We start from the raw sequence: 1,153,433 nt of genomic DNA, 5'->3' as shown, positions 1-1,153,433 counted from the left end.
AGTATTTCAGGAACTCACAGATTTTGTCCAATCCCTATAATACCCGAGACTATGCTAGCATTACTTGACTCTTCCCATGCTGTCAAAAATGTCAACAAAAATGTGCAGTATGTTGTGTTTATCTGCATTGCAGTGACACACAGTTTAATATTACAAAAATGGAGAATGAGAGAAATTACATCGCTAGACCACTGGCAGGTCAAAATGCTGTGGGCGAAAGCTTTCGAAGAAGCGTTTGCTAGATGGGTGGGATGTCTTACGAGGTTCTCAGCAGTTAGGCAAAAAATGAAGTACATTACCACAACTGGAACTAGATCTTGGATATTGGTGCGAAGTGGGGTAAATCTTGGCAGTCTATCTAGATACTAGAAGATGCCTTGAGTTGTTATGCCACATTGTGTGCCAGATCTCTTCTCCAATTCACCTAGCAATGCGTGGATTAGGTATATACTATCTGGTTGTCCCATTGAACAATCTATACTTGTGTTGTATTTAGGAAATGTGTTATCTGATTTCATGAGATCTAACAATATTTCTCTTGCACTAGGCAACTTTACTGTCCACATGATATATTGATCAAAATAATTTATCTGCTACATGTCATGCTTGTGGAAAATGGGAAATATGGTATTTTATTCTATGGGATTTTTTGAACGATTCACTTTCCTCGATCAAATGTTATATTGATCAAATTAATTTAGCTGCTACATGTCATGATTGTGGAAATTGCGAAACACAATACTTGACGTTATGTAATTTGATAATGTCTTTTTTCGTATCAGGCCCTTTCCTTGCGTGCATATCTATGTGTATATTTGATAATGTCCCATCTGATTTTATGTTAGTTGATAATACCTCATGCATTTGGCACTTTCCTCATTTGCACATGGGATTGCTCTAATGAATTTAGCTGATATAGGTCATGTCTGCGTACATTTGGAACTATTTTGTTGATCCTATGTGATTTGATAGCATATTTTTCACTGAGCACTTTTCGTGCTCGCACTTTATATTGATATAATGAATCAAGCTGCTATGCTATGTGTCTGTAAATCTGATGTGTATTGACTGTATCTTATGAGTTTGTTCTGGTTATTTTCTGCTCAGTAAAAAATATTTACCAGGTTGTTGTGCATGATAGCTGTACCGTCATACCTGGCCTAATGAAGCCCTGGTTGTGGTGGATAAGGAGATTTGGGTTGTAGTCCAGAATTCATCACATTACTGCACTGTTTGATCCCTGACGACTCACCTTATTTCTCTGGGCCTCGACTGCCTTGATCATATTGTTCTTTTCATATTCTTACAAACTGACATAAATGAACTTTGCGAACAACTCACAATAAGTGTTCATAGTCGAAAATGTGTTTTTCACACATAACTAATACCAGGGGGGAAAAATACTGTAAGTAAAATAAAACATTCTCCACGGGACTTTTCTAACACTTTTGAACATTCTGTACAGTACAGTGTGGAATGTGCTTGCCTTAAAGTAGAAGATGCAATCTCTTCCCTTGAGGCCTTCCTTGTACCCCCGCCCAGGCACACCTTGGTGATTATGGATAACATGTGCTGGAACTGGCAGTCCGAATTGTCAAATATCCAATTTTCCAGCAGACCAAGGTATGGAACAGGAATGTATGCTAATTAATATAATTTACAAAAGTCATGCTGCATTACTCCTCACCATTTTCATCCTCTTCTTTTGTAAGATTGAGACGTTTGTGATAGTTCCTATTTAAAATTAGATTGGTCTTTGAGGAATATTGTTTGCGATTGTATTCTTTTGAAGGGAGATTTATGTTTGAATTCCAATCAGAGACGTTTTTCACCTATCAAGGAGTTCAAGTTCTCACTCTACTAAATGAACGAGATGCAAAAACTGTCAAAACTGTAGATTATTTTCAGGGCTGATGGATTTATGCAGCAGGGCATGACCAGATTATGTGGCATCTTTGAATAAACTATGGAGCAAGAAAAGAGAAAGTGTGCCGCATAATGCAGCACATTTTGTTATAGTATTACTTACTTACTTTGTCATTTTTGCACAGGCTAACACTGGGCAAAGGTTTCACTTCCTTAGTACCAGTTTAACCGCCAAATACACAATAAGAAACAGAAAGGGGACCAGTCCACTTCATCAAAGGGCCTTCCACTGAGTAACAACACGAGTTGCTGTGTTTTTACCAACTTGTGATCTATTTGAGCCAGAAACAATTTTGGGATCAAAATCTGCAGATTATGCAGCAGAGAAGGGGTTATGAGGAAAATCCATATTTATGCAGAAAACGCCACAGCCGCAAAATCGCTGAATTCCAGTGGCCCTGTTTATGGTCAAATAATATACCAGGTGATCGTAACAGTCTCTTTCCTATAGCATCCTGTACTTGCAGGGCCGTTTCTAGGTGTTTTGCCGCCCTAGGCGAGAATTGAAAAATGCCGCCCCCTCCCTTTTACTACCATCACTCCGCATCTCTCTCTTCTTAAGTTCATGGACATCTCTCTCATGTGTCGAGCCCTCCCTTTAGAGCTCCCTACTCTGCACCTCTCACCCCTCCACTGGTTCATTAACTCGCCCGGAGTCTATCACCTATTGTTCCAGTGTTCCTTGTTCCCTTGCGTTCCTGCTCTGCCTCTCCCCCCTACTCTCTCTGCATTTCTCAATTGTCCCTTTATTTATTTATTTATTTATTTATAAAGTTTTATATAGCGCGGACTAGATCCCGAAGGATATCAGAGCGCTTTACAGTTGTAGGGAAGGTAACAATCAGAACTGAGTCAAACATGGGTAGTAAAATAAACATAAGATCAATAGTTCACGCATAACAAATCAAATATAGTCCTGTGAGGACAAAGGGGCTATATGAAGTAGCGTGGTGATATAAGGGTATTAAGTGAATAATCAAACATGAATAGTAGTCAACAATATAGTAAAATCTAAACATGAGTAATATGGGGCTTATACTAAGCATTGAATCAAGTGGTAAGCAGCCGATAAACATTTACAATCAGGGGTACACGCGCGCTGGGGAAGAAAAATCATATACAAGGGTGAATAATACTATACAATGAACGACACCTTTTGGGCGGAAAATAAAGTACAAGAAAGGGTAAACATCACTTACAACGAAACTTTTACAACGCACTACCATTACAACGCAACCATTACAACGCAAACTATTACAACGCATTGCTCTGGGGGGCGCTATAGGATAGGGAATAGGTTAATTTACTATCCAATAACCTTCCCTAGTGTCCACGGGGACTGGAGTTGGAATAGTAAATTAAACTATTCACTATCCAGCACCTAAAAGCACTATGCGTTGTAATGGTATGCGATGTAAAAACCGCGTTGTAAAGGCAGGCGTTGTAATAGCCTGCGTTGTAACGTCATACATCCGAAGGCGTATTAAGTGAATAATCAAACATGAATAATAGTCAACAATATAGTAAAATCTAAACATGAGTTATATGGGGATTATAAGCATTGAATCAAGTGGTAAGCCGCTAATAAGCATTTACAATCCTGGGTGCACTCTCTCTGGGGAAGAAAAATCATATACAAGGGTGAATCATAGAATACAATAAACAACATCTTTCGGGCGGAAAATAATGTACAAGAAAGGTGTATATAATATCCCTCCTATTAAGGTAAGAACTTCTTCATGAGGAATTTCTTTGCTTCCAATTTGAAGGCGGTCTTGGAAGAGATCATCCGAATTTCGGGTGGAAGAGAGTTCAAAATTTTTGGAGCAACTCCAGAGAAAGCCCGGTGGCAAGTTCTTTTTTTGCGGAAGGTCCGTGGTTCCAGGAGGAGGGAATTAGCACTCCTTGTCGATCTACCTCCTCCAGATAGTTTTAGTTTTTGTGCGAGGTAGGTAGGGGTTTTGAAGTGGAGGGCTTTGTGTGAAAGGCAGTCAATCTTCAGTTGAATTCTAGCTTCATATGGTAGCCAATTTAGAGATTTTAGAACCGAAGAGATGTGTGTGTTACACTTGGTGCCCATGATCAATCTGGCCGCTGCGTTCAGAGAGGCCTTTAGAGGGGCCAAAGTGTATTTGGGGAGTCCACATAGCGTGGCACTGCCGTAGTCAAGTCTCGGTAGGACAAGCGCTTGCACCACTTGCTTGAAATCTGTTTGCGGTAGAAAAGGTTTCAGATTCCTGAGTGTTCTTAGAAGGTGGTTGTTTCCTTTGCACAAGTTGCTGATGTGAGGCTTCATATTCAGATGCTTGTCCAAAGTAATTCCTAGGGATTTAGCTGAATCGATGATGCGGGGGGAGCAGTTGAAGGCGGTTAGTCGGTTCATCCATAGGTCGATATTAGGAGTATATTTTGGAGGAGATATGAGGAGGAATTCAGTTTTAGACGTGTTTAGCAGGAGGTGGGTAGTCAGGAGGGTAGAATTGAGTGAGGTGATGTCTTCCGGAGAGGAGATTTTTAAATGGAGTTGGGTGTCGTCTGCATACATGAGGAACCTAGTGTCCAATGAATTTAGAACGTTAGCTAAAGGTTCCAGGAACAGATTGAAGAGAATGGGAGATAAGGAGGATCCTTGGGGAACGCCCATGATGACAGGGGATGGCTGGGAGAATGAGTGCTTCGCTTTAACTCTTTGGGTTCTGTGTCCCAAACCAATGCAGCACCTGACCTGAGAGGCCCATCCTATGTTACAGAATGAATAGGAGGTTGTCATGATTAACAGTGTCAAATGCAGAGGAGAGGTCAAGTAGGATAAGGAGGCAGGATTTGTTTCGATCAAGCATTGTTAATATATAATCAATCACGTGAGTGAGGGCCGATTCGGTGCTATGATCACTACGAAAGCCAGATTGATATTGGTCCAGGAGGTGGTAATTTTCAATGTGTGCACATAGTTGTGATTGGACGCATTTCTCCAGGAGTTTGGCAAGGGTAGGAATACTAGAGATAGGTCGGAAGTTGTCAAGATCTGTAATATCAGCTGTGGGTTTTTTCAATATAGGCGTTACCTGTGCCTCTTTGAGGCAATCTGGGATCATACCTTGTGACAAGGAAGCATTGACTATCTTTGTCCAGAAGGGGGTGATTTTGTCCTTAACTACTTTGAAAATATTAGGTGGTAGCGGGTCATTGAAGTGATTGGATGGGTTGATAATCCGCAATACCTTTTTGATATCATTTTCGTTAAGGGGGATAAAGGTGTCCCAAGAAGCGTTATTCTTGATACCCCATCTAGTTGGTGTTGTCTTGTCAGGAGCAGCCCGTAGGAATGCTGGTTCGTTGGGTGGTAATAGTGTCTTCCTGGTTTCCAGATCAGTGATGATAAGCCTGTTTTTTTCTGTAAAAAAGGCAGCCAAATCAACACAAGAGGGAGGTATGCGGTCTGAAGCTGAGTGGTTAGTGGCTGCTATCTATTGTTGTTTAACCAATTTGAATAGTTTTTTGGATCGATTCGCCGCTTGGTTAAGTTGGGTTCTAAAATAGTCTGCCTTGGCTGTCTTGATTTGTTTGTTATAAACACTTCTTGCTGCTCTAAGGTTTTTTAGATTGTCAGCTGAAGGGGTGGTTCTCCAGGACCGTTCAAAGGCCCTTAGGTTACGCTGTTCAGAATTTAGGTTGCCATTGAACCAAGGTTTGGAAATTTATGCGGCACACTTTTTTGTTGGAGTGGGGCCATCAGATCCATGATATTGGAAATGGAAGAGTTGTAGAATTCAGTGAGAGCGTGAACTTCAAATAAATCTGAATGTGGAGAGAGGGCTTGATTGCAGCGGGTAGCTAGTTCAGCTGTATTGAAATCTCCGAGATCTCTTTTCCAGATCTTCAGTTTCGTTTTTTGTGTCTTTCTCCGGTGAACTTCCGAGTTGATATGGAAGGAAATGATGTGATGATCTGACCAATCACAAGGCATAATGGAATCCAAAGAGATGGATTGACCTTTGGAGATGATGAGATCTAAGGTTTCCCCTTTAGTGTGAGTAGGCTGGTCACAATGTTGAATCAGGTTGTGGTCGAGTAAAAATGATTTTAGGCATGAGACTGCACGATCATTAGTGTTAGACCAGTGAAGGTTAAAATCTCCCAAGTGGATGTGAGACTGGGTTGAGTCTACATTGCCCGCGATGATTTCCAACGGTTGTTCAATGAAGGGGAGATTATTGCCTAGGGGATGGTAGAAAGAGTGTAGTTTGCAGACCAGACTATTGTGAGAGGAGATACTAAGACAAAGGTATTCACATGTTACCTGCGAGGATGACTCTGAAAGGGAGACCGCAAGCGTACTCCGGTGTATACAGGCTAGGCCGCCACCCATCTTCTTGTCTCTGTCAAGACGAATTATGTCATTGGTGGGGCGTACCAAGAGGTCAAGAATTGGAGTAGACGAAGATTTGAGCCAAGTTTCTGTGAGGATAATGATGTCTATCTCATTCTGTTGAATGAGGTCGAAGATCTCGGAGGCGTGCTTGCTAGCAGACCTACAACTAAGTAGTATACATTTGAGTGGAGCCTAACTAAGGGGGGGAGGGGTCTGTGAGATATTGATTTGCTTGAGGTTATCCTTATTTATGGATCTGCAGTTAAGGTAGGATTCTCTGTTAGGGTTAGAGTGGATGGTATGGATTAAACCATTAGGGTTAGTGTTCGGGACCACATTGGACGAGTAAGATTTGACCAAATTGTCGATCTCGTTGGGTGAGAGATCGGATGAGCTTCTGGGACGATAGGTTGTGTTAGGTAAAGGAACAGATTTGTAGGTGGTGGGTGATAGGGGAAGATCGCTGGGAGGTGTGTTTGTGGCCTTGGAGGGTGCTTTGGGCCTGGGACTGGCAAGGAGGGGTCTTAACAAGGGGAGATATTCAAGTGAAAGAATTTTCAACCCGTGGAGTTCAAGGGAGAGATGGTGTAGCTGTAGGGAGATATCGTTCAAGCGTGCCAACAGGTCTGGGTGTTGGGAGAGGGGAGGAAGGGGAGTATGGAGACCTGAAGAGGAGGATGGGTGACCAAAAGTGTTAGATGGGTCCGAATCGATACCGGGGGAAGCACTGGGGGAGGGTGTGTCCCTGAATATAGGCGGTGTTCCTGGGAGCATGGACCAGGAAATTGATTGGGTGAGTAGAGCAGCGGAGGGTGAAGGGAGCTGATGAGTATTACCGGTGCTAGTGACAATAATGGGAGAGTCAAGATGGGGGGGTTGGTCACTAAATGTTAGAGGTGTGTCAGGCTGTATAGATAAGGAGGGAGGAAGTGTAGATAGGATTAGTGGTCGCGAATCAGGATTCAACAATGATTCGACCCTTTCAGCAGCCTGCAAGGGCATGGGAAGGATGATGGGTGAGGGAGGGTGTGAATCTGAGGGGGGAGTGGGAGACCAGGAAATTGATTGGGTGAGTAGAGCAGCGGAGGGTCAAGGGAGCTGATGAGTGTTACCAGTGCTAAGTGAAAATAATGGGAGAGTCAAGATGGGGGGGTTGGTCACTAAATGTTTCCCTCCAGCACTCCGTGTTGCTCTAACCCCCCCATCCCACCCCGCCCTGGCCCTATTCAAAAGGTCCTGTCCTTCCTGTTTCACCAGCTCGCATCTGTTCACAGGCCCTGCACTCCTGATACTTCCTATCATACCACCTTCTCCCTCAATGATTCCCGCATCGCCTCTTTCATCTCTGCACTTGGTGTCTTTCATCCCCACTGACCTTATACTATTAACCCATGCCCCCCCGCCACCTTTCATCACTTCCTGATATCAGAAGTCCTCACCTTTTGCCTTAATTTAACACTTGCCCCTCCCCCGCTTCTCTAATATACTCCTTTCTCCTGAGCTCACTGCTTCTCTCAGCTGTACCCCCTGTGGCGTGGGGAACCCCCAACTCCAGTAGCATAAGCAGAGGCAGCACTGACCCCATGGACTGGCGAACTGGTCCCCACTTAAAAGTGAATATGTTGTTTGTGGGCCTCTTGTGCCTGCAAGTCAAAATACCAGCGTTAGGGAATATCAAGAAAGAGGGCGGATGTGTGATAGGACGGATGCACACATGCAATGACAGATGGATGGATGGAAACAGTATGGCTAAATGGGGCAAGAGGTTAGTGTATGGGAAGGGGATGGATGGAGGAGTAGAAGGGAGGGGGAATGGATTGACCCTCCGAAGGAAGATGAAAAGCTGAAAGGAACGCTTTTAAGCAGGGTTGGATTTGCACGCTTTGCGAGCTCGGTGTCGTGATTAGAGGTAAGTTACAAGTGAGGGGTCTTTTCATTTTCTGGCTACTCACTTGTGTCCCTTCCTTCAGCACCCATGCCCTCCATTCACCAGGTCCTGCTCACCCTTTCTTTCTTGCCTGCCATCCTCCACTAGCTTCTCTTCTCCCTGCTTCTGTGTGTGCCTTCCCTCCCTTCAGTGGTTCCTGCCCACACCCTGCTTCTTTCGTGTTGCATTGCCCTTCCTTGCTTCCCTAATACACCAGATGTGTCCCTGGTTCTTGCGTGGTCTGCTCTCTTCCACTCACAGGGCTCGACAAATCCACTCACCCGCTCGCATTTGCGAGGGAGAATGGATGAGGACGAGCTATTTTTAGGTCCTACTCGCCCTTTCTGGCGAGTAGGAAATCAAACTAACTTTTGTCCTCTGTCTTTAAAAACAGAGCAAAAGTGACAAGATAACACGATTTAAAGGCATTTTTATTGCTCACAAAGGAAATGAGCAATAAACATGCCTTTAAATCTTGTTATCTTGTCACTTTTGCTCCGTTTTCAGAGACGGAGGTCAAGTGGGTTGGAGTCAGGTCGAGGGGATTTTCCATGGTACTAGACCTGCAGGACTAGTACCATTTTTCAGATTTGTCGAGCCCTGACTCACCCCTCTTTATCAGTTCCTGATCTCTCGTCTTTCTCCTCAGCTCTCACCCCCTTTCTCGTCTGCCACCGCCTCGAGCCCCGTTGCCTCTCCCACATGCACCTGCAAACCATTCTCCACTTGCTTGCTGCCGCCCTAGTCCGCTCATTTAAACCCTCAAACCCCCCTCCTGCCTACTAATGCCTTAGCAAGGGTGTCAAGGGCCCTACTGTGAGCAAGGAAAACAGCCCCAGTGTAGTTAAAAAGGAGCTATATTCGGACCCTTCTGTGTCTCGGTGCCACTGCGCCCACTGCACAATTAACAGCGAGGCCTCTGCTGCCCATTACAACAGCGAGGCCTCTGCTGCCCATTACAACAGCGAGGCCTCTGCTGCCAGTGTAAGAAGTGGGCGGGAACTGAAGGGCACGGCGTGCCCCTACTTCTAAAAAATATGTTAGTCCGTTCCCCTACTTCTTAGTTTTGAAAGAGCGTACTGGACTGTAGGAATATCCATACTTTAAAAGAAGACCTTTTTTTTCCCCATGAGTGGTGCAACGTGAATATTGAGGAAGGCCTCTGCAGTGTGCCCGACCTCCTCCCCTTCCCCGCTGTGTCTAATGGGCCTGCAAAGTGAGACTGAAAGGGCCATCAGTGTAGCATAGTGCAACAAGCATTTGCAATGCAATAGGTCTCACATTAGGAAAGTTTGAGCCATTGGTATTGCGAATTACATTTTTTTTATTTATGTGTTGGTTGTGAAAATAGCTATAGTAATAGCTAAAGTAATAGCTTTGTCATTTACAATGCCAATAGTTTTAACTTTCACAAATGTGACACCTATAGCATTTGCAATGCAATATGTGTTGTGAACCTGGCTGCCTTCCTGTTAGAGACACTAGGATTGTGTAGCTCTGCCCCTGAAGGTGCTAATCACATCGAGTCAACAATCCTGGTTTCTGGAATCTGGTGTGTTTTTGGAGTGGCTCCAGCTCAAACAACATTTTGTAATACTGACCAAGCTAGACCTAGAGTTCACATAGTGGGACTAGTTCTCGGACTTCATGGGATCTAGGTAAGTGGTGGAGGTGGTGGCTGTTTGATATTTGCACAGGAACGCAGGGTCATGCAGTCTTTTAAAGATGGCTCGAAGGGTGCATTTTCAGGACCAAGGCTGGTAGCGATCTTTGCTTGCGCTTGACGGAGGCTAGTGAATCATGGGGTTGATGAAGAAAGAGGGTACCCTACTTAAACAAAAGATCTCTACGAAGCTGGATTTTGAGCGCGCCTACAGAGACTCCCATTCTATGTGCAAGCTCACCTGGATTTTATTATTTTTACTGTTCTTGAGCGTCTCTGGAAGCCTTCCAGCTCTCTCTGTGGCTCATGTTGCCTTTGTTTGTTTAGTTGGCTTGCAGGGCAGTTTGCGGGGGGGGGGTTCTCCTCTCAGGCAGTACTTCCAGCAGTCATCAGCAGGGTCACATGAGGAGCTTAAGGTTGAGACAAAGTCTGGGTAAACATGCAGAATACACCTGCAGTCCAGAAAGCACCAAAAGTCTGTTTTGGTCCAGTTCAGTGTAGTTCTTCAAATTACTGAATTGGAGCTTGAATTTCAGTTTGGGCATCATTCGACTACCTGTCAGGGTGTTTGTAATGCTCAATGATATTCAGTGTGTATTCCAAACCAAAGCCATTTAGTAAAACATGGCCTATCTGAGTTGGCCCCCAATTGTGTTGCTTAGGTAGGGCGGGGACTCTGTGTGCCCTCAACCCCTAGAGAGGAGCACCGGAATAACGAATGAGAGTTAGCATAAGGCGAGGGTACCTGAGCCAAAGGAATAGGAACTATGTATATGTGCACTATCTTCTCTGTGACATGCTTGAAGCGACACTCGCTATCTCCCACATATCGGGTGAATGGAGATGGCTCATTGCAGGAGTTTGAGAACTTTTGCTGTGGGAGCAAGGGTAAAGCCATGTTGTGTGTTCCTGTTGTGAAGCCTCCGACGCCTTCGGGTAAAGTCCGCGCTATATAAAAATGCATAAATACATACATAAATAAATACCGCCTTCGGGTAAAGTCTGCGCTATATAAAAATGCAAAATTAAATAAATAAATAAATACCGCAAAACATCCTCGTTACAGGCAGGCCGGGGGCGGTACTGCGGGACACCTCTGTGACGTCTTTCCCGGGCCGCGCTCTGATTGGCTGCTGGCCCGGGACCTGACGTGCAACCAGGAAGAGGAGCCGGCAGCAGGAAGTGGCGTGAGCATTGCGGCCCCGGGGCACCCGTGACCAGGAAGGAGCCCTGGATACTGTTTCCCTTAAAGTCCCGGTCCCGAGATGGGGGACCGGGTGAAGACCCGCGGGGCGAAGCGGGCGCACTGAGGAGGCGGGGCTCCCATGTGGAGAGAGAGTCCCGCGTGATGTGGGGAGAGCCTGCAGCTGCGGAGGAAGGGAAGGAGCCTGGAGACCCGGGGAGCGCCTGCCAGACACCGGTGAGTGGAGCCGGGAGGAGAGGGGCTGGTGTGTGTGGAGGGGTCTCTGTGTATGCGTGTAGGTGCGGCGGCGACGGGGGTGTGTGTGCCTGTGTATGGATGTGTATGTGCGCATGCGTGAGTGGCGGTGTGGCTGTGTATGTGCGCATGCGTGAGTGGCGGTGCGCGTGCAGGCAGTGAAATGCAAGCAAAGCTCGTACACCTTCTCGTCCTTCCTTCCCTCGAGACAGCTAACTATACGTCTCCGACCCTGGACGCATCCTTTGGATGCTCATTCCAGGGCGAGACCTAAAAATGCATACTCTGATGGCCCTGCGGCTACTGTGAGCCCGTGATTCACACCTCACAACGCTGCCAGCCCCCACTGTGACCTGTGACAATGATTCTTTGGTGTCAAGCAGACTGACGGACGCCACCTGGGGGACTTCGTGACTTTCTATAAATCTGCTCGCCAGCCAGCCACTGAAAAGCTGACCCAGCCCCACCAGCCTCTCCTGTAAATTACTCTCCGTGCCAGCTCAGAGAAACCCGACCCCTCCTTTACAGCTCCGCCCTTTCGCTGAAACGGGCCTGCTTGAGGAGCCTGGACTGCCTCTGAAGCCGAACTCCACAAACATCAAGTAAGTGGGGGGGAATAAAATACCTGGTGCATTTTCTTTAACAAACGGAAAATGTCTAATTTCATATCTGCTGCCTTTTTAATGTTCTTTTTTTTCAATGTGTAGTGCCCTGCTCAGAAGCCAGGGCAGTTGGCGGCACCACCCATGCCAGGCTCACTGCGGGCACTTAAAATTCATACATGTTTCACAGGGCCAGTGCTATACATTTCTTTCACACAGCAGGGGTGGTAAACATAACTTTTTAAAAATACATGCATGTGGCTTGGCTGTACTTTTCCTACGTCATCTATGCTGCTCTCACTCTCATCCATTCGTGAATCATGTACCCTACCTAAGCCTCTCATTGGATGACGTCAGAGTACCTAGTTTTTAATTGCAAAAATATGCCTCAACCTTCGACCTCTTGCTGTTGCTGCCTCTATCCATTGTGTGCATTCCATCACCATGGACAGCATTTGGCCCTCTGTTGCTGAGTGCTGCTGCTGGACGTGATTGTTGGGACAGACTTCAGAGTGGACTTGTCACTGACTGCCTCTCTTTCTGCCTCCCCCAGTACAGGGCTTCATTCAAAATGCTCAGGTAGGCAGAGAGGGAGAAGCCCTGGCAGGTGGGCATGGCCCAGGGCAGCATGTTCCCCACTCAGCCCATGCTCGCCAGACCCCTTTCATCGCAGTGCGATCAAAACAATGTCAATAAAGTAGAAATGACAGGCAGAGAGGCTAAACACGTAGGAACGCACCCTCCTCTTTAGTATACTCAACAAGTATGACATCATTGGTGTGATTATAGATGCTCAATCAGAAACGTATGCATTGAGGTTGTTAATCTGAGCTCTGCAGGGCTGAGGCCTACAACATAGCTCAGCAGTGCGTATAAGCACCAGAAAAGCAGCTTTGTCGTACAAGTTCTGTACCCTAATTCACTGTCTCCAAATTCCTGCAGCACATACTCTGTTCCTAACCCGGCAGGCTCCCTATCTCCAGACTTAGCAACAGGACTTAAAGTTCCTAAAGGCTCGTGCAGCTATATAAACTTCTAATAGATACAGGTTTAGCTCCTCAGTCTCTCTAGGACCCTGTTTAAGATGATCAGATTCCATGTTACCGAGACACCTCTTTTCCATTCATACATTTAGCTTTTTACATGTCATTTGTTATCAGGTGTGTTTGTCCAATTGGCTCAATTGATATCAACAATGACTACAACCCCAGAATGCACTGATATGTCAAAGCAAAGCCCATGAGCTGAAAAGTAGTGTGCCGGTGACAAGAAGCAATCACATCACTCTAACTCTGTTATTATGCCTATCTACAGGCTCCTGTAGCACTATACGTTCTTTTATTTAGTAACATCACTTCCATCCCTTATGAGACCTAGAGAACTCACTCCAACTCTCCTAATGCATGCACATTCATATTTCTCATTCTTATTTTACTTCAATACAGGGATCTTGACCAATGTCTCGCTCTTCGAATTCCTGCACCACTCTTTTAGGCGCTTGCAACCCTCTCTCCTTTCAGTTTCCTGCGTGATCCCTCCCCCTGGGCACCTGCAGCAGCATTAACTTCTACCATGATCCTCCTGTTATCTCTCCACTATTTCAGTCTCTTGTATCACTTTCTCCCTTCTTTTAGGTTCTTGAAATGCTTTACCCATTTCCTTGGAATCCTGTAGCTCTCCCCCTTACAGGCTTTTGTAGTTCTCCACAACATCCATGATGCTGTTGTTCCTGCAAAATACACTCCCTTCTGACTGCTGAAGCATTCCTTATCTCAGTTCTGTGTAAGAGTTGCCTTACTAGCACAGTGTGATGAGGGTGACTTTCAACCAGTAACAATTTATCACTAATCTCTAATCTTACTGTTTTGTGTAGGCCCATAAGTAAAATGGCAAAAGCGACACTACAATTCCCAGGATGATTTGTGCTTTGTCCTGTCTCAATCCAGACGTGCAGCTTAACCTGCAATTACATTACAGAGGCTCTGCTGATGCCCCTCAAGCCTTGTTTATGCCCGCTCGCCCTATGTGCCCCCTGGGCAGTTTGCAGTCTGCTCTGCCTGCGTGATCTGCGGCAAGTCTACAGAAGTGTAGAGATGGCTGGGCCGGGTATATCAGAAGAAGCAGGGTGGGCGAGGGGAGGGCTGGATGCAGGAGTAATGCTTGATAGGAGTAAGTAAAGGTGGCGAGGGAGGGATGGGTCCGTGTATACTAGAAGCAGGGTAATGTAATGTGATGTAATGTATGTGTCTTGTAAAGCGCACTGCTGCCCTGAGGCGTCCTGGCGCTGTAGACCGCTGGGGAACCCTTCCTGGCTATCCCTGTGAGATGGTCCCTACTGGGTATCTCCAAGGTGAAACCAGGCATCCCCGGCGAATGTGGGGAGCCATTGTAGAGATGAGGCAAGCTAATGCCCAGAGTTGCCGAGTGTGATCCCTGGTTAGAGTAGGCACCGAGGCGAGAATTATCGAGTCCGCTGACCCTGGTCCACGACCCTGCCGTGTCGGAATTGAACCCTGGTCCCGGGCCGTTCTCTGCTTCCGGGTCTGCTGCCTCTGACCAGTGAGCCACACCACTCAGGGTAATGAATGATATGCCAGGAAGGGAGGGTGGTGAGGGAGGGCTCGATCTGGGTATACTAGGAGCAGGGTAATTAGAAATACCAAGAAGTGAGGGGGAGCGAGGGGAGACCAGGATGTGGGTATGCTAGAAGCAGGGTAATGAGTGATGCCAGGAAGTGAGGGGGAGCGAGGGGAGGCCAGGATGTGGGTATGCAAGAATCAGGGTAATGAGTGATGCCAGGAAGTGAGGGGGAGCGAGGGGAGGCCAGGAGGTGGGTATGCTAGAAGCAGGGTAATGAGTGATGCCAGGAATTGAGGGGGAGCGAGGGGAGGCCAGGATGTGGGTATGCTAGAAATAGGGTAATGAGCGTTTCCAGGAAGTGAGGTTGGCGAGGGTGGGCTGGGTCCGGGTATGCTAGAAGCAGGGTAATGATATGCTAGGAATTGAGGGGGAGCGAGGGGAGTGCTGGGTGTAGGTATACTAGCAATCAATCGTCTGTCTTCTATAATGTTCATAAAAATTGTGGGGCCTCCTGTCATAGAATTTAAACCTGAATTTTATGTTCAGAAATGGTTAGAAAAAGGGAGGAGAAGTGCCAATGAAAAAAACTGCATGGCTCGGAGACAAATGGCTTATGATTCCACTTATAAGCGTATTTGGAATATTCTGTGATTGGAAACATGTCCCACATTGTAAATTAATTAAATATAAACACTGTATATATTAAACCTCAAATAAACATGTGTATCGATTGTTTGAATTAAATAACGTTATAAGCTGTAACTGGTCAGTGAAATGTCTAATGCACTAAAAATTGGTATGTTTTGCTATTTTTAGCCACACCTCCGACTCCGCCCACTAATCCAATCCTCTGCTTATTCCCGCCCCCTGAGTCTCCGCCCACAGTTCCCCTACTTTTTTGTCCCCACTTCGACCACTGTCTGCTGCCCATTACAACAGCGAGGCCTCTGCTGTCCATTATAACAGCAAGGCCTCTGCTGTCCCTTATAACAGTGAGGCCTCTGCTGTCCATTATAACAGCGAGGCCTCTGCTGCCCATTGTAACAGCGAGGCCTCTGCTGTCCATTATAACAGCGAGGCCGCTGCTGCCCATCATAACAGCGAGGCCTCTGCTGCCCATTTCAGCACCCCTTCCCTCTATCACTGCGATGCTGTGCTTTCTCTGCCTTCTGGGCCTCAGAGGGTAAAGGAGCTCCGTGGCTGGAAGGGCTGGAGCGGTAGGCCTGTCGCCTCGTGGACTGCCGGGGCAGAGAAAGGCTGGGCGGGTCCGGCAGGTCACAGGAACGGCAGGCCATGGCTGAGCTGTGTTCCATGGGGGCGCAGCGGAATAGCGGATGCAGGCGCTTGTGGTGACGGTGGACGGGGGGCGAGGGCTGCGAGTGTGTGAAAGTTGGTAGCAGTGAGAGAAGATTGAGCAGCAGATTCTGCGTGAACATTGGAAGGAAGTTACGACTAGTAGAGAGCGAGTGAGAAGGTGTGTATACACTGGTACCGACGGCCGCTCCACACACCACTATGCTAGGGTGCACTGCGCAGCATGTACATGCAGGTGCGCTTGCACTCACGTACAGGTGCTACTGCCTTCAAATAAAAAAAAAATTCTCCCATTTGCCCCCCTAGCCCTTTTGCCGCCCTAGGCGGCCGCCTAGTCTTGCCTAATGGTAGAAACGTACGATCTGGGATGGATGGCCGCACTTTTCAGGCTGCATTGAAAGTATAGTATAAACACGGCATACACCTGATCCCATTTCCCCTTTTCAAGGATCGTATGCCTCTCCTTCCCTACTTCCTTCCTCTCTCTCTTCTATATCATGACCCCTAGGATGGATAGTAGTCGATTGCTTTGCAGCTAGGTTTATAAATTCAGTACTTACATCCATGTATAGAATGGTCCAATGTCCCGGACAGTTTAAAGAGCTCGATTGGAGACTGTACTAGGGTTTCATACCTTACTTTTCACATTCCTTCCATACTTGTTATTGTAATTCAACACATGCGTGAGATGCATGTTGCCTGTGATTAACCAGACAAGAAGATAGATTGGGTTTCTTTGGGCAACTCTCTCTCTCTCTTTCTCTCTCTCTCTCTCTCTCTCTCCCTCTCTCTCATGCACACAGATAGCACGCCCTAAAATCCCTGTTTCCAGCTGCTACCACGGGATACTGTCGCAGCCATGAATCATTCTGACGGAGGGGTGTAGCCACTGTTCAAGCAGCAGGTGCAGTGGCCTACTGAACCCTGATAATTGCTGTATTTTACCTCTCCAAAGTTGACGTTCTCCCTACTTACACAAGGCCAAGTCAAGTCATAAAGTCAAGTCATAAAATTTGTATAGCGCACTACATACCCAGAGGGTTTCAAGGCGCTTAGGAAGGGGAGGAGGATTATTTGTCAAATATCCACGTTTTAAGCTGCTTTCTGAACGCTAGGTGGTTCTGGGTGAGGCGAAGGTAAGCGGGGAGTGAGTTCCATGTTTTAGCAGCCAGGTATGAAAAGGATCTGCCTCCCATGGTGGTCTTGTTGATGCGAGGTACAGTGGCGAAGGCTTGGCTGGAAGAGCGTAGTTGTCGGGAGGGGGTGTAGAAGGACAGTCGAGAGTTGAGGCAATCTGGTCCGATGTCGTAGAGTGATTTGTGTGCGTGGGTAAGCAGTCGGAAAGTGATCCTCTTATTGACGGGTAGCCAGTGGAGGTCTTTAAGGTGACCGGAGATGTGTTCGTTGCGTGGGATGTCTAATATGAGCCTGGCTGAGGCGTTTTGGATTCGTTGGAGTTTCTTCTGGAGTTTAGCGGTGGTACCTGCGTAGAGGGTGTTTCCGTAGTCCAATCGGCTCGTGACCAGAGCGTGGGTGACTGTTTTCCTTGTTTCGGAGGGGATCCAGCGAAATGTTTTTCTGAGCATGCGAAGAATGTTGAAGCAGGAAGAGGATACGGCGTTGACTTGTCTGTTCATTGAGAGTGAAGAGTCCAGGATGACGCCAAGGTTCCGTGCGTGGTCTGTCGGAATGGGTGCTTTTCCGAGGGCTTCCGGCCACCAGGAGTCGTCCCAAGCAGAGGGGGATGTGCCTAAGATGAGGACTTCTGTTTTATCTGAGTTCAGTTTCAGACGGCTTTGTTTCATCCATTCAGCGACTTCTTTCATTCCTTCGTGTAGGTTAGTTTTGGCGGTGCTAGGGTCCTTGGTGAGAGAAAGGATCAGTTGAGTGTCGTCCGCGTAAGAGATGATGTTGAGGTTGTGTTGGCGGGCGATGGCCGCGAGGGGGCTCATGTATACGTTGAAGAGGGTGGGGCTGAGTGATGATCCTTGAGGCACGCCGCAGATGACTTCAGAGGCCTCGGACTTGAATGGAGGAAGGCGGACTCTCTGGGTTCTTCCGGTGAGGAGTGAGGTGATCCATTCAAGTGCTTTTCCTTGGATTCCGATGTTATTGAGGCGTTGTAGAAGGGTGCTGTGGCAGACTGTGTCGAATGCTGCAGAGAGGTCGAGGAGGATGAGGGCGACTGTGTCTCCATTGTCCAGTAGAGTTCGAATGTCGTCTGTTGCTGCGATGAGGGCGGTTTCAGTGCTGTGTTTAGCTCGGAAGCCAGATTGTGAGGGGTCGAGTGATTTGTTGGCTTCGAGGAAGGCGGCGAGCTGGTTGTTGACGGCTTTCTCGATGACTTTGGCCGGGAATGGGAGAAGCGAGATGGGGCGGTAATTTTTGAGTTCGGTGGGGTCCGCTGTGGGTTTTTTCAGAAGGGCGGTGAGTTCAGCGTGTTTCCAGTCTTCTGGGAAGGTCGGGGATATCAAGGAGCAGTTGATGACGTCTCGGAGGTGCGGTGCTATGACGGAGTCTGCTTTGTTGAAGATGTGGTGAGGGCATGGGTCTGTGGGGGATCCAGAGTGAATGGAATTCATCAGGCGGATGGTTTCCTCGGTGGAGATTGGGTTCCAGGCGTTAAGGGTGTTTACGGGGGGAAGATGGTCAACAGATGGTGGGGTGGGTTGGTTTCCGGGTTGGTTGTCAAAGCTGTTGTGGATGTCTGCGATCTTGTTGTGGAAGAAGGAGGCTAGGGAGTCGCAGAGGGTTTGAGAGGGGGTGATGTCGTTGGAGTTGGCCGATGGGTTGGAAAATTCCTTGACGATGTTGAAAAGTTCCTTGCTGTTGTGGGCGTTGTTGTCAAGTCGATCCTTGAATGCTGTTTTCTTGGCTTTTCGGATCAGTTGGTGGTGAGTGCGGGTGGCGCTTTTGAAGGCGTCCTTGGTGCTGGTGGATGGGTCTTTTTTCCAGGCTTTTTCAAGGGAGCGGCAGAGTTTCTTGGATTTCTTAAGATCATCGTTGAACCATGAGGCCTTCTTGCTGCCAGGTTTGCTTTGACGTTTTTTCAGTGGTGCTAAGGTGTCAGCGGTGTTGGATAGCCATAGGGTGAGGTTGGCTGCGGCTTCGTTGGCGTTAGAAGAGAGGGTTGGGGAGTTTCGAAGGAGCGATGCGGAGATTTGGTCCGTGGTGATTTTCTTCCAGTTTCTTTGCAGGGTAGGTTGGGGGTGGTTGATGGGTTTCGGCTTGTTGTAGGTGAAGTGAACGCAGCTGTGGTCGGTCCATAGGAGGTCCGTAGTGTGGCTGAAGGAGACATGATTGCTGGAAGTGAAGATGGGGTCGAGTGTGTGACCTGCGATGTGGGTTGGGGAAGTGACTAGTTGTTTAAGTCCAAGGTTGGCGAGGTTGTCCACGAGGGTGGCGGTGTTGTGGTCGTTTATCTTTTCAAGATGAAAGTTGAAGTCTCCTAGAAGAATATAGTCTTTGGAGGGGAGCGCGTGTGGAGAGATGAAGTCCGTGATGTCTTCACTGAATTTTGCGCGGGGTCCTGGTGGTCTGTAGAGGAGAGTGCCTCTGAGAGTGGTTTTGGGGTCGATGTGGATCTGGAAGTGAAGGTGTTCGGAGTTGGCGAGGTTGGTGTCAGAGCTGGTTGAGATGCGGATAGATTTCTTATGGACGATAGCGATTCCTCCTCCTGTGTGGCTGGTACGGTCTTTGTGAGTGATCTTATAGTCTTCAGGGATGGCAATGGTGATGTCTGGTGCGGAGGAAGCGTTCATCCATGTTTCCGTTAGGAAGGCGACGTCTGGAGAGAAGGTGTCTAGAAGGTTCCATAGGTCAATGGCGTGTCTGTGGACCGAGCGGGTGTTGAGAAGGATGCATTGTAGGTGGTTGGGGTTGGGAATCTGTGGTGTAGTCGTATCGGAGATGTTGTCGGTGCCGCTGAATTTGCAGGAGTAGCAGGAGAAAGGTCCATGGGTGTGTCCAGGAGCGGCTTGGACGCAGTTGGGGGCGCGACCGGGGTTAAGGGCTAGGAGGGAGGCGGCATCATAGGTAACGCGGGGGGGCTGGGCTGCGCGAGGGGCAGGGGGTCTGGCGCTGGGCGCGGTCCAGGCGCGGACGGGCGTAGACGGGCTTACCTTTGGCGCGCGTGGGGGCATTGGCCATAAATGGATGGTGGAGGGGGCGGAGCGTGGGAGGGGCAGCAGCTGGGAGGCGGTAGCAGGGAGGAGGGGCGGGCCAGGGGACACACAACAAGATGGAGGGTCACAGGGCACCGGGGGCTAAAGGCTAAATTTATTAAACCAACACAGCGCGAGGCTGAAATAAATAAATGAACACACCGCAAGGCGGAATTAATTAAATAAATGCAGCGCGAGGCGGAATGAAAATAAATAAACACATATACTTACACAAGGCCAAGGGCATCCAATCTACGCTACTGTTCTAGAGGGCATTTTAAGATTTGTCTTGAAAGAGCAGCTGTCCCCTTACCTCATGTGGGGCACAGAACAAAAGACTTTTCAGAAGCACTAGCGAGAGAGGGGGTTTATTTCAACCCACACGTTGATTTCCTTCAGAAAAGCATTTGATTGGGTAAAAAGTGTGCCCTTCCGTCAACAGAGTGCATGCATTGTCTTCCTTATATCTTCTGGAGGGTTTACTTTCTCTACATTTGGCTTCCGTGGTGAGCAAGGGGAACAGTGTCCTATTGGTTTAGAGGTTGCTTGAATGCAGTGGTGCAGTGGCACCCATAATCCATACCAGTGACGTGCCACTGCTGGAGTGAGAGGAAGTGCTGATGGACTCCACTTTCACTCAGCATTGAGAATTCGGGGTGATTCTACTTGATGCTCCAGTTTTTGAGACTAGCGCCGGGACACTCCTTGTGAGTATCCGTGCGCTTTATAAATATCTAATTTCATTTCATTTCATTTCCTATACCTACACCCTCCACCTCATTCCCCTCTGTCTTCCTTAGCTTTCCTGTTCTTGCAACACTTGGAAGCAGCTTAAGGTCTAGAGAGATGCTATACAAGCACCAACGTGGCCTTAACCCAATATTCTATGGAAACCTCTCTCATCCCTTTCCCCTTGGCTGTTCTGCTTCCCTTTCTTATGACCACTCCTCGACTCCTCATGCATCAGGATGCCCGAAGGACTCGGCACAGACTACAAACACCTGAGGGGGCAGCTTCCAAGAGCACATCGTGGAAAAGTGTCTGGTTCTCAGACAAGTACAGACAAAGGAAGGAGAAACATGATACTTCCCTAGACGCAGTACCAGGGACTGAAATTCAATCAGTGTCTCACTTATTTAGAAACCAAACCCTTCATTGCCAAATATAATCACATTTTGACAGAGCTAAAAATCCCTTGGAGTCGAACCCATGTCAATATGACGCTTAAATGCACACGGACTGGACGCAGATGGAAACCCCATGCTTTCGACTTTGGCTGGTTGCACTTTCTTAGATAAGCATGCTTTCCGCATTACCCCAGCTTGCTCAGGACTCGCCCCTCGGTCTGTCTCCCGCCCCTTTGAATCAGCCTACTTGTTCTGAATCTGTTGCACTAATACCTCAGGCTGCTCCATAAAATATGATCCCATGTTACACTCCCATAAGGAGCAGTACACATTACATATGTGATACTGCACATTCTACCGCCATGTTGTTTATTCAAGGTTGTCCAAAAGTGAATGTGGACCGTGCTTACACTGCAGCACTTTGGCTAAGTGTGTGTGTGTGAGAGACAGAGAGCAAGAGTGCGACTGTGTGAGTGTGGATATACTTGTGTATGCTTCCTCACCTCTGCTAGTGTGAGGATGAGCGGGTACATACCTGAGCTCCAAAGTCCTTGAGTAAGTGAACTATGTCCAAGGGGAATTGACTGCTACCTAAGGTCATTTGATCACGGATCACCATTAATGATCTGCAGGCTAACAGGCTTGCTAAGGTCAGTGGAGGTACTTACAAAGTGCCCAATAATTTAGCTAGGGCAATGCTTCCAACCCTGCCTCTTCAGCAACAAGAACAGCTCAAGGAATGTCATATGTAGCCTCAGTCCTTCCCTCTTGAATGTGCCTGCTCTTGACAAGAGCTGGAGGCAGGCAGAGAACAGACCTCTGAAAGGCTGGTGATGATATGTGGGAGAGGCTGGAGGCAATGATCACTGTATTGTTAAACCCACTGCAAACACAACTGAATAGGATTGAGTAGCGAATGTTGCATATGGAGGGTTTGGTCACATCATTTTGTCAACCCCCCCCCCCACTTAGCCTTCTCACCAACATATTGGGCCTCTGTTGCTTTTAAGTAATGGTACTAAACAGGGGAACCAACCTACCCAGAGGGGAGAGGGAGGGTCCGAGCTTCTCAACACAAAGGAGGGGGAAATAAATAGACACCCCATTCCGAGTTGTTTGCCACCCACTGCCCAAACTGAGTTGCAAGCACAAATGGTACACCCTATACAGCAATATCAATCTCACCAGAGAGATGAGACCCCCCAACTGCAACCTGCCACTACTATAAATGACACAGGCAATAATATATACGACCAGGTTCACAGGGACAGGTGGGGAGGGTATCTCATTACAACAAACATAGCCCCTGTAGGGGGGCCTATACTAAAACAGTCTTTGGATCTTCCACTGGCCTCAGAGCCTTTTGTCATGATATTGCAGGGAAAGATCAACCGGAAAGCACTGTTCAATTACTAAATAAATCTCTTCACTGGCTCTCCCGTCAGGTCCCTAGAGGGGTATCTGGGGTTGTCCCACTCGCAAAACAGATCATTATGGTGAGAAGGGTGGAGTGGTTGGGCTCGACAACAAAATCAATGGATGGAGATTGTGTTATCCTAAACCTTAGCAATCATTACAGCCCTAGAATCCTCACAGAATACCTGCGGGGGGACCTACGAAGGGATACCCAGATAAAAGTTTTATCTTATGAGTTTTTCTTTTCTAGGTACCCTGAAATACCGATAAACGAATGCAGACCATCTGGGGGGGGACAAATGAGAACTGTTGCTCCAATGGAGGGTGGAATTAGAGAGTTAGTCCTCTATAATAGACTCTCCCCCTCAGTGACCTGGAACAGTAGGATTGACTAAAAGCATCGCTACTCAGAGAGCATCAAGGGCCGCCCGCTCAACCCCTCATTGATAGTCAATCAAGTAAACTAGGCCCTTGCACGATTGAGTTGTATGTCATGGAACATAAGGGGTCTTAACAATGCTAAAAAGTGTTGAAATGTGATTGCATACCTAGACCGCCATCAAGTTCAGGTTGCCATGTTGCAGGAAACACATATATCACCGCAGGCACGCACTACCTTTGCAAGCAAATGGACAAACGCCCGTGTTTTCTCGTCTTATTCTACTTATGCGAGAGGGGTTGCTATCCTGATTAGGCGTACTGTGCCATTTCAAGTGTGTGGTGAATTGACGGATGCAGAGGGACGTTTTGCCCTGATGTGGGGACGCCTAGGTCGAGACACCATCACTTTAGTAAACTGTTATGCACCTAATGTGGATATGCCATTATTTTTTACCACAATTTGGGGCAAAATTCTGGATGTGGGGTCCCGACACGTTATTTGGGGAGGCGACTTTAACTTAGCACTGGTGCCTCATCTGGATAGGGCAGACGGAGTGACGCATTATAAACCTAGGTCCAGGGAGGCTCTCGAGGGCTTGATCTCAGAGGGCCATCTGGTGGATAGCTGGCGCTACTTACACCCTTCCCGGAAGGAGGGCACACATTTCACATCACTGACGGGCACGTGGGCACGACTGGACTACATTTTTATGTCTAGAGAGATTTGTGCAGGGGTGACCGGGGTGGCGCATCTCCCGCGGACATACTCTGACCATAGCCCGGTCCTGATGCACCTACAGGTGCCTGGATGGGACAACCCTAGACCACACTGGAGGCTGCAGCCAGCGGCCCTGTTGGACACCGTGTTCCGCACTAAACTTGGTGAGGAAATTGCTGCTTTCTTTCCTAGAAACAAGGGATCTGTAGACTCGGTCGAACACATTTGGGAAGCTTTCAAGGTTACGATCAGGGGATATTGCATATCGAAAAGCTTCCGGGGTTTTGCGCGACATTCAACGCACAATTCGCACACTCGATAGAGACCTGAAGGACTTGGAAGCTCGGATGGTAGAGGGGGATAGTACTGAAACCCATGCAGAGTTTAGAGAGAAACTGACACGATACGAGGATGAAGCAAACAGGGAAGCCAAGTTTAAAGGGAAACACTGGCAGGTGAGAAAATACTGTGAGGGAGACAGACCAGGCAAGGCCCTGGCAGATTTGAAAGGGCACCCCGCACAATCATAACACAATTCTGGAGGTTATAGGCGAACAGGGACAAACAGTCAGATACTCGGATGACCTAGTAACCGCTTTCATGTCTCACTATCATGCGCTGTACACCACGGCCACGACCGCTGACGTGTCATATAATGACTACCTTGGTGATGTGGCTCTCTGTTGGCTCAGTGATGGCGACAGGGCCTTTCTGGCCACCCCTTTCGAATTGGATGAAATCAGGGATGCTATTATGTCACTCAAAAATGGAAAAGCACCCGGCCTCGACGGGATCCCTGCCGAGTTTTATAAAGCATACATCGACATTATGGCCCCTGTCCTCCGCGAGGTCTTTGAGGAATCACTAGTCGACGGAATTCTCGCCTGCTCAATGTGCGAGGTCGTCATTACTTCACTACTGAAACCTGGCAAGTGCCCCAGTGCCTGTGACTCCTATCACCCGCTTTCGCTCTTGAATTGTGATGTTAAAATACTGGCGAAGGTGCTGGCTACCAGCCTGTCTCTTCTGATGACCCGGATTGTATTACCTGACCAGTCTGGGTTTGTCCCGGGTCGATCCACCTCCCATAACCTACGCACACTGTTTTCCCTGCTCCGCACAGTGCACCCTGATCTTCCAGTTGCAGTGGTGTTTCTGGACGTCACTAAAGCCTTCGATTCGGTCGAATGGCCATACTTGTTCATCGTCCTGGCGCATATGGGGTTCCCCAAATTATTTATCTCCTGGGTCCAATTGCTGTATAAACAACCAACAGCGAAAGTCCTGATTAATGGCCGCCTTTCACCCTCCATTACAATTACAAGGGGTACCCGACAGGGATGCCCTTTATCCCCTCTTCTGTTCGCGATAGCCGTCGAGCCACTGGCCTGCAGGCTTTGCCAGTTGCACCGTGAGGGCGCGGTTCGCTGCTTCCAGCGCCAGATCGATGTGTCGTTATATGCCGACGACATGACGCTATTTGTCAAAGATCCGGCACGTAACTTGAATCCCTTACTTAGGGAATTTGTTGTCTTTGGTAGATTGTCTGGTGTACACATAAACTGGGCCAAGTCACAATTTTACCCACTCACGGATGCGGTTGCTGATTTCCCCCGTGACTTTCCTTTAGAGTGGTGCCGTTCGGACTTACGTTACCTGGGTATCCAAATCTCATGTGATAAAGACGAAACATTGCGATGAAACTACGGTGTGGCAGTCACGAAACTTACCGCATCGGTAAATCGTTGGATCTCCCTTCCCCTCTCCATGGCGGGGAGGGCATCGCTTATCAAAATGGTGGTGGTACCCCGATTTCTGTACCTTTTCCTTAATATCCCTTACTAACCGGGTGCGTTTTTCTTTAAAACATTGAAGTCGCAGCTATGTCGCTTATTCTGGGGGGGTAAGCACCCACGGCTGAGATGGTCAATGCTGATTCAACCATACGAAAAGGGGGTTTCGATATACCTGACTTCGAGGCTTATTACTTATGTGCTCAAGCGCATTATGCCTATCATTGGATGATTCCCACTCCTTTCATGTCTCAATTGGCGGTTGAAGACTGGATTGCGAACCCCCTTCCCCTCAATGGGCTCCTATACTGCCCAGCGACGTCCATAGAAACACCGCATACTTCAGTCACATGCACTATAGATGCCTGGTGCCGCATGGCTAAGAGGCTGGACTGCGGCTTGCTGTATTCTCCCCGGTTACCACTGACATACCACCCTAAGCTTGAACTCCTACAGGAACATGGCTTCCGGATGCTCTGTAGGTGCCTGCAAATCACCTGTTGGGGTGACCTCTTCTCCACTGGCCAGTTCAAAACTGTGGATTTGTTCTTCACTTCTCACAACCATACTCCACTTGATACGTTCTACTATCTAAGACTGCGCCAGGGGATGAAGGAAATCCTGCCTGACTTTCCCAGTGAACCTGAGGTCCTAGCTCCACTTCACTTCATGTTGTGCTCGCAGGACGGCTCACACTTGGTGTCGGGCATGTATCGCCATATCAGGGCGTGCAGTCCAGGGCCGGAGAACTCGGCCCGATTGCATTGGGCTGCTGACCTGGCAACTGAGATCACTGATGAACAGTGGCTATACTGCTGTAACCTCACGGCTCGAATATCGGCCAGTAGTAGGCTCAAGATGCTCCACTACAAGTTCTTACAGCTACTGTACTACACTCCGGTAAAAAAAATACAGGTTCCGCCTGTCCAATGACGATAAATGTGAGCGCTGCCGCACGGAACATGCAGGTTTCCTGAATCTTGCCTGGGAGTGTCCTCTTGTTCATAACTACTGGCAGCAGGTGCATGGGGCCCCCGAGCCAATGGTTGGAGAATCCATGAATCCTGATCCATTACTAATGCTCCTGGGACACACACCACACATCCCTAAGTCCTGCAGGAAATTCTTAGATATTGCTTTGCTTCTTGCAAAACGGCACGTTGCATGTAGATGGGGTCGTGGCAGGGCCCCAAAGTTTAAGGACTGGCTCACAGATATGACTTATTGTCAGGAACAATACGCAATTTTTATTGAATTACTCCCAATTTCCAGCAGGCCTAATGACATTTGGGGTCCTCTAATCGGATACCTACTGGTCCAGGTAGATGGGGGTGAGGGTCCGGATGGAGATGGGATCCGGAGTGGCGATGATAGCCAGGTGAGATGTGTCTAACCATACAGGTGGAGCCATCACTAGGTGGCTTAAGATTATGACCATCTGCTACATATGTGATTATATGTCCTATCGACTAGCCTGACTTACCACTATTCACTGTTGATATGCATGACACACTGATGCTACTCTTTACATTCCCTTGCAATGAGCTGAAGCATGGCACTCTCTTAATGTACAGTGGCACTGTGAAACTATCCCTGATTGACATATAATGTATTCACTCTGATGACCATCTACCGCTGTATTATGCTGTTGAATTGCCATGAACTGTCTATGATGAATGATCCAGGTGTTACTATGCTGAACCGTAGAACCATCCCTTGTATTGTTCTGTGCTGAAAAATCAATAAACAGAGTTAAAAAAAAAAAAAAGTAAACTAGGCCCTGGGAATGCATACATATAACTAAGATCCCTTACACGGAAGAGCAGGCTGAAATTATGGAGCCCGATGTAGGGGAGGCATTTGAGGGACAAGAAAAGACCAACCTAGAACTCGAGCGTTATGCCCTGGTCTATCAGGTCAACACCGTGAGGAAGGGTTTGTTCTCTCAACCTGGAATGTGAATGGGCTGACAAACAAGGTTGAGAACATCGATTGGATTAATTTTATTTCCTGTTATGATATAATATGTTTTCAGGAAACCTGGTGCGGAAACCCTGTACATATTGACAGTCTTTCTTCACATTTTCTTCAAGGCAATTGGCTCGCAATTAGGTCCAGTAAAGGGGGGCCTACAGAAACTCATCTCTAACAAAACTCCTATAAGGGGTAAAAAAGCTGTATCAGTGGAACCTCATGCCCAGATCCTATGGCTAAGTAAGAAGGGAGGGAAAGACCTAATTTAAGTAAATGTTTACAACAATATTTTTTATTCCAATCCTATTAATGTAGTAACTACTCTTGATAGGCAACTAGAAACTTTTCTAGCTTTAATTAGTACAGACTATGTTTTATTGTGGGTAGGAGATTTCAATATACAGGCATGCAATATCTCCAACCTTCAGGCTTGCTGCCCCACTCGCGGGGACGGGGACGAAATTGACCACTTCTGCCATAATGAGTATGTGGAAGCCTTAAACCAGATGATATCCAAATATACTTAGGGGAGGCCATGGCCAAAACTGGGACGTGTTTCCAACCTTCACAGGGAGAAATATGTACTCAGTTATTGACTACATACTAGCGTCTACTCCGTATATATTAAGGTGTGGCAACCCCACAGTTGTTCCCTCCATTTTGAGTGACCATAATTTATTGGCCCTACCTATGTTTTTTTGGGGCTCTAAGAGTGAAGTTTTTACCCTAGCTGACAATATTACACCAATTAGGAAAAAAACGGAACTAGAATAAAGTGGACGGGTGTTGATCCAAGTAGGACACTAAAGCAAATAATAACACACAATCAGGGCGAAATAGCCTACAGCCTACTAGATGAGATCTCCCCGTGCATACTAATTAGAAATTTTAACTGTATTACCATGTATATTAACACACTTTTAACTGGGCAGACCAGTAAAATATCCCCCCCAAAAAAGGGTTTGTTCGACAATACCTGCGCTAAGGCACTTCAGGTGCTTAAATATGCACTGTCCAAAACACCACGAGATGCACTGGTGATTAAATCTCTAAGGCAAGACTATAAAATAGCTCTAGCAGCCCGAAAAAGGGTACTACAAAAAGAAGCATGGAAAAACTTTATTACCTCCCCAGAAACAAGGAACAATAAACTCTTCTGGGGCACAGTAAATACCCCTTTTCTAAAAATTGAAAATATACCAGAGTTTGGTTCATTTATACCGACAGAAAATTGGGTGGCACATTTCTCTGGAACTTTTAACAGCAATGAGGAGACAGTAGGGGGACTAGATCAAGAACCCCATGTAGAGGGGTTGTGCATCCTAGACATCACATGTGCAGAGGTTCAACAGGCAATTCAGGAGAGTGCTGAGGGGCGGGCACCAGGTCCTGATGGAGTCCCAGTTGATGTCTATACATCTGAACCAGATCTATGGGGACCTATTTTAACTACAGTGTTCAATTCAGCAGCAATAGAAGAACTACCACAAACATGGGGCGTGTCTATTATTGTCCTGATATACAAAAAAGGGGACAAAACCAACCCCAAAAAATATTGCCCGATTTCCCTCCTGGATACTTCTTTAAAAGTCATGAGAGGGTCCTACTTAAAAGGCTGGAGGAATGGGCTGAGGAGTATCATATTTTAACGCCTGTGCAGTATGGGTTAAGGAAATGTTTGGGGAATATTGAACAATGTCTTAACTTGGAGCAACTTATCGGCAAATACACTAAGGCAAAGAAGGGCTCCCTTTATTTATGCTTTGCTGATTTGAGTAGTGCTTTTGATTTAGTTGCCACAACTTACTATGGCAGACCTTAACCGACCTGAGTGCCCCCGGGCAATTATCAGTTTTCTTTCCCGTCTATTTGAAAAATTAACTAGTATGGTCCGCTTTGGCCCTCGGGCCGAATGTACATCTAAATTCAAAGTGGGACGGAGTATACAACAAGGATACATGTTAGCTCCAATTTTATTCTTCCTTTCTATTAATGAGGTTGATATCTATTTACAAGAAATACAAACTGATGCACCCGGGGTGGCTGGTCGCCCAATACCTGTATTATTATATGCGGACGACACAGTACTATTGGCACGAAACCTAGTAGGCCTCTAAAGACTGATGGATGGTTTCTCAGGTTTTATGAAACAACGGAGGATGGTAATTAATAAATCGAAAACTTTTACCATGATATGTGGGCCCTAAAATGAAACCCCATAAAACCTTTTATAATGGTACATGATCCCAACATATTGTAAATACAAGAGCTAAAATGAGTAGGGTCAACCAAGGGATCTTTAAATTTGCGGCCAAATTGGGCAACCGACTGATCAAGGAGATGGTAACCATTTACAAAGCTAAAGGAGTAAGTACTGCTATATAGAGGGCTCGTTTTTGAGGCTACACAAACAGTGATACACTGCAAACTGAAGAAAACTGTTTTTTTTTAAGCGCTTGCTGTTTGTACCATCTTCTGTTTCGAATACCATCGCACATCACAAGGTGGGTTTGCAATTTTTGGAGGACATCCTGATGGTAGGGCCTTTACTATTATGGGCACACATTTGGAGACAAGAAGAAAGTGCTTTTACCAGGTCTATTATATTAGATTGTTTAAATCTGGGATGATGCTCCGAAAATCTCCTGGTTGTACTACATTAACACCACAATGGGGAACCTGTTTAATATATCTGTATAGTCGGACCATGAAGAAATACTAAGTATAACAAAGCCAGAGATCAATGCCCCTTTTCTGTCATTTAGGCAGAATCTTAGAGTAAAATCGAAACTGAGTAAACAGACTGTGGCCTTATACAAATCATACATGTTAGAAGAGGGAGTTACTGGGTATCTGTTGCATGTGACTCATGCACTGCATTGATTTGTCTTACTGAGGCTGAGATGTGGTATTGTACAGTAGCGTGTCGCTTTTCCAAAAAGAAGACATGTCCTCCAGATAGGGTACCCTGCCGGTACGACAATAAAAGTAAACAAAGCACGCTGCACTTTTTTATTATTTTGTAAATGTTATTGTAATTTTAGATACTTTTATTTGAAGCCCTTGTTTGTTAACCATGGAATCAGGTCCGATAAAACTGCAATGAAATTCCTTGTAAGCTTAGAGGATCCTTTGACATGTTATAACACTGCCCTGTTCATTTTAAAATCGGTTGCCGTAAGGGAAAGTATTGTGTTATAAACTAGTAATGAATTACATCAATGTCTGTACCTTTTAATATGCAATTTTTTCTTATTGTATTATATTGTGTGTGCTTTTATGGCTGTGTTTTTTAATAGTTTAATAAAGAATTTGATGATGATGAACTCATCCAGAGTAAAAGATATATTTTTATCATGCATTAGTAATTATTAAAAATTATGCACATAATCAATTTAAAATCAATTCAAAGTAATTTAGTTTTTTAAACAAATGAACGCTCCATTTATTTTTAAATTAAAAAATGTATTACATATTTTATCATAAAATAATATGTGTTTTTTAATTATATATTTTTTATTACTATATCGTTTTATAAATGTGTTTAAAAAGTTGAAATAATCTCGCTGAGATCTCGAGGAGATGGGCAGACTATAGAGGGATCTTCATAGGCCCCAGGGTTTTTCTGACCACTACCATAGAATGAGAACTGGAAACATTATGGGGCTGATATATGCTATCTCAAGATGGAGAGCGTGCTGTGGGGGCTCAGGAGGGAGGGATCCCTTGAGAGGGAGTGAAGGAGTGGGGTTGGGTTGGGTGAAATTAATGTGCCATGGTTTTGTTATTTTTGTGGCTCTATTTTACTGTAGCGATGCTTATTTTCTTCAAATTAATAAAATGTGTTCTAAAAAAAATATTTAAAGGTAATATTACTTTTTATGGGGTTTTATTTTAAGTCCCTGCCTCACTTATTTCCTATGGGAGGGTGTTGCATTATGAGTGGTTGCTTATGTGTGGTGCTGGGCTTACTACAGCTCCTTTTTGGCAGTAGTAACTTTACACTGGCGAGTTTTACTGTACCCCGTTTCAGGGGTAGAGACATGTAAGTCAGCACTTTTTAATAACTTTACACTTGGACTTTGTTTCTATCCCAAAGTAGTAAAGTTACTCAAAAGTCTAAGAGTCCATTTACTAGCAATAAATCTACATGTGTAAATGTAGCTTTGTGAATAGGACCAATATGTTTCAATTTTAGCTCCTCTCTAGTGCCCGTTTACCCCCAAACCCCAAATTCCGTGCCAGCTGCCTCTGTACAAGCAGGCAGACATTTTTGAGTGATTCCTAAACAATTTCAAGATGCCCAGTCATGCATGCAGACCTGTGCACATATTCGAATGCATGTTTACAACTTGGAATGTTTTTTTAAACCAAAAGAAAGAGCATTCCAGGATTGCGCCAATGTGTGTACACTCACAACAGACATCTGTGAATTTAAAAGCAGCATTTGCACAGCCGATATGTGATCTACACCCAATATCACAAGAAAGACTAATCGTATTTGCCAAGGCTTGTTCATACTAACAGAGTAGGCCCTCGTTATCTGCTTTTCTTCACAGAAGCGCTACACGCGAAACTCGATTTTGTGGTATCCCAATTTGGTGCTACATCAACATTTTTGGTTTTTATTTACTTTCCTCAAAAAGACCTGGCGTTCTTCAACCTTTAGAAGTATGATGTGTGGTCCCTCTCCGGTGATCATTGCGACTTTCAGAAGAGGTTAAAAACAATGGTAAATTTTGGATGCCTTAACATTAATTTAGTTTGGTAACTTTTGATCTTTCTCCGCATGCTCATGAGCTTAGCCTGGGGCAGAACCAATGTATCTTTACACCAACCAGCAGAGAGACGCTGATAGGCAAACACAGTTAATCAACTAAGTTTTTGCTCTATTTACATTGCATCTCACCTATGGATCTTCATACTCTAAATGCAGAAAAGGTGTCCTTCCAACCTGGAATGTTTGCATTTGCAGAGCATAACTATATTTTATGACACCGCTAATGTAAAAACAATGTTTTCTTTTTTTTTAGGGAAACGAAGCAACTATGCTTTCTAACAATAGACACAAAAAGAAGTTAGATTCAATGACATATGACATAAGATGAAATATTGAGCAAATGCTGGGAACATCGTATCTCGATTAAGCATAAAGACTCCTGAAAAGAAAACAAAGTGAGAAGAAAGGGTATAGATTAAAAATAATCAATCGTATGGGTGAATCAGTAGATAAATGAATGACTAAAACAGGATGAAAAAGGCGGACCAAAGATACAAAAGGAGACAGCGTATAAAAAACTAACTAGGCCGGTACCTCAAAAAATACATCACCCATCTTGAGGCACCTACTGTTTTCTTTGAAATATTCTGTTCCAGATCACGACAATCCAAAATCTCAGACCATCTTTAAAAAAGAAAAGTGCTTCACAAATAGGCCATTTATGGGCAGTTGTCAGTTTTGCAGACTAAATGCCTAAAGCGATCGTTTGCCATTACATTGCATTGTTGTTCAGAATATAATCCTAATTAAATTTAGAGTTAGTGTGTGACCTAGCATTTGGGCTAGGCAAGCTGTAATCATCTCTCAATAATGCTGAAGTGAAGAACATAAGATGAATCTATGAATCCTATTTTCTTCTGCCATGGCGCAACTGAGACTTTCCCCATTTCCACAGCACATTTATGATTTTTTTCATAAGTATGATAGAAATAAAAAATGTACTCATACTGCTGAAGACTGTATGTGGTGGCGACTGGACCATTTTGTAGATTGAATAGTTATCAGGTAATGGCTGCCGGTACAATCCAGGTTTGGGACCATCATGGCCACTTTTTATCCAATTTGTTAGGTCATCCTCTGCAGCTTCAAAAATAAAAAATAGACACTGGACATTTTAGACAGACAGTGATAGAAGTGTAAAACAACTGTGCGATTTTCCAGTGTAATGGAGCAATGGGTAAAATAATCCTCGATTCTTTAGCCGCTTGCCGTGAGGTGACAAACATAAGTTTGGATCATCAAAACTTTGGTGAATGTAAAATAATGACATGTAAAATAATGACAATGGGTTGCTAAATGTAAGCTAGTCATCTGCTATAACTTGGAAGAATGAAAGCCTACTGCATACTGCTTTCAAGTCCTCGAAATTTTGAGAAAATATCCTGTCAATCTGGAAAGAAAATATCAAAGCATGTGCTTCCAGAAGGGTGAACCCATTTCAAGTACATCAATTAAGATGATATGCCAGTAAGACCCTCGAAGAAGGAAAGCACTTCAAAGATGCCCTCAACTGATACCACTACCTCTTGAAGAACACCAAGTTGACCGTCCTAACCACCCACATCAAGGACAGCTCCAACAACAGCATGGAACTCTTCAACATAGTCAAGGAGTTAACCAATCCCTCAGTAACTGAAAACAACATCACACCCTACCAAGAAGTGTGGCTCACTGCTTAGAGCGGCAGTCCCTGGTGTAGAGACCTGGCCCGGGACCAGGGTTCAAATCCCGCCTCGGCTGATCTCGGCTGACCTCGGCGGTTCTTGGGCTCATAATTCCTCGGACCTGATTTCTCGCCTCGGTGCCTACTCTGAGCACGAGTCCCACGCTGCAACTCTGGGCAATAGCTTGCTTAGTCTCCACAACGGCCCCCTACAGCGCTGGGGATGCCTGGTTGCACCCCGGGGATGCCCAGGAGTGGACATTTCACGGGGAAAAGCCAGGACGGGTTCCCTAGCGGTATGAGTACAGCGCCAGGACACTCTGGAATCCGGAGTATTAGTGCGCTCTATAAATACGCCTACATTTACATTTACATTTACATTTACATTCTCTGTGACACCTTCTTGGACTCTTTTCACAACAAAATCAACACCATCTATCAAAACTTTGCCAACCCCCACTGTGGACAGCTTCGACCACTTCATGCCAACCAACGCACACTACACCAGCTCACCTCATGGAACACACTCACCAAGAAGGAAACAGCACCCATCATGAAATTCATCCGCTCCAGAGCCCCAGCAGACCCATGCCCGCACCACACATTCAACCTCAGCAATCAACCCATCAGCAAAAAAACTCACCAAGGTCCTCAACTCCTCAATCACCATGGCACACTTCACCCAGAAATGTCTAAAATCCCATCGTAAAGCCACTATTGAAGAAGCCATCTGCAGACCCAGGAGAACCCAAGAACTACCAATCCATCTCTTTGCTCCCTTTCCCAACCAAGTTCATTGAGAAAGCCATCAACATCTAACCCACCAGACAACTGGACAACTACAACCTCCTGGGCCCCTCCAAATCCATCTTCAGAACAAACCACAGCACTGAGACAGCCCTAGCCTCAATCACAGATGACATCGGAATGCTGCTAGACCATGGAAAAACAGCAGCCTTCATCCTCCTTGACCTCTCCACACACTGATCAACAGGCTCCACTAGATTGGGAATCCAAGGAATAAACCTCAAGTGGATCACACCCTACCTCACAGGAGGAACAGAGAATGTCATCCTCCCTCCCCACTCCTCGCTACCTAAGAACATCAGCTGTGCTGTACCGCAAGGCTCATCATCACTCAGCCCCACCCTCTTCAATGTATGCATAACAACCCTGGCCAACATCGTCAAAAGCCACTGACTCTAAATCATCTCTCATGCCAACAACACCCAACTCATCCTCTTCCTGACCATGGACCAGTTCCAAAGACGTGGCCACCTGAAGACATGGCAGCCAGACCGATGTGGTAGCCTGGATGAAAAACAACTGTCTCAAACTCAACATCGACAAGACAGAAGTACTCATCTTCAGAAAAGACAAGGATACACCCTGGAACAATGAATGGTGGCCACCTGAGATGGGCCAAACCTCCAAATCCACTGAGCACACCCGCAACCTCAGCATCATCCTCAACATCAGCAGCAGACTAGACTATGGCAACTCCCTCTATGTAGGAATCACTGCTCAACTTAGGACTGAACCCCATACAATTCAGAACACAGCAGCCAAACTCATCCTCGAACTTCCCAGAAAGATACACATCATCCCTCATTTCAGGAAACTCCACTGGTTACCAGCTGCAGAGAGGAGCCAGTTTGAGCTGCTTACACATGCTTACAAGGCACTACACAATGAAGGACCAGTGCACCTCAACAATTGATTGAATTTCCACCAACCTATAAGGAAACTCCCCTCAAAATCCCTCTCCCTAGCAGCCACCCAGCGCATCTGCGGGCCGAACAGTGGAGGCCGCTCTTTTTTTCCACCTGGCAGCCAAGGCCTGGAACAACCTCCCTCTGTACCTCAGATCCTCACTATTGCTCCAGCAGTTCCATAAGAACCTCAACCAACAGAAGAACAGGCAGCATGCTAACCCAGCACCTCGAGACCCTCACAGCTGAATCAGCCTTGCTGTACAAATCCTGATTGATTGAATCCCTTCCCCATAGAGATCAAATAGTAAAGCTTGAAATTCGGAAGTAATTTGACCCCACACACAAAAGGGCAACTGAAGGGACTAAAGTGTGCCTATGTGTAAAAACGTGATCCTTGTTGTATGGCCACCCCTTACCTTTTGCTTCAAATGCTGACGGTTAAGACTCTGATAGTGCACTGAAGTCTGCTCTCCAGACCCCAGTGCCTGTGCTCTCTCCTAAAAACTGTTATGTTCGGTTTGGTAATCCCGTGCTCTCCATCCCACTGGAGTCAAGCTATCCTGGATGATGAGGGCTGAAAGCCCCAAACCGGTCCTAGGATGCTTGTTTCCAGTCCAGGAAGGACCTGGCATGCCAGTTCGGACTGGACTGTTCCCATTGGGCGCAGGGTCAAGACTGGTTTGCATATGGGTGGGTCCAAACTGAAATGGCATGGGAGCAAAAACATTTTGGATTTATGCCCAGATCTCTGTACTGGGGATAAATGTATGACATTGTTTTGCATTCTGTCCATCAACTATTCTTTTTGCATTTAATGTATGTAAGACACCCCGAAGGTAGGCCTCCTCTGCCCAGAAGGCAGGGTGCATTATATTAAAGGTGGGGGACATATAAGTGCAAGCCTATATGTCCCTGTAGTTGTGTTCCCCATTGGAAACTGCTAAATATTTTAGCGGTGCATAAGATAACATGGGCTGCCAATTGGACACCCTCAAGATTGGCAGCTGTATTATGGTACCACTAACATAAGTGATGTTTGGTATCAAGCAATATGCCTTCTCAGCCCTGACATGATTCTCATGCCCTGGGTGACGTGGATTACTGCATTTCTGTTTTGCTGCTGGACAATTTTTGCTATAAGCATGATGATCTACACTATCACACATGTAACACATTGTTTGTTCTCTGGATCTGGCTCTTCCGCAACCCATTTCAGGTGGACCTTGTCTATCAAACCTTGGTGAACAAAATGTGTCAAACCTTTCACCACTATAGTTAATTGTACTTCCTATGGTTTCTTGTACATCATCTTTTAAAACAGTACACCTACTAGACATCTCTGACTTGCGAACCAAGGCTAAGATTTCTTCTAGTGGTGCTTCTCCATTAATCCAAATTTTTTCTTGGATAGCTGTATTGCATGCATGCATAACCACTTGCTCTCTTGTAAAGTCATCATGTAGCATACCAAATGTGCAATCTAAGGCTAACTTTTTAAGTTCCCAGACATAGTTATCCACCGTCTCTGATTTACCCTGTTTCCTTTGGAAGAATTTACATCTAGTAATGCCTATACAGACCTTTGGTTCAAAATAATTATCAAGATGTAACAAAGCCAGATCAAAAACATTGGCATCGCCCGAAACAGTGTGTTTAGTCCTATTGTCTTACACCTTCAATCCTTCAATCCTGCTGGACCTAAGGAATGCAAAAGTAACCTTTTTTTGAGCTGCAGCCATCTTCACGGCTTCATCCACAGCATCAATGTAGTTCTTGAAGTATGCTCTCCATTCTAACCATTCCATGCGTAGTTCAGGTCCACATGGCCAAAAAGGTTGGGGAGCACTGATGTTATAATTCTGCTTGGCCATAAAATATGGACCAGTTCAGTGTCTTATTCACTGTCCTTACCACACACAATACATTTAAAAAAAAACTTCCCAAACTTATATTCAATAAAGAAGCAAAAACGAAGATCCAGCAAGGATAAAGGAAATACAATCATAAATAATCATTCCATCAATTCTGTGTGAAAGATATTTAAGCAATCCGGCATCTAGTTCATAAGGAAAAACACTCTGCAGACAGCAGGAATTGATGAGGAGATTTGACGATTTTGCTGGTCATTTTTGCAGGACCGGCAGTGAAATTCAAAATGACCACCTGTGGGGCCACACTGCGTGACCCTACGTTGTGACGTCACTTTCCGTGGCGTCCTTAAGAAGAATAGCAGATCGGAACTGATGGAGCCAGTCAATGCGCATGACGAATGCCACAAAGGTTCCCTGGAAATAAGAAGGCGTGCACTCACTTGGCAACAGGGCAGCTTGTTGATGCGGACATGGAACGGTGCTGAAGATAGAAAGACGCCCACTTAGCAACCAGGTACGTTCGATGTCTGCTGCAATCCTGGATAAGCTGGCGTTCGTGTAAGCGGATGTATTGACGTCTTGCTTTGTCATCACGCAACGTGCTACGTTCTACTTCGTCATCACGCGACGTGGGCGCCATTTTTCTTTGATTTCTTTAGTTCCCTAGCAACACTTCTCGCATAGCTTTATTTCGAGGACGTTCCTTCACATTACATTTTCAATACAACGAGGAAATTTTATTTTTGATATATACATCGGTGACACGCACACTGCATATCTCACACTATGGATTTTGGGGTAATTATTGCTTCGGTGACACGCACACCGCGTGCCTCATAGTTCATTGCATTATAATTATAAAACCTGAATATTGTTTTTTTTATTTTCTTTCTTTCCTCCGCCATCCTTTCTGTCATCTCCAGGAGAACCTCCCATGGCTTGGGAAATATGGGAGCCTGTTTTTCTGGCTCATGTAGAGGTGTTGGAGGGGCGGGAATGTGAGCCTGACAGGAAATTGTCGTTATTGAAACACTGTTTAGGTGGAATTGCCTTGAAAGAATTTAAGACTTTACCAGCCCTTGTTAATCCAGGAAATCTTGATGTGTATGAGTATGCTTCTTCGCAACTGAGTTTGCGATATGGTAAGAAGAAGAATATTGTTATGGAAAGGTTTATTTTTTATTCGCTGAAACAACGAGCAGATGAACCTGTTGAAGATTTTGTTTCAGCTTTAAGATCATTAGCTGTTACGTACGATTTTGAGCACATTTCTTATGAACAGGTTCTAAGGGACCAAATCTTGATGAGAACAAATAACAAAAAGGTGCAAGAACGACTTTGGACTACGTCTGATATGTCTTTGAACAATGCTATAGATATTGCCAAATCTATAGAACGTTCCGAGAAATTTGTGAAGGAAATCAGAGGGAATGATAAAAGCGATGTCTTTAATGTGACTAAAGATTCTGATAGGTCAAAGAAATATTATTCACAAAGGAGTGAATATTCATCTAAAGTGGACAATAAGTTAGCAATCAGAAGTATGAAAAGAAACATTCGAAATTACTCTGTTTTAGATGTGGAAGCGATGGACATTTAGCGAATTGTAAAAATTGTCCGGCCTTAGGGAAAACTTGTTCGAAATGCAACAAGAAAGAGCATTTTACGAGATTTTGTAGTTCAATACCTAGGAAGGTGAATTGTATAAATGATTGTTGTGATAGTGACACTCTAGATGATGAGAACGAGTTTCAAGTCAATACTGTTATTAATGTATGTGAGGACGGAGAATGTGCAAAGTTTCCTTCCTGTGTGGTAACTGTTGACAACATTGATTTGGAATTTCTTGTAGATTGATGTGCATGGTATTCCATCATTTTGTTGGATGTTTTTCATGAGAAGTGGCCGAACAAGACTCTGGGGCCGATTAGGATGGCGGACGGACTTGCGTCCGTCCGCCACCCTTGAGGAGGAGGGAACGTCCGCAGGGGCTGCGGCGTTCCCTCCGTGCTGATTAGGATGTGACCACCAGGGTGGCGGTCACATCCTCTATATTTAACATTGCGGCGGGTGCAGCTTCAAGCTGCACCCGCCGCAATGTTAAAAAAGCATGTTTTACATTTACATGCACAAAGCGGCCGGCACCGCACGGTGCCTGCTGCTTTGTGCACGCAAATGCAGGGGGGTACCATAGGTACCCCCCATGTGCACCCCCCACCCCCCATTCACCCAGGGGGCCCGCAACGGGCCCCCAAAGTGAATGTCCGTATGCTTTTCCATGGCGGAAAAGCCGCCGTGGAAAAGCATGTCTTCACGAACATCCTAATATGGCGGACGGTGTCTCATAGACACCGCCTGCCATGTTATAGCTTTTCCGCCACGGTCGGAAGCCGACCGCGGCGGAAAAGCGGCGGACGGAATTCCAGACCCACCAGCCATCCTAATTTGGCGGTGGGTCTTTGGAGGCTCCGCAGCGGTTTTTCCGCATCCTCCAGGCCGGCGGACACTTCCGCCGGCCCGGAGGATGCGGAAAAATCGCCATCCTAATCGGCCCCTCTGTCTTTACCCTGGTGGTTATACGGGCCACAAAATTGATTTAGTTGGGTTTTTTAATGCTAACTTACAATTTTCTGGCTGTCATACCTTTGAGAAGATTTATGTAGCAAGATCTGGGCTATCACTTCTAGGGTGGCCGCACCAACATCAATTGGAAATTAAAATTGATTCCAGAGCTAGTCTCCTGTTTATGCAGTGGAGCCACATAGTATTGCCGGTGTTCCCAGGAATGATTCCCAGTTAGTAGATAATTTGAGGAAGTTATTTCCAAGTGTTTTTAGTGGCACTCTTGGACGTTATCAATGTTTTGAATATGTCATTAGGTTACATGATAATGTTGTTCCTGTTCGACATAGAGTAAGGAATATTCCCCTAACTTACAGGAGCAAATTGAAGGATATGCTTAAGGATTTATGTCAGAAAAATATTATAGAACCGATTGAATCGTCTCCTTGGGTTTCTCCCATTGTGATTTCCATTAAATCCTCTGGCGAGCTTAGGTTGTGTGTGGACCTTCGCAGTGTTAATATTGCCATTTGGGTTACCTATTCTTCACGAAATGGTCTCCACTTTAGCGGGTGCACACGTTTCTTCCTGTGTCGATTTGGCCAGTGCTTATCTTCAGGTGGTTATTTCTGTGGAATCTAAAAACATTACCGCTTTCATTACACCTAAGGGTCTTTACAGATTTTGTCGTATGCCATTCGGCCTGGCGAGCGCTGCTTCAGTCTTTCAGAGGCTTATGAGAGATACTTTGGATGGATTGAGTGGTGCTGTGGCATTTGAGGATGACATACTTGTGTACGGCAAAAATGATGAGGAGCATGATAATAATCTGGAATGTGTGATTGCTGCTTTGTCAAGGAAGGGGCTTACTATTCGTCTTGACAAGTGCAAGTTTAGGCAAAAGGAGGTTGATTATCAAAGGGCATACCATTAGTGGAATGGGGATCAAACCGAAACGAAGTCATGTTGAAAGTATTACAAATGCTCCTCTACCATCTTCCAAAGAACATCTTGTAGCATTTTTGGGTCTCAATGATTTTTATGCGAAGTTCATCCCTAATTTTTCTTCGAAGGTTGATCCTTTTAGATGTTTGTTAAAAAGAAATGCTAAATTTGTTTGGACTGATGATATGACTCAGGCTTTTAAGAAATTGAAAGAGTTTATTGTGAATGCGCCGTGTCTTAAACCTTTTGTGTGCGGTGTAAAATGCATTATCATGGTAGATGCTGGTAGTTCTGGAGTGGGTGGCGTTCTTTTGCAGATAGATAATGAGAAAGAATGGGTGGTTGCACATGCCTCAAGGGCTTTGAGGGATGCAGAAAAAATTATTCCATCATAGAAAGGTAATTGTTGCCTTGTGTTTTGGGAGCTGAACACTTTAGACCTTTTTGGTGGGGTACGAGATTTATCATAAAAACTGATCATAAGCCTCTGGTTTTTCTCATGGCTCCCGGTGGTGGCAGGACCATGTCAGCACGCCTTGCAAGATTGGCTTCCAGATTACAATCTTTTCAGTGTCAAATTGAGTATGTTCAGGGTAAGGCAAATGTACATGCGGATTGCATGTCCAGACTAGTTCTCCCGTTAAAGCTCCTGATAGGGCTCTAGAGGAGGATTGTGAAGTAGCTTTCACCATGCGTGATGTTGATTTTGTGTATGGTGAACGGTCATGTTTGCAAGAAGATGTTTGGTTAGTGGAGATGGGTAAGGACTTAGAATTGTGCAATGTCAAGAAGTATCTAGTACAAGGTTGGCCCGAGCAGAGGAAGTTATCTGGAGATATGATGGCTTTCTATAAGGTACAGGAAGAACTTGCTGTGGAGAATGATTTGGTTTTAAGAGGGGACAAAATTATTCCACCTTTTTCTCTCAGGAATGTCATTCTTGGGATTGCTCATGAGGGGCATTTAGGGATATCTTTCACCAGAAGACGTGTGAAGAAGTCTTTTTGGTGGCCAGGCATCGATTCTTGTGTGGACCATTTTGTGCGTTCATGTGTTCATTGTTCGAATAGTGACAAAACGGCTGCGGCCTTGCGTCCTGCACCCCATCCTGTTGATTTACCTCTTGGTCCTTGGCGTAAACTTGGTTTAGACATCATTGGTCCATTTAGTTGTTTGCGTAAGCAGGAAGCTTTTGGCATTGTTCTTATTGACTACTACTCTAAATGGCCTGAGGTCAGGATGGTTAAGGATGTCACTTCCCACAAGGTGGTAGAGTTCTTAGATGAGATTTTTTGCAGGGAGGGGATTCCCCAAGAGGTTGTATCGGATAATGGCCCACAGTTTATTAGCAAGAAAATGGAAGACTTTATGGTTAAATGTGGAATTGTTCATAGGAGAATTGCTGTTTTCCATCCTGAGGCCAATGGCCAGGTTGAACGGTTCAACCGTGTGATCAAAGAGGCTATTCAACTTTCCATTAAGGGTGGTCTAAATTGGCAAAATGCGTTACAATCTATGCTTTTGACGTACAGGACTTCCCCTAATTCTGTAACTTTGATCAGTCCTTTTGAACTTTTAAGAGGGCGTAAACCTAGTACCAGATTGGCACCTTGGTGGTTAAAGAAAAATATAAGTGGATCTGATAATTTTTTGAAAGTGGATTTAGAGGCAGTTCAGCGCAGAGTTGAACTATATAAAAATAGAATGAAACATTCTATGGAAAAAAAATTGGTTCTACATCTAGTCACTTGTAAAGGTGGTTGATTTAGTCCGTATCAAGAAGAAGGAAGGTGTAAGTAAAGGGTTTCCTGTGTGGTCAAGTCCTAAAAAAGTAATTGAAGTTTTTAAGAATGCGGTTAGGGTTGATGGTGGGTAAGTTTGGAACTTGAACAGAATTTCTGTGTTTACTGGGATGAGCCCGGTCCAAAATGACTATGATAGTAATGTGTTTTGGGATTTTGGGCAACAAAGTGTACAGGGGAACTGTACTTATGCTGAATGCAATCCTGGTAACACTAGGATTGCGCGTTCTCACCGTCTTCCTGCTAAGTATAAGGACTTTGTAATGAATTCATTTTGTGATGTTGTTAGTCATTGCTTTTCTGTTTTTTTTTGTTTTGCTTTTTGTTTTCTATTTTTCGTTTCAAGGGGGGAAGGTGTGTTGGGAACTGCTTATGCGATGCGAGCTGTCACGAGCGTGGTGGTTTTGTTACAGCTCGTGACTGGCTTGTGTCGAGTGGGAATGTTGGGGAATGTGTTGTGTTTCGAATATGGTGGAACGTTGCTGTTGTGCTGTTGTGAGGGAGGTTGGCATTAACAGTCTGGACTTCACTGAGAGCAGACGCATAAATAAACCACGTCGTTCATTACTTCATTTGTACTTTCTTTGCCTTATTGGATCTTCCTACACGTTGTTCGTACAACTCTGGCCCACAGCCAACGCCAAATTGCCCAAAGCTCAAATACATTGCAGAACTCCTCACAGGATGTGCAACACAACACGTAGTCCCCGGTAGATGCACAAACAAAGTGGTCCAAAGTTGGCTCCATTCAATGTGAAACGCTCAATTGCAAGGGAAAAAACCCAGCAGCAGTTCTCTCGTAAAACGTGCACACGTAAGCTCTAACGCTCCTCAGCGCTTGTCGTCAGTGTTAAATCAGACACTGGATGCAGGTAAAGGCAAATTGCTTTATTGCTGAGGAGCACAGGAAAACACCGCCAGCTTCATCGGTGTCCTTCCAACAGCTGACACCAACCTTCCTACAAATTCAATACAAACATTCCAGGAATCCTTGCTAACCAAGCATTCCTGGTAACTAAGCAACCACAACAGATAGTCATTGAATGAAATCAACTCATCAGGAAGGGGCGAATGCAAATCCCTCTGTAAGTCAATATGGGATACAATATGTCTATTGCCTACTGTCTGTAGGTTCACCTAAAATAGGCATGGCAACAGATACTTTTCATCCGGTGATGCAGAGTAACCTACAGATAATTAAAAAGGGCATATCGCTTAACTGGGCGGAAAACTCAACAATAATATTAAGCGGACAAAATAGCTTTGAACTTTATTCTTTAAATACTTTTTTTCTAGTGGCACAAATTGATAAGTGTTAATGACAACTATTGCATATAGAGTAAGTAACCTTAGAGGTGGAAATTGTATGTTGTATCTAATTATCAAGTCTAGTTTGCCCAAAGTGTGAGTATTTTTAAAATCCCTAAGGAGAATAATGAAGGATACATTCAGCAAATGAAACCTCTCTTTGAATTTCTCATTCTCAGTTCATTCTAATGGGACCCATGCAGACCTTACAACCAGAGCAAATGATCATAACATGGATGAGTACAGAATGACGTTTAGTAATCCACACATGCACTTAACAATGCACCTAACACCAAAGTGTATCAACTAATTTAATATGTCATTAAGAAGCCCACTGTAAGCACTGTTCGCCATAACAAATAAGACAAAAAGGTTATCAAGAGTGCACTGTAGAAAGGCCATATCTTTTGAGAACTTTTAGGCATTACAGTGGGTTTGGGTACTAAGGTGCTGATTATTATGGTGGTCGGTCATTCTGGGAATAGGTCCGGCCGACACGCAGTCTGCGGTCCTGCCTGCCAGATATCGATGGAACCGCCATGTTGGCGGTCAGAAACATGCCTTTTGCCAGTAAGGCATTTGTTGCAGCCCAGAAAAGTCCCACAGCTCAAGAACCAATGACAAATGGCATGTTTACAAACATCCCTGCACCGTGAGCCAGGCACGACACTGTGCCTAGCACAGAGGGCATGGATTTTGGGGGGTACCACAAGTGCCCCCCGGGCCTCACAGTGGAGGCCGGGGGGGGGAAGCAGGGGCCCTGCTAGGGGCCTTCAAAGTCCCTCTTCGACAGCCTTTTTATGGCGGTATGATCACCATGGAAAGGCTGTTAGAAAGGCACATCTTAATCACTAAGACGGTGCATCAGCAGGACCTGTCCCTATTGTAGTGACTACGATCTGACCGAAGGTCCGACAGGCTCCTTGAGCCCGTCAGAAGCGTCGGTCGGTGCCTCCGACCGATGCAGTCCGACCGACCGCATCATAATGCGCTCAGCTGGATGTCAGTGGGACCGCCACCGAAGGCCTGTTGGTGGCAGTCCCACTGACATCCTAATCAGACCCAAAGCTTTTCATGTCTGACCCTCCAACATTTGTTTTATGCTCTGATCCCAAACTCAGAGACTTCTCTGGGAATATTTCACAGATGTAGTGGACTAGACATTACATATTAACCAACAGCAATCACATGAGCACATTATTCTGAAAAGGTATTTGGCATACTTGTACAGGTGAAGCATCCCAGCCCAAACATCCCATGTACACGTGAACAGAGATTTCTTGGCGCCCAGTGTCAGGCATGAGTCGTGCATCTGGTTCTGTTCATTTTGTTCTGTCTATAGTTTATTTTCCAAATAATTCTACAATTCCAAGTGCCAAAATACACAGGGAAAACCAGGGTAGGGGGGGGGGTTGCTATGTTGCTATTAATGCCTATGTTCTATATCAATGCAACTTTCGAAATTATGTATATGCTCAATATATGCAGTATGTATAGCTTCCTACACCCAAAGAAATTCTGAGTTTGCGCCCGGCCCCTCTCCACCTCGAAGCAACTTCATGCGTACCTTACCTGAAATTACTTTTGTAAAAGCATTTCAGGTCAACAGTCAGTCAAGGAAATATCAAGTGCAGCGTGATTAGCAGGAGTGGAATTCAAACGAATTTGGACTTGAAGTAAAAACACATTTTTGATGAAAATACATTCTGTTCGGCAAGGAAATTAAGAAACAAGACAGGACAGGCCTTACATGCTATTCCCTGCCAGAAGTCAATTGAAAACAGAGGAGGGAAGGGGCGAGGGAGAGGGATCCGGGGCAAGCAGCTTCAGCAGTGCTGTGACCCTTGAGTGGATACAAGCATTTCCTGATTGAATTGCTAGTTTCATAAGGGTATACCCACAGAACATCTATGTTATGTTATGTGTTGGTTCTTGTTAAGCGCATATATCACCGTAAGGTCTCATAGCGTTACTAAAATGTACAAACGTGTGTTGGGCCAGCAAAGCTGATCCATTAACCAACTGTGACCTAATTATATAAAGGTAGAGCAGGAATTGCTAATTTAAGTCATTGTTTTAGCCAAAGATTTGGAAAGACTGCTGTTTTACATAGTTGAAGAGGAGGAGCAGCGCTATGTTACCACCTTAGAAAGTGGTAAATGGTTCTTCGTTACTGAAAGTTGAATACACTACTATTGGCTGGAAATGTTGCCGTGTTTGTTGACATCTCATAAGTAGCTACACAGCACAACACCATGTAAAACAATAACCTAACACAGAACACACTAGCAATACAACAAAAACATAACAGGGCAGAAAACAGCACTTCAAAACACCACAAATACAGTACATCACAACAGCAACACAATACTATAATTCACTACAAAACAAAACAGCATAAAAAATAACACCTCACCACCACAACAAAGTGCAATACAGTAATAAAACAAAACAAGAAAACACTAAGACATAGCAACACAAACAAACAATACAAAACAAAACAAAAATTCACTATAATGTAGTTCAGAAACAACAAAGAGATACAAAATAAAATAACAGAATAAGACACAGACACACAGAGCAAAACACAAATAACAGAGTGTGGCACAACAAATACACCAATACATTTCACCACAATATTACAGTTATACACTTTTACATTAGGACAACAATGTGCCATAACAAAACAGACCAAGGCAGAACAAGATCACAACACAAGAGCACCCCATGACAACACAACAACAACAAAACACAAAACAAGCTTACACAACACAGTTGCAAATTTGTTTTGTTGTATTGCATGTGTTGTGTGTTATTGTGTTGCTTGGTTGAGTTAATATGTTGTGTTAGTATGCTTTGATGTATTGGTGTATAATTGTATGGTTTTTATGCTGGCATTTTGTTTCTTTTTCTTAGTGGGTTGTATTGTGTTGTAATGTTACATATTGTTTTGGTTTTGTTGCATTGGGTTGATTGTGTTATATTTCTGTTATTGTAGTGTGACATTTAAATATAGGTTTGTGGTGTTGTGGTGTTGCTGTACATCAAATCTTGCCTTTGCCTCAACATATACCATCAATATTGTCACAAATTATCACCATCACAAATCATCTTTCACGAGTGGTGTTTGCACTGAGCACTGCCTTACTCACTACCAAGGAAATGGGGTGTCCTCAAATCAAAAATGTGTTGTGCTTCTTTTTGTACTTGTTAGGCCTGACATAAGACAAAACTTTTTTTTTTAGGAAAATATATATTATAGTCTTTTAGTGGCGTATGGTCGGCCTTGTTCCTCTTCTTCAAACATTGGTTTGCGTAACTCAAGACCCATAAGTCACTCGCTTGAGACATTGTTGATCACCTTTTGAATGAGCCTAAAGTAATATTTTTGTTTCATCATTCTGTTGGTTGTTTCCCTGCTTTCATTGGGATACACGAGGGAGGTGCTTACATCGGAATGCATGAGAGATGCTTTTAAAAAAGAAAAGTACATTCACCCTTCACACTTTTTGCCTCATTGAATTCATGATCCCATAGCTGCATTATATATAAAAGGACAAGTTGAAGTACCCTTTGGAATTGTTAGTTGTAAGTCGAGGTCTGGACTTGTGTGCATGTGTAACCCTACAATGGATGGGACTTTGTGCTCGCTAAACCCAAGATGGGTGCCCCAAAGTTCAGTGGCGACTCCTCCGCTAAGGTGGAGGCGCGTCACCCCACTGGTCAAAAGGAAAACTAAAATGATAATAACGTAACATTATTATCATTTTAGTTTTCCAATTGCAGTCAGTGGCAATGCATGTTGGCCAGAGCAGGGGGAGGAGTGGTTTGCACTCCCTAAGTGCTCTTGACTGTTTTGCCAGCCCTCTTAGGTAGGCCAAACAGTCATGCTCACTTTGCATGCTGCCCACCAGGCTGCTTTACACAGCCTGGTGAGGAACATGCACAGGCTCCCTGTCCCCAACTGAAAGGTGAACTGTGGTGCTACGACCAATCATAATGCTGCATTGCCAGGGTACTTCCTGCTGCCGTCTGGGACTGGAGCCAGGAAGAAGGAAGCTGAAGAGGACAGATAAGAGGTGGGGGCCGGCCATTCAAGATAAGACCTTTTCTTTTTCTTTCATTCCCTCCTGTCTTTCCCCCTTGCCACCCCACCACCCCCGTCCGGTAGCAGCCACTGCTGCCAAAGTCCATTGCGATTTTGGACATTTTTATTATATCTAATACAATGTAGCTCCCACTGCCACCAGGACCACCTTTTAAGCTCCTAGTGGCTTCATCTCTTTGCCGATATAGCCAAGTATTTTTTCTTTTTTTAATGTAAGCTTCTGGCAGTTTCTCATCACTGTTGCCAGGCCTGGGTATTTTCCACCTAGATATCAAAGAAACTGTCGTGTATTTCTATAGGTTCTGATTCGATCCCCCTATTCCTGACCCTATTCTGGTTAAACTTACTAGCTAGTTAACTAACAGTCAGCCCATGAGGCAAGAAAACCCCCATGATGCAGATACCGTTATCTGACGCAGTCACACTACGGCACAGGAACGTGTTATCTGATTAGGTCATAACGCTTGAGATCTAATTAGACAAGCGACATTCCTCCAGCCCCTGATAAGGCATACGACGTTCTCATAACAAATCAAACCTATGACAACCTGGATAATCCGTGCGGCCATTGTTTTGATTTCACAGAGAACTTTAGTAAAGAATGTGCTAACGAGCAAGTCGTATGACATCTTTATTGACGTACCTATGTCCATCCTTACGTCAATCTCGGCACCTTTAAGGTATAAATATTGCCGACCTTGCCCTATGCAAACACACGCGTGGTGACAAGACGGAGCAGCCATACTTGCCGAAGCCGAGTGCAGAAGCAGACCCCGCAGGCAGCAGCCCCGCCTTCCTGACGCGCTGAGAGACGCTCTGCTATCTCAAGCCGAGAGACCCAGCACCGGCGCTTCTGGGCAGCCCTCGCAGGCAGCCTGGAATATCGAGAGCAGAGAAAGAGATACCATTCCTCATTCATCCTAAATTCCAGGTACAGAACTGAATAACCCCTCCTAGAGAATTCTTTAGTTATTCACTTGGCAAAAACAAACTTAACTTAAACTGTAACTTTCTATTCCCGCCCACGCATTAGACTTAGGTCAGGTACACGGGGTAGGCGTATTTAGAAACACCAGTTGAGTACGTTTAGTCAAAATGTATATGTGTATGTAAATATATTTTAATCATTTTAAACATCATATGGCTCAGAAACCATATCAATGTTTTTACAGTATTATTTTATACTATTGCTTCTAATGTATGCACTTTACTTAACTATAAGTATTGCAATAATATCGATCCATTTCTCTTGTACGAGAAAAGAGACTGATCAATAAATAACATCTTTTATTGAACACGCCTGTCTCTTCCTTTTCTCTACATTCTGATGAGACTAAGAATGCACGTACTGACTGAGTAAAATAATTGCCTTGTGCTCACACGACTCTCGAGATTGACTCTTGATTAGGGGAGAGCAAAGTTGTCATGTTCTATGGTTGTCAGAAACTAAATCCCTTCTTGTCTAATCAGGGGAGTTAATCCTTCCTTGAACATTCGAGAAAGTTTCTAGCGAACTCTGAGCTTAGCTGGCAAACCCAAAAATTAAGTCTAGTATCGACAGTAGTAGACCTAGTTAACGTCTGGCCTAGGCCTTTACTGCTGTAGGTACTATTCCAATGCGCAGAGCCTATTGGGAAAATAGGAGCTACACTACATGGCGCCCAACGCGTTTGGAAAGGGCGATAAAACTAACGTAAGACATTTAGAGTAACTCAGTCGTGCTTTCTCACTCAGACCCCTTTTCCCAAATACTCCAAAGACGTCTGGAGTGGGTGAAAGGTTATAATATCCTCCAAAACCTCGCAGGAGGGAACTCCTATGTATGGTTCTTGGTCTAGTCAACGTTGAAGGATAAAACAGTTCCAGAATATTGTGCACCTAATCTCTGTTTCCATAAAGAAACCTGATCTGCAAACAAAAATAATACCATCCTGTCAGTAAAATGGGAGACAGCGATGGAGAAAGAGAGGCAATTAGATTAGCTACTGAAATAGCAGATGCTGATGCTACCATGCAAGCAGCAGACGCGGATATAATACTCCGGTCATTAAAAGGAGATCTATAACCTTAAAACTTATAGAAAATGGACTGACACCTAGAGGTGGCACAGTCATATTCGTAATTGAGGCACACGAATATCGGCAGACAGAGGTATACTATACATGGATACATTTTCCAGCAGCAAATGCTGTAACAAAGTACTTCCACTATTACAAAGTAGAGGAACCTCCTGAAACGTACACTCCTTTCGAGGAGGTGGAAGTACCACTCAAATTCCAAGAGCATTTGCTCTTATTTGATGGCGCCCTAATACATAACAATCACATTACAAGGCTCGGTCCTTTAGGAAGACCAGGAGCAACGTGGCCGGTCCTAGCCGGATACACACCACATCCAGACATCGAAAGAATGCCTGCAGCAGAGCTGTTAATACAGCTAAAACAACTACTAAAAATTCACAGACAATTAGTTCAGTATGTAATGCGGACTTCAACAATTCAGCCAGCGATTAAACTTCCACAGCTGACCCCTCACCAGGGGAACACAAATAAAATTACACCACAGAACATCCAATCCTGCCTAGGTAAAGTTCCAGCTAAACGGGAACAAATACCATTCTGGTTGGCACAGAAAATTACCCAAATAGAGGCGGTGTTTCCTGACACCACCCCGCTGGAAAAACACAGGATTCTGACTATATGTCTCCCAATGGGAATCGCACCACACATTGAGGACTGTGACACTTGGGGTACAGTCTTTGCTTCCATCTATACAAAAACGCACGGTGTTCCATCCATTTCGGTAATACCAGATGTGCTAAAACAAATTCAAGTTGAATACGGTCCAGAACCTGCTTTAACTCTTGGTATGAAATTACTGAAAGACTTCAAGCAAGTCTCGGCTATATTACTAGCCAACATAAAAGGTGAAGCAGCAAACGTGGCGATCCGCCAGAGGTTAAAAGAGACAGATATAGCAGACCAACCAGCTGAAATTGCCAGAATCATAGAAAAATCCTATGAAGAACTAGGCAGAGATAGTCTAGGTGGAATACCAGTAAAACCGCAACTGACTACAAGTCCAGAAAAAATATTTTTTAATAATAATTCACCAAAAAAGAACTGGGATGGAAATAAACAATCCAATCCTAAAGAAAAGAAATTGCAGTCCAGAGGAAGGTCTCCTAGGCGAAGAGAGAAATCTCCAAACCCGAGACAAAGGTCACCTCAGAGTGAACCCTCTGGGAATAGATATAACCTTAGAAATAGGGATAATATTAAAAAACCTGATAGATATCAAGACATTGATACACGTCCCTCTCAATCTTTTCAGAATTCCTCGCAGAAATCGGAAAGAAGAGGACGATCAGAAGAGCACGCCAAGTCCAAAGACAAGGAACCTGCTCAACTGAAAAAGAAATCACAATTTCCAAAAAAGAAGGTAGCCAGTATCAAGGTAGTTAACAATGCCGAGAATACTGAGGACACAACTGAAAAACGGAGAATGGGCTCAGACAATGCTAGACAGCGCAGCAGAGGTGAGCATAGCTCGCAAAGTCCTTATGAATCATCTGGAGACAGTGGACACGAATGAATACCTTCAAGTGGAAACTGCAGATACCAGAGTTAGCAAGCCCCACAAAATATACGAGATAACATTACGTATAGAGGGAGATAAGACTAGGAAAATAAGGGGACTATTTTGGGATAACCTATCCAAGGGCTATGACATCCTTCTAGCTGAAAAAGACTGGCCACCAGAGTTTGTCAGGGAGTGCCCTCATGGCGAAGAAGTAATTATGCCTGCCTTCTCGAATCAAATACCGATTCATAAAAAATATACACTTGCTAGAAAGTGGGCAGTGGCCTTAGCACCTGCTTTATATAAAAATCATGTAGGATGGGATGAGGATTCTCCTCCTCACAAAGTCCAGTTAAAATCACAACCTACTGCACAAAGGCAGTACCCAATTAAGCAAGAAGCTAAAAAACAAGTAAATGAAATACTAGATCAGCTAGAATACCAAGGGGTGATTGAAACTTGCACCTCACAAATGAACAATCCTTTGTTTCCGGTCTCCAAACCAGACAATTCATATCGTCTAGTTTTGGATTACCGACACCTTAACACATGTTGCAAAACTTTTGCAGTGCAAAATTCACACAGTGCTGCACTAATGAATAACATAGTGCGCAAAAAATACAAAACTACCTTGGACATCTCCAACGGATTCTTTTGTCAAAACATAGCACCAGAGAGCAGATATTTAACAGCTTTCTCAGTAAATGGCACTCAAAAACAATTCTGTCGGTTAGCCCAGGGGTACAAGAATAGCCCGGGGGTATTCTCAGCGAGAGTAACAGAATTACTACAACAATATGATGATGAAGCATTATCTTATGTCGATGACATTTACTTAACAGATGATGACTTGGAGACTCACTTGAAAAGAGTGAACACCATAATACTTGGTTTCGCTGCAGAGGGTTACAAATTCAACTTCAAAAAGTCCAGAATTGCCCATCTGACGGTCCTATTCTTAGGATATGAGTTATCAAGTGAAGGCAAAAGCCTGGCAGACAATTTCCTAGAGAAATGTGCCGTAATCCAAGCTCCTAAAACACTAAAAAACCTACAGTCAATTCTAGGCTTCCTAAATTTCGGAAGAACATATATTGCAAATTACGCAGAAAGGGTCAAACCCCTTTACGATCTAATTAAACCAGACTTTAAAAGATCCAGTTGGACTCAAGCACACACAGAAATTTTGAGATCCTTACAAACAGACATGCTAATTAAAACAAAATTAGAAACCCGTGATAATACACGCAACCTTGTGATCCGAGTCATCCCAGGGAGATACGGATTCACATACCTAACCTCTAATGAGGGAGATAAGGTACCAATTGCATTCAAATCACATTTGTACACAAAAGCTGAACAGAGATTCAACAACAAAGGAAAAATTGTTCAAGCAGTTCAAACCGCAATAGCTAGAGAAAAAGACATAGCTGACGGTAGACATATCACAGTCAGAACAGCAGAATCAGCCTTTGAGGCATTAACAACACCGTGTAATTTACCAACAACAACATTGGATCCAGAATGGTTACAATGGGTAAATTCAATCACAACGGACAAAGTATATTACTTCTTTGATCCAGAACTAGAAGAATTAAAAAATCTAAAATATGAAAAAACGTATCCTCTGCCAATCGACATTCTGCCTCTACGACATTACGCCTGTGTAATCTATACAGACGGACATGCTCAACCCTCCGTTTGGGGAGAACATGCATACAATCCCACATGTGAGATTACAAAAGAAGTGTGGCACGGAGGTAAACTAAGACCTCTATTAACAAAATCACACTCAGTAGAAACTAATTCAGAACTACAAACTGAAATAATAGCTTTGAAAATGGCGCTAGATAATGCGGATCGCGAATTCCCGACACTTATAGTGTCAGATTCATATTTCTGCGTCAAAGCATATAACAAGGATTTGCAGACATGGATTCAGAACGGTTACAAAGATGACACAGATGCACCAATAAAGCAGAGATTGCTCTGGGAACAGGTAGCTCTTTTGAAAAAAGAACTACCAAAGACTCACGTGACACACTCACTGAGTCATCAGCGTGATGGCGTTCACGTTGTAGGGAATTCATTGGCTGAAACAGCCGCAGCGGCAGCCAGTAAACCGGCTCCCGTAGATCGAAAAAAGCGTACATTAAAATACATTGACGGCGAAACATTGCTGGCAGTAAAAACGTCATCAAAAGGCGACTGCTCGGCGTTACCGATCAACTATCCACTCAATTACACATACATCATAGATGCAAACTCCATTCCTTTTGCTCGAATCCCTGGAGTGGGGGATAGAGTGATTCCAAACATGGACAGGAGAAACTTGTTAATCGCAGACGCACACATGGGCGAGGGTCTCAGACACCTTAAATTAAAAGATTCTCTGGAAGAATTACAATCACGGTACTGGTGGCCAGGCATGAGCCTGCACTACACCATGTTTGTAAAAAACTGCCCAAACTGCAACAGAGATCGCAGTGGGGAGAGAAGCAGTTTAATACCTCGTCGTATCAAGGCAGATAACATCACCACTAAAAAGAATGGCTTGCGATTAACATATACAGGCTAGTTCCCACTTATAATGTAGATCCACAGCACTCGGCTGACGTCCGGACTGTTATACAAGATTTGCGAGTCTAATTGGCATATACGCTAAGAGCATGCTACGTTCGACCATTTTTTTTTTTCCTTTTCTCAGGCAATCCAGCCTGGGGGGGGAAAGAATGGCCAAATGAGCACAGCCCAGCGGGAATCTTCTCACTTCCTTCCTGAGGGTATGGGATGGTGTAAAGAAAAAACCAAGACAGAAAGCAATCTATAATAGAAAGGATATTAGGTTCGGGAGCTGGGTGGGTCAAACATCTAATAAGTGTCCAACGTAGTCTAAATAACTTGCCAAGAAATTCTCTGAAGGGATTCAGTCCGTACGAATTATTATTCGGAACTAGGATGTTGATCTCTGACCTTGATAGTCAGACTTCAGTGGTAACAGAAAAAAGCTTTGATGTCAAAGACCGTTTGGCTATTTTGCAGGACTTAAACAAAACAAGAAAAGACCTGAGCAACATACAGTTGAAAGAACAGCCAACGACCACTGAAGAATCACCACCTGTCCCAGCAAGACCTGTCTGGATTCCAAAAGTCGGGGATCTAGTCAGGGAGAAGATCGCGGTAAAGAAGGAATTTGGGCCTTCTTACAGAAAAGCAGTTCCTGTATTGTCTGTCAACGGGACAAGATCAGTTGTACTACCGCCACTTGCTGGAAAAAAGGAGAACCGAGTTGTATCCATCGACCTGGTAAAACCACAACATGTGGCCGATAACCAACAGTAGGCCAAGTGGACTCCCAATAAGTAGCAGAACACCAAGGTTTGCTACCAGTACAGAGGTCCTATCAAAGAGGCTCATCACATTCGAAACGCCTACAGAAGAACAACAAGGACTATGCAACAATGCAATAGAACTTAGACCTCTGAAAACCCAAATAAAGACATTTAGCAGAGACACACCAATCTATACAGAAGTACCAAGTGAAAATGCGAGAAACAAAAATCCTGAACCAATTGGAACAATTGACAGAACTGCATCCGGTTACTTCATCAACTTCGATGATTCCTCTGAAGGCTTCAGCGAACAAAAGACACAGCCATCATCAAAATCCTTTAAAGACAAAGCTAAGGAACTTTTGAAACAACTGAAAGAAACATATCTAGTTTCTCCATGGATTGAATTTTGGGTGGGTTTTGGTGCATTTATCCTCATACTTTGGCTCATCATGGTTTTTTTCTTACACTGAGGGCAGTCGGTAATATGTACCGGGCCCACTGTTTTTTGATACGCTTGTCATTTCAGTATATGCTGAGCAATTGGGGCTAATACACCGTGCCCAGGCATGATCAAACTACAATGACTAGACACGTGACGTCATTTTGTAGTTTAGAAGTGGGAGTCTCGCGAGAGCACGCGCGAGGGTTCCCAAACATCGAAGATGTGTCTAAACACCGAGGGCAGTCGGCAACATGGACCTGGCCCCCCGGTTTTCAACCTATTTGCAATCTCAGCGGACGCTGAGTAATTAGGGTTGACACACTGTGCCCCTCCTATACTTGCACCGATAGGCTTTTCAGTTGGACAAGAGGAGATAAGTTGGGAGAAGAATGGATGTGCAGTGCCTCCCCCTGACTCAGTCTCAGAGCCAGAGACAACGACGGACAGGTAGGACACACATCTCCATTTCCCCTACTAATTGTGCAACATGTGTGCTTTGACTTGAGTGTGCACATTAATGAATATGACACCCATGGCTATTGGGCCAGTGGTTAGTGGTGGGTGTGGACAGCAGTTTGTATTGATAGTATTTAGACAGTTGTTGTAGTACTCTATGTACAGGAGACCTTGCGTCTTCGTCAAATTCACAGTGTTAGATTAGAGTAATATCTGCTTCCCCTACACTGTGGAGTGACGGAGTGGGTTTCTGTTTTTAGAGCGGGGTCTCATGTATCCTGAGCCAGGTCCAGGAAGAGGTGAGGTCCACTCCCCGGACACCCTGGGTGAGTAATGAATTTGAGAATAATTGAGGCACATTGTAATCTCCCTCAGCGGACCATATTTACTGATAGTGATGTACCGGTATGTTTGTTCCCAACATACAGTACTAAATCGACCAGGTGCCGAAGAGAGGAGTTGATACAGTTGAAGGAGAATCATATCCTTTTCTGGTTTCCACTTGTGTGTTTTTTGTTTAGTTTTTCACACGTTCATCACTCATAATGCAGTAGCATATATTTAGAACAGAGACCCTGACGAAAGCCTGGGCAATTTTCCCACTAGGGCTGAAACATGTTGGTCTCCTCGCAGCTATTTGTGTGGACTGCGTTGATGCTATTATACTGTTCTTGTTTTTAAAGGGGAAGGGGCTAACGTTTATTAAAACTGGTTTGTGTTAGGTTCCCTATCCTGTTTTAAATCACCACGTTTTTTGCTTTTGCACTGCACTTCCCATTGTATCAACATCATGTGGTAGTACCGAGTGATTGTGGGTCGCTACCCCTAACTGGTTGTCGGGGTATGCCAGTCTCAATGATCAAGAGACACGATACCCGATAAGGACTACCAAATGAGAATATTGATCTATACAAGACTTTTGATGGGAATCCTTTACCAAGGGGGACTCACGTTACCTGGTGCTTCACTTTTTGGTGGTATGGTTTGTTGGATCTGCTGTGTTTGTTTCTCATGTACTACTGACATGATTACAAAAGCATAGAATTACTTTTGGAGTTCTAAATAGACCCCTAAGTTTGTTGTTTAGTAGTCATCATGGTATTTACCTTGGGACGCTTCATTGAGGGAAAATATGCTAAAATGGACACAGCAAGTCAGAACATCAACTTGGTCCTCAAACCACACACATCTTCACACGTCGAGAAAAGAGAACTTTCTTCAGAACTTTCTTCAGCCAACTTCACAGCAATTCCAATATCTGGTGGGGTAGCCTGGGACAACACTGACTATGAAATTTATGGTCCGGTCGAGATCCTGAAATATCCACACCAAATCAAGATCTCCTTGAGTGACTTTGCAAAACCAAACTCATTTGCTGATGATTGGGACTTTGAAAGTATAAACAATATGATGTCTGACTTAGTAATGTCTGCTAAATTTACAAAACATGATTATTTGCAGGGTTCTACAAATTATGACAGCATGTACTGCTATAACCATTATGGTAACCATTTCTTGCATAAATCTGCACAACCTAGAAATGTTTTAAATTTTAATCAATGGGAACATTGTGCTACACCTCCAAAAGGGAGCTCTAGAACCGTGTATGGCAAATATTCATATTTTTCAGGTTTTAACATAACTAATGCTGAAACATTTTATTACAAATTGTCAAACAAGACAGGGATGAAAACCATGATAACCAACACAAAATTGATATATTCAGATTCTTTCTTTGAAAAAATGAATACTTTTGGATTTGATTATTGGGACAAACATGTTGATTTGAAAAGTGTTTGGGGTACAAAAGAATGGCAAGTACAGGGTATAGAAGCTTTGTTTAGAGCCTGCATGATCCCAGAACAAATGATATTTTTAAATGACACCGTTCAACAAACCACCTGTCTTGGCTTAGCCAAAATCAAAGATTTAAATAACCTGTCTATTCCAAAGCCAATAATGTTTAGCAATAACTCTGAAACAGATGAAGAAATAGACATAAACCATATACTTAACCAAAACAGAACACATCCTGATTGGAAACAATGGTTGATCTGGCCCACAGATACAAATAACTGTCAAGATAGATTCCTGAATAAAACACAGGGTTTCAAAATGACCAGGCCAGACCCTAGATATCCTCAAAGACATCACCCAGGGATAATAACAACCTACAGTGTGGGCAAATTATGCCTTCAATGGCTACAAACTTCCACACTGCCTGAAATTAAGCAACACCTAACTTTACTTACTGATGGTGCTGACTTGCGTGATTTCATAATGGGACCACGCAAACAGCGTCAAAAGCGTTTCATAGCAGCCTCTGTATATGCAGCATACAATGAGGCCTGGAAGGTTACTCAAATTGAGACAGCAGAGAGAATACGGGAAATTGACCGTATTAATTTGGAAAAATCACTTTCTGTAGTGGACAATGGGTTAATGACTCTGTCCTCCAGAATTTTTTCATTGGACAGCATTGTGTCTTCAGCAATCGATATATTATCGCAAGACTTACTGTTATTACAACATGGTCAGTCACAATTGCGTTCTATTGTACAGCTTGGCTGGACGTTACAAAATCTACGTTCAGGCTATGTGCCTTGGCGTTTAATCAACACAACGTCACTATTCCAAATCTTTAACCTTACTGATAGACAAATCGGTATGGCGCAGAAGGGTGCTGATTATACAATCTTGAGCATTGAAAAACTAGAAAGATTACCGTTGACAATGTCAGAACGACCTGTCAGTGAATGGATAATCCACGGAATCATAAATATTCCAATCTCAACCTTCAGGTTTCAATACTGCCAAAAATATATACAGGCTGGCATGTACGAGAAATTGGGAAAGGGGTACCTTAAAACAACATGGAACCTGCCCTATTCACATGCATGTGTCAGTAACAAAGGACAGAAAGTGTTTCTTAGTGGCAACAATTGTGCTATGTCACTAAGCGGCACGCTTCTGTGTAACGGTATTAGTTTGCACGGAGCCTGTGAAGGGAATTCATACAACCTTTCATGTCACCAGCAAGGCGCACCTGCAACTGAAATAGAACCATTCTTTCAAAGACTCTATAATGGGAGTTACATTCTTATTGTAGACCGCAGATGCTGTAGTCTTATGCCCGGGACTCCTTATCTCGTCACTACGACGGCGAAGGTCAAGTGCTGTGGACGTTCTTTGTTTCCCAGCTCCTTTCCAGACAGGGAGGCAAGGGCATGGCCCGGTTTGAAAATTACTTCTATTCGAATAGACACTTTAAGCAGAATGAAAACAGTGCTTCTTCAGACGCCTACAAGGCTCACGTCATCTAAAGAAACGTATGATCTACAAGTCGCAAGGACGACTGCAGAGATACATACATTATTATCAACTAATTCCCCCGTACATTTCGCGGAAATCCTGAGCGAAATCTTAAATATTTCTGATACCACTGGGGTCTCAAAGGTATTTAAGACAGTATTTTCGATGGCATTAACACCATTCAAAGCCATACTGGGTATTTTTCCAGATTTCGTCCATTCGATTTTTGGCGGACTTCCCTTGATCCTGGGACTAATTGCAGGAATCCTATTCCTAGTCCTTATTTTTCGTTATGGCAACCCATGTCACAGATCAAACTCTCGCGACAATGGAAGATACGATCCTAGCCATTGGATACCGGGACCGGATATCAAAAATCCTGGGACTATCCCGGCTTAGAGACCTAAACATGACTTGGTTTCTATCATTTCGACCAATGTGGCAAAGGTGTGTTTTACCTGTACTAAGGTGTCTGCTATGCGGAGAAGAATGCGTGTTAGACACCTGTCTGACGCTACAATCGGATGCGCCGGTGGATGCAGATACACTGTTGGTTCCTACCAAGGTTCACGCACTGTGCTGCCCTCAAAGGCTGCCAATTCTGATGACGGCATTCCTGGAATCTTCACCACTGCGATTGAAGAGTAGTGAAGTTCAAGATGAAAGCAGCATCGAACAGGTACGACCTTCTGTCAGCAATGCAAATCAGAATGTCAATGGAGACAATCATGCGCATGAATGCATGGTTACCCCTATTTCCGACTTAGAGGAACTTTCCCATGAAGCTGTTGACAGTTTTTTCGAAAGCCTGAATGATATGATGTTCTCTCCGGAACAGAAATAGAGACTTTTGAGTAAACTCGCACACGGCGTTCCCTGAATTCGGCCTTCAACTTTAAAAATAAAGTCACATGAACAATTACAATCCAGTTCACGGACAGCAACTTTTTTCAGCAAGCCCCTAAAATATTTTTCTATATATTTTTCCCGGGACACTGATTTTCTGCTTAAAGTAAGAGACTATTCCTAGAGAACTAAGATTTCTATTTTAGATACTTTATAGACTTTATAGACTTTAGCTGCCCGCTGGTATGTTCGCAATAGATTTTATGTGATGAAATGGTTTCGACTTTTTTTCTGTATAGCCATATTAAGAGCCATTTCATGTGTATTTCTCATATACCAACAAGCAATAATGCATAACAATGCGTGTTTACTTTTGCATTTAATTCATAGCTTAAGTGCATACAATATATATGACTGCAATTTTTCAGTATATTTGAAAATTTCGAAATGCATTTATGTATTTTGGGGTGGTAAGGTATACACTATACTCTATAGTATGTTGTACTATGTTATACTATGCATAGATTAGTAGATATGACCATAGTTAGCGTGGAGTGGGTGTCGTGTATTTCTATAGATTCTGATTCGATCCCCCTATTCCTGACCCTATTCTGGTTAAACTTACTAGCTAGTTAACTAACAGTCAGCCCATGAGGCAAGAAAACCCCCATGATGCAGATACCGTTATCTGACGCAGTCACACTACGGCACAGGAACGTGTTATCTGATTAGGTCATAACGCTTGAGATCTAATTAGACAAGCGACATTCCTCCAGCCCCTGATAAGGCATACGACGTTCTCATAACAAATCAAACCTATGACAACCTGGATAATCCGTGCGGCCATTGTTTTGATTTCACAGAGAACTTTAGTAAAGAATGTGCTAACGAGCAAGTCGTATGACATCTTTATTGACGTACCTATGTCCATCCTTACGTCAATCTCGGCACCTTTAAGGTATAAATATTGCCGACCTTGCCCTATGCAAACACACGCGTGGTGACAAGACGGAGCAGCCATACTTGCCGAAGCCGAGAGCAGAAGGAGACCCCGCAGGCAGCAGCCCCGCCTTCCTGACGCGCTGAGAGACGCGCTGCTATCTCAAGCCGAGAGACCCAGCACCGGCGCTTCTGGGCAGCCCTCGCAGGCAGCCTGGAATATCGAGAGCAGAGAAAGAGATACCATTCCTCATTCATCCTAAATTCCAGGTACAGAACTGAATAACCCCTCCTAGAGAATTCTTTAGTTATTCACTTGGCAAAAACAAACTTAACTTAAACTGTAACTTTCTATTCCCGCCCACGCATTAGACTTAGGTCAGGTACACGGGGTAGGCGTATTTAGAAACACCAGTTGAGTACGTTTAGTCAAAATGTTTATGTGTATGTAAATATATTTTAATCATTTTAAACATCATATGGCTCAGAAACCATATCAATGTTTTTACAGTATTATTTTATACTATTGCTTCTAATGTATGCACTTTACTTAACTATAAGTATTGCAATAATATCGATCCATTTCTCTTGTACGAGAAAAGAGACTGATCAATAAATAACATCTTTTATTGAACACGCCCGTCTCTTCCTTTTCTCTACATTCTGATGAGACTAAGAATGCACGTACTGACTGAGTAAAATAATTGCCTTGTGCTCACACGACTCTCGAGATTGACTCTTGATTAGGGGAGAGCAAAGTTGTCATGTTCTATGGTTGTCAGAAACTAAATCCCTTCTTGTCTAATCAGGGGAGTTAATCCTTCCTTGAACATTCGAGAAAGTTTCTAGCGAACTCTGAGCTTAGCTGGCAAACCCAAAAATTAAGTCTAGTATCGACAGTAGTAGACCTAGTTAACGTCTGGCCTAGGCCTTTACTGCTGTAGGTACTATTCCAATGCGCAGAGCCTATTGGGAAAATAGGAGCTACACTACAAAACATCATTATATTTCTGAATTTTTAAACACATGAAGATATTTGATTTAGGCTCCCATCTGACCTTTGTTTCATGTAAAAACGAGTACAGGCTTTTAACAGTCCTGCTTTTGTTTCTTTGCGAAATGAAGATCAGATTGCAAGGCGACCCTCATTATAATCTTGTATTTGTTTGTGTATCACAGAAACAAATTAAAAACTATAATAAAAGCTTCAATAAATCCAGCAATTTGTTCATATATTATAGAACACAGGACTATAAGGAAGGTGCTATTGACACCCCATTGAGGTGAGTTCAAATAAAACCCCAGTAGCACTCGACTGATGGCTGTGTGCCCCAAGTCCCAAACTGCTGACAGCCACACAAACAAGGTTGATCCAGATATGTGTGTGTATATACATTTTTTTAAGGAAAAAAACAAAGGTTAATTGGACATTATAATTAGGTGAAAACTTCACTCAAAACATACCAGTTTAAATTAACAAAACCATTGAAATTAGACGTTTATAGTTATCTTAAGTAGCTGTAACTTGTGTCCTAAAGTAACTATAACTCGTGCTCCTGCCATGCACAGTCTTTGCATCAATGATGTAATTTTAGATGTTGCAGTGATTTTATCAAAGATGTCATAGAGCATGTCACGTGTGATGTAATATGTAGTGTGGGGTTGGCTGCATGGGTCTGACCTGCAGTGAGGATCCACATCCAACCCCTCACATGCATCCAATCCCACACCACGCACAACCTTTAGCTGTGCACAGCATGGGATTGGCTGTTAGGCCCTGCACCCAGCACCCTACAAGCACCCTACATCCTGAACCACAAGCCTTCTTGCATGCGCAGCATGCAGTTGATCTTGCAGATCATGGCTGCACTCAGGCAGTCTTACTGACTTTGATAAAGAGTCACAAGACCAAAACATAAAAAGTGGGTCTATTTGCTTTATTAAGGGGTGAGTATATCAACATATATAAAACAGATCTATCATGTTTGTCCAAAAATCACTAATATTTTTTGTCAAATGTGTATTTCAGTTATTACCACAATACAATATTGAAACAAAGTGATTATTGTAAATATAAATATGTCTGTGAGTCTTACTTTTAAAATGTTTCTTATTATTAATTTTTGAGGCAGAAAAATATTAAAACAAAAAATCAAAAGACATGTGGTTGTTTTTTCAGGCACACAAGAGAGCTTTGTTCTCCAGCTGAAAGCATAGAGCTCCAGCTAGGAGTGTCCTTGAAAAATATGGTAAATTCTCCTGGGGTCATAGACTTAATTACCCTGGGGGTTTACATCTTTTGTAAGGCCGCTGGGGGGCTGCTGCACTTCCTGCAGCCCCAACATTAGAAAAATGCTTGGTGATGCCCCTGCCCCTTTCTAGGGACAACACCAAGTTGAGATAAGTGTAAACAGCCCTCACAGAGCATTATGAGGCTCTCCTCAAAGGAGTAGTGAATAATAAATGAGCTGCTCCTGCCTCTCTTTTATTATTTACTGGTTTAATTTACCTTTTATTTTGTGTGTCCCTGTGACTACCCGAGACACCATTTGGGGTGGTGTAGCACCCAACCCAAACCTTTATAGGCCCCATGGACCTCCTCTCCCAGGACTGTGTTCATTTACTATGGGGAAGGGGGTGCACAGCCACCCTCCCCAAGTTTTTACTAGCCCTTGAGACCCCATCCCATGTGAACATATTATTTTACAAGGGGAGCCAGCATGTGTCTCCCCTCCCTGAGCAATTAATATCCTGGGGGCCTGTCTCCCATTTTCCAGGGCCCTTTTTATTTTTAACGAGGAGAAGGGTATGTTGCCCCTCTACCCAAGCCTTTACAGGCCCCAGGATCCCATTCCCACGGGGCTGTATTATTTTTTAAAGGGAGGGGGATGTGTGGCCTCCCTTCACTACCCCTTACAGGCCCGAGGATCCCATCCCATAGGGCCTAATGTGGTTATCTAGGTGCATGCCTCCATCCCATTTAAACATATATAATGCCCTAGGGTATAGGGTCCCCAGGGCTTGCCTCCCCTTTCCAAAATTTCACATGCCCAAGGGATGGGGTCCCTGGGGCCAGAATCAGTTCAGGGAGGGGGGGGCATGCATGCCTCCTCTCCAAATAATTATTAACATTGACCCCTTAGACCTGGCTCACCCTGGGGGTTATTTAAGGAAATCAATATGGTGTCTGCCTTTTCATTTAGTCCCCTGAGTCCTGTAATGGCCGCCACAACATTCTCTTTCATTTTGTACCAGCTAATCAGCCAATCAGAATGCTCTATTTTTAAGTTGTGCACCCTGGACTCTCCTGATAGTCCTTCAAACTGAACTGTGGAAAATATACAAATATTTTGCTCCTTAATTTCTCATAAACTACAGAAAGGATTCCCACCAAATCGCAAAAGCATGCTTTCTGGACCAAGATCTAACTTCCTGTCAAATGTGGTATAAATCCATTCATCTGTTTTTTATAGTATTGCTTTCCAAAAAAGTCTATTGAAAATGCATGGGGAAATTAGTTTTTGGGACCACCCTATTTTTCTACCCCACTTCATGGATCACACCGAAACGTTCAGAAAGCGGCTGAGGTGGATGAGCCTTTTTTGGAAAGTTTCATGAAGATTCATCAAACCGCGCCAAAGTCAATAGCAAGCCAAAAAATGCTCTTCCTTTGGAAATGCAGGTCTAACTATAACTATCCATAGGTGACTGCCAGTGGCTAATTTTAAAATTAATTAATTGGTAAGTGACTGAAATGGTGGGTTGGCAAAGTAAACAGATGTGGAAAAGGGATGCTGTACTTATCCAGATGTCTCGTTAACTATTTTTAGCCCATTTAAAAATACACTATGCCTCAATTAACTAAAAACCAACACCCTCAGCACAGTTTTAACATTCTGGTTTCATGCCTCCATTAACATCCCAATGCTCATTTGATTCACCCTGCTGTTCAGGAAAGACTTGGGGGCATATTCTCAATGACCTATTGCAGATTTATCAGCACTTTAGAGCCGCAAAAGTGGCGATAGATTTATCGCCCAATTCTCAAACTGGTGCAAACTGCCGACCACCAGTTTTCCAGCTATAGCTGCCGCAAAAAACATTACCACGGATGAGAGCGACAACTAACGCTAATGATGTGCAGAACAGGCGTTCCCATGTAAAAACAGACAAAAACACCACTTCGCGACATTCTCAACAACCAGCCAGATCTGTGATGCGATCCAAAAACAGGCGATAAGGTGCGTTAGCAGCAGGGATTTAACAACCTGTCTTTTACTGGTGTTAAGCAGGACAAAAACCTGCAGCTACTGATCATGCAGCTCGGAGACCCAAGAGGGCCACAACACCCACTGCTACCACCCCCAGGACCCCCCCCCAGCACCTCCGGTCTACCAACCTTGTCGATAGTCACACTGTTGCTGTTAGCTCAGGTCATGTTGTGCAGTGTCCGGTCCCCCAACTTCTGCCACCGTCTCCCCAGTGATGGTCCCAGGATGGTCCTCCGTGAGGCTTGTGGGGTTCTGGTTGTCCTCTGTACTTGCTCCGGCTACCTCCATGGTGTTCGCAGTTGTTTGTGTTTTGTTTGTGTTTTTTGTTGCGGCTTTTATAGTGATTTTTCCTGCCTGACTTGTTGGACTTGCAGGCGTGGCGCTGCTTATCGCTGAATTTTTTATCGCAGTTGGGCCCATCGCAACTTTTTTCACTTTTGGGTTTAGATTTTTATCGCCGTTCTGGTGATTTTATCTCTGACATTTGACGCGTTATCAGGAAACTATTGCATGTTACCACTGTGTTGTGTATGCCACGTTAACATGGAGTTATTTTCCTGCGATAGACGGCGATATGAAAATTTGTGTTAACCCATTTTGACGATGATTATCGCACGTTCTTGAGAATCTCCCCCTTCAATTTCAAAAATGCCTATCTCAACAAAATGGTGTTCAGGAGTGCCTCACTTTTAGTAAAGCTGCAGTGGATAACTAGGGAGTTAAATGTCAGGCTGCTTATGGTGTTGAAAGTACATGTCTCATCCGCTTGCTAAAATGGATGAGCAAAATATATGAGAACTCATAGAATATGTGTCCTCATTTTAACTTTCTATAGCACTAACTATATTTTCTATGACAAAAAGACCCCCTCAATTTGTTCATTTTGTAAAGGAAATGTTTAGGTTGTACAGCTTTGTTTCCATCAATATGTCTTTAAGTGTGCCCCACTTTTATCATAAATACAGAATGTTAGTGCGCTTGTTTTTCATTATACCTCTATGGGTAAATACAGGTGATTACTAGGGAGTTTACTGCCTGCTGCTTCTGGTTTTGGATGTACATGTTTCACTCTGCATGTTGGAATGTTTTACTGAAATACATAAGGAAGATATTTGAGAACTCACAGAATATGTGTCCTCATTTTAGCTTTCTTGCAAACTAACCATAATTTCTTTGTCAAAAGAAACCTCTCATTTTGTTAATTTACTGCAGTATCCTCTGTTGGAAATTCCTTTTAGTTTTACATCTTGGATTTCATCAAGATGGCATTCAGGTGTGTCATACTTTTGTCATAAATATAGTGTGTTAGCTCTCCAGTTGTTCATTTGCACTCTGTGGTGAAACGTGAGCTAATCAATAGGGAGTTAACTGGTAGACTACTGGTGACATTGGAAGTAAATGTTTCCGTATACATTTCAGAATGTTTCACTGACATAGATAAGAAGAATATTTCAGAACTCATAGAAACTTTGTCCTCATTTTAACTTTCTCGAGTTCTAACCAAACTTTCTTTGACAATAGCACCTTCTTGTTTTGTTTCTTTATTGAAGCATCCTCTGTAGGAAATGCATTCAGTTTTATAATTCTGATTCCATCTAAGTGTTGTGCATGTGTGCCACACTTTTTTTTATATATACAGAATGTTAGTGCTCTACTTGCTCATTGTAAGTCTGTGGTGAAGCTGCAGTAGAACACTGGAGAATCAACTGACAGGCTGCTGCTAATGTTTTAATTGTCTGCTGCTAATGTTTTAGTTGCACTTTTCACTGTGCATACCGGACGTTTTTCTGGTGTTGATGAGGAAGATATTATGAGAATGTATTGAAAATGTGTCCTCATTTTAGCTTTCTAAAGCACAAACCATAATTACTATAACAAAATCAACCAGCTCATTTTGTTAATTTCAAATGGAAATGCTTTCGGTTTTACACCTTTTATTCCGTCAACGTAGCATTCAGGCATGCCACACTTCTGTCATAAATATAGAGGGCCCAATTCAAAAAGAGAAAGTTAGAACAAAAGTCTAACTTTACGAATTTTGGGGAATCACAAAGGGACATAAGGGTAGTATCTTTATGACAGCTGAGTTTTCGCACATGGGCAGAGTTTCCACACTCGGGTGGATTGTCTGCACTTGGGGTGGAATCTCTGCACTCAGGGTGGAATCTCTGCACTTGGGTAGAAACTCTGCATTCACGCAAAGTAAGTTTAATTTAATTCTGACACACCTGTGTCAGTGCATACCATCCCCCACCCAGCTCCAGCTTAAAGTCGTTAGCCCAGTAGCCAATCCCAGCCTGGCTGCATACATAAGCTCAGAGCTGCCACAGACAAACCGTTTCAGACCTTTTAACATGTCTCTGAATGTGTTTTTTGGTTTTCCCCTTGTCATGCGACAGAACAATTTGGGGGGAAAGAAGAGGAGAGCAGAGAGGATCTTTAGACAGAGTCTCCTCTCTAAGGGTGTAAACTCCACTCCCAGGGCAGAGACTCCGTGTTTGGGCTAGAACCCAAAGATTTCTTACAGGAATTGACAAACAGGAAATAAAAAGCAGGAACTTACATACAGGGAGTTGCCAGCAGCCCTTTATGCTCATTCTGAGCTATCCTCACTTCCAAGCAAGATTGTCTGCTATCCTGCTGCTCTGTTTAACTACCCTGCCCCCAACATGGTTGAGGGACTTGTGGACAAGGCGCCCACTTTCAGTGAAACTGAATTGAACATACTAACTGAGGGGGTAAGTAAGTAAGTAAATTTATTGTGTATGGTTAATCAAAACCTTTACAATTTTGATATAGTTAAAAATGAATTCGAACTGACTCTTTGAAAGAAGAAAAGAAATAAAAGGCAATATTGCTTAGTCTGTGTTCTTAGCCATTAATTGCACTTCATGCCTTCTGTTTTGTGCCGTTGGTCACCATTTTTTCAGTTTTCAGTATTAGGAGGCTCACCTTCTGTAAGAATCTGGTGGCCCTACAAGCTGTCTGCAGCTGATGACTGTTCAATACTAACATGACCGCAGGCCGACATGATCTGATTTGGAATAAACGAAATATGTACAATAAATAATAACGTCTCAAATTGGTCAAATGCACAATATGTGAGTCAATGTTTCATCTGATTGGCCACAGAGTCTGCAGAGGGGTGTCGGCCATGTTTGCTTCCATGCAGGGATTTGATCTTTTGTAATGTAGGTTCCCAGCCGAACTCTTAGAAGCATTTGTTGGACAGATGCAGTTATATGGGTGACTAAGTATGGTTGCGGGGCACATCTCTCATACGAGCCGAGCACCGTCCAGCCGTGTTTTTCTTTACTAGGGCGGCTTTGTCTATCGTCCAGGATTTTTGTTTTGCTGCACTGTTGGCTACTTTTTTAAATGCCGCAAAGGTGTAGTTGGTGTTCCATACCTCTTGCATGTTGAGGTTTGTCAGTGCTTCTTGAAATGCTGAGTTCCATGCTTTTGTTGCATTTGTTTGGTAGTTTATTTCGGTCCAGCGAAAACCCATCAACGTGTCCTCTTGTGCTGCTCTTAGTTTCCAGCACATTTTCAGTATGGCAGCTTGTCTGACTGGTTGCTGATTGAGTAACCCAAATTCAAGTCTTACTTGCGCTTGAGATGCAAACCTCGGGATCTGAAAGATGTATTTGAACAGCTCTGACTGTTGTAGATTCAGAAAGTTTGCATCTTTGCCTCTATATAGATCAGAACCATACGTAAGGGATGGTAAGAACTTTGCCGCGATCACCTTCAGTAGGTATAGGTTGGATGGACATTTCAGTTTTGTTTTTAATAAGTTTAGAGCGAACCGTAGTTTGTTAGACTTGGCTTTTCTATGCTGTTGGTGCTCTTTTAGTGTCCACCTTGAATCGACGACTACTCCCAGGTACTTGTAAGAGAGGCTTTGCTCTAAGATGTTACCTGCAGTGTGCCATTTATATGATTGCCGCCCTGGCTGAGGTCCAAAACAGACGATCTTCGTTTTATTATAGTTGAATAGCAACCCGTGCGCACTGATGTATTCGTGCAGCCTTGTGATGGAACGTTGTAGGCCCACAGGGGTCTGGCTGCAAAGTACGATATCATCTGCGTACTGTATACTCCTTATTTTGTAATGCGCTAGCTTTGGAGGGTCGGTTTGTATCTCCGAGATACACTTATCAAGATCCGCGGTGAAGATGTTGAAAAGGTTAGGGGCCAATAGGCATCCCTGCTTGAGGCCGAGGTAAGTGGGGATTTTTGCTGTTGTTCTGTCGCCATTGCCTATTTTTATTTTGACCCAGGTTGATGTATATATAGGCTTTCCTGTTTTCAGTTTCTATTTTTGGTAAATTCTGGTGGTGTTTTTTCAGTGTTTTCCAGTGATTTCAATGCCTCAAAAAAACAGTGCTTTTCAGTGGTTACTCATTTTTGCGCCATACAAAACAACTGAAACGGTGTTTTGCCGGTGTTTATGGAATGCTTTGCTTTTATTATTGCTTGCTTTCTTCATTGATGCATGGAATGTAGACAGTGTATGTACAGTGTATATGAGGTCTAAATACATTTCTACAAGTCGAGTTTATTGTAGTACACCATACAATATTTCTTCAATTATTCTTTGGTCATTCGCCCTCTCTCTTTCCTTCCCAATTACACTTTTATTTGTGAAAAGACCCTCTCAACATTGGCACTTGAGTCTGGCATCGCCAAAACAGCCAGTACACAATTTGCCAACTCTGGCCACTGACATAGCTTTCCATACCAACACCGGTGCACTTCAAGGTTGACATTCTCTGGGCCAGGTTCTGCAACATATGCGTTGAACTGGGTGCATATGCCCTCAGAGGTATTAAAGCAGTCAAAAATTAAGCTGTACTTTTCAAAGTCAGGAGTAAATTCCCCTTTATGGAAGGGATCTAACACTTGTGCAGAGTACCAAAGTGAGGCTTCATTGACTTCAAATGCCATGGTTTCCCTTCCAGTCCCTCCAGCGTGGCACCAGACCCTGTGGTGACCGGCTGCCTATCACGCTGCAGATACTGCAGTGAGTGCGGTTTCTCTGTCCTGTGTGTGACACTACTTCCTGCGCTGGGCAGTCTGTACAGGGCTCAGTTTTACCTGTCCGATTTGAAGCGCCTCCTATTTCCCCTATCCATCCGCCCTCTAGTCCAAGGTGTAAAGAAGTGATTCCTCCCAAGTGCCTGCTAGGAGAAGATTCCCGATATTCAAGCTGTGTGAAACATGTTCCTGCTGTCTTGTCGCTGTAGTCAGTGGCCATATTTGGCATGATATAGTGAAGGTATAGTGCAACGACATCCACCCCGGTTTTCACAAGTGTGACAGCTTTTCAAGCTGCACAGCAGGCGACAATAACTAGCAGCATTATAAAATAAGCAATTATAATGCCCAAACAACATAAACATGTTATCCAAAACAGTAAAACACACACAAGACTTGTGTGGATGATTGAGGAGGGAAACATGAGAGGGGGAATAAGACAGACAAAATAGACTCGAAGACAAGAGAGAATGGTGGAGATGGAAGAGAGGCCCAGAGCAGGAAGAGGAGGCAAAAGAAGGTGAAGCAATTTTTTGAAACTTGGGTGTAGAAACAAACATTAAATTCCAGAGACATAATTTCCAAACATACAAAAAAAATCTGAAACGTCAACTGTACTCCCTTGGTTACAATATCGCTTACATGCAGCTGAATATTTAAATATTTAGCATCAACATATCCGCTTTATGGGTGCCATGTCTTCAAGCATACAAAAGAATAAGCTTCAACTGCAGCCACTTGTATACTAAAGCTCAAAACAGAATACATACACTGTTATCTGCAATTACCGAAAACGTTCCAGTAAATCTGTAGGGACCCGAATACACACGAGATTATTTCAACAACGTGTTACAGTGACAGCAATTTTAGCCTGGTAAAAAGTGCAAAGCTTTACGTCATCTAATCAAAACCTTAACATCCACAATATTAATTTCAATAAAGATGATAAACATCCATTTTACGTTACAAAAACAATGGTTTGACAAGCAACACACCTATTTAAGCGTTCCCTATATTAAGAGTGTGAAGTTTCGACTTGTGTACAATTAGCAGGAGTTTAAATGTAGAATCCCACACTCAAAGCAGACCAATCAATAAATTACATACATTTTCTGCTGTTGTACATTAACCACCATGAGATTTATTACTGTGATTTTAGTATGTGACCTAAAGGGATACAGCCTAATCTCTGCAGTTTCATATACCCACAGTTTTCTAAGTGGGACTAGAGTCTTGGACCAGCAGGCTAAGTGTGCGCTTTTGTACAGCACATTAAAAAAAAAAAAAAAAAAAAAGAAACTTGAGCGTGCCTCCTCTTTCCTGGTGCCCACCCCTGTCGCCCCTGAGGTGCAAGTAGAGTCAAAATCGGCAGAGTGTAGCTGCAGGGGCTCTAAGAAGGGGTCAAAGAATAACAAAGGCCTCGTTAAGTAAATGGTCTTTTTAAAGACCTTTGAAGTACTCGGGTGCGGCCGGCCGCAAACAGAGCACAACAACTCCTCTCCCCCCACCGGAGCCTGGCAGGGGGCCTGGTGTTGCTCTCACACCTTGGCTCCCCAGTGGCATTGGAAGGGGGGTGCGGGCCGCCCCGAGTGTCATCACTGAGGGGTTTGAAGGACAGGGGCCAAACCGCTAGAGAGACAGAGAAGACCAGGCCGGAGTCAGCCCACCTGCCAAGTTTAGATTTCTCTTCTGAGGAATTTTCACAGTAAGTGCTTCCCCCCAACGGAGCATAAACTCAGGAAAAAATATAAATGCAAGATGGGCTGCAATGTCATGAAGGTCGGGCCTGTGTATTTTGTTTTCGGAAACAAAACTTAAAACAATAGCATCAGCTGGGCCTGCCTGAAGGCCTCAATGCTCCCTCCCTGGCTCCGTTTCGTCCATCAAGCGCTTGGAAGCAGACATACAACGTGCTTTAAAAAGTGTCACAACCACTGTCAGCAAATGCTTAGTTTTTACTCTGCCCACTGTTCGGGGGTGGGGGGGAGGGGTGCAACAAGATATTATTTTCCCCACAGGGTCCCACCTGACCTTGCTACGCCACTGCAGCTCCCCATGTGCCGGACCATCCTTTAATTTCCTACCCTTGCACCTTCTGTCGTATTTTTGTAGTTACTGTTCATACTTTGGCTTTTTATTTACACTTGTGCTTCTTTATTTTGCCTAAACGGAAGTATCGCAGAAGTGAAACATCTACCACACGCACATCAAAGGCCTAATTGTCTTTGCTGGTGTTACTTGAGGGAACGAGCATAATCTCTACGATCTATTGACATGGCTACTGTTAAATAAAAATGGTAATTCCGTGTGGTCCCAGAGAAAGAGGCTATGACAGAATCGGAGAGTTTGTCTATAAACAGAAAAGAGTGGATGTCTGCAAACAGTTAAAACTAAAGGAGGGAGATGCGAGTGCCTTAAAGTGGACAGGATCCCACTGCATATTTAAAACGAGGGATGCCGGTCCTTCATTCCACAAAACACAGTTGATGGACAGAATGTAGAACAATGTCATACATTCACCCCAGTACAAGGATCCGGGCCTAAATCCATCGTTTTTTTTGCACTCCACACCACCCTGGGTTAGACACTGGCTATATGCAAATCAGCTCTGACCCTGTGCCTCATGGGAACAGTCCAGTCCGAACTACCAAGCCATGTCTTTCCCAGACTGGAATCAAGCATCCAAGGACCGGTTTCTGGCTATCAGCCTTCATCAGCCTGGATAGCTTGACTCCAGTGGTGTGGAGAGCCTGGGACTCACGTCTGAGCATCCCCAGCACACTCAGGGTGAAATTGCAAAAAACACAGTTGATGGACAGAATGTAGAACAATGTCATACATTCACCCCAGTACAAGGATCTGGGCCTAAATCGATCTTTTTTTGCACTCCACACCACCCTGGGTTAGACACTGGCTATATGCAAATCAGCTCTGACCCTGTGCCTCATGGGAACAGTCCAGTCCGAACTACCAAGCCATGTCTTTCCCAGACCGGAATCAAGCATCCAAGGACCGGTTTCTGGCCTTCATTCCACATCATACCTATTCCAACACCCTGGTTTGGGATGGTCCTGTTGAACGTGGAGGGGAGCTTTGCAGTTTGGTCTGGTCTGCAATGCTTTGGCTCCATCCAGTGGCCAAAGGGTGCAACAACTATGAAAATCAGTGACACTCGGTTTAAACGGTGTCAGCTGATTTTCATCCGGTAGGGTACTATCGTTCAGAGTCGGTTTTACCCGAATTCCGGACAGCCTATGTATATAGGTTTATGATGGCCCGTAGCAGCTTCGATGGTATCCTCCAATTGGCCATCTTTTGCCATAAGATCTCGCTTAGTACTGTGTCGAACGCCGCTTTTAAATCGACAAAGCAGGTATACAGTTTTGTTGACTTTACCTTTTCTCTGTCGACAAGAAGGTTTAATGCGGGCAGATTGCATGACGTGTTGGTTCCAGGTCTGAACCCCGTCTGGGTGATTGGAAGAATCTTGTTCGAGATGACCCAGTCTTCCAGTGCTCTCAGGAGATTCGATGCATATATTTTAGCTTCCACATCAATGAGAGCAATCATCCTGTAGTTGGATGGGTCGATTCTTACACCAGCTTTGAAGATTGGATGCAAAATTCTCCCTCTCAATGATGGAGGTATGCTTCCTGTTTGAAAGGCGTTGTTGAATACTGGGGTAAAATATTCTGCCCAGAAGAGTTGGTCATGTTTAAACAGCCCGTTTGGCAAACCATTTGGGCCTGGCACCCCTTTTGACCTCAATTTTTTTAGGACCATTTGTACTTGGGATAACGCGATCCAGTTTTCATCAAAGTATTGATACTCTTCTTGCTTTTCATTTTGTTGGTTAGACGGATGGTCAGAATTCCATACTTGGGATTTGTTCTTTTGGGTTTGCTCTAAATGCAGGATCCAGTCTTCTTGTAATATGTTTGCATTGAAGACCTGGGCCGCTCCGTTTGCCTCTTTGTTAATTTCTGTCCAAAATTTCCTAGTATTATTAGAATTGCTAGATTCTAATAATTTTTGCTAGATTTGTGTGAGGTGTTTTGACTTTTCTAACCAAACTTCTTTTTTGTATTTTTGCCTTAAGTTATGGATTTGTTGCTTAGTGTCATCGCACTTTGTCGTGTCTTCTCCCAATAACTTTCTGATTTCTCGGTTTAAAATCCTTTTTTTACACACTATTAAACCTAGGGGCGCCTGGAGAGCTTTGCTTACATTCCTTTTGTTGCTATGAGTTTGATAGCCGAAACTGTCAGATAGGCTTAAGATCATCTTTTCCCAATTGCCCTGATATTCTGAGGGGCTTATCCCAATGATTTCTTCATGCACTTTTTTCACGTGTATCATGATTTCATCGACATTCTTTCCATTCCATACCAATCGTTTGAGATTATGAAGACTCGGAGATTCGATCAGGTCTTTGCATATTGGTGCCCTTGTGTGTCGATAGCTGAGCTCAATTGATTGCAGACTATGGTCGCTCTCCAGTTTGTGGATTATTTTGAAGGTAGCGATTGATTGTAGTACCTCTAGGTCCACTATGGTATAGTCTAGAACCGCTTGAGCCTGTTTGGAAATTCTGGTCGAGGATGCTGGCTGGTCTTGCAGAAAACGGACATTCAAAGGGATCATTCCAATGTCGGCGAACATTAGGGCACACTGCAGGCCGTGCATATCCTTTTTCCGGTGGTTTGTTTATTATTGGAGGAATGAATTTACCCATCTGTTTATTTTGTGTGATGTTTTGTGCGTGGTCCTTTTGAAGTAAAAACATGTTCAGGTCACCTGACACGACCAGCCCTGCCTGTGGATAAATGGATTGTATGGATTTGACAAGTGCTTTCAGGGTCAGGATTTTCTCTGATTTATTCTTGGGTTCCGGATGTATATAGATGTTACAGATGATCAGTGACCGAGCCTCTTGTGCACCTTGCGGTCCTGGACTTGTGTCTGGCGGTAGCTTGATTTTGATGCACTGAATCCATGTTTGTCCCGTGTCAATGATGACATAGGACCAAGGAATGCTAGTGTTCAAGTAGATCGATAGGCCTCCAGCAGCCCTACCTGAAAGGCCTTTTTTGGTGGCGTGTTGTTGGATTTCTTTGAAGTCGTCTATAGGATCAGGTGTAGTTGACCAGGTCTCTTGGAGTAGAATGATGTCAATTTTTTTTTAAATTCTAGTAAATCTGCGTCGTTTGTTTTGCCCCCAGTCCGTTTATATTCCATGAGCATACTTTCAAGTTCGGTGTTCATGCTTCCTCCGTCATATAAACCTGGGGGCTTGGCGTTGGTGATAGGATTTTCCGGCGCTCGCAGGATCCACCTGACGAGCCTTGATGGATGATACGTAAGTTGGACCATCTCCCTTTAATGCTGTCCGAGCAGCCAACTGCTCCCCGAAGAATTCCACAATCTGGTTGAGGTCTTTCCCCTGCGAGCCGGGATAGCGGGGCAGGATATCTTTCTAATGCTACTGGTCTGATTTCAATTCCCCATTTTGCGAATTCTTCTCTGTGTTGCCAAAATTCTTTGGCTATCATGGGATCCTTCCATGTTGCCACTGTCATTTCTCTCCCGTTTGCATTTGATATTGGCATGAATTCGATGCTTTCTATGTGATTTGAGTTCACATGTTTCAACGTTTCAATCAAATTAGTTAGTTTTAAGATAGCGCTCTGATTGAGAATATCGTGCTTCCCCCTGGAGCTATAGAGCGGGATAATTTCATGTTGCAATGAGCCTACAGGGTAGGTTGGGTCTGTCTCTTCTATTGGATCCCTGTGCCTGATTTGGGTGTTTTTTTTGGATATCTTGTCTAACCCTGGGCGAAGAACTACGCTCCGTTCGCGGAGCTTGCGGAGTTTTGGCAACTCCGCGTTCTACGGAGAATGCGAAGCTGTCGATTACTCCGCGATCCGGTGCGTAGCGTAGTTCTCGCGCGCTGAATAACATTATCGCGTGCGCCGGGGGTAAGTTCGCGCGATATTTGACGCGATCACGCAGTTTGGAAATAAGGGAACGCAAGCGGGCGGGACAAACCTCTTGAGTAACTTAGCGCGCTAGCTATCTCGAGCATGCAGGCAGCGCCCCGAACACGCGCACCGCGCTCCCGAAGACGAAAAACGGCGCGCGAACGGGTCTAGCAAGCTACTACGCATGTCCGCGGAGCTACGCGAAGGTCGCGGAGTGCAACTGCGTCTTCGCGTAGCTCCGCGGAGTGCGGCTCCGCGAACTACGCCCAGGGTTAATCTTGTCTAAATGACCCTGATTTGAGAAAATGGACTGGGTTGCGGGCTCGGAGTTGGTTGCTGGCTGGTGGGGTCTTGAACACTCTGGGCCTTTTTTGCTTTTTTGTTCTGCTTGTGGCTTCTGCACCGGTTAGCAAACCACCGGTTGCTTATTTGTGTAATCTTGTATTAAGTTGTTGTCTCTTTGGCTGCTGAAATGTTCCGTTGCTGTAACTGTCTGGGGCAGGGATGGTGGTGGGGGATCCTGCAGAAAATCCTCTTGCTCTTCGTGATCCTTTATGCTTGACTCTTTGCCCTTCGGTCCTGGCGATGTTGTTACTAAGGTCAAGTTTGTCTTTGGGTTACTAACTGTTGAGGGGTCTTGGTCCAGGTGCCTAATGGGCAGCGCTGTTGTTTTTTTTCCTTGATGCTTTTTTTGTCTGGCTTTCCTCAATCTCTTACGTTCTCGTTTTGTTAAAAGATTAGTTTGTTTTTGTTGCCCGTTGATTAGTGGGCCGGGATCTTCTCTCCATGGATTGGCTGGATCATCAGTGCCTTTGTGTTGGGATGTGGTGTTTTTGGAAATTACTATCTGAACAGTTGGTGTTTGATTTGTTAGGCTGCCTTCCATTTGGTCCACTCTTGTGTCCTCACTGGTTGATGTATCACTGCTAACTATACTTATCGAAAGTTCTGGAAGATTTTCCATACCTGGAGTTTCAATGATTTTATGGCGCTCCTTAGTGTTGGTTTGTACTTCCTCCAAAATATCGGTTAGAATAGTCGGTAGCCCTTTAAGTTGGTTCATTGTTTCGAAGCACTGGCATTCGTAATACATTGTGTGCGGGTCTTTCTGTACCCGTTCTATCAGGGAATTTAGCTCTAATATCTTTCTATCTATACCCACCTCGTGGGATGCCAGAATTTGCAGAAGATCTATCTGTGATTCCAATTTTTCAGAATGTTGAAGTAGGGCTGAAGAAATTGTTTCCATGATGCTTATGAATGGCGGCCACAATGGAGCCTGTGCTGGAAGAAAATCGGCGGTTGGATGGCGGCTGGTTTGGGGACTTGTCCCGGCCTTATCCCCTAGTTTGATCCGAACTGAGGCTCGTGGGTCTCCTCCCTGGCGTGTTTGATTATCCCTTTTTTTCCTGGGGTCAGTTCCTATTGGGGAGGTTGTTTTAATTGGTAAAGAAATGGTGTAATGAAGGGGAAATAGCCCCGACGGGCCATTCGAAAGTTGATTGTTTGCCACGTGGTGAATTGATGGGCTGCTTTCACTTGAGCGGTCGAGTGTTTCCTGTGTTTCTGTACCAGGAGGGCAGTTTGGTGTTTTTTTGTCCTTTAATATGGCCTCTTCGCTTGAGGATCCTTTCGGATATATGTGAGCGTTGGCTTTCATATTGTTCCCCTTGTTGCCATTTTGCAATTTCTTTGTCTGTGGAGTCCTTGTCCAGTTTGTGCATGGTGTCCGTACTTAGGGCTGGAGAATTGTCAGCCGCATGGTCCTTGTCCAATTTGTCCTTGGTGTCCGTTCTTAGGGATGGTAAATTGTCAGCCACGTTGTCAGCCACATAGTCGAGTGCCACGGAGCCGAAATATGAGCCCAGGCTTAATGAGCGACGCATCTCTGGCGTGTTTGGAGTTTTTGCGCCCGGGACCTCCGAGCGTTCAGCGCAGGACTCTTTCTCGGCATTACTGTTGTTTACTACTTCCCTTGTATTTATTTGTGCATGCACTGTTAATTTCTTGAACATTTTGATTGGAGTTTTCCCTGGACTTTGACTAGTCTCACGTGAGGTGTTGGTCTGAGGCAGCAAAGCTTTTGATAACGAGCCCACTGACTGGTACAGTCTTTTGGTGCTGAGGAGAGTCTGTAAATTATGTGCTGAGAGCGCCGGTGATGGGGGTAAAATAAGAAAGTCTGTGATCTTGGAGTTTTTAAGGCCTAAGGTTGGCTGTGACATCTTAACGGTGGGGGCCCTGACAATATTGTCTTGCACATCTGCTGTGTCTTCGTCAGAGGTGTCGTTTATTCCTTCGCTAGTGTTTCTGCAATGCTGTTGGTCTCTTTTTTTCCGGTTGTTTGTGGGATCTGTTCTGACTCTCCCTGATCTCATACTGAGGCAGATATTTGATGAGCCTGCACCCTTCCCTTTTCTCCCCTCATCCTCGCGGCAGCCTCGTTGCCCCCCTGCAGAACACGTTGCGTTGGCTGTGGCTTGTTGATCTCAATTAGAGATGGTAGATTTTATTAAAGTTTATTAAAAGTTTGTTGGAGGCCCATGGGCTGAAGGGTTACAGGGTGTGTGAGATGTGTGCGCTCTTTGTGAATGAATGAATGAATGGGTGTCTTATAATGCGCATAACTTAACCCCCAGGGGCATCAAGACACAGATAACAGACAAATAGACACAACAGAGCAGAAAGGAGATATAATAATAGTTAAGAAGCCAGGGAAAAGAGCCATGTCTTCAAAGGTTTGCGAAAAATCACCAATGAGGGTTGGCTGGACAGTTCAGGCGGGAGCGCGTTCCACAGTTTGGGAGCCGAGAAGGAAAACGCTCTTCCTCCCCATCTCACCTTATTGAATCTAGGGACGGTGAGCAGGTTTTTGGTGGACGAGCGAAGGGATCTGCTGGGGATATAGGGGCTAACTAGAGATGTAATCCCTTCGGAACCTGATCCAAATACCGCCCTGTGGGCCAGACAGAGGAGTTTAAAAGAAATCCTGGCCTGGATTGGCAGCCAGTGGAGATCTTTTCTCGCCCTGGTAGCCGATGAGCGCCTAGGCAGGTTGAGAACCAGCCTAGCGGCGGCGGCATTCTGAACCACCTGGAGGCGCTGAATCAATTTCTTGTTAATACCACCATAAAGCGCATTACAGTAGTCGAGCCTGGAAGATACCAGGGCGACCGTTGACTGTTTGCGTGCCTCAGGGGACAGATAAGGGGCGATCTTTTTTAGTGTCCGAATGATAGTACAACAAGTGGCCACTGTTTTGTTGACCTGAAGGTCAAATGAGAGGGCCGGATCAATTATTACGCCCAGATTCCTGGCTGCTTGTGCTGGTTGGGGACAATCCCCTAGTGAGACAGGCCACCAATCTTCATTCCACTATTCATGACTCCCTCCAAAGACCAAGACTTCAGTCTTCTCTCCGTTAAGCTTAAGATGGTTACGTATCATCCATAATGATACCGCTTCCATGCACGCTCTAAATTTAGGGGCAGAGTCTTGTGTCGGTCGGGAGGTGGAGACGATGATCTGAGTATCATCGGCATAAGAGAGTACCTGATACCCAAAGGATCTTACAATTTTAGCGAGAGGGGTCACATAGATGTTGAATAGTACAGGGCTCAGAGCCGAGCCCTGTGGGACCCCACATTGCACCGCCTGGGAGGGGGACAAAAATTTGCTCAATTTTACTCTCTGCTGTCTCTGATGCAGAAAAGAGGAAAGGAGATTCAAAGCGCTGCCCTCAACCCCTATCACCCTCAACCTGTCAACCAGGATTGAAGGGGACAGGGTGTCGAAAGCTGCTGTTAGATCCAACAACACCAACAGCGCGGTTTGACCTCTGCCAACCTCTGATCTGATGTTGTTAACAACAACCGTGAGGGCAGTCTCTGTACTATGGGCCGCACGGAACCCATGTTGGGAGACATCCAACAGATTCTCACTCTCCAGATATGAGGTCAGGTGACGATTGAGGTGGGCTTCAAGTATTTTGGCCGGGGCAGGAAGTAAAGAAATAGGCCGAAAATTTTTCAGGACTTCGGGATTCAAGGAGGCCTTTTTTAGCAGAGGTTTAACCACTGCGGTTTTCCAGCTACGGGAAAAATCCCTTCGGTAATGGCCATATTCATGATCTCCAGTAAGGAAGGAAGGACAGCCTCTCTGCATGCGTTAAGAGTTTTTAAAGGGCAAGGGCCTAAGGGGGAACAGGACTTAGTAGCGTCAAGGAGACGGTTAAGCTCTACCAGTGACATCCTAGGAAAGTATGTCAAACGGGAGCAAGGGCTTGCTTCCGAGACCGCAGGCATGACCGGGGAATGAGGCAAAGGTGAGGTGGATGCTGGCCAGGTGTTAAGCTCCAAATTTAGAGTTCTAGGGCAGTGTGTATGTCAGCTATTTTTGTGTGAAAGAAGTTCGCAATGTTATCACATAGCGCCTGTGTCTCAACAACTGAATTAGCGGTTTTGGGTGAGGATAAGGAGTTAATGATTTTGAAGAGCTCTCTTGAAGATTTAAGCGCTGCAGTGGTGTTATTGAAGTAGCTCTTTTTTTCCTCTATTATCGCCCTTTTGTAATCTTTTAAGGCCTGTTTATGCTGGCTCTTCTCGGGAGCGTTGGGTTGGGCGAGCCAGGCTCTTTCTTTTTGTCTGCATTTCTGCCGAAGCAATCTCAATCGTTCAGAGTACCAGAGGGAAGAGGGGCTCTTCCTAGCAGAATAATGTTTTTTAGGAGGTGCTAGAGTGTCCATAGCTATACCTAATGCAATGGACAGACTTCGAGCAGCGGCATTGGAGTCTGGCAAGAGGGAGAAATTGACTTCTGCCAGAAAAGGGGCTATGGAACTATTGTTGACCTCTCTATAATTTCTTCTGGTTTCCCATGAATTGCTATTTTTTGGAGTCGGGGCAGAGGAACGTATGATTAGACGGAAAGGAACTGCCCAATGATCTGACCAAGAGGTCGTGTTACTCCCGTAACGCCTGTTGCTCTCTCGGTGTGGGATCGCTGACACAGTCACCGTCACTTTGAAACACTTTTGAAGGTCTTATGGGGGGTCTTGAGGGGAGGGGGTTCCTCGGGGTCCCTCTTGGCCCCTGTGGCCCCTTGCTCCTCTGGAGTTAGCCCCCCCTGAGTCTCTGTGCGATGGTGCTCTGCTTTCCCAGTTACTCAGCGGCCCTTTACCCTTCTGCCCGAGAGCCCTGCGGGGCTGGCGGCTCCTGGACACTCCCTGCCGCCTATTGTTGCAACTACTGATACGCCAAGACTCACTCGGTTCTCCGCCGTGCCGTGTCGTGCCGGTTCTACTCCGTCGGCTTGCACGCTTGTTTGCTCGCCCCTGCTGTTTGACCTCCCCGCCTCCCCACGCCGCGCTGCCTTTTTATGATGCGCCTGGAGGAACGGAGCGGCAAAGGTGGAGGCGGAAGTGAAGGTGGGCTTGCGGGTTTTCAGGCTGCGGACTGCGGATACTAGCAGCGGTTTACTTTGGGGGAGCGGGGAAGCAGGGGGGACAGGGGAGCCACACCAACCTGCTCAACCCTGTCCTGGGCGCCACCGCCTCTGCCTCAGCTCGACCCCGAAACTTCCCGCGCCAACTCTCGCTTTCTCGCTTTTTTCGCAGCAGCTTCGCTTCAGCGATGGCAGCTCCGCTCCGCTCAACTCCTGTTCCGGATCACCTGACTGCTAACGTTGCTCCACCTCTTCCTCTGGTCACCACAGAGAATGCTGATCAGCAACTGAGGGGTGTTTGATAAGTACCCTCAGCATTATGGGGGACCTGAGGAACAGCTCAGTATTGCAGCTTGCACCAGATTCTGGCAAGATATTGCAGCACGCTATAGTGCTGTGGATGTGTACCATCGGTGGGCCAAGATGTGTCATAAGCGCTGGGAAGACCAGCGACACTGGGCCCGAATTAAGGCCCAGGACATGTTGGAATCATCCTCCCAGCCCCACTCACAAAGGCCCCACCTTGGCCCACTGTACAGGAGAGTCCTGAAGACAGCCTGGCGGACCCTCCATGCTCACCTGGAAGAGTTTGAGCAGCAGAGACCTGGTAAGCGCATTAACTGCATTATGTGTCTGGTAATATGATGTGAGAGTTGAAAATCTCTTTCACCACTCACATCATACATACCATCTTGTTTCTTTTGTCACCTTTCACCTTATCTGAGTAATGGCTGCAGCACTTATAAAGTGCACATATCATTGGAGGAATTAGAATGCTGTTTTCTGAGGGCATTCTGGGACTTGTAGTTTTCTAAACACAACTTGTTAAATTACACTTACAGTAGCATTTTAATGAATGCATGCACTTACATTAGCCTGGCTAGTGAACTAAGAGCCTTATAACTGTTTTATGCTATGATGCATAAATGGCTTGGATTATGTCTAATGTTGGTATGAGACGAGTTTGGGTATTGGATGCTGTATCATGCATGCTGTGTTTTTGTTTCCAGGCACTAAATGTTTGTATTTATGCACCATGAAGGAAAGGCTGACTTTGTGATACTTGTCTCACTCAAAAAGACATAAACATTTCCAAGGGGGATGAAATACACACATCTTCTCAACGGTGGCACGTACCTAATTACTAATATCTTGGTACCTGTACTAATTGTTATTAGAAATTGGGTCTTAGTTGGCAGACGTATGCACCCTGTCCAAGAAGAGACTACAGTCCTAGTCAGGGGAAGTCAGTCACACACCATAAATTATCCTGTGCTCACTCTCAGGTAATTTGGCACTGAGCATGCAGGCTTAACTTAGAAGGCAATGTTTAAAGTTTTTTTGCACCACAATGCACAGTAACACAATGAAAACCCCACAAAAAGATTTCACACCAGGTTAGAAAAATAGATATGGTTTTTATAAATAAAACAAAACCAAACAACAAAGTTCCAATGAGCAGAAGCCAAGATATGAATTTTATAAGAATGAAAATGTCTGAAGCATTTAGTAGCAATGAGAGCCAATGGAGTTTTCTGGTTGTGCAAGACTGGGGCAAAGCCATGATTTCAAGCTGCCTTTGATGGAGTGCAAGCTGGCTACAGGAGTCACGCTAGCCCGCTGAACACAGTACCTTTATTCTGATCGCAAAAGCAAGATGCAGGGTGCAGCCAAGCGATGCGTTGGTGTCGATCACATAGTCAAGGTGATGCGTTGATTTTCTTCATGCAGTGGCAATGATGCAGCGGTTCCGAAGATGATGCTCTGAGCCGAGAGGCGTTGGTTCCATAGATGATGTGCCGGGTTTCTCAAAGCAGTCAAGGGGGTGCTTCAATTTTCCCACACTGCAGCGGCGGCGATGAGTTGGTTCCGATGTGCCGGTTCTTTAAGGTAATGCTCTGGTTCTGATGGCGTTGCACCAATTCTGCACCTGAGATCAAGGCACCCCCTAGTGTCGTGTAGTTTCCTCTAATCGGTATGACCTGCGCGTTTCTTGTGCAACATAAACTTTGGTTGAAGTGCCTACACTGACCTAGAGACCAGCTAGCTCACAGTGACACCATAAGCCCCCTAAACTTAACAGGGAGCGAATGATTTCTGGCAACCACTGAACATGACAACCATGACCCCTCAGGGATCGTGGAAATGGATCAGAACCTTTTACTTAGTCATTCATGCTGACTTGTGCTCAGAGAAATATACAGAAAACACACTGGGATGTTTTCAATTTATTTATTCAACCAACGTTATTCTTGTATAGAATACATGTGCTGCCATAATCAGTAGACAGAAGTAGATTAATACGATTAAAAGCACCAAAAGCGTAAATCATAGATACAGTTCTACCATGGTGCTAAAACAGTGTATGTATGTAGGCATATAAACAAGGCAGTAATCAGGCGCACTCCTACTATGCAAACCCTACTCTGAGTGTACCTAGAGTGTGTGTGGGTGTGAAGCCAAGAATCCTCCCATGGGATTATCCAACCCCATTATCTGTTGGGAGGACCCCATCTTGGTCACGAACTGGACACCCCTCACAAGATGACAGACTGCTGCGTGGTGAAGTCTCAGCATGCAGGGACCTTTGGTGTCAGCTGAAGAGCCTCATCCTGCTAATCTTTTGGGATTCTTATTATTTATAAAAGAAAGCAGCCTTGCAATGTGTGTATAGATTAACAATATTATGGATATAGATAGCCCAGTCGCCCCACGAATGAAGATAGAACGACATTTACACAAAGTGCTTAGAAGGGCGTTTTGTTCATGATGTTTGAGGCATCGTGATAATGTGCGAAGCTAGCTGTTTAAACAAAGTCGTTTCAGAGAAACGAATCCAATATTGTCGTGCACGTGAATATGTGCACAAGGAAATAGCAAAAATATTATTGTGAAAAATTGGACAATGTAAGAAATGAGCCGCTTCACTACATGGGCCTAACCCGAACACATAACACTACTGTTTAAGTTTAGGTCTGGCGTCAGGGGGAAATCAAAACCTATACACTGAACATAGTATCCCATGTGACCTGTATTTCTTCTACTGTGACTCAAAGTACCTAGTGATTTGACCTAAAAAAAAATTATTTGCTATTTTTCTTTTCCATTAACAAATAAATACTTCAATATTTTTTGATCACATATCCACGATATTGTTTTCACAAATCAATTCACATATTCATTAAATCCTTACTTTTTATATTTATTTATCAGAAAGACATAACTACAAAACCTTCATACATTCTCCCAAATAACCATTTATAAAGCACATGATTGCAAAAATTATTTTTTCACATATAAGATTCTTTTCTCCCCATCCTACAAACCACTCACTCATACATATGCAGAAATATCATCCTCTCTTACATACCACTCAAACCAATCCCAGCCACACCTCACATACACCAAAATTTCCCAATTGTTGTGTTACGGGCTAGGATCTCTCCTAAAGTAGTCAAAGCACATTTCACGGATTTCAGTGGATGAAGCAAATATTTTCCAGACCATCTTTTTTAGGACCACACAAATTTGGACTAATGCTAGGGGTGGCTATTGGGAGAATGTGCCACACTCCGGGAACAAGTAATATATGCTGTATAATAATGTGTAGTAGTTAGTTGTCCCTGTTCCTAATGGACTTCTCTGGGCATAAGAACTCTATATTTAAGGTCCCTCTTTTTTACTCATTGTGCCAAATACATTGTTAGTGCATCTCTGGGACCCCTTAGTAAAATCTATGTGTGTAAATGTAACATCCTGTAAGCTATCAAGGATCGATCCTCCTGGAAATGCTGCAAACGGTCTTTGGCTCCCAACATGCCCGAAGGAGCAACTACTCCCGTAACAGGCTTGATACACCTGTTCTGTTACACGAAGACTGGAGATGTGTATGTTTCACTGGAGCAAGCACCTGGTTCCACTTCCAATGGACAGTGTGCTGTACAGGGGATGAGGGTGCCTTCACAGCTGGTGGGTGTGCCTGTACAGGGGGTGAGGGTGCCTGTACAGCTGGTGGATGTGCCTCTACACGGGCTGAGGGTGCCTGTGCAGCTGGTGTGTGTGCCTGTACTGAGGGTGAGGGTGCCTGAACAGATTGTGGAGGTGCCTATACAGGGGGTTGGCGTGCCTGTACAGGTGGGGAGGTGCCTGTACAAAGTGTGAGGGCCCTGTACAGGTGGTGGTTGTGAATGGGCAGGTGTAGAACATGACTGTACGGGGGTAATGTGTATGGGGTAGTGCTTGTGTACATGGGGGGTAACTTTGCAGTTTGTGGCACAGGTGGCTGGGTGGAATGTCGATTGCTATGATGTTATTTTGATTCGTTGCCATGTCTTGGCAAGATTTCTCATTCCTGTCCAAGACACAGGTCTGTCTGCCAATCATCTGAGGGATTTCCTGTATTCCCTGTAGTGAGTCTGAAATGTTAAACGGAGTAGCTGCTATGGCACAAATGTCCTGCCTCACATCAGCCTGTTGTTGGAAAAATTCACCTTGCACCAGCCACCATGACAATCTGCCAGCCCTCTGTGCTAGATATAGAATCTGACATTAGACACGGGAAGACAGCCCTTTTACTGGTGCTTCCTTCATATCAGATAATTCTTTTCAGAGTTGGACCCAATTAAATCACAGCCCATTTAGAATCATTGGAAGAACTGATGAATTCCAAAAACTGTAGGCCCGTCAGACATTGGATGGCTATATTTTGGGATTACCAACAGGGTGATCTGTTTAATAAAGCCAAACAAAAATGGTTACTTTGGGGGGGGGAAGGGAGGAGTATCAATCTTAGCCAAAGTTTGGAACAATGATAAACAGATTTAAATTCTTGGTGATAAAAGGAGCAAACCTCTGCCTGATGCAATACTACACAAATTGGCCCCTATACAGAATGCCTGAATTTGTACACAGCATTAAACCACAGATACCTGTCAAGTGTTTTAGTTGTCTTAAGGAGGGTGAAGGTAGTTTGCAGCACATTATTTGTGACTGCCCCAATATAGCTGGGTACTGGACCTCCATTAACGAGTATTGAATCCGCATGCTAAACATTGATTTTGCAAAGGACACTCAAGCGATCACACTGGGGGCTTCCGCAAATCCCAGGCAGCGAATTGAAGATAAAAAGAACTTTTTGTTGGTCACACTGATAGCCTGGTCCTTAAATCATCAAAATTAGAAGTCTGAGGTTTGCTGAACCTTACCACACTGGCGGTCCAAAATGGAGAAGATTAAGGGTTTAAAATGTATCGTTATGCTTTGAGATCAGGATAGTATAAGAAATTCAGGCAGCTACAGGCAGGGCTGTGATATAAGACAGAGTATTTCTGCGATTAGGGATTTTTTACCAGTGGCAGGGTGTGAGCAAGTGGCTCAATTGTTGTTTCTACTTTTTAAACCAATGCACTTTTTTATATCCTCTATTGCTATGTGATATATTCATGTGAACTCTTTTGAATAAAAAAAAGGATTTATATTGAGACTAAAATCTGTTATCAATCAATCAATCAATCAATCAATCAATCAGGGTTGGTAAAGCGCAGCTGCTCACCCGCAAGTGTCTCAAGGCGCTAGGGGGGGAAGACATCCAAAGAGCCAGGTCTTGAGGTCCTTCCTGAACTGGTGCAATGTGGGGACTTGCCGAAACTGGAGGGGGAGGTCGTTCCAGGCCTTGGCTGCAAAGTAGGAGAAGGGATTTAATCCCGCTCTGGTCTTGTAGTTGCGTGGGATGGAGGCTAGGGAGAGGGCAATTGATCGGAGGTGTCTCTTGGATTTGTGGAAGGGGAGGCGGTTGTTTAGGTTCACTGGTCTGATGTTGTACAGGGCCTTGCATGCGTGAGTGAGGAGCTTGAAAGTTATTCTTTGTTCAATGGGGAGCCAGTGGAGATCGCAGAGGTATTGGGGGATGTGGTTGTGACGGGGATGTCTAGGGTCAGTCTGGCTGTGGCGTTCTGGCCTGTCTGGAGATTGCTGAGTAGTTTCTTGTTGATTCCGGCATAGAGCGTTGCCGTAGTCCAGTCTGCTACTGATGAGGGCGTGCTTGAACATTTTTCTGGAATCAGATGGGATCCATCTCAACGTTTTTCGGAGTGTGCAGAGGGTGTTAAAGCAGGCCGAGGATACAGGGTTGATCTGGTGGTTCATCATGAGCGATGAGTGAAGTATGATGCTGAGGTTTTGTGCGTGGTCCATTGGGGTGTGGGGGGTTTCTGAGGGCCACCAGGTGTCCTCCCATGCGGAGGGGGTGGAGCCAAGGATGAGGACTTCTGTTTTCTCTGATTTGAGTTTCAGTCAGCTCTTTTTCATCCAGGTGGCAATGGCTTTCATCCCTTCTTGGAAGTTGTGTTGGGTGATGTTGGGTTCTTTCGTGAAGGAGAGGAGAGGATGAGCTGGTTGTCATAGGTGTAAGAGACTCTGTTAAGCCTGTGGTTTCAGACGATGGTTGTGAGGGGGGCCATGTATATGTTGAAGAGGGTGAGGCTGAGGGAGGATCCCTGGGGCACTCCACATCTGGTCTCTGTAGGTTCCAAGAGGTAGGGCGGGAGTCTGACTTGCTGAGTTCTGCCTGTGAGAAATGAGCATATCCAGTCAAGGGCCTTTCTGCGGATGCCGGCGTCATGAAGTCTGGTGGCTAGTGTGAGGTGGGAGAAGGTGTCGAAGGCTACTGAGAGGTCCAGGAGGATGAGGGCTGCCATTTGGCCCTGATTTAGGAGGAGGCAGAAATCATCTGTGGTGGTGAGTCGGGCGGCCTTGTGCTGTGGTTGCTGTGCAATCCAGATTGGGAAATGTCCAGGACGTTGGCTTCAGTGAAGTTTGCTAGCTGGGTTTTGACAGCCTTTTCGATGACAATGGAAGCAGGGAGATGGGCCTGAAGTTCTTGAAGTCTGTCGGGTCTGCAGAGGGTTTCTTCAGGAGAGGATTGACTTCAGTATGTTTCCAGTCGTCAGGAATGTGGTGGTTTCAAGGGAGCAGTTAATTGTCCGGCGTAGTTTGGGTGCGGTGGCCATGGCGACTCTGTAGAAGATGTGGAGTGGGCAGGGGTCTGAGTGTGCTCTGGAGTGGATGCTCTTCAGGGTGTCTCCTGTCATGAGCGGGGTCCCAGTGAGCAGGGTCTGTTGAGTGGCATCGCTGAGGTTTAGAACTGGAGCGATGCAGTGGTCTTGGTTGTCGAAGTTGTCGTAGATCATCTTAATCTTGAAGTGTAAAAAGATGCTGAGGCTGTTGCAGAGGTCTTGGGAGGGTGGGACGCCTGTTGTTTGGCTGTTGAGTTTTGCAAATTCCTTGATGATGGAGAAGAGTTTTTTGGTGTTATGGGCATTGGTGAGTATTTTGTCATGGAGGAATTTATTCGTTGTGGATTTGATGAGTTGGTGGTGTGCTTTAGTGACTGCTCTGTAGGCGGTGCATTTTTCTGGGTTTCTGTTATTCCTCCATGTCTTTTCAAGTCATCGGCAGGAGTACAGGGGTGAACCAGCTTGCTTTCTTGATGTGTCGTCCTGTGGTTTTCTTGAGGGGGGCAAGGGTGTTGGTGCAGTTTGTGATCCAGCAGTAGAGGTTGGGTGCTGAGGTGTTGGCATCTGGTGTCAGTGGTGGTGGGGTGCTGATGAGGGCAGAGGTGAGCTGGTCTTCAGTGACTTTGTTTCAGCTTCTACGGGAGAGGCGGTAGGCGTGCTTGTGAATGGTGTGTTTTTTGAAGGAGAAATGGATGCAGTGGTGGTCTGTCCGGAGGAGTTCCATGGTGTGGATGTAGGAGACGCTGTTTTCTTCTGCGAATATTGGATTGAGTGTGTATACTGCTGTGTGCATGGGGGGTGACCAGTTGCTTCAGTCCTATGTTGGTGAGGTTCTATAGGAGAGTGGTGGTGTTGGGGTCATCGTGGTTGTCTCCAGTAGAATGTAGTCATTGGAGGCAAGGGCGTGGGGTGGTGATGAGTTCAGCGTAGGTGTCGGTGAAAGGAGCGCAGGCCGGGCCGCCTGTAGATGAGGGTTCTGCAGAGTCATTTTAGGGTTGGTCTGGATCTGGAAGTGGAGATGTTCCATGAAGGTCGTACTGTCGTCCGGGCTGGTACTTGTCAAGCGGAGGATGCTTTTGTGGACAATAGCGATGCCTCCTCCTGGGCGGGTGGGGTGGTCTTTCATCAGGATTTTGTATCCATCGGGAATGGCATTGACGATGTCTGGTGTGGAGGTGGCATTGGTCCAGGTTTCTGTGAAAAAGGCGACGTCAGGCGTGTGGGTGTTGAGGAGGTCCCAGATTTCTTTGGCATGGTTGTGTAGGGAGCACACATTGATGAAATGAAGTTGAGTGGTTCGTGAGCAGTGGTGTCTGGTAGGCTGGGGACTGCTGTTGGGGTCTGGAGGTGGGTGAAGGTGGGTGATGGTGCAGCGGCAGTGTCGATAGGAGATCGGGCCTTGGGTGTTGCTCAGCGTTGAAAGCTGGCAGTTGTTGCTGTGTCCATGGTTGAGAGTGCTGAGGGTGCTGGAGTTATAGTGGAGGCGAGTTGTAGGACCATGGTCCCTGTCACTGGTCGTGGTCGGGTCGCAGACGGGCGCGGATGGGCTTGCCTTTGGCGGGCTATTAAGTAGGGGTTGGGAGAGGACAGTCAGCTGGGAGAGGGGAGTGGGAAGGACACGCTGGAGGGGCCACGGGGCAGCAGCGGCAGGGAGCGCGAAAGAGTAAAGATAGAGAAGAGAGCAAAAAGGAAAGACGGAAAAGAGAGAAAAGAGAGCAGATAGAGCAAAGAGAGAAAGAGGGCACAGAAATAAGCCAAGAGAGGTGTAACAGCAGAAGAGCAGAGGTCACTTCCACTGGACCACCAGGGATGAGGCACAGGCAGGAGCCTGTGGGTGGAGGAGTATCTCGAACAATCAGCAAAACGGAGAGCTCACAGGCTTAGAGGGCAGCAGTTACTGGTGGAGCTGCGCAGGAGTAGAGCAGTCACACTGACCAGGTCACCCTTCATATATGCTCCTTTTTATGACTCTCAAAACCTGGTAGTTACTACAATGCATTTTATTGAGAACCATGCACCTGAGTCCTGTAATCCCTGCCTCAAAATGGTGTTCATGTTGTGGAAGGCAAAACAAGGGGGGACCAACCAATTTGTGCTCAACCTGACCTCATATATTTTTTTTAAGGACAGGGACCATGTCCCTAAGCCTAAGTACTGTATTGGCTGCCACAACTTGAGCCCCCATCAAGCATTGCTTATGCCCTCACATAGAACATCTCACATGACATGTTAAATGATATCAGTCAGATCTAAAGAACAACATTTTTCAAATTACTAATAAGTAGTGTAGCCCACTCCCAAAAAGAATTTCAAGAAAACGAAGGCAATGGGGGAGGGGGGGGGAAGAATGAGTGCACATATAGAGTCGGGTGCGTATGTCATGAGTGATGTGATATGTGAGGTCATATGCAGTGCATGATGCAACAGCAAGTTATAGTTAGTTCATTAACCTCCTGGCTGCGGCCGGAACTCTGCGCCTGTGCGGCACATTCCGATCGCGGGCGTGGTAATGACGGCTCTCGGCCGTCATCAGCACACGCCCACCGTAACTGATGACGACCGGGGGCCGTCATCAGCACCGAAGGGGTTAAACTGTAACTAGCATATTTCAGTGGGTTGTTTTTTTTATTGTTAGTTCTTCTCATTTCAACACCTAACTATAACGTCACTATAACCTTTTGTTTTTTAAGTGAAAATATTTGTGTGTGAGTGAGTATGTATAACCCATGCTGTGAGCGCCTGAATCAGTCCTCATAGCGTGGGTAAACCCTCAATGAACCAGACAAACATTAGCTGTTTGAGGGCAGGTGCGTTATGAGGACCTGTCCCCGTGGTGTGTTTAAGTAGTTTCCAGCGAGTTTATCAAAAAACTGAAAGTGAAGTTATATTTGCCTTAGTCCGCTTTATACCCTGCCCCAGTATCATAGAGTTAGAATAGTAGTGTGTGTGGAGAAAAAGAAAGAGATGCTCATATATAATCGTAATTCAAATGCGTACTTACCATCTATATAGATATTGTAGTGCCTTACGTATATATTTATATTCTTCAAATGTTTACTAATACATTATCTGATTATCTCAACATTTTTTACTATTAACCTCTTCGCGTTTGAAATATACTACAACAGGTTTAGAAATGTTAGGAATAATACTTGACCGCCAGAGGGAGCGCTTGTGTTAAGAATGTCGCTTTAATTGTTTGTTAGCAGTTTTCACCAGATATATACAAAATCCATGCAGAGGTGCTTGTGGGCAGTGAATTCCCGGTCTACTGACAATGTGGCCATTTTTAACATGAAGAGATGTGGAAAGATCTTTTTCCCTGTCATCTTTAATCAGCCAGGCGGCTAGGGGCTCCTGCAAAGTCGCTGGTTTTACAGTGTGGAAGAGGGACTTGCAGGTCAGGTCATCAGACCTCTGTTCACACAAGATGCGCTTGCGTCAAGATCGCGTGGCTCCTGGGCAGTCCCTTCCTTGCCATGACCAGATACAGGCTTCAGTCAGCTAGATCTAGCTGTTTGCCCCTCATGATAATTCAATGACTCAGCACATACGCTGCTAACAGGAGGACGACAGCCGACTTTGAAGCTGTGAATCCAAGGTTTGAGCCTCGGGGTCGACTCCTCATCCTGTGATTCTGGGCAAATCACTTAATCTCCCCGTGCCTACCAAATGAATGAACGTGTCCTTGTGTAACGTAACTGGTGCTCATGTAAAGCGTTCCAATACCTTTGGTTCGAAAACTGCAAACAAAAAACCATAAACATGGAGCAGTGATGTTGGTGTATCTATTCTGAGCTGTGATGTTTGGAACGCAGCAGTAACCTTCAGAATTCAAGAATGTATCCAGTAGTTGTGCGATTTCTTAAAAATGGACGCATAGCTCTCTTCTGTGCCTCTGCATAGGTGCAGAACGGGATTTTAATGTGGTCCAAAACAGACCCGGAATGTGGATTGCAACCAGAAGTTCTTGGCGTGGTCTTCCGGTTGCCAAAAGATTTCCAACACTGGTCAGATGGGAAGGGATGTTCAGATATTGTTACGGGGCCGGATGTAGATACACATAGTGCCAGCTCATCCTAAGGGCTCTCTGTGACTGTGACTGATTCCTAATGACCGTCACATGCAGGTTGTCATGCCCATGAGGTAGAACAAAGCCAGCCTAAAGGGGAAAAACAATTGTGTGCAGGCGATGTCAGTTTCCTCCACTGGACACCATGCACAATGCACATAAGCTCCCGTGCACACATTTGTACTGGATGCCACGCGCAGCACACACACACAATCGAGTGAGAACTCCAGTTGGGGGGTGAAAGGAGTTGGGGGATAAAAGGATTTTATAGGGTAAATACCCCCTCCACAGCTGCAAAAAACTAAAAGTTTGAACGTGAATCAGCTGTCATCTTCGCTCCAGTATAACTATCCCTGGCATAAAGGGGTAGTAGTCACCCTCGACTACAAGTGGGAGTATGCTTTGAATCGCCCCCATGCTAAGAGACACCTTGCTCTGCTGATGCATGCCCTAAAAGACGGGTGCACCACAGATGGAGTCATTGTCCAATGAGCAAAAACATAGGGCAGGGTATTAAAAGCCAAACAGGAGCACAGTGGCAGTGTTACCAGCCACGAGAAGAGAGTAAATCTGCCTCCTAGCGGCCGCAGGACTTTGAGCCATTAATATCACCCAGGAAATTGCTGGTAACAAAGGGTTAGGCATTCCTCCTGGCGACATTACCACTACATTTAAAGTTTTACACCTCGGAATGGGGAATAATATTCTGATGTATGTAATGCTTCAGAGGCCGCATGTTCCCGTCAACCTCACTCATGTGAGTCAAAATCTGGTGATTGTTTCCCCGCATAAATTTCACCACATTATGTGGCAAGAACTGTCATCTTGTAAACTCGATTCAGATGCAAACTTGTGTTTGCGTCGAAGTGAGATTTCCGCACTGCTCACAACGAAGGCCTCAAGGTCCTAGTACCTTTGTGTCTCTGCTTCTGTTTGCACCGATCTTTCATTCAATCACTCACTCCTCATACATTCACTTTAAATCAACATAACCATTTATTTTGATGAAAATAGGAAACAAGAAAGAAAGAAAGAAAGAAAGAAAGAAAGAAAGAAAGAAAGAAAGAAGAAAGGACACACTTAAAAAATAAACTTCACGAGCTCCAAATAATGTATGCGTCCCCACAGCAGTCTCTGCACTGTCTGTAATTCACATCGTAGCAGCTGAGAACATGGCACAAGCTATTTGTAAACAACACCCTTTCAGAGCTGAATCCTTTTCATGAAGAGATTTGTAAGAGTGAAGAGACCCTTGAAAAAGTTTACTGAGCAATCCATTGCGCGATTACTTTATAACCTCTCCCTGAATAGTGACCCGAAGAGGCTGCCCTTTTAAAGGGACACTGCTTAGACACTCTGAAAAAGAAAGACAAACAAAAGAAATCACCATATCAGAGAAACGGTTCTGAAGGGCCTTTGAAGGCAGAAGTGTTCCTCAGGAAGGGGGAGCTGAGGCCCGCAGTGGTAAAAGCCGCCACTTCTATACAGGCTGACCAGTGCCTTTATGTGTGTAGCCAGAATAGATGTTCCCTGCGTCAAAAGTCTGAGAGGGACAGAAAAGTGAAGGAACAGACCTACATAATTCATCGCGTCTGCTGCAGACCCCTTTGTCTGTCTGCGTTTGTTCCTTTTTGTGTGGTTTCAATTAACAAACTGCAGTCCACTCACATATTTGAGTTTCGAAGCATTTTTCATCTCTTTTGTCTTTCATCCTTGCAACTCCATCCCGCCCCTCTCGGCTCACTTGGAGAAGTTCTTGGTAATACTTGTCCCAAAAAGGCAAACAAGAGCCCTAAACAAATAATCGGTTACTTTCAACAAACAAACTTTAGTTAAAAAAAAGTTTTGATTCCATAGAAGGTGTAATCATGATCGACTATTTTTAAGTTATTGTCCCACCAGTTTTTCATTTTTTTAAAGATGATAATGAATCCATCAGCTCCTCTGGTGTAGTGCAAAAACAAATGCATTTAATTATCGATCTAGGGCTGCAATTTTGCATGTGTGTCGCTGGAGACGTAATCGGAGACCAGTCCGTGGTAAGCCAGGGCCCTCTTTGTTGATGTAATAGTGTCATTGAGATGCTGACAGTCTCTCTCCCTCTTTACTGTTTGTGAAGTAAAGGGGGAGCTAGTGACATTAACTTAAACATTGTCCACTACCTTCCCTTGCTCTTAACGTAGTGATTTGTAAGCAAGACCAGCGGCCATTGTATACACTATTATTGAATTAATGTGATTCTTGCATTTATTAAACTAATGAACAAGTAGGTAAAGAAATAATTGAACATAACACATTGTCCTTCGGTGGTAAAAGTGTGAGAGAGAAGGAGATATTCATCCAGTGGCTGAATTGCAGAATGTTAAAAAAAGAAACCTTGGTTCAAATCCTGGACTTCCCTCTAGACCAATTTAAATCACTTTACTTCCCTGTATCTGATTTTGACTGAATGCCAAGTCTGAGAGCACCCTGGAGGAACCTTGGGCCATATTATCAAGAAAGGGCGATACATTATCGCCGCTTTTATCAGCAGGAAACTGCCGCTAAAGTGGCGATAATGGTTTTGATAATATGCCCTTGTGAATTCCCATAGAAGCCCAGGTTCTGTTGTTAACCTGGGATTCTATGGGAATTCACAAGGGCATATTATCAAGCCCATTATCGCCGCTTTAGTGGCAGTTTCCTGCCGATAAAAGCGGCGCTAATGTATCGCCCTTTCTTGATAATATGGCACTTAGTTCCAGCAATGTGCTTTATAGCAACCTCCCTCATGCATGACTTAAAAGGCAACAATGTTGCTTCACGTACAACCAGGGGTGTAAGTGGGGTGAAAAAACTGGGGGGTCTCTCAAAGGGGTGTGGCTGATTTAATTAGGGGCGTGGCTTAAAACACCTAAGCTAAAAAACTGTGCCTAGCATAGTGTGCCGCCCAGGGCACAAGTCCTAAAAAAAGAAGTGGGGGGACGCTGTCACCGGAAGTGACGTCATGACAGGAAGTGACGTCACGAAAAGTGCAAGGGGTGGGAACCAGGGGCGATTGGCACATGTGTCCTGTCCTGGGATACAAAGAGTGGGCTTGTAGAAGCGAGCGAAGGGGTGAGGGGGGTCTGTGCAGGAGGCAACAAGGAGCTCCAACGAGGAGAGGGTGCTGTTCTGGGATACAGTGAGGGAGGCTTGTACAAGCGAGTGATGGAATGGGGTGACGGGCACAGAGGAGGAGCAGGCGGGGCGGGGGGGTCGCGGGTTCCTTGCAGGGAGGCATCTACCGAAGACACAGTGCAGCGTCTGACTGAGCTGCCCCTGTCTGACACCTCCTCCCCGCTCAAAAGCGGAGATGAGCAGCGTGCTGTGAGCTCCGTTCTCGCCCAAGAGAGGCCAAAGAGTGAAGTCCAGCTGTTTAGCAGGGGGGACCGCGTCCACCCGGTAAAATAAGTGGAGGCACGCCATCCACCCGTGTGGTACCCCGACTCGAGCCCTGGTGCCGCCCGACTGATATTTCGCTGTTTTTATCTTTGCATCTCGATAAATAATACAACAAGTAACATTTTCACATATAACAAGCCAGGTCTATTGGCTTTGTCAATGGTTCTTAGTTGCATAAAAGAAATTAGCAACAACTATGGCTTCATTGTATATAGTATTGAAAATGCTTCTATTCTGAAATGATGAGACTGTGAACGAACTATAGCCAGTCACTTTGCTGTTACATCAGAGGCACTGAAGGGTAGTAATACTGCAAAGCTAATATAATTTTTTTCACCCCAAGACTGAGGCCAAAAATGGAGAGCCCGATAGGGACCCGTCTCAGCACCTGCTTTTTAGGATTGCCGGTGCTGAGCACGGGAATTTTGCCGCGATGCGGGGATTGAACTAGGGGGTGTAACCCGTTGCGTGCTCAAGATGGCCCTCGGCTGTCCTACGTCATGCTGGGTGTGTGCGCAGGACAGCCGGGGGCCGTCCGAACTCCATCCACTAATTAATTCCCCAGCGCAGGCACGGAATCCGCACTGCGCTGGGGAATCGGCGGTGTTCGCTCAGCCCGCGGCTGTCCTGATCACACGCCCAGGGTTAAAGCCCTGCGTACAACTATGATACAGCCTATATACATGACATGGTCCATCTCTTGGTTCACTTGCCTTTTTGGATTATTGACTGGATCTTACTGGTGGGGAAATAGTCACATTTAAAAACAGTCATGGACAGCAAGACCACTGACCTGGTCAGTGTTACTACTCCCCCCCGCACAGCTCCATCGTGGAAGTATTGCCCACTGAGCCCGGAGCCTCCGTGCCAGGTAGGTGTTTGAGGCCCTCCAATCCTTTCTGGTGGTCCAGTGGGAGAGCTTTTTACTCTCCTGCTGTTCCACCTCTCTTGGCTTTTTCTGTGACCTGTTTATCTCTCTGCTTTTTGTGTGCCCTATTTTATCTCTGCTCTCTTTTCCCTTTTTTGCAAGTTTGCATGTTTTTCTGTATTCCTTCTCTCCCCCCTTGCACTCCCCAGACACTGCTGCCCTCGCGGCCTCATCCCCCTCCAGCGTTGGTCTCCCTGCTCCCACCTCCCAGCTCCTCCCCTTCCCCAAACTCCTACTTAACGGCAGCCATTGTGTGGCAAAAAGACCAAGACCACTGCCCTGGTCAGTGTGACTGCTCTTCCCCTGCACAGCTGCACTATTGAAGCACTGCCCTCTGAGCCTGGAGCCTCAATGCCAGGTAGGTGTTTGTGGCCCTCCTCCACCCGCAGGCTCCTGCCTGCACCTCATTCCTGGGGGTCTAGTAGGAGAGTACTCTGCTCTTCTGCTGTTCGGCCTCTCTTGGCTTTTTCTGTGCCCTGTTTATATCTCTGCTTTTTGTGTGCCCTGTTTTCTCTCTGCTTTCTTTTCCCTCTTTTTCCTTTTTTGCCTGTTTTTTGTATTCTTTCTCTCACCCATCGCACTTTCCCGCCGCTGCTTCACCTGCGGCCCTTCCAGCATTGTCCTTCCCGCTCTGCCCCCCCCAGTAGACCGCCCTCCCCTCCCCCTACTTAATGGCAGCCATGCTGCTGGTGCACGCCAAAGGCAAGCCCGTCTGGGCCCATCCATGACCTGACTGCAGCCAGCACCAGGGACCCTGATCCTCTTGCCCGCCTCTACTACGACTCCAGCACCCTCCACCCGCTCAATCCGACCCGGATGCAGCAACAACTTCTATCTTCCAACATCGAGCAACAACCAAGGCCCTATCTCCTTTCGACACTACTGCTGCACCTTCACCCACCTCTGGACCCCAGCAGTAGCCCCCAGCCTACCAAACACCACTGCCCACAAACCACTCAACTGCTTCCTGTGTGCTCCCTACACAAGCACACCATAGAAATCTGAGACCTCCTCAACACCCACGCACCAGATGTCGCCTTCCTCACAGAAACCTGGACCAACGCCAACTCTGTGCCGGTCTTCGTCACCGATATTCCTGACAGATTAAAGATCTGGCAGACCGCCCCACCCGCCCAGGAGGAGGCATTGCCATCGTACACAAAAGCACCCTCCTCATGACAACCACCGGCCCGGATGACAGACCCTCATGGAGCATCTCCACTTCCAGATCCAGACCAACCCTAAAACGTCTCTCTGCGGCACCCTCATCTACAGGCCCCCCAGCCCCCACGTTCCCTTTACTGACACCTTTGCCAACCTCATTGCACCACACGCCCTCGCAGACTACATTCTTCTCGGAGACCTAAATTTCCACCTGGAGACCCATGACGACCCCAACACCTCCACTTTCCTAGAGAAACTCGCCAAAATAGGACTGAAGCAACTCATCACTGCCCCCATGCACACAGTGGGATATACGCTCGACCCCGCATTCACAGAAGGCAACAGCGTCTCCTTCAGCCACACCACGGAACTCCTCTGAACAGACCACCACTGCGTCCATTTATCTTTTAGAAAACCCACCGTACACAAGCACACCCACCTCCTCCCCTGTAGAAGCAGGAGCAAAGCCAATGAAGACCAGCTCACCACCACCCTCAACAGTACTCCACCACCGTCGACGCCAGACGCTAACACTACAGCACGCAACCTCCATTGGTGGACATGAACTACACCAACACACTCGCCCCCTTACAAAAAAACACAGGATGACACATCAAGAAAGTCAGTTGGTTCACCCCTGCACTCCAAAAATCCAAACACTCCTGTTGCAACTCGAAAAGACATGTAGGAACAACAAACCCCCAGAAACACACACCGCCTAAAAATCAGCCACCAGAACACACCACCAACTCATCAAAACCACAAAGAAGAATTTTCTCTAATAAAGGATCTCCACCAACGCCCACAATCGCAAAGAACTATTCTCCATCATCAAGGAATTTACTAAACCCTGCGGTGAAACAACAGATGTACCACCCTCCCAAGACCTCTGCAACAGACTCAGCACCTTCTTCCACCTCAAGATTAAGAGGAGCTACGAAAACTTTGACAACCAAGACCTCTGCAGAGCCCCAGCTCTCACCTCCAGTGGCGCCACCCAACGGACCCTGCTCACCTGGATCCCGCTCATGATAAAAGACACCATAAAGGCCATGAATAGCATCCACTCTGGAGCACCCTCAGATGCCTGCTCACCCCACCCTCATCTTCCATAGAGCTGCCAGGGCCATCGCATCTGAACTATGCTTGACAATCAACTGCTCCCATGAAGCCACCACATTCCCTGACAACTGGAAACATGTCAAAGTCAACACCCTCCTGAAGTAACCCTCCGCAGACCCGACGGACCTCAAAAACTTCAGGCCCATCTCCCTGTTTCCATTCACAGCCAATGTCATCAAAAAGGCCATCATCACCCAGCTAGCATACTCAATCGAAGCCAACAATGTCCTGGACATCTCACAATCTGGATTCCGCAGCAACCACAGTACTGAGACCGCCCTACTCAACGCCACCGTGGACATCCACTCCCTCCTCAACTAGGGCCAAATGGCAGCCTTCATGGTAGCTTTCGACAAGGTCTCCCACTGCACACTAGCCACCAGAATCCACAACGGCAAGGACCTAGACTGGATATGCTCATTTATCCCAGGCAGAACCCAGCAAGTCAGACTCCCGTCCTTCCTCTGGCAACCAATGTAGACCAGATGTGGAGTGCCCCAGGGATCCTCCCTTAGCCCTACCCTTTTCAACATCTACATGGCCCCCCTCGCAACCATCATCAGAAACCACAGGCGCAACATTGTCTCCTAGGCTGACGACACCCAGCTCATCCTCTTCCTCACCAAAGAACATGACATCACCAGGCACAACCTCCATGATGGGATGAAAGCCATTGCACGCTAGATGAAGAAGAGCTGTCTGAAACTTGACTCAGAGAAAACAGAAGTCCTCATCCTTGGCTCCATCCCTCCACATGGGACGATACCTGGTGGGCCCCCGCCCTCAGAAACCACCCCACCCCAATCGACCACACATGAAACCTTGGCATAATGTTCGACTGAACGCTCACGATGAACCGCTAGATCAACACCGTATTTTCAGCCTGCTTCAACACCCTCTGCATACTCTGGAAAACATTCAGATGTATCCCAGCCAAAATCCAGTTAAACTGTCATGCATGCCCTCATCAGCAGCACACTGGACATTGGAATCAACAAGAAACGACTTTGCAAACTCCAGACCGTCCATAACGCCGCTGCCCGACTGATCCTAGACATCCCCTGCCACAACCATATCACCCAACACCTACGATGTCTCCACTAGCTCCCCATCGAAAGAAGAATAACCTTCAAGCTCACTCACACATACAAGGCCGCCCACAACATCGGAACATCATACCTAAACAGCTGACTCTCCTTCCATGCACCCAAGAGACACCTCCGATCAGCTGACCTCTCTCTCTGGCTACCATCCCAAGCATCCAGAAGACCAGAACAGGAGGAAAGTCTTTCTCCTACCTCGCAGCCAAGGCCTGGAACAACCTTCTCCTCCACCTCCAATGAAAATGTACTCTGCTCCAGTTCAGGAAGGACCTCAAGACCTGGCTCTTCCGATGATTATAGCACTGAATGGAGCAGCTCCCAACCCCCAGTCCCTTGATGTCCTTGTGGGTGAGTAGCTGCGCTTCACCATCCGTTGATTGATTGATTGATAATAGATGTCAATGCAGTGATATAATCTAATGAACAAAAATGAAACACAAGCTCTCAAGAAATAACTTCTTTTTAATTCAAAAGACTCTTCTGCATATTTATGCGTGCTGTTTGCTGTATCATTTTCATGCTGAATCTTTTGATAGCTTGACTAGTGCTTTGCCTTTCAGACCCAAGTCAGATTCCTAGTTCTGCTCTGGCTCAGCCTTCCCAAACAATCATTAACAACCACAGGGGCTGTCCAAAGAACCCCGAACCCGAGACAGTCAATTATTACATCTAACAATTGGTTCAGGGAAAAGGTTAAACAAGACTAAATATGATTCAATATACTCGAAATTAGAAATAAGAAAAGAAACAGCGAAAAATAATTAAAGAAGATAAAGAAGCCCTTTAGACAGTAATTCTGATATAAAAAGAACAAAATTTATTACAAAATACAAATAGTAGTTCTAAAAACGTTTATGCTCAAGACAAAAAAGTGCGGGTGTACATAAAGAAGAAACATATAACACAAACCAAACATGTGGCAAACAAAACCATTACATATTGGGAAAAAGGAACAGCATAAACATGAATATTGTGTACTTAATTCAATTTGTCTTGAGCGTAAACGTTTTTAGAACTACTATTTGTATTATGTAATAAATTTTGTTCTTTTTATATCAGAATTACTGTCTAAAGGGCTTCTTTATCTTCTATAATTATTTTTCGCTGTTTCTTTTCTTATTTCTAATTTTGAGTATATTGAATCATATTTAGTCTTGTTTAACCTTTTCCCTGAACCAATTGTTAGATGTAATAATTCCCTATCAATCAATCAGCATTTGCAGAGTGCTGCACTGTCACCCCTGGGGGTATCTGGGCGCTGAGGTACGAGGTCTCATGTTTGGAGTAAACTGTCGGAAGAAACAAGTAGAAAAAGGAAAAATAGAGGGCAGAAAAACGAGCGAGCGCTAAAGGCAAAACAAAGGGCACAAAAACGAGCGAGCAGAAAAGGCAAAACAGAGGGCACAAAAATGAGCAGAAAGGCAAAACAGAGCAGAAGAGGGCAAAACAGAGGGCAGTAAAATTAGCAGGAAAGCCCAAACAGAGGTCAGAGAAATTAGCAGAAAAGGCAAAACAGAGAAAGAAATGAGTAGAGGAGGCACAAACAGAGGGCTGGTGATAGACAGGCAGCAGAGGGTAGCAGGCTGCATGCAAACTGGACAGGAGAACTGTTTCAGGGGGAGCTGGCACGGCGACCTGTTCAATAGGGTCATGCTAAAGCCTCCATTAAGTAGGTCCTTGGGGGAAAGTGGGGCACTGGGTGATGGGAGGAGGGAAACAACAGGAAGAGGGAAATAACAAGCAGAAAATGGCAAAATAGAGGTGTTAGACCTGGCACTTCTTGGCGTGATTACCCCTGACCTTTTACCTCTACCTCCACTATTTTCAACTGGCTTAGATGCTTTGGAACCTTTGCCACTGCTAAATAGTGTAAAAGTGTAAATGTTTCCTGTATCAAGTAGAATGTTAATTGGCTGTCCATGATTGCTATGTTTGCCTTACTAGTAAAGTCCCTAGAAAAGGGCACTATGTGTGCCAGGACTGGTAATACAAATGCTACTAGTGGACCTGCGGCACTATTTGTGCCACTCACACAAGTAGCCTTAAAAAGGGAACTCAGGCCTGCCATTGCAGGTCCTGTGCGCCGTTTCTTAAAGTGCCATGTTGTTCTGTCAAGTGCATTCACTTGCCAGACCTTACCCTTCCCTTTCTATGCACATCAGACACCCCTGTACTAAGGTGTGTGTCATGTTCTGACAGTGAAATAATCTCCTTTTCGTGTTTCACTGTTGAAAGGCCATCTTGCCTCTGGGATAGAATGGGAAGGCTATGTAATATGTTTTCCAGCCTATCTTCCCAAAAGCTTAAGATGGAAAGGTGAAGTTTAGTATGCCTGAACTCACCATGTAATAACACATCTGTTTATGTAGGTGGTTTTTGCACTGTGTATTTAGAAGCCACTCTTTTAGAAGTGGCTGAGTTTTTGTGCTCTAACATTTCTGTGTGTCTCTGCCTGGCTGTGGATTGACTGTCTGGATTTGAAAGCGATAGGATCTGGGGAATGTCTTGACCCAGGGGAGGAGGTGAGACAACAACAGGCTGACCTGCATCTGGAGTGTAGGTAGGGGAGAAGCCCATAGAGGTGAAGAGGCCTGGGTTGCTGCTATAAAACAATTGTCCCATCTCCTGATGAGTGATTGAGAATCCAGACCCCCACTAATCATAGGAAGAAAGGTGTCACTGGCAGGGAGGCACCCAGAACTGGTTTGAGCAGGGGTCAGTGCCCCTTGAAATACAAAAATGTCAACGCCATCGAGGGGTTTAACTATGAGAGCTGAAGCCCTGAACTTTGGAGAATGGCTTGATAAAGTGTGAACAAGACTGGAGCTACTTTGTGGTCAAGAGGACCTTTCCCAAGGAAGAAGCAACTGAATAGACTGAAGGATAGGACTGACCCTTGCTGTGTGATCTGGGGCTGACCTGCCGTTTGCTGTTTCAACCAAGGAAAGGCTAAAGAGCCTTTGCTGTGTGCTGTGTCCTGAAGTAACTTATCCCCAAGGACCTGAGGTGAGCTGGCACCCTGTCTGGAAACACGGGAATACAAAAGTTTCCAGGAGAGTCTCAGCGGCACAGTGTGTGCGTCCTTGTTGCAGCCTAAGATCCTCGTAAGAACTGCCCTGTGATTGTAGGCGCCTGAAGTTCAAGTGAGTCTCAGTGACACTGAGTGTGTGTGCTTTGTGCAGCCTGACACCTTCAGGAGGATCGGCCTGTGATCGAGGGCGCCTGGACCCAAGCAAGGATCAGCAACGCGGTGTGCTTTATGCAGCCTGAACCTCTTTTTGAGGATTGTCCAGTGATCGTGTGTACCGTAATCCAAGTGAGTGTCATCACCACTGTGTGCAGGTGCGAGTGCACCGTGAGACCTTTGTGAGGATTCACCTTGTTATTGTGTGCACCGGAATCCAAGTGAGTCTCATCACCGATGTGTGCAGCTGCATTGTGCACCGGGAGACCTTTGTGACGATTTGCCTTGTTGTCGTGTGCACCGGAATCCAAGTGAGTCTCACCACCGCTGTGTGCCAGTGCGTTGTGCACCGGGGGACCTTCATGAGGATTTGCCTTGTTATCGTGTGCACCAGAGTAATGTGAGTCTCAGCGACGCTGGGCACGTGATCTTCGTGCAGCCTGAGACCTGTGTGTGGAGTGCCCAGTGACTGTGCACCCAGAGTGAAGGAAGACTCAGCGACGCTGTGTGCGTGTGCTTTGTGGCAGCCTGAGATCTTTAGAACAGAAGTGGCCCGGACCGGCAGTCCCGGAAGAGCTGACTTGCCAGCCTGAGCCGCCGTTGCCATTTCACAAAGCTGCATTGGAGGCCAAGTCGCTGGACGAAGAGAGGAGAGTGAGTTCATGCCCCCCAGGTAACGTGTGTTGACTCCTGGGGTGGGGCGCAGGCTCAGAGGGAGACGCTCTCGGCCTCTCTCTCATGCTGGCAGCGCAGGCCTCTTCTTCGGCTTGTTTCGTGGCCCGTATTGCCAAGGGAGTGATAGTACAGGGGCCGGAGTGCAAAGCTGCACTTTGGGATAACATGGTACTGTTTTATGGGCAACTGTGAGAGGCTGACTGCAAGTAAGACGGAGAGGCAAAGAGACCGCCTAAGGCCCGGTGATCGGGCCTGAGTGTACTACGTAGTATTCCATTTCTGCAGAACAGGGTACCTGATTGTCGTATTACACATTGCATCATTTCTGCATAACGGAGTACTTGATTAGTGTATTGCACATTGCCTTATTCCTGCATAGCGAATTACCTGATTGGTGTATACACATTGCGTTATTTTTGCAGAACGACATATCTGGTGGTTGTATTACACATTGCATTATTTTATCTTGCAAAGTGCCTGATTGTTGCGTTACGCATTGCATTCTTTTCATTGCACAGTGTCTGATTGCTACATTATGCATTACAGTATTTTTACATTGCAGAGGTGCGTGATTCTAGCATTACGAACTGTATGACATGATATTAGGAGTACAGGAGAAGGTTTAGAAGTGCTCATTGGCATCGCCAGAATTAAAAGGGCTGGCTGGCCTAACAACCGGGCAGGAGAAATATTACACAACCTCATATGTTGGTTTTATATTGTGTGGTCTTATCGTATATCTTTTTACATAACGTTTATACTTGTTTTATAAAACTCATGTGAGTCTATTTGCTGTGTCATCATTGGATTATTGTGAGCGTGGTTGCGAATACTTTACACATTTACCTTGAAGATAAGCCTGGTTGCGTGTGCCAAGCTACTGAGTGGGTGAGCGGGCTATCTAAGAAGGTGACCTTCCTTTCCCTGACGTTGGAATGCGGGTCCCTACTTGGCCTAAGGTACCTACCTCAGCCAACCAGGGATCCCAGGTCCAACAAGAGGGCAGAAAAATTAGCAAAAAAGGCAAAATGGAGCAGAAGAGTGCTAAAAAGAGGGCAGAAAAATTAGCAGAAAAGGTAAAACAGAGGGCAGAAAAACGTGCATGAAAGTCAAAACAGAGGGCAGAAAAACAAGCAGAAAAGGCAAAACAGAGCAGAAAACTGCAAAACAGAGGGCAAAAAGAAATCAAAACTGAGGGTAGACAGACAAGCAGAAAAAGGGAAAACAGAGCAAGAAACGAGCGGAGGAGGCTCAAACAGAGGGCAGCAGGTAGACCAGGCAGCAGACGGTAGCAGTCTGCGGGCAAGCTGGACAAGAGAACTGTCACAGGATCAGGTGGCCCTAAGAAATTAACTTTCTTGCCCACATCTGTACCTTCATCACACATTTTCTGCTTGAAGAATGAGGCCAAGGACGAATGGGCACACAGTCTTGACTACCTTCGCAGCCACCTGAGACTTTTGAGAGTGGTGTAGCTGACAAGCACAATATTCCAAACTACCGGCAATGTAATTTGCAGTGTGCATCAGTGCTCTAAATGGAAATACAAAGGTGCTGCTACTCTCAGTTCAGAGTACCTACTTGATCCTGAGAAATGCAGGTACTCTCCAGTTAAATGTATTGCAGCAGAACTCAAAAGTACCATTACTCTTGCTTTCAAGTGAAAGAAGTCCAGGTACTCAGTACCGGGCAGTACCTGCCCATTTAAAAACTGGTGTGCATCACATAAAAATCTCACAGAGGCTCGGAAACACATTTACTCGCATTCTGTTCTTGAGCATAAGATCTGACTTGTATTTAATTGAATTTCAATGTTTCTGTTTCAGTGTTTCAACATTACAATCCCTAGAAAACGCACTGTTTTTTATTGGTGGTCCAATGTGTAGCGGAAACAGTTGTAAGCAATTAATCTATTTCGGTGGAAGAAATATGTGCCGTGCCATTTAGACAGAGGGTCCCAGTTTCCAAAGTGTTTTGAGGACCTGAAACACGTTTAACACTTGGCTCGTTTAGTGCAGGCAGGGCAAGCTTTAAAAAAACACAAAGAAAGGACAGGTCCTGAAGCGCGCAGACCCATCTATGGCATGTGTGAAGCGTGCAAAATCCCCGGCCCTCCTTCCTTGCTCCGCTTCCCTGAGAGATTCGACACACTTGCATTCAACGCAGCTGACTCTCCCTGGGAACCAGCCCGGTGCCTTAAATCACACGCACGGCTGGTGGCAGCGCTGGGCAAGAATAATGAGTATGATGAATCGGCCGTTGCCGTTAAAATAAATGAGATTTAGCTCTCTGCCCCTATTTTGGAAGAGTGTCTGGTAGCTTCAGTACAATCTCTTTACAGAATTATGTATCAGATTTTTACTAAATTTATTCCTCCTTAAGAGTGGGTTCAGTAAATCAAGGCCCAGGTTTATGACAATCAAAAGGGCAAATAGTGATGGCTATCAACTTTCACGACAAAAGGCAAGAGCAGTGCTAAATGACATTTAGTGCAAAATGTTTTTAAATTCATATAAAGGGGGCATACCTGGGTAAAACAGCACATACATACCTAGGATTCCATGCAAAGTCACATCAACTAAAGTCGTGCAAAGGGGTGCCACCTGCCTTTTCATGGAAACCCAGCACCAGGTCAACACAGGTGAAAATAACTGGCAAGAGGAAATTGCATGATATTTCCAAATGCAATATATGGCAATTTCTGCGAAAGTGACATATTACGCTATTGCGATTACGTGGTAGTGTATGCAAGAAGATTTGCACACAAGGTCCTGCCTTGAGTACAAAACTGACAAAAGACATCCCTCCCTCAATGTAGCCGCATGACCCAACACTCTTCATTTTTAGTGTCAAGCAAACATAGCATATATAGTGCTTGCTTTGTGATGACATAATCAGCACGTGCCATATTTTATATATGGTGCCCATCCAACCTGCTCAGCACGGTATACTTCTCTGTTCCTTTCCTCAAACACATGTACTGGAAAACTGCTCTTCACTATCCTTAATGCATTATTTATCAATTTTCCTTTGAGTATCTTCCACACAGTCGCATATCATGCTATATCTATTTCTGGCGGCCTTCTTCCAACAGAAAACATAAATAGCTTTTTTTGTTTTCCCTGTCACCATTTTCAATATTTTATCATTTATTCAACGCAATTCTGCTACTGATTATGTCAAACACCAACAAAATAAATGGTGTTTGGAACTGAACTTAAAATAAGGAAAACACTGATAACGTTAATTAAAAAGTTGTGCCCCGGTCAATGCTCTGAGCACATTGTTGTAAATGTAAAGTCTTCCTGTCGACTTTGCTGCGAACAATTGAACGAGGAAAGGCTGTCAGCTAGTTCTATTTACTGATCTTGTTGGTTTATTCTTGAATTTATGACAAACGTTGTAGCCAGCGTAACATAGAGACACCAGTCCTTTACGTATGAATGTTCACGTGCAAAGAAATACGTGGACATTGGCAACCTGCTACTTCTGAATAAAAGTGTGACGACCGCCCTAGTCAACAACCAGACGTGCTCTAATTGTGTGGCATGTTAGAGAAGAAGCAGGCCGTAGGACACGAAGAGGGAGGTTGAGGAAATTAGGAGCATAAAATTGTGATTTTGTTGGGCGTGGAAGGCCACTCCGAGGTAGGGCCTGTGTGGGTGGAGAGAAGATGGCGCCCTGCATGGAGGCAGTGAATGGAAGCTGATGGCTGCCTGCTGGCTGCCCTCTCACAGCCCACCCAGACCATGACAATCCTATTCTGCCAGCAATTTTCCGGTAAATTTTACCCTCTTTCCTGCTCCAGCCCCCCACATGCACATTCAGGGAAGCCATGCCTTTGCTTCTGTGAAGACAGCCCAACATCGAGAGCTACGCAGTTGAATTAGTGATATGGCCAATAGAAAGAAGACAATTCGGTTTAGTGCATTTGTGTCCACCGCTGCTTCTTGCAGTTATCTTTATCTAGACTCTTCGGTTCTGATACATTCCATGTTGTGCAAGCAATGCTGAGTGTATGAATTTCTCTCTATGGATTTGGGCGCTATACATGCGAATTCTGATCGTGATCTGCTCCAACTGCAGTTAAGATTAGGCACAATTGCATTGCTGTACACGTAAGTTTGACGACGGACTGGAACGTTATGGTTGGGTCAGCTGTACTTTTAGAAACAAGTATAATTTCATCGTGTGTCACAAATAATGCAGTTGTACTCTAATATAGGAACTTAATGTACACAAATATCTGACTTTGCATTAAATGACTTGCCCCATTTCTTGCTGTGACATGCATTATGAAAAAAATCCGGATTGTTTCTGGTCTATCTCTGTTGTACAAAGGTGTGGATTATTTTAATACACTTCACTCTGTAAATAAAGGTCAAATGAGAGGGGCAGATGCTGGCTTGAGTGGTAAGAGAGACAGACTGTGAGACAGCAAAGGAGACAGAAAAAGTGCATCAGAAGGGCTGCAGAGCATCAGAGAGATAGAAAACAGAATTGCGAGATACGGAAGAGAGTCAGAACGAGAGATGAAAGGTGACAGAGGGACAACACAGGGAAAGACAGATAGGAGGAGAGACAGGGAGGAAGGTATGTGAGAAAATATAGCTAGAAAAACAGACCACACATAGCTTAGAGGAGAAATGAGGACATGGGGATATCCATAGCAGACCAGGTGACTGAAAAGATAGAAAGGCAAACAAGTAGGAAGAACAGTGTGTGGAATAAAAAAGAGTGTGAGAGAGCGTGACAGGAGATAGGTGAGTTGGATAAAAAGAGGAAGGCAGATCAGAAAATAGACATGAGTGGAGAACGAATGAATGGAGTGTGAAGGGAAGAAAACAAGAAAATGGTAGATAAGAAAGAGCAAGAGACAGACAGCTGAGGCAGTGAATAAAATAATTCAAGCATACGGGAAGAAAGGATAAGTGAAAGATATACCATAAACGAGGAAACGAGGGAGAACTACAGGAAAGAAGATTAAGAGCAGAATACAGGGGTACAGCAAAGCAATGCCATCCATTCAAATGCAAACGACGCCCACAATAAAAACAGAGCAGACTTACCCATCTGCATAATTCTCTGGACACTTTAGTTGTGGAAGAGCTGAAGACAATAAGGGGATGTCCCCACCCACAAGCTCCGCTCCGCCAGCCTCGCCCTCTCCACAGTCCCCTGCATCCGAAGAACGACCGCCGGCGGTAGATCCTCCTCCCACTTCGCCGCCAAGACCTGGAACACCCTCCCCACCAACCTACGGCAGACCCAAGATCTACTGGCCTTCAGAAGACTTCTCAAGACCTGGCTCTTCAATCAGTAGCACCTCTCCCCACTCCCCCCCCCCCCCAGCGCCTTGAGACCCTCACGGGTATGTAGTGCGCTTAACAAATGTCCTGCTTGATTGTCCTGATTGATTATATAGGCCATTCAGAGTCTGCTTTAAAATCAACTATAAAACGCCCTGATGCTAAATTACATCTGCAACAGTTTCCCTGTCGAGTCTTTGTGTGCCAATTACACCTTTGCATTGATAATGGTAATTCTGCATTTTCATGAGCTTTGCACCATCTCAAATGTAACTTTTTAGTAGTGCACTGTTTGAAAGTTCCTAGTAGTGATAAGATCTCTAAACAAGGCAGCTGGGCATTTTGTAGGTTTTAATAGTATCTGTTCTGTTTTTTACCTCAGCAAAGAAATGACCGTGTCACCAGAACATTTATGGACAATGGTTATGTTCTACAATATGAAAATGAACTTTTTTTCATTCACATAATGTTGCACTATGAAAAACGTGACAAAATCAATGATGTTTGGAAAATGGAAAGTCTTCCTGTTAATACAACTATAAGGTAGTAAGTATAGTTTTTGCCATTAGTTGCTGGCCCTTGACAAAACAATGCAATTGAACAACATATGAGAACTATAGCCTTTCCTAAAATATAAACCTCTCTTACTCTATGCAGTCTGTTCCTCTTTTTCAAAGATGCTCAGTGGACCATGATGGCAACACATATGCTATGCTGGCCTCTTATAAACCCTACCGTCTCTTAAATCTTAAATGTCATTACTTATGCAGTTTAATGATCCTTTCACTGTTTTCACTGTGCAAGGAACCTCAATCTTTCAACATAACAAAGTAATTATTTTGCCCAAGTCATATTCAGACCAATCCCTATTTACTCTACTTATAGCTATGCTTGACAAACCTCTCTAAGTGCACCGGTCATGATGTAAGAATAATAGGGCTGCTGAAATGCTCAGAGGGACCAGCGGGGGATCTCTTTGTTGAAGACCTGGTGCTCAAACATCTGCAACTCGAAACCTTTCTAAATATTTTTCGGTGGAGCGGGTGCACAGACTACCGGGTACCCCCCAAGCCAGGAGTTCCCCCTTGTCCCATTCTCGCTCGCATTTTCAGCTATCATGACCGAGACGTCATCCTTCAGGCTGCCCGAGCTGCACCCCTTGTCAAAGTGTGACAATGCCACACTCTCCCTCTACCCAGACTTTGCACTACGAGTGCAATGGCTGCGCTGGTCCTTTCTGGAAGTTAAAAAAAGAACTGAGACAGCGTGACATTAAGTATTCCATGATCTTCCCGGCAAAACTAAGGGTGGTGGTTGATGGTAAGACCTGTAATTTCACCAACCCGGAGGAGGTCTGGGAGTGGCTGGAGGGTTGGAGAACATTGGGATGAGATCTTCAATCACAGCAGGAATATGGAGATGCCATGCAGGGGCCAAGAGCTGAAGCCAACTAGCAACACCTCTCTGATCGATGGGGGCATTGTCCCTTCATGGGGGTCTCACCCATCAAAACTCTGATTATAGACGGTGCGGACAAGGGGTCTGGTGCCTCTCTGCCAGTGGCAACAAGCAACATTGAACTGCCATTGAGCATCAGGTATTGGCTGCTGAGTATTATTGCTTACAGATTCCTGTGGTGAGAGTAAATAGGCTCCTTCCATGTCCATGATAACTGTGGTAACATAACAATTTCTCTTTTCTAGGGGTGGGTGGAGTGGTCCTGCGGTGGTACCCGCAGCATTCTATGGTTTTTATTATGCTTTGGGGTGACAGGCACTCTGCACAGTTGGGGAGGTGGGCAGTCTTAGGTCCATCATGCAGGGAGGCAGGGTGGGAGGATGGTCTTGGGGGTTGTGTTAACAGTTCACTATGTTTTTTTGTTGTATGTGCTTTCAGTTTAATGGTGACAGCTTTTCATCGTGACTCTTCATAGTCACGATGACAGACCAAAATACTGGGCCTTTTTCCTTTCTCTTTCTGCTCCACCCACGTTGGGAGTCCCAGTGTAGATTCCACCTTACAATTCCTGATGTCTCGAGGACAATTGTCATGGTCCCCACTGCACTGTATCTGCCCTTTCGGCATCTTGCAGGGGTCCCCACTTCTGGTGCTCCTATTCTTCTCCTCTAATAGCCCCCCATGGCAGCTGACATAGATGTTTCCAGTTTCAGGGTGCTATCCTGGAACGTCAATGGCCTACAAAATTAAATGAGGAATGTTTTTCCAATATCTACATTGCTATTCGCCAGAAGTGGTTTTGTTGCAAGAAACACACCTTCAGGTCAACATCTGTCGAGCCCTAGACATAATGGGATACAACATGGTTGCTCATGTGGAATTTACAAGGGGGCCCGGGGTTTTGGAATTCGCCTTCATAACTCGATCCCTCTTATTGTGCAACAAACCTTCCCGATCCACAAGGGAGAAACATTGTGTAGCCAGGACAATGGGAAGTAAGGACCCTCAATATCATTTCCCTTTCTGTCCCTCCTAAGCTCCCCTATGTAGCTTTTGTGTACTTAGACACGCTTCTCTTCCAGCTCCCTGATAGTAGCCTAATAATAGGGAGATACTTTAATGACACCATTTGTAAGTCTACAGATCGCTGGCACCCTTGACACCAGAGGGTGACTTGCTGCCCACTGGCTGACTTTATGTCAGCGTTTGGACTAGCGGACACGTGGTGCACTTTTAATCCCACGCAACAGTATACACATCTCTTGGTAGCGCATGGGAGGTTATCACGAATTGACTACATACTTACCCTGACTAAGCCTTCCTTATATTTGCGCAACCCAGCACCTCGCCTGGGGTATTTCAGACCACTCCCCGGTATGGCCAACTTACGGCTCTCCAGCCCGTGGTGGTGGACGGAAGGTAACACTCAGCCGCTGATACCTGAAAGTACCCTGTATCTATGAGGGTATCCGAGAAGCCACAGAACACTACTTTCAGGGAAATGAGGGCTCTGTAGAATCCGCTTGGATGTTGTGGGACGCCTACAAAACCATAGGTCATGGCATAAAGCTGATAGCGGGTCATATAAAAGAAAAACGAGCCCAGTTGGTACTACTGGAGAAAGATATCTGCCAGTTGGAATCTCAGCAGGTGTTTGATGATCAAGTCAGTCGCACCATGCACTGTCTCTCGCACAGAAAGAATACAGGGATGCTGTGGCGGATGCTACCAAAAACCATTATAGAGTCTCCCTACCTTGCCTATATGAGGTCGAAGATTAGGCAGGAAATTGCTAGCCTGGCTAGACAGGAGAGAAGCAGGGTTTCGATGGGTCCTGGAGATCCATGATGATTGTGACGAGTGGATTATGGATAGATAGGGCATAGCAAAAGTATTTGTACATTAATACACTCGACCCAACTCCCCAGCACAAACGACCACAATCAATAAGTCCTGTGAACTACTCACATCTATTAAAATGCCAGAACCTCCCAAGATGACAGACAGGCCCCAGAAGAGGTTCTGATGAAAGTGGAGGGTGCGCAAGGAGCGGTGCGGAGGGAGAACAACCCCCAAGGGGTTGGGCTCTAATGGTCTTCCAATAGAACTTTACAAGTTGACAGCTGAAAGTGTTGTCCTACCTCTCCTGTGCATGTTTCTGGAAAGCAGTGAGGTCAGCCAACTTGCTCAGGACCAAAGTCTAGTGAGCACAGTGCTTATTCTCAAGGAAAGCAAACCACCCAATGACTGTAACTCCCATAGGCCTATATCACAGCTGAAAGTGGAGAGTAGAATTCTTGCAAAGATTTTGGCCATGCAATTGGCTAGGGTCATCATATTATTGATTCATCCCGATCAGTTCGGATTTATACCAGGTAGAAACATGGCGCTAAACGCGCAGCGATTGCACTGAGTATTCGTACGAGCGTCCGAAATACAAGATGACACACTTGTGCAGTCCTTGGATGCACGGACGGCATTACCCCCTCATGGGTCCTCCCCGTCCCAGTCCTTACTATGTGAGGCAGTCCTGCCTCCACCCAGCTAATCACAACGCCAGTATGTTTAAGCTACATAAGCTCCGCCCACCTACCACCATGCCTGTTTTTGTTCTGCTCCGACGGCGGTCGGAACGTTGGTGCTCCCGGTTCCTGTTTCCTGATCTGGATTTTCTTCAGGGCGGTGCCGTGAGTGTTTAGAATTGCAGTTTATGTTTCTGCATTGTTTTCCTTGTTGTTTTCTCGGCGTGCCGCTTCGGTATACCGGTCAACCGCACTCCTGTTCTGGGGTCAGGGACGCTCCCCGTTCATGTGCTGAGCTGGGGCGTGTAGTTTTTTGTTTTCCTGGCCCCGGGTCGTTCCGGTGCTAGGGCTCTCGTGCAGCGTCTGGCCTTTGCGGCCATTATCTTTTGATCTATGGCTGTCGGTGGAGACTACAGGGCTGTTCTTTTTTTATTTCCTTCGCCTGTCTCACCATTGCGTGATTTGGTGATTGGAGGCAGTACTTAATGGAGGTAGCTGGGCACTTCCTTTGATTGTGTGGTGAGTTCCTGTTAGTTTGTCACTGGATTTCTCGCCATGAGTGAAGGGGCTTCTTCACCTGTGCCTGCTAAGGTGATTGCAAAGCAGCATAATGTGCAGGATCTGCAGGAGGATGATGTTGTGCAGATTTCTAGGGCGGATTTACAGGACTTGATTAATTCTGCGGTCAAGTCTGCGCTGCTGGAGCCTGCAGCTAAGCGGGCTAAGGATGATGAGGAAGACATGGACAATTCCTCTAAGGGAAAGTACGTCCAGGGCAAGGTTTTTTCTGACATGCTGGTCCATATTCGAGAGGTGCTTGGGTTTGAACCTAAATCCCTGGCTGAGGAGGGATTTTACGTTAAGTATAGTTCCTCTGTGGTGGATGACCTCCCCTTCCATGATGTCCTGAAGGATATCCTCACAAAGAAGTGGCTTGAGGTGGATAAGCAGGATATTCCGCGATTCCTGGGGAAGCGGTATCGCCTGGCGGACTTTGATTCCCAGTTTCCTGAGATTCTAAAGGTTAAACGACTCCTTTGGCTCGATCATTGACCTATTAGTCCCTCCTAGTCACAACATTATTTGACTTGACCGAGCTAAAAAATTGTGAGGTAGCATTGCCTGCGACTTCTGCAACTCTCTCTCAGCCAAACAATCACCTGCCAATCTCTCCTCCTGCAAATACCTCTGCATAGATATCTCCAGCTCCCTCAAACCTTTATGCAGCCTCCACATCTTCTACCACCCCCTGGTGATAACCTCCTTCTAATCGAACAGGTTATGGAAACCATCTCCTCCAACCTTGCCAGACACTCCCCCCAGATCTTCCTTGGTGACTTCAACCTCCATTGGAATGACCCACACGATCAAGCGGTCACAACACTCCAAAATTTCCTAATTGACATGTCTCTTACCCAATTCTGCGACTCCCCTACCCACAAATTAAGCTCAACACTTGATCTCATCATCTCCAACCACAATTCCATTCATCTCGAATCCATTCTCCCCTGTGACTTGTCTGACCATCATTTTATCAACTTCCTGATAATTGAAAGCTGGAACCACAAACTGGGCCAACCACTCAAACTTAAACAATGGAAAAGACCACTCCACACCACTAGCGTTAATGAGCTCATAGAACGATACAATCTCTCCCTTCCCCCGCCCTCCAACATGATTGACATGCATGGCCTTACCGACCATTATAACAACACCATGCTTTCTGCCTTGAATGATACGGCTCCCCTTCAACTAAAAAAAATTCCCATTAAAGACTCCAAACCATGGTTCAATGGCAGACTTAATGCTGACAGACGCAGTCTTAGACTAGCTGAACGCAAGTGGAGATCCTCTCCCTCCACAGATCTACTAAATTCTCTTAGATCACAAAGAAGTAGATACAATAAACTCATAAGATCTATGAAATCCAACTTCTTTAAACATCAACCAGACAATGCCAAAAACCGGCTGAAAAAACTTTTTGAGCTCATCAAATCTCAATCCAATAACACTGCTACCCAATCTCAGCTCACAGCTCGCACACAACCAAACTGTGATGTGATGGCTGAATTCTTCCTGGAAAAGACCAACAAAATCGAATCAGACCTAAGGTCTGCAGTGCTCACTCTCGCGTCCCCTCCTGACGATCCTGTCTCCACTCTCCTGCCCCCGCATCAGGTCCTCTCACTCAAGAACAATGCCTCATGGAGTCATTTCACTCCCCTCAATGACATTTCCATCCTCAACATTCTCTCTACCCTTAAACCTTCACACCACTTCAATGACCCCCCCCCCAACTTCTTTAACGAAATGATAGGTTCACTTGCGCCACTCTGGTCCAAAATAATCAATGGCTCAGACTGCTTAAAGGTGGGTCTGGTGCTCCCTATTCTTAAAAAACCCTCAGCTGACCCGGATGACCTGAACAACTACCGTTCAATCACAAACATTCCGACCCTGGCGAAACTTCTGGAGAAATGTGTTCATGAACAACTCCACAAACACATTGATCAATTCCAGCTTCTTGACCTATTCCAATCGGGTTTCCGCAGTGGCCACAGTACCGAAACTGCCATCACTCACATCGTAGATGACGCCCTCACATTACTCGACCAAAATGAAACCTGCCTTTTAATTCTGCTCGATCTCTCATCTGCTTTTGACACTGTCAAACACAACAATCTTCCTTACCTACTTGAACGCAGAATGGGACTCTCTGGCAGGGTCCTTAAATGGTTTGTATCTTTCCTCGACAACAGAACCCAGAGAGTCAAATCCAACCAATCTCTCTCCAACCCGAGTCCCTGCACACCTGGTGTCCCCCAAGGATCCTCACTCTCCCCCACCCTCTTCAACCTCTTCCTGGAACCTCTGACTGTAATTCTTAAAACCTCCAACATACAATATCACAAGTATGCTGCTGACACCCATTTTTACATGAAAATCTCTTCCCCCGTGGACATCATTTCGCTCAATGGAACTCTTCTCAATGCCCTCAACTGGCTTACTTCCAACCACCTCAAATTAAATGCCCTCAAGACAGAATTTCTCCTCATTGCACCCACTAAACAATCCCCTACTGTGCTGCAATCTCTTTGTAACCTCACCGCCCTCAACTGCACTCCTCACATTGTTGACTCCACTAAATCTCTGGGAGTTGTGCTAGACAAAAACCTAAACATGCAAGGCCACATCAGATCTTCGACCAAAGGAGCGAACTTTCAAATCTGCATCCTAAGAAAACTCAAACCATTCCTTCCACATGATGACTTTAAAGCGGCTGTACAAGCATTAGTTATCTCCAGGCTAGAATACGGCAGTGCGACTCTGCAGTTTGCCAAAACTCAGTCTAGCTCACATCAGAGCCTCTCTTAATGCTGCTACCAGACTCATCACGGGCTCTAAAAAGTCCAATCACATTTCACCGGACCTGAAATCGCTCAACTGGCTTCCCTTTGAAGCTAGGATACAATTAAAGATTGCATGTATGACCCATAGAGCATTACACTTCAACACCCCACTCTACCTGACTAACAAGCTTGAGCTATCTCGTGGCTCCAGGTCCACAAGGAGCTCAGGCACTCTGCTGCTCAAGCCCAAGAAATGTAATAAGCATAAAACCTACAATCGCTCATTCTCTGGCAAAGCATCGAGAATCTGGAACTCCCTTCCAGTGGAAACAAGACTGATTCCTTCTACCCTTACCTTAAAAAAAGAAGTCAAATCTTTACTACTGAACAAACTCCTCTAATGAACAATGCGCTGATCTTGATGCTATGCTCCGACTGCCTACAAATGACTGTTTTTTATATATTTTTATATTTATTTTCATTTTATTTTATTTTATCTGATTTGTTCTTGACGTATATTGCCCCACTTGTCTCGCTTGCTACCTAATCCTATGTGAAGCGCTCTAATACCCACCTGGGTCATGTTCGCACTATACAAAACTTTAAATAAATTAATAAAATAAATAGTTCTCTTTTGTCCTCAGTGGCTTCCGCCTCTTCTTCCTCTTTGTCCTCGGAGGAGGCTTCCCTGTCTGATGTGGTGGAGCGTACGGTGGAGTTTGCTCTCAAGCATTCTTACACCGCTTCTCACTTTGGGGTGCGTGCTAGCACTTATGCTGCCTATGCTTCGCAGGTCCTGCTTAAGGATTTCGAGAAACTGTTTGACTGTCTTCAGGATCAGGGGGACCCTACTCCTGTGTTGGCGCAATTGGAGGTCTTGGCACAATTCCTCTCGGATGTCACTTTTGATTCCTTGTGGGCTTTTTCCTCGGCTGCTGGGGCGACGGTGGCTGGGAGGAGGTCTCTGTGGAAAAAACCTTGGAGTCTTGAGGCTGCACAGAAGGCCTTGGTCCATAAACTGCTTTTTGACGGTCCCCGTCTTTTTGGGGATGCTTTGAATACAATGGTGCATCGCTCTGCGGAAGAATTTCTAGGCAAAAAATGATTTAGGTATGTAGCATTATATTATTTTGGTTTGACCTAGGAGATTGTTGTACTGTTAATGTGTAAAACATCATGAGATCCTGAATGTCTTTGGTTTTGTAAAATATAATTATAATGAAATTGATGTACTTTTGTTAAATCTCTTAGGTTTAAACAAAATATGTATAAAATAACTAACAATGTACAACTTAGCTATGTAAAAAAGAGAAATGCAACACTGGGGTTGAAAAATAACAAAATATTTTTGTTATCTAGAAAACTGTCCTGAAGAAGGTGATACATTTACGACTCACCGAAACGCAGCGCCGACTTTTCTTGTTTTCTAATGATATTGTGACTATGTAATTTTACTTATGAAATGTTCTTTTAATTCTGATTTGTGTATGGTGATTATATGAAATGTTCTTTTTTAACTGGATTTTATAATTGTATAAATTGTATACATATTTTCTTATAATATTGTTAGTTCTTTATTCATTCTGAGTGTTGCATTGATCTGTTGCTGTTTAGCATACTATACAACTGGAAGGCTTGTTGATCTCTTTTTATCATTAATTTTGGGTACAACATTACAACTGAAGTATCTTAGATACTGTTTAGGGACTTTCTTGTTTCTTCGTAAATGGCGGTGACATTCTCAGTGTCCAGGGCTATTATGGGACCTGTGTCCCTAGTCACCAGTTTCGCTGACCCCACGTTTCTATCTCTATGCCGACCTTGATCTGGCTTTACAGGGGATCTTTGCCTTACATCCCAGTTTTTCGTCAGGGGCTTGCTGAAGCAGGGGACACCTCACTGCTAGATGTAGGCAGGATAACTGATAGGGGCACTTCACTGGCTGAGGAGCCCTCTCCCTGCGTGTGATGCAAACTATTTGTGATTATTGCAGGGGGAATTGGGCCTTTATTAACGATGATTACCTCTGGTTCCAGGGAGGGATGTTCGGCCTGCTCTCTTGAGCAATCAGCAGGCCAGGAAATGAAGTCCCACCTCGATCCACGAACTACAGGCAACTTGGCTAACAGGTTGTGCATGTTTACAATGTGGTCCAAAAAGGCAGGGGCTTAGAGGGGTGGCACATCCCAGCCCTGGACAGACGCAGATGGGGGAAGACGGGCCCGCCCTTGGCTGAGGCTAAGTCGTAGGACTGCAGCAAGCCATAAGTAGCACAGAGTCAGTGGATAGATTGATCGTGGGTGCTGCTCCCAGCTGGGATTCTGGGACTGGTATTCCTCAGTGGCTGCCGACTGCAGTGGCTCTTTTGATGGTGCTTCCCTGGTTGAAAGCGGTGGGAGGGAGGATGCTGCCGCCTCATAGAAATCTTGCAGAATGGCTGGTCCAGTGTGCCCCTGTAGCACAATCAAAAGCAGCCCCTTCTTCCCAAGGCCAATAAATATCTGTGAGATGTGGGAGACTTGATGGTCACTCTTCACGTTTTCCAGATGGCCCCATCATTTTGCATTACGCCACTGCTGCATGCCCCGGTATATTCTTGGTAAGTCCACAGTATGTCTTTCACAACCAAACAGCTAGCGCTATCTGGTAGGCTCGACCTAATGAAACTTTGCATTCTCTGATTGGGTTTTAGATGAGCATGTTTGTGACTACTATCTATCTGCTCCTCGCAATCCAAGCAGCTGCCATCCACTTTGCTTCCACTTTGCAAGTGCCTTGTCATCCCACTTTTGGAGTTGGCAACAGATAGGAGACTGCAATTGCAGTTGCACATCATTGAGACAGTCCAAATCAAATCGCAAAAGAGGGGGCGAACGTCCATCATCTGCCCCTTATACTTTTTAATTGATCATGGATTACAAGGTGCACTTTGGGAGTAAGAAAAGAAACTCGCAATGCGCCTTTTGCATATTGCAACCTGTCTTTTGCAGTTGCAAAATATGTGATTTTGCAAATCACAAGCTTTGCAAATACAAAAATGCTTTGCAGATTGGGACAAAAACATTGTAAAGAATACGCTTTTGATTATGTATTTTCCTGATTTGTGCTTTCATTGATCCTTTATTTTAGTGATCAACTCATAAAGATGTTCAATGTAACATTTTCTTTTCTAATTAGCTCTTACTAACATATTGTTGCAGTAGATGAGAGGTACTGCTCTAAACAAATACTGTAGACAAAATTAAATGATTCTAATGGAGGTTACTAAAACCATGCATTAAGTTTAAAAATCTCTTACCCAGCTATGTTGCAAACATATTTTCTGAGTCGTGTTCACCATCAAGATAATGGAAACAAATGTTGACTACACTGCTGTGAGGAAGAGACATTTTTAAGTGTTTTTTATAATTGAATTGTGTGTCCTTTGAAACCAACACAGGGCAAATTTCAATTTAGAATTTGCATCCTAAAATCATACGGTTTTGTACAGCAGAGTACTAATTAAGACCTGCTGCGGGGGGTTTGTTAAGGTTGTGTTATGCTATTTTTTGCCATATTGTATTGAACTGTATTGTATTGAAAATGCCATTAAAATGCCAAGCAAGAACCACCTATTTGATCATACCACGTTCAGTTTGGACACCTTAAAATTGCAAATCAGTTGAAAGCAGTGCTAAAATGTCAATATTTTTCTAGGTTGGTTATCTCAAATCCACAATGAGGGTGCACAGTGCATGCACATATGAGTATCTTGTACCCGAAACTGTCAAACAGGCATGGGAATCTTTAGGTTTATTTTTGTCCTACAAACATGTACGACAACGTTGGCAGAACATTGCTTTTTAGTTGATGCATAAGGACCATTACCACGGTTCTGCCTCAGGAATGAAGCGTGAAAATGAGGAAAATTAGATCTGAATAGGCCTTCGGGGCTTGATGCTGAAATGACGCTTCGCGCGCCCACACTCAGAGCAGAACATTTTCAATTAGCTGGATTTTTCGGTTAATGTTCCACTTGTTCATAATCCCCATCACAGAAGAAGCTAAAATAGCGCACAGGCAAGACAGTTGACTGTTAGAGCATCAAACTTCATATCTTAATGAGCAGACGCAAAATATTTGTAAGAAATTGACTGTGAATGAAGCCCTTTTACTTAAAATAGAGTTAGTTATTGATATCCTAAAAACCCAAAGTCAGGGAAATGAACAAACCTCATACATTTGAAAATTCTGCATCACTGCATAAAAGGTTAATTCGTTCAATGGTAAATTGATTAGTTTGGCATTAAAGATTTTGACATTTGACTTACTTTATCAGAGTTAGGTATGGGACTCTGAAAACTTGCAAGTCTGAATTATGTTAACAATTTGATATGAACTTACAATGCATGTTTAATTGTACATGGTACTAAAGCATCTTTCTATAAAACTGTGCATATCAAGATATCGATCTTGTGCAAATATTTCTTAAACTAAAAGAATTATTGGTTTTTGAAAGCGAGTTTGCAATACACAATCACAGTGCTCTATAAGAGTGAAATGCTTTGTTTAGATAACTAACGTGTTTCAAGTCGGATCGTTGCAATTTGCTCATCCAATAAGGTCTGTATTCCAAATATGATCATCTCATCAATATATTAGATCTCCTTGTTCCATTTCATGTATCTGATCCGCAGCGTTAGATCTTAAAACAGTAAAAGTGATGTATAAAGTGAACTAATCTTCAGGTGGATAAAGACATTTAACAATAAGAAGGAGGTGGGCAGAAGAAATAATTGTCAATGTTGACTGGGAAATTTCCTGATATAAAATTTGGATTAATAGCAGTATTGGCTGCCAGGTGTAGGACAACTTCCGATAGAAAGACATTGATTTTATTTGATAGGTCTTTTGCACTGCACCTAAATTGAGGGCTGAGACTGAGGACCGATGACCCTAGGTTGCAGATTGGGTCACGGCAACAGGAGGCGGTTCAAGTTGTTGAAGCATTCTCAACACTGTGACTAAGCACTGATTTGTGGTTGGAGTGCCCGTTTCATTGGAATAGTCTTGTCTTCAAGGATGGTGCGTGAAATGGTGGGAAAATTGAGCTGAATGGGAATCCAGGGCAGGACACCAGGACGTTGCTGCTCACCCACCGACCGGCGTGCCAGGAGCAGAACGGTTCCAATTAGATGGATCATTCAGTTAAAGTTCCGCTTATTAATAAAATACACCACACAAGTTGCAAGTGACGGACGCCAGAGGATTAATCTACACTTAATTCAGCCCTTTCTGTGAAATATGTTTGAATCAACCAGTCCGTCATTGTTGGTTCAATATTTCTGGCCGACCTTGAAATATCAGAAAACTATGTTAAAGGAGGTTCTAATTCTTTTATTTAAAAAAAAAAATGAGGAATAATCAAATCTCAGGACATGAAGTGAATTGGTAAGGATGAAGAAGATCCTAACCCACAAAGACTATGCAACACAGACGCATCCATGAACAGAAAAATCAAATCAGAAATTACTGGATAATAATTCACAAATATTTAAATCGTATCTAAAATTTACAATCTACTTAGAAAAAAAAGCCTTAAATTCAGGTGGTCCTGTATTGAAAAGCACACATTTTAATTCAGCCTTCAGTAAATGTATTTATCCATTCGTCCATGTGTCTGTCCATCATCCTTTGTGGTCACTTGCACTTACCTAAAACGTCGAGTTCAGCCCTCAAACTCTCTAGTTCTAGCACCTGTCTCTTGCATCGACCCATGCACCTAACACTGAGATTTACATTGACAAAGAAAAAGCTTGTTATAAATCCAACCCAGACATCGAATGACTTTAATTTATACTTCAATTGGTTAAAGACATGAAGACTTTTGCAGCCACTTCTAGGTTTAGGTCCCAAACGTTTTGTGATTTGCGCAGCTTGCTTAGTTAAAGATGTAGGCACTGTCATTATGTTGTCATGGATTAGTAGTAGTGACATTTGTCAATCCAGCGCCTTGACAAATTGCCATATCTCAAGTGCTGCGGTAGCTGCCTAGTTGTTGTCCAGCACCCAGTGGGCGTGGTGAGAGATGTGTCGTCTATGCAGAACAACTAACAGGCAGCTTGAGTTGGTGAAGCATGTTTCACATCATTGGCTGGCTCCTCATTTTAGCAGGGGCAGAGGGGGCGCCAGAAGGGCCCCGTTTCCAAAGCTGGAGCGTGAAACTGTGGAAAATTAAACTGAATGGGATCCGCGGAGCCTGACAATGAGATGGGACTACTCAGCCCACACTAAGAGCAGAAAATTTCAAATTAGCTGGACTTATTGGTCGACGTTCCACTTGTTATTAATGCCCACTGCACACGAATTTAACAAAAAAAAACTCGCCGTGACCAGATGGTGCTTTTTCTTTGGTTCTTTTCATCCAGCATACTGACACACAATATACAATCTCACCAGGACCATGCAGCTGTAGCTGCGTATATATAGGATGTGGAATGCAAACAAACGGGGCTTAGACTGTTAACTTTCAGTGGGTCAGGCAGGTGCCTCGTGGAACCTTGTGTGCCTCAGTCCTTTGCACTGAAGTGCTGGTTCCTAACTTGCCCACACCTCTTTGCTGTATCGGCCTTGCACTCTCCCACAGGTCGCTTTCGCACGTTCCCAACCACAATTTAGACCAACACATTAGCAACACCTACCAGACCACCTCCACATTTATGCCAGTATTACGTTCAATTGCCTAATTGGGGTTTAATACAAAACTGGAGCATTGAGTAGATGTTTATGATATATAATTGTGACGTGATATTTTTTATCGACTCCAAAAATAAAGAATTAATAAATTGATACCCATAAGCTAGAAATGGGCTAAACTTTTTTCGTTTAAACAACAAACACATCCGAAAAATTTGGTATGTGCTCACATGAGTTGCTACCATATCTTTATGTCAAACAGATGCCAATAGCTACATATAAGTGCATTAGATTTAAGTGACCTAAGTAATATGCCACCAAGGAGCTTTAAAGCATAATTACTTCTGTAACAAGGAGGATAGATGCAACTTTGTAACATTAGTCATGTGACTACAATGAAAAGATCCAAGGAGTGTGAATATATAGCGAATATATAGTTTCCATGTTGTTTTCTTAATAACTTTGGCAACATTCAACAAACATGCACAAAACTTACTGACTAAATGTACATCCACGTTGGGTTCTTCATGACAAACTCCGTGCAAATCCTTCAAGCTGGCTCAAGAAAAAGAGGTGGCTCCAAAACTGTTGATTTCCATATGATTCTTTGCCCTTCAACAGTGACAAAAGGCCTAAATGTAATTATGTCAAATTTGGTACAAAGGTAGAACTTGATGCAAAGGTTGTGCTTTTGTGTTTTGGTGTAAATCCATGGAGTAGTTTTTGAGAATGAAGTGTTTGAAAAAGTGCTCTGATTGAGTAGAGGTTACTTTTTAGAGATATCTGGGCTGTTCATTTGCGGATCTTCTGCAGATTCAAGACTCTATCCCCCAGATTCATCATGCTCCTCTTTTGCGAGTCCTTAATAGCGATTATTAAGGAATCGCTATTAAAGACTCGCAAAACGGGATGCATGTAGTAATCGCAAAATTCATAGCGATTTCTACATCTTCCTTATTTGCGATTCGCTAATTGCTAATCGCAAATAAGGAATGACTCCCCATTCATTCCTATGGGCCAAAGGCCCATAGGAATGAATGGGGAGTCAATCCTTATTTGTGATTAGCAATTAGCGAATCGCAAATAAGGATGCGATTTCAAGGGTGCCAGGGTGTCCAAAGGACACCCTGTAGCACCCCTGAAAAGGTGATTTACACTGGTGTTGCACACACACTTGTCCAAAGGACATGTGTGTGTTTAACATCCAACTTAAAAAAATGCACTAAAGTGAATTTTTCTAAGTTTTCGCTATTTACCACAAAGTTACATTTCGCGGTAAATAGCAGCGCAATATTGCGATTTCGCAATTTTTTAAAGGTTCATGAATAGCATTTAAGGAAGCTCTAATTGAGATTCCTTAAATGAGATCCCAATTTGAGAAATCGCAATTATTTGCGATTTTTAAAATTGCGATTTCATGAACCATTGATGAATCTCAAATGCCATTTTTGCGAGCGCAAACGGCCGAATTTTGCGATTCGCACCGTTTGCGCTCGCAAAAATGCTTGATGAATCTACCTGTATGTGACAATAGTGCATCCAATAAAAAAATAAAGGCACTCTTTTGGACGAGGGAGCTTTTTCTAGTATCATCCATTCTGGATACACAAATCTTGCTGCAGATTCATGAATCCATGTGTTCTGGTTGGCTGGCCGTCATGGAAAAAGTTTGTTTTAGCCCTAATTACCCATCAAACTCCGTTTGGGAGAAATGAAAAATAGGTCATTAGTGGTCAGGGTGAGCCCACCATGACCCATGCACGCATATGTAGGGCCCTAAAGGAACTTCCCTGGTAAAAAAATACAAATGTTAGAAAATATTTTTATTGCAGGATTTGTGAATTCTATGTTGGATCCACAGGCTCTGGGCTTCAAGATTCCTAAATGTAGCATAGGATTTCTGAATCCTCGGACAAATAGAAGGGAAATACAAAATGATGGCATTACTGCTGTGCCTGCCCAACAGTCCCATGAAGGCTGCACACTTCAGGGTGAGAGCAGGGTCTGGGCGCAGGGCCTGGCTGAAAGATAGACCCTGTTGCCAGCCCCCTGCTCCACAACGCTGAATGAGATGCACACCATGCCATTCACAGCAGGAATGTGGCACTCATGGAGTGCTGAGCACAGGGCCTGACAACAGGCCCTGCAGTTAACCATCACTGCGCCTTTGCCAGAGGCCATGCACTGTGAGCTCGCCCACTCATGATGAGCACGGTGCATGCACTGACACCATGCCCTGCAGTAACTCATGTTACACAATACCAACGGCCATGAGCAGCGGTGATTGGCTGCCTGTGGGCGGTGTGGCGCAGTACCTTTAGGCTTGGCCATATTGTCAACCCCAGTGCACACAGCCTTCAGCCATGCAAAGCAAGGGTTGGCTGCCCATTGATTGTTGGCCACCGATGCAGTGGCAGGCACAGGGAACTCTAGGATACGGTATATGATAACAAAACACCCAACACTCACTCACAAAAAAAGGTTAAAGTAAAGCTATGGTTATCATGTCTGTGGGCAGGGAAAGAGATAAAAGGTCTGCTTCCAGCTGAAACTGTAGTGCTTGCTTTTGCTTGGCGGGAGCTGTCAACTTCCACAAAGAAAAAGGAAACAGCTATGTCCAGGGGATGGGCACCCCGGGACAAAGCAGGAGCCATCCCTGAGGGGTGGTGGTCCCCAGCACCATGTATCACCCCAGGAGGGGGGCTTGTCGGCCCTCCTCCTTTGTTGTTCACAGGCTGGTCCCTGGGAGGTAGTGGTTCTCCTGGCCGTATTTAGCCCAGGAGGGGAGCCGTGCAGCCCCCTCCCACTTCAAAATCTATTTTTGGCACTGGGGAAGTGGGGATCCCTGAGGTGTGAGGGGGCCCATGCGGGCTCCTCATTATAGCCAAATAAACCCCGGGGAGGTGAAGGTCTCCGGGGCATGGCGGTTTGAGTGAACTCCCCTATATTATTTAATGTTTTTTGCCCCTGGGGAGGTGATGGTCCCTGGGGCGTGGAGTATCTGCACGGCTCCTGCACTATCATTCTATTAGCTTCCGGGAGGTGGTGGTCCTCGGGGCTTGCAACAGTCTAGGGAGAGGTACATGTGGCACCCCTCCTTTAATTAAATAAAGCACGTGGGAGGTGGTGGTCCATGTGGCTCATTTGAGCACTTGGAAGTGGGTCCGCAGTGCCCCCTCCTATATTAATAATAAGCCCCAGAGAGGTGGTGGTCCACATGGCTCAAGAGCCTCAAGAGGTGGGCCCTGCATGCCCTCTTACTTTTATTAGAAAATGCCAGTGGGACCTGGCCCACCCGGGGGCCCTTTTAAAAAAAAACACAGGAGGCTGCCCTTGTTTTAAAAAAAAATGTTGCCACAAATTTGCTGCAAAAAGTAAACAAACAAAAAAAGCTTTTTTTGCGCTGCTGGTGGTCCGGGTATTCCTACCCTGGCCACTTTTCTTTTTTTAATGTGTTTTTTGTGGGAGTCCCAAGATGGCTGCCAACACTTCCTGGTTGAAGTGTTGGCAGCCAATCAGAGCTTTGCAGATCTCTGCATGAGCTCATCATTATTTGTAAACTCATAGCGATCATAGATATACACATTTGAATTTCTTTTAATATCTAGAACACTACTGAATGGATTCATACCTACTAACAAAAAGCACAATCTGTGTACCGAAAGCTAGCTTTCTGCCAAATTTGGTGTGATTCCGTTCAGCAATTTTGGCTGCAGGGGAGTCTAAAACGTCTATGGGAATTAACATGGGAAATGCACTTTTTTGAGCCCCCCCATTTCTCATCCCCCGCATGACAGATCACCCCAAAACTTTCCATGCGCAACAGGAATCACCAGCACACTTTCTTAGGAAAATTTCATGAACATTCATCAAAGGGCACCAAAGATATAGGCAAGTCAAAAAACGCTTTTCATAAGGAAACATGGTTCTAACTATAATTACCTTCTGGCAACCGCTGGTAGGTAATGTATAAATATTCAATAAAACCAAACGTGAAGGAACATTATTTCCAGTAATACTCCATATAAATAATGTAGAGGATGGAGTTATTGTTTGAAAGCCGAATAGTGCTGATTAGGTCTGTGCAGCATTATAACCTCTACATTTAGGAAACATTTTAGACACCTTTGGTCTTCAGTTAAAGCACAGGGTCATTCATTGCCACGGTTCTGCCTCCCTAGATGTAGCGTGAAACTGGTGAAAATCAATCTGAATGGTACCCAGTCAGTTTGACACAAGAAAACTCCTTCTCGGGCCCACACAGGAGCAGAACATTCCCAATTATCCGGATTTTGCGGTCAATGTTACACTTGTTAATATTTCCCACCGCACAAGAAGCTGAACGACCTCCCTAGTAAGAGATCCTAATCCACGGACGGCTGTTTAGGAAGAATTCTCATATTGAATTGGGATTTCTGTACCTTTCCACTGTTTGATTCTGAGTCAGATTTCATGCTTAATCAGTAAACATTTGGCAGCCATATAGATTTTTACCGCTCGCCTGCAGGGATGATTCCACCCTTTGGAAAAGTGGAAGTGTGGTGCCTTCCCTCCCTGAAACTGAGGGAGCAGCCTACATGAGTGTTAGATGGTTCTCTTTTTTAATTATTTTTATGTTTTTTAAGTTCAAAAGTGTTTTATTTATTTTGTGCAATAACATTAATATTTCTGGACGCACCAGTGGTTCTAAGTGAGATATATCCTGGCCTCCCACACACATTGCAGAGTTCGAGCAGCACAAGCATTGGCAAAGTAAATAGGCCTGACATTTCTTTAATAGAGCACTCCCAGTTTTTCACACATGTCCACATTACTCTTTGTCATACAAACATTCGCAAAGCTGTTAACCACACAATGCTCATGTATACAAACATACATGCTAATTTTTGGGTGGTCAAGGTAGGGCTGGGAGTAGCAGAAATGGCATTATTTGTAGCAGTGATGTAATACTGATAGGTAATGGTGGTGATAATGTTAGTAGTGGTGGTAGTCAGGATTGTAGTGGTAGCTGTAGTAGTGATGGTAGTAGCTATGGTAGTGTTGGTGGAACTGATGGTGAAAGTAGCCATGATGGTGGTAATAGTGACAATACTACTAGTGGTGGTGATAGCGATGGTGGTGATAGTGGTTTTGATAGTGGCGATAGTGATGGTAGTATTTGTAGTTGTAGTAGAAGTGGGACTAGTAGGCGGATTGGTAGTGTCACACTGTTGATGATAATGTTGGTGAGAGTTGTGCTACGATAATAGTGATGTTGGTGGTCGACGTGGTAGTAGTGGTGTATTTGTTTTGTGATAGTAGTGGTGGTGATGCTAGTGGTTGGTATAGCAATGGGAGTGATAGTGGTGATGACAGTGATAGTAACAATAGTCTGGGTAATAATTGTAGTTGTAATTGTGCTGGTGATAGTGGTAATAGTTGTAGTAGTGGTGGTTGCTGTGGTGTTTTAATGGTGGATTCCATCATAATGGCGATTTTGGTGGTAAACGTGGTTGTGGTGTTGATGTTGGTGGTGCTGACTGTAATGTTATGGTGGATTATGGGGTAGTAATCAGCAGTGCTCCTCCGTTATGGCGGAGGAGCATCGCCCCATTGCTGGGGCCAGCAGATGAAAATATGAAAAATAAAATGAAAATAAAACTATTTTATATCATTTTATTTTTCATCACGGAGCCTGAAACGAGTCTTGGGGGCATGCCCATCCTGATGACAGCTTCAAGCATGGAGGAGGAATGGTGAGCACTGCAATTGCACATGCTGGTTTAGTTGCACTCAGATTTCTACAGACTCAAACATGAGCTGTGTTGCCCTACTGGATGGAGAACAGCAGACACAGGCTCCCAGTTTCTGTGGGAGCGTAAAACCAGCCCACTCAGACCAATCCCAGCACTTCTCTCTTGCTGGGTAATAGTATTACCAGCATGAGAGCAGCATCTGGATTGGTGCAATCTAGGAGCCTGTGAACCAGCAGAAGAGCACCGAGGTGGCAAGGAAGTAAGTAAGTTATATATATATTTTTTGTTATTGTCCCCCACGATCCCCACCGCTTTTCACTAACAGCAGCCACCACTGCTAGTAATTGTAGTGCTGGTGGTGGTAGTGGTGGTGATGCTGGTGGCAGAATGTATGCTCTTAATAGTACAGAATGTAATAGCGGTGATGGTGATAGTTATGATTGTGTCCATGGTTAGTGGTGAGGGTAGTGCCTGGAATATGTAACAATGGATGATTGGCAGTGAAAAACATATTGGTGCATCTACCAGCAGCATTAGAAGCTCCTCTCAAAACTAATGCTGGCTGCCAATGCACCACCAAGCTATGAAATCAACAACATGATAGGGAAGAGCAAGAGTTGGTACTGCTGAAGGAATGGCTATATGGACAGTGGATTGGAGTGTGGACCAGAGCGAGAGTTGGAAATGCATCCTTATTTAAGGATGTGAGGTAGAAGAAAGAAATCTATGGTTGTAAATTGACATGTTAGGCTGATCCTGTGCACAACGCTAATTTTGGCTGTTGATGACAGTATATAGGAAAATAAGGCTGCATGTTGCAGACGTTCCCTGATGTATACTGATTTCCCCTTGCAGGGAGGGGGGAAAACATTAATTAAACCTATCCTGTAGGAGCTGTGCTCCCCGTGGGCTACACATAAGGAGTACACTACCCTATCTGCACAAATGATGAACCTTAGACCATCGAATGATAGATTCAAGTTTGTGTGGGTTTGGTTCCTTAGCATTTCATAACTTAATATGCATTTTTGTGTATGGGATTTGCATGATTTTATGGTGTTCTAACTTTATATTGTATCACGAATATTGTCAGTCTTTAATATCGTTGCTGCAGTATTGTGATGTCATTTATATTGTGGAATATTTTATTGCAGGTAAGAAAATAATTTTTTTGCATTAATTTTTAGTATCATTGTACTTATATTGAGTTTTTAAACATTGTTATATATTATGTTGTTCATATGTTTTTATCTATTATTTAAGTAACTTTTAGTATAACTGTTTTATTTATATTATTATTATGTATGCTGTTTTAATTTTACATATGTTAGAAGAAAGTCAGTAAGGGAATAAGGTGGAAGTTTGTAAAATATTTTTTGTTAATTTTTTTATGTTATTTTGTAATTTCTTTTTATAAATTGTACATATTTAATTACATTTTTTAGTTTGAATTCTTTAAAGATGTTCTATAACGTTTTGCTTTTATTTAACTGTTTGAATTCATTTAATTTGTAATTTTCCTCTTCAGCTTTTAGTTTAGTTATTATGATTACATTTTTATTGTGTTTTACATTTGTAATTCTTCTTTTAAGAGCAGTGTAATTGTTTTTCATGTGAGTTTTTGGAGTTATATTTATTTTAAATGTTTTAAAATTTCAGTTTTATATATTTCTTAATTTGTATTGTGCTTTTGCTTTAGACTTGTTTTAGAAAATGTGTTTTATATTTCATTGGTAATTATTTTAATGTGACATTTTAGTTTTTTATGTCATATGTTTTGTACATATGCATCTATAAGGTGTACAAATTGGCTTAGTTTTAACATCTAGGTCCTAATTACGATGCGGTTATCAAGGCCTCCTAACAGCATTGGCGCCATCTGAATCGGATCGGGAACGTGCCTTTCCGACCGACTCGGAAAGGTTTCCTACCAACCAAGTATGATGCGAGTTAGGCGTTAGGAATATCCCAATCCAAACCCGACGGCATTCGGAATGACCGAGCCGTACGGAGCAGAATTGTACGTCTCTACGGGCCACATTTCCTAATGACAGAGTACAATGCTGGATTCGGACAGCCTTTCCGAATCATGCGTCCGACTCGAATCAGCAGTCAGAATCAGCCTTTGGGGGCCCATAGCAGGCCCCCCTGCACCCGGAGCCTTCCCAATTGGGCCCGTGGTGGTACCCATGGGTCTCCCCTTACCAGCCATGCACAGTGTGGCAGGCACCAGGGAGTGCCCGCCACAGGGTGCCCGATTTTCCGCAGCCACCCTTTTCTTCAATGGGAGCCTATGCATTCGGTTGGAACATAGGCTCCTATTGAAGTCAATGGGAGTCCCACCGAATCACTTCTCAAAGCATTCAGATGCATCGTACTTGGTTGGTTGGACTCTCCAGTTCCGAGTCGGTCAGAAACCATTCCCAAACCCATTCGTTTGGGAAGATTTCCAAACCGCATCGTAATCGGGCCCTTAATAGTAAATTTGCCTTTTGTATAAAATCCAACACTTTACCCAATGTGGTTACATTTGGAGTGAGAACACAAAATGCAACCCCCCCAACCCTAAAAATCTAACAGTTTTCCAAGTGAGTTTACATTTGAAGTGAAAATAGTAAATGGAAGGCCTCAAAATCTAACAGTTTCATCATTGTGGTTACATTAGTTGTGGAAATAGTAAATCTATTCAACACTTTTACCAAAGTGGTAATGTTTAGAGTGGAAATATAAATCTAACCCATCCTCCCAAATACAACTTCATCTCCAAAATGGTTAAGCTTCGATGTTTGGAGTAGTAATAGTAAATGTAGCCTCCCTAAAGTCAAACACTTTCCAAAATGTGGTTACGCTTGGAGTTGGAATTGCAAATGTAGAACACCCCTCAAAATTGAACACTTTCGCTCATGTGGTTAGGTTTTGAATGGGAGTAGTAAATCTACCCCGCCAAAGTCCATCACTTTCCTCAATGTGGTTACATTTGGAGAGGGGATTTATTTGTTTATTTATTTATTTATTTATTTATAAAGTGTTTCATAGCGCGAGCAAGATCCTGAGGGATAACGGAGCGCTTTACAATATGAAGGGAGGAAGACAACAAATATCAGAGGCAATATCCAGAAGAGTACGGGAGAGAAAGAGAATACATTATGGAATACAAATAGGAGGGTAATACAATAAAACAAATGTAGGGGGTAAACAAGGGATCAGGGGGAGCTGTAACAAAATAGGAACAAAGTCAGCAGGAGAAATGTCAACGGGCCTGTGCGACTAACCCTATTAGGGTATGAATTTGTTCATTAGGAACCTTTTGGCTTCCACTTTGAACGCTGTCAATGAGGGGATTCTGCGAATTTCTGGTGGGAGAGAGTTCCAAATTTTAGGGGCGGCTCCAGAGAAAGCTCGGTGGCAACTTCTCTTTTTCTTAAGGATACGAGGTTTCAGGAGGAGGGAGGAGGCACTTCTTGAGGCTCTTACTCGACAGGATAAAGTAAGTTTTTCTGCAAGGTATGTAGGAGTAATTAGGTGAAGGGCTTTGTGAGTGGGAACAGCAAACTTCAATTGAATTTGTGCTTCGAAGGGAAGCCAATTTAGGGATTTAAGGACTGGTGATATATGATCTTTTTGCTTAGAATCCGTAACCAGTCTAGCAGCTGAGTTGAGTGCAGCACTTAGTGGAGCCAGGAAGTATTTGGTAAGGCCACAGAGGGTAGCACTGCCGTAGTCTAGCCTTGGCAAGACAAGCGCTTGAACCACTTGCTTGAAATCATTTGGGGGAAGGAAAGGTTTGATATTTCTTAGAGTTCTCATCAAGTGGTTGGCTCCTTTGCATACTTTGCTGATGTGACCTTTCATGTTCAGGTGCTTGTCCATAGTGATACCGAGAGACTTGACTGCGTCTACGATAAGAGGCGTACAGTTGAAAGCAGTGAGGTGGCTTAGCCAGAGGTCTAACTTGGGGATGCGATTCGGGGGGGAGATGAGCAGGAATTCCGTTTTTGAGGTGTTGAGCAGTAGATGATTCTCCGTTAACCAGTTTTGAGTAAACAATAAGATAATGTTAAGTGAGATGATGTTTTCCGAGGATGAGATTTTCAAACATAAGTGCGTGTCATACGCATACATGTGGAAGCGAATGTTCATGGAATTTAGGGAGTGAGCAAGAGGTTCCAAGAAAAGATTGAAGAGGATAGGAGATAGAGCGGATCCTTGGGGGACTCCCATGAATACGGGAAAGGCCTGGAGAGAGAGTGGTTTGCCTAGACTCTTTGAGTTCTGTGCTGAAGGAAGGATGCGAACCATAGTAACACCTGATCAGAAAAACCCATTCTATTTTGCAGGATATATTGCAAGTTGTCATGATTCATCGTGTTAAATGCGAAGGAAAGGTCGAGGAGAATCAGGAGGCAGGATTCATTTTAAGTCGAGCATAATTAACATGTCATCAAAGACATGAGTGTGAGCCGATTCGGGGCTGTGCCACTTCCTAAAGCCTGATTGGTGCTGGCCTAGGAGTTGGTAGTTCTCAATCTGGGCACAGAGTTGAGATTGTACACATTTTTCTAGTAGTTTCGCTAAGGTGGGGATGCTGGAAATGGGGCAGAAGTTATTGAGATCAGATTTGTCAGCGTTCATTTTTTTTATTATGGGTGTTACCTGAGCTGCTTTGAGGCATTCAGGAATCATGCCTTGTGCTAGGGAAGCATTAACAATCCTAGTCCATGTGGGGATCAGAGCATTCTTGATTTCTTTGAAAATAGAAAGGGGCAATGGGTCGCTGAAGTGGTTGGAAGGGTTGATATTCTGAAGAATTTTGAAGATATCATATTCGCTAAAGGTGGTAGAGGTGCACCATGATGCATTGTTCTTGGGATTTGTGGAGGTCGGTTTAAACCTCACAGAGGAGTCAATGGTGAGGCAGTAATAGGAAATGAAAGTAAAGCCATCTTAGCGGCTGGGTCAATGGAGATGGTTCGAGATTTCTCAGTGAAGAAAGGGGCAAGATCATTGCAGGAAGGTGGGTTGCCACCAGGATCAGATTGGTTAGACCCAATGATAGATTGTTGTTTGACTAGTTCGAAGAGTTTCTTGGGATGGTTTGCAGCTTGATCCAATTGGTGCCTGAAGTAGGTCGCCTTAGCACTCTTGATTTGCTTGTTGTATCGGCTCCTGGCATCTCTAAGGAGTTTTAGTTGGTCCGAAGAGGGATTGACTCGCCATGACCGTTCAAATACCCTAAGGTTGCGGCGTTCTGAGTTTAGGTTTTCATTATACCAAGGTTTGGATATTTTAGTGAGGCATGTTTTAGTTGGAGTGGAGCAATATTCTCCATGATGTTGGAGATGGTTGAGTTGTAGGCGTCGGAGAGTGATTGTACATCAAATATATCCGCTTGAGAAGAGAGGGCAAATTTACAGTTGGCAGATAGATCGTCAGAGTTTATAGCTCTTAAGTCCCTTTTCCAGATCTTAGATTTTAGAGGTTGAACCTTTCTCATCAATACTTCCCTGTTGATATAGAAGAGGATGTAGTGGTGGTCGGACCAGTCACAGGGGGAGATGGACTCAATGGAGATAGACTGCTCTTTAGATATAATGAGGTCTAACGTTTCTCCTTTGTTTTGAGTAGGTTGGATGCAGTGCTGAGTAAGATCTTGATCAGTTAAGAAAGATTTATTGCAGGATTCAGCGGGTCGTTGGTGTTAGACCAATGAAGGTTGAAATCACCAAAGAAGATTTGTGATACAGCTGAGTCAACATTACTAGAGATGATTTCCATTAGTTGCTCAGTGAAAGGGAGATTGTCGCCCGGGGGGTGATAAAAGGTGTGAAGTTTGCAGACAGGTAGGTTCATATTTGAGATATTGTGAGACAGAAGTATTCACAGGAGGTAGGCTTCAGGGAGTCTGATTGAGAAACCGAAAGTGTGTTTCTGTGAATACATGCTAGTCCCCATCCAGTTTCAGATCTCTGTCAAGCCTATTTATATCATGAGTGGGGGGTACTAGGAGGTCTAAGATGGGAGTGGAAGCTGAATTTAACCAAGTTTCAGTAAGGATGAGAATGTCTAAATCGTTGTGTTGGATGAGGTCGAAAATATCGGTGGCATGTTTACTGGCAGACCTGCAGTCAAGTAGTACACATTTAAGACGGGGTGGATTTGGGGAGGGAGACGACTGGGAGATCTTTACAGTAGTGAGGTTTTTAGTGTTACTGCAACTAAGATTGCGACGGGGTTCTCTGCACGGGTTAGATGGAATGGAAAGAATTTGTCTTGGAGGGTCAAGGTTAGATTCTGACAAGGTCCTGCTGGTGTTGTGAGAGACAACTGGACCAACGGTCGAAAAGTGGGACTCAAATTCACTGTTACAGGCGTTAGGTCGTTGGTTAAGTTTGGAAAAGGACGCGTTAGTGTTGAGCGAGTCACGTGGATCAGTGGTCGAAGGTTGGACCTCAAATCCTGTGTAACAGGCATTGGTGTTGACTAGGGGGATCGATTCGGATGTGTAGGGACCTAAAGGCTGGACCATGTGATCCGTATCCGAGAAGCCTCTCTAGGCCTGCTCGTAGAAGAGAGAAGAGAAATAATCCTGGGGACGAGATCTGTTGATAGGGCTTTCAGCTCGTGTAGTTCAGAGGAGAGAAGGTGTAGCTGTAGAGATATATCGTCAAGATGTGAAGTCAAGTCAGAGTGTTGGGCGAAGGGAGGCGACAGTGGGGGAAGAGCGATCGGCGATGGGGGACCTTGAGGAAGGCCAGAAAGGGATAGTGGTGGTGATCGAAACCCGGGCTCACTACTAGTGTGCGGCAGTGTTATAGGAAAGGGGAGGGGGCATCATCTGCGGTAAGAGAGGGCTGTACTAATCGAGAGAGCAACTCCACTCTAGCGTTTTCCTGTGTCAAGTTGGCAGTAAGAGAAGAGATTGAAGCCATTGGGACCCAAGCGAGCAACTCCGTTCTAAAGTCAACAGATGATAAGCTAACCAAAGGTGAGGAAGAAGAGGCCATTGGGGCATGTAAGGGGGATTGAAGTCCCGACTCAAGACTAGTATAGGGCAGAGTTATAGGGTTGGTGAAAGGAGCAATGTCAGTTAAATAGGAGGACTGAGTGACTTGGTGAGGTATCTCCACTCTGAAGTCCTCATGTGTTGAGGTGACAGTCAGTGAAGAAATAGAGGCCATGGGTATGTCCTCCAGTTGGGGAGGTAAAATAATGAGATGATGGGATTCAACTGGGGACACTGTAGCTAAGTGAGTGGGATATAGGGAGAGTGGAGTGGTCGTGACCGTTATAGACGGTGTTCTAGTGAGTTGAGGTAATCCTACTGGTGATGTGTAGGCTGTGGAATCAGTAGAAGGAGGTGAGGGGTTAATGGAGACTGGGGTGTTTAATGATGTTGAAGGAATAGTAATATTCAGGCTGAGTATGGACGTGGTGGTTGACATAGGGTCAGGGGAGTCACTATAGACCGCTTTCCTGAGAGTTGGGTAAATATTCGCTATCTTTGCTAGGCTGATGTTAGAGCCTTGGATTAGGATGATACCATTATTGTAGAGGGTGATAGTAGTGGTGGCTTTGAGAAAGGAGGAGGGAGACGTTGTTAATTTGAGGCCGTGTGCAGTTTTCTTGGATCCAGTTATTCGAAGCTTGGCGTAGAGCACAGACCGCCAGCAGGCCCGCTTTCTAGTATAAAAAATGAGGTCGTTAACCACAGAACCTATGTTGTTGCAGAAATAGTGATTAGAGATTAAGGTTTCCGGCCTAGCTTTGAGTAGGCGATGTTTGTATTTCTTTGCCTCGTTCTTGGAGAGGCCAGTTGGGTAATTAATGATGAAGGCTTAGAGACCATTAGTGTTGGGACTTATCTCCATTCTGGACAGTGGAGAAAACCACAGGCAAGGATCTCCTAGGGACTCGCAGTGGGTCATGCTGAAGTCGTGGTGGCGAGACCAGAGGGTAAACCAGCTATGGAGTGAGAACCTTAGCAAGGGGGAGTGCTCCTCATGTTGTGCACGCCTTGCATCAGCCCATAGAATGAACGATGATCATATGCTACTAGCAGGTATTGAGTGCAGGTATGGAGATCACAGATGAAAGATCCGATGCCAAATCAGGTGTGAGATTTTCCCCTTCTGCTGAAACAACATCCAGGAGAGCTCTAACATTAAGAGACCAAGTAAAAGGCTTTTCTTTTTCCTTTCTCTTTCCCTTCGGTTTCTCCCCTTTTTTCCCTTCTTTTTTCTCTTTCCTCTTTCCTTCCCTTTTTTCCTTTCTTTTTCCTTCTTTCTTCTTAAAAAAAAAAAAAAAAAACCTCTCCCACAAAGTCCAACATTTTCCCCAGTGTTGTTGAGTTTGGAGTGGGCACAGTACATTTTGGCCCACACTCCTCCAAAGTCCAACACTGTCCCGAATGTGTTTATCTTTGGAGTAGGATTAGTAGATTTAAGCCCTATTCCCAAAGTGCAACACTTTCCTCAATGTGCTAGACACCCTTCTCGAGATTTGGAGTACTCTCCTCATCTTATCTCGTTTCTTTGTGCAGCTGGATCATTTTACACTCTACAGGAAAACAATATTTATAGAAATAATTTGGTGCCGTTTGGCTGTACGACCTGCAAACCAGTTGGGTAATCTCTGGTTTTGAAGACAACTTTATAGTTATTGAACAACAGACATCACAAGTTTGATCCTTTTATAAGTATTTTGTGTGTGCCCTGAGGAAGTCTTGGTTGACTGCCCGCATAAGATGAAACACGTGTTGGCTCGGTGGCTGTTGTGTGTTGGAGAAGAAAAGGAAAGCATTTACTTGAAAAGATTTGACACAATTAAACAACGGGAAAAACACTAGAGAAGAACACTGAGTGGACTTAATTTTTTGCGTTACTATATGAGTTTTGCTCAGGACATTGAGTTTGTTTTTTGTATGTCATATGGGTGCGGATCTGTCTACATACTTTTAGCAATACTGGGTGGTCATTGCTCTATGCCCTAGTGAGCAATCTCATTAATAAATATAGTGAATCACTAAGCTACTCAAGTGCGTCCAATTGCACAATTTGTGCCCCACTGCCTGTTTATCTATTAGCTTCACAGTACATTTTGGCCCACACCCCTCCACAGTCCAACACTGTCCCAAAAGTGTTTATGTTTGGAGTGGGAATAGTAGATTTAAGCCCCATCCCCAATGCGCAACACTTTCCTCAATGTGCTTACATTAAGAGTGAGAATAGTAAACGTAGCCTTTGCAAAGTACAACACTTTCCCCCATGAGGTAATGTTTGGAGTGGAAATTATAAATGTAATCCCCTGTCCCCTCATAGTCTAATGCTTTACCCAGTGTGGTTACGTTTGGAGTGGGAATGGTAAATTTAACACCCAAAAGCCCAACACTTTCCACAATATGTTTAAGTTTGGAATGTATATTTTAAATGTAACACCTCCAAAGTCCACTGCGTTCCCCAATGTGGTTCGGTTTGAAGAAGGCATAGCAAATTTAACTTCCAAAGTAAAACATTTTACACAATGTTTGTTTGTTTGGAGCTGAAATAGTAAATCTAGCCGCCCCCCCAAATCCAACACTGTGATCAATATTGTTATGTTGGAAGTGGCAACATTAAATATAACCCTCAAAGATCTACAGTTACAAGTTAATTTGGCTGCGTTCATTACTTTGGAGTGAAACTATTTATATTTATATTTTGTTTAGTAAAAAGGCAAACTTAATTTACATCTTTAAAATTTATCACTTTTTAAACTTGTTTTAAAAAAGAAATAAATAACACAGTTTATCTTAACAATGGTTATTGAACTTAAAACATGTCATATTTTTCAACAAACATTTAAACATTTTGTATTCATAAAAAATATACATTTTTTGCATTTACATTTTTGTTCACTTTTTCATATACATTTACAGTCATATTGTTGTTTACAAAAAAAATCTTAATTTTAATTTTATATATTAAAAGTTCTGTTAATAAACTATTTTTCATTTATTTCACAGAATTCCTATATATATTTATATTTTTTAGAAGACATTATTGTTACATATATTTACAAATGTTAAACATTTTGTACATCTTTTGCAATCTGTTATCGTTATTGACATTTATTTATTGCATTGGTTAGCATAGTAAGAAATCTTATTTATTTCCATTATTCCACCATTTTTATTTACAACATGCTTTATTTTGTGGTCTTTGTTCATCACTTTTGGATGCCGGCAACTCTGCAGTTTAGTGGTTCATAATTGCAATTCTCTGGTAAATTTAAGCTTAATTGTATTCCTTTTACCATAGTGAATATGTCTTAGGGAGGTGGTAGATTGCTGGTAAGGCTGTTATTTGTATGGTAATGTGTTTCTTGGTTATATAATTAGTGTTTAATGTTGTCGTATTTGTTTTAGGTGCATGTAGTAAGCCTAATTCTGTTTTATTGGTTATGTATTTTTATTGTACGAAACTATGTTGAATCTATTTTTAGGTAATTTGTCATGTGTGTTGTTTTTGTGGGATGTGTTTGTTTTGAGGGTGGGTTTTTCTTTGTTTTCTTTGACAGGTGATTTTATTGAAATTGAACTTACATTTTTAAGTGGTGGATGTGTTTAACCCTTTGATACAGAAACATCTTTTGTATTTTTGCTGTTTTCCTGGAGTAGTTTTTGCTTTTTAATATTTTTCAGAATTAAAATGGCCTCCCTGAATTTGTTTGTTGGGTGGAAACATTTAATTGCATTTTTTGTGTATTGTGTTTGTGCATATTTTTCAATGTTGAAATTATGTGTAATATTGTGTTACATTATGTACTGTGTTTGATCTATATGTGCTTTATAGTAATGTATGTTACTTTTGTAATTTTGGAGAAAACCTTTTCTTAAATACCAGCTTATATTTTTCTTATCATGTTCAAATAATGTTTAGTTTTATTTTATCATTTTATTTGAAATTTTAACAGTTATTTAACAATTTATTTTTATAAAATTGTGTAGGTTATAGTTGTTTTATTTTTTTAAGTCAGGTTTTATTTCGATATAATTTCTGGTGGTTGGTTTACAAAAGTGTTCTGTCTATTGTTTCGAGGTAAGGTAAGTCTTCATGTTAATAAATAGTTATACTTTACTTGCTAGCATTTCAAGAATTTGTTTAGTTTGTTTGGATATTTTGGGTTTCAGTTGTGTTAAGCATTGTTCTAGTTGCTGTTGAAAGCTTTGTTCTTTTTTAAATATTTCTAGATATTGATAGAGTGCTGGTTAGCGTATTCCAAGTGTTCCTAGGAGGGAATTGTTTTACCCTTCCACTGCATTGTCAGGGTTTGCTTCATCAGAGATGGTGCTGCCATAGACTTGAGTTGATGTTTGCTTCCTAATCCTGAATCCTTGACTGCCATCAGTTGAGCTCTTCCTGTGAAGAAAGGTGAAATCTCGAAGTTTTGGGCTCTTCATGACCACGTTCATTTGCGCCTCTGCCGCCTGTGACGATCGACAACATGACTCTCCAGTGAACCAGACTCTTTGCTCTATAGTGACCTCCAGCAATGACTGGCACTGCAAAATCTGCCCTTTGTGCGACAGCAACGATGACCCGTGACGACTACTATTTGAAGCACCAGCAATGACCATCCAGGATGCCTGATCAGATCTATGTGCTGTAGCAATGCCAGGCCTGCTCTTTGTGCTATACGACCATTTGCAATGCTCTCCGCACTCCTTGCGGAATTAATTCCCCTTGAATACTGAGGGTCCCTGAGGGCGAACTAGCCCACCAGGTACCTCCAGTATGCACCAGGGAGCTGTGTTGCAGAGAGGTGTTCAGAGGCCACACCCCTTTTTACACCTCTCTGCAACGCAGCTCTGTGGCGCTTACTGGAGGTACCTCGTGGGCTAGTTGGACCCCAGGAACCCTGAGGATTCAAGGGGACTCCCTACTAAAAATGTGCCAAGGGGCGCGTTTGCACAGCGGTGAAGGGAGGGGGCGGGGCCTGAGGTAACATGTGTGCAAACACGCCCTGTTGCAGTTTTAAGTTGGGGAATTAATTCCCTTTCAATCCTGAGGGCCCCTGGGGGCCAACTAGCCCACAAGGTGTTTCCAGTAAGTGCCACTGCGCTGCGTTGCAGAAAGGTGGTCCAGGCCACGCCACTTTCTACACCTCTCTGCAATGTAGCTCTGTGGTGCTTAATGGAGGTACCTGGTAGGCTAGTTGGCCCCCAGGGACCCTCAGGATTAAAGGGGACTTTATCCCTCAACTTATTATGTGCCATGGGGCGCGTTTGCACAGTGGTGAAGGGAGGGGGCGGGGCCTTAGGTGGCATGTGTGCAAACAAGCCCTGTGGCGCTTTTAAAGTTGGGGAATTAATTCCTTTTCAATTCTGAGGGCCCCTGGGGCCAATTAGCCCATCAGGTGCTTCGAGTAAGTGCCACTGTGCTGTGTTGCAGAGAGGTGGTATAGGCCATTCCCCTTTTTTACACTTCTCTGCAACGCAGCTCTGTAGCGCTTACTGGAGGTACCTGCGGGGCTAGTTGGACCCCAGGGACCCTCAGGATTCAAGGGAACTTTATCCCCCAACTTAAAATGTGCCACGGGTCGCGGTTGCACACTGATGAAGGGAGGGGGCGGGTCCTGATATGACATGTGTGCAAACACGCCATGTGGTGCGTTTTAAGTTGGGGAATTAATTCCTCTTCAATTCTGAGGGTCCCTGGGGGGCAACAACCCCACCAGGTACCTCCAGGAAGCGTCGTTGCAGAGAGGTTGGCCAGGCCATGCCCCTTTTTACACCTCTCTGCTAAGCAGCACTGTGGCGCTTATGGGAGGTACCTGGTTGGCTAGTTGGACCCCAGGGACCATCAGGATTCAAGGGGACTCCCAACTTAAAATGGCCACGGGCGTGCTTGCACTAAGCCTGGGCGGAGTTCGCGAAGTAGCGATACGCTGAGCTACACGAAGTGCACTTCGCACTACGCGAGCTACGCGTAGCACTACGCAAACTGCGTAGTGTGCGTTTCGCGATGATTGCACAGTGCCGGTTGCTTGTCCGCACTGTGCAATTATTGCATTGAAAATGGCATCTTGCACAGTGCGAGCTGTCTTTTACTGCCGCTTGAGTAGATTTTTACTCAAGCGGCAGTTTTCTCAACGCGGACTGGTAGTTTCTTATCGCGAGCGGTCGCGAGCATACGCGACCACTCACAATGAGAAACCTGACCTCCCAGCATTGAGAATCTTGCAGGGAGACTGTATTCTAAGTTTCTTTTAGCATAGCACTGGCTCTAGGCCTCATTAGTCAGAGTCAGTTACTACCAGTACCCATCTGAAAAAGTTGTGGGCACAGGATGATTTTGGAACAAGGCCTCTTTCTACTCCTCTGTTGGTTCTTTCCGCATATGCCTTGCTTCTTCCTGCACTTTTCTTCATCTTTGAGGACTTTTGTTGCTTCTTTCTGCATTTCTTTTGCTTCTTTTTGTGCGTTATTTCGTCTTTCTTCACATGTCCTGCCTCTGTAGGCATAGTTAGAAACTAGCATTTAAACAAACCTTTGAAATTCACTGGAAAAACCATAGGCTTCAGCCACGTTATAGTTAGAAATTAGCATTTAAAAGACATTTGAAATTCATTGAAAAAGCCATAGGTTACCGCCACGTTATAGTTAGAAATTAGCATTTAAAAAACCTTGGAAATTCACGGAAAAAAAACATAGGTTTTAGGGAAAGTTATAGTTAGTTGGACATTTCACTCGTACTAAACCAGAGACATTCCCTGGTTATAGTTAGTTCAGCTAACTATAACTCGCACCCCCGCAATGCACTGCTGATGACGTCACATATTGCATCACTCATGACATGGTCAGTGACATCACTCATGACATCTCAAATGAACAAGATGGTTTCCGCCGAAACGCGTTGGGTTGTTGTTGGCTTGATGCGTGAATAAACTTTTTTGTTTAGAAATGTTAAGATAGTTTGCATTTCCGTGTTCCATGTAAAAAATGTTGGCAAAAAATATCTTTGAAAAAAGACACAAAACAAGATTGATTTGTAGAATGTCATGCTTATCAACCCCCATCTTTATAATGATCAAATAGAATGGGGTATAAACTAATAGTTAGCATGATATGGATCACAGTATAATTACCACACCATGCTAACTATTGAGATCAGTGTACTGACCTGCAATCCATCGCTCACAGTATGCTATATGGGCACTATACCACTATCAAAGTATGAACAGTGCTGTTTAATCATGTATTGAAACTTAGGGTACTATACTTTAAACTACTGTCTACTAACAAATTGACTGTGGTTTTAGATACATTATACAATGCATGACTGTTTGCTTTCCATTATGTTCATGAAAGATGCAAACCGGAACATGGATTTAAGTAATTCACACATGCCCATTACCACACTAATGCCATAGAAAAAGAACATTTCTTGTGAGCAACCCGATTTTCTCTGTATAAGACATCATAATATACAAACAACCAGACTTTGTATGATTTAATCTTATGAATTTAGAATTTGTGTTTCACAATCTACAATTGATCTGTATTCGAAATACTGATTTGATTATGGAACATGCAAGTCTGTTTACCACTGCTGTTGTAGATGTGTCCTGTGTGACTTGATATTTATTCCAGTCGCTGGGAAACTGAGGTCATGTGACCAAGACCGTAACAGGTCAAAATGCGTTATCTTCGTTTGCTGTCAATGAATTAAACAGGGAAAAAAGCTCTGTTGGTGTGGCTGTATTTCTTCGAACTGGGAAGAGAGTCCACTAAATATATATATAGTGCATGGTGAAGGTGTTTAAAAGCAATAAGGGACTAAGGTCTCGTCATGTGATGAAGCCCACATCTTTATTAGCTGGATGGGCCAGCTAATAAAGAAGAACAATTTGCACTTACCTGGTGTCCGTGTCCCGCTTTTCGACTTGCAGCAGTCGTGGAAATTTTGGTGAAACACACACACACACACACACACACACACATATATATATATATATCTAAACTCCAAGGTTCCCACCTCTTGGAGACGCACTCGGACCTCCACTGCAGCAACCTTCATGAGGTAAAAGCCGGATCGGCAGGTGGATCCAGTTTACAGCATGCCTGTTGATTCACGCCGAGCGCGTTTCGTGCTCATTGCACTCTTCATCGGCGCAACAGTCATTTTGGCATAGAGGCCACACCTCCCACTTAAAAATATGAGCCCACCAATGGGCAACTCGAATGAGTCCGCGTTGGTTTGTGGGTCCTGTAGTGTGTGCCTCAGTAATGTGCCGCTGTCTGAAAGACTTCAAGCCCACCATTGGGCCTCCACTCGCACATCCGGTTTGTCAATCCTCGATGGATGCCTCTACATTGAGACTCCGAGATTTAGAGTGCCGTGGCCCCAAATTTCCGGGTGGTACATCTCCCGCGACTGGGCGGCCGAGTATAAATCAAATCTCCAAGGTTCCCACCTGTTGGAGACGCACTCTGACATCCACTACAGCAACCTTCATGAGGTAAAAGCCAGATCGGGCGGGCGGATCCAGTTTACAGCATGCCTGTCGATTGACGTAGGACGCCTTTCGTGCTCATTGCACTCTTCAGCGGCGTGACAGTCATTTTGGCATATAGGCCACACCTCCCACTTAAAAATATTAGCCCTCCAATGAGCGACTTGAATGAGTCTGCGTTGGTTTGTGGTTCCTGTAGTGTGTGCCTCAGTTATGTGCCTCTGTCTGAAATATTTCAAGCCCACCAATGGGCCTCCACTCGCACATCCGCCTTGTCAATCCTCCATGGATGCCTCCACATTGAGACTTCAAGATTTGGAGCTCCGTGGCCTCAAAGTTCCGGGTGAGGCATCTCCCATGGCTGGGCAGCCGCGTATAAACCAAAGCTCCAATGTTCCCACCTGTTGGAGACGCACTCTGACATCCAATGCAGCAACCTTCATGAGGTAAAAGCCGGATCGGCAGACGGATCCAGTTTACAGCATGCCTGTCGATTCACGCCGGACGCCTTTCATGCTTATTGCACTCTTCAGCGGCGCAGCAGTCATTTTGGCATAGAGGCCACACCTCCCACTTAAAAATATGAGACCTCCTATGGGCGACTCGAATGAGTCCGGGTTGGTTTGTGTGTACTGCAGTGTGTGCCTCAGTTATGTGCAGCTGTCTGAAATATTTCAAGCCCACTAATGGGCCTCCACTTGCACATCCGGCTTGTCGATCCTCCATGGATGCCTCCACATTGAGACTCCGTGATTCAGAGCTCCCTGCCCCAAATTTCTGGGTGGAGCATCTCCCGCAGCTGGGCGGCCGCGTATAAATCAAAGCTCCAAGGCTCCCACCTGTTGGAGACGCACTCTGACATCCACTGCAGCAACCTTCATGAGGTAAAAGCCGGATCGGCGGACGGATCCAGTTTACAGCATGCCTGTCGATTCACGCCGGACGCGTTTCGTGCTTGTAGCACTCTCAGCGGCGCAACAGTCATTTTGGCATAGAGGCCACACCTCCCACTTAAAAATATGAGCCCTCCAATGGGCGACTCTAATGAATCTGCATTGGTTTGTTGGTCCTGTAGTGTGTGCCTCAGTTATGTGCTGCTGTCTGAAATATTTCAAGCCCACCAATGGGCCTCCACTCACACATCCAGGTTGTCAATCCTCCAGGGATACCTCCACATTGAGACTCCGTGATTCGGAGTTCCATGGCCCCAAATCTCCGGGTGGTGCATCTCCCGCGGCTGGGCGGCTACGTATAAATCAAGGCTCTAAGGTTCCCACCTGTTGGAGATGCACTCTGACATCCACTGCAGCAACCTTCATGAGGTAAAAGCCGGATCGGTGAGCGGATCCAGTTTACAGCATGCCTGTCGATTGACGCCAGACGCGTTTCGTGCTCATTGCACTCTTCAGCAGCGCAACAGTCATTTTGGCATAGAGCCCACACCTCCCACTTAAAAATATGAGCCCTCCAATGGGCGACTCGAATGGGTCTGCGTTGGTGTGTGGGTCCTGTAGTGGGTGCCTCAGTTATGTGCCACTGTCTGAAATATTTGAAACCCACCAATGGGCCTCCACTCCCACATCGGGCTTGTCAATCCTCCATGGATGCGTCCACATTGAGACTCCGTGATTCGGAGTTCCGTGGCCCCAAATTTCCGGGTGGTGCATGTCCCGCGGCTGGGCGGCCGCGTATAAATCAAAGCTCCAAGGTTCCCACCTGTTGGAGACGCACTCTGACATCCACTGCAGCAACCTTCATGAGGTAAAAGCCGGATCGGCTGGCGGATCCAGTTTACAGCATGCCTGTTGATTCACGCCAGATGCATTTTGTGTTCATTGCACTCTTCAGCGGCGCGACAGTCATTTTGGCATAGAGGCCACACCTCCCACTTAAAAATATGAGCCCTCCAATGGGCGACTCAAATGAGTCTGCGTTAGTTTGTGGGTCCTGTAGTGTGTGCCTCAGTTATGTGCCGCTGTCTGAAATATTACAAGCCCGCCAATTGGTCTCCACTCACATTGAGACTCCCTGATTCGGAGCTCCATGGCCCCAAATTTCCGGGTGGTGCATCTCCTGTGGGTGGGCGGCCATGTATAAATCAATGCTCCAAGGTTCCCATCTTTTGGAGACGCACTCGGACATCCACTGCAGCAACCTTCATGAGGTAAAAGCAGGATCGGCGGGCGGATCCAGTTTACAGCATGCATGTTAATTCACGCCGGACGCGTTTCATGCTCATTGCACTCTTCAGTGGCGCGACAGTCATTTTGGCATAGAGGCCACACCTCCCACTTAAAAATATCAGTACTCCAATGGGCAACTCGAATGAGTCCGCGTTGGTTTGCGCTGTAGTGTGTGCCTCAGTTATGTGCCGCTGTCTGAAATATTCCAAGCCCACCAATGGGCCTCCACTTGCACATCTGGCTTTGGATTGCTGGATGTCCAATTCCTTTTTAGCCTGTTTGCAGCCATGAATAAATCCTGGAAAAATACGTACCTGTGATGGCTCTCATTTTAGGGTAACCTTGCATTTGGATGTATAGCGGCGATGCCCAGCCCCGGAGGTGCCCCACCGCATAACAGCGGACCCGCGGTGGCTGAAAGCAACAAGCCGCCGACATCAGGAGGTATTCTACATTCATTGGTCAAAGGATGCAAGCGGTTGAATAGGGAGAGAACACCAACCAACTGTGGTTTTACTTTAAACAAGTCGTTTTCTAGAGACACACTCATGCAAGCAGACAAGCTACGAGGACCAATAGGCCATTGTGGCCCCGCCCACTGAGGCTAACGATTGATCGTGTTTAAAAAGCAGTAAGACAGACTGTCTCTTTTGTAATGAATACGCCATTGAGGAAGGGAAATCTTATCCCGAAACGCGTCTGCCGTTGGATTGCTGGATGTCCAATTCCTTTTTAGCCTGTTTGCAGCAATGAATAAATGCTGGGAAAATACGTACCTGTGATTGCTCTACTTTCAGGGTAACCTTGCATTTGGATGTATAGCGGCGATGCCCAGCCGCGGAGGTGCTCCACCGCATAACAGCGGACCCACGGTGGCTGAGAGAAACAAGCTGCCGACATCGGGAGGTATTCTATATTCATTTGCCAAAGGATGCCAGCGGTTGAATAGGGAGAGAACACCAACCAACTGTGGTTTTACTTGAAACAAGTCGTTTTCTAGAGACACACTAATGCAAGCAGACAAACTACGAGGACCAAGAGGCCATTGTGGCTCCGCCCACTGAGGCTATCAAATGATCGTGTTTAAAAAGCAGGAAGAGAGACTGTCTCATTTGTAATGAATACGCCATTGAGGAATGGAAATCTTATCCCGAAACGCGTCTGCCGTTGGATTGCTGGATGTCCAATTCCTTTTTAGCCTGTTTGCAGCAATGAATAAATGCTGGAAAAATACGTACCCGTGATGGCTCTACTTTCAGGGTAACCTTGCATTTGGATGTATAGCGGCGACGCCCAGCCGCAGAGGTGCTCCACCGCATAACAGGGGACCCGCGGTGGCTGAGAGAAACAAGCCGCCGACATCGGGAGGTATTCTATATTCATTGGCCAAAGGATGCAAGCGGTTGAATAGGGAGAGAACACCAACCAACTGTGGTTTTACTTGAAACAAGTCGTTTTCTAGAGACACACTCATGCAAGCAGACAAACTACGAGGACCAAGAGGCCATTGTAGCTCCGCCTACTGAGGCTATCAAATGATCATGTTTAAAAATCAGGAAGAGAGACTGTCTCATTTGTAATGAATACGCCATTGAGGAAGGGAAATCTTATCCTGAAACGCGTCTGGCGTTGGATTGCTGGATGTCCAATTCCTTTTTAGCCTGTTTGCAGCCATGAATAAATGCTGTAAAAATATGTACCTGTGATGGCTCTCCTTTCAGGGTAACCTTGCATTTGGATATATATATATATATATATATATATATATATATATATATATATATATATATATATATATATATATATATATATATATATATATATATATATATATATATATATATATATATATATATATATATATATATATATATATATATATATATTGCAGTACTCCATCCACCGATAATCCAATGCCACACAACAGATCAGGATAGACACGCGGACCCAAATTTTCCTTTTGTGCTTATTTATTTAAAGTTTCTGCCCTGCATCCCATGCCGCCATGACGCGTTTCGGTCCGACCTGGACCTTGATCACATGACGCGTTACTCACGGATAGGCGCCAAATTTAAAGTGCACAATACCAAATTCACAACAGCTGTGTATTGACAGTGATAAAGCTGGAAAACAGACTGTGGAGTACAATTACTGCATAAATGCTACTTGTTGACGAGATTGTGGCAACCCAAATTTTTATACATGTAAAATCCTAATGTTGATGATCCATTATTATATTAGAACCAAATGCAAAATAATTTACATACGCTTTGAAAATTTCTTTAAATAAATCATTGTTTATCTGAAAGGTTCTGGCTATACAATACAAAATTCATATTGGCCACACAAACCACGTACTCCATATATGGTCCGTGCATTGTTGGTAAAAAATCAAGCCCAAGTGGGCAAGCACTTTAAATAGGCAGCCTACACCCGAAGATTTAGTGGTCGATTGCATCAACTACATAAGTGCCGATGGCACAAATAGCACGATGCAAAAATATCAAGATAAAAATGTAATCTAAACAGTGAACCCCATTTTGAATCTAAAAAGATCCAAAACCAAACAATACCGGTGTATTAAAGAATAAGTTCTATGATATGTGAAATGTGATGTTAAAAACAAATACATTTTTTCATTATAAAAAGGCGCTTCTTCTCAGTTCGTTTCATGATATGACATGTGAATAGGAATTAACTGATGGGTCAAGTAAGTTGGTGAGTGCTGCAGATATATATAAACACATACACAAATAACTAGATGTCATAGGTTACTTCAGGATCTCAATCAAAACACAAAATATACAAAATATTGATTCATATGCAGGTGTATAAATCCTCCGTGGTGTTTAAACCCATTGGGGACTTGGTATTGAGTTCCAGGATGTATTTGGTCTCTAATAAACGTAAAGCACTTTCTCTGTCCCCACCCTTGCGTGTCGGCAGTATACAATCAATGGCATAATAACAAAGAAGGGTGTTGTCACTGCCATGTTTGGTTTCGAAGTGCCGGGCAACTGGATACGATTGGTCTTTGTTTGTAATTGCCCTGAGGTGTTGTAGAATCCTCATAAGCACGGGTAATTTGGTACTGCCGATATATCGGAGTGCACAAGGGCACTCTAAAACATAAACAACGTATTCTGTTTTGCACGTTATACGCCGTTTGATTTTGACTGGCTGAGGCAAAAACGGGGTGGTATAGTCCTTGACGTTTTTTGCATGTTTACATGCTTTACAAGTAAATATATATATATTTCTTCCACAAATCAAATAGAGCGATCACTTGAGAGATTATTCCACCATCACTTGATTTATTTTCAGTTACGCGTTTCGACTGACACAGCAGGCTTGCTCACACACTGAATTGTGGGACAATCTGACATACATAGTGCAAAATAAGGAAAGTGAAGACAGACTTCCTGCATGTTGTCATAAAAGAAGGTAACAATGGCATCCATTTTGGAGTGGTGCAAGTCGCATAGAAAATAATGACTTGACTTGACTTGAAAATAATACATTTAAAGTAAATATTTCTCATAATTTGCAGTTAAATTTACTGGTTAAGGATCAAGATTCTGTCCCATGTCAGATATGTGTCACTAATCACCTCTCTTATTTAAGAGTGTCAGCCACATCAGTCCTGGTGTAAAATTTCAGAATTGGCATCCATCTTGGAGTGAGGAAAAAATGACATGACCTCTAAGTATAGGACCTGTTCGAAACTGGAAATTCAAACGCCCCGGTGGAGTGGCAGATATAGCCCCTTGGCTTTAATTATTGATATTCGACCTAGTACCGTTGATCTGCTAAATACTGCATCCACTAAATGGGAATGGGAATACATCAAATAGCATATAGTAATTGTGCTTAGTGCTTGATTCAAGAAACCCAAACACTCTGCAATCGACTTAGTGTCGTGAGTTCAACAACGTGATCTACATTTCAGTTATCGTGTGTAGCCTGATGCTGAACAAAGTCCGTTCATATTACATAAAGAAGCTGTGGTATGTCAATGTCCCAATAACAGCCAAACTCCCAATAAGAAGATATAAAATAGAAAACAATAGAACAAAATATGGTATTTTTACCCACCACCAAATGCACATCTACAGAATTTCAAATACAGAAAAGAACTCTGATTGTAATATTAGGTACATAGGGTTCGCTAATCTGTCTGTTGTTACGTGCTAACCCTGCTTCAGTCTGTCTCGTGATGTTAAAGAAAAGGGTAGGGGGTTCCAAGAGTCCACCAATGGATTTGGCCCCTTCCTTTCCTCCTGTGATTTAAAAAAGAAGAAAAAAACATACATTACTAATGTGGTCAAGGTTAAAATCAGGGCTTATTAGGCAAACAGAAAAACAGACTACATATTCTGTTCTAGTAATGTACTCCTATGCAACTAGACTGTACTTCTACCTTCTAGACTAGTATTCATTTAATGTTTATGAGGTGTATACGTAAATCTTCATCCTGGTTATGGCCCCCGGGTGTTTGGTTTGTAAGTTGATGATGTGCCAGGACTCCCGGTGCCTGAGTTGGAGTTCCCTGTTTCCGCCCCTGCTGTTCTGTTCAATCTGCTCGATTGCAAAGTATGTCAGTAGTGAGCTATTAGATAGGTGGCATTCTGTGAATGTCTCGTAACCAGGGAATGAGGTTCTTTGTTGTTGATTGCCCTCATATGTTCCAGAAGTCTCTTCTTTGCTGCCAAGGTAGTACTCTCTAGGTAACGTAGCTTGCATGGGCATTCAAGAATGTAGATGACAAAATTCGACCCACATGTGAGAAATTGGTTTAGCGTTTTTTCTGATGTTGGGGTTTGGTATTGTTTCGCATGTGACTATTGTGGCATGCTTTGCAATGTCCACAGGGAAAAATTCCTTTAGATTTAATGGTGTGTTTAGGTGTCTGTTAGTTATGTCCCCTTTCATCAGTATGTCTTTGACATGTTTTCCCTTTCTGTAGGTTATTTGTGGGCCTCTGGGTAGTTTATTAGCTAGAGTAGGTTCACATGTTAGAGTGTTCCAATTTTGATTTCGGATTTTGGAAATGTTCTTAGACTCTGGGTTATATGCTAAAATAACTCTTAGGTGTTTTTCTTCCCCCGTGTTAGGTTTTTCTTGTAGAGTAAGGTCTCATGGGATCTTGCTGCCCTTATCTTTTGCTCTTTCCAAAATCCACCTAGGGTAACCCCTCTCCTTGAATCTAGTGATCATGATATCTTGCTCTACTAGGAAATCTTCCTGACTACTACAGTTTCTCCTGGCCTTCAGCAGTTCTCCGAAGGGAATACTCCACTTTAAGGTCTCCGGGTGACTGCTGAGGGCATGGAGGAGGCTATTGCCAGCCCTTTCCTTTCTGTGTAGTTTGGTGCACCTTTGGTTGTTTTTCACCTCCACCACCACATCCAGGAATTTGATTGACACTCTACTGATTGTGTATGTTAGTTTCAGATTGAAGTTATTCACAATTAGTGCGTTAATGAAACTTTTGGCATTCTCGTTGCTTCCTTTCCATATGATGAATAAGACATCTTTATATCTCAACCATTTGTTGACTCTCCCTCCTGGGTTCTAGTTCTTGTTGTACTTCTTCCTCCCACACCCCAAGAAAGAGGTTGGCAAAGCTCGGGGCAACTCATGTCCCCATCGCTGTGCCTAAGTTGGCAGGATATGCCCAGACGTGGGTCCCTTGCTCACTTTGCCACCGGATTCAAGCTAGCCTGGCTGATGATGGGTGTTACCCGGAAACCGGTCCCAGGATGCTTGTTTCTGGTTCAGTGAACACTTGACTTGGCAATTCAGGCTGGACTGTTCCCAGGAGGCACAGGGTCAAGATTGATTTGCATATGGCTGGGTCTGAACCGAAGTGGCAAAGTGAGCTAAAGAATAATGATGGATTCAACCCAGATCTGTGACTGGGGGTGAGTGTCTGAAAAGTTTCAGCACTCCCTCCTTCATCTCCTTGTGTTTGCTTTGTTCGCCCTAAGTTGGCAGGGGATGCCCAGATATTCGTCCCTTGCTCACTTTACCACTGGATTCAAGATAGCCTGGCTGATGAAGGGTGTTACCTAGAAACTGGTGCCAGGATGCTTGTTTCCGGTTCTGTGAAGACTTGGCTTGGCAGTTCCAGCTGGACTGTTCCCATGAGGCACAGGGTCAAGACTGATTTGCATATGGCTGGGTCTGAACTATGGTAGCAAAAAGAGCTAAAGAATAATGATGGATTCAACCCACATCTGTGACTGGGGGTGTGTGTCTGAAAAGTATCAGCACTTTGTCCATCATCTCCTTGTGTTTGCTTTGTTCATCTGCTTATAGCTCAACTCTAACTCTGCCCCCTTCATGTGGATGTTTCAGACCATCATCTAGTGTCTCTAATTCCCTCTCAGCCATGGGCATATCTAGCACACTTTTGAGAAATCTGTGGCGACAAAAGAGTTTAAGTAGTAGAGACTATTGCAGTTGTACTTTTCTAGGAAGGAGTTTGTGCAGTGGTCACACTTCCTGAGGCAGGTTGGCTATGGTGTCATTGGACCTACCTGTGAACGTAGTTATTTTGTTCTTGAGAGAGAACTCTTGGGCATAAAACATGCCTGTCAGAACTGGAGACCTTTTCACACTCTGGGTGAAATAATGCAAGTCGTAATCTGGGTATTTGGCTCAACATATTCTATTTCTTTAGTAATTACATATTTTTAAACATTATTTGAAAAGCATGAGAACATCGATTTTTACTTTTCAAAGTGCCACATAGGCCTACCTGTTGTTGTATTGCATATACCTTTATGGTAATATGTTGTCTAGCAATCACCTGATTCCTCTACACCACAAGCGTCTGCTTTTTCTATAATTCCCTTAATACTCGTTTCATTTTTATACTCAGGACATCTTCCTACCTTCTTCTTAAATGAACTTAGAAAGGTTGAATAATTATCAAGGCATTGATTTGGCTCTGAATTATGGAGTGACCCTAGACATGGGTGTGATAGAGGATAGAACGACTCCAATAAGGTGTCCTTCTTTGGAGCAGTCAGAAAATAATTGAGCCAGGTGATAGGCACAGTGGACCAAAAGAGAATCCAGAACGTCCTTTAGTTTAGTTGGCTCTACATAGAGTACTTAGTCTAACTACAGGAAGATCTTGAACAGCAGGAGTCTATCTTGGTACTTCATATTAGCTTCTCAATTGTTGCAGTACTGAAGCTTGCTGTATGACTGTTGCAAAGTTCTACACAGGATCCATGTCTGTATTGACATCTGGATGTCATTAGCATTTCAATCTGTCAATAGATGAGCGCAACGGCCGCATCAACGAAGAAGTAGGAAAGACTCCTTCCATGCTTAAAACTTAGGGTTGTCACAGTGAAGCAAACTTTGTATGCTTGAAGGGTCACTAATTGAAGGCAAAAGCCACGCAGCATAAAACAGATCCAATCAGAAATCAGAGGGAGAGAGTTGTAGAGGAATCCGGCATTCACAAAACCTAAATTGAAAGCTGGATCCAATTGGAACAGAGCACCAGGAGCAGATAAAGAGATCCAGATTCTACGAAGAGGTCTCTGGAGAAAAAACGCAGATAACAAAATCAGTGACATGGGGAAAAGAACATGCTTCAAACACTGGGGCGTATTGACGCCCCAATCCGGACGCACAGCATTGATTTGCGCATTACAATAATGCCACAGTAAATCCATTTCATCAGTTTTTATTCCAAATGAATCCATTTTTTGTACAATTTCATTCTCGTTGGTCTGTCACATGTAAGACACTTGTAGATGCATTTTTTTCCTTTAAACGCTGTAGGAATGCACGTGGCCTTATCCTAAAGCACGGAATGCAGCATAAGTATTTCTCCTTAAATAATCTCTTTCACCCAATGCATTTCGAGCCCATCACGGCTCTTCGTCAGGGGTTTATCTACAAATGTTTAAAACATATCTGTTAGACTATATATTCACGATTAGTTATCAATTTGAGTATTATCCAGAAATTAAACAATAAAGATGAATGCATACAATTCATTTACGTTCTTCCCGCCAATAACGTTTTTTGCCCACTGAAATCAATTGTGCCTGAATAAATGCTGGTTACAACTTCTTCACTCGTTTGCATTTAATTATACTTTCTCAACTTAAACGCCCTCTATTCTGTTCCTCTGAACGTGAATAAACCACCTCTTCCAACCCCAAACATAGTCCCATAGCTTAAATAAAACCTTCTGGTTCCTGTTCTCCATCCGGTCGAAAACCATAATCTGTGCATTACTGCCTCACTCCATTTTAAACGGCTGAGTGGTAATCCCACCCCTTTCTCGTCATTTGAACTTCCGATTCCTCCCCTTCAATGCAGCATACTACCGATCCCAAAATGCCTTACACAAGCCTTTCAACTGATCTCATACTTGTAAAGAACATGCTGACAAATAGTTAATGAAGCTTTTGCAATGTATGTACTTAAATTTTCCAGCATCTTGTATAAGGAGAAACACGAAGTAAGTGTGAAGAAGAAGCAGAAAGCGGCCTATAAGAAATTGGCCTGCCATGAAGGACTGAAAAACGAATATCCAGTGACCTTACTAAGGAATTAATTTTGGGTTGGGGATAACATACTATATCACTTATTTCTTTATGAAGAGTGCACACTGCAGAAGGAGACATCTTGGACCTTGAAGTAAAGCCAGAAATGGTGACCGAATGTTCTTTCCAGGTAGGAGGGTTTCAGAAAGAAAGCGAGTGCACAGGTTTACCCTTAGGCAGTCCCCAGATAGAACACGAAGGAGGCATATATCTGAATTAATTTACTGTGCTGAGCCTCCAATGTTCTGCCCCATAGAGACATGCCTAGGAACAGGCACTTCTGGAGAGGGAACGAAATGAACACATGATCTGTGGAACTGGGAGATCTTACCCATGAACTTCTATGGAAGGCTCGAATAACCAGCAGTGTGTTCCTCAAAGAACATGTGTGGGCAATCACAACCTGACCCCAGACCACTACCTGTGTAACTTAACAAAAAATTATAGGTTTGACCGGACATGAAGTATATTATGTGTTTTTTCTGTCTCAGATCTCAGTTGTACCACCTGATGGAGTAAACCTTGACTGTTCTATGTAGCTACCCATAGAATTTCAAGTGTACAAAGAAAATGAATTGGGCACCCAATTAAAACAAGCAATTGTACCTGATGCGGCGGTTCTCCAGAAATAATTTCTAAAACCATGTCAATTCAATTCAATTCAAAGATAGCTTTATTCGGTATTTTGACAAAAAACCATAAAAGCAGACATAAATGCAAAATACAAACATGAACACACTGAATAGCTTTCTCCTTAAAAACTTATTACAAAAGTACAGATATCATATAGACAAAGCATATAAAAAATTCTTAAAATTCATAGAAAAGTTGTAAAATTCATTAAAAAGATCATAAAATTCATACGGTGTCCTGGGATACATGTTTCGTTTAGATTATTATGTATTATTTGATGTGATTATGCACAAGATAATACTCTTTTATCCTCGAAATCCTAGTCATTACACATGGTCCCTCTACATTTTACGGCGAAAGTTAAAAAATTTTATCGCCGTCACAATAGTGAGTTCATCTTGCAACAAATACAGTCTGAACAGTGCAGCTTTGCAATTTCTCAAACCCCATGTCTTTAACAGTGGTAACAAGTATCTTTTTCTCCCCCACTGATAATACTTGCAAAAAAGAATGCAATGTATGGTTGACTGGGTGGATGAGTCATCGCACGGGCATTTTATCAAATTAACAGACCAATCATTCGGAACAGGGAACATTGTTAACCTATAAACAGACTCAGTCCTCATTCGTGTCAAGAGCATTCTATGATAGCACGAATAGATTGGCGCCAGATAAGGATGAAGGCCCAAGCCGTGGAGGATACGTCGGTGGGCTACAATAGTAGACTTATTCCCATCTAAATACCATCTCCTCTCCTCCAGTAAGTCAAGGCATGCCACTTTTAAAGCTTTTTTAGTTATTTGTGAGCATGATGTGGGATTTAAATAGAGATCTGGTTGACCAATAGAGTTCAGGAATTTTTTAACATAGGCTAACCATGGCTGCTTGCTAGAAGCGGATTGGTTTAGGCAGTCTTGAATTACTTCCCTGTTGAAAGTTGTGTCCTCACATGTCCAGATCTTAAACCACAGCATAACTGGAGCTATCTTTATCAAATCAATGATATGAGCTCTGTCAAGTTTGTTATGGCATATGGTAGTAGATGTGGAACGAGGGACTTATAAAAGGTACCTCAAGAAAGCGTTTTCCACTGTTTGTATTTGGGTGCAATCTGCCAATCCCCAGATGCCAGCCCCGTATACAGCAGTGGACACACATTTAGCTGCATAGATCTTGAGTAATATATCTACAGGTTTCCCGCCCAGTCTTTTGGCAAATTGTTTAACAGCACCTATCGCACGAGAAAAGGCCAGGTTCCGGGAGGTAATTGCTGATGTCCATGTACCCCTGTTGTTAAAAATAATACCTAAGTAAGAAAAAGTTTTGGTCATGGCTATCTTTGTGTTATTAACAAAGGTTTTACAGTCTGGTATGTTTTTTCTAGTAGTGCATGACATTGTGAAAGTTTTTCCCACATTTATTTTTAGACCTCTGGTGCTCATAAAGGTTGAAAATCCCGTTAAGGCCCTCTGAAGACCCAGCTGTGTGCGAGCCATGATCACCGCATCATCAGCATATAATAATAATGGGACTGAGAGGCCATTTATTTTAGGGTAATCCACTTCCAGATCATTTAAGAAGACTGCTACCTCATTAATATATAAATTAAAAAGGAATGGCGCAAGGATGCAGCCCTGTCGAACACCCTTTTCTATTGGGAATTTTCTAGTTCGCTCTCCGTTTTTGCCATATCTAACCGTGGCGCCAGCATCTCTGTACAATTCCTGTATAAAATATAAAATGTTTTTGTCTATCCCCATTTTGACCAAGGTTTTCCATAACACTCTATGATCTAAACAATCAAAGGCCGAGGTTAGATCGACGAATGTTAGGAACAGGTTCCCTTTTTTTACTCCAATATATTTGTTCGTTATTAGGGCCAGGTTTAAACCCTGCTCTACAGTACCTAGGCCGGTCTTAAAGCCGTATTGGAATTTCGAAAGAATCCCATTGCTCTTGGTCCAGGTTTGTAATTTAGTTAGCAACACTCTGCCTGCGACTTTCATCAGAGTGTCTAGCAGGGAAATGGGACGGTAGCATTTTGGGTCCTGCCTGTCCCCTTTTTTAAATATTGGAATAACTATTGCTTCGTGCCATGTGTCGGGAAAACCTATTTTGCTGTAAGCATTTATTACATTTGCTAGTAGGGGAGCCCAAAGATCTACATTCTCTTTAAACAGATCAATGGGAACTCCATCTGGACCAGGGGCCTTTAAATTAGCACTCTGGCCGATTGCTTGCTCAACCTCTAAAGGGGTAATAACTACATTTAATGGGAAACTACCATGAATCAGTGCCTGATCCACCTGCCCAGTATTCAGATCATCTTGTGGGGTCGTTGTTAGTGAGTCTTTCTTATATAGGGAGGTAAATTAATTAACCCAAACATCTTCCGTTATGGCTATCTCCATGGAGTCAGCCTTACTATCCGAGAAGAAGGGGGCATTAATTTCTTTCCAGAAAGAGATATTGTCCCGTAAGGCACTTGCCTTAATCAGAGCTTCCCATGCTAGGTTTTTCAGTTCATCCTGTCTACTTGGAAGGGTCTGCTTGTAGGCTCGCCTGGCGTCCTTAACTAAACCGCTGTCTTTTGGGACAGTCTTTAATGCCTGTAGAAGGACTTTATGAGCTTTAGTGCAGGCAGAATTAAACCAGCCGAATAATCTTCTTTCTTCCCCTGTCTTTTGTTTTTTAGTTAACTTGTCATTTATTGTGGCAGTTATCCTATCATAGGCCACTATAATTAGCTGGGGATTAGTACTAAGTTCTAAGCAGGTAGAAAAATGTTTCAATTCTTTCTGGACTAAGTCCTTCAAGAAATTTGTGGAGTCAATTTTCGCCCATTTTATGGCATATCCATTTTTCCTAGCCAACGAAACCGAGTGACAATGAAGTATACTGGATGTGCTTGTTGTAAGACTCCCGGGCTTTCCTACAGAGATACTGGCGCTAATAGGAAAATGGTCACTTAATGCCAGATCTTCCGTAACAAACCCCCCCAGACAGCCCTGATTCCTATTAGACACTAAGATGTAATCAATTACAGTGCCTGCCCCTCGACCAAAGAAGGTTGTCTGGAATGCTACAGGTGGCTCGCAAAGTTCGTTGGCAAAACCCAAATCCCAAATCCCAATCATGCATGAGTTGATTTAGCATGTTGCCCAAATTTGAGTGTTCAAAATGTGTGGTGGGGTCCCCTCTTAAATTATAAATGCCACAATTTTTTGTGTCACTATAAGGACATAGATGACAATTAAATTCTCCTACTATGAGGATACAATCTGCGTCCTGCCCACCTCTCTTGAGCATTGCAACAAGCTCAGCTATTAAGGCTTTGAGATAAACTTTTGGCACATTATTATAAATGTTAATCATGAAAAGGGACCGCCCACTTGCTTTAATCGCATGTCCTTGTAGTGAACTGCCTACACCTACTTTAGATCCGCTCGGCTCATATGTGGTCTTTTTTATATTACACAAATTAGAGGCAAAAATACACAGACCCCCAGAGCCTCTGCCTCGATTTCCCTGTATAGAAGGAATATAGAAGGTGCTAAAGCCCTCAATGTGGGTCTCCTCCTGATCCCAACACTCCTGTAAGCAAATTATGTCCTGCTTTTCCATAAAGGTTAGAAATAGCTGGTCCCTTGATTTTTTGCCCAGCCCTGCAATATTCCAAGATGTTCTTTTTAAACTGGATTTACCCTCGTTTTGTGAACGGGCTTCTTCCTGAGTAGTTGACGACTTAGTGCCCTCTACCCTATATTCTGTCTCATTTTGGGTTTGTATGGTATCCGGCAAGCTTGGGTATATACTCAAGCAGTTCAATTTTTCTTGGGCTAAGGATCCTTCCCCTGTTAAACCCATAATAAATTGTTCTGGTAATTGCTGGACTGGGAACAGTAATTCTCCGACTGGGGCGTCAGGTATATTCTCTGTTGGCAAAATATTATTGCTATGAATCTGGGGATCATCGTTGTGGGTCTCAACTGAGAGGACTAAATTTACTTCTACCCCTTTTGTAATCGTTATTGGTCAATCGACCATGTCTAAGCAGTCATATCTGTTCCTTGTGGGGGCCCCCCTCCAGTAGTCACGGTTTGGGTTTTCTCTTCTAGGAAACCAGGGACGAGCATCCCATCCTCTGGTCCAGTAATTATTACTGTTCCTATTTCTATTTCTATTGAAGTGCCCCACCTGTGTCCAAGGCCAGTCCTGGACTTCCTCCCAGCTGGTAGAATCGCCATAGTTGAAAGTATTTGAAGGCGGATAAAAGAAGGAGAGACGCTGTACGTCAATCCCCCCCCCCCCCTTTTTTCTAGAGCTGGCCAAGAGGAAATATAGTCAACTGTAGAGGGGTCATCACAGTTGACTATGACACAGTCGCCCTGTAAACTTTTTTTGGTATCACCAATCCAAAACACTCTTCTCACTGAGTTAATTCTACTGTGATTTGATGATTGTAGGGGTCTATTTTGGCTCAACCACTGCAATACCTTGTTACGCAGTGACCATGGGGGTTCGTCCGAACTATCTGTCAACTCGGGGACCCCTGTAAGGATGACAGTATATGGGGTCGCCTCAGGAGGCAGATGTATCGGACGCCTATACCTAATGCCTTTCCTCTCGTTGGCCTGAGGTTGAGAAGGCTGGGCTTTGTGTGTTATATGTGGAGTCTCCTTCGGCTTGACTGGCTGAGTGTTTGATTCCAAAGGAGCCGGTGTAATTTGGGAGTTATCAATAATGCCATTTGATTTTCCATTCCCCTCTGTTAAGGTGGATTTTGGGGTATTTTGTATGTTTGGTATGGCACTCTTGCTAATTTGAGAGTTTACAGCTCTTTCGAGCGAAGGAGGCTTTGGTCGAGTGACTGGTAAAGAAGAAGGTTGGGCCGGTTTACTTGGCTCTTTAGGTTTCCCCTCCCTTATGGCTAGTGTGCCTAATGATTTCTGTATAAATGCTGGAGTGTTTAGTTTCGCTAGTTGTTTTTCAATAATCATAAGGCTCTTTTCCATGGGTTGCAGATGACGTTTTAACAGCTCCCCCATGCTATTTATGAGGAAATCGTGTAGTGTCACGCATGCAGTGCATGGTTTCTGTATGCCACCCATGGCTCCCCTAGCCTCTGGGATCTCTCGTAAATCAGTATTTTGGGAAGTCAAGATATGATCAGCATTTTTGGTGATAGGAGTCGGTTGGTCTAACACGATTGTATCACTGTTTGGGTTGAGAGAGATCTTGGTGTTGTGCGGATCAGATGTGGTCTCGTGTAAGATCGTCTCTATGTTTTGCCTCTTAGCTATAGCACCCTCCCGTTTACCCGTAGAATTAGGGTCTGATGTATCTACGTGATTGTGGGAAAGTTGTAAATATGGTGTTTTTTCCAAATCCTCGCTGTAATTAGACCCTAGTGACAATTGGGTCGCAGATAGATCCACAGTATTTGGGACCGTATGTATTAGTACATTAATATTTTCTGCTTGATTGAACAGCAGGATGATCGGTCCCTGGTGGATAGGAGTTTGGGCTGAAGCTAGGGGCCCCATGGATGATCTTCTTGCAACCTCCAATTCGTGTGATACCCTGCGTTCTAACATATGTATGCTTTTCTCGATCACTTCGTTGGTCTTAATGATAAATAAGTCTATAGGGCCAGTTATCTCGGTGACTTTGGGGGTCTTTTTCCTTCTAGTACCTCTATTCATTATTACACAATAAAGGGCAAATCAATAGTGAATGAATAATCTGAGTTGGCCGCAATATGCAACAGGCGTGTGGGTCCACACGGTGTCTAACAGGGAATAGCGAGTAAGAGATAAGAAAATTGAAATACCGTGGCCCAGTCCAGTCTCTCACAGTCTTGAACGGGCTTAAACGGGCCCGCCCTTGGCCCGGGCTTCGCCCGGCGTCCCGCGAGACGGGGGTGACGCTGTTTTTAAGCGCCTCCTGGCGCGCAAATGTCTCGGAAAGTGCCGCTATGGATGCTGGATAGTGTAGTTGTTTGGGCACCACACCGCGCTCCACTCGGCGGCCAGACCCCAGAAGGTGACAGGAGTCGGCGGCGGGAGGCGGGCGGTCGCAGGCACAGGTCCCAACAGACCCAGATGGGCTCAGGTCTACACAGGTCCGTGAATACAGCAAGTGAAGTAAGGTTGGCAGAAAAAGTTCCCCCTCTCGACCGGGGTGACGCTGTTTTTAAGCGCCTCCTGGCGCGCAAATGTCTCGGAAAGTGCCGCTATGGATGCTGGGTAGTGTAGTTGTTTGGGCACCACACCGCGCTCCACTCGGCGGCCAGACCCCAGAAGGTGACAGGAGTCGGCGGCGGAAGGCGGGCGGTCGCATGCACAGGTCCCAACAGACCCAGATGGGCTCAGGTCTACACAGGTCCGTGAATACAGCAAGTGAAGTAAGGTTGGCAGAAAAAGTTCCCCCTCTCGACCGGGGTGACGCTGTTTTTAAGCGCCTCCTGGCGCGCAAATGTCTCGGAAAGTGCCGCTATGGATGCTGGGTAGTGTAGTTGTTTGGGCACCACACCGCGCTCCACTCGGCGGCCAGACCCCAGAAGGTGACAGGAGTCGGCGGCGGGAGGCGGGCGGTCGCAGGCACAGGTCCCAACAGACCCAGATGGGCTCAGGTCTACACAGGTCCGTGAATACAGCAAGTGAAGTAAGGTTGGCAGAAAAAGTTCCCCCTCTCGACCGGGGTGACGCTGTTTTTAAGCGCCTCCTGGCGCGCAAATGTCTCGGAAAGTGCCGCTATGGATGCTGGGTAGTGTAGTTGTTTGGGCACCACACCGCGCTCCACTCGGCGGCCAGACCCCAGAAGGTGACAGGAGTCGGCGGCGGGAGGTGGGCGGTCGCAGGCACAGGTCCCAACAGACCCAGATGGGCTCAGGTCTACACAGGTCCGTGAATACAGCAAGTGAAGTAAGGTTGGCAGAAAAAGTTCCCCCTCTCGACCGGGGTGACGCTGTTTTTAAGCGCCTCCTGGCGCGCAAATGTCTCGGAAAGTGCCGCTATGGATGCTGGGTAGTGTAGTTGTTTGGGCACCACACCGCGCTCCACTCGGCAGCCAGACCCCAGAAGGTGACAGGAGTCGGCGGCGGGAGGCGGGCGGTCGCAGGCACAGGTCCCAACAGACCCAGATGGGCTCAGGTCTACACAGGTCCGTGAATACAGCAAGTGAAGTAAGGTTGGCAGAAAAAGTTCCCCCTCTCGACTGGGGTGATGCTGTTTTTAAGCGCCTCCTGGCGCGCAAATGTCTCGGAAAGTGCCGCTATGGATGCTGGGTAGTGTAGTTGTTTGGGCACCACACCGCGCTCCACTCGGCGGCCAGACCCCAGAAGGTGACAGGAGTCGGCGGCGGGAGGCGGGCGGTCGCAGGCACAGGTCCCAACAGACCCAGATGGGCTCAGGTCTACACAGGTCCGTGAATACAGCAAGTGAAGTAAGGTTGGCAGAAAAAGTTCCCTGAAGTACAAATTCATACATATACTCGACAGTGGGGCCCATAACACCGCGAGTTACTCACAAAACACTTACACCCTACTCCATGGATCGGTGAAATTTAAAGGAGAGCCGCTGTATCATAGTGGAGTGTCTAAATCTAAACCAGATATTTATACTATTTACACCTGCAGTTCAAACGGGTTTACCATGGTTTTCATTTAGCAAAACATTTATTTAGACAATCCACCTTTGAGGTTGACGGATCTGCTAGTAAAAAATTAGGCACAGGAAAACTCAAGACCAGCTTAATTCTCCATTTATCTAATTTAAAAAAAAGCAAATTTAGCATGTCTAAAATGTATTCACTTTATTATTTTCTTTATTCAAAAACGATATTTTAAAAAGGAAAAGAAATATTTTATTTCAAACAGTTAATTCCATGTATTTAGGAAAATTCAGAAATAGACATTGTCATTTAGGTTCAGAATGCAAGTATTAGCAAAATACAGATAGTTCCCAAAATTCATTCTCCTAACTCCCTAACTCAAAACCCTCACCTAAAGTACATTTCCTGTTAAAAGAGAAAATAATAAATCAGTCAGAATCTTACATCCCAGGAAAATCAGCATTCCAGCAGCATCTCTGGTAGAAATCGAGAAGTGTTTTTGTTACATTCTGATAGCTTTTATTAATTATATTAATCTTGTAAGACTGTTCCTTTAACTGCATGCGACATGTTATGTTTCTGCCTGCATTCTATGTTCTGAACAGAGTTTTCCTGATGTAGCATTCTGCACTTTCTGTCAGTTTAACCTGAATGCAGCTGTACAAGGAACCTATGCTGTGCTGTTAAATAAACCTTTAAAATACAAGCTGTTTCCTGGATTACTACAAAATTTGGCGACGAGGACAACCTTACTCCAGCCATTTACAGCACAGGAGCGGAGTTTTGGACCCAATTTGTAATTTTTTATGCTATTATGGATTGCTTCCCAAGTATGTTCTGGTTTCTCTTCAAGCTGCGGTAGGAAGAAGCTTTCTACACCATCTCTACTTGAAGAATATCTATTTTGGATGTCTTTCTGCGTGAATTGAGACATTTTACTTCAATTTCAACTTAATTTAAGACAAGCGTCTTTCTGGTTGCTGTTGCATCGCTTGGGAATTGGTTTTGGACTTTATAACCCTGTGCCTATGGTTGACGCTGCCACACCCTCTACTGTCCTAATTGTGGACTGCTATTTCGTCAAACTTCGCTAAAAGGTAACTATGTTACCCCATTCACCTGTTGGCTGTTGCGATATAAAAATTGTTTATCCTTAATCTCCGTGTGTGCAGCAGGTGACATCGCGTGTGCCTGCGCGCTCACCTTCCATTCACAGTCGGAACCATCGGAGCCAGCGTTCGAGTCAACTTCATCTTGAAGATTCTCTGGCAACCTGATCTGACGCACCATTCCACCCTGACCCTAACGTTTGACGTCTCACGTACTACGTCATCACGCAGCGGCCATTTTGGATTTCCCTTCGTGACTTTTCACGCCGATGCGCACGGCAGCGCATTTTGGTAACCTTGACAACTTTATACAACCACGCCGATGCGCACGGCAACGAGATATACACATCTGTGTTTGGTAAACTTTGTTTCATTTTCTACATCGTCGATGTGCACGACTGCACATTGATTTGTTTATAGTCTGCTGTGTTAAGTTTCATTAGTAATTAGGCCATCACCTGAAAATTTAAAAAAAAAAAAGAAATGAAAATAGACGTGATAATAGTTTAAACCCTCATTCATTTCGAGTTATTTATCACTAGTACTGTTTTTTTACAGTTACACTTTGTACTACACGGTTGTTATTATCGTGTTATTTAGTATTTTCGTCTATATTTTACTGATTATACCATATATTCATTTCACTGTTCGCTTTGCATATATTAGTACAATGCAGTTTGACCCTCCTGCTAAATTTTTACAGATCAAGGGAGATCCTCCAATGCCTTGGTCTAGATGGAAGGAGGAATTTTTCAATTATATGAGGGCCATTGATGGGGAGCGAATGGGTGCGGAAAGAAAAAGAAGTATTCTTTTGCACTGTTTAGGTTCTGAAGGACAAGAAGTTTTCAGAACTTTACCACAGTTGTCAGTTCCTACTGGTAGTGGGGATACCATGAATGTTTATACTGAAGCACTCAATAGATTGGAAAAAAGATTCAAACCCACTGCAAACATCGCCTTAAATCGTTTCAAATTCTACACTAGGGCACAAAAGCAGGAGGAATCTTTTGATGATTTTCTCACCTCTTTAAGGGCTCTAACATTGCATTGTAATTTCGGATCTATGTCTGATGAAATGATTCGTGACCAAATTATTGTTCATGTTAGGAACAAAAAGATTCAGGATAAATTATGGTGCATAGGTGATCCAAACTTGGAGGTAACAATTGCCATCGCTAAATCCACTGAGTTGTCGGAAAAATGGATGGACGTTGTTGTCAAGCAAAATTCTAATCCTGGTAAAACTGCTTCTGAAGAAGAAGTTTGTGTTGTTAAGCCCAAATCTGACAACAAAAGTTTTATTCCTGCACAAGTGAGATCCAAAAATCAGTATGGTATCAATAATAGGAGGACAGATTTTAGTAATAATTTTGTTTCTTGTTATAGGTGTGGTAGTAAATCACATATTGCATCTTTTCAAGGTTGCCCCGCTATTGATAAAACATGTAACGTTTGTGGTAGAGTAGGACACTTTGGTAATGTCTGTAGAGAGAGGCGTTTTAACAGTCAATTACGAACAGGACAAACACGTCCATCCTCTCACAATATTACTCCCGCAAAAGTTTTGTCCATTAACAGCAGTAGCGAGTGTGTTGAACAAAATCTTGATAGAGGTTATGTTGTCTCTATAGTTGAAAATGGTTGTGTTATGCTAACCAGTAAGAAATCACCAAAATGTATCTTTCATGTTTTTACTATTGCCATTGAACTTATGGTGGATTCTGGGTCTCCTTGGACCATAATTACTAGGGAGTATTTTAATGAAACATTACAAGAAGTATGTGACATTGCTAGCTTTCAACAATCTGATATATTAGCAGAGGATTTCAATGGGAACAAAATTGATGTTGAAGGATTTTTCAAAGTTCCGTTAAGCTTTAGAGGAAGATTAGCTCATATCAAACTGTATATTGCGGTTAAAGGTATTAATGTTCTGGGTTGGCATGACCAATGGGAACTGGGTATCATGTTAAATCCGCGTGCTAAGGATCCCATTTCACTGTGTAGTGAGCAAGATATGTTAAATTCTATTTGTCCCAGTGATGTAGGAAAAAACGATATTTCCTTTTGGAGCAAAAAATTTGATAAAGTTTTCTCTGATCAGTTAGGGAAATTAAAAAATTTTGCACATAAAATAGTGCTGAAGGAAGGAGCACTTCCTGTTAAACAAAGATTAAGAGGTGTTCCTCTCAATATTAGGGATGAGTTGAAGGAAATGTTGATTGATTTACTTAAAGATGACATTATAGAACCCATTGAGTCATCAGAATGGGTTTCGCCCATAGTTTTAGTACGGAAGCCTGATCAAAAATTAAGAGTCTGCATTGATTTGAGGGCACTAAATTCCAATATAATTATAGATTGTCATCCCCTTCCGAATATAAACGAGCTTGTTTCTCTATTTGATGGTGCGCAGATTTTCTCCACATTAGATCTCAGATCTGCGTACCATCAAATTGAGCTTACTGAGGAATCTATAAAAATACACAGCTTTCATCACTCCCATGGGTCTTTTTCAGTATAAAAGAATGCCATTTGGGTTAGCATCCGCTGCCTCTGTTTTTCAACGAGTTATGTTCCAAATTTTTAGAGATCTTGATTCCTTTGTTAAATGTTTTCAAGACGACATCTTGATATTTTCCAAGGATGAGCTTGAGCATGCCTCACACTTAAGCGAAGTGTGTAATAGACTGGAAAAATATGGTCTTACCCTCAAAGCACACAAATGCAAATTGTTTAGTAAATCTGTGGAGTATTTGGGCCATACATTGTCAGGGGAAGGTTTGATTTCTAAAACATCTAATGTGGAGGCTATTCTTGAAGCTCCTTCTCCAAGCAACAAAGAACAGCTGCTGTCTTTCTCGGGCATGTGCGAGTATTACAGTAAATTTGTTGCAAATTTCGCTACTAAAATGGAACCACTAAGGAGGTTATTAAGACAAAATAATGAGTTTGTTTGGAAAGCTGAACAGGAAAAAGCATTCACTGACATTAAGAATGACATTGTAAATTCGCCAACTTTAAAACCTTTTAGAATGGGAAAAAAAATGTATTATTACCACTGATGCAAGCCTGTATGGTCTTGGGTGTGTGTTGTCTCAGACAGATGGTGCCATAGAATGGAATGTGGCTTTTTCTTCTAGGACATTGAGTGAGACGGAGCGCAGGTATGCTGTCATTGAACGAGAGTTGCTCTCTTGTGTCTGGGATATTGAGCATTATAGAATTTACATATGGGGCAGTAAGTTCATCTTAAGAACGGATCATAAGCCGCTTGTACATATTTTATCGGTCGGTGGAGGTTGGAACTCCATGGCAAGAATTGCACGCCTGGCATCAAAATTACAGGAATACAACTTCACGGTGGAATATATTCCTGGGACAAAAAATGTTACTGCTGACTGTTTGTCACGCTTGCCTTGTGGAAGTACAGTCGATCAAGTTGATTGTCTCAGGGAGGTTGATTTTGTGTTGAGTTTGTCAGATTTTGTTTCTCCTCAGTATCGGGACATCACTGAACAATGTTGGTTGAAATGTCAAGATGATGATGAAAAATTTGTTTGGTTAAAAAAATATCTCCTTGAGGGTTGGCCCAACAAATCTAATATCAGAGATGATTTACTTCCATTTTACAACGTGGCAGATGAGTTATGGTGCGAAGGAGATCTGATTTTCAAATCTGGTAAATGTATTCCACCAGTTGGTATACAAGAAATGATACTTCAATTAGCTCATAAAACCCATCCTGGGATTTCGGCCATGAAGCGCTTAATAAGATTAGACTTTTGGTGGCCAGGGATGGACAGGTTTGTGGACCGCACAGTGAGGGAGTGTAGTGAGTGTTGTGTCAATGACAAAATGCTGAAATTGCATGTTCCACCTCTCAAAGCCGTACAATGGCCGGAATTTCCCTGGTATAAAATAGCGTTTGATATTTCAGGCCCTTTCCATATTTTGCCAGAGTCTTCACGATTCGCACTAGTCATGATAGATTATCATTCTAAGTGGCCAGAAGTGAAATTTGTGGCTAAAGTTACCTCTGAGGTGGTTATTTCTTTTTTTAAAGAAGTCTTTGCGAGAGAAGGTTCTCCTTCTGTTTTAGTGTCCGACAATGGGGTACAGTTTTTTTTTTTTTTTTTTTAAAACCTTTATTCGCAACAAGTAGTGAAAGACAAGCATGAGATCATCAATGACGGATATACAAAGCATACAAAGGATTCAGGTGTAGTGCAGTGCAGCGGCATACATATAACGTCCGGGCGCCATATCCAGATGGGGAAGCACAGTGGGTAAAAATGAAGGTATGGCAGCAGCAGAGGCCAGGAACGAAACACATCATCACAGAGCATATAAACACAACGACAATACAAATAACAAATATATAGCTGTCCAAAGAGGAGAACAGCTACTGGGCTGCTGGTACCAAGTCACAGTGCAGTAGTTCCTGAGGCAAAGCATCGTAAGTAGCACCACAGGGGAGAGGGCCGGAAATCCTCACTCCCTCGCAGGTGAACATAGCGTACTCCCCGTATTGAAAGGAGCAGAAGTGCAAATAGAGGGGCACTCAGATCGTGTAGACTGTACCAGTGGTAGAGAAGCGTGTGATTCCAGCAACAGTTGCCCCATTAACCCACCCCAACCCGGTCGGCACTGTCAGAGTCAGAATCCTGCACAGCTCTGGTAAGGAGGTACACCTGCAGCGGGCTCCAAAAGTCTCTGGGCCTACAGCGCATAGGCATCATCTCTGCGTAAACATTGTATTGGTCCTGACAATAAATGACATCTTTCAACCAGTCCTCGAACTGCGGTATCCTGCCCCTCCCCCAGCAACAGGCCACGCGCCTTTTAGCCAGCAGCAGGGTGACATCCACAAACCTACGATACATCGCCGGCACCGCCTTGGTATAGCCCAACAACAGGACCATAGGGTCAAGTGACACTCCATTTTCGGTCATAACCTGGAGAGCATCATGGACTCGCACCCAGTACTCCGAAACTACCCCACACTCCCACGCCAAATGAAGAAAATCGGCACCTGGCATATGACAACGAGCACACCTATCATCCTCCGCTAGCCGGAACCTGAGCTTCCTAGCCGGGGTGTAGTAAAAACGCTGTAGGAACTTGTAGTGTATGATCTTTAGGCGGCAGCTAGAGGAGATGTTGGCGGTCATACCACAACAATATTTCCATTGGTCATCAGAAATGGAAATGCCAAGCTCAGTATCCCATTGGGCACGCGCCCGTCCGGGCGGGACAGCACGTTGTTTCCTGATGGCACCATACAATCTGGACACCAAGTGACGTCCATCAGAAAGCAACAACACATGAAGCGGTAGGGTCACACCCGGCTCCTCAGGGAACTCAGGCAACAGCGATCTCAGGCCTTGTCGCAGCCGGACATAGTAAAACATTTCCAGCGGGGAGTACGCACCATCCCCGAAGAACCGCTCCGGGGTACGGAAGGTGCCCTCACGAAACAGGTCCCCCCAGGTACGTATCCCTAGGCGACTGCACAGGCGTTGGAACCCAGTTTCCTGCAGAAGAGACAGAGCAGGGTGATATATCAGAGGCAATGCAGGCGAGTAGAGAAAAACAACATCCAGCGCCTTTGCGATACGTCTCCATGCATCAACAGTGCAGGTGACCGTCGTTTGGTGTGTGTCAATGTCCCCAGCATTACCCAGGACCATGCCCTCCAATGGGAGAGGATGAGCAACCCACCGTTCAGCGGCCACCTGAGGCATAAACGGCGTAGGGCGCATCCAGTGGTATGCGTAGTGCGCTTGAGCGCTGAGATAATACAGTTCAAACTCTGGGACATCAAAGCCCCCGTCAACATAAGGTAGCGTCAGTGTGGTCCACGCTACTCGTGGCTGTTTGCCCCCCCAGAACAGCCGAAGCAACTCTGAGCGGAGACGTGTGAAAAAATAAGCCCCAGGATAATACGGAATGTTTTGAAACAAATATAAGAAGCGGGGTAATATCACCATTTTAATAAGAGATGCTCTACCCGCCATAGACAATGGTAAAGACATCCACCTCGTGATGCTGTCTGCCACCTTAGTTATAGCTACACCGTAATTAAGCCGTAGCGTCTCCTCCTTGAGCAAGGACACCACAATACCCAGATACCGCAGTTCCGAGTCACACCACTCAAGGGGATAGTCTAGTGGGAAACGATGAACTGCTGCAGTGAGTGGAAAGAGTTGGGACTTTAGCCAATTGATATGAACACCAGATATACCGCCAAAGACTACAAACTCACGCAGCAACGCATTAAGATTCGACTGTGGGTCCTTCACATAAAGGGTAACATCATCAGCATACAGGGATATGCCAATCTGTCGCTGAAGACAATTGAATGCGCTCTGTTGATGCAACTGTCGAATTCTACATGCAAGAGGCTCTATAGCAATGGCGAACAAGAGGGGAGAGAGTGGACACCCCTGCCTGGTTCCTCTCGTGATCGGGAAAGGGGAAGACAACACACCATTCACAACCACTCGGGCCATAGGGTCCGTGTAGAGTAATTTAACCCAGGAGACAAATATTCTGGGAAAGCCCATTCTGCACAAAACGTCAATTAAGTAACCCCATTCCACCGAGTCAAACGCTTTGGTCGCGTCTAGAAAAACAGCAGCCACTGGGAGCTCCGGGGATATGGTTGGAATCAAGGAGAATAAAGTGCGAAGATTATGGGACGTCGCCCGTCCAGGCACAAAACCGGACTGGTCAGGCAGCACTATGACGGGCATAAGTTCAGAGAGACGCATTGCCAACACCTTGGCCAGAATTTTAACATCACAGTTAAGTAACGAAAGAGGCCTATAGGAACCCACGTCCAGGGGGTCCTTTCCGGGTTTGAGCAACGAGGTGATAGCAACTTCCCTCATAGACCCTGGCAGGCGCCCCACCTCAAGGGATTCCTCGAATACCTCCCGCAGCACCGGGGCCATAATATCTACGTAACATTTATAAAATTCGGCAGGGAGACCATCAAGGCCTGTAGCCTTGCCATTATTAAGCGACATGATGGCGCTCCTGATCTCATCGACCTCCAGGGGCCTACCCAGAAAAGCCCTATGATCGTCAGAGAGCCAGCAAAGCGACAACTCATCCAAAAATCCCCCATATCTCACATCTCCCGAGTGCTGGGAAGTATACAAGTGTATGTAGTGTTGCTGAAACGTGTCCCTAATAGTCGTCGTGTCCGTACAGCGGGTACCATCCGCCAAGACCAGTTCCAAGACATCCGAGCTGTGCCTCTGGTGCCTCGTAAGCGCAGCCAGTACCTTCCCCGGTCTCTCGCCCTCACAATACCGTCTAGCCACCCAGTATTTCCCTCTATGCTTCGCTTCCCTGGCCGCTTCCTCCTCGTATTCCGAAAGTTTACCTCTAAACTGGTGCATGAGATCAGGGTCAGGGCCAGAAAGTAGTCCACACTCTAGGCGTCGTAGGTCGGCTTCTAGTTCAGTAAGTGTGCGAACAATAGTCCTGAGTACCCCACAACTTTTGGAAATCGTGACCCCCCGGATCGTAACTTTGAAAGCCTCCCATATCACCTTTACACTGTCCACGGACCCCCTATTCCTCGGAAAGAAAGCCTCTATTTCCTCGCCCAGCTCCGCCTTAAAGACGGGGTCCAGGAGGGCCGATGGGAAGAGCCTCCAGGGTGGGCGCGGTCGGTGCAATCCAGGCACCGATACCACAACCTGCACCGGACAGTGGTCAGAGTATGTCCTGGGGAGGTGTGTCACCCCATGCAATCCAGCCACTAGACCTCTGGAAAGGAAGACATAATCCAGCCTCGCCCAGGTACGGGCCTGCGTCGTGAAATGAGTGCCCTCCCGAGCAGTGGGGTGCACATATCGCCAGCTGTCTATCAACCCTGCCTCCTCCACAATGCCCTGCATGACATCCCTGGCCTGCATGTTGTACTGATGGCTCCCCTCCGATCTGTCCTCAAGAGCCCCCATTGCCAGGTTAAAATCCCCTCCCCACACAATATGGGACGCATCCACAGCAATAACATGACCCCACAGTGCAAGAAAAAAAGCAGGAGTATCAACATTCGGCGCATAACAGTTCACAAAGAGCACAGTGATCTGCCCAATCCTCCCCCACAACAGTACATATCTCCCATCAGAGTCTAAGTGTGATCCCAGTTCCTGGAAGGCAAGTGATTTTTTAATCAATATTGCAACCCCCCTTGCATAAGAGGAGTACGATGAGAATTTCCTCACAGCGGCCCACCTCCCTCCGAACGCAGGTGCTGGCGACCGGCGCAGATGCGTTTCCTGTAGAAGCGCCACCTGTATGGCATGTCTGTCCAGATACTGCAACACATTACGACATTTCCTGGCATCATTGAGCCCACGCACATTCCAAGATAGAATCGATATCTTATCCAATACTTCGACCGACATTATTCATAAGGAATAAGTGCCAAGGAACCCTGAAACCCCGTAACAGGCACACCACTCGAGCCAAAACAGTAGGCCGTAGCCGCCACACAGTCACTCCACCTAGTAACTCGAAAAGTATATCCATCCATGCCGTCTTCCAAACCCAGAAACAACCCCCCTCTCCCAGAACCAAACAAAGCACAACCGTGCAACAGGCATGCAGCGCCACTCGAGAGCATGCCGACCGCAGCACAACCAGCAAGAGAAAGGAAAAAGACCAAAAAGTCCCCACCCCCCACCACCCACCTGACCAACCCCAACCAGTCAGGACCCTCTACCACCCCCCCTCCCCATACCCCAGGCATCCATCCATTCGTCCAGAAAGTCAATCTCACAACAAAGTAAAGTGTAAACATAGAAGGGGAATTCCCGATGGGGGTGCCCACCAGAGGTGCACTTCACCACCCACTCACACTCTGCCGCCCCTCCAGCCGAGTAGGCAAAGACACGAGGCAGGCACAGTGCTGGGGTGGGTGCCCGGAGCAAAGAATAGAAAAAAATAAAAACAACCATCGCCATCCCAAGAGACACACCATACAGCCTCTCGGAGAGGTCCGGAGGATCGTACATCCGCCCACAATAGCACATGTCTATGGAAAGATAGCCGTCAGCGGCAGGTACAGCAATACCAACATGAAGTGTTCACCATCGTCATCATCACATCAAAAACCTGATCAGGAGTCCTCCTCCTCCCCCTCCGATTGGCGATCATTCTGTCCCAGTCCATCCTGGCGGCCAGCAGCAGCTCGTTCCCTCTTCAGCCGCTTCACAAAGTCTTCCACCTGCTGCGGATTCGTGAAAAAAGTCTGCTTCGCCTGATGAGTGATCCTTAGTTTCGCAGGGTAGAGCAAGGCGTAGTCCACCTGGAGGTCCCTAAGCTTCTTCTTAACTGCCAAAAACTTGCGTCGCTGTTCCTGCACCATCGGCGTGAAGTCTGGGTATACGGTAAAGTCCACCCCCTCGAAGGAGAGTGAGCGGGAAGTGCGAGCCGCACGCAGAGCAGCATCACGATCCCGATAGTTCAGGAGACGAGCAATGATAGGGCGTGGGGGCGCACCGGGGGCCGGTCGCGGCCCAAGCGATCGGTGTGCCCGCTCCACAATGAACTGGGTAGAAAAGGCCTCCGCTCCAACTGCCCCAACCAACAGCCTCTCCACATACGTTTCCATCTTTCCAACATTCGTCGACTCCGGTACGCCTACTACGCGAATGTTGTTGCGCCGACTTCTCGCCTCCAACTCCTCATTCTTGGCGGCTATCACCCGCAGGATATTGTCCATTCTCGCCAATTGAGTGGTATGAGTGGCCGCAGTATCATCATGATCCGAAATGCGCTGTTCCGCCGTGGTCAGGCGTTCCTCATGGGCATCAAGTTTTTGCACCACTGCGTCCATGCGCGAGGATAGTTTGTCCACTTTGTCCACAATGGTAGCGAACCCTTGCCGCATCTCTAGCATCAACTGTTGAAAATCCGGGGCAGTGGGCTGCGTATTGGCATCAGCAGTGGGTGGGGGGGGGGAGCGGGAGCTCCCCGCCTCCTGCGCCGAGCGAGCGCCTCTCCTAGAGGCCGCAGAGTCAAATGAGAGCTTAGGCTGCTTATTGTCCGGCTTGCCCATGGTCAACCAAACACAGACAGTCGTGGACACCTCAATAAGAACAGGCGAGGGGATCCCAGGGTACAAGTCCCCGCATACAAATCAGTGGGGCAGGTGGAAGCGTAAAAAAAAAGACCCCAGGAACGGAGCGCAGTAGTGGTGCGGGCATGCAGATTCACCAGTAGATCCCAATGGTCACCCCACGCAGCTGCATCCAGGGAGGCAGGGGGCGAATACCGTAATATCAAGCAAGGGGGGGTTGAGAGGAGATGGTCGTGGTCTGTCCCAGCACAGCAGAGACAGGTGAGGGCAGCGCTGCTTACCGGGTGCAACAGGAGCGATGCGCAGGCCACAGCTGCTATGCCGGTCAACAAGGATCAGTGCTGTTCAATCCGAGACTGGCCGGTCCAGCTAAATCACCCCAGGGGGTACTAGTGCGCAGAGCAGGTAGACGGGACCGGCCCCACAATAGCCAGTACAGCGTTCCGTCGCAGGCACTCGCACAGCAGGCTCTGCCACACAGCAGCCCCCGTGTCAGTTATGGCGCCAAATGAGGGAACAAAAGAGGGCTCTCCAGTAATGCGACCTCCCCCGGACCGTACCTTCAGCCACTGTCCGCATCCGGTCGCAGCACGCAGTGTACAAGTGTTCAGGGAAGTACCAACGACGGGGGCACGAGCAGGCAGATATGCCCCGCCACTCCCTTTCGTGCAGCAGCAATGTCCCGGCCCCGGGGGTGAGATCGGCGCCCCCGCAGCAGCTCCGCCACCGCTGCTCAGGGTGGTCACAATAGCGACGCTGCGCCCACTCCGTCAGCGAGCACGGGTCTCCGGCACAGCAGCCGAACAGGTCCGCAAAGTCCCAGAGGGGGGAGGGGAACAGGCCTCCACCCACGTGCAAAGCAGCGGCCCACAGTGCTCAGAGTCGCCGGGTCGCGGAGCGTCTGTCCCCCAGCGCGCCTGCCGGTGAACACTCCGGACCTCCTATCTCCGGCCAGGAACCATCAATCGGGCCAGGAGTTGGACCGAGTGTTGCACGTAGCCCTCCAGGGAAGATTCCGGTGTCAAATTAGGGATCGGCGACGGCCAAACAGGATAAATTACCGGATGAAGGCTCCGGGCAGCAGGAGCCTCACGGCAGTGCGGCCATGCTGCAGTGCGCCCTCTAGCGCCCCCCGACAATGGGGTACAGTTAGTTTCAGCTGAGATGCAATCATTTTTAAAGGGTTGCAATATCAAGCACATTCGGACATCTCTTTATGAACCACATGAGAACGGACAGGTAGAACGATTTAACCGAGTTTTGAAGGGTTTTGTTGCTGATGCCGTCAAGGAGAAAGGTAATTGGTTGAATGTGCTTAGAGAGAAGCTTTGGACTTATCGCATAACTCCTCATACTACCACGGAAGTTAGTCCTTTCAAACTTCTTAAAGGAAGAGATCCTGCTTCAGATATTTGTCCCTGGTGGTTTAAGGAGAAATGCAAAAATTTGACAAAAGATGTAGTTGGCATTGAAAGAATTGCCAACAGGGTTAGTTGCAAGCAAGGCAAGTCGGCCTTGTGGTACAATAAAAGGTGGAAAACCAAAGAGCATATTCTAGAGGTTGGCGATTGGGTCAGGATCTTGAAACCTTTCATGGTCAGTAAAGGCATGAGTAAGTATGGCAGGCCCATGAAAGTTAAAAAGGTTTTCAGTAATTCTGTCATTACTCAAGATGGCAAAGTTTGGAACGTGAGTAAAGTTGCCAAATGTCCCATGCAGAATGATGCTCAGTTGCAGTCTTATGGTGATTTAGACAGTGTTGAAACAAACAATAATTCTTGTTCTGACTCAGAGGATTCAAGAGTCAAAGATGATACACGTGTCAGAAGAAGACCTACTTCCTTACAAGATTTTGTATAATATATATTTTTGTTGTCTTCCTAATGAGGGGGATGTGTTACATTCTGATAGCTTTTATTTCTTATATTAATCTTGTAAGACTGTTCCTTTAGGGGGAGGAGCCAAGCTCGCGTCCGAGATGGCCGCGTTTTAGCTCGGCTCCGCTCGCTCTCCTGTCTGAAACATCTATCCTGTCTTTTATCCTGCCCCGGGAAGTATTCTTAGATGAGCAGTGGAACGACGACATTTCACAGGCACTCACCGTTTGCTCCGTTTCTTCTTGGGTGCCGCGGATCCAGAGCTGCACCCCTGTCTGCTTCGGGGCCTCCGGAGCGAACGGGCCTGACGCTCCTTGGCGGCGCCCGGGCCGGGCGGGGCGCTGTGGCCGGCCCTTGGTGGCGGTGTGGATTCGGTTGGAGAGGCCGATGTGCAATTAGACCGGTTACGGCTTTCCGGGCCGGGTCCGGCGGTCCTGCTGCCTGGTGTTGGGGCGCTGCCTTCCATGGACGGGGTTGACCGTGTATGTGGCTCGTCTCCCCTTTGTTCTCCGGTCCGGCCATTTTGAGTTCCTCCGCCCGGACTCGGAGAACGGTGCCGGCGGCGTCTGGGGAGCCGGCGAATCGCCTTCTTCTGGTGGTCCCCCTTCCTGCTCGGGTGGTGCCTCTGCTGGTGGTTGGCTGTATCCTGTTTAGCCCCGCTGGTGTCCGGACGGGGGTCGGTGTTTGCCGCGGCCCCGCCGGGCTTCTAAGATGGCGGCCGGCCCCATGTCTCTCGGCCTGGCCGAGACTGGCGACGCTGACCCGCCGCATGGCACGTTTGCTGAATGCCGTAAAGGTGAGCCTACGCTTGGCGACATCCTCGCCGCCTTGCGCTCCTGGGGGGCTCCCATGACCGCACCTAGCATTATCCTGGATGGAGTTCCTCTTGCTGGGCCGGCCGGGCCCCCCCCCGGTATGTGCGGCTTCATCTCTGTTGTGTGCTGCTGGAACTTTCCTGGAGGTCGTGGGCCCGGCGGCTGCTGTCGGTGTGGGTGTGCGGAAGTCCGCTGCCCTCCCTCATCCTGTGCTCCCTCCTGTTCGAGGGGTCCGCCAGCCGGGTCCCGTCCGGACCGGCCTCGATGGATCTCCCTTTTCCTTTTTGCCTCGAATGGCCGAACGAAGATCCTGTGATTGCTCCGTTGGATCGGCTTTCCTCATATTGTCATCGGAACTGTGCTTGCTTTGCCTGAGGTGGTTGCTGTCCTTTCCGGTTCATCCGGGTCGCGATCGCTATGACTTGTGTGTTTTGCTGATCGAACTCCCTGTTATTCATCTACTGTTTCGCATGATCTGGTTCCTTGGCCGTTGGACGACTACGGCTTGTGAGAAACAAGGACAGGGTTGAGATGAACTTGCCTCGGTGGACTATTATTTTGTGGTATGGTCAGATGATTCGATTGTAACTGTATGACTATGTTTGATACTTCTTCATGCTCCTTGAGCTTATCTGTGTGTTTACTATCTTCCCGTGGGCTCTGAGTATTTTCGGACGGGGGGGGTGGGAGCTGATGGGGTTTTGATTATATGGCTCCTCTCCCGCTGTTACTTCCCTGTTTTCCCTTCCCCTTTTTATCTATGTGGTTCTTCTTACTTATATTTCTTCTATATTTCGGGTTCTGATTAGGGCGACAGGCACGCTGCTGGGGGCTAGGCCATAGCCTTCTGCAGGGGTGCAGGGTGGGCTGTGCGGGGTGGGGGGGGGTCTGTCTTCTTGTGTTTTCCCTCATTCCTCTTTTTTGTTCTATGGCTCTTATGTATTCCCTTTTTTCGTGGCGCGGTGTCGGCATGTGCCCCCCTGGGGTGTTTTTGCTGGCATGGCCCGTCTGGTATAACTTCCGTTACGGTTTACTATGCATTCATTCCTCCTGTTACCACTAATTCCATGTGCCGAACTAGTCCTGAGTGCTTTGTTAGCCGTGGGGAGCGTGCAGTGGTGCTGCGCCCTCACTTTCCCCCCCTTCTTTTTTCCTAAGTCTTTCATCCCCCCTATTTCCCCTTTCCCCCCCTCTTTCTTTTCCTCCCCTGGGTTGTTGTAGCAGAGGGCTTTTTGTTTTGTAAGCTTAATTTTAGCTATTGTATTATTGTGTGTTCTAGTAGTGGTGGGAGGGCGCTGAGCAGCGGTTGCGATTGTTCTTAATGTGGGACTCACGTTCTGCCTTTGCCAAAATGTGACTGTTCTTTTTGAATTTTCCTGTGCTCGACACATCTGCTTGCTCGCGGCCCACCGCGACCCTCTGGACTTTACGGTTTGCCAATATTCTGCTACACCCTTTTTTCTATTATAAAATTAACCTTCTCTTATCCTGTCCGTGGCAGTTACTCGGAGGCTTTTTGCCTTTGCCTTTCATATGGGCTGTTTCGATATCCTGTTATAACTCCTGTATTGCCTGGTATGCTTCTTTTATTGTGGTGGCCGGCCCGGTGGGTTGTAGGCCTGTATCTGTGAGCGCTTTCTGTACAATAAAGGTTTTAAAAAAAAAAAAGACTGTTCCTTTAACTGCATGCGACATGTTATGTTTCTGCCTGCATTCTATGTTCTGAACAGAGTTTTCCTGATTTAGCATTCTGCACTTTCTGTCAGTTTAACCTGAATGCAGCTGTACAAGGAACCTATGCTGTGCTGTTAAATAAACCTTTAAAATACAAGCTGTTTCCTGGATTACTACAGTTTTCCTCTCTAAAATCAGCACTTTCTATACCTTTTCACTAGCTCTATCTATCTAAAAGTGTAACTTTCAACATAAATTCGAGTTCTGATTGGATAATTTTGGGATGGATGAGCATCACCTCATCATTTCAATATTAATTTCGCTTCTGTCAGCTAAATTTCAAATGGGTCATTGTTTTGGGCCTCTTCCAGCCTAGTCCTGTTCTCATTTTGCAACCTTGCTGGACTTTCTCACGTTCAGAACCATGGTGCTCATCTTTTGGCAGCCATCTATACTTCCAGGCCATGCCGACCTTGAACTTCATTCAGTCCAAGCATAAGCAGCTCGCATTCGAACTCGGAGTCAGGCTAGTGCATGCTCATTTCATTTTCTATTCGCAGTTCAGCAAGTCAGACATTTTCTACTAGGCCTCACCGGCCAGAATGGGAACTATCATAGAAACAAACACAAACGAACGTTAATTAAAGAAATTTAGCCATTCTGTTTACCTCCCCCCTTACTAAGGTTTTCCCTTTTAGTAGTTACCTAGCGAATAAGCAACATTTAAGCGTAATATATTCACCTGTTCCCACGTTTTGCCACAAAATACATAAAAGCACATTTATGTCGCATTCCATTATTTCAAAAGCTGCTTATTATTTACAACATGACAGAATCACACGATTAGCTAATTATGATTGCAACACATAAGCAAAATTAATTCCCACGTGTATCTGTGTGTGTGCAACTTTTATTCTAAATTGATGAGTTATTCACACCATTCCATTAGTTCATATTATGGTTATGGAAGTGTGACTTCACAAGGGGTACAAAAAATTTTGTTTCTCCACCTTGCTCCATCAACTCCCCCCTTTGGTGTTTTATCACCAAAAACTTTCCAAAATTTAGCACATTTATATCAGAACATGTTTCAGGTTCTTTAGGTTAGTATGGATTTATACTCTAGTATCCATCTATACTTCCAGGCCATGCCGACCTTGAACTTCATTCAGTCCAAGCATAAGCAGCTCGCATTCGAACTCGGAGTCAGGCTAGTGCATGCTCATTTCATTTTCTATTCGCAGTTCAGCAAGTCAGACATTTTCTACTAGGCCTCACCGGCCAGAATGGGAACTATCATAGAAACAAACACAAACGAACGTTAATTAAAGAAATTTAGCCATTCTGTTTACCTCCCCCCTTACTAAGGTTTTCCCTTTTAGTAGTTACCTAGCGAATAAGCAACATTTAAGCGTAATATATTCACCTGTTCCCACGTTTTGCCACAAAATACATAAAAGCACATTTATGTCGCATTCCATTATTTCAAAAGCTGCTTATTATTTACAACATGACAGAATCACACGATTAGCTAATTATGATTGCAACACATAAGCAAAATTAATTCCCACGTGTATCTGTGTGTGTGCAACTTTTATTCTAAATTGATGAGTTATTCACACCATTCCATTAGTTCATATTATGGTTATGGAAGTGTGACTTCACAAGGGGTACAAAAAATTTTGTTTCTCCACCTTGCTCCATCAACTCCCCCCTTTGGTGTTTTATCACCAAAAACTTTCCAAAATTTAGCACATTTATATCAGAACATGTTTCAGGTTCTTTAGGTTAGTATGGATTTATACTCTAGTATCTTTTTCTCTAGTCTCTTTAAAAATCTTTTCTCGGAATTCCTCCATTTCTATATCACCTTTTTCTCTCTCTCTTTCTCGTTTTTCTTGAATTATCTTCTTTAATGACTTTCTAACATTTCTTTTTTTATGTATATGCAACATAATCTTATCATTAGAATCACTAACACTATTACAGTTATTGGAATTAGTATTTTACCTATAATTGAACTACCTATTCCTTGAAACCAATGTTTAACTGTTGTAAAACTTTTACCAAGTCGTTCAAGGATACCATCAACCTCAAGTGGTTCAATTTCTCTATGCAACTCTGTAATATTTGTGATGTACTTTTCAATGTTTTGACTTTTATCTGGAATGTAGGTGCAGCAATGCTGTACCTTTAAGATTCCACAAACTCCTCCTTCTTTTGTTAAAATTATGTCAAGAGCAAGACGATTTTGCATTACCATCGTTCTCATAGCAATTATTTCGGTGTTTACTATTAGGAATCCACCTGCTGTGTCTGTTGACAAACGATCTACTATCGTTGACAATCTTTGAATTCGATTTACATTGAAAGATATTCCCACTGCTGGTATCAGTGCTCCAAAAACATCACCTATTATTTCTATAACACTCTCTCTTTTTCCACGACTTAAAGGTTTGCCTATCTCATGAATGTCATTAGTACCTCTATCTACATGAAAGATTTTAGGAAAGACCAAGCCCACATAACAGGTCCCATACCAGTGGTCAGGTAATCTATAATAAGCCTTGCTCCCACAGATAAAATAAACACCAGGAAAAAACTGATATTTTCCCCTTTTAAATCCCCAACCCCCTAGTATTCTATAGGTGTCTTTACATTGACTTGCTCTCACAAAGTAATTGTCATACACAGTGTTGTCTCTCCTAATACAACATTTTACTAACAATGGAGTGTCTATGTTTATAGCTACATTCACATTTCTTTCATCAATATTTTCATCATTGAATGTCCAATATTTGGATTTCTCATGCTTCACTTTTTCTTTTTGCTTATAAGCAATTCGCCTCTCCTCAACCATATCTAAAAATACCTTTTCTTCTAATCTCATTTTACATGTCAAGTTATTTTTAAACGCATCGTCATGACTTAATTCGTCTATTTCTATAAAGTATTCTCCCATAACTGTAGCAGGTTTTTTCTTATTCAATGCCTTATCAATTTTTAGCTTTGCAAAGACTTCATCCGAATTAGAATAATGGTATTCCAGTTTACCTGTTTCATAAAACAGGCTTGTAATGACACTACACGTAACTCCATATGTAAGTGGAAAATGGTGATATGTCACCCCCTCGGAAACAGATGCAGGTAACTTTACACACACATAACAGTCACTAGCATCCATTGTCTTGACATACTCAGACAATAATCTTGAAAATATGTTCTTGGTGAAGTCACTAATAGAACTATCCTGATGTATTTCTGGCCTATATACATGCTGCTTGTTAGACTTTGATTCCACATTCTGTTCACCTGAACTTACATTATGTTTTAACTTTACTAAATTATCCAGAAAAGGAATGACAATAGCTAAAATTATCCATATCAATATTAATAATCCAGTGCATATTAGACACAATCTACACCACTTTCTAAAAATAGAACATTTTGTTTTATGCTCTTTAGTAACCATTTATTTTTATTTTTTTACTTTAAACAAGTTTTGCTAACAAGTTTTCTTCGATTATATGTCACCTACAAGCTTTTATTTTTCTAACAAATTTTTCTTCGACCTTGTGTCACAAACAAACTTTTGATTTTCTAACAGAATTTTCTTCGACCTTGTGTCACCTATTTTTACTTTTCAGCTACAATGCCTTCTCTTCTAACAGGATTTCAGGTTTTACCTTTACCTTTCCTTTCTAATCAATTGCAACTTTTCAATGTGCTTAATTCTTCACTCACTTTTCCCATTTGTCTTTGGGCAGCTCAAGTTTTCTTGACTACTGTTTACCTCTTCAATCGGAGGCAAAATGATATAACTCCATTCAGATGATTTGTACTTCTGGTCTTCTCACTCTTTTTGGCCTTTGGACAACTTCTATCCTCTTTCCCAATGTCCCTCTTTGACTGGTTATTTAATTGACCTGTTCCTCTGGCTTTCTTTCTTTATTAACCAGTTTTAATCTCAATCCATCATTTCCTTTAGGCCAATTATCTCCTTTACAAAGTCTTTTCGTCTTAGGCTCCGTGGTGGTATGTTCCACTCTCCAAGCCCTTTTCCTTGGACTCTTTCTCAATGAAGTTTCGTCTTCACTGTCGTTCACTGTCCTCAACAGTTTCATTTATAACAAACTTCACAATGTCTTTCTCCTTTTCAGAGTCAGTTTTCTCCTTTGACAGTTCTTTCACTCTGTTAGGAACATCTCCATAGCTGGTACTTGGAACCTTATCGTGAGTTTCTTCCTCTTTTCCAGTGTCTGGATTTTCGTTCCTGCTTTCAGAGCTTTCAGACCGTTTTTCAGTATATTCTTGATCACCAGTGTTATCTTTCCTTTGTTCAGCGTCCTTACTGGTGTTTTCCTCTACCAATTCTCGATCTTCAGACTGATCTTCAGAATTCGGTACTTCAACAATTTCTCCTTCTCCTTCAGACGCAGAGTTAGCATCTGATACTTCCAGATATCGACGTTCCTGTCGATCTTCAGTATCTGGACCGTTCTCTGGTTCACCTTCAGAGTCAGAATCTGTTGTGCTTCCTCGTTTGTGTTTTCAGGTTCAGGCACACGGATAGTATGGCTTGCGTGTACCCATCTCTTCACGCCGGCACACTTAACTGCAGTGGTGCTAACTAATATGACCTGTCTTGGTCTCTGCCAATGAGGCACCAAACAGTTTCTTCTGTGGTGTACCTTTATTCTCACCCAGTCTCCAGGAACTAGGTCATGAGCTGGACTTTTCTCTTTCGTGTTTGATTCAGTTCCCACCTAATGGAACACAGAAGTCACCAAGTCAGATAGGTTTTTGCAATAATCCAGTATGATGTCATCATTTATTGTCAACAACTTATTAGCTGGTACAAATGCCTGTATCATCACCCTGCCCATCAGGATTTCATGTGGGCTTAATCCAGTTTTTCTGTCAGGTATGCTTCTTAGGGTCATCAAAACGAGTGGCAGAGCATCTGGCCACTTCCGTCCTGTTGCCAAGCACATTTTAGCAATCCTGTTCTTAATAGTTCCATTTACCTGCTCAACTACTCCTGAAGCCTCAGGCCTGTAAGCACAATGCAGTTTCTGACGAATGTCCAGTGTTTCACATACCATTTGCATGAGTTCATTCTGAAAATGGGGGCCACGATCAGTCTCGATCGTCACCGGGAAGCCGAACCTAGGGATGATTTCTCGTAGGAGTAACTTTGCAACAATTATCCCATCATTCCTCCTCATAGGGAAGGCCTCTACCCATCGTGAGAACAAACAGATGACCACCAAAACATATTTGAGTCTGTTACATGGCAGAAGCGCAATGAAATCCAATTGCATTCGTGTAAATGGGCCTCCCTCCTGTTCTATGGTTCCCAAACTTACAATTGTTCTCCTGTTTGGAATAAACTGTTGGCACACAAGGCATCTCTGGCATAAGCTTTCAGCAATGATCCTGTACTTAGGATTATACCACGTCTGTCTAAATAGGCAAAGCATGGCATCTCTCCCAATATGAGCTTGACCATGGTACATTCGGGCCATATTTGAGATCATGCTATTGGTCATTACTGGTCTTTCATCTTTGTAAACCCACATTTCATCCTCCTCTCTTTTTCTACATCCTGCTTTTAACCAGATATTTTTCTCTTCCTCATCAGCTTCTTCCTGCATTTGCCTCACTTCCTGCCAAGTCTCAACTACAGTTGTTAGCATCAAAGGACTTGAAACATGCTCCTTTTCTCTGTCCCTGTTAATTGAGGGCGAATTTTTGGCACAGTATTTTGCAATTGAGTCTACGTACCTGTTACCTTGGGTGATGTAGTCATCCCCCTTTTTGTGTGCTGCACACTTCACAACAGCTATTTTGTCAGGTAGCTGTATTGCGTCTATCAACATTCTCACAAACTCTGCATTATGTATGGGGAATCCTGCAGAAGTCAAATAACCTCTTTGGGACCACAATTGTCCGTAATCATGGACAACCCCAAAACCATACTGACTATCGGTCACTAAGGTTACCTTGATTTATTTTCCCAACTCACATGCTTGAATCAAGGCAATCAATTCCGCTATTTGAGCAGAACAAATTCCTTACAGACAAGAAGCTTCCAATACATCTGCCACTGTACAAATGGCATATGCTGCACTCAAAGCACCCTCATCTGTTCTCAGACACGAACCATCCACGAACATCACATAATCAGGTTCAGGCAATGGCTCATCTCTGATGTCTGGTCTTGTTTTGTACAGTATTCAAGAACATTCAGGCATTTGTGATCTACCTCATTTCTCACTTCTGTTTCCATAGTATCAGGCAACAATGTGGAAGGGTTTACATTTACGCATCTAGAGATTGTCACATTTTCTGCTCCCAAAATTGTTTTTTTACACTTGGTCATCCTATTGTTAGTCAAATACTGTGTTTTCGTTCTAGTGAGGAGAATCTCCACAGAGTGAGGTACATACACTCTCACAGGAAATCCCATCACTATTTCTTTACTTTGCTCTAAACTGACACTTGTAGCTGCTACTGCTTTTAGACATCCTGGCAACGCTTTTGCAACAGGGTCCAAAACAGTTGAGAAATACGCAATTGGCTTTCTCAGTTTTCCATGTCTTTGAATCAGCACTGACAATGCACATCCTTCTCGTTCACTGCAGTACAGTTTTAACTCTTTCTCATAATCAGGCATCCCTAAAGCTGGCGCTTCACATAAACTCGTTTTTAACTGTTCAAATGCTTCCATCTCTGTTTTGGTCAGTACTATAGGATCTCTGATATCTGCTCTGGTAAATTTCTGCAATGGTATTGCAATCAGTGAGAATCCACTAATCCACTGTCTACAGTAACCTACCATTCCCAGAAACATTCTCACTTGTCTTTGAGTTTTTGGTGGCTGCATTCCTTGTATCATTTTAATTCTTTCTGCAGTGACTTGTCTGATTCCTTTGGCAATCTTATGAACTAAGTATTGCACATCTTTCTGACAAAATTGTAATTTAGATGGAGACACTTTATGTCCCTCTTCAGCCAAATGATACAGTAATGCAATGGTATCAGTTATGTATGCATCTTTTGTCTTCGATGCCACTAGAAGATCATCAATATATTGAACCAATACAGACTCTGCAGGCATGCTTAAACTTTCTAATGATTTCTTTAGCAACTGATTAAAGATCGATGGACTTTCAGTATGCACTTGAGGAATTCGGCACCATGCCAAAATAGGATCTCCGAATCTGAACGCAAAAATTGGCTGGCTTGCTGGGTGCAATGGAACGGTAAAGAACCCATTACATAAATCAATCACAGTGTACCATTCTGCATCATGGGGAATTTGATATAAAATCACTGCTGGATTTGGTACAATCGGACAACATGGGACAACTATTTTATTAACCTTTCTCAAATCCTGTACAATTCTAAAGGTTCCATTTGGCTTTTTCAATCCCATTATCGATGAATTACAAAGACTACTCTCTATTTCTCTCAATATGCCTGGTTCAATCATTTTGTTTATCACTGGGGTTATTCCTTCAATTATTTCTGCAGTCATTTTGTACTGGGGAATGTTCGGGTAATTTGCACCTTCTTTTACAGAGATTTTTACAGGATCTACATCTCTCATCAATCCAACATCTTCTCCAGTGAAATCCCACACTTTCTCTTTCACTACCCTTTTCAATTTGTCAGGAATCTTTTCTCGACCAAACACAGGAAACAATTTGTTTTGCTCTGCTTCAATCATAAGCATTGTCATTTTATACAGGCTATCTTCATCTGGGGTTTGCCGTTCTATGCCATCTGGTGAACAGTATATGGCACAGTTCATCTTGCACAAAATATCTCGTCCTAACAGATTTACGGGGCTACTATCACACACCACAAATCGGTGCATATCTTTGAAATTTCCAATTTCTACTTCAACTGATTTTGTCAAAGAGGTTTTAATTTGTCTATTAGCTACGCCTACAACCTGGATTTGTTCTCCAGAAAGAGGAAGGTTTTGAACTTCCACTGATCTAACAGTAGAACGGGTAGCACCAGTGTCCACTAGGAAAGTTATTTCTACATCATTCACTTTTCCGTTTACAAATGGACCAGACTGATCTACCTCAAGAAAGGCTCCAAGCACACCCTCTGCTTCCTCTCTCAGGCACCGTCAGAAACTTACATCCGACTCACTCCCACCTTCCTCTTGTAACCAATACTGGGGACTAACATTCACTCTGGGCGTTCTATTTACCTGCTCGCCTCCGCTGAATCCTGTCTCTGCACTGTATCTCTGATGGTTTACAATGTGTGGAAGTGGCGGTTGCGGCACCTGACTTTGCTGAGTAACTATCTGCTGCTGTTGCGGTTGCTGTTGAATTACCTCATTCTGCACCTGTGGATTCAATGATGTATTTTCTGGATTAACTGTTGGTGGATACTTACACTCTTTTCACCAATGCCCTATCCTGCCGCAATTATGACAGAGATATTTTTTCTTCAGCTCTTCTATATTCCCTACTATTTTTGTTTTACCGGAACCTCCTTTCAATTTTCCCTGATTTAGGTCATTATTTTTACTGTCCATTTTTGCTACTTGCTCTGCTACCTTCACTTGTGCCCACATAGCTTTCTCCTTTAATTTCTTTTATTGTGCATCAATTTCTTCACTGCAATATTTAGTTTTTCTCAAAATCTTATCTACAGTGCTCGACTGCCATCCTATCAAGGTGTGTTGTATCATGTCTCCAATTTCTGGTCTTAATCCATACACTAACCGATATACAAAATGACTCATGTCTTTTTCACTCAGTTCTTCGTATGCACTGTACTGTTTAAATACCAACAATAATCTTTCATAGAATGCATGTACAGATTCTTTTGGTTCCTGTGTAGTTCTGTCTATTTTAACCCAATCTGTCTCTTTTGGTGGAATTTTATTTTTCAAGAATACAATTACTTGTTCATATTTGCGCATTACATCCGGTGATAGGGCACCTGTCACTTTGTCTCAAGGCTATTCCTCCCTTGGCCAATCTACTGATATTTTGCATTCAGTCCATAAGTCTGCTGGCACAACTATGTCAAATAATCCATCCAGATCAACCCATAACACTTTTGAAACTTTCACAAATCGATCTACCTGTCGATACCACTCAACTTGTCTTCTCTCTCAATCTGGGGAAATCATTTGTAAATGATAATATATCCTGTCTACTCCAAGGAACATGTGCATATCCTCCTCCAGGTATTTCTCTCATAGGGAACTCATTTACGACTGCCTCTTTTTCTCTGACTGGAAACGCTAATGTGGATTTATCACTAGTCTCCTCTTTCTTCTTTGACCATTTTACTCTCCATTTATTCTCATCTCCCCCATCTCCATAACAGCACAATTAATTCTTTTATTTGGGTTAACCTTCCATCAGTATTCATGTTTTCAATGTCTTTTTCTGAAAAATCCACTCTATAGGATTTCTGTAATGTTTTATTCTTTGCAAATTCTACTTCTAATTCATTTGCCAAGCCTACTAATTGATCATGTACAGACTTCGCTTTCCATGTTATGCTTTTACACATGAACATAAGTTCATCATCTTGGTACGTTTTTAATCTGTCTGTTCCAATTGTTCCGATAATTAATTCTTCCATATCGACTTTTAATCTCGCTACATCCAATACTTTGGGTTCATGCTCTTTTAATTTCAGAGTTTTAATCCAATCACTTAATTTTTGCGCTGATGGTCCTTCAGGAGTTTGCGTTAAATCTATTTTCTCTATGCTCTTTTCAGGTGTAACAGAATCAGATTCTGCTCCAGTTGCATACTTATAGGGTAAACTCTGATTAAAACTTAAGTCAGGCGGATTTACATTGTTTACTCGTTTAACTGCTGACAAATCTGGATAAATGTTTCTGTTCAGCTTTTGCAAACCCTGTTGTAATGGGATTGTTAAACTTGGTTCTTTTACTCTCTGGTTTTCAAACACTGGAATTACAGGTACTATCGTTACATGGGACTGTTACTGCTTCTATGCTTTTCGTTAATTCTTGTATTTTCTCTGTCAACGCATTTGTAGTCCGTATATATTCATCAGTTCTTGTTTGTTCTTCAGCTCGTTTTTCTACGCTACTTACGCTCTCTCGCTCACTATTTTGCTTAGGAATACCAGTAAGTCTTGGTTCTTTCATTGAGGTACTCGGATTATATCTCACTTCTACTCTTTCTGGTACGTCTTTAAAATTTGAAAATTGCTTTGGGGTTTCATGAATTCTTTCATCTACGGGTGGAGCATTGGGTGTAGTCCATAAAGAACCTGGTTGATATGGTGGCGGTCTCCTATTTAAAATTTCTTCTAGTACAGCATCCTCTGATTCACTGTCACCCTAACCTTCTCTCCCTGTTTCTACATTTTTTCTCTTTTCTGTGAATTTCCCCCCTTCATAATCATCCACTAGTCTGACTGGATACATGCCATTGCACATGTCAGCATTTCTCCATCTACGCATTCTACTCTCATGTGTCTCTCCCCATAGATTACGATATCTACCTCTTGGCCTGATATGTCCTTTCAACCTCTCGCTTTCCAATTCATGCATCTCATCTTCCCATTCAACTAAAGCTTCAAACTGAGTCGGTCTAGGTCTTGGGTCAAGTTTCATCATCTTTTCTCTCAAATTTCTCAAAACTGCCACATCAAAAGATCCTCCTTCCGGAAAAGCTAACACACCATCATTTCTGGTATATCTCACCCAATTCTCTAACCAAACACACGTATGGTATCCATATTTTGACAACATATAGGAAGCAGGCGATTTTGGCGGAGAAAGTAATTTTCCCTCTCTGGTGACTATCGCCTTGTCCTTTACAAACACATTTTTCAATTTCTTAAACCATGAAGGTTTCTTCTTTTCTTCTTCGTAATAATAATCAATTTTTCTGTAAATTCCCTGTCTTTCAAAAGATCGCGCACTTCCCTGTTGCTGATCCGTAATACCAACCTATCACAGCGCGGTTCACACTAGCGTACCAATTAGAACAAGATACGTCTCTTTAGTGCTTAACCAATGGTTTCGCTGCTTTTCGTGATGCACCAATCAGCTCTTTGCCCTGTCTTGGTCACGAGGACCAATCCCAGCGCAACACTTTTGACGCCACCAGCGCTCCGGCTTCTGCAGTGCCGACTGACCCCTCCTTTACAAGGTTTATTGAGACGCCGTATTTACAAGATATACAACTGAATCTGTTAGTAACTTACACAAAACAACTCCATTTGTCTGCTTCGCTAAACAAAGTGATAGAATTTCTCAATTGCACAAGTATTCTGTATTTCCAGTAGACAGCGCTTACCTCTTCTCTACCACAGAATTTTACACTCGCCAATAAAGTAGCACCACTTCCTCTACTTCATCCTTCTCTCAAGCTCGGGTTAAGCTCTATTACTATCCCAGCAGTAAGTTTTAAATCAGGATACACAATGATCCCTGTGCTTAAAACCAAGATTTTATAGACTGCCCTCTCTATGCATTTATCCTTTCACACAGAAAGTCCCTAAACCAGTGATGTGCGACAACACCACTTGTGATATACGATGATACCACCGCAGTATACGACAATACTACTTTTTGAAACAGACTATGCGATGTGCGACTTCATTGCCACACTTCCTCTACCTGCAGACAGAGTGACCAGCTTCACGCAATCCTCGGAAGCCTTTTCAGGACTACATATAACGTAATACGAACTCAACAGATGTTAGTCATAATTCTGTACATCAAAACCCTTATATGACGCTTTATACATAATCCTAGCTAATTCTATAGCAACCAATGCTCTGCTACCAAGCTAATTACTGATGCAGCGGTTCTCCAGAAATAATTTCTAAAACCATGTCACCTTTCCCTGAAGTACAAATTCATACATATACTCGACAGTGGGGCCCATAACACCGCAAGTTACTCACAAAACACTTACACCCTACTCCATGGATAGGTGAAATTCAAAGGAGAGCTGCTGTATCATAGTGGAGTGTCTAAAACTAAACCAGATATTTATACTATTTACACCTGCAGTTCAAACAGGTTTACCATGGTTTTCATTTAGCAAAACATTTATTTAGACACACCACCTTTGAGGATGACGGATCTGCTAGTAAAAAATTAGGCGTAGGAAAACTCAAGACCAGCTTAATTCTCCATTTATCTCATTTTTATTAAAAGCAAATTTAGCATGTCTAAAATGTATTCACTTTATTATTTTCTTTATTCAAAAACGATATGTTAAAAAGGAAAATAAAGATTTTATTTCAAACAGTTAATTCCATTTATTTAGGAAAATTCAGAAATAGACATTATCATTTAAGTTCAGAATGCAAGTATTAGCAAAAGACAGATAGTTCCCAAAATTCATTCTCCTAACTCCTTAACTCAAAAACCTCACCTAAAGTACATTTCCTGTTAAAAGAGAAAATTATAAATCAGTCAACATCTTACATCCCAGGAAAATCAGCATTCCAGCAGCATCTCTGGTAGAAATCGAGAAGAAGTTTTTTCCTCACTAAAATCAGCACTTTTTATACCTTTTCACTAGCTCTATCTATCTAAAAGTGTAACTTTCAACATAAATATGAGTTCTGATTGAATAATTTTGGGGTGGATGAGAATCACCTCATCATTTCAATATTCATTTCGCTTCCGTCAGCTAAATTTCAAATGGGTCATTGTTTTGGGCCTCTTCCGGCCTAGTCCTGTTCTCATTTTGCAACCTTGCTGGACTTTCTCACGTTCAGAACCATTGTGCTCATCTTTTGGCAGTCATCTATACTTCCAGGCCATGCCGACCTTGAAATTCATTCAATCCAAGCATAAGCAGCTCGCATTCGAACTCGGAGTCAGGCTAGCGCATGCTCAGTTCATTTTCTATTCGCAGTTCAGCAAGTCAGCCATTTTCTAGTAGGCCTCACAGGCCAGAATGGAAACTATCATAGAAACAAACACAAACGAACGTTAATTAAAGAAATTTAGCCTTTCGGTTTACCTCCCTCTTAATAAGGTTTTCCCTTTTAGTAGTTACCTAGCGAATAAGCAAAATTTAAGCGTAATAATCTCACCTATCCCCACGTTTTGCCACAAAATACATAAACAAAAGCACATTTATGTCGCATTCCATTATTTCAAAAGCTGCTTATTATTTACAACATGACAGAATCACACGATTAGTTAATTATGATTGCAACACATAAGCAAAATTAATTGCCACGTGTATCTGTGTGTGTGCAACTTTTATTCTAAATTGATTAGTTATTCACACCATTCCATTAGTTCATATTATGGTTATGGAAGTGTGACTTCACAAGGAGTACACAAAATTTTGTTTCTCCACTTTGCTCCATCATACCCACTAACAATGCTATTCAATGACCGTATACTGACCCAGGATATAGACAGAAGCCCTGACAGATGTCTATTTGAACAAGAGATAATTTTTTATTTCCATGAGGTGTGTCATGGCCTGTGTGTTTTTGTGAATGCCAGTACATTCTTAGAGTGCATGGTTATTAGAGAATATGGTGTAAGCATGTAAAGTATTAAAAAGATGACTTATTTTTATTACCCACACTTAGGGCCTTATTATGACTTTGGCGGTCTTGGAGCAGTGCCTCCTCACTGCCGTCCTGCTTCGAGGCTGCCAAAGCCATTAAAGACCGCCCACTAGAGTACAACTTATTTTTACTCAGGCGGGTGGTTCTTCCCACTGTACTGCCTTTAAAAAAGGCACCGCAATGAGACCGTCAGAAGCAGTTTCTGCAGGGCATGGAATGTCATGCCTATGCCCTACAGGAACTGGGGGTCCCTGCACATAGGGGGCATAACATGTGACGCCCTGCATGCACCCCATTGTGCAGAGGCAACAGGGAGTCCAGTAGGGCACCCTTTGTTTCTTCACTGCCACACTTTTCATAGCAGTCGCACTGCCATGAAAAGTATGGTGGTAAGCAAATTCTCAATATGCTTGGTGGTGCCACAGTAGTACAACTAGCATATTAGAGGCCTCAGCCCACTGCACCACTGCCAAGGTCAATCAATTTGTTTGTAAAGCACTGGCTACTCACCCGGAACGGGTCTCAAGGCGCTGAGGGAGAGGGGATTTGGGGGGTGGTTCCGCCGGTCTGGCATGTTCACTGCGTACCATCGAAGAGTCAGGTCTTGAGGTCCTTTAGGTACTTGGGGAGCAAAGTAGTCTGTTGGAGGTGGAGAGGGAGGGAGGTCCATGCCTTGGCCGCGAGGAGGGAGAAGGAGCGCCCCTCTTTTCTGCTTTTCTTGAACTGCGGTACAGTTGCGAGGGAAAGTTGGGCCTAGCGGAGCGGAGGGAGCACTGGGGTGCATGGAACCCACGGCGGTAGTTCAGGTTGGCTGGTCGGTGTTTTGTAGGGCCTTATGTTCATGGGTACGGTTCTTGAAGGTGATTCTCTTCTCTACTGGGAGCCAATGTAGGGTCGGCAGGTGTTGACTGATGTGGCAATAACGTGGTCAGTTGAGGACTAGTCTGGCGGCGGCGTTCTGGACATTATGGAGTTTACGGGTGAGGTTCTTGTTCATCCTGGCATAGAGGGCGTTGCTGTAGTCCAGTCTGCTGCTGATGAGGGTGTGGTGACCCTTTACCTGTGTTGAGGGGGGATCCACTTGAAGGTCTTGTGGAGTAGGCGGAGGGTGTGGTAGCAGGAGCAGGTGATGGCGTTGACCTGGTGGTCCATTTTGAATTTGGAGTACTGGGACAGCAGCGGTCCAGTGGAGGCTTAACGCGTTAGACCTAATGTGAATCTGTGTGTTTGGATAACTTAAACTGTCGCATTGGTGGCAGACTGGTTCCGTGCACCCCCACCGGATATGTTAGCCTGTCTGTATCAGCTACCTCACAGTGCCACTAGAATCTCTGCTTATCGGGGAGAGTATAGTTTTTGGCAACCTCAGAACATGACAACCCTGATCCCTCAGAATCGTGGACTCAATATACTACCGTTCGCTCAATCACTCGTGCTCACTTAGCTAGCCTCAGAGATACGCAGAATAAACATACTGAGCGTGTGTCAATAAGAATTTATTGAACAGTTGTTATTCTAGTGTAAATAGATGAGCTGTAACAACCATTAGACAGTAACAGAGATATATGATTAGCAGTACTACGAAAGTAAAGGGATGGTACAGTTCTACCATTTTGCAGTAGTCATGAATATATACAGGTACATAAAAGACAGGATAAAAGGTGCGTACTACTATGATGCCTCCCTAACTAAATGTACCTACCATCCGTGTAGGTGTTATGCCAAGAATGCCCTTAGGATTTAGTCAACCCCATTACCTGCGAATGAGAGAATATGGGACCCCGTCCTGGTCTCGAGTTGGACACCCCGCAAGGGATGTTAGACCACTGCGTGCTGGAGTATCTGCATGCAGAAACCTCAGCGTCTCTGGTCAGTGTGTCATCCGCGAAAAGAGGGTCTCCACTGTCTTTGTAAAGCAAGGCATGAAGTATATATACCTATAGGTCTCCCCAGGGGTCCTATCTTGCTGTGTTACTGTGTCGGCCTAAAGGATGACTTTGGGCCTGAAATTTATACAGAGATATTAAACAGAGTTGGTAGTCCTGCTGTGCTTCCAAGAAACCTCATGCATAACGTATGAGATTCGAACTAGGGAAAAACCTGCATTCTGAATGCAGTGTTGTATCTAGGTAAAAGGTCAGTCCCTAAGAACCGTTATGTATGTAATGTAGGAAAGAATATAGGTGAAAGGTTGCAATTTTACTTGTGCCTATATAGGGTACCTATATGGAATATAACAGTGGCAGGCGGGTGGACAACCAGTCTGGCGGTCCACAGACTGACACCATGGGTTCGGCGGTCCATTGGACTGCCAGACTCATAATAAGTGCCCTAGTTTCCTTTTTTGGGAGATTTTGCCTGGTTCAACATTGTTTACCTGACAATACGATACAGGTCTTTTGGGAATCCTTCATGTGTCTGATGGCTATGAAAATCATGCCTCATCAACTCCGTATTTTGATAGCCGAATATTTTAGGTGTTAGCCATTTGAGAGGTGGCGGTCACGCGATGCTCTTTGAATGGCGTTGCTGCTGAAACAAAAAGGCTGAAGTACCTCTTCCCTTGGGCTTTTCTACTCCCAATGGTGAAGCATGAACACCATTCCCATAATTCCTACAACCATTGTCGTGACTTCAGGCAGAAATGTACAGCCCACTATTGCTGGCGACGCTCGCTGCCCCTCACTCTTCAGATATGCTTGGTTCCCAATAATTGGTCCAGCATCCTACTGCAGTCCTGCCCGCAAGTCCTAATTGTGCTTATCTCCATAGAATGAGTGCACTATTCAGTGGGAGTTTAAGATTAGCAAAATGGGCACCAATACTGAAAAGGCAGACTCTGTAGTTGCCAGTTCAAGTAATTGTGAAACGCTTGAAATCAACAACTTTATGTCAAAAAGGAGGCCATAACCATTTATCTGTAGCACCAGGCCACAATGTGATGCCTGGCGTGGACAGAGTCTTTGTTCTTACTGGTTAGCCACTACACCACTTCTGGGTAACGTCTGAGCCATAGTGAAGCAAATCTGTCTCATTTGCAGCTTTTGTCTCTCCATATCTGTGGTATTGGTTCTTTGGTTTTTCATCCCACTCCTTTAGGGTAGGGACTGTGATGGGGGTGGGTTATTGCTTAGACAGACTGTGAACCACTGAAATCAATTTAAAGTTCCTGATATTGTTCATTTAAAGCAACTATAACTTGCATCCTCACCATGTAAAGTGTTGTTATGAATTATATCATTTTGATGTCATGTGGGATGTTATCAATGTAGTCATTGAACATGTCATGAGTGGCCCTGCAGTACTGCTAAGAGGAATAGTGATACAGTGGTGCAGTGCTTTCACTGACATACTGATGTCTGCCACCAACTGCTATTCTTCTGCCATGCCTGTGCCCAACTGTAATTGAGGGACTACACTGCTTATGGCCATGGTATAGGCCTGAGGAGGCAGTTGTGGGTATTAAACTTGGTTGGCGGCTGTGCCTTTCTCCAGAGTTACAAAGATTCCTATTGTGACTAAGGGGCTCATTATGATGGCGTGCGGACATCTGTCTGCCCACCATCATAACGGGGATGGGACTAACCGCAAGACGTGCAGCGGTCCCACCGGCCCAATTAGGATGCCCCCACCATAGTGGCGGGCGCATCATGCCCTTTTACCATTCCTGACGGTGCTGCTGGCTGCAGTGCCGTCTGCAATAGTAAAAGGACATGCACAGTAATTTCCTGCACCACATGGAGGCACCATGGGGGGGTACCATGGTACCATGGGTAACCCCGCAACAGGCTCCCAATCCCCGCCAGCCTTTCCATGGCGGCAGCGCATGATTGGAAGTAGTTGGAAGTTTTTAAAATATATGTTTATTCATTTTAAATTCTACCTCTTACTTATTAATTGGCAAAACTGTCTAATAACTATGCATAGTAAGTGTTTATATTCTTTAAATTTGCTTTATACTTTTTTATATTTTCAATTGGTCATTTTTACATATATATAAATAAGTTGTTTTTTCTTTTTCTATTAATTAATATATTTTTGATTGACTTCTTTATTATTGATTTGTAATATGATTTTGAATGTAAAATGATATATAATATATATACATATATAAGTATATATTACCTACTGGCGGTCGCCAGTAGGTAGTTATAGTTAGGACCTAGTTACCATAGGAAATCCGCAACATTCTATTGGGAATAACTTTGGCGCCGGTTGAGGAATTTGCGTGTAATTTCCCAAAATTTAGGCCAGCTCAGTTCTGCTCCTTTCCTGGAAGTTTCAGGGGGATTCGTTATGCGGGGGCCGAGAAAAAAGGGGGGTCCAAAACGTGTTTTCCCCATGTTAATTTCCATAGGACTTTCAGACACGGCTACAGCCCGAACCGCTGAATGGAATTACAGTAAACTTTGCAAAATTGTAGGGACTGGTAAGCAGAAGTGCCTTTTCTATATTTGGAGAAAATTGCTCCAGTGGTTTTTACGAAAATTAACTTTAAAAAAATGATATATCTATAGGCGCGCTTCGAGTGCTTACCGGTACACGTACGGGGGAGCGCACCCGGCGCGCCGTGGAAGTGCGCGAGCGGAAAGCTGATTGGCTCTCGGGTGTCTGTCAACATTCTAAACAGTCCGGAGAGTCCGCCATCTTGTGTCTTGGTAGAATCGAGACACAAGAGGTCAAAATAAAAAGGGGGAAATGATGAAAAGGGGGTACGGTAGAGACCCCCTGACCCCCTAGGTTCAGGGGGTCAGGGGGGGGGGGCAAAAAAACTAATTATTTTTTTGTAATTTTCGCAGGGTAAGCGCTGGGTGCGTTCCCATGTACGCTTACAGGTACGCGCACCCTGAGCGCACCACGGGGAAAAAGTAAAAAATTAGAGTAAAAAAATTATTTAGAGAGCTTAGAGGTAGGGTAGCTCTGAAAAGAGCTGTTGTGTTATGTGGGTGTTTTTTGTACCTACAAGTAGGTACCGATGCAGAGTCTAGAATTCAAGAGGAAGACTCTATTCCCCTCATCTGTAAAATGTACACCATCTCTCCTATAGATGCCTTGCATGTTGTAACACAAGTTGTTGTGGTATATGGAACCCATACCATAGTCTCTGAGGAAAGCAGAAACAGATTTATTCACATGTTTCCTTGCTTTCTCAATCTGTGGACAAAATTGGTTGGACCGGTTCCATTTTTGCCTTTGGCATATATTAGAATATACCAAGGCAGTTTTTGGAAAAAGTGACATCAATTGCCCAAAGATGTCCTTTAAAAGCATTTCCAGACCTACCCCAGTCAAAGTGCCCAGGTCATTTCCACCACACTCTCCGTGGGAGTCACACTATGGGACTCTGTCTCTTTAAGGATCTATCATCCTGCGCCGAGCCTCGTACTCCGCCACGCCCCCACACGCACGGGCACGTTAGTCACGGGGCCGGAACAGTCCTGTTGATTAAAAGAGCTCGCCGGTTGTTTTCTTTTACCTACGGGCGGACGGCTGTCCTGAAGTGTAGGTCCTGGGCAGGGAGCCGCGAGTGTGAAAGTAAGTTCCCGTACCGCTTTGCTATCATGCTGTTTTCTTGTACTTTAAATACTGATTACGGAGGATTTGGTAACTCCTTGTTTTTCCTCCTTGCATACTAGAATTGGACACCGCGTGAACAATGCCCGCGCCGTCCTGTCCCAGGAAGTGAATCTCCTTCCTTCTATTTGTAAGTGCGACAAACCCCTTGTTGACACGCTAACCTTTCCGAAAGCATGTTGTCACCTAGAGATCCACCCAGTGAGGTCTTTTTTATCATTCTTAAGTCCATGCACAAAACAATGTTTTTAAATACCCAGCTTTAGTACGAATTGTGGTGGGGTAAGGAATTCTCAGCCTCTCCCCATTGATAATCCTGGGATACGTAGATTTAAAATAAATCTACTGGGTTTATGGAACCCTGTCTCTTTGGTTCCACGATTTTCAAACCTACAGTCTTGTTTTGAATTCTGAAATGGGACATCCCTTGATATCTAATTACTAACTATTAAGGGACTATATCCGGCCACTTCATTAGGGTGTGAAGGATACAAAGGCTATGTGATATAGCTCACACAGCCTCGCCACATGTTGCATAAATGGTTCACATGTTGGTCTGTTTGTTTTTGTGTCCCTTTTTTCCTTCCTCTACGGGTATCTTTGGCTGCTGTGACCCACAGCGAGCCGGCACAGGCAATATCCGTGAGTAATTGCACTAAATGTATTTTTTCATTTTTTCACACTAAGTGCCTCACGGGAGGGTGTGCCTTAGCGCGTACATACCACCGGAGAGCGATTTTGTCTGTGGTCCTGACGAATGCTGTGCGATCCTGCATTTTTACAGCAGAAACATGTTGACCTTATACATTAAGGACACAGGTCTCTTAATCTAGAATCCAGTTGTGTCCGCCTTTTCACGTTTTTAACCTCAATACAGGTTGGCCCACATTAAATATTTTGTTTGGGTTTCAACCGTGTATTTTTTAATTTTGCACTCACTTATTCTGCACTCCTTTGAGTTATACCACTGATACACTCAACACCAACCCGCTCTGCTGTAAATCAGGCGTTGTAGCACGCTGGGGGGGCATTCGGCCACCCCAGCGGGGACCCAATGATGAAGCATGTCACCAACTAGTGGTGAGTGAGGGTCCTTTTAACACAGAGGTTTACTTACCCTTCCCATTTAGGTGTAAATACCCTACTTTTACTGGGTTGCAACCTCCTGGTTATTGAGATTACTATTTCCTTAATCTTGTAGTTACCTGAACCGGGTGGGGGCCTTTGAAATACCTGACACTCTCATATTTCTTTTCTGTTTCACGGATTGTTTACGTTTCACTGAGTCACTCCTTAGTTGTTTATGATATATTAGAATATACCAAGGCAGTTTTTGGAAAAAGTGACATCAATTGCCCAAAGATGTCCTTTAAAAGCATTTCCAGACCTACCCCAGTCAAAGTGCCGAGGTCATTTCCACCACAGTGCACAATTATGAGGTCAGGGTGTGGTAGATGCATAAAGGATTTTACCAATGGTATCAATTGGTGACATCTTAATCCTCTCTGGCCGATCCACATAATATCCACATTTGGTAAATCAAGGTTGTAAATATCTCTGTTTGCTGCATACTTTTCACTCCAGTGAACAAAGCTATGACCCACAATCCAGACTTTTAGCATCTTCAAGGTAGACGTGGCTGTATTCAGAGGAGTTGTGGAAATGAAATGGCAGTTTGAAAGTAGGAGTTATGGAAAAAAAGTGGTTGAGATTCAGTGCACTTGAAAAACAAGAAATGATTGGTGGTTTCTTAAAATTCTCCACTGAAAATTAGGGTGCATGCTTGTGTTTTTTGAAAGAAGTAATTCTAATGGTTGAGAAAAAGTCATTGAAAGAAACATTGCATATGATTAGCTAGTATATTGAGAGCTCAAAAACCCTTGCTGAGTTCATTTGAAACATAGTATGATGAACTTTTCACCTGTGTGCTGAGTTAGGTGGGAGTTACCATGGTAACAGGCTGAATGAGCACTGGGGGGATGGGTGAATATTATGTGAGTTTGAAAGTGTTGAAATGTAGAACCAATTAAAATGTCAGTTTGGTTTAGAAATAGTGTGGGAAGAATTTTGATTGGTTAAGTCCAGGGATATGTGTCATCCCCCACTCACCTTCTCTCAGTACCTATGCTTCAGTCCTCTTCCCCTCTATTTCCTTCCTTCGCTTACTCACTCATTCCCCTTCCCTCACTCATCTTACTCCACTTCACTCACTCCTTCTCTCACTCCCTCTGTCCTGCCACATCCTCATTCTCCTTCCCTTACTTCCTCTCTTTTAGCTTCACTACCTCTGTCCCCTCACTCTCTCAGTCCCCTTCCCTCATGCTCACTCCCTTTAACTCACCCACACTCATTCACTTACCTTTCTATGCACCCTCACTCAGTCCTCTTCTCTCACTCTTTCCTTCACTACCTTTATCTCCTCACTTCCTCACTCCCCTTGTCTCACGCTCACTTGCCTTTATCCACCCTCTATCACCACTCTTTCCTCAACCTCGCTGCTCTTCTCTTACCCTTCCTCACCCCCGTTCCCTTACTCCCCTTTCCTCACTTATCCTCATTCCCCATGTTCACTTCCCTTCCCCTCACTCACCTCCCACACTCACCATCTTTCAGTCCCCCTACTTCACTTCCCTTCCCCTCTCGTCCCTTCCTTTGCTCCCTCACTCAATTTCCTTTCCTCTCTCACTGTACTCCACTTCACTCACTCCTTTAGAATATGTAAGGAATACAGCTATTTTTGGAGGATTGGAGGTAGTTCTAAAAAGAACTGGTTTTTTTCTTCTTTTTTAGTTTACATTTTTTTTTTTACTTTTTCCGAACGTTTTTAATTTTTTGGGGTATTTTTTTCAGAACAAAAACAAAACTAGGGAATGCCAAACTGCTCGACAGGAGCAAAAAAAGGGGGAAAATTAGGGCTGAGGGGCGCAGCGGTGTTCTTCCCTTTTTCTAACAATTAGTTGAATGCTCTGCTCCCCATAACAAAGCAGTTCGTCACACTGCTTACAACGAATTGTAATGTCAGAAAAAACAGGCTGAATATTTGGTATCATGTCTACTGGTCTTCCTCTCACCGATGATGTTGATGCTCCGGTGGAAGTGGAGGGGCCATCTCTTGGGGGATTGCGTGCCAGGTCCCTGGTGCTCTCCCTTGCGAAATTATTTGGGTGCCTCCTCTGTACATGCCGGATCAAGTTGGCATTCCCAAAACTATATTTGTGGGTGGGATTCCACGTGACAAAGTTGTGTCACGTATCTTGCAGGTCACTTTTGCTGCATTCATTTTTTTTTGCCCCTCTGGGACACTAAAGTACTTCCAAATGAAGTGCTCTTTCACTTTTCTCTGGGGGGTGTCCTCAGGTAGGAATTCTAGATCAGAGTCTGAAGAGGGCTCCCTGGAACCAGACATCTTTCCAAAAAAAGAAGTATTTTCAAGAAGAATGGAGAAGAGGTGTTCTCTCAGAAATTGCAAAGAGGTAGTGAGGGAAATGGTTGGAGACTTTCCATAGTTGTGTAAAAAACTGTTATTGACCAATCAAAAGTGTTGTTTTAAGGTCACATGGCTTGACACGCGCTTACGCTACGCGCTCCGGAGCGCTTAGGGGGCGCTTACGTGGCACGTAGGTAGGCGCTTACGGAGGCGCTTCCGGGGGCGCTTACGCGGCGTGAATGAATAACATGTTGCTCGATTTTCGGAAATGTGTTTAAAAGTCAAAATACGGTGATTAAAAATCAAAAATACTACTTTTGTAAGTATGCCACTGAATGTCTTGCATTATTATTTACTTTAAATACATACATTTATTTTTTTCGATCGCGGGAATAGCGCTCACGCTACGTGTACGGCTGCGCTTACCGGTACGCGCTCCGTGAGCGCTCCAGGGTTTAAATATAAAAAAAACCTGGAAAAATACATTCCAAAAATGATATTATAAAAAGATAGAATATTGGAATAATTAGAAAAAAATATAATAATTAATAGCTATACAAATTAGCTATTAAAAAAACGTAATAATTTACTTAGAAAACCATAGGTTTGACACTCGTTATACTTAGAAATTAGCATTTAAAAAACCTTTGAAATTCACTGAAAAAAACCATAGGTTTGACACTCGTTATAGTTAGGAATTAGCATTTAAAAAACCTTTGAAATTGACTGAAAAAAACATAGGTTTAACACTCGTTATAGTTAGGAATTAGCATTTAAAAAACCTTTGAAATTCACTGAAAAAAACATAGGTTTCACACCAGTTATAGTTAGCTGAACATTTTACTCATACAAAACCATTGAAATTCCCATGTTATAGTTAGTTGTACTCACTATAACTCGCGCGCCCGCAATCCACTGCTGATGATGTCACATATTACATCATTCATGACATGGTCAGTGACGTCACTGATGACATCACTGATGACATCTCAAATAACATCACTGATGACATCTCAAATGACATCACTGATGACATCACTGATGACATCATTCATGAGATAATACAATGCACCTCCTCACACTCTAATCTTACCTTTGATACAACCTGTATTAAATACAGACTACCATTCTTGAAACCATTGACACACCAATACCAGTTACTACATACGCAGTCACTGATTCCTAAGTCTACACACACATCCACTCATTCATCCATACAATCACTCATACATACAGTCACTCATCAATACAACACTATGATATGCACTCATACACCTATACAGACACTCACACACTGTCACTCATCCATGGAGTTACTCACACACCTAGTCAAACATGCAAAGAATCAATCACACTCCCATTTCTTCATCTATACAGTTATGCACACAAAACCCTACTTATTCAAACATATACTAACACATACTTACTCTCTTTTACAATCACTGATACAAGTACACATTGATCCACACAGCCACTCGCACAATCACTGGCTCTCATGTATAGTCATTTATATATGCCAACTCTCACATGCACTGTGTTTTACATATGTACCTACTTGGACATGTAGCACTGAGATATCCATTCACACACCAACACACCCATGCACACAGTCAACCGCCCATACAGTTGTTTCCTTATGCACTCTTGAACACATACACAAAGTGAATCAACTGCTCACACATCTATGCACAGAGTCACACAACTCCCAGCCACCAACACACACACTCAGCCTCACATACAAATACTTGGGCAACCAATCAATAACCCATATAGCCACTCATATAGCTACTGATCAACACATGCAGCAGCTTACACAACAACAGACATACTGATGCACACATTCACACAGTTTGGTCACTAACCCATGCATTCAGTAAAACCCATTTAATCACTCACTCATACAGTCAGTTACGCACCAACTAAATCCTTCATCCAGACACTTATACACCCACTCATTCTTGAATATGTAAAACATATTTAAACTTTACAGAAACACACAGTCACTGGATGATGTCATCAGTGATGTCATCAGTGATATCATTTGAGATGTCATCAGTGATGTCATCAGTGATGTCATTTGAGATGTCATCAGTGATGTCATCAGTGATGTCACTGACCATGTCATGAATGATGTAATATGTGACATCATCAGCAGTGGATTGCGGGCGCGCGAGTTATAGTGAGTACAACTAACTATAACGTGGGAATTTCAATGGTTTTGTATGACTAAAATGTTCAGCTAACTATAACTGGTGTGAAACCTATGGTTTTTTCAGTGAATATATATATATATTACCTACTGGCGGTCGCCAGTAGGTATATATAGTTAGGATTTTTTCTCTATGGGATTTTTGAAAATTTTATGTCTAATAACTTTGGCGTTTGTGGACGGAATTGGCTGAAATTTTCAGGAAAATGGCACATTGTGTTTCTGAGCAGCCCTTGAAAATTTGGGGGGGGGTTCGTCAAGGGGGGGCCGAGAAAAAAGGGGGGTCCCAAAACGTGTTTTTAACATTGAGTTTTCCATAGGGCGGTTGGCCTCACTTTTAGCCCGAACGGCTGAATGGATTTGCACGAAACTTGGCAAAATTGTAGGGACTGGTAGCCCGATGTGCCTTTGCTAGGTCTCAATATATGTGCTCCAGTGGATTTTGAGAAATTAACGTTCAAAAAAAGATATATATCTGTAACAGCGGACCGGGCAGCGCTCCGGTTCGCGGACTTTTCGCGGTACGGAGCTTTGTGAAGCGAAGCTGATTGGTTCTCCGGCGTCTGTGAACATTCCAAACAGTCCGTAGCGGCCGCCATCTTGTCTCTCGGTAGGATCGAGAGACAAGAGGAGGCCAAAGCGAAGGGGCAAATGACCATAAGGGGGCATAGTAGATCCTCGCTGACCCCCTAGGTTTGATGTGGAGGTTTTAAAAGGGCCCCGCGGGGCAAAAAAAAATAATAATAATAATAATCGAACGGCTGAATGGATTTGCACGAAACTTGGCAAAATTGTAGGGACTGGTAGCTCGATGTGCCTTTGCTAGGTCTCAATATATGTGCTTCAGTGGATTTTGAGAAATTAACGTTCAAAAACAAGATATATATCTGTAACAGCGCTCCGCTTCGCGGAGATAAAATTATATCTGTATTACCTAGCTGTTGCTAACACCAGTTAGCGACGGCTAGTAGGAGATAGCGACCATCTTGGGCCCCACTTTGCATGTGAGTGATATTTATCACTAATGACATGCAAAGTGGGCATGCCAAGATGTTAGCGACTGGAAACAGTCGCTAACATCGCTATCTCCTATTATCAACTTTTGGAAATATTCGCGATAAGCGCAAATATCTCCAAAAGCTAGCACCTGCCCTGAGCATTTCTTAGCCATTTTATCCAATGGGAGGTGGATAACATGGCTAAGAGCATTAGCTCGGTAATGCATGAATATCGCTGAGTTTTCAGCGATATTAATGCATTGCGGTCGTTTTTTATCGTATTTGCGATAAACCTTGATAATAGCAAGGTTTATCTGCGATAATTTCTGACGATGCTTAGCGGTAAAAAAATCGTTGCTAAGCATCGTTAGGGATAAATATTGCTTAACTTTGGTAATATGCCCCAACGTCTGTTAACGTTCGATTCGAAGGAAATCAGGAAGTGTTGAAAAACATTGTCTGCGCCATCTTGTCTTTTTTCAAATGCCACACTTTTGTCGTGCACGGCAGTCATTTTAGATGCCTTGACCAGACCCACTCTGTGCACGCTGTCGATCCTTAGCATGGCTCCCCACCCTCGCAAGCATCTCCCCCAGGCAGTGGTCACCCCCGCTCTCTGTCTTATGCATGGGTAATAAATCTCCCCCCATCTGCGCTGCTCTTCCCTGAGAATCACACCCTGTGCCCGCCCGACACCTCCCTTTCGCCCTATTCACTACCGCACCCTCTGACACTCCTTTTCCTCTGTGTCCGATTGTCCAGGCCGGTCCTAGGGTATCAGCTAGCCCTGCAGATGTAGTTTATGGCCCCAGCTGTAAAGAATCACCCCTCTTCAAAGGAGTTATAGTAGATCAAGGCCCACACTCGATGAGATCCGTCACAGCAGACGCGTTCCTATTATCTGAAAACCATCCTGTATTGTGATTGGGGAGGGGACCGAGCCTGAAGCGGAAGATTCCAGGGATGACTCTTTGTACATCAAAGTTTTTACAATTATGTGTCACATTAAAAATATATAGCACTCCGACAAAGTAGTAAGATTATAAAACTTTAATAACTTATAAATATATACAAGAAAACAAAAACAGTAATAACATATAAACATTTTTAGGGAAAAACAACGAAGTAGCGGTCGGCTGTGCGAATAGTCCCAACGCAGCACAACGTCCAGATTTCTGGCTTGGGGCGTCGCGGGGGGTGGGTCATCAGTAGCAAACTGTTGTGCGAATAGTTCCAAGGCAGCAGAACGATGGCACCAAGGTGATGTCCAGTAAGTTGCCGCACTGGTTTTGGTATCCTACAATGCTGCTCCGAATAACGGCGTGGGGCGCCCCGGGGGAGGCGGCGTGAACGGGCCTCTCCAGGTGGAGTCTCATCTGTTGTAGTGGGGCGCCCCTTTACCGTTTCAGTTGCCATTCCGTCCGTTTTTGGTCCACTGAGTCAAAAGCCGCAATTCAGCTGAGTTGCGCCCACTCTTGCGGTGCAGCGATAGGCGGCTGTCACAGGACTCTCAAAATGGCGGCAGGCTGTTTCCTTTTTGGGCCTGGTCCACTGAAATGGCCCTGGGACACCTTGGAAATCGGACGCTTGTCTGCTAGGTCTTGGACCCCATTCTCGAAAGCGTCCCCTCCGCCTTGAGGATTCATCAAAAGTTTTGGGGGCCCCCGACTCCTGTAGGCTTCTGGTGGGGAGCGGCTGCCATGATTGCTCGCGGAATGACCACGACGGAGCTACGAGATGGTGGTGCTCTCATGCTGACGCCAGCTTCAGTCTGAAACATCCAGAAACAAGGTGGGGCTTTCATCGTTTGGAAAAAAAAAAAGTTTTCATCCAATGAAAAGTGTTGTTTTTAGGTCATATGATCAAGCCTTCCATCATTAGGAAACCAAAAGTAAAATGAACCAATGAAAAGTTTTATAAACAAGTCACATGACCTGTTATGCGGCATAGGGTATAAAATGCGGAGAAAATACGTTGGCACGTGAGGCGGCGTCAGTAGCGGACCGATGTGCGAATAGGCCGAAGGCAACACAACGCGCCAAGATCCGGATGGCACCGAGGTGGTGTCCAGCAAGTTGCAGCACTGGTGTGGCCATCCTACAATGCTGAAAGTCGGCGTGGGGCGCCCCGTTGGCCTGTGAGTTTGCGTCAGTAGCGGACCGATGTGCGAATAGGCCGAAGGCAGCACAACGCGCCAAGATCCGGATGGCACCGAGGTGGTGTCTAGTAAGTTGCCGCACTGGTGTGGCCATCCTACAATGTTGAAAGTCGGCGTGGGGCGCCCCGTTGGCCTGTGAGATGGCGTCAGTAGCGGACCGATGTGCGAATGGGGCCAAAGGCAGCGCAACAATATTTTCGGAATAGAAGACACCACAAGGCGCTGAGATGCCAAGATCCGGATGGCACCGAGGTGGTGTCTAGCAAGTTGTGGCACTGGTGTGGCCATCCTACAATGGTAAAAGTCGGCGTGGGGCGCCCTGTTGGCCTGTGAGATGGTGTCAGTAGCGGACTGATGTGCGAATGGGGCCAAAGGCAGCGCAACAATATTTTCTGACTGACACCACAAGGCGCTGAGATGCCAAGATCCGGATGGCACCGAGGTGATGTCTAGCAAGTTGCTGTACTGGTGTGGCCATCCTACAATGGTAAAAGTCGGCGTGGGGCGCCCTGTTGGCCTGTGAGATGGTGTCAGTTGCGGACCGATGTGCGAATGGGGCCAAAGGCAGCGCAACAATATTTTCTGTATGGAAGATACCACTAGGTGTTGAGATGCCAAGATCCGGATGGCACCGAGGTGATGTCTAGCAAGTTGCTGTACTGGTGTGGTCATCCTACAATGCTGAAACTCGGCGTGGGGTGCCCCATTAGCCTGTGAGATGGCGTCAGTAGCGGACCGATGTGTGAATAGGCCGGAACCAGCACAAGGCGCCAAGATCCGGATGTCACCGTGGTGGTTTCATAGTTGAGAGGCACTTCATCTGCAGTGGGGCGCCGAGATCCGGATGGCACCGAGGTGATGTCTAGCAAGTTGCTGTACTGGTGTGGTCATCCTACAATGCTGAAACATGGCGTGGGGCGCCCCATTAGCCTGTGAGATGGCGTCAGTAGCGGACCGATGTGCGAATAGGCCGAAGGCAGCACAACGCGCCAAGATACGGATGTCACCGTGGTGGTTTCATAGTTGAGAGGCACTTCATCTGCAGTGGGGCGCCGAGATCCGGATGGCACCGAGGTGATGTCTAGCAAGTTGCTGTACTGGTGTGGTCATCCTACAATGCTGAAACTCGGCGTGGGGCGCCCCATTAGCCTGTGAGATGGCGTCAGTAGCGGACCGATGTGCGAATAGGCCGAAGGCAGCACAACGCGCCAAGATCCGGATGGCACCGAGGTGGTGTCTAGTAAGGTGCACTGGTGTGGCAATCCTACAATGTTGAAAGTCGGCGTGGGGCGCCCCGTTGGCCTGTGAGATGGCGTCAGTAGCGGACCGATGTGCGAATGGGGCCAAAGGCAGCGCAACAATGTTTTCTGAATAAAAGACACCACAAGGCGCTGAGATGCCAAGATCCGGATGGCACCGAGGTGGTGTCTAGCAAGTTGTGGCACTGGTGTGGCCATCCTACAATGGTAAAAGTCGGCGTGGGGCGCCCTGTTGGCCTGTGAGATGGTGTCAGTAGCGGACCGATGTGCGAATGGGGCCAAAGGCAGCGCAACAATATTTTCCGAATAGAAGACACCACTAGGCGTTGAGATGCCAAAATCCGGATGGCACCGAGGTGGTGTCTAGCAAGTTGCTGTACTGGTGTGGTCATCCTACAATGCTGAAACTCGGCGTGGGGCGCCCCATTAGCCTGTGAGATGGCGTCAGTAGCGGACCGATGTGCGAATGGGGCCAAAGGCAGCGCAACAATATTTTCTGAAGAGAAGACACCAAAAGGCGCTGAGATTCCAAGATCCGGATGGCACCGAGGTGGTGTCTAGCAAGCTATGCAGTTGAGTTGTGTGCGCACTTGCGGCGAATAGGTCGAAGGCAGCATAACAATGTTTTCTGAATAGAAGACACCAAAAGGCGCTGAGATTCGGTTACCACCGAGGTGATGTCTAGCAAGTTGCCGCACTGGTGTGGCCATCCTACAATACTGCTCCGAATAACGGCGTGGGGTGCCCGAAGGGGGGGGGCGGCGTGAACGGGCCTTCCTAGGTGGAGGCTCGTCTGCTGTAGTGGGGCGCCCCTTTACCGTTTCAGTTGCCATTCAGCTGAGTTTCGGCTGCTCTTGATGCTACAGCGACAGGCGGCTGCAACAGGACTCTCAAAATGGCGGCCTGTTCTTTGGATTTGGGCCTGGTCCACTAAAATGGCCCTGGGACACCTTAGAACTCGGACGCTCATTTTTTTTTTCCTTTCCTGTACATGCAAAAAAAGGTAAATGCCCGGTACGTTACACGCTTCATCTGCCACGATGAACTCTCCAGAGGAACCGAAAAAAAATATAGTTATGGTAACTATACCATGCATCGTCATATGGAGAGGTGGCACCAATTAATTATAGTGCTGCATAAAAGAGAGATTTGGAGGAGAACCCCTGACCTGCTAGTACATTCATCAAAGAAGTGGCACTGACAGCATCAGAGGCAAGGGAAACGGTCCCAAATATTTAGAAGAACTTTGGAAAGATTAAAATGACATGTTTAGATTGTGGCAAATTAATTTCATGTGGACAGATGAGTGTTACTCTAATAAATACAGCATATGAACATCATCATAGTCGATGGTTGGTAGAGACATTTTGACTATATCCTGGACCTGCCCGTCCTCGCCCAAAATGGCGCCGGAATAAATGGGACTCGTAACTCCTTGTTGTGTACTGGTTGCAGAACCTTGAAATCACGAGATACGTATGCAGTTTTGAAGCACATGGCGGGCGGGGACGAGAATTGATTGAATATTTCGACATCCCTATTGATATTAAGTTCTGATGTGTTATTGATTACTGTACTATTGAAAGTTCGAATTAACGTCACCCATGGTACTTGCCCGCAAATGTATATCTAGATAATTTTATTGTAACTGGCCCTGTCGTATTTTAATTATAAAATGTACGTCCACCGATTCCGTAACTGTTAGACACCTTAGTTCTTGCAACCTAATGGCCCGCCCGTTACGTTCCTCTACAGTGTAAATGTCTACTCATCATATACGATTACAGTTTGCTCCGTGGCCGGCCCACGTGGTTATAGGCTCGTATTTGTATAATGAAATTTTCACAATAAAGGTTTTTAAAAGAAAACATGGTAGTAGTATATACATTGGTAAAGTTTTTAATAATAGTCACTGTTTTAGAATCATTAAAAGGCAAGTGAAATAAAGCAGACCAATTACATGAAGGGTAAAAGGTATAATACGAAGGAACGCAGTAAAGATAAATGGTCAAGGGCTGTTGTGTTTTCTATTCCTGCAACATAAAGTGATCGATAAGAATCTCATATTCAGGCGTATCGGCGACTAAGACAGCAGGTCGACCCTCTTTTGCTCAACGGCTCCGTCATGGGACGAAGAAACGCTCTTTTTCTCGAAAAAAGAATATATTTTACTTGCAGGACAGTTGTAAATTTTCCGGGAAAGTACATTAGCCTGGAACATTATAACATATATTTAAGAAAAAATAATGTTCGGAAGTAATAAAAAGCGTAATTTTTAGGTCATATGACCAAGCCTTTCATCATTAGAATAAGAAAAGTAAAATGAACCAATGAAAAGTTTTATTAACAAGTCACATGACTTGTTATGCTTACGTTACGCGCTGCGCGCCCCGGATGACTTCCGGATGCGCTAACGCGGCGCGTCATATGACGCATTACGCGACAACGCAGGTCCAGAATATAGTCAAAATGTCTCCACCAACCAGCGGTCGGAACACAACCCCTTTCAGCAGGCTAAATAGTTCTGTTAAATGACAACAGAAGGGACAGGCAACAAGAACCATTAGTCAAAGAGGGGAGGGCTAGTTCTTCTCTACCGGGTTACATTGGGGCGCTACCGGAACTGATCGAATTGGTAGTCTACAGTGTTTCTGGATGTTTCAGACTGAAGCTGGGGTTAGCATGAGAGCAGCACCATGTCGTAGCTCCGTCGTGGCCATTCCGCAACCAATCATGGCAGCCGCTCTTTATCGTTATTTTGGGCGGGGTGGGTGGCGGAGCCGAGCTGTTTTGCAGCCATCATTGTGTGGAGTTCAGTTCATTTCACTAGTTTTGTATTTGTCATGAGGGGTTGTTCCTAATGTTTCTATTTTAGCGAGGTCAAAAAGAGATCCCATTAGTGGCCTACTGATTTTGCTCGATTCCTTTTCTATTTTTTTTACACGATTTTTCGTTATCTGCAAAGACTAAACAGAGTATTGCGACTCTGTGTTTGTTTGTAAATAGAGAATGAACCAAAGAGAACCAATTCTAAAACAGTAAATACTTGGATAACAATCAATCAAATGGAGAGAGAAGCAGGCACGACGTATTACAACGGGGGCAAAGGCCTGCGTTAACTACCCTTCACTATGTGCAAAGAGAGAGTACTCCTAATAGAAATGAGGGGGGGGGGCACCATTCAAAGCAGATCAGTGTGCATAAACACGAAAATGTTTTCACTTACCACGTACTTGACATTCGACAGCTTATGATATTTGCTATTAAAAAACCATTGAAATTCACTGAAAAAACCATAGGTTATAGACCATATATAGTAAGGAATTAGCATTTACAAAACCTTGAAAATTCACTGAAAAAACCATAGGTTATAGACCATATATAGTTAGGAATTAGCATTTAAAAAACCTTATTTTACTCACACAAAACCATTGAAATTCCATATATAGTTAGTTGCACTAACTATATATCGCGCACCCGCAATCCACTGCTGATGATGTCACATATTACATCATTCATGACATGGTCAGTGACATCACTGATGACATCACTGATGACATCTCAAATGACATCACTGATGACATCACTGATGACATCATCCAGTGACTGTGTGTTTCTGTAAAGTTTAAATATGTTTTACATATTGAAGAATGAGTAGATGTATAACTGTCTGGACGAAGGATTTAGTAGGTGCATGACTGAATGTATGAGTGAGTGAGTGAGTGCTCTTTCATTGTCAGGTATGTACATGTAAAATAACACACATCTTAAAAGTAAATTAGATGCAAGTTAAGTTAATCAGTGGGAAATGCACTATCATCCTTTATGAAGCCTCTATTAGTTAATGAACTGCAGTGGTCTGTGCCTGTAACTAGAGAACCACGTTGGAGCAGTGGAAAAATAGTTAGGAGTGTAACATAGGCCCGTGCTGCCCCTTTGGTGCGGTCCTGTGTTATGCCCCTGTAAAAAGTACACACTTCACAGCTCCTCTGGTAACCCACACAAGCACTCATGTACCCACTCACAGACCCACTCAGAGACTCACACACCCACTCACAAATCCACTCAGACACTCATGCACCCACTCACAGACCCACTTAGAGACTTATGCACCCATTCACACCCTCACTCAGACACTCATGCACAGTCACAGACCCTCTCAGAATCTGAAGCACCCAATCACAGATCCACTCTGGGAATTATGCACCCATTCACTGACTAACTCAGAGACTCAAGCATCCACTCACATATCCACTGAGAGAGTCACACACCCACTCACAGAGTCAATCAGACACTCACACACTCACTCACTCACAGACCCACTCAGAGATTAATGTACTCAGTCAAAGACCCACTCAGAGACTCATGGACTCACTCACGGAGCCACTCAGAAACTCATGTACTCACTCACACACCCACTCACTGACTCACTCAGAGACTCATGTACCCACTTACAAACCCACTCAGACACTCATGCACTCACTCACAAACTGACTCACACTCACGCACCCACTCACATACCCAATCAGACTCTCATACCCGCTCACAGACCCACTGAAAGACTCATGCACCCTCTCACACAACCAATGAGACACTTATGCAGCCACTACTAGACCCACTCAGACCTTCACACACCCACTCAGACACTCTCACAGCCACTCACAGACCTACTGAGACACTCATGCACTCACTCACACACTTACTGTCAAACATTACTGGTTACAGTTAGGAAATAAAATTTTAAAAGCCTTAGAAATTCACTGAAAAACCCAAAAGTTACAGCGATGTCATTGTTAGGCTCAGATTTCACTCATACAAAACCAGTGAAATTCAACAGTTATAGTTAGCTGAGCTAACTACAAGTAATGCCTCCGCAATGCCCTGCTTATGACCTCACATATGACATCACTGATGACATCTGAAATGACATAACTGATGACATCACTGTAGGCATTTGAAATGACATCACTGATGATATCACTGCTGACATCATCTAGGAAGAAGAATGTACCACTACTGAACTGCTACATGGATGTGCAGAAAATAAAGTACTGTTAACATGACAAATCAGAAACTAGAAGATAATTATTTTGAACATATACTTAAAATAATGGACCGTCTGTGTGTTTTTCAGTTTTTCTATTGAAGATATACTAAGTGGTTGTGAGAGTGCCTGTTTGGGTGAGCGAGTACGTGTGTCAGTGGTATATAAAAAAGTGAGTGGGTATGTGAGAGACTGTACACATGAGTGAGTGGGTGTGTGAGTGTGTGCATGGGTGAGCGAGTGGGTGTCAGTTGGTATATGAGTAAGTGAGTGGCTGTGAGTATCTGTATGGTTAAGTCAGGGTGTGTGTAGGTGGCTGCAATGGAGAATGATAGAGTGACTGAGTGGCTGTAAACGGTGAATGAGAGGCTGCATGAGTGGCTGAATGGGTAACTCAGTAGGTACATCAGTATGGGTGAGTTACAGGGTACATGAGTGGCTGTATGGGTGCATGAATGGGTGTGTAAGTGGATGTATGGGTGAAAAAGTGGATGTGTGGTGGCTGTATGGGTGAGTAAATAGGTGTGTGAGTGTCTGTATCAGTGAATAAGTGAGTGTGAGAGAGGTTGCATGAGAGAGCATGTGCTTGTCTCAGTGACTGCATAGGTGAGTGAGGACATGTGTTAGTATATATGAGTAAGTGAGATGGTGGGTGAGTGAGTGGCTGTGTGAAGGACTATATGGGAGTGTAAGTAGGTATTTGAGTAGCTGTATGGGTGACTGGTTCAGTGTGTGAGTGGCTGTATGGGTGTGTGAGTGGATGTGTAAGTGTCTGTATGTCTGTATGACAGTATATGTGAGCGGCTGTATTGGTCAATGACTAAGTGCATGAGTGGCTGTATATGTGAGTTAGTGGTTGTGTTAGTGGCTGTATGGATGAGTTGATGTGTGAGTGGCTCTCTGGATCAGTGAGTATGTCTTTTTTATAACTCAATGCATTGTGTTTGTTAAGTATTAGTGATAATATTTTCTCTTTTGATATATATATTTACTTTAATGCTAATATTTTATTAAATAGGTTTGTGAAAAGCAAATGTGATTTTCTAAGAGGTCTAACCCATTTGTACTGCATACTGCTGGTCAGATTGTATTTGAAATATTGTGCTCTCTTCAATTCTACCAATTTCTCTACTATTTTTGGGTTGGAGTGGGAATAGTAAATCTAACCTCTCCCAAGCCCAACTCTTACACCAATGTTGCTCAGTCTGGATTGGAAATCCTGGCCCCTCCAAAGTCCAACACTTCCCTTACTGTTGCACAGTCTAAGAGGATATAGGACTGTAATGACTTTATTGCATGATTAATTAAAACCTTCGCAAACAAGTAAAACATTAATTCACAAAATGCAGCTTCTACTTTAAAAGATTCTAAAAGATTACAAATATGTTATAGATCAATAAAATTACAAAGGAATAAAAACGTATAGGTATGATAGTTCTTCATGGTTAAAAAGATAGATCAGCATAAGGCTTGTTCTCGTGCATGAATGCACCCCAAGAAATGATGTTTGTGGAGAATACAAAGTCAATGAGCTCAAAGCCAGGCCATGCTGACTGCTGGCAGCTTGGCAACCAAGGAGGTATTCATAGGTCTTAATCAAAGCACTAGTAGAGACGGTTGTTGTCCTTGACTCAAAAGCACGCTGGCATAGGATAAAGACATATTACTTGAGGGTCTTCCCGACTTAACTTTGCGTTTGCTTCCCTCATAAACCGAACAAGGCTGCAAGACAGGCGGATGTTACTGCCCTCAAAACAGGCCTTTACCGCCTCCCTACAAGATCAAACCTGACTTGCAATCAGGAGCTGTTTTAGAAACTGTCTCCTTTCCGCTCTCAAGCCATTGCAGATGCATAGTAGATGTGTTATGTCTTCATTTAGATTTCCACATAGTCGGCAGCAATTTGAGGAGGTTGTACGTTTCCATGGAGGAAGGTGGGGCTTTGCTGGTAAGATTCCCAGCCTCAGATGAAGGAACCGTTCTTTTGTTGTTCTTGCAAAACCTGTTCCTAGGTATGGTTGGGGCTTTGTAGACACATAGATCTGAATTACGAACCAGCCGTGGGCCCTCCTACTAAGGGCAGCTTTGTCTTCTGCGAGAGATACAATCTTTACTGTTCATAGCGCCGGGATGCCTCAGGGTAGCTGTGCGCTATATAAGTTTTAATAATAATAATAATAATAATAATTTACTGATTTATTTACCAAGACCTTGAAGCTTTTCTGGGATAAGCAAGAGTCCCATAGGTCCTGTAAAGCTAGCAGCTTGATTGCTGATTGAAGGTAGCTCATCGCTGGACTATCATTTCTCTTTGAGATTTCCAACCACAGATATGAGTTCAATGTGCCCGGCACGGCCCCCTTTATTTTGAACCAGCATTTGGCGTAGGCCCCTTTCCGTGAGATTTCCTGTTTTAGCAGTGAAAATTCTAGTCTTATTTGCGCTGGTGAGGTAAATTGCGGAAGATTGAATATTATTCTTAGGGCCTTAGCAACCACTAAGTCCAGGATGACTTCATCTCTACCTCTCATTTCTTCACTTCTGTAAGTGATGGAGGGAAGGAGCCGCGCTCGAAGCACTTCTAGCAAAGGGAGAAGGATAGGGCCAGTTATTTTTTGCTCAATGTTTTTTTTAAAGCAACTGCTAATACAGTGCCTCTGCCTTTGATGGAGGCTTTCTGTGTAGAAAATGAGCAGTTTCTCTCAAATATGATTCCCAAATACTTGTACTCCTCTGCAGGGACCAGCAGCTGATTGTTCATTGACCATCGTGGATAGGGTTTGTTGGGACCCTGGTTTAGTACCATTACTTTAGATTTTTCCAGATTTATGGTCAGCCCATTTTTTCCAGCGAAGGTACTTGTGATGTTTATCAGATGCTGGAGGCCGATTGGAGTACGGCTGATTAGTAGGAGGTCATCTGCGTACAAGAGGTTCGATAGAGTTAAGCCCCCCAGGTTCGGGGCATGATGGTTGCAGTTGTCCAGGTTGGTGGAGAGATCAGAGACAAAGAGGTTGAATAAGGTTGGGGCCAAGACACAACCCTGCTTCAGCCCTTTGGTAGTAGGATTTTTTCTAGACAGGTTATCTCACCCTCCAATTTTAATCTGGACCCAAGTTTCAGAATAAAGCAGGATTAGCTGGTTTAGAAGATTTGTAGGGATTCCCCACCTTGCTAGTTTGGCCCAAAGTAACCCCCTGTCAATGCTATCGAAAGCTGCCTTATAATCGATAAAGCAGGCGAATAGCGGTTTATTGATTTTTTTGGAGGCGTCAGACAGAAGAGAAAAGGCGAGAATATTTGTTGTAATCCCCAGACCTTCCTGAAAACCAGTTTGATTGATGGGAATTAGGTTTTTTTTCTGAGCCCAAATTGTAAGTTCATTTAATAAGAGCCCTGCATAGAATTTGGCTTCAATGTCGATTAAAGCGATGAGCCTATAATTTTTGGGGTCTGACATGGCACCCTTTGTGTGGATAGGAGAAATGATTGATCCTTTCCAGGAGTCAGGAATTCTCTCACTTTCTAGGATGTTGTTATAAATGGGGAGGAGTGCTTTAACCCAGTAGATCGAATCCTGTTTGAATATGATTAGCGGAAGACCGTTAGGGCCTGGAGCTCCGTCTTTGCGTCCTTTCTGGATTCTGCCCCGAGCTGCTTAGTTGTGAGGACGATAGGAAGGACCAGTCCTTCAGAGCTTGATTGTTGTTGGTCACTTTTGAGCTCCGGTAAGGCTACCGGGGATTTGTCAGCTTCTGAGTTGAAGTGATTCGGTAGGAACTTTGTCCAGATGTCCTCTGTTATATATGAGCTAATTCCTAGAGCGGATGGATTCTCTAGGATTCGGATGGTCTGCCAAAACCTGGCCATGTTGTTATTTTTTGCATCATATGTCAGTTTAGCCCATGATGATTCGTCCCTTTCTTTTTTGGCGAGCCAAATTATTTTCTTCTTGCAAGCTATAAGGCTCCTTAATTCGGACTGGATGTTCTCATCTGGGCCGTGTATACGAAGACTACGCATTGCCCTGTTGATGTTGGTTTTTAACTCCCTTAATTCGGCATCCTGATGTCGTGAGAGGTGGAGTAATTCGCTTTGTTCCTGGTTGCGTGAGGCGACCCCGGGATTTTTTGGTCTTACCAGTCCTTCTCTTGACTTTGTCGTGTGTTTATCTAGGTACCTGTATCGATACTCCTATTTCTGACCCTTGTCTGGTTATAATTCACTAATATCCATACAACGGCACAGAAACCCGTTTCATAAATTAGTCATAGCGCATGCTGTCACATTAAGCAAGCACTATTCCTCCAGCCCCCTAGAAAGCACACCGAGTTCTTAAACAAATCCAAGCCTCGAGAAAACCTGGGAAATCCCGCCTGCTATGTTTTGATTTAGTCCAAGAACTCCTGTAAAGCACTGCAAGAACGCTCAGTTCTTAGTGACATCTTATTGACATCTTATGTCCATCCTTACGTCAAACCCAGCACCTCTCAGGTATAAATATACCAACGCTGCCCTAAGCAGAGACACGGTGGTGATGAACCTGGAGCAGTGACTACTTGCTGGAGAGCCCAGCTGATGCGAAAGCCCACGGACGCTGCCCCTCCCCTTTTGACGCGCTGAGGAAGACGCTGTCTTTTCTCTTGCCGAGAAATCCAGACTCCAGCGTTTCCAGCCCACCTTCGCAGGTGACTGGGATACCGAGTCCTGAGAAAGAGATACCAGACCTCCAGCCTTCTAAATCCCAGGTACTGAACTGACTAAACCCTTATAGAGAATTCTTGAGTCAGATTCTTGGCAAAACAAACTTAACTTAAACTGCTACTTACTTACTCCCTCCCATGTGTTAGGCTTAGGTCAGGTACACCGGGGTAGGCGTAATTAGAAGCACCAGTTGAGTACGATTAGTCAATGTATATATGTATGTATATCTTTTATCCATTTTAAAGTAGCATATGGCTAAGAAACCATATCAATGCTTTTACAGTATTATTTTATAATCCTGCTTTTACTGTATGCACTTTACTTAACTATAAGTATTGCAATCGTAGCGATTCATTTCTCTTGTATGAGAAAAGAGACTGATCAATAAATAACACCTTTATTGAAAACGCCCGTCTCTTCCTTTCTCTACAATCTGGTGAAACTAAGTATGCACGTATTGACTGAGTAAAATAGCTGTCTTTTGTTTTCACACGACTCTAGAGATATACTCTTGATCAGGGAGAGCAAAGTTGTCATGTTCTATGGTTGTCAGAAACTAAATGCCTTCTTGTCTATCCAGGGAGGTTAAACTCCTCCTCGCTTATTCGAGAAAGTTTCTAGTGAACTCTGAGCTAGCTGGCACACAAAACTTAAGTCTAATATCGTCAGTAGAAGACCTAGTTAACCTCTGTCCTACGTCTATACTATTGAAGATATTATTCCAATGCGCAGAGCCTATTGGGAATATAGGAACTACACTACATGGCGCCCAACGGTTTGGTAAGGCGATAAATCTAACGCAAGACATTAGAGTAACTCAGTCGTGCTTTTTCACACAGACCCTTTCTCCCAAAAATACTCCAAAGACGTCTGGAGTGGGTCAAAGGTTAAAATCCGCCAAACTTAGTAGGAGGAGACTCCTATGTATGGTTTTTGGTTTATTCAACGTTGAAGGATACAGTGTTCCAAAATATTGTGCACCTAATCTTTGTTTCATTGGAAACCTGATCTGCAACAAAAAACCTTCCTGTCAGTAAAATGTCAGACAGCGAAGGAGAAAGGCATGCAGCTAGAATAGCAGCTCAACTCCTAGCAGACGACACAAGTCTCCTGCAAACTGACCCGGGTGCAATACTCATCCCGGTCAGCATAAGAAAAACTATAACTCCTAAGCTAATAGAAAATGGACTGACATCGAGAGGTGGTACAGTCATATTCATAATTGAGGCGCATGAATATCGGCAGACAGAGGTATTCTATTCATAGATAAACTTTCCAGCAGCAAACGCTGTGACACATGAGTTCCACTATTACAAAATAGAGGAACCACCGGATGAGTACACTCCTTTCGAGGAGGTGGAAATACCATTAAAATACCAAGAGCACCTGCTCTGGTTTAAAGGCGCCCTAAAACATAATAATCACATCACCAGGCTCGGTCCACTAGGTAGACCAGGAGCAACGTGGCCGGTTCTAGCCAGCTACACACCACATCCAGACATTGGAAAAATGTCTATACCAGAACTTTTAACACAGCTTAAAATACTGATTAAAATACATGGACAATTAGTCCAATATGTAATGCGGACTTCAACAGTCCAACCAACTATTAACATTCCACAGCTGACCCCTCATCAGGGGAACACAAATAAAATCACACCACAGAACATACAATCATGTCTGGGTAAAGTACCCATAAAACGGGAACAAATTCCATTCTGGTTAGCACAAAAAATCACTCAAATAGAGGCGGTATTTCCAGATACTACCCCTGTTGAGAAACACAGAATTTTGACTATCTGTCTTCCAATGGGGATCGCACCACATGTGGAGGACTGTGACACTTGGGGTACAGTCTTTGCTTCCATTTACACAAAAACACATGGTGTTCCGTCCATGGCGGTAATACCTGATGTACTAAGACAGATTCAAAATTAATACGGTCCAGAACCTGCTTTAACTCTGGGTATGAAATTACTGAAAGACTTCAAGCAGGTCTCGGCTATATTACTAGCCAACATAAAAGGGGAAGCAGCATCTGTAGCGATCCGCCAGAAGTTGAAAGAAACAGATATAGCAGAACAACCATTTGAACTTGCCAGAATCATAGAAAAATCCTATGAAGAACTAGGAAGAGATAGTTTGGGTGGGAAACCAGTGAAACCCTAACTAACTGAAAATCCTGAAAAGGTATTTATTAAAAATAATCTAAACACTCCAAAAAAGAGCTGGGATGGAAATAAACAATCCACTCCCAAAGAAAAAAGATTCCAGTCCAGAGGAAGGTCTCCTCGGCGGAGAGAAAGATCTCCGGACCAAGGACACAAGTCTCCCCAGAGGGAGCCCTCTGAGAAAAGATACAACCTTAGAAATAGGGATAATTTGAAGAAACCTGATAGATATCAAGATATTGATACACGTCCATCTCGATCTTTTCAGACTTCCTCACAGAAATCGGAAAGAAGAGGACGGTCAGAACACAGGGAAGAGCACGTCAAGTCCAAAGACAAGAAACCTGCTCATCAAAGTAAAAAGTTACAATTTCCAAAGAAGAAGGTAGCCAGTATTAAAGTAATCAAACATGCCGAGGATACTGAGGACACAGCTGAAAAATGGAGAGTGGGCTCAGACAATGCTAGACAGCGCAGCAGAAGTGAGCATAGCTCGCAAGATCCTGATGAATCATCTGGAGACAGTGGACACGAATGAATACATTCAAGTGGAAACTGCAGACACCAGAGTTAGCAAACCTCATAAAATATACAAAATAACGTTACGTATAAAGGGAGATAAAACTAGGAAAATAAGGGGTCTATTTTGGGATAACCTCTCCAAAGGCTATGACATCCTTTTAGCTGAAAAAGACTGGCCACCGGCGTTTGTCAGGGAGTGCCCTCATGGCGAAGAAATGATTATGCCTGCCTTCTCAAATCACATTCCAATACATAAAAAATATACACTAGCAAGAAAGTGGGCAGTAGCCCAAGCTCCTGCATTATATAAAAACCATGTAGGATGGGATGAGGACTCACCTCCTCACAAAATCCAGTTAAAATTTCAACCAACTGCACAGAGGAAGTACCCAATTAAGCAAGAAGCTAAAAAACAGGTCAGGGAGATCTTAGATCAACTTGAATACCAAGGGGTGATTGAAACTTGCACCTCACAAATGAACAATCCTTTGTTTCCTGTCTCCAAGCCAGATGATTCATATCGTCTAGTTTTGGACTACAGACACCTTAACTTGTGTTGCAAAACTTTTGCAGTACAAAACTCACACAGTGCAGCACTAATGAATAGCATAGTGCGCAAAAAATACAAAACAACATTAGACATCTCTAATGGATTCTTTTGTCAAAATATAGCACCTGAAAGCAGATATTTGACCGCTTTCTCAATAAATGGCTCGCAGTAAATTTCTGTCGTTTTCCACAGGGGTTCAAGAACAGCCCAGGATTATTCTCAGCGAGAGTAACAGAGTTACTACAAATATATGATGATGAGGCATTATCTTATGTCGATGACATCTGTCTAACAGATGATGACTTGGATACTCACTTGAAAAGAGTGAACACCATAATACTTGGGTTCGCAGCAGAGGGTTACAAATTCAACTTCAAAAAGTCAAGAATTGCCCATCTAACTGTCCTGTTTTTAGAATATGAATTATCAAGTGAAGGCAAAAGCCTGGCAGACAATTTCCTAGAGAAATGTGCTGTAATCCAAGCACCATGATCGCTGAAAAACTTACAATCAATTCTAGGTTTCGTGAATTTCGGAAGAACTTACATTCTAAATTATGCAGAGAGGGTTAAACCTCTCTTTGACTTAATAAGACCAGATTTTAAAACAATCTATTGGACTCAAAAACACACAGACATTTTGAGATAATTGCAAACAGACATGTTAGCTAAAACAAAACTGCAAACACGCGATAACACACGCAACCTTGTAATCCGAGTCATCCCAGGAAGATGTGGATTCACATACCTAACCTCTAATGAGGGAGAAACGGTACCAATAGCGTACAAATCTCATTTGTACACAGAAGCTGAAAAAACATTCAGCATTAAGAAAAACATTGTTCATGCGGTTCAAACAGCTGTAGCAAGAGAAAGAGACCAAGCTGACGGCAGACGGATTACAGTCAGAACAGCAGAATCAGCTTTTGAGGCATTAACAAGCCCATGTAATTTACCTACTCTGGCATTAAATCCAAAATGGATACAATGGGAAAATTCTCTTGCTACAGACAAAGTGAAATACTATTTTGACCCGGAAATGAAAAAATTAAAAAATCTAGAATATGAAAGACCCTCTGCCAGTCGACATTCTGCCCATACGACAATACGCCTGTGTAATATATGCAGACGGACATGCTCAACCATCAGTTTGGGGAAAGCAAGCCTATAACGCCACATGCGAGATTGTAAAAGACGTGTGGCGCGGAGGTAAATTGAGAACTCTGTTAACGAAAACATACTCAGTGGAAAATAATTCAGAACAACAAACTGAAATAATAGCGTTAAAAATGGCGCTAGATAATGCTGATCACGAATTCCCGACACTAATAGTGTGCGATTCGTATTACTGCGTAAAATCATACAATAACGATTTGCAAAAATGGATTCAAAATGGTTACAAAGATGACACAGGTGCCACAATCAAGCAAAAATCGCTTTGGGAACAAGTAGTTCTTTTACAGAAAGAACTACCAAAGACTCACGTGATACATTCACTGAGTCATCAGCGTGATGGCGTTCACGTTGCAGGGAATTCATTGGCTGAGACAGCCACAGCGGAAGCAACTAAATCGGCTTCCGTAGCTAAAAAAAAGCGTTCGGAAAAATACATTGACGGGGAAACAATGCTGGGGGTGAAAACGTCATCAAAAGGAGACTGCTCAGCGCTACCCATCAACTATCCACTCAATTATACATACATAATCGATGCAAATTCCGTTCCTTTTGCTGAAATCCCTGGAGTGGGGGATAGAGTAATTCCAAACACGAACAGGAGAGTCATTTTAATAGCAGACGCACATATGGGTGAGGGTCTTAGACACCTTAAGCTTAAGGATTCTCTGGAAGAATTACAATCAATATACTGGTGGCCAGGAATGAGCCTGCAACATCACATATTTGCAAAGAATTGTCCAAACTGCAATAGAGATTGCAGTGGCGACCAAGACTGTGTATTGCCATGGCGTTTCGCTCAAGATGGGATTAAGCAATAAATATAAAAAAAACAGTATGAATAATGCGTCATATTAACATGTAGAGACTATTTTCACTTATAATGTAGACCCCAGCTCTCGGCTGACGTCTGAACTGTTATGAAAAGATTTGCGAGTCTAAAATGGCATATACGCTAGGAGCATGCTACATTCTGACCAATGTCCTGCCTTTAGCTCTCGAGCTGGAGGGGGGGCATGGCCAGCATGGGCATTGCATTGCGGGACTCTTATCACTTCCTTCCTGAGGGAAACGGGATGGTGTAAAGAAAAAACCAAGGCATAAAGCAATCTATAATGGTAAAGGTATTAGGTTCGGGAGCCGGATGGGTCAAACATTTAATAAGTGTCCAACGTAGTCTTAATAATCTGCTAAGAAATTCTCTGAGAGGTCTCAGTCCGTACAATCTATTGTTTGGGACTAGAATGTTAATCCAGGACCTCGATAGTCAAACTTCAGTGGTTAAAGAAAAATGCTTTGATATCAAAGATCGTTTGGCTATTTTACAGGACTTAAACGAAAAAAGAAAAGACCTGAGCAACATAAAATTGAAACAACAGCCAACAACCACTGAAGAAAAACCACCTGTCCCAGCAAGGCCTGTCTGGATTCCAAAAATCGGGGATCTGGTCATAGAGAAGATCGCGGTAAAGAAGGAATTTGGGCCTTCTTACAGAAAAGCAGTACCTGTCTTGGCTATCAACGGGACAAGATCAGTTATATTACCGCCCCTTGCTGGTAAAAAGAAGAACCGAGTTGTATCAATCGACCTGGTTAAACCACAATCATGTGGCCGATAATAAGTAGTAGGCCAAGTGGACTCCCAAGAAATAGCAGAACACCAAAGTTTGCTACAAACACAGAGGTTCAAACTGAGAGACTAATCACATTTGATAAACCTACAGTGAATCAACAAGGACTATGCAACAAAGCCATGGAACTTAAACCTCTTGAAACCCAAATCCAAATCTTACATCAAGAAACACCAGTCTACAATGATGTAACCACAGACTATGCTAATGAAACAAAGAAAATTCCAAAAGCAAAAAGGAATCCAGAAGCAATTGAAACAATTGACAGAACAGCATCAGGCTACTTCATCAACTTCGATGCTTTTTCTGAGGATCCGAGCGAACCTGAGGAACAGCCAACATCAACAACAACTTTTAAAGACAAGGCAAAAAAACTCTTTCATCAACTACAAGAAACCTATCTGATTTCTCCATGGATTGAATTTTGGGTGGCACAAGGTGTATTTGTCCTCATACTTTGGCTCATCATGGTACTATACATGGAACATTTCATTGAGGGAAAATATGTTACAATGGACACAGCAAGTCAGAATATCAACTTGGTCCTGACACCACACAAGTCTTCACACATCGAGAAAAGAGAACTTTCTTAAGTAAACTTCACAGCCAATCCTATACCCGGTGGGGTAGCATGGGACAAAACTGATTACGAACTCTATGTCCCGGTCGAGCTCTTGACGTATCCTCATCAATTCAAGGTTTCATTAAGTGACTTTGTAAAATCGAGCACGTTTGCTGATGATTGGGACTTTGAAAGTATTAATGATATGATGTCTGATCTAGTAATGTCAGCTAAATTTACAGAACATGATTATTTACAGGGTTCATCTAATTATGACCAGATGTACTGTTACAACCACTATGGTAACCATTATCTGCATAAATCTGCTCAACCTAGAAATGTTTTTAATTATAACCAATGGGATCATTGTGCAACTCCACCAAAAGGCAGTTCGAAAACATTCTATGAGAATTTTCCATACTTCTCAGGGTTTAACACAAGTGATGCAGAAACGTTTTATTTCAAATTGTTAAATAAGACAGGAATGAAAACCATGCTAACAAACACAAAATTAATCTATTCAGAATAATTTTTTGACAAAATGAATACATTCGGTTTTGATTTCTGGAACAATAATATTGAAACGAAAAGCATCTGGGGTACTAAAGATTGGCAGGTCCAAGGTATAGAATCATTATTTAGAGCCTGCATGATCCCAGAACAAATTATATTCTTGAATGACACAATTCAACAGACTACCTGTCTTGGCCTAGCCAAAATTAAAGACTTGAACAAACCGTCTATTCCAAAACCAACACCTGACAGTAATAGCACTACAGATGTTGAGATAGACGTATCCCATATTTTTAACCAAAACAGAACACATCCTGATTGGAAGAAATGGTTGATCTGGCCCACAGACACAAATAACTGTCAAGATAGATTCCTGAACAAAATACAGGGGTTCAAATTGACCAGGCCAGACCCTAGATACTCCCAGAGACAACATCCAGGGATTGTAACTACATACAGTGTGGGGAAACTCTGCCTCGAATGGCTACATACATCCACACTGGCAGAAATAATAATAATAATAATAATAATAATAATAATAATACTAATAATAATAATAATAATAATAATTAAGCAACACTTGACTTTACTTAAAGAAGGTGCTGACTTGCGTGATTTCATTATGGGACCGCGCAAACAGCGTCAAAAACGTTTCATAGCGGCCTCTATATATGCAGCTTACAACGAAGCTTGGAAAGTAACTCAAATTGAGACAGCAGAGAAAATACGGGAAATTGACCGTGTTAATTTGGAAAAATCACTTTCTGTTGTGGACAATGGGTTAATGACTCTTTCTTCCACAATATATTCACTGGACAGTCTTGTATCATCTGCAATCGATATAATAGAGCAAGACTTACTGATGTTGCAACACGGTCAGTCCCAATTACGTTCTATTGTACAGCTTGGCTGGACATTACAAAATCTGCGTTCAGGCTACGTGCCTTGGCGTTTAATCAACACAACGTCATTATTCGCTATCTATAACCTTACTGATACACAAATCAGCTTGGCACAAAAGGGTGCAGAATATACAATTCTGAGCATTGAAAAACTTGAGAGATTACCATTGACAATGTCAGAACGACCTGTCATTGAATGGATAATACATGGGATAATAACTATTCCGATAACGACTTTCCAATTTCGATACTGCCAAAAATATATACAGGCAGGCCAGTATGAAAGGTTGGGTAAAGGATACATTAAGTCAACATGGAACCTACCTTATACACACACATGTTATAGTGAAAAAGGACAGAGTGTATTTCTTAGTGGTAACAATTGTGAAAAATCACTAAGTGGTATACTTCTGTGTCAGGGCATAACTTTGCATGGGGCCTGTGAGGGGACTTCAAATAACCTTTCATGTCACCAGCTCGGCACACCTGCAAAGCAAATAGAACCATTCTTTAGGCGGCTTTCTAACGGGAGCTACATTCTAATTGTGGATCACAGATGTTGTGGCTTGCTGCCAGGAAAACCTTATCTAGTAAGCGTGAGCTCCATGGTCACTTGCTGTGAGCGAGTATTGTATCCAAACGACACTCCAGACAGGGAGGGAAAAATTTGGCCCAGTTGGAAAATCTCTTCTATTCGAATTGATACTTTAAGCAGAATGAAGACTGTGCTCCTACAGACGCCAGTTCATTTGACGTCATCAAAAGAAACGTATGATCTCCAAGTTGCAAGGACAACGGGAGAGATACATGCATTGTTATCGACAAATTGCCCCCTACACTTCGCAGAAATGCTAAACGAAATCTTAAATATTTCTGATACAAATGGTATCGCGAGTGTATTTAAGACCGTTTTTTCGGGACTGTTAACTCCATTCAAAGCAGTCCTGGGAATATTTCCCAATTTTGTCCATTCTGTCTTTGGCGGACTTCCACTCCTGTTGGGACTAGTAGCAGGCATCCTATTTTTGCTACTCTTGCTTCGCTATGGCAAGCCATGTCACAGACAAGACTCCAGCAACAATGGAAGAAACAATCCTAGCTATACGCTATCGGGACCGCATAACTAAAGTCCTTGGATTAGCCCGGCTAAGAGATCTGAATATGACCTGGTTTCTTTCGTTCAGACCCTTATGGCAGAATTGTGTCTTACCTGTATTGAGGTGCTTGCTATGCGGCGAAGAATGCGTGTTGGACACCTGTCTTACACTACAATCAGAAGTACCATTGGATGCAGATACTTTGTTGGGTCCAGTAAAGGCTCATGCATTGTGCTGTCTCCAGCGGCTACCTATCCTGATCACGGCATTCGTGGAGACTTCACCACTACGATTGAAGGGTAGTGAAGTACATGATGAGAGCAGCATCAACCAGGTACGACCTTCTGTAAGCAATGCTGATCGAAACCTCACTGAAAGCGAACATGCGCACGACTGCATGGTAGCGTCATTTTCCAACTTGGTCGAACTTTCACCTGAGGCGGTAGACTGTTTTTTTGAGAGTCTGTCTGACATGATGTTTTCACCCGAACAGAAAGAATAACTTTAAGCAAACGAACACACAGCGTTCCCTGAACTCAGAATTTTGCCTTCAGCTTTAGAAAACAAAGCTACTGAGAACTATTTTTTTCTTCCCCTGAAAAAGAAAACATTTTTCCAAAATCCAAAATGTTTACCCTTTTTGGCACTTATCTTCTGCTTAAAGTAAAACTATTCTTAGAGAACAGAGCTTCTATTTTTAGGAACTCTAGAGACAATACATTACCTCAACCTCTAGCATATTTACAAGTAACTGTATTTATATGTGATGAAGTGGTCTCGCACTTTTTTTCTGTATTAAGAGCCATTTCATGTGTTATTTTCGCAAATCATTCATGCTGATATAAAATGTGCATCCTTTTTGAATGATTACACTGCTTGAATGCATACAGTACCTATACTAATTTTCGTGTATTTCGAATACGCCATTTTTCAAATGCAAAAAAATTATTTTGGGGTGGTTCGGTATACACATGCACTATTAGTTATGTTTACTATTACTTAGGTTAGTAAATATGGACATGAATTCGTGGAGTGGGTGTCGTGTGTTTATCTAGGTACCTGTATCGATACTCCTATTTCTGACCCTTGTCTGGTTATAATTCACTAATATCCATACAACGGCACAGAAACCCGTTTCATAAATTAGTCATAGCGCATGCTGTCACATTAAGCAAGCACTATTCCTCCAGCCCCCTAGAAAGCACACCGAGTTCTTAAATAAATCCAAGCCTCGAGCAAACCTGGGAAATCCCCGCCTGCTATGTTTTGATTTAGTCCAAGAACTCCTGTAAAGCACTGCAAGAACGCTCAGTTCTTAGTGACATCTTATTGACGTCTTATGTCCATCCTTACGTCAAACCCAGCACCTCTCAGGTATAAATATACCAACGCTGCCCTAAGCAGAGACACGCTGGTGATGAACCTGGAGCAGTGACTACTTGCCGGAAAGCCCAGCTGATGCGAAAGTCCACAGACGCTGCCCCTCCCCTTTTGACGCGCTGAGGAAGACGCTGTCTTTTCTCTTGCCGAGAAATCCAGCCTCCAGCGTTTCCAGCCCACCTTCGCGGGTGACTGGGATACCGAGTCCTGAGAAAGAGATACCAGACCTCCAGCCTTCTAAATCCCAGGTACTGAACTGACTAAACCCTTATAGAGAATTCTTGAGTCAGATTCTTGGCAAAACAAACTTAACTTAAACTGCTACTTACTTACTCCCTCCCATGTGTTAGGCTTAGGTCAGGTACACCGGGGTAGGCGTAGTTAGAAGCACCAGTTGAGTACGATTAGTCAATGTATATATGTATGTATATCTTTTATCCATTTTAAAGTATCATATGGCTAAGAAACCATATCAATGCTTTTACAGTATTATTTTATAATCCTGCTTTTACTGTATGCACTGTACTTAACTATAAGTGTTGCAATCGTAGCGATTCATTTCTCTTGTATGAGAAAAGAGACTGATCAATAAATAACACCTTTATTGAAAACGCCCGTCTCTTCCTTTCTCTACAATCTGGTGAAACTAAGTATGCACGTATTGACTGAGTAAAATAGCTGTCTTTTGTTTTCACACAACTCTAGAGATATACTCTTGATCAGGGAGAGCAAAGTTGTCATGTGCTATGGTTGTCAGAAACTAAATCCCTTCTTGTCTATCCAGGGAGGTTAAACTCCTCCTCGATTATTCGAGAAAGTTTCTAGTGAACTCTGAGCTAGCTGGCACACAAAACTTAAGTCTAATATCGTCAGTAGAAGACCTAGTTAACCTCTGTCCTACGTCTATACTATTGAAGATATTATTCCAATGCGCAGAGCCTATTGGGAATATAGGAACTACACTACAACTTGTTTTTTGACTTGGTTGGATTGAAGCTGTCCATGAAGTTCTCCCATGCTTCTAGGTGGCTGGTACTTAACTGCATACTCTCCTCCCATCTTCTTTTCGCGAGGGCCTGGAGTTGTTCTGGATCGCGGGTGTTACATTTGATTCTCCGTTGATTTGCTGTTATCATTAAGTTTGTGACCTCCATCGGGTAAGTGGTAGCTGTTCCATAAGCATCAAGGGTAAACTCTTGGGGCTGGTGGTCGCTGTGGTCCTGATTATCGATCGTAAACCCCTTTATTAGGCCGAAAGTTGATAAAGACGTGAAAGTGTAGTCGATTTCGGTATTACATTGGGCAGTGTGGAAGGTAGCAGCCAGTGGGCAGTCTCCCACAAAACGCCCATTTAATACAACCAAAGACAAATTTGTCAGCTCGGTTAAAAGGCCCCTTGAGATTTTGGATGACTTGCCCCATCTGCAGGCGTCCTGGGTTGGGATGCCCCATGCTGCTTGGCGTTCTGCTGCAGGACTGTCCGGGTCAATCCCTCCTGAAAGGAACATGTTAAAGTCACCCGAGACGATAACATTTGAAGAAGGTTCCGCAGTGATGAGATTTGTCAGTTCAGTTACTAAGGTGTTTACAACGGTTCTTTTATTATGAGGATGAATATAGGAATTAACAATTGTTAAGACTTCTTTATTTCTGAGGCTTAAAATTTGAAACTGTATTGTTTTTATTCCATTTGTTACGGTATTTATGCTTGGTAGCTCCTTCACTGAGTTTATCGATTTAATTGAAGCGTAGGTTGTGAGCCCGCCTTTCAAGTGGCCAAATTTTGAGTTTATAGTCCCTGGGAGATGGTATGATTTGAAGCCTTGTAAGTGAAAAGGCTCTTCCATGTTTCCTGTAGTAGGATTATATTGAATTGCTGAAGATACAATAATAATCCATTATCGGAGGTTTTTGCACCTAAACCGTTTATGTTCCAGGAGCAAACTTTTTTAACATCGAGGAGTTTATTATGTTTTTTTCCATCTGTCAGTGAGCCTCAGGTCTGCTATTTATTGTTCTCGAGATCCAGGACCAGTCGCTTAAAAGTTCCGTTCCTCTTTCGACCCAACCCATTGGAGCGGTTGCTCTGCTGTTTTGTGTAACCTCAACTGAGGAACTTCGTGCTCCTTTGAGCACGGAATTACAAGGACCAGGATCGACTTTGTTTTTTGTGTTGTTGACTTTAGGTTCATAAACTTGTCCAAGAAGGGGTTCTGGATATCCCACTTCGTGATGAGGGTGTAATCGAATTCCCCAAGCTTGCAGTTGGGGCTTCTCCTTAAGAATTTTCACTGTTATTTCCTGGTTGGTCTAGATAGTTTTGGTTACTTCCTGATCCGAGAGGTTTTTGAAGGTTTCAAATTGGACGGATACTAAGTCTTGTGATCGAATCCGTGTCAGATTACTAATGGCGGTTAATATTCAAAGAATGTTCCCTCTGTTGAGGATATCGCCCCGACCTTTAGATTTGTACTCAGGGATGAAGAGTATTGATTGGGTAGGGGCCCGACAGGCTATCTGTGGAGGTGACGAGTTGCGAGAGTGCTTTTGTCTCCTCTGGGGAGCAGAATGACTGTATTACAGGGCCGTCTCTGTTTCCTGCATCGACACTTGGACCTTTGTTCCACCGTGCTGTAATGTTCGTGGTTGGGCCAACTGAGGCTCCCCTTGTTGCTATTTCCATTATTAATTTAGGCTTTACCAGACCTCCTAATTTGTTGGCAGACATTGAGGCTGCGTCTGAGGCAGTGGGAAATTCACCTTTACTTGGTAGAGACAGGTCTTTTGCTGCCAGATCTGCAATGTTGGAGATCGCGGATTGTTTCAGTTCTATTAAATGTATAGCTCCTGCCTTATCTTGAACTGTTGAAACCGATGATGAGATGGTAGTAGCCTTAGGCTGAGGAGTTGGAGGGTCGCTCCGTGCTCTTTGATCTAGTTTCGGTTCACTCTGAACTTCATTAACAGCTTGGAAGAAAGCGTTGATTGGAGGAGTGTTATTCCTCCCTTTCCTCCTCTGTTTTCGCCGTTGTTTAGAGTTTTGGGGTTTGATTGGCGAGAAGTCTCCTTCATTTGGTCAGCTTGACAGTTTTTTATAGATATTGCATCCCTGTACCACTCGAGGTAGTTCTGGAAAGTTTGTTTTACTGATGCAGATGGGACTTGATTGGATGCTCGTTCTACCCCTGCAATGGCTTCCCAAGTCGTCTTGAATAGCCTGGTTGGTTGTAACTGCCTCTCTCGCATGAGGGTCGGTTCTGGCCACAGCTGAAAAAGAAGCCTGGAATGATCTATTCATATCTGATGGAGGTAGCTTATCATTTCCCTCGGAGATTAGGACCCTAGTACCTTTAGGAGATCCTGTTTGTTTAAGAATTGGTTTACCTGGAACAGTTGGTTCTGTTGTATTGATGTTTTTTTAAAAATCCATTAAAAGGTCGCCCATCACCGTGGGTAGTGATGCAAGTTTATCAATGATTAGGTAACACGGACAGCTTGGTGGAATTATCGATGTTTCGGCTTGAGCTTTTGAGATGAAATTGTTCAAGTCAGATAACTTCCTGTCAATGCTTGTAACATGAAGGGCTAGGCAATTGAGTAGAGTTAGCTGAATATCCATCTTGTCGGAGTGGTACTCCATAGCTTTTGTTGCGAGTTGCATTGTATTGAGCAAGGGGGCCTAAAGTGCATTCTCGGCTGTAGGAGGTTCCTCTTTCTAAGAGGATATAGTAAATCTAACCCCTTCAAAGTACATCACTTTTTCTACTGCTGCTTCAGTTGGAGAAGCCAAATACAGAATTTGTCTAACTTTTTTAGAATGGCTGATGGCAACATATGATGACAACATATTTACTGACCTTTTCAGCAACCGTACGTCTGCCCCGGCACAGGCTTGGATGGTTAACTGTCCACCTATTTGCAGGGCCCCTGTAAATATGCAACTGTGCAGCCGTGGAGTTTTTCGCATCATTATAGATTTGACACATAATCCATCGTTCTACTGCATAATCAGCAGATTTTAACAAAAAAAATTTCTAGCTCAAACGGTTCAAAAGTTACCAAAAACACAGTGACACTTGTTGCTGCTCAGTGGAAGGCTCACTGCAAAGGTTGGTCACTTTTCTGTTGCTTATTGCTATATCTGGGTATTAAACTGTTGCTAATGATGTGCAATCAATGACCAGACAGTGTTAACAAGTTTACAAATGTCAAAATAATGAATTAATACTATTACAAAATGTGCCACATAATGCTGCATAAATTGTGTTCTTCCCCAATGATTTACTCAAACCCTGCAGCATAATTTGGCCCTCCCATTCTGCATAATTCCACTGACCCTGCCTATTTATGATGAAAAGTACAGGTCAGAAGTGATCTGGGAAATATGGTGGTAAAGAAGTCATGATGGGGCTACAAGAGAACAAACCTCCATGACAGTAGTTGGCTGGTCACACCGGTCATGGTGGCAAAAATGATCAGATTAATTGTAGTAGTGGGGTTTCCCCAAACGAATTCTCTTCTCCTTGTTTCAGTAATAAAAAATGTCTTTTTTAATGGCATGTCAATCTAACTTGCTTCAGTGTATAGCTGTCCAATGTGCAAAAAAATAATGTAATTAGTGTGTATTCAACAAAACTCAGCACAGTGCAAAATACTCCTACGCTGAATGCATATTTATACTATCAGGTGCAGGGTTGTCCATTTCAGCAAAGCAAATATTCTCTCCTGGTTTTGGGACCCAGAAGCTCTTAAGCCTAAGATTCAGATGTTACCAGTTTAGTTCCTTATAGGGTCGCAGAGAACATTGAGTGTGGTTGCCGAAAATGTTTTGAGAATGTACTGACAAATATTCAGTATGCTTACCAAAATGATCTACCATTTGTTACCCATTATAAGCTATATGCACATAACTTTAATAAAATATTCATTGAGGTATCTATTCTGTCATGATTTCCATTGGGGGGAGACATTTCTTCACATTATGAGGAATGGTTATTCGTGGTTTTAATTGCACTGGGGCCTCCAGTGTTTAAATAAACCACTGTGTGACTGTGACTCTATAGTTCTGCTGAACCTCTGAGAGGTGCGGCAGACCTATGGGAGTTAAAGCTCTGCAGGTTTTGCAATATTTCAGGGCCCCTCTTCTATTGAAATTCACAGAACCAATGGGTCTCTACGGTACTAAAAACAATTGTCTATTTCCCATCTGTATCTTATTACTGGATACAGTAGAAGCCTGGCCTGTTTACTGCCAACAGCATCTTCCGCCTTGCTTTAGCATTAGCAGTGCTTAATGTGAGCCTGTGGTTGCAGGTGGGACCAATTGACACTCTTTTTTTGGGACCAGCGCTTACTTTACCTCTACAGACTTTGACCAAGAGCGAGAGAGATACAAAAAAAGGAGGAAAAGAAAGAAGGAACAACAGTGACAAAGGAAGAAAGCAAGGACGAAAAAAAACCTTAAAGAGTGAATTAAAGGGGCAGGGGGTGTCTGGGGGTGGAAGAAGGAGGCATGAGCTGTAATCAAGACTAAGCAGCCTTTGTATTCAGCAACAATGGAATTCGGGAGCGCGGGGTGGATGCTTCTGAGAGAAAAATTGAGAACCAGCACTTTATTTTTACAAATTAAGTACTGCAGCGTTAGAACCATCATCCAGTTCACTTCGATCCTCTGTATCCGATATAATTATGCTTCTGAAAACTGGTTCTTGGCCAAGATGAGAGTATTCTTAACACATTATGATTACTGTGTGCTAAAGAGGCGAGGGAAAGCCACTGGAAGAAAATGAAAAGAAAGCACCTAGGAAATTAGAAAAGTAGTAACAAGTAATGCAAATTCGTGATAATCGTGACTTGCAAAATATATGCTAAGTATATGTATTCGCATTCAGAAATGGATGAGGGTCCTGCAAGGAAAAAGTATATTTAACAATTTGTTTAGTTGGTCGCTGGCCCAGAGAGACTGGCACCCACTCAGTACATTCATGACCTTTCTGTCTCCCCTCGCGTGCAGGGCAATGGATGTGTTAGTTCACCTCTGACTACTGTCAAATAAAGCCCGGCAGGGGCCCTGAACTGGCAACCCCCCTACAGCCTGGTCTGCAATCCCCTCTGGGGAGCTCCGAGTGGCCTCACTCCCTTTCTTCAGCTCCCATCAGCATAAGAAGGCGCCATTTGCTTGCAAATGGCTCCCCTCTTAAAAGAATTACAGGAGCAATACATGGGGATTTATGACAAGGAAGACGATCATTAGGTGACAAATTACCCCAAACAAGGCCGTCTAATTAGACTAACAATTCATCAATCTAGTCCTTGTTATCACACTCACTTTTCGAAACTTGAAAGCAGTGAAGCACGTGGGGTTATGGCCAGGACAAAAAGTCCTTTTGGAGAAGTGATTTCAAAGAAAATTAGGTTGGATAATGTTGATGAAAAGATAAAGTACCTCAGATATACATGCTGTGCTCTGTGGAGATATAGATGATGTAATCCAATGTATCATGTTCTGATTTAAGCAGCAAAGGTTGTACACAGTTCCCCTAGGTGTAGGACTGTAATAGAGTCTCTCTCCCAAATTACTAAGTGAAGGCAGGGGGGGTTTTGCTAGGAAGTCAGCAAGTTCCTTATCGGAACTAAGAAGCCTCACACAACTAGTGGGCTGGATGACATGTCTCATTCAGCCTTCTTGTGATGTTGTTTCAATCATCGGCTTCCTGCTCCTACGTCAAGCCGGCGCTGCAATGCCTGACGGGTAACAACACGTGTTACTCTTTTACGGAGATCTTTTGTTCCTTGCCGTGATTTGCTGATATGTGAGGGGCTTGAAAAAGTGAGGTAGTGAGCGAAAAGTGAGTTTTTAAAAAAAGTGTTTAAAAAAAGTTGGGTAGTCCACAAAGTGACCTTTATTCGTGTGGCTAACCACTTTATTAAAAAGTGCAAAGAGGGGTATTGAGGACCAAGGTAACCATTAGTATGGCCTCATTTCAACCCTCAGACATGGTCAACATGTTTCATGCCCTAAGGGGCAATTCTTCAGGACCAGGTAGTGCTCATAAACTCGTTAAGTGCCCAGAGGTGAGCTACAGGGTATGGATTATACAACCTGGTGGGTCTATGACTGTAGCAGGCTAGAAGTACTGCATCACCGTCAGACCATTGCAAACCCGATGTCAGTCTGCGCGGCTAGTTCCTGTGGGGACTACGCTAGTGACCAAAGCCTTAGCGAAGAGGGGACAGCGCCAGTCAAACCTACCCCCACACACATTCGGGCGTGTAAGTACACGCGGAACAGCCGGTGATTTATCATACAGTACAAAGAACATAATCACAATAGTATAAAAGAAATGGAACAACAGGAGTGTGGAAAGCTGCTACTATAGTTGCAAAGATTCTCCTTAAACCACTGGTGTGGTTCTCTGAGTGTTCCTGTATAGCTTATCCTTTCAGTATGTTGTGCATGTGTTCCTCTGTTCATCTAAATGTACTTTAAGCAAGCAACAATACATGTATGCATGCCAAAAACATGCTACGTTAATGAGCATAGGTCAATATCTTCCCCTTAAGCGACCATTGCAAGTCAGGCATGGGGTAATTGCTTCATGGAGTTCTACTCTACCTGATTCCTATCCGTTGGGTATTTCCAACCATGTTTTCCCCCAGTTTTTGAGAACTGCGCCTGATTTAACACTGTGGTAAAATAAAATCAAACGACGGTTTGACTTCAGCAGTAACGTCATCTTTTCCATTTATTATTGAAATTGCATACTTCCCTTGCCAGAAAACACCTTCCCCTTCCCTCCCAAACTCCCCCAACCCTTCTCCCCCCACCCCACACATAGGCCCTCCAAATACATTCAGGGCCCTGCTTAGAGCAGGTGGTAAGCATATGAAATAAACCCCATTAGATGTTGTGGTTTTGACAATGGAATAAATCAGTCCTACCTGATCACCCCCTAATGCCAGGGACTTGACTTGTAATTACACAGTACTGGGGAGGATTTACTGCATGGTAACGACAAAATCAAATACAATATCCGTGTGCTACCTTTACAGTTCAATTTGGAATGATGGCCTAAGACAACAGTGTTGTAAAAGTCCAAATTCCTCACAACCTTACAAAAGATTGTGGTTTTCCTTACTGTTCTTATGGTGGGTTGTGGGCTGAGCTGGAGTGCATGGGGGTCGATGTGGTCCTGGTCACTTTATGAGTGATCTTCATATGGGCCTGAGGGGAATGGTAAGATACGGCACGGAAAGTGAATGCACCCAGTCTTTTAACATAAAAAGAGGTGTTCGACAGGGTTGCATCTGTTCCACTTTTTTATTTATAATATATATTAGTCGCCTGGAAGAGTTGCTGTCCAACAGTGGCTTAGACATCCCAAAGGTAAAGGGTAGACACATACCTGTGCTTTTATATGTGAATGATGCAGTTTTAATTACATGTACCCCTAGGAGACTACAGCAGCTTTTAGATTTATTTTTTATTTTATGAATAGTATGGATCTATCCATCAATCACAAAAAAAAATCACATTTTATGGTGGTTGGTCCTAAGAATAGAAAAATAGCCAAACGTTTAACTCAACGTTATACTATAAGTAGGGTGGACATTTTTTCCTATTTGTTTTTTTTTTAACTCCAATCTCAGTTGGCAACTCTTGATTAAAAAAAAACATACGGAATCTAAAAAAGGATATATCAGGCCTGAATATTTTTGCCAAACTGGTTGGGGAGCAGACCAATAAGCCTAATGTTAAAAGTCTATACGGCAAAATGCATTCCTATGACTACATTTTCAGTGAGATTTTGGATTTTTCGTCTCTCCACAGTATCTAGGTAACTGAAAATAAGTTTCTGAGGGGTTTGTTGTCAATGGGGCAAAGTACTCCGGCTGAAATTATACATGAAGAAGTGGGCATGAATTTTATCTCAGATTTTATCTGACTGCGCCATCTTTAATTCTGGTGCTCAATTTGGTATAGGGAGGAGCTAGATATAAATCCATGAATTCTTCAAGAGCGTCTGTACCTAGACAATGCACTTCACATACCCTGGCTTTATTATATAAAATCTTCCTTTGAGCAACTGGGGAGGCCTAGTTTATTTTTTGACCCAGAGTCTATTGTAAAATGGGATGTTGCTTGGATAAGGCAGACATTCTCCTGTCGGGTGGCAACCGAACGAGAGTCCACTGCCCTAGTCAAGCAGTCTATGCGTACATACATCATGATTAAATCAGTGTGAGGAATTGAACTGGCCCTCCTCCTGGAATTGTCTAAACACCTTTGGCAACTCTTATCCTATTTCCGACTGAGTATTTTTCTTCAGCTTCTGTTCCAAAAAGGGCAACGGTATAAGCCAACTAGCCTGCCCCATGTACCAGTGATAATGTCTCTGTGTGTGATACTATGCACTTGCTGCTTATCTGTCCCAGGTTCTCTTCCCTACACTCTAAGTACACGAGGCCACTTTTGTTGCCATTGAATTCTAGACAGATCAGACCTGCCTTTTTATATTCACAATTATTATCCACGCCCAAACTGTGCTTTTTTATATCTTGGTTTTTGGCCGGTGTCTTTAGCGTTAACTTTTATTTGCGTGGGAATGTTTTATTACTGTTGTGACAGCATTGTTCTCCGATTACTCGCATGTATTGTTTTTATCATGTATGGATTCTAAGATTAATTTAAGATTTATTTTTGTGTTTCTATGTATACTTATATGATTTTCATGCAAAATCGAATCAAGTTACTTACTCAATGTTCCTATGCATGACCACAGACATCAGTGATGGATTACAATATAATTATGAGGCATTGTAAAGGGTACATTTGCCACATAATAATAATATTATTATTTATAACTTTTATTATAGATTGCTGGCATCGACGTGTAAGTTACTACATGGAGTTACGCCAATTACTCAACTAAATCACACTCATTTTAAAGGCCAAGTAGAATGAAAAAATCAAGCTGTTCTCTTCCAGTGTTCTAAAACACAAGTTTTGTCTTGTGTGCAAAATATTGCAGTGGGTGCATTATTTAACATTACTGTTGTGTGCATGTTTGTTGGTAGCCGCTTACCTATATACTTTTGCCTAATATGGATAAAGGTTTGTTTTCGCACTCTACAACGGAACACTGCCTGGTGAAGACCCCAAACCTGCCCCTACTAAACTGACAAAAGGGGGAGGGGTAGTAAGCTTTATATAAATGCAATTCAAAGCGTAAAGCACTTTGACTACAATAGACAATACTAGAATGGTGGAGTGCGACAGTGATACTAGCTCCCTCAGCCCAGGCCGTGTCTCCCTCCCCCAAACCCACCCTTACCCGCACCCCACCGCGCATGTGTTTATCTCGCTCCACGGGGCCCAAACTCGCGTTGTCTTTCAACCGCTTGCGTTGGCGGTGCGGGGGCAGATGTTTAGCCATTCACAGTAAGCCTGTGTCAAGCGTCACATGTCTGGGCACAAAGGCATCGTGCCATCCATGGAACGCGAGCTCTTTGTGCGCAGGAGACACAGTGAGGGACTTCGCACAATAATCCCATAAACACTCCGCGCCCCTTTGCTCTGCTTCTTTCCAAGGCGCCATCGAGCGCCGGGTTTTGTTAATATGCATTAGCCTTTCTCGGCTGATTGATCCAGTACAGTTTTCCCGGGAAATCCTTTGTCTTTGGCCAAATCCCCGAGCTTTAACCGACTTTCCGAGCAGTCCATCGACCTTCCCTGATCCCTCCCATTTCGTTTCAAGGCATCAAAGGCCGGGCGCGTGTGCTGAACCCGGGAACACCGTGTGAAGTTTACTGTAATATTCGGATATTTTCTCACAGAGAAAGTTCACCTCACATTCGGGTGTGGTAATTTATCTTTGTCCCTAAACTCTGCCGCCAAACCTTGTGGTTGAATTGAAATAGCGGGGGGCGTTGCTGTGATTTTCCACGCTGCGAGGGGCCATCCTGTCATAGGAATATTGTCAGTCAGGAGTGCGCGAGAGGGAGGAAAAGGGAGGGCGACCGGGACCATCTTTTTAAGAAAACTGAAAAGAACACAGCCAAGCTTTCAGTTGCCAAAAAAAGAAAGTGCTATTAAAAAGTTCGGTACAGGATGCCCCACGCGTGTTTATGGCCAAAGGATGTCTGCTTGAAAGAAAGAGACTCGCTAGAGAGAGACCTCAATGTGGGGAGGCCTGTGTTTGCCAAATCATCAAGTGAATTATGGCGGAAAACGATATGTGGGAAATGTCATATAAGCATTGTCTTATCTGTTTATTTAATTTTGTATGTATGTAATTTATTTTGTAATTTGGAGGTGTCGGGAATTCACTTCACTGTGCAGTAAATACAGGGCCATTAGAATTATTTGGCAGGGGAGCACCGAATTATGCGGCAGTGTTGACAAAATGATGTGCCTGTAAGTGTTGTGCCCTGCGTTATGGTGACCACCAGAGGCCGGGGTGATTGGTGGCCTTTACGCAGGGGCTGGCAGCGCGGCTGCAGTAACACACACCGACACCGTTACACTATCGGAAGTGACGTGCTCGAGCGCGCGCACCCCTTTTATTGTACGCCGCAGGCCACGCCTGGCCTGCGGATGCATGGGTGCGTGTGCGTGATAAGAACTAGACCGCTGACGGCCACTACATCCCTCCCCAACTTGCAAATGTTTTTTTTTTTTTTTTTTTTTAAACAGATAACGAGAAAACATTTTTCAGTCCTGCAACATATTACATGAAAATGCCTGGGTACTTGCGTGTCCATTGACGTTGGGCTCAGGGCACCAGCCGGCAGGCATAGTCTTTCAGCATCTGGCTCGGTGGGGGGTTAGGCCTCAGATTGTGTCTTCGGGCGTTGCCCCTACCACCTTCATTATTCTGATAAGTGTCTCTGGCTTCAGCCACCGGTGTTTGGGGCGTTGTCACGGATCCACTTTCTTCCGCTTGAATTTCCGGAACACTGACGTTGTCTTCTCTGGTTGTCGCTGTTCCGTTGGGTCGGGTCTCCTCTCCTGCCGCTTCCGGTCGCTGACTGCCCCCTTGTGGGAGTGCCTTGAACCACGAAGTGTTCCGTGCTACTTCTTCCTCTCCTCTTTTGGCCGTGACCATGGTGCCTTTGGTAGATGTGACGGTCCACGGGCCTGGTTCATATCGGGTTTGGAACTTCCCACCGGGACCTCTGTTGCGAATGATCACCCGGGTCCCCGGGCTGAGGCTCCTCGGCTGGGCCCTCCTGTATGTGCTGGCACGTTGGTTTACTTGTCGCCTCCGTGATTGGGCCTCTTCCGTGTCAGCTGGGGGTGGCGCCCATCCTGGGGCGGTTGGGAGGAGATCTCTCCGTGGTCCTTGGAACATCAGGGCCCATGGGCTCCTTTGGGTGGCGCAGTGAGGTGTGCCCCGGTACTCTCTTAGGAATTCGTGTAGCCTTTGCTCGGGATCAGCTTGCTCCACCATGGCGATTCGGAACACTTTATTGAGGGTCCGCATAAACCTCTCCACGTCTCCGTTTGCTTGTGGCCACTGAGGTGTAATGCGGCGGTGTCGAATTCCCCTGGTCGTAAGGAACGTGGCGAATTCTGCCCCTTGGAACGGCGGCCCGTTGTCGCTTCGGACCTCCGAAGGGTAGCCAAACATGGAGAAGATCTTTTCTAGCGCCGGTCCCACATGAGTAAATGCCGTGGAGATAACTCTCTCCACTACGGGGTACTTGGAATAGGAGTCAATGGCTACCAGTGTATGTCCTTCGCCTGGAAAACTTCCAAAGTCTATACTGATTTTGGTCCATGGGGAGGTGCAGGCCTCTTCTGTGATTATTGGCACGGGTCTCTCCAGATCGCTTGTCAGCTGGCAGGCCATGCATCCTCGTACATATTCTTCCACCATGGTCTCCAAATCTGGAAACCATACCTTTTCCCTCATGCGTGCCTTCATTTTCGTCGAGCCTTGGTGTCCTCCATGGGCTAGTTGTATCGCCCTGTGTCTCAGGCTGTGGGGTATGACCAGTCGTGAGCCCCTCAGTAGTACTCCGTCATCCGTGGCACTCAGCTCGTGCCGGATCCGCCAGAATCTTGTGAGTGATTCCTTGTCCCCCGCCACCCAGGACGTGGGCGGGCGCAGGTATTCTGTCCACGATCCATCTTGCACTGCCTGAATCGTTCTCCGGTACACATAGTCGTCTGCTGCGGCTTCTTTTATTTCATCTATGGTCATGCTGTTTGGGCATGACGCGAGGGCTACCCACTGGGCATACTCCTCACGATCGTCCTCCCCTGATTCATGTTCTTGCGGAGAAGGGTGGCGTGACAGATAGTCCGCGGGATTCTTGGCTCCTGGGCGATAGGTGACCTCCATCTCGTAGGATTGTAGTTGCACCACCCATCGTTCAATGCGAGACGGGGGTGTGGAGCCGTTCCTTTGAAGAGGGACACTAGTGGTTGGTGGTCCGTGACCATCACGAACGGGTGGCCCTGTAAGTAGAGGTGGAAATGGCCGCAGGCCCACTTGATAGCGAGCGCCTCCCTCTCGATTTGGGCATATCTAGTCTCCGTCGGGGTTAGAGCTTTGCTGGCAAATGCTAACGCCGTCCACTGGCCGGGCTCATGCTCTTGGGTTAGGACAGCGCCGAGCCCCACCGGGCTAGCGTCCACAATCACCTCTGTGCGCTTCTTGGGGTCGAAGTAGGACAGCGTGGCTTTCTCCAAAAGCACGTCTTTGATCCCCCAGAAGGCCTCTTCTTCCTTTGGGCCCCACTGCCACGGGACATCCGTCTTCGTTAGCGCTCGTAGCGGTTCACTCCTAGTGGCCAAACCCGGTATGAACCGGCCACAGTATGTAGCCATACCGAGGAAACTTCTCACCTCCGTCGGGGATTTTGGCGCGAGGGCGTCTTTGATGGCTTTGGATTTCTTCGGATCAATCTGAATGCCCTCCTGATTGAACACGTAGCCAAAGAATTCTATCGAGGGCTGAAAGAATTGGCATTTCTCTTTGTGGAGTGTTGCTCCATGGGCGCTGAGTCTTTTCAGGACGTCTCTCAGGTGCTTGTGGTGTTCTGAGGCTGTGGCAGAGTGTATTAGGATGTCATCGCTGACGTTGATGACCCCCGGTAATCCTGAGAGGAGTTCACGGATGGTGTTTTGAAACACCTCTGCCGCTGACGAAATGCCGAAGTTTAGTCGTTTGTAACGCCGGAGTCCCAGGTGAGTGCTAAAGGTGGTGATGAAACGTCTCTCCTCCGCTAGGGGCAGTTGATGGTATCCGGCGTTTAAATCTATCTTCGAAAACCACTTCGACCCATTTACGTCAGCGACGATGTCATCCATGGTCGGAGTCAGATGTCTCTCTCTCCGGATGGCGGCGTTTGGTAGTCGCATGTCGATGCACAGGCGGATGGCGCCTGGTTGCTTGGGCTTTTCTACAATCACCATGGGGGATACCCATGGGGTGGGTCCCGTGACTTTCTCGATGACCCCAAGAGCTTCTAGTTTCTCCAGTTCCTTTTCCACCAGTGGGCGTAGATGGAAGGGTACTCGGCGGTGTCACAAGGCGGTGGGAGTGACTGATTTGTCTATGTGCAATGCGATAGGCTCGCATTTGATGCAGCCTAGGCCCTGGAACAGTTCGGGAAACCGCGCCAAGAGTTCATCCACCTGGTGTGATCTTATCCGGTTAGCAAAAGCGATGAGCTTCAGGTCCTCTGCTGTGTGACTGCTGATCAAGGTATCGGCTTCACGGTTGATGATATGGATTGTCGCCATTACCTGTGCCTCATCGTCCTGGATTGGTATTGTTATTTTTCCTTTTAAGGGCAGGGGAGTGTCCGCTCCATAAGCAAAAATCCTGGTCTTGGACGGTAATATTTCGGGCCGTGGGCGTAGTCTATTGAATTGTTGCAAACCCATTACGTTCACAGTAGCGCCAGTGTCAATTATGGCCTTCACTTCGTTTCCCGCCATTTGCACAATGCACGTGGGCTGTGGCCGCCGTCGCTGTTTTAACTCTCGTGCGAACGACACAATGTACGCCTCCTCATCCTCCGACTCTGAGTCATCGTACACCGTGGGAAGGTGTTTCTCTGCCCTGGCTGGTGTTGCTTCTTCCAACGATAATTGACGGACGGCTTTTGTGGGCGCCCGTGGCCTCCGAAATGGTTTTGAGGTGTTTCTTTTGTGGCACACCGAGGCGAAATGATTTGGTATCCCGCAATTCGCACAGGTTTTACCTTGAGCCGGGCAGTCTTTTGCCCCATGAGGTTCATGTCCACAATACCCACACCGCGCCCGCGGTGGGTCTCTCCGATATTGCCTTTGCGGAGGTCCCTGTGGTTTGGGTCGTACAGCATCTGCCCGCTCCACCTTGATGGCTTCTGCCTTGACTTGTGGTTGGTCAGGCGCCTGTTCCATGGCGGAAGCCCTGACACTCGAGAGCTCATGAGATCTGGCAAGGATCAAGATGTCTTCTAGCGTCATGCCTTGCTTGCGGAGGATTGCCCCTCTCAGCGTTTTATCCCGGCATCCCTGGATGATCTGTCGCCTTATGGCCTTAGGTTGGTCTTCGTCGGTGGAGCTGGCCAGCTCTCTGACACGGGCATGGAATTGGTCCATCGTCTCGCCTTCCCTTTGACGCGCTTGGCCCAGTTTGAAGACCTCGAAGTCTACGTTCAGTTGGGGGTCAAAATGGCTGTTCAGAGCGGCGACCGCTGCGTCGTAGTCATCTCCTGTATTGGGCAGGTGTTTGAACAGTCTGAAGATTTCATCGCCCGCGTAGTGGAGGAGAAGCGACCGCTTCACCGCTTTGTCTTTTTCCCTCGTGACGATAAAGTAGTTTTCCAACCTTTCTCGCCATATTTTCCATCTGGGGGAGGCCGTAGACGGGTCCGCCGCCTCACTGAATGGTGGCAGCACCCCAGTCGCGGCATGCTGGAATGGAATATTGATAACCGGCACCGGTGCGTCTTCCTCCGTCATGACGGTGGTACCACAGTGTGCCAACGACGAGTCCCTTTCCCTTTCCTGCGCAGGCTCTGCGGCGTCGCGTGTCTCACCTCAGCGTCGTCGCGGTGATAGTAGGCCTCCTGGCGTAGTGGTCCCAACGCTGCACAGCTGCCAGTTACAGTGGGGTACCCAGGGGGCGACAGGCACGTCCTCCGCTGTGGTCTTCTGCTCCGAGGCGCTGGGGAAAGTCTCCCCCTGGCAGGATAAAGCCTCTCACTCGTAATGCGTGAGGAAAAGCAGGGTGCCGGGCCGATCCGCGGCTCACGCGTAATGCGTGGGATTTGGCAGGCAGTTGCGGAAGGCGGGCTGGCTCCGTATACGGCAGTGCCGCTTGAGGCAGGGGGGGTCCTCCGACCCAGGCGACCTGCCCCTACTGCTCCAGAGGGGTGGAGAGGCCCAGATCCACAACCCAGACAGGGCAGCAGGCCCCAGCGCGGCCAGGTGCAGAGGGCCGTAGAGGCGCGGCAGGTACCGCGGGACAGAGCGGACCTGCTCCGAGGTGGCACGGGTGTGCGGGCGAGGGTCGGGCCCCCTCCGCTCGTCGCCAGTGTTGTGCCCTGCGTTATGGTGACCACCAGAGGCCGGGGTGATTGGTGGCCTTTACGCAGGGGCTGGCAGCGCGGCTGCAGTAACACACACCGACACCGTTACACTATCGGAAGTGACGTGCTCGAGCGCGCGCACCCCTTTTATTGTACGCCGCAGGCCACGCCTGGCCTGCGGATGCATGGGTGCGTGTGCGTGATAAGAACTAGACCGCTGACGGCCACGTGCCCAGAAATGGTAAAATAGGTGGCATAATGCAGCATATTAAAAAAAAGTATTACTTCATTATTTTGAATTTTTTTACAAGTGGTAATACTGCCTGGGCACAGATTTCACCTCATTAGTACGAGTTTAACAACCAAATACAGAGATAAGCAACTGAAAGGTGACCAGTTAATTTTTGCGCAGGGCATTTCACTGCAATCGAACACATCACCATGTTTGTAGTAACTTTTGATCAGTTTAAGCTAGAAACACTTTTTGTGGGTAAAATCTGCAGATTATGCAGTAGATGATGGTTTAAGTGGTAGGGAGGTGCTTTTAGGGGTAGATGGACTGAAGTACACTGAATATCAAGTACTTCAACACTTTTTATCGGAGGGAGTAAACACTATATAAATCTTATTACAATGTAATACAATATCTAACCTGGCAAAGAGGTCTCTTGGAATGCACACAATATTCTTGTGTGATATGGAACGGTATTGGTGTTGATATGGCGCTTACTATCCCTGCTGAGGCACCCTACTCCGTGCAAGCCTTATGTTATTGATTTAGTCAAGTATACGTGTTGTTGCTAGTCACCCTGTTTCCTTTCATTGCCATGAAAAGTGGAATGGTTTTCTCTTTCACATTGTTGTAGGATTGGGTGCAATCCACTTATCATGTGTATGTGATGCTAAATTCATATACCTGAGCATGGAAGTGGGCAAGCCAACAAAGTAACGGGGAGCCAAGCCGGTGCTGAGCCGATGATCTGACTGAGCTCTAAGAACCACTGCAGAGCCCTGAAACAGTTTGACACATAAACTGTGCAATAAACACCATATAAAAATATGATAGACTCTTAAAACATTTTTCAAGTGTATTTCTTTTACATGTACAAAAATGTCAACTTCATGAATCAGATTATACCACTGCATTGAGATGTTTATTTAAAGTCACAATGTTTAAACATGAACATAAAACATGTTGATGCCCCCCCCCATGACTACAATGCCATTAGTTAATTTAAAGTAAGCCTGGGAAGAGTTTGCGGACTTCTGCTACGTGGAACTCCGCGAAGTGCAAAAAAAACCTCAGCCGGGCTACTCGGACCTCCGCAAGTGGCGGAGTGTGTTAAAATAAATGCTGTTCGCGGTGACTTTCAGTGCCAGGTTTTTGTCTGCACTGTGTAATCATTGTGAACGGGCACAATGCACAATGCAAGCGGGCGCAGCTTAATTTCTGCCGCTCAAGTAGATTTTTACTCGAATGGCAGCTTTCTCAACACAAAAGGACGGTTTCTCAAAGCGAGCGATTGCAAGCATACATGACCACTCGCGATGAGAAATCTAACCGCCCACGTTGAGAAATCTCGCCGGGAGGTTGATTTTCCATGCTCCCGCTCGCCAACTTGATGTAGATGATCACGAACGAGGAAAAATCTCGCCGTGAGGTGGATTTTCCTCGCTGGCCAACTTGATGTTGATGAACACAAGCATGGTAAAAAACTCTGCTCTGCAATGCAGAGCGGAGTTTTTCGCAACTCCGTGAGCTCCGCGTAACATGGAATGCGGAAAGCTCTGCAAACTCTGCGAGTGGAGTTCACCGCCCAGACTTAATTAAAGGGTGAGTCTGGCGTCATGTGCACCCTAAAAGTGGCCTAGATTTTTACATGAAGCAACATTGTAGTCTATTTAAATTAGACATAAAAAGGTGCTTGTATATCCCACACCCTGAATTCACATATTTCAAAGTGCTCTCAGTTGGAAAAAGAAAACAGAGAGAACTAAAATAGCTGCCTAGAATTACATAGTTTGTTCAAGCAGTAAAGCTGCTTGGAAAAATCCAGGGTTTTCAGATTTCATGTTGTGCCATTCAGACACTACATGGAGACCTTTTCCCCTCTCCTCTTTTATGTTATAGGTTAATGTTTTCTCTTTAATTCTTGGCACATTAGGTTAGAGCGTGGGTTGCATGCACATGAAAGCTCAGCTTGTTTTGGGCTTGAGGGTCCAAGAGGCTCTTGACGTGAGCTAGAGCCAGAGCCAGCCACCTGGCTCGAGGTTTTAGTGGCTCGCTCACCTCTTCTTGAGCAAAATAGTAGCATTTTAATGCTTATACATAGTGGAGTATCATGCTGTTTGTAATCTAGTTGTCATTATATCCATGCAGGTATTTATGCCATTAAGTGTGGAAATTAATTTTGTTGAATAGAGCAACATAAAGTACCATAACTGGCTACAGCTGTAGTATAATTTTTGTTTGATAGGTCAGGAAATTGAGAGTTAGGGAGAAACGTTTGCGCTTGTATTTATAATTCATTTATGTTCTGGAAGGACCTCATTTACTAATGACGTACAATGTTCATGCATGTAACATGCGCAATAATTATTTCATAATCTCCCAGATAGCGTTCAGACTTTTTATTGCATTGAAACTGCAGTTCAAATTGTGAAGAGATGCACTTTTTAGTTTGAGCTTCCCAGTCAACACAGCTGTCTGAACGCAGTCATATATGGAGGGGACATGTCAAGTGCCTTGGAGGTTGGTGTACCCCCAGCCCCCCCAAAGACACTGAGTTACAGCACAAGACCCAACATGTTCTATGGCCCGGATCCCCCAGCATGCTCTCCGCCCGCCATTACTGCTGGTCCAAATACCCACAATCACATCATTCACAGAGATAGAGTGGGTGTAAAACGGCCATGTTTAATATCAACATTCATAAACATGACTAAACAATACATATTCAATTTTTAATAAAACAATAACACAATTGTATTATTGAAAGTAATAATTCTTTGTTATCATAGTTCCTCTTTCCCCCAGCACTAAGGGGCCCTCTGGCTCGTATATCCAAGGCTGAGCTCTCTACGCAAGGCGCAACCCACCTGCGTCCTTGAGTGATGGGCCCCTGCCCTCTGGTCCTTGTCCGCCATCTCCGGAGCCCACCCCTCGACTACCAGGCTGCCCAGGATCCCAGGAGGCTCATAACCTGGTGCCCTAGCCTCCCTAGCCGGTGGCCCCATTCTCCCTGCGGAGAGCTTACCGTCTCTCCCCTCAGTGCTGGCCTATGGAGTACGCAAGGCGGACTCCCGTCCATTCTGTCAGTCCATGTCAATGTTCTAATGTCTCTTTACTGCAACACACCCCCTCAAAACTATGAGCTAAGGGACGGGTGGGTGGGAGTTTAAAATTAAAAAGGGAGGGGGCAGTCCAGGTGAGAGCAGGTCCGGTACAGGCGAGGAAAGAGACCGGGACCACCGCTCCCTTGACCTAAATAGGTCCCAGTCTCCACCTCCGCCAGCACCGGAAGTGCATCATCGCGTGCCCCGGAAGTTATTCCCCGGTGAGCCGGCCGCCTACTCTTGCCTATAGCGTGGTGTGGGGCCGGGGGGTTGGGCCCTAGAGGCGTGCTCCTCTAGCCCCGCGCTTGGCATAGGGCCCGGATCCCCCAGCATGTTCACCGCCCGCAATTACCGCTGGTCCAAATACCCACAATCACATCATTCACAGAGAGAGAGTTTGTGTAAAACGGCCATGTTTAATATCAACATTCAAAAACATGACTAAACAATACATATTCAATTTTTAATAAAACAATAACACAATTTTATTATTGACATTATTAATTCTTTGTTATCATAGTTCCTCTTTCCCCAAGCACTAAGGGGCCCTCTGGCTCGCATCTCCAAGGCTGAGCTCCCCACGCAAGTCGCAACCCACCTGCGTCCTTGAGTGATGGGCCCCTGCCCTCGGGTCCTTGTCCGCCATCTCCGGGGCCCACCCCTCGATCACCAGGCTGCCCAGGATCCCAGGAGGCCGTAACCTGGCGCCCTAGCCTCCCCAGCCGATGGCCCCATTCTCCCTGCGGAGAGCTTACCGTCTCTCCCCTCAGTGCTGGCCTGGGGAGTACGCAAGGCGGACTCCCCTCATTCTGTAAGTCCATGTCAATGTTCTAATGTCTCTTTACCGCCACAAAGGTGACCCGGGCCCACAGGTCCGTCACCCTCCCCACTGCCCAAAGAGTTCTGTACGAAGGACCATATTCCTCTGATCCATGTATCTGTGCCAATGTCTGATAAATGAACTCCATCGTGATGAAACATTGCCTCTCCAGAAATCATCCAGTGTGGGATGTGACACAAGCGGCCCTTCATTGAGCACAACTTGGCCTATTCCCCGTTGAGTCGCCTGACTGAAACATTTAATGCCCTCGACTGAACTCCGGTGCCCCATGCCTGGCGTGGGATCATGCAGGACCAAGCTATCCTGGCCCTGGGAAAGGCCCGCCCCAGCCACACAAACTCCGTCAGCAGGACCTCTTTGACTGCAAGGTGTCCCCGGTCCACCATGTCGTTGCCGCCCAAGTGGATGATGATCAACTCCGGAGACTTCTGTCCCTCATGTTCTCTAATCTCCTCCACGAGCCGCCGCAGGTGCCGAATTCGCATGCCCCCAACGCCCCGCCATAGGAACTCCGTCCCGTCCAAGCCCAGTGGTTTCTTCACTCGCCGCTGCTGCAACCGCACCGTGGCTCGCCACACGAACGAGTGCCCCAGTACCCATACCACCTTTGTCAGCATACTAATGAACAGGAGAGAAATGAAAAAGTCAGGCATAGTCAAGACCAGAGTATTGGCATAGTTTCATAGCAACTCCGGCCGTATATACCGCCTAAAACAATCCGACGACCAGCGCCTTACCTTCCTCACGGTGTTGGCCGGTAATCCTGCCCCTGCTCCTAATGTAGCCGCCCCGATTCTAAAGGAGTGTGATGAATAACCCGAAGCCCCTAATCCTAATCCGGCTAGTGCCATCTGAAAAACTGCCTTGAATTGGTACTGCGACACGCAGTCCCCCTGTTCATGTATGAACAGGGCCGGCCCCATCCCAGCAGGGCGAATGGCTAAGTATGACTGCATCAGAGTCACCGGGCAAAGAGCTATACCGGGTGCAGGGCTAAAATGGATTATCGCTCCCTTCCCCATCTGGTCAGTTTTAGATTTCCTCAAGGTCACTACCAGGCCCCCGGTGTTATCTTGGTGTCGCCAAATCGGAGGCCCCCGCCTGGTTTGATCTAGAAGTCCCTACAATTTCCCCCAGATGGAATGCCCCATAGAATGCTAAGGAGAAAACGGGCCCGAATAATGTGCTCTCAAATGATGAGCTGCAGATCCTAGGGAGGGACTCTAGGATGTTGCCCAGTGTCCTGACATCTAAAGGCCGCCTGCTATCCCTCTTGGGGCTGTCCAGCCTGGCCCAACCTGACAAAGCTTTCCTGGCTACAAAGGATGCACCCGGCAGCCTTTTGCGATGCAGTGCGCGCTACGAAATTCGTTTTATTATTTAAATTGTTTACTTACCTGTAATTATCCAGTTGCCAGTTTTTAGCCCTCTCCACCCTGCCCCTCCCCCTCCCCGCCTCCCTGCCCCACTGTAACTCCCTCCACGGCCCGCGGGCGGCACCCGGGTCACGCTCGCCTGCGAGTTTAGCGAAAAACCCCACTGCTGTGGAGACTGACCTGCCCTGATCCCTCAGTTTTTGTAGAAAACAGTATATTGCCTGATCAGAAAACAAACTTGTATACCAGCGGCCCGCACAAACATCCTGTAACGCAAAAACTGCTGTCGGTATGATCTCCTAGTGCGGTCACACAATGAGGCACCTACCAGCCCCGCTAGCGTGGGGCTCCAATCTTCCACAGTGATGGTGGGAACCCTGTCATCTGCTCCTCCGCCTGCGGGTGGTATCTCTGGAAGTCCTGTAACTTGGAACGAGACAAAGCATCAGCAGCGTGATTGTCTACCCCTGGTATGTGTGCCGCTTTGAACATCAAGTTCAGCCTCAAACAAACTAACACCAGGTGCTTCAATAACCTCAGAACATGCTTACACGTAGCCCCCTGTCTGTTTATGGTTTCCACCACTGCCATGTTGTCTGACCAGAACACCACTGACTTATTCCTGAAGTGGTCCGCCCATACCGTCACTGCCACTATAATTGGGAATAATACTAAGAAGGCTATGTTTCTGGTCAAACCACTCTCGTGCCACTCGACCGGCCACTTTGCTCTGTACCAATGCAGCCCCAGAATTGAGCCAAAGCAGAAGATGCCCGCCGAATCAGTGAGCAAGCCCAGCTCCGTGCATGGGTGGCACGGGCCACACGACCTTCCCATTGAAGTTGGTCAAGAAGTCGCGCCACACTCCCAAATCCTCTTTCACCTCTGCCGGAGGCGCACACGATGGTGGTTCTGGGTTAACCCCACCATGGCCCTAGCTATTGACCTCGAGAAGGGGCGCCCCATTGGGATGATATGAAGGGCGAAATTGAGCTGGCCCACCAACACCTGTAATTGGTTCAGGGTAACCGTGGGCCCTGCCAATGCACAATCAATCGCTTGGGAAATGGCCTGTACTTCGTGAATGTCTGACAAAATATCGATAACACAAATATCGATATACAAAAATATCGGAACAAAAATATCGAAGTCAAAAATATAGGAATCCTATCCCTAACAAGGTAAGTACAAATATATCGAAAAAAAAATATAGAATGACAAAAATATCGTTTTTTGTAAAATATCGTTTTTTTTAAATTAAATAAAAATCTAATATTAACAAAATAATACTTATAAATGTAATAAACATATTGAAAAATGTACTATAATATTTAAAATTAATACATAATGTAATACAAATTAATATTAATAAATATATAATACATAATATATTTTTCATTAATATTAACTCTAAATTAATTATTTTCATAACTTATAACAAAATAAAAATATAATAAATTACTAATACATTTATATACATAAAATAATCACATAAATAACAATTAATAACAACATAATACTAATAAAAAAGCTAAATACATTTTAGATAGTGTATGAGTAAAAATTACTATTCCCACTCCAGAGAGTGCAACAGTAGGGAAAGTGTTGGATAGCGTAGGGGTAACAATTACTATTCCAACTCCAGAGAGTGCAACAGTAGGGAAAGTGTTGGATAGCGTAGGGGTAACAATTACTATTCCCACTCCAGAGAGTGCAACAGTAGGGAAAGTGTTGGATAGCGTAGGGGTAACAATTACTATTCCCACTCCAGAGAGTGCAACAGTAGGGAAAGTGTTGGATAGCGTAGGGGTAATAATTACTATTCCCACTCCAGAGAGTGCAACAGTAGGGAAAGTGTTGGATAGCGTAGGGGTAACAATTACTATTCCAACTCCAGAGAGTGCAACAGTAGGGAAAGTGTTGGATAGCGTAGGGGTAACAATTACTATTCCAACTCCAGAGAGTGCAACAGTAGGGAAAGTGTTGGATAGCGTAGGAGTAAAAATTACTATTCCAACTCCAGAGAGTGCAACAGTAGGGAAAGTGTTGGATAGCGTAGGGGTAACAATTACTATTCCAACTCCAGAGAGTGCAACAGTAGGGAAAGTGTTGGATAGCGTAGGGGTAACAAATACTATTCCAACTCCAGAGAGTGCAACAGTAGGGAAAGTGTTGGATAGCGTAGGGGTAACAATTACTATTCCAACTCCAGAGAGTGCAACAGTAGGGAAAGTGTTGGATAGCGTAGGGGTAACAATTACTATTCCAACTCCAGAGAGTGCAACAGTAGGGAAAGTGTTGGATAGCGTAGGATTAAAAATTTCAATCCCAACTCCAGAGAGTGCTACAGTAGGGAAAGTGCTGGATAGCGTAGGGGTAACAATTACTATTCCAACTCCAGAGAGTGCAACAGTAGGGAAAGTGTTGGATAGCGTAGGGGTAAAAATTACTATTCCAACTCCAGAGAGTGCAACAGTAGGGAAAGTGTTGGATAGCGTAGGGGTTGAAATAACATACTTATAAAAAATAATTCATTATTACTTAATTACATTAAAATTAGTTCCCACCATATTCCCCTATAAACACACAACCCACAACTGAACACATTTATCAATTAATGAATTATTTAAAATTAATTACCAATTAATTTTAATTATTTACCAATTAATAACAATTAATGTATGCTTCCTACTAATTAATAATTAATTCTACATAATTAAATTACTTCCCACCCTATTCCCCTATAAACCCATAACCCGCCACAGAACATATTTATCAATTAATCAATTAATTAAAATGAATTAAAAAGAATTCTCAATTAATTAATTAATAATTCCTACTAATTAATAATTAATTTAACATAATTAAATTACTTCCCACCCTATTCCCATATAAACCCATAACCCGCTACAGAACATATTTATCAATTAATCAATTAATTAAAATTAATTAAAAAGAATTCTCAATTAATTAATTAATAATTCCTACTAATTAATAATTAATTTAACATAATTAAATTACTTCCCACCCTATTCCCCTATAAACCCATAACCCGCTACAGAACATATTTATCAATTATTCAATTAATTATAATTATTTAAAAATTATTCTCAATTAATTCATTTATAATTCCTACTAATTAATAATTAATTTAACATAATTAAATTACTTCCCACCCTATTCCCCTATAAATCCACAACCCGCTACAGTACTAAAAGACAACATTTAATTAAATTACATTAAAAATAAATTATTAAACATAATAAATACAATATAATATACACAAAATGTATTTAAAAATCGATATTAGTAACATCGAAATTATTTACTTCGATATTACTGACATCGATATTTAAAACTTCGATATTACTAATATCGATATTAAGAGTGTCGATATTACTTACCTTCTATATTATGTCCCTTCGATATTTAAACTTCGATATAATTGTATATCGAAATTTAAAACTCGATATTTTGTCTGTGTACTGTACTTCGTCAAGCGGCAACCTGCACTCCCCTGCCACTGTGTCAATCTCAATTTCCAGAAAGGACATGCATGTATCGGGGCCTACTGTTTTTCCTAGAGTCAAATAAATTCTTGAAGCATAGCCACTAATTGCTCCAGTGCCCGTGCGCACGTGACTGATGTCGCCGGACCCATGACCATAAAGTCGTCTAAATAATGCACCACTTCTTGCGTGTGAACAACCATTGCAGTGTAGTGTGCTTATCTAGGTACCTGAATCAATATTCCTATTCTTTGCCTTTGTCTGGTTATAAATCAATAATATCCCTACAACAGCATAGAAACCCTTTTCATAATTCGGTCATAGCGCATGCTGTCACATTAAGCAAGCCTACTCCTCCAGCCCCCTAGAAAGCACACCGAGTTCTTAAACAAATCCAAGCCTCCAGCAACCTGGGAAATCCCTGCTGCTTTGTTTTGATTTCGTCCAAGAACTCCTGTAAAGCACTGTAAGAACGACCAGTTCTTAGTGACATCTTTATTGACGTCTTATGTCCATCCTTACGTCAAACCCGGCACCTTTCAGGTATAAATATACCAACGCTGCCTTAAGCAAACACACAGTGGTAATCCTGGAGCAGAGCAGCTACTACTTCCGAAGAGCCCAGCTGATGCGAGAGCCCACGGACGCTGCCTCTCCCTTTTGACGCGCTGAGAAAGATGATGTCTTTTCTCTTGCCGAGAAATCCAGCCTCCGGCGTTTCCAGCTTACCCTTGCGGGTGACTGGGATATCAAGTCCTGAGAGAGGGATACCAGCCCTCCTGCCTTCTAATACCCAGGTACTGAACTGACTAAACCCTTACAGAGAATTCTTGAGTCAGATTCTTGGCAAAACAAACTTAACTTAACTGCTACTTACTTACTCCTTCCCACGTATTAGGCTTAGGTCAGGTACACCGGGGTAGGCGTAGTTAGAAGCACCAGTTGAGTACAATTAGTCAATGTATATATGTATGTATCTATTTTATCCATTTTAAAGTATCATATGGCTAAGAAACCATATCCATGCTTTTACAGTATTATTTCATAATCCTGCTTTTACTGTATGCACTTTACTTTACTATGAGTATTGCAATTGTAGCAATTCATTTCTCTTGTATGAGGAAAGAGACTGCTCAATAAATAACATTTTTTATTGAAAACGCCCGTCTCTCTTTTTCTCTGCAATCTGGTGAAACTAAGTACGCACCTTTGACTGAGTGAAATAGCTGTCTTTTGTTTTCCCCCGACTCTAGAGATACACTCTTATTCAGGGAGAGCAAAGTTGTCATGTTTTATGGTTGTCAGAAACTAAATCCCTTCTTGTCTATCCAGGGAGGTTAAACTCCTCCTCGCTTATTCGAGAAAGTTTCTAGTGAACTCTGAGCTAGCTGGCAAACACTTAAGTCTAATATAGTCAGTAGAGACCTAGTTAACCTCAGTCCTACGTCTACACTACTGAAGATATTATTCCAATGCGCAGAGCCTATTGGGACTATAGGAACTACACTACAGCAGCATGGAGCTAAATGCTTCAAAATACTTGCAAGAAACCGCACACCCCATTGGCATACACATGTCATAATAGAACCAGTGATCCAGTTGAAAACCCAACAAATGATAATCCTCAGGGTGCACAGGCAGGAGGCGGAATGCTGATTCAATATCTGTCTTAGCCATAATAGCATTGGGCCCAAGCTCCCTCAACTTCTGCAATGCAGCATCAAAGGAGGAGTAAGTCAAAGATCACAAAGCTGGATCTATGGCATCATTTACCGATGCCTCCCTTGGCGCCGACAGTGAGTTGTGGATCATCCTGAACTGACCCGGCTCTTTCTTATGAACTACCCCCAGCGGAGAACACACATAACCTGGCAGAGGGGGAGCTGGGAAAGGGCCGGCAACCCGGCCGAGTGCTCGCTCCTTCTCCACCTTTAGTGCAACTACCGTGGGCTGCATGCTTGCTGACAGCAAATTATTACAGCAATCCACAGGGGGGACTCCCTGTGCTGGGATGCGAAACCCCCTAGTTTAAAATGAATTTCGTTGCATGCACTGCATCACTACATGCGATGCAATGCACGCAACGAAATTCGTTTTATTTATTTATATGTTGACTTACCTGTTAAGGTCCGTAATCCATACATTACTACCCCCCACCCTGCCACTCCCCCTCCCCACGTCACTGCCCAGCAGGTACTCCCACTACCGGCCGCGGCTGGCTTTATCACTTTATTATGGGCAAGTGGAAAATCGTGGGTAGTTCGGCTGCTGATAACACGATTGCTACTATTGACTCCTTTTTGGTGCATGCAGCATGGGTGCTTTCCAAAGAAATTGAACTGACTGAAAGGTGACTTTCCCTGGGAGGGGGTTTTGCCTGTATGTGTTCAACATGATAAAATGCTGGGGACCCTTGTCCCTGCTGCCTATGGTTCTGTTTTTCTAGTCTGAACACCCGGAGATTATGGACAGTAAAAATTGCATTGACACTTCTTTACTAACGAACCCCTTGTTAAAAAGAAGAAAGGTGGGACTGTGTGAAGGAAGATACTAACTGGTCCAAAGACAGGCAATGCCATACCTGTTACAGGAGCTGCTCATCCCGCACAGAACAATTCTGATTAAATATGTGTCAGGTTTTAAACTATACTAAAAATGCATTTAAAACATCTGCAAGATTGCCTTCATGGTATAGAAGCACGTTTGGTCAAATTGTCTCAGTTTAAAGGTATCAGCCCCTCTGTCATTGTATCTTCCGCTACATTCCTAGTTTAAAATAACTTTCAAGTTGCTAGTAACACGTGCTGCTAACACGGCACTTTCTAATGCATTTTGTGATCCACAAGTCATGGTTAACAATACTTTTTCTTTTATGGCCTCAACTAGTCAGACATTGTTTGCTCCTGTAATCACCCCTATTTTACCCCCCCCCCCCTATTTTTTCCTTCACCCTCACAGGCAGCTATGATTAACTATCCAGGGTGTATTACACTTGAGGGGTGTATTCTTCCTATCCAACCTTGACAACCGGACATTCAATACTTGCTTCCTAATGGAAAGGATGTCGCACTGAATTTGCCTCCCTCGGTTTGTGCTTTTGTTTTAATACTGGCTAACATTCCCGGAACCAAATTGGTTCAGACCGAGTCTACTGACCAGCTGAATATTAAGGTCCTCTATTGGCTAACTAAGAATATGGATTTGATCCCTCGTTCTTAACTCATATTGTAATGGCTATAAAGGTTGGCTGGATGAGTCTTACTCCAAAAACATTACCCCGCGATTGTATAGTTGTACATTTTAGAAATCCAAATGTTGTCTGCAGTCTTTTTACCCAACTACATTTCCTATCATGGGTTTTCTCAGATACATGTCCTTCCATTTGGCTATTTCTATAAACTCCATAACCTTAGGATACCTTTTGCCTGTGGCTCAGTCCCTGCTTCTGGCTTGAGACCCAATTTTGCGCATTGCAATTTCAGTATTCCTGGGATTGATCATAGTAATAATTTTGCACCCCTGGAAGGGCTGGAGGGATGTGACTGACTTACAGCTGCACCTGATGTTGAGTCTGTGCACTGCAGGGGTGGTCAGCATTTGAAGGAGTCAAAAGTTGCTAGTAATTAGACTGCTTATTCCATGTCCAGGGGAGACATTACACAAAATTGTGCTTCCGATACTTTATTGCCCACTAGAACTGAGGTGGCCTCACCTGAACAGAGTTTTGTACTAAGTGCTAAGTCCAGGAGATGTTTGACTAAGTTTACCTTTATGCCCTGGAATATTGCAGGGATTAATAGTAAACTGGTCATTAAAGATTGGCTCACCCTGGTTGAACGGTTTGATTTTATCATCTTGCAAGAAACCCGGGCTGTTATTCCTGTGGTTTTCAATGGATATTCTTTTTTTCTGTCCTTGTGATCATCTCTGCATCAGGGCATCCAAAGGGAGGATTGTCAATTTGCATAAGGCTGGGAGTAAGGTCAAAATAGTTCCTATGAATCTTAGCTGTTCTGAGGTCCAAGTTTTAGAACCGACTGTCACTCATCGTTTTATATTTTATATTACTAATTTTTGCATCAATTATTTTTCTAGATCTGTCAATAGGAAATCCCAGATTTTATTTGATATTGTTAGCAAACTTATGTCTAATTCTAACTCTGCTCAGTTGGAATGTCACATTAGGAGTGGTGGTGATTTTAATGCAAAACTCAGCTATATAAATTCTGATATTAGTTATGAGTTAGGCCACCAGTTTATGGCTTGTGGCCTTGCAAACATACATGAATCAGTATTAGAAAGATTACCCAGGGCACCTATTTTACATGGAAGAGGTTGCAGGTCAAATGTAACTGCAACAAATGATGGACAGAATGCTGAATTATTCAAACATGCTCCCCTAGTCAAGAGATCTGGGTTAAATCCATTGTTCTTTTGCCCACTACGCCACTTCAATTTGGACCCAGCCATATGCAAATAAGTCTTGACTCTGTGCCTCATGGGAACAGTCCAGACCGAACCGCCAAGCCAGGTCCTCCCGGTACCGAAATAAGCATCCTGGGATTAGTTTTGGGGTATGTCACCCCTTCATCATCCAGGCTAGCTTGAATCCAGTGGCACAGTCAGCAAGGGACCTATAGCACAAGAGGGGTACAAAGTTCCCCGACAAGAGTGTGTGAGACAAGAGTGCATGCAGCATAGAGGAAAAAAAGGAAGGGAAGGGCATTTCCCTTTTTGGAACTAAAACCCTCACACACCTAGCAAGCTAGATGTCATGCTTCATCATATGGGTTCTGCTCCTCGTCAGACTGGCGCTGCAATGTCTGACGGGCACCCGTAAAGGGGCTCTTTATCGGAGATCTTTTGTTCCGGCCATATGGTGCGTGTGGGTGAGAGGGCAAGTGATGGTGTAGTCGTGAAGGAGTGGCGAAGCTAAAAAAGGTTGGTCAGTCCACAAGGATTTTCCTTAACGTGGCTGACACCCTTGGTTAAAAAGGTGGGAGGGGAGATATATGCCGAAAAGTGTGTTCAACAAAATACCTGCGACCCTCAGATCAGGTCAACATGTTTCTTGCTCAGGTGGCAATTCTTCAGGACCTACAGTGCTCAGTACTACACAGTGATTATAAAATTAAAAAAAACTCAATGTACAACCTTATTCCAAGAGGTCAAAAGGAAGGCAGGCCGGCAGGTCCTGCTATTGAGTGGCAACCTATGGAAGATACAAAATGCGGCGGGAAATTCAATGCATCTTTCTATTCAAGGTCACAACCATATAATGCTGGGAAAGCACTCTTATGCGAACACACTCATTGGTTAAAACATTTAAAATCAGAGAAGCATACTGAAAGATGGGCGAGAAAGCAAGAAAGGGGCTTACCCTAAGTAACTCCCTAAGGCGCCTCGCAGTCTGCTCTCGTGGGACCTGCGCCAATGGTCAGGTACCTGTGGATATGGAGAAATAAGCAGCGAAGCCGCAGGCTTAGGGACGACTCACAAGGGGATTGCTGTGTAGTCGTTCGTTGACAGTGAAAGGTGCTCAGGGGTGGTGGTGACCGTTTTATAAATAGCAGTATGACACACCAAGAGTAGCGCGAATTATCGCCTAGTTGCGAGAAAGTGGGTAATAGGGGCTGCACTTACAAACACCGATCCCCGCACACACCAAGCACCACAGCCAAGCCCTTGTCCACCCCAACCGGGAATCCGGCGGGGTAGAATAATCAGGCTCAACCGGCGCCCCGTGTACGCAAAGGGGCCGGCATCCGGCAGTTACCGAGACCCAACAATCTGCTCCGCAGATAAGGTAGCACCAACACTCGGCGCGCAAGAGCCAATACGCCCGGGACAGCCAGCGTCCCCAGCCCGGTGCATTGTCAGGCTGAGCAAGGGCTCGATTGCACACTGTAAAAACTGCCTCTCTGGGGTTATTTAAGGCCCGTTTGCATGAGTTGTAAACAAGCCTAGAAGGATACCCTCTATCTTGTAGCTTATGTTGTAGGAGACTCGCCTCTTGCTTGAAATCAGCTTTTTCGGTGCAGTTTCTGCGAAACCTGAGGAACTGGCCAAAGGGAAGGTTGTCCCTCAGGGCTCTAGGATGATAGCTCTCATAGAGCAAGAGGCTGTTCCTATCTGTGTTCTTGCGGTAGAGTGTTGTGATAAGCCCAGTAGGCTTGTTTACAACTCATGCAAACGGGCCTTAAATAACCCCAGAGAGGCACTACTGGAAACACGCCCCAAAGAACAATCAGAAATGATAACCTGTGTCACAAGTTTCACAAAAAACTCAGCATACATCAAGGGGTGTATAAACAAACACTGGAGCATCATCAATACAGGAGATCTGAACATTCCCCACCCTCGTTTTGCTTTTAAACGAACATCGAATCTGAAGGATGCTCTAATTCATACACGGCCCAAGAAACAATACTCTAGTGGCCAGAATACATTATGGGACCTCCCCCCTGTTAAAGGGCATTTCCCCTGTGGTGGTTGCGCCGTTTGCCCTCAAACTCACCCATGCAAAGAGATTAGTCTCACTGAGACATTCAAATGGCGTCTCCAGACACATACTAATTGCAACAGCACAAAATGCATATACATCCTGATTTGCCCCTGCAATAAGTACTATGTCGGTATGACTATGAGACAAGTGAAACTCAGAATAATGGACTATAAAAGCAATATAAGATGCTCCAAGACACACACCAGACTCTATGAACACTACACACAACAAAGCCACCATGCAGACAGCATACGGTGGATTGTGTTGGAATCCCACCCTGCCATTTCACAACAGGCTTTATTCAGAATCGAACAAAGATGGGTTCACCTTCTTAAACTCGACACCCTGGGTCTCAATGATTCAGTGCCATGGGTATTGCTCGCACGCTATCTATGATTCTGATACTTCACTTACCTTACCTGTCCTCATAGGACACCCTGTTGTGCATAATAGGCTGCGGATGTTAATCAACTTGAGTAACTTGGCAATTGTCTACACCCACAGCAGTAGACTGGATTAATTTCCCTTGGCCTTATGATCCTATTTTAATACCACATTCCGTACTAACTGGGGAACTTGTTAATCGGTACTCTATACACCTCCGTGTATACAGACCTAACACAATTCAATATGGATGTGCTGATGATCGAGCTGTATCTCAACTCGATAAATTCTGTCCGTCATTGATTGCCTACCTGCTAAACTTCACCGTAACTTTGGTCAAATCAGATTTCTCCCACCGGCCCGCTACTACTAAAGAGCCTTTGGGTGACCCTCGTTTCTATATATTTACATATATTTCTTTTGACCAGACCGGCCTGGGCACCACCACCAACATGGCCCCCACCGTTCACCGCGGATCATTGTAAGCAGGCCGGGCTAGTTCGGTACTCTTTGTGAGCGCCTCACACATGCGCGGTTGCGCATGCCGATGGCCCCGCCCACCGCGAGCTTGAGGAGGCGCAAACATGACGAGTACATATACGACGTGCTTGAGCAATGGAGGCTACCAGTTGCTCTGATGCCCTGACCAGGCTCGTGGGGGTAGGTGTTGACGGCTGTGACCGCGCATCTTTACGGTAAGTGTTTTTACAGTGTGCAATCGAGCCCTTGCTCAGCCTCACAATGCACCGGGCTGGTGACGCTGGCTGTCCCGGGCGTATTGGCTCTTGCGCGCCGAGTGTTGGTGCTACCTTATCTGCAGAGCAGATTGTTGGGTCTCGGTAACTGCCGGATGCCGACCCCTTTGCGTACACGGGGCGCCCGTTGAGCCTGATTCTTCTACCCCCGCCGGATTCCCGGTTGGGGTGGACAAGGGCTTGGCTGTGGTGCTTGGTGTGTGTGGGGATCGGTGTTTATAAGTGCAGCCCCTATTACCCACTTTCTCGCAACTCAGCGATAATTCGCGCTACTCTTGGCGTGTCATACTGCTATTTATAAAACGGTCACCACCACCCCTGAGCACCCTTCACTGTCAACTAACGACTACACAGCAATCCCCTTGTGAGTCGTCCCTATGCCTGCGGCTTCGCTGCTTATTTCTGCATACCCACAGGTACCTGACCATTGGCGCAGGTCCCACGAGAGCAGACTGCGAGGCGCCTTAGGGAGTTACTTAGGGTAAGCCCCTTTCTTGCTTTCTCGCCCATCTTCCTGTATGCTTCTCTGATTTTAAATGTTTTAACCAATGAGTGTGTTTGCATAAGAGTGCTTTCCCAGCATTATATGGTTGTGACCTTGAATAGAAAGATGCATTGAATTTCCTGCCGCATTTTGTATCTTCCATAGGTCGCCACTCAATAGCAGGACCTGCCGGCCTGCCTTCCTTTTGACCTCTTGGAATAAGGTTGTACATTGAGTTTTTTTTTATTTTATAATCACTGTGTAGTACTGAGCACTGTAGGTCCTGAAGAATTGCCACCTGAGCAAGAAACATGTTGACCTGATCTGAGGGTCGCAGGTATTTTGTTGAACACACTTTACGGCATATATCTCCCCTCCCACCTTTTTAACCAAGGGTGTCAGCCACGTTAATAAAAATCCTTGTGGACTGACCCACCTTTTTTAGCTCCACCACTCCTTCATGACTACACCATCACTTGCCCTCTCACCCACACGCACCATATGGCCGGAACAATAGATCTCCGATAAAGAGCCCTTTACGGGTGCCCGTCAGACATTGCAGCGCCCGTCTGACGAGGAGCAGAACCCATATGAGGAAGCATGACATCTAGCTTGCTAGGTGTGTGAGGGTTTTAGTTCCAAAAAGGGAAATACCCTTCCCTTCCTTTTTTTCCTCTATGCTGCACGCACTCTTGTCTCACACACTCTTGTCGGGGAACTTTGTACCCCTCTTGTGCTACTAGTCGTTCGGACATGTACACTGGACCCCGCTAAATATTGTCCGCATAAGGTTCCCCTTGTTGTTGTTGTAGCAAGGGACCTATGTCTGGTTGAAATTCAGTAATTGATTACTTGTGTATTACTCGTAGCTTAGTTCAATATATGTATGAATGTGAGATACTGTGCTCAGCCTTCAGTGATCACAATCCATTGATTGCTACACTTTTTTACTATTACCATTAGATATCAGTAAATGTTATGAGGAAGCAGTCTTGCGGCCAACACAACAACATAACAGTCTTAGGCTTGGATGACTTTTGCCAAAGCCAACTACATTTTTGGATGAGTTAGTCAAGCCGAATTTGAATATTTTCCTTGTTTGTTTGGATGAGGTTCCCTTCGAGGATAATCTGGGCATGCATTTTAGAGCACTATGCAATGTAATAAACGACCAGTGACTTAAACCATTTGCCAGCCCAGTTCGTACACCCATTTGATGGTTTGTCAGACCCTGCTCCCTCGCAAACAATGATCTGAGACTTGTTCTGTCAGCCAAACACAGAAATCATAGCGCAATTGCTTTGGCTCAGGCACACCATAAAGGGCCCTGGCGACCAGGAAGCTTGAAATTCAAAGGAATAACTCAGATCAAATGACTAACTCAGCCTCCTTAAGCACAAAAGTCTACTCTCACGTTATTGAGCAGTCATATTATGGGGGATCAGTGGGTAGGTCATTTTGAAAACATTTATTGTAATGCTTCTAATGACAGTGATTATGTAGAGCCATCTTTCCCAATTGATAAAGCTGGTAGGCCTCAATTTCTGTAGTGTAGGTGATTACTGCCCTCCATAGTAATTGCCCCTCTGAAGCCCCCGGGCTGAATGGAGTACCCATTGATATTTTTTAAGGTGGAACTGACCTCTAGGCACTGCTGTTGACTGATGTTTTTATCAATTTAGATCTGAATGCTCTCCCACTTTCGTGGTCTAGCTCCATTATAATTGCAGGTTTTTAAAAAAGGTAGTCACACTAATCCTAAGTGCTACATATCCATATCTTTAATTGATTCAACTGTCAAAGTTATGGGTAGAGTGATTATTAACAGGTTAAGAGATTAGCGTGATGACAACAGTGTTATATCTCCTTATCAAAATAGGTTCAGGCAAATTATAGAACACTGGAACAATGTCTAAATGTTAATTTGCTGCTAGGGAAATACACCATATGGAAAGAATTACCTTTATACCTTGCCTTCATGGATCGATCTTCTGCCTTTGATAAAGTCATTCATAACAAATTGTGAGCTGTTATGTTGGAGACGGGGGATCGATACCACAATTGTGCACTCTTTGGCCCACCTTCATTGACCTGTGACTAGAGTGAGTTTTGGTCCTAATGGAGAATTATCTGTCTCTAATAAATTGCAGTGTGGAGTTAGATGAGGATGTGTTTTAGCATCTCTTTTATTTATTTTATGCTCTTTTAAGTTCTATTAGTTTAGATGTCCCCATGTTAATTATGTTCCCATACCCGTACTGTTGTATGCTTATAACACAGACCCCCAAATGCTCTGAGGTGCCTGGAACAAGCTTTTTCTGAGTTTAGGCTTAACCTAGATTTGTCTACTAACTATACTAAATCGCAAACCATGGCATATGGTTCCACGGGGTTATCTATTGCGCACTCAACAGATTGATGAGAATAATTTAGAGAGTGTATTTATATTTCTATACCTTGGCATTATATTTGGTGCTGTTTTTTCTTGGGCACAGAATACGAGTTGTAGAAACACTAAATTCAAGCACACGATTTGCTCACTTTTTAACATTTGTAAATCTGTTGGGGGTAAGCCTAAAGCCTCCCTCATAAATATATTTTCTAAGCAATGTGTGCCTGTTGCATGCTATGGGTGGGTAATCTGGGGTTACAGTGATTGATGTGCAATACAGGTCAAAGAGGACAGCTTTTGTAGGTGTCTTCTCTCTCTTTCTCTTTAAACTCCCCATTATGTGTGTCATGGAGTGATGGGCTTACCATCTCTTGAGAATTCCACCAAGCTAGGCCCCCTTTTGTTATATCTATCAATTTGGAATAACCAGAGGGCTTCTTTTACTCATAACATCATAAATGGTGTGTGCGCAGTACTTGGGCCTGGATATCCCTTGGCTTTATTATGTTAAACAAAACATTACTATTTTAGATAAACCTATTTTATTTGATAATCCCTCATCCAAATGCAAGGCTGATAAGAATATTGTGAAATTATTGTTCATGGATAAACACTGTGCTGAAATGAATTATTTAGAATTAGGCAAATCACTTGTTTGAAATTATTCCATTTTGAAAAGTAGTCCCTATTTAATGTACGTGACTAATAACTGGGAAATAATCTTAATATTAAAATTCAGGCAAACTACCATCAACTAATAATGCAATCCATTGGAAAAATCCCATTTACTCAGAAAAGGAAGAATCAACATAGAACATACCACGGCTCCAGAAGCCCCCCATTAACTAACTGCAACCAAGGGACTGGTGGGTGCGGTAAGAAAAAATTCCCTTAAACAGGCTGGGTCATACCCAGGTCGACTTTTGCTGTTTTTACACCATTGTTGTCACTGTTTTCTAGTTAGGCAGGTGCCATATACCCTGCTACGCACTTTCCACTGTTTCTTGTTGGGCCATTGCCATGTATTCTACTATGAATTTTGAACTGTTTTCTAGCTGTGCAGGCTGCCTTGCACTTTACACTGTTTTCTAGTTGGACAGGTACCATGTACTCTCCTGTGCACTTTATATAGGCATGCTATGTCCTTTAGGTTGAGTGCAACATTTAAAGGTCTGTTTACCTATGTGCTAATACAAACAGGTGGTTTTGATTAGATAAAAGCCTCTTTTTCTTGCTGTCTTCAATGCCTTCTAGTATGCTTGCATGTTGTTTATTTGCTCAGCTGCCCTGCCATCAAATTAAAGGCATCCACTGCCTGCCACAGCTTCTTGTCACAGTCTCCAACTAGAGACAGGGTTCTAATTGACAGGCAACTCTCAATAATATTTAGGAAGGCTCCAGTGTTACTGTGCTTTTTCACGCGACCTTCAATTTCCTGCATTGGTCTCCCAATGCAGACAACTTTTTAATAGACAGGAAACACTCAGTAATCTTCTAGAAGGCTCCAAACAAACACTTGTAAAATAGGCTATAAATAAAGCTTTCAAGATACATCCCTCTGCTTGGCACCATTGATCTGTCTTGAAAGAGACCTGTGTCTCTCATCAGCACCGTCCTTGGGCTCTGAGCCCTGCCACCTGCAACAAGAATAACCTGAACATTTTCACCCGGAAGCTGGGGACAAGCAACCACTCTTGGAACACTGTCCATTTGAAAAAGCTTCCAACAATGTTGAACTCTGGAACCTTGTCGATCACCCGGAGCCGCCATGCCCCCATCGCGTTGACTATGACCATTTTTTGGTTATTTAATGCTCTAGCTATTATGGCCCATTACACAGACATAGGGTTAGTGCACTAACTGGGTGCTGCTAGTTTTGTTAATCACTTTTCCTTCAAGGACGAACTGTCAATTTGAGTTTGATTAAGAAAGCCATGGCTAAAGGAAAATGACTAGTTGGGGTAAGTAACACAATGTTTAGGGCAAAAAAAGATTTTGGAATCATTTGAACAGTGGCTAAAGGATACGTGCTCATTATTCCCTGCAAGGGTCAGTGCTCAAGGGCCCTTTACATGGATTTGAATTTCTTATAGTAATTCTTCTTTAGTGTATTTCATTAGTGACTCAAATCTCAGGCTGACTGTGAAGTATTCATGTATGGTTGTCTGGTGTGATTGTGTTCTTATTTCAGAGTACTTTTCCTGATTAAAGGAGTGCACCTATCAACTAAAACTTAAGGGGTTCAGCTCAGAAGAATAAACATACCTACTTGCCATCCTTTACACAGCAGCTCCAGGTACACCAGAATCCTCACTTTCTTGCTCTTTCTCCCTAAGCCCCCGCATTTACCTAGTGTTAGTCACTGGCATCAGTCATCTTTTCTGATGTTGAGGATTAATCTCAAGTGTAAGTGGTGGAAGATCTTCAATTCCACGCTACCTCTGGGAATTCAGGTGAATGGCCCTTGGTGTGACACTTCGAAGGGGCTGACAATCGTAGGGCTAGAGATAGAGGTGCAGCTAAGTAATAGACAGGCAAGGTGACCATGCCCTGCCTCACTCCCCCTTTTGTGGGGTGACTCATGCCTCTCCCACCATGCCCAGCCCTTGTGAGTCCACACCTAGCTAAGTGACCATATGTAAGGTGGCTGACCAGATCAAAGAGTCTGCAACACACCGACTCACCATCTTCTGTGCCACAGTCCGCCGCTCCCTCTATATCATCAGCTCTACCCATTCTGGAGGTGTTGCAGAACCATACAGGGGCTTCAAGCACACTTGTTGATCTACGTTGGTTGGCATTCCTGTCACTCTCATTTGGCTGCTAATTATTTGATGGCTGTCAGTCTTCTGATAGACCCACCCATGGAGCATAGTCTATTTACTAATCTATTTGTTTGGCGTGATTCTATGCTTCCGCTGCTCGCTTATGTTTTCTGGCTGTCTACTCTGTGTGCTTTTTTACTCGCCCAACATGTTGCTCTCTCTCGTCCATGTGCTTATCTCCCCAAGTGCACTCTGGCTGTGATCCTTCACCTCTGTGTGCTTCTCTCCCCCCTCACGGATCATGTTGCTCTCCTTTACTGATGTTGATTCTCCCTCGACCCACTGTGTTGTTTCTTCCCATCCCGCTCCTGCAACTTGATCATCCTTTAAACAAAAAATTGAGTGCTTTTATGCTGCTTTTGTAAATAATGCTTTTGCTCTACTTTTCTCATCACATTTTCTTTGTACATTTATTTTTTACTCATAAGAGAAGACAGATGACAGAAGGAATAGAGAAGCTTTCATGTGCACATTTAGGATATCATGCAAGTCTTTGCAAAAATAGGTTACAGTGTGGATCATTCCACATCAGGTGAGGACAGTATAGTGTACTTAGCAGAGGTCCTTATTCAACTAATGAAAAATATGTTCTCTCTCCTGTCTCCATTGTAGTGTCAATCAATAATCCAACCAAATTTACTGCTACACCTCACCTCATTAAGCTGCTTAATCGTTATGCTATCCTGACTCTTCTCTGCCTAAATGGTACAGCTTCGAAAGGTTGAAAGAAAAATTGTGCAGATATTATCAAACAACACTTTCTGAAAAGTGGTGCTGATTAACACAATCACAGTCTATGTACCATCCAGTCTATGGACTTTCCTTGGGATGAAAGTACACTGTATAGTATATAAATACTGTGCCACCCTTCCCTCTTTGTTTGTTTAGTTTATCCTTTTACCTGCTGTGAATAAGAAATAATGTTATTTGAGACACTCTGTGTGTAGGTCGGGGGGAAGAGGTTGAGGTCTCCAGCAACCTATCTTTTGCCCACTGTGACATGCCATCCTTCATGTCTCTGAGCTTGGGATCCCTTTCCTGAATGTAGAAATTCCTTCCTTTTGGCTGATAAGTTTCCCATTCCTTTTCTTTATTGAGCTTAGGTACTTAGGGAACTCCCCAAGTGTGAAACCTGCCCCCTTTCCTGTGTGGCAGACTGCTGACTAGTAACATTATTCTTTTTTAAGGGTTTTGTATAACTTGGGTCAACTAAACACTCTGGTCAGTTCAATGTGGCCTGAACCTGGACCCCTTGTTCAAGAACTAGCCAAAAACAGGCCACAAAGCAAAACATGGACTTGTTTCTGATTGGGATGAGTTCTTGAATGTTTAACAAAGCAGAGCTTTGATTAGCTTAGGCTTTCCACTCCTACCACTAAACGAGTAAAAGTACTGGCCTCTCAAGCCAGTATCTCGTGCATCATTTTGACGTTAAGCTGAGTGTGCATCAGCCTATTGAACTTTAATCATTTGAAAAAGGGCAACTCAGGTTTATGTTACTTGAAAATATTACATATAAGAATAACCTGTTACTGAAATTAAATGTAATACCTATTGAATATATAAAAAAACCTTTCCATATTAAGGGACACTGAAGGAATTCATGCAGCAAACAATGTAATGTAATGTAATGTAATGTATGTATACTTGTAAAGCGCACTGTTACCTCGTTACGTGGTGTCCTGGTGCTGTATACCGCTGGGGAAATAGGGATGTGAACAATTTGCAGATGTTTTTCTACGCTCCAATCCCGGGTGACAGCGTACTTTCTGTTCTTGTACGAAGAACTCAATTACCAGCTATGTGGGAGCATCCAAACTATACCTGAGTATCCGATCATTAGTGTCAATGAAGTGGTCTAGGCCATTAGGAAGGCTGTCCGGCACAAAGCCCCCAGCCTAGACAAAATTCTAGGTGACCTGTTTTTAGATGAGTCAGATGTATGGGGTCCCTACCTTTTGGTAGACTTTAATGCCATCATGATTGGGCTAACCATTCCCCCATTCTTAGGCGGGGCAGAAATAATCCCTGTGTACAAAAAGGATTCCCCCGGTATGAGTTTTACTAGGCCAATCAGCCTAACTGACAACAAACAGAAACTCTTTAGTAGAATTATCTAACTAAGACTACATGAGTGGCTAGAGGCGAATGACATCCTAACACACATGCAAGCTGGATTCCGCAATCACACATCAACAATCGACCAAGTGTTTAGGCTGCAGTCGATATACTGGAACACTATTGTCCTTGAGAAGGTCAGACTTGGGGGGGCGTGGCCGAGAGCTGTCTATGGCGGACGTGTAGCTGAGGAGCTCCGTCCTGAGCCCTGAATACACGCGGATTATCCTGTCATCCTGCACCTTTACCTCCCCCATCTTCACACCCGAAGTTCAGGGAGTGAGCGGCGTACCTTTGAAGCATTCCACCCCTCTTGGGCGCCGCTGAGGCACTGCGGACCTGCGGCGATCTCGGAGGCCTGACCCCTCGTGGCAAGCCGCGGACTCGATTGGCCTGGGAGCCGGGCTGCTGTACTGCATTGGCTGACTGCTGGCGTACCCCGGAGGGGAGCGAGACTGCGGAGCCCGGAAGCGCTGCCCGGATCGGCGGCGGATGCGGTCCCCTCTGCCACCGCACTATCTCCTTTCAACCTCCGAGCCTGGGGGCCCGTTTCCGACCGATCTGCCCGGATCGCGGCTCACCGTCACCGCAGCCGCCCCGGCACCTGCCCAGACAGCGAGGAGACCACCGCGCCTGCTTGTCACCGGTGAGGAGTTGGGGCCTGGGTTTGACGCGCAAAAGACACTGCTGCCTAATTCACTGTTACTGTGGTGAACACGGGGATCACCCGCACCGGCCTCCCGCCGCCGCAGGGTCCGGTCGCCATCTTGCTTCCACTCAGCACCCCAGGCCCTTCCAACGCCCAGCGCGGAACACTGGGTTGCACCGGGCGCATTGCGGCTGTGCGACTGTCACAGCCCTGACACATTAGCACGGCCCCCCCCCCCCTGCACAGTGAAGAGGGGGGTGCCTGAACGTTACTGCGGGGCCCGACTACCTGAGACGCCCGTGGAGGTTCCCGGGCTGCATAGCTCCTCCGGCTCGACTGTGGTGCCGCGACCTCCTTCCTGCTGTCTTCCACCAGATCCCCCGTTGGTAGCCCATTACCCCTACACACCACCCTGGGGTGGCCGGAACCGCGACTGGGAGGAGGACCACCCACTGAGCGCCACTACACTGTCGAGGATCCTGTGCTGTGGGCCTGGCACAGCTCGAGGGTGGGGCCCTTTATTCTTCCCTCCGGGGTATCACTGGTGACTGCACGGACACCTCTATACACTGCCCTGAGTGACATTGCCCTGAGTGCTATCAGGCAGCGCAAGCCGTGAGCGGGGAGTTCGTCTACTGCTCCGCCACCCTGCATACCAGGTCAATGGGGAAGCATCGAGGCAGGACCCAGGAACTTAACGCACCGGCGGACATGCAGTCCACCGGCTCGGAGGACCCCCTAACCTCATCCACTGCGGACATTATCCCCCCGACTGGGAAAGGCTCGCAGGATGCCAAGCTGGATCTCATACTGAATGAAATACGGGCCACACGGGAAGCACTAGAGTCACGCATTGACAACATGGCGACGGGCCTCTCCCTACTCCGAGCCGACCATAACAAACTTGCAGAAAGGGTGTCGGAGCAGAAACTTGCGCTGAATGACCTCATTCCCCAGCAGACGGAGCACTCGGCGAAGCTGGAAGGCATGGAGAAACAACTCAGGCAACTGTGGGACAAGGTGGATGATGCGGAAGGGAGGGCCCGCCGCAACAACGTCCGCATCCTAGGTATTCCGGAGCGCAGCGAGGGGAGGAATCCCACCCAATTCGTGGAGGACTGGATCAGGAAGATGGCGGGCCCGGAAGATCTCACGGCGCTATACAGCGTAGAGTGGGCGCATAGAATGCCGTCAAGACCTCCGCGACCAGGGGCACCCCCACGCCCCTTGATAGCCCGACTCCTTCACTACAAGGACCGCGACACTGTGCTGAGAATGGCCCGGGAGAAGGCGCCAATTCGCTACGAAGACAAGAACATCTCCATATATCCTGACTTCACGCCTACGGTACAGAGAGCTAGGTCCACCTTCTTGGGGGTGAAGCGCAGACTGCGGGAAAGAGACTTGAAATATGCCCTCCTGTTCCCCGCTCGCCTCAAGATTCTTTATGAGAACAAATCCCACTTCTTTGACTCACCTGAGGAGGCGGAGGAGTGGATGGAGGTTACGCTGACGCCGCCGACCTCACAAGACCCTCTTCCGGCATCTGGGAGTGCGAAACACAGGAGTCCATCGGACCGGAGTCACCAGGCTTCTAATACAGGGCGAGCCCCTTCACAAAAATCTTCCTCACGGGGACGGCCCGCTGGGGACCGCTTGACCGGCGGATCATCGGTGGTACACCTCACTGAGGAAGCCCTCGCAGCTCACGATGCGGTCACTAACGGAGATCTGACCGGCGTCTCCGGCACACACACTGAGGTGTCGGGGTCGGCGGACAGCCTACAATTGTTCCCCAAGATCACGGCGCAGACGGCGGAGGACTACTAACACTGGCAGCTTGCACCCTGAACGAAGTCCGGGTGGTAATGTATGAACTGCGCATTTCCTCACATGATGGGGGGTAACTAGCAGGTTTGGTTTCAGGGAGGGCTGCCGCACCACCGCAGGCCAGTACAAGTTGGACGCGAGAGGCCCACTCTCCCCCACCGTATGCACTTGGAACTGTTTACTTTCTGCCCATGTTGGGCACCCTGGTTTGGATCACGGGCCCGTTGGCCCGAGGACCTTAATGTTGAGGGGTTAGCTGTTTACACGACACTCTTATCATATGGCATGATGCGCTTGGCATGGTCGCCCACGGTCCCACCATGGTTGCATTACAGGTTTAGTCATGGGACCGCTTAATGTTTATGACATGTGCACCTGGAATGTGCGGGGCATGGGCTCGATCCACAAGAGACACAGGATACTGGCCCAACTAAATCGCAGAGGCGTCATGATAGCCTGCCTGCAAGAGACACACTTGAACTGCGCTGAAGGCTTGAAACTCAGAAAGAAGTGGAGGGGTCAACTTTTTGCCACATCCTACTCGGCGTTCTCTAGGGGGGCTGCAATTTGGTTCCGCAATTCTGTTCCTTTTAAGCCGATTGAACAGCGAATTGATAATGAGGGCAGATATGTGTTTGTGAAGGGCCTGTTAGATGGGGACACGATTGTGATGGGCTGTGTGTACTCACCAAATTCTGGCCAATCAGATTTTCTGGTGCATGTCAATAGGGTCCTTGCGGACTGGGCGGATCACCAGTGGGTGATTGGTGGAGATTTTAATGCTGTCTTGGATGTTACTCTAGATAGGTCTCACCCCCCCCTACATGCCACAGAAAGCAGGAGACAGGCGGATGCACTGGCGCAGTGGGCGGAGGGATGGGACTTGGCAGATGTATGGCGCAGCACTCACCCACTGGAAAAGGAATACACCTTTTTCTCCCCCCCGCACCAGCTACATACTAGGATAGACCACATATTCTGTTCCCGCTCCCTACTGGGATCGGTCGTCCAAGCCCAACACATGGGGAAGACCCTCTCGGATCATAGCTCAGTGGAGCTCTCCTGGCAATGGGGCCGGATGCAGGCCCCTGTCCCGACCTGGAGGTTACCCACAGAACTGCTTGAAGACTCTGTCTTCCAGTCATCCATGGCGGACGCTATTGAGACCTACTTTGCTTCCAACGCAAACACTGCCAGCTCCAGACAGATAGAGTGGGACGCTTTCAAGGTCTACATTAGGGGGGAGGCGATGGCCTCCCGGGTGGGCAGGAGGAGGGTGGTAATAGGTGACCTAAAAGAGGTGGAAGGTACACTGGCAATGCTGGAATGCGAAGCTGCAGGCACAGGCACACACTTCACTCCATTACAAGAGGCGCATATTAAACACGCAGAATTGCTGGAAGACTTAAGGCTCCTAGATTACAGAGCATACACGGTCAGACAACACACACAGGCGGATAGATCGGGCCCACTGCTGGCCCGCATTATAAGAGACTCCCCGGTGAACCATCCGATCTTGGAAATATCGGACCAGGACGGATTGCTTGTCTCGTCCCAAGTGGGCATCAATGCCGCATTCCGGGACTATTATGCCACACTTTATGGTCCGCACCAGTGCCTCTCCGAGACCGCGCTGGAGGACTTTGTAAGGGACCTCGAATTACCCCAACTCACAGACAGGCAAGCCACAGACCTGAAGCGTGACGTTACTATTGCGGAAATTAGGCAGGCAATACATGCTCTCCCGAAGAGCAAAACCCCCGGAATGGATGGACTACCGGCTGAGTTCTACGCTGCGTACGTGAACCTGCTGGCTCCGCGCCTCCACACTGTTTACCTAGAAGCGTTACGCACTACCTCGCTACCCCAGTCCTCCCTCCAAGCCTTAATAACCTCCCTTTTAAAGCCAGGTAAAGATGGCATGCACATGGCTAATTACAGGCCATTATCTCTCCTCAACACCGACTGCAAGATTTTGAGCAAGATATTAGCGATGCGTTTGGCGCAATACATCCCGCACCTGATACACCCCGACCAATGCGGGTTTGTGCCGGGGAGGAGCACGGCCATGAACCTTAGACGGCTTGCTCAGCTGATGCTCCGGGACCCGGCGGTACTGGGTTCGGAGGGTTGCATCTCGTTGGACCTGAAACAGGCCTTCGATTCCCTCAGATGGGATTTCATGTTCATTGCGCTCGCAAAGTTTGGGATCCCGTCCGAGTATATTGCATGGGTCAAACTGCTCTATACCCGTCCTACGGCCCGAGTGCGCACATCCAGATACATCTCTGGTCCAGTGGATATAGCAAGGGGCACCAGACAGGGCTGCCCGCTTTCCCCACTCCTGTTTATCCTGGCCCTTGAACCACTGCTCTGTAAGCTCAGAGCGGTAGCTCCCCATTACGGGATTCGGAGGGGCACGACCACCCATGTGGTCTCCGCATACGCGGATGACATTATCCTGTACTTTCGTGATTTGAGGGGAGACCTTGCTTCTGTGTCTAAAATATTCGAGGACTTCAGGCTTTTATCTGGCCTCACCATCAGCGAGTCCAAGTCCTACGGGTTCATGTTTGCAGCACCTGGCCAACCCACACCATTACCCTTCGCACCACACACGTTTCAAATGGCGGACTCCACCTTCCGCTATCTCGGGATACAAATCTACAGAGATGCAGATCTGATGATCGATGGCAACCTCGGCCGGGCTATGAGAGCGCTCAAATCCCAAATACAATTTTGGTTGTCCTTGCCCTTGTCGGTGGCCGGAAGGGTTGCCATCTCTAAGATGGTGATGCTTCCCCGCCTCCTTTACTATTTTACCAACTTGCCTTTTCTGATTCCCGCCTCGACGTTTAAGTCACTGGATACTCTCCTCACGGAACTCATATGGGGCCCAGGGCGGAGACGCATAGGCCTTGCCAAACTACAGCTCCCCGCCGGTGCAGGGGGCATGGGAGTACCAGACTTCCGGGCCTACAACTTTGCATGCCAGCTGCAATGGCTAGCCTACTGGTTAGCGGGTCGGAACCTGCACGAGGTTGACATAACAGAGGAGGACCACTCTAAAGGGAAGTTACATGCCCTGCTGTTACCCCGCTCAGCCTTACCAGGCAATACCCCGCCGCTGCTCCGGCTTGCCATCCAATACTGGCGGAAGGCCCTGAGATATACCACCCCGACGACGTCCTATGCCCCCACGATCCCACTTCTGGGTGTCCCACTAGAGGCGGGCCCACTTACTACTCACATACTCACGCCTTGGCATGACACTGGAGTGACAACCGTAGGGGACCTTTTTGCCGAGGGGCGGATACTGTCCTTCGAAGACTTTAGGACTGCACATGGTGTCCCCGGGGGTTCGTTCCTCATGCATGCCGGCCTTCGCCATTACGTGGCTACTAGGTGGGCACCTGGAGGAATGGAACCTCCCACTAACCCCTTACCAACGATGCTTTATCTTATGGGGGCGGGGAGCCATCTAACTAAATGGTTAGCTGCTAGTATTAAGTCAGGGAGGGCAATCCCACTATCGCTTCTCAGGGCAAAATGGGAGGGTGATATGGGAAGACCTCTAAGGGACAAGGAATGGGAGCGCATCCTCCAGTTCCCCAAAAAAGTGGCCAGGAACCCCAAATTCAAGTTCATTCAGCTCATGCTTCTCCATAGGGCTTACTTGACACCTCGCCGCATACACGCCATGTTCCCTACTGCTGTAGACACATGCCCCCGATGCTCTGCGGATGACGCATCATTGATGCACATGCTGTGGGACTGCCCCAAGCTGGGCTACTACTGGTCCACGGTCGCCGGATCACTCGCCAGTGCAGGCGCCTTGACACGCACTCCCACACTGGAATACGCACTACTGGGGTTGGGTCCCGCGGCGCGCGCTAGAAGTGTAGCAACACGCTTTGCTGACCTGGCCATACTCCTGGCGAAGCGGGCAATAACGATGAGGTGGAAGTCACCTAAACCACCTGACCCCGAGCTATGGAGGGCGGAAGTGACAAGGTGGAGCAAAGCGGAAGGTGAAGCGCTGCAACGCGAAGAACGCAGGGGCCTTAGGAAAACGCCGATCTCCTTGGATTGGTTTGCCATATTGGGGATGTTCGAAGCAGAGGGGGATGGGGACTCTGTTGATTCGATGCCTTAGCACTGCACTGTGTCCTACGAACTCTGAATTTCATGTGCCGCATCTACCTATGGTGCACTAGCTAATGGCGCGGGATATCCCGTGCTGCTCATGATGCTGCTCATGACTATCTGTATCTGTATTAATCAGTACTACTGGGTGAAATAGACTCACGGGTGCCACCAAGCACGACCTGGCTTACACATACATGTATTACGAGTGTCGAAGGGGGGGAGGTTCCTGAGGGTGGAGGGTGGGTTTTTGTTCCGGTTGGTTCGAGGGAATGTTACATTATTAAGTATACCACAAAATACAAAATGTACGATGTACTTGCTGATATTATGTTTGCGAGAGCATGCCACCTTCTCATGCTGATCCTAAATGTTGACTCTGTATTGCTGCTCGAATTACTATGCTAATAAACAGATTTTCAAAAAAAAAAAAAAAAAAAAGAGAAGGTCAGACTTTACATGATATTTGTTGATATTCAATCTGCATTCGATTTGGTTCTCAGAAATGTGCAATGGTAAACGCTGGCAGAGATGGGTGTCCCCAGCTACTTATGTCAAATCATCAAAAGGCTGCATGAACAGAACTTTGCCCAGGTTCGGTCTGGTCCACTGGGAGAAGTAATAGAACCATTCCAGGTCAATATGGGCATTAGGCAAGGCTGTGTTCTTGCTCCCAAGCTTTTTTACACTGCTTGTCAATGACCTGGTTGCCCACCTCTATTCCTGTGATAATGATGCTCTTGGATTAGTTAACATGATGGTCCCAGTGCTAATGTGTATGGACAACACATTACTCCTATCCAAATCACCCATAGACATACAGATATTTCTGGATGAATTTAATAACTTTTGTCAAAGACGGGATTGGAAATAAACGTTAGCAAAACTAAGTACATGGTGTTTAATCCGTGTTGTACACAGAACATTGGTCCCTATTTGTGGACAGAATAATGTACAAGAACAATAATCATACACTTGGTAAGTGATATGTCTTTTGTCTAGCCGGACAACAAATTTATTTTTAGCGTTCAGATAGATTTCACAAGATGTGAGAACCAAATAATGACAAGCGGGCACAGCCGTGACCCGTAACATTCAAGACAAAACAACGGAAAAATTGGCCAAAAGGGCAAAGCAAGAATCTGTCTGTATACTTGTAGTCAGTGTTACAGACTCAAAATATTCTCAACACACCATTGCATTTTACAATATTTGCATTATCATATTGCATATGGGCTTTTGTGGTCGACGACGTTTCGATGCCGCCTTTAGATATAGGGCATCATCATCAGGACAAGAAATTTCATCATTGTTGTCTTACACTTGAATTATTTACACTATGCCTTTTGTCGCATTAGTGCGGGGTTTTCTCGTGCACAAAAGATGGGCCATGGTGTGGGGTATTTGACGCATCTAGGAGATGCGTCACGTTGTAAAGCCCTTCGCCAGAAGGAGGCGTTCCTGCGCTGGGGGAGGGGGGGTGTCCCGGCACAGGGACGCCTCCTAAAAGTGGCTGCGTGAAATCTACAAGATTTCACTCAGTCACTTTTGTGCCCATGCTGCGCCAAAACCCTGCACCTGCTTGAAGCTGGCGTAAGGATTGATGTAGCATTGGACAGATAGGGCCCACCAGAGCATTGCTGGAGCTGCGTCACGCTTGCGATGCAACTCCAGCAATGCGCCGCCTTTACTGCACAGTTGCTTGACGCATCTGTGCCGTTTTTGCCCCATGGTGCGCTGCATTGTAAATGCGGCGCACCAATGATGGCGGAGCTGCGGCGCACAGTAACTGGCGCATCCCTGCTGATATGCAGGGATGCGTCACTTATTGTTAATCTGCCCCCAAGTGTGGCAAGAAGCCCAACCCACTTTAGGGTTCAGAAGCCATAGATCTTATCACCAAAGAAGTTTTGTCATACAGCCCCAATCTCTACATGAACTCCTGTATGAGGACACTCCCAATGAGGGCATCCATATAACCGATGCAGGAGATCCAGCCATGCCCCTGTCCAGTCCCTCCATCTTGAGGCCAACCACTTTATTCCTGCCTAAGAGCCTGATTACGAGTTTAGTGGTCTTGGAGTGGGCTGCTACGCCAGCACCCTGTTCCAAGACCAGCAAACACGTAGTCTTGCCACCCACCATATTTGATTGGAATATAGGCCGGGTAGTCCTGCGGCGGCCGGACCACTGTGATGCCTCTCAAAGGCTTGTATCTGAGCCTTAGAAAGGCACCACAATGGGAGCACCACAGCATGTTCCTGTACGGCTTGGACTATTAAGTCCATGCCGTGCAGGAACTGGGGGTGCATTCACACAGGGGGGCACAACATGTGCCCCCCTGCCTGCATACCCTGACCCTGAGGCAACAGGGAACCCTGTAGGACTCCCTTAGTTTCCTCACCGCCACACTTTTCATGGCAGGCTCTATGCACTGCAGTGAGCAAACCACCTAATGTTGCAGTCATAGAAATCTACAGTTCAGTTTCACTTCTGGTGGCTCATATCTAATGGGAACTCATAGAGTTCACACAGAGCAAGTAGGAGTGATTACATTCCACTCAGTTACTGCTGAGTTGCAACTGAGGGAGAGGCCACAGCTAGGAGCACTATTTTATAACATTCTACAACATCAGCTTGTATGCAACTGCTATAAACTGCAGCTACCCAACATCCAGTTCTTCTGAGTTTACACTCGGTGACACTGCTTCCAAATTCCACCAACAGGCAGAAAATTGGGTGCCTCCAGGAGAGAGGACCAAAAGAAATGGTAGAATCCTCATGATTGGTTGTTATTATCGATACCAAAGAGAGCCTGTGTAAACAGTGATCATCAATAGCATGTCTAAAGAATGGAGTTAGATTTATTGAGAATGTAGTGGTGATGGATAAAACTAAATTCGTGAATGTGGAGTGCTGTGACAGCCATTATTTGGCCAAAGTCCTATATGGGACAACTGACAGGTCAAAATAGGTAAGCAAGGAAGACACCACATGAAGATGTATGTATTCTCTCTATGCTTTTTGTGGATTCCATGGAGGCAGGCAGACCAATGACACTGGTGGGAGGGATGTGAAGGCCTCTAGGTCATCCATGACTAGAGTCAGGCACACTAAGAACAGACTGTGGGCAGGAAGATGCTTAAGTTCCAGCCACAGTAACCAAGATAAGAACTAGAAACTTGCCTGTTAAGTAGTTGCACTCAAAGAAATAGTGTTTACTTTAGTGGTATATGAATCAAGAGATGAGTTCAGGAAACGTATTAAGCACATGCAGGTTTTCAAAAGTTACAACCTGAAACAAGGTCGCTTTCAACTGGATAAATCACAAAATTATTTTGCAATTACATAAAAGAAGACAGAGTCAGTGGTGAATTCCAAACAAAAGCCATAAACGTCAGCGGTATTCCATGAATAACACAAAGTCCTTAGCTGAAATTAAACTTCCTATGCTTTCCAAATTGAAAACTGGTTAGAATGAAAGGAACAGTCATTTTTAAAACAGGTTACATAACCTAGGGATGGACAAAATATGTATTTATTATTATTATTATGCGTTCTTATATAGCACTCGATTGCCCGTAGGCATCTCGGCGCTTGCCTTGGGATCCTGTCCTGGCTTTTTTCCCTGTGAGATACCCGTACTGGGCATCCCCAAGGTGAAAGCCAGGCATCCCACCGCAGGGGGGCCGTAGTGGAGATTAAGCAGCTAATGCCCAGAGCTGCAGAGTGTGAACCCGTGATTTGAGTAGGCACCGAAACGAGAATTATCGAGTCCGTGGATATTTGGGCTCAAGACCCTGCCGCGTCGGGAATTGAACCCTGGTCCCGGGTCTGACCTCTGCTTCAGGGTCTGCCTCCTCTAACCAGTGAGCCACACTTCTCCACGAGGTGCAGTCACGACGCTTTGGCCTACACGTAGTCAAATGAAGTTCGCAAAGATACTCTGTGAGGCAAAGAGAACAAAAACAAAAATTGCCTAGCCTTAGTCTACCACTGATGACTTCAAGCACCCAAGAATTCCCATGAGCAGGGTAGCAACTGTTCAGGGTACTTTGCATTTCGTCCTTCTCAAGGTTGAGTTTAGCACTGATTACACCACATTTCCCATACAAACTGTGAGAACTGTTGATGGTGGAACCATATTACATCAAGAAAAGTGTGGAGAAGATAACTAGGGGAAAATTAATTGGTTAGGAGAGGGGAACTACAGGAAAGGATGAGAGAGAGACATGGGTGTCTGTCACCCATATCCACATCCGTTCAACACATCTCTCATGGCACAAAGATAGATAACTAAAAGAATTGAAACAATTAATAATCTTTAGCGAACCATACATTCCCAAGAAAAAGTGTCACTCAGTGGTGGCTGCTACAAACAGAGGGTGGTGGGGCAGGTGGAGTTAACACAGGAGGGGGGTGTGAGAGAGGCAGCAGGAGGGTCATGCAAGGGAGTTAGTAATAATTCAACAACAAAAAAATAACATACCTGAAGCCGCAAGCCACCTTCCACATCGCGCCTCCTGTCCTTTCCTGGTCCCAGCCACCCCATGGACAGGTTCCCATCCAATCCCAGTGCTGCAGCGCGGGGATTGGTCTGAGCGTGCTGGAAATATGCTCTGCTCAGACCAGGTCGTCTCTGGGGTTTCTCCAGCCCGGCTGTTCAACGCAGCTGGGCTGGAGAACCCTAAGTGTGCATGTGTATTTGGCCGGCCTAAGACAGCCGGTCAAACACATATGCGCACTTAGGAAGTGCACATAGCACGCCTCCTCCCCCTCTCATGCCTCAGGCCCGCCCCTCCCTACAGCACTGAAAATTGAAAATAAAACTATGCTAGAACATTGTTTTATTTTATATTTGCTAACTCTGAGCCAGGCAGTGGGGCGCGCTTGTCTGCCGTTGCGAGGAGCCGCCGCTGGTGTCACTTAAGCACATATGGATAATATAGACGACACACAAAGCTCAAAATTACTAAAAAAGAAACATTTTACAAAAGGGTGCATTCTCGCATTTGCCGTCTGGAGCGGAGCAGGGATAAACAGGAGGACAGGAGCAATATAGAGATAATTTATTTTTGAAAAAACCTGCTTAAGGAGGAGAACACGATTTGAGAAGTAGGGCAAGTTAAAAATCACAGAGAACTAAAGAGATGATATGTTAAGCATGTACAATTAAGCACTAACTGGAAGGTGTTTAATTTCAGGATTTTAAAGTACTATTTCCAGACCAGCTGCAGCATATGCCCTAAAACAATAAATGAAAAGGTTTGAAAAGCACCTCATATCATTTTAATCACTTTTCATTGCCATTTATGCTACCAGTTATTAATTGTTCCAAATCAACTGTTTCCGTGCGAGTCTCTCTTTTTCCATTGTAACCAGCGAAGGGCAAAAGATGGGTCTTTCCAATTGAGGTGGACTGGTTAATGTGTATATTTTTCTCTTAAAATATCTGTTGAATGACAAGAAACTGATTTGAGAGGCAAGGTAAATGGGAAAGTGCCTTTAGGATCATAGAAATAACAGATTGAGCATGTAAAATGGAACATTCACTGACCAGTCAAGTATCACTCCCAGACATGTAGCAGCATGTGCCCTGGGGTTCGAAGTCAGCTTGGGTGGTTAACTCAGCTCCATTCGCGGAGCTGGTGGAGTTTTCACCAGAGTATGTGGAGTTCTGAAAAATTCCGCTCCAGTTTTTCCATGCTTGCTCTTGTCAATGTCAAGTTGGCAAGCGCAAGCACGGAAAATCCACCTCCTAGTGAGATTTCTCAATGCGGGCGGTCAGATTTCTCAACGTGGGCGGTGGCAGAGGGTCGTAACCACTCGTGTTAAGAAACCTTCCGTTCGCGATGAGAAAGCTGGCGCTCGGGTAACAATTCTACACGAGTGGCAAAAAAAGAACCAGTGCCCTCTTGCTCTGCACATGCTGCAGTTCATGCTGATTTTACAGCGCAGGACAAACACCCAGCTCTAAAAATCAACGTGAACGAAATGACCAAAAACACTCCGCTGCTTGCCGAACTCCGCATAGTGTGATGGAGTTTTTTGGTCTCCGCGAACTCTGCCCAGGCCTAGTTTGACATTTAGCTAGGCCTCTCATGTCTCATTTATCATTTTGCTTTGATGTATAATCCACAAATTGTTTGTTATTTCATATCACCCCTTTCTGGTTCAGAGTGGTGTTTCTCACTTTTCCCATAGCAGTTTCACATGAGAGCAGAATTCTCTATCTTTGATGATGACACCTGAACGTGGGGGTGCAAGCTTAGAGACAGGTCCCACGTTCGGTTTCTGTCTTTCAAAAATTGCAGCAATCATTGTATCGGCTGTTCTTCATGGTAAAGTCTGGGCTTCACCTGAAGGTTGAATTAATTGTCTTTGATTGTCCCATGTCAAAATGAATGTATCCATAATCTTCTGTCTGTGCATTGCACACTGAGCACACCATTCCATTCCATATTACGTGGAAAAACATGAATGCACAGTATATTAGGAGTTCAGATCAGTTAAAGTTTTACAGGTTTGATCTGCATCAGCCCACGTTTGTGAGATAACATAAGCATCTTGGCCGATGTTGTAGATGCTTGATTGGTTTTTGTGACATGTTCTAAATACTCCTCATGTTGTAATTTATTAATTAAGCAAGTTATTAAAAAAGGAGTGTTTTTGGTGTTTAAGTCATTAAACATAAAAACACTCTAATTAAAATTACACTGTAAAATTATAAAAACACTCTAATTAAAATGACAAATTGCGACCTAATTAATTTAAATCTTAATTAATTAATTAATTAATTAATTAATTAATTAATTGTGTAATTAATTTTTAATTATATTAAATTACTTAAATCTATTCCCAATTTGGAATTCTAATTTTACGCCTTTGGAGGTGTATTATGTAAGTGCATTCAGTACATAAGGGTAGCGTGTTGCCACTCTAGTGTTTCCATACTCCGTTGCCTTACGACCACACTTGATGACACATGACACAGATCGAGTGTCTAAGCATGTTGTTATTAAACAATTTAATGTTGTGCCTATTACATAGGTTACTGACACATCGAACACTCGTTTGGCATGAGTTGGATTGTGGTCAAGTGTGAGGCGCACATGAATATGCAGTTGTTTGTCTGCCAGTATTAGATGTGGTGATGATCTGTATGTTACAAATCTGACCTTGGAACTTTCTTTACTTTTGAGGCAGTAATTATCAGAAGGTAACTATTGACCTAAGGTGTGTCTATGTATTCCCACGAAGATTATGGCATTATCGGTCGCAAACGGGCCAATTTGCAGAATCGGCCCCTTAATGACTGGTAATTACCCTTTTGGGATGTATCAAGCCCAAAGCCATTTGCAAAATAGGTAATCACAAAATTTGCGATTACCTATTTTGCGAATGCAGTTAGGGAATCACAATTTGCAATTCCCTAAATGCAATGCAAGAAGCATTCTCAGAATGCGACTTTGCAATGAGGAATCCCAAATTACCATCAACTTCAAGTTGATGGTAATTTGCAATTCCTCAGAAAAATGCACACATTTGCATTTATCTAAGTGTCATGTGGTGTACACACATGCCCTTAGGGCATATGTGTGTGCCTCATGTGTACACATGCCAATTTTGGGGGTGCATCAGGGTGGCCCTTTGGCCCCCTAGCACCTCTGAAATTGCATTCACATTTTGCGATTACCTATTTGGTAATTGTAAATTGCGAATGGTTTCCCATTAATTTCTATGGGCCTCTAGGCCAATAGGCATGAATGTGAAGGCATTCCCTATTAGGGAATCACCATTTGTGCTTCGCTAATAGGGAATGTGTAGGAATCACAATATATTTAGCAATTCCTACATGCTTAAGGAATTCCGTTTCCTAAATAGCAATTCCTTATGTTGATGCATGTGCCCCTATACTTCTTACTACATTTATCTGGGTGTCTGACTCCAAATGCGTTGCCTCCCAATTATACCTGTAACTTGTGATATGGAATGTTTAATCTAATGGTGTTTGAGTTATTATATTACTTGAACCCCTAGCACTCAAATGGAGCATAAGTACGAAATTCCTTTGAAATAGTACTTTTGATGTTGGCAATATGACTCTCTTTACTTTTGCGCACTGATATTCATATTTTAAATCTTGCACTTGTTACCATTAGACTTGGGTGAAGGATTATTGTTTATTGTTACTTGCGAGATCAAGAGTTATTATTTTGTGTTTAAATTCTAGCCCTGAGAACTTCAAAAGCGATGAGGTCATATGAAATATGTGATGGCTAGAAACTCTTTGATGAAGAACTTGGGTTAAAGTCAATTTGGTGGAAATATATATATTTTTTAAATATTTTTATTGGTTTTTAACCCAAACAACAACCCCCTCCCCTACGAGACCTTCATCAGTAAGGGCAACACATAGAACACAATTCGTATAGCCACTGTCCACAGATAGGTTTGTACACACATCGATATCAACTTCAGAATAATCGTTCCTGCCTCATCTCCACTCAACTTACACGTATACAACCCAGTAATGCAATGGAGTTCCAACACGGTACTCCCACTGGTTCAAGTCTCGCTCGACACCCACCCGCCTTACCCTTTACACCGGTGTGCTCTATGTACTCTAGGCCAGGAAATCTAATCATCTTCAACACGTTAGGGTGCGTTCACGGCCTATTACATTCAGGCTGTCCTCCAATCCCCATCATGCCCAAGCTCGCTTCCATACTCTCAATGACCACCCATATCCCGGCTATATGCAGTGTATCTCAGCAGGCCCCTGTGGCGTCCCCAAGGAATCAGAGTCCGAATCTGGCTCTGGTCGTGCCAGCAGTGCCACTGATGCTTCCCATGCTTGTGCAATTTCCATCTCCTTTTCAATATTCGCTCTCCTGGCTTGTTGGAGCCTAACCATGCCCTTACTAGCCCCCATGCTCCAGAATTCCATTTTCCATCTCTCTACACTAGGGGCCTGCATAGATTTCCACTTTCTTGTTAATTCCCGTTTAGCCAACAACAACTCCGAATCAATGAAGTTACACGTTAGTTTGGTGCGAGCTGTATTAGGATACCAATGTAGTATGCATGCTCCCACGGTGGGCTCTATCTGCCTATCTGTTACTCCACATAAGACATCAACCACCTCTTCCCAGTAGTTACCGAGCTGCGGGCAATTTCACATCATGTGCATTAAATCTACAGCATTCAGACTGCATCTAGGGCAACAGGCGGACTCCACACCAAAATATTTATTTATCTGTTCTGGGGTTAGGTACGCTCTATGTATGACATAGAAATGTATACATTGGAATCTAGCATTCCGTGTACCCTTCCACGCCCTCTCCACTAGTTTAGACCAAGTAGATTCAGGTATATCCGTGCCCATATCCACCTCCCATTTCTCTCGCAGTCGAGTCAGTGGCTGAAACCCCTCTCCCAGCAGTCGCCGATACAGGCAGGTCACAGCCTTCACCGTCCCTGCCGCCATTACTACATATTGGCACGTTGGAGATGTCTGCAGTTCCAACATCCCTTCCCCCCAGTATTCCTGAATTGCTGCCACCAAGCCAGCATGCATCAATAAATCACCCCTTGGCAATTCGTATTTATCCTGCAGTGATTGGTAGGGCAGAAGAGCACCATCCTCGTACAAGTCCCCAACCATCTGCAATCCCAGTTCTTCCCACTCAGCCAATGTCGATCTGTCCCCTCCGTGCCGAAGGGCCGTACATATTCCAAGAGGGATCTCCGGTGCATACGGTCAAGTCACTCCTATTCTACGCCTTCTTCTATTCCAGCATGCCCTTAGCTCTTTCTCTTCAGAAGTCAACAATGCAACCCGTAGTCGCTGGCCCAGCACCACAAAGGCTAATACATGTTGTGGAACCCAACGGTCCTCAGGTCCATCTGGTCCCCTATATTCTCGAGCAACTGTCTGCGTGAGCCACTGCAGTTGGGTTGCTAGATAATATAATTCGAAGTCCGAGACTGCCCATCCCCCCTCCGCTCTAGGTCGCATCATTGTTGTCAAAGCCACCCGCCTTCTGCCGCTCTCCCATAAAAAGCCCCCTATCATAGATCTAAGCGTCCTAAACACCTGTCCCGGAATCCAGATCGGCAGCGTCCTAAAATAATATAGCAGCCTAGGGAGTGCCACCATTTTCAAGAGTGCCACTCTTCCCGCCACTGAGAGCGGCAGAGTACACCAGAAGGACATATTGCCCTGACACCCCTCACTGCTCTATTCACATTCCCCTCCAGAAGATCCGCCTGCTCATGGTAAATGTTAGTTCCCTGATACGGTAGGCAGCAAGGCTCCCATCGTATTCCAAGAAATCTGTCGGGGATTTCCATTGTCCAACGCACCGGGAACAGACTAGTCTTCTCCCAGTTCACACACAGTCCTGACGCCGCACCAAACGCCCGCAGCAGCTCCGCCGCTCCCCCTAAATCCCTGCCAGGACCCACCAGGAACATCAACAGGTCATCCGCGTAAAGTGATATATAATGTACGTCTCCACGCATCTCCAATCCAGTATAGTGTTTCCCTGACCAAGCTTGCACCGCCAGGGGCTCAATTGCGAGCGTAAATAACAGTGGAGAAAGTGGGCAACCCTGTCGCGTGCCTCGTCCCACTATGCAGGAAGCTGATACCGTTCCCCCCGTCCGCCCCAGAGCCGTCGCCGATGTATATAGTATTTATGTCCACCGCACGAAATTCTCCCTCAACCCCATCTTACGCAAGCTATCAAATGCCTTTTCTATGGCTATCGATAAGATCAGAGCACATGGTATCTGATCTTGACAGTTCTCCAGGATGCGCAACAACCGTCGCACATTGAAAGCCGTATTACTCTAAGGGATTAAACCGGATTGATCTCGGTGTATTAGCTGTGACATATAAGGGAGGAGGCGCGATGCCAGTATTTGGCTCAAGATTTTATAGTCAGTCGTCAACATTGACAGCGGGCGGTATGCCTTCATATCCGAGGCTTCAGAAGAGGGATAACCTCCCTGCCTCAAATGCCTCCCGATAGAGCAATTGCAACCGCGGAGCCAAGCAATCTGCATATTTAGAGTAAAACTCTATGGGGAGGCCATCCACTCCAGGAGTTTTGTTACGAGCCATATGCTTAATCGCACTCCGTATCTCTCCTATCACGATCTCTCTGCCCAGCAAATCCCCCTCCTCCTTGGCCAACTCGGTAGAGCCACCTCTTCCAAATATTCCCGTATAGCGTCTGGGCCCGGAGCCAACTGACTACTGTATAAACCAGCATAATACTCCAAGAACAGGCCATTTATCCCCGACTGCGTGTATACCACCTTCGCTGATGGGGCTAGCAGGCCCACAATCGGCATTCCCCGGGAAGTCGTATTTGTTAACCACACCAGCAGCGCACTCGATTTATCTCCCTCAGAATGCATCCTTGCCCTATAACTCTTACAGTCAAAGGAGCGCAGTCTCTCAACCTGCTCCGCCACTGCCTCTCTAGCTTCCGAGATCTCAGCCTGCCCCCTGGGTTGCCAGGGTGGACCTTCTCCGCGTCTCGGAACCGGCCTTCTGCCCCATTTAAGTCCGTCAAAATCGACTTCCGTACTCCCACCACCTTACTAATACAAATCCCCCTAGTCACAACCTTAAACGCATCCCACTCAATCGCCAGGGACATAGCGGTCCCTGCATTCTCCTTGAAGTATCTCTCAATACCTGTCCTCAGTTCCTCCCCAAAGACCGGATCTTCCAATGCTTCCAGTCTGAGCTGCCAGGTCGGTATGACTGCCCTCTCCTGACTCCATCGTAAGCGCACTAGCAACGGGTTATGGTCGGACAGCGTTCTTGCCAGGTACTCACTACCTATCAGCTTAGAATGAACCGCAGGGGTGCATAATTTACATCCAACTACACATGCAGGTCATGGAGGCCAGAATAATATGAGTAATCTCTCTCTTCTAAATGCTGGGTGCGCCATGCGTCTATAAGACCCGAATTTGCCTGCGAGGTGCCCCTTACCATGGAGATCTTATGTACAGAGGTCCCGAGTAGCGCGGAGACGAGATCTATCACATTCCACATCGGTTATTGAATTAAAGTCTCCCCCCACTATTGCCGCAGTAGTTAGATATGACGCTAGGCACCCAGATAATTTCTCAAAAAAGGAGGGTTGGTCAACGTTAGGGGCATAGACACTACATAGTGCAATATCCATTCCATCCATTACTGCCACAAACTGCTCTTCCGGATCAACCAAGTGATGCAAAGGCTGAAAAGGACCCCGCCCTAACCCACACCAATGTACCCCTTGCAAACGCAGAATAAGTTGTGTAAAATAACTGCCCCCTCCATCTCTTTTTTAGCGCTGCCCCCTCAATTAGGTTAAGATGCGTTTCCTGAAGGAAAGCTATATGTACCCCCCGCCGTACTAAGTAGGCATGGACCTTGTGCCGCCTCTGCATCATGTGAAGCCCCCGCACATTCCAAGTAATACATTTCAAATCATGTAATGTACCCATTAATCATACCATTCTTGCTACGCACCCCCTCACATCTAAGAGCACACCGGTGTCATCAATATCCCAAACCCCCTCCCCATCCCTCTCCCATGCCCACCCCCCAGAATAGGTACTACAACAGTAGAACCCATACAAACTATTCCTCAAGCACACAACTAAGCTCCTAAGGAGTCAACCCACACAAACTTATGGGAGGTAAGCCCCAGGCTTCAGAGGACCAGACACCTAAACGTCCATCGTCCTGCATTCAACCCCCGTATCACTGAGCCCGCCTCTTCCGGGGTCAAGCATATACGAGGTGTCCTCTACTTCCATCCCACAGACCCCCTCATTCCCCCAATCTCTAAACAATCAGTTACCCTCCAATCAAAGCTGCAGCAAGCCCCAACCCCCGGCCCCCCCACCCCAACACCCCCTTCAGGATCAGCCAATGTCTACATCACCCATCAACGATCTCGTCCGCAGTCCCAGCTGTTACACGTGGAAGTCTCTGGCTCCCACTCTCCGATTGTTCCTCATCCTCTTCCAGGGACCCTCCATCTGAGTTCGATCCCTTGGGGTGCAGCCCCACCCCCTCATTTGAGATAGCCATGACAGCCTGCAAAGCGGCCATGCGCTCCATCCCAGTTTGTGTCGTTGTCGGTTTCTGGGCCGCTGGTTAGTGCCGGCGGTTGCGCCTCATCCTTCAGATTTGCGGCCTTGTCCCATCTTTCTGCTCACCACCTCCCGCCTCTCCGAGTCCTGCTTTATACATCTCCAACCAGTCCCACCTCTCCTCTGGGCGCTCATGGAATGTCGACCTGTCATCCATCGTGATTTTCAGTTGCGAGGGGAACATCAGCGAGTACTGAATGCCCTAGTCTCTCAGAGCCCTCTTAACTGCCACAAACGATACTCTGTGGCGCTGGACCTCAAATGTATAATCCAGAAACAATGTGACCTTGCTGTTGTCCACCGTATAGGGGCCCGCTCTCCTGGCCTGGTTAAACAAAAGATCCCTGTCCTTGTAGTGAAGGCGCCTGGCCACCACCGGCCTCGGCGGTTTCCCGGGAGTCAACGGCCTGGCAGGCACTCTATGGGCTCTTTACAGGGTGAAAAAGGACGTCAGTCCTGCCGGCGCGACGGTGACCTTCAACCAGTTTTCCAAGTAGACCACCATGTCCGGCCCTTCCACTCCCTCCGGCAGCCCCACCACTCAGATGTTGTTTCTTCGATTTCTCCCTTCTGCATCTTCCGCGCACTTTTCAAGGGTCCAAAGCCTATGTTGAAAGTCGGCCATCTGCACTGTCATTAGTTTCTGAGCCGGTTCCAGGACCTCTATGGATGCTTTTGTTTGTTTCACCCTATCGGCCAGTTTGGCATGGTCCGCACGAAGCAATCCCAGCCCTTGCGCCATATGTCCAATGTCCTTTTGCAAGGCTTCCCTAGTGTCCGCAATAGCTTGTAGTATTTGATCAACTTGTTGCTGAGGCAGCCCCTCCTGACGTTGTTGTGGTCCCTCACATGCCTCCGTGATCGTCGTATCTTCTCCCTGTGCCGGCGGTGCTCCCACCTGCTTTCCTCTTGGCTTCCCCATGCCCCCACTGGTTTGCGGGATCGCTAGGTCGCCGGACTGCCACCATGGTGCAACACTCCACCTCTGTTGCTCTCTCTGCATATGTGGTCAGGCAATGCGACAATTTCTATAGTTACGATTGCCACACTCTTGTAGGTTCTCCAGCCCAGTCAGGATAAACCACCAAGCTCATCCAGACTGCTCCACTCTGCACTCCCTGTTCCCCAGCAGGACCACTCTTGTGCAGTGATTGTCTGTGACCTGCAGTGTGGGGCAAGAACACTGTGTGGTTCCCATTCTTCCTATTGTGGTGGCCCTGCGCATGCGGGAGCTCTCCCTCGGAGTCCTGTGTCCGGTGGTTGCTTTGGTTCCATATGTGTGGCGCAGGCAAGTGGCCACTGGATGGTTCTGTGTCGTGGTCTGTTCTCTCTCTGGGCCACTGCAGCTCAGCCGTAAAGAGGGGCAACCCTTGCTGGTGCATTATGTACCCTGAAGGACAGGCAACTTTGCTGGTGCACTGTGTGCCTTGAAGAAGGGACTACCTTTGCAGGTGCACTGTGTTCCTTCCAGCGCAGGCACAATGCTGTTCCTGGCGCTGAGGAGGCGAATCCGGGGAGCTCTTGCCGAGGCCCGTGGTGCGCCTATGCAGGAGTTTATGGCATCTGGGTGTAGAGGGACCAGCGGGTACTGGGGGCGCTGTTGGCGCCTGTGGCGTGCAATAGCTTTATTTCCAATCGCAAGCCGCGCAAAACCAACAGTGCGGGCATCAGTTCAGTATGTAAAGATGGGCGAGGGCCCACGTGGGGAATCGGTGGCCGCCAGCAGCGCCCGCGAGGAAGAGCCCAAACACCGCCCGGTAGAGTCACAGTTAGTTGTAAAATGCATGTTGGCAGTGGGCGGTGAGGCTTGCCGCTGAGTTGAGGGTCTCAGGGCAGATCACTTGCGGGGCGGCCGCGAGATGGCACCACCCGCAGGCTCCATTTCCTTGTTAACTCTAGGAGCCTTTCCAAGCTCACAAGCATTGAGAACGTGCCACAGGGAACTGGCGCATGACCTTTCAAAGCATCAACATCACCCTCCGTGGCACTTCTTTAGCATTCGCCACAGTGCAAGTCCTATCGTGGTGCTCAGGGCAACGCGACGAGAGGGAGCGGGTGGGGCCCCGAGTGTCGGCCTGTCGCAGTCTTCCTGGGGTCTCTGGACCGTGTAGGTCAAGGAGGCGGCTGCCTCTGCGCGGGTGCAGGCGCCCGCCAGCACGGTGGGATTCAGCGTTCTCCCAGGGTGCTGGCGACCGCTGAGAGCAGTCTCCTCCTTCGTCTCTCCCAGTGCAGGTTCAGCGAGCGGGGCAGCCCGCGGGCGCTTCAAGGCGAAGAAAGTGTGACTGAGCTCAGTTATGTTGCAGCACCGGAGGTGCAGCGTCAGCAGTGTGTGAGCGTCGACGGGCGCCTGCCTGGACTTTCCGCCGCGATGCCAGTCCAGGGAGGTGCTGTCCATTAGGTATTGCGTATCTCAGTGGACCCGCCTGCCTCGAGCTCCAAGACTGGGCTCAGCAGGTTCCGCAATCCAGGTCCGCAGCTCCCCCGGGCCGACACTGTTCCTTCAGTTGGACCGCTCCACGATGGCCACACTCGTCCTGCCAACCCAACGCCAGAGGGTGTCACCACCCGCACCACTTTAGGTCCGGTAGGCCGCCGACATCGCCTCTCAGCAAACAAAGGGGAGGGGGGGTCGCTCACCACAGTCCCCGGCCCGAGTAATGTGCGCATCAATTCACCAGAGGTCTCCGCCAACTTCGCCAAGGACCTTAGCCTCCCAGCGGCAACGTCGTGCCCCTCGCATTGAGTCTCCGCCACTACTGCTCCACACCAGGCGGAGCCAGCGTCATCTTGTGCCTCCATAGCCAGCAGACCGTCCCTTAGGTGTCTGTAGACCAGGTGGGCTCGTAAATTTGATCATGGAGTGATCCGACCACGTAAGGGGCCATGTACCAAGCGTGTTTGCGTACAACAGTATTGCCACTAGAAATCAGTGAGCATGTGCCCCTGGTCCCTCTCCCATGCGGTTCGGGTTCCTGTATCCCTAGAAGGGAGTAATGCCAGGACTGCCTTGTACATCTTAGAAATTAATTATTCATATTGTGATTGTTAACAATAATGGTGGAACGTCCTCTGGTTCAAGGGGAAAGCTGAGAATCTGACCCTTTGAGCCCCCTGTATCCGTCTCAAAACAAAGTGATCCATCATGTATGTGTCCTTAAAACGGGTATCCTCTGTCCATGAGAAACCGAGCCCGTCAGGGAACAAGTCTCCAATGGTATTCAGAGAGTGTTTAGTTAGAGTACGTTTTACCAGGTCTTCCTGCGTGATGGGCAGCCATGTATTCCACGCTATGGGAAGAGCAGATTAATATAAGTGCCCCCGCTCCCCCCCAGTCACCTGAATCAGCCTCTTTCATGCCCAGCTAGTTGTGGACATTGTCTGGATGTCGTCTGGATCAGGTGGTATTCACACCGCCCGTACCGCAGCCAGCGGGAGGGGTTCTTCCAGATCCGCCTCAGGCTTGGTGTAGGGTATCCTAGCGTCCGTGTGGTACCAATGCCTGGCATAACTGCACTGAGCCACCAGGTAGTAGATGTAGAAGTTTGGAACCCCAAAACCCCTTTGTTCATATGGAAAGGTCAAAGTGTCCCAGCTAACCATTGGTTGCCCCCCCCAAAACCAGACAGATTAATGATGTACGGAGTGTGGCGCAGTATGGCTTAGTTAGTGGGATCGGAATGTTGTTGAATAGATACACGAACTGGGGCAATATTACCAATTTGATAATGGCTATGCGGCCCACCATGCCCAGCGGCAACTTTAACCATCACTCTATCCGGGTCAACAGTTTTTCTAATGCTGGCCCATAATTGCGCCGTAGTATTTGATGCGATTCTTTATGAATGTGTATTTCCAAATATTGGGCTGAATCGTCACATCTCACCAGTGGGAATTCAGTATCTATGCTTTAGGGGGCAGATGCTAGGGGAAATATCACTGACTTACCCTAATCTATATGTAGCCCAAACAAGGCACCATTGTGCATGATCTCTCTCAGCACTGGTCCCAGATTATCGTCTGGGTGCCGTACGTATAGAATTATGCCATCAGCATAGACTGTGATTAGTAGTGGACCCATTTTGAACTCAAGGTCCCTATGAAAGTGCCATTCCTGAAAGTGGTGTACCAATGGGTCCAGCGTAATCACAAACAGTAGGGGGGATTGCATACACCCTAGCTGTGTCCCTCGATTAGGAAATATAGGTGGTGTCACAGTTCCATTTAAGCGTATGTGGGCTGAGGGCTCTATGTATAATAGCTTAATAAGTGTAGTGAATCCGAGTGGGAGCCTAATTCTGACCAGCGTCGCCTGCCGTAATGGCCATTCCAGCGAGTCAAACACTTTTTCAGCATCCAACATCACTGCAACTGCCGGCACAGAAGGCGAAATTATAAGGAATACCGCAAAATGTTTGTGAAGATTCATGGCCATGGATTTACGAGAGACAAATCCAGACTGGGTTGGCAATATCACTTGGTCTAACAGTAGAGAAATTCTGGTGGCCAACATTTTGGCCAGAATTTTATTGTAGAAGTTTAACAATAGTGGGTGGTATGAACTGAATTGCAACAGGTCTTTACCCGGCTTGGGGAGGAGAATTATGACTGCTACGCAGAGTGTAGGTGGCAGGACCCATTTCTCAACCGCTTCCTGATAAGTCTCTAAAAGGTACAGTGCCAACAGGTGTTTATATGCCTTATCGAAACAACCTGAGAAGCCGTCCAGGCCAGGCACTTTAGTTCTGTCCATGGCATCCATGGCCTGGACTATCTCTTCCTCTGTAAAGGGTTCAGCTAGGAATTGTTGATATGCTGTATCAAGCCACACCAAGGTCTCCTTGTCTGAATAACTGTTACTGGGCGATGGGTCTGTTGTCTCCCGCATCGATTACAGATCTGTGTAGTATGTTAGTATTTCGTTCTGAATACCTATGGTGTCGGTAATATAGGTGCCGCCTGGGATCTTGAGAGCGGAAATGTAAGACTGACCCCTAGGGGGCTTCAGCAATCTTGTGAGTGTGCGGCTTTGTCTCTTTTCTTCCACGTGCCTTCCCAGGTAGTGTGCTTTGTGTTTTGCTGCCTCATGAAACTTTGCCAGAAATGCAGCACGGTTTTGTAGCCGGCTTGCTAGGTTCTGAGCTACTGGGGCCTGATCTGCCTCCGTGGGTCACTTTTCTAATTGGAATAATGTACGCCACAGGTCAAGGATTTCCACATGTTTGGCTTTACAGACCCCTCATATATATGCTTAAAAGGCCTCCCACAAAGAGTCCCAGGAGTTTGCCACACCTCTATTAATGTCAAAATACTTCAGTATCGCCGTACGTAGTTTCGATCGGAATACATCATGCCAGATAGCTGTCTCAGTAAATCTCCAATACTGCTCCACCCAACCCGCCCTGGGAATACGAAGTCGCAGGAGGACCGGTGAGTGTTCAGACAGCGTATGTTGTAAATCTTGTACATCATCAATACATTGTGTCAGATTAAGTGTTAGGAGCCAGTAGTCCAGTCGAGTCCATGTGTCATCTTGTGCAGAGTAGTGTGTGTGTATACTGTCCGCGTGGGGTGCTGATGACGCCATGCGTCAATTAACATATAAATATCCCTCAGTTCTGCCAGTGTGCACCTAGAATTTGGTTTAGCATTAGAGGAGTTCGCTGTGCTATCCTGCTGTAGATTCAGCAGCAGGTTGAGATCTTCCCCCAAGCACACCTAGTCTGCCTTCACAAGCCAATTTGGGCCGTCAGGTTATTGTAAAATTCCAGGCTGTCAGTATTAGGGGCATAGACATTCACTAGATGCACTGTAGGTCCTAAAAGACAGCCTTTAACCAACAGGTATTGTCCCTCCACGTTTGCCTGCATTTCTGTCATGTGGAAGGGAACGCGTTTGTGAACCAATATGGATACCCCTCACATAAGAACTGTAGCCCGCAAAATATCTATGTGGACCTCATGTCTCCGCAAATGTGGTGAGGGCAGTTGGGGATAGGTGTGTTTCTTGTAAATAGGCTATGTCTACCTTGTGTCTCTGTGGAAAATGCAGCACTTGTTTGCCCTTACGTGTGTTGTTGAGCCCTCGTATGTTCCATGTTGATAGCGTATGATTGGAATAGGGTTGTAGCTTGCCATCGGCCTTCAGTGTTGTGCAAAGTGATATGGAATTGATGGTGACAATAACAATTATGTGGTACCAACAACATTCTGATCAAAAAGTGAGTAAAAGTCATAGTGAAACAACATGCCCCTCACTTCTCATCCCCCACCCTCCCAGAGCCTAACACTACGGGGAAGTCCCATTCCCAACACATTGCGCTGCTTGTAGCGATTATAAAACCAAAAGCTAACATTTAAACTAGTGGGTGCGTACCCACTTGGGAGGTGGCATCACAAGGCCATTTCCCCGCTTCCTGTATAAGAAAAAGAAAACATTAGTAATGCAAAGTTTCTTGCGCCATGCATTAGGTCCTTTATCTTCAGCTTGCATTTGGAGTGTCCTGTCGCTATGTGGTCTGGTGCAACACTTATCCATATCGTGGCCCCTGTGCTCGGAACCATGGAAGGACTAACTTGCAGAGAAAAGAACCAAGCTGGCACATGAGTTGGAGTCAGGAGGCAACCGCCCCGGGGAGCCGGGCTGGTACGGTCCCTGCACTGTAGAGAATGTTTGACAAAACTCATGAACTGCCGTCTGTGTATCAAAAAAAGTGGCCTGCAGTGGGTTTCCACTGTCAGGCGCCATGCTGGATACAGCATCCCGTACTTAACTCCCAATATGTATGTTATTACATTTACTTCTAGCTTCCAAATCTTCGTTTTTTATTGCAACTGATTTTAAGTGTTTTTCATATGCTTTAGTCGTTTGGTCATCTGAGCTGATCCATCCTCCAGATCCAAAATCCTGCCCTCCGCTGTGTCCAGCCATCCCTTGTGCTGGTCCAGGCGTGGCCCCATTGAATCCAGGCATTTATCAAGCATATCAAATCGAGTGTCCAATGCTCTGAAGCCTGTTCACAATTCTTCCGTAAGGGCCTTGGGCTCAACCTGTGCTGCAGCATGGGCGTCCGTCTTGGTTCCTCCTTCAGCCATCCCTATCAAGGATCAGAGTGCAGTCATCTACTTTCACAGAGTGGGATCTGGGATTCAGCTAGCTCCTGTATTCCACGTTGACACCTTCATGTTTGGGGAGGCCCATAGGTAATGGGTTTATGCCAGGTTTATTAACACCGGTCGTGGCATATTTAACTGAACACAGTCAATAGCTTTGTTCACAGATTGACCCCTAGGTGCAGATTGGTTGTGGATCAAATGGCATTCACTTGGGTTCTTCGGGACCACCCCCAACAGGGAACAGGCAAAATTCTCAAGCGTGACTGACTCAAAAGGACAAGCCACCCTCCCCAGGTTCCTCTTCTTCAGTATTTTAGCCCTGGCAACACAATGGTCAGCCTTACGGGACTGTTGGTTTTTGCAATATGGAACCCCGTGTACATCCCGTTGCCGGGAACCTGAACCCATCTCTAAAACCCTCATAAAAGGACTGTGCAACTTCTGAGTTGCTATAGACATTGAGCCATGACACCATTGCCTGAAATGTAACTGGGAAAGGGGCCTTCACCAGGAAGTGAGTGATCATTCTTGTTTTTTTGGGCCTTTATCTCATGACTTTTTAAAACACTTGGACTCTGGGTGGGAAGACAGGCTGCAGTGGGAACAACAATGCATGAACTTGCATGTTCCCAGGGGTCTGGATAGAACAAGATCTTTTATTGAAATCCTGAAAGGACCCTTTCTTTGCCCTCCTCCTGGACTGCTACTAGACCCTGTCCCCGTCCGAAAGGGGCAGCATTCAGCCTGTGTGGCTAAATACCTCTCTTGAGGTTACTTTCTGCAATTTCTGATTTTGTACCTCTTTATTGTACCTAGCTTTTTCATTTTTTTTCTTACGTTATATACTTTGTACCACCTGTTAAATGCTCTGATGCCCACTTGGGTCATGTTCGCTTTATATAACATTTTATAAATAAATAAAATAAAGCGCAGCCATGTGTTAACATCAATCTGATCCCATGCCAGTGTGGGGCAACTGGCCTTATTCCTCCTAAACTCCTTTTCATAACCTCTCTCCAGACCGTGACCCCAAGCTCATCATATGCACATTCTATTCTGGTAGCATGCCAATTGTGCCCCCAAGGTCGGGAAACCTTCTGCCATTATTGCTTGGAAAATCGTGAAGCCTTTGATCCAATTCAACAATGTCTCTCCTTAACCCTCTTTTTGTATGGCCAATGGCCCCAACCCATAGAATTGGAGCATTCCTTTCACCATTTGTCCTTTTCCCAGTTGGGTCTATACCCAATCAGCTCACATATATCAATACCCTACCCAATCAACTACCCTTCCAAATCTTTTCTTTCACCTCCATGGGCACATGCCTGCCCAACTGATCATGCTTGGAATGCACATCCCCCAACCCAATGGTCAGCAATGGCACCACCGTACCTGTTGGTGATAACTCCCGGAACTGCTGGGTGCACACTGCTTCCATGCAGGAAACTACCTACTGCTGACCCTTGCGTCCCTTGCCCAGCCAGTACCGTCCCACTGGCCATCCCTACAGGTGCACCTGCAGTCTGTGCTTGACTACTCTGCCCTCCTACACCTTCGACTGGACCTCCAGCCTCCTGACCCTCTCAACATTGTTGCTTTCAGCTACCCCAGAAAAAGGGATCCTGATTAGAGGTGCAGACAACATCCCTACCTGGGAAAGCCAAGGCAAATCGCAGGCTAAATTTGTGACCAAATCGTGTGCTCAGTGCCTCCCACAGGCGTGACCAAAATCTCCAGACAACTGTTGCAGTTCGGTCCATGCTATTACTTGCCATCGGTACCCCACAGCAGAAACGCTAACCTGCGCCACCCTTTCACCTATGCTGCTCACAGGTGAGGCCTTTGAAGCTACCTCTGCTCTTGGCCTTCCTTCCTTACTGGATCCCTACCCCTGAGCATGCTTTCTCACCGGAGGAAATAATGCCCGGGGTGCCACCCCTGGTCTCCTCTGCCGTTTAGCGGCACCACCAGCTTCACAGGCTCACACTCTTGAGGGGCCTGCAGGCACAGCAAAGCCAAGATCTGGAGAACCGGGCCTTATGGGCCCAGCGGCGCAGGGCACGCCTAAAACTCCGGGTTCACCTGCCTTGTCGAGCAGAGACACGTGACACTCTGTTAGGCGTAGAAAATCAGGTTTATTAGCTGCAGCTAAGCACAGTTGTCCAAGAAGTACACCAGTGGTAGGTTCTCAGGAGACTGCCACCTAATTCCGTGGCGCACAATCTTATATAGGATACATATTTACAATGTCTACTCTCAAAACATTCAAAACTAACAAATAGGAAAGGTTTGAAAACAAGCTAACGAGTATCTTGAATACGCCCTTCTTTCAGACCCTGTGTTCTCCCCTCCCCTCAAGTTAATCAATGCTAGTGCATGTAATCCAATTTGTAGGTGATAGGACGTATTTGTATGCCTCAAAGGATAGTTGTGTAATAGGAGAATACAAGGAGAGAATAGCGAAGGCCAGTCAAATAAGATAAAGTGAAGGAAGAATGGTGGGACCCAAACAGTCAACTAAGACAAGGATCAATCAGTCTAGACATGGATTAACAAACTTGGCCAGACCCAGACATCGGTTTCATAAACAAGGATGGAGGGTTACTTTTTAACAAGCGAGACGCAAAGCAGCTGGAAAGGCAGAAATACTCCGTGCGCCGTGCTGTCCGAGTAAAGGCAACACAAAATGGCGCCGGACACAAAATGGCGGCTAGATACGAAGCGAAGTCGAAAATCACAGAACCTCAGACCCTCCTTTTGCCATTACTCAGGCAAAGCACAAAGGACTCAAGTTAATCTGAGTCAATGACATTGGTCATGAGGTCATTGAGCTGTTGCTGTAACATCATTTTGATGTTCTCTGTTTTCTGTGACACATGTTTTGGGACACATAAGGTGGCACAAAGACCACAGATTGCGGGGCCACACTGCAAACAAAGACAGCAAGAGAAAATGATGGCCAAAATCATTCCAAGGAAAGTTAACACTTTCCATCCCCAGATGGACAGTAGTCCCTAACACTATCCCATCACAGACCAATCTCCTGTGTCCTGATGAATAGACTCGGAAATCACGTGTAACTTAGAAATGGCTTGGTATACTGTAGGGGCATTATCAGGAATGTACATGCAGCAACTAGACCCAATCAATTTATAGACTCCTCCTTTATCTGCAAGGACAATGTCTAAAACCATTCGGTTTTGCAAAGTCATAAGGTGATCCGCCTGAAGTTCGGCTGTCAGATCAAGGGTCCGGGAGTCACATTTATCGTAGCCTCGACAACACGAACTAGCTGTCTGATGTTTCTGCTATTGACCATTGGGCCCCAAAAAGGAAGAAACCCTTTGATAAAGTCTCCTCCCTCTTGTCCAGCTGTGTCTCCAGAATCAATAACCCCTCTGCCATATCTTTTTCAGTGATAACCTGAAGGAGCAGTATATGTCGGGGGAAGGAGGAAAGCCACATAACATGTTCCTGAAAAATAGGTGGGAAGCCATGTATAGGCTCTATCATGACAAACAAAATATGTACCTTGAGATGGTACTAACGGTGAAGAAATCAAGGGTGAATAGATGTATGTATGGGAACAAACACTCTTTTCCTGTTTGCTCTTATTATTCTGGCCATTTATCTGCAGACATAAATTACCTTTATAGGGTACGGTCCAAATTGGCAAAGATCTTCTTTCTCTAGCCTTATCAGTGAGGTTAGTAACGTAACGAGTCACGTTCCAACCATCATGTGCTCGTTTCTCATCAACGGGAATCTTACCAATGTCGGCAATTTTAGCCATAGTCACTATTCCCTTTATCAAAGGACTATGACTAAAATCTGCTCCACCATTATATGGACCATCAGGAGGGTATCGAAGTTGGTTCTGGTATTCGTTAGAGAACATAGCCAAATAGGCCCAAGCGGAACATTCATAGGAAAATGGAAGGACTAAATATGGCATACCTTTCTCAGTATTATGGGGCATGAGCCCACAAACCCAACAGTCAGTAGTGTTGACTACCACTTGATGTTGATGTAACAACTGAATGAATGAATTGTTGAAGTATTCCTTTCTCCTGATTTCCTCATGATCTGGGAGTGTATAGAACTTATGCGGGGAGGTAGTAGTAGGAGAAGGCAAGGAAACAGAAGTTGGAGCAGGTGCTTGCTGCATAGTGTGGGCAACCCAACCCACACAAGCTAATAAAATACATAAACATACTAAAATATACAATGCTAAGCCACATCGACTGAACAACAATTTCTTGTATTTGTTTTTCATTTGAACCTTTCTATCATTCCCTTCCACTTTATTATCCATTCTCTAAGGCGTTGCTCACGGTAATCTTCCTGGATCACTTAGTTTTGATTATTAGCTGTCCTATGACACTGCAAGTCCTGCTGACCTAGGTCACTACTCAGGTCACAGCCTAAGACTCATACCGTGACCCTGCAGCTTGATGGATAGTAAAAAGGAAATGTCTTTCACTAAGAGTAACCAAAAGAAAAAGGAAAAACACAAAAAGTTCAATTGTCTTTAGTCAACCTATGTCTTAGGTTGTACCGTGTCTTGCCAGGTATCGTTTGGTCTTGAAACAGAGTCTCTGGGTCCGTTGTATTCAATCGCTTATGTGATGGTACAGCTTCTTGCAACACGTCGTCATCTTCTTTCTCAGAACTTGTCCAGTCCAGGTGTGCACTACTGAAAGGTACAAATCGGGGTACTTTCTCACTCTCACTGCCGCCTACGCCTTCTCGGACCCACTGGTCATAAGGTAAAGGCAAGGGTACCCTCTTACAATGCACACCATGGACCCAGTTTTTCTTCCCGACGACCTTCACTGCTGTACGCGTCACCAGAAGTACTTGTTGCGGCGGCCCCTAACGAGGTTCCAGGTTCTTTTTCCTCTGAAAGTTTTTCAAACACACAAAGTCGCCAGGTTGGATGGAATGACCTGGATCTGAGGAAGCCTCCGGCAAAGCGTTTTGGACCTGTTGATGAATAACACGTAATTTAGTGGTGAGGTCATGCAAGTAATCAACCAACAATGGGTATGGAATATCAGAATACTTTTTAGGTCGAGGGACTCCCCAGACATTAGCTGGACGCCCAAAAACGATCTCATAAGGGCTAAGTCCTAAACGAGAATGTACAGTTGTTCTCGTAGAGAGAAGTGCCAAAGGTAAGGCATCGGCCCGTGCTGGCCTGAATCTTTGCTAATTTGAGCTTAAGAGTGCCATTATAGCACTCTACCAAACCCGCTTACTGAGGGTGGTTTGCCGAATGGAATTTCTGCCTAATACCAAGACCCGCACACACTTTGTGCATAATTTGACCTACAAATTCACTTCCATTGTCACTCCAGACAATGCGCGGCAAACCAAACCTCGGGAAGAATTCCTTCAAGAGGACTTTGGCAGTAGACAAAGCAATATTATCCTTTAGGGGGTAGGTCTCTAACCATCTGGAAAAGGCACACACCACCACCAGGACATACTTGAGATTATTGGAACGTTCCATATGAATGTAATCAATCTGTAATACCTCAAAAGGGTACGTAGGGGGAGCAAAATGACCTGCCGGAGTTGGGGTTCCCTTTCCTGGATTATGCATCAAACAAACAATAAAATGCTTTACCACATTTTCTGCACATTTAGGGATACATTCATTCTGCCATACTGGAGCCAGAAGCTTGCATATTCCTTTTGCACTGATGTGAGCTGGACCATGCGCCATAGTAACTACAGGCAGTACATAGGCATCTGGTAACAACCAACGTTGGTGTTCTGATAACTCCGTCCAACATCCTGTCGCGTCCAACATTCCTGTACTCTCTCTCCACTTACTCAATTCCTTCTCTGTTGCTTCTTCTTGGATCATTTTCACACTTTTAACTGTGTCCTCGCACATACCTACTTCTCTGACCCATCTTGCAGGACCTGCAACATACATACGACTCTTGACATCTTTAGCTGTTTCTTTCACTACCTCGTCTGCAAAAGCATTTCCACGACCCACATCATCAGTGATCCTTTTATGTGCACTGCACTTCACAATCGCTATCTGAATAGGCAAGGCAAGTGATTCGAGAAGTTCAGTCACCAACTGACCATGCTGTATTTTAGTCCCATGGGAAGTAAAGAATCCTCTTTCCTTCCACAAACGACCAAAACTATGAGCCACGCCAAAGGCGTATTGGCTATCGGTGTAAACAGTCACTCTCTTTCCCTTAGCCAACACACACGCTCTCGTCAGTGCAATCAACTCTGCTGCCTGTGCTGAATTCTGTGTAATGCGCACAGTTTCTACTACTGTATACAAAGTAGTAACAGCATAATCTGCAGTTGTTTCGACATTAGGAAGCTTGAAACAAGACCCATCCACCCATAGGATCCCATCCGAGACCACGAGTGGTGTATCTTTTAAATCTATTCTGCCTTTAGTTTCCTCCTCTGTACGAAGAAAACAATCATGTTGTTCTTGTGTATCTTTCTCTTCTGGAATAGGTAACAATGTTGCTGGATTTAAAACATTACATCGCTTGATATGTATGTGATTAGCCAAAAGCGTCAACTCATACCCAGACAAGCGAGAACTTGTGAGATGTTGCGTTTTCGTTCTGTTCAGGAGAGTATCCACTGCAGGTGGTACCATAACAACAAGAGTATGATCCAACACCAATCCAGCAGATTGACGAATGGAGATCGCTGCTGCTGCTGTTGCTCTGAGACAACTAGGCAATGCCTTGGCTACTGGATCCAATGTAGCCGAAAAATAGGCACATGGCCTTTGTTTGCCTCCAAATTGTTGTGTCAAAACTGACAACGCGCAACCTTCTCTTTCATGTACATAGAGTGTGAAAGACTTACTATAATCTGGAGTACCCAACACAGGAGCAGAACTGTAAGTGCCAACAAAGGTTTAGCCAACAAAGAAAAATTCTGAATCCACTGTCTACAATAAGAGGTAATGCCCAAAAAGGCACGCACCTCCCTTTGTGTGGATAGTACAGACATTCGTGCAATTGCATGAATACGTTCTGGGGTTAATCGCCTTCCCTCCTTCGACAAGAGATGACCTAAATAGGTAACCTCTTGGCGGCAATATTGTAATTTAGAAGGTGACACCTTATGATGTAAATCAGACAAATGATGCAAAAGTAAAACAGTCGCATTTTTACAAACGTCCTGTGAATCGGCAGCCACTAACAGATCATCCACATACTGAATAAGAGTAGCACCAGGAGGCAAAGAAAAAGCATCAAGCTGAGATTTCAAAGCCTGACTATAAATGGAGGGGCTCTCACAATAGCCTTGAGGTGCACGCTTAAATCGAAAACTTCGGCCTCCAAGAGAGAAACCAAAGAGATCCCTACTCTCCTCAGCAATAGGAATGCTAAAGAAAGCATTTTTGAGATCGATAACTGAGAACCAAACAGCTGAAGCAGGGATCATTGTGAGCAAGGCAGTAATATCCAGGACAACAGGAAACTGAGGGACAACAATTTTGTTTACCTCTCGAAGATCAATCACAAAACGGTATACAGGAGGCTTAGAAGGATCAGTACGTTTAAGAACAGGCAAAACAGGACTATTGCAAACATTTCCTCTCGTTTCTTCAACCACACCCTTCTGAACTAAATCATGAACACTAGCCAACAAAGCTCTTTCGCCATCGTTAGAAATCTTATACTGAGGAATGCGAGGCAACTTAACATCAGGCTTGACAGTGATCACGTAAGGTGGAATTTGGAGCAAACCAACATCATTCGGACCCGCGGCCCAAAGCGTAGCAGGAAGTGAACGTAATTCAAGTGGCAGCTGATCTTTAGACAAATACATAAGAGAAACCAATTTGTCACCCAAAGTGAGATGTACACCAGAGGGGGAACAATACAATGTTGCATGTAGACGTTTCAATAAATCCAAACCCAACAAATTCTCACCGCAACCAGTCGTTAAAATGAGCGGGGCCTTCAAGTCATAAGGACCAATGGAAATAGGCAAAGGACAAGAAACCGGGTTGCGAACTGGGGCGCCAGAGAATCCTGCAGAAACATTCGTTAAGCCAGACAAAGGCGCCCCAGGGAGTTTGGAGAGGATGATAGAACTTCTCATTGCACCAGTATCCAAAAGAAATGGTTCTGAGACACCCAAAGCAACAACGTTAACATAAGGCCCATTCGGATCAACTGGAACTGATACCACTCCCTTGCTTTGTCCATGGCTGTCCTAGCTAGTATAGAAATCAACATTCTCATTTTCAGTCCAATAATCGTCATTGTAATATTGTGCGGACTGGGAATTCTGCTGATCAAAAGAATTTATGTTATTCCGAGGGGGAAAAGAACGCTGTTCCTGAGACAACGCACCTCGCCCTCTACCCCTAGGTGCTGACTGAAAACCACCATGGCCTCATGGCCCTGGCAGTCCACCATTACGCTGTAATAAAACCGGACAATTACTTTTAAAATGACCTTCCTCTTTACAGTAGGCACATTGATTAGGACCCAACAAAGGTCGCGGAACAAAAGGTATAGGTTTCTGTAACAATATTTGGAATTGCGGAGGCTGTTGCAATTGACGCTGAGCAGAACGAGGGGGATAAGCTTGTTGCAAAAGATCCTTCGTTTTCAGCTCTTTAGTCTTTTTCTCCACTCTATCCTTTTCTTCCTTATCCCTATTCTCGTAGTACTGAGCAGTGGCTAATATCTGGCCGGACGAAGAAACGGCCCACGCACTCTCAGAATCTTTCAATTTATGCGATAATTCTGGAAGTAAATTAAATACAAATGTATCCACAAATAATCGCTGACCACCTTCAGTACTCATATCTTGACCACTATGGTCGATGAACGTCTCCTCGAAACGGGTAAAGAAATCGGAGACACTCTCATCTTTCTTCTGTTTACACGCAGCTAACTTATCCCAATTAACACGCAAGGCAGGCCTCAACGTTTTCATTAAAGTGATGATTCTACTGGGCAATTCTGTAATCAAAGCATCAGGTTTAGCACCACCTACTTGTGCTGCATCCGCGGAAACAATAGCAGCCCAATTACCACCTAAAGCTTGATCGTGGTCTTCCCTACGAATCTGAGCCCACAATGCTTGAGGGACTACATTTCCCATCAGCAAATCAATATCTGCCAAATTGATAATGCACGCATCAACAGTCTGGGACAGCTCTTTATAATACCCAGCAGGATTCTTACGAGGGTCCGGTAAAGACTGTTTAAGTGCCAAAACTTCCGATCTTTTCCAAGGGACATGTACCCATATACGCTGAAAATGAGCTTGGATAGCTTGAACAGCACCTGCTTGTGGAACCTCATCTCTCCATATCGGAGGGACTTCTCGCATAGGATAGTGTTTTATTTTACGCCGAACCGCAGGATCAGGTTCAAGAGAAGCTTGAGAGAAAAAGGAAGACCTAAAAGTGACAAGTGTCTGGACAGCATCCTCAACGTCGGAACCCACAACAAGTCCTTTATCAGATTTATCCTGTATGTCAAACAAACCCTGAGGAGGTAAATCCAAATCCATATCTCCCCATCCTTTAACAAGAGTATTGCACATAGCATTAAAAACATATCTTTGCGTGGGCGCATTCCACTGAAGAAAAGTATCCAGAATGTCACGCACACTATACTGTGGACCATTCATTATCCAATTGTGAGAAAGAGAGTCTAACCTAACTTGCTTGTCAGAGTCTGGAATTTGACTATGGGATTGCCTTCGGGACGAAACAGAGGTCAAGTTAAGAGACCCAAAGAAAGGTGAGAGAAGACCAGAAACAGTATCGACTAATCATTGACGAGCCGTAGGAGAATCTGACAGTAAAACAGGAGACAACATATTAAGCACAGCAGGAGAAGAGCTAGTAGTTAGAAGAGGAACTGATGGTAAGGGAGACTGAGGTACAGAAGTCGGTGGCAAAAGAGGCGGAGGTGGAAATACTGGAAGAGGCAATTGTGGAAGATTCGGAACAACTGGTTGAGCCACTGGTGGCTGAACAATAGGTAGTAATGGGGGTGTGAGATACTGGGTTTTTCAGAACCGGTACTTAACCGGTAACCCAGTGGTGTCAGGGAATACACACCCAAAGACCTCGAGTCCTTTTCCTGATTCAGACCACAGAAACTCAGAGTCTTCTAGGTGAAGTCAAAGATTAGTTTATTGGCTGCAACCAAGGTAACAAGTGTCCTAGAAGTACAACACGGGGAAGTATATTCTCAGGAGACTGCTCAAATTTACAAAGTCAGGCTTCTCTTCTTATACACAATTTTAGGCTTTAGGCAAAACATTCTTGGTTGTAAAGTAAATCGTTAACATATTTCCAATACAAAGAAAAAGCAGAGTCATGATGACATGTCCATATTTCACTTCGTGCTGCCTACAACAAATCATCCGGCAAGGGCCAACATTTAATCAGATATCGCTGGACCCCCAATAAAAACGGGCACCTCCCCATCATAAAGTAAGTGAAGCAAAAGTGTAAAGACAGATGTGAGCAAGATACGGCAGGTGTGTGCGCAATGAGGAGGTTTATGGCCGGCTGAACCCTGATGCTATCTTGCTTGGCCACAGGAGGGGAACTGACCTAACGAGTTCGGCCTGGGGCAATGGTTCCAACTTGCACAGCTCATGGAAAAGTCGATTAAGGAGTATGTGTCCTTGTGGAATTGAATTCAGCTGGATTAAGGCCTATGTACAGGGCAACTCACAAAATGGCTGCCTTACACAAAATGGAAGCCGAGGGTTCTGAACGAGAGTGACGATTAAAAGGTGAAATCGTCACTCGAATATGTTGAAAATATATGTACATGATGTACTCGTCATTCTCGGTCTTTTGATACCAAATTCGTCAATTTACGATGAAGTTTTATTCTCGAGTGCAGACACATTACACGAGTCCAGAATTTTCAGTACTACAATCCCTCCTTTTGCCCTTACATAGGCAATTAATCTATCCTCATGTTAGTCTGAGTCCAGATCTATATCACTAAAGTCATTAAGATGTTGCTGTAACATCATTCTAGTACTTAGTTCATCTCTTGACACAGGTTTCCTTACGCATGATGTAACACAGAGGCCACATATTGCAGGAGCACACTGTATACATAGACAGAACAGGAAAAGAATGGCTAAGACCATCCCAATGACTATTCGAATTTTCCATCCCCAGGTGGATATCAGTTCCCAGAACCATCCCATTAGCAACCAATCTCCTTTATCCACATGAATAGATTCGGAAATCTTATGTAGTTTGGAGATGGCCTGGTACACTGTTGGAGCATTATCTGGGATAAAAATGCAGCAACTAGATTGGATCTATCTGCACACTCCACCTCGGTCTGCAAAGATGACATCTAAGGCGACCCTGTTCTGAAGGGTCATAAGACGATCCGACTGGAGCTCAGCAGTCAAGTTACTAAGGGCACCAGCAGTTTCAGTCACGGTGGACTCAACTACCCTTGTCAATTGTCTTATGTTTCTGCTGTTAGCCATGGATCCCCAGAACGGCAGAAAACCCTTTGCAAAGTCTCCAAATTCTTGACCTGCAGTGTCCTCTTCACTCAAGACACCTCTAACTATCCTTGTCCTGTGGTAGTCCGCCGCTGCTGTGTAGGTGGGAGGTAACAGGAAGGAAACAAAACATGAGCCCGAAAAGTCAGGGGGCAACCATGTGTAGGCTCTATCATGACAGATAAAATAAGTACCCTTAGCTGCTAAAAACGCTGGGGAAGTCTGAGATCCAAAGACATATGTTTCTGTACAGACACTCTTCCCTAACTGAGCTCTGGGATTCCTGCCAATACCTTGCAGACACAGGTGACCCTGATGGGGTACGATCCATATTGGGGATGATCCTTTCGCTTGCTGTTTCTCACTTAAAGTAGCCCCATATCTGGTCACGTTCCAATTTACATATGCAAGTATCTCATCATCAGGAGTATCTTCATAAGAAATTACTTCCTTAATCATGTCAACTATGCCTTTTACTAGGGCGCTAGTCTTGAGGTTGTCTTTTACAGAACGTAGAGGTTGGATTTCACGTGCATATATGAACATCGTTCTGTACGCCCATACAGAGCCATTACGACTGAAAGGCAAAACTAGATAAGGGATACCTTTATCCGTAGTGTGAGGCATTAGGCCACAAACCCAACAGTCAGTTGTGTTCATCACTAGCTGGTGCTGGTGCAATAGCTGAATGAAGGAGTTATTAATGAACTCTAACCTTCTATTGTATTCATGGCCAGGAAGGGGGTGGAAAGAATGAGAGGAAACAGTAGTAGGAGGTATGGGTGATGCAGTGGGTGCAAATGTTACACGAAAGGAGAATAAAACATGACTTATCAAGAAGATCATTACGCTGAATAGCATAAAAATACACAATATTATAAAACTTTTCTTTGTCATCGTGTTACACAGTCTCTGCTTAAAGTTCATTTGTTTGGCAGGTCTCTCCACATTGGGAAACTTCATCCTCTCTAAAGTGCTGCCCGCGGTGGGAGGTTGCCTCTGCTAAGGGATGCTTCCGTCAGTCTAGGGCAACTCCCTTGGACCAACCAGAACTACCGACCTAACGTCGTCAGCTGCCCCCCAAAGACTTTAATCAACTGCGGCCCTAGCAGCGGAACCCGGATGGCGTTTCGAAAAACAAAAATGAGAAAGTTTCCTTCTGGTGGGAGAGCCGCACCTTAAAAATAGTACTTGGAGGGGAAAAGATAGATTTATTTGTCCATAGGTTTTTGGTCTCAAATCATAAAAAGGATCACTTTTATTAGTTTGTTTTTCTCGGTCTCAAATTGTAGCGCCTCTTTTCTGGTACTCTGTGGTCCTGAAACAGGAGTTCAGGCTCCAAAGTGTTCAATAGCTTGGATGGTGGCACAGCCTTGTGCGAAATGTTCTCACTTTCTCGTTCAGAGTCAGTTCTTTTTACGTGCAAGTCATGAAAAGGGACGGCATTTGGCACGGCATCAAGTTCTGTGTCGGCGACACCCTTCTGGACCCATTGATCATAAGGTAGAGGGAAAGGAATCCTTTTGCAATGGGTCCCGTGGACCCAGTTGGCCTTCCCCTCCACCCGAACGGCGGATCTTGTAGAAAGAAGGACGAGGTGAGGCCCTGTCCACCTGGGCTGGTCGTTTTTAGTCCTCTGGAAGTTCCGCACCAGCACCCAGGTTCCAGGGTCAATGCTGTGTCCCGGAGTCTCAGAGACCGGAGGCAGGGTGTCGTTGACCTGTTGATGCAAAACACGCAATTTAGCCGTCAATTCATACAGATAGTTAAGCAAAACAGGGTGCTCAAGCTCGCTAAACTTTGTGGGCCTAGGCACTCCCCATATGTTGGTTGGCCGGCCAAAGACAATCTCATAAGGGCTGAGTTTCACTCGTGAATGCACAGTCATTCTGGTGGATAGGAGTGCTAAGGGTAGAGCGTCAGGCCATTTAAGACCTGTGCTCGCTTGGATTTTGGCCAATTTAAGTTTTAAAGTGCCATTGTAACATTCTACTAATCCAGCTGATTGGGGGTGATTTGCAGCGTGGAACTTCTGCCTAATACCTAGCCCTTCACACACTCTCTTCGTCACACGACCCACAAATTCACTCCCGTTATCAGACCAGACCATTCTAGGCATTCCAAACCTGGGGAAGTACTCTTTCACAAGGGCTTTTGCTGTGGACAAGGCAGTATTGTCTTTTAGGGGATAGGCTTCTACCCATCTTGAGAAAGCACAAACAACAACTAGTACGTATTTTAAGTTGTTGCACCTCTCCATGTGGATGAAATCTAGCTGCAAAACCTCGAACGGATACGTAGGAGGTGCAAAATGACCAGCTGGAGTTGGGGTTCCCCTACCAGGATTGTGCTTTAGACATACCATGCAATTCTTGACAACATTCTCTGCACACTTGGGAATCCCTGAATTCTTCCACACTGGGGCCAACAACTCGCAAATCCCTTTCACGCTGATATGAGCCATTCCATAAGCCATTGTAACCACTGCAAGCACATATGCATCGGGTAACAACCATCTCTGATGTTCTGTCGATTCAATCCAACAACCATTTGCATCCATTCTACCTGTACTCTCTCTCCACGTGCTCAACTCTTTCTCTGTTGCAAAAAACACAGTTGATGGACAGAATGTAGAACAATGTCATACAATTACCCCAGTACAAGGATCTGGGCCTAAATCCATCGTTTTTTTGCACTCCACACCACCCTGGGTTAGACACTGGCTATATGCAAATCAGCTCTGACCCTGTGCCTCATGGGAACAGTCCAGTCCGAACTACCAAGCCATGTCTTTCCCAGACCGGAATCAAGCATCCAAGGACCGGTTTCTGGCTATCAGCCTTCATCAGCCTGGATAGCTTGACTCCAGTGGTGTGGAGAGCCTGGGACTCACGTCTGAGCATACCCAGCCCACTTGGGGTGAAAATTGCAAAAAACACAGTTGATGGACAGAATGTAGAACAATGTCATACATTCACCCCAGTACAAGGATCTGGGCCTAAATCCTTCGTTTTTTTGCACTCCACACCACCCTGGGTTAGACACTGGCTATATGCAAATCAGCTCTGACCCTGTGCCTCATGGGAACAGTCCAGTCCGAACTACCAACCCATGTCTTTCCCAGACCGGAATCAAGCATCCAAGGACCGGTTTCTGGCTATCAGCCTTCATCAGCCTGGATAGCTTGACTCCAGTGGTGTGGAGAGCCTGGGACTCACGTCTGAGCATACCCAGCCCACTTGGGGTGAAAATTGCAAAAAACACAGTTGATGGACAGAATGTAGAACAATGTCATACATTCACCCCAGTACAAGGATCTGGGCCTAAATCCATCGTTTTTTTGCACTCCACACCACCCTGGGTTAGACACTGGCTATATGCAAATCAGCTCTGACCCTGTGCCTCATGGGAACAGTCCAGTCCGAACTACCAAGCCATGTCTTTCCCAGACCGGAATCAAGCATCCAAGGACCGGTTTCTGGCTATCAGCCTTCATCAGCCTGGATAGCTTGACTCCAGTGGTGTGGAGAGCCTGGGACTCACGTCTGAGCATACCCAGCCCACTTGGGGTGAAAATTGCAAAAAACACAGTTGATGGACAGAATGTAGAACAATGTCATACATTCACCCCAGTACAAGGATCTGGGCCTAAATCCATCGTTTTTTTGCACTCCACACCACCCTGGGTTAGACACTGGCTATATGCAAATCAGCTCTGACCCTGTGCCTCATGGGAACAGTCCAGTCCGAACTACCAAGCCATGTCTTTCCCAGACCGGAATCAAGCATCCAAGGACCGGTTTCTGGCTATCAGCCTTCATCAGCCTGGATAGCTTGACTCCAGTGGTGTTGAGAGCCTGGGACTCACGTCTGAGCATACCCAGCCCACTTGGGGTGAAAATTGCAAAAAACACAGTTGATGGACAGAATGTAGAACAATGTCATACATTCACCCCAGTACAAGGATCTGGGCCTAAATCCATCGTTTTTTTGCACTCCACACCACCCTGGGTTAGACACTGGCTATATGCAAATCAGCTCTGATCCTGTGCCTCATGGGAACAGTCCAGTCCGAACTACCAAGCCATGTCTTTCCCAGACCGGAATCAAGCATCCAAGGACCGGTTTCTGGCTATCAGCCTTCATCAGCCTGGATAGCTTGACTCCAGTGGTGTGGAGAGCCTGGGGCTCACGTCTGAGCATACCCAGCCCACTTGGGGTGAAAATTGCAAAAAACACAGTTGATGGACAGAATGTAGAACAATGTCATACATTCACCCCAGTACAAGGATCTGGGCCTAAATCCATCGTCCTAGGATGCTTGATTCCGGTCCAGGGAAGACATGGCTTGGCAGTTCGGGATGGACTGTTCCCATGAGGCACAGGGTCAGACTGATTTGCATATGGCCATGTCTGAACTGGGGTGGCGGAGTGAGCTAAAGAACGGTGATGGATTAAACCCAGATCAGTTGACTGGGGTGAGTGTTTGTATTGTCAACGCTCCATCCATCACCACCCTTGGTTTTTCTTTGTTCGCCCTAGGTTGGCAGGGTATGCTCAGACGTGAGTCCCTTGCTCACTTTGCCACTGGAGTCAAGCAAGCCCGGCTGAAGATGGCTGTAATGCCAGAAACCGGTCCTGGGAAGCTTGATTCCGGTCCAGGGAAGACATGGCTTGGCAGTTCGGGATGGACTGTTCCCATGAGGCACAGGGTCAGACTGATTTGCATATGGCCATATCTGAACTGGGGTGGCGGAGTGAGCTAAAGAACGGTGATGGATTAAACCCAGATCAGTTGACTGGGGTGAGTGTTTGTATTGTCAACGCTCCATCCATCACCACCTTTGGTTTTTCTTTGTTCGCCCTAAGTTGGCAGGGTATGCTCAGACGTGAGTCCCTTGCTCACTTTGCCACTGGAGTCAAGCAAGCCCGGCTGAAGATGGCTGTAATGCCAGAAACCGGTCCTGGGAAGCTTGATTCCGGTCCAGGGAAGACATGGCTTGGCAGTTCGGGATGGACTGTTCCCATAAGGCACAGGGTCAGACTGATTTGCATATGGCCATGTCTGAACTGGGGTGGCGGAGTGAGCTAAAGAACGGTGATGAATTAAACCCAGATCAGTTGACTGGGGTGAGTGTTTGTATTGTCAACGCTCCATCCATCACCACCTTTGGTTTTTCTTTGTTCGCCCGAAGTTGGCAGGGTATGCTCAGATGTGAGTCCCTTGCTCACTTTGCCACTGGAGTCAAGCAAGCCCGGCTGAAGATGGCTGTAATGCCAGAAACCAGTCCTGGGAAGATTGATTCCGGTCCAGGGAAGACATGGCTTGGCAGTTCGGGATGGACTCTTCCCATGAGGCACAGGGTCAGACTGATTTGCATATGGCCATGTCTGAACTGGGGTGGCGGAGTGAGCTAAAGAACGGTGATGGATTAAACCCAGATCAGTTGACTGGGGTGAGTGTTTGTATTGTCAACGCTCCATCCATCACCACCTTTGGTTTTTCTTTGTTCGCCCTAAGTTGGCAGGGTATGCTCAGACGTGAGTCCCTTGCTCACTTTGCCACTGGAGTCAAGCAAGCCCGGCTGAAGATGGCTGTAATGCCAGAAACCGGTCCTGGGAAGCTTGATTCCGGTCCAGGGAAGACATGGCTTGGCAGTTCGGGATGGACTGTTCCCATGAGGCACAGGGTCAGACTGATTTGCATATGGCCATGTCTGAACTGGGGTGGCGGAGTGAGCTAAAGAACGGTGATGGATTAAACCCAGATCAGTTGACTGGGGTGAGTGTTTGTATTGTCAACGCTCCATCCATCACCACCTTTGGTTTTTCTTTGTTCGCCCTAAGCTGGCAGGGTATGCTCAGACGTGAGTCCCTTGCTCACTTTGCCACTGGAGTCAAGCAAGCCCGGCTGAAGATGGCTGTAATGCCAGAAACCGGTCCTGGGAAGCTTGATTCCGGTCCAGGGAAGACATGGCTTGGCAGTTCGTTCGGGATGGACTGTTCCCATGAGGCACAGGGTCAGACTGATTTGCATATGGCCATGTCTGAACTGGGGTGGCGGAGTGAGCTAAAGAACGGTGATGGATTAAACCCAGATCAGTTGACTGGGGTGAGTGTTTGTATTGTCAACGCTCCATCCATCACCACCTTTGGTTTTTCTTTGTTCGCCCGAAGTTGGCAGGGTATGCTCAGATGTGAGTCCCTTGCTGGTTTTTCTCAACTCTTTCTCTGTGGCCTCAGCTTGTATAGACTTCACACTTTCTATCGTGTCCTCACATATTCCAACATCACCAGTCCATCTTTCAGGGCCTGCAACATACATTCGGCTCATTACATTCTTTGCCGTCTCTTTCGCGATCTCATCAGCAAATGCGTTTCCACGACCAATATCGTCAGTCACCTTCTTGTGAGCACTGCATTTCACAATCGCCATTTGCAGGGGCAAGGTCAGTGATTCAAGAAGCTCATTCACCAACTGACCATGCTGAATCTTAGCTCCATGCGAAGTCAGGAACCCACGTTCTCTCCACAATCATCCAAAACTGTGAGCCACTCCAAACGCGTACTGGCTGTCGGTGTAGACAGTCACTTTCATTCCTTTAGACAACACACATGCTCTAGTGAGTGCAACTAGTTCTGCTGCTTGGGCTGAACCATGTGGTACTCGTGCAGTTTCAACAACTGTGTGCAAAGTCGTGACAGCATATGCTGCAGTCGTATCGCCATTCGGAAGCTTGAAACATGAACCATCCACCCATAATGTACCATCACATTCAGCAAGAGGAGTGTTGAAGAGGTCTACTCTTCCTTTCGTCTCTTCTTCTGTCCTATAAAGACAATCATGCTGTTCTGAAGCATCTGATTCTTCTATGAATGGTAACAACGTGGCTGGGTTAAGGGTGTTTCACTTTTTAATGTGCACATGACTTGCTAGCAAAGTCAGTTCGTACCCTGACAATCGAGCACTGGTTAAGTGCTGTGTCTTGGTTCTATTTAACAATATGTCTACTGCATGTTGGACCATCACGACTAGTGTATTATTCATGACCAGGCCAGCAGACTGTCGAATAGAAACAGCTGCTGCCGCTCTGGCTCTTAAACAACTTGGCAATGCTTTAGCTACCAGATCCAAAGTGGACGAAAAATAGGCGCATGGGCGCTGTCTACCTCCAAATAACTGAGTCAACACAGACAATGCACAGCCCTCCTTCTCGTGGACATACAATGTGAAAGGCTTACTGTAGTTGGGGGTACCTAACACAGGAGCCGAACATAATGCTGTGCGTAATTCAGAAAAACTGTTCTGACACTCTTCCGACCAAGGAATAGGGTTAGGTGTACCTTTACACGTTAATGCCACCAAAGGTTTGGCTAATAACGAAAAATTAGGGATCCATTGTCTACAATATGATGTAATGCCCAAGAAAGCACGCACTTCTCTCTGTGTTCTTGGCACACTTAATTTCGCTATTGCCTGAATTCTCTCTGGGGTCAGTTTCCTTCCCTCCTTCGATAAGAGATGACCTAAGTAGGTCACTTCTTGTCGGCAATATTGAAGCTTGGAAAGTGACACCTTGTGATGGAAATCGCACAGATGGCGTAACAATGACATTGTTGCTTTCTTGCAAATTTCCTCAGTATCCGCAGCTATAAGCAAATCGTCAACATACTGTACAAGAGTAGCACCTTTTGGCAAAACAATCGTATCAAGCTGTGTTTTTAGAGCTTGACTGTATATTGACGGACTTTCACAGTAGCCCTGAGGAGCGCGTTTAAAGCGGAAGCTGCGACCTCCTAAACTGAAGGAAAAAATATCCCTGCTTTCCTCAGCAATCGGGATACTGAAGAAAGCATTCTTCAGGTCAATCACCGAAAACCAAGTGGCAGAAGCTGGAATCATAGTCAATAATGTAGTAATGTCCGGGACAACTGGAAATTGTGGCACCACGATCTTATTCACCTCTCTGAGATCGATCACACATCTGTACACCGGTGGCTGAGATGCGTCAGTTCGTTTTAAAACAGGTAGAACAGGATTATTGCAAACATTTCCTTGTGTTTCTTCGATCACATCTTTTTTAATCAATTCGTAAACGATAGCTAGAAAGCTTTTCACCTTCACTCGAGATTTTGTATTGGAGAATTCGTGGCATTTTAACGTTGGCTTTCAATGTTACAACATATGGTGGTATTTCTAAAAGGCCCACATCATTGGGACCAGTAGCCCAAAGAATAGCTGGGAGAAACGACAATTCTGCTGGAAGTGCATCTCTCGACAAATACATGGGAGAAACTACTTTCTTACCTAAAGTAAGTTGTACTCCCGAGGGAGAACAGTACAAAGTCGCATACAATCTTTTTAACAGATCCAATCCTAGCAAGTTTTTACCACAATCTGTTGTCAGAATAAGGGGTGCTTCTAATTCACAAGGACCAACAGAAAGAGTCAAAGGGTCAGAAATTGGATTTCTAACCAGGGCGCCAGAAAAACCTACTGATACATTCGTTTCGCCGGACAAAGGTGCGCCAGGGAGTTTTGAGTGCATAATAGAACTCTTCGTAGCACCAGTATCCAACAGAAAAGGTTCTGACACACCTGATGTAATCACCTCAACGTAAGGTCCACTCTGATCTACTGGAACTGAAACAACTCCCTCTCTTTGTCTATGGCTGTCCTAGCAGTCATTACTCTCCCAATTCTCACTTTCTGTATAGTAATCATTCGTATAGTACTGAGCTGTCCTACCAGGTGTGTTATTCTGCTGATCAAACTTATTCATGGAATTTTGTGGTGGAAGGGGACGTTCGTTCTGAGGGGCGTTTCCACGTCCTCTACCTCTAGGCGCTTGCTGAACACCACGACCTCTTACACCAAAAGCGCCATTTGCACGCTGTAATAAAATAGGACAACTATACTTGAAATGACCCTCTTCTTTGCAATATGAACACTGGTTGGGGCCTACAGGGACACGTGGCTGAGTGTACTCGACTCTTTGCGAGTTCCTCTGATACTGTTGAGGCTGCTGGAAATTATTCTGGTAGTGATTCTGGCTACCATTGTTCTGATTACCGCTACCACGTGGCGGATAGGCTTGCTGTAGCAAAACCTTTGTTTTCAGTTCCTTAGTTTTCTTCTCTACTCTATCTTTCTCGTCTTTGTCTCTATTTTCGTAATATTGTGCAGTAGCCAATATCTGGGCTGAAGATGAGACTGCCCAAGAACTTTCGGAATCCTTTAACTTTTTACACAATTCTGGGAGCAGATTGTGCACGAATTTATCGACAAACAATCTCTGACCACCTTCTGTGCTCATATCTTGACCACTGTGGTCGACAAAAGTTTCTTCAAATCTGGTGAAGAAATCAGACACCGTTTCATCTTTCTTCTGTTTACATGCAGACAGTTTATTTCACGCATTATCTTTTTCATATAATCAATTATTTTACCAGGCAGTTCTGCTATCAAAGGTTCAGGCTTAGCACCACCTACTTGTAGGGCATCTGTCGCAGTAATGTTAGCCCATGAGTCACCTAATTCCTGATCATGATCCGTGTGACGAATCTTTCCCCATAAAGACTGTGGAACAACGTTCCCAAATAACATATCGATATCGGCTAAATTCATTACACATGACCCAGCAGTCTGCGACAACTCTTTGTAATATCCTGCAGGGTTTTTACGCGGATCAGGTAATGTCTGTTTAAGTGCTAAAACTTCCGCTCGCTTCCATGGGACATGTACCCACACACGCTGAAAGTGTGGCAGAATAGGTGGATTAGCCGTTGCGTTACCCTCTCTCCATTTAGGGGGAACTTCTCTCATGGGATACCGTCTTTTTCCTAGGTGTATCGCGCTCAGATTGTGAACCAGAAGTGTTCCCTTTACTCCGATAAGACAACAACATCTCAACCGCTTTTTGGACATCGGGACCTACGATCATTCCTTCCCTAAACTTGAACCGTACACGACACAACTCCTGCGGGTTGCGTTCTAAATCATTGTCTTCCAAATCCTCACAGAGGAAAACACACATTTGTTCAAAAACGTATCTCTGTGTCGGTGCTTCCCACTGAAGGAAAACTTTCATGACAGATTCAACGTCATATTTTACAGTATCCGTAATCCATGTATGAGCTAAACGATTCAATACATCTCTCTCTTGGAAGTCAGGCAGTTGACTTCGCAACTGTCTTCGTTCCGTGTTAGGGGTCGTAGTAGGCGACCCGAAAAGAGGTGAGAAAATATTAGTTACAGTGCTGGCCATTCTCTGTCGAACGGAAGGAGAAACTGAAGGGAGAACGGGTGGAAAAACAGGGTGAGATAAGGCTGAAGTAGAGGCAATAGCAGAGGGAGCATTATGAGAAATCGAAGGTGCACTAGGCAAAGTTGTAGAAGGCATAAGCGAAGTAGATGTAGTCGGTGTGCCTTGAGGAGGCTGCACCGGAGGAGCGGAAGCCAGCTGAAGAGCAGCTGGTGGGTGCTGTAGAGGAGCAGGCATAACAACCATGGGTGGCGCAACTAAGGGTTGCGGAGGCGCCGTGGCTGTTTGTGCATAGGGGGGTGGTGAACTTAACAATTGCGACATTAATGGGTCTTTTTCACGCTCTTTTGCTGCCTCTTGCTGAAGAGACGGCAAAACTGGATAGCATTTATCTGTTGCCATTTTACGTTGCCTGTGCAACTGCTCACTCATCTGTTCTTATTCATTGTCTTTAAACTGTATAGCAGCTTTCAATACTGAAATATTCCCTTCTCTCTTATTTTTCTTCTCTAATTTAATTTCTTTTTGTCTGGCCTCCTTACGCCATAGGCGAAAAGAGTCAAACATCGCCGGCCGGGCTTTCTTTTTGAAAAGTTTAACTTCGAGGTTGTCTAGGATTTCCGTGTCGGAGCTACCATGTTGGAGCCATTTTAAAACACCATCTTTCCTGGTGTATTTAATCCACACTTCGTTGTATGTGATGGGGCCTACCCCATGTTTCACATATAGCTCGTAGGTTGGAGTTCCAACCGGAGGAACCGGACATGAGTCCTCCAATCGGGAGTCCCTATTATTATACCCAAGGCAAAACAAATTTCTAAGTCTAAGACTAGGCATCTTTGCTCTCTAGTCTAGTTCCAAACTTCAAAGGATTATCGATTACGATATGTCTCGTGAATACACGAGTCCTTCGGTTTTGGTGCTTGCAAGTACCAACACAAAACTTTTTATCCCAAGGATACCAAAACTAAGATCAACTAAGGACTGGGAGACGCTCCACTTATACTTAACTGAGATGTCGATGACGTCACCAGAAGACTCGTCTCAGTGTTTCGCTCTACCAAACTTCAAGGGTCCAAATCAGGGCGATAGCCAGGGCAGCAGACCTTCGTAGCCGTCGGGAAGCGGGGAACCTCGCAGCAAAGACCTTCGGACCACGTCGACATGCAGGGGTCGATGAAGTGGCAGCCTTCCTCCGGAATTTTCACACGAAGCTCCTCACGATCCTCTGGCTGGACCGGTACCACTGGAATCGCCCCAAATGTTGGGCGCCAACTGAGGTACTGGGTTTTTCAGAACCGGTACTTAACCGGTAACCCAGCGGTGTCAGGGAATACACACCCAAAGACCTCGAGTCCTTTTCCTGATTCAGACCACAGAAACTCAGAGTCTTCTAGGTGAAGTCAAAGATTAGTTTATTGGCTGCAACCAAGGTACCAAGTGTCCTAGAAGTACAACACGGGGAAGTATATTCTCAGGAGACTGCTCAAATTTACAAAGTCAGGCTTCTCTTCTTATACACAATTTTAGGCTTTAGGCAAAACATTCTTGGTTGTAAAGTAAATAGTTAACATATTTCCAATACAAAGAAAAAGCAGAGTCATGATGACATGTCCATATTTCACTTCGTGCTGCCTACAACAAATCCTCCGGCAAGGGCCAACATTTCATCAGATATCGCTGGACCCCCAATAAAAACGGCACCTCCCCATCATAAAGTAAGTGAAGCAAAAGAGTAAAGACAGATGTGAGCAAGATACGGCAGGTGTGTGCGCAATGAAGAGGTTTATGGCCGGCTGAACCCTGATGCTATCTTGCTTGGCCACTGGAGGGGAACTGACCTAACGAGTTCGGCCTGGGGCAATGGTTCCAACTTGCACAGGTCATGGAAAAGTCGATTAAGGAGTATGTGTCCTTGTGGAATTGAATTCAGCTGGATTAAGGCCTATGTAAAGGGAAACTCACAAAATGGCTGCCTTACACAAAATGGAAGCCGAGGGTTCTGAACGAGAGTGACGATTAAAAGGTGAAATCGTCACTCGAATATGCTGAAAATATATGTACATGATGTACTCGTCATTCTTGGTCTTTTGATACCAAATTCGTCAATTTACGTTGAAGTTTTATTCTCGAGTGCAGACACATTACACGAGTCCAGAATTTTCAGTACTACAGGTGCATTAGCACCCAATACATAAGGTGGAGGTAATCTCAACAAATGAGACATTAAGGGATCTTCGTCAAGATCTTTAGCATGTGGGGAAGTAGGCAACACAGGATAACATCTATCTATTGCCATAAGATGCTGTCTTTCTGAAACTTCAATCATCTGATCTGTCTCATTATTCTTAAACTGTTGAGCAGTAGAGTCGTCATATCTTGCGTTTTCCTATCTCTTTTAGCCTGTTTAATTTCTTTCTGTTTGGCTTCCTTACGCCATAGGCGGAAAGAGTCAAACATTGCCGGCCGGGCTTTTCTCTTAAACAAAATTGTTTCTAAGTTATCTAATATATCAGGCTCAAAGCTACCATTTTGTGGCCACTGCAGAACACCATCTTTCTTCGTATATCGGATCCATGTTTCATTAAAAATAATGGGGCCAAGACCATGTTTCTAATAGAGCTCATAAGTGGGAGTTCCAACCGGAAGAATTGGACAAGAATCCTCTAGCCAGGAATCCCTATTACAGTCAAAACAGCAGAACTTCCTAAACTTACTAAGCCCAGGCATTTCGCAACGAACTGGACTATTCACAAACTTCAAGGGGGTTAAAGCAATGATCACAGCACAAACGTACTTACCCCTTGGCTTCGACTAATGCATTTGTCGAATAACAAAAAACAAGACAAAAAGAGTGGGCGCTACCCACAAATACTTAACTAAATGTTTTCGTACGCCAACAGGTGTCCGTCTCACGTCTCGCGATACCAATCATCACCAGAGGGCCAAGGCAGGGTGGCAGTCAGGGCAGCAGTCATCTGCAGCCGTCGGAAAGGAGTAGCCACGCTTCAAAAGACTTTCGGCCCACTTCGACATACAGGGGTCGCTTGACATGGTTCGCGATTCCTCCAGAATTTTCTTGCGAAGCTCCTCACGATCCTCAGGCTGAACCGCTACCACTGAAGCCGCCCACACGTTGGGACGCCAATTGGAGAACCGGGCCTTATGGGCCCAGCGGCGCAGGGCACGCCTAAAATCTCCGGGTTCACCTGCCTTGTCGAGCAGAGACACGAGACACTCTGTTAGGCGTAGAAAATCAGGTTTATTAGCTGCAGCTAAGCACAGTTGTCCAAGAAGTACACCAGTGGTAGGTTCTCAGGAGACTGCCACTTAATTCCGTGGCGCACAATCTTATATAGGATACATATTTACAATGTCTACTCCCAAACATACAAAACTGACAAATAGGAAAAGTTTGAAAACAAGCTATCGAGTATCTCGAATACGCCCTTCTTTCAGACCCCGTGTTCTCCCCTCCCCTCAAGTTAATCAATGCTAGTGCATGTAATCCAATTTGAAGGTGACAGGACGTATTTGTATGCCTCAAAGGATAGTTGTGTAATAGGAGAATACAAGGAGAGAATAGCGAAGGCCAGTCAAATAAGATAAAGTAAAGGAAGAATGCTGGGACCCAAACAGTCAACTAAGACAAGGATCAATCAGTCTAGACATGGATTAACAAACTAGGCCAGACTCTGACATCGGTTTCATAAACAAGGACGGAGGGTTACTTTTTAACAAGCGAGACGCAAAGCAGCTGGAAAGGCATAAATACTCCGTGCGCCGTGCTGTCTGAGTAAAGGCAACACAAAATGCCGCCGGACACAAAATGGCCGCTAGATACGAAGCGAAGTCGAAAATCACTGAACCTCAGATCTTGTCCATCACTTTCATCCTACGCATCAATGCCTCCATATCTACCCCAGTGGCTGTACGCTTGAAGCCCCTCTATGCACCTCCTGGCATCCTGACTATGGATGTGAGAGTGGCACCAAATCAAAGTCTGAACGTACCCTGCCTTGTGGCACGGCTAAACAGCAAATAGCAAGTAACTCACTTAACTCCTTGGACCAGGTAGCAAGCAGAGATGACCAACCAAAAAAACCCTCAGAAAAATGAATGCCAGTGGCCGGTCCCCTGCTAACCATCAACCTTAGGAAGCCGCAGGATTCTACCCTGTAGCTCAATCAACAGCCTAAGCAAGTAAAGCTTGGCCGGGTAATATCTTGGCGGGCCACAACACACAAAGGTCCCACTAAGGCAACATAGGAAAACACAAAAAGGAACCCAACTCAGCCCCCTAGCATCGCTCTGCTATTGATGCTGATCGTGCTCAGAACCAACAGGCTGCCTATGGATCGCCTAAAACTCCTTAAAATGGAGTGCCTGGCCAAAATATGCTACTATCCAGACTTTCTGCCTTGGTGGGTCTGTATTTTGCCAGTTTTCCTCGGGCAGGTCTTTGTGGCTGGGTCCTTGGGTTGCCCTGAGGGAGCTATCTGCTCCAATGTTTTGAATTCCACCCCGGACAAGCGTACCAACCATGCTGCTCACCCCCCTCACTACAGCTCCCTCAGGGGCCTGGGTTCCCGCCCGCATGGAGGGGGTTCGAAAGATGCACCTGGGACTGCTGGCTGATGGGGCATTGCAGTGACATTGGCCGTTTGTATATAGCCCAACATTGAAAGTGCAAGGACCTATAAGGCACTGACCCACCAATCATTGATTACCAGAGCTTTGGGAAAAAACGGACATGTTTATTTCAAACAATTCACACATAAACATGACAAATTAAATTTTACTTATTTACGTTCTTTAAAATGCAGACCTAAGAAATTGATCATCCATCAATATTTACACTTTTAATTCAACATCCTAATCAATCAGCATGAATGACAGACTTACTAATACACAAAAAATTCTCTCTTCCTCCAGCACCAAGGGGCCCTCTGGCTTGCGTCCCCCAACTGAGAAACACGCAAGGCTCCCACCTGCATCCTTGAGAGGTGAGCCCCTGCCATCTGGTGCTTGTCCGCAACCGTTGGGCCCACCCCTGTACCACCAGACTGACCAAGGGGGCTGGTAGGGTATAACCAGGGGCTGCTGCCCCATGCCCTAGCTTGTAACCTGGTGCCCTTGCCCTCTGCCAGTGTCCACATTCTCTCTGCGGTGAGCTTACCGTGTCTCCCCTTCAATGCTGGCCTAGGGAGTCTGCAGGAGAACTCACGTTAACTATGTAAGTCAATCTTCTGTGGCCCCTTACCACCTCTCACCGATCGCCTTCCAACACCTTCCCAAAACTCTAAATCTAAGGGACGGGTGTGTGGGAGAATCTCGTGATGTTTACTGTGACTGGGGCCACCGCTGGAAAAAGGAGAGGATGAGAGCCGGGGCACCATGCCCTAAATAGGCACCCCTAGCTCCTCCCCCCCAATGCGGATCCCAGCCAGAAGTGCGTCAAGCCGTGCCACGGAAGCGATTCCTGCGTGCGGTCGCCAATCGGGCTAACCCGGCATCAGGATGGGCGTGGCCAGCACCCCAGGGTGCCGGGCCCTAATGGCGCGCTGTTTCAAAGTTTGTGCTTTCAATTTTCTCCCACATGACTGCAGTGAAATGAACCACCCTTGGCAAGGCAGCTCAACAAGTGCTTCAGTGTTGAGTCATCGGTCCACGAGGTGTGTCAAAAGCAGTCCTAGCAGAGCACCACAATAGAATAACGCATTACCATATTTGATGGCTGCACAGCGTCTCGCTCCTCTGCATCCTCCTTTTGCACCCACAACCCCAGCAAGGGCACAGGGATAACCGAAGCTGCTCTACAAGGTTTATGCCTGCCTATTATTAAGGGACCTAGAGGCTTGGGTGGACAAGAACGGTATCCTCCCACCTTTTCAGACTGGCTTCAGGGCAAATAGTTCCACCACGGACAACATCTTAGTGCTATCTTACCTCTCAATGCAAGCTGTATTGAGTAATAAGCCGCCCGTGTTTTGCTGCTTCAGAGACTACTCCACGGCCTTCGACAGAGTTAATCAAAGACGGTTATGGGTAAAACTTGAATCTTGGGGGATCCCGGTAACCCTGCTAAAAGCAATAAAAGCCCTCTACGAGGGGACATGGGTCCGGGTTAAACATAGTCCAACAATCGTAACCCCAAGAATCTAAACTAATACCGGGCTAAAGCAGGGATGTGTTTTGGCCCCCCTACTGTTTACCTTGTACACGGCAGACTTGGGGCCAGCCTTGAAAGACGCCAGCCTAGTACCACAGAGATTGGGGAAGTTGGCCCTGGGAACCCTTCAGTATGCGGACGATACAGTGGTCATGGACCACACTAGGGAGGGGCTCAAAAGAACATTAAATAGTCTTGCAGTGTACAACAAGGAAAATAGCCTACAGTGAGAGCAAGACCAAGATAGTAATCTTTGGTAAATACCCCCAACAAAAAACAAGCAACTTGGTCTTTGGGTGAGCACCGAATCAGGACAGCTACATCCTACAATTACTTGGGGGTATGGGTGACGAAGAGCGCCACAGCAGCCAAACACATGAAGGAGTTACCACCGAGAATTAACAAAATAATTCTGTCACTCAGACGTCTAAGCCATCGCCTATTAAGTCCATCTATAGAACCCATGCTGACTGTACTTAGAGCAAAACTAATTCCAGCAATCACTTACAGTCACTTAGCCTTTTCAGGAGCACTTGAGAATGTTGTCAATGCGGCCAGGATAAAAGCATACAAGACCGTGCTACAAGCTTCCAGACAAGCAAGGAACACCAGGCTAAGGCTAGAAATAGGACTGAACAGACCGAACCTGGCACTACAGGGGGACCTAATAAAATATTACATCAGAATACTGAAAGCCCCTGAAAACAATCTTATATATTTTCTAAAACTAAGTTTCAGGGCAGAGGGTTCCCCATGGCACTCCAAGTTGGATCAAGCAATAGACCAACTGAAAATCGAGGCAAAGAGCATTCCCCTTCAAGAAATTCCTAACTCTGCCTGGGCCAAAGCTGTGAAGCACCAAGTGAAGACCATCTTGGTTGAAGTGGATCGATCCTCACTTCGGGACAGCTCTCTCACACTGGCCCTGGAAAAGTCATATTCCTGGGAAAGTTCAACCATATTTGCGAGACTCATTCTCAGCCCAAGCAAGAAAAAAAATGTTGTACTTGTGCCTCACGGCCCTCAAGATTTCAGATTTCAACCCAAAATGGGCACTTACAGACAACATCATCTCCTGCCGGTTACGCAATTACAACAGAGAATCCTGGCTACATCTCTTATGCTGCTACCCAAAGCTGGCCAGCGAACGTCATAGTTTGCTGCGCCCGGCCCTAAGGAACATGGGCCTCAGAACTTGCAGTGAGGCCTCGAAATGGTGCTTTTCAGAAATCACAACTTGCTTACTTGCCTGAGATGGCAAGTTTACCCATCAAATTAGAATTGCACTTGATTCCCATCAAAAGGCCGCAGATTTCAGGGTCCCAGTCATTCTGTAATGAAAATCATCTGGTGCCCTAACCCTGTCAGCCGTCACCTAACCCAGGAGTTTTTCGCACGGACACTGAAATCATAAAGTGAACATGGGGCCCACTAGGAGGCACACTAAGAACTTTTATTAATGACAATTGACATCTTGGAGGGAATTACCCTGTTGGATTTTCATATAACCATTGATCCCTACAGGAGTAAAAGTATGAAAGGGTGGTGACCCAATATTTTAACTCATTTTTAAATTGAAGTTTTAAATGGACATAAAGCGGTATATAGAGCCCATGTAGCCATGGTGCTATTTTAAGCTGAATGCCGGGTTGCTCCTCGGGGAAGGGTGGTTGGGAGGGGGGCGTTGTTCATGTGTTTTATACTGTAAAGATTTTAAGTAATCGCACAGATAATAAAAAGAACGAAGCTGCTCTACATAACAGAGCTAGGTAGCCGACGGAAGTAATGGACAAGCTCCACGGACTGGCCTGTAAGTTGTGTCAAAGGTTTGATATTACACCTATTGACTCCACCTTTAGAGATTCTCGCTCGCTTACCACCAGTGGGTGGTGCGGGAGGAATAGGAAGGTGTCCCACCTTAGCTGGGTGTTGCTTGCATTTCTATGTGTAGCACGGACTGTGAGCAACACCTGGCATGACTGGGCAAGCTTTTTTTCTCCCCTGAGGGGCAATGCTAGGACTTGCATTGATGACGAATAGTTCTGACAGCCGATAGTACTATACCCTAGGTGAAGCGGTCACTGCAGGTGGCTAAGGCCTCCGGTCTAACAAGGAACCAGGTTCCTGTTCTTTGACCATGACGTCCGGGTGGAAGAATATCTCAGTAAGCACTTGAATACCGAATGATGTTTCCTCATCCTGCTGGGCCTAACTAGCTGCCCATCCTTCAGAGGAGGATGCGTCCACTTTGTTTCAACCGCAGTAGGAGTTGTGTCTTGATGCTGGTTTCCAGATGAGAAGGGAACAAATATGTAGCACAGCTCCTAAGAGGGGCAGGGGTGCAAACTAATGCAGCGCTTGGGTGATAATAGTGCAAAAAGCGATTAATGCCCCATCAGGTGAAAATGGCCGCTAAATATGAGAACCTCAGGCCATAGGAGGCCATGACAAGAACACGACGCCACCCACTCATCCCATAAGGGACAGTTGGTATCCTGACAGCTGGGCGTTGGCCTTACCTCGCTCCATGGTGGCACTGGTGCATCAAACATTAAAAAATTATTGGGCTGCAGCCCCAATTTGAATTATACATCACCAGATGGATAATACGAGGGCAATGTGATCCCCTGTAGCTGGTGTTTGTTTCAGGATGGGTGTCAGCAGTTAGTCCTAAATGGTACTGCATGCATTTATGTGGAGAAGTGTGGCTCAATGGTTAGAGCGGCAGACCCTGATGCAGAGGTTTGGCCCGGGACCAGGGGTCTTGGGCTCAATTTCCTCGGACCTGATAATTCTCGCCTCGGTGCCTATTCTAATCATGGGTCCCACTCTGCAACTCTGGGCAATAGCTTGCTTAATCTCCACAACGGCCCCAACAGCGCTGGGATGCCTGGATTCACCTTGGTGGTGCCCAGGAGTGGACATTTCACAGGGAAAAGCCAGGAAGGGTTCCACAGCGGTATGCGTTACAGCGCCAGGACACCCCAGTTGGGGTACAAGTGCGCTTTACAAGTATAAATTTCATTTCTTTTCATTTCATATAATTATCCGTAAATTAATCTTACATGTGTATTGCATAACAGAATATGACTAAACTTGCCACAGTTTTTCCCACAGAGTGTTATCTGTTTTTTGTTGGTGATTTTTTCACAAAAGTATGTGTGTAAATATGTCAGATGACAGAAGGGCTAGGGCTGGAAACGCTAAGGGATTTGTGCCCAAAAGAGGAATTGCGATTGTTCGTTATGGTTAGGGGGTTGTGGGCATCAAGTAATGTATTCAATGGGCTGGAAAAAAATCAAATAATTGCCCTCATCAATCAATTAAGGCTATACCGAGATATCCTTTGGGATATTAGTGCCCTGTAAGTGTTGTGGCTCCTTAGGACACTACTAAAAAGATACTACAGCAGAACAAGTTTGTAACCCCAGATCTGAGCGGTTGAGGCCAAAGAGAAGCTGGACTGCTTTGCAGACAGGACAGCTCAGGTCCTTTCAGATGCACGTGGGACAGGTTGGACCCCTGGTGACGTTTCCTTCACGTTCTCCCCGCGCGCTGCCCCGTGATTGATCTCTTGTGCTCTCCGTAGTGGCCGCTGCCCGGCCTAATCCCAGAAGAAAGCCCCCATTTGTCTCCCGAGGGGAATCATTAACAGCACACTGTATGCACGCTCCGGTCAGGATTAAATAACAAATTACTGCGGCAGCACCCCTAATTTGCTAATCTGCTGTCATTGTGCCTGACTCCCTGCTGCGTTCAACACTTGAAAGTTAATATTCCTCGCGCCGAACGTTAAAGCAGATGGGGTCAGTGTATCTGAGAGACATCAAGGGATCCTGGTACCAGAAAGAACACAGGAAGTGGACAGTTTTTGAAAAATAAATAACACATATTAAACTATTTTTTTTAATTTTCTCTCAGTAATTAATACAAAAAGTGCCATTAAACTTGTTTAAGTTGTTTTTAAAATTCTCAACCAGGAAACGTGTGCAGGAAAGACGGTTTAATATTTTTTTTCTTTACTCAAAAAATGTTTTATATCTCCGTATGTTTAAGAACAAATATGAATTTACTTTGGAAGCATGACAGTCCATAATGTTAATCGCGCAAGAGCAGCCGATAGCCTGTTCCTCGCGCCCCCGAAAAAATGAAGATTTTTTTTTTTACACTTGATAGATGTCGGCAGGACACAAAGACTGTCTCTCCCTTTTGTTTTGAAGGCATTCTGCCCTCATTCGAGGCGACGGGTCCTCGCTCTTTTCTTAAAAATCCTTAAATGGCTGGGTTTTAGGAATTTTGACTCTGGAAATAGATTTTGAAGCGAGGAGAATTTGTGGCACGCCTTCGGTCTTCTTTCCACTTTAAATTGATTTTCCACACTCTGCGAGTGAAAGGGCCTTCGCTGGGAAACGCTTGCTGTTCGTTGGCAGCCGCGTTTCTCATCGAGCTGAGCGGCTTTTGTAAGCAAAATTGCAATTTTTCACGACATTTCCCATTTAAAAACAGCCAAGCAAAATCCAGAAGTCCTTTCTAAAAAAGTAACGCCTTTTTGGTGGTGATATTAACATATATCCGTCTGCTGTCTCCCCCCTCAAAAAAACAAAACCATTGTCACTTCAGTTGTTAATGTTGACGTACAGCACATAATGCATTCATTTGTTTGTGGTATATTGTCTCTTGACTAAAACCACTCATCAAATAAACTGGGTGTAAAATAAATGTGTACTTTGGATTAAGCTTCCCTCCCAGGGGATTGAGGGAAGTCACAAAAAAGTGAATAAAGTGAGTGAAATGTAATACAAATTAAATAAGTCTGTCAATCATTCAGCTGGTAAAAATAAAAATAAAAAGAAGTAAATACATATAGTTTTAATTTTCAGAGCACATTGATTTCCGCTTAGGAAACTGCCCTGTGGAGGAAGTAGTGTATTGTGCAGCGCTGGCTGATAACATATGCTATATTTGGTCTCGGTCAAAAAAGCGAGAAATTGGGCCTGTTGAGGCTTTGAGCTGCTACAGGCATAAAATTGCTTTTTTGTTAGTACATGAAGTATAGTGGCCTGGGGCTGCCTTGGGCCTGGACCGTGAAACTTGAGATGAAAGGGGAGAATTAGCTGACTTTCTCAGCGTTGTATCTTCATCGCTGCCTGGAAGGAGGTTTGTGTGGCATGTGGAGCACCCATGCTTCACTCACATCTTCTAGGCGAACGAACTAGTGGCCAATTTGATCCCTGATGTCATCTCACAGTCTCCCTGGCACCTGAAACCACTGTTAGAGCACACGTTCCTATGTAGGTTCACTATTCAGTCCATGATTGACTCGTTGGCCTACATTCAGTGGCTGGTGGTGTCGTCAATCAGTCTATTATGGGGCAAAATGTGAATTACAACCTGTGCGGTAATACCACATTCCCAGTGTGAAAATCCTTAGCATTTACAATTTTTGGGTGGGAAACCCATGAACAGGGTACCTACTGGAAAAAAGGTTTAGTAACTTTATTTACCATCGTAATTCTCCTTTTTAGGGCAGACTCAGGGGTAGTCTCAGAATACAATGGTATTACTGCACTCTGGAATTATTGATACTGTGATATTGACAATTGCAGACGTGGGAATCACACATCTTTATTCTCACTCGTATTCGAATGTGGACATGTTGTTCCTGATAAGGACATCTGAGATTTGAAGTGATGCAAATTCCCCTTTTAAGGTCCATGTGAAATTGGCATTTTATGTGCCTTATTGCTTGTCAGATACCAAGGTGACAGAAGTGTCCCCACCATCCATGAATTCACTGCCCAAATATGTCAAAAGGCAAAGAACACAAGATAGAACCGATTACCTGCAAAAAACACAATAAAACATAAAACCAACAACAAAACACCCTAAAAAACTGTGAAACAAGGGATGGGTGGGTGGGGAACAACAGCGGACCCCCATCTGTGCAGCACGCTTTTGAAGTCGGGGGGCTGTTTGAATCGAATGGTTTGTATGTTTGACGGGTCTCCTATTCTGTCACCTGTAACTGTACTTAAGTATGCAGTGGCGCAAAACGGGGTGGGTGATTGAACTCTAAGATTAATATTATTGTGGTGTTTGGAGAGGTGTTGGTTATGAGTGTGGCATACATGGAAAGTGGTTTGCATGGGGAATCAATCCGAACTGAAGAGGACATACGAATATTTGCAACATCCTCACCAGAGTGCAACAATCACCAATGAGTGTAATACGACAATGAACTGCCCTTTAGCATGCATTCTTAACTGGTGATTTCTGAATCTAGGCGTAGAGCTCTTACATTGCATTGTTGAAAGGGCAAGATTGATTTCTCGTACTCCTTAGGGAAAAATTCCAATTAGACAATGGTTAATTTTGTTAGATGTTTATTACTAGTGTTGTCACCCTATCCATGAGAGTGAGTGAAAGAACTGCCAACACGTGTTTCACCCCTTGACACGGCCATCCGGCCAGGGGCTTCCCCAGGGCTGTATATACATTCATGAAGAAAAGGGGGGGGTGTATCCCACTGACAGAAAGGAAGGAGGGTAGTAGGATCGGTGAGAAGGAAAGAAAGGGAAAGAAAGAGAAGATATTAGTGGAAGGTAAAGTGGGGGATGAATTTGTTAGTTTTTAAGCGATAAGAAGGGCAAGGGGAAAAAAAGGGGGGAATGGAAAGAAGTGAACACAACGAACAGCGTACGGTATTTTATACACTAAAGATGGGTAATTGATCACAATAATTGGGAGAGAAACCAGCACAAGAGACAGAAAAAAGAAAGAAAGAAAGGAAAAACCCAGAAGAAGAAAGACATGGAAAACCAAGGGGGAATAGAAAAACAGAGAAAGAGGCAGGAAGCATGTTGGGCAAGTGGCATGCCTATCAAGTTATTAAATACCCGGGCAAATCAAATGAGAGCCAATCATTAGAGGACATATGTCAGGATACAGGTACTTGTACAATGAATGATAATTGACAAAAGTAAGGCACAGTATGCAGTGGCAAAAATCGTAGGTGTGTGAGAAACAAGCAATCGTAACGGTAATTAGGTTAAGAATACAAAGGTGTGACATTCATCAATGAAAAAGAAATTTAGATTGCATAAAAAGAGGTCCTCGCGTGCGGCTAGCAAGTAATTTAAATGTTATATTGGAAATATACAGTAGTGTGACATTCATCAATTTTTAGTGTTTTGCATGTTAGTATATGTGTTAAAAGTGTATATTATTTTTGTAATGTATCTATTTTTTTTAAAGGAATTCATTTTATGTTTTTTAATTTTTGCATAATTTAATTCTGTAGCGAGTTGTGGGTTTATAGGGGAATAGGGTGGGTAGTAATTTAATTATAGTAAATTAAATATGAAGTTTTAGGAATTATTAATTATTTTTAATGTAATTTTGCATTTTAGTACTGTAGCCGATTGTGGGTTTATAGGGGAATAGGGTGGGAAGTAATTTAATTGTAATTAAATAAAATGTATTTTTATTTATTGGCATTGAAAATTAATTTATTGTTAATTAATTATTAATTGGTAATTCATTTTTATTAATTGATTAATTGATAATTATGTTAATTGTATTCATTTATTATTTGGAGCGGGTTCTGAGTTTATAGGGGAATATGGTGGGAAGTAATTTCATTGTAATTAAGTAATTATTGAAATTATTTTTGTGTATTGATAATGAATGTATTGTTAATTATTAAGTGGGAATTTTTTCATTACTTATTACATGTTTGGTATTTAAATATAATTGGTTGTTAATTAATTATTAATAGATAATTAAATTTAATACATATTATTGGTTGGTGTTTATAATTAATTGATTATTACATATTTTGTAATTGATAATTAATTTTAATACTTTTTTTATTGGTATTGATAATTATATATATTCTTTTAATTAAATCATTACTTTCCCTACTGTTGCACTCACTGGAGAGGGAATAGTAATTTTTACCTCTACGCTATCCAACGCTTTCCCTTCTGTTGCACTCACTGGAGTGGGAATAGTAATTTTTACCCTCCCGCTATCCAACGCTTTCCCTACTGTTACACTCACTGGAGTGGGAATAGTAATTTTCACCCCTACGCTATCCAACACTTTCCCTACTGTTGCACTCACTAGAGTGGGAATAGTAATGTTTACCCTTACGCTATCCAACGCTTTCCCTACTGTTGCACTCTTTGGAGTGGGAATAGTAATTTTTACCCACCCGCTATCCATCGCTTTCCCTACTGTTGCTCTCTCTGGAGTGGGACTAGTATTTTTTACCCCTACGCTACCCAACGCTTTCCTTACTGTTGCACTCCCTGGAGTGGGAATAGTCATTTTTACCCCTACGCTATCCAATGCTTTCCCTACTGTTGCACTCACTGGTGTGGAAATAGTAATTTTTACTAAGCCTGGGTGTAGTTCGCATAGTAGCGCTACGAGTAGCTACGCAAACTGCGTAGTGCACTGTGCAAAATGCTGTTTGCACTGATTGCACAGTGCCGGATGCTTGTCCGTACTGTGCAATCAGTGCAAACCGCATCTCGCACAGTGCAAGCAGTAGTTTTCTGCCGCTCAAGTAGATTTCTACTCGAGCTGCAGCTTTCTCAACCGGACTGGTAGTTTCTCATGTTATGTTATGTTATAATTGTTTATATAGCGCATGGCTACCCCAGCAACAGGGCGTCCCAGCGCTTGCGGACATGCCTAATTATAGTACGGCCAGAATGGAGGCGACAAAGTACCAAATCACAAGGGCATCCTAAGCAGAAGAGAACAACCAGGTTTTAATGTGTTTTCGAAAGAGTAGATGGTTAGAAGTAGTGCGCATACTTAAGGGGATAGAATTCCAGAGTTTTGGGGCTAGATACCTGAATGACCGGCCCCCGGCTCTGCACCTCCGGATCTTGATGGTACAGGCAAGAGAGAGGTCCGCAGAGCGGAGAGCACGCGACGGGACATAGAAGGAGCAGAGTCCCTGCAAGATTTGGGGGCCAAGGCAATAAAGCATTTTATGAATGAGACAAAGGGTTTTGAATTGTATGCGTTGTTTGACAGGCAGCCAGTGCAACCTACGCGGAACCTGGGAGGTATGGCAACATTTTGGCAGTCCGAACGGAATGCGGGCAGCAGCATTCTGAGCCCTTTGCAGTCTGTTAGTGACTGTCAAGTTGGAACCAAGCATAAGGGCATTGCAATAGTCTAGATGGGATAAGACCATAGCTTGGACGATTGTCTGACGAATGGGGGGTTCAAAGAAGCCAAGAATGGGTTTAAGAGAACGTAGGCGGCCATAACAAGTGCCAGCCACTCTTTTGGCATGGGATTCAAGGGTAAGTGAGTTATCTATACCCACACCCAAATTTTTAATTTCTTTCTTAGGAGTAGGAGGCGGGCCCAATGTAGGGGGCCACCACTGCTCATCCCACTTCTGAGTGTCACTGCCAATAAGGAGAACCTCTGTTTTAGACAAATTCAACTGGAGGCAGTTCTCTGTTAGCCAGCTGGAAATGGCCAAGATGTCTTCTTGAAATTTGGCTCGGTCCCCCACGGTGTCATTAGAGAAGGTAAAGATCAGTTGCGTATCGTCCGCATAGGAAATTAATTTGATGTTACGTTCCCTGGCCAGCATGGCCAAGGGGCGGACGTACACGTTAAACAACGTGGGGCTGAGAGCAGAACCCTGTGGGACACCGCAGCCTAAGGGGAAACTGCTGGATGAGTACGGCGGAGCATGAAGCTGGAAGGAACGGTCAGATAGAAATGACACAAACCAATCCAGAGCTCTGTCTCCGACACCTATCTCCCACAGTTTCCTAAAAAGGATCCCGTGGGAGACCGTGTGGAACGCCGCACTCAAATCCAGCAGGACCACAGCTGAGGTGTTGCCCATATCCTGTGTCGCCCTTAGCTGTTCCGTAACGGCCAATAGGGCAGATTCTGTGCTATGTTTAGCGCGGAATCCATTCTGAGGTTCTTCCAAAATCCCATTAGTCTCCAAAAAACCTGTCAAGATGGAATTCACATGTGCTTCCGCCACTTTAGCCAATTACGGAAGCAGGGAAATAGGTCGGAAACTTTCTGGCTTGGAAGGGTCCAGGGTGGGTTTCTTTAGCAAGGGGGCAACCTTGGTATGTTTCCACGATTTGGGAATAGTAGCTGACTGAAGAGATCTATTGATCAACTCCCGTCCTTCAGTCATGATGGAGTCCTGGAAAAGTCTAAATGTCTCTGGTTTAACAAGATCTTCCGGGGACCCAGACTTGATTTTTAAAGCCAGGAGTTCCATGTCTGTCTGTGAGAAGAGTGGAAGGGTTAGGAGTGAATAGGGGAGGTCCGGTGGGTCTATGATAGATCTAGAAATCATAGAGGAACCACCAGAGTTGAATGAGTTGTAGATCCCTTGAACTTTATTAACAAAGAAGCAGGCGAGCTCTTCGCACTGCAAGTCAGACACTATTATGTTATTATTCCCCTCAGGTGACTTTTATCATCTCCTTCACTAGCGCGAAGATAGTTTTAGCGCGATTAGTGCTGGAGTTGATCAACTCAGTGTAGTAGCTGGCTTTGGTCTTTTTTATAAGCCTATGGTAGGCTTTAGTGGCGGTTCTAAAGTTGGTTTTAGCCAAAGGGTCGTAAGATCGCCTCCAGATACGCTCAAGTACCGTACATTGCTTTTTTTTGATTGTGAGTGCCTCGCAGTACTATGGGTGGGACTGTTCGCGTTTGGGCCTCGACATTTTCTTAGGGATGAAGTGATCCAGGGACTTGTTGATCCACTCTCTATAGGCTAAGTCGGCCTCCTCCAAGTTGCCAGACCAATCTGGACGGGAATTTATTAGCCTGGCCTCAAACAGGGCACCATCAAGTTTATGCCATGAGCGCCTCCAGAGAGGGGGAGGAAGCTTTTCCCTAGAGCTGGCTGGGGTCTTAATGTAGATCTGCACCAGGAAATGATCCGTCCAGCTGAGGGGGCTGGGGGTAGAAGCTATAGTTCCCTGGATGTTCGAGAACACCGGGTCTAGCAGGTGGCCTGCCAGATGCGAAGGCCCTTCAACCAGCTGACATAGCTGGCAGGCTTCTAGGTCGCCCAGGAACTTCAGTATGGCCGGGGACTCACAGGACTCAAGATGGAGGTTGAGGTCCCCCAGTATGCTGAAGTTAGCTGACTGCAAGGTAAGTGCTGAAACAGTTGAGACTAATGACTCCTGGAAAGTGCTCGCTGGCCCGGGAGGGCGATATATCAAGAGCCCGGTGAGGGTGAAGATGTCTGAGACTCTTAACTTAAATAGAGTGCTTTCACAGTTGGCTATGTTTGAGGGGGAAAGAGTACAGGAATAGATGGTTTTAAAAATCACCGCCAGTCCCCCACCCCTCCCTTTGGGTCTGTTCTGAGTTTGAATAGAATAGCCAGAGGGGAGGGCCAAAGTCGAGATAGCCAGTGAGTCATTAGTTAACCACGTTTCCGTTAGAACTAACAGATCAGGAGAGCAGTCTGTAAGGAGCTCATAAACATCCTCATGGTGTTTAACTAGTTGAGGCTCAATATCCGTAGGTTCGCAGTCATTTTTTCCACTGAGGCTGTAGCCGGTGGGGTGGAGACGGCCTCCGTGGCCTCAAAGCCACAGTGGTCACATCGCAAATATTGTGAGCCTGGGTGCCAGAGATGAGCCGCACAGGCCGATTGACATTGAAGAGCGAGCAGCTCCTCACGGGCAAACGGGGCCATTCAGGACGACTATCAGACCAGGGATTCTGGCCAATGGCCACGGACCAGCGCGGACGGGTGCAGACGGGCTCGCCTTCGGTTGCGCGTGGGGAGATGGTGTTGCCTAAGAAGGCACCGGTCCCGCCTCTGAAGAAAATGCTACGCCCACAGGGGTCGGGCAAAAGGTCGAAAACGCCCTCCACACAACCGGCACCAGCCGTGATGGAACGAGGCGATGACCGAATTAAAGGTACAAAAAGTGCTCCTTTAAAAGTACACAGTTAAAAATACATGTAACTTTATCAGGCAAGAATCAAAGTTTTAAAAATAGCAGTTTATGAGGCACACACTCGCCGTTACATCGCCTATTAACGTCCCAAGCATCGCGAGCATACGCGGCCACTCGCAATGAGAAACCTGACCTCCCCGCGTTGAGAATCTCGCCGGGATGTTTATTTTCCACGTTTGCGAACAGCAACTTGATGTTGCTGATCGCGAACGAGGAACAAGTCTTGCCGGGATGTCATTTTGCTTGCTCGCGGTCGCCAACATGACGTTGAGGACCGCGAGCAAGCAAAAAATTACCGCTGCACTACGCTACGCGTGTTGGCACTGTGCTACGTGCAATTCGCGTAGTGCGAAGTAGCGTAAACTAGGCGAGCGTAGCGTAGTTCTTCGGCCAGGGTTAATCTTTACCCTCCCGCTATCCAACGCTTTCCCTACTATTGCACTCACTGGAGTGGGAATAGTAATTTTTACCCTCCCACTATCCAACGCTGATGTAAATTTATTTTTAGACATTACATATATTATTTATTAATTTTAATATTTCTTTATTAATTTTAAGTATGTTTTATTTAATTATCTTGATTATTTAATTAAGTTGTCTTATTTGATAAGCGCTGTGAAATAAAGGTGAAAGATAGCATTTTATAACACTTCCAAACAATTATATAAATAACACTATGTGCTTTATGTACATTGTTTAAATAGTGCTTGCACCACTTATATAGTACTGGACCTCTTTTTTAACCAACATTCCTCACCTTCTATACATGTTTGGAGTATTAGAAATGCCATGTACTGACAATATATTAATTTTTTCTGACAGTCCATATACTGTGCATATATTGATTCCTTTACTGATGCCATTTCTAGATATTAACTTTAAATGGCATGATATGCATAGATAAATGCTCCCTTACTGAGACATTATACCGTGGAGACATAACGATTCTCTCTCTCTCTCTCTCTCTCTCTCTCTCTCTCTCTATATATATATATATATATATATATATATATATATATATATATATATATATATATATCCAAGACGATGTTCCATTCATCAGAATAAACGTCACCAACACTCTGGAAGTTGCTGTGCACAAGAGATTTAATTGGCAGGAAAACAACGCGTTTCGCTTTGCAGCTTGATCACGTTTACAATGTGAACACCAAACACTTGTCCTTTTACTTATTCCAATGACATAAAAAACGGACAAAACACCCCAAGTGTATAATAATAAGCACCAATGTGGCGGACATATTTGAGGTATCTCACACAAAGAAGGGGTGAGGGCTCCTCACTCGACCACCCCGGGCCCCCACAGGAATTCACGTGAACACACAAGGGGGGTGGTAGAGTACACATAAAACGAACAACCACAATGAAACGTAGACATAGGGGAATCCAATTATTGGAAAAAGTTGCCCTCACTCACATACCGAAGTATGTGACATTCTACCATCATTGGGCCTGCTTGCAATACGCCCTGGTGTAACCACATCCAGGGCGGAGCATTAGGGGAGGGGGAAACAAAACAATGAATGTCACTCAACAAACAAACCATAAATATCAGACAACATGTAACATAAAGTGTGATGTGATGTGTACCAATCACCAAGTGTCAGAAATAATAGTGCGACTAAAGTGCAGCTAATAGGAAATGTTAAAACTGATTAAGGGTGCCAACTGAAATAAGTATTTTATTGGACATTACCTGGTACCCCTATCAGGATTAAAACTCAAATAAGGATGGGAACTGTCTTGTTCGAGGCTCAAAGATCTCTCAAGACCTCCCTCCTGGTACTGCTTATGTCGACATGTTTCAACCGTACAAAATGTGCCAAAGCTGGTCACCACGGTATTCTTCAGGACAGTCGCCTTTTATTTCTGTCCAAAGCCCCACCGCAATTCGGTCTACTGGGCCCTTTGAAACTGAGTCGGTCTTTGCAAATCCGAACCCTCTCCTGTTACATGTAGAGGCTTCTCCCGAATGCGGGAAAACAAAAACACATTTACTGTGGAAAAAAGAGAGAAAAGAGAGAAAATAACAATAATAACGTACTGTCATGCGCTCTCTTTTACCATCTTCCGGTTTGTCATTTCTTTTGTGCAAACCATTTGTGTCTCTTTTATATCCCCGGAAGCTTGTCTCCTTTCTGGTGAAGAATTGGCTTGGTAGTTTGGTCTGCCCTGTTCCCATGATGCACTGGGCCAGGGACAGACTAATTTGCATATAGCCAGGTTCTGAGCTGGGATGGGGCAGTGAGCTAAATAACGGTGATGGATCAAGCCCTGATCTTTGGACTGGGTAAGAGTGGTCTGCTTAATTCAGACACTCTGTTCATCACCACCCCCTTTTCTGAATCGTTTTTGGCCACTATAGGTGTGGCAGGGTATACTCAGACATGAGTCCCTTGCTCACTGCTCCATCAGGATTCAAGCAAGCCGGGCCGACGACGGCTGTAATGCCAGAAACCGGTCCCCGGAAGCTTGTCTCCTTTCTGGAGAAGAATTGGCTTGGTAGTTTGGTCTGCCCTGTTCCCATGATGCACTGGGCCAGGGACAATGTAGAATGTCACATACTTCGGTATGTGAGTGAGGGCAACTTTTTCCAATAATTGGATTCCCCTATGTCTACATTTCATTGTGGTTGTTCGTTTTATGTGTACTCTACCACCCCCCTTGTGTGTTCACGGACATATTTGAGGAGCACAACCAAGTACAATTTTCACAACACATGCCTGTATCCTTCATCATTTCCTGTTAACATTCATATGAATCTGGCATTGTCAGTCTAATTGTTACCATTCAAAGTCAATTCATCCCATTTCAGATTTACATATTATATAGCGGTGACAACTTGTTTTATACTCAATAGTTGTAATGAGTCCTAGCCACTACATGCATACCTATTTTGCTAACAATTTACCATGATATCTACCTTCATATCAATGTTCGTCATTTATCTGTGCAATAAAGTTTTTCAGTTCAAATGGACGAAAAAGCATAGTTACACGCTGTATTCTTTTAGACTAGTATGATGGAGGAAATCGAGCCCCAGTGGGCAGAATTTCGAACATTTACGTAATTTCTCCCTGTTCTTTACCTCGAAACACTGATGATGGTAAAAAAACACACACACACAGTTCCCGCCCCAGTGGGCATAAGTGGTTTCTTGTGTAATGCACTTGGCAACATTGTTATTCCAAAAAAATAATCATCTATAACATTCGACAGTACAATGCCTTTCAAGTAATAAACTCTTCAATAGAATATGCTCCTTGTTTTCAGTCCCACCATTTCATCAGGTACCTATATAAAGATTAAAAACATATTTTAAAATAAGACCTATAAAGATCCTACTGCAGACAACACATTCAAAATGCATTTATATTTCATTATTATTCAGCCAGGTGTACAGCCAATCAGCTGAATTCAACACCAAGGTTGTCCTGTGGCTTAGGTACATCGATGACATTTTTATGATTTGGAATGGGAGTGTTGAGTCAGCCAGAGAATTTGTAAAAGTATTGAACAAGAATACACTCAATCTTGCCGATAAAGTTTAGGGAAAACATGGCGGCCGGCTAGGTAGCAGGTCGCGGATGCTAGCGGCGGTGGCGGTGTCAGGCGGGGATGTTTGGCGGCAACTAGGCTAGTGCTTGCTATCGGGAGGCGCTTTTCACTTACTGGACGTTGCAAGCTGTTTTTTGGCGTCTATCATCGAGCGGAGCTTTGAAATTCTAGTTTTGAAAATCTATCTCCCCTCGTCTCTACGGAGCGGATGGCGGAGATCTCTGTGCAGCCTACGGTAGAGAGTGAGGAGGCGGAGTCACGTCCTTCAGTGGAGCTGTGCTGCGGGAGCTGGGGAAGGGCAGCTCAGGAGATCGGCAGAGGACGCCGAATGATTGCTAGAGTCGGTATCCAACCCAGCAGAGGTCGGGGGAGAGGAGAAGAGTCTCTGGTGAAGGTGAAGGCTGCCCCTGGGATTCTGGAGGTAAAAGGTGCAGGGAGTGGGCTGGATTTACAGACAGCGTCTCTAGCGGATATTGACCTGGTGAAGGTGAGAGGAGGCTTAGAAGTGGCAGCCGGGCGTCCCAGATACTTACTAAGAAGCTTGCAGCCAGAAGATAACAAACTGGTTTTGGCTAATTCTAAACCCTTGCAAAGAAGTATTAAAAGGGGCTCAACTAAAGTAAATAAAACCAGTAAGCTAGGAGACTGTCTTCAGAAGAAGACCACGAGAAAAGAGAAACAAAAGGGGGCTGAACATAAGTTAGTCACAACCCCCTCGTTAAATTCTTACTTCAAGCCAGTTCCTAAAGTATTACTTCTGAAACCCGTATTAATAGCTCATAGCTCGCCAACAGCTCAAAACCCCACTTTAATAGCAATTGAGGGTGGAAAGGTGGTGGGGCCCACAGACGGGGGGACTGAGGATTTAGACTGGACTACGCATTTGTCTCCAAACCCTTTTCAGGCTCTGGCAGACGAGATGGAGTCCGAGAAAGAAGAAGCGCTCTCTCCTACTATAGAGATATTAGACACCGAGAACCCCCCACAGTCTCAACAGCTAAATATGATATCAGAAGTGGAGGGTAAAATTTTAATAGGAGCAGTAGGAGGAATAACTAAAGATGCGATAGAAGGCGAGTCGGAGGTGGGGGGAATGGACGGACTTCTAACCTCTCAGGGTGTGCTGGACATCTGTCAGGCTAATTCTCTCCAGGAAGGCTTAGATATACCAGATAAATCGGTACTGACATTACTAAAAAAGCTGGATAGAGATATTCATATGGGTTTTGAAGCCTCAAAGAAAAATCAGGAGCGCATAAGTGCTTCATGCAGCCTCTTAGAAGATAAGTTGGATAAATTAAGCACTCGCACAGAAGTGATTGAATCAGAGATAAAGCTGATGCAGGGTAGAATTGTGGACAATCGTAAGGAAATTGAGGCTTTGAAATTTAAAGAACGAGAGACGGACGAGAGAATCGAAAGATTGGAGAATATGCAAAGGCGCAACAACCTGAAGATTCTAAAATTACCGGAAGGAAAGGAGGGGTCAGATTTAAAAAACTTTGTAGTACAATTGCTAAAGGTTGAATTAGAGTTAGAGGAATCGGAAGAAATGCTGTCACGAGATATTCAGAGAGTCCACCGGGACCCCTTCCGGTTGAATCCAAACCGTTCCAAACCAAGGAAAATATTAATTAATTTCCTTACATATAATCTAAAAGAGAAGATTTTAACGGCAGCCCTCAAGAAAAAGAATATAATTGTTGATGGAACTTTAGTAGACATCAGGTCAGATTTATCGCCAACCACAGCAAGCAGGCAATGGGAATTAGGGAAACGTATGGCGCCCTTGAGAGAAATGGGGGCGACTGTCCAACTAAAATTCCCTGCTTTCTTAAAAGTAATGTGGCGTAACAAAATGCATATGTTCCGTGCAGTTGAAGAGGTGGACGCCTTCCTGGACCAGTGTCGAGAAGTATAATAGTTAGATAGCATAGATTGCCGCTAAAACACTCACAAAAATAAGTCACAAGTTTTTCTCTTTCTTATGCACCGTCACTGTAGCATCCACTGGCCTTGGGTTAGGCCTTGGGAATTTTGGTCTGGTTTTCCAGGGGGAAAGGAGAGGGAGGAGATGAGGTAGGGGTAGGGTTGTTAGGGGGTAGGGGTAGCGGGGTGGTAAGGGGGGGATGGGAGGGGGGGGGGAGTAGGAAAAGACGAAAAAACCCTCAGAAGCATTTTCGCCACCAAAAAGTAAAAGTAAGAGAACTATGGGATAGCTCATATGATTGGGGCTAAAATAAAGGAACTAAAGTTCCTCACATGGAATGTTAATGGTCTACGAGGAAAAACTAGAAGGCAGTTGATACTGAAATATTTGGAGGATTCCCATGCCCAGGTGATTATTTTGCAGGAAACCCATCTGACTGAAAAAGAAAGCAATGAGATTTTCTCTGCACAGAAATGGATTGCTAATGCTGTTTTTACTCCTCAAGACTTAGTAACTAAAGGAGTGGCAATTTTGTTTAGGAAAGGGGTTGATATTGTTCTGGAAGAGAAGCTAGCAGATAAAAGAGGAAGATGGGTGATTGTTAAGATAAGAGTGGCTGGGGAAGCTCTGGTAGTAGCGGGGTACTATGGACCTAATGTTGATGATCCTTCGATCTTAAATAACTTGACAACAGAATTGTTGGATTTCTCAGGAAAATTAATTCTGGCCGGGGATTTCAACACAGTGTTAGATGCCAAGTTAGATAGGACAGGTAATAGTCGGGCTGTGGTGAATGGTAAAATGTCAGATATGCTAAGGCAAACTATGGCACAGCAAGGTTTATGCGATATTTGGAGATTGAAATTAGGACAGCAGCTAGGGTTTACTTTTCACAATAAAAAATACAACCACAGCTCAAGAATAGATTTTTTTCTATTAGATACTAGGTTGAAGGATAGGGTCACGAAAGTGATACATCTGGGAGTACACATCTCAGACCACTCAGCGGTCAGTTTAGACTTAGAGTTAGGAATGGAAGGGTTGAGCTCCATTTGGAGATTGGACCGCACTATTTTATTGCATGAGGATTATTTACAAACCCTAAGAATAGAACTACAAGAGTTCCTAGATGTAAATGAAGGATCAGCTAAAGGAGACATAGTCTGGGATACATGTAAGGCGTTTCTGAGAGGAAGATTGGGAACTCAGGGTGCTAATAAGAGAAGGTCATACTATAGCAAAATCTCAGACTTGGAAAAAGAAATACGAGTTTGGGAGGGTAGAGGAAGTTGCTTAGGGAGTAAGTGTACTGAGGAGGAAGTTGAAAATAAGCTCCAGAATCTAAAAATAGAGCTCACATCAATACTTTCACAAAGAGTCAAAGAGCGCTTGGAAGCTAGTCAGCTGGCTCACTTTTCATATGGTGAGGGTTGTGGTAAACTGCTAGCGTGGAAAGTTAAGAAAGATCTAATGCGCAATCACATAAAAGAAATTAAGGCTGACGCAGGAGAAAGTATAACAGACAGTAAAGGAATAGCTGATGCTTTTCATAGCTATTTTGTAAATGTTTACGCAGAAGACCTCCATCCAAGAAAGTCTGAAATAGAAGAGTGGTTAAAACTTTTGAAGCCTCTTTCCGATGACTTAAAGGGAATATTAAATAAAGAAATTACCCTAGAGGAAGTGGCTAAAGTCATTAAGGAGAGTAAAAGGGGGAAAGCACCTGGCCCAGACGGTCTTCCGGCGGAAGTATACAGAACCCTAGTTGACGTAATTTCTCCTACACTTTGTCAATTATTCAACCAAGTGTTTAAAGGAGAGCTATCTATACCTAGCTCATGGAATGAGGCAACTATCTCTTTGATTCTTAAACCAGGGAAATCTCCCAGCAATTTAGATTCCTATAGACCAATATCGCTCTTGAACTGCGACTATAAGTTCTTCGCAAAAATTTTAGCTGATAGGCTAGCTAAGGTCATTCAGAAACTGATTCACGAAGATCAAAAAGGTTTTATCAAGGGGAGATACTTGAAAGAACTCACTTTTACCTTGGTTGGAATAATTGATATGGCTTCTAGTCAAAAGTCCCCCTTAGCAGTGTTTGCATTAGACGCTGCTAAGGCATTCGACCGAGTAAATTTTGCATATCTGAAAGATCTTCTACAATATCTTAATCTAGGGAAGAATTTTACTCAATCTCTTTTTTCTCTATATTGTTCCCCGTTATCACGTGTTTTAGTTAATGGAATACTCACTCTCCCCATAAAAGTAATGCGAGGTACCAGACAAGGATGCCCTCTGTCGCCTTTACTCTTTAACTTATATATAGAGCCATTGGCTTGTAAGATAAGGGCTTCAGAAGAGATACCCCCCTTTGTAGCTGGAGATTGGTCAAAAAAATTGGGCCTTTACGCGGATGATATTATTATTTATTCTTCTAATTTACATCACTCGTTTGATAACTTGCTGAGAATAACGAAAGAGTTCGGAAAAGTTTCAGGCTACCAAATAAATCAGGATAAGACTGAGATAATGGCCTGGAATTTAAGCACAGAAGGGGTAACTAGTAAAGCTGAAATGAGATATTTGGGGATCAGGATAACTCATAAGATTGAAGATCTTGCTAAAGTAAATTTCTTTAAGATTAAGAAAGAAATTTGCAGACCCTAAATTTTTTAAAAAGGTGAGACTAAAGGTTTTGCGAGACCTGGCTGAAGTATGGTAAAAAATAAGGAGAACATTGAAACTACCTTATTTCAGTTTTATGGCCCCAATATGGGATTCTCCTGGAGCCCCACTATGGACAAAGGATGTTTTGGCCTCTCAGTTAAAGAAAGAGGTTGGGCTACAAAGATGGAAAGATTTGTTTCAGGAAGATAAATTAATTTCTTGGAGTCTCTGCCAACAACAATGGGGTCAAGTTTTTTCCAGGTATAAATATATACAGATACAGAGTTGGGCAACGGATCTAGAAACTGTGATTGGGACTCAGAACGATTTCGAGACCAGGGTGTAGGGGCTTTTAAGAAGGAAGTGGCTACATGGTACTGGACGATACTAGAAATGGAAGATGGACCATTTGTGCTTCCGGAGGCCCTGTGGCGGGAAAGCTTGCCGAAGATCGCGACGGAGAGTCAATGGCAAGTAACTATGTCTATGCTCTATAGTATTGTTAAACCTGCAAATTTAAGGAGGAACCTTCTTTTCACTATCCATAGGGCATATTGGTCCCCTCGAAGACTATCCAAATTTAAAACAGGCGGAGCAGTGGGATGTCCGAAATGTAACACTTTAAATGCCGACGATCTACACATGTTTGTTTATTGCCCAAATATAAGACAATTCTGGCTGGACGTAAGTAATTGTCTATCTAGAATCTTGAACCTGCGAATGGAGGTAAGCCCTGAATTTATTATAACAGGGAGATATAATTTAGAAAACAAATGTTTGGATGACAATGTAAGACTTATTTTTTATGCTGTATTGCTAGCTCGCAGAGAGATTTGTAAGTTGTGGGTCTCTTCATCCTCCCCTAAATTAATGGATTGGATTTTAGCCATGAGGGTTGTGGCTAAGCTTGATACTTTAGATCACTCTAAGAGAAATCGTGGGTTTTGGGTACCTTTTCTTGAAACTTTTGGTTGATCCCTTACTATTGGTTATGATTTTCCGATGATTAAGCCCGCGCCTATCTCGCTGGTACAATAAATCATGGTGCTCCAGGTCGATGACAGAGTGGAAGGTTGCTATGCCTGGTGTGTCAATTGGTCAAGAAAGGTAGTTCGATGCATGACCAGACTCAAAATAGGTGCAGCCTCCCCTCAACACTTTAACCAGCATAAGAGATGAATGCCCAGTGGTGAACCCAGATAGAAGAAATGGGTGGCGAGAAGGCAAATGAGGGAACAAAAAAAAAAAAAAAAAAAAAAAAGAATACACTCAATCTTACATTTACAGAAAACATCGATAAAAAAAACACTTAATACAGTTAATTTGAAAAGGAACAAAATGAGGGGTTTCATTTTGCCATAGAATTTATATATATATATATTCACTGAAAAAACCATAGGTTTCACACCAGTTATAGTTAGGAATTAGCATTTAAAAAACCTATTAAATTCACTGAAAAAACCATAGGTTTCACACCAGTTATAGTTAGGTGGAAATTGTACTCGCATAAAACCATTGAAAATTCCCACGTTAAAGTTATTTGGACTCACTATAACTTGCGCGTGCAATGCACTGCTGATGACGTCACATATTACATCACTCATGACATGGTCGGTGACATCACTCATGACATCACTGATGACATCTCAAATAACATCACTGATGACATCATCCAGTAAATATGTATCTTTCTGAAAAATACATATTTTTATATATGTATATCTAAAGGTTGATGAAAGAATAAATGGGTAAATAAATGTCTAAATGGATGTTTTTTTTGTGTAAAATTGATTGGTTAACTGACTTATTAAATGTATCTTAGTGAATACATATATTAGCGAGTAATGTTTAAATATTTAAATATCTGTATCTGTGTCTCACTTTGTGTATAAGTGGCTGCATGGGTTGGTGAGTAGCTACATGAGTGTGTATATGGGTTATTAGTTGTTTTTTTGAGTATCAGTATCAGTGTCTGTATGGTTCGGTGGGGAATATTACTTAGAGCACAGATGCATGAATGAGTGACTCACTATTTGTATGTATTTTGAAGACAGCATGTGTGCAAGACTGTATGGGTGGATGATTGTGTGTATGGGTGGGTTAGTGAGTATGTGTTTTTATAATTGATTGTTTAAGAGAGTAAATATGTTTCCGTTTCTGTAGAAGTATGTGTAGTGGTGTGTATATAGCAGTATAATCAAGTAAATGTTTTTTTGATAGTTTATTTGCATGTGTGAATTTGTGTGTGAGTAACTATATGGATGAGTATTAGTGTGTAACAGGATGTATAGATGTATGAGTACATATGATGAGTAAGTACATGCATGAGTGACTATATAGAACTGTTGGTGAATGAGTGGATGTGTATGTAGATGTTGGAATTACCTAATAAGTTGTTGTAATTGGTATTGGTTTCTCCTTTTTTAAGAAAATGTTAGTTTCTATTTTTGAATGTGTGTGTCAAAGGTTATTTTATGCTGATAGGAGGACTGCCACTTTGTCACAAGGATGTTGTCATCAGTGATGTCATTTGAGATGTCATCAGTGATGTCATGAGTGATGTCACTGACCATGTCATGAGTGATGTAATATGTGACGTCATCAGCAGTGCATTGCACGCGCAAGTTATAGTGAGTCCAACTAACTATAACGTGGGAATTTCAATGGTGTTATGCGAGTACAATTTCCACCTAACTATAACTGGTGTGAAACCTATGGTTTTTTCAGTGAATATATATATGTATATATCAAAACAAAATCCTTTCAGGCATAAAGTGATGCATAAATTATGCAAAAAAGAAGGAGAGAATTCTGGGTAGTTCTCAAGTTTAGGTGGAAAGCAGCTCCTGTTAGAGCGCTCTCAACACCAGCGACACTCTAGATCTGCTCACCTCAAATGACCTGAATGAGGAAGGCTCAACAGCCAGCCAAGAAGAACACAATAACTTTGAACTTCCTCGCAGTGTCACCCAGAAACGACAACCCAGTCCATTTAAAGCAGTCTCGAAATTTGTTCCGCAGACCACCATGGACATGATCGATCTGTTTCATGACAGGGTCATGCTTGACCTAAGGAAACTGAGGGAGAACCCAATGGAGAACACTACACCACAATGGAACTTGACATCTTCCCAAAGAAGTGCATTAAAGAACTTGGAAGCTGATAAGAATATAATAATCAAACCCTCTGACAAGGGTGGGAACGTGGTGTTGCAAACCCGGAAAAACTATTGTAATGAGGCTCTTTTACAACTTAGCAACCGTGACAACTATGTGCCCATCACCATGAAAGACTACTTGGAGAGTATAACACAATACGAAGCACTGACACACAAATGGCATCGGAGAGGTATGTTATCAGTGGAGGAATTTAAATTTTTACAAGTTCCTGAACCAAGGATACCCACCTTTTACCACCTGCCCAAGGTGCACAAAGACCAGACCAAATCCCCAGGGCGTTCAATAATCTCGTCAATTGGGGGGTTGTTGGAGAATATGTCCAAGTTCATAGACGTTTATCTGTTCCCATTTTTGGAGGAACTCACAAGCTACACAAGAGATACCAAAGACTTCCTACGATACATTGAGGGGAGTCCGTGGGAGCCCGATTTCCTAATGGTGACTTTAGACATAGCCAGTCTCTATACGAGTATTTCCCATGAACAAGGCCTAGACGCCATTACTCAGATTTTGCAACAAAGACCATTTGAATTCAGAGAACACAGTGAGATGCTTATTGACTTTCTTCGCTTCTGCCTGTTTAATAACATTTTTATTTTTCAGGAACAAATCTATCGCCAAAAGCGGGGGACAGCCATGGGAGCCTGCTTCGCCCCCAGCTACGCGAATCTTTTCGTTGGCTGGTGGGAGAAGCAGGCGGCATGGTCTGACTCTTGTGACCATTGGGTCGATAAGACCATAATTTGGAGGCGTTACATTGATGACCTCTTTTTGGTCTGGAAGGGCAATAGAGAGTCAGTTGAGGAATACATCAGGCATCTCAACAGTAATGATCTAAACCTGAGGTTCTCTGGGGAAATTAGCAACACTGAAGTGACCTATCTTGATGTAAGAATTTTTGTCACTGAGAACAAACTACAAACAGCACTCTTTAGAAAGCCCACAGCGGGAAACTCAGTGCTTCATGCACGTAGTAGTCATCCCACGAGTCTCAAAAACAGCATCCCCTATGGGGAACTTTTGCGTATTAAACGCAATAGCTCTAGACCAAGAGACATCAATCTAGCAGGTGCAGCGAGCCTTAACAGATTTAGGCAGCGTGGCTACAAAGAGAGAGTTTTAAGTGAAGCATGGAAGAAAACGCAGGGGAGAGATAGAACAGATCTAATCAAATATACATCGAAGAATAGAACTGTTTCTAAAACCCATCTCAGGCTCATCACAAATTTTTCAAATGCTGCAAAGAGCTTGAAGAAAATAATGTTTTCCAACTGGAATATATTAAAATCTGACCCTATCATTGGGCGTGATATACCTGCGCAACCATCTATTACCTTCCGTAAGACCAGGTCACTGAAAGACTTACTGGTACAAAGTCACTTAGCACCAGTCAGTAGAGGCATTCAGGGTTTAGGAGGATTCTATCCCTGCAACAAATGGAAGGCATGTGCAGATAGCAGAAAAATTACCAGTTATCATGTGCCCGGTAGGAGTGATCCAGTGACGATTAAAAAATTCATGAATTGTTTGACACCCTTTGTAGTATATTGCCTGAGTTGCCCATGTGGGATCAAATACATAGGGAGTACCAAACACCCAGCCAAGATTCGTATCTTGGAACATCAAAGAGCAATACAGAATAACGATAGTAGTTACCCAGTAGCGGGTCATTTCCACACATATCACAACAGCAACCGCAAACTTCTCAGTTTTTTCTGTCTAGACCATGTAGCTGTAGACTCAAGAGGAGGCGATCGACAAAAACGCCTCAGGAGATTGGAGTCTCGCTACATTATTGATTTGGCAACTAAAACTCCTTTGGGTCTGAATATGGGAGAGGAATTGAAGGTACACCTGTAAATACTGCATGAACTGTATATATCAATGTATATTCCCCTTATTTTTGTTTTTCTCACATTGGGAATGTATGGCTCTAGAGATGAATTGAAAAAAGTATTCTCTTTGATTGACATTGCATTTTGTGAACAACAGCTAGATGTATATTTGTATATATCATTAATTTGGCCGGGGTAGGGTAGCATTAATTTGAAAACCTTAAATTGAATTGTGTATATTAGCTTCTGCATTGGATAAATTGTTTGATTTGCCCATTTGAGGGCTTCATTAGCGTTTTTTATTTCAATAGGAAATATTGTGACCATAAGCATTTGATTTCTGCATCTTTTGCATTTTATTTTTAATGCCTTATGTGGCTTCCTAGAATATAAATTACATTTATCCATGCTATGCAGACATTACTTTAAGATTTCGATCATGTTTGTACATTGTGTCCATCTAACCCCGATAATGTTAACATGGCTGTTTCCTCTTTATTTTTATTTTTTTTAATGTCACCGATAGTGCCTGATGTCAAAATGGCGTCTCATAGAGACATTCCCGTGAGTTTTGGTGAGGCGATATTGGGGTATATTATCAAGGGGTTTTATCTCCGCTTTTTTGGCTTTAAAAGCCAAGAAAGCGGAGATAAAATTATCTCCCTATTACCAAGCTGTCGCTAACACCAGTTAGCGACAGCTAATAGGAGATAGCGACCATCATGGGCCCCACTTTGCATGTCAGTGATATTTATCACTAATGATATGCAAATTGGGCGTGCCAAGATGTTAGCGACTGGAAACAGTCGCTAACATCGCTATCTCCTATTACCAACTTTTGGAGATATTTGCGCTAAGGGCGAATATCTCCAAAAGCTAACACCTGCCCTGAGCAGTTCTTAGCCATGTTATCCAATGGGAGGTGGATAACATGGCTAAGAGCATTTGCTCGATAATGCATGAATATCGCTGACTTTTCAGCGATATTCACGCATTGCGGGCGTTTTTTATCGCATTTGCGATAAACCTTGCTAATAGCAAGGTTTATCTGCGATAAAAATCGCCGATGTGCGGCGATAATTTTTGTCTCTAAACAAGTTAGAGACAAAAATTATCGCTAGTTGTTGATAATATACCCCCCTGTGTATAATTTGCAGCGTTATGGCGGCCGCCTGTAACTGACGAAGGCGTACCGCCGAAACGCGTCTTAACTTTCTCATTTGTGTGCAATAAATCCGTCTTGGATTTGACCCCCCGTGAGTGCAGTCTCCTTTTTCGTTTCAATTATATATATATATATATATATATATATATATATATATATATATATATATATATTCACTGAAAAAACCATAGGTTATAGACCATATATAGTTAGGAATTAGCATTTAATCACTCACTCATACATTCAGTCATGCACCTACTAAATCCTTCGTCCAGACACTTATACATCCACTCATTCTTCAATATGTAAGACATATTTTAACTTTACAGAAACATAGTCACTGGATGTTGTCATCAGTGATGTCATCAGTGATGTCATTTGAGATGTCATCAGTGATGTCATCAGTGATGTCACTGACCATGTCATGAATGATGTAATATGTGACATCATCAGCAGTGGATTGCGGGTGCGCAATATATAGTTAGTGCAACTAACTATATATGGAATTTCAATGGTTTTGTGTGAGTAAAATAAGGTTTTTTAAATGCTAATTCCTAACTATATATGGTCTATAACCTATGGTTTTTTCAGTGAATTTTCAAGGTTTTGTAAATGCTAATTCCTAACTATATATGGTCTATAACCTATGGTTTTTTCAGTGAATTTCAATGGTTTTTTAATAGCAAATATCATAAGCTGTCGAATGTCAAGTACGTGGTAAGAATTTTTTTTTCGTGTTTATGCACACTGATCTGCTTTGATTGCTGCCCCCCACCCCTCATTTCTATTAGGAGTACTCTCTCTTTGCAGATAGTGAAGGGTAGTTAACGCAGCCCTTTCCCCCTTTGTAATCCGTCGTGCCTGCTTCTCTCTCCATTTGATTGATTGTTCTCTTTGGTTCATTCTCTATTTACAAACAAGCACAGAGTCGCAATACTCTGTTTAGTCTTTGCAGTTAGCGAAAAATCGTGTAAAAAAACAAAAGGAATCGAGCAAAATCAGTAGGCCACTAATGGGATCTCTTTTGACCTCGCTAAAATAGAAACATTAGGAACAACCTGTTGAAAATAGCAATGCGTATGTATATAAGCGGCGTTCATTTGTGTTCACAGTACCCCTTGTTGATTGTTTCAATCGAGCATTGAATTGTTCGAAGTTAATTCTCTTAACGATCTTCTCTACCTGCAAACGAGGAAGAATAGGAATATTCTATCTCCCTTTGCAGATAGTGAAGGGTAGGTAACGCAAGCCTTTAACACGTCGTACCTATTTCATTCCTCATTGATTGATTGATTGTCCGAACATTGACTGTTTGGGAATTAGTTCTTTTTGGAGGTATTCCCTGTTTGCAAATAAACGTAGGAAAATCTTTGCAAGTAGTGAAAGGGTACGTAATGCGGACCGTTCTCCCCCGTTGTAATCTGTCATGCCTATCTACTCCCCACTGATTGATGCACCTTTTTCACCCGGACCATTTACTAGAGATACGTCATCTGGCCCGACCAGAGAGCACCCCTAGTGAAAAGGACATATGCAATAATAACGAAGTGATCACTGTATCCTGTTAACAGAAACTTTACCATGAAACAACCTGGAAAGAAAAGAATAGGAAAACGAAAATCAGTAGGCCACTGATGAACATGAACTTTTATTAAACAACGAACAAAGAAACGATAACATAACGTAATGATAAAACCTATTAATGTCCTAGAAACAAGAAAACGTTAAAATATGCCAGTGGTGAGAGACCAGAAAAACAGTAAGAGAAACCAAATCACCCCTCGCTGTCCCACCGCCTGCCACGCCAAAAAAATCGATAGACTAGGGAAAATGCAAGTCAGTAGAACATCCACCCCCACTCTGGAAACTTCCAAGGTGGGGCAGGGTTCCGGCTACGCCCAGCCGGGAGCAGCCCATATAAGGCAGGTCCTGCTGCCACGCCTCGGCCAGGAGATCCTAACGTAGGGTGTAGCCGGAGGAGAGGCCGAGACCAGCGGGACCCGGCCAGGGGATTGCCTTTACAACGCTGAACAGTTGCAGGGGGGGGGAATGTCTCCTCGACCCTCCCCTCTCTCTCCCAGTCCGGCCGCGGTGGCCCTTGAGAGTTGCAGGTAGTCCCGCCACATGCTCTTCCGGTCCGACCACCAACGGTCGGGGGGCCGAGGCCGACGGGATCCGGCTGCAGCCGATAAACCAAGAAACCCGTTCATGGGGCCAGAGCCAGGGGCGTCCGGCCGACATCCACCGAATGTAAACTGCACGCCGGTTTACATTGGGGAACTTGCTTCTGTTTGATCTCTGCACTCGGAGGTAATTACTTTATCGTGGAAATATTGAGCGACTTAGTCCCTGGATATTTGGGACAAGAACTGCTTTTTCTTTGCTTGGAAGGACAGGACACCCTTGGAACTGACTAATACGTCATATGTTGCATGTCTAATTTTGTTGCAGATTGTGAATTTGGAGTTATTATCTCCGGACTTCTACATAACAGTTTCATGAAATCTCCAGGCCCTGACGAAGTCGTTTGGTTTTGATGACCTTGACGAAACACGTGTTGGCAGCGGTTGTTTTTGTACGTGTGAAGATTGGATTAACTCTACTAAAAGACCAAAGAAGAATAAAACGGAAAAACTTACAAAAATTGGGACTTGATATCTTGATTGAACTAGTTTTCTCTAGCTCAGGATCTAATGTTCATGGTTTAAACTGACATCCACCGGAAGCCCGGCCCGAAGACGGACCGGACACTTCTTTCTTTTATAATGGCTGCGACAAAACTGGAGGGGGATGTCTTGCACATGCCTCCGACCCCCCCCTCGTCCTCATCGCCTGGTCCGGCCATAACAAATCTCAAGCGAGACGCCGTGGGGTGCACTGGGAGGGAGAGACGGTGCGAACAGGCCTCTCCCGCCTCCCCAGGTGGAGGCTTCCCAGCTGCACCCTCAGCGCTCCAGGCGGTGGCATCCTAACAACTACAGTGCTGCACAGTTTCGGAACGACCTAGATAACGGTTCTTCCACTGTGGCCATGCTGCAACGTCTCGCCCGGCAGGGTGGAGCCCGTCCGCTCATGTGACCCCGCGATCGCCGGTAGCTGCCGAACTCTCAAAATGGCGGTCGACCTGGCAAGAGCGGGCCCAACATAAAGAAATGGCCCGGTCACTGGTTGACTCCACCACCGTAGTCCTCCACGACCTTGAAGATTCTAGAGGAGCCGCGGGAGTCTCCGACCCCCGATGGGGAATGACTGCCATGATCGCCCGTGGAGTGACGAAACTGTATCCGCGGGACGTCGGCGCTCCCATGCTGGCGCCAGCCTCACTTTGAATTACTACAATCCTGCAGACCTCACTTCCGGTGAAAGCAAAGTGTGACCCGGTAGGAAAAATTATTGCACCCCCTCCCCTTTTTGACTGATAGTTCAAACCACCGATCCTTTCCTTTGCCCTTTTAACGGAACTTTGGACTGCCTCCCCCTCTTTTACATTTTCTAGAGAAAACAAAACATTAACCACTACATTAGCATAGCAGTTGACACCAGAACTGTTTTCAAATTGAAAACCAACAACATCTTCAACAGAATCCTTTTTGTTTCTGCTGTGACCCTGCTACAGCACAGGCATTGTCCCCAGCAGTAATTCTGCAATGCCGGTAAGAATAGCTGTGGTGCCTACTGGACTCACTCACCCCCGCGGCGCCCCACGCCGTTTTTTGCTGGGCGGCAACTTACTAGACATCACTTTCGTGCCATCTAGATTTCAGCGCGTTCTGCTGCCTTGGAACTATTCGCACAACAGACCGCTACTGACAAGAATATTTCATTATTGGTGCTGTCAATTTCAATAAATCTATTGGATAATTAAAAAGAAATTGCCACGGTCTCTTCGTTGTTTAAATGTTTTTACTGTTTTTGTTTTGTTGTATATATTTATATGTTATTAAAGTTTTATATTCCTACTACTTTGTTGGAGTGCTATATATTTTTAATGTGACACATAATTGTAAAAACTTTGATGTACAAAGAGTCATTCCTGGAATCTTCCGCTTCAGGCTCGGTCCCCTCCCCAATCACAATACAGGATGGTTTTCAGATAGTAGGAACGCGTGTGCTGTGACGGATCACATCGGGTGTGGGCCTTGATCTACTATAACTCCTTTGAAGAGGGGTGATTCTTTACAGCTGGGGCCATAAACTACATCTGCAGGGCTAGCTGATAGCCTAGGACCGGCCTGGACATTCGGACACAGAGGAAGAGGAGTGTCAGAGGGTGCGGTAGTGAATAGGGCGAAAGGGAGGTGTCGGGCGGGCACAGAGTGTGATTCTCAGGGAAGAGCAGCGCAGATGGGGGAAGGTTTATTGCCCATGCATAAGACAGAGAGCGGTGGTGACCAGTGCCTGGGGGAGATGCTTACGAGGGTGAGGAGCCATGCTACGAATCGACAGCGTGCAGAGAGTGGGTCTGGTCAAGACATCTAAAATGGCTGCCGTGCACGACAAAAGTGTGGCATTTCAAAAAAGGCAAGATGGCGCAGACAATGTTTTTCAACACTTCCTCATTTCCTTCGAATCGAACGTTAACAGACGTTGGGGCATATTACCAAAGTTAAGCGATATTTATCGCTAACGATGCTTACCAACCAATTTTTTACCACTAAGCATCGTCAGAAATTATCGAAGATAAACCTTACTATTATCAAGGTTTATCGCAAATGCGATAATAAACGGCCGCAATGCATGAATATCGCTAAAAACTCAGCGATATTCATGCATTACCGAGCTAATACTCTTAGCCATGTTATCCACCTCCCATTGGATAACATGGCTAAGAACTGCTCAGGGCAGGTGTTACTTTTTGGAGATATTCGCGCTTAGCGCGAATATCTCCAAAAGTTGGTAATAGGAGATAGATATCTTGCATGTTGTAATGCAAGTTATTGTGGTATATGGAACTCATACCATAATCTCTCAGGAAAGCAGAAACTGATCCTTTTGGGACCGCCTAAAAAGGCCTAGGGGGTGAGGAGTACTCTACTTTGCCCCCTTTTCACGTTCCGAACTATTTTATTTTACTCTCTTCTGTAATTACACAAAATACCAGCGATAAGATGCATCGGAGACACACAGTGAGAGAAAGGAGGCCGGAGATGAAGAAGACATGTCAAATACACATTGGAGATAATATAGTGGCAGAAGGGAAGTAAATATGAGTAAACTTACCATGTAACATAAAAATGTTGCACTCTATACTATAAGTCTCATTTTATACTACAATCACTTCGCTACAACCTCATAAATTAAAAATAAAAATGAATAATGTCTCAAACAATTTTTGATTTCTAAATATAAATGTATTCTTCAGAATTTTCTAAATTTGAAAGAACTAGTAACATGTCCTCATCAGTAATTTCCTCTTCAATCATCTCATCTGGAATCTCCTCATTAAAAGTCTGCAATGATGATTCTTGTAACTCTATGGTCTCCAAACACTCGATAAATTCGCCATCAAGAGATTGATCAAAAAAATCATTCAAGTCATCTCCTCCTTCTGACAATATTTCATTATTGGTGCTGTCAATTTCAATCAATGTAGTGGAATCATTCAAGTCATCTCCTCGTGACAATATTTCATTATTGGTGCTCTCAATTTCAATCAATGTAGTGGAATCATTCAAGTCATCTCCTCCTTGTGACAATATTTCATTATTGGTGCTGTCCATTTCAATCAATCTAATGGAATCATACAAGCCATCTCCTCCTTGTGACAATATTTCATTATTGGTGCTCTCAATTTCAATCAATGTAGTGGAATCATTCAAGTCATCTCCTTGTGACAATATTTCATTCTTGGTGCTGTCCATTTCAATCAATCTAATGGAATCATACAAGTCATGTCCTCCTTGTGACAATATTTCATTATTGGTGCTCTCAATTTCAATCAATGTGTTGGACAATTCAAAAGAAATTGCCACGGTCTCTTCATTGTGAGCCATTTTATTTTGAAATTGCTTGCTGTAAATTGCAGAAAAAAATAATCACTTTCATTTATCGTCTTTAGTAATACATAATATAAAACTAACTTTATCAAGTATTTAGTATAACAGAAGGACTGCAAATAAATAACAGAAAACATTTTTCAAATTATCTTCAAGTGTACAACATAGTTCCCCATACAAATTAACAACTCACCTTTTTAAAAGTAGCAGAAGTGTTAGTACTGTGTAAATCAAACACCAGAAATTCACCACCAAAAATTCCTCACAAATGTACCTCAGACAGTAGTATCACAAAATGGCTGTGGTTTCCTCTCATTTGACATATATACATAACCAATTAACTTTCATCACACACAAATACAAAACCAAAGTAACATTTTAATTGGTTCTAAATTTCAACACTTTCAAATGTGTTTTCCCCATGCAATTTTCCATAGGACATTTACATACGTCTACAGCCTGAATGGCTGAACGGAATTACACCAAACTTGGCAAAATGGTACATCAAACCTAAGAGGTCAGGAAGGATCTACTATGCCCCCTTATGGTCATTTCCCCCTTCGCTTTGGCCTCCTCTTGTCTCTCAATCCTACCGAGGGACAAGATGGCGGCCGCTACGGACTGTTTGGAATGTTGACAGACGCCGGAGAACCAATCAGCTTCGCAAAGCTCCGTAACGCGAAAAGTACGCGAAGCGGAGCGCTGTTACAGATATATATCTTTTTTTCAACGTTAATTTCTCAAAATCCACTGGAGCACATATATTGAGACCTAGCAAAGGCACATCGGGCTACCAGTCCCTAATATTTTGCCAAGTTTCGTGCAAATCCATTCAGCCGTTCGATTATTATTATTTTTATTTTTTTTTGCCCCGCGGGGCCCTTTTAAAACCTCCACATCAAACCTAGGGGGTCAGCGAGGATCTACTATGCCCCCTTATAGTTATTTCCCCCTTTGTTTTGACCTCCTCTTGTCTCTCGATCCTACCGAGAGACAAGATGGCGGCCGCTACGGACTGTTTGGAATGTTGACAGACGCCGGAGAACCAATCAGCTTCGCTTCACAAAGCTCCGTTGCGCGAAAAGTCCGCGAACCAGAGCGCTAACCGGTCCGCTGTTACAGATATATATCTTTTTTTAAACGTTAATTTCTCAAAATCCACTGGAGCACATATATTGAGACCTACAAAAGGCACATCGGGCTACCAGTCCCTACAATTTTGCCAAGTTTCGTGCAAATCCATTCAGCCGTTCGGGCTAAAAGTGAGGCCAACCGCCCTATGGAAAACTCAATGTTAAAAACACGTTTTGGGACCCCCCTTTTTTCTCGGCCCCCACTGGACGAACCCCCCCCAAATTTTCAAGGGCTGCTCAGAAACAAAATGTGCCATTTTCCTGAAAATTTCAGCCGATTCCGTCCACAAACGCCAAAGTTATTAGACATAGAATTTTCAAAAAACCCATAGAGAAAAAATCCTAACTATATATACCTACTGGCGACCGCCAGTAGGTAATATATATATATATATATATATATATATATATATATATATATATATATATATATAAAAAAAATATATATATATATTACCTACTGGCGGTCGCCAGTAGGTATATATAGTTAGGATTTTTTCTCTATGGGATTTTTGAAAATTCTATGTCTAATAACTTTGGCGTTTGTGGACGGAATTGGCAGAAATTTTCAGGAAAATTGAACATTTCGTTTCTGAGCAGCCCCTGAATTTGGGGGGGGGGTTCGTCAAGGGGGGGCCGAGAAAAAAGGGGGGTCCCAAAACGCGTTTTTCCCATGTTAATTTCCATAGGGCGGATGGACTCACTTTTAGCTCGAACGGCTGAATGGATTTGCACGAAACTTGGCAAAATTGTAGGGACTGGTAGCCTGATGTGCCTTTGCTAGGTCTCAATATATGTGCTCCAGTGGATTTTGAGAAATTAACGTTCAAAAAAAGATATATATCTGTGACAGCGCTCCGGGCAGCGCTCCGCTTCGCGTACTTTTCGCGTTACGGAGCTTTGCGAAGCGAAGCTGATTGGTTCTCCGGCGTCTGTAAACATTCCAAACAGTCCGTAGCGGCCGCCATCTTGTCTCTCGGTAGGATCGAGAGACAAGAGGAGGCCAAAGCGAAGGGGCAAATGACCATAAGGGGGCATAGTAGATCCTCCCTGACCCCCTAGGTTTGATGTGGAGGTTTTAAAAGGGCCCCGCGGGGCAAAAAAAAATAAAAAATAAAAATCGAATGGGTGAATGGATTTGCATGAAACTTGGCAAAATTGTAGGGACCGGTAGCCCGATGTGCCTTTGCTGGGTCTCAATATATGTGCTGCAGTGGATTTTGAGAAATTAACGTTCAAAAAAAGATATATATCTGTGACAGCGTCCCGGGTAGCGCTCCGTTTCGCGTACTTTTCGCGTTACGGAGCTTTGCGAAGCGAAGCTGATTGGCTCTCCGGTGTCTGTAAACATTCCAAACAGTACGGAGCGGCCGCCATCTTGTCTCTCGGTAGGATCGAGAGACAAGAGGAGGCCAAAGCGAAGGGGCAAATGACCATAAGGGGGCATAGTAGATCCTCCCTGACCCCATAGGTTTGATGTGGAGGCTTTAAAAGGGCTCCGCGGGGCAAAAAAACCCCACAAAAAAACGTTTTTTTTGGTGGGGTGCGCCCGGTTAGCGTAACGGGAAGCGGACTGGGGAGCGTACTACAAGGAAACAAGAATGATTGACTTTTAACTTATTGTATGTTTATAGACTTTTTTTAAACTTTTTTTTCTGCTGAGTGACGTCTCGGCCTATCTCCACGGGATGCAGTCCCTACCATCTCGGCGTTTAAGCCCAGGGGGACCGGTAGTGTGGGAGAGATAACGTCTGTTAACGTTCGATTCGAAGGAAATCAGGAAGTGTTGAAAAACATTGTCTGCGCCATCTTGCCTTTTTTCAAATGCCACACTTTTGTCGTGCACGGCAGCCATTTTAGATGCCTTGACCAGACCCACTCTCTGCACGCTGTCGATCCTTAGCATGGCTCCCCACCCTCGCAAGCATCTCCCCCAGGCACTGGTCACCCCCGCTCTCTGTCTTATGCATGGGCAATAAACCTCCCCCCATCTGCGCTGCTCTTCCCTGAGAATCACACTCTGTGCCCGCCCGACACCTCCCTTTCGCCCTATTCACTACCGCACCCTCTGACACTCCTCTTCCTCTGTGTCCGATTGTCCAGGCCGGTCCCAGGCTATCAGGTAGCCCTGCAGATGTACTTTATGGCCCCAGCTGTAAAGAATCACCCCTCTTCAAAGGAGTTACAGTAGATCAAGGCCCCCACCCGATGAGATCCGTCACACCACACGCGTTCCTACTATCTGAAAACTATCCTGTATTGTGATTGGGGAGGGGACCGAGCCTGAAGCGGAAGATTCCAGGGATGCCTCTTTGTACATCAAAGTTTTTACAATTATGTGTCACATTAAAAATATATAGCACTCCAACAAAGTAGTAGGATTATAAAACTTTAATAACTTATAAATATATACAACGCAACAAAAACAGTAAAAACATTTAAACATTTTTAGGAAAATAGAAGGAACAATGGTCAGTAGCGGTCGGTTGTGCGAATAGTCCCAAGGCAGCACAACGTCCTGAGTTCTGGACGGCACCCAGGTGATGTTGCCTGGGTGCCGCACTGGTTTTGGGTATCCTACAATGCTGCTCCGAATAACGGCGTGGGGTGTCCCGGGGGGTGGCTCGTCAGTAGCGGTCTGTTGTGCGAATAGTCCCAAGGCAGCAGAACGCGCTGAGATGTGGATGGCACCCAGGTGTTGTCAAGTAAGTTGCAGCACTGGTTTTGGTATCCCACAATGCTGCTCCGAATAACGGCGTGGGGCGCCCCGGGGGCGGGGGGTGAGGCAGCGTGAACGGGCCTCCCCAGGTGGAGGCTCGTCTGCTGTAGTGGGGCGCCCCTTTACCGTTTCAGTTGCCATTCCGCCCGCTTTTGGTACACTGTGTCAAAATCTGCCATTCAGCTGAGTTGCGCCCACTCTTGCGGTGCAGCGATAGGCGGCTGCCACAGGACTCTCAAAATGGCGGCAGGCTCTTTCCTTTTTGGGCCTGGTCCACTGAAATGGCCCTGGGACACCTTGGAAATCGGACGCTTGTCTGCTAGGTCTTGGACCCCATTCTCGAAAGCGTCCCCTCAGCCTTGAGGATTCTACAAAAGTCTTGGGGGCCCCCGACTCCTGCAGACTTCCGGTGGGGAGCGGCTGCCATGATTGCTTGCGGAATGACCATGACGGAGCCACGAGATGGTGGTGCTCTCATACTGACGCCAGCTTCAGTCTGAAACATCCAGAAACAAGGTGGGGCTTTCATCGTTTGGGAAAAAAAAAAGTTTTCATCCAATGAAAAGTGTTATTTTTAGGTCATATGATCAAGCCTTCCATCATTAGGAAACCAAAAGTAAAATGAACCAATGAAAAGTTTTATAAACAAGTCACATGTCCTGTTATGCGGCATAGGGTATAAAAAGCGTAGAAAATCCGTTGGCACGTGAGGCGGCGTCAGTAGCGGATCGATGTGCGAATAGGCCGAAGGCAGCACAACGCGCCAAGATCCGGATGGCACCGAGGTGGTGTCTAGCAAGTTGCCGCACTGGTGTGGCCATCCTACAATGCTGAAAGTCGGCGTGGGGCGCCCCGTTGGCCTGTGAGTTCGCGTCAGTAGCGGACCGATGTGCGAATAGGCCGAAGGCAGCACAACGCGCCAAGATCCGGATGGCACCGAGGTGGTGTCTAGCAAGTTGCCGCACTGGTTTGGCCATCCTACAATGCTGAAAGTCGGCGTGGGGCGCCCCGTTGGCCTGTGAGTTCGCGTCAGTAGCGGACTGATGTGCGAATAGGCCGAAGGCAGCACAACGCGCCAAGATCCGGATGGCACCGAGGTGGTGTCTAGCAAGTTGCCGCACTGGTGTGGCCATCCTACAATGCTGAAAGTCGGCGTGGGGCGCCCCGTTGGCCTGTGAGATGGCGTCAGTAGCGGACCGATGTGCGAATAGGGCCAAAGGCAGCGCAACGCGCCAAGATCCGGGTGGCAACGAGGTGGTGTCTAGCAAGTTGCCGCACTGGTGTGGCCATCCTACAATGCTGCGCCGAAAGTCGGCGTGGGGCGCTCCGTTGGCCTGTGAGTTCGCGTCAGTCAGTGGGGGTTGTTTGAGGATCTGACTGCATTGGAAAGCAATGTGATGCTGTGCGTCGCCCCCAAGATGAAGGTTCCTCGGCTGCAGTGGGGCGCCCCTTGGTGTTTCACTCGCTATGCAGCTGAGTTGCGTGCGCACTTGCGGCGAATAGGCCGAAGGCAGCACAACAATATTTTCTGAATAGAAGACACCACAAGGCGCTGAGATTCGGTTGGCACCAAGGTGGTGTCTAGCAAGTTGCCGCACTGGTGTGGCCATCCTACAATCCTGCTCCGAATAACGGCGTGGGGTGCCCGAAGGGGGGGGGGGGGAGGCGGCGTGAACGGGCCTTCCCAGGTGGAGGCTCGTCTGCTGTAGTGGGGCGCCCCTTTACCGTTTCAGTTGCCATTCAGCTGAGTTTCGGCCGCTCTTGATGCTACAGCGACAGGCGGCTGCAACAGGACTCTCAAAATGGCGGCCTGTTCTTTGGATTTGGGCCTGGTCCACTAAAATGGCCCTGGGACACCTTAGAACTCGGACGCTCAAATTTTTTTTCCTTTCCTCTACATGCAAAAAAGGTAAATGCCCGGTACGTTACCTGCCTCATCTGCCACGATGTACTCTCCAGAGGAACCGAAAAAAAATATAGTTATGGTAACTATACCATGCATCGTCATATGGAGAGGTGGCACCGATTAATTATAGTGCTGCACAAAAGAGAGATTTGGAGGAGAACCCCCGACCTGCCAGTACATTCACCAAAGAAGTGGCACTGACAGCATCAGAGGCAAGGGAAACGGTCCCAAATATTTAGAAGAACTTTGGAAAGATTAAAATGACATGTTTAGATTGTGGCAAATTAATTTCATGTGGACAGATGAGTGTTACTCTAATAAATACAGCATATGAACATCATCATAGTCGATGGTTGGTAGAGACATTTTGACTATATCCTGGACCTGCCCGTCCTCGCCCAAAATGGCGCCGGAATAAATGGGACTCGTAACTCCTTGTTGTGTACTGGTTGCAGAACCTTGAAATCACGAGATACGTATGCAGTTTTGAAGCACATGGCGGGCGGGGACGAGAATTGATTGAATATTTCGACATCCCTATTGATATTAAGTTCTGATGTGTTATTGATTACTGTACTATTGAAAGTTCGAATTAACGTCACCCATGGTACTTGCCCGCAAATGTATATCTAGATAATTTTATTGTAACTGTCTCTGTCGTATTTTAATTATAAAATGTACGTCCACCGATTCCGCAACTGTTAGACACCTTAGTTCTTGCAACCTAATGGCCCGCCCGTTACGTTCCTCTACAGTGTAAATGTCTACTCATCATATACGATTACAGTTTGCTCCGTGGCCGGCCCACGTGGTTATAGGCCCGTATTTGTATACTGACATTTTCACAATAAAGGTTTTTAAAAGAAAACATGGTAGTAGTATTTACATTGGTAAAGTTTTTAATAATAGTCACTGTTTTAGAATCAGTAAAAGGCAAGTGAAATAAAGCAGTCCAATTACATGAAGGGTAAAAGGTATAATACGCAGGAACGCAGTAAAGATAAATGGTCAAGGGCTGTTGTGTTTCTACTTCTGCAACATAAAGTGATCGATAAGAATCTGATATTCAGGCGTATCGGCGACTAAGACAGCAGGCCGAGCCTCTTTTGCTCAATGGCTCCGTCATGGGACGAAGAAACGCCCTTTTTCTCGAAAAAGGAATATATTTTACTTGCAGGACAGTTGTAAATTTTCCGGGAAAGTACATTAGCCTGGAACATTATAACATATGTTGAAGAAAAAATAATGTTCGAAAGTAATGAAAAGCGTAATTTTTAGGTCATATGACCAAGCCTTTCATCATTAGAATAAGAAAAGTAAAATGAACCAATGAAAAGTTTTATTAACAAGTCACATGACCTGTTATGCTTACGTTACGCGCTGCGCGCCGCGCCCCGGATCGCTTCTGGGAAGCTGCGCTTCGCGCACCGGAGCACTTCCGGATGCGCTAACGCGGCGCGTCATATGACGCATTACGCGACAACGCAGGTCCAGAATATAGTCAAAATGTCTCCACCAACCAGCGGTCGGAACACAACCCCTTTCAGCAGGCTAAATAGTTCTGTTAAATGACAACAGAAGGGACAGGCAACAAGAACCATCAGTCAAAGAGGGGAGGGCAAGTTCTTCTCTACCTGGTCACGTTGGGGCGCTACCGGAACTGATCGAATTGGTAGTCTACAGTGTTTCTGGATGTTTCAGACTGAAGCTGGCGTTAGCATGAGAGCACCACCATTTCGTAGCTCCGTCGTGGCCATTCCACGAGCAATCATGCTAGCCGCTCCCCACCAGAAGCCTGCGGGAGTCGGGGGCCCCCAAGACTTTTGTAGAATCTTCAAGGCTGAGGGGACGCTTTCGAGAATGGAGCCCAAGCTCTAGCAGACAAGCGTCCGAGTTCCAAGGTGTCGCAGGCCCATTTTAGTGGACCACGCCCAAATCTGAAGAGCCGGCCGCCATTTTGAGAGTCCTGTGGCAGCCGCCTATCGCTGCACCGCAAGAGCGGGAGCAACTCAAGTACATGGTGAGCGAGACGCTGTAGTCGAAAGAGCGGGCGGTAAACAGCTGAATAGCGGAAGAGGCACAGTGTAGCAAAAGCGGGCGAAATGGCAACTGAAACGGTAAAGGGGCGCCCCACTACAGCGTGTCTTTAGGTGAAACGGATTGTGGGACAAGGTCAAGAATGGAAGAGTCACCAAAAGGCAAAAAGTTCCGCTTGACCCCGGGAGCCGGCCACCTATGTCGGGGGCGATCTCAGGCCACACCAGGGCAACACGACTTGCGGAGGGGGCCGGAGCCAAGCGCCCCCTCCGAGTCCGCGTCATGACACCGTCCCTCGGGGGCCTCCGTCAAGCGGTTCAGGGTGGCACCGCATCACATTGTTTTCAAATGCAGTCACGTCCTCAAACAGCCCCCACTTACATTGAGAATAGTGAAGCTGTAGCAAGTGCAAATAGGCTTCAGACAGTGTTACAAGCACTCCTCAAAACTTTGAACTATCAGAGTGCATGAGTTTCATGCTCGATCGATTGAGCTAGCCGGATCGGGCAACAAAAAGTATAAAATAGTTATGTAAATAGTTATTTAATAAAATGTTTTACCCTGTTACTTTGCTGGTGTGTTGTATATATTTGTAATATTTGCATAGAGTTTATCGTTATTTTGGGCGGGGTGGGTGCCGGAGCCGAGCTGTCTTGCAGCCATCATGGTGTGGAGTTCAGTTCATCTCACTAGTTTCGTATTTCTCATGAGGGGTTGTTCCTAATGTTTCTATTTTAGCGAGGTCAAAAAGAGATTCCATTAGTGGCCTACTGATTTTGCTCGATTCCTTTTGTTTTTTTACACGATTTTTCGCTATCTGCAAAGACTAAACAGAGTATTGCGACTCTGTGCTTGTTTGTAAATAGAGAATGAACCAAAGAGAACCAATTCTAAAACAGTAAATGCTTGGATAACAATCAATCAAATGGAGAGAGAAGCAGGCACGACGGATTACAACGGGGGCAAAGGCCTGCGTTAACTACCCTTCACTATCTGCAAAGAGAGAGTACTCCTAATAGAAATGAGGGGGGGGCAGCATTCAAAGCAGATCAGTGTGCATAAACACGAAAATGTTTTTTCTTACCACGTACTTGACATTCGACAGCTTATGATATTTGCTATTAAAAAACCATTGAAATTCACTGAAAAAACCATAGGTTATACACCATATATAGTTAGGAATTAGCATTTACAAAACCTTGAAAATTCACTGAAAAAACCATAGGTTATAGACCATATATAGTTAGGAATTAGCATTTAAAAAACCTTATTTTACTCACACAAAACCATTGAAATTCCATATATAGTTAGTAGTACTAACTATATATCGCGCACCCGCAATCCACTGCTGATCATGTCACATATTACATCATTCATGACATGGTCAGTGACATCACTGATGACATCACTGATGACATCTCAAATGACATCACTGATGACATCACTGATGACATCTCATTTGACATCAATGATCACATCACTGATGATATCATTCATGTGACAATACAATGCATCTCCTCACACTTTAATATAACCTCTGTTACACCCAGTGTTAAATACAGAGTATAATTTTTGAAACCTTTGACACACCAATACTAGTTACTACATACGCACTCACTAATTCCTACGTCTACACACACATTCACTCATTCACCCATACAATCATTCATACATACAATCACTCATCTTTACAACACTATCATATGCACTCATACACCTATACAGACACTCACACTCTGCCACTCATCCATGGAGTTACTCACACACCTAGTCAGTCCTGTAAAGAATCAATCACACTTCCATTTTCTCATCTTTACAGTTAAACATAGAACACCTTACATTTTCAAACATATACTACACACATACTTACTCTCTTATACAATCACTGATACAAGTACACATTGATCTGCACAGAGTCACACACCTCCCAGCCAGCCACACACACACTCAGTCTCCCATACAAATACTTGGGCAATCAATCAATAACCCATATAGTTACTCATATAGCTACTGATCAACACATGCAGCAGTTTACAGAACAACAGACATAATGATGCACAAATTAAGACAGTTTAGTCAGTAACCCATGCACTCAGTGAGACATATTTAATCACTCACTCATACAGTCAGTCATGCACCTACTAAATCCTTCATCCAGACACTTATACATCCACTCATTCTTCAATATGTAAGACATATTTAAACTTTACAGAAACATAAAATTACTGGATGTTTTTTTTCAGTGATGTCATCAGTGATGTCATTTGAGATGTCATCAGTGATGTCATCAGTGATGTCACTGACCATGTCATGAATGATGTAATATGTGACATGATCAGCAGTGGATTGCGGGTGCGCGATATATAGTTAGTACTACTAACTATATATGGAATTTCAATGGTTTTGTGTGAGTAAAAAAAGGTTTTTTAAATGCTAATTCCTAACTATATATGGTCTATAACCTATGGTTTTTTCAGTGAATATATATATATATCAAAACAAAATCCTTTCAGGCATAGAGTGACGCATAAATTATGCAAAAAAGAAGGAGAGAACTCTGGGTAGTTCTCAAGTTTAGGTGGAAAGCAGCTCCTGTTACAGCACTCTCAACACCAGCGACACTCTAGATCTGCTCACCTCAAATGTCTGTTTTTCTATCAAAGTCTTTAAGCATAGGATTAGCACAGTGCTATCCACACAGAGCTGTAAAATGACAAAAGTAATGTATCACTCCAGGCAAAATATTACTGCTTTGAATTGGTAAAATACCAACTCAAGCCAGCCTGAAATGAATAAAAGCAACCCCTGACACAGAGTTTCGCTCTATTTAGAGCTCTTCAGAGAGGTATAGCTTTGTCCAGACATATATATTTTGCTCCGTTGTCTGCCACCGGTTCCGCACTCACAAACGGGTGCCTGGTCGCACGGGGGCAGACTCGCATATAGATTCAGGCTCACACAATTAGACCAGCATCCTTGGGAGAGGTTAAATCCTCTGTTTAGGATTCATTAGTACAATGCGTTTTCGCAGTGCGCCTTTCTCGATGTCGATGGCCGCAGCATTTTTACTTCTTTTATGTCAATTATTCTTGCATTAACATCAAAAACAAACTTTTCAACAGCAGTAATATGGCGCCATCTTAAAATATAGATCTCTACCATGTTTATCATTATTCATGATTTTTGAGTTAAATGTTTTCCTACCCATTCTTGCATAGATTATAATCACAATGATCAAATAGAATTTCATAATGTAAGGTAACTCATTCTCACAAAATTAAGGGTCAATGCGCTAGGAATGAATGGGAAGACATTCTCAATTTGCGAATCTCAATTAGAGAATCGCAAATTGAGAATGCAATTTCAAGGGTGCCAGGGTGTCAAAAGGACACCCTGTTGCACCCCTGAAACTGATTTGTGCACATATGTTGTGCATACACATGGCCTTTGTGTGCGCGCAATATGAAACTTTGAGAAATGCACAAAAGTGCATTTTTCAAAGTTTTTGTAAATTACCATGAAGTTCAACTTCATGGTAATTTGCTCCCCCAAATAGCGAAATCGCTGATTTTTTTACTTTCATGCATTGCATTTAAGGAATCGCAAAAGGCGATTCCTTAAGTGCAATCGCAATTTGAGAATTCGCAATTAATTGCGAGGGCTTTGACCTTTGATGCATCGCAAAACCTAATTTTGCGATCGCAAACGGCCGATTTTTGCTAATCGCACCGTTTGCGATTGCAAAAGGCTTTGATGCATGTGCCTGCTAGTCCCTAAATTTCTCTATCAGATCTTCCAGTTTATTCCAATACCAATTCTTGAAGTATCCTATCTGCAAATGTACCCCTAACTCTTCCTCAGCGTTAAGCCCTAACTGTATATGCCTTGATTCTAATCTCTGTACTTTTTGCTCCCCATCACCACCCCATATTTTTCATGGTATATGATCCACACAAAGGAACTTTAGTAGGTTCCTATTACTCTGGTGGTGAATTTCACAGTGCAGTGCGACTGGGTAATTGGAGTCTTTATTGCTAATTGCCCTCTGGTGTTATAGAATACACATGTTTGTGGGATGAATCATACTCCCACATATCTTAGTCCACAGGAGCATATTAAGCAATACACTGTATATGGTGTATTACAGTTCTTATATTTAGTTATTAATTATGGGGGGGGGGGGCTGCCACCTCCCCAGGGCTTATTCAGTGAAAGGCAGCAGGGTCACCCTGGGCTGCGCTGGCCCCCCCTCCCCATTTAAGATAAAAGAATTGTTGAAGAGATGGGGTCCCCTGGGCCGAAATAGGCCAGGGGAGGGTAGCCACGTGGCCTCCCTCCCATGTAAAAATAAATCAAGGCCAGGTCCAGGGGGATGGGGTCCCCGGGGCCAACATTGACCTCGGGAGGGGTAACACGCGGCCCCCTCTTATTTATTTAAAAAATAAATGATGGGCAAGCCCCAGAGGCTGGGGTCCCTGGGGCCAAAAATGGCCCGTTAGGGGGAACCCTCGCTCCCCTCCCTTTGTAATTTGAAAAAAATTTAAATAAAGGCCAAGCCCTGGGAGATCTGGTCCCCGGGGCAAAATCAGCTGGGGGGCGCACAACTCACCTCCCATTTTTTAAATGCAAGATTTTAACAAGCACGAGGGCCCGGGGATGGGGTCGCCAGGGCCCAAAAGAGTCCATGGAAGGGAGGCCACGCGGCCCCTCCTTCCTAAAAGATATATTTTAAGAAAGCTGCAACTCACTGGAGGTCTGTTCCCCTGTCTCCACTACTCTGCAAACAAGCCTCCTGGTGCACTCCTGGTTGGGAGATGGCATACCCTTTGCTGTTGAGAGTCCTTAGGGGCAAAGAAGACCTCCTGTTACCTCCAGTAAGCCCTACACAGCAGAATTGCTGAGAGGTGGTCGGAGGCCACGGCACTTTCTCCACCACTCTGCAAATGCACCTCTCAGCTCACTGCTGGTTGGGGCATGACATTCCTTTGCCTCCTGAGGGCTTCAGGACTATAGTGGACTTCTTCCCCCAAGCAGCAGTGTGACCAGAGGTGTGTTTGGAGTGTGGTGCTGAAAGGAGGCATGGCCTCTGGTAATCTCTCAGCAATCCAGCTGTGTGGGCCTTACCGGAGGTAACAGGAGGGCGAGTTGGCCCATAATGACCCTCAAGAGCCAAGGGGATTTCATCATCCAAATAGTAGCGCACCAGGATGCACGTTTGCAGAGTAGTGGTGAAAGGGGTCGTGGCCTACTATCAGATCTCAGCAATCCTGCTGCATGGGACTTACTGGAGGTAAAGGAGGGGTAGGTGGCCCCCAAGGACCCTCAATAGCCAAGGGGACTTCATACTTCTACTAGTAGTATGCCAGGAGGTGCATTTGCCGAGTGGTGGAGAAAGGGGGCATGGCCTATTATTTGATCGCAGCTATCCTGTTCTATGGGGCTAACTGGAGGTAATAGGAGGAGTAGTTGGCCCTCTGAGGTGACCTACACTAAGTTCCAGACCGCATGATTGCTGAGAAGTTCTCTCCACCACTCTGCAAATGTGCCTCTTGGCCAGTTTTCCCTGGAACCTGCGCGGCTGGGCGCCCGCGCACATCAATGCCCCTGATCGCGCACTGCTATGTGTGTGGCGCGCACACACATCTCCGAGAGCATTTGCTCCACCGAAGCAGCGCGAAAAACCGGCAAATTCCTTTTGTTTTCTAGAGTGTGGCTGTGGGCTTCATTGTGTGCTTTTGTTTAAAGCATACGTGTTAATTGCAGAGCCCATCAGGGGCTGCAATTAATATAAATGCTTTAAACAAAAGCACACAATATGCCCTTCAGCCACACTCTGGAGAACAAAAAAAATGCAGCACCAAACACAGCGAGTGCTTTTAGAATCACCTAAAAGCAAACGCTGTGTTTGTAGTCTTGCTACATTTCTTTTCTTAATAGAGCTGGGCTGTGGGGTGTGATTCTGTGCCTTTCTTTTTTTTAAGTTTTCATGGTAATTGCAGCTCATGGACGTTACCATTAACATGAAAACGTTAAGAAAGGCTCACAATCACCCCACAGCTGCGCTCTATTAAGATAAGACATGCAGGAAGCCTACAAATGGGGCATCTAACTGGCACAGTACAATGCAATCTGTAGCAGCCTCTTGACGGATTGGACAACCGTTCTGACATTTTATTCTTTAGGTTAGAGCTCATGTGATGTACCGGAATCTGGGCTCTAGTGAACTGTTCCTTGAAGATGATAGACGACAATCTACCTTACTGAGGTATTTGCTCAGCAGGTTCATGCTAATGACGGTGGTCAGGCTCTTACTATGAAGAATGTTATATTTGAGCAAGTTTTAGATTATATTTTCACCGTGTTTTACGCCCTAGGTTTGAGCCTTTGTGATTTATTGGGCTCTGGGACCTTTTTCCTGTTCCTTGTGATGCTATACTGAGGTATTATTTACATTCTGAGTTACCTTCCTATTATTTCTTACAGTGCGGGCCATCGTGCCATGGATTAGCGGGGTGTTCCTCTTTTAACCTTTTCACTTGTTCAATTTTTGGTTACCAGAGTCTTGCGTATATGGCTTTTGTACTCATGTGCTCTTATCTGTTATACGCATATGCATATTTTAGGAATATTGATTCAGGATATGTAAACATGTTGGCCCGTTTATATTAATATTGAACAGCTAGTCGTACTTGTCTGCCTTAATTAATTTTGCAGCTCCGTCTTGATACATTTGATTATTATTTTGTGCAATGTGTCTTGTGTCACACTTATTTGTATGATTGCATTAACTTCAATATACCCTTCCTGCTCGTTTCGAGGGTAATGGCTTGTTTTTTTTTACTTGCTGTGTAGTTTCTTCTGCCTCTTCAGACGTTTAACTTGGTCCTAATGTTGGTAGAACATTATCCATTAACGCAATACATACTCTGTTGCCCTATTTGAGAGCCTTTTTTATGGCGATTTTGAATGGTGATTAATACTCCGTGAACTACTCCTTTCTAGGATTTTGATACAATTAGGTTGTTTGGCCTTTGGATCATTTCATTTTTTTGTGTCACCATTACTTTACTTACACATAATTTATTGGTAAGTTGATTTGGTCCTTTTTATGGATAGTGTAAGTGTGCATTGTCTTGTAGTTCACTAGGGGTATATTTTCTTTTTCTTTTTCATCTTCACTTACTTATATGTTTGGTGTGTTATTGCACATCTTTGCACTTCTTGGCACTAGAGGTGTTGCCTTTTCTCTCATTTTTCTTACTCTGTTCATTCTGGTATGTTACTGCCTGCATTTCCTCATTTGGAAAGTGATCTTCATTCAGCACTTTTCTGTAAGTTCTTTCTACTTACTTTTTAAATAACTAGTAAAGTGATCCTTTATGCTCAATGTAGGGTTGTTCCAAATATTATCTAAGACTATTTAATGTTTGTTTTCACCCCTGACAAAGTCGTTGGCTTAATGTGCCAGACGAAACACGTGCTGGCAAGATCTGTTGGCCTTTCCATTTGCTGAAGAACTCTTTATGATTTGGTTACCCTGTGTGTGGCCTGAACTGTGAAAGGATTTATAATGAAGAAAGCATGAATTTTGAAAAATAAAGAAGAAAACGAAAACCTTGCATATTGGAGAAGAGTGTTATTGATATGGACATGTATTTATGCTAGCGCTGCCCAGGTTGGAAATTGTGTGAGACGGATTGGACAAGGTTTATCAGTCACATAACAGGACTATGGTAGAGCAATGTATTTTGGGCCCTTCCTCAGGACGAGTTATTTAGTTTGTAGTTTTATAAAGCGTTACAGGTTGCTTTTTGGATGCTTCCTAGCATTGGAGGTCGATGTGATAGAACAGTGTGCTCTAGCAGGAATTTAGAAGGTTAGATTCTGATCTGGTAGGGTAAGAATTTATCCTGCTATTCTTGATTTGATCTCCATATTCCGCCATGACTTAGTGAATTTGAGAAGTTTGCTTTTCAAGTTTTTTTCTGAAACGTACGTTGTTTTGACTAGGTTCCCATGTTTAGATACAGGAAGAGAATGTCCTCCTTCATCATGACAAATACATGGTTAGACATGAAGTAACGTTTTCCTGATTCTCAGTTGTGTTTTTCAGCCTGAAGTAAATTTGAATGTTGTAGTACATTTTGAAGTTCATTTAATGTTGCTCTAAAAGCTGAGCCAGAAGGCGCATGTAGTTGTTGAACAATAGGCACGTTTCCAGTATGCCACAGTAAATCATGAGGATAACTTTGATCTAGACAGATCCATATGTTTTGGTTGTGGTTCAAGAAAAACGTTTGTGTTCATGCTAGTCCAGTCACGGTCATGCATCGTTTTAGCCTTTCTGCTAGGCAGCTGATGGGTCAAAGATTAACTGACAAATTTCTTGTCTTTGTTCTTGCAAAGTGGGAGATTGTCTTTGGTGTAGAGCAAGTTAGAGTCCGTGTCCCTTAAAGATGTCAATCCTTGCTGGTGAATATAGAGCATATATATTCGTATTCACGTTTTTCAAGTTGTCTTGTAAAATTTCCGGGCTTTCCGCACCAGTCTTGTACGGAGCTAAAGGTCGGATGGGGCTGGCAGGAGAGTCTCGCACTGTAGAAGAGTAAGAACATTTATATTTTGAAAAAGAGCATATAGAATTGATCCAGTGTTTGTCCACTTGCTCCATGAAATCACCCACCATGCAGATGATGGAAGACTCCCTTAAGGTTGTGCAGGAGCAAAATATGCACTGGCACCATTCAACTATTGGCAAAGCCAAGATTTTTAGCTTGCATAATTATTCATGACACACGGGATGGTGTCTTTGGTCCATGCAGCGGAAAACGACTGTAGGCCATTTAACCTACAACATAATGTTCTCTTTGGCAGTGTTTCTATTTGCCACATTCCGTTGCCCTGTACAGAAGTTATTAGTGCTGGTGCATGCATCTGTAGCTGTGTGTAGCCGGACACTGCAACCAGCAGAAAGCATGGTGTCTAGGGGCCAGGATGTAATTGAATGGGAATTTAACTTCCCAGTTTGTTTATAATCTGCAAACCCAGTTTATACTTTTGCAGGGGTGTACCACTTCACAGATGACAGGAGCCATGGTAGAAATGAGAAGTTTAATCTTGTAACCACCTTGATGATTTGCTTTCCCACAGAGTTCTGGTACAAACCTGATTACCTCTGGTTTGTTTCTCTCCTACCATTACATCATGCAAAATGTGTGTGCACTCTAGATCCCTTTTTACCGCTAATTTCTCCTTGTTCTACCACTTACCATCCTCTGACTTAAACACACTCTCCTTCACACACACTACTTTCTTGGGGTCAGAAAATTTCGAATTTCCCTTGGTAATTATACTAGGCAACCTAACTCTAACCCAATCCCCCTCTTTCACCTTCACTTCCCGCACACTTTCCTTGGACACATACTTACTTTTGGCATCTTCGTCGCCACTGCAGGAATGTACCACTTCACAGATGACAGGAGCCAAGGTAGAATTAAGGGGTTTAATCCAAGTAAGTCTTTTACAACAAGCAGAGCAGCCAGCAACCGACTAACTGCCCACTATTGAAAACATACACTCCAATCCAGCTACATTCCAGTAAGTCCCCACCAAAGTTAGGCCCGCAGAATTATCCCCGCGAGCCCAGACTGTCCCAACAGCTTTCCAGTAACAAAATTCCCACAGTCCCACTTAGCAATCAGAAACTCTAGGGCACGGGGTGCAGAGTGGATCAGCACATGCCTGAGGGGCAATGTGTGGTGGCGGGGTGGTGCAGTGCAGTGTCCTGGTTAGTGATTGTCGGGTGGGAGGTGGTGTCACTGGGGAGTGGGTTAAGTATTCGGATTCTTGTGATTTTTTTTATATTGTTCCTTTGTATGGTGCTTTTTCATTGGACTTCGTTCGTTGGAGGGCACAGTATGGGGTTCGTGGCCGGCGCAGCGCGTTTAGTTAGTGAGTGAGTGTTAGCCTTCAGGTGAGCTCCAAGCCTGCCTGCGCCCACCACAGTAGGCGCGCTGCGAGCTGCCACACTTTTAGGCAGCCTTCAGTACAGTGACAGATGCTGACACTCTGACTATGCATATGCCTGACAATTGATTTCAGTGCGGTAATGCGGAGCACCACACTGAAATGCGTTAGTCTAACGCCTGATGTGTGGTACTTGGCAGGACTAAAACCAATTGTCTCCAAGCCATGCAGCTTCTGTCATCAGCACTTCTCCATTTTTCCACAAGAGCAGTTAAGCATGACTGGCAAAATATCCTAGTTTGCAAATGTTTTCTATATAACTCTGGTTCTAAGAGGTGGGCCGTCTGGAGGCGGAAATAATCGCACTGGAGAGTGACTTGGAGCACGGAGTGTCCAGTGCCAAACTTCATTCCCTCAGCCTCAAACAATTAGATTACAAGGCCCTGGTTACTGATGCTGCGAGGTCATGAGCAGGGAACAGCAGGGCAGACTGTATGATGTTGGGGATAAGGCGGGTAAGCTGATTGCGTGGCTTGACCAGAAAGAACGGGCGAGTCGTGTAGTTCCTTTGATTGAGAACCTTGATGGAGTGTGCGTGACTGACCCGGCTGCGATTGTTGAATGCTTTGCGGACCACTTCCGAACTGTGTATGCTCCGGTCTCTGACAGACCGGAGGCTGACTCCCATTTGTTGCTTCGCGATATTACTTTGCCCTGCCTGTCTGCGGCCAACAGAGACCTGATGGACGCGGTGCTGTCGGCGGATGAGGTGGCTACCGCCATTCGTTCACTCCGCTCTGGCAAGGCCATGGGCCCTAATGGTCTGCCCATTGAACTGTATAAATTGTGCCCGGACAAACTGGCTCCATATCTTCGTGATATGTTTCTAGAGTCCCGCGACTCTGGCTCCCTCACACATGACCAGCGTCTTGCTACTATTGTAGTGATTCACAAGGAAGGGAAGCCACGGGATCGCTGTTCATCTTATAGACCGATCTCGCTCTTAAACGCTGAACCGAAAATACTGACTAAGGTATTAGCTACCCGCCTGACGAACGTTATCAGTGACCTGGTCCATCCGGATCAATCCGGTTTTATTCCGCATCGTAACACGGCGCTCAACCTGCGGCGCTTGCACGGTGTTCTCGCGAGGGTGGCGTCACTTCCTGAACCGGCCATCTTGGCTTCCTTGGATGCTACGATGGCCTTCGATACTCTTGAGTGGCCTTATCTTTGGGCCGCTCTTGTGAAATTCGGATTTGGCCCCGGGTTCATCGGCTGGGTGAAACTTTTGCATGCGGAGCCACTGGCGCAGGTGGTTGTGAATGGTCGGGTCTCAGCGTTTTTTGTTCTCGGGAGGGGCACGCGACAGGGTTGCCCGTTGTCACCACTGATTTTCGCACTTGCTCTTGAGCCGCTGGCTGCCTGGTTGCACTGGGAGCCCTCGCTTAAGGGGAACCGGTTGTCCCCGGACTTTGAGGATCGCGTCTCGCTTTACGCGGATGACATTTTATTGTACCTTACGTCCCCTCGACAATCTCTGAATGTTTTGTTCGATGTACTCACTTCATTTGGGAAAAATTCGGGCCTTGTTATCAACTGTGCTAAATCCTGTGTATACGTGCTCTCGGGCGGTCCCCCTCCCTTGCCTCGCAGATGCCCCATTCGGGTCTCTCCGATGGGCTTTAAGTACCTGGGGATCTTTATATCTTTAGACCCGGCGGCTCGTCACGCACATAATCTGCTCCCTCCCCTTCAAAGATTGAGACTTGACGTTGAGCGCTGTCGCGGGTTGACGCTGTCGCCGCTCGGGCGCGCAACCCTTTTTAAAATGATGGCCCTGCCGAGGTTTTTGTACGCGCTTCAGAATACGTTCTATATTATTCCGGCGAGCTACTTTAGAGAGATTGAGAGCCTGCAGAGACGGTTAATTTGGGATGGACGTTCGCGTATTTCCCTCGCTAAACTCACTCTTCCCTGGTATGATGGGGGTATAGCGTTGCCGGATATTAGGCGTTACAATTGGGCCTCGCAACTGAGTGCGATTAATCATGCGACATATGCCCCTGCTCCTAACCCGGCGTTCGAGATGGATACCTTTTTGCTACCGGGTGGGGACTACAGGAGGGCGCTCTATTCCAAGGCGGCGGGCAAGGATTTATCTGGCCCTACCAAGATTGCTGTACGAGTGTGGCGTGCTGCGAATGCATCTGTGGGTTGGGAAGACCGATTGACTCGTGCGACCCCCTTGTATGCTTCTCAAAGGTTGGGCTGTCTCTGTAAAACGAAAGGGTTTGAAAAATGGGATATGATTGGTATTAGCTGCGTGGGCGATCTTTGGGTCAAGGGCAAAATCAAGACCTTTGAGGCACTAAAGACAGAATATGAACTGAGTGACAGGGAATTCTTCCGCTACACACAGATTCACCATGCTTTGAGTTCGGTTCTCCCTGCGGGTACTGATGTCCCCGAGTCCTCCCCCCTTGAAGATAGGCTCCTGACGGCCACGTCCCCGACAGTACCATTTCCCTGATATATAAGAAGTTGATCAACACCCGAGTGGATCTGTTAGTGCGTCTTAGGGAGGTCTGGACCAGCGATGGTTTGGAGCTGGACGACGAGGATTGGCAAGCTGCATTATCCTCGCCTAAGGAAGTCGCGATCCCTGCCCGTCTCCGTTTCGTTCCGCTCAAAATCTGACATTGTGTATATGTTACTGGTCCGCACTTGATTCGCATGGGTTATTCCTCGGACGGGTTATGTAAGCGTGGTTGTGGGATGCTTGGTACTTTCCTCCATATACTTTGGGAGTGTCCGGAGGTGGTGCAGTTCTGGAATAATGTGCATGCGGTGATGGGTAGAGTCACGGGAGTAGTGCTGCAGCCCGAGGTCAGGCGGTGCCTGTTGAATGTGTGGGAGCCGAATGATTATAGTGTGGCCCAGACGCAGTGGGCGACCCTTGGGAATATGATTTCCAAACGGGATGTAGCGCAGCTGTGGGGTTCCCAGCGCCCGCCCACAGTATTGGTGTGGAAGGAGAATATGGACTGGTGTATGTTCAGAGAGAAGACTGTGTATATGGCGCGGGGCAAACCTAGAAAATGGAATAGTATCTGGAGCCAATGGAATGCGTACTGTGGAAATCTCTGTGCGCCTCCGTTCGTGGACAGCCCCGAAGTCCCATTGTCCCCCTGATCCGGCATTCCATGTATTATGTGCTTTTTGTTATCCTTAAATTTGTTTCCCCACTGACCCCCTCCCCACAATATGTACTATTGATCTGTTGTATGATATGGTGCCTAGGTGTCCTCCTATGTGAACACATGTCCATACATACTGTTTCTTTTTGCCTTGTACTTTGTTTTTTCTTCTTTAATAAAAAAATATAAAATATAATTCTGGTTCTGCAATATTTACAGCATAATGCATCATCTGCTGCAGAATTTGACGATTTTAACTAATACATCGTTTGTAGCTCAAACGGATTAAATGTTACTAAAAAATGTGACTTGTGTTTCTGCAAAGTGGACGGCCCTTTGCAAAGGATGACTGATCACCTTTGCCACTGCTGGATTTGTATGTTACACATGTACTACTACTAATAAGGCAACATTTTACAGAGACTGTTAGCGTCGGTAAAAATAATAAATTATCGGAAAATATACTGCATTACATTCCAGCCTCTTTTTTTGCTGCATAATTTAGTCAACACTGCGGCATAATTTTGTCCTCCATTGGTGCATAATTCCAGTGGCCTCAAAGCAGGCAGCACTTGTTAAAAGTGCTTGTGTATGAAGCCAAGAGAGTATGTGAAGATTGTGAACTTAGTTTGGTGTGCTTGCAAATCATGCATTCTCGGGCCCTGGTGAGTTACAGCTACTACTGCTGAAACAAGGCCAAAGAAGGGACCAATGGGTGAGGCGGACTGGCCTCAAGGGCAATGGCGGCATGAGCGCTGGTGGAGCCCTGTGCAACAATGTTTGTTGGTGCCTTCTCAATGACTCCTTCTGCCACTGACTTTAACAGTGCCCGTCAAGTCTTCATAACCATACTCTCACTCAGATTATTTTAACTCGATTTACAACGCCACTCATACCAGTGTAGGGTGGCAGAGCACTTTACATAACACTCCTTACACGGAGACAATTACTCATATGTGTGTAAATCTTTGTATAGGACATGTTACATAAGACAAAGGACTTCAAGGTGTAGGAGTGACATGACATCCATACTAGTACCCAGTATTGTTTAATAGTGAGTGGTTTGGAGAAACACACTGAAATTAGAATGTAATATCACGATTTGGGGTTCTCTTTAATAACCAGAATTGATTCCTATTCAAATGAACCCTTTTTGCAACCATAGGGTAATCAGACTGGGGACAACATGAAAGTTAATAGCTCACTGTTCTATTTTAGGATTTTGACTTATAAACTGCACGTATAAAAAGGATCTCACTGACAAAAGCAGTGACCCACTGACCCCTTTACATCATGTGCACTTTGTGATCTGGATGGTACATGTTATTTGCAGCAGGCAGCCCTCTGCGCTACCTTTCCATGAGTCAAAACTTTCACTTGACAAAACTCCATCTATCTCTAGGAAGAACATTAATCACCGGAGTTATCATGACATTTTTATTGTTGCCTAAAACTGCTAGCGGCCAGGCCTGCTCTGCGCTGTTCATGAATATTCTATCTCTGATGCATAGTAGTCTAAATTTGAAGGCGCAGTTGCATACTCATATATGTTAGACAATTTTAGCGTACTGGTGCTGCTTCATTGGCAGTGTACCTCAATTGCAGTATTGTCAGAGGGGTGCTAGAATACAGGACTAATGCATTTTAATGCTGTGATGTGGACACTAGCATTAAAATGCGTTAGTCGAAAGCCTGATGCGGCCCTACCCTAACCCAGCTCTGAAACTGCATTTGTTAAAGTTTTCATGTTAATCGCAGCGCCCATCATGAGCTGAAATTAACATGAAAGCTTGAACAAATGCACATAATCAACCCACAGCCCAGCTCTATTAAGAAAAGAAAGGCAGCAACATAGCTGCCAAGGTTTCAAATTGACATGTGGGACGGTTTCAAACCTGCCTTAACAACATTCACTTGGATCTGTTCGTGAGAAAATGCCCCTCTTTTCACTTTTTTAAGCAAGTTTGGAGTGATATTTGGCGCTGCACCAACACATGCGGTTACTGGCGCACATAGCCTTGGTTGCAGCGCACATAGACCTTACACTGCCGCACACAGAGGAAAAATATTAGAGGGAACATTGCTCTTGGCACACTACTAGTTGGGCGATGAAGTCCCCTTAACTCCAGAGGGAACTCGGGGGCCAAGAAGCCCTCAAGGTACCTCCTTTAAGACCTACACAGTGGAATTCCTGTGAGCTGGTCGGAGGCCCTGACCCCTATCTCCACTTCTCTGCAAACGTGAATACTTCTTTAAAAACCATAGAAATTTACTGAAAAAACCAAAGGTTAGATGGATGTTATAGTTAGGAATAAGCATTTAAAATACCTTAAAAATTCACTAAAAAAACAAATGTTACAGGGGCGTTATAGTTAGGAAATGTAATTAAAAAAACCATAGAAATTCACTGATAAAAACAAAGGTTACAGGGACGTTATAGTTAGGCTGACATTTCACTCATTGAAAACCAGAGAAAGTCGGACGGTATAGTTAGCTGAATTAACTATAACGAACACCCCCGCAATGCAATGCTTATGACCGCATGAAGGAAGTTGGCTCTGTATATAGTATACCAAAGTAAGGTATAGTGTGCACAGAGTCCAGTGGAACCCCAAGGGTAGGCAGAGGTCAAAGTAGATAATACATTACTCTCTATTTGGGGTAGTGTGGACAAGCAGTAAGGCTTTATCAGAGGGTAGTGTTAAGAATTTATTGTACACACTCAGGCAAGAAATGCTGTCACACACTCAAAGACTGAACTCTGACAAGTTTTGTTTGTATCAAAATATAATTTTGTAATTTTAGTTCTAGAACCAAGCCAGGCATAGTGAGATACGTGAAATAATACTTTGCAGGGATACTGCATTTGAAATACAATTGAAATGCAGTTGGATGCAATTGGTTTGTTTACAGGTAAGTCAACAGAAAACGGATGTACGTTGTTACAACGCATGCTTTTACTACGCATGCCTTTACAACGCAGGATTTACAACGCAAGTCGTTACAACGACTTGCGTTGGGGGGTGCTGGATAGTGAATAGTTTAATTTACTATTCCAACACCAGTCCCCGTGGATAGTAGGGAAGGTGTTGGATTGTAAATTAAACTATTACCTATCCTAGAGCGCCCCCAGCGCAATTCGTTGTAATGACTTGCGTTGTAAATCCTGCGTTGTAAAGGCACTGCGAGGTAAAAGTTGCGTCATAAAGGATGTTTCCCACAGTAAACATTACTTTACAGTTACCTTTGACATTACTTTGCACACTACTTGGAAGACTACTTTTTAAGTTACTTTTTCTACTCAGTGTGATATGCCTAGATATCACACTGTGAGGTTTCCTAGAGAAAAGGTAAATAATTCAGTTTTTGTACATTTGCAGTTTTTCAAACCAACTCCACATTTAGAAGAATTTTCAAAGAAAGCAGTCAATGTAATCCTATGGGATGAATTTAGGTTATCGGTTTACAGGTAAATACTTGGTTGTGGGAGTTGGGTTTCTGGGGTTAGAACCAGGGTTCCCCAGGGTCAAGGATGCACTCTCAAAACACCCTCTATGGCACTAGGGCACTAGGGCGGCTGGGTGAAGGGTGCTGAGGCCCAATGTTATCCATAGGGGGATAGGGGTCCTCCGGTTGGTGACTGTTCATGAGCAGGCCTCAAGGTTGTGGGAGCAAAGTTCCTGGGGTTTAACTCAGGGCGAAGGGAGCTCCGATTTAGCACACAACGTACACACACAGTGGCGCAGGGGAGGAAGGGTACAGAGTGCTGATTTGGCATTCGGTGCCCTGTTGTCAATAGGAGTTGCCGGGTTTGGATTTTGGCTGCAGGCTCAGTCCAGGAAAACTTCCAAAGGAACCAACAGTTGGGCAGGTAAGTTGGAGGGCTCGGGGACATAGGTGCACCTCGGGTTCAGGTAATGTCGGGGAATCCCGGAGGGGTCAACCCAGGGTGGACTCAGACTCTGGAGCACTGGGGACCTCACTGAGACCAGTGGGCCACTCGGACTCAGGCCGTAGGCATCGGGTGCAGTGGTGGTTCCAGGCTTCGGGTTTCTTTGCCCTCAGCAAGCTCAAAGTCTTTCTAGGATGTTTCTTTTGAACAGAGGTGCTGTTCACAGGAGATCCGGTCTTTGTTGAAGGGAGTCAGTTCTCCCATGGGTTCTGGAGGTCTCTGGCTGCAGGACAAGGTGACTTTTGATACAGGATCTCTGGAAACTGCAGACAGGCCGGTAGGGCTGGGGTCAAGTGAGTTCTTCTCTGCAGTCTCCTCTGCTGGGATTCTTCTTTCATCCCTCCTCTTCGTAGGTTGCAGAAATCTGTCTTGGTTCAGAGCTGCCCCTAAATACTGTATTTAGGGGTCTCAAGGTCAGTAGCCAATGGGCTACTGACCTCAGGGTGACAACTCCCTTGGTGTGCTCACCCCACATGGGGGAGTGGGCACAATCCCTAATCCTGATTGGAGAGTGCCTAAGAGTGGGCTTCAACTTGCCTCCCCCACCTGAGGGGTGGGGTTGGCAGAGGTAGGCACACTTTCTGGGATGGGCTAATATTTCCACCTGTCTTTCCACCAAAAAGGAGGGGATAAATGAAGAGGGCTGCTCATGATAGCAGGAAAGGTGGGGGTTGTGTTACAAAGGCAGCGAGGCCTTTGAAGCTCCTCTGTCACAAATGGCTCTTCCTGGTCTGGAGAAGGTGTGACCACCTCTGCCCAGGAAAGGCTTTGTTTCTGGGCTCAGGGAGCGAAGGCTCCCTCCCCAGGGGTCCATAAATATGGCTTGCGGTGTCAGGCTGGTGTGTACCAGTCAGTGAACCCACCAGAGGCTAGTCATTTTTCAGTAGGCATCTCTAAGATACCCTCTGAGTGCATTTTATAATAAATCCCACACTGGCATCAGTGAGGGTTATTATGATGAGAAGTTTGCTATCAAACTTCCCAGAATTCAGTAAAGCCATTATGGTGGTTTTGAGTTCCTAATGACAAACTCCCAGAGCATATTCTCTTTATGGCTTTACTGCATCTACAATGTCTAAGAATGGACTTAGACACCATAGGGATACAGTGCTCATGCAACTGTACCCTCACCAGTGGTATACTGCACCCAGCTAGAGGGGGGTCTTACCTATACCATAGGCATTGGATTGCAGGCATGGCACAGAAGAATGTGTGCCATGTCAACTTTTCACTTTTCTCTGCACCAAAACACACAGCCTGCAATGGCAGTGTGTGTGTTAAGGTTTTGGGTCTATAAGGGTAGCACAATATATGCTGAAGCCCTTAGTGGCCTTTCTTGGTCACAGTGCCCTTGGAACCCATAGTACCTTTTACAAGGGACCTACATGTAGCCAGAGAGGTGCCAATTCGGGGTACAAAGGTTTTGGGAAAGAACACAGGCCCTGGGAACCTGTTTGGCAGGGACCCAGGGCACATCAAGTCAAAGTGCATCAGAAATCTGGCAAAAGGTATGGGGGGGGGGGGTTACTGCAACAGAAACATGGCTTCCTACACCTCACATCTTAAATCACTCATGACATGGTCAGTGATATCACTGATGACATCACTGATGACATCTCAAATGACATCAGTGATTACATCAGTGATTACATCATCCACAGCATCTCCTACACACCCACTCACACCCCTATAGAATCTTTTATACACCCACTGCCACTCCAACACAACCATTCACACACCCATCCACAGAGCCATATCAGTACTTACACACCCATTTACTGATTCATAGATCTACACTAGCTGTGGGTGGCAAATTCCGTTCCGCTCGCGGAATTGGCGAAATTTCAGCATTTTCGCGTTCCGAGCGTAACGCGAAAATGTAAAAACTTCCGCTATCTGCGGCGGAACGGAATTGTAATGCAACGGTGCCGTCTTCTTGGATAAATATGCGGGGCAGGATTCTTTCTGGCACAGTGCTCCTGTCACAAAAATTAAACCTCAACAGAAAGCACTTACAGATATAAATAAAGCAGGCGCCCGATTTGAAGTTCAAATTCAGTAACTCATTATTCAGCCCAAAAAATGTGTTTTCTTTGTCGAGGCAGGGCAGGTGTGCTTTTTCCCCATATCTACCGTCAAAAATTAGCTGTGATGCTTGACGGAGGCCTTTTCATCCTTAACTTTCACAAGCGCAATCCCCGTGCAGTTCCTGTGACCAGGAGCTTCTTTCTCCTCATCTGCTGCTCTGATCAGTCTCTGACATTTTATAAACACAAGAGGCATGTGAACTTGCATAGAAGCCCGCCCGTTTGGCCCAGCCCCACACACTAGCAGTGTGCAACGTCTTCCCGCCCTTTACCCACTAGGATGGACAGCTCACTCAAGGGACCCTGGCGCCCTTCAGTGCAATGGCAAAGTTACACACACATGGTCACTGGAGACAACTCTTCTGGCCCTTTACGCAGCTGTAGTGTAGGAAAAGCACTATACATTTACCCAACGAGGTAGCACTTACTGATTAGCCAGTAGGAAGTACTCCAGTTGAGTAGAGGTATCGCAGAAAACGGTGACGTCTTCTTGGATAAATATGCAGGGCAGGATTCATTCTGGCACGATGCTCCTGTCACAAAAATTAAACCTCAACAGGTAGCACTTACAGGTTCCCGAGCTGGAGCTCAAATTCAGTAACTCATTAATCAGCCCAAACAATGGTGAGCTTTGTCGAGGCTGGGCAGGTGTGCTTTCTCCCCATATCTACCGTCGAAAATTAGCTGTGATGCTTGATGGAGGCCTTTGCATCCTTGACTTTCACGAGCGCAATCCCCGTGCAGTTCCTGTGACCAGGAGCTTCTTTCTCCTCATCTGCTGCTCTGATCAGTCTCTGACCTTTTATAAATACAAGAGACATGTGAACTCGCATAGAAGCCCGCCCGTTTGGCCCCGCCTCACACACTAGCAGTGTGCACCGTCTTCCCGCCCTTTAACCACTAGGATGGACAGCTCACTCAAGGGACCCAGGCGCCCTTCGGAGCGATGGCAAAATTACACACACATGGTCACTGGAGACAACTCTTCTGGCCCTTTACACAGCTGTAGTGTAGGAAAAGCACTATACCTTTACCCAACGAGGTAGCACTTACTGATTAGCCAGTAGAAAGTTCTCCAATTGAGTAGAGGTATTGCACAAAACGGTGCCGTCTTCTTGGATAAATATGTAGGGCAGGATTCATTCTCCCACGATGCTCCTGTCACAAAAATTAAACCTCATCAGGAAGCACTTACAGGTGCCCGAGATGAAGCTCAAATTCAGTAACTCATTAATCAGCCCCAAAAAAATCGTGAGCTTTGTCGAGGCTTGGCAGGTGTGCTTTCTCCCCATATCTACAGTCAGAAATTAGCTATGATGCTTGATGGAGGCATTTGCATCCTTGACTTGCAAGAGCGCAATCCCCATGCAGTTCCTGTGACCAGGCGCTTCTTTCTCCTCATCTGCTGCTCTGATTGGTCTCTGACCTTTTATAAACACAAGAGGCATGTGAACTCGCAAAGAAGCCCGCTCGTTTGGCCCAGCCCCACACACTAGCGGTGTGCACCATCTTCCCGCACTTTTCCCACTATGATGGACAGTTCACTCAAGGGACCCTTATATATAGCCAGGTTCTGAACTGGGATGGTGCAGTGAGCTAAAAAACGGTGTTGGATCTAGCCCTGATCTCTTGACTGGGTGAGAGTATTCTGCTTAATTCAGAAACTCTGTCCATCACCACCCCTTGTTGTTAAATATTTTGTCCACCCTAAGCGTGGAAGGGTATACTCAGATGTGAGTCCCTTGCTCATTGCACCATCAGGATTCAAGCAAGCCGGGCCGACGACGGCTGAAATGCCAGAAACCGGTCCCCGGAAGCTTGTTTCCTTCCCAGTGTAAGAATTGGCTTGGTAGTTTGGTTTGCCCTGTTCCCATCATGCACTGGGACAGGGACAGACTAATTTGCATATAGCCAGGTTCTGAACTGGGATGGTGCAGTGAGCTAAAAAACGGTGTTGGATCTAGCCCTGATCTCTTGACTGGGTGAGAGTATTCTGCTTAATTCAGAAACTCTGTCTATCACCACCCCTTGTTGTTAAATATTTTGTCCACCCTAAGCGTGGAAGGGTATACTCAGATGTGAGTCCCTTGCTCATTGCACCATCAGGATTCAAGCAAGCCGGGCCGACGACGGCTGAAATGCCAGAAACCGGTCCCCGGAAGCTTGTTTCCTTCCCAGTGTAAGAATTGGCTTGGTAGTTTGGTTTGCCCTGTTCCCATCATGCACTGGGACAGGAACAGACTAATTTGCATATAGCCAGGTTCTGAACTGGGATGGTGCAGTGAGCTAAAAAAACGGTGTTGGATCTAGCCCTGATCTCTTGACTGGGTGAGAGTATTCTGCTTAATTCAGAAACTCTGTCCATCACCACCCCTTGTTGTTAAATATTTTGTCCACCCTAAGCGTGGAAGGGTATACTCAGATGTGAGTCCCTTGCTCATTGCACCATCAGGATTCAAGCAAGCCGGGCCGACGACGGCTGAAATGCCAGAAACCGGTCCCCGGAAGCTTGTTTTCTTCCCAGTGTAAGAATTGGCTTGGTAGTTTGGTTTGCCCTGTTCCCATCATGCACTGGGACAGGAACAGACTAATTTGCATATAGCCAGGTTCTGAACTGGGATGGTGCAGTGAGCTAAAAAACGGTGTTGGATCTAGCCCTGATCTCTTGACTGGGTGAGAGTATTCTGCTTAATTCAGAAACTCTGTCCATCACCACCCCTTGTTGTTAAATATTTTGTCCACCCTAAGCGTGGAAGGGTATACTCAGATGTGAGTCCCTTGCTCATTGCACCATCAGGATTCAAGCAAGCCGGGCCGACGACGGCTGAAATGCCGGAAACCGGTCCCCGGAAGCTTGTTTCCTTCCCAGTGTAAGAATTGGCTTGGTAGTTTGGTTTGCCCTGTTCCCATCATGCACTGGGACAGGAACAGACTAATTTGCATATAGCCAGGTTCTGAACTGGGATGGTGCAGTGAGCTAAAAAACGGTGTTGGATCTAGCCCTGATCTCTTGACTGGGTGAGAGTATTCTGCTTAATTCAGAAACTCGGTCCATCACCACCCCTTGTTGTTAAATATTTTGTCCACCCTAAGCGTGGAAGGGTATACTCAGATGTGAGTCCCTTGCTCATTGCACCATCAGGATTCAAGCAAGCCGGGCCGACGACGGCTGAAATGCCAGAAACCGGTCCCCGGAAGCTTGTTTCCTTCCCAGTGTAAGAATTGGCTTGGTAGTTTGGTTTGCCCTGTTCCCATCATGCACTGGGACAGGAACAGACTAATTTGCATATAGCCAGGTTCTGAACTGGGATGGTGCAGTGAGCTAAAAAACGGTGTTGGATCTAGCCCTGATCTCTTGACTGGGTGAGAGTATTCTGCTTAATTCAGAAACTCTGTCCATCACCACCCCTTGTTGTTAAATATTTTGTCCACCCTAAGCGTGGAAGGGTATACTCAGATGTGAGTCCCTTGCTCATTGCACCATCAGGATTCAAGCAAGCCGGGCCGACGACGGCTGAAATGCCAGAAACCGGTCCCCGGAAGCTTGTTTCCTTCCCAGTGTAAGAATTGGCTTGGTAGTTTGGTTTGCCCTGTTCCCATCATGCACTGGGACAGGAACAGACTAATTTGCATATAGCCAGGTTCTGAACTGGGATGGTGCAGTGAGATAAAAAACGGTGTTGGATCTAGCCCTGATCTCTTGACTGGGTGAGAGTATTCTGCTTAATTCAGAAACTCTGTCCATCACCACCCCTTGTTGTTAAATATTTTGTCCACCCTAAGCGTGGAAGGGTATACTCAGATGTGAGTCCCTTGCTCATTGCACCATCAGGACTCAAGCAAGCCGGGCCGACGACGGCTGAAATGCCAGAAACCGGTCCCCGGAAGCTTGTTTCCTTCCCAGTGTAAGAATTGGCTTGGTAGTTTGGTTTGCCCTGTTCCCATCATGCACTGGGACAGGAACAGACTAATTTGCATATAGCCAGGTTCTGAACTGGGATGGTGCAGTGAGCTAAAAAACGGTGTTGGATCTAGCCCTGATCTCTTGACTGGGTGAGAGTATTCTGCTTAATTCAGAAACTCTGTCCATCACCACCCCTTGTTGTTAAATATTTTGTCCACCCTAAGCGTGGAAGGGTATACTCAGATGTGAGTCCCTTGCTCATTGCACCATCAGGATTCAAGCAAGCCGGGCCGACGACGGCTGAAATGCCAGAAACCGGTCCCCGGAAGCTTGTTTCCTTCCCAGTGTAAGAATTGGCTTGGTAGTTTGGTTTGCCCTGTTCCCATCATGCACTGGGACAGGAACAGACTAATTTGCATATAGCCAGGTTCTGAACTGGGATGGTGCAGTGAGCTAAAAAACGGTGTTGGATCTAGCCCTGATCTCTTGACTGGGTGAGAGTATTCTGCTTAATTCAGAAACTCGGTCCATCACCACCCCTTGTTGTTAAATATTTTGTCCACCCTAAGCGTGGAAGGGTATACTCAGATGTGAGTCCCTTGCTCATTGCACCATCAGGATTCAAGCAAGCCGGGCCGACGACGGCTGAAATGCCAGAAACCGGTCCCCGGAAGCTTGTTTCCTTCCCAGTGTAAGAATTGGCTTGGTAGTTTGGTTTGCCCTGTTCCCATCATGCACTGGGACAGGAACAGACTAATTTGCATATAGCCAGGTTCTGAACTGGGATGGTGCAGTGAGCTAAAAAACGGTGTTGGATCTAGCCCTGATCTCTTGACTGGGTGAGAGTATTCTGCTTAATTCAGAAACTCTGTCCATCACCACCCCTTGTTGTTAAACACTCAAGGGACCCCGGCGCTTTTCGGAGCGATGGCAAAGTTACACACACATGGTCACTAGAGAGACAACTCTTCTGGCCCTTTACGCAGCTGTAGTGTAGGAAAAGCACTATGAACTCGCACAGAAGCCCCGCCCCCGAAAATCTCCACGAACACGCGAAGTTCCTTGTGTTCGAGGAGATTTTTTGCCGTTTCGCGGAAGTTTGCAAAAGGCAATTTTGCAAATTCCGCCACATTCACTTGCTCACTCATACAGCCACTCATATCCCCACTCACTTACTAATAAAGCCATTGACATATCCACTCATACACCCATACAAATACTGACAGACTGAGTGAGTCACTCATAGAACTACTCACACACTTATGCATAATGTCACTCATATACCCTGTCACTCGCCTATAATGCCTTTCACATACCCAGTTACTCACCCATACTGACACAAGCACTCAATCACCAACACAGCCAAACAGACACTCACTCACCCATACTGCTTCTCACACATGCACTCACTACCTTATACATCCACTGACTCACCCACTCACTCATCCGTACAGGCAGTCACACACCTCCTAACCCACACACAGACAACCATAGAGGTAGTCAGACAACCAATCAATTACCTATATAGCCATTCTTGTACTCACTAACAGCCTCATACACCCACTTAGACATCAACTGACAGACAGATGCACACATTCTCACAACCAGTCACTCACCCAAACATTCACTGAGACACCTATTCACTCACTTATACAGTCAGTTATACACCCACTCAGTCTTCCATACAGCTACCCATACACCCACTGATTCACCAATACACATTAATATATCACTCATAAACCTTTTTAACCTATGACCTCACATATTACATCACTCATGACATGGTCAGTGACTTCACTGACGACATCTCAAATGACATCACTGATGACATCATCCACAGAATCTCTGACGCACCCACTCAGACCCTTATATAACCTTTCATACACCCACTCCAACTTCCCACTAACATTCTCAAAACCATTGACACACCCCTACAGGTACTTACACACCAACTCACTGATTCATTCCTATAGAGTCAATCACACAGCAATCAATTTACTCATCTATACAGTTATACACACACCCACTCACTTATTCGTACAGATACTAACACATACTTACTCACCTACACAGTCACTCACACAAGCACACACTCAACTATACAGCCACTATTACAATCCCTCACTCACACATACAGTCACTCATATACTCCAACACTCACCTATACTGCCTTTCACATATCCAGTTACTCACCCATATACCACTGACACATCCATTCACTCATACAAACACAGCCATACACACACTCAGTCACCTATACAGCTCCTCACTTGCACACTCACTAACCCATACAGCCACTGACTCACCCACTGACTCATCCATGCAGGCAGTCATACACCCTCTCACCCACCCACACAGACACTCATACACCCATACAGATACTCTGATAACCAATCAAACACCCATACAACCACTCATGTACCCACTCACCAACCCATACAGCCACTTAGACACCATCTGACAGACTGATACAGACATTCTCAAAACCTAGTCGCTCACCCATACATTCCCTGAAACACCTAATCACTCACTTATACAGGTAGTCACCCACTGGATCATCCATACATTCACTCATACATCCATTGATTCATCGATACACCTTGGTATATATATTTAACACTCATAAAACATTTTAAAAACACTCACAGTCACTGGATGATGTCATCAGTGATTTCATTTGAAATGTCATCAGTGATGTCGCTGACCATGTCATGAGTGGCGTAATATTATATTTTTCTCGATTTTCTTTCCTCTACGTTGTGCCTCATCGATATTCTGGTGTCAATATTCAGTGTGCTCACCATATTATGATATGCACTATAAAGAACTCCGGTTCTTTGCTGTTACCATGACTTCCAATGCAGAGAAGACAATTATTTTACTGGTTCCTTATCAACTGTGTTGTATTGGTACCTAGACTGGTTCCAGGCACAATGACCTCCCCAATCCGCTTGTTTCCCAGCTGGACGTTTGGTCATTGTGCCTGGAACCAGTCTAAGTCTGGGAGGCAGGTTGTCAAGAGGTACGGAGCAGCCAGCGTTAGGCCGGTCCAGCCTGTGCCTCACTGGTGCGGTCATGTTCCTCTTGTATATGGTCTTGTTTGCTCAAAATTTTGGCTACCCATTGAGGTCTACTGAATCTGTTTAAACTTTTTAATAAACTGCAGTATTAGAAAAAGCTATATTACGTTGCATACTGAGATGAGCGGTTCAGAACTACCGCTCAAAGTCTGGCCACAGTTGTTTTGGACCTGACATATTGAGGGAGGTATTAGCTCAGAGTTAGCTGATTGGTTGTGATTTTAATACATTTTAATGCATTACGGAAGTGATTTCAGCCTAATATTCTGCTATTCGCAATCTTGGTCAGTTTGTCTGCATGGGGAAAATAATCTGAATGCGCAAGATGCTGTTGCAACTCAGGACTTAACATTGAAAGTGCATCAGGGGTTGTCCAATGTCGGATGGAGGATGAGGATGGACATGTTGATGTTTCCTGTGTTCAGCTCAGTGCTCACCCCAGTACTCATCCCAGCTGCGTCCCAGTTTCTCACAGTGAAACTAGCCCATTACGAGTTCTGAGTTTGCAAATTGTCAGATGGAAAGAATGAATTAGGAGTTGTAATATTATAAGGGTCCCGAATTACTCAATAAGATCATTTTAGCAACTCAAGCTGAGGAAAGGGGGACCTTACGCGAACTGTTACTCATGGGTGGGTCCCAAGTCACCCAAATCAACCACGGGGGACAATGGGTTAAAAAAGGTTCCACAAGAGGGGCATCTACTGTTTCAATCAGGAGCCTCTCCTATCAAAAGGATCCTCAGTGGCGAAGTCTCTGCGGGTGATAGCAGGAATTTGCTGGCAGGTGATGTCCTGTGGAAAAAGGCTGAGCTTGTGGTGACTGCTGAAGTGCATTGCAATGCAGACACAGGCCATGCGTATAATAAGGATCGCATGCAGGAGTCATCTGAGCAAGGCTCAGAACAAGAGTCTTTAGAGAATATCTTGTTAGATTCCCCTTGCTCTAATTTTAACCTGGCAATAAACGCTCTTGATTAGAAGGTAAATAATGAGTGGCCTGGCATGGTGGGAGTTCCGTTGGTGAAACAAGTGGCTGGTTGCTCAGGGGCAGCTGAGTACCCAGTTAGAGAGGGGATACATAGTTCCTTCATGAACCAACTTAGTGATAAATCCATCTTGGAGAACCTAGAGAGAGAAGAGGATGGTGAGGATAACATTGATATGCCCCTATCCTCCATGCTCTCAAATTCTGTGTGCCTGTGGGACTCAAATCAGTTGTCAAGCCCCTGTGTAGCTCTTGTGGATGAGGTACAAAGTGGATCCCAAGGGAAGACTAACTTAAGTAGACATTCTCTTCCATATTTAATCGATTTATCATCACTGCTGGAGGAGAGCTCTTTGCAACTTAATACAAGGCTGGTTGAAATCCCTGAGTCACAAATGGATATCCCTACAGGGGTCCAAAATAGAAACCATTCTCAAGGGGAACAAGTCACTATTAATTCCAATTGGATGATGACAATAAACAAAAGATTGGAATCTATTGTCCAACTTCTGGCCCAACTTTTGTGAGACATTGATCAGAATGTTGATACTATCTTGGTGTTATTACAATTTATTTTTGAGATAAGGTAGAAAAGGAATAAGGACAATGTCATGAGAAAGAAATTTGGGATATTGTGAATAGTTGTGCTTCCATGGCTGCGGCCCTGGCAGAAGAAAAGGGCAAATGTACTACTGTACTGGCTATGCGTGATGTAGCAATACAGCCTAATCTGAGGGATGTTGCGTCTTTGGAGGTAGTCCCCTCCGAGGTACCACAACCTGGTTTCAATGGTCTTGATGACTCCATTTGTGTAATTCAATCAGAGAAAATAGATGGGGCAGAGGATGACGTGGCTTCAGAGGAAAAGATGTTTTTCATTATTCTAAAATAAATTAAAGTTCTTTAAGGTAGGGATTACAATCAAACCCAAGAAAAAACGGAAGAGCAGAATAACAAAAAAAGCAAGAAGAGCGCTCAGGTTTAAGCCCGATTAAATGAAGGAATCTGCTGAAATAATGGGCGAAAGCCAGGAAATCCAGGCTAGCCCCGGGGAAAGTAAATCTGTAATGAGGGCACTATTGGAGAACATCCTTACAGATATCCCTGGCCATGGTCAAGTACCCAAGACATGTTCTGATTTATTAACAGTGAACAATGTCCCTGTCCATAAGCCTATGCAGATGGGCCAGGATATATCAGCACCCTTATATGATTAAGGCATACTCCCTATGGCTGTTGGAGCAGAGAATATGTTATGTTATGTTAAGAATTTGGTAAGCGCAAACAGCTGCCCCAGCAAAGAGGCGTCCCGGCGCTGCTAGATCTAAAGAGACAGATACTCGAGGCTAGCCATACATGGATGGAAGAGCCTATGATGATGAGAAAAGAAAAGTTTTAATGGCTTTCCGAAAAGCCAACAGGTTCTCAACTCCACGAATGTTAGCCGGCAAGGAGTTCCAAAGTTTAGCCGCCAACACCCGGAAAGAGCGACCACCCATACGGCAAAGTTTGGTACGTGGTACACTCACCAGGTGTTGTCCCAGTGAACGAAAGCTACGCCGGGGAACATACAAGGTCAGCAAAGGGTGCAACAAAGCTGGACTCTCAGTTTTAAGGATCTTAAACGCCATGACAAGGGCTTTAAACTGGATCCGAGATGCGATCTGGAGCCAATGAAGCCTTCCAATTGTTGCTCTGACAGGGCATCTGCGAGGAAGCCCAATCAGAGTTCTCGCTGCCAAGTTTTGGACCCGTTGGAGTCGCAGAACCTCAGCTTTGTTGGCACCCAGGAGCAGCACGCTAGCATAGTCCAATCGAGAGATAATCATGGCTTGAACAATGAGCTGACGTAGTGTTGGCTCAAAATACTTCAGGATGGGTTTTAGGCCTCTCAACAGGCCCACACAAGTAGCTGCCACTCTCTTTGTGTGGGTCTGAAAGGTAAGTGAGGAGTCTATCCACACGCCCAAGTTCTTGACTAGAGGCTTTGGCATTGGCATCGTGCCCAGCAAGGCCGGCCACCAATGCTCATCCCAGAGGGCGGTGTTCTTCCCTACAAGCAAAACCTCTGTTTTGCTAGCATTGAGCTGCAGACAATTGTCTGCCATCCATTGGGTGACAGCTGCCATCCCATCTCTAAACCTAGTAGCTGATGTGGATGACCCTTCAGCTAGAGTGATAACCAGCTGGGTATCATCCGCATATGACACCAGCACTAGGTCCCACTGCTTTGACACTACTGCCAGAGGTTGCACGTACAGATTGAACAAAGATGGACTGAGTGCAGAGCCTTGCGGAACCCCCTGACTGATAGAGTGAGACTGAGAGATGTATGGTGGTGCCGAAACCCGAAAAGATCTCTCCTCTTGAAATGATGGGAACCACTCTAAGGCGGAGCCCGTAATCCCTACCGCCTCCAGCCGATACAAAAGAATGTGATGGGATACCGTATCAAAGGCAGAGCTGAGATCTAACAGAATCAGCGCTGCACTCTGACCGGCATCAAGGATCATCCTTAAGTATTCAGTAGTGGCAAGAAGGGCGGACTCCGTGCTATGGCCAGGTCTGAATCCGTTTTGAGACGGATCCAGAATGTCATTATGACTCATGTATTGAGTTAGAACATTATTCATGTGAGCCTCAGCCATCTTGGCCACCCACGGAAGGAGGGAGATTTGCCTAAAATTTTCTAGTTTTGACGAATTCAATGAGGGCTTCTTGATGATGGGGGATACCCATGCCTGTTTCCAGGTCCTAGGGACTTTAGCTGTGGAAAAGGACAAATTAAGTATGGCGCCAAGCGGCTGTAGGAAAAGCGCCAGGGACTCCATAAATTGAGCCAGCCTCATAGGGTCCGATGGAGATCCCGATTTCACTTTCCGGCATAGTGTCACTAGTTCTTCATCCGAGATCTCTGGAATGATTGCTAAGGTGGTGCCACCCACCCTGGTATCTGCAGAAAGATGTGGGTCCGGAGAATGCTGCGGGAAGGTCTTATAAATGTTTTGCACTTTTTCTACAAAGAAAATGGCTAGGTCTTCGCACTGCTGTGCAGAGGTTAAATTAGATACTCTGGATCTGTTTTTTTTTTAGCTCTTGCACAATTTAAAAAATACATTTAGTGGGATTAAGACTGATTTTTATTTCCTCTGCATAAAATAGGCCACGTGCAGAACAGATTGCTTTGTGATACAGCTTTATTCTAGCCAAATAAATTGCTTTATCCCCTCTTTATAATCCCTTCTCCATGTCCGCTCGGCTCTCTTGCATTGCTTCCTCAGTGCTCGCAGAGCCTCACCGTACCAAGGATGAGAGATGGACCTGCTGCCCTTAGTCCATTTAACTGGAATGAGGGCGTCCAGACCTCTTGCAATCCAATCACAAAAGGCTGTGTACGCCACCTACGGGTCAGTTATATCCTCCAGGGAAAGCATCCCTAGAAAGGCATGAAAATCCTTCATTTTGAGTTTATGCCAAGGCCTTTTCAAGACCCTATTCACCTCCTCCACCGAGAAAGGCTCAGGGATCACCATGCTGATTCTAACCAAGAAGTGGTCAGTCCAGCCCATAGGCTTAGGCATATCCACTTCCACTTGCGGAATATTTGAGAACACTGGGTCCAGAATATGCCCGGCCAAGTGCGTGGCGCCATTAATCAACAGATCTAGCTGTAGAACGGCCAGGTCCGCCAACAATTTACAGATAGTTGAATCGCTTTTGTCTCTTATAGACGATAAAGATGTCATGATTATTACATTGCAAAAAACGTGGAAATTGTAGGGTGTGGTGCTGAGTGATTATAGAGGTTTAAGTGTTAAAGCAGATAAGGGGCAATTTGATCACCTGAGGGGGGCTTAGATGTTATGTTATGTGTAAATTGTAAAGTTACTGGAGACATTATATTCAAGGAATTTACTAACTTGTTTACAATGTCAGTATCCAGGTTGTCACTAAAAAAGTAGAGTAAAGAGGGGGAAAATGGTTGTCCAGATTTATTAACACATACTTCCCCCTTAAACAAACTGTTAAAAGAGCTGGCAGTATTAATGGATATGGTTACCTGACCTTTCCTAACGTGCCGATCGTATTGGTGGGAGGTATTAATGTGAAGATTACCCCTGCTTGCTCGAAGGATGAGTTATAATTGGATAAAGTAAATTCTTTGGGGATTCCGTGCCAGGTCTTGCCTTGCCAGCGGTAGGACGGGATTGGTAGGCAATCAGATAGACTGAATGACTATCGTTTTAGGTAGATCTGTAGGTGACCCTGGCTCAGTTCACTTTTGACAATGGGAGGGTGGCTACACTGATTGAGTATGCTATAATCTCCTCTGAAAATGTTGGCATAGTAAAGGACCCAGCTATAGGTGATCCTGCAAGTAGAGACCAGAAACCACTCTTACTCTCACTGCATAGTCGTGCATATTTAAAAGAACATTGGCAGAACAGTCAGCCAATATACTGTAGGAATGAGCGTAGGTTAATGTGGGCAACTAAATTAAAACATCATACTATGAATGGTATAGTTGAGTTTTTGAAATCTCAGATCAGTCAAACCCTCAGCCCATCATCGTAAAGGACTATAAAAACCTAATTATCACTACGATGATGGGTCCCAATTGTGGACAAGTATTTATTTATTTGTTTCTGCATTTGTAAAGCGCCTGGTTACACCCAGTGGTGTGTTCCCGCGCTATTTAAACATTTCTGCCAGCTTTGGGAAGTGGTGCCTCAGAGATTCAAGTACTACTTCTTACTATTGGATGAACAGCCACGTTTTTCATTTTTTCCGGAAGAGTTTCTCTGATGGTACCTCACGGAGGGTCAAAGGTAGGGAGTTCCAGCTTTTTGCTACCAAGTAACCAAAGGAACATCCCCCCATTCGTGCCTTCCTAATCCTAGGGACTTTCACCAGATGGGTCCCGGTGGATCTCAGTTGCCTTTCGGTTTTATATGGAGTCATAAGATCGCTGAGGTACAATAGACTTCTGTCCTACAAGATGCAATGCCCAATGCAGAGTGCCTTAAATGTGATTCGTTTTTTGATGGGTAACCAATGTAGTGTCTTTAGTGCATTCTTCGAGGGTGCTTTCCTTGGATAATTGAATACCAGATGGGCTGCTGCGTTCTGAACAGATTGTAGCTTTTGCAGTCTTTTTTTGTTGGCACCTAGATACAGCAGGTTTCCATAATCTAATCTAGATGTAACAAGCGCATAGGTCAGGGTTTTTCTTGCTGCCAGAGGTAGAATATCGAAGGTATATATATTTTGGCCTAAGGTGAAGGCAAGGTCTACATTAAATAAGAACATATGGGAGGCTCATACCGTAGGTGGGGCTAATAGGGAGTGCCTAATCAAACCCATAGAAGGAACTTTAGGAAAGAAATAAGACAATGTGGTAGGAAAAAGATAGTGTATGGACAAAGGCAATTGTCTTTCTTCGAACAAGAAGAATAGAGGACTTTTGGAACACAGTCAATGGTGTTCTTGGGCCGTCTAAAAAAAAAGATGCAATGCCAGTTTCCGAGGAAACATAGGTCAGGTATATATCTGATCTGTATAAGATAAAAAAGAAAATAGAGGGGAAACGGGAAGCACATATTCTGGTTTTCTGGAGCAGGAGTAAGTGGAGAGTAATTTGCTCCCCTCAATAAGTCGCATTGAGACTGTGATACAAGGCTTGAAAAGCTCTAAGGCGCATGACCTTGATGGCTTGCCATCAGACATAATCAAACTTAATCCCAGATTGTGGGCCCAAGTTCTGACTCCGGTGTTTGGAGCAAATACTAAATGGGTATGACTTACCAGAAACCTGGACAGGGATTATTAGGGTTCCTTTGTATAAAAAAGGGGTTTTGGACTTGAGTTATCGTATGATCACCCTGATGGACATTCCCAGTAAAATGTATGCAAAACATCTGCTCGGTTTACTGGAAGATTGGGTAATCTGTGCCAGAATTCTACCAAAATCCAAATTGGTTTCCGTAAAGGGTGTTCAGCACAACTAATGGCTGTTTAATTTTAACTCTTTTGGCTGAAGAATATGCTTTCAAAAGGAAACAGCCTCTCTTTGTGTCATATATAGATTTGTCAACAGCATTCAATATAGCATGTTACATCGCATGCTATTACAACGCGTACTTTTACAACACGATCATTACAACGACCGCGTTGTTAGTACGCAATACCCTACAACACAAGTTATTACAACGACTTGATGTAGGGGGTGCGCTGGACTTAGGAATAGTATTATTTACTACTCCTACTCCAGTTTGCGCAACAGCAGGGAAGGTGTTGGATTTCATATCAAATACCTTAGTGGCCCATACAGCAAGTTGTTCTAATGTCTTGCGATGTAAAGGTATTGCCTACTAACAATGCGGTTGTTGTAACAACTGTGTTGTAATGGTACTTCGTTGTAGAAACAGCATTGTAAACACCGTTTGCCACAGCATTTGACACTATAAATCGAGCATTACTTTGGGGAAAAAATGCATAAATGGAATTGTCTACCTGGCTCCTTAACACCTTTACCACGGCGAACATTCCGCCACGGTGCGGGCGTTCGACGGAGTGGGCGGAGCTGCGTCGGCCAACGGTCGTTCGCAGCACCCAGCAGGTAGTGCTTGGACGGCCGTTGGCCGACACGAGCACAAGAAGGGTTTAAAGCTGATAATTCCGTTACATGAGGGTTCATGGATAAGGGTTAAACTAGGGGGCAATGGAGCCTTGTCCAGAAAAATAGTCACTCCTAATGGCCTTAGGCAGGGGTGTATTTTGGCCCCGCTCCTGTTCTCAATCTGTATTAATGCTGCTATAACAGTGCTTAACCAGAATTGTTAATTCCTGCCAAAATTAGTAGTAGAGGTCATTTCGGCATTGTTCTATACTGATGCTTCTGTGCTTTTGGACCTTAAGCCGGTTGGCCTCCAGAGGCAGCTCGATGTTTTCTAAGGATGCAGTAAGGCCAATGACCTGCAATTAAATATGTCTAAAAGTAAGGTAATAGTCTTCTCGAGAGAAAGCGTGCAGATCATCAGGCACAAGTGGTGTCTGAGTAGTGATCAAGTGAAGGTGGTAAAAGAATATAGATATCTAGTTGTTCCTTTTAGATATAATCTAAATTTTAAAGCTCATACCGATTTTCAGAAAGCTCGCTTAAAGGCTATTGCAGATGCTTAGCATAGGTTGGATCTTGCTTTGGGGCACAAATCTGTTGAAGTATCAAGAGAGACTTATAATGCAAACATTGTAAATGTATAACTGTACGGTTGTGAGGTTATGTCAGCCAAGAACATAAAGTGGCTGCAGATCATGGGAACAAATATCAGAAAAGGTGGCGTGGCTTGCCTAGAAGCTCTGTGAGCAGTGACCTGAGGCTAGAGCTGGGCTTCACTAATATAATGTACAAATACAAGCAGAGGACCTTTAATTATTGGGCCGGTCTTTTAAAGTCGGCTGAGGGCTCCCTGGGGCAGATCATTAAATCTTCTTCACAGGAGAAGCATTCAGGCCAAAAGGCTGCCAATCTTCAAGCTACTGAGGTCTCTCTGGATATTCCCTCCGGGTCTGGTCTGCAAAATATATCTGTATTACAGCAGAAACAAATGTTAAATTTACTGATAAAATAGAGTTCCAGGAAGGGCGACTTAGATGATTTGGGGAAGAGAAACAACTTGCAACTCCCATTGGAGGCGGACTACAGGGGGTTTATCCCGCCATATTTCTGTGATCTAATTTAGCTGTAACATCAGGAAGTGAGCCTTGAAAGTCCAGCTGGGGCAGGCCCGGCCTTTATAAAGTGGAATTTGGTCAAACAAGTTGGGGCGGATAGTGGAATGTGTCCCTTCTGTCAATCTGCTCTATTGTCCCTACCGCATATAATTGTATTGTGCACATGTTTTGATAAAATAAGAAGTCTGTTACTCCCTGTTTTTAGATTCTTACAGGTCCCCCGTGTTAGTAATTTAATGACAAAAATTTCAAAGTGTAATAATATGATATTGTTGTTTACCATAGGGAAATTCCTGTCTATGATTTCCGAACGACTAGTTGATTAAAGCTGCCTATAGTTACAGATGTATACTTATGGAGTGTGGAGGAAAGGTCTACCTATTCAGGAATTGAGGTGTTTAAGTATTAGATTAATTACCATTGTTGTGGTATATTTTAGAATACAAATTATGACTTGGATGGTCGCTCACTGTTTTTACCTTTTGTATTTAGAATTTGCACATGCCTTTGCTGTCAGAATTTTTATGAGCGCAATGTACTATGGGCTCAATGAAAGTAATTTTTAAAAAGTAATAATAATGATATTGTTATATAGTAGGTAAATACCTGCTTACAGGTTTCAGAAGGATTTGTCCGTATGATGTGCATACTGTTAGATATGCATATAGTGTTGAGGAACAACATATTTACCCATAAATTGAGTATTTCAGTAAGATGATGAATCATTCATTTCAAAGAAATGAACCGAATAGGAAATGTTTGTTTTCCCTTATTGGCAAGATATCAAACTGGTAAATAAATCAACTGAAACTGAAACATAGCATGCACAGTTTCTAAGTATCTCTGATCCATGCAATAGAAAGATAGATCGCTCCTGGACGAATAGTGCTTGCACTTTTTAGATGGGCACGTTCTAATGCCACAATAGGCATTGTATTGAATTCTCTCTTAAACAATCTGAATGGAGATTTTGTACGCTGCATCCTCCTGGCTTCTGATTGGTCAAAGCCGCCACTGCTTTCAGGGGCGAACAAAGTTTCTTCCCTTGCAGATGCTCAAAGGGGCTGAATGGGCTGCTATTGTTGGTGCCGTATTATAGAGGCGGCAGGTCACAGGGCACAGGCTGCATTCACATGTAAAACGAGCGCCACATATAAGCCCCGCATTCCTTCACTCGGAGATTCTTTCACTCAGGGCAGCCAGTGACCGCGACTGTCCCCCGCAGACCATGGGTACCAGCACCGACGCGCCCGAGAAGAGCCAGCGGTGCAGCTTCAGAAAGGTGGGTCAGGGCGGGAATTTGGGGCTCAGGGGCCAGGTGGCACACACAATGAGGGGTATTATGAATAGCGTCGGGAGCACGCTTAAGAAGGTGGGCCATGGCGGGAACTCGGGTCTCAGGGGCCAGGTGGCACACTCAATGGAGGGTATTATGAATAGTGTCGGGAGCAAGCTTAAGAAGGTGGGTTTGGGCGGGAACTGTGGAGTGATGAAGTCGGGTGCCTAATTCTCTGAAGGAGATGCGCAGAGTCAGGAGGCGCTGAGGAAAGTGGGCTTGGAGGGAAACTGGGAGCTACGGAGGCCTGATATCCCACTCACTGAAGGCGACACGGAGAGACAGGAAAAGGTTGGGAAGGTGGGTCAGAAAGAGAAGACGCGGCGCCAGATTTCTCATCAAGGATCGAACAAAATGCATCGATTTAATAAGGCGCAACTTTAGAAAAACATTTGTAGAACCGAGGCACTGTGAGGCTAGCTTTTCCGACCGCAGATGAGAATGGGTTTGGCATGAGGCGTGGGGTCTGTACAAAAAGTGGGTCTGGAACTGGCGGGGGGCAGTGAGCTCCAGATAGCTCACTCATTAATGCTGGTGGCTGACACAGGTTGTCTTATATATGTTTTGATAACTAACTGCCCGTCTTTCCCACAGATTTCGAAACCTCTCATGGAAAAGAAGCGGAGGGCCCGGATCAACGTGTCTCTCGAGCAGCTGAAAACTCTTCTAGAAAAACACTACTCTCAGAATGTAAGTCCAGAAGCGCGTCGAGTTAACAATATAACTTATGTCTATTGATACTTCCAGCAGCATGCAGAGGTTTAATGTTTTTTTTACAAGTGTATACCCTGCACGTAAACTTTCTTTTGAGTTTACGAATTATGCTGAGGATGTTTAGCTCTACTATTGGCCAAAGCGTGTCATATGTCTGTGTATTGTACACTCTGACAGCAGATATTAGTTTTATTTTTTTTTTAAAAACACTCGCCAAAATGTCCTCGGTGCTGTGGGCCTGCACAAAACGAAATTTCGCAAAGCCAAACTCAGCTACCTCATTAGAGCACGCCCTAAGGACACTTATAACAGAACATGGTATGTTTTAAGTCGGGTAATTCAGAGTTTCGCGCCCTTTAGAACACTTACGGTAGATAGCAGGAACCCTGGCCCCAGAAGTGTGATGAGGTTACTGCGTTTGGCTGAATATGGGGAAAAAACACAGAAAAAAAGTCAGCACTCAAAATTAGGCTTCAAAAGCGAGAGGAGGTGCCCTTAGAAAGGAATTAACTGAAGTTTGCAATTCTAAAGGTCCAGGGGAAGCGGAGATTTGCCGCCAGAGTAGGCCTCAGATGTAAAGCTCTCCAGAATGCTTTTCCCGATTATCTCTACTCTCTTTCATCAAGAATTTGACTAATCATAGGGTCTTTTTTTTAGATCAGGAAACGCAAACTAGAAAAAGCTGATATTCTGGAGCTGACTGTGAAGTACTTGAAGAACATCCAGAGCACTGCCCAAGGTGAGTTCCTAAAAATTAAAAAAAATATATATATATATATATATCAGCTATTAAATTATTATTATTATCAAATAACAACAATAATAATAACATTTTGTGATAATTTCGTGCAATTACTTTTGTGCGTTTTTAAATACAAATTTGCTTTAAAATATGATAGGCGCATTAATTTCCGAAATGAAACTGTGTATGTGAGTCTTTTTTGAAGTTTAGCCTATCACGAAACCCCTTGAAAGCCGCCTAGACTGTAAAGGAGACGGCACTCCTACCCAAAGCTGTTATTTATATATCATTCCAAAAGGGTATTGCATGTATCGCAATTCCCGGTTAAATCAAATGAATTTTTCGAAATCAAACGAATTTATCGCCTTTTGCGATTGGCGTTTACTTCCCAAAATATGCCACGAGACCTTACAGATGAGATGAGCTATTTGGTTACTGTTAGCAGAGCCCAACTTTCAATCTCCACATTTCTGCGTGCATTAAATCCTCTTTTCTTCTTCCTGTTTTCCCCAGGTGCCCCCTTGCTGAAGAGCGCTGAATACCAGACCGGCTTCCGGAGCTGTCTTTACGGCGTCAGCCAGTTCCTGCTGAGGTCGGAGGACGCCAGCGAGACCCTGTACCTCCGTTTGCTGCAGGACCTCGGGAGGACTCTTCCGGCAGCAGGCCCGGTCTTCAGGACCGCGGACAGCGGGCAGGCCTCTCAGAGAATCCTCCTTGCAACCAGTCCATGCCTTACAACCCCAGAGAACGGCCTGGCCTCTCAGAGGACACTCTCCGCAGCCAGTCCTGGATTTAGGACCTCCGCCAGCCGAATGGCCTCTCACAGGTCCCTCCCCATTGCTAGCCTGGGCATCAGTACCGCGGAGAGCGTCCTGCCCCCAACTAGCCCCAGCTTCAGGACCACAGACAGCCCCCTGGCCTTATCCATGGCCCATCCGGCTGCGAGCAGACTGGGGCTGGAGGAGCAGGGCGCGGGAAAGGACAAGAGGGCCGGGGCCCAGTCTGGAGATGGGGTTAGCACACAAACGCCCCCCAGGCAGGCTCCAATGCGGGCACAGACCCATGAACTGAATATGGACTTTCCTTTGAGTTCAGTACCTCTGCTATTAAACCCCAGCAGCCTGCCATGTGCCCAAGAGCACATTTACGCTGGTAACAGGACTCTGCATTCTGCTGAAAGTGTGTGGCGCCCTTGGTAGTCCTGTTCTTCGAGGAGCTCTGGTTATTGTTCTTTATAAGAATGTGTTCCGATCGACTGTACGTTGTTTATATATTGGTGTAGATAACTTGTTTATTAAATCCTGTATGTACCAGGAGTAAAGGTTGTTGTAGCCTTAAATCGAAAAATGCCTTTTTTGTTGTGGAAGAATTTCTTGTGAAAAAAAATCTGTTTTGGACTAACATAGAGGGACTGGACAATGCACTGCAGACCACCGACATCAAAATCATAACTTCCAAATGATAACATGTCACTATAATCGTACTTTGTCAGCTGCGGCTTAAGTTTTCAGCTAACAGGACTTTGGGGTCCAGAACCTGTAGTTTGTTCGTTAACAGGGTCGCTACAGCCTTACAAATACCAGCATGCAAAGTGATACCCAATAAAAAACAGAAATGGCGGAAGATGACTTTTATAGCAGAGGATACTTAGTATCACGTCTACAAGCACGTACTCATGTATTGAAAACATTGTAAAACGGGTTGTAGCAGCACACGAACTTTCTGGAGAGTGGGGATGAACCACAACCATTTCCATTATTTGATTCCCAAAAAGGAATGACACATATTGTCCTTGTATGCTCCCTTCTTAATTGTGTGTACCATGTTGTGTTCTAATCATTAACCAGTAACTGTACTGTGCACTTTTGAGAATCGATTTAAAATAAAAATGACTTAAATATCTGCGTGTATCGTTTGCAGTGCTTTGATTTGTCTCTGAAATGTGTCTTTTCCACGTTTAAATGTACAAGGCTCTAAGAATGTGAAACTGTGTTGATTCTTTATTGATTTTTACCAAACTCTTTCCTTTGTCTGCCAAATAGATAGATGGCAAGGCCCTAAGTGTCTTGGTCTGTAGACCAAAACTTCTGCTTTGCCATTCACACACCTCAAACCCCTGTAATGTCACCTCTGTATCATTAAATAAGAGACAGCACTACTAAAGCAAGACACACGTTTTGTATCGAGTTAGGTATGTACCCTTCGTTCTCGGACTGTAGAAAAGCCCTTCGGAAATCGACACTAACTAAGGCTGTCGTTTTCTTTAAAAACGGTGTTTAAAATGGCCACTGAATTAAGATGAAAAAATGGATTATGTGTAATACACTAAATAGGAGAAACGATTGGCAGTTTGGGTGGTTAACGCCCGTGCTGCAGAAATTGGGGTCCCTTATGGGATTGGCTCAGCTTTTCAAACCACAGGCCAATCAAATGAGTAGCGTTCGGTCGAGTAAGAGCGGAGTCACTGGGATTATGCGGCAGGGGAGGACCAAATTATATGACATGGTTGACTAAATTACGCACCAACAAAAGGCAAATCATGCCTCATTATGAGGCACATTTTGTGGCAGCATTACTCTAGTTTGTCTTTTTTTGTACGTTAACACAGTCTAAGAAAAGGTTTCACCGTATTGGTAACAGTTTAACACTCAAATACACCAACAGGCAATTAAAAGGGGGGCAGTCGACTTTTGTTAAAGGCCTTCCACTGTGCAACACCACATATTGCAGCATTTTAGTAATTTCTGATCAGGTTGTGCTAGAAACAATTTTTTTGTAAAATCTCCAAATTATGCTGCTGAAGAATCACTATTACTCAGTGGCGTCTCCTCCGAATTGTCGCCCCACTGCTATTTGAGCAGTGTAATAATGAAACTAAAATGATAATAACATGACATTACTATCATTTTATCTTTCTGTTTGGGACTGGAGCCAGGTCTGGGCGGGTGAGGCAGAGCAAAGTGAGGAGTGGTTTGTATCCCCTAAGTGCGCATGACTGGTTGTCCGGCCCTCTTGGGCTAGACAAACAGTCATGCACACTTAGCATGCTGCCCAGCTGGCTTTTGATGCACAGCCTGATAGAGAACATGTCCAGGCTCCAGGCACTGCCTGAACGGCCACATAAGCTGCTCAGACCAATTATGATGCTGCTCATGCAGCGTTGTGATTGGCTCAGAGAGTCTGTTTCCGGTGCTGCCAGTGCAGACGAAGAGAACAGAGGAGAGATGTGCGATGGCGAACCGAAAGTCCATTTTTTTTATCCAATTGGGGATTGGATAAAACCACCAACCCCCGTTCCGAGGCAGCCACCGCTGCTATTACTAAAATGTGATGAATCCCTAATTATGACAAAAATACTGCAGAATCCCAGAGGTACTGGTTAAGAGTAGTGGGTCTCACTGCAGTGCTCTAACACTGTTGTAGGTCTTAAGGGTTACATTAGCATACAGTGACTCAGCCATTAGTATTGGCATTCATTGATTTCATTAGCACGCTCATATTTCCGGTTGCAGTCCTCATATGCACATATACATCCTTGGAGGCAGTGGAGCCACCATCACATAACACTCTGCAGCATCATGAGTCCAGCTCTAGTCTTCATATGCCATAAATTACATTTGATTAAATAAAATGAGTATATTGTAGTGAGGCTGGTATTGTGGGTCATTCAACGCCCCCAAAACTTTATTAGGTTTATACTCCTGAATTTGTGCACTGCAACTGATAAACTGATCACATGTTGTCAACACATTGCTCCACCAGTTGACGAGTCATTGCAATTTATGAAAGAGGTTAGGTTTTGGTAGGTTGTTTCCACTCTGAATTACATTTAAATATTTGCGGACTTTTTCATGCTGCTGATTAAAGTCCTTCCCCAGTCCATCAACTAGGGACACTAATACAGTCTGATCAAGTGTTTCACCACATTAATCCCTGTTAATTCCAGAGTGCTATTCAACTACTAGAAGGTGACCATTTCATCTTTTTAAATTGTCTACCATGTGTGCCACATTTTTTTAAATAACTTTTGATCTATTTGTCCTGAAAAACTTTGTTTTTTGTTGAAATCTTAAAAAACTTCTGTAGATGATGGACTATGTGGCATTTGTGTTGTAAAAACCCAATATCTGCAGAATCGCCCTGGATATAACATGATTGGCTTTAAACAGAAGCTACATTGACGTTTGTCATGCTCTCTATTTTCAGCACCCTTTAGACTTGGACCTGGACTTTGTGGAGTAGCGTGTTATCTGGCAGTTAAGTAAGAGTGTGAGTTTGTGAATGTATGCTTATAGGTCTGTATTGATCACATTTGACCACAGAACGTTTTACCACTGCTTTGGGAAGTGTCATAGTCTGCGGAAGAGGATAGGTGTTGGCAGGTCATTAAGTGTGTGAAAAAGCATCACATGCTAGTAAATTTGTGCTCCAAGAACTGCACTCATCAAATTTGGCTGCACTATTTTTCAACAACACACAATGTAAAAAGTATCAAATTTTATGGACGAAAGCTTGTGTTTGTATGTCCTTAACGGTGCGACATACATAACATCACATGTTTGTATATTTGTGATGGATGCACTGTGATGAACTCATGTGGCACACAGTGTTCTGCAGTCATCATCTCTGCTCTTTACTACTCACAACAAACCGTGTGGATTATCATATGAAACATGGAATACTCGTGATTTTCAGTAATGAGTCTAATATAATTCTTCAACCATAGCTGATCCTGTACTAGCGACATCTAGACTTCACACATTCATTAAATATGTATTAACCAGAAAAGAATCACTCATCACATTCCACAAATAAAGAAGTGAACATGGAGGGAAAAGAGGAAGCAAGAGACTGAAAGAAAGGAAAATATAAAACCCAAGCTTCCACAGTGATACATCTTTTCGTATTTCTGGACAGTTTCCCCTACTGTGTCTTACGATACATTAAATCCTGTTCACCCACCTTTGGAAACAATGCAATGATCAGGGCTACTGGAACTATGTGGCAATGAAGGACCAAATTATGAAGCAGGTTTGACTAAATTGCATCAAAAAAGGCAAATTATGCATCATTCATAATGCAGCACATTTTGTGAAAGAAAGTATTACATCAGTATTTTGTCATTGTTACACATGCTATCACTGTCTGGGCAAAGATGTTACCTCATTTGTATCATTGCAGCACTCAAATACAGCAATTTCAAACAGAAAGGTGACCAGTCAACTTTTGAGAAGGGTCTTCAACTTTTCTGCAACGTGTGTATTGACGTTTTTAGTAAAAAAGGATGGTGCACCAAGAAGCAAAGTACAAAAGAGCTTCAGATTTGTCCAAAATTCTTTATTCTTTTCAATCTTTTTAAAACCTCAGCCAACGCGCTTCGTTCGTTTGAACTTTGTCAGTGCTGAAAGAAGTACAAAATATAAAAACACACTAAGGCCCACATGCATCATTGTGTCTTTTTGCATTTCTTAATTTGCGAAAAATAAGGAATCGCAAATTAAGAAATGCAAAATGATATGCATCAATATTTTCGGTATTCTTGTGGGATTCGGTAAAAATCGCATTTTTTACCGAATCCCAAAGAAATACCGATTTCTTAACTTAATTTTCGCAATTCCCATTGATTCCTATGGGCCAAAAGGCCCATAGGAGTCAATGGAAATTGCGAGTGGCACTTAGAAAATTTCATGGGTGCAGGGGGGGGTCCAAAGGACCCCCCCATGCACCCCTGAAATGTACTTTTCAGCATAAGTTACATACACACATGTCCTAAGGACATGTGTGTGTGTAACTTTACAGTTTAAAAAATGCATTTTTGTGCATATTTAATCAATTTTGCAATTTACCACGAAGTTGAACTTCGTGGTAATTTGCACTTCCAATTTTAAAAAACGCATATTTTTCTATAATGATGCATAGCATTTAAGAAATCGCACAATTGCGATTTCTTAAATGCTAATGCAATTTTAGAAATCGTAAAAAAGATGCGACTTCTAAAATGGCATGATGCATCCCAACAAGCACTTTTGCATTCGCAAACGGCCGATTTTAAGGAATCGCACCGTCTGCGACTGCAAAAATGCTTGATGCATGTGGGCCTAAGTATACACATTTGAACAATTTAGACAAACATATCACATACATAAATAAAAACACCATAAATATACATGTATTAAGATTTCAGGCATATGAGAGATAATGACAAATCGTACCATCACATTGGGCAATGCAGACGGGAAAAGGGAATAAATGATCAAATGCATGAAAAGAGACAAGCAAAAAACAGAAACTAATACATAAATAAACACCTTAAGCCTATTCCAACAGTATCTTGGTACAATTGGTATACACCTGATTGGTACATTCACTTTACTTACAAGCCCATAGCATATGGCACTATATGTATCCAAGGCCTGTAAATTAAATGCCACTAGTGGGCAGCTGCACTCATTTTCCCACCTTCTAGTAGCACTGTAAATTATTTCTCAGACCTGCCACTACAGCCTAGAGTGCAGTTTTAACCTGCCATTTTGACTTGACAAAATAACACTTTTCCCAGGCCCAAGCCTTACTTTTCAGTTCTTATAAGTCATCCCTAAAGTGGGCCACAATAGCTCATGGGGCCGGGTGAAACATATGACCCAGGCCCTCGTCACCAGCCGCCTGGACTACGGCAACGCCCTCTACGCCGGAACCACCGCCAAGCTCCAGAAGAGACTCCAGCGGATCCAGAACGCCTCAGCCAGACTCATCCTCGACCTCCCCCGACGCAGCCACATCTCCGGACATCTGAGAGACCTGCACTGGCTCCCCATCAACAAGAGAATCACTTTCCGTCTCCTCACCCACGCACACAAAGCCCTACACGACCAAGGCCCGAGCTACCTCAACAGCCGCCTCAACTTCTACGCTCCCACACGCCACCTCCGATCGACCAACCAGGCGCTCGCCACCGTCCCCCGCATCCGAAGAGCCACAACAGGAGGAAGATCCTTCTCCCACCTGGCCGCCAAGACTTGGAACTCCCTCCCGACCCACCTCCGCCTGACCCAAGACCACCTCGCCTTCAGGAAGCAGCTCAAGACCTGGCTGTTCGAGCAGTAGCGGACCCCCCTCCCGAAGCGCCTTGAGACCCTCCGGGTGAGTAGTGCGCGATATAAATGCAATGATTGATTGATTGATTGATATTTAAATATTAGGACATATCCACTTACGTTTTAGATGTCCTGACAGTGAAAAACTGGTAACCTAATTTTTCACTGTTGCAAGGCCTTCTCTCTCATAGACTAACACTGGGTTACCTGTTTACTCTTAGTAAGTGATAAATTCAGCTTGGGAACAGTTAAATACTTCCCCCACTTACCTGAATTGTAATTTAAAATCCCGTTTTATGGTAAAGTAAGATTTTGAGATACTTATCAAAAAATGCCAATTTTTGACAGTTGGCATTTTTCTGCCTAAACCAAAAGTGCCTTTATGCCAGTGTTCAGGGTCACATGATTGTGAACAGCTTTCCTGTTATGTGTTGTGTATTCCTTCCAGACTTGGGGTCAAAATGGACCTGGGTTTAGAGGGAGTGGGTCTTCATGACAGGCTGGCTGGGGAGGAGTTGTACCCTGTCCTGATGATTACTCTTCAAAGGACACTGCCTGCAGCACACACACAGAAACCTGACACCAGGCCTCCGATTACCTTTGTTCCCCTAGCCAGGTTGAAGATAAACCCAGGGAAGAATGAAGAAACTGGCCATAATTAGTTTGGGAGTAGGACAGGGATTGTTCCTACACAAAGACTGACACCAGGGGTAAACGTGGCACCCCAGAACCTCTCATCATAATACTCCTGGATCTGTGGAAGATTCAGGAGAATGACTGCCCTGCTTTCATGAGAAGTAATACTAGACCTGCTTGCCTTGAACCCAGGATCTTGACCTCCTTCATGAGCTACAGGGACCCAAAAAGCTTCAAGAGGCCTCCCTGCAATTGCCCAGGTGCCCAGCACCACCTGGACCTGCCAGAGTCTTGCTGCTGGTCCAGCTACTGGTGTAAGTCATGATCGCCAAGAGGTGCCCACCAGGTCCTGGACCCTTGGCTCTCATCAGAGTGTACTTCTGTACTTACTTATGACTCCCCACTCTCCCGGGGTGGGGGAAATGAGAGAAAAATAGGGCTGTCTACATTGGAGTTCTCCCTCTTATAATACACAACACAAGAAGGAAAATGAGAAAATATATAACAAGAAGAGTCAACATCAGAAAATATTCCATATTACTGAGAACCCTTATGACCCTGAAAGTTTTTGTAGTCAATATAGGGTCATAATGTTTCAGGGTTACTACTATACTTTGGGAGTCAATTTAAAAAAAAGAAAGAAAGTGATAGCCTCACACTCACCATCATTGGCCATCCTTGTTCACCAAAGCGTTCTCTATTGGTAGGCAGGTTGTCTGTGGGCTCACACTTGCACTTGTGAATGAGGGTTTGGGTATGGAATCCAAGATGCACAGGAGCTAAAATTCTCGATGAACGTCAACTAGGAGCTACCTTTATTCTATATAGAAGGTGATGAGATGGTTAAAAACTAGAGTGATGCTTAGGAGTGATAATTACCCCTGCATCTTGCAGGGTAAACTATTTCATCCTGTAGTCCTGTTCATGGTCCACAGCTTTCGTCAGGACCAGGGATCCCTCTTTTTTATACTACTAGTGCAAACATTTTACACATGCAGCAGACTTACGCACCAAATTTCCATTTTATATATATATTCTGCCTGCTAAGTAGAGACATTATTCATCAGTGTCTAATTTAGAGGTCTCTAAGCTGAACTAGGAAAAACCTCCTTGATGAGTACAGTGAGGGTGGCCTTCTAGTCACACAATCATCAAAGTTTACTCTCTGTTTGTGCACCTACCTTCGCGTCTGGGAAGAATGCTGATGAAGGGTTTCTCTACCTAGAAGGAAGAAGATATATACAAATGGGTGTTGTCTGTGTATGCCTGACGCATGTGTATAATATATTCATACTAGTTTTATGATTGAGGTACTGTACTCATTTGTGATTAATAAAGAGTTTTACTTTACATTGTAGCATGTTGTACATGTAGTTTGTTTGCTAACTTTTTTAACTTTAGGTTTAATTTGGGTACAGATTGTTCCATTCGTAGTTGTCAGTAGATTTGTTCTTTTTGTGTAAATTTATCAGGTGCAGGTTGGGTTCTCCTGAGTGTGGATTGTAAGGCATTGTGTCTTTCTTCTACTGAATTGTTGGTTTTGGCTTCTTGATCTATGGAGCTGTCGTGGATATTCTACCATGGCATTTGGAACTAGGACTGGTGTCTGTGTCCAGAGCTGTGTAGTCTGCCAACCCAAGTGTCTTCAGAATAATCCATTAGGGGACTTTGTTTGCTTTTGTTTCTTTGGCAGAAAGGACTTCCATAAGTAAGTTGTAGTGGTTAGCTACCTTTGTGACAGCGACATAAGTAGTCCAATCATTATTATAATTTCAAATGCAAATTGGTTGTTTGTTGCATTTTCTACACTTAATGCAGATTGTTGGAGCTGTCTCCAAATGCTTTGGCTACAATTATAGTATCAGCCTTGTATGACTGTGCATGGTTAAACTGTTAAGATAGTTTGAATCATGGCCTGTTTACAATCCATTATAATGTTATGCTTGCTTCAATTTTAATGTGGTTTAGTCATTCGTAGTTGAAAGGTAGTTTTATATATTTTTCAATTTTTGTATTCAGGTTGTGTTCGGAAAATCCAGTGGAACTCCTCTTCTTGCAGCTTTTGTAGTTATATGCTGTATATATGTGTGCCTTTTATATTGTTAGTTTATTTGTTTGTATAATTGTATTGGTTAATTTTGTTTATGGTTTGTTTATATTGGTTAGTTTTCTTTCAGTTTGGATTTTTTTCAGTTATAGCCTTTTAGTGAAAGCTAACTACTGTTTATTTTAAAATGTTGAATATATATATTTCAATAATTTTAATATATTATATGCATATATCTTTAATATTATTTTAGTTTAATGTTTAAATGTTAATAATAATAAGAAAAATTTTTTGTTCATATTTTGATTCATTGAAGCTAATATTTTTGAGGTAATTTATGTGTATTTCAGTAAAGTAAAATGGTCATAATATTGTTAGAATATTTATATGCTTTTAAATGTTTATTTTTACTTTTTGTTTGATGTAAAATTGCGTTATTTTATGTTTTGCAATTAAAATATTTTTTTTAGGGTGACATTCATATATTTGATATTGCATACTTCTGACTATTTATATATTTATTGGGGAAATGTCGGAACAACACGTGGAACCGGCATGCGTGGTAATCGCATGCATGGTTCCGTCACACAACTATGTTTATTTAAAGGTTACAATATTTTTATCTCAATAATTGTTTTAGCCATATTTGTGAAAATAGACATTTTTAACATGATTTTTATTTACGTGATCGATATTTGTGTTTTTATTAGTTAGGTATAGGAAGGCAAAACTTTTGTGAACAATATTTAATTCATGTGAATCGATATTGTGTGCATTGATATTATGTCATTGATTCAATATCCATGCCTCCACGGCACAGCTCCAGACTGACAAGAAGATCATGCGAGGTGAAGATATGTGATGTTTCTGTTTTTCTCTTCCTTGTCCCATTCCCCTGGTCTACCACTGATGGCATACTAATACTCTGCATGGTCACTAGTGGCTTCAAGGAAGGGTGAATGTTACCTGTTGGATCTTCACCGTGTCACGAACAGGCCATAAATAATCCTTATCATTCCAGATAGTGTGTTTTTGTGCCCATTGGCATCTGCCCATTGGCATTTGCGATGCAGTGCGCGCAACAAAATTTGTTTTATTCATTTAAATGTTTACTTACCTCCGTTCATCCATATTCCGGTGTTTTCTACCCCCACCCTGCCCCTCCCCCACCTCACCTCACTGCCCCACGGAACTCCCTCCACTGGCCGCTACTGGTCTCTTGTAACCAGCACCTGCACTCTACAACTGTGAGTCCTACGCTGCCAAGTGGTGACATCCCAGTCCTGTACCCTTGGAAGTGGGCCTGAAGATGTCCTTCCAGCCCATCTGTGAACCTAGCAGAATTGACACATCTCTGCTGCTCGGCCCAACCCTGAGCTGAACCGATGCGTAGCCTCTGCTGTGTAGACTTTTCCAGTTCCAGGGCTTTGAATCCTCACAATCTCATTGGAACTGCTGCCGTGCGATGCATCCTCAATGCAGGCCCTCACATCGCAAGCCCCCTCACCAACTGCAGCCTTGATGACAATGGATGACTCTGAGTCGTAAGCCCCGCAGTTTTTTGGAACCAGCCAGTGCATGGCGCATCCTCCATACAGGACTTTGAATCATCAACAGCATGCCCGACGATGACCTTGGACCTCGCATCACAATCTCACAGCACCCCAGAGCTGACATTGTATGACGCATCGCTTGACCCAGGACTTTCTGAACATCCGTAACCATGATTTCAGGTATTCATGTTCAGCTGGCATAACTGGGTCCCTGTAGCCAGCCCGTGCTCCATTGCAGTCAGCCTGAACTTGTGACTTTGTCCCAATCCAGAGCGACTAAATAACCACAGTTGGTTGTGGTTTTTGGCACTGTTTTCACTGAAATCTTTTAACTTGCACATCTCTGGTTCGACTGACTGGATTTTCTTTGTTTTGGTCTTGTTTAATTTATTAAAATGCACTCTATTGTTCTGCATTGGTGTAGGATTTTTCTTGGGTTATGTTTTCACCTTACTATTGTTGGAAGTATTGTAGAAATACTTTACATATTGCATTTAAGTTAAGCCTGACTGCTTTGTGCCAAGCTACCAGAGGGGTGAGCACAAGTTAATTTGGGTTTTGCTAGTGACCTTACCCTGATAAGGATTGTGGTTGCAGTTTGAGTAAGTTTTCACCCCCCCCCCTTAACCAGTAGCCCAATTTCCTACACAGAAGATCTAAATAAATGTCTCTTTATGGCCAGCTGGACTTCACCTCTCTCTCATGAAGACCTGTAACCCAGAGCACCCACTGAGGGTTCACTGAGAGCGGCTGTTTTACTTGCCTCATTGAGGTGTTAAGCTACGACTAAAATGGGTCTATTTTTGTTAAGATGAAAATAGTCAACGATATTATAAAAATGTGTAATGTCTTCCCTCTTGCTTAATGTTACACTTTTTCTTGGAAAAGTTTGTATTTGCATATGTTATGTCAGAATGAGTTATTGTGATATTTTAAATTATTATTGAACATAATGTAGGAAGATTAGCTCATTAAAGAACTAAACATTTTACTGTTTAAAATTAAGTTACAGGAAATCTCCATCCAGAAGCTGAATCCCACAAAGTGTAGCCAACAAACCCGGCTCAAATCTCAGCTTCTTCTCAAAGCCAAATTATGTGACACTAGGCAAATCTTTTTATTTCATAGTGCTGAATTTTCCTTAAATTACCAATTTGAGAGGGCCATGAAGTAATTCAGTTCAGGGTGTGCACCATACAAAAAAATCACTCCATCATGATTTAAGCAGCAATATCGTTACTTCTCATGTAGCAACAATATTGGCCATATAAACAAGCACTTGACAAAAGATCATTTTGCCTGGCTCTTTGCAACGTTGTACTGAAGAATTCTGGAATGTTTCTAAGTTTATGTGTAGAAATTATTATTTTGTTTCAATCTTACACAATACACTGACATAATCTAATGTAATAAATTAAATTGAAACACAAAAATGTTGAAAAAAGAACACCATTCGAATTTTTAAGACTTTTGGCCATATTATTATGTGATATGTTTGTATGATTTAGATACTAAGGGGCATATTTATCCTAGAGTAACGCAGCACACAAAATCACCTTGCATTACAGGGAATGGGCAGGAATGCGTCGTATTTATCACAACATGGCACATTCCTTTCTTTTTCCCAGTGCTGGCAGACAATGGTCTGCCTAGCGCCAAAGCAGGCACACTTGCACCATGGTACAAGGGTGCTGACGTTGCATGCAGTATTGTTTTTGTGCTGGAAGGGGCACTTTCCTGCACAAAACAATCCCCTGAGGTATTTCCCTCTATCTGTGTGTGCTGTAGAATGCAGCACACATATAAAGAGGAAGTAACGAGGAGAAATAAAGATATTTCTCCTGTTTACGCCCCCCTGGGAAGGTGTACCATGTTGCTGAATTCCCAGGTCTACAAGTAATGGTAAATCTGGAAATGCATCAAAATCTATGGGAGTTGTTTGGGAACACCCATGCAAAGCACATGGACCACCTTGGTGGGGTAGAGTAACTTATCTCAGCAAGTTGTGCTGCGTTCCATTACTTCTGTTTTATCAAACCACCCAGGGCCATGCAAAGTGGCCTTTGCGTGGCTTGCTAAATCGTATTTTGGGTTTGCGTAGTGCATGGGTACTCACAAACTTTCTCTCGGGGGCCAAATTTACAGTGTGGTTTGTGGCCGAGGGCCGCACCAGTGGGGGCGGGGTCATTGGGGGAGGGGGCTGGGCTAGAGCAACAAAAAAAAACTGTGACCATGAGGTTGAACGCATGCCCATGCAGCGGACGCCTTCGTCCACTGAGCCAACAGACCCTGCATACACACATCCCTCGCTCTCTCTCTCTCCCTCCCTCTCTCTCTCTCCCTCTCTCTATCTCCCTCCCTCCCTCTCTCTCCCTCCCTCTCTCTCTCCCCCTCCCTCTCTCTGTCTATCTCCCTCACTCTCTCTGTCTCTCTCTCTCCCTCCCTCCCTCTCTCGCTGTCTCCCCCGTCTCACTCACTCTGTCTCCCTCTCTTTCTCTCTGTCTCCCTCTCTTTCTCTGCCTCCCTCTCTTTCTCTCTGTCTCCCTCTCTTTCTCTGTCTCCCTCTCTTTCTCTGTCTCCCTCTCTTTCTCTGCCTCCCTCTCTTTCTCTCTGTCTCCCTCTCTTTCTCTGTCTCCCTCTCTTTCTCTCTGTCTCCCTCTCTTTCTCTGTCTCCCTCTCTTTCTCTCTGTCTCCCTCTCTCTCTCTCTCTCTCTCTCTATCACTGTCTGTCTCTGCCTCAAACTGTTTCTCTCTGCCCCAGTCTCTATCTGCCCCTGTCTCTATCTGTCTCTGCCTCTATCTGTCTGTATATGTCTTTATCTGTCTCTGTCTCTATCTGTCTCACCTCACCTGGCTCTCACTCCCTTCTGCCCTATGTCACCTCAACCCCCCCTTAGTCCCTGCTGTCCTCTGTCACCCTCTGCCATCTCACCCAGCCCTCACTCCCTGATGCCCTTCGTCACCTCCCCCCCTCCTCTCCCCCCCTCAGTCCCTGCTGTCCTCTGTCACCCTCTGCCATCTCACCTGGCTCTCACTCCCTGCTGCCCTTCGTCACCTCCCCCCCCCTCTCCCCCCCTCAGTCCCTGCTGTCCTCTGTCACCCTCTGCCATCTCACCCAGCCCTCACTCCCTGATGCCCTTCGTCACCTCCCCCCCCCCTCTCCCCCCCTCAGTCCCTGCTGTCCTCTGTCACCCTCTGCCATCTCACCTGGCTCTCACTCCCTGCTGCCCTTCGTCACCTCCCCCCCCCTCTCCCCCCCTCAGTCCCTGCTGTCCTCTGTCACCCTCTGCCATCTCACCTGGCTCTCACTCCCTGCTGCCCTTCGTCACCCGCACCACAATATCCGATTATTTTAGCATCTTTTTAGCAGTTAAAGTGGCAATGCAGGGAATAGGATTTATTGTCTTTAATTCTGGCAGGCAGCAATTTGCATTCAGCACTCATACATATAGAAAGAAGCTGAGGAAAAAAGGGCAGAAAAGGGAGACCAATTTGAAGGAATGGAATAAAGGTTAGTAAGTTCACCATTCGAAAGAAGCAATGCTATTTAAATTGTAGCAATATAATGTAAAATGTTGTCATGCCACAGACGCGATTTCTCAGATGTCAATATTTGAAAGATTAACCAGTCCCGGGGATACATTAAGCCACTGTAGGCAGCTGCCTGGCCGCTTGAAACTGCAAGTTGGCGCCAGATTGCATGGCAAAGGGAGTACCCAAACGCAAAATCTTATTTTGCCCGTGCTTCGAAAAAATTCCTGCTGTGAAGTTGAGATTAATTAACTATAAAAGCCATCAGTAAAAGTTCCGTGCAAAGGCCCCGCACCGAGCATAGTCACAGTTTCTTTATGCTAATGTCAATATGTTTAGCAAAAGGGGCACAGACCACCCCAACCCGCCCCCCTCCCCCCCCTCAGTACCTGCTGTCCTCTGTCACCTCACTGCGCGTCAGCCCGGGATGAGACAGCTTCCCCTGCACGAACACAGCCGCACCCAGTACTTAACAGGTCTTTAAAAGACCATTTACATGTTAATGAGGCTTTGTCCACCTCTTCTTAGTGCCCCTGCAGCTGCCCTCTGAATATCGCTCGAATCGCCTGGCCCGTCTCTCCGAGTCCGTGCTGTTGCAATCAGTGGTGTTTGCTGGCACTTTCAAAAATAAAAATAACACAGGTATGCTGTCTGTAAGGTCCGCGGGCCGCCAAGGAAGGCTTTCCGGGCCGCTGCCGGCCCGCGGGCCGTACTTTGAGTACCCGTGGCGTAGTGCATGCACCATGTTGCGTGGTGCAAGTGCGATGCAATTCCCTTGATAAATAGGGCCCTAAATCTTGTGGTGACCCGGCTCATGCTTTAGTGGCTGTGGTATTTTATACAAAAATATAGTCCGTCATAAGCAATGTATCCTAAACATTGTTTACAAAAATATATTCTATTTGGATGTAGATTTTCAGTTATAAACATAAAGGAGGCAATATTTAACTTATTCCACAACATTTCTGTCAGATGTCATTCAGATAATGCTATTCTGGTTCCACATAACTTTGGCTCTTAGGGCCAAGCAAGACACCTGGCTCGGCTCTAGCTTGGCTGTCAACATGAATTTGCTGACTTGTTCACCTCTAAAATTTATAAATACAGAATTTTCACCTGGTGGAAACTTCAGCACATATAAATTTTGGGAAACAGCCATTACACCGCAACCGTTACAACGCATGCATTTACCCTGCATGACGTTGCAACGAAAAAGGTGTGTAGCAGTTGGTAGAAGGTGTTGGATTTAACTCCAACACCTTCCTTACTGATCCACACACTGGAGTTGGAATAGAAAATGTATCTATTCCAACTTCCAGCGCTCCCCGGACAGCAAGTCGGGGTAAAGTTTGCAACGGCATGTGGGGTAATGGCATGTATTGTAACATCACATAACCATAAAGTTGACACAAATATAATTTAGCTCATGTTGCTTCCTTTTCCATGGTCAGGGAAATATGTTTTCCAATAGAGAAACTCCTTCTGTGCGCCCATGTCAAATATAGGGATATTCCCTTCCAACTCACACCCTCGAAAAACACACTTCTGCCATTTACAGGAACATATTGCATGCCTCATGATGGAGTAGAACAACCTGCACGGCGTGAATAGCTAAAACGAATGTGTTTTTGAGCATTCATGTACTTTTTCAAGTGTCTCCTCTCAATTTCTACATTCCTAAACACACTTTCTAAATGTTACCAATCCTCAATCTGGATGTGGAATCTGCATTCAGACTTGGATTCGTTGTGCACCTTTAGATAGACAGGTGCACTAAATGCCTTGTGAATAGTGCACACACGTTCAGCCCACAGACAAAGCAATAGTGGCCCAGAAATCACAAGCCAATGCCAGTGGCGGCTGCTAGGGAATGAGGGAGGAAGGAAAAGAAGACTGAGCTTCCAATACTGGCCGCCACCTCTCCTCTGTCCTCCCTCAGCTCCTGGCTCCCAGAAGCACTCAGGCTCCTCTGACCAATCATAATGATGCCTTACAGCAGCCTTGTGATTGGTCTGATCGCCATAGTTTGTCGCCCAGGGAGGGACTGGGGGCCTGATCCTGTTCTCCACCCAGGCAGTACAATACAGCCTCTGGGAAACATGCGAAGTGCGCATGATGGTTTGGCCGCCCCAAGACGGCCGGCAAACTGTCATGTGCACTTAAGTGCCCACCACTCCTCCCATTGCTGGCTGTGACAACAGCCTAGCCCCACCCTGCGCTGTAAAACTGCTGTAGTACAGAAAAATAAAATGATAACATTCAGTTATTATCATTTTATGTTTCCTTTTACCACTGCTCGAAGAGCAGTGGGGGAAGCACTCCTCCGCCTTAACAGAGGAGCCGCGGCTGGCCACTGCCAAAAGCCAGACTTTGCCACATCATGGTACTGGTATATTTATCTGTGGCCCTTGCAGAACCCTCACAATGGACATCTAAACCAACAACACCATTATGATTGAGGCACATTGAAACAACATCTCAGCCTTTGAAAGGACCTTTCAATACCCTGGCAAGGACAAGTAATTATTTGTCATTGATGTATGTGAATTAATAAAACAACAAAAACAGAAAAACAATATTGGAAGAAAACCAATTTTTAGGAAAGACAATTTTAAGGGGTTGTATGTTCCAACCATGCATGGCTGAACAGTGCGGTCTTAACAACGACTGTGTCTTAACCACACATGCCTTTATCACGCATGCCTTTACAACAAATTTAGTTGTAATTATGACATATTTGGTAAAGGCATATACCTGGTTAAGGTTCTGCCCTAGCCCCCACTCTAGCCCCCGCTCTATGTCCTAAAACCTAGCCACCTGTCCTGATATTCCACCCTAGCCCTAAAAACACCAGAGCACCCCCGGTCCTGAATCCTAAAAGCAGACCCCAGCCCTAACACAGAGCCCACCCCAGCCCTTAAAACACGTTAGCCCCTTTGCGCCCTGAACCCTAAAATCCAGCCCCCATATTTGAATTCGACCTTGACCCCTCGACCCCTAAATCCTTAACTCCAGAAGTCAACCCTGACCCCCGTCTCTGCCCTGAGGACTAAAACCTTAATTCATACCTAAAAACCGCCCCATCACCCGCCCTGAGCCCTAAAACCGCCCGGCCGTAAAAAGTACAGTATCCCTGTCCTTACTATACAACCCCCCCACCCTGAGCCCTAAAACCACCACCCAGCAATTAAAAGTACCCACCTCAATCCCAACTACCCAGCCCCTCACCCTGAGACCCAAAATCAGGCTCCCCACCAAAACAAAGCAATAAAAAAGATCGTACTCACCAAACCCTCACCAAGTTGCTTGTCTGGGCAGGAAGTCACCACCGACCCTTCACCCAGTCCTCCTCTGCCCGAGTCTAGGGGCATATTTACTAGCCCCTATCGCCACAGGCACGTCGCTTTTTTTATGTTCCTGTTGCGATTGTGGCTCCACCTTATTTACAAAGTGGTGTTAAGCCCCTTAACATGGCTTAACATTGCATTGTAAATAAGGCACCCTTTCACGCTATACTTAGCGTATAAGGGGTGGGCAATGGGTGTTACATGGGCGTTCCGCCACAACACCCATTGATTTTGATTCTGCCCCATATTTACAAGGGTGGAATAAATATGGGGCGGTGCCAAAATTAAGACCAGGGAAAACCAGGTCCTAACATGCCGAAACGGTGAAACATGCTTTATTTCTCCGTGTTTTTGCTTTTTCTATGTCTGCTGCATTGTGCAGCACATGTAGAAACAGGAAATTGCCATTTATAATTGTTTATGTGCAGGAAGGTGTCCCTTCCTACACATAAACAATCATTAGCAAAATTCAAAATTACAGCTTCAAAGTGTGTGGGACAATACACCGCACTTTCACTGTAAATATGCCACTTTCATTGTAAATATGCCCCCTAAAGTTCTAACTAAGACGTATGTCTAAACCACTCATATATGTGGTAAAGGCATACAAGTGGTTTAGATGTCTGTGGTTACGCCTGCGTTGTTAAGACACACATTGTTCAGACTGCGTGGTTTAGGCTGTTTCCCATTTCAAGGAAATATAAAAAATATGTTTAATAAAGGAAACATTTTAAAGGAAAGATTATGTTAAGGAAAAAAGCCAAAATGACATTAAAAGTGGATGGAGTTTAGGGGTAGTAAGGGGATTTTGGGTTGTGGTATGAGTGATGTTTAGAAGTGGTGAGGGGCTTTTAGGGGTGGAGTTCAGGTGTAGAAAGTGTTTTTTGGGTTCAGGGATGGGTTGAGTTTAGACTTGAAGCAGGGTTTTTCAGCAATCAGTAATGGGTGGAGATTAGGGGTGGTGAGGGGTTTTAATGTTATGTGAGGTATAGAGGGTAGAGGGCAGAGGGGATGTAGGGTTTCTAGGGTTCAGGAATGTATGGGGTTATGGGTGATGAGTTGTTTTAGGAGTTGGAATGGGTAGAATTTACGGTCAGCAAGACTTTTAGGGTTCAAGCATGAGTGGAGTTTTGGGCGGTGAGGGGGTGTAAGAGTTCAAGGACAGGTTGAGTTTAGATGTAGAAATCAGTTTTTATTTATAAAGAGTGGATGTTAGGGGTGAGTTTTGAAGGGTATTCAGTGGTGGTAAGGGGATATTTTGGGTCAGGGGTGGATGGTGTTTAAGAGTGATGAGGGGTGTTTTCAGGGTTCAGGGCTGGATGTAGTTTAGGGGTGGTGAAGGGTTTAGGGATGGGTGAGTTTATGCTTAGAAAGGGGGTTTTAGATTTTAGAATTATGTGGAATTTAGGGTTAGTGAAGGGCTTTTAGGATTTAGAGAGGGATGGAGTTGAAGTTTTGAAAATGCTTTGGGGTTCAGGGATGGGTGGAGTTTAGGGGTCAGGATGTGTGTAGGTTAGGCAAGGTGATGGATTTCTAGGGTTCAGGGATGGGTGGACTTTTGAGGTACAAAGAGTTTTTAGGGTTCATGGATGGTTGTAGTTTAAGCTTGGTGAGGGATATTTTAGGAGGCATGGAAGTATAGTGCTTATGGGTTGTGAGGGAGTCAGGGATGGATGGTGTTTATGGATGGTGAAAGGTCAGCAAATTAAAAGCATCAGAAGTATTGTTTGACAGTCTTAAATACATGCACCTGAAGTAATGTCATCTGATGTAAAGCACTGAAATAAAAACCTACAAGTATGTTTTTGAAAGTAAGACCTGAAAATATTGCATCTAGACCTTAAAACATAAGCATGCGAAAGCGAATTTTAAGAGAAAGACATTCTATGATCTGGTTTTCTATGAAATTGTGAATATAATTCATCCCACAAAATTCCACTAACATTTTAGGTGGAATAGTTTCTTAATAATGGAATTCCAGTAAATAGTTTTTCTATGAAATCACATTCAACCAAAGCATATCTCTGTAAAGTTGTTTTATGTGGAAATTCTGAAATTTAAGGAATTGAATTTACCAATGCTAAATCTATCAATAATAAAATAAATAAGGGCAGGGGTCAAAGTGTTTCTCAGGAGCAGGTGCACACTCAGACAAATGTCATAGTTGCTGAATAGGAAGGTTTCCTAATCTGGATTCCACATCTTGCATCTTTCTTCACCCACCCACAGTCTCTGTTCCGTGGTTCTTGTTGCTTCTTTTTCACCCTTGCATTTCACCTTTGTAACTGTTTTCCTATCTTTCTCTTCCTAACTCTTTCTATCTTTTCTGCCTTTATCAATCTCTTGCTCCCTATCATGATGAAAAACTAGTCTTAGGTCCCCGCAATGAACCCCGGCCTTCCTGCACCTATTTTGGAAACCGCTGATTGACTGTAAGACCTCATCTTTTCCTTGTAGACGATTGATATGGCTTTATATGGTAACATTTACAATGCATTAAAATCGGAAATTAAACATGTTTTGGTGAAATAGGTGAGATCAGTTTGACAATAATGCTTTAGACTTGGTGATATCGTCGCTAGCCGCCCTCTCAATTTTGTGTGTCAGCCAATATTGTATTTTCAGCCACCACTTACACACAAAGTTATTAATAAACAGTCGAGACTGCTACCTGGAAGCAGCCGAGGGGTAGGGGAATCGGGTAAAAAAAAAATCACTCACCTTTCAGCCGGCTCACCAGGCCGCCGCTGCCTCTCCTGCGTCCCATCCTCTTCCTGGCTACTTGGGAGAAAGTGAAAGCAGGAAGCACCATGGCTCACACGCTCCCCCAGCCAAGCACAGTGCTGCAATGCAATATTGTGATTGATCTTAGCGCCGTGTCACTGAGCTCAGCCAGGGGATGGAGGGGTGGGCATATTCTCCACACAGGTTGTAATGCAGTCTGCATGGAGAACAGGGAAAGTGCGCATGACTGTTTTGGCCATCCCGAGAGGGCCGGACAGTCATTGCGCACTTAGGAGTGTTCTACCACTCCTCCCCTGTTCTGCAGCCCTGCCCCATCCCCTAACCCAAGCAGCCACAGTAGGAGGGTAAAATAAGTTGATAAAAACAGTACGTTATAATCATTTTATTTTCTCCTTCCTTTTGCTGCTTCAAGGCAGTGAGGCGACAGCCGACGCAGTTAATAAACGTGTTAAAATAGGCTGTCCTGTTTAAACAATTTGTTGTGGGGTGCATTAGAGAACCAAGGGGCTTCGTAAGGGTGACATGGGCTGTACTACAAGAAACCACCCCCCTACTCTGACTTAAAGGTAAAATACACCGATAATTAGGGTTCAGTGGGCCACTCGGTCCTGGTGCCACTGCACCTGCTGTGCCATTGATAGCTACTCCCATGAGTGAAACACGTGTTGTTAGCTCACGTTTATCCCATTCACAAAGCACATACACACAACAGTTTAGGACCATAGTAATCCTACAATATCCAGTGAACCACAGCAATATCGTGTATATTGATTGATAATGCAGGAAGCAATGCACCTGTGGCCGAGCGCCAACAGGAAGTAATCTTGTAACCGCAGTCCCAGAAACATATGTGATGTTAAAAGTGACGAGAGCCCTAAACAAGAGCTCTTCACATTAGCAGCCATAAAATGTATGTTCAGCCCTCTCGCCAATCACTTGCAAATTCGTGTCACGCCTCGAGGGCATATTTTGAGGTAATATGTAGCGGATAATTGCTACAAATGTTCCTCGGGCCTGCTTTGTTGGGAGCCACAGTCGGTCTCCAGGGCCCATTCTGGAGTCTAACTAGTGGAACATTAGATGACAAGCGCCTTGAAAACTGAAATGTTATGGTCCCAGCGTGGGCCCTGGCGATCCTAATGGGGAGGGGGGATTTTTTTCATCAAGTAACAGAAACAGTTTCACGCTCCGGTCCGACCGCAGCGCCCTGCCACACATCAACGTGTGCAGGCAAATTAGCAATTCCATGGTCCCCCACCCCACGCCAATTATAGGGTAGCTGGGGCTGAAAGAGCCCTCCGATATAAACACGTCACTTTAGGGATGCTGCTTTGTGACTTGGAAAATATAGCTCGTGGCAGAGCAATGGCTTCCTTTAACTCTTTCTCTTCCAGCTGAGGTGTGCTCTATGTCATATAACTTACATTCTGTCACTGCATCTTTACTCAGAGAACACATATGTTCTCCAACATAAAATAACGCAAAAGGCACCATGCATTCGATATGAATGTATATTACTTATATAGGAGAAAAGAGGCTACGGCATTTCTAGGCTACAGAGAGGAAGGACATGTTGGAGATGCGAAATAGAGACTTCATTTGATGCATTTAAATTCAGAGGCCCTGGGCTGTGCCCTAATGGATCACCAGGTACCAGAGCTTGTTGCCTGGAATTTAAAAGCGGGATTAATGGTGCACTTTAAATTAAGATGAATTGCTTTAGATTATCATATTCAGAATGTTTAGGATACTATTTTTGGTGCTAATTTTATCATTCAGATTCATCTGGGGTTGCCTCTTATCGGATGCTGTAATTATTGCACCCAATAATACCCCAAAAGAGGTGTTCAGAAATTATTGAGTTTATTAATTATTTCATAGTAAGGGTTTCTGTGAATAAGCACGGGATTTGGCATGGTCCCTTCATTAATGCTGCCCACCACCAGTACATTCCCACCAAATGTATAAAGGGAAAATTGTGCGGGTGTGGTTTTACCTCAAGCCTCATAATTCTGTTGTGTGCTGTAGCAGGAGTTACCACATATACTGGAATCTAATGGGCCACATATATGAGGGCCTATGTGTTTGTGTATATTTATACCCAGGGCCACTGGAATTATGCGGTTATGTAGCCAGACGTGTTTCACATAATTATAGCTTTGCTGAATTTAGCACATAATCCATCATCTGCTGCATAATCTCCAGATTTTAACCCACATTTTTTTTTTAGCTCAAGCGGTTCAAAAGTTACTAAAAATGCAGCTACATGTGTTGCTGTGCAGCAAAAAGCACATTTGCAAAGATTGACTGGTCACCTTTCTGTTGCTTATTGCTGTATTTTGGTGTAAAAGGGGCACCAATGAGGTGCAAGCGATGCCTAGACAGTTTTAACAAGTGTGAAAATGACAAAATAATGAATGAATACTATCACAAAATGCGCCTCATTACGCTGCACAATTTGCCTTTTCTTGAGGCATAAATTACTCAACCCTGCCGTATAATTCCAGTGGCCTCATACCCGACATGTGTATATGATATTTGGTTTGTGCAAATATGCAAGTTTGGATCACTCATTACACCCTATAGGCGTACGTATTGAAATCTATAAAAATCTTAAATTTGCCGGCGTCATCGCAGCCCTCGATGTATATATACTATCATGGATTTTGAACATACTGGAAACTCCACAAGACTACACATGACTGAAAAGAACAAAATGACAATTTTTTTCCTCTGGATATATTTTTTCCACCACAGGTTAAAAATATTCACAGTAGACACAGCTCTTCACCTACACCCATCCAGGAAGCAACTTACTTTTGCTCTTCATAGGAGTACCTTTCCATGCAAAATGTTTGTGAACACCTAGACGAACCTACTGGGTTCACCAACACTTTTACAAGCAGCCATAAAATAATACAATTTTTCTCGCCCCTGGATGAATCTGCAAAACTGGTGGATTTACCACAGTAGTAAATTGAATATGTCAGGAAATCCAGGAATTGCAGCCAACATTTGTTTGTGCAATATATTGCAACTACTTTTATTTAGCACGCATCTCTTGGAAATGTTATTTATGTATGTGAAATATTTTGCGTTTTGGGCTAATTTGTTTCAATGCTAAATTGGAACCCTTTTTTGTAATTTTATGGGAAACAACAAGTACATAAAATGCAATTCATATACATTTTTCATGATTTAAAAAATGTGTACACTGAGATAACTGGTATACCATAAATATGTTTCCACATACACAATGCATATACTTAGATGCAGCCAGAGCATTTATATGTATCCCAAAATGCATACATAAACAAAGGGTGGTTGTTATGCTTGACTGTATGTTGTACTTTTACCACCTCAGCCTCCATGGACAGTGGCAAACGCACAGAGCATTGTCACTGATATAATAGAACCCACTGACACATAAACATTTACCCGAGGACATGCACGCTTGCGCGCGCACTTGGAAATTTTAACTGTGCAACACGTTTTAGCAGTTTTGATTTCGCTATCTACGAGCATCGCAAGGGCAGCTCAGGGTGGTATATTGTCGGTGAAAGGGGTGCGCCCCGGCCCTGGCGCGAGTATGGGTGGGGGGAGGGAGCTCACAGCTTGCGAAGCAGTTCTGCAGCCGTCCCTTTCAGGACGCTCGACAGGCAGAGTCACCTGCAGCGAGGAGAATCGCAGAACCGCCCTCCGCCATTAAGCACCAGTGTGCCAGGCAGTGCTGCGCGGGGGCAGCGGCAATTTCCTGCCCCGAGGCGAGGACTGCCGACTGCTACAAAAAAGTGATGATAAGGGCGCCGGTGGCCCGGGGGCTTGTCTGCAAAACCGAGCACAGATAGGGATGCATATACACCCGGAAGTGCCGCGGTATGACCGAGGCACGCGCCTGCCCCTTTCAAGCAGGGCCTGCCCCAGACTGGGGCGCTGGAGAATTTCTATGGACTCCTCGGCCACTTGTTTAAAGCTCTTTAGTTTGGTTTGGCAGACAAAGGTCCTTCTCGGGCCTGTGCATTTGATCCGAATTGCCGAAGAGTCGGAGAAGCACTTATTAACATCGGATTGTGTCAGCCCGGGGGCCTGAAAGGAGCTCTCAAGTGGGAGAGTAGATTTATGGCCTCATTGTGAGGGGAGCATCCATTGTGTCTCTGTTGTGGGGGGAAAAAGGCAGAGGGCGGACAAAGGGGGGCTGCCTTCATTCTTAAACATGGGAGCTCCGGCTTTGTCAAGCGTCAATGGCTCAACATCTGCCCTCACAACCGAGGCACTTGAGACGGTTTAACATACGAATGAGAAAACCGAGGTTCCCGGAGAACTTTAAACTTTTAGAGCGCCCAAAATATAGAATAATGAGGCCTCTTAAACTCCAAACAACCTTATTTTCCCATTAAACTGGGCACAGCGGACCGTTCCCACCAGTCCGGAGGATCATAATGCCACCTGTACCCGGAAGGAGTCACGCGCACTTCCCTCTTTACATTTTCAAATAAACTGTTTAAAGTAAATGTTTAAATAGTCTCGAAGTGGCCTGTCCAACTGTTTGCATGGTCGATTGTTCCTTGTGAGCTTTAGAATAGCAAACATTGATGTCAGGACCCACTCTTTTGCAAAGCTGGATTTGTTTGTACACTTTACAATATTTGGTTGTTATGATCGTCTTGTAATTTCCCAATAAAGTTATACAAATATTTAAGAAGCTTGGACAAACAAATTCAGTAAAGAAATTTGTTTCAAGTTGCAAATGTTGTTGTGACCCATTCACCATATCCGGGATGTCACCGTCTGTCAGTCAGTTAGTCAGTGTCAGAGAGTTTTTTTCTTGGAGAGCTGTAATTCAATAAGGGGATTTCAATGTGAGTTTTGGACGACGAAACTTTATTGTTTTAGAGACCCTGAAATAGTCTTTGCTCTTTCTGTCCTTTGAATGTAAGAATATTAAGTTCTATAAAGGGTCACAGACAGTCCAAAGCCACTGTTCCTCTTATCTGCTTTTTTTGTACAGCAGATGGGTATGCCGCCTCTATTTCAAAGCAATGGCTTATTTATTATAAGCAATATTTTTTGCTGAAATTGAACACATCCTATTTTCTGTAGAGTTGAGAAATGGCCACATAGGCCTAAATTACGGTTTTTGGGTTCCTAAAATTGACTTAGGTGCACAAAAAGTGCTATTTACTGTAACCAATTGCATATTCAGATTTACTTGAATCAGAATCGGTGGAGACATATTCCCACGGATGAAACTGACTACAGCTGAAAACTAAACTCACAAAAAATTGTGGATTGTATGAATTCATAAGAGTGCGGTTAGGATTCACCTACAGAAACTTAACAGATCATACAAGTCAACAATAAAAAAAGCTAAAAGAAAAAGATACTATTGAGACAATTCAAAATGCCAAATGAGCAAATAAAGAATTCTATAAAATTCTCAATGAATTTCGTAAACCAAATTGCCTAGAAGGGGTTCATCCCATTACTCAAGATTTCACAGACAAACTAGCAAATCATTACACGAGCAAAGCAGACATATTCGGCTTCTATTTAAAACAAAGAAAAACCCCAGCATAGACTCTTTTCCAAAACAACAATCCAAGAGTACGCTAACCCAGCTTCTCCATTCCTTCCAACAAATTTCACACAATGAATTTATGGACCTGGTCAAAGCAAGTAGGCCTACTGGTAGCTCCTCTGACCCATGTCTACCTTAAATCTTCATTCTTCTAACTACCTCTGCTGCCGCACCAGTAAGAAGAACCATCAACAATTCCTTAGCCACAGGAATATTTCCAGAAGAACTAAAAAAAGTCATACATACGCCCATTACTAAAGAAAGTAAACCTGGAACCGCTTAAGCCAGACAACTACAGACCGATTGCAAATTGATCTTTCCTGGGAAAACTGATAGAGAGAGCAGCATTCATTCAGCTGTCACAATTCATGGAAGATAATTCTAAACTTTCAGACTTCCAAACAGGATTCCATCCAGGACGAGGCACAGAATCTGCCCTTGTTGCCAATTGGGATGAACTTAAGAACACAGTTTACCGGAACGGGGTTGCTGCTATACTTCAATTGGACCCCTCAGCTGCCTTTGACATAGTTGACCATGACACTCTAATCCAAAGACTCTACAAAGCCGGCATAGAGAGTACTGCTCTCGACTGGATCACATCCTACTTTCACAACAGAACAAATGTCATCCATACTCCCCCTACACTTCCTAACTGTACTTCAGAAAAGCAGGGGTCCATCGAGGCTCTATCATCTCACCCATGCTTTTCAACATTTACAAGAAGTCACCACAGGCAATGATCATTCAATTTCACCTCACATGCTATAATTATGAAGATGACACACAAATGCTCCTTATGGAAAGCCCCAAAGACATTGTAAAGTCACACATTTTCAGCTGTTTCATAGCTATGGATCAATGGATGACACGGAACCATCTCAAATTGAATGCCTCCAAAATGGAAATACTCAATCGTGGCAATTGGAAAAATTATGACTTACTCGCCACCTGGCCTGATGATCTGGGAGCACCACCTAAAGTATCAAAGGAAGTAAGAAACCTCGGAATTGCCATGGACTCCAAGCTATCAATGAATGCCCAAGTTGACAAACTAGCAAAATCTAGCTTTGTTACTATAAAAACTCTGTGACGCATCTTCCTCCACCTGGGATTTTCACACAAGGTTCATGCTACCATCTCTCTTGTTTTGTCTAATCTCGATTACGGCAATAGCCTATACCACGGATCACCTTTAACAACTATGAAACGACTACAGCGGATTCAGAACTCTGCTGCCAGACTACTCTTATATATAAAGTCCCAAGCCCACATCTCCCCTGCCCTGAAAGCCCTTCATTGCTTACCGGTTGCCAGAAGATCCACATTCAAGCTGCTTTGTATCACCCACAAAGCGATACATGGAACAGGGCCACTCTTCATCAGGAATAAAATCACAAAATACTTTCAACAAAGGAACCTCCACTCAAGATTCAAAAAGGGGGGTGGTGATGGACAGAGTATCTGAATTAAGCAGAACACTCCTACCCAGTCAAAAGATCAGGGCTTGATCCATCACCGTTCTTTCGCTAACTGCACCATCACAGTTCAGAACCTGGCTACATGCAAATTAGTCTGACCCTGGCCCAGTGCATCATGGGAACAGGGCAGACCAAACTACCAAGCCAATTCTTTACTGGAAAGGAAACAAGGTTCCGGGGACCGGTTTCTGGCATTACAGCCGTCTTCGGCCCGGCTTGCTTGAATCCTGATGGTGCAGTGAGCAAGGGACTCACATCTGAGCATACCCTTCCACACTTGTGGTGGCTAAAACGATTCAAAAAGGGGGGTGGTGATGGACAGAGTATCTGAATTAGGCAGAACACTCCTACCCAGTCAAAAGAACAGGGCTTGATCCATCACCGTTTTTTAGCTCACTGCACCATCCCAGTTCAGAACCTGGCTACATGCAAATTAGTCTGGCCCAGTGCATCATGGGAACAGGGCAGACCAAACTACCAAGCCAATTCTTTACTGGAAAGGAAACAAGGTTCCGGGGACCGGTTTCTGGCAGTACAGCCATCTTCGGCCCGGCTTGCTTGAATCCTGATGGTGCAGTGAGCAAGGGACTCACATCTGAGCATACCCTTCCACACTTGTGGTGGCTAAAACGATTCAAATGCCAGGTTCTGAACTGGGATGGTGCAGTGAGCTAAAAAACGGCGATGGATCAAGCCCTGATCTGTTGACTGGGTAGGAGTGTTCTGATTAACTCAGATACTCTGTCCATCACCACCCCCTTTTTGAAATATTTTGGCCACCACAAGTGTGGAAGGGTATGCTCAGACATGAGTCCCTTGCTCACTGCACCATCAGGATTCAAGCAAGCCGGGCCGAAGACGGCTGTAATGCCAGAAACCGTTCCCCGGAAGCTTGTTTCCTTTCCAGTGAAGAATTGGCTTGGTAGTTTGGTCCGCCCTGTTCCCATGATGCACTGGGCCAGGGACAGACTAATTTGCATATAGCCAGGTTCTGAACTGGGATGGTGCAGTGAGCTAAAAAACGGTGATGGATCAAGCCCTGATCTGTTGACTGGGTAGGAGTGTTCTGATTAACTCAGATACTCTGTCCATCACCACCCCCTTTTTGAAATATCCACTCAAGATTGGCACCTTGCCACAAAATACCACCATAGAAGAAAAAAAACATAGGTGGCACATCTATCTCTGTTCATGCAGCCACACTATGGAGCTCCATAAACCCAAACATAAAATCCACGGAGAGCTACCTTATCTTCAGAAGACTACTCAAGAGTTGGATCTTCCCCACGTAACCACCATACCAAAAACATACATATACAGCATGTCCCTCTGTATATAGGCATTTATTTGGACTATAGATGGGTACCTACATATGTGTATTGCTTTGTATAAACATGTATAATATTTATGTATTAAATATATAGATATTCGTTAGTTTTGCTTAACAAATGTACATATTACTTATAGTTATACATTTTCTATGTTTAACCAGCCGCGGTGCGTCCATTGGGGCGTAGGGGTGTAGCCCCACCAGCCACCATGGACCGGCATCGCGGCCGCTGGCCGTATCTCCAAATAATAAATAAAATACATTGCGCTGAATTGCGCAGGGGGGGTGGCCTGCTGCAGCTTGAGTGACAGTCCAGTACACACTCAGGCTGCAGCAGACCGTAGTGCGACTGCGCAGTCCCGCTGGGGAACTTACAGTGCGCATGCTTGAGAAAGTTGGCAACTTTCTCAAGCATGCGCACTGTAATTTCCCCATTGAGACCCAGGGGTGCTTCACCGTGCTGTTCGCCTGCCACAGCCCGGGTTTCCTAAGGGCAACAGGGTGAGCAGCAAATGTGCCCCCCTAGCCAATCCTGGCGCTGCATGCAGCGCCAGGATTGGCTGGTCCACCGGCACAGCATCCCATTGGATGCCGCGCGAGGGGGTGGCCCGGCATTCGTCTCAGGAGCAGCAAGCTAAGGAGGACTGGTCGGTGGCGGTGCCCGATCGTGTAGCCTGTTTCTGTTCCTGTGTGTAGGCGCCAACGGACCCGAGGCGGCACGGACCTGGTCAGGTAGGATCTGTTATTTTTTTCATTTTAAAGCTCCCATGCCCCAACCCTGCGAGAATAATACCATAAGCACAGGCACATTAGCAATGACCAATGAGCATCTATCCTTGTGTTCATTGATGCTGGTCCTCTTTCAGGGTGTTATGTCAGCTGTTGCATTAATTTATTTTTGGGGGAAGCGTGCGTAGTGAGAAGTGGTACGATGTAATTGGACTAGGAACGTCTGTTTCCGGTTGCTCAGGGCGAGAGAAATAGTGCGAGAGTATGTGGGTGTGTCATGTGAAGTAGACCCATGCAGATAGGCCATGAGTGTTTCTGTTGTCCATCTGTTTTGTAAAGGTATGCTGGTGGAAGCAGCGTGATTTAGTGGTGCTAAACATGTGTTTGTAAAGTAGTGCTGGAGAATTGACTTGTTTTGGCTAATTACCATGATTTGGTGCATCGTGTTGTCCCTGTCATCCCTTGTGTGATTTGTTTTCCAGAGACCTGTTCTTACAATACTACAGTGTTTGTTCCTTTGCTGCTTAGCAACTTTCATGGGTGATTTGTCTTTCACATGATGGGTGCAATGTGTTGTCTGCCACTATGATAATATCTTTGGGCTGCATAAGAGCTTTTGAGTTTTCTGTCTTTGTAGGGCAGGTTTGATGTAAGGGGTCTTGGACTCTATGTGATAGGTTCATAGTAAAGTAGTAAGAAGAATTGGCTGATTTTCTATTGTAAGTGGTCCTGGTATGGGGCTTTCTCAGCTGTAGATGCAGGCGCACCTGTAGCTGGCATGGAGACAGACTTGTTTCCTTATTTTTTCTTTCCTTTTGTGTTCTTTTCCCTTCACTTTTTATCTCCTTTCTGTTCATTTGCCATCTTCCACTTCTTACTCCCCTCTTCTTTTTTCCCTGTTGACCTCAGTCCTTCCCGCTTCCATGTCGATTCACTCCTCCCCACTCCCCATCAAATTTATTTGGGATGTGTTCCTCGTCTGCTGTGAAGTTTGACTGCTGTAGGAGGCATGGTACAGGACATTTGCAGAGATGGTTCTTTGCTTTGTCTACTTTAGAGGCATGTAGAGCTTCAGTGCAGATGGGAGTGCTTTGGAATACTCCCGAATGTTCTCCTGTGCTCTGCTTTGATATGGAGCATGTAAAGCTGTTGTGGATCCCATTGAGATGGTGCTTCTCCCCTCTGGGAGAAGAATAGAATAGAAGCAGGCAATGTGCAGGCCTTGCTGAATATGCCACGGTTTCTGACAATTGCAAGGGGACACGTTGCCATATTTCAGTGGGGCCTAACCTCTTGGCAGGTACACAGAGCACACCTTGTGAAAAGAGTGGGAGGATGTTTTTGACCCATGTGCACCCTTGACTTGTGCCTGATTTCAAAGCCATGTACTTCAACATGGCTAATGTCCATCTCGGTGGCCCTGTTTAGGTCACCAAATACTTCATAAGTACCTGAGTATGAGAGACAGTAGAGGATGTGGGGCTATTTAATACATGTCCTGGGGCCCAGTTCCACTTTTCAGGTATTGGGTGACCTTGGAACTGAGAGGTTAAATCACAGGAGGGGATGGGAAAGATTGGAAATCATGGGAAGGAAGGCGCATTTATCATGTGGAGGACAAAAGAAAAGTAACTGAGACCTCGAAACAATAAGGGAGTGGAAGGATGAAAAATAATGAAAAAGGAAAAAAAAAGAAAAACAAGCAGTGGCTCTGTGTTGAGTAATGTAGTCTTTTTAAACCATACTGCTCACGGTTCACAGGATATAAGCAATACACCAGGATACTGGTCCCCCCAGGGATCTGTAGTGGTGCTTAAAGTTTCAGTAAAAAACACTCTTGATTTCTGAATAAAAAGTATAAAAGTGTTAAGGTAGCCATGTTGTTCTACTTACATTTCATATGCTTTACTTAATCTTGCATCCATATGAGGGTTTGCTTTTTCCAGGAAGGTACTTTTTTTCCAGGCAGCATATCACTCTTGTGCATAATTTGAATTGAGCCACATCCAGGTATATGTAGCAGGGCACAACTGGGTTGTAGCTGAAGGCAGTGTGGGTGTCTCAGTGGGATAGTATGGTGTTCATTGGGGATGTGGCACTACGCCAGAGCTGCCGAATTGCGTTCTGGGGAACCAGGTTCAGCCTTCATGAACAGTCCACCAGACCACTCTCCTGGATTCCTGGAGTGCCTCTGACTTCGTTCTGTTTCTTTACTTTTTGTGACTGTTGGTCCTGCGGGGAAACATTTTCAATTTATGTTGTCTAGTTTACTGGGAGCATTGCTTTTATTTTCCTTTAGTGTAATAGGCTGGCTGGCGAAGTGCACTTCCCATAGTGTGCAGTCACTTCAATTTGCCTTTAGGTGACTACCTGGCTTGATGGTGGTTTTCTATTTGATTTCATGTAACTCCTTGTCTTGATGAGTGCATTGGTTTTAGTTTGTTTGAGGTAACTGCTTCACATGCTGGTTTCATCACACAGCTGACACCCACCCTGAGAAAGCCAGAGCTGCCCTGTTAGTGGTATCCACACCAGTGCGCTTAGGTTCCTTACAGCTCCTTCACTTGAAGTGGGTTACCACCTACCCGTTACTTTTTGTATCCTGCTCGTACCAAGTCAGATCCAGACCCAGACCCCGACCAGTCCCCACAGTTGCTCCGGATTAAGGGACATTGTCATGTCATCTCAGGCGCGATGTAAAGACTCCCAGTGAGCTGAGGACTCTTTTGGCTCAAGAACCAACTAGCTGGAGACCCTTGTGGTTGTTTAAAGATTTAAGATCAGCCTGTAACTCAGTCTTGAGCTGGGTGGGTGACCTCGATTACAAAGTGGCTGTGCCAGATGTCCCATTATGACCCCTTTTGCCTGTTTCCCCTTCAGACTCAGAGGGCATAAAACTGGGGGGTGCTCAACCCTGCCAAAAAACTGAGGGGTGACCCTAAGAGCACAGCTGCCATCCAATCAGGGGTGGGATGCTTTGGTGTGCTGGTCTGGTTTTCTGGGTGCATTGGCTCAAGCTTTTCCCATGTAATTGATTGGGTGTCTTGGTAAGTTGCTTTTATGTGAATGTCTGACTTATGACTGCGCATTCCTTTCAGTGTGCACTTGCTTCAGTTTACTTTTTGAGTCACTGTCTAGTTTGCTGGATGTATTGCTTTCATTTTTCTTTCATTAAACTGTTTGACTTGCTTGGTGCTTTTATGTTGGTGCCTGCATGCTGAAGTGTACTCTTCTTCAGTTTAAATGTATGTGACTGGCCTGTTGACTAGCACCCTGCTTTCAAAGTGAAGGTTCACAGGTTCACACTTGCTTTAGTTTACTTTTGTATGGTTGACTGCATGCACTGTTTTGCTGGAGGCATTGCTTTAAGTTACTACTTGATGCATTGCTTTCAGTTTGCTTTCAAGTAATTGCCTCTCATTTTCCTAATGCTTTGTGAAGGCTGTTTCCCAACTGCTGTGCCACTTCTTCTACTCTTAGAGCTGAGATTTTCATGAAAGTCTTATAGTCTGAATTCAGCACCTGAGCGTAATAGGACGAAATGCATGAAGCTCTGTGGTTATACTGAATAAGCAGCTACCTATGTTATGCCATCTATTAATGTAATAACTGCACTTTCACAATTGCTTTATTAACCTTCCTGCTTTCTCAAATTTGCTTGAAAATGCACGATTTTTCTTCTTTTTTTTCAAAATTTTCTTGGGGTTCGGGCTCGCTCGCAACGCTCGCTCGCTACGGTGCTGTATGCAAATCACTTTGCGCCCCACCACTTTGAAATGTCACCCACCGCCCCTGTGTTTAACATGAATATAGGTGACTGCATAAATAAGTACATAACCTATCATAACTATTAATTGAAAATTGATTCACTATTAAATTGCAAAAAGAAAAATAACAAAGTACAGCAACAGCTGAAAGTCTGAGTTTATTAAATACAACTTAAATCTACATATATTACCTTCCTTATACATATATACCTTACATGTATGTATGCATCTTTATATTTATTACCTCATTTCTAATTCAGCATCTCTAATGCACTACCCGATATCTCACCCTATACCTCTCGCAATACATTTTCTACCGCAACTCTGACACATCTCAAACCTCATTCTACTATTCTTTCCAATGCGCTACCGTATTTCTCATCATCCTATACCTCTCTTAATATATCCTCTACCTCCACTCTCTCTCTCACTCACCCCAAACCCCATTCTGCTTCTGTGATTCCCAAAATAACCCTCTCTAGACTCTTCCCTCCTCTACCTCTCCTTCCATCATCTGATACCTTTTTTACTATTCAGCTCCCGAAAACAAGCCTTTCCAAACACTTCCCTCTGACTCTTCCCCCTCCACCTCCCCTTTCCTCACCCCAAACCTCATCTTACTGCTATAAACTCCCCCCAAAAACCTTTCTAGAAGCTTCCCTCTTCAATGCCCCCACTATTCTTTTTCAATCCTAATAACAGACTAACATATTCACCGCCTAAATTAATTTAATATTTCCCTGTACTAATTCCCACCAATCCTGTTAGTGATCTGGAGTAGCATGCTACCCATTGAAAAGCCCTTTAACACTTCATCAAGGGTAGCAACCATTATATAAATGCAAACTGCTCACTCATCTACCCCTCCACAATCCTTTTTCAATACAAATTAACAAACTCACAAGTCCACAGCTCAAATTAATTTCATATTCCTCCACACCAACTCCACACTAATCCTGTTTGGGTTCCAGAGTAGTGTTCTACCTGCCAAAAAGCACTTCAACACCTCATCAAGGGTAGAAAGTGCTATATAAATGCAAACCCTTCCCTCGTATATCCCTCCACTATCCTTTTCAATCCAAATAACAGACTAACACGTCCACGCTCAACTTAATTTCATATTTCCCAATACTAATTCACCACTAATCCTTTTTGGGTTCTGGAGTAGAGTGCTCTGTGCGTAAAAAGCGCTTTGACACCTTGTCAGGGGTAGTAAGCGCTAAATAAACGCAATTACAATTATCTTTCCAACACAACATAACATCTTTAGCCCCAAAAAGTGTATAAATCAGTGTGGCAATTGTGAAAATCTGCCAAATTGCACCATATTTCCTGTAGGTGATGCACAAGGTATCCCTGCCCCTGGATTTGTTTTCTTCTGGTGGAGAAAAGCGAAACAAGCATTGACAAATCCAATAGGTCTCACCATTGAATTTGCAAATGTAATTCTTGTTGGTCGATGCTAAATAGTTTTCCTACCTATGGAACGTTCAGGATTACACAACTGGTGAAATGTGCTCCATAATGCTAGGATATTATAACAGTTTTAATATAGTACTGAAACCCTGCATTTATTGTCTTAGTAGGTAAACTCGCAGGTCAAGATTGTCTGCTGGTGTAATTCATATGAGATGCAACCAACACAATCACTGCTGTGAATAAAACAGGAAATCGAAATGGAAGCATACTGTCGAAATGGGGAGCAGCATGAAGGCAAAGTTGTGTAGGACAACTTCCATGTTGTTTAGGATACTGCTTGCTGGATATCAGCTATGATCAGAATGACCTTCATTTATTGGAGCCGAAGGGGACCATTCTTCAATGGATTAGGTGCACCCTCCTAAATTTGAAGATGAGCTTAAAGATTGTTGCTTAATCTAACAATTCAATCTAATAATTTCTTGTAAATGGATTAGCAGAATGACTGGATAACCTGCAACAGAAAGAGAAGGTACAAACAGTGCTTAATTTGAGCCAGTGGTTGCAGGTGGGGTCCACCGGCACTAATTGTTTGAGACTTGCACCTATTTTCCTCATCAGACTTTGACCCAGAGCTAAAGAAAAAAAACAGAGGAAAAGAGAAAGAAGATAAGGATGGAATACCAGTGACAGGGAGAGAGCAGGGATGAAAATAAACATATAAGACTGAAATAAAGGGTCTGGGGGTGTATTGCGGGGGTAGAAAGAGGAATGAGGTGGAATCCAGACTACACAGCCTTTGCAATCAGCAGCCCTGACAATTGTGAGCACTGTCTGTTGGCTTCTGAAAAAAATCTGGGCTCTGGAACTTAATTTTTTACAAATCAAGCACTGGGTAGACATGAAGTCAAAAAAAGATAATATGCTTTGATAGGGATGAGCACATTAGGATTCACAGCTGAGCTCAGAGCTGAAGATCAAAAAAGTGAATATTGATAGCATGTGAGAACTCTTTTAATAGTCACATATATTCCAGGCTAGAACCTGAAGACAGAATCCAATCTTCTGAAAACAGTGCAATTTCAGAGAGAGCACCTCTGGGATCACTGCCACAATGAAACTGTAATTTCAGGCATTTCCACTGATAGATCAAACAGGATCAGATTAGTTTCCTCAAGTGAGCACACAACAGGTAATGGGAGAAATGCTGGCAAATAGTCTAACCACTGGCAATCACTCAGAATAGCAATCCGACCCATTGTTTTTTTGGCCACTACTTCACTTCAGATTAGGCCCAGTCTTATACAAATCAGCCTTGGTCCTGCTCTAATAAGAACAATGCTGCCTGAACTGCCAAGCAAAGTTCTCTCTGCACTGGAACACAAGCAATCCAACACTCAAGACTAATTTTGACTAACTTTGGTCAGGTATAGGTTGTTTCCAGTGTGCATGAGACCCACATCTGACATTCCTTTGACCACTTAATGATGGACTGGGATGTGGCCCGAGTAATTATCAGTGGCTGAGATTAAGTCAAGCAAGCCACTCATCACTTTTTTATATACTTTATTGTGATACTCGAAGTGCAACGCTTATGCACAGATGTTACTCCTGTGCTCACTATGCCACTAAAAACAAACTACACCTGACTGAAAAGGCCCAAATAGGCCAAAACCGGTCTTGGGTTGCATGTGTTTTGAATTAGAAAGGATCAGGCTTGCCGGTTCTGGCTGGAATGTTGCTATTGGAGCAGGACTACAGATTTGCATATGGCTGGTTATAATCTGAGTTGGCATAGTGAGAAAAATAAGGATTGACTGGGATGCGTCCAGAGTAATTACTGGTGGCTGAGATTAATTCAAGCATTGCACCCGTTAATGTTTTGTTTGCTTCATTTTATTTCCCTAAGTGCAATGGACATGCCCATACATGGGTTCCTTGCTTACTGTGTCGCTGGACCCAAGCTTCCCCAGACAGAAGAAGCTCACCTATGATGAAACCCTTCTTAGGTTGCTTGTGTTCTGGTTCAGAAAAGTCCTGGTGTTTGAGTGTTTTTACTAATTAGAAACATAGGGGCTGATTATGATATCGGTTTTCCCGCATCCTCCGGGCCGGCGGAAGCCACCGCCGGCCCGGAGGATGCGGGAAAACCGCTGCGGACTGAAAAAAGACCCCCCGCCAGATTAGGATCGCTGGGGTATCATTTTTCCGTCCGCAGCTTTTCCGCCGCGGTCGCCTCCCGTCCGCAGCGGAAAAGCACTAACATGGCTGGCGGTGTCTATCAGACACCGCCAGCCATATTAGGATGTCTGGAGTACTATGCCTTTACACGGCAGCATTTCCGCCGTGCAAAGGCATACAGATTTTTGTTTGGGGGCCCGTTGCGGGCCCCCAGGGGTGAAGGGGGGGTGGGGGGTGCACATGGGGGTACCTATGGTACCCCCCTGCGTTTGCGTGCACAAAGCGGCAGGCACCGCGCGGTGCCTGCTGCTTTGTGCATGCAAATGCACAGCTTACATTTTTAACATTGCGCTCTCTGAGCTTAGAGGGTTTGTTTGGTCTTAGGATAAGCCCACAGTCTAGACATACTGGTAGACAGAGTAGACCTAGCTCCCCGCAGCCTAGCGGTCCAGGATTGTATCCCGTAGCAGATTACAGTTACTTCCTGAATCAACACCACTGGAGGCCATTGTGGCTGATGTTCCACCCTTGAGACCTGTTGTAGTAGAAACCACTCCAAAACTCATTGAACTGGTGTAATAGCCAAGACGGGGCCAGGAAAATCATTGTGAGAAGAGTGAGTTGAATATGTCAGGGAGAGAAAGTGGGAGACGTGGACTGCATTGTTATTAAGCTCAATGAGTTTCACTGATAGAACATCGATGTAACAAACATCGATGTACTAAATATTGAAAATAATATTGACTGCATTATTAGCACCTCCAATATTTTAACAGGTAAGTTAAAAAATATCAAATCAAAAATATCGAGGTAAAAAATATAGATGTAAAAAAAGAGATAAAAAATATAAAATAAAATATTACATAGTAAATATATTGAATATTAATATTATTTTAACAACATAATTACAATTTAATATACATTTTTAATAAATATAACAAATAAAAACTCGAGGTTATCCTGGAAAAAGCTAAAAAGAAAACTGTTAAAGGGGGGACTCGCGCTTCCGGATGTCCTCTGGTATGCATTTTCCTTTCAGTTAAAAAATATCCGATGCCTTCTCACTAGCTCAGATGATTCCAACTGGGGGCAGATTTTGAATATAATGGTTGACCAAGAGGGGTGCGGCACTGGCTTTCTGTATAAGTTCGGGGTGCCAAAATTCTACATAAAGGTGCGCCTCAAGGTTTTAAAACTCGCTCTGCTTGTATGTAATAGAGTCATAGGAAGATGGGGTATAAAATACTACTCCAATTTTGCCCCAATTTGGGAGTCTCCAGGCTTACCGATATGCCTTAGACATAGTTTGTCTTTCCCATTAGGAGAGCAGGGATAACGGTATGGTCGGAACTAGTGACATCGGAGGGGGTTCTCCCCTGGGAGGTGGTAATGTCAAAGATTGGGGACTCTTTCTCCAGATTTAAATATATTCAACTCTGTTCCTGGTTTTTGGCTGAGAAAGAGAACATCGGCGGTAATTGGGACATGGAGTTTGCTCTCCAATCCTCCGGCTCTAGGAAGAGAGAAGTGGGATTCTGGTATAGAAATATGCTTGAGGCGGAGGAACTACAGGCCCCCCCATTACATCAAGTCTGGAATTCTTCTAGGCTGGAGGATGCCTCAGTTACTCTTTATGAGACATCTCTCCAAATTTTGTATAAGTTTGTTAGGTCTGCCTCTCTTAATAAAAACCATTTCTATGTTATTAATAGGCTCTACTATACACCCAAAAAAATTGCGAAGTTTGTGAGCCCGTCCCCTTTGTGCCCTAGATGTGGACTAGTCGAGGCGGATGACATTCACATCTTCTATGGTTGTCCTATCTTGGGTCCCTTTTGGGTTAATGTAGAGAAGGCTATGGAGAGTATTTTTAAAGTTAAACTGAGTTTGAATATAGCTAGAGTTTTGTTTGGTTTGGACACTGATCTTATAAGGGGGTTAATGGTGACACAAGTGGCTTTATTCTTTAGTTTAATTCTTATTGCCCGCAGAGAGATCTGCAAGCTATGGAAGGATGCTAGCCCGCCTCTCTATGAAAACTAACTGCGAGCAGCATTGGGTATTGCACGCTTAGAATCTGGTATCGCACATAATGTAAATAGCACTGTTTGGGAACCTCTGACAGTGTGGGGCAGAGAAATTAGGCTGGTCTAAGGCCCGAAAGGTCCTATGAATACACCATGCCTCAGACAAAGGGGCAGGCCGGGCCGGCTCCAGGTGAAAGCAAGAACATCAGCCCTGGGCGGCCCAGGATGGAAGGGGGTTGTAAGTGTTCATTTGCAGGTGCCAATGGTGAAATGAGGACAAAATAAATAAATAAATAAATAAATAAATATAACAAATAAACCTAATTAAAGAAATATAAACACACAAACATAAACATGTATACATATATTTACTTAAAATAATTTATTAACTACTTTCTTTATTTAATTTTCAAACTTTAAAATTATATAAAAATAAAATATATATATACATTTTAAATAAAAAACATTGTATAATAAATTAAAACATTACTATTCTTACTGCAGTGAGTGCAAAAGTAGGGTAAGTGTTGGATAGCAGAGTAATTTAATTTACTATTCCAACTCCGGTGAGTGCAACAGTAGGGAAAATGTTGGATAGGGGAGGGGTAAAAATGACTATTCCTTACTCCAAAGAGTGCAACAGTAGGGGAAGTGTTGGATAGCGGAGGGGGGAAAATTACTATTCCCACTGCACACAGTGCAAAAGTAGGGTGAGCATTGGATAGCGGAAGAATTAAAATTACTATTCCCACTCCAGTGAGTGCAACAGTAGGGAAAATGCTGGATAGCGGAGGAGCAAAAATTACTATTCCCACTCCAAAGAGTGCAACAGTAGGGGAAGTGTTGGTTAGCGGAGGGGGAAAAATTACTATTCCCACTGCAGTGAGTGCAAAAGTAGAGTAAGCAATCGATATCGGAAGAATTAAATTTACTATTCCAACTCCAGTGAGTGCAACAGTAGGGGAAATGTTGGATAGCGGAGGGGTACAAAATACTTTTCACAATCCAGTGAGTGCAACAGTAGGGAAATTGTTGGATAGCGGAGTGGCAAAAATTACTATCCCCACTCCAGTCAGTGCAACAGTAGGGAAAGTGTTGGATAACGGAGAGGTGAAAATTACTATTCCCACTCCAGTGAATGCAACAGTAGGGAACATGCTGGGTAGCAGAGAAGCAAATATTACTATTAACACTTAAACAATTGAAAAAATACAAAAAATAATAAAAGTTTCTAAAAATCATAAACAGAAATAAACAATATTTTAAAAATATCAATTAAATATATTAAGCATATAAAAAGAACACATATTATAATATTAATTACATATAACAAAAATCTACAAATAATATATATAAAAAATTAATAAATACATTTATAAACAACTAGCTTACCCGTCGTGCGTTGCTGCGATCTCAGAAGAATGTAAATTTAAGGAAACTTGTTATGATAACATTCAATTTACATTGTGTCATTTTTATTGAAACTTATTCATTTTAATATGGAACATATTTCAAAGTGTTGTTTTAATTCTGGCCACATACAGTTGTCCATGTGAGAAGCACGGATTCTCCAAATCTAGTCCACACACTTGCAGCGATTGTCCTTGTGCTTTGTTGATGGTCATTGCAAAAGCGAGTCACACCGGAAACTGTAAACGTTCAGTATTTGAAAGATTATGAGGGCCCAGGGGTGCCGGGGGGCCGATATTTAACCATTTTTTTTGCCAGAAACCTTCACGGGAGTGTACTCAACAACTTTTAACAATTTTTTTTTATTATTATTTTTTTTTTAGCCAGAAACCTTCGCGGGAGTGTACTCAACAACTTCTCAAAGTTTCATGGTGATCGGATGAATGGTGTAGTAATGCATAAAACACAAACGGACATACTTTGGTTTTTATATATATAGATAATTATTTAAAAGTGGCAAATATTAACAAACAAAAAAGTATTTAAAACATAAAAGTATTTATTTTATTTCCTACCCTACAACAGCACACCAATAACAAAACACTTCAGCATTTTTCATTACATTTGTTTACATAATTAACATAATTATTAATCAATTAAAAAAATCTTAATAAAAAACAAACATTCATTGAGTACACATGCTTTAACATCCACAACACACACCTAAATTAAACTAGAAAATAATAAAACACAATTAAATATTATTTTTAAAAGAAAAACTATTACTATTAACAACTAATAATTAAATAATAAAAAATGTATTTAATACCCCATTTAACCCCTTTAAAACTAAAAACAACACAAATAAATAAACAATTACACAAAATAAATATCAAATAATTAACATTATCAACTATGGGGTCGATTCCAAACTGGGTCAAAAAGCACTCGAACCGAGCCGGATCCGGAGTGTTTTCTGACCGACACGGACTCCTGCAGTCCGGCCGTATACTGTCGGACTCGGTTCGATCGGACTCCCATTGAAGTCAATGGGAGCCGGTCGTACAACGCGTACATGGGCTCCTATTGACTGAATGGGTATGTAGCGGACAAGTGCGCCCCCTAAGGTTGGTACACGTCGGTGCCATCCGCACCATACATGCCTGTGTTGGGGAGACCCATGGGTCTCCCCCTGTGTCCGAGTCATAAGGCTGTAGGTAACAGGGGCTCCGACGTGGACCCCCAAAGGCAACGTCCCGGACTTTTTGCGAGCCTGACACTCCGGCTGTCCGACGCGTCCATCGTACTGTCTTGGTCATAAATTGCATCCATTGCACGCCACAGTGATCTTACGGCCGAGACGTACGGAGCGGTTCAGTCCCGGGAACGACTCGGTCGGTGAATATCACGTAGCTCACATCGCACTTGCTCACTCATACAGCTGTACGAGTCGGCCGGAAAACACGCGTTTGGCTCGTACTTTTTCCGGCCGGATCGCATTCGTTGCCCTTCCGACCCGGATTGGAATCGACCCCAATATAATAATTAATTAAACACAAAATACTTACCACCCTTTACTCATATAAACACCACAACACAACCCTAAAATTATTTACATAATTAATTACTAATTAATTCATTAAAATTAATTAACAAATAATAATTAATTCATTAATTTAAAGTATATTACTTCCCACCTTGCCGATCCTTTACACCTATACACACTACAACACACACCTAAAATTAATTACATAATTACTATAATGAATTATCAATTAAATAAATCAAATTAATTAACAACAAATCATTAATTAATTAATAATAAATTACTTTACCCATTTAAACACTATAACATCTCAATTAAACAAATAATAATAAATACAACATATTCAATAAATGTAATATTATTAAATTACTTCCCACCCTATTCCCCTATAATCCCACAACATGTTTGTACGAAAATACAGAACATTAATAAAACAATCAATATTTTTAACAACTATATTTTTGCAAACGATATTTTACACTTCAATATTTTTAACAATCAATAGTACTTACCTAAATTCGATATTCTTGACCACGAAAATTTGTCTTTTGATATTTCTGACCCATGATATTTTTAACTCGATATTTGTGCAAATGGATATTTTTGATTCAATATTCTGTCTCTGCACCTCTCAATGAATCAGATATAGCAGGATTGTTAATACATCAGATGGCCTGTGGGTGCCCCTCAAATACAGGCATTAAAGTGCTACCCCAAGGGTTTTTTTATCCACCAGAGGGAAGTTAAGTTACCAGGAGAAGAAGAAAGGTCCTAAGAACAGCAACATAACAACCTAGGATCAAGCATGCAGATTAAAATGGAGCAAGGTCCCAGCAGACTCTTTATTTTATCTACATATTAACTGTGGTCAGGATATTGGTCTTTGTTTAGAGGGAAGCTCAGATATGGGTTTTGTGTGTGCCTATGATCGGATTTGTGGGTATGTTGCTACGAATCTGAGGAAGGCTGACGGCAAGCCCAAGCAAATGGTAGAGAGGTGGTTTGATCAAAATTTAATGAAGGCACATCATAATCTCTTTTAGCTTTGAAAAAAAGTCCTGGAGATATGGGTGAGGTAATCCAATGCAGAAAGAGATATAAACAAGCCCTAATAAAATGAAGATAAGAAATCAGAAAGAAAGCATGGTTCCAACTACTGTAGTCTGAGGTATTTAACTCTTTCGTTGCTGCCGTTGGCCATGGCTGCCGCAAGCACTACCTCGGCGTATTTTGCGCCGCGCTAAACAGGTTAAGAAGGGAGTAAGAACAGACCCCGAATGTTATAGGCCCATATCCGTAATAGATTCTGTGGTCAAAGTAATGGATAGAGTGATGCTCTCAGGGTTAACTGCCTGGCTGGACAAAAAATTAAGTCTTCTCGGATTTACAGAATGGGTTCAGGCCAGGGAAGGGCAGTTTCGACCAATGCCTTAACTTGCAACTGAATGAATGAATCTTTATTGTTCAATGAATTAAAATTGTTACAATATTCTATCAATAAAACAAAAACTTGTTAAAATCTCACACAATTATTTAAGAATGAAATAGTGGTTCAAAAAGATTTAAAATAATAAAAATTACTGTTATTAGGATTATTGTCTTATCTAGCAGTGAGTTGTTGTACGTTGGATTTAACAAAAAGTTTTATCATAGTCTCTCTTGCTTGATGCCAACTGAGTACTGTTATATTTCAGTTTGGCTTGTATTGCGTCTGTGAATTTCCCTAGTCGGACCGCAATTTGAGGTGTTTTAGTAGAGAAGCACAGGTCCGAAACTTCCCTGCAACTTTGTAGGCCAAGCAACATACAGATGGGGAGAACCAAGCGTTGCTGCACACTGACTAACTTTGGGCAACAGCACAACAGATGGAGGTAAGATTCACAGTGGTAATTGCAGAGTTCGCAAGACACTGAATTGTCCTGCCGGGCCCAAATTGGGTTAAAATCCGTGATGGGCAGAGCGAGAAGTCTCATGTAGGTGATTCTTCCCCGAGCCAGGACTGCCAAGGCTTGCTCCAGGTAGGGCTGTGGTTTTCCCATGGTGTATGAGGAGTCCAGCGAGGAAAGATTGAATCGATAATGCAGGCTTTCCAAGTCCCTTTCAAAAGATATTCTCTTGACCTGAGTATTCACTATTTTCCTCCAGGCTGTTAGTGGGATGTCAGGGTTATGCAGATTTTGGATGTTAATGTTCAATAATCTAGTGCCTTCTGCCAAATGCACCTGCCATGGGGAACCCTCTTCTTCGAAGAGCATTTTAATTTGTCTTTTTAATGACAATTCGGGTGCTCGCATGGTCCTGATATAGTATTTTCTTAAATCACCTGAGCAAGTGATGTCCGGACTGGTGAGACCCAACTCCAGCCTTACTCTTGCTCTCCTGGGCTGTCAAGGGAGAGCTAGGAAATTTTTGTAAGCCAAAATGTGATGGTTCATGAGGAACTTATTGAAGGCACCGGGGAAAACTAAATGGCCAATTAAAGAGAGGTCACTAGTTTTGCCTTAAGAACTTTCAAAATGGGTTCAGTGGTTGGACTGTGAAGTCGCTGATTAAGGCTTATTAAAGAGAAAATTATGCCAGCCGCTTTCCTTCTCAGATGTTTCAGATGGGCTGTAGGTTTTGCCCCTTCCGATAGCCAGAAGCCCAAATAGTTGTAGCTCATACTTGTTTTAATTTGCAGGGCCCCAAGTTGCCAATGTGTGGTCTTCTTACGAGGGTACTCCCGAATATAAGTATCCGAGGGGCATATTATCAACAACTAGCGATATTTATTGCTAAATAAGCTTAGCGACATTTTTTTTATCGCCGCGCATCGCCGGATTTTATTGCAGAGATAACGTGCTATTAGCAACGTTTATCTCCAAAGCCATAAAATAACCGGCGATAGCGGCGAAATGCGTGAATATCACTGGAAATCCAGCGATATTCAGGCATTATCGCTAATAGGGGCACCTCCCATTGGATATACATGCTAAGAACTGGCCTGAGCAGGCGTTAGTTTTCAGCGATATTCGCACCTCTCGCAATTTTTTTTGTCGCTACACCTGCGTTGATAATAGGCGATAGCGATGTTAACGACTGCTTTCAGTCGCTAACAGGTTGGGTACGCCCACTTTGCATGTCAATAGCGATAAAAATCGCTGACATGCAAAGCGGGCCCCAAACCGCTCGCTATCGCCTACAAGCTGTCGCTAACTGCTGTTAGCGACAGCTTGCTAATAGGGCGATAACATTTTCGCTGCTTTGCGGCCGAAAACGGCCGCAAAAGCGGCGATAATCCTATATCGCCCGCCTTGATAATATGCCCCTTAGTCTTCTCCTGGTTCACCACGAGTTTGTTCTGTTGGTTATATCCATGCAAAGCTTTTAGGGCCTTCTGTAAGCCCGTTCTCGTGTGGTCCATAATTACAATGTCATCCGCAAACTGGAGTATTTGAAGCTGCGTTTTATCCAGTCTAGGGGGCAATAAGCTTGCCCCCTCCAGCACTTTCCACAGGTCAGCTGTGTACGGATTGAAAAGTATAGGGGCAAGTACGCAACCCTTGTTTTAAGCCGTTATTAGTTGGTACCTTAGCGGTGACTAATGTTTGACTGATTTTAATGCGGACCCAGGTCCCCTGATATAGGGAAATTATGGCTTTTAGCAGCTGTTGGGGGATTCCCAAATATGTAGTTTTTCCCAGAGCTTCCCACGATTAACCCTATCAAAAGCTGCACTATAGTCCACAAAGCAGCAGAAAAGTGGTAACTGAGATGTCTGGGTAGCGCGGTTAGAAAGGTGGCCCAGTACTAAGATGTTGTCTGTGGTAGAGCTTTGGGCCCTGAATCCTGTTTGAAAAAAGGGGAAGAATGTTATTATCTGTTACCCAGGCTTCCAGTTCTTTCAAAAGTATTCTGGCGTATGCTTTAGCTTCAACGTCCAATAAAGCAATAAGCTGGTATTTCCGGGTTTTGTGCTGTCCCCTTTTTTTGTAAATTTGGGAAAATATTGAGCCTTTCCACGATGGTGGAAAAGTAGAGGTGGCAAAGGTGTGCTAAAAAGTGTTTTTAACTGCTCTGCCCAAAATCCCTGCAAGGCTTTAAACACAGATGCTGGAACTCCATTGAGTCCTGGAGCTCCATCTGACCTCATATTTTTGATCAGGGTAATTAACTCGGCCACTGTGATAACTTGCAACTGATCATCGAGAAATACACAGTGGCAGATTTACAAGCCCCTTGCGTCATTTTTGTGCTGCCGTTGCGTCACTTTTTGTGACGCAGCAGCAGCGTAAAAATGCGGCCCATTTACAACATGATGCATCTAGGAGATGTGTCAAGTTGTAAAGCCCAGCGTCAGCATTTGACAGAGTAAATAGGTAGAAAATCTGGCCTCTTCTTACGAACATGGGTGTGGTCCCTGATATAGTCAATTTTTTGCATGAATTACATTTCGATCTCCTGCCCCATTGAGGTATAACATGAATGGGAATCTCTCTGCGCCTATGGCAGTTAACAGGGGGTCAGACATTGCTGCATATCAGCCCCACTCCTTTTTACATTATACATCAATAATTTGAGCCCCAAACTATGTTCTGCCGGCAAATCATTCCCCGCATGGGTTCACATCTAATTCCTGCACTTTTATGCATGGACAATGCTGTGCTGCTGGCTAGAAGAGGGGTGGGATTGCAATGTCTTCTTGACAAACTTTGTGGATTTTATGAAGTTTCTTGATTGAAGTACTATTTAAATAAAATCCCCCCCCAAAAAAACAATAACTTGAAGAAATGTTTTGGAGGTGGGGTTGAAATCACTAGGGTCAATGCATTTTCTTATCTGGGGGTACTCTTCAGTGAGAGGGGCTCTTGGACTATACTAAGGAGGGCCATAGGAAATGCCAAGGCCAGAACCCAATGGCGTTTTTTGATTAGGCATCAAACCTGTTCAGGCTCTCATGAAAGTGTATCAGTCGAAATGTATTTCCATAGCTACTTATGGTTGTGATATATCGGGTTACAATATTCTGTCAGAACTGCAGGTAGTTGAAAACAACTTTTTGAAAATATTTTTAGCGGTTCCACAATCTACGGCTTCTTTTATTGCTCATGAGGAATTAGGGCCTGGTTACATTTCTGATCATTTGGCCTTGGGTCCATTAGTAAGGTGGCTCAGGATTTGGACTAATCCAGAATGAAAATTAAATCAAATAATTATTAAAGATTGCTAATCCCTGGAGAAGGGTAACAGTATCAAGTGGCATAATTATATTAGGAAGACCATAAAGAAAGTGAACCGCCCTGAATTATACAGCTCTAAAAAAACAATCCCTAGGAAATAGCTGGCCTAGGTCAAGAACACTTCTTATCTTTGGCCTATGCCAAAAGAGAAGCCAGAGAGTTACGCAAACCCATGGTTTGTGCATATGCTTACTAAAGTCTTGCCTTACAATTGAGCTTTGTTTAGAAGTGGTGACTATCCATCAACATCGGCCCCTTCTTACAAGATTTGGCTGAACCTATTGCATTGGCTGCTATCCGAACCACAGTAGCTGTGACATGTTTTTCATCGCAAGACACTATGCACTTTGTCATGTTTTGTGGTTATTACTGCTTTCTAAGATAAATATATATTCTCCCATTTTTAAAAGGACTGGGCTGTGTACAAGTAAGACTTGCTCTATTACATTTACAGATGTTGTGTAACATAAAAGAATGTTTTAACATGGCGACCACCCCCGATGGCGGGATTATAGACATTTTAATATTTTTAGTATGTGGCAATAGTTGTGTTGTATATCGTTTGCATGAGTTGCTTTTTAACTAAACATTTTATGGTATATTTGTAATATTTATGAAGTTTTTACATTCCTTTGAATATTGCATTTTGGTTATGGATATTTTGTCTTTTATGATTTTCATTAATCGAATGAAGAATATTTGTACTGAACTGACTCAGATAGTCCTATGCATTAACCTTCTTAATTATTTTAATTAGAGTGTTGATACTTGCTTGGCAGTTCATGCTGCACTGTTCTTTTTGGAACAGGACCAAGGGTACTTTGGATATGGCTAGGTTTAATCTGATGTATTGTATTGTATTGTATTGTATGAAGGTTTTATACCGCGCATACTGTCACCCTATGGGTATCCTGGCGCTTTAGATTTTACAATATCAGACTCAGATGAAGAAGAATCATGGGCGCAGAGAAGTACTAACAAGTCGGCGGGAAAAGCCAAGTTTTCAGGCTGCGCCTGAAACTCATAAGGGACTGACTCTGTCTTATGCTCAGGGGGAGTTCATTCCACCGGCGCGCCGCAACCACCTGGAAGGCCCTGCCCCCCAGCCTAGCCCGCTTGACTCTTGGGACTTCCAGCAGACCTGCACCAGCCGATCAGAGTTGTCTCTGTGGCCGGTACCAGGAGAAACACCCCTGCAGCGGAGCTGGGCCTTGTTCATGCATTGCTTTAAATACCATGCACAGAGACTTGAATAATACCCTCTCCTTGATCGGCAACCAGTGCAGATCCGGTAGGGCTTGGTATGATGAGGCACGGCGATTTTTTTTAGTGCCAGCTTTGCCGCTGCCGATTGCACTCTCTGCAGTCTGTCAATGACAAACTGAGGCGCCCCCAGATATAACGAGTTGCAATAGTCCAGCCTGCTCTGGACAATGCTCCTCACCACCAGCGACCGTTTGTCGTCTGGCAGGATCGGGAGGAGCCGGCGCAGCATCCGTAGGAGACCGAAACACGCGCAAGCCATCCTATTGGCCTGTGACTCCATTTGTAGATTTTTATCAAGCAAGACCCCTAGGTTTCTTAAAGTGTCAGACGGGGGCACTGGCTCCTCCTCCGGGGTAAGTCTAAATTCCCTCAGTAGGTGCTTGGTTAATCCTGCTGGGGCACAGTACAGCACCTCTGTTTTCTCCCCATTGAACAGTAGGAGGTTCTTCCTGAGCCACCTGGCTGTATGGTGCATACATTCCTGGAATGTGTCCATTGTGACTGCGTGCTTCCCTTCCAGGGAGAACGCCAGCTGTGTGTCGTCTGCGTAGTTAACTACCTCCACCCCAAATGATTTAATGAGGGGGAGGAGCGGCTGTAGGTATACGTTAAATAGAATGGGGCTGATGGCCGACCCCTGAGGGACCCCATCATCTATTGCCGTTTTGTTAGCAGAGAAGGGTGCCAGTGTGACCACCTGCTGTCGTCCTGAGAGGTAGGACCGCATCCATTGTAGTGCACATCCCCGCACCCCCATACTCTCGAGCCTTCCTAGCAAAATAGAGTGGTCAACCGTATCGAATGCGGCCGACATATCGAGAAGCACTAACACCGTGACATTCCCGCTGTCGGCCCGCATTCTCAGCTTGTCCAGCATCAGAGTCAGCGCGGACTTCGTCCCATGTGCTGGGCGGAAGCCAAACTGATCTCTGTCCAGCCTCTGGTTTTCCTCCAGGAAGCCGGAGAGTGACCTGCCCACTGCCCGCTCCAGTATTTTAACCGGGTAGGGGAGCAGGGAAATGGGCCTGTAACTCTCCGACTTGGCAGGGTCCAGCGATGTTTTTTTAGCAGGGGTGTCACCACTGCCTGCTTCCAGCCATCCGGAACCGCTCCCACCTCGATGTGGCATACTGTGCAAAATAATGATGGCTGGGAATGTGGCCCGAGTAATTACCAATGACTGAGATAAATTCAAGCATTCCACACATCACGTTTTTGTTTGCTGTAGTGCAAATAGTCTAAAGCACTGACAATCCCTCTGTGTAGAATTCCAACCCACTGTTTTTCTCACCCACTGTGCCACTTTAGACGGAGGCTTGTCTTATACAAATAATACTGACCCTGCTGCTCATGGGAAAAGTGAATGTCAAATTGCCAGGAATGCTTCCCATACTAAGAAGGAACATACACAAATGCAGACTTTCTTGGCCTTACCTGCTCTCATAAGGGAGGTATAGCTTGAATCCTGTATCACACTGAGCAGGGACCTGTTGCGTAGTAGTCCCCTCTCTGCCAAACGCTAAATCAGACCGCTATGTTTATAAACATATGGATTATGTTTAAATATGGACCCAGGTATTGCCGAAAGCTTTAACTTCTTTTCATTAAAAAACAAATTTGCCCTCCCCCAAGCAAGATGGCAGTTGGTAAGAACATTAGGCAGCAGTCCTTCTGGGCAGCAGTGCAGCAGAGTGGCAGTCCTCTCAGCAATACAGCAGTCTTTCCTGTCAGAGTTTCCACAGGTATACTGAAGAGTTGGTGTCTAGGGTCCAATATTTATACTGGGGCCTTTCTTTGAAGTGGAAGAAGCTTCTAGAGGTTGTGATGTATTCCTATAGGTTCTGTATCGATCCCCCTATTCCTGACCCTATTCTGGTTAGCAAACTAACAAGTTAACTAGCAGTCAGCCCATGAGGCAGAAAACCCCCATGATGCAGGAACCGTTATCTGATAAAGCCACACTACGGCACAGGAACGTGTTATCTGATTAGGTAATTAAGGCTTGCCATCTAATTAGACAAGCGATATTCCTCCAGCCCCTGATAAGGCATACGGAGTTCTCAAAACAAATCAAACCTATGACAACCTGGGAAAAACCCTGCGGCCATTGTTTTGATTTCACCGAGAACTTCAGCAAAAGAATGTGCTAACGACCTGGTCGTATGACATCCTTATTGACGTATCTATGTCCATCCTTACGTCAATCTCGGCACCTTAAAGGTATAAATATTACCGATATTGCCCTATGCAAACACACGCGGTGGTGACGAGGACGGAGCAGCCAGACTTGCCGAAGCCCAGAGCAGAGCAGACCCCGCTGGCGCAGCCCCGCCTTCTTGACGCGCTGAGAACGAGCAGCTGCCTATTTCTCCTGCCGAGAAATCCAGCTCCGGCGTTTCCGGGTAGCCCTCGCAGGCAGCCTGGAATATCGAGACCAGAGACGAGAGATACCATCACTCATTCATCCTAACTTCCAGGTACAGAACTGAATAACCCCTCGCAGAGAATTCTTTAGTCAGTCACTTGGCAAAAACAAACTTAACTTAAACTGTAACTTTCTATTCCCGCCCACGTATTAGGCTTAGGTCAGGTACACGGGGTAGGCGTATCTAGAAACACCAGTTGAGTACGTTTAGTCAAATGTATATGTGTATGTAATATATTTTATTCATTTTAAACCTTCATATGGCTTAGAAACCATATCAATGTTTTTACAGTATTATTTTATACTTCTGCTTTTAATGTATGCACTTTACTTAACTATAAGTATTGCAATAATATCGATCCATTTCTCTTGTACGAGAAAAGAGACTGATCAATAAATAACATCTTTTATTGAACACGCCCGTCTCTTCCTTTTCTCTACAATCTGATGAGACTAAGAATGCACGTACTGACTGAGTAAAATAAATTGCCTTTTGTTCACACGACTCTCGAGATACACTCTTGATTAGGGGAGAGCAAAGTTGTCATGTTCTATGGTTGTCAGAAACTAAATCCATTCTTGTCTAATCAGGGAAGTTAATTCCTTCCTGAACATTCGAGAAAGTTTCTAGTGAACTCTGAGCTAGCTGGCAAACCCAAAACTTTAAGTCTAATATCGACAGTAGTAGACCTAGTTAACGTCTGGTCTAGGCCTATACTATTGAAGGTATTATTCCAATGCGCAGAGCCTATTGGGATAATAGGAACTACACTACATGGCACCCAACGCGTTTGGAAGGGCGATAAAACTAATGTAAGACATTTAGAGTAACTCAGTCGTGCTTTCTCACTCAGACCCCTTTTCCCAATAATACTCCAAAGACGTCTGGAGTGGGTAAAAGGTAATATCCGCCAAACCTCGCAGGAGGAAACTCCTATGTATGGTACTTGGTTTAGTCAACGTTGAAGGATACACAGTTCCAAAATATTGTGCATCTAATCTTTGTTCCCATAAGAAACCTGATCTGCAAACAAAAGAAATAACCATCCTGTTGGTAAGATGGCAGACAGTGATGAAGAAAGAGAGGCAGTTAGATTAGCAGCTGACATAGCAGAAGCTGATACTGCACTACAAAATGCAGACCCGGAGATAATACTCATCCCGGTCATCAAAAGGAAATCTATAACCTTAAAACTTATAGAAAATGGACTGACACCTAGAGGTGGTACAGTCATATTCGTAATTGAGGCACACGAATATCGGCAGACAGAGGTATACTATTCATGGATACATTTTCCAGCAGCAAATGCTGTAACAAAGTACTTCCACTATTACAAAATAGAGGAACCTCCTGGAGAGTACACTCCTTTCGAGGAGGTGGAAGTACCACTTAAATTTCATGAGCATTTGCTCTTATTTAATGGCGCCCTAAAACATAATAATCACATCACCAGGCTCGGTCCTTTAGGTAGACCAGGAGCAACGTGGCCGGTCCTAGCCGGATACACACCACATCCAGACATCAATGGGATGTCTACAGCAGAGCTGTTAACACAGCTAAAACAATTAATAAAAATACATAGACAATTAGTCCAGTATGTGATGCGGACTTCAACAATTCAACCAGCAATTAAAATTCCACAGCTGACCCCTCACCAGGGGAACACAAATAAAATTACACCACAGAACATACAGTCCTGCCTAGGTAACGTACCGGCTAAACGGGAACAAATACCATTCTGGTTGGCACAGAAAATCACCCAAATAGAGGCGGTGTTTCCAGACACCACCCCGTTAGAAAAACACAGGATTCTGACTATCTGTCTTCCAATGGGAATCGCACTACACATTGAGGACTGTGACACTTGGGGAACAGTCTTTGCTTACATCTACACAAAAACGCACGGTGTTCCATCCATTTCGGTAATACCAGATGTGCTAAAACAAATTCAAGATGAATATGGTCCAGAACCCGCTTTTACTCTTGGTATGAAATTACTAAAAGACTTCAAGCAGGTCTCGGCTATATTATTAGCCAACATAAAGGGAGAAGCAGCAAACGTGGCGATCCGCCAGAGGTTAAAGGAGACAGATATAGCAGACCAACCAGCTGAAATTGCCAGAATCATAGAAAAATCCTATGAGGAACTAGGTGGAGATAGTTTAGGTGGAATACCAGTAAAACCACAACTGATTGAAAGTCCTGAAAAAATATGTTTTAATAATAATTCAACATCACAGAAAAAGAGCTGGGATGGAAACAAACAATCCAATCCTAAAGAAAAGAAATTCCAGTCCAGAGGAAGGTCTCCTAGGCGAAGAGAAAAATCTCCGAACCAAAGACACAGGTCACCCCAGAGTGACCCCTCTGGGAAAAGATATAACCTTAGAAATAGGGATAATATAAAAAAGCCTGATAGATATCAAGACATTGATACAAGTCCCTCTCAATCTTTTCAGACTTCCTCGCAGAAATTGGAAAGAAGAGGACGATCAGAACAAAGAGAAGAGCACGCCAAGTCCAAAGACAAGGAACCTGCTCAGCTAAAAAAGAAATTACAATTTCCAAAAAAGAAGGTAGCCAGTATCAAGGTAGTTAACAATGCCGAGAATACTGAGGACACAACTGAAAAACGGAGAATGGGCTCAGACAATGCTAGACAGCGCAGCAGAAGTGAGCATAGCTCGCAAAGTCCTTATGAATCATCTGGAGACAGTGGACACGAATGAATATCTTCAAGTAGAAACTGCAGACACCAGAGTTAGCAAACCTCACAAAATATACGAAATAACATTACGTATAGAGGGGGATAAGACTAGAAAAATAAGGGGACTATTTTGGGATAATCTCTCCAAGGGCTATGACATCCTTCTAGCTGAAAAAGACTGGCCACCAGAGTTTGTCAGGGAGTGCCCTCATGGCGAAGAAGTAATTATGCCTGCCTTCTCAAATCACATCCCAATTCATAAAAAATACACACTTGCTAGAAAGTGGGCAGTAGCTCTAGCTCCTGCTTTATATAAAAATCACGTAGGATGGGATGAGGACTCTCCTCCTCACAAAATCCAGTTAAAATCACAACCTACTGCACAGAGGCAGTACCCAATTAAGCAAGAAGCTAAAAAACAGGTAAAAGAAATTCTAGATCAGCTAGAATACCAGGGGGTGATTGAAACTTGCACCTCACAAATGAACAACCCTTTGTTTCCGGTCTCCAAACCAGACAATTCATATCGTCTAGTCTTGGATTACCGACACCTTAACTCATGTTGCAAAACTTTTGCAGTGCAAAATTCGCATAGTGCTGCACTAATGAATAACATAGTGCGCAAAAAATACAAAACAACATTAGACATCTCTAATGGATTCTTTTGTCAAAACATAGCACCAGAGAGCAGATATTTGTCTGCGTTCTCAATAAATGGCACTCAAAAACAATTCTGTCGGTTAGCCCAGGGGTACAAGAACAGCCCGGGGGTATTCTCAGCGAGAGTAACAGAATTACTACAAATATATGACGACGAAGCATTATCGTATGTCGACGACATATACTTAACAGATGATGACTTGGAGACTCACTTGAAGAGAGTGAACACCATAATACTTGGGTTCGCAGCAGAGGGTTACAAATTCAACTTTAAAAAATCCAGAATTGCCCATCTGACAGTCCTGTTCTTAGGATATGAATTATCAAGTGAAGGCAAAAGCCTGGCTGACAATTTTCTAGAAAAATGTGCCGTACTCCAAGCACCTAGAACACTAAAAAACCTACAGTCAATTCTAGGCTTCCTAAATTTCGGAAGAACATACATTGCAAATTACGCAGAAAGGGTTAAACCCCTTTATGATCTAATTAAACCAGATTTTAAAAGAACCAATTGGACTCAAATACACACAGAAATTTTGAGATCCTTACAAACAGACATGCTAATTAAAACAAAATTAGAAACACGTGATAACACACGCAATCTTGTGATTCGAGTCATCCCAGGGAGATGCGGATTCACATACCTGACCTCTAATGAGGGAGAAAAGGTACCAATTGCATTCAAATCACACTTGTACACTAAGGCTGAAATGAAATTTAGCCCAACGGAAAAAATTCTTACCGCAACACAGACGGCTATAGCAAAAGAACGAGCCCTGGCACAAGGTAAACGAATAATAATCGTGACACCGATACCAGCCCTAGAGGCTGTAACTAAAGCAAGCATTCCAAATGCTAAAGCTCTCCATCCGAGATGGATACAATGGGCTAATTCTCTTGCTGCAACAGACGTGGCGTACGAATTTGATCCTTACTTAAAAACACAAGAATTTCTCCAATATGAATTTGAATGTCCTCCGCCGACCGAAATTTTGCCTCTAGAACACTACGGCTGTATAATATATACAGACGGATCAGCACAACCCGCAGTGGGGGGTAAGCAAGCTTACAGTGCTGCGTGCGCGATCGTTAAAGGTCGCTGGCACGAAGGAAAATTTAAACCAGCAATCACTAAAACACAATCTTTAGGAGATTGTACAGCTCAGCGAGCTGAACTACTGGCGTTCAAGATGGCGCTTGAAAATACCGATCGAGAATTCCCCACACTCATAGTGTGCGATTCGTATTATTGCGTTCAGTCTTACAATGAATACTTGCAGATCTGGCTTCAGAATGGTTTCAAGGATGCGAAAGGTGGCACAATCAAGCATAAAATGCTCTGGGAACAAGTAGTTGTTTTACAAAAAGAACTACCAAAGACTCACGTGATACATACGCTGAGTCATCAACGTGATGGCGTTCACGTTGCAGGGAATTCATTGGCTGATGAGGCCGCGAAGGCAGCTGTGCAAACGGCTTCCGTAGCTGCCATCACCCGGTCAAAAACAAAAATAGACAGCGAAATATTACAAGCTGTCAGCGCTACAGAAAAGGATTCGATAGAAACACTCCCGAAAGGCTTTCCTGTAAAATACTCATACATAACTGATACAAACAATGTTCCTTTTGCTCGAATCCCTGGAGTGGGGGATAGGGCAATTCCAAACATGGAACATAGGTTAGGACTTATAATAGCGGCACACGAAGGGCTTGCTTCTATACATGCTGGCGTCTCAGCCACAGTATCATTATTAAAACAGAGATACTGGTGGCCACAAATGAGAAGACAAACAAGGAATTATGTTTTAGAATGTGAAATATGTCAAAAAATGAAAGTATCAACGGTGAGACGTCCAGCACAGACGCCCCTTCTAATCTCGGATAAACCATTAGCCTGTGTTTACCTAGACCACTGTGGTCCCTTACAAAGGGATGGTAACTATAAATATATCTTGGTTGCAGTGGACTCATGCACGAGATTCATATGGATGTGGCCCCAGTGAACGGCTGACACCATAACTGTTATAAAAGATTTGCGAGTCTTTATCGGCACATACGCAATTGGCATGCTGCATTCAGACCACGGTCCTGCTTTTAGCTCTAGAGCTTATAAGGAGGCCATGGTCAGCATGGGCGTGACATTGCGGTACTCTTGTCCATTTCACCCTGAGGGGAACGGAATTGTTGAAAGAAAAAACCGTGACATAAAGCAATCTATAACGGCAAAGGTATTAGGTTCGGGAGCTGGGTGGGTCAAACATCTAATAAGTGTCCAACGTAGTCTAAATAACTTGCCAAGAAATTCTCTGAAGGGATTCAGTCCGTACGAATTATTATTTGGAACTAGGATGTTGATCTCTGACCTTGACAGTCAAACTTCAGTGGTGAAGGAAAAAAGCTTTGATATCAAAGACCGTTTGGCTATTTTGCAGGACTTAAATGAAACAAGAAAAGACCTGAGCAACATAAAGTTGAAGCAGCAGCCAACAACCACTGAAGAACCACCACCTGTCCCAGCAAGACCTGTCTGGATTCCAAAAGTCGGGGATCTAGTCAGAGAAAAGATCGCGGTAAAGAAGGAATTTGGGCCTTCTTACAGAAAAGCAGTTCCTGTCTTGTCTGTCAACGGGACAAGATCAGTTGTACTACCGCCGCTTGCTGGTAAAAAGGAGAACCGAGTTGTATCCATCGACCTGGTAAAACCACAATCATGTGGCCGATAACAAATAGTAGGCCAAGTGGACTCCCAATAAGTAGCAGAACACCAAGGTTTGCTACCAGTACAGAGGTTCTAACAAAGATGTTAATCACTTTCGAAACACCTACAGAAGAACAACAAGGACCATGCAACAATACAATGGAACTTAGACCTCTGAAAACCCAAATAAAAACATTTAGCAGAGACACACCAATCTACAATGAAGTACCAAATGATAATGCAAGAAACATTAATCCTGAATCAATTGGAACTATTGACAGAACTGCATCCGGCTACTTCATAAACTTCGTTGAGTCCTCTGAAGGCTTCAGTGAATCAAAGACACAGCCATCATCAAAAACCTTTAAAGATAAAGCTAAAGAACTTTTGAAACAACTGAAAGAAACATATCTAATTTCTCCATGGATTGAATTTTGGGTGGGTTTTGGTGCATTTATCCTCATACTTTGGCTCATCATGATACTAACATTGGGACGCTTCATTGAGGGAAAATATGCTAAAATGGACACAGCAAGTCAGAAAATCAACTTGATCCTCAAACCACACACATCTTCACACGTCGAGAAAAGAGAACTTTCTTCAGCCAACTTCACAGCCAATCCTATACCGGGTGGGGTAGCATGGGACAACACTGACTACGAAATCTATGGTCCGGTTGAAATCCTGAAATATCCACACCAAATTAAGATCTCATTGAGTGACTTTGTAAAACCAAGCTCATTTGCTGATGATTGGGACTTCGAAAGCATTAATAATATGATGTCTGACTTAGTAATGTCTGCTAAATTTACCAAACATGATTATTTGCAGGGTTCTACAAATTATGATAGTATGTACTGTTATAACCACTATGGTAACCATTTTCTACATAGATCTGCACAACCTAGAAATGTTTTAAATTATAATCAATGGGAACATTGTGCAACCCCTCCAAAAGGAAGCTCAAGAACCGTTTACGACAAATATTCATACTTTTCAGGTTTTAACATAAGTAATGCTGAAACATTTTATTTCAAATTGTCAAATAAGACAGGGATGAAGACCATGATAACCAACACAAAATTGATATATTCAGATTCATTCTTTGAACAAATGAATACTTTTGGTTTTGATTATTGGGACAAAAATGTTGAATTGAAAAGTGTTTGGGGCACAAAAGAATGGCAAGTACAGGGTATAGATAGAATCTTTGTTTAGAGCCTGCATGATCCCAGAACAAATTATATTTTTAAATGACACTGTTCAACAAACCACCTGTCTTGGCCTAGCCAAAATCAAAGACTTGAATAAACCGTCTATTCCAAAACCAACAATGAACATTAATAGTTCTACAGAAGAAGAGATAGACGTAAATTATGTATTAAACCAAAACAGAACACATCCAGATTGGAAACAGTGGTTGATCTGGCCCACAGATACTAATAACTGTCAAGACAGATTCCTGAACAAAACACAGGGGTTCAAAATGACCAGGCCAGACCCTAGATATCCTCAAAGACATCACCCAGGGATAATAACCACCTACAGTGTGGGCAAATTATGCCTTCAATGGCTACAAACTTCCACACTGGCAGAAATTAAGCAACACCTAACTTTACTTACTGATGGTGCTGACTTGCGTGATTTCACTATGGGACCACGCAAACAGCGTCAAAAGCGTTTCATAGCAGCCTCTGTATATGCAGCATACAATGAGGCCTGGAAGGTTACTCAAATTGAAACAGCAGAGAGAATACGGGAAATTGACCGTATTAATTTGGAAAAATCACTTTCTGTAGTGGACAATGGGTTAATGACTCTGTCCTCCAGAATTTTTTCTTTGGACAGCATTGTGTCTTCAGCAATCGACATATTATCGCAAGACTTACTGTTGCTACAACACGGTCAGTCTCAATTGCGTTCTATTGTACAGCTTGGCTGGACGTTACAAAATCTGCGTTCAGGCTATGTGCCTTGGCGTTTAATCAACACAACGTCACTATTCTATATCTTTAACCTTACTGATAGACAAATCAGTATGGCCCAAAAGGGAGCTGATTATACAATCCTGAGCATTGAGAAACTTGAGAGATTACCAGTGACAATGTCAGAACAACCTGTCATTGAATGGATAATACATGGAATAATAAATATTCCAATATCAACCTTCAGGTTTCAATACTGCCAAAAATATATACAGGCTGGCATGTACGAAAAATTGGGAAAAGGGTACATAAAAACAACATGGAACCTGCCCTATTCACATGCATGTGTCAGTAATAAAGGACAGAAAGTGTTTCTTAGTGGCAATAATTGTGCAATGTCACTAAGCGGTACACTTCTGTGTAACGGAATTAGTTTGCATGGAGTCTGTGAAGGGAACTCAAATAACCTTTCATGTCACCAGCAAGGCGCACCTGCAACAGAGATTGAACCATTCTTTCAAATACTCTATAATGGGAGTTACATTCTAATTGTAGATCGCAGATGTTGTAGTCTTATGCCCGGGACTCCTTATCTCGTAACTACGACTGCGAAGGTCAAGTGCTGTCGACACTCATTGTTCCCCAGCTCCTTTCCAGACAGGGAGGCAAGGGCATGGCCCAACTTGAAAATTACTTCTATTCGAATAGATACTTTAAGCAGAATGAAAACAGTGCTTCTTCAGACGCCGACAAGGCTCACGTCTTCAAAAGAAACGTATGATTTCCAAGTCGCAAGGACGACTGCAGAGATACATTCATTGTTATCAACTAATTCCCCCATACATTTCGCAGAAATCCTGAATGAAATCTTAAATATTTCTGATACCAATGGAGTCTCAAAAGTATTTAAGACAGTATTTTCGATGGCATTAACACCATTCAAAGCCATACTGGGTATTTTTCCAGATTTCGTCCATTCGATTTTTGGCGGACTTCCCCTCATTTTAGGACTGATTGCAGGAATCCTATTCCTAGTCCTTATATTTCGTTATGGCAAACCATGTCACAGACAGAACACCTGCGACAAGGGAAGAAACAATCCTAGCCATTGGATACCGGGACCGGATATCAAAAATCCTGGGACTATCCCGGCTTAGAGACCTGAACATGACTTGGTTTCTATCCTTTCGACCTATGTGGCAACGATGTGTTTTACCTGTATTAAGGTGCCTGCTATGCGGAGAAGAATGCGTGTTAGACACCTGTCTGACGCTACAATCGGATGCGCCAATGGATGCAGAAACATTGTTGAGTCCAATCAAGGCTCACGCTTTGTGCTGCCCTCAAAGGGTACCAATCCTGATGACGGCATTCGTGGAAGCTTCACCACTACGATTAAGGGGTAGTGAAGTACAGGATGAAAGCAGCATCGATCAGGTACGACCTTCTGTCAGCAATCCAAATCAGAATGTCAATGGAGACAGTCATGCGCACGAATGCATGGTTACACCTATTTCCGAGTTAGTGGAACTCTCCCAGGAAGCTGTTGACAATTTTTTCGAAAGCCTAAATGATATGATGTTCTCACCAGAGCAGAAATAGAGACTTTTGAACAGGCTCGTACACGGCGTTCCCTGAATTTGGCCTTCAACTTTAATAATAAAGTCACATGAACAATTTTCGCTCCAGTTCACGGACAGCAATTTTTCAGCAGCCCCAAAATATTTTTGCATATTTTTCGGGACACTATCTTCTGCTTAAAGTAAGAACTATTCTTAGAGAACTAAGATTTCTTAATTTAGATAGCTTATAGACATTAGCTGCCCGCTGGTATGTTCATAGTTATTATTATTCTGTGATGAAATGGTCTCGAACCTTTTTTCTGTATTAAGAGCCATTTCATGTGTAAATTTTCATATACAAAATAGCAATAATGTATACAAATGCGTGATTACTTTAGCATTATTCTACAGCTTGAGTGCATACTATACATATGACTGCATTTTTTCCGTATATTTGATAATTTCAAAATGCATTTATGTATTTTGGGGTGGTAAGGTATACACAATACTCTACAGTATGTTTTACTATGCATAGATTAGTAAATATGACCTTAGTTAGCGTGGAGTGGGTGTGATGTATTCCTATAGGTTCTGTATCGATCCCCCTATTCCTGACCCTATTCTGGTTAGCAAACTAACAAGTTAACTAGCAGTCAGCCCATGAGGCAGAAAACCCCCATGATGCAGGAACCGTTATCTGATAAAGCCACACTACGGCACAGGAACGTGTTATCTGATTAGGTCATAACGCTTGCCATCTAATTAGACAAGCGATATTCCTCCAGCCCCTGATAAGGCATACGGAGTTCTCAAAACAAAGCAAACCTATGACAACCTGGGAAAAACCCTGCGGCCATTGTTTTGATTTCACCGAGAACTTCAGCAAAAGAATGTGCTAACGACCTGGTCGTATGACATCCTTATTGACGTATCTATGTCCATCCTTACGTCAATCTCGGCACCTTAAAGGTATAAATATTACCGATATTGCCCTATGCAAACACACGCGGTGGTGACGAGGACGGAGCAGCCAGACTTGCCGAAGCCCAGAGCAGAGCAGACCCCGCTGGCGCAGCCCCGCCTTCTTGACGCGCTCAGAACGAGCAGCTGCCTATTTCTCCTGCCGAGAAATCCAGCTCCGGCGTTTCCGGGTAGCCCTCGCAGGCAGCCTGGAATATCGAGACCAGAGACGAGAGATACATCACTCATTCATCCTAACTTCCAGGTACAGAACTGAATAACCCCTCGCAGAGAATTCTTTAGTCAGTCACTTGGCAAAAACAAACTTAACTTAAACTGTAACTTTCTATTCCTGCCCACGTATTAGGCTTAGGTCAGGTACACGGGGTAGGGGTATCTAGAAACACCAGTTGAGTACGTTTAGTCAAATGTATATGTGTATGTAATATATTTTATTCATTTTAAACCTTCATATGGCTTAGAAACCATATCAATGTTTTTACAGTATTATTTTATACTTCTGCTTTTAATGTATGCACTTTACTTAACTATAAGTATTGCAATAATATCGATCCATTTCTCTTGTACGAGAAAAGAGACTGATCAATAAATAACATCTTTTATTGAACACGCCCGTCTCTTCCTTTTCTCTACAATCTGATGAGACTAAGAATGCACGTACTGACTGAGTAAAATAAATTGCCTTTTGTTCACACGACTCTCGAGATACACTCTTGATTAGGGGAGAGCAAAGTTGTCATGTTCTATGGTTGTCAGAAACTAAATCCCTTCTTGTCTAATCAGGGAAGTTAATTCCTTCCTGAACATTCGTGAAAGTTTCTAGTGAACTCTGAGCTAGCTGGCAAACCCAAAACTTTAAGTCTAATATCGACAGTAGTAGACCTACTTAACGTCTGGTCTAGGCCTATACTATTGAAGGTATTATTCCAATGCGCAGAGCCTATTGGGATAATAGGAACTACACTACAAGGTTTCCTTTTGAAGTCGGCAGATATTCAACTTTCCCATTCTTGGCTCGAGGCTAACTACAGGGGGTATGCAGCCCTTTGTGTGGAGGCAGTACACAACCTATTTAAGTGTAAATAGGGCTCTGCTTAGCTCCACCCTCCCATCCTGCAAGTGATGGCCCATCCAGGCACACCTAAGCTCTCTATTGTGTGTGGATGTCTTAGAGGAATACACAAACCTCAGCTGTCAACTACACTCAGTCATTTGACCTTGAGACAGGCTGCAGGCTCTACCTGGCTAAGGCTGGAAAGTGCCAACTTTCTAAAAGTTCAAACAAAGAATGAAGGAATGCACTCCAATCTTTCTAAGATTACTCCTTTATTTCAGTCGCTCAAGGCAGTGTAGTTACGTGCAAACTGGATGTGTTGTGTCCCAAAAGCGCAAATTCCAGTTAAGGAAATCGACGGTGCACCATCATGCACCCAACCAGTTGCACTGCAGATAATGCAGATCAGCAAATAACTTTATAAACTCATCCAGGTAAGCATAATTTAAACCAATTTTATTCCATATCTCTTTGAGAATTTTTCAAGTTCACAACAAGAGCAAATATTTCCAAGCTTCAACCGCCCAAGGACACGCTCATCCAAGCTTTATCGGTAGGCACAATGGAAATATACTATACATCCTGGGCAGCAAGACGAAAATTCACCCAATGCATTTCGGGCTGTTAGAGCCCTTCCTCAGGGGTAACTAGAATGTAAAAATAAACCCCTCATTATCAAGAAAAGATTCTCAAACAACATGCCGATAATCATATATACATCGGTGATACATGTGCAAAATTAAATTTGATGTCCTACCCTCATGCACACCCATTGTGTATACAATGTCTAAAGACATACGATAATCACCAAAACGTGTCACTCAATATCACCAAATCGTGTATGCAACTATGTTAATAAATCTTTACAAGCAACTAAATCAATACAAAGAATAACCGCAACCCTCAATTATATAACTTGCGTTCTGGAGTATTTGTGCCAAAACCCTTTATCAACCAAATCCGTTTACTCACGTTGCTGCAACTGGTCAATCTCGACATGAATGTCTGCTAGCCGCATTCGGCTGTTTAATCAGTACTCTAAAAATACACTGAAAGTGTGCTAAGGATTCACCGCCCATTTTTAAATCTTATTACTCCCCCACAAGTGTGGTCCAGACCACATCACGTGACAGTGTGTTTCAGTTGGATCATGAACATAAAATAAATACTAAACGCTCTTGCACCCAAAACAATGATCCTGTTTTCTACTAAACAGCGTGCTATACAACAAACCATACAACGACTCACTCCCCAGATAATAACAAGTTTCTAAGAGTTGACAAGTATCTGACAAATTGACATGGGTATTACAATTAGCATGTACATAACAACAATCCTCTACATTTAGGGGCCGATTCCGATCCGATAAAATTCTCGTCCGTACGATTCGCATCCGGAGCTGTTTCCGTACGACTCGTACACACACCGTACGACTCGACGAGTACGATCCGGACCGGGGTATCAGGACGCGATTCGTACGGTCCACGTCAAGTAAGGGCGATTCGTACGGAAAAGCGCACATTAACGTGCACACCGTACGGTGCGTACCCCTCCATGATCGCAGGGGTACGCACCGTACCCCTGTGATCATGGGGGTACGCACCATACGGATGTACGTCGTTACAAGGCATGCTTTTACAGCGCATGCTTTTACAAAGCATGCCTTTATGACGCAAGTTTTACAACGCAAGTCGTTACAACGACTTGCGTTGGGGGGCGCTGGATAGTGAATAGTTTAATTTACTATTCCAACTCCAGTCCCCGTGGATAGTAGGGAAGGTGTTGGATAGTAAATTAAAACTATTCCCTATCCTAGAGCGCCCCCCAGCGCAAGTCGTTGTAAAAGTTGCGTTGTAATGGTTGCGTCGTAAAGGTACTTCGTTGTAAAAGTTGCGTTGTAAACGCTGTTCCCCCACCGTACACCCAGCGGACAAGGGGTACGGTGCGTACACCCCAAGATCGCGGGGTATGGTGCGTACACCCCGTGATCGCGGGGTACCGTGCGTACACCCCGTGATCGCAGGGGTACGCACCATACCCCTGCGATCATGGGGGTTACGCACCGTACCCGGGGGGGGGGGGCGTTCCGTACCTGTTTCGGGGCGAACTCTGCTTTTACGGCTGTTTTCAGCTCCCGTAGAAAAAGGGTCGTACGGTGCGTACCCAACACGAATCGTACTTGCAGCCGCGAACCGTACAGATGTCGCGTACAGCGGGTTCCGAGGGAGATTCGTACGGGGATTTAATTCGTACGGTCCCTGTATGATTGGTACGGAGTCCAGCTCCTGGTACGGATCGTACTTCGTCGTACGTATGGGGGACGTTGCAGGGTATGATTCGTACTGGAAAAACGCTCCGAACGGCAATTCGGAGCGCTTTTTACCGGATCGGATTCGACCCCAAAATGTTGAATATCTGGCATTCTTTAAACTATTTTCAGTGTGTCATGCAGTATGATCTTCCATTCCCAGGATTAAGGGCCTCTGTTATAGATGGTAGTGTTCTGAAGTTCTTCATTCACCACAGGTGCAAACCATTGGCGGGACAATACATTAACAATGTCCAAACAATGAATGAAGGACTGCACTCCAATATTTCTAAGATTACTCCTTTATTTCAGTCGCTCAAGGCAGTGTAGTTGCGTGCAAACGGGATGTGCTCTGCCCCAAAAGCATAAGTTCCAGTTAAGAAAATCAACGGTGCACCGTCATGCACCCATCCAGTTGCACTGCAGATAAGGCAGATCAGCAAATAACTTTATAAACTCATCCAGGTAAGCGTAATTTAAACCAATTTTATTCGATATCTCTTTGAGAACTTTTCAAGTTCACAACAGGGGCAAAGATTTCCTAGCTTCAACGGCCAAAATACAAGCCCATCCAAGCTTTATCGGTTGACACAATGGAAATATACTATACATCCTGGGCAACAAGAAGAACATTCACCCAATGCATTTTGGGCTGTTAGAGCCTTTCCTCAAGGGTAACTAGAATGTAAGCATCCACCCATCAGCATCAAGAGAAGAGTCTCGAACGGCATGCCAATAATCATATATACATCGATGATACACATGCAAACTTAACTTTGATGTCCTACCCTCATGCACACTCATTGAGTATTCTAAAAGTGGCATTTAGAAAATTGCAATTTGTAACCCCATTTCACAGTAAGAGAGCCTTTTTATTACAATTACAACTTCTCCCATTTGGAAATGATCACATATTAAATGTAATAGGGTGACTCCAATGTTAGCCCATGAGAGAGGTAGGCTTTGAACTAGTGAAAAACGAATTTAAGAGTTTTTCACTACACGGACATGTCCAACTTTATAAATACTGGAAACCCTGCCCTCTGGGCTGTCCAGGGCTTACCCGAGGGGTGGCATATGTATTAAAGAGGAAGGCTTTGTGTCTGATAAAACGTTTATTTGGTCATAATGGCAGTTTAAAAGCTGCACACACAGACTGCACTGGACGCCTGAGACATGTTTCAAGGGGCACTTAAGTGTGTGGCATAATCAGCGATGTAGGCCCACTAGTAGCGTTTAAATAATACCACTTTATTAGGGACTTGCTAGTAAATTAAAGAGGCAAATTCAATGTAAATCAACTCTCAATGTTTTACTGAGAGAGCACAAGCACTTTACCACTGGTTAGCAGTGGTAAAGTCCACAGAATCCTAAAAGCCAACAGAACATATTCAGAAAACAGGAGGGTGAAGGCAAATTTTGTTAGGAAGACCTTGCAGAAAGGGCTGTCTAGTAGGAACAAAGGCCATGAGGGATCATTTTACAACTCCATGTATCTCTGTCACTTCCTTGTCTCCTGTTCCCATCCCTTCCACTTTCCTCTTTTTCTCCACTCATGGTTACTCCATCCCCCCCTCTTTCCCTTGTGTGTCTCTTCTCCTTTTCCCTGGCCCACGTCCCCATCTAGTTCTGTCCATCCACCCCATCTCTTTTTCCTGTGTGATGCTCCTTATTCCCCCCGCACCTCGATTTTGTTCCTTACCCTAAACTCTACCTCTTTTCCCTGTGTGCCACTCTTTGTTCCTCCTATGCCTCTGAGTCCCTGCCTCCCACCCCTCCATTTTCCCTTTGTATTGTTCCACCGTTTACCTGTGTGTTGCTCTTTGTTCCACCAGAATCTACCTCTCCTCTCTTCCTCCTGCTCCTCCCTCTTTCCCCTGTGTGGTGCTCCTTGTCCCTTCCATCCACCCAACATTTCCGATGTCTTCTCACTAGTGCCACAGAAATGTAAGCTGAAATATAATTAAGGCTCCCGGTTTTCCATTTAAACTGATTTTTACACAAAAATATTGACAGAAAACATTTTGTTCTTTGTCTGTATTTATATGTGGAAATGGAAAAATACTGACCAAACAAATGCTCATTCCACCTCTGTGCTCCTCTGTAAAACTGTGTCTGAGATGCACAGAGACTGTGGGAAGAAATCTGAACTCAAACTGCCGTTCTGGAGAAGAGTGAACAAGTGCAGCTGTGTCTGCAGAGACCCTCCAGTACCTCTCACTGCAGTGCTCCCTCAAGGTAAATTGTTGGAGCAGTGCAAGCAGCCGATGTCCATTAAGAGGTGTGAAAACACCTGAGGACATCAGTTGCAGCTGCAGCAACCTTTTGTTTTATTGTTGTGTGTGAGGGAGAAAGAGGTCAATGGGGGCAGGACACGGGCGCAGACCTGCATCCAACAGCAATCAGCATAAAGCCTGGGTGCATCTCTCAGGGAGTATGTGCCACTGTGGGCCGTGAGGCTGAGTGAGAAGTGTGAGGGGCGGTTAGAATGATTTAATTGAACAATTGCAGCCAGAGTCTGGAAACTTAGTAGCACTTAAATAATGACAGATGTAACTGTTGTATCACCTGTGCTCTACATTTTATCCTACACTTCCTTTCTGTCCTGTGGCATGTTACACTTTTGTAGGCTATGGTTTATGGTATGCTGGCAAACAACAGTGGGCCTCATTTATGTTTTCTTTTGCCATAGGGCAGTGCAGCAGGCCTTGCTGCTGCGCTGCCCAACAGAAAAAGAAAAGGGCAGGAATGTGCTGCATCTATTAGATATGGTGCATTCCTCTCCTTTGCCCCTGCGCCGGCACACAATTGGCTGCCAGGAGCCAATGCAGGCACCTTTGCACCATGGTGCAAGAGTGCCTGTATTGCGGGGTGATTATTTCTGTGCCGGAAGGAAACCTTTGCACAAAAAATTCACAAGAGACTTTTTCCTCTTTCTATATGTGCTGCAGAATGCAGAGGAAAGCGAGGAGAAATATATAAAGATATTTCTCCTCCTTGTGCCCCCCTTACACCTCCCCCAGGGAGACATACATTTTTGGCACTGCCTCAGATTTACTATTTCTTATAAATCTGGGGCAGTGTCAAAAAGCCATGGATGTGGCTGGGAACACCCCTAGCAACACCCATGAAACGCCCCTTTCACACAGTGTTCTAATTGAAAGGGGCACATATTTATAAAGCCATGAAAAGCCATGCAACGTAGCTGTAGGTGTCCTTATAAATATGCCAGAGGCCCTTTGTGGATCCGGAACATCAAAAAAGTGACGTTCTGGCAGCGCAATAGTGCCGGTAGTGTTTCATAAATTGGGCCCTATGTATATAAAAGCCTAACTATATACTGAACTATGTGCATAGGTATTTCAACATATAGAGTCCAGACAAACTGGCACCATTAATTAATAGACTAACACCTATTATTGAAAGCTCCAACAGACTGCAAAAAAATGTTGTTCTAAATATCATATAAATCAAGATATGTGCTTTGCATGATATTCATTTATTTGATGAATTCCCTGTTGTGTCAATATCAGAACTCTATTCTGTACAGATAAATATGCAGGATTCCTTAGATATTTCTATGATTTACAATACTTCATGGAGTAGGTCGTCTTCTAGCAGACACTCTCTGTAATGGCTTAAAAAATGCGAGTAAAAGAAGGAGTAATGCTTTGACAGGCAGCTATGCAAACGAGACCTAATCAATACCACTAATTCACTGATTGTTTCTTAGCAGACAGGGAAGACATTTGCTCCCAATATGTAAAGTGCCCTTACATATGCTTCAATTTCAAAAACAGCTATAATTCCCTATGACAACTGAGTGCAAATGTGCATGTCTAAATAAATGTGGAAAAATACTAGCTGCAGCGTCTTCTTTTGCTTGTCACTATAATAAGTATGGATAAATACAGATAAAATGACCACAAAAAAAATGGGTAAATACCATAAAAACAGGAGCCCTAATTATAATGAAATGAAATGAAATTAGATTTATAGAGCGCATGGCTGCCCGGGAGCGTCCCAGCGCTATAGAACAAGGAACAACTGTATAGGGAAACCGTCACTTAGGAGTCCTGGGGAAACAGGAATGTATTCAAGAGCTTTCGAAATTTAGGATAACTTGGTTCAGTACGGAGTCTTACAGGGAGGGCGTTCCACAAAGTAGCCACATTAACTGAGAATCGATGTCCCCCTGTTCGAGCCTTCTTGACTCTCTGAGTTTTAGCTAGATTACTGTGAGCAGAACGAAGGGTCCTAGTAGCCTTGTAAGGGTAAATAAGACTTCCTAAGATAGGGGGCCCCTTCCCCTGTAGTGCCTTGTAAACGATACAGTGGGACTTGAATTTAATTCTCTCCCGTATAGGTAGCCAATGAAGGGCTCTGAGGGAGGGCTTGGCCGAAGATCTAGGGGACGTGCCAGTAAGCAGCCTAGCTGCCGAATTCTGAACACGTTGGAGGATATTGATGGTAGCTTCCGGGGCGGCTAAAAAGAGGGCATTACTGAAATCCAACCTGGACAGAATTAGACCTTGGACCAATGGCTTCCGAGAATGAGGAGGTAATAAAGGGAGAATCTTCCTGGCAGATCGGAGTAAACCAAAACATATACCCGCTGTTTTTTTCGCATGCGTCTTAAATGAGAGGTCTTGCTCAAGCCAGACCCCCAGGCTCTTTAGCTCATTTTTTGGGTTGGGCAAATCCCCCAAGCAGGCTGGCCAGATGGTACTGGGTAATGATGTTATATGATGCCCGAGGAGCATCAGCTCTGTCTTTGCTCCGTTCAATTTGAGACGCGATCTGCTCATCCATGTATATATTTCTGTTAGGCACGAATAGAGATTTTCCGTGCAGTGCTTCTCCTGGGATAGTGAGACGACTAGTTGGGTGTCGTCTAGGTAGGTGACCACCCTAATCCCAAACGGAGTAACCACCTCCTCTAGTGGGGTCATGTACACATTGAACAAGGTAGGGCTCAATGAAGAGCCCTGCGGCACCCCACAATAGAGGGGGGTTGGTTCGGAGCGTGCATTGCCTTCCCAAACCTGGAAGGTTCGGTTGCTCAGGAAGGATGTCAACCATAGCAATGCTGGTCCCGCTACTCCAAGGTTGGCCAGGCGTTGTATTGAGATCTTATGATCTACCGTGTCAAAGGCTGCACTCAGATCGAGGAGGATCAGCACAGCTGATCCTCCTGAATCCAAGATGCACCTCGCTTCCTCTACCACGGCTATCAGAGCGGACTCCGTGCCCTGACCTGGGCGAAATCCAGTTTGGGAGTTGCGTAAAAGCCTATTAGATTCCAGATAGGAAGAGAGCTGCTGATTGGCAATTTTTTCAGCAATCTTGCTGATCCCTGGTAATAATGAAATTGGCCGAAAATTGGCCAGCTCCAGGGCATCTAACTCTGTTTTTTTTAAGAGCGCCTTTACCATGGCCTGCTTCCAACTGAGGGGCACTATTCCCTGAGCAAATGAGGCATTAATTAGATCTGTAGCTACTGGTGTAATAGTAGCTGAAACTCATTTCAGGATATGCATCGGTGCTGGATCACTGGGGGACCCACTTTTCAATGAAATCAAGATTTTTTGAAATACCTCCTTAGACATCGGGGAAAAGGAATCAAAAAGGGGGGGGGGGGGACTGAGCGTGTTCAAACACACAGGATCAGATGGTAAGTCACCATGCGGTAAAGTGATTAAAATATTTTGGATTTTATTATTAAAAAAAACGCTAATTGGTTACATTTCTCCCCTGCCTCATCCTTCATAGCTGGGGGATTGGGTAATTTCAGAAGATCTTTCATTATCCGGTATGTTTCTCTGGATGAATTAGAGGAGGATCTAATTTTCTCCTCATAGAAGGAAGCTTGGGCAATTTTAAGCGAGGACTTATAATTCCTTATTGCCGCTCGATAATCTGCTTTAGAGTGAGTGGCCCAGTCTTTTCTCCATGTGCGTTCCAGTTTCTTGCAGGTTTTCCTTATGTCTCTGAGTTCCGGAGTGTACCAAGGATTTTTAAATACACTGCTCTTCTTTCCTATTTTTTTCCTGGGAAGAACATCATCAAGGGAGCTAGTCAGCCAATTAGACAAGTTTTTGTCCGCCTCTAATGGATTTGGATCGGAGAGGGGAGCTGTCTGCTCAAGTCTGAGTGTCCAGCTCTCTATTGAAAGTTTGGGCCATGCTCTCTCTAATGAGCGTGATACTGGGGAGGGGGGAGACTCTATACTGGTTTGCCATGTAAACGGGACCAGGAAGTGGTCAGACCAGGGTAGCGGTAGATGGGGGTCTAGATTCTAGATGGGGGATGTTAGAAAAAATAGGATCTAGAAGGTGCCCCTTAGTATGGGTAGCATCTTTGTTTTTTAAGATCAGCTCGAACGAATTTTAGTCAAGCCTGATGTCCATTGCCGTCTTATCATCAGGATCTTCAAAATGAACATTTAAATCCCCTAGTAGGATAAAGTTGGTTGCTACCGAGGCAATGGGAATGATAGTCTCTATTAAAGATCCCGGAAATGCCCCTGGGCTGCCTGGAGGGCGATACACTAGTATGCCCAAAACCGAATTGTTCAGGGTAATTTGTAGGCAGAACTCTGTGCTTTCACACTCTGATATCCTACAAACGAACCGGTCTCTATATATAATGGCCAGCCCACCACCCTTCCCATGGGATCTATGTTGTCCCTGAAAAAGAAAGCCTTGGGGGAGAGCCCTTACAACATCCGGCTCTGAGTTTGGGAGCAGCCATGTCTCAGTTAAAAACAGAATATCCAGTTTAGAATCCTGGATCAATAGGTTAATTTCCAGGGAATGTTTTGGCAGCGACCTACAATTTAGTAGGGCCATGCTAAGATGAGGGGTAGACTGTATGGCAAAGTTTTGCTCGGTTGTCAAGAGGGGGCTAAAGATCGCCTGTATACCGTCAGGCCACGACACCACGTTAACGAGAGGGTTTATCCTAGGTCTCAGGTGAAGAAGCTCATCCCGTGAGTAGATAATAGTTTCTTTAGAGGAAGCGACCAGAGTTTCTGGCCCTAGACCCGTACTGGCACGGACGGGCACAGACGGGCTTGCCTCTGGCGCGCCTCTGGCGCGCCATAGGCGTGCCCGCTGCGCCATAGGCGTGCCCGCTGCGCCCACCCGCTACGCGGACGGGAAATAGTGTTCATTTTATAGTGCGCGGGCCCCAAATCGGCCGTAGCACTAGAGCGCTGCCCTGCTCCTCACGCAAGATGGCGCCCGAAGTCTGCGCCTGGGGAGGAGGGGTCCGTCAGCCTGTTGAGCCCTAAATCGGCTCTCGAGTGATTACAGTGGTCCCAAAAGGGGGAAGCAGCATAGAGCGATACAGATGCGGCAAAGTGAGTAAAAACAATATAGCACAATGAAATATTATGATTTTTAAAATGCGGCGCTGGTAAAATGCAGTGACTAACAATTTACAAAGTAATTGCCCTGACTCCCGGCTTCCGCCTCAGGAGCCCTTGTTCTAGAGAATCACTCGCCTGCTTCCAGGCGTCCAATTTGTAGTGCGTGGGCCCCAAATCGGCCGTAGCACTAGAGCGCTGCCCTGCTCCTCACGCAAGATGGCGCCCGAAGTCTGCGCCTGTCTTTATACAGTTCAATTTTTATTTCTTTGTGAAATGAAGGTATGGTGTCAAGAGAGCCTTCACTATAGTCCTTCTTTAATTTATTTGACATAGCAAAAACAAGGAGTATATTGAAGGCACTCTTGCCAACCGACTTTCATTTCGCATAGAAATAAAAACTGGACCGTAATTAAAGCAAGCCACTTTTCACTATAGTTCGGTTTTCATTTCATACATTTATTTGGCTTTAATGTGCTAACACTGTGATTCCATGACTTAGCACATTTAACTCAGACCTATTGGCTTTTCTAATGCTTATTTTTTAGTGTGTTTCCCATTCGTTTGCCCGTCAGAGTCTTTCGATCGCTGGCTTGATGTAGTTCGTTTTGGGTCACCGAATTAAAAAAAAAGTATTTTCACATTAAAAGACATGCACATAACCTCCAAAAACATCCGCTCATACAGAGCCATATTGCACACCTTTATAAATCAGTATTTCGACACATACTAACTTTTCTGTATGTTCAAAGTTGGTTACACAGATGTAACTATTTTAAGGTCTTGTTACAAATATATTAGCTACATCTCATTTATTTTTAGATTGCATTGTGGTTTACGCATTTAGCTCAATGTTGAATTATGAATCAATGAAGATGCACACTTTCCACATTTGCATGTTTACTCTTTCGAAAGATTTTAAATTTTCTTTATGCGCCTGCCCTAGTGTCATCATAAATTCAAGGGGTGAGAGAGGTGAATGATTGACGGACACAGGTACCCAGGACAGCAGGGACTGTCCAAAAACACGGGATGCAGATTGATGTAGGAGGATTAGTATGGATGAGATGACAGGACACTTGGGGCAAGTAAATTATTGACAACCCCTTTCACTGCAAAACTCAGGAAGCTATGTGTAAATGAAGGCGCCATTGCCTCAGCAGCAATCAAGGGGCAGCCTTTCATTGAGTGGTTGTAAGCGCTACTTCAGTACTTAGCCCTCTATTGTTCAGACAATGTTAGGGCACCACAAGGGAGGCCCTTTGCTGAGTGATATCTAATTGTATTGCTGTAGGGGAAGTAATTGGCTGGATATGGCGATGTTACTAGCTTAATATAAGAACACTCACAGACCAAAAGAGCTGACTAAGTGGTGCTGTAAAGTGGTGAAGGGTGGCAAAGGAGGTCGTCGATTGGAGATGACTGTGTACCACTGTTAATTTCCCATGTGCATTGAGGAACAGGCAAATGCATGTTATATTCGTAATATGTTTAAATTTGGTGTTAAACATCATTATTTTTTTCCTGTTTATTCAATGCAGCTCTCGAAAGGGAAACTCTAGTAGATTCAGCTTCTCATTTATTTACTCATCTTGCATCATAGTACCTCTCGCTTTAGTTTTCATATACCACACAGCTTGCACAAGATGTTTGGTCTGCAAAAACACCTATTGTTAGCTTAAAGTGGGTTTAGAGCCCATCTGTTGCTCATCATTGGTTGGCTTTATTGCGTGCTTCCTATTCGTTAGGTTTCTGTGAGGTTTACTTCATCTTCTTGTGTTTGTCCCTCCCCTTGAGAGTGGCTGCATTCATGTTTTTCCTTCCACTGCTCACTTTGTTTTTTCCTTTTGATGAAGCACTTCACTGGAGGGCTTGTGTTTTCCATCTGTCTCCTTCATGTACTTTTGTTCCTCACTTATCACGTTCTATGTTTCTCTCTCTTCTGTGTATTTTCCCCACCCCTTCATCAAGGGATTGCCCTTATGTGCTTCTCCCTGGATTGCTTTAATGCCTGTGTGCTTCTGCCCCGACCTCTAAATTGCTCACTCTCTCACCTGTGCCCTCTGTGTTGCTTCCATCCCCCGATTGCTTCCGCACTCATTCTCTGTCATTCTGTAGGCGTGAGCATGCATGGTGGGTTTGCGTAAACATGCAGCAGGGCTCGTCACTTGCTTTTTTAAAAATTCCTCTTTAGCCATGTTTTTTGCATTAGACATGTCCTGATCTGCAAAACACCTCGGAGCATATTTATGAGCCCCTTATGCCTCCGGAGCGTCATTTTTTGCGACGCTCTGGTTGTGCAAACCTTGAAATCATATCTAAGAGGCCACGCAAATCTACTTTGCGTGGCTCTGAATGGCCTCATGGATATGGAGTAGGGCATGGAAGCGCAATCACAGTATTGCCTTACTCTGCCCTCGGGAGGCATTCCATGGGTGTTGCAGTGGGTGTGCCCACGCAATACCCATGGATTTTGAAGCTTCCCCAGATTTACAAAACCATGTAAACCTGGCGATGTGCCAAGACCTCACGCTTTCTGAGGTGAGGTGTAAAGAGTAGAAATAACTTTGAGGCATATTACCAACAAATAGCGATATTTATCGCTAAGTAGGCTTAGCGGCAATATTTTTATCGCCGTGCATCACCGTTTTATCGCTGATACAGCGATATTCACGCATTGTCGCTAACAGGGTCTTAGCCATTATATCCAACTCCCATTGGATATAATGGCTAAGAACTGGTCTGTGCATGTGTTAGTTTTTGGAGATAATCGCGCTTAGCGTGAATATTTCCATCGCTACGCCTGCCTTGCTAATAGGCGATAGCGTCGTTATCGACTGCTTTCAGTCGCTAACGGGTTGGGTACACTCACTTTGCATGTCATTAGAGATAAATATTGCTGACATGCAAAGCGGGCCCCAAACCGCTTGCTATCGCCTACAAGCTGTCGCTAACTGCTGTTAGCGACAGCTTGTGAATAGACCGATAGAATTATCGCCGCTTATCGGCCAAAAACTATATTCGCCTATCGCCCTCCTTGGTAATATGCCCCTTTATTTCTCCTAGTTTTTACCTCTTTCCACACATAGAAAGAGGAAAACACCTCTCTGGATTGTTTTTGTGCAGGAAGATGCCCCTTCCTGCACAAAAACAATCCTGCCAACAACACAGGCACCTAGAAATTGACTTTCTGAATAAAATAAATGTTCCACATGCTCCCTGTTCCACTCCTTGTTTGGATTTCGACATAGACTTTTCCTTGGTTCAAACAACTTTGTGATTCCGTCCTCTTTTGCTCCACTCCAGCCCTAACCTTTCCCACTAGGAAATGTGATTTGCATGTACCTAGAGGCAGCATGCACTATACCACAAAAACATAAACAATTAATAGTAGTAGCCGAACACGGAAGAGTGGAAGTTACTTGGGAAAAATGTATGAACACCAATGGTTTTCAGGACAGGCATAACTACCATTAGTGAGCAGGGCTAGTGGCACTGCGCCCAGATGGATGAGAGACGCGCGTACTCCAATTATAACACTCTCTTACTAGCAAGCAGAAGTAGACCAAACCATTTTCCTTGCTTGCAATAGTCAACATTAACCCTTGCTTCACCATTGTACCTGGTGAAAGAAAGTTTTCATTTATTTTCTCTTCTGCAAGTCTCAAAATCCTGAAAAATATACTGTTAGACCTGACAACCTTTGATGTCTTCCCCCAAACATTTTTCCTTCTCCCCTCCTTTTGTCTGGGTTTCGTTTTTGTTGGCACTAGGACTCTGTGCACTTTACAACAACTCACCAGTGATAAAGTGCTCTTTCCCTAAAACATGGTAACATTGGATTACAACAAATTTGCACACTTAATTTATTAACAAGTCCTCAATAAAGTGGTACTGCATATACCCAGGACCTGTAAATGAAATGCTACTAGTAGGCCTGCAGCACTTATTGTGCCAGCCATGTAAGTAGCCCTTTAAATCATGTTTCAGGTTGCCATTGCAGTCTGTGTGCAGTTTTAAACTGCCAATACAACGTGGCAAAATAAACCTTTTGCCAAGCCTAAATCTCCCTTTTTAATACATAGGGATCCCCTAGGGTAGGTCCTAAAAAGTCCATAGGTCAGGTTGCATTGTATTCAAAATCTGACATGCGTTTTTAAGTTTTACGTGTCTTGGTAGTGAAAAAAATCCCAAATTTATTTCTCGCTATTGTGAGGCTTACCTCTTAATCATTTTCGAATATTGGGGTCTTAGACATAGATTCTAATCCAACACACTGACCAGACCATGACCAAATCTTATTCCACATTTTTCCATGAACACAGAAAGCAAGAGGACAAGAGATCAAACCCAAATATTAGCCTAGAGACACAAGAAACATGAACATAGTGGAGCTGGCCTCTCTCTGTGTCAGCAAGTGCTCACCCCTAATGCTCTTGACAGTGTGTAAGCTCTAACTGACTATTATAACCAGAATATGAATGATATAATAACGGTAGTAGCCCCACTGCACCTCAAAGGACAAAAAAAAAAGGGAGCCCAACCCTGGTTCAACAAGAACCTAAATGTAGAGCAACAAAGCCTGGGACTAGCAGGGAGACTTTGGAGCCACGAACCCTGCACAGCTCACCTAAAACTTCTTTGGTAAATAAGAAACAAGTACAAGAATAACTTATGGAATGCTGAAGTATCTTTCGTAAGATCTCAACAAGATACTGGCAAAAACCAACCAGGCAAGCTCTTTGACATTTTCAATCAACCAATTGAATAAAGCAATCACACCATCATTTCAAACACCTCTGCAGAGAACTACGAACCCTTTGCATACTTCAAAGACAAACTATTAAAAATCAAAAGATCTATTTCCACTGAAAATGTAAGGACAAGAATTCCGTATAGCAATGGTCAACCCTCCCATATGGATAATTTATTCACTAGTAATGCTCAAGTCTCACTACTTACAACCAACCCAAAAAATAAGGCAGCATGGAAAGAGTCAAACCACTCAATGAAGAGGAGATCTGCAAGGCATTGCGTCTATGAAACCAACCTCACATTTCAGTGACCCAATACCTACTGCAATCATAAAGGAACTAAATCCCCTTTTGTCCCCCATATATCCAGAATCATAAGCACATCGATAACACAAGGCATCATCCCAGAATGTTTGGCAATCGCTCTAGTTACTCCTCTTCTGAAAAAACATGACGCTGATCCAACAGAACTTAATAGTTTTCATCCTGTATCAAGTATCCCCTTCCTAGCGAAATCACTGGAAAGAAAATTCCACAACAAAATATGTCAACATATTGAACAATTTAACCTACTTGAGGGATTCCAATCTGGCTTCACAGCTAGATACAGCACAAAATCAGCATACCACACATTAATGGATGCACTAAAAATAATGGACCAAAACAAATCCAGTCTTCTCATTCTACTTGACCTATACTCATCGTTCGACATAGTCAACCAAGATTGCCTCTGGAGCTTATCGAACACAGAATGCAGCTCTCTGGTAACGCACTCAAATGGTTTGTTTCTACTCAATTGCACGCAGGATTTCAAACTAGGGGGTCCAATGTTGAATCTGCACCCAATTAACATACAATTACCTCAAGGATCCTTCATATCCCCAACACTTTTTAATATTTACATGGTAGTGATGACAGAAATCCTAAAAGAGGCAACATCAGAGTTAGGTGAAATGTTCAGTAACACGTAACATTTTAAACTTTATAAACCACTGAAATTCACCTGCTATTGTTATAGTTATCTCAAACAACTATAGCTTGTGCCCTAAGGTAACTTAGCTATGCACTGCTAATTACAGCTCATATTACATCACTCGTGACATCTTTTATTTAAGCACAGGCGGTAATCTCTGCTCTGTTTACAGAGTTTTCAGAATTCAGGTACTCTGCGGAGCAGCACGGAATTCCTGAATTCCACCATTTGGGCGCGAAGGGGAGTTTTTTTTCTGTTCACGTGCTAGAGTTTTCTTTTAGTTCCCAACCGCGAGCACCAAGAGTCTTATGCCACTTACGAGTGAGCACAAGACTTCTCACACCGCTAGTAGCTTCTGCAAAACTTTGCGTGAGCGAAGCTTCCAGCCACAACAGTGGCAATCTAGTATTCTTAGTGCCGATCGCAAATGGAGCGGTCGAGCAGCTTTTCTGCTTGAGAATGTAGCTGAGAGGGTTTTGGAGTGGATTATCTTCTTAAACTGGCCTTGTTTTTTTGGACAAGAAGCCATTTTTTAAAACATTTTTTTCTAAACAGGAAGGAAGTGCCCCACAGACTCCAACTTCCTGTTCCTTGCCAGCAGGCTCCTCCCAGTGCTTTGTCTCGCTCCTGGTCACTTCTCATTGGGATTTGGAGCTGGAAGGATCCCTTCCCTTGTCTGCTGCATATATATACTGTTAGATTTAAAGACTTTGGGGCTTCTTTACAAGCCTGTTGCGCTGCTGGTGCGTCACTTTTGCCATAATAAAAGTGATGCACGGTCAGCGCAAGGGGCTTGTAAATAAGCCCCTTTGGTTTTGTGATATCACAAGTAAGTTGAAAAACTGGTGTATGAGGGTGTTGTTTGTTTGATTGGGGGCATGCACCTGGATTTATTTGTACTTTTATTTGATTTTAAAAATGTATTGTTGTGGGTGGCCTGAAGCTTTAGTAGGGGTCTGCCACAGTTACCGACCTGGGAGGCCATTGCTTGGGCCACTGCCGGACACCGCGTTTTCTGCTGTCCTGTTGCCTCCTGCTGCCTGCCGCCTCCCGGCCATCGCGGCGAGGCGGTGGTTTCGGGGACTACATCCCCCAGCATCACTTGCGCTAAGGAGGACGCGCATCCTGTCCCGCCCCCGGAGGTGCGCATAAGGCCAGCGCGAGCCCCGGGGGAGCGGGGGACTTGCCACAGTTACCGACCTGGGAGGCCTGGGAGGCCATTGCTTGGGCCACTGCCGGACACCGCGTTTTCTGCTGTCCTGTTGCCTCCTGCTGCCTGCCGCCTCCCGACCATCGCGGCGAGGCGGTGGTTTCGGGGACTACATCCCCCAGCATCACTTGCGCTAAGGAGGACGCACATCCTGTCCCGCCCCCGGAGGTGCGCATAAGGCCAGTGCGAGCCCCCGCGTCGCGGGATCGCGCGCGGGTCAGCGCCCGGGGCTAAGCCTGGGCAAAGGGCGGGCCCTCTGTGGCCCTCAGTGGACCGATTAGGACGGGACGGGCCACCCCCCTTGTATCTTCTGCTAAAGGAGGTATAGTGTACACACATTTTTTTGATTTTCCTCTGTAAAATTACTATCTCCACTCTGATCATGCCCTGCACGGGGAAAACAAGCTCAGCTGTGCAAATGCACCAAACGATTACCACAAGCTCCCTGCCTACTGTTCATGTGATAGACATAAACTGTCCTTGTTACTCTCCATCTAGTACGTTATCTCCTCCATTAAACTCCCCAAGAGTGCATAACCTGTCCCTGTGGGATAAACTAAACAGTCTATGCAAAACAAAGTATGTCAGTTTGGATGCACCCTCTCTTACCAAAGGCACCTGTACTATAAATACTAAAGGCAGTACACAGGAATCCCCCTTTTTATTAAACAAAGTCAATACACAAGCCTCTGTACTTCCATGGCTATTACCCGTCAAAAGAAAGCATGATGAGGACAATGCCGAAAGGACTCAATCCAAATTCCATAAACCATCAGTAAGCCCCGCACGGTCTGTCCATAATCTCCCTATCACCATGGAGACTGATGTCAAACCGGATGAATCAATTTCTTATTCCCAGATCCCTCTACTGACTCAGATTGAACAGCTTGTTAAAACCATCATTTCCCCACTAACAGAAAAAATCAACGCTATAGGAGAAAGGCTTTCGGGTCTAGAGAATAAAATCACGGCTATCCTGAAACCTATCGATAATTCAGTAACATCGAACCGACCCCAGCCATCTACCACTCTCCCAACAGCTAAGCCAACTGCCATCCGCAAAAGCATGCAAGTCACTCTACAATCCCCTAAAATCCCAGATTCAATTACTTCCAAAGCTTCTTTCAAATCTGTTATACCAAGGCCCTCAGAGATCAAGACAGTACGCAAAGTACCACACATACACCTCCCGCCAGAAGCCGCGTCATACGTGTCCGTCCTCTCAGGAGTACCAGCACTTGCGATGGGAAAAGCTGAAAGACAGCAGGACCTATTGAACAAAGTTATATTCTGGATGGGAAGAAATAGACCCCTACCACCGGACAAAGACAGCGGAATCCTGAGTGTGAGAAGGGTGGGCTGGTTGGGCCCACTACCAAAAAACATTTCAGGGGACTTGGTACTGGTTAGATTCAGGAACCGGAACATCGCATCATACTTAAGATCTTGTCCGCCCCAAGAAGGGGATGGCCCAATACATATTTGGGATCTACTTGATTTTTATCCCTGTATGCCAAATATCCCCCGGTTAGGACCAACAATAGCCTACCACCACGCGTTGGGTGGGGAAGTCCAGGTACCCAGTGGCATTAGTCTTTCTGTTTCTAACAGATTTGATCCATTGTACAACTGTCGTAACTTTTGAGTCTATTCATCTTAAAGGACAAACCCGTGTATCTTTATTCCAGATAGGGATAAACCCCTTGAATAATATGTTACACTACTGAATTCTGAGGTTGGGGTTATGTCTTTTTTGAATTTGAAGTTATGTTATTCTTGAATGTACATATTTATTTTTAATAATTGTCTTTTTTTGTACGCTTTTATGATTTTAAAAAACAAAATCGAATAAAGCATTTCATAACTAACTAACTAACTAGTAGGGGTCTGATTATTTTTTTGCATTCAATTTATCTTCTTTTGTGAAGAAAAACCATTGCACAGTTTACTACATTTTTTCCAAATGTTTTAATAAATTTGCAATATTGATTTAATTCATTTTTGTGGCCAAGTCTGCCAATGGGTCTTCCAGCTAGTAGGCCATGGAGGCATGAAACAACTGTTTCTGTGGTTTCTGTTGAATTGAAACATCATTTAGGCCATGGATGACATTGGATTAAAATAAAACATTTGTTTTTCAGTCGTGTTTCAGATTTTTTTTCCTGCAATTAGTGTATAGGTGGGGTAATGGCTTTGGAGGCAGTGGGGCCGATTCACAGAACTAACTTAAGACAAAATCCTAAACTTACTACTTTTGGTATTCACAGAAGTTAGGATTTTGTCTTAAGTTTGTCTTAAGACAAACTTAAGACAGACTTAAGACAAACTTAAGACAAATTTAAGACAAAATCCTAACTTAAGTCTGTCTTAAGACTAATTTAAGACAAAATCCTAACTTCTGTGAATACCAAAAGTAGTACGTTTAGGATTTTGTCTTAAGTTAGTTCTGTGAATCGGGCCCAGTGTGTTGTTGTAAAAAAACTAAATTCCTGGTAATTTTCATATTTGGAATTGCTGAATTAATGCTGTGTCTGTTACCATGCCTCCTTTGTCTGTCCAGTGTGTGTGTGTGTGTGTGTGTGTGTGTGTGTTTGACATAGGCCAGCATTTTGCATTTGTTGTTCCCCATGCCATGCTGTATAGTCAGTGTCCACCATAGGCCTGCAAGTTGTTCTTTGTTTTACAGGCCTCCTGCTTGTTGTTGTGACCATGTGGCTGGTGCCCATTTTGTGTAGACAGACTTCTTTCCCCATAGGCCTGCATGTCTTCTCTGTTTGTGGCCATGCCTCCTTGCTGGTTGTTGTTGTTCTGACTATGTGACTGGCAGGCATTTTTATAGCCAGCGAGTGTGGCCCTTTGCTATATTCTTGCATGGGTGGTTGACAATGATAGCAGTTTAATAAATGAATATGCTTGCAGACATTTTCACTTATTTTTAATTTTATTTGGATTTTTTAATTTTAGTTTTTTAATTGTATATATTTTTTGGGGGTTTTTTCCCCGTAATTTATATATATATATATATATATATTTACTTTAATTGGATCACAAATTGTTATTTAAATTTTTTTAATGTAATTGTTTTTTTAATTTTGATCCAATTTAAAAAATATATATTTTCCTAACGTCTGGCATCAACCCCATGACTGAAATATGTGCACTGCACAGTGGCATTCATTGTCTAGGGATTATTCGATTGTCACCTGCACCACCCTGAATGCTACACCACAACGTGATGAACATAAAGCAAAAAGTTACATCTGTATGCTGTTGTTGTTGCTTTCCGATCCTTCCTCAGGGTACTGCACACAATTAAAGTTTATATTGGTGTGGTTTTATGAATGGCCAGTTAGACTGTATTATTGCTAAATTACCACACTTATGAAATTGTTTGTTTTTACTACTACTTGAACCTCAAACAATGCCACGTTTCACTGATGTTCTTCTTGCTTGCTTGCTTTTAGGTGCAGAAGAGAAGAGACATCACCCACAGTTCTGCCAGACAGAAGGCCTGTGCACAACATGACACGTGATGGATTACAGTGCCACTGCCAACTGACAGCTTCAAGATGGCCCCAAAGAAAAGTGCTGCCAAGAAAGTGGCTAGTGGAGAGGAGAAGAAGCAGATTTCCATCACTGTCGTGCTGACCGCAACATTTTCGGGAAAGTTGTGCCTGCCACACTAGCCGCCAGTGAGCAAGCTGGGAGCAGCACTCATGCATCAACAGCACCACCCCTCAAACTAAGCCCAGGACCATTTCCGTCAGTGAGGCAGCCGGTGCAATCATGTTGACGCAGACGACTACTAATGTTGAATTGGATTTCTCCCTTTTGCAAAGTAGTAAACAATGGTTTCGGGAAAACACAGCAAAGTGGACAGCAACCGCAGCCAGCAATAGTACATTTTCCCTTGTTCAGTCCGTCAGGATGCTCGTATGAAGAAGAGGGATTATCCTGGGACTTTACCACCTACACAGTTTTTGAAATCTCATCATCTGAATGCCTGAAATCGTTTTGAAGACTAATGTGTTGTATATAATTGTCTCTGAACATTCGTAAAATTGTGAAGCCTTGAGAAAGCCCTGGTCCTATTGACCACTTAGGGCAAAACACGTGTCGGCTGTCGCACCAACTACAGTATAATAATACTTTGGAACAACCATGATGTCATTAATAAAATACTTTCCCAAGACAACCAAAGACAACTGTTTTCTTCAACTACCAACAATTCTAGACCTACAAAGGGAGTTACCTAACACAATTAAGCATGGGCTGAAAATTCGTTCCGCTCGCGGAATTTGCGGATTTTCCGCAATTTCGCGATCCGCGAATCTCGCAAAATCGCGGTAAAGTCCGCGAATCAGCGGGGACTAATTTTCATCCAAGCACTTACAGGGTTACAGCAGCAGGTGCAAAAGTTGAAGCTAATTTTTTGTAACCTTTTACAAAAGGGTTACAAAGAAATTAACTTCAACTTGGGCACCTGCTGCTGTTATGTTATGTTATGTTAAAATCACTTTTACCGCGCACGGTCACCGAATGGTTTCATGGCGCTTATAGACAACAATGGAGGGACAGACAGCATGATTACTCAAAAGCTATTTGAAAAAGGTGGGTTTTGAGTAATTTACGGAAGCAGAGATAGTTGGGGCAGAGTCGAAGTGAAATTGGAAAAGAATTCCACAGTGCAGGGGCAAGAAACGAAAAGCACGAGCCACCATGCTTTTTACGTTTATACCTGGGGATAATTAGGAGATTGTGAGCAGTAGACCGGAGGTTTCTTAAGGGAATGTGACGTTTGAGGCTGGAGGAAGTGAAGGCCGGAGCAAGAGCAAGAAGGGCCTTGAAGACAGTACAGCCCAACTTAAAAATACAACGGGAAGCCACTGGAAGCCAGTGCAATTTCCTCAGCAGGGGTGAGACATGTTGGTGTTTGGGCTGTTGAAAGATCACTCTCGCCGCCTGATTTTGAACCAGCTGAAGCCGATGAAGATGGTAAGCCGGGATCCCAACATAAAGAGAGTTAGCATAGTCAATACGGGAGGTGACAAGAGCCATAGTGACCAGTATGAGAGCCTCAGTCGTAAGGAATCTGCTAATTTTGCAGATCCTGCGTAGATGGAAAAAGCAGGTAGATGTAACTGCATTGATTTGAGGTCTCATAGATAGGTCACTAGATATGATTACACCAAGGCTCTTCACCGAATTGACAGGGCAAGGCGGAGTGCCTAGAGCGGAGGGCCAAAAACTGGAGCTCCAGGGGTTAGCTGACCCTCCTGTTAGTACTAACTCTGTTTTGTTGGGATTAAGCTTCAGCTGGCTAAAATGCATCCACTCAGAAATGGTAAGCATGGTGGATTGGTAATTAGCACAGGAGGAGAAGGATAGGTCAACAGGAAAAATCAACTGTAAATCATCCGCGTAATTAAAAATAGTGACAGGGATGTGACGGAGAGAAACTATAAGGGGGTGCATGTAAAGATTAAATAAAAGAGGTGAAAGAGCAGAACCCTGAGGAACACCACAGGAAAGTGCGGAATAAGGGGCTGAGAAGGTGGACAGGTGAACTGATTGACAACGCTGGTGCAGAAACGATCTGATCCAGGTAAGAGACGTGCCCTGGATGCCCGCATTGTTGACACGGTCGATCAAAATAACATGATCGACCGTGTCAAAGGCAGCCGACAGATCTAATAAAACAAGAGCCTGGGCCACGTTTTTATCGGCGCCTTGCCTCAGTACATCCATTACGGCCACGATGACAGCTTCAGTGGAGTGAGCAGGTCTAAAACCGGCTTGCTGGTCATCTAAAAAAGAAGACTTCTCAATGAATGCGCTGAGGCAGCGGGTAACATAGGTCTCCAAAATTTTCCCCAAAAGGGGGAGAAGGGAGATCGGCCGATAATTGCTCAGGACAGAAGGATCAGCACCAGGTTTTTTAAGTATGGGAACTACAACCGCCTGTTTGAAAGCATCAGGGACAAAGCCTGTGGCAAGCGAGCTGTTAAGGAGTGCCAATGGAGGGTCAGGACATGCCAAGAAGGCAGCTTTCAGGATTTGAGGGGGGCAGCAGTCGTTAGGGGAACCAGAGCTTACCGTATGTAGTAAAGAGATAAACTCGGTCAGGGTTACAAAGAAATTAACTTCAACTTGGGCACCTGCTGCTGTAAGCCTGTAAGTGCTTCCTGGCACCTCGTTGCCTACTTGCAACTATTCTCTGACCCTGCTCAGACCCTTGAAGCAGGGTCAGAGAATAGTTACAAGTAGGCAATGAGGCGCCTGTCATGAAAATTAAACCTCAACAGGAAGCACTGACAGATATAAAAACAAGCATTTGCAATGCAATAGGTCTCGCATTAGGAAAGTTTGAGCTATTGGTCTTGTAAATGACAATTCTTTTTATTTATGTGTTGGTTTTGAAATTAATAGCTTTGTCATTTACAATGCCAATAGTTATAACTTTCGCAAAGTGACACCTATAGCATTTGTAATGCAACATGTTTTGTATTTACGTGACTTAGCTGTATTGATATTACAAATTACAATGGCTTTTAATTTTTTTAAATAATTAATACTTAAATAAAAGTGATTTTAATTTACAATGGCAATAGCTTAAACGTTTGTAAATAACTTTTGTGAAGATTATGTTCAGTGTATTTTATTGTGACGAAAATCTGAGAACAGAAGTGAAATATTAACATCTTTTTGTGACATTTGTAATAAAGTTTGAAACATTGAGAGAACATATTTGAACCAGTTGTTGTTGAATGGTTGCGCAGATTGATGCTGGGGTGGCGCTGAGTGGTGCTTTGGTGGTGCTGAGTGGTGCTGTGGTGATGCTGAGTGGTGCTGTGGTGGTGATGAGTGATACTGGGATGGTGCTGAGTGATGCTGGGGTGGTGCTGAGTGAGACTGTGGTGGTGCTGAGTGATGCTGTGGTGGTGCTGAGTGATGCTGTGGTGGTGCTGAGTGGTGCTGTGGTGGTGCTGAGTGATGCTGTGGTGGTGCTGAGTGGTGCTGTGGTGGTGCTGAGTGATAATGTGGTGGTGCTGAGTGATGCTGTGGTGGTGCTGAGTGATGCTGTGGTGGCGCTGAGTGGTGCTGTGGTGGTGCTGATTGGTGATGTGGTGGTGCTGAGTGATGCTGTGGTGGTGCTGAGTGATGCTGTGGTGGGGCTGAGTGGTGCTGTGGTGGTGCTGAGTGATAATGTGGTGGCGCTGAGTGATGCTATGGTGGCGCTGAGTGATGATGTGGTGGCGCTGAGTGGTGCTGTGGTGGTGCTGAGTGATAATGTGGTGGTGCTGAGTGATAATGTGGTGGTGCTGAGTGATGCTGGGGTAGGGCTGAGTGATGATCAATCAATCAATCAAGGCATTTATAGAGCGCACTACTCACCCGGAGGGTCTCAAGGCGCTTGGGGGGGGGGGGTGGGGTGCCGCTACTGCTCGAACAGCCAGGTCGTGAGCTTCTTCCTGAAGGAGAGGTGGTCTTGGGTCAGGCGAAGGTCGGTCGGGAGGGTGTTCCAGGTCTTGGCGGCCAGGTAGGAGAAGGACCTTCCTCCTGTTGTCGCTCTTCGGATGCGGGGGACGGCGGCGAGGGCGTGGTTGGTCGATCGGAGGTGGCGTTTGAGAGCGTAGAAGTTGAGGCGGTTGTTGAGGTAGCTCGGGCCTTGGTCGTGTAGGGCTTTGTGTGCGTGGGTGAGGAGACGGAAGGTGATTCTCTTGTTGACGGGGAGCCAGTGCAGGTCTCTCAGATGTCCGGAGATGTGGCTGCATCGGGGGATGTCGAGGATGAGTCTGGCTGAGGCGTTCTGGATCCGCTGGAGTCTCTTCTGGAGCTTGGCGGTGGTTCCGGCGTAGAGGGCGTTGCCGTAGTCCAGTCGGCTGGTGACGAGGGCCTGGGTGACGGTCTTCCTGGTCTCGGTGGGGATCCACCGGAAGATCTTCCGTAGCATGCGCAGGATGTTGAAACAGGACGCGGAGACGGCGTTGACTTGTCTGGTCATGGAGAGGGAGGAGTCCAGGATGAAGCCAAGGTTGCGTGCGTGGTCTGTCGGTTTGGGTGCGGTGCCCAGGGCGGGGGGCCACCAGGAGTCGTCCCAGGCGGAGGGCGAGGAGCCTAGGATGAGGACTTCTGTCTTGTCTGAGTTCAGTTTCAGGCGGCTGGTCGTCATCCACTCGGCTACGTCTTTCATCCCTTCGTGGAGGTTGGTTCTGGCGGCGGCGGGGTCGTTGGTCAGGGAGAGGATCAGCTGGGTGTCGTCGGCGTAGGAGATGATGTTGAGGTTGTGTTGGCGTGCGATGGCCGCAAGGGGGCTCATGTAGATGTTGAAGAGGGTGGGGCTGAGCGAGGAGCCCTGAGGAACGCCGCAGATGACTTCCGTGGCTGCAGATCTGAACGGTGGCAGGCGTACTCTCTGTGTCCTTCCAGCGAGGAAGGAGATGATCCACTCCAGAGCCTTTTCCTGGATTCCGATGTTGCTGAGGCGCTGCACTAGGGTGCGGTGGCAAACAGTGTCGAACGCCGCAGAGAGGTCTAGGAGGATGAGGGCTGCTGTTTCACCGTTGTCCAGCAGGGCTCGGATGTCATCGGTGGAAGCGATGAGGGCGGTCTCGGTGCTGTGGTTGGCTCGGAAGCCAGACTGTGAGGGGTCGAGGGATCCATTCGTCTCGAGGAAGGCGGCCAGCTGCTTGTTGACGGTCTTCTCGATGACTTTGGCTGGAAACGGGAGGAGCGAGATGGGGCGGTAATTCTTGAGTTCGGTGGGGTCCGCTGTTGGTTTCTTTTAGAGCGCTGATTTCGGCGTGCTTCCAGCTCTCAGGGAAGGTGGCGGTGTCGAAGGAGGTGTTGATGATGTCCCGCAGGAGGTGTTGATGATGTGGTGATGCAGAGGGCAGAAAGGCACAAAAGGCAGTCTAACAAAGGGCAGAAGGGCAGAGAACAAGGGAAAAACGAGTCTAACAGAGGGCAGAAGGGCACAAAAAACCAGTCTAACAGAGGACAGAAGGGCAGAAAAACAAGGGAAAAACGAGTCTAACAGAGGGCAGAAGGGCACAAAAAACGAGTCTAATGGGGCAGAAAGGCACAAAAACGAGTCTAACAGAGGGCAGAAGGGCACAAAAAACGAGTCTAACAGAGGGCATAAAGGCACAAAAACAAGAGAATAACAGAGGGCAGAAGGGCACAAAAAACGAGTCTAACAGAGGGCAGAAGGGCAGAAAAACAAGGGAAAAATGAGTCTAACAGAGGGCAGAAGGGCACAAAAAACGAGTCTAACAGGGGTCAGAAGGGCAGAAAAACAAGGGGAAAACGAGTCTAACAGAGGGCAGAAGGGCACAAAAAACAAGTCTAACAGGAGGCAGAATGAATCCCGCCCTGCGTGTTTGTCCACGAAGATGCCACCTTTTTGTGCAATACCTCTACTCAACTGGAGTACTTTCTACTGTCTAATCAGTAAGTGCTCCCTCGTTGGCTAAATGTATAGTGGCAGATTTACAATAACTGGCGCATCCCCAGGGATGCGCCAGTTATTGTGCGCAGCAGCTCCGCCACCAATGGTGCGCCGCATTTACAATGCGGCGCACCATGTTGCAAAAACGGCACAGATGCGTCACGCATCTGTGCCGTAAAAGCAGCGCATTGCTGGAGCTGCGTCGCGCTTGCGACGCAGCTCCAGCAATGCTCTGGGGGACCCTATCTCCCCAATGCTGCATCAAGCCTTGCACCTGCTTCAAGCAGGCGCAGGGTTTTGACGCAGCATTGGCCTAAAAGTGACTGCGTGAATTCTTGTAGATTTCACTCAGCCACTTTTAGGAGGCGTTCCTGTGCCGGAACGCCCTCCCCTGCGCCGGAACGCCTCCTGATGGCACGGGGCTTTACACGTTGTTAATACCCAGCACCATGGTGCATCTTTTGTGCTGCCGCTGCGTCACAAAAGGTCTCGGTAGAGGGTGGCAGTGGTGAACCAGAGGGTGGCAGTGATGAACCAGAGGGTGACAGTGATGAACCAGAGGGTGGCAGGGGTGAACCAGAGGGTGGCAGGGGTGAACCATAGGGTGGCAGTGATGAACCAGATGGTGGCAGGGGTGAACTAGAGGGTGGCAGGGGTCAACCAGACATTGGCATGGGTGAACCAGAGGGTGGCAGTGGTGAACCAGAGAGTGGCAGTGGTGAACCAGAGGGTGGCAGTGCTGAACCAGAGGGTGACAGTGGTTAACCAGAGGCTGGCAGTGGTGAACCAGAGGTGCTGTGATGAACCAGAGGGTGGCAGTCGTGAACCAGAGGGTGGCAGTGGTGAACCAGAAGGTGACAGTGCTGTACCAGAGGGTGGCAGGGGTGAACCAGAGGGTGCTGTGATGAACCAGAGGGTGGCAGTGGTAAACCAGAGGGTGGCAGGGGTGAACCAGAGGGTGGCAGTGGTGAACCAGAGGGTGGCAGTGCTGAACCAGAGGGTGACAGTGGTTAACTAGAGGGTGGCAGTGATGAACCAGAGGTGCTGTGATGAACTAGAGGGTGGCAGTCGTGAACCAGAGGGTGGCAGTGGTGAACCAGAGGGTGACAGTGCTGTACCAGAGGGTGGCAGGGGTGAACCAGAGGGTGCTGTGATGAACCAGAGGGTGGCAGTGGTGAACCAGAGGGTGGCAGGGGTGAACCAGAGGGTGGCAGTGGTGAACCAGAGGGTGGCAGTGCTGAACCAGAGGGTGACAGTGGTTAACCAGAGGGTGGCAGTGATGAACCAGAGGGTGGCAGTGGTGAACCAGAGGGTGCTGTGCCCATACATGACCGCATGGGTAACTTCGGCATGCAAGCGGCCCGCGAACACGCAAAGAGCCCCGCGAACAAGCAAAAAACCCTGCGAACACGCAAAAAACCAAAAATCCGCAAATTCGCACGAATTCGCGGATTTAGCGGATTGCGAATTCGATTTCGCGCAAATTCGCGGAATGCGAATGTGCAAATTTCGCCCATACTTAAATACAATCCAAAGATATGCATTAACCCCTTGAACGCTCATGACGAGCTCAGCTCGTCACGAGCCACGGTGCTTGTGTGCTCATGACGAACTGAGCTCGTCATGACCATTGGAACGCTCGCGCGCTGGGCTAATTCCCCTGCTGTGCGAACGTTCTACACAAACGGGTGTGGTCATGACGAGCTCAGCTCAGCTCATCATGAGCACACGAGCACCTTGGCTCAGAGCACCAGGGCGCTGTGCGCACCCCCGCCCCCCAGCACAGCGGGGGAATCCACCCCGCATACAAGGGGTTAAAGGAGGAGCAGCTGCTCAAACCTTTGCGGTACAAAAGGGGGTGGTGATGGACGGAGCATCTGAACCAATCAAACACTCACACCCAGTCAAAAGATCTGGGTTGAATCCATCACCGTTCTTTAGCCCACTCTGCCACCCCAGTTCAGACATGGCTATATGCAAATCAGTCTGACCCTGTGCCTCATGGTAACAGTCCAGCCCGAACTGCCAAGCCATGCCTTCCCTGGACCGGAAACAAGCTTCCGAGGACCGATTTCTGGCATTACAGCCGTCTTCAGCCCGGCTTGCTTGAATCCAGTGGCAAAGTGAGCAAGGGACTCACGTCTGAGCATACCCTGCCACACTTATGGCGGCCAAAGCGGTACAAAAGGGGGTGGTGATGGACGGAGCATCTGAACCAATCAAACACTCACACCGGAAACAAGCTTCAGAAACCAGTCCTCGGAAGCTTGTTTCCGGTCCAGGGAAGACATGGCTTGGCACTTCGGGCTGGACTGTTCCCATGAGGCACAGGGTCAGACTGATTTGCATATGGCCATGTCTGAACTGGGGTGGCAGAGTGGGCTAAAGAACGGTGATGGATTAAACCCAGATCTTTCGATTGGGTGTGAGTGTTTGATTGATTCAGATGCTCCGTCCATCACCACCCCCTTTTGTACCGCTCAAACCTTTGCAGCAATAGCACATTTACCTGATGTTGGAGCAGAATAGGAGGTGGAGCTTTCTCCCGAGCAATAATTTGAACCTCCTCTCTTAGAATCATTGGCTCCCAGATCTCCAACAAGGAAAAGGAAGGGTACTACTGCACCATCTTCTCCAAGCACCACGTCTGATTAAGGGACATGGAGTGGACCCTGAAAGAGACCAGGAGACAACAGGAGAGGCAATGGAAAATAAAAGTTCCAGAAAGACTTAGACTTATAGAAGGGGATGAAGAGGAGGATGATAATGACGAAGTAGTCATGGGGGAAGGTAACACAGAGGAATCTGACAATGCTATTCAACCAACTCTGAGGGATATGGCACGGGTAGCATTACCACCAGCTCCCATGTGTGCAAAGCCCCAGCTAAGACCTGCATCAACCCCTGCCCCAGGAGAAGCGGAGAGGCAATCAACGACATTTCCACCTATCTCCAGTTCTTCTTAAGGCATTGGCAGTGGCACAGTAAAATGTCACTGCTCCCCAGTTTGGGACTTTTTTAACAATTAGCAAAGCGGGGGAGCACATTGCAGTAGGGCACAATTTGATACACAAATGTTCCTCGAGGTAAGCCTGGTACACACTATGGTACTGGAGGCCAGGCGACGCACATGAAAAACCCTCACACAATCAAGAGGGAGGAGCACCGTAAAAAAATTGCTGAACGTGTTTAAGGTGATGGGGAGAGCCTGGGAACATCAGCTACAAGTCCAATCATGGTGGAATGTGATGATGAGAAAGAAAAGAGTGACATCTTCACACAAAGGAGCCCTGTCCCCAGCAGTGGCCAGCAGATTCACCCACCTCAGCGACTTCACAATGGCATAAGAAGACTCAGAGTGAGATGGAGACACCACGGCATACAGCGACTGCCCCCAACACCAGGCAAATTGAGTCTACAACTAGCATCAAATTCTCAAAAAATGACTGTGTCAGTGCCCCAAAATATGAGGAGAATCCAACTTACTATTACCGGCATGTTTAGGCCAGAGGGGTCCTAGGAGCGAAACCACCCAACCACACGTTTGTACAATGGGAAGCTGGCAAACATGTTAGTGCTGGACCTCCTCCCTTTATCTTTTGTGGAAGGAGTGGGATTCTTAGAATTTGTGGCATCCATCTGCCCAAAATGGAAGGTACCAAGTAAGACCTATGTTTCCAGAGTGGCTGTTCCGGCACCACATCTCGATATGCTGAAGGTAGTTGGACAAGCTTTGTTCACATCATCTACCTGACGACAGACATATGGACGAATTGTCAGGCAACTGATAACATGTGCATCACTGCAGACTGGATCTCTTTTGCAAGGGTAAAGCAAAAGATAGCTTCAGGTCTTGGCCCTGAAGAAAGTTTTAAGAATGTTCAGTGGTATGCAACAGTGGCCATGTTCACAATGGAGAAATCACATACAGCTATAAACAACTTGGAGGAATTTAACAGCAAGGTGTATGAATGGTTGTGACCCAGAGCTGTTGCCACTAACAATGGCAGTAACATAGTCAAGGCCATGTCAGACAGAGGCTATTTTAGGGTAATGTGTTTGGCCCATTGCATCAACATGATGGTGCAAGACATCCTCAAAAAGGAAGGCCTAGTCAGCAACATCCTGACCACAAACAGATCAATGACTATGTTATTCAAACAGGGGGGGATTAACCCTGGGCGTAGTGCGGGGATACCTGGAGTGCCACAGAGTTGACAACAAACTCAGTGGGACTCCCTGTAGCTCCGCTATGCCGCCCGCCTCCACCCCCCTATTAATATATAACTTAAAACGAACTGAAAGCAATTAAAAAAACGTATCTTTTAACCGTGGCGTCCCCGGGCTGCTCTCCTCCTTTTCTTTGCCATTAGAAATACTCCTTAAGAAAACTGTGCATGCGTGCACGCCCGCGCATGCAATTTCTTATGAGAAATGCTCATGCGACGGGCGTGCGTGCATGCGCTGTTTTTTTAAGCAGTATTTCTAATTGCGAAGAAGAGGAGGAGGGCAGACTGGGGATGCCACAGTTAAAAGGAAGTGTTTTTTAATTGCTTTAAGTTAGTTTTAAGTTAAATAGTAATAGGAGGTGGAGGCGGATGGCGGGCCAACTCTGCTCCGCTGGAAAGTGCGCAGCATTTTGGCTACTCCACGTTCTCCGCGGAACGCGGAGTAGGCAAAGCTCAGCACACTCCGCGGGCAGAGCGGAGTTCTCTGCCGATGGTTAGAGGGGATGCAGTTGGGAAAGCTATGACCATGCATTCAGACAAATAGGGCCTAGTCAAAAGGAAGATAAGGAAGATTAGGAGATTACTTACCCGGGACGCCTTAATCCAGGTGGTCCTAGTCATGGTGATATCACACCTGGATGATGCCAATTCTCTATACTTTGGCATCCTGCTCTGTCTCACTAAAAGACTGCAGATGGTTCAGAACCAGGCAGCCAGGTTGATATCCCAACAACCCAGACTGTAACATATCTCTCCCACTATGAAAGAACTATACTGGCTTCCTATCCAACAAAGATGTGCATTTAAAGTTGGATGTCTTATTTTCAAGACCTTGCATGGTGCAAGTCCAAAATTCATATCCAGACTCGTTCAGAAATATTTTCCTGCATGGAGCTTACGCTCTGCCCACAAGAACCTCCTAACCATTCCTTCCTATAAACGGAAACAAATAGGTGGCTGCAGGTTCGCAGTACTGGCACCCAGGTTCTGGAACACTCTTCCTTTGGACATCAGAACCTACACTGAATTCTCTAGATTCCGAAGGCTTCTTAAGACTTGTCTATTCACCCAAGCTTATAGCTAGATTCTGCAGACAACTAAATACATGGGGCTCCAGGAATAGCTTAAGTCAGCGCCAAGAAACTAATCGATGTACGTGCGCTTTATAAGACATTTTAATATTTTAACATTTAACATAACATAGTCAAAAGCCTGACACAGATTCTACTACCTTTTGAGGTTTTCACATGGGAAGTTAGCAAGGAGGACAGTACGATGGGCCAAGCTGTCCCGCGGTTTCATCGTATGCAAGACCAGGTAAAGAAGGTGTCTGGAAGGTTGCCTCTGCAGGTATGAATGAAAACACAGAAGCGCAATCCTTGGATGATACCTTAGTCCTTCGCTTGGCTTCTAATATAAGGCTGCAACATGACATCATCGATTCCAAAGAGTACATTTGTGCCACACTACTTGATCCATGGTATAAACACATTCTGCTCACTTTCATTCCTTTTGTTGAAGGGGATGTTTTAAAATACAAGAGGTATATTTTAGAGCAAGCTGGAGATTTGGAAGAAGAACGGCTGGAACTTCGAGTCCCACCCCACTATTCCGGGCTGCTGCCTTCAACTTCCAGAGAGGGCAGTCTTGTCTCACAGCAGTCAATAGCACTATTAACCAGCACACCGGCAACAACAGCAACCAAAGAGCCAGACCCAACCTCTGCATTGTATTTGTGTCTATTGGCAGGGCTCAAGTCCAGTGCAGAGGTGATGCAAAAACAGGTTGAGTAAGTGGCAGCACCAATGACCATCCACAGAATGTTTCTGAAGTATCTGGATGATCCAAAAGAGGTCTCTGTGGCTCAAAATCCATTGATGTATTGGTATGGTAAGATGCGCCAATGGCCAGAGCTCAGCAGGCTGGCAATAAAGTATCTGGCTTGTCTTGTTGGCAGTGTGTCTGCTGAACGTGTGTTCAGTGAAGCTGGTGCGGTTGTCACAATGAGAAGGACAAGCCTCTCACCTCAAAATGTGGAGAGATTGACTATGATCAAATCTGTTAGCTGACCAATTTTTGGGTGAGCCACCTGAGTTTGAGGATGAACTCTACTTCCTGACTAAGAATGCCAGTGCCCCCATAGACCATTACATTTTTTCTCTTTGAACGTAGCTCTTTCTTTGCAAAAAAGCAAAAAAATTAGCTAGAGGAACATTACTATTTTTTGTGTCAGATTTATGCTGCCCCACCTTTTTTATTAGTCACATATATATTGCCATATTGCAGTTGGACCAGTGTATATTAAGGAAACCTCCACCATTCCTTCAAATCATTGGGGACAATGCTTGCCCCCTCACATGCTTATTGCCTAACGCCTATCCCTTTTTGCATCACTTAGCACTAGAAGGTCTACCCCATAAAATCATTTATTATCTACAAGACTTCTTGCCAATACCAAATTCCAATGTGTTGCCTGTATCAAAGAGGATTGAATATCTAATACCTAAACTACCCATGCTTGGATTGGAAGAGGTAACAGGAGGTGAGTGGCCTTCACAAACTTACTTAGCAAAAATGAATTAACCTGTATGGTCCCCTCTTATGATCCTGCTGTATTTTTCATCATCCAGGATGGCTGCCCCAGACAATCATTTTATTTACAAGACTGCCAAATTCCAATCCATTGCTTGCATTAAAGGGAAGAAAGTATACCTACCACCATACTTGGAGTGGAACAGGTAACCGTTGCACCAATAAGTGATCAGATTATCGAGTGATGATTGATGTGGAGGCTGACAGTGAGGGAGGGTGTGTTGAACTGTAATATGGGAAATTTCCTGAGGTGATTATTGATTTGCATCGTTTGGGCCTTGAGAGATGGGCGCTCATTTTGTTTTCCTGTGTGTGACCAGCCCTTTCACACTTAGCCAGATTTAATTGCAGGGTGTTATTCTTTTTTCTGGTTCTTCAGAGACCAGAACAGTCACGTTAGTTAATAAACAAAAACATGTGCAAAATACTGCAGTTCTGTTTCTCTACTTTTATTTCAACAGCAGTGTACTCCACGTCTATCTAGCTTGGGTCATCATGATTCATGATGATGATGACTGGTCTGGGATGGCGTTACTCAGAGTCAGGAGGCAGATTGTGGAAGAACTCAGGGCAGGAGCTGAAGGACTCCCTCATCAACAGCTAGAAGCAAGAAGTTATCGAGTATCAACTTCAGTTCAAAGGTAAACCAAGAGTCTGAGGCCTAGTACTCAGCTATGTAGAACAGAAAAAGGAATGTTTGTGAAATGCTGTGTGTGTGTGTTGGACTTGTGGCAAAAGTGAAACTCAGTCTCCCCTGTTTTTTTTTGCTCTGCCTCTGAGTCTTCTTGATAGACTCCTCATGTAGCTTACCTTCCTTCTGTCCTCCTTGACTCTAAAATACAGTGTCTCTTTCATGATCTACAGGCCATCTTCTAGTCTCCTTAACCGAACGAAAGGTGAAAGCTAGCTGAGGTTAACAATATTTATGCTTACCTACCAGACCAGTGCAGACAGGGACCAAAGAGAGGAAATTCCAGAGGAGAATGCAGAAGCACCACTCAATTGTGCAATATAGTATAATTTTTCTTTTAACAATCATATTAACTAAGAGAGGTGGGTGGGTGGGTTCACTCCCCAACATAGAAGACAGAGCATTTAGATATCTGATAACGTGGGTCTTGGACGCAGAAGGGCTGTCTGCAATGCATTTATCTATGCTCTGTCATACTCATTCCTTTGTTTCCTTCTAACAACAGCCTGATGGCTAATGATGTGTCGCTGCTTATTGCCCATGGATGAATGTTGTCCTTGTGTTGTAGTGTTTGTCTTTGTCAAACCTTTCCCCAAATCCCGTTACCCATCCATTCATCAAACCCCTAACCCTCTTCTCCTGAGCTGTGTGATTTATTGAGGTGTGGCTTAAATTACAACATCATTGAATCACACACTTGGTGGGGCGGATGTGATGAAAGCAACACCATTTTACTGTAGAATATTCCAAACAGTAGCCCACACCAGGACATTACCAACTGATCCATGTTTTAGATATTTAATGAAAAATATCAATCATCAGCATCATCATTCAGGCCTTCTGTTGCATAACTGTAAACACCTAACCTAAGCTTGTCCACTCCAGACTTTGAGCCAATGTTTTATAACTTGAGGATTTCACAAAAAATACTGCTAGCTCCACATGAGCCAAACCTTACTAGTATTGCTATTTTGTCTATTTTAGCACACTCAGGCATTCTCATTGCGTCATCACGTAGTACTCAGGTTGTGTCAGTTCTTTGTAAATCTTTGATAAATATATAATCCACTAACGTAATCTTTCTACTTCTATTAAGTTGCCTACAATGGATAATCAGTCAATCATTCAGCTCAATCCTTCAGTTAGAACTCACCTGGGTGGAACTAGAAGTGGGACCTCGCTTGTGAAGTTGTGATGCCTCCCCTGGTATTGCTGCATGTATATTCAGGTAAGACAACTAGTATAGATACAATTTAATCTAGTACGAAAGTAACTAACTGCTTCTGTTGTTTATCTAGACAGTTGCACACAATATAGGTCATCATGGTAGCATTCCCTATAATGGTCAACATAGTTAGAGAAGGATAAGTCTATACTCCATAACTAAGTGCTACGCCCTCTCTTAATTTACAAACACAGAAACAGGCTGTGTAAAAACTACTTGAAGACATCAGTGCAAAGTAAAATTAAAATAAACAACTTCAGGCATAAATTTAGATTGAATAAAATAGTTAGTTTACCCCTTTATTTATTTACAAAGAAAACCACCCTCTCTACCCAAATAACATGCCCACCCCTCTCCCCACACAAAACTGACCCAAGTCCCAAAATTCAAAAAGTCTCTCCTGTCCCAACTCCCTTTCTACTCTCTCCACCTAACCCCAACAAGCAACAAACGCCTACCACCAAAACAAAAACAAAAAAAAAGGGCTAGAAGAGGGGATTATCGATTTCGGTTCTTAGCTGGTCCAGGCTCTGCTCCATCGTGGTGAGCCAGCCCTCGATGGTGTCCAGCCGCTGCAGGATGTGGCTCAGCAATGGCCTGTTGTCAATCTGGTGGTGGGTAGCAGCAGTTACTGGTGGCAGCACCGGTGATGGGATGGCTGGGAGGCTGGCGGCTGTGGGGGACCAGCTGCACTGGGGCTCGGCTGTTGTGCATTCATTCCCTCCTCCTCCTCTTCCAGGACCACCAGTCACTGGTATTCCAGCTAGATATGCTGCAGCCTCTGCCGTCACAAATGGGCCACTATCTCCTGAATGGTGGGTGGTCCGGCTGGACCAGCAGGAGCAGCTATATTGAGAAAAACAAAAAAAAGACAAATTGTAAATAATGCTCTGTGCAAACAATTGTTTTAAATTACTGGGTGGCACATTAGCAGTGCATTGCTGGTCCCCTAGGGCCAGTGGAAGTTATTTGATGTTATGTTATGTTATGTTATGTTATGTTATGTTATGTTATGTTATGTTATGTTATGTTATGTTATGTTATGTTATGTTATGTTATGTTATGTTATGTTATGTTAGCGAAGCTTATGAAGCTCACTTCTACCCATGGGTGTCCTGGCGCTATGTGCTTATTATTAAGAGAGTCACAAAAACAAATTTATGTGTTATCCACTCATGTGACCAAACATAAAGAAGCACTGATTGTGTGGCAGAAAAGTATTAACAGGCTGAGAATAACATCACATGATTAAAAAAACGGTGATTTGATTAGGTTTCTTTATTCTAAAGGCTTTTCAAGTAACTATAAACAGAGTCAGACACTTTGAGTTGAGAAACAAATGACCTCTCATTAATGAGAATGGCAGTATGCACTATATGGAGTATAAGGTGTGTGTGGTGCTAACATAATGAAGCCATGCTCATTGCTAGCCAGTGCCTCAGCTAGTTTGCTACTGTCTGCAGCTGTAGTTGACAGTTATCCATTTTTATTCTATTGCCACTGCTCTTCGCCAAATCCATTTCTCTTTCTACCCTGTCACCAAAGAGGCAGATGACTAATAAATAAGATACTACGTCACACAACTTATGTATGAAATGCAGATATTAATATATTATCCTGTCTGGCATACGTAGACATTGAGGAAAATGAATCTAATGGACTGCACTACAGGTAAAGGAACAGGCTATAGAGATTTTATTTGGCACATTCGTCACTGTGTATCCCATATGCCAAACTTGACATCAAATCATGCACTTACTCCCACTTTACTCTGTGGTATCACCCGCCACCACATATTTCTAACAAATTCATTTGCTGGGCAGTAGCCAAGGAAAGAAAACTTGATTTTCTCTACTGCAGGGAGTAGAGAAGAGGGATTAGAGAGGTAAGGTAGAGCTTTTTTATGTTTAATAGAGGGGCCACTACACTGATCATTGATTCATCATCTTTGGCTTATTCAGTCATGGTACAATTCGAAAGGGAAAACTCTGAACAAGTGTAAATTAAATCTGTTATAGGAAACCATGAAATATATTCTGGAATCACTTCACATGGGTATCGAATTAAATGTGGCACTGCCAAGAATGGATTTTCCTATTTGGTAAGCTATGATGGGAGAACTTAGGAAAAAATTAAGGAGTGAAGTACTAAGAGGTGACTGAGTGGGCAAAGGGATGACACACTTTGTGTGTTTGGTTTGCAACACATTGAAAACATTGTAAATGCTGCATTAACTGAAGCAGACGCACATTACACAGCCCACACTGCAGTCACAAATTGATTGACCCATACTGCACTTTGTTCATAGTTGGCAAAAATGCCATGGGCCGGCAGGGTGGATGATGAATGACAGGTAGGACCGATCTGGATTACTTAACAAATGCAGCGAGTCAAGGGAGTAGACAAGGAATACAAAATAACCCTCACTTAGAACTAATGCTTTGAATAATATTGATAACCCTATATAAACCAAGTAAGCAAAGTTGGTGAGCAGCATGCTCCTCATGGGAAGAAGAGCTGCCTTGCTTATTCATCCAAACAGTCCAAATATTGATTCATCCTTTCATTCTAATTCACCCATAGACACAATGATTAAGCTTTACTTTATCCCATCCATTCTTTCACCAAAATTTCCAATCCATTAACCACCCATTCAATAGCAACCCTTTCTTCAAATCATCCTTTCGCCCATCCAACCCTTTACCCACCTGCGTACCCTTTCAACCACCCACCCTTTCACACATATACCATTTCCTTTCTTTTAAGTTACCTTCCATTCTTTCATGTCTCCCTCAAGCCATCAATGCTTATTAAGTGAGATTTTACTGAGTTGCAGATAGAAGAGGCCATATTAGTAACTCACCCACCGCCGCTGTGGCTGGTAAAGCTGGGGGGGGTTTCACTTCACAGTCATATGTTGATGACGACTAGTGATTCCATGGTAATTGCTAGGGAGCATAGTAATTGCAAGAAATGATGTGACTTACCAGTGCCCGTCCTTGCTGCTGCTTCTCCCCCTCCAACTGACCCATCTCATCCTGCAGCTGCACTGCAGCCGGTATCACCAATGTTTTGTGTGGCTTGAATAAAACATTATACAGATATGTAACCCCAAATTCAACTGCAATGCAGGACTATAGCTCGGTTAGCAAGTCAGTATCTTCCAAATATCACTCTGGGCATTTGGTTGGTTGGTTCACAAAGTTAGACAAGCCAGGCAAGAAATAATGGCAAATGAAAGTAATATGGTGTTGGTTGGCAAATGCAATGTGAGTGGGACCTCATAGTTTTTTCGAGCCTAGCAAGTCAGTATCTTCCAAAAATCACTCTGGGCATTTGGTTGGTTGGTTCACAAAGTTAGACAAGCCAGGTATGAAATAATGGTAAATGAAAGACATATGGTGTTGTTTGGCAAATGCAATGTGATTGGGACCTCATCGTTTTTTCCAGCCTTACTGCACTGTCATGGGAAACTGCTGGTATACTGTAACTATAAATGAGCGAGTTTGCAGCACACTACAATAAGGGGGAGGGGGGGGGGGGTCCATGATCACCATGGCCACTCTCTTGCAAACTGAACTATTTTAGAGCTAGGCATAAGCATGAAAAGGAAAGCCTTCCCAACAAACATACATGGTGATTTTTATATATAATGCTAGTTTACTTGGGCCTGCTGTTTGAATCTTCATGATAGATAGCATCTAAATTCCAATACCCCAAGATTGTGCCCTAAGAAGTCCAAAACAATCATAAAAGAACTTACTAGGATCAGCAGAGACCTCAGCAGCAGCACTGGCGGTCAGCGCTGGCTGACCAGTTTCTCCCAGCAAGGGCAAAAAACGTCCCTCTTCTTGCCCTTGGGTGCTGATGAAAGAAATTAAGAAGATAACTAAAAATAGATTTAGTAATAATCTCCTCAAAATGTGTTATGAAAAGCAAATGCAGTCACATACTTTGCTAAAACAGATCACCTATAATACTACTAGTTTTGACTCAAGTCTATCGACTGTCAATAAATCCATATTCCAAATTTCCTTAACAAAAACTACATTTGGAACTAATGTATTGCAGTGAATGATCTTTGATTCTATTCCCATTTCTCAACACCCCTGATGGACCAACTCAGTCTCCCTTATTTGCAATGCATAGATGCATACTTCACATCACTGTGAATGCAATTAAATACCCTGGAACTGTATGAGCTACATAAATAAAGTCACATAGAGAACACACTACTCACTGATTCACTAGAATCATAGGAGAACAGTCTGCAATGGCTTCTTAATTAATCAGCCAAAGTGAGCGCCTGATGAGTGTGATCAGGTATTGCTGAGCACCTGTTTAGCTAAAACTATAAACTGGATTACACAATAATATATCAGCATAAACTAAATGTAATTCACCTCTGAGTGAGAGCAGCATGGTATTTGGGAAACAATGTTAGCATTGTAGAACACAAACACACAAATAATTAATACTCACTTTGCCCTGGAATCTTAACATCTAGCAGGTCGAGCAGGCCTTGTTCCGGGTCCAGAATGTCTGCGTAGCAGTGCGTCAGCTGCTGGGCGGTGTGTCGAAATAGGCTGGTGTGCCGCATGCACCGGCACACTGTCCTCCAGCACCGCCGATGCTCCCGCACGGGGTTGAGGCTACCGGGCCTGCCACCTGCTGCCAGCATAGGGGGGAGTTGGTGCTGCAACAAAAAACTAGTGCTGCTTCCTCCTCCTCTCTAAAGACCACCTGGAGCTGCACATCTGGGTGGTGGCACTGCTAACAAGGAACTCGTCCCTCTACCATGGTGCTGGATGGGGTAGAAATAAGAAGGTAAAGGAGGGGAAGTAGAGGAGAAAGAAAGAAGTAAAGAAGGGGAAATCAACTCATAAAGTCACAAAAACACACAAAAATGTATAAAAAAATGTAAAATACGCAAACACAAAGCCACACACTATTATTAAAATTTTAAAATGTGGGGTAGAAATGTAATAAAGGAGGAGGATTAGAAAGATTAAGGACAGATACAATTTAGACCAAGCACCATAACAGAGAGCTGAAAAACAAAATGGCCGTGCCCATGCGGACTGTGTGGTGCTGTGGAAGTGCAATTAGAACACAAGAACACACTTCAGAACCGCATAGTGCAGTTCACGTGAGATTTTAAAGTGTGCGGACACACTCCGTGGTCCCAACGCAACAAGAATGGGCACTCCAGCAACCTCCGCCCACAAGCGGAACTCTGTATAGCATGGCAGAGTTTTTTGTCAACTCTGCAGAATTTCTCATTGTAGAACTCCTCAAACTCCACCCACCCCTACTTTTATGACATAATTTGGAGCTGAACTACAATTAGTGAATTTTTGTGGATTTTTGAGTTTAAAATATTACGCTGTTACTAAACAATTTAACTAACTACAATGTTACTTTAACCTTTGTTTTTTTTCAGTGAAAATATATGTGGGAATGCGTGTTTGTGTGTGTATATATGTGTGTGTTTATAAGATGGCCCAGTAGAAGGCAAATGCTGAAATGTGTCAGCCACTTGGTTTTCTGTTTTTCATGGTTAAAAAAATTAACATGAAGGTGAAAATCATCCTACTGCTGTGCTGTCTCCAATTTCTCTTACCGCTTACCTCGAAGCGGGAGGTTAGGATTGGATTTTTCAATATATATATAGACTCAATATATGTGTATAAATATTACCGGGGATCGCTATTCGATACTTATAGTTAGGACCTAAATCATGTAGATGGTGTGTTTTAGGTTTTGGTAATACCTTTGGAACTGACAAATCTTCCCAAAATATTCAAAACTAATTTGCAACTCATTTCAGCTGCGAGGTGGAAAGTTTCAGGGTGATTTGTCAAATTGGGGCCAAAAAAAAGGGGGGTTCCAAAAAGCGTTTTCTCCATGCAATTTCCCATAGGCATTTTGAACATGACAACAACCGGAACTGCTGAATAAAATTACATAAAATTTGGCAAAAAGCTTGAACTTGGTCCAGAAAGAGTGCTTTTTGTCATTTGGTGCAAATCCGTTCAGTAGTTTTAGAGTTATTAAAGGGAAAAGAAATATAGATATCTAGAGATGTGGACTCATGCGCCAACAGCAACGCCATGATTGGCTGGCTTGAACCTGACAGAAAAGTAGCGGCTCCATTATATCGATCAGGGCACGGTCCAGGGGCCTAAAAATAAAAGTTTAAACTGATTGGTGGGGTCAGAATAGAGGTACCCTGGCCACATGGGACTGATAGAGGGGTTACTGAGGGACCCAAGGAATTTCCCAGGAATGTTTTTTGCCATATGCGTGGATCTGTGGATTGTCTGCGGTGCTCAGTCCTGCCCTGTGTAAATTTGCAACAGATCCATGTATCCCACAACAAATAAAACAAAATACATCCACTACCATACAACCATTCACATACCCATACAACCATTCACACACTTATACAACCACTCACATATTCCCACACAACCACTCACACATCTGCTTACATATCTATACAAGCACTCACACAGCAACACACACCAACACAACTACCCACATACTCACACACCCATACCACCACTCACACTGCCAATCATACCCATACAATCACTCACACACCCATACAACCACTCACACACCCATAGAACAACTCACACATCCCCTCACTCATCTATACAAGCACTCACCCACTAACACCCACGCCCACACAGCTACTCACACCCCCATGCAGCCACTCACTCACTTACACACACTTACCATCCTAATAACCACTCGCACACCCACTCACATACCCATTGAACCACTCACATACCCATATAACCACACACCACCCCATGCAGCCACTCACACAGCCACTCACACCCATACAACCACTCACACACCCATACAACCAGTCACATACCCATAGAACCACTCACACACTCACTCACTCACCCATAGAACCAATCACACATCCACTAATACAACCACTCACACATTCACATACCTGCTTGCACACACATACAACCACTCACACACCCAATCATACACCCATACAACCACTCCCATACTGACTCACACACCCATAAAAACACTCACCCATACAACTACTCCCACAGCCACTATCACACACATTCAACCACTCCCACTCATGTACCTATAGAACCACTCACACACCTACTCACAATCCAACACAGCTACTCACACACCCATATAACCAATCACACAACCACTCACACCTATACAACCACTCACACACCCACTCAATCAATCAATCAAATAAAGGTTTATTTGATTCCAGTCAAGAAAATCACTGTTCCCATGAGGCACAGGGTCAGACTGATTTGCATATAGCCATGTCTGAACTGGGGTGGCTGAGTGGGCTAAAGAACGGTGGTGGATTAAACCCAGATCTTTTGACTGGGTGTGAGTTTTTGATTGGTTCAGATGCTCCGTCCATCACCACCCCCTTTTGTACCGAAGAAAATCATAAAAGCACATGCTATCACACATCATATTTAAAAATTCAATATTTAAGAAATACTTTAAAAATACAGCCTAAGGTCTAGGATTGAATCAGCCACTCATATACCCGTACAACCACTCACACACCCATTGACTTACCCAGTCACACACTCACCCACCCACCCACACAGCCATCCAGTCTCTGATAGATCCACTTGCACACCCAGACAACTACTCAAACAGCCAGTCACACACTCAGCAACCACCACTCACATACCCAGTTAGAGACCAATACAGACTCTCACCCCCAGTCACACAACCTCAAAACCACTCAGTCATAAACTTACAGACCTATATAGCCACCCCAACACTCTCTTAAATACCCATGAATCCAGTTACTTTTGGTTGAGGAAAACCTGTTGCTATTTTGTGTTGAATGTGTGCATTTGTTATAGGATCTGCGAACATGAGTGAGAGAATGAAAAAAAGAGATTACACGGAAAATAAACCAGTTTTTAGGAATTGGGCTGGCTCTGAAAAGAGGGTTTGTGTTTATGTTTCTTAGATGATAACTACACATAGTACAGGATGCAGTCTTTCAAGATATTAAGGAACACCCTGTTGCCTTGGTCTGTGAAATGGACTCCATCATTTCATATATTCCTTCTATAATGAAGCATAAGCTGTTGTGGTAAATACATGCTAGGTTGTGGTCTCAGATGAATGCAGAACATATTTTATGTAAGTAAATAGAAAATGTACCTTGAGGGATTATTTCACAAAAACCTTTTCAATCATCATTAGTCACAAATGCGAACTCATAAATTAACTGAACGTGAAGACACAACATTTTTATATCAAATCAATTTCATTTTTCATTCTTCATATAAATACAGCATATCAGCATTGATGCTGAAAACCACAATCTTTTTTAGCAACACAAAGAATACTACCGTCACAGTTTAAAAATTCTTCAGTAGTAACATACACCGTTTGTATATATGTATCTTTCATATACATGAATAGTCATATACAATTCAAGCTATTCAGAACAAGTTCATATTCCTTATGTTGGCGTCTTGAAACAAAACGGTGTAGTAGCGTCGACGTTTCGGTCTCCTCCAATTAATTCACAGAGACCATCCTCAGGACAATTTGTTGTTGCATATACAATCTAATAAAACATATAATATCATTATTGCTTCAATTTCATCATCTCCTGTGTCACATTCTTTAACTTAGATCGTCTGCTCACATTAAAATTACCTATCGTTACACAAAGCGCCCAGTGCGACACCAAAAACCAATACCAAAAACCAAATTATCACAAATCCAAAGTGCACCAAGTCTATGTACAAATGTACCCATCACTCACTTCACTATTTAATGTACAGCTTCATCGTTGAGTAATCCTACAAAGAGACAGCCTACCATTGCTTATGGCCACCAAATATAACCATTTCAAAACCACATGTCTGAGTGCTCATGACCCATAGTTACAGCCACAGGCTTACCTTCCTATGGGCACATACGTCCTCATTATATGCTAGTTTATTATTCTTTTTTCATTCTTTTTTCAACCAACGGTGTCCCCTATTATCTGCCAAATCGAAACACACATCAAAATTATATATTAGTAACGGTCGTCCAAGTCACCGACCTCTTAAACAACACGCCAGATAAGTCAGAGCGTTCTATCTTGTACTCACTCAGAACACGGCAGTATACGTTTCCATCAATCCTCCGTATCCTGCGATTACGGCGTCTGCACTCTCGTCTCCTCTGAGAGTGACCTTTCAACTCTCGCCTCCCGATACTCTGCGTGTTCACACATGCGCCTAAAACATCGCATCAGAACGAGATACTGTGTCGGCCATCTTAACCTAGTATTTTTAAAAACCTAGTATCATTACTGTCTTGTATTATCAGATCAGTGCAAAATCTTTGGCTTAAAGGATATTCCTTATTACTCTCAAAAACCTTCAAGGTACTACACACCCACTTCCGCGATGTGTTAATTACTCAGTGGGAACAATTGTCAAATTTCTCGGACCCAGTCATTATATTGCAAATGTTTCGGCCATCGTATCCAAATAAAAATAAAAATAGAAATAAAAATAAAAATAAAAATAGAAATAGATTCTAAGGTCGAAGGGTGCCCTAACCCTAATGGTTGTTTATCCTACATCGTCGGTCCGCTCTATGTACTTAGGGCATATTTATAAGCAACTCAGTACTTCAATCCAGTTTCAAAATATATATGTGTTTCACAGTATAGTCTCATATAATCGCTAGATTTTGCCATTCTACATAAAGATTCAGTCCATTTTCTATTGTCTTGCCTACCCATATCCATCTATTTTCTTTTAATGTAAGCAGACGATCCACATTGGTTCTGCATCTAGAATTCTTTACAATTCCAAGAACACACCATTTCATATATTTTGGGCCATGTGATTTTTTTACATAATGATCAACAAGAGGTACAGTTAAAATATTGCATCTGATGTGAGACTGATGTTGCATGATCCTTTTCTTTATTTCCTGTGTCGTTTTTCCTATGTAAAAAAATAGGCAAGGGCATTGTATGCAGTATATAACATTACGAGTCAGACAGTTTGAGTGATGTTGAAACACCCCTTCCCTTCCATTTAGGACACAGGATTTTGTCACTGAAGTAGTATCACAGGCTGCACAATGTCCGCATGGATAATGGCCAACCACTAGGTGCCAAGCCCCACTGTCTCTGTAATGAATTAGTAGTAGGTTCTTTATGTGCTTTGACAAGGTGATCTCTCAAATTCCTTGCCCTCTTGAAAGCAAAGCGTGGGAAACTCAACTGTGGTTCCACCTTTTGAATCAGATGCCAGTTTTTGTTATAATCTTTTTGATCTGATTGGAGTCAGTGCCAAACGTTGTAACACATGTAATTGCGTTACAATCACTCTCTTTTTGCTTTTCCTCCAGTAATGCTGCTCTATCGTAATACCATGCACGTTTTAGTGCTCGTTTCACAAGTCTGTAAGGATATTGTCTTGACACTAATTTAGTCTGTAAGATTTTGGCCTCTTTGAAATAATCCTCCCTTTTGGTACAATTCCGTTTGATACGTAAGAATTGTCCAAAAGGGAGGTTATCTCGCAAATTACGTGGGTGGTGACTTGAATATTTCAAAAGTGTGTTTCTTGAGGTTGATTTGGTGTATAGATTAACTGCCAAATTCCCTTCATCATTCCAGATGGTAAGGTCCAGAAAACTAATAGATTGGTTATTGTACTCTATCGTAAACTGGAGGTTATTATTCTGTTCGTTGAGCCACTTGTGAAATTCAAGTAATTATAGCACTATATTGTGATACCTGCTCATGATAGACCGGGGCAAAGTCAAAGTGCCATGCCGGGTGCGATGGAGCCCTTAGCGGCTACAGCCCCCGGCAGGTCCCGGTCTCAGTTTCTACCTTCACACTTAGAAACTTTTCTGGAACTTTTTCTCTTGAGGCCCCTTGAAGCTCCCAGACAGTCTGGATTTGGTGAGGGTTCGCCAGCTTTACTTGTGACGAGGTCCCGGTGAACTTACCTGGAGCGGACTTAGAAAATATTTCAAGTTTGCTTCAGCGGGACAACCCAGGAATCCAGGCCCACACGTGATGGAAGGCAGGCGGCTTGGCTCGCGCAGTTGCAAACGGTCGACTTATCTACGAGCGGACGTGGAAACTTTTCTGGAGCCTTTTCTCACGGGGTTTCTCGATGCTCATCATGTAGTCGGATCCGGTGAGGGTTAGCCAGCTTCAGATTTTCTCTAGTCCCGGTCAATCTCTGGAAGTTGGAGCTATGGAGCTTTTAGCGTGACAAACCTGGGTAGCTTGGCCGGCTCCAGTTGAAGGCAGGCAGCCTGGCTGGCCAGGTTGAGTCGGTCCCTCTATGGAGCTTTTTTTCAAAGTTGGTCCAAAGTGCTCCAAGCTTCTTGAACTTCTTCCTGAAGTTCCTCAAGGGGTCCCACAGTGTGTCAAACGTACTCCAAGGGTCTGGAAGCTCCGAGATGGTCCTTGAAAGTTGAGGACTTCAATTCCCACAATCCACTAGTACAAAACCCTTACAAATCCACTGATGGGTCTCCAAGGTGTAGATTTAGTTGGTGATGTTCCAGTTGAGCTTCTTTTAACCTGTAGCTTTCAGGGAGTCCACTCTTTAGTTCTTTTCCAGCAAGATAATCCACAGGGCTGTAGTTTCAGATGGTGCAGTCTTCAGAGGTCAGGCCTTAGAACTCTGTGCACATCAAAATTTCTCAGCAGGGCAGTTCTTGATGCATTCAGTTTGAAGCAGCAGATCACTCCTGACGGATGCGAGCAGGGTAACTCCTCAAGGCGATGACCACATCCTGTAGAGTGTGGCATTATTTTGAGTGCACCAAATCTTCCAAATCCATAATGGCTAATTATCCAGCAGAGAGTCAAGACCTGGCTAAACACCCCCCCAGGGATGGTGTATTTCCCTAGACTTTCCCACTACCATCTGCTCATACCTTCCTTGAGCCTAGCCCTGACTCTGGGTCAAACGTGTAAAAGTGTAACTGACACCCAGGCCTCCCCTCTGCCTTTGAAGAGCATGGTTTACAACTCCACCCCCTCACCTGGCATGCCTATGGACCATCACACTGCCCTCCTAGCTGAGCTGGTAACCCCAGGGGCTCTTTATCACCTCTTCAAAAGCAGCCTGGCTAATCCACCTAACTCTGACCAATAAGGGCATTCCCCTGGAAGGCTGAATTTGGATCCACAAACAAGAAAGTCTAATAACTTCTGTACATACTAGAAGAAATTCAACAATATAATATTGTTGGACTTTTCACTACCATTCTAAGAAGTGTTTGAAAGGTAGCTCTATCTCCTTCCTATCAGGAGTTATTCTTTAATAACTCCCTGCAATGTTAACCTTTTGGGCCGTGGGATTTGCAATGGGGAACATTACTTGGGCCAGTCTTCTAGCACCAGGGCTTATAAAAACATATTTTATAAGTATTTCCATAATTTCTACAGGACCCCCACCTCCTGTGCAACTACGGGAGACTGTAGGGTTTCTGAATCTGCAGAAATATTGCAGATCCTCCTTACCCAGTGCTCCTAGCATCAAAGTCGAATTTGAGCTGCACTTTAACACAATGTGGGGAGTGAAATGTGAAATTTCACTTTACCTAGGCATATAAAAACTAAGTTTATAAGGGTGTACCTTATGCATATCTGACCCCCCCCCCACCCCTGGGATACCTAGGGGACACCCTGGGGGTCCCTAATATGGCAAAACATTGTAGGTTATCAATATTTAAGTGCCCCTACCACCAATGTTGAGTTTGGGCACAATTTACTTTTTAAAAGCTGTCCTGGCACCCAGGGCTGTTTTTAAACTGAACTCAGGCTTCAGCAGTGCACACATACAAGTGCAGAAAAAGCTGCTGGCCTCTAAACTGCCATGCCCCAGGGTACTGGGGACTTCTAGGTACTTTCAATTCCCTGCCCTATTGTATACTAGGGGCTTATGGGGTAGGGCATGTCAATTACAGGGGGTAGCCCACCATATCGTAGTGTACCCTAGTGTATGTTAGATGTTTTAACTGTATTCTAATGTGTTCCTTTAAGCTTAGCACTTGCCCTGGGCCTGGTTAGGCAGAGCCCAGGGTCAGTCACAATCAGTTACCACCAGCATCAGTCAGCAAAAAGTTGGGGGGTGCCCAGGGCACAGGATGACTTTGCAACAATAATATAAAGTTATATGTATTCTATATTTGCGTTTCACAGATTTTATTGTGTTTAAAGAGGAGAATTTATAGTTCCAAGAAAGATACAAAGGAGAAAAAACAAACAGAGCAAACAGTACTACCTACTTAAAAGTGAAAGTACAAAAGAAGATGATGTGGACAATGTACTGAGAAAAAAATGAGCTGCTGGTAAGAGAACAAAGGGATTTGTTGATACAGTATATAGGAAAATGCAAAATGTGGGAAAAGTTTCAAATAAATGGGATTGCAGTAGTATTTGTAGTGTTCACCAGGAATCAATTGATATAGTAAGACATTTGTAGGAAGGTGGATATCTGACTATATGGTTACCCCAACGTTTTGCCTAGTGTTTAGCTGGTTTTGACTTAGTTGGCCTGGGATCCTGCTATTCAGGGCCCCAGGCTATCTGCTCTCTCTGTAAAATGGACTCCATGTACTTTAGGTACATACCTAATTGGGATTGGGTCACCTTTGTGAGCCCCTGTATAGTGTACCATAGGTACCCAGGGCATAGGTGCATCCAAGGCCTACCAGGGGCTGTAGCATGAATTATGCCACCCCTGGCTGGCCATCCAAACTGACACCACAGGCTGATTACTCAGCTTGGGCAAGGTCGTGTAAACACCCCTTGCTTAGATATAGTATTCCTATATCTACCCTTATATATAGACACATATATACCTATAAGTCACTCCTATGGCAGGCCTTGACAATAGGTTTCCTGTCGAAGGAGGTGCTAGCACCTCCCCAGACAGCCTGTAGTGGATTGGGGCAGGGTGGGTTCAATGGAAAGATGCTTTTCCAGACACTGCCTGGGGCACACAAGGTGCTCCATGCATAGCCCGGTTCAAACCAGTTGCTGGGGCACTCCAGCCCCAGCTCTGGCGCGAAACTGGACAAAGAGAAAGGGGTGTAACCACCCTCTTCCCAGGTTCCACCCAAAGGAGGAACCTAGCAGGTAATCCAGCCCCTTAGTTTAGTATAAAGATAGGAGCTGAGTCTAGATTATCCTGGAAAGAAACTCTGAAACGAACTCTTGGACCTTCGACGTTCCATTTCGACTGAAAGACTGAAGACATCTCCCTTGTGGTCAAGGAGTGACCACCCTGTGCAAACAGGCACCAACAGTAACTTGCCGGTTTGCTTTGTCGACGCTCCAGCCGGAACCCGAAGACTCAGCGACGCAGGAACTGAAATTTCAGACTTCTCTGACTCCGACCCACATCCACAGCAAAGCTGAGACCCGTGGCGGGCACGAGAGACGTGGGACCGGACATCCTGGACTACCTGCTTTTTGCTACCTGTGCAGCTTCTGAGGTACCCTCGAAGTTGTGCATTGGGGTTTGAGAAGCCCCAGACCCGAGTAGCATTTGCACCGAAGCTCAGCCCTCCACACTCCACGAGTGCCGCGTGGGGCCTGCGCCTGCATTTCAGCTAGACGCGTCTTTGCGGTTGCTAGCCTGTCGGCTAGTGGCCCCTCTGGAGACATCCTTGCAAAACTACACCACTTGCCTGGTTGCTCCGGGCATGCTCCAGCTTCCCGGTGAAGGAGAAACTCCTCAGACATTGCTAGTTTGAACTGAATCCAATCTTTCCATCCTGCGTGGATTGTTTTTGCCAAGGTTTGTTGGATCCAATCCAGATACCGACACCGCCAACAGCTAGATCAGTTGCGGGACAGCTCGGCTCCAGCTCCTGGTCATCATCGACTCCTCCTGGTCCTCGTGGCTGCAGAGACAATCTTCACCTCTTCACCTGATTGCATCTTGACATCGCCTGGTTCCTCCCTGGTTCCTTCCTGGTCACTGGCTAGTGACCCAGACTCTGGACTCTCTGCTTTCAGGTTCTTCTCGACTCCAATCCACCCTTGGATCCTCCCGGACACTTTTCTCCTGGTCGTCTGCAGCACTTTCTTGCAGCTCTCCATAAGAAACAGCGACAAAACCTGACACGAAAGAACACCTATGCACCCGGCTTCCCTGGGTGAGGTAACTCGAGTACTCCGGTGCCTCCGTGGATATTAACTATCCAAGTGTCCTAGTTTAACAGGGTTCTCCCATAGTCCATCCGGAAGTGTCCGATTTCTATTACTTTATAACTTTTACGTTCCCATTAAAACTCTATGGTAACTCACGTGTGTGTTTAGACACTGCACACGCTTCCCGTGGGCCTCCTACTTCCAATCCCTTGGTTGTTCAGTGTAGCCCCAGCGATTTTCTAGGCCCTAGGCCTACTCACCTTTCCTGAAGTGGTTCTTATACCACTTACTTAGTATATGGTTTGTGAGGCCCCTAGGGCAGAATTGTATTTGTGCAACTTATACTATGCTTATTGAGTAACTTGTGCTGTATCTCGAACTCTGACCTCATAAAGAGTCCAGAGGGGTTGTGTTAGTAATACATACATATATATTTTATATATACCTTGTGTGGTGTCCTTTCATTTGATATTCAAGGGATTAATATTGGTTAAAACAGCTGGCTTCACATGCTCTCCGAAGTTTTAGCCTAAAACTGCTTTGTCCATGCTACCACTAGGATAGCTGGTCTATAAGGTTGACTTTACAACCATCACCATAAGGGTTGTTTGGAGTGGTGCAAGGTGCCCACTAGAATAGTGGACATCATATACCAGGCCAACTTCTCACAACATTTTTCACATCAATTTCCACGCAGAGGTGTGAAGTGAAACACTGCAATGTTGAAAGCATCAGATCCATGAAAAATGAAGAAATACACACATTTACAAGCAACTCATTTGCATGTCTATCCAGGAAAGAGCACCTTTCATAATTTTCAAATGTTGGCTGTTCATTATTACAAAATGTGTGATTTAGTTAGACAACTTTAGTTTGTAAAACGTCCTGCATTGTGTTTAGGAGAAATGAACAAAGCACTTCGTATGGTGCAGTATAAGAGGTTGAAAATGTTTGTGAAGTTATTCAGTTATGTTTCTTTGGTCCTGAAGTACAGTCTGGACAGTGTGAGGAGTTGGTATGTTCGGGTGTAGAGGAACAGAACATAGATATTAGTACTAATAAAATTTGCACATGAAGTAGCACAGTTTAACGCAGTTTCTACAGAGAAACCATTTCGAAATGTTGATGTGTTTTTGAAAGCTGAACAAGAAAACAGAAAAAAGTGGCTAGAAGTTGCAGTGTACTTATTTGTGGAAGAAGATTTTGAATTGGCAACACACCAGATGACCTGCAAGTATTGCTGTGAAAAACTAGAAGACAACAAAATGGCTGCCAGAGCAATACATAATAAGTTAAAGTTGTTTTTAATTTCAGATGAACTTCAACACCTAAATGTTTATATAACAAAACTGATACAATCTATAAACCCTTCTCAAGCAATAGTTCATATGGTGCAAAACAAACTGAAAAACTACTACAGACCGAGATACATAAAGTCCATAAAAGTGAGTGGTGTACATACTTTTAGATTTACAACCCAATATTGAAACTGTGAGTATAGAAAGAGAATTGGAAGTACCACTTATGATTCTAGTAAATGGAATACCCACACAAAAATGGAAAAATCTACCACAAATTAGTGGATATGAATAAGGTGAAGACAGCTAATATCTACCTAAAAGAGAATAATGGGTATTATACAGATGCAGATGTCGCAAATGAAAATGGAATGGAGAAATAAATCTTGCCTTCAACTGGACAGTTCGAAAAAGTAGGTACAAGTAGACCTGAAGAAATATATGAGCTCTGCTGTATCCATCCACTGCATTCAAAGGAGATAATGGGGATGCTGCTGAGCTATACCAGATGAAACAAGCTAAAGGAGCTCCAATGAGTGTGTAGGAGAAAGGTTTAGAGGCTCAATCTTTTCCTCAACTATTTCCAACTGGAGTAGGGGAACAGTATGATGACCGCTCTGTGCAAATAACTGCAGCTGAGTATAGGTCAGCAAGATTATAATTCTATTATTTGTAAATGATTAGTCTGCCCTTTCATATGTTGCTTACCATATTTTTTAAACAGGAGTTCATCTACAAAATATGTCTGCAAAAGACTGTGTTGCCAAAATTCATGGAAAAGATGAGAAGCTGGGGTACAATTTGATAGCATGCCATTTTGGGGCTAACACGTATTGGTATCATTGTCATGGCGAGCTGAATTGCATGTTGCAAAACTTAGGTCCACCAACTTTGTTTATAACCCTGAGTTGTGCGGAATATGCATGGGTTGACTTGCATGACTTTTTGAGACAAGCAAACTCTAATATTAAAGGTATTGAACTGAAGACATCAGGAGAACTTGCTCTTTGAATCTTGCAATTGTTTTCAGGAATTTTAACCACAGATTTCAAGACATGCTGGTGTTCATCTGCAACAAAACAAATCCACCCCTTGGAGAAGTTTCTGATTTCCTTTGGTAAAACCAAACAAGAGGTGCTCACACATGCTGTTGTGGGTAAAAGATGCACCTAAATTTGGAACAGACACAAATGACTCTGTACTCTCTTTCATAGATGAGTGTGTTACATGTACTATTACAAAGGAAACTGGGGAAAAGGCCTAAAGCAGCAAGTACTATGGGGCAGATTTACAAGGAACTGATGCATCTGCATAGATGCGTCAGTTTCCTTGTGTCAGCACCGAATGTCCTTGCACCACTATGGATGCACTGTATTTACAATACAGTGCTCCATGGCGCAAGGATTAACAGATGCCTCAGAAATTCTGATGCATCTGTAGGCGCAAAAGTGACACATTGCTGGTGTTGCTCATTAAAGTGACGCAACTCCAGCAATGCGCCGCAACATATGGGTGAGTCACATTCATAAAGCCCTGCGTCATTTCTCATGCCTGGTCTGAGCAGGCGTAGGGATTTTGACGCAGTGAAGGTGTAGAGTGACGCAGTGAAATCTTGTAGATTTCACTTTATCTGTTTTACATGGCTTTTTACGCGGGAACGCTCACCCTGCATACATTATACCGGATGCAGGGATAATGTGATGCAGGGATTTACAACGTGACGCATCTCCCTATATGTGTCACGTTGTAAATGGGCCGCAACATTTATGCCGCAGCTGAGTCACAAAAGTGACACAACAGCGCCACAAAAGTCACGCAAGGGGCATGTAAATCTGCCCATATGTTTTCAATCACATAGATGTGGGAAGTTCTGTTGGCAGAAGTCCAGAGCAAAAGGACAATTTTATACAAAATATAGGTTTGGATTTCCATGTCCTGTTATCTCTAAAGGAAGAGTGGATGGTTTTATGTCTGCAGTGAGACATACACTTACTCGGAAATCACCCAAAAACACCTAGAACCTCAAAAGAACAGAGGCTTCCAAATATATTAATGACTGCAATCCTATGATTTTGAAAATGTGGAATGCCAATATGGATATTCAGTTTCTGGCAGACAACTCTGTAGCTGTTGTTCGTTATGTTACTTGATACATAACAAAATCTGAGAAGACGGAGATGGAAGATGTGTGGGAAGAGATTTCTGCAGACAATCTAATAAAAAATTGCACAGCTTCAGTTTGAAGATGCTTTTGCACACGATGCATTGGTTCCTATGAATGCTGAGATTGGTTGAGTTAAGCTAGTTTATATTCTAAGACAAAAGGAATTTTGTGAGTCTTGGCCTAGCACCAAGTCAAGACCAAGTTTAGAAATCTTTCCCAGGAATTGAATATCTTGCAGAATTTGAGCCAGATAATACAGACATTGTGAAACGATCATGTTGGATACTTACTGTCCAAAAAGGAGTGTACATTCAAACGATATCTGTTTATATGAAGTACTTCAGTAGTACACATATGGAAACAATGTAACAGAAAATGTAGATGAGGAAAAAATATGCAGTAGCTGGTTGCAATGGGTGTTTAGTGCGACATAGTAAAGCCAGTCACCATCCATAGAAAACTGAGTTGCCAAAATTCTTTAAAAATAGCCTTTTTCTGTTTGGCATGTTTAGAGTTGTTTAAACGTTGGCGTTCTAAAACAGAATTACCGTTGAGACTTTGACAGCAATAAAGACTCTTTTAATGATGCAAATGATACCATTGAGTGATCAGTATTTCCAAACTACCTGTAAATGTTGAAATATGAAATTCAACTGATTACAATTGCTGCTGAGGTTGCTAAGGAGAGTTCACAAAGCAGTCAGAGTTCAGATCCACAAAGTTAAGACCAACTTGGAGAACCAATCATTCACAATGTGGCTGCTATTGCAATGAATAAGGTGGAGACTACAATGGAGCAAGCATGACAAGAAATAATTGATTTGGCAGATTTAGTTGGACAACTAAATGATGAGCAAATTGACATATATATGGAAGTGAGAGCTACAGCTGAGCATAAATTGCTTCAGGACAAGAAAGAGTGTGCATGTTCAACATTTAAGCCTATACTGTTGCATGTAAGCAGTCCAGCTGGTACTGGTAAAAACATTTTAATGCATGTTCTTACTGCTTTTCTAGAAAAGACTACGGACTGTAATTTATCATATGTGGTTACAGCACCTACTGGACTAGCTGCATACAATCTCAAAGGTATTACTTTAAATCATCTTCTGATGCTGCCTGTGGAGCATGACAACAAACTGAAATACCAAAAGTTATCAGGTGAAGTTTGTTATTAAGTTTAAAGAGTGTTAAAAAGTTGAAACCTTTAATTATCGAAGAGGTGAGCAGGGTCTCAAATTTAATGCTTACGTTTGTGCATTTGAGGATGCAAGAAATTTTGAGAATGGATTATGATATACTATTTTAAGGAAAGCATGATTGTTTCTGGAGATCTTCTGCTGCTTACGCCTGTGAAGTGTCAGCCTGTGTTTAAAACACTGCTACACGATGAAACTAGGAATTCTTTGGGAAGCATTGGAAATGTGAATATTTGGTTACATTTCCAATACAGAGATTTAATTAGGAATGTGTGACAATCATCTGCCATGTAATATGGAAATATTCTGAAGGATATTGGAGTAGGTGTTCTTTCAAAAGAAGGAAGGTGTCTTCTAGAACGTCATCTAATTAAAACGCTTTATCCACCAGCAAAGACAGCAGCAGAGCTAATGTTCAGTTTTATACAAGAAGGTAAACATATTATGTGTCTAATGCCTACTCTGGAGGAGTGTGCATCTTTCAACAATGAATTGCTGGAATTGGAGAAAAAAGAAATTGTGCAGATAAAGGCAATTGATAAAAATGGACCACCAGGATGTTACTGTCTTGCTAAATGAAAAGTTACAAGGAAAACTGGATTCATTAGAGAAATCTGTTTCACGAACTGAAGGAAGGGAGAAATGTTTAATTGTAGCAAAAACGGTAGAGTGATTTTGCACTGAACTCCGAATGTTGAAGAAGGTTTGGTTAATAGTGCTATATGTAATGCTGTTGATTTTATTATTTTTCCTAATAGGAATGAGGTGGAATAATTTTGATAAAATTGATCAGATTGACAACGCGAAGCAAATTGGACAATCTACTGCTTGTTTTTTGCTTGTGAAAGATGTATTTGTTAGACAAAAACAGTTTCCAGTTTCTCTAGCATATGCTGTTACTATTGATAAATCACAAGGTTTAAGTGTTGATGCAGCATTTATTAGTATTGGTAGTACAGTGTTTAAGGAAGGTATGTCATATGTAGTCATGTCTCAAGTTAGGACATTGTCTGGTTTGAATCTAGTTGCCTTTGATGATAGCAGCGTAAATGCAGATCCAAGTTGTATAAAAAAAATATAACCAATTAAGAAGTCTTTATACTTCTCATTTAGGACAGTATACAATTTATGAAAAATACTCCATTTTTCCAAAGCAGAAACTTTCAAAGCAGTTAAGTGATATTGCTTCAAAGAATGAAGTGAAAAAGAAGAAAGAAGTTAAGACTCAATAAATTGAAAATGAAGAAGATATTGTTGGTTACCAGTTGTCAAGCCCATCTGGTGTAAACTGCTATGCTAATGTTGTGTCAAAGATACTGCTGCATTACCTCGTGTTGTAGATGCAATTGAAAGGAAACAACAGAAGGCATCTTCTACACTATATGCTTTGTTGCAACATCTGCATATTGCCAGACCTAAAACACATTGCATGTCACATATTCTAGATCTTGTATATATATGTAGTGGATCTGTACAGTTTACTTCAAAAACACTCAAGAGGATTCACAGGAGTTTTTAATGGTATGATTGCTGTTTCAGAAGAAGAACAAAATACCTATTGATGACTTATTTGAACTTACTTGTACATGGAGACATGAATTTATTTATATATTTATTTTTAAAGTTTTATATAGCGCGAACATGACCCATGTTGGTATCAGAGCGCTTTACATAAGAGTTGAGAAGCCCAAAGGCAGTGATATAAAGTAATACCAACACATATATGACATAAGGCAAAATACAAAACCAAGACAGCTGGTGAGAAAAAAAACCATAGAGGAGGGAGGCAATGGGTAATACAATTGCCAAGTGGGCCGAAGTCAGCATTACATATCGAAGGGTAAGAGTTTCTAGCTCAGAGTGGTCTTCATCAGTAAAGATTTTACTTTTCTTTTGAAGGCGAGTGAAGGGGGAATCAGTCTAGTTTCTGGAGGCAGGGAGTTCCAGATTCTCGGGGCAATGCCTGTGAAAGTACGATTGTAGGTTTTCATTTTTTATATTTCTTCAGCTTGAGAAGTAAGGTGCTTAAGCTCCTTGAAGAACGGGCACCACCCGATAGTTCAAGATTATTTGCCAGGTACAAAGGGGTATTGAAATGCAGTGCTTTATGAGTCATACATGAATTTTTGTATTGAATCCTTGCCTCAAACGGAAGCCAACTGAGAGATTTCAGGTTGAAGAAATGTGGTTGAATTTCCTGGCACCGGTAATAAGCCTAACCGCTGCATTCAGAGATGCTCTGAGGGGGGCTAATCTGTTTCTAGGAAGCCTACAGAGTATGGCACTACAATATTCCAACCGTGAGATGACTAACGATTGCATCGCAGATTTGAAGTCCTCATGGGGGAGGAAGGGTTTAAGTTTCCTAAGGATGATCAGTTGGAAATTTGCTTCTTTGATCGAAGTGCTGATGTGATCCTGCATGTTTAAGTTCTTATTCAGCACTATTCCAAGCGATTTCGTCAAGTCAATGATGTGGGGTGTGCAGTTGAGAGCTGAGCAGTTTTTCAAATATTTCTCCACAAAAGGGGTTTGCTTGAACAGTGATTTAAGTAAGAATTCTATTTTGGGGGTATTAAGGTTAAGGTGGTTGGAGGTTAACCACTTTTGAGTTTTGAGCAGGGTTCAATTGAGTGGCTTAATATCTTCAGGGGAAGAGATCTTCATGTATAATTGGGTGCCATCCACATACATGTGATACTAGATATTAGATGCTTTGAGGATTACAGTAAGAGGTTCCATGAATAGATTGTAAAGTGTGGGGGAGAGAGAGGACCTTTGAGGCACCCCCAGAGTGCAGAGGCTGGAGTTGGATAGAGTTTGATTTGATTTGACTCTCTGGGTTCTGTTATTGTGAAGGGAGGCACACAATTTTAGTACAGTGCCAGGGAGTCCCATCCTGCTTTCCAGAAGGATGAGTAGATTGTCATGATTGACTGTGTCAAATGCCGATGAGAGGTCTAGTAGGATTAGTAGGCAAGATTCATTGTGGTCAAGCATTGTGAAAGCGTCGTCGACAATGTGAGTGCTGACTGTTTCGGTGATGTGGCTGTGCCGGAAGTCAGATTCAAATTGATCCAGGAGTTGGAATTCCTCAATGCGGTTACACAATTGTTCATGAACGCATTTCTCGTGGAGTTTTGCCAGAGGAGGGATGTTTGTGATTGGACAAAAATTATTTAGATCATCAGGGTCAACTGTCTGTTTTTTAATAGGCAAAACCAGACCCGACTTCAGGCAGTCCAAGATTTCACCTTGAAGGAGAGAAGCATTGATAATCATGGCCCAGAAGGTGACTAGTGATCTTATCATGTCTTTAAAGAGACTGGGGGGAGGGGATCATTGAAGTGATTTGAAGGTTTCAAGGTAGCAAGAATGTTGAAAATGGATGTGTCATTGAGGGGCATGAATTGACTCCAAGAGGCATTGTTTTTAGAATAGTGTCAGGGGGACATGAGAGGCAGCTCGGGTAAGGAGGAGTCAGGAGCGAGTGATAGATCAATCAGGGCCAACCTTAGGTCCGATTCAATCTTGTTCGACTTTTCAAGGAAGAAGTCCTCAAAGTCATCGCAGTGAGGCTGAGGGCAGGCGATGAGAGGAGAATGGATAGGGGTGTTATTGGCTTTTGACTTAATCAGTTCAGACAGCCTTTTAGGTCGATTTTTAGCTTTGTCCTGTTGGGATTTGAAGAAGGTTGCTTTCCCTGATCTGATGTTGAATGTGAAGATTGCTCATACAGATCAACTACAGAAATATATTCAGTGTGTTTTATTTATTTAACATTGAATGACTGCAAAAGTGTGAGTTTTGACAGATTGGTGAGACAAGCTACACCAAGCAATATATGTTCAAATTGTCGAACAGATCTTGTGTCAACTTTCCGTGTAGCAAGAAGTGGCAAGTATGTTACTCTAATGCTGCAACAAAGCAGAGCAGATGGATTTAATTTAGAACTAGGATTCCTAACTTTAAAGAAGGTCAAGTACTATTTCTGGAAAAACGTATGGTAGTATTGCTGTAATGTTTCATGGATGAGTTAGTATTAGATCTGGTCATTACACAGTCTATCTATAAAGTGGAAGTGGGTGGACAGAGTGTAATGATAGGAACCTACATTTCAAGCAAAGATTTCCTTATAAGTTAACAAATTCCTCTTAATTATTTCTGGAACCAAATTCCCAACGGAGGATTACAGTTATAAAAGTATAAGAGTCTCCTTATTATAGACACATTATCAGGATCTATGACTTCCTGCGGCCAACAAAGGGTAATGTCTTTTTAAGGTTTTCCTATTCTGATGAGCTTTATATATATATATATATTTATACTAGAACTTCTAATCAATCAATCAAATAGGACTTTATTCAACCTAAATGAGGTCATAAAAGAAAAGAAAACAGAATACGTATAATACAATTTAAATAAAACATTATAAGATTCTTTAACAATACTTCTAATCAAAATGTCCTTTTACTCAGCTTATCCTTGTTTTGATAAATAGAGGAAGTATAGGTGAAATGATCATTAAAATAAATTATAGTGAGTGCAATGGGCCTTGTTGATTGCTTGCACTTACATATTGAGGACTTTTTTTATACAGTCTAAATGATTGTTTCTTCCCCACTGTCTGAGGATGATTTTGTTGTACAGTACATCATTAATTGTGTATGTGTGTAAAACCTGCAAACAGTAAAAAAGGGAAAATGAAATGTTATTTTTTATTATAACATAGCCTTATGGCATGAGAAATGTGTAGTGATATGTTGCTATTATGTAGTTGAGCATTGGTGACATTTTGTAAGTTTAATTTATAATTTTATAAATTGCAATACTAAGTCATATATTTGTTCTTTTTTATACAGGTGAATATCGGTGTTTCTTGGAGTAATATGGATTACAAAACAGTTGGTAGAGTGTTGTTGTATTACTTTATATTATGAGTGTGTTCCAGAGTTCAAATAAAAATCACATACACCCACTTATACAATCAGACTGCTACTTACAACTTCATACAGCCACTTATAGACCCACTCACACACTGACACAGCCACATACATACCCTGGCACATACTGCTACAGCCACTTGCACAGCCACTCACACATCAATACAGCCACTTATACACCAAGATACACACCCATACAGCCACTCACACACCGATATAGCCACTTACACACTGACTCACACATGATACAGTCACAGACATACCCATTCACACCCTGATACAGCTGCTCACACACCCATTCACACAGATACAGATACTCAAACTCCCAGGCGCACAACAATACAGCCACTGACACACCCAGCCACACACTAATACAGCCACTGACATACCCATCCATACTCTGATACAGTCACTCATACACCCAGCCACATACTGATATAGCCACTTACACAGCCACTCACACATCAATACAGCCACTTATACACCAAGCCACACACCCATACAGCCACTCTCACACCAATATAGCCACTTAACACTGACTCACACATGATACAGTCGCAGACATACCCATTCACACACTGATTCAGCTGCTCACACACCCATTCACACAGATACAGATACTCAAACTCCCGGGCGCACAACAACACAGCCACTGACACACCCAGCCACACACCAATACAGCCCCTGACACACCCAGCCACACATCAATATGGGCACTCACACACCCATTCACACACTGAAACAGCCATTCACACACCAACTTACATACCGATACAGCCACTCACATACCTAGATATAAATTGATATAGCCACTCACACACTGATTCAGACACTGATGCAGCTACTGACACACCCAGCTACACATCAATACAGCCACCTAACAATGCAGGTACACATCGATACAGCAACTGACACACCCAACCACACATTGTACAGCCTCTTACTCACTGATACAGCCACTTAAAAGCCTACTCACATACTGATACAGCCACTCAAACAGCCACTCACACACCCAGCCCCACACCGCTCAGCCACTCACACACCCACCCACACACTGATACAGACACCCACACACCCACTTACACACTGATAGAGCCAATCGAACATCCAGCCTCACACCGATACGCCACTCAAATAGACATGCACACGTTGCTACAGAGAGTTACACATCCGCGTACACACTAATACAGCCACTCACATACCCAGTCACACATTGGTTCAGCCACTCACACTGATGATACAGCTACTGGCACACCCAGCTAATAACACACCCAACCACACACCAATGCAGCCACTCACACACACACACATACACACACACACACACACACACTCATACAGACACTCACACCCCACTTACACACTGAGAGAGCCACTCACGTACCCAGCCACATACTGATACAGGTACTCACATACCCATTCACACACTGATACAGAGAGTTACACATCCACTTACACACTAATACAGCCACTCATATACCCAGGTACACATTGGTTCAGCCACTCACACTGATACAGCTACTGGCACACCCAGATATACATCAATAAAGCCACCTAAACACCCATGCACATATCAATAACCCCAATGACACAACCACCACACACCAATATAGCCAATCACACACTGATGCAGCCCTTTACATACCCACTCACACACTGATACAACCACTCAAACACCCAGGCATTCGCCGATAGAGCCACTGACACACCCAGGCACACATCATTACAGCCACTGTCACACCCAGGCACACAATGATTTAGCCACTCACACACCCACTTATACAGTCAGATACTTACACTCCCATACAGCCACTTATAGACCCACGCATACGCTGACACAGCCACAGCCAATCAAACACCCAAACACACATTGGTACAGCCACTGACACACCCAGTCACACACTGATAGAGCCATTGACACACCTAGCCACACATTGATACATGCACTCAAATACCCAGGTGCACACTGATACATCCACTCACAAAGCCAGACACACACCCAGAGAGACACTGACAGATGCACTTTTAAACTCATGTAGCCACTGGCATGCCCCTAGATACATACATACAGTCATTTGCACATTCATTTCATTTCAGTTTGATAGATGACATTGCAAAATATTTGCCACTCTCTTCTTTAGTTTTTTATAGATTCGTTACACTTGGTGAATATACAAAAACCCACAAACTCTTAAACAGACAGAAGTAAAAAAAAACATAAAACACGTAGTTAGCTCTTTCTTCGACCAGATAAAATGGTTCTGAAAAGAACCACGTTTTTTTGTAGAAGCATTTTGTAACACTTATGTATATTTAAAAAACAAAAGAATTAGGAACAAAAATAAACAAGGTAGTAAAAGAGGTAATGGAAGGATATTAGGAAAGAAACAACCAGCTTCAGTCTCTTAAAAAGAGGAAGGTTTAAATGGGAGCAAAAAAAAAATTAACAATGTTCATTCCTCATTGCATTGAGGTATGCGGTCACCGATGTCATCTTCAAACCCACAGGCATGTGACATTTATCACAGTGAGTAGTCATTTCACTTAAGTTTTCTAAGACAGCTGGAACAGTGATTACTTCAGCTGCTGATGGTTGTGACAATGCTGCTGAAGATGTTGAAGTTCCTGCTTCACCTGCCTTACCCCATATCATTCTGTTGTATAGGCATTCGTAGATTGTCTATAGGTGCTTCCACATGCAACTCGTCCCTGCTTTCACATGCAACTCGTCACACTGGAATATGTGTTGCATTGCCTCTGGACAATTGTTTTCTACAGATGTTGCACTGCACATACCTTGCACTTACCTTCTTTTTCTCAGAAGGCAATGAAGTGTTTCAACACATCACTTTCAGGTTGCATCTATTACTTCTCTTCAACAGCAAGTGCAGGATCTTCTTGCTCACCTATGTTGTTTTTGGACAGAACTGGAAAAAAACATAGCACCAGTTGTTCTCTATACTCTGTGTACAGCCCTGAAAGAGAAATAACTGATTTAGGGTGCGTTTTCCTTCAACATGGGTGGGGTCCTAATGTACCCAATCAGAAGGTATGGTTTGGGTGCATCATCGAGCGAGTCCGTGGATTCAGTCCGTAGATTTGCAAAATCGTCAAACTCCTAATATGTGTCTTTAAAAACACACATTGGGTTGCATATATGTACAAATAATATGTTTCTACTCACATCATTACTAAAAAATAAGGGATGTACATATGTTAATTTTATTTTTATAGGTTTTGACAAATCCGCAAATCAGAATTCATGGTTTCGTTCCTATACTGTGACCTGAATTAGAACCATAGAGGCTTGTAGTCATGCCTTGTTTTGGGATACCGTGGCGGTACTGCGGAACCCTAAACATTTTTTTTTTAAAGAAAACGATTTTAATTGCATTTACAAAAAATACATTAGTTCAAATTGTGTTTTTTTACTTCTAAAATGTAAATTAACTATATTTATTAAAAATAATTCTAGCGTTCAAAAACAAACTAGTATTACTAAATTAAACTTGTAAATGCATTTGTAGTACAATTTATACTAAAATAAACCCTAGAAATCCACTGAAAAAAAACAAAGGTTACAGGGACATTACAGTTAGGAAATAGAATTTAAAAAAAACAAAGAAATTCACTCTAAAGAACAAAGGTTACAGTGACGTTATAGCTAGGGAATAGAATTAAAATCAACATAGAAATTCCCTAAAAAAAACAAAGGTTACAGGGATGTTATAGTTAGGAAATAGATTTTTTTTTAAACCTTAGAAATTCTCAGGAAAAAAAGGTTAATGGGACATCATAGTTAAGTTCACATATTAGACACACAAAACCAGTGAAATTCAGCAGTTATAGTTACCTCAGCTAACTATAAGTACGTCCCCGTAATGCACTGCTTATGACCTCACATATTACATCACTCATGACACGATCAGTGACATCACTGATGACATCACTGCTGACATCTGAAATGATATCCCTGATGACATCTCGTACACCCACTCACACATGCACACAACCACTCACATACCCATTTACAGACCCATACATGTTCACACACAACCACTCACTCATCCATAGAGCCACTCACACACCCACTTACTTACTCATACAGCCACTCACACAACCATTCACTCACCCATACAGCAACTCATAGTCATTCACTCATGCAGCCAATCGCACAGCCAAAGACTCACCCATACAGCTACTCACGCACACACTTATTCATACATACAGCCACCTACACACCCAATCATTCACCCACACAGCAGCTCAACACAGACATTCACTCACCCACACAAGCACTCACAAACTCACTCATACACCCATGCTACTACTTAAATACCCATTCAGACATCCATACAAGCACTTCAGCTTCCTCTCACTCACCCATACAGCCATTCAGATGCCCAGTCACTCATTCATATAGCCATTCAGTCACCCACTCCCCCATATAGTCACTGACACACCCATTCACTCACCAATACAGCCACTCACTCCCCACACTGCTACTCACACACCCATGTATACAGCCACTCACACAACCACTAACACACCCATACAGTCACACACACCTAATACACACAGATAGAGACAGTTACGCAACCACGCAGGTCACATATGTTAGATAGAGTATCACTCATTAGTAGTACAGAAAGAATAGCAATTTAACTTATGCAGTATCTTGGTATATATATATATAAGAGTCACAGAAACTTTTATCAAATATTTACACTCACTGGAGATGTCATCACTGAAGTAATTTGAGATGTCATCAGTGATATCACTGACCAAGTGATGAGTAATGTAATATGTGAGGCATAAGCAGTGCATTGTGGGGGTGTAAGGTATAGTTAGCTCAGTTAACTATAACTGCTGAATTTCACTTGTTTTGTACGAGTGAAATCTGAGCCTAATTATAATGTCCCTGTAACCTCTGGCTTATCAGTGAATTTCTAAGGTTTTTTAAAATTCTATTTCCTACGATAAGGTCCCTGTGACCTTTGGTTTTTTCAGTGAATTTGTGCGGGTTTTTATGTTATTTCCTAACTATAACACCTGTGTTTTTTTCAGTGAATATATATACATACATATTGGCTATATTTTTCCACTCTCACTTTTTGAGAGAAATTAGTAATGAAATGTGATTGATTGAACCCAGTTAGGATTGGATTTTTGCTGCTATATATGGAAAAAAGTTTACATTTGTTTTACTTTTTAATACGCATTTTATCCAATGTAATGGGTTTTTACGCCTTTTTAACCTGGCAATTGTATGAGCGTTTTATGTATTTTCTTAAATATTTATTTATTTAACTTCATATTTAATGATATTCATATTGTTGCTGCTCATTTTGCACCTTACCAGTCTTGATATGCTTGCTTCAAATGTCGAAAGGAAGTTTCACAAGTACTTCAAGTTTTTCCATGTCTATGATGATTATGAGTCACGTTATTCAGCACTCTCACTTTAAAAGGTTGCAACCGCTCCTCTAACATGTCATGTGATCAAGGCCTCTTGAGGGCTGAAACGAGTTATGGCGGCGTTGCAGGGCACAAAATAAAATAGAATTGCACCAAATCCTGGGTTTGCATCATATTTTTCCAACAGACTGAGCAAGAGGCGATTCACAAATACATTTTACAGAGTTGGCTTCCTCGGTACCAGCGTAACCCCTCCTTCGATTTAGGGGCCATGCGGCAGGAAGCAGCTGTTCTGGAAGTTGTCAGAGTTTCCAGTTTCTCTTGTAAGGAGTAGCCGTGGTTGCCCCCGGAAGGCAGAACAGCCCCTACAGCAAAGCAGAAAGGCAGAGCCGTGTCGGAGGACCCAATCAGCGCCTGACTTCTTGCGGAGGCAGGAGCTTGCTTATTGTCCAGTGAACGAATTTGCTTGAACAAGGCGTCGGTATCCAACTGGGCGTCTGTGTTCTGTATCTTTATTCAGACCATAATTTACAGCACCATGTCCGCTGACACGTTAAGGAGTCACGGCGGCGGCAAGCGGCATGTTTGACAGTTCCCCAAGTGGGGAGAGTGTAACCAGTTTACCTACCAGCAGTCCACCCAATTTCAATTCCAACATTAGAGAACTGTTCAAAAACCTGGAGAAGCTCATGAAAGCAGAGCAATCTAAGTGGTGGGAGCACAGGTCCCTCACTCGATATCTGGAAGTGGGAAGGATACCAAGGGGAGCTATGAGAACCCTACCCCCGAATGTTAGTGGGATGGGCGGATTGCAATTTGGAGTCTTCGCGAAGACTAGTTGAAATTCTCGTGAAATACGCTGAGAGTGATCGTGAAGCCCTACAAATGAAAATCAACGCCTTCAACGTTGACATAGAGAAATTAGAAGTCACGGCTGTGACTACTAAACACCGAGAGGAAATGATGGCAAGCTTGCACCGCAAAGAGGAGATTATAAAAAAAAAAAAGACATTTTAAGTTCCAACGGGATAAGTTGGACTACGAACATGTCCAAGTATTCCCCTTTACAAAAAAAAAGGACAATGTTAAGGCATGGAGAAAGGTGATTTCTCCTCCCGATGTTCCAAATGATGCAAGCAACACCACACCAGCAACCGCGTCAGCCTCGGATCTCAGTTTGGCAATCGACAGTGAGTCCGACAACAAACAATTAAGGGTCCAACACTTGGGGTTTCATAAATTCTCCCTGGTCCAGGAAGTCGATTGCCTGCGCCAGGACAGAAGGCAGACACTTCATCCTTGTGCTCCAGGTGTAAAAACCAGCAACACCACAATAGGAAATGATGGGAGAGAAGAAAATGCGGCAACAAACGCAAGCACAAAGCAAACCAATAGAAAACCAAAGAAACAATGGAGGCGCAAATAGGATAGAAAATTCACAACTGTGACTCGCAAACAATCATCAACCTGATGAACGTATCCTTAACAGAGAGTGAATTAAACATATTGTCACTTGGATTATCCTTTAGTCCCAAAAGCAATTTTAATTATGCGCAAACTCGCGTCGACATGTACAAATTTGTGGGAAAACACAAACTGCACAAATTCCATCTGCTGCAAGGGCCATCAAGGAGTAAACAAATTGAGGCACCTATGAATGAAAACAGGAGTCCTTTAATATTAACAGCTGGCGATGAGGGACTGTTGCAAGATCTCCAACATTTGCAGCATGAAAATGGTGATGTTGAATCGTCTTACAGCCAGGATTCGGCAGTACGGGGATGCAACATCAACCAATATCAAGCCCAAATCAACATTTTGTCCGGTCATGCTACGGGACAATATAAATGTTTTTCATGATAAGATATCTCAGGAATTTAAATGGTTATACAAAAAACAAGGATGTATCAAAAAACATTATACCAGCCAAGACAACACGGATTACCAGCTGATGAAAAAGTTGCAGGCCAATGACACCGTAATTTTCCACCAGTCGGATAAAGGCAGCAACGTTGTGTTGTAACCGAGACATATGTACATGGACGAAGCAATAAGTCAACTTAATGACAGGGACTGCTACAGACGCAGCACAATGTTAGCTGTCAGAGCTGTGTGGAATACCTTCTATTCTAGTCTGCTGGCAAGGAAAAGTGCAAGGTTGTTGACAGCAGATGAATTCAAATTTCTCAAAAAGACCACCCTGTGATCCCAGTAGTGTACTTTATACCAAAGACACACAAAGATATATCGGAACCACCAGGAAGGCCAATAATTTCAGCCTGTAACAGCCTCATGGAAAATGCAAGTAAATATGTGGACTTTTACCTACAGGAATACGTGAGGTCTAGATACAGGAGACTTAATGCGAAAGTTAGATAATATAGTTTGGAATCCAGACTATTTGCTTATCTCATTGGATGACTCGTCCCTCTATACGAATATTCATCACAGGGACTGCTTAAAAGCAATTGAACACAGGACCAATCAATTTTTTTAAGCATAACAAAATGTTATTGGCCATGATCATGATGTGGCGTGAGAATAATTTCTTCCTTTTTCAAAACCAAGTGTTCCAGCAGGGGCGTGGCAATGGGGTCCTGTTTTTCCCCCAGCTATGCCTTCCTGCACATGGTACTTGCGGGAACAACAGGTCCTCAAGCCACCTATGGTGAAATAATGTCTACCCATGTAATAAGGTGGTATAGATACATTGATGATCTGCTGATAATTTGGAAGGGCTCGAGGATGGAGCACTACAATTTATTGAGCAAATCAATGATAACAACTAAAATTTAAAATGTACAGGCCAGGTTAGTAATGAGTCCATTTGCTTCCTTGATGTTGAAATTATAAAGCAGAACAATCAGTTACATACAAGATTGCACAGAAAACCAACTGCTGGGAATGCTTTACTGCATGCAGCAAGTCACCATCCTGCACATTTGATCCGCAGCATTTCCTTTGGGGAAATGCTGCGGATAAGAAGGATTTGCAGTACAGATTTGGATTGCCAAAAAGCCCAAAATAATGCCAACATAGGTTTCTCAGAAAAGGCTGTTCCCTGGGAGTGGTCAACAAAGCCATGGTTAAAGCAAATGAACAGGGTAGAACACAGGCATTGGCCTGTAAACCTAACACCAATCAAAAGCTGTTATCTGAGTCAATACAACCATCCAGATTGATTCTCACTTATAGTAATCAACACCAAACAATACGTAGGATTGTTAACAAGAATTGGGCATTGGTCAGAAATGATCCAGTCTTATGTGCCAATCTGACTAGATCACCTAACATTACATTTAGAAAAGCCCGCTCAATGAACAATTCTTTAGTTAAAAGCAGTCCAGAGGTGAGAACCAATACATCATGGCTTAGCACAAGCAAAGGGTTCATCAAATGTGCGATATGCAAAGCGTGTAAACATGGAGTCAGTAAAACTGAATATGTTACACGCTTTAGCAATAAACCAATACTTATCGACAAAAAACTGACCTGCAAGACAGGAAATGCAGTTTATGTGCTGGTTTATGTGCTGGAGTGTCCTTGTGGCCTGCGCTATGTGGGCAGTACTAAGCTGCAGGTCCATAAGAGGATACTCCAGCACATAAGGGCAATTAACAACGGTGATTTGTGGTATCCCGTTACTCGGCATTTTGAGGAACTTCATGCTAAAAAATCACAAGTATTCAGCTATTTTGCTGTGGACTTGGTCCCCCCTCTGAGAAGAGGTGGTGACCATGAAGCACTTTTACGGAAGCTGGAGACCAAATACATATCGGAGATGGACTGTAAAACACCTCATGGTCTGAATTTCAGTGAGGATTTTTACACGTACTTTTAGCATTCATGTTTTAAGTCCGTATGCAAATGTTTAAGCTTGCGGCTACCTCATCATTGTTTTTACAATTTTATGTATATGTTTTTGCACATTTTGCACATTTGAACGTAGGAATTTACTGGTGACACTTTACATTGCACTAGCACTTTATCTTTTGGCATGGAATGTAAGTTCATAGCCCACCTGGGCTATATTTTTCCACTCTCACTTTTTGAGAGAAATTGGTAATGAAATGTGATTGTTGAACCTGGTTAGGATTGGATTTTTTCTGCTATATATATGGAAAAAGTTTACATTTGTTTTACTTTTTAATATGCATTTTATCCAATGTAATGGGTTTTTACGCCTTTTTAATCTAGCAATTTTATGAGCATTATATGTATTTTCTTAAATATTTATTTATTTAACTACATATTTAATGATATTCATATTGTTATTGCTCATTTTGCACCTTACCAGTCTTGATATACTTGCTTCACAATGTCGAAAAGAAGTTTGGAGAGTGTTGACAACTACTTCAATTTTTTCCATGTCTATGATGATTATGAGTCACGTTATTCAGCACTGTCACTTTAAAAGGTTGCGACCGCTCCTCTAACATGTAATGTGATCATGGCCCCTTGAGAGCTGAAACGCGTTATGGCAGCGGTGCGGGGCACAAAATAAAATAGAATTGCACCAAATCCTGGGTTCGCATCGGCTTTTTCCAACGCAGTGAGCAAGAGGCGATTCACAATTACATATATATCGAAGGTGAGCGGGCACCTTTACAGGGAAGGAGCCAACTCGTAAGCTTTGGATTGGTAGCCACAAAGCGGGGCGGGCACCTGTCTGGGACATTGCAAGATTTATTTGTTTGATTTAGAGACTTCAAATGGCGCGCACACTGTGGATTACTACGAACTGCACTACATCATCCAAAAGGCCATGCGAATGGCCACGCCCACTTGGACAGGTGATGAAAGTTAAAGGGTGCATTTCAAGCAGCGCTTGCAGTCTCTTTTAACACAATGCCACTGATGAAAGGTCTTACCTGAAACGCGTCTGGCATATATAGTGAAAGGCTGTTCCTGGAAGTTACCTGCTGGCAGGCTACCATGATTGAATAAAGAAAGCTGATTTTACCTTAGAGTGGCATGTCTCTTCGAAATGGCTCCTGTGTGTTGAATTTATGAGACGGCCGTCCCGGTCGTGAAGAGACGCCCATCGCTGCGGCGGGCCGAATGCGGGACCAAGTGGATGCGGCAGCTTCAGTGGTCGAAGGTGAGCGGGCACCTTTACAGGGAAGGAGCCAACTTGTAAGCTTTGGATTGGTAGCCACAAAGCGGGGCAGGCACCTGTCTGGGACATTGCAAGATTTATTTGTTTGATTTAGAGACTTCAAATGGCGCGCCCACTGTGGATTACTACGAACTGCACTACATCATCCAAAAGGTCATGCGAATAGCCACGCCCACTTGGACAGGTGATGAAAGTTAAAGGGTGCATTTCGAGCAGCGCTTGCAGTCTCTTTTAACACAATGCCACTGATGAAAGGTCTTACCTGAAACACGTCTGGCATATATAGTGAAAGGCTGTTACTGGAAGTTACCTGCTGGCAGGCTACCATGATTGAATAAAGAAAGCTGATTTTACCTTCGAGTGGCATGTCTCTTCGAAAGGGCTCCTGTGTGTTGAATATATATATATATATATATATATATATATATATAAATAAATTCAAAAAAGCTTGCCGTTTGTGATGATGCCCTCCCTCAGGGTTATCTCCATAAGGCGAGTGAACACTGCATGTCACAACCTCTCGCTTTTCATCAAATTCAGCGGCCCAACGCGTTTCAAACATTCGTTTTTCATCAGGAGCCTTGTAGAAGTAAATTACAGCAGCGACAATGCGAGACACCATTAAGCTTTTATTGGTTTCTAGCCTCAGTGGGCGTGTTCTTTTACTTCGATGTGCAAAGCATTCTGGTAATTGCAGTGTTCGCATCAAAAATAACAACCAAGTGGGTGCTGCTGTCTTTACATTGTCACAAAGTATTACCCCAGTGGGTTGATGGAAAGTAGGGGCTCTGTATGCTGCGAATCATACCTCACTCGCTCTTTAGCCCTGTAGTCCCGTTGCCGGTGCTCTGACTTCTGAACACCGGGGGTCCGCCTTCACGCGACTCCGAAACCGGTCAGGCGAAAATATCTTTCAGGTTTGTAAACACTGGTTTCCTCTAATAAAGGTTTGTGATGAACAGCTGCTGTTGGAGTGCTTCCCATGTTTTTGGGCAAACTTGTTGAACATTTTATACGGCCGTCCAAGCCGTAGGGAATGCACCACCGAAGGTTTGAATACCAGGGATCACTGGGCTTACACTGAATAAAGCCCGACGAGTGGAACAGCAGTGCAACAAAATAAACCAAGTTTTTATTCTCCTGGAGCCCACCAGAGGGATTTGAATGGAACGAAATAGACTGGTCCAATGCGGGACCCACCGAAGGGGAAGAATTCAATTTCGACCAAACTACTAAGCCCAGCATGCAAAGCAGAACAAAGCGCACCAGAGCGACTCAGGGATTGGCTTAAATACACCAATCAGCAAGCAGCTTTGAAATGCTCGAATTTACCTGCAGCAACCAGCAACCCACCTATGATTAAGGAGTAGAGGACTCCGAAACCGGTCAGCCGAAAATATCTTTCAGGATTGTAAACACTGGTTTCCTCTAATAAAGGTTCATGATGAACAGCTGCTGTTGGAGTGCTTCCCATGCTTTTGGGCAAACTTGTTGAACATTTTATACGGCCGTCCAAGCTGTAGGAAATACACCACCCAAGGTTTGAATACCAGGGATCACTGGGCTTACACTGAAGAAAGCCCGACGAGTGGAACAGCAGCGCAACAAAACAAACCATGTTTTTATTCTCATGGCGCCCACGAGAGGGATTTGAATGGAACGAATAGACTGGTCTAATGCGGGACCCACCGTAGGGGAAGAATTGAATTTCGAGTAAACTACAAAGCCCAGCATGCAAAGCAGAACAAAGCGCACCAGAGCGACTCAAGGATTGGCTTAAATACACCAATCAGCAAGCAGCTTTGAAATGCTCGAACTTACCTGCAGCAACCAGCAATCCACCTATGATTAAGGAGTAGAGGACTCCGAAACCGGTCAGGCGAAAATATCTTTCAGGATTGTAAACACTGGTTTCCTCTAATAAAGGTTTGTGATGAACAGCTGCTGTTGGAGTGCTTCCCATGCTTTTGGAGGACAAACTTGTTGAACATATATATATATATATATATATATATACATGTAGTGACAGTGATGTTATGGTTAGATGAGAGTGTTCATAGGAGAGGTACTTTTTATTTTGTAATAACTTTGCCACTATTTGGCATTTCCACACCAAGCTTTACAAAAAAAGATATATACACTTTGGGTTCTATATGACACATTTTGCTAGATGTGTCAAACGAAGGACAAGAAAAAGGAATGGTCCCTAAGTGCCATTTCCCTCTTATGTCCCATAGGATACTTTGCTTTCAGTGCCGAAATAACAACTGAACAGAGTTACATACAATTTTGGATAAAGGTAATACTTGACACAAGGATTGTGCTTTTGTTGGTTTGGTGTCAATCCGTTCAGTAATTTTTCAGAAATGAGCATTTACGTAGGTGCCCAGGTTGAGATTTGAGAATGGAGAGTTTGGATTTTAGAGATGTTTGGACTGTTAATTCGAGGAACCTCTGAGTATTTGCAAATTCAATGGATAAAATAAAGAAACAGCATTGGGGAGGGAGCTTTTTCTCCCGTCACCCACTGTAAATGTGCAAATGTGGCTACGGATCCTAATTTGCAGGTCATCACAGAATTCTTTTTCGGGCCACTATTGCCCAAACAGTACACTAAGCACTATGTTGGGAACATGTGAGAAAAGGGCATAAAGGGACAGAGTTAGTACACCCTGAAATTCAGGGCTCTGTGAGGGTGGCACCAGAGAGACCTCATGGTATTAAAATGAATAAAAAATTAGGAATTATTTTTATCATGAGATAAACAAATCCTTTGCTGGATACAGGTATCATAACTCCGATAATCCCATGGTGTTGCGAATCACACTTTAGAGTCACGAGTCTAGCTAAAAAAAGAAAAAAACATACATTATTTGGAGCACTACAGCTGCACAGGGCCAATAGCTACACTTGCGGTTATCCATTTGTAATGGGTTGGAGACATGACCTTGCTGTAGACAAGGGCCTGCAGCCAAACTCTTTCAGTGAATTGCCCAAGGAGGGTATGGCACAGGGTCTGACCAACATGCTGCACTTGGCCGAAGGTTGTGTGCAGCCAGGGGTGGCCAACTGTGAGGGGTTGGGTGCAGGACTCAGCCCGAGGCCAGGCTGCACGGAAAACCTTCAGCCAGGTACAGTTATGGTTGAAAATCAAATAAATCACTGAAAATGTTCAATTTACTTATGAAACTTAAATGCATGAAACAAGTGAAATTCGCCAGTCATGCATTAAAATGCACACAACACATGACATAACTCATGGTCTGCTGCCATGGTATTCTTGAGCTAACTGTGTTTTTGTGAGTTATGTCATGTGTCAAGTGCATTTTAAAATAAGGCTGGCAAATTTTAATAGTTGTATGTATTTACATATCTCGATAGCTATGCGATCAGAGTCCAAGTTATGGTATATATTCCTTTTTTGTGAATTACAGATTGTGGATCGCTCAATAACTGGTAACTAATTTTTGGTTTTCAATTTGAATTACATAGCTTTTTTAAACATATGTTAGGGTTTTGTAACTCATCCTAACCATAACTTCACTTTAGGCATTGTATTTTCAGTGTGTTTCAGGGGTATATTTACAAAAGAAGTGATGGAGTGCGGGGTTAGCCTTGTTGGCATAAAGCCACGCTCCTGCACTTCTGAAACACAGGGCTGCACTGTATGTACAAGAATATGGGTTAGCCCTGCGATTCTCCCTGAGCTGGTGCCAAAATTATTAGCCTCGTGCCAATGCAGGCACCCTTGCACCTTAGTGCAAGGGTGCCTGTATTGGGGGAAGGATTGTCTATGTGCAGGAAGGTGGCTCATCCTGCACATAAACAATCTGAAATGGAGTTTTGTAACTTCTTTGTGTGCTGCTTTGTGCAGCACACATAGAAGTTGCAACTCATCTTTTTAATAATTGTTTATGTGCAGAAAGGGATACCTTCCTGCATATAAACAATCAGTGGCATTTTGCTGTTTCTACAGCACACATAGAAACAGCAAAAACGTGGAGAAATAAAGCATTTCTCTTCTTTTAGCCAGGGTAAGATCAGGTTTTGGCGCTGCCCCATATTTATGCCACTCTTGTAAATATGGGGCAGTATCAAAATCAATAGGTGTTGCGGCTGAACGTCCACCACAACACCCATTGCCCGCCCCTTTCATGCTAAGTATAGCTTGAAAGGGTGCCCTATTTACAAGGCAGCGTTAAGCCACGTTAAGTGGCCTAACACTGCCTTGCCACAGGAAAGTCACTAAAACTGATGTTCCTGTGGCGATAGGGGCTTGTAAATATGCCCCTCAGTTTTTTATGCTATAATACACCCAAATGTAACTAAAGAAACTCTTTCCCAAAAGCACATAGCCTTAGGCTGTGTATAGAAGGCATTACCATCAGATAGGCCCTGCTGACTATTCACCACAGCTCTTCCGCTCCTCTGCTCACTGTCTTTGGTTGTACGCATCAGGCTGGCTGCACGGCCTGACCAGTGGCCCCATCCTGTGCCCAACCTGCCCCAGGTGGCTAACGCCCAGTACACAGCTGGGGCTGGCCACAGAAATCAAGCCCAAGACACAACCTACAGTGGGGAGGTGGGGTGTTGTCTTTTTTTCATTACCTTTCTAGTCATTTTTTCCTCCCTTTATTATGCTTCTTCCTCATTACAGTAACTGTAACAAGCTGTTTGATGAACATTTTAGAAGTTACTGGTGTATAAATGTTATGCTGCAAACATGTTTGGCACTTGGTACCTGCTGTACTCCACCGAAAAGCTCATGAGGAGAGAAACACATATGTCTGCGACTAAGAAAATGAAAGAGTAAAAGAAATGAATAGCTGTTAAACTAAGAAATGCAATATTGGAATAAATTATTAGTTACCAAGCATTAGGTCTCTGAAAGAATTGCAACTTTGTAAAAGATGGATTACATTTATCAGAATGCACTGGTAGGGCTACTGAGTCATGTTTCATTTGAAACCTACAGCTGAAGGCTATTGGTGAATTCCAGTCTTGCTTTGAGTGTTGCCAAATGGACGTTTTAGTTTTTTTCCATAATTGGTTCCCGAGACCAATGGCTATGCACCAGTGGGAGATGATCTTTGAAGTAACATGCTGCTGGATGAACAGTTAAAAAGGCACTGGTCTTTAAATGTTATGCTGCAAACATGTTTGACCCTTACTATGTGCAGACAGCCAATCTCACACTGCGCATGATCTTTGGTTGTGTACAGAGTGGGTTAGCCACAGAGCCAACCGCTCGTACATGGCCAACACAGCACAGTTGCCACACTTCCCTTTAAAAAAATGTTTTTCTTCTGATTTCTCAAGATTCTTGCGGGAGCCAGCATGCTCTCTGCACACCTGTGGGACTCTCAGGGACCAGGAGAGTCCTGCTGGCTCCTGTGAGAGTTCCGCTGGATCGCAGCAACCACAATTTTTTTTTTATTTGGCTCCCACTGGGACCTCCCACAAGGGCCAGAGGGTTATGGTACCCCTGCCCTGCCCCTTATACCTTATTTATTTTTTAATTTTGTAGACACTGGTCCCTGTGTCCTGAAATTGCAGGTGCAACATTTCTCCTCATGTTGCAGTCAGCCAATCAGAGCACGATCACCAGCAAGACTCACGGGAGACGCTCGCTCCTGTGGAAGTGAGATGGCCAATGGGAAAAGAGGCTCTCTCTGCAAATCAGAATTCTCTACTATTTAAAGGTGCTTGCTCGCAGGACTCCTGCAAACTCAACCATCTAGATATATATATACATGTTGAACCTTAATTTCTCAAAAACTACTAAATATATCACAAAAATCACGCTTTCTGCATAAAGATCTAGCTTTCTGCCAAATTTGGTGTAGTTCCATCTACCTATTTGGGCTTTAGTACTGTTCAAAATCCCAATTGAAATTGCACGGGGAAATTGCATTTTGGGTCCCAACCTTTTTACTTGGCCCTCGCTTGATATATCGCCCTGAAACTTTGAAGGAAGGAGCTGAGTTATGAAGCAGTAGACTCCAATATGGGGGGTCTCAGCTTTTTTGCTGCCCCGTCTCAGTATCATGCTGTTAGGCTAGAGACACATCATATGTACCTTGGGGCTCAGAAGGCACCCTTTCCCCCTGCACAGCACTGGCACAACATCTGTGTTTGAAATGACACCTCAGTAGCAGTTTGTTGAGGATCATTATCAGGTTTATTCTTTGACTGCTTTACTTTCTCAATTCTCCCCACACCAACTCCTGGTGCTTGGTCATACCTAGCTCACAGATTTTGCACAAGCAGGCACTTCAGTACTGTATTCTTGATTGCAGTTTATTCCTATTGATCTGTCTAAATGATACTTAATTATGCAAATGTCTGTTTCATTGATGCCCATGTTAACTTTTCTACGGTGGGCCTATATAGACAAGATACTGTTCCTTCGGTACGGATGTATGAGATACCTAAAACCTTAATAAAATATATTATAACAAACCACAGGAAGGAGCTGAGGTTGATGAACTTTTTTGGGAAGATTCTTCAATGACAGCAAATGTATTAGCAAAGCAAAAATGCTTTTTCTATGGCAACTAGGTTCTAACTATATATAGTGGCGACCCCCTCTACACATTTAGAGAGAGAGAGTGCAAGAGAGAGGGAGAAATTAGTTAGATAAATACAGACATGTATAGCTATATATACATAGGCATAGTTAAAGTGAAGTTATGGTTGCTAAACAAAACCAAACACCTGCTGAAATTGGACAATTATTGTTAACCAGCAGGCTGGGGCCTTCAAGTTACCACCACCATAAGCACGCAGAACAATGCTGACAACGCCAGACCGTTTACTCTGCACAAGATCATCCAAATAGCATATTTCTATATTTCAGATTGACAGCTGCTATTTCAATGGAAGCATAAAAGAAAGGAGAGACAGTGAAGTGAAATTTCGATGAACCATGGGTAAAGTTGTTCTGCGGCTGTCATCCAGTGCATGAAAGGCAGAGAGCTCGAAGTGGCAGGGGAGGGGAGGAAGCGGTATTAACATGCCATTGTGTTTAATTAAGAATTGAGAACAGAGATAATCGATTTAAAAAAACAGAGCTTTCAGGACTCTTTTTCTTTTCAGGAATCTTCAATTGAATCCTCTCCCCAGCTGAAGGAGTAGCTAAAGGACCAGCAAACAGGGTCATTTTTCAAGAGAAAACAAGAGACGGGTTTTCTCTGAGTTCGTGGCATCTGTCAGATTGCTCACATTCTGAAGACAACATTAATTTAACTATTCCAAAATGAACTCCAGACATCTTTTAAAGCATACTTTTATATAAAATGTGAGTGGTCTCTGTCCATGACATTCAATCCGTATCTATCTATCTATCTATCTATCTATCTATCTATCTATCTATCTATCTATCTATCTATCTATCTATCTATCTATCTATCTATCTATCTATCCATCCTCTAGCTATAGCTGGCAGGCTGATTGGCTCTGCTGTCGATCTTTCTTTATATTGCTACCAATGTGCAGCAAATTCTGTTGTGTATAATAGGTGATTTTGCTTCAAAATTTGAGCAGCCATAAAGAAGTGACATTCCTCAGTTATTCCATGTATGTGAACGAACTGGCTCATTTTAGACTCAGGTGTACGGCCCACCAGCACAGAAGGGTGCATATTTACAAAATAAATTCAGGGGCATATTAGCAAGAACCTCCTTAAAATTATCGCAGTTTTAGCGGCAGGAAACTGCCGCTAAAACGGCGATAATAGGCTTGCTAATGTGCGTTATAGAATTCCAATAGAAGCCCAGGTTAGATGTCCTGCACATCTAACCTGGGCTTCTATTGGAATTCTATAGCGCACATTAGCAAGCCCATTATCGCAGTTTTAGCAGTAGTTTCCTATCGCTAAAACTGCTATAATTTTAATGAGGTTTTTGCTAATATGCCTCTCAGAGTGTTGAGCTGCACCAAATTTGGCAGCGCTGCGTTCCATTTCCAAAGAGCAGGGTTGCGCCGTATTATTACAATACTTTGCACCCCTGTGCTTGATTGATTGATTATGTGCTGCAAAGTGTCCCTTCCTGCACATAATCAATCCATAATGGCTATTTCTTACTTCTATGTGTGCTGCAGAATGTAGATTGCAGCACACATAGAAGTAGCAAATCGTCATTATTTAATGAATGCTTATGCACAGGAAGGGACACTTTCCTGGACATAAACAATCATTAATGGCATTTTGCATCAGAAAAAGCAAAAACAAGTAGAAATAAAAGCATGTATCCTGGTTTCACCATTCTAAGGCCTGCTGTTGCATGGCGTTAATTTTTGGCGCTGCCTCAGATTTACAGATCCTTGTAAATCTGGGGCAGTGTCAAAAAGCAATGGGTGTCTTGGTGAAACCCCCACAGCAACTCCCATTGCACGCTCCTTTCATGCAGATTCCTGCGTGAAAGGGTACCATATTTACAAAGCAGCATGAAGCCACAAAAAGTGGCTTAACGCCACTTTGTAAATATGGAGCACGGCATTGTGCCACAGGAACATCATTTCAAGTGGCATTCCTGTGGCGCAATGCCCTTGTAAATATGCTGCAAGGTTTGCTGAGGCTGTGGCCGACACTCATCGAAAGCATGACTCCCCACCATAGTTTGTGCTCCCTGCCAGTCTAGGGAGGATTTCTAAGGCCTTGTTGCAACGGTCGGTGGGGTGATTGCTTTAAATGCCGTGAACCACCATATCTGAATGCCCGCTTGACATACAAGGGTGCCTGCATTGGTGCATGGCAGCCAATTGAGCGCCAGCACAGAGAAAATGGAGAGGAATGCGCTGTATCTGATAAAGAAACTGTACATTCCTGTTCTTTCCTTTTGCCATAGGCCAGCGCAGCAGGAAGGATTGAGGCCAAGGAAGTAGAATGGGACAGACACGAGAGTCTGACCCCGTAATAATTGAACAGTGTCCTGCATCATATATACCCACAGGGGGTGTAGACCTCACCCCATAATCCACCCATGGAGCAACAGCAGACAGTCACAGCCTTGATTTCTGGTTTGCAGGCTTGAGTTGAGGCACAGTAACCAACAACATCCAACCCCTCTGGGTAAAAACGGCAGTGTACACCTACCACAACTATTGTTGGTCACTTTCTGTGATACTTTTCTATTTTATTTGCAGCACAATTCTGCTCCAGCATTTGGCACTGTGACTTTTCTCTTAAATCAAAAGTCCTGAAGAATACCTAAAACCTCCTTGTAAAATCATGAGCAAGGTAGAAGTGTGTTGAACCCTCCCTAGTTGGGTTGAAGTGCACTCCCCTCTCACGTTTAACTTATTTCTTGGGGGCACCAGAATAAAACTTGCTAAGCCCAGTTTTATCCTACCACACACTCACCTGCACTCTACATATCTCACACTCACCATTCACTCTGATTTGACCTCTATTGTCAAAAAACACTCCAAAGAGTTCCTCCCATATTTAAGGGGGTTGCAGCCCACATCAAAAACATTTGGTTCTGGTGCGAGGAAGAACCTAATGATGAAGCATGCCACCTCGGGACTGGGTGAGGGTTACAGTTCTAAGTCAAGGAATTCACTAACAGTACAAGAATATCCTTCCCAAGAGAATTATCTTAGGCGATAACACATTTTTCTGAGACAGTATGTACGTACATTGTGCTTTACATGGTCACAATGTATATAGGCCTAGCAGGCTGCAGATGGTATACAGGCATCTTATATATACAGGCATTTTACAGCCTGCACAGAAAATGTATATTGGTGTAATACATAGACACAACATGAAGCATGGTGTACAGATACACACAGAATTGCAAATACAGGGCCCTGGCACCTCAGACTACGGATACAATATATAGTAACTCATAGGCTGCAGGTACATTTAATTTAGACTTTGTCAGCTAGAGCAAGAACAGAATGTTGGTGCCTAATATGATGTAGATAGGGTTGCTATCTAACAAAGAGTACAAATGTGTTATGTTACATAGAATGACCTAGAGCAGGAGCATTATCCCTCCAACCTATTTAAACAGATGCACACGGATTATACATAAAATTCTCGGCTTCCAATATGAGTATTATCTACCTGAGCTACCTCAGTACACCACCTTCAAGAAAGAGGTTAAAAGAATTTTACTAAACAGATTCCTTCCCTAATTGTTCTAGACTAGGGCCGACTCATGGACACCTAGAGAACTGAGACGTAGCTATATGTAGTTCTTCACTGTTGCATCACCAAGAAGGAGACAATGGATGATGCTGTTATTTTTGTTTTATATGAATTACTAGCAGCCTGTCCTGACGTTGTCCGGGTATGAATTGCTGCCGGCCAGTAGTATATTGTTTTGTAGGATTTCGTTTTGATAGCATTTCTTATCTGTGACAGGCCTGTGAAAGGCTACGATTCACAGTGCACTGCTGATGCACTTAAGAGTGCGCGTTCAGTAGTGTGTGAACTCGGGTTTCCCTACTTTATTTTTCCTTGCAATATTATATAGCGCGAACTCGACAACATGGCATGAGCACAATTTACATTACAGAAGAACACATTCATTTGTGGTAGGCACGGGGACACAAAGCGATTTGCCTGGAATCACAGGATGTTGAGCTGATGCTGAGATTCGAACGTAGCTCCCCAGCTCTAAAGTTCGCAATTCTAGAACTTGTGGCGGGAGGTGTGTCTAAAAGTGTATGTCGGTGCTGGCCATCAATGAGAGAGACCTGTGCACTTTTCAAATCGGTGGTGAAAAAATATGAGTATGTTGCTGGAGATGTGGGCCACCGTGCCACTAATGTACTTACCGGGGGAGGGTAAACACCCATTATTCCGCAACTTTCTTTCCGCATACCATCACTCCGCATACTTTCATTACGAAAGTACCATGACTCCGCAATGCCATTATAACGCATGGCATTACATTTTGTATGCTTTTACCACGCATACATTTACAAAGAAATTCGTTGTAAATGCATGAATGGTAAAAGCATGTTTTTTAAAATGTTTGGATAAGGTAAGTATGGGAATAGGGGTATATGTTTTGGGGTACTGAGGTATATGTTTTGGGGTGTTTGGGTATTTTAAGGGTTCAGATATAGTTTTGGGTTATGGGGTATAGGGGTATTTTTAGGGTTCAGAGGTAGGTTTGGGTTTTGGGGTACAATGGTATTTTAAGGGTTCAGGGCTAGGTTTGGATTTTGGGGTACAGGGGTATTTTTAGGGTTCAGGGCTAGGTTTGGGTTTTCGGGTACAGGGGTATTTTTAGGGTTCAGGGCTAGGTTTGGGTTTTGGGGTACAGGGGTATTTTAGGGTTCAGGGGTAGGTTTGGGTTTGGGGTGCAGGGGTATTTTTAGGGTTCAGGGGTAGGTTTGGGTTTTGGGGTACAGGGGTATTTTTAGGGTTCAGGGCTAAGTTTGGGTTTTGGGGTACAGGGGTATTTTTAGGGTTTAGGGATAGGTGTGGTTTTTGTGGTACAGGGTATATTTATAGGGTTAAGATGGGTTAATGTTTAAGGGTGTTGGGGTATTTTAAGGAGTAAGGGTGGGTTATGATTATGGGGTGCAGGGGTATTTAAAGGGAGCAGGGTGGACACCCGGAGCTGGAAAGTACAGAACCTGGGAAGAAAAAACAATGAAATATTGGGCACAACGCTCGCTTTTTTTTTCTCGTAATCCACCCCCGCACACGCCCACGTCCCCAGCACACGCCCACAGCACACAATATGAGACATGGCATGAAGGGCAGAACATACCACACGCCCCCAGCGTTTGTCACGCCCCCAGCACACGCCCACAGCACAACGCAGACACGCCCACAAGGGACTACTTTGCTGGCACGGTTCCTTTACCTTTTAAATGTATATGGTGGGCGTCTGCATAGCCTATGTCCTTCTGCTGCAACTGCCCTTTCCAACGCTGTATTGGGTGTTGTGATTGGTGCTGTGGTTCCTGAGATTACCCGCCTCAAAGGTTTGGGCTCTCTCTTTAATATATTAGTATGGATTTGTCTGAATTGCCTGTCTGCTGCTTGATACCTTATTTTATGTAACAAGACTTATTTCAGTGCTCTGATTCATTTGGGTCATGTTTGCGCTATATAAAACTCCCTAAATAAAGTAAGCACAACCTGCAAACTTCCCTGGAGTTTTTTTGCTGAAAGGGAGGTGACACAGTCAAGGGAGAGTGGATCAAGGATAGGTTTGATCTTGCCTATCAGACTCTGGGTGCAGAGAGCAGGGTCTGTTGAGGGATGGGCAAGGGAGGTATAATTGTAAGCGTAAAGATGCAGCTGGAAGAACAGCTGTTGCAGGCCTGTGTCCGCGTTCTTGCACCCATGGTGCTATTGGCTAGGTGTCCGGTCCACCGTCGCAGGAAGAAGTTGTGCAATTGCACCTGTAAGGGGATCCACCTGTGTCCGGCTGGCCCAGGCAGGGTAGTGTGTGCGCATTCGCACCTAAGGTGCTGGGATCAGGGTAAGCCCATTTGACCGACTTGTCGAAGACCTGTATTTGTGCACTGGCATCTATTGTGATTAAATACATCAGCAGCCTATCATTGCAGGCCACTGCATGTGCACACCTGGACTCATGTTGCCTGTGATTGTGAGTGCTGCCTGCAATCGCAGGCCTGTGTGCGTGCAGTGACACCTGTATTAGTAAACCCATGTCCAGTCTGCTATTGTAGGCTCAGGCAGGCACACTTGCATCCCTGATGCTGGGGGCTATGTGCTTAACCTGCCATTGCAGGTCTGTGTGTACACTAGCACACTTGTGCACAGGTAGCGAGGAACACTTGTATGTGTTTTCAATATCTAAGAGGCTTGCTCTTCCCATAGGTTAACAAGGAAAGTGTTTAGCATTACTTCGGGATGCAATAGAGGATTGGAGTGGGCCTGGAGAAGTGTGGCTCACTGGTTGGAGAAGTGTGGCTCACTGGTTAGAAGTGGCAGTCCCTGATGCAGAGGTCTGGCCCGGGCCCACGGTTCAGTTCTCGACGCGGCAGGGTCTTGGGCTCAATGTCTGCGGACTCGATAATTCTCGCCTCGGTGCCTACTCTAATCATGGGTCCCACTCTGCAACTCTGGGCAATAGCTTGCCTAATCTCCACAACAGCCCCATTAGCGCTGGGATGCCTGGCTTCACCTTGGGGGTGCCCAGTAGGGAGCATCTCACAGGGAAAGCCAGGAAGGGTTCCACAGCGGTATACCGCGCCAGGATGCCCTGAGATGGGGTGGAAGTGCGCTTTACAAGTATACCTACATTTACATTGCAGTGGAGCTGCCTCATGATGTTTCCTATCAATGGATTTGCCATGGCACACCCCTTCCAGTAGTAAAGGGGGGTTTTTAGCATAACTCCCTTAGAAATGCAGCTTATAGAATATGGACATTTCTATGCTCTAAGAGTCTTGTGTGCCATGGTGCCTGGCTCTGTTGGACACCAGGAATTGGGGAAGCACCATTAACCATGGGCATACCACTAGAACGACAGACCTCTGTCATATAAAAGACCGACTGGGATAGATGGGAGGGAGAGGTTTTCACACTTGACCTCCGGGGGCCAGATTATGGCCCCACTAAAGATTAAGATTACATTCAACGGCCCCCTGGTAGACAGGCCTACAAGACATCTGTGGTTCAAAGGGAAACCCCTTAAACCACTCCTAACTGCAAAGATGCACAACAGTATAACTACTCGTGCCATCCTTTAGTAAAGGGTGAGATACACTTGTGGGAACATGAGACCGGAGAACCCGGACTGCGTAGTGCACACTGCCAGAGGACTCTGTTGTTCACATGGAGGATGACTGCCATTGAAGGGGACGGTGTGCCCTTTCTGAATAGTGGCTGGCCTAGACTGAAGACCTGCATAAGTGTGGCGCCCTGGAGTGTGCTCTTAAAGGGCCCATCGGCGGGCCTCCTGTTCTCCCACAGATCTCATGGACATCACAGATCTACCACAAGGGACCAACAACATCTGGAGAGTGGTGCCCTCTCAAGTGCCCACAGAGGCTATTAAAACCTTCAGTGCAATATACTTTAATTAGCGCATTGTTCTGAGCGCATTGCCAATTTAAATATACTTTTTTGCCCGAGTGTGCCCTGATTGTGCCCCAGTCTCGCCCAGTTTCGCAGCCATTTTGTTGGTGTTGTGCTTGTTAGCCGTAGCTCCACCCCGCACCCGCCTCCCAGCTGACCCTCCCTCCCACAGATAGTTGCAGACCACCACCTCCATCCCCGCGCTGTGACTCTCCTGGCTCGCTTGGAGGAGGTCGCTCCCAAGGCTTGGTGACTTGCTGACTACAGAGCGCCTTGAAGCTGTCTAGCGGTGTCGTAGCGCCTCCCAGCTGACCTCAAGCACCGCGTCTGCGCTCCGCTCGCGCTGCTGCCATCCCTTAGAGATATTATACCCCCGCATTGCTGCATTGTGTGATCGCCACCTTCAATGCAATATACTTTAATTAGCGCATTGTTCTGAGCGCATTGCCAATTTAAATATACTTTTTTGCCCGAGTGTGCCCTGATTGTGCCCCAGTCTCGCCCAGTTTCGCTTTCCATCTGGTGCAGCCATTTTGTTGGTGTTGTGCTTGTTAGCCGTAGCTCCACCACGCTCCCGCCTCCCAGCTGACCCTCCCTCGCCCCTCCCCTCCCACTATCCATTTATGACAGATGCATTTTCGTGCAGCGTTTGCGCGCAGCGGTCGCGCCCCATGCGCGCCGAAGGTGCGCCAAAGGTAAGCCCGTCTACGCCCGTCCGCGCCTGGACAGCGCCCAGCGCCAGACCCCCTGGTCCTCGCAAATCTCACTCCACCCGCATTTCGTATGACGCTGCTACCCTCCTTGCCCTTAATCCTGGACGCACACCACAATGCTGCGATGCCGCCCCGGGACGCACCCATGGACCCTTCACCTGCCTATCCTGCAAATTCGCCTGCATCAGGACCCACACCAAATCCACAACCTCCAAACACTGCTCCGACTCTAACCACCTGAAGTGCATCCTGCTGAATACCCGCTCGGTCCACAGACACGCCACTGAACTCTGGGACCTACTCGACACTGCATCGCCGGACGTCGCATTCCTTACAGAAACCTGGATGAACGCCTCATCAGCCCCCGACATCGCCATAGCCATCCCGGACGCTTACAAGATCACCCGAAAAGACCGCACCAACCAAACAGGAGGAGGAATCGCTTTCGTCCATAAGAACACCATCCGAATCACGACCAGCTCCGACGATAACCTTGCGACCGCCGAACACCTTCACTTCCAGATCCACACCGACCCCAGAACCACACTTAGAGGCACCCTCATCTACAGACCACCAGGAACCCGCACACAATTCAACGAAGACATCACTGACTTCATCAGCCCACATGCCCTCACCTCCGAGAACTACATTCTTCTGGGAGACCTCAACTTCCACCTGGAAAAGAAAAACGACAGCAACACCACCACCCTTCTGGACAACCTGGCCAATCTCGGACTCAAACAACTTGTTGACACCCCCACCCACCTTGCCGGACACACGCTCGACCCTATCTTCTCCTCCAGCAAACACATCTCCTTCGATCACACCACAGTTCTCCATTGGACAGACCACAGCTGCGTTCACTTCAGCTACATAAAGACCACGACCCACAACCCCCCACAACCTATTCCACGAAGAAACTGGAACAAAGTCACCACCGACCAACTCTTCACATCGCTTAACCACAACCCACCTGCCATATCATCGGACCCAAACCATGCTGCCACCAAACTCACACAATGGATCACTCACAGCGCTGATGAATTAGAACCCTTGAAAAACCACCAGATCAAAGTAGGCAACAAAAAGGCCCCCTGGTTCAACGATGACCTTAAGAAATCCAAAAAGTTATGTCGTACTCTCGAGAAAACCTGGAGAAAATACCCAACCACCGACAACCTGACCACCTTCAAGGACGCCTCCCGCAAACACCACCAATTAATCCGATCCACCAAGAAATCAGCATTCAAGGATCGACTCGACAACAACGCCCACAACAGCAAGGAACTATTCAACATCGTCAAAGAATTTACCAACCCCACCGCCGGCACCAACGACATCACTCCCACTCAAGACCTCTGCGACTCCTTATCCTCTTTCTTCCACAACAAAATCGTCGACATACATAACAGCTTTGAAAACCAATCCGAGGACCAGTCCACTCCACTAACCTCCGAACCAAAACAGCTCTCTCACAACCTTTGCGCCTGGAACCCAATCACCACTGAAGACACCATCCCCCTGATGAACTCCATCCACTCAGGTTCACCAACCGACCCTTGTCCCCACCACGTTTTCAACAAAGCAGACTCCATCATCGCACCCCATCTCCGCGATGTCATCAACTGTTCCTTCAACTCCGCTACCTTCCCGGAAAGCTGGAAACATGCCGAACTCAGCGCCCTTCTACAAAAAACCACAGCAGACCCCTCTGAACCTAAGAACTACCGCCCCATCTCACTCCTCCCATTCCCTGCCAAAGTCATCGAGAAAGCCGTCAACAGTCAGCTCGCCACCTTCCTTGAATCCAACAATTCCCTCGACCCATCACAGTCCGGCTTTCGAGCCAAACACAGCACCGAAACCGCCCTCATCGCAGCTACAGACGACATTCGAACGCTTCTAGTCAATGGAGAAACAGCTGCCCTCATCCTACTTGACCTCTCCGCTGCCTTCGACACAGTCTGTCATAGCACCCTCATACAACGCCTCAGCAATTTCGGAATACAAGGAAAAGCTTTGGATTGGATCATCTCGTTCCTCGCCGGAAGAACCCAGAGAGTCCGCCTCCCCCCTTTCAAATCAGAGGCCACCAAAGTCATCTGCGGCGTACCACAAGGATCTTCACTCAGTTCCACCCTTTTCAACGTGTACATGAGTCCCCTCGCATCCATTGTGCGGCAACACAACCTCAACATCATCTCCTACGCAGACGACACCCAGCTGATCCTCTCCCTCACCAAAGACCCAAACACTGCCAAAACCAATCTACACGAAGGAATGAAAGAAGTAGCCGAATGGATGAAGAACAGCCGTTTAAAACTAAACTCGGACAAAACAGAAGTCCTCATCTTAGGACCATCACCCTCTGCCTGGGATGACTCTTGGTGGCCACCGGCCCTGGGTACAGCACCCATACCTACAGATCACGCACGTAACCTGGGCTTCATCCTGGACTCCTCCCTCTCGATGACCAGACAAGTCAACGCCGTCTCATCTTCATGCTTCAACATCCTACGCATGCTCAAAAAAATCTTCCGTTGGATCCCCGCCGAAACAAGAAAGACAGTCACACACGCTCTGGTCACCAGTCGACTGGATTATGGAAATACCCTCTACGCCGGAACCACTGCCAAACTACAGAAAAAACTCCAACGCATCCAAAACGCCTCACCTCCCTCCGGTCACCTGAAAGAACTCCACTGGCTCCCCGTCAACAAGAGAATAACGTTCCGTCTCCTCACCCACGCTCACAAGGCCCTCTACGACCTAGGACCTCAATGCCTCAACACAAGACTGTCCTTCTACACACCCACCCGCCAACTACGATCATCCAACCAAGCCCTCGCCGTAATTCCACGCATCCACAGATACACCATGGGAGGAAGATCCTTCTCCTACCTAGCGGCCAAAACCTGGAACTCTCTCCCCACGCACCTCCGCCTTACCCAGAACCAGCTCTCCTTCAGAAAGCAGCTAAAAACCTGGCTTTTCGATAAGTAATGCACCCTCCCTCCCTCAAGCGCCTTGAGACCCTCTGGGTGAGTAGTGCGCTATATAAAGTCTGGAACTTGAACTTGAACTTGAATCCGAACAAGTAGCGCGATGTGAGCACACAACTAAGACTTGTGCCTAGAGACCAGGTTGTCTAGTGCGGAGCCCCAGAAATCTTGCCTGCATCTAAGGTGTGTGGCACCAGTAGCGGGACCCCACGCGGCCTGTTTCATCAATCATGCTGTGCATCTCTCTATTGTGTCACACCGACTGCATGATCATTGCATGCAGTGTTGTGTCTGATTCACAGGGTGCGATCCTCGAAGTTGGGGGTGTACCCGTGGTAGTGACTCATTCTACTTCAGGTGGCTCTGCTGAACTTGTGCCTGTGTGTGTGACTAGACTGGTCTAGTGCAACCTGTATCATCATGCACCGGTCATTGTGCCTCATTTCCAGGGAGGCCTGGCATTTGCAACTCTTTGTGTTTGAGACCTGAAGTATCTGGTGCAACCCATACCAACGCACACCAGACGCTGTGCCCAGATTGTCTGGGCATGACCGTGATCAACGTGTACCGGTTGGGGAAACTCCTCCTATATGGAGGCTCCCCTGTGTTGTTCCCCTTTGACACTCATTGCGGCAGACTAACTGCCCTCTCCCCACCTGGCCCCTCCAAAGGACAACTTGGTGCCAGGTAGAAGCGAGAGAGATTGACCGGGTTGAAGGAATGATTTCCAAGACAGTTTGAAGCAGGTCAAGAGACTGCGTGACTCCATTGTGTTTTGAGAACTGTGGGTGAACTTCGCGACTGGCTGCTAAACTACCCTGGTTTGCATCTACTTCCTTATTAAAACATGCAACATATCCCACCTGCTTCCTGAGGACCAGACTAAGTGTGACCTTGGCCGTGTGCTGACTAGTATCTAGGAGGAGGGGCTAGTTATCTTCCATCAGGGGGTATAGGACAATCAGAGTGAACTAGAGGGTGGAGGGAGGCTGGGGCCACGGAGTCTGCAGGGTGGTATCCGTTGACTTGCTGGGTACCAGTAGCACCACATTAGGGTGCAGAGCGTGGATGGGTGTGTGAGTGTTCCGTACGGACTGGGCTTATACCTGTCACACCGTGTAGCACTGTAGAGTGAGTGTATGTGAGTGATAGTCTGTGGACCGCCTGAGATTCACAACACTTGCCGGTGGTGCCCCTTTATACGTTGACTTCATGCCAAAAGCACAATAGATTTGACATTGAGTTTACCTACATGGCTCCAGACCATGGTGCTGCGAAAAAGTGTTCAGGTTTCATGGATGTACATATCTTTGAAATGGTTGCTACCTGGGGTGTACCCTATAACTGTGTGCGATTATATTATCAGGATTGCCAGGGTGGACCTAGGATGGACAGCGTGTTGCAGCACATAAGGGTGATCTCTCTATGTGTGGGGCGGGGTGGGTGTAGATTAGGAATTATCCACAGCGTGCATACTATTGTTATTATAACAATACGAGTGGGCCTAGTACAGCTAGTAATATTTCCAAATGTGTTTTATGGCCAAACGTACCTGATGTTATCATGATTGAATATGTGTGTTGAATTAAAATGTTATTTACGCACATCCTGTATGAAGTCAATCAATCAATCAGGGGTTTGTAAGCGTAGTACTCACCCGTGAGGGTCTCAAGGTACTGGGGGGTCCGCAGATCTGCTTAGCGGAAGAACCAGGTCTTGAGGGTCTTTCTGAAGGTGCTCAGGGAGGGGGCATGTCTGATGTCTACCGGGAGCTCGATCCAGGTCTTGCCCACATTGTGAGAGAAGGATCTTCCTCCTGCCCTTGCTCTGTGGATGCACTGGGTTTCGGCTAGTGCGAGGTTGGAGGATCGGAGGTTTCTTTTGGGTATGTGGAAGTTGATCCTGTTGTTGAGGTAGTTGGGTCCGATGTGTAGGCATTTGTAGGCGTGGATGATGATTTTGAAGGTGACTCTTATCTCCAAGGGGAGCCAGTGGAGCCTTCATAGGTGTTTGCTGATGGTTTCGTACCGGGGGATGCCAAGGTCGAGTCTGGCCACGGTTTTCTGTAACGTCTGGAGATTGTAGAGTAGGGATTTGCTTATGCCTGGATAGAGTGCGTTTCCATAGTCCAGTCTGCTATTGATGAGTGCGTGGGTGACCGTCTTTCTTGACTCGGGGGATCCATTTTATGGTCTTGCGGAGGAAGCAGAGGGTGTTGAAGATGCTATAGGTGACGGTGTTGACCTGTCGGTTCATGGTGAGGGATTAGTCGAGTACGATGCCGAGGTTTCTGGCGTGGTCCGAGGGGGCAGGTGGGCTTCCGAGGGCGTTCAGCCACCAGGAGTTGTCCCATGCTGAAGGGTTGGTTCTGAAGACGAGGACTTCTGTCTTCTCGGCATTGAGCTTTAGGCAGCTGTTGGTCATCCAGAATGGGACGTCCTGCATTCCTTTCTGGAAGTTGAGTTTGGCAGTGGTGGGGTCTTTTGTGAGGGAGAGGATGAGCTAGTTGTCGTCAGCATAGGATACGATGTTGAGGTTGTGTTGTCATAAAATGGTGGCAAGGGGGGCCATGTAGATGTTAAAGAGGGTTCGGGCATAGTGATGGCCCCTGTGGGACTCCGCAGGTGATTTCCGCGTGCTTTTTAGATGAAGGGTGGAGAAGTGTGGCTCACTGGTTAGAGGAGGCAGACCTGGAAGCAGGGGTCAGCCCAGGACCAGGGTTCAGTTCCCGGCTTGGCGGGGTCTTGAGTCCTAAAATGTCCATGGACTCGACAATTCTCGCTCCGGTGCCTACTTGATTCACGGGTTCACACTCTGCAACTCTGGGCAATAGCTTGCTTAATCTCCACAACGGCCCCTCGCGGTGGGATGCCTGGCTTTCACCTTGCGGATACCCTGCCGGGGTCATCCCACAGGGGAATACCAGGATGGGTTCCCTAAGCAAGCGCTTAGAAACCGCTCGGTGATTTGCGCTATATAAATTCCTGTACAAGGGTGTCAGTCGGATTCTTTGGCTTCTTCCGGTGAAGAATGAAAAGATCCAGTCTAGAGCTGTTCCTTGTATGCCGGTGTAGTGTAGTCTGGCGACGAGTGTGCGGTGGAAGACGGTGTCGAAGGGTGCTGATAGGTTAAGTAGGTTGAGGGCTGCGGAGTGGCATTGGTTTCAGGAGGGTGCGGATGTCATCTGTAGCGGCGAGCAGGGCGGTCTCGGTGCTGCGGTTGCTTTGGAATCCCGACTGGGACAGGTCGAGGATGGCGTTGTCTTCGATGAAACGCGTCAGTTCCCTGTTGACTTTTTTCTCTGCGACTTTGACTGCGAAGGGGAGGAGCGAGTTGGGCCAGTAGTTCTTGAGGTCAGAAGGGTTAACTGTGGGTTTATTGGGCAGGTGCCTGACTTCTGCGTGTTTCCAATCAGCTAGGAAGGTGCCTGTTTTGAAGGTGGTGTTCATGATGTGATGTAGTTCGGGTGCGATGGCGGTGGTAGCTCTGTGGTAGATGTGTGGAGGGCAGGCGTTGCTAGGGGCCCCTGGGTGGATGCCTTTCACAGTCGATGCAGTGTCTTAGGTTGTAATAGGCGTCCAGGAGGAGATGGTGGGCAGGCTGGTGTGTCTGTGGGGTGATCCGGCTGTAGCGTCCGGTGGATGGTCCCTTTTGTAATGCTCAGTGTATTTATTGCGCGTGACTGCTGTCCTTTTGCTTTACACATTACCTCTGAGATAAGCCTGACTGCTCAGTGCAAAGCTACCCAAGGGTGAGCACAGGTTATACGGTGAGTGTAATCACCCCCCTTTTTTTTGTGCGCAGATCTCTAGAGCTGAACTCGACCTGTAGGTATTGGAGAACCTTACATGAGCACCATTACGTTACACAAGGACACATTCATTTTTGGTAATCACGGGGAGATTAAGTGATTCGCCCAGAATCACAGCATGCTGCCCCACTCCGTGGCTCAAACCTGGTATCCCAGTTCCAAAGTTGACAGCTCTCGCCATCAGGCTCCATGCCCTCCTAGCCCAGTAGCTGTAGGTACTGCCTAGCTCAGGGCATCCCTTCAGCCAACCAGAAAGTGCCAGTTCCAACAGTCATGTTCATGTAAACTTTCATGCTACCCACATGATTTATTTTTTAATACAGTGAATCCAAGGGAACTCGCTATATTGAGTCAGGCATTACTCGGGCACTCCTAGACCAATGCTGGGCACCCCAAACGTACTGAGTATGAAACTCTCAATGCTACTTGTTTCTCATTGGCTCTTACTGTGACTCTCATTGCATGGGCAGCTCATTGTGGAGAATCTGTCGCTACCACTGTCCAAGCTGTCCTTGGTCTGGGGATTGTGTACATGTGTCAGCATCAAATTGTATTTGTCGAATACATTTAAAAGGGAATATACCTCAGCTCATATGTTATTGTGCATTCCGGCACATCTGTGAAAAAGGAGATTTCACCAAAAAGCTAAGCAGCCTGTTGAAGAGTATTTAGAGTGATATAATAGATTTATAAAGTGTAACTAGGAATGGCACTTTGGAATACTGGGTGGACATCAATTAACAAATGGCAAATTATTCAGATCTAACCGGTTCTAACTCGTCAGCATTTGTATCCGATTATCATCATTCACAAACATTTGTTCCAGTTCAGGGGCGTCCTAGTTTTAGAAATTCACGAAAAGTCAAAGTTATGAGCAAGAAACAACTACTGACACTAAAGCTTACACGTTGCACGCTTGGCTATGGTCCTTATGCATGACATTGCCTGACATAGACCATCATCATAGCTTAAAGTCCTATTTTAATCAGAATTGCGACTATATTTTTCCACAGTTAATTAACTGTTAGACACAACTAGAGAGTTGCTGGAACCCAATCGGTACCTATTAGTGCGAAGGAAAAGGGGCTGTCAGGTTGTTAATGCTGTGAAACTGGCATGTGATGTTCTCGATGTGAAGTAATTTTAAAATGGCCCGCGTGCGCATTCAATCACCGTTTCCTTAAATCCATTTCACGCTCTGTCTCGGTGAGAGAGGACTTCCGGTTTGCACATCACGTGTATGCTAATTCTTCTGCAAAAGTGTGAGATCAAATTTAAAAGAGGGGTGAATACTATTTGGAATTTGTGTGTGCAATCTCTTACATTTGTCTTTGTCATAGGAAAGAGCAACATTCACGTTACTTGCTGCACATAAATCACATGAGATGTCTGAAAAAAGACGCGAAATTCGGGGTAACGGTACAAAAATGCAACATTATCGTGTAGTGCAAAATTTTCGTGCGAAATGCGTCCTCTTTGTCGCGATCTCCCTGGCAATAAATACACTGAGTCGGGAACAGTTATGTTTGCTTGCTGCTTTGTTCCCTGCCAGCCTCGAACTGGCTTACAGTCTATACCCTTTCCGGTTCCCCACTTCCTGTTCCTGTTTCCTGGTCGCCTGCCCTGTCCTGAAGCGGGGTCAGGCGAAACGACATGACACTCTTGTCAATTTTTGATGCGAGGACGTTTTTTGCACTACATACATAGTGCGAATAACACAAGGGACACAAGCGTGTTGTTTGTGTTCATGTTATTACGGGAACTTTGCCACGATGTTGGGGGCGTCTTCAGTCATGTAAAGGAATTCCACAAGTTTGAGTCTTTCCGCTATGGGCAGGCTGAGCAGGCAGTCTGCCACATCTGGTCCTTCTACTACATGGATGTAAGCATCGATTTTCCGCTCTTTGAACTTGAGAGTGGTGTGAAACCGGCCTAGGCAAGGTAGAGGTTTGCGTGACATCCACGTGAATATGCGGACCGCTGCGGGTTCCAGTTTGGGTTTTTGTTTCATATTGTGGTATTCCAGCGCACAGATATAGTTTAGTGAGGCTCCAGAGTCCAGAACAAATTTTGCTGGATGGTCTCCTATCAGGATGTCAAGTTTCGGGTATCGTTTCAGGCGGTCCGGGTCCGATACCATGCAGATGTATTCATCACTGTCCTGTGATGAAGTGTGTGAGGATGACTCGCTGGATGTGTCTCTGCGTGACCGATAGGATTCTGTTGTTCGATACCTGTTTCGGTGGGTGCTCCCGGAGCGACCTCTTGATCGATGGGAGTATGCTGACTGAACACTGGAGTTGGATGAGCTGGATGAGCGTCCTTCTCTCCCCTTTACAGCACGTGCATGGTGACTCGTGTCGTAGCCCTTGGTCGACGATCTGTGGGTCGGTTGCTTGGCTTGACATGCTATTTCAAAATGATTGTCCTTTCCACAGCGGTGACACTGCTGGCCAATTGCCGGACATGATCCTGAGTGTGGGTATTCTTGCCCACATCTGTAGCAAGCGGGTGCTGACTTTGTGGACTTGGTGTGCCGCGAGCTTCTTCTGGAGGATGTCTTTCGGGTTTTATGGGACTTGTGAGGTTTTGCCATGGGCTTGGCTGTCTTGGAAGATCTGTGTACCTGGACTCGCAGAGCGTGGTCTTTCTGGTCCGGTTTGTGAGTTCCCATCCGTTTGGCGTAGTCTTCCGCTTGATCGTTGATTCTCGTTAACTCTTCGATTTCCTCTAGGGTATGCGGTTTCTTTAGGAGTCTACGACGGAGATTTTCAGATTGACATCCGGCAATGATGCGGAGCCTCAATGCGTCTTCCGTTTTGAAGGTGTCCAATTCACAGTATCGTGCCAATCTTCTGATGCGCATGATAAAATCGCTCATACATTCGTCCTTCTCCTGTGTGGCCAGGTGGAACGTGTGTCGCTCATAATCCACGTTGCGTTTGTGAAGGAATCACCTATTAAGAGCCTCTTTTACCTCTTCGTAAGTGGCGGTTGCTGCATTGGGTAGTTCTTTGATAATTTGCGCAATTTCTGAGCCTATCAGGTTTCTTAGTGCCACTAGTTTTTGCTTGGGGTCTTGCACCATGGATCCTACCATGTAGTCCTCGAAGTCTTCACTCCAGCTCTTCCACGTCGGGCCCATACTATTGCCTGGCGTCAGTGGTAATGGCTGTGGTTGTCGCATGAACGAGGCTCCAGTGGGGGCGTTGGCCATTGTGGGTGCAGTGACCGGAGGGGCTGGTCCTCCTGTGTTAGCTTGTGAAACTGGGCCTGCTACGCCGTTCCCTCCGGATGAGCTATCAGGATTCGACATCTGCGACTGATGACTCGAGGCGGCTGGTTCTCCTTTGTCTTTATGTGGCTCCCGCTCTTTTCCTTGCTGTTGAAATCACTTGTCATGGTTGTCGCCTGACTTTAAAATGGCCGCCATCAAGGATTCGTAGGTTAGCTGTGTGCTGGCGCCTGACTCAAAGATGGCCGCCACGCGGGACGTCTGGTCACTTTTCTCAATGTGGCTGGCGCGTGGCTGCTGACTATTGTCAGACCTTTGTTCAGGGTCTCGCGGGGGAGAGCTTCCGGGTTGCGACTCACCCTCACTCCTCGCTGCTCATCCGTCTCTGGATGCGTGCGCTCCTCTCCTTCGCGCCTCACAAAGTTTGCGCGCTCTTTCTGGCTGCTCGCGTCTGGAAGCGCTTGGGTGTGGCGCTCTGGCATGTGCGCTCCTGCTCCCGTCGGCCGCTAGTGCTCCGTGACTCAGTGAGCTTCAGGCAGGGTTGGGGATGGCGGCTTCTGACGGCTCCGGAGCCGATCTCAGCTTTCGCGCCTTTCGCGCTGTTGTTGTGCGGGCTGCTGGACTCAGTGATCGGCCACAGTAGTTGGCTGGGCGATAGCGTTGTTTGTGGGGTTTATGAAGATCCCACCCTCGTCGCCATTGTCGCGATCTCCCTGGCAATAAATACACTGAGTCGGGAACAGTTATGTTTGCTTGCTGCTTTATTCCCTGCCAGCCTCGAACTGGCTTACAGACTATACCCTTTCCGGTTCCCCACTTCCTGTTCCTGTTTCCTGGTCGCCTGCCCTGTACTGAAGCGGGGTCAGGTGAAACGACATGACACTCTTGTCAATTTTTGATGCGAGGACGTTTTTTGCACTACATACATAGTGCGAATAACACAAGGGACACAAGCGTGTTGTTTGTGTTCATGTTATTACCACATGCACGATGTAACATTTTGCAATGATTGCCGTGTAGTTATGCAACATGGAATAACGGCATAAATTGCAGAATTTTGTGTAGGAAGCCTATCTGGATATTCCCAAAATTACACAAATTACGCAGGCGTAATTTAACTTTTGCCTTGGTCTATTTCTTAATTACCAATACAGTCGCCCATTGACGAGTAAGTACATCACCCTTCTCACTTCGAATTCTTTACACAAGGTCATCTCTGCTTTATATGGTGTGATGGGCAGATGTGGTCCAATCTGTGACAATTAGAGGAGCTTCGGAACCTTGGAAGGGTTCAAGCATTGCTTGAAAGAACAGACCGCCACTTATTACATCCCCTTGAACCAAAGCCCAATTTCAAGCTCCAGAAATTAATATTCGTTAACTCCAATGGTTCACAACCATATTAAACACAAAAAAATGCATATTTGCTTCAGTTATCAATCATTAACTTAAACATACCTTTTGATACTCTGCATACTATGCTTGGTACTTTGCATGATACTCTGTGTGTAGAACAATGAACATGTATTATATCTTGAAATATCAGTTTAATCATGTAATTAGTGAGTGGTAATAGGAAGTTTGGCACTTTTTGCCAATAACATTTGGGTCTACAATGGCTATTTTTCGCGCAGAGCAACATGATTGAAACTCAACATTGCTGCATTGAGCGAGGATGGAAATTTCGGGTGCAGACTTTATGCTATATCTCGCATAAAGATGAAATACACAGGTGGTAGAGATGGAAATCCTCATCAGTGAAGAGACTAACCTGCAAGAAAAACTTGTGTGCTCCAGATTACATCCAATCAGAAACAGGTCTTTGACGCCTTGGGAAAATCAATGAAGTAGATCCAACAAAGACAACCGGAATTAAATCCAATGATATGAAGATGCGTACTAAGGAAAGTAGTTTGCACAAATGAAGAGCACCACTGGCCATAGGTGGGGGATAGGAGAGCCGTGAGCAGCTGAATGCAAGAGACACCCAAGTGGCTGCTGTTATTGCACCTTAGTTGGGGTGCTCCAAGAGAAGTACACTGCAGACCACAAGGGTGGGTCAACCAGATGTAAGAAATGCAACATGCAACAATGTGTAACCAAGATAATTATATATGGCCAAACAGAGAAAAACGATCTTCTCACTGTGTAAAATTGCACACCCTCCAACAAGAAGGGCCAATTATCGAAATATGCAATACCCATCCCCTATACTAGAACAACATAGGGCCACTTAGCATAAAAGCAATGAACATGTCCATGTCTTTCATTAGACACATATCTGGACATCGTAGCATGAAGCACACAGTGTGATGGCAATTAGCACTGTTACATGTTCCATTCTGTGTAGGTGCAGCGACTACTGTTGATGAAGTCACACAAAACACTGAAAGGAAACAGACAATCCAGCCCACAATACCATGCAACATTGACAGCAATAATGAGCTGTTGCAAGACAACACCCCCAGATACACATGCCATCACTGACAGCAGGGCTGAATGGCTCCTAACACAACATGCAGTCCTTCCTAGTGTGCTTAAAGCTTCAAAACGAAACATCCAGACTGTCTCAGTGTCACCTGAAAAGGGAGATGAAGTCTTCAGCTTTGACAATTGCCTCATTGACTACCGATAACAAACTGCAAAGGTGATGGAGGGTGGCTTAGCTGCCATACAGGCAGACCTACAGAAATATACAGGTCCATCTCAAGTTCTTAAGTGCTATGCGGGAGCTCTCAGAATACATGCATAGAACCCCCTAACTGGATTAAATACATCATGATGGATCTTTATTTATTTAGTTTGAATGTATTTATATAATTAATTATTAACTTTTATACAAAGTACTGTACAAGACAAAATAGCACACACAATGATGAATACATAACAAAGACAAAGGTTCATTGTTTTTCGAAGATATCTAGAGAAAGGGCTGATCTTACATAAACTGCGAGTGCATTCCATAAATTGGGACCTAATAGTTCAAAGGAATGAAATGTTGATAACACACGAGGAGAACGGGCACCGCATTACTATGCAGTGAAGCAGAGTGCAAGGGACATGGGGAAGTCCGTAGAGCAAAGATAGGGTGCAGCCAGGGAATGAAGACGCATGAAAACAGTACACAGAAGTTGAAATTTATATTGCACATAGTCATTCATGCTGAAGTCAATAGCAAGAAATGTGAGTACAGAGAGGGAGATAAAAGAAAAGGGACATAAAGGCATTTTGAAAAGCATCAAGCGAAATAATGAAGTACTTAGGAAGCATCAAGCGAGAAGCAGTATGTTTGATCCGAGAGAGCCAAGAGTTTTATGAGCAATTTCTTAACATAAAAGAACAGAAAATATGTTTTCCCAAATATTGTGCAGATGGATGTATGGCGTTACAACGCATACTTTTACAACGCCTACCTTTACAACGCGGTTTTTACATCGCATACCATTACAACGCATAGTGCTTTTAGGCGCTGGATAGTGATTTATTTAATTTACTATTCCAACTCCAGTCCCCGTGTATAGTAGGGAAGGTGTTGGATAGTATATTAAATACATTCCCTATCCTAGAGCGCCCCCCAGCGCTATGCGTTGTAATGGTTTGCGTTGTAAAAGTTGCGTCGTAATGGTAGTGCGTTGTAAAAGTTTCGTTGTAAAGGATGTTTCCCTGTGCAGATGTAAGCAACACGTTTTAATGAAAACAGAACTCTTTGGAATAAAATCAAGAGATGATTGAACTATAAAGCCAAGATTATGAGCAGAGGAGTTTAAAGAGAGCCGTGTTGAAGGAAAAAGAATCCATGCCTGAATGTTCATCAGCTACCTTAAGCTCAACCCTACCAAGATTGAATTCAATGAAAGAAGCAAGAAATTGTCCAACCCTATGAGATTGGCACTTTGATAGCCTCAAACCCACCGTTCACCCAGTACCAAGTCACTTGGATTCATCCTGAACACCAAACTCACCCTCAAGGTACATATTGCAAAGAAAACAAAGATGGCCTGGTGCAAACTCTCTTTGCTATAGAAACTGAACATGTTCCTCTGGCTTCAGAACTGCAGTCCAAACCCCTGCAACCTAGCACACAGATGATGGAAATACTCTGCTTTATGGCCATCCAGGCTCCACACTGGCCACCCTTTTGGGACCCCTACATTGGGCACAGCACGTTTTATCCTGGGCCTGAAGAAATATGATCTCCACCCCCACCTGCATCCTAATGGAATTCCATTGGCTCACCTTGCTAGCTTCAACCACCTTGAAAAGCAGGTGCATCATTTACAAAGCCCTCACAACCAGCACTCCTACCAATCTGGCTCGCAAGCCCACCATCTCTGATGGCTTCAATCACACCCACACTGCTCCCAGAAACCAACTCTCAAGTCACTTGGTAACTGTATCCTTGCCTTTGATCTTGTACAGTGTCTGCTACCTTTTGGCTAAGTTCGTCCTATACAAATAACACATACATATGTATATACATACTTACATAGATGAAGGGGCTGGAGTGAAGGATATCACAGGTTCAAAAATCATCTCTGTCTGGTTAATGATTTGTTTAATTAAATCGGAGGTCGTCCGGAATTTGACTGCAGAAAGACAGGTGGAAATATGCTGATGTAGGGTTTTTAAAAGGAAGTAAAGGAGAAGGAGACATTTGTGATTTATAATTGTAAGAAATGCAAATTGCGAAAAATGTGAAAAAAGAGGGATTTTGTATGAATAGAAAAGTAAAGGGCCAAGGGCTGTGCCTTGGGGAACACCAAACTGGACTAGAAAAGTGTAAGAAAGGCACACTTCCATTAACTAGAGAAAGAATGACCAGTGAAATATGAGTAAAACCAAGTATGAATATAATCACTGTTAGAGAGAAGGAAGACAAATACATTGGTCCACAGAGTCAAAAGCCACAGAGAGGTCTAGAAAGATCAGAACAGAGGAGAACCTATTTTGACGAGAATTAAGGAAAGAAATAATGACAGACGAGTGCAGTTTTCACGGAGTATCCAGAACAAAGACCACATTGAGCAGCAAAAGGTTGTTCATATGAAGAAAGGAGGATATTTTAGCAAAACAATTCGCTCAGGAACTTTGGAGGGTTATGGAAGCAAATACATAGGTCAGAAACTGTAGAAGTCGCAAGGATTCAGAGATTATTTCTTAAGAAGAGAACTAACCGTGGCAGGAAAAGAGCAGCTTGAGGTGAGACAAAGGAAGAAACTTAAAAGGAGATGCTATAGGGCTAGCTTGCCCTCTGTGTTTCCATTCAGAGGGGTCCTGGCTTGGCCTTATGGGCTGGGCTGTTCCTATTGGAGGCAGTTAAGGAGCTAAGTGAGGGAAGGGCGGGGGCGGGGGACATAATGGTTCAACCTCATGATGTCTTTGGTGGGCATAGAATGCATGATTATACACAACAAATATTTGGAGGGAAACACACGCAGAAGCTAACCTGACCCACAAAGGTATTGAAGGCAGTTTTTATCATGTAGTTCATATGGATATTGACCGCCCAGGGTTATGGATAGCACCTCAGGCAATATTTGCTTTTTGCAATAGTAGCTATAAATAATACTTTTTAAATAAAATTATTTTTAATTAAAATTATGTGTAAAGAAATAAGGTAGTGCACACTGAACCAACCGATTTTAGGACTGATGAGTAATGTATTTTCTTCTCTCTTTCTTGTTTTTTTTAAACTGTTTCAGATTAATTGGGTTTTTAAAGCAACAAAGAATGTGATTTACAAGTCCTGAAGAAGGCGGAGATAAAGTCGCCGAAACGCTGCGTCGACACTTGTTATATTTAATTGGAATCTTTGTTTATATTTAAGCACAATAGTAGAATACTATTTTATAAATCATACTGTCTGATATACAGAACATATATGTGAAACTGGATATTGATATGTGAATATTGATGAGATTTTGAATTATATGATACCAGATCCTTGTCCAGGTGAATCCATCTCCAGTAGATTTTAACTAAAAATATTTTATGTAATGTGTGCTGACATTGTGAATAAACACTCATGCTTACATGGCGCTTTCTCTTTTCCAGTGATGAATCGTTATAGGTTTTTTCGTAACTGAGGCAGGTATCTCCCAAAGATCGTATTTTTGACTGTGAACGAAGGGATTGCGGTTCCGAATATGATCTAGAATGCTTATATTTTACAAACAACATGGTAGCAAATAGTTGTGCAGCAAGCTATAATACAAAATCTTATCTGTGCCGAACATTTATTTTAAAAAAGAACCATAGGCTCTGATTCAAGAAGCCTTTTCTCTGAGATGCTATTCCTTATACCTGACTTAGGTTTGACTCATTCCTTTGTTTGCACGTAAACCTACACTTTCTTAGAGGGAAAAAAATCCTTTATTACGATGGCCCTTAATTAGAGAAACATACCTGCCTTATAATAAACAATCTTAAAAGGGGCAATAATAAAGGTTTGCTCTGAGCCAAACTGGAGCAATTACATGTTTTACCATCTGCTTCTTGACAAGTGAACGAACAATCAGGTTTATCTGAAGGGCCGCTTTACCACGAGATTTACACCAAGCAAACATGGACCTATTTTGAAATATTTTTAAACTTCAGTTGAATGGATAAAACACAAGGGGCCTCATTTATGAGGCCGTGCGTCACTTTTACGCCGCCGGTGCATCATTTTTTGTGATGCACCAGCAGCGTTAAAAATCTGCCTTGTTGCACCATATTTACAAAGTGACGCATCTAGGTAGATGCGTCACTTTGTAAACCCCTGCGCTACATTATACCTGCGCCAGGTATAATGTATGCAGGGGGGCATTCTGACGCAAGAAAAGGTCCTAGAAGTGACGCAGTGAAATCTATAAGATTTCACTGCGCCACTTCTAGGATGCAAATGCGTCATTTTCTTACGCCTGCCTCACAGCAGGCGTAAAACTGATGCAGGCCCTTTCACATGGGGCTTGCCCCACGTGAAAGGACACATTGCTGGAGTTGCGTCACTTTTGTGACACACTCCAGCAATGCGTCACTTTTGCGACATACAGATACGTCAGAAATACTGACGTATCTGTAACTCCTTGCGCAATGATGCTTCATACTGTAAATATGACGCATCATTGGTGTCACAAGGAGGGCGCAATGAAAAGTGACGCATCGCTGTTTTCACGCAGAGATGCGTCACTTTTCATAAATGAGGCCCATGGATTTTAGCTCAAACGTATTTTTTTTGTTGGAAAAGTGGGACAATCTGTTGTTGGTTGTTACTCATGGAAGCAGCAAACAAGGTGAAAAATTAAAGTAGCTGTCTGCTTGAAGCAATTATGCTCATTCACAAAGTTTTCCCACAAATATCTGAAATGCTTTTGAAGAATTCATACTTTTAGTACAAGGACAAATTGCATCTAATGTAGAAAACAAAAGCATTTAAGGTACGCCTTGAGGAAACCTTAAAATGTCTAAGTTGATCATACAATGTACAAACTCAGAGGCAGATTTACAAGCCCCTTGCGCCTCTTTTACGCCGCCGCTGCGTCACTTTTGTGACACAGCGGCGGCGCAAATCCTGTGCCAAGGGGCTGGGTATTTACGAAGTGACGCTTCTGGGTCACGTTGTAAAGCCCTGCGCCATAAGGAGGTGTTCCGGCACAGGAGGGGGGGGGGGGGGTTGGGGGTTGGGGGGGCGTTCCTAAGCAGGAACGCCTCCTAAAAGTGGCTGATTGAAATCTACAAGATTTCACTCAGTCACTTTTAGGCCAATGCTGTGTCAAAACCCTGCGCCTGCTTGAAGCAGGCGTAAGGATTGACACAGCATTAACAAGATAGGGTCCCCAGAACATTGCTGGAGCTGCGTTGCGCTTGCGACGCAACTCCAGCAATGCGCCACTTTTACGGCACAGATGCGTGACGCATCTGTGCTGTTTTTGCCCCATGGTGCGCCGCATTGTAAATGCGGCGCATCATGGGTGGCGGAGCTGCGACGCACAATTACTGGCGCATCCCTGCTAATTTGCAGGGATGCGCCAGTAATTGTAAATCTGCCCCAAAGTAAGTAACTCGTGCGTTGGATGCCAGTAACGGCGAAAGGTGTGGCTTTCTGTTGTTTCCAAGGTTGTCCCCACGGGAGTTTGGAAATGGTCCAAAATACATAGACATCTTTGGGAAAATCACATAGCAATGGACTTCAGGGGCTTTGACAACTGTTTTGAAACGCATGTGCAACAGTTTTGTAATATCGCTTTTTATGTTAACGCCCACATTTTCTGTCCACAGTAACGCATTGTCTACATTACAAATGTAAATATGGGCAAACGAATAAAAAGTGGTACAGCACTCGAATAAGAATGCACAATTCACATTACAGCTTTGAAAATCGTGCCTCCTTCATTTTACACTTTCAAATAAGTATTGCAGTGCTGTAGACTGTAAAAATGGTGCAAGACTGCCATCTAACGGCAAGCGTGAATAAAGCATTGGATTTTTTTTTGCCTCAGTTACAATTTAAGAAAAACATATTAACAAAACAATATTTACCGATGTTTGCTTTTGATGCTTGTTTGCATGTTGGAATAATGTAAAAATAAATGTTTTTAAATCTTCACTTGATGGCCACTTAAAGGAAATTCTTAGGCCCGGGTTACGATGTACACATTAGAGCAGTGCTTACTCCCAAACTGTAAACAGCAGTATGGTAACGCTCTGAGAGTACCTTATCATTACAAGTTGCTTGGCAAGGGGGAGCCGTGCATGGTCTCCCTGCCCCTGCCCCTTGGAATCGGGTAGGTCGAGGTAAAGGGTACGGGTGAATTATTCCCAAGGCCATTGTACCAACCGTTTTTTTCTGACTGGTAAAAACTGGTACCTTGTTACTGCCCAGGTAAATCCAGGTTAAGGAATAATGGAGCCCATTCACGATAGACCTGGATGGAATTCCACCTGGAAATCCTGATCTGGTTGTAATCAGGGCCTGAGGGGCTTATGTACAACAAAATGTGGTCCCTTGCACACAGTGCCACTGGATTCAAGCTAGCCTGGCTGATGAAGGTTAATACCCAAAAACCGGTCCAAGGATGCTTGTTTCCGGTCCAGGGAGGACCTGGCATGGCAGTTCGGTCTGGACTGTTCCCATGAGGCACAGGGTAAAGACTGATTTCCATATGGCTTGGTCTAAACTGGGGTGGCATGATGAGCAAAAGAACAATGGATTTAACCCAGATCTCTTGAATGGGGTGAATGTATGATTTATTCAGCATTCCGTCCAACATTTGTTTGCGTAACGCCAAATATGGCAGCACTGCTTTCCAACCTTTTCAAAATGCATGGATGCCCCTTATCCTTGGGCTTTCCCTAGCGCTGGCACTAAAATTAGCTGCCTAGCGCCAACGCAGGCACCCTTGCACAATAGTGAAAGGGTGCCTGCGTTGCAGGGAATGATTGTTTATGTGCAGGAATGGACACCTTCCTGCACATAAACAATCATTAATGGCTTTTTGCTCTTTCTGTGGGGCATATTTACAATATAATGTCGGAGCACAGAGCTGCACCAAATTTGGCAGCCCCCCCCCTCTGACATTTTTTTTTAGAGTTTTATATAGTGCTAACTAGACATCAGACATTGGGTATCAGAGCGCTTTACATGAGCACCATTTTCGTTACATGAGGACACATTCATTTTTGTTAGGCACTGGGAGTTAGGTGATTTGCCCAGAATCACTGGATGTTGAGCGTTGTTGTTGAGACTCGAACCTGGTTCCTCAGCTTCGAGGTCCACTGCTCTAGCTGTAAGGCTACATCCTCTCCCCTACATTTTCAAAATGAAGAGATGGGGCATATTCACAAGAATATGGTGCACCCCTGTGTTTCCTCTAGCCCTGGCACAAAAAAGATGCCTAGCGCCAGCGCAGGCCCCCTGCCGCCATGTTGCAAGGGTGCCTGTGTTGCAGGGACGATTGTGTATGTGCAGGAAGGGACACCTTCTTGCACCTAAGCAATCAATAAGGGTGATTTGCACCTTCTATGTGTGCTGTAGTGTTGTATATGAATTTAGGACCCTAGTGTAATTTTCCCGATTCATCCCCATATATAGGTATACATCACCCTATCCTCATATAGGCATAGAAATCATAACCATATTTAGACTTAGCCTATGCTGCCCAAATACGGCATGGCTACTTCCACTAGTTCTGAAAATCCACAACGATTTCTTGGAAAAACCCGCCTTCAGCAGTCAGGGACTTCCCCTTGCTTGAATATTGATTTAACCAAGAACTCATGGAGTTTTCAAAGAACTGATTCTTTGATGACGTTATTATGTCCAACCTTACGTCGAACTCGGCACCTTCAAGGTATAAATATGCCCACACTTGCCCTAGCAAACACACAGTGGTTTGGAGCAGTTGCACTATCTACCTACACGACACAGCTCGCCGAAGCAAGTGCGGAAGGAAGCCGACCCTCCAGCAGATGCACTGAGAGAGACGCTGTCTTTTCTTTTGCGAGAAATCCAGCTCCAGTGTTTCCAAGCTACCCTTGCGGGTTGTTGGGAAATCGAGTCCTGAGAGAGGGATACCAGACCTCCTTTATTCTAAACCAAGGTACGAAGCTGATTAGACCCTTACAGAATTCTTGGATAGGTTCTTGGCAAAAGAATACTGAAACTAAGCTACACCTCACTTACTTCTTCCCTAGAACTAGACCTAGGTTAGGTACACCGGGGTAGGCATATTTTAGAAGCACCAGTTGAGTACTTTTAGTCTTTATTTATTAATGTATGTATTCCATGTTATTTTATATGGCTTAAAAACCATATCATGCTTTTACAGTATTATTTTATAATACTCTTCGTACTGTGTGCATTGTACTTTGCAACCAGTATTATGATTGTAGCAGTTCATTTCCTCTGCATGAGAAAGAAGACTGTTCAATAAATACTTTTATTGAAAATGCCCGTCTCTCTATTTCTCTGCACCTCTGGTGAAATGAAGCATGCACGATTGACTGAGTGAAATATCTATCTATTGTTTCCGCGACTCTAGAGATATATTTCTTATTCTTGGGAAACAAAGTTGTCATGTTTATGCGGTTGTCAGAAACGAATCCCTTCTTGTTCATTTAAGAACGTTTCTAGTGACCTCCGAGCTAGCTGGCACACACAATTAAGTCTAATATATTCGATAGAGACCTAGTATTCCTCAGTCCTATGTCAAATCTACAGTATATATTATTCCAATGCGCAGAGCCTATTGGGAATATAGGAACTACACTGCAGTAGAATGCAGCACAAATGAAAATAGCAAAAAAAATGAGAAGAAATTATAACTTTCTCCTCACTGAGCCATTCTCCTGCCTGGTATTTCATGGCATTAGATTTTGGTGTTGGCTCAGCCTTGTAAATCTGGAGTAGCATAAAAAATAAATGGGTGTTGTGGTGGAACTCCGACAGCAGCTCCCATTTCATGCCCCTTTGCTGCAGAGGACTGCGGTGGAAAGGGCATATTTACAAAGTGGCGTAAAGCCACGCAAAGTAGCTTAGCGCCACCTTCTATGTATGGAAAATGGCACTGCGCCACTGGTGCATCAAAAAAAGTGACACACTGGTGGCTTGTAAATATGCCACTATGAATGCTGAATGCTGCACACATAGAAAAAGCAAAAACAAGGAGAAATCATTTCTCCTCGTGACCATTCTAACGCCTGCTCTTGCATGGCGTTAGTTTTTGTGCTGCCACATATCCTTGTAAGTCTGGGACAGCATCAAAAAGCAATGGGTGTTGTGGTGAATGCCCACAGCAACATTGATTGCATACCCCTTTCACACAGATACCTGAAAGGGTACCATATTTACAAAACGGCGTTAAGAGACAAAAAGTGGCTTATCGCCACTTTGTAAATATGGTGCAGGGCATACCTCCATAGGAGCGTCGAATAAAAGTGCTGCTCAGCTAGTGCTAGGGTCTTGTACATATGCCCATAATTCTGTTAGATACATTAGTTGAAATTCACTGGTGTAGAAAGAACAGCTGCTCTGTAGCTTTACATAAAGTTATCACATCTGAAGTCAAACGTTCCTGGAAGAGACCTGCCAACTTACCTCTGTGAAAGCTGAATCACAGCAAGGTGCCAACTTCATGAGTTTCTATAAAACACATCTGTAACTGGAGAAAGGGATAGCATAGATGCTACTCAGAGAAGTGAGCTGTATCCTTTGCTCAGGGACAAACTCAAAAACTCTAGCATTAACCCTCAGTAACTTTTGCTTCCTACTTGATGCACAATGCAGCCTGGCTATCTACTTAAACGTGTTACATGATAATGACTCTGACCCTCATTTTGGAGGGTCAACCTCCATTTTAATAAGTGAGTGAATGAGCAATTTCCTCCTGTGATCACTACTTTAAATGTAAATATAGAAGGTCAAGGACTCACTACTTAGAGTACTCTTTGCTCCTGAGAGGTGCTGGTATTCTCTGATTAAAGTTAGTGCAGCAGTGCTGAGAAGTGCAGCTACTCTCCCTTTCAAATTAAAGAATTGCAGGTACTCAGCACCGAACAGTACCTGCCCATTTAAAGCACTGGCTGGGACCCTTAAAAATACTTAGGAAGCCTGATGCTTTCCAAAGGATAAATAATGCAGTATAGGATATTTCATTCACTGAAACCACACATCACATCTTTTTAATTCTGGCAGAGTGGTCTCAGCCTTTCATCGTTCACAGATTGATAAAATCAACATCACTTGTGGATATTAAGGCACTGATTAGTGATATGTTCTCTGTCACATTCTCAAAAACTTTTTGCAATGTGTATTATGTTGGAATGGGAATGTTGGGATGTCCCCTGCATGGTTTTACAGGTACACAATCCTGCCCTGAGTAATGCAACTGTAGTTTTCATGGGTATCATGTTTTTGTGTCCCCAGTGCATACAACTATCATGCACACACACTGAGTTCTAGGCTGTGACAAAGGTTCTAACACAAAGACCATGGCTCTGTAGTCTGGAGAGGTGCACCAAGTGTGCATTCCTAGTACATGGGACTACTATCCCTGTCATAGGAGATAATCATAAATAGTGGGGCACCATATAATTTTTCTGATGTATAGCACATCAAAGGCCTTTGTCCTGTCATTGAAGAGTGAGATGCCTACTAACCTTGATCATGTACATTTCTGTTACAAGGATGTGCATACTGTAACTCTCGCTCTCTCTGTTTGTCATTTATTCGGTTGACATATTTGATGGCTAGTTATCGTAACACAGTGGCAACTGCTTCTGGTTGACTGACTGGTTTCCTATCACCAGTTCCGGAAGTAGTGCTATAATCCAACTCGCCCCTCTCTTCTATATGTACCCGTACAGCAAAGTGCTGTGAGGCCACCACATGTTGGTGAATAGTGTGTAACAAAAACCCCAATTAAAGTAAAATAATAAATACAATAATGTTTAAAGTGGAAAAAATATCCCCAGAACAAATGACGTTCCTAGAGAAATCACAGGACTTTACATTATCACCAAACCGATAATCAGTCCCAAAGTACACTTACAATTCCATATTGTTTAGTGTTTTTGAGAGGTTGTCAGGTTTCTTTTTCATTATAAACTTGGGAGTCAGTACTACTGTCACTACTTTCATAAAACAAAATATTTTCTACATTTTAGTCACTTGCCAAAGTGGAGATCCACCAGTCTGGGATTTTCAATATGGTGTTATGTTCTTCATTTGATTGGTCACAAAAATGGGGTTCTTCTTAAAGTTGCTATCAAGAGCAGAAGGATCATTCAGTGAAAATGTTCATTATATTATATTATGGCTTGATCATTTTCATTACATTTATAATATGTACACTGAAACTAAGGAGCCTGTTCACAAAAGCGTTTTGGGGGTATCTAAAGTGGTATTCCTTTACACATAATAGAATGCCTTTGTGAATTGGCCTCACAATTTTTAAATGGGAATAAAGTGGAAATGTGCAGAAAATATTCATATACAGTTAGTACAACTAGAAAGAACTGTGCCCACGGTACACTTTTTCGAACACAGAATTGGAAGTTTCAGCTCTGGTTCACAAATGTGTGTAAGAGTATGTAAAAAGTTCTCCTGTAGTTCTACTTTCTTCAGTCATAAATGCTTTTATGAATCAGTTCTTACAATGAACCAAATGTACATTAAATGAATACCATGTTTTGGTGTCATACAAAAGCCAATGTCTACGGCAATAATTAAACACCTATGGTGTATCAAATAGGTAGCACTATAAAATCCCAACACCACTCACTACACTTTAGAGGTCAGTGTCGGTTTCAAGGTTGTTACCCCGATTGTAAAAATAAAATACGTGTCATTCATAGTTCAGGGGTCTGAATGTAAGTGTCACTTGCATGGCAATTACTGGTCCACTGGCTGCTGTCATAGTTCACACAAAGTATAGTCTTACTCTTAATTTGACATTATTGAATCATTTATTTGTGAAGCACACCATTCCTAGGTGTTCGAAAATCATCAAAATACAGAGGTCATCACAAGACCCAAAATCCAATACAGAAGCATAAAAACTACGATTCACATATCCAAAAGTACAAAGAGAATTGAAACAGAGGAAGATAAAAATAGCTTGGAAAAAATGTTAAGTGCATAAGCATTTGAGGGAATGAAACATACATAGAAAAAACATACTGTGCTGGTAAATGACAGGGTGAAAATGAGGCCTCCATTTTATGGGTCTTATGCAACAAGCTTCTCTTGATGCACTCCAAGTAGCAGTGAGTGCCTTAAAAGTGGAAAGTAGATAAAAACAGTCTTGCCATCAGAGATAATTCCAAGAGGTGATGATCAGGTATGGATCCTCTCTCCGTGGATCCTCTCTCCATGGCCAGAATTCCCATATTGCAAGACGCCTGGAAATAATTGCTTTCCTCCAAGGAAATTCTGTGCCCATGGGATGTCAGCTTCAGAGAGGGGACAATATAAGTAAGCAGGACCCCGATGTTAACATATATTAAAATTAGAGTATAATTCAGAAGGCAGAACTTACTGCATTTCAAGAGACTTATTACATTTACATAATCATTAGAGATTATCACAATCCTGTAAAATTGTTTCAAGTACAATATAAATGACCAGCTACCTTAGCATTTAATGAAATCATTCCTCAGGTCATCCATGCTTTACTTGGCCCAGTGCATACCTTTATTATTACCCTACATATGATCTAAATATTAAATTTGATTTTTAGTGTGCTCTTGCCAACTTCATAATATGGCATATCGCGGGCTTTTTGACCACTATATTTACTGGTGTATTTAACTTTCTGAGATAAAAGTAAGCCTATATCTCAGTACTCACCATATCCATGAGTTTTATTATGAGTGATTTGACAATATATTATATATTTGACATGCATGTCTGTGGTAATTCTATAGTGAGAACCTAGTTAAAAGTCAGTGGAGAGCTAAACAGGGACAAAGACAAGCTTAAAGTCAATGAGCGATAAGAGGAGCAGCAGATTTTTGTGGACAGTTAATGCATTGTAATGTACTATACTTTAAAGTAGTGCATTGTCAACTTTTTCCTAATTTTGAGCAGCAGTCATTAGTGTTAATGGTTATGGGATGTTGTTCCAGATCCTGGGTGCATAGATAGAAAAGGTGTGCTGCCTTGATTTTTCTTTTTTACGGCAGTCTGAGGGTATGCTCGCTCCAGGTGTGTGAGAACCATAAGAGACGGTGCACTTGTCTGTAAGCTATGCTGGGGTATTGATTGTGATGCTTCCTAAATGATGGAGCTTGATTTGAAGTTGGTAAAGGCTGGCAAGGGGGGCTAATAACATTACATAAGGATGAGGTGTTGTGATCTTATTTCATGAGGCCCTGGAGGAGACATGCTGAATATATTGAATGCCCTTACGGGGTGCCAGAGTTGAGTCTGAGGGGCTGTCGGGCAGGGTGGTGCCACAATCCAGATGCAAGAGTACATGGGCTTGAACAGTGATTCTAAAGTCACATTCTGGAGGGAAAAAAACAGATTCATTTTCTTCAGCAGAAAGAGCTGGCACCAGGCCATCTTTTTGTTGGCAGTGTGTTCCTTGAAGATGAGGTCTGTGTTCTGAGTCCATCCAAGTGACTTGGCATTCAGTGATAGTTGGAGTTTCAAGTTATCGAGGTTCATGTAATTGGTTTTTGTTTGTTGTTCTTGGCAAATAACAGGAACTCTGTCTTAGTTGGATTGAGCTTCAGAAAGGCCCTGGAAATCCAGGTCTGGATGATGTGCAGGCAGTGTCTGAGAAGCTGAATGTCTGAAGCAGATGGGGATTGCAAGAAGAGTTGTGTGTCATCACCATATTGGTGAATACTGATGCTGTTGCCTGTGCACCATGCTGCTCTGTGTATAGGCTAAATATGACAGGGGGCAGTATGGAACCCTGGGGGACTCGTTAGGTGACAGGAATCTTTTGGGACCTGGAGGTGCTCATATGAACAAACTAGTGTTGTTTGGAAATGCAGGAGGAGAACCAGTTAAGGACATTGCTGGTGAATACCATTTGAGACTCCCAGGTGTGTATGAGGGTGGCCTGGTCAACTGTGTCAAATGCATCTGAAAGTTTCAACAACATCAGGATCTAGGGATCAACTTTCTCAGAGGTCAAGAGGGCATTGTCTATTGTGTGTAAGTTAGCGGTCTCTGTGCTGCAGTTTGATCCAGAGCTATACTGGTAGCTATGCAGGAGATGGTTTGCATCAATGTGAACTTGGAGTTGAACAAAGGATGCCTTTTCAATTATCTTGCCAATAAATGGTAGCTGAGTGATTGGCTGGTAGCTGGTGAAGTCATCAGTGTAGGTTTTTTAGGAGTGGTGTGATCTGGCCTGTCTTGAGAGCTTTTGGGAAGATGCCTTGAGTGAAGAAGACAATGACAATGTTGAATAGGGGTGAGAGAGCCTCCCCAGAGAGAGCTTTGAGGAAAGATGAGGGTAAAACGTTATCATCAAAAAGAGTAGATTTGAGGGAGTTGAGAATATTGTTGAGATGTGTGAGAGATAAAGTTTGAGAGCTGACCATTGCAGGATGCTCTGGGAAGGAGTGGGCATAAGAGAGGAAGCGGATTAGGTGTTGTTGATGCGCTATCAGATCTTTTTTTACTAAATAAGAGATTGATGGCATTGAGCTTTTGTTTGGACTGAGGGATAGGTGGGTCTGGCAGAAGGTTGATACAGAGTTTCATTGTCTTGTGAGGCATTCTGCTTCTGTTGGTGACATCGTTGATAGCGCTGGTATAGTACTTTGCATTGACTGATGTGATGAGCTATCTGCATGTTGGCCTGAGCAACATAAGTATCATGTGGTCATCGGGAGGTCTGTTTTTCTTCCATTTTCTTTCCTGTCTGCATATGTTTTGTTTATTATCAGCAAGATCTTTAGAGTACCACAGTGGCATAAAAAAAGTTGAGGGGGCCCCCCTGCAAGGGACAAAGTGAGGCCCGCTCTGGATTTAATCTGGAGCTCTCAGGCCTGAGTACTGTGCTGAGCCTAAGTACTGTGCCTGCTGCTGGGGCTGCCCCCACACCGTGAGGGATGCGGGGGTCTTTGTTACGCACCTGGAGTACCAGATGCTGAAGGCTTTGGCTGGCGCTTGTGTGTTTTAATTGGGGCATTTACATTGTCCTCCAAAGCATTGTTAAACTTGTATAGCACGTTGTTGACATCGGACATGGAGTTGATAGAATGAAAGATGAGTTCAAGAATTAGGTTGTCTGTGGAGAAGGCGTTGGAGGATGTGAAGGTTTGGTCTGTTCTATTGTTTTGACCTTCGTTTGTTGGTAGGATGCTCAGCAGGCAGATAGGGATGACAAAGTGGTCGGTCCAGTCCAGGTGTATGGGTGGTTTGCATTGGATTGTTGATGATGTTGATGAGGCAAGGTTGAAAATGTGGCCCTTGGAGTGTTAGTTGTATGACATGCTGTACCACATTGAGGTTGAAGAGCGAATCTCATTTTTCTGAGCTTGTGTTATCTGTGAGGTTGAAGTCACCCAAGAGAGCAGTGTGGCCTTAAAGGATGGACAAGGTGGTGAGGATTTATGAATTCATCCACAAAGTCTTTGTTCTGCCAAGGAGGCCAGTAGCTGAGATAAACAATGGTGGTCTGATGTGCAAAGAGTGGGTCAAGACATGTCACAAGATCCATAGAGTTGAGTGTTACTTGCTTGCCTTTGGTGCCTTTGGTGCATAGACATAGAAGAAAGGTTTAGTGCAAATATAGTAATACTACCAGGAGAATTTACAGATTCAGATTCGGATTAATAGATCCAGAAATATACTTTACCTGATTTAAAACTGAAATTGATGTGCTCAATAAGGACCTAATATGACATTTGATGTACAATGTAAAATGTAAATATAAAGGACAGTGCACAAAAGTGCCTATAGAAACTAACCAGAAGAGTGAAATGCAAATGCTTCATCCTGACTTATTTCAATTGCGCCATTCAGCAATATCGTAAAACTGTAATTACTTTCACAGAGAAGTTTTACTTTACCATCTAGGTTAACAATTCTTGTCAATTTCTCTAAGTTATGTGTCTGTACCGAATTGTTTTTAATCTTGACTGCACCTCATAAACACTACTATTGTCAACATTTGGACTATTTGGCCAGGATTTTACTATAAAAACAGATGTATTTGATTGTTTTCAACTCCTATTCTTCTGCCATTTGCATGCCAAAGAAAACATCCTACCAAATCCTAAAAATTACATTGTGAACGACTGATGTTTACATTTACAGTGTATTTTAATTCTTTTGTAGGCCTCATTGTCGAAATATATATTTCCTTTATGACCGCATGAGCAAGTTATTTTGCGTTTATCCCGATTAAACTCACTTTTATTCAGTAGGATGACCTTTTGCAGGAATACCTTGTGATATTGCTGACCGTTTGTTAACTAATTAGACCCTTCTCTTAAATACTTAACTTCACCATCATCATAAAATATTGTACTTTTAAACGCATTTTTTATCCAAAATGTCACTCGAATTAACATTGTAACAGTTTCTTTCTCAAATGATAAATGCACCTATATTTTGAGAAATACCTCTTATTCGAGTACTGTTTTACACAGACGGAAATAATGCAAAAAAGCAGATATCATGCACAATCATAATCAACAGAAAGATATGAGGCTTCAAAGATTACTCCTCATGGACATATTAAAAGTAGGTTATAAAACAGCACGTGGGAAACACAGCAGTTTTTTTTTCTACTAGCTGTTCTGGTTTCATTCAGATAGGATATGCCATAGTTGTTAGAATATAAAAGTTTGGAAGAACTACAGTACCGAAACGATGTACTTTTTGCCTTATAGTAGCTTTTTTTTCTTAATTCTGAATGTGTTCTCAAAAACGAATCCAGTTTTCCAAGTATTATATGAATGTATGATCATGGATGTAATTTCTTTGGTGCTCTGCTCATGTCCAATTGGTTAAACAAAGTCAAAAAGACAACTTATCCACCTTCCCAAGGAAACTGAATGGAAAAAAACCCATTAGTAAGAAAAACACTCTTGTGTTTCCTAAGATGTGGAACCTATGGAATCAGAATGAAATGTTATATACCCTGAGGAAGCAGGAGAACTTAAAAAGCTGTTATTGCTTCCTTTATTTTCATTGTGTCCACTTTCCTGATCGCCCCATGCAGGTTTCAAAGCTGTCCTGTGTTGGCCCGATTCAGAAAACTCCCTCCTTGCTGGTAGTTCATCTACAGCTGGAGTATCGTGTTTTGCACTCGTGTGGATTCCTTTTACCCCCTCGGTGTAAATATGCTTGTCCTCCTCCTGAGACCTGACGGTAGCAGGTACTATGAGGGTACACGTTTTTCCCTGGTTCGAACACCTGCGCAACGCATGAGGTTCCCGCTCAAAGTCTGTGAGAGGAAAGTGAGCCAAGGCAATAGTCTGGTGTGCGAAAGTTTCTGGTATAATAGAAATAGAAGACGACCTCCGCGAGCTTTTTCTTGGGCTCGGGTGCGGTGATTCGTCAATAAAACTGACTACCTCCTCCCTGCTAAAACATTTATAATCATCTTTGTAAAGTTCTTCCAATGCAAACTGTTTCATTGAAATGACGCTTTCTGTTGACTTCCTCCGTTTCCGGTGTGGGATGCCCTCTTCGTGGTATGATTGGCCGCTGCTTCTCCTCCTTTCATGTCGAGGCAAGCTGAAGAAGGACACCGCCGCCATGTCCTCTGCTGATCCCCAGCCATGAAGAAAAGCAGGAATGTGACCTGTGGTCCATATCTCTGTTTCATCGTGAGAGTAACGCCTTGTTGGTGGGACCTAAGAAAACAAAAAACACATTGAAGCTTTTCCAAATAATCTGCAATGGCTCAATAGTGTACTCAAAACATGCTGCACGTGATAATTATGGCACAAATAAAAGATTCATGAATGATCATGACTTGATAGAAAGATATTGAGAAATGTTTTAACCCAGAGACTTTAGAAAAACAATCCATCCATTCATTCTTTGGCACCACACAGTTTATTAGCTATGTTAGCATAAAAAGCAGGTCCACTTGATGTTTCGGAAGGCTTTGGCAAACACTCTTGTAGAACAAATGTAATATACTTCTTAAAGTCTGAATGCCCATGAAACTATTTTATAAATAGAACAAAAAAAGTGAATTGAGGTAATGCTAGGTTTCCGTATTCCCCTATTTACATTTGTATATTAACAGATTCATTAAGCGGTACTTTATTTACAAACTACTATTCTTAACAGAGGGCATACAACACCTGCCCCATTCGTTGGTGCGCCTAGTTTCAAACAGTACTAGATAGACACTCTATATTTATACATTTTTACATGATCTCAGAAATGGACGTTTTAAAATACTTAACTATCACTATCAACTCACATTTAAAACAATTGATAAGAATTCGAATATTGAGTTTCCCTGGTAATGAGAACATTTTAAGGCATAAGAAACTTTCTAATGCAAATTCCTTTTCATATGCAACCCACAAACTGATTACCTCACCCAAATAGGGTGCTTTTGGTCTATAAATGACGCCGTATAATAGCTATTTGGGTGTATTTTCCCTTCTAGTAAGACACATTAACGTACTCTTAAAACAATCGATACCAGTCTTGTGGTTTGCTATTTAATTTAGACATTCGTAATGGAAATATTTTTTGTATACACCTTTTAGATAAAAAGATGTGTTACTAATGTTGGTTTTATATTTTTGTACAATACCGTTTTAATTTAGCAAACAATTACATTTTGAAAAAGAAGTAAACATGATGGGAATGTAAACGTGTCTATTACTGATTCAGTTTCAGCTTCACTATAAATAGAAGAGACCCTAGTGAAACAGGCACAGAAATTATATTGGTATTTTAATCTTCAAAATGAGTACTCACTCTGAATCCGAACTGAACTTTTTGCTTATATGTGTCATACTGTAAGAATGTGGCTATGGCACCATTATTTAGAAAAATATTTGAACTTAAAAATACATTGACTAGAAATAAACAAGTATGATAAGCATGTTTGGCCTTTGGTTGCACTCCAGTTTGCTAATCGTTAGAAAAAATGTGTTATGATTTATTCAAATGTTGAGGTTCAGTCCAAAATACAGCTGAAGTATTGTTGCCAAATGCACACTTAAATTATAGGTTAAATCGTTCACTTTCCCACGTACCATCAACATCTTTTGACAAATTATATTAGCTCAACAAGAGTGCAAAGAGGCCGTGAAAATCAGTCATTTCCTTGCAATGACCAATCTTCTACCAATCAGAATGCAGGACTCATTCTGATAGGTTTATACTCGATGGTCATAAATTGCAGATAGAGGGTTTATTACGTGTTGTTTTTTTATTCTCCAGAGCTGTCATCCTTCAGTTTGCCCAGTACTATAATCAAGTATACTAAAAAAATATAAAGACAGAGATTGAAGTTGGGGGAACTTTTTCCAACACAAAATGTTAATCACTATTAGGAATACAACTACATACATGGAAACAATTATGCAAGAATTCTAACATTAGAGCCTAAGGGTATCCCAACATCCACATAAATACATTCTTATTGTTTTGTAACATGTAAGAACTCCCATCCTACTTATTTAGGATATGATGTATCGTCAAGAACACCTGAGACCATATATAATGGTTTACAGCAAGATGAAAGCAGAATTCTGCATTGCCCTACCATATCATCATTAAGTAAAGTTTTTATGGCACTTTATTCTTAAAATGCTAGTGTGTTATGCAAATATATACTAAGGGCAAGATTTACCAAACTTTCATGCAACACAGCAAGATACCTTGCTGCGCTGCGTGAAAGGGAAGGAATGCGCCATATTTAACATTATATGGCATATCCCTGTACTTTCTTTGCATAGGTGCACAATGTGCTGCTTTGTGCCAACACAGGCACCTTTGCCCCAAGGTTCAAGGGTGCCTCCGTTACAGGCAGGATTGGTTTTATGCATGAAAGCCACCTTCCTGCACAAAAACAATCCTCTGAAGCTTTTTCCTCTTTCTATGTGTGCTGCAGAGAAAGAGAAACAACAAAGAGATATCAATATTTCTCCTCGTTAGGAATCCCCGGAAAAGCATATAATTTCGGTGCATTCCCAGGTCTACGGCTAATTGTAAATCTGGAAATGCACCAAAAGCCATGGGTGGATGTTTGGCAACACCCACGCTCCATCCATTTAACACCTCCCTGGGGCAGAGTAACGCAAGGCAGGTAATTAGGCTGCCTTGGGTTCCTCCAGATTTACCAAACACTGCAAAGCCAAGCAAGGTTCCCTTGCATTGCTTGGTAAATCTGACTTTAGTGTAGCGTTGCCCTTGCATTACCTTGCATGACGAAAGGTCAATGCAACACTATGATAAATCTGGCCCTAAATCTGGTGTCCAATTCCCTAAAACTCAGAACACACCCATGTCCTACACTATGGAGAGTAAATAGGTGATTGGTCTTACACATTAAATAAAAAAAATTGTTGCAACACGGAGGCCCAAAAGAGTAAGCTGTGAATTTACTGAAGCTTTTTATAGTAAGCAAAGCTATTATTTACAGGCTTTGCACATGTATTTCAGTCTACATTAAAAAGTATCTTACTCTTGTTCTACAGTCTTCAAAACATGTTGTTCATCCACACTTTAAATCAGGAGATGTATTCTTCACCGGAGGTTATCACACTTGTTAAAATTTAGAAAGAGGAAGCAAAATTCTTATGAGAATCATAAAATAATTTATAAACAAATATTCGATTTTGTATACTATTTTTATCTATTGTCAGAGACAATAGTTTTTAGTACACACACAAGGTACACAAAACAGTTTAAAGTATTTTCATGGATGCATCCAATAGCTGTTATAATATTCTGCCTACATGTAAACCCATATTAAACTGCATGTGGATATTATTAAGGATTAAACAACGAAGCAATGTTCCAAAATACTTTGCTTCCAAAATGTATTTATTGCGTTTTATACAGCACGAACATGACTACCGTGATATCCGAGTGCTATACAAAGAGAGAGCTGATGAAGGTTAAATTAGCTTAAAATTCAGCAAAAGCAATATTCAAAATTGTTCAATGTGTTACCAAACCAGTAGCCCGTGAGAGTACTGTGCTTCCCTCCCCGTCCCTCTGTGCTGGATTGTCGAACTTTTGCCAGGACAAAATTCACTCTATCTATGCCATTTTCCCATCCAACTTGACTCCATCTGAGCACAACGCTACTCCGGACTATATTGAGTCATTGCCCAAATTCCGTCCTCTTTCTCTCAATGCTTCCTTAAAAAAATGATTGGAAAGTAAATCTGGCTCGCCTTGGTGATCCCTACCCAGCCCAGTTCTTTAAACTTCTGGCCCCCTCTTTTAATGCCCCTGAACCAGATCTGGATCTCTTCTCTGAGCTCGGGTATCTTTCCAGCAGCTTGGAAACAGGCTTTCCTACTGCCACTCCCCAAGAAACCTGATGCAGACCCTGCAGAATATAAAAACTTCAGACCTATCTCTCTTCTGCCTGATCCGACGAAAATTCTCAAACAGATAGCCCAGAGTCAACTTTCGAAATTCCTGGAAGCAAACAATCGATTACACATCTCCAAATCCGGCTGTAGAGCAGGCAATAGTATGGAAACTTCACTCCCAGAAGTGTCAGAGACTGTTTGCGAGGCAATTACGTTTTTAAAAATACCTTTTTGCTATTTGATTTAGTGTAAGTTTAAATTTCCCCTGTTTTAAATTTGTGCATAACCCAACTACTTGCATTATAATTGTTAAAAACACCGCGTTTTAGCGGGTCCCTGCTCTCCTTTATTATTGGTGGCAGACACATTGGGGGGAAAACGGGATGCTTGACGGCGCCATCTTTGTTTGCGCGCTAGCTGCACTGAGGCAGCTATTTAGGGCGTGCAAACCTGGAAGCAATCTTGGTCAGATAGGACAACTAATAACGCGAGTAGCGCTCCTGTAGAACGCGCTTTAGTGCTGGTGGGCAATTACGTTTTTAAAAATACCTTTTTGCTATTTGATTTAGTGTAAGTTTAAATTTCCCCTGTTTTAAATTTGTGCATAACCCAACTACTTGCATTATAATTGTTAAAAACACCGCGTTTTAGCGGGTCCCTTCTCTCCTTTATTATTGGTGGCAGACACATTGGGGGGAAAACGGGACGTTTGACGGCGCCATCTTTGTTTGCGCGCTAGCTGCACTGAGGCAGCTATTTAAGACGGCCATGCTGATGCGCAGCGTTCGCGCGCTGCGTGAGCACGCCGGAGTCACACCGGAGTCACGCCAGAGTCGAGCCCATCTGTGCCCATCCGGGACCAAACGGGACCCGGGGCCTCGACCTCTGGTCCGCGGCGTATCTACAGCAGAGGTGAGTTGTGGGAAGCTAACCTTGGCAATATTTCCATTACCCAGGGGTGCGCGGATACACTCGGTCAGCTAGGATTACTGAAAGTACCTAGGATAGACCCTAGTCGGGATATTGTGCATAAGGTCCGGGGCCTACATTACAGTCTCCTTAATATGCGTTCCCTTCAGAAACACAATTTGGAGGTTTTCAATCTACTGGAGGACGGGGAACTGGAGGTTTTAGGAGTAACGGAGACGTGGTTAGGGGATTCCTCTATGCCAGATCTTGTAGCGTCTCTGCCAGCTCACTTCTCGGCGCTGCATCATAATAGAGCGGATACTAAGAGAGGGGGTGGGGTGGCCCTTCTTTATAGCTCTCACCTACGCGGTGAAAGACTCCTGGCCGAAAGCATGGGAGGCGCTGAGGTGTTGGGGGTTAGGCTAAAGCTGGGAGCAGACTGTATAATTATCCTTCTAGTTTACCGCCCTCCGTGGGCATCGCCGGATTTCTCTGAGCTGTTCCTGAGATTGGTCCATGACATACGCTCAAGATATAACAAAGTGGTTATCATGGGCGATTTCAATTATCACTGGGAGAAAGTCCCGAAAGAAGGACAAGCCCTCCAGATTGATGAGGCACTGACATCACTGGAGTTCGTCCAACAAGTGAGGGGCCCAACACATGTCAAGGGTCATACCCTTGACTTGGTCTGGATGGCATCTCCAGTACAGGGTGTGGTAACTATCCAGCCGTGTATCTGGTCTGATCACCATTTGGTGGGGGGTGAGCTCTTGCTGGATGAACAAACAATGAAATCCAGGGACGGGTGGAAGGCGGTCAGAAAGTGGAAAAACATAAATGGAGACAAAATGCTAGATTATCTCCGAACCTACCCACCTCTTAACAACCAGAAAGGAAACTCAAATGTCCTCTGTAAAGAATTACTGGACAAACTTAGGAAGACTGTGGACTACGTGGCACCAATACGTAGGATGAATATAGTGAACAGAGGATCTGGGGCCCCTTGGTATAACGAACTACTTAGGGGAAAGAAACGGGGGCTTCGGAAATTGGAAAGAGCCTGGCGGAAGGATTATGACTCCAATTCTCGGAGGCAATACACACAGGCACTCGCTAGCTACAAGCAGGCAATTGTAGCTAGGAAAGCTGAGTTTTTCGAGGAGAGGATCATAACCATTAGAAACCCCCAGAAATAAATCTTTAGAGTCCTTACGGAACTTAGGAAAAACAAGGAGCAGACCACGGAGTTCTCGCAGGAGGACTGCCAAAAATTCCAAGATTTCTTTGTTAACAAGATTTCAGATCTGGTAGCTGATATTGCGGCGGCCCCTGAGATTGACTGCCCTCCGCAGGACATACCTGCTAGAACATCAGGAATTATCCCTCTAATCCCCTTACCCTTGATTACGAAGGAGAGGCTGATAGCTCTCTTGGGTCGGGTAAAATCGGATTCTCTTGCAGACTCGTGCCCACCAGAAGTGTTCAAACTTGCACTGCCTGGTATAGAGGAAGACGTGCTGAGCCTTTTGAATACATCTTTACAAACAGGACAAGTACCGTCTTCCTTCAAGGAGGCCCGGCTGATTCCCCTGCTGAAAAAAACAGGGGCAGATGTGAAATGCCTGAAAAATTTCAGGCCTATATCTCAGCTGCCTTTTTTGGCAAAGGTGGTGGAGCAACGCGTACTCACCATCTTGTCGGAACATCTGGAAAGTAACATCCTGCTTGAGCCGAACCAGGCTGGTTTCCGTGCTAATCATAGCACGGAACTTGGTATGCTGTCTATTCTGGATGAATTGAGGAACAGGGCAGATAAGAACACTCCAGGTGCCCTGGTGCTCTTAGACCTCTCCGCGGCATTCAACACCGTCTGTCATAAACAACTTCTGTCACGGCTGATGGGCTTCGGCATTCAGGGCACGGCTCATGCCTGGCTCTCCTCCTTCCTCCAAAGGAGGTCACAGAGAGTGCAGCTTGGTGACCTTCTTTCCACCACTACATCGATCACCCGTGGAGTGCCGCAGGGGTCTGCCCTGTCGCCCCTCCTTTTAAATATTTACTTACAGCCTCTGATTAGACTGCTTAACCAGATGGACTGCCAGGTGTACAACTACGCGGATGACACCCAGATCGTGATCCAATTAGATGAGGGTCCGGGTGCGTTCGCTAGACTGCAAAACATCTTGAAGTACACAGCCAGTTGGATGTCCAGGAACTCACTGAAGATCAACCCGGACAAGACCGAGGTATTGCCCATTACCATCGCGGGCAACCCATGGAGTGATCAATTTTGGCCAAGAGAACTAAGGCCACCTCCAGAACCTGCGGCCGTGGTCAAAAGCTTGGGCATCCAGGTGGATAGTAAGCTGTCCATGCAGAAACAAGTCATGGCTGTTGTAGGGACTTGTGTCGGCCTTCTCCGGCAACTTAGGAAAGTTTCCTCGTTGTTGTATTTTTCCACCCTGAGGCGTGCGGTCTGCCACGATCTTAGCCAGGTTGGATTATGGTAACTCGCTATACATAGGGTTGCCGCTAAAATTATTGAATAAGATGCAGGTTGGCATGAATGACGCTGCTAGGCTTATTTTTAAAAAGTCAAGGAATACCCATGCATCCCCCCTTATGCGAGAACTGCACTGGTTGCCAGTGAAACAAAGGGTGATGTTTAAAGGGCTGTGTATTGTACACAAATCCCTCTATGGTAAGGCGCCGATCTACATGAAATCCCGCCTAATCCCCTATAGTCCAGCTAGGGTGCTACGATCTGCGGATGCCATTCTTCTTACTCAACCACGTTGTAGATTGGCCACGGTGGGCGGCAGTGCCTTTTCTTATACACTCCCATCAGCTTGGAATAAGCTGCCAATGGAACTGCGGAAGGAAACCAATTTGCTGTCCTTCCGAAAGAAATTAAAAACAGTACTTTTTCAACAAGCATGGGGTGATCGGTAATTTTATGACTAGCTGTTCTCCACTGTACTCGATGTTCGATTTTGACAAAGCGCTTAGAGACCTCTGGGTTATAACGCGCTATATAAATCAAATAAATAAATAAATAAATAAATATTGACCAGCGCAACGCAGCAATCCTTGTGCTTCTGGACCTGTCCGCGGCCTTCGACATGGTGGCCCATGCAATTCTCCTGGAAAGATTAAACACCTGGGAATACAGGGCACGGCCCTGTCATGGATCGGGTCCTTCTTTGAGTACCGGTCACAACAAGTTTTTCTACGTCCCTTTGTCTCTTCCCAGAAATCCCTGGTGTGTGGGGTTTCCCAGGGATTGCATTGAGTCCACTCCTTTTCAATGCTTACCTCTCTCCGCTTGCAGCCCTGGCCGAACCCCTCGTAGCGAAGGTGATTTCCTATGCAGAGCTTCTGTTCTCTTTTAATGAACAACCTGAGGCTGCATTTGTCATCTTTAGAAGGTGTCTGAGTAACATCTCAGCTTGTATGACCCAAAATCGCCTAAAGGTGTACTCGAATAAAACCAATGTGCTCTTCTTCAATCAGCGGGCCTCCCCACCCGCTGCGCTCTGGTGGCCACAAGAACTGAATCCCCCTCCTGAGCCAGTAGACTTGGTCAGGGTCAGATTTGATAGCAATCTTTCTTGCAAATGTCAGATTCGGCAATCTCTTCCTCCTGCTTTGGGAAATTGTGAACTCTAATGAAATTCCTCCACTTCCTCCCATTGGACTGCAGGAGGACAGTAGTTCAGGCCCTAATTACATCTCACCTGGATTACGCTAACAGTCTCTACTTGGGACTCACCGCATATCTGACCCGCAGACTGCAAATGATTCAGAATGCTGCAGCTAGATTTATCTGCAAGGTACCCTACTGTCACTCAATCACTCCCCACCTGAGAAAACTTCATTGGCTGTTTGTCATCAGTCTAATAGAATTTAATGCACTCACCCTGGCATACAGAGGCACCAGGTGCCGAGGCCCGGCATGTCCGAGAGTCAGACTCCAACACTACCAACATGACCGGGCCTTGAGATCCAACCACCTGAAGCTCCTCATCATTCCTCGCTTTTGTAAGGCAAGGATAGGCGGCAGAGCATTTGTGGTAAGGACCGCAAAACTCTGGAACATCATGCTGCTCACTCTCCACTTGACTGAACCAGAAACCAGCATTCCGGCAAGCTCTAAAAACCTGGATCTTCAACCGTTCCTAATCCTGTGTGCACCCTGTGTCAGTCGACTGCTTTTGCGTCGGCACACCTCCGCTGGAGGTAGCTGTGCACTCTATACATTTCTTAATAAATAAGGTTGCAATACAGTAAAGTATCTATCTCTTATGATGCACTGTATATAGTAGTTGAAGAGCAAGGTACAAAACAATCGGATAGAATATAAAAATGGGTGAATGACAATTTCAAAAGAGCTCTCTTATGACATATTTATTTTCTAGTAGTAAGGCTTTAACTTCCTTCCTGAAAAGCCTGAATGAGGTAATTGCTCTCATTGAGGGTGCAGAACTCAATCATGGAATTGCCTGGGCCGTGGGTTTGGCCTGCCCGTACATTGGTATAAACACCCGATGACGCCATAACTGTGCCTTAAACAATCTGCTTGAAACTGGATATCTGATAAATGCATGGGGTATGTAACCGGAACCCTGTTTCCTTTCTTTGTTTTATTGCCTCTTTTGATATATGTAAATCAATAAAATTGAGTTTAAAAAAAATAAAAATTTGAGGGTGGCAGGTAGTTCCATCTTTTTGGAAAGGATCCGCTGAAAGTGCAATCATGTGTTTTCATTTTTTTTTAAATCTGGCTGGTTCTGGTATGAGGTGTTTAGCACTTCTAGAATTCCTTCTGCCTCTTAATAGCTTGATCCTATGTGCTATGTATGTAGGAACAGAGTTGTGTAGAGCTTTGTGGGTTATGCATGCAACCTTCAGTTACATCCTAGCTTCAACTGGGAGCCAGTTGAGTGATGGGGAAATACAATAATAATGTTGTGTGAACAGTTAATAGTCTTGCAGCTGAATTTATTGTTGCTTTTATTGGGGCTAGGCCAGCTTTCTGTAGACCTATGAGTGTGGCATTCCCATAGTCCAGTCTTGAGAGCACTAGAGATTGAACCACCATTTTGAGGTCTCCTAGAAGTGTGAAGGTTTTTAATTTTCTTAGAAGGTGCACATGTAGGTTAGCGTGCTTCTGGTTGCAGCTTGTAGTGAGCTTGCATGTTTAGATTTGAGTCTAGTGTGATTCCTAGTGATTTAACAGAGTCACGGATGGTTGGGATGAAGTTTAGCGATTTGAGGGTATGAGTCCATAGTTGAGGTTGTTGAGATCTAAGGGGTGGGGAGAAGAGAATTAATTTGATTTTCAGTGGATTTAGATTTAGATGGTTGTGCACCAGCCAGTCCTGTGTTTCCTCAGGGTGCCATCTAGTCTCCGGATATCCTCTGGAGAGGAGAGCTTGATGTAGAGTTGAGTATCATCAGCATATATGTGGTACAAGATTTTTGATTGTTTAAGGAGTTCAGTGAGTGGTTCCATTTATATAATTAAGAGCGCTGGTCTAATTTTAGATCCATGCGGAATGCCCCTGTTGATGTCTTCTGCATCTGACAGGGTGTTGCCGATTTTGACTCTTTGTTGTTGGTTCTGCAAGAAGGAAGGGAACTAGTGAAGGATGGCTCCTGTTCGGCCCAATCTGAATTAAAAAGTTTATCTTAGGCATTTGTAGCTGACCATGTCAAACTCCGCTCATAAATCCAGAAGAAGTAGGTGACAAGATATGTTTTGGTCTATTGAAGCTTGTATATCATCTAGAATGTTTAGAATGGTGACCTCAGTATTGTGCCCTGGCCTGAAACCTGATTGTAGAAGCAAGATTGCGGTTGACTGAGACTGAAGCAGCACGCAGGCCGCAAGAGAGCCCCTATCAGTATTTACATGCAGAAGTGATGAGATGACCCTTGAAGTGCAAGGGGAAGTGACACGCAGCCCCCCGAGAGTATTGGGGAACTATGTGCAGCTGATCGGTACAGTACTCGGACTGAGACACTTTAACAAACTGATCAGATTTGTGCCGGACCGGCCTCTCTGTGACTCTTACCTTACCGATACATCAGCTCCTGTATCAGCAGATGGCATGGGGCCAAAACCAGCCAGTGAAGCTGCTAAAGCAAAGACTGTTCATCCCACGCTCAAGGGCCATCCGGAGGTGGGAGAAACCAACATCAATGCTGCGGCTGTACTGACCGCACATACACCTCGACAGGGATGCCGAGGTCAACAAACTGAGCAACGTGAGCAAGCCCTGGACAAGAGAGAAAGAGGCGGGCCGCCAGGAAACATTGTCCGGCTGGCCCTACAATGGTTGAGCTTCTGAGAGGTCCTGCAGCGAAGAGGACTCAGACTGACGGGGATTCAGTCATGTGCAACACCAGCTTGGAGCAAGTTGTGGAGAAGGCGCTAGAGGCGGACGGCTCTCCAGGGACACAGGGAGGCAGTCAGAAGTCTGATTCAACCTGAAAGGAAGTTAGGCCTGGAGAGGATAACCCTCCTCTCCCACTGACAGTTAATGGTGGGCAAGGCAGCACTGACTTACCAGGTCCTGATAACTTGGCAGTAAGCCTATTGGGGGCAAGTACGGGAGCGGAGATGGGTGTTTTCCCTCGGGCCTTTCAAATTCCTCCACCAGAACCGTTGTCAGATCTCAGACAGGGTGGCTCATTGCATCCCACATGTTTAACTCTGGCAGAGGGTTGTCAGGGGTTGGAAAGGACCAACAGGATAGACTTGGAAAAAGTTAAGGAAAAGGAGCCAAGTGACTATTTCTTCTCCGTATCAGACTGGGCTGAGTGGTCAGATGATGGCTCTGGTGCCTCCACTGATTTCAGTAATGTTGATAGGGATCTAGATGAGGTTGTTGGAGCCCGGGCCAAGACCATACAGAAGAGAGGAAGAAAACCGGGAGATAGAGACCTCACCTGGGACTATACCCCTACAAACCAACTTGTTGGTCCCTCATCTAGCGGGCCATCTGTCTCGGATTTAAATGGACCAACCCCTCCAACGCTGGAAGCCATCTTTCAGGCTATATCAATGCACTGGGATGAGACACAACAAGATGGCCATAAGGCCCAATCAACTATGCGAAAGGTGCAGGGGCTGGTCAGGAAGCTGACCAAACCTGTAGCGCCATTGGAGAGCGGATGACGGATCTCGAGTCAAGGATTGTTACCACAGAGTCTGATCTCACAGCCACCCAAGAGTTAACTAAGTCTCATGAGTCCCAGCTAATCTATATACAATGGAAGCTGGAGGAGCAAGAGAACCACCAGAGGCGCAAGAACTTGCGGGTGCTTGGAGTTCCCAAAGGTGTGAAGGGGCAGATGCCTGTTCGTATGTTGTGGAGTTATTAAGAGGCGCATTCCTGGAGTTAACAGACTGGAACTGGGCCTAAGAGGTGCAACGCACAAATTGAGTCCCTGTTTTACAAAAGCAGCCAGTAAGGGAAGGAGCAATGCCACGAGCCAATCTAGTATACTTCAGGAATTTTTTACTGCATCAAGCAATCTTCGAAAAGGCCATATCTGAAGCAGGTAGGACCAAGGGTGGTGTCTCGTTTTTCGTTCGCCCGGACTTTTGCCACACTACCGTCGAAGGGCGCTGGCGGCTATGGCAATTGATCAAAGCTTTACAGGACAAAAACGCACAAGTCGTCTTGAACAATCCAGCTCGGCTAAAAGTGATCGGGGAGGGGGCAAACATGGTTTAATGTATCAGACATCAAAGCTAAAGAATATTTGGATAGCCTTACAGTGTAGAAATGGCTAGACTAAGCTAATCATAAGAAATTAGTTTATCACGGGAGTGTTTATAAAAGCATTAAATCAAGGTGGGAAAGTAGTGATTTGAACCAGTGGGTCTTCTATATTAGGGAAGCATGTATTTTGTTTTTGAACACAAGGATGAGATTTATAGGGCTCTCGGTCTAGCGCGTCGCATCCATCGCACACAAACCACAGCCTGAGTGCTTCTCAAGGGTTGTGGTGGGACGGGGAGGCGGGAGGATGGGAGGAGAAGGGGGCTGGGGAGGGGAGGAGAGAGGGGCTAAGGGAGGGCTGGGTGCAGGGCTGGAAACGTAAAGAAAAAACATACCCAGAGACGTGAAGGAAATGTGTCTACAAAAGAATCACAATATGAATGGATAAAAACGACTAGAGGTATATCAGCCGGGTACGGAGCTAAGTTCAGATGGGGTGGGTAACTATCTGCTCATTGAATATGGGAGCACTTAACAGTAGAGGGAAAAGGTCAAGGTTGGGAGAGTTTGCAAGGATGAGTGCCTTTGATAGAGTGTGTCTGCAGGAGACACACATCCCATGGGGAAGAAAGGTCTGATGGGTATTAGGGGTTATAATATATAGTGGTATGTACGTCTCAGAGCTCAAATATTCAAGGTGTGGCAATATTTGCAAAGACTGCCTTAGGACAGGCTAAACGCAAGGCTTCAGACGCACTGGCAAGGTGAGCAATGGTAGAGCTAGATGCTGGGCTTACAATTTGGGTGGCATATAGTTCAAACCAAGACAATCCACAGATTTTTGAAGACCTTGAGCTGGAGCTGGCGGCATGGCCCTGTCCATTAATTATGTGAGGAGATTTTAATATCTCCTTGGACACTCACCGAGGGGAACTATATCAAGGTATGTACCAAGGCTGAAAGCCAAGAGTGCACAGTGCTATGTCATCTCTCAAGAGTAGCCATGGCCTGGTCGATATCTGGGCAATTAAGAACCCCCAAAACCTGGGGTACATGTATTATCCTGCCCCCATAGCAAATATGTCAGGATTGATTATTTCCTAGCTACAAGGGACTTACTTAATGGAGTTGATATTAGGAAACTCCCTAAGGTGATCTCTTATCACAATCCATTCATTTTTGAACTTGAAGTGTAAAGGTTCAAAAGAACTCGAAATAAATGGACCTTCAATAGGAAACTCCTTTTAAATGATGTCTACATTGAGCACATTAAGAAATGGTCCCAAGAATGTTTTGATATAAATAGATACAGTGCTTGCAGAGGGGTTGTGTGGGATTCTTTTAAGGCAGGCCTTAGGGGCAAAACAATTAGCTTTGTTGCCAGGGCAAGAAAGCAGCGTGAGGCAAAGAATAAACAACTGATGCATAACCTAGCTGAAGCAGAAGACGAACATGTGCTTATAATAGCGCAGGGTCGGGATGTGGCTCGAACTCAACATCAAATAATTGCCCTCAATGAGGAAATAAATAGCTGGCTCACACAGAAATCGGCTGAAGAGTTTTAGTCCCAGCAAAATAACTCTTATAAAAAATGGTGAACTAGTGGGGAGGAGGCTAGGCCTACGAACCCATCAGAAAACAGCTCGGAATATAATATCTTCAATTAGGAAGGATGGCCAAATGTATACCGACACAAATTTTATATTACGGGTGTTTCAGGATTATTATCAACTGCTGTACAAAGGTGACATGGGACCAGCGGGAACATCACAGGATATATCCCAAATACGAACCAATGCAGATCTTGGGGAGGTGTTGGATAGCTCAGCTAAGGACGACTTAGAAAAGGGCATCTCACTAGAGGAGGTTCTGGTAGCACTGCAAGATTTGCCATCAGGGAAGGCTGCCGGCCACTATAAGATCCCCCTGGAATTGTATAGGATAATGCAACATCTGATGCCCCCCCTTTTACTTGATCTCTTGTAGGGTATACAATATCGTGGGTGCCCTCCAGAATCCTGGAAAGAGACGGATATCATTATCTTTCCAAAGAAAGGAAAACCAACAGACAATCCTTCCTCATATTGGCTGATATCCTTAATAAACTCGGATATAAAAATGTACTCGAAAATATTGGTTAACCGGCTAGGGAGGGTTATGGGACATCTGGTCTCCCCCTGGCAGCATGGGTTTATCTCAGGAAAAAAAAACAACGGATCACATCGGGAGAGCTATATCGCTATTTGACATCATGGCCGGGGCTGGGGGGCAGATGGCTATGATCCTCCTCGATGCAGAGAAGTCATTTGACCGGGTATCCTGGAGGTTTTTTGGGGGCGGTACTGGAGTTAAAAGGCTTCGGACCGCAAATTATAAAGGCGATTAAAGCCATGTACTCCGACCCAAGAGCCTGAATGCAATTGATGGGGAGAGAATCAGGAAACATATTAATATCAAAGGATTCTAGACAAGGGTGCCTCTGCTCCCCCATTTTACTTGCTTTGTATATAAACCCCTTGGTGGTAAAGCTGCTACGGAGCCAGGAGATTAAACTGGTCGTAAGCAGGCGATACGAGACCAAGGTGCTTGCTTACACCGATGATGTTGTTAACTACCGATCCGCAAGAGGAAATTAGGGCGATCACACATATTGCTGAGGGATATGGGCATGTATCAGGGTACGCATTAAATGAAGGGACGACAGCTGTTATTTGCTCAGAGAATATTGGGGCATATTATCAAGGGGGTTTATCTCCTCTTTTTTGGCTTTAAAACCAAGAAAGCGGAGATAAAATTATCTCCCTATTACCTAGCTGTCGCTAACACCAGTTTGCGACAGCTAGTAGGAGATAGCGACCATCTTGGGCCCCACTTTGCATGTCAGTGATATTTATCACTAATGACATGCAAAGTGGGCGTGCCAAGGTGTTAGCGACTGGAAACAGTCTCTAACATCGCTATCACCTATTACCAACTTTTGGAGATATTCGCGCTAAGCGCGAATATCTCCAAAAGCTAAAACCTGCCCCGTAGCAGTTCTTAGCCATGTTATCCAATGGAAGGTGGATAACATGGCTAAGAGCATTAGCTCGGTAATGCATGAATATCGCTGACTTTTCAGCGATATTCATGCATTGCGGCCGTTTTTTATCGCATTTGCGATAAACCTTGGTAATACCAAGGTTTATCTGCGATAAAAATCGCCGCAGCTCAGCGGTAAATTTTTGTCTCTAACCAAGCAATAGCGATAATTATCGCTATTGCTTGGTAATATGCCCCATTGTTTTTAATGACTCTAGGCGAGCAGAATCAGCAGTTTATCTCGGGGTCCACATTAGCTCAAACGTGGATGAAATCGGGAAAATTAATTTTGACCCCCTGGTAAAGTTTATATCAGCTGAATAATGGGCTGCATCTATCGATAATTGGAAGAGGGCATTTTTTTAAATGACTATGCTGCATAAAATCTTGTATCTATTTTGTTAAATTCCGCTCGCAGTAGATGAACAGATTTTGAAGACCTTGGAGTCCTTTTTTAACTTCATTTGGCTTTCAATTACTAATATTACACTATACTACTGGGCGTCTCTCCTTAATTAGATGTCTACCTTGTTTGCAGTAGATAGGGACAAGGAGGCTGGAAGTTTTGTCATGTTATGTTAAATGGGTTTTGTTAAGCACACAGCTACTCAATTGAGTATCCCACCGCTAGGCGTGATGACTGATATCGTTAAGCCTCAGTGACCGCTGATCGGGACAATAAAGCTGAAACAACCACGTTATCAGTGACTTCCTAAATGCCAAGAGATCCGGCATCATCCTTAGTTCCAACAGCAGGTTTTAGGATTAATCTGACCCCTACCCTGCTGCTTCTGGGATAGGATAGTTCTCTGGAGCTTGATACTGCACAGGAATACTGTATATTTGTGGGAAGAGCAGTATTTAGGATAATGCTAGCCGCCAGATGGAAGGACGCAGAGGCACCTACCTTCCAGATGTGGTTAGCTCGACTTCTTGGGATATATAATTACGAGACGGCATTGTATGCATGTAGGGGCAGACAGGCCTGACTCCATGGGGCGGGGGTTTGGTCAGTCATCTCAACGAGGAGCAGAGAAGCTAGGGGACCTTAATAATGCGGGGGGTTAAAGCGTGGTGATGGTTGACTTCCCCACCTCTAACATCTATTTTTTTTGGTATGCTGGATTATTTATGGATATAAGGGTCTTCTATCAATAAGCATGAACTATAAAGTTTATTTTTCTTTTTTTAGTTTGGTTTTAACTCCCTAGCTTCAAACATGCCTATACTACATTTTGTAATTGTTCTTATTGTGGATTAGCTCATCTGTGGTTTGTTTTTTTAAGTGATCTATTTGTATTATGCACTAACCTAAGCTATCAGAATTTTATTAACTTCATATGACCTATTGTTATTTAATCTTGTATATGACGTTATCTGGGTATGAATAAAAAAAAGTATTTTTAAAACTGTAAATGTGTTTAGAAATGGATTTTGAATCACAATGTGGAAAGGGTGTGTTCGTGTCTTCCTTCTAAATTGAAATTGCACTTGATGTATCAGTAGTTTGAACCAAAGAAAAGGTACTGACCCTTAAGGTAAGCTGATAACTGATTAGCAAAGGTGAGTGGGTCCTCTTTGGATCCCTTGCTCTTTTGGAAGCAAATTGGCAGCTTCAGGGGGAGTAGGTCACTGAACCCCCAACTCTAGGGGACCACTGTTTGTCTCGCTTACGTTTTTCAAAAGTGAAAACCTTTTTTATTAAAAGAAACCCCCTTTACCTAAAAAACTTGGGTCTGATTTAGAGTTTGGCAAACGGAATAGCCTACCACAAACATGACGGAGGACCCGTCTGCTGTATTACAAGTGCCATAGGATATAATACACTTCTAATATGGCAGACAGGACATCTGTTGTGTTTGTGATGGAGCATCTCATCTACCATGCTCTGAATTAGGCCCCTGGCCTGCTTTGAGCAAAAAAAGTATTCAGTTTTGAAATGCAAAGGAAGGCTTGTTGTTCTGCTTACCATTGCAGTCGTCCATTACAAGTATGTGTAGCCAATCAAAGTGATTTGCAATTTGCAACCAGTTCCATTAATATTAATTAGGCAGTCCATTCCGTAATTCACTTACATGTCTTGTTTTGCAAACCAACTTATTAATTAGTGTGTAGATCCTTTTGGAAAATAAGTTATAAGGCAAAGAAATGGTGAATATTTTGATTCAACTTCTTGAGACCAGTTCTTTAGTACATCTGTCCACAGATTTATCATTGTAACAATGTAAAGAGCAGAACAGACCAATTCCAGCTGCATATGTGTGTATGCTTTAAAGACAAGAGTACTCTCATCACTTACGTGGTCATAACTTTTTAAATGATATCACAAGCTTTAGATTTTTTGATCATCCTACTTGTATGTATAATTCAGTCACTAGTGACAGTTTTAAAAAACATTTTTGTTTCTAAAATGGCTGTTAATTGAAACTTTCAAATTAAAAATGTAAAGCAATGTCTATGAAATACAAGTCTGCATGTCTTCACTATTTTAAGCTTAATAATGAGAATTATAGTGCATGTTGTATGCATCTATATCAATGCGCTGAACATATTTTGTAAATATCATTCACAATTTGTAATAGACAAGTTTATTTATTTTCTGGAATGTCATTTTTTTCTTTTGTAGTTTAGTTTTTTTGCCACAAGTGACGTATTTTGTATTCTGAACAAAAATAGATTGAAATCTATCACCACAAATTTAATTGCATACCAAAAAGCATTATAAGCTATCTGAAAGATGATCTTCCTTCAAGACACACATTTTTGTAGTATTATCCTTCCAGGCAGCACCACAATATTGAGTTTCTTGTTTACAGAAATGGTTTTCCTGATTACATTACCTGAAGATAATGCATTTTGTCTTCCTGCATGTCTCTTAAAGGAAAGATCTGAGGAATTCCTCTTTCCAGTGCTGAAAACTCATACTTGGTAATGCGATCCATCACCATGATATCTCCTCCATAATTGTAGTCATAGGGTCTTTCATAAATCAAATCTGCGTGGATTCCACCGTCGCGACTGTTTTCTGTTGAAAAAATATGCTTACAATTTATTAAACCAATGCACTAGAGTATGTCCATTTCAAATTAGAGCTGTTTGCAAAAAATAAAAGAGCATTCATCCCTCTTTCACAATGAACATCATAGAGTACATTGAAATGTTTAACATAGTACCATATTTCTCTTTGGTTCCATCACCTCTATTTATCGTCCAGTGTGTCTTCATTTCACCCCGTCATATAGTTTTCTTATTTTGCAAAGTTTCTACTCATTCAATCAATGCTATTTTGGTTAAGAATTGGTAATGAATAGCCATAATATGTTGACACCTTTGAAAAAGATCTAAAAATGGTGAAAGGTTGTTGGCTCGTCTTACGTAGCATTAATTTGGATGTTATAGTTCACTTAGTTACTTCCCTATTAACAGGAACTCAATCCATTGTTTATCTTGGATTTCATATGTTCTGTAAAATAGTATTCTTTTGGCCTCTCAGTGCATTGCCACTACTGTGGCCTGTTCATACACTATGAGAACAGTAGGTTGTCAAATTAATAATAACTCGCTATGTATACGTTTGTAGTATTCGTGCATTGTAGAATGATACCCTGCTGCAATTGGGGCATGTATGAAAACTAGGTTGCAGGATATGTTGTGCATTGTTATGTATATTTTAGCCAACTGTATGCTGTGGTGGGCCCTGTTGGTTTTTCCCGGAGATCAAATTTTCCGATGATTAAAAATCTTACTCCAGTATTAGGTTGGATCTTAAAATTGATAACTGAAAAATCCACCAACTCATACAATCAAACCTTAAATCATATTTGAGCTACTTATTTTAATGTTGCAATGTTTTGAAAATAGCTTGTTCGCCGCACAATCCAACTACCATAGCCTAACAAAAGGTATACTTTAGCTAGTCCATTCAACACTTCTCTACTGAGGCAAATCACCAGCTCACACCATCAAAGTGGTTTTCCTAGGAGATGTCTGGCTACAAGCTTCAGAGGGAATTATCAGAAATATGTAGGTAGCGGAGAAATATTATAGGAAGAATGCCAATACATTGGTTGGTGAATGAGGCGTTTCCATGCGAGGGCCTTTAATGACACCACAACTTTTCTGCAAAGTAAATCTTCATGAGTTAGTGTTGCCTGGAGTTTCTTTGAAGGCTTAACTGATTAAAAGTGGGCAGAGGTGGGTGGAAAGAGAAGAGAAGTGATCTGTAGTTTCAGAGCTTCTCTATTCCATCCTCCACAGTGGAATACAAAGCACATGGGAAGTTACAAAGGGCATGCACCATACACCTGCAACACAGAAGATAAAAAAAATCCTGTCTGACGCAAGCAGATATTTTACTACTTGCTAAGAAAACAGTAGTCAGGAATGAATTGCTCCTTGCCCTGACTTGAATATCTGTGACCACAGACAACTCAGAACCAAGTGAAATGGATGTTAATAATCATCCGTTTAAATCTAAAGGGACCTGTGAAAATTGAAAACAATCATGTAGAAGTTCCTGACCAATAATAGGGAACACATAACCTTTTGTAAAGAAGTCAACTTCCAAGCAATTAACCGTGAAGTGCATGTATCATGACTGCAACCACCTTAAAAACTATTTGAGACTTTCCAATAGCCTTGTATTAGAAGAGCAGTGTGCAACAAAAGAAGGAAATAGTATGTTTGTGGCTCTGCCCTTCTCATCATTTTGAAGCATCCCTATGTCTGGCTGATTAGCCATGTTAGAAATATGTTTTCATTAAAGTACTCAATGTCGTACCAGGATCATTCATTATTATCAGCCTTTGTTGTCTTTATCTCTTATTATACTATTTAGCTTGGTCTTATCAGCTCACCAATACTTGAGACAGAAATTCATTTTACATGACCAGTGTTCCTACAAACTTCCCAATTGAACTTCACCTTTAAAAAACATTGATATCACTTTATGGAGGCTCAATACGAAATCCTATATTTACCTAATAGCTGATTGTTTGTAATATAACCATAGTTTATTTGGATGCCTTTGCCTATGTGATTTTGGGTTTAGTTTGTCATCTTGGTGAACTAGTTTAGACCGTAATGATTAAGTCAGCGTTGGTTACCGTTAATTATTTCTATAAGAGCCTGCTGTATGAGCAAGCAGATTTAAACAGCGGATACACATTTTGGGACAACTTTTACTACCTGTGATTTTGCAATGAGACCTATGTAGTGATAGGTCATGTCACAAAATGTCCATAGGCAGGGATGATAGAATAGCCTGCCTAATTAATATTAATTAGATAGGTCACTATCTGCAACGAACTTTGATTGGCAATTGGCCAACTCTGGGATGGCTATGTACATTCCCATTCCCAAAAAGAAGCATTTTTTAGAGGAAGTTGTGTTCTTTAAATAAAAATGGCCGGCTAAAATTTTTTTCACCACTTGGAAAGATGAGAGAGATCGTATAGTGGTTCCTCGATCACTGCATACTCCCCTTGAGGCCACATGATTCCCAAAGGGGCAGCTATCTCATGAAGACATCTTTCCTGTTGCAAATGAGATGTCAATCCAAGTCGGGTAAAAAGAAGAGCAACTCAGCTCAGGTGTCAGTATCAGATCAAAGATTTGTGACTGCAATTGCAGTCCAAATCATTTATTCATGTAATTATGAATAGTAATTAAGTGGAGGGGAGGCCCTTTCACACCCTTGCCTGATTGTAATTCAGAATTAGCTTCAAACCCCTTTTGCAAGTTGGAAATGCTTTTCTGACTCGCAAAGTGGATTAAGAGCCAGATGCACGAAGCTTTAGCGATTCACAATTCGGTCGCTATGTACTTTACGACCACTATTTGGAGGAATTGGTATGTTCGAAACCCATTCACAAGCTGAGAATAGTAAAGCAAATGTATTGTGTTTTTAAAAAAAATTCGGACGCATTCAGCGATTCACTATTAGGAAGTACCAAATAGTGATTCGAAAATTGTATGTTCAATAAAGTCACGATTAGGGAATGAGAAAATATTTAGCACATGAAAATTATCACCAAGTCAGAATAGGTTGTAACTGACTGCAACCAATAAAATAAAGCCCAAAATGCATTAAACTCCTTTCAAAATGGCAGCATTGTACATAATAGCAAGGAGAATGAGGATTTTGGCTCAGTGAGGAGGAGGAGACAGGAGAGGATATACAGAATCAGAGTGACCATCTTCAACCAGACAGAGAAGGAAATCTCTGACAAATGCGGACTGAGTAGTGCTGTAATTTGAGATCTCATTGCAATCCTGAGACCACACCTTGACAGCAACACACTGCGCAATAATGCCATTCACACACATGTGAAGGTGCTGTGCTCACTACACCTGATAGCATCTGGTAGTTACCAGGGTTGCGTTGCTGGTGGTGTGTGTCAGAGTGCATTGCCATTTTTTGTGTGCATTCCTCGATACCATAGTAATATATATCATGCAACCCAATCAAGCACAGAAATCCAACCACAACATTAGATGTTCATAGGAGAGCCAATTTTTCGCATAGGGTAGGGTATGTGGATGGTACACATGTGACTGACTATATGCCCATCGCACCTGGAATATATTTTCTGTAACTGCAAAAACATACATTCACTTAACACACAAGTGGTGTTTAATGCACACATTATCACTGACATTGTATCTCAGTACCCCAGAAGCACCCATGATTTCTTCATGCTCAGGCAAAGTGGCATCTCGTGATGGCTAGAAAATGGGGAGTTTGATGATGGATATCTATAAGGTAATGGAGTGTACTACAATGTGTGAAGAGTGGTATTCTGACATTCATGTTTTGGCTGTTGTGACCTGTGTGCATGTCTTCTTCAGGTGACAGTGCGTATGCCTTAGAACCCTGGATATTGACACCATACAGTTCACCAAACAACCCCACTGAGCAGCACTACAATATTATACATAAATGCACCAGAGGGATAATAGAGTGGATGTTTGGACTGTAGAAAAACTGATTTCGGTGTTTACATAAGAGTGGAGCAGCACTACAGTATGCACCAGGAACATCATGCAAACTCATGGCAACTACTGCAATGCTGCACAGCATTGCCACCTGGAGAGGACTACACATCACAGTGTCAGACTCTTAGTTTGAAGATGACGATATTGCACGCCCAACACAGCAGTGAGCAGAGGAAAGGAGATCAGTGGAGGGAAGATGGGACGGGACCACATTGCCAACAATTATTTTGGAAGGTAAGTCTGCAGTTATAATCCATTTGATCATGAAAACAAGAAACAGAAACGTAATGATGTTAGAAAGAAAGTTTTTTAATGGATTGTATGTATTTTAATTTCTTCATTAACAAACAAAGATGTAGCAAATGATGGCCATGCTGGTTAATCCCCTAGATATGAGCATTATCAGATATGAGACACATAAAAAATACAACAACATTAATGGTTTCTGCCCCTGCGGCCTGATGGTGTACTCTCGTGAAGTGTGGCAGCATGTGTCCGACTACTGCTGCTTCTTTGGGTTGTAGTATTGGTAGTGGGCACGCTACTGAAGCTAGAGAATTCCTCGCTACTCTCACCATCACCAGATGTTACAAGTGCAATGCGGTCAGTTTGCGTTGCCTCAATCGCTGTTGTGATGAGTTACAAATGCTTTGCTACGTCGCCACTGAAATGGCCCATTTTGACTTGGACATTAACTGTTCTCCTACAAAGGGTAGTTGTGGCATGTGTCAACCTGCCGACTGAACTGCTTAGAGTGTCCATTCTGGTAGCAAAGGGCTTCTCCCGGCGCTTTTGGTATGTGTCAGTGTCTGATCGTTAGACACACACTTTTCAATTACAGCTGTCATGCTGTCCAACCCACCTGTACATTTGTGTTTGATTTTCTGCCAACTGTCTAGATACATTGGCCAGTCCAAAGGACATTGATTGTTCCATTGTCTGTAACCTCCTATTCATGATTTTTATCTGTTTTTGTGTAAGGCGTTGAAGCTCAATAATGGAGTTCTCAATGCCACAAAACACCTGGGTGTTGTCAACTGCTTGTGGACTGAACGGATTGGTTTTGAGACAGATCTTTGCCTGTGTTGTGGGTAACCATCAGGAGCGTCCGGTACACATAAGAGCAGAGGGGCGTGGCGGGGGAAGTCGACATACGATGCGCTAGGGAAAATAAAATAAATAAAACCACTTACAAGGTAAGTGATATTATTTATTTATTTATTTTATTTTCCCTATCCCGTCATCTGTCGAATTCCCCCCGCTTCGCCCCACCGCTCTTACCTGTACCAGACATGCCTGATGACCATGTCCCAGAAGTTGCTGCTGGCGTGGTCTCACAACAGGAGTTAAGCCTGTGCTTGGCTGTGGTTGACCAGCAAATTCCTCTCCTGATGCATATTGCAGAGTACATACTGTAGTACCTGTGTGATGTTGGGGGTCCATAGTATGTCCCATTTTGATTATACTCCTCATGCATTTGAGTGGCATCACCCTCCTCTTACTCAGCCCCTTCTGTGTGCTGTGCAGCATTGTTTGTGATGCAGAAAAAACATATAATTAATGTTTTCTGTTTGATTTATACCAACATGACATTCATTTGTTTTTTCAGCACAATAAAATGTGTCTAAGACATACACTACATTCAATGTACTACATGTCCCTTAATGCACTTGTATGTCCGCAGTGAATGCTAACTATACATGTATCTGAGTACATATTACATTGGACAAGATGCACTTACTTGGGCCAGGTCCTGCGATTAAGGGTCTATGTGTCCAAATCCTCCAACGGCCTCTGGCTCAAGGGTGCCTTCCACTAGCATTTCTATGGATATGGGTAGTTACACTCTGGAGGGTTCGCCTCCTGTGGAATGATTTTCTGCCAGGCGAGTGGCTACCTTTTCCTTTGTCCTTGACCTGGGGTCATAACAACATTTGCGGAGTTCACCCACTGCCCGCTGTGTCACTCCAACTGAATTGATTTGTACCTGCATGTCCAGTCAGATTATCTTTTGTTGGGCCTCAGGGGCCATCAAAGATGCTTTGCCAAAGAGCTGCTCATGATTGTGCAGCATTCCTCTGTGAGGATATCTAACTCCCGTTCAGAAAATAAACCCTTTCTTTTTCTACCCCCAAACCTCTTATCAGCATCCTCGCTTGCCATACTTAGTACAAGTTGTGTCCTCCTTGCCACAAACACACAAACTATTAACAGTAGTCTGCAGCACCTCCTCTCAGTAGGCTTCACAAGATGGCAATGATGAATGCTTCCTAGTTTGAGGGTCATTCACCTGAACCAGTAAGTACTTTTATGTACTTCTGGGTGGGGGGAGGGTGTAGTTTGCTAATCAATTGCAATTTGAAAATCGCAAATCCATTAGCAATTTTAGAAATTGCTATTTGCGCCCCTCAAATTTGGGAGTTGCTATTCAGAAGGCATTACCCTACAGTCATTCCATTTAGCAAATTCTTAATTAAATATTGCAATTAGGCAGTGGTTTCCAAACTGTGTGCCGTGGCTCCCTGGGGAGCCCCAAACCTAGCCAGGGGCGGGACTCACCAAGCACTTTAATGATTTAATGAATTTAATGTTAAAGAGTCTGTTGGCTTCAGTTAAACTAATTAGACCTAAAAGCATGATGTCAATGATTTGTGAGTGACATGCCTAAAACTGTAAATGTATGGCTTATATGATGTCATGTCAAGGGAGATTACTTCCATATTTCACTGGATCCCCATAGTCCAACACTCCCAGAGTAAGTGAAAGATCTCTGATTTTTTTTGTTAGACTCGCTAATAGTTTCGTTTTTTTCCAAATGCATTTTACACCAATGTAAGCAATCAGGATAGAACAGTTGTCCTATCTATTAAACACATTAAATATTATTAACCATTGACACTTTTATTTGAACCATAGGTACTTCCAGTTCATATTTCTTTCAGTACACACACATTTTCAGACAGACCTGCTCTCTCCTTGAGCACAGCGAAGTAAAACACCGTACACGGCATTATGCCATCATTTGGAAGAAAGAAAGAGGGACGTTTAAAAAAAATAAGAGGGCTTGCATTAATTTGGAGGCAATTTTAGGGAGCAGACAGCAAAAATAAAATTTTGAGTCACCCTGCTGAGACAGGTGTGTAGGCACGTATGACATGGGTAGAAAGGCATGCAAATGTTCTTCAAGCACCTTGGCAATGAGGCCTACATGCACAGGGGTGCTATCTAGCACTATAAGTGGGATACAAAAGTTTAAGAGGGTACTCTAAAAAAGGCATGGGCAAAGAAATGTAAGTAGGAATATTATATTAGAGGCGCTGCCTTAGTAATATGAAACACCCTGCATATATGATTATAATACCTTCATCAGTTTCATCCCAATGATTTTCAGGGAGAAAAAAAGTACTGCAAACGCCAGGATTACATACCCCACCCTCCCAAAAAAGTAAAAGTGGGGAGCAACGAGTAATGGCCAATGGGCCAAGGGAGCCGCAGTTCAAAAAAGTTTGGGAACCACTGCCTTAAAAGGGTTGCCTAGAGCAGTTGTATTGCTTAATTCTTCCTTAACAATTTAGGGCCAGATGTAGGTGGCTAAATACCGGTCGGTAACGCCGAAATTCTGTAAATTTCAGCGTTACCGACCGTTATTTAGCCATGTGCGATGTAGGTAAGGAATCGGTAAATAAGGAATCGGTAAATATTGATTCCTTAATACTGATCCGGTATTTCTCTTGCATTTAAGGAATCGGTAATACCGATTCCTTAAATGCAATGTAGGTAGCACTAAAAACATTCCACCTCAGCCTTAAGGAACCACTATTTACCATCAACTCCAAGTTGGTAGTAAAAAGCAATTTCCTTACAAAAAGCACTTTTTTGCTTTTATTTCTGTGCCATGCGGGACACATCCATGCCCTTCGGGCATGTATTTGCGCCACATGTGCACACATGCACATTTCAGGGGTGCAACAGGGTGTCCTTTGGACACCTTGGCACCCTTGAAATACCTCCCGCTATTAACGATTCGGTAATACCGAATCGCTAATAGTGAATGTCTTCCTAGTCATTCCTATGGGCCTCCTGGCCCATAGGAATGAATATCTAGGTATTCCTTAATAACAAATCAGTATTACCGATTCGTTATTAAGGAATGTTAAGGAATCTCTAATATTTTAGCGATTCCTACCTACATTGCATTTACCGATTCCTTAATACCGATTTGGTAATAATCGCCATTAAGGAATCGATAAATGGAACTTACCTACATCTGGCCCTTAGACTCCATAGTTTCCCTAAACTTATCATTACAGATTGAGGCCCTCAATTCACACCTCGCTTTTGGAAAGAATTGATCAAAAAGACCAAATACTTTCCTTTGACTGGCTATCATCTGCAAACCAATGGACAGAGAGGTAGAATCAAGCCATTGAATGATTTCATACACTCTCTATTGGAGTAGGTGGATCTATCTGGCAGAGTTTGCTTATAATAATTCACTAAAAACTTCCACAGGATCATCTCTTTTCTATTGCTCTTGTAGCATTTTTCTACTCATTTTTCCATCTTGCCTTTCTTCCATCTCATGCTCTTATTTCACACATCTCTCAAGCATGAAAGAAGAAAGAAGACAGTTTGTCAACCTCTTCTCAAATAACAGGCAGATAATCAGATATACGCAGAACACCATTGTAGACTTTCTCCTGTCTATCAAACTGGAGACAAGGTCTAACTGCCATCTGCCAGGATCTCATTTAAAGTTTTCCACTAGGTTTGTGAGTCGCTCTAAGGCTGATGAGTTCTGCTGCAGCACTACGTTAATTACCCAATAGATGTCAGATATATTCAGTTTGCCATGTTTTTTCACCATTAAATCAGCACTATCAAAACTGGTAACATAGCATTCACTAGTTTTAGTAAATGGTTCACAAGAATACGGAGTAGAGAATATCTTGGACTCACACATTTACCTTGGGCAATTTTAGTAACTCATTTCTTGGAACGCATATGATACGTTTGAGTGACCATGTGTTTATAGCTATCTCTAAGGCCAGAAGAGATTAGACCTGGAGATTATAGAAGACCGGCCCATGAAAATTAGCATTTGATATAGCATAGATATAGTTCCTGGTCAGGAGCTGAGCCTCTAAGACATATAGGGCAGAGTTGGTATATTAGGTGTGCACTGGCACTGGGTGGGTACCCAACATCCGTAGTTGTGGCTTTTTCGCTCTCACACCACTTCAGTAGCTGGGTTTAAGTTCCAGAACTAAGTTGTTTTCTCCCTATCCAGTTTCCATTCCGCTCTTTTCTTTTTTGACCCATGCTTCAAAGAGATCACACACAATGGTCAGGCAATGCCAAGTTAGTTGAGCTGGATGCTCTGAATTTCCATATGTTACTAAATAGACATGATTATAGTTAGTTCTTTTCAAAAGGAAGTTGTGTGCAGTCTCCACTTCCCTGTAAGAGAGCCTGGTCTAGCGTTGGCACAAGGTTCTGGAATCCATTTGAAGTAGACTGGACTCAATTATTTGGTAGTGAGTGTATTTAAGAAGTAAAGGAGAGTTCATTGGCCCTATAAGGTGTTCCAAGCCAAAACTGGATAGCTATTTACGAAATACTTTATGAGAATTTAAGCTGCACTGTATCACGGTAATGCAAAAGATGGGCAGTGGTTTGTGACAATTTTTTACCAATCACATTAGTGTCAACCATCAGTGGGATGCTACTTCATCTTTTTATTTTACCCTTACTTGGCTCTCCCTTCAGAACCAGCTTGGAGCATCTGAAAAGGGGAAGATTACAAGCTTACTGCAAGAAGATCTTCTGCTAACTACCAAGAAAATTCAGAACAAATTGAATCTACTTGGCAAGGGCTTTGTTTCAGAAAAGAGCAAACCAGTTTCCCTACCTGGTATATAGGGATGTATGGACCTGCCTCTTTTGTTAAGACTGGAGGTGTTTTGGGGTATAGGGAGAGCTGCCTACATAATACCTGCAAAACATACTTGAGTTCAGTAGAAACAGCCCTGATAAAAACTCCTGGTAAATCGTTCTTTACCTATACAAACCTTCCAATCAATGCTACCACTGATTTAGACCACCAGCACTGAGCCAGCATCAACCCACTGAGACAACTTTGTTCAATTTTAGTTTCACTGAGGTAGACACTTCCGTCACCTTGGCCACTGTGTGCTGCAGATTAACAGCTTTATACTGGAGGACAAAACTGAGTGTTGCACCTTCCTTTTACCTAGATGGACAGTGCATCATTGTTTGACTTAAAGTATGTACAACTACACTTTGACTCTTTCCCAGTACTCCTTATGTGAGCTGGAATTTAGACATCTATGAGCAAGAGTTACCACCTTCTCAGAGCTTGGGCCAACATGAATTCAGGTAGCCGACTAGGTTTGATGTCATTTTAACACATATTATGTGTTAGATCAATGCACTGTATTGTGATTTGAGCTGAAAGACCCTGACAGACATTGAAAGTTGAGATACAGTGAACCCCTTTAATTCCTTAAAAGCACATACCAAGGGACTGTGCTGTTTGGTGGGGTGTCAAAACGTGGCCCTTTTATAAACCATAGAAGATGTTCCTTTTTATTGATCTTAAGGATGTGTTCACATTTCCTTCACTCATTTAAAACCAAGGTCTCTCTCCTTTAACCATTTTTTTAGTTTCACTATGTTATTACCTTTTCACGGAAGCCTAGACTGAGCCATTAAGTTCTTTATTTCTTAACTGCCTTCTTGCTTGGTTATGCTGTTAAATATGAAACTGCACATATTTGGTCAAGGATCTCTGTGCTGCTCTGGCCTTCTAAAAAATAATCTGTTTATTTAAACAGGTTGGACTGTGGAAGTTAAACCCAGAGCCATTTCCTCACAAACATCGTATTAATTTTCAATATTCTGTAACAGCTTAAATGTTCCCATATTATATCACACAGACCTAGTGCCAACGAATAGATGGTTGTTTACATAGAATATATATATATATATATATATATATATATTTAAAGCTCCAAAATCCAAAGGATATTAACTCCAAAAGGAATGCAGCACACGCAGGGGTGGTTCCAACCAAGATGTTTATTGTTGGAACGCTCACAGCAACAAGACGCGTTTCGCCATCGTGCTTCGTCAATTTGTGCAGAGAGCCGAGGCGCCCGTCTGCTTTAAAAACGTCATTCACAATGTAACAATCAAGGAAGGACTAACAAACAGCAATCTACCATGACCGCCATCTTAAGATGGTCAAAATAACATTGCGAAAGGATGGCAAAATGGTTAAAAGATAAAATATATAAATAAAAACCATACGTTTAAATAAACAAGATAAACCATCATTTCCAAGCCGTTGGGAGTCCCTCAGATCAAGCCCTGAATGGGCACAGATGTAGTGAAAAAGTATATTGACACGCAATCGTGTCACAATCAACTCTAATAATCATAATGCTTGAATTGCACAGTCATAAATACGACAAAGGGCAAATGCGCGCATACATCAAATTCCATGCGTAATACGTAATTAAACCCTGGATGGGCCTAGTCATAGACTTCACTACAAATGAGATATAACATTGCAAAAATGACAATAAGATTAAAATTGAGAAATGTCTAGAGATGTAAATTTCAAAAATAAATATGTACATATATACATATTCAGCAACTTTCCAGAATGAAATGATAGAAAACACCATAATTACATGAATCATCAACCTAAATGTACTGATAATTCCTCATGCATATTCAATCCATGAGGAGTTTTGCATTGCAAGTCAATAATGTACCTGGATTCCAAGCGTCTTAACTTCAAAAGGCGATCCCCCCCTCTGATATTAGCAGGTACACTATCGAGACAAGTATACACCAACAGATCCCTATTGCTTTTGTGCAACTTCTCGAAGTGCCTGGCCACAGGGTAGGAGGCATCCTTGTTAGCAATTGCACGCATGTGCTCTAAAATTCTAAGTTTCACTGCATTGGTTGTGCTGCCTATATATCGAAGGCCGCACGGACACATAAGACAATAGATGATGGGTTTAATTACGTATTACGCATGGAATTTGATGTATGCGCGCATTTGCCCTTTATCGTATTTATGACTGTGCAATTCAAGCATTATGATTATTAGAGTTGATTGTGACACGATTGCGTGTCAATATACTTTTTCACTACATCTGTGCCCATTCAGGGCTTGATCTGAGGGACTCCCAACGGCTTGGAAATGATGGTTTATCTTGTTTATTTAAACGTATGGTTTTTATTTATATATTTTATCTTTTAACCATTTTGCCATCCTTTCGCAATGTTATTTTGACCATCTTAAGATGGCGGTCATGGTAGATTGCTGTTTGTTAGTCCTTCCTTGATTGTTACATTGTGAATGACGTTTTTAAAGCAGACGGGCGCCTCGGCTCTCTGCACAAATTGACGAAGCCCGATGGCGAAACGCGTCTTGTTGCTGTGAGCGTTCCAACAATAAACATCTTGGTTGGAACCACCCCTGCGTGTGCTGCATTCCTTTTGGAGTTAATATCCTTTGGATTTTGGAGCTTTAATTACGTTTGCGGGCACACCCCCGCTTTGTGTGCACCCGCTCGTGTGTGCAGTTGGCTGGTGTTTGGGAGCTGCTATATATATATATATATATATATATATATATATTGCAGCAGCAGCATTTCAGATATGATAACACCTGTAATATGATGTGAGAGATACTTTAAGGTCAAATCCTAAAAACAAAGAGACAAGCATAAGATGCAATTTTGAAGTTATGGTACAAGAATATTGACTCCAAAAACGTGTTTGAGCATAATATTTTGGTTAAGCTATTGTTTGTGCAAGCATATCGTGGGACACAATATTGAGAGTGAACATATCGCTTTTTAAAGTTAACAAATGATATGTATATGTAATATTTACTATCCTAAGATTTTGTGGTAGGATATTGAGATTTATCGATTATGTAATATGACTTTTTTGTAAACATTTAATTTAGAAATAGGTTAAATTATAATTATTTTTACAATATTTCTGTGATCACAATTTTTTGGGTTGTTGGGTTTATCGGGAGAATGGATGGACAGTATAATAAAAATATTATTCTATGCTTAACTTATGTTGAAGTATATTAACAATCTTTTTTATATGTGACAGTGTTCATTAAATATATTTTTGGGTGCTGTGGATTTTATGGGAGGATTAGGTGGGTTTTGTATTATGTTGAAGGTATATGATGATAACAATGTATTTAATTAATTTCAATGTTTATCAACTTATTTATACTTTATATATTGTAATAAATAGGAAAAAGGTTTTCTTCTTTGGCGGGTTGACTGAATAGTTTATTGTGATATGGAAGATCTATGTACATATATATTGGGGCATCATTTGGTGAGAAATGGAAACTAAAATTTTTATATACTGTTTAAACTGTTTAAAAAATATACGGCTTAATATAAAAGATACGTAAATAATAATTTTAAAAGAAGGTTTTAAAGGTGGTTTAATGTACAGATATGCATATGCATAATCTTAGCAATTATCATACAGTTGTAGAAAATATATTTATATTCATTATAATGTAATTATATATGACTGTTTTCTTTGTAAAAATATTTTACAATGTTGCATATTTATATATTTTAACATAATGTGTGAGATGTTTATGAATGCCAATTAAATTATTATTTTTGCATAGGAACATTTAGATATAGTAATGATAATTTAAACCTAATTGTAGAGAATTGTGTATGTACTATATTTTGAACTCAACATTTTAGTTAAGTCTACTTTAATTACTTAAAGTAGTAGTAAGTCAACTTAGTTACAAAAATAGAGTCTATTTCATGTTCTCAATGTTTTGGTTTTGGTTATTTTTGTATTCACTATGTTTTTTAATGATATTTTTCATTGTTGATATTTTTGTGCCTACCACTGTAAGTTCTGAAATCTACCACCCAAGTACTATGATCTTTTTGTATCACAATATTTTCATAGTTGATAATCTGACAAACAATCATTGGGATAACATACTGTAGAGTTTTTAAAACATATTTATATTGTTATTATTTACAATTTAAATACAGTGAGAACAAATGTTCCCCCCTCTATTATTTAGGGTGTCATGCTTATCACAACACTACTTAATGCTTTCTTTCCTTTCCTCTACTATATTTAGAAAAAAACATTAAATACTGTGAGGAAGCTGTGATTATTTTGTTGATTGACTCTGAACAAGACATATATCTTAAAGAAGGCTATATTCTTGACAATCACTTGTTTGCTATGACTGTGCAAGACATTATTGTTAAAATGTTTTGAATATAATCCTTTAAATGAAACAAAAAGAAAATCCACAGATGTGTATGGAACATATGCAAAGTTATTAACCACTTCACTCTTATCAGCTTAGCTCTGATTATAGTAAGTTTATTCCCTTAACGGATCTGCACTTAAAACCACTTACCATCATCTGCATCGTCATTGGACATGATGGCTACACATTTCTCCCACACCGTCTTTACATCAGCTCTGTAGCGATCACAGGTACATAGTAACATGGGCAGGAGAAGTGTCTGCACTACTGAACACCAGAGAACGCACAAGATCATCCAGTCATAAGATTTATCAAACTTCAAGCTAGCAAAGCTCACAACCTAGGGATATAAAACAAAGATATATGTTTAGAACTAATATGAAGATATATTGTCTATGTGATATTTCTGAAATTTTTATTGAATCAATGTGTGTCACTTATAAAAGCAAATGTGCCTTACAAGCCAGCAGCCGAATATCATCATTATCCCTGACAAGGTTTTAGCTCATTGAAGGTTTTTTCAGTAGCTAGTAAGATGGTGTAGGGCTTAACTTGAGATGTGAATGGACATATGGTCATTTAAAGTACAACCGACCAAGAATTGGGAAAGAAAATCATGGCTGCATTTAATGAATGGATTGAGTTTAGAATCGTTAGTCAATATGCCTGATAATGTCTATAGAGAGCTTGAATGATAAGTGAGGCCATCTCTACATGTTACCCAGTGTGGTGTCATTCAGTGAGAAAGATTCAAGCACTTTTCATTTTAAGATGTCAACAATGCACTCTAATTGTAGTAATATTATCTGTGAAGTGTTTAATCTTCTATTCCACAAATTGATCTATCCACATAGAGACTGCCAGGCTGCCTTTGGACACACAGGTTTACGGGATTAAGAGATTTGACCTCGCCCATAACTTGGGAGAACTCCACTGTCATTGTCTTCATCATGTAACAAATAATTGATTCTAAAGCCATGAAAATATGTAGAAATTGTGGTTACACATTGAACTTCATAATATCATTATGCTGACTCCTATTGAAAAGAAAACATTCTGAAATAATCCACAGTCAACAACGTTCCAATATTACACTTCTTCAACACTGCTACCAAGAATGGAGGAAAGCACAAGAACTGGCACAAAAGTGAAAGATAAAGGTAATAGACAGTCAGCCTTAAAACAGTTGTATACTTCTACCCAGTTCCTCAACATTTGTTGACTGCTTGTAAGTTCTAATAATTCCCTTGATTATTAAAACCCACATTATCCCATGGCAGACGCATAGCTGAAATGGTGTTTCACCACAACCCCTATTGGGTGTAAGGTTGGATTTAACCAAGCAATTGGTGTCTATGACTAGACTAGACTTAGGGCCTGATTCACAAAGGGCCTCCGCATTCATGGCGGAGGCCCCGCAGTCATGGGGGAGCCTCCACACTGGTGGAATCTCTGGAATGAGATTCCTCAATGTAGAGACTTCACCCCGAGTACGCAGTCTTCCCCGTGACTGATCGGCCTCTGTCAAAAGTGCAGAGACCCTTTGTTAATCAGGCCCGCACTCTTTAGGGTTCATGTGATATTCTAGAGTTAGACTTCCAATATGGGTTACTGGGCACAAGCTTTAGTTTATAATCCAAAGATGTAGGTTGTAGAGTGCCTCGGAGGTATCACCTAGTCGGACTTTAGGTGTGAAATTTTGAACAAATAATAAAGCGTTCCCTGAATATAGGGAACGACCCTAGGGGCGCTGCTGTGGTGGATCGCCGATGCGATCTTTTATAAAGTAAAACTGAATGTTTTAAATAAGATAGAATAAATTGTGAAGGAGTTTTCAATAAAGTTCATCAATTTTGAATTTAATCAATCCGTGTTCATCAGTTTTCAATGTTGTAATTCACATCAAAAGTTTTCTTTTAGTATACTTGAGGAAACTCTTAGAAAACATGGTCCCAATGCATTTCGTGCCTAAACAGGCACTTCATCAGGGGAATCTATCAGAGAAAATATATTTGTTTGAGGGTCCACAACTTGGTAAAGCAACTATAACATATTAGAATGTGGTCATGCAAAGAAATCTGAAAAGTTTCGAAAAAAGGTGATGTTAGAACCGGCATCTAAATGCGCCAGAAGAAAGATGAAGTACTTTGTGAGTGATTGATGTCTGTTTTTGTACGTGCATTGGAAAAAGGTGATTTAAAATGAAAGAGGGGACAAATAATAGTGAAAATGAGAACGCTGACCAACGGACAAAAAGTGTGCATGCTCTTAACATCGCTGACGTGTAAAAAAGAAAAGTCACCACGAATGCCATGTCATAACTGCAATAATTGTCATGCTATCATCAAAGGAACTACCATTAACCATCCTCGCCAGGGCACCCTCATACAACTCAAAGTCACAGCGACTTGTGATTCCATGAATTTGATTTACTTACTCAAATGCCCATGTGGTTTAGTATATGTGGGCAAAACAACAATAAAGATAAAATCCCGCTTAACAGAACACAAAAGCAACATAAGAACTAAAAATGAAAAATCAGCCATAGCTGTACACTTTAACGATCGGAGACACAACATTGCCCAGCTGCAATTCATGGTACTTGAAACCATTACCAACATTGACAACCAAGATGTGAACAGAAAACTACTACAAAAAGAAAATCAATGGATTTTTAGACTTGATTCAATGAAGCCCCACGGGCTCAATGACCGCTTGGAATTCTCCTGTTACCTGTGAACTGCAATATATGATGTGATTTGATGTTTTTCACCTTTTGACAATCGGAATATTGATGCACCTTTACTTTTTCTTTATCCCTTTTGTTCATATCTATTTACCACATATTGGTTGGTTTTTCTAATCACAAGCCACTTTCTGCAATCAGCTTTCATTTAACTTTATATACTCTTACACATCCATTACATCGTTATCACATTTTTGTACTGTTTTTCACCCCTTCTCAATATGGCCGACACTTTTTTCACTTGTTTTTCCTGTCCCAAAATGGCTGAACACTTTTCAGAGGGTGCTCCTTAGACCGTCGTCGGTTTCAATGACACCACGCTGCCATCTTTTATAACCGGCGTTGTCGCCGCATTCTTATCTAACACTCAAGATTGGAGATCGAGAGAAATGCTCGACACTTTACAGCTGTAAGAATTGCACACCCGACCCTGTCTGAGATATGGGGTTTATATTATTCGCTACACACGGTGTTTTGGATAATTTCTAACAAGCTTCAACGATCACGTTGTGACCGCACTTTAACACACATTTTAATGCTTATCCCTTGGTGGTGACTTTTCTTTTTTACACGTCAGCGATGTTAAGAGCATGCACACTTTTTGTCCGTTGGTCAGCGTTCTCATTTTCACTATTATTTGTCCCCTCTTTCATTTTAAATCACTTTTTTCCAATGCACGTACAAAAACAGACATCAATCACTCACAAAGTACTTCATCTTTCTTCTGGCGCATTTAGATGCCGGTTCTAACATCACCTTTTTTCGAAACTTTTCAGATTTCTTTGCATGACCACATTCAAATATGTTATAGTTGCTTTACCAAGTTGTGGACCCTCAAACAAATATATTTTCTCTGATAGATTCCCCTGATGAAGTGCCTGTTTAGGCACGAAATGCATTGGGACCATGTTTTCTAAGAGTTTCATCGAGTATACTAAAAGAAAACTTTTGATGTGAATTACAACATTGAAAACTGATGAACACAGATTGATTAAATTCAAAATTGATGAACTTTATTGAAAACTCCTTGACAATTTATTCTATCTTATTTACAACATTCTGTTTTACTTTATAAAAGATCGCATCGGCGATCCACGACAGCAGCGCCCAGAGGGTCATTCCCTATATTCAGGGAACGCTTTATTATATATTCTAGAGTTACTCAGATATTTTAGCAAAGCAGCAATATGACAATCTATATAAAATTGCAAGACATTTATAAACGAATTAAACTGATTTAATTACTCCCTGTAGTAAATAATAAATAACTAATAGCCTATCATTCAGATTCATTTCAGCAGCCATTTAATGAGATTTTCATCACCGTTTTATAGGGTGAAATAATCTCTAATTTATTTTTTGGCTTCCAATGCTTTTTTCAAGTGCATGTTTGAAAAGTCAGTCTACAGTGGGCAATGGAATACAATGTTTTTAGCTGCCTAATTTACCGTTGGATGAAGGGTAAACCAAAGTTTAACTGAAGAACCATTATTAAATGTAGGACAGAGGGTAATAGCCATTAAGTTTCCGAGACACTGAACTTGAAAGTTCTTCAAACTGAGCTTTCATGACAACTTTTTTCAAATAGACCAGTATGGATCATTGATCATTTAACAATCTCCCTCCCTTTGCAGATTTGGCCTGACTTTTCAAAACCAGGAACATTGTGGCAGTGAAATAGAGGTCTCGTTCGGTTGTGATAAATCTGTGTAGCTTCTGACAGTGTGAACCATGCAGTTATGCTAGAATGTCCTATCTTAGTTGCCACAATCTCTAATTCAGCTTTGATGTTGTTTTTGTCTTTTCTGAAAGATAAAAGGTTACAGATAAAGCGTAGATTTTATTGGGGACATTCACATGGGCTGCCATTGCTATTCCATGTGGAATACTGCAGTACTCCTGATGTCTCAACTAATCTTTAATATATACTTGAAACCCATTATTGACCTATGGAGGGCAAATGTAATTTAACGTCAATGCCATGCAAATGGAAGACAAAGAGATACCAGTCATCTAAAGAGGGCTTGCTTTTTGTATCATCGTGTGAAAGTTGCTGCATGACCATGGCCTAAAACTAATAGCCACTCAAGCATGTGATGGTGAATGTTACTGTGAAGTTGAATCCCCTATGTCTGACCTTTGATTGTCTTCGTGGTATATAACCCTACAACTTTGAGTTCTGTCTAAATTGTCAGACTTACAAGTCCTTTGCTCAAATGATTCGATTGATTATCATTAAGATTAGATGTAATTGCAAAGATAACTAAAAGGTCTGTGTTAGCCTAGTGTCCTTGAATGTTTCTGACTGCATGTTCTTTAGTTTACTTCTCTGCTGAAAGGTAGACTGCTAGGTTCTATAGCCACTGTGAAAATATATCTCAGGCCTTTTGCCTTTTAAAATGTTTCAAGTTTTTTGGGAACTAAAATTGTTCTTCCTCCTTCCACAGGGCTTTTCTCCTGTCTGGGTCCCGGCACTTCTACTTGGCCCGGGGACTTCCTCAGCAGCACTCAAGGAACCACAAGACAGCACCTTCTAGGTCTCCTGGCCACCATAGTCCTCTTACAGGGCACCTGGGACCGTGAAAGTCAGGGCACACTCCCACAGGACCAGTCCATAGAACATCCAGAGCCTACAGTGAATGAGACTCAGATAGTGAGACTCACTCATGGCAGAAGTTGAGAAAACATTCAGTCTAAAAAGCCATCAATAAAGGGGATTAAATGGGATAGAACTATTTTTTATACCTTACCTTCAATAATAAAAGACATGAAATAAAAACAAGAACAAATTCGTTTTTTCTTTTCCATTTTGCAAATTAGTAAGGTCCATTTTTAAAAAGACTGACTTCTTGTTTCACATGCTCCTTCAATTTTCCGTGAATTTAGCTTGAAATACTTTTAAAGACTTTTACCATTGCACCACAACTTTCTTTTGTGAACAAATCACTCTTTTCACTCTCCCCTCGGCTTTCACGCTGTTTGCTCACGTGGCGGCCATTATTGGCTAATTTTACCTGCAACCTTCGCTGATTGGCTGACTACGAGCCAATCAGCGCACAGCCCCAGCGGAGTGCATTGTCTCCCAAGGCTTTAAATGAACACTATTTCGAGGATGCGCAGCGGGCGTGCCGCGGGCGCGCCAAAGGTGCACCCAAGGCAAGCCCGTCTGCGCCCGTCTGCGCCTGTATCGGGCCTAGGGACACCCCCCCTGCTAGTTTTCTACAGAATCAATCACCGTATAGGCTCCAGTACAAAGCTGAACAGCTGAAAGCCTTTAATAGGCTACCTCACAAGTGCAACCCTATAAATCTAAGTCAATTGAATTATTCTACTTATACATGTCCTACTTGTCCTCTTCTTTTTATGGACAATCCCCATTTACAACCTTCCGTCAATAACAAACAAAATAGGCCACCCAAAATAATTAAGGCAGCGCTCATTAATGTAAGATCATTGCCGAAACACAAATATGAAATAGCCAATATTATTGAAAATTGGATATTCTTTTCCTTACAGAAACTTGGGGAGACTCTTCTTGTAGTCCAGATTTCACCACAGCTACTCTCGAAGGCTACACGAATATCAGACATGACAGACTTCTAAAAAAGGGAGGAGGCATAGCTATAATACACCGTAACAACTACACGCTACGAACAGAGCCTATATCCATCACTACATGTGAAGCGATTAACTTCACGCTTTTCACTCCTTACTCCAGTTCATTTAGAGGCATTCTGCTATATCTTCTAGAGCCCATAGCAGGGGAAAATAATTTTACCATCTTGGGAGATTTTAACTTTCATTTAGAGGCCCATAATCACTCAGACACGACCTCTCTCCTTACAGAGATGGAAGCAGTAGATCTAACACAATCAGTTCACTCCGCCACGCACTCCGCAGGACATACGTTGGATGGTATATTTTCAAACCTCAATTCTCTGTCTACAGAGAAACCACTCCCTTTAACCTAGACTGATCATGCTGCTGTATCTTTTATCATTTCCCCTTCTATTCCTCTCCCTCCTACCCCAGTAAAAAGTAACACATTTAAGGCATGGAAAAGTATTCAGCTCTCTGAATTCAGCCATAAATTGCACAGTATGCAGGAAATTAATACATCGAATCCTGAAATAGCAGCCACTATTTATATTAACCGGCTTCGGAACATATTGGACGATACGGTTCCTACCAAAAAAAATCTACAAATAGAACATCCAACTCAGCCCCTTGGTTTAACGAGGGTCTTAGACTAGAGAAACAAAGCTGTAGACGACAGGAACGTAAGTGGCGCAAAAATTATCATCCTGATGAAAAAACCTGCTACACAGAAAAATTAAATAAATACAAACAAATGATCATTTTTCATAAAAGTATTTATTACAATAACCAAATTGAGACAGCCCAGGATTCAATCAAACAACTATATCAAGTTGTCACACATCTAACAGGGCAAGATAAATCCACCACAAGAGAAGCTTCTCAATCTATGTGTTTCCTCACCTGTTCTTCGTTTGGTCTGCAGTAGGAGCTTCGGACGGTGAGCACGCAGGAGCTGCTCTTCACACTATAATCTCCTTTGCTAACTGCTCGCGGTACCCGCTCCGCGGGTCCCGCTTCGCCTTGGGTGTTTCCAGCGCTGCTGAAAGGGCGCTGTGCCTTTGAAGACCGCCTACAACTGAGCCTCTGTGGTGTGGTGTGTGCAGGGCTGCGAGCGTGGTCAGGCGCGGACTTCTAGTCCCAGGAGCGCCTGACACTCGGCATCACCAGCAGCTGACCCGCTCTCCCTGCTGGCTCCTCCCCCACCTCAGCGCGGCTATAATCCAGCTTGTCAGTTTCTCTGGCTGTTTCCTCACCTGTTCTTCGTTTGGTCTGCAGTAGGAGCTTCGGACGGTGAGCACGCAGGAGCTGCTCTTCACACTATAATCTCCTTTGCTAACTGCTCGCGGTACCCGCTCCGCGGGTCCCGCTTCGCCTTGGGTGTTTCCAGCGCTGCTGAAAGGGCGCTGTGCCTTTGAAGACCGCCTACAACTGAGCCTCTGTGGTGTGGTGTGTGCAGGGCTGCGAGCGTGGTCAGGCGCGGACTTCTAGTCCCAGGAGCGCCTGACACTCGGCATCACCAGCAGCTGACCCGCTCTCCCTGCTGGCTCCTCCCCCACCTCAGCGCGGCTATAATCCAGCTTGTCAGTTTCTCTGGCTGTTTCCTCACCTGTTCTTCGTTTGGTCTGCAGTAGGAGCTTCGGACGGTGAGCACGCAGGAGCTGCTCTTCACACTATAATCTCCTTTGCTAACTGCTCGCGGTACCCGCTCCGCGGGTCCCGCTTCGCCTTGGGTGTTTCCAGCGCTGCTGAAAGGGCGCTGTGCCTTTGAAGACCGCCTACAACTGAGCCTCTGTGGTGTGGTGTGTGCAGGGCTGCGAGCGTGGTCAGGCGCGGACTTCTAGTCCCAGGAGCGCCTGACACTCGGCATCACCAGCAGCTGACCCGCTCTCCCTGCTGGCTCCTCCCCCACCTCAGCGCGGCTATAATCTAGCTTGTCAGTTTCTCTGGCTGTTTCCTCACCTGTTCTTCGTTTGGTCTGCAGTAGGAGCTTCGGACGGTGAGCACGCAGGAGCTGCTCTTCACACTATAATCTCCTTTGCTAACTGCTCGCGGTACCCGCTCCGCGGGTCCCGCTTCGCCTTGGGTGTTTCCAGCGCTGCTGAAAGGGCGCTGTGCCTTTGAAGACCGCCTACAACTGAGCCTCTGTGGTGTGGTGTGTGCAGGGCTGCGAGCGTGGTCAGGCGCGGACTTCTAGTCCCAGGAGCGCCTGACACTCGGCATCACCAGCAGCTGACCCGCTCTCCCTGCTGGCTCCTCCCCCACCTCAGCGCGGCTATAAATCTCTTCAATTACACCGCAACGCGGGAGTGCGCCGGGAGAAGCCCGGGACAAGGGCGGGACCGTCTGAGGCCGTCAGAGGCCGAAGGAGGCTGGGCTGGGCCCTCTTCCTTGGTTCTCCAGTTGCAATTTAAGTTGTTTTGTTGCATCCATAGGCTGATTTTGTATTTTTATGCTCTGTCAATTTGGTATTATACTTTATAATCGTTATTCTCTTAACTTTCCTCCCTTTTTTAATATAGTCTCATGACGGCTAAAAAATTACGCTCTGGACGAGTGATTGTGGGGAGATCTGGGTCGAAAACTAAATCAAATCCCCTACGAAACAAAATAGCGTCTACTATGCAATTGAAGGGTCAATGCCAGCTTTTTAATCTTTGGGATAAAGGGAAAGACAAACCCACTGATTCACAGTCCACGACCGAAACTCCAGGTTTTAATGTCGCGGTGCCTGTTAATGGGGTCATTGATGTTTCCTCTAGTTTAAGCTTGGTGGCCAGTCAATCTCTACCAATTTCAGTTAGTTCGGAAGAACTAAGGGGTTCACCTTTGACGCTAAATAATGTACTTCTGAATCAGAATAGTCACCTTAATTCTTCGGGCAATATGCCCGCAAAATCTGAAGATAATGCTCCTTCCAAAGCTACATTAATGGATGCACCTAAAGTTTCAAGGAATACTGATTTTTTACTAGCTTCGTCAGTTACTTCCCCTGTAGTAGGAAATGAATTCACTCTGCCTGATATTGATTTAACAGCTCATAGGGCGCGGGTGGAATTGGTTCAGGGGAATTCTAAAGGTGTGCCTTTGGAGGAAGTTATAACGATTTCAAGTACTGGTCCCCTAAGTAGCACTCCTTCTAATAAATTAGATTTCTCCCTCCCACAATTAAATTTTACAACCTGCTCAGGGCCAGTGTTGAACAATTTAGCCGAGGGTTCCCCAAATATTAACGGGAGGCTAATTTCTAACTCTTTGTCCTCTTTGGAATCTATCTTGTCTTCGATCTTAAGATTGCTGGAAAAGTTTGTGGGAGGTTCGGAATGTATTTTTGATACCGTAACACAGATTTTGCAAGTTCTCCTGTTAAATAAAATCGAGTTAGTATCAGATCCTCCTATTCCAGTGGCTTCCCTGTTGATGCCTCAGAAAATAAGCGCTCCTGCCTCTTCAGCAGATTTGGATTTAGCGCCTTCTTCTCCCCTGATAGAAAGTCAAAAGGAAAGGCAGCCTATAGTACTTACAGCTATCTCTAAACCCCCCAAAGTGGTTTCGGCTGGCGCTAATTGTATAGCCCCACATAGTGATAAGATAGAGGTAATAGCAACTCCCCCTCTTAATTCTAAATCCGATTTGCCTTCCCTCTTTCCGATATTTTCCTTGCCATTAAATAAGGAAGAGGAAATTTCTAAAGGAAAAACGGGATTGATGGGAAATACGAGTCCCCTGAAACATAAAAAGATTAGAATGAAGAAGAGGAAACCTATCCGTAGGTTTGCTAAAAAAAGACAGAGGAAACTTCTTTTTGAAAAAAATGTGGAAGTAAATATAGATGATTCTCCACAGGTGGAGCAGTCTCTCACCCCTAAGGTTGAATTTAGGGTGGCATCGCCCAAGGATGACGCCCCCTCCTCTGATCTAGGTCCAGTAAATTTAACTAATCCTTTTCTTCCTAAGGTTTTTCTCCCATCCACTAATCCTTTTTCCTATTGTAAGGTTAATCCAGGTTCTTGCCAAGTTTTATCTAAGGTTACCTCTCCATTTACTATTCCGCCTCTGTCTAATTTAAATCCTATAGCAACACCCTTTCAGGCTCCACCTTTAACGACAGTTGTCCTCCCAAAAGAAAAAACAATTGTGGATACGTTATATCTTGATTTTTCTCCCCTTTTTGAACCAGATTTAATTTTGAATAGATCTGCCCTATTGATCTGTTTTAAAGAGATCGAAGGCTTGAAATTAGTTCAAACATCCGATTTAGATCTTGTACTTCTCCTTAAATCTTATGCGGGGAAACCTTTAAGATCAACAAGGGTGAAATTTTATTCAAAAGTGGTGTTAAACCTGGTTTTACAATGGGCTGAGGAATTACAAATTAGAGGGATAGATGTGATGCCCCACTTTGGGGAAAAATGTATTTCAAATAATGCTGCTAATCCCTCATTAACATTTTCCTCTAATTCAGATGTGCGACTGTCAGATTGGTCTAATCTTGGTTCTGAGAACCTAAAAGTTTGTGTGGCTAGAAATGAAAGGCTGGTTTCTTACAAAAACCCTCCCCTTAAGCAAACGGTGAAGGATGACCAATCCAAATGGAGTTGGCTTCCTGGAGTTCTTGCGAGTAAATCTGCTCCCCGTTCCACTCAGGATTCCAATTTTTAACAGGGAACTGAAATTTATCTCATGGAACACTGCCGGATTCAAAGATTATAAGGAGAAATTAGGTTTCCTTCATGCTCAAAAGGCAGATATAATCTGCTTGCAAGAAACCTGGGTCGATGGAAGTTTCGTTTTGGATAAAGATTATTTTGTTTTGGATTTTAATGCAACCAGCACTAGAAGAGGTCATGCTAGGGGAGGCTTAGCATGTTTATTATCTAATAGATTGCAATGGAACTATTCTCACTATTTGGATCCAGGAAAACTGTTTCATGCAATAACTCTGAAAGATGTATTTGAAGATTGCCCGAATAGATTGCTGATTGTGGTAAACATTTATATTCCCCCCAACTGTAGTTTTAATAATGGTTTAAAAACTTTATTCACTTTTTTAACTAAAGTCTTGGAGATCTCTCCAACTCCGCATGTGTTAATGTTTGGGGATTTAAATTGTAATGTATCTAACTGCGGGTTGGAGTTATTTAGCAATATTCCATTGGAAGAGTCTCTGAATATACCTTCAGCCCAGTTTCCCCCCAACATAAAAACTAACAAAAGAGGTAAACTTATTTTAGATGGTTTACTTAAAGCGGACTGCTTAATTGTAAACGGGAGGCTTCCGTCTGATATCCCGGCAGCTTTTACTCGTAAATCTAATAAGGGAAAATCTATTATTGATTTTATCATGATAGATTATGCCGGTTTCCACCTATTAAAGGATATGAAGGTCATTGAATCGAATCTGAGTGACCATAATGTATTGACGCTTTCTGTTTCCATTAGTCTTCAGAAAGTGGTTCCATGGAGGCTGGATATAGATTCTGTGAATTTTGATTCCAGCTCAGGGAAATGTTTTTGGAACCTCAGTACTGTGGAAAACCTGGCGCCTCTTTTGTGTGTTACTGTCGAGAATCTTCCTCTCTGGGAGGGGAGAGAGCTGTCTTGTTTTATTAATTTTTTAGATTCTGTAACCGCTTGTGCAAAGGAGAAATCAGGTGTGAAACAGTCTTTTGTTGCCCCTTACCCTTTGCGGGCTATAAATAGAGAAATAAATAAAGTTGTAAGGGGGCAATTTTTATGTTTTACCCAAGAAGCTAAGTCTAAGTTGTCCATCCTGAAAAGAAGGAGAGTTAGGCTTAAGGCTCGTTTAAAACGCTCTAAGGAAGACGCCCTCTGGATTCAATTGAGGGAAGCCTCTTTTAACCACCAAACTAAGACCTTTTGGTCCTTAATTGGCAAAGGCTGCGGTACTAGAGCCAGTCCTACGCCCATTGCCATTGAGGAACAGGTGTGGGTTCACTATATTGAGAAGTTGTACAGTAATAATAATTCTCATGGTATTAATGTTGGATTCGATAATGCTGCTGTTACACTTGACTGTCCAACAGAAAAGGAAATTGAATGTGCCATTAAGAACATGCGTTCCTCTGGTGCGATGGGTCCTGATAAAATCCCAATTTTAGTATTAAAAAACCAGAGTGAACTTTGGAGTAAAATACTCTTTCCAGTGTTTAAATTCTGTTTTTTAAGTGGAATAGTCCCCCCCTCCTGGAAAGGAAGCATCATTGTCCCTTTGTATAAAAAAGGGGCAAGAGATCTACCACAAAATTATCGCCAAATTGCCTTGCTTGACGCCATTGGTAAAGTGTTTGCAAAGTGTGTGCTTTCTTTAATTAACGATTGGGTATCTGAACATAATATCCTTCCTCTGGAGCAAACAGGTTTCAGACAAAATCATGGAACCTTAGATAACCTGACCGCATTGCAAGTCATCAATGAAAAATATGTGAAAGTTCGGGGTGGTCAGGTATATGGCGCCTTTATTGACTTCTCCACCGCTTTTGACAAAGTAGATAGAAATTTGTTGTGGAGAAAGTTAGTTAACCTTGGTATGCCTGCTTCCCTTATTAAGTTAATTCGTGCCCTATATTCTGACACTTGGTGCAGAGTTTTACTTGGAGGTGATCGCGGCGTATCCAAATTAATCCCAACATCTAATGGGTTGAAGCAAGGTTGCCTTTTGGCTCCGTTGCTATTTTCATTATATATTGTTGATTTACCCATCACTCTTTCTGCCTGCGCCGGTATTGCCCCATCCTTGGGGGGTGTTCCAATTGCATGCCTTATGTATGCAGACGACATCCTAATTTTGGACCTCACCCCAAAGGGCTTAAACAATCGGTTGCATGCACTTTTTGAATACGCGGAAAGTCATTTTTTATCAATAAATACGGCAAAAAGCAAGGTGATTTGTTTTTCTGGTAGAAAGAAGCCTAAATGTTCTAACTTTTCATGGGTTGTGGGGGGGGAAAAACTAGAATGTGTGAAATCTTATACCTTTTTAGGTAAAATTGTCACTCACAATCTAAGTGACAAATCACACACAGATAATAATTCCCGGAAGGCTATTTCTCAGGGAAAGAGCTTAGTTTCCCTATATAAAGCAACAGGTAGAAGGCATTTTTCTATTCTCTTAGATGTTTTTAGAGCGAAAGTTCCAGCCTCCCTGTTATATGGAATTGAATTAGTTGATCTAAAAAAATGGAGTTTTCTAAACTCTGCAGAAGGAAAAATTCTTCGGAGTTTAATGTCTGTAGGCACTGCAAACTCAACTGCTTCCTTGCGACAGGAATTGGGTTTACGTAGCAGCAGGGTTCAAGGTCTTGCTAGTATTATACGCTGGGTAGTAGCTTTATCTAAAGGTGAACCCAATACCTTAAGAGACCTTATAAAAAATGAATTACTAGGATCGTTTAATGACTTCTCATCAATTGTAAAAAACTTTAGACTTGCTGTGTTACAATTGAAATTGGATGAGGAGACTTTATTTTTACTGTCCTCTCATCAATTAAAAACAGTTTTGAAGTCAGCCTCGTGGGAATTGGGGTTTTGCCTGGATAGAGACTTCTGTCTAGCGAAAAAAGGTTGTACGCCTGTTATTGAATCTTATACCCTGCGGAAAGCACAACCATATATGTACTGGAACATCGCCCATGGCGTGAGACGCCTGGTGTACTTATTAAGACATAATTTGCTTCCGCTAAAAGTTTTACAAGCCAGCTGGTTTGGTTGTTCGGCACGCTGTGATCTTTGCCAATTACATGATCAGGATCTAGATCACGTGATGTTCATCTGCCCTACACTGATGCCTTGCAGGCGTAGATGGTTAAGATCAATCTGCCTACAACTTAACATATTATCAGCATCTTCGTTTAAGGCAGCCTTGATTAACCCTCCTAATGAAATGTTTGTTTTTAAACTGTACAACTTTTTTAAATGTTTTTTGGACCTGTATTAAGATATCTCATGTGATTGTGATGAAAATATCTTCTTTTTCTTTTCTTTTTAAGTATTTGTGCTTTGTATGTATATGTTGTTTTATGTGGACCTCATAAAGAGTTCCTTATCATAATAAATAAACTTTGAACTTTGATGTGTGACGATCTAGCAAATTATTTTCAAGATAATGTGTGTAATATTTATTCTAAATTTAATAAATATTCCACTTCCGTCACCAGTTCTAAAATAGTCCCAGATCACATCAGCCCTACTAGTGACAACAAAAATAGATCTATCTTCCAATCCTTTGACCAGGTAACGCCGGAACTAGTTAGCAAACTTATGTTGACCATTAATTCTGGATCCCCAGACGATCCTTGTCCCCCTTCAATTTTCAAATTAGCCCCTAACATCATCAGTCACACACTCACAGACATTTTTAACGCCATTTTCAAATCAGGTGTCTTTCCATCGATATGGAGAAAGACGGTAATTAAACCTCTCCTAAAAAAAGCTACGCTCGATCCTTTCAATGTTACTAGCTATAGACCTATAGCATGTCTCCCTTTTCCAGCGAAAATAGTGGAAAAGATTGTGAATACCCACGTTTCTGATTTCATAGATCTTAACAACTGCCTTGATGATTCACAGTTTGGATTCAGAAAGGGTCATGGCACAGAGACCGCCTTGATTAAGGCATCCGACGAAATTAGAATCATCATGGACGGAGGAGGTGCCGCGGTGCTTAAATTACTCGATCTCTCCGCAGCCTTTGACACGGTCAATCACGCTATTTTGATCGACGTGTCAGGGAAACAGGAATATCAAAAAATGCCATCTCCCTTCTCTCTTCCTTTCTTGCCAACCGGGAACAATCTGTGGCCTTGGGCAGTTATTCGTCTTCTCCATTTGCTCTTCCCTGTGGTGTCCCATAAGGATCCTCGCTAAGTCCAACGCTTTTCAACATCTATGTAGCAGACTTGGCGAGGATCAACAAAACACATCGTCTAGCAGTAACATCTTATGCTGACGACACTCAGCTCGTCTTAGCGATTAACAACAATGGACTGGAAGTAGCCACAAACTTCCAACAGGGAATGCTTGCCATCAGCAAATGGATGAACGAAAATTGCTTAAAGCTGAACTCGGACAAAACCGAGGTCATGGTTTTCGGCAATCTTACCCCTACATGGTCCCCTATTTGGTGGCCACAAGATCTTGGACCTCCACTCATTCCAACTAACAAAGTCAGAAATCTTGGGGTAATCTTTGACAATAAACTATCATTTCAACAGCACGCAAATACAATAGTCTCTGCATCATTCTTTACCATAAGAATGATCAAGAAACTTATGCCGTATCTTCCCACAAATACAATAAAAACCTTGGTTAGTACCCTGGTAATGTCCCGAGTTGATTATTGTAAGGCCCTTTTGACCAATGCTCAAGAAAAGGTTTTAAATAAACTCCAGCTAATACAAAATGCCGCTGCCAGACTCATTACTGGAATACCCAAATTCAAGCCAATATCAAAAACTATTCGACAACTTCATTGGCTACCAGTGAGACACAGAATCAAATTTAAGGCTTTATGCATAGCTTTTAAATCCATCCATGCAAAAGGACCAAGGTTCTTAAAACACTCTCTCTGCCCCTACAAACCATCACGTACATTACGATCCTCTTCGGCTAATCTCCTTGAGATTACAAAAACCAGGGAATCAACATGGGGCGACAGATCCTTTGCAATCGCCCCTGCCAAATTGTGGAATTCACTGCCAAACCAAATAAAAAACACTGCAACTCTAATACCCTTTCGTAAACAAGTAAAAACATGGCTGTTCAATCAATAAACTCATACTCAGTGATTACTCTATCCATGCGCCGAGACACCTTCGGGTATTTGTGCGCTTAACAAATTCTATTAAATAAATAAATAAATATAAAACCCATTATTGCCATGTCCTGTCTGATACATTCAAATAGTTCTGGAGTTTAGCTGTCAGTGCTTTGCACTCTAGGGGCCTGATTCACAAAGGTAAACCTACAATTTTGTGTAAGTTTACTCTTTTTCAGTATTCACAAACTATGATTTAATAGTAACTTTACAACTGCGTAGAACTCAGCCTGTCCTTTCTTAATGTGCAGAGTCCTCCGCCCCGACAGCAGAGTCTCCACAGTCATAAAGTTGCTATTAAATTGTAGTTGGTGAATCCCAAAAAACAGAGTAAACCTAGATATAAGTGTAAGATTTCCTTTGTGAAACAGGCCCTAGGAATTTCTTATTTACCCATTATCTGCTTTACCCATCACAAGTATGGGCTTTTCAAAGACCACCATGTAGAGTTTAGCTGGCCAAAATCCAGGACTGGTTAAAGGTGGCACCAAATGGATGTAGTCACTTGGAGCCTTGTTCGCATGATTACTAGGAGTTCACTCTTTCATATGCATCCTCTACAACCAAATATTGACAATGCCCACTTATTTCGCTTTTTTATTCTGTACATGTTTTACCAAGCTTTCCAAACCCAACACCACCACAGGGATTTATCATGGAAGGCAGCTGTCCATGCTTCCCGAAAACAACGAATTGGTGCGGGGCGGGTGATACAGTGGGGCAGACTTCTATGCCTCACACGTCCACCAAGCCCTCCTACTTCTCCATTATCCCAACCAGGCCCACAACCACCCCCAGTTCCTCCATAGCTGATGTCACAGTGTCATGTCAATGCCTATACAATGCTCCTACTGTCATTTTATAGTCCTACGTATGCTCTGTGCAATTTTAGTGTTACAGATGGAAAGATTTCACTGCAGCCTCTTCATGCATGTATTACATTGTCTGTTGTGCTCACTTGCACATGCAGATGAGGGACTGGAGGTGCTGCTAAGAAAATGGAAATCCCACCCAGAGAAGATTCTGTGCACTCTTCTAGGCTGCTAAGGCTTCTTCCAACATCTGATTGGCTGAGGGTGCAGGAGACATGGGGGATGTCTCCTGCACCCTCAGCCAATCAGATGTTGGAAGAATCCTTAGCAGCCTAGAAGAGTGCACAGAATCTTCTCTGGGTGGGATTTCAATTTTCTTAGCAGAACCTCCAGTCCCTCATCTGCATGTGCAAGTGAGCACCCCCTTCAGGGGGTACAAAAGCCTGGTAGAGTGGGTTTCACAAGCTCACGGGTGGCCTAATGCTTTCCCACGAGCAGAGTTGTATCCACATTTCTATTCTGGCCATCTTGATGTATCTGATTCTGATCCTGCTTCCGCGCCTCACATTGTATGTATTCAGTATATGTAAACATATTATTATAAACGGCTTAAACTCCATCATCAACGCTGCCGCAAATGTTACTTCTGGAGATAGCTGCACTTCACATATCAGGAGAAAACCTCCTAGCCACAGTGAGTCTGCGGTTGAGTTATGGATTTTCCACTCTTCCACTCATGCCATATAATCCATTATCTATTGTTTAGTTTTTAGGATTCAAAATAAAAAATAAATGTGGTTCAAACAGATCCTTCACACATTTTTCTCACATCTGTCCCCTAATTCTACCTCTTTCTCCGAGGCCATTTGCCGCACTTTTACCAACCATGGGGAGTGCACAACATTACACCCCCTGAAACTTACTTATCTGACTTGGTATTGCTTTTTCTGCTATCTCACTCTTCTTCTTTCACCTCCTTTTCGTCCCCATCAATCTTCCTCCATCATTCTTCCTCTGTCCTCCATTCACACACATGCTTCTAGCAGCCTCCTCTCACCCGGTACAGCAGTAATGCACTCCCTCCTTTCTAATCCTCTGACATACGTCCTACCCTCTCTCCCTCCTTGTCACTTTCCTACGACTCTTCCTCAGATTACACTACATACTCCCCCTCATCATGCTTTCCAGGGGCATACAGTAGGTCCCATCAGCCCCTGCGAAGAAGGGGGCCCTCAATTCCCCAGGGTGTCACAACCCTTCAGGGGGACCCCTATGCAGCCGAATGTCAATAAATATTTGTAACATGTGGTACACTCAGGGCCCCTTCATCCCATTCTGCAGGAAACCCCGTCGTCTTGCTCTACTCCACTGCTCTTTTGAGCATCCTCTATCATAACTTCTTCTCCATATTTCTTTCCAACTTCTACATCTCACCTTCTTTTTTAACCCTTCTCTCTCTACTCCTCCTCTATACTGACCTTTCTCTTTAACACACCTGACTCACTAAAACTTTCCCCATATGCGCACTCCCCTCACACACATCTTCCTCTTTTTCCTCAAACATCCCCTTACTTACACTTCTCGTAACACTCGGGCAGATTTACAAGAAAGTGACGCATCTGTAGAGATGCGTAACTTTCCCTGCACCACCATACAAAACCCTTGCGTCACCATGGATGCGCCGTATTTACAATATGGTGCACCATGGCGCAAGGATTGACAGATGCGTCAGAAATTCTGACGCATCTGTTGACGGAAGGGTCACGCATTTCTGGAGTTGTGTCGCAAGCATGACGCAACTCCAGCGATGTGTGTTGTGGCCTATTCCCAATACACTGCGTTACGCCTTACGCCTGCTTCAAGCAGGCGTAAGGTTTTGACGCAGTGGCGTCCTAAAAGTCACGCAAGGAAATCTTGTAGATTTCACTGCATCACTTTTACGAGGCTTTCCTGTGTGGGAAAGCCTACCCTGCATACATTATACCTGACGCAGGTATAATGTCATGCAGTGCTTTACAACATGACGCATGTCCCTAGATGCGTCACGTTGTAAATGGGCCACAACTTTTACGCCGCCACTGTGTCACAAAAGTGAGGCAATGATTCTGCAAAAGTGATGCAAGGGGCTTGTAAATCTGCCCCTCTGTTGCTACCTTATTTCCTGCACACTCTGGTGTACAATCACACTTTTTCTCAATGCAAGTTTATTACATGCTTTACTTCTCTTTCACAGACTCACACATGGGCCAGTACTGGCTGTGTGTTAATGCTTCTTCTCACCAGTGAACAGTCATGCTTGAATCTCGCACCAGTAAAGATAAAGCTAAGTTCTGCACTGCAGCAATATGGACTAGATGCCCAACGGCTGATATCTGTAGAGGAAGCCTATGCAGGAATACCCACTTAAATGGATGCATTGATGATTTCAAGAACTGTGAATTATTTACTGAAGTTTAGTTGTAAATTAGAAGCATACTATTCTTGTGGGCTCACCTAGAAGCTGTTTGTCTTTCCATCGGTTTCTGTGCTATTCAAGAAAGTTTCTGAAGGAGCCAAATACGTATTAGGTAATTTGGAGCAGCCTTACCACTAGTCTAACAAGGCACTAGTCAGACACAAACATGCCAAACTCTTTCTGCCAACACCCCCCTACCCCAAGAGTAAGATCACCACAAGCTGCTACAGGCTAGAATGCAGAGTAACACTTCTGAGATTGTTTCAGCTTACACACACGATGGTTTAATGCTGGTACTTTCGTTATTAACAAAGAAAGTATTTAGGGATTTTTGCTGTGTAAATATGAAAATACAAATGAAATGGTCATGGGGATGTGGTAAAAAAAGAGGGCACAAACATATCTAGCTGCCTTTTAGGAAATTAGAATTCTTTGAGCATGACAAGAGCTAGAAAGGACCTATATGGCATGAAAGCAACTTTGAGCCTGATGTATCATTTCCATTTTCTAACAAGGGATGTGCAATTTGCACACTGACTGATTTATGAATTGGAAGGTAATTTGCGATTCGACCTTTGCACCAAACGGTTGCACTGTCTGCGACTTGTCTGTTTACAGGGGCTTGCAAAATGACCGGCCTAAAGAATATTAATTTGTCAGGTCTCAATTTCTGATACCTTGTGAATGGCTGCTAATGCTAGCATGAAAGCCTTCAAGGGACAACATTCCCTGTCACAGTGCTTGCTTTCCAAAAAAAAAATATATTTTTTTTAAACAGCCTATGTTTATTAAAGTATATATCAACTCAGACGTAGGGAATCCAAAATGATCATTAAGTATGAAACAAGGTTTCCTGTAGGATTGAATAAGGACGAAGACCTTGCGGTTCATTTAGGATAACTTGTTACACTGTTGCACTAACAAAAGTAGCCTGAAGTGATTTTATTTGTTTTGTTTGGTAGGAAACTTTTAAGAAAACTATGAACTCATTACACGTATATGTATATTTTATCATAGGAGACGTAGACACCAGCATCTGTAAAATGGAAATTATTGAGGAAGCCAGTATCGCCATATTCAACAGGCCACTGGGGCAGAATTGTACAAAATTTTCATATTCAGTTGCAGAGCACAAATGGTTAATGAATTAAGCCCACTTGGGCAGAATTGACAATATAAGGTGCAATAACACTGAACCATCAGTTGATTAATTGGAAAAGAATGTAATTTTTCTTAAAACTTAATCACAGGTGTAAATATTATGAATCTTTACATTTGTTACATTATTTGTCTGAATTCAATTCAAATCATGAGTTGCAATAATGTAAAACCGACCATTAGAAAGGAACAAATATTGCTTTTGCATGAGTAATGAAATACTACAAAATGGTGCCCATGTTTCCTTACCTACTGATGTGGTGCGGTAGTCCTATGTTTATGTTGATTTTTTGGTGATGTCCACACTCACGTTGTTTTTTTTATATATACTTTATTGAAACAAGGAAATAATGACCCGTGATCAAGGAGCTGGGCTCCGAAACGCGTCGGGCAGGATTGCCGATTTATGATTGAATAAACCCTTTTCACATGCAAATGGAGTTTGGGCTCGGTTCTTTTGTTCTTTGTGTCAAGAAGTCCACGAAGGAGTTGGTGCAATTTGATAAAGTGAGTAAAATAAAAAGGGTAGAACTGTTTAGTAAAAAAGAACCTGAACAAACTAACAATGAGTTAAGATTTGTAACTACATACCATAACCAGGCTTGGGAGGTACGTAGAAGTTTGAAAAAATTCTGGAAGGTCCTTAAAACAGACGGGGACTTAAGTGATACCCTTGGGTTATATCCTTCGATGACATTTAGAAGGAACAAATCATTGAAGGATACACTGATGACAAGTAGTATTAAGGAGACTAGAAAACTGAATCCTATACAAGGTTTTTTCACCTGCACAAAGTGCAAAGCATGCAAGTATAGTCAAAACTGTAAGACGGTAAAATTATGTAAGGACAAAGCGGCGTTCAAGATCATGCGACACTTTACCTGTGATACTGAATATGCAGTTTATGCACTAAAGTGCCCCTGCAATTTGTTTTACATTGGGAGTACCATCAACAGGGTCAAGTTGCGTATTCTGAGGCACTTACGTGCAATTACTAAAAACGATAAACAATACCCTGTTGCTCGCCATTTCAGTCCTAAACACAACCAGAACCAAAATCTCCTGAAGTTCTGTGTGCTGGACTCAATACCACCAAGAGAAAGAGGTGGGTTACGCACACTAGAACTAAGGAAACTCAAATCAAAAATGATTATCAAGTTTAATACACCGAGTCCCTTCGGTTTGAACCTTGATGAAGAGATGTCGATAGACTTGAGATGAAAGAAATAGTCCATAGTTATACCCTTTCGCAACTGTTCTTCTTTTAAAGTTTTTAACAAGTTTTTGTTTATGTTTTAAATAGAAGGAGTTCAGAAGTTTTGTAACACAGAGTATATTTGATTTTGTTGCAGAAATGAAGAATATGAAGATTGTGGTCGACTCTATAGGAACACAATGATATTAGCTCACTTGAGCGTGATTGCAACACCAATGTTCGGGCTAAAATATCGGACTGAACAGTAATTTAAACCCACTGTGGTTGAACAACTGAGTGTGAATAGTATAAGGATGCTTGATAGTAACTTTATAATGTCTATGCCGAATTGCCTGTTTTATAAGACCCACTTGGGTAAAATGTAGATTGCTGAGATTATTGATTTACGAATTAGTTTCGTTTAAAATTATCGAGAAATGTAAGTTCTATTGGAATTTAAAAATGACCATGAAATATTTGCAAATGCTTTAAAATCTTGTTGGATAGTATGTTTACTATATCTATTGTAACAAACGTAAATGAACCCTGCACCTTTATATAATTGTATTTCACTTGTGCTACTTACCCGTGATCAAGCAGTGAGGTTAACTGCGAAACGTGTTGGGCACCCGTTGCTCTAAATAAACACCGCTTATATCGAGGCCACGGCACCAGTGAGTTTTATTTCTCAAGAACTGGAGTTTGTTCGAAGTTTTGGGAGTGGCGTCCCTGCCGTGTTGCCCGCCGTGATAGAGGCTTGGAGTTTGCCAAAAGCTACGTTGGAATGTATATATATATGCTGCTTTTTTTCTAAAAACAAATTCCCGTTTGGGAAGACTACTGCCTGCTAGCCCCAAGACTCTTGACCAGTGGAGGCTGCCATGTACCGAGGGTGGTAGGGTGAGGGAGGCACAAAAATAAATGAAATAGACTTACCCTCTGAGCTTGCAGCACAACGTCCTCCTCCCTTGTGTGTTCTCTTAGAAGCTACGGATCCAGGAAACTGCACTACTCAATCCTGGTGCTGCTCTCACAGCCTGAGAGCAGCAGCAACATTGGATAGAGCAGGCTCTCTCATCACTCCTAAGAGTGCTGGAGGCCTGTGCTTTCTCCAACCCAGATGTCCAAGACAGCTAGGTTACAGAAGTTTAAAATGCGCAAGTCTGGCTGGCCCTGCCAAGACAGCCGGCCAAAGAGACATCCACATTTCAAAGCACACAGCACCCTGCTGCTGCCACTCAAAAGCACTGGCCCCACCCCATCCTGACACTTAGGGGTCGATTATGATGGCGGTGAATCCGCATCCTCCGGGCCGGTGGAAGCCACCGCCGGCCCGGAGGATGCGGATTCACCGCCGCGGTGACAGAAAACACCCACCGCCACATTAGGATGGTGGTGGGATGGCGGTGGGAACAGCGGCGGACGGCAGGTCCGTCCGCCGCTGATCCGCGGGATGATGAGCGTTATTTGGTGGCGGTGTCTGCAAGACACCGTCAGCCAAATTAGGATGTGTGTGTTGAAACATGCTTTTCCACGGCGGCTTTTCCGCCGTGGAAATGCATGTGGTCGTTTCTGTTTGGGGGCCCCTTGCAGGCCCCCAGGGTGTTGGGTGGGTGGGGGTGCACATGGGTGGTACCTATGGTACCCCCCTGCATTTACATGCCCAAAGCGGCAGGCACCACGCGGTGCCTGCCGCTTTGTACATGTAAATGCAAACGATGCATTTTTAACCTTGCGGTGGGTGCTGCTTCAAGCTGCACCCGCCGCAAGGTTAAAGATACGGGATGTGACCGCCAGGGTGGCGATCACATCCTAACTGCAATGGAGGGACCGCTGCTGCCCCTGCAGACGGTCCCTCCACCTCGGGGGTGGCGGACGGACGCAAGTCCGTCCACCATTATAATAGGCCTCTGAGGGCCAGAAGTAGGAAAATCGTATTTACCGATTCATAAATACCGAATTTTACCGATTCGGTATTTATGAATCGGTAAATATGAAGGAGGGAGATTTAGGAAGATTCGGTAATTGAATTACCGAATCTGTAAAAATCGGAAAAATAGGAAAAATAGGAATCAATGGGCAATACCGAATCGGTATTTACCGATTCGGTAAATACCGATTTCAGCAAGGGTGCAGGGGGTGTCACTTTGACACCCTCTAGCATCCCAAATACAGGCATGTGTGCCATGTGGCACACAGACATGCCCTAAGGGCATGTCTGTCTGTCACATGGCATAGGTGTGCATGCACACCTGGATTCGGTATTTTACCACCCAATTGGATTGGGTGGTAAAATACCGAATCTGTAAGACCTTTGGGACTCTGAAGAGTCCCACCTACATCTGCAAGTTACCGAATTGGTAAAAATACCGATTCGGTATTTTACCGATTCGGTAAATTTACCGATTCGGTAATTTTACCGAATTGGTAAAATTGGGCCCCTACATCACAAATACCCATTTACCGGTCGGTAACGGCCGAAATCGGCCGTTACCTGTCGGTAAATGGCCACCTACATCGGGTCCTAAGTTTGGGACGGGTTGCTGAAAAATAATGTGGTAATAAATAAACTTTATTACCATTTTATTTTTCAGCTCTGGGGCCAGTGGGGTGATGCTCCTCCACTCGAATGGAGGAGCCGCCCCTGCCTCTGATTTGGTTCACCAAGTGTAGAGGTGTCTCAAAAGGACATCCTCCCTTTCGCAAATCAGTTACCACTCCAACTTTTGGGTCATTAACTCACCAACGGTGTGAGCCGCTGTTGCATTCACAGCCAATGTCATACCCTATCTATTTGTATTCGGAAAGGAATGCAAAAGCCCTGCTATGAGTCCTAAAGAATTTCCAAATTCATAGAAGGACTTTTATACATTAAGAAAAGGCCTCTTGGGATCACAAATCCTGTGATTTTGGAAATTGCAGGGTTTGCGACTGCAAAAGGGATTTGTACATCGAGTCCATTTTTCTAACAGCTGAGGATCAAAAGTTTAGAAAAACAGTGCAGGCAAACCAACCAATGGACAAAAAACTTCAAGATATGTCTTGAGTTTTAGCTTGTTATAATAAGTCTTTCTCTAAATCATGATTCCCTGACATAATTTATTTTTGCACCATCCCCTCTACCTTCCTTTCCAATACTTGCTATTTATGCAGTATACCACAAGACAAGCAGAAATTACAAAAAAAAATTTAAAAGACGCCCTGCCAGTCTCTTGAGAATTTCTATAGTTTTATAACTTTTATTTTTAATATTGCTTGTAAAGAGAAATAATAGTGATATTAAATGCTGCACAATTAAACATGTTATCACTATAAAATAAAAAGAGCAAACTTTAAGTTTTGGCTTTCTCCTGTTGAATACATTGGGTGACCCTGAAAACACCACTGTTTTCCCATGACTGATTCCACTATTTGTCAAAGTTGGTTGTGCTTAGAGCTAAATGCTGACGATTGGGAGCTATGTAACTGCGCATTCAAAGGGAGAAATTAGTGAATCGACTGTGAATTGTGACAAACTCCTATGAATAATATAGCTCAAAACTAGGGGTAGGCGTATTCCAGTGCAGTGTAATCACACTGAATTATCTAGAAATTCCGTAGGTTTAAGCTTAATTAAGCAAGAAGATTAATTCTGCGTTTAGCACTATTTCTTAATAAAAACATGCCTCCTTATGTCCAAAGCGGGTGCGAGAATGCATTTTGAGCTAAGAAAGAGTGCTAAATGCAACAGAACACAAATAGGAAGCACAAGCAGATGCTCATACTCACTAATTGCGCTCTGGAGGTAGGATTTTCACCCAACTTGCCGCCGGCATTTATTACTTTTTTCGTAATGCAAAATGCCCCCCTTGCATCCAAAATGGGTGCCAGAAGACACTGGCACTAAGACATAGCACTAAACATGTTATCCCCCCAAACTACTCCCGGGACTAGCACTAGTTTCTTAGTGCAAAATGCACTCTTGCATCCAATACGGAAGCGAGGATGCATTTTGCATTATGAAATAGCGCTAAATGCAGCTGAACACAATTAGTGAGCACAAGCGACCACTCGCGATCGTGGAATTATGTTTTCCCCAAATTACTCTTAATTACATCAGCAGGCATCATTGCATTATTATCGGTGATTCCACATCAAAGAGTAATGCTGTATTACCAAAATTATTCCGATTACACCTATGTAATTAAAATTACACCCAGGCCTACTCAAAATGCCTTGTGCAGTAGCTCTAACTCAGAGCCTTCCCAGCCATGGCCCGTGGAGGGAGTTACGGTGGGGCAGTGAGGCGGGGAGGGGGAGGGGGAGGGGCGGGGTGGAGGGTGCTAAAACCGGCATATGGATATTTGCAGGTAAGTAAACAATTTAATTAATAAAACGAATTTGGTAGTGCACCTTGCATCGCAAAATGCGATGCAGTGCACGCTACGAAATTCGTTTTAATAATTAAATTGTTTACTTACCTGCAATTATCCATATGCCGGTTTTTAGCACCCTCCACCCCGCCCCTCCCCCTCCCCGCCTGCCTGCCCCACCGTAACTCCCTCCACGGGCCGCGGCTGAGCCTTCATGTCTCTATACCCCAAACAGCTGCTTCCGTTCTGACACTGTTCTGCATACTATTTAAGCGCAACTTCACATTCAGCACTGAATGGGGCCGAATTACAACGATGCAGTGCAGCGCACCAACCAACGTGCTGTGCTGCATTGTGTGAGAGGGAGAAAGCAAGATAGTACCACAGCTACTAAGATTTGGCACTGGACTTCTCTATCCCTAGTCTTGACGAACAATTAAGCAGCTTAGCACTACGTATACACCTGTGCATCATAGTACAAAGGTGTCTGTGTCATGTTCAGCATGGGCTTTGTACTGGAAAGGTACCCTTTTGGTACAAAATTCAATGCTTAGTCTAACTTTATAACGTTTCCCACTTTGCAGTGTGCTGTACAGTGCAGCAGACATGCAGTGGGAAACGTTAGAAGAAATAAAAGCATTTTTCCTTCTAAATGGGTGGTTGCATGGGAGCGTGTAAGAACCACCCACAGAATGGCAACTTTCCAATGCAAAATAAAAAATTAACATTGTGCATAGGTTTTCGTCACTTTTGTGAAGCAAACCCTGCATAAAATGTTAGTAGATCTGACCTCATGTGTGAAGCACATCTTTGGATCTCATGCACCTCAACTGTCAACAAATTAAATCCCACACCCTTCTAATCACTCTGAAAGGGCACCCGGGATCCTTTTAGTGTTTAGATGCCTTATCCTTAACATTAGTATCAAGCTATAGATAAATGAGGAAATCTGAACTTGGACCTTTATTGCCTCACGTGTGTATGGATTTACTTGTTTCAGGAAATCAAAACTGGTTCCATTTCACAACTAGAAGCCAGCCTTAGTTGAAGATTACCAAGCTAAGACTGGAAAGGTTTTGTGAATTCTTTTTTTGTCTGCTAGAATATAAAATAGCAAGTACCTCCCTAGCAAATAGGTCTAATCTTTACTGTGCTAACTCAAGCAAAATCCGGATTTCAAATTGCTTTTTGTAGGCTTCTATCAGCTATGTAGATGCTTGTATTTGTATTTAGTATTTCATGGATAATATCTGTTTTCTTGTGCACTTCACTGCTATTTCCTCTGCTTTCCTGTGCACTCATTTTACTTTCCTCCCAATGCTTCCTGCCCTGCTCGTTGCATTACAAATAATATATTTTCATTTTACCTCCACCTGCCCTGTGTGGCCTTTTACGTACCTCCTAATGCTCCTAGTCCTGCTCCTGAGGGTAAATGGTTTTAATTTTTTTAAATTGGGTTTTTTGTGCCGGCCAGCAGCCGCAAAGTGCTACTAGGCCACTGACTTTGGTTTTCCCACTGGTGCGCACCTTGTTTTTCAGTTTTTCTTTTTTACTCTATGTTAGAAATGGGGATTTCTAGTTGGCAGAGGTAGGTACCTTTGTCCAAATAGGGACCCTTGCTTCTAGTCAGGGCAAAGGGGCAACACATTTTAGAGAGCCCTTGCTCACCCGCTAGATAGCTTGGCATGAGCAGACATACTGATCTGAAACGCAAAGTGTAAAATATTTTTGCTCAAAACACACAGTAATACAGTAATAACACCACAAATGGACACCACACCAGTTTAGGAAAAATAAAGTATCTTTATCTAAACTCAACAAGACCAAAATGACAAAAATCCAACATACATGTAATAAGAATACAACTTTTCGCAGGTTTCAAGCAAAGGGGTCAATAAAAATTATGGATGTGAGATTTCACACAAAGTACCTGTAGATGCGTCAAAATTAACAAAGCCAAACAGCCACAGAGTTGGGAAGCGTCAAGAAACAAAGAGATGCGTCAGTTCCTGAGACCTTGGGGAGGCAATGCAACAGTTCTGCTGCACGCAGGAGAAGTGATGCTTCGAATCCGGTCTGTAGGGGGAAGTGATGCGCCAACTGCAAGACGATTCTGGTCCGTGGGTGTTGCATCAGGAAAACGTGCAGCACAGGTATCATGCATGGAAATCCGGAATGTATCAGCGATCGATGCGTCGTCGTCGAGCGGTGCTGCATCGGTTTCTTCAGCCATGATCCCTCGATGCGTCTGTTCTTGCAGCAGCAACAGGTGCTGTGTCAGTTCGGCAGCGGCGCAGCGATGTGTGGAGATTCTTTTCGCACAGCAGTGCTGCTTCGGAAGAACAGCTGCAAGAAGAGCAATGTGTTGATTTCTTCAGTTCTTTAGGTTTCTTCCAGTTTCCAACAGTAAGAACAACCTCCAGAGGCCCAGAACTGGAACAGGCACCTCCTGACAGGTCAGAACTCTCAGCAGCAGAGCCCTGAACTCTGGAGCTGGGGTGGTGTTTTGTGTTTTGTGTCCCGGAGTCTCCAGAACAGGAAGCCAGCACACACAGGCCCTTGGAGATCTTCTTCAAGCAGGTTCAAAGCAAAGTTCCAATCTTTGTCATTTCCTTGGCAGAAACAGCAACTGCAGGCAAAGGGGCAGTACTCCTCCTCACAGCTCTTCAGCTCTTCTCCATGGCAAATGTTTCTCTTGAGTCCAGAAGTAATCTAACATTCTGGGGTTTTAGCTGTAATACATATACCCCAAAATGTTTGTGTCGTCTTTGTGCAAGAGTCTCTGAGCCCAGTCCAAACAAGTTCTGTCCTCACTGGTGCAATATGACCACAGTGGGTGGAGACAGCATTGTGCAAGGGAGACAGGCCCTATTCAGGTGCAAGGAAATCTCCTCCCACTACTCTAAATGCAGGGAAACCCTATTCAGCTCTGCTCTGAGTCATCCAGGAAGGGCCAGGCACACCTCAACCCCCCAGTGGCTGTCTACACTGAATACACATCCCCAGCCCCTGTCACTCCACAACCAGACAGTCAATACACACACAGGCAGAGGCATACAGAATGATTAAACAAGAAAATTCTCACTTTATAAAAGTGACATTTTCAAAAACACAATTTAAAAAACAGCTTTACTAAAATACGTTTTATAAAATTCTGAGTTCAGAGAGCCTAAACTGTATTTCTCCATCTTGTCTCAATGGGAAGTTATATTTTTAAGATGTTGCAAAGTATTTCCCATTCTATCCTATGGGACAGATAGCCTTGCAATAGTGCAAAATGAAATTGACAGTATTTCACTATAAGGACATGTCACAAACACACATGTACATGTCCTACCTTCAACATACACTGCACCCTGACCATGGGGGTACCTTGTGCCTACCATAGGGTGTCTTACATGTAAGAAAAGGGAAGGTTAGGGCCTGGCAAGAGGGTGCACTTGCCAAGTCGACATGGCAGTCGACAAACTGCGCACAGACACTACAGTGGCAGGTCTGAAATACCTTTTCAGGGCTATTTATGTGGGTGGCACAATCAGTGCTGCAGGTCCACTATTAGCATTTGATTGACAGGCCCCTGGCACACTCAGTGCACTTTACTAGGGGCTTACCAGTAAATCAAATATGCTAATCACGGAAATCAATCATGTTCACAATTTACACAGAAAGCATATGCACTTTAGCATTGATCAGCAGTGGTAAAGTGCCCAGAGTCCTAAAACCAACCACAGGTAAGGAAAAAATAGGAGGAAGAAGAAAAAAGTTTGAGGATAACCCTGCAAAAAGGGCCAAGTCCAACACTCTACCGTTCAGAAATGGACATCCACCATGTTTAAAAATAGTGAATTTAAAAAAACCATCGTAAATCACGATGCAAGTGCACATGTATACCATGAGGCATATTCACTCATGTTTTATGATGCATGTGTGTGAATTTGTCACACACTCATGTACGCATCAGCGTCCTTCTTAGAATGGGTTTTCTTCAATAGAATTGCCAGCTATGCATGCGCATGCCTCATGACGCATGATTGCTCAGTGTTAGAACTGGGATTTCTGGTTGGCTAAGACTTGTGCCAAAGCCAGGCAGAAACCACCACTCTAGTCAGGGCAAGGGAGTTACACGCCAAAGATAACCCCTGCTCACCCCCTTGGTAGCTTGCCACGAGCAGTCAGGCTTATCCCGGAGGCAATGTGTAAAGCATTTGCGCATGCACACAACAGCAACAACATCCCAGGCACACTACAAAAGGAACTCCACACAGGGTTATATAAAAATAGCCTTTGTATTCTCATAACACATTGGAATCGTAAACACATAACATACACTGTGCCAACTGGCACTAGCAATATTCACAAGGGATGTTTTACGCGTGACAGGGCCACGTGGACCACTGTCGGGATCAGAACTTAGCAGAAATTGGTACAAGTAAGATAGATCATAAACATACAACCAGTAACCACTGGTAATCACTGTACTCCACCTCAACCTGTAACATAAACTACATTATGCACAGTCACATCAGGCACGAATTACATTCCGCGCCAACCTCACCAGCATAAAGTCATTAGGCAATCTCCTCGCTAGTCTAAACACATTAGACCCTACCTCCTAAGTATAACTCACATTAGGGGCGTACCTCACACAGTGAAACATAATCTCATTTGCATAAATACATGAAATGTGAAGAAACCTCATAGGCATAAACCATATGTAGAGGTATCAAACAGGGTGCGTAAAACATACTAAATGCATTACTTTTCCTAGCACCACATTGCATGAACACATCAATCACATTAGGCCTTGCGCCCTATATATCTACCAGTCCCCCTGGGCAACTGGCCATCTCCAAAGGGGCTCAAATGCCCTGTGTCCAGAATGTTAGGGTGCATTGTCAACGCAGCGAAGTCCAATTGCGCCACTGCGCAAAACCTAATCATTGTAGCTGCCCACTACTTGCTGGGCGGCTGAGAACCATCACATGAAGGCCTAAACGATGCAGCTGGCACTAAGTGCTGCACAGCTGGGGGAAGGCCTGGCACCTCTGTGCCACCTCTGGGGCTCTCTTCACTTAACTGGCAAAATGTTGGAGCCACATAAGCCCTGGAATCATGCACACGTTGGAGCCATCTAGGCTTGGAAAATACATATGACCATCGTTGGAGCCACCTAGGCTCTAGAAATACATATGCCAATCTGGGCAGTGGCCCGCAACTGCGGCGCCTCTGTGAAACCTCTGCATCAGGCTGGGGCACTAAATAAAATGCCCCCGGGCTCCTCTGGCACCCTAAGTAACACACACCATGTTGGAGCGGCCCACTGTACAACCGGGGCCGCTCTGACTCTGTGTCCCACAGCTACTTCACTACTCAAGACTCGTTGACCCCATGGAGCCCCACTCACTGGTTCTGGCTGGGGGAGGCTCCTCCGTCGCATGGCCTCCTCTCACCGGGACTCCTCTCCAGGCTGCAGCAGTACTTCACTCGGCGGTGGCAGCGGGCGGGGCTCTCTACCTCCTCCAGATGCCGCAGGGCTCCCTCCGCTCACGGGAGCCCTGCCACCAGCCACCATTCTCCTTGCCTCCCTCCTCGAGAGACCAACGCGGCATGGCTTCCCCAGGACTTCCCTCAGGCCTCGCGAGGCCACGCCCATGTCTCAACGCACACAGAAATGCCAACTTCTAAAAGTGGCACTTCTCCACTAGCCACAATCAATCTGCACACACCATTGCACAGCATTTATCCTCACGAGTTTGCACATACCAAACTCGCCCCTGCACTCCCCACATATCAGGAACTAACATGGACACACATATCCCCATGCATTCCTATGGGAGGGCAGGCCACTCTTACCACACATACACAGAGAGCGCACGCAATTTACACAGGACCACAGTGAAAAAGTGCGCAGAGGCCAAAAATCACCAACACCAGGTTACAGAAACAGGCTAGGAGAATGCAAAAAGTTTCAGGGTGAACCTGCCAAAAGGGCCAAGTCCAACACTGAGCATTTTAGAACCGAGACCTATTGGCTATGCCAATGCTTGCTTTACTTCTATTGTGTGTTCCTATGTATCCTTGCACAGCGATCTAACTAAAGTGTACATAACACATTCTTACGTGACTAACTAAGAAAAGTGCAAAAAAAACACTTGATGGATGGAATGTTGCACAATGGAAAAACATTCACCCCCAGTCACAGATCTGGGTTTAATCCATTGTTATTTTGCTCACAACACCACCCCAGTTCAGACATGGCCATATGCAAATCAATCTTGACCCTGTGCCTCATGGAAACAGTCCCACCCGAACTGCCAAGCCATGTCTTCCGTGGACCGGAATCAAGCATTCTAGGACCGGTTTCTGGTTATGAGCCGTCATCAACCAGGATAGCTTGATTCCAGTGACATGGAGAGCACGGGACTCACGCCTGAGCATACCCGTCCCACTCGGGTGACAAATGTAAAAACAACACTTGATGGACGGAATGTTGCACAATAGCAAAACATTCACACCCAGTCACAGATCTGGGTTTAATCCATCGTTATTTTGCTCACCACACCATGCCACTGGAATCAAGCTATCCTGGCTGATGAGGGCTGAAAGCCCGAAACCGGTCCTAGGATGCTTGCTTCCAGTCCAGGGAGGACCTGGCTTGGCAGTTCGGGCTGGACTGTTCCCATGGGACACAGGGTCAAGACTGATTGCATATGGCTGGGTTCAAACTGGAATGGCATGATGTGCAAAAAACCGATGGATTTAGGCCCAGATCTCTGTACTGGGGTGAATGTATGACATTGTTCTGCATTTTGTCCATCAACTGTTGTTTTAACTCAGAAAACAGCATTTTCTAAATGGGTTGTGAGTAACAAAGAAAAGAAACTCGAATACAGTAATGCAGAAGAGTAATTTCAGTAACTTACCTACAGGTCTGTCGTAAAAGATCAGGACATCCTTAGTTCTTTTGTATAGTTTTCGAATACCATATGATGATTAAAATCATTGCTGGTAACCAAGTGGTGAATTACACCCTGCTGGGTGTGCCATCAAGCTTTTAGGGTATCGTAGGCCCATATGCGCCCTACTAGGGTCAGATGCATTATAAGGCAAAGTGGGCAAATGTCAAGGGCCGCATTTCCAAGGAACTCCCTGGGAAAGCGAACATTACTTAGTTCACTTTTGCCTCTTACTGTGTCTTTCACGGAGAATTCAATAGTTTTGCACCATGGGACTTGAATTAGCAGAAAATGAGTAATAAAATTCTGTTGCTCTGAACAGGGCCCCCAAATGTTTCTTGCCCAGGGTCCCCAAAATCCTTACGATGTCACCAACCAGCGTAACCTGCCTGCCTGTTATATTTTTGATCCATACTGGATCGTTTGAGATTTTTCATTAAAAGAGCTACTCCCGAAATGATGGCAGCACCCTGGTAGAAAATACTGCATAGCGACTGTCAAGCAAGTCATGACAACATGGTGAATGGGCAATTTGTTTCTCTTTTCCTGGAAAGTGGGGCTTGCTTCTTTAAAAGGTAAATGTCCAAGAAGCTCTTGGATTATTTTCCCGGCACATCTTGGACATAGTTGGTTTTCTACTGCCACGTCCGCCCTAACGGTTCAAAGCAAGATAAAACTGAACTGGAACAGCAGGGGTCATTTAGCTTACCGAGAACTTTCCGTTCCCACAGTACTATAAAACAGGCACAAATTTTAAATCCGCAGGAAGCAACCTATTTTTATGATTCTGGAAACTGAACCACAGGTTACAGCGAAACAATTGTTCCTATATTTTTAGGGTACACGCATGGGCTAATTGTTTAGAATATAATTCACTCTGGATGCCAATACTATTCAGTTATTTTTTCCTTAAATAACACCCTCATTTGTCAAATGTATATATTATAGGAACATGATCTACTTCTGCATCACCGGACTGACAGTTGTAATCAATAATGTGCAAACCATTACTAGCTTAAAGTGTATTTAACCAATCAATGAGTGCCAATAGCACAAATCAATAGCTACAGTTCACGCACAAAAGGAAGTGGAATAGTGGGACAGCAGAATAATTACTGCTAGATGGTTTAATTCAGAGTAATTCTTGTGCAAACTGTTTTCTGTTAAACAGAATAAAACCAGCAAAATCTAATCATGGAAATTGGCAGATATTTTAATGGCTTATATATACTTCTATATATATTTCTAGATGAATCGGCAAGCCGAACGAACAACAGTGGACACTCTTGTATGTGTGTGTGTGTTCCTTTTTTTTTATTTGGCAGTCAGTTCGGCATACATATATATATATACACACACACGTCATGACTTTGGTGAATTCCCGGCGCGGCATGGCTTCTTCCCAACGCATCACCTTCAGCCCAGCGGTTCGACATCGAAGCCTCGGAATCAACGCACGGCGTTCTTGACATCAACGCATCAACGACTTTGCCTGACTTCGAAACCAACGCATAACCTGTGACGCCAACACATCACCTCAGGATTTCAATGCATCATCCCTGAGCATGGACGCACCCAAGGTACTGTCAGCGGATCCGGGTGACTCCTGTATTCAGCCCCGCTGCATCGCAGTCAGACTGAACTTTTGGATTTGACTCGGTCAAGTGCGCTCAGATGGCCCCAGTTGGACGATTGACTTCTAAGCCCTGCAATTATGATGTAACCTTGCAAAATTCATATCTCGAATTGTGTAGGTTGATTTTTTGTCGTTTTGGTCTTGTTTTACTCAGATAAATATTGGCTATTTTTCTAAACTGGTGTGGAGTACTTTTGTGGTGTTTTCACTACGTTAGACCTTGATGGCACTTTCAAACTTCTACATGACATACATGTCCCATAAAACCATGTTAGTTTATTAGGTGCAATTAGGAAAAACATTTTATTTTACACATTTGGTCACTAAACAGTTGTTCCTAATGGATTAAGGCATGTTTTTAGTTTAGTTTCAAGAGTGGAAAACACAACATTTAAGCTGTAACCAACATTATTTGTTTTTAAGACACAGGACTTGCCTTTGCTGGCACCTGCCTGTCATTAAGCCCATGTTGCAGGTTTGCATCTGGAATTAGACTTTCCTGTACATCACGTTGTCTTGTGGACCCATTAAAATTCACTTGCCAGATATGCCAGTTTAACTGTAAAATAATTTTTCAGTTTTTGGAAAGGGCGCATTTCACTGAGGGCAAATCAAAAGGACCCAACTGAATGTCAAAATACAACTTATCCAGACTCCAAAAATCAAAAATCAGGTGGAGCACAACAAAAAGAAAGATTTGCAACAAACCAATGTTTTAACCTTATCGGGCCCTCATTTGTCCTCCACTCCCAGTCAATTTGTAAACAAATGTTAGCCCCTCATAGACACTTCTTCACAGTTTGTGTTCACAGTGAGCAGGTCAGAATTAGAGACTTCCTGCGGGCCTCTTTTGGAATCCCAAGGGGCCTCTTAAGGCTTACCAGCTTCTGCTTGCCTGTGCCAGACAGGATTAGCCACGCCAGCTGCTCACATGGGAGGCTTGACATAGCCCCTGGATGGAATCTGCTTGCCTAGGAAGCATGTCAGGCACATTAAACTACTGTAAATGAGCTAACATGAAGTAACTTCTCATTTCTACTCTTAATACACACTGGTTTTTCTATGTGTTGGTGGTATATATAACCCTTCTATTATTATTTATGGCCTTAGCCTTCAAACATTATAAAATGCGCGTAAGGTACTTCAGGCTTTAAACTGCATGTGTGTACTCCTTGCTTCCAATCACTAACTCTCAAAGAGTATGGAAGTAAAACTCCATAAATCCTTGATTTCTAGCCCTTCTCCTGTTTCTTAGCCCTCACGTTCATATATTTGTTGACTCAACTATATACTGGCTGCTGGTTCGAGGGAGAAAAGAAGGAAGAATGAAAAATTTCCTAGCTAACGTAACGGAAAGTTTCAATTCTATTAAGGACTGGGAGGCGAGGATTGTATAAGTCCTTTCTTCTCTTTATTAAAATAGCAAGTTCAAAGTGCCTGAGCACTGGCGAGGGGGCTGCCTTCTTGTATTGATATATAAGGTGTTAAATGCTCTCACCCTCAATTAGGATGACTTCAGACCAGTCTAACCCCCCCATTCAGGAGGCGGAGGAGCTTTGCCTCACACAACCCTTGCAGCCTGCGGTGGGCCGCTCGTTATCACAGGCCCTGGACTCGGTGCTTGCGCCGCTGAGGGATAGAGTGGACGCACTCGCCCCGAGCATTCTATACTATATACTGGCTGCTGGTTCGAGGGAGAAAAGAAGGAAGAAGTAGCAGTTTTACCTGTCTGGTTTGTGGATGAATAGAATACAACATTGGGTACAAAATTTCTACAGGGATAGAAGCGTGAACGAACTTAAGCATTTTTTCAATCACCTAATCCCTCCATTGTCAGTAGGAAAAATAATACGTATTTTTTTCTATTCTAGAGTTGAAAGGAAGAGTTTAGTGAGGGAGCGTCAACGAGTTGTCTTTCAACTAGTCTTGTTTGTTTTTGTCTTGTCTTTTTTAGGTTTTGCATGCACAGCACTTGCACTGTGCCTGTGAAATTTCTTGTATTTAAAAAAAAAAAAAAATTAAAAGAGGCTTAGAGTCCGAACATTGCTTACTTGTTTCTTATCGTTTGCTGGCTCCCACGTGGCTTTCACATCACTTTATTTACCGTCGGCTTACTCCCATGTCGCTTTACTTACCATTGGCTGGCTCCCACATGGCTCCCATGTCACTCTTGTTTCCTTGCTGGTCAGTGCCTCTTCCTTGCCTCCAACTTCTGTTCTTTGAGCCTTCGTCCTGCCGTGGAGCCTTAACCAAGTACTGCTTCTGGTGGCCAGTGTTTTCCACTGCAGGCTTCTGCAAGTCCTTTTTGACTTTTCAACATGCACTGTTATTGTTGATTGTATTTCTATTTGGTTCCTCTTCTTCACCCCTTCTTTTTACTTTTCCGCGACCCAATTTCTCTTTAACCCTTTTTTTATTGCAGGTTTATATAGTTCTAACTCGACCTTAAGCTATTGGAGCGCTTTACATGAGCACCATTTACATTACACAAGGACCCATTCATTTTTTTTATTTGTTATGCACGGGTAGATTAGGTGATCTGTTCACTTCGTCAGACGCGGTCGCTCCCACGCTCCCTGGCTCCTGGCTCCTGGTGGTATCGTTATTCACTCATTCGTTTCAGACTGTGTGTGCCTTTAAAATTGTGCATTTCTAAGATGTCACTGCGCTCATAGCGCTTCTGGTGATTTGAATATCTGCATAGTTGTGCCATTCATACAGCGCGACGAAAACGGCACTGCGCCCTATCTCTGCCCACTAGCGCCGCTTGTGTAAAGCGCTCTGATTATACCTTCGGTGGCCCCAGCCTCACTCGACTTTCCACCGCCTCCATTTTATTTGTTGTTGTGTCCCAGAGCCCTTCCTCCCCGCCCCGCTCCCGCCTCCCTGCTGCCCCTCCCACCCTCCTCCCCCCTCCACTCTCCATTTAGGACAGATGGCCCTACGCGCAGCGTCCACGCGCTGCGGCCGCGCCGAAGGTGCGCCAAAGGTAAGCCCGTCTACGCCCGTCCGCGACTGGACCGCGCCCAGCGCCAGACCCCCTGGTCCCCGCATTGCCCAGCCCACTCGCATTACAAACGCCGCCTCCACCCTCTTAGCACTAAACGCCGGCCGTCTCCCCAATTGCGTCCAAGCCGCACCTGGGCATACCCATGGACCCTTCACATGCAACTCTTGCAAGTTTATCGGCGCCAAGACCAACTCCACACCCACAAACAGTAATAAGAGATCCAACACCAACCACCTAAAATGCATCCTGCTTAACACCCGCTCGGTCCATAGACATGCCATCGACCTTTGGAATCTACTAGACACCATCTCTCCAGACGTCGCCTTCCTAACAGAAACCTGGATGAACGCCTCATCAGCTCCAGACATCACCACAGCCATCCCGGAAGGCTACAAGATTATCCGAAAAGACCGCATCAACCAAACAGGAGGAGGCATCGCCATCGTTCATAAGAATTCCATCCGCATTTCAACCAGCTCAGACGTCAACCTCGCTTCCGCAGAACACCTCCACTTCCAGATCCACACCGACCCCAAGACCACACTCAGAGGCACCCTCCTCTACAGGCCGCCAGGTCCCCGATCACAATTCAGTGAAGACATCACTGACTTCATCACCCCTCACGCCCTCCCCTCCGAAGATTACATTCTACTAGGAGACCTCAACTTTCATCTGGAAAAGAACAACGACAACTACACTACCACTCTTCTAGACAATCTCGCCAACCTCGGACTCAAACAACTAGTTAACACCCCCACACACTGGGCAGGACACACACTCGACCCTATCTTCACCTCCAGCAAACAAATCTCCTTCAGTCACACCACAACTCTCCACTGGATGGACCACAGCTGCGTTCACTTTGTCTACAAAAAAACCAGAACACACAACCATCCACAACCTACTCTGTGAAGAAACTGGAACAAAATCACCATTGACCAGATCTCCTCATCGCTTCTCCAAAACCCTCCTGCCTACTCATCGAACCCCAACCAAGCAGCCATTAACCTCACTCAATGGCTAACCATCAGCGCCGACAACCTAGCACCTTTGAAAAAACGTCAAATCAAACTAGGCAGCAAAAACACCCCCTGGTTCAACGATGATCTTAAGAAATCCAAGAAACTCTGTCGCTCCCTTGAGAAGGCTTGGAAAAAAGACCCAAACATCAGCACCAGGGACGCCTTCATAAACGCCACCCGTTTACACCACCAACTAATCCGGACAGCCAAGAAAACCGCATTCAAAGACAGACTTGACAACAACGCCCACAACAGCAAGGAATTATTCAACATCGTCAAAGAATTTACCAACCCCACCGCCAACTCCAACGACATCACTCCATCTCAAACACTTTGCGACTCCTTAGCCTCGTTCTTTCACGACAAAATCGCAGACATCCACAACAGCTTCGACAACCAAACGGGAGAACAACCCCCCCAACCAGATACCGAACATTCACCCCCCTTGAACATCCTTAACAACTGGAACCCAATTTCCACGGAGGACACCATCCGCCTGATGAACTCCATCCACTCAGGATCCCCCACTGACCCATGCCCTCACCACATCTTCAACAAAGCAGACTCCATCATAGCACCACACCTCCGAGACGTCATCAACTGCTCCCTCAACACCGCCGCCTTCCCGGAAAGCTGGAAACACGCCGAACTCAGCGCCCTTCTGAAAAAACCCACAGCCGACCCCACAGAACTCAAAAACTACCGCCCCATCTCGCTCCTCCCATTCCCGGCTAAAGTCATCGAAAAAGCAGTCAACAACCAGCTCGCCGCCTTCCTCGAAACCAACAAATCCCTCGACTCCTCACAATCCGGCTTCCGAGCCAAACACAGCATGGAGACCGCACTCATCGCAGCAACAGACGACATTCGAACTCTACTAGACAATGGAGACACAGTCGCCCTCATCCTCCTCGACCTCTCTGCAGCCTTCGACACAGTATGTCATAGCACCCTGCTACAACACCTCAGAAACATCGGAATCCAAGGAAAATCTCTAGAATGGATCACCTCGTTCCTGGCCGGAAGAACTCAGAGAGTACGCCTCCCACCATTCAAGTCAGAGGCCACTGAAGTAATTTGCGGCGTGCCACAAGGATCTTCACTCAGCCCTACCCTCTTCAACGTATACATGAGCCCCCTCGTGAACATCGCACGCCAAAACAACATCAATATCATCTCCTATGCTGATGACACTCAACTGATCCTCTCACTCACCAAAGACCCTAACACCGCCAAAAACAACCTACATGAAGGAATGAAAGAAGTAGCAGAGTGGATGAAGCACAGCCGTCTAAAACTGAATTCAGACAAAACAGAAGTCCTTATCTTAGGTACCTCCCCCTCCGCCTGGGACGACTCTTGGTGGCCAGCGGCCCTTGGAAAAGCACCCATCCCAACGGACCACGCACGAAACCTGGGCGTCATCCTGGACTCCTCACTCTCGATGATCAGACAAGTCAACGCCATCTCATCATCTTGCTTCAACATTCTTCGCATGCTCAAAAAAACATTTCGCTGGATCCCCACCGAGACCAGAAAAACGGTCACCCACGCACTGGTTACAAGCCGCCTAGACTACGGAAACACACTATACGCCGGTACTACCGCAAAACTCCAGAAAAAACTACAACGCATCCAGAACGCATCTGCTAGACTCATACTAGACATCCCGCGTTATGACCGCATCTCTGGTCACCTGAAAAACCTCCACTGGCTCCCTGTCAATAAGAGGATAACATTCCGCCTCCTCACCCACGCACACAAAGCACTTTACGAACTTGGACCCGATTGCCTCAACGCGCGACTCTCCTTCTACACCCCCCCACCCCCCGCCAGCTACGCTCCTCCAACCAAGCCCTTGCTGCTGTTCCTCGCATCAACAAAACCACCATGGGAGGAAGATCCTTCTCCTACCTGGCAGCCAAAACCTGGAACTCACTCCCTATCCACCTTCGCCTCACTCAAAACCACCTAGCATTCAGAAAGCAACTTAAAACCTGGATATTCGACAAGTAATTCCCCACCCTTCTTCAAGCGCCTTGGGACCCTCCGGGTATGTAGTGCGCTATATAAATCTCTTGACTTGACTTGACTTGACTTCACATTGCTTATAAGTGTGCAAGACAACCATTCTGATGACCCCATGTGTCCTGAGGGTATGTTACGGGCGGATACCAACAGTCAAGTATGATGGTGTGAAGCTAGAGCAGACGAAATGAGCTCGTAGTATGACACTTTTACTTTTTTTGTGAATCTGTAGGCTGCACAATCTTATATTCATTGAGTGTTACAATTGGGAATTCTGACACTGAAGAGGCATCACTGCTTGACCCCGGGGAAAGATAATTTTTTTTTAGTCTATTTGTGTTTTTTTATTTGTGAGTGAAGGTCGGAAACTCCGGTTCATCAACTGTGCTAATACAGCTCTCTAGTTCAAATTGGTTTATTTATAGTGCCCCCTCCCCCACAACATTTTATTTTTGGGCTGTGGGAATGCAATGCGGCAGTAGCCGTGGCACGTAGCAGAAAGGAAGGAAAACCATTGGCAAAGCCAATAGGTTTCACCTATGTGAAATCTATTGGCTTTCGCAATGTTTTTTTTAATATGTTGAGCAGCAGCTGGGCTGTTGTGCAACATGGCTTAAAATAAAGAAAAAACGTTATGAAGCGGTAACCAAAAAAAGATCTGTTGCATTGACCACATCATAGCACTTCTTTTTTTACTTTAAGCCGTGTTGCACAGCAGACCAACTGCTCTGCAACATGCAAAAAAATTTGACAACGCCAATAGATTTTGCATACGGGAAAAAACCTATTGCCTTTGCCAATGCTTGTTTTAGAAAACAGTAAGAATGCGGAGGGCTTGTTGTCCCATATCCGCATTGGAGAATTTTAAACTCTAAATCCAATTATGCTCGCTGGTGCGTGGGAGGGGTCTACCAGGGCACCAAGGTTTTTTTAATGAAAGCAAGGACACTGACCTCTCATCTCCTGGTCTGGTAGTAAAAAACAGCTGTAAGGGGGGTGTAGTGGGGCCGTCACTCTTATTGGCCACGGTGCCACTGCACCTGCGGCACGATCGATAGCTATGCCCCATCTTCTTTCTGAAAAACCAGGACAGGTTAAGATCACCCTCAGGACAAGGGCCTAGATGACAGCGATGACATATCACTGCCATTTCGACCTGAGCATCAAATGCTAGGTCCATCCTACCCTCGCGCACACGCAAATGTAAATAACTATTTCGAATGAACAGCCTAAGACTTAAAAAAAAACATGCATGAAAAAGAGCAAGCTGCCGCCACCTAACAAATTAACCCGAGCGTTCTTGCTGACTTTCATTTGGCTCTGAGTGCATAACAAGGCTCCGGACAGCAGATGGCAGGCTTTAAAAGGATTACGGATTTGCTTTCCAGAGGCGCAGAGAATAAAAGACATAAACCAAGCTCATGTCATGTTTGGAGTTAATTTGCTGCATTGTCAAAATATAATCATAGCAGTATAAACTGCGGTGTAGACAGCCTTTCACAATTCTGAGACACAAATGAAGACGATGGGTTGCGTGTGGGAGGCAAAAGAGACATTTTAGGCTCGATTCTCCCACATGTCGCTTACAATATTACGATCTGTAACCAATTAGCCTCAAATGGAGAAATGGGAAACTGACTGATTGTTTCATAAACCGCATGCCTGTCAGTCCATTGACAGCGTATCCGTTACATTTGGCAATATGTATACTCTTCATTATTTTCATTTGAAAAAACAATTGATTTTCCTTAGTTCACTAATCACTACACAGTGAAGTAGGGAAAGAACGTGAAGTAGAAAAACAGCTACACAAAAATCTATGTGCAACTGGCAGGACAGCTCGAACTATCACATATGCAGTAGACCCATGTAGCCAGTGCATAGAAGGAAATGGGCCCACTGGCTGCTGTTTGGGTCATAAAATACTGCAAAAATCAGGGTCCTCGCGCCACTGCATCTGCTGCACCAATGGAACCTACACCCCTGTGCTATTGCAAAATCAGGCACTTACTGTATTTGTACTGCTTTTACACTTGCATCTTTCAGGCGAGGACTGCAAGCAGCACACACTCCGGGGGCATATTTATTAGAGCCTTGACTCACGTTTGCACCACGCAAAGTAGTACTTGCGTGACGCAAGGCTCTGAGTCAGATTTGTGAAACCACGCAAAGCCACATTGCGTGGCTTTAAGTGGCCTCATAAATCTTTAGTAAGGTGAGAGGGGGGAGAGGATGTAGCCTTACGGCTAGAGCTGCTGACTTTGGAACTGGGGAACCAGGTTCGATCCAAGGCATTATCTCAACATCCTGTGATTCTGAGCTAATAACCTAATCTGCCCGTGCCTACCAAAAAATGAATGTGTGCTTGTGTAACATAACTGGTGCTCATGTAAAGCGCTCCAATACCTTCGGGTCGAGTTTGTGCTATATAAGTCTGCAAAAAATCAAGGCAACGCAGCACAAATCGATGCGTCACCCTATTCTGCACAAGGGAGGCATTTCATAGATGTTGCGGTGGGTGTTACCACGCAACTCCCATGGGTTTAGCTGCATTCTCAGATTTACAAGGACTTGTAAACCTGGGAATGCGTCAAAATCTGACGCCTCCACAGGCAGGGCCGGACTGGCTACCGGGCAGTTGTGTGTGCTGCCGAGCAAGGGGCTAATTTATCTGTGGTGGGGGCTTATTTCGGTAAAGGGGACCTGCGTGCGATTTGAAATAAAAAAAGCAAAACGAATTTCGTTTTGCACACGCAGGTCCCCATCAACGAAATTAGCCCCCAGCACGGCAGCACACACAGCTGCCCGGTAGCCAGTCCGGCTCTGTCCACAGGGCAGGCATAACAAGAAGAAATTTGTATCTCTCCTTGTTTTTCCCTCTTTCAATTGTGTGCTACATTCTGCTAATGGAGCTAATGGGATTGTTAAATATATACTTTTAAGCCCTACCAGAAACTGTACTAGAGAACGAGTGTTCGCCTCCAGCCCTACGCTGGCTTTTGATTGGGTAGAAGCTCACAGGCCAGTGCAGTAGCAAGCATAGGCTGACAGCCATGAGACATTCTACTTTTTTCTTCTGGTGCGCTGTATTGTGGAGTCGTGGGGCATGAAGTCCTTGAATTTGGAGCCAGGAAGTGTGGAGACTGCAGTCCATGAAGAGGATCATCTATCGTCATGACCCAAGGTAATACTAGTTCTTGTGTATATGTGTGTATGTAATGTGTTTGTGTGTATGCATGCACACATGTCTTCAGTGTATGCTTGTGAATCAGTGGAAGTGGTCCTAGTGTGGAGCCGAAAGCATACATAACATCCGACACCCAGATACGTGGGCCAAATATCTTATATTGATAAAAAAATATGCAAGTTTTCATTGGAAAAAGGTCACTCATCTGATACTCCAAGTGCAGTGAGAAATATGCACTGTTCCTGGAGCAGCAGATGAGTAGCAGTTTTGCTATGAACACTCACATGATTCTTTAATTGTAAAGATCCCAGGTCTGGTACAAATTAGGGTGGGATGTGAACTCCGCTCCACCAGTGGAGTTTGCACAGTTTTGCCACAGGCCGAGTTCGGCAAAAACTCAGCAGACCGCTGCATAGCAGAGTTTGCTGCCTACCCCATGTGCCAGAAAACATGAGCACAACACAACTTGAACCAGATTGTGTCTCCGAGCTTCCTGCCTACTCCCAGAGAAGGGTGAGTGTGCATCTCCCCTTCTGTCTATCAATTCCGTGCCTCTCCTTCCGGTGCTCTGACCGTACAAATGTCACGTCCTTAAGTGTTAATGACCTTTTAAGAGACGGACATAGGGGACATCCAAGAAAGTGAGTAGCTGAAGGTGGGATCTGGATGGACACCTCTGGATCGCCGGACAAGCAGGAGAGCGCATGGGCAGGAACAGCTAAGTCCCAACCCCAGGAGGAAAAAGAGAGCAGCGTCCCAGCACAGGTTAGTGGAAGAGTCTTGGTAGCCCGTTAGCCCTCCACACATGACACAATGAATTGAAGACCACATCCTGATTATGTCTAAACTTTCAGACTGCCTCTCAGCCAGAGACAGTGTGCCAGAAAAACCTGAAATGTCCCCAGTCAAGAAGGGAGTAAGGGCAGAGGGATCACTCACAATAGCTTGGCAACTGGAGGATCTGCTACTCCAGTGCCATAAAGGCTTAGGGGTTCTGATCTGTTGTTGCCCCCTTTGTTCTCTAAGGCCAGGAAAGGGTTTATGCAATCTGTGCTGTGGTTCTATAGAGGGTTCTAGGAAACCATTCTGTATTCTACAGCACACTTAGAAAGAGGAAGATGCCTCAAGACCTGGCTGTTCGAGCAGTAGCGGACCTTCCCCCCCCCAGCGCCTTGAGACCCTCTGGGTGAGTAGTGCGCTATATAAATGCATTGATTGATTGATTGATTGATTAAAGGATTGTTTTTATGCAGGAAGGGATTTCTTCTAGGAGTGGGTGATATATTTTGCTCTGCCGGCAGAATTGTCAGAATTTTGGCACTTTGCATTATGCTGGAAAATGGTGAGCTGGAGAGGGAAAGTTGGCATCCCCATATGCGATTTTCAGTTGAGGGCAGGATTTCGGTCAGAAAGCTGCACCTCGAGTAGAAAATTAACTCAGGGGGCAGCAAACTCAACATGAGAAACTGCGCCCTCTGGCACACGGTGTGGTGCAGTTTGTGCAGATTTTTCAGTGTGGAATGCGCTCTCAGCATTAAATCACAGCGTGAGCAGCGCAACATGCCTATTTCCGCCCATTCAAGGAATTCCACAGAATCTCGCTGTTTTTTTGTAAATCGACAGAATTCCGTGGAGTGAAAGTCCCCAAGTTCTGTCCAGATCTATTTCCTTCCTGCACAAAAACATTCCTGCCTGTAACACAGAAGGGTTCCTGCATTGGAGCTAGGCTGCAGATTGTACAAAAACTGCAATTGACGAAGTCGCGAACACATGCGAGCTCCCAAATCCAGCCTCACAGTAAGTGTATTGCTGTAACACAAAGACCAAATGCCCTGCAGGTATTTTAGAAACCATGAGACAGTAGTCAGTCTCTCTCCTCTTTTTTCCCAGGCACTTCACAGTTGGTGAAAAAAAGATATAGCAAAAGAATAATCGCTCTGAAGCGTGAAGGTAACTTTTTGCCCTTTCTAGCTTAAACGCCAAAAACAGATTAGGAATCAGGAGGAACTACTAAAAGAACAATGTTTTTCAATTTGACAGGTACCCAGCTTTGCCCTGAGAAAGGACCCGAGAATGTTTTGGAAACTCGTCGGCATTTCCTAAAGGCACTAAAGGCATTGAACTAAGTGGTGTCCAGGCTTGTTGGACACTAACCAAATATAAGAATATTAGTCCCTAGTGAGAACAGTCCTGAAAAACCAAAGGAAACACTTAAACAGGACTGTATTAGTCAAAAATCTATCTTGTGTACCAATGTAATGTTGAATGATCAATTGTATCGGATTTATTTATTCATATTTTGACATATATGAACTTTTTGTGATTTATTGTTTATGATCTTGTGTTGGGTTGTGTCAATCCTCGGACATGTTTATAAATTATAAATGAAAATGTAAAGAATTCACGACAATATGTGATTGACACATAGATGCTTCCGAATTAATTAATCGGAGCCCTCAGTCCACTCAAAATAAAGAGCAGCCTGACAATCTTAAGACCAGGTGCATTGTTTGTTTACATCTCATTTACTGGCATTTACCTATTGTTGTGTGTTCCAAAAAATTACATTCTACAATCTTTCCTTTCACACTTTTTGTACTCGAGCAAGATTATACCATACTTCACTTTACTATTCTATCTCTGAATGAAAAGTGAGAGGAGTCTATAAACACCAATCCCCATGTTAAAAACATAATCAGTAGTTTGTCAGAAGACACAGCTTGACATTTAAACTCTATTTGAAACGCAGCAAATGTGACAAGATAAATACAGAATTTAAAGACATCTTTATCTACTGCTTGAACTTTCACGACGCACCAAAAGTCGGATCACAAACACCCGTGTGTCACGACCCACAGTTTGGGAATCACTGCTATACACTATTCTCATGAGCTTGGGTGTTGTGCTATACTGTCAGATTGCAACACTAATTTGGGTTTGAATGAAGTGATACCTTGGCATACTATGTTGTGCAGTGTTAGGTTCATTTATACTTGGTGATCTTGTGCTATGATAGCAAATATCTTATGATATGTTATGCATGGGTGTGTCTGTGCGCATGTTGTACACCACACTGTTGTGCTATGCTTCATTGCTATGATTCTTTGTTTTGTGCACAACTGTGCTGCGACATTATGCTAGTTAGTATTGTGGCTCATAATTGGTTATACTGATTGATATGTTTATGTGTGAATATATTATACTTCTGTGCTATAGTATGCTGTTCTGCTATTTTGTGCTCTCATGTTATGCTGCATTGCCTTATGTCAGGTATTATATCTTTATATTATACTATGATATCTGACATGCAGTTGTCTATCACACCTCCTCCACCCTGAAAAGACCCTCATCTTAAATTGAAATACACTGTGTTCTATATGGGCTGTGGTGCTGTGCTGTGCTTCTGTGCTGCGCTGGTCAGGTGCCATCTGGTCAGGACTCATGAAGCTAAACTTTACTCCTCTGAGTACTGCAGTAGAATTTGAGTGCCTCTTACCTCCAATGTTCATACTATGTGAGGCAACTGTTGTGTTGTCGTGGTGTAACCTGGCAGAGGGAGACACACTACAAGGTATGTCTAGTACATGGGCGGGTCCTAGCGTCGCAGCAAGACTTATGCTGACAACTAGGACTGGTATGCACTGCCCCGGGTCTCTCCAATGACCTCACACCCCACCGGGGTCGTATTTATTAGTAATGCACCACGTGATGCAGAATCAGACATTAATGCAGAAACTACCAGGGGACAACATGTAACACCCTTGTGGTCAGGGCTCTAATCACAAGTCCCGCGACACAGCTGTTACGTCACAGGCACGACACTACAGCAATGTTGCCCATCCTGTGAGGAAGCCATGATCGGAAGGGAGAGGTTCATTTTTCTCTTCAAGTCTGACTGGACATTGATCCATATCGGGCTAGAGATACACTACATACATTGAGCATGACATACATGCACTAAGCATGACAATCAGATACTGTGGTCAGCTAGAATCTTAAATTTAGATTAAATATGCCCATTCGTCGATCACTCACACCCTGCTGCCCACCACTTATACTCTTAGAATATCTCTTTAGGTCACTTTCCTGTAAGGCTCATTAACCAGGCCACCTTCTTTCACTTTGGGTATCCCCCTGAGCCTCCCCAAGGACTTCGGACACTCTGAATTTGTATATGTTAATAAAAAATTGTTTTGTAAAATAAACCATTTGGTCATTTGTTTTCACAATTATCCTTGGGGAGTTCCTCCTGATTCCAAACTCACTAAAATAGGCAGAAGTTGAAATGGGTAGGATCTAAGGGGAACACTGTTCCCATACTTTTTTTCAGTTATCAAAAATAGTTCTCCACTGTTTATTTTTTTAAAAGCACTGAACCAGTTAATTCCCACACTTGAAATGCCTTGGCTGAATAGGAAAAGGAATGGGCTATCCTGTGATATGGAGTCAATTGAGGGACAGAGCTAAAAAAGAAACACACCTTTACATCAGGGTGCCTGTTCCCTGAGAAAAAATGTAAATGTGTGCAATTGGTTACTCTGCAAATATAAAGACTGTTTGGAAGCCAGAATTGGCATTCATTGATAGTATCACTTGAAGCTTTATGTCAAAGAGGAATTCTTCTTGCGAGGAAATGTGAGGCTGCTTGCAGGCGAGTTCCGGAGTGCCTGCTTTGAATGGACACTTATAGAAAAATGTGCGCATTTGCTATATTCTGATTGCCTATTATTAAAATCAATATTTTAAACCACTTTATTTTTATTTAGCCTAAATCTTTTTTAGCATTTCGCAACAGCCTAATTAATACTATATCATGGAAGGTTGAAGTAATAGTTTACATATTCACAGTGCTTTTTGTAAATGACTAGGCCATCGTAGCACTAAAATACTCAAGTCACGAATTTCCACTGCACCAACCAGGTGTGTGCAGTCAGGACCAGCTCTAGGCTGGTGCAACTGGTGCAGCCACACCTGGCGCCAACCTTTGGGAGTGGCGGTGGGGGGAAGAGGGCGCTGTATTTAGAAAAAACATGTTTCAAAAACACCTGCAGCAGAGTTCCTTTTCTGTCCAGAAGTTTTCGGCAAAAATAAAATGTCAAGATAACTCTAGCAATTAATATTCCTGCTGCAGAGAGACCTTTTATCTGGTGGCAGTTTCCACTTATGATTAAGTAGCACAGAGGGTTAATATACCTGCTACAAAGAACATGTACCACACAAATGACCAAGCTGTATTTTGTGTGTATCACTCAGTACGGCTACTGCTTTTGTCACAGAGTTCCTTTGGTTACTTGCAGTTCATAAGTTACAACCATAATATAGCACAGTGAGCTATCAACTGTCATTAAAGAGCTCCATGCAAACTGCATGGTATAGGTTAGAATGTTGTATTTTTCCCCCCAGGTCTTTGTTTATCCTAATGTTGCTAAAAAGGGTGTATTTGGGTAGAAATACATTGTTATTAGTAAAGCCAAAAACGGTGGTACATTTTAAATCCTGTATTTGTGTTTCTCCAGACCAAACTCTCTTAAAATATACTGCCTACTAGTATTGGTGCCATGCGACTCCTACACCTTGTAATCATCATTATCTTAAGTAAGATTTCCTATAGACCAATCCACAGACAAACGATTCATTGACTCTGTGTAATCTGTGTGTGATATAAAGTGCTCTGACACATTACACTGGTATCAGTAGCTCTATAAAACAAATAAAATGCCTGAGAGAAGGGCTATGGAGAAATGACGGGCACTGGGGGAGATGGTTATGAGGGAAATCGTGGAGGAGGTTTTGGAAGGCACCAATAAAGATGTCATACTGTGTATCACCAGCACTAAAGCAAGCCCTGTCTGCAGTGATTGTGTAAACCAATAAAGGCGTCATAACATAAGACAGTGCATGTCTGTGTTTTTCATTTAAGGTGTATGGTCACTCTAAATGCAATTACTGGAAAGTGAAAGATCATCAAAACAATTACAGAATATTGTGTTCATTATAGCCATGCTTCTTACCCACACTCACTGGCTCTGCCCCCATTGCATTTAGGATAACGTTCCCATACTTTTTGTGTCTGACGTTAGCCAAGACTTTTTGATTTTACTAAAATAATATGTATAATATTTTTACATCAAGGGGCTTTCAGACACCTTCTTTCGCCTATTGTCTGTCTGTTGTGTCATTACCATTTTGCTTCCGCCCGTCAGCCTACTTAAGCCTCTGGTTGACATCACATTCAGTGACTGCATTTTCCTCTTTCATAAGGTGGACATCCGCTCACAATGCAGTTTCTTTTAGTGCCAGTGTTGGCCCGATGTGATAGTAGGATGTGCTTGAAGTGAAAACAAGGCATATTCCAGCTTTATTAGTTGCTGTCTCCTTCCAATGCTGTGGTGAATTCCTTTTGCAGTATACTGCTGCTTTTTCATAGTATACCATATTGAGTACCTGGACTCAGTTTCACCAATGGTTCTTTAAGAAACTTTGCTCAGGAAAAAAAAACGTTATTGATTTTAATTTGCAGTGGACTTGTAACTGTTTTATTTAAACATAAGTGGGGTGTATTTTCGGTTTTAGTTTCCAATATTGTATATTGGGAACCCTCTTGCCTTCCTTCATTCCATCTGCTTTCTTTTATTTTTTATTTTTCATAATGCTAATTGGGAAGAAGTGGTAAACACCTTACTCACAATATATATTTAATAAGTGTGGATGCTAATTCAGAAGGAATCTGGTAAGAAAACAGATGCAATTAATTGTACAGTTCCGGAGGATGTGTGAATGTCTTATTTGAGTAAAATTGATAAGAACCGAGGGGAAGGAGGGGAGGATGGTCATAGAGGGCAAGACCGTCCCCACAGGAGGATCTATTTTTGCTTTTAAATAAGGACTTCTTAAATAATATAAATGCCTTCCTTAAATTAAACAAAGTGGCTGGGCCAGATACCAGCTATTATTTTAAAATCCTAGCCTAAATAGTGGGCTGTTTTCTTTATGTGATAATAAAAATGAGAATGTTTCTGCCTGGCTGGAAATAATACAACCAATATTAAAAAAAGAGGACCCATCTGACCCCAGAAATTTTCGTTTTGATAATGTTAATGGATGTTGGGGTTAAGTTAAAGCAAAAACAACAAGATAATTGACAGAAATTCAACCACCCAACCCCAGTTAGGAGATCTGGGTTGAATCCATTGCTCTTTTGCCCACATTCCATCCCAGTTTGGGCCCAGCCATATGCAAATCAGTCTTGACCCTGCTCCTCATGGGAACAGTCAAGCCCAAACCCAAGTCAAGTCTTCCCTGGACTGGAAACAAGCATCCTGGGTTTGGTTTCAGGGAATCACCCTTTATCAGCCAAGCTAGCTTAAATCCAATGGCACAGCGAGCAAGGGATTCACATCAGGGCATACATTTAGCTACTTAGGACGAACATAGCAAACACAAGTTGATGGACGGACAGCGGTAACCTTTCAACCAGTCACCCCCAGTTTGGACCGAGCCATATGCCATCAGTCTTGTCCCTGCTCCTCATGGTTACACTCCAGCCCGAACTGCCGGGCCAGGTCCTCCCTGAACCAGAAACAAGCAGCCTGTGACCATGGATTTAACCCAGATCTGGGACTGGGGGTGAATGTTTGGCAATGTTCAGCATTTCATAATTTTTTTGTGTTGCTGTAGTCACCCTAAGTGGGAAGGGTATGCCCATATGTGTGTCACATGCTCGCTATGCCAAAGTATTTCGAAATTATGTTCAACTCAAAAATAAATTGGTCCCTTCACAGGGAAATTAGGGATGCTTGGTTCCTTTCAACAACTAAGGTCTGGTAAAATTAAAAAATCGATTTTGGAGGGCCCTCTTTGACTCCCGTATAAAGCTATGATCCCCATACACTGTTTGAATTGGGCGAAAGTACTATGTCTTAGCTGAGACCCAAGTTGGAATAAATGTGAAGGAAAATGCTTAAATGTCTTATAGGTTTACCCAAGGGGACACTGAGCCAGGCTTAAATAATTTAAGCAGAGATACCGTCCTTGAGTTACCTTGCCTGTACATTAGCACTGATATTCTGGGGTAAATTTTGGTGTGGGGAGAATTTGATAATAAAAATTGGAGTTAGTGACCTGTTATGGGTGAGAGAGGTGAAGAAAAGATTATTAAATATGGCACAAAAATTGCACATTGCTGATTATAAATTGGGAGACCCTCACTAACTTTCCAAAAGAGAACTGAAGGAAGCTTGTGAGTGGCAATCCGGGACCAATGACTTACACTATTTATCATTGAAACCACCTGCAACCTATATGTTGGAAATGTGGCAGAAAGATGTGTATACCCATATCTATCCTTGCCATTCAACCCTCAGAAATGATTGTTTTTATTGAAATTGTCTGCCTATTTTAATCTGTTTTGGGTTTTTTTAAATAGAGAAAAGTTTGAAGCTTTCCTGAAGGAGGAATGGAGTTACCTTGCCTGTACATTAGCTCTGATAATCTGGGGTACATTTTGGTGTGGGGAGAATTTGATAATAGAAATAGTAGTTAGTGGCCTGTTATGGGCGAGAGAGGTGAAGAAAAGATTGTTAAATATTGCACAAAAATTGCACATAGCTGATTATAAATTTGAAGGCCCTCACTAACTTTCCAAAAGAGAACTGAAGGAAGTTGGTGAGTGGCAATCCGGGACCAATGACTTACACTATTTATCATTAAAACCATCTGCAATCTATATCTTGGAAAGGTGGCAGAAGGTTTTACACATTTTAATGTGTACTTATTAATTATCGACTGGTTATATTTTTAGGAAATAGAAGGACTTCTTTTAAAACCAATAAAGTATACATATTACCATTGTAGTGAGGCAATTTCACTCCTGTTAGATAGGGAACTTTTTGATCCTGCATGCACATTGTGAAGGTTTTTAAAAGTTATTCTTCTTTAGATGTATGAATTGCTGCTGATTAGCTTGTTTCAAATATTTCTGTGACATGTATTGGTTTTATAGAATAGTCTAAATAAACTAATTTTATTAGTACTACTACTAGTTTTTTCCTTCTTTTTTCTGGTCTTTTTTCCTGTGTTCCTTCAATCTTTCTTTTTGCCTTTTCTTTCTTTCTTTGTTTCCTTTCTTCTTTTCTTTCTTTTCTCACCCTATTTCTTTCCTTTGTTCTTTCTCTTTCTTTCTCTTTACTTTTTTCTTAACTTTTTTCCTTTTTTCTTTCTTTCCTTATTTTTCTACTTTTCCCTTTTCTTTCCTTCTTTCTTTCTTTTTTCATTATTTCTCTCTTTTGCCTTTCATTGTTTCTTTCTCTTTCTCTCCTTAGTGCCTTCTTTGCTCTTCCTTTCCTTTTGTACTTCATTTTTTCTTGCCTTCCTTACTGTTTTCCTTCGTTCTTTTCTTCATTCTTTCTTTTTGGCTTCTTTTCTTATTACTTTTTTCTTTCTTTCTTTCTTTTCTTCTTTTCCTTGCCTTCCTTCCTTCTTACTTTCTTTTTGCATTGTTGCTTTCCTATTTAGCCTTTATTTCTTTCTTACCTTCTCTACTTATTTCTTTCCCTCTTTGTTCTTGTTTTGTCTTCTTTCTTTCATTTATCCCTTCTTTATTTAGTTTTGCCGACTTTTCTTTCTTTGTTTCTTTGTTTTTTCTTTTAATTTGCCTTCTTTATTCCCTTCTTTCTTTCCTTCTTTCTCTTTTGCTGTCTTTCATCCTTTATTCATTTTGCCTTATTTTCTTTCCTTCCATCTTTCCTTCTTTTTGCATTTTTTTTACTTTCCTCCTTTTCTCCTTTCTTCTTTTTTGCCTTCTTCCTTCCCCTTTTCATCCCTCTCATCCTTCCTTTTTACCCTCCTTCATGCATTTATTTCCCTTCTTGCGTTTTTTGACTTTCTTCCGTCATTTATTCTCTGCCTTTATTCCTTTTTTCCTTCCTTCTTTCTTGCCTTCTTTCTCAAAGCCGAGGCTAGCAGTTAATACCAGCCCAATAGCATTTTTAAGTCTGGATATGACAAGACATTGTACATTCACTAGCAGTATGTATAACCTAGGTACTTATAGGGGTTTTCAGCCAGATATCATCCATTTTTTCTGTGGGTGTGGAATTCACGTTTTCTTAACCTACTCCAGCAGGCATCAAGGGGTAATGTTAACCTACTTTAACCTGTGACTGACTTCACTATGAGTTTCAGCATGCAGCCCATTCAGAAGGAACACAACCACACACAAGGTAATTCCCTTCAGTGCCAGGTGCATTAAGGTAATGCATACCTTTTTGAGACTAGAAAAACACTATTGCCTTTAACCAATGTTTAAAAAAAATATTTAATGAGAGCCCGGTAAGTTCCCAAACAACATTTTGCAAAACCCATGACAAAAGTATTGCCAAATGGCAGGCAGACAATACCAGAACTATAGACTTTGTCTCTGCTTCTACTACTGAAATAAGGTCAAACTTGCTTGCTTCACTAACTCACTTAACATTGAGGAAGGTATATATGACCCCACGCTTTCAAAGTTCAACAGCAGCCACTAAAGAATAGAATAGACTGATGAGGTGCGTTTTTTCATCTTTTTGGAGTGCAAGGAGATACGGATTCAGTCTAATGGAATCGGGAATCGATTTCCACCATCTTTTATTCCAAAAATATTCTAAAATGCTACCCCATATGGAATATCATTTTAGCATCGTCGGGGCAAACTTTGTAAACCAGCGGAAAAGCAGGGAATTAAAACAGATGATTTTCAGGGTTGTTCCAGTATTTTAAAGGTATTCTGTTAGTCGATATAGATAACACACACAATAAGGTCAATTTAAAAAAGCCAAAAGGCAGCTTTTAACCAATTATCCCTGACCCTTATAAACAGGTTCTTACTAACTAAGCTGACGCCAACCAGAAACCTCACTTTTAAGAGGTACTTAAAATCCCGTGCCGGAAAACGTACATTATGAGTGGAAGTCCACATCACTGCACGGTAATTACAACAATCTCTAAGTACAGAAATACTGACATTGCCATATTCAACCCTATAACTCAGCACTCATGAAAGCACATTTCCGAAAACAGTTCACCTCCAATAAGCCTGACGTCACCTAATTTAGCCTCCGACATACAGCATGTGCATCTTCAGGGAAAGCTCCAAAGACCATTGGTTCTCTTTGAGCTGGGCTTTTGAGCAGCCAGTGTTGTTTTATATCCATCCCAGCTTGTCTACTTTTTCACTCGGCCGGTTTTACATGTACAGTGTGTCATAAATAATAAACAACAGACTGACACTACAAGTCTACTGGGACATTCTGCAGATCTAACCATCCGTGCGTGTGGAACCTGAGTGGGTCATGGCATTTTTCAAAAACGTATGCAGATTGCAGTAATAGTTATATGAACAGCTTGCAGACATTTTATGTGTCTAGCACAACCTTTCTATGATGTTCACTTTAGCATCATCATTTTGAGAGTTATAACTACTATTTAGACTATTGTTATTTTAAGGCCCGCAACACACCTAGGGTCAGATGTACAAAGCCTTTTTTCGGTCGCAAACACACTGATTCGGGGGGCTGCTGCCGCTAACATGCCTTTGGCAATGTAATAAGTCCACCTTAGGAGTTGGTAGCTTTTTTTAAAACTCATAAAATGGATTTAGAAATGGTTGAGGAATCACTGTTTCAGTGGGGCGTGTTGAAGGCGTCCTGGTTTCGGATCCAAATAGTGGTCGTAAACCACCCCAGTTCAGGTGGGAACCATTGTTAAAAGTGATTTGGGGTGGGGTTACAGGGCAAGCAATGACAGGAAGAGAGGTGGGGGGACAGGGCAAGCAACAAGAGAGGGAGAGGGGTAGGGAGATGGGACAGCAGCGACAGTTGGAGGGGGGAACGGTTCAAGCAGCAACAGGGCGAGGAAGAAGGGGGCAGGTGGATGGGGGAAGCAATGATGGGAGAGAGTAACAGGCCATGCAATGACATGGAGTGAGACGAGGAAGAGGAGAGGAGATGGTATGAAGACACATGCACTTTTAGGGATTGCTGCAAGTAGAAGAAAATAGTAGCCTGGGCCAGAAAGCGGGAGCAGTGGAAAGAATCTCACTAAGAAAGGAAGCAGTACTTGGGTCATACTCTAGTGGAGGGAGACACACATGAAGAGGAAGTGAATTCAGCATGCGCTAACCAAACAGAAGCAAGCAAATAGGAGTAGTGATGAAGCCAACCAATGGTAAGCAATGGGCAGGCTCTAAGCCTCCTTCAAGATAACAAAATGTCTTGTGAGTGACAGAGAATATGCTGTCTCAGGAGAGACCTAAAAAGGATCATTTGTAATAGTAAGAAGAGTAGAAATGCAGCCCAGTTGCCCCCTATTGACACAGTAGTTTAAGACAGGTACAGCGATACAGTGTAATATGGTTCCGTCCTGAGTGCACCATCATTTTCTAAGAGTAGATACAACCTGAAAACCTAATCAACAGACCTAATTTTCTTTCTGCAACCTGCTTGACAGTGGAATAGAATTGCATAGTATTCGGCCCATGTTTCTAATCTAAAAAGCAATCTGTATTTTTTTAGGATGTTATCTAGCAAGAATATAGTTGCTGGATCATTTCTGGTGCTCTTCTTGTGTGAAGGCACAATTTCAGCTCTTAGCCATGTTGGCTGAGGGGGAGAGCACCATTTAATATAGTGTTACAAAAATGATGTAATAGCCCTATAAAGTGGGCTCAGATTTATACAAGGCATCTGGTATCTGGCATTTTCAAGACTCGGGGTTCTTTTGTCTCTTTTCTCTAAAAATTGTCAGTATATTTGCTTTTAGTTGTTTCGCCATCAGGCAAATTAAAGTAACATTTCTTCTCTCCCTAAACCACCGCAGCATAATACAAGGATGAGTAGTGAGTGGACCTTTATTCTTTGGTCCCAAGGCCAGCTCCCCATTGCTGCTGCAGGCTGAGATCTCCGCTCGAGCCTACAGCGTCTGTCAGTTTTTTTACACTGCTCTCTTAACCCTCGTTACCTCTGATTTTGCCTACAATTGCCCCCTTAACTGTAGTTTTATCCGATGTCTTGCCCCGTTCACTGTGCTTTTTATCCAACTTTTGCCACCTCCTAACTGCTCCTTTGTCTGACTTTTGCATCCTTTGGCCCCTTTAGCTGAGCTTTTATTTTAACCTTTGCCTCTTCTTAACTGTGCTTTTTATCCAACGTTTACCTCCTGTTAACTGCCCTTTTTATCAAACTTTTGCCTCCTTTGCCCCCTTGACTGTGCTTTTTATAAAACATTTGCCTCCTCTTAACTGTCCTTTTTATCTGACTTTTGCCTCCTCTTAACTGTGCTTTTTAGCTGACTTTTACCTCCTCTTAACTATGCTTTTTTATCTAACTTTTGCCCACTTAATTGGGCTTTTATCTGACTTTTGCCTCCTTTCTCTCAACTCTTTCTTGTAAAGTGCATTTTTCCCACGCTCTCCCTGCTTGTTTTTTGGCACCATAAGCACTGCTCTCCCTCATGCTTCCCGCCTTCTGTTGACCCTGCCTAGCGCCCCTCCTAGGAACCTACTTAATGGAGGTCTCAGCGCAGCTCCACTGAGCATGTCCCCGGGTCAGCTCCCCACCACTGCTGCCAGCAGAACTCTCAGTTCGAGCCTACACTGGTCTGCCAGTTTTCACTATTGTTTTTCTACACCCTGCTCTCTAAACCCTCGTTACCTCAATGGCAGGACCCTTCTCCTGCCGACAATGCCTCTTCTCCTGCAACATCTGATCTCTTGCCCATGGTCCCCGCCCACTACCACTGAGCAAGGAGAACTCCTATGTCTCCTGATCAACTCCCAATCACTCCACAAAAACGCCACCGGGATCTGAGACATCATCACCTCCCTCATCCCGGATGTTGTCTTCCTAACCGAGACCTGGCTCAACCCTGCATCAGCACCTGACATCACCACTGCCAGACCAAATGGATACAAGATTATGTACCGGGACCGCGCTAACACACACGGAGATGGAATAGTTATCATCTACAAAGAATCCACTGCACAGCAACCTCCAACGACACCTCCCCCATCATGGAACACCTCAACTTCCAATTCAACACAGATCGCAAGACCACCATCAGAGGCACTCTTGCACCAGGACCATGCTCCACCTTCTGCATGGCCATCTTTTTCTTAATCTACCCTCTGGCCATGAACTCCAAGAAATTCATCTTCCTCGGAAACCACAACTTCCACATCGACTACCCCAACAACACAGCCAACCTACTCAAGAGCATGAACAACCGCAGCCTCACCCAACTTGTCACTGACCCCACACACATCGCCAGACACATGCTGGTCCCATCTTCACAGCAGGAAACCAAATCAGGTACAACCATGCCTTTGAAATCACTTGGTCTGACCACTCGATCATCCATCTCTCCATCACAACCACCCCCGACACCCCCAACCAACCAGAACAGCACCTTCCGCAGGAACTGGAACAAGGCAACTGAAAACCTATGGACCAACACCCTCAGAGACCCATCCCCCCGGACACCACTTCCAACCTTGTGTAGGCCCTAGGTCTAATTTAAATTAATTAAAAGCTTGGTTCATCCTTCCAGCACAGAGGGGTTGGCCAATCTCTAATGGAGCAGGGTATTTAGTGTGTATGGGTACAACTGAAACCTACATTTTTACATCATGCTATGGCTGATTTACAAAGTTAGTAGGGTGTCAATCTGCTAGCCCTGTGCTGAGATCACCCAGTGCACCCATGGCTAGATCTTCGGGCATCAGTGGTGAGTCATGTACTCACTAATTGCATTTTTCTTCACCTTAACAGTCCCCAATGGTACCATTATAAACTGGTGTGATTTTCTTTTCTTAGGGACCCTGTGTTTTTGATGTAGTATAGTTTGCTGTGAGTTTTACAGGCATGATTCTATCACTCCTCCTAATGCATCCTGTGCTGGACAGTGTTGAAGGTTGTCTATGGTATAATCGAATACCTATTGTTCGTAGTTCTGAGTTGTGAAGAGTAAGTTGTAACAAGTCAGAGACAATCAAAGCTGTTTTAGGGCCAAGATCTACTGCAGTATTGTGTCAGTCCAATAGGTCACCTATCTACCTCAGCTCCTCCAAATGCACATAAGCCTTCGGTGCCTGGGAAAATAAGGACATAGAAATACTGTCAAATGTTTTTGCAGTGATACCGACTGCTTCAAAGAAAGGATGAACATATGGAGCATCATTCACTCTCGGGCACTCATTACCAGTTGTCGGAAAACTTGCAGTTGCTCTGAGAAGTATTCCTGGGAATGCCATTCCAAGTTTTCCGGTTTCACCAGGCCTGAAATTATTGAGTGTCCAAACTACAGGCCTGGTCATTCTAGGCCCGGAGGAACTGGACTTGGCTTTACTGATGCAGGGGCAGAAGTTGCGGTCAGCAGCATCAACCCCAGCAGCAGAGAGATATCTGCCCAGACCCTGCTGCTGCTGATTCCCTCTAATCCCCCATAGCCCTACTGCTGGCACTTTCTGCTTACTTAGAGCAGGCAGAAAATGTCAGTATTTGTTTTCTGGAATGGAGAAGGGCTACCCAGTAAGGGACCCAGTATCTCCACGTCTGAACAGATATTTCCTATTCTAGAAAAAAGGGCAGAATCTGGTGAAGAATGAGCAACCAGAATTGGAGATTCAACCTACCACCTCCAATTCACAGTATCCCTGTGCCAAATTCCTTCCAACTCATAATGGAGGCCACTGTGTCTCATTGTTATGACTCTCCTAAACAGGCATCTCTACCCCTCATGTTTATGAATAATTGGCAAGGAAGCGTCCAGGGTCATGTGGCCTGGTAGATCATCTCTTTGGCCTGCATGCTTTCCAGATCCTGTAGCACCTCAAGGTCTTTCAGTAATCAAATGTGTCCCTAAGGAATTGTTGATGACTGAGATTAATTCAAACATTTCATCCCTCACCTTGGTGTTATGCAGTTGATTCCCTAAGTGCAACGAGTATAACCAGCTGTGGGCCCTGTGCTCACTGTGCTACAGGACACCAGATAAACCCTAAAGACACGCCCCAAGTAGTGTGAAACCACTTTGAGGTTGCTTGTGGGCCGTTCTGAAGGAGGCCTCCCCTGGCAGTTTTGGACAGACTGTCCCTATGAGGAGCAGGGTCAGTGCTGATTGTCTAGAGTGGAATGGTGAGTAAAAGAAAGTCTGCCCTGAAATCTGGCTCTGAGAGATTTGTATTGGTCTAGATTAATTGAAACATTCCATCCATAGGCTTCCTGGTTTTGTGTTTAAACCTTGTCACTTCTAAACCAGTTATGCCATTTAACATGTTATTCTATACGTTTTGATGTTTCCTGCAATATTTAGCATTGCTTAATAACGGGTCCAGCTTCTACCTATGTTAGCACTGTACGTTTGCACCTAACATTTGCTATTCTAATGTCCAGTTACATTACACTTATACCTGCTCAAAAAAATCCCAAAGTAGTCCCCAACCCTGAAATACAAGAATATAATTTTAGACAGGCAGGTAGAGGGCAGGCAAGCAGGCAGGCAGATAGACAGATAGATAGATAGAGAGAGAGAGAGAGAGAGAGAGAGAGAGAGAGAGAGAGAGATTTTTGACGGGCATGCATGATAATTCACAAGCTCAAATGAGAAATGTATTTAAATAGTTAAATATCATCCTCGCAGCTGCATTTGTAATAAGCTGGAGCTGAGTCAAACTAGAGGTTAGCAAATGAAGCAGAAGAGAACTGCATAGATCATTATCAGTAAGAATTAGAACAGAGACATGGGCGTGAGTGACGTGGAAAGAGAGAGGAATGGACAGATTCTCTCTATAATGAAACCTTGGGCATGGCAGGAGCCGACAACGGAGGGGATATGTAGGTCAAAAGAAAGACACTAACTAAAAGATGACTTACAGAATATGGGCAAAAAAGAAATAATCAGGAAATTAAACAAAAAAGTGGGAGGGGCTGGGAATGACTTCTGTAGGCACCACTCAGAATGTCAGTGGTATTACAGTAGGTCAGAAGAGTAATAAAGCTGTGCAGTGTCGATTTTAAATCATGGTTGGGTGCAATAAATCACAAAAGCAAAGGATTGTCACTCGGGGAACTTAAAGCATCCAAGCCATGGGAGTGCATTACAAATCAGCACGAGGTAACTTCAAGCATGCGGCTTATTTCTGCATTTATTAAAATATGTATAGAATGGGGACATCAGCACAAGTGAGGCTCAGCACCTAATAGAGAAGAATGAATTTACAATACCTTATGTTATTTAATATATCCAGGGCACTTTTGCAGCTAGAGGGGCTTTGTGTCAATCATACTTTACAGAGCATTGTCAGGCGGACCTGTACATTTGTTGGAAAAATGTGTGCTTGTTGTTTATGGAGTCGGTTCTGATGCCTAAGATACTGACACACGTTCTGCTATTGTCACAGCGAAATTGTTGCAGTCATTATGCATGCAAGTGTTACAGAGGTCTATGAGATGGAATAGATCGAGCCTCGTCTGCCAATTGTCTTGTGTACATTTATTGATAAACAATAGTATGGTGAGCATGCTACCCAATTGTTTAAATGGGGTCTTGCAGTGGAGAGTTGGAATAGGTTGGGAGTTTTCTATATCACAATGGAAGCAGTGCTAACACAGACAGATGTGTGTCCAGATGGGATGTGGAACGATATTATATCTTGTAAACTTAAACCTAAACCACTGAAGGTAGAGGATTCAAATTAGCATACAAGGTAAATCTGCTTTGATTAAATATTTTACCTTCTGGAGAGGCAAAAGACTGTTCTAATCATAAACACAACAATTTAGCTTGTTTCTTCTAAAGGAATCTATGTAAATGTGATACCACCATAGTGTAAGACAAATATTGGAATCAGGAGGCATACACAGAAACAAATAGGAAAGTTAGAAGGTTCTACACAATGGGACATCTAGGTACCAGTTGGTAAACAGGCTACTGTCTGAAACAAAAGACATAGGGGCCTAATCACAAAATCATTTATGAGTACAGGAAGTAGTATTACAGGAGAACAATTTAACATACTCTTATATTCCTTTGTGATTCAGCCCAAAAAATTGAATTCACTATTACCATTAGTGCAAAGAGAGTACAATCCTTTCAGAATGTTCTATGTGTGTATGAGCATTCTCAGAATATTCCAGTTTTAAGTCCATTTTGGCTGTTAGGGGGCCAATTCACAAAAGAATGTAAGAGTACTTAACAAAATACTACAAGACTATTAATGTTTATACTCCAAAATGCCTTTGTGCCTCGGCTCAAATGTGAGAACTAAAATTTTAAAAAGAATGTCAATGTTTGTTGTTGACGAATGAATGTAGGGAATAATACATTCACTTGTAATAATCAATGGGCTTAAAAAAAGGCTACATGTGCGTCCTTTTTTATTTAGTAAGCATTCAAGCTGGGGCAGAGTGAATTTCCATGTTTCCATATTTAATTTGTCAAGCATTTTTTTTAATGTGCCTTCCTCTAATAATAAACGCATGACTCAACTTTCCTGAGAAAAGGAGATATAGATCTGTTTGAAAAGATATTGAGGTCTAAACAAATGAGAGAGTTGAAAGTGAAGCTCACCAGCTTTCATTCCCTGGAAGAGACATGTTTTCAAGGGAAAGTGTCTCCAACGCGGGTATTATTTGGCACACATGCCATGGAAGAAATATCTACCTCCATCGAGAACCAGGGCATGCTTGGGTAATGCTCCTCATCACCCTTTCACATTTATTTTGCAAATGCACTTTATGGCTTCTTAAATTTGCCAAATACGGGTTTTGTTTGCAGTTGGCACGCTTTCACTACCTTGGAAACCATATTTCTGTTTTTTTGTATTGCATTTGGGGATGGTGATGAGAAATAGTCAGGATTGCAAGTTTGTGTTGGAATATATTTGAAATGAATACAAGCAATATTAGGAAATGTGGGAAGTTGCTTCTAAATGTAGCTCCGAAATGGAAATTTGGATGTCGTTGTGGAAATTTTAGGTAATTGTATATCTATCTCACAGTGCCTTGAGATTGGGACGTAAAACTGGTGATTTTGCATTGTTCTAGGCATTTTTTTCACGTCATTCCTGAATTCCTGGGCATTTTTCTAAGATCAATTTTTCCAGGTCTGACCTAACTCATTCATCACTGTGAACACCTACAGATGTTTTGCTTGTGGTAATACTGTACGCAAAACTAGTGCACTATTTGAAATAGAAAATTGGGTGGAAACACTTATTTCCACCCAAATAGGTACCAGGATGAAGGACTTATATTTAACAACCACTCATTGTAAGAGATATGGAGGACACTGTACTTAACAAACTGCTGGATTATTAAGCAGTTTAACACGTAATGGCTCTGTTGGTTACTGGGAAGGGGAGACCAATCAACCATATTATACCATATCCCCTTTCTGATCACCCAGACTTCCACCAGGGCGAACCAAGATTAGGGTTAGGCTGTGCCAGAAAATAGCCCGGGTCTCAATTTTCTTTTAAAAAAAAGCAAAACAAAAAACACCTCTATATTCAAAATAGAACCGTTGTAACAGAACAATCACTTCCTATCACAGATATGGAACCGTGGTAGCACAGGGGTATGCAGCCATGGTTTGCACCAGTGTACATTCTCACTACGGCTGTGCACAGCTTTAACATAAAAAAAAAGAACTGCTTGCAGCACTTGTGCTTAATAAGTGACTTAGTACATATACTGCACACTAAACAGTAACACTAAAACAGAGGTTCATCTCTTCAATTGAATATTCCAGGTGCCCCCAAAATGGTTTAGATGCCCTGAAGCCAACCACAAGCAAGGTCAGGCTGGTTGACCCCTGCTGGGGGTGGAGTGGAGAGTACTTTTGCGAAAATTCTGCTTGTATTTCTCTTACTACACTGTAGGTGTGATGCCACTTTCATTTGTCATTGGGTCCTGAGACACCCTTCAGAAGGTGTGCACTGTATGAGTGTAGGGGCTGTCTGATGGATTCTGAGAATTCCTCTTGCCTTCTCCCAATGGACTCTCTTGAGGGGATCTACCCTTTGCACTGGTGTCTGTAATGTGGTACAAGCAGACTGGGCACAGGGAAGGACTGGGATCCCAAAGCAGCCCTGACAATTTTGTTGAACCAGTCTCCCCCAGTAGGCTGGGGGGGGAGAAGGGTGCACTACTACATTTGTTACTGGAGGCCACAATTGCATCACTGCTGCAAAACTGCCCCACAGAAACAAAAACAGCCCTCACAACTGAAAAACTGGCCCCCGCCCATCCAGCCTCCCAGGGACACGCCCGATGCCCGCTATGACCAGTCTAGCCCTGACTGGACCAAAGTGTTTTTGCTACTGCATGGCTCTTTGCCACATCTCATGAGAAAGCACCTATTTTTCAGTGCTTAGGGGCTACTTTTGCGGTGCTACAACGGGTGTTGCTGCATCTTCCACACAGAGGTATCTCGCTCCTTCTGTAATACCAAGGTTCCCTGAAGCAGTAAACACAGGCTCACACGTCCTTAGCAGTTTCATAAAGTAGCTCCATTTTAGTAAAAATCCTACATATTTTCAGATTTGTTCTCTTAAAATAATTTTGGTGGAAAGTGTGATTAAGACTCATCACAATTAAAATGTGTCAAGTTAGGTTCTACACTTTGAGACACTGAATTTAGGCTAATTAACGACTAATAATGAGCAAATTATGGTTATGCTGATAAAGTTTTGCGAAAATGTGGAAGTTTTCAACTTTGAAAAGATCAAACTTTTCCATCGTTTTAAAGCTTAACCTATTTGGAGAAATGTTGTGCAAAAACCTATGCAGCACATTTTCCCTACAAATTTGCTTTGGAGTGGGAACATTCGTTCACAAAAAGTAGGTGGGATGAAATCATTAGAGATGCAGTTAAAATGGCAACATTGTCATAGAAAAAGAAACTGCACTAGAATTAACCAAGAAACCTTTACTGCACACATTGCAACCATCCTAAACAAAAAAAACATATATTAGATGTGGTTTCCAAAGACGTGAACGCATGCCAACTGCAAACAAACCCCTGTCTGCCATAAGAGCCATAAAGTGCAGTTGCAAACAAATAATACCCGCGTTGGAGACAGTTTCCCTGGAGAGCAAGTCTTTTCCAGGAAAGAAAGCTGGCGAGTTTCACTTTCAGCTCTCTCATCTGTTTAGATATCTTCTCAAACAGGAATATATCATCTTTTCCAAGGAAAGTGGAGCCACGCATTTATTATTGTTGGAAGGCAATTGAAAAAAAAATGCTTGACAAAGGAAATATGGAAACATGGAAATTCATCCTGCCCCACTTGGATGCTTACTAAGAAAGGGCACGGATTTCGCCCCTTTTTAAGGTCGTTTATTTTTCCATTTGAATTTATTATTCCCTACATTAATTTATCAACAACAAACCTTGTGATTCTTATCTCAATTTATGCACAGTACTATACGTTTATGTAATAAACTTAAGAGTGTTTAAGTTGTCTTTTCAGTGTGCTCAGGATAATTTACTCTGCAGTATGCAATACATTCTCTGTCATTATTATTTTGATCACTTAAAACTAGAAACAATCAGCCAGATTCATGAACATCATTTTTTTAGTACTTAAAGTAGAATTGCAGTATCACTACATATTTACTACAAAATGTAATTCACAAACCTCTGAATAGAAATTCAACCTCCACTTCTGTCATATTTTGTTTAAGGAGATCTCCACACATGTAAGTTTACTGCTTGGGGCCCGAATCTGATGCAGTTTAGAAAGCTTCCCAACTGAATGGGTTTGAGAATAGTTTCCGACCGAATCAGATCGGGAGAGCCCAACCGACCGAGTACGATGTATCCGGATGTTTCCAGATAAGATTTGCTTGGACTCCGACTGGCTTCAATGGGAGCTTTTCTTCTGACCGAATGCATAGGCTCCCATTGAAGAAAGGGGTGGCTGGGGAAAATCAGGCAACCTGTGGCACGCACCCCCTGGTGTCTGCCACACTGCGCATGGCTGGTAAGGGGAAACCCATGGTACCACCACGGACCCGATTGGAAAAGCTCTGGCTGCAGCGGGGCCCAGTACAGGCCCCCAAAGTCTGATTCCGACTGCCAATTTGAGTCCAATGGCATGATTCAGAAAGGCTGTCCAAATCCAGCATCGTATTCAGTCGTTCGGAAACGCGGCCGTAGAGGCGTACAATTCTGCTCCGTATGTCTCGGTGATTCCAAATGCTGTCAGGTTGGGATTGGAATAGTCCTAACGCCTAACTCGCATCATACCCGGTCGGTCTGAAACATTTCTGAGTCAGTCGGAAACACACGTTCCTGATCCAATTTGGAAAGAGTAAATGTCTTAAGGAGGCCTTCCTAACCGCATCAGAATCGGACTCTTGGGGCCTGATTCCGATCCGGGTAGGATCCGGTTAGGAAAGATTCCCACCTAGGGCCTGATTACGATGCGGTTAGGATGGCCTCTTAACGACATTTACGCCTTCCAAATCGGATCAGGACGTGTCTTCCTGACCGAGGGCCAGATTACGATGCGGTTAGGAACATAGACTTCATATAAGTCAATGGGAGTCCAACCAAATCATATCTGGAAGCATCCGGATGCATCATGCTTGGTCGGTTGGACTCTCCCGATCCACGTCTGTCGGTAACCATTTCTAAACCGATTAGATCGGGAAGATTTTCTAACCGCATCAGAATCAGGCCTTTAGTAGTACATGCGGGAGGGACGAGGGTGAGTGGTGAAAAAACATAAAAAATATCTACAACAAATGGAAGGGGTTCCGGGAAAAGTAATAAGGGCTTTAAGGAGAGATAGCCTACTACAAACACACCCACCCACAAAAGTGTAAGCCCATTGCTATTCTCAAACTACACCCGTAAAGTTGCCACAGCCCTACTGGTGAAAAACAGTAGTAAATGTACTCAAACTTGTCCTTGGAGTTAGTCAAGCCCCACACATTGCTATTCACAGGCACTGCAACACTCTTCCATAGAAAATAATAGAAGCAGGGAATCAAAATAACGTCACAGGAAATAATATTGAATACATAAAATAAAATCCACATGAACTTAATTTAAAAATTAAAATAAAAATAAACTTTTGTTAAAATAATTTAAATAATTTAAAATAATTGAACAAATATATTTTAACAACATGAAAATGAATGTAAAATAAGAATGAAAATATTACTATGGGGACATTTTTAAAAATGATTCTTTAAGAAATATTATTTATAAATTGAACATATTTAAAATTATTTAATTATGTAGTAATACACATTTAATTACATGAGTTAATATGCAATAACATTTTATTTTACCAATACTGCATAACTAATAAATATTTTTAAATATTTTCCATACATATTTTATATTCAGATATTATTAATAATTATGTTAGAACAATTATCAACTTTAATCATTTTCATTATACTTTCGCATAGGGAGAAGTCCACCAGGAGTGCTGAAGATCTCCACCTACACTTGAAAAGTTACTAGTAGTAACTTTACACTCATAAATTTACTCTTAGGGCCCGATTACGATGTTGGATGGACCAGAGTCCGCCCGACAGCGTTTGGGAACCAGAACTGAACGACCGCCTGTCGTCAGTTCCAGCCCAGCAAGTAGGATTAAACCAAACCCTGTTCAGTCGTAATTTTATACTTTACAATGGGAGCATGCATTCCGAACAGAATGAATGCTCTCATTGTAAAGAGCAGAGGTGCAGTTCATCCCTGCACCCCGTGGTAGGCACCTCAAGGAGCCTGCCACCGGGTGCAGGGATCAAAAGGGGGGCACCATAGGTGCCTTCTAGCATCCATGGGGGCCCTGCTGGGGGCCCCCAAAGACAAATTCCTAAGCCGTTCTGTGTCAGAAAGGCTGTGGTAATCTGCCATCGTAATCCCTCGGCCAGAAAGAGCCAGCCAAGGGATTACTGAAGGCTTTCTGAATGGGGGACACGCTCTCCGAGCCCGTCAGAGGCCATTTAGAAATCTGATTCAGATTCCTTTCTGACTGACCCCATCAAAATGGGTCGGGAGGAAAAGAATCTGACAAGCCAATTAAGATGCGATCTGAAGGGCTCCGACCCACAGTTGGAGCCATTTCAGCCCGCAACGTAATCGGGCCCTTAGTGTGCTAAACACAATGTGTGCTTGCAGTGCACTTGAAAAGTATTTCTGAATACCTTTATTAACACGTGATTGCATATTAAGTCAAACCTATTGGCTTTGCAAATGCTTGATCATAGTATACTGTCATAAAATGTAATCCACAGAAAGAGAAATTATCACCAGTTTAAAATCGATATTTTCTAATGAGACAGAATAATGATGTGTGTTGTGTGTTGTTTGCTTTGTACATGTGTGTTTTTGGGAGTGTGTATGTGTTCCCATTAGGGTCTTTGGTTGGGTTTGTGATTGTGTAAGAATGTGCACCTGTATGAAGGAAATTTGCCTGATCCGGAACTCAGAGTGTTGGTGCATATATGAGTTTGTCTATGTGTGTTTGTGTTTGTTGGCAGGGGAGCCTTCAACTTTTCCCCGAATATATATATATATATATATATATATATATATATATATATATATATATATATATATATATATATATATATATATATATATATATATACAAAATCAAATGTTCCTGGTAATATTTATAAAGTCACTTTTCATTTTAAGCATCTTCTTTCTACAGGAGATGGTATACTTAATCTAAATTAGGAGCAGGAAGTGGAGTTGTCACTTTCACTAAAAGCTGTGACACAGATGAAGTGACACATGTATAAGCCTGCTACTTTGGAGAGTTTGATTTGAGGTTGAGAAGAGACTTTGATGGGTGGGTGATAGTGCCTCACAATCAAATTGATAGAAAGGAGATTTACTGGTCACAAAGTCATATAAACTCCTTGTATCCACAAAGGGAGAGAGAGTAAAAAGGGCTCGCTAATGCATCCTCTTACAAACATATCATTAAAATAATTGTATTGTTAACCAAGTCAAAAATTCGAGACCGTGATGAGAAATCCTATGAAGTTAAAATTAATACCCATTGTTAGTGGGATGCATACATATAATTTACATATGGCAGTAAGTAGGATCCGTTAATTGCTGTTAAAATTATTTAGTGGATCACACACATCATTTTATTTGGGTGCCACTGAGAAGGTTAAAAGATGATGGAGGAATGTCTGTTATACCCACTTCCCTAGATGAACATTTTTGGTCCAACAGTGAAGCCCAGGTGGGTCAGAGTACTCCTTCAAGACCAGGATCCATAGTACTTGCCCTACCTTAAATCATGAGCAGAATGTAAGGTATAGGCGATTGCCAATGTTTAGACTTGTTTCTAGCATTCCCATCGCCTTTTGTGTGTTTAATCTAAAGCACTAGGTGGCCACGGGTATGCCCAAACATGGGATGCTTGCTCACTGTGTCACTGGAACCAAGCTACACTCAACTGAAGAACTCCAATCAGGGCATAACTGGTCTGTGGTTGCTTGTGTTCCAGTTCGGGGAGGAGCTGACATGGCAGTTCGGGCTGGACTGTTCTTATTGGAGCAGGGTCAAAACTGATTTGCATATGGGTGGGTCCAAACTGAGGTGGCCTGGTGGGCAAAAGAATGATGGGATTAAGCTATTCGAATAGAAAATATTATTTCTGTCAGCTGCCTTTTGCAAGACATCACTATTAAAATACTGAATCTTAGTCGTAATATTAAGGTCAATAGAAGCACGTTTAGTGATGTTGATTGTGTGAACTTTAAATATTTATTTTAAGTATCAATTACATTTATAAATTCAATGTATTGGTCCCTAGTTCCCTTCCAATAACAAAGACATCATGTAGGTACTTGCACCGCAACCGCAGGCAAACTTTGTAAAAGTTGATGCCTGAGAATATATATTCAGTTTCAAAGTGATGTACAAAAAGGTATGTCATATGTGGAGTGAAGGTGTCGTCCATAGATGTACCATAGATGTGTTGATAAATCACATTTTGGAATTAAAAAAAGTTCTTAGTGAGTGTGCATATTCTATAACAAAGTGTACGAATGTCTTGCAATTTCATTGTGACCAATTGAGGAGTTCCTCAATGACCTGTAACACTTGTGCATGGGAAATATTAGCACACAATGAATCAGTATGAAGATCTTACATAGCTCCATTGATAAGGTCAAAGAATATGTTACACAACAGATTAAGCATTTCTTTAGTGTCCTTTAAGCATGATGGCACCGTCACTACTAAAGGATGAAGAAACCAATCAAAGAAATGATCTACGTGTTTTAAGATAGATTCTGCGTTATACTAAAGTTCATCCAAAATGTGCTCTTCTCCACTTGTTAGATTATGGGAGATTTTAGTATACCTTGTAGTGATAGATTTGACTTCATTGATAACTGTCTGTTTAAATATTATCACCTGAGGCAGCAAGGTAGAAATTGAGAGTTTAGGAGTGTGATTTGTTGCGTAAACCATTTTCAAAGGTCATCTCTTGGTCACTTCCTATCCAACAAATAAACAAATTAATGTTATTTTTCTAAAACATTCTAGCTAGTTCACAGACTAAGTTAAATGTATCCACTGCTGGAGTCAGGACAAAGTCCAACCCTTCTTAAGGACTCCAAGTTGGACTTCTGTGAGGATGTGTCTCTGTATAGTTCTCCACTAGGATCCTGATTTGCCGGTTCCTGGCTGTATGTCCTTGATGATAGCAGCCTCCAATTTTAATATCATTCTTTCTTTTCTATTATTTCCCCTTTCCTCAGCCATGCCCTAAAACGTCTGTGCATTATACTGGATGGACAAACTAAGTGATGAAAGGTCATACAAATGTGCCCAATAAATATATGGACCACCTGGGAGGAGTACGGGGAGGTAATGTGTGAGGTTGTCCATGATATTGGCAATGCCCCTTATGTATACAATCATTGCTACTGCTTCAGCTCTCTGACATTGAAGACCAACTTCTGTGGGTTCTTCTTTGATTCATACATTTTTGGAATGTTTGTGGTTTAGCTTGATTAGGATATTTTTTGGCATAGGTTGTGTGTTGGAATGTAAGAAATATTTGATATCTTTCTGTAACTGTGTGATTTCGATTTGTGTTAGAAATTCCTTAAAGTCATTTAATTTTTAATTTCCTCAAGTCTTTTCTTATGAAGGGCAATCCGTATGTCACCCATTTGGGTGATTACTAACATTGTATCATATAGTCTGTTTACAGTGTTTATGTTGAGAATGAATGAATCCCTTGTGCATTTTCATGATATGAGTGACCAGTCCTTGCAAAAATCTAAGGGCCAGATGTACGACTGTATTTGGGAAATTGGGCCGTTTGCAACCACAAAATAGGTCTGCCCTAAGTACAAATCCTATTTAGTGAGTCGGTAACCGATTACTGACTCCTAAAATATGGTTTGCGACTCGCTATTAGGAAAGGGCATGAAAAGGGGGGCCCTTAATAGCAAGTCTCAATGGTATGTACCATTGTTTTTTCCGACTGCAATTTTGATCACAAAACACTCACAGTTTACCATCTACTTCAAGTAGGTGGTAAGGCACTTGCAAAGGGGAAGAGGTCCCCAGGGAACCCCTTCCCCTGTGTGAATGGATGTGAAAATATTTTTTAAGAGCAGACAGTGATCCCTGGACCACTGCCTACTCTTAAAAAATGAAATAGAAACGTTTCCTTTTTCTTTTTTAAGTGCATCTTGTTTTCCTTTAGGTAAAATGGGCTGTATAAAAAGAATAAATGCTTTATTTAAAAAACAGTCACAGACATGGTGGTCTGCTGACCCTGGGAGTGATAGCCATTCCGAATGGGCTCGTAAATTGCACCTGCCTCATGAATATTAATGAGACATGCACTTTGAGACCCCATTGGGAATTGCAAACAGTGTCTGAGACACTGTTGTACATTACATTTTGTGAGTCGCAAATTGGGAGTCGCAAAACTACGCAATCTGCAACTCGCAAATTGTAAGGGTTGTGCATCTGGCCCTAAATCCTCTAATAAGATATGGGGTCATTTGTGACCATCAGCCCTCTATCGGCTCCATTTGCACTTAGATTTTCTGTCATTATACCTCATGAAGTTCAGTCCATATTCAATTATTTTTAACTCTGGTGATGAGTACTCTCCTTGTGATAGTATTGGCAAAAACCCACCGGCAGAAGAAAAGGGTATTGGTAATAAGATTTTCCTTTCATTACTTCAGTTTTTAATGAGAAAAAGAATACTCCCTCAGCGGTTGACTCGTATCCACAAAAGGAAGAAAGAGAAGAAAAGAGGATTGCTAATACATCCTCCCACAGACATATCATTAACAAAAGGTATTGCGAACCAGAACTAAGGGGCCTAATACGATTATGATGATATATATATATATTACCTACTGGCGGTCGCCAGTAGGTAGTTATGGTTAAAACCTAGTTTCCATAGGAAATCCGCTACATTCTATTTGGAATAACTTTGGCGCTAGTGGACAAATCTTCGCGAAAGTTTCTAAGAAAATGGCCTGCTCCGCTCTGCTCCTTCCCTGAAAATTTGGGGGTGATTCGTGCAGTGGGGGCTGAGAAAAAAGGGAGGTCCCAAAACGTGTTTTCCCCATGCAATTTTCCATAGGACCTTTAGCCAGGGCTACAGCCCGAACGGCTGAACGCAATTACACCAAATTTGGCAAAGAGGTAGAGTTCGGTTCGCAGACGACCCTTTTTGTTAAATGGTGTAAATCCGTTCAGTAGTTCCTGAGAAAATCAAAAGTAAAATCATAAGTATATCTAGAGGTGCATACGGTAAGCTTACTGTAAGCTTACTGTACTCTGTACCTTCCCGAGCACGAGCTGAATGCTAATTGGCTGTCAACTGTCTGTCAACACTCTAAACCAGCAAGTGTTGGCAGCCATCTTGTGCCTCGGTAGACTGAGGCACAAGAAAGCAGAAAAACAAACATGTAGAACGCAAAAAGGGGGCAGGGTAGAAACACCCTGACCCCCTAGGCCTGCTCAGGGGGTCCCACAAGGACCCCCAAGGCCCGCCCCCAATTTTTTTTTTTTTTCAGAACAAAATTTTATTGGAGTTTTGCTGTTGACAGAATACAATGAGGTACTGCTTCCTAGATGACAGAAAGGCAGTGTGCACATAAATATCGTCGCAAACCAGTCATTCAATCAACATTCCGATATTATTACCTTACCCCGATCCCCCCACCCCAAAACTCCCACCCTTAGAACTCCCCGCCCGGTACCCACCCCCAACCCCGCACAGTGTCTACATGGTCCATCCGAAAGAGCATAGTAAACTAAGTATCTATGCGTGTAACATTTTACCCAGAATCAACTAATAAACGTTCAGCATCGGCGTCTCGCGGCGCCGGAGGGTCCAGCAGCAAGCCTCTGTAGTCCGCCCATCTTTTCCAGATTTGAAAATGTTTTCTGGGGCAGCCCCTGGCCTCAAATACCGGGCGTTCCAGCCCCATGTTAAAGTCCATGCCCCTCTTCCACACCTCCACCAAGGGGGCCCTAGGAGCCTTCCAAGCCCGAGCAATGTCTCTTTTGGCCACCGTTAGGCCCAGCAGAAGCAGGTGACGTTTATAGACATTCCCTCCCACTTGCTCCATGACATGGAGAAGGCCCAGCTTCGGCGAGCGGGGGAGGTCCCAGCCCAACACCTCCGTCAGACAATCCCACACCCCTGTCCAGAATCTCTGCAACCCCGCACACGCCCACTCCATATGTATAAAGGAGCCAACTGAACATCCACACCGCAGGCAGTCGGGGGAGACTATCAGACCCGCCCGCCACAGGCGATCTCTAGTATAGTATGCCCTATGCAGGTATTTAAATTGAATAAAGCGCAAGCGCACCGCAACTGCTGCCCCCCTTGGGGCCTCCAGGGCTTCTCTCCAATCCTCCTCTTCCAGGCCTCCTACATCTCCCTCCCACACAGACCGCAATTTATCGAGTGAAGAGGAGCAGTGTGTAACGAGTGTTTGATATATATTAGATATTTTCTTAGTTTCCAAGTCCCCCATGAAGACCTTTGCCTCCAGGGGGCTGAACTCCGGCAAAGAGTCCAAGCCAACTAATGCGGGGGACAGAGCGTGTCGGAGCTGCAGGTATCGGAAGAATTGAGTATGGGGCATATCATATTCGTCTCGTAGAGCCTGAAAGTACTTAAGGGTCGTGCCAGTCATGACGTGGCCCAACGCCGAAATGCCAATCGCATCCCATCCACTGAATCCCTGCAGGGACGCCAGTGCCGGAAGCCTCCCATTGTGCCACAGTGGGGTCTCCTTTGTCAACGTGTTCCACCATCCCATGCGACGGAGAGTGCCACGCCATACCTGAAAGACCACCTGCGTGACCATCGGGAGCCTCTTTCTAATAGCCGCCGAATACAAGATAGTATGCAGCGTGTCTGGAGCCATCAGGTATCTCTCCAGGGCATAGGCCGGGTCACCCCGGTCCCCATACCACCACTCGTTGAGGACCAAAAGATGTGATGCCTGGTAGTAGGACAGGACGTCGGACGTGGCCAGCCCCCCACAATAAGTAGAGTGGAAGCAGGTACGGAGCGCTACCCTTGCCGCCCCTCCGGCCCACAAGAACTGACTTAGCGCCGAGTTTACCTGCCTAAACCACTGCGGCGATATAGGATATGGATGATTTTGTAATTGATACAGAATACGGGGGAGAGCTACCATCTTGAATATGGCCGAGCGGCCCACACTGGTAGTACATTGCGTGACCAGGAGACTCCGGGCACATCCCTCACAAAAACGCCCAGGTACTTAATGCCACCTGCAGCCTCCTGTAGGGCCGATGCCCAGGAACCCAGGCTACCACTCCTCCCCAGCACCCACAGCTTCGATTTCTGCACATTCAAGTTAAGACCAGACACTTCGCCAAATATTCGCATTATTTCAAGGACTCTGGGCCCTGATCTATTCAGGTCAGTAAGGAAGAAAAGAACATCATCGGCATAGAGCGCGATTCTGTCGGACGGCCCCGCCTCCCACTCAACGCCGTGCATCTGTGCGTCCATCCGCACCCATGACGCCAGCGGCTCCATGCCAGGGCAAACAAATACAGTGAGAGAGGGCAACCCTGCCGGGTGCCTCGGCCTATAGGGAAGGGGCTGGATACCGCCCCGGCCACTCTCACAGCTGCCGTCAGATCTGTATATAGGAGCTGTATGTACGACAGGAAACGCAGACCCAAATTGAGGCGAAATAGGAGCGCTCGGAGGTATGTCCAGCTCAGCGAATCGAAAGCCCTATCGATATCGGCCAGTAGTAGCGCCGCCGGGATTCCCGCCGCCCGCGCTGCCTCCACCACCAACTGAGCTCGTCTGATGTTGTGTCTCGTCGCCCTGTGGGGCATAAACCCGGCTTGATCCGGGTGGGCCAAGTCCGTAATATAGGGGAGGAGGCAATTAGCCAAGGCCTTCGCCAGGTTTTTCGCCTCGACATTAAGCAGCAAGATCGGACGGTACGATTCAGGGCGTTCTGGGGGCCTCCCAGGTTTACAGAATACCACAACCTCTGCATGACGCCAGTCCGCCGGTAGGCGCCCACAGTCTCTGGCCGCCTCCAGTGCCTTCCTGTAGCGCATCCCCAGCTGGAGATGAAACGTTTTCATAAATTCGCATGGGAAGCCGTTAGGCCCAGGGGCCTTACCAGTATTCAGTTCCCCCAGCGCCGTTCCCAGCTCCTCCGCCGACAGTGGGAATTCAAGCCGAGCACGACCTTCATCCGAAAGAGTCCGGGGTGGAAGGTCCGCCAGGAAGTTATCAACCTCCTCCGCCGGGAGAGTTTCCCGGGGGGCGTACTGAGCCGCATAGTAATGCGCAAAGGTAGCGGCCAGGACCTCAGGGGCAGTCACAGGGTCTCCCGATTCATCCCGGAGTCCCGGTAGGGACTGAGCCCGGAAAGCGCCCTGGCAGAGCCTATACAACATCGTGCTGGATTTGTCACCCCATTGATATACCCTACTCTGCGTAGCCAGCCACAGCTGACGGGCTTCACCTAGCAATAAGGAAGTGTACGACTGCTGAAGGTAGAGCAATTGCTCCACCGCATCATCCCTCCCCCCCGAGGCACACTCTGCCTCCAGGCTGCGGACTTGAGACGCTGCCTCCTCAATGGCCCCCCTACGGGCCCGACGGTGCGCTTCACACCAAGCGATGTCCACCCCACGGAGCACTGGTTTCAGGGCCTCCCACAAGGTCATGGGATCGGTGTCCAGCCTATCGTTGTCGTCCCAGTAGTGTGCTATAGCCTCCCGCATATGTGACTGGTATTCGTCTTGCTGCAAGTGCCACGTGGAAAGGCGCCACCGAAATGGCTGCCGCCTCCTATCTAAGAGTAAGTCCATTGTTATCGGGGAATGATCCGACAGACCCCGCGGAAGTATGGTAGTAGAGTCCACCCTCCCAATCCATGGTTGAGGAATGAACAGGTAATCGAGTCTAGAGAAGGATTTATGGACAGCAGAGACATAAGTGAATTTGCGGCTATGTGTATGTTGGTATCGCCATGCGTCTATCCAGCCCATCCCCTGCGCCAAGCTGCTCAATTTAGTAGGGGTGTCCACAATGAGGCCCCCTCCGGGCTTACGTCGATCCATCCTCCCACTCATCACGTCATTCCAGTCACCACCCACTACCGTTAACACACTCGGGACCTCAACCCATACATCAAACAGCCGCTCTATAAGGGCCTCCTGCAGCGGGGGTGGAGCATACACACTGCCAAACACCATGGGCTCATCACCCACCATCCCCTTAACAAATGCAAATCTGCCATGGGCATCTCCCCCAATTTTTTTGGGACAAAAATTGCGGGGTACAAGTCCCATGCTCCTACCTTTCCGAGTACGAGCTGCATGCTCATTGGCTGTGAACACTCCAAACCAGGAAGTGTTGGCAGCCATCTTGTGCTCGGTAGACCGAAGCACAAGAAAGCAGAAAAACAAACATGTAGAACGCAAAAAGGGGGCAGGGTAGATACAGCTTGACCCCCTAGGCCTGCTCAGGTGGTCCCACAAGGACCCCCAAGGCCCCAAAATTATTTTTTTAAAACCCAGTCTGCTTTTTTTCAAATTACCCCAGGGGGACCAAATCCCGGGGGCATAGTGAAAAAGAAGTGTGGGGGGGGGGGCAATCCCCCCCACCCTGCCCCGGGGACCACCACCCCCGGGGCAAAGCAACACAGCCCCCTGGCGCATACTGTAGGTTCAAGGTGGGCTAGTTGGCCCCCATGGACCCCCAGAATGCAAGGGGAATTGGTTCCCCCTCTGCAAACGCGCCAGGGGGCTGCGTTGCAGAGAGGTGTATAAAGGAGGGTGGACTCATTACACCTCTCTGCAATGCAGCCCCCAGGCGCATACTGGAGGTTCCTGGTGGGCTAGTTGGCCCCCATGGACCCCCAGTATGCAAGGAGAATTAGTTCCCCCTCTGCAAACGCGCCCGGGGGCTGCATTGCAGAGAGGTGTAAAAAGGGGTGTGGTCTCATTACACCTCTCTGCAATGCAGCCCCCTAGTGCATACTGGAGATTCCTGGTGGGCTAGTTGGCCCCCAGGAACCCCCAGTATGCAAGGGGAATTAGTTCCCCCTCTGCAAACGCGCCCGGGGGCTGCATTGTAGAGAGGTGTAAAAAGGGGCGTGGCCTCATTACACGTCTCTGCAACACAGCCTCCTGCTCATACTGGAGGTTCCCGGTGGGCTAGTTGGCCCCCAGGGACCCCCAGTATGCAAGGGGACTTAACCCCCCAACTTAGAACACTCTACAGGGCGCGTTAGCACAGTGGTGAAGGTAGGGGGCGGGGCTTGAGGTGATGTGAGTGCAAACATGCCCTGAGGCGCGTTTTAAGTTGGGGAATTCATTCCTGTTCAATCCAGAGGTCCCCTAGGGGGCAACTAGTCCAACAGGTATCTCCAGTAAGCGCCACAGAGCTGTGTTGCAGAGTGTTGTAAAAAGGGGGCGTGCCCTTTGAACGACTCTCTGCAACACAGCTGCCTGGCGCATACTGGAGGTAGCTGGTGGGCTAGATGGCTCACAGGGGACCTCAGGATTGAAGAGGAATTAATTCCCCAATCTAGCTCACTACTATTCCTGAAAAGAAAATGTAACTGTACTTACCGGTAACTTGAATTTCCTTCCATAGGATATCGTTTCCTGCTATATAAAATATATATAAATTAAAAAAATATTAAATTAAAAAAAATATTACAATTTCAATATTTTGTAAAACATTTTTTTTCAATTTCTATAAAAAATGTGTAATGTAATTTAAAAAATAAAATATCTAAAAATAAATAGTTTAAAATAGTGTAGTAAATCAGTATAAAAAAATATAACAATTAATACATTTAAAAATTATCATTAACAAAACCTTTGAAATTCACTGAAAAAACCATAGGTTTCAGCCATATTATAGTTAAAAATTAGCATTTAAAAAACCTTAGAAATTCACTGAAAAAACCATAGGTTTCACACACGTTATAGTTAGGAATTAGCATTTAAAAAACCTTAGAAATTCACTGAAAAAACCATAGGTTTCACACATGTTATAGTTAAATAGACATTTCACTCATACAAAACCATTGAAATTCCCCCGTTATAGTTAATTCAGCTAACTATAACTCGCGCGCCCGCAATGCACTGCTGATGACGTCACATATTACATCACTCATGACATGGTCAGTGACATCACTCATGACATCACAGTCTGCAAATTCTAATACACTCGGGGATCTTAATCTCCATCTCGAGTGTTTGAATCCCCCGCTGTCCGAGAGCTTCTGGGTGACCTTGAGGCCTGTCAACTCACTCAGTTAATCAAAGGGCACTCTCACCTGGCATGTCACCTGCTTGATCCAGTATTCTCGAACATTTCAGGAGCCACGGCCTCTATCCCTAGCATCTCTAGCTGGACGGATCATTTCCTGGTCCAATTTTTTTATTAAGATCCCAGTCAGCTCCAGAAAACAGCTCCCCCCTCCTTTCTGGAGGCGCCCATGGATGACATGATGGATGACATCATCCTAGTGAAAGAGTGGCAGACCTCCTCTCAGCGTAATATAACCCTTGATACACACATTCAAAAATATAAACAAAAATTTTCCAAAAAATGGTGATAACAATTCCAGTTAGAACAACCTATTCAGTAATTCCAAAATCTACATACACATCCAGTCATTCACTAACAGTTCTATATAAGTTGAAGTTGAAGTTAAAATATTTATAAAGCGCATGATTACCAGGCGGTTCCTTGGCGCTAGGGATGCAGACCCAGGAGGGCAGGAGGAAGGCGTTAGAGCGGGAAGGCTTGGGAGAAAAGTAGAGTCTTCAACGCTTTGAGAAACTCAAGGTATGAGGCAGAAGACCTGATGGTGAAGGGGAGGGCGTTCCAGAAGGTGGGAGCAAGGACAGAAAACTTCACGCCCCCGGATTTTCTCTTCCTAAAACGAGGAACAGAAAGGAGGGACTGGGTGTAGGAGCGCAGCACTCTACTAGGAGTGTAGATTTTGATTTCAGAATTGATGAAAGCTGGAGCGGTTCCGGCGCGAGCCTGGAAGGTCGTACAGCCCATCTTGAAGAGGGCGCGTTCCCGGATGGGAAGCCAATGCAAGGCTTTAAGTAGGAGAGTGACATGATGGGATTTAGAAAGACCGAAAATAAGACGGGCAGCTTGGTTTTGGACCAATTGAAGGCACCGAAGGTCATAAGCAGGAACCCCATTGTACAGAATGTTGCCATAGTCCAGGCGAGACAAGACCATGGCCAAAAGAATCAGTTTGAGAGCAGAGAAGGAGAAAAATCGGGATATCTTGCGAATAGTGCGGAGAGTCAGAAAACAAGATGAAACCACTGTGCTAATATGGGAATGAAGAGTGAGGTGTTTATTGAGTGTTATCCCTAGTTTCTTGACTGAAGGAGAGGGTGAAGGAGGGGTACCCAGGGAAAGGGGCCAAAACAATGGGGTCCAGGGACTGGAGCCGCCACCTGTGAGTACCAGTTCGGTTTTATCTGGGTTTAACTTAAGGTGGTTACAGCTCATCCAGTCCCTTATGAAAGTCATAACCAATTGGAAATTGTGAATGGACTCCGGGGAGGGGGAAAGATTAAAAATAAGCTGGAGGTCATTGGCATTGTTGAAAACCGTGACCTCCATTTGCTGTAAAGCAAAGATGAGAGGGGAAATGTATAAATTAAAAAGGAGAGGAGAAAGGGAAAAGCCCTGAGGAACACCACATTGAACATTGCGTGAGGGTCCGGAGAAATCGGCCAGATGGACGGCCTGCGTTCGATCCCTCAGAAAGGAGGTAAGCCAAGCCAGGGCGGGACCCCTGATGCCGGCCGCCTCGACACGGGTGAGAAGGATGGAATGATCAACTGTGTCAAAGGCGGCGGACAAATCAAGAAGAACCAGCGCCTGGAGCAAGTTAGCATCCATCCCCTCTCTGAGTTTGTCCATAACGGAAAGGACTACCTTTTCGGTGGAGTGGAATGGACGAAAGCCCGTCTGACAGGGGGCTAAGCTACCGCTGTCCTCCACAAATGCACTAAGGACTTTAGGGACATGGCATTCCAGGACTTTGCCCAAGAACGGAAGAAGGGATATAGGACGATAGTTGGGGAGGGAGGAAGGATCGGCACCAGGCTTCTTTAAAATAGGGATTATGATTGCTGATTTGTGACGGTCAGGAACAATGCTCTGTGCCAGAGAGTCATTGAGAAAAGTAAGAGGGGGCAGAGGGCAAGCCAAAAAGATCTCCCTCAAGACATATGCAGGGCAGATGTCAGAGGGGGAACCTGACTTGACCTTGGCAATCAGGGACAGAAAGGTTTCCCTAGTCAGGGGGGGTATTTGGTCCAGATGAAGCAGGTTGGGCGGAGGTTGGAAGTCAGTGAAGGAAGGGGAGGGCAGTGGAATATTGCACTTAATAGCAACGATTTTCTCAATGAAATAATCATTGAGAGAATCACAGATGGATTGGGAAGGGGAGGGTTTGAGGGTGACCCTATCTGAGGAAGCTAACTCATGAACAGTGGCAAAGATTTCCCATGATTGTTTTTCGGCTGAGAGAATTTTTGAGGAGAAGTAGTTGGTCTTAGCAAGAAGTATGGCTTTTTTGTAGTCTTTAGAAATAGAAATGTACTGCACAGGGCAGTAGGCGCGTCTCCAGGCTCTGCCTGCCGCACTGTGAGTTTTTTCTCCTTGAGCTCGGCGTCAAACCATCTATTAGCGTCATGTGCACGCCTAGTTCTTACCCGTCTGAGCGGGTCCACTTGGTCACATGTGGTGGACAACCAGTTGTAAATGGCATCTGCTTGAGATGAGGGAGAAAGCTCTGCGAGGTTGGGGCAGGAAGCTGAAAGGGAGGAACAAAGAGAAGGCACGTCTACCTGGTTCCAATTGCGGGCCCAGGTGTTTCTAGGGAGGGGGGGTCTTTTGACGAGACTTTGGTCAAGAAAAAAAGAGACCAGGGAATGATCAGACCAGGAACAGGGCATAACAACCTGGGGGGGGGACGGTGATATTTAGTGACCAGAGCTGGTCCCGGATGTGACCTAGGACTTGGGTGGGGGTATGGATATGTGATAAAAAGTTTAAGCTAAGGAGAAGTTCGGTGAAATCTTTCGACATGGAGTCTTCAGCAGGATCAGAAGGCTACAAGTTGAAGTCCCCAAGCAGCAGGACAGATGAGTTGTTCACTTCTAAAGTAGCCAATAGATCTTGGACGGCGGAGATAAAGTGCGGTGTTTTCGTAGGTGGACGGTAAACAAGTACACAGGTGATAGGGACTTGAAAAGAGGCAGAGCGAACAACTAGACAGTCGACCGCCGTGATAGGGGGGGATGATAACAGCTGAAAATGAAGTCCAGAATGAACTATCAGGGCGACACCGCCTCCAGCCTTCCCCACAGGCCGATCGGCGCGTAGGGCATAGTAGGAGGAAGGGAGGGCCGCTAGCACGTTTGGCAAGGAGTCTGGGCAAAATCAGGTTTCTGTAAGAAACAGAAGGTCTGGTTTGTAGGTGTCTAGAAGGACAAAAAGTTCAGAATAATGTTTGACAGCCGACCTAGTGTTGAGAAGAAAAGCCGAGATTGCGGATGCAGGGCAAGGTGAGGTGGAAGGCCCCCATGCATTCGCTAAGGGGGGAAGTAGTGAGGGCATATTAGCAGGAAGAGAGGGGATGGGGTTTATGTGGTTGAGTCCGAGTTTGGCAATGTAGGCAGCGGTAGGGGCGCCTAGCGGCCAGGGGCCGTGACATGAACAGAGTTGTTCTGGGGAATAGGTTAGCAAATGGGCATAGTAGGGTGCCCCTAGCCCCGTCCGGCCGCGGACGGGCGCAGGCGAGATTGCCTTTGGCACGCCTTCGGCGCGCCCGCTGCACACGTCCGCTGCGCGTGCGCATGGGGCGAGTTTTAAGACGGTCAGGAGTGCGAGAACTGCAGCGCTGACCTATGCAGCCTCTAATGCCCCTATCCAAAATGGCGCCAGCAACCCCATCAGCCCTACGGTTTCAAGCGGCACTCAGCCGTGCCGGAATGAGGCTAGGGGGGCTGGAGGATGGCAGGTAAGAAATAGGCAGCTCAAATAAATTAAGAACAGACAGTTTTTAAAAGTACAGCTTTTTAAAACAAAATGCCAAAGCAAGCCTCCACGCACGATCGCAGCAGGCACGAACCCTCTGCCACCGGGTTATGTGCGTCTGCTGCGCGTGCGCATAGGGCGAGTTTTAAGAAGGTCAGGAGCGCGAGAACTGCAGCACTGACCTATGCAGCCTCTAATGCCCCTATCCAAAATGGCGCCAGCAACCCCGTCAGCCCTCCGGTTTCAAGCGGCACTCAGCCGTGCCGGAACGAGGCTAGGGGAGCTGGAGGATGGCAGGTAAGAAATAAGCAGCTCAAATAAAATAAGAACAGACAGTTTTTAAAAGTACAGCTTTTTAAAACAAAATGCCAAAGCAAGCCTCCACGCATGACCACAGCAGGCGCGAACCCTCTGCCACCGGGTTATGTGGGTCCCATATAGGCACTCATACATGTACTCACTCATCATATGTACTCATACACCTATACATCCTATTACACATGGACACTCATCTATAGAGTTACTCACACACAAACTCACACATGCAAATAAACTATCAAACATCCATTTACTTGCATATACAGGTTTACACCCACCACTACACTTACTTCTACAGAATCGTACACATACTTACTCTCTTAAACAATCACTTATAGAAACACATACTTATTTATACAGAAACACTTACAATCTCTCGCTCTCACAAATACTCATATACATCAATACTCACATATACTAGTTCAACACATATGTAGTTACTCATAAAGATACTATTGAGACAGTGATTCACTTACTAACACACCCATACACACACTCATCCACTCATACAGTCCTGCACACATGCTGTCTTCAAAACACATACAGTGAGTCATCCAATCATGCATCTATGCGGTAAGTAATACCCCCACCAAACCATACAAACACTCATACTGATACTCTAAAAACCGACTAATAACCCATATCGACACTCATGTAGCTAGTCACCAACCCATGCAGCCACTTATACACAAAGTGAGATACTGATACAGATATTTACATATTTAAACATTACTCGCTAATACATGTATTCACTAAGATACACTTAATAAGTCAGTTATACAATCATTTTTACAAAAAGAACATTTAGACACTTATTTACACATTTTTTCTTCCATCGCCGTTTAGATATACATATATAAAACATATTTATTTTTCAGAAAGACACACATTCAGTGGATGATGTCATCAGTGATGTCATCAGTGATGTCATTTGAGATGTCATCAGTGATGTCATGAGTGATGTCACTGACCATGTCATGAGTGATGTAATATGTTACGTCATCAGCAGTGCATTGCGGGCGCACGAGTTATAGTTAGCTGAATTAACTATAACGGGGGAATTTCAATGGTTTTGTATAAGTGAAATGTCCAGCTAACTATAACATGTGTGAAACCTATGGTTTTTTCAGTGAATTTCTAAGGTTTTTTAAATGCTAATTCCTAACTATAACGTGTGTGAAACCTATGGTTTATTCAGTGAATTTCTAAGGATTTTTAAATGCTAATTTTTAACTATACCATGGCTGAAACCTATGGTTTTTTCAGTGAATATATATATATATATATACACACACATATATATATATACACACATACATACACATACACACACATATATATGTGTGTGTGTGTGTGTGTGTGTCTGTCCAAACACCACCCTCTTCCAATGAAATAGTACATCAAAGCGAAATTCCAGATGATATAAAGTTCTTTATTTGACAAATACATCATTTGGCTGCCTAAAGAAATGCCAGTCCCAAACAAGTTTCAGCTCTACTCACGGACGTTGATCACGGGGTTTTTAAAGTGTCTACTCGATCCAAAATGACCAAGTCCTTTAAACACTACACTAATTGAATAGTAACATAGTCTTCCGGTCATTTGTTCTCAAGCAAGTGCAGTGAGCATCAATCTAGAATTAACTCATCATGCAGTGTTTAAAATCTATAGTTTTGTAAAAACACCGCAATATGTCATCATTTCTGAAAGTTCAGTCCACAAAATTGAATGAAGTCTTTAAAGGTATTAAACATGCCAAGCCTTATAGTCTCATGCAGCGCGTTTCATCATGTTGAATCCGCAAGCCTGGAACACATTCTAGCTCACGTCCCTTACTCGTCTACACATGTGGTTATTCATAGGAAACATACTGTTTACTTCATAGTAGAGGCATGTGAGTCATGCTCCATTCACTAGTAACAAATCTCCATTTGCTCCGTTGAGGGGGCCCCAGACCCTGGCAGGGTGGCTACAATGAGGCAGGATCAGAGTCTCCTGATGTCATATCCAAGCATAACTCTACTCCAGTGAAGAGGTACATCAATCCAGGCCTACACGTTCTACGTGATGAATGATACTTTGAAGCCTTTCTCTTCAGATACTAATCGCTGAAACAATTTTGCTCTGATGTATTAGCAAAACAAACTTACCTTTTCATGTTCAGCTGCCCAAGCAAGCAAGCACTAATCCATCACAAGTCTTGATCAAACCACTGCAGGATAACCAAATATCCCACTACTAAACAATCCACTTTCATTCACTCAACTATATCTGTGCAATTGCCTTTTTTTATTGAAGTATATGCTTCTTCCTCAGCAAATATGTATTAAAGAAAAGTTGACATGCTGTCTTATGTCCATTTCTTAGCACAAACATATCCTACTTCAGTGGTTCTTAACGTGTTCTCCGTGGACGCCTAGGGGTCTACGATGCCAAATCAGGGGGCCCTCAAAGTTTTAGAAAATTGAATATGGATAGCAGATCAGTAAAGTACATATACATAAAACAAAACAGAATGTTGTAGAATGCTCGTAAATAGGAAAGAATTTGAAATTGGATGCTAAAATATAGTTGGTATCCTTATCTTGATACATGGGAGTAGCACAAGTACAGCAAACTGAATCTAGTATGGGTGATAGGAGGCCTCAATTGAAATTGCACTACTTATGCGTCAACAAAAAGAAAGAATGCATTAGGAGCATGAAAATCAAAATGATATGCTAGAGTAAAACAAATTGCTTCGTATTTCAGAAACAAAACTAAACTTTATGAACTCCAATCTCCCAGTAAATTTAGATGTTCCCATTTTTTTTATTTGCGACCTAAATCAAATATTTCAGAATTTGTCAATTTGTTTGATGTATACTTGGTTCTGTATTTTTTGTATTTTTAGGGGGGCTCAAATCATAGAAATTGCTTAGGTGCACTCAGTAGTGATTCATTGGGAATCCACAGAGGTCAAAGGTTAAGAACTGCTAACCTAAATCATAGCAGTGTAGCATCATCAGCAAAAGGCATTTGAAGCTAAGCCTATCTGCTCCTAGGCAGAGAAACCACAACTTTGTCAAAAGATCATTTTAGTCGGCCCTTGTTGTAGCTTTTTATACTCCATTTTAAAAAAAAAAAGACGTGAAATATATTTAATTCATTATTACAAAAAAGCCTAGAATATTTTGCTGAGATGCAAAAACACCAGTTAGAGTAAAAAAAAATCAAAAGATAGCAAAAAAAGACTTTTTTCAAACAGCTTTTCAGTCTGGAAAGCCTGTCGCAAGCCTTCAGGTTCCAAGCACATCCAAAAATAGGCCGACTGCTAGAAGCCTTAAGATCCTTGACTGATCCGTTCACTTCAATTGTTCCTCTTTCAGCAGAGCAAAAGCTAATTGGAAACAAGCCCAGAAATGTGCCTCTCTCACCGCTGACTTCTACTCGCTAAGGGCCCCCTTCTTGTGACATGTATTTTTGAATCAATTTGGTGTCCAGTTGTAAGTTTATTTTAGGCACTAGCTGATCGGATGCGACGTTTTAAGACCCGCTGGGGTATTCAGTACTATTTTTAATCATTGCCAGATATGTGGATGTAGGGCAAAGGCCTTATAAGATGGTTTTCGTTCAAAAACACAACATACAGGGCTAGACAAAAATATGCACCTTTTCAGACCTGCGTCAAATGACATCGTCAGTGAATTCCAGTAAAAATGTTTTTAAAAAAATTAAAAAAAGGAGCGTTACTAAACTATGGGAAAAGGAAGACGAATTGAAAAAAATGCATTTGACAATTCGGTTTGCAAGTACATGTTATGGCCGTCACTGCTAACAGGCGTGAATAAATAGCAGTACTCCAACAATGGCAAAATATTACCTCTACCTCCAAGCAAACATTTCAGCCTGCCATGCCCACATCCTGTAGCTAGAAATACTAAGGTGCACATTTTGCTGGTCACCTAAAACCGAGGAAGTGTGCATTTTACCATATAAGCTGGTACTTGTTCATGGTGCCGTCTAGAGGATGGGTGTGGTATTTTGGGTTGGATTGTTCCTATTGGAGCCGAATTAAGGGGTCGATAATGATGGCGGACGGACTTGCGTCCGTCCGCCACCCCTGAGTAAGAGGGACCGTCCGCATGGGCAGCGGCAGTCCCTCCATGGCAATTAGGATGTGACCGCCACCCTGGCGGTCACATCCTGTATTTTTTACATTTCGGCGGGTGCTGCTTGAAGCAGCACCCGCCGCAATGTAAAAAAGTGACAACAGTGCATTTGCATGCACAAAGCGGCAGGCACCGCGCGGTGCCTGCTGCTTCGTGCACGCAAAGGCAGGGGGGCACCCCCCATGTGCACCCCCACCCCCTTCACCCCTGGGGGCCCGCAACGGGCCCCAAACAAAAGTCCGTATGCCTTTCCGCGGCGGAAATGCCGCCGTGGAAAGGCATGGAACAGCAGACATCCTAATATGCCTGGCGGTGTCTGATAGACACCGCCAGACATGTTAGAGCTTTTCCGCCGCGGTCGGAAGGCGACCGCGGCGGAAAAGCGGCGGACGGTCTTCCTGACCCCCCAGCCATCCTAATCTGGCGGGGGGGTCTTTGAAGTCTCCACAGCGGTTTTTCCGCATCCTCCGGGCCGGTGGATACTTCCGCCGGCCCGGAGGATGCGGAAAAAACGCTATCATAATCAGCCCCTTAGTCTGATTTGCATGTGGATGGTCCCTCTACGGCGTTTAACAGTGGGCAAAAAAGATGATGAATTGAAATACAAAACAGAGCAAGTTTTTAGAATGCATACTTCCCATCACCTTTATGTTCCCTCTGAATGACCCATTGTTGACTCTTGTTCTACCTTTGATGTAACTCATAGTGTTGTCTTCTACATTCCAATTCATCTCTGATTGCCCCTCACACCATATATTTTTCACTCAATCTTCATTTAGTTTGCTGCTCATGGTCATCATTAGGGATCCCAGTCTACCTAGTGGAGATCTTTATGCCATCAGTGCATCCGCCAGTTCGGTGAATGCATTGATGCATTTTCAGAATAAAAAGGTATTGTCATTTTTTGTGCTCAATAGCCATTAATGTTTAAAACAAAATAATAAATGACCCTTAGACCCTGCCAGCTTTCTCCTTGTGACTGGGGGCTTCTTCATAAGTTGTAAGTTTTCCCTCCCCAGGCAACCATGCCAGATCTGGCATACCGTAGAACTTAAAATGAGTAAGATTTGCCCCATCCTAAATAAGGAGGCTTGAGTGCCACTGTGACCTGCCGGCCCAGTGGTGGTTGGACCATCTAGCCAGGTAAGGCATCACCGTCAGAACTTCTGTGGTTCCCTCACCTCTAAAAGGGGCCAGGAACTGGGAAATTGGCCAAATGAATATTTGCTGATTTTAGCCTTGTGTCATGCATCCACCAACCTTTCATTTAGGCTGTAAGGGTTTAGGTCATTGCAGCTAGGGTGTTTTTTGTAGAATGAGAGTACACAACTCATGCTACAAAATGTAATCTTGCATCATTATATATTATAAACACTATAAATAGGGCACTGCAAATATATTGCGCACTTAAGGTGACAATTAACAACCTAGAAGGTGAACATATTGGAGTGAGAGAGACATATGGCCATTCTTTGTACGCAGCTGGCCCTAAAATGTTTTTTTATATGAAGAATATACATTTAGACAAACATTTCAGTGATTGCAACAGTTGAAAATGAATGCTTTAAATGAAAAGAATAATTGAAAAACTAAATTAAAGTAGAAATTATTTGATCCATAAACTGCAGGTTAATGAGAGGAAATATGATTTAATGCGGCATTTAAGAGAGATCAAAAACCTTTTGTAGCATCCTTCGTTTCTACTAAGAAAAAATTAGCTATAAGCTCAAAAATACTAGAAGTATACCTTACTGCTTTGGTCACACCAAGGAGCAATCCAAAGAGCACAATCACAGAGCCAACCACCTATGTTCTGTGGAGCTGTTTTTCCCCTCCAAATCCTGGCAGAGTTGGCCAAATGATGCAGAAGGCCAAGAAAAAATCTCTTCAACTGTCATGCTCAGACTACCAGGCCCAGAGGCCAGAATGTGACCATGATGAGAGGGATCAATGTCAACCCCCTTGATAAAGAATCCAGTGGTCAAGGAGAAAGTATGGGACATGAACGACAAGCCTAGTCCCCAAGGAGAGGAACAGCTCCCAAATGTAAACCCACCTGAGGACAATGCCATTCCAAAAAAAGGAGAAGTTCTAGAAGAAGACCATGTCACTAGTCTGGGATGACACAATGATTGCAAAGAACCAGACCAAGGCAACAATAAAATCAAGATGGCAGCAGAGTGCTGGGCATGCCCAGCCAAAGACAACTGTCCAATAACCTAGAGGCCAAGGAAGATGTACAATACAAAGAATGACTACCAGCAAGAAGAGAATCATGCCCCAACAGGAAACAGGGACAACTTCCATGAACACTTGCTTACCTGACTGGATTCCACAAAAATGCAGGGAATGACAAAAGCACAAGAGTACCCAGCACCATCTGCCAGACAACTATCACCTCACAGGTAGCATGAGGGCGCAGAGCAACGTGTAGTGGCCATGAGAAATACCCAGAAACATAGCCAAGCACAAATGGATCAAGCAAGAGTTAATTAGGACCACATTAGAGACAACCCGCTTGGGACATACGATACAATGCCACCATGAGTCATAGCAAAGGGCCCTTTCGGTAGGAGAATAAGCCTTCCAAGATGTATTGAGAACAGACAAAGTATCACAAAAAAGGAAGTAAGACAGCAGACCCAAAGTAGGTCCATCCTTAAAGAAGAGCAGTCAGAAGAATCATAAGGGCGTAAGACGATGTAAAGACAAGAAAGAGTAGGAAATAATGTTACAGATCCAAACATGCTGAGCTAACATATAGAGTAAGGATGAGAAACAATCCCATTATTAAAACAGCAGAATGGGAAGATGTAAGATCATAGAAAAGATACCTAGACGAACAGGCATAAAGCCACCAATCTACCAGGCACAGCAGGGGATTCATACCCAATATCAACATACCCAATAAAGGCAATGTAAATACCAAGCTTAAAGGGATGGCAGTCAAGAAGACCGCCCATACACAAAATGTAGTCCCCCAGGAGCCTGAAACCTAGGATTTTAGGATCCTCGTACACTGGGGGCATACATTTATCAGAAGCAGAGAAAGGAAACCCAGACATAGAAAAATTAAGGTCTAGGACCTAAATGATGTGCAAGTTGGGGTGCAAACGCAAGTCAGGATGTGTCCCCCCGAGAGGGGTGGTGGGAGCCCAGATCTTTTGGCACAATCCCAACGGAGAACAATGCACCTCAAGCAAGTTACCACAAGATACTGCATGAAAGTGGGCAAGACCAATTCAGGATTACCAGAGCATGAGGGTCAATAGTAAGCAGAAATATACAGTGGGACCATACCACATCTTTGGGCACCATATCAGACGAAAACAGGCCAAGTTAAACTTGCAGATTGAAAATATTAAGCCTTAGCTAAAAGTACCCACTGACAGGGATGCAAGACACCTGAAAGGTAAATCTCTTAATGGCCCTTTGATTTTTTCCCATCATCCATTTTCATAGGAGGTGACACCACTACATTACTCATCATCCATCTGTACAGGTAGTGACATCCCTGGATTTTCCATCATCCAGCTGCACAGTAGGCATTTATGTTTGTATGTATGAATGCATGTATGAGGTATTTCTATTGCGCTAACCTAGCCAAAAGGCAGCAGAACTCTGTACCTCGTCAAAGTCAGGCAATATAAGAGGACGCTGAATTGTGAATGGTTAGTATATTGTCATGTAGTGCTCTTTAAAGAGGTGAGTCTTCAACTCTTTCCTAAATTGAAGCAGCACTGGATCAGTTCTGATGGATACAGGTATGTTGTTCCAGATCCCAGGTGTATAGATGAAAGAGGCCTGTTGTCCTGTTTTTTTCTTTTTTATAGTTCTTATTCTGCAGTCCGTTGATGTCTTGGCTGCAGGGGTGTTGGGAACCACCAGTGATCATGAGAAGAGGCTGCTACCTTACACGTGGTAGACAATGACCTCTTGACCACAGATGAAGATGTCCCCTGCTATTGCTAGACCTCTTGGCTGCCTTTGACACAGTCAACCATCCCACCATCATTCACACCCTGAGGTTTCAAATGTCCTTCACTGGTTCTTATCCTACCTTTACAACCAAAATCCGTTTGTTCACAAGGGCACCTCCAGGCCACAAACTATCCATATCACCTATGGCCTCTCCAGGGTTCCATAGTGCCTCCTGTCATCTTCAACATTTGCATGGAGCCGCTTGGTGCTATACTCACAGATAACAGCATCAGGATTCATCAATTTGCTGATGATATACAACTCTACCTCTGCTTTAAACATCCAATGCCTTAAACACTGCTCGCACATCATTCAGTCCCATATGTCCAGTGCCTATCTGAGTTACAATCCAACCAAGACAGAATTCCTGCTATTTGACAAGAACAACGTACATGATAAAGTGCAATCCTGCCTCAAAGACATGAACCTTAACAGGCTTTAAACCCCAACTTTCACAAAAATCTAAGTCTCTTGAATTCACCCTGGACACCAACATCACCCTCAAGGAGTATATTGACAAAAGTATCGATCACCAGGTAGGGAGGAGGAATAGATGTCCATTCTGTTCCCCTGAGATAATCCAAATAATCAGTAAGAGAATGGACACTTGTAACTGCGTTACATTGGTTCTCTTAGACAACCCTCATAAACGCTATGTTGATCTCGGTTGCGGTTTATATCGTTTCTCCGCCCCACATATGCGTTATGGCATTATTATCGGGTTCTCTAAATTTGTGCTGTATGCCAGCCTCAAGCCTGAGGCAACCTCTGGTGTAGCGCAGTAGTGTCCAGAGATATATATAGGCCCACAAAAAGTATCTAAAAAACAAACCTGCATCAAAGGAAGTGTTTTATTTTACGAAGGATGAGGTTTATTATTAAAACAGTCGGGTATGCACACAGATCGAGTTACTTGGTCTGATTATACCACTTTAAAATAAAAAAAAATGTCAACATGTTTCTGCCCCACCTCCCCTAGTTATACGGAGGATGGTATAAATGAAATTCTGGCAGCACAACCACTGCTACAGAACACAGATTTGACGCAAGTCCTAGCACAAACAGAAGATTGGGAAGTGCTAACGGAAAAAAAGGGAACAGATCCGCACAGCAATCCATGGAATAATCATGACAGAATACCTAAGATCCAAATCAGCCCCAAGAGGCCTATGGGTTAACAACGCACCAAGAATTTTCTTACATGACCTAGTGTTCCGTCTGGATTGGTCATCAATTTCATGGAAATGTACGTTAGACTATTTAGTGTTAATAGTGAAAACAGCAAAAAGACTGTCTGAAGCACTACTAGTACAAATTCAAGCATTTGAAAATGAATTAAAAAAAGCAAACATTTCCGGATACAAGAAAAGACTACAAGAAATTAATAAGGAAATGAATGAAACACAGGAGTATATAATGCAAAATAAACTACAAAAGCTGGGCAAAGATCTGAAGAGATTCAGTCAAGAAAGAATGCATCCCTATTCGAAGGAAGAGTATACGGCACCAGATCCAAGCTCCAACAATGAATCAGGAGGATGGAACTCATCTGACACCTCAGAAGGGAGCACAGAAGACCTGACGCAAAAGAGAGGGAGAAACAACTATCGTTATCAATGCCCGCGGAGAAATAACAGATGGCAAAGACCCAACTTTACAGGACAACAAATGCCATTCTTCGAACCTTACATACCAAACTATGCAGGTTGGATGAATCCTTACAATCAAGGAATGCATCCAATGCCCCATATGATGGATCACCACATGTCGGGAATCGAAAATCCACATCAACAACCTCCTTTTTTAGCGAGAGGTCAGAATCAACAAAGAGGACGCCGAAAAAATCTAACGTGGCAAGACCAACAGAGAAACATCAAAGAAACCAGGCACCAGCAAAATCAATCATTGATTGTGAATCTTACGGACTTAGGGGCCGATTAGGATGGAGGATTTTCCACCTCCTCCGGGCCGGCGGAAGCCACCTCCGGCCCGGAGGAGGCGGAAAATCCTCTGCGGAGTCACCAAAGACCCACCGCCGCATTACGATGGCTGGTGGGTCTTGGTTTCTGTCCGCTGCTTTTCCGCCGCGGTCGGATTACAACCGCGGCGGAAAAGCTCTCATTTGGCTGGCAGTGTCTATCAGACACCGCCAGCCAAATTAGGAATCATTAGTAAACATGCTTTTTCTCGGCGGTTTTTCCGCCGTGGAAAAGCATGTGTACTTTTGATTTTGGGGGCCCGTTGCGGGCCCCCAGGGTGTTGGCGGGTGGGGGGTGCACATGGGGGGTACCTATGGTACCCCCCTGCAAATGTATGCAGCAAGCGGCAGGCACCGTGCGGTGCCTGCTGCTTGCTGCATACATTTGCAATGTATGCATTTTTAACATTGCGGCGGATGCAGCTTGAAGCTGCACCCGCCGCAATGTTAAAGATTGAGGATGTGACCGCCTGCCTGGCAGTCACATCCTAATTGCACTGGAGGGACCGCCGCTGCCCCTGCGGACGGTCCCTCCTCCTCTAGGGTGGCGGACGGACGCAAGTCCGTCCGCCATCCTAATGAGCCCCTTAGTCCTGTCAGAAGACCAAACCAAAGTTCTTAATAAAGGACTGGGATTCGTCCCGACTCCCTCTTTGGACACATTCAAACTAAAATGTGAATTGGCTGAGTTTTGTAGAACCTTAAAATTAAAAGCATATTTTACGGGCACAGAATCCCGGTAAAATGAAGGAGATACAAACTTGAGAAGAAAGTCTACCTTCAAACCCCCAAGCAGCATGATTCCAATAGAAATACAAACTTTTGAACAAGCGCTTCTTAAAGGGGTGGATGAAATGAAAAATAATATCAAGGAACCCTTTCAAAATTTAACAAAGAAGGAACGTGTAGCTTTGGAGAGCTTACAGAAGAATGACAAAATAATCATAAAGCCGGCAGATAAAGGGGGGGGGGGGCATTGTAATCCTAGAAAAAGAAGGATATAATCAACAATGTCTTGCCCTCCTTTCCGACACCCAATTCTATAAAAGAATTGTGACTGATCCCACACCCAGATTACAGAATACAATTAATATGATGATTTATGAAGCACAAAATAACTCCTGGATTTCGAAAAAAGAAGCAGAATACTTAACGACAAAAGGACCGAAGAGACCGTTCTTCTACTCACTTCCTAAAAGGCACAAAAACAGATCTCCACCCCCAGGTCGCCCGATAGTTTCGGAGATAGGTTCTGTGCTAGAACCTCTGTCAAAATTTGCCAATCAGTTCCTAAAACCGTTAGTACAACGAACCCCTACGTATCTTAAAGATACTCGTGACCTCCTCAACCAACTCAATGGAATGCGTTTCGACCAAAAAACAATGTTACTAGTAGGTTTAGACGTAGAGCCACTCTACACTAGTCTTCTCCAAAAAGAAACCTTACAGACGCTAGAAAATATTCTATTTTTGGAAGAATGGAACCATCGGACCCCTCAACACTTTGTCTTGGAGTGCTGTCGGTTAGCTTTAACCGAGAACCTCTTCGAATACAACGGTACCCTGTTCTTGCAAAGCCATGGCACTTGCATGGGGAGTGCTTTTGCTCCGTCTGTAGCAGGTCTGTACGTCAGTGAATTAGAATTACGACATGTACTTACTGACACCAATCCATTTGTTACCAATATATTATATTGGAAATGATACATAGATGATATCCTAATGGTGTGGAAAAACGATAATGACCTCAATATATTTATGGAGTGGCTTAACCAAAGAGACAAATGTTTGAAATTCACTTTTACATCTGACAAAAATAGCATAGATTTTCTTGACCTCACAATTTTCATTGAAAGAGGACAGATTGAGACAAGAACATATTATAAACCAACAGCTAAAAACAGTCTCCTGTCATATAAAAGTTACCATCCTAAACCTTTATGAGACAATTTGCCTTATAGTCAATTTTTAAGGCTAAAAAAGAATTGCAGTAAAGAAAGCGACTATAAAGTACAGGCCAGAGAACTGAGTCAGAAATTGGAGAACAGGGATTGCACGCCAACAACTATATCGAAATGTCAAAAAAGAGCAAAACCTCAGCCCAGAGAATGCCTCCTACAAACCAATGAAAAAGAAGCAATCCCTGACCTTGTGACATGTGTTACTACATACTGCCCAGCAACATATGCAGTACAAAAATAGTTAACAAAAACTGGCGAATACTAACATCAGGCAAATTTAACTGGCCTAAACCCACATTCGCAAATAAAAGAACACAAAATTTAAGAGATATGCTCGTGCACACATGACCTAGAAAACAACTAAAAGCAACAGTAACGAGGAACACAGATATGACCCCAGTCACTGGCCACTATCCATGTGGCTCCTGCCTAGTGTGCAAATTAACAACAGCAACTAAATCTCTACAACTAACAGATTCACTGCTCTGGACTCAAAGACAACACACTAACTGTAACTCTACTCATGTAATTTACATGATTCTATGCCCCTGCGGAAAGAAATACATCGGCATGACTTGCAGAAAAGTAAAGACAAGAATCGGGGAGCATAAAAGTAACATCAAAACAAAAAAGATCACTACGAAATTATGTACCCACTTTATCGAGCATGGTCACAAAGCAGAATAACTCAGGTGGACTGTGATTGAAATGCTACATGACAAAACTGCCAATGCTGAGAGAACATTGTTTGAAAAAGAGCAAATATGGGTAGACCGATTGAAAACCAATTTAGAAGGACTTAATGATAATATACCATGGCACCAATTCACGTAAATCTATTTGTTATCGCTTCTAGCATTGAGCAGTGTCTGAATATCAAGTAGCCCTTCGTTTATGTCTATGACCCTTAGAATGAGGAGAAAGTCCAGAGGAGTATACTATGATTAAATCCCCCCTCCCTAGAACTGCCTTCACATCTAGTCTAGAGATAGTCAAAAAGTGTACTACAAGTTCTCCTTACAACTTCCACTCCAAACTGAGTAGTATGCTTACACGGAGTAGTATGCGAACGCCCAGTTGTCCGTTTTCAATGTCGATGAAGTTTGGCATAAGAAAATATATCCAGACTATATAAAAATGCGTGTCCAAAGTACCTTCCAAAAATTAATTCCCTTTAATTAAAGAAAGCTTTAGGGATATCCAATATACTGATCTAACGATTTGTCAATCATATAACAAATGATCGACCATAAAAATCGTGGCATAAAATCTAGATGACTGTTGTGTATATATAATTTCAGGTGAAATATGTATATGATAAACACGTCTAGAAACCTTAAGTAATATTTCAGGAGAGTTTTAAGTAAAAAACTACAAGAAGACGCTAGTCCTTCTTTTATTGTGATGCCTCGCGAGACACACAGTAAAAGAAGGCTCTGAACGAAATTTCCGCATCCAGGGGCAGAGACAGCACAAGACGCGGAGGAACCTCCATTAGCGGGTGAGAATTAGAGCTGGTCCCGAGAGAGAAAACACCGCGGGGTAAGATTATTTCTCAACCACCGTATCCTTTCCTTACAGCCTGGGACCATTGTGTCCGCTTCCCCCTGAAGACACGCGGTGAAAATATTACAGAGGTAACGTTTGTCAAAATCTTACCCTCGATAAATGGGAGTGCCTAAGAGGGTGTGGTTAGTGATATCGGAGAGCTTGAATATCGAACCTTAAGAGAGATTGACATCTCCCCACCCTCCCACCATGACATTTCTACACATTATTATTAAGAACTTAATATTACCCTCTCAGTATTTAGAACAAGATTTCACCCTCCATAGTAGCTTGAGCACGACGGTCTCCATATAGGACTATTTCTGTGAATCGAATACGCATAATTATGCATTTTCATCTCAAATCAAGAATTTAAATATTAAATGAATTTTAATGTGCTGTATATATATACTCCCCCCTCCTTCTTTGTGTATGTTTCTCTTATTACAGGTACAAATTACCGCCCTAGAAACTAAGTGGTAACATAAACTCCACAGTGACTACTACACAAATCGTGTGAGTACAGTTCCATTTTTAAGTGTGTTTGTCTTGATGAATGCCCCCTAGACCCGGCTGGGCGAGGTGTGGCAGAAACATGTTGACATTTTTTTGAATTTTCAAGTCGTATAATCAGACCAAGTAACTCGATCTGTGTGTATATCGACTGTTTTAATAATAAACCTCATCCTTCGAAAAATAAAACACTTCCTTTGATGCAGGTTTGTTTTTTAGATACTTTTTGTGGGCCTATATATATATCTCTGGACACTACTGCGCTACACCAGAGGTTGCCTCAGGCTTGAGGCTGGCATACAGCACAAATTTAGAGAACCCGATGATAATGCATAACGCATATGTGGGGCGGAGTAAAACGATATAAACCGCAACCGAGATCAACATAGCGTTTATGAGGGTTGTCTAAGAGAACCATTGTAACGCAGTTACAAGTGTCCATTCTCTTACTGATTATTTGTATATTGACAACCTGGTATTAGCTCTCTCGTTCAAAGAAAATCAAACTGTTTTTTTGAAAGAGTGACTTCAATACTGCTATTCAAGTCCTCGTACTCTTGTATCTGGATGGTGGTAATGCCCTACTTCGTGACCTATCAGACTCTACACAGGCACCCCTTAAGGGCATTCTACACACCGCAGCATGTCTTATCTGGGGACTGAAGAAATATGATCACATTGTGGTGGACCTCGATTTCCCCCCCCTTGCCGACCTGCATCATCTTCAAAACCAGTTGCATCATTTACAACGGCATCTTGACCAGCACCCCCATTTAACTTGCAGACAAGCTCACCATCTCTAGTGATTCTCAGCACATCCACAGGCAAAACATCATAAGACTGGAGCCGAACAAGTGCAAAAAGAAAAAAACAAGACAGCAGGCTTTTTCCATCTAGGCACTTAGGATATGGAGCAACAGTCTTGTATCCTAACGCTGCATCCACGGGAAATTATATAGGTGTGTGTAAAATGTTCATACTTTGCCTTTGCATAATTATACAAAATGTCAAGACATTAAGCCACATTACACAATAAAAGCAAATCCATCAATTTTATCACTATTTGTTAGCATGAAAAGCATCCGTGTGTCCATTTTTGACGAAAGGACACATTTTGCTCTAAAAAAAACAATCATGAAAATTATCAGTTGCTCCAAACAACAGCCGCTCATGATCTGGTTGTTTTCCTATTTCACAAGCTCCTGCACTATACTTTTGCCATGAAAGCAGCATAAGAATGTGACTCTGTATGACCGATCCGATGCCACCAACACCAATACCACACCTCTAACATCACTTGCCATGACCTTCCACCAACTTCCCTTTTTCTCAAGTAGGTGCAATAGAGACAAAGCCTTATCTTAACACTAACAGCACCTCTATATATCCCACCACCACCAATAGTAATTTAATCGCCAATATCATCACTATAACCACCCTAATCATACTACATCACCACCACGACCGACATCACCAATGCCACCAAAACTACCAATTACAGACCAGAACCATTACTGTCAATCCCACCCCATAACCATCACCATTTCCACAAAACCTATACCAATAATACTAATACCATCCTGAATATTATCACAACGACTAAAAATACCCATCACCAAACCAACAACACCACTAAAACCACAATTACCAGTAATATCAACACCACCAATACCATCAACACTCACACCACCAACAGTGATATCAGTACCACCCACAACAGTTCAACAACTGCCAACACCAGCAATACCAATAAATGGCAAAGAAACCTGCTTTAATGTGGATTCACATAGAAATTAGGCATTTGCGAAATTTGCTTAATTGGTGCAATTATTAAACATTTCAGGATAATTAGACTAAAAAAACGGACTGATTAGCTTTTCTAGTGCTTGTTTCATTTTAAATTATGTTTTATAGGTGGAATTAGAGGTTAAGCAAAACAACTGCCTGATATGGATACTTTTTGGCAAATGTTGCTATGATTTGTGCAGACACATTCCACACTCTTCTGCTGGAGTTTTGAAAGTGACACCCAACATGGGGTCCCAAACCATTCAGCTATGAGAATAGTTCTTACTTACATAGTCGATTGGCTCCTATAAATTATGAAATAGCAAGAAGGTACATCATGATAACAGCATAGTGAAATGTACAAAAAAACGTATGAACTTGTCTTGATTTAGTGTCCTGGGTATCTCAATTTAGTTAACAAAGAGGGAAAAAAAGAGAGAATTATTTGAGGAAGTTAAAGTTAGTTTTCATGAAGTCATATTTTGTAAAATCTAGTCACTTTTATATGTATTTGTCAAAGTTAAATGTTACCTACTTTGGGGTAAAAAACACAAAACATTTTAACAGTCACAAAGACAGATTAGCAAAATCAGAGCATTTGCAAACAGTAAAAAGATTTTTAGGGATGCTCTAAACCCATTTTAGGACTTAGTAAAGTTTTACCTACCCCTAAAATGGGTTGAAAAATGGATACTGATTCACAACTTGGAAGTGGCGTGTTGTGGGCATCCCTTTCAAAATTGAAGAGAGAAATTACGGCCCAATGGAAGTCGCGACGGGGGCCTGCAATAGGGAGGTGGAAATCGAAGTTAAATGGGCCACAAGTGAGAGAACAGTTGGATTGCAGCAGGCTAAGCATACTAATAATGAGAAGGCGCTAGAGGCAGCCAGAGCGTGGGAAGCGTTAGTGGTAGCACTTCGGATGCCTGAGACTGACTCGGAGGTGGGCTCTACTGAGGAGACTCCGGAGGGTTTACCTTGTTTGAACCTGGAGTGGGGAAGGAGGGTGGGGGCTTGGTCCAATGATGGGTGAATGGGAGAACGCGTAGTGCAGGTTGAAGTGCGGGTATGGTCCCCAAGATATATTGATATGTCATATGGAGTATTTGCTATGCATACTGGAGTCTGAGATTGGAAGACTGGGCACGCCGGAGGCAGAGGGAGAGGGGCAGGGAGTTTGATTGGGTGGTTCTATTGTTTATTTATAGACTCACATCATTAGAAGGTAGACAAAACAATGTCAATATTGTGTCCTTGTCGGGGTAGTTAGAAATACGATGGGACGAGTATCGAGATTTACCTTATATTGTATCGATCGTGGAAGGAGAAATAGCTCATCAGGTAGGCCTGCGGGAACATAGACATTGATGATATGATGTGTAGAGTAATGTTAATTATTGCTGTATGAAGATCATGTGTGGATTTATAAAACAATAAAAACAGATTAAATAAAAAAAATTCCTTTCAAAATTGTTTATTTGTTAACTGATACCAGGAGTGTCTGACACTGTTCGGGGATGGCAGGGCGAGGGTAGAGGGGTAAGTTGGTGTAAAAAAAAAAGAAGAATTTACCCCTTCGCCACGCTTCTCTGCCTTGGTCCTGCTGTCTTCTCTCCAGGCTGGTGTTCCAAACAGTAAGCACCCAGGCTGAGGCTCCCCTGAGCCACTCACAACGCTACAATGCAGTGTTTTTATTGGTTCCCAAAAGCCAACCACAAGTATGTAATGCTGTCGTGGTTCAACGCTTAAAACAGGTGTTTGGGGCCTGGGCATCTTCTCCACACAGGCTGTAGTGCAGCCTCGATGTAGAACATGCAAAGTGCCGCCAAGCAGTCCTGCGCATTTGGAGTGGCCAAACCACTCTTTCCCGCCTCCACTGTCCTCACAGCAGCACCGCCCTGCCCGCAAAGCTGCCAGGAGAAGCAAGAAGTTATTATCATTTTATTTTTCCTTTCATTCACTGCTGCAAAGCAGTGAGTTGACGCTCCTCCACCATAGAGGAGAAGCCGCCACTGTGGGATTCATCAATAGTTTGCGACAAGAATGCTGGTAACAAACCATTGGAAAGTTACCATTTGTGAAGGGAAAGAGTCTTGTTTGGACTCTTTTGTAACTTGTGGACAAAGTTTCAAGGAAAGTAGGCCCTGGTGCATGGGACCACGGCCAACTCTACCTGAAACTTTTAAAAGAATATATTGAGTTTTTTAAGCAAGTGTAAATACTTTAATAAAAAAAATCTTTATTTAAAAACAGCTGCAATGACGGTGGTCTGCTGACCCTTGCAGGCACCAACATCTTGATTGTGACCAATTGGAATTTGTTGCAATTTGCGACCTACTAATAAATATGATTGAAGTAGGTAGAACTGAAACCCACTTCTTATTCTGAATTTTGTGAACGGATCTATTTGTATATAGGTCACATCGCAAAATTAGAAACTGGTTGCACATTGCAACCACTTTTTAGATCAATTTCTTTGTACCTGGCATATAGCTTGTTCATCTCTGGTACCCAAGTCACCACTTTAGAAAGTACTGCATGACTGTTAAATCAGAAGTCTGTTGCAAAGTTTCACATCTCAGTCTCTGATCAACACTTGATTCAGTGCATGTTCTAAGTCTCACATTTAATATTAAATGCATTTGAAGCCGTGAATATTAAACCACTACATTCTCTCGTTGCGACTGTCAGTTCTACTTAACACCAGCACTCAATTACATTTGGTGGGAAAAGAGAAATCATTGGGAGCTGTAAGTGCCATACATATATTTTCAGGAATTAAAAATAACCAACCACTTAACATAATTCGTAGAGAAGGCAAATGTAGAGAAAAACTGCAGCCTGCGTTGTTCTCCCTCTTCCAGGTGCTAATGAAATACAACACATCTGCACAGAAATTTAGAGGAAAAACACATCTAACTGACAATTCCCTAACACTTTTTTTCTATTGTTTTAATAGCCATCTGTTGTGCTAGCTATTTAATCTTGATAAAGCATGTTCTGGTTTACCTTTTGCCAGCATGTTTTTTTACCTTGACCTGCTTTCATTTCTTTTTATCATATCGAATACGATTTATGTAATAATTTTCGAGCTTTATGATGCGCTGCACACAACCTCCTGCACTCTTTCCTAAATCAAGTGCACTTTTTCAAACTTTAGCAGCACCACAGCTCATTCATGCTCAGCATGAGCTTTTGAAGCTTATGTCAATGTCATCATATGGTTGACAATCAACCAAGGGTTCGCATTACAGAATGTGGCTACTTTTTTTAGTTTGCACCTGCGCAAACAAGGAGAGTGTGCCATATTAGGTTGAAAGCGCTGCCCTCAGGGTAGTTTCGAACTTGCGCTGCCCTGGGGGTAGTGCATTCATGTAAAATACAGAGCGGCGTTGAAGCAACCATTCCATGTTTCAATGTGCAGTTGGCATTCCACCTTCACTTTTAAGAGGAGTGAGAGGTCCCCTTGCAGGGAGTACAGTGAATGACTGCACCCACTTGCAAAGGGATTTCGGGGGGAGACCACCTTAACCCCTCCCAGAGGGCTGCCATCAGGGAGTGCACTGACATTGCGCCACCTTTTTGTGGCACACTGTCTGTTCGCCTCCTGAAAGCTTCTTTCCCTTTGCGCCCACATCTTCAATATGGCGCATGCACCAAGGCAAAGAAATTCCCTGATCTGCATGAGACCACGCCCCATGCAAATGAGGGAATGCCATCTGATGATACCGCTGGTGCTATATGTACATTCAGCACTATCCGTATTACAGAAGGGTCGGCAGAAGTGTCTGCGGCACCTTCTGTAATACCAAAGTGCCCTATGTGTGTGCAAAGTGGGCGCAAATGCCTGTTGCACCCCTGAGTACTTTGTTTAGTAGGACCTCAGTTCTGTCTTTTTATCCAAGAGAATTGAGTACGCTGATAGTGTAACCGGCTAAGCTCCGCACTACTCTGGGGACATATCTTCATGAGAGATGAGCACGAGACTCCCTGAAGATTACTGGACCTAGAAAAAAAGGTGTCTGGTGTCTGATGCCTGTTGCGTACCTCACTCAGCACAGCATGGAAGAAACAACACTAACCTCTATCTAAGCAGCCATTTGGTTATCCAGGACAACAAATCCATAAGGCACGGAGGCATGAGCTGTACACATGACCACCCACCAAGAAAATGCAAGGTCCTCTGGTGGGTGCATCAACTTAATGCTGTGCTAAAAATGAAACATCCCTGCCTCAGGAGCCTTGTTTCAATGTTGGAAGTGAATTCCAAGTACCATGACAGTAGCTTTATGCTTAGCATGACCTTGATCTAGGTGGCTTACACAATCTCACAATCTACATACCGTTCTGTTGTGCATTGTTTGTGTATGGTGTAATATTAGACATATATGTATGTTTGAACACCGGGAACTATATCAAGAACATTGTTTTGAGCACAAACTGTATTTTCTTACAGTATATGGCGAAAAGAGTCATTATTGCAAAGATCAACGGTACTCAGCTTGTCTCCCTCTACAAAGATTAAAGAGTGAATAGGTCCTAATATAATGTCCACTTTAGCCAGTAGGAGTATTTTTAGGTCTGGCGTTAGCCAAGAACATTTGACTTGACTAAAATGTGTATAAAATAATCACAAAAAGGGGCTTTTAGCCATCTGTTATCATTTGTTGTTCTTTTGCTATGTCATTTACAATTTGCTTCAGCCCACTACAGCATACACCATGGGGTAGTGGCTCAGCCTAATTAAGTCACAGGTTAACTTCACTTTGAGTGAATGTATTTCCTTCCTTCACAAAAAGCACATCCACACACAAGATAGTTCCCTTCAGTAGCAATGTTTTTGTTGTTACTTCATCATTACTTTCGTGTTACCTTTGTGTTTAAAGTCTGATGTGATAACAGGATGCGTCTGATTTAAACATCGGTCACATTCAATCAATGTAAATACCTTTTGGATTATAAATTCATTTTGGATTGTTTTTTGTATTTCTGGCTGCTGGTATTTTACAGCATACCACATTGTGCCCATTTGAAACTGTTCTGTGTTCTGTGTTAAGTTTAGTTTTTATTTCTCTCCTTCTTTCTTTCTCTCCTGATTACTTTTTTCCTTCTTTGGTTCTTTCTTTCTTGCTTTCCTACCTTATTTCTTTCCTTCATTCTTCTCTCTCTCTTCCCTTCTTTCTTTTGTTCATTTTTTCTGTATTTCCTATTTTTTCTTTCTTGTTTTTTTCTTGCTTGCTGTGCTTTCTTTCTTTCATGATTCTTTCTTTCTTTCTTACTTTGTTTGTTTGTTTGTTTGTTTGTTTCGTTCTTTCTTCCTCTATTGCCTGTTTTATTTCTTTTCTTCTTTCTTTTTGGTTTCCTTTTTTCTTTGATGTCTTCTTCCTCAAAGGCAAGGGGCTTACAGTCAATGCAAGACTCATTGACTTGTTTATGTCTGTGTAAACCAAGACCTTTTGATTCTACTAACATTATATGTACAACATAGTTACTCATAGGGTTTTTAGCAAGACTTCATCCATTATTCTGTGGTTGGCATCATTAATATTTTTTATCTACCCATTCCAGCATGCATTAAGGGGAAATGTATCATCCCACTTCAGCCATTGGTTCACTTCCCTGACACTTATGGCATGCTGCCCTTTCACAAAGTGCATATTCACATACAAATTAGTTCCTTTCAGGGTCAGGGAGTACTATGGTAATTGTGTAGTGGTTTGTAGGGACCAAAAACACGTTTTTCCTTGTAGTGAATGCTTTCTTTTTTGATTGATGAGGGCCCAGCATATTCCCAAACAATAAATTTGTACTGTGACAAAACAAGAATTGCCAGAAGGCTGGCGGCCACCCCCAGACCTATTGGATTTTCCAATGATTGTTTACTTATGCAGGTGACTTCCAGCTGGCCTGCTGTTTAATCAACCCCACTGGAGTTTCAGCACACTCGTCAGCCCTGCTTCTCTGCTATTTAGTACTAGATCGACAGGCAAACAAGAAAAAGAGGTTGATAATAGGCTTAGACACTTTGTGGAATCAACATTTTGTGGAATCACTAGTTCTAGCCAATTGACATTAGGCCCTTCTGGTTCCAGCAGTTTATCTTGGGGACAAAGTGAGCTATGCAGTCTCCACATGCTACTCTCAGATGAGGCTACTTAGGGAGATTCTGTCTTTAGCCCTCACCACATGTGTACTTCAGTAGTGGTAACTGCTATGTTCCTGATGATAGTTAGACTATGCTAAAGCCAATTATTTGGGGATCGAGGACTATCCAAAAATTGCTTTCAGTGCAGAATATGGCAATCTGGTTGATCTACAGTATTAAAAAATGATTGTATCTCAGCAGGCTGATACTCTAAAGGCACCTTGTGGCACAGAAGAATAATTCAAAGCAATCTTTCATTCACATTAGGCTTTTGTCAAGAGAGGCCTCAAGTGCATTCAGGCCAGAACTTTCCCATAAATCCTACCATTCTGTATTTTTTTATACCTCTTTTGGGGTTGGCTATACCACTTCCTTGAACTCTTGCTCCTATGCCTGAACTTTGTGCAACTCTGAAAAACATTTGTGCACAAATATATTTGATATGAAGAAGTGTTTGCAATGTTTCCAAAAGGAGTAATTGAAACTTTTACAAGAATGTTGTCACTATATAAATATCAGTAACAGACTAATTAGTGCCAAAGCCAGAACTTATGGCATAACGCTTTTTAATCACATTAAAAAGCTGGTGACATATAGTGAAAATGGCACAGGAAAAAATTTAAAACACGAGGTTAATATATAAAGTCAAAATCCAAAACTTAAAACTTACATATTTTGGTCTAAAAAGCGCTCTGAGGACCGGGGAGAGGAGACCGGGACTTGCCCAAGGTGCATTGCCGGTCAGTCTGACCTCAATGCACCTCCTGCTACATTCTTCTCCACAGCAGCAAATCCTGTTCAGATGTCCTTCGCAGAAGCGGTATTCGGGCTTGTGGAACCTTTGTCCGCTAAAGGCTGCTGCTTCATCCCACTGGAGATTGTTGACTTTGGAAAAAAAAGACGAAGTCCAAACGTAGAAATATTCACCGTGACTTTACCCAGCGGCCATAACTTTTGACTTCCTTTGTGACTACATGTCTGAGATTGGTGCTTTGAACTTTTAGGCGCTGGTGTTTAACCTACATTTTAAAAACTCATAACTCCAGTTCTACTGATTCGATTTATATTGTTTTGGTGTCAAATCACTTATAAAACTTTACTCTATTTTTCTAAATTGGTTTGGGATTTTTCTTGTGGTGTTTTCACTTAAATATTGGTTTTGTGCTGCATAAATATTTTGCACTGCCTTAAGACTGACTGCTTTTGTGCCAAGCATCTAGAGGGTTAATCACAAGTTAGTTTAGTGACTTTTGTGGTTCAAACTGGCAGAGATTGTGGCTGTTGTTTGAACAGGGTTAACCCCCCACTCAACGAGCAATCCAATTTCTCACAGGTATGAGAAAGTTGTGCCTGTTAAATCCCTTCCCCACTAGCAGTATCAGATGGGTTCTATGCATTTAATTTATATTATATTACTTGATCATTATTAAAAGAAAGTTTAATGATTAAAAAAGTAACCTATTAAAATACATGAAATCAAACATTGTCACAAAAAACTTTTTACTTTACATTTGTTTAAAAATAATAATTATAAAAAGTAAAACATTATTTACCATACCCTTTTGTCATATGAAAACGTGCCACAACATTGTTTTACCATTGACATTTGTTTAGAACAGCTAGAATTTAAGTTTTACATGCATTATTTTATTTGTTCCCCTGTGTGCTGTTAGTGTTATTTCCTGCCTTCATTTATACATATGATTCCCTCCTTACTTCAAGGATTGACTGGAGCAGCTTTGAGCCTCTTTTGTCAGCAGTACTACTGTAGTAAATGTTTTTGTACAGTTTGTCAATTACAATTGTATTACTCATTTATGGTTGTGTTTCTGTTTTTGAGTGACCCTTCTTAAACCCCTACTTACATTTTCCTAAATCCCTCCCATTTAAGTATAATGTTTCTAATCACTCCCCCTTTCCATTCCAACAGTTTCTACTAAAATAGAGCCTGTACATGGAGATTTTAGCACTCATGGCAGAGAGCTACTCACAGAATTGATAGGAGAAGCAGAAGCAGAGATTTCTGGCCAGAAGTTTAGGAATGGCAGTTGTGAGTACATGAAGCAATACTTCTAGACTATTTCTTCCAGTACTTAAAATTGCTTTTGTGAATAGGCCCCTATATGTTTGGCAACTGAGAGGCACTTGTACTGCCAAGATGTTATGACTGTACATTGTGATGGGAAGCCAATTATAGTGAGATCAAATAATAATTAACAGGTACTGCTTATTACTTTTTAAATTGTAGAATTGAATAGGATCAAAGAGCAGTAACTGAGATATTGTCCGATTGGGCAGATCTTATTGTATTGGAAGGCTTTTATTGATTACTTGAGGTATTTGTGCATGTACGAAGGCTTTTGAAAGAAAGCGATGGAATAGATACAAAAGGTCCAAAATTGAGAGGCATTTCCAATCCCATGCTCAAAATGAAGGGACCACAATCCTTTGAATTCCACATCCAAAAAGGAAGCAAATATTGCACAAAGGTATGGAGCATATGCAAAGTTTTTGGGTCTTTAAGCCCTAAAGACCTTTGAGAACTGATATAATATCCATAACAGTACAAAATACCACCACCTAAAACGTTACTTATTTCAATGTTGATATCATTATACGGTGTTTGGTCAGCTATGATTAATAAGCACATATCCATATAATAGTTTTAAGGAAAATGATATTAAAAATGTAAATCTCTCCTATATGGTGCAATTATATCTCACCATACGCCTGGCCTGTCCTGGTCGCAGTTTAACACAGCATGTACTCATAGGTAGCGAGGCAGAAAAAAAGCAGCACTGATCGCCCTGCTGACAGAGTCAAGGCACAGTAGAAGAAATAAAGGTCAAAAGTAAATAAAACAGTGAGCTTTCAAATTGCTTATGGATCTGAAAAAAGGTACTTATGTCTAGGTATAAAACCACTGGCTTATCGATAGCCCTTTCCCCCCCCTAAATTATTTGCTTCAGTTTGTCCCTAACTTCGTGCTATGCATCTACACACCCCACATATTTATAGCTAGACACAGCTACATGCAGACTGTAATCTTTACTACAAAATCAAACTAATAGTCCCTTAGCTTCTTGGCCTTTCCCCCTCAGAGCTGAGTCCTGTTTTGGTCATTTGAGGTAGTTTGTGCTTAGTCCTCCATAACCTTTTGTCCACATAAGGTAACCACTGCAAGTTGTGTCCTTTTTTCCCCAGAATTCTGGGGGTTCGAAATGTACCCAGGGTATCTGGATTCCCCAGGAGGGGACCGAGAAAATAGCCAAAACAAAAAATAGCAACATTTTGAGTTTTTGGGGGAAAATAGGAAAAAAAGTGCTCTGGGTAAAATTGTCTGTTTTTTCATAAAAATTGCATCAACAAGGTCACCATCTTCCCAGCTTTCAGGAACATGCAGATCTGGAAAAAAAACAGTGTTTTTAACCACAGATTTGGATTATCCCATTTTCCCTATTTTTTGTGCTTTCAACCTGCTGTGGCAGTGGTGGAAACCAGTGAGAAACCCATGGGTGATCTAGGAAAGCGATATATTTCTGAAACATGGGCAAATTTCCAAATTCAGCAAGAGATCATATGTGTAGATTCCTTAAAGTTTACTCAATGAAATTAAGGGCCTTATTATGAGTTTGGTGATGCGGGAGTGGCATTGCCAAATCTGTGTAGGAACTGCCCGGTGGATCAATAGTTTTGTCCCGGTCTGGCGGTGCCTTGGAAATAGATATCATAATGGGAATGTTAAAGGCACTACCTGCATGGCATGGACTGCTGCAGTCCATGCCGTGGAGGTTCTGGTGTGCATGCACACAGGGGGGGCACAATATGTGCCCCCCTGGGTGCATCCACAGGGCGTGAGGCAGCAGGTATGCTCACAGCCACACTTTTCATGGTGGTTGCACCGCCATGAAAAATGTGGTGGTGAGGAAACTTGTAATATGCCTGGTAGGGCCGCAGTGGGCCCGCCAAGCATATTGCGACCTCAGGATCGCCGCACAACCGTCAAGGAACAGCAGTTGTAGTGATTCTAGAGAGGCCCAACCACCCTAGCTGTAATAGGACCACCACCATGAGTTTGGCGGGCAATGGACCGCCAGACTCATAATAAGGCCCTAAGTGTTGAAATAAAAAAATATTCAAAGTGAGCAGGAAAAAACTGCCATTTGTGACAATGTTTTCATCTGTAACTTTTTGTCACGATGACCGATTTACAAAAGCAATATGCCATTACTTTTGTTGGACGCTTTTGGTGGTGGAGAAACACAGGGTTTGTAGATTCTTCAAGTACTCGAGGTACCCAGAGCCAACAACTGACAAGCACTGTACAATGGTTTTTCATTGTGTACTGCGTATAGACCAATATGTAAAGTGAAAAATAGGTATCAAGGTAACCTAAGTATTTTTGAAATGGACACAAAATATTGAATTTAGAAGCAGTAGTTATTTCTACACTTCTGAATTTATGGGTACCCGTAGGAGCATATCATTTAGAGGGCATTTTTTAAAATGTCTTCTTTCACACTAGCTTTCATTTGGAAGGCACAAATGCAGTGATATCCAATTAGTAATAACAATATCCTACTAATATATGCTCCTACATGTCTTCTGATAACATTCTTACCTCACTTGTGTGGGTATACCTAGTGCCTGCAAAAGAAAATGGCCCAAAATGCAACACGGATACATCACATTTTTCCTCTCAAAACAAAGTTGTTTTTTGCAAAGTGGGTAGTCGTGGATTTTGGGCACTAGCTCAGCCGGCACCTAGGGAAACCTAGCAAACCTGTACATTTTTTGAAACTAGACACATAGGTCAATCCAAGATGGGATGACTTGCATAGTTCTCACCAGGTTGGTGTTCTCAGAATCTCTTGCAAACCTCAAACTTTGACCAAACAAAACGAATTCTCCTCACATTTCTGTGTTGGAAAGTTTTGGAATCTGCAAGGGACTGCAAACGTTCTTCCACCCAGCATTTCTCTAAGTCTTCCGATAAAAATGGTACCTCACTTGTGTGTGTTGGCCTTGTGCCTGCGACATGAAATGGCCAAAGACACAACATGGATACATTCCATTTTCCACTCAAAACTGACCCGTTTTTTTGCAAAATGGATGGCTCTGGATTTTGAGCCCTAGCTCAGCTGCCACTTAAGGAAATGTGGTATGCTATACTAGGGGTTTTGTGGTAGTCTTGCTAGCCTGCCGTTGTACTGTAAGGGTTATGTAATGATGGTTCCAAGGAAGAATCTTATTATTAGAAGTTAGTGGGTGCTGGAAGAAGGTCCCCTCGGGGGTGGGCTGGGGTTCTAGTGGGTTGGGAACCCTTTCTCCAGGGCTGCACCATGAGCTTAATACCGCAGGGGAAGATTTAATACAAGCCTCACGCAGCAATGAACAAGGTTGGCAGGAAGGGGGGACCGTGGTAGGGGTTGTGTGATCGTCTTTAAGCCCAATTTTCAGTTTAAAAAAATCCCACACCTAGGGCCTGGCACAGCGCGCTGGAGCTTTATTTCTCCTCAACAACAACTCACAAAGATGCCCATTAGAAATGTCCGTGCTGCCTCCGGGGCTCTTATTCTGGGCTGGCTGCTATGGGAATTTGTCATCCTCGCAACCCTGAAACCAGGCCTCAGTCCGCTGGTCTACCAGCGTCTAGTAACTCTCCCTCACCCCTGTAAAAAACATGACCTCTGCAGCCCTTCTTCACTGAGGGGCTGGTGAACCCATGAGCTCTAGCGAAGTCACGTGTGTGTGTGTGGGGGGGTTGTCCCTGTCCCAGTGACCTTGGGGATCTCCACTGACCAGTTAGGCCCCCCCCAGTTCGTCTTCTGGAATGGGCTCTGTGGCTAGGAGCAGTCCGGCCTCTCCTCCATGCTCGCCCTGGTCCTGGCGCTGCTGTGGAGGGAGATGTTCAGAGCGGCAGCCCAGCCCTCCCAGCACGCTGCCTAGGTTCAATACCCATCCCCATCACTCGAGGGGTTCCTGAGGGGATTCTGGAGTTTGGACCAGCCTGAGCTCTGGAAACGTGGATTTGGTGTGAAAGGATGAGGGTGGTTCTATTAACATGAGTCCCAGGCCCATCGGGGTCTCTCCAAGCGGCCCGTGGGCCCCTGGACTTCCATTTTTGAAGGTTTCCTGTGGGCCGGAGCAGCCCGGGGTCTACAGAACTCACCCAAACCCCTGCTTGGTGCAGGTGAACCCTCACCCCAGAATGCCCCTTTTGAGGCCGAGGCCCTTGCAGATTAGTGAGATACGTGAGTGTCAGAGGCCCCTCGACACATTCTGTGGGGCATACGTTTGAGTTACAGCGCTTAAATACCCGCGGATAGTTGGTGACCGGACTGTGTTAACCACCTTATTTTTCATGCTGTATTCTTTTTATCCCTGGTTTGCTTCCTTACTGCCTGCATATGATGTAATGCAATTTCCGTCTGTTTTTTTACAGGATGTATGTAAAGCGCTCTGATACCTACGGGTCAAGCTAGCTTTAAATACAATTTTTAAAATAAATAAATAGAGGCAGTTAGTTTCCAGGAGCTGCTGACTGATGGATGGAGTTTATTGTACTGGAATTATGTGCATCAATAAAGCAAGCGGTTATATCCAGCGTGTGGAAGATTGATAATTTCTACAGGAAACCTAGCAAACCTGCACATTTGTAGTGACTACACACTTAGGGGAATCCAAGATGGGGTGACTTGCATGGATCTCATGAGATTTTTTTAACCTGCAATGCCCTCCAAACCTTAAACCTGAAACCATGCATTTTCCTTATATTTTTGTGATGGATACTTTTGGAACCTGCAGGAATCCACAACATTCCTACCACCCAGCATTACCCCACTTGTGCTGATAAAACACTGCCCCACTTCTGCGGCTAGGCCTAGTGCCCGCGACAGGAACTGATCAAACTAGGATCAATTACAGCCCTTGCGTAGATACCAATGACCTCGGTTTGTTCTGTTCCTCTTATTTCTCCCTGATGTGTATCTCAACCTGCCTTTGCCTTGCTGTAATTTTGCTGCTTTTGATTCTTTTTTTAATACCTGTCTTTCAATTTAAGTTTGTGTTTTGCTATTAACTTTGTCCTTGCTAGCTAATTTTAATCGTTGGTTTTGATGGATTTGATTGCTGTCTGTCTGTTTTCAACATCCTCTATAACATTCCTTGTCCCTAAAGCTAGTACTCCTATTTTCAAAGTGTTCTGCTTTTGGAAAACACACTGCATCATGTCTGTGCTGTGCTGGATGTAAATCCTGTTCCTATCCTAGGCTGTTTTGTCAGTAAATCCTTGCCCGATTACAATCTGTGTTGTTAGTAAATCCTATTTTGATGCTTGTCCTCTGATTGACCTATGCACAGGCATGCCCATTTATGTACATTCATAAGCCGTGCTGTACCATCTAATTGAGTTCTTCCTCATAATTGTCTGCTTCATTTTTTGGAGTATATCCATTTGGGCCCATATTTACTAAAGCTTTGCACTGGCAGTAGTGCAACACAAAGAGGCTCATCTTGTTTATTATCCGGTGCAAAAGGTGTTTTGCGCCGGAAACGTGAACTTTTCACAGCATAAAAACTTTTTTTTAACCACTTTGTGCTGCTTTGCGTCAAATGGGTGTTAATGGGGAAGGGCAATAAAAACACCCATAGATTTTTATACAAACCTGATCTAATCCACTAAGGTAACCAGACTGAGCATTGCCTTAAAAACACCTAGGTAAAGCAGATGAAAACAAGGGGAAATATGTTCAATGCCCAGCCCACATCCAACATGCAGGAACCTCGAAGGTTAGTCTACATGAGTGAATTTGTATGACAGGGTATGTCTCCAGTACAAACACTATTTTAGAGAGTTGTCACTCACCTCTGCACCATGGTGCAAGACTGCGCTTCATGCAAGGCCACCTTTTTGTCCACCAACGCAGGGAATTACATCAACAACAAGACTGTTTCCCCTTTGCACAATACAGCACAGCAAATTTGGATGGTGCACCGTGTTGCATGAGTGGAACACTGTGGAATACTCTTCTTGTTAAGATCCATATTTTTAGATTTTTTTTTCATTTATTTCAGATGTTTTTAGTAGGCTTAAAGCATGGTTCATAATGCAACATGTGTGTAATGCTATAAGAGGTTCACATAAAATGTATATATGTTGTGATCAGTCATAAAGAATTTGGATACAAAGTATGGGACATATAGCTGTTAATGGGTCCGCTAGTTATAATGTCATGTGTATCAAACACATATTTGCTTCCAAGTAGCAAACTCATGTACTATTTTCTGGCTATATAGGAAAGGAGAAAAGTAACAGCATGACAGGGGGATAAAAAGACATTGGGGAAATTAAGAGATAGAGATATGAAGAAGGGATCTGGGCTAATCAAATTGTGTATAGTCATGATGATCAAGGCAGAAATGTAATAACAGTCTCTATTAGGAGCTTCTGCTTCAGGATGTTGGGCTGTGAAGTGATTATAGTGGTACATGCAGTTTCCTTGAACATAAGAAATTGTGATATTTTTAAAAACATGTTTTGTCTGCATTTCTAGTGAAGCACAGAAAAACCCGCCAGGAAATATTAGCAACACTTTTTCATTTAGAAAGGATTAGTTTCATAACCAAGGCAAGCATGAGATCGATAAGTAGGAGGTCATCTGGGTAATAAAGGAAGCTCTATATAGGCAAAAATGCCTAGCAGGGCTGTTATAGCATCAATGCTTAGATAAATGTTGAAGATTTTGCCAATGAGGTTTTGAATTTGGTTCCATGGAGGACGTACATGCATGCAATTAAATAACATATGCATTAGATCTCCCAGGGCTGTCTTAACATTGCAAAAAAAAGTTGTGAGTCTAAAAGACCTAGGTTTGTACAGTCCAAATAGCCTTGTGTTGTATCCGATATCTGTATTGTGGGATTGCAGTTGTGATCTAACATTTGATAGAAGAAGAGGATACTAAATGATCTCATGGTGTTTACTCGAGACTATGTGGCCTTAAATGGTATGCCTCATCTTTACATAGAAATGATTTTAAGGGTAAGATGTGGTATTGAGAGTGAGAGAAGTGAGTATATCTTTAAAGCTACATGGCCCGAGCTTGTAAGCCAATCTAGCAATACTGAAAGATCTGGTATATGGTCTGGCCCTAGTTTCCTTAGCACAAGCTTCATTTTTAGACGTTTGTCAAATCCTTATTAGAAAGATTGTAGGAGTGCTATAGTGATGCAAAGGATGTTGAGTTGTTCTCTCCACCCCATGTCTTATATTTGGTTTATGCCTTTTTACCCCAAATCCCCCCCAAATTCTTTTCCAATCAATCTTTGTGTTTTTATTATGACATAAAGAAGCAAGAATAGATTTAGGCATTTGAAGTTAATGTGGTTTCTCTAGTTTGCATAGTGATTCCTGTGTACTATTCAAAATAGTGTAAGAGTGCTCAATTTTCAAAAGAGATCAACTTTTAGTTGTGAGCAGTGCTTGCAGGGATAAAGGCCGGATATGCTCTGATTCAATATGTAGCCATACCAGAGATTTCTGTACATCTGAAGAAAGCCACTAGGCTCATTGTCTGGTGAGAAAGGCAAATTGGTATCTTGTATAGTCAGGTAGTTTGACATCATTTTTGGTTTTATCCAGCCTATGTTTTAAGGGATATTCTTGTTTTTATTATACTAAAGGAATTCAGATATTAGTTTGTCAATTATTTTATAAAATTATTCAGAGAATCGTAGTGGGAGCATAAAAGTGGGGAGCTTACTATGGAAGTAAGCATCATCTTGGCTATCTCCGACCTATCCCAGCATGTGATAAATTATGGGGACCATTGTGAGATATTATGTAGGCTTCCCAGGAATTCCATGAAAAAAATTATACAACCCTCCCAAGGAAATTATGATCAATAACTGTGAGGCATAAATAAATAAACGTTGACATATCACATTGGAAAAGTACCACAGAAAATAACTGAATAGCCTCATCTCTCAAGCATGCATTTTAAATGCAATACCTAACAATAAACTTCCTAGCAAATTCTATAGAGCTTTTGCACATTTCCTCCTTTACATAATATTTTCATTTTGCAAGAACAGATACTAGTTTAGGATCAGCTGATCAAGCAACTATTGTTGTAATATCTGTGACCTGCCAATTTCACTGATTGAGGAAAGGCCTTAAAAACACACTGGTCACTAATGAACAAAAGATGAATTCTAGGAATAGAGAACTCAGCTTTTAGGATCTTTGTTGGAGAATCAAATTTTGATGAAGTTAAAGTTTTGATGGTCTGTATTAAACTCAAACTTTCAATTAGCAGCAAAGATTGGCACTCACTATTTTATTAATACACAAATATGTTGCAGAAATGTTAACATGAGGCTACGATATTGATGTTCATTCTGACCATTTGTTTCCTATGCTCCAGCGTACTTCTCCTTTCCTAAAATGGGAAACTGAACACAGATGAACTGGTGTGTAACCCGATTTCAAAAAGCAATATTAACAAAGATGAAAATGATAGACTAAAAGGAACGAAACCCATTAGTTGTTTTTGTTGGATATTGGGTTACAGGTTGAGGGGGTGAAACACTACTCAAGCAGCAGCCACAATCTCTGTCAAGGTGAAACACAAGCAAGCCCCAAATTGGCCTGTGCTTAACCCTCTGACAGCTTGACATAATCTTAGAGGCACTGCGTAAAGTACTTCTGCAGCACTTCAATCAGTAATACACTGAAACTACAACACAAGAAAAAACCCACACCAATTAAAAAAAATAGATTACAATTTAATAAATCATTTGAGACCAAAACGGTAGAAATCCAATCAAGATAACTGAAGATTTGTAGGTTAAATTAGTGTCTACAAGCACAAAGTGCTAACTATGGTTATATGGTTGGGCCGGAATGTGACAAAGTCACAAGTTCAGGCTAACCACAATGGAGTGTGGGCCGGCTGCAGAACCAAGTTAGGCTCACTGAACAGAAGTACCTTAACCGCATGCGTGCGGCAAGATTTCCGCCCGCACGCTGAAAATTTGTAAAGCCCATTATTCATGACGAGCTGGGCTCGTCATGAGCGTGCGAGGAGGCTACCTCATGACGAGCCCAGCTCGTCATGAGCGTCGAAGGGGTTAAATCCTAGTTTGTGGAGTTCTGCAATATCCCGCACCGGGGATATGTCACTCAGTGGTGGTTCCGAGGAACTGCAGGGCTCCAATTCAGAGTACTGCATCATCATTGAGGATGTCATTGATGAGGATGCCATTGATGAGGAGCTTGCGATGCGAAGTCCTGCGTCGAAGATGCATTGCGCACCGGTGGTTCAGAAGAAGCGGTGGTGCTGTGATGCGAAGTCCTGCATCGTTGCCAAGGATGCCATTGACAAGGGGCTTGTGATGCAAAGGCATGTGTCGCAGCTGTGTTGCACAGTACTGCTTCCAAGGAAGCTGTGGGCTGCAATACAAGATCCTGCATCAGGGGTCTGCTGCTCAGCAGACGTTCTGAAACTACTTTGAGGAGATGTGTTACACGGCATTGGTTCTCCCCACAGGACCACAGCTGGCCTGGCAGAGCACTTTCAGGGCCATTTCCAACGGTCCAGGACTGGATTGGCACCACTTGGGGAGCAAGACTCAGAGCAGACTGAGCCCAGGTACTAGGTTCAAGTTGATTGGAGCCTTTTCTACACCTGAGGCTCTGATCTGTAGGCCAGGCAACTAGCCCTTGGAGGGACTCAGATGTCCTGGGTTCAAAATGCAGGTCCAATCCTTTCACTCAGATATCAGGGCAGGAGAGTAGCAGTCCTATTTGCAGCAGAGCAGCACAGCAATACTTCTGAGTCTTCTACAGGTGCGCAAGAGTTGGATTTGAAGGACCAACATTTAAACCTGCTGCCCACTTTGAAGTAGGTGAAGTTTCTAGAGGATTTCGACCCCAGAGGTGTTTGGGATTTCTTTCCTTTCTGCCCTGGCCCCAGCATGTCTGGGGTCTCAGCACACTAGTGGCAAGCCCTTTTTAAGTGTGCTTGGGCAGAGCATTTGTGATGTGTAGGTGTGGTAAATGACAGCCCCTCCCCCTCATCAAGTCAGAAATGATACATCTATGCTCCTATGTCTCACTAGGAGCAATATGCAAAGACCAACTGCGAGCTACAACAAGTTATTTGACCCAGGAAACAGACTGTAGGCACCTAATGGTTGGGCCCCCAAAAGAAAGTGTTCTTTCTAAAAGTGGCTTCTCCCGGAATTGTGACTTAAAATGACTTTACCATCAAATAGGGATTCAACATGCGATTCGTTAGACATCAAACTCACTTATTAAATGTTATAAGTTGACCTAAATGTTATCATATGGGAGAAGCAGGTGTTGCAGTAGTGGAATACAAATGTAAGAATTGTTCACTACAAGGACATGTAAAAGGCAAAGTACATGCCCAGCATCTTAAATACAGTGCACCCTTCACTATGGGTTATTTACAACCTACCTTAGATGTGACTTGTATGTATTAAATAAGGAAGATTTAGGCCCGGCAAGAGGTTGATATTGCTAGGTTGAAATGGCAGGTTAAACGGCACACACAAGCTTCAATGTCAGGCCTGAGAGGCTACCTAGGTGGGTGGCACACGTAGTGCTGCAAGCCCTGTAGTACCATTTAATTTACAGGCCCTGGGAACATGTATTACCACTTTACTAGGGACGTACAAGAAAATTAAATGTGCCAATTGAGTGTTAGTCAATTTCATCAGGTTTAAAGGAGAGAGCATGCACACTTTGGAACTGGTTAGCAGTGGTAAAGTGCACAGCGTTCTATGGCCAACAAACACTAGGGGTGGGTGGAACTCACAGAATTTCACACCGCGAAATTCCGAGGAGTTACAGAAAAACTCTGTGAGATTCCATGGAATTCTACCAACTGGCAGAAAATATGTAACATTACGCTACAATTTAGCACTGGCAGTGCAAGCAGCTCTGAAAATTGGCGCAAAGGCACCATGTGTTGTGCAAGAGCGCACAGCCATTTGAGTTGATTTTGCTGCTACTCGAGTAGAAAATCTACTAGATCGGCAGCAAATCTCCTCGAAGGGAATCCCTCTGACTGTGTACGCTCACGAACACCGGTGCCCGCTCACGTTAGAAAATCGAACAAAGTGATGTAACATCTCCGTCATGCTTGCCAGCTCACACATTCTGTAGCCTCGTGGGAGAAAAAATTCACCACATGGTGATTTGTGGAATGTCTCTCTCCTACATCTGCAGAGCACAGCTAAACCGCTCCACAGACAATTCAAATATTACCTATTGATGAACCTTAAACTGCGCTATATTTGCTGTCAGTTGTGTTTGATAAATATCAGGTTATTCCTGTTGCCATTGAACAGTGCTGCCTAAAACACTATTCAATTCCCTGTCTTCCCAGTGAGCCTTTCCCCTGGTGTTCACATGTTATGATATGTGTGTTTCTCTTCACAAGTCAATTTGTTTAAAACATGCATCTAGATTACAAATTAAAGCTCATAATAGTTTGATATTTGTCTGAAAATACGTGATGTAAGGTAAATTACGTTTGTTTAGGGAAGCAATGGTTCAATGTTGGCCCAAATGGGCCCGGTGCAAAGAGTATGATCCCGGAGAGGGACACATTGTTATAATTTCAGCTAGACAATTAATCATCAAGGGAACACAGAAGTAAGGGAGCATATGTAGAGTAAAATAGACAATTTATTTTACACAGGCATGACTTTCAGTAATCAGAGAAATCAGGTGCTCATATAAAGTGAAAAGTGCGTGATGTGACAAAGTGAGGTGAACTAAAGACATAACATCACATTGACAAGAAAAATAGGAACTCCGTCTGAGTATATACAATTGAGGAAGTTCTTGTTGTGGGGGTCGACAGCGTTTCGATCTTTTAGGGACTTAAGATCATCTTCAGGACAATAAGTGAACTATCTGAAATCTCTAATGAGGCCACTGTCCCTGGGGGAGTCGAGGTTGTGGTCTCTTCACTGGTGGAGGGGATGTGGCTTGCGTGGGACGTTATATTGGTTCTTGAGTCATCAGAGGAGGGCCTACTTCCAGCCAGAGGTAGTGCGTGAGGGCAATCTATTCTGAGAATGTTCTAGAACCACTCGTGTGCTCGGAGTTAAAAAGCCTAATTTCTGGGCATCGGCGGTAAAGTGACAAGGCTTGACGACTGCACGTAGAGCTCGGCGGTACTTGAGTTGCCGTGTGATTTGGAAGGCGGGATATCCCTCTAACTAGAGAGCTGCGGGGTTGAGCCACCAGAATGAATTAGCACAACGTATTGGCTTTCGTGATACCTTGTCTGAAATTAAGTCAGAGTACCGGTGGGGAGTGAAGCACCAGCCCAGCCGACATGTGGAAATCATTCACCCTGGTGAGACATAAAGCGGTAAATTACAGCCACCTAGAATTTTCTCCACATGTATCTGCCTAACTTATAATCAGGGCCTTACATGGATAGGCAGTATTGACCAACTGGATGAATTTGTTACATGAATTAAGTGAGTAAAGACCTGATATTTACCAACATTTTAATAATCTTTCAATTACGCTCAACTGGCAGTAAAATGCATTGCAGATTCGCTATGTAGCCCATTGTGTAGAAAAAACACAGAGAAAAATGCTCCTGTACAACATTCATTGTGCTTGGGCATTATGCAAAAGGACATTCATTTAATAATTTCTTAGAATACATCACAATTGCAAACTAAAAGGAGATAATTTACAGAAGCTTAAATTCTTAGTGCTAAACTAAGCTAATGTGGATAACCTAAAAACCTTTTAAAAGAAGCCATGAAAGTCAACAGCTATCCCCCTACAAAACAAGCACAGGCAAATACAATAGTTTTCAGCTTTATATGTCTGAGTTGTTGACTTTTAGCAGTGTCAGCTTAAGGATATTTGGGTGCTGGGCAACACACACTTTGGGGGGCCTGTTCGGAGCATTTTTTTTATGTTTTTACCCTTTGTCTGCTTGTTCAAGCTGGCATGATACCTAACAAATATTCAGATATGGGATCGAACAAAAATAGTTTTAGCATATCTTTATAGTGTTCCCAGAAATCCTTAAAATGGCACTGGGAAGACAGAGAAAAAAGTCAAAGGTACTTAGAAGTGACATAGAGAGGGAGAAAGTTAATTTTCATTAGGGGCCACAGAAATGTGGGGTCCCTGTAAAATTGCTCACTTTACCCATGCCTTAAAATTTCTCTAGACTTTAACAATGGTTGTTTTCACTGCCATGGAAATGTTTGTGTCAAGAATCAAGTGCATGCATACTTGGCAATCTGGGAACATGACTCATGAGCACATGTGTCATGATTTGATTGTGCACATATCGTGATATGTGCTTAATGACAACTGAACATGGGTGTGCCATGACACACATATCCATGTGTTGTCACACATGCTCATGCGTCATGATGCGGCCTCTGTTCTTTTTATTTAATTTTTCTAGATGGTGGATGTCTATCTTGAGATGGTAAATTAAAACATCTACCCCCACATGCATCAATCTAGGATTTTGCATTTCTTAAACAGCGAAAATTAAGGAATCGCTATTTAGGAAATGCAAAATCCTATGCATCAAGAAATCCTAAAAGTTTTTAGGATTTCTTAATTTTCGGAAATTGCAATTCCTTAATTGCGAATCGCAATTAAGGAATGGCATTACATTGATTCCTATGGGCCTAGAGGCCCATAGGAATCAATGCCGTTTTGCATTTTTTTTTTGCACTTGCAATTTGTTGATGCATTGCAAGGGTGCAGAGGGGGGTCCAAAGGACCCCCCCCTGCACCCCTGAAATGTATTTTCAAGTGCATGTTTCACACACACATGTCCTAAGGACATGTGTGTCTGTAACATGCAAGTTTAAAAAATGCATTTTTTTGCTTTTTTTTTAAATTTTCGCAAATTAACACGAGGGTCAACCTCGTGTTAATTTGCACTTCCAATTTCAAAATTCGCAATTTTAAAAAAAATGATGCATTGCATTTAAGGAATCGCACAAATGCGATTCCTTAATTGCATTTGCATTTTTAAGAAATGCAAAAAATAGCGAATTTTGACACTCTGTTTGATGCATCCCAAAAACGTATTTAGGAAGTGCAAACGGCCGAATTTACCGATTCGCACCGTTTGCACTTCCTAAATAGGTTGATGCATGTGGGCTCTAATGTTTTTAAAAGGACATTCTAGGAAAGGAACTGTCTGGGTGCCAGGGAATTGCAACTGCTGGGTCCTCAAAAATTTTATTTAAGAAAAAACAATGAATGTCGTATCTTTTTAAGAGCAGAGACTACGCAGTTGAAAAGTTACTACTCGTAAAATACCTTTGTGAAAAACAAACAATTGTAAATGTAAATCATGCCCATTGTATATTCTCAATAAAAGTATTATTCATGGTCCCTAGAACCCTAGCTTTCCCTACCTTAATGTCTTCTTAAAGAGGTTGCAAAGATTGTTTTTAAACTTCATAATTATGTGAATTGCATGAAGTTTATTAGGCTATAAAAATCTAATAGGGTATAAAACCTCAGCTAAACGTAGGCCATTGGTCAGTGATTGTTTTACGTCGAATAGAAAAGCTGATAAGGAAGGACTCAAACGTGTTTAATTCAGAATGTTAGGACAGCTGCGATCCCATTATGTCAACCCAGCCAGGTTTTCTGGGATTCCATGCAGAGAGGTTGAGTTTATGCACACTTGATGAGAACTTGCATGGCAGCCAAAACATTAATAACAAAGTGATTTTGAGGATGGTCTAGACACTATAGACGCAGCCCAAAGAGCCGAAGCTGCTATCGGCTTAACAGCTATTGCATTTCTTTCTATTGTATGGATAACAGACTTGCCCTGTGCTGAGAAGGAAAGCTCTCCCTAGAGAGGTTCTTCAATTATTAAGAATCCAGAGACAACGACCAGTACTGCTCCGCTCAGCCACTCTGTTATATATACACACAAAAGACTTATATTGTATTGTTATGGCATCATAATACAGTAAGAAAAATATCATCTGCCAGAAATATTGTGATCTAAATAATGCTTTCAAAAATATCGCTCCATGGGAGCACCTAGAAGCTGAACTTCATCCAGCACCGTTGAATGTTCATAAACAAATATTATTATCCCTGCTGGTAATAGAAAATCTACATGGAGCGAGAAATAGTACTTAATATTTCCGCTTAGACAATATTTTTTCTAACAATAGTCTGACACACTTTCATTGATATTTTCGTTTTTTTCTTTCTTTTTTTTACAATTCTTTCATTGCTAATGGTCCATTTATTTTAACCCTGTAATGGCCAATAGGACAAAATAAAATGACCCTAAGTGCTGCCAGATTTAGAGTCCCTGTTAGGCCAGACCAACACTGGAACACGCTCCGTGTTGCATGAAAGGAGGAACTGATGCTGATTATTTAATAACAATGTTAGTTGTGTTGCCTGGGGTTTTTCTGGGTTGCATTTTTAATTATAATTTCTTTGGTGCTGATTAAACTAAAGGTTCTCCTCAGCAGTATTTCTCCTGTATTTATGTAATATGATTATGTTTTTCCTTCATGCTAGTTAGTGAAATCATCCAATTCTATAGCACAGCTTGTCCAGTCAAGCATTGTGCTCAAACAAGAACATTATATTATTTTCATAACTAACAACAGCAATTCTAAATTTGGAATGATAAGTGCTTTTCTTTGATGAAGTTGCACAGCTGATTGGAACATGCCACGTGACAACCCATGAAGCACACTGTGCATGACAATGGTTTTTCATGAAAATGGTTTGAATTTCGAAAGTGAGACTGGGTAGCTGTGACTCTGAGCAGTACCGCTTTATCAAAGAAACAAGTGTAAACATTAAGAAGTACCAAAAACTGTTGAATAATAGGAAAACACAAAACAATACAAATCTCACACCAATTTATAAACATAAGTTGAATTTTTATATTTAAATAGATATCTCAAAGATGAAAATTCATCAGTGGGTTCTGAAAATATATATAGTTAGAGAAACAATAACACCAGAGATTTTCACTTAGCAAATTAAATGATTGTAATCTACTGTGACTCATGATTTAGGACTAGCCACGGCAAGTAACTTGAAAACGGCAATAAAGGCACTCCTGAGGCTCCTGTGGTGAACAACTCTGGCAGGGAGCCAGTGACTCAGACCTGTAAGGTCTAACATAACAGTTACCTTGCAATTAAAGAAGTCCCTAGTCCAGTTCCAGGCTCTATGGATGAACCGCTATAGGATTTAATTGAATAGTCATCACACGAGTGATACAAGATGCTGAAGATGCTCAAGGATGCTGACCATGCTGAGACTGTAACAAGTGTCTTTCTGGGGCCACCCCTTAGTCACTTCTTCTGTCTAAGGGTCAGGAATGACTTTTCCTCAAGCAGAGCACCACAGGCACAGTCCTCCTCTTTTATAGCCCAAGGAGCAGCAGGCAGAGTTCAGTCTATGGTGCAGACTGTCTTTGTTGGGTCAAGGGAATAGCAGGGCAGTACATCTTCAGTCATCTTTCCAGTTCAGATGTGATCTCAGTTGTTGGTGCCAGGGGTACCACTTTTATGCCCAGTTCTTGCACTTGCAGAATGTTGTGAATACTAGCCATAGGGCTACCAGGTCCTCTCCCAAATATTGACGACATTCTGTGAAGTGTGGCATGAATCTAGCACAGAATACACTATTCTGCCCACTCGTATGGCAGGACCCTTCCCTTGGCGTGTGGAGCTCCCTAGGTGTTGGAGCCTGAGGACTACTTGCTCCAGGTATATCTGTCACCTTTGACAGCCTATTTGCAAAATCAAAAAAAGAGCGGTCCCTCGTGGGTATGATTACCATTTGCCCTTCAAAGGCGGCTTCCCCTTTGAAGATTGCCTTTAGTCTACAACTTAGGAATACAAAGATGTTTGTCCCACAACTCCCTATTTCCCAACTTTTAAAGTTGGGCTAAAATTCGCTCTCCCTTACTTCCTAGTGTTACTCAAAACCCACCACATCCAGCCCCTTAATGATCAAATTGAATAACACTCCTTGAAGGCATTTCTTCAGTGGAGGGAGGCTCTTGCTTGTATTTATGACGGCAACGGTTTCAAAAGGATCTCCTGTGGTTGGTCCCCTTTGAGCATACATTTGCTAACCAGGATGGAGAAAGCTCTGTATGAAATTTGGCCTTTGGGACACATCAAACATCCTCTATTAGAAGGCTGTCTGTCCTTAGGGACAAGTTCTCAGCGCTTTGCCTTAGTAAGCCTTTGACAAGTGCAACAAAATGAGTCATTTGTTGGCGAGAATTTGAGTCAAAATTCTGCCAGATCAAACACAGAGTTTCAGTCATTTAAATGTGGACTCAACCCCTCATAATTATCGCATTGAGGAGACAGGTTTAACTTAGGAAAATATGCTAAGTATTTAGCAACACTAAAACAGTCAGAAATACAAAACACAAATCAATAAAAATCTGACAACCAATTCTTGAAAATAAGGGGATCCGGAGATATGAGTTTTAAGGCAAAAGGGTAAAAAAAAGTAGAGCCCCATTAAAAAATAACAGTTCATGCTTGACCAGAACTAAGGTGCAAATTCCGGGCAACTACGATAGAGCGTAGGTCGGATACACCAAGCAGGTTGACCCGGTAAAAGTTTTTACCTTCTGGTTCAACATTCTCCAGCAGGCAAGGTTGAACATCGGATGAAGTCCCACGTTGGATGAAGTCCCACTTGATCTTGGTGGTAAATTTAAAATGTATGGATATCAAAGTTCTCTCATTGGGTAGAGACATCGCGTGCCTGCGCCCAGTCAAAATTTCTACCTTTGTCTCTTTGCTGGAGCTCAAGATCTTCGAGCAGGGCTAGTCTGAAGCTGCATCTGACTCAAAATTGAACACAAGTACCACAGGGTCCCACTACATCTTGGAAGTCCAATATTTTTCTAGTCTAAACTTTCTGGAACAGTTTCTCTCAGTCACTTCTTACATGCAGAGGACCACAGGTCTCTCCCCAGCAAAGGCCACCAGCAGGGTCCAGTTCAGGTCCAATTGCTACAGATCAGCTAGAAACTACATGAAAAAGGCCTCTTTCATCTTTTGATATCATATGTAGCCACACAAAAATATTTTAACTTTTTATTCATAGAACCAGTAACAGCCTTAACGGAGAAAATAGCTTTTGGAAACTAGTCACTATAGGGGCTATGCAGCCATTTACCCAAACTTGTGGTCTACAAAGACTACTTAGTGGTGACATATTTAATATTTTAAAGTAAGGCGCATTCCTGTCGAAAAAGGGTTATTTTGACAGGTCCAGTTGCAGGTTTAAAAGCTGCAGCAGTTAGGCTACACATGTAGGCCTGGAGCCATGTTTTCCATGTCAGCCTAAGGAATGGCACAATAGGTACCCTAGCACACAGGTGACATTTATCTTTCTATGACTTGGTATTTTTCCTGCACCATATACTATGGCCTTACTGGAAAGTTAAAGATGCTAATTCGCAATTAGTCAAACTTACCATGTTTTTGGGGACAGGGCACATACACTCTGAACTGGACATCAATACCCCAGTGTGCATAGTTGAAAGACCACCAGCATGCTCCCAGATTGTCCATTCCCTTCTGTAACTCCACTATGCTGCCAGTTCAGTACATGCATCATTTTGTACATCTTTGTAGTCTGATGTCTACACATTTCCAACAGTAATTTGCAGATTTTTGTGTGCCCAGAATAGTGTTCATTAAAAATTAAACAGTATCAAATACAACACAACCAGCAGTTATGGAACATGACAAACACTCGCCTCACATAGTGCTCTGAGCACCTGGAATGGTGTCTCCCAATCCTCCTCATCAGACTGAAGACCTAGCCTAGCCACATCAGATGCCGCTCCAGTCCTAATGAATTTGTACCAAGTCTAAGAGTCTTGAACGGTCTAAAGCCATATAAGTCAATACCTTTCTTAAAACTCCCAGTAAGTTAACTGGCATAACAATACCTCCACTGGCATTGTAAAAAAAGTATTCCCCATAATAGAGCATATCACAATTTAGCCCGGACAAAAACCTATGACCAAACTCACCACTTAATCAGTCGTTCATGTCTGGTGCATGGTCATTTTGGTCTTATGGAAAACTTTTACATTGTGACCTCTTGAAATATTGAACATCATATTCATGCTGGAGTATGGCAACTTCAGCATCTCTCCTTAAGACCTACTCAAATGACCACTATCTCTTCTCCGTTCAACACAATACACTCCATGACAGCTTCGTGCTTTATAAATACAAATATAATCACACAACATGAAAAAAGAAAGCAACCCATTTCTCCAGTCCGTAATTACTACCCATAAGATTAAAAGACAGATTTAATCCTGAGAAAACTTCTGCAAGACATTTCTGATTTAGTACATGAAGGGGGTGAATATGGTTGATGATAAAGGGCCACTGACTTATAGAATGTACTTTCATCCAAACATAAATATGCAAAGATTATTATTTGGTCCTCAGGAAATGGGGTGTTTGATCATGGCAAAAACAGCTCAGGATGAAATCTCCTATTAAATAAGACAGACTGATTCCAGTGGAAAGGCGACAAACATGCCCAATAAAGTACCCCCTGGCCTCTGTTCAAGTCAGCTTCTCTTTAAGGGTGTTATTCATGCACTATTAAATATGCAATCCAATCAGAAATAGTGAAGAGAAATTATAATGTATTTTGTAACACATTTGAAAGAAATAATTATTGTAATCATGTCAAAACCGTCAAAAATGCAAAAGCCACCTTGGGCCTTATATCTTCTTAACCCTTTGTATTTAGAGGCTTCAGAGCAGGGCATTCAGATTTTCAGTGAGGGATACGATGCAGAAAAGGACCAATAACATCCTAAAAAAATCACTTAGAAGTGTACCCCTGGAGGCTTCCACCCATAATGAACTAAAGTCAGAAAAGAAAACTGTGACTTCTTCTGTGAAGTATAATAAGTGGAAGGCAAACATGACACTACAGCTGTTAGAACTAAGACAGAAGATAAAGAACTCCACTTGGCACTGATGATGTGGAAATGGGCTGTTGACCTGCATAAACAGCAGAACCTATAATTTCCCCAAGAAAGTTCTGCTGGCTAAGTGGAGGAGAGAAACATTTATATGGCTCTGGGACAGAGGTAAACAGGAGCACATTGGTCCAAATTAAGGGTATGTAGAATTATAATTTCACCAGAGTAATTTAGAAGAAGTCAATAGTTCTCAATTTCAATTGGTGAAATTTTTTATTCTTTCTAGTTTTTTAATTTATTTAGTGTTTTATAGAGCGCAAATTTGACCCGTTAGGGTATCAGAGCGCTTTACAGGATTAACAAGTTGTATACAAAAGACTTAGGAGGGGGGGTGAAAACATTTGGGATAAAAACAGGTACATACATTTTACAAGAGCTAGAGGTCCAAGAGCCTAAACGTGGGATGCCCGGAGGTGCCAGGTGGATAGCATCCGGTTAATCCAAGGTTTGGCAGTAATGGGATATAAAACAAAGTCTCTGAGGTGAATGCAATACAAGAATAAGGAGAGGAATTTGCCCATTAAGAAGGTTTTGGCCTCCTTTTTAAAGTGTGCCAGAGACGGAATTCTTCTATTGGCGGGTGGGAGTGAGTTCCATATTCTTGGTGCAGCCCCGGAGAAAGCCCAATTGTACGTTTTTTTCTTTTGCAAACGCGGAGGATGGAGCAAGAGGTCTCTGGCGGACCGGGAGTTTCTGGCTCCTATGGATAACACGGGTTTCAGGGCGAGAAATGCAGGGGATTTAGTGGACAGAGCCTTCTGAGTAATACAAGACAGTTTAAGTTTGATTCTGGCCTCAAGAGAAAGCCAGCTCAGAGCTTTCAGGTGTGGTGAGATGTGGTTGAATCTCTTTACACCTGTTAGGAGTCTGGGTGCAGCGGTGAGGGAGGCTTTTAAGGGGGCCAGGGAGTTCTTGTGTAGACCCGAGAAGGTAGAGCATCCATATTCAAGTCTGGGGATGACTCGTGCCTGGACTGCCATTTTTAGGTCGGGAGTGTCGAGGAAATTGTTGGGATTTCTTCTTCTTAGAATGGTGGGACGTTGCTAGGTGATTAGAATGTTGTGATGTGAATTGCAGACAGTACAGAGGAAGCTGTGGAAGGAGCTGGAGGTCTCTTTACTTCTTACTAATAAAGACTTACTTCAACTATCTACGCTGGATTGAAGATATCATCTTTACATAAATATTTCAGTTTTCTTAGATAGCTCAGGTGAAATCTGGAGGCTTTGGCCATCGAGTTGATGTGGTCACACATATTCAAGCTGCAGTCTAGGGATATTCCAAGGGATTTGGCAGAGTCCACTATGGTCGGTAGGCAGTTTAAAGCTGTGATCGCCTTAGTCCATTCCTGAATTTCAGTGTTGGTTTTGGGTGGGGAGTCTAGAAGGAATTCTGGTGTTTTTTACGTTAAGTTTGAGCTGGTTAGAGGTGATCCATTGGACAGTCAGCTTCAAGGCCTCATTCAGAGAAAGAATCTCCTTAGGAAAAGAGATTTTATGTAGATATGGGTGTCGTCGACATACATTTGGTAGGAGATATTGGCCGTGTGTAGTACTTCTGCTAGCAGTTTGAGGTAAAGATTGAAGAGGGTAGGGGACAGGGTTGATCCATGGGGGAATCCGACCGTGATCGGAGAGGGAGCGGACAAGTTACCGTTGATTAGGAATCTCTAAGAGCGGTTCTGGAGGAAGGACCGAAACCATTCGAGAACGGGGCTATCCAGTCCCATCCTGAGTTTGAGGCTTTCAAGAAGTTTTTCGTGGTTGACCCTATCAATAGCCGAGGATAGATCTAAGAGGATTAGGAGACAGGTTTTGCCTTGGTCAAGGGCTTGGAGGGCATCATTCACAATGTGGAGAATGGTGGTTTCAGTGCTGTGCCCAGGCCTGAACCCGGATTGGAAGTCGTCTAGCAGGTGGAATTTGATGATGTGTTGGCTCACCTGCTGTTGCATACATTTCTCCAGAAGTTTAGCTAGGTGTAGGATATTGGATATAGGTCTAAAGTTGTCAGGGAAAGCAGGATTCAGCATAGGTTTTTTTAAGATGGGGATGACTTGACCAGCTTTTAGAGAGTCAGGTTGTCGTGTATTCCTATAGGTTCTGAATCGATCCCCCTATTCCTGACCCTATTCTGGTTAAACTAACTATCAAGTTAACTAACAGTCAGCCCATGAGGCAAGACAAGCCCCCATGATGCAGATACCGTTATCTGACGCAGTCACACTACGGCACAGGAACGTGTTATCTGATTAGGTCATAACGCTTGAGATCTAATTAGACAAGCGACATTCCTCCAGCCCCTGATAAGGCATACGACGTTCTCATAACAAATCAAACCTATGACAACCTGGAAAATCCGTGCGGCCATTGTTTTGATTTCACAGAGAACTTTAGTAAAGAATGTGCTAACGAGCAAGTCGTATGACATCTTTATTGACGTATCTATGTCCATCCTTACGTCAATCTCGGCACCTTTAAGGTATAAATATTGCCGATCTTGCCCTATGCAAACACACGCGTGGTGACAAGACGGAGCAGCCACACTTGCCGAAGCCGAGAGCAGAAGCAGACCCCGCTGGCAGCCGCCCCGCCTTCCTGACGCGCTGAGAGACGCGCTGCTATCTCAAGCCGAGAGACCCAGCACCGGCGCTTCCGGGTAGCCCTCGCAGGCAGCCTGGAATATCGAGACCAGAGAAAGAGATACCATTCCTCATTCATCCTAAATTCCAGGTACAGAACTGAATAACCCCTCACAGAGAATTCTTTAGTTATTCACTTGGCAAAAACAAACTTAACTTAAAACTGTAACTTTCTATTCCCGCCCACGCATTAGACTTAGGTCAGGTACACGGGGTAGGCGTATTTAGAAACACCAGTTGAGTACGTTTAGTCAAATGTATATGTGTATGTAAATATATTTTAATCATTTCAAACATCATATGGCTCAGAGACCATATCAATGTTTTTACAGTATTATTTTATACTATTGCTTTTAATGTATGCACTTTACTTAACTATAAGTATTGCAATAATATCGATCCATTTCTCATGTATGAGAAAAGAGACTGATCAATAAATAACACCTTTTTATTGAACACGCCCGTCTCTTCCTTTTCTCTACATTCTGATGAGACTAAGAATGCACGTACTGACTGAGTAAAATAATTGCCTTGTGCTCACACGACTCTCGAGATTGACTCTTGATTAGGGGAGAGCAAAGTTGTCATGTTCTATGGTTGTCAGAAACTAAATCCCTTCTTGTCTAATCAGGGAAGTTAATTCCTCCTTGAACATTCGAGAAAGTGTCTAGCGAACTCTGAGCTACGCTGGCAAACCCAAAAATTAAGTCTAGTATCGACAGTAGTAGACCTAGTTAACGTCTGGTCTAGGCCTTTACTGCTGTAGGTATTATTCCAATGCGCAGAGCCTATTGGGAAAATAGGAGCTACACTACATGGCGCCCAACGCGTTTGGAAAGGGCGATAAAACTAACGTAAGACATTTAGAGTAACTCAGTCGTGCTTTCTCACTCAGACCCCTTTTCCCAAATACTCCAAAGACGTCTGGAGTGGGTGAAAGGTTATATCCTCCAAAACCTCGCAGGAGGGAACTCCTATGTATGGTTCTTGGTATAGTCAACGTTGAAGGATACACTGTTCCAAAATATTGTGCATCTAATCTCTGTTTCCATAAAGAAACCTGATCTGCAAACAGCTATAATACCATCCGGTCAGTATAATGACTGAAAGTGATGATGAAAGAGAAACAGTTAGATTAGCAACTGAACTTGCAGATGCTGATGCTACCATGCAAGCGGCAGACCCGAATATAACACTCATTCCGGTCATTAAAAGGAGATCTATAACCTTAAAACTTATAGAAAATGGACTGACACCTAGAGGTGGCACAGTCATATTCGTAATCAAGGCACACGAATATCGGCAGACAGAGGTATATTATTCATGGATACATTTTCCAGCAGCTAATGCTGTAACAAAGTACTTCCACTATTACAAAGTAGAGGAACCTCCTAATGAGTACACTCCTTTCGAGGAGGTGGAAGTACCACTCAAATTCCAAGAGCATTTGCTCTTATTTGATGGCGCCCTAATACATAACAATCACATTACAAGGCTCGGTCCTTTAGGAAGACCAGGAGCAACGTGGCCGGTCTTAGCCGGATACACACCACATCCAGACATCGAAAGAATGCCTGCAGCAGAGCTGTTAATACAGCTAAAACAACTACTAAAAATTCATAGACAATTAGTTCAGTATGTAATGCGGACTTCAACAATTCAGCCAGCGATTAAGCTTCCACAGCTGACCCCTCACCAGGGGAACACAAATAAAATTACACCACAGAACATCCAATCCTGCCTAGGTAAAGTTCCAGCTAAACGGGAACAAATACCATTCTGGTTGGCACAGAAAATTACCCAAATAGAGTCGGTGTTTCCTGACACCACCCCATTAGAAAAACACAGGATTCTGACTATATGTCTCCCAATGGGAATCGCACCACACATAGAGGACTGTGACACTTGGGGTACAGTCTTTGCTTCAATCTACACAAAAACGCACGGTGTTCCATCCATTTCGGTAATACCAGATGTGCTAAAACAAATTCAAGATGAATACGGTCCAGAACCTGCTTTAACTCTTGGTATGAAATTACTGAAAGACTTCAAGCAGGTCTCGGCTATATTATTAGCCAACATAAAAGGTGAAGCAGCAAACGTGGCGATCCGCCAGAGGTTAAAAGAGACAGATATAGCAGACCAACCAGCTGAAATTGCCAGAATCATAGAAAAATCCTATGAAGAACTAGGCAGAGATAGTCTAGGTGGAATACCAGTAAAACCGCAACTGACTACAAGTCCAGAAAAAATATTTTTTAATAATAATTCACCAAAAAAGAACTGGGATGGAAACAAACAATCCAATCCTAAAGAAAAGAAATTCCAGTCCCGAGGAAGGTCTCCTAGGCGAAGGGAGAAATCTCCAAACCGAAGACAGAGGTCACCGCAGAGTGACCCCTCTGGGAATAGATATAACCTTAGAAATAGGGATAATATTAAAAAACCTGATAGATATCAAGACATTGATACACGTCCCTCTCAATCTTTTCAGAATTCCTCGCAGAAATCGGAAAGAAGAGGACGATCAGAACAAAGAGAAGAGCACGCCAAGTCCAAAGACAAGGAACCTGCTCAACTAAAAAAGAAATTACAATTTCCAAAAAAGAAGGTAGCCAGTATCAAGGTAGTTAAAAATGCCGAGAATACTGAGGACACAACTGAAAAACGGAGAATGGGCTCAGACAATGCTAGACAGCGCAGCAGAGGTGAGCATAGCTCGCAAAGTCCTTATGAATCATCTGGAGACAGTGGACACGAATGAATACCTTCAAGTGGAAACTGCAGACACCAGAGTTAGCAAGCCCCACAAGATATACGAGATAACATTACGTATAGAGGGAGATAAGACTAGGAAAATAAGGGGACTATTTTGGGATAACCTCTCCAAGGGCTATGATATCCTTCTAGCTGAAAAAGACTGGCCACCAGAATTTGTCAGGGAGTGCCCTCATGGCGAAGAAGTAATTATGCCTGCCTTCTCGAATCAATTCCCGATTCATAAAAAATACACACTTGCTAGAAAGTGGGCAGTGGCCTTAGCACCTGCTTTATATAAAAATCATGTAGGATGGGATGAGGATTCTCCTCCTCACAAAATCCAGTTAAAATCACAACCTACTGCACAAAGGCAGTACCCAATTAAGCAAGAAGCTAAAAAACAGGTAAATGAAATACTAGATCAGCTAGAATACCAGGGGGTGATTGAAACTTGCACCTCACAAATGAACAATCCTTTGTTTCCAGTCTCCAAACCAGACAATTCATATCGTCTAGTTTTGGATTACCGACACCTTAACACATGTTGCAAAACCTTTGCAGTGCAAAACTCACACAGTGCTGCACTAATGAATAACATAGTGCGCAAAAAATACAAAACAACCTTGGACATCTCCAATGGATTCTTTTGTCAAAACATAGCACCAGAGAGCAGATATTTAACTGCATTCTCAGTAAATGGCACTCAAAAACAATTCTGTCGGTTAGCCCAGGGGTACAAGAACAGCCCGGGGGTATTCTCAGCGAGAGTAACAGAATTACTACAACTATATGATGATGAAGCATTATCCTATGTCGATGACATTTACTTAACAGATGATGACTTGGAGACTCACTTGAAAAGGGTGAACACCATAATACTTGGGTTCGCTGCAGAGGGTTACAAATTCAACTTCAAAAAATCCAGAATTGCCCATCTGACGGTCCTATTCTTAGGATATGAGTTATCAAGTGAAGGCAAAAGCCTGGCAGACAATTTCCTAGAGAAATGTGCCGTAATCCAAGCACCTAGAACACTAAAAAACTTACAGTCGATTCTAGGTTTCCTAAATTTCGGAAGAACATACATTGCAAATTACGCAGAAAGGGTCAAACCCCTTTATGATCTAATTAAACCAGACTTTAAAAGATCCAGTTGGACTCAAACACACACAGAAATTTTGAGATCCTTACAAACAGACATGCTAACTAAAACAAAATTAGAAACACGTGATAACACACGCAATCTTGTGATTCGAGTCATCCCAGGGAGATGCGGATTCACATACCTGACCTCTAATGAGGGAGAAAAGGTACCAATTGCATTCAAATCACACTTGTACACAGAAGCTGAACAGAAATTCAGTAATACAGAAAAAATCATTCGTGCAGTTCAAACCGCAATAGCTAGAGAAAAAGAGATAGCTGACGGCAGACATATCACAGTCAGAACAGCAGAATCAGCCTTTGAGGCACTAACAACACCGTGTAATTTACCAACAACAACATTGAATCCGGAATGGATACAATGGGTGAATTCAATCACAATGGACAAAGTATACTACTTCTTTGATCCAGAACTAGAAGAATTAAAAAATCTAAAATATGAAAAGACGTATCCTCTGCCAATCGACATTCTGCCTCTACGACATTACGCCTGTGTAATCTATACAGACGGACATGCTCAACCCTCCGTTTGGGGAGAACAAGCATACAACCCCACATGTGAGATTACAAAAGAAGTGTGGCGCGGAGGTAAACTAAGACCTCTATTAACAAAATCACACTCAGTAGAAACTAATTCAGAACAACAAACTGAAATAATAGCTTTGAAAATGGCGCTAGATAATGCGGATCGCGAATTCCCGACACTTATAGTGTCAGATTCATATTACTGCGTCAAATCATACAACAAGGATTTGCAGACATGGATTCAAAACGGTTACAAAGATGACACAGATGCACCGATAAAGCAGAAACTACTCTGGGAACAAATAGCTCTTTTACAAAAAGAACTACCAAAGACTCACGTGACACACTCACTGAGTCACCAGCGTGATGGCGTTCACGTTGTAGGGAATTCATTGGCTGAAACAGCCGCAGCGGCAGCCACTAAATCGGCTCCCGTAGTTCGGAAAAAGCGTACATTAAAATACATTGACGGTGAAACATTGCTGGCGGTGAAAACGTCATCAAACGGCGACTGCTCAGCACTACCGATCAACTATCCACTCAATTATACATACATAATCGATGCAAACTCCGTCCCTTTTGCTCGAATCCCTGGAGTGGGGGATAGAGTGATTCCAAACATGGACAGGAGAAACTTGTTAATCGCAGACGCATACATGGGCGAGGGTCTCAGACACCTTAAATTAAAAGATTCTCTGAAAGAATTACAATCACGGTACTGGTGGCCAGGCATGAGCCTGCACTACACCATGTTTGTAAAAAACTGCCCAAACTGCAACAGAGATCGCAGTGGGGAGAGAAGCAGTTTAATACCTCGTCGTATCAAGGCAGATAATATTACCAGCAAAAAGAATGGCTTGCGATTAACATATACAGGCTAGTTTCCACTTATAATGTAGTTCACCAGCACTCGGCTGACGTCCGGACTATTATACAAGATTCGCGAGTCTAAATGGCATATACGCTAAGAGCATGTTACGTTTGACCATTGTTTTCACTCAGGCATACCAGCCTGGGGGGAAACATGGCCAAATGAGCACAGTCCAGCGGGAATCTTCTCACTTCCTTCCTGAGGGTACGGGATGGTGTAAAGAAAAAACCAAGGCAGAAAGCAATCTATAATGGAAAGGATATTAGGTTCGGGAGCTGGGTGGGTCAAACATCTAATAAGTGTCCAACGTAGTCTAAATAACTTGCCAAGAAATTCTCTGAAGGGATTCAGTCCGTACGAATTATTATTTGGAACTAGGATGATGATCTCTGACCTTGATAGTCAGACTTCAGTGGTGAAAGAAAAAAACCTTTGATGTCAAAGACCGTTTGGCTATTTTGCAGGACTTAAACAAAACAAGAAAAGACCTGAGCAACATACAGTTGAAACAACAGCCAACAACCACTGAAGAATCACCACCTGTCCCAGCAAGACCTGTCTGGATTCCAAAAGTCGGGGATCTAGTCAGGGAGAAGATCGCGGTAAAGAAGGAATTTGGGCCTTCCTACAGAAAAGCAGTTCCTGTCTTGTCTGTCAACGGGACAAGATCAGTTGTACTACCGCCACTTGCTGGAAAAAAGGAGAACCGAGTTGTATCCATCGACCTGGTAAAACCACAACATGTGGCCGATAACAAACGGTAGGCCAAGTGGACTCCCAATAAGTAGCAGAACACCAAGGTTTGCTACCAGCACAGAGGTCCTATCAAAAAGGCTCATCACATTCGAAACGCCTGCAGAAGAACAAGAAGGACTATGCAACAATGCAATAGAACTCAGACCTCTGAAAACCCAAATAAAGACATTTAGCAGAGACACACCAATCTATACTGAAGTACCAAGTGAAAATGCAAAAAACAAAAATCCTGAACCAATTGGAACAATTGACAGAACTGCATCCGGTTACTTCATCAACTTCGATGATTCCTCTGACGGCTTCAGTGAATCAAAGACACAGCCATCATCAAAATCCTTTAAAGACAAAGCGAAGGAACTTTTGAAACAACTGAAAGAAACATATCTGATTTCTCCATGGATTGAATTTTGGGTGGGTTTTGGTGCATTTATCCTCATACTTTGGCTCATCATGGTATTTACTTTGGGACGCTTCATTGAGGGAAAATATGCTAAAATGGACACAGCAAGTCAGAACATCAACTTGATCCTCAAACCACACACATCTTCACACGTCGAGAAAAGAGAACTTTCTTCAGAACTTTCTTCAGCCAACTTCACAGCCAATCCGATACCTGGTGGGGTAGCCTGGGACAACACTGACTATGAAATTTATGGTCCGGTCGAGATCCTGAAATATCCACACCAAATCAAGATCTCCTTGAGTGATTTTGCAAAACCAAACTCATTTGCTGATGATTGGGACTTCGAAAGCATTAACAACATGATGTCTGACTTAGTAATGTCTGCTAAATTTACAAAACATGATTATTTGCAAGGTTCTACAAATTATGATAGTATGTATTGCTATAACCATTATGGTAACCATTTTTTACATAAATCTGCACAACCTAGAAATGTTTTAAATTATAATCAATGGGAACATTGTGCTACACCTCCAAAAGGGAGCTCTAGAACCGTGTATGACAAATATTCATATTTTTCAGGTTTTAACACAAGTAATGCTGAAACATTTTATTTTAAATTGTCAAACAAGACAGGGATGAAAACCATGATAACCAACACAAAATTGATTTATTCAGACTCATTCTTTGAACAAATGAATACTTTTGGATTTGATTATTGGGACAAAAATGTTGATTTGAAAAGTGTTTGGGGTACAAAAGAATGTCAAGTACAGGGTATAGAAGCTTTGTTTAGAGCCTGCATGATCCCAGAACAAATGATATTTTTAAATGACACTGTTCAACAAACCACCTGTCTTGGCTTAGCCAAAATCAAAGATTTAAATAAACCGTCTATTCCAAAGCCAACAATGTTTAGCAATAGCTCTGATACAGATGAAGAGATAGACGTAAACCAGATATTAAACCAAAACAGAACACATCCTGATTGGAAACAATGGTTGATCTGGCCCACAGATACAAATAACTGTCAAGACAGATTCCTGAATAAAACACAAGGTTTCAAAATGACCAGGCCAGACCCTAGATATCCTCAAAGACATCACCCAGGGATAATAACAACCTACAGTGTGGGCAAATTATGCCTTCAGTGGCTACAAACTTCCACACTGCCTGAAATTAAGCAACACCTAACTTTACTTACTGATGGTGCTGACTTGCGTGATTTCATAATGGGACCACGCAAACAGCGTCAAAAGCGTTTCATAGCAGCCTCTGTATATGCAGCATACAATGAGGCCTGGAAGGTTACTCAAATTGAAACAGCAGAAAGAATACGGGAAATTGACCGTATTAATTTGGAAAAATCACTTTCTGTAGTGGACAATGGGTTAATGACTCTGTCCTCCAGAATTTTTTCATTGGACAGTATTGTGTCTTCAGCAATCGATATATTATCGCAAGACTTACTGTTATTACAACATGGTCAGTCACAATTGCGTTCTATTGTACAGCTTGGCTGGACGTTACAAAATCTGCGTTCAGGCTATGTGCCTTGGCGTTTAATCAACACAACGTCACTATTCCAAATCTTTAACCTTACTGATAGACAAATCGGTATGGCGCAAAAGGGTGCTGATTATACAATCTTGAGCATTGAAAAACTAGAAAGATTACCAATGACAATGTCAGAACGACCTGTCAGTGAATGGATAATACACGGAATCATAAATATTCCAATCTCAACCTTCAGGTTTCAATACTGCCAAAAATATATACAGGCTGGCATGTACGAGAAATTGGGAAAGGGGTACCTTAAAACAACTTGGAACCTGCCCTATTCACATGCATGTGTCAGTAATAAAGGACAGAAAGTGTTTCTTAGTGGCAACAATTGTGCTATGTCACTAAGCGGCACGCTTCTGTGTAACGGTATTAGTTTGCACGGAGCCTGTGAAGGGAATTCATACAACCTTTCATGTCACCAGCAAGGCGCACCTGCAACTGAAATAGAACCATTCTTTCAAAGACTCTATAATGGGAGTTACATTCTTATTGTAGACCGCAGATGTTGTAGTCTTAGGCCCGGGACTCCTTATCTAGTCACTACGACGGCGAAGGTCAAGTGCTGTGGACGTTCTTTGTTCCCCAGCTCCTTTCCAGACAGGGAGGCAAGGGCATGGCCCAATTTGAAAATTACTTCTATTCGAATAGATACTTTAAGCAGAATGAAAACAGTGCTTCTTCAGACGCCTACAAGGCTCACGTCATCAAAAGAAACGTATGATCTACAAGTCGCAAGGACGACTGCAGAGATACATACATTATTATCAACTAATTCCCCCGTACATTTCGCGGAAATCCTGAGCGAAATCTTAAATATTTCTGATACCAATGGGATCTCAGGGGTATTTAAGACAGTATTTTCGATGGCATTAACACCATTCAAAGCCATACTGGGTATTTTTCCAGATTTCGTCCATTCGATTTTTGGCGGACTTCCCCTGATCCTGGGACTAATTGCAGGAATCCTATTCTTAGTCCTTATTTTTCGTTATGGCAACCCATGTCACAGATCAAACTCTCGCGACAATGGAAGAGACGATCCTAGCCATTGGATACCGGGACCGGATATCAAAAATCCTGGGACTCTCCCGGCTTAGAGACCTGAACATGACTTGGTTTCTATCATTTCGACCAATGTGGCAAAGGTGTGTTTTACCTGTACTAAGGTGTCTGCTATGCGGAGAAGAATGCGTGTTAGACACCTGTCTGACGCTACAATCGGATGCGCCAGTGGATGCAGATACACTGTTGGTTCCTACCAAGGTTCACGCTTTGTGCTGCCCTCAAAGGCTGCCAATCCTGATGACGGCATTCCTGGAATCTTCACCACTACGATTGAAGAGTAGTGAAGTTCAAGATGAAAGCAGCATTGAACAGGTACGACCTTCTGTCAGCAATGCGAATCAGAATGTCAATGGAGGCAATCATGCGCATGAATGCATGGTTACACCTATTTCCGACTTAGTGGAACTTTCCCATGAAGCTGTTGACAGTTTTTTCGAAAGCCTTAATGATATGATGTTCTCTCCAGAACAGAAATAGAGACTTTTGAGCAAGCTCGCACATGGCGTTCCCTGAATTCGGCCTTCAACTTTAAAAATAAAGTCACATGAACAATTTTTCCCACCAGTTCACGGACAACAATTTTTTAGCAGCCCCAAATTAATTTTCTTTTTACAAAATTTTCGGGACACTTATCTTCTGCTTAAAGTAAGAAACTATTCCTAGAGAACTAAGATTTCTATTTTTAGATACTTTATAGACTTTAGTTGCCCGCTGGGATGTTCACAAATACTTTATCATGTGATGAAATGGTCTCGAACTTTCTTTCTGTATAGCTATATTAAGAGCCATTTCATGTGTATTTCTCAAATACCAAATTAAGCAATAATGCATACAAATGCGTGTTTACTTTTGCATTTAATTCATAGCTTAAGTGCATACAAAATATATGACTGCAATTTTTCAGTATATTTGAAAATTTCAAAATGCATTTATGTATTTTGGGGTGGTAAGGTATACACTATTCTCTATAGTATGTTGTACTATGTTATACTATGCATAGATTAGTAAATATGACCATAGTTAGCGTGGAGTGGGTGTCGTGTATTCCTATAGGTTCTGAATCGATCCCCCTATTCCTGACCCTATTCTGGTTAAACTAACTATCAAGTTAACTAACAGTCAGCCCATGAGGCAAGACAAGCCCCCATGATGCAGATACCGTTATCTGACGCAGTCACACTACGGCACAGGAACGTGTTATCTGATTAGGTCATAACGCTTGAGATCTAATCAGACAAGCGACATTCCTCCAGCCCCTGATAAGGCATACGACATTCTCATAACAAATCAAACCTATGACAACCTGGAAAATCCGTGCGGCCATTGTTTTGATTTCACAGAGAACTTTAGTAAAGAATGTGCTAACGAGCAAGTTGTATGACATCTTTATTGACGTATCTATGTCCATCCTTACGTCAATCTCGGCACCTTTAAGGTATAAATATTGCCGATCTTGCCCTATGCAAACACACACGTGGTGACAAGACGGAGCAGCCACACTTGCCGAAGCCGAGAGCAGAAGCAGACCCCGCTGGCAGCCGCCCCGCCTTCCTGACGCGCTGAGAGACGCGCTGCTATCTCAAGCCGAGAGACCCAGCACCGGCGCTTCCGGGTAGCCCTCGCAGGCAGCCTGGAATATCGAGACCAGAAAAAGAGATACCATTCCTCATTCATCCTAAATTCCAGGTACAGAACTGAATAACCCCTCACAGAGAATTCTTTAGTTATTCACTTGGCAAAAACAAACTTAACTTAAAACTGTAACTTTCTATTCCCGCCCACGCATTAGACTTAGGTCAGGTACACGGGGTAGGCGTATTTAGAAACACCAGTTGAGTACGTTTAGTCAAATGTATATGTGTATGTAAATATATTTTAATCATTTCAAACATCATATGGCTCAGAAACCATATCAATGTTTTTACAGTATTATTTTATACTATTGCTTTTAATGTATGCACTTTACTTAACTATAAGTATTGCAATAATATCGATCCATTTCTCATGTATGAGAAAAGAGACTGATCAATAAATAACACCTTTTTATTGAACACGCCCGTCTCTTCCTTTTCTCTACATTCTGATGAGACTAAGAATGCACGTACTGACTGAGTAAAATAATTGCCTTGTGCTCACACGACTCTCGAGATTGACTCTTGATTAGGGGAGAGCAAAGTTGTCATGTTCTATGGTTGTCAGAAACTAAATCCCTTCTTGTCTAATCAGGGAAGTTAATTCCTCCTTGAACATTCGAGAAAGTTTCTAGCGAACTCTGAGCTACGCTGGCAAACCCAAAAATTAAGTCTAGTATCGACAGTAGTAGACCTAGTTAACGTCTGGTCTAGGCCTTTACTGCTGTAGGTATTATTCCAATGCGCAGAGCCTATTGGGAAAATAGGAGCTACACTACAAGGTATCGACCCATGAATAAGGGAGGCGTTGAATATTGCAGTTCAACTAGGAATTATAGATTGGAAGGTGGCGGATAAGCAGTTAGAGGGTAGTAGGTCATTAAAGTGGTTGAATTTTCAGGACGGAATGGTCGTCATAAACTTTGAAGTTGGACCAGTGCGCTTGGTTTTTGGGTGATAGGTTGGGGGGAGCAGCGCGGAGAGATGAGGCAGTTCCGGAGGGGGTTGGGAGTAGGTTGCGGAACTAAGTTTGTTTCCTAGGGCAGTAATTTTGTCAGAGAAAAAGGAGGAAAATTTCTCGCATGTTATTAGAGATTTAGAGCTTTCTTTGGAGGTTTTAGCCAGTTTGTTAGATTGGTGTTTGACCATTACGATTCCTTAGCAATGATCCAATCTAAAGTGGTGCCTTTCGAGTGTGTTGGGAGTGTGCAGGCTTGGGTAAGGGCCTGGTTGGCCAGGAAGTCTTTGATGGCATTGACCTGAGGGTCCTTGCAGTCATTCCAGGGCAGATTGAAGTCTCCAAGGAAAATGTTTTTAGAATTGGAGGAAACCTTGGCTGTGATGATTTCTGTGAGGTGGTCAGTGAAGGTATCATTCATGCCTGGGGGTGGTAAAAAGATATACAGTTGAGTGGCATTGCTGCATATGGAGAGTACAAGGTATTCGCAGGAGCCTCTGGGATCTGCCAGAAGTTCAGTTACGAGGCGGTTAGAGCTGTAGATGCAGGCAATGCCCCCCCCCTTTTTTTTGATTGCCTGGCCAGCCTTGCGAAAATATAGTTAGGAGGGACTAAGAGGTCTAGACAGGGAGATGAAGATTCATTGAGCCAAGATTCGGTTAGGATTGCTATGTCAGATTTTTGGCTCAGGATGGGATCAGTGACATCAGCGGCATGCTTTACCTGACAGATGGGGGTCGGAATGTGTGTCATGAGTTGGGGCGTAAATGGGCACTTGCACTAGGTTGATATTAATAACTCCTCTGTTGCGGAGAGTAGCTGATCTGTTAGAGTTGATTGAAAACCTCTGGATAGCGTGTTCGTCACTCAAGTCCAGTGGACTAGGGGTTTCGGGGCAGATTTGTAGGTAAGTAGGAGGGCTAGAATTTCCTCCTACGAGAGGTGGCAGGGCTGCTTGTGAGGCAAAGGTGTCTCAGGGATAGCAGTAACAGGTGATGGACGGGCTCGGTGAGAGAGGGGTGAGTAGAGTTCTGAGGGAGCTTGAAATTCGAGAAGGAGAGTTCGGTGAGATGAAGAATGTTCTTTAGCTCCAGAATGGAGTTATGGATGCTCTGAGTTAGTTTGGCTGCGCTGTAGTTGAATCTGTGATGAACTTCTCCTTCATCTCCATGGGACTCAAAGACAACAGAGGCACTAGCCTTTCATCAAGTTTCCCCCTTCTTGAAAAACTCACAGTGGACATCAGAAAAATACAGTTCAGGCAAATCAAATGTGATAGCCTCAAACTCACCTGTAAATGACTCTGTTAGACAAGTAATCACTGGAGGCTATGGGATCTGGTAAAAGGAACTGCACACAATTCTCAAAGGCATGTCCCTAGTTGATAAAATGGTAATTGGTCCTGGGGATATCCGGTATCAGATGCCACTTATACATTGCTGTCAACAGCCTCAAGTTTATAGACCTGATGGCTATGAAGTTAGCTCAGCTCTGTACCCTTTGCAGACCCCAAAATCATGTATACCTGTGAACAAATGTAAAGACCTAGGTGAAAACTGCAGTCTTGCTGCATTAGATAGTCTCAGACAGCATCTGGCTCATAGTACCTGCTGAAAAAATTCCAATAAGCCCTGTTATTAGACCCTTTAAGTAACCTCAGATAAGGAGAACCAGTAAGAAAATTCCAAAGGTATGCTGGGAACAACTCCAATATTCAACTGCTTAGGGTCCCTTTACCAATGTATTTTTACAAGTAAGCCACTAAAGAAGGCCCTGCCTTATGTTACTAGGCCCTAGAGAGCATTACATATTGACAGAACTAATTGAAAGTTCCAATTGTGGTATTGCTAGGTAGGTTGTTAGGGAATGATGCCTATTGACTCATGATGACATATGTATGTTCTGTTTAGAACATGTAGGCAAGGAGTGACAGTTGCTGTAAACTTCCTGCTTGAAGGACTTGCTTTCTGCTCTCCCCCCATTTGTGCGGAATAAACTTATCTGAAGCAAGTACACATTTGCGGAGTACTCACTACAAATTTGCCGACAAGTTGAGGAGACTTATCTACACTTTCTTGGGTCCAGAGCAGTTCCCTTCAGCCGACTGCATCGGTGTCGTCTTCAGAGGTCACACGTGAGGTGGGGGAGAGCGGGCAAAGTGTGTAAGACAGTCATTTCATCCATGTCCCCGCGGAGTGGTGGGTGGCCTGCAGTGTTTTCTATGGTGAAGTTTGGGGACATGGTCAAATGACTGGAGAAGGCGCATGAAGTCCCTGCGCATGTGTTGCATTGGAGAAGGCGTGAGATCCTGCGCGTGTGAAGAGAAGCATGATCCATGATGCGTAGAGATTACCGTTCATGCTGCAATGTCAATGTGCAGCTTTGCTACATCATGTGGTCCTTCTGCGTCACAACATTACTGCGGAGGACATTTTAGAGAAGGTTATGCTTCAAGTTATTTCTATGATATGCTCACAACGCTGTGTAATTTAATCTGCATCTGAGAGGGGAAGCATCAAGTCATATCGATGATACGCTCACTATGGCATGTCTGTTGTGGTGATATGCAAACCTTATGCGTGTTGGGGGGCGTGGCTTGGCGCGCGGCAAGATGGCAGCATTGTAGAGCTGTTCTGCCGGCCACCGCGATAAAATCCTGCAATATCCTGCCCCGATCGTGTCGACGATCGCAACCTTTGATGATCCTATGCCAGGAGTGACCCTCGAATCTCTCAGCTGAAATTCGGGGGCTCGAGGGGACTGTGGCCCGTGGTAACACTAGCTGCGGCCTTGAACGGGCTGATCGTGTGCGCTGCAATCGCCTCCTATCGCGGCTGGGAGTACCGCGGTGGTGTCCAGGTCTGTGAGGCGTTGTATGCGGGCGACACAGCGGCTGGGGCTGCGAGACTGAGTTTGGGCTGCAGGACGCTGGGAGAAGCGCTGCAGTCTCGGCTGCCTTGAAACGCGAGCGGCCAGCTCCGAGGGCCCGTACTTCTGGACCGACATCAAGGACCCGGGCCTGAGTGGCGGACGGCACCGGGGATAATAACTGGCCGCAGGTATGTGTGCTGCCTTACTGGGGTCTTGAATCAGGGACTGGACAGTGTTTGCTGGACTGTGCACCTCGCGGTGGGCCCCTTGTGGAGACCTGCTTCCTCCCGCCCCCCCTCGTGTACACACTGGGGTAGAGGAGTCTGGATAGTACCCCCCCTCCACCGGCTGACCTGGTGCTGGAATAATCCTCCTCAGCCAGGGCGGGTCTGTGGAGTGGACGGAGACCAAGAGTGACTGTGGGCTGGTGAGGACTGGGCACGCTAATTAGCACCCCTCCAGATATTGCATTGGAACACATTCTGGCCAACATGGGGGCAAAGCGAGACGCAGAGGTGCGGTCAAAGCTAGTTTCGGGGGGGCTGCGAAGATCTGCTGCTTGGTTTGGACAACGGGCGCCACGGGTGAAAGACAAGTGGTTCGTAGTCAAGCACTATCGTTCTACGAGGACAACATGGGTAAACCGGAGAAGTCCCAACCCAAACTGACATTCGAACTCCGCAAGGGTGGCAAACCACCCCCTGTGAGCTCGCCGGACACTGACCAGGGCGCTGCCCCTCAGGGCACCTCCACCTTAGAAAGAACTCTTGTGGCGATCCAAAACAGCCTACAAGCTATAGATGGAAAGATTGAAGCCCTGAATGGCTGCATGGACCAATTCTCTGCCAAGCTGGACAGACAGGGATATATGACGTTACCACGCGTTCTTTTACCACGCAGACCATTACCACGCATTTTTTACAACGCAGGACCCTTTACCATGCATACCATTACAACGCTGGTATTTACAACGCAGGTACTATTACAACGCATACCATTACAACGTAAGTATAGGTAAGTAAATAATATGGTAAAATAATTTAATTATTAATAATATGTTTTTAAATTAATAAATTATTATTTTAATATTTAATATTTTAATTATTTATATTAATATTTATTTATTAATTTTTAAATATATATGTTAAAAATACCCCTGTACCCCAAAACCCAAACCCAGCCCTAAAACCTAAAAATACCCCTGAACCCCAAAACCCAAACCCAGCCCTGAACCCTAAAAATACCCCTGTACCCCAAAAACTGAAAACTGACCCTGAACCCTAAAAATACCCCTGTACCCCAAAAACTGAAAACTGACCCTGAACCCTAAAAATACCCCTGTACCCCAAAAACTGAAAACTGACCCTGAACCCTAAAAATACCCCTGTACCCCAAAAACTGAAAACTGACCCTGAACCCTAAAAATACCCCTGTACCCCAAAAACTGAAAACTGACCCTGAACCCTAAAAATACCCATTTACCCAAAAACTGAAAACTGACCCTGAACCCTAAAAATACCCATTTACCCAAAACCCAAACCTAAAATATTTTAAATAAAATTATATACTTACCAATACTTACGTTGTAATGGTATGCGTTGTAAAGGTACCTGCGTTGTAAATACCAGCGTTGTAATGGTATGCGTGGTAAAGGGTCCTGCGTTGTAAAAGTTGCGTGGTAAAGGTAGGTCGTGGTAAAAGTTGCGTGGTAAAGGTTGTATACCGACAGACAGGCAACGCGGATTGGGGAGGCGGAGCAGAGAATCTCAGATGCGGAAGATGGACTGAAGCAGGTCGCGGATAAAACATCAGACATCACCAAGCTGTTGGCAGTAATTCAGGCGAAAAATGAGGACATGGAAGCGATGTCCAGACGCAACAACATCCGCGTTCTGGGCCTGCCAGAATCAACCAATGTGGGGCGCCTGGAGGACTACGTAGAAACCATGCTGCGGGAGATCTGTGGCACCGAGGAACTTTCTCCCATGTTCACAGTAGAGCGGGCCCATCGGTCTTTGGCGTCCCGGCCGCCCCCTGGCACACCGCTGCGGCCTATCATTATCCGCCTACTGAACTACAGGGATCGCGACGCAGTTTTGCGCATAACCAGACAGAAGGGCAAGATAATATACCAAAACAACCAGCTATCGTTTTACCCGGAATTTACAGCTCAAGTCCAAGTGTCCCGAAAGGAATTTCAGAATGTGCAGAAGCTGCTGCAGCAGGAGGAGATTCCCTATGCCATGTTATATCCCGCGAGACTGCGTATCGGTGAATTTGAAGGGGGAAGATCTTCTCAACGCCTAAGCAGGCGATGGAATAAGCGAAAACTCTGCAAAAGAGATGCAAGTCGCCTGGGGACGCCTCCGATGTTGAAGACTGACTTTGATGGACCTACGGTAGCATGTTGTAGGATGGGATGGGCATCCTGTTAGTGGCAGGGGGATGGGCCTTTGAGATGGTGGGCGCATTGATTGTTGAAGTTCTTCTTGGATCAAGGCCACTGCAAGATGTTAGCGTTGTTTCGTTTTATACAGCCAGCTATGTGTGGTTGGGAGGGTGATGGGGTTGCCCCGTTGCTTATGATTGTAGTTGGGATTTATGGATAGTTCCTGGGCCATCCCAATTCATGAGCGAGCCCAGATTTGGTTGACACGATGGGTGGGCCTTGATTTCAAGTTGTGGTGGCCCACTTCCGCCTCGGGCCGGGAGTGTGGGATGCCGCCACGTCCCTCAATGGGTATGACCCACAAAGTTGCATGGGTGTTGTTTGGGATGATCGGGTTGGAGGGAAGGGATTGCTGCGTCTTTGGTGGGTTGGGGTTGCCAAAGTGGGTGGGGTTTGGGGTCCTGCTTTTCCTTTCTGTTTACATGTATTTGGCATATCGTGGCCACGCAAGGTGAAAGTAGGAGGGAGGCCAAGGTCGGATCGATGCTTGCAACTTTGGATTGTGAGTGCTGCTGCTTTTGTGACGTGTTGTATGCTGATATTTCTGGTACTTGGGAACGTTGATGGCCTGAACCTCCTGGATGACTTGACTGATGGCGGGTGAACAGTATAATTGCATTACCTGGAATGTGCGCGGGTTAAATACTCCCAAGAAAACTAGGCAGGTGCTAGCACATTTAGATAGGCATGGCGTGCACGTCGCCTTACTGCAGGAGACCCATCTAACTAAATATACTGAGGGCTCAATAGCACGGTGCTGGGCTGCTTTTCGGCTGGCCTCTTCCTACTCTAACTATGCCCGGGGGGTATTGATTCTGGTTAAGAGGGGGGTTCCATTTCAACCATGTGACACCAGTGTGGATAACGAGGGCCGCTGGGCGATGGTCCGAGGAAAGCTGGGTAGGGTGATGGTAACGATTGTCAATGTGTATGGGCCGGTGGTTGACGGGCCAGCGCCCTTCCTGACTATGTTTCAGATGTTGCGAAACTGGCCGGAGACGGCATTGATCATTGGGGAAGATCTGAATACTCACATTGATCCACAGTTAGATAGGTCGTCCTCCAACCCCACACGAATGGTTAGAGTTGCAAAATGTGTACATGATTTTATGGAGGAAATGGGTCTGGTAGATGCGTGGCGTCAGTGCCACGACAAGGTACCGGAAGGCACACATGTTACTCCTGCTCATGGTACATGGTCACGGCTTGACTACTGGCTAATGGTTTAGCTAATGAATGGGTAACAGGGGTTAGTATATTGTCAAGAACACTGTCTGATCATAACCCAGTCCTGCTTTAAATACTAGTGCCACAAAATCTGCGACGCCCCTTCACTTGGCGGTTCAGGGCAGACGCGCTCTTAGATCCTGTATATGAAGACACAATCCGGAAAGCTATAGTGCAATATTGTGACATTAATATGGGTACGGTTGATACTGCCGCTACCCTCTGGGAAGCATTTAAAGTTACACTAAGAGGGGTATGCATCAGCACATCGGCAGGCATACTAAGTGACCTGTGTGGACAATTGCAGCGGATAGAGAATAAACTACGTGAACTGGAGGCGTCCTATGATGCTTCGCCCGCGTCTGATACGCTAGCGCAAATTAGAGAATATGTAGAAGAATATAGGGCCAGATGTAGGTAGGATTGATTTACCGATTCTCAATTACCGAATTTTACCGATTCGGTAATTAAGAATCGGTAAATCTGAGGGGTGGGTATGTAGGTATTCCAGATGTGCTGGAATACCGAATCGGAGAAATTCGGTATTTACCGATTCGGTAAATACCGATCGGTAATGCCCATTCATTCCTATGGGCTTTGAAGCCCATAGGAATGAATGGGCATTACCGATTCGGTATTTACCGAATCTGTAAATACCGAATTTCACAAGGGTGCAGGGGGTGTCACTTTGACATCCTCTGGCCCCCCCAAAACAGACTCCGGTGCCATGTGGCAGGCATACATGCCCCAAGGGCAGGTCTGCCTGTCATATGGCAGAGGTGTGCATGCACACATGTGCATGCACACCGGAATCGGTATTTTACCATCAAATTGGATTTGATGGTAAAATACCGATTTTGTAAGGCTTGTGGGACTCAGAAGAGTCCCACCTACATCTCAAATTTACCGAATCGGTAAATATACCGATTCGGTATTATACAGAATCGGTAAATTTACCGATCGGTAAATTTACCGATTCTGTAAAATTAAGGGCCCTACATACCATTTCTGAAATACCGGTCGGTAACGGCCGAAAATACAGATTTTCGGCCGTTACCGACCGACCTACATCGGGCCTATAATTCCTTAGCAAATTCTGAGATCAAATACCTATCGAAGAGATATGTGGCTAGGGCATACGGAGAGGGGGGTAGACCTGGTAGGGTCTTGGCTGGTCGGCTGCGGGAGCGTACAGAAGCTCCATTGGTAGATCATGTGGTGGATGATATGGGTATTGACCATTTTAATCCCGAGGATGTTTATGACCAGTTTCGCACATTTTATGAGTCGCTGTATGCTTCCCGGGGTGACATGTCTGAGTCGGCAGTAGGGGAATATTTATCTGATATAGCGTGCGCCTGGCTGTCGGATGGCCACAGACAATTCCTGAGCCTCCCTATAACTGAGGCTGATGTTAAGGCGGCCATTCTGTCGCTGCCTAATAAGAAAGCACCAGGGCCTGACGGGCTGACAGCTGAATTTTATAAACAGTTGCTGACTTGTTAGCGCCTCATATTTCGGCTATGTATGCGGAGGCACACGAGGAGGGGCAGTACCCCCCGTCGTTGAGACAGGCGCTCATCATCACGCTACTGAAGGACAAAACCCCTACCAGATGTGAATCTTATCGACCCCTATCTCTGATCCATATAGATGCTCAAATTCTTTCCAAAGTGCTATCTACCAGATTATACCCCCTGATGCCTTTACTGGTCTTACCAGATCAATCTGGGTTTATACTGGACCGTTCCACGTCATGGAACCTCCGAACAATCTTTGCTATGTTTCATGTATTAGACCCTAACTTACCTGCCGTGGCTGTGCTCTTTGACACAGCCAAGGCGTTTGACTCGTTAGAATGGAAGTACATGATCTCTATTCTGTATCGAATGGGCTTTCCTCCTGTATTTGTTCGGTGGATCCAAGTTCTGTACACAGGGGCTTCGGCACGAGTGCGGGTGGGGGGGACTCACCTCGGCTCCCTTGGCCATCCAGCGTGGCACTAGGCAGGGGTGCCCATTGCCCCCCTTCCTTTTTGCCATTGTTTTGGAGCCTCTAATGTGTAGAATTCGGCAACGACACAAGGATACAGCCCTGTCCTTTAATAATAGACCAGTGGGTATCTCGGCTTATACGGACGACATGGTTTTGTATGTCCGAGAGCCGCATATGTATTTATCTCGAGTCATTCGGGAATACCTAAGGTTTGGCCTTTTCTCCGGGTTGACCATTAACTGGGAAAAGTCTGTTATAGTGCCCCTCACGCCCGCTACTAAGTCCCATCAGATGGACTACCCTCTGCTATGGTCGGAGGACCCGGTGAAATATCTGGGTATCTGGATTCACCGAGATCCGATGGTTGTGGTACGGGAAAATTATGGAAGAGCATATACTGAGTTGGTACAGCAGGTGGATCATTGGGTGGGCTTACCTCTGTCGCTGGCGGACCGCATAGCAGTGATTAAAATGATGGTCCTACCCAAATTTTTATATTTGTTTTTTAATATCCCCATTAAGTTGAACAAACAGTTTTTCAAAACTGTGCAGACTCAGCTGCTGCGTATGGTGTGGGGAGCGAAACCTCAGAGAATAAGCTGGACTCGGCTGACGCTGCCTTTTGATAAAGGGGGATTTTGTGCTCCAGATTTCTACTGCTACTACTTGTGTGGGCTGGCTCAATTAGCATTTTTCAGGTTTCGTCCCCATGGTTTTATTCCGCATGTGGCGGTGGAGGGGGGAGATGCAGGGGAGGTTCCTCTACATGGCATCATAACGCATGTTCATAGACTAACGCCTAGAACGGAGATTAACACCATTGACGCCACGGTCTCGGCCTGGCAAGACATTGGGAGGTGCACGGGCAGACTACCTTTATATGCGCCGGAGATGTCTATTGAGGGGCATAGTGCTGTTTCCGTGGCGAATGAGCGGGGCTCGAAACGGGCGCTCAAGGAGGCAGGCATTTCTGTGATGGGGGAACTCTTTCAGAATGGAACGTATCGTACAGGGGATGATTGGAACTTTATTTCTAACCCTACGCCACTTTTCACATACACATGTTATAGACTACGTGGGGCAGTTAGAGCCCATTATCCCAGTTTCCCAGAGGAGCCGAAGATATCTAAGGCATTACAGTTGACCATTACAGCGCCCAATAAGAGGCACTTGCTGACTAGACTCTACAAGGCGGTGCAGGAAGAGTCGGAGCTTGCAGAGGATAAAAGCTTGGAGAGGTGGAACATGGTGCTAGACTCCGCGCTTATGATAGATATGTGGGAACAGATATGTATGGTGACAGGGAAATTATCAGCCAATAGTAATTTGCGTATAATACACTTGAAGTTCTTACACCAGACATACCACACTCCCAAAATACTTTGTAGAATAGGTCTCAGAGACACGGATAATTGTAGACAATGCAGACTAGCAGGGGCGGACTTTGTGCACTTAGCATGGGGCTGCGGGAGGGTACATGCATATTGGACAGAGGTGTTGGAGATGTTACATGCTATGACGGGTCATGTGCTGGAATGCACTCCACTATTGTGTCTGCTGGGATATGTGCCTACAGTGAGGGGAACATTGGGTCGTCTTGTTAAAGTAGCTCTGTTGCTAGCCAAAAAGAGGGTATTATTTACGTGGGATGGGAGGCAGAGCCCGAAACCTGCCAAATGGCTACAGGACATGGTGTACTTTCAAGAGCAACTGGCCTTGTACAGTGAGGAGTTGCTGGCGGCTTCTCGGCCTCAAGACATATGGACCCCGCTGAGGGAATACTTGCTGGCTCGCAGTGAACAAGAAGGGGGCAATGTGAACTCTGTCAATGGTTGATTAAGATACTGTAATATGTTGCGTTCAAAATGAGCCACAGTCGCCTTGCATGAGTTGTAGCACTCACATGTTCTTGCATCAGCACTGTTTGTATGAGATATGGACTATGTTGTCAATATGTACTGCGGTTTGGAAAGGGGGACCTGGGCGGGATGGGAAGGGTATTCTTTGTTGGAAGCTGTGTATATCTGCACGAAATATTGTACTACGTCATTGTTGGATTTCTGTGACACTAGGAAAAGTAAAAAAAAAACAACAAAAAAACTTAATGCGCGTTATTGTAAAAAAATATTCAAGGAATTTCGGTGATATGTACATCCTACACTACGTATATTAAGTAAAGGCAGACCGGAATCACGATGACACACACACCTATTGTGTATCGTCCTGTCAACATTCTTGGAGCATAATGCTACATTCTGGTGGCATAACACTCATTTATGACGGTGAGGCTCACACCTGATCAGGCCATAATTCAAGTATACTTTTCAAAGTAAAACACATCAGATACACTTCCTGTGTACTTTCTGCGTACCTTACGTTTTTGGGTCATCCATCCATTTACAAGTATTTGTACTGCCAAGAACAGTTCTGGAGAACTGCGTGGATTGCATTTAAATGAGCAAGAGTATTAACTGCCATAAGTATTGTTAGTGCATACAGTCAGGAGCTATTTTGTAAAAAACATAGGTATGTGTGCCCAAACTTTTTCAATTACCCCACCCTTGCCCTTTTTACCATGTCCAGGCGAACCTCAGCTGAATGGAAAGAATATTTTTGTAATTATATTTTGGCAAAGAGAATGAATTAACTGAAGAATTTTGATCTTCTAGGAAAAAGGAAATTCTTTTACACATCTTAGGTCCAGAAGGTCTAAGGGCCATATGTATCAACAAACTCTTTTGCGATTCCTAAATAGCGATTTTTAAGAAATCGCTATTTAGGAATCGCAAAATGGTAATCTTCCTTATTTGCGAATTCGCATTTTGCGAATTCGCAATTAAGGAATAATTTCCAATGCATTCCTATGGGCCAGGTGGCCCGTAGGAATGATTGCGAAATAATTCTCAAATTGCGAATTCGCAATTTGCTAATCGCAATTTGAGAATTATTTCAAGGGTGCAGGGGTGTCTCAAAGACACCCTGCTGCACCCCTGAAATGTACATGTGTGTGCATATGGCGCACATACATGCCCAATGGGCATGTGTGTGCATCACATGCCACCTTAAAAAATGCCAAAATGTGCATTTTTTGAAGAATTCGCAAGTTACCATCAACTACAAGTTGGTGGTAATTTGCGAATTCTTAACTAAAATTCGCTACCCTAAAATGCTACATACATAGCATTTAAGAAATCGCAAAATTGCGATTCCTTAAATGCTATGGCAAAATAAGGAATCGAAAAACTTTGGGATTCCTTATTTTGCGAATATTTCATACATCCCAAAACATGCAAAAAGGCCGTTTGCGATTCGCAAAAGGCTTGATACATATGGCCCTAAGAGTTTTAACCAGATGGAAAAAAAACTCGAGGAAGTGGGGAGCGGGATGTCTATATAAATGCATTAGATGATCTTGAAGGGTACTACCAACCAGAAGTTTGAGCAGTGATCAATAGGTTCAATTTTTCCAGAGGAAACAAGGGAAATCTGAACGTGCAGAGGATTATGTGTCAGCCCTTAAAAAGTTGGCTATTTCTTGTAAATTGAGCACCTTGCATAATGAATTCATTTGTGATAAGATTATCATGCACACTAATGATCCAAATTTGATAGGTTTTGGGTTTGTGTGATTCCTCACATAGACACATAATTACTTTAGTAAGAAAAAGTTAGCTGTCTAGCTATGGTTAGTGCAAGTATCTCTAATGATCCTAAGGAAAAGGAAACTGTGTGTAAAATTTCTGGTGCACTTAGTAAAAAACAAAAGAAGAAGGAGAAAAAAAGTTTACGGGACCATACAAAGATAGGGATTTGAGTTGTTGCAGATTATGGAAAAAAAGATCATTTAGTAACAGATAGGAACTGTCCTGCACTGAAAGCTAGGCGCCAATACTGTGGTGTGACTGGCATTACGCAAAGGAATGCAGAAAGAAGAGTAGGAAAATGCACTGTGTAAAACTAGTTACTGAAGTGTCAGTGTTAGAACAATCGGTTGATAACAATGGGAATGGTGATGAAGGTGTGTTGTGTGTTGATTGTCTTGTTTTAAACCTAAAATTAACACAAAAAAACAAACCAAGGTGTCAGATGACTATTGGGGGTGTAAAAATTGTGATCATTGTAGATTCGGGTTCTCCATATATAATCATCAATATGAAGATGTGGGAGGACAATTTTAAGAGTATTGTGGGAAGACAATTAGACGATACTGACTTTCATCCTGTAACGTTTCAGGCGAGAGAATTACAATACCAGGTTATCGTTTACTGTTGTTAAAATTTAAGGGCAGAACGGCAATGAGTAAGTTGTATGTGTCTAAATTGGGACCTTCTGTTTTAGGATGGATGGACCAAAAGTTGTTAAATATTGTTTTGAATCCTAACAGGGTGGATCAAGTACTGTTATTAGAAAGAGTTAGAACAAGCACGGGTTAGCAGATTAAAACGTGCCTTCCAGGAGGTGTTTTCTGGACAAATTGCTAACCTAAAAAACTTTGTGGATAAGATTGTTTAAAAAAATGTAGCGAAGCCTGTTAGTCATATGGTTAGGAGTATTCCGTTGAGCGTTAGGGATGAAGTAGCTAGAGAACTGGGGATGCTGAAAAGGAAGGGTATAATTGAACCCATTGAGAGTCTGGAGTGGATAGCTACCTTGGTGGCCAGGAAGGTGAATGGGAAGCTAAGGTAATGCATTGATCTTAGAGAATTGAATAAGAATGTTATTGCTATACGTATCAAGTGGAATATTTGCCAGGTAGGAAGAATAAAATGGCAGACTATCTAGCAGGTCAACTGTTAACCATGAAATTGTGAAAGTGAATAAGTGGGATGATTTCAATGTGGCCAGTGTGGATTGCGAACTGGTGACTATTTCTGAGAATTAATGGAAAATTGGGTATGAAGATAACATGGCTTGAAATACCATTTTGGATACATTTTACATGGTTTGCCGGAGAAGAGCAAAGTTTCCGAGGAATTTAGGACATTTTGGGAATTAAAGGACAAATTATCCATTTCAGAGTCTGGGTTCCTGTTCAGGGGTGGTAAGGTGGTTCCTCCACAGAGTTTTCATCAAAGAGTTCTGAAATTGATGCATGAAGGACATTTGGGAATTGTGAAATCTAAAAAGAAGGTTAAACCTTCTTATTGCTGGCCTGGTACTGATGCAAGTATGGAGAAGTTTGTCAGTAATTGTGAATAGTGTGCAAATGCTGATGAGACCCAGGATATTTTAAGACCACCATTAGGCCTTAATGAAATTGCTGCTAATCCATGGGAAGTGTTAACCGTTAATATTTTGGGGCCTATTCTGGATGAATTAGGTCTGCTCAAATATATTATTGTGTTCTAGATACTTATTCTAAGTGGCCTGCAGTGAACGTCTGTGGCCATGTGGATGCAGCATGTGTAGTTGCATTTTTGGGGAGGGTATTTCCAGATTATTGTTGAGTGAAAATGGCCTGCAATTTTTGGCTGAAAGAGTTACCAGTTTATCACCCAACTAGCAATGGTGCTGATGAGAGGTTCAACACAGTGATTATGGGGTGTATTCAAGAGGCAATCAACAAGGGAAAGAATGGAGCATTCGAACTGGACAAATTGGTGTGGGCATACAGCATAACTCCCACAGTATAGTCCTTTCAAGATTTTGAGAGGATGTGATCCATTTACCAAAGACAATGTGGTGTGGATGTCAAATGTTGCCCAGAGTACGTGGTCGCCAAGAGTGGTTAAAAAGGAATTTGGAAAACGCTCATCTGATGTAATAAACATAGAGGGCCATATGTATGACTATTTGCTTTTGCGACTCGCAACTTGCGAAAAACTTGTGAGTCGCGAAAGCAAATGTACAACAGTGTCAGAGACACTGTTAGCGATTCCCACTGGGGTTGCAAAATATATAACCTAAAATCACAGAGGGCTGGGAAATGTTCAGCCAGATCTATCTTGAAGAGATTAAAACATTGATTTGCTTTCACTTCTAATGTTAGATAGTGCTTTGTAAATATCTGAGATTTACCTGACATATCTCATAGATTGCTAAACTTTATGAAAAATATGACACATAAAATTCAACGTAATACCACAAACTGAACTGATTCTCTCAGCTGAAAGCTTGAGCTCTACCAATTTCTAATATATTAAGCTTGCAAGGCCACATTGATACACTAAAGGAGAGATGTATCAACTGCCTTAGATGACTTCTAGAAATATAAGTGGCTGCAAAATAAGTGGAAAAATCACCCTCTAACCGTGTGTGGCAGAGTCAATATTTTGAAAATGGAGATCATACCTAAAAATTTATTTGTGCAACATCTCAGAGGACTGACAGTACGTTGATTGCTAAAATGTAATCAATGTGGGACAACTTTTTGCAGGCACTTAATGGGAAAAGATTTTTATGTATTGGGCATCCAGCTTTTCAACTTAAGGACTTTAGACCTCTTGCCATATTGACAAAGGATTCTAAGAGGTGATTGCTCCTCGATGACTTTTCCCATTCCAAGGAATGGATTTAGGCCACATTTTTGACTTCAAGTACTTTCAGAAGTTTTGCTCATAGGTTTTATAGATACCACTAAAACATATAATTCAGTGAGAAAAATAATCAGAAAAGGCACCCAAAATGTAATTCCCGAGGAGTCTAGCATGTTTAAAACACTATTTATTGCTCTCTTTCTTCGTATAGCCAAAGTCCGTTTTTAGGGAGATATGTTGTTAGATAAACAGTTTAGGTCATTGGAGCAACTCTCAGGAGGCACATTAAATGGCGTATCCAGGTTTTATTATGTGCATATTATTTCATCATCAGACTCATTCAATGGAGTATGGAACCTTCAGGGGTAAGTATATTTGAAGGGGGACTTAGATCTTCAAACAGTATGATGAACAAAGTGCCAATTGCGTGAGAGATGCAGCAGTAGAAATGTGTTCTTGGGAGCAAGCCGGGGCCACCTGGAGTTTCAAAGTAAATGGCCTCTATCTGTGCCTACGCTTTATAAAATATGTGGCAAGCTAAACCCAGGAATAGTCCTTTCACAGAGTATTCTGTGCCCCCAAAAAGCTTAAAGATGGGAATTGTCAGAAACGTGATTGACCAAGAACCAGTCATTCTCACATATTTCGTCTATGAAGTCATTGATAATTTCTGCCAGAATTTGAGTATTTTGAAGTGCAGCAATTTTGGTCAAGTCATCAAGGTAAGCAATACTCTTGAGAGTTTTTACTTGCTTAATGGTGGTGGGGCATTAGCCTGGACATTTCCAAATAGAATTATCTTTAAACTCCTATTAATGCCCCCAAAGAGTTGAGTGTATCCAAATACGCATTTAGGTTTAAATTGGGAAGCCAATTTTGGAACGAATAGTGTTCCAGGGCTCCTTTTAAACATGGCTAAGAGTAGAAGAGGAAGGTGCCATGCCTATGGTTAAACACCAATTTAAGCAGAAATAATGTGTTTGTCATTGAACTGTGTCTGCAGATTTGAGGTCAGAAAGAATGTCCAAGCAGATGGTTCACTTTAGGGTCTCCAGTATGGGGCACATCGAAATCTTCAATGAGAACCAAAACAAAACTGTATGGCTTTTTTAAAGGTTGTCGAGCACCATACTTTGGCCCACTAATAATTGATGCCAAGAATGACATTCAAATTGCACCTCAATTAATTAATCATCTGCTTGAATGGATGATAAAATTCCATGTTCTATGTATTCTTTACACCACTTTACATGTGAATGAGTCTGCTGACCTCCGAGAGAACATGGCACTAGTGGAGGGAACATTATATAAAGAAAGTGAATCCAAAAAGTGAATGAAAATGGTCTTGTTCATTGAGTCTAAAAGTTCACATTAAATGTGTCTAAGCTCTGAAACAAGATATCAAAACTAATAATGTTTTTGCAGTGTTGCAAATAATATGCAAAGTGGGTGAAACTCTCCTGATTACGACACCTCAATTTCCAAATTAAATGTGACCTCCAATACTGATATTTGTGGATTTTTGGGCTCCTGTCTCACTCTCCATTTTTATAATTTTATTGTATTTCATTGCTCGTTTTATTTACAGCACTGCGATATGCTTTGTTGTGTCCTTCTTAATACACGCATCTATAAATGAATAATGATATACATTTAATAGATTTATCGATATGTACATAGAATTTTAGGGGTTTGAAATGGATATTAGATTTTAGTAGATTTATCAATTCAGGAATAGAAAGTGAGGATATTGAAAATGAAAATAACTATATACTACTGTTTTTTCACATATATAATTAAACCATCTCAATGAAGACGGCAAGAAACTTCCTCATCGAACAAAATCCCGTCTATGGAAATACATTGCCATTCATTGTCGGATTGGGACTAAAAATAGGCCCAAGCACCAAAATTAAAGCGGCCCCTATGAGCTAACTAAAAAAGTGGCACACATCTGCAAATAAGATCAGTTTTCAATTGTTACACACAGGGTGTATAAGTATTTTGTGAGGCATGGAAGACTGCATGGATTTGAGCTTGCTACAGGCAATCCTTGTTTTAATATCAGGGAAATCAACAGTGAACCCCAGCCAACCTGACCATAAAACTGGCCCGCATACTGATCTGTCAAAACAGCCATGGGGTAGAACCTGATTGCCCTATAGACCAGTCTGACTCTGGTGCAATTAGCCTATGATAACAATGCTGCATGCAAGCATCTGCCAATCCCTATTTCGGACTCAAGGAAAAGTCAGAACAAAAATAAAATAGTGCCAGTCTGAACTGCCTTTCACGATGATGAAAGACAATGAAAGACAGTTATGGAAAGAGAAAGCAAAATCTGGAAGTACCCAGAGATATTATTTGATAGAAGTACCGAATTTGTAAAAGAATAAGTGCCAGGGCCCATAGTTTTCGTCAGAAGCCCACGGCTGGCACTATCGAAGGCCGGGGTGCTGAATCGACTTTATTTTATCTCATGCCTCCTTATTCCACAACCAGAACCCCCTTTCCAATTTATCTCACTCTTGCAGGTTGTTTTTCACCCCTACTTTCCCCTTTGGCACTCTTTTATCTCTTTCTCTTTTCTGTGTTGCTCTTTCTTGCGCTGGATCAAAGTCTGTTAAGGACAAATAATTGCCAGTCCCCAAAAATGAGTGCGAGTGGGACCCACCTGAAACGGCAACTCAAATTAAGCACTGTTTGTGAGACTATAAGAGTGCCCTAGCGCTACATGGCATGGGGAAGTGCAACAAATGTGTAACCATCCAAGTATTCTACTACACAGAAAAGCATGACACAAAATCTCTGTGATTACAATTAAGACAACACGACCCATTGCCTATTTACAGTTTTGGAGAATGATCTGAGTCGACTCATTTGCAGAAATTCAAAACTAAATGAGCCCTGGTATATGTTTAATTCCACTTTGTGTTTTGTTTAACACCATATCAAGGGCAAAACACCTAAGACAGAGACTCCTACATACACACGGTTTCAATCCGCAAGAATAATACACTTAAGCAATTATTTCAGTGCAAGTGTGCAGTGTTATAGTATTGAATTGACAGTTTAAGTCAATGGTTCCCTGTGCAACAAATGCTAGATCTAAAAAATGCTTATTTGCTCAGGGGCAAAAGACAACACTCCATACATTCCAAGCAAAAAAACAGATATAAAGCTTCATATCAATTTCTTTAGGCACTGGAAACAAAAAGTTAATAACTCTTCTGCAGCTCCGAGAACAAAGGAATTGGGAATGAAAATACAGCACTCCCCCACAGTCCCTGAAGTCACAGCTGGGGGCGGAGAGACTGGTGTAATCACACATGCTGCATGTACCAGCTTTTCCTAGGAACTGCATTGTTTTCACACCCACACATGTTTACAGACTTGAATGAAGCGTGGCGTGGGGACACCAAATAAAGACAATAAAGAAGCAAGAACTAGTGGTGAGGTTTTTTGAAAACCAAAAGAAACGACACTCTATTGTGTAACTCAGAGTTATAAAAAGAGGAACAATAATAATGACAATAATAATAACACTGACGGTACTAATAAAAATAATTGTAATAATACAAGCAATAATAGAAATTATAAAACACTGTAAAATGACGATACTGTCAATTATTATTAACATTGTTACTATTATTATTTTGTTAATATTATTATTATTATTATTATTATTATTATTATTATTATTATTATAAAACGAAACACCCCTTCAATAAAAGTTTGAGTCGCCTGCTTGGATATGACACACTGTTCTGCTATGGATGGGCACATAGTTCTCTGCAGGAGGCACATTAAAAAGTTGAGTATTGTCACCGGCTGTGAGTTTATTCTTCACGATTCAAAATTGCGAAGTAAGCGAAGTATATTCACTCCTATATGAAAAGAAGGCTGTCTCTAAGGTGCTAAAGCAGCGGTGTAGATGCAGAGGGAAGTGGCACAGATCAGGGCATTCAGAAAGAGGGCAGCAGAGGAGGCACTATTTTTCAAACTCTATATTTTCCATGGCCCCATGCGTTTGCTGCAAAATGTATTTATAGAATTTGAAAGCAGATCCGCAGCTAACCTTGCCATAGCATTAGATGCTGCTGCTCTGTGTTATCTTTTTCTGGGGGATGTTTTATTAACTTAAAAACGGGTGTTCGTGCTGTGTGGCCACCACATGAAATTTCTTTACCAGGGCCCAGCAAACACTTCAGACATGCAGGCCGCATCCTTCAAATGATTACATTGTTTGGGAGAATTCTGCTAAAAAAATCCAAAAACCTGATTGATTGAGATGCATCATGCCCCCTACTGTGACAGAGCTGCAGGAAGGCATCCGAACTGAACCTGCTTCAAAACAAGCCCCCACCTAGTGAATCATTATCAGATCACTCCTCGTTGCATGCATGATCCACGGAAATATATAGAAATGCTACTTTAAAATGCATTCAAAACGTAAAGGGGTCCACTTAAAAGGCATTGTGCACACAAAAGTCAAAATTGAAAGAGATTCTAAGTGTGCTCATCTACAAAAGTAGGTAAACACCTAAAAAAAGACTTCCTTTGGATGGTGTAGTGGGTGCCTTTTCTTGGCTAGAAGACAGATCCCAATTGGGGAGAAGTTTCTACATAGGAAAAAATAATTCTACATTAAGAAACGAAAACAAATCTAATGCACATTTGCTTCATATTTATGCATGCAGACTATTTTACCGGAATATTGCTCCTCTGACTCCTGGTAGATAATAATAGATGTCTGCGGCCTTGCCAGACTGCAAACCTGAAGTTGTCTTTTCATTTTATCCCCATCAGCAATTCTGATCTTGTCACAATTTGATGGTCCTCCAGACAAAGTCCAAATGTAACAAAGCAGAAGGGCCAAGGACGGACTTGGACAGACAATAGTCCCGGGAACCAAAATACAAGTGTCCCTCATTAATGAATTAGACAGGTAAAAAAGTGGCCCCTGTTTGCAACTTGGGCCAGTTTTGAACGTGCAAAAACATACTGGATAAGTGTTTTGCAAGTAGCAATAGCTTGCTGCAGGCAGTCTTTGTGGTATTATCTGGAAAATTAACAGTAACTACCAGCCCATCAGACCATAAAACTGGCCCACAAAATGCCGAAAAAAACAACCCACACACTGACCAGTTAGACAAAGCCCTTTGGGCCCTGCCTAATTACCCTGTTGTCCAGTCTGACCCTAGCCAGGGCACTCAGAGCAAAATAAGGCCCTTCTAAGGAGCAAGCGAAGCGAGACATCCTTTTTCTTTCCCTGTTCAGATAGGCACGAAGCTACTGGGTACTGGTTACTAGCGTGCCACTACCCAGGAAGAGAAAAAGCCTTTACAATGCTGCATTTACCGCACAATACCTTTATCAGGCATCCTTTACCACGCAATGCCTTTAAAATGCATTGACTTTGCCATGCAGGTCTTTACCACGTATATGCCTTTAGCACGCATGCCTTTACAATGAAATGGTAAGTTTATATCTTGAAAGTGAAACCCCTATGTGTATATATTTGTATATGTCTGTATCTCTCTCTATATATATAAGTATATATATTTATATTCCCTTATCGACCCCTAAACTCCTCCACGCCTCCGCCCTAAAAATACCCTTACCACCCAATTCCCTTATCCACCTCTAAACCTTTAAAATAACCTTACCATCCAATACCCTGCCCACCCCTGAACCGTAAAAGCGTCTTTACCACACAATACCCTTACTCACCCTTAAATCCTGAAAATACCTTTACCTCTAAAATCCCTTTTACATTTCCTTAGACCTCCAGTTGTTGCCGTAGCTCTTGTTTTAAGGGCTTCCAAACAGAGTTTCCAGTGAAGAATTTTTGAAAGGTCATACCTACATAATTATAATAACAGCTTTCTTCCACTACCATTTCCCCAAATGACCATTTAAACAGCTTACTCTTTTTCGCAAATGTCATGATTTTGTTTTTCTCCATATTTATAATCAGTGAGTTTGCCACACAATAATTATGGAAAACTTCAAGCTTCCTGTGAAGCCACCGCCTGAGTTAGATCTAAAATGGTAAGATCATCTGCATAAAAAGGACGTGGTTATGCCTTCCATTCCATTTTCGGGTAGAAGGCATGCGCCTCACAAAACATTGCTCGTAGATCGCAAGATAAGGGTGCAAATCAAGTTAGGGATAAAACATAAAGACCATTCCCTATTGGAATCTTTCTTGATCAGGAACCATTGATTTCCAAATTCACCATTGCCCAAATATTTCTGAGCGGCTCTTCTATTACAAACTGAAGACGGTTGGGTATATTCATGGTCCTTAGTTTATTATACAAAATAGTACAATTTACCAAGTCAAACTCAGAACGAAAATCAACAAAGCAACAAAATAAATGCCTTTTGGTTTCAATTGCTTTCTGCCCCATTGACCAGAGACTAAAACAGTGATCAATCGCGGAATGCCCCTCCTTAAAGCCACCCTGTTTAACAGCGTGTAAATCATTGCTCTTTACAGAGTCCTTCAAATATAATAATATAGTTTTGGGGTACAATTTAGCCCAAACATCTGTCAAGCTAATAAATCAGAAATTCTGATGGGTCTGTGGCATCATTTTCCTGGTGAATCAGCTTAATAATTGCAAACTGTCTGGGAAGTTTCAGTTATTATCCACCAATAATCTTGCCCACCAGTTGTTTTTTTATAATGACAGGTAATACATTTTGGGGGCCTGTCGCCTTTGTTAGATTCAAAGATGATATTATCTTGTTAAGGGAGGTTACTGCCAAATATAACAGCAGGTCCTTTCCTGGTCTTGCCCATTCCCTTTCACTCCTGGTAGTACAAGTTTCCTGCTTAGTCCCAATCTGTCCAAGTTTCCAAAATGTTTTATTATAATTTGAAGAAAAAACCTTAAGCATTTAATCCCAGTTACCCCTATATTAACACATTTTCTTTTCTTGAGGTAGAGCTAAATATTCCTCTTTAGCTGTTTTAGCGCATATTATATTGAAGAACTTGTTTTTGTCAAGTCGTTCTTAACTTCTTTTTCAGAACCTGGCATTGCAAGCCATACCAAGGTTGTTTTTTTTTAGATTTTTTATCTCAGTTCTCAGGGAATTAGCATTGCACTTGTTAACCAATATTACTAACCAGTTTACCACATTTGAAATCATCATCTTGTACCAATTCAGTATTTCACTATAATCTTTACCGCAAAAATCTAAAGAATATGTGATTTGTGTTATTTGCAGTTGCGTCAAACGTTCATCAATACATGACGTCATATTTGCAAAGGTATTTTTGAGGGAATAAATTATTGTTGCCAAAAATCGAAAAGGAACTCTTCCCTTAAACCACAGGGATCTCTAACTCCCATATTTGTGACTATAAATCTTTTACAGAGCCCAACATACAATGCTTAAATAAATATACAATCGATGGGCATTTTTGATACCCAAATATACAATGAACATTGAGACATATGAACCCAGCTACATTGCGACGTTTAAGACTTCGAAAAATTCCACCTGGTATTTTATCCCCCACAACTTGAGACAAGCGTAAGTTAAAATCATCCAATATTAAAACTGGGGTATTTTGATCCAAACCTCCAAGCCTGTATATACCATTACCGAACAGTTGTATTTGCTTCAAGTTATAGCTATTTTCAATGAGGTTAAAATAAATGTTCAACACAATTAATGCTTTTATTGCTACCGGGCATTAGAATTAATTTACTAAGCAAGCCTGTACCCAATCACGATTTATTTTATTGAGCATAGAGCGTTTGGCAATCTTGGTCAAAAATAAAGCTAGAGGTCCCCCAGAGGCACGACCTAAGGCTATTTGGGTTGCATCCATACTAAATTGCACAAACCCATTAAAATTATGTTGATCACCAGATAACCAGGTTTCTCAGAAGAAGATTACTTAATTCTCAACCAACACACTTGTGATATCTACTGCATTTAAAAATCTTTTTAGCCCATGTACATTTCCGGAACACATTCCCAGGTTACCTGGAGACCCCATTCCCTAATCCACAATACTCATGTTGGACAACTCATCCTCTAGTAAGGAGCTTAGGCAAGCAATACAATTATTTGTAAACTGTTCCTTATATTCCCTCCTACTGATATTGCTGGGAATCTTTATTTTTAAACTTCCTCTATTAAAACTGACTGATATTTTTGTACACTTCCTTGCTCATCTTCCCTTGCAGAGCTTATTAGTTTACCACTCAGACCTACATGGTTATTTATGAAAGTATTTTCATGGAATTGCTCTGTCTCTTTCATATGGGCTATCCCTAGACAAAGGCTGTTTAGGGCTTTGTCCATGTTCTTATTAAATTAATAGCTATCCAGAAATAAAACCGCGCCTTCGTAATCTCTCTAACACTCTTACTACTGCAGAAGGCCACTTGTTTGATATGCTTGGAGGAAATATCATTTAAAGCTGTCCAATTCTGGAAAGCTTGCAACAAATGTGATCCATTCAGGGGCTTCATTTTTTTTTACTTTCTTCCCTCCCCTTAAAACATCAAAATATAAATACCGTTTTTCACACTATATGAGTAAACACTCCTAACCTTTTCTTTTATAGGAAAGGTTTTATGGTGTGATTTCCTTTTCTAGGTAATTTCTTGTTCCCTTCCCACCTCTTGCTTTGTAGGTGCCTCTCAAACATTTGTTGATCCCTGGGTATACATTTCCTAATGTTGAGTCTTTCTTAATCTTATATTCCTTACTCACCTCCCTTTTCTCAAATGTTTTTACATATCCTGTTGAACTTGCTACAACAACGGGAGCTAATCATGTCTTTTTTCTTCCCTTTCCTTCTGGATTCAATGGCCATAATACCTCTACTTTGCTCCTGTTAGACTTGGCTTCCTTATAAGTTTCAAGAACCAAGGGTGCTCCAGTATTTAAACCTGGGGTGGAGAAGTATTAAGGAAAAGAAAGGTCAGGGGGATGCACACTCCCAGCACCGGCCCGAGATTCAAAGATTCTCCATCCCTTCAACTGCGGCCAGCCTGGCCCTTCCACACAGTAACGGATTATGCCGTACGTACCACCTACAAGCCAACGGACCTTTCGGCTAACTTTTAGAGATTAACTCTCCTGCCTCTGAGCTCAGCGCATTCCCAGCACCGACACTGGATTCGCCGGTTCTCCATCCCTTCTACTGCGGCCCCCGCAGCCTTTTCCACACGCCATTTAACTGTACATCCGCACCAACCACAATCCAGGCATAACGGACCGTGCTCCTCCCCAATTCTACCTGCTCACACGTGTCTCGTCCTGGTGATGATCTCACAACTATGAGATTGAAACGCCGTCGACCCTTACAATCAAATCTCTATTACTGCAATTATTTAATTTTGGGTTTTGTACAGTATTGTTGTCAATGCAATGTCAATTTTAATGTCACAAACACCCCTCACTTCACGCACCTTCACTTCTTTGTGTGAGCACCAGAACTATTTTTAGAATTATACTATGATACTCCGTTTATGCTGTTAATAAATGTGAGGACATACTAAACCTTGTGTCCCAGCATATATTGCATAACCGGTACCACCTGGACTACTTCTACTAGGTTTGACCTGACTAAATTAGTTCAGTGGTCTAGGCCACATGAGGACCCAAGTGGCCTCCCCCTGACCTTGGTTTTCCTTAAGACCTGGCTTCCTTGGCATGGTTTCCCCTTAACTGCTTGCCTTCAGACCTCCTGTTTTTGCTGACTTAGATTTTGCTGGCCTTAGGACTCTACACAATCTACACTGCTAACCAGTGCTAAAGGGCTTGTGCTCTGTGCTCAAAACATGGTAACCTTGGCATATTTAATTTACTTTTAATTCTGTAATAAAGTGCACTAAATGTGCTCAGGGCCTGTTAAATTAAATGCTACCAGTGGGCCTGATGCAGTGATTGTGCCACCCAATTAAGTAATTCTTTATACATGTCTCAGGCCTGCCATTGTAACACCTGTGTGTGCAGCCACGTGGACCCAGCAAAATACATTTTTTGCCAGGCACAAACCTTCCTTTTTAATGCATGAAAGTTACCCCTAAGGTAGGCCCAGGACAGTCCCAAGCGGAGGGTGCAACGTATTTAAAAATTTGGACATGTGCCCTTAAGTTTTACATATGCTGGTAGTGAAAAACTCTAAAATGTGTTTTTCACTAATGCAAGGCCTATCTCTCCCATAGGATAACATTGGAGTTGCCTAATTATATTTTATAAGTGTAACATGCAAATGGGAAGAGATGATTGGTTCATGTTTGGTGTCTCTGGAATCCTAATTTAAAATTCTAACTGATGGTGAAGTCAGATTTTAAATTTCAAGTCTGAAAATGCCACATTTACAAAGTTGGCATTTTCTTGCCTTAGCCATTTGGTACTTGCAGTCTGTCTCTGGTCACATGACTGGGTGTAGTTGGCAGCTGGCCTTTGTGTATTCCTCCTAGACAGCCAAGGACAAGTGTGGCTCACTGGTTAGAAGCGGCAGACCCTGAAGCAGAGATCAGCCTGGGACCAGGGTTTAATTCCCGACGCGGCAGGGTCTTGGGTCAATGTCCGCGGACTCGATAATTCTCGCCGAGGTGCCTACGCTAACCATGGGTCCCACTCTGCAACTCTGGGCAATAGCTTGCTTAATCTCCACAACGGCCCCATCAGCGCCGGGGATGCCTGGCTTCACCTTGGGGGTGGCCAGGAGGGACCATCTCACAAGGAAAGCCAGGACGGGTTCCCCAGCGGTATACAGCGCCAGGACACTCCGAGATGGAGTAACAGTGCGCTTTACAAGTATACTTACCTACCTACCTACCTACAATGGGAGCTTAGGTGTGACTGGATGGGCCAAAACAGGCACAATAGGAGAGAAGAGCTGGGCCAGCCTCACTTACACCTGAATCAGTTGTGTCTGCCGCCACACAAAAGGCCTAACAACCCTGCATCATCAGCCAGCTTGGAGCCAGGGCTGAGAAGGTAGGGCATCTGTGAACTTCAAAGGGCAGGCCTCTAGAAGTTTCTTCTCACGTCAAAGGTAAAAGAAGGACCTAAGGCACCACCACTTCAGTACACTTCTGGACCTGTGGATACTCTGCCAGGACAGGAAGGACAGCTGTGCTGCTACAAGGTCTGTCATTCTGATGGACTGCTTCTCGGAAGGAGCTGCTGCCTTGCTGTGTTGACTTGCTGCCTGCAGCCCTCTTGCCTGGGGAAGAAGAACTGAACCTGTAAACTATCTTGAACCAGGGCCCCAGAGTGACTCAAAGGGCTAGTCTACTGGCCTCCTGATCTGACCCTCAGGGACATAACTGTCTCCCTAACAGCTCCTGGACCCAACGTCAGCAAGTTCATGACCCCCAAGAGGTGCCTCTCAGGTCCCAGACCTTTGGTGTAATTCATTAGCTCTAAAATTGAGCTTTTGAGCTCTTTGCGACCCTGAATGGGGCCCATTCGCACCGGGACCACGCTACTCACACCATAAATAAGTTTGAGATGCTGCACACAGATTTCTACACCCTGGAAGCATCTATCATCCGTGGAGGCCCACCAACGAGAAGTACCAGCCCACCCATCCGAGACCCCCAGCGTTTTCCCCATGCCACACCGTCTGCCACCAGCGATGTTCTCCTTGCTGCCAGGAACTTTTTACAACATGCACAGGACTCTCGGCACATAACTTGAGAAGGTAAACCTGCAACAGGACTAAGCTGGGACTGTATCCAAACTGCATTCCAACTCTTTTGGCTTGAACTTTTGATTTTTGACTCAATACAGCATGACTAGATATCACTGGTTGGTGCTTTATGCTTTTAGATCCAATTTTACAGTTTATTCGTTAACAATTCATAACTCTGGTTCACTGATTGGATTCTTGTCATTTTGGTCCTGTTTTATTTGATAACTTCTGCTCCCTTTTTTCTACTTTGGTGTGGGATACTTTTTGCATGGTGTTTTCACAGTTTTAATGTTTGAAGTGTTGTGCTAAATACTGAATAAACTGCCTCTAAGTTAAGCTTAACTGCTGTGTTCCAAACTACCAGGGGGTGAGTACAAGTTAATTTGGGTTTTGCATGTGCCTTATCCTGACTAGGACTGTGTTTGCTACTTGACCAGGGTTCACACCCCTGTCAACCACTAACGCAATTTCTAACACCTCCTTCTTAAAATGTTGATGGCCCATGGAGGGAGTTCGGTGGGGCAGGGAGGCGGTGTGGGGGAGGGGCAGGGTGGAGGGTGGTAAACAATGGAATATGGATAATTGCAGGTAAGTAAACAATTTAATAAATAAAACGAATTTCGTAGCGCACCCTGCATTGCAAAGCACAACGCATCCTGGGCTCCTCGCCCTCTGCCTGGGATGACTCTTGGTGGCCTCCAGTGCTCAGAATCACCCCCCCCCCCCCATGGATCACGCACAAAACCTGAGCATCATCCTGGACTCCTCGCTCTCATTGAACCGCCCAATCAACTCATCCTCCTGCTTCCACATGCTCCTCCTCCTTCGTAAGATCTTCAAGTGGATTCCCCTGAGTCCAGAAACACAGTCACTCTATACCAACATCACCCAGATACTCCAAAAGAAACTTCATACCATCTAGAACGCCTTTGCCAGACTCATCCAGAACATAAAATGCCACAACTGCATCACCGGCCCCCTGAGAGACCTTCACTGGCTACCTGTCAAAAAGAGAATAACTTTCAAGCTTCACACGCATGCCTACAAAGCCCTCAACGCCGCTAGACCTGCATTCCTCAACCACCACCTTCCCCTTCTACACTCCCACCAGACATCTTCGCTCCACCCAACTGGCCCTGGCCACCGTCCCACGAATCTGCTAGTCTACAGCTGGAAGAAAATCCTACCTCACTGCAAAGACCAGGAGCTCCCTGCCTCTGCACCTCAGGCAGTCGCTGCTGCAGTCTAGGAAGGACCTGACTCTTTGACTGAACCGCACACCCAGCCCCACCCCCAACCCAGTGCCTTGAAACCCTCACAGATGAGTAGTCATGCTCTACAAGTCACTGATTAGTGATTGATTGTTTACAGCTGTGTTTTTCCAAATTTTGATTTACTCCACCACCAAAATGGGGGAGCGTTACTGTATATACCCCTTGTTATAACTCTCAGCTGGCAACATAATTACCTGCATTGTTGTCTCTGGTTGTGATCAAAATTGATCACTTGCTTCTTATCTGCGATTTTAACCTTCACTATAAGGATCAGTCGGAATCCCTGAATAGCAATCTTGAGAATTAGATGCAGATTTGACAATTACTGAAAAGATAAACCGTCCCACCCATATTTACGGCACCTATTTAGACCTGCTATTCGCTACTATGAACAGCCTGAGAATTCAGTTGGTTGGGCCTATTACTAGGTCAGACCATTTCATTATTAAATTCTCCATCTCTTTGTCAAAAGGCCATCTGACTAGTTGTAGACCTATTCCAGTCATGTTTAGATCATGAAAGAGAGTAAATGCTACTAAATTTAGTAACAATTGTAATCCATCTGGGGTGGGGTGGCAGAGACTAGCTCTGTGGATACAGCAGCTTCTAATATTTCTTGTGCTGCATCTAAGGCTATTGATATTTGTGCCCCGTTGAAGAAGGCACATTTTGCTACACCTTGGCTGAATGGTATTCATCAAAGTTGTGAGACTTGAAAAGAAAGAATAAGCAACTGGAGGTGTTTGCTAGGTTCACTAAAAAGCTTAAGGACCGAGCCATCTTTGAGGAGGTGCTCAAGAGATACCATAAATGGCTTAAGCAGGCCTAATAGCAGTATTTTGCCAGGAGAAGTAAGTAAAATATTGATTCCTCCAAAGAACTGTTTAAAATTGTTAAAGACTTGGCCAGTCTGTCTGCATTGAACTTGTTTTGTGAGGACCTGGCCTCTTTCCTTTCGTGAAAACATCTATATAATCTACTCATGCTTTGCAATTCAGCCTCCCAATAAGAGGAGGTATTTCATTGTGGTAGGACCTCACCCATCTTCTTTAACTAACTTTGGCTCTTTCACTCCATAAACCAAGGGATTGGTAGAAGGAGTTATGCTAAAAGGGAGGTTGGGCTCTCCGTTAGACCCATGCCCTCGTTTTATCTACTCTTACCTTGTTCCTATTCTTAGAACAGAATGTTTAAATAAATCTTTGAAGGAAGCAGAATCTTCATTGAACTGAAGCATGCTTTAGTCTGGCCTCTGCTGAAAAAAAGGCCCTGAAACTTCCAATTTGGCAAACTTTCACCCTACCTCTCTTCTTCCCTACCCTGCAAAGGCATTAGAAAAATGTGTCAATATCCAGCTCACCCAATATTTGGAAAGTAACTACATATTGGACCCTCCTAAACTGGTTTTAGAGTGAGGAATATCAAGGAATTTACTTTGATGGCAGTGCTGGATTTTATCTGGCTCTTGGTGGATGGTGGCGAATCTGATCCCCTCATCTTGCTGGACCTTTCAGACACTTTTTTTTAAAAATTATTTTTATTTGCATTTTCAAAACAACGCGATACATTGTTCAGTGAAACTATTAGATGAATAGAGCAAATCATCTGTCCAACAGATAATAACATTACTATGCCATAAATACAGATATATCGGAATGTAACAGTCTCGGCAGGGGGCCAGAGGCACGTGCGGCATTTTCAACACATTAATCAGAATCAGAGCTAGAACTATCATCATCTGAGGGTGGGTCACAAATGTCCCCTCTGTATTTATTCCAGGCCCCCCAGATTTTACTCCATTTCTTGGGACAACCTCTATTACGATACACTGCCCGCTCTGTAACCATTGCTGCATCCATATCATGTTTCCAGGCCGCTAGCGTAGGCGACTCCATCCCACCCCACCTCTGCGCTACGTTCCTCTTTGCCATCATCATACCCAGTGACATCCACCCCTGTCCAGAATGTGTGAGGTCATTAGGTACCCATATATTCAATAGGCAAAGTCTAGGATCTGGTAGTACTGAGACCCCCTCCGATTGAGACATGGTTCGCATCACTTGTGTCCAGTAGGGTGCAATTTTCGGGCAGTCCCATATAGTGTGATAGAAGGTCCCTTCCTCACCACAACCCCGCAGGCAGTAAGGGTGTGTTATTCGTCTCATCTTATGCAGTGTGTGTCTCGTGTAATATGACCTATGTAGTATGCGTAGTTGTACCAGGCGGAGACGTGAGGGTATGCCTACTTCTTTCGGGGAGGCAATCACCCTTTTGCCATTCCGAATCCTCAATGTTCCCACAATCATGCGACCACTTCTCCCGCAGGGGCCCCGTTGGGTCAGGTAAATTATTTATTAACTTACGATACGTCAGTGATGTCGCCTTTCACGGCATGTATTCTGTGAGTAGTCTGTCTTCGATAGGGGACGCTTCTGGGACGTCTGTTTCTGGTGGCAACGCCGTCATTAAAGCATGGCGTATCTGCATATACCGGAAATGTTCCGATGGGGCCAAAACATATTGCTGTCCCAGGGTATCAAAGGGTTTTACCCGCCCCTTCTGCCAAAGATCCCCAATTGTGGAAATGCCTATAGCATCCCAACGGTCAAAGCCCTTGGTGTGTCTAAGTTTCCCCAGCTTCCTGGTGTCCAATAGTGGAGTCAACTGTGTCAATACTCCCCGCCATCCCAACCTGGTCAGCGCAGTATGCCATATGGTGAGTGTGTGCTTCAGTGGGCCAAATTTTGTGAGGGACAACAACTTATCGTACAGGGGAGCCAGCATAGCAGGTTGTCCCAGCTGAGCCCGGTCTGCCTTCAAAGCCAGTTCAGACTGCGGGAGATGCAACCATTGGTTAACAACCTTCAACTGTGATGCCCAATAATAGAGACGGACATCTGGGAGCGCTATGCCCCCATCGTACCAGCTGCGTACCAGCTTGGCCTGTGCTATACGTGCGGGCTTGTGACCCCACAACAACACCGACACCTGTGCGGTGATCGTTTTAAAGTAGGCGGCCTGCACGGGGTATGGCGTATTTTCTAAGATGTAAAGGAAGCGGGGTAAAGCCATCATTTTGAAAAGCGCTGCCTTGCCCAGCAGAGTCAGCGGCAGCGATTCCCAGTGACGTACGTCCAACTTGAGACGGTTAATGGGGGGTTTTAAATTGTGCGCATAGAATTCATCCGGGTTAGCCGTGATATATTTAAATGCGCTATCTGCAGTCCGAAGCGGGTAACCGTCCGGTAGGCGCGGGGGGGGCCGCGCAGTATGTACATGGTGGATTTAGACCAGTTAATTGAATAACCAGACGCCCGCCCATAGGCAGTGCATACGTCCAAAAGAGTGTTAATCGAACGCTCGGGGGAGGTGAAGTACAGTAGGATTTCATCCGCATATAGGGATATCCGATCTTCCCAGTCATTGGTCCAGTTAAGGCCCCTGATAGTAGGTTCCCATCTTATCCAGTCTGCCAAAGGTTCTAGAACCAAGGCGAACAACAATGGGGACAGTGGACAGCCCTGACGCGTGCCTCAGGCCAGGGGAAAATCCGTTGATATATGGCCATTAGCAGTGACATGCGCCATGGGCTTCTCATATAATAGACGGATTCAGGCGCAAAACCTCGGGCCAAATCCCAAATGGCGCAGCACCGCAAATAAAAAGGGCCAATGGACCGTGTCAAACGCCATATGTGCGTCCAGGGAAAGTATTACCGCCGGTTCCTGGAGATATTCTGCGCGCGCCAGCACACCATGCACTCTCCTTAAATTGAGCGCCGTGTTCCTGCCAGGCATAAAGCCGGACTGGTCTTTATGTATGAGTCTGGGCAAATGGGACGAGAAACGCAGCGCCAGCAATTTAGCGAGTATCTTAGCCTCGGCATTCATAAGGGAGATCGGGCGATAGGATGCGCATTGGTCAGCCGGCTTCCCGGGTTTCAATATAGCGACAATAGTGGCCGTGCGTTGATCCAAGGGAAGTTCCCCAACCTCTAGGCTTTCCGTAAACATATTCAACAAATGTGGCACAATCGTGCCTGCCAGCTGCTTATATAATTCTACTGGTATACCATTGGGCCCTAGTGCCTTACCTGCCTGTAGCGCTTTGATAGCTAACTGCACCTCATCTGTCGTGAGGTCCTCGTCTAAGGCCTGTGCTTCTTCAGGTACCAATGTGGGCATTTTAAGGTCTTTGATGTAGTTGTATGCCTCTGCCTCCGAGACAGTAGAGGTTGATGAGTATATTGCTCTGTAGTGCGGTGCTAGCATTTGGACTATCGTGTGTGGGTCCGCAGTGGGATGCCCCCCCTATCACTGCAAGCTGTGCTATCCATCTATCCCGCCTGTCCTGTCTGTCCAGCCATGCAAGTAATTTGCCCGCCTTATCTCCAACCTCATAGATTCTGTGCCGTGTATGGGCTAATTGTTGCTTGACCACCTCAGACAGATGTGCTCTGTGTTGGCGCTGCGCTGCTTGCAAACTGCGGCCCGCTGCAGGGGTTGGGTCAACAGCATGCTGCGTCTCTGCAGCAGTGACCGCCGCTTCTAGCGCTAAAAGCTCCTCTTGGCCAGTGCGCTTATACGACGCAATGGAGGCTATGGCATGTCCCCTAATCACTGTCTTATAAGCCTCCCAGAGCGTAACTGAAGAAGCAACGGAGTCATTGTTGTCCTGGAAATAATGTTTCGTCCCCGTTCTCATTTCCCTTCTGATCTTGCGATTGTGGAGGTAACCCGGACGGATCGGATAGGTCCTACGCCGTTTGAGTTGGTGGTGTACATAACTAATCATCAGAGGGGAGTGGTCAGAGATGCCCCGTGGTCTAATTTCTACACTACCTACAGTACCAGGGCCACCCACCGATCCCAGGAAGTAATCAAGCCTAGTGAGACCATTATGCACTGCAGAGTGGTAGGTGAACTGACGCTACAGAGGGTGATATTGCTTCCAGAGGTTCACAAGTCCCATGGCTGCCATGAAGCCTTCCAACCGGGAAGTCCCTGACATGACTGATCTGTGAGGGAGTCTATCCACTAGGTCATTGGCCACCAAATTGAAATCTCCCCCAATAAGTAACCCACCCTCCAGAAGCCCCAATAGGAATGCGCTAAGGTCTGCAAGGGCCGTCGTCTGTAGGGCTGGCGGTATATAAACCGAGACAATATTAAGAGGTTTCCCTTCCCACTGTGCATGTATAGCAGCAAATCTACCTGCATTGTCGGATTTAACGGACTGTATGATTAAGGGGAACAGTTTTTTCACTAATATGCCAACTCCTCTAGATCCAGAGGTGAATTCGGAGTGGGCCACCATCCTAAACCCCCATCTGTCCATCGCCTTAGTAGTCGTACCAGTGAGGTGTGTTTCCTGTAGGAGTGCCACCGCCGCACCACCCCTCTTGATGCATTGCAAGACCAGGCCCGTTTAATTTTGTCACCCAGGCCCCGAACATTCCAAGTGAGTACAGATAGGGACGGGTCTATGCCTGCAGGTCCTCCCTGTGAAACAGCAGGCGAATCATCCCCCATCATCAGACTGAGAGCACTCAGGACCTGTGCGGATCTGTGTAGTATTAAAGTGACAACGATTTTCTGTGAACCATGACAATGTGCAATAAATTTCACATCTGTGCATCGCACATAAGACAAAAAAAAACATAAACGTACCCCCCCTCCAATCCCCCTCCCTGCCTCGCGGACTCCAAACTGCCCGCCACCCCAACTTAGCAGAGTGCTCAATATCCCTAACCCTAAACATCATTGCTTATGAGAGCATGGGGGTGAGAGTCCAAGGTAGATCAGATAGGCCCCAACAGTTCCAAAGTCTCGGCTCACCATCAGCATTATTGTCAATAGCTAAAGGAGGTGAGTCCCAACCAGCATTAACCAGCAATAGGAGATACAGTAAACAGAGGAGAGAAATAGTTACTTCCCTTGTGTCCGAAGGAGTCATTCCCCAGAGTCTTCGGCCATGGCGGCCTCATCTAGCGCCGCCCGCTCCGGTTCCGCAGCTTCAGCGGTCTTTCCTTGTTGTTGACGCCGCTTTCAGACACTTTTGATGAGTTGCTCATCATCTGCTGTTACTCAGGCTGTATTAGGTTGGTTTGCATTCTGCCACCCCTCAATGGTGTTGCTCCTTCTTGAACAATAGGTCTCAGTCTGTCCAGATACCTCCTTTTAAATCCCAAGCCTTGGTGGTCAACTGTGTTGTCCCTCAAGGCTTTTCCTTAAATCCCACTTTATTTAACATCTGTATGACACCATTGGCAGGTATTGTTAGAGCCTAAGGGTTTGAGATCACCTCTTATGTAGATTACAGCAAGTTGATCATTTCCATCAATGAGAGCAATGTAGAAACAAGGGGGAACTTGGTTGGCTGCCTTTCGGAAGTAGTGGATTGGATACAGGCCCACTGTTTAAAAATCATTGGGAAGAAAACACGTCTAGCTATTCGTTACAGTCTTTAGTGTCTGGAATGACTGATGGTGGCCTACTTTGTTGGGCCCTGCTCCCAAGCCTAAAAGAGAAGCTAAGAAATTGGGTTTCCTGACTGAGTATTCTGTTTCCATGCAGGACCAGGTTTACTCTGTGTGCGTGAGCTGTTTTGGTCTTCTACGATCTCTTTGCAGGATTTTTAATTGGATTCCAATGCTGTGGCATAAAGCTATCGTACAAGCACTTATTAGGAGCAGATTGGATTTTGGCAATGTCTTATGTGTAGGGATGGCCGAATGTCTATTTACTCATCTACAATCAATTAAAAATATGGCAGCGTGACTGATTAGCAAACTTCCTGCTAGGAATTTGGTTTCGGCCAATTTGAACTCTCCTTACTGCCTGCCTGGCCATAAAAGGGCTGTTTTAAAGCTGTTCTGCCATGGTCATTGAGGAGTTTATTAGACTGGGCCTGCGACTCTAAGACTTTGAATTTCTTTCCACAAGCCCGCAAGTGCTCTTTGGTGTACCAGTCAGTTAGACTTTTCTTCAATGCAGGGGAATCAGAAGGTCACGTATGGGTGGTTGCTCCTCCACGTATTTGGCTGCCTATCACTGATATGCCCTCTCTTTCTATCTGCGATCTACCTATAACTGTATGCATTTGCATATTGTTAAAAACTTGGTTGTTTCCTCCTTGAATCTCTGTGTGTTTGGTTACTGGAGTGGTGTTTGGGTAAGCAGTGTTGTCTAGTGCCGGGATACCCCTGAGGGGATGATTGCACACTTTATAAATGTCATAAATAAATAAATTAGCATGGTTCTGGAAGCTCCAAAGGATCTTCCTTATTTTCCAAGAGCTCATTTTCAGGAATTGAAAGTGGTTCATTTGGGATAGATGCATCATTAATACTCATCAATGGAGATGCCAAGGGTTCATGTTCATTTTTTATTTTAAATGTTTTTCCATAAAATCCTTTATTGAAGCTGCTAAAAGAACAACTCGAGAATTTTTTTGGGAGGAAGCATGCTCCTCTGAGGGAGAGTCGGCGATAGAACAGCATAAGTTGATTGCCAGTAACCACAGCAAGGTCAAGCCACAGACCCACCCTCTCCTTGCCGCATACCTGCACCCCTGACTCCCTGTGGATGCCGGCACAGCAGTGAGAGAAATGCAGGGCATTAAGTGGACCGGGTCCTGCCGATCCTGAGCACTGGCAGTTTTAAAAAGGGGGCATTGGCAAAATAAAAATGAATCTGACCCTGTGTAAATTAACTTGGGCTTAGTAAAGTGCTCCAATACTTTTGTCCCAAATGTGCGCTATCTAAAACTGTAAGAATAAAAGGGTAATAATAACTTTGGGGTAACCATGCACCAGTATAAAAAAAAGATGTGCGAATGATCACTTCTCGTTCTGAACTCACTACTTGAGAAGATTTGGCTTGAGTTCACTCCAGGTGAGAGTTGGAGCGGGAAGGGAAATCCTTTAAAAATACATTTTCTCTCTGGACTTCCCTTCTTTTTCTGCATCACACCAATAACGCTGTCGTACCAGCCACTGTTGACAACAGATCCAGGTTAACTGAACCAGCACGCCCCTGCTCTGGCCACTGGAGTCAGAGTTTACAGAGGAACGTAAGGGCATATTGGCAAGAACCACGTTAAAATTATCGCCGTTTTAGCGGCAGGAAACTGCTGCTAAAACGACTATAATGGGCTTGCTAATATGCTTTATAGTATTCCAATAGAAGCAAGGTTAGATGTGCAGGACATCTAACCTGGGCTTCTATTGGAATTCTATAACGCATATTAGCAAGCCCATTATCTCTGTTTTAGCAGCAGCGGTATTCGCAGCAGTTTCCTGCCGCTAAAACAGCGATAATTTAACGAGGTTCTTGCTAATATGCCCCATGGGGGCTTGGAGTGGAAACAACCTGGCTAGCCCTGCCCCAGCCCTACCAGCACCAGCAAGCTAGGAATCAGCCTCTGTCAAGTCCGCAGCCAGGATCAACAGCCACACAAGACCTGCCCTCTCAGCCTGAAAGGTTCAGCAGAAGGCTCGCCTTCCAGCAATTAATGTGAGCATTTAAATGCCTGAAATCGTAAAAAGTTGATCATGGTACTATGCAAAACTGTAAACTGCAGTTGAACACACAAAAGAAATAAATGGCGCCTGATTGATAAAAACGTTACCTGTACATTAAGGAATTGCTGCTGTCTTGTTATAAGCCAGGTGGACGGGTTCAGGTGTTTTATGGACTGAATCGAGTTGCCTGGATTAAACTACTAACTAAGGGGCATATTATCAAGAAAGGCTTTAAAAATTATCGCCGGTTTAGTGGCAGAAAACTGCCGCTAAAACGGCAATAATGGGCTTGATAATATGCCCTTGAGAATTCCAATAGAAGCCCATGTTCTGGTGTGAGCATGGGCTTCTATTGGAATTCTCAAGGGCATATTATGAAGCCCATTATCGCCGCTTTAGCGGCCATTTTTTGCAGCTAAACCGGTGATAATTTTAACGCCTTTCTTGATTATATGCTCCTAAATAATGAACCCGGGGCTCTGTTCGGTTGATGACGATATTAGATACATATGTTTTTATTGTTTCAAATAATTTAGTGCTGGCACTGGTAACTAGACATGTAAACCAGATAAAATATATTGACTAACAAGCTTGTGTACCATGTTTCTGCTCATGCCCCTAATTGCGTTGGCCCTGTCCAATTAAAAGGTTTGCCTGGCCCCTTTTAGAGATTCGCAATGTTTTCATTTCACTTAATTCAATTCAATTCAAAAGTGCTTTATTCGAGTATTACTCATAAAAGCAAACAAACAAACACATAATAAAAGTACAATTAAATTACAAAATCGAATATGACTTAAGCACAATACATGTTAAAAAGACAATTAAAATTTCATTTCATCCAGTATATATGATCCAAAGTGCAAAGTTCATATAGTAAAAAACAGATTAAAACCAGATAAGACACCTCGCGTGGGGAACAGAGAGTAGATAATCTAGCAATCTCTGTTCAACTAAGCAGAGAGTAGTTACCCTACTAGCAATCTCTGCCTAATTACCCACGCCCACCCCAAATACTTTGCAGTCGCTATTGTAATCCAGTTTAAGGAGGTAGATTTTACTATGCGTAGAGCTACCATGCTACTTTTAGTACCCAGATTTCTACACATGGGAGCCAACCAGACACGTCTGGGAACGGAATATGCATAACAGGAAAACAAAAAGTGACCCAACGTTTCCTTTCCTTCCCCACAAACTGGGCATATAGCTGGGCCTCCATCTCTCCATTTTGCTGTTAGGTTATGTAGAGGTAGAGAGCCAGCCCTCATTTGAAAAAACAGTTTCCTGTCCATGGGTTTCGTTATTAACTCCCAATATATTTCGTACATGGGAAAAAGCTTAGCTTCAAGAAAAGTAGCCGTCATAGACCCATGGTTGTTACTAAGAAGACTCCTGTTTTCTACCTGTTCCCAGAAAAGATTTTTTATAAATAGCTTGGATGGGAAGGACGACCCAGTTGGTGGAGAAGCGTGGCTCAGTGGTTAGAGGCGGCAGACCTGGAAGCTGAGCTCGGCTGTGGACCAGGGTTCGATTCCCCGCCTCGGCGGGTCTCAGGCTCAAAATTCCATGGACTCGACAATTCTCGCTCCGGTGCCTACTCGACTCATGGGGTCACACTCTGCGACTCTGGGCAATAGCTTGCTTAATCTCCACTACGGCCCCTCGCGGCGGGATGCCTGGCTTTCACCTTGTGGATACCCTGCCGGGGTATCTCACAGGGGAATACCAGGACGGGTTCCCTAAGCAAGCGCCTTGATACCTTCGGGTGATACGTGCGCTATATAAGTCGCAATACATTTACAGTTGGGTCGGACCACAATTCAGTTAACCCTAGTTCACATAATGCTGATTTTAATGATCTAAACCATCTGATTTTATGAAATCGGTCTGCTTTGATGACATCAGCAAACCCTGCTGCATATTGTGACAACTCAGGGGTGGTCCAGATTCTACGCCAATATAATATCGGACGAAGTTTGCACATTGCCGATATTTCTTTCCTGCCGAGATCATATCTAAGAGGCAAAAGGGGGCTGCTCTGTGGGGTGCCTGTTAATTTCCGAAGGAAGTTATTTTCTGATGTCTGTAACTCCTGAAGGTTTTCTTGCCCCCACATCTCTGCCCCATACAATGCTGACCCTATGGCCTTTGCCTCATATATGATCAAAGGAGGTTTGATTGGTTTGGTCAAAGATTTACAATGCTCCTTGATGATGGTACCAGCCAATTGTTTGTGTCTTAGTACTGCAATGTTTAAATGTTGGTTCCATCTGTTGTCGTTTGAAATGTGAATCCCCAGGTAGGTAAAAGAATGTACTACTTCGAGGCGACGCCCACTCATGGTTATTTTAGATTTAAAATTTCTGCAAGGATTAAAAACCATGAGTTTTGTTTTAGCTGCGTTTACCTCCAAGCCGTGGTCACTACAAAATTTATCAAAAATTACCAATGCCTTTTGCAGACCGCTAGGGGATTTCGATAAAATTAAGGTGTCGTCTGCAAACATTAAAATAGGAACTTTTGCACCTGCAAGGGAGGGAGCATCCATAGGCTGGGATTGCATGCGGGAAACAATTCCATTAATAAAAAGTGTAAAGAGTGTTGGTGCCATTGAACAGCCCTGGCGAACTCCTCGGTCGACTGGAAAATCAATGGTATCGTTGCCGTAGCCACCCCATTGGATTTTGGCGTAAGTGCCCTCATGGAGTCTCATGATCAAGGTTAGAATAGTCATTGGGACCCCCAGAGCTGCCAGCACCTCCCACAATTTTGCCCTCGGCACCAGGTCGAATGCAGCCCGTAGGTCAACAAACGCTGCGTACAGACTGCAACCCCCCAAAACCACGGTCCTCCATTGTATCAGTTGAAAACGGAAGACCTGGTCCACAGTGCTGGTTGCTCTGCGAAACCCAGCCTGAAAAGGAGATAAAACATTCTGCTCCTCTGCCCAATCTAACAAGTTGTTAATAATTACACGCCCAACAACCTTTTGAACCGTGTCAATTAAGCTAATTGGGCGGTAATTGCAAGGTTGGGCACGGTCTCCCTTTTTATATACTGGGATAATAACAGCACCACGCCATGATACCGGGATATCAGCGCCCCTGGCAATATGATTTAGTAAAAGGCAGATGTATTTACTCCACCTAGCGGTGTCATTTAAAAAGACATCCGCAGGGACTCCGTCAATACCCGGGGCTCGGCCACTGTGAACAGATTTCAGGGCAGACAGGACTTCACTCTGCACAAAAATGTCATCCTCTGCATACAGGTAAGTTAAACTTATGCTGTTGACAGATTGGTCCCTGGAGGAGTACTGCTCACTGAAAAATTTAACCCATGCATCATGGGAGACGTTGTTATTGGGAGCTTCTGGAGACCTATCATGACCCCATTTGACAATATGCCAAAATAGTCTAGAATGTTTACGGTCACTTGCACATTTCAACTTCTGCCAGTGATCTTCGTCCCATTCTCTTTTTGCCCTTACAATGCAATTTTTGTAGTGCTTCCTGGCAGAACGAATCCCATCCAAGTTGTTACTTTTAATTGCAGCTCCTAGATCAAATCTTGCCGCCCTACAATCTTGATTATACCACTTTGCTGATTTGTGTGGGCAGACCCTCTTGTTATTTACAGGTTTCAAGAAGAAACCTTTAACTTCATTAAAGAGAGTCATGTGTGCTTTAGTGATATCCTCATGGCCCTGTGAACACCCAACTACGCTCTCCAGTGCCGTAATGGCCTTGTCTGTCGCTGCTCCTATTTTTTCAAGGATCTGCTGATCTGTCTTGACACCTGCCCACCTTAACCTACGCATATTGTTGGATGGAAGAATCGTCGGGAGCACAAGTTCATCACAGGGGGTTGAGGCAATTTCATTAGATGTCCACCATTTGTGTGAAACACATAAAGGGTCGTGGTCGCTTTCTGGCCTAGCTATTACTACCATGTCATTGAGAGATGACCATATAGACATGCTACAAATGACATAGTCAATGCGACTTTTATTTCGCCCGTTATTAAAAGTCATGGCAGGAACACGATCTGATTTAGTTCGACCATTCAGGGCTCGTAGCCCATGCTCCAGACACATTGCGTTCAAGCCTAATATGTCAGCCGTCCAGCGAGTTATCGGTGGAGATTCTAATGTGGGGATGTCCCAGAGCTTATCTTCCTCTACTCCAAGAGGAGAGTCACCAGTGATGAGAGGTTCGAATGTGCGATTTAAATCGCCTGCAATTAGAATGTTTTTCCCTGCAGAGTGAGTCTCAAGAAGATTAAAAAGACTCAAAAGAACCTCTGATTTACCTTTACTACCACCTCTAGCATAGATATTATAAATATCTATGGAGATGGATAGGTCACTAGTCAATCTGATAAGCTGAATATCTTTTTGGTCAAGCTCCACACATTTTACAATAGTTTTTAAAGACTGCCTGATCCATATAGTGAGACCCCCCATCGGCCGCCCTTTAGGGCCCTTAGTAGCAGGAACATGAAAATTTATATACCCCAAGGCGAAGATAGGGTCACACGCCCAAGTCTCTTGAAAGATACATAGATCATAGTTGTTGATAAATCCAAACCAGTCTGCACAATCCATCCTGGAACATAGTCCAGCCACGTTCCAGGACAAGAGCTTCCCTGAGTTAGATATCGTAAGAGAACAGGGGTTTGTGATAATCTCATGTGTCATCCTACCACCAGAGTCCTGGTTAATAATATTTTCATTGGGTGGGCCTACTGAATCAACAACGGGATACCCCTGAATACAATCTTTAGTTGAATTGCTGACCCTATTAATGATACTTCCATCACAAAGAGACAAAGACAAGGATTTACAAATAGGTGGTTGTCAATCGCAAGCATTCAAGTTAGATAATACAGAGAAGCGGTTTTCCAACCCCAAGCCCCAGTCCACTGAAGCAACATCCTTCCTCCCCCTCTTTGTCACAATGTTCCATTTGGTTCGTAAAATACTTGGATTTGGACCGCTTCCCTTTCTTGGGTAAAAGAAGTCCAGAGTCAATGGAACAATTGAGGTTGATCTCCGTTGTGGTGGAAAAATGTTGGGTAAGATGTTAGGCAAAACCCCTGGGTCGGAAAAGTGTAGAACAACACACTCCCCCTTAAACTTTTTCGCCCTGTCCCCAATCCACTGTACCCTTCTCGCTTTAACGAGCTCTTCTGAGAGTTGCTGCTTACCCCATGGAGAAATAACCATATTATTGGTCAACCATGATAGAGATTTATTTATTAAGGAAGATGTTGTTTCCCGCTCATCATGGGCCAAGGGAGGAACATTGGCAAGAACAAGTACCAGTGGGGAAGCTTCTACTACAAGCTCGAAAGTCCCTTTTTCAGTGATTGGGTCATCAACAACAGGAACTGGGATGAAGGCATTAGAAGCATCACCAGCGAAAATACTCTTGGGTGCCATTTGAGGGTTTGAAACAGAGGTAGGAATTAATCCACTGCTTTCTATAGTAACTGGTTTACTCAGGGTAGCCTCAATCCTGGTAGAAACATTTTCTGGGATTTTACCTATCTCACCCACGGTCTTTTCTAATAGACCTTCTAGTCGGCTAACCTCAGATGATAACTTATCTATTTTACTGACCAGAGGTTTAACCACACCTTTGATTTTATTATCAATCAAAGCCAGTAATTTGTTAAATTGGGCATTAGAAAGTGTAACAGAAGCCTCATTGGTAAAGTCAAACTCCTCTTCCTCTGAGTGTTTCCTCGGGGGATTTGCTACTCTGTTCTTGGCTGACCTTAAACCCTCCCGTTTCCCCGGAACTAAAGTGGGAGCTGGAGGGGAGATTAAGGGCTCGCTACTAGTTGTTATCTCTATCAGAGCTTCATTAATGCTACGGTCTACAATTCCAGCAACAATACCGCTGGGCTGAATAATACTGGTATCTGGAACAGAATCGAGTATTTCGCCAGTAGAGCAACTATTAATCTGAAGCCCAAAAGGATCATCTGAATCAGTATCAATAAGGGGGGATTGGGTGGATAAATCTATTCCCAGGGAAGATCTCCTGTCACTATTAATTCTTTCAACAACCTGTACAAGATAGTTCTCAATAGAGTTACTAGGAGTAACTAACTTTTTCGGTGGCATATTTCTATGTGCACACAACTACAAAAGTAAACACGTGAAAGAATCGCCAGAGTGTAAGATAAATAGAAGCGACGTTTACAACACCACAAACAAAGAGACCAGACCCAACCCAACCTTGTCCAACCTCGGACGGCCTCAGACGGCCCGCCCTTTGTCCGGGCTTCGTCCGGGCGTCCCGCTCGCGTCCCGCGAGACGGGGGTAACGCGCTATTTCAGCGCCTCCTGGCGCCTGATGACGCGGCGTGCGCCGCTCGGGATGCTGGGGATGGTAGTTCAGTGTCCCCCCTCGCACCGCGCTCCGCTCGGCAACCTGACTCGAGGGTGGCAAATGAGTCGGCTGCGGGAGGCGGGAGGGCGAGCAGCAAAGGGCAAAGGTCTCCAACGACTGGCAGCAAGGACCGGCACAATCCTGGTAGGTTTCCCCCACTCAACCGGGGTAGCGCGCTATTTCAGCGCCTCCTGGCGCCTGATGACGCGGCGTGCGCCGCTCGGGATGCTGGGGATGGTAGTTCAGTGTCCCCCCTCGCACCGCGCTCCGCTCGGCAACCTGACTCGAGGGTGGCAAATGAGTCGGCTGCGGGAGGCGGGAGGGCGAGCAGCAAAGGGCAAAGGTCTCCAACGACTGGCAGCAAGGACCGGCACAATCCTGGTAGGTTTTCAACTTTCACTTAAAGCCCTGGAGATACGAGTCTCAGACACCAGGACCCTTGTGGTTCCTTGTAGTTCTTTTCTCCGACCAGCCACCAGCCGCGGCCCGTGGAGGTTGTTGCGGTGAGGCAGGCAGGCGGGGCGGGGGAGGGGCAGGGTAGGGTGTGATAAAGACCGGAATATGGATGATTGCAGGTAAGTAAACAATTAAATTAATAAAACTAATTTCGTTCCATGCCCTGCATCGCAAAATGCGATGCAGGGCGTGCTACGAAATTCGTTTTATTAATTTAATTGTTTACTTACCTGCAATCATCCATATTCCGGTCTTTATCACACCCCCCCTTGCCCCTCCCCCGCCCCGCCTGCCTGCCCCACCGCAACTCCCTCCACGGGCCGCGGCTGCCAGCCACTGCCAACTTGCAAACTTTATGAGCCATGTTTTAGTGACCATTCACAGCTCTGAGCTGACCAATATTATACTGTTTGCCATCAACCCATCTATCTATTGGGCTTACCTGCTCCAAAGGGTTCCTTCACAGTGGAAGAAAAATGATTAAGCACTTTGCCCGTGGTATGGCAGACACTCTCCCTGCATGCACTCTGCTGGTTCCCAGACTCCCTAGCTCAGGTCTTGTGTCTCCAGCTCACCCAGAGCAGAACCTGCAGTTCAGCACGCAAATGAGTGACTGAGCTGAGTTATTGGCGTAGAGTCAGAAGCTTCTTCCTCCAGGACCTAGCTGCTGAAGGCTGTTGTGTGCAAAGTGGAGGATGAAACAACCACGCTTTGTTCCTTTCTGAGGAACATCTCAATTTCCGAGACCTTTTCAGCTAACTTTAGGTGAAGGTACATGGAGATCTACAGTTACATATGAGCCTCTGTCCTACCAAGTACTTTCAATGGCAGTGGAAAGATTTTACACAAGCTCTTTAAGGCAGTCACCATATTTATGGTTCCATTTGCACTTGACTTACTTTTAAATGCCTAAGCATATTTCCTTACATTCTATTTTTACATCACCTGACCTTTGAATCACCTAATTTGGTCCAGAGGGTGTACAGCCTATGGGAACTAACTCTTGGTGCTCACTGCAAACACGCCTTGTTTAAACACAGAGCAAATGCCACTTGAATTTGCCAGAGATCTTTGCTAGATAAATATTCCATGTTATCAGGCATATTACAAAGTTTAGTAAAGGCTGCTGCTGTCAGCAGGAAGGTAAGCATCCAACATCAAACTCCAATTTTTTTATATTTCACTATTCCCACGCATCTGTGTGGGCAGCCCTTGCTGCTGCCACCTGTCTGGATTACTTTGAGGGCCTGACTTACAGCCAAGCCCTGCGACCAACCCTCTGTGAGGCCAGCCCCAGCTCAATCAAAAGACCAAAAGAAAGAACATTTATTAAGGAACCCTTGTGCAATCACACTTGTGCAACTTCTTCCAGTTCTACGTTTCATGGACATGCAAATTAATCCACTAAGCACACAATGATTTGTTCTAGAGAGAATGGAAAGTATAGAACAGATATTGTCACTTATTTCATACAAGTGTCACCGTTCTAACAGAGGCCAAGAATAAATAGAGAAGTCACAATGCTGCAAACACTTGTCTCACGCAGCTCGCCTGCAGATAATGAAACGCCATGACAAGAATACGAATAATAGAACAGAGAAATGGCACATTATGTTTTTTGTTTTGCATGATGGCATGACTCCACCAGGCTGGCAAGGATGCCCCCTAATCATCATGATTCACGAGATGTTATTACAACTGCTAGCAGGCTAGCGGAAAATCATGGAGCCAAGTAGCAGGAAGCTGGCACTGCCCAGAAGCTGCTATTTAAAACCTGCATGTCACAGTGCAACATTTTTTATTCTAAGCTGTAGCTGTTTCAGCTTTGAACTAAAGTAGTTTGTCATTTATATTTTCTAAAATGAGTACAGCGTTCCAAGGAGCTTGCAGTCCATAAATCTGAGTTGTAGAAAAAGCCAATTACATAAAATGGCATACAAAAAAGGAACAGCAAGAAAAAATAAATGTTATGGTATGATATTTGCATTTTGAAAGTCATACCATGGTCACATTTCTTTTCAGTAAACTATATAAATTCCAATGATAATATGGGGACATGCAGGTCTGTGGTTTTGCGCCTAAGACTCTGCAATGGCTATACAATGACTCGAGAACTTAGTCTGCCTGATTCTTACAAAATGAGTAATTCTACAAGTCATACAGATATACTTGTCGTTTTTGTAAATTAGCTAATTTCACAGGATTAACGTAAATTCTTAGGTTAATACTTGGAAATGTCTGAAAAGCTTAGATGTTCAGTCTATAAATGTTTCCATATGCCGTAAAGCTGAGGACTGTCCACAGACTTCCAAACAGAAGACTTAGGGGTAAATGAAATCTTTTTCCACATTAAAACGTTTCTTCACCCATGGCAACCGGCGGATGGGGTAATCTGGGTTACTGTCTCAAGCAAAATACTTATTTAAGCCGATAATTTCTTTCAAATCAGTTTACCTAAACTTTTTGTTTGGGAACTTATTTCGGAATGTTTGTGAATACCCACACTCCCATGGACGACTCTCCGACACCCTCTTTCCCGGAGAATTCCCATGTTCCCAGCTTCTCCACCACAGTAATGACTACTCTAAACCTGGAAACTTGACAGAGGATCTGAAATTGTAAATTCATTGTTTGAGCTTTAATATCCCCGATTCTTAATCTATTAACCAAAGGCCAGATGTAGGTGTCAAAATACCGGTCGGAATCGGCCGAAAATACCGATTTTCGGCTGTTTCCGACCGGCATTTTGACATTGGTATGTAGGAGCACTGAAAACTTACAGATTCGGTAATTTTACTAAATCGGTAAAATTACCGATCGGTAAAATTACCGAATCGGTATTTTCCTATGTAGGTAGCACTTCTAACAGTGCTACAGGGCCTTTAGAATTCGTTATTTACCATGTAATAATATTGCATGGTAAATAACAAATTCTTGTGTACATGCACTTCTGTGCATGTACACCTGTGCCATGTGGCACACAGACATGCCCTAAGGGCATGTCTGTGTGCCACATGGCGCACAAGCCAGTTACAGGGGTGCAACAGGGTGTCAAAGTGACACCCTGTCCCCCTTTGCAATTCGGTATTTTTACCGATTCGGTAAATACCGAATCAGTATTTGCTATTGAATCCTATGGGCTTCAAGGCCCATAGGAATCAAGGGCAAATACCAATTCTGTAATTACAGAATCAGTAAATACCGAATCATACCGATTCGGTATTTTTTACCGAATGAATACCTACATCAGATTTACCGATTCATGAATACCGAATCGGTAAAATTCGGTATTTATGAAGCGGTACACCTGATTTACCTACATCGGGCCTCAAGATATGCCATTTGCATTTCGGGTAAGAAACGCACAAAAGTTCTGCAAGTCAGTCCTTAGAGTTTGGATGCAGCTAAGATGCCTTTCTAACAAATATATTTTAGGGCCATTAAAAGTATCTTCTATTTCTCCACACCAAACTTGTGTGTTTCCCAAGGTTGTGTTACCACCACGTGTACCACCTAGACCATGCTAGTCTATCTCATCATGGTTAGATGGTAGGGGTAACCCATGGAACCATCTCCCAGTCTTTCTTTGCCTGTGTACATTTCGGAAATAAAGGTTCATGCCCTTGGAGTTGAAATCCGGTAATTAAAACTGAGTCAGAGTTCTACAACACCTTCTCCCAAAAATGTAGGGCTTCTAGTTGTATTTTTGTTTTTTGCATTCCAGGCCGTATTTATCCACATTAATTTTTTTCTTATATTGCTATTGATCCATTGTTATTTCTTAGTGAGAGAAATAAGTTAAGTTTGAACTCGTGTATTTCCACATTTAATAGAATAATAAATGCACGTTCATGCGTCGATATTTCTGCTGTATACATGCTCTACTAAATAGCCATATACTATAAAACAATCCACTTATCTGAAAATATCTAGGCATCATTGTTATACTGTCACGTGTGCACCTATGCAACCAATTCTTTACCAAGTTTTATTCCTTTTTTAAATGCCTATTCTGTCAGTTTGCACAGCTATTGGCCTTTATGTAAAGACTGACAACATGGAGAGACACTCAAACGAAGATAGCAGTTCTCTATTTACCATTTTTGTTAAAACAACTGCAGAAAGAGAAACACTTTGGGGCATATTACCAAGCAATAGAGATAATTATCGCTATTGCTTGGTTAGCGGGAAAAAAATATCGCCGAGCACCGAGGATTTTTACCGCTGAGATACCTTGATATTATCAAGGTTTATCTCAAAAGCGGAAAAAACCTGCGAAATGCATGAATATCGCTGAAAAATCAGCGATATTCATGCATTATCGTGACAATGCTCTTAGCCATGTTATCCACCTTCCATTGGATAACATGGCTAAGAACTGCTTTTAGCAGGCGTTAGCTTTTGGAGATATTCGCGCTTAGCGCGAATATTTCCAACAGTTGTTAATAGGAGTTAGAGATGTTAGCGACTGTTTTCAGTCGCTAACATCTTGGCACGCCCACTTTGCATGTCATTAGCGATAATTATCGCTGACATGCAAAGTGGGCCCCTAAATGCCCGCTATCGCCTACAAGCTGTCGCTAACTGGTGTTAGCGAAAGCTTGGTAATAGGGCGATAAAATTATCGCCGCAGTAGCGGGAAAAAGTCCAGCTAATGCGGCGATAATGCCCTTGGTAATATGCCCCTTTGTTTTTCGTCTGTATTTATCTTTTAAAAGTATTGTCAAAATGTAAAGCTGGGACTTTTAATTGTAAAACAACATTGATCAAATCAATGATTAATAAAAAAAAGCAAAAATAAACATCAAAGTTTAACAACATATTGCACAACCTTAGGATAGAAAACTTGAAAACATAAATACAGAGCATTAGAAAGCAGAACTTATAATTATATATTTAACTAACCCACATCACAAGAGAGAGGAGACAAGCATTTGCAATGCAATGGGTCTCGCGTTTGCGAGAGTTTATGCTATTGACTTAAAACACAGAAACTATTGCTACTTGATAAGCACCTAATGTGAAGAACGCAATGGGGTACAATTCCCATGAAATCACGTTGAACGCCTTTTAATAGTGTGCTGTAAAGACCTCGTATACGGCAGGGCCAGACTGGCTACCGGGCAGTTAGGAATGCTGCAGAGCTGGGGGGTGATTTCGTTAATGGGGACCTGCATGAGCTAAACGAAGTTCGTTTTGCTTTCAGTATTTCGCAGCGCACGCAGGTCTCCATGGACGAAATCAGCCTCCACTGCAATAGAATCAGGCAGCAGCTCGGCAGCATTCCTAACTGCCCGGTAGCTAGTCCGGCCCTGGTATACGGTCACAAGGCATTCTATGCTCTGCATGAGAACAAAACACTAAACAGTAACCCGGTTGGCTTCAACGTAATTACATCAGTGCTCATACAGCGACCTCCCGCTGTGCCATTCGATTAGTGGCGTCCTGCTACCAGTCTTTCAGCCTTTTGGACCGAGGCACAGAACCTTAACAAACCAATGCGTTTTATATTCTTTCTAATTAATCCAGGGAATTACGCATGCGGTGTAGACAGATAGGTCAGCAAGTGAAAAAATTGCTAGAGGACTCGACAGCCATGCAATGTATTTGTGAAGGATCAGCAACATCTCAAAGACAAAAATGTCAACGTAATAAAACAAAAATATTCTATTTTAAGAACCAAACAGTAATATTGTAACATTTTTCTTTCGTATTTTTTCATACGTAACCTACCTGTAAATTCGGTGATAATTGTAAACACTGCATTTTACAAAATATTAGGCAAATAGATGAGTTTATAATTCCATTTTTAAATGCATAGTCAGTGCATGTTGTAGGTCGAGATACAGATGTTTCACCCTAGGAATAGCTGGCTACAGGATTTGGAGATATTACTTCTTATTCAGCTTTGACAAACATAAAAATTTCCCATTGTCTTTCACATAACTAGCGTACCTATTACTGTGCATAAAGCGTGGTTGCGATGTGCTCTAAAGACGTTTCAAAAATCTACGGTTAACAGGCTAGTTAACTGTTTTCTAAAAAGGTTTTTAAACTTACTTTGTTTAATTTTATTTTTGCATTTACATTGACACTCATCTGTACCTGTTGTATCCTTAGCACACTAATTTGTTATCAACCCCACAACATACCATGTTTTTTTAAGGAGCTCACAGTTAGTACTACTAGACTTACCGACAACGCTGCCGAACGCACCCATCCTCTCTTTACTGGACACCCTCTTTCCCGAAAGCCGCGTTCCCCAAGATTTAAGCCATCAGGGGCTATTCAGGAACAGCCGTCAACTTGCGCTGTTGACACGGTACATGGTAATGACCTGAGATGGGAGTACGCCGCTGTCCCTAGCTGGCATTCACAAAGAACGGTGCTTCCATTTTCACGAACGCCACCTGAGAGGGGACATGACTTCCGCATTGCCTCCCGAGCCTCCACGCTCTGGGCAGGGCAAACATCACAAGCAGCCTGGCCTTTAAGCGGGTGACGAACCATTAAACACAGTGTAAACATGGTCTGAAAATGTTCATGCCCAGCGAAGCTTAATAAATAGAAGCAAGCATTTGCAATGCAATAGGACTCGCATTTACGCCACACCTATCGCATTGCATCACAGACAATTGGGGGGGTGGGGGAACCCCGAACAACGGGAGTGCGGCTGGGGGGAGGGGGGAGAAGGCACGGGCAATGGGAGTGCAGGTGGGGGGAGAAGGGAGCGAGAAGGCACGGACAACGGATGTGCGGGTGGGGTGAACAAAATAGTGGTCACAGTCTAAATAACACCTGCAGTACTGTGTAACACTCGAGGTAACGGTACCAGAAGCCATGGAAGGGTACAAATGATGACATGGCCATATTAAGGAGGGACTAACAAGACTCATAATCAATCAGAAAACAGTATTTACGAAGGAAAAAGACAAGCCAATGAAAAAATGGGCAGGGCAGTAAGCAGGTCTTCCCTCACATAGTGAACTAACTACCAAAGGTCCTCCCTAGAGCAGCCCTTACACGCTGATTCTAGGCTTGACCTAAAAAGGGGAGACTTTGGAAATAGAAGGCAAGCTGATGAGTGCACAAGAGACAGATAGGTTAGCTTCTGAAATTTAAAAAGTGCAAGCATTCACTCAAAGAAGAGTTTGCTGTAGTTGTGCAAATAAAAAAAGTGTTTCATCATGTAAACTGATGTTAGACCTGTCAGCCTTAGGATGGCTTCCCCCAAATGTTTTGTCTATTCCTCTTTTGTTTGCTGAAATTCGTTTTTATTGGCTTTAGGACTTTTTGTACATCACCACAGCTAACCAGTGATAAAATGCTTATGCTCATTCTCCAAATCATGGTGACAAATTGGCCTACACTTGATTGGAACTTTTAATTTACTTATAGTTCTTTAGTAAAGTGGTAAAACATGTACTGAGTGCTTATACATTGAGTACTACTAGCGTGCGTGCCACCCACTTATGTAGCCTTTTAAAACATGTCTCAGGCCTGCCATTGCGGCCTGTGTGTAGTTTTAAAACTGCCAATTTGACCTGGAAAAATAAACCTTTTCCCGGCCTTGAAATCCCCTTTTAAAACTGTTGGAAATCAGGACCTGTTCGAGGGTCTCCCCACATTTTGCCCTATTTGAGATGCTTTGATGCTGGTTTTCTGACTTCTGAGAGTGCCCCGGTGTTGGAAATGGCCCCTTTTGCAGGGTTATCCCCAAACTTTTTGCTTCTTCCTCCCTTGTTTTTCCTGACCCGTGGTTGTTGGCAATAGGACTCTGGGCACTTTACCACTGCTGATCAGGTCTAAAGTGCATATGCTCTCTGTATAAATTGTTATTGTGATTGGTTATCCATGATTGCCATATTTGTGTTACCAGGAAGTCCCTAGTAAAGTGCACTGAGTGTGCCAGGGCTGGTGATTCAAATGCTACTAGTGGGCCTGCAGCACTGATTGTGCCACCCACATGAGTAGCCCTAAAATGGTGTCTCAGGCCTGCCACTGCAGTGCCTGTATGCAGTCGCTAACTGCCTTGCTGACCTGGCCTGTGTCCACACTGGCCAGGCCTAATCCTTCCCTTTCTGTACACATTGGACACCCCTATAGAAGGCCCTAGGTGCCCCCGTAGGCAGGGTGCAGTGTATGTAACAGGCAGAGTATGTACTAGTGTGGGTGTCATGCTCTTGTACAACAGCCATTTTCGTTTTTCACTATTGAAAGGCTATCTTGCCCATAGGCTATAATGGGGAATGCTGTGTATAATGTTTACCTGCATATCTTCCCATAGAAGCAAGATGGAAAATTAAAGTCTGGTATCCCTGAACTCAGAATTTAATAACACATCTTTTAGGAAGGATGGTTTTTAAATCCTACGTTTGAAAACAGGAGAGGGGAAGGACTTTGCTTTGTGCTGTGTCCCCTTGCTTGAAGAGATCTCCAAGGGCCTGAGGAGAGCTGGCCTCCTGTTAAGAAGTCCCAAGAACAAAAGGACTTCACCCCAGCTTCCCCCTGAACTCTACAGAGTGAGTTCAGCACTTCCTAGAGTGCTTGATTCAATTGTGGGGCCTCTGGAAGTTGTTGCCTGCTGTTTGGGAAGCTGGACAAGGAGAAAAGAAGACTGTCTGTAATTTTCACGCATCGCTCGCTTGCGGAGTGCATTCCCGACAGTGCGAGGAAATTCCCGCCGCCGCGAAGATCGAGATCGTTGCAGCGTCTGTTGCGGCTGCAAGAACCGATGCATCGTTCACTTGCGGAACGCATCGCCCCGGTGCGGGAAGTTTCCTGTTGCTGCGAGTATCATCGCAGAGCCTGTTGTCGCTGGGTGAGATCGTCGCACCGCTTGCTTGCGGACCACATCACGTCCCTGCGAACATCGTCGCAGAGCCATCGCATCGAGGGGCCGCGAGAGGAGAAGATCGATGCTGTGCTGCGCATCGCTGCCGCACCTGAGATTATCGCCGTCCCGAAGATCGTCCCATGGTGCCTGTGCAAGACACTTCCTACCAAACCCGCGCACCGGAATCCATACAAGGTATCACATCCCTCCCCATACAGACTGGATTCGTCGCAAAACGCCCGCTGCGTGCAGTAGGGCTGTCGCATCGCCTCCCTGGGGTCTCAGGAGTGACACATCGCTTGTTTTCCAACACTGCAGCTTCCATTTGGAACTTTTGTTGCATCTGCAGGTACTTTGGGCTAAATGTGACGCAACTGTGGATTATTTTGACGCAAACCCTAGAACTCTTTAAAAATCATATTCTTGAACTGTGTATGTTGGATTTTTGTCGTTTTGGTCTTGTGTAGTTTAGATAAAGATACTTTATTTTTCTGAACTGGTGTGGAGTCCATTTGTTGTGTTTTCACTGTGTTACTGTGAGTGTTGGTACAAATACTTTACAAATTGCCGTTGATAAGCCTGTCTGCTCATGCCAAGCTACCAAGGGGGCGAGCAGGGGTTATCTAAAGAGTGTATCCCCCTTACCCTGACTAGAAGCAAGAGTCCCTATTTGGACATTAGTACCTACCACTGCCAACTAGAGCCCCAGATCTAACACCTGCACTCTGCACGGTGCAGGCCCTGGGCCAGTGCTTTGTTGAAATCAAATCGCCCAGTGAAAACACACATATACATGAGGGTACACTATATATTAGGATACACTTATATTTGGCAGTCCCCTCATCACTCTCACCTCCCCCACTGTGACACCCTAGGCCCTCGATGCTCATTGCTTGCTCCTTTAGAACTGGAGCTTCTGCATTTGCTCCCTTGTGAAATGGATCCAAATAAGAAGCAGGGTTCTCGCTTGTTCTCTTGCTAAATGGATCCAAGTAGCAGAGTCCGACCCAAAGTGAAATGTGCTTACTGTGTAACATTTTCTTACAGTGGCCAGTTCTCTGATGTATGGCATTAAAACTGGCCTTGTTCACATGCCTGTAAGCTAACACTGATGCTAAAAAACATGGATTGACTTGCAAACAATGAATGTTAAAAACGTTGAGGGAATGCATTTCAGTGATTTAATTCCTCTCTAATTTTACTTGCTTTACTTAATCTTGCATTCCCCACGAGTTAGCTATTTTATAATGTTGTTTATCTGTATTTCTTTCTGTGCATACTTTGAAGCTTGAGCCATGCCAGATGTTTATGAGGGGCTTTGATTGAGTGCTCAGGTGCTAAGGCTAAAGCCAAACAAAGTGCCTGTCAGTGGGTTGGCCTCTCTGCGGAGCACACAGAACAATGTTTGTGTATTCCATTTGCAACTGTCATTCTGTGGGTATGTGTGTGAAGGGGTACACTGATGTCAAAATATTTGCAAGGCAAAAGTTAGAGAAATTAAAGTGCTTACATTTGAGGGATTGAAGTGCTTGTTGATGGAGGTGAAGTGACAGAGATGAGAGGAAGGGCAGTCAGGGCAAAGTCAAAAGATAATGTTGAATAGGAAAGAGAGGGGGTTGAAGATGTGCAAATGGACAAGATATGCAGAGAAAAAGAGTATACTTATCTAACATAAAGCACACATCATTGAATACCAAAACTCCTTCCACAGGCCTCAATGCTATTTGATTCACAGACTCACTGTTTCAGAATTTAAACATTTCCAATGCTAAATATTTATAAGAAATCATTGTTGTTACTCATTTATCTTGGAGAAGTGTGGCTCACCGATTAGAGCGGCAGACCCTGAGGAAGAGGTCTGGCCCGGGACCAGGGTTCAATTCCCGACGCGGCAGGGTCTTGGGCTCAATGTCCACGGACTCGATAATTCTCGCCTAGGTGCCTACTCTAATCATGGGTCCCACTCTGCAACTCTGGGCAATAGCTTGCTTAATCTCCACAACGGCCCTGAAAGCGCTAGGATGCCTGGCCTCACCTTGGAGGTGCCCAGTAAGGGGGCATCTCACAGGGAAAGCCAGGAAGGGTTCCAGAGCGGTATACAGCGCCAAGATACCTTTCAGGTGATAGTGCGCTTTACAAGTATACACACATTTACATTTACATTTACATCTTAAACAGCTAACACCCAGTGACAAAGCCAATCATACTTACTGGCTTTAGGTGTATGTCAGTTGCTGTGCAATTTATCTGGATAAAATTCCAGATAAATCAAAACCAGATAAATAGAAACCAAAAATACCGGTCGGATGGCACACTATGGAAATCACAGAATTGTATTTGGCATGTTCCATTATAGAGAGCACCCACTATTTTCATCTCACTCAAAGACCTGTCTGCACATGTTTCTATATGACTGGTTACAGTTAGCATCTGTGGGTGCTTCTCAAAGTCTGATTAAAGCATATTTTTCCAAAGTTAATGCTGCATGCAGTGCAAGACAGGGCAAGCATACATTTTAAAGGCCTAAAGTCGTCATACAGAACAATTTACAGATTACAATAACTGATGAACAAATTATTGCAAGAAGATGTGGAGAAGTTTTTAATGTGTTTAATATTGCAAGAGTATATGTTCCCACTATCAAGTATAAAAATAGAACCCTCATACTAACTCTTCAGTTCACTCCTGGACCTACAGAGGACACTCAGAAGGCCTGCCTTGTACTTCAGAAGACTGCCCTGCTGCTTGAGACCTGCTTTGCTTGAACCAAGGACTACCAGAGTGAGTCCAAGAGCTAGGTGGCTGACCTTCTGTTCTGAGCTACGGGGACACAGAAGCTCCAACATCATCCCTGCACCTGGACCCTGCCTGAAGAGTATCCTGCCCTCCAAGTGATGTGCAAACCAAGTCGTGTGCCCTTGGAAGTGGGCTAAAGGTTTCTAAACAGCAAAAAAACCAAACTTGAACATTTTAACCCAAATTGTGCCCTGGGAACCAACAGGAGTCTGGGACCTTCATGCATACTTATCGTCCAAGGTGCATCGCCGGTCACCCTGACTTTCCAGTAGCTCGCACTATGTTCTGAGCAGATGCAAATTTTGTTCAGGGTCTTCTCGCTTAAGGGGTATCTGGCCTTGTGGATCCTTTGTCAGAACAGCCTGTAACTTCATCCTGCTGGGGATTTTCTGACTTCAATAAATTTGTCAAAGTCTCAAAGTAGAAATCTTCAATGTGATCTCATCCAGTGGCTCCCTGATGATGATGATGTCTTCTTCTCGGACATCCCCAGCTGCCTTGCCCACTAAATTTGACCTTCTCAGATATTTTCTTCCAAATTTCTTCCAAATCCAAAGCTGAATCCACCTAGTGTATCCAAACCATGTTACAAGGTAGTTGGCCATAACTTTCAACTGTGCCCTGTCTTGTGCAATTAAATGCCCATGGTTGGTGCTTTGATCTTTTAGGTTCTAGTTTTTACAAAAAATGTAATAATTCATAGCTCCAGTTCTACTGATTGGATTGTCGTCATTTTGGTGTCAAATCATTTGATAAGCTTTGCTCCATTTTTCTTAATTGGTGTGGGAGTTAACAACAGCCTTCTCTTACCCAACATAGTCATTGCTGAATCAATTTTGATGCCCAAATTGTTTACACATGCCACTGGCGAGAGCTTAGCATCTAGACAGGGAGGTCGGAATAGAAGGGCCCAGAACAAGTAGTGTCTACAGGGTCAGAGCATCACTGCCTCATTAGAGCTCCATCTTTCCCTTTTTGACAAGCAGCATTTGTTTTCTAATAATTATTTGAATTTTTTTTATAGTTAGTAGTAAAACCCTCTCCATAGTTAATTTTATCTAGCAATAACTACTAAAATTGAAATTGCTCAAATGAGATATTGTGAAAACCGTTTGTAACATTTGTATACAAAACTAGGGGAGGGTAGTAAACTCCGCTCAGCTGGCAGATTTCACAGAGTTTGGCTACTCCACGCTCTGCTTGGAGCATGGATTTCGGCAAAAACGCCGCCCACCGACGAATGGCGGAGTTTACTGGCGCCCACTCCTAGGGTAGTTTGTAACACTCATTCACAGTGCTCCAAGTGCTCTTTTGAACATATTTATAATTACATTTTGCCCATTCTACAAAGCATTCCAAGCATTGTCATGGAAATGAAAACAGAGCCTGAGTTGTACTAGCAACAAGTGAATGTGTCAGAGCAAATTATTTCCATGTAGCAAGACCTTTAACAGGAACAATAATATGGACTTTCATGTGGTATGTGCTGACAGCCCATAAACAGGTTTCTCCTAATGTTGCATTGGGAGTGGGAAAAATAAAACAGCAAATCAAAGTACTTAGTGAGCGTGTCATGTGTGTGACACCTGTAAAATCGCCCCTTGTTTATTTTTCTGCCCTCAGCGCTACTCCATGTCAAGCCCACACAGTCTCATCCTGCTCTGCCCATGCCATGTGCTGAGGGCGAGGCCGCTATCCTGTGGGTGGGAAGTGCCTCTCTCATCACACACCTTTCAGCAGCAAAGGGACAGGTGGGGCCTAGTGGTGACCGCAGCAGGCTGAAATCCCATTGTGTGTGTTAGAGGCTAGGGCTTCTCCACCCTGCATCCATACGGGAGCGTACCCACCCTCTTTCGCTATCTGAGGCAAGCATAAAGTCAGATGCCCTTGGGGAGAGGGGAGGCCAGCTGTGGAAGCTGAAATGCGGTGGCTCTGATAAGAAGAGCCTCAGAGAAAGGAGGAGGGAAAGAAGTAGCATAGCAGGCCAAGGCCATGCAGCCACCAACCTCCTGCTGCTGGGCACCCTCCTTCACCTGCACGGACTCTGTCAAACCCGGTGCAGCAGCAAGGTCAGAGCACAAGGATAGGGGTGGACAATGTTTTCATTCTGTGTAAAGCAAATATAGAGACTAGCTCAAGAGAGATGAACACCACTGTTTTGTATCTATGTGAGTGGATGTGTGCTGGAGTGAAGCTAAAATATCATAGTGAGTTAGGGCACCTACAGATTCCCTGCCAGGCTACGTCTGTGTGCTTGTGTTTTATTATGCATCCCCTGCCTTAAATGTGCCAATGTGCATTGTGTATGTCGCACTCGGCCTTCTGGATTGACTCTCCAGAAATTGACAGAGTTTTTTGGTAACTCCGCAGAACACTGCAAAGTTATATCCATGAAATACTGCGGAATGAAACTCCTCAAGCTCTGTCCAGACCTATATAAAACTTGTAGTAGAGTTGTGGAAAGATTCTACTTTTATATTGTGAATGCTTTTCTAGCTATTATCTCTTTTTACTGTATATGCTAATAAAAGATTATGGTCTCCATGGCCTTGCCCTTGGAGGAGAATGTGTTGGTTTACTACAGTTAAGGCATTGTGGGCATTGAAGGCAGAGCAGACAATGGTAAGTACTAAGAAAAAAGTTTTTGATATGCTCGACCATTACTTCCTTTAGGAACCCCTTTTTAACTTGCTAAACAATGTACATTTAAGCTAACAAATGTCCCACATAATTAGTTTCACTTGGGTCACAGTTCACATTATTCTTGGTGTTGTGTTTCTTCATTTCCAGCATGAACGATCTGCACAATCTACAAGCATATATAGCATTTTTATGTACAACTATTTTCATGTCTTCATGTACATAGCCCCTTTAAGTGTGCATATTTCGGAATAATGTTTTCATGCTTGTGTCTGCCAGGGAAAGGCTGTTGGAACCTACAACAAAATATAAAAATGACCCACACATGCTGGGGAACACTACAAGGGTGTCAGGGTTTGTTATTTGTATTCATTGCAGAATTACAATGAACATCAGGCCCGAAGACGTTTGAACAAGGTCATACATCAAGAAATATTCTCGTGAGAAATTCAAAGTGCAAATATATGGCTGTTCACAGATCTCAAATTATATTAGTTCTGCACTGTGTCAGTATATGCCAGTAAACCTAAATGTTAATAAAAACTTGTCTGCTAAAAACGCATTCACACATTTGTTAAGGTAAAGGTCAAATTGCATTTTATTCTCATTGCATTATAAACCAACTTAAGAAATCTCTCCTTGCTGCTTCTCGTGGTATTCATTTTCTATTTCATTATGAATTGCATTTTCTTTGTAAAAATGGGCTCATACTCACAAAACATAGTTAGTAGTGTTTTATCGCACTACTCCAATTTTAGCCCCTGTGCTCTCTTCTTAAATACTTTGGTTTGCAACTTCTACACATGCGAAAGAATCATGTTAAAAAATTATATAGTTAGATATGTCTAATAATATTTGTTATACCCTCAAACACTCTGTAGTGGCCTACTTCATCATCGGCTCTCATCCTGGTCCCTAAAAGCCAGTATGGGCTCGACCACATTTCAGGTAGTACTAAGGATATTTTCATTGCTAGGGTACCTAAAAAGATACAAATACCTCAAACCAGCCTCAGTTTTTCTTTATGGAATGATTGTTCAGGTATGGTGAAAACATCTAAAAAAGGGGGGGGGCTTAAGATATTGTGGTCCTATGACCCTAATAGTTTATCGACATGTTTCAGCCCCTAAGGCCACTTGGGTCCTAGGTTTTCATCAGAACATCACATACACACTGCCCCAGATTCACAATCCATTCACTCAGAAGGCATTCAGCACTATCTTGATGCAATGTAAGTTACTAATAATCTGTCTGTCAACGTAATTTATTGATTCCTAAAATAAGAAAAATCTTTATTGTCAGCAACAGGCATATTTAAGGAAAGCAGAGAATCATATTTGTTTATTATTGTACACCCTTGGTGGTGATCATCCATGCAATCACTCTGTGTCATATCTCTGGCACACATATTCTTCACGCAATTATGCAGGCATGCTATATTCACGGAAATATCAGTCTGTGAATACTACATGTAATCATACTTGTTGTGCTTTGCAAGTTTTCATTCCCATTTTTTCTGGTTATAATAGGGAGATTGAATCCTTTGGCCTATTGTTTCAAAGTCTCTCTTTCTTTCCTGAGAATAGAGTCCCAGCGGGGACCTTGCTTGGATCTGTTGGCTTCTTAGGACTATAACATTTCACCCACTGAGATAGAATTTTCTAAATTAAAAAGGAAGAAACAGAAAGACAAACATTGCCTTGTTGGAGCAGATGGCTCATAAGCCCAAAGCCACTTCATTGTCTTCAATGGAGCACCCAACATTCCACTGTTCTAATATAGGGTAAGAACAATGTCCAATGTTGCTGAAAACAATTAGGGTATAATAATATTTATTATTAGAAACCACTGTACTGATTGACACACAGGTCACTAACACTGTGAATGTGCACTGTACTGATTGACACACAGGTCACTAACACTGTGAATGTGCGACGAAGCTCAATTTGTGCAGTGTTACAACACGGGCATTACATATTTAAAAATCACACAATGCTGCCCAGCGTAACCACACTACAGCAAGCGCAATTTTGATACTTGCCAATAAAAATGGTTAACAAGCCAATCCTCCAATAAAAGCATGAACAAGTTCTCAAAAAGAGCAATCCCACACTGAGACTAGCAACAACTGAAACCTGTATCAAAATTCCAGATAGGATGTTCTGCTCAGTGAGAGAGGGGGAGAAAAAGTCAGAGTAAGATAGTGAGAGAAATAGGAAAGAAATTGAATGAGTGAGGCAGATAGAGAAAGCAAGTGAGAGAAACAAACCACAAGAGCTAGAGTAGGAGATTGAGAGTAGAAGGCAAGGAGATGATGCATCACAAACCAATATGGTCAATATGTCGTAAACTGCAATAGAGGTGTTCTAATGTCAGAATATGATTCTCATTGATTGACAATCCTTATTTCAAGGAAAAGGCATCTCTCCCATGAGCAACTATGAATAACTCACATCTATGAAATCATAACTGTGCATCATGGATTCTTACACATTCCTGTTTCTACAATAGTAATACTGAAGCATAGATCACAATTCAATATGCATGTGAGAAATACCTTATAAAAAGTACTTACCAATACTGGAAAGCCCATTAGAAAGTCATAAAGAAACACAATCCCAGTTATAAGGTAAGTAATCTGAAGTGATGTTTTCAAAGGTTCGGATCCATCAATGGATGATCTTCTTTTGCCCTGGGCATCCTCTACCACAATGGTTGGCACGTTAAACTTGTTGTTATCAATGTGGTTCCCAGTTCGGATGGAAAATGTCTGGTACAAGGCAATCCCAATGCATATGACCCCCATGATGATGCTGCCACTGATCAAAAGAAGGAAGCAAACACCAAAGCCCAGGCCAATTTCAGTAACTATGAAGCGGCAGTCGCGAGCATAGAATCGTTCAGTGGTATCGTGCCAACCAACTGCCGGAAGCGTAGAGAGGATAAAAGATACCATCCATATTCCCATTACTGTGTGCACAGCTTGTTTCTTTGTATTGCTTAACCTAAGGAAAAACAAATGCAACCTTAATATGCAAATATAACATGGTGAGAACTTCTTAGTATCAGCTTTATTCAAATGTTTCAGCAGACTTTATCTCCACTAGCATGGCAAATCCATTTCCCGACCACACCAGAAATTCTGCCACATTTTGATGCCCCATTCTGAGCGGATGATATAATTCCAACCCCTGCGCAAATTCCTGTTTCCACAGGGATCAGAATTTTGAGATGTGCAGTCATTATCTTAACCCCCCTAGTTTTCCTAGGAGACTATGGGCCAGATGTAGGTCACGAAATACCGGTCAGTAACGGCCGAATTCGGCCGTTACCAACCGGTATTTGGTGATTGGGATGTAGGGGCCATTATTTTACAGAATCGGTAAATTTACCGAATCGGTAAATCCATATGTAGGTGACACTCCAAAGAGTGCCACAGGCCCTTAAGAGTCGGTATTTAACCACCCAATCCTTTTGGGTGGTAAAATACCGAATTCAGGTGGGCATGCACATCTGTGCATGCACACCTGTGCCATGTGACACACAGACATGTCCTTAGGGCATGTATGTGTGCCACATGTCACACAAGCCTGTACTTGGGGTGCTAGAGGGTGTCAAAGTGACACCCCCTGCACCCTTGCAGGATTCGGTATTTACCGATTCGGTAAATACCGAATCGGTATTTCCCCTTGATTCCTATGGGCCTACCGATTCGGTAAATCAAATAAAAAATTTACCTACATCTCCCACCTTCAAATTTACCGATTCATAAATACAGAATCAGTAAAATTCGGTATTTATGAGTCGGTAAATTGAAGTTACCTACATCTGGCCCATAGTAAGGTAAATATGATATATTAGAAATTTGGTGGGATATGCACTGAGTTTCATATGTTATGCCCCATTTTGTGAGTGACAACTTGAAATAGGAGTAAACACCTCACCGCACTGTGTTGGTATAAATAATATCGCCTCACCATCTGGCCTACTTAGAATCAGGGCAGTTGAGTTCTAGGGCATGACAGCATCTGTAAATTGGCTATCCCTTCCATCAGAGTAGCAAAATTGGTGGTTAACACCCAATCAGAAATCTACTAATGCAAAGTGGACTACATTGGAATTTCTTCCCTCAACTATTAGCACTTGGAACGTACCAGTAGTATATTTTCTGTACTGAAATATTTAGGCCCAGATTCCCGAAAGAATCATGGAATGCAGCACAGAAGCTAAAAATGCTGCGCTGCATTCATGACAGAGAGGGAGCAGGGGAGCACCATATCTACAAAGATATGGATCTCTCCTCCTCTCTCCCTAGCGCCAGCACAGATTTTAGCTGCCATCTGGCAGGCACACACCGTTTCACCATAGTGCTAGGGTGCGTGCTTGAGTCTACCATAGGTTTGGTACGGGAAGGGTACTGTACCAATACAAAATAATATGCTTAGACACACTTTAAAGATTTTCTTACTTTGTATGTCTGTTCCACCGAGCAGCACGCAGGCAAAGTCGGAAAAGAAAGTAGAAAAAAACATTTCCTCTTTTCATGCCTCCTTTCAAATGGCATCAACTTTTGGTGCCAAAACCTGTCTACTATTGTTTGCGAATAGAGTTTTTTGTCAAAAGGTATGGGTGGTTGCATTGGAATGCCCATGTACCACCCATGTAGCTCTCCTGTAGTGCTAAGTAATGCAAAGCAGTGTTTCAGGCTGTGTTACGTTACTTTTAGGATACTTTCCAGTGCAAAACAAGTTTTGGACTGTAAAGTGAATCTGGAAAAAATTAATTGTGCTGGTTAGCGTCGCTGACCCAGAACATAATGTTTGAGAATACACCCCTTAGTTTCCCAAACATATTGGTGGGTGTGATTCAGCATGTGAGGAACATTGCAGCTATGTTTTACTGAAAGCCTACTGTGCTTTCTGTGGTGGTCTTTCACAGAAATGGCAGAGACAACTCAAGCTAATTGGACCGCTTCTCCACCAGCATCGCTCCTCCTCTAAGGCAGAGGAGCATCGCCCCACTGAGTGTTCAAGAAAGAATAAAATGATAATAGCGCAATGTTAATAACATTATGTTATTATCATTTTATTTTTATCTATGGCACCTAAGCCTGGTTAGGGAAGGGCGGGGCTGGGCTATGTCACAGGGAAAGCGAGGAGAGTTGTATAATGTGCACTTAAGTGCGTATGATGGTTTGGGCTGGCCAAACCGTCATGTGCACTTAACATGTACTCCAAACAGCTGTATTGCGCAGCCTGGATGGAGAACATGCACAGACTCCCACTCCTTGTCTGAGCACCGAACTACGGCACTCATACTAATCACAACGCTGCTGTCATACTGGTGACAGCAGCGTCGTGATTGACTAGAGCAGTCTTGGAGCCTGTGTGCTTCCTGTTTCCAGCGTCGGACTGAGGAGAGGCGGCGGCCCTTCAGGTAAGTGATTTTTTTTTTCAAATCGAGCACCCTTCTCCCCCTGCCCTACCACTAATTTTCAAAAGCAGCTGCCACTGTTTTCCGCCAGCTTGAGTTTGCTGTGCGTTTCACTTCATTGCTTACCTTTACAGTTGAATACCCGTTAGCACTCATATTGTACATACAATTAACCTGCAAAACATATTTTTATGAAGCACATGCTACACTCATCATAAATAATGAAGGACAAACTATCAGAAAATATATTAATTTTTTTCCTATATTTGTCTTGAATCTTAGGTACGTGATCAGGACAATACACATGTGTACTTTCCTTTTCTTGTGAGTCTCGAACAATACACAAACATGTGAAAAGAGTGTGACCACATTAACGGAACCTTTGGAGGAAATTCTTCATTCCACAGTTACACATCCTGAGGTACTCCTGAATTGCAAGGCAGAGTTATGCATGTTTGAGAACATTATAGCGTCTCCAGTGAGTTCTAAAAGCTTTAAATGATCTGTTTCTCTTAATTTAACCCAAGTGATGACATTGTTGCTCTGGACGTTTGAAAGACAACCCTTTCTGGCCAATATGGTAAAAGCATTCATCATTTCAACTCAACCATTTATTTGTGCATGATACATTAATACACTAGTCATGAAAAGTCATTTGATTTGCTGATTTGTTACTATATGGGTCAGGTTGTCAATGTTTTAGAAAAAGATCAGATACCACTCAACTAACAGTCATAATTTATGGGTTTTCTCATGTTTCAGAAGACTAATTCCTTGCACAGTCACAACATATTAAAAAAGCATTGGCAATGGCAAAAAGTCTGGCTTATGAATTAAGTGAATTTATGTCATTATGCCACTGATGGGTTTATGCACTCAGTAATTCATCATATATGCACTTTGTCACTCATCTTTGTACTCATGCATCTATTCATCCATCCACTGCCTCGTTCTATCATTCATTCATTCTCTGAAACAACCACAATGAAAGACATTTGAACTCAACAATCTATGCAATCTCTTCACATGTACTTACTAAAAGAAAATACTACAACCAGGGCCCATGGAATTATAAGGCAGGGGAGCACCAAAGTATGCAGCACAGTTAATTAAATTATGCAGCAGGAAAAAGCTAAATATGCGACATAATGTGGCACCTCTTTTGATACTATTGCTTCATTTTTTTGACATTTTTGCACATGGAAATACTGTCTGGGCAAACACGTCCTCTCATTAGAACCAATTTAACAACTAAATACTAAAAAAAAGAATGAAAAGACAACTGGTTAGCTTTGCTAAGGGCCTTCCATTATGTGTGAATCCACATCTCTGCATTTTTAATAACTTTTGATCCATTTGAACTAGAAACAAAGTTTGCAGATTATGCAGCAGATGATGGATTATGTAGCGAGTGCAGAAAATACATAATTATGCAAAAAAAAGTGCAGCCATGGAATCGCATAATACCAGTGGCCCTGACTACTACTTCAAAAAGGGCTAACCTGCGGGAAAACAACAGCAATCACCAACCAGAAAAAAGACATAAAATGTAAGTAAGCATAAATAAAATATTATAAATAGAAACTCACCCAAAAGCGATTAAAAAAAACCTAACAACCTCAACTTCTACAAACTATCAACAAATAAACATTTTAAATGAAAAGGGCACACTTTTTGCTTCTAACAGAAAAGAAAGCACCCGATCCCCATTACAACACCCATAATGGAAAATCTGCAAAAAAGTGTGAAACATCTAAGAAGAATATATATGTAAGTATAAATAATAAAAGTAGTTGCATATGTTTATGTGCAAATAACAAACTGATAAACATTTACAAATTACAATTGTTTATGCCATTACACTACTTTCAGAGACAATGACAGTAAGAGCAAGATATATAACATCCCAGAAGGAAACCAAATATTAAGTTAAATGGTCTACACCTACAACCAATAAAGTAGCATTCTATTGCATGCTATGGCCTGGCAACTACAAAAGATGATTTTGTAATTAATGTAAGGAAAAACAACCACCTCCAATTGTGACAGAAATTGAAATAAGGGAGGTGTTGCAGGATATAAGAGAGGCAAACACTAGCTCCCAGGACCCTAATGCCAAAAGGCTAAAAGATATACTCCGTAAAGTCCCTGAACACATCACAGGCCAAATACCACATATACCGACTTTAAAACGTTTAATTGCACACATTAAAAAATCCACCAGAGGTACTCCTCCTTCTCCTAGAAGATACCAAGATATAGAAATACTCAAACACTTAAAAATTAAACATAATGAGGAGCCCCTCTTGTTCTATAACAACTTCAACAATGATAGACAAACCCTACTATTTACTACGGCATTTAACTTACTAAAGCTAAGCCGTTGTAAAACTTTGATGATGGCTGGAACCATCAAAATGTGTCCCAAACCATTCACTTGGATATGCAACATACATGGTAAATATCACAACTCAAATGCCCCTTTTATAGATGCCATACCATCAAATAAACAAAGTAGCACTTACCACAAACTCCTAAACCACATTAAACATAAAAGAAATAACTACTACTAACGAAAAATTATCATTGACTTTGAACAACCCATAAATGAAACTATTTTTAAAATGTACCCACACACAGCCACTCAAGGCTGTTATTACCATTTAAGTCAAAGCATATGGAGACACCTTCAACAATTAGCACTAAATATAGAATATGACACAAACGGTCAATTTGTCTTTGAAATAAAAAAATATGCTTTTTAAATAAAAATAACGATAGCACTAGCCTATGTCTCTGACACAGAGATAGCTAACCACTATAATTTAATATTAGAAAGCCCCTTCTACCACGCAAAATGAACACAAACTAAGGCACCTAATGGATTATTTTGAAGATATTTGCATTGGGAGACTTCATTGCTCCAGACACAGATGTGAATCCAAATTCCATATACCATGGTTGGAATGTCTGTGACAGCACATTGGCACAAGAAACCAAAACAAACAACACAATGCACAATGCCTTCTAATCCACACTAGGAATAACCCAACCTACACTCTATAAATTTATAGAATGATTACAAAAAGAGCAAAGCTACCAATAATAACGAATGAAGCAATATGTAGCCCAAATTGCACCTAAACTTAGCAAACACACCAAAAGAATGTACAACATGCTAGAATTTAAAGTCAAACTCTTCATAAACAACAAAGAAGTATTTTACTTAGCAATGATAGCCAAAAGCATATTATACAAAAAATACTACTAACCTACAAAACTGCCAACAAACAATAACATATTCTGAACCAAAATGACAAGTAATTTTTATATCAATAATAAGCATAATATTTTATTACATAAGTCAAAACATGATTTAAAACTCCAATCTTAAATAAGACTGATATAACACATACATTATTTATATTAAAAATATAAACCTCACCAACAAAAAGCTTAAAAACAAATTCAATCCATTACATAACTTAATTGCATTACATAAAGTATACATTTCCAAAAAACAATCTCAGAAGTTTCACATATAATAAAGTATAACACTTCCCACCCAAAACAAATACGTTGAGTATGACTTACTGTTCTGAAGCTGCAGAGTGTCCTCGGTATTAACATAGTCAAAAGGTATAATACATCAAAAATTGGAAAAATATTATCCAAAAAGCTCCCAAAAAAGCAAAAATAAAGCCAATCGAAAAGAGATCCCTTGAAGCAATTCAAAGTTTGTAGGAACCATGAAAGAGAACAATCAAAGTAAACAATATTGGTTTATTATAAAACAAAAGAAAGTTCCCTTAAAAAACAAAAGGTAAATCCCAATGCCCATAGGACACGTTGGTAGACAAAAAAACGGCACAGTCAAACAAAAAAGCTATTTGCAAAAAAAAAGGCATTTGCAAAGGTACATATACATTATATTTATTAATCATAAAGCAAGTGACATAACATGATATAGCATAACATATTGGTATATAACTAAAACAGTGGACACTAGTGAAAAACATTACAATGAATACAACAAAATCTACAAAAAACTCACAAACACACTATAACTGACCTCTAGATCTACCCCTGCATTCTCACTACCCTCACACCCCTAAAGAAAACCTTAAAAAAGGACTTACCTGTTCCAACAAACAGCAGCATCTCACCGTGATTTGAATAGTAAAAAATAGACTAAAAAAGACACACGAAGACGACTAAATAGAAGGCAGTGATACAAAAAATAGAAGCTAAATAAAGCTACAAACTTATACTACTAAATGGCAAAATAAGTAAAAAATGTTCATTAAATGTTTAAAAATGTAATACAATTATTAAACATGTAAAACATGTAATAAAAAGTTTCAAAAAATGTGAACAAATTGTAAAGTACAAATTAAATAATAGTATAAAATGTATAATTATTCCATATTGACTGAAAAAACTTATGTTAAAATAATGTTGAAACGATGTTTTACAAGGCATTTCGTCCAACCCACGCTTAACTACTATCACAGTTCCTAAGCAAGCAACAAACAACTCTCATTAAATATTTCTCCAGCCACTTCTTATACTTATCAAAATTAAGGGTACTTTATCGAGCAAACACTATTAAACACCACATCACTTAACACTAGGTATTAAATCACACGTTTTTACAAATTGGCAGGTGAAAATGTGAATGGTGACAACCTTTTGCAAATGATACCCCAGCTGGGCCTGAAACCTATATTCACAATACCCACTCACATATGTGAATACTGGATAATGAAGTGGAAGCACTAAAATCAAGCCTAGGGCTTTGTCAGGATGTCATCACAATAATAAAATTCTAAATAAGTTATTATGACTCAATGCAAGCAACTCCCGCAGGATAACATTCTTTTTGAATGTTCACTAATAAAAGCAAAGAATGTGTATATACATATATATATTTTTTAATCAGGTCCCCAATATATATATGTGTGTGTGTGTGTGTATATAAATATATCATGTGATCAACCCTTCTCGAAGGCGAAACGCGTCATGGCGGCAGCGCTGGCTTTATTGAATTAAACCACCCTTGCACCAGCACTTTTGGGTCGACTCTTTGTTGCTTTTTATCCGGCATTTCTGTCTTCTAAGTGACAAGCTTCGTCATATATATATATATATATATATATATATATATATATATATATATATATATATATATAATTTCACACCTACTGTCCCTACCTTACTGCAGCACAAACTATTGACCCTTTTATTATTGAATCTCTGTGTGTGATCCAATGATTACTGTTGTAGTTGATGCTAGCAGCAACCATTCCCTGAGGGCTGGTTTACACTCACCCCACACGCATCCAGCACAGACGTCACTGGGTATGTGACCCTGTTAATAAAAAGGAGTCGAGCGCACATGCCCGTACCAACTTCCACTATCTATCTGTGTCGGTGTGTTCATTATCTATGCATGATACTGCCCCTGGGCCGTATCACATTACATTGTGCTGTGGACAGAGTATGCAACCATGTTACCATTGGCAGTGGGGAAAACTTTAGTTATGTAACTTTTAGGTGCATGGCTATCACAGGTGGAAGGCTACTTTACAGACCATGAATATTGATGAAGATGATGGTTGCATGTTGTGTGTAGTGTAAGATATGTGTACATAGCGAAAGGTTTAAAAAAAGCTCTCTAAGCAGAAGAGGTGTGTCTCATCAAATGCTGTAGAGAGAAAGACTCAAATGGATGGCGTTCACCAACTGCTACAATGGGAAATGTTATGAACGAATCAAATGTTTTTTTTAAGGTCACTTAGCAATCGCGCACCCACCGCGCAAGGAGACCGCACCCGACGCGATTTTGAGAAAATATATTTACTATAATATACGTTTATTACAGTTAGAAATATTGAGATGTTTAAAATATTTTAGATTATCGCTTGCTCTCATATACACTTTAAAGTTATTTATATATAGTTTTGAGACATAAAGAAATAATGAGGGAATGGCGTACCCGGTGCGACACCATATGTCTATGACGTAACACAAGGCCTGGCAGCTTGCACTTGTCGCATACGCAACGCGCAGCGGCCGACCCCATACGTACATTACGTAACGCGCTGTTGCGAATTACCTCAGCGCGTCATACTAGTCTGGTACTACAGTGCATAGCGGAACCAATCCTGGCAACATTACAGAGAAACAGGAAGGAAATGGAACTACGACTCCCATGAGCCTCTGGGATTTGATGTAACGTGCTGATGAACGCCTAGAAAAGGAAGGCCGAACTATTTCACAGTGTCGAAAATTCCTTCGTTGTTTTCTCCGTTAAGGAAGAATGCCCAGAACCCTGCTCCGTGAGGCTCAACAATTATTCCGTCCTGCCTTGGTGCCTTTTCAATCCCCCCAAACTTTCGCCAAGGTCATACCTCTTGTTTTTGTGAATATGAAGTGTTTGCAGTCTCTGCCTGGTGAGTACTTTTTCTCCGCTCTGCTTCCCGCTCTCTTCAGCTGTTCTCTCTGCATTAGGAGAACAGAGATCAGGTGACGAATCTTTGCAGAGATTGTTGTTTACTGCTACAGGTTGGGACTTTAATGTTCTGTAGCTCTTGGATCACAGCGCCTTGCTTACAAGGCGGATATACATATAGATTACTGTGAATAAGAAACAGGGGCATGAATTGAATGTTCCTCACACTATATTCGTTATTGATGTTCCTGTCTACTGGGTGCCATTTGATTTATTGGTATGCTGTTTTTCTTTGACTCAAACAGGGGGGCACATGAGCGGTACGGACTACCCTCATCTCCCTGTGAAGCAGTTAGGAGTCTTAGAAGGGTATGTTGTGGCATGGTGTAGAAAGTGTTTTCATCAAGATGTTGGTGGTGCAATTAGTTCCTGCTGATGTACATTATTCAGATGGTTTCATGTATCTTGTTACAGCGCTCCTTCTTCTCTCAAGGAAACACTGTTGAATGTCATCAGTGATGTCATCAGTGATGTCACTGACTATGTCATGAGTGATGTAATATGTGACATCATCAGCAGTGCATTGCAGGCGCGCAAGTTATAGTTAGCTCAACTAACTATAACGGGTGAATTTCTCTGGTTTTATATGAGTCAAATGTCCAACTAACTATAACGTCCCTGAAACCTATTGTTTTTAGTGAATTTCAAAGATTTTTTAAATGCTAATTCCAAACTATAACTTCTGTAAAACCTATGTTTTTTTCAGTGAATATGTATATATATGAGTTATAAAAGAAATGTAAAGTTACAACCATCGAAATTCAGCAGTTGTAGTTAAAGTTATCTAAAATTTAACTTGTGCCATAAGATAACTATAAGGAGTCTTAGAAGGGTATGTTGTGGCATGGTGTAGAAAGTGTTTTCATCAAGATGTTGGTGGTGCAATTAGTTCCTGCTGATGTACATTATTCAGATGGTTTCATGTATCTTGTTACAGCGCTCCTTCTTCTCTCAAGGAAACACTGTTGAATGTCATCAGTGATGTCACTGACTATGTCATGAGTGATGTAATATGTGACATCATCAGCAGTGCATTGCAGGCGCGCAAGTTATAGTTAGCTCAACTAACTATAACGGGTGAATTTCTCTGGTTTTATATGAGTCAAATGTCCAACTAACTATAACGTCCCTGAAACCTATTGTTTTTAGTGAATTTCAAAGATTTTTTAAATGCTAATTCCTAACTATAACGTCTGTAAAACCTATGTTCTTTTCAGTGAATATGTATATATATGAGTTATAAAAGAAATGTAAAGTTACAACCATAGAAATTCAGCAGTTGTAGTTAAAGTTATCTAAAATTTAACTTGTGCCATAAGATAACTATAACTCGTACCCCCGCCATGCACAGTTTTCTCATCAATAATTTTACACCAAATGGTGCACTGATATTATTACTAATGTCATAGAAGATGCCATGAGTGATGTAATATGTGGGGTAATTAGCATTGGATGGCGAGGGTACAAGTTATAGTTACTTTAGGGAACGGGTTATAGTTAATTGAGAAAACTCTGGCTCTAGCGGCCGAATTTCTATTGTTGTGTGTGCATAAAATCTGAATCTAACTATAACGTCGCTGGACCTTTGTATATATATATATATATATATATATATATATATATATATATATATATACACACACACACAAACATTTTTTAAAATATGTAGGTAGTTATAGTTAAGACCAAGTTTTTTCAAATACCTTTGGTGCCACTTGAGGAATCTTCACAAAGTTTTCACAAAACTCCCCCTTTTTGGTTCAGCTGCTGTGTTGAAAGTTCCGGAGTGTTCCGTCAAGCGGGGGTCCATGAAAAAAGGGTGGTCCCAAAATGCATTTTCTCCATGTTATGTCTATGGGTTTTTATCATTTTTTTAACGTGAATACAGCCCGAACTGCTGAACGGAATTAAATTAAATTTTGAAAAAAGCTAGATGTTGGTCTAGAAAGTGTGCCTTTTGTGATCTGTCGTAAATCTGTTTACTAGTTTGGATATCTGGAAACCCAGTAGCCTACTGAAACCCTACTTAAATCTGATTCCTGCCAACACTTCAACCAGGAAGTGTTGGCAGCCATCTTGAGACTCAGTTGAACTGAGTCCCACAAACTTTTTTTTTTAAGTAAAGGAGGCAGGGTAGAACCACTCTGACCCCCTAGTCTGCAGGACCAAAAAAGTATTGATTTGTTTTATTTTTGGTGGGAGACGCAGATCCTATAACTCATGCCCCAGCAATGCACTGCTTATGACCTCACATATTACATCACTCATGGCATGGTCAGTGACATCACTGATGACATCTCAAATGACATCCCTGATGACACACTTTATGTATAGCTACGCGAGCCCCTGGTAGTTTGTGTGCCAGACCTGCACCCTACCACCCGCTGCACATGGCTTGTGCACAGCTAAGTGGTTGAGCATCATCGGAGGTTGGCTGGAGGTAGTGATCCGTGGCCAACTGCAAGCTGCATAATATCGAAGGCTGTGCATATATATATATATATAATTGTTTACATATATATATAAATAAATATGTGTGTGTGTGTGTGTGTGTGTGTGTGTGTGTATACATATAAACACACACACATAATGAAAAACATGTGACCTTATAGTTAGATGTTGAAACTGAGACAAGAACTTATGCTTAAAAACCTAAAAAACACCATCATACACCAGTTAGAGTACAGTGAAATAACTGTCATTTGCACCTCTATTATTCACTGCTGATGACCTGATGACATTTTAAAAACTAAAGGGCATATTTAAGAGCCCCTTTGGGTCACTCCTGCACCACACAGCGTGGTTTAAGAGACACAAATGTCAAATTTGATTTATGAAGCCTCAGCCCTCCACAGGGCTTGGTCGCCCCACTCACTGCTGCCGCTCCTGCCTGCCTTTGCCGCCTCCTGCCTGCAGATTCCTTCGCTCGCTGCCCGCTGCTCCCGGGAATTTCCTGCTGCTCCTGGGAATTTCCCGCTGCTCCTGGGACTTTCCCGCTGCCCGCTGCTTCTTGGAATTTCCCGCCGCTGCCACCCTGCGGCCCCGCCACCCTGTGATTCCATTCGCCGCCCCGCTCCTGCCACCCAGCTGCTCCTCCCTCCCAGCTCCTTACTTATGACGCCCCCAGAGCCACAGCGCAGCGGACGCGCGCAGCGGGACCACCGATTGAGCGCCGAAGGTGCGCCAAAGGTAAGCCCGTCTGCGCCCGTCTGCGCCTGGCCCACGCCCAGCGCCAGGACCGCTGGCCCTCCCCGCCGAGGCAAGATGACCCGACTGACCTACGACGCCGCCACTCTCAACGCACTCAATGCCGGCCGGACCCACGCCTGCTGCCGCGCCACCCCGAGACGCACCCACGGACCCTTCACCTGCTGCACCTGCAAGTTCACCTGCCTCCGAACCTGCCCCGCACCTGCCAAGACAAACACCAGCAGCAACCACCTCAAGTGCATCCTGATCAACACCCGCTCCGCCCACAGACACGCCGTGGAACTCTGGAACCTCCTCGACGCTACATCACCGGACGTCGCCTTCCTCACGGAAACCTGGATGAACGCCTCCTCTGCACCCGACATCGCCATCGCCATCCCGGACGGGTACAAGATCATCAGGAGGGACCGCATCAACCAGACCGGAGGTGGCATCGCCATCGTCCACAGGAACACCATCCGCATCACGACCGACGCCAACGACTCCTTCGCCGCAGCCGAACATCTCCACTTCCAGATTCACACCGACCCTAAGACGACCCTCAGAGGCACCCTCGTCTACAGACCCCCGGGACCACGCACACAATTCAGCGAAGACATCACAGACTTCATCAGCCCGCACGCCCTCCCCTCCACTGACTACATCCTCCTCGGGGACCTCAACTTCCACCTGGAGAACAACAAGGACCGCAACACCACCGCCCTGCTGGAAAACCTCGCCAACCTCGCACTCAAGCAACTGGTCAACACCCCCACCCACTACGCCGGCCACACGCTTGATCCCGTCTTCTCTTCCAGCAAGTACATCACCATCAGCCACGCCACCGGACTCCACTGGACCGACCACAGCTGCGTCCACTTCAGCTCCAAAAGATCCACGACCCACCACCTCCCGCAACAGGTACCTCACAGGAATTGGAGCAAGATCACCGCAGACCAGCTCACCACCTCCCTCAGCCAGAGCCCACCCGCCAACACAACGGACCCCAACGAAGCAGCGCGCAACTTCACACAGTGGCTGACCGCCTGCGCCGACGACCTCGCGCCACTAAAGAACCCTCCCAGCAGACCCAGAACCAAGAAGGCATCCTGGTTCACCGACGACCTCAAGGACTCCAAGAAGACCTGCCGCACCCTCGAGAAAGCCTGGCTCCTCGACCGGACCACCGACAACATGACCGCCCTCAAACATGCTACCCGCAAGCACCACCAGCTCATCCGCACCACCAAGAAGAAATCCCTGAAGGAACGACTGGACAACAACGCCCACGACAGCAAAGAGCTCTTCACTATCGTCAAGGAGTTCTCCAACCCCAGCACCGGCACCAACGATATCACTCCGTCACAAGACCTCTGCGACTCCCTCGCCTCTTTCTTCCACCGCAAGATCGCCGACATCCACAACAGCTTCGGCGCCCCACCCACGCACCCAACCGTCGAACCAACGCCCCCCACCACCACCCTCCGCACCTGGACCACGGTGACCACCAAAGACACAGCCCGCACGATGAACACCATCCACTACGGATCACCGACCGACCCCTGCCCACACCACGTCTTCAACAAGGCCGACTCCACCATCGCACCCCAACTCCGGAACATCATCAACGCCTCCTTCAACACCGCCACCTTCCCGGAGAGCTGGAAGCACGCCGAGATCAGCGCCCTCCTGAAGAAACCTACGGCGGACCCCACCGATCTCAAAAACTTCCGCCCCATCTCGCTCCTCCCTTTTCCTGCTAAAGTCATCGAGAAGATCGTCAACAGACAGCTGACCACCTTCCTCGAGACGAACGGATCCCTTGACCCCTCGCAGTCCGGCTTCAGAGCCAACCACAGCACCGAGACAGCCCTCATCGCAGCCACCGACGACATCCGGACCCTGCTCGACAAGGGGGAAACAGTGGCCCTCATCCTCCTGGACCTCTCCGCTGCGTTCGACACGGTCTGCCACCGCACCCTAGTCCAGCGCCTCAGCAACATCGGTATCCAAGAGAAGGCACTGGAGTGGATCATCTCGTTCCTCGCCGGAAGAACACAAAGAGTCCGCCTCCCCCCGTTTCGCTCCGAGGCCACCGAAGTCATCTGCGGCGTCCCGCAAGGATCTTCACTCAGCCCCACCCTCTTCAACATCTACATGAAACCTCTCGCAGCCATCGCACGCCAGCACAACCTCAACATCATCTCTTACGCCGACGACACCCAGCTGATCCTCTCCCTCACCAGAGACCCCGACACCGCCAGAACCTGCCTACACAAAGGGATGAAAGACGTCGCCGAGTGGATGAAGGACAGCCGCCTGAAACTGAACTCGGACAAAACGGAAGTCCTCATCGTGGGATCTTCGCCCTCCGCCTGGGACGACTCCTGGTGGCCCCCAGCCCTGGGCACCGCACCCAAGCCAACCGACCACGCACGCAACCTGGGCTTCATCCTGGACCCCTCCCTCTCGATGACCAGACAAGTCAACGCCGTCTCCTCCTCGTGCTTCAACACCCTGCGTATGCTTCGCAAGATCTTCCGCTGGATCCCGACCGAGACCAGGAAGACTGTCACCCAGGCACTCGTCACCAGCCGACTGGACTACGGAAACGCCCTCTACGCCGGAACCACAGCCAAGCTACAGAAAAGACTCCAGCGCATCCAGACCGCCTCCGCCCGACTCATCCTGGATGTCCCCCGACGCAGCCACATCTCCAGCCACCTGAGGAACCTGCACTGGCTCCCCATCGACAAGAGGATCACGTTCCGGCTCCTCACCCACGCACACAAGTCTCTCCACGACGTGGGCCCCAAGTACCTCAACGACCGCCTGACCTTCTACACGCCCACCCGCCAGCTACGGTCCACCAGCCTCGCCCTTGCAGCCGTACCACGCATCCGAAGAGCCACCGCCGGAGGAAGATCCTTCTCTTACCTGGCTGCCAAGACTTGGAACTCCCTCCCTATCCACCTTCGGCTGACCCAGGACCATCTCGCCTTCAAGAAACAACTCAAGACCTGGCTGTTCGAGCAGTAGCATACACCTCCCCCCAAGCGCCTTGAGACCCTCCCGGGTGAGTAGTGCGCTATACAAATGGCATGATTGATTGATTGATTGATTGATTGATTGAAGGCCACCATGCGTTGCCCTGCTTGGCTTTATACATTGTGTGTAATGTATTTGCTGCATTGCATTACTCTGCAACTGGGAGGCATTTCCATAGTTGTTGCGTGGTGTCTTCCCATGTAACATCCATGGATTTTGACACATTCTCAGATTTACAAGAACCGGTAATCCTGGGAATGCCCTAAAAAGTAACGCCTCCCCAGGAGAGGTGTAAAGAGGAGAAATATCATGTTCCCCTTGTTTCTTCCTCTTTCTATGTGAGCTGCAATCTGAAGCACACATAGACAGAGGAAAAAGCCTCCCCTTCCTGCACAAAACCAATCCTGCCTACAATACAGGCACCCTTGTACCATGGTGCAAGGGTGAATGCTTTGGTGCTAGGCTGCCACAATGACACTAGCACAAGGGAAAAGGACAAGAATGTGCTGTTTCCGATAAGTACAATGCATTCCTGCGCTTTCACTTTGATATAGGGCAGCGAAGCAAGGTAAACTTCTGTACTTCCCTGCACCATAAAAGTCCTAAATATGGCGCCACGTTTTTTTCATTGAATTCCTATGGTTTTTTTCTATCATATATTAACATCTAATTATTAGGCCTGGGCGGAGTTTGCAGAGTGTCCAAAAAGCTCTGGCAATATCAGCAGTGCAAGAGGGTGCTGCTTCTTTCTGCCGCTTGACATCTTCCTCACCACGAACAGGTTTGTCAACATGAGCAGTTGTGATCATCCGTGACCGTCCACGTTGAGCAATCTCGCTGGAAGGTAGTCTAACGTTGAATTTTCCTTGCTTGCGCTCGCCAACTTAACTTTGCAAGCACGAGTAAGGAAAATACTTGGAACTCCGCGTGCTCCACAGAGTGTGGAAAACTCTGCAAATCCCACGAACGGAATGGAGTTCACCGCACAGGCCTACTTATTACCTCACCTAATTATAACATCACCATAACCTTTGTTTTTTCAGTGAGTTTCTATAGCTTTTTCTAATGTATGCTAGGATTTTATTACCAAACCTAACTATAATAAAACTTGAACTTTTGTTTTTTCCAATACATTTGGTGGGTTTTGATCATATCCTTTTTTTGGATTTTAAATCTCTTTACACCTGTTATCTCAATCAGCTATATTCTCACTTGGCCGGGTGCTGCAAGTTTGGTCACAGAGCCTGTGAGTGTGTCATGGTGTCATTTTCATCTCCCAAAGAACACCATCTCCCTGGGGAGAAGAGCAAGCAAGCACTGCTGTGCTTTCTTTAGTTTAATCTCCCTGTCTCATGGGGGACCACCAGTGCCCCAGGGGGAAAAGTGAGAGATTAATAATTTATTAATTATTTTTAAGATATTTTTTAATCTGGTGTCCAGCCCCAATTTGGCCCTGAAGATTGTTCAAGAAGGGGACCTCAACGGAGCCCAGCAGCCAATTCGACACTAGCTAGCTGCTCCATTCACCTACCTGAAGCTAAAGTGGGTGGGAGTCATGTTTCTTCTACATCTTGCTCTCTCCAGACACAGAGAGTAGAAGCCAGCTGATTGTGCTCCTGGGGTACTGGCACTCCCCTGGAGCAATTTTATGAGAACAGTAGTGCCCACTCTTCTCCCCTAAGCGTTCAAACTCACAGGGAGATTAAAGTAAAAGAAGCTTGGCAGCACCCACTCTTGTCACCACGGAGGTGGCAGTTTCTAGGGAGATTAAAATATAGAAGCTCTTACTCACTCTTCTCCTGAGTTAGACATTAAAATAGTAGAAGGAGCTCCTCAGCTCACATGAGCCACTCCAGGACTCCGGGACATCCTGTAATGACTGCTACATTGTATTCTCCATGTTGTTGCCAGCCAATTAGGATTCACCAATCCACTTCAAATGGGCCAATCAGAACATATCTGCACACCAACTGTCTGCATATCTCTCGCTTTCTCTCAGGGTTAGTCCATTCATGCTCAACTGCGCCCCTTTTTAAATAATAATTTGTCTAAAACGGCTGAACAGATTTCTACCAAATCACAAAAATAGGCTTTCTGAGTAAAGTTCTTACTTTTTGACAAATTTGTTATAATTTTGTGCAGCCATTTTTTTCTATATTGGTACCACCTCTTATGCCCCTCCCCCACTTTACAGACCATGTCATGAGTGATGTAATATGTGACATCATCAGCAGTTCATTGCAGAGGCCAAAGTTACAGTTAACTATAACGGCTGGATTTGACAGGTTTTGTACAAGTGAAATGTCAGCCTAACTATAACGTTCCTTTAAACTGTGGTTTCTTTCAGTGAATTTCTCAGGTGTTTAAAATGCTAATTCCAAACTGAAACATCCCTGAAACCTTTGTTTTTTTCAGTGAATTTCTGCAGTTTTTAGCAATCCCACTGTGTGGGGCTTACTGGAGGTATCAGGTGGGCTAGTTGGCCCCTAAGGACCCTCAGCAGCGAAGGGAACTTCATCCCACAACCAAGAGTATGGCAGGAGGCACATTTTCCGAGTAGTGTAAAGAGGGGGCGGGGCCTCCGGTGAGTGGCCGGCGATGTTTTCTTTTTATTTTAGGAAGGAGGGCTGTGTGGCCTCCCTTCCCTTGATCATTTTTGACCCAGGCCCCAGCCTCTGGGGCTAGGCCTTTCCTTTTTTGATCCTTGACAAAAGGGGAGGAGTGCCATGTGGCCGCCTCCCCAGTCTGATTTCGGCAACGGGACCCCATCCCCCGGGGCATGGCCACTTTATGTATCATTTTCAAGGGGGGGTCTGAGTGGCCCACCTCCCGGGCCTTTTTCAGCCCCAGGGACCCCCATCCCCTGGGACCAGTTAATTTCATTTTTTTATTATTTAGAAAACAATTAATTAAACAGGGGGGTGCGCTTCCCCCTCGTGGGCCATTTTAGGCCCGGGGACCCCATCCCCCAGGGCATGGCCAGCATGGCCAGCTTGTTGGGGACCGCTGGGGGAGCATGAAGTCCCGCCCAGCTCCCACCTCCTGCAGGAGCCGGCATGGCTTTTTACCCCCAGGGAATTGCTGACGTGCAGCTCCCTGAAAGTAAAAAGCAAAGTGCTCTCGCTTGTTCGAAGCAAGCACACTGTTTGCTATGGAATGGCAGGAGCAGTGCTACGGCCATCCCATACCAAACTGCAATATCCCAGGGGAGGGCACCCCGGGACATTGCTGGAGCCTGGCCTGGGGGTGGTAGTCCCCAGGGCCAATTGTCATCCCTCCTGGAATCTTACCACCTTCTCCAGGAGCGGCAAGCTGGGTTTCGTGCCCACCTTAGCACGGAACTAGTAATGCTATCAGTACTGGATGAGCTCAGATGCATGGCTGACAGTAAAAAACCAAGCGCCCTGATATTATTAGACCTTTCAGCGGCGTTTGATACTGTCAGCCATGCACTGCTTCTGGACAGACTAGCCAGGTCCGGGATAAGAGAACTAGCTCTCCAATGGCTAACGGCCTTTCTATCAGGGAGGACGCAGAGGATCCAGCTAGCAGATCAGGTCTCCGACGTGGGAGCCTTAGTTTGTGGAGTCCCGCAGGGGTCCGCGCTTTCCCCACTCTTATTTAATCTGTACTTACAGCCATTGATAGAATCCTTGGCAAGCATGGGCTGTAAAGTTTTTAACTACGCCGATGATACTCAGCTGCTGCTGAGTATCGACAACACAACATCGGCTCAGTCCACAGCCCAAAATATACTACGGTTCACAGCAAACTGGATGTCATCCAACCTATTAAAATTCAATCCAGATAAAACGGAAGTTCTCGTAGTCTCAACATCTACTTCCCCCTGGAACGATCTGTTCTGGCCACAAGAACTTTGACCTACCCCAAAACCGTGCCCTAGTGTAAAGAGCCTCGGCATGAAAATCGATCAGGAACTTTCGATGACCAACCAAGTGTCCGCTGTGGTTGGCTCCTGTACCAACCTGATCAGGCAGCTACGTAAGCTCGTCCCACTTCTTTCAATGAATATGCTCCGAACTATTGTTTCTGCCACAATTGTGTCCAGAATCGACTATGGAAACGCGTTATACCTGGGTCTCCCAAATAATTCCATCAATCGTCTTCAAGTTATCCTGAATGACGCAGCCCGCCTAATATTCGGAGTTCCTAGGCGGACCCATGCCTCCCCTCTGCTTTATAGATTACATTGGCTCCCTATGAAGCAGAGAGTCGAATTTAAGAGCATGTGCATTTGTCACAAAGCAATTCATGGACAGGCCCCGGCCTACATAAAAGATAGGCTGGAAGTGTATGAACCTAGACGCGTCCTGCGATCCTCCAACTCTTTTCTGCTATCCTGCCCACGCTTTAAACTGGCAACTAAAGGTGGCAGATCCTTTTCAGTCCAAGCTCCCTCCATCTGGAACAAGTTGCCGGAGGTGCTTCGTAGAGAACCTAATCTTCTCCGTTTTAGGAAATCCCTGAAGACCTTACTCTTCAAGGACACGTTCACATCCCTGTAAGATTGACCGTTATTTTACATCCTTCCCTCTTGTTTCTTGTTGCTGTACTCGGTCAGAAGCGCTTTGAGACCTGTCGGTGAGTTGGCGCGATATAAAACCCAGATACAAATACAAATACAAATACAAATGCGGGGGGCTGCATGGCCCCCCTCCACTTTTGAAAGTAGCCCCGGAGAGTTGGTTGTCCCTGGGGCTGTGCAGGTGAGGCTTGAGTCCCCCCCCCACACATTATTTTGTACTTACACCTGGGGCGGTGGTGATTCCCAGGGCTGCACGGGGGTAGGAGCCCCCCACTCATTTATTTATCACTATAGAGGTGGCAGAACCTAGGGTTGCAGGAGGGCCGCATGCCCCCTGCATTTCCAAAAATTTGCCCCGGGGAGGTGGCAGTCCCAAGGGGTACCACATCATTATTTTTTATTGCTCCCGTGACCTAGCCCACCCGGGGGCTTTAAGAAAATGAAGCGCAGGAACCAGCACTTTGTTTTTTGGAACATTTTGATCCGGATTAGCGGCTCCAACGTGAATCCTGCTGAAAAGTTGTTTTTTTAAATGGGTTTTTTGGGATCTGGGGGCCCTGGGAGCAGGCTTAAAGGGCCGGGTTGTTTCTACCCTGTCCCATTTTCTTGTTGTTTAACAGTTTTTTTACCTTTTTTCTTGTGACCCAGTTCAACCAAGTCACAAGATGGCTTCCAACACTTTCTGGTTTGAAGTGTTGACAGCCAATCGGATTGCAGTCAGGAGATCGGGAGGGTTAATGTATCCTCCACGTCCCCACTTGAATATCTGAGAAACATTAAAACATTTTAGGAACTACTGAAGGGATTTACACCATTGAACAAAAAGAGTGCTTTCTGAATCAAGAGCTATCTTTTTGTCAAATTTGGTGTAATTCCATTCAGCAATTTGCGCTGTAGACATGTCTAAATTTTCCTATGGAAATTAACATGGAAAAAAGTGTTTTGGAACCCCTTTTTTCTCAACCCCCCCTTGAAGAATCACCGCACAACTTTCAGCACAGCAGCTGACCGGCCTGCCCAATTTGTTTGGAAACTTTTGCGTAGACTCATCAAACGACACCCAAGATATTGGCAAATAAAAAATGTTTTCCTATGGAAACTAGGTCCTAACTATAACTACCTACTAGTGACAGCCACAAGGTAATATATATTCATCAAAAATCAAATGGAGAATGGATCACTTGATACTACAGCACCAGGGTTTTTTAGAGACCTTCTTAAAAAACCCTCATACACGCACGTAAGCGATGTGGTGGTATATCTTGGTTCTCTACCAATTTACGTAGCATGGGTGCATCATCATAGGGTTTTTATAGTTGTATGCGACCTCCACCCGGAGGTAACCACTGGATATGTAACAGTGTCCAGAAACAGTGCTCCCAAAAATCTATTTGTGAGTCTAAAAAATCCTTGGATCAACGAAAAGAATTTTAACAAAATATGTGATTCAAGAATTATTAAAAAAGGTTTAGTGTAGATTGGGATTGTGTAACTAGATCCTCTATACATCAGAATTGGTCAGAGTTGGTCGACATGTTTCAGCCTCGTAACGCCCAGTCTGGTCAAGTGATCTATTCTCCATTTGATTTTTAATTATATAGACTGGAAGCTGAATGGATCCATAAGTTCTGCCTCCCTCCTTTTGATTGATGAAATATATATTCATCTTCATATGGAGTGAGCGTGAAATAAAACGAATATATTAATACATTTCAAATATTTTAATTCTCTTGAAGCAGTGGAAATACATGGTACCGTGTTGTTCATGGTGGAAAAAATGTGCAGCCACTGGAACCATTTTTTAAGTTTTGAAAACACTGCAAAAATACCACAGGAACTCTTAGCAAGCATTAAAAACTGGAATTTATTAATGGCTACTTGTTTCTCTATGTTCCTTGGGGTGATATCAACATCCAAAGAAAACCACCCTATACGAACATATTGGTGAAATTCATTGGAATTTTACAGCTAGATCTACATTTTGTTGTGCCTCTAGTCACATGTTTGTGTACCGTGAAGGCGGGTGATAATGGTGCTTTTCCATCAACATTTTGAAAATGTCTATCGTGCTCCAAATAATACTCCATCAGATTAATGTTTTGGTGAGAGCTCATTCAGAAATTTCTTACCAGACCTACGTAGGATTTTTCCCCTTAGGAGAGCCCCCAGCCTCTGAGGGAGCCAGAAGATAGTTGTGAGTTGCAATCAAAAATCTCAAAATGATCACATTGGCCCACGAGAGTGAAGGTCTAACACCCAGGTGAAGACTCAGTATAGGGTAAAAGATTTTAGAATATAGTATGATTCTCTCTGCGCTTAATTTAAATATCGACCTCAGTAGGTAACTACTTGAAACCAACATTTTAGACATAAACATATGTTTGGCATATACATGTGGGGAGGGACTACATGTACCTTGTATTCCTTCACTCTTGAGCCCTGGGGAACAAATATCTAAACTTTATTGGAGACTAGGGGGCATATTTACAAGCCCTTATGGCTATGGCCACCACAATGTCATATTCAGTGACGTGATGGCGATAGGGGCCTCCCCTTATTTACAAGGCAGTGTTAAGCCACTTGATGTGGCTTAAGACGCTGCCTTGTAAATAAAGCACCCTTTCATGCTGTATATAGCATGTAAGAGGAGGGCAATGGGTGTTGTGGAGGGCGTTTTTGGAAAAGGGGGGTGGTGATGGACAGAGTTTCTGAATGATGCAGAATACTCTTACCAAGTCAAGAGATCATGGTTTTAATCCATCACCGTTCAGAACCTGGCTATATGCAAATTAGTCTGTTCCTGTCGCAGTGCATGATGGGAACAGGGCAAACCAAACTACCAAGCCAATTCTTATACTGGGAAGGAAACAAGCTTCCGGGGACCGGTTTCTGGCATCACAGCTTTCTTCGGCCCGGCTTGCTTGAATCCTGATGGTGCAATGAGCAAGGGACTCACGTCTGAGTATACCCTCCCACACTATGGGGTCGATTAGGATCGCGGACGGACTTGAGTCCGTCCGCGACCCCTGAGGAGGAGGGAACGTCCGCATGGGCTGCGGCGTTCCCTCCGATCAAATTAGGATGTGACCGCCAGGGTGGCGGTCACATCCTCTATCTCTAACATTGCGGCGGGTGCAGCTTCAAGCTGCACCCGCCGCAATGTAAAAAATCCATGCACAGCATTTGCGTGCACAAAGCGGCAGGCACCGCGCGGTGCCTGCTGCATTGTGCACGCAACTGCAGGGGGGTACCATAGGTACCCCCCATGTGCACCCCCCACCCCACCTTCACCCAGGGGGCCCGCAACGGGCCCCCGAAGTGAAGGTCCGTATGCATTTCCACGGCGGTAAAGCCGCCGCGGAAAAGCATATATTTACAGACATCCTAATATGCCTGGCGGTGTCTGATAGACACCGCCAGACATGTTAGTGCTTTTCCGCCGCGGTCGCCTTCCGACCGCGGCGGAAAAGCGGCGGACAGATTATCAGACCCACCAGCCATCCTAATTTGGCGGTGGGTCTTTGGAGTCTCCGCTGCGGTTTTTCCGCATCCTCCAGGCCGGCGGACACTTCCGCCGGCCCGGAGGATGCGGAAAAACCGCCATCCTAATCGGCCCCATAGTGTGGATAAAACCGATTTTGTAATAGGGGGGTGGTGGTGGGCGTTCCATTGATTTTAACACTGCCTCCTATTTACAAGGACAGCGTAAATAGGAGGCAGCGCCAAAATTAAGACCAGGGAAAACCTAGTCTTAAACAGGTGAAACAAGGAGAAATGCTTTATTTCTCCTCGTTATTGTTGTTTCCATTTGTGCTACCTTGTGCAACACACGTAGAAACAGCAAGTTGCCTATGATTCTTTATGTGCAGGAAGGGGGACCTTCCTACACATAAACAATCTTCCCCCCAATTAAGACACCCTTGCACTATAGTACAAGGGTTCCTGCATTGGCGCTAGGCAGCTGAACTCAGTACCAACATCAGGGAAAATGCGGTGGTGCGCCGCATTCTTGTGAATACTGCGCATCCCTGCGTTTTCAGAATGGAGAAGCGTGGCATTAGCAATGTTTTCTTAGTGCCACGCTTCTCCATTCTGCTGTAAAGATGCTCCTCAGATGTGTAAAAATAAAAACAGAACAGCAGGCCGTTTCCAGCTGTGCAAATAGAATCTGGAGCAATTTCCATCAGGACATCCTCCATGCTGTTCCAATTTCTTTAAGAGTTGAAGACTCACCTCTTTAAAGAGCACTACAGTACAACGCATTAACAATCTACAACCAGGCTAAAGCTCTCTATTTTTGCATGGAATTAAGTATTGGCCTGGAGGTCAGAGAATTTTTTTCCCGGAATGCGTCAAATACAGTTTGTTTGGCTGCAGGACATGACAACAAAGTTACCCGTGTATAAGGAACATAACAGCAAAATATTAATAAATCAATAGGAGCGAATAACCTTTGGAAAATGGCTAAGCTAAATTTAAAACCACATTTTGTTACACATCAAATGGCTCGTTTCATCAACAGATCCTTTGTGTGGTTTGTGTATGCACCATTAAAAGATGAAGTTAATGTATATATAATAAATACAGCAAGTAAAGAAAGCAAGTAATATTTGGCCTGCCAATTTTCTTTAGGCTGTAACACCACCGTCTCGATAAGGCCTCATATTCTGTCTTATTCCACAATATAATTACTCCTTTGTGCTTCTTACTGTTCTATTTGAATGATGATTTTCACTTTCATTACAGAATATTGCACAGCCCTCAGACTGCACAGAGTCAAATCCACAGCTTGCTGCCGCTGCGGTACAAAATAATTAATGCTACAATGAAAATAACATTCATGCTTTAAAGATAAGGTTACTCTCTGACCGAATGCATGGTTCATCTGGGTTCATTGTGTTCCTCATTTAACTAAGCAAAGCATTTCTCAATTCAATTAAAAGGTGCAATATTTATATAATCGGGGTCCCACTATTCACTCCACAGTAGGCTATCATGTTACAGGACACGTTTTATAAACCATACGACAACATCACTGTCATTGACACTTTGGGGAGGCTTTTAAATGATGCAAAATGCATTGCAAAATTGCCTTTTTGGGCAACAAAACTCTTCACACTACCCCACCTCAATGTACAAGCTGGCACTCTCTATAGGCCAATGGTCCAAACTCAGCACTGAGACAATGCTCTTGTACAGAGACAACATACAGAGGCCCAATCGTTCTCGATAAATGCGCCTAGAATTTTAATCTCCCTCCTCTGAGATGTATCTAGGCATGTATAGGGTATTTCTAAAGCGCAAGCCTAGCAACAAAAAGTATCAGAGTGATTTATATGGTCTAAGACATCTTTGTGTGATCACTTCTCATGTGGCTTTCAAAAAAGGAGGACACTCAGTCATACGTTTCTCAAGCCAACACTATCTACAATGTGCACACTTCCTTTATTGTTTTTCCACCCATTTTACCTCACTTCGTCACTCTGTTTGTTCATTTGTTGGCAATATGGATGGCAGAAATTACATATAAAATATAATGAATAGCATATCTAGGGGCCATAACTTTGGTGTAAGCGTGGAACATATCCCTTCCACTGGTTGTGTAGTAAAATACAGCCATCATTTGAGTGTGGTGGGACCCTAACATCTAACTTCATCTGGTACATTATTGATAGCTAGGTCTCTGCGTATACTCTCCTAATTGTGTCTACTTCTTGATAGTCTTCCCTCTACTCACTGACAAGCCTTTCTGCACAGTATCATCCAAAAGTAAGCACCATTGCATATACTCTATATTTATGATCCAATTAATGTATTTCACAAATTAACCCTATATGACTGTCCACTGTCATTTAATAGATTGCTTGTCCTTTTAGGGGCCTGGTTAATGCTAAATAAGACTATGGGCCTGATTTGGATCTTGGCGGATGGATTATTCCGTCACAACGGTGACAGTAATGCTGTCCGTCAAAATAACAATCCCATAGGATATAATGGGATATGTATTCCAGCACCGTTGTAATCCATCCACCAAAATCTAAGATGTGAAGCCTAGTCAGAGTAGTGGTAACGATTATGACTGCATGAGTGTGACGGTATATTTTGCCTTTGATGAGGATAAGCGCTGTGCCATCCACATACATTGATTTTACATTATTTTTCCTGCATGAAGAGGGGGGAACATATTATATTAAGACATACGTAGATTAAAGAAAGGTATTCTCTGCAAAGCATTTATACATCAGATAGTAGTTTCTGGACACCGATACAAACTTTCAGTCAGGGAAAGACTACTTAGTTGGCGAGTGTCTATGATGCATGGAAATGTGTTTGGTTGCGGTGCTGATCAGCCCCAGGTTTGAGCATGTTGTATTATTGATGAGAGTGAATGAGTATCATTCGATATGTGGTGTTCTTTGTGAAAGGACAAACTTATGTTTTATTTGATTTTCTGATGATGTTTGCCACAGCATCTACAGTGACCTCTCTTGAAACCAGCTTCCTTCTAATATGTTCAGCACTTAAGCGATTGAGGTGTTGCTGTTTCTTTTTTTTCCAGAACTCGGAGGCTCTGAGAATTTTACTTTTCCCTTTTTAATGTGAGTCCACTCTAATCTGTTCCCCTGTTGTTTGCCATGTGAAGATCATGGAGCAGAAACTTAATGGCCTAGTGGCAGGCACCATTATAACCCGTCAGCACTATATCTTAGCCTCCTTTAATGAGTGAACACTAATCAATTTAGTTTGCCTTTGTCCATTGATTTGAATTGCCATGTTTAAACTTCTTTCATAGTTTGTTATTTTGCTGGCTTTTCCAATGGGTTTCTCGTGTGTCGTTTGATGCACTCAGAGCCAAAGGGTACAACTATAGCAAGAGAGTCCACTTATAAAACATTCTAGATCATTGGTAGAATGTTACTAAAAACAGTAGAAATGATTTCTATTGTGGTTTGTTGGGAGTTTTTGCAACAAGTAATTGTGTGACAGGCTCACCGGTAAGTGCTAAACCACCAGGTTGGGTGATGACAATAATGGCAGGGGTGATATCAAATTTCGATCAGAAAACCTACTCAATCCAAAATTTAAAGAATATTGCTCATGCATTCAGTGAGAGGATTTGAACAGTGTGCCATTGAATTGTCAATACTTCAACAAGAGATGTTCATTTTGCCTCACTGAGTGCTTCAACCTCCTGCAGCAGTGTGATAACGCAGAATGCCTTGATTCTTTCAATTTGTATGACCTTTTATATTTCAAAGAGCAATTGAGTGATAATTCTGTCTTCATAAGCAAACTTTTGTGAGAGTTTTGAAGGTTTCCATAAATTACCTAGATGAGCACCGCAGGGATGGATTAGCTGGTTATATCAAATTCATATTCGAAAGTAATTTGCTTATCTGTGAGGCCGAGGTCGTAAATTATCTTACTGATAAAACTAGTTGTAAAATCTCCATGTTGAGAATACCTAGTGCCTCTAAATTTGAGATCAGTTTTCGGAAAAACAATTAAGTTAGTACTTCCATGTAATTGAAATGATCTCATTTTGTATCAAGTAACTTTAAGGCAACGAAGATTGTCAAAATACCTTTGCGGTGCACAGGTTAAAAATAGAGATGAGGCATATCATTTTAAGCATACACAAAATGATGGTTGGGATGCATGAATTAATTTCAGCCATTGCTATGATACCACATCCCAGTCTACTGTATATTTGTACACAATGTCACCTCAGATTAGACCCAGCCATATGCAAATCTTCCTTGATCCTCTTCCAATAGGAAGAGTCCAGTCCAAACTGCTCTATTGGTACAATTGATTAAAGGCTCACATGGAACCTCTTAAGAGTTTAACAACTAAAAGGTTGGTGTTGCCAAGAAAAGCTGTAGGTCAGGGTTACATAGCAAACAGTAATATGCTGTTAGTAAACAGTCACTTGGCATTGGTTTTGATTTTTTTCTGGCCACTAAAATCGAGCACTATGTTTCCGAACCAATAGATCAGGGTGTGGAAACAATGAGTGGAGCAATATCCCACCTCCCAGAAAAATATGCAATCAGGCCCTAAGTTTACCAATGGATCTTACCCAACATCCTTCCATCTGTTGTACTACTGAATTTCAAGCCCAAGAATCGCAATATACACAAATATCATGGACAGAATATTGACAGATAAAATATGAACAGGTAAGTGCATATAGGGAAGTATAGATTTACTATTCCTAACTCCAAATCGATGTACCTTTATACCTATATTAAATATATATATATATCTCACCAAGGTACACATTTGTGGAAATAGATATATGAAATCTAGGCTTACTTTCCTTTCGATATTTCAATTTCAATATTTTGTCCTGAACATTGGCATGTCTCAATATTTTTAATTCAGTCTGCACACTCTTTTCATCCTCTGACTAATGTTCTCAATGCCACTGCACACTATTGAATCTTGCAGAACAACACCTGCTTCAACTTCTCTATATCAGACCGTCTGACTCTCTCAGCCGCGGCCCATGCAGGTAAGAGCGGTGGGGCCGGCTGGGAGGGGATTTCGAAGGATGATGACGAGGACAATTAAATAAATAAGTAATTTTCCCTGATCATCGTCCGTCGAAATCCCGCCTCACCCGGCCCCACCGCCCCTCCATTCTTACCTACAATGTCCCCCGCTGGACTCTGCCAAAACATGGCTATCTATAAACTGCTGATTTGATGCTCAAGCCATCCCCTAAAGCTACAAGGGAAGCAGTGATGATCGCTAAATACGGTTTTCATACAGTCTAAATATGTAAATTGATGCCTGGTTATCATATAAGATCTAGGCATGTTTTGTCCTTTGTCTTTCTTTGGGGCTCTGTTACTAACAGTGGTGCCTATAGTCATCATTGCAACTGCTCATGCTTATATTTTTTGTACAGTAGTAGTATAACCCATGCACATCTACCCTTTTTACCACAAATATTCCTCGGTACGCATTGCTGACCGAAATGTTTTTGCGACTATAAATAATAAACTTCGTAATAAAAAAACTAAATAAATGAAAGGGGACATAGATAAATAAATAAAGTGTGCAATAACTGGAGCACGAGAATGCGGTCCACGGCAGAATAGCTTTTGCAGATTTTGTTAATACATTTTGCAGAAGAAAAATACGTTTTTATTAATAAATACGTTTTTTCTTCAGCAAAAATAAAAGACTGTTTTAGATTTATCTTTTTTTATTAAACAACGTTAATAGGCACCATGTAATGTACTCCTTTTGTTGTTTCAACCAGTGATGCAGCTGTACGGTTTTAATTTTTTTCAACACAGTGTAGGGATTTTGCATTCTTGTCAATTAGTTACTTCAAGCAGAGGTCATTGGATCTGCTACTAACGAATACAATTCATATTGATCCATGTAATATTTGTATTTTCTTTTAAATCGTTGACATGTTTTAAATGTGGGAGCTGTCGACGAAGAACTGTTTTCACCTTTTTTTTTTTTTTAACCCCGAGTACTTTAGTCTGTTTGAAGTGGATTATCCCAGCCTGCAGCGTCCCCTTCATACCCACCCAATTGAGCAGCTATTAGATGAGGATTTGGCAGTTACCATTAATGTAATCCCTAGGGCGAACGCGGAGAACGAGTCCTTTGACCCTGACGCCCCACATGGTTCCACCAGCCGGCTGTTGGAATTCATTTTCTCATCAGTTGTCTCAACTTGGAAGATATCAGTTCAAAGTCGTGAAGTATGCCCATGGTGGAAATGGACATGTTTCTAGATTATCCGTCATTTCCGTATTAAAATGATCTACTTCCACTGTCATGAAGGTTTGGTAGATGTGTTCCTCTTGTGCTGCACTAGTGCTTTGCTTGCCTGAGTAGGATAGCCACGTTCATTAATTGCATTTTGATCAAGGTGTGCGTCACATTTAAATTTAAACGTCACAGACTTCGTGCTGATGCAGTACGAGCGTGGATACTCTCACATATATTAAATGAATGAAGGGGACAATGGAGAATAAAAACGCAAGAGAGGATAACAACAGGCAACGAAATGCACTGGCTGGCAAATGGGGTATTAAAAGAACCCCTGGACAGTTCTTTGTGAGGCTGTGAAGGAGCGGGTTCACTGACGTTTTTTCTTTACTGTAATGATGACAGATATAGACATTCTCCTCCTTCGCTCATTCGGTGAGAAGAGGCATACCAGGGAGAGCTTATTGCTATCAGAGGAGGCCTGAGGCAACCTCTGTTGCAAATATCTTGCTTTCAGATTCAAAATTCATGCAGTTCTAAAAACAGGTATGCGGTAAGATGGACGGTGAGGACAGAATTCACATGCTTTGGTCCTATAAATGCATATTTTTTGCGCGGGGAAAACCGATAGAGTGCCAATTAACTATTTTAATATGTTTCAATCTGTTTTAAGGCCTGGCTGATGTCAAGGTAGAGATCCGAGACAGTTACAGAGAAAGAAAGACCTTATCCAAGTAAGTCCCTTTTAGTATGCGTTTACAGTTATTGATTTTTAGGGCACATTTATCAAATGTTCACGCAGCAAGCCAATTTGCTGCACTGCGTGGCAGGGAAAAAGCAGGGATGCGCTGAATTTAACATCATACGGTGCATTCATGTCCTTTCCATGCACTGGCGCACTGTTGACTGCTTACGGCTAACACAGGTACCCATGCACCACCCTTGCAAGGGTGCCTGCGTTGTCAGTGGGGTCTGAGCAGCAATGTATGATGCCTGCTCAGGAGTAAAAGATGACAACGCAGTGCAGGGTTCAGGGTCTGGGTGGATGATGGTTACTAGATTGAGTATGAAAGACATACAGCAGAGGGCAGTTTCATCACTTCAAAATTGTGGAGTGGAAAAAGTGGACCTTTAGTCCCGCCAGAACATTAACTGGTGTTGTTCAAGGCTAAGATATGCTTAGATCTACTTTGTTTATTATCTATTGATTATTATTATTATTATTATTATTAATTATTATTATTATTATCCTCTTCGACGCTGATGATGGAACCGTTCCGTCATCAGCCGCGGTGTCGCTGTGCTGATGACGGAGCGGTTCCGTCATGGCCCGCCCGACGCGCCTGCGCGGCGCTGATTTCGGGACAGCTCCGTCATCAGCACAGCTCACCCAAGGCTGGTGACGGAGCGGTTCCGTCACCAGCGTGTGAGCGCCGCGCGGCCCCCCCACCCCCTTAGCGCTGCGGTGGAATAGCCGCCGCAGCGAAGGTGTTATTGTAGTTGTTATTATTGTTATCAACATTATTATTAGCATTGTTTTATTGTTATAATTTATTATTATATACTATTTATTGGCATTTGATTTTATTATTATTATTATTTAATATTTATTGCCATTTTGTACAGCATTGTGTATTACCTTTTCGGTTCATCAAAATCATATGAATGTGCCAGAGTCTATGTGTTTTGATGAGAAAGGGTTGAGAGGCCGGTCGAAGGAGAGACTGCTCTATTCTTTCATTCTTCAAAAGAAAACCCTGCAACCTGAAGTTCACCTGTAGGTTATTGTGAACAGTTTGGTTCTCACATTGTTTCTGAAATGCAAATATTATGGTTCAGATCTCAGGTTTGGACTCTTTATACAGCATAGGAGCCTTGGCTCTCTATGGTCTACGTCTGTGGGTGAGCCATTTGAATAGATTGTGCTGGTGCCAGAGCTTAATTTGAGCAAGTGTTTGCAGGTGCCTTAAGAAAGAGAAAAACACACAGTGAAAGATGGAAAAGCTGTGACAAAGGGAGAAAGCGGGTGTAACACTAGCCTGCCAGAGTGGCAGGGAGTGATATGCTGTGGATTAAAGGGGCATGAGGTAGAATCAGGTAGGGTGTCTCTCTGGTGCAGCTACTTTTTTTCACTGCTTTTGATTATTTTTAATCTGAATGTGCTATTCTAAATTGATCTTGCTCCTAAATTCAGTAATGGGAACCTGGGGCCTTTTCCTTTTGATTGGCAATTGTCTTTGTGGCATTACGAGCGAGGTGCATGTGTTTAAGTGCCCTGCTCGTAACTTTGGTTTATTAGCTGCCATCTTGGGGTCGCGTGTACCACTCGGTTAGTGGGCTCATCTTTGCCTACAAGCCTCTGTTTCAGGAATGGCCATAACACGGACGAGCAGTGGGCGGGCCGCTGGCGCACCACAGGCTGCGCTCGTCTGCGCCCGTCCATGCCCAAATGACCCCAGGGGCCAGAGACCCAACCCCTTTTGGGTCAGGCTTCATATAATTACCCCCTGGTCCCTCCTGTCCTCGTCCCTTTCATACCATTTGTTATTATGAAGGGGACGAGGACAATGGGACCCGGAGTAATGAAGATTACCGGTAAGTAATAGGACATTACCCCTGGGTCCCTCCTGTCCTTGTCCCCTTCATAATAACAAATGGTATGAAGGGGACGAGGACAACGGGACCCTGAGTAATGAAGATTACCGGTAAGTAATAGGACATTATCAGATAACCAATTGAGAGCACTTCCGCCCACCTGCTCAGAATTTCATTTGATCCATTTAAGAGTGCACAAATCTGCACTGCCTGACATTTTTCACTTAATACCCAAGACAACCAGCTGAAACCTATTACAGTCAATGCTGCCACTTCAGACACCTCAAAGTACAGTGGGGCTACTATCCCACGCTCTGGGGTTGAAAGCAAATTCTGCTTCTACAGCATAATGTTTGATCACTATCTAGTCATCAGCAATGCTTTTTCAACTTCATGGCGGGCCACGCTCGGTTTGCCATGATCCTCACAGAAACTTGGCTCCATGAGTCCTCTATGCCTGATGTCATTGCAGACTTACCACAATACTACTCTATGGTGAGGAGGGATAGGCCTAGTAAAACCAGGAGGGGGTATCGCGATTGTGTTTAAAAATAAATACAAATGCAATATTCACAATTTATCGATAAAAGCCTGCTAAGCTGTGTTCTTCTCGCTGGAACTTACACCCAAGCTCACAATATCCAGCGCATTAATGTACCACCTTTCAGGATGCGCAGGCAAATGGTGCTCACGGCTGTCTGACCTTCACCAGTCCATCACTTGTTGTTTTTTGACCTTCTCACCTCCCTTAGTCTCAGATCTGTCAATTTCACTTTATTAGGAGATCTGAAAATCCATTTAGAGCATAGCCATTTCAGACTTGGTCAGCACGTAATCGAGGACCTCAAGGCATTGAATTTGGACCTCATTAGCTTCACATCAACTCAGAAAGTAGGCCACCTTTTACATCCGATGTTTTCCAATTTAAAACATCTCCTCCTTTGCTTCTACTGTGGTTGTACCACTATGCAGTTTCTTTCTGTGTCTGGACTTGCTCAGCGCCACCTAAAGGGAGAGACAGACCACAGCTTAAGACCAGGGCTTGGTCGAGACTGGATATCCCTGCCCTTAATTGTAAACTGAGGAGCATGATGCCCAATTTAGCGCAAGTGGCGGAGCTAGATCAGCCCAGGATTGATGATTGGCCGTGGTACTCACTGGACAGTGTTCTGCCAACTAAACTTAGACACCCAGCCAGGACTCACCCACCTGCCCCATGGTTTACAGAGGCCTTCCAGGTAGAGAAAACAAGATTTAAGGACCTGGCGAGGTCCTGGAGGTGTGTTTATGATGATAATACTAAGGACAAATACAACATGGCACTGAGAAACTATCAGGGTCTCTGCAATAGAGCAAGGGCCGCTTTCTACTCAAATTAAATGACATCAGTCCAAAACTGTCCCAAAACTCTCTTTAGGCTAGTGAGGGAACTCTTCGACCCAGCACCAATACTATTCCAGTCTCAGTATGAGGAATTGGTGTCTTTCTTTGTTAAAAAGTTGCTTGACATCCAATTTCCATTGATGGCTGGTGGGAGAGATGCCTTCCAGTCTAGTATCTATCTGCCATCTCCTATCTCCGAGGCCCCTACCACCTCAGTTAAAACACTTACCCACCAGAAACTGAAATCATGGGACAGGCTGGACCTACCTCTATTCATGTGACTGCATCAATCCATAAGATCTGGCTCCCCTATCGACCCTCTCTCCTCAACTAAGCATAGCCCCCGGACATCTTGTGGCTTTTGTTAGGACTTCTTAATTCCCCCTTACAGGAGGGAATCATTCCACAGCCATGGAAGCATGCCATGGTTTGGCCCTTCCTGAAGAAACCTAACTTGGGGCCTGGTTTAGATCTTAGTGGATGGGTTACTCAGTCACAACGGTGATGGATATCCTGTCCGCTGAAATATAAATTCCATTATATCCTATGAGATGTATATTTCGGCGGACAGGATATCCATTGTGACGGAGTAACCCGTCGGCCAAGAGCTAAATCAGGCCCTTTGGTCATTTCAACTGGTCTAACTACAGACTGATTTCTATGCTCACTATTCTGTCTAAAATCATGGAAAACATGTTAACAATAAACACTCCATCTTCGTGGAGTCCAAGAACTCTCTACATCCCTCTCAGTCAGGATTCAGAGTGGGATTCGGCACTGAGTCCACCCGTCTAGGAGTCATAGAGCATCTCAAGCGTCTCCTGGATGAAGGCGAGATGGCAGCACTGATCTTGTTTGATATGAGCGCTGCCTTCGATATAGTATTGCATGCCACGCACTTAGAGAGATTGGCCAACTTAGGTCTGTAAGGAAAGGCCTTAGCCTGGATGGCATCCTATTTAAAGGATCAAATTTTCCAGGTCTCCTCAGCTGGTGTCTTTTCCACACAACACGCTCTTACCTTAACCTCAGAGGTTCCTCAAGGCTCAGCCTTAAGCCCAGCACTAATCAACATTTATGCCCACCCCCTACTTGCCGGGTTGACAGCTGTGGCCTCACCTTATTCTTCTACATGGATGATACACAAATCATCTGGTCTCTGACATTCACTCAGGACCACAACCATGAGGCTCTGAACTCCTGCCTGAATATGGTTGCCCAGTGGATGAAGAATAACTCTCTTAAACTTCGGAGGCAAGACTGAGGTACTGATGCTAGGAAATAACCCATCCCTCTGGGGTCGACAGCCTAACCAGTAACCTTGGGTGCTCTTCCTGCTCCGGCTCGTAAAGTGAAGAAACTCAGCTTCTGCTGGACAAAAAGCAGTCCATGAGATCCCTAATAGCAAAGGTGGTTGCTAATTGCTTTGCCATCCTGCAATGGCTGCAGAAAATACCGTAGATACTCCCATTCTCAGCCCAAAGGACAGTTATCCAGGCACTCGTCCTATCGATACTGGACTACTGTAACGTCCTCTATCTGGCAGCAGATAAAGCCTCTTTAAGATGGTTGCAAGTATTCAAAAGTCGCTGCCAAGGTGCTTTACAGACTCCTAAAAAGTGCCTTGACCTCCCCTCTCCTTCGCGAGCTTCATTGTCTCAAAGTGGAGAAATGGATTCAATTCAAATCCCTGTGCTTTGTTTACAGAGCAAGTTCAGGATTCATCCTCCGTTATCTTCATGAAATGGTGATACCATATCAGCCGGCTTGCTCCCTACATTTCAGAGATCTTTCCTTGTGAACTGTTTACAGAGCTAAACGGACATGCATAGGTGGTTGGTCCTTCGCATACCTGGGCCGTGCGCTTTGGAATGCTCTACCGGAACATTTGAGAAGTTGTACCTCGCTGACCATTTTCCGTAAACAGCTAAAGGCCTGGCTGTTTTGAGTATGCATTATCTTGTTAGACCCTACCTGCCTCTAAAGCGCCGGGAAACTGTGTGTGGGTAGCTGAGCGCTATATAACAATTTATAATAATAATATATTCTAATAATCACGACTACAAAGCCTTGGTATTCAGCATGCCAACATTAAGTAGTGCCAGCAGTGGACTTTGGAGCAAAACTTTGGGGCCCAGCACTTATTCCTTTACAAATTAAGCACTGACTGTTGCTGAGCGAAAGGTCCTGGGAGCATCCAGTACTCCCTATCATGGGCACAAGGTGTTGAACTTAGACTTCACCTTTAACAGAAACAATGGTTTTATGTGATTGGTCGTTTACATGGTCAATCATGGCCTGGGGCCTCATTTAGAATCCTCTGTACATGTTGTTGAGGTTTTTGGAATCTGGTGTAAACAGTGGGGCAATGCTATTAGCAGGCCATCATCAAGCCTTTCCTTCAGTCGGTGGTCAGGATGAGGAGCTGTAAGATTCTCCTGAGATTGAGGACCTTTTTGGGATCATCTGTAGGGTTTTCAAGAACATGCATAGCTTGATATTATAACTTATGTCAAGTGTTCTGTTATCATACAGGTTAACTATATACTGTGTATTAGCCTATACGATATCGTATTTCTATGAGCAGGTCATGCTGCGATGAATGAAGGCAAGGGTAGAGACACACTGTTAGTTGCACAAAACACTTAAAACAGGAATTCTGAATCAAGTTTTGCTAGAATCAAAAGCAAGCACAGTTATTGCTTCTGGTACCTCTTGATTCATACATCTTAAGTAATTATTAACTTTAAGAAGTTTTCTGGAGGCTCCTTTCCTGGTTAAGGGAAATTAAACGACAATATTAACCTGAAAAAAAACCTCCTCCATCAAATTCAGTGCTTAATTAAATAAAATAAAGTGCAGGAACCCACAGTTTTTCCCAGGAGCGCATCACCGACATTGCCAATTGCTGGGGTTGTCCAATAACGAGGGTCCCTAGTTTTTATTCCAAATCCTGCTTCTTTCTACAGCCCCCAGGCCCACTTGCAAGTTCGTTTTCTTACCCTTGGATTGTCCCTTTCATTGTTTACCTATTTTCCCTTCTTCCTTCTGTCTCCCTTTTATAGGTTGTTCTCTCTTGTTCCCGGTCAAAGTCTGAAGATGAAAAGTAGGTACCCTCACACGAGTGCCGGTGCACATTACCTGCAACCACTCCCACTAACTCTGGTCAAGCCACATAAATGTAAGAGATATGAAACTCTGTCCAAAGCTGTTCACAAATAAATGTTCTATTTATCAGATTTGTACTTTACTCACAAATTCACAGTGCGGTTGTAAACTAATGCACAATTAATTTCGTGGTGTTAATTCCTCTTCAGGATGGAACATATCTACTCTTACTACTCAGTCTATTCACAGAATAGTATAACCTTGCATTGATGAGAATGGTGACACTGGCTTTCCTTAATACTAGTGGTTCCTGGAATGTTTCAGTGTTCTGGCATCTCCATTTCACATGGCTCTGGATTCACCTTTGCTAAGTCTTACTTTTATGTCATGGCTGCTCATCTCACCATGAGCCTACAGTGACAGGGGCCTGTCTAGCGGGCAAACTCTATAAGCCCGAAAAAGTACAACTGAAAACGCACTTGGAATATGGAAATTCCTGCAGTAAATTTACCTGCATTTATGCTTTTGTTAATGCTCCAGCCTAATTAGGAGGTTTCCAAGTTGCTCCTTTTAGAATATAATTTTCAGTATTGCTTGCTCACCATTCCAAAATTAGATCCTGTTCACCATCACAAAATAAGCAGTGGCTCATAACTAATTTGCATAGATGAATGCTTTTCCCCCAGTGCGGAGGCTTCTTGATGTCAGGAGGAGTTAAGAATCCTCCCCTTACACCCATGCTGGCTCTTTTTCTCGCATACATTAACCCTCTTGTTATTTTAATTAGCACACTTATTTCTGCTTTAAAATACCCTTTTTTACGATACAGCTTTGTTTTGTACCTTAAGGAAATAAAACATCATGTCATATTTTCACCTGTGAAGGTTTGTTCAAAGATATTATTACTGCACTGTTAATTAAGAAATTATTGTTGGAGAAATGAACAATGGAGCCATTTTAGCAATTTGTGTAAAAAGATTTCTTTGTAACCAGTAGCTAGGGCATAAATTCAAATCCCAGTAGACCAACTCAACATTTCAACATGTAATTCTTGTAGGTGTGGGTTGGGAATTTCGTAGACAGAATTTCGAAAGGGCATAACATTGAGAGACAAAATATCGAAAGATAAGTTCGCATAGATTTTCTATACCTACCTCCACTTATACGGAACTTTTTGATAAGCATATCTTCAAGAAACATATATGTGGAGTTAGGAATAGTAAATTCATAGCCTCCTGTGGGATGTATGACGGTACGACGCGTACCGTCACAACGCGTGCTTTAACAACGCGTCCCGTACAACGCAAGTCGTTACCACGCGGATTGAGAATAGTGTAATTTACTATTCTAACACCAGTCCCCGTGGACACTAGGGAAGGTGTTGGAATAGTAAATATACTATTCTTAATCCTCTAGCGCCCTCCAGCGCAAGTCGTGGTTACGACTTGCGTTGTAATGGACGCGTTGTTTAAGCCTTGCGGAGTAAAATCCGCGTGGTAAAGGATGTTTCCCCTTCCTATGTGAACTTACCTCTTCATTATGTTGCCCCTTGATATTCTGGTCTCGATATTGTGCCCCTTTGATATGCTGTATTTGATACTCCCTACCACAACCATCCTGCTTCGGTTGTTAAAATGAGTTAAACTCGCAACACTAAGGGGCATATTTATGTGGAAGTTGTGCAGGTCAGCGAGTCTCCTTGCTGTGCTGCGTGACAGGGAAAGGACAGGAATGCTCTGTATTTAACACAATGCGGCACATTCCTGCCTTTTTCCTGCGCTGGCGCACATCGTGCGTAGCACCAACGCAGGCACCCTTGCATGCACCATGGTGCAAGGGCGCCTGCGTTGTAAGCAGGACTCTTTTTGTTCAGAAAGGGTCCCCTTCCTGCACAAAAACAATCCCCTGATGCATTTTTCCTCTTTCTATGTGTACTGCAAAATGAAACACACACAAAAGGAGGAATAAACTAGGAGAAATGAAGATATTTCTCTTCATTTCACCTCCCCTGCCGCATTCCCAGTTCTACCAGTAATGGTAAATCTGGGAATGCGTCAAAATTCATGCGGTTTGTGTGATCCACGCATCACTCATGGAACACCTCTGTGGGGCAGAGTAACACAACACAGTAATTTGCACTGCTTTGTATTGCTCTGCACTTATCAAGCCAAGAAGGGCCAAGAAGGGTGGCCTTGTGCGGCTTGATAAATCGCATTTTTGGGTTGCGCTGTGCATGCACACTGTGCATGGTGCAAAAGCGACACAACCTGTACAGAAATATGGCCCTTGTTATTTAACCAGTCTATAGTGAATTTGCATTACATTTAAATGAAGTTTTGAAATTTTGTTTTTTAACTTTTTGTATTTTTTGTATTTTTTTTTAACTTTTTGTACTTGCAATGGTTTTTTTAAATCACGCAATAAAATTTAAATAAATTTGAACAGCATTAAATTAAGCATTCTATAAATCATTTATAGAAAGTTTACATTTTATTTTTCTTACCTGTAGTTTACTGGCCACCGAACCATCCACATCCGGTGGTAGGATAAGGAGGTTACAGAGAAGCAGGTCACTAGACTTAAGGTATAAAACGTAGACACAAAAACCTTGCAGAGGCCTTCATTCCACTCGTAGTCCGAGTGCTGCCTGCGGAGCGTGATCACGGAGTACATGGTGATGGGAATGGCCAGGCTGAGGATATGAGTTCCAGCTAAAGTGCAGATTAGGAACTCAAGAGGCTTCCATTTCTTCTGCCTGGCGCTCACGCTCAGAATCCCCCAGGTGTTAGTGAGCAGCGATATCCCCGAGCAGACGAGCCAGGCTACAGCGTGATTGTGCAGTCTCTGCTCATCATTCATGGTGAAGCGAGGGGGCACCATCAGAAGCGGCAAACTGGGAACTGGCGGTGAAGAATAGGAAAAATAAATGCATCCTACAGGGGAACAGGATCCTCAAGGGTAAGTCTGGAAAAAGCACCACCATCTTTTACCAGCAAGTAAATGCATCGCTCGAAGCTGTCACAGCTCAGATATCTGTAAAAAAAAGAGGCAAGACGAGTATTACAACCTTTTCACCAAACCTTCCACCCAATCACTAATCAGTTCGTGAATTTAATCGCTACTACTTCGATCACGGCTTTGTTTTTTAAAATTATTTTTAAATCATACTATTTTGTTCACTGTGTAGCTTTTCAACTGTTTCTGTACTTTTTTGGAAATGTACCGCTGCCTCGTTGTTTCAGCGCTCCTCATAAGAAGGACTTGAAGAAGGGAAGGGAAGTGAAGGGAGGGGAGGGCGAAGGGAGAAGTGAGAAGTGCGACGGGAAGAGAAGAGAAGAGAAGAGGAGAGAAGAGGAGAGGAGAGGAGAAGAGAAGAGAAGAGAAGAGAAGAGAAGAGAAGAGAAGAGAAGAGAAGAGAAGAGAAGAGAAGAGAAGAGAAGAGAAGAGAAGCACTAGAAATATTTATTTTCCTTTCTGATCATAATCTTTCGAGGACAAACCAAGCAAACAAATGAAATTAAACTATATCACTTTAATGTACTTCATGTGAAATAAGGAAATGTACACTAAAATAATAATCTTGAATAAAAAATGTGGCATCCTATTATTAAAATATTGAGATGAACCTTCTAGGATAATTATCCAATGATACTGTGCTTCTGATAATTTTTCCAGATTTTTCAACCAATACATCGAAATACCATTAGAGATTATGGCCATCATTGAGGTTTGTAAAACTCCTGATACTGTAATTTGACTGCCAGAACTATAGATACCACAGGAATGTAATTCTAGGATGCACAATTATGACTCGGTACCATGTTTTTGTTTTGGAATGGTAAATTACCAGGAAAACCTGTATTACAGCAGAGATAATTCAGGTAATATTAAATTACTAGACTGTGTTCTATGGGACACATTCCACCAGGGCTGAAGCAGCAAAATGTGGCACAGGCTCACACAGGAAAGGTAATGCCTCTTAGGAAATTATTGGATTACTTGTCACACCAACTTGGGTAAACTCTTATTTTCTCTAAAATTGGTATGTGAATGTATCCTAAAATGAGGGTGGTAAAACGTACGTAGAAATTGCAGTAAAGTATCATGGCACAAATGTAGACCTAAGGGATAAGTTCTTCAAACAGTAGTAATCTTAAAGGGGTATTTATAGGTTTGGGTTTAATGATGCTTGAACAGAATTGACGCCACACGTTGACAATGGAAAAAAGCATACAAAAGTCTCTCAGAAATTTAGATAGAAACCAAGTTTCCTTTTATTCCCATAGATCTGATGCATCCTGATTTCTGATTTGTGGGATTCGATGTTACATTAAGTGTGCCTACATCTCACAGAAGAAGTCTATATCCAGCCTTTTGTAAATTAAACAATTCCCGGTAATGGTTATTCCAAACCCAGCCCCTTTCTTGCTGGACAGCTCTTGTTTAGCTCCTAGTTGAAACTGCATCAGCATGTTCCGGGTTTGGCAGCTTAGTGCTGGATCTGATGGAAAAGTGGACTATTGCTCCCACTGCAAGGGCCTGTGTTTAACTTCATGGTCTCAAGTGGGTCTTTTCTTCCTTCTGAGGTCGATAATATGAGTACAGTTGGGTAACAATAAACAACTGTTATTCAGCACCAAGATACCCTTCTGGGTGAATGTTTGCGTTACAAATACATGTTATATTGTATATTTTTTTCAAATGGAAGGTGTGCATGCAATTCTTAAGGTAATGTCAGCTATATTTATGACACATTCTTTTAGTAGACTCAGGGGGATATATGTAAGGACTAGGGAAAACTATTGCTTTTTTTAGTTAGCGGACGTTTTCTTACCGCCGCCTACCGCTGAAACTTATCACCATGTTAGCAACGTATTTACAAGCCACCGCTACATGGCGATAGCTTCAGGGATTGGCGGCAAAAACTGCAGCTAACATTAGCACGATGGTGATAGGAATTCCGGCGTTAGTGGGCAAAAAGCAAAGAAAGGCCCATTAGTAGCTAAAAAATTCACGTTAGTCAGCCCTACATGAGTTAGACTATCAGTCAACCTCCAATAGGAAAAAGGCAAAACAAACAATGAAATGCAGAATGGAACAGCCAGGGCCAAGTGCAGCCCACATCAACAACCGCCTCAAGCCACCCAACATCCAGGATGACCAGGATGAGAGCCTGGATGCCTCGCTGGACCTGCGCCTGGATCCTGGATGCCTCGCTGGACCTGCGCCTTGAGCCTAGATGCCTCGCTGGACCTGCACCTGGAGGTTGGATGCCTCGCTGGACCTGCGCCTAGAGCCTGGATGCGTTGCTGGACCTGCACCTGGGGCCTGGATACCTCGCTGGACCTGCGCCTGGAGCATGGATGCCTCACTGGAACTGCGCCTGGAGCCTGGGTGCCCCGCTAGACCTGCACCTGGAGCCTGGATGCCTCGCTGGACCTGCGTCTGGAGCCTGCATGCCTCATTGGACCTGCGTCTGGAGCCTAGAGTGAGATGCGGAGGAGCTGTTGAGTCGATGAGCCTTGGTGGTAGACATTGATGTGCAGTGATCGCCCGTACTTGGTGGTGAAGTCTGACCGGTCACATGGAGACATGTTGCTGGCCTGTGTGAGAAGACTGCCTTGCGCCGCTTGGAGCTGTGAATGGTAGAGGTGCTCCTGCGCACCAACATAGGGAGGTCTGCATCGCCTACTATGATCCACCACTACACCAGGGTGCACAGAGGGGATTACCAACGGTGGGCTGCGCCTCTCTGCATCACAGGCCAGATGAAGTTGCATTGGCCGGACGCTGTGGAGGGTGAGGCCCCTGAGCTGCGCCAAACTTGGGTGGCGGGAGCGCTGCAAGTTCACACCTAAGGGGGCCCTGCTGCATCAACTGCATAGGGGGGTTCACCAGCAGACTTGGCGGTGACTGCTGTACCCAGGCTTGTGAAGTCCCGCCTGGCTGAGGCTCCTGCTGGCTGAGTCACAGATTTGGAAAGAGTTTAGCGGATTGCGCTATGGTGTCAATGTCCAGGTAAGGAGAAGGTGGGACACTTAGTGGAGGAGGCCCGGGGGTCGAGTCACCCAGGCCTAGCACCTGTAGATGACACACCCCCAGTGGCGGTTTATCCGCTATGGACCAAGAGCATCGGCCCACTGCTTTCAAGCAGTGCAAGAAGAGGAACAATCATCACATGAGGATATCTGACCCCCCGGACCACGCACACAATTCAGCGAGGACATCGCCGACTTCATCAGCCCACACGCCCTCCCCTCCGCCGACTACATCCTCCTCGGTGACCTCAACTTCCACCTGGAGAACAACAACGACCGCAACACCACCACCCTGCTGGACAACCTCGCCAACCTCGGACTCAAGCAACTGGTGACCACGCCCACCCACTACGCCGGACACACACTCGACCCGATCTTCTCTTCCAGCAAGGACATCGCCTTCAGCCACGCCACGGGACTCCACTGGACGGACCACAGCTGCGTCCACTTCAGCTTCAGAAGGACCACGCTCCACCATCACCAGCAACAGGCTCCCCGCAGAAGCTGGAACAAGATCACTGCAGACCAGCTCGCTACTTCCCTGAGCAAGAACCCTCCCACCAGCACAACAAACCCCAGCCAAGCAGCCACCAACCTCACGAAATGGATCAGCGACTGCGCAAACGACCTAGCCCCGCTGAAGACCCCGCCGAGCAGACGCGGCAGCAAGAAAGCCCCATGGTTTAACGACGAACTCAAGAGCTCCAAGAAGAACTGCAGAGCACTCGAGAAAACCTGGCGCAGAGACCCAACACCGGACAACATGACTGCCCTCAAGCTCGCCACCCGAAAACACCACCAGCTGATCCACGCCACCAAGAAAACCGCATTCAAGGAACGACTGGACAACAACGCACACAACAGCAAGGAACTCTTCAACATCGTGAAAGAGCTCTCTAACCCCAACGCCGGAAACAACGACATCACCCCTTCGCAAGACCTCTGCAACTCCCTCGCCTCCTACTTCCACAACAAGATCGCGGACATACACAACAGCTTCAGCACTCAACCGACGCACGCCACGACCGAACCACCGCCCCCCACCACCACCCTCCGCGCCTGGACCCCGATCAGCACCGAAGACACCATCCGCACGATGAACTCCATCCACTCCGGATCTCCGACAGACCCCTGCCCTCACCACGTCTTCAACAAGGCCGACGCTGTCATCGCACCCCACCTGCGGGACATCATCAACACCTCCTTCGACATCGCCACCTTCCCGGAGAGCTGGAAGCACGCCGAACTCAGCGCTCTACTCAAGAAACCATCAGCAGACCCAACCGACCTCAAGAACTACCGCCCCATCTCGCTGTTCCCGTTTCCGGCCAAAGTCATCGAGAAGACCGTCAACAAGCAACTGGCCGCCTTCCTCGAGACGAACGGTTCCCTCGACCTCTCGCAGTCTGGCTTCCGGGCCAACCACAGCACCGAGACCGCCCTGATCGCAGCTACCGATGACATCCGAGCCCTGCTCGACAACGGAGAAACAGCGGCCCTCATCCTCCTGGACCTCTCCGCGGCCTTCGACACTGTCTGACACCGTACCCTAGTACAGCGCCTCAGCAACGTCGGAATCCAGGAGAAGACACTGGAGTGGATCACCTCCTTCCTCGCCGGAAGGACACAGAGAGTCCGCCTCCCCCCGTTCAGATCGGAGGCCACCGAAGTCATCTGCGGCGTTCCTCAAGGCTCCTCGCTCAGCCCAACACTCTTCAACGTCTACATGAGCCCCCTCGCAGCCATCGCACGCCAGCACAACCTGAACATCATCTCCTACGCCGACGACACCCAGCTGATCCTCTCCCTCACTAACGACCCCGCCACCGCCAGAGCCAACCTGCACGAAGGGATGACAGACGTAGCCAAATGGATGTCGAACAGCCGCCTGAAACTGAACTCGGACAAGACGGAAGTCCTCATCCTGGGATCCTCACCCTCCGCCTGGGACGACTCCTGGTGGCCCCCCGCCCTGGGCAGCGCACCCAAACCAACAGACCACGCACGCAACCTGGGCTTCATCCTGGACTCCTCCCTCTCCATGACCAGACAAGTCAACGCCGTCTCCTCGTCGTGCTTCAACATCCTGCGCATGCTACGCAAGATCTTCCGATGGATCCCCACCGAGACCAGGAAGACGGTCACCCAGGCCCTCGTCACCAGCCGTCTGGACTACAGCAACTCCCTCTACGCCGGAACCACCGCCAAACTCCAGAAGAGACTCCAGCGGATCCAGAACACCTCAGCACGACTCATCCTGGACATCCCCCGCCGCAGCCACATCTCCGGACACCTGAGAGACCTGCACTGGCTCCCGGTCAACAAGAGAATCACCTTCCGGCTCCTCACCCACGCACACAAAGCCCTACACAACCGAGGACCAGGATACCTCAACAGCCGCCTCAACTTCTACGCTCCCAAACGCCAGCTTCGATCGACCAGCCACGCCCTCGCCGCCGTCCCCCGCATCCGAAGAGCCACCACAGGAGGAAGGTCCTTCTCCTACCTGGCCACCAAGACTTGGAACTCCCTTCCGACCCACCTCCACCTGACCCAGGACCACCTCGCCTTCAGGAAGCAGCTCAAGACCTGGCTGTTCGAGCAGTAGCGGACCCCCTCCCGCCAGCGCCTTGAGACCCTCCGGGTGAGTAGTGCGCTATATAAATGCTCTGATTGATTGATTGATTGATTGATGTAATCTTGCCACGTTTCCTTTGCGGGGTGGACAGTGGGTAGGGCTGTTCCACTCACAGAGCAGTCTAGGGCCAGAGTGGCTTGCCCACTCAAGTGCGCAGTGAGTGCTTGGTCAGCCCGCTCAGGCTGCCCAAAGCAATCATGCGCACTGTCCTGTTCGCAAGGCAGGCCCTCCAGCATTGCTGAGCGCCTCGTCCTGGTGCCAATGACCAATCCCAATGCTGCATTGCAGCTTTGTGTTTGGCTTAGGAGAGGGAGCCTGGCTGCCTAGTTCCTGTTCCTAGCAGGAGCAACAAAGATATTGGACCCGGCTTCAGGGCAAGATTTCTCTCATTTAAATACTTACAACACCCGTTCACACACAGACCCCCGTGTCCATGCCCCATCCAGTGTTCTTGCCGGCATTATCCACCTCCCAGCTGTTCAGTCCTCCCGCAGCACTTCTCAATGGCGGCCACTGTGCGGCCATGCATGCGGGTGTACCACTGGTGTGCCAAAGGTATATATGGAGTTACGACGCATACCATTACATCACATTCCATTACAATGCATACTAATACTAGGCATATTGCAACAGCAGGGAGAAGGAGTTGGATTGCGGAGATGTAAACATTACTATTCCCACTTCAGTGAGTAAAGTAGTAACTGAGCTTATAAAGCACCTGGTTACACTAGCCAGTGTGTCCCCGTGCTGTACCGCTGAGGAACCCATCCTGGCCTGTTCCTGTGAGGCGCCCACTCCTGGACACCCCAAGGGGAAGCAAGGCATCCTTAGCGATTAGGGCCGGTGTGGAGATTAAGCAAGCTATTGCCCAGAGCTGCAGAGTGGGACCCATCATTAGAGTAGGCACCGTGACGAGAATTATCGGGTCCGCGGACATTGAGCCCAATACCCTGCCACGATGGGAATTGAACCCTGGTCCTGGGTCAGATCTCTGCATCAGGGTCTGCCGCTCTAACCAGTGAGCCACACTTCTCTACAGTGCAACCCTAAAACTAACCCTTGCACCCAAGGCAAACCCTGAACCCTAAATTTCATCTTTGAGCCTCCAAAACACACCCTAAAAATATTTGACCTGAATGCACACACCAATTTTCATATTTGATCCAAATGCACACCCCAATTTTCATTATTGACCCCAAAACACACCCAAAATTTTTGATTTCACCCCATAATGCACCCCACATTTCATCTGACACCTGAAACCCATACCCACCCTAAAACTTATAAATACCCCATTACTGACCTCATAATGCATTTTAATGGAATGCGATGTAAAGGCAACCGCGTTGTTGGAGTTGCGTTGTGAAGGCATCACGATGTAATTGCAGCATTGTAATGGACGTCTCCCGTGCCAAAGGCAAACCATAGGCAAGCCCGTCTGCGTCCGTTTGCCCCTGGATTGCGCTCAGCACAAAGGACCCTTCCTCTCAGAGACTCCACCCCTACGGCACCAGCAGCACCCTCATCGCCATCAACCCTAGATGCCACATCGCCAGCCAGGACCAACATCTGCTCCGGATCGGAAATTGCCATCACTGACGGCTAATAAATCACCTGCAAGGACCACACCGAACATCCAGGAGGAAGCATTGCAATCACCTACAGAAGCTCACTCCGGCTGACCATGCACTCTAATGACCCAACGGTGACCATGGAACACCTCAACTTACAGATCCGGACCAACCCCAACCCCATCCTCTGCGGTACCCTCATCTGTAGGTCCCCCGGGCCATGGACACCCATTCTCTGATACCATTGTAGACCTCATTGCACACCAGGCTCTCCCATCCACTGACGACATCCTACTTTGTGAACTCACGTTTCATGCGGACAACCCCAGTGACCAAAACACCACCCCCTCCTGGGGAAGCTCCCCAACATCAGACTCAAGCAGCTAGTCACCACAGCCAGCCACATAGCAGGACACACGGTCGAACATGTCCCCTCCGCCAGCAGGATCTTCAACTACAGCCACACCACCGACTCTCCTTGACTGACCATCATTGCATACATCACGTCTTCACCATGCCCACAGTACACCACTGCCAGCATCGCCCCCCTCGCAACTGGATCAAGGTCACCGAAGTACGTTTTGTCAACTCCCTGAGCACCACCACTCCGCCAACGCTTACAGACAATGACATCACAGCACGCAACCGCCACGGATGGATGTCCAACTGCGCCGTCACCCGGGCACCCCTCATGAAAGGCACTGCGTCTGTACATTATGCCTGCCTGATGGCAAGGTAAAGCTGACGCAGTACCACAGGGATAGGCTGGCCCCATGCATTGCTGGAGTTGCATCATGGTTGTGACACAACTTCAGCAATGACTGACTTTAGTGCAGACAGATACGTCAGGATTCCAGACATATCTCTCATTACTTGCGTCATGGAGTGATGTCCAGTGAATACAGTGCACCCATGGTGTCGCAAGAAGGGGGTAGTGAAAAGTGTCTTGTCGCAGAGCTGCAACACTTTTCATGAGTGAGGCCCAGGAATGCGCACCATCTTATTGATGGTGAGCAGTCCTGCCCTGTAGTTTTGTCACTGGGCAGCGCAGCAACATTGCTTGCAGCGCTGTCCAGCACCAAAACCTGCTGAAATGAGGCCCCAAGGGTTATCTCGATTTTTATGACCAGCTATTTTCTGGTCTTAAAAAACTACCTTTAACTGCTATTAGCAGAATTATTTTTGGTCCTCCAAACTTCAAGAATCCCCATGTAAATATCGCGGTGTGGGGTTAGTGGCTGTTTTTTTACAGGAATGCCTCCCTTGCATGTCATTATCACTAACAGACGTAGCGATCTTTATAATGAATGTTTTCGACGGAAAACTGCAGCTAACAGAGGTTAGCGGCAACTTGTACGTAAAGCGATAAAAATCTCACAGCAAAACCGTCACTAAAGTGCCGCTAATGCGGCGTTAACTCCTTGTACATATGCCCTCAATGTCTCACTGGAGTAGTTGTAGATTCATATGTCCTTCTCAAAGAAAGCAATGAAGAAAATGTGAGGTTTTGTACTTTTTTAGTGAAAACATGTAATATGATGACTTCAAATCATGTTTGGTGTTTTGTTGTAAAATTTTGAATGTCAACTTAGTTTCTTCTTGCCCTGTCCACAGACAAACCATAATTTACACTTAAGGCAAACCTAAAAAAAAAACAAAAAATACTACTAGATTTGCATTTCTATAACTTAAATTATCTACATGACCTTAATGAAAAGCTCTAGACCCATAACAAAGCATAATACACTTTTATCTCTACATTTTAGCTGACAAACCACCAACACCACAAAAGGGTGCATAGTTTAGAATTACTTCTCCACTTCCTTATAATACATTACTGGCTTGTCTTCAAAATGTGTTTTTTTCTCTTCACTCAGTGCAAAGTTACTCCCTTGCGCTTCCTCTCAACAACTATTAATAATACCTCCACCTATGGATGAAGGTATTACTCTTGAAAGACATAAACTTGTAGATGGCTGAACGCGATCTTGATCCTTCTTCAGTACCCTTATCATAAATTTGCTAACAGTAAAATCTGTTATTTTTTTCAATATGTAATCAGATTGTGGATACCTGTAATATTCAGGGGACGTTTCGCAGCTTTATAATGTACCTGCTACCTACAAGCCTATACAATGAGAATACAGAACAGAGATGAGTGTTTGAAATTAGGTGGAAGCTTTCTTTTATTGGATAAGTCTTAAAGTTAAAACCGCCTGCCATGGCTGCAGAATTTAAGCATCTGGGATGAGACATGATTATGATTCCTTTCTACTGCATTTTCTACTCTGAACCTTGTGTAGTGGTCTTGTCCCATACGTAGAGGTGACAAAGTAGACGTAGCAGAGCAGTGCTTTTTAAGGGTATTTATTGAGTCCATAAGATGTGTAGTATCAGCCCCACCAGGAGCAGCCTGCTAGCTGCTCAGTCAACTCATCTTCCAACTGACAACACTCACACCAGGCACCCAAGCATTCCACTCACGTCAATCACACCAACATTCCATACAGAACACTCACACTGCCTTAGCAGCTAGGAACAAGATGAAAGGGAACATTATAACATAACATGAAGATACTACATTATCTTCTCCCTTTTAAATTGAAAAACTAATAAAACCATACTAAAATGAAAACAACTATACACAGCAAAGTACAAATGACGAGATTAGTCCAAAACCCTGGGATGAATGGTAAAAACCACATCACGAGCTGGAACACAGACTAAACCCAGGAGAATAGAAGGATGAAAAGATAAACACAAACTATCACCATCCTCCTCCTTTAATACTGAACAAAAAGACAGTAGAGAATGCACAGCTCACAGATGCATAGTGAACACACACCACATGAAAAGACATGTGAACACATGTGAAAAGAGTAAAGGGAAAAACTCACCCCAGAACTCTAACACTATGGGTATAATGCACCCCATAACTCTAACACTATGGGTGGACAGCACCCAAGAAAGTACTCCTCATGTAAGTAACCAGACAATATTAACTGTGGGGAAGGGACCGTAACCCAACACTCCACCCCTCATGTAAAGGACACATGCAAATATGACAAACAACATGCGTTGTATGCGACTAACACCCATACAGGCAAGTGCAGCACAAGAAGACTACACACCATGACCAAAGTGCAGCACAAGGTAAACACAGAGTGTCGACACAGTGATGTGCGGGGCGACTTACACACAACAACAACCCCTGAAGCACAAGGCGACTTACACAAAACAACACGTGATGCACAGGGCGACTTACACACAAGACAGAGAGACGTGAGGCGCAGGGCGACTTACACACAAAACTACAACACGTGAGACGTGGGGCGACTTACACACAAAACAATAACATAACGTAAAATGTGTAAGTGGGGCTAACAGCCAAAAACACACACCCTATGTAGGGATGTACCGCAAAACACATAAATGGGGCTAAACCCCATAACCCAACCCAGTGTAAGGGTAAACATCTGAAGTGTAATGTGACTACCACCCACAGTAATACAAATGATACCTAAGAATAAATAAGCATACACTGTGGCATCCCAAAACTGTAATACATCTTCAACTTTCAGTTATACAAATTCATTTTTATTCCCAGGAAAATATAAACTTGTAGTCCCAGACTTGGGCTGACCATTGGCAAGAAAACCTGTGGATGGGGCCAAACTTTCATCTTCTAGTTACTCATGTTTCTTGTAGTTTCTCTTTTTTCAAGTAGTTTCCCTTGTTTCATGTAGAAAGCTTTGCATTCACGTTTCTTGTAGTTTCTCCTGTTTCATGTAGCTTTGAATCCCTTTAACCTCTTGCATGCTCATGACAAGGTGAGCTCGTCATGAGGCACACTGGAGCTGTGCTCATGACAAGGTGAGCTCGTCATGTATAATGGGATTATCAATCAATCAGCACAGGAGGGGAAAAGCCTTAGCAGCCAAGTGGTTGAGTCCAAGTCCAGTTGTTGCCAAAATGTATTGATCTTGTCCCATGCCTAGAGGTGACAAAGTAGACGTAGCCGAGCAGTGTCTTTTAAGGTTATTTATTGAGTCCATAAGGTGTGTAGTATCAGCCCCACCAGGAGCAGCCTAATAGCTGCTCAGCCCATCTACCAACTGACAACAATCACAACAGGCACCCAAGCATTCCACTCATGTCAATCACACCAACATTCCATACAGAACACTCACACTGGCTGAGCAGCTAGGAACAAGGTGAAAGGGAACATTATAACATAACATGAAGATACTACACCTTGTTCATTCAAGGATTAAGCAGCAGGAACATATCCGCTCAGTACAGCATTTCTTTACAATCCAGGCTAAAAAAGCAGTCCTGGATAGCTTCTACTACGATTGTGAATGATTTTTGGAAAGCAGACATCGGATGCCTTTTTGAATTTCAGTTAAACCATTCCATGTGGATGAATAGAGGTGAGCTAGCGACCAAAATGTTCATAAACCTATATTGTCGGGATGCATGTCAAATGGGTGGTAGTAATTAGATGGCACTTGCCAAACAGGGTGAATATACAATAACATGCATTGGTAAAGACAATAGGTCTTGTCTTTGACACCTACTGACTTTGCAAATAGTTTTTAGCTATACTAACTGATGCTGCGCAGCCTGGCTAAGGAAGGATTAAAAAAACAGCCTATAATGTAGCCCTCGCATCATTTTGAGGGTGAGTGCACCGTGTATGGATGCAGCTGTCCCCTGCTGGAGCATCAACAGTGTCCTGTGATGTGTATTTTTTCTGTTGTCCTTCTTTACTATTTGGTTGTTCATTAGTCTGCATCACATGACAGTCTGATTAGTGGATCCTCCCACATCGCCTTGGAGATTTTAGCTTTTTGTTGTCTTTTTTTATGCTTTTCCCTTTGCTTGTTTTTGTTAAATTTCAAGTATGTGCAGACATTTAAGGTTTTTGTTTGCTACTAGTTCCCTAAGTTTTCTTTCCTGTCTGCTTATCTTTTTCACTCCCTGTAGATGTCCATGCCTATAATGTTCGTGTCTGTGGTGTCGAGAGGATCAAGGGATCCTATTGTTTAAGATGCCTGTCTATTGGGATAAGAGGGCAGCAAGTGGAGCCCAGATGATTTGCTGCTAGGTCACTCCTCGACCTACCCCCTTATCCATTTCCGAGTGAGAGTTGCAGCGAGCCGTGAGACGCGAGGCAGCAGTGAAACTGAGCCACGTTTCATCTCCGCTACATACTTACCATATGCTCGTACGTGAAGGATTCACAGAGGGACTGTGAACTAGCAGGAGAAATGTGGAGAGAATATTGGTGGCAGTTGTGGGCGTTGGCCTCAGGGTTGATGGTAGAGGGATTGCAGTAACCCAATTAATTAGTGTGGATGGTCCTAGGCTTCCAGCACATATCCACAGGACTTTCTGTGGCGGAGTCAGACATCAGGGGTCCAAAGGAAACTCTTTGGTTCTTCACTACAAGTTCTTCGATTTAGTGGTGTAGATACACAGCTCGTGGGGACGATTTAAAGCCCAAAGGTGGGAGACTATTGGTTGCAAGAAGTTTGGATGGGTGGTCATTCTCCTGTATTTACATCAATCTGAACAAGCTCCTGACTCATTAGTTGGTGTACTCCTCTATCTGCCTGGCTGTACAGCTTAGTTGGATATTGAAAAATGCAACAGCTACATTCCAAGGGGCCCTCAAGAGGCATAGTACCGTTTACTCAAAAGGGGAAAAATCATGGTACACAGGGCCAACTGACAGTGGACCGACCATAGAATACCACCTTGTCAAGACCAGATCTGAAAAAGATAGTGCAACAACTTTAAATGCTGAGGCTGGCATTCAGAAGGATTATAATCTACCTAATTAAGAGACTAATTTGGAGATTGATTTATCAGTTTTGATAATTCATAAGGTTCAATTGGTTGACCAGACACAAGAAAGTATGGATTTGGGAGTGGAGCAAGTGGCTTACCCTGAGTGCTTGTTGGAGGACCAGTGTAGCGAGATTAGACAGAAAGAATATCCACTTTTTGTGAGACAAGCAACACTTCAGGCTGACAAAATTATTAAGCAAATAACTGCACAGCCATCTTCACAGGAGTCAAGATGTGACAGTGAAATGTACCTCCACAGGGCTTAGTTTTACTCCCGGAATATCTTGGTGCCACACTAGAAAGAGTGGGAACTCTTAGGGAGAATATGGGACCTAGTGATGCCCCTAAATCAATAAACATTGATCAAAGCTCAAGTGAGGTGCAGATGCATTTTGTCGAACAGTCTAAGTCACTAATACGTTTACTCAAGACAATCCTTATTGAGATCTGAGATCTCAAACAGGTACAAGCTCAGGATATCGCCACGCTACATCAGAGATTGGCCGAAATCGAGGAAAGATCTCTTGGCTGGGGTTGAGTGGTTGAAAAGTTTCAGCACTCCTTCCATCATATTATTGTGTTTGCTATGTTCGCCCTAAGTGGTCAAGAGTATGCCCAAACGTGGATCCCTTGCTCGCTGTGCCAGTGGATTCAAGCTAGCCTGGCTAATGAGGGTTGATATCCCAAAACTGGTCCCTGGAAGCTTGTTTCCAGTCCAGAGAGGACCTGAACTGGCACATCAGGGTGGACTGTTCCCATGAGGAGCAGGGTCAAAACTGATTTACATATGGCTGGGTGCAAACTGGGATGGCATAGTGAGCAAAAGAACGATGGATTAAACCCACATCTAGTCACTGGGGGGGAGTGGATGAAAAGTTTCAGCACTCCATCCATCAGCCTGACTTTGCAACTGCTCCTACTACATTCTTCTCCACAGTAGCAAATCCTTTTTAGCGGACCTTTGCCAAAGGATTTCTGATCCCATTGAACTATCTTTGGCTGCAGCCTTCTGCCTCGTCCTGCAGGAGATTTTCGACTTCCAAAAAAGAGACTAAGTCTGAACTAAAAATCTTTACTGCGTCTTCGAATCAAGGCTCCCTGATGACAACGCTCACTCATCGAACATCGCCTGAAGCCTTGCCCATCTGATCTTTATGTTCACAGAAAATGTTTTGTGAAAATCCTTCCAATTCTGAAGGTAAGCGCCTGACCGGGGCTCAATCCACTTCGTTGATCTGACCCAGACTCCATTGTTGTTGCCCATATTTTTCAATTTTAACCCACAAGTAGATGTTTTCAGTTTGTGCTTTGATCTTTTATGCGCTACTTTTTACTAAAAGCTTTAATAATTCATAACTCCAGTTCTACCGTGTCAAATCATGCATTACAAATTGGTCTAATTTTCTTGTGTTTTATTTTTACATTAGTACTGTTTGTGTGCTGCATAAATAATTTACACAACGCCTCTAACTTAAGCCTGACTGCTTATTGTGCCAAGCTAACCAGGGTTAAGCACAAATTAATTTAGTGACTTTTTGTGGTTCACCCTGCCAGGGATTAAGCGTGACCAGGGCTCACACCCCAATCAACCAATAACTCAATTTCTCACTCTCCCTTTTGAATGTTTTCATTTCTAAAAACTACCATGAATGATGCTGGTATTATGGCTGCACTCCCTGTCTTCAAGGATATTCAGACATCATCAGATGCCTCCTGAAGTTGTCCATCCAGAGCCCTTACCATTTAATGAGCTTTCCGAAGAGGTTAGTACTTCCATTTCTGCATCCAGGTTAGTTTTGACCACAATTATGACGAAAATATATAAAAAGTTGTAGAACATATGTTCTCTATAATCAGTTCCATCAACGACAACTCCACTCCAACTTATGCCCAATGTAGGTCTTGATATGCCTAAATGTGCCATTGTTAACCCATTCCTTGGATCAACATATAAACCAATTTTCACCTCATTTCATTACTAACCAGGAGTCTCTCTCTCTCTCTCTTTACTTTCATCTCTGCAACTTCTGTCATTTCTATTGAAGCCCAGTATTGGTGCTTTTCTAAGCCTGGTACTTTATATGCCTATACAGTGCCTCTGACCTACTTCACTCACTGTTTCAGGTTCCATTTTCTGCACAAACAAACACATATCCCGAACAGGCCGGATGGAGATCCTGAGGCCATCATATAATGTTTCAAATAGTGTATCTTGGCCATTTCACAGTGAATACCAGGAAAGGCACACAAGCTTAAGTTCCATAAAATGAAGGTTCTTAGACTTCAAGGAGACTCTATTGTTTCTTAGACCTCCTCAGTTAGGCCTCTTGAACTAGATGGCCTTCCCATGCCAGCCAAGTCTGGGTTTCCTCTTGGGTGTCCCACTTACTCTCTACCCCTGCATCCACATGCATTGTCATTTTACATGTCATCAGTAATGTCACTGCAGTATGCAGTATGCAGTAGTTTACACATCAAGAGACAGAGTGATACAGATATTTACACAGTTAAATCACTATTGCATATATTTAGTGGCACACTTTAAATTAGTGACTTAAACGGTCAATCACAGTGCTAGTAATCCTTTATACAGACACTTATACATCCACTCAGTCTTCAATGCACATTGCTATTTATAATACTTATTTAAATATCAAACAAAACCACATTCACTGGATGATGTCATCAGTGATGTCATCAGTGATGTCATTTGAGATGTCATGATGCCATCAGTGATGTCACTGACCATGTCATGAATGATGTAATATGTGACGTCATCAGCAGTGCATTACGGGGGCGCGAGTTATAGTTAGCTGAACTAACTATAATGGAAAAATGTCACTGGTTTTGTACGAGTGAAATGTCCAACTAACCTTAAAGTGCCTGAAACCTATGGTTTTTTTCAGTGAATTTCAAAGGTTTTTTAAATACTAATTTCTAACTATACCATCCCTGAAACCTGTGGGTTTTCAGTGAATTTCTAAGGTTTTTTACATGCTAATTTCTCAATATAACGTCCCTGAAACCTACGTTTTTTTCAGTGAATTTCTAAGGTTTTTTAAATGCTAATTTCTAACTATAATGTCCATGAAACCTATGGTTTTTTCAATGGATTTCAAAGGTTTTTTGAATGCTCATTTCTAACTATAACGTCCCTGAAACCTATGGATTTTTAAGTGAATTTCCAGGTTTTTGTTAATGCTACTTTCTAACTATGCCTACAGAGGTAGGACATGTGCAGAAAGAGGAAGAAAGCGCAGATAAAAGCAAGAGAAATGCAGAAAGTGGCAACCGAAGTCCAGGAAGACAAAGAAAGGTACAGAAAGAAGAAAGAGATATGCAGAAAGAACCACCAGAGGGGCAGAAAGAGCCCTTGTTGCAAAGTCATCCTGTGCGCCCAACTTTTTGCAGACAGATACTGGTGGTAACTGACTATGACTAACCAGGCCTGGAGCCAGTGCCATTCTAAAAGGCACTTAGAATTCAGTGAAAACACCTACATACACTAGGGTACACTATGGGTTGGGGTACCCCTGTGATTGGCATGACCTCCCCTGTAAGACCCTACTATATAATAGAGCAGGAGGATTAAAACTACCTTTAAGTCAGAGGTGCAGAAAAATGCTTCTTTAACTAGTAGTCATGTTTGCAGAGTGTAGAGAAAAGGTGCTGGACCTCCAACCAGCGCTCAGGAATTCTGCTGTGTAGGACTTACAAGATGTACCAGGGGGCTTCTTGGCCCCCAAAGTCCCTCAGAAGTAAAGTGGACTTCATCTCCCACCCCGCAGTTTGCCAGGAGGCGCGTTTGCAGAGTGGTGAAAAAAGGGGGCATGGCCTCCGAAGATGTCTTAGCAATCCTACTGTGTGGGACTTACTGGAGATAACAAGGTACTTATTCCCTAAGGACATCCTTGGGGGCCAACTACCCCTCCTATTACCTCCAGTAAGTACCACACAGCAGGATTGCTCAGTTTTCATAACAGGTCATGCCCCCTTTTCTCACCACTCTACAAACGCTGTCCCTGGAGTGCTCTTTGGTGGGTATTGAAGTGCCCTTCATTTCTTGGAGTCCTTAGGGGCCAACTAGCCTACCTCTTACCTCCAGTAAGCCCCACACAGTGGATTGCTGAGAGGTGGTCACAGGCCACACCTCTTTTCTCCACCACTCTGCAAACGCACCTCCTGGCAGGCTCTTGGTTGGGGGATAAAGTCCCCTTTCCTCATGAGGATCCCTGAGGACCAACTAGCCCACCAGGTACCTCCAGTAAGCTGCACACTGCTGAATTGCAGAGAGGTGGTCTGTGGCCACACCCCTTTTTACACCACTCTGCAAACACAGCTCCTGGCGCACTGCTGCTTGGGGCATGAAATCCACTTGTGTCCTGAGATCTTCAGGACACAAGAGAACCTCATCGCCCCACCAGCAGTGCGCCAAGAGGGTTTCTCCTCAGCATTTCTTCCCGCATCAAGTGTAATTTTTGTGCAGCCCTGGATGAAGGGGTTCTCATCCTGAAACGTGTCAGCACCCTCAATTATAAGTGGAGCGGGAAGTAATACTGAGGAGAAACCCGGAGGGCAAGGAACTTTCGAGTGACTCCCTAATGCTTAGGGCATTTTGTTGGCTTCATATCTGCGCACGACGGCCCGGCCATGAGGGAGGCACAATCGTCAGCCGGAAGAGAAACGTCACACTAGCTGTCTGAGGCCGGAGCATCAAACAAATTGGGTATTTGTCGGCACCGTGTCCTTTTTATTTACAGCATTGTCAACCACAACACAGCCTACTAAAGGCATATAAAGACTGGCACAAATTATAAATGAACACTTGAACTCACTGGGATTATATGTATTCACACATGATAGGCCTCCAAGTCCCAGTAATCAACAGTGTGCACTGCAGTCAGCTTACGCCCACTGGGTGGCTTGTAATAAAAGGAGCCATTTTTACTCATGCACATTAAGCGTCCTTTATGTGCAGCCCTGGATGAAGGGGTTCTCACCCTGAAACGTGTCGGCAACCTCAATTAAAAGTGGAGCAGGAAGGAATGCTGAGGAGAAAACTGGATGGTAAGGAACTGTCGAGTGACCCCATAATGCTTAGGGCATTTTGTTGGCTTCATATGACCTGCACCCTGAAAATAAATGATTGAAAATGGCACATTTTGGTGGTCCGTTCCGTTTTGCTCCAAGTGGATGAGTAGCGGAATGCAGGAAAAAAAAAAACAATATATATATATATATATATATATATATATATATATATATATATATATATATATATATATATATATATATATATATAATATATATATTACCTACTGGCGGTCGCCAGTAGGTAGTTATAGTTAGGATCGTTTTCCATAGGAAATCCGCAACATTCTATTGGGAATAACTTTGGCGCCGAATGAGGGATCTGCCTGTAATTTTCCTTAACTTTGCCTCGCTGCGCTCCGCTCCTTCCCTGAAAGTTTCGGGGGGATTCGTCAAGCGGGGGCCGATATAAAAGGGGGGTTCCAAAACGTGTTTTCCCCATGTTAATTTCCATAGGGCGGTTGGACTCACTTTTAGCCCGAACGGCTGAATGGATTTCCACCAAACTTGGCAAAATTGTAGGGACTGGTACCCCGATGTGCCTTTGCTATGTCTCAAGATATATGCTCCAGTGGTTTTTACGAAAATTAACTTTGAAAAAATATATATTGGGCTACATTGGGCTATATATATGTTAGAGCCCAAATGTAGCCCAATGTAGCCCAATGTAGCCCAATGTAGCCCAATGTAGCCAAAAGATGGCCACCAGAGACAAAAAAAACAATGTAGCCCAAATATCAGCCAGATGTAGCCCAACTATAGCCCAATGACAGAATGTCCCAGAGTGTTCTAAAGAACAACTAGAGCGCTAACAGTCTTACTTATGACAAAAGTATGGCACACCTGAAGTCATCTTGATTGGAATAAAGTGTTAACACTTAAAACATTTAATTTGCAAAGGAACAAAATGAGGGGGTTCATTTTGCCATAGAAATTATGATTAGTGCTGAAGAAAGAAAAATTAGGGCACATTTTGAGTGACTTCTCAAATCCTCTTATATTTAATTAAAAAAATTCTGATATGCAGTCTCCCAAGATGGCCACCAGAGACAAAAGAGCCCAAATGTAGCCCAAATATCAGCCAGATGTAGCCCAACTATAGCCCAATGACAGAATGTCCCAGAGTGTTCTAAAGAACAACTAGAACGCTAACAGTCTTACTTATGACAAAAGTATGGCACACCTAAAGTCATCTTGATTGAAATAAAGTGGTAACACGTAATACATTTAATTTGAAAAGGAACAAAATGAGGGGTTTCATTTTGCCATAGAAATTTTATATATATATATGTAGTGAACAAGGCGGCAACGCCGAAACGCGTCTTAGCAGATACTGATCGAATAAATCGAGTTTGGATTCAGATTCATGGTGTCAGCGCCTTCTTTAAACCGGACAAGTTTGGCAAGATTGAATATATATATATATATATATATATATATATATATATATATTGACTGAAAAAACATAGGTTTCACACCAGTTATAGTTAGGTGGAAGTTTTACTCGCATAAAACCATTGAAATTCCCACGTTATAGTTAGTTGGACTCACTATAACTTGCGCGTGCAATGCACTGCTGATGATGTCACATATTACATCACTCATGACATGGTCAGTGACATCACTCATGACATCACTGATGACACCATCCAGTGAATGTGTGTCTTTTTAAAAAATAAATATGTGTTATATATGAAAATGTTAAAGTTTATGGAAGAATAAATGTTTAAATAAGTGTTTACATGGATGTTTTTTTATAAAAAAATGATTGGTTAACTGGTTTATTAAGTGTATCTTAGTGAATACATATATTGGAGAGTAATGTTAAATATTCAAATATATGTATTAGTGTTTCACTTTCTGTATAAGTGGCTGCATGGGTTGGTGAGTAGCTACATATGTATGTATATGGGTTATTAGATGTTTTTCTTAGTATCAGTATGAGTGTTTGTATGGTTTGGTGGGGGTGTTGCTTAGCACATACATGCATGAATGACTGACTCTCTCTTTGTATGTGTTTTGAACACAGCATATGTGCAGGACTGTATGGGTGGATGAGTGTGTATATGTGTGTGTTAGTGAGTGAATGACTGTCTCACTAGTGTCTTTATCAGTAACTACATATGTTTTAATCTAGTATATGTGAATATTGATGTATATAAGTGAGTATATGTGAGAGTGATGGATTGTAAGAGTTCCTGTTTAAATTAGTATGTGTTTCTATAAGTGATTGTTTAAGAGAGTAAGTATGTGTAAGTTTCCTTAGAAGTAAAGTGGTAGTGTGTGTATAGCTGTATATGCAAATAAATGGATGTTCAATAGTTTATTTGCATGTGTGAGTATGTGTGAGAGTATCTTTTGGATGACTGTCGGTGTGTAACCGGATGTATAGGTGTATCACTACATATGATGACTGAGTATACGTATGAGTGATTATAAAGAACTGTTGGTGAATGAGTGGATGTGTATATAGATGGCGGAATTATTGAATTGGTTGTTGTAACTGGTATGGGTATCTCCATTTTTTTGAACATTTTAGTTTCTATTTTTGAATATGTGTTTTAAGGCTTACATTACAGTGAAAGGAGGTCTGTCACTGTATCACAAGGATGGTGTCATCAGTGATGTCATGAGTGATGTCACTGACCATGTCATGAGTGATGTAATATGTGACATCATCAGCAGTGCATTGCACGCGCAAGTTATAGTGAGTCCAACTAACTATAACGTGGGAATTTCAATGGTTTTATGCGAGTAAAACTTCCAGCTCACTATAACTGGTGTGAAACCTATGGTTTTTTCAGTGAATTTAATAGGTTTTTTAAATGCTAATTCCTAACTATAACTGGTGTGAAACCTATGTTTTTTTTCATTGAATTTCAATGGTTTTTTAATAGCAAATCTCTATAGGTATGAAAAGTAATATTTTTTATAATGAATTTTATATTGTATAATTATGTAATTTTAAATTTATTTATTTTTTGCCCTGGGGCGCTCCTGGGGCGTGTACCGGTGAACGCACGGGTAAGCGCAATGTTACGGCGCGCCCCGGGGCGCGTACCGGGGATCGTTCCCGTGAACTAAAACAACATTGTGACGTTTCGCGTAGCCGCATGATGCGTCATATGACGCACTGCGTAAGCGCACCCGGAAGCACGCGAGCGCATACGATCGCGCAACGTCCTGACGCGCTTACGCTGCGCATACCGGGGAGCGTCCCGTTAGCGCTATTCCCGCGAACGAAAATAACATCGTGATGTTTCGCGTAGCCGCGTGATGGGTCATATGACGCACTGCGTAAGCGCACCCGGAAGCACGCGAGCGCATACGATCGCGCAACGTCCTGACGCGCTTACGCTGCGCGCCCCGGGGCGCGACTACGGGCGCGCCCCGGGGCGCGTAGCGTAAGCGCGTCGGGTCATGTGATCTGAAATTAACACTTTTCATTGGTGCAGATCAGTTTTGGTTTCCAAATGATGAAAGCCCGGATCATGTGACTTGAAAATAACACTTTTCATTGGTTCCTAACTTTTTTTTTTTACAAAGACTGAAATCCCCACCCACTTCCTTCACTTCTTGTTTCACTTTTGTGAGTGCAAGACCTGCTTTTGGCACCTGTGTCATATTTACTCTATTATCATGGCTGCAAGAGCATCCAGCAGCAGTGATGAGACTGAGGATTTCATTGATGAGGAGGTTCCTAAACGAACTGTGAAGGAACATTTCATTTTGACATTTTTCAAAATTCCAGAGGGGGAGAAGAAGGTAAATGCTCCAAAGGTGGAGTGTTAAATATGCCACACCATCTTATCGAGAGGAAATCCCAGAAAAAAATACAGCTTCTGGAACTGGACGATGATACGCCACGTGTCAAGGAAACATCCCCAGAACTATGCACGGGAGAGTGTCAGGGCTCTGGCACGAGAGGCTCCCAGGGATGGTGGCTCTACTTCTACCGGTGGAGCAACACCTTCTGTGCGTCGGCGTGAGCAGGAGATGATACCAAATATTCAGCCTGCTTTTAATCAGGCTATATTAAAATGTCGAAATGTGACCATCTTCTTTGCTATGGGGAGCAAAGTGTCACACTCATGGTTCGAGCTCTCGCTGCTAATTTTTATTTTTTGTTTTGGCTCCTGTTGAGCTGTTTCCAGTTCCCCAGTTCCCTGTTTTTGTTTTTGATTAAAAAAAAGAAGAAAAACAAAAGTTCTTTTCAGAGCTACCTCCAATTCTCATCAAAGAGATGTGTTCTTAAAAAAATGAAAAGAAGTCTGTCATTATTTTTTCTCCAGGGTACGCTCCCCGGTGCGCATACCGGGCGCACCCGCCGCGGAAATAAAAAAAAAATTAAAAATGTTTTTTTACCCGAGGGACCCTTTTATGGCCCCCACATCAAACCTAGGGGGTCAGGGGGGGTCTGCCCTGTCCCCTTTTGGTTATTTCCCCCCTTGTTTTTACCACCTCTTGTGTCTCGATCCTACCGAGACACAAGATGGCGGCCGCTCCGGACTGTTTCGAATGTTTACAGACACCCGAGAGCCAATCAGCTTTCCGTGCGCATGTCATGAGTGATGTCACTGACCATGTCATGAGTGATGTAATATGTGACATCATCAGCAGTGCATTGCACGCGCAAGTTATAGTGAGTCCAACTAACTATAACGTGGGAATTTCAATGGTTTTATGCGAGTAAAATTTCCACCTAACTATAACTGCTGTGAAACCTATGGTTTTTTCAGTGAATATATATATATATATATATATATATATATATATATATATATATATATATATATATAGGCGAAAATGAACTTGTGGAAGCATTTGTGGTTACACTAAAGGTACGATTATGCCATGGAATTATCGCTTCTAATCACGGACCTACTATAGGCAAACATGACGTTCCGAATGGGACTACTTTACCCAGCATGCAATAGACTTTGAAAACCAACGCAGCAGATATAAAATGTGCATGCACCCTAAACCAATTATGCCAGAACCACCTGTGAAAGAAACGTGACCTTTGAAAAAGATGTGCATACCTCGAAACGCGTCAGGTCAGGCAGTATTCGTCTTCCCCGAATAAAGAAGCAAGTTGCCTAAAAGAAAAACCGGATGGTGTCAGCGGCTTTGTGTGCGCTCCTAAAAGCTTGTGGGTGTTTATATATATATATATATATATATATATATATATATATATATATATATATATATATATATATATATATATATATATATATGGTTCAACAAAATGCCTGTAGCATACGAAAGGCACACGACAGTCCTCTGCCCTTCGGGCTTCTCACATGGCACGCCTTTCCCTTTCACATTGTTTAGAAATGCCCGACGCGTTTCAGGGTTAACACACCCCTTCCTCATGGGCTTGCAAACATGACACTCGAAGACAGCATTACTTGCATTTCCGGGTTTTTTATTAGTAACAAGCCCCCAGGTGGGCGTATGCTTAGTGCAACTCTCACCATCATGAGCTGGGACTTGTAGTCCGTAATGCATTTACATTTTTCCTCCTTATAGTAAGGTCGAGTGTTCTGTTTTGATTATGCTCAGTCTTTACCTTCAGTAGGCTGTGAGGTCTGGCGCGCCGTTATTGACACAAGAGTCCTGTGCTGAATTACTTCCAAAAGGTTTGGATGTACAAGCCTCGTTCTGCTGACAGTAGAAAATCCTCCAGCAGGCGATGGTGCACTTTCCACGGTCAGGCCGCCGTGTAGCAATATATATATATATATATGTGTTGCTCCTGGTACCAGTATGTATATATATCTATATAACTGTATCTATACATATATATATATATATATATATATATATATATATATATATATATATATATATATATGAATCCGACTGCGATCCAAAGTTCAAGCATCCGGGTGCTCTTCAGCGGTGCACGCAAGGCGCGGCAGGACCCAGCCGCGTACGTATTTCTTTTGCGGTTTCTCCCGAAGGGGAGAGTGGTTCCTTGTGCACTCCCAAGCTTAACAATAACTTTCTTTACCACGTCTTGGTTCATGAATTCTTTAATTATCACAGCAAGCCAGCAACACCTTACGCGTTTCGGTCTCTACGGAGACCTTGCTCACAGGAAATCATCACCATGTTTTTTTGTGTTTAAATAAAGTATTAAAAAAAAACAATTCAATTCATTGCATCACTTCCTGTTAAGTTCACAGGGATTTCTGGGTTACGTAGTTTTTCATTCAATTATACACAATTGTATTTTTATATTACTATCTTGGGCCGAGATAGGGCATATATTTTTGATTTCTTACGCGCATAGTCTTTATCACTTTCCAATCTAACATTTGGCAAACAAAATGCATTTTTTATAACAACCAAAGAAATAATCAGCCCTCTAGTGGGCAGCGCGTTTATCAATCATGACATTCTCTGTAATGTTTTGCAATCTATTTCAATTTACCCTCCGGTGGGTATAATCCCTGTTTTCACTATTATGCCCATAAGGCGACCCTTCGGTGAACCTCCTCAATTTATATTACATACACTAAATTTGTTGTATGAAATTATAACTGATATACCTGATGCACTAAAAAGCTAGTACAAAAAATTAATTTTAACTGAAAATGATTAAAAGTTAGTTTCAGGGAAATATTGTTCGTGCATGCATATTTTTCATATGTATATAGTTCCAGGCAGTTTACAGGTGGCAATGTAATTCTTCATCCTGATTTAACCCATACGGGCTCATTGTCCTGAAGTTAATAATATGTTTTGACTCTCTTTGTCTCATTCTTAGTTCACGATCTCCTCCTCTACAGTGTAGATCAATGCTCTCAATGCCATAGAATTTCAACTCTTTCCAATTGCTACAATGTTCCTTTTCCATGTGTTTTGCCACCGCGTTGCTTCTGTCTTTGTTAGTTGTGGCTCTTACATGCTCAAGTATTCGTTCTTTCACTTTCTTCTTTGTACTGCCCACGTATTTTAGTGCGCAGGGGCATTCCAGCACGTAAATAACAAACTGTGTATTGCAGTTGATCAATTGTTGGATTTTCCATTTTTGGTTGTTTGCCATCACCAGCTCTTTAGTATGTTTTGCAATGCAACAGACTTTGCAATTAGTGCATTTGTAAAATCCTTTTGATTTAGGCATTGTTTCCGGTTTTTGTTGATCAACAAAGTGACTGTGAATCAATCTATCCTTTAAGTTCGTAGCTCTTTTATACGTGATGGTTGGGTGTCCTCCCACAATTTTTGCTGTATCAGGATCCATGTGTAGAATATGCCAATTTTTTTGTAGAATCTTCATTATCGATTGGTTGGCTGTTGAATGAGTTGTTATGAATCTGATTGTGTTATCTTTTTCCAGGTTAGTTGGTAATTTCTCTTTTAATAGCTCAGTTCGATTTACTATAATATTCCTTATGGAGAATTATTGAGGATAAAAAGAATTTGTTCTCGAGAAGAAGATTGGAACACAAACAAAAGACAAGCCTCGATGAGATTTGAAACACGCAAATACAATCCGGGCATTGTGAAATCAGCCGTGAATCGCTCCTCTACAGTAAATCGAACTGAGCTATTAAAAGAGAAATTACCAACTAACCTGGAAAAAGATAACACAATCAGATTCATAACAACTCATTCAACAGCCAACCAATCGATAATGAAGATTCTACAAAAAAATTGGCATATTCTACACATGGATCCTGATACAGCAAAAATTGTGGGAGGACACCCAACCATCACGTATAAAAGAGCTACGAACTTAAAGGATAGATTGATTCACAGTCACTTTGTTGATCAACAAAAACCGGAAACAATGCCTAAATCAAAAGGATTTTACAAATGCACTAATTGCAAAGTCTGTTGCATTGCAAAACATACTAAAGAGCTGGTGATGGCAAACAACCAAAAATGGAAAATCCAACAATTGATCAACTGCAATACACAGTTTGTTATTTACGTGCTGGAATGCCCCTGCGCACTAAAATACGTGGGCAGTACAAAGAAGAAAGTGAAAGAACGAATACTTGAGCATGTAAGAGCCACAACTAACAAAGACAGAAGCAACGCGGTGGCAAAACACATGGAAAAGGAACATTGTAGCAATTGGAAAGAGTTGAAATTCTATGGCATTGAGAGCATTGATCTACACTGTAGAGGAGGAGATCGTGAACTAAGAATGAGACAAAGAGAGTCAAAACATATTATTAACTTCAGGACAATGAGCCCGTATGGGTTAAATCAGGATGAAGAATTACATTGCCACCTGTAAACTGCCTGGAACTATATACATATGAAAAATATGCATGCACGAACAATATTTCCCTGAAACTAACTTTTAATCATTTTCAGTTAAAATTAATTTTTTGTACTAGCTTTTTAGTGCATCAGGTATATCAGTTATAATTTCATACAACAAATTTAGTGTATGTAATATAAATTGAGGAGGTTCACCGAAGGGTCGCCTTATGGGCATAATAGTGAAAACAGGGATTATACCCACCGGAGGGTAAATTGAAATAGATTGCAAAACATTACAGAGAATGTCATGATTGATAAACGCGCTGCCCACTAGAGGGCTGATTATTTCTTTGGTTGTTATAAAAAATGCATTTTGTTTGCCAAATGTTAGATTGGAAAGTGATAAAGACTATGCGCGTAAGAAATCAAAAATATATGCCCTATCTCGGCCCAAGATAGTAATATAAAAATACAATTGTGTATAATTGAATGAAAAACTACGTAACCCAGAAATCCCTGTGAACTTAACAGGAAGTGATGCAATGAATTGAATTGTTTTTTTTTTAATACTTTATTTAAACACAAAAAAACATGGTGATGATTTCCTGTGAGCAAGGTCTCCGTAGAGACCGAAACGCGTAAGGTGTTGCTGGCTTGCTGTGATAATTAAAGAATTCATGAACCAAGACGTGGTAAAGAAAGTTATTGTTAAGCTTGGGAGTGCACAAGGAACCACTCTCCCCTTCGGGAGAAACCGCAAAAAAAATATATATATATATATATATATATATATATACAGTTATCTATCTATATATATATTTATTAAAAAAAAATATATATATATATATATGTATATGTGGTAAATATGTATGTAGTAGTTATGCGTACAGCAAAATCACAGCTAAAACAAGAGTCAAGGGCAAAGAAACAGTCATCCACTGATTTGAGAGGTGGCTGGCTTTTGAATTATTACTTTATCATGACACAATGTTCTTTAAAAAATATTCGTCTAGAACTGGGCACTTATCCTATTAGGAATCGGACTCCAAGTTCCAAAATGTGAAGCAATAAAAAACATCTGGATTGGATGAGCTACTCATACAGGACATGTGAGATTTCAGAGCTCTGCAAATATCATAATAGGTCCAAGCACAGTGACCACTGCTTCCCTGTACATAAAGTACTTGACCATAAAAATAGCACATTTCACAAATGCTGCATCTAAAATATGGTAACCAAAGAATATAGGAGTGTTGATACAGATGGGGTCCTTCACATAGAGATGCTGTAGCCAAGATAAATATAGGGTTTATGCAGTAACTGACGGAGAGCAAGAAACTGAATCATGCTGAAGAGAGAGAGTGGAAAATTTACAAATATGTCGACAGAGCAGTCGGGTGCATTTTTCTCACAAAATGAGCCTTTTAGAAAATTGGTTCCCATGTCTTTTCTTTTGCGCTCAACAGAATAATAGCTCAGTGTGAAGAATGTTTATAATATATGTCAAAACAATTACTCAGTAAAATCCTCCTCCGGCTTCCCAACATTAAGCCTCTTTGCAAGACTGCATTTTCTTGCTGTGTGTACCATTTGCCCGAGCCTATAATTGGCAATGAAAAGCTTACACTGACATGTTTTATTCAGCCAATAGTTCTTAAATCTGAACACATTCTGACACCAATTTTCAGCGATGTTGAAAGACTGACCCTACAGACTTTGTAAGTCATCCTTGAGGGTTTTTTGGAAACCTAAAAAAACGAAGCAAATTATTATATCCAGTCAATGCTAGAATAGTAATGATTTGTGAGCCAATTGCAAGAAGTCAAGGTTCAACAGCTTCTTTTATTTTCCACCTCAACACGCGCTTGAATGGAGTTTAGGGAAACTTGTAATGCAATGATTTTTCGCACTTCAGCTTGGAGCACCAGTAAACTGTTAAAGGAAAAAAGTGAACGATAATGAAATGTCGTACCCTACTTCATAGAAAGAAAGAAACGAAGAAAACTGCTTTAAGTTCGATATTAATATTTAGCTCAGTTTATAAATGTGGGTGCACCTTTCTAGAAAAAAGTTATACAAGAAATTAAGATGTATTCAGGTTTTATTTTTGGGCATATTTATTACTAGGGTGAAGGTGAAGAGACACTGAGGCACAGAGGTGTGAGGGGCCGACCTCACCTCAATTCTATCCATTCTTAAATTTCTTGACTTGGTAGCATAGGGCCCCATTTTTCATTTTCCCTGCTTGTACTATGGTCCATGGTGACCTGCCTACTCTAGTGGTTTGTAGATTTGTGATGAGAGGAAAGTTATAATGGGGAAGCAAATGTAGAATTTTCTTTTTAAACTTTCATATGATTTTTTTGCACACTGACACAAAACTTGTTCTAGATTATAGTTTTCGGCACAACTTCGTTTTCATGATTAACTTGTCATAAAGGGCCATATGTAGGTAATTTTTGTTTTGCGAATCTCTAATTGCGATTTTTTGGGAATCGCAATTAGAGAACCGCAAAATGAAATGTAGGTAGGATTAGCAAATTTTTTTGCGAATCCCAATTATTCCTTATTTGCGAATCGTAAATTGCGATTCTCAAATAAGGAATACCTTCTCATTCATTCCTATGGGCTGAAAGGCCCATAGGAATGAATTGGATGACATTCTCAATTTGCGATTCTCAATTAGAGAATCGCAAATTGAGAATGCAATTCCAGGGTTGCAAGGGTGTGAAAAGGACACCCTGTTGCACCCCTGAAATTAACATTTGTGCACATGTGGCCCACATGCATACCCTAAGGGCATGCATGTGACCCACATGGCACTTTGAAGAATGCCAAAAAGTGCATTTTTCAAAGAAACCTGAAGTTGGTGGTATTTTGCGATTCCTTAAGCCACCTTCCGCACAACTTGGGTGCTTCCTACATTGCATTTAAGGAATTGCAATTTGCGATTCCTTAAATGCAATTGCAAAATAAGGAATCACACATTTTGCGATTCCTTATTTTGCATGTGGCTTTTTGCGTGCTACATAGCACACTGCTCTAATTGCGATCGCAAATGCTGAAATTCGGCGAATTTCAGCATTTGAGATCGCAAATGGGCTACCTACATATGGCCCAAAGTTGTTCAAAATATTTCGAGAGAAGTAAAAATCGGTCAATAGCATTGGATGTGCTTGTGAATGTATTCACAACCAACATTTTAATCTAAACTTAAATCGGAGACATTTTCTACCACTGACCACTTTTTGTTTTCTAAACAAGACAAATTTTGCTGCGGACATACCCGACTAACTATACCACACAAAATCCATGAGGAAACAAGCATAGAAAGAGGGGTTAAACATGCCTTCTCGTCTTTTATCCTACTGAAAATAACAAATTAATGGCATTTCACCTAGTTCAATATTAGTGCTTTGAACCACCATGAACATTTACACATTTCTTATGCACATTTGGATGTAGAGAATCACTTGTAGAGGTCTAAAAAGAGGGAAGGTGCTGATACGTAGAGCAGACTGAACTGGGCACAGATCATAGCCAAGTGTTGTGCCCTTTGCCCATGGCCCTCTCGGCACTAACAGTATTATTTAGTAGGAACGTTAAGGCTATAATCAAAAACAGCTGGCAGTTACCAGTAATGCTAAACAAACCAATTATAACATCACTTGTACATGTTTATTGATATATGCAATGATTGAGATCTGCTCTTAGTGCAAATCGATAACATTACTTAATAAATGATTTTTCAGTGACCTTGTTTGGCTTTAAAATGATGAAAACATCTCTACAATGGTGCCCCCTGTCACAGAAAATAGTTTAAAAATAATGAGAAATTGCAGTATCCATGGGTAGAATGCCCTCTCTTGCAGGTGGAAAACAAAAGTTCTCCAAGGCCATGTGGTCCAAAAGATGAAAGACAAAACAACCATGAAAGCCACAAACAGGTGATGTTTTCTACATATGGCTGTTGTCGGGTAGACATGGTATCAAAATATGGTTATAATCAAACAATATGAGGACTACACCCTGGAGACATCTCAATGTCTCTGTGGCATAAAAAGAGGTGCACCAAAAAGGCAGATTGTTTCTTTTATAGAAGACCCCTCACTCACCAACCTAGTTGGTGACATGCTTCATCATTGGGGTTCCACCCGGATAGCTGAATGCCATCCGGGTGTGCTACGACACCTGATTACAGTGGAGCTGGTTTCTTTTGTGTGTGGTGTGAGTGAAAATTGGGTTAAAAATTGGCCAGATTTAACTCCCTAAGGAACACATTTTATTCTGGAGCAACTTGGCAATGTTAACAATTCATGAGACACTGTATTAGGTTAAATCGACCTTCGGTATCTAGTAGTGAAGTAAAAGTGAAAAAATAAAAAGCGGTCTACATGTTTCAACCTGAAGGCGGTATTACAAGGTTTTCGTCAGGACCAGTAAGACCCCGGCAGTCTACACAGGCTAAGGTTTACCCTACCCTTGGTCACTGTGAAACGTATGAAAATAAAGAGGGAGGAACCCTACTATTTTAAAATAGGGACAGGGTAGATACAGTTGGCAAACACAGAAGGCGTCCCTAGCAGTTACTAGCTGATGTGTGTGAGTACTAGGCAAGCAAAAAACGAAGAAAGTCTAAATGCATAATAATTACATTATTCGTGTGCAAAGATGTCAATTTAAAGGGTCACTCAAACAACAAAAAATACAAAGAAATACAGGAAAATATAGTTTATAAAAATGGTTATGAACAATTTATTACTCAAAATATTTTAAAAACATAGTACATTAAAATTTCATTGATAATCATATATACAGTACACAAATCAAGAAAACAAGGTCGATTTCATACATATGTTCACCTTCTTCAGGACAGTTTTCTAAATGGCACAGGGCAAGATTTTAATTTGTGCAGTTAAAAGAGGGTCTCACCAACAACATGTTTGAAGAATAACAGTGTGAATTGTTTTTACCATTTAGAAAACTGTCCTGAAGAAGGTGAACATCTGTATGAAATCACCGAAACGCAGTGTCGACCTTGTTTTCTTGATTTGTGTACTGTACACATGATTATCAATGACATTTTTAATGTACTATGTTTTTAAAATATTTTGTGTAATAAATTGTTCATAACCATTTTTATAAACTATATTTTCCTGTATTTCTTTGTATTTTTTGTTGTTTGAGTGACCCTTTAAATTGACATCTTTGCACACGAATAATGTAATTTTTATGCATTTAGACTTTCTTCGTTTTTTGCTTGCCTAGTACTCACACACATCAGCTAGTAAATGCTAGGGACGCCTTCTGTGTTTTCCCACTGTAAAACGTAACCATGTACTCACAGTCGGGTGTCCTCTCTTCAGTAGTAGAAATGTAAAAAAACTAGAGACGTTAGGATAGTGTGCCTCATGGAAGCCGGGGTCAGGGTGCTCGTTCGATTCACAGTTGTAAGAAGAACAAACGTCAGCTATTATGCCTAGTCCGAGACCCGCATCGGCACCCTGAGGAACCAAAATATGGTTGCCTAAATGTCATCAAACAAAAATATTGTACCCTAACAATTCAATATGTTTGTAAACGATACTTAAGCCACAATATTTCTGTCAGTGAATATTTAGGTGTCAGTATTATGAGATACAATGTTTATTGGGAAGAGTCCCAAGTGGTTGAAGATTTGAAAAAGGCAATTCACTCATTACTCAGGGATCTTCCTCACACTATTCACCTTTTTTGGGATGGAGATTCTAATGTACATCATTGTCCCATTTCAGTTAAAGCAGTTTGTAGGTTAAAGGATTCCCAGGACAAGCCATTAATGCATTTTAGACCCAATGATCATGGTTCCAGTTGAAATAATTTATTGGGCAAACTGGATCTTAGGATGGTTAGTGATTTGGAGAATACGGGGAGCTAGCACCAACGTTCCAGAGTAACTTGGTTACCTCAACAATTGACTATACTTTAATCACTGAGGACCAAATCAATTGGGTGGCAATTTTGTTTGTAAATTTGGTGGGTACAGTGATCATGTGGTATGTAGTTTGGGGCTAAGTGGTTTTGTTAAGGTGACTCCCTCTTTGGCAAATAAAATTGGGTTTACTTTTAAATGGAGAATGGTAGATCACAATAAATGTCTTGCCTCTACCCTGTCAAATACAAGGGAGGAGGTAGATATCTGCTTGGATTCGCAGGCTGACCCATATTTAATTAAAAACGCTTATCTGGGTATCTCGGCCAATATGAAGCAGTTAATATGGCGGGATAGCCGTTGTTTCATGTCCAACATCAGGGGCTGGTTTGATTGGAGTCAACCAGAGCACTTAATGAGCTCCATAAAGCACTGCATGCCAAACCCAGAATAGCAGAACATGTTAAGACCTCGCAAGCGATTTGTAAAGAGGTTCTGAACACCAGGAAGTCCCAGTTAAAGGAAGAAGCATGGGAGGTGCTCCAAAAGGTGAGCAAATTAATAGATACCATATCCTTTTGAAAAGTAATCAATGCACCGTATTTTAGATAATCCTCCAATCCTAATATGGATGTCCACATACAAGAAAAAAAGTGTATAAGCATTTTAGTAGTATTTATGGCATTGAGAAAACGGCATAAGTCATCTCCAAAGATGCTCAGAGGGGGAGTTACAATCATTTGAGTTTTCAATTAGAGGAAGTACAGAGGACTGTGAAGAAAAGCAGTAGGAGCAAAGCTCCAGGCCCAGATGGGGTCCAACTGGATGTGTTTTATTAACCCCAAGAGCAATGGACACCTTTAATTACGAATGTTTTCAACACTATCACTAATTAGATCCATCCCTAACATGGAAGGCTTCGATCATAATCCTCATTTTTTAAAAAGATGAAAGATTTCTTCCCAAAAATTATAGGCCCATACCCCTGCATGATTCGATTCTGAAGGTGATGTGCATATTTAATCACACAGATTGGAGTACTGGACTATGGAGAAAAAGATTTGAGCAGATACTCAATATGGTCGTAAAAAAGGAATGGTCACCTTTGACCAAGGTCTAAATATTTACTATGAAAAATGAACCAGTATGCAGTTCCTAAGTGTGTGGAAATGTTCAGGTCTAATATGAAGTGCCCTCGCACACCCTGGGGATGTCATGCTTCATCAATGGGCCTGCTCCTTGTCCGGCTGGCACTGCAATGCCCAACAGGCACCTGTGAACGGTATGGTGGTTATGAGTAAGATGGACATGGAAAAGGTTCTCATGCCCATGGAAGTTTAGATCCGTAAAGGTGGAAATACAGACCATGATGTGGTACAACCATCATGATTTGTGGCCACTATTGTGCGACGCTACCCCCCCATCCTCGTCGCACAATGACAGCCACAATTCATGATAGTTGTACCACATCATGGTCTGTATTTCCACCTTACCACTGTACTTACACTCAATGTGGGAGGTAACTATGCCACATATATATCACAAGACACACTGAACATTATGTAGTATTGGGGAATTAATCGCACTACTTGCATATTACAATCTTTCATTATGATTGTATAACCCACCTACTTATTATTCTATGCAGTCTATGGCGAGGTCCACTTACCGCCAATCATAATGGACCCCTTTCATCAACGTTAAAAACTGGTAACACACTAATTCATAGGCAATATCCAGCAGGGTATAGAGAAGATCATATCAGCTTTAACACAACCTAACACATAGGCAACCTGGAGAAATACTCGCTACTACATTTGCCACTGGTAGCGTAGTATAGCCTCAACAAAGTTTACCCCCAAAATGGCTGCCGCAACTAGCGTTCTAGCATCGTCACGCTGGGACGCTAACACGTGGCTTTACAAATACTCTGGCCATGCAGACACACACATGGGGACCTGAGCAAGGGTAGGATCACAGCTAGTTGTCGCGCCACCCTACGTGAGTATGCCTGCCTGCCCTCATCAGGACACGCTGACCGGCTATGATTTATCTCTGTCGGTAAGATACAAACAATGTGTGTTCACGCCAATACGCTCAGTGTTTTGGTTTTCTTTCTCCACAGGGTAAGAGCTGTGAAGTGCTCTGCTGACACCCCCCGTCATTTCTGACCTCAGGAAACTAGTGTGAGCGGGTTGGCTAACAGTCCGCTACAGACCGCGATTAGTATGCGCTCACCATACCAATTGCCATGGCATTATTTAATATGACTACACACGCTCGTTGCTGCAACAAAGTGCATGTGTATGTTTATGCTTTAATGTGTGAACTTGCTTGTGGTTCAATAAAAAGGGTGAAGAGGCAACCACTTGTTTTTGCTCGTGGTTGGTCAACACATATACGGCAACATTTTGCATATCACCCACTATACATGTTGTATTGTCTTTGTTTGTCCACTGGGATGGTTTGGAAGTGACACTAACCTTGTCCTATGCCACGCCTATGTCTCCCTAATGATTTCAATAGTAGAGCAGGCATGTCATTTCCACCCTTGGCACACTCAAGGCTCCTCCAATGAATGTTTAATGTGGAGCGCTCTTACGCTTCGATAAGGCACCGACCATTGAAGGATGGATCTATACCTTGACTGATCCTTTAAATAAGATAACATGATATATTATCAACTGCACACTGCAGTTACCTGGTCACACAGGACTTTCCAGGCCAATTCTCTAATAGAACTTCTAGAAACACGCCACGGCACATCCAAGGGAAAGCTGAAAACCACCACCTTTCTCTCCAACTTGCAGCATGGTGAAACCCCTATGGGCTCATTCTGCTTACCTAGCGCCACAAGGACGTTCTCCCCTCCCCTTTATTTTAAACATTGTTTTATCTTTTTACCACTTTCTTTCAGATCTCAGTACACCAGGCCATTGTACCTGGTGGTCAACAACAACGCTGTTTACTACCCCATCATACGACGTCAAGAAGCAGCTTTGCGGTATTGCAATAGTTGAGATTAACTACTCCTATATATCACAGTCCTGATGAATTGCCATCAGATTGGTTAGGGGCTTCTTTAGGCAAGAACCATGTCGACCCCATGCACCACACAGACCCCGTAGGACCATTATCTCCAGACAGGGCTTTCAGTTTATAGTTAGGTTAGTGCACCCTGGGAATAAAATTATTGCAAAGGGCAGCCCTAGACCTATTTTAAATTACACTGAACACTCACGACACTACCCTGTCCACAAACCCTCACCCACCCAATGGCTTAAAAACAAGATCTCCACCAAAGAGCCCCTTCGCGAGTGCCTGTCTGGCATTGCAGCATTGGTCCTACGAGGATCAGGCCAAATGATGAAGCATGACATCCCCCGGGATATGTTAGGGCACTTCATAACAGACTTGAACACTCCCACACACATAGGAACTGCAGGCTGATTTATTTTTCATATTACATATTAAGAGTACGTGTGCAGGACCTGTTTAAAAAAGCTCCTGGTTCCTATTGTTTAAGAGACTAAATGTGTCCTACATAGCTGCAAAAAAGGGCACAGTTTTTCTTTTATTTATTGATATGATAGCAGTCATTGACTGTGTATCACATTCAAGACTTTGGATTATTACGGCAGATCTAGGAGTAGAGGAGACAATCGTCACATGTATAGGACAAATGTATAAGGATGTCAATGCATGTGTATGCTATGGACGTAATAATAAATACACTGAGCACTTCAAAATCAGAAGAGGAGTAAGACAAGGGTGCATACTCGCCCCTTTTTTATTTTCTTTGTACACACATGGGGCATCATTAGGATGGCAGGCGGACAAAGTCCGCCTACCATCCTGCCGGTAAAAGGGACCGCCCGCCATATGTGCAGGGGTCCCGTGGGTGACATTAGGATGTGCCCGCCACCCCCTTTTTTGAAATTATTTTCGCCACACTTCAGCAACGCCTGCCGCAATGCCCAAAATGCATGTTGTGCATGTCCATGCACAACGTGGCAGGCACCGCGCGGTGCCTGCCATGTTGTGCATGCACATGTAGGGGGGTACCATAGGTACCCCCCCATGTGCCCCCCAACATCCTGGGGGCCCGCAACAGGCCCCCAACCTCGAAACCTACATGCCTTTCCCTCCACAGACAGTCTCCCTCCCGCCTGCATCCTGATATGGATGGCAATGTTTAGCAGACACTGCCACCATATGAAACCCTTTTCCGCCCTGTCGACTTGTCAACCTGGCGGGAAAGCGGCGGACTGTCTTCCCGTCTGCCGTGGTCCCCCCGCCATACTAATATGGCAGGGGGAAATGGGTGGCGGGCAGGCTAGGATGTAGGGCAGATCGCCACCGCCATGCGGGCTGTGGCGATCCGCCCTACATCCTAATGGGCCCCCATAGCATTACTAATGTATTGAGTTCAGGGTCACAAGATACACCTTCATCGACTTATGACCGCTACAGATTACTTTACATTCAGATGATGCAGTTTTAATTGCGAGAATGGGTAGAAGTCTTCAAGAGTTGATAGATGACTATATTGTGGACAGGCTGAACCTTGACTTACAAGTTAATGAATCTAAAACTTTTGCAAAGATATGTGGGGTAAAGCCCAGCAGAAGACCAGCACACACTATTAACAACAGTAGAGTGGCAGAGACCCCGTAATTTGCGGATCTAGAAATCCTATTTGATAATAAAAATGTTTGGAAACCCATGATTGCTAATAGGGTGGCCGTGTTTGAACAAGAAATATGCAGATTACATAGATTTATGAAAAACCTGGGGCAGTAAACCTGTTAAAGAAATTTTCATAATACATGCATCTAAACGTATAATGATCGCTACATACAGGGCTGGTATTTGAGGTACTCAGAATGTACAAAGTATTCAGTCCGTAGAAAATGCAGTTTTTTTTTACATTTTGCCAGTTCCCCAAAACTGATCTTCTGCTATTATTCATGATGAACTTCAGACTCAGTATATAACAGATAAAATTATTATGGCACCTTTGTTACTCTAGCAGAGAAGGGAGGAAACAGTTTTAACTAAACCGACTTTGAAGGGTTGTCTGCAACCTCACGCGATACAGGATATTCCAAGGCTGGCATACGTGAAATTAATATCTGAGGAGCTTAGATGCCCCAATTTATTTGAAGAGCCGGAATACTGTCTTAAAATCTCAAAGTCAACCTTGAAGCATATGTTTATAAACAAGGCCCTGTTAAAAAGATTTGAGAGGGAAAATGTGAAACCCTTAATAGTCGCTTACAATTCACTATATACTCAAGAGATCTCCCGCCTTATTTATCCGAAATACAGAATGTACAACATCGCTATGTGCTGACAAGATTTCGATTCAATCTCCTACCTCTCATGATTGGTTACCCTGCCATGTTTTAGTTTCGTTGATTTTAGTCTGTGCCCTTGTGATGTGGTTTCCACTGAATCCACTTTGCATATTATGCTCTTTTGTTCACTCTATGATATTCCCAGAAAACTATTTTTAATACCCATTTGAAAAAATTAAAATTTAGACAGTGTAGACCGGCGTTGACGTTCTTACAAAACTTACATAGCCCTTGGGTATGTTATGCTGTGGCCTCATTTATATGGCACGCTTTTAAATTACGGAAGCGTATTACTGCTTGACATGCTGCTCACTATGCACTTTATAATCCATTGCTGCTATATCTTTTGAGTACTATATTTATGGTTATACGATATGTGTTTAATCTTAGTCTAAATTAGGATGTAACATGAGATGTTTTATTTGATGAACAAATTTGTTCTTCTATAACTGTAATGTATTTCTTTTATCTTTTCTCTGTACTTTTATGCTACAGAAATGTAGTGAAATAATGATTCTTGACTGACTGACTAACATACAATCATCAGGTGAAATACAGCCTAAATTCCTTATCTATCAATTGTAGGTGCATCTGGATGATCCTCTGAGGCATCAATTCAACTACTTTCTATATCTAAATATCTTAATCTATCTATCTATCTATCTATCTATCTATGTTAAAAAATGAAAGAATGTAAAAAAGTGATACATTCATTAGTCTAACGAAGTAATTTATTGTTTATCTTTCATGAAACAAGTACAATTCTTAAGGCAGTAATTAAATGAGCTTTGACATGCACACCATTTTCTTTGTCAAGTGAAATATCTTATCTTCCACTAACTACAAACTACATTAAGGGATGCCAGCCTGCCTGTCTTGGATTAATGTTACCTTGGAACTCAGAATTTAAACTTTTGAACTCACAAAGCCTCACAAGAATATAAATAGAGTGCATCATCCATTTCATATATGCTGTATACTAAAACAAATACTAGGGGTGGGCGGATGTTTCGTTCCGCTCACAGAATTGGCGGAATTTTGGCCTTCTGAATTACTCTTCAATGCGGAGTTGTGGCCAAATTCCACCAATCACCATGTGGGTGAATTTTTCTCCTGCGAGTCTCCAGACTGTGCAAGCTGGCAAGCGCGAATGAGATTTGGCGTCCCCTAGCACAATTTCCTGATGTGAGTGGTCACCGACCCTCGTGAGCAGTCAGAGTAGATTTACTTCTGCTCGAGTAGATCCTGTACTCATGTGGCAGCAAAATTAACTCTAAAGGCTGAGCGCTCGCGCAGGACGCATGGTTCCATTCACACTGGTTTTCAGCACTGCTCGTGCTATCAGCACTAAGTTGCAACACAAGCTCCATACTTTCCGCCCATTGGCAGAATTCCATGAATTCTTGCAGAGTTTTTCTGTAATTCAGCAGAATTTCGCAGAGTGCACCTCCGCAAGTTCTACCCATTCCTAAAAAATAATCAATCTCTGATGCAATATTTTAGTTATCGTATGCTAAGCACAAGCACCTTGCTATAATTTTAATTCATAGAAAAGTTATGCACTTCTCACAATAAAAATTAAATAAATACATGTTGTTTTGCAGAGTCTGATGTGTTGTGTTGTCTTTAAGTCTGACACACTCCAGGCCTAGATAAGAAGGCAAGTCTTCATGCCTCCATAATATGTCAATTAACCAATCTGATTGAATAGGGTAATGTCATAAGCAATATTACCCATGGCACTATAAATGAAGCCAAGTGTGATGACAGTAATGATGTCATGGACAGTGATTTGATGCCCCCACTGGGAAAGGGGTAAATATAACCGTGACATTTCAGTGCTATTTTGTTTTTTGCTAGTAATCTTTTTCTCGTACCAGTGGTCCGGTAATTTTTAAGTTTTTTATTTACATTCATTGATTTTGATGGACAACTATAGCTTCTATTAGCAGAGATATTTTGTGTTAATATCTTACATTATCTTCCCATTTCCTAAAATCATCTTTTGTTTTATGTCATTATTTGTGCACTTCACTCCACCTCAGTTAAATCTGTTTAAGTCTAAATTTGATATTCTCATAGGCGCAAGCACATTGTAAAACATTTTTTAAATCCAAGTTCAAATGGGTACCAATGACTGCTTGCATTACTTTCTCATTGTTTCGGTGTGCATAATGTTCATCTCCAAAACCAGGGATTTCAGTCTGTAAAACAGACTAACAATGTCCCAGATGCACTGGGAGTTTTCTTTAAGCATGTCACAGATATTTTACTTCTTCCCCATGGGGACAACCATGTAGAGTGGTGTTGGGCACGAAAAATGAGTGCCATTCGTCCCCCCTAAACAGGTTGGGTCCACATTCACTGGGAACCTGTGTCCATGGAGATAGGCCATCAGGTAAAGTGTTTCAGATGGTATATCTGTCTGAGACTCTGCTATCGGAAACTAGCCTTTAACTGAAGTGGGCGTACTCCATCTTAGGGAGAGTGTGTACTTGACCAGTGGTTCACTGATATCTAAATTACTTACTTAGACTTTTCAGGCTTTGGCAATTGCCTATCATTCACACATGGTTAAATTATGAATTTTACATTGTGTAAGTATAAAAGTAAACTCAATAAAACTTTGTGAGTCAATCCAAAAATGTAGTTCAGTCGCGGGTGGGGGGGGAGCGTGCGGGGGAGGTGGGTCATGTGGGGAATTTGATTTAATAATTAAAAAAAACGTACCTTCTAGCCGTCCGGGTCTCGAGTCGTCTCTGCTCCTTTCCTGCTCTCCTGCCTCCGAAACAGGAAGCAGGCAGCCAGGCTCCCACCAATACTTCAAGCAGCCTTGTGATTGGTCGGGATGCCACCCAGCCGGGGGCTAATGGCCAGGCCATGTTCTACATGTAGGCTGCATTGTAGTCTGCTTTGAGAAGCGCAGAGTGTGCATGACTGGTTTGGTCGGCCCCAGATGGCCGACCAAACCAGTCATGCACACTCAGGAGTGGGCACACCACTTCTCTCCTGCCCAGCCCTGCTTGCAGAGCAGCCCCGCCCACCCGCCTGCCCTCAAGCATACCCTTCTGCTTTCTCTCAGTGCATTTTATGTTTCTATAACTGCTACATCTTTCATATATATTGCTGCTGGACAATCCTCACCCTCCCTTGGACACTCTCCACCCTTGTGATATAGAGCAATATTTCTGAAGTTCCATTTGTCGCCATTTTCCAATGTGACCACATACTTCCCCACTGTATCAATGCGAAACAGACCTTTAAACTTAGTCCCCTTCCAATCCTTCCAGGCCTCACCTTAACCCAATCACCAATGTTAAGTTTGATTTGCCAGCTGTCCATGCCACATGTCCCACCTCTCCTGCCATCTTCATGTATGACCCATTCCTTCAACCATACAGGCACCAACTTAGAACCCAGGAAATGTCCACACATATCCACAAACGGAATCTCACGCATGACGATGTGCCTGGTGGTGCGATGAGCCCACACCATATCATCCACCATCTCTTCAACATCACACTGATTGCACATGGCTAACTGAATAGGACCCTTCACCAAACAGTTGACCCTCTCTGCAATAACATTACCCCTGGAATTATACAGAGAAGTGCATACATGTCTTATACCGTGCCTATGCGGACATTTCACCACCTGATAAGACATTAACTGAGTGCCATTGTCAGTGATCAATGCAACTGGCACACCCACTTCCCCGAATACTCCTTTCACTCCTTTCAATACACCCAGATGATCACATCTTTCATAAATTTTACCATAATACACTTGGAATGTATATCAACCATGAGAAGAGCAAATCTTAAATGCACTGGCAGCTCCATCATGGGTCCAATAAAGTCTAAGCACACAGTATGCCAAGGCTTGCCTGGATCTTCTATATTTCCTCCATCCTTCTTACACCCCACTTTCAATCTTTTTTTAGTCTCTTTACAAATGATACACATTTCACCGACCTTTTCACTTGATCATCCAAGCCCGGCCACTACAATTCTACCATGAGTCTTCTGCTAGTCAAACCTTGACCCAAATGTCCCTCTTGGGCAAGTTCAAACAACCTTCGTCTCAACCCTTCCAGAGACACAAAGCGATCACCCTTCATTGAAAGATTCACCCCACAAATGGACAACTCATCAACAACCTTAAAGTCAGGCAGAACAGTCTGCCGCAATGTACTCTCTCTTGCTTTCACACACCAAATCATTTTAAAAACCTCCTTTAGCACCAAATCACGTTCCATTTCTTCTTCCCATTGTTCAATAGTGAAGGCCTCCAGATCAAACTACTTCACTGCCATGGCATCTACTGGCTCTCACTCCAATGACAATCTCAATAGACAGTCTGCCTGAATGTTGCTCCACCCCTGCACAAATTCCATTGTATAAGAATATTCTTGTAGCCTGGCAGCTAACCTAGCTAGTCAGGCAGACCCCTTGCCCACTTCACCTAAAGATAAGATTTTCATCAAAGGTTTATGATCAGTGCGTAACACAAAGCATATTCCCCATAAATAAACTCGAATAATTCAGCGCCCTCACATGGCGCTGCTAATGCCTCATGCACAATCATAGAATAATTGCTTTCTGCCGTTCCTCTCTTCCTTTCCATGTACCTGTGAGAAAACTACTCCCAACAGACTTCAACTTGTTATCAAAAAGTACTAAGACACCTGCATTGCAAATTTCTGCTTGGATGTTGTCAAAACACTTGGGGGGAGATTTCCGAAAACGTCATGTAGTGCAGCCCCTGCGAGGCTATGCCGCGTTGCGCGACAGGGAGGGAGCAGAAGAGCGCCATATCTTCAAAGATATGACTATCTCCTCCCCCTTTCCTTGCGCATGTGCTGATTACAGCTGCTGTGCACCATGCACACACCTTAGCGCTGCAGCGCTAGGGTGTGTGCTTGAGTCCAGCAAAGGTTTTGTACAGGAAGGATACCCTTCCTGTACAAAATCTGTACAAAATACTATGCTCGACACCAGGGAAAGCTTTTCCCACTTTGTATACGTGCTGCACAGTGCAGCAAGCATGCAAAGTCGGAAAAGGAAGGAGAGATGAAAGCATTTCTCCAATCTTGCATCTAGTTGAAAAGGACACAGTTTTCTCATGCTAAACACAATCTACTGTTTTGAGTAAATTGGGTTTAACATGAGGAACCTTAGGTGGTTGCATGGGAACGCCCATGCACTACCCTTGGTACACCCCCATGGTGCACAGTAACGCGAAGCATCGCAATGCACTGGTTCGCATTACTTTTACATTATTTCCACGCTGGTAAGTAAAGATTTTGCATCGTTTTGCATCACTTTTGTGACTTGTTCCTTGCCCCACACAAACTTCTCTCCTTTTCACAATAATCTCCTCAAAACCTCAGTCTTATCCGAAAGTCTCTCCACGTATTTTGAATAATATTCGATAAGTCCAAGGAAATATCTTAATCGATCTTTTTCTACAGGAGCAGGTGCTTTCCCAATAGCATCCAATAACGAGTGCTTAGGACTGACACCCCCACTGGGTATGGAATATCCAAGATAATCCACCTGCTCAGTCAAGAATTTACACTTATCTTTATTTATGGTTAGTCCGACCTCCTCCAACTTCTTTAACACCCTCCTCAGTGTGACACTGTGCTGCTCTATAGTTTCCCCCATGATCAGAACCTCATCCTGAAAGTAAATGACATGTTTAACTCCCTTCAATACTTCCGTCATCACACGCTGAAACACGCTCGCAGCCGCGGCTAAACAAAACGGCATATGGGTGAACTGGAATGTGCCTTCAGTAGTGATCAAAGTAGTGAGTTTCCTTGACTCTTCATGCATCCAAATTTGATGGTAAGCACTCCTCAAATCTAACTTCGAGAAGTACTTACCACCCTTCACCATCTTCAAAATGTCTTCTATAATAGGAAGGGGAAAAGTGTCCACTACAATCTCTTGATTAAGTCACCTCAATTCGACACAGAATGTCAAGCGGCCATCCGATTTTTGGGTGATCACCACCGGAGAAACCCTTGGTGATGATTCAACTGGTTCTTTAACCCCTCCCCTCATGGACAGAGGTACCCTCCGAAGTTTGTGTTGCACAGGCACCGCAGTCTCCTTCACCATAACCTTGTGCACATATCCCTTGAGACGCAACAAAGATTTGTCAAGCACTTTTTCAGCTCCCTTCAGCACATCATCCAGCTGCACTTTATGCACAATCATAACCTGGTTGTCAGCTCAGAGAATAATCATTATGTTGAGGTCGAATTATTGCATCCATCCCAGAATCGGAGGCAGTTGCTCGGCTACATACACCTTCCCTTGTGTGCATCGCATACCAAATTGGATGTCTGCCTCCATGCCTGTACCCCACAATATCAATTGCCTCCCCTTGGTACCCGGCAGGATTAATGTCCTTTTCCAATATACTCACACCACTACAAACAACGTTGAAAAGTTCTTGGGTATGATGGTGTACATAGAACCTGAATCCAACATTAATTCTACTTCCTTCCCACATACAGTAAATTTTGCTACAGGTCTCACTCGTCTTCTCATATCATACATAGTGGTATTTTCGCTATCACCCACTATTAACACCCTTTCACGGTAAACACTACTCCTTACCAAAGTGCTATGACTCTCACCAGAAGGGGTGTCCATGATGTGACCCTGCATTCCTTGTTGAAGGCAAAACATGTCTTGGTTTCAGCAGTATGGGAGCCACTGTACACCTAAAACATTTCTTCCCTTTGTTATTTTTAGCCCCAGCTGCTGGTACTCCTTTCCCTTCTCTCTTCTTTGCCACGCATACTACTTCATCAGTATCTTCTTGACAATACTCATTTACAACAGACGTGTCACCCACTCTCTCCTTCTTGTTAAGTTCCATCAAGCACCTTTCACACTCTTCAATGACTTTCGCCATGTCTATCGCTTTCTTGAGGGAAGGATCCTTTGCAGCCCGCAACCTTTCTTGAATGTTTTTGTCTATGCATTGAATGATAATCTGGCCACATATTAATTCATCAGTCATGTTGCCAAAATGACATTTAGTTGAAAGTTCACGTAATCTTGCCAGAAATTCATCAATCGACTCATGCTCCAGCAGCGGTTGAGTATAAAACTTGTAGCACACCATAACTAAGTTGATCTCCTTAGCAAAACCTATTCTCCAATTGCTTAATGCTTTCCTTGTACACGTTAGTTATAGGATGACCAATGTGCCCCATCGCTACAGGTAAGTACTTGACAATCCTTTGTCCCTCATTCCCCTGTACACTCAAGAGTAATGCTTTCTTCCTTGCTGGAGGAAAATCATGGCCATCTAATGCTACTATATAATTGTCCATCATTTCCACCCATTCTTCCCATGGTATTGATGGGGGTCCTGGTTGAGAATGAAAACATGGTCGTGTGATGATGTTATTAGACATACTCCACATGTCAAAATAGGCACCAGGGTAAAAGTACCTAACAGTACGTTTATCCACTCAAAACAAAACAGAGTGATGATGAGGTAAAGCAAAGTCACTTATTGAACGGGCCACAAAGTTAAGTTAAAACTCCATGTACTGGGAAACTCACCCAATGAGGAATATCCAAAGAAATTCTGTTCCTCATCTCAGGTAGTATTAAGCTTTCGCCACCTGTGACTGTTATTTCCAGCAGAGGACGCATTTGACTTAACTACGCATGCTTCTTGTAGCCGCCTCAGAGTTTTCACAGGGAGATGTGTGAGATAGTATAAATTGAGTGACTGCATTCTGTTAAGCAGTCTAGTCATCACAGGGACGCACCTGTGAATGAATGACGTGTGGAAAGACGTTCCACTGAAACGTCAGCAGCGTGCGACCAAGGAAAGCTTTCCGTGCCTCATGACTGCATGCGCCAAAGCAGCTTCTGAATACGAGATGCTGGAGCACGGCCACCGAAGACTTCACGTGCCTCTAGACTGCTTGCACCAGTGCGACTTTTTAATGGAAGGTGCTCGCTATCGTCTCAGCGAGTGCGCTCAATTCCGTATGTCGATTTACAAAAAATGGTGAGTTTCTCAAAATTACAGTACCTGTGGGATTGCTTCTTCACTCCTTTATTCATGCGGTGAGTTCTCTCTCCATCCCACGTAGTATCACACCGCTTTGTGAGATTAGACCACCCAGGCAGTGTGCGCTTATTCTAGTTGTCCTTCAAATTCTTCAGCTTTAACTCGCCACCAAAGTGTGGTGAAACAAAGTGCAGGTCTAACACGGCAGATATTGAGGAACACAAATAAGTTTTAATAAGGACACTGCCTGGCGTCAGTCCTCCCTAAGGTTCCAGCATCAACTGGCACCAATGGAACTCCCTTAGCCTTACATGAACAGTCATGGTTGTTGTGTGTCGGGTCAGGGCCCAACACGTGGCAGGATATTGTAAATAATGGGACATGGACACTGCTGTGCTAGTTAGCCGGAAAGACCCCGAGCGGTCTTCCGCCTTGTTTATTTATACCCCGGTGCAAGCCCGCCCCGGGGTATGCATGGATGCGTGTTGGTGGCTGCAACATTGTATGGGAGAGCCCGTGTGGCTCTCTACATCCCTCCTTCAATTTAGTCTGTCCTTACGTGCATCAAAAACTCTCTGCCTCAGGGAGATGTCCAAGCAAAGTCTCTCAGTCTCTGGCTGGGTCTCGGGTTGAATCGCAGGTTGTAGTGTTGGCTTCGGGCACATGGAGATGCCGCTACCCCAGACGGGGTTGTCCTTTCACTCTCACCGCTGAGAGTCCCACACGGTCGACTGTGCTCGACAGTGATGTTTTGTGGCATCCCGCTGGGTGAGTTCTCTCCACTCTGCCTGTCCACAGGTGACCCTGGCAATGATCCTCCAAAATCTAGACCTCCATCATCTCCCATCTCCTGACATTCCGTCGTGTTGTGTCTCCCAGCGAGTGCGCACGTTCTCTTGAAGCACGACACGTTGCGTGTCACCACTTGTCCATTTCGTCTGGCGGTGACCATGGTTCCCCGGATCTTGTCTACGACCCACACCTCTGGCTCATAGGGTGTTCAGAAATTCCATCCCGGGTGCCGATCTCGCACTATTACGGTGTCTCCCTCCTGTAGAGTCGGCTCTTTGGCATGGCGACTCTCACTCGCCTTCTGATTGGTGATTCGCCTCCGAGCTTGAATGGCTTCGTCATTTCTATCCTCGGGCACCCACGTGCTATCTGTCGGGATACAGTCGCGGGGTGCTCTCTTGAACAGTGGATGGGCAGGAGCGCATTTGGTGGTGCTATGAGGCGTCTGCCGATAGGCCCCTAGGAACTGATCAAGGGCCAGTTCGGGTTCCTCTCCGTTGTCTACGGCAATCCTCAGGGATCGATTGAGGGTCCTCATTAGTCTTTCGACCTCCCTGTTCGCTTGGGGCCACAACGGGGTGATCTTCCGATGTTTGATCCGGAGGCTCTCGAGGTAGTTCTGAAATTCTCTCCCCTGAAAGGGGGGTCCGTTCTCTAATTTGATTTCGTCCGGGAGTCCCAGGATGGCAAAGATGCGATTCAGGGCCTTCTTGACCTGTGGAAACGCCGTCGAGGAGATGACTTCCACTACCGGGAATTTGGAGAACGAATCAACAATGACCAATGTGTGTCGGCCATCGGGGAAACTCCCAAAGTCTATGCTGAGTTGTGTCCATGGCGTCTGTGGAGCATCCTCCGTGATCACCGGTGCAGGGGCTGGGTCGCTGCCGGTGATAGTGCAGGCATGGCATGAGCGTACCATTTCGTCAACTCGACTGTCCATGGCTGGAAACCATACTTTGCTTCTCAGGCGTGCTTTTGTCTTGGCCATTCCTTGGTGACCTATGTGCGCCAGCGCCAGCACCCTCTGCTGGAGGCTCTCAGGTATTACTATCAGATGCCCTCGGAGGATGACCCCTTCATCTCCCACGCTTAGCTCGCTTCGAATTTGCCACAGCTGTTGGCGAGAGTGGCTCACTTCCAGTCGAAGGCTCTGCGCTCCGTCCAGGAAATGGGCCCAGCGATTTTCTTCCAAAGCCTGGCGCACTCTGGTCAGCGTCTCATCCGTTGCAGTCGCTTCCCCGATCTCCTTCAGTGTCATGTTTTCTGGACATGCTGCTTGCGAGATCATATGGACGAATTCTTCTGCTTCTGTCCCTTCTTCTGGCTGTGGACGGGACAGATAATCAGCGGGGTTGTGCGCTCCGGGTCGGTACACGATCTTGAAGTTGTAGCCTTGTAGCTGAACCGCCCAACGTTCGATCCGTGGGGGTGCTAGCCTGGAGGACCCCGCAAATAACGGTAGTTGTGGCTTGTGGTCTGTCACCACGGTGAACTCCTGGCCACACAGGTAGAGGTGAAAATGTTGACACGCCCATTTTATGGCCAGGGCTTCCCTTTCAATTTGCGCATTCCGAGTCTCGGTGGCAGACAATGCTTTGCTGGCGTATGCGACTGGCTTCCACACCTCTGGTCCATGTTCTTGCAGGAGTACCGCACCTAGGCCCACTGGGCTGGCCTCAACGATCAGCTCCTTTTTTGCGGCGGGGTTGGAAGTAGCGTTATAAAAGAAGGAGGACCCCACACAGGATTATTAGGGACTGGCGGGAAAACTTACAAATCAAGAAGGAATGTCCCACGAAAGATGGACAATAAAAAAGTGTCCACATTCAATGTGAATTTCCTTGAAAAAGCCTATTGTTTTAACGGACTGCACGCCAACAATTGGGCGGGAAAGGCAAAGGTACAAGGTTAAGGCGGTATGTTTCTCAAATTCACATTTAAGCTGCAAGGTGTTCTCACTAGTACTTATACTAAAGGGAGACCAAAGTGCAAACATCAATCATAGTACACAATCGATAAAAAAGATAGAAGATTCCCACACTTTACGTTTCTTAAAACTCTGTTACAATTTATTCCGATACAAAAACAATTTCACATCATTACAATATTTAAAAACATGTCATACAATTTATAAAAAAGATTTTCATGTCACATTAAAAACACAAAAGAATCAAAAAAAGTCGACGCGGCGTTTCGGTATTCTGGTAGTAGACCTTCTTCAGGACTGATTCTAAACAAATTTGAAAACATAGAGTTACCATTCTTTTTTAGTCACAAAATCATCAAGCATCTCCCTGTCTATTGGAATCAACTCTCTATCCCATTATTAATAAACACCTTATATCACATAGGCAGTACTGTTTTCTATACTGGTTCCTTGCCACACAAAGTGATACTAAACATTATGTTGATCTTATTTCACAAACATATTGTAAGTCTGAAACACATCTCCACATAGCTACACTATTAACAAAACTAATATTGTTTGCCTTTCCCTTAGACATATTGTCCAGTGCTTTTTGTCCCTTAGTTAAAGACTATTGTATTCGTATTTACAAAGGTCTTTTCATCATGCATACCTTATACCAGTAGGATTTCTTATGACTACTGGGCACTGCTTTATGCTTTGCAAAAGGAATCCTGACGGTTTCAGAATGATAGACCTGCCCCTGGATTCTGTACACACTTCTTAGTTTCTGGTGTCACTAGGTGGAATGAACAATTTTTCTTTATTTTACGTTTTGTCCATTCTTGGTTATATAATGATGATTATTGTGTTAATTTATACGTTTCCATCACTGGCTGGGTGCTTTGCATACCTTATTTGAAGACGAAATGTTCGTAACCTTTTTTAATTGTTGTTTATATCAATCCATCTTCTGCTGAGCAATTATCTCTCTGCCCTATGGATAAAGAGAGGAGAAAAACCACTCATATCTATCTGTATCTACTGTTTCTCTAGTTTATGTTATGTTAACCAAGCCAGTTAGTCTATTTTATACCTGTCTTTAGTTGTACATCTTGCAGGGTATTAGACCACCAGGAGGAGCCACCGTTCTATTTGTCGTGGTTGCCGGGATGTTGGCTAATCAATTTGGGAGACAGGTTACCTCTTCCCTAATATCATTGATTCACGGTCGGTCCGTTTTCAATTAGGTCCGTACTATATAATGGTCAAAACAAAGAGAGACACAGGAATTATTTATCCAAATGTTAGATGCCTCACTCCCTACTCTTTGATTTTCACAGAAGGTTTCTTTGGGGGATTTTTATGTTCCTTTATTCCCCATCGTTTTGATAGTTATGGGCGGGAGTTGGAAAACCGTCCACCTCGTTTCTGGGCTTAAATGCTTGCTACCGCTACCTCTAAGGTTTCTGACTCACCCGCGTTCATCAAGTCGGCCTCCCCGCTCCTGAGTTCCTGGCGGTCCGTACTTATTCCTTGCAGTCGGAATCTTCCGATACGTAAAATGAAACACTGTTTGTTTTTGCGGCTTATATGTCTGCTGTTTGCTCATTGGCCATTGAATACCCGTTACCCATTGGTTGTATTTACACCAATTGTACGTCCGTTACCATGGTGACGAGACGCAGTTCTTGCTGTCTAAGCGACGTTTCCTATTGGCTACCGTCCCACCAATCCAAACGTGTTGCCATGGTAAATGGACGCAGTTCGAGCGGGCTCTACGGCGTATGATGTTTACTGGTTGTGTTTTATTATGTTGCCCTTTCTTCGTGCATGATTGTTCCTTATGCATAGCTTTTGGTAATTACGCCCCTGTTCAGCCTCGAATACCTCCCCGTGGGTCTATGAGGCCGGTACTCGTTTTATCACTTTCTTCGCTATTATTGATTCTCTCCGTTATTGCACGGGACCGCATTTAGCATTGTTGCCGATATCAATTAGATGATCAACTATAATTTTAAACGCCTCAATTGTTCTCTATATCTGCAACATAATTTTGTAATATTCTCATTCCCACACAACTTTTAGTTTTTACAATGTCCATATTACGGTGGCAATGTTAATTATATTGCTATGGTATTATTCACCTATTAGTTTGTTACCCCTTGAATTAAATCTTTTGAATAATAGGATTGGTTATATATTACCAATTTTTATTATCTCCTCACTCCATTCCAGTAATATAGGAAAAAATATATATATGGAAAAAATACATATGTGGAAAAAATATATATATGGAAAAAATACATATGTGGAAAAAATACATATATATATATCTCCATATCAAATGACCTCTCATTCCACTATTTGGGTATTATACCGTCTGTTTTAGTCTGCCTGGCGACTATAGATTACACTCAAAAATGGACTTATTTGATGGATAGAGTCACATAGGCCTTATTTAATGATTTTTTCCCAGTCTTCTCTAGAGTTTAATCCACACCTCACACTGTTCAGAGTAGACATATAGAACTGTTCTCTGTTTTTCCTTTTGTTATTCAGGTTCCCACCTCTCCTATTGCTACTTATTTTTTCTAAACCGCACCATCTCAGGTCATTGACCGTATGACCCGCTGACCTCCAATGTTCAGTAAGGGGTGCACCTACTTTATTTGTTCTCAATGCTGATCGGTGTTCATTCAGGCGCAGCCTAATCTCCCATTTTGTTGTTTCTCATTACCTACTTCTCCCTCTGAGTCTGTGCTGCTATAAGAGGAATCAAAAAACCTAACCCTTCTCATGGGTTGATTTCTGGGTTGGTTTTGACACTGTTTCCGGGGTTGGAAGTGTTCCTTTGGGCGTTCAAAAAAATCTTTCTGGAGATAGGGATATACGATCTCAGGGTTATAGTTCTCTATGTCTTTCTTCAATTTATTACTTTTCTTTTTAATTAAGTACTCATTGTATCCTTCCACATCATTTTGAATTTCTTTTAATTTGGATATAGCGTCATCCAATGCCGTACTATCCCTGAGTTGGCTCTCTAATTCCTCTATGTCTCTCTTTATAATGACCATAAATTCATTAGCAGTCTCAATAATAAGAAGGATCCAATCCCTACTACATCTATTTGCCACAAGTGTCCATTTGTCTAAAAAATTTTTATCCGTTATAAAAATCCCCGGTTCATTCGTTACCTGCAGGCCTTTGGGAATGATCCCACTTTTACAGTATTCCACGAGGAACTCAGCATGTAGTTCCGCTCTTACATATTTTTTCTTGAGGTTCCACAATTTCTCCCACTGTTCCTCATCGGTTTTATCTAATCTTACCGTGGTGGTATTACGGGATCTACAATTGATCAATTGGTTAAATTGATCTTCCGAAAAGCTATACGTTTTTATGCCTTCCATCTCTATATACTATTCTTCAATTTAGTATTAGGGTAAACTTTTTTATCCCTCTGCTGATTTGCAGATTAGAAATCAAACACCTCCTCAGCTCACAAGCCGAGTGTAACGTTATAAAAGAAGGAGGACCCCACACAGGATTATTAGGGACTGGCGGGAAAACTTACAAATCAAGAAGGAATGTCCCACGAAAGATGGACAATAAAAAAGTGTCCACATTCAATGTGAATTTCCTTGAAAAAGCCTATTGTTTTAACGGACTGCACGCCAACAATTGGGCGGGAAAGGCAAAGGTACAAGGTTAAGGCGGTATGTTTCTCAAATTCACATTTAAGCTGCAAGGTGTTCTCACTAGTACTTATACTAAAGGGAGACCAAAGTGCAAACATCAATCATAGTACACAATCGATAAAAAAGATAGAAGATTCCCACACTTTACGTTTCTTAAAACTCTGTTACAATTTATTCCGATACAAAAACAATTTCACATCATTACAATATTTAAAAACATGTCATACAATTTATAAAAAAGATTTTCATGTCACATTAAAAACACAAAAGAATAAAAAAAAGTCGACGCGGCGTTTCGGTATTCTGGTAGTAGACCTTCTTCAGGACTGATTCTAAACAAATTTGAAAACATAGAGTTACCATTCTTTTTTAGTCACAGAATCATCAAGCATCTCCCTGTCTATTGGAATCAACTCTCTATCCCATTATTAATAAACACCTTATATCACATAGGCAGTACTGTTTTCTATACTGGTTCCTTGCCACACAAAGTGATACTAAACATTATGTTGATCTTATTTCACAAACATATTGTAAGTCTGAAACACATCTGATCTCAGACAAATCACAAGTCCCAATACCAAAGCCCATGTTCTCATTTAGGAGAAATAGGACAATAAGAAATTCTCTAGTACATACCTACAGAGAAGTGCCCAAGAACCTACAGGCAACGATGGATGGTAACCCCTTACCAACAGGGACACATCCCTGTAATGGTTGTGTCAATTGTGACAGCATTATGAAAGGGGATAAGATCACAGTAATGATAAAACAATACATATTAAAAGTTTTATCAACTGCAGGACAAAGAATATGATTTATCTCATTCAATGCCCATGTGAAAAATCCTATGTAGGGGAAACTTCAAGGGAGATTAGGCTGCGCCTGAATGAACACCGATCAGCATTGAGAACAAATAAAGTAGGTGCACCCCTTACTGAACATTGGAGGTCAGGGGGTCATACGGTCAATGACCTGAGATGGTGCGGTTTAGAAAAAATAAGTAGCAATAGGAGAGGTGGGAACCTGAATAACAAAAGGAAAAACAGAGAACAGTTCTATATGTCTACTCTGAACAGTGTGAGGTGTGGATTAAACTCTAGAGAAGACTGGGAAAAAATCATTAAATAAGGCCTATGTGACTCTATCCATCAAATAAGTCAATTTTTGAGTGTAATCTATAGTCGCCAGGCAGACTAAAACAGACGGTATAATACCCAAATAGTGGAATGAGAGGTCATTTGATATGGAGATATATATATATGTATTTTTTCCACATATGTATTTTTTCCATATATATATTTTTTCCACATATGTATTTTTTCCATATATATATTTTTTCCTATATTACTGGAATGGAGTGAGGAGATAATAAAAATTGGTAATATGTAACCAATCCTATTATTCAAAAGATTTAATTCAGGGGGTAACAAACTAATAGGTGAATAATACCATAGCAATATAATTAACATTGCCACCGTAATATGGACATTGTAAAAACTAAAAGTTGTGTGGGAATGAGAATATTACAAAATTATGTTGCAGATATAGAGAACAATTGAGGCGTTTAAAATTATAGTTGATCATCTTATTGATATCGGCAACAATGCTAAATGCGGTCCCGTGCAATAACGGAGAGAATCAATAACAGCGAAGAAAGTGATAAAACGAGTACCGGCCTCATAGACCCACGGGGAGGTATTCGAGGCTGAACAGGGGCGTAATTACCAAAAGCTATGCATAAGGAACAATCATGCACGAAGAAAGGGCAACATAATAAAACACAACCAGTAAACATCATACGCCGTAGAGCCCGCTCGAACTGCGTCCATTTACCATGGCAACACGTTTGGATTGGTGGGACGGTAGCCAATAGGAAACGTCGCTTAGACAGCAAGAACTGCGTCTCGTCACCATGGTAACGGACGTACAATTGGTGTAAATACAACCAATGGGTAACGGGTATTCAATGGCCAATGAGCAAACAGCAGACATATAAGCCGCAAAAACAAACAGTGTTTCATTTTACGTATCGGAAGATTCCGACTGCAAGGAATAAGTACGGACCGCCAGGAACTCAGGAGCGGGGAGGCCGACTTGATGAACGCGGGTGAGTCAGAAACCTTAGAGGTAGCGGTAGCAAGCATTTAAGCCCAGAAACGAGGTGGACGGTTTTCCAACTCCCGCCCATAACTATCAAAACGATGGGGAATAAAGGAACATAAAAATCCCCCAAAGAAACCTTCTGTGAAAATCAAAGAGTAGGGAGGTGAGGCATCTAACATTTGGATAAATAATTCCTGTGTCTCTCTTTGTTTTGACCATTATATAGTACGGACCTAATTGAAAACGGACCGACCGTGAATCAATGATATTAGGGAAGAGGTAACCTGTCTCCCAAATTGATTAGCCAACATCCCGGCAACCACGACAAATAGAACGGTGGCTCCTCCTGTGGTCTAATACCCTGCAAGATGTACAACTAAAGACAGGTATAAAATAGACTAACTGGCTTGGTTAACATAACATAAACTAGAGAAACAGTAGATACAGATAGATATGAGTGGTTTTTCTCCTCTCTTTATCCATAGGGCAGAGAGATAATTGCTCAGCAGAAGATGGATTGATATAAACAACAATTAAAAAAGGTTACGAACATTTTGTCTTCAAATAAGGTATGCAAAGCACCCAGCCAGTGATGGAAACGTATAAATTAACACAATAATCATCATTATATAACCAAGAATGGACAAAACGTAAAATAAAGAAAAATTGTTCATTCCACCTAGTGACACCAGAAACTAAGAAGTGTGTACAGAATCCAGGGGCAGGTCTATCATTCTGAAACCGTCAGGATTCCTTTTGCAAAGCATAAAGCAGTGCCCAGTAGTCATAAGAAATCCTACTGGTATAAGGTATGCATGATGAAAAGACCTTTGTAAATACGAATACAATAGTCTTTAACTAAGGGACAAAAAGCACTGGACAATATGTCTAAGGGAAAGGCAAACAATATTAGTTTTGTTAATAGTGTAGCTATGTGGAGATGTGTTTCAGACTTACAATATGTTTGTGAAATAAGATCAACATAATGTTTAGTATCACTTTGTGTGGCAAGGAACCAGTATAGAAAACAGTACTGCCTATGTGACATAAGGTGTTTATTAATAATGGGATAGAGAGTTGATTCCAATAGACAGGGAGATGCTTGATGATTCTGTGACTAAAAAAGAATGGTAACTCTATGTTTTCAAATTTGTTTAGAATCAGTCCTGAAGAAGGTCTACTACCAGAATACCGAAACGCCGCGTCGACTTTTTTTGATTCTTTTGTGTTTTTAATGTGACATGAAAATCTTTTTTATAAATTGTATGACATGTTTTTAAATATTGTAATGATGTGAAATTGTTTTTGTATCGGAATAAATTGTAACAGAGTTTTAAGAAACGTAAAGTGTGGGAATCTTCTATCTTTTTTATCAATTGTGTACTATGATTGATGTTTGCACTTTGGTCTCCCTTTAGTATAAGTACTAGTGAGAACACCTTGCAGCTTAAATGTGAATTTGAGAAACATACCGCCTTAACCTTGTACCTTTGCCTTTCCCGCCCAATTGTTGGCGTGGAGTCCGTTAAAACAATAGGCTTTTTCAAGGAAATTCACATTGAATGTGGACACTTTTTTATTGTCCATCTTTCGTGGGACATTCCTTCTTGATTTGGGGGTTGGAAGTAGGCCATCACAGTTGTGTCTAGGAGATTGGCTTTGATGTTTTGAAAAGCATTGTTGGCGACTACTGTCCATTCCCACTTGTGGTCTAGCTGCGTGAGGGCTCTGAGAGGCTATGCCAAAGCAGCCAGGTTGGGTATAAACCGGCCACAGTAAGTGGCCATGCCGAGGAAGCTGCGCACTTCGGTAGAGTTTCTCGGGGTACTTGCTGCCCTGATCGCTTCTGCCTTCTTGGGGTCAACTTTTAGTCCTTCCCTTGTGAAAGTATACCCAAAGAAGTCTATCGATTCTTGATAGAAGGAGCATTTCGATCGGTGTAGGGTCAGTCCGCTGTCCACGAGCCTTTGGAGGGTTGCCCTCAGATGTGCATGGTGTTCCTCTAGTGTCGCCGAGTATACCAGGATGTCGTCACTGAGGTTAATCACCCCGCTGAGTCCGGATAGGACTTCACGTATGGCGTTCTGAAACACCTCTGCGGCGGAGGAGACACCAAAGCTCAGCCGTTTGTAGCGACGAAGCCCCACATGGGTTGAGAAGGTCGTGATGTATCTACTCGCCGGTTGTAGCTCGAGTTGATGGTATTCCGAATTGAGGTCCAGGTTCGAGAACCATTTTGCCCCGTTTAGGTCCGCCACTATGTCGTCCATAGTGGGGGTGATGTGCCTCTCCCGTTTGATGGCCGCATTGGGCAACCTCATGCCCACACACAACCTGATCGCCCCAGGTTGTTTTGGTTTGGGCGCGACCACCAACGGGGAAACCCAGGGTGTCGGGCCTGACACCTTTTCTATCACGCCGAGTTCTTCCAATTTCCGGAGTTCCTCCTCGACCTGCGGTCTCAGGTTGAATGGCACCCGTCTGTGTCGGAGGGCTACCGGCCGTATAGATGTGTCAATATGCAGTTTGAACTTTTGCCCTTTGAGTTTTCCAAGGCCTTGGAACAACGCAGGGAAGTCTTTCAACAGGATGGCTGCGTGCGCCTGGTGTACCTAGTTCGCAAAGAACACGAGCCCAAGGTCTTCTGCCGTGTGGCAGCTCAGAAGGGTGCCCTTTTTCCCTTCCGTGATGTGGAAGCGAGTTTCGGTAGAGTAATCACCATTCACGACGGTCGTCTGAATTACTCCTCTCAGTGGTAGTGGCTCAGTGCCGCCATAGGTGTAGATCCTGGCATTTGAAGGTGCAAGAGGGGGCTTGGGAGACATCTTCTCGTATTGGTCTGAGTCCATGACGTTCACTGAGGCCCCCGTGTCTATGAGGGCTTTTATCTCGGTACCTTCTACGGCTATTGAGCACATGGGTGGTGGCCTTCTCTTGGTGGACGCTCAGCTGACGTAGGAGACGACATATACCTCATCGTCCTCGTCATCTTCATAACGAGGTCGTCTTTCTTGGGCTTGGCTATCCGGGGGGGGGGTAGTTCTTGGTCAAGCGACAACCTGCCGAATGCGTTGCATCATTGCTCTGGGCCTTGGCCCGGCCTGTCTATACTTTCCTCCTCTGCATACCGCGGCAAAGTGGTTTAGTCGCCCGCATTTCAGACACGTCTTCCCTTTCGCGCCACACGTCGCTGTTGCTGGGTGGTCCTCACCGCAGTATCCACATTGACTCCCTCGGGAGGTTGTGGCTCGTGGGCGGGCTGCCAGGGGTCTCTGGATAGCGTCTATCTTCTCTTCCTTGATTGGCGTTGTCCTAGCTGTGGCTGGGGCGATTATCGGTGTGCGTAACGCAGCCTCCATCTCTTCCACTCTCGCGTCCGACAGCTCATGTAACCTGGCCAGCACTAGTATCTCATCTAGCGATATGCCCGGTTGACGGAGAATGAGTTTCCGCAATAGCTTTGATCGGCATCCCACTATGATTTGGTCACGGATTTCTTCCCTCGGGTTGGTGAACGGGCAGGTGCTGGCCAGCCGACGCAGCCTAGCGTAGTACATGTCCACCGATTCAGACTCAGTCTGCCATGCTCTTTTGAACTTAAATTTCTCAAAGTCATTATTGAGTTGAGGATCAAAATGCGTGTTAAGTGCCGCGACCGCGGCGTCGTAGTCGTGCTCAGGTCCAGTGTTGGGGAGCGTCTCAAACAGATCGTAGATCTCTGGACCACCATACAGGATGAGGAGCGACCTCTTGACTGTCCCGTCGGTATCCCTGGTGCCTTTAAAGTATAAGTTTAGCCTTCCGACCCACGCCTTCCATCTCGGCGCCGCCGTGGCAGGGTCCGCCACCTCGCTTAATGGGGGAATGGGCGCCGCGCCCGAGTGGAGGTTGGGTGGAGTCGGCGCTGGTGCTCCGGCCTGGTTCAGGGCTGGTGGTGGAGGTGCGACTATCGCAGGTGGTGGTGGGGCGACCACTGCTGGTGCATTTTGCCCTGCGCCATCTTGGCCTGCGCCTGGCGCTGTGTTTGACATGCCTCCGTCTCTTTCCGGCCTTCTGGTGCTCACTCGCGTGGCCTCTGCGCGCTAAACCCTCTTGCGCGGGGGACTGGGCTGGCCAAGTCTGTCTGTTCTGTGCTAAGGCGGCTGACCCTCTCCCCCTTTTGTTTTGAGGGTCCTGTTCTTGCCTTGATATAAGTGTGGCTCTGGGGCGCTGCAGGAGTGAGGCCAGGGGTGCCCGGATTTATTTCTTTATTATTATTTTTTTCTTGGCTTTGCCTGTGCTTGTTATGCTGTGTGCCGCTGCAGCGTCGTCCTGCGGGTGCCAGGGCGCAGTGTTCCCTCTCGCCGGTGAGAAGCACGATCGACGCGCTGCTGAGGGCGAGCCCTGGGCCTCCCAGCGACCACGTGTGTCCCCGCGCTCGAGTAGCGCAATGCTCCTACCCTCGCCGGCCGGGTGCGCCGCCACTTGCAGGCCTCCATGCGGCCGAAGACTCCGCGCCATGGAGGAAGCGCACGGGGGGGTTGTGTGCAGAGGCGCGCGGGCGGGCAAAGCAGACTCACCCGCACCTCTCGGGGCCAGCCGGCCACGAAACGACCCACCGGAGAGTTCCACCAGCTGAAGGCGCTCCCGACGGGGAGACGCGTGGACGGGCCTCTGAGCCGGGGCTGATGCAGGAGCACAAGCGGGTGGGCTCCGCGGCAGGCAGCAGACACGCTGAGGAGCTGAGCACAGAGGCAGCCAGGCACGCGTGCAGGTAGGCCGGCCTCGTCGCCAGTGTTGTGTGTCGGGTCAGGGCCCAACACGTGGCAGGATATTGTAAATAACGGGACACGAACACTGCTGTGCTAGTTAGCCGGAAAGACCCCGAGCGGTCTTCAGCCTTGTTAATTTATACCCCGGTGTGAGCCCGCCCCGGGGTATGCATGGATGCGTGTTGGTGGCTGCAACATTGTATGGGAGGGCCCATGTGGCTCTCTACAATGGTAACAGAACACATGCAAATAAAAGAATGGAGTAGAAACATAACACGTTGTGGGCTATAAGAGCAAAGCATTGGTCACAAATAGAAGCAGTACTGCAGTTTACCTAAGTGCTGCCGGAAGAGGTAACAACAAATCAAATTTGGGGAATATGATTGAAAGTGAAAGAGAAACCATGTATGAGAGATGTGGGGTCAGTGAAAGAAGAGGGTACAATGAATGTGGCCTGAGTTAATCCCGTGAAGAAAAGCAAACCAAATAAAATAGGGCTGAATGAGGGTAATGAGTAGGTAAAAAAAAGGGATAGCATGTAAAGGGGAACAGGAGAACACAGCTGGATAGCTGTCCTCCATGAAAGTAAAACAACTTGCAGGTTTGGAGTGGGGGAATGTTTTTAAAACTGAAATGGCAATTTAAATGAGTAACTTCATGAAGGGTTAATAAAATATGGAGATTTTACACATTTAAATGTTAGCGTTTTTACTGTGCCATATGGAGCAATGATTTACACCACTTTCTTTTCTCTACTTTTCTGTAAATAATCTTTTCTGCTGTGGATGGTTTTACAATTACATGTGTGCTGTACGTCTTAAACCACGAAAATATTAGAGACTGTACTGAAAAGATAAAACAGAACATATCACTTACAATTATAGATCTTTTGCAATACAAGGCCAACAGTTGGACTGTTTGTGAAATCTTGGCAGCAATTATTGTCAGCAGAATCTATGTGTAGGACATGCAACTTTTATCCCCTATAAAAGTCAAACACCTTTTATTACACTATGTGATTCCAAGGCATTGTCAAAAGGGAAAGTGTCACTTGGCTGCCTCGTGTACTGGATGCACATGTGTACAATATAATAATCATTAGTACTGTGAACTCTCCATTGCCTGTACATTTACAGAAAGTTATATGATTCCCATTTACCCAACATGCAATCATACATTGTGGCACGACATTTTGCCCTAGAATGCCCAAAGCCCGAGGAGTTGTTACAAGACCACATGGCAAAATATTAGCAGCTATTTGGATGTCTGCCCGTAAAGAGATTTTGATACAGCCTGCCATATTCAAATACTCCTGCTTTTACAGCCACAAATTACTTTGCATTTGAAACCTTTCTATTGGCGAATTCTTTCAAAAGTGGTCTTGTAGACTCTGCTGAGAGATTAGTGGATTACCCGTTTTTTTAGGCTAAGAAAATAAAATTAATAAGGTTTTCAAGCCGGGACTAACCCCCAGATGCATCAAAGTTATGTTTTGCGAGTCCTTAATAGCGAATTTTAAGGATTCGCTATTAAAGACTCGCAAAACGGGATGCATGTAGGAATCGCAATATTATTTGCGATTTCTACTGATTCCTTATTTGCGATTCGCTAATTGCGAAACGCAAATATGGAATGGCTTTCCCATTCATTCCTATGGGCCTAAAGGCCCATAGGAATGAATTGGGAGTAATTCCTTATTTGCGATTAGCAATTAGCAAATCGCAAATGTGCCGCAATTTCAAGGGTGCCAGGGTGTCTAAAGGACACCCTGTTGCACCCCTGAAATGGTAATGTTCACTGGTGTTGCGCACACACATGTCCCAAGGAAATATGTGTGTGTAACATACAACTTAGAAAAATGAACTAACGTGCATATTTCTAAGTTTTTGCTATTTACCATGTAGTATGACTTCGCGGTAAATAGCGGCCCCAGATTGCGTATTCGTAATCTTGGAATGGTTCATGCATTGCATTTAAGGAATCGCAAATTGCGATTCCTTAAATGCAATCGCAATTTGAGAACTCGCAATTATTTGCGAATTCTTGAATTTCGATTGCCTGAACCCTTGATGCATCTCAAATGCAAACGGCTGAATTTTGCGATTTGCACCGTTTGCGCTCGCAAAAATGCTTGATGCATCTACCTGCAAGTTCTGTATATAGACATTTGAGTTCGTCCACGGGAAGGTATCCTGACACATAATTCCTGAAATCTTGGACAGGAATACTATGTCAGCAACAACTTTCTGCACATTGCAGATTCTTAATTTCAAAGTCCCTTGTTGACTTTCGGTCAGTTTTTGTCCGACCAAAAAAGTAAACTATGCATCAAGTATTATTTTGCAAGAGGCATTTAAAAAAAAGTAATATTAGCACTATAATTATACCACTTGGTATAAACTGGATTGAGCACTAGAGGGAGCAGTAGAGAAAAGCTGCACCTGTGAAATGGCTCAAACGAAAAACTCGTCTTCTTTTAAAATATGCTTAATTAGCTTAATGTTACAAGTTGTATATTCCCTCATAAAATAACCAAGTTGCAATGTTAAGTCCCCATACATTATTTCGAACATCCACTCGTTAGCAAGGATCGCTGAATTACTTGAATCGAGCTGAAGCAAGAACTGATGTTATTAGTACTGGCAGTTACGAAAAGTATTTTTGGGGGAAAATGAGTCGGCGAATTGAGAATTGCAAGCTAGTGATAGTGATTTCAGATACATAGATTGACTTGGGAAATATATTGACCTTGTGCCTCTAATAGAGCAATATCTTGTGGCTTAAAGCATTTTGGGCCTTATTTAGAGTTTTACAGATGTGAGACTTCTGCCCCAAAATGGCATATGTCCTGTCTGCCGTCTTAAAAGTATATCAATGTCAACAGCACTCTTTAATAAATGCCCTGCATCAGCCAAGCTCAAAATAAGTGTCTTAGTCTGGTTTCAGAGGATGTTTAACTAATTATCACCTAGCTCCCAACTAAGTACTTATTAGAAACATTACCATTGATCCAATAGGAACAGAAGCATTTGAAAGGCTTTAAAAAACACTCTAATTGCTTCTACTCATTTAGGGCCAGCTTTTGCACCAGCTAGCATATACAGAACATACATTTACATCAGATTTGGCTTTGGTTACAGGCGGTTTAAGACACAAGGTGCTCAGAAATGTTTGATAACTTTGATACTATCCTTTCGAAAATACTGTGTACTTATTTACTATTGTTTAACTAGTTAATATACTATGAATATAATTCATGTGAAAACTAAATGTCATGTATGTCCATACCGGACCAGATTCTTGAACACACAACAGTTGTTTATGTTCTAATCTGATAGTTTTTTTAAATTATGGAGTCTATAAAAAATGTAGAAAAAAATGTGATGGGAAAGTCACATTTCTGATTTATAGTATCAGGAATGTAAATGTTCGCGGGTGTTTCTTTGTGGGTCCACCTGTGAAATCTGTTAAACACTCATAGATTCACCAACAATTTGCAGTTAGTTTCCTCTCTTGAAAATGCACGAAGATATGCTCTTCAATAGGATAGAAGTAAGTGTGTTTACTTGTTAAAAAACAAGAAACAGCCACACATTTATGGATGTGAGGGTGAAAGAGTTTAATTATGTGGTCAAATATTTTACAAAATAAAACATTAAAACTCTAAACACATGGAGCGTGGCTAGCATCCATGCAAGATGGTGGGTCTCTGCTAAGCTTCATTGAGCCCGCTGCATCGTCAATTGGTTTCTCTGTCCCTGAACACCTCTCTGACGACACATTGCAAGAACCAGTGTCTCACTCTGTAGGTGCAGGGGGTCCTTGAGGCTCCAAGACCCCCTGGGGCTGAATCCGCTCCAAACTTGCTGAGACCCGCATGGACGACAGGCAACAAAATGGCGGCACCCACTCGCTTATCTGAAGACACTGTGTGCAAGTACTCCAGCGGGTTCTGTACCTGCAGAGACTTCGTCAATGAACACTGTGTCCAGTGGGACTCTGCACATTCCCAACAATTAATGCGATACACGCACTCTGAATTGCTCTCACCCCGTGGCCCCTAGTGGCTCATGGGATGCCCTTGTGGCCCATGGACCTCAGCTCTGGCATTCAGAACGCATCATTGCCTTCAACGCACGTGATGCTTTAAACATTTCCATGCCTTGAATACTCCCGATGCCTTCAACATCTCCAATCCAGGCAGGGCAATCTGGACTCCAATCTCACAAACTTAGGTTAGCGCCGCGAAACGAGCCTTAATCTTATCTCGCCACACAAACGCTAATGGTTAATTTGCAGGCCTCCTGGCACTCGGCCCTCATCACATACATTGTACAGAGGCCTTAAAACTTGCTTCTAGGATACACTTGTTGGCCTAATAACTTTCACTGTTGGGAGGGCCTCCATCTCTGTAAAGTTGGGATCAAGACTTCCAACTGGTCTTTTCATCCTGCAAATCTTCCTGATTTTAGCTGGCTAGTGGTCTTGCTGATTCTAGCTGACATTGTGGGGTAGGCCCTGACCCTCTCTCGCTCTTGGCCCAGTGCATGAACCTTGAACTCAGAATGCAGTGCATATTACTGGGCCAGTACCCAGCCTGTACCTTTTGATCTGAATACTTGCTCAGCCTGCCAAGCATACAAGGTTAATGCACAACACATAACTAAATGCCTGATGTTGCAATCAACAATAGAGAATAGAGAATGTGAAACTGAAAATGACAAAGTCTATACGCCTCTTTGATGCAGGTGCCTTCTATGGATATATGATGGATATTTAATGAATGAATGATTGACATGGGATGTTCAGGTAATCTCAGGTATACTCCAATAAATGATGTGCTCCAATTCCATAAGCTAACCAACTAGTGGACCCGTACACTACGTACTAGGAGGAGAAATTAATTCTAATTAATTCCTACAGCGCACTGCAAAGGTAGTGCAGTTTTAGTAGACTCTACCTGTGGCCCCATACCAAACTCATAACAGACTCTTCATATTTTGGCTGTCAGACACCCTGCCACAGTCACCCATATTGTTGACCCAGCTGGACCAGTGCAAGCCACATTGCCTCAGTACCCCACTCATTTGTTCATTGCGCCATAAGAAGTCATTGGATACTCTGCAACAATGGCAGACCAGAGGAATCATAAATCACTCAAAGACAAAGAAAGCAAAACTAGATTAAAAAGGTCAAAACATGAAGCTTTGAACTCTGAGTCTTCCATTAAGGACAAACACAAGAGCCAGTCCACCCTGGAAGGTATTCTCCGAAAACTAAATGATGTCGCCGACATTGCTCAAAGCACAAAGACAAACACTGACATGATACAAACGGAAGTAGCGGCAATCAGAAGAGAACTCAAAGAACTAAACTTGAGAGTATAAAACAGCAAAATCCAAATAAGCATCACAGAGGATAGCCTAACAGCGCAATCAAAGCACCTACTCAAGAACGACAATGCCTTCTCTACTCTCAAATTCAAAATCACCTAACTGGAAGACTGAAATAGAAGAGGGAACCTCAGAAACTTTGGTCTGCCAGAAGGAACAGAAGACAAAGCTCCCACTGTGATTGCCTTCCTTGAAACATGGATCCCAGTGACCTTAAAAGTCACATTCAACAAGGACTTTGAAATTGAACCCGCCCATAGGGTGCCTTCCGACAAACCTAAAAACATGTCCACTCCACGGGCACAAGTTTTTAACCCTTGCAGTATCAGCATACATAACTTATCAAATACAGAAAAAAACAAATCAGTCTTCTGGCAATGCGCAAGGATCAACATTTCCCAGGATTACAATAGGGGCGCGGTAGTTCAGGGGAAAGGGTTTCCAGCCCTCAAAAAAACACTGCTGGATAGAGCAATCCAACACTCCTTAATTGGTCCATCCATATTTAGGATTATCTATCACGGCAAGACCCATGTATTCTCGGACCCCAATCAAATGTGAGTGTTCCAGGACAACTCTGTAGAAACTCACATGGAAGAGTCCCAGAGTGGTCACGATTGAAGCCAATGTACAATCCATATCTACCCAGATACTTATATATGGCTTTGACCTTTAAAGTATTGCACCCTACAATTCAATATGTGTTGTGGGATATTCTACGGGGATCATTGAATGACCAATAAGGTCTATCTATATGCTCTATATTTCTCTACATGCACTATATTTCTTCACAATGTTTCATAATATCGCATAATGTTGCATAATGTACCAGAATACAATAATGTTTCACTATAATGTCTCACTTGTCATGTTTCACATGTCACATGTCTTATAAGCTCCATACACAATATGGCCCTATAGAAGATACACGCACCCCATCCTCCTATAACATCTTACAATGGGTTGACACAATGTCTCCTGTGCAAGTGTCTATACATAATCCATATACCGCCTATACAGATTTTGTGAGCTTGAAGTGCGCACCCGACAATGCAATCTACAAGACACCCTACTACCATACCACTGCAGGATGCAACGCAACGCAACGCAATTCAGCTCCCCTTGTGCGCTAACATAAGAACCAACAAAGGTCAGAGATATGACCCAATAAATGAACCCTGTGATGCATATGCACTCTATTCTAGGATAACCCCTCATAATGAGCCCATATATGATGTCTCCTGTTTAGGTGCCGAAATTCTATTTATGCAACACTCGGACCTTCAGGTTTGATGTCCTCATTTCTCCCATTGCACATGCAGGCTACAATGTACCCAATTACTTCATTCTACACTCCATGACGCATTTAAGTATATTAGTCACTATATGATTCCTCATGATAAAATATTCCGCACATCACTGTTACAGAATCTTTTATGATGGCTCAATACAATGTCTCATGACTTTATGTACCTAGTTACAGCTGTGGAGGATACTCATCTAGACAGTTCGATTGCATTGAGTTGTATTAAGTCGTAAATGTTCTATGTATGGGTTTATTGCCCATCAGGGCCTCACTGTTTTACTAGTTGTATCTTGCAACTGATACCCACTGCCCCAAAATTTACTCCTCGTATCTTGAGACTCTCTCTTCCTGTTGGAGTACAACAGGTCTCCCATTGACCCTTTATTCTCTTCTAAACACTAATTGTAACCATTTGTTTTACTCCTACCCTAAGTCATGTGATCGATCACCACAAACCCTGATTGGCCGCACCAAACTCCATGGCCAGCCACAATACCTAGCCCGCTATGAATTTGTAGTACACCATTGGCTGATCAAAACTCCACCATGCTCAAAGGGATTTCCCTAATGCCAAAGGTCTTAAAAATCTCGTAAAGCATAGAACATTCTCTGACTACTGCCACCCTCTTAGGGCGACCTTGTCTTTCTACAAGAGATTAAACTTGGACATAAAGAAGCTCTTACCCTCCGCAAGGGATGGGTTTCAGACATTGTCTGTTCCCCTGCAACATCCAAAACAAATGTTTTCTTACATGGATCTCCAAGAATTCTGGACTCTCAATTATTCAGAACCAGATAATGATAGTAGATGGTCAATTACACAACTACAGAATACCACTACAGAAATGTATGCAGCAAACATATCTGCCCCCATCATGGACAACCCCAAAGTTTGGGACAACCTCTCTACCAAACTTGCACTTTCCCCCATGAGGCACAGCTTTTTCTTGGTGGCGATTTTAAGCTCCCAATGAACCCCCTTATGGACAGACAGTCTGCTTTCAGATACGATAATCCCTACATACCACAAAGCATTTCATGCCTTGTGCTCAGCCCACAAACTCTCAGATGTCTGGAGACTCTAGAACCCCAATGGCAGTGACTTTATAGTATTTTTTCACCCCTACATAACACCTTCTCCAAAATCGACTATATCATAATCGACTCCGCTCTTCTTCAACATGCCAAATCTACCTCCATATAACCTATCACTATCTCGGGCCATGCAGCCATCGCAATAACTCTCCAACTCCTTCCCCCTACACCCCCTAAAAGAGAAGGAATGGTGTATGAATCTAGAGATCCTGGAAGGCTCAGGCACGTTTAAGGAGTTCCATGATGAATTATTACAATCCATTCAGATAAACAAAGATTCTGTATCCTCCCCAATACTTCTTTGGGACTCCCTGAAATGCTAAGGGTCAAATTATAAGCCAGATGAGTCAGAAAAACAGACTAATCAGATCATCCCTGGACCAATTGACATCAGAAATAAAAGCTAAAGAACTGAGGTACCGGGAAACTAATGACCCAGCTATCCTGATGACACTAAAGAGATTTAAATATGAATTAAATTCTATAATCAGCAAACATGCACATTTTTCAGTTAATGCCCAAAAAGGAAAAGAAATATTCTATTTTAAAGTTCAAGCCAATTCTAACTTTATCCAGATGATTAAAGATGAACAAAACAAATTCCAAACTTCAACAGTGCGAAACTTAAGGTTTTCCAATATTTCTATACTAAATTATCCATACCCTCTTTCAACACCCCCGTTTATGCTTGATCAGAGTTCCTCAAATCTCTATGAATAAAACAAATCTCCAACTCTGACCAAATCTCACTAGCCAGATCAGTCACCAAAGAAAAGATTAATCTTGTCAGTAAAAGTATCCCATCTGGTAAGGCCCTGGGCCAGGACAGTTGTCAATTGAATTTTACAAAACCTTTGCCCCTTCAAGTTTTGACAAACTAGATTTGGTCCTGTCCCACTTTGCTGCCTCTGGTTCACTAACGGGGTACACCTCAGAAGACACCATTGTAGTCATACCCAAAGACGGGAAAGACCACTTCAACCATAAAAGCTTTAAGCCAATATCTCTCATAAACATGGAAGCAAAGATATATGCAAAAATCCTTGCAAACCGTTTTGCACCCCTGATTCCCAAAATAGTGTAGCCCTTTCAATCTGGTTTTATCAAAGGAAACCTCGCCAGCGACAACATTTGCCTCTTCTCCCCTTTAGAGAGCCTCCAACCCTCCTTCTCCTCCAGCAGCAGCCGTAGCCCTTGACGCAGAGAAGGCTTTTGATGAAGTGTCATGACCATACCTCAGAGCCCTTCTCTCGAGACATGACTTAGGGGAAGAATTTATAATGATTACCATGGCCTTATGCTCAAAACTCTCAGCCAGAATTAGAGTCAATTGAGCCCTATTCCAACCCTTTACACTACACCAGGGAACCCGTCAAGGATACGTCTTATCAGCTTTATTGTTCCTACTCACTATTGACCCCTGCTTCCTATTGCTAAATGAATCAGCTGACATCCCATAAATCTCATTCAATGATATATATATTACAAAATAGCTGCATATGCAGATGACCTTTTGATATTCACAGAATCTATTGAGCTTGCGATTACTGCAATACTAAACAGCATTAATAGTTTCTCCTACTTCTCTGGATCCTCACCGAATAGAGACAAAACTGACATTTTCACTCTGAATGTCCACTTCCACTCCTCAATAATTGGCTCCTCCAACCTCCAATGGAAGTTCCCTATCAAATACCTCGGGATATGGTTTTGTGAGAGTCTCTCTTAGTCTGTCTCCATCAATGAAAACAGAATCCTGATTAAAATGATGGATCTACTGCAGATATGGTCACCAAAACATAGCTCCTGGTGGGGTAGATTTGAAACTATCAAGATGATATGCTCCTTACTCGGCTCTCCCCAGAATTCTTCCTCAAGATCTATAAGGCTGTTTCAAACTTCCTATGGGTGAACAAAAATCCTAGAATTTGTCTTAAAAACTGAGGATACCCATGACAGTAGGGGGTTGCAATTTCCCAACTTGAGTCACCTACTAAACTGCCTCATTGGCAGCGCAAGGGTCATGGTGGTTCGAAACTAATCTGTTAAAAAACCCAGCATGGCTTGATGTGAAGTCCTCAATCTGTCACCCTTTTTCACAATTGACCATCCTAACAATGACACACTCCCCTTATGATCAATCTCGGAAAATCTTTAAAAGACGCTATATCCTCCATATTGTCCTTAGACAAAGCACTAGCAACAAATATTCGTGAATCATTTCTTGCTTTATTATGGAACAATAAGAAACGACATATTCCTAACTCCTTAACTATCGGCCCTATCTGTTCAACCAAAGGGATCTTAACAATATCAGATCTCTACACAAACACCGAACCACTCTTGTTCGCCTCCCTACAGCACAAGTACAATCTCTCAAACATGGATGTTTATGATTTCCCACAAATCAAGGCCAAAATATCCAAGCTTAGTCCTTTTCACAAGTGATCTAGGCTACGAAAACTACAGCTGATACTCTTGAGTGGTCATGCTGCTTCGAGATTTCACAAACTACTTGCTACTACCAGAACCCCACACAATCCCCCCTTTAACACACAAGTGGTCTCCTCACTTTTCCTCTAAAGGCCTTGATTTCCCTAGTGAGGACACCTGGTCAAAAATGTAATCAAAGTTACTTAAACATAAACGGATTCCTTCACTAATCCAAACCAAATACTTAGCTGTACATTGGACAGTGGACCCTGCAAAGATGTTCTAACTAAAACACAAAGATGCTGGCACGTGCTGATCATGCAACCCATCACCTGGTAACGAAAAGCTTATGATCTTCTCTTGCCCACTTCTGCAATTATACTTGTGAGCTGTCTCCTTACAAGTATCTAAAAATCGTCAAAATCACCATCCCACTATCCTTCCCACTGGTCTTAGTGGAACCACGCTTCGCAGATGCCCAGTTGATCTCCCTGACACAGACCTTTTTCCTTCTTGACCTCCTATTCACTATTGCGATCAAAGTGATACTAATCAATTGGAAGTCTAGCAACAAAGTATCATACTAAAACTGGTGGGCTTGGGTTACCTATCTAAGAATCACACATATAGCCCAATCTCTTTTCAAAGGTTACCCTGTAACCTCCCAATGTATTTGGGAGACACTAGACCTCTTTATTCTTAGCCTATCCTCCTAATGGGAACTCCAGAAATACTAATACCCTCTGGTCACTGATACTCAATCTCTAATACTACCCAAAATGCAATATCTTTTTTTTCCTACTGACTCACACGACTCCACTTCACCTCCCTCCTTCTCTACTCCTCCCCATCCTTAGCCTTTGATTCAGACTGCATTTATAATGACACGTACGCTACATATATACTATTTAAGCACACCCGACAGGAATCATCAATACCCCTAACACCTATCACTGAATACCTTACCCACAAACCAATTTCATTAATTTTTCTACCCCCTCTTTGGTTTCTTCTCTATTGTTTTCCTTGTTATTAAAAAATGGTAATAAAATATTTTGGAAAAAAAACTGTAAACAAACATTTACAGCAAGTTCACCTTATCTAAACAATTCCAACACACGTGTGCCCCCCCCCCCCCCCCCCGGCCCTCCAAAATGGCAGAAGATACTTGTTCAGAAACATTATCTTTGGCAACATCTCCCACATGTTAAGCCCTCAGCTCTGTTGTCACTTACATTAGTTTGGAGATAAAGTCCACTAGTGGGGAATCATTTCCAGTATTATTATTACTATTAACCTCTTTGCGCTGTGGAACTTCTCCCAGTGCCTGAGCAACATTTCAAAACTTTTTTTACCCAGTGCCACCATTGTTTATGTGGCAGTTCTAGATGTAAAGGTCAAAATGTTCGCTAGCATCAGACATGTACACAGTGTCCTCCCAATGGTGGAGCCTACAGCTGTCTTGTAACTTGGATTTCACCGTCCTGCTCTTTCAAGTATTATGGGTGGAGGAAGTAGTCAATGTACAATTATTGTTTCATTTTAAATGAGGCTGACATTTCCTTTCAGTTCTCTTGCTGGATAGTTAGGCTTTTGAGTTATCTAATTTGTTATGCAAACATATAATTATGTGGGATGCATTTGTAACTAAGGGCCTGATTTTGGCCCAGATTTGTCAAACTTTCACGCAATACAACGAAGCAAGACACCTTGCTGCACTGCATGAAAAGGATAGGGCTGGAATGAGCCATATTCAATTATATATGGCTCATTCCTGTTATCTCCTTGTGCTGGCACACAATGTGCTGCCTTGCGCTAACGTAGAAGGGTGCATATGTTGTAGTCAAGAAGGTGTTTTTATGAAGGCAGCTACACCTTCCTGCATAAAAAACAATCCTCTGCAGCACACAAAGAAAGAAGAAAAACCGAGAAATAAACATATGTCTACTTGCTACACGTCCCCTGGGAAGGTCTAGCATCTTTGCACAGTCCCAGTGGTAAACCTGGTATGCACTAAAACCGAAGAGTAGATGTGTGGGATCACACCCACACTCCACCCATAGAACGCCTCCCTGGTGCAGAGTAATGCAGGGCAGAGACTTGTGCTGTCTTGCATTACTCCAGATTTACCAAGCATCGCAGGGGCAAGCAAGGTGGCCTTGCATTGCTGAGAAAATCTGGCTTTCGTTTTGTGTTGCCCTTGTGTTACCTTGCATGACAACACTATAATAAATCTGTCCCTTAGTGTTTGGTTAACAGGGTACGCCATTGCAAACATGAAGGAGTACCCTCCAAATCAGCCAATTTAATGCAGACACAAGACCAAAACAGTGAGCAGGGACTGCTTCCCTTTGTTTTTCAATTTATTGCCATTTGGAATTCATGCATGAACTCTGAAGATTTCTAAATGTATGAACTTTAGACACCATGGGCCAGATTTACTAGTTTGTCACGCAGCGCAGTGCAGTAGCCGTAAATGCTGCACTATGCTGCGTGAGGAGAGAGCAGGAGAGCGCCATATTTACAGAAATATGGCACTCTCCTCCCCTCTAACTTGCGCTAATTCAGAAATGTGCTGTCATGCGCCATGGACACACCTTTGCGCCATAGTGCCAGGGTGTTAACGTGAGTCTAGCATAGAATTTGTACTGAAAGGATAGCCCTCCAGGACCAAATACTATGCTGAGACTCACTTTAAACCTTTTCTCACTGTGTAAGTGTGCTTTACAGTGAAGCACACATGCAAAATCGGAAAAGAAAGGCAAAACTAAATAATTTCTTCCTGGCAGCGCCTGGTTGACGTGGGCGCTATTTTCTGACCCTACACCTTGTCTACTTTTTTAAGTAAATAGGGCTTAGTGTCAGAAACCTTGAGTGGTTGTATGGGAACACTCGTGCACCAACCATGGTACACTCTATTGGGGCTAAGTAAAGCAAAACAACACTATGCAGATTTAGAGTCGCTTGACATCACTTTTGTGATGCAAACACGGCGTTAAATCTTAGTATAATGACCCCAACGTATACTAAGAAACAGGTGCGCCACTGCTCTGAGCCATTTCAGCTCTTCATGATATACCCGAATAATACATTCCAGTGGCCAACAACTACATCAATATTCCTCATCCCCACTGTAAAGAATATATTTTGCGCATAATTTTGAGTATCATTTATTTGCAGGCACTTACTCTATTAGAGCATACTTTCTACCGGAAATACACCTGCACCGTAATTCTGTAAGATTAATAGCTATGAATCCGTATGGTAATTAAACATAATTACGGCGGTAATTGCAATTGCATAATGATCTATTTTCTTTAGCATCTTCCAAGATTTAATTCAAAGCAGCCTTAGATGCACATTTTTCTTATTCATGGTGATTCGTGGATGTTTTCGTTTCCTATTTCGCTTTCCTAGCACAGGAGGATTTTTGGACAAAATGTATCAGTCAAACTATCTATTATCTATCTGGCCATGCCCTCGGAACATAAACGAGGAAGCATTAAACCTGTCTAGTCAGAGGCGTCTTCGGGCATGGGCAAAGAGGGCGATTGCTCGGGCCCCCTGCTCTAAATTAACCCCCTAAAAAGGTGATATTTCGCTATATATCACCTCTGTATATTTCTGTATCTCAGCCCCTCCCACCGTCCAGTGTTGTATTACGGATGTTTAAGGCCCAGTGTAAGACATATGTCAGCTGTTTTAAGTGATTCAGCTTATGAAAGCTTAATGTAGTTTAATCTTTTTGGGCATTATGCTAGCATAAAATGGGAAATAAAGTTAAAAATTATTCAAAACAGGGAACCTCAAAGTATGTCTTGCCCAGGGCCACAGGAATCCTTAAGATGACACTGTGTCCAATGCAAAGTCAGTGGGACCTTGCTGCTGTTGTAGTAGAAGGTAAAATTCAAAATGTGTTCTAGGTCATGATTACAAACTATTTTCAACCCCAAAGCCCCGTGCAGATCCTTTGTGGCTAGTATTACTCAAACCTGCACACATTATTTTCTTCAGATTTTGATTGACACAAAATATTCAATCGCTCTTTTAATCTAACATGACTAGATAAATCTAGAGATGATTTAGCCTTATAATTTCCTGCAATAATTCAGCCAATAAAGGCACCAATTTCTGAGCAGATGTAACCTTGCAGGAAAAGACACTTAAGGCACTCATTACAAGTATGTCGGAAATTTGTGGAGGACTCCAATCTCTGACTAAGGCCAATATTAGGGGAGAGGATGTAGCCTTAAGGCTAGAGAGCCCTTGATCCCGAAGGTGGGGAACCAGGTTCCAGTCTCGGCAATGACGCTAAACATCCTGTGATTCTGGGCAAATCACTTAATCGCCCCGTGCCCATCAACAATGAATATGTCCATCTGAAACTAAACTGGTGCTCATATAAAGCGACTCTGATATCTGAGGGTCTAGTTCGCGGTATTTAAAACTCAAAACAATTCTCTGCACCATATTTCGGTAATTACAGTTGTATCCCTAGAATGGGGAATAACTGCACTGCCTGGCCTGGAAATACCAGGTCCTTTTTCATGTTACTTTCCCTTGTTCCAAGGACGAAACCACTGAAATTTTCTGCCTGCTCAGGGCAGATGCAAAGTGCAGCTGAAGGGATGCTGAGGCAAGATGATGTGGTGGGATTGAGGGTACAGTGGGGCTCCCTCGGTGTTGCAGCAGAAGTGGGGCGATGCTTGGCTGTGCCCTTGATGGCAGCCCTTGCCCCTTCAGCATGAACCAGGGTGTGGTATCTTTGAACAATCAAATTGCAGATGGAAGAATTCCATTCGGAGTTATCACTTGCAATGAGTGTCTTAGACGTTGCATACTGTTTTCCCTAGTTTGGGAAAAAAATACATGTGCGATTCTACATAGGAGTGGGCAAAATTAGAAGTTTGGTAACGTTTCCCTATTTTTGAAGACAAGCAAATTTTCCTGACCTCGCTGGAGGCAAGGTTCAGCTGTGCCCGGCCCCATATGGCTGGCAGCCAGATGTAGAACATAAGACGGACAGTTCTTCAGGCTACGTGCAATTGTTTTCCCACTGTCACTCAGGGCTATTCTTAACCTTGAATGGCTGAAATGCAACACAATAGCCTCTAACTAGTAACGGTTGCTTCCTTGGGGCCACCTTGGCAAGCGTGCAATTCACCCCCCCCCCCTCTTCCCCCAAGGCTAAAGCCCCAGGAGGCTGGTCTTGACACTGTGAGGCAGGTTTCAGCCTCTAGGAGTGGTGGTGTGCTTTACACAATCCCGGAGGCAGCTTGAAAGAGTTTCTCTGGTTCAAGCAAGCATTAGCACGTCTGCACATGGGGGCTGAATTAATAATTTTTGCCAGAACTATTCAAGTTCCCAGTCCGGCCCTGGTTGCATCCCATTTCTGGTTGGCAGAATTACTACTCTAATATGTCTGGCAGGGGAGAAAACATTTTACTTGCCTCAAGTCTCCAGGAAGAAGATAAATTACCACAGAGTGGAGTGCCTGGGGTACTCAAGTTGAGCATTTCCTCTGCTGCACAGTGCCTTTTCACCTGCCTTTTTTTTAAAAAAAAGTCTTCACTATCTTCCCAACTGGTCAAGCTAGCAGTATTTTGCTTTCTAAATTCAAAGTTCCCTAGTCCCTTTTCAACAATTTTCTCATGAGCTATTGTCTATAAACGCTGCTCTTGACTCTATTAGCGGTACCCTGTGAGTGTCTGAAGAATGACGCAATGTCGGAAAATATTGCCTTATTATCCGGTGCAATGGTTATTCCATGAAACACAGCTAAGGCCAATTTGCTCTCTGTATCTCTCTAAGGGACTGATTTAGATTTTGGCGGATGGGTTATCCCATCATAACGATGATGGCTATCCCATCTCCCAAAATATAAATCCCAAGGATATTATGGGATTTATATTTCGGTGGATGAGATATCCGTCACCATTGTGACGGAGCAACCTGTCTGATGAAATCCAAATTAGGCCCTCAGATAGGACCACAGGCTGTCACAAGATGATCAAAGATGAAGACATTTCTTTGCGAGGTTATTGCTGTTTTGCAGGGAACTTCGCTGGTTTTCCAGTGAAGTTCCCTGCAAAACGATGATAACCTTGCTGATACGACCCACAGGGTTGTATCAACATAATCCACCCCAATGTTAGGGATAGGTAAGTCTGCATTTTAGAAGACGTTAGTTTTTGGAGAAAACAGCGGTTTTCACTAAAAACTAACGTGTGCTAAAATGCTGGGGCAGCCTTGTAAATATCGCGATGTGAACATCAGCGATATTTGCAAGGTTGTCCATCCGGGGTACGCCCAGTGACACCCACTAAAGGGAGGCGTTGGAAATGTTTTACATTTTTATAATATTTAAATGTTTTAGAATATGTTTAGTAAATGTCTTTTTTGTTTTTATATTTAATCAATTTGGTTATTTAGTTAATGTTTTGCAATTGGGAATAGTATATCTATTATTTTTATATTGTTTGTTTATATATATAGATGTTTTACATTTTTATAATATTTTCATTTTTTTAGAATATTTTTAGTAAATGTCTTTTTTGTTTTTATATTTAATCAATTTGGTTATTTAGTTAATGTTTTGCAATTGATTTGTTAATATTGTTTATGGTACTATAATGTAAAATATATATTTATTAACAGTGTTACATTACACACATATATTTGGGTGTTTATATAAGTATTTATTTATATATAGTATTAAATATTATTTACATGTATTTCATTCACATTATATTATTGCTAAATAATAAAATATTTAAAGCCGCCATCCAGTACAGCTGTCTGACTGCTGCATTGTGATGCAGTTGGTCCTATCGCTGCCGTCGGAGGGACTGACACATCCGACAGGCTCAAAGAAACTATCAGGCCGTCTGTAGGATGATATTCCCTACAATAGGGGCGGTCACTGTGCAGACTCAACCGTAGGGATTACGATAACCCTTTCTGACCTTTCCATGGCAGTTCGACCTCCATGGAAAGGCTCTCGGAAAGGGACTATCGGTCCACGAGCAGGCCCCCTGTCCACCATGGGCCTTCGTTATGAGGCACAAGGAGCACCCATGGTGCGCCCCAAATATCCATGCCCCGTGTGCCAGAACCACATGGTACCTGGCACACGGGGCATGGATGTTTGAAAATATCCTTTTTTCTACTGAATCATTTTTCCGAGCCACAGCACAAGCCACAATGGAAAAGGGGATGTTTCCGACTGCCCACACAGCAGTCGCATCTAAATTTGGCAGGCTGAACATGTTGGTCGGTTTCCAACTCGCTTCAATAGTGGTTGGATGCTCGTCTGACCACCGTTGTAATTAGTCCCCTTGTTTTTACATTTGCAAATGAGGATGGGTCTCAACGCAACCTTTTTACTTTTTTGAATGTGTTACCCCCTTGTACAAAGTTGTCAGTAAAATGTCAAAGTTTAGTGCCCTGGTTTGGCTATGAAACATTGATATATTAGATGCCAATTCGGAATTTGAAAGGGATAAGTACAACATGCCCATTCCAGATAACAAATTGCTGTCCTTTCGGGATTCCGTTTTAGTAAAAAGGATTTAGTACAAAAGAAAAAGCATTTCAATGGTCAGAAAGCCAAATTAGAATATTTGAAACTGTTAAAATGCTCAGCATAAATGGCTCTAAGTTCAAAGGTTACACCTTCTGAAAGTGAATAACATAGATTTGTGTGAACATGCACAAAAAAGTATATATGGCGCATAACTGTGTAATTGTCATAATAAGTACAAGTTCTAATCTTCAAATAGAATTTATTGCTTTGGTTTGCACTTTCTTCACAATGCAATGTCAGCCTCTTAAACCTCTTGCAGGAGCTGGATTTGCTCCCAGTTTCTCCGCATTGATTGTTCTGTCCCACACTGTGTTGTATTCACATATCTGAACTTGATGTTACTGAACAGCAAGGACATTTCTGAAAGTAAAATTGTCAATAGCAAACCGAATCGGAGGTAAGGGAATATTTGGCTGGACAGTCACATAAAGTCATATGGTAGATGTCACTGACTTAAAGACAACTAGAAGGAGCTTAACCACTTCCATGCTAATGACAAGGTCAGCACGTCATGCAGTACACTGGAGCTGTGCTTATGACGAGCTGACCTTGTCATGAACAATGGAAAATGAAGGTCTTCAGCACAGGACGGGAAAAGCCTTAGCAGCCAAGTTAAACAACACTTTTCTTCAAGAAGAAAGTCAACCAGCTTGTGATCAGTGGAACGAGTTGGGACTGCATCGAGGCATATTGAGAAGCTGAAAAGTTGATGACTTTGTCAAAGGTAGAGAACACTTCTTTAATGTTCAATCTGATCATTAACATGTATTTATGAGCGGCAGTACAGTGACAAATAAAATGTAAAAGCAGAAATGTATGATATCGAGCAATTAGAATTTGGTCGAACTAGCTACAGAGAAGACAAAATAAATTAAGTTAATTTTTGTGAACACCGTACTCCTAAAATGCTAGCTGCAGAAGAATGAAAAAGAACATCTGGCGGAAATACGATTGTTAGAGCCAAGGGGAAACATGCTGTACAAAGCTGAACAATAGTTGATCTCAAAGTTCATGAATTTGTCTTGATGGTACTCTAAGCTAACCAGTGCATGACATGAGTGAGACAGCTGGAGACTTGAGTTCAGAGTCTAAAAGAGATAAAGGAGAATAGTTAAGTCTCATTGATGTAAAGGAGTACGAGAAGGAGGAGCTATTCCTCAGTGAGGAGTTGTAGAGTGAGAAAAGTAATGAGCCTCAGTCTAAAATTTAGAGGACACCTTTAGCTGATGGGAGGACGAGGACTGCATGAGCATTGTAAGACAGAGAAGGAATGATTGCGCATGTATGAGTAGAGCCACTTGAGGATACATGTTGCCATTGACTCTTATGTAGGATGGAACATTCCAAAATAAAGAAAATAAATGAAAAGTTATGGAGGTTAAGAACCTCTAAATGATGGTTGTGATAGGCTGAAGTAATGAAGTTAGAGATGTGTGAGAGGACAGCCATGATTGTTTGCAGTGATTCTTTAAAAGGGCATGTACTGGGGGGTCCTGAGAACTTGTACTTCTTTAATTTTAAAGGGAGGGGTGCAATCATTTTGATTTGAGGATGCCAGCATTTCACCATTGCATAGTGAGTACCTACATGTTTGCATTTTACTTTCAACCATAAAAAAAAGACAGACCGGAAAGTGTTGCACTGACTGTGAGAGGATAGGTAAAGACTAACACTGTTATATACACGCAATACAGCCCTCTATAGATAAAAAATAGTTAGGATATAGATTGAGAGGTGGATTGAGAGGAAAGGTCCTCTGTCAGTTTTTTAGGAGTGGCAGTACCGCTGCAGATTATTCAAGTCAAATTTTATTGATTGATTAAATAAAATCATACAATGTAAAAGCATCAATTACACAACCATAATAAAAGCAGTGCTTTAGTTCCGAGGACCAATGAAAGCATGAGCAGGAAATTAGCATCCCGTAAAAAATGTTTTTTTTAAAGTCATGTGGTAATTATACACAATAAAATCATTAATTTTAAAACCCCATTGTATGTCCTATATATATATAGATGATATGAGATCAGAAAGTGTGCACACAAGTGTAACACAAGAGAGTCCTAAGAGCCCATTTAAATTAGCATCCAAATGCATCCCTCAAATGCCAAGTGATGCCATTGATTTATTCACGGATCAAGTCACCAAAGACCTAATGAAGCTCAGATTAAATGAGGATCATCATAGAGTCGGGGGCAATATCACAAATCAACATAGAAAGGCAATCAAAGATCTACAGGCAGATCGAACGATCATCTGTAAACCCTCTGATAAGGGGGAAACATTGTGCTCTTAACATCTGAGTACTATTGTAAAAAAGCACTTAAACAACTAACTGATGTTTCTAATTATACATGGATCAACATGAAGGAGTATTCAAAGAGCATTGACACTTATGAACACCTTATAAGCAAATGGAAACAGAAAGGTATGCTAGACAATGGAGAATTACAATTTTTACACTGTAAACATCCAGTCATTCAGACTTTTTATCATCTTCCGAAGTTACATAAGGACAGTGTAAATTCTCCTGGGCATCCTATTGTTTCTTCAAAGGGATGTCTAACCGAAAATATGCCTACATTTATTGATTTCTTTCTGTTTGACTTTGTTATAGAACTGACCTCATACACACAAGACACTAAGGATTTCTTGAAAAGAAATGAAGGTATAACTTGGGATTCAGACTTTGTCATGCTTACTCTAGATATCTCCAGTCTTTATACAAGAATTCAACAAAGCAAATACTTGGAAGCTATTGAATTCTTCTTGAAGGGACACTCCTTAAAATACATGGAACATAACAACATGCTACTCGAATTTGTCAAAAATTGTGTAACCAACAATATCTTTGCTATGGGCACCTGCTTCGCCCCCAGTTACACAAATCTCTTTGTGGGCTGGTGGGAGAAGTGGTGGACTGGTCAGATGCCAATGAGGAATGAACCAATAGACTGGTCAGCTGGAACCGGTATATTGATGATTTATTCATCATATACGATTGGACAGTAGAGTCAGCTAAAGAGCTGGACACAATATTGAACACCAATGACCTCAACTTAAAATTTACTGGAGAAGTGAGTTAGACAGAAGGCACATTTCTAGATTTGAAGGTCTTTGTTTCTAAAGGGAGACTTTGCACCATCTTACATAGGAAGCCCACAGCGGGTAACTCCATGTTACATGCTAGCAGTTGCCATATGGATAAACTAGTATTCCATATGGTGAACTGCTGCGGATAAAAAGGAATTGCACCAGAGAATTCGATTTCCAAGCAGCAGCAAACGAGAGTGCAGTCAGATTTCAAACAAGAGGTTAATCCAGCGAAGTTCTACTAAGTGCCAAAAAGAAAGTAGACACTAAGTTAAGAACAGAACTGATATGTGGGGTATCTATTACCAAACAGAAAAAAAGCAAGCTAGACTGTCTCAATCTAATGATTGTAGAATGATCACAAACTACTCTAGCAATGCAAATGATTTAAGACAGGCATTGAGGAAGAGCTGGCACATCCTCAAATCAGATCCGACCATAGGGTCTGCATTTCCACAGTGGGTGCTTGTGATTTGCTGCGTCTATAAAAACAATTTCTTTCCCTAAGTGGGTCATAATGAAGGTGAAAGCAACACTGTCCTGCATGTACAAAGTCCCGCAGTACTGGAACTTACACCTCCACATGGCCCCAAAGCTTCAGGGCCGTGGTCCACTTTTGCAGCAGCGGGGCGTCTCTTTACCTGCACATGGCGTTTCCATCAAGGGCAACCTTTTTTGTGTGGATAATTAATTGCGGCGTGCCTCGTCGCTGAGACTTCCCGACGCTATTGTTTTTGTGGACGCAGCAAATCACAAGCACCCACTGTGGAAATGCAGAACTACCTGCCCTGGGTCGTATTGGCAAAGTTAGCACCGCTGTGAGACGGCACTCAACAAATTACAAAACTACAATATTTTTAAACTTTTTAAAATAAGTTATACACGACATTAACTAAAAGAATACAGAAAAATATTGGATAGCGGAGGTAATAAAATTACTATTCCAACTCCAAAGAGTGCAACAGTAGGGAAAGTGTTGGATAGCATAGGGGTAAAAATAACTATTCCAACTCCAGATAGTGCAATAGCAGGGAAAGTGTTGGATAGCGTAGGGATAAAAATTCCTATTGCCACTCCAGTGAGTGCAACAGTTGGGAAAGTGTTTGATAGCGTAGAGGTCAAAATTACTATTCCCACTCGAGAGAGTGACACAGTAGGGAAAGTGTTGGATAGCGTGAAGGTAAAAAATACTATTCCAACTCCAGAGAGTGCAACAGTAGGGAAAGTGTTTGATGGCGTAGGGGTAAAAATTACTATTTCCACTCCAGAGAATGCAACAGTAAGGAAAGTGTTGGATAGAGAAAGGGTTATAATTACTATTCCCACTACAATGAGTGCAACAGTAGGGAAGGTTTTGGTGAGCCTAGGGGCAAAAATTACTATTCCCAGTCCAGTGAGTGCAACAGTAGGGAAAGTGTTGGATAGCGTAGGGGTAAAAATTACTATTCCCACTCCAGACAGTGCAACAGTAGGGAAAGTGTTTGATAGCGTAAAAATTAACACAAATAATATAATTATCAATTAATCAAATAATAAAAATGAATTACCAATTTATATTTAAATAACATTAAATTAATTATCAATACCAATACATAATAATTAATTAAAATTAGTTACCAAATAATAATTAATTAACAATACATTAAGTATCAATACCAATATATATATTAATTCATAATTACTTAATTATAATAAATTACTTCCCACCCTATTCCCCTATAAAAACACAACCCGCTCCTAAACTAAATGAACACAATTAATATATTTATCAATTAATAACAATTAATTACCAATTAATAAACAATAAATTAATTATCAATACCAAAAAGCAACAATTACTAATTAATGTATTATTATTAATTTACTTCCCACCCTATTCCCCTATAATTCCACAACCCGCTCCAATAAAAAATTAACACAATTAATATCATTATCAATTAATCAATTATTAAAAATTTATTACCAATTAATAATTAATTAACAATAAATTAATTATCAATCCAATAAATAAAAATGAATCATTACTTAATTACAATAAAATTACTTCCCACCCTATTCCCCTATAAATCCACACCCTGCTACGGAACTAAAATGTAAAATGTAATTAAAAATTATTAATAATTTCTAAAAATTATGATTTAATTTACTATAATTAAATTACTTCCCACCCTATTCCCCTATAACCCCACAACTCGCTACGGTACTAAAATGCAAAACTTCCTTTAAATAAAATTACCAACTTCTAAACATTTAATATATATATTTTAAAAAAATACAAAACATAACAAAACATGTGAAACACATACGTATAAAATACATACTAAAATACATAACACTAACATGCACATCGATATTATTATCATCAATATTTTTGCTATCGATATTACCAACTATGTTTTTACCTTCAGGGCGATATTCTGGTAAACCGATATTCTTGATGTCGAATTCTGTCTCTACAATATTTAAAACTCAATATTTATGTAGGTTGGAATAAAAAACTCGATATTATGTTGGTGCACCATATATATTGTAGCCCAGACAGGGCTACAAGAGGTGATTTATTGAGATTAAAAGCCAGGTATTTGGAGGTGATGGGATATCATCATGCTAATAAATTAACTAATGGACATCAGTGATGTCATCAGTGATGTCATTTGAGATGTCATCAGTGATGTCATCAGTGATGTCACTGACCATGTCATGAATGATGTAATATGTGACATCATCAGCAGTGGATTGCGGGTGCGCGATATATAGTTAGTGCAACTAACTATATATGGAATTTCATTGGTTTTATGTCAATAAAATGTCCAGCTAACTATATATGGTCTCTAACCTATGGTTTTTTCAGTGAATTTTCAAGGTTTTGTAAATGCAAATTCCTAACTATATATGGTCTATAACCTATGGTTTTTTCAGTGAATTTCATTGGTTTTTTAAAAGCTAATATCTATAGCTATAAAATATATTCTTTATTACGTGACGTATCACGTAGCCACGTGAGACGCCTCATGACGCGTCGCATAACCGTGACGTATCGGCTCTGCAGCGCAAACAAAACCCGTAACGTAAGCGTGCCGGAGCACGCTTACAGATATATATATTTTTTTAACCTTAATTAGACAAAATCCACACGTGCACATATCTTGAGGCCTTGCAAAGGCACATCAAACAAACAGTCCCTACAATTTTGCCAAGTTTGCTGGAAATCTATTCCCTTAATTTTTTTTTTACTGTTTCTCTTGGTTTTCCCCTTGTTATGCTTACCGGGACGCTACCCGGTACGCGAACCGGACGCTCCAAAAACACAAGATGGCGGACTCCCGTTACGCTGCCGGTTAGCTGCCCGGTTCGCGTACCGGGAAGCGCCTCTACCGCGAAAAATCACGGGGGACTTTAATATCCCCCTCATCAATCCTAGGGGGTCAGGAGGGGTTTACCTTGCCCCCTTTCCTTCATTTCCCCCTTCTTTTTTCACCACATCTTGTCTCTCGAACCTACCGAGAGACAAGATGGCGGCCGCTCCGGACTGTTTACAATGTTGACAGCTACGCTGCCGGTGAGCTGCCCGGTGAGCTGCCCGGTTCTCGTACCGGGACGCGCCTCTACGGCGTAAAATCGCAAAAAAAAAAGATGGCGGCCGCTCCGGACTGTTTAGAATGTTGACAGACACCGGAGAGCCAATCAGCTTCGCTTCGCGAAGTTCCGTTACGCGTCAGGTACGCAAACCGGGGCGCTAACCGGAGCGCTGTCACAGATATATATATTTTTTTAAACGTTAATTTCTCAAAATCCACTGGAGCACATATATTGAGGCATAGCAAAGGCATGTCGGGCAAACCATATCTACAATTTTGCCAAGTTTCATGTAAATCTATTCAGCCGTTCGAGCTAAAAGTGAGTCCAACCGCCCTATGGAAAAATGAATGGGAAAAACGCGTTTTGGGACCCCCCTTTTTTCTCTGCCCCCCCTTGGCGAAATCCCCCAAATTTTCAGGGGCTGCTCAGAAACAAAATGTGCCATTTTCCTGAAACGTTCAGCCAATTCCGTCCACAAACGCCAAAGTTATTAGACATAGAATTTTCAGAAATCCCATAGAGAAAAAATCCTAACTATATATACCCACTGGCTATCGCCAGTAGGTAATATACATATATAAACATATATAATCTGCATATCTATATAAATATAAATGCATGCATTCATATACATATATGCATACATATGCATGTTATTTACATGAAAGTTTTAAAAACACTAATAAAAGCAAAGCTAAAAAGCCACCTCATTACAAACAGAATGGCTTTAACTTAAACGAGGGCGAGATCTATTGCATTTTCAATGCTTGTTTACTTTGGTTCTATCAAGAAGGCATTCAGATGTGTCACACATTTTCCATGAATTCTGAATGTTAGCACTCTAGTTGCTCATTAGATCACTGTAGTAAAGCTAGTGCTCACCAGGGAAGTCTGCTGCTAATCATGGTTTGCAGCCATTTTCCCGCATTTTTTATCCCGCAGACTTTCAGTCCGCATACCATTATCCCGCAAGGTCATTGACCTCGCATACCATTATCCCGCATTTTTTCAAAACGCATGTGCATTTATCGCGCATGCCTTTACAAAGAATTACGTTTTAAAGGCATGTATGGTAAATGCATTTGCGTTGTGAAAACCACGATGACGAGAGAGGTAAGTGGGTTTGTGTTAATTTTTTCGTGGGTTAGTGATTGTGTAGTGCAGTGTAGTGTTGTGTAGTGTAGTGTTGTGTTAGTGTATTGTAGAGTTGTGGTGGTTGTTTAGTGTAGGGTCATGCTGGGGGTAGTGTTTTAGGGTTTAGGGTTGTGTTGTAGTGTTTGCGTAGTGTAGGGTCATGCTGGGGGTAGTGTTTTAGGGTTTAGGGTAGTGTTGTAGTGTTTGCGTAGTGTAGGGTCATGCTGGGGGTAGTGTTTTAGGGTTTAGGGTTGTGTTGTAGTGTTTGCGTAGTGTAGGGTCATGCTGGGGGTAGTGTTTTAGGGTTTAGGGTAGTGTTGTAGTGTTTGCGTAGTGTAGGGTCATGCTGGGCGTAGTGTTTTAGGATTTAGGATAGTGTTGTAGTGTTTGCGTAGTGTAGGGTCATGCTGGGGGTAGTGTTTTAGGGTTTTGGGTAGTCTTGTAGTGTTTGCGTAGTGTAGGGTCATGCTGGGGTGTAGTATTTTAGGGTTTAGGGTAGTGTTGTAGTGTTTGCGTGGTGTAGGGTCATGCTGTGGGTAGTGTTTTAGGGTTTTGGGTAGTGTTGTAGTGTTTGCGTAGTGTAGGGTCATGCTGGGGGTAGTGTTTTAGGGTTTTGGGTAGTGTTGTAGTGTTTGCGTAGTGTAGGGTCATGCTGGGGTGTAGTGTTTTAGGGTTTAGGGTAGTGTTGTAGTGTTTGCGTAGTGTAGGGTCATGCTGGAGGTAGTGTTTTAGGGTTTTGGGTAGTGTTGTAGTGTTTGCGTAGTGTAGGGTCATGCTGGGGGTAGTGTTTTAGGGTTTTGGGTAGTGTTGTAGTGTTTGCGTAGTGTAGGGTCATGCTGGGGTGTAGTGTTTTAGGGTTTTGGGTAGTGTTGTAGTGTTTGCGTAGTGTAGGGTCATGCTGGGGGTAGTGTTTTAGGGTTTTGGGTAGTGTTGTAGTGTTTGCGTAGTGTAGGGTCATGCTGGGGGTAGTGTTTTAGGGTTTTGGGTAGTGTTGTAGTGTTTGCGTAGTGTAGGGTCATGCTGGGGGGTAGTGTTTTAGGGTTTTGGGTAGTGTTGTAGTGTTTGCGTAGTGTAGGGTCATGCTGGGGGTAGTGTTTTAGGGTTTTGGGTAGTGTTGTAGTGTTTGCGTAGTGTGGGGTCATGCTGGGGGTAGTGTTTTAGGGTTTAGGGTAGTGTTGTAGTGTTTGTGTAGTGTGGGGTCATGCTGGGGGTAGTGTTTTAGGGTTTAGGGTAGTGTTGTAGTGTTTGCGTAGTGTAGGGTCATGCTGGGGGTAGTGTTTTAGGGTTTAGGGTAGTGTTGTAGTGTTTGCGTAGTGTAGGGTCATGCTGGGGTGTAGTGTTTTAGGGTTTTGGGTAGTGTTGTAGTGTTTGCGTAGTGTACGGTCATGCTGGGGGTAGTGTTTTAGGGTTTAGGGTAGTGTTGTAGTGTTTGCGTAGTGTAGGGTCATGCTGGGGTGTAGTGTTTTAGGGTTTTGGGTAGTGTTGTAGTGTTTGCGTAGTGTAGGGTCATGCTGGGGGTAGTGTTTTAGGGTTTAGGGTAGTGTTGTAGTGTTTGCGTAGTGTAGGGTCATGCTGGGGGTAGTGTTTTAGGGTTTAGGGTTGTGTTGTAGTGTTTGCGTAGTGTAGGGTCAGGCTGGGGGTAGTGTTTTAGGGTTTAGGGTTGTGTTGTAGTGTTTGCGTAGTGTAGGGTCATGCTGGGGGTAGTGTTTTAGGGTTTAGGGTAGTGTTGTAGTGTTTGCGTAGTGTAGGGTCATGCTGGGGTGTAGTGTTTTAGGGTTTTGGGTAGTGTTGTAGTGTTTGCGTAGTGTAGGGTCATGCTGGGGGTAGTGTTTCAGGGTTTTGGGTAGTGTTGTAGTGTTTGCGTAGTGTGGGGTCATGCTGGGGGTAGTGTTTTAGGGTTTAGGGTAGTGTTGTAGTGTTTGCGTAGTGTGGGGTAATGCTGGGGGTAGTGTTTTAGGATTTAGGGTAGTGTTGTAGTGTTTGCGTAGTGTAGGGTCATGCTGGGGGTAGTGTTTTAGGGTTTAGGGTAGTGTTGTAGTGTTTGCGTAGTGTAGGGTCATGCTGGGGTGTAGTGTTTTAGGGTTTTGGGTAGTGTTGTAGTGTTTGCGTAGTGTAGGGTCATGCTGGGGGTAGTGTTTTAGGGTTTAGGGTAGTGTTGTAGTGTTTGCGTAGTGTAGGGTCATGCTGGGGTGTACTGTTTTAGGGTTTTGGGTAGTGTTGTAGTGTTTGCGTAGTGTAGGGTCATGCTGGGGGTAGTGTTTTAGGGTTTAGGGTAGTGTTGTAGTGTTTGCGTAGTGTAGGGTCATGCTGGGGGTAGTGTTTTAGGGTTTAGGGTTGTGTTGTAGTGTTTGCGTAGTGTAGGGTCAGGCTGGGGGTAGTGTTTTAGGGTTTAGGGTTGTGTTGTAGTGTTTGCGTAGTGTAGGGTCATGCTGGGGGTAGTGTTTTAGGGTTTAGGGTAGTGTTGTAGTGTTTGCGTAGTGTAGGGTCATGCTGGGGTGTAGTGTTTTAGGGTTTTGGGTAGTGTTGTAGTGTTTGCGTAGTGTAGGGTCATGCTGGGGGTAGTGTTTTAGGGTTTAGGGTAGTGTTGTAGTGTTTGCGTAGTGTAGGGTCATGCTGGGGGTAGTGTTTTAGGGTTTAGGGTAGTGTTGTACTGTTTGTGTAGTGTAGGGTCATGCTGGGGGTAGTGTTTTAGGGTTTAGGGTAGTTTAGTTGTTTAGTGTATGCTAAAGGCATATTCGTTCTAAAAGTTTTCGTTATTTTAATTTGCGGCCTAATAGTACATGCGGGATTTTTTTTGCAGACTGATGGTATGCGGGATTTCGTCATATATTCGCTAATCATACTTTCTATGGCAAAATGAACCCCCTCATTTTGTTCCTTTTTAAATTAAATGTTTTAAGAGTTACTACTTTATTCCAATCAAGATGGCTTCAGGTGTGCCATACCTTTGTAATAAGTAGGACTGTTAGCATTCTAGTTGTTCTGGGACATTCTGTCATTGGGCTATAGTTGGGCTACATCTGGCTGATATTTGGGCTACATTTGTTTTTTTTTGTCTCTGGTGGCCATCTTTGGGCTACATTGGGCTACATTGGGCTACATTGGGCTACATTTGGGCTCCAACATATATATAGCCCAATGTAGCCCAGTATATATATTTTTCAAAGTTAATTTTCGTAAAGGTAGTGTTTTAGGGTTTTGGGTAGTGTTGTAGTGTTTGCGTAGTGTAGGGTCATGCTGGGGGTAGTGTTTTAGGGTTTTGGGTAGTGTTGTAGTGTTTGCGTAGTGTAGGGTCATGCTGGGGTGTAGTGTTTTAGGGTTTTGGGTAGTGTTGTAGTGTTTGCGTAGTGTAGGGTCATGCTGGGGGTAGTGTTTTAGGGTTTTGGGTAGTGTTGTAGTGTTTGCGTAGTGTAGGGTCATGCTGGGGGTAGTGTTTTAGGGTTTTGGGTAGTGTTGTAGTGTTTGCGTAGTGTAGGGTCATGCTGGGGGGTAGTGTTTTAGGGTTTTGGGTAGTGTTGTAGTGTTTGCGTAGTGTAGGGTCATGCTGGGGATAGTGTTTTAGGGTTTTGGGTAGTGTTGTAGTGTTTGCGTAGTGTGGGGTCATGCTGGGGGTAGTGTTTTAGGGTTTAGGGTAGTGTTGTAGTGTTTGTGTAGTGTGGGGTCATGCTGGGGGTAGTGTTTTAGGGTTTAGGGTAGTGTTGTAGTGTTTGCGTAGTGTAGGGTCATGCTGGGGGTAGTGTTTTAGGGTTTAGGGTAGTGTTGTAGTGTTTGCGTAGTGTAGGGTCATGCTGGGGTGTAGTGTTTTAGGGTTTTGGGTAGTGTTGTAGTGTTTGCGTAGTGTACGGTCATGCTGGGGGTAGTGTTTTAGGGTTTAGGGTAGTGTTGTAGTGTTTGCGTAGTGTAGGGTCATGCTGGGGTGTAGTGTTTTAGGGTTTTGGGTAGTGTTGTAGTGTTTGCGTAGTGTAGGGTCATGCTGGGGGTAGTGTTTTAGGGTTTAGGGTAGTGTTGTAGTGTTTGCGTAGTGTAGGGTCATGCTGGGGGTAGTGTTTTAGGGTTTAGGGTTGTGTTGTAGTGTTTGCGTAGTGTAGGGTCAGGCTGGGGGTAGTGTTTTAGGGTTTAGGGTTGTGTTGTAGTGTTTGCGTAGTGTAGGGTCATGCTGGGGGTAGTGTTTTAGGGTTTAGGGTAGTGTTGTAGTGTTTGCGTAGTGTAGGGTCATGCTGGGGTGTAGTGTTTTAGGGTTTTGGGTAGTGTTGTAGTGTTTGCGTAGTGTAGGGTCATGCTGGGGGTAGTGTTTCAGGGTTTTGGGTAGTGTTGTAGTGTTTGCGTAGTGTGGGGTCATGCTGGGGGTAGTGTTTTAGGGTTTAGGGTAGTGTTGTAGTGTTTGCGTAGTGTGGGGTAATGCTGGGGGTAGTGTTTTAGGATTTAGGGTAGTGTTGTAGTGTTTGCGTAGTGTAGGGTCATGCTGGGGGTAGTGTTTTAGGGTTTAGGGTAGTGTTGTAGTGTTTGCGTAGTGTAGGGTCATGCTGGGGTGTAGTGTTTTAGGGTTTTGGGTAGTGTTGTAGTGTTTGCGTAGTGTAGGGTCATGCTGGGGGTAGTGTTTTAGGGTTTAGGGTAGTGTTGTAGTGTTTGCGTAGTGTAGGGTCATGCTGGGGTGTACTGTTTTAGGGTTTTGGGTAGTGTTGTAGTGTTTGCGTAGTGTAGGGTCATGCTGGGGGTAGTGTTTTAAGGTTTAGGGTAGTGTTGTACTGTTTGCGTAGTGTAGGGTCATGCTGGGGGTAGTGTTTTAGGGTTTAGGGTTTAGGGTAGTGTTGTAGTGTTTGCGTAGTGTAGGGTCATGCTGGGGTGTAGTGTTTTAGGGTTTAGGGTTGTGTTGTAGTGTTTGCGTAGTGTAGGGTCAGGCTGGGGGTAGTGTTTTAGGGTTTAGGGTTGTGTTGTAGTGTTTGCGTAGTGTAGGGTCATGCTGGGGGTAGTGTTTTAGGGTTTAGGGTAGTGTTGTAGTGTTTGCGTAGTGTAGGGTCATGCTGGGGTGTAGTGTTTTAGGGTTTTGGGTAGTGTTGTAGTGTTTGCGTAGTGTAGGGTCATGCTGGGGGTAGTGTTTTAGGGTTTAGGGTAGTGTTGTAGTGTTTGCGTAGTGTAGGGTCATGCTGGGGGTAGTGTTTTAGGGTTTAGGGTAGTGTTGTACTGTTTGTGTAGTGTAGGGTCATGCTGGGGGTAGTGTTTTAGGGTTTAGGGTAGTTTAGTTGTTTAGTGTATGCTAAAGGCATATTCGTTCTAAAAGTTTTCGTTATTTTAATTTGCGGCCTAATAGTACATGCGGGATTTTTTTTGCAGACTGATGGTATGCGGGATTTCGTCATATATTCGCTAATCATACTTTCTATGGCAAAATGAACCCCCTCATTTTGTTCCTTTTTAAATTAAATGTTTTAAGAGTTACTACTTTATTCCAATCAAGATGGCTTCAGGTGTGCCATACCTTTGTAATAAGTAGGACTGTTAGCACTCTAGTTGTTCTGGGACATTCTGTCATTGGGCTATAGTTGGGCTACATCTGGCTGATATTTGGGCTACATTTGTTTTTTTTTGTCTCTGGTGGCCATCTTTGGGCTACATTGGGCTACATTGGGCTACATTGGGCTACATTTGGGCTCCAACATATATATAGCCCAATGTAGCCCAGTATATATATTTTTCAAAGTTAATTTTCGTAAAAACCACTGGAGCCTATATCTTGAGACATAGCAAAGGCACATCGGGCTACCAGTCCCTACAATTTTGCCAAGTTTGGTGTAAATCCATTCAGCCGTTCATGCTAAAAGTGAGGCCAACCGCCCTATGGAAAATTGCATGGGAAAAACACGTTTTGGGACCCCCCTTTTTTCTCGGCCCCCCTTGACGAAACCCCCCCAAATTTTCAGGGGCTGCTCAGAAACAAAATGTTCCATTTTCCTGAAAATTTCAGCCAATTCTGTCCTCAAATGCCAAAGTTATTCGACATAGAATTTTCAAAAATCCCATAGGAAAAAAATCCTAACTATATATACCTACTGGCTATCGCCAGTAGGTAATATATATATATATACACCATCATCATCAAATCACTTTATTCAGTTATTTGTTCCAAACCATCAAAGTATACAAACAGTAAAACATGTATCTATTTACAATCTAAAAATATAAAAACAAGTGCATTTCCAGATCACATTTAAAAAAAGGCAATCGGAATGGTCACCAGAGCCCACATCAAAATACATATATACATATGTATATATGCATGTCTTTTTTTAAGTGCAAAATGTCCTGTGCAAATTAGATTTCTATACTAGATGGTTTAAAAGCCATGTTTGCTATCTTCAAAACAAGATTCTAGTTTTTTTTTGGTAAGGTCAAAAAGTTAGTGACCACTGCAGATTAGAAACATTTTGAATGAATGCAAGTGGTTAGGAATTTGGGTACAGCATGGATAACTAACCTCCATAAACAATGTGGAACAACTAATTAATACCAAAACAATGATATTGGAAAGAACTCTGTCCTCTACGGACCTTATATGTTTGTGGCCAATTCCTGTTCATTGCATAAAGAATCCTGGATTCAAGAATATCATAATATATCACTTAGGTGCCAGGTTAATTTATTTATTTATTTATTTATTCAAAGTTTTATATAGCGCGAACAAGATCCTTGCGGATATCAGAGCGCTTCACAAAGACAGGGTAGGGGCGGTAGGGATGAACAGAGATAATGGAAGCAGTATAGTAGTCACTGACATGGTAGGATAAAAATAACATACATAAGAACATATCAATATACAAGCAGGTAAACAAGTAATATAAGACGACACTAGTCATTGATCCCGCTACAGAGGTGTTCAGGTACACCTTGGGTGTGTGGATGGCTTATACCAATCTCTTAGAGTGTAGAGAACAATGAGTGGGGGCAGCGGGAGAGTGAATCAGTAAACCAAGGTGTAACATATATTGGTCGGTATTAAGAGAGTAGCGTAATAGTGTCGCCCATCAAGTCGAAGTATAGTGACAGAGGACAAGGAGAGCAGTGATACAGAGCAATGCAGAGTCTTTGGTCCAGCACCTATACGGTTCAGGGGATCTTGGCCAGAAGGATGTTTTTCACCTCTTTCTTGAAGAGTGCAGTGGAGGAGATAAGCCTCGTTTCAGGAGGGAGCGCATTCCAGATCCTGGGTGCCATTCCTGAGAAGGAGCGCTTGTATGTTTTCTCTTTCCGGAATCTACGAGGTTTCAGGAGTAGATTTTTTGTACTTCTATTGGATCTCGAACCACCTGATAAAGACAGCTTGTGAGCGAGGTAATTGGGTGCCTTGTGGTGCATGGCCGCGTGTGTCATAATAGCAATTTTTAGCTGTATTCTGGCTTCAAAAGGCAGCCATTTTAGAGTCTTTAAGTCTGGGGATATATGTGAGCGTTTTCTTGAGCCAGTAATGAGTCTCGCGGCAGCGTTCAGGGAGGCTCTTAAGGGTGCTGTTGTGGATAGCGGGAGTCCGCTGAGGGCCACAATTCCGTAGTCTATTCGAGGGATGACTAAAGCTTGTACAGCAGTTTGGAAGTCTTCGGCAGGGAGGAAAGGTTTAATTTTCCTCAGTGTGTTGATTTGGAAGTTAGCTCCTTTTGTGGCTTTGCTAATGTGCTGCTGCATGTTGAGCTTGGCGTCAAGTGTAATGCCTAGGGATTTCGCCGAATCCACGATGGTAGGTTGGACGTTGAGTGCTGTTAAGTTATTGAGCCAGGTTTGGGTGATGGAAATTTTCGCCGGGGGTGAGATGAGTAGTTTTCAGAGCATTTAGTTTGAGGTGATTATCTGCCAGCCATGATTGAGTGTTAATAAGTGTGGAATTCAGATGTTTGATATTTTCCGGGGATTGAAGCTTTAAGTAAAGTTGTGTGTCGTCGGCGTACATATGGAATTGGACATTGGAAGCTTGGAGCAGGGTGGCGAGCGGTTCCATGACGAGGTTGAACAGTGTGGGGGAGAGGGAGGATCCTTGTGGGACACCTAGGTCTGCAGGCACCGGTGAAGATAGCACATTGTCGATCTTGAACTTCTGAGACCGGTTGTGAAGGAAGGATGAAAACCATTTGAGAACAGTTCCCGATAGACCCATTCTAGTGCTTAGCAGCTCCAGCAAGTTCTCATGTTTGACCGTGTGAAATGCTGAAGAGAGGTCAAGAAGGATGAGGAGGCAGGACTCATTGCGATCAAGAATTTGGAGGGCGTCATCAATTATGTGTGTCATCGCTGTTTCCGTGCTATGCTTCGCTCTGAAGCCTGATTGATGAGAGTTGAGGAGGTTACATTGATCAATGTGTTTTGTTAGTTGGAGTTGAACACATTTCTCCAGCAGTTTGGCCAGGGTGGGGATATTGGTGATGGGTCGGTAATTGTTTAGGTCGGACGGATCAGCTGTAGGTTTCTTGAGTATAGGCGTGACTTGCCCCACCTTGAGGGAGTCTGGAATGAGGCCTTGTTGTAGGGAGCTGTTGATGATTTTGGTCCAGAGAGGGATGAGCAAGGGGATGAAGTCTTTTACAGCATTAGCAGGTAGAGGGTCTGTGAGGTGATTAGAGGGCTTCACGGTGCAGAGCAATTTGTGTATTGCTTCTTCCGAGTAGGTATCGAAGTATAGCCAGGATGCCTTGTTTTTAGGTTGATTGTTAGACATTCTGGTGTGGTTGGGGAATCGGCTTACATCCATGATGAGATAATTTCTTATGTTATCAGACTTTAGCTTAAAGAAAGTAGAGAAGGCTTCACAGTGTGGGGTGTCGCTTGTTGTGCTGTTTGAATGTGAGGGTTGTGACTTTGTTTGGGTCTTGATTAGTTCGAACAGCTTTCTTGGCCTGTTTTTTGCTTGGTCCAACTGGCGGCTAAAGAAGTCCGACTTTGTGCGCTTTATTTTCCTGAAGTAGGCATTTCTCTTGTTCTTAAGCCTTTTGAGGTGCAGTGCTGACGGGTCCGATCTCCAGGTGCGCTCTGCCATTCGCATAGTACGCCTGTCGTCATTGAGTTTGTCGTCATACCAGGGGTTAGAGATTTTGGTGGAGACTCTCTTCAGTTGCAATGGGGCGACTTCATTGACTATTGTATTCATAGAGTCAAGGTAGTGGTCAGTCAGTGATTGAACGTCCGAGGCACCTGCAGGGGGAAGGAGGAGATTGCCGATGTGGGGAGGCAGGGTAGCGGGGTTAAGATTCTTCATGTCCCTTTTCCATGTTTTGGGTTTAATTGGTTGAGCCGGGTTAGGTTTAACTTTTTCATTGATAAAAAAGGTGATAATGTGGTGATCTGACCAGTCGCAGGGTTGGATCGCCTCCAGTTGTGTAGAGTTTTCTTTGGCAATGATGAGATCGAGTATCGAGCCTTTGTCGTGTGTTGGTCTATCGCATATTTGGGTGAGGTCAAGCGCATTAAGGAAAGTTTTGAGACTATTCACCACTGTGTCTTTCTGATCGTTCCAATGGAGATTGAAGTCACCCAGGTAGACTTGGGTAGTCTGCCGACCGGCATTGGAAGTGATCATGTCCATGAGTTGTTGGGTGAATATGAGATTGTCACCAGGCGGGTGATAGATGAGATGCAAAGCACAAACTTGTTTGCCCTCGCTGGTGATGTCGAGGCAGAGGAGTTCACAGGAGGAAAGGGAGGGGGAGGTGACTTTAGTAACGGAGAGGTTGCTCCTAAAAATGCATGCAATTCCACCGCCTGTCTTGTCTGAAGATCTGTCTAGCCTAATGATGTGATAGTTGGGGGGGACTAGTATATCCATAATCGGGGTAGAGGCTTCAGTAAGCCAAGTTTCTGTTAGAAAGGCTAGGTCCAGATCCCTAGCTGAGACGAGATCAGCGATGTCGGAGGAGTGTTTCTGGGCAGATCTGCAATTGAGTAGGATGCATTTGAGTTTGGGAGAGAGAAGGGTGGTCGAGCTTTCTAGAGTGAGTGGAACTTTTCTGAGGTTGTTAGGGACGGAACCTCTGTTGTTGAGTGTTGGGAGTCTCAGAGGGTTTGTAAGAATTGTGGGTATGGGGATGTGTGTGTTGGATATGTGTTTTACCGGAACTGGGCCATAAGAGCGTAGGAGAGAGGAAAGGTCGCGGTCCGACATCGTAATGAGGATGCGACGGGGGCGGTGGGGGTTGTTGCGAACGGGGATAGTCGGCCAGCGCGGGTGTCGTTGGAGGCGGGGGTATGTAGGGAGGGTGCGTCGTTTGTAGGGTAGAGGGATGGTGGGAGGTAGACTGGGCTGTGAGGAGAGAAGGTCTTTGATTGCGTGTACATCTTTTTTGATTTGTAGAATATCCTCTTTGACTTGTTGGAGGGTGGATAAAGTCAGGTCGGTAGGTGGATTGGGGATGGTGTTGGTGGTGAGAGCGATTGGTGGCTGGTTGAGTAGTGAGCTGGAAATCGAGCAGGGTAATGAGGGGGGGGTATACTAGCATTGTTGAAACGTTCTGCGGTATTAATGAGTGGGATGGCATTCAAAGAGTGGACGTGTTTGTGGGCGGGGGTGTGGGTGAAGTAGGCGGTGAAGGCAGTGGGTGGGAGGCATTGGTAGTGCCGTCAGTGGGAGACGGTGCCGGTGAGTGGAAGAGTGAGTGAAGGCTGAAGACAGTGGGTGAGACAGGAGGGTAGTGAGGGCTGAGAATAGGAGGTGGGAGAGAGGGGGATGCTAAGGTAGGGGAGGCAGTATGTTCTGTATGTTTTGTTGGGAGGGTGAGAGTGTCGTGGGTGGGAGTGGGGAGGGAGCTGGGGATATGCGTGGGGGTAAAAGGGATCATGTTAGAGGGGCGGCTAGTGTAAGAGGTGGCGACATTTGTGTCTGTCCTTGGGGAGTGTGGGGCGTTAACAGCAAGTGGGCCATTTACTGGGGTGCTGGGGGTGTCTGTCCTTGGGGAGTGTGGGGCGTTAACAGCAGGTGTGCCATTTACTGGGGTGCTGAGGGTAGAGGTATTGTAGGTGGGGGCTGCGACGTCAGGGGTGATGGTGCTGGTGGAGATCTGGGTGGGGGTCCGCAGCTTGGAGAGGTGTTCTTTGAACTTGGGGAACAGGTTGTCTAGTAGTTCTAGGTTCTTGTCCGTGGATTGAATTAGGACAATCCCGTTATTGTAGATAGTAATGGTAGTCCTGCCAGGGAAGAGGTGGGAAGGTGTGATAGAGAGAGATAGGCCATGAGTTGTTCTCCTAGTGGAGGAGACGGTGAGTAGGGTAAGGAACGCTTTTCTCCATTGGGCTCTGCGTGAGGTGTGGAAGATGATATCGGTATTCAGGGCTCCATTGCCCGGTGAGAAGTAAGTGTCAGCAAAGGGTGTTTCAGGGTGCGACCTCAATAAGTTATGTTTAAAACGTTTAGTGGCTTTTTTGGTGAGGGTGGAGGGGTAGTTAATTCTAAAAGTGTGCTTGCCGCTGAGCTCCATTTCAGAAAGGCTGTAATGTTGGGTGTAAGAGCTAGGGCGTCATAAGTGACACTGGTGAGCACTAGTGTAGGAGCTAGGGCGACATAAGTGACACTAGTGAGCATACAAAAGAGATATGAGGTAGCGTCCAAAAGAAATATGAGGTAGTATGTATCTAAATCTAAATCACTGTATCTAAATACAATAATCACAATCAGACTCAGCAGTCGATGTAAACATAGTCAGACTCGAAATCTAAAAACAATAATCACATTCGGACTCAAAATAAAATGATAACAGAATATAGGTAGTGGGTAGTATGGGGTAAAAATGAGGTAGTTAACGGTGCAATACTATATTGAAAGTGCGAGGGGTGTAATATACATAGAAGAGTATAATATTAATGATATACCGGGTCAAAGTATATATACATAATACATGTGCAAACAAAAGCAGCAGGAGTCAGAGATGCCCCTAGTGAGCAGCCAGAAATATATGAGGTATCCGTCAGTGTATTAAGTAAAAGTAGAGGTAAAATACTGCAATACACGGTAGACACTCGGTATTTGATATTAGGAGAGAGGAGAGATAGGGTCAGACCACTCCAAAATGGCCGCCAAAGTAGAGGAGATAGCTACGGCAGTCCTCTGTTAGTTTCTGTTGCTTGTGCGTGTAAGAGCTAGGGCGTCATAAGTGACACTAGTGAGCACTAGTGTAGGAGCTAGGGCGTCATAAGTGACACTAGTGAGCATCCAAAAGAGATATGAGGTAGCGTCCAAAAGAAATATGTGGTAGCGTCCAAGAGAAATATGTGGTAGTATGTATCTAAATCTAAATCACTGTATCTAAATACAATAATCACAATCAGACTCAGCAGTCGATGTAAACATAGTCAGAATCGAAATCTAAAAACAATAATCACAGTCAGACTCAAAATACAATGATAACAGAATATAGGTAGTGGGTAGTATGGGGTAAAAATGAGGTAGTTAACGGTGCAATACTATATTGAAAGTGCGAGGGGTATAATATACATAAAGGAGTATAATATTAATGATATACCGGGTCAAAGTATATATACATAATACATGTGCAAACAAAAGCAGCAGGAGTCAGAGATGCCCCTATTGGGCAGCCAGAAATATATGAGGTATCCGTCAGTGCATTAAGTACAAGTAGAGGTAAAATACTGCAATAAACGGTAGACACTCGGTATTTGATATTAGGAGAGAGGAGAGATAGGGTCAGACCAATCCAAAATGGCCGCCAAAGTAGAGGAGATAGCTACGGCAGTCCTCTGTTAGTTTCTGTTGCTTTAGACACAAGGAGGGCAGAGTCAGATTCAAGTTTCTGTTTGAGCAGGCCCAGATCCTCTCATGCTGGGAGGGAGTCTTATCTGTAAAATGGACTTGTGTGGGGGAGTCAGAGTCAGACCTGGGAGCCTCGTGGGCCTCTTCGATGCAGGAGGTGATTTATTGCTGCCCTTTTATGGCCACAGCCATTTTGAATAAAGTCACAAAGGAACAGAAAAAGGGAAATGTGTGCAGGGTCGATAAATACCTTCTTATAGTTCTGCCCCTCCAGACCCACGATGTTGCCAGCGGAGTGGTGCAAAGTGAAGCCTTTTTTTGTTCCGTTCCAGAAATGGGGAAAGGGACGCACACCGCTATTGCACCGCCTTCTGGTTGATGTGTGTGCGCAGCGTGTGTTTTCCCTACTGGCCCAGGTCTCAGGAGACAGCCATCTCCTCCGTCAGTGGGCAATAACGTTACTTCAATTCACCTCAATTCCCCGTGCAGAGGGGTATGCACTGGTCAGACCGTTTTCCGATGTCTCCCACTGACCCGAGTGCATCATGGCTCCATTCCTGCTGCTCTCTGGGCGGCGGCGCCTCACCTCCGGTCACCATCGGCTCCCCTAGCAGGGGCAGTGCAGGCTCCTGCTATGCGACGCTGCTCCTCCGGCTCCCGCGCGTCCCAGGGCTCCCCTCAGACTGTTCCTGCGGCAGCGCCAGCACGCCTCCACTCGATTTCTGGATCCAGTGTTGTCCCTCCAGCTCAGCTCCGGGATCGTCCGGTGCCTCCGTGGCAGCGCACCGGACACCTCTGTTGGACAAACCGTCACCTGCAGCAGTGTACGCCGGTGGGTCGGACACCTCCGATGCACCGCCAGCCAGCACCTCCCGCAGGCAGTCACGGGCAATCGCAGCGTGCATCCGCCATCCGCCGCGGGGACCAGGCAGGAGTCAACAAAGTCGTCGCTCTTCGTGTCAATCCAGGGCGGGGGGCCCGGGTCCGATGAGGAGGAGGGGGTGTCTCCGTCTTCTCCCGCGATGTGTCGCCTCCGGTCAGGATGGGGATCATCCGCAGGCTTCGTCCTCTGTCAGACTGGTAAGAGGCTTAAAGATCATTTAATCCAGTTACTCGTATTCCAATTCAGTTACTCTTACTCCAGTTACTTTTGTAATAACTTTGCATAGGATGGTGGGGGATGCAGCTGGGTGCTAGCGGAGATAAAGTCCAGATTGGGATCTCCAGCACACGGAGCTCCTTCCAAGAGCTCCTACGCCGGCGGCCATCTTAGCAATTGTCATTGTTAATGTGGTAGCTTTCATCCGTTTGTGCCTAATATATTTTGTTATAAGATCTTGATGATTAGAGAGAGGCTAGTCCAACAAATTCCTTGAACAGAAGGGTTTGACCCTATGTCACTTTTTCAGATTGTAGCCAGGAGCCTATTTAAATACTACAGTATAAAACACTTTGTACAAATGCTAAATCTATCCACAATTTTTAATCCACAATTGGAGGATTCTAATCCTTCGCCAACCACCATATTGACTGTCACCTACTACAGGAAGAAATGAAATGAAAGGAATGCAAGGTAGTTCCATCGTTATCCTTTCATGGTGAAATAACCCATATTCTTATTTGCAAGTTTTTCTGACAGCTGCCTCCACTTGTGCCCAATATTCGATCAGTCGGTAACCCTGCTAAATTAGACTGGTGCTATTTCCATGCCACTGATTTCCCTAATGAGCATAGATGGGAGGGGAAAACAAACAATGCTTCCATCCATGGGAAGACATTTTACTGCATGGTATGACCTTCAGTAGTGGCTGGCAGGAAACAGCTATGGAGGGGCAGGGAGGGCAAAATACAAAAAAATAAATACCACTTACTTCTTTTGCCAGCCACATCTCTCCTCTGCTTCTCAGGTGAGCCCAGGAACCACACAGGCTCTCCTAAGTCAATCACAATGCTACAATGCAGCATTGTGATTGGGTCCCCTAATCCAATCAAAATACTGCAATGCAGCGTTGTGATTAGTCTCAGCTATTAGCTTGATGGGGAACATGCATAGTGCGCATAACTGTTTGGCCGGCCCAAGTCGACTGGTCTAACCGTCATGCGCACTTGAAGTGTGCAAACCAATTCAATCCCTGAAGCACCAGCCCACCTCCGCTCTAACCGAGTCCTGAACCTACAAAAAATAAAATTATAATATCAATGTTATCATTTAATTTTTTCCTGCTCTGACAGCAGAGGGGCAAAGCTCCACCAGGTTAGCTGAGGACCCAACTTGATCTCATTTGGCAATCAGCTGTTCTTGTGATGTGGCAAACGCATTGTATGCACAGAGATCCCTTCAAAGGAGACAGTGATCTCCAAATATGGCGGTCAGGCATCTTGAAGAAAGTGTGGTACTGTTTAGCATTGAATTATGAAAGAATGAGGTGGTTGATAGCAGAGTTTCAACTGGCTGGTGCCCAGGGACAGATAATGCAACTGTCCAGGCTCTGGGTGCTCTGAAGAGGAGAATCTAAGACTGTAAACGAAGCAATTAAAATCCTTGTCTTATTGCAACCGATAAAAATGGAATGTTAGCATCTTATTGCATAGTCAAGAGTGGTATTGGCTCATAGGTCTAGTGAAACCACTGAAACACATTGCCTAGAGTGGAGAGGATTGATACTGGAAAAATCCTAACTACAGTTAGCTAGTCACATCCAAAATCTTTCTAAATGTGATGGTGTTTAATGACTGCATGTTAGGTGGAAAAGAAAATGGGTATACATGATGCCAAGTGACAACCCAGGGTTTTACAACGCAATCCATTACAACACATTCCCCATTACCACGCAATTTACTATTTGAACTCCACCGGGGCGTTACTTTGGGAAATGCGTTGTAATGGTTTGTAGTGTAAAGCCCTGCATCGTAAAAGATTTTGCGGAGAAAAAAATGCAGGGTAATGTCATGGTTGTAATGCATGCGTTATAAAGGATGTTAACTGTAATGCAGCCTGCATGGAGAAAGGGGAAAGTACGCTTGACAGGTTTGGGTGGCCCGAGAGGGCCAACCAAACAGTCCTTGCGCACTTAGAAGTCGGTAAACCATCCCCTGCCGTGCTCCGTGAGCAGAGCAATCCAGCAAAGGAAATATAAAATGATAGTAACTTAAAGTTATCATTTTATATTTCCTTTTCACTGCTCAAAAGCAGTGGGGCGACGTTCCTCCGCAGTAGCGGAGGAGCCACCACTGGTCTTATGACTGAAAACATATGGTATGTGTGAAAGGTATTTTTCAGGGTATTACTAGAATCATCTCTCATGGAGCAAATAGACAGAGAGAAAGCAATACATGTGCGAGTAGCGGTTGGAGAAAAACAGCACATACAGTACATATAGGCAAGTAATTCAATTGCAACGTAAGATCTGCAACACATTAGATTATTATAGCCTCAGATCAAACCATTCCAGTTAAACAAGCTGGCACATAAGAACCAATCATTTTGGTATTATGGGTATAAATTCGGGGAGAGAATTAGTGCACAGTGGCTTCTATTGCTTGGGAACAGTCCTCTGAGCAAATAATCAGTGCATGAGAGGACCAGAGAGGGATACATTGTAACAAATAAACACAAATACATGTGAGTGTTACTTCTAGTACTTTTGCAAAATTGATAATTTTTCAGTGTCTGACAAAAGTAACTTAATTGCAAAAGAGCTCCTGATTTAATTTTTTTTACTAGTTCATGCAAACGTTATAAACATACGAGCCAAATCATCTTCCCTGTTCAGGAGTTCTTACTGTAAGTTCTAGGGGAGATCAAACTGGGTATAATAAAACATTGATGTAAAAGAGAATTTTTTTTTTTGTCAGGCGTGGTCAAGAATTGCTTTCTACTGGTTCATTCTGAAGCCCAGAAAGAAATAAATTTTCAAACAATATGCTTAATATCCATTTCAGTAGTGAATTGCCCTGTCCTTTAATGCATTCATCTTCCTGTCTCGAAATCATCACAAGGCATCTGTTATGCCGAATTCACGATAGTACACTTCCTGGATTCTAAGGATATTGGATTATTTTTTTTAAATTCCTTCCATAATGCTAAAAATGCCTGGGCCCTTGGACCTTGATATTAGCCTTGCCCTTTCAAAGCACATGAAGTCAGCCTTTTATTGGTTCTACTCACATGTACATTTTGTAGATTTTAGAACTGAGGAACAGAGAGACAAAGTAATTTCATTAAGAAGCAAACATTTCAAATCGAAGGCTCGGATCAGACACCCTAAATTCAAAAGCAGTAACCATGTCACCAGAGGTCATTTCATCAACCATTAAAAAACATAGGGACATTTGTACCCTCATCAGGTTCAATTACTGTGCTTTAATTTGCCTTCCTTTGTCATTATCTCCTCTAACCATGTTAGGAGATAAGAGAGCAAAGTAAATGAAAAAAATTGAAGTTTTAGATTTTTGTTCTTTATACATTTATAGCAGAGATGTAGGGGCAGATTTACCATGTTTTTGCATTGTCCTTGCGTCATGCAAGTTAACGCAAAGACAAAGCAACACTGAGGTCAAATTTACCAAGAAATGCAGTCACCTAGCGGGGCCCTGTGGTGCTTGATAAATCTGGAGTAACACTAGGCAGCACAAGTCTCTAGCTTGCATTACTCTACCCTGGGTAGGGGTTCCATGGGTGGAGCATGGATGGAGCATGGATGTTACCACGCATCCACCCGTGAATCTTAGCACTTTGCCAGATTTACTATGAGTGGTAGACCTGAGAAAGCATCAAAATGCTATGCTTTACCAAGGGCGGTGTAAGGAGGAGAAATATGTTTAATTTTCCTCCTTTTTCCTCTTTCTATATGTGCTGCATTCTGCATCACGTCAAAAGTGGAAAAAGCCTCAGAGGATTGTTTTTGCTTAGGAAGGTGTCCCTTTCTGCACAAAAACCATCCAACCTACAATGCAGGCACCGTTGCACCACAGCGCAAGTGTGCCTCCATTGGCGCAAGCCAGCACATTGTGCGCCAGCCCAAGGAGAGGACAGGAATGTGCCATATAATCTTAAATATGGCACATTCCTGCCCTCTCCCTTTCACACATCACAGCGCAGCAAGGTGTCTTGCTGTGTTTTGTGAACCTGTGATAAATCTGGGCCTTAGTCTGGTTAACCTAAGAGGTACACTCAGAAATGTAAAGAGAAGGTATTATAGCTCAGAAAATCTAGAAAGTAACCCTCAATGATGTATGAGTTGCTTACAGTTGCCTTAGAAGTGCACAGGGATTCAAAATGAAGCAATTATTCATTCCTGCCACGTAATATGTGTCAAGTAAAATATCCACATGTACAAATATAAACAAAAATATATATAAAAAACAAAGTCCGATTTGTCATATTTGGGACCAGGAAGTGCAAGATATCCAAATGAGTAGGATAGGAGCATAATTAGTCACATTAATTAAGAAACAACGGTTTCATAGTGGTTGTTTTGAGAAAATATGCAGAGAGCAGGCTTTAAGTCAGAGCCTTTCAGGCGTTGGTTGCTTTTGGACCATCTACTTTCAGTCACTGCCTTAAGGCCCTGTAAGTCAAATACTGGACCAACATAGGTGGCTATTTTTCATATATTGGCACACTATTAGCTGTTAGTTGTATTAGTGTGCCCCCCAGAGTGTGCTTCTATAGTAATGCATTGTTTTCAGGAGCAACAGCAGCTGGCATGGTTGATTTGGCGAATCCAGAAATCACCTAGAAAAAGTTTCTCCTCCACAGCAGCATATTTCAACTACTTTAGATTTCATTTTAATGACCACATCAGTGTGCTATATTTGTCAAGTTCTTTTTTTAACATAATCAATGTATAAAAGATTGCTTCGGTGAAAAAAACATGTGCCTTCAATGAAACTGTGGTGCACATGCATATTAATCTACATCATTCTCAATATAAGCATGTCTTTTTATTGCAGCTTGTGTTGTTTGTTTATGGTTTAAGCAACTGTGAATTTTTTATTTTCCTCTTCATATATTCAAAAATGAAATTTTTAGCACATCCTTAGTTTTTATGTCACTGCTTTTGGATTTTTTCAGAAGAGCAGAAGCGAGTGCGACATAGAATTGGCCATGCTAGTACTTTGTGAAGCAATGTACAAATATATTGTACCATTTTGAAAGAAAATGTCAAACAAATGTCAGTTTTCATTCTTTGGTATGGTGGCATGCTTATTTGGGGTTTATGGGGTAGCATGCAGGCTTGATAAGGGGTTTTTTTCAGGGTGGTTTACATTTGTTTTTTTTGGTGTCTTTTGGTAGTACAAGATCTTGATCAAGCTTGTGCTTAATGAGGGTTGCACTTATTGCAGGATTCTTTCGGCATGGACTGGACTTTTTCAGGTTTTTTTCTGAAGGGATTAGGCCCATATTTCTTTTTTATCTAAATGGTATAGCCCAATCCTACTAACTTTAAACCATAGATAATTTTGCGCATAAATGTGTTTGTGTACCTAATAGTATCCCACACTCCTGTAGATGTTGCACGAAGGGAAATGTAGTTGCTTAACATGACTGTAAGCCTGATTTAGATCTTGGTGGATGATTTACTCTGTCACAACTGTAATGGATATCCTGTCTGCCGAGCTATAAATCCCATAAAATTCTATGGGAATTATATTTCAGCGGATGGGATATCTATCACCGTAGTGACAGAGTAACCCATCCGCCAAGATCTGAATCAGATCCTTCACCTAAATGTTGTCTTGCACTTTATTATGTTTTTTCACACCAAGGAAGATTTTCCACCTAAAATTGATTTTGCACCAAAATATATTTTGCATTGAAATGTGAATTGTTGTATGTAGAAATGTTTCCACACTGTAGAGAATATTACACCAATAGTCATTTTGCACCTAAAGGTTTTTGTTCCTAATTGTGAGTTATTCTCCTAACAAACATACCATGAAAATACTTATTTATTTAATGAGTGCCTTTTCATAGCCCATGGCTTTTTAGAAGATTTATGTGACACGTTTGCTTTAAATTGCACTATTTGACTTTTAAAAATGTTCTTGTGGGGAGACCTCTTACCCCAAACACATTGAAAAGAGATCTGGTTCATTCGCTTTGATCCGTGCACTCTAGGGCAATTATTATATTACAACCCCCAACTTTCAAACATTATATCAGCACCCTAATATAGGTGTATCCAAAAGAGACACTTGTATGTTTATATTTATGACATGGATTTAATGTAACTTCAGTAATGTCAATTATTGTGATATCATCCGGGTTAAGGTCTAGTGGCATAACTTGCTGGGAAAATTCAGGGTCAAAGGTCATATAATGTCACTTCCTATGATGCCAATAAGGTTTAACGGTGTATGATATAATTTCTGCTACCCCTGGCATTTTAACGAATTGATGTCCATAATCATAGTCTGAGATTGAACTCCATTAAAACTGATCTGCTCTTTTCTTTTTTTACTAAGGACTCACCCTCTGGATTGATGCACTCTGGGCGTTCCTCATAGTCTCAAAGAACACATAAAATCCCTTAAGGGAAAAACGTACTATCTCAGGTTACCAGGAACAGGATCTACACATCATCTTTTATAAAAGTTGGAAGGTCATGAGCCAATACTCAGATATCGATTTTCATATTTTAACCCCATTGCCTTAAAAATGTTACCAAAGTTAGGCTATGAGTGTCAATACAGATCCCATGCCTGTATTTCCACTGCCTACAATAGTACTAGCTCACTTTCCTCCACTCCACATTTCGAAAATATTACCCACCGACCACTCAAAGAATCTAACGAGACAACATAATAGCAGCATATATCAAGGTAGTCAGGACCTTAACCTGGAACAAAGCTACTCTTACACCGACACAGACTAAAATACTGTCAAGAACAAATCCACAGTGCTCCCGGTACCCGCCCCACCCATCAATACAGCTTCCCTCTGCCAACTTAACTCCTAGTCTAGTCTAGCTATGCTGAAAAAACACCATGCAAACTACCTCTCCGGAAAAGTACTCAATCACCCACAGGCACAATTCACATGGGATGTGCAATTGCTAATGTATTAGTGTGCTACAGTCACTTATGACTAAAGAAAGCACTAATCTATGACCCGCTCCATAAAATGAACTGCTTGACATGAAACCAAGGATGGATCACCTGCATTTGATGACTCAAAGCTAGCAAATCACACTCACCATTCTCTCTTTCCTATGCAGTCTCCTCAGTGGAATTCTGATCCCCTGTTACACCTCACTCAAGACATCTATTCCTGAAAACATGCACACAAACACGAATGCTTCGCAACAATCCACCACTCATATTACATCTACAGTACCACAGTATTACAACAATCAGCTAGTACGGGGAAGTCTTCGGGGAGTTATGTGCTTTACAAAATCCCCCTGAATTGAATTGAATGTCTTAAAAACAATCAAAGATCAATCTGCCACTCAACCTCAGAAGAATCACCTCCTGTCAATCTATTGGCCCATCTCCTATAAATCATAACAGTGTCCTCCTGAATTGCAAACACTAAAGCTGAACAATTTATGTTACCGGATAGACAGCAAAAAGTGTACACATGGTTTCCTTTATCAGAGCACAGAATTAATTCAGCTCCTCTATTGATTTGATTTTCCGAGGAGATGTAAACCTCCACATTAAACAATATAAATAAAACCACATTCCTTTTAAAATCTTGACCTTAACTCACCCTGCCCATGTTAAGCAAGAGATGTAAATCGTAAAATCTAAAGATCTCACAAACATTCACAACAATCATTGACAAAGGCAACGCATCTGGCTTTAATGTGGTAACACATTGAAACACAGACATGTACAAATGTGAACAAAATAATTATGCTTGGTGTACAACCTGCCTCTTTTTGTGCCTCATGTCTGTGCATTGTTTTTAGTCCGCAAGATTTTGATGCTGCTGTTTTATTCCCCAAGTGTTCTGTCCTCGAACCATGCTTCACAGCGATATGCCATAATTAGTCTGTGTACATTGTTGGAATATATTAGCACAATAAAGGCAGTCCTATTGGCTATTATGTATCTAACAAAGGCATACTGTACCAGTGGACAGCAGGAGTGCTTAGGAAAATATAATAATGACCTGCCTATTTCAAAACCCTATTATTTATTTCCAAATATGTATTTTCAAATATTGGATTATGTAATAACATTAACTTTGTTAGTTCTGTTGATGAAGCTGGTTTGATAAAAGGTGCTCTGTGTGCCCATTATTTCAAAAATCCACATCTGAGGTTTCTTTGTTGTGGTTAAAGTTGGAAAAACAGCAAGCCAATTTTATCAAGCAAAGCAAAAAGTGCTGTTGCTCTTAAATCTATATTTCCGAAATTACCATGCAGCAGAAATGTCTCCATAATAGTACTCTGGGAAAAGAACCAAATGTTGTTATTCCATCTATCAGGAAGACTTCAATGAGATTACAGTGTAAAACGTGTAATTTCGGGATGATTAAAGATGGGTCTCTCGAACTTGAAATACAAAATATGAGCTAATGTAAAATAAAGGAAGCTTTGAATAAAATTAATGTATCTTTGAAAGGTAGATATTTTACACTCTTTATTTTCAAAATTCACAAGGCCATCGACATTGTAATCTTAAAGCCACCTTGGTTCTTTTAAATATTCGTCAAAGGAAAAAAAAACTAGAAAAATCCAATTAATTGCTCTTAGGACTTTGGGGCCACATGTACAGCTCTGTAGCGCTGAGCAAGGATAGGACATACAGGCTCTAGACCTCAGCCAACATAACCATCATGTGGGAAAACCATCATAGCTTGCAAGGTAACTGATCGCAGGGGTTTCTATTACCAGAGGGGCCCACAAAACATCTCACCTGCAAACTCGCATAAACTTACCAATGCTCTGCATGGTGTTCTGCCATCATGTACAGGCGGAAAGAACCACACATTTGTGAAGAGGAGCTGGTAATCGATTTCCAAAAATGGTGGCCTCTGTAGGACACATGAGGCCAGAGATCCAGTGCTGGTGCCATGACTACAGCTGTCCTATTAAAAGAGGTTACAGGTCTTCAAAATATTTTTTGAATATCTCCAAAATCAGTGATACAGAAATTCACTCACTTTGGCATTTTTATTTCGGTTACTTATTTGTTTTCAGTATTGTTGTCTTTGTTATATATTGACATGATTCTGAATCCACAGATATCTGTGTTAGTCACTCAGTTTGACTTCACATGGTTCATGGATATCTTCCGAAAACCCCTAACAGTGAGTGACCAAACACTGCTTTTACTCTACTATGATCTAACATGGGCAAACCAGGGGTATGTTCTCAGAAAATGGCACAAACCTGCACCCATCGACTTACTGCCTCGCAACACTGCAGATTTATGACTTTTGGAAAGTTCAACACTTTTCATGAATACTCCGGGAAATCTGCAGCTGTCTTCTCTATAGACTTAGACATAGTGCCCAATTTTGATCTTCTTGGACAGCCCATCCTCTCCCAGGGCAATAGAATAAATGACTCAGTTGCCCTGACAGAGGTGCATTGTGGCAAATTTTGAAATGTCCGTTGGGTTTGCGGATCTTTCAACAAGGCCGATCCTGCCAATGCATTCTAACTTTACTGGACAGCTAAATCAAATCTGATAAAGTCATGAGGCAAAGTTCCATTTTTGTTTTATTTTCTCAAAGCAGGATTTTCTTTTTCAATGCCCCCCTCACAATGGGAGTTTTCTCCTATGGCAAAAAGGCGTTGAGCACTTGCAGTAACCCTAACCGCTAGGTTTTTCTTGACAGCGATAGGCATTGAAAAACGGCTATATGTCCATCCATTAAATTAAGTGGATAGATATATAGACCTAGATTATTGAACAGAAATTCAAATTTTGATTTATGAACCGCTTTATTCTTTATTATTTGTTTTTTTCTGTCAGAGTCAGTGACATGTTTAGGCAGATTTACTAACATTTTGTGTATGCATTTTGTCACAAAAGCGACACAAACCAGTGCAGAATGTTGAATTAGAATTTACTTTAAAGCGCAACACTTTTTTTGCACTGCAAAGTTGCCGCAAAGCAGGTCTTCGTGCTGCTTTTCATTACTTTAAATTAAGGGAACATTCCAAGGGTGGCACATGGGTGTTCCCATGCAACCACCCATGGTTTTTATGCAAAGCTCTAATAGCATCTGTATGTGTTTGGGGTTAATTTGGAGAATTGCTTTTTTTCTGAATTTGCATATGTGCTGCATTCTATAGCACATATCCAAAGTGGGAAAAGTTTAAAAACTTGTCTAGGCATAGTATTTTGCACTGGAATGGTAGCCATCCAGTAGGAAACCTATGCTGTAGATGACACAAACAACTTTGTACAATAGTTCAGAGGTGTGCGATTGGCACTAGGCTGCCTGATTTTCACCAGCTCTAGACAGCGATCAGGACAGTGCCATACCTTAATATATATGGCACTTTCCTGCTCTTGAACTCTCAAGCAATGCAGTGAAAAAACCTTAATGGCTGCACTCCATTGTGTGCCATCTGTGTACCATCTGCATTTTGTGGCATCTTTGTAAATCTGCACCTTTGTTTGCTAACTCCTGTACTTAGGCAAGTTCATCTCAGTTGTACGCAACATTCAGTTATATAAAGTGCTAAGGGCTGCTGCCAATCTCTTGTATGGTGCATTCGATGGAGCATGCATACAAAGGGGCTGATTCGTTGTTCCTGGGTGCATATTTGTAAGTAGAAAAATGCCCTTAGCAGATATGTGGCACAATTTTCAGAGCCCCCAAGTCTTGATTTATGAGCAGGAGCTGGTGGTGGTTCTAGTGTAGGGTGCAAGCACAGGTGCGGCCCCCACAGTTTCAGTCTGGTCCTCCGTGCATGACCGAGAAGTAGATGCCCCTATTCTGCTCTGTTACATATTGAGACCATGACCCATGGAAATGCTGATGTCAGCAGGTTCCCACCCTTTCACAAATGATACTCTGACATGGGCAGGTCTCATAGAGCCGATAAATAAAAATACAGTGAACTGTATTTCCTCACATATGTTATGTGTGGAATGGATGCCTCGCATACATAAAAGCTTTTTGTGGTAGTAAATCCTGCCATTTACAAAATCAATGGAACTACAACCACAAACTACTTGACCTCAATTTACAAATGTAGCTTTGCCAACAGGAAAAGTATTTCTGACTCACCAAGTAACTGCTATGGCTCATTTCAAATAGGAATAGGCGTGAAAGAGCCATAACCTCATTAGTTGTGAGTCACAACAGGGCCGGCTTTAGGCATGTGCAAACTGTGCACCTGCACAGGGCCACCAAACCCCAGGGGCCACCACACCAATATATATCCTTAATATATTAATCCTCTGAGGATGGATACATATTTGCGTGGTGGCCCCTGGCAGGGATTTGGCGGCCTCCGGCTCTGTTCCACTTCCAAACACCCTGACCTCTCCCCTCTTTACTGGCCTGCGCGCACCGCCCAGCCCGGACGCCCTCTTCCGGCCCCCCTACCTACGCTCCTTGCCCAGGGCCACCATGAGCCTAGAGCCGGCCCTGGTCACAATGTAATGTATCAGTTGCTTGGGACCACAATTGTAGGCACATACTATTTTTTCTGCTTTAGAGTTGTATATAGCGCAAACTAGACCCAAGACATCGGGTATCAGAGCACTTTACATGAGTACCAGTTTCGCTACAGATGGACACATTAATTTGTGTTAGGCAAGGGGGAGATTAAGTGAATTTCTCAGAATCACAGGATGTTGAGCATTGTTGTGCAGACTCGAACCCAGTTCCCCAGCTTCGAGGTCAACTGCTCTAGCCGTTAGGCTACATCCTCTCCCGATTGATCAGTTACCGACACACAAGCCGAGTGGACTCAGATTTTCAAAGATGAAACTGTCCCTGCAGGACCGATTCCCTTTGTAAATAAATGTGGTGATTGACCTCAGTGGAGCACACTATAGTCCCTTTAAGAGACTCAGACTACTTTTAATAAATATTCACATGGAATGAATGCGAAGGAAGGGAGGAAGATTTCCTGGCACTTGCAGGGCTCCACCCTTGCATTCGCAGGTAATTTGCAAGGGATTATAAATGCATCCTATTGTATCACCATTCACGAGGCAGACGGTTTAGTGGTCATGCCAATGTACATTTTGTGATGCGACTGATCATTGCATAAGGCACATCACAAAACGAAGCCCTGTTTGCAAGTCAGTCAGTTTGCAACTTGCTCCTACTGGCTTGCCAACTGGACCTTGCACAGGATGCCCACATTTCTGTAATCCACAATGCAAGGATGCATATTCAATGAAATACAGGCTGTGCAATTAGAACAGGTTACATTACTCCTCAAATCTGACCATGCCTTTTGTTTCTGTTTGATGTGATGTTCTTCATTTGGAGAAGCAGGCCAAAAAAAGTCCCTACCTAAATGTAAAAGACACTGGAGTGGTGGGCACTGCATTTACAGTTTCCCAGTCATTTGAATGCCTTGTTGGGTCTCTGTGACAGCCAACCATTGATGGATTGAGCAATCAATTACTAGATCAAATCATTGGATGTGAATTACCTGTGGTTCTAAACAAACGTTTTGAAACTAGTAGGATAACAAACAGAGGAGGGAAACAAGCTTTAAAAAATGAGCACATAGGCTTAGTGTGAGGAGTAGGGTATGGGGGAAACTAGGTTTCAGATTTGGGTGTGAAAGTTATAGTTATAGTGAATATTAGGATTGGAATCAGGGATAAGGTTAGGATAAAAGGATGGTTCAGCCTTAGTGGTAGGTTGAGTGTTAGGATGAAGTTGAGACTTAGGGTTTAGATGAAAGCTAGGGTCAGGGCTACCGAATAGTTTGAAGTTATGATCAGAGTAATGGTTAGGCTCAGGGCCTTACTGTCCATAGCGGGCACCAGGCTTTTTCCCGGTGGGCCGCCAGGATGGGGGGTGGTTTTGGACCCCTGTGGGGCGTTATTGTTACCGGGGGCCAGTTTTTCAGCATAGCAGTGTTTTTGGTTTCCACACGACCCCCTCGATCGGCTGGTCCGACTTAATTGGCAGAGCCGGTCTGCGTTCCTAGTACGGCCCTGGATAGAGTGAAGAATAAAGGTTAGAATTTGAGCTAAAGTTCGGTTTAGGCAGGGATTCAGGTTAGGATAAGAATTAAAATTAGGGCCTGGGTTAATGTTAGGGGTAGAGCGAGGGTTAAGATTAAGGTTGGGAATGAGTATAATGACAGGAACTAATGTAAATTTAAACCAATTGATTAAAATTAATGACAAGATCAGCAGAGATGAGTAATTTCCAACCATTTGAAAAATAAAGTTTTGATTAAACGATTTTTAGGCTAATTCAATGAAACGGTTCACATAAAATCAATGCACTGTATATAGGTTCTGTATTAATATAGGGGTATATTTGCAATGCCGCTGAGGCACATTAATGCCACCGAAACATGACTTTTATGATGCTCCGGAGGTGTAGTCCGCCTACCCATATTTACCAGGCCACATGAAGCCACCCTGTGTGGCTTTTCATGGCCTTGTAAATATGCCCCCTTTTCACGCATTACTCTGTGTGAAAGGGGCGTTCCATGGGTGTTGTTATGGGTGTTGTTTTCTGATGCATTCCCAGATTTACAAGGTTTCGTGAACATGGGAATGCATCAGTTTCCTATTCCTCTCCAGGGGAGGCGTAAAAGTGGTGCAACGAGAAGTAATACCTTTATTTCTCCTTTTTTTCTCTTCCTATGAAAACGCCATCAATGATTGTTTACATGCAGGAAGGTGTCCCTTCCTGCACATAAACAATCATCCCTGCAATGCAGGCACCATTGCACCACTGGCGCTAGGCAGCCAACTCTGCACCAGTGCAGAGGAATGCACCGGATACATCAAATTGCTGCAAACACGACGCATTCCTGCACTTTCCTAATGACGCTGCTTGGCACAGCAAGATGACTTGCAGTGCCACGCTGCATCATTTTCTAGTAAACATGCCCTATAATGTTAATTTACAGTTACATTGGTACTCTGGTTAGCCAGCTGAGCTCTGCCAAATGTGATTCTACCGTGAAAAGGTTTTGGTTCTATCGATAAACACTCCAACTGATAGTGTATGGGTTACCTGTTGACATGTATTAAGCATTGGTTGCATCTAATAATTTCTTTCAAGTTAAAAACAGATGGGGAATGCAATCCGCATGGGAACAATAAAAATATGGAAAGTATCAGAGCATGTAATCAAGGGCTCAATTGCAAGTAGCTTTTAGGAGTACTTTTCTTGTTTCCAGGCGAGTGGGCTGGTAAGCTCTTTTATTTCTAATGACCTTGTTTACATGCAAGCTTGGGAATGAATCTATCTATACCGTATTGTTTCTCATTTCAACCACTGATCACAAGCACACAGTGACTTTAAATTGTAGTCACTAAAGCCATCTAATTTTGCCCATCATTATATGGCTTACCTGCAACTGTTGTCACTATCTACTCTATCTTGCATTTATTCGCCCTTTTCCAATTATTGCCAAACAACTCTCTGATACACTTATCATTTATAGCATCACCATTTGAACTAACTTTTTTTCTGTAACTTCTTGCTTATTGTATTTCTCATCTTCGGCTTCTCCAATTCCCACTTTGTTTACCGTCCATCTCGTATTGGTCACTTCTTTGTGCTTCACTCTGAACTCCATTGACAACCCACCTTCCACGGGATCCATTTAATAATCCCTGCATCATTTTTCCAACTACACAATACATTTTCCTCCCAATGAATACTCCTTCTCCTTCCCTTTTCTTTCCAACACCCCTCATTCGCTCTTCTTACCAGCGCCTATTGTTTTCTCCTCCTCCTACATATCCCCTTTCTAAAAACCTCATTAACCCTCTTCCCTGGAAGCCCGCATTGTTGAATCCAACTGTCTATCACACTCTTTTCAACTGGAACTGAAACCCATCTTACTTTCCTCACGACAATTTCTTCCATTCGATTGTGTCCGTTGTTCACCATTCTCAGGTAATTTTGTTTATTTTTCATTACCTGAAGTGTCTTCTCACTGTTTTTGGTTAAAACACTCTCAACGGAGGTGCTGATAAGACAAGAGGATAAATATATAGACAGACATCAAGAGGGTGGATTTGAGACGTGAAGGAGAAGTTTGGAAAGAAAAGAACATGTTTGTACTCCAGTAGTTTTCAATCTGTTTTAAAGCTGGTACTTGCCTGATTTCTTATATTTTTCACCCTTGCTGCATGGGGAATATATACCGCAATCATGACATACTCATATAGAGAGCTACTTCTATGTTACTTTTGAAATGTTGTTTTTATACTGTGGCATATCATACTCTCGGACATGATCTTACACATGCTATAAATTCCTTGCTCCTTTTTTTATTAATAATTTTCAATGATTTCAAAGGGTGTTATTTATTTTCAAAATCAAAGTCAAAGATTTGCTTTAAAACCATCAAAGCACAGGACAATATTTCATGATGTCAATAACACATTACAAATAGCCAAATGGTATCAATAACACATTACAAATAAACAAATGCTATAAATAATGCATGAGCCAAATATGTCACATAACACCATCAAAAAAGAACACTTGGCGTTCAAATAAATAAATTAAAAAGTTTGTCACACATTGAGTTTATCACTAAAAAATCAATAATTCATCAGCTAAATCGTCACACCACAGATTTTCTATTTAAGAAGTCACTATAGGTAAAAATGTAGAGGACAGTCACAGCTATAGCTGTACTTTGTTTCTTTGCCTGATTGCCCCTGAGATGTAACGAGCTACCCCGAAACACACCACTGAGGACCCAAGCGATTGCAAGTAGGCCATAGCCGGCCTAACTTGCTCAAAGTTACATCCCCTTAACAATGGCAAAATGAATTTCTTGCGTAATGAAACATAAAAATCGCAAAAAAAGACCATATGTAGGGTATTCTACTCAGACAAATTGTCACAGGGGCAGGACCCCAAGGCCCCTTCCTTGGAAAAACCTTTTGGGAATGATAATAGCCATGGGAGCATGTTATACTTGAACCTTATTAACACAAACAGATGATATGGCTTGTTTATGTAGGTCAAGTACGGCTGGATTTCTCTCCCTATACTCATCATTACAAAACTCCTGACTAAAGGTTTTACCAATTCCCCACTTCTTCCCTCATCAGCATTGCCCTGCTCAGAAACTGAGACTTTACGGCTTTAATAGCCGTCTTGCCTGACACACTAGGGTTCGAGAACAAATCAGGACTGCCCATTGAATCCATTTGGGTTTTAATATAACGGATCCACGGGATATCGAGGGCTCTGTCTAAAGACATACAGTCTTGAATAATCAATTGGTTTAGGTTAGGTGGCTGCTGTGCCCAGATTCTCAACCAACATAATAATGGGGCCACAGCGATCTGATCTGAAATATAACCAGCACCAAGGTCCTCATGAATATTAAAAGTTGCAGCGGAAGCTGGGAGCGACAACAGTTTGCGAAAGAAGACGATTTCTGCTATTTGAATTTCGGTAACGTCTGTGTAGCCCCATACCTCGCTCCCATATAGCACCATTGGGACACACTTGGCGTTATAAATTTTCATGAGGGCCGGGAGCGGCTTAGAACCTAACAGTTTTGCAAACCCTAACAGAGCCCCAGTCGCCCTGGCAAGGGTATTCTTTTTATGAGCACGCTGCCTAACCCATGACCTTCTGTCATCAAAAAGAATCCCTAAGTATGGGAAAGCTGGGACTTTAATGAGCTCCAGCCTTTACAGAAAAATGTAGCCTTTTTTGCCCGTCCCCCGCCTATTGACATAGAGTGTGACTTTTTAAAATTGATTATTAAATCTAGAGAGTCCATAAAATCAATAAAACAATCTAAAAGGGATTGTTGCCCTCTTGCCGTCCTTGCCACTAAAACTGCATCGTCTGCATATAATAATGCAGGGATCATTTTTGAGCCAGCTCTTGGGATATCCTTACAAGATGAAATTAATGTGTCTTCCAAGTTATTAATGTAGAGCGTGAACAGCAATGGTGCAAGGATGCATCCCTGTCGCACCCCTCGCTTAACTGGCTAAGCTTCTATTAGGCTCCCATTCTCATTATAACGGACCGCTGCCGTGGTATTCTCATGGATATCAGCCAGGAAAGATATCAATGCAGGTTCTAGCCCAATACTATGGAGCCTGTTTACAAGGTCGAAACCAGTGGACAAATCCATAAAAGCTAGATGGATGTCCCCCTGCTTTACGACCATGTACTTCCCTATAACAAGATGTAAATTAAGGCATTGGCCCGTTGTGCCCTTTCCCTGTCTGAACCCATACTGTAGGTCCGAGACGACGCAATTGTTATTATTTTCAAATAGAAACTGCCATTGCTTGACCAAAAATACTCCCGCTTGCACCACCCACTTTTTCTACAACATATCTCGGGGACACTTTTCTCTCCATTGACTCCTTTGACATAAATAGGTACATTGTTTTTAATACACTTCACACTTTTACTAAAAATAGATTTACCTTTTATCTTTTTAGCAGCAACTGCAATTTCCTAATGTAAAAAAACACCCGAGTCCCAGCTACAATATAAATATCAATGCATAGTCTGGATTTTATTTCACAGCTTAACAAATAAACCTGAGATTTCTCAGGGGTCCACAATGTCACTGTTACTATTTAACTATCAAATTCGACCCCCGCAAAAGCTAGAACATAACAACAGCTGGCTTTTTCAGGTATGGCAATGATACTCAGATAATAGTTTCATTAGGTACAAACTTTAGTCTTGCTGTCCATGATCAGGTCATACAAGTTCACATAACTATTAAACCTCAATTTGAGACCGAAGTACTGCTGACTACTCTGGACTTTCATTTCTAGGATCCCGGACTATGGCCAGGATCTATCAGTGGCATGCACACAGCTAAGAAAGTGAGAAACCTTGGTCTAATGACCAACTACAAAGTAACTTAGGGTAAGCTGTTGTGCGCCATGTTTTCATCCTGCAAGACTATTTCAGCAAGCTTAATGTTTTGTATTGTAACACCTTTGGTTGTTGCCAAGACATTTATCTGAATTAATTTGAAGAAATCCATAAGCATCTTCATTTAATTAAGAACTCCACAGCCGGACTTCTGACTGAATTTCTAAAATTGAATAATTAACTCCTGCTTTCCAAGTCTAAAGTGGATGTTTGTGACAAAACTACAAAAATACGCAGCCTAATCTTTGGTCCTTGTTCCTTAAGATATATACAACACTGCAATGTATTTTGAGCCTCAAAATCCAACTGGTATCACTCAAGTCTAACTCTTAGGTCTGCTAGACGCCATCAGGGGCCGGTGCAAGTAAGCACAGTGGGGCAGGGCGGGGGATGTTGACAGACAACGGAATAGGGAAAATAAAATAAAGAAATAAATCCTATTCCGTTATTTGTCAACACTTTTCCCCCCTCCCCGCCCCGCCTCCCACCGCACTTATCTACTCCAGCCGCTGCTGCAAGACACTTTAAACAGGGCCTGCCAAGGGACTGTTTGGGTTGCAGATTGGGACGGGATCTTCTGAAATGTGTATATCAATTTATAGACTACTCTACCCCTCTTCATCAGAAGGCAATCTCATCCACTGAAATTAGTTGAGAACTTTGGCCTTTTTGTGTTAGATTCCTTGAATAACAATGGATGGTTGGTTATGCTCATTCCATTTGTAGATAAAAGAGCAATAAACAGTGGAAATCCAAGATTTATAAATCAGATTTAAAAAAAACTTAACATTTACAACTATCTTATAAACAGTGCATATACTATGACCATGCCTTAGTGTGTTTCGTAGCTGTGTCACATAGCTACAAACCAGACTGTAATAGGATCAGTAGTTTGAACATCCTTGCTGTGTTTGGCAACTAAGTGGTATAGGGTTAAGTTGTTTCACAGATGATGAGGAGTGTTTCCCAATGAGTTATGCATTGTATCTTATAACTTGATATACAAAGATTTTAAAAAGTATGTATTTGTTAGAGTACTGAATATACCTGTTCCATCACATAGCAGTAGGTTTAATGGGCCATTCTTTGGCACTCTAAACTTTAAAGTTAGCAGCATTCACCATCATGCTGACCTGTCTTCAAAAGTTAAGAACAGTGTGAAGAAACAACCATGGGCTTTTCACTTATTACCGGACACAAAGCAAGATTAGAGTAATCGATATAGTACCGAATATTATATCAGTAATAATGGAGATAAAGTTCTACCATAACCAAAACCAGGAAAATAGTAAACCACCCAGTCGGAAAAATGGAACAAGTCCCATAGAGAGTAATGTACTAATTTGAAGCATTGGTTATAGAGAGCAACCTGGCAAAATTTACATCTAATTTCAAAATAATAATTTTGTCAGAGAGAAGGTATTTGATGTATTTATATATATACTATTTAGTATGCTTAGACAGACTTTGAAGTCTGTATGTTGAAATTAGAGCACAATAATATTATATTCCAGGATTTAACTTGTAGCAATGCATCTGAATGATCACTCTAATGGTTTATGTTAAAAAACGAAATTATAGAGCATAAATGGATGGAAGTACAGGGAAACACAATTCCAGGAGCATTACAATTGGGGGTGGGGACGCACACTACTCACACACCAGCGGTATCGCCCCTAAGGACTAAGGTAAATGTAGTTACGTGTTCCGCGATGCATCTTCTTTCGATTCTCTGTTATCTTCGCTGTCTTCGCCATCCCTGAGACACGTGTTTCGGGGTATCACCCCTCGTCAGCAGGGATAGGCCGCGTTCTGGCGTTGCCGGTGGCTGCCAAATATCTGCCAGGTTTAGTACCACTCAGGCGCGTAGGTGCGGGGTCCCAGGCTCGTCAGCCAACTGCTCGAGGGAGCTTTAACATTACAATTGGGGGTGGGGTCGCACACTACTCACACACCAGCGGTATCGCCCCTAAGGACTATGGTAAATGTAGTTACGTGTTCCGCGATGCATCTTCTTTCGATTCTCTGCTATCTTCGCTGTTTTCGCCATCCCTGAGACACGTGTTTCGGGGTATAACCCCTCGTCAGCAGGGATAGGCCGTGTTCTGGGGTTGCCGGTGGCTGCCAAATATCTGCAAGGTTTAGTACCACTCAGGCGCGTAGGTGCGGGGTCCCAGGCACGTCAGCCAACTGCTCGAGGGAGCTTTAACATTACAATTGGGGGTGGGGTCGCACACTACTCACACACCAGCAGTATCGCCCCTAATGACTATGGTAAATGTAGTTACGTGTTCCGCGATGCATCTTCTTTCGATTCTCTGCTATCTTCGCTGTCTTCACCGTCCCTGAGACACGTGTTTCGGGGTATCACCCCTCGTCAGAAGGGATAGGCCGTGTTCTGGGGTTGCCGGGGGCTGCCAAATATCTGCCAGGTTTAGTACCACTCAGGCGCGTAGGTGCGGGGTCCCAGGCTCGTCAGCCAACTGCTCGAGGGAGCTTTAACATTACAATTGGGGGTGGGGTCTCACGCTACTCACACACCAGCAGTATCGCCCCTAAGGACTATGGTAAATGTAGTTACGTGTTCCGCGATGCATCTTCTTTCGATTCTCTGATATCTTCGCTGTCTTCGCCATCCCTGAGATACGTGTTTCGGGGTATCACCCCTCGTCAGCAGGGATAGGCCGCGTTCTGGGGTTGCCGGTGGCTGCCAAATATCTGCCAGGTTTAGTACCACTCAGGCGCGTAGGTGCGGGGTCCCAGGCTCGTCAGCCAACTGCTCGAGGGAGCTTTAACATTACAATTGGGGGTGGGGTCGCACACTACTCACACACCAGCGGTATCGCCCCTAAGGACTATGGTAAATGTAGTTACGTGTTCCGCGATGCATCTTCTTTCAATTCTCTGCTATCTCTCTGTCTTCGCCATCCCTGAGACACGTGTTTCGGGGTATCACCCCTCGTCAGCAGGGATAGGCCGTGTTCTGGGGTTGCCGGTGGCTGCCAAATAACTGCCAGGTTTAGTACCACTCTGGCGCGTAGGTGCGGGGTCCCAGGCTCGTCAGCCAACTGCTCGAGGGAGCTTTAACATTACAATTGGGGGTGGGGTCGCACACTACTCACACACCAGCGGTATCGCCCCTAAGGACTATGGTAAATGTAGTTACGTGTTCCGCGATGCATCTTCTTTCGATTCTCTGCTATCTTCGCTGTCTTCGCCATCCCTGAGACACATGTTTCGGGGTATCACCCCTCGTCAGCAGGGATAGGCCATGTTCTGGGGTTGCCGGTGGCTGCCAAATATCTGCCAGGTTTAGTACCACTCAGGCGCGTAGGTGCGGGGTCCCAGGCTCGTCAGCCAAATGCTCGAGGGAGCTTTAACATTACAATTGGGGGTGGGGTCGCACACTACTCACACACCAGCGGTATCGCCCCTAAGAACTATGGTAAATGTAGTTACGTGTTCCGCGATGCATCTTCTTTCGATTCTCTGCTATCTTCGCTGTCTTCGCCATCCCTGAGACACGTGTTTCGGGGTATCACCCCTCGTCAGCAGGGATAGGCAGTGTTCTGGAGTTGCCGGTGGCTGCCAAATATCTGCCAGGTTTAGTACCACTCAGGCGCGTTGGTGCGGGGTTCTAGGCTCGTCAGCCAACTGCTCGAGGGAGCTTTACCATTACAATTGGGGGTGGGGTCGCACACTACTCACACACCAGCGGTATCGCCCCTAAGAACTATGGTAAATGTAGTTACGTGTTCCGCGATGCATCTTCTTTCGATTCTCTGCTATCTTCGCTGTCTTCGCCATCCCTGAGACACGTGTTTCGGGGTATCACCCCTCGTCAGCAGGGATAGGCCGTGTTCTGGGGTTGCCGGTGGCTGCCAAATATCTGCCAGGTTTAGTACCACTCAGGCGCGTAGGTGCGGGGTCCCAGGCTCGTCAGCCAACTGCTCGAGGGAGCTTTAACATTACAATTGGGGGTGGGGTCGCACACTACTCACACACCAGCGGAATCGCCCCTAAGGACTATGGTAAATGTAGTTACATGTTCCGCGATGCATCTTCTTTCGATTCTCTGCTTTCTTCGCTGTCTTCGCCATCCCTGAGACACGTGTTTCGGGGTATCACCCCTCGTCAGCAGGGATAGGCCGTGTTCTGGGGTTGCCGGTGGCTGCCAAATATCTGCCAGGTTTAGTACCACTCAGGCGCATAGGTGCGGGGTCCCAGGCTCGTCAGCCAACTTCTCGAGGGAGCTTTAACATTACAATTGGGGGTGGGGTTGCACACTACTCACACACCAGCGGTATCGCCCCTAAGGACTATGGTAAATGTAGTTAAGTGTTCCGCGATGCATCTTCTTTCGATTCTCTGCTATCTCTCTGTCTTCGCCATCCCTGAGACACGTGTTTCGGGGTATCACCCCTCGTCAGCAGGGATAGGCCGTGTTCTGGGGTTGCCGGTGGCTGCCAAATATCTGCCAGGTTTAGTACCACTCAGGCGCGTAGGTGCGGGGTCCCAGGCTCGTCAGCCAAATGCTCGAGGGAGCTTTAACATTACAATTGGGGGTGGGGTCGCACACTACTCACACACCAGCGGTATCGCCCCTAAGGACTATGGTAAATGTAGTTACGTGTTCCGCGATGCATCTTCTTTCTATTCTCTGCTATCTTTGCTGTCTTCGCCATCCCTGAGACACGTGTTTCGGGGTATCACCCCTCGTCAGCAGGGATAGGCAGTGTTCTGGAGTTGCCGGTGGCTGCCAAATATCTGCCAGGTTTAGTACCACTCAGGCGCGTAGGTGCGGGGTCCCAGGCTCGTCAGCCAAATGCTCGAGGGAGCTTTAACATTACAATTGGGGGTGGGGTCGCACACTACTCACACACCAGCGGTATCGCCCCTAAGGACTATGGTAAATGTAGTTACGTGTTCCGCGATGCATCTTCTTTCTATTCTCTGCTATCTTTGCTGTCTTCACCATCCCTGAGACACGTGTTTCGGGGTATCACCCCTCGTCAGCAGGGATAGGCAGTGTTCTGGAGTTGCCGGTGGCTGCCAAATATCTGCCAGGTTTAGTACCACTCAGGCGCGTTCGGTGCGGGGTCCTAGGCTCGTCAGCCAACTGCTCGAGGGAGCTTTACCATTACAATTGGGGGTGGGGTCGCACACTACTCACACACCAGCGGTATCGCCCCTAAGAACTATGGTAAATGTAGTTACGTGTTCCGCGATGCATCTTCTTTCGATTCTCTGCTATCTTCGCTGTCTTCGCCATCCCTGAGACACGTGTTTCGGGGTATCACCCCTCGTCAGCAGGGATAGGCCGTGTTCTGGGGTTGCCGGTGGCTGCCAAATATCTGCCAGGTTTAGTACCACTCAGGCGCGTAGGTGCGTGGTCCCAGGCTCGTCAGCCAATTTCTCGATGGAGCTTTAACATTACAATTGGGGGTGGGGTCGCACACTACTCACACACCAGCGGTATCGCCCCTAAGGACTATGGTAAATGTAGTTACGTGTTCCTTGATGCATCTTCTTTCGATTCCCTGCTATCTTCGCTGTCTTCGCCATCCCTGAGACACGTGTTTCGGGGTATCACCCCTCGTCAGCAGGGATAGGCCGTGTTCTGGGGTTGCCGGTGGCTGCCAAATATCTGCCAGGTTTAGTACCACTCAGGCGCGCAGGTGCTGGGTCCTAGGCTCGTCAGCCAACTGCTCGAGGGAGCTTTAACATTACAATTGGGGGTGGGGTCACACACTACTTACACACCAGCGGTATCGCCCCTAAGGACTATGGTAAATGTAGTTACGTGTTCCGCGATGCATCTTCTTTCGATTCTCTGCTATCTTCGCTGTCTTCGCCATCTCTGAGACACGTGTTTCAGGGTATCACCCCTCGTCAGCAGGGATAGGCCGTGTTCTGGGGTTGCCGGTGGCTGCCAAATATCTGCCAGGTTTAGTACCACTCAGGCGCGTAGGTGCGGGGTCCCAGGCTCGTCAGCCAACTGCTCGAGGGAGCTTTAACATTACAATTGGGGGTGGGGTCGCACACTACTCACACACCAGCGGTATCGCCTCAAGGACTATGGTAAATGTAGTCATGTGTTCCGCGATGTATCTTCTTTCGATTCTCTGCTATCTTCGCTGTCTTCGCCATCCTTGAGACACGTGTTTCGGGGTATCACCCCTCGTCAGCAGGGATAGGCCGTGTTCTGGGGTTGCCGGGGGCTGACAAATATCTGCCAGGTTTAGTACCACTCAGGAGCGTAGGTGCGGGGTCCCAGGCTCGTCAGCCAACTGCTCGAGGGAGCTTTAACATTACAATTGGGGGTGGGGTCGCACACTACTCACACACCAGCGGTATCACCCCTAAGGACTATGGTAAATGTAGTTATGTGTTCCTCGATGCATCTTCTTTCGAGTCTCTTTCAATTCCAGGAGCAATTACTAGGCAGCACACGTAGAAAGGAAAGCCACTATTTGTTGGTACAAGAGAAAGGGAACATTCTTGCTAGATTTTGCCAGATTTTGTCACATTTGTTATAAGCCTAATGCATGTGAAACCAGCTCAAAAACAGTGATATTGATGTATGAGTATCAACAGATTTTATGAATGTCAATCTTATGAACCTCCAAGACTGAAAACAAAATATCTGTATTGTTTTTACTTCTAGCCTCTACTAATGTATACTGCCAGAATGATATTCCAGGCAAGAATCTGTGCCTGTTTCAATAGCAGAGAGAGCTTTTCTGAATGAGAAATTGAAACTCTGAAAAACCCCGCTGTGCCATAAAACCAACCTCTCTTCCTATTATTATAGTTCACAGCATGGCTACATTCTTCAGTAGGGTTGAAACTCAGGTTGTTTAAAACTAGAACATAACAATAGAAAAATGTCTCAAAGGTCTGGCTTGTAATTGAAAGTGCTTTTTCAGTCACTGGCCATTTAAGCTTTTTGATCTTTTTGCAGTACAGCAGCAGAAGCACCAAATGATGAAGATGTAATCTCAAAAACAATTCTCATCACACTGAGCTTCCCACTGTTTATGCAGAAAGATGAAAACTGCAAAATCAATGAAATTCAAAAGCAACAATATGGCAGCAGGTTAATAGTCAAGAGAGAAATTGTTAATAAAATTAAAATGCTGCTTTTGTTACTCAGAGAAAATAAATTAGGGGCACAAATTAGTTGATGGTTTGATTCAAAAGAACAGATTGTGAGGTATCCAGCCTGAGTACTCATGCTAGCTCATGCTCACTGGTGAGACATGGGAACTCTCAATTCCTGCAGCTGACATAAAGTTCAATGTAGGCTGCTTAAAGAGGAGTGCAACTCCTCCTTTGCTGGCAGGATATTCTAAATAACCCTCTGCTTGTATTTAGCAAAATATGGTGCAACAGCTGAGCTGGTTTTCCAGCTGCCTCCTTGATGTTTTGGTAAATCCCCCGCATAATCTGGAACCGCTGGTCAGGAAAAGAATACAATCACTATTTTACGTGTTGCATGTGGTTCATTCACCTCATGAAAATTAGTAAGTATACCTCATTCCAATTTGTTTTGAGATCCTATTGAGGCACCTAGTTGAGTGGACTCTATCGGATAATTGGTCCTTACTGCACACCAACTTGTGAAAAAAAATTCAAAGGTGGATCTAGTCCTTTATTAGAAAAAATAAGCTTTTATATGTATGGGGTGAATGCCCAGAAAGTACATAAACTTTACCAAAAAAAAGTGTAAGAAATTATATTTTCCCCCATGGTGGGTTATAAAATGAATGATATTCCTGCCTCCAACACTAAAGGCTAGAGTTGAGGCACGGAGGAAAGGTAAAAAAAAACCTCTAGAAATATGACATTCAGCACACAGTGCTGTGTCCAAGTCTTTAATTTGTATCTTTCAGATTTTCACTCCAATGTTTAGAAACTATATGCTCCTTAATTGAGCATGCAGACTCAGTGTTCCACCTTAATAATGTTGAAAAACTATAGTACTTTAATATAATTTAAAAAGTAGCTTGATGACAATAGAATTGTGGGATATAATATCACAGGTAAGAATATAGTATTTTTGTACCTTTTAAAATATTGAAGTATTTATATACTGTTGCATATGAGATCTGTTTTGATTGTGTTTGTAATGCTCTAAACATGTTAGCATTACAAATTCTCATTTCTTTATGGTATTTATAATTCTATTTAGTAATGTTCGTTAATTTTGGGTTTTGTAATATATTTGAGCAATTATATTTCATTTATTGGTGGGTTGCTGAGATTTTAAAGGAGCAGGGAGGTGTTTCGAAATATGTGTTGTACATCATTTTATCATTTTCATCATTAATGTATTACATTTCAATTGATTAACTTGATTATTTATTTTATGAACTGTTGCATTTGTACATGTTCATTTTTGTCTTTTTAGAATAAGTATGATGTTGTGTTTCTTTTATACAGAATTAAGTTTTAGACTTTTTAATATAATTTAGAATTTTTTGGTGGTTTGTTGGGTTTGTGTGGGTGTACGGTGGGAACTATTTTAAATATATATTTAAATCCATTAATCATTTTTTAATCATTAACTTGTTTGTTGAATATGTATACTATATAAAATACGTTGGTGGCAAATTGTATGAATATTTGGCCATTCTGTAAAATTGTTAAATACAATTTCATTTTTTAACCGTTATGCAATCTTTATTTCAGCTTAATGCCATGAACGACATAAAACAGATTAAGACATTTAAAGTACAAAATATTATAAAAGTCCAGAAAAAAATTATTATCATCCTCCATGATTATTGATTAAAACATTAAGAACATTAAAAAGCCTATTAAATGAACACAACTTCAAAAAACTATCCACATGTATAGGTAATGATATGTAGAGAATGTTTTCTCAGTGAGGCAGTTTTAAAAGTACATATCCCCATGCATGTCCTGACAAACAATGTAAATGCTATTTTGTCAAGACGTTACTGACCAAATATGGGAATCAAGTTCTTGTTCGCGTCTCTAAAAATGCACATGCCTTTTCACTGAAGATACCTGTTGTTATCCTATGTGCTGTTGTCAACTGAAGCGGTTAAAGTAAACTTCTTCCTGATACACCATATTGAAAACAAGTATTTTAGCACTGTGAATACAATATATTGGCTTGAATCGGTTTGTAGTATTCTCAAAGCCTCCGTATGCCAGTCAATCCCCATATTCCTACAGATAGGTATAACCTATTTTGACCTGACCAATTTTTACCCTGGGCAAAAGAGCATAACTTGTACCACCGTTTCATTACAGCTAGCACATGTCAGACATACCAGGTCATCTCTACTGAGATAAGATGCCCATTTATGAGAAAAAGCATACGGGGGTAGTATCCCATGTTTTAACTCTAGATACAGCTTTCTAGCTAAATTGGGCACCACCTCATCCAAACATGTTTCAGCTTGGTATAGGGCCTTATGCTATAAAAACCCATCCATCAGTGCACCCAGGGATGAACTTGCCAGTAAATTGTCTAATTTTAGCTTTTCAAAACTTTCCAGTAGGTTCCTTTTCAACAGTGGCGGCTGGTAAGTTTAGGAGGGAGGGGCATACGGGACACACATGCACATGCACACATACACATACACACTCACAGCCATGCATTCACATATGTCACACACACACACAGACATATCCAATCACAACATCCATTACCAAACATTCAAACATACACAAACACATGCATGCACCAAACATGAATTGGAAAAAACACACACACACTTACCTGCAGCCCTAATATCAACTAAAATTGTGACCCCAATACCAACTAAAATTGTGAAAGATGTGATGACTCAAATAGTAAAATGTAAATGGCTGCTTGCTTGTAGGATATCTTTGTTTGTCTCAGACAAAAAGGGTGGTTATTATAAATGTCTATATGCAATGGGAGTGCCAAGAGGAATATGGGGTTGAGTTGGGATTGTTTAAAGAAGACATTGGTAACTTATGTGAAAAATATAGCACTGACAGGTTTTGAAGACTGGGAGATTTCAACCATAAATTGAACCCAAATAAGATAGACCCCTGGTTCAAGGATGTATTGGAAGCTTATGATATAATGATGGTGATTTTCCAAGATAGAACCACCTCAAGACAAGATATACATTCAGGAAATTATCTGGGGTCAAAAGGGCTATTCTGCCTGAACCATAGGATGGATACAGATTGTCCGGCTAAGAAAACTTTTAGAATAGGCTCACAGCTTTTCCCAATAGATTATGTTTTTACTCCCACCTGGAACTTTGCTTTAATTAAGGGGTTTTGTGTATGTCAAAGGGAAGGTAGCAACCATATTCCCCTGCAGTTCGAGCTCTCAAGAGAGCTTCCTAGATCACGAGATACAGTAATCCCACAACAAGTAGAGTATCCTAGGAGGGTGACATCGAGATTAACAGATGAATATATTGCTAAGCTGGCAAAATTACAACAGGAGTCAGATTTGGGAAGTTCCAGTGGGCAGAATCTGGAATGGTTTGAGAAAAATATCAAACAGGTAGTGCAGTGCCTTAGAGTCAAACTAAAAAATAATAACACAAGGGCAAAGAACCAACAAATAATTCCCTTAAGGCATGCCTAGTGGTTCTCTGAAGAATGCCTAAAGAAGAAAAGTGAGATAAGGAGAGAAGCCTGAATTCTCAGAGTTAAATTCAATTTGGTTAGGTTAATAAAACTAAAAAAACTGAGAAGTGATCATAAAACATTAGTGAGAAGCCTGAAAAGAATTCATAATGAGAAATGCTGGGAAAACCTGTTAGAAACCATTGAAACAAAAAATATACAGAAGTTCTGGAAGCTGATACAGGCAGCATCAGAACAACCAGTTGGGGCCATGAATTGTGTGGTAGAAGAAGCCGCATGGGAGCAATATTTAAAGGAACTGTAAGGACACGTAGTTCACCAGACGTAGGAGAAACAGTGCATTGGAGTGGGATAGCGGAAGACTTAAAAATACACTTCACAGTAGAGAACATGAATAACACCATAAAGAAGCTACAGCTAACCATGGCAACAGGACCTGATAACCTCCCTGCTAGAATAATATAGTCCTAGTTACATTGGTGGGCTGAATTTCTGTCACATATGTTATTAGCAATTTTAGACTCAGGAAGAATTCCAAAGAACTGGAAGGGTGCGGCAATTAGACCTGTGCATAAGAAGGGTGACATGAAAGCCCCGAAAAATTATAGATTGAACAATCTGGTAGACATAGGGGAGAAAGTCTTTGCAAAAATAATTCTAGGTAGGCTGAAGGACTGGGTGGAGCACAGGTTGAACGTGCCGGTAGAACAGGGTGGCTTCAAGGAAGGTCACTCCACTACCGACCATTGCTTCGCTCTATGGGCAGCGGTACGGAAGTCAATTGAACAAAGAGGGAAGTTATATTGCTGCTTTGTGGACTTCCGGGCAGCGTTTGACCTAGTGGATCGCAAATGTCTATGGGAGACTCTGGAAAAATATAACATTCCGAAAGGTCTGCTAGCCATAATTCAAGAGCTACATAGAGGGAACTGGGCACCAATCATCAAGGATACGGTGTGGTCCCTGACTTCCAAAATAGTGATTGAGAATGGCCTTAGACAGGGGTGTGTGCTGGCTCCCTTACTATTTGCCATCTTTCTAGCAGATCTGCCCTCAGCCTTCGAGGTTGATAGAAGTGCCAGCCCAAAAATGAATGGCAATCAACTATCATGCCTATTGTATGCAGACGATCTAGTGATTTTTGATCAGACTGAGATAGGACTTTGAAGAAAGCTAAATACATTTAGTGAGTACTGTGTGTCAAAGCATTTAATAGTTTTTGGGCCCACTAAAACTAGAAATTGTGCCTGAATACAAATATCTAGGGGTTTGGTTTAATAGTACCCTAAAGTGGCACACGCACTTAGAAACACGGAAAGCTAAAGCCTTCACATCGGTATGTGAGCTTAAAAAGTGTAACCAGGACTATGGGGAGATGTCCCACAGGCCGTTGTTAAAGGCCTACAGTGCAATGATACCCCCCCTAAGTATTGTATGGAGCGGAAATTCTTTACCTAAGTGGTAAATATGGCTGGGACTTAGAGGAAGGAAGGTGTTTGCAATCCCTATTGCCGTTACCAGGCTCAGCAATGATTCAGGCTAATAGGGTTGAGCTAGGAATAATATCAAGGACATCATCTTAAATTATGGTATTAAATCACGAGCCCACGCTGCAGACCTACTCACTGATATGCCTAATCTTGATATTGCCATTGCAATTGGAAGATATATGAAGGCTGTGAAAAGCTTTCTTTATAGAAAATGAATTTTGAGAACATAGATGCTAATTGAATTGCAGAGAGCTAAAAAAAAGGAAAGGTCATAACAAAAACCTCTTCAGGCAAGCAGTTTGGCAGCCTACCTAATTTTCAATACAAGAAACGGATCGTCCCCACCCGCCCACAAACAAAAATCCCACTAACAAAAATCCACCATAGATATAGGGGATGACTCTAAAGCAATGGGCACAACGCAGGAAGTTTAGCAGTGAGATTAAAATGTTCGGCTGTACAGGAACTACACAGGATAGCCCAGATCCAGCTGTAGTTAATAACGGGTCTCTACACTCCAACCCATCCTTGAAAATCTGCCTGAATGGTTGGTTAGAAAACAGACAGACACTGTCATGGGGCTTCATCTAACCCCTAGAGATGAACACTGCAATGAAGAAGAGGCTGTAGTTATGAGCATTAGGGCTAAGGTCAACTCCATCAAACCACAAATGGCTCACACCAGTTTTGGTCATGATTTCAACCCTACAAGGGACAGTGCCACTTCTATTACTCAGGGGAGCAGAGAACAATTGCTGTCAATGTCATGTGTTGGGCACGAGAAAGAGTTAAGACACTTTTAAGAAGCAGTCTTCTTGTTACTATACCCAGAATATATACGTAGGGGCCCATTTGACATTTTAAACAAGAGCAACATTCTAAAGCTTATTTGATCCATGGATACTCTTGGAGAGGTCACTTGAAAAGACATTGTTTCAGTAGAATTCATCAATCAAGGCCCAGGACAGAATAATGAATCTACTAAAGTCACTTGGGGCTTGGTTGAGTTGGCTCAGAAATTTTTGAAAGAGGCCAAATCTCTTCGTAGCTGGGGAAATATAATAATCACCGGGTCAAGGAGTACAGGATAGCCATACATCTTGGAGGCTACAAGGAAGGATGGAACAACACTGAGTTGATCTAGAAAGGTCTATTCTGTTTTAAGAAATGCATTGAGTAAATTGCCAGGACCTCCAATGCAACATGCTAGAAAGTCCCCAGGAAAGCCTGCTTCAGGCTTTGAGGTAGTAGCAGATTGAGGTTGGCTGTTGGGAGCTTTGAACACATCACTGTATTCGCTCACATATTGAAAACCCAAACACTCTTCAATATCTTCATTCTTTTCAAGTAGTGCTTTTGCAAGAGACTTGGGCACATGTGGCAGTTGCTCTTTAGGGCTTTGTCAATTTCTTTGTCCCCGCAATCATAGCTTGTAAACATGCACACTGTAAGGTAGGACTTGCAATGTATGTATTAACGGAATGCTTTGAGCAGGAAAGCAATGAAGATGGCCTACAAGTAGTAGATATGGCCCTTAAAACACCAAAAGGCCTGGCTAAGACAATCACAGTGGTAAACGTTTACATTCACCCAAGCAGAAGATCAAAGATGATCTTTATTTTAAGGAAGGCCTATTAGAACACATTTTCTTTGCTCAACTCATAAATTATAATGTGCACTTGCACTTTAACTCCCACATTTCCCTATGCAACTTAACTGGAGCAATTGCAGTTGAGTCCTTACTCTGTCATATGCACTTTGTTGGGATTCAAGGGGGTAAGTACTTTAATTACATTTTTCTTTCCGATCCAATGGAAGGTTGATTAGAATGGTTGTCTTGTGGCCAACTTAGAAACTTATTACAAGCATGTACATTTTAACTCCCATATTGCCTTATGTACCTTAAACCCTGTGCCCTAGCTGCCAGGCCTCAGTGCACTTATGTTTCAAAGGGTCAACAATATCGAATAGTAGGGTAAATGGAGGGTAAGTGGAGAGGTCCCTCTCTCAACTGTTTTTAACTTATGTATGAACAAGAAGTTTATAGGTTGTGAATGTGTTATTTTAAATGGATTTATGAAGATGTTTTAGATGTGAATGTTTTATGTGTTTTATAATGTGTTTTATTGTGCATTATACTGCAACAGTTTTCATTATTAATCAAGCAATAAAGATATTTGAAGCCCCAAAATCGTTTCTTACTATTTGTCTGTTTGGAGTTGGAACAGTAAATCTGAACCGTCTAGAGTCCAACACTTTTACTAATGTTGCTCAGGTTGGAGTGGGAACAGTAAATCAGACCCCTTCAAATAAAATCCTTTCCTTACTGCTGCTTAGGTTGGACTTTGAGTAGTAAATTGTACTTTCTTTGATTAATGTGTTTTACACATAGAAAAATATTTATATCTTTTTTTTATGTGAGTATTATATTTGAGTTAAAATTGGAATTATTATTTTCTTTCTTTTTAAAATATATTTATTTTATTTATGTTTTTAATGTGTTATGTCTGTTAATATATGTGTATTTTCATTTTATTTGATTGTTGAGTGTTATTTGTTTTAATACAGAAGTGTATTTGTTTTAGTGCTTAAAATATATTTTGGTATTTAATTAATTTTTAATAATTTATTTACATTTTATATTTTTATGTTATGTTTTCTTTAGTTTTATTTTTTGAGAAATGCCACTTTTAGTAATGCATTTTTATATTAAACTTTTTAAGTTTAATTTTGACCTTAGTTGGACCCTAGCCTGTGAGGCAGTTCCATGGAATAATGCATCCCCTGAAGGCATACATTTGCAACTTTGAGGTCCTATGCCAAAGTTCATCTAGTCTGTCTTGCCTCTTATTGTTCTATGGTTGATCAAAAGGCAGTTGTAACTTGGATTAAACTATAAACGCAGTAATAAGTTGGGTTAAACAATAAAACGAACTCGGACAAAATGATATTTGAGCACACATTTGCTATTTTTCTTACTTGGTGATGCAGATATCAAATAAGAAAAAACAGACCACATAAACAATTAGTTTTTAGTTTTCTGTGGAATAAACCATGCTCAAAAGCTGTCAGGCAGCTGTACAATTTTAAGTGGGACAAATAATGCAGGTCTGGTGAGGTCAATAAATGATCAGAAAGTGCACAACAGGAGCAATTGGCGTCAACGCATTAAATCAAGAACAATGCATACAAGTATAACAGTAATGCCAGAGTCAGAATATTATACATAAAGAGATAACAAATTGCAGTAATATAGACATAAGAGATAGTCAGATCATACATGGCTATATTCACTGGTACATGACATAGGCAAGAGAGAGATAGAGAATTGGGAAAGGGAGAGATATATCCAGTCAAATTAATCAGATAAAAAAAGGCTAACAGAAGGGCACACTAAAGTGTGTCACAGGTAAGAGGTGAAAGTTTGGGAAGGAAGATGGGAGAAGTAAAGACGGATCAAGAGTTTTCTCAAATCTGTTATGGACACATTAAGCAAAGGGGCCACTTGCAGATCCAGAAGGAGGGAGTTCCAAATGTTTGGGTTGCCCCATGAGAAGAATTGCCAGAGGGTGGTTAATATTTTTAAGGTTAGCTGTAGAGAACCTAAAACTCAAAAACAAATGTGTGGAGGGTCAAAGGGGAAATAATTTAATGACCTGTCAACTCATGCCCCAATACTAGATACAAAACACGAAAAGGAGACCAGGTCAGTTAGTGGTGTGCTGTCCTGAATGGAGGGCAGGAATCACAGGGACACCTGTGTGAATAAATATGTTGGGTCACACTGGGCAGGAAAGGTCCCATCAGACCACCCTCTTGGCGGCATATCATCATTTGGGGATGGGCAGTTGTTCCATTTACCACCCAATGTGATGATGCGGAAAAGGAAACCAGCCACAGTGGTGCCCAAAATAAAATAAAGTGCAGTGCTATGAAAAAAGTGATGCTTAAAAATGGCTACCTAGACTAAAGAATTGGCTTATCGAAATAAGTATAGGTGTCATGATTAAAAACACGCCTAGTAGTAAATGAGTAAGACTACATTATGGCGCTGCGTAGAATGGTCGACTAGTTTCAGCTAGATGGAAAAGTGTTCCAGCTTTCATCAGGACCTTGGATATAATACGCTACTGCAACATGATCTGAAGGGTGTACAGAAATGAAAAAGCAAAAGTTGCATCAAAATATTTTACAAAGAAAGTGTCACCCAAGATTTGGAACCTCTATGTCCTCTGAAGACAGGAAAAAGAACGTTCTACCTGTCAAGGAAACAAAAGATACCATATATGTGTTACCCCACAGGAATCCACATAACCCTACATACACCAACAAGACAAGGCCACACCTGCATGAACATTTTGCGTTCTGCATTACAAACAAGCATATTAACTTTATCACAAAGAGGCATTTCCTCACAGTGATACTTACCCAGCTTTGTGTGGGTGAAAAACCTCACCTTGCCCGGCAACCGCTCGGGGAGTTGAGGCCCCGCTCTGATGTGTAAAAAAGAGGACACAATTAATACACAGTTAAAAAGTGTCCAGCCCAATCGCTATACACAATAACCCAATAAACGTGTGGTAGACTCCTGACTACCCAAATATTACCCAACCCTGCCATTGAACCCATATTGATTGTTTGTACTAAATAAGTAAAGACCCCTCAAACTAGGGTAATAGTAGTGCCAGTGGTGACATGTATCACACCTTAACTCATATTATGAATAGCACTACAGAGTATCAGCAAGGGAATTCTGCGTTAGGAACATGACCTAGCAACCTGTATCAGCTTCTCTGTTCAATCCGCTCTCTCTGAACTAACCTGTCCGTCGGTGCCTGCGCTCGGAGTCGAGCGGAAGGGAAGGCACCGACGGAACTGCCCGTTCGATTTTAAATGTCGCAGCTTCCTGCTTGGTCAGCCAATTGCGGCCGATACTGGGACCAATAGGTAGGTGTGGCTTGAATAAAGAAATGATCTCACCTGCGTTAATAAGGAAGTGAGCCCGGGGCAGTCAAATCTGAAAAGCCCGGCAAAGGTCTTAACGCGCATGCGCAGAAGTGCTCAGCTCAAAGTCAGAGAGCACTATGTTTTTGCGCATGCGTGGAGCTGTTTAAGAACAGCAGGAGTAACACTAGCCTGCATCTGTGCTGAAATGTATGGGCTCGATGAAAGAATGCCCGGTTTGTCTGTGACAGTATCCTAGCCCAAGAAGCTGTTTACATGCAAACACTGGCAGATTGAAAAAAACCCCGCTCTGGAAAAACATCCACGTGCTTAGATAGAAAAATTTAGCAACTCAAGGGTCAGACTTAAGACAGGAGAGGGCATGTGGGCAGGCGGAGTCATACATAATTAAATTAGGTGAGCTTATATGTTGCAAACAGCAAATAAGTTTGCATCTGGAAAAGACCCGCAACAAGAAGTTGCTCAAAATACTCAAAAACAAATGTGTGGAGGGTCAAAGGGGAAATAATTTAATGACCTGTCAACTCATGCCCCAATACTAGATACAAAACACGAAAAGGAGACCAGGTCAGTTAGTGGTGTGCTGTCCTGAATGGAGGGCAGGAATCACAGGGACACGGGGTTTTTTTCAATCTGCCAGTGTTTGCATGTAAACAGCTTCTTGGGCTAGGATACTGTCACAGACAAACCGGGCATTCTTTCATCGAGCCCATACATTTCAGCACAGATGCAGGCTAGTGTTACTCCTGCTGTTCTTAAACAGCTCCACGCATGCGCAAAAACATAGTGCTCTCTGACTTTGAGCTGAGCACTTCTGCGCATGCGCGTTAAGACCTTTGCCGGGCTTTTCAGATTTGACTGCCCCGGGCTCACTTCCTTATTAACGCAGGTGAGATCATTTCTTTATTCAAGCCACACCTACCTATTGGTCCCAGTATCGGCCGCAATTGGCTGACCAAGCAGGAAGCCTCGACATTTAAAATCGAACGGGCAGTTCCGTCGGTGCCTTCCCTTCCGCTCGACTCCGAGCGCAGGCACCGACGGACAGGTTAGTTCAGAGAGAGCGGATTGAACAGAGAAGCTGATACAGGTTGCTAGGTCAGGTTCCTAACGCAGAATTCCCTTGCTGATACTCTGTAGTGCTATTCATAATATGAGTTAAGGTGTGATACATGTCACCACTGGCACTACTATTACCCTAGTTTGAGGGGTCTTTACTTCTTTAGTACAAACAATCAATTTGGGTTCAATGGCAGGGTTGGGTAATATTTGGGTAGTCAGGAGTCTACCACACGTTTATTGGGTTATTGTGTATAGCGATTGGGCTGGACACTTTTTAACTGTGTATTAATTGTGTCCTCTTTTTTACACATCAGAGCGGGGCCTCAACTCCCTGAGCGGTTGCCGGGCAAGGTGAGGTTTTTCACCCACACAAAGCTGGGTAAGTATCACTGTGAGGAAATGCCTCTTTGTGATAAAGTTAATATGCTTGTTTGTAATGAAGAACGCAAAATGTTCATGCAGGTGTGGCCTTGTCTTGTTGGTGTATGTAGGGTTATGTGGATTCCTGTGGGGTAACACATATATGGTATCTTTTGTTTCCTTGACAGGTAGAACGTTCTTTTTCCTGTCTTCAGAGGACATAGAGGTTCCAAATCTTGGGTGACACTTTCTTTGTAAAATATTTTGATGCAACTTTTGCTTTTTCATATCTGTACACCCTTCAGATCATGTTGCAGTAGCGTATTATATCCAAGGTCCTGATGAAAGCTGGAACACTTTTCCATCTAGCTGAAACTAGTCGACCATTCTACGCAGCGCCATAATGTAGTCTTACTCATCTACTACTAGGCGTGTTTTTAATCATGACACCTATACTTATTTCGATAAGCCAATTCTTTAGTCTAGGTAGCCATTTTTAAGCATCACTTTTTTCATAGCACTGCACTTTATTTTATTTTGGGCACCACTGTGGCTGGTTTCCTTTTCCGCATCATCACATTGGGCGGTAAATGGAACAACTGCCCATCCCCAAACGATGATATGCCGCCAAGAGGGTGGTCTGATGGGACCTTTCCTGCCCAGTGTGACCCAACATATTTATTCACACAGGTGTCCCTGTGATTCCTGCCCTCCATTCAGGACAGCACACCACTAACTGACCTGGTCTCCTTTTCGTGTTTTGTATCTAGTATTGGGGCATGAGTTGACAGGTCATTAAATTATTTCCCCTTTGACCCTCCACACATTTGTTTTTGAGTATTTTGAGCAACTTCTTGTTGCGGGTCTTTTCCAGATGCAAACTTATTTGCTGTTTGCATCATATAAGCTCACCTAATTTAATTATGTATGACTCCGCCTGCCCACATGCCCTCTCCTGTCTTAAGTCTGACCCTTGAGTTGCTAAATTTTTCTATCTAAGCACGTGGATGTTTTTCCAGAGCGGGGGTTTTTTCAATCTTCTTGTGTTTGCATGTAAACAGCTTCTTGGGCTAGGATACTGTCACAGACAAACCGGGCATTCTTTCATCGAGCCCATACATTTCAGCACAGATGCAGGCTAGTGTTACTCCTGCTGTTCTTAAACAGCTCCACGCATGCGCAAAAACATAGTGCTCTCTGACTTTGAGCTGAGCACTTCTGCGCATGCGCGTTAAGACCTTTGCCGGGCTTTTCAGATTTGACTGCCCCGGGCTCACTTCCTTATTAACGCAGGTGAGATCATTTCTTTATTCAAGCCACACCTACCTATTGGTCCCAGTATCGGCCGCAATTGGCTGACCAAGCAGGAAGCCTCGACATTTAAAATCGAACGGGCAGTTCCGTCGGTGCCTTCCCTTCCGCTCGACTCCGAGCGCAGGCACCGACGGACAGGTTAGTTCAGAGAGAGCGGATTGAACAGAGAAGCTGATACAGGTTGCTAGGTCAGGTTCCTAACGCAGAATTCCCTTGCTGATGCTCTGTAGTGCTATTCATAATATGAGTTAAGGTGTGATACATGTCACCACTGGCACTACTATTACCCTAGTTTGAGGGGTCTTTACTTATTTAGTACAAACAATCAATATGGGTTCAATGGCAGGGTTGGGTAATATTTGGGTAGTCAGGAGTCTACCACACGTTTATTGGGTTATTGTGTATAGCGATTGGGCTGGACACTTTTTAACTGTGTATTAATTGTGTCCTCTTTTTTACACATCAGAGCGGGGCCTCAACTCCCCGAGCGGTTGCCGGGCAAGGTGAGGTTTTTCACCCACACAAAGCTGGGTAAGTATCACTGTGAGGAAATGCCTCTTTGTGATAAATTTAATATGCTTGTTTGTAATGCAGAACGCAAAATGTTCATGCAGGTGTGGCCTTGTCTTGTTGGTGTATGTAGGGTTATGTGGATTCCTGTGGGGTAACACATATATGGTATCTTTTGTTTCCTTGACAGGTAGAACGTTCTTTTTCCTGTCTTCAGAGGACATAGAGGTTCCAAATCTTGGGTGACACTTTCTTTGTAAAATATTTTGATGCAACTTTTGCTTTTTCATATCTGTACACCCTTCAGATCATGTTGCAGTAGCGTATTATATCCAAGGTCCTGATGAAAGCTGGAACACTTTTCCATCTAGCTGAAACTAGTCGACCATTCTACGCAGCGCCATAATGTAGTCTTACTCATTTACTACTAGGCGTGTTTTTAATCATGACACCTATACTTATTTCGATAAGCCAATTCTTTAGTCTAGGTAGCCATTTTTAAGCATCACTTTTTTCATAGCACTGCACTTTATTTTATTTTGGGCACCACTGTGGCTGGTTTCCTTTTCCGCATCATCACATTGGGCGGTAAATGGAACAACTGTCCATCCCCAAATGATGATATGCCGCCAAGAGGGTGGTCTGATGGGACCTTTCCTGCCCAGTGTGACCCAACATATTTATTCACACAGGTGTCCCTGTGATTCCTGCCCTCCATTCAGGACAGCACACCACTAACTGACCTGGTCTCCTTTTCGTGTTTTGTATGAGAACCTAAAACTACCTGCATTGGCTGGCATCAGTACTGTAACTGAAAATATTTACTTTGGACAAGTACAGGGTTTACACATTTTTAAACATCTACATGAGGTTGTCATTTTTCATCACTGAGTTGTTTTCATAGGATCTCTGAAACTATCACATAGACTGGTTGTATGACAAGTTCACAGTCAACAATATTGAACTACAATATTACTGCAACCACCATATTGTTCTCCACTACAACATCATGGTAAATACATATTCACTATTACTGTAGTGGTTAACTCAGTGTAATGCAGGAGACATTATTTTCAAGTGATAACGCTGCAACATGATGGATGGTATAACCGTGGACAGTATTCATCTGCATTTTCTTGCAAATATGTGAGTGCACTCACAGTTAGGTAGGTAGGTAGGTAAAGTTTATTGTTTAGTTAATTAAAACCTTAACAATTTTACTATTTGTGACAACCGTAATTAAAACAGTATTTTAAAATCATTCATCAGGTCAGTGTATCAGCAATAAGATATAATACACATTTAAAATCTACTGTTAACAATAAGAACTCTCTAAAAACCAGTAAAAAAGGTGGTAGAACATATGCACTGCTGTTTTGTACAAGGCGGGCTGACATAAACCAGAAATTAACAGGTGTCAAAGTAGCTTCGTATCCGGCAAAGAGTTTGTTATAATTAAGGTTTGAAGTCTCACAGTTATAATTGCTCATGCTAAAGCTGTGTGTTTCAGGTAGAAATCCTAACAAATTGTTTACAGATGATGAAAGACTTCACAGCAAAAAAAGGTCAATGCGAATGAGCCGTGACAGCATTGAAATTCTATTTAGATAAGCAATGCAAATATTTGAGTAGCATTGAAAATAAAGTTCAGCTAGGATTCCATTCCTTATCATTTGCTGAATGAACTGGGTATTGTGAAAAATGTGCCACCGTCATTACTGTTAACAAACCTTAGAAGCACAGTCATTTCTGTAAATGGGCCTTACATAATGTGTTATATTTTCTTCCATGTTCTTTCATGGAACATTCCTTCCCATGCTTGTGGTCCAGGGAATTGGCAGGTCCAGAGAAATCTGACAGATGCATTCCAATCAGTTACTAGTTGCTGAGGTTCTGTGTCTCAATGTGGGCTTCATCTGTAACTAACTATGTCTCTTTATGCACCTATGTGCCTGCTTCTGCTTGAAGCTCCCCCCACTACAGATTGATGTTTAGTACACTGCAGAAAAGTGAAGGTGAGCCAAGTGACTACCAAGTAGTTCCTGTGGATGTTGGATGCCTTTAGAGGGCAGTGTACGCCTTTGGTTCTCTCCAATACCAACACCAGGAACCCATAGCAGGTATCTACCTCAAACTATTGCAGTGCAGTTGAGGCCTGATATTGAGGTATGTGACATCAGCACCAGTCGTTAAGTGACAATAGCAGTCCAGCATCACTAGCCATGTGTGCACATCAGACTTTAGCCGCGAAGAGGGAAGTGTATCCAGCATCCTCCTGCCATGCCACACAAGCATGTAGGACGTCATTGGGTTAAGTGGCCATCTTGAGTTGTTTGAAAGGCTTTACCAAGGGTTAACACAGCGGAGACACTTGAGGATGCTGTACCCGCAACCATTAAGGCTGCACAAGTACAAAGGTTTATAAAAGGAAATATAAATAGAACTTCCTCAATTCATGAGGTACATTTGCAAGTAATACAAGCATTAATAAATAAAACGACTCTAGTTGTAACTTTTACGCACAGACTAAATAAAAAGAGGAAATGGATTTATGATTCATTTCATGAAGTGAAGAGGAATTTGAAGTGGATTTAAAATTTAATGAGCAGCATCAACTCATTACTTCCAGCAGTATGGCATTAATCGAGACAGTGATGCAGCCCCCTCCCTTCCTGGACAATCCAGGAAAGCCACTCATGAAATGGAAGAAGTGGCTAAGACGATTTGAACATTATTTGGTATCAATTGATGCTAGAAAGTATGATGCAGAAATTACAAAAGCTATTTTTTTCAATCACTTTGGGGATGCAGACAAGCAGGTTTTTGATAATCACCCTGAGATTGAGCCTTAAAAACCAATTTCAACAATGAGATAAATATTGTGAGTATGTTGTACACACAGAGAAACAGTACTTCAAGGAAACAAGCTTCATTCTCGAGTGGCATCATTTTTTCAAAAGAAAACACAGCAATCATGAAGCTACAGCTTTGTGCATTTTAGCTGCTGTTTACAAATTTGAAACTAATTTTGGAGTTTACTTAAGAGACCAATTTGTGTTCAATTGTTTCTCCTAGAAGATACAGAACAGTCGATTGAATTACAGAACTCCTAGTCTGAGGGGCATTTCGGCCATGGCAAATAGATTGATCTACATTGTCATTTAAGGCTCTAGCAGCTGATGAGGATAAGGAGACTTCCATGTTAGCAACGTTCTGGAGACTGTACCAGTGTGCTTAGTCAACTCTGAAGACAGACTGTACTACAGCAACATAATAAAATGTGTTGTTACAGATTTCGTTCATAATCACACATCAGCAAGAGTGTTAATTGTCCAGCTACTATTAAATGTTGAAATTACTATAGAGCAACAGGGCACTTTCAATCAGTCCATATGGGGTTTAAATAACTCTGTCAGGATTATTCATATTGAAATGGACGAACAGATGATGTAAATATAGAGTTAATAGGTGGGTGCTCAATGCTGAAACTGCCCAGAGTACATCTTTGAATTGATCCGTAAAAGGGCCCCCTGAGTATGGCACACATGGGGAATGTTTCTCTAAAATAGTATGGCTAATTTTGGGTCAGTAATAACACATTTGTTAGATGTCACTTTCTTAAATATGTACCGCAATTTATATTTAACAGCCACAGATATTAATCCCAAAGCATTTGGAGTAATATGAAAATGAACTCATGGACTATTTTGAGAGCATCTTAGAAGTAATTGGTAAACATATTACCACCAAGATATATGCTTCAGTCAAACAGGAAGTCATTCTGTGATGGCAAGTCAGAGCCAGGTTGGGAACCTTTGGAGATAGGTTAAGATAACCAATTGTTTTAGGAGACATTTCTGTGTTAAATGTGGAATAGAAAGGTGGTAGTATATAAGCAATACTAAACAGTTACTCAGAAGTATTTGACAATAGATTCCCAAATATTTTCCTCTTCCTATACCTATTCGTATACAGCTTAAGAAAGGCCTGGATACATTTTTTAATGATGGTATCATCCAACCCACTAACTCATCAGAATCGGTGTCTGTAAAGACCAGGTGACATATGTTTGTGTGCTGACCTCTGAATACTTTAAAAAATCATCATTGTAGAACATCCATTGTAAAAGATGAATGATATGTTAGTCAATCCGGAGGATGCAAAATATTTTTTATCATAGTTTTACACTCAGCTTACTACCAGGTCCCATTGAATGAGGCGTCTCAAGATATAACTATTTTTTGTGATACGTCAGGGAGTATAAATATGTATGCCATTTGGGTTAGCATCTGCTGCTAGCACAGTAAAAAAAAAATAGGTGTCTTGTTTGGGGCGCTCAAATGTATCCAGACATTCCAAGATGGCATCCTCGTTTACGCCACCAAGCCAGAAGTGCATAATGATAGGCTTAAAACAGTTTTTTATCAATTTAGAGAGATAGAGGCATGACCTTAGAAGAGCGAAATGCAAGTTCTTTACTGAGGGTGTTGACTACTTAGGGCACTCTATATGTCCATTGATAGTCAATCAAAGTTTAGCTCCTTCCTTTTTAAGGTGAATACTATAGTTGTACAACCATTGAGGGTGTTTTAAAGGGTGTAAGTCTGAATTGGCCACTTTGTTCATGAAGCATTTAACAGAGTGAAGGGTTTAATAAATAACACACTCACTTTGAAACTGTTTGAGTCTGATGACAAATATGTGATTACAGTAGATGCTAGCACTAGAGGTTTTTGAGCGTATTTGAGTAGTGAGTTACAGCATAGAATAAAACGTTACTCTCTCTTTAGGTTACTAAAGTAAGTACACTCTCATTACAGCACCATTGAATGTGTGCATAGCTGCATGGTGTCCTTGTTATCTAACAAGCATTGGAAGACTGTTAAGAAGCCATTACATCCAATTCCCTTATCTTGGGAAGCCTGGGACAAACTTGCTCTGGACCTCTCAAGGCCTTTCAATTTTCTATCTGTAGACATGAGGCACTGGATAGTCATTGAACATTACAACTCAAAATGGTTGTATTTTCCATTTCTTAGAGCATCTACCAGAGATAATGTGATCGAATTCTTACAAATATTGTGTGTGGGGTAAGGTTTGCCTAAGGCCTAAATCACTGAGAAATGTGCTAATTTAATTTCCAAAGATATTGTAAGGAGAAATTACACTATGTCAAATATCTGCCAAAGGCACTGTATAGCCCTGCATACAATGGTCTTGTGTAAATGAATAACCAGTTATGACTCTAAAACTGAAACCAGAGGTGTGGACGTAATGGTAGGAGATTGGCTCGCGATTAAAAACTCAGAAAGGGCTAGGGCTAATAAAGGTGAGTCAAAGCTTCCCTCTCCTGTCAAAATGATGACAGCTGCTGTGATTTTGCAGGAGACGATGGTGGTTCAGAAGAAGTGTCATGCGTAATGCTCAAATCATGACGATTAAGTCATGATGAACTCTAGGTATCATGATGATGATGGGGTCTTGATTGGTCTGCATGGTGAAGTGGAACAGAATAGTTTGGCTACAAGGTCAGCAACTGGAACAGGGCGACATCGGATCTACAGACCGCAGAGATATTTATTCGTGAATATACTGCATATAGTTAAGTCTTGCGAACCTGCAGTTTTAAATGCAACCCAAACATGGGTCATCTACAGTTCCAGAGTGCTTATTAGGCTAAGGGATTTTTATAATTTGTTGAAGGTTTATCTTTTTTGCATAAATGTCATTGCATTATTTAGAAATTAGACCTACCTCATGTGCTATATTTCCCCCAAACTTGTTGCTTCTTCCTCCTATTTTTTTCCTAACCTGTGTTTGTTGGCTATAGGACTCTGGGCACTTTACCACTGCTGATCAGTGCTAAAGTGCATATGCTCTCTGTGTAAATTGTTATTGTTATTGGTTATCCATGATTGGTGTATTTGATTTACCAGTAGGGACCAAATGTAAAAGAGTCAAGGTGGGCCTGATGTCATTACTCTTTTAGGCCTTTTTTAAAACAGAATGAAGGTGTTCGAAATGTCCCTAATTTCCTTCTGCATAATTACGTAAAATGTTTGAACATTTTAAACAAATAATGCTAAATTACATGAAATGTAAATCTTGCATTTAGAACTATATTTGAGACTAAATTGTGTCCTCATGTCCATTTTGTTAGCAAGGACACATTTCCTCGGTGTTGGTCTTTTTATCTGAAGGGACCTTAAATTTCACAGTTGTGGCAAAATGGTGTAATTTCAGGAATTTCGCATAGCAAGTGTAATAGGAAATGTAGGAAATTAGACAAGATTATATCAGAGAAATAGGCCTACAACAGAAACCTAAAAAACTCAACCTCTTACTAAAGTATGGTCTACGTTTGTGTGAAAATGTCTATATTCAACAATATATATTGTATGAGATAAACGATCCCCAATGCAGTGTGCTGCGAGGAAAAAAGGTATGCCTTAAGGGATTCCCTGCCACTTGCGTACTTAAACTCTAATGTTCACTTAATCAATGTATATAGACAGTTCAGATAACATTAGTTTTTCTCCAGTCTCACCCATAACATGAAGGGCCATACAAACAATACCTATAATTACATCATAATTGAAGAGGAACCTTTCGAGGAACTTTTAAGAAAATATGAAACTGCTACCATTCTTTGTCATTTGGTCGTTGCAAAGGCTTTATTCTTTAAAAACAAAATTATCCAGTAGCTGTTGATGTAATATAAGTTTTCCTATAATATAATACTATTTTTGAAAAATTGAGACTTTTATTAGGGTGACTAACATGATGTGTGGATTGTGTACCGCCGTGAGCACGTTATCGTACGACATCTTAGTGAACTGATAAAGAATTAATGTGTTACATGACACTCGTGAGGAATGGTATCCCAGTAATCAAACTCATCATTTCATTCTTCAGAGGTTAATACAATGAGTGCTAGTCAGGGCTATATTCTAAGTGCTCTTGTGATAAGGCTGATAATTCTCCTCTGGAGTTAACGATACCAATGAGACCTGTAACTCAGGGATATTACCAACATATTACAATTGGGATCCTGAGGGCCCCTGCAAAATAAGGAATTACAGGAGCAGCAGTCATTTTGGTCACTATTCTCTTGGTTATTCCTCATTCCCATCTGAACAGAGCCATGAATCTGTAATTTCAATGGGGCCAGTAGCTGCTCTAAACAGCCCTAAAGGAATTAAAAAACCACTCATAATGCATGCCTATCTTATATACTAGTAACATTAACAATTACAGTGTTTGAAGTCTTAGGGGCCGATAACAATGTCATTAGGAAGGGCTCCGGATGGGATTCGGCATTGTCGAATCCGCTTCGGAACCCTTGTTTCCTCTTGAATTGAAAACAGTTTTTCCTACGACCGATTACAATGCTCGGAAACAGTTCGAGCAGACCAACTCGGGTCTGAAAGGCATCCGGACAGCTCGAGTCTTTCAGAGCCGATTCGTACAGCTCTAGGGAAACGGTTTCCTGATGAGCGATTACAAAGACCGATTTTGACAGCTGTTTTGATTTGGTTTGCCCAATACAAAATGGCTGCCTGAATCTGTCTTTGGGGGCTCGTTGCGGGCCCCCCTTCACCTGAAGGTGTCCAAATGTGGCCCTTGGGTGTACCCAAGGGAGCCCTCTTCCCAACCATGCACAATGTGCTAGGCCCCATGGGGTGCCAGCCACAGGGTGCAAGGTTTTCCCCAACCACCCCTTTTTTCAATGGGAGCCTGTTTGCATTCGGGACACATGTTTCCATTGAAGTCAATGCAAGTCTGACCAAACGATACTGGGAGGCATAGAAATCGGTCGTCCGTACTCACAGGACCCGATTAGTTTGGAAACTAGTCCGGAACCGAATCGTTCGGGACAGTTTTCTAATGACATCGTAATCGGCCCATTAGTTGATGAAGCAGCATTATAGGAACATCTCTACCACATTACAGGGAAAGCTTTTATATTGGAAAAAATAAATTAAATCTACAACCACAAATTGGGAGATAGACCAAACGTGATGTCGATATGCATATTGGATTTGAGTTGATAGAGAAGTTCTGGAAGTTTACCACACAAAATAAAAGTAGCAATAGCAAAACAAATTTATTATAACGGCTCCTTGGTTAAGGAGTTGAGTACTAGATTTTTTGGTGATGGCTTTCTTTGTGTAAAGATTTATATTGGCAATCACCTATTCCTATGGTAATGTTGTCAATAGTTACGTTTTCCATGAATTTGAGGAACTTGGAGTATATTCATTTCTGTGAAGCTCACTGGCTGTAATAATTCTCAAAAAGTCACTATATTATTTTTTTAAACCACGCCTCAAATAACAGGGTAAGTCGGAATAACATGGTCACTCTACTGAACCTCCTCCTATTTATCTCTGCACTAATAAAACAAGTCAAAGGAAAGATGTTTAAGCAACAAACATTGTTAAATATTTCTACAACCGATTTTGATTCCAGCAATGAGTGTTAGAAATGCCTAGATTACTGTGCATGTTTGTGTCATTCAGTGTTCCAGTCTATCTGGTCAGAAACTATGCTGGGCCAATCAATTAGTATGGAAGTATTGTAAGTGGCTTTGTATGCATTATACTGCCTCTGCAAATAATCAGTATTGACACTTCTGCAATAGAGTCATAGTACTTCCCTCAAACATCAGCATTGTTGCAGGCATTGGTACATATGATCGTACTCAATCCTTTGGGTGGAAATTCGGCTGAAAAGCATATTCTTTTACAATCCTAGATGTATCTAACTTGGCCACCAACTGTACTGCAAACAATTTCTGAAAAGTTGCCTTGCTGATTTGCAGTGACCCAAATGTTTCATTGTAGAAACTCTGAAAATGTGACAATAGGAGTCACAGATCTCATGGAGGAACTCAGGGTCAAAAGAATGTGAATTGCTCATTCATCTAATATGCTACTGCCAGTAGTGGTCGGTGGTGGGAGTGCTGCCAGGCGGTGATGTGGGATGGGGGAGGGGGAGGGTGCGGGGGTAGTAAACTACGGAATACGGCCAAAGACAGGTAAGTAAACATATAAATAAATAAAACAGATGCTGCGCGCACTGCATCGCCAAATGCACACATTCCTAAAGGGACCTTTCTAATCAAGGAACAAGGTCAGTGAATTGATTAGGAAAAGATCATTACTAGGGATTTGGCTCAAAGGTGCAGTCGGAACTTGAAGTATTCCTGCATCTAGACATCGCTGACAAGATTTTGTGGATTCTTTTTCCCCTATTTATAAAGAGGTTCAGACTGACTTAACCAGGAAAAGCAAAAGATCAGACAGTTCTTCTCCCAAATGGTTTGACAAGAGCTACACCAAAGCTTACAAAGATTTAAAGTTTGCCTTACTGCATAAACCAAGGTCGAAAGAGTCTGTAAAGGAGGCTACTAGGTTGTATTCGCTGGTGCGTAGGAATAGGAAAAGTGCCCTTAAACAAGAAGCATGGTAAGAATTGAAGAAGGCATGCAGCTCTAGGGATAGCTCTGCCTTCTGGAAAGTGGTGAACCAGCCACTTTTCAATTAGGTAGCAGCTCCAGACATGCCCCAATCTATCCCAGCCCAGAACTGGGTAGCCCATTGTCAATCTATGTATACGAATAATTGCCATCCAGCCCCCATCGCATTTTCAGTTGTGAGCTGAAACTACATTTTTACCTGGTGGAGGTGAAGGCAGGAATGGTGGGTCTTACCTCAGGAAAAGTGCTGGGCCCCAAAGGCATGCCCGGAGACCTTTTTAAATCATGTGTTGAACTCTGGGCCCTCTTCCTTACTCAAAGTTTAAATATAGCAGTGCGTGGTCAGTTATTGTTCCAATTTTTAAAAAAGGGAACCAAGTGGATCTGGCATGCTATTGACACATTTTTTTGATAGATGCTGAAGTCAAAGTTCTTGGAAGGGTCCTGCTTAATCAGCTTATTGAGTGAGCAGATAGCAAGGAAATCATGTTGGAAATTTAATATGGTTTTAGATCAGGTCGAGGAACAGTGGAACTGAATCTGAATCTTTATTAATCACCAATTACAGTAGCAAGAAGAGAAAGCATTCATGTGGCCTTTATGGATCTCAGCACAGCATTTGACACAGTGGATAGATCGAACCTGAGGGACATGGGGGTGGATGATGCTCTCGTAGCTTTTCTGCATGATTTACGTATGAGGCTAGAAGCTGAAGTTAGATTTGGAGCAAATGGTGAATGTATTACGCACTTTTATTTAGAGATGACGGTCCGGCAGGGCTTTATATTAGCTCCTATGTTTGTTATTTTTTACATAACTGGCTAGAGCAGTTTTTAGGCAGTCAGTGAAAAGACGTGCCAAAGGTCCCAGCATTACTGTATGAGGATGATACCGTCCTCCTAGCGCATATAGCGAATGGCGTGCAGTTTTTATTAGACCTTTTTTAGGATTTTAGCGATAAGCTGGGACTGAAAATGGATTATACTAAATCCTACACAATGACGCTAGTCTCAAAAAACGCGAAATCCAAAAGATATGCAATTAAATATAAGCATATTGGCAAAGTAGGTAAATTCTGCTCGTTTGCTAGACAATAAAATGAACTGGGGCCCTTTGATTAGATCACATGCCCATTCGTTCAATGGGGTAGCTCATAGTATCAATGCCTTCTCTAGGCGCCTAGGATATAGCCTTATTAAGTCCATATTACATCTCTACAAAGCAAAAGGTGCACCAACTGTGTCATTCAGGGCAGAGATTTGGAGCTACAAGCCATGTCCGTCAATACAAGTAGCAGAAAATAAATTCTTCAGGTGGATATTAAGGCTCCCCTATAATGTACCCGAAGAGAGTGTGCATGAGCTTTAGGGTGCTGGCTTTATTTTGGACCATATAGGAATTCGCCACTTACTTTTATGGTTCACAGTATAAATAAACAGTGAATTAGAGTTCAACAGAAGGATCTTAAGAGGCTGCCTGAGCCTGGATCATTGTCTTCATATACCATGGATGAATTATATCAAAACCATTTTGGCTGAACTGGGTAAATCGCACCTTTTTGATTGATTCATGCTCGATTAGTAAATCAGATGTTGCCTGGGTAAATGGGTCCTTTATGGGATACATGGAAGAAAAAATGGCCAAATGCACAAAAGCGTGTGCAGCCATTATGATATGGTAAAATTGTCAAGTAAGCTAGACTTGTATTTAACGCTTGATATGTCGGTTTTAACGTGTTTTCGGCAGAATCTGTTCCCACAATTATTAATGGAGTGGTTTAAGCCTTCAGACCCTCTGATATGCCCAAGTGATATGACTGCTGCACTAAACACTTTACATATCACCTTTATTTGTCCCAAATGGGCTAGTTTAAGTCACAAATATACTTGGCCCCTTCTTCTGCCTCGCCTCTGGATTTCAAACAGGCAAAACCAGCCTTACTGTACTTGCAATTCCTAGCTAATTTTAATGTTTGCCATTATGTATCGTGGTTTTTAGTGGGGGTGTTTTATTCTCGTGTATGAAAAAATATTTGAGCAATTGAAATTGATTTTAATGATACTGAATTGTTTTTATTGTACTTTTATGATTTGCTATGTTAAATCGAATCAAGGTATTTTGACTTGACTTGATAGCCATGAATATATTATTATTGATTGTTTGAGAATGTGTTATTTGTTCATGATGTTGTGCTTTTAGGTATTGTTACTTGTTGATATAACTCTTCTGAAGTAATAAGTATTGCATTTGGTTTGCAATTTATGGTTTGAATGGCTATTATGCAAGTTATGGTTTGTGGAGCTAACCATAACAAGTGAATTTACGTGTGATTTTATTTTAATAAGCATCTACAACTGCACTTTATGTTTTTTAAAGTAAACTTCTGATTTTTTTTAACATGTGTAAGGTTTCATAACCAATAGCAGCCTAAATTTCAATTTAAATGTGTTTTTTCAGCTATTTGTTTTGATACTGTATTTCATCAAACTTTGAAAATCTCAAGGACAGCAAAACAATGCTGCGACCATCCCACACTAAAGGCCAGGTCCTGCAACAACCCACATAGCTGGCTATCCCTTGAAGTGAAACGCCTTTGACCATGCACAGTAGAGGTGGGACACGGAGCATGGCCTATGTCCAGGTCATGCAACAAACATACTATGATTGGCCACTCACCATCCCATATAGCCAAAGATTGTGCACAAACGTTGTTGTTTGTAGATCTTGCACTCTGCAAGACCTGTGTGCCCTAGCTACTATGGTTGACACATCTGTGACTATAAACAGCCTTCACTTCTGTGCAGCAGGGGGTTGGCCACAGAGTGAGGCCTTTCGCCAATACTTGTGCCCAACCCCCTGAAGCAATTACACATAGCTGCACATGATCTTCATCAACAAGAATCAGGGTTTGCTGTAGGGCCTGGCTTTTGCCATGCTCAGTGGGGTTAACAACATGGTTTGACCAGCACCAGCGGCTCCATCGTCCTTGACACACCACTCTGCATCTCTGCGCCAGGCGCCATGGACCTCGTCTCAGTGCGATGCATCTTGATGCAGGACCTCACATCGCAGCTCCTGTCAACAGATGCTTGATGACCACACTGCACAGGCCAATGCAAGGACTTCGCATCTTGATACACCGGGACGCGAGAAACATTCAACAGCGGACTGAACAAAGTCCTGTATCCAGTCCGCACACCATCGCGGTCGGCTTGGCTTTTTGATTTGGGCCCAGTCCAACGTGACCAGATAACTGCAATTGCAGCTTTGAGGTTGCAGGCAGCCGCGGCCCGTGGAGGGAGTTACGGTGGGGCAGGGAGGCGGGGAGGGGGAGGGGCAGGGTGGAGGGAGCTAAAAACGGGCATATGGATAATTGCAGGTAAGTACACAATTTAATTAATAAAACGAATTTCGTAGCGCACACTGCATCGCAAAATGCTAGGAGGAATTATCATCAATCACTCTCCTGGGAGGAGGAGCTACGCCAGCAACCAAGATGGCCGCGTAAGCTCCCGGCTCCGCCGACCTCCGCCAGCAGCTCGTATATCCTGTTCTCAATCCTGAATTCGCACCAGTCTCCCGGGTTCTTGAAGTATTCCTGCTTCTAAAGGTGTACTCCCGAGCTTTTTATCTTGTCGGATGCCAAAGATACGCCGTGTTCCCATTCTCGGCCTAACATCGTGTGGAAGCCGGGGCCTCGATTTCTAGCCTATCCGGGTTGGAGTTGATCAACAACGGCCGCTGGACCTGGACTGAGCCCGGTCCCCCGGAGTGCATCGTAAACTGCTTGTTTGATGCTACATTGTGAGCGGTCTACACCGTGGAGACAACAGCGTACTGCACCGGTTGCCGTGTTCGGGGGTCCGGCGCCCGGAGACCCTGCCCCTTCCCGGGGTTGACGGGCTGGGGCCCTTGCTGCCGGCGACGATGTCGATCTGGCACGACGGAGAGCGCCCATTATTGTCATTGGCTTTGCGTGTCCTGTTACCCCGGAGAAGCCGGCCTCCGGGGTTCGAATCCTGCTCTGCCTCTTCGTGAGAGGAGATGGGGCGGACGGAAAGTACGCCATCGCTACAGGCCGTCATGGCCGCCATTGAGGTGCTCTATTCACAATCCACCGCTGTGTTCCGGACACTGATCGTGCAAGTGGACGGTATCTTGGGACTGGCACACGACTCTCCGTTTAGTCCTGACACATCTGTGGTACCAGAGGTGCAATGTACGCCTGAGATTGAGGTCCCCGGGCAGAACCTGGATTCAATGTGCTTTGCCGGCCCCCAATACACACTCAGCGAGCCCGTGATTGTCGCTATCGTTCCCTGCTCGATCCTGCTGCCGCCTCGTACAGATATGGACAGTCTTCTGTGCTGTGACAAGTTCCAAAGTGACAGTTGGGGAGATTTGTTATTTCTGGACACATTCCCTCACTCGTTTTGTGGCTATCATGACCTTCTATCCTTTTGTCGATCCTGCAACACTGATGTGGACTTTAATGAACATTCTGCCTTTTCCTTTGTGATGGTGGTTCGAGTGAACGAGACTCTCCCGAAATACCGTACTGGTCAGGGTTGAACTTGAGGGCTTTGGACTTGATAATATGGCTTGACTCAATGCCGGGATTGTCACATGTAATGTGCTGGGAGCTGGGTGGTGCTTTGTTATACTCCCCCGATTGGTTTTGTATATTTTGATAAATGTTGGTTCGATTATATCTCGGGGAGGTCACTGCTGGCGGGGGGTATGGGAGACCGGGGGTGTGTTTGCTTTTACGACATTCCCTCCTCCATCTTTCCCCTTCCTTGGGGTTAGTTTAGTGGGCGACAGGCACGCTGCTAGTGGGTTAGGTCGTAGCCATCCGCAGGGGTGCAGGGTGGGGGGTTGGGGGGGGGTTTGTTATTTTTCCTTTCTTTTGTTCTATGACCTTTCTTTTTCCCTTTTCCCTTCTTCACAAGAGATGTGGCGTATTCTCCTGATTTTTATTCATCATATTCGGGTATCGAGTGTTTGGTCTTCATATCCTGTATTCTGGGTGGGCGGGATTCGGCGATGTTTGCTTAGGTTAACGGTAACGTATTGTTTTACCTCTGCCCTACACTGCTATTGATGTCTTTCAGATGCTTGTAATTGTTGTGTATTTTCTTAATTGATTTGCCCGTCCACCATTACGATATGTTCCTCCGAATGATGCCCGATATGTATATTTCTACTCTTGTGTTATAATTAATAAAAATATATATAAAAAAAAAATCACTCTCCTGACTCCCACGCGAATACTAGTGGGAAAACTAAATAAGTAATCAGCAGCCTAGGTAAGGTCACTACACATTTAGTAAGGAATTGATTTTGCAAAAGCTGCCCTTACCATGGCACTTTAGTTTATATTTTAATACTAGACAGTGGCAAGTGGCACCACTAATATAAAATGTCACCCCAATGACAAAACAATACCACCTTCACAGTTTTTAAAAGAAGAAATTGATTGCACTGAAGGTGGTGATTTATCACTATCTTTCACTTCCACCAGTGGCATTTAGCACCATTAGTAGTGGAATACTAGCAGTCCTTTTATGTAATACTACTGCACTGACATCACTGACTGGCATAGGGAATCTGGGTAGAGTGTTAGTTTACCACCACTGGCTTTCTTCTGAAAAAAGCCTACTCTCTTGTTTTGTAGCATGTTCACCGTGCTTTTATAAGTTGAAATTATGCAGAGAAGGCGTTTCTGGACCACAAAGCAGTTCTGCAGAAGTATACTCTATGGAATGTTGAATGATGTAATCCTTTTCCTCGATTATGTCACTGCATTGTGTAGAACATCTATCTGCTAAACATGACCCCAAGCTAACCACTGTTGCATAAAGAACAGGCATTATATCCCTTTGTACGAGGAATGATTAGATTTCTGGGTACCATGATGCACTCTACTCAACACTCCCAACTTAATTGGAGTTCATGAACTTGTTTTTTCTGGTCCTTACAGACATAGGATAATTAATTATGATATATTTATTTTAGTGAAATGACATCGTCAGGCTATAACTACTGCAGATAACTGGAGGTGGTCTGATGATCTAGAAGGACATCAGTAAACAGAATAGCAGCCATTAAGGTGCTCCTTTCTGGAGTTTGTTCAGTTTTGTTCTCCTCTTGATCGCAGTATTCGGTGAGTACATTAGAACCAGTGAAGCCTTTGCTGGATGAATCCTTCACCACCATGACCCAGGTGAAGGTTTTCTTTTACGGCAATAGACTGGGAGTCAGATTTAGTTTTGTGTTGTAACAGATCTGATAAACAAAATTTAGAGAGCTAACCACAACTGCAATGTCATCTACCATACCATCAGTATTATGATGTTATTATGGTGCAAATTCCATTCCTAGCCCCTAGTATAGATTTAGCACTCACTGCAGAAACTGAGATCATTTTTAAGTGTTTTTGCGAACACTCATCTAGCAATAATGCACCCATCGATGCCTTAATGCCTTCCTTATAGATGGATCAGTCATCAGCAACTTGTGCAATACCACTCCATGCCCAAAGGTTCTTATAGTCTATATGGAGGGGGGCCAAGAAATCCATTTTCTCATAATAAGGGACTTCCAAACTATACTCAATTAACATCAATTATGTATGATATGTTCACTCTAATGCCGCCATGGGTTTCCATTCCATGTTTTAAAAAATATGTAGATACACATATTTCCAGATTTGCACAGGCCCTAAGAACAAATGATTAATTATTTCTTTTCATAACAAGTTTAGACCAAAGAAGTCCTAAATCAATATCAAGTGCCACGCAGCACCTTACTGGGACAACGTTTTGGGTGAGTGAACATATTTTTGTTGTTCCATTTTGCTACACAATAATTCACTCTGCTCTCCAAGTGCATGCCTTTTGCTTTGTCCACTAACTACTGCCTTGTACATTTTTTAAAGAAACAGGCAAACCAACGTGATATTGCTGATAACTTAAACACATTGCAATATTGTCTCTTAACACTGTGTCAGTTCCCTGATATATTAAATTGCAACCACATCTAAAAGTTGTCTCAAATGCTCATCCATGTCAGCCTTAATATGTATTTCCAAATTGCAGTTCCACCCACAATCAACCGGAAGCAAGTGTTCTCATAATATGATTTTAGGGGAAATCCTGTGCATAAATATAACATAGACGAGTCCAGAAATACGTAAATATGAACAATCCAGTATTTTACTTTGAAGTTCATTTTGATCTTGAAGTTTCATTTGGGTACACTGTCTCTCAGGTTACTAGTACATGGTGTATTTTTTGACACCAACCTCATTAAATGCAGTTGACATGAGCATTGTGGGACATACTTTATCAAGTCTTATACGTTATAGTGATCCTTCTGCTTTCTTTAAATGTATGTGAACAAGAAATTATTAAATGTGATAATTATGCTTTTAGGATTTTTACTTCCATGAGCAATTGTAGGGAAGCTGGTTCTGACCCATGAGAATATTCCATTTTGATTTTGGCCCCTTGGTATTTGTGCCTCTCCAGTAAGGGTGGGTGGACATTTCCGTTCCGCCCACGGAATGTGGGCTAATTTGCACATTCTGCCTTCCGCAAAGAAGGCGGAAAAACAGGGCAAATTTCCACACATTCTCGGGCGGAACGGAAGTTGGCCGCCCGCCCGCCTCCCACTTCCCGCCTGCCTCCCGCCCGCCTTATTAATTATATTTACAGGGTATAAATAAAGTTAAATAAACCTTATTGAGCTGGAAACTTCCCATCGCGGCTTCTTCTTTGAAACTGCGCATGAGCGGGAGCCTGCGCATGCGCATTCCTGGCGAGGAATGCGCATGAGCAGTTTCAAAGAAGAAGCCGCGATGGGGACGTTTCCAGCACAATAAGGTAAGTTTTATTTAACTTTATTCATACCCTGTAAATATAATTAATAAGGCGGGCGGGCGGGCATGCGAAATGGAAATATCGCGGAGAGACACGGAGATTTGTTCAATCTCCGTGCCTCTCCGCGATAGTCCCTTCCGCGACTTCCGCACACCCCTACTCTCCAGTGAGTGAGTCTCCCGAATTAAGAGGCATATTTACAAGGGAAGTGGCGGAGTGAGGCATTAGATTTCCTGTCTTAACGCCTCACTCCCCCACTTCTGAAACGCAGGACTGCACCATATTTACAAGAATATGGTGCAGCCCTGTATTTCCCCCTGCGCTGGTGCTACACTTAGCAGCCTAGCACCAACGCAGGCACGCTTGCACCATAGTGCAAGGGTGTCTGCGTGCAGCAAAGATTGTGTATGTGCAGGAAGTTCCCCCTTCCTGCACACATACAATCTTAATATGCCCTTTTCTAACTTCTATGTCTGCTGCTTAATGCAACACACATAGAAGTTGCAAAACGGCATTTTTTTTAAATGACTGTTTATGTGCAGGAAGGGGGACCTTCCTGTACATAGACGATCATTTGCCTTTTGCTGTTTTCATGTGTGCCGCACAACGCAGCACATATGTGAAAAACAGCAAAAACGAGGAGAAATGAAACATTTCTCCTCGTTGCGCCAGGGTAAGACCAAGTTTTTCCTGGTCTTAATTCTGGCGCTGCCTCCTCTTTACGCTTCCCTTGTAAATAGGGGGCAGCGTCAGAATCAATGTGTGTTGCGGCAGCAACACTCATTGCCCTCCTCTTTCAAGCAGAGCATATCGTAAAAGGGTGCCTTATTTACAATGCAGCGTTAAGCCATATTAAGTTAAGCCATATTAAGTGGTTTAACGCTGCCTTGTAAATAAGGCAAAGCCCCTATCGCCACAGGAAATTCATATAAAGTGATGTTCCCGTGGTGATAGGGGCTTGTAAATATGCCCCTATGTCTCAACTGCTGTACACTGCTGTTACAATGGTTTTGATCTGCAACCTTTTTGGTCTTCCTTTTAAAATAAGGTCATCTTTATGGTTCAATCTTTGGTAAAGGGCTGTGGAAAGGTTATGAGCAACAAATATTTCCATGTGAATACACACTTGAAGAGGCTGGGAGAGAGACTGGTTGTATGACCCAGCTGGGCCATCTGTGTGCAGGAAAAGTGAGACAGATGGGACCAAGAATAAATTGTTTATGGATTCTGTGGGCCTAATATTTAGCTGTGAATCCAAGGATAAATATTCCCTTTCTTTTTGAAAGAAGTGTAGATCTTGTAGAATTTAAACAGTTTTTGCACTTTTGGGCAATTTGTTGGTAAAAAAAACATTGGGGTGACCTTTCCTATCTATTACTAAGTTTCAAATACATATCCAAAGTTTGTTTTCATCTATATATGTGTTTATTTATGCATTTGTTAAACTGGTCATACTCACTGGAGACAGTCTTATTGGAATTCTGTATTTAGCTGCGCTACTGGGTGAATTAACTACTCTGCTGGCAGTTCAGAGTTTCCCATAACATAGAACCATCCTGAGAGAATGGTACAGGAAACAATGGTCCTAGACTTTACTTTAAACAATATATTTCTTCCAGACAATAGTCATTTAGTTAAATATTAGAGCATGCGTAACATCAGCTTGCGGTAACAAAGATCCATAACTAGTTGAATTATGATGTGCAACAACCAATAGATTTAAAAACAGCATGTATATATTATTCATAAATCAAATCAACTAACAGTAGATATCCTACTATATCTTTAAAGAAAGAAAGGTTGCTCCAATGAAACATGCAAAAGGGGCTACTCTAATAGAGAGAAAATGAGGTTAGGGAAGGGAAAGAGTTCCCCGTAGTAGTCATAAAACGATGATTGGAATAAATCAAAACAGACTGATAACCAAATATCAATCTGAGTAGGCCTTGCTAGGGATAATCAATTGTACAAAAATTCTGTTCAACATATTTCATTCAATATGTAAGAGATGTATCATCATTTGCATGGTGGGGTGGGGGGCTTGTGGTCCGGGCCTGTGGGGGATGGACGTTTCGATCCGGTTTGGGGCACAGAGGGAAATTGGGGCCTGGCCTGCGGGTCTTCTTCAGGACAGGGATAAGCAACCGAAAGGGATGCAGGGGCATGTTACAATGTAGCCCATTCATTTACCAAAAAACCTAGATAAACATGCTTGTGGACCAACCTGTTCATGGTGTATAGGTCACGTTTTAACCACCTGGGTATAGTTAGGAAAAGGTAGAGGTAGTGCGCATGAGCAATAGTTCTAAAACCCTAGGTACACTCAATGTACTAATAGTAAGAGAGTCAAGCTCACCCGCTGAGGTGTGCTGAGCGAAAGGGTATGGCTTCTTAATGGTCCACAATCTTCAAAGGAGCATAAGTCCTCATGTGAAAGCAATAGGCTTATCAGTATATCAGTACTGGTAACTATTAGTATATTAGGTGTCAAAAAAGTAAATGTGCGTCTTGACACTTACCCGTATATGTAGGGCAGTGTAGACCGATTAAATTGGCACAAGGCAATCAATTTAGCAGCTAAGGTAACAAAAACATGGGGATCAGGGTGGTATCAGGCATTAGGCAACCCAAAAAAATGGTGCGACCGCACATCTCAGCGTGATTGATTTACCATTGGTATCCGTGAAGTCTCCTCACTCGGGACTGAGCCCGTGAGGCGGGATGGCTTAAAAGGCTCACAAGACGTGAGGACGTTCATTGGAACGTACCGCTAGCGTGAGTCTCACGCTGGTAAAGCGGCCCGTGGTAGTGCCGCTAAAGGTGGAAAAAAGACTAAAACCCCAGTGTGGATTGAGGGGGGTGTTCCACTGAGTGCGATATAAGTATTGAAAAAACGGGAGTCAGGCTCTTTAAGTTAAAATCATTCATATTCGTTCAGCCAACAAATGTGATTCAAATATGCATATAATATTTAACAAACATTATTCACAGGACATTGACCATAACACATATAACGATAGTTAAAATTCAGCAATCCCTGGTACACATCAGTTATCACATTAGTGCGCATAAAGGTGAAAAGACACATTACTATGGGCATTGACAGTGAGACATGCAGCAAAAGTTAAGATAAAGCATTGCATGGGACACAATAACCTACTGCATTTGTATACATACTGCTAATAATGCATGAAGGTAAGAGGGTGAAAAATGAGTACACATAGAAAATGGCAATTACGGCAATTTGCCATCAACCCTAAGTGCCTTTATTTACAGTATTACCACCTCATGTTTGGATAGGAGGTGTCTCGAATTAATATGTCTGGGGGATATAATGGATAGTAGTGTTAACGATTGTTGAGAACTGCCACCTGTTTACTGATTTCCTCATATTCATTGAGTCCCCTTGCTATCGTTTCAAAGAAGGTTATCCATCTGCACTCCCGGGTATTTAAGATATTCGAGAAATCCCTCCCCTTGGGTTGAGCTTCACTCTTTCTATTTCCCACAAAAGTAGACTTTCTGGTGTGTGTCCAAAGGTAGTGAAGTGTTCCACCAGAGGTGCGCCCTGTACCTTAGCTTTCTGTATGGTCTGGCCAGTTTGCATAAAGTCACAGGGACATGTTATTGCATAGACCACGCCGGTAAAATTACAGTTGCTGTGATCTTGTAATATGTGGGTATGGTTGTTGTGAGTAAATTGGTTAACTTTCCTCACCAACGGGCATGCCTTACATTGTCCACACTTGTGGTGTCCCTTCACTGGAGGGATGTCCCATAGTGTGGATTGTTGGGCCCTGTCTACCGTAGGTAACAGTGACTTAACTACGTAATTCCTCATTTTTTTACCTTTTCTGAATGCGTGCAACGGAGGTGATATGACGCCAAGTTCATCTGACACCAAAAGCCAATGGCGATTAATGATCTTCTTGATTGTGTTGCTTTTGGTGAAAAAAGTGGTTACACATTCTAGGCGCTCCTGTTCACAAGCATTTTTCTGTTTGAGTTCAAGGAGAAACTCTCTGTGGTTAAACCAAGCACATTTGTGTGCTTTCTTGAGTAATCTAATGGGATAACCTCTATCTGTTAGGCGGAATATCAAATCTGAAGATTCCTCAAAATAGTAATCGTTCTTAGAGCAGTTCCTGCGCAACCTCAAGAATTGCCAGAACCGTAGGTTATCCCTGAGGTTGCGGGGATGATGGCTAGAGTACCGTAAAAGTGTATTACGTTCTCTGCTTTTCCTATATAGACTGATGTATAGTCTAATGATCTACCCTTAACAGTTGTGGCAGAGGACGCCGCTAAGGCCTTTGACCAAATTCACTGGCCCTATCTTACTGAGGCCCTAAAGATCTTTGGATTTCCCAATAACAATAAAGGCTGTCCAAATCTTGTATCGTTTTCCTAGAGCAAGGGTTCTCGTAAACGGAGAGTTAACAGATTGGTTCAATAAAATGCGTGGAACAAGACAGGGGTGTCCCCTATCCCTGCTTTAATTTAATCTGTATATTGAAACTTTAGCTGCATGGATCAGAAAGGACGATATCAATGTTCTGTTCAGATATGGAAACCTAGAGATAAAATTAGATTTACACGCTGACGACCTTATACTGTATACTTTGAACCCCGAGAGGGCTATTCCTACTCTAATGTCCAAAGCAGATGCGTTCGGAAAGATTTCAGGATATAAGGTAAATAGAAATAAGACAAAATATGGAATGGAACCAACCAAAACAAACCCTGGAAGCAAAATCGCATATGCGCTACCTTGGTATTATAATCACGCAGAAATTAGCGGAAGTAACTATTGTGAACTGGAGGAAGATTAGCCAGGAGGTAGGGAGATTACTGGTTAGGTGGGCAAACCTCCCTCTAAATGTGTATGGTAGGGTAAACCTTATTAAGATGATTATTCTACCAAAAATCACTTTTCTTTTTAGTTCTATACCATTATTATTTGACAAAAGGGAGATCGCAAAACTACAAGGAAGGATGGGTAGCTTTATTTGGGCTTCAAGGGGTTCCCGTATATCTTGGAAAAGGTTAAGAAGAAGGTTGGAGAAGGGGGGCTGCCACTACCCGATCTGATGATATATGGGCATGCTTTTAATTTTAAGAATTGTCGGATGCTTTTAAATAAAGCTGACATCTCAGCAATAGGAATCCTCTTTGGGGCAATGCTTAGTGAGCTGAGAAAGGGGCAAGATCAATTTCTATTTAATTGTGGGGACCCGAAGTTTTTTAGAAAGTGAGATTGAAGGTTTTATCGAAGACATTGAAAGCATGGGTCTTTATTCGGAAAAAGCTAGGAATATCTTACGACTCATCTAGGGCCCCAGTATGGGAATCACCAGGAACCCCAGAGTGCTTGAAAGACTCACTCAGCCTCCCTTTGAAGAACGCAGGAATCTCTCGCTGGGGAGATCTGAAGCTGGGAACTGAATTATTTGGTTTGGAAACTTTGAGTTTATTTACAGGGGACCAACTAACCAGATTAAAATACTACCAACTTTCTGCATAGTGGGCAAGTCAAGATTGGGATGGGGAGGAAGATGATACCTGGTTGGATCAAGCAACAACAATCAGTATTGTTAAGAAGGAGGTTGCCTTGTGGTATCACATTCTGGTAAACGCAGAAGATGAACTGGATAAAGACATTCAAAAGCAATGGGGAGACGATGTGATGAATATAAACCTGAGTGAAGTTTGGTTGGGTTCCTTCGCAATGCTCCGGGAGACAGTTAAACCTGCCTATCTTAAACAAAATCACCTCTTTACTGTCTATAGGGTGTATTGGTCCCCAGCAAGACTGGAACAATTTTCAGGAACACACTATGCATGCCCAAGATGTAGAGATCCCTCAGCAGATGACTTCCATATGTTTTTAACATGCCCAGAGATTACAGAATTCTGGTCTGAAGTATGCAAATTCTAAACAGAAGTAAAGGGTATACTATTGAGGGTAAGTCCTCTACTTGTATTTTTTGGAATATTTCAAGATAGTGCAACCTGTACTAATAAGCTGGATGCAAGATTCATTTTTTATGTGATTTTACTGGGGAGACAGGAGACATGGAAATCTGGTGTTCCATCTCCTTTTCTTGTGTGCAAAAAGAATGTTATAAATATAAGTCAACAGGATATAACATGCAATCCCAGCAGTCTGAAAAAAGTATGGGCTAAGTTGGTGGACTGGATTCAAAACCCGGGGTCCAATAAATGATTTGCTGTCAGTCCTGTCCCCTTCTGTGTTACGGGGACACCAGTGAAGGGTGGAAGTGGAAGCTGCTTTCTATTCTTACGTGGAATTACTTTCAACCCGGCCTGGTTTACCAGAGATGGGAAGGGAGTATTGCCAATAAGTGAATTGGCAGAAGAACACTACTGGTGGCATGCCACAAGAAGCAAAACATCAGGGACAGAGTTATGTGTAGAAGAGCCAGCTTCCCGAAATTAGGGTGAACATCCTCTGCATAGGTGTCTTAAATGATATGTGCAACCATTACGCAAAAATTGACAAACGCAATTCATTTCCCTTCCAGGAAGCACATGAATGTTGAGTTTCTCAGAAGGCAGAGAAAGAGAGCCATTGTGATATTCCAAATTGTCCACATATTGGAGGTGGAGTACTACCATGCCAACAACTCAATCTGGGGAGCCCCCTAGCCTAAGTACATTGTCCATGTAAACATGGGGCCCTCAGGCACATCAGAACCAATACAATGTGCCCCACCTTGCTGACAAACCAGAAATAAAGCTATGCAGGAGAGCAAGAGGCAGTGTCTTTCCCATCCAGCACTTTAGACATAGGCCCGGCAAGAGAGGCAAAGGGTGAAAACACACAGCTGGGAGGTGGGTACATTAAAAGGTTGTTAACATAATAAAGGTTAAAAGAACAGGAAAATATTGCATCCATGGTTGCCTCAAATAGCATTGCTGTGATTGGAAGAAACACTCCATCTGCTCATGGGTGGGGCTGCAAAATCTGCATATTAGTTGTGATGCTCCTATGAGGAACTGGGGCACTACCAAAAGTGTCTTGATAGTTCTGGATGACATACTCATCTGTAATTACTGATGTATGTAAGGGCACTGAGCAGTATGCACAGCTTTGCAGTGGTTTTAAAACAGGACCAGAAGAGGGAGCAGTCCCTCTTCTCGCCTTGTTTAAAAACCACTGCAGTGCATACCACTTAGCCCCCTCTACATATTCTGCAGTAATCACTGCGGAGTATGTAAGGGCGCTGAGGAGTGTTGACTGCAGTGCAGTGGTTTCAAAACAGAGCTAGAAGAGGGAGCAGTCCTTCTATGTTTAACAACTACTGCAGATTCCAACCCTGGTTAGAAACAAACCACTGCAGACTTAATTCTGCAGGCGGAGCGGTGAAATTTATCATTGATTTCACGTTACAAGAATAATGCGGAAATACAAATTCCTCAAATTCCCCCAATGGAATTAAAAATTCCATCTAGGCCTACTTTATAGGATGTTCCCATTGGTTAGTTTAGATATATATTTCTAAATTGTGTTGTAGTGTTTGCTTTGTATGAATTAAGGTACTTTTTATTTTAAAAGAAAAATCCCTGAAAGGACATTGATGTATTGAGTATTCTTTGTTTTGTTGCTGAGTTTTGAGTTTCTAACCCATAGCAATTCCATTAGTAAGACTTAGACTGCTCTGGCTCACATCCTTGAGAGTCAAATGTTAAAAGGACTACTTGGTTCCCTGTTGAGGGACCACAAAATGGGGGTCACTTGGCATTACAAGTGAAAGATCCAGTTCTTGCAGCCCAGTAAATCCTATGTACTGAGGGACACTTCAACCTGCATTTCAACTAGTATTGCAACAAACTGTTATTTCAGGAATCTTCCTTTGCTGCCGTAGAATTTTTTTTGCTAACTTAAGACACTTCAAACTGATGATACCACTTGCTTTGCATTTCAAAGCACTCAGCATCTCCAGACGCTCTTCAACATATTTTTTTAGCACATACACACTGAACAGAGCACTGGATCTCTCAACATTAGCAAGAACAATTGATTTATCTTTTCTTTGTTTCTGAGCACAACACTGAGACATTATGCCAGCAGGGCTCTAAATAGAATTCACAAAGAATAGTGCAGGAAGTAAATCATTTGTTAATAATAACCGTTTCAGCAACAAAGCTCATACATACTCTGAAGCATGTCGGTGGTTAAGATACTCTTCTAAAAATGTGGCAGATATTCTGTTAACTTTATTACAAGTACATTATAGCCTATGGCACTTGCAATATGTCAGACAGGATATTGCAGTGTTAGGACAGAGTATCCCGTCCACCAAACTCTTAATAAGGCACTGTCTCTGCCTCCTTGCAAAATTAAAAGGGTTGCTTTGGCATGGAAGAAGAATATGTACGTGGGGATTCTGTGTAAGTTGAAGCTATCAAAGAGTGAAATAATTATGCAAATATTTCACCTATGTCTTCATTTAAAATAAACTGGGAGCCCGATTCACAAAGGGCCTGCAAACTGGGGGTGGATGCCCCGCAGTTTTACTCCCGGCAGGAGCTCCTCATTGAGAAACTGCTGTTCGACTGCAGGTCCCCCGCCACAAGTGTGGAGGCCTTTTGTGAATCAGGCCGTGAGTTTTTTTATATTTTCGTGAGCTTCAAAGTCTATTGCCAAGACCTGTTACACATCATTTTTTAGCCAATGGTAAAAAAAATTAATCACTTCAGATTAGTGCTAATTAATAGGACATTTATTTCAATTTACACAAACAGCATGTTTGTCATGAAATCCTTTTTGCAAAGTGATTTCATGTATTGTAAAGTTGTCTGTAAACTGAAAATACATATATTTCCATTTCCATATAAAAATGTATGTTTATATTTTATAGTCATGTTTTATAAGGGTTATGGGCTACAAAGCAGAGGTAGTTAATTACTTCATGTCCAACACATGTAATCCAGCCACCCATGTTATGTTTGAGATGGGAAATGTCTGGCTACAATACACAGAATACCAAAGCTGGTCTGCATGAGTGATTCAGAGCTGCAGCTGCTTCTTCACATCTCTTTCATTGGGACTGCAATAGCAATCCAAGTATCATATATCCATAAAGAAAATTGAATGCATGATTCTGCAGCTGCATAGTGTAGTAGCAGACCAGCCACCACTGCTTAATTGGCTGGGAAAATACCTCATATCGAAATTGAGTTGGAAATCATTTACTCTGGGAAAAACTGACATTTCTGGTCCATGACTCTGACATGAAATAGTGGCAATGGTCAAGTGAAACCAAGTTATCATTTTGCTGGAGACATTGAGTGTTGAAACAGAAGATAACCATAAATTGTAAACGTTAATTGCTTTTATGAAAAAAAAATACATTAGGACAACAGTCTGGTTAGGTATCAGTCAAACCAAACCCTAATTCCCTATTTAATGACAGAATGCAAAAGGTACCTAGAACAGGGTATTGGATATGTTAGAGCTCCATATGATTGTGAGTCAAAGAATCTTATGCAGAAATATACTTTGCTGTAAATATCACGTCCTAAATATCGTTTATAAAAGTGTTGCCCCATTGTGTGACGATTTTGTATTATTAACTACAATGGGGCAGTACATTAAAGATGATATTTACCACACAATTTATGTCAAATGATATTCTGAAGATTATATTCTGGTATCATTCCCGCAAACTGAGAACAAGATTGGAGGGAGGGAGTTAGAGACATTCAAGGGAAATAAATCTTTTCATAGTCAATATGAGGATACTGAAGTAACTATAACTTGCACCCTTGCCATGCACTGCTTATGACCTCACATAGAACATCACTCATGACATGTTCTATGACATCATTGATAACACCACTGATGACACCTCAAATTACATAATTGATGACAACATTGCAAAATGGAATTTACAACAGCACTGACATTGGATGGGATCTGGTAAAGATGGACTGTGCATCAGAAGCATCCTGCTGTCACATCTGGCTCTAAACACAAAGGCAACAGTAAAGTAGTTATAAAGTTAAAACCAATTCACTGTCTCCGAAGGGAACACGCTTGTGTGTGGATGTGCTCTTTTTGAGAGAGCAAAATGCACTCAGTCAAAGTGAAGTTAACCAGTGGCTTAAGTGGGTTGACCCACTGCCCCATGTTGTATGCTGTAGCCGGCAGAAGTAAAATGTAAATAACACAACAACAGACCATTAGATGAAGGGATGTGGCTTAAAGCCCCTATGTGTAAATATATTATATAATTGTATCAAAATCAAAAAGTCTTGGCTAATCCCAGACCTACAAAGTGGATAACTGTGGCATCAAAATGTATGGACTTTAGCATTACGTGCTCCAGCTGATCAAGGGTGAAGCTCTCATTCTTTGATTAGGTAATAACCTTGCTTTTTTAGAATGTTTGTGGCTATTTTTTAATTAAACTTATGTTCTAAATCTATGCGCTATCCTAAATGTTTGTATTTGTTTGTTACATTAGTTTTCTAAAGAAGATGGTAGCTAAATACTTTTGTTGATTAAATGTATGATGTAGGTGTTGTGCTAATGTATGTAGTATTGAATTGAACTAGGACTGTGATGAGCCCTGAGGTGTGTTGTAAGTGTGCAAGATGCTTTCTGACAGCTTTTCCTTTGTGAGGTTTGGTTGTATTGTTGAATCCAGTGGTTAGTGACTGACATCGTTTTGAGTGGCAGTGACATATGGACTATCAAGTTGTAGAGATGTGACCATACAAGCTCTCTTGAAGTGAAATATTGTGTGTTGGTTGATAGGGGAAGGAGGGCACTGTGTGAATGGTGGTTGAAAGGTGAAAGCATTGACCACTCACATGGCGGAGGATCCTGCACCATACGGTTTATGTTACTGCTGTTCTGCTTCAAGACAGGCAGAAAGAGTGAGTTTTCTGCCAGTGAGGACTGCAACATAAGAGAGCTTTGGCTAGATGGAGGATTGGCAATCTTGTCAAAATATAAGTTCTGTTGTGTGTTACAGGTAGAAATAAGGTGGCGATACGCTCCGGTGGTGACAGCAGAGTAGGCATTTGCACCACTGGAGGGTCAATGACCACGTTTATTTGTTGTCTGTTCAAGTAATTGCGAGTGATTCACATTCTGATGGTAGTTGTGGTATAAATGTACCATTCGGCAGCTGAATAATTGTATTCTTTTGTTTTCGTTTTCTGTGATTATAGAGGCATTGCTAAAAAAGTGCGGTGGTGTGCATATTGAACATGTGGGAGATATAGTATGGTTTTTTTTGTGCTTTTCAGGTGTTGTGCATGAGAGATGTTTATTTGAATAAATTAATGGGGAGCAAGTGAAAGATTAATCTAGTTTACTTTGTTCTATGGCGCTGTGTGTGTGCGATCGTGCGTGTGTGTATTTGTGTGTAAGATGAAGATGTTTCCCTTCTCAATGATAAACGTGTGTGATACACACTGAATACTGTAACTTTTAACTTTGTTTTCCCCTTAAAAGTATAGATTATGCACTCCACCATGCAAAGGGATGTTGAGTAAAATCGGGACAGGTTCAAGGTGCCCACAGACCACTTGGCAGCTATGTTCAGAAAACCTTGGGCTTGTCTATTAGCCCCTAGCACAAGGGCACATTTTACCGCCTTTATTGACAATCAGGAACCTCTAGATCACTTCTTAGCCTTCCTTGCCCTAGAACTAACTGTGCCTTTATACCCAGCCAACTGTCCCCAGGTCACCCATCTTCTGGCTTTTTTATTATTCTATACAGATCCATTATAGAGGGTTCCCTCCCCCTCCCTCGTCTACTGCAGTCAGCAGATGTACCATTAAAATGACACAGGCCCGTCCTAAGCTGCCACGAGGGATTCAGGCGTCTGGATGATGTGAAGTTCCACCGGTCTCCAGCCCTGCCAGTTTCTTTGGGGATCACTGTGCTGTAGACAAACAGATGTAAGGTTATTGTTTACAATAAGAAAGATGATAGAAATGTATTTCTCTGGTGGTGGGGGCAGTTAAAGTTGCATGACACTAGATGCAATGATCGCTAGCGTTATCCTTCAACGGATGCTGTACAATATTGTCGACTGATGCTCAGATTTGCTTCTCAGCTGCGCTTGTACAAGAAGCTGCACACTGGCTGATGTCTCAGACAAGGTCGATGTCACGGAGATTTTCCAGAAACATTTGTCACTGTCAGAGTTCTGGAACTCCTTAGCATGAGCTCTGTTAAAGTAATGGAAAGGGCCCCGAGGTATTATGTGTAACCGTGCCTAGGACGAAATACAAGCGGTTATTTTGTCATAAAATCATTGAATTTCCTTCTATTCTACGGCCAGATAGTTTGAGAATGCTCAAAAATCCGATTGAGTAAAATAATTCACAGTCATTTGTCCTCACCGTACAGCAAACAAAATCTAATCTGGTCACACAGGTCATTAATGCACAGTTCATATGATGGTTCAGATTAACGGGCTCAAAGCAGGAAGTGAACTTCATTTAATAAGAATACAAATCACTTTCGGAGCCTAAGTGGGCGCTAACCTACATAACATAATTCCTCTCCAACTAGAGGAGTATTAACCTGGAATACTCTCTCCTTGCAGAGGGGAGGTAAACGGAGTTGCAAAGGACCTCAAACAGGGGGATACCCAACGTGAATTTTCAAACATTACAATTATAATAGTTTAAAATCCGTTTATATAAATTCATTTAGCTAGAGTTTACAAAGCTCCATCAGAAAATGAAGCATGTGGCTTTAGTGCCACAACCTTTCTCAAAATATTTTAAAGATCTTCGACTCATCGTCATTAATAAAATTCCTTTATTTCGGTTTTGCATAAAACCATAAAGTAAATAAAACAATACACAAGTTCACCGAGGTCTCTGATCAATCAGAACGACAATACCCCTTTCATTTACACACAAAATAAGCATTACATTAACAAACTATAAATCCATTAAAACTCCCCATGAGACCAAAACAATAATATCAAAAATATGCATTAAAGTTATAAAATATATCTTACAAAAATATAGCTGCCCTCTTCTTAGCACCACCTCTTAACAAGGTAACAATCGCAAAGCAGGTATGCGCAGAGATTATATTTGCACGTAGAGCAGGGCGGGTTTGCTTGTTTAAAATCCATATCCTTTCACAATTGAAAAATCAATGTACTTAACAAGAAGACATAAAACCTGCAAAATAGGAAAAAGTGCAATGTATTTTGGGTTAAAAATAAAGCCTATCCACAAGAATCCAGATTATTTACCAGACTCCAGGTCCCTAGGAAAGCAAAAAGGCAGCACAAGATTTAACTTGAACCTTGTTGAAAATCATAATCATGATAACAAATGCCCCCTGGCAGAGGGTTTCAAGAGGTCCATGAATTCTGCGTTATCCATACAATCTGCAAGGAAATTGTAAGTAGTCATTTCAGATCTCCTTTAATGATAATATCTGGCATTATCAAACAGTTCCAGTTGACCAAGTGCATAAAAAACAAACTCAATATTTTTCAGCCAATGGATTCCTTGAACACCCCTGAGATGCAGACAATCCTTCAATATCGCTCTATTAAGGACTAATTCCCCATTGGACCAGATCAAAAGCCAGGCCCGGACTGGCCGTTGTGTGCACCGGGCAATCCCCCGGTCGGCCGCAAGGGTGGGGGCCGGTTTTGGGCCCTGGGGGCCGTTTTTGTTACAGAGCCGTTTTTGCAGCATAGCTGCAAAATCGTCCCTGTAACAAAATCGGCCGAAAAGCGGCCCTGGCAAAGCGCTCTGCCCCCCGAGGGGGGGCCGGCCGAGCACTTTGCCAGGGCCGGTTTTGGTTCCCAGTCCGGCCCTGTGACAAAAGCCACTTAAGTAAAGGAACAAAAGCAAGAATATCAGAGATGTATCCCAGGCCTAGTTCCTGATGAGCTATAAAAGCCTGGGTACTCCTGGGCAGGGACAACAAACGTCTTAAAAAAAAATTCTTGACTGATTGTAAGATGAAGTGTCCCCATTTGTCAAAATGTCGCTGCCATAATGAAACAGTAGAAACACATTTGGCCTGGAATATTCTCAACATAGTTGTCAGTGTCCTATTGCCCACCCTCGAAGCAAAGTTGAAGATGGCAGAAACTGACTTCACAAAAAGATGCTTTTTAAAAACCATAATTGGAGCTCAAGAGATTTTTCATCCAAATGTTACCCAAGTAAGAAAACATCAGTACCGTACCTAATTCATGCCCTTGAAAAAAAAGTAGCCTAGATAGCGTTGATTTTGGGACAACCAATATTATATGAGATTTCTTAAAATTGATAGAGGGGTCCAAGGAATTCATAAAAGAAACAAATGGTGGGGCAGAGTTTATGCTTCTATTGGCCCAACATGCTGGCTGGCTACCTAGCCATCTGTAAATGAGGCTGTTAAACACTATGGTCCTAATTTCGATGTCGGTCGGATGCGTTCCACCCACCGAATTATGATGCGGCGGTCGGAGGCATCATGCGGAGGGACCGACCACTGCTGTTCCAATGGACTCAAGGAGCCCGTCGGCCCAACAGCCGGAATGTAATCCCTACAATAAGAGCAATGCCTTCTCAGGCACCGCCGTAGGGATTACTATGTCCCTTTCGGTCTGCCTTTCCATAGGGGTCCGACCACCATAGCAAGACAGACGGAAATGGCCTTTGGGAGCCCTTAGCAGGGCTCCAGTCCTCTGTGGCCTCCGCTATGAGAACTGCGGTGCCCCCTAAACATCCATGCACCTTGTATAACAAGGTGCATAGATGTTTGCAAACATCCATTTTCCTACTGTGGTTTGTGCTGCAGCCCTTTTCTGGCCACAGCACAAGCAGCAATGGGAAAATTAATGTTTCCGAACACCTCATGGGCGGCTGCGTCAAAATTTGTCAGATGGAACCACTGACTACTTGTCGGTTGATTTCCATTTGGACGCAATGCTGGTCGAATGCTCATCTGACCGGCATTGTAATTAGGGCCTATGTGTGTCTTTGACTTCCACTGTTCTTTTCCAGTAGTGTTGATGTGTTGTCCCATTTACTTCTTGAATTGAAAGCATCTTTGGTTTTTATCGGGCAACCAGGGAGAGTTCAATATTACAGCACCTGATCAACAGTTACTGGATTTGCAGTAACTGATACGAATAGGATACTTATTTCTCGTTTTCTTGTGAACAAGTTAGCTAATGACTCACTAATGGTTTACTTGTGCACAAGTTAGCTAATGGCTTAAAGATTTTTTTTAACAAGTAAGTGAGGGCAACATTCCTGTTTCATTCCTCAGACAATATCTTAGCAGATCTAGAAATAATGATTAGTTCTGAGTAGACAATATAATAAATCGAATGTGTTTATCTGATAAACTGGCAGGAGAAGGCCATTTCCTGCAGGGCTGACCATAACAACTCCGATTTTACCTGGTCAAATGATTTTGCTGCATCAAGCAGACGCAGCCAGGATTCTTATCCAGATCCATTGTCAGTTTCGTCTGTAATGAAAAAATATTGGCAGATTGCTGGCCTGCTGGGCTTTACTTAGCCTGATCCTCTTCCGCCTGCTTGGAGATAGCTCCATAGAGGCACATGGCCTACATTTCAATTTGAATTGTATGATTTCTTTAGAATAGTGTAATAGAGTGGGAAGAATTGTGATATATTATTTTTACAACTCAGCCAAAGGATGATATTTTTAACGATATGGTTTTCAAGTTTTCTACTTTTTGAGAGTTGACAGCCCAATATTATTTTTTCTTCTTTGTTTAATCAAAAGTCTAATATTTTTGTGTTTCTTGTTATAAGTATTATTCTTCAAAATGTGCTCTAGGCTTTTGTTTTCATTATTGAAAAATTAAAGAGCTGCCCCCATATTAGTTGATTCTATGGCTTTATCGTTCTACAGTTCTGTTATTTTATATGTTTACCTCTATTCTTTAGGATGCCACAAGATGGGAAGATGGTTGCATCATAGTTTATCTGGAATATTTATTTAACCTCTTTGTCTAATTTAGCATGAATTAACCAGCAACATAGCATGGGAAGATTCACAGTTTTAGCACCTCCCAATCCCAAATTATCCTTTTTTGTAATCATACACCGATAAGGGAACTCCATTCGGTGTACCCCTACTTCCTAATAGTGCATGGCATTTGGTATCAGGAAGAAATCAGTGCTCATCCGTCTCCTGTACCTGATATTTGACAGATGTAAAATGTAAAGAAATGTAAAGGTAGAGTATTATTTCCTCCATTAATCAACCAGGTTGAACAACATCAGCATCTCAGAGATACACTGTGTCAAGCACGGCTTACTTATCAACAGGACATCAGTTACTACTTTAGCTATTCAGTGAAGCCCCATCAAATTAAGTCTCCCCATGGTTTGGGTGGGGATATAGGTATAACATAAGCTCCCAACCTTCACTTTTACAGAAAGAGGATCTCAGGGATTCTTGATCTATAGGGGGTATTCAAGGTATAAGCAAATTGTGAAGCTATTTCTGTGCATTGTGATATACACAATATGCATTAGTGCAAAATGTGTTAATTTATACAATTGGGTCTGTTATATTATTTGTAGAAGAACATAGGATTAAGTAAACTAGATTACATGTTCTTTTCTAGCAGAGTCTGCCTCCTGCTCTACGCCCTGCATATGGCCATGTAGAGTGAAAGAGACTTTTGTCTTTTAGTTACTTGGAGACTTGCAGTAAGCATAGTCCACCCAATCTCACCTACAAGTTTGCAGCGAGTACTCTTTAAAGATCTAAAGAAAAACCAGAATGAATCATCTGTCTGGGAAAGCACACCATGTGAAGCCTCAGTCAGGGTCCCCTCGTATTCGGAGTGTTTACCATTATTGCAGTAGTCAACATGAGCACTTATTGGGAGATGTTCAGTCTGAGCCTGTAGCCCCTGCCGGCTGATGAGAGAAAAGTCCAGAAACTTAAAAAAGAACCAAATGATGGAATCAGGCAGAAGGATCTAATGGCAACAGAGTGTTCTGCATATGCAGCAGAGAAGCCGCTTCTTCCACAATTAATGTATCTTTCATAATGTAACCCTAGCCACATATTCAATCTTGTGGTGCCCTCTTCAGATACAGAGTACAGAGATATCCTCTGCTGGCAAATTCCGAGCAGCATACAAAAATTAGCCCTAAGGTTCCATTTACTGACCTTGATGAACCCTAAACCCTATAGAACTGTGTGTAAACATGACCATATTTCACTTTGCTACGGGTCCTGCTAAAAAGATCCAGAGCAAAAGATAATCACTTTGGCAACTCTGTAGACACCATTTTGAATAACTGCTGCCATTTACATCTGTTGAAATTGTAAACATTATTTCTCTCCTCTTTCCATATATGTTTCTTTCAACTTTTTAGTGGTAGGTAAATAATAAAATTATCCATATCTAACAGAGTCTGAATCTTGGTCCTATGCGCCCTGATATATAATGGAACTTACTTTTAGTCCCTAACGTATTTCCTCTATCACTTGCACTCTCTGACATCTTTCGCAGCTCGCCTGGAAAAACACCAGTGGCCATAAATATTTTTACGGCTACGTCTGCTCCAAGAAGAGAAAATATACTGCTTTTGGAGCCCGATGACCTTCAGATGGGGATTGGGGACAGGAAGTTCCTGTAATGAGCTGCACTTTGCTGAAACAGGTAGTGAGTGTGTCAGATAAATATGCACTGAATTCACTAATGATTTCTTAAACTTGTATATCAGCTACCCTGTTTTTTTTCACATTGGGGTATTTATGTTTTTTAATATTTGTGGGTGTATGCAAATTTTTGAGACCATAAAAAATGGTAACGATATTTTAAAATGTAATAATTTGTTGTAGTCGGTACACACAAAGGTTTCCTTCCCCAGATTTTCAGGCATTGATTACAATGCATACAATGGGACAGTGTGCACAAGAGCTAGTAATTAAGGGCTAGATGTAGGTAATTTAAATTTACCGATTCGAAAATACCGAATTTTACCGATTCGGTATTTTCAAATCGGTAAATGCTATGTAGATAAAAAATCGGTAAAAATTACCGAATCGTTAAGATTCGGTAATTACCATTCATTCCTATGGGCCTGGAGGCCCATAGGAATGAATGTCAATTACTGAATCGGTAATTACCGATTCGGTAAAATAGGGAAAGAGTCAAGGGTGGCAGGGTGGCACTTTGACACCCTGTTGCACCCCTGAATAGGGCTTGTGAGCACATGTGGCACACATACATGCCCTGAGGGCATGTATGTCTGTCACATGGCACAGGTGTAAATGCACAGATTTGCATTTACAGAGGTATTTGTTATTTACCACCAACTAATAGTTGGTGGTAAATAACGAATCCTGTAAGCACAGAAGCACTCTTCAAAGTGCTTCCTACATTTCATTTGCAGATTCGGTAAATGATGATTCTGTAAATACCGATTCGGTATTTACCGAATCGGTAAATTTGCCACCTACATAGGAAAAGCCTACTACCGGTCGATAACGGACGATTTCGGCCGTTACCGACCTGTAATGGCCTTCCTACATCTGGCCCTAAGTCACTTATCTTGACTATTAGCCTTTGATTTTCTCAGTGGTGTTGTCAAATAGTAGTTACAGGTACTGGGATCTGCTTAAATGTGACCATGCTTGTTTGTCACTTATAAAAGTATCTCTCTTTTTGTGGCGAGGCAAGAATATGTCACATCTTTTAAGTGTTCCTAGAAAGGCTGTGAAAAGCCACCTTTCTTTGGAGCAGAATGTGAAACTGTAGTAGGGTCTTGCAGCAGATGGGTTGCTGTTTCTTTCTATAGGTTCACAGATTATATGCTATCTCAAAAATGTCCACCCACTATGTTGCGAAAACCGATCATGAATGATTGCCCTTGACTTATACATTTAATTTTCCATCTTTTATTTCTTCCTTCTCATTGCCTTCTAGCTTTAGTATGCTTCCTGAATATATAGATTACTCTATGACATGCCATCTCCCTGCAATGTAATAATAGGTCTATTCCTTGCATCAACGATTTGCTTCTCACAGTCCCCATTGTTGATCACATCTAATTCTTTAATGTACCACAAAGAAACTGGAGTAAACTGCCTGGAATGGTTTCCATGAGAGCACAAAACTAATCCCATTAACCACTGGACTACACTAACTTAGACTCACGTAACATGCTATTCGTCAGAAAGTGCTTCAACGCCTTGTTGGGAGTAGTAAGGGCTTTAGAAATTCAATTTCAATTCAATACAAATGCATCTGCTTCTCTCACCGCAATGACACACAACACTGCCTCTGCAGCAACACCATTAGATCTGAATTCAGAAGTAGAAACCTGCAGCTGTGTGGTCATATAGCCTGTGGACAGCCAAGCCATCACTCCCATCTCGCACCTCATGGAAACTGTCAACTGCATAAAACTGATGCGCGACAAACAGGGCGTGAATCATTTTGGATTATTGAACACCTATGAATCCTGGCTAGCTTCAGAAGACAAAATAGCATTAAAAGAAATGCTGCTTATTGATTATATATACAATTTCGCTTGCAATCACTATAGTGATTATATAGGCAGTGAGAGCTTCAGCCCCCGCGATTGTGAGGTTTTTTTCCCGGGCTTCCTTTTCCTGCGGCCTTTGAGAAAGATTTCATTTCATAAAGTCTGTACAATTCATTTTTCAGAGCTTTAAATATGCGCCTTTTTTGCATTCATTTTATGTTTAATGCACTGTGACTGTGTAGAGAGCTATTACAACTCAACTTTACTATGCATTATAAGCGGATTACTGCATAAGGAAACTAGCTTCAATGACCTGCAAAAAATGGTCATGTGTAACAAAATGTATGTTTAATCTTGATATATGGAAAGTAACCTAGAATGACAAACACTAGAACTACATTACAGGCTCTCCGTGTCAGACAGATGGTGGGGAAGGGGTACATTGAACCATTCCCTACATGTGACAACCCCATCCTGAGTGAAAGATCTGTCAGAAGTGATGCAGCTTTGCTAGAAGGGTGGTGTTATGCTACAAGGGTGTCAGAAGTGAGGGAGTATTGACATTAGTGTGGAGGGCGGAGTAGCATCCTCTGTTCAATGACGTCACTAAAGCACAAGCAAAAAGCTTCCCAGTAAGCTTCAGAATGAATGTTGCGTTTTTCTTTTCACTCTGTGGACCTAGTCAGTTTTCTGACAGATATGCATAATTTTCTGACAGATTTACAATCTCAAAATGTGGCCCTCTGCCTTAAATGTTACAGCTAAACAGAGTTGAATAAATTGCATAATTTCCGGAGTAATCATTGGCCTGTCCCCTGGTATATTACAGTCCCTATTCACTTGATTACAATAAATCAGGCCAATTTGCTCTCAATGCGTTCATTTGCATTCATCACACATCCTTTGTCTTCAGTATGTCAATTTCCACAATACTCTTTTCTCTGTGAAAAATAACCTTAATTGAGAAATACAACATTAACTGACGAGTGATTGTTTTAAGTTAACACTTCCCCGAATATAAATGAATTAAAAAAACAAAACTTTTTCAAGAGCCTCCATCATCCTTCTTCACTTTATTTTTTCTATAGTGTTTCTTCGATGGGAAATTTAGGAAACATACTAGTTACATTTTTTAAGTTCCGTCTATTTATCTCCATGCACCACAACACTTCCGCCTAACCCCTTTGTTCTTCTCATCCTTGACCCATCCATTACCTCAAAAACAATGATAAAATAAAACAATCTTGAATTATCCCCCTGACTGCTAGATTGGACTTGTGCTCAGCAGATCACAGCAACACTTCAGCATACTGTGATGTATATGCCATTTCATTCCCTGAACTCTACCTTGAAATAGTAGGGAACCAACTTGATTGTCTGTCCCTCCGCATGCTAAAGTATCAAATGTCTCTAAGTGCTCCGGCATGTTGCAAGATGTGTAATAGCTGGCATGAAGTTCTAAGACTCCATGATGCTCTTTTTGACTGTGACATCACTACCCTGCCTCTCTATCAATGTCTGGTTAAATTTTTATTAACCTAAAATGCATCCACAGAAAATTAATTAAATATCCTAATGACAAATATAATACAACATCAGTGAGCAGAGCCATACTCATCTGCCTAAACCCTACTCTAGCTTCCGCAAAAAGGTACCACCCTGTAAGGAAGAAGAGGCTTTATAGTCCAAAGACCCCAAATATGGCTAGCATTCTCTATGACTATCCACATGCAGTCATTATCTCCCTGTCATTCAAAAGTAAAAACTTTTCTTTTCTGAACCCTAAATGAACCCACTCCCTCTAACCAGGAAGTACTTTGAGCCACGTCATTTTGCAGAAAGCACTGTGTTTCCATCATTCATTTGACCACATCACACATGAGTAAAGTGTGATCATCTTGTTGGTAAGCAATGGTTACCTTCAGCCTCAGTTCAATCGAAAAACATGGCCGATATGCAGAGTCTCACATTGCTTGTTACCAAAAAAGGATCTAACCCAAATAATTTCAGATTTTAAATAAAATATGTGATATTCTAGGCAGATTCAAAAGTCGGAGCACCCCTTATAGGTTAATTTTAGAAGCACAGAAGATAAGGCCGCTGCTGTCTATGAAGACTGGGGAGGGGATGTGGTCCCACTGCTAGATTGCCGACTTTGGGGACGGGAAACCAAGGTTCGAGCCACGGGTCGACTCCACATCCTGAGATTCTGGGCAAATCACTTAATCTCCCCGTGCCTACCCAAAAAAACTGTAGATAATTGCTACACATGATTAGCTGTCTAGGGGAGTGTGTGAAGAGTGTGCAAAATTGTTAGCGATTCCATGTAACTCCACAATTTTGTGCAGAATTCCCCAGACTCATAATCCGTGAAGCTTGCAAAGCCTATAAAAATAAATGGGTCAAGCATGTGCCTTGCCTACAGCACTATTCCTGTTCCATAAGCTTGCTACTCAACAGGTACTTGCTATTTCTGGGATGACACAGGAATGCTCCAATGGCCCTGCTACTAGAAATCCCAAAAATCATAACACAACAACAAATCTCTCTGTGGGTTTTCTTTCACAACATTGGTAATGCAACGTTCTTTGATCATCAATTAACACAATCACGAGCAAATGAATGTCAACAGTGACTTGTATACAGTGCAAAAGTCTTTTATACCTGAAAGAAGTCACAGGAATCACATTCATATACTGTACAAAACGGATTTGCAATTAATAAAATGGTGCTCCGTGAAGAGAAGTGATCACACAGTGCAAGTGAATGCAGTGATAAGAAAAACATAATGGGGATCATGTAATTGGCAATAGAAAATACAATGAACTAATTGCAGGGCTGATACAATAATGATTGAATTTCAAAATCAAAGGAATCCTTCAATTTTCTTGTTAGCTCCCGGTGGGGCAATTTCTTAACACAGTGTCTTTATCCCCCCTAGGGCTGACGGAGTTTTAACCCAGAGGGTATTTGTAGAGCCATTATCAGGACAGTATCTGAATTGTAGGGCATACGTAAATCCTAAACAAATAGATATAGTACTAGTGAGAAAATTGAAATTGAGAAAGGACAGACTGGAAGCAGGTCTGTGGAGAATAGACAGTTACCTAAGTAAATTGGTGGTAAATATTACTGAAATAGTTGGGTGGTCAAGAAGTTAAGCTAACTATATATTTGACAGTATCAATAGGGAGAGTCACCTGCCCCCACTCCTCTGACTTGTTAAAGACTACTGTAAGCTGAGGCACAGCCAGAAATTCACCAGATATTGTTATCTCAAGTAACTATAATTCGTGCCCTAAAGTAAATGTAACTCGTGCCACACCATGCATAGTTTTGTTATCACTGATGTTATTGCAAGTGTTGCAGTGATTTTATCAATATTGTCGTAGAACATATGAGAGACATAATATGTGGGGTAATCAGCTGTACGTGGTGAGGGCGCGAGTTATAGTTACTTTAGGGCTCGAGTTGTAGTTACTTGAGATAACTATAAATTGAGAATTTCAGTGTTTTTTTTTAAATGTTAGGTTGTCACTGAACATTTCGCCTAACTATAACATTACTTCAACCTTTTGTTTTTCCACTGCATTTCCATTGTTTTTTAAACGTAGTGTAAGATTTAATTACAATTCCTAACCATACCATCACTTTAACTTTTTTTAATGTAAAGTAATAATTTATTGCCATATGTAAAGGTAATCCCCCTGTCACCAACCCCCAGCGGGGTGCGTGCAGCAAGACCTGCACTTAAAACCCCTACAAGTGCGCTTCCTAGTGCAGCACAAGGCATTCTGGCATACACAGCATGCAATTGGTCTCACAGGTCTTGGCTGCACTCATGTGGCCTTAAAGACTTTGTCAAACCGTCATAACACCAAAATCTAAAAAGTGAAACAACTGGTTTTATCAAAGGGTGAAATATCAATATATACGTAAAGGCAATCTGTCATCTTCGTCCAAAAACTCACCAATACTTTTTATCAAATTTATACTGCAGTAATTCACACAATGCAATATTTATTAACAGTGATTATTTAAAAATGTTGAATAAAGTTTCAGTGTTTTAAAATTCAACATGTGAGTCTTTCTTAGGATAGTTTTTATGATTGCAGTTTGTGGGCTGAAATATGTTAAAAGGAAGATTTGGAGACATTTTTTTAATAAAACCAATATATCATTGAGTTTTTCTTTTAACATTTTTCTGCCCTCAAACGTAGTCATAAAAACAACCACAAGAGGACCTTGCACTCCACCTGAAGAGCAAAGAGGTCCAGCTAGGAGTGATTGAAACATTTATGGTAAGTTGTTGCTTGGGGACTGTAGCACTCCCTGAAGCACCCACAATATAGAAAGAAATACTTGGTGGTCCCCTTGCTCCTTCTAGGAAAATCATCAAGCTAAAACAAAAAAATGTATTTAAATAGCCCTTGCAAGGCATTATGGGGTGCTCCTACAAGCAGTGGTGAATAATAAATGAGTGGCAGCTGCCACATATTTATTGTTCACTTTTATCATTTTTGTCCTTTTTTTGTGGGTGTCCTGCAGCCTGCATATTTTTTCACTCAAATTAAGCTTTTTTCGGCTGTATTTAAAAACATAAAAACACAATATTTAAAAAATAATAAATACAATACAATAATCAGTAAAACCTTACGATACATTTAGAACACATAAAACAGTCAATATTTTGACTATACCGCAATTTCATGATAGCTTTTAAAAAACAGGTTACATCAAATCAGAGTTAATAAATCTATCCCTTTCTTCGGCGGTGGTCCCTAAGCCATGGAAGCATGCCAAGGTGGGCCTCCTACTAAAAAAGAAGTCATCAGATATTTCAATGCCAGAAAACTACCGTCCCATCTCGCTGCTTCCATTTCTGTCTAAAATCTTGGAATCCTATGTCAATTCTCTTCTAACGTCCTACCTGGAAGCTAATTCCATACTTGACTTCTCTCAAAATGGTTTCCGGCCTCGACACAGTACCGAGTCTGCTTTGCTGACAGTAACGGATCAATTACGGACCTCCTTGGATGCCGGCCGAACCACAGCATTAATCATGCTGGATCTGAGTGCAGCCTTTGACACGGTCTCCCAGAAGATCCTGCTCCTACAGTTGGAGGAGATCGGTGTCAAGAGCTCGACCCTCTCTTGGTTCTCTTCCTTCCTGGAGGATTGGACCTTCCATGTCTCGGCCCCCCCTTCCACTCTCGCACTCATCCACTGCGCTGTGGGGTGCCCCAGGGTTCAGCATTAAGACCTACTCTATTTAATGTTTATGTGAGGCCGCTGGCGCTGCTGGCCAAAACCCGGGGCATCTCCCTGGTGTCATATGTAGATAACACCCAGCTGGTGTTTGCCTTTTCCAATAACCCCAGCCAGGAAAGTGAAATTTAGACAGGATCTGACAGTAATCTCGGAGTGGATGACTGCTAACTATTTGCAGCTCAACTCGTTCAAATCTGGGATCCTTCTGGGCGGCAGAGATCGCCACCACTGGGGAAATTAATGGTGGCCTCCTGCTCTCAGAGCGAAACCCCCCCCCACCGCAAATTCGGTGGTGAAAAATCTCGGCATAATGATGGACAGTGATCTCACTTTTGAGTCCCATGCAAAATTAGTGGCAGGGAAATGCTTAGGACTTCTGTGAGTCCTCAAACCTATACTGGGTCTCTTTGACTCCAAGACTCGTCAACTGATCATTCAATCGCCTGTCCTTGCCAGACTAGATTATTGCAATGTGCCTCTCTTGGGAGCCAACAAATTCCTTGTAAAAAGGTTGCAGCGTGTTCTGAACGCAGCTGCTCACGCAATCTTTGCCCTCCCTATACAACTGTCATAGCTCTAGTCTCCTCTGTTGACTTCACTGGCTCCCCCTCAAACAGAGAGTGTGCTTTAAAATGCTGTGCATCACTCACAGAATCCTGAGGGTTATTGGCCCCAGAATCTTGAGTGATCAATGCTCCCACTACACTCCCACATGATCCCTGCACTCAGCAAACTTGCTCCTGGCCAGAGTTCCATGGATACTGAGGGCCTAAGCAGGCGGGCGTTCCTTCAGGTGGTTAGCTCCTGCCCTCTGGAACTCCTTCCCTATCCACATCCACAGCACCCCTGACCACCTCACCTTTAGAAGGCTGGTGAAGACATGGCTATTCACCCAAATCAAATCTTTCTTATGTCCTGTTGTCTGTCTTGGTGCTTATCTTAGCGCTTGGACACCCCGTTGCTAGGGCAGCCATGCGCACTACAAATATATTAACATTAACATCAAAATACATATTCATCAGATAATAGCTGTAGAAACATGAGAGCAGGTCGGACTAGTGAAAATGTCATAGCCTTCAATAAAGGAACAATAAAAGCTTTTCTGGGCAGATCAATAAACCTACGGAACATAATAAAATGCATTTTGTCTTGCGGAGAGATATTGTCGCAACCGCAAGGAAGCAGTGAAGCAACCTCATGCCATCTGCAAGGGAAGCTAGCAATAAATGCAATCTATTGAGTCAAGATCTGATGAGCAAAAAGTGTTCCGTGTTATTTTTCACAACTTTTAAATAAGGCTCAATCAACTGGGTCGTACTCAACAAGATATACCCTCGTCCTGCTGGTTTTAATAATTCCTCCTGTGCTCTAGCCAACGTTCTCCATTTTAAAAAGTGATCCCTCGCCCATTTCCAATCGGCCTTTAGCAAATCTTCAGGGTTAAAAAATTGCTCAATATTTTTTATTAAGTTGGTACTCCATTGCTCAACCGGGGCACCAACATCTCCATTTCTAGATGGGGGATATGGGGGCCCTAGTGCGATCAGGCCACTTTTTTTTGTAGATAGGTGCCCCAGTGACCACCCAGCACACCCACACTGCAGGGGTCATTGAGGTCTGCAGGTGGAGCCCTAGAGTCCCTGAGGGGCCAGGGGGTACCCCTTGCAGAAGCAGTGATTTTTTTGTAGGTGGGTACCCTGGTGCCCACCTATGGCACCCACAATGCAGGGGTGATTGGAGGCCTTTGGGGGAGCCTTGCAGCCCTCACGGCCTGAGCCAGCTTTCCTTGCGGGAGCCGGCCACTTTTCAAAGTGTAGGTAGGTGCACTGATGCCCACACACAGTGTAGGGGTTGTTGGGGGCCAGAAAGGGAGCCTAAAAGCCCCTGTGAACCCCACGAGCTCCCAAGCCTGCACCATACTGGGTGCTGCCAGGGGTCTGCACTTACTCTGTGCTCCTGACTGGGTGGTAGCAGCATTTCTTTACTGTTCCTGTCGGGCGGGAGCCAAGTTGAGTTACCTGTTTTGGAGAGTGCATGCAGGGTATGCTCCCAGGCAAGAAATCACCGGATTGGGTTTCCCAGGACACTGTTCAGTATCGGGACCCAGGGGCATGGAGTCTTTGGGGTCGATAGCAGCATGGGGAGGAGCCACATTGCCCCTCCCCTTTACAAAAACATTAGACCGTGGGACATGGGGTCCCAGGAGCAAGCAACCCCCCTTCCCTTTTAAAAAACGAAGCCCTAGGGGATAGAGTCCCTGGGACCCAGGAGTGACTCGGGAAGGGGAGCTACGTTCCCCCCACCTCTTTATTTCCTAATCGACCCCAGGTCCTGAGATCCCCGGGCCTCATTGAGGCTTGGAGAGGTGGCCTGCGCGCCCCCTCTGATTTAATATTATGTCCGACCCTGGGGGTAGGGTACATATATTGTCCCCCAGGATGTGGCCCACCGCGGGGGTTCTATTTTTTTTTTAAATGACATACACCATCTTGTTTTTTATTTTATTTTAATTTTGTTCCCAAGGGTAGGGAAGCAGGGTTTATTAACTTTTTTTCAGAGCAATGGACTAAGTCACTGTAGTCTTTTAAATGTAGCTGCAACATTTTTGTGCATGTTGCAGTCAGTCAATCAGATCGCTTGCTCCCATGGGAGCCTCACTATCGCTGGAGTGAGGTGGCCAAAGGTAAAAAAAGCCCCTTAGGCCAATCAGAACACTCTATTTTTTAAGGTGAGCTCACTGGACTCTTGTGAGAGTCCCTCGAACCCAGCCGTCCTGTTATTGAAATATATTTGTACCTTAATGTCTCAAAAACATCTGAATAGATTTAAACCAAATTAAAAAAAGAAAACTTTCGGACCAATATGTAGCTTCTTACAAACTTTGGTATAATTCCATTCAGGGGTTTTGGCTGTAGCTCTTTTCTAATGTTCCCATGGAAATTGCATGGGGATTTTGCGTTTTGGGCCCCCACCCCTTTTTCACAGACCTTGAACGTTCCATGTAGAAACTAAGCAAAAAGAGCACTTTTTAAAAAGTTCTATGAAGATTTGTCAAATGGTACTAGAGTTATTAGCAAACCAATAAACGTATTTCCTATGAACAAGCGTCAGAATGCTCACTGCTCCAAGAGTGTTTGGAACAAGAAAACAACTAAGGGTCTTGACTCGGACCCAGTAAGGCTGAGTCAAATTGACAAAGAAACAAAACAAATGCCAATACTGGAGAAAAACTTTCTACTTATTTTAGTACTAAGGCCTTTATGAATAAAACATAGCGGTCTGTTTTTCAAATTACGTCACTAAATGCTTTAATTAGTCAATACTCATTTGCAAGAGACAATATACTTTTTTTGTGCTTGAACTCCATAAAAAACAATGAAAACAACTTTATATACAAAATACTTCCATAATATACATATTCTCCACACATCCACAAACCACTTTGGCCAACTCACTCAAACTTCTCGGACCTCATTCAATCACACACAACATCACCCCAAAGGGGGACAAAACAACAATCCCAATGTCCAAATTCAATATGCATTGAACGAAAATATTCTTCTAAATATACAAAATTATTTAGATTATATATCTTTTTTACAAGAACTCGAAATTAATCACTCTGTTTGTACATATTTTCTGTCTGACATGGGACCAGGTCGACGCGTTTCGAACCCGTTGATGAGGGGTTCTCCTCAGGACCAATAAACTCTACAAAAAATAAAATAAATTTTAGACAATCTTCTCTAGCAGATCTGCCCATTTTCTAATCAGTGTCAACCGGCTGCATCCCTACCTTCAAGAAATGGAGGCTCCTTTCTCTTGTCTGGTGTGTGAACACTAAACACATAGGACAAAATGACAAAAAAGGAGGGGAAACAAACATAACTTCACTGTTTTTGGCATTCAAAGTCACCATTACCTTTTCACCAAAGAAAAAGGCTTCAACTTACCCCTTTTTCCCTTGCACCGGAAGGGAGGGGGATAGTTGCTCCTAACTCAGCATAAACGTCTCCTGTGGAAGAGCATGTCTGTAAGTTTTGTAAGTGTTTCGACCGAAGGTAGGGATGCAGCCGGTTGACACTGATTAGAAAATGGGCAGATCTGCTAGAGAAGGTTGTCTAAAATGTATTTTATTTTTTGTAGAGTTTATTGGTCCTGAGGAGAACCCCTCATCAACGGATTCGAAACCCATCGACCTGGTCCCATGTCAGACAGAAAATATGTACAAACAGAGTGATTAATTTCGAGATCTTGTAAAAAAAGATATATAATCTAAATAATTTTGTATATTTAGAAGAATATTTTCGTTCAATGCATATTTAATTTGGACATTGGGATCGTTGTTTTGTCCCCCTTTGGGGTGATGTAGTGTGTGAGTGAATGAGGTCCGAGAAGTTTGAGTGAGTTGGCCGAAGTGGTTTGTGGATGTGTGGAAAATATGTTTATTGTGGAAGTATATTGTATATAAAGTTGTTGTCATTGTTTTTATGGAGTTCATGCACAAAAAAGGTATATTGTCTCTTGCAATTGAGTATTGACTAATTAAAGCATTTAGTGACGTAATTTGAAAAACAGACCATTATGTTTTATTCATAAAGGCCTTAGTACTAAAATAAGTATAAAGTTTTTCTCCAAGTGTTTGGGGCATATTTACAAGCCCCTATCGCCACATGAACGTCACGTTTAACAACATTCCTGTGGCAAAAGGGGTTTTGCCTTATTTACAAGGCTGCCTTGTAATAAGGCACCCTTTCATGTTATACTTAGAGTGCAAGGTGTGGGCAATGGGTATTGGGGTGGGTGTTCCGCTGCAACACCCATTGATTTTGGTGCTGCCCGTATTTACATGGGTGGCGTAAATAGGAGGCAGAATCAAAATTAAGACAAGGAAAATCCTGGTCCTAACATGGCGAAACCGAGAGAAAGGCTTTATTTCTCCACGTGTTTGATGTTTCAATGTGTGCTGCTTTGTGCAGCAAATAAAGAAACAGGAAAACACCATGAATGGTTGTTATCCCACAACAGATTGTGAGGCTTTTCTCATCAAACTGACACTTCATAAACAAGAGACTTTTACAGGAATACTAATCTATCGACCACCTGGCCCTAAAAATAAATTATTGGCCAGCATTTATTCGCTGCTAGAACTAGGCCTCCATTCTAATCATTTTACACTACTTGGTGATGTCACTTTTCACTTAGAATCATCCACAGATAAAGATATGTTAAATCTCCTAGATATGACATGTGAAATAGGGCTCAAACAATTGATAGATAACCCCACACACTTAGCTGGTCATACTTTGGATGGACTCTTTTCCAATAATCCTGCCATTACCAATCTTAAAACACTCCCTCTAGCCTGGTCTGACCACTGAGCGATTCCCTAACTATAAGTTACCCCTATCTTGTCAGACATTTACTAAATCTGCAATCAAGGTCTCTAGTAGACCTTGGCATAAAATAGACCCTGAGGTTTTAACATTTCATCAGGCACAGAGTCAATCTGACATTGGTATGGATGCGAACTCCTCAGCCAGGAGTTATACCTCATGGCTTGGATCTACCTTTGCAAAATTAGCTCCCGTTATCTCTGTAAACAAGCCTAGAGGGGTACCTTCTGCTCCCTGGATTTCCAAGGTGTTGAGATTTACAAAAACAAGCCTGTAGGAGGTAAGACAGGAATTGGCATAAACACTATGAAAAAATTGAAAAACAACGATATAAAGTTGCTCTTGCAAACAATAAAAAGATGGTTATCAAAGAAACAAAAGCCATTATTACACCCAACTAATTGAAAAAGCTAGGAATTCCAATAAAGAGCTGTTCCAGGTTATAACAAAACTTACTTCAGTTACAAAAAACAATTCCACCATGCGTAATCAATAATGTTGTGATACCCTTGCTCGGACCTTCAGAAATAAGGTTGATCTAATTTTTTATCTATTCGATACATCTAATATCAACACGGATTTAAACGACCAGGAAGTGACCAATGACTTTCTACTTACAAAATGTATTCCAACATCTCCAAATCAAGTAGCCTCTCTTCTTTTAGCTGCCAGATCTGGTTCTACTGATGACCCATGTCCCCCATAGACTTTAAAGCGTGCAAATCAGCTGATCGTCTCTCATCTTTCATCAGTGTTTAATCAAATGTTCTTGCATGGGTCTTTTCCTACTCTTTGGAAACAAGCTTATATTCTCCTTCTCATTAAAAAACCATCTCTTTACACCAACAGTCCTAGCAACTATCTTCCCATCTCAAGACTTCCTTTCCCAGCTAAAATTGTGGGACAAATGTAGAGCTATTCAAGTTTATTCTAGACAATCCACATTTAGACCCCGGTCAGTTTGGGTTTAGTTGAATCACAGTGCAGAGACTGCACTGATAAAAACCGTTGAAGAGATAAGAATGGCACTGGATGGCGGGGAGTCAGCAGCTCTTATCTTATTGGACCTTTCTGCAGCATTCAACACTGTGGATCATGATTTATTGGTCCACCGTTTGAATGTCATAGGGGTTAAAGGTAAAGCTCTCATGTTATTAACTTCCTTCCTATCAGAGAGATCTCAAACTCTGAATCTTGGTCAATTTAAATCCTCACCCTTTACCTTGCCATGCGGGGTTCCTCAGGGTTTTTCATTGAGCCCAACACGTTTCAATATCTACGTCTTAGATCTTACCCCTTTAAATAAAAGTTTCAATTTAAATCCAACCTCTTATGCTGATGACACCCAATTGGTTGAATCAGTTGTAGACAATGATATCAACTACCCTCTAAGATTCCACAATTGCATGACTGCCCTAAGCAACTGGATGAGCAGACACTGCTTAAAACTGAACTCAAGTAAAACAGCGGTTATTCTGTTTGACAATCTCTCTCCAGCATGGTTTCCTGCCTGGTGGCCAGACAGCCTTGGCTCACCACCCATTACAGTGACAAAAGACAAAAGACAAAAATCTAGGATTTATCATGGATGACAAGCTCAGATATGAGGCCCAGGTGTCTAAAGTAGTGTCCTCCTCATTTTATACCATTAGAACCTTGAGGAAAATCTTTCCTTTTATCCCCAGAAATACTAGGAAGACTGTAGTCTCCTCACTAATCATAACAACTAGTATAATACCTCTATTCCGACCTATTTTCTTTTAGATTGACCAGCAAGGTTCTAACAAGCCAGTACCCCACACTTGATTACAAAAAAAGAATTGTATTTCTTACTTTATTTATCGCAAGTTTTCTTCAAGCATTAAAAACATTATCTTATTATTATTTTCAATATTTTTTTCAATACATGTCAATAAAACTATGCAAATATTAATTGCATACAAAACTTATAAATCTTTGTCGAAATCACAATGATATCGAAATTATCCACAAATCATTGGTATAAATACAAAAATACAATCACCCCACAACATCCTAAAGCTGCTCATCGAATCCAGAACATTCTCACTCATTCACTCCACATTTACACACTAGTACACTGATCAAAACAAGAGATTCAATCTTTTGAGGGCCCCCAAGTTGTATTTAAGAGAGCAGTATGAATGGTTTCCAGCAGAAACAGATAGATGGAATTAACTCTCCAGGGCCACTCCTCAAGAATAGCTTGGTCTGGTCCTCACTAAATCATGTCAAAGTTGGACTATTGCAACGGCTTGTATAAGAATCTACAGGTAAAACTACTCGGTAAGCTCCAGGCGGTGCAGAACGCAGCAGCTAGACTGACTTTGGATGTCCCCAAATTCCAGCCTATGACTGCAGGCATTCAGTAGCTTCATTGGCTCCTGGTGCAACAGTGAATTAAATTTAAGGCGCTCCGTGTGGCCCATAAAGCCTTGCACAGAGAAGGATCGAAATTTCTTTTGGAAGGTTACCTACCCAATGTGATATTGATTACCACAACAAGAATCAGGAAAATGAATTGGTGAGGAAGATGCTTCACTAATAGCACAGGTAGTCTGTGGAACTTTCTTCTATTGAATCTTAGGACCGTACCCTTCTTGCTTTCAGAAAGGAACTCAAGACCTGGCTGTTTACCAATCAGTGATACTCCAGCTCTGTAGCTCATGTCTCTGCAAGCACCAAGACACCTATGGGTAGTAGCATGCTATAAAAGTCTCTATAACATAACATAACATTATGTGCAGGATGATGTCCCTTCTGCACATAAACAAATACCAATGGAGGGACTCCTTCCTGCACATAAACAATCATTCCCTCAATGCAGGCATCTTTGCACTATGGTGCAAGGGTGCCTGCATTGGTGCTAGGCAGCTTATTTTAGTGCCAGGGCTAGGGAAAACTTAGGGGTGTGCCGTATCTTTCTAAATACGGCTCATTCTTGCGTTTTCAGAATGGCGGAAGGTGGTGTTAGAATTTTGTGCTCAACACCACACTCTACCATTCCCTTGTAAATATGCCCCTGTGTTCCTTGTCACTGTGTGTCTGCATTGCTTGCTTATCTAAGTCTAGTCTTATCTAAGTCTAGGTTTATTAGCACTCCTTTTGTCAGTCTATTCCTTATTGCGTTCTTTATACCATTGCTGATTTGTTCTCAGACATATGTCTGATAAAGTTATAAGCAAAGGACCTACCTGCTCATTTTCCATAAACAATATTTTTACCTGCAGAGGATAATTAAAAGTTAGTTTTAGAATATATTAAGATTTTAGACTTGCCCAACATGTTGTAATCCTTAATATTCAGCCCTGGCTTTTTTGCAATAGCACTTGTATTCTAGAACCTGTAGATTCACTTTTTCCATCAGAAAGTAGGGGCAATAGAGACCCTTGTGACGTTGTGCCACGTGATGGCAATTTTAATAAGGAGGCTTGGGTTGCAAAGCACTTAAAATATCAAGTGTCACTAATTTAACTGACTGTTATCTGTATTTAGGTTTCATAGTTCTGTGTTATTTTCTTTGTGCCATTGCTTTTTCCAGAGACTGATATGTTATTTTATGGGGTGATCTACCCATTTAATTTGAGAGCAGATGACTTTGCCACGTTATAAAGCCTTGGTGCTAAATAACCTTACAAGTCCCGGGCCGGTAATTTAATTTTCAACATTGTAGTGCCAAGCACAAATACCTCAGCCTGCAAATGCTGTTGGCTAAAGACTAAGAGGAGCTGAATGTGCCTCACCTAACATGGTAAGACCTGTCGTCTTGGGGAACGGTGAATTTTCTACCGCATAGTGTTTGTACTCCCAGGCAATATGAGGATAGTGTAATGTCATTTTGTGACACATTCAGCCAGTTCTGTGTGTAGTTTAGTAAACAGTGGATTGCAAACTGACAAATGTTTGAACTTGCTACCTTAAACAAGCATTGGTCATGTATCGGTTTCACCTATATAATCAATAAATAGCTGTTTTCTTCATCAATCGTCCGACAGAAAGAAAGAGCTCCCTGACAGATAACACAGAAGTAGAGCGGATGTGGCACAGTGGCCAGAGCTGCTGAATCGAGCGCTGGGGATCCCAGATAGATTATCAGCTGTGCCGCACACATCCTGTAATTTTATGCAAATCACTTCATCTTTCCTGGTGATAAATTGTTATATAAATATACTGCAAGAGTAAAAGGTAAAACTTTATGAAAATATAGTTCAACCAGAGCCGATGTTAACAGTATTTCGGCAGTAGGAAACTGATAAGAGAGGTAGACAAGGAACAAGCATTGGTAAATGCAGGAAAATATGCTACAACCAATAGAAATGGAGGAAATGTAAGTGGCACGCACAAGAACCAATGAGAAGCCAGGAAAGAGAGGAGGCAGGATGTAAGTCCTTTTTAAGTATGTATGAAAAACAATAGCTTTCTCAGGCGAAACCTAAAAACCCATTCTCTTAATGGTCCCTTTACTGCACTTTGGAGCTGTCCAGTTTTCAATGTTGTTTCGGACCCATCATATTGTGTATTCCTCAGAACACATATGTGGGATGCGTGTCTTTGGGGAATTCAGCTGTTTTGGTGACCCAGGTGATGTTTCTGCAGATTGTTGATATATGGGAATGTAACTAAAGCGTGTCCATGCTTGAGTTTCCTCTGCATTTGGGGCAGCTGTTCTACTCATTCCCACCCCATCGAGAACACTAAAGTGATACCCATTGCAGCTAGAGTTCCCACCTTACTCCATGTCATCACAGGCACTATTCCAGTCCGGGATTTTAGTGTGTACCCTAATAAATCCTAAGTGCTACAGACTTAGCTTGCTCCAAGTGAACTAAATAAACTGGCACACCTGGTAGCACTGATTTTCATTAAAAGTCCAGGACTACAAAATGGGTCCATGTTGACATGTACTGTGGCTGCCTCACTACTGAGGCCCTTATTTTCGGGCTTTTGGCAAAGGCCAACGCGGCAAGGCACCTTGCTATGCTGCCCTATGCCAAAGTGAAAGGTCAGGAATGTACCGTATTTATGCAGAATAGTGCATTCCTGTCCTTTCTCCCTGCACTGGTACCGTTTTGGCAGCCTACCACCAACCTAGGTACCCTTGCACCATGGTGTAAGGGTGCCTCCATTGCATGCAGGACTGTTTTTGTGTAGGAAGGTGCACCTTCCTGCACAAAAACAATCCTAAGAGGCGTTTTCCTCTTTCTATGTGTGCTGCAGAATGCAGCACACATAGGAAGAGGAAAAAACAAGGAGAAATAAAGGTATTTCTCTTAGTTACATCTCACCTCTGGAGTTATAAGGATTTGGCTCTTCTCCAGGTTTACATGATTTTGTAAATCTGGGGCATCAAAATCCATGGGTGTTGCGTGGGAAAACCCACTGCAACGCCCATGGAGTGAATCTCGGGTGCAGGGTAAGGTGACGCAGCGATTTGTGCTGTGTTGCCTTACTCAAGAATTATAAGGCCAGTCAGAGCCAAGCAGGCTGGTTTTGCGTAGCTTCATAAATCTGATTCAGAGCTCTGCATCATGCATGTACCACTTTACTTGATACAAAAGTGACGTAGGGCTTTCATAAGCAAGCCTCTAAATGTGTTACAGACGTTTGTAACCAGAGTCACCCACGGTGTAAAAGTATGTGGCAAATAGCAGGTGCATGCGCTGCAGAAGTTTGCAATTAGATAGTGACAGTGTGCAATATGAAGGTGCATTCAAGAATCAGTAACCATGTATTCCAAAGAAATACACTGAAACAGGGGTCTTGTCAATTCCTTACGGTAATAATGAGACAAAAACCAAAGCGCCACATATGCATACAAAATGGTCCATTCGCCCATGCAAGTGCATACAATAACATAGCGGCCCTATGGAGTAGTTGTGGATGCAACTACAGAAGAGAGGTAATACCAAAAATAGGGTAAAGGGTCCACTCCTCTGCTTCATTAAAACAATACTTGACATGTACATATGCTAAGAAAGAGATGCCCCATTCTGCATGTGTGTGGCAATGTGGGCATTGCCACCAAGAGGCAACATGTTTGATATGTCACCTTTTTCCAGTCCTTGCTTTTTACCGAGTGGAACTTTTCCTGCTGTTATTGTTTAGCGCATGCTTCTAAAAGTAAAAAGAACACTACAGATCCTAAAGTGCATTGTGCTGTTGGTTAAAAAGCCAGAATTGGATGAATGTGTCACACCTCCAATTGATTCACATTGCAAATATGTTCAGAGGGAGTGAATGGCAGGTGCATACAATGAAATGGACTCACAGTTCGAAACCCAGGTGGATTCAGCAACCGATGCCACGTATTACAGAACCACGTAATCCGACAGATGTAGGCCCCATGTGTTACATGAGGGTAATAGATTCAAAGGTCCGTGCAACACATATTCACACATCACTCTTACGACATGATTTCGAACTTGACGGTGCGGCAGCAGGACATACCTGTTGCTGCACTGCCAAACCCATGTGAGATCCGACCACCGCATAATAACTTTTTCAGCCATTGGCGGGCATTTCCTTTGCCTCTCCCATGGCAATGCTTATAAAATACGCCCCGCAATAGGAACGTCAATGGAGGCTCCAGCATGGTATGGACGGTGAAGTCCATGCTTTGCTGGAACTGGGAGTGCATGCACACAGGGGGACACATGTTGTGCCCCGCTGGTGTATCCACATGAAGTGAGGCACAAGGGGCCCCTGAAGGACACCCTTTTTTTCCTCACCACCACTGTTTTCATGGAGGAAAGACATCTATGAAATCAGTGGCGGTGAGGTAAGTCGTAATATGCTTGGAGGGATGCAGTAGTCCTGCCAAGCATATTGATGCCTCTTGACCACCGCGCCACAGAGTCGGTGGTCCCAGGGCGGGACAACCGGCAAGGTCATTCAGACCGCCGCACCACAACGAGTCTGTCAGTCCGAGGACCACCAGACTCGTAATTAGGCCATTATGGAGTCATGAGCATTGCAGGAGGATGCTATTCCCCAGAGACTTTCTGTGATACCTTTAGTTTGGCAGATTCAGTACTTTTGCAGAAGTGTTGCTGATATCCTGTTTTCAGTCCATATACGGGTATACACTCTAGGTAGGGCGAGATGTGCCAATTTTTTATGAATGCCCCATATTCACCAAAATCTACATAACGCCTTTTGTGACTACAGGTACTTGTGAGTACAGATGAACACCTGACAAAACAACGTATTAACAGCAGACAGGGCCAGAGTGCATTGCCCCTACTTCATTTAAAAAAGCTTACTATTTCTGGTATTCACAAAGAGACACCCTAAACAACAGTGTATATGGAAACATTAACATATCAGTGGCACCATGTCAGTTTTGAAATACTCAACCAATCCTGCCTTTTTTAGCTAACTGTGCATTGTATGCAGTGTGTTTTTAAATATTCATATGATGCTGAGAAAAAAATACACGTCTTAAAGAAAATAGATATAAACTAAAACTCTAAAACATGCATTACAGGCAAAGCCACTGGATTCATACAGCACTGGGGAACCAAATTATGTCGGAGGATTGACTAAATTATGCAGTAAGGTAAGGCAAATTATGATGTATGTGAGTGGCATCACTTTCCGTTAAAACGATCTCTGCAGAACAATATAGTAATTTCATATTTATGAGATAAGCGTCTCACTAGGATGCAAAAAAGTGACCTTAGCAAGAGTTCATAGTACTTGTAATTCTTCTAAAGTCTGACTTCCCTGTTGAAATAAATAAATACATTTTTAAAAATTACAAATAAATCATATTTAATCTGTGCGAATGACATTTAAGTGTTTAAGGTTTCTGCCTCCCACTGAAGAAAAAAGCCATTCTCCCAGACTTCCAAATCGGTATTTTTATACTATCTCAGCAACTTTGTCACCTCTTAACGAGGCTAGTAAGAACAATCAATTGCTGAAGGTTGCCACCTAACTAAAAAGTCAGGCAGGGAATTGCAACCCATTTGTAGAAATGTTAATATTATTGGATACCTTTCAGCTCGAAACAACAAGGATGTGGTATATGGTGAGTGAAGCATATTTATATCTATGTAGACAACAGTGTGGCTCCACAATTTCATTTTTAAAATATTTTTCTAATATTTTTCATATTTCAAGCACCTGCAAATGAAAACATGTACAAGAACCTGTAGCTGTGTTTGGAAACAAAAGTTTTTTTTCTGTAGAGGTTCAAACAATCAGGGAGAATATACCTGTGCTTGAGCGTTATGTGCAGACACAGAGATCCTGCATCAAGTATGTTTGCAGGAACCCCATGTACTAAGGGGGTCATTAGCATAGTGGGCGGATCGCCACCGCCTGTATGGTGGTGGCGATCCGACCGCCAAAATCCACCGCCCGCATTACTTTTCCCCCGCCACATTACAATGGCGGGGGGACCCCGGCAGACGTGAAGACCGTCCGCCGGTAGGCAATCCGCCTGATTGCCTACCGGGCGGAAAAGCCAAGGAATATAGTGGCGGTGCCTTGCAGGCACCACCATCCATATTAGCATCATGGTGGTGGAATGATGCCTTTCCGTGCCGGCGTTGCATGAGGTCTTCAACTTTGGGGGCCCGTAGCGGACCCCCAGGGTTTCTGGGGGGTAGGGGGTGCACATGGGGGGTACCTATGGTACCCCCCTTGCATTTCAATGTACAACGTGGCAGGCACTGCGCAGTGCCTATCACGTTGTGCATTGAAACGCACAACTTATATTTGTGGCATTGCTTTTAGCACCGCCCGCCGCAATGTTACAAATGCGCGGGCACAACCTAATTGTAGGTGCGGAACTGCAGCAACCATTGCGGGCGGTGCCATTTCCTGGGGCTCCCACTATCAATATACAGCGTCCCCTGACCTCGTAGCGCTGTGATCCATTCTTCGCTCCTGCCCTGAGTGGTCGCTCCCCTGTCTCTGTGCTGAGACGTGGTATCGTTACGCTGCATTGTGACAAAGTTTGTTTTAATAGCGCCTGGAATTTACTTGCGTTTAGATTGCTTGGTCGCTGCTTTGCTGGCTTGCTCTGAAATTGACCTGCACATTATTTCAGCGATATCCCCCGGCGCCCTGCTCTGCTCTCCCCTCCATTTTGTTTTTGTTGTTGTTGTGCTCCGTTCCCTTGAGCCCGCCCCGCCTCCCAGCTGAGCCACCCTCCCACTATCAATATACAGCGTCCCCTGACCTCGTAGCGCTGTGATCCATTCTTCGCTCCTGCCCTGAGTGGTCGCGCCCCTGTCTCTGTGCTGAGACGTGGTATCGTTACGCTGCATTGTGACAAAGTTTGTTTTAATAGCACCTGGAATTTACTTGCGTTTAGATTGCTTGGTCGCTGCTTTGCTGACTTGCTCTGAAATTGACCTGCACATTATTTCAGCGATATCCCCCGGCGCCCTGCTCTGCTCTCCCCTCCATTTTGTTTTTGTTGTTGTTGTGCTCCGTTCCCTTGAGCCCACCCCGCCTCCCAGCTGAGCCGCCCTCCCACTATCAATATACAGCGTCCCCTGACCTCGTAGCGCTGTGATCCATTCTTCGCTCCTGCCCTGAGTGGTCGCTCCCCTGTCTCTGTGCTGAGACGTGGTATCGTTACGCTGCATTGTGACAAAGTTTGTTTTAATAGCGCCTGGAATTTACTTGCGTTTAGATTGCTTGGTCGCTGCTTTGCTGGCTTGCTCTGAAATTGACCTGCACATTATTTCAGCGATATCCCCCGGCGCCCTGCTCTGCTCTCCCCTCCATTTTGTTTTTGTTGTTGTTGTGCTCCGTTCCCTTGAGCCCGCCCCGCCTCCCAGCTGAGCCGCCCTCCCACTATCAATATACAGCGTCCCCTGACCTCGTAGCGCTGTGATCCATTCTTCGCTCCTGCCCTGAGTGGTCGCTCCCCTGTCTCTGTGCTGAGACGTGGTATCGTTACGCTGCATTGTGACAAAGTTTGTTTTAATAGCGCCTGGAATTTACTTGCGTTTAGATTGCTTGGTCGCTGCTTTGCTGGCTTGCTCTGAAATTGACCTGCACATTATTTCAGCGATATCCCCCGGCGCCCTGCTCTGCTCTCCCCTCCATTTTGTTTTTGTTGTTGTTGTGCTCCGTTCCCTTGAGCCCGCCCCGCCTCCCAGCTGAGCCGCCCTCCCACTATCAATATACAGCGTCCCCTGACCTCGTAGCGCTGTGATCCATTCTTCGCTCCTGCCCTGAGTGGTCGCTCCCCTGTCTCTGTGCTGAGACGTGGTATCGTTACGCTGCATTGTGACAAAGTTTGTTTTAATAGCGCCTGGAATTTACTTGCGTTTAGATTGCTTGGTCGCTGCTTTGCTGGCTTGCTCTGAAATTGACCTGCACATTATTTCAGCGATATCCCCCGGCGCCCTGCTCTGCTCTCCCCTCCATTTTGTTTTTGTTGTTGTTGTGCTCCGTTCCCTTGAGCCCGCCCCGCCTCCCAGCTGAGCCGCCCTCCCACTATCAATATACAGCGTCCCCTGACCTCGTAGCGCTGTGATCCATTCTTCGCTCCTGCCCTGAGTGGTCGCTCCCCTGTCTCTGTGCTGAGACGTGGTATCGTTACGCTGCATTGTGACAAAGTTTGTTTTAATAGCGCCTGGAATTTACTTGCGTTTAGATTGCTTGGTCGCTGCTTTGCTGGCTTGCTCTGAAATTGACCTGCACATTATTTCAGCGATATCCCCCGGCGCCCTGCTCTGCTCTCCCCTCCATTTTGTTTTTGTTGTTGTTGTGCTCCGTTCCCTTGAGCCCGCCCCGCCTCCCAGCTGAGCCGCCCTCCCACTATCAATATACAGCGTCCCCTGACCTCGTAGCGCTGTGATCCATTCTTCGCTCCTGCCCTGAGTGGTCGCTCCCCTGTCTCTGTGCTGAGACGTGGTATCGTTACGCTGCATTGTGACAAAGTTTGTTTTAATAGCGCCTGAAATTTACTTGCGTTTAGATTGCTTGGTCGCTGCTTTGCTGGCTTGCTCTGAAATTGACCTGCACATTATTTCAGCGATATCCCCCGGCGCCCTGCTCTGCTCTCCCCTCCATTTTGTTTTTGTTGTTGTTGTGCTCCGTTCCCTTGAGCCCGCCCCGCCTCCCAGCTGAGCCGCCCTCCCACTATCAATATACAGCGTCCCCTGACCTCGTAGCGCTGTGATCCATTCTTCGCTCCTGCCCTGAGTGGTCGCTCCCCTGTCTCTGTGCTGAGACGTGGTATCGTTACGCTGCATTGTGACAAAGTTTGTTTTAATAGCGCCTGGAATTTACTTGCGTTTAGATTGCTTGGTCGCTGCTTTGCTGGCTTGCTCTGAAATTGACCTGCACATTATTTCAGCGATATCCCCCGGCGCCCTGCTCTGCTCTCCCCTCCATTTTGTTTTTGTTGTTGTTGTGCTCCGTTTCCTTGAGCCCGCCCCGCCTCCCAGCTGAGCCGCCCTCCCACTATCAATATACAGCGTCCCCTGACCTCGTAGCGCTGTGATCCATTCTTCGCTCCTGCCCTGAGTGGTCGCTCCCCTGTCTCTGTGCTGAGACGTGGTATTGTTACGCTGCATTGTGACAAAGTTTGTTTTAATAGCGCCTGGAATTTACTTGCGTTTAGAATGCTTGGTCGCTGCTTTGCTGGCTTGCTCTGAAATTGACCTGCACATTATTTCAGCGATATCCCCCGGCGCCCTGCTCTGCTCTCCCCTCCATTTTGTTTTTGTTGTTGTTGTGCTCCGTTCCCTTGAGCCCGCCCCGCCTCCCAGCTGAGCCGCCCTCGCCCCTCCCCCTTCACCATCCATATATTACCGTTGCATTTGCGCGCAGCGTCCACGCGCAGCGTTCGCGCCCAATCCGCGCCGAAGGTGCGCCACAGGTAAGCCCGTCTACGCCCGTCCGCGCCTGGACCGCGCCCAGCGCCAGAGCCCCTGGTCCTCGTAATATCCACCCCCCCGCATTACTTACGATGCCACCACCCTCCTAGCCCTCAACCCCAGCCGTTCCCCAAACTGCGTCCAAGCCGCCCCTGGACACACCCATGGACCCTTTTCCTGTAACTCCTGCAAGTTCGACAGCACCAAGAACAACTCCTCTTCTACGATCTCACAACAGATAGCCGACACCAACAACCTACAATGCATCCTGCTCAACACCCGCTCGGTCCACAGGCACGCCATTGACCTCTGGAATCTACTAGACACCATCTCTCCGGACGTCGCCTTCCTAACAGAAACATGGATGAACGCCGCATCAGCCCCAGACATCACCATTGCCATCCCGGAAAGATATAACATCATTCGCAAGGATCGCACAGGCCACACAGGTGGAGGCATCGCTATCGTCCATAAGAAATCCCTCCGTATCTCAACCACCTCAGACATCAATCTCGCCAATTCTGAACACCTTCACTTCCAAATCCACATCGACCCCAAGACCACACTCAGAGGCACCCTCCTCTACAGGCCACCAGGACCCCGCGCACAATTTAGTGAAGACATCACGGACTTCATCACTCCACACGCGCTCCCCTCCAAGGACTACATCCTTTTGGGAGACCTCAACTTTCACCTTGAAAAGAACAACGACCGCAACACCACCACCCTTTCGGACAACCTCGCCAACCTCGGACTTAAACAGCTTGTCACTACCCCCACCCACATCGCAGGTCACACACTCGACCCTATCTTCACCTCCAGCAAACATGTCTCCTTCAGCCACACCACAGCTCTCCTTTGGACTGACCACAGCTGTGTTCACTTTACCTACAACAAGCCCACATCCAACAACCATCCTCAACCTACTCTGCAAAGAAACTGGAACAAAATCACCATCGACCAGATCTCCTCTTCGCTTCTTCAAAACCCCCCAGCCCACTCCTCAAACCCAGACCAAGCAGCCACCAACTTCACCCAATGGCTATCCAACAGCGCCGACATCCTAGCACCACTGAAAAAACGACAAATCAAAGTAAGCAGCAAGAAGGCCTCCTGGTTCAACGATGACCTTAAGAAATCCAAGAAACTCTGTCGCTCCCTTGAGAAGGCCTGGAAAATAGACCCAACAACCAGCACCAAGGACGCCTTCAAAAACGCCACCCGCATACACCACCAACTAATTCGGAATGCCAAGAAAGCCGCTTTCAAGGACAGACTGGATAACAACGCCCACAACAGCAAGGAATTATTCAACATCGTCAAGGAATTTACCAACCCTTCAGCCAACTCCAACGACATCACCCCCTCTCAAGCCCTCTGCGACTCCCTAGCCTCATTCTTCCACAACAAAATTGCAGACATCCACAACAGCTTCGACAACCGACCCGAAGACCAACCCTCCCAACCCCCTGCAGGACCCCCGCCCCCCCTGAACATCCTCAATGACTGGAAGCCAATCTCCACTGAGGACACCATCCGTCTGATGAACTCTATCCACTCAGGATCCCCCACAGACCCATGCCCTCACCACATCTTTAACAAAGCAGACTCCATTATTGCACCGCACCTCCGAGACGTCATCAACGGTTCCCTCAACTCCGCAATCTTCCCGGAAAGCTGGAAACATGCCGAACTCAGCGCCCTCCTGAAGAAACCCACAGCTGACCCCACCGAACTCAAAAACTACCGCCCTATCTCACTCCTTCCATTCCCGGCCAAAGTCATCGAGAAAGCGATCAATAACCAGCTCGCCGCATTCCTCGAAACCAACAAATCCCTCGACTCCTCACAATCCGGCTTCCGAGCCAAGCACAGCACTGAAACCGCCCTCATCGCAGCAACAGACGACATTCGAACTCTTCTGGACAATGGAGACACAGTCGCCCTTATCCTCCTCGACCTCTCCGCAGCCTTCGACACGGTCTGTCATAGCACCCTTTTACAACGCCTCAGAAACATCGGAATCCAAGGAAAAGCACTGGAATGGATCACCTCGTTCCTCACCGGAAGAACCCAGAGAGTCCGCCTTCCACCATTCAAGTCAGAAGCCACTGAAGTCATCTGCGGCGTACCACAAGGATCTTCACTCAGCCCCACCCTCTTCAACGTATACATGAGCCCCCTCGCGGTCATTGCACGTCAACACAACCTCAACATCATCTCCTACGCCGACGACACTCAACTGATCCTATCACTCACCAGAGACCCTAACACTGCCAAAACCAACCTGCATGAAGGAATGAAAGAAGTAGCCGAATGGATGAAGCACAGCCGTCTGAAACTGAACTCAGACAAAACAGAAGTCCTCATCCTAGGCACCTCCCCCTCCGCCTGGGATGACTCTTGGTGGCCAGAGGCCCTCGGAAAAGCACCCATTCCAACGGACCACGCACGGAACCTGGGCGTCATCCTGGATTCCTCACTCTCGATGAACAGACAAGTCAACGCCGTCTCCTCATCTTGCTTCAACATCCTTCGCATGCTCAAAAAAACATTTCGCTGGATCCCCACCGAAACTAGAAAAACAGTCACCCACGCTTTGGTCACGAGCCGACTGGACTACGGAAACACCCTCTACGCCGGTACCACCGCAAAACTCCAGAATAAACTCCAACGCATCCAGAACGCCTCAGCCAGGATCATATTAGACATCCCGCGTAAAGAACACATCTCTGGTCACCTGAAAAACCTCCACTGGCTTCCCATCAATAAGAGGATTACTTTCCGGCTCCTAACCCACGCACACAAAGCACTCTACGAAATCGGACCCGAATGCCTCAACACACGACTTTCCTTCTACACCCCCTCCCGCCAGCTACGATCCTCCAACCAAGCCCTTGCCACTGTACCTCGCATCAACAAAACCACCATGGGAGGTAGATCCTTCTCCTACCTGGCAGCTAAAACCTGGAACTCACTTCCCAATCACCTTCGCCTTACTCAGAACCACCTAGCATTCAGAAAGCAACTCAAAACGTGGTTATTTGACAAGTAACTCCCCACCCTTCCTCAAGCGCCTTGAGACCCTATGGGTATGTAGCGCGCTATATAAATCTTCTTGACTTGACTTGACTTGGGGCTATGGCGGGCGGACAAAGTCCACACACCATACTAATGTGCCCCTAAGTGGTTTACACTATTAAATTCATGGTCTCAGTCTCAAACATGCCACCATCCTGCACTTCTTCACTAAAAATAATGGGCCTGATTCACAAGCTGCATTTTGTAGTGTGTGGATTACTACTACAGCAATACTACGTGTGTACTACAAAATGCTTTTCACTAACGTGCATGCAAATACATCTGCCTCCACCGTTTCCTATCATTTCTGTGCAGCGATCTCCACTATATCCCCACATATGTAAGAATACATTTTAGTAGTAAATCTTGGAGGGAGCGGCTGGAAAAGGCAGAATAATGACTCCTAAATTGGTAGGAAAAAGTACGAAGGGGTTTAGGGAAGGACATACAAATACAAACACCACCCACAAAAGTTACGAAGCAAGAAATGTCCCAAAACATTAGTAAATGCAATCCACATGAGCCAGGGAGTAAGTCTAGCATCACACATGGCCAGTCACAGGTACTGCAGCATAATGCCATAGTAAATAACACCACATAAAAAATAATATTAAATAAATTAAAATATTTTGACTGTTAAATTGAATATGTATAAAATAGTTTATGTGTTAAAAAGTTACAGTAAATTAAATATTTTTACATTTGAAAATGTATAATCTATCTTATTTCGACAGTTAATTAAATTATACTTTTAATAAAAACATGAATAAAAAACATAACTGTAAATGAAATTGAATAAATACTAATGAAATATTAAAATTTTCATAATGCTTTTTTAAAAGTGATTAAAAATATCATGTATAAAAATTAGATGCATATATTTTACATATTGAATTATTTAATAAACATGTAATGTGATGAGTTAATGCACTGCAATATTTTATTTGATATTGTTTAATAGACATATTTCAAATGTATTTATCTTTTCATTTTACAGTAAATACTTTGAATATTTCTTTTACAGTAAATATTTTGAATATTTCTTAACATTACATTGTATTATTTGTCCTTATACTTTACCACAGGGTGGTCCTTGCCTCCAGTCGTGTAAATCTCTGCATGTGAAATGTTACTGGCAGGAACTTTACACTTGTAAATTCTGTCTAGGATGTCTCTACCCTGTCTTAGATGCCTCCACTCCCTGAACTGAGGAGGTAGAGACATGTAAACCTGGAAGCAGGTGTAAATCTACATATATAAATGTTGAATAGCCAAAAGGGATAGGCGTACATCTAAGTTCAAGTGTAAATTTACTCACGAGTAAATCCACACATGTATATTTGCCCTTGCGAATAGGGCCCAGTGTCTGGCTGTGGTACAGGCTGTCAAGAGGACCCCTATCATGGGTGCCACTTTTACTCAAATCCGGCATTTAACAACAGCATGTAGCGTTCTGGGTCTTGTAGACTTCCATTTCAATTGTATGTGTTTAAAATTCCTGCCAATTCAAAGCATAGTTTGCTTTAGAGCGGCACTAGCTAATGTAACGCACACCACACGGTGCCACTTAGCAGCTGTGTTATAGGTGCATACAAACATACAGACGTAGCAAATGGTGTAGCTGGCTGCAGAAACAAATGTCTCATAGGTAACAGGACCCATGCATTGCATGCAAGTGTAACAATTAAAGGCGAGTGAATGTACAGGTGCATTCAGTCGCATTCCGTCCGATTGCAGGTGCACGCACAAAACCCATGCATGGAACCCATACTTCATATATGAGTAAAACGATCCAGGCAATAAAGCTGTGTGCAGTCACCTCGGTCTCGTGCAGCTCAGGAGCGTGACAAGAGACAGGCTGGCTGTGCACTGTTTGCCCGCCCCCGCTGCTTCCAGTGGGTGCAGGAGGGGACGGGGCCGATAGCTGCCCTGGGGCTCCCCGGGGCGCGCGCCAGTCAGCTGCTGCTGGCAGGAAAGGCGCCTTCCGTGTTTCGCTTTGACAAAAGCTCAGGCAGTGAAGGTTTACAAGTTACCGCAGCTCACCCATCTGTTAATTACAGTCAAGAGAGCAGGGGGCGCTTGCCATTTGAATGTACAGAAAAATAACTAAAACACGGGTGCGCACATTTTCAGAGTGCCTTTTGTTAGCTTGGCAAAATGTTGACGTCACCCTTCTGACAAGTTTCCCACTCATGCTAAAAAAAGAAAATAAGCAAAAAAAATGCCTCTTGCACTATGTTGTGCCATAGGATATAACTGAACACTACATCTCACCCAAAAAACATATTTACTATCAAGGAGTGTTGCAGCCCAGTCAGCATACCATTTAAAGTAAATACAAACATAATAACCGTTTCTGCTCCAGTATGAATGAAATTATGTAACAGTACTTTGACAACTGCTCTATATATTTGTAGAAACAAAAGTATGTACATCCAGCTATTAGCCTTGGAAAGAATTAGCGGTGATGGGTGTTACCTCGCATTCTGCCGGTGACCCCCTGGCGCGAGAGGTGCCTGCTGGTGTCAGGGCGCGCACCCGTCATTTCCGTGCACCCGCGGACAGCTAGGGCTCGTCCCCCAAACTTGAAGCGAACCCGCCTCCGGCTCCAGCCCCGAGGCTGCTCCACGGAGCGGCGAGACGGCGCTGGTGTGCCGGCCAGCTCCCCACGAACTGCACGGCCGGGAGACTCGCAGCATTGTGATGGTTACAGAGCCGTGATGCTGCTGTGATCTACTCCCGCGCTCAACCTCTGGGCGAGTACCTGTCAGGCAGCTCAGTGGACTCATGCATCCCTTGCAACGAGGTGTAAATCTGAAGGGCTGAAGAAGGCTCGAAGCTCCTCATCCTTCCGCGGAAAAGTACAATAAACACAGCCGGGCTTGATGCAGACGCATATAAACAATTCATATCGCAGTTTTCCCTGTATAAACATTACGTCCTAGGCTTTGCTGGCTACATAGTGCGCCGTGAGTCTGCCGGGGCTCTGTCCTCCTGACCGGTTTAGTGAGAACGCGCGGTCTCCTGATGGTCTGTGTGTATCCCCTCGAGTCCGGCTCTCTTGCCCTCGTTGATGCTCACGAAGTATCCAAGTGAGCCGTGGTCTCCTCCCCTCCCAGTTACGGTATATCCCCTTGCACCCTGGCCGCGTGTAATCCTGTCGAACACTGTATATTTCTAATCCGCCTGTGTTCCCTCCTGTCAGCGGTGTGGATCCCGTAACCCCCGTCAGCATCTGCCACAGCGGATCCTGCACATCCTGGCGCGAGCCACCTCCTCCTGGTAGCTACTCTCTGTCCTCGTGCAGTCTGGGCTCCGGGGCTCCAGTTATACACGCGCTGATTACAATGTCTTTATTCCCTGACTGCTCGAGGTTCTGCCTCCCTTCAGTCAAGCACCTCTCCCTGCTCCGCGAGGACCTACTGTCTCTCTCTCTCCAGGCTGGCACTGCTGTCCACTGTCACAACGCACGCTTTTGTGTTAGAAAAGCCAAACAGAGGCTGGGCAACCCTCCTCTTCCCCGCCAGGAGAGCTGCTGGGCTGTTCACAGGGATGGCGAGCAGCACGAGAGGCAGGAGCGGGGCTAGCACACACTCCGGTACTTGTTCGCTGCTGCGCCTGCACGACCGGACCCTCTGAAGCATCCAACGCTGGGAACTTTCTCGTTTGTTTCATGCAGGTCACAAGTCCTAAAAAACACAATTGGGGGGAACTAACAAAGTAGCAGTATGCAACTGGCATCACAGTGCATGACATCACGTGTGCCATCACAGAAAGTGACATCACAGCCTCAAAGCAAGTGACATCACAAGTGGCATCAGATCCTAAGACCTCGCAGGATGTTTACAGGTCTCATACGAGTACTTTTGAAAACATTACAATATTTAAACAAGCATTGGCACAGCAAATAGGTCTCGCCTTTGGGACCTTATAAGTCTTATAGCCGCACAGACATGTGATCAAAAATTCTATGAGAGGTGAAAGAACTGGATGCCTTCTTTCCACTGAGGTCTGGGCAATCAGGGAGAATATGGCAGTACAATGTGTGAAAACAAAAGCGCATGCAGGCCTTCTTTTACCCCTACACACAGCAACATGAATCTATGAAAACCCATCACACGAGTCTGTATGCCCCCCTTGCCCCTACAACATTATGTACCATGAACATATGAACACCCAACATCACAGTAGCCTGTAGCAATGCCCCTACCGACTACATACACTTCTTGTGTATGTGAATTCCAAGATCACAAGAGCTTCCAGTTTGACATGCACTTATGTAATGCCCTTATCTGAAGGCTAACATTACTGGAGCCTTGGCAAAACGCAAGAGCAGGGTAGATCGACAACTAAAGACAATCACAGGAGCAGCACACAGACAGACACACAGATGTAGCGATGCAGAATTAGTGAAACCTTCAGCCAGCAAAGGCACCTAGCAGTCTGTGCTGTTTTATTTTATTTTTTTACATTTTAATAGGCTCACAAATTTCAGGATGCAAAGTTCTGTGGCTGAAAGGGGCAGAACTGGCTTAAAGTGACACACATCACACGGGGGCACTGAACAGCAATACACACACATGAGACACCCCAGGGTATTTGCGCGCTATATAAATTACATAAATAAATAAACGTTCAATGTCACAGTAATTGTATAGAACACGCTACCTCACAGACGCCACAAGCATTTGATCTTCACTATCGCAAGTGCTTGAATGGACTTCAGTCCAGCTCAAGCAATGCCGGAATCCAAGAGAAGGCCCTGGACTGGACCACCTCATTCCTCTCCGGCAGAACTCAGATCGTCCGTCTCCCCCCCTTCCGCTCCGAAGCCACCAAAATCATCTGGGGCGTAACCCAAGGCTCATACCTTAGCCCAACATTGTTCAACGTCCACATGCCACCGCTCACCCACCTCGCACGACAACACGACCTCAACATCATCTCCTACACCGACCACACCCAGCTGATCCTCTCCCTCACCAAAGACCCCCACATCGCCAAAACCAACCTCCACGAAGGAATGAAGGCCGTCGCCAACTGGATGAGAAACAGCCGACTGAAGCTGAACTCAGACAAGACGGAGGTCCTCATCCTCGGGCCCACCCCCTCGGCCTGGGACGACTCCTGGTGGTCGACTGCACTAGGAGCACCCCCTACACCCACCGACCACGCACGCAACCTAGGGGTCATCCTCGACTCCACCCTCCCCATGACGAAGCAGGTCAACGCCGTCTCCTCCTCCTGCTTCAACACCCTCCGCATGCTTCGCAGGGTCTTCAAGAGGATCCCCACCGAAACTAGAAGTACTGTCCCCCAGGCCCTCGTCAGCAGCTGACTGGCTACGGCAATGCACTCTATGCAGGAGCCCCGGCCAAACTCCTGAAACGGCTCCAATGCATCCAGAACGCCTCAGCACGCCTGATCCTCGACATCCCTCGCTGCAGCCACATCACACCCCACCTGAGAGACCTGCACTGGCTCCCCATCAACAAAAGGATAACTCCTCACCCACACACACAAGGCACTCCAAAACACCGGACCAGCGTACCTCAACAGCCGACTCAGCCTCTACACCCCCACCCGCCAGCTCCGCTCCGCAGACTGCACCCTCGTTACCATCCCCAGCATCCGAAGAGTGACCGCCGGCGGCAGATCATTCTCCCACCTCACCGCCAAGACATGGAACAGCCTCCCCATCTGCCTGCAGGAGACCGAAGACCTCCTAACCTTCAGGAGGCTCCTCAAGACCTGGCTCCTCGAACAGTAGCAGCACCCACCCGAGTGCCTTGAGACACTCACGGGTATGTAGTGAGCTTTATAAATGCTATGATTGATTGATTGAATGAAGCACACACACAAAAGAAATATCTAAACCATAACATGATGGCAGCATAAAAGCAAACACCCTCACATACGAGTAACATAGGGTCCAGAACCAAAACATCACCAAAGGCTGCATGGAACCCTCACTCCTAAAGTAAGGAGAACTTCAGTTCCCCCTCCCACCCATAGCCCCCACCCGTGTGCATTCACATTGGCACTATGTCTGTGGGAAGGCATTTAAAGAGCAGGGAGGTGTACTTCTCTTCCCACTCAACAGCGCCTCTGTCTCAAAGACCCCTCATAATCGTAGACCAGCATCTCGCGACAGTCTCATGGCTGAAGGGGTTACGTGAGGCCAGGGCTTTCCAACCTGTTTCCCGTGCACCTCAGCACCTTTCGGCAGATGGGGTTGGGTGGATGGGAGGAAGAGAGATGTGCACACAGGAAGAAAGGGGGAGGGGCTGGATGCACAAGGGCATGCAGAGGCACTCTGAGAATAACAAAAAATTGAAAATCTGGCCATAAGGTCGCTCTGCACTAAACAGTACACAAAGTTAGCGTTGTTCGTAAAGATAAATGTTCTGCAAGATAGTAGGAACCACCATGAATGAAACCTGCAAATGCTATTTACCTTTAACCGAAGAGCTCCACTAAAGCAGGCATGTGATTTAACCACCTGTTGATACTGTTAGGTTACTAGTTAACCGAGTGCGGTCGCAAAAGTGAAAGCGACAGCGCTGGGTTAATTAGTAACCTGATCCTGGAATGCAGCTGGCACACTGAGCACCGCTGCTCGCTCCGCTCGCTCCGAGACCCATAGGCCATGGGAGTGAACATTTACAGGAAAGGCGGGACATACCCCCGCCTTTGGCCATTTGCGTGCTTTCATTTTTGAAAGCCACTCACAATGGCCAATAAAATGTGTGGGTGGGAACAAAATCATAAGGAGAAGTCTGTAGGAAGTTTGGAGTGCTTACAAGAAGTCTCCCCATAGAATAGCGCATGCGCGCTGCACTAGGCTCGACCTAAAAATGAGAGCTGATTAGTATTTCAGCTTGTGTCATGAGGTCCCTGTCTGAAGAAATTAACAGTCCAAATGTGGATGAAGTTTGGTTTCTAACTAACTACAGTAGACAAGCCACTGAGTTGTACACACTAGTCATACAAACCTTGGTACCAAGAGCAAAGCACATTTCTTGCATTGCATTAACAATGCTAGAATCTGCAGTTGTCATATATCAGATCTGTAAAATGGATTTACCTCTGAGCGATCACAGGCTGAGTTCAGTTAAGACAATCATTACTTTTTTTTGAAAAATAGCAAGAGTTATCCAATTGACTATCATTACCACTGTCCTTTGCTTCTGATAAGGGGGTTATCATGAGTTGAGGGGAAGTAGACAAGAACCCCTTTCTTTCAAATTGAATTTCTGCTAACTTTATGACGTGTTTGGCGAAGAACTAGTAAGCAGTTTTGATAAAATCTGTAGAACAGCATGAGAAATTCTTACCGTTAGATTGAAGACCGGCCACAAAGAACGTGCAAGGTAGTTTGATACTGCCTGTACAAAAGCTCACAACCTCTTATTTTTGTCACTTAAAGCAGTACCAAGAGATTTGGAAAGGATTCGCACTTGTAGGAGGAGGTACAAGGCTGCCTTACAGGCTCCGAAAGGACACTAAAGGAGGAAGCTTGTCACGCTTTAGTAAAGGCCGGTGATATCAAGGATAGTAAGCTCTTCTGGCAAACAGTGAAGAAAAATGACCTAGAAAAAGGCCAGGAATCCAGCTTTGACACAATGATTCCTCCAGTGGTATAGATCAGGCCCTTTTGGCAGCTATATTCGGACCCTACCACCATGGAGGGGCATGCCACGAGCAGGTCTCAGGCAAATAAAACTCACAGCCCTGGTGGGTCCTGTTAGAAATGGGGTCTCTAGTTGGGAAAGGTATGCACCGTGTCCAAGTAGGGACCCTCAATTCTAGTCAAGATATCAAATTCTCAAATTCTCAAAATTAAATGCAGTTATAGTGCTTAGAAACAGAAGAGCTCTGGCTGGGGCTATAGCGACGTGCTTGACAAAATTGGGTCTAAATGTTTGGGGCTGACCGCAATGGAGTGCAAGCCAGCTACAGAGTAGTACAGACCCTCAGTTATAGTACCTTGGAAATGAGGACAAAACAAAGACATTGTGAGGCACCGGGGAGGTGAGACGTCGCTGAGGCCGGTGCAGCATCAGTTCCTCACTGACGGTGCTGGTCGTTGGCACAACGGAGGAGAGGGGTCACTGAAGCAAGCGAAGCATCAGTTCCTGGAGACAGTGAAGAGTCGCTGGGCCATTGACGCCCGGTACGTTGCAAGGCACAGGGGTGGGGATGTGGCATTCGCAGCAAGGTGTCAGTTCCGCTAGTGGTGTGGGGTTGATGAAGCATCAAAGGTCAAGTCATGATGCCTTGGCTTCATGCTGTTGATGCCTCGCCATAGGGCCACAGGTGGTGTGGCAGAGTTGGGTGTCACAGACTTTGGTGACATGGTGCAGGAGATCCACGCTGAGGCAGATTGTTGAAAGTGCTGTGGCAGCATTGGGGCCTGCATTGCAAGTCACGAACCTTGGTTTGAGCGGGGATCATGGCTCTGGTGCAGGCAGCGGTGCGTTGTCAAAGAACTGAGCTGTTCTGAAGTCACACTCAAAGTCAATGTACTGGTTTCTTCTTGGTTACACAGCAACACACTTACAAGGGCCCAGGAATTGGATTTGGCATCACTTGGCAGACTAGGGCTCCCAGCAGCATAGCCCAGGCACAGCAAGTGAAGCCTTTGATGGTCCTGAGACTTCCAAAGGGAGGCAAGCTCAACTCAAGCCCTTGTAAAACCTTAGAAAGCAGGATCCTGGGAACAGAATCCAGTCCTCTCACTCCAAGACAGAGGCAGCAGGCAGCAGGCCAACACAGCAAAGCAAGCAGCAACATAGCAGTCCCTCCATGCAGCACTGCATCACTTCTTCTTGGGAGAATGACCTCAGTCCAGAAGTGTTCTAGGTGTATGGTGTCAGAAGTACAGTACTTATACCCATTTTAGCCTTTGTAGTCGGGAGACATCAAAGAAAGGTCTTTGTAGTGAAAAAAACCCTGCCCTTCCTGGCCCTGGCCCCAGACACACTGCAGGAGGGTAGACAGCTCTTTGTGAGGGGACAGACACAGCCTTATTTAGGCACAAGTATCAACTCCTCTCACCACGCTAGCTCAGGAAGAGGCAAGCTCAACTCAATGCCTTGGAAAACCTTAGAAAGCAAGATGCTGAGAGCAAAGTCCAGTCCTCTCACTCCAAGACAGAAGCAGCAGGCAGCAGGCCAACACAGCAAAGCAAGCAGGAAAGTGGTAGTCCCACCAGGCAGCACAACAGCTCTTCTCCTTGGGAGAATGCCCTTAGTCTAGAAGTGTTCTAGGTATATGGTGTCAGAGGTCCAGTACTTATACCCATTTTAACCTTTGAAGTCAGGAGACATCAAAGAAAGGTCTTTGTAGTGCACAAGACCCTGCCCTTCCTGGCCCTGGCTCCAGACACACTGCAGGGGGGTAGACAGCTCTTTGTGAGGGGACAGGCACAGCCCAATTTAGGTGCAAGTGTCAACTCGTCTCACCACTCTATCTCAGGTCGACCCATCAGCCTAGTGATGGGCCATCAGGATATGTAGGGCACACCTCAGCTCCCCTTCTGTGTGACTGTCTAGAGTGAATTTACAAAGCCCAACTGTCATCCAACCCAGACGTCTATTCTAGGGACAGGCAGAGGCACCAAATTGTTAAGTGAGAAAATGCCAACTTTCTAAAAGTGGCATTTTCAGACCTGCAATTTAAAAAACAACTTCACAAAAATATGTGTTTTTAAATTGTGAGTCCAGAGACACAAAAATCAAATTTTCTATCAGCTCCCAATTGGAAGATATACTTGTAAAGTCTTTCAAGGCATCTCCAATGCTAACCTAATGGAGAGATAGGCCTTGCTGTGGTGAAAAACGAATGTGGTCGTTTTTCACTACCATGACATGTAAAACCTAAAACAGAATGTCCTACCTTTTAAATACACTGCACCCTGCCCATGGGGCTACTTTAGAGTCTACCTTGAGGATCGCTTACATGTGATTAAAGGGAAGGTTTGGGCATTGCAAGTACGTGTACTTGCAAGGTCAACATGGCAGTAAAAAAACTTCGCACAAGGCTTTTCAGTGGCAGGTCCGAGACATGGTTGAAGGGCTACTCATATGGGTGGCACAATCAGTGCTGCAGGCCCACTAGTAACACTCGATTTACCGGCTATTGGTATACGAAGTGCACTGTACTAGAGGCTTATTAGTAAATCAAATATGGCAATCATGGACAAACCTAGAGTCCTAAAACCAGCAACAACGAAGTTCAGCACACAGTCAAAAACAGGCAGCCAGAAGCAAAAAGACAGGGGAACCACACCAAAAGTTGCCAGGTCTATCAGCTCCCGTCCAACCCCTTTACAACCTAGATATCGAAGTTTCTGATGTGACAGAGGCTATCAAGAGGTGCCCTCCTTGCAACGCATCTGGCCCTAATGCGATGCTGGCGGAATTCTTTGGGGCAAACTTACACCTTTGGGCTCCTCTCTTGACGAATGTCCTCAAGGCTGCCTTGTACTTGGACCCCCCCCCCCACGGCATGGTTACATGCAACAATAAAATGGGTAATAATGGTCGAGCCGTGGGTCGAGTCCAGCATAATAGACTTTTTGAAGGAGCTTTACATGAAGGTACTGCCAGTGTGAGATACAGTCCAGGCGGGGAAACTACAACCACAGAAAGTTTTAGATTTTGATGTAGCGTGCACCAAGGGTGCGTACTAGCTCCCTTTCTCTTTTTCCTCTATATTAATGATCTAGAGAAGCTTTTACTAAACTCTAAAATTGGCTGTCCCATGGTAGGCAAGCGCAGTGTACCAGCCTAGGTCTATGCCAATGAAACCGTTTTGATGGCAAGGACTGCTAATGGCCTTCAGAAACTTTTCAACCAATTCTATGCCTTTATCTCTAGCCTAGATTTGTTGGTGAACCAGTCCAAAACTCAAAATATGGTCTTTGACCGCCGTGACAGCGATAGTAGGACCTTTTGTCAATGGAACGAAGATTAACAAGGTCCCCTTGCATCCCTATTTGGGAACACTATTTGATGACAGGTTGACCTGGAGTACTTTGAAAGCTGGTAGCGCAGCTGCCCTAGCCAGGAGCATTAAAGCAGTCCTAGGTTTTGTGGTTACATTAAGCAGTAAACCAATTAAAGAGATTCTAGAAATTTACAAGGCCAAGTGTCGCTTAGGTGCAACATATACACCCACATGCATCATTGTTCATTTTTGCGATTCTTTATTTGCGAAAAAATGTGAATCGCAAATAAAGAATCGCAAAATGGAATGCATCATGAAATTCGCATTTTTTTAGCGATTCTGAAAAATTCGCAATTTTATCCGAATCGCAAAAATAATGCGAATTCGCATTTTGCGAATTCGCAATTAGCGAATACGCATATTCATGCATTGCTTGAAAGACACACCCAGGAAGCCAGGAGACTAATTACAGACACCTGCAGGGTAGTTCAAACTGCAGGAGTGGCTTTTGGCAGTTGGAGCTCAGACTGCAGCTGCTGAAGGAGTGTTTTTTGTTTGCTGCTTCAAGGAAAATGGCTACAGAAATTTCTACAGAAGACCAACAACCTAGGAAAAGAAAAATCAAGTTTAGTGACCAGGAGCTGGAGATTTTAATAGAAGAGGTAACTTTGAGGCATGAACAGCTTTTTGGAAAGGATTCCCTTAAAGTTCCTGAGGCAGTGAAGAGAAGGCTTTGGCTGGCAATACAAGCCAAAGTTAATGCTGTTGGAGTTGCCCACCGTGACATTACCAATCTTCAGAAACGCTGGTATGATTTACGCAGTCGTGCTAAAGAGAAAATTGCGACAAGGATGAAAAGTGCTAAAAAAACTGGTGGAGGCTCCCCCATGGATAGGCCTAATACCCCCCTGGAGGACATGGTAGAGGGGACCCTTGTTACTGAAGCTGTCATTGGAATGATAGAAATAGACACCTCAGAGCATGCTGCCACATCACAAGGTATGGTTTTTAAATAATCTTTCACTTATTTATAAGTTGGTAATACTGCACATGCCCCTTTTATAAAACTCTCTCAACAATCTTTAAATCCCATTATTATTTAAAATTGTACATTACAAAACAGTAGAAATAGGGTCATGTTAATGCATTGTAGCAATGCATTGTGGGAAATGTAGTTTTCACAACTGTTTCAGAAATAGTATTGAGAACACATTAATCACATTTTTTTTTAAAAAGTAAAGAAAAAAGGCCATGTGACTTTGCAAGCATAAAGCATGTTTATTCAAAATGCAGTGTAGGGTCTGACAGTGCACTCACACATCTCACAGCTCCCCTTTCTATCGAAGGTTTTAGAAAGACTGGTATCAAAACAACTGTCAAGTTATTTAGAAACCAAAAAACTCCTCGATGTTTGCCAAACAGGTTTCAGATCTAATAACAGCACAGAAACAACGCTACTGGCCGTAATGGACGACATTCGTATGCAGGTTGATAAAGGTAAAACGGTTGCCCTGATACTTCTCGATTTATCAGCGGCATTCGATACCGTGTCCCATAAACTGTTAATCCACATACTTGCCGCAAAAGGAATTCAAGGTAAAGCCCTAAACTGGCTGGAGTCCTTTCTATCAAACAGATCCCAGTCTATTTGTTTAGGTAACTTTTCCTCCACCCCCCGTAAGATTAAATATGGAGTTCCCCAAGGAGCTACATTGAGCCCAACATTGTTCAATGTATATGTCTCCTCTTTGGCGTCGATTGGTAAGAAATGGGGCATTAATATCTGCTCCTACGCTGACGATACTCAGCTGATGGTTACCCTAAATGGAGATAACGACGCCAAAAGTAGACTACACAACTGCCTGTCAGAGCTATCCAACTGGATGCACGGCCATTATTTAAAACTGAACGCTGACAAATCAGAGATTCTGCTCTTTGGGGGGGCCAAACAGCTCTGGGATAACACCTGGTGGTCAACTTCCCTAGGCTCGCCACCAATCCCCACATCGTCTGCTAGAAATTTAGGAATTCAGATGGACACCACTCTATCAATGAAATCCCATGTCTCCTTAATATGTGGCAAAGGATTTGCCATATTAAAAAGGTTGAAAAGGGTCTTCCCCTGGATCCCTCTTGAATGTAGACAGATCCTAGTCCAGTCGTTACTAGTTAGCAGGCTGGATTATGGCAACTCACTATTTGTAGGAATGTCGGACTACTTATTTAGGAAACTACAACTGGTCCAGAATGCCGCAGCAAAAGCTGTCTGCAATAAGAAAAAGTACGATTCAGCCACAAGTTGTCTGAGAGCCTTACACTGGCTGCCCATGAGGCAAAGAGCCACGTTAAAAATGCTATGTATTGCCTATAAAACAATTCACAATACTGGCCCTTACATTTTACGAAATAGAATTAAGTTCTATGCTCCAGCGCGGAACTTACGTTCACAAGCCTCAGCCAAAGCAGCCACCACTCGGATTAAGCTATCCAGAATGGGCGGAAGTGCTTTTTCTCACATTGCTGCGAAATGTTGGAATGAACTACCCATCAACCTCAGACTCACGGACTCCTACCCCACCTTTAAGAAAAAACTAAAAACCGCACTATTCCCTACATCAGAATAATCAATATGCTTCCAGACTACTGCCTTGGTTTCACTGTTATTTCTTTCCAGCGCCGTGATATCCTTGTAGGATGAATGTTGCGCTTTACAAATACACCTAACAATAACACATTGAAAATGATGCAAATCAATAAAAAAAAATTTATTCATTTTTAGAACATGAAAAGGAAAGTCAAGCATTTGATTTGATAACACATTAAACATAGAGATGGAAATCCCAGCAGAACAACATAATTTGTTATCCTCTCCAAATATAATTGGTAAAAAAAAAAAAAAAGAGTGCAGCAAATTCAAGACTCAGACATTGAAGAGGAACAAATTGCACAAATTAATGAACAGATGACTCCTCAAAATAGTGCCCCTCAAGCAGGTAAACTTAGTCGGCGCTCCAGAATCCAACAGTTTTACAGGCGAAGGTCCCATCCTGCAAACCAAAGGAGAAATTCACAAGATGAAAGCAATGCCAGTGTGGTTGAAAAGAAGCTGGTCAAAATTCAAAGGCTCCAAGGAAAAGACATGCGGATAATGAAGGGCATTCTGTTTCGAATTAGTAAAGACATGAGTGCCATGAGTAGCAGTGTAAATGAATTCTCAAAAGTTTTTGAAAATGCACACTTGTCCACAGATATTAAACTTGAGCGCATGGCATCAGCAATGGAAACCATGTCTGAGGCAATACAGGCTCAAAACATTGCCCATTGCAATAGACACTTGAGACTAATGTCTAGTATGCACACTTACACCAGTGCTTTAAATCGCTTGACCAATACCAATTGACATATTTTGAAACAAACTATGTGCATGCAGAGGGAGTTAAATAAGTGCTGCAAACAACTCACAATGGGTTTGATGGAAAAAAGACAAGCTGATGATCTCAAGGAACATGATCTTAGTATGCTGCAGTCATTTAAAGATGACTCAATTGATACTTCTGCAAAAAGTATTGCTTATGAACTAACCAATAAAGTTGGTGAACGACGTAGCTCAAGACATCTAGACCAAAAACCTAGCACATCAAAGGGTGTTGGTAATTTAAAAAATAAAGCTTTAGGTGTGCGTGGTAGAAAGTAACTGTTATAAAAAGCAATTGCCTATGATCAGGATGATAAACCACATGTGGACTCTTTTTTATTAGAAAAACCATGGACAAAATTCCAAATTTACTTCAAGTAAACATGCATTAATGTTTCCTGAGTTGCAGCAGATCTGCTTTCAAGTTTGCAAATAAAAACAAGTTGATTTTGCTCAAAAGTGTCATGGCTCTTACCTACTTCAAAAGTAATGTTCTGTAATTTCCTCTCTTCTTCTTCTTCCTTCTGCGGCATCTGGACCATGAAGTCTTGCATGGGGTTGTTGTGGCTGATTGTCCATGTTGGGTAGAATGTCATCTGTTTCAAGTTCTAGGCCTCTACTAGTTGCAATGTTATGCAGCATGGCACATGCAGCAACTATTTTGCAGCACACCTCTGGCCTATATTGCAGTGCACCACCAGTCTTATGCAGGATGCGAAACCTAGACTTCATGACTCCAAAAGTCCTTTCAATCACATTGCGGGTTGATATGTGGGCCTGGTTGTAATGCTGTTCTTTGCGGGTTGAGGGTGTAAGATATGGTGTGAGTATATATGACCTCACAGCATAAGCACTATCACCTATGGGGAGGGGACATATTAGACATGTAATTAAAATATCAAGCAAGTACAAGGAACAAAGTGTGATCAAAGGTATATTTAACCATATTTACCAAGCAAATAACCATCTCCAAATTCACCAGAAAGCAGACGAGCATGGATGGCACTATGTTTAAAAATGTAGGAGTCATGGGCACTCCCAGGGTAACTTGCAACTACATCTGTTATGATTGTTTTAGCATTACAAATTACTTGTATGTTTAATGAATGGTAGTGTTTTCTATTTCTAAATATATACTCATTCACAGATGGGGGACAAATAGGTACATGTGTGCCATCTACACAACCTATTACATGAGGAAAATTAGCAAGGTTGTAGAAGTCTAACTTAGTTTCTAACAGATCATGCTGTGTGTTTGGAAAAAAAATATGATGCCTTATCCTCAGCAGCATTGCATTGAGGAAATCATTAAAAAATCTAGATAGTGCACTCTGTGAAACACCCCCAGCAACAGCAATGACTCCCTGAAAGGACCCTGAGGCTAGAAGGTGAAGACAACATAGCACCTGCACATGGGTAGGTATGGCCAGGGTCCTACGTGTTTGCCTACGCAAAATTGGGTCAAGTTCTGCTATTAGGTCTAAAATGGAGTCTGCATTTAGTCTGTACTTGTCATATATTTCAGCCTGTGTCTGTCCAAATAAAGTTATGCGCAATCTGAAAATTCTTTCATTCAGCATCCTTCTCCTCCTTCCTGCTGCTCTCAACCTCCACCTACGTGCCAGAACAATGATTGCTGCCATCCTCAAAGAGATCTGGGACTACTGCGGGACTCCTTAAATACACTGATAATTAGTTAATTAGTTTCACATGTGTCTTAAAGAAAAAAAAATTTACCACCTGCTCTCAGTACTTCTAAAAATAAGAATTCCTAATAGCGATTTTTATGCGATTCGCAAATAGCGATTTTTGATGCATACACTTTTTTGAGAATTTTTTGCGATTCCTTACTATTGCGAATATTTAAGAAATCGCAAACCGAATTGCGAATTCTTAAATAGCGAAAAAGTGTTTTTTGCATGATGCATCCCAAATTTAAGAATTGCATTCGCAAACGGCCAAAAAATGCGATTCGCACCGTTTGCGAATGCAATTCTGCTTGATGCATGTGGGTGATAGTGCTGGCATTTGGGGCTTCTACAATCAATCAGGGGTGGAGAAGGTAGAAAATGGACTTATAAAAATACTGCATGCTGTACCGAAGACCACTAGTAACTTTATATGTTGCTCAGAAACTGGAATAGGGTACGCAAGTGAATTTCTGAGACTCCTGTCCCTCCTGTTATGGTTGAGAATATGGACAAAGGAGGAGACCACACTAAACCGCACAATCTTGGCTGACTGTTTGAATCTGGAAAAGAGCTCAAAAATTCCTTGGCTGTCATATATATCCTCGGCCTGCAATCGGCTGGATGAGCTATTTTCAAAACCCACCACTTATAGGCAAGATTCCATAAACCTCCGAGGAAACTCTTTCTAGCAAAATGTGCAGAGGAAAGGATAATAAAAAACTCAAGATTGTCTACAGGCGCTGCTTATGCCCAAATCAGTACCTTTCCAGCCAATGAGCCATGTCTCTCATGGGTCAGTAATTAACACCACGGGTTTTTGCTAGTTAGACTACACCTTAATACAACCCACTTCTTTGGGAAACAACCTAGGCAAGGCATTTTTGCTGCTAATCTCCCTGTCTGTCCCTGTGATGGATTGTCTACACGGAGTACCTTGCACTTTATCCTCTTTTAAAAAAAATATTCTACATCAAAGTCTGCATACATTTGACCACTTCTTAAGCAGGCAAATTTGAGGCAGTGCAGTGATATCATGGAGTTACTGCAGAAGTTAACCACTGTGAGGTTATGCTACTCGATTGCCCTTTTTATACAGTGGGCCATACGTTAATGGTCTGCACTTGCTCCATGAAATTGCACTCTCTATATTTGTGCTCCAAGCCCCTGCTTTGAACTCCTTTATTTGATATGATAATGGATTTTTATGATTGGTTTTTATACTTTTGTGTGATAGTATTGTATTCTTTTTTTTATAGTCATTGGCCCTTCGGACATTGAATAATGCAAGAATTTCAAGTAAGGTTTTAGTGACAACAGCACTTTTCACTCCTTCACTTTCTGACATGTTTTTATGCCTTATTGCTCATTAAGGGTTCATTATCAAATTCTGTAAGATAGGGGAGCTACTGATGTTTTTTTTAAAGGTCGTGTTATGTAACCAGCAAGTAATGTTTTCCTACTACACTATATTGTTACTCTTGTCTCTGCACTAAGCATTTTAAGTTTAGAAAGCCATTTTATGGCTCACACTTCTTTGTAGCTTTTGTATATAATGTATTTCATTTTTATCTGTACTTTCATGATTTTTATTCAAAATCGAATAAAGGTTTGATTGACTATTAACCTATCAAACATACCACCATTACATACACTGACAATTTTAGAACTTGGGCCATTATAAAAATAAATGCAAGTTGCACATTGCATTTGGTATTCTGAGTTTGGAAAATGATATTCCCCAAGAAAGATATATTTAGAACTGGATATTCTGCACATATATATTAATTCAGACTTCAGAGACTGTGAAATTGAGTAGTTGGTTGAGGGATGTGTGAACCCTTCTCAAACAACAGCCATAATCCTTGCCAGGGGGAACTGCAAAAGTCACTAAATCAACCTGCGCATAAACCTGTGATAGCTTGGCATAAAAGCAGTCTGGCTTAACTTACAGACAATGTGTGAAGTATTTATGCATCCACAAACAGTAATAAAGTGAAAACACAAGCAAACAACATCTTGCACCAATTAAAAAAATAGAATAAAATGTAATAAATAAAATGAGAGCAAAACAACAAAAATCCAATCAGTAGACGCAGAGATATGCAATTTCAAAAATTCATTTCAAAATTGCACCTTAAAGCACAAAGAGCCACTCGCGGTTATCTGGTCATATGAGACTGGGTGAAAGTCACAAGTTCAGGCTGACCACACAGGAGCAGGGGCCGGATACAGGGACCAGGTTAGTCCAGCTGAAAAAGTTACTTTCTAAAGTCCAGCGGGAAGAGTTCCATTCGCGGTGGAGCAGGCTGCAAGGAACAGGCAGAGCATCACAGATGTTCATCAAAATAGCATGAGCAGGTTTCGACGATGGTCGCCACTGTAGCACAAAGATTCAGTCGGCTGTTACAATGGTTTTCACTGGAGATTCACGTTGATGGTCACCACACAGTGTCAATGCTGTAGGACGAAGTGCAGATCTCACGTTGCCAGTGGTCACAGTAACATGAAGAGTTGCATTCACTGGAGCTTCATGTTGGCAATCAGCAGGGGCGGCAAGATCTTGGTGCGAACAGCCAGGTCGCAAAGAGCCCAAAACTTTAGAGTTTTTCTTTTGGAGTCAGAAGAGTGCACTCTGATGCCAACCAAGTGTCCAGGACCTGGAGAGGCAACTTTTGAGTATTATGGACTCACTCTTTCAGAGTCCAGCAGGGTCAGGCAGTTCCAGTTGCAGGTCTAGTCAGCAGTGGTAACAGTTTGTCCAAAGATAAGATGCAGTATTTCTTTTGCAGTGGGCTGGGTTGAATTCTGGCTGGAATAGTAATACTTACCTTGAGCTATAATGAAGGCCTCGATACAGCTGACTCCACTCCATCAGCAATCTCCATCTGGCTTCTTTCTTCCTCTTTCTGTCCATATGCAGCATGTGCTCCAACTTCAATAGAAAGAAAGGGTCAGGGTCGCTAAGCAGGTGTAGGGGCACAGGAACAAAAAGACCAACATTCTGGCTTTTCGCCTTTTTAAATGGTGTGCAACTAGAGGCGGTAAGCCATTGAAAGCTCGAGGCAGGTTAGAGCCAGGTGGCTGGCTCTGGCTCACTGGAGGTCTTCTTGTGCCATCAAGCCCAACAAAAGCCAAGCTTTCATGTGGCTTCTGACGTACACCATGTTTTAGCCTTGTACACCAAGAGTTGAAGACAAAGCATTAACAGTTAAAAAAAAGATACCTATAAGGGCTTGAACTGCACAGTGTGCAACAAGAAAACCAGTGATCAATCACGGTTGCCATGCTCATAATTATGAGATTCTAGGCAAGGATTTTATTTCACTGAGCCTTCTTTTACTTTATCACCACATATGAGAGCACCTTTAGATAAGTGAGTTCAGGATGTGTGCTGTTTAAAAACTACTTGTGCTTGATTAAATGGATTACAATGTTGCTCCATTTATAATTCAAATCTGTGCCATTTTTATGGTATGCATGACAACTGACTTGCTTCTTAGTTTACTTAACCCATTGTAGCCATGGCATGTATGTGCCAGGATGTTTACAAGTTTGTGTTTAAAAACATTACTTTAAATCACTGCAGTGATATGCACTGATGTATTTTTATTTATTTTATTTTAATTTCTTTTATAGCGCTGGAATCAATCCCGTAAGGGTATCTCCGCGCTGAGCCAGCTATAGAGTTCTCAGTCAGTGCATCTAAGTGAATTAAGTGGACAGGAATGCTTCTTGATAAAGAAGGGTTTTTAATGTTTTCCTGAAAGATAGATAGTTGGTAGTTGATCTAACATCAGGTGGCAAATTGTTCCATAAGGCAGGTCCAACCGATGAAAAGGCACGGTCTCCTTGTCTGGATTTCTTTGTGGCCGGAGGTTTTAAAAGCGCTTGGTTGCTTGAGCGAAGAGACCTACTCGGCTGATATAACACCAAAGATTGAGACAGGTATTTAGGACCTACACCATAAATGCACCTATGGACCGTGCAGCAGATCTTAAAATCAATGCGTTGTCGTATAGGAAGCCAGTGTAATTCCTTCAGCAGGGGTTTGGAGGGGGTTCTAGCTGGTGCGCCCATGACCAGTCTTGCTGCCGTGTTCTGGACTACCTGCAAACGACCTATTGCATCAGCATTTGCTAGTGTCAGCAGGCCGTTGCAATAGTCCAGACGACTGGTCACAAGAGCCTGCACAAGTGTCTTTCTATAGGTGGCAGGGAGATACGGGAAGACACGTCTAAGTAGACCAATAGTATAAAAGCACAGTCCTGCAATGTGGTTGGTGTGCTCCTTCAGGGTTAGCTTTTGATCCAACTTCACCCCAAGATTCTTTACATGATGTTTAGATGTGGGTGCAGGGCCAAGATCCACCGGCCACCAGTCAGGGGACCAGAGAATGCTTGCTTTACCAAAGAGCATGACCTCAGTTTTTGTGACATTGCATTGGAGGCAGTTCGTCGCCATCCAATGTGACACCGCCCTCATACCCTCAGCAAAATTCTCTTTGACTCTAGAGTCAAGGGAATTAAAAGGGTAGAGGAGCTGGGTGTCGTCAGCGTAGGAGATCGGTGTGAACCCATACTTCCGCACAATCTCAGCAAGGGGGGCCACGTATACATTAAACAATGTTGGGCTGAGACACGAGCCCTGTGGCACCCCCTTCGTGAGCCCCCTAGAGGTGGAGCGGAAGGGGCCCAGGCTGACAGATTGTGACCTTCCGGAAAGAAAACTCTCCAACCATGATAGTGCAGAGCCTCCGATTCCTACTCCTTGCAAACGGCTGAGAAGGATGTTATGATCCACGGTATCGAAAGCTGCAGACAGGTCCAGCAGCACTAGAATCATGGAGCCACCTCTATCCTGTGACATTTTGATCTGATCAGTCACAGAAAGAAGGGCTGATTCAGTGCTGTGGTTGGGCCTGAACCCAGATTGTGATTGGTCCAGGCCCCCTGTCACTTCGATAAAACTGGAAAGAATGGTGTTTACATGCTTCTCTGCCAGTTTGCTGATGTAAGGAAGGAGGGAAATCGGACGAAGGTTGGAGAGTTCAGACCAGGGCAAGATGGAATTTTTGCGTATGGGGTTCACCACCGCTTCCTTCCAGGCTGATGGGAGCAAGCCCTCAGTGTAGGAGAGATTAAGTAATTTCTGGATGGGAGGTCCTACTATGTCAATAAGAGGGGAAATGAGTTTGGCAGGTAGCAAATCAGTGGGGGAGCCAGTCTTTACTTGATGAATAAGTATGGTCAGGCCCTCAAGAGTTATTTCTGGGATTACCCGAAGGGTTGTTACAGGGGTCAGTATAGGGGACATTTCAGGGACCTCGTTTCCCAAAGGATCTGAGACTGCAGTGATTTTTTTATATATCCCTTCTATTTTGTCCTCAAAGAACTGAGATATATCATCACACAAGACCTGGGTGAAGGTGTCTGGGCTCTCACACACCTCAGGATTAGTAAAAGTCTGAATGATTTTAAAAAGCTCTCTTGTAGAGTTACCTGCCTCTTCAATTTGGGCTGTAAGGCCTACTTTCCTGGCCTTTTTGATATTTTTATAATAGGAGGTCATTACTTCCAGATAACGGGTTTTATCTTCCTCCTTGCCTGTTCGTCTCCAAATTTTCTCTAATTTTCTGCATCCCTGCTTTTCAGTTTTTAGGGCCTCGGTGTACCAAGCTTCCCTTTTGGCCATGGTAGTTTTTTTTACGTTTTTCTGAGGGGCAAGAGTGTCAATAGCCATCATCAGGGTGGAATTAAACTTAGAGAGAGCAGTATTGATGTTGTCAGAGTTGGAGAGTGTTGGCTGTTCCCATGTTTGCATGAGTTTAGCAGAAGTTATTTTATGCCAGGGTCTGCGTTTAATATGCTGGGAATGCGAGCGATTCATAGGATTAGTTAGGTGGGCGAAAGAGAAATTAATCAATTTGTGGTCAGACCAAAAAATGTATTTAGGGGAAGAACAGTGAACATTCGGATGTGAGGTGAAAATCAAGTCCAGAATATGGCCACCTGAGTGAGTGGGTTCACTGTTTCTAAGATGGAGACCTAAGAGAGCAAGGTCCGCGAGAAAGACTTTAGTGTCCGGGTGATCCTTAATATCAACATGAAAGTTAAAATCTCCTAAGAGAATAAAATCTCCGTTAGCTTTCAAATGAGGAGCTAACAGTTCAGTGAGGGCAAGAGAGAACCCCGCATTAGGCCCAGGCGGACGGTAAACTAATGCTCCTCGCCAGTATACCTTGGGGCTGAATGCCAGATGGAAAATTAACACTTCCATGGTAGGTAGCATGACTTGGTCTAAGACTCTGATATTCAGAGTGTCCTTATATATGATGGCAATTCCCCCTCCTATTTTCACAGGTCGATCAAGCCGGAGGATTCTGTATCCTGTGGGTATCCCCAGAGTGATGGTGGGGGTAGTGTGGGGTTTCAGCCAAGTTTCCGTTAGGAAGCAAATCTCTGGTTGAATACTATGAATGGTATCCCATAATTGTGTATGATGTTTCGGGAGGGATCTGAGGTTCAACAAAAAGCTTTTTACGCCTCCTTGGGGGCCTATGTTGTGAGTGGGCCGTCCAGCAATAATATAGGAGTCCATAGCCTGAAATCCGCAAGTGAGGCAAGAAAAAGGGCCCTCTGGGCAGCGTAAAGTTTTAGCGGTACAAGTATATTTCTCTTGGTGTTGTAGTGCTTTCAGAGTGTGTGAGGCGTACCTGAATACGGGGGTTGGCCTGCAACAGTCCATAGTGGCAAGGACAGGGTAGGTGGCCCCTGGCCTCGTCCAGTCGCGGACGGGTGCAGACGGGCCACTCTTTGGCTACTCTTCGGCGTTATCTTCGGCTCCCCTGCGCGCGAACGCTGCGCGCTCAGAAGGGGCGAGGGCTAAATAGCCCCGTCAGCCTGTCCGCTAGAGCGCTAACCGCTCAGCAAACCCGGAAGTGGTGTTCTCCTCCCCGATACACAATCACGGGGAGGCGGGGAAGCGAGCGAGTGCTCAGGTAATGATGTGTTTTCAGCGTGTATGTGTGCAAGTGTGTGCACTATTTTAGTCTAGTGTCACAAATAGGGAAAGTTTGTAAAATCAATTCTCACAATGCTTTTAAAATATCACAGTTTAAATCATGCGCAACACGCTATTAAGAAGAAAATAAAGCGGACTGAGCGTCCAAGCAGGCCAGCGGGTCCGGGAAACACTCACACTGTCCCCCCTGCCGCAGCGCGGAAAATGAAGGCTCAGCCTAAATAGCCCCGTCAGCCTGTCCGCTAGAGCGCTAACCGCTCAGCAAACCCGGAAGTGGTGTTCTCCTCCCCGATACACAATCACGGGGAGGCGGGGAAGCGAGCGAGTGCTCAGGTAATGATGTGTTTTCAGCGTGTATGTGTGCAAGTGTGTGCACTATTTTAGTCTAGTGTCACAAATAGGGAAAGTTTGTAAAATCAATTCTCACAATGCTTTTAAAATATCACAGTTTAAATCATGCGCAACACGCTATTAAGAAGAAAATAAAGCGGACTGAGCGTCCAAGCAGGCCAGCGGGTCCGGGAAACACTCACACTGTCCCCCCTGCCTACCTACAAAGGTAAAATCCTTCTGTGTGCTAAATACACTTCATTGGTTGTTGAAGACATCACACCATATTCTAACATGTTTGTTGCATGATTTCCTTGCCAAACCTTTCCCGGGCTCGGCTTGTGCACAGGTCCATACAGCCAAGCCAGGCTTTTTGTTCAACTCTGGCCTCCCTGTTAGTTTGTTGGCCTACCCATATCTCTATGCAACAAATGTTGATGGGGTCACGAGGGGCGGAGTCATGGAAGACAGTCTGACAGTCAACTTTTCTTAAAAAAAAAAAATTCAGCAAAAAAGAAATAGGCAATAAGGAGAAACGTGACAGTAAATCTGTCAAAGGCCACATTTTAAAATATCTAATGGGGTTAAGGCAACTGCTGCAGAGATCTTTGTGTGCTGTTAAATCTAAAGGAATAATAATAATGGTAGGAACACTAGGATGATTAAGGCATGTGTTGGAGATATCTGTTTTGTCTGGTCACAGTTTTGACTCAAAGCAGCATAAAGGTCTGATCTGTCTCATGCAAAGCACAATATGTAATATTTAGATGACAGGCGTTTATTTTATGTGGATAGGTAAGTGAGTTACTGCTTTTAAAACATGGATCGTTTTGGAACTTTCAGTTCTTAAAATGCAATCTTTCTAATCTAGCACAGTGAGCTATGAAGGACGATGTGTGACTCCTATACATTATAACCCTTATTCAGATCCACTGGAAATTTATGATGTTTCAGTCGTGGCATTTTCCGCATAATTGTGGATTTGGCACACAATCCATCATTTGCTGCTTAATTTGCAGATTTCAACAACAATATTTGTTTGTAGCTCAAACTGATTAAACCTTACTAAAAGCACAGTGACATGTTGCTGTGCAGTGGAAGACACTTTACAAAGGTTGACTGATCACTTTTCTGCTGCTTATTTCCTTATTTTGGTGTAACAGTGGTACTAATGAGATGAAACCTTAGCCAGATAATGCCAACATGTGGATGTATGACGTTACAACGCATACTTTTACCACGCATGCCTTTACAACGCGGTATTTACAACGAATACCTTTACGACGCATAGTGCTTTTGGGCGCTGGATAGTGAATTATTTAATTTACTATTCCAACTCCAGTCCCCGTGGATAGTAGGGAAGGTGTTGGATAGTAAATTAGATCTATTCCCTATCCTAGAGCGCCCCCCCAGCGCAATGCGTTGTAATGGTTTGCGTTGTAAAAGTTGCGTCGTAAAGGCACTGCGTGGTAAAAGTTGCGTTGTAAAGGATGTTTACCCCAACATGTCGATAAATTCCAAAATATTGAGGAACTGCTAGACCTAGATGTACTGCAATAGGCTTCATAATGTGCTGTTTCTTGCCACACAATTTGACTCTTCTTGCCTCAAAATGTTATCAACCCTGCAGCACAATTTGGTCTGTCCCTGCTGCATAATTCCAGTGTCCCTGTCATCATTGTATTATGAATCACATTCTGTACATTGATTTACACACGGGTAAGATTTATTGTCAATGTAAAATCTGTACATTACAATGTAAAGCACTTTAACACCCAACATTGGGGGTAGCACTATAAAAAATTTAATTAAAAAAGTGGGTCATTTAAATTGTTATTCATGTAAATACTCGTACATACATCTATAATTCCAGTGTATTCATATCTGTTTAATATATGATTGAACAAAGTCAACAGTTTGCTTCCAAATCATAATTTCTCTTGAGTGATAAAGTGAGGCATAGCAAGCCGTATGTCTTTGTTTCTCGTCCATAGTTCTGGCATACAGGTGATAGGCTTGAGATAGCTACCAGTCAGGTGCTACTAGAACAAAAGGAGGACTGATTGCCCTTTAAACTTAGCCTTTGTCTGTGACCCAACTGGGGTTGAATGTAAGAAAGCACCTCCACCGCCTGCAGGTTGCTTCTCAGAAGGGAATGCAAGACAACGTCCTGGCTCTGCTGAATGTGTCCTGTACTGAAAAATTACATCAGTACATGTTCAGCATATTACATGGGGCCCAACCTCTTGGCAGGGGGACGGTTTCCACCGTGTGAAAATAGTGGGTGGAAACCACCTACCCATGTGTACCCCGACTTGTCCCTGGTTTCATAGAAATGTAGGTTTAGGGCACGGATACTCTCGGAGGGGAGCTGTGACCCCTAAGGATGGTGGACCATCATACCACCCAGAGAGGGATTAAAGCAGTCATAATTGAGGTGAAGAGGATCCCTAACTCCCTTTGGCCTCAGTGCCACTGTACCCCCCGCGCATTAATGATAGCTACGCCCCTGTGAAATCTTCAATATGGAAGGGAGTGTGCTTTACAGCAAAGGGCAGATAACCTAAGAACTCATATCGATTAAAGACTTTATTTGTAGTGATGGCCTCATGTGTGTTTAAGTGCTGGAAAATATACTCCAGGAACCCATATATTTTGAGTTAGATGTGGTAGCAGAAAGGCGATGGAACCACAAGAGGCAGAGTCATGAAAAGCATAGTCTTATACAATTTAAAAAAAAAATCTTCCTCATAGAAATTGTCAAATGTGATGCTAAATGTGTCGGGAGCAAAGCATATCGTGTAACATGCAGATTGTATTTTATGTAGATGGCTCAGTGGGTTTCTGCATTTGTCACACAGATTCTTTTGTAACTTGCAGTTCATAAATTGCAATCTATCAAACATAGCACCATAGCACAGTGAATTATGACCTGGTCTGAAGGAGCTGGCTGCAAACTGCAAGTCAGTGCCGAAAGGCAACAAATATACTCCAGGAACCCATATATTTTGGGTTAAGGTGTGGTGGCAGAAAGGAGGTGGAGTCATGGTCATGAAAAGCAGAGTCTGACAGTCGTCTTCTACAATTGTTTAAAATAATTCATCCCCATAGAAATTGTCATATGTGATGGTAAATGTGTCTGGAGCAAAGCATATCATGTAACATGCAGATCACAGATTTGTATTTTATATTGATAGGTCAATGGGTTACTACTTGTGTTACACAGATTATTTTGTTACTTGCAGTTCATAAATTGCAATCTATCTAACAGAGCACAGTAGCACAGTGAATTATGAGCTGGTCTCAAGGAGCTGGCTGCCAACTGCAAGGCTGGGATTTCGTTTTTTTTTTAATCAATCATTTGTTATTGTAAGATTTCTAAAAAAATGCTCCTTTCGGTAGCAAACAAGTCTTAATAGTACAGACAAATGGAACTACTGCATTACATTTTAAATCCCTACTTTGTGCTTCCAGAGACTATGCACTCCTAAAATATAATGCAAACCAGTAGGGTGATATGTGACTCCTACTCATTGTAAACCTGATTGCCTTAAGTAACATTTCCTAAACATAAATCTACAGATTTGTGTGATTTATTATCTCTGTGTAAAGCATGTGTGTTATGAAGAGTGTACTGACACTCTATATTGGAATGAGTAAAACTATAAAAGAAACAATAATACAAAAGTGCTACTTAAAATGGTGTTGGTAGTGTTGTTCTTATTGATACACCTGACATTTTTATAGTCCATGTATACCACTTACATATATGGGTTAAAAAAAGTAAATAACCTGCCTCTAATTCATTGTTTCTCTTAAGTACTTGTTAAGTGATAACAAACTGTGTGCCTTTGTTTCCCTCCTTTGTACTGGTATCTAGATGTAAGGCTTCAGAGAGCGCCCAGCCAGGATGATAGCTTTAATGAAGCCTTTATTTTGGAGCCTGCTGAGAGTTAAAATTAAATAAGTTTCCTCATCACCTGTAGGTTGCTGCTCCGAACTGAGAGCAAATAATGTGTGGGCATTGTTGAATGAGTCCTGGTGTCTGCAAATTGCACAGGAACATATTCAGCATATTTCACTAGGGCAGCACAGATTCCTAAACCTGCTCAAAAATAGCTGGGGATTAAGGATCCAGCTGGATCCCCTTCATTTCATGGATGCCATGAATATGTATTGTCACCAAAGAAACAACACACCTTTTTTAATGTTCTGCCTCATGTCACACGGTGCCTTGTGAAAGCACTGTATAAAAAATATGCAATTATTACCCCAATGTTAAGGTAATCAACTTACAGACCTTTGAACGATTCTAAAATGTCCCTCCTAGGTTCTGAAATTTTGATTTGCAACCCATCATCACAATCATTATTCCTTCTTCGGCAAAATAACATTTAAAATGCATTTGTAAGTGAATGAAAGTACTATGGGGCATATATACAAGGAGTCAACGCCGCCATAACGTAAATATTTTATGCTACTGAAGAACCGGGTTTTTCAGAACCCGGCGGCGTCAGGGACACGCCCGATGTCTTCGAGTTCCCCTGTCCTGGCAAACAGAGACACGGAATACTTCTAGGTGGCGTCAGAGATCAAATTTATTAGCTGCAGCTAGTAACAGTGAACCAAGTAATACAACACGGTGTACAACTCAGGAGACTGCTCAAATTCGTAGAGCAAGACACCACTTTTTATCGAAAATTCAGACAATTATGAAGCACACCCACTGCGGCACATTCTGACCAATGGAAACACATTTCTATACATTATTAGATTCCAAAAAGCTCACTTTACATCGTACCAACCCCACAAGTTAATTATTAGGATTGTCCCAAATTCGATTACCAAAAGCCGGACAAACCCATAATTGAAAGCACTACCCATGTAATGAAAAGTCGTAAAGAAAGAAACAATTCAGATGTTGAGTAGGATAAGATATGTGCAAGAAACTAAAAGTTAACAATATCCTGAACATTGATTACATTTGCAGACAAGATCTGCTAAGAAACTAGCTTTGTGAAAGGGTCAGTTTCAGGTGAAGGGGTCAGCAACTTGCAGTTCACTCGCAAGTCGAAAAGGCCCACGTTAAATGCTTACATGGACAACGAGGCCCATGCAACTTCGTTAGTTCGTTTATCCCTATGGCCTACGTGAGGGCAACACAAAATGGCATCACAAACAACGTAAACAAAATGGAGTCCGGTCCCGAAAGCCACGGAACCTCAGACCCTCCTTTTGCCATTACGTAGGCAATGACCTAAACTCACGTCAATCTGAATCCAGGTCTATATCTATTCTCATCAGATCATTAAGGTGTTGCTGTAGCATCATCTTATTATCTTTCGCTTCTCTCGTGACGGGTCTTCTCACACAGATCATAGCACAAAGGCCACAAATGGCGGGACCACACTGGATGCATAAGCAACACGAGAAAAGGATCGCTAAAGCCATACCAAGAAACATCAGAATCTTCCATCCCCATTTGGACAGCAGTTCCCAAAACCATCCCATTAACGACCAGTTACCTTCGTCTACATGTATAGATTCAGCAGACTTATGCAACTTCTGGATGGCTTGCTACACCGTCGGGGCGTTATCTGGTATGAAAAGGCAGCAACTAGATCCGATCAATTTACATACTCCACCTCTATCTGCAAGTATAATATCTAAAACAAAGCGGTTCTGTAATGTCATAAGGCGATCCGCTTGAAGCTCAGCTGTAATATTACTCAGAGCACCTGCAGTCTCATTTATAGTGGCCTCAACCACTCTCGTAAGCTGACGAATATTCCTACTATTGGCCATAGGACCCCAAAAGGGCAGGAAACCCTTAAAGAAGTCTCCAACTTCTTGTGCTACAGTATCTTTCGCATCGATAATACCTCTACTATATCTTGTCTTATGGTAGTTGAAAGCAGCTGTATACGCAGGAGGAAGCAAAAACGCTACATAACATGTGCCTGAAAAATCAGACGGCAACCATGTATATGCTCTATCGTAACAAACAAAATACGTGCCTTTAGCTGGCCCGAACGGAGGAGATTTCTGGGACATATAAACGTATGTGTGAACACACACACTCTTACCAAGCTGAGCTCTCGGATTCTGACCATTACCTTGCAGACAAAGATGACCTTGGTGGGGTACAATCCAAATAGGAGGAGACCATCGCTGTCTCTCTTTCTCCGTCAAGCTAACACTATATGTCGTCTTATTCCAATCGACATATGCTCGTACCTCATCTTTAGGGATAGCATTATACGCATCGATATCTCTAATCATATCAACTATTCCCCGTATCAAGGCATTATTACTCGCATTGTCTTTAACGGAACGTATAGAAGAGGCTTCATTCGCATAGATAAACATCGATTGGAGTGCCCAAACTGACCCATTAGGCGAAAAAGGCAAAACCAAATATGGCATTCCCTTATCTGTCGTATGTGGCATAAGACCACATACCCAACAATTCGTGGTATTTACAACTAACTGATGCTGATGCAACATCTGTATAAACGAATTGTTCACAAAATCTGATCTTCGTGTCTGTTCATGTTCAGGTAACGTGTGAAACTCATGTGGAGAAACAGTAGAAAAAGAAAGAGTAGGTTGGGAGGTAGATGTAATCGACTGTTGTGTGACATAGAAAATCCAACGCACACAAGCTAACGTAATATTCAAGAGCATAAGAAAACACAGTATTAAAAAACATTTGCTACGAATCAGTATATACATTTTTACTTTAGGATCAGCTTTTCTAACACTCTTATCAGACTCAAAAGACTCCATCCTCTAACGTGCTGCTCATGGTTATTACCTTCTTCACTTAAGTGTGCGCCAAGATCGCACTAACGACCCTGAACCACAGACCTTATGTCAATACGCGGCTCACCCCTTAAGGCTGTACCGCGACCCTGCAGCTGAGTCCGGATGGTGACTCGAAAAAGGAAAAAGCAAAAAAAGTCTCTTGATCTGACAAGGTGTAATTCACTATAAAAAAAATTATTTTTATTTGTCCTTAGCAACAGGCTTTCTTGGCCTCAAATCGTAGCGCTCTTTACCAGGTACAGTTGGATCCTTAAATAAAAGTTCCAGATTGGTGATGTCAATCTTTAGATGAGGAGGCACAGCAGTTTGCAGAACATCATCATCCTCGCGTTCTGACCGTGTCCATGTCAAATGAGCATCACTAAAAGGCACAAATCTAGGAACTCTTTCACCATCTAAGTCAGCTATTCCATTCCTCACCCACTGATCATACGGTAAGGGCAAAGGAACTTTTTTACAGTGGGTGGTGTTATAAATGGGATCCCTGGTTGGCCGAGGCTTGAGCCAAGGCCAGGCAGAAATCACCATTTCTAGTTAGGGTAGGGTAGTCACCCCCCAAGACAACCCCTGCTCACCCCCTTGGTAGCTTGGCACGAGCAGTCAGGCCTATCTCGGAGGTCATGTGTAAAGCATTTGCGCACGCACCCCCAGCAACAACCTCCCGGGCCCCCCACAAAAGGAACTCCACACAAGATATATATGAAAATAGCTTTGGTATTGAAGAACACACTTAGACAGGAATACGCAATTTACAAGGTGCCAGGGGCACGGGCAGGGTTTACAAGGGACTATATACAGGGCAGTGCCATGGGGCCACTGCTAGGGATATGCACATGATGGAACTGGCATTAGAACACATAACCACTGGGAGCTTCCTGGAACTAGCACTAGAACACATAACAACCAGGCGCTAGGATTAGAACACATTACGCCCAGGAGCTTCATGGAACTAGCGGTAGAACTCACTCTAACCAGGATCAACATACATGGGACATCGGATTAACAGGAGGGAAGGAAGGACAAGGTACATAGCACAACAGAGGCATCATCAGAAGGCAACACGTAATAACTCTCAGAAGCACATTAACATTAATCAATACTTCCAACAGGCAATGTCACGATGTTCAGGGCAGGCTGCAGGTAGCCAACAATAAACCTAAACGGGGCAGCTGCCCACGAAGTGCTGGGCAGCTGTAGAGCAAGGATGGGGCCATTGTGGGAGCCTCGCAGGCTCGGAGGAAAAAGGGCGCCAAACGGTGGAGCCTCTCGGGCTCGAGAACAACTGGGCGGAGCCTCACAGGCTCCGAAGGGCAGGGGACACGTGGTGGAGCCTCTCGGGGCTCTGGACGCTGGGGCACGTGGTGGAGCCTCTCGGGGCTCTGGACGCTAAGAGACTGATGGAGCCTCTCGGGGCTCAGGGGCTGAAATACGGATGGAGCCTCTCGGGGCTCAGGGGCTGAAATGCGGATGGAGCTTCTCGGGGCTCAGGGGCTGAAATGCGGATGGAGCCTCTCGGGGCTCAGGGGCTGAAATGCGGATGTAGCCTCTCGGGGCTCAGGGGCTGAAATGCGGATGGAGCCTCTCGAGGCTCAGGGGCTGAAGCTGTGGCAGGCGGGGTCCCCCTCGGGGGACCCGGTATCACTGGGGGATGCATGGGCCGTGACAGAACCTCGCGGGGCTCAGGGACAAAGCTGCGGGCAGGTGGGGTCCCCCTCGGGGGACCCGGCATCACTGGGGGCCCCGCGGGCCTCTAAGCACATGTGTGCTCGCGCTGGAGGGGATGGGCGGGCACCGGCAATGTGCCCCGACGCCCCGCCTCCCCTCCTGCAGCACTCACCGGTCGGCGGGCAGACGCGCCGGTCTCTCCTCGCTCTCCGGGGCTCCCTCTCGCTCCTGGGGGCCCCAGGGGGAAAGCAGCACTTCTCCTGGGGGGACGCAGGGGCGCGGAGTAGGCTCCCGCTGCCCCCTACATTTCTCGGCTCTCTCCTCCGCCTCCACAGCACCCCGGGCCACCGGCCAATCAGAGCGCGGCCCGGGGAGACGTCATCAGCCCAGCCCGGGCCGGCAGCCAATCAGAGCGCGGCCCGGGGGCGGGCCTCACGAGGGGTCCCGGGCTGCGGCGGTGAACTCGGGGGGAATTAACGAGGAGTAGGCTCCCTCGATAAGTGTAGCAATGACGGGGCAAGCGAGGTAGGCACTCGCTGGGGGCTCGGGCCCCCTCACACGAACGGGGCAAATGCCGGGTGGGCACCGGCTTGTGGAATATAGCGCTCCCAGCGCTAGTAGCATGAAGGCAGCGCTCCAAGGCGCTACGACAGCAGGAAAGCGCTAGCAGCATGAATGAAGCGCCCCAAGGCGCTAGGATAGCAAGAAAGCGCTCCCAAGCGCTAGGCCCATAGAAAGCAGAGTCCATAGGAAGTCCAGGATTTCAGTAGTTCAGGAGCAGGGCAGGGCTCAGGGAGGCAAGCCTTTCCCCTGAGCCCAAGCAGCAGCAGGCCCCTGGCAGGATTCAGTCAGGACAAGCAGGCAAGAGAGAGAGAAGAGGTCCCACCCTCCCTTTTATACATGAGATTCCTTTGTCTAAAAAGGGCAGGCAGGGTGAGAACCAGCTAGAACTGGTTATAAGGAATTTCTTGTTACTGGCCAGGCTAGGGACACCAAACGCACCCCCGGGGGTGGAGCCAGCATTGTGGGGGAAAGCCCATCTCCATACAGGATACAGGCACATCCCCTCCCTCACATCAGTATGTTAATTTCTCCATTCACCACCGGGGCAGACCCACACAGACTCCTGGAGCCAGGCTCCCCAGCCGGCTTCAGCCAATCACACGCCAGCACACCTACTGCACACACACACCCATGTCTAGAAGTGGCACTTCTCTTCTAGACACACACACGTCGCATACATCATCTTGTAGCATTCAATCACACGAGTCCACACATACCAGACTCGAGCCTGTACCTCCCATGCATCAGGAACTAGTAGGGACACGCACATTCCCCATGCATTCCTATGGGAGGGCAGGCCTCTCCCATCTACACGCACTCAGAGTGGGAATCACCATCCCCAGGTCACATATAGCAAGCAAAACTTCCGGGGTGGACCTGCCAGAAGGGCCCAGTCCAACACGACCCCCTTCCAGCCAAAACGCAGGGTAGGCCAATCACCAGCGTGATGGACTTCCCTGCTTTGGGCGATAAAACATGGACGAGGGCCCGCACTGCCGGGACACCCTCCAGTTCTACGCCACATTGATCTATAGAGGCACACAGACTGTACAAACAACACAAAAAAAAAAACCATAGGTCCAACCAGGCTACCCCACTGGCACGTCCTAGTTGACCACGGCTAGGACCAGGCCCTAGGCCACCCAGATACCACTGGTCCATGCCAACCCAGAGTGGGGGGTGGTACCCCCTGGCCCACGACATCTATTCTCCACTCCCCTTCTTCGTGTAGTTCCACTCTACCACTTTCTCTTCCACCTAGGGTCCGCACCCTCAGGCTGGCCAGAGGTGACGGGCAAGAATGCCCCACCCTACCTCTACTTCTGAGGTTCCGCGCTCTCCCAGGAGAAGCACCCTCAGAACGCGCTCTTCTACCAGTTTCGGAGCTTCCTCCCTCCTCTGGTCTACCACCTGGGAACTAAGTCACCGGATGCCCAGGGGTCAGACTCCCTCTGACCCCCTTCCAGTTCCGCACCTTACATTCATTCAGCAAGATGAGCCGCGGCAGCGCCAGCAGGCCCAGTGTTCAGCTCTCCCCAAGGCAAGCCGCGGCCGAGCCAGCAGGTCTTCCTTGTCCGGGATACAACTTAACATACATTCCACAAGATGAGCCACGGCAGCGCCAGCAGGTCTCAGTGTTCAGCTCTCCCCAAGGCAAGCCGCGGCAGCGCCAGCAGGTCTTCCTTGTCCGGGATACAACTTAACATTCATTCAACAAGATGAGCCGCGGCAGTGCCAGCAGGCCCCAGTGTTCAGCTCTCCCCAAGGCAAGCCGCGGCAGCGCCAGCAGGTCTTCCTTGTCCGGGATACAACTTAACATTCATTCAGCAAGGGGGACACCTGACGCATAAAACACATTCAGCGGTGTACGGAACACATGATGCATCAAACACATTCAGCGGGGTAAGGAAGGACACAATTATCGTGGATTCAGCAAGCTCCCCATCCCAGAGAACGTACACTCCATTATTCAGCAAGCTCCCCCTCTCAGAGAACTTACACTCTATTATTCAGCAAGCTCCCCCTCTCAGAGAACTTACACTCCATTAATCACACACCTTAACATTCATCCACACACCCTCCCCCGGACTGGTAAGACAGTTTCCACCGCCCCTGATTCCTCAACCTGACCCATGTGGCACAGGTACCATTACTCTAGGGAAGGGACAAGGACCACACATATTGGACACAATTTCGCTGCCACCACTGGATCCCACCCTTCTGGTGAACCCAGAAAACACATTGCACTTAGGGGGATGATCTACCCACCCGAGCTAGGGACACCTAACTCACAGTGCACCAGAACCACATTTTTCACAAAAACAGATATTTTTAGCAACGTGCACCAGAACCACATTTTCTACCAGAACCGATATTTTTAGCAACGCGCACCAATAGTTTCTTTTCTTTGCGACCATCTAAACTGTAGAGTGTTGTAGTGGGGCCGGTTATCACTGTGGTACTGCGCAAACACAAGTCCAAATCCCACCGCTAGCCAACAATGTTAGAAATGGGATCCCTGGTTGGCCGAGTGTGAGAAGTTGGCCTGATAGGTGATGTTTCCAATTCTGGAACCACCTATTATCAGACCAAACAATCCCTTATGGTGTCTGGTTGTAAGTCAACCTTATTAGACAAGCTATCCTAGGGGTAGCATGGACTAAGCAGCCTAAAGGCTTAACTTAAGAGGTCGTGTTAAGCGAGCTGTTTTACCACATACAATCCTGTAATATCAAATGAAAGGACACCACACAAGTATATATTATAAAAATATATGTGTTTATTACTAAAAACAATCCCCAGTATTCTTTATGAATAAAGGGGCACAAGCGTTAAATCAAAAGCACTGCTTAAACATACAAGTTGCACAATTATGGATGAGGGCGGGGGGCCACTCAAACCATATACTAAACAAGTGGTATAAGAGATACCAATCGAACAGTGGTTAGGCCTAGGGCCTAAGGAATCGCTGGGAGCAGTCAGGACAAGCAATGCTGAAGTCGGGAATGGCCCTCGGGATTCGGGAGATGTGCGGAAAGCGCACGCATGCACCAATGTTAACCAATGGTGCGTAAAAAGTGTAAAGTTAAAGTTTAAGGACACTTCCGCTGAACCTAGAGGAACAAAACTTAAGACACAGACCCTAGAGATGTGCACCAGTGTGGGAACACCGGCGGAGCAAAGTTACCTCACCCACAGGAAGTGGGTGCACAGGGTCGAAGTGGCGTCGGGTTTTGACACGCAGGCTCTTGGTGCTTGAAGCTGAAAGGGCTCTAGGCGGGTTGAAGATGAAGTGTCCGGTGGAGTCCGAGGGTGGACTCAAGTCGAAGGGCACCTGAAAGCAGAGGGGACAGAGTCTGGGTCACTCAGCAGTGACCAGGGTGGAACCAGGACGGAACCAGGCAATGTCGGGCGCAATCAGGTGGTCGTCGAGGAGCTTCTCTCCGCTGTCACGTGGGCTCTGGGGCATCAGCGACGTCCAGGAGCAGGTCACGATCTGTCCCACGCAGGCTCTCACCGTCGGCGCTGTCGGCTTCAAGTTTGGAGCAAACAACACTTGGCAAGAGCAATCCACGCGGAACCGGGAGATTGCTTCTCACTCGAACCAGGAAGGTCAGAGTGGGGGCTCCTTTTCAGGGGAGCTGGTGTGGATCTGGAGCAACCAGATTCACGAGTCTTCTTTGTAGTTTCGTCGGCACAGGGACCACTAGCCGGCTGGCAAGTGACCGGGCCAACGCGTTGAGCCAAATGGAGCAGAAGGGCCCCACGCAGCACTCGTCGAGTGTGGAGGGCTGAACTTCGGCTCAGGAGTAGCTCAGGGTGGGGGCTTCTCAAACCCCGGTGCACAGCTTCGAGGGTCACTCGTGGGCTGCACGGTCAGCGTCTCGTGGTCAATTCAAGATGGCGTGCCCCACGCTTCCGGTCGCCTCCACGGGTCTCAGCTCTGCAGGGACTGTGAATCCGGCTGTTGGAAGGCAGGCAAGCTTGATCACGTTGATCTCAGTCGCTCGAGTTCCGGCGGGAACTGCAACTAAGTAGACGTCGAGGGCTGGATGGTGCCTGCTGCTGCAGGGTGGTCACTCCTTGACCACAAGGGAGATTCTTCGGGCTTCCACGTTGAGATGGAGGTCCAAGGGTCCAGAGTTTCGTTTCTAATGTTTCTTCCAGGAAATCTGATGTGCATTGGCACTGCTCCCACTCTTATTCGAATCTGGGGGGCGTGATTACCTGCTAGGTCCCCCCCTATGGGTGGGACCCAGGAAGGGGGTGGATACACCCCTTTCCTTTGATCCAGGCCGCCCTGGCACGAGGGCTGGAGTGCCCCAGAACCGGTTTGGCCGGATTATGCAAGGGGCAGCCTTGTGCGCCCCAGGCAGTGTCTGGTTTCTTTCAGACCTCCCTGCTACAATCCACTATCTCCTGTCTGGAGGGTGGTGACACCCTCCTGTGACAGGAAACCCTTTGTCCAGGACCCCTTTGGCTGAGTTTCGGTCAGCTGCAGGGGTCCAGACATTTGTCTGTGGCAGAGGCATCCATTTTGTGGATCTAAGGTCTTTGGAGAAATTAACCGCATTACAGTAAAGGAACATGTCTTACCCCTCTAGAGGGGTGGAATGCTATCCCCGTCGCCAGAACTGGCGAGAGGATAGTATTCCAAATCGTATGACACCTTACACGACATGTTTTGATAAAGCCAAACCAAAGTTGCTATTTAACCGCGAGGATTATAAGGCACTTAAGAGTATATGGTATGGCATTATCCTGAAACAGCTTAGGGAGTTGTTCCCGACAGCTGCAGACAGGCTCAGCTCATGCTAGAGCTCCATCTCACATAAAACCACGCACCCTGCCTCCAGGATTGATGAGGCCTTCCATAGGAGTGGCTCACAGGTTTACATGTGTCCAGATATAGGTTTAGATATAGGTATACTATATCTAAGCAAGGGGTGATTACACCACCTTACCCCAGCTGAGTGATCAGCCAGTTGTGTCAATTTAAGAACCAGCCAGGGGTGGCAAAAGATATGCTGCAGCCCCTGGTAGGCCTTGGTGGCCCCTATGCCCTGGGCACCTATAGTGCATTATACAGGGGCTGACAAGGAGTCCATTTCCAATTGTGGTATGTACCTAGGGTACATGGAATCCATTTTACAGAGAGAGCAGATGGCCTGGGGCCCTGATTAGCAGGGAACCAGGTCAACTAAGTCAAAAAACCAGCTAAACACAGGCAAAAAATCTGGGGTAACCATAGTCAGATAGCCACCTTCCTACATAACCCCCCCCCCCCCAAACGAAAGGAGATAAGGCTATCCTTGGCCAGGTAAGCCTATATTGCCTGAGTGGCCATATAAGGAAGTACCTGCACTAGCATGGGTACCCCCTGTCTCATGGTCCACTAAGCAGTCCCTCACCCTTGGGGTATTAGAGGGTCTCCACCATAGGGAATCACTACCTTGGGTGTGTTTATGCAAAGTTAAAGGCTGGTTTGGATATGGAGTATTGAAGTGAGGCTCTACTAAATTAGGGCTTAGCTTCCTCCAAATATCTTCCACCATGTGTGCCTTTCTTTCTTTAACTGAGTTGCACTGTGCTCTCAGGGTCAACCTCTGGCTACCTAAAGCTGGAGGCTGGGTCCCTCTGTTTGGCTTGCTGGAGGGACAGTTCAGGTTTGGGCCCTTTGGGTCCCAGGTTTGGCTGTGCCCAACAGAATCCATCTGTGGGAGGTCCCTAACTGTTTTTAAGGGGGCTCCCTCAGGAGTTTTTAAAGTTTTCACCTCACTAGGGCTACTAGTTTTGGTGCCCCTAATCTGTTGATGGGGGTGCTTTATTTGACAGGGGGCCCTCTGGGTCTCACTGTCCTTCTTGTCCTCTGCAGCCCTGGGCTGGCTAAGGCAAGGTAGAGAGGGGCAGGTTACCTGCTCCAGACTGGGTCCCCCCTGAGAAGGGTCCACTGACATCAGAGGTTCTGTCAGGCTAGGCCCAACCACCTCTGGGGCAGTTCCTTCATCAGGGGTAAGATCAGTTCCCTGAGGAGGCTGATCCTGTCCTAAAGTCTGGTGAGGGGGAGATTTCTCTTCCTCCTCCATGCTCTCAGTTTGTGTGGAGTTATCCATCATTTCAGGCTTCACAACACACATATCAGTTTGAGTTTGGGCTGTGGCCATCACAGCCCCACCAACCTTTTCAGGAGGAGACTCAGTTTGGGTTTCTGCTGTTATCATAACAGCTTTGCTATTCTGTTCAGGAAGAGCTTTTGCTAAAGATGGGGCAGAGAGTTTCTCAGCCCTACCAACCTTTTCAGGAAGGACATCTTGGATTGGGGCTGTAGCCATTACAGCCCCACTAACCTTTCCATTGGAATTTACCATTCTAGAATGGATTTCCTGTTCAACCTCAGCCCAGGCTGAGATTTCCAAATCATTACCAAGTAGACAGTCCACAGGCAAGTTTGATGACACTGCCACTCTCTTTGGGCCAATGACACCTCCCCAGCTGAGACTTACTACTGCCATGGGATGATTTGTTTTGATGCCATCAATGTTTGTTACCTGGTATGTGGCACCAGGTAAAAGTTGCTTAGAGGGGACTATACAGTCAGCCACCATGGTGATGCTAGCCCCTGTGTCTCTAAAAGCTTCAACTTTCAAACCATTGATGATGGGTTCTTGTCTATATTTGCTCAAAGTATTTGGGCAATCAGAGAAGTTGGCAAACCCCCTGCCAGTCTCATAAACAAGATCATTTGGGGAGGGGGACCTGGATAGGCCAGGGTCCTCCTGTGCTCCAAAAGTAAACCCACCCAGATTCCTGGGTGTGCTCCCACTTCCTGGGGGATTACTGCTGACAGTAACAGGAGGTGTTGGAGCTGGCTTTGGAGGTATATTCTCTTTATTGTTATTCTTGGGACAACAGTTGTCTGTTTTGTAATGCCCAACCTGTTTACAGGCATAACAATAAGGCTTTTTCTCAGTTGAAGAAGTGTCTTGGGACCCACCCCCATTCTTGGAGTTTTGGGGCCCTGGGGAAGTCTGTTCTTTATTTTTATCCCCACCCTTATCTTGAGGCTTGGTAGACTCCTTCTTCTGGTTACTGTCCTGATTCTTAGGCCTAATCCTGGTTCTGACCCACTTGTCTGCCTTCTTTCCCAATTCTTGGGGAGAGGTCAGATCAGAGTCCACCAGGTGCTGGTGTAAGAGCTGGTTCTGACAATTACTTAGGATCTGCTCCCTCATAATCAAATTATACAATCCTGTAAAGTCATGTACTTTGCTGCCATGTAGCCAACCCTCCAGAGCCTTAGTTGCACAATCAACAAAATCAGTCCAGTCCTGAGTCTGTGTCTTCTGGGTGTCTCTGAACTTCAACCTGTACTGTTCAGTGGTTAAGCCAAACCCATCTATTAGGACACACTTCAGGACTTTGTAATTGTTTGCATCCTCATGTCTGACAGTGAGGAGCTTATCTCTCCCTTTCTCTGAAAAGGAGTACCATAAGATTGCTGCCCACTGTTCCTCAGGAACCTGCTGTACCATGCAGGCTCTCTCAAGAGCAGTTATCCACTTGTGGATGTCATCCCCTTCCTTGTAGGGGGGCACAATCTTTGTCAGGTTTCTACTATCATAGGACCTGGGTTTCTCTTTAGGAATATTGCTGCCACCAGTGGCATCTAAGCCACACAATTTTTGCTCTCTTGCCAAGGTAAGTCTAGCTTGAGCCAAGGTAAGTTTAGCTTGAGCCAGGGCTACCTCCTCCCTCTCTATCTGGAGTCTGACAGCCCTCATTCTGGCCCTATGCTCAGTCTTTTGAGAGGCAGTCATACCTCTCTCAGATTCTCTTGAGGCACTAGAAATATGAGAGTCCCCTGAGGGAGATCTCACTCTTCTGTTGCCTGGGAGAATGCTATAGGATCTGGGGAGGTGCTGCCCTCTCCATTCCCCAGTAGGTTTAAGTTGGCCTGGCTAAGCCTGGCAACTCCAACCTGGCTACCCTCCTGACCCTGGTCTTCTGTGTCCTCAACCTCTGAGTCCTCATCCCCCTCTTCTCCTTCTTCTTCCTCCTGAGGGGTACCAGTTACAGGTAGGTTCTCTCCATTTCCTGATCCTAGGGGAATTCCCTTCGCCCTTTCTAAGTCATCCTGTTCTAGAATGGCTATCAGGATTGGACAGGTGGGGCTTCTGCCCCTTTTTAACCCTCTTGATTTGCACAAGGCAATCAAGTCCTTTCGGGTTAGTTTGTCATAGCTGGAAGTTGCCTGGGTAAGGTCAACTGTCACAGGAGTAGACCCTGAGGCTTTTCCTGTGTCAGACATGACTCTAGTGTGGTGTAAGTGATGCACCTACCTACACTAAGTGTTTCCCTACTGTACCTTACTAGTGAGTTGTAGCCAGGGTGTGCTAATCCCTTTAATCTACAACTACTAAGTTCAGTAGAACTTAATATGCTAAGCTTTTGATTTATATGTGATCTTTCAATTTGATAAAAGATTGCAATGGTAAAACAACAGCAAGCTCAAATCCGCACCGCTGCTCACCAATGTGAGAAGTTGGCCTGATAGGTGATGTTTCCAATTCTGGAACCACCTATTATCAGACCAAACAATCCCTTATGGTGTCTGGTTGTAAGTCAACCTTATTAGACAAGCTATCCTAGGGGTAGCATGGACTAAGCAGCCTAAAGGCTTAACTTAAGAGGTCGTGTTAAGCGAGCTGTTTTACCACATACAATCCTGTAATATCAAATGAAAGGACACCACACAAGTATATATTATAAAAATATATGTGTTTATTACTAAAAACAATCCCCAGTATTCTTTATGAATAAAGGGGCACAAGCGTTAAATCAAAAGCACTGTTTAAACATACAAGTTGCACAATTATGGATGAGGGCGGGGGGCCACTCAAACCATATACTAAACAAGTGGTATAAGAGATACCAATCGAACAGTGGTTAGGCCTAGGGCATCGCTGGGAGCAGTCAGGACAAGCAATGCTGAAGTCGGGAATGGCCCTCGGGATTCGGGAGATGTGCGGAAAGCGCACGCATGCACCAATGTTAACCAATGGTGCGTAAAAAGTGTAAAGTTAAAGTTTAAGGACACTTCCGCTGAACCTAGAGGAACAAAACTTAAGACACAGACCCTAGAGATGTGCACCAGTGTGGGAACACCGGCGGAGCAAAGTTACCTCACCCACAGGAAGTGGGTGCACAGGGTCGAAGTGGCGTCGGGTTTTGACACGCAGGCTCTTGGTGCTTGAAGCTGAAAGGGCTGCAGGCGGGTTGAAGATGAAGTGTCCGGTGGAGTCCGAGGGTGGACTCAAGTCGAAGGGCACCTGAAAGCAGAGGGGACAGAGTCTGGGTCACTCAGCAGTGACCAGGGTGGAACCAGGAGGGAACCAGGCAATGTCGGGCGCAATCAGGTGGTCGTCGAGGAGCTTCTCTCCGCTGTCACGTGGGCTCTGGGGCATCAGCGACGTCCAGGAGCAGGTCACGATCTGTCCCACGCAGGCTCTCACCGTCGGCGCTGTCGGCTTCAAGTTTGGAGCAAACAACACTTGGCAAGAGCAATCCACGCGGAACCGGGAGATTGCTTCTCACTCGAACCAGGAAGGTCAGAGTGGGGGCTCCTTTTCAGGGGAGCTGGTGTGGATCTGGAGCAACCAGATTCACGAGTCTTCTTCGTAGTTTCGTCGGCACAGGGACCACTAGCCGGCTGGCAAGTGACCGGGCCAACGCGTTGAGCCAAATGGAGCAGAAGGGCCCCACGCAGCACTCGTCGAGTTTGGAGGGCTGAACTTCGGCTCAGGAGTAGCTCAGGGTGGGGGCTTCTCAAACCCCGGTGCACAGCTTCGAGGGTCACTCGTGGGCTGCACGGTCAGCGTCTCGTGGTCAATTCAAGATGGCGTGCCCCACGCTTCCGGTCACCTCCACGGGTCTCAGCTCTGCAGGGACTGTGGATCGGGCTGTTGGAAGGCAGGCAAGCTTGATCTCGTCGATCTCAGTTGCTCGAGTTCCGGCGGGAACTGCAACTAAGTAGACGTCGAGGGCTGGATGGTGCCTGCTGCTGCAGGGTGGTCACTCCTTGACCACAAGGGAGATTCTTCGGGCTTCCACGTTGAGATGGAGGTCCAAGGGTCCAGAGTTTCGTTTCTAATGTTTCTTCCAGGAAATCTGATGTGCATTGGCACTGCTCCCACTCTTATTCGAATCTGGGGGGCGTGATTACCTGCTAGGTCCCCCCCTATGGGTGGGACCCAGGAAGGGGGTGGATACACCCCTTTCCTTTGATCCAGGCCGCCCTGGCACGAGGGCTGGAGTGCCCCAGAACCGGTTTGGCCGGATTATGCAAGGGGCAGCCTTGTGCGCCCCAGGCAGTGTCTGGTTTCTTTCAGACCTCCCTGCTACAATCCACTATCTCCTGTCTGGAGGGTGGTGACACCCTCCTGTGACAGGAAACCCTTTGTCCAGGACCCCTTTGGCTGAGTTTCGGTCAGCTGCAGGGGTCCAGACATTTGTCTGTGGCAGAGGCATCCATTTTGTGGATCTAAGGTCTTTGGAGAAATTAACCGCATTACAGTAAAGGAACATGTCTTACCCCTCTAGAGGGGTGGAATGCTATCCCCGTCGCCAGAACTGGCGAGGGGATAGTATTCCAAATCGTATGACACCTTACACGACATGTTTTGATAAAGCCAAACCAAAGTTGCTATTTAACCGCGAGGATTATAAGGCACTTAAGAGTATATGGTATGGCATTATCCTGAAACAGCTTAGGGAGTTGTTCCCGACAGCTGCAGACAGGCTCAGCTCATGCTAGAGCTCCATCTCACATAAAACCACGCACCCTGCCTCCAGGATTGATGAGGCCTTCCATAGGAGTGGTTCACAGGTTTACATGTGTCCAGATATAGGTTTAGATATAGGTATACTATATCTAAGCAAGGGGTGATTACACCACCTTACCCCAGCTGAGTGATCAGCCAGTTGTGTCAATTTAAGAACCAGCCAGGGGTGACAAAAGATATGCTGCAGCCCCTGGTAGGCCTTGGTGGCCCCTATGCCCTGGGCACCTATAGTGCATTATACAGGGGCTGACAAGGAGTCCATTTCCAATTGTGGTATGTACCTAGGGTACATGGAATCCATTTTACAGAGAGAGCAGATGGCCTGGGGCCCTGATTAGCAGGGAACCAGGTCAACTAAGTCAAAAAACCAGCTAAACACAGGCAAAAAATCTGGGGTAACCATAGTCAGGTAGCCACCTTCCTACACCGAGGCTTGAGCCAAGGCCAGGCAGAAATCACCATTTCTAGTTAGGGTAGGGTAGTCACCCGCCAAGACAACCCCTGCTCACCCCCTTGGTAGCTTGGCACGAGCAGTCAGGCCTATCTCGGAGGTCATGTGTAAAGCATTTGCGCACGCACCCCCAGCAACAACCTCCCGGGCCCCCCACAAACTCCACACAAGATATATATGAAAATAGCTTTGGTATTGAAGAACACACTTAGACAGGAATACGCAATTTACAAGGTGCCAGGGGCACGGGCAGGGTTTACAAGGGACTATATACAGGGCAGTGCCATGGGGCCACTGCTAGGGATATGCACATGATGGAACTGGCATTAGAACACATAACCACTGGGAGCTTCCTGGAACTAGCACTAGAACACATAACAACCAGGCGCTAGCATTAGAACACATTACGCCCAGGAGCTTCATGGAACTAGCGGTAGAACTCACTCTAACCAGGATCAACATACATGGGACATCGGATTAACAGGAGGGAAGGAAGGACAAGGTACATAGCACAACAGAGGCATCATCAGAAGGCAACACGTAATAACTCTCAGAAGCAGATTAACATTAATCGATACTTCCAACAGGCAATGTCACGATGTTCAGGGCAGGCTGCAGGTAGCCAACAATAAACCTAAACGGGACAGCTGCCCACGAAGTGCTGGGCAGCTGTAGAGCAAGGATGGGGCCATTGTGGGAGCCTCGCAGGCTCGGAGGAAAAAGGGCGCCAAACGGTGGAGCCTCTCGGGCTCGAGAACAACTGGGCGGAGCCTCACAGGCTCCGAAGGGCAGGGGACACGTGGTGGAGCCTCTCGGGGCTCTGGACACTGGGGCATGTGGTGGAGCCTCTCGGGGCTCTGGACGCTAAGAGACTGATGGAGCCTCTCGGGGCTCAGGGGCTGAAATACGGATGGAGCCTCTCGGGGCTCAGGGGCTGAAATGCGGATGGAGCCTCTCAGGGCTCAGGGGCTGAAATGCGGATGGAGCCTCTCGGGGCTCAGGGGCTGAAATGCGGATGAAGCCTCTCGGGGCTCAGGGGCTGAAATGCGGATGGAGCCTCTCGAGGCTCAGGGGCTGAAGCTGTGGCAGGCGGGGTCCCCCTTGGGGGACCCGGCATCACTGGGGGCTGCATGGGCCGTGAAAGAACCTCGCGGGGCTCAGGGACAAAGCTGCGGGCAGGTGGGGTCCCCCTCGGGGGACCCGGCATCACTGGGGGCCCCGCGGGCCTCTAAGCACATGTGTGCTCGCGCTGGAGGGGAGGGGCGGGCACCGGCAATGTGCCCCGACGCCCCGCCTCCCCTCCTGCAGCACTCACCGGTCGGCGGGCAGACACGCCGGTCTCTCCTCGCTCTCCGGGGCTCCCTCTCGCTCCTGGGGGCCCCAGGGGGAAAGCGGCACTTCTACTGGGGGGATTCAGGGGCGTGGAGTAGGCTCCCGCTGCCCCCTGCATTTCTCGGCTCTCTCCTCCGCCTCCACAGCTCCCCGGGCCGCCGGCCAATCAGAGCGCGGCCCGGGGAGACGTCATCAGCCCAGCCCGGGCCGGCAGCCAATCAGAGCGCGGCCCGGGGGCGGGCCTCACGAGGGGTCCCGGGCTGCGGCAGTGAACTCGGGGGGAATTAACGAGGAGTAGGCTCCCTCGATAAGTGTAGCAATGACGGGGCAAGCGAGGTAGGCACTCGCTGGGGGCTCGGGCCCCCTCACACGAACGGGGCAAATGCCGGGTGGGCACCGGCTTGTGGAATATAACGCTCCCAGCGCTAGTAGCATGAAGGCAGCGCCCCAAGGCGCTAGGACAGCAGGAAAGCGCTAGCAGCATGAATGAAGCGCCCCAAGGCGCTAGGATAGCAGGAAAGCGCTCCCAAGCGCTAGGCCCATAGAAAGCAGAGTCCGTAGGAAGTCCAGGATTTCAGTAGTTCAGGAGCAGGGCAGGGCTCAGGGAGGCAAGCCTTTCCCCTGAGCCCAAGCAGCAGCACACCCCTGGCAGGATTCAGTCAGGACAAGCAGGCAAGAGCGAGAGAAGAGGTCCCACCCTCCCTTTTATACATGAGATTCCTTTGTCTAAAAAGGGCAGGCAGGGTGAGAACCAGCTAGAACTGGTTATAAGGATTTCTTGTTACTGGCCAGGCTAGGGACACCAAACGCACCCCCGGGGGTGGAGCCAGCATTGTTGGGGAAAGCCCATCTCCATACAGGATACAGGCACAGCCCCTCCCTGACATCAGCATGTTAATTTCTCCATTCACCACCGGGGCAGACCCACACAGACTCCTGGAGCCAGGCTCCCCAGCCGGCTTCAGCCAATCATGCGCCAGCACACCTACTGCACACACACACCCATGTCTAGAAGTGGCACTTCTCTTCTAGACACACACACGTCGCATACATCATCTTGTAGCATTCAATCACACGAGTCCACACATACCAGACTCGAGCCTGTACCCCCCATGCATCAGGAACTAGTAGGGACACGCACATTCCCCATGCATTCCTATGGGAGGGCAGGCCTCTCCCATCTACACGCACTCAGAGTGGGAATCACCATCCCCAGGTCACATATAGCAAGCAAAACTTCCGGGGTGGACCTGCCAGAAGGGCCCAGTCCAACAGGCATGCACCCAGTTCTTTTTGCAAGCTACTCTAACAGCAGTTCTAGTGACCAGAAGAACTAAGTAGGGACCAGTCCATCTCGGTTCCAAATTCTTGGTGCGCTGAAAATTCTTGGTCAGGATGTAGTTTCCAGGTTGAATCGTATGGCCTGGATCTGCAGTAGCTGTCGGCAAACTGTCATAGACCTGTTGGCGGAGAACACGTAATTTAGCAGTCAAGTCATGTAAGTAATCCACCAACATAAGGTACTCAATACTGCTATATTCTTTAGGACGAGGCACACCCCAAACATTCGCTGGACGACCAAAAACTATCTCGTATGGGCTAAGTCCCACACGAGAATGCACTGTCGTCCTTGTTGACAGAAGAGCCAACGGCAAGGCATCCGGCCATGTAAGACCAGTGCTTGCTTGTACTTTAGCTAATTTCAGCTTTAATGTACCATTATAGCATTCAACAAGTCCAGCAGACTGGGGGTGATTCGCTGCGTGGAACTTCTGCTTAATACCCAAACCAGCGCATACTTTCTTCATGATTTGACCCACGAATTCACTCCCATTGTCACTCCATACAATTCTCGGCAAAACATACCTAGGGAAGTACTCTTTCAGCAAAACCTTGGCTGTAGACAAGGCAGTATTATTCTTTAGGGGGTAGGCCTCTATCCATCTAGAAAAGGCGCAAACAACCACAAGGACATACTTCAGATTGTTACATCTCTCCATGTGAATGTAATCTAGCTGTATCACCTCAAACGGATACGTTGGAGGAGCAAAATGACCAGCTGGAGTTGTAGTTCCCTTACCAGGATTATACTTCAGACAAATCATACAATGCTTCACCACGTTCTCAGCGCATTTCGGAATTCCAGCATTCAGCCAAACTGGAGCCAACAACTTGCATATTCCCTTCGAACTGATATGAGCCATTCCATGAGCCATTGTAACCACTGGGAGCACATACGCGTCAGGCAACAACCATCGCTGGTGTTCTGACAACTCAACCCAACAACCTGTCGGATCCAACATACCCGTAGTCTCTCTCCAAACACTCACTTCCTTCTCTGTAGCTTCAGCCTGAATCATTTTCACACTTTCTATTGTGTCTTCACACATTCCACCAGCCATAACCCAATTAGCGGGGCCTGCAACATACATACGGCTCAGCATGTCTTTCGCCGTTTCCTTCGCAACTTCATCCGCAAACGCATTCCCTCGACCAACATCGTCCACAACTTTCTTATGCACACTACACTTCACGATTGCAATCTGCTTCGGGAGAGTAAGTGATTCCAAAAGTTCATTCGCCAACTGCCCATGCTGTATTTTCGTTCCATGGGAAGTAAGAAACCCTCTTTCTCTCCACAAATGCGCCAAAACTATGGGCAACACCAAACGCATACTGGCTATCAGTATAAACATTCACTCGCTTTCCTTCTGACAACACACACGCTCTAGTCAGTGCAATCAACTCTGCTGCTTGCGCAGAATTCTGTGGTATGCGTGCTGTCTCAACAACTGTATGTAAAATTGTGATAGCATACGCTGCAGTCGTCTCACCATTCGGAAGCTTAAAACACGAACCGTCTACCCATAGCGTACCATCAACATCCGTAAGGGGAGTATCCCTTAAGTCAACTCTAGCTTTCATTTCTTCCTCTGTACGAAGAAAACAATCATGCTGTTCTTGAACATCCGTCTCTGTAGAGATTGGCAACAACGTAGCTGGATTCAACACATTACATCTTTTAATGTGAACATGACTAGCCAACAGTGTCAACTCGTAACCTGAAAGATGTGGACTAGTAAGGTGCTTTGTCTTGGTCCTATTTAATAAGGTATCCACTGCCTGTGGGACCATCACAATCAACGTATTGTCCAATACCAAACCAGCAGACTGTCGGATAGAAACTGCCGCTGCCGCTGTAGCTCTCAAACAACTCGGCAACGCCTTAGCAACTGGGTCTAACGTAGCTGAAAAATACGCGCATGGATGCTGCTCGTCCCCAAATGGTTGTGTCAACACTGACAATGCACAACCTTCTCTCTCGTGCACATACAACGTGAAAGGCTTACTATAGTCTGGAGTACCCAACACAGGAGCCGAACACAATGCATCGCGTAATTCAGAAAAACTTTTCTGACATTCGTCAGACCAAGGAAGAGGATGCGGAGTATCTTTCAGAGTCAGTGCTAACAAAGGTTTCGCTAACAATGAGAAATTGGGGATCCACTGTCTACAATACGATGTAATACCTAAAAAGGCACGCACTTCTCTCTGTGTGGATGGCACACTCATTTGCGCAATTGCTTGAATTCTTTCTGATGTCAATCTCCTTCCCTCCTTCGACAAGAGATGACCTAAGTAGGTTACTTCTTGGCGGCAATATTGCAACTTTGAAGGTGACACTTTATGATGAAGGTCAGACAAATACCGCAACAGAGAAAGAGTAGCCTCTTTACAAATCTTTTCGTCATCAGCAGTAACCAACAAGTCATCAACGTACTGAATAAGAGTAGCACCAACAGGCAACACAAAACCATCAAGCTGAGTTGTCAACGCTTGACTATAGATGGAGGGACTTTCACAATAACCTTGAGGAGCTCTCTTAAACCGGAAGCTTCGGCCTCCTAATGAGAAACCAAAAATATCCCTACTCTCCTCAGCAATAGGAATACTGAAGAAAGCGTTCTTCAATTCGATGACAGAAAACCAAGCTGCCGAAGCAGGAATCAGAGTCAACAAAGCAGTGATATCAGGAACCACAGGAAACTGTGGCACAACAATCTTGTTGACCTCTCGAAGGTCGATCACAAACCGGTACACAGGTGGCTGAGAAGCATCAGTATGTTTAAGGACAGGAAAAACAGGACTGTTACACACATTACCTCTCGTTTCCTCAACTACACCTTCTCAACCAGATCATAGACAATCGCTAAAAGAGCTCTCTCACCATAGCTCGAGATCTTATATTGCGGACTACGGGGCAGTCTAGCATTCGACTTGAGTGTAACAACATACGGGGGAATCTTCAAAAGACCAACATCATTCGGACCTGTAGCCCAAAGCGTATCAGGAAGTGAACGCAATTGCAGTGGCAGACAATCTTTAGACAAATATATTGGAGAAATCACTTTCTTACCAAGGGTAAGTTGTACTCCCGAAGGAGAACAATGCAATGTCGCATACAATCTTTTCAGCAAGTCCAAACCCAACAGATTCTCACCACAACCAGTCGTTAGAATAAGTGGAGCTTCCAATTCACAAGGGCCAATGGAAAGGGACAAAGGACTAGAAACCGGATTACGAACTGGGGCACCTGAAAATCCTACTGAAACATTAGTCAAGCCAGACAAAGGTGCGCCAGGAAGTTTAGAGTGCGTAATAGAACTCTTTGTCGCACCAGTATCCAAAAGAAAAGGTTCTACCACACCTGATGTTATCACTTCAACATAAGGTCCACTCTGATCTACTGGAACTGACACTACTCCCTCAATTTGACCTTGGCTGTCCTAGCTATCATTATAACCAGAACTCTCACCTTCAACACAGTAATCCTCAACATAGTACTGGGCAGACTGACCACTCGGAACATTCTGTCTGTCAAAATAATTCACAGAATTCTGTAGGGAAGAGGAATGCTCATTCTGGGGAATCACACCACGTCCCCTACCCCTAGGGGCTTGCTGGAAACCACCACGACCTCTCTGACCAGACACACCATTCGCACACTGCAACAAAGCCGGGCAACCATTCTTGTAATGACCTTGCTCTCTACAATAAGCGCACTGATTAGGACCAGGAAAGAATCGCTAAACATAAGGCTCAGGCTTCTGTAACAATCTCTGAAATTGCGGAGGTTGCTGAAACTGAGGCTGATTCTGACGAGGTGGATAAGCTTGCTGCAAAAGAACTTTCGTCTTTAAATCTTTCGTTTTCTTCTCCGCTTTATCCTTCTCATCTTTATCCCTGTTCTCGTAATACTGTGCAGTAGCAAATATCTGGGCCGACGAAGAAACAGCCCATGAACTCTCAGAGTCCTTTAGCTTATTAGAAAGTTCGGGGAGCAAATTAAAGACAAATTTATCCACGAACAACCTTTGACCACCTTCAGTACTCATGTCCTGACCACTATGATCGATAAACGTCTCTTCAAACCTAGTGAAGAAATCAGACACGCTCTCATCTTTCTTTTGCTTACATGCTGCTAACTTATCCCAATTCACTCGTAAAGGCATATATTATTCATCAAATTAATACCAGGTAAATCTGCAACTAAAGGTTCAGGTTTAGCACCTCCTACCTGTCGACCATCCGCAGCTACAATATTCGCCCAAGTATCACCTAATTCTGCAGCATGATTCTCATGGCGAATTTTCCCCCACAAAGGTTGTGGAACTACATTACCCATCAACATATCGATGTCAGCTAAATTCATAACACACGCATTAACTGTCTGGGACAACTCCTTGTAATAACCAGCAGGATTCTTACGAGGGTCAGGTAAGGTCTGCTTAAGAGCCAAGACCTCTGCTCTCTTCCAAGGAACATGTACCCATACTCGCTGAAAATGAGCCGGTGCAGCTACAATACCCAAATTAACATTAGCCTGAACTGCTTCTTTCCATAAAGGAGGAACTTCTCTCATAGGATACTGCTTCACTTTCCTCCTAACGGAGGAATCAGGTTCGTACAATGTCTGAGGCGGAAGTTGAGATCTAAAAACAAGTATCGTCTCTACGGCATCTGTAACATCAGTTTCCACTATCGTCCCTCTAGCAAATTCAGACTGAACATCAAGTAGTTCCTGCGGAATTAAACCCAACTCATTATTTTCCCATTCCTGACGCAGAAACATACACATTACATCAAAAACATACCTTTGTTTAGGCGGTTCCCTTTGAAAGAAAACATCCATAATCGCTTGCAAATTATACCTAGAGGCATTTGAAATCCATCTACGAGCCAACAAATCCAACACTGCCCGTTCCTCGGAACCGGGAAGCTGACTACGACTCTGCTTACATTCCGAAACAGGGGTCATATTCAATGACCCAAGCAATGGAGACAACAAATTAGAAACAGTCTCTGTCACTCGTTTTCGAACAGAAGAAGAAGCAGACATAAAAACAGGAGAATAAGTATTTTGAGGCAAAGAAGGTGTAGGGATAAGAACAGTAGGAGTCGAAGATGAGAATTAGAAGGCAAAGGAGTTTGAGGCAAGGCTGGTAGCAAAGATGACGACCCTAGAGCGGGTTGCGCAGGAGGAGGCAAAACCATCTGTGGAGTACCGGGTGGCTGAACAACAGCAGGAGGTTGAACAACAAAGGGTGGAACAACAGGAGGTAATGGAGGTGCAGTAGCACCCTGCACATAGGGAGGTGGCTATCTCAATAAATGAGAGATCAAAGGACCTTTCTCAGAATCTTCAATCACTTTCGGAGGAGAAAGCGGCAAGGCCGGATAACATTTATCTATGGCCATGCAACGCTGCCTATCTAAAACTTCACTCGCTCGCTCTTCTCCATCATCCCTATACTGCCTAGCAGCTTGTAGTACTGACATATTCTTATCTTTCCTATCTCTCTTTGCTTGTTTAATTTCTCTCTATTTGGCTTCCTTTCGCCAAAGGCGGAAAGAGTCAAACATTGCCGGCCGGGCTTTCTTCTTGAATAACGCAACTTCCAGATTATCTAAAATATTTATTTAGAAACTACCATGTTGGGGCCATCGTAAAACACCATCCTTCCTAGTATAGCGGACCCATACTTCATTATAAGTGATAGGACCCACTTCGTGTTTTGAATAGAGCTCATAAGTCGGAGTTCCAACCGGAGGTATCGGACACGAGTCCTCCAATCGGGAATCCCTGTTACAACCACAACTGAACCATTTCCTAATTTTGCTAAGATCAGGCATCTTATAGCTCATTAATCTAGCTTCAAACTTCAAGGGGTTATCAACTATCGATACACTCGCAAATATACGAGCCCCTCGGCTTCGATTGCTGCAGCAGCCGAATCAGACAAAACCAAGAACCCAAAGCAAAGTCGTGGGAGCGACCCACTTATACTTAACCAAAATATCTGTCACGCCACCAGAAGACCGTCTATCGTCTCGTTCTACAAAGCATCTATCGAGGGTCCAAGACAGGGCGACAGTCAGGGCAGCAGTCCTTCGTAGCCGTCGGAAAGCGGGAAGCCTCGCAGAAAACACCTTCGGTCCACGTCGACATGCAGGGGTCGATGAAGTGGCGGCCTTCCTCCAGAATTTCCTCACGTGGCTCTACACGATCCTCGGGCTTGGACCGGTACCGCTGAAGTCGCCCCTCGTTGGGCGCCATCGGAAGAACCGGGTTTTTCAGAACCCGGCGGCGTCAGGGACACGCCCGATGTCTTCGAGTTCCCCTGTCCTGGCAAACAGAGACACGGAATACTTCTAGGTGGCGTCAGAGATCAAATTTATTAGCTGCAGCTAGTAACAGTGATCCAAGCAATACAACACGGTGTACAACTCAGGAGACTGCTCAAATTCGTCGAGCAAGACACACTTTTTATCGGAAATTCAGAAAATTACGAATGCACACCCACTGCGGCAAATTCTGACCAATGGAAACACATTTCTATACATTATCACATTCCAAAAAGCTCACTTTACATCGTACCAACCCCACAAGTTAATTATTAGGATTGTCCCAAATTCGATTACCAAAAGCCGGACAAACCCATAATTGAAAGCACTACCCATGTAATGAAAAGTCGTAAAGAAAGAAACAATTCAGATGTTGAGTAGGATAAGATATGTGCAAGAAACTAAAAGTTAACGATATCCTGAACATTGATTAAATTTGCAGACAAGATCTGCTAAAGAAACTAGCTTCGTGAAAGGGTAGTTTCAGGTGAAGGGGTCAGCAACTTGCAGTTCACTCGCAAGTCGAAAAGGCCCACGTTAAATGCTTACATGGACAACGAGGCCCATGCAACTTCGTTTGTTCGTTTATCCCCATGGCCTTCGTGAGGGCAACACAAAATGGCGTCACAAACAACAATGGAGTCCGGTCCCGAAAGCCACGGAACCTCACTACGGCTGCTTTTTTTCCCCTGTATTTACAAGTTGCGCTAACCTCAGTTAGCAGCAGTATTCTGGTGAAAACGTGCATTTTTGAGATTGCCACTTCTGTTAGCGAGATTAGCGAAAATGAGATGCAAAGTAAGTGTTCCTGTGCAAAAATGGCCGCTAACCCCACTTTGCGATATTTACAAGGAATCCCTTGTATGGGGCAAAACCCAAAAAACGACTTCTAACTGCAGAGGCAGTTTTTAAGACCAGAAAATAGCTGATCTTAAAAATGGTACTAACACCTGGGTCTTCATTTCAGAAGGTTTTGATGCTGGACAGCGCTGCGAGGAATGTTGCTGCACTGCCCTGCGACAAAACTACAGGGCTGGAATGCGCACCATCAATACAATAGCAAAAAACACAGTTGATGGACAGAATGGGAGGGGGTTTGGGGTGAAAAAAAATGAAAACTAAGTTCTCATTCCACTCTAGCTTTTAGGAGGTTCCTATTAACTCTGTGGGGTTCTGGGCGTAGGGTAAGGAGATTATTTAATGACTAGTAATAAGGTTTCCTATATCTCCTGGAATGTTAACGGGCTCCGCTGTCCCAGAAGACGAAGGTTGGTCCTGAAGTATAAGAACAATCCCTCGCCAAAATAGTTCTTCTCCAAGAAACCCATCTATGTCTCAGTGAGGGCAATGAGATTTTTGGGAAACGTAGATGGATTGGGGCTTTTTGTTTTTCTGGGCAGTCGGTCGTAAGTAAGGGGGTTGCAATTTTGATAAAGACAGGGGCAGGAGGCTCCATCAGGTCAATATCTACTGACCAATCAGGAAGGTGGGTCACATCACAGTTAGATCTTGGCGGAAATATACAGACTATTGTTTCTTATTATGGCCCGAATATCGACGACCCCACCCACCTACTTAAAGTACAGTCCAACTTGGTGGAGGTTAGTTCACCTATTATTATAGGGGGGACTTTAACGTCCTGCTTGATCCTAGGCAGGATCGCTCCAATTATTCCCAACTTGCAGCAGCACCGCGATCTCGGCGTGCTATGGTTAACATGATGCATGAACTTGGCTTAATAGACGCCTGGAAGGCCAAAGGAGGGTCTGTACCTGGCTTCACATATTTTAGCAAAAAACATGGCCACGCGTCAAGATTGGACTATATTTTGGTTGATAGGTCATGTTTAGAGGTCCTGGAAGACATAAGAATATTACCTACCATTTTATCTGATCATGCACCAATTATGTTTTCGGTTCTGACCAGTAGGGCCACAGCCACAACATCGCCCAGGTGGACCCTAAAAAGGTTGGCGCTGAACAACCAAGATATAGTCACCATCGTGAAAACATCTGAAGTCAATTATTTTTCAGACAATGTTGGTTCTGCTCTTCCCGAATATGTTTGGGAACCCTGGAAAGCTCATACTAGAGGTCTACTTCATAGTCTGATCTGTTTGAAAAATTGGGATTAGGCGAGGAAATTTAAGATTCTGGAGAACAAAATCGCCTCGCTAGAGAACGCACGATTGGGAGCTCACCAACAAAATCTATCACGGGTATTAGAGGAGCTGGAACTCCTCCGATCAGAGTACAGAGGGCTCCTAGATTTAAAAATGAAGGCCCAATGGGATGTACATGCTGTGGATAACTATGAGGTACATTTGTTTACTTTGTTATCCCTGATTGTATTTGCCCGCATATTTGCACAGTATCCTGACCCACTGCATGACATCCTTCCCCCCAGCCGATTTAGGCGCTGAGGTGGGAAGCAACACAACGAGGACATAGACGCTCGCAGCTTTTAAAAACGTATTTGCTTATTTTGGACCCCTGATTTTATCTGCCCGCATATTTGCACATTACCCTGACCCTTGTCAATCTTCCCCTCAGCCGATTAAGGCGCTGAGGTAGGAAGCATCTTAACGAAGCGGAGCCGCCATATTGGAGAGAGGCTGGGGGTGGAGTTCTAGTTGTTTTCCCTCCCACGCCCCCATTGCATAAAATGTCCCCTCCTACCCGGCCGCGCAGCGGCCGCGCGCAGCGGGCGCGCCGACAGCGCACCGAAGTCGCGCCTAAGACCAGCCCGTCTGCGCCCATCTGCGCCCGTCCGTGACCAGATCGCGGCCGGGGCCAACCACGCTGCTGGATACACAAGCCCGGTAAGATTTGTCTACAACCGTAAGACATTACTCTCCTTGTGTCCTACGGAATGTGTCCAGCATCAACTCAACCCCCTAGATCTATATGGAGGGAACACCCAATGTATATTCTGTGACTCCTCATTTAACACTCTGGTTGCCCCTATTAAATCTCCTAGGCGGATACTATCGAGAGCTCCTAACCTGTCTATATCCATTAAACTCGCCCTGATTAACTGCCGGTCATTAGTCAAGCACTCTCTCGACATCCATCAATCTCTATCAGATAATGACTGGGACCTTTTGTTTCTGACCGAGACATGGCTTACTGAAGACACCAACCCTGCCATCTCTCTGGCCATCCCAGAGGGTTTTAGCATTATCTGTGCCAACCGTCAAGGTGGTAAAAAGGGGGGTGGGGTGGCCATTATCTATAAAAACAAGTGGGCCATCTCATCCATGTCTTTCGACCCTATCGATAGTATCGAAGGGCTTCCTTTTTGTGTGAAATTTTCGGCTTCTATATCCCTCACAGGTCTCCTTCTACACAGAACCCCTTCCTCTAGCCCCTCTCACCTCCCAGCTCTTCTAGATTACATCACCCAGTCCTGTGCCCGATACGCCAATTTCTCGGTTCTCGGAGATTGTAATTTACACATTGACGACCTCTCTTGTCTAGCCAGCTCTAATTTTCTATCTTCTCTGGCTGCTTGTAATTTGCGACAGCTAGTCGCTTATCCCACCCACAAGGCAGGCCATACTCTGGACTTAATCTTTTCTAATCTCCCTGATATAACAATAGAAGCCCCCTTCCAGTTATCTGGTCAGACCATTGTCTAGTTCCTTTTTCCATCCTCTTGACCCGCTTAGACCGTCCTATTTCCATTCCACGAGTACAAGGAAGAAATTGGAGTAAAATCTCCTTGTCCTCCATGGAACAGCATCTCAAAGACAGCAGCCCCCCCCGCTATCAATCTGGACTCTCGTATCACCAATTTGAACACTTGGATCACTAATGCAATTGATGCATTAGCCCCCCTTGGATCTATAAAGACCTTTAGGGCCTCACCTGCAGCCCCCTGGTACTCTGACGAACTACGTCAACAAAAATCGCTCTGTAAAATACTGGAAAGGCGCTGGAGATCTGGGTATTCTACAGAATGCTAATTGGCGTACCGTAAGGCCCTTAAAGACTACCGTAACAAATCATTAAGCACAAAAGAGGTTTCTTAGCGGAGAAAATAAATAAAGCTAGCAATGCCCCACGAGAAATTTTCTCTATCGTTAGATCCTTCACTGACCCTCAGGCCCTGATTCGACAACAACCTACTTCTCAAGAACTCTGTTCCCAGTTGTCCGAATTTTTTGAGGACAAGATTGCCCAGATACAGGCCTCATTCCCCATCAGCGAGAAGACCAATCACCCTGAGAATTACACTGAAATCACTACGTCAGGTCCTATCCTCGCTGACTTTGATATTATATCGGAAGAGGCCTCCTTACAGGAGCTGCTAAGATGCAGATCTGGATCCCCAGTGGATCCCTGGCCAGTAAAACAATTTAAAGCCTTGGTCCCACTCCTCAATCCCCACCTTAACACAATATGGAACGCTTCCCTTAGCACAGGCCATTACCCGGAAGAATGGAAACAGGCCTACCTTGTTCCCCATTTAAAAAAAGCCAACTCCGACCCTGGTAATCCAGTTAATTACAGGCCAATATCCCTCCTCCCGGCCCCGGCTAAGATACTTGAACGGCTCGCCCATCAGCAAATTGCGAGTTTCATTGAGACCCATGACCTTTTTCACGATTCCCAACATGGTTTTCGCAAAGGATACAGCACGGAGTCAGCCCTCATAGATATGGCGGACTCCGTACGATGGGCCCTAGATAGAGGATCGCGAGCGGTGTTGGTGCTGCTGGATTTATCAGCAGCATTCGACACCGTCTCTCACCCAATACTACTGGATCGTCTGAAGACCATTGGAATCCAGGGCAATGTCCTCAACTGGATCAGCTCCTTCTCAAACCGCACTCAACTAGTGCACACCCCCCCTTTTAAGTCCTCCTGCAAGCCATTGAAATGGGGTGTTCCCCAGGGCTCTTCATTAAGCCCCCTACTTTTCAATGTTTATTTTTCCCCGCTAGCTGAGATGATTTCTAAAACCGGCATCAAAACTACATCCTATGCTGATGATATTCAACTGCTTTTTACTTTTGATAACCCCTCCACTAACACTTTTGATCCCCTCAAATCCTGTATCCGAGACATTGCTCACTGGATGGATCGCAACTCTTTGAGATTGAATGCCACTAAGACGGAAGTGCTATTTTTTAATCAACCTTCTCCTCTCGACCCTAACATCTGGTGGCCGGTTGATCTGAGCCTAGCCCCTATCCCTAAAGACTCAGTTAGGAATCTTGGAGTTCGCTGGGACCAACAGCTGTCCTTGAGCTGTCAAGTCCAATCAGTCGTAGCTGCCTGTTTTTCCAAGATTAAAATTTTAAGAAAACTGATTAATTACCTTCCAAGTGACAATAGAAAGACAATAGTCCACGCGTTGATCATTTCCCATCTGGATTACGCTAATGGACTCTACTTAGGACTCTCAGCTGGCCTTTGTCACAAACTTCAAACCGCCCAAAATGCCGCTGCTCGACTGATAGGTGGTCTCCCTCGGAGACACCCCATATCTTCCTACCTTCATGACTTGCATTGCCTCCCCATGAGCAAACGTATCGAGTTTGAGGCAATGACACCCGCCTACCACTCCACCCAGGGTAACGGATCTGCTCACCTCAGATCAATTCTTCTCCATACTGTAATTCCCGCTCTCTACGCTCCAATTCTAAAGGCCTATTGGTCATTCCGAGATTCAAAAAATCTCGCTCTGGAGGAAGAACCTTTGAACTAGGTGCGGCCCAGCGGTGGAATAGGTTGCCTCTTAAACTACGCATGAGCAAGACCGAACAAGAATTTCGTCGCGCTCTGAAAACCTTCCTGTTCTGCCGTTAATCGCCCATCTCTGGTCCCTCCTTGAGATCCGCAATCACTTAGCGCCGGGACACCCCGTTGGGGTAGCTGCGCGCTTTATAAAAGACACAAAATAAATGAGTACGGTGAGAGAGCTGGTGCAATCCTGGCAAGTAAGATCAGAGCGGACCGGGTGCGGAATAATATAGATAGGTTAATGCTTGATGACCAGGCAAATATATCTTGCCAACAGAAAGACATGGAAGAGCATTTGCTCTCTATGTTTTCTAAACTTTACCAGGAAGAACCGTCCCCAACCCATGAGAACACCGTACAGTGGCTGGAGAGTAAGGCTCTGCCTAGCATGACCGATGAAGGTCGAATCATTCTCAACAGCCCCTTCACCGAGGAAGAGATCAGAGACCATATTAAAAAATAAAAAAATAGGTGGAGGAGCCAAGATGGCGATCGGTGTGGCAGTGTAGGCTCCCGGCTCCGTAAGCTTCCGAGCCCCGCAAGATAATCCTGTCCACGATCCTGGCATTGCATGGCAGCGAGGCGACGGTGAAGGCGCGCAGATATCGATTGCGCGATCCCGGCACCTCTACCTGCCTCACAGACGGAGATATTCGCGAAATTGACTGCTGGCCTTAAACGACCCGGAGCCGAGACCTCGGTTGGTAAACATGGCCGGACGCTGATACATCAGAGGCGGCCAGCGGGACCTGGGCGGAGTCGGCCCGCCGAGACGCGGCAACTCCACAGTGAAATTATCTGTTGGTGCCCTGGTTGTCGCACGATGCGGCCGGAGTGCATCCTTGATATTGAGGCTCGATGAAACTCCTGTTGAATGCGGAGAGCGGAAGGTGAGCCTGTCGGCTTTGTCTTTGTTCCTGCCCGGTTTTTGCAGGCCGCTCCCGAATTTGAGGCTGTTGCTGAGTCGGAGTGGGGATGACAGCTGCCGTGGACTGTTTTTTTTTTAGGCTTATACTCTGGGAAGCCCCGGAATCCCATCTGTGGTCTGCCTAAGCCGGACTTGTCCCTGCCCTGCCTTTGTTCTCTCGACCAGTTGGACGCGCCTAATGGGTGCCTGAATAAGAGGGAGTGCAACACCCTGCCTACTGACGTACTGTGCGAGGGTGAGTGCGAGTCACCGAGTAGCCCAGTGATGGGGAAAACACAGCCTGCGCTGTCCTGCAGTGATATCCTCGCCGCTCTAAACGACTTTCACACCACTTGGTGGGATGGCTCCCGAGCGGTTTTAAAAAACAAACAAAAAAACAAAGCAGCGGGGCCGGATGCCCTTCCCGGCGAAGTGTATAAAGTTTTCCAGGACAGTTTGGTGCCAAGACTATGTGAGTTATTTAACTATGTATATGGCTCAAAGGGTAGGGCACCAGCATCCTGGAAGGAGTCCATTATTGTACTCATCCTAAAGCCAGGGAAGGATCCCCTCAAAGCAGACTCATACAGGCCCACCTCCTGCTAAAGGCTGATTATAAAATCTTTACCAGTGTTTTGGCAGGGAGATTGGGTAAATTGGCCCCACAACTTATTAGCCCGGACCGGACCAGAAAGGTTTTGTACCTGGAAGGTACATCCATGAGCTAACCCTGCAGGTGATTGGCAGCATAGACCTAGCGGTGGCACGGACGGAGCCCTTGGCGGTAGCCGCATATGATGCGGCGAAGGCCTTCGACCGTGTCAACTGGGGATTATTGTGGATGGTACTCAATGTTATGGGCTTTGGTGAGACCTTCATTCAAACTTTGAGAGGGTGTTATGAGGGCGCCTCTGCTGCAATATTATTGAACGGCCTTTTGACACCAAGCTTTAGTATTAAGAGGGGTACCAGGCAGGGGTGTCCCATCTCGCCCCTCCTGTTGGACCTCTATATAGAGCCGTTGGCACAGGCTTTGAGTATTGATGAGTCAATTACAGCTTTTAGAGTCAGGGATTACAGCTGTAAACTGGCTCTATATGCTGATGATCTTTTAGTTTACACCAGCAACCCTGTTGAGGTGCTCCCAAGAGTGGAGGAGATAATGACCGACTTTGGCCTTTACTCGGGATACCAAATTAACAACTTGAAAACTGAAATTATGTGCTGGGGGGTAGATAATTGGGATGGTCCTCGCAGTAGCCAGTTTAGATATCTGGGCGTAACTATTACATCAGATCTTAACAACATAGTCCAAACCAATATAAAGAAGGTCGGCAAGGATATTGATCAGCTTTTCTCTAGATGGCAGAACCTTCCCCTTACAATTTATGGCCGAGTTAACTTGGTCATGATGGTAATTATGCCCAAGCTAACCTATCTGTTTAATTCGATACCCTTGATCTTTCCGGATAAAATCTTGGCAAATATCCAGGGAAAAATCGGCAGCTTCATTTGGGCCAATAAAAATTCTAGGATATCCTGGAAGAAGCTGAAAAGAAGACTACTAAAAGGGGGGCTTGCTCTTCCAGATGTAAATTGGTATGCTCTATCCTTTCAGCTGAAAAATATCCGATGTCTTCTTTCGAGCCCTGATGATTCTAACTGGGGTAGGATTCTGAACGTAATGGTAGATCAAGAGGGAGGCGGGTCTGGGTTTCTGTATAAATTTGGAGCAGTAAAATCTTACAAAAAAGTACGTCTTAAGGTGTTAAAATTAGCTCTCTCTGTATGGAACAGAGTTAAAGGAAGGTGGGGCATAAAATATTACTCTGACTGTGCCCCAATCTGGGACTCTCCGGGCCTGCCCCCATGCCTTAAGGACAGTTTGTCCTTTCCCATTAGGAGAGCAGGAATAAGAATTTGGTCGGACCTTGTAACATCAGAAGGGGTCCTCCCATGGGGGGTTTTGAGTTCTAAGATTGGGGACTCCTTCTCCAGATTTAAATATATCCAACTCTGTTCCTGGTTTTCTGCCGAGAGAGAGAACATCGGCGTTAACTGGGAAATCGAAGGTGCACTCCTACACCCATGGCCTAGGAAGAAGGAAGTTGGACTCTGGTATAGGAAAATGCTGGAGGTAGAGGAACTACAGTCTTCTCCACTATAGCGTGTTTAGAGTTCTTCTAGGCTTGAGGCAGTCTCAGTTACTTTATATGACACCTCCCTTCAAGTACTTTATAAATATGTCAGGTCTGCTTCTCTTTAAAAAAAATCACTTTTATACTATAAATAGGCTTTATTATACGCCCAAAACATTAGCGAAGTTTGTAAACCCGCCTCCTCTTTGTCCAAGATGTGGACTTCCCGAGGCTGACGATATCCATATCTTTTATGTCTGTCCGGTAGTGGGTCCCTTCTGGGGTAGAGTGGAGCGGGCAATGGAGAGTATTTTTAAAACAAAATTAGACCTTAACATTGCTAGAGTTATGTTTGGTTTGGATGCAGACCTTATTGGTGGATTCAGGGAGACACAAGTTGCTTTATTTTTCTGTTTTATCTTAATTGCTCGAAGAGAAATCTGTAAGATCTGGAAGGATGCTAGACCCCACTGTATGAAAATTGGCTTCGAGCAACATTGAGAATTACACGGTTAGAATCATTATTATCTCACAATGTAAATATCACGGTTTGGGAACCTTTTATAGAATGGGGAACAGCAATGAGGTTGGGTTAAAGCACGAAAGGTCCAATGATTACACCATGCCTTGGTATAAAAAGGCAGGCCGGGCTGGCCCCAGGCGAAAGCAAGAACTCCAGCCCGGGGCGCCCAGGTCAAGAATGGGCTTTAGGAGATAATTTGCACTCGTTAGTGGTGAGATGAGGACTTAAAAAAAATGCATTTGTAAGTGAATTAAAGTACTATGGGGCATATATACAAGGAGTCAACGCCGCCATAGCGTAAATATTTTACGTTACGGCTGCTTTCTTTTCCCTGTATTTACAAGTTGCGCTAACCTCAGTTAGCAGCAGTATTCTGGTGAAAACGTGCATTTTTGAGATTGCCACTTCTGTTAGCAAGATTAGCGAAAATGAGATGCAAAGTAAGTGTTCCTGTGCAAAAATGGCCGCTAGCCCCACTTTGCGATATTTACAAGGAATCCCTTGTATGGGGCAAAACCCAAAAAACGACTTCTAACTGCAGAGGCAGTTTTTAAGACCAGAAAATAGCTGATCTTAAAAATGGTACTAACACCTGGGGCCTCATTTCAGAAGGTTTTGATGCTGGACAGCACTGTGAGGAATGGTGCTGCAATGCCCTGCAACAAAACTACAAGGCAGGAATGTGCACCATCAATACAATAGCAAAAAACACAGTTGATGGACAGAATGCAGAACAATGTCATACATTCACCCCAGTACAGACCCCATCACCACCCCCTTTTGTACCGCTTTGTTCGCCATAAGTTGGCAGGGTATGCTCAGACGTGAGTCCCTTGCTCACTTTGCCACTGGATACAAGCAAGCCTGGCTGAAGATGGCTGAAATGCCAGAAACCGGTCCTAGGAAGCTTGTTTCCGGTCCAGGGAAGGTGTGGCTTGGCAGTTTGGGCTGGACTGTTCCCATGAGGCACAGGGTCAGACTGATTTGCATATGGCCATGTCTGAACTGGGGTGGCAGAGTGGGCCAAAGAACGGTGATGGATTAAACCCAGATCTTTTGACTGGGTGTGAGTGTTTGATTGGTTCAGATGCTCCGTCCATCACCACCCCCTTTTGTACCGCTTTGTTCGCCATAAGTTGGCAGGGTATGCTCAGGCGTGAGTCCCTTGCTCACTTTGCCACTGGATTCAAGCAAGCCTGACTGAAGACGGCTGAAATGCCAGAAACCGGTCCTAGGAAGCTTGTTTCCAGTCCAGGGAAGGTATGGCTTGGCAGTTCGGGCTGGACTGTTCCCATGAGGCACAGGGTCAGACTGATTTGCATATGGCCATGTCTGAACTGGGGAGGCAGAGTGGGCTTTAGAACGGTGATGGATTAAACCCAGATCTTTTGACTGGGTGTGAGTGTTTGATTGGTTCAGATGCTCCGTCCATCACCACCCCCTTTTGTACCATCAATACAATAGGGCGCATTACTGGGCCTCATTAAGGAAAAGTATTGCATTGCTGCCACGAAACAGCGTTGCAAAACTTTTCACTATGCCCTGTTTGCACACACACTGGATGACCTGTATTCACTCTATGGCGCTCCATGTCACAATTATTGACAGATACGTCTAGAATCCTGACGTATCTGTCAGCGCTAAATTCATGCATAGCTGCAGTTGTGTCACAAGCATAATGCAACTCCAGCAATGCATTGGGGAAAGCCTATCCCTGTGTTACCCTTGCACCTGCCATGAGGTAGGAACTGATGCAGGGGCATCCTACAATTTTTGCAGTGAAATCTGATGGATTCCACTGCACCACTCCTATGAGGCTTTGTTGCGTGAGAACGCCCACCCTGGATACATCATACCTGACGCAGGTATAATGAGGCACAGAGCTTCAAGAGTAGAATGTGTATGAAAGGAGTCCTCCTAACACTAAAGGCTTGCACACATTTAACGTGAAACTATGTAGTTTCGTCAAATCATATGGTGCTTTTGGAAAGACTTTCAAAAGTTCATCTTCATTTGATTCAGAAATTTCTTTATTTTATTATTCTTTTTTCATAGACGATTCAAATCAAATGTAACATCTTAGATAATCTTGATTGATGCATTTCATACAACACCCAATGCATTTCGGGACATCAAACACGACCCTTCCTCAGGGGTCTAGAAAAAGGAAAATACAGGACCAGATAAGCCTCAGTATGGTAAAACAACATTGTTCTGTTATCCAGAGATTACAACATTGGTTTGTTATCAAAAGAAAAGACTTCACAGTGTAAACGAATCTTACCATAATTACTTATAGTAACTTCTAGATACAGTAATTGGATGTTACCAACGTGCTAGATAAAGTGCAGTGCCATAGAGCGAACTGGACTACAAAATGCGGGACACTAGTGTGATCGTCCACTAAATGACTGGCTAGAGGCACAAAACAACGCTAAAAATGTGGAGTACGAAAACCAGCGAACCAAAACCTCTAATTCTCCATATGTGACAGCATATCATGACCGGTGTTATGCAGGAGATTGAACGTGCAGAGTAAATAAACAAGATCCTAATCTACTTACCTCGGTCGGAAAATGGCGTTCGTGTGTGAATGCTCAGTGGTATTCCGCGTACTTCCTGATTCGGAATGTAACAGATTCTGAATCCACCAATCCGCTATGTTTTTACTCAGATGACGCGTGTCATGTGATATGAGAAACAAACTTCACAGAAAGGATCACGTGGAGGGGGTGGCCAATCCTAACACTGTCTATCTAATCTATGCAGAAGTGTGGAAAGACTACATAAACCAGTGTCATGTGATACGAGCGGGAAGCTGTGTTATAAATCATGTGAAGAGGATCTAGCATCGAACAATACCCGAGCGATGCTCAATGTGTACATTAAATTTATGAAAGAAGAGTGGATGCAATTCACGGAACTCGTGAAAAATGCAACATACAATTTAACCGTCTCATTGGAATGGTGCTATAAAATGAAGGAGGTGCAAACGTCCATATACAAAAATAAAAATAAATAAAAATAGAATTAAAATAAATACGTGCATAATACTTCACACTTCTATGCATTATTGTGAACTGTGGGAACTACGTGCAATTGTTCTACAGTAACATCCGATTACACAATGAAAATATATTGTAACAATATAAGGCAAGAGAAAAAATGAAAAAATGGAAAAGGGGATAGAGATTAGCCCATCGTACAATGTCTGCTGTCTTCATAGAAAACATGTGTATTCCACTCTGTCATTCATCCCATTAGGATGTAAAGAATTCAGTTTTTTTATCCAGAAAAACTCAGCCATAAGACGAGATTTATGTGAATCCATGTTGCAGCGCTGCTGCACTACTTCCAGTATAGTAAATTTGATTTGAGCGATTTGATGTTAGGCTTCAATCCAATGCGTAGCAATAGTTGATTTAAAATTCTTTAGTCTGATGTTACTCTTATGTTCTGTCATTCTTATTTTAATTTTCCTTTCAGTTTGCCCCACGTAAATCTTTTCACATGGACATTTAATTGCATAAATAACGTTTTTAGTGTCACAACTACTCAAATGGTGCAGCGATATTTTATTTCCTTTCATTGGGTGTAAAAAAGTGTTTGCAGTGATTACATTATTACAATGGGTGCAATTTTCGCATCTCATCATGCCTTTATGAGTTTTAATTGTGGTTTTCTTCGTATTCAATATTTCTTTGAGATTTTGAGATCTCTGCAAAGCAAATATAATCCGGAAACAAAAGAGACCTTGTAGATCTTGTTCTTTAATTATCAGGGGCCAGTGATGATTGATGATATTCTTAATTTTTTTTGCCATAGTTGAAAACTTCAACACACAAACAGCTTTCTTTTCTGTTGATGGAATTTTAGATTCAAGTAGGGTTTCTCTTGCCATTTGATTGACTTTCCTTATTGATTCATCTAGGATATCTTGAGGATATCCACGTGTACCATATTTCATTACTTGATTGTCTATTGCGCCGGGCAAATTCTCAGGATCAGAAATGATTCTCTTCAGTCTGATGAATTGTGAGATTGGTAAATGCTTCTTGAGTGCCGCCGGATGAAAACTATGATACAGCAAGCAGGTGTTTCTATCTGTTTTCTTCCTGAACAATGTAGTGCTTAGTTTTTAGCTTCTAGGGTAACTTGAACATCAAGGAAAGCTATTTGATGTTTTCCGATGATATGTGTAAATTTGATTCTTTCATGAATGGTGTTCATGTTTTCAATATTCCTTAGTAAATGCGCTTTCCCACCTTTCCATATTAGGAATATGTCGTCAATGTATCTTTTAAAAACTCAGATGATCTTTCCAATCTGGGTTGTTGAGGATGTAGTAAGTTTCAAATTTTGACATAAAAATATTGGCGTACGAGGGCGCCCCCCCGAAGCCCAGTGATGTTCCGTTACACTGACTGAAGAATTTCTCTTGCCACTGGAAATAACTATGAAAAAGTGCGAAATGCATTAGTTCCAATAGAAATACTTTGTTGACTTCTTCATTTTCATCTTTAAACAAGCACCCTTCTAGTGCTTCAAGACCTTCGTTATGTGGAATAGAAGTGTACAGAGCTGTCACGTCTACCGTGCATAACCACCATTCTGTTGTGTCATCTGTATTAATATTCCTTAGAATGTTCAAGAAAGCTGTAGTGTCTTTAATATGTGTATCACTGCTTTGTACCAACGGTTGCAAGTACCAATCGATGTATTTTCCAATCGGTTCAGAAATAGAGCCGCAGGCTGAGAAGATGGGCCTGAACGGGGGTTTACATGGATCTTTATGTACCTTTGGTAACATATATAGCTTTGGTCTTCGTGGATACTTGGTTTCTAGAAATTTATATATTTTGTCGTTGATCCATTTCATCTCTAATGCATGATCTAAAATTTGTTTCAATGTCTTTTGATATTCAGATGTGGGATCTTGTTCCAATGGTAAATAGATTTCTTTATTGTTCACATGCTCATTGACACTAGTTACGTAAAAATCCGTGTCCATCACAATTAGGGCTCCACCCTTATCTGCTCTTTGGAAAGTCAAGTTGGGATCATTGATAAGATTTTGTAGAGTACTCCATTCGTGTTTGTAAAAGTTAACCTTAGTACATTTGGAAAAGTACATTTTTTGGATGTCAGCTAGCACAGTTCTCTCAAAGGCCTCAATTGTTTTGTGTGACGTTGGAGCACAAAAACTGCTTTTGGGTTTGAACTCTTTGATCGTAGTTTCATCGTCCATGTCAGAGATTGTTTGATAATCTTTAAAAAAATACTTCAATTTTAGTAACCTGAAAAATGTGAATAAAGCCACTTTAGTTCCTGGTAAATTGGATTTATAGGTTAGGACAAAAGAAGTACCTTTGTTTAATACTGATACTTGTGCTTTTGTCTATGTTTTTTGTGAGATATTCATAACTAGGTTACTTTCGTCATACTTCTTGTGATCCTCATTTGTCTTTCTTCTTCGGTTTCCTTTGCCCCTCCTTGTTTTTCGGACTGTGGTGCTGCGTTGGCTGCTGGGCTTATGTCTAAAAAAGCCATTTTTGTTGCTGTGCTCTGTGGAATTTGCTTGTCCGGTATGTAACAATAATTGTGTTGAGTGCACAGGGATATCAAACCTTTATTAACAGAGCTTCACAAGCTCACGCATATGCTTAGATTCTTCACTTTGCAAATACAGCGCAACGTGGTACAAGAATCACGCTACAAGTATGTCAAGAAAATTACACACTGGCACGGTGAAATTGTCAGAAGAGGCTCATGAATAAGCCCCCCTGTCTATTTCCCCTACGCAGGCGCACAATGGCTGCCAGGCAACAACGCAGGCACCCTTGCGCCATGGTGCAAACTTGACTGTGTTGCGAAGTTGATTGATGTTGTGGCTCCATCACTTCTCGAGACGTCTGCAGGTGCGTCTAGACTAGTGGAGGGTGGGAGTGAACCAGTTGGCCTTCTTGGAGTGTTGTTTACCTGGCCTTTTTTTGAGGGGTGCCAGGGTGTTGGTGCAGTTTGAGACCCATAGGTGGAGGCTGCGCATTGCGGTATTGTCGTCTGTAAGCGTTGGCGGAGTTGTGGTGCTGAAGGAGTTGACGAGAAGTTCTTCGGTGGATTTCATCTAGCTGCGAGGGGGGGTGATGGTGGTGTGTACGGTGGGCATGGTGAAGACGTGATGTATACAATGATGGTCGGTCTCGGAGAGTCTGCTGGTGTGGCTGTAGTTTAACTTCCCGCTGGTGGAGAAGACGTGCTCGAGCGTGTGTCTGGCTACGTGGGTTGGTGCGGTGACTAGCTGCTTGAGTTCAATGTGGGCGAGGTTCCCCAGGAGGGGAATGCCGTTCTGGTCACTGGGGTTGTCCAGATGGAACATGAGGTCTCAGAGTAGGATGTAGTCAGTAGATGGGAGAGCCTGGGGTGCAATGAGTTCTACAATGGCATCGGTGAATGGGGGTTCATGTCCCAGGAGGCCTGTAGATTAGGGTGCCGCAGAGGATGGTGGTGGAGTTGACCTGGATCTGAAAGTGGAGGTGTTTCATGGTCACTGTTGGGTCATTAGAGTGCGAGGTGAGTCGGAGTGTGATTTTGTAGACGATGGCAATGCCTCCTCCTGGACGGTCTGGGAGGTCCTCGCGGGTAATTTAGTAGCCATCAGGGATGGCAATGACGATGTCTGGTCCGGAGCAGAGGTTGGTCCAGGTTTCTGTGAAGAAGGAGAAATCTGAAGAGGTGGCATTGAGGAGGTCGCAGATGTCTGTGGTGTATTTGTGGAGGGACCGCACATTGAGGAGGATGGAGTTGAGCGGGTCAGGTGCACTGTTGGTTGGCTGGGCAGCAAGAGGTGCTGATGTGGCAGAAGGTATGTTTGCAGTTTCACCAGGCACAGGGTGCAAGGGTATTCTTCAGTGATGCTAAATGGCAGGCGGCGTGGAGTTCAGGGTTGAGGGTGAGGAGGGTGCTGGCATCGTAAGGGTGGAGTGTCCGAGAGGCAGGGTCCCTGGTGCTGGGCATGGTACAGTGCTGGACCGGAGGGAGAAACAGTAGGTGCCTAAAAACAGGAGGTAACCGGAGCACAAAGTTGCGAGGATACCGATACCCCTCCGACTCCATGGGGCCCAGTTAGGTCTCAAAAGAAAGAACCACGTGTTTTTGGGAACAAAATACGTAGGTATAAATGCATGCACTTAATAGAGTTTTCTGCAGTTTATAACTTTTTACGAATATCTCATTGATAGAGTAAGGAGTGGCGAACACAGGGCTGGTCCCTGTGTAGTCCCGAAGAAGTGCTTGGGGTATGCACGAAACATGTCGACTTAGGAGTGGATAGGAACATCTGGACACATTAAGTTTAGGATAGCCTATCTCCCTACCCCGTTTTTAATACTACCACCTAGAGGCCAGAATAAAGTTTATTAGGAACCTACTGGGCAGGTAACTTTTAATTTCATCACATAGTCCACTCCCCACAAATACACATGCACCACACATAGTCCATTTAAGTGCTCCTACGTAACTTCGCAAGTCGTAGCACGCCCCAGCCCGTAGAGGACTGGGATGGCCCCAATGATGAAGCATGTCACCGTGGGGCAACCCCGGTGAGTGAGGGGACAACCAAAAAAAAAAAAAAAAAGGAACAATTTTTCCTTTGTTATACACTAGACACTACTTCCAACAGCCAACCACATTGAGCAGTGGCTGTCCTTTCCTCTAGCTAGGCTCTCAGGTATCTGGAAACAGAAACCTTTTTTCTGACTTTAATGACTGGAGGGCGAGCCAAGCTATTAAACCCTCTAACTCCCTTATTCCTTTCCTGACAGTGCTGGACAGACACAGATGGCTTGCCTTTGGCTTCCCTGTGGCACACCAGTGGCATGCCTGCTGCGCATGGCCACACACCGTCTGCCACTAAGTAGTGCTGCAGGGGGGCCGGACAGCTGTGAGGTGGGAGACACGGGAAGGACACTGGAGGGGTAGGGACGCTGGTGATTGCAGCATCAATGAGGCAGATAGAACTGCAAAAAAACAGGAAAAACAAAGCTAAACACAGCAAAGATTAACAAATAAAGTAAAATGTGGGAAAACAACAGAGGAGAGCAGAAAGATGAACAGGAAAGCAGACGAGAGGGACAGGAGGGCAGTCAAGCTGCAGAGAGGTGACACTCTACCACTGGCTCCCAGGGATGAGGCGCAGGCAGGAGCCTGAGGGTGGAGGATGGACTCAAACACCTGACCTCTGTGTCAGAGGAACCAGCAGATGGGGACAGCAGCAGCAGCACTAAGGGTTAGTCCCACATACACCCAAATGCAAACTAACAGGGGGCAAGGAAAGGCAGCAGCACCGGGATGCCTCTTCTGATCTGACAGTGGCAAACATGTTCCCCAGTTCCCCAGTTCCCCAGTTCCCCAGTGAGTAACAGCGGATCAAGCTGCAGACCCAAGGGCCTGTGCCAGATCAGGCCCCCGTGCCCCTGGCACCCGCTGCCACCAATGACCATTCTCAGCATATTGAGCGAGTTTGTAGAGTCCCCCACCAGCCTTGTGCAGTGCTCTCTGTGATGTAGGTCAGCCGCATTGCAGGGATTGCTCAGGGCATGATGTGCGTTACCCATAGGCGCTAGGCCTGGGTCCAACTCACCCCCAGGTCTCCTCCGCTAGTATCCCACCTTCTGCTCACCTGGACATTGACACCCGGGCTCAATGAACTGCACTCTCTCCAAATCCGTAACTCAGCCAGCAGGAGCCTCAGCCGGGTGGGATTTCACAAGCCTGGGTACAGCAGTCGCCACCAAGTCCGATGGGGAACCTCCCGATGCAGGTCTGGCAACAGGGCCCCCTTAGGTACAAAGTTGCAGCGCTCCTACCACACAAGTTTGGTACAGCTCAGGGCCCTCACCCTCCACAGCGTCCAGCAAGCACAACATCCTACAGCCTGTGAGGCAGAGAGGCAGGGCACACCATTGATGATCTCCTCTGTGCACCCCAGGGTAGTAGTGGATCATAGTATGCGATGCAGACCTGCCTTCGTTGGTGCTCCATTCTGCATTCCAATGGTTTTATTTCTTATTTTTCATTAGAGGTGGACTTATAGGCTATTTTTGCCTCTAGAGGCAAAAAGGTCACTTTGTTTTTTTGCCGCTAATGGGCCTTTTGTCAGTCTTTGCCCGCTAACATCAGGAATTTGTACTGCCTTCATGCTAGTGTTATCAGCAGTTTTCTCTGCATTTTTCACCACAGCTACTTGAAACAATAGCCATGTAGCGACGTATTGTAAATACATTGCTAATAGGGCGATAGCTTTTGGTGATAAGCTGCGTTAAAAAAGCGTCCGCTAACTAGCGTTAGCCTTAGCTAGCGGTAGTTCTTGTACATATGCCCCTATATGTTCAAACACACACACACACATGCTAGCTCCACATAATGGCCACTGCTGCAAAGAAGGAGGCATGGAGAACAAATACAATGTTTGCCTGTGATAAGCATGCAAGGATACACAAAATGTCCACACGGATACACAAAATGGCCATGGCAAAGTGTCTAAGAAATAGAGACATGGAGAATAAATAGCATGTTAGCCTATTCTGCTTTGAGCATCTCCTTTGCCCCAAATAATCTTTCAGCATTGCGGGAAAAAGATTGCACAGATGTGCCCAAAATGTGTCTGGAACCACTCATATGATTGACCTTTGCCTACTGTGGGTATTTAGTAATGTCAGAAAAGAAAAATGAGCTTTAACAGTTCACCAAACACACACATCCCATGGGAACATCAATTACTCCTCCAAAATACTTTTAAAAGTTGCAGAAATAAGAGTAAAGTACAATATCAACCATGCTAAATAGACACAAACTCACAAAAAATGATTGTCAAGCACATGGAAAGGAAGGTAGCTGAGAACAAAGGATTGCGTCTTTCTACATTGGCCTGGACACGAGAAACCACCCGACCCTAGCCACAAACATGCACATCCAGACAAGAAGTAACCTACATTTTTCATTAAATACAACACCATTAACAATCTTGTAGACAACTAATGACTGGATAATAACTAAAAACAGTGCCATTGTCTTTTGCAGCGGAAGAATTCTTTTATTAGTAGATGACAACTTTCACCACTGCTCCAATGTTATGACTTATATATACTGAGCTTCCGTATACATCTCTTCGGGCCGTGGCTGCTAATGCACTCATCATTCAACATATATTTATGTCATTCTGCTGAAATTAGAAGAAAAACCAAATCTTCAGTCTGCACAGAAGCTTTGAACTGGTAGCGAATGTGTGTTTGCGCCTCCCTCCACCCGCCCACCCGCCCACCCGCCCACATGCCAGCCTGCTCATTATCACCGCTGTGCCTCTTAAGGCCCCGGGGACCCCATCCCCCGCGGCCTGGCCCTGTCTGTTGGAGACCGTGGGAGGGTCCCCAATACCCCCACGGTCCCTGCCTGCTCACTGCATCCTGCGGGAGCCGGCATTGCTTTTCTGCTTGGGTTGCAGCTAACTTGCTGGTCCCCATGCAGAAAAGCAATCTGCTTTGGTTTTTGAAAGAGAGAGCAGGTTTCCTGGGGTGGTATAGTTAGCTGGACATTTCACTCGTACAAAAACATAGAAATCCCTCTGTTATAGTTTGTTCTGCAATCTATAACTCGCGCGCCCGCAATACACTGCTGGTTACAGGTTTATATATATAGTGTACAGCTGAATGTAGTAGCGCATGGATAGTGTTTGGATTACTTAATCTTACCTTGACAGAAGTAGATATCAAAATATTTTTTTTAAAAATTGCAGTTGTTTTTTATAATTTAAATTTTAAAAACTTTCAAACTTTAGATTTAGGATCTGTAAAAGAAAAGAAAAAAACAGTTATAATATATAATATTATAATTTTGTAAATACAACATCATTTTAGCAATACATAAAGTATTTAGTTTGCCTTTTTTGCTGTTGTCAGAATTTATTGAATGTCACAATAGATAGTGATTTAAATGTTACTCATCACATAACAGCGGGCAAAAAAAAACAATCAATAAGATTGTTTAAAAAAAAACAAATCTGTGTAAAAAATATTTTCAACATAGTCAACTATCTCTGCACATTGTATAAAAACAACATCCTCAATACCATAGCACATAATACAAACCTAACATATATAAAATGCTTCTTTCTAAGAGAATTTTGTCACTACAATACGAAAGAACAGAAACAATAATTCAATCAGCAATTCTTTATAATTTTCATATAACGTTCAACAAATTAAAGACAACTCTATTTTCTTTCTAATTTCTTCAAACTGAGTCTTCCTCCTTTCACCATACATTGTTTCTTTTGAATGTGATTTACTATTATTTACGCTTTTTTTCTTCTTATTCTTTTTTTTGTTGTTGAGGCAATCTTTGTACTTTCCACAATGTGCACACTGTTTCTAGGCTTTGAAATGTTTTAAATAAATTATTTTGCTCTCTTACCGCAAGACTTTTTCTTTTTCCCCACATGTTGTTGTTCATCTAATTTTTCTGTTGAGCTTTCTTCAAATAATAGACCTTTTTCTGTTGTTTCCTCTTTTCTGTTTTTCTAGCCATGATAAGTGTCTTTTCATGATGATGTGTATATGCCTGAGTCATTGTGCAAGTGCATAGACAGTGACTGGGAACCTAGAGTGCTAGTAGTTGACAGCAAGGTGAGTTTATAAGTGTTTATGTGTCAACAGAGTGATTAGATAAGGATATGCTTCTGTCAGGATAATTGTAGGAGTGGACAGAGACTCACAGTGTGATTCCAGACAAGCATGACTATTACCTGTTTTTTTGCAGGACTAAATCAGTAGTCTGCAGGGGGTTAGGGGACCGCATACAATGTGCACATTTGACTGTACCACCGTTTGTATCAATGCCTGAGTCATTGTGCAAGTTCATAGACAGTGGCAGTGCTCATTTTGACAAAAGGGAGAGGAGTGAGAGAATAACACCACCACACTGTACCACCCCCGGGTGTCAATCGCTTCGCTTGAACGCAAAATCAATTCAATTCATTTTCCGCCTTTATTCGATCATAATCAATCGTAAAAGACACACTAAGACAAATACAATATAATATTAAAATGACATAAAATTTCATACGAGAATATTTTCTTTAAAAAAAGCATGTCATGGGGGGCGTGGCCAAGACGGCGAACATGGCGGACGTAGCCTAAACGAGCTCCGTCCCGCCATCCGCATATCCTGCCTGCATCCTACGTCGCCCCGACCGCACTGCGCCCAAAAACCTGGTGGCAGACGGCGGATCCGACGGCGACGCCTCGGCAGTGACTCTGGTGTCCCGGCGGTCTGCGGCTGGGGAGATACAGCCGCCGGGAGTCCTGACGGCGAAGGGGCCTTCCTCCACGCCACGGCCGGGACCTCGATTTTGGGCTGATCCGCCCGGAAGTGTGTGGCAGCCGGGGCGCGCCGGCCGAAGGTGCCGCTCCAGCGGAAGTACAGTGGCGGAGAGGCGGCTGGGACTGATCGAGCCCCGCTGCCGCCTGGACACTTGCTGCGGTGGCGGCAACGCCGGCTGGGGGAAGACGAAGTCGGCGCCCGTTCTCCAGCGGAGGTGGGGTAAGGAGAGGAGACTGGGTGTGAGGCCTAGTGGGGGAGGGGACGGCCTGGGACTGTGCCTGGCCCCATTCGGCGGCGGGATCGGGCCGCGGGGCTCTGAGACACTCGAACGCTAGGGGGGTGGCGGCCCTGCCGACCCCCTACTTGTCCCCCCCCTCCCCCCTCCATATTCGGACTGCGACCCTGCTGGACTCTTCCTGGGGGCCGGATTACTGATACACTCCTGCTCGGTGGCCGCCTCGGGCCGTGGTGGGGGGAAGTGACCTGGACGGACCCCCGCAGTCTACTGGCACGATCCTGGGCATACAAGCGGCCCCCCAATTTGCTTTGACACTACAACCGAGTGGTGTGGCACGGGTGTTGGGTTGATTGCTGCGGGCCCGCAGCGGAGTGGACGGCCCCGATACCGCGTGGCACCATCCCCTGCCACTGCACGTGTAGCGCCTTGCGGGAGCTCCACGGGGGTGCGCTTCATATCCAAAGGTCCACGGCGGTCCAGGAGACGTTCATTATCAGAGACCGTGCACGAAGTGAGGAGCGCGTTGGACTGCGGGTCCCTCGTGGTCGAGACCATCACTCTGTCCGAGCCATGACGAGAGGGGGCAACAGCGGCAATGCTTCAAAGCAGGGCCCAATGGACAAGTTTGCAGGACCCAGTGGGAATGCCGGGGCATCTGGGGGTCCCCAGGGCACGGGACCCGACAACGCGGCGCTGATGGCGGCGATCACGCAGTCGAGGGACATGTTGCATGCGAAGATCGGGGCGGTCGGAGCCGACGTGTCCTTGCTCCGGCAGGACCTACGCAATGCGGTGGCCCGTATCACCGAAACGGAATCCAGGATCACGGAGGTCGAGGATGATGTGGTCGTCCTCAAGAAGAAAGTTGCCGCCATGGAGGGGATTCAGAAGGGACTTGCGCTGCGGGTGGAAGATGCGGAAGGGAGGGCCAGAAGGAACAACCTGCGCTTCGTTGGCTTCCCGGAGGACTGTGAGAAAGGAAATATGGGGGCCTTCCTGACCCAATGGCTTGAGGGATGGCTCCCCCCGGACACCCTGTCGCGCTGCTTTGTGGTAGAGCGGGCGCACCGAGCACTCCTTCCTAAACCACCTCTTGGAGCTCGCCCCCGCTCAGTGATTGCCAAATTGCTCAACTACCACGACAGGGACGTTATCCTGCGACAGGCCCGCGCCCAGGACCCTCTCATGTTTGAGAACCACAAAATCCTTGTGTTCCTGGACTACACAAAGCTGGTCCAGCAGCAGAGGCAGTCGTTCACTGCGGCAAAAGCAAGTTTACGTGAGCTCAAAATTCCCTATGCTCTACTCTTCCCGGCCCGCCTCCGCGTGGTCTTCCAGTCCCGCACCCAGTTCATCAACTCTCCGGAGGAAGTATTTGAATGGACGGACGAGACTGTGCGTGTCAAGGTGAACACCCCCCCCCCAGGCAGAACTCGGACTCGTCGACCACCGGGAGACCTCCGAAACCACCCAGAAGGTCACGCAGCAGAAGCAACTGGAGGTCGCGCTCCCAGAAACGCCCGCCTCCCCGCGACGAGACGGCCGAGGCTCCGGAGGAGACAGACTCTTCCCCATCGAAATCCTGACGCCCTTCTCTTCACGCTGACTCCGGCGATGGATCTACAGGACTGTTGAGGTGCTTGGCTGTGTAGTATAGGCCAGGCGCTGCTCTTGGACATGCCACTCATTGATGGACTACACAATTTCATACTCATGGGTGGACAGTGGGTCGGGTGACGCCTCCCCAAGGGCGGGCCTACTCCCGGAGTTCGTTCCCACGTGTTAAGTGGGAGGTTGTTAGATACCTTGTGGGTAGTTGGGTGGGATCCATTGGTGTAGTGGGTCTTGGATCTTCCGTTGGAGGTCTGTGATTGCCTGCACCGCGACAGGTACTTCAATGTTTCTGAGGTATGGGGTGGGGGGTTGGAGAGGGGGTCGTTGGTACAGTTTGGGGCAGGGGAAGGGGTGCAGGGGGGGGAACCGGGGTTTGGGGAGTTCGGGAAACATGGGGGGGGAGTTGGATCTAGCTCTAGCACGGTGTTTGCGGGAACTTGGGGGCGATTGCATGAGTGCGTGTGGTCTTGGTGGCCCGATACTCTCGAGATTTGGGTGACTGATGGCGGCTGATGAACAGGGTGCGAGCCCTCCGCATGCTACGATGCGCGTACTAAGTTGGAACGTGAGAGGAATGCTTGACAAAATCAAACGTAGTGCGGTTCTACGATTGGGGAAGACTGAAAAAGCGGATGTATTGTTACTTCAAGAGACGCACCTCATGGGTACAAAGGTTCTTAGTCTGCGGAGGTATGGTTATGACCAAGTGTTTCATGCTGGGTTCACGAGAGGGTCCAGGGGAGTTGCGATCCTGATTCACCGCAGGGTCCCTTACACACACAATACACAGTGGCTGGATGTGCATGGACGATACGTGTTTGTTAAGGGGAAGCTGGGCGGTGAGCCTGTGGTCTTTGGCAGTGTGTATGCTCCACCCCCACTACAAGACGCTCTGATTGAACGACTGTTTGATATCTGGACTGGCATCCCGCTTGTGTTGACGATTGTGGGTGGAGACTGGAACGACGTGATGGACGGGAGGCTGGATCGCTGTAGACCCGGGGGAGGCCAGTTGCCAGATGCCACTACACGCCTGAGTAGGATGGTGCAGGGGATGGGGTGGATTGACACCTGGCGACACAACCATGCACGTATCCGCGAATATACCTTTGTGTCAGCAGTCCACAAATCCTTCTCCCGTCTGGACTACCTGTTTATCCCACAGCCCTGGATAGGGAGGGTTGTTTCTACCTCCATACTTCCTAGGGGCCTGTCGGACCACTCCCCGACTGCGCTGACGTTGTGTCTGGGTGCGCGGCGGCAGCCGTTTCGTTGGTGACTCTCCAAGTGGCACCTGCAGCGCGACGACTACCGATCACACATGAGGAAGGCGATAGCACATTACTGGATAGAGAATGAGGACCCGAGCATTGATGCCGCGACCTTGTGGGAGGCCCTGAAACCTGTGCTCCGGGGTGTGGACATTGCGTGGTGCGCCGCGAATCGCAGGGCCCGTACTTTGGCCCTGGCGGACGCGGCGGACCAGGTGCGTGCCCAGGAGGCGACCTGCCTGACAGGGGAGAGCGACGACGCGGTAACTGTGTTGCTGCACCTCCAGCGCTCTTATACCTCCTTATTGCTTGATGAAGCCAGACAGAACTGGCTAGCTACACAGAGTCGAATCTATCAATGGGGGGACAAATCTAGTACGATGCTTTATAGGCTATGTCGGGACACCTACCAGGCCCAGCCCTTGCCGGGACTCTGTGATGCCGCCGGAACTCCTATATCAGCTCCCGAGGTCTTGGCCCAAACGTTTGCCAAATACTACGAGGCGCAATATGCCCCCCAGGACTCCCTCCCAGCGGAGGAGATCGATAGGTTCCTTGCGGACCTCCCGCCCCGGGCGCTCTCAGATGAAGCTAGAGAGCAGCTGGACCTTCCGTTGTCTGCTGAGGAGCTGGGAACTGCTCTAGGCGGACTAAATACGGGCAGGGCCCCGGGGCCCAATGGGTTCCCCTGTGAGTTCATGAAGCAGTTCCATCTTCAGTTGGGGCTGCGCTATAAAAAGGCCCTGGAAGTGGCTAGGGACCGCGGCAGGATGCCGGCGGACTGGCGACACGGCGACACGCCGAGATTGTGGTTTTCTGCAAGCCGGGGAGGCCCCCGGATAGTCCCGAATCTTATCGTCCGATATCGCTGTTGAACTTCGAGGCGAAAATACTGGCAAAGGCTTTGGTGAATCGCCTTCTCCCACATATTGCGGACTGGGTCCATGCGGACCAGGCGGGCTTCATGCCCCACAGAGCGACACGACATAATATACGCCGCGCGCATGTAGTGGTAGAGGCGGTGCGGACGGCGGGCATTCCTGCGGCCCTCCTGCTGGCGGACATCGACCGCGCCTTTGACTCCCTGAGCTGGCCGTATCTTCGAGCGCTCCTCCTCCGGCTTAATCTGGGCCCGCGCTTTTTGTCGTATATCCACTTGCTGTATACGGACCTGACGGCGGCGGTCAGGGTCGCGGGGGCGGTCTCCGGTTCATTCCCCATTGGTCGGGGCACCCGACAGGGATGCCCCCTCTCACCCTACCTGTTCGCCTTGGCTATGGAGCCGCTTGCGGCTTGGGTCCGGATGGACGCTCAACTGCACGGAGTGGAATGGGTGGGAGGTCCATCCGATAGGATTGCACTTTATGCGGACGATGTGCTCTTTTTCCTCACAGACCTCAATAAATCGGGACCGAGGGTCCTGGATATAATGCGCATTTTTGGCGAGGTGTCCGGTCTCAGGATCAATGTACGGAAGTCGAAATTGTGGGTCCTGGGTGACCGGGGGACCTTGGGTCCTTGGGCCTCGGCCTTACAAGAAGCAGTGGGAGGCCTTAGATATTTAGGAGTCTTCTTGACAGATGTACCGGGTGTGTCATGGTCCCGAAACATAGTGCCGGTCTGGGACAGGGTCCGTTCAGATATGCAGATGTGGTCCAGGATGCCCCTCAATGTTTATGGCCGCTCGGCCATCTTCAAGATGGTGGCACTACCCCGCATGTTGTACCAGTTGCAGAACCACCCGTACCCAGTTTCGCCGCATTGGTTTCGGCAGGTGAACTCTGCCTTGGGTCGATTCCTGTGGACTGGGGAGCAGTCAGAGTGGCGCTCCGTACGTGCTTCCTGTCGACCTACTGTGGAGGGCTGGCCACATCGGACGTCCAGTCCTACTACCAGGCGTCGCACCTGCTTGTCCTCAACAAATGGTGGTATGGGGATCGGGGAGACCCGGCCTATGCCCTGGAAAGGTATCTGATGGATCCGGACACGCTCCATACTATCCTCTACTCGGCTGCCACCCGGAAACGACTCCCGATGGTCACCCAGGTGGTCTTCAAGGTGTGGCGCGACGCTCTCCGCCGCATGGGATGGTGGAATAGGCTAACAGGTGAGACCCCCCTGTGGCACAATGGGAGACTGCCCGGCTTGGCTTCCCTACGGGGCTTTGACGGTTGGGACGCTATTGGCATCTCGACACTGGGCCACGTATTGAAAGGCACAGTCCTCAAGTCGTTCCAGGCATTGCGAGTAGAATATGACATGCCCCAGTCTCAATTCTTCCGATACCTACAGCTCAGGCACGCGCTGACCCCCGCAATAGCGACTTTAACGTCTTTGCCGGAATTCAGCCCCTTGGAAGCTAAAGTATTTATGGGGGACTTGGAGACAAAGAAAATTTCAACTATATACCAGACGCTGGTTACCCATTGTTCCCCCTCCCTTGATAAACTGCGGGCGGTTTGGGAGGGTGAGCTAGGGGAGTTGGAGGAGGAGGACTGGAGGGAGGCTCTGGAGGCCCCTAGGGGAGCAGCAATAGCAGTGCGCCTGCGATTCATCCAATTTAAGTACCTACACAGAGCATACTATACAAGGGAACGGCTGTGGAGGGCTGGGCTGATAGCCTCCCCGGAGTGCCTGAGGTGTGGGACTGAGATAGGCTCCTTCTTACATACGGTATGGGGATGTGTGCGGCTGCAGAGGTTTTGGACGGGTGTGTGGGACTGTTTGGAGGAAGTCTTGGCATGGGACCTCCCTCGCACGCCGAAGTTGGGCCTCCTCCATGTTATGGAGCAAGTAGGGGGCAATGGGTATAAACGGCATCTGCTCCTGTTGGGTCTCACGGTGGCCAAGAGGGACATAGCTCAGGCTTGGACGGCACCCAGAGCTCCGCTGGTGGGAGTGTGGAAGCGAGGCATGGACTTCAACATGGGCCTGGAACGTCCTATCTTTGAGGCTAGGGGCTGCCCTAGAAAACATTACCGAATCTGGAAGAAATGGGCAGATTACCGGGGCCTACTGCTGGACCCCCCAGCGACGAGAGACGTGGGTCTAGACCTTGTTGGCTCTGCCCCTGTGTGAACTGTGCCACATGTTGCTGATGTGATCCCTCAGGTTATGTTTTGGACAATGTAAACACCGTGCAGGGTGGGGGGTGGGCGTTGGGTTGGAATACGGGGAGGGGGGCCTGGGTGAACGTTGATTGAATATTTTGACTTCTTTGCTCTTTTATTTTCACTACCTTCCTGATACTACGGAAGCGGTGTCTTGTTTATATTCTTTCAACTGCTGAAATCCAATAAAATTTGTTCTGAAAAAAAAAAAAAAAAAGCATGTCATAAAATCCCAAGACAGTTAAAACAATGATTAAGTGTAAAAGGGAGAATTCAGGGTCAAAAGCTATTAATGCTTAATTGCACAGGACTTGGTAACAGTCTTCCATATTGGACTCAATGGCTTGGGGGAAACTTGAGTACACCAATGCATACGCAAATAGATAGTGCCTTGCAGGTTTTTCCTTCTAAGGACCCTAGTCCAGCTCAGAAACTTAGCCATAGCAACAACTATGACTTTGGAAGTTTCAGTTTTTAAAATACACAGGGCCGTTTCACAAGATCTAGTTCCAAACTTTGTGCAAACCGGCTTCAGTCATTTCAGCCGAGGGCTCTTGTATGCAGGGCACACAAACAGGACATGCGATAAAGTCTTGTGCTCAGTTAAGCAAGTGTCACATTTTATATCCTGGTAACCCCGCCACTTTTTAGTGGACGATTTTAGGGGGTGTTCCCACTCTAAATGAAAAGAAAAAAATACTTGTTTTAGGGACTATGTTCAATCAATCAATCAATCAGGTCATTTGTAGAGCGCACTACTCACCCGTAGGGTCTCAAGGCGCTGGGAGGGGGGGGGGGGTGCCGCTACTGCTCGAACAGCCAAGTCTTGAGCTTCTTCCTGAAGGAGAGGTGGTCTTGGGTCAGGCGCAGATTGGTCGGAAGTGAGTTCCAGGTCTTGGCGGCCAGGTAGGAGAAGGATCTTCCTCCTGTTGTCGCTCTTCGGATGCGGGGGACGGCGGCGAGGGCGTGGTTGGTTGATCTGAGGAGGCGCTTGGGAGTGTAGAAGTTGATCCGGTTGTTGAGGTAGCTCGGGCCTTGGTCGTGTAGGGCTTTGTGCGCGTGGGTGAGGAGCCGGAAGGTGATTCTCTTGTTGACCGGGAGCCAGTGCAGATCTCTCAGGTGTCCGGAGATGTGGCTGCGACGGGGGATGTCGAGGATGAGTCTCGCCGAGGCGTTCTGGATCCGCTGGAGTCTCTTCTGGAGTTTGGCGGTGGTTCCGGCGTAGAGGGCGTTGCCGTAGTCCAGTCGGCTGGTGACGAGGGCCTGGGTGACCGTCTTCCTCGTCTCGGTGGGGATCCACCGGAAGATCTTACGTAGCATGCGCAGGATGTTGAAGCATGACGAGGAGACGGCGTTGACTTGTCTGGTCATGGAGAGGGAGGAGTCCAGTATGAAGCCCAGGTTGCGTGCGTGGTCCGTCGGTTTGGGTGCGGTGCCCAGGGCGGGGGGCCACCAGGAGTCGTCCCAGGCGGAGGGCGTGGAGCCCAGGATGAGGACCTCCGTCTTGTCTGAGTTCAGTTTCAGGCGGCTGGTCGTCATCCATTCGGCTACGTCTCTCATCCCTTCGTGCAGGTTGGCTCTGGCGGTGTCGGGGTCGTTGGTCAGGGAGAGGATCAGCTGGGTGTCGTCGGCGTAGGAGATGATGTTCAGGTTGTGTTTGCGTACGATGGCCGCGAGGGGGCTCATGTAGACGTTGAAGAGGGTGGGGCTCAGTGAGGATCCTTGAGGGACGCCGCAGATGACTTTGGTGGCCTCTGACTTGTACGGTGGTAGGCGGACTCTTTGTGTTCTTCCGTCGAGGAAGGAGGTGATCCATTCCAGTGCCTTCTCCTGGATTCCGATGTTGCTGAGGCGCTGTACTAGGGTGCGGTGGCAGACCGTGTCGAAAGCCGCGGAGAGGTCCAGGAGGATGAGGGCCGCTGTTTCTCCGTTGTCCATCAGGGTTCGAAGGTCGTCGGTGGCGGCGATGAGGGCGGTCTCTGCTCATTTTGACAAAAGGGAGAGGAGTGAGGGAAGAACACCACCACACTGTACCACCTCGGGGTGCCAATCGCTGCGCTTGAAGGCGAAATCACTCAGGTGGGGATAGCTTACGAGGCATTCCATAGCCCTCCCCTGCCCTGACTAGGGATTCATCCTCACTAGGCTCCCCCTTCCCAAAACACCCGCGGATGCGGCTGCGTACCTCGGGTAGCCACGCTCCTCCATGATTGCGCCTGCTTGCTAATGGGTGTGGTGCCCTTTCCTTCACTTCTTGGTCCCAGGCGTTTTCTGCTCTCGAGGGCGTCCTTCCTCCGTTCTCGTCCGGGGACTCAGCAATCAGCTTGATGGAGTCACTCCTTCCTTCCTTCCTTCCTTCCTCCCAAGGCATCCGGTTAATTCTCTCGTCGTCCACCAACTCCCGGGTCACACACTCAGCTGTTTTAAACCCCGTAAAAAAAGTCTGCCTCCTCGGTTGCCATGGAGCTCATTGGAGCATGTGAAATGGTCACGTGAAACGGGGCTGTCCTGGAAACGTGGGGAGTTAAAGGGACCGCCGTCATCCTCTGCCATAGGTCCCATGGGTACTGTAAGCAAAACACAGGGGAAACGTAAGAAATAAATAGGTCTCCACATCCCTCCTCCTCCTGGTCCTGGGACGGGACTTTGTGACGTGGTGTATTTTCTTTGTGGATTTTTTGTTATGAGGTACATCATTGGAAGTATAGGATATTCATAGTGTGAAAACTCAAATTCTTCCTTTGTAATCAGTCTATCTCTTTTACATTGTAATGCATCTTTTTTTAGTCTTGCCCTCATCTTGTTGTACTGTTTGTTGTTAGTACATTCATAATATGATTTCTCTTCCAATTGTCTGTATGCTTCTGCTATGTATTGTTCCGTAGGCCATATGACAATGTTGCCACCTCTGTCAGATTTGTTTATTATTATGTCTTTATTTACTCTCAATTTTTTCATTAGTTTCTCTTATTGTTGTTCTTTAAATTTCCTTTTAGTACCCAATGTTGTCCCTCATTCTTTTGTTGTTGGAGACCACCTTTAATAGTGAAATATATTTTGAGTTTTAGTTTTTTGATAAATTTAAAAACGTCCACTCTTGTTTCTCCATAGTTAAAATTATTTTCGGGACAAAAAGATAATCCTAATGAAAGTATTTGGATTTATGTTTTGGTTAGTTTGACATTAGACTGATTTATGATCAGATTGTCATTTCCCCTTATTTTTGTCTCCATAGTTGTCTTTTATTTTTTGGTTTTCCCACACTTCCTCCTTTCTCTTCTTTTGTTTCTCCTTTTTCTTGGGTCTTTGGGGAGTACCGCGGCCTCAGGGTTTGTCTCCTGTCCAAACTTAAAAAATCCAACTCTTCCACCAGCATGAGTTTTCCCTTATATGTATTAGTACTACTTGTCACCATTCCACCATCCTCTGATTCCATCTCACTTGTTAGGGAGGTCAGATCTGAGGTGTACGCTATTTCATTTGGGTCTCTTCTGTCTGTATTTTGGGTACTGAGACCTACTACATTTGTCTTCACAAACCGCCGGTGTTTAACATTATCAAACTTGAATGCAAATGTAAAAATATGTCCTGTTTCTTAGTCTATTTTGTCACAATTTAATTTAAAAGCCTTTTTTATTTTAATGTTATATTCATGCCTTTTCAAATGTGCCTTAATATCATTTTTCGTCTTACTGATGTATTCTTGATTATCACATTTGTCCAGATCACTGTTAATTTTATCTAGTTCCTTGATCAAATCTTGTCTGTCATTTAATGCATATTTTATTAAAATGTTCACCGATCTCATCAATGCCTCTAGGTTACTTTCTCCCCACACAGTTAGCACTTTGGTGTTTGCATTGTCGAAGCTTGGTGAGAGCATAAATCTGAGTCCTCTCGGCACTCTCCCTGCTTTCTCATATTTCTGCAGGGACTTTTGCTCCCACCACTTCATGATTTCAGTGCACATTTTTTTGTCTAGATTTTCTAAAAATAACTTGCTGTCATTATCTTTACTTGGGAACGAGGGTCCGCCTCTACTATAGTCTTCCTTTGTTGTTGGCTTATTGCGATAGAGCACCTCTGCTGCTGTTTCTCTTTCTCGCAATGCTTCAACTGACATGTTGGAAATTATATGAGCCCACCTGGGAATAATATTGATGACCCCTACGTGGTTAAATATGTATTGTAGCACACCTACCCACCTGTATTTATGGCAGTCTTCCTACTCACCTCCCACTGCTGCTTCACACCGTTTGTATATCCTCTGGCTGATAACAGGGTGCTGCTGTGGCCATCTCTTAGTCAGAGTAAAATGTCTTGAATAGGCTGTGTGCCGCTCAACCTTGTTCAGGGAGGCGGTCCGTCGTATCCGGAAGCAGCCTGCTTCCGTAAATTTCAATTTCAATGTGCCTCCCAACCAAAATCCTCCTCACACGGACAGGAGGGAACAGACGGGAACAGACTCTGAAATTGTGCTAAATATCCTTTATTAGCTCACTCCAACTTTGCCATTATGCGTTTTGTTCACTTCACGTGACCTTGATCACATGATGAGGCACAAGAAATCAGTGAAACAAATGTGCAAAATGAGAAAAGGGGGCAGGGTAGAAACAGCCTGATCCCCTAGGCCTGCTTAGGGGGTCCCACAAGGATCCCCAGGACCCCCCCAATTTTTTTTTTAAATCGCCAAAATCCACACAGGGTGCGCGGAACCGGGCAAAAAAAAAAACGAAGCTAGGGCTTCCGTGCTTCGTTAATATTTAGCCCCCGGGTGGGCCAAATCCCGGGGGCAAGATGTGTATTGGGATGGAGGGCCCAAAGGGGCCCCCCAACCCTGGGGACCGCCATCCCCGGGGTTTTATAAAAATATGTGCGGTTGGGCTCACAGCCCCCCCCAGCCCCGGGGACTGCCACCCCCCGGGGCTTAGAAAATAAATGGGTGGGGGACTCAAAGGCTCCCCTAAGCACCGTGGACTGCCACCCCCGGGGTTTTATGAAATAAATTGTGGGAGGGCTCAGAGCCACCCCCTGCCTCGGGGACCGCCACTCATCGGGGGCTTCAAAAATATATAGGTGGGGGGCTCAAAGGCCCCCCTAAGCCCCGAGGACTGAAACCGCCGGGGCTTTAAGAATATTTTTGCCGGGGCTCACGGCATCATTAGAAAATAATTTATTAGTCCTGGGGAGGTGGCAGTCCCCAGGGCGCAGGGTTGCCACTAAGGCAACCCCACATACATGTTAAAAATGCACCAGGGCCCCAGGACCTGGCCTTACCGGGAGCCTAATTAACTGAAGAGCGGGAGTCAGTGCTTTCGGTTTTTAAAATTCATTTTTGGTGGGAGTCGCAAATCTTACTCATCTCCCAGTGAAAAGTTTAAAAAAAAAGCTTTTTGCCCCCCCCCCCCGAGAGGTGGGGGTCAGGGTCTTTCTACCCTGCTCCCTTTTCTTTTTTTAAAAGGTTGAACCGAGTCACAAGATGGCTGCCAACATTTCCTGGTTTGAAGTGTTGACAGCCAATCATGTCTCATCACGAGATCCGTAGGGATCCACCACGTTTCCTTTTATACAACTGGGAATTTCTTTCAATTTCTCAACAAGTACTGAACAGATTTATACCATTTAACAAAAAGGGCGCTTTCAGGACCAACAGCTAGCTTTCTGCCAAATGTGGTGTAATTCTGTTCAACAGTTTGGGCTGTAGCAGTGTCTAAAGTTTCCTATGGAAATTAACTATGTCAAAGAGAACCACAACCACAGGGATCAATACCAGGAAGCCTATGTGTGATCTCCAGGCTTTACAGAATTCAGACAAGTCTTGAAGGTAGAGTAACATTTCTGAGCATTTATACCTATGGTAGTGTGTGAAATATGGTGTCTGGTTGGCTAGGGTATACACCTAAGCCAGGCAGAACCCACCACTTTTGTCAGGACAAGTAAGTTACACACCAAAGATACCCTGGGCTCACCCTCTGGTAGCCTGCCACAAAGGGGGCAGGCAGGCCAGCACAGCTAAGTAGGTGGCGGTTCCTCCTGATAGTCCTTGTAATGCCTGAGTCATCCAAGGTCAGAGAGCAGCTGGTAGCAGGGCAACACGCAGAAAAGCAATCCAGTGAGTTCTTAAGGCCACCCTGCAGTTAGCAGGCAGGAGGGCAACAACAGAAGAGCAGACCAGATGAGTCCTTTGCGCAGCGCAGCAATCTTTCTGACAAGTGTTCCATCTCAGTTACAAAAATACTCTAAAAACATGGGGTAAGAGCCCCTGTACTGATACTCCAAATGTCTTTGAAGGAAGTGACCTGATTAGGGTCGCTCACGACCACCTCTCAGCCTTCTATACAAAATAGGAGTCGATCAGACAGTAGAGAATACAAACCAAGTATATTTTATTCATAAACACTCAATTGGAGTCCAGTTTGACCAGCCTCCTTGGATTGCTGCAGAGGGACTGACTTTGGCAAACATAAAGATACAATATGTACACTTTCTGGATCAAGAATGCCCCGCCCCTAATGGAAATGGAGTACAGTAAGATTAGTTTCGACTCTGGGACCGTGTACATGCTATCTCAGCACCAAGGTCACTCTGCCTGCACCCACCGCTCTAAGGGTGGGAACAGGCCTATCTAGTGTGAAAGGTATGTACTAATAAGAGCAATGTATTCAATAATTCAGCAAATCTCAATCTTAGAGAGACATAAAAAACTATTGCAGCTGCTTTCAGCTGAGGCACAGAGACAGAAGTTAGTTTCAATCATAACTCAAAATGGCGGCTGTGTATAAAATGGTGCCGCAAATGCTAACTTAACACGTGCAATGCATTAACTGTAAAGCTAAAACATTTTGATTCCAACAGACCCTCCTTTTAGCATTTGCTAAACCATGACAGAATTAGGAACTAAAAGTATTATGCAGAGAAACAAAAGATATCAGCACTCAGAATTATTGATATATTCAATATCGGGAATTGACATTGCAAGAGATGATATAGAACCAAAAATGCCCTCGTCTATCTGCATCATGTGGGCAATATCCTTTTACAACATGATGGCAGCACTAGTGTTAGAAGCTGGCTTTTTCCGTTTAGGGGTGAAAACACTAATACAATAAGTGCAGCTGGTCGGGAGGCAATGTATGCAAAGACATCATGTGAAGATAATACAGGCAGTCACAGCTAAAAAGATAAGGATCTTCCAACCCCAGGACTTGAACAGATCCCAGAAACACCCAGAGAAAGTCCAAGTACCATTTTCTTGGTGTATATTGGATGAAAGTCTATGCAAATTTTGTATGGCCGCATACCCATGGGGGGGCGTGTTCAGGTATATACACATAACAGCTACTGCCAATAACGCGACAATCCCCTCCCCGATCAGCAAGGATGACGTCTAACACCATCCTGTTTTGTAAAGTGACGAGCCTCGTAGCCTGGAGTTCAGCAGTAATATTGGTCAGTATACCAGCTGTTATATTAATAACCCCTTCCACTTCCCTTGTTAACTTATGAATGTTAAGGCTGTTAGACATGGGGCCCCAAAAGGGTACGATACCCTTCAGGACATCCTTAAACTGTTGCAAAGTGGTATCTGTCTGAACTATATCTTCTGTGTCAATAACCCTTCCGACTCGGTGCAAGTATACACTCCTGCACTGCAGCTGATGATCTCTATGGTAATTGGACAGCGCTATATACACCAGGGCAGAAGAAAAGAGAGATAAACCCTGTCCGGCCATCCCTCCAGGAGCCAGACATGAGCTTAGGATCCACAAACAAAATAGACATTAAGTGGTGGTATTAAGGCTGGACTATCAGTTGTTCTCAACTCATAGGTGGAATTGCATCTGCTCTCCCTCAAGGTTATCATCCTGGTCCACTTGACACAGAAACTAGCTGTTGTGTTGACCACTGTCACCAGTATTGGCCTGTCCTCAGTAACATTATGGGCCTGGAAAGTCTGGAAATACTCTGACGTGTTAAACCCTTGGAAATAAGCTATTTCCATTTGAGACCATGTCCCATTCATAACACTTTTGTATGCTTTCATGCATGAATAAACACAACAGGGATGCTAAGGGTCTAAATGAAACAACTACAATCAACTGGTGCTCTCAAAAGTATTAAGTAAGGTAGATTGTGTAAGGAGAGGAAGAGGAAAAACAGTGTAGAGTGATACCCATCAAACCACCCATTGGCGGAGTCTCATCATCTGGGTTTAGTTTGAAAACTGGTATCTGCTAAGTACCTCTTTACTGATATGTAGAGGAATATTCACAACAGATCCACCAGTGATGGAGAGCCAACAGAAAGTATAGGCAGGATGGAAAAGGGTAATGTTGCAGAGCTCAAAAGAAGTGTATAGAATAGTGAAAAAAGTGTAAAGATTAAGATTGCCTAGTATGATGCCAAGTAGACGACTTTATTGAAGGAGGTCATCATGCTGGCAAGATTAAAAGCAGAGTGAAGATAGTGTATGTAACAAATATCACTATCAGATGTAGAGATAAATTGGTCAACATGTTTCAGCCTCACAAGGCTTTCGTCAGGACCTATTATAAATACACTACTGCAACAGTGAAAAAGTGAAGGAAAATAAATGACCTACTAGGTGAAAAAAAAATTCATGGCGGTCTCACCTCATAAAGAGAACTCTCCTATAACAAAGAACAGTCATACAATTATAAATATAATTTTATAAATGTAATGAGTGCAAAAAAGCCATCAATAGAGCATCAATTTGTGTCCACATTATTAAATTTTCAGTTGAATAACTCACCCATAACTTGTTATGGAAGTTGCCTCACCTCCCCTGGCACTCGCTCAGATCAAAAAGAGGCCCCGCTCTACAAAATGAGAAGGAAGTAACATATATTTTATTTTGTTGTTCTGCTTATATTAATAGGCTTCAAGAAGAACACTCTGAGTGGAAAGGATAAACAGAAAAGTAGGGGGACTGCTAAAACCCAGCATAAGATGACAAAAAACAAGTTTGTAAAAATAAGTTGGTAAAAATGAGGTGAAATAGTCACTATACTCCAACTATAAAGAAGGGCTTCTATTATTACACACTCAAAAAGATCATATTTTAAGTCTTACACCATCTTTGAAAAAGTATTTAAGTGGATAACACAGCAATAGTTTGAAATAAAACATCAACAATAGCGATGCTGCAACCTCAAACGGAGCCCTCATCCAGCTCTACAAAGAAGGTGTCTAAAGACCAAGAAACCCAAACACCCACCTGTCCGTCGGTGCCTCCCGTTTCCATCTGAGCCGAGGGGAAGGTGGGAGGCATACCGATGCGCTGAGTTATAAAAGCACATAGCGGACCAGAGAGGGAACTGTGGCCTCTGTGTCCTGATTGGTTAATACACACGAGACCGGAAGGAACAATCCATGAGAACAAAACAGGAAGCGTTCGCAATGTTGTCTGTTAACCGAAAAAGGTTTACCATACACCCTCAAGTTGCCCGTCTTTCAACTAAAAACAGACAAAATAAAGGAAACCTTAAGTGAAAATGAAAATAAAGCGCGCTGCTGACTGTTGACTAATTGAGTCATTTGCGGCTATTTTGCAAATGCGGGGATGCGGACCAGAGAGAAAGCATCCCTTTCTTTCTCATGATTGAATAACACATGGAAAGAGAAGTTTCCTTCGATTGGTGGGTTCTGGCACACCGGAAACGGAAGTCGAGAGACCCATAGACGGTGCCCGCAATCTGTAGCATCAAGATTGAGCCATTAACGGGTTGCTTAAGAGACAAAGAGAACGTAAAAGTCATAAAATTATTGCATACAGTTTTTCGTAAGGAGGACCCTTACTACGGTTCTGTTTTTTTTGGTTTTATTACGCGTGGCGTGTGTCATTAGTTTCCAGCGCCGACAGGAGTATATAAGCCAGTTGACGTCACCATGGTTGAAGTTAAAAAGAAAACTTACACAGGAAATTTGTAATGCAGATCCTGTCTTGAAAACCAGAAATTATGGCACATTATTTTCGATGTACTTACAAAAAAGGTGAGGGGTATGCACTCTATCCTTATGAGGACTCAAATAATCCTCGATCAGCCTTGCTAGCTCCACCTGTGGCAAAACCACCTTTGGAGCGCCTGACCTTTGTGACTACTTTTAGCACAGTATCCACGCAAGTCCAAAAGATTATACGGAGAAACTGGCGCATTCTTGAAACTGCGGGCAAAGACGTTCCACCACCATTGTTCTCTTTCAAGAGGAGCTCTAACTTAAGGGACGAGCTGTGTAATAATAGAAGCCCTTCTTTATAGTTGGAGTATAGTAACTATTTCACCTCATTTTTACCAACTTATTTTTACAAACTTGTTTTTTGTCATCTTATGCTGGGTTTTAGCAGTCCCCCTACTTTTCTGTTTATCCTTTCCACTCAGAGTGTTCTTCTTGAGGCCTAATAATATAAGCAGAACAACAAAATAAAATATATGTTACTTCCTTCTCATTTTGTAGAGCGGGGCCTCTTTTTGACCTGAGCGAGTGCCAGGCGAGGAGAGGCAACTTCCATACCAAGTTATGGGTGAGTTATTCAACTGAAAATTTAATAATGTGGACACAAATTGATGCTCTATTGATGGCTTTTTTGCACTCATTACATTTATAAAATTATATTTATAATTGTATGACTGTTCTTTGTTATAGGAGAGTTCTCTTTATGAGGTGAGACCACCATGAATTTTTTTTTCACCTGGTAGGTCATTTATTTTCCTTCACTTTTTCACTGTTGCAGTAGTGTATTTATAATAGGTCCTGACGAAAGCCTTGTGAGGCTGAAACATGTTGACCAATTTATCTCTACATCTGATAGTGATATTTGTTACATACACTATCTTCACTCTGCTTTTAATCTTGCCAGCATGATGACCTCCTTCAATAAAGTCGTCTACTTGGCATCATACTAGGCAATCTTAATCTTTACACTTTTTTCACTATTCTATACACTTCTTTTGAGCTCTGCAACATTACCCTTATTCATCCTGCCTATACTTTCTGTTGGCTCTCCATCACTGGTGGATCTGTTGTGAATATTCCTCTACATATCAGTAAAGAGGTACTTAGCAGATACCAGTTTTCAAACTAAACCCAGATGATGAGACTCCGCCAATGGGTGGTTTGATGGGTATCACTCTACACTGTTTTTCCTCTTCCTCTCCTTACACAATCTACCTTCCTTAATACTTTTGAGAGCATCGGTTGATTGTAGTTGTTTCATTTAGACCCTTAGCATCCCTGTTGTGTTTATTGATAGCTAGACTGGGGGATAGGATGTTAGTTGGTCTTTAAAATACTTCCCCTTAGACCCTCCTCATGTTTTGTTTTTTGTGCTTTCATGCATGTCCTTAATAATAATCTACCAAATCGCTCTTGGCCTGTCGAACCACCGGGGGGGCCCTATGACAGAAATGCACATTCTGTACCATAGTGTGAGAATCTGCAGGTGTCCTGTCCAGAGTATTGAGTTGGGGCCCACCATACTGAGCAAGGCAAACCAACCTTCGCAACTACTGATGTATGACAGTGGCATGAACAACAAGTTATCACTTTTATGAGTTACTGAGGGAAGTAGTCCAAACACCCAACAATTAGTTGCATGCAACACCTCATAAGCCTGATGCAACATTTGTATAAATACGTTATCCTCATAAGACTTTCAGTGCTATCCTTTGTGAGGGGCCAGAGTGACACACATATGTTCAGGGGGGATCACTGAAAGAATATCGACGGACAGAATATCGACCATCAAAAATATCGTTGAGAAAATATCGACAGTCAAAATATCGAGTTTCTATCTACAAACAGGTAAGTACAAAAATATCGAGTTAAAAATATCGTTTACAAAAATATAGTTGTAAAAAATATCGTATTTACTAAAAACAGTGTTACATTAAATTAATGTTAATAATTAATTACTAAAATATACTTAAAATTACTTAAATTAACTTATAATAATTAAATAATTAATGAAAGTTAAATAAATATTTTTTTATTTCATATTTATTAAACATATATATATAGTAATAAAATATAATAAAATAATACCCAAAAACTGAAAACTGACCCTGAACCCTAAAAATACCCCTTTACCCAAAAACTGAAAACTGACCCTGAACCCTAAAAATACCCCTTTACCCAAAAACTGAAAACTGACCCTGAACCCTAAAAATACCCCTTTACCCAAAAACTGAAAACTGACCCTGAACCCTAAAAATACCCCTTTACCCAAAAACTGAAAACTGACCCGGAACCCTAAAAATACCCCTTTGCCCAAAAACTGAAAACTGACCCTGAACCCTAAAAATACCCCTTTACCCAAAAACCCAAAACTGACCCTGAACCCTAAAAATACCCCTTTACCCAAAAACCCAAAACTGACCCTGAACCCTAAAAATACCCCTTTACCCAAAAACCCCAACCCTAAACATAAAAACGATATTACTTCACTTACCTTAAAGACGATATTACTTCACTTACCTTAAAAACGATATTTTGGCTGTCGATATTCTGTCCTGTCGATATTTTCTCCAAACGATATTTTGGAGTCGATATTATGTCCAAACGATATTTTGGAGTCGATATTATGTCTGTGTACCGTTCAGGGGGAATGGGTGTTGTACCAACCAAGGAATGTACAAGGTACTTCTCCTTCAGGAACCAGGATATCTCCAATACAATTATGAGTGAAATCACAATTATTGATGCAAAAACTATTTTACTCTTTTTGGGCCAGCCCTGTTGCGCTGGTCAAGATGAAGCAAACAGCTGTTCCTCCCCCTCAATGGGCCCACCAAATGGATACATTATGAATAAGGCTCACTGTTTTCCTTTTTTATGTATTTTTGCAAATAAATATAGACAAAAAATAATGTGTTTTCTGTCTCCATTTTTTTTAAATGGATAAATACAGAAAACGTGCTTCTTTTCAGTGACTCTTTGTGCTGTCTTTCATGAATTTAGCCCAACAGCTGAGCAGATAGACAGCATGGAAAATAAAAAAAACAGGATGAAATGTCTTTGAATAACTGTATTTGTCAACATATGGTTGTGGTATAATGCTAATATTTGCCAGTGGATGTACTGTTATGTAAAATTTGGCAACTTAAATAGCTAAAACACGACAGATATCAAAGTTTGAGTGCGCGGCCATCATTTAAATAAATATGGAAATGTACAGTTTTACAACTGCATTTATACACAAAGCACAAAATAAATATAGATACAGATAAAATGGCCCAAAATTAAATATGGATAAATACAGACAGAAATGTAAAAAAAAAATACCATAAAACCGGGCACCCTAATTATGAAACAAGGGAAAAAGGAATGTAATAAAACTGATGGCAAGGGCAAGTGTTCCCAGTGTCCATCAGAGCCTCACTGGTTAGACTCCCATTGTCCATCAACGTTGGCGCTCTTGAGCACTGGCAGTGGAGCTGATCAGTCCTAGCTTGCAATGAATCCCACATTGTCCAGGATAATATACCCCCTCCAAGGGCATACATTTGATCTATCCTGTCCAATGTCCGATCAATGCACCAATCTCCCCTCTCCCTAAACTAAATTTGTTGGTACTATAGGCAAAGTACACCCTGACTTGCGCAGAACATCCCTACTAATCTGACTTTTCCTTTGGTGCACTGTTCTTCACTCGAGGGTGCAAATTGTACCTGGTGACTCCAGGCACAGAGAGGTCGGTAAAAAGGGGCTCAGGCACAGAGGAGTCAGTGGAAAGGGGCTCTTGAATGGCTCTGATCTCCGGGGGCACTGCCGCATTCATCACCTCGTCATTTTCAATATCCGTTTGGGTCCACGTTAAAACCGCATCGCTGAATGGGATGAACTCGGCACCCCCTCATGTTCTGAGTCCCCAATGCTCTCTCTCACCCACTAATCATAGGGCAAGGGCAGGGGTACTCTGCGGCAATGGTGTGAATGGATCCAGTTCTTTCGGCCGGCGACCTTTATGGCTGTGTGGGTGGCAAGGGGACCTGGACAGGTCCCGTCCAGTGGGGCTCCAAACTCTTTTTCTGCTGGAAATTCTTCACCAAGATGAAGTCATCAGGCTGAATATCATGTCTGGGCCCCTCAGGTACAGGTGGTAAACACTCATGTATCTGTTGGTGAATAGAATGCAGATTTCTAGCTAACTCACACAGGTAATCCATCAGTAAAAGATACTCAATTTTTGAAAATCTAAGCGGTCGCAGGACGCCCCAGACATTCACCAGGATTCGGAACAGGACCTCGTAAGGTGAAAATCCTGCCCTACAATGCACTGTTGTGGACAAAAGGGCTAATGGTGAAGCATCTGGCCACTACAACCCTGTAGTCTCCTTAATCTTTGCCAATTTGAGTTTGAGAGTACCATTGTACTTCTCAACCAAACTAGCGGACTGGGGATGGTTTGCAGCATGTCTGATGTGTAGTCCCTTGCAAACTAGCTGAATAACCTTGGCATTGAAATGACTTCCGTTATCACTCCAGATCAAACGGGGCAAGCCGAAGCGAGGAAAGAACTCCTTCAGGAGTATCTTTGTAGTCGTAATGGCTGTTTTCTCTTTAGTGGGGTAAGCCTCAACCCATTTACTGAACGCACAAACGACCACCAACACATACTTCAAATTATTGACCCTGTCCATATCAATTAAGTCCATTTGAAGGAATTCAAAAGGGAATGTGGGAAGTGCAAAATCTCATGGTGGTGTAGGGATACCCTTGACAGGATTGTGCATCATGCATACCTTGCAGTATTTTACTAAGTGTGTAGCTGTCTTGGGGATGTTGGTATTTTGCCAACAACTTGCAAATACCCTTAGCACTAATATGAGCTGGGCCATTGTCACTATAGGAAGAACATATGCAACTTACAACATCCATTTCTGCTTCCCTGACTTGTCAATCCAACATCCTTCATCATTCAAATTCACTGTACTTTCTTGCCACACCGCTAATTCCTCCACTGTGACCTCACTCTGAGTCTCCTTCACATTTTCTAATGTATTCTCAAACATGGAAAACTCGGGCTCCCACCTGGCGGAACCTGCTACAAACATTCTTTTTATCTTTGTTCGGACTGTTTCCTTAGTAGTCTGATCTGTGAAAGCGTTCTCGTTACCCACATCGCCAGTAATGTTTTTATGGGCACTGCACTTCACTATGGCCACTTTCTCAGGGAGTGTAAAAGCTTACAGAAGCCTATCTTTAGGAGGACCATGCTGAATGGGTGCCCCGTGGGATGTAAGGAACCCACTCTTTGCCCAGAGCTGCCTAAAATTATGGGTGACCCGAAGGCATACTGGCTGTCAGTATAAATATTAACAACCAGTCCCTCGCTCAAGTCACAGGCTCGAATAAGGGCGACTAGCTCTGCAGCTTGGGCTGACTGATAGGGAACTTGTGATGTCTCAACTACTAGTATTGTAATTGCGTATTCAGCAGTTCTAGTGCCATCTGGTTACCTCAAAACAAGAGCCATCGACATATAGTTCCCCTTGGGGGTCAGATACGGGAACATAAGTCAGGTCTACCCATCCCTTCATTTCTTCCTCTGTCCGGAAGATACAATCATGTATGTCAATCTCCTCATTCTCAGAAAAAAGGTTTAGTAACGTGGCTGGATTCAGAGTGGCACAGCGTTTGATCTTAATTTGCTTTTGAAAGAGCATTAGCTCGTATCCTGTCAGACATGCACTGGTGAGATGATGTGTCCTTGTGTAATTCAAAAGTGTATCCACAGCATGGGGTACTATTAACTGTGAGGCCAGTATCGAGAACGAGTCCAGCCAATTGTTTTATTGAGAAAGCCACAGCCGCGACCACTCTTAGACAGCTTGGGAGGGCTTAGGCGACAGCATCAAGTACAGCAGAGAAATAAGCATATAGTTGTTGCTTATCTCCAAATTTTTGTGTTAAAACAGAAAGGGCACAACCACCTAGCTCATGGACATACAACATAAGGCATTTGGCATAATTCAGGGGACCAAGCACTGGAGCCGAGCAAAGCATAGTTTTTAATTTCTCAAAAGACTGCTGACGCTCCGACGTCCAAGGCAGGGGCTCATGCACATCTTTTAATGTTAGGGGAAGCAGGAGCTTAATAAGAGGTGAATAGCCAGGTATCCACTGCCTGCAATAGGAAGTGATACCTATGAAAGCACGCACACCTTTCTGAGTTTGCAGGACAGACATTTTAACAATGGTACTGATGCGCTCAGGGCTCAATCTCCTACCCTCCTTCGACAGAAGGTGACCTACGTAGGTGACCTCCCGTCCACAATACTGAAATTTGGAAAGGGATATCATATGACCACTGTAAGCTAGATGAAGCAACAGTTTAACCATACTATCTCTGCAACCTAGTTTTGTGTCTGAGGTGAAGAGCAGGTCGTCAACTTATTGAATTAATACATTACCTGCGGGAGCGACAAAGAATCCAACTGACCTTTCAATGCCTGACTGCAGATACTCAGACTCTCTGTATAGCCTTGAGGAACGCAACAGAATCTAAAATTTCTACCAGCGAGGGTGAACCCAAACAGATATCTACTATCAGGATGAATGGGAATACTGAAGAATGCATTTTTCAACTCAATGACAGAAAAGAATTTGGCAGAAGAAGGCATCATCGTCAAGAGAGTCGTAAATTCAGGGACCATGGGAAACTGAGGGATACCTATCTTATTAACGTCACGCAAATCAATCACAAAATGATAAACATCTTCATGATACTCAGAGGGACCCGAAACCGTCCATTTGAGGATTGGAAGAATAGGGCTGTTACAAAACATTATCAGTCATCTCCTCAACCACTCCTTTCTCAATTAAGTCTTGCACAATGTGAATCAAAGCTCACTCACCTGCCTGTGGTATTTTATACTGAGGAATGCGGGGTAAAATAGCACTTTCCTTAACGTGAATTGAAACAGGCGATATCTGCAACAAACCCACATCTGTGTCGCCTGTTGCCCACAGTGTGGGTGGCGCATCTTTAAATTCAGCAGGGAGAGGTGCATCTTTAGACAAACACTGCATAGCGCACAGAACATTCGTGCCTAATGTCATGTAGACACCCTCCGGGGAGCATTAAATTGTGGCATGCAATTTCTTCAATAGATCCAAACCCATCGAATTCTCTCCACAATTGGAAGTCAGCAAGAATGGCGAATCCACAGTGAAAGGACCTCATTGACAGAGGTTTGGAAAGGGGGTTCACAACCGGTACACCCGAAAAACCTACTGAAACATTAATGTGGCCAGACAGAGCCACCCCAGGGACCAAGGAACGAGAAATAGAGCTTCTGTTGCACCGGTATCTACCAAAAACTGCTTAGCCGAACCATGCACATCTGCACTAACGTACGGGCACGTTGATCTACAGGTATCGGAACTGGTCCCTTACTCTGTCCCTGGCTGCCCTAGCTGTAAGACATCCCTGTCACCTCATCCGTATCATAGTCATCATGATAATACTGTTTGTTCTGAGGGTCATCAAAGTAATTTTAATCAGTATGACCCTGCGATGTCTCGGCGATCTGAGCCCTGTCTTGGCCACCATTTCCACGACCCCGTCCACGAGAACCTCATCCTCTGGGGACCGCCACCTTTTGCAAAAGCACAGGGCACTCGCTGTGTCAGTGCCCCTCCTCCTTACAGTACGCACACTGATTCGGTCCTACAGGCGTAGCATTCCTGCTAGTACGGGGAAGCTGCAGGGCCATACCACCACGCCCTCTACCATTCCTTCGAGAGGTCTGTTGCAACAACACCTTCGTTTTCAAGTATTTATGCCTTTTCTCCACCTTCTCCGTCTCTTCATTTTCCCTGTGCTCATAATACTGTGCCATATTCAAGATAACGGAAGGAGAAGAGGTGGACCAAGTGCTCTCAGAAGCCTGTAATTGAGTCGCAATCTCGGGGAACAAGTTGGAAACAAATCTACTAACAAGCAAACGCACACCACCTTTAATCGACAAGTTCTGTCCACTATAATCCAGAAAAGCACTTTCAAACTGGGTGAAAAAATCACACACTCTCATCTTTCTTCTGGCAACATGCCGATACCTTATCCCATTCAATCTTCCGGGGTGGAATAAAGGAATGCATATACGTGATAATTCGGCCAGGAAAAGCAAGTATCTCTGCTTTGGGCTTCTCACAAGGCTTCCTCTCCTGGTCCCATGCTTTGATCTGATCCCAGGTAGCACCCAATTCCACAACGTGGTCCTGTGTGTGTACCTGTCTCC

The 1,153,433-nt window shown here is 43.9% G+C and overlaps 2 protein-coding genes across 2 annotated transcripts; one reads left to right on the top strand and one right to left on the bottom strand.

Moving 5' to 3' along the window:
* The first annotated feature begins 401,250 nt into the window (after positions 1-401,250).
* On the top strand, positions 401,251-404,028 carry HES3 (hes family bHLH transcription factor 3). The gene is made up of 4 exons (XM_078640952.1): positions 401,251-401,319; positions 401,968-402,063; positions 402,745-402,826; positions 403,343-404,028. Exons 1-4 carry the CDS (start codon positions 401,266-401,268, stop codon positions 404,026-404,028), a joined length of 918 nt encoding a protein of 305 aa, XP_078497078.1. The 5' UTR covers positions 401,251-401,265.
* Positions 404,029-579,144: 175,116 nt separating this feature from the next.
* Positions 579,145-1,057,817, bottom strand: GPR153 (G protein-coupled receptor 153). Its single transcript, XM_078642619.1, has 6 exons — positions 1,056,947-1,057,817; positions 854,805-855,334; positions 815,320-815,749; positions 613,838-614,027; positions 599,199-599,383; positions 579,145-580,966 (listed from the first exon to the last, which is right to left on the bottom strand). The coding sequence occupies exons 2-6, from the start codon at positions 855,179-855,181 to the stop codon at positions 580,205-580,207; spliced, it is 1,944 nt and encodes a 647-aa protein (XP_078498745.1). The 5' UTR covers positions 855,182-855,334; positions 1,056,947-1,057,817; the 3' UTR covers positions 579,145-580,204.
* Between the last annotated feature and the right edge of the window lie 95,616 nt (positions 1,057,818-1,153,433).

This window comes from Lissotriton helveticus, chromosome 5_1 (genome assembly GCF_964261635.1).
Source record: "Lissotriton helveticus chromosome 5_1, aLisHel1.1, whole genome shotgun sequence".
In the NCBI taxonomy this organism is placed as follows: domain Eukaryota; kingdom Metazoa; phylum Chordata; class Amphibia; order Caudata; family Salamandridae; genus Lissotriton; species Lissotriton helveticus.
The sequence above is the reverse complement of the archived record's forward strand: the minus strand, read 5'-3'. Positions and strand labels throughout refer to the sequence as shown.

What these genes read in the sequence shown, in the direction of transcription:
- HES3 (XM_078640952.1), top strand. Translation starts at nt 401,266, where the DNA reads ATGGGTACCAGCACCGACGCGCCCGAGAAGAGCCAGCGGTGCAGCTTC. An exon ending in AGCGGTGCAGCTTCAGAAAG is followed by an intron (nt 401,320 to 401,967) that starts GTGGGTCAGGGC and finishes TCTTTCCCACAG; the next exon opens with ATTTCGAAACCTCTCATGGA. An exon ending in CATCCAGAGCACTGCCCAAG is followed by an intron (nt 402,827 to 403,342) that starts GTGAGTTCCTAA and finishes TGTTTTCCCCAG; the next exon opens with GTGCCCCCTTGCTGAAGAGC.
- GPR153 (XM_078642619.1), bottom strand. Translation starts at nt 855,181, where the DNA reads ATGGTGCCCCCTCGCTTCACCATGAATGATGAGCAGAGACTGCACAAT. An exon ending in TAATGGGCTTTCCAGTATTG is followed by an intron (nt 614,028 to 815,319) that starts GTAAGTACTTTT and finishes TTATATCCCTAG; the next exon opens with GTTGTGAGCTTTGCTAGCTT. An exon ending in CAATGACGATGCAGATGATG is followed by an intron (nt 599,384 to 613,837) that starts GTAAGTGGTTTT and finishes TTTTTTCAACAG; the next exon opens with AAAACAGTCGCGACGGTGGA.